Here is a 1,153,433-nt window from a genome sequence, read left to right on the forward strand (position 1 = left end):
TGAAAGGGCTGGTCAGTGAGCGCACAGGAGCCAAAGTCAGGCAGAGGAGCTAGTGAAGTGTCCGAAAACGGTCTCCAAGGACGTGGTGCTCTGGTCATCTCCTTGCACCTCACAGATCACGTTTCATTTCTTTACAGAAAGAGGCAGGCGTCGGGAGCAGGGCGGCTGCGGAGGACTGCAGCTCCCGGGTGACCCCGTGGAGGGCGCGGGAGAACGAGGGACATGGCTCAAATCCTCCCGCCTGCTTCCTCTGCCCTTGCAACAGCTTAAGGGAGCACGTACGTGACAGTCACCACCGGTTCTTTTGAAATGATGAGAAACCAAGTCTCAATGCACCAAAGCTGATTTCAGCCATTGCGGAGCGAAGATTTAAGTCCAGCCCTCCCGAACCTCAGTCCAGAGCCTGGAGTTTCCTAAGCGTTTCCAGTGCCCGAGCCCCAGCCGGGAAGTGAGCCGTGTCGCCCTTCCCGTAGAGGTCTCGGTCACACAGAAGGCCTCTGCCGTGGCTCTTTTTGTGGGTAGATACGCGGGCAAATGTAGTGCATCTTAATGTCCTCGTGACCAACTGTGTCGTGATTTCTTGCTTTATTCTTGCTCACGCGCGCAGCCCTTCACCCGGGACACCGCTGGCAGACAAGTGGGAGGCACCTACGTCCTGGTGAAAAGACACCACACTGCCCAAGAAGGCTTGTGCAGTTTTCAGAAAACTCCCCGCTCGCACATCCCCTTTCACTTGTTCTGAGTCCCTGTCACCACACCCTTTTGTGTTCCTACTGCCCTTCTGTGCGTGGCGGGCACCCAGCCAGCGGTGCAGGCTGTAAGCACAGCTGTGTAGACCGCAGCGGAGGGAGAGCCGCTCCCTAGAGGGCGACAGTTGGGCAGGAAGAGCCCGTGTTTTCCCAAAATGAGGTTCCTGGTGCTTGGGCTGAGCAGTTTGGGGAATGTTTAGAGGGAGGGAACCTCTCGAAACATGGTGAGGCCTTTCGGGGTTTGGAGGGATTTTATCACACTCAGAAGGGGAGTTTGGTTTGGATTCTACATACCCACAAGTTGCCCCTAGGTGTGGGGCCCTGGCAGCTGTGGAATGTTGCTAGAGAGATATCTCCCGGCCGAATGTCCCTCCTTGTTTATGCTTAAGGAGCACTGCAGTCATTAAAGCTTTTAAAGGAAGTTTCTTCGGAAAATTCAAGGGTTAAAACAACTTTATTAAGTGTTGTTACGCATTGGAAATAACGTGGGCAGTCTGGTGCCGGCACCAGAGCTAACTAGTTGTAATTGTTAGGGTTATCTTTTCCCCTCTCTGACCCTGTCTCTTTATGGTAAGGTATCACACCCTCCACGGACTATGTCAAATTAGATATTGTATGAAAGTGCATTAAAATGAATAAAGGGCAAAAACATGGTAACAATGACACAATGATACCAACAGCTGATATTTATTGAGTGGTGACTGTGTGCCAGACACTGCTGTAAGCACCATTCATGTATTAAGTCACTTAGTCCTCACAACAACCATATGAGGTAACTGTTATTATCCATGAGGAAACTGAGGCAGAGCCCAAGGTCGTGCAACCAATAAGAACAGTGCCAGGATTCGACCCCAGCAGGTTGGCTGTGGAGCTTGCACTGTTCATGTCAATATTTTACTGCATTAACATGGCTATGGGCAGGATGAAAATGACACGAGCATGGTTACGTTGAAAATGACACTAATAATGTAAAAAAAAAAACAACCACACTATCACTTTCTCTCATGTCTTTTTATCACTCTTATCTAAAAAAAAAAAGACAATGTTATCTCCTTCAGGAAATTGTGGGCCAGGGGAGTGGGTAGAAAGGGCATCAGAAGAGGGTATCTGGAATTTTATACCCTCTCAGTAGACAAAGAGAGGCAAAGGTGGATTGAGCCTTTGAGAGGACGGGTCTCCATTTAGACCTCATATCCACTTCACTGGGGCTGGGCCTCAGTATCTTCATGTGTGTAATGGGAGTTGCTGTGAGGGCTAAATGTGATTCTGTAGGTAAAAGAGTCCAGCACAGTGGCTGGACCACGGTATAGATCTCAAAAAACATGAGTTGAGAATGAAGAAAACTACCAGAGAAGTCCACCAACTCTTCTGTTACTTCCTTTAATCTAATCATTAAACTGAGACCTAATCTTTACCCTTTTCCATTTCTTGTTCTTTCCAACATGTGGTCTTGCATTCCTGGCATACTGCACAGTTCTACTTTCCTTGTGATTTGCTTCAGTTGTCACACATTTGGAGTCAATTCCTCAGGCGTGTGTGGAGCACTGGCTGTGTCAGTGGTGGTGCGCTGTGCTTTGGAGGAGGGCTTCAAAACTAGAGGGAGAATAAATTAAGTCAAGAGGTGACACATGAGGAAAGAGGAAACCAAATTGCCTCTCATTCTCACAAATGTTCTTTGTTGGCTTGAGAGGCAGTGCGTTAAAAATGTGGTTTCCAAATGCATGTGCAAGAATTTATCACAATGAAGAAAGTACCTTTTGGTAACTTAAATGCCTGACAAAAGCATCTCAGCATTAAATCATTAATACTCCTACCTGCTGCCAACTATAACTGCTTTCTTTTATCATGATAATACAGACTGTCGGATTCTCTGGTAGAGTTTTTGGGCAACAGTGTAATCAACATCGGGAAAAACTTGCATGTAATTCTGAGATTTCAGTCACCTTGTCAATGTAGAGACTTTGTGCTTTCCCCACACAGGAAGACTTTGTAATTCATGATCATTATTTAGAACTTCAGTCTCATGCAAGTCTGTGATCTACTTATTTTGGCATCAGCTTGCCATGTATGGTGATTATGCCAAATATTTTCTAATAAAGTACCAATATACAAGGTATCGCATGCTGGTGGTATGGTAGCAGGAGTTTTTCACTGGTCCTGGTATGATATGGAAGAACGAAGCCCCTTTTGCAAAGAGGAGCATGGAGTCTTTAGACAGCAGATGTACGTTCTTCTTTATTCTATCGTTGGTAGACATGGACCATCTCATACTGATGTATGGAGAATAGTTACAGTGCATTCCTGACTTAGAAAGTTGACATGTAATTTCCAGGTTTCTTCTTAAGCTACCACCAGAAATAGAATATTCATGTATTCATTCATTCAACAAGTATTTATTAACCACCTACTTGATGCTAGGCTTTGTTCTAGGTGTTTGGGATACATCAGTGGTCAAAACGGACACAGCCCTCATGAGGTTTACAGTCTAGTGAGAATATCAGATTGGATGATTCATTGATCTGGCTTAGGACAATTTAGTTTAATATTTATCTTAAATTATAAAACATATATATATTTTTTGAGATGGAGTTTCGCTCTTGTTGCCCAGGCTGGGGTGCCAATGGCACGATCTTAGCTCACCACAACCTCCGCCTCCTGGGTTCAAGCAATTCTCCCGCCTTAGCCTCCCGAGCACCTGGGATTACAGATATGCACCACCATGCCCAGCTAATTTTGTATTTTTAGTAGAGACGGGGTTTCTCCATGTTGGTTAGGCTGGTCTCGAACACCCGATCTCAGGCCGCCCACCTCGGCCTCCCAAACTGCTGGGATTACAGGCGTGAGGCACGGCGCCGGCCAAAATATTTTAAACAAAGAAAAGCACAGGAAGTAATTTAGATATCTATGTCTGTTTTGATAGGTGACTTTAAAAATGTTTATTTTTCTATTTTCTAATTATGAGCATGCTAGAAAATTTGGAGGACACATATAAGAAGAAACTAAATTATAACCAATGTTCCTGGGTAGGAAGCCTCCAGGGTGCAGTCAGGATATGTTCATAAGAACAAATTTGAACTTGCTGGCTTTGGGAAACCAAGTAACCTATAATCCCAGCACTGGAATATAATCACTGTTACATTTTGATGTGTTTCCTTCCTTCCTGTCTGCTGTCTTCCTCCTTTCCTCTCTACCTTCCTTCCTTTCAATTTTCAATTTCTTTTTAATTCACAACTTAAATATTTTTTAAGCACCAAGCAGGCAAAAATCACCCCAAAACAAAAAGCCACATCCCTGGGCTGCATTTGATCCCAGGGAAGCCAGTTTGCAACATCTGATTTAAACTTTTTGTCCTTGGCTATTCTCTGACTCACTGGGCTGTTCTTGCTCACCTTCCTGTCTTTCTTTAGTGCATTTTCTTTTTAACGTAGTTGAGACTCTATTGCATCCTACTTTGTGTTTGCTCTTTTTCCTTAACATTTTGTTCTGTGACATTTTCTTCAGAACTTCAGCATCTTTATCATTGTCATCATTGTCAGAAGCCACATCCGAGATATAAAATTGGGGTGTGTGTGTGAATGTCTGTGTATGTGTCTGTGTGTGTGTGTGTGTGTAGCTGTATCTGTGGCGATGCATGTTTGCTGGTGATAAGGAACATATTTATTGTCCAATTTGAGGTGAATAAGCTGGAAAAAAGTTCTAGATGAATTTAGCCACCAGTGAACAACAGATGGAGGAGCATGTCTCTATTATAGGTCATTTCAGTGAATAGCCGGATCTACTCTATAGGTCTGTGTTCCCTTTTGGGCTGCCTGTCTATTCTCTCTGGTTTCATTGTTCTTGGTGCTCTTGGTAATTCTGTTGCCAAGGATGCCACTGAGAAGAGTTATCTTCTCCAGGGATTTACGAACCACAGTAAGAAAACCTAACCCCATAATTCCATTCTTTGTTACTGAGGGCTTGAAATGAGATGCATGAGTACTAAGCACAGAGCTTAACCCATGATGGCCTGACTAAGGCTGGATCCCCTAAGAAACCACATTCCCTTCCTCACGTCTGAGTGCAAGTCCATGCCAGTTCTACCTGTAACCAGTTATCCATCTGAGACTTATCGCTATGCAAGTGGTAACCTGGGATGCTCTGTATTTGTTCTAACTGCATGTTCCCCAAATCCTCATCAGGAGTCTTTGATGTGGCAAAGTTTGCTGGCCTGCTAAATGTTAGTGACCGAATTTTTCTCTGCTATTCCCTTTGTCTCTTAATGAACTAGAATTTTTGTATTTCTGGGTACAGTATTTATGTTTTCTAGTTAGTGAAAGAAAAAAAATCATGTTACAAGATGATGCAATTTTCACCTCCTCAGTAAATTATATTTTTGTCTTGCTTTCCAATGCCAGAGCTGTAATATAGTATTAAAATTGTTGATATATTTAAACCTTCTGTAAGTGATAACAACAATAAGCCACATGAAAAGGGCCTTTCTGGGGAAAGTGGGCCCACTTTATTTTTTATTTTTATTTTTTAATTTTTTTCATTTCTCATTTACTTTTATTGGCTTAGTAGTAACTAATTCTACATCAAAGACAAAAACACTGAGGATATAAAATAGTGTCTACTTAGGAATGTTTTTGGTTTCGCATGTTTTTGGTTTCAGATTTAGGTACCTAGCATCTTTTATTTTATTTTATTTTATTATTATTATACTTTGACTTTTAGGGTACATGTGCACAACGTGCAGGTTTGTTACATATGTATACATGTGCCATGTTGGTGTGCTGCACCCATTAACTCGTCATTTAGCATTAGGTATATCTCCTAATGCTATCCCTCCCCCCTCCCCCCACCCCACGATAGTCCCCAGAGTGTGATGTTCCCCTTCCTGTGTCCAAGTGTTCTCATGGTTCAATTCCCACCTATGAGTGAGAACATGCGGTGTTTGGTTTTTTGTCCTTGCGATAGTTTGCTGAGAATGATGGTTTCCAGTTTCATCCATGTCCCTACAAAGGACATGAACTCACCCTTTTTTATGGCTGCATAGTATTCCATGGTGTATATGTGCCACATTTTCTTAATCCAGTCTATCGTTGTTGGACATTTAGGTTGGTTCCAAGTCTTTGCTTTTGTGAATAGTGCCGCTATAAACATACGTGTGCATGTGTCTTTATAGCAGCATGATTTATAATCCTTTGGGTATATACCCAGTAATGGGATGGCTGGGTCAAATGGTATTTCTAGTTCTGGATCCCTGAGGAATTGCCACTCTGACTTCCACAATGGTTGAACTAGTTTACAGTCCCACCAACAGTGTAAGAATGTTTCTATTTCTCCACATCCTCTCCAGCACCTGTTGTTTCCTGACTTTTTAATGATTGCCACCCTAACTGGTGTGAAATGGTATCTCATTGTGGTTTTGATTTGCATTTCTCTGATAGCCAGTGATGATGAGCATTTTTTCATGTGTTTTTTGGCTGCATAAATGTCTTCTTTTGAGAAGTGCCTGTTCATATCCTTCACCCACTTTTTGATGGGGTTGTTTGTTTTTTTCTTGTAAATTTGTTGGAGTTCATTGTAGATTCTGGATATTAGCCCTTTGTCAGATGAGTAGGTTGCGAAAGTTTTCTCCCATTTTGTAGGTTGCCTGTTCACTCTGATGGTAGGTTCTTTTACTGTGCAGAAGCTCTTTAGTTTAATTAGATCCTATTTGTCAATTTTGGCTTTTGTTGTGATTGCTTTTGGTGTTTTAGACATGAAGCCCTTGCCCATGCCTATGTCCTGAATGGTATTGCCTAGGTTTTCTTCTAGGGTTTTTATGGTTTTAGGTCTAACATGTAAGTCTTTAATCCATCTTGAATTAATTTTTGTATAAGGTGTAAGGAAGGGATCCAGTTTCAGCTTTCTACATACGGCTAGCCAGTTTTCCCAGCACCATTTATTAAATAGGGAATCCTTTCCCCATTTCTTGTTTTTGTCAGGTTTGTCAAAGATCAGATGGTTGTAGATATGCGGCATTATTTCTGAGGGCTCTGTTGTGTTCCATTGATCTATATCTCTGTTTTGGTACCAGTACCATGCTGTTTTGGTTACTGTAGCCTTGTAGTATAGTTTGAAGTCAGGTAGTGTGATGCCTCCAGCTTTGTTCTTTTGGCTTAGGATTGACTTGGCGATGCGGGCTCTTTTTTGGTTCCATATGAACTTTAAAGTAGTTTTTTCCAATTCTGTGAAGAAAGTCATTGGTAGCTTGATGGGGATGGCATTGAATCTATAAATTACCTTGGGCAGTATGGCCATTTTCATGATATTGATTCTTCCTACCCATGAGCATGGAATGTTCTTGCATTTGTTTGTATCCTCTTTTATTTCCTTGAGCAGTGGTTTGTAGTTCTCGTTGAAGAGGTCCTTCACATCCCTTGTAAGTTGGATTCCTAGGTATTTTATTCTCTTTGAAGCAATTGTGAATGGGAGTTCACTCATGATTTGGCTCTCTGTTTGTCTGTTATTGATGTATAAGAATGCTTGTGATTTTTGTACATTGATTTTGTATCCTGAGACTTTGCTGAAGTTGCCTATCAGCTTAAGGAGATTTTGGGCTGAGACAATGAGGTTTTCTAGATATACAATCATGTCATCTGCAAACAGGGACAATTTGACTTCCTCTTTTCCTAATTGAATACCCTTTATTTCCTTCTCCTGCCTAATTGCCCTGGCCAGAACTTCCAACACTATGTTGAACAGGAGTGGTGAGAGAGGGCATCCCTGTCTTGTGCCAGTTTTCAAAGGGAATGCTTCCAGTTTTTGCCCACTCAGTATGATATTGGCTGTGGGTTTTTCATAGATAGCTCTTATTATTTTGAGATACGTCCCATCAATACCTAATTTATTGAGAGTTTTTAGCATGAAGGGTTGTTGAATTTTGTCAAAGGCCTTTTCTGCAGCTATTGAGATAATCATGTGGTTTTTGTCTTTTGTTCTGTTTATATGCTGGATTACATTTATTGATTTGCGTATGTTGAACCGGCCCATCCCAGGGATGAAGCCCACTTGATCATGGTGGATAAGCTTTTTAATGTGCTGCTGGATTTGGTTTGCCAGTATTTTATTGAGGATTTTTGCATCAATGTTCATCAAGGATATTGGTCTAAAATTCTCTTTTTTGGTATTGTCTCTGCCAGGCTTTGGTATCAGGATGATGCTGGCCTCATAAAATGAGTTAGGGAGAATTCCCTCTTTTTCTATTGATTGGAATAGTTTCAGAAGGAATGGTACCAGCTCCTCCTTGTACCTCTGGTAGAATTTGGCTGTGTCCATCTGGTCCTGGACTTTTTTTGGTTGGTAAGCTATTGATTATTGCCACAATTTCAGAGCCTCTTATTGGTCTATTCAGAGATTCAACTTCTTCCTGGTTTAGTCTTGGGAGGGTGGATGTGTCGAGGAATTTATCCATTTCTTCTAGATTTTCTAGTTTATTTGCATAGAGATGTTTGTAGTATCCTCTGATGGTAGTTTGTATTTCTGTGAGATCGGTGGTGATATCCCCTTTATCATTTTTTATTGCGTCTATTTGATTCTTCTATCTTTTCTTCTTTATTAGTCTTGCTAGTGGTCTATCAATTTTGTTGATCCTTTCAAAAAACCAGCTCCTGGATTCATTAATTTTTTGAAGGGTTTTTTGTGTCTCTATTTCCTTCAGTTCTGCTCTGATTTTAGTTATTTCTTGCCTTCTGCTAGCTTTTGAATGTGTTTGCTCTTGCTTTTCTAGTTCTTTTAATTGTGATGTTAGAGTGTCAATTTTGGATCTTTCCTGCTTTGTCTTGTGGGCATTTAGTGCTATAAATTTCCCTCTACACACTGCTTTGAATGCGTCTCAGAGATTCTGATATCTTGTGTCTTTGTTCTCATTGGTTTCAAAGAACATCTTTATTTCTGCCTTCATTTCGTTATGTATCCAGTAGTCATTCAGGAGCAGGTTGTTCAGTTTCCATGTAGTTGAGTGGTTTCGAGTGAGTTTCTTAGTCCTGAGTTCTAGTTTGATTGCACTGTGGTGTGAGAGACAGTTTGTTATAATTTCTGTTCTTTTACATTTGCTGAGGAGTGCTTTACTTCCAACTGTGTGGTCAATTTTGGAATAGGTGTGGTGTGGTGCTGAAAAAAATGTATATTCTGTTCATTTGGAGATTTCTGTAGATGTCTATTAGGTCTGCTTGGTGCAGAGCTGAGGTCAATTCCTTGGTATCCTTGTTAACTTTCTGTCTCATTGATCTGTCTAATGTTGACAGTGGGGTGTTAAAGTCTCCCATTATTATTGTGTGGGAGTCTAAGTCTCTTTGTAGGTCACTCAGGACTTGCTTTATGAATCTGGGTGCTCCTGTATTGGGTGCATATATATTTAGGATAGTTAGCTCTTCTTGTTGAATTAATCCCTTTACCATTATGTAATGGCCTTCTTTGTCTCTTTTGATCTTTGTTGGTTTAAAGTCTGTTTTATCAGAGACTAGGATTGCAACCCCTGCCTTTTTTTGTTTTCCATTTGCTTGGTAGATCTTCCTCCATCCTTTTATTTTGAGTCTATGTGTGTCTCTGCACGTGAGATGGGTTTCCTGAATACAGCACACTGATGGGTCTTGACTCTTTATCCAATTTGCCAGTCTGTGCCTTTTAATTGGAGCATGTAGCGCATTTACATTTAAAGTTAATATTGTTATGTGTGTATTTGGTCCTGTCATTATGATGTTAGCTGGTTATTTTGCTCGTTAGTTGATGCAGTTTCTTCCTAGCCTTGATGGTCTTTACATTTTGGCATGATTTTGCAGCGGCTGGTACTGGTTGTGCCTTTCCATGTTTAGTGCTTCCTTTAGGAGCTCTTTTAGGGCAGGCCTGGTGGTGACAAAATCTCTCAGCATTTGCTTGTCTGTAAAGTATTTTATTTCTCCTTCACTTATGAAGCTTAGTTTGGCAGGATACGAAATTCTGGGTTGAAAATTCTTTTCTTTAAGAATGTTGAATATTGTCCCCCACTCTCTTCTGGCTTGTAGAGTTTCTGCCAAGAGATCCGCTGTTAGTCTGATGGGCTTCCCTTTGTGGGTAACCCGACCTTTCTCTCTGGCTGCCCTTAACATTTTTTCCTTCATTTCAACTTTGGTGAATCTGACAATTATGTGTCTTGGAGTTGCTCTTCTCGAGGAGTATCTTTGTGGCGTCCTCTGTATTTCCTGAATCTGAATGTTGGCCTGCCTTGCTAGATTGGGGAAGTTCTCCTGGATAATATCCTGCAGAGTGTTTTCCAACTTGGTTCCATTCTCCCCGTCACTTTCAGGTACACCAATCAGATGTAGTTTTGGTTTTTTCACATAGTCCCATATTTCTTGGAGGCTTTGTTCGTTTCTTTTTATTCTTTTTTCTCTAAACTTCCCTTCTGGCTTCATTTCATTCATTTCATCTTCCATCACTGATACCCTTTCTTCCAGTTGATTGCATCGGCTCTGAGGCTTCTTCATTCTTCACGAAGTTCTCGAGCCTTGGCTTTCAGCTCCATCGGCTCCTTTAAGGACCTCTGTGCATTAGTTATTCTAGTTATCCATTCGTCTAATTTTTTTTCACAGTTTTTACTTCTTTGCCTTTGGTTTGAATTTCCTCCTGTAGCTCATAGTAGTTTGATCGTCTGAAGCCTTCTTCTCTCAGCTCGTCAAAGTCATTCTCCGTCCAGCTTTGTTCCGTTGCTGGTGAGGAGCTGCGTTCCTTTGGAGGAGGAGAGGCACTCTGCTTTTTAGTTTCCAGTTTTTCTGCTCTGTTTTTTCCCCATCTTTGTGGTTTTATCTACTTTTGGTCTTTGATGATGGTGACGTACACAAGGGTTTTTGGTGTGGATGTCCTTTCTGTTTGTTAGTTTTCCTTCTAACAGACAGGACCCTTAGCTGCAGGTCTTTGGAGTTTGCTAGAGGTCCACTCCAGACCCTGTTTGCCTGGTTATCAGCAGTGTGGCTGTAGAACAGCAGTGGCTGTAGCACAGCAGATCTTGTTGAATCGCAAATATTACTGCCTGATCGTTCCTCTGGAAGTTTTGTCTCAGAGGGGTACCCGGCCGTGTGAGGTGTCAGTCTGCCCTTACTAGGGGGTGCCTCCCAGTTAGGCTGCTCGGGGGTCAAGGACCCACTTGAGGAGGCAGTCTGCCCGTTCTCAGATCTCCAGCTGCGTGCTGGGAGAATCACTACTCTCTTCAAAGCTGTCAGACACGGACATTTAAGCCTGCAGAGGTTACTGCTGTATTTTTGTTTGTCTGTGCCCTGCCCCCAGAGGTGGAGCCTACAGAGGCAGGCAGGCCTCCTTGAGCTGTGGTGGGCTCCACGCAGTTCGAGCTTCCTGGCTGCTTTGTTTACCTAATCACGCCTGGGCAATGGCAGGCGCCCCTCCCCCAGCCTGGCTGCCACCTTGCAGTTTGATCTCAGACTGCTGTGCTAGCAATCAGCGAGACTCCGTGGGTGTAGGACCCTCCGAGCCAGGTGTGGGATATAATCTCCTGGTGTGCTGTTTTTTAAGCCCATTGGAAAAGCGCAGTATTCGGGTGGGAGTGACCTGATTTTCCAGGTGCCGTCTGTCACCCCTTTCTTTGACTAGGAGAGGGAACTCCCTGACCCCTTGTGCTTCCTGAGTGAGGCAATGCCTCGCCCTGCTTCGGCTCGCGCACGGTGTGCTGCACCCACTGTCCTGCGCCCACTGTCTGGCTCTCCCTAGTGAGATGAACCCAGTACCTCAGATGGAAATGCAGAAATCACCCGTCTTCTGCATCGCTCACTCTGGGAGCTATAGACCGGAGCTGTTCCTATTCAGCCATCTTGGCTCCACCTTGGGCCTACTTTATAAAATTTACATCACAGTGGTAGGCTCAGGTGCTTTGATCCTGTGAACCTGGGCTTAATAAGGTAGAAAGGTTCCAACTCTGATATGGCAACAGATTATGACCTCAGTCCTGGGCATGAAGGGTTTAACCATGTCTCCACCTGGTAAGTTGGTGGTCAGATTGAGTGAAAACAGTGGAGAGGATAGGGTTTCAAAGGATCTGTGTTTACCAAACCTTCTTTTCTTTCCTAACTTCATTTCCCAGATGTCACCCACCCCTTGCAGTTTGGTGGGGCATATGACTAATTTCTGGCTAACAGAATGTGGGAGGAACGGATGTGTGTTTATTCCATGCCTGGTTTCTGAAATTCTTGACAGTCTTCCACCGTTTTTCTCTTCCTTCACTGGCCAGCTAGATGCAGAGGATACAGAGAAGGATTCTGAGGTTCTAGGTGCTGATGAAGCTATGAGATGAAAGCCAGCTTAGTCCCTGAATAACTCCATAGGCCAAAACTCCACATCCTGCACCCCACAACCTATATTGGGCTTCGTAATGAGCAAGAAAAAAAAACCTTTATTGTGGTGTTAGGTCACTGAGAATTTGGATATTTGTTACAGGTGCAAACTATTTGCACATAGTAGGTATAAAATAAACGACTAAGTGCTGTTTTTCTTGATCCTGGGAAGCACAGAAGGTCTGAATCCTCTCTAGGAAGTCAGAAGTGAGAAGAGTTGATAGAGCATGTCAAAGCCAAACCCTTGAAAGAGTCCGGAATCAGGTTGGGAAACGAGATGCATTGCCAATGGCAATTTGACACTGGCTCCTGATGTTTCTTAGAGGATTAAGCCCCAGGTTCCCACAAGGGTAGCTTTATTGGTTGCTTTCCCTTCTCTGACTAACTTCCCCACTCCCTTTCTGATACTTTCTAAGTCCTCTTGTATGTGTTTTATGCTTCCCACTCCTTACAGGAGAAGGTCCAAACTTCCCTATGTTCCCCAGTTTCCCCCAAGATTCTGTAGGACCTGATGAGCCAAGGTAAGGAGTTTTTACTTTATTCTAAGTATTGATTTTTCTACAGCGACAGGGAGTCACTGAAGGATTTTAGGCAGAGGAAAGACATGACTACATTTTTATTTAAAAAGATCTCTTTGGCTCCTGGATAGACAATGGCTTGGAGCAAGAATGCAAGCTGGCTGTGGAGGTGAGAGGCTGTTGTGATAATTCATGTGAGAGAGAGTGGTAGCCTGGACTAAGGTGGGGTCGTGTGTGGATAGGACCAGACAGATGCCAGATATATTGAGGGAACATTTCTGTGTGGACTTAGTGACTGTTTAGATGAAAAAGGCAGAGGGAAGAGTAATGACTCACAGGCTTCCCAATTTGGTTGTGCAGCAGTAGGGAGGACCATTTCCAGAGATGGCACTATTGGAGTGGAAGAGTGAGGCTTTGATAATATTCTGGAAGTATTATGACCAGGAACCCAATTTACGGTATTAGCCCATTTTCATGCTGCTGATAAAGACATACCCAAGACTGGGTAATTTATAAAGAAAAAGAGGTTTAATGGACACACAGTTCCACATGGCTGGGGAGGCCTCACAACCACGGTGGAAGGTGAAATGCACATCTTACATGGTGGCAGACAAGAGAGAATGAAGGATCAAGTGAAAGGGGGTTCCCTTTCTAAAACCATCAGATCTCGTGAGACTTATTCACTACCATGAGAATAGTATGGGGGAACTGCCCCTATGATTCAATTATCTCCCACCAGGTTCCTTCCACAACATGTGGGAATCATAGGAGCTACAATTCAAGATGAGATTTGGGTGGAGACATAGCCAAATCATATCAATGCCTGACCGAAGGACTGGGTGGGAGCAACATTCAGCCCAGGCCCTGCTCACTGAGCTCTGTTTGTCCTGGCATGGGGCTGCTTCCACCTGGGAGAAGGGCACCCTTTCCTAACTCTCACAGAGGTGCCATGTGGGCTCTGCCCAGGAGAGACTTTCGCCCTAGTGAGTTGGGCCCAAGGAATGCCTGAAACTTTAACGAGTCAGATGAGAAATGCTCCTTCTATGGGGACAGCTGGAAAGAGGGTGGTAAAGGTTAGCCTGGCTTGACAAGTGTGTAGAAACTTTGTCTGGCTCCCCTAACACCCCAAGGGAAACTCTGGAGGAAGGATAGGAAGATGAAGATTTCAGATTTAGATAAGTCAAGGCCAAGGTGACTGTAAGACCTACTGAAGACTTGCTGCTTAGTGATCTGGGCTGGAAATAGATATTTTGGAGTCATTAACAGAGCTGGGAAGAGCAAAGAGGATTGCTCAGGAAAGAGGCAATGGAATGAGAAGATAAGAGTTTCCCTGGTTAACAACAACAGAAAAGGCATTGGCTGCAGAGGTAGCAGGAAAACCAGGAGGAAGCTGTGCCCTGGATGCCCAGGGAACAGAAGACATCCTAGCTGATGCAGCAGGTTCACAAGACAATATGCATTATGAGGACCATAATGCATCTGCTGAAGGAAGCGAAGCATAGCTGACCGAAGTATCATGGAATGGGGAGGGTGATGGAGGCTGGGACTTGTGGATGGAAGAGTGATTGAGCAGGCCCTGTGCAAGCCCCAGACTCTAGCGCTCAGAAAGCCCATGAGTTTCTGTAGCTCACCTGAGTGATGGAGACCTAGAACCTCTGGTCCCATTGCTCACAGGGTGATACTTTGGGGCCTTAGGCCCACGGTTGAGTGAACTCTAACCCTGTTCCTCTTGCCCGTGATTATGGATTAACTTAAGCACTCTGTAGAAAACAGAAGCTCAAAAGGGACCTAGTATGCTAGTGATGATAACGATGTTAAAAATAATAACATTGTCATGTTATAATAATATATATGATATAATAATAATAAGTAAAATTGAATGTTTACTATGGGTTGAGTCCAGGGTAAGTCTTTTACATACATTATTATAACTCACATATTTCTTATGAGATAGGTATTATATGTCCATTTTACAAAAGAAAAAACTAAGACTCAGAGAGGCTAAGTCATTTTCCCAAGATCACACAGCTAGCAAGTAGAGGAGCTTTTTGTTTCATTTTATTAATTTTAAAAGTTATTAACCTATTTGCTAAGGAGCCCTGTTTTGAGAAAACAAAAAGAGGAGCTTTTTGTTTCATTTTATTAATTTTAAAAGTTATTAACCTATTTGCTATGGAGCTGTGTTTTGAACTTGCTCTAAAGCTCAACACAGAGAAAGACAGAGGATGAGTGGAAAGAGGGAATGGCTAATGGGGCTGGCTGTCCTACCCCAATCCCATCATCTCCTGGCCACACAGCCTTGCATTATACATCTTTGTTTACTTTTTAATTCATAAATGTATTAGCGAAGGCCTACTCTGTGCCAGGGCTGAGGATGGAAGACCCATCTCTGCTACCCGCAGACCATATCCTTATGAGGAGATGGGCAGGCAAACAGGCAGTATGAGTGCAGCGTGATGATTTTATGATGGGGACACAGAATGGGATCCAGGGGAGGCTTCAAGTGGGGTGGTTACCTCCCCTGAGGAATGTCAGGCAGAAAATGCTTTCTGGAGGACCTGGGAGATTAGCAGATACCTGAATGGTGAGGAGGGAGATCTCTAGGCAAACCTGGTTGGCTGAGGGGAAAGACAATTCCAGACTTGGTAGTCTGGATTAAGAAAAAGGAATTAAAAATAGTTGTTCTGGTCTCCCTCACCCCCACTGCAGAAAGTTTCCACTTATAACTCCTAACTACAAAGGCTATGATAAAATTCTCCCCAAACTCTGAATGCAAAACAAGAATTTAATTTACTGTAATTTGCTACATAATGTTATGGGGAGATCTTTGGGGGCCCTTAGCTATTATTTTCTGAGACACTAAAGGCAGGTACTTAAGGATAGTTACTTTCACAGATGCATGAATAATATGTAAACTCAAAAAAAGTTGAAGAATGAACAGGGGGCCAAAGAAAAAAATTGCCTCCTTGTGGAAATAGAATTCGGTAACCTCCATCAGGGCCTTCTGGGTACGTTTTTGGCACCTTTTTTGGGCCCTCAAGTGTGTAAGCACACACTTTTTATCTTCCCCATTTAATTAGATTGTCTCTGCCATTCCTGGGTCTAATTTATTTGAGAAACAAAAAAATGGGCTATAGGGAGGCAATAAGGTAGAAGTAAAATGAAACAGAGGAGGGCACTGGTGACAGCTGAAGAGGAACTGCATCCAGAAACACAGACTTTCTGTGATTGTTTTCTCATTCTGACACCCAATTCCAGGGACTGTTCTAAGACTTACTCTTCCTGTAAAATTCTAAAAGGCAGGGACAGTTTCTTGGTTAGTACAATGCTTAGTATATAGTTGGCACTCAGTAAATGTTAGTTTAATTCCTTCTTTTCTCTGTTCATTTCTTCCTCCTCTGCTTCCCTTCTTGAAGGGAGTCTGGTAGATTAGCTAGAACTCTTGGTTTCAAGCAATAGCAACTCATATTGGATCACTTACAAAAGGGACTACTGTATAGTATAAGAGTAGTAGGGTATCTTACGGAATTTGGGAGGAGCTGATTTTCAGATACCAGCTGGAACCGGACCTGGAATGAACTGGGACTTTTTCTTTACCTCTCACAATTCCTATTCCCAGAAATGGTATTCATCAGCCCAGTTTGGGTTCTATCAATTACAGCCAAAGGAGCAAGGTTGCAGTTCAGAAACTTCATTGCCTGCAGCCAGTGATTATATGAATGGGAAGAGGCCCTTTCTAGAATTTGGAATGGTTTTTAGACAGCTGGATAGGTGTCCGTGAGGTGTGTGCATGATGCTCTTATTGGGGCAACTTGGGTCTACAATTCTTGGACTATTGGCTGTTGGGAGAATTCCAAGTAGTAGGTAGCTTCCTACCTGGGAATGGTTGAAATGCATTAGTGAGATGCTGAGGAGCTGTCTTCTCTCTAGCATGAAAAATAAAAAGATGTTTTCTTAGAAACTATACCTTTTGATACATTCTATATATGTTCTTAAATTTTTCTAGAACTTTAAAAGTGAAAAACCAATGAGCAACAAGAACTTGCCATTAATATCCTTTCTCTTATGTAGAAACACGTAGTAGAATCCACCATCAGATCCACAGAGCGAATCAAAAGACTTGATATTAGCACTAGAGTCAGAGGAGCATCCTGCCAGACTCTTTTTTATATTGGGTCATATACAGTTGTTATATTTGAAGGACATTATTTGATCCTATGAACTGATGTAGGTAATGAGTTCAGCTCTTCCTCTACTTTCTTGCAGTGAAGTCGGGATCACACATTACTTCTTGGAAGAAATTAATCTTAACCTAATTAGTCTTAGCTATTGACTGGATCAAACAATTATTAGGGACCTTCTTCCCTCCCTGTTTCCCTTGTTTGTTAGAATGCACTCTTAGTTCTTCCATGTTAGAATCCATTCCAGTAGTTAAAAAAGATAAATTTCTTTCCAAACCCAAATGTTAAAGTAAATATAATAAAACTAGAAGTTACCCAAACCCTGACAGATGTAAAGTATACTTACTATAATTTTAGGAGTCAATAAGCATTTTATGTAAAGGGCCAGATAGTAAATATTTTTGGCTTTGCAGGCCATATGGTCCCAGGCACAGCTACTGAACAATGGCTTTGTAGTGTGAAAGCAGCCAGAGAGAATATGGAAATAAATGAGCATAGCTATGTTCCAATGAAACTTTACTTGTGGATACTAAAATTCAAGTTTCATGTAGTTTTAATGTGTCACAGAATATTATTCTTCTTTTCATTTTTTTCAATCACTTAAAAATACAAAAGCTGTTTTTAGCTTGCAGAAGCCACAAAAACAGGTGATGGGCCAGATTTCGTCTGCAGACATTAATTTGTCAAATCCTGCTCCAACTACCAAAGCAGATGATTGACACATCTGCTTGTCTGTCTTGGTTTAGTTTTCTTACTTCCCAGTCTTTCTTGAGTGAGCATTTCTGAAAGAACAAACAAAAGCCATGCTTCTTTTGATCTCAGTCTTGAACTCATTCTTTCTTGACTTATGTAATGTTAGCATTCAGCTTCACTTGGTTTGGTGTGAGAATCCAAAGGCTGAAAAGGCTGCTTTTAAGAGTTTGCACTTGAAGCAGTGCATTTTAGTAGTTCTGTAGGTGTACAATCTCTAAAACCAGGGAGAGAGATAATGATTCTGGGGAGAAGCAGTTTAAAAACAGTTCTAATTATTCAGGCAAGTTATTTTTACCAGACTTTAGGGGACAGAGAAATGATTGCATTTTTATTATTTTCATAGGTTATATTTCAGAAAGCTTTTCTGTTAGGATGATTAAATACCAAGTTTTAATTTCACTCACTTACGCAAGGAAAAATTTCCATTGCAATAGACTTTTTCTTTTTTCTTTTTTTTGATAATTTACTACAGGAGACTCAGGGCTTTCAGGTTCCTCAGCTGAGGACTTATTTTGGCACAAAAAAGACATGTGCTTCACTTAAAAGCTTGGGAAGATGGGAGAAATACAGGGAAAGGGGAACTATAAGAAACCTTTGGTGGTTACTATATTAAAAAATACATAATATTAAGGTCAGGCATGTGCCTCATTCCTGTAATCCCAACATTTTGGGAGATGGAGGCAGAGGATGACTTGAGCTCTGGAGTTCGAGACAAGCCTAGGCAACATAGTGAGACCTTGCCTCTACAGTTTTTTTTTTTTTTTTTTTAAAGCAGCCAGGTGTGGTGGCGTGTATCTGTAGACCCTGCTACTTTGGAGGCTGAAGTGGGAGGATCACTTGAGCCCAAGTGGTCGATGCCACAATGAGCCATGATTGCACCACTGCACTCCAGCCTGGGCAGCAGAGTGAAACACTGTCTCAAAAACAAACAAACAAAAAACCAAGCCCATATTATATTACATGTAATATATTATATATAAAATGTTACATACAAAAATTCTCTTCACCTATAAAATTAATGGTGGCAACAATAACTAAAATACGTTATTGTCACAGAGAAGAATTTTCCGTGCAGTCTACATAATAAGATCTGGGAGTTAGCTAGTGATTGCAATAACTGGATGCATACAGTGTGCCTAGGTTTTATGCACTTACTCCTACTTAATCCTTGTCAGAGGAGGAAAGTAAGACTCAGGGAGGTCACCATGTAGCTGGTAAGTGGTGGAGCCAGCTTTCAGACCCAGGTCTATCTGTGAGCAGAGCCCTTTTCATGCCTCCATGTTGTAACAGGTTCCAGGCGTGGATATTACAGTCTCAGGGACTACATGATGATTTTGAAACACCCCTGACTGCATGCCGAAATATGCCATTCTATGTGGCATGAGGTTCAAGACACTGTTGGTTGCCTTTATGATTAATTAATCTCGCTACCAACCTAACCAGACCATGTGAATGTGGTTCTAGGTCTTTCCTGAGAGAATTTATAACTGAAGTGTCAACTACATACACTCTGACACAATTCCATTTCTTTAAAAATACTTGGTGAATTGAAAAAGATTAAATTCCTGGGACATGCATTAACCTGGGTTCCAGTAGGCTTGGGGGTTTTAATGGGCCCCCTGAAGTTGTATGTAGAATATTGTACATGTGTGTCTGTGTGCTTTTTTTTGGGACAAGGTTTCTAATCTTCATTAGATTCTGAAGATATGTGGAGCCATTACCCTCTAAACTCAACTGGAATCAATTAGGAATATACCTGGTTGATTCTTATTATTGGCAAGTGTTTGTTAATTGTGTCAAATTTCATCACAAAAATGAGGCTAAATTAAATGTAGTCTCACAATAGCTTGAGCACAGAACCCTCATTCCACATTGTTATACCGTGGACTCTTCTGTGTGACTCAGCTGTGGTCTCTTTTCCCGTGGGCATCCGCAGCCTCTGATAGCACTGCAACTGTAAATCCTCAATAATTGCTTGCTGATCGGTGGGGAATAATTTTCCCAGTATAAGCCTTGCCTAACTCGGTCATTTCAGACACTGGAAAGGCCAATGGCTAACTTGGCATCGTCATAAAGTGAAACTTCTGCCTCCAATGTCCGCCGCTTCCTTGTGTAGCACTTTTCTCAAGCCCCACCCAGCCTCAGTTTCCTCTCCTGTAATAAGAGCGTCAGCTATGGGATTGGTAAGATATCTTCCACATCAGCAAATTCCAGGAGTCTATCACATTGGGCAAACCCAAATTCGAAAGGACAGGAAAAGCTATTTGGAATGGTTGGTAAGGGGCGAGTTCTAATTCGATTGTACATTTCACATCATAGAGCCTCCGGTGACTTTGACATTACCTTCCTGGCAGGGACAGTGGAGAAGAAACACTATCGGGGCTCCAGGCCAGGGCTGGGGGCAGTGGCTAGGAGGAAGTGGGCGTGGCGATTTTCCCGACTTCCTTGTTTGGAGTAAACTTCGGCAACATCTCATGGCTAAGGGGTTTGCCTTTCCATCTGTTGATGTGCTTTCTGGAAGCTCCTCGGTCTGCCAGAGAAAACATATCTAGAAGACGCACGACGCCAATTCAGCCATTCCCTTGGGTCCCCAAATCCCCCCAGCCACCAGAGACGGAAGGAGAAGCTGAAGTGGAAAACAGACGTGCCTGTGGCGCGCGGGCTCCGCGGCTGGCAGAGAGTAGCGTGGCCAGGCAGGGGTCTCCGCGCCCACCGGTCAGCCCCGTCCGCGCGCTGCGGCGCGCGTCCTCCCTTCCTGACACTCCTCTCGCCGCCTCTGGAACTCGGCTTGGAGATGGGGCAGTCGCGACGGCTCCTGCCTCCGCCGAGCTCCTAGCGCTTTAGCTGTTGACGTTGGGTCCCCGCTCTTGTCTCCAGGCGCTCAGCTGCCAGCGCGCGGCGGGGCTGAGGGTGACAGCGCGGCGCGGCCGGAGAAGGATTCGCCGCCGAGCTGCGGGCTGCTCACTCCGCCGTGTGGGGGACGGCGGACGCCGCTGGTCGCGCTGCGAGGCCCCTGCCCGGCCGGCCGAGCCATGACAGACGCCAGCAACAGGAAGGAGGGCTTCAAAAAATGCCGCAGCGCCACTTTCAGCATCGATGGCTACAGCTTCACCATCGGTGAGAACTTTCCACCCCTCTCGGACTCCTGGCTCGGGCAAACGCCCTCTCCGGTGGCGGTCAGAGTTCCTTTCTAAGCGGGCAGGGGGAGCTCAGGAGTCGGGCTGGGGCCGGAGGGTGTTCGCCGGGCGGGAGCCCCCGGGAGCGGCGACTGGGTCGGGACAGAAGCCGCACCCTGGGCTGTCCCCCCGGCACCCCTCGGGGGCTCCGACCCGGCGTCGCGCGGAAGCTGGTTTTCAGCATCACACCTCCCCGAACTGCTCGATTTCCTGGCTGCGATTTGAATAACGCAGGCCGGGGGAAAGGAGGGGTGGAAATAGGGCTGGAGACGCTGCGATGGAGAGATGAAGATAGGAGTGCCGAGGGAGGGAGACAGAAAGCGACAGGAAGATGTGGACATGATAGAGACACACAGACAGAGCAGCAGGAACATCCAGACACAGGGACACTGATAGAAACACCTAGGCCCCAGAGATAGAGACGGACGTCAAGACAGACTAATAGAGTGACAAAGACGTGGAGACAGTGACTGAAACAAGAGAGGAGAGGCTGAGAGAGGCAGAGACCGGGGAATTCAGAGAGAGAGAGAGAGAGAGATTGAACAATAGTTTCCATAAAAGTTGAAACAAAGGAAAAGGGACACATGAAGAGAGAGAAGAGAACAGAGAGATTCAGAAAAATAAAGCAGAAAAAGAGGCCAATTCAGTCTCAGAGAGAGAGGCCGCAGGGAGGGGGGATCATATATCATGCTACCGAAAGTATTTGAGAAAAAGCTGTGGTGTCTCTGAGCTGCAGGTGGTGTTTCCCTCTCCTGCCCTTGGGACTACCAGTGGCTCCTGTTTTATTTCCCCCAAAACCCTTCACCAAGAGGGGGACCAGAGGGGGTTGTGGGGACCTTCAGGGAGCAGCAGGACCACAGGGTTGACCCTCTGGAGGCCTAGCATTTGAAGAGGTGGGTGCTTGATACTTCTACCTTCCGCCCCATGCTGTGACTGTTTTGAAACTACTTGTGAGGGATTGCCTCCACATCTTCCTTGGAGGTGAGTAGAACTCAAGTCTCAGGTAGAGCCCTGGAGGCCTGCTTTTTGGGACGTCAGCCTTTGGAGAACAGCAGGACAGAGGCAGGAGCCACTCTGATTCCTACTTTTGGAAGTACTCAGTTTACTGTGGTCTTAATCTGAACTGAACTCCAAAGCTTTTGAAAATGAGGGGGTAGATTATTTTGCTTTTTGTGGGCTGTGTCTGCTTGGATGTGTATCAGGAAAGTACTAGGGCCAAGAAGAGACCAAGAAAAGGAGCTCATCTCAGGGCCACTTTTCTTCTTAATGAAGTAGCCCAAGGTTTCTGGGACATGGACTGAACACTTGCCCTTCTCCAAACGTACCAAATCCTACCCCTCTGAGCCTTTGCCTAGGCTGTTCCTGCAGGCAGGAATGCCATTCCCTCAACACAGCACTGAGAAATCTTGTCTATGCTTCAGATCCCAGCTTTCACTTTCCACCTCTTCCACTCCATCCCCATCAGAAAGAATTTCTCCCTTGGCAATCTCTCCAGTCCCTGAGTTCTCTGTTGGAGCTCACACCGTGCCTTGAATCAGTTATTTAGGCACCTGTTGGTAGTCCTCATTGCATTAAAAATTCCTTAAGGATGAGACTGCTTATGTATCTTTCCTTCTCAAATGGTGTTGGTGGGTGCTAAGGGAGTGCTTGTAGAAAAGAATTAAAGGTTGCCAAAGTCAAAAGTGTTTCATTAATAGATCATTGTCATGTTAAATTGGTTTTCTTGACTCTGGTAAGAAAATTCTCAAAAGTTATACCAGGTTGTCCTTATGAGCTCTTATCCTTCAAAGTGTGGCTTTCTAAAATCCAGGATCATAGTGTGGTCCTCCTCTTCCTGACATTTTCCCTTTCTGTTAGAAGAGTTGGTCTAGCAGATTGGTATGGTCTGGTGGTCAGAAGAGACTCTAAAAATGAGCCGGTCGCTTCCAAGTGAGATAGCTGCCAACTTATTTCAGATTGCTGAGAATTTATTCATTCACTTCTTTCTACTTATTCTTCTTCCCTTCCCTTTCCACATTTATTCAATTTTACTATACTAAGAGATACAATTTAGCACAATGCCTGCCACATGGCAAACATTCAATAAATGGTAATTGTAATTATTCAAGGCACTAAGCTAATATCATGGGGAGTTTATGGAGATAAATCAGACTTAGAATCTGTGTTCAAGGAATTTGTATTCTTGGGGCGATGTGATATGTTCATACATAACCATTTTAAAAAGCAGAAATTAGTAAGTTGCTAGAGAGACATTTAAGAAATTTTAGGCCAAGTTTAGAAAATACAATAATAAAAAAGGAAGAAAGAAAATTAACTGTCATTTTATCATCCAATGCTAAATATTAATATTTCTTGTATGTACTTCTAATATGTATATTGTTTTTACAAAATGAAATAATAATGTTTGAAAAATGTGTTATTTAAAAAACCCTATTAGTTTTGTTTCATGCTATATATAAAGTATTTAAAAAATCAACTTCCTATTGTTGGCTATTTAGGTTGCTTTTAATTTTCACCATGATAAACAGCTATAAAAAACTAAATCTTTGAGTATATCATGAGTACTTTTTTTTTTTTTTTTGAGACAGAGTCTTGCTCTGTCACCCGGGCTGGAGTACAGTGGCCGGATCTCAGCTCACTGCAAGCTCCGCCTCCCGGGTTCACACCGTTCTCCTGCCTCAGCCTCCGGAGTAGCTGGGACTACAGGCGCCCGCCAACACGCCCCACTAATTTTTTTTGTATTTTTAGTAGAGGTGGGGTTTCACTGTGTTAGCCAGGATGGTCTCGATCTCCTGACCTCGTGATCCACCCACCTCGGTCTCCCAAAGTGTTGGGATTACAGGTGTGAGCCACTGTGCCCGGCCCATGAGTACTTCTTAAAGATAACCTTCTAGAAGCTTAATTGCTTAGTCCAAGAGTATCAACATTTTTAGGAACTTTAAAACATATTGCTCAACTGCCTTCTAAAAAGATTTACCAACTTCTACTCCCACCAGCAATGTTTCGACAGCTCTGAAAGGTAGCTGTTATGACCCCTGTTTTAGGAGAAGAAACTCCCAAGACTCCAGAGGAAATAATTTTTCAGAAGGCACACAGCTAGGAGGTGGCAGAGTTGGGTTCAAATCACATCTGCCCTGACCCCTCAGCCCGGGGTTTGTCCCACACATCATGCTGCCTCCCACAGTGGACTTTATTTCTGCTGGAGCCTCGGTACTAGCCCAACATTCTGCAGCAGAGAGATCTGGGAGTTTGTTAACTCTGCTTAACCAGCCAAGGCTGGAGCAAAACCAGAAAGAGATGAGACCATGGCTGCATGTGGGACAGGGTGGGGTTGCTGCTCCCTGGAGGAAGATCAGGTAGAAGAAACAAGGTTAGTTAATCTGCCTCACTGGGCTCCCTCAGTCCCATGCTTCCCTGTCCCAGGGCAAATTATTTTGCACCCTCTTTATGTAATTTTCTCAAGTCATGAAATGGGTGTGTGGTCAAAAGTTCTTGGAAACAAGACTAAGATTGAACATGTGTCACATTCAGAAGTGCTGACTTTCAAAGCGCCTTGATGCTTTGAGAGTTCCATCCCTGGGAAACCATTGAACTTACTATGATTGCAGCAAGTGATTATCCTGATGACATAATCGAAGGCCATATGTGGAAGTGCAAGTATAAATTGACTCTGGTGAGGTAGTACTTGTGAAGGAACATTTGCATATGAAGTGAATGATTGGGGTGCGTAGGTGCAGTACCTTGTATTTCAGAAGAACTTTCCTTCTGGAGTTTGGATGTCTATTTGGGTTTGTATTAAGTCATTCACAGATTCTTGCTCTCTCCAGAAGGCTGCCTGAAATACAAACAAACACCTCCCCCTCAAAGTGATGTATGTCTGCCAAAAACAAAAGCACATTTTTTCTTTTAAATCACCTGAGTGGGCCCCACTCGATCTCTTTTGATGCTCCTCCCTGTTCATTTTACAGATGAGAAAATGGGGCTGAGGGAGGGCCCATCATTTCCCTCAGGCCCTTGGTGATGACCTGCATGGTGTCAGGAGGAGGTGGATGAAACCAGAGGCTCAGAGGGATGTGAAGTTGGCGGAGTGAATGTCAAAGAAGCTGCTTCCTTCAAAAATGAACCTGTTGGTGTTGTGGAAAATTCTAGGCCTGTACTGAAGAGGTGTTGCTAACGGAGATGTGTTTCCTGTAGCAGCAGCCACTGGCTTTTCTGCCTTGTGTTTCTCTCCTTGGGTTGTCCCAGAGGAGGAAAAACAAGAAGCCCCTAGACAGCAATCGGAGGCTCGAGGGGCTGGGAGTGGGGGTTCCCTGACCTACCCTTGGACAGCAGGGGACGGAGGCTAAGCTGAAGGGAGGAGGTTTGCTCGTGGATGCTCCTCTCAGAGGGGATCTGGGCAGGCAGGGCTCTGTGGGTGGCTGAAGCCTGATTGAACTGGCTGCACACACTGGGGGTGTGGCCCACTCTCCAGCTGTGGCAGAGAGGCCCCTGGCCTCCCCTGGGGCATATGGTTGAGGACTTTCTGAGCCCAGACTGGTCTCTGTGCTCTCTCAGCTGAGTGTCTTGTCTGCCTTCCATCTGCTTGCTTAGACAAGCAGGCAGTCTGGGTGGAAACAAGAACTTTGGAGCTTTTACACCTGGTTGGGAGTGATGGCGGGGAGCAAAGAACCCAGTAAGGATTCCAGGTAAAATATTCTATGGCCTCCTCCCAGTGCTCATGGACCTACTTCTCTCCCTCAGTCGTATCTCAGCGTCAGTCAGGTGCGGCAGGGTGTGGGAAGAGGAGTCTGCAAACGGAGTCTTGCAGTCTCTGCTCTGCTGTTCATCCTCTTCCATTCTGCACCATGGGCAAATCACATTATCTCTGAGCCTCAGTTTCCTCATATGTAAAATGGGGAGTAAGATCCTTAGGTTATGGCAGTATGGTGAGGATCGAGTGAAGGTATGCATGAAACAACGGCGCTGTTAACTCCAAAATGCCCTCCAAATGCTGTTATTAGGGAAAGTTAATGCTGGTTAAAACTGGTGTATGCCACCTCACAGCATTTGCACTTCGACCAGAGCAGCCCTGTCTTTTGCCTGAGGAGCTCTCACAATGGAGTTGCCATTGTCAGCAAACAATTAGAGTGCCTGCTTTTAAGGGGCCAGCTGAGAGGTTGTATTTGCTGTGGAAAACCCTGGGCTTTGGAGTCACACACAGATTTATCATGCCCATTAGGTGAGCCATTTAGCTTCTCTCAGCCTCAATTTTCTTCTCTGAATAAGTGGAGGTGGTAACACCTTCCTTGTGGGTGAACCATGGCCAGTGGAATGAAGGGCCATGCACAGTGCCTGGCTGTCACACTGTGGGTGTCTGTTCAATGTCCCTTCCCTTTGCCTGAAATCATACTGTGAATAGAGCTGGTGCTGGCTGGGAGTGGGTGAGCATCAGTGGTGTGATCCCCAGGGTTTGTGGCTGCACTCTGTGGGTGGGCAGCCAAGATGCCCTGTACAGCCAGGATGTGGGCAGCCAGGATGCCCTGTACAGGATGCCCTGTACACCCTGCTGCCCTCCTATAGGCTGATGCACTTTCCGGAGCCACACAGTGTGCCTGGCATGTCTACTCAGCATCCACAGACCTGGACAGGGTCCACCTGGGGCCATGGGGAAGTTGGAAGTCGTGGGGAGAATAGTAACGAAGGAATAACAGTCCTGAGCTGGGCTTCGGGATTGGCCTGGAACACAGCAGGAGGAGGGGACCAGGATGGGTAAATTGCACTGAGTAAGAGTCCAGAATATGACAGTCTCTGGAGTCAGACACTTGTGGTTCAAATCTAGAACCCCATCTTCCTTTTGTTGTGATCTTAGAGAGGTGGCATTTCATGGCTAATGTTAAGACTCCTAAGCTGTAAAATGGACATAATAAATAGTATCCACCATGCTAGGGTAGGAAATCAAATGAGATAGTGCAACTAGAACACTTACTAGGGCTGATTTATCCACTGGGTACAGTAAGCATAGTGATCAGACTGCAATATTTTTAGGATTCTGAAAATATTTTAATTTCTTTTAGAATTGAAAGAAAAAATAATCTTTTAGATTGAATAAAATATTTTACTTCATAGAGTTTTAGTCAAGCTCTAAAGATCTGCAGTACAACATTGTACGCCTAAAAATTTGCTTAGAGGGTAGATCTCATGTTAAGTGTTCTTACCTCAACAAATAATAAAGAAGTTAAGAAAACATTATTATGTTCTTCATTTCAATGTAGTCCTAAAATATATTTTAAATTTTAAAAAATTATTTTTTTGTGGAGGAAGGGAACCACAAAAGCAAAACTTTCTAGGGCCCATGAAAGTCATAATGAAGCTGTAGCTTCTAGCACAGGGCCTGGCACAGTCAAGGCATTCAAAATTGTGAACTATTATTATTGGTAGGTTAATAAATATTTGCTGAACATAACACTGAAGTAGACACTGTAGAAGGGTGGGGGAACCACAGAGGAGAAAAGCATAGACTAGTAGAAAACACATACTGGACTCAGAGATGGGGTTAGCACCTTACTAACTTGCTCTTTGATCCCGGGTAAGTCACTTAACCTGGGCCACAGTTTCTCCATCTGTAAACAAACTGGTTAAGTAAGGAAATCTCTGTGATTCCTGCCCCTCCCGGAAGAGGTGAGCTTCGAGTCCTGACCCTGGCCTTCTCAGAGTAGGTGAGATGCTGGGGAATGGCTAAGTGAGGTACACTGGGGATTTGTGATGGATGCTTTGTAGAGTTCAGACCAAAGAGGAGGCAAACTGCGTGCAGGACTAGTTAAGAGCTCAGAGGTGAAATTATTCATGAAGTAAGCATACTAGGCTTTGTGTATAGAGCATTGTACAGTTTTCTTACTTATGGTGAAGTTTAATAACCACTGAGCTAAACTCAAGGAAGGACCAAAGGCAAGTCCATGTGTAGCTGCCCAGGCCTTCCAGCTATTTCACCTATATGCTAACTATCAAATTCCAGCGGGAAATGGGGACTAGCTGGAGATTTCCAAGTGTTTCTGAGTGCCTGCAGGGCTAGCTCCATTCTGATGTGATATGAAACCTTTTTGGCTTCAATTCATGCTACTAGATTTGTTATGAAGAGTAAATGTAAGAATGAATAACAAATTAATAATAGACATAGAAGCATCTAGCCTGGATCCTGCTTGATAAATGCTTGTTGGATTTGAGAGGCAGTCTGTGCAGAGGTTAAGAGTTGGATTCTGGAGTTTGACTGCCTTGGTTGAATTTTGGCTTCACAGTTTAGTAGCTGTGTAATTTTTGACAAGTTACTTAACCTTTCTGTATTTCAATGTGCTCATCTGTTAAATGTAGACAATTATATTACCTACCTCCTAGGGTGTTAGAGGAGTTAATACACATCAAGCACTCAGAATAGCACCTGGTAAAGTTCTATGTAAATGTTTTTATTATTATATATTTATAGTTTATATCCATTGTAAGATATTTTCATAATATTATTAACTTGAAAATAATAATAACCAACTCTGAGTCCTGCTTGATCAAATTGCCATATATACTGTTGTTTGAAAAACTGTAAGGATGACTTTGTCTTCTGCTTTCTGTTGTTCAAAATTGGCATTTTTCGTGTGCTTCACTTTTGTGTCTTTGGGTAATGATCTCTTGATACTTTATGGTTATTCTTCATGGATCCATGTGTTCCCATTTCCTTAGCAGGTTAACATCTTTCAGGATTTACTGTGTCACTTGTGATGGTTTTGCAAAGCAAGTCCCTAGCTGCCAGGCCCTTGTTAGAATGTTAGCTCTCCTAGGCCAGGATGCCAGGTGGAAAGGCAAGTGATACAGAAGACATGGGCTCTAGACCCAGTTCTGGCACTTCCTATCTCTGTGGCTGTGGGAATGATCATTCACCTCTGTGACCCTTGGGGCCCTCATTAGTAAATGGGGATAGCGATTCCTTCTTTGTTGCGTTGTTGGGAGGGTTCAAGAGGATGAGGAATGTAAGAACCCAGTGTGCTCTAGGTGCCTGTTAATTGGTAGCTGTTGGTTGTGATGATGGAGGGATTCTGAAATCAGGGTGTGGGCGAGACTCCCAGACCCACAGCTGCTTCCCTGGACGGTGCTCACCCGCCTGCCCCTGGCTGCCTCCGCCAACCCTCCACCAGCCACTTATGTAGCATTCTGGCATGGCTGCAAGTCTGTCTTTGTTTTAGGGTAGGATTTCCGACCAGGCCAGGGATCTGGAGTGCCTGTCTCAGCCAAGCCAGGTGCTTCCAGCTGGGTTGGGGTAATTGGTGCCAGCTGCTTTGGGGAGAGCTGGTTGGCACTTCCTGTGCTGCTGGCAGACAGGCACTGAAGTGTGTTGGGACGTTGGCCTGAGAACCAGGCCTTCCCCAGGGGACCCTGGGCAGGCTTGGAGGCAGAGTTGCTAGAAGTTGATTTTCACTTGGTGGAAGGCAGTGTCTTCTGGACGAGGGTCCAAAGCACCCAAGACTCTGCCCTGGAGTATTAGGTCACAGGTACTGCTGCCAGAGTTTGAGAAGAAACCACATTGCAGGAATTGATTTGCTGACTTTCTCTCTGCTTCCCCAAATGGCTGTGCTGCCTCTCTTTGTGGTAACTTCATAGAGTGGCTCAGGTACGATTCCATGGGCTTGGGGAGGAGAAAAGGAGAAGAAACCCCTTCTGGACTTGCATGGACTAGTAACCACCAGCATCATAGATAGTCTAATTCAGCTTTCACAAGCTGAAATTAGACAGATGGAGAAGTGACTTGCTCAAGGTCAAAGTAATAAGTAAGGGTTTCATTGTAGTTCAACTACAGGGCTCTTTCCTGGCTTAATTTTTTTTTTTGGTTTTGTTGTGTTGGACCTGCTGAATTACATATTTCATTTCTCAGACATATTGGCTCTTAGAGATTATCTCAATAAAATTTTTGTAGTGTATATGGTGGAGAGAATATTCCTTCTTTGTCTTTGGACAAAACAGAATGTGAATTGATAAGTTGTCATGTTCACCATTTATGAAATAGCTGACCATTTATTTATTTAGTTAGCTTTTAGAGACAGTCTTGCTTTGTCACTTAGGCTGGAGTGCAATGGTACGATCACGGTTCACCACAGCCTTGACTTCCTGGGCTCAAGTGATCCCCCTGCCTCAGCCTGCCTCTGAGTAGCTGGGACTACAGGTGTGCACCACCATGCCAGCTAACTTATTTTTATTATTTCTAGAGATGGGGTCTCACTATGTTGCTCAGGCTGGTCTTCAACTCGTGGGCTCAAGCGATCCTTCTGCTTTGCCCTCCCAAAGTGTTGGGATTACAGGCATAAGCCACTGTGCCTGGCCTCTGACCTCTTTTTTTTACCTTTCTGAATCTTGTTTCTTAATTTTGTAAAGTAGGAATAATAATATCTACATATGATGTGACATATGTAAAGTTCTAGCCCAGTAATGACAATTGCAGGTGCTTATAAAAATATTGAAAAATACTGACTCCTTCCCCTTCCCTTTTCTTCTTCCTAGTTCATGCCAAACCTGAAGGTATTTCTGCTGGCTTAGATGTTTGCCCAGTAATCACAAATAGGGGAACCCTCCAGCCCTTTGGAAATTTCATCTCTCTGAGAGGCCCCAAGAGAAAGCTGGCATTGTTTTTCTCTGACTTTGGGCCCAGGGAACACACATTAACACAATAGGATTTAAGCAGTGAGTGGGAAAGTGAATGGAATTCTTTTTTAAAGTAATTAGTTTACAGTTTCTCAGAAAGGTCCACTGTATCTAGTGACTCACCTTAAACAGTTGGAAATTACTTTTCAAATTGTATCGAGTCAGTTAATATTGGAGAGGAATCCATCATCTCTTAAAGAGGGAACCAGCAGGACTTGAGCCAGACTAGATCCCAACCATCTGCTGGGCCCCACAGAAACCCAGTTTTCCAACAGGATGCATTTTCTTTCTTTCTCATCTGGGTCATTTATGAGGCCAACTGTTTAATACGGTGAAAAGTGTTTAAAAGATGCAGAATTTAGTCCAGTTGTGTAAGACTGTAAGCCTGGTCTTAGTGACTATTTCAAGGAGGCTATTTTTTGGGGGTAATTATGCAAACCATTGCCCCCATGTTGCTGATGATAATGAGAGGCTTTACTATTGGTAAAGCACTTTCCCAAACATCAGCTCATTTGATGCTACAAATTCCCCTGAAAAAGATCTATGAGCAGCTCCATTTTACAGATGGAGAAACTGCTACTCCAAGAAGTCGGAGTGACTTGTTTCAGAACCATGACTCCAATCCAGTTTCTACATTTTGTTTTTTTAAGATGGAGTCTCACTCTGTTGCCACGCTGGAGTGCAGTGGCATAATCCTGGCTCACTCCAACCTCTGCCTTCCGGGTTCAAGTGACTCTCCTGCCTCAGCCTCCCAAGTAGCTGGGAGATGGGGTTTCACCGTGTTAGCCAGGCTGGTCTCGAGCCCCTGACCTCAAGTGATCTGCCTGCCTGGGCCTCCTAAAGTGTTGGGATTACAGGTGTGAGGCACTGCGCCCGGCCAGTTTCTACATTTTTGAAAGCTTGGGCATCTGAACTAGAAACCTGGGAACCACTGTAGATTCCTTTTCCTGTGCAGATTCCTACCCTCACCTCATCTAATTAGTATTTAAATTAGATGGCTTTTTGATCCTGCTGCCCTTCCGTTTAAAACCCAGGAGGGAGATTCCCATTGCATGCAGGATCAAGCCCACATTCCCAGGTAGGACCCATGGGCCTTCCATGACCTGGCCTTTGCTTTTCTCTGGACTCATACTTTGCAGTGCCCTGCGTGCGCATGGGCCATAACCACTCACTTAGCTTGTCTTTATGGAGTGCGTTCTTTATGGCAGCGATTGTGTTAGGCACTAGGGATACTATATGAGCAAACAAGCCAGCCCTGATGACATGGTGATGACAGCCTAGTGGGGCCCACAGACATTGGTAAACTGTTCTTAGTCCTCTGATGGCAAGGCCAGGGTGCTGTGGTCATGCCCAGCAGGGGTATCTAATCTGTCTGGGGGTTGGGATGGGCTTCCCTGGTGAAGGGTGTTGGGGAGGCGATGGGAGAGCCTCCAGGTGGATCAGGCAGCCTGTGCAGAGGCCCTGTGGCTGGAGGGAGGAGATGGGCTATTGAGGGCTGTGAGATCATTAAGAAGAGGCTGGAGAGGTGATTATATGAGGCCTTACAGGCCCACTGGAAGATTTTGTTTTTTCTCCAAGAGCAGTGGAAGGCAGTTTGGCCATTTTAGGGAGATGGGACAAGATCAGATTTCTGTTTATAAACACACACTCTGGCTATGCTGTGGAGAATCAGTTGTTGAGTATTTGCTGAATGTTCTTGCTATTATGTATTAATAATAACTAGCCATTTCTGTGTGGCCTGCATTCTTCCTTTCTATCTGGGCGTTCCTGTAGCCTTCTGGGTATTAGTTCTGTCTTTCAAACAAACCAGGCAAACTTTTAGGCTGCCAGAGCAGTAGGTGGTCCTTGGGGGCTGGAGGCTGTCTTAATTTTCCTAATTACTTAATTCATTTTTTAACAAAATGAAGATAGCATTATTAGTTTTATTTGCCTATAAAAATGATCCATATTCATTTTAGGCACTCAGGAAAGAAAACCTCATTATCCAGAGATGACCTCTGTTAATATCCTATCCTTGGTCCACATAATATTCTATTGCAGTTCTATTTAAATGGGATCATACATGTTGTTCTAGTACCTGCTTTTAAAACTTAATTGTATATATGAATATTTTAAATTAGCTCTCTTGGTCTCTCTAACTTAGTGCCTAGGCTCTCTTTTGTGTTTGTATCAGCTTCCCTAATCCTGAATGCCCCATGAGGCAGGTGAAACTTTTCTGAGTATTTCACAGCATGGCCTATTTTGGCAGAGGTGTCTCACCAATTATATGCACACATATTTTATATACAAACACACACCCCTTCCACATACCATGTATACTACTATTTTCTTTGAGTGTTTGCTGTATGCCAAACGCTCTTCTAAGGGCTTTGTAAGCACTAGCTCATTTAATTTCTCATTTTTGGATGAGGAAACTAACGAACTTATCCAGGGAAGTGGAGAGATCTGGATTTGAATCTGACGCTACGATGGTTATGTGAGAGCTTGATTATGCGTGGGACATGTCAGAGGAAGTGCCCTTCTTACACCTGTGGGACATGCCTTGGGTAAAAATCCAAAGCACTTTTGGGACATCTAGCATCTCCTCTTAGCATCCCAATGACAGAGTTTATGACTTTATAAGAGGGAAACTGAGTATTAAGTTCTTAGAGGTAGAATGTTTCTTACAGTGTGTTTCAGCAGAAAGCTCAAACAACCACACATTCCTTCCTACATTCTCTTACAAACATTAGTTAGTGCCTACTGACCTCCCTGCAAGTATAGGAAGATATTATAGAATTTTCTCATCCTTGAAAAGCATGTGGGCTTGTGGGGAGACTGACACTGACAAGTAACATGCTGAGGCCAAGTGCTGTTTGAGAGATTTATAAAGGATGAAGATAATGCAGGGGGAGGGGTTGGCAAATGCTTGGACTTAGTTTTCTCCACTCTTGTTTTATCTTTCCCTCCCTTCCCCTCCCCTTCTCCTCTCTCCTCTCCTCTCCTCTCCTCTCCTCTCTTCCCCTCCCCTCCCCTCCCTTCCTCTCTTCTCTTCTCCCCAGTACCACTCCCTTCCCTTCCCCTCTCCTCCCCTCCCTCCTTCTTTCTTCTTCTTCTCCCTTCCTTCCTGTTCCTTTTCTCCCTTTCTTTTCCCTTTCTTCAGCTTTATTGAGGTGTAATCTACATACCATAAAATTTACCCATTTTAAGAGTACAATTCAACAAGTTTTAGTGAGTTTACAGTTGTGCAATCATCACCATGTATAAGTACTTCATTCTGTTTTATTTTGAATAATATTCCATTATATGAACATATACATTTGTTTATCCATTAACTAATTGTTGGACACAGGTTGTTTCCAGTTTTTGGTTATTATGAATAATGCTGCTATAAATATTTACATACATGTCTTTGTGTGGACATATGTTTTAAGTCTCTTGGGTAGGTTCCTAGGAGTGGGATTGTTGGGGTGTATGGTAAATTATTGTATAACATTTAGGGAACTGTCAAACTTTTTCAAAGTGTCTGCGCCATTTTATGATTCCACCAGTGATGTATGAGAGTTTTTGAATGGAGTTTTAAAGAAGTGGGAATCAGCCACGTCAGTGGTTCTCAAACGTGCAGCAACAGGGCTGGCTGCATAAAAACCAAATAGAGAGTTTGTTAAGGATTTCTGGGCTCCATGCTCCGAAGATTCAAATTCCATAATTGTGAGTTGGACGTGGCAAGTGCATTTTTTTCTTTTTTTCTCTTTTTTTTTTTTTTTTTTTTTGAGACAGAGGCTCACTCTGTCGCCCAGGCTGGAGTGCAGTGGCACGATCTCTGCTCGCTGCAACCTCTGCCTCCCAGGTTCAAGAGATTCTCCCACCTCAGCCTCCCAAGTAGCTGGGATTACAGGCACCCACCATCATGCCTGGCTAATTTTTGTATTTTTGTAGAGATGGGGTTTCACCATGTTGGCCAGTTTGTCTTGAACTCTTGACCTCAGGTGATCCGCCCGCCTCAGCCTCCCAAAGTGCTGGGATTACAGGCGTGAGCCACTGTGCCCAGCCTGGCATGTGCATTTTTAGAAAGCTCTCTAAGTGATTCTGCTGTGTGCCTTGTTTAGGAATCACAGCGCTGGATGAGGTTGGGGATGGGATGGACAGGGGAGAAATTCTGGGAACATTGTAGACAGAGAAAACACCATGTGTAAGAACAGTGTAATATGTGAGGATGATAATAGCAGTAGGTGTGGCAAGATCGGGCAGTTAGGAGACTCTTGCATTGGTCAAGACTTAATAAAGAAGCAGTTAATTCATTGACATTTCTGTGTAGTTTTCTGTGAAACTTTTCAAGGGGAACTAACTTTATTTGGAATACTAGGTACTAGGCTAAGAGTTTTATGCTTAATTTTCCAACTCTTTTGACTCATTATTATTCTCAGTTTATAGGTGAGGAAACAGAGGCTTAGGAGGTTAAATAATAGAGCTGGGACTTGACACCAGTTCTGTCTGGCTCCTTCTACCATAGCAGTTTGCCCCTATTCTATGCAGAGCACCAGTGCTAGTGCCATGTGAATAGGGTCTTGGGATTTCATATTCATTGTAGGAGAATTTATTATGCATATTTTGCAATTGATTCTCTGGCTTGCTGTGCAGTCACTCCTATTTGCCCTTCTTTTCTATGCGTTAGGGGTGTATTAGATTTTCTCTAATGGAAATTACAATATTTAAATGTTCTAGGAGGATGCAAAATAAGATACCTTAGTTAAACACCTTGAGGCTTTAGTCTATGTTGGTGTTAATAAACGTCCTCTGGATGCTTCTTCCCACCCTGGTCCCTGTTGATCAAGGTAGTGCTTACTGACTGCACCAAAACTTGACCCTGGTCCTCTGGTGGCAGTCAGTCTGAGCGCTACAGAAATGGAAGATTAAAGCCCTCTGTGAATCAGGCATTGGAGTTCTGCGGTAGGGCTGTTTTCAAAGTTGGATGCGTGATGAAGGGAAACTTGTAGTAATTACTGAACAGATGCCCTTAATGAGGTCTCTGCTGGATTTCCAGCTGGCAGCAAAGCTCTGCATTGGGATGGGACCGTTGAAGTCACTGGATCATTATGTGACATCACATCCTCCCATTGTTGTCATAGCAGCTGTAATCATCCCACTGAAAGTGTCCCTCAGGGTGATGGCAAGCCACATCTTTCTTTTAATGTGGATCCATGGTGCTTTCTTTCATGCTAAGGAGAAAAAGAACTAGCATGCCAGTGCTCTTCAAAAAGAGAAAGAGCTTAATTTCAGCATGCTATTACTACCATTGTTACTATTTTAACAATTATTATGCAAGTTAAACATATGATTGTGGAAAAATTTATAAAATAGAGATTGGCAAAGAGAACACAAAAATCCTACCTGGCATATCAACATGTAGACAGAACCACTATTAACATTTTGGTGAATATCTTCCTGAACAAAAAAAAAGTTGTTTTTGCTTAATGAATGTACATTTATTACTATTTTTTCAAATATGGGACCATTACTGTATTGTAGTTTATTTTTTCCCATCTAACAGTGTATAATTAATGTCTTTTCATATGAATATTCTTCTTTATCACAGTTTTTAAGGTATCACGATTGATTTAGCTGGTCCACTATTGTTGGGTGCTTTAAGTTCTTTCTGCTTTCTTGCTGCCACAAATAACATTACGGTAACTATCATTGTCTCTACATCTTTATAAATCCTTTTTGCCTTAGGAATTGTTGAGTAGAAAGAATTGACTATATTTGACACATTTGAAATGTACATTCTAAACCACTCCCACTCTCCAATGTCTTACCAGTTTACAATTCCACACATGAGGTTTGAGGTTTCATGTTGATGTCATGAACATGGGATTTTAACCTTTAAAGAGTTATAACTTGATAAGTAAAAAATGGCATATAGGCCGGGCGCAGTGGCTCATGCCTGTAATGTCAGCGCTTTGGGAGGTGGAGGTGGGCGGATCACGAGGTTAGGAGATCGAGACCATCCTGGCTAATACAGTGAAACCCCGTCTCTACTAAAAATACAAAAAATTAGCCGGGCGTGGTGGTGGGCGCCTGCAGTCCCAGCTACTCGGGAGGCTGAGGCAGGAGAATGGTGTGAACCCAGGAGGTGGAGCTTGCAGTGAGCCGAGATCGTGCCACTGCATTCTAGCCTGGGCGACAGAGCGAGACTCTGTCTCAAAAAAAAAAAAAAAAAAAAAAAGAAGACATATAACTATTCTGTTATTTGACTATTTGTGAGATTGAAAATGTTTTGTTCCTGTGTTAATTGACCATCTATATATATACATATTTTTTTTTTGATGGAGTTTGGCCTTTGTTGCCCAGGCTGAAGTGTGCAGTGGCACCTCACTGCCACCTCCACTTCCTGGGTTCAAGCGATTCTCCTGCCTCAGCCTCCCGAGTAGCTGGGATTGCAGGCATGCTCCACCATGCCCGGCTAATTTTGTATTTTTAGTAGAGACAGGGTTTCTCCATGTTAGTCAGGCTGGTCTCGAACTCCTGGCCTCAGGAGATCTGCCCGCCTCTGTCTCCCAAAGTGCTGGGATTACAGGCGTGAGCCACCACACCCAGCCGACCATCTATATTTCTTTCTTTTTTTTTTTTTTATTATACTTTAAGTTCTAGGGTACATGTGCACAACCTGCAGGTTTGTTACATATGTATACATGTGCCATGTTGGTTTGCTGCACCCATTAACTCACCATTTACATTAGGTATTTCCCCTAATGCTATCCCTCCGCCTGTCCCCCACCCCACGACAGGCCCCAGTATGTGATGTTCCTTGCACTGTGTCCAAGTGTTCTCATTGTTCAACTCCCACCTATGAGGGAGGACATGTTCTGTCCTTGTGATAGTTTGCTCAGAATGGTGGTTTCCAGCTTCATCCATATCCTAGAAAGGACATGAACTCATCCTTTTTTATGGCTGCATAGTATTCCATGGTGTATATGTGCCACATTTTCTTAATCCAGTCTATCATTGATGGACATTTGGGTTGGTTCCAAATCTTTGCTATTGTGAATAGTGCTGCAATAAACATATGTGTGCATCTATATTTCCTTAAAGAGACTCATGCTCTACTGCCTGTGCTAGCTGTGCAACTTATTTCTTTTATAAGTAGCACATTGCTGCCTTTCACTAGTTTTTCTATTGGGGTATTTCCTTTAGTTTAGTTTTGTTTTGTTATAGGCAAGGTCTCACTCTGTCGCCCAGAGTGTAGTGACATCACCTTGGCTCACTGCAGCCTTGAACTCCTGGGCTCAAGCAATCCTCCTGCCTCAGCCTCTCAAAGCCCTGGGATTACAGGTGTGAACCACCATACCTGGCCTGACTTCCTTTAATTTATATGAAATTTTTATATATCAAAATTAAAAATTAAAATTAAGGCTATTCAGCCTTTGTGATATTTGTTGCAAATAATTTTCACAGTTTGCAAATATGCCTTTTAACCTTGTTTATGTTCAGATGTTAAATTTTTAAATAAGCCTATCAGTTTTATTCATTTATAATTCATGTTTAGAAAAACTTCTACATTGAACAGATTTTGAAAATATGCATCAATATTTTCTCCTAGTACTTTGTAGTTTTATTTTTATATTTAAATCCTTACTTCATCTAAAATTCATTTTGTAATAAGGTAGAGATTTAATTTTGTTTTTTCCCTAAATTTACCCACTTTTTTCTGCACTGATTTAAAATATTAATTTAATAATACTAATGTTACACACACATACATATTTGGGTCTGCTTTTGGAATTTCCTCTTTATTTTTAAATTTTTTTAGAGAAAAAGTCTTACTCTGTTGCCCAGCCTCAAGTGTGGTGGCATGATCATAGCTCACGGTAGCCTCAAACTTCTTGGTTCTAGTGATCCTCTTGCCTCAGGCTCCCAAGTAGCTAGGACTATAGGGGTGTACCACCACACTCTGATAATTTTTTGATTTTTGTGGAGACAGTCTTGCTGTGTAGCTCAGGCTGGTCTCGAGTTCCTGGCCTCAAGCAATCCTCCCGCCTCAGCTTCCCAAAGCAACAACTTCGCCCAGGCTATTTTTGCTCATTTTTATTCTTGATGAACTTTAAATTTGCCAGTTTTCATTAGAAAACTTTTAGACTTTTTGATAGGGCTGTAGTCAAGAGCATAACTGCAACTTTCTGTGTGGTCCAATTCTAAATCAATTTTTGTACATGTTTCATGGGCACTGAAAAATAGAGTATGTTTCTGTTTTCATATGTATCGTCAATGTATTTATTAAATTAATTTAATTATGTTGTAATGATATAATGAAGAGTCATTATCCAGATTAGTAATTACATTAATACAATTATTTAGCTCTTTCTCTATTTTTTGGCTGTTTGACCCGATGAGGACAATTTGTTTATTAAAGAATTATCCTAATATAATTTGTTCTTATGAATTTCTTCTTGTATTTCAGTTTTAGCTTTATACATATTTTGGTACACTATAACTTGTTTCATGGAATTTATGAGAATTATATATTCACTATCAATTTTACTGTTTTCCAATATAAAATTATGGGGTAAGTACCACTAAATGGTATTTACCACTGTCTTTCTACAAATTTACAATATCTTGTGTGTGTATCTCTGTGTGTGAACATATTATATTCTCATTGTTAAAAACTCAACCAGACCAAAGCATTAAAATCTCCCCAAATCTACTTCTGATGTTTTAGTGAATCCCTTTTATATATTCTATTGGGTGTGTGTGCACATGAACACACACATTCACAGTTTGCCGTGGGATCATTCTGTGCATGCTGTTGTGTAGTCTACATTTTTTTCCCACTTACAAATATGTCATGGTCACCTTTCTGTTGCAATAAACATAAAGTTGAATAACCATTTTAAATGAAGTTCTCAGTTCAAAATGTTTACACTTTTCATCAGACCAAGAAATTAGGTTTTTGCCCTTATATATTTATTTTACTTTGTTTTAGGTACAGCATTTTGTTTTTTTGACCCAAGTTTATAGTTTCAAAATTTTTAATAGGGGAGATTAATGTAATTGTTATAATTATTATATTTGCTTTTATTTCTGGCATATCAGCGTTTTCTACTTAAAAGATGCTGTGTTGCTCTTTCCTTTATGTTTTCTTATTTGGTATATAGATTATATTTTCTTTTAAGTTTTATTTTATTTTTAATTGACAAATAATAGTACATATTTATGGGGTACAATGTCATATTTCAATGCATGTATATATTGTATAATGATCAAATCAGGGTAATTAGCATATCTTTCACCTCAAACGTTGATCCTTTCATTGTGGTTAGAACATTCAGCATCCTCTTGTGTAGCTATTTGAAATATACAATACATTATTGTTAACCACAATCACCCTACTGCGCAATAGAAAACCAGGATTTATTCCTCCTATCTAAGTGCAACTTTGTACCTGTTGACCAGTCTTTCCCCATCCTCCCTCCCTGGGCTATATTTTCTTTACCTTTTATCTTTTCTAATGTTTGGAAGACATATATTCTAGTGGTAGTTATTTTTAATTTTTCAAAAATGTTCTTTGATCAGCATTTTCAGATTGTGAGAGTCACTTGTGAAATGGCACCTCTGGTGATAAAGTGTTGAACACACTGTCATCCTGCCTACCTCCTACGCTATGTTAGTGTATTTGATTTTGGCTTTTCTATTTGATCAGTTTTTATATTTGAGTTTGGTTTTTCAAACAGCTTTATTGAGGCATAATTTGCCATAAAATAAATTCATCTTAAGTATACAATTCAGTGATTTTTAGTAAATTTTCAGAATTGTGCCACTCCCACCACTATCCAATTTTAGAACATTTCTCTCCCCAAAGAATCCTCACTCCAGTTTTTATTGAGTCCACTTTTATATCCAGCTTTCTGCCAATTGTTTATCTTTTAAAATTAGTTTTATTTTTCATTATCAGTCACTTTGTGCCCTTTCTGGACAACAAATTCAAGAAGCTTTCTGGAAGCTCCTGTGTGTCTTAAGAGCTTGCGTATCTGAACATCCCTTTTCAACATGGCAGATACATTGGTGGCAGAAAATTACTGGATCATAATTTTTCTCTTCTTCAAAATGCTATAGGCATTGAGACGGCATTGCCATGGAGCTAGTCCAACACTGGAGAAGTCTGAAGCCTGACTAATTTTCATACTTGCTAGGCAACCTGGTTTATTTGCCTTGGTGCTTATAGGTTTTTAAATTAAATTTTATTTTAAACTTATCCTTGTAAATAGTTTGTAAGCATGTGAGTAGATGTGAATTTCTTTTAATGGATTTTTCAGAAAACTGAAGGCCCATTTGATCTGCTTATGCAGTTTGTCTTTAGGTGAGGAAGAATTTCTTCTACTATATCTTTGATTATTACTTTTTTTCCATTTATTCTGAGTTCTTCTTCAGGAACACACATTTTCCTCATATTGACTTTCCAGTCTTTGTCTTCCACAACTAGAGTCATTTTAATTTCCATGTTCTTTCCCTCTATGTTCTACTAGAACTTGGAGAGTCTGTTTTCCACACCACTAAATAGATTTTCTATAGCATCAGTTTGGTTCTAAACCTGTTTCCAATATGTATATTACTTCTGTAATCACATTATCTTCTTGGAATCCTTCCTCCTCTCCTGCGTTTTTTTTTTTTTTGGCAACTCGTTGTGTTTAATTTCCATCTGCCTGTGTTTCAGCTTTTTTTTTTTGCTATATAATCCAATTCCCTTTTCACACTTGTGGCATATTGGTATGCACTGCTCCCAGTCCAGTTTCCTGTTCCCATTAGGACATCATTGGTGTGTCCTGCTCTACTGAAGTGGCACCTTCTATCTCCTCCAACTGCCTGATTCTCTGGTACTGTGAACATGGATAAGCCAATTTCCAGTACGTGTTGTTATCAGGGTTCATCGTGATGGTATATTGCCTTTATCTAAGACAAATGTGTTGTGCTACCATCAAGTCTCTTCTTACCCACAATAGTGTTATATTTTCTAGAATTTGTGGTTTCTGCTTAGATTTGGAAGAGGTGGAGATAGAGTTAGGGAAGAGGATAGGAGAACAGACATGAAGCTGAGGAATGAAAAAGGAGGTTTGAAGCATCTTTCTCTTTCTTCCTTTTGTCTGGTGACCTCTGTTTTATTCATCGAAGCCAGACTGTATCAAGAGCTGAAGTCTCAGCTGCTGGTGTTTTAATTTAGTCCTGTCAGTTGCTCCCAGGTTCTAGTATTAGGCTATGGTCAATTTTAGTTCTGCTATTATTTTAAAAAATCTTTTTCTATGTTTTTATTTCCATTTATCAGAAGTATCTGCTTTAGGACTTGTGGCTTTATACCATTTTGGGCCAGATCCATCATATCTAATTTTACAAAGCTTCTATAAAAATTTCTAAATGCCCATTGGCAATTTGAGAAGACTTAATAAAAGTGGGTTTATAGAAGATTAAATAAACTATTCATGTATGAGTAGTGTCATATGTTGCTTATTGTTAAAACTTGGCATGCATACAGATTTTTTTGTTTTTGTTTTTTGAGGCAGGGTCTTGCCCCATCACCCAGTGTAGAGTGCAGGGGCGTGATCGTGGCTCAAGCCCATCACGACCTCCCAAGCTCAGGTGATTCTCCCACTTCAGCCTCCTGGATAGCTAGGACCGCAGGTGTGCACAACCATGCCTGGCTAATTTTTGTATTTTTTGTAGAGATGGGGTTTTGCCATGTTGTCCAGGCTAGGAACTCCTGGGCTCAAGCGATCTGCCTGCTTTAGCCTCCCAAAGTGCTGGGATTACAGGCATGAGCCACTGTGCCTGTGCTGCATGCAGCTTTTGAGTGATATGGGGTATGGGGATTTTTTTCCCCTTATGAATGAGTCCAAGAACAGAGTAGTACACAACTGTCTCATAAAAGCCAGGATTTTGTTCTTTCTGTCTTGTGAAAGCCTCAGTTTCCAGTTATTTCTCCAGTTGGTGGTAGCAGTGATCATAGTAACAGTAACTGATATTTATTGAGTGGTTCTTGTGGACCAGGTGCTATGTCACACCTTCACAGCGTCATTTAATCCTCACAACATCCCTGTGAGGTAGTTGTTATTATTATTATTATTATTTCCATGGAAAAGATTGAACAACTTTCTTAAGATCACAGAGCTCACATGTGGCGAGCCAGGGTTGGGATCCAAGCTCTGTGGTTTCAGAGCTCCAACACCTGACCATCACACAGAACAGTCTTGCAAAGAGCTGCCTTTCTTGCAGTCACCCAGCCCCCTCCTAGATCCTCAGGTTCCATTCAATCTCTAAACTATAGGATTTAATCAAACTGTTTGATCTTGGGTTGAAATGCCTCTTATTTGGGCTAACATGAGAGCTAAAGGAGATGTTGTATGTTTGGGAAGTTTAAACATTTTTTTCTTCCTTGTTTTCTGAGTCATGATTAGGTACCAATTAATATCTAGGTAAGAAGAAATGCACACTCATTCAAATCCTGTTTATGCTTGTTTTTGTCACTTCTAATACCTATCTCTTGTCTTTGCCTCAGTTTGCTTTGTTGTAAAATTGGGCTGACAAATAGTACCTAATTCTTAGAGTTTTAGTGAAAACTAAAGAGCTAATGCATGTTAAGTATTTATAGCAGTGCTTGGAATATGGTAAATAATCAACAAAAATAGTTATTGTTGATATTATCAAGAGTAGTATTGTGATACAATTTTCTACTTACACTATGGCCATTTATGCCCAAAGTAAATGAAAATATGTTTACATTTTCATAAATTGGATATTGAGTTTTACCTATCTTGCAGTTTATAATTAAAGTATGCCAACTTGATAAGCTGATATCTACAGTTATACGGTTGTACTAAGTGAGCATGCTTCTGTATTATGTCATCCTGTTAATGAATTTGCTGGATATTTTCAGCAATGGGAATGATATCTTGTCTTAGACATTCAGTTAAACAGAAGAACAAGTGATTCATCAACTCTCTGTGGTCGTGGGGTTTGGGAGTGCGTGCATAAATGAACGGCAAGGGGAACTGCACATTTACTTAATTTCATCGCCCTTCTGTAACCACAACCCATTTCCAGGACCTGTTTGCAGGGGCAACCTGAAAGACTTAAGGCTTTTTTTTTTTTTTTTGGTTTTATTTTGTTTTCCCTGATGTTCCTGCTAACTTGCAGGTAGGGGAAGTCTTAGGCAGAGGCTGGATATGGAAAGGAGGTGGAGCTGTTTTCCTGTTGCTGGTATTTGTTTGACGTCAAACTCTTCCCTAAAATGTGCTTTTATGCTCACTGGCTTCTCACTTTTTTCAGCGAGATTTACTGAGAAAGTGCAAAGTATAGGCCATGGAGAGAGTGGTCACTGGCGTGAGTGACAATGCAGGTGATGTGCCTACAAGCTTATCAGGAGCCTGCTTGGCTCATCAGGGCCACTGATGTCAGTAGGGGCTGGGTGTGGGCATCCTGCAGAGAAGTTTTTGTTCAGAAGTTTCTTTTTTTCCTCATTAGCTTGGAAATACATGTCAAAGTGTTCAAGGTCTTCTCTGATGACATGTGTGAGCTTACTTTCTTTGCTAGCAGTAGAAAAGGCATCTATATAAAAGAGAACATTTTTGCATAGAACTGCAGCATCTTTAGGGGAAGCCCCTGTAGATTTTAGGTAAAAAGTTCTGGGTTTTAGTCCTAGATATGCACCCCTAACTGTGTGACTTCGAGCAATAATCTCTCCAATCAGGACCTAAATTCTTTATTTATAAAAAGAGGAAATTTAATTTGATCAGTGTGTTCTAGATGGTTCTGCAGAAACTTAGCGACTTGTAGAGTTGCTTTGGAAATTGGGCAAACATTTGATTCAAACATCAGTCATGAAATATATTTGTACTTAAAAACATTATATGCATGCCCTTGTTTTATGAACCATATCAGTTTTCTTAAGCACATTAGCAAATTGTAAACACGTTAATTTATGTTGCAGGATGAACTATTTTTCTGATTCATCTTGGAATAAAGCTTCTCCTGTGATTTCAGTTTCTTTGAAAAGTATCCTGAAATTGTAGGGTGAGTGGTGAAGCTCATCCGTACTTTCAAGTTTGTCCCTCCTTACCAATCAGAAGTTTCTTGATTCTGTGTAACTAATACACATCAGAGAAATACAATGGATGCTGAAGCTGATCTAGTCATAATAGTCCTTAACCCCTGATTTAAAATTTCACATCCAACACAGCGTCTAATTGGTCTCACAGACCCACTTTATAATATAAAAATTTTCACTTGAAAAATAAACTGTCTATTAGGTGCAGTGGCTCACACCTGTAATCCCAGCATTTTGGGAGGCTGAGGTGGGAGGATCCCTTGAACCTAGGAGTTGAGACCAGCCTGGGCAACATATGGAGAACCTATTTCTTAAAAAAAAAAAAAAAAAAGTCCAGGCGTGCTGGTGCACACCTGTGGTCCCAGCTACTGGGGAGGCTGAAGTAGGAGGATCATTTGAGCTCAGGAGTTCGAGGCTGCAGTGAGCTGTGATCATGCCACTGCACTCTAGCTTAGCTGACAGAGCAAGAGCCCGTCTCAAAAAAGAAAAATGAAAAAAGTATCCTAAATAAATACCATTATATCCATATTGGGGTTCTGTGTAAAATTTCATTTGAATGAAATGTTCTATTGCTAAAAATGTTTGAGATGTTATACTAGATGTTTCTAAGACCCCTTCTAGTTCTAGAACTCTCTTAAGATTTAACTATCTTCAAGCTTTCCCGCTGTCCTCTGGTGTATGTTTCTGCCCAAGCAATCCTCCATTCTCCTCTTTTGTAATGAGAATGACACTCAAGTCATGCTTTGAGATCTCTGGAAAAGATGCAGCAGCGAGACTGATATTCTAACTGCATTGTTCTCAGGAACCCAACAAGGTAGGGGAACAATTTAACCTCAAGCACAATTTAAAAATCACTCAGTGTTTTTAAATTTAAGACACTTTTACATTTGATTTCTCTGAACGAGGCTGCCACATTTATGGCGTTGACACAACTGATTTTGGTAATGAGTCAGTTGGCATCATCCTAACTATAGACATACCTATAGCTGCGGTACCCCCACAAATCGGTGTACAAGTCTTTGAAGGCAAAATTCAAACTTTACCCTCTGGTTCTCATGGACCTTCTCTTCTGAAAACCCCCATGCTTATCTGTCCTGCCATCTGAGCCCTGAAGTGAATACTGTCTCCCTAACAAACAAATGCAAGGAACCATGAAGGAAGTCCAGTGGGGTCTGAAATTGAATTCCAGTTCCCATTACTGTGATAACCCTGTGTCTACTGTGGCTAAAGAAATAGTGGGATGACTGTCCTTTGGGGTAGCCCAGCCATACTTTTACTTCAGAAGTGCTGTAATTACAGGAAGTTCTTGGTTTATGTTAATACATTTGCTCAAAGCACAGGACCAAGACTTTTTCAATTCATTTTAATGGACATCTTTGCTTTTCTCTAATATGCTTTGCAAAATGCTGGCTGCCTATTTCCCTGGTTCAGGGGACTGATATGAGAGGCTGAACACTACTGTCTGCCCTCTCACTGGGGCACTCTTTGTCCTATGTCTGTCATTGCGAAGACTGTAACTACTCTTCTTTTTTGCAACTAATGTTATTTGAGTGCTGTGCTAGAAGTTACCTCCTGGGTATGCCCTAGCTGAAATAGATTTCTTCATCACCAGTAGCTAGAGCACTTCTTTAACAACCTGAAACACTGTCACCTCCATCTCCATTTCAAAGCCAGTGCTATAGAGGTTGATAATTATTCCATACCCAGTATCATAGGATTAACTAAGCATATGGTAGGTGCTTAATAAATACTTGTTAATATTATAGTATATACCTGTTTCTTTTTTCTCAATGCATTCTTTTCCTTTGTCACATTCAATATTTATACACAATAAGAATAGCTCTGCAATTCTCAGCTTTTGTTTTCCAGTTCATTGCTTAATGGTGGCAATATGGCTGCCTCAGCAGTTATTTCCTCAAATCTCATTGACTAGAACGGGGTCACATGCACACTCCTAAATCAATCACTGGCTTAGTGGAAGGGGGTGTCATTATTGAGTTAGAACAATTGTAAGTCATTTCATGGGACTGGGTCCATTGCACCCAAACATAGAATTCTGTTTGCTAGTCTTTGAAGGGAGAATGGCTGTTAATTAGATAGCCAAGAGTGACACGGGCAACTTAATTTTTAATATTTTGATGGTCAAAAGTCAAAGTTTTTACAGAGTAATAAATCTCACTGAAGGCAATAAACATCGGCTTTGAGACTCTATTGATTTGTGCAAATGAATGTTTAGAGTTTCCAGAATTCACTTAAGTGGGAGAACGACATCTTCATTAGTTCAATGAGACGTCACTTTTTTTCTGAAATTCCCTTGTGGAACAAATGGATGTATATGTACATGATCTAGTCTGGTAGGATGGTTGGAATGTTTGTCCTAGACGTGTGAGGATTTAATCACTTCTCAGGCCAGCTGCATTTCCCAGCACAGGCCAGTCAAGCTGGGTTGCAAGGGCTACCACTGAGTCTGGGCCTCAGCCTGCTGGCTGTGCCTCCTCACTATTCACTATGGGCCCCATTGCAGTTTCACCCTCCTGATTAATTTTCATTTCTCTGGCTGATCACACAAGGCATCTTAAGATTCAAGGTCCACAGGTGCTACACTGTCCAATCTACTGACCCAAGTTAATGAGCTTCTTCATTTCTCAGGCAACATCCTTCCAAGGCTGAGCTGCTGCTGCTAAGAACAAGTGAGACAAAGTGGAGGTTACTTATTGGCATTTGTTGTAACTAACCCAATGGCAGAAAAAACGGGTTGCAACACCCCAGGAGTTCCTAAGCAAGACAGCCCAGTTTATCTCCCCAAAGTCTTCCCTTCATGGCGTCTTCCTGTATTTGCAGCAAAAAGTCCTGCTGCATGCCTCTGTGGATGTTCTCCAAGGTGGAGTAGATAGACCACAAGGCTGACCCTCTGGCTCATGTTCATTTTCTTTGCAAGCATTTGCCCCATGTGTTATTATTATCATAATGTGGAGGCCCTGTTGCCAAGACTGGGAGGGATGGTGCAAAACCTGTAACAGGTGTGTGAACTTCGTCCTATTTTATCTGTTTGTCAGTAAGTTCTTCTGGGGCTGTCAGTTTTCTACATTTTCACAAGAACGTTACTTAATTTCTACTAACTAATCTGCTACTGTATCTTCTTCCAATATAGTAGATTTCCTTCTAGTAAAAACTACCCACTCACAGCATTATTCCTACTTTGGATATGATCGTGTTCCTGGATTAAATATTCTTATTTTTAAACTTTTTCTCCCCTACACTTCTCTTTAAGAAATGATACCTCTTATTGTTTATCTGTTCTAGAATAGCGTGGCATTACATCTTCATATGAAATTATCTAAAGGAAATAATATGTATCTAATTTAGCACAATAACATGTGCTGAAGTTAAAAAACAAACAAAAAGCAAAACTCTTTCCACTGGCTCCATCCCTGTCAAGTAGATTAGACTGTCCAGAAGGCTTGCCCAAGGTGGTTGACATTGTGGAACAATTCTCAAAAGTTATCTCATTTAACCCTCAGCAGAGCCCTCTTTGTTTGTTTGTTTGTTGTTGTCGTTTTGAGATAGAGTCTCGCTCTGTCACCCAGGCTGGAGTGCAATGGTGCTATCTCCGCTCACTGCAACCTCTGCCTCCTGGGTTCAAGTGATTCTCCAGCCTCGGCCTCCTGAGTAGCTGGGATTACAGGCTCCTGTCACCATGCCTGGCTAATTTTTGTATTTTTTTTTTTTTTTTAGTAGAGACAGGGTTTCACCATGTTGGTCAGACTGGTCTCAAACTCCTGACCTCAGGTAATCTGCATGCCTCGGCCTCCCAAAGTGCTGGGATTACAGGCGCGAGCCACCGTGCCTGGTCACAGAGCCCTCTTTGTATGTCCATTTTGCATTTGAGGAAACAGAGGTACAAGGTGGTTAAGCTGCTAAATGGCAAAGCTGGAATTTGAATCTGGATCCCATGTGCTCCAAAGCCCTCTGCAGTGTGTATCCTCATGCCCCAAAAGATTCCATCCCCAGATCTCTAGGGTCACAGCATCCAGCCCCTGTCCATAGGCTTGGGGCGCCTTGGGCCTCTAGGCCAGCCACTATCTTCTTCACTATTCCTAACCAGCTCCTTACATGTAGAGTTTCAACTTGTCCTGTACAAAGTCCTTTCCTCACAGCAAGCCACTGGAAACCAACCTCCTTTTCTAACGGTCTTTGGGGTGCCTTGATGGGTGGAGTGGTCACATTTGAAATCAGCTTGACTTCCTGAGAAGCCTTTTATATTTTTCTATTCTTGACTGATTGTGTATGTATATTCTTACACAATCATCTAGAGAAAAAGCATTTTCTTGGGCCCTATAACCTCTTGCAGGTTTTTCCTTTTATATCACCCAGTGCTATTTGTTTATTGTAAAAAGAAAAAAAAAAAAAGAAAGAAAGAAAGAAAGAAGGAAAGAAAACACAGTTGCACTAAAAGAAAAATAAATGAAATCACTCTAAATTTCACCACCTAGAGAGAAATACTGTCAGATTTTGGAGTATATTATTTTAGATTTTTTTTACATGCAAACACTTGCATGTAAAATAGAACTATAATATACATATTATTTTATACTCTGTTTTAAAATCCTTAAGTTTTCCACTGGGTGCCCTACTTTTATCACTTAATAATACCACACCTGGAATCCCAGCACTTTGGGAGGCCAAGGTAGAACTGCTTGAGGCTAGGAGTTTGAGACTGGCCTAGTCAACATAGCAAGACCCCATCTGTACAAAAAATAAAAAAAAAATTAGCCAGACATGGTGTTGCATGCCTATAGTCCTAGCTTCTCGGGAGGTTGAGGTGGAAGGATTCCTTGAGCCCAAGAGTTCAAGCTTGCAGTGAGCTAGGACTGCACCATTGCACTCCAGCCTGGGCAACGGAGTGAGATGCTGTCTCTTAAAAAACAAACAAACAGGCCGGGCACGGTAGCTCATGCCTGTAATCCCAGCACTTTGGGAGGCCGAGGCGGGCAGATCATGAGGCCAGGAGTTTGAGACCAGCCTGGTTAATATAGTGAAACCCCATCTCTACTAAAAATACAAAAATTAGCCGGGCATGGTGGCGTGTGCCTGTAGTCCCAGCTACTCAGAAGGCTGAGGCAGAAGAATCACTTGAACCCGGGAGGCAGAGGTTGCAGTGAGCCGAGATTGTGCCACTGAACTCTTGCCTGGGTGACAGAGCGAGACTCCATCTAAAAAGAAAAAACCAAAAAAAACAAAAAACAAAACAAAACAAAAACATCAAAAAACAATTTATCCTACACTCCCTGCCATATGCATATATACAGATTCACATCATCATTTTTAAGAGGTGTACATTATTCCAGTATAAACTTATTACTGGTTATTTTAGCCAAGGTTTTGCTACTCATAAATGTGGTCTGTGGATACTGGTCTCACCTAGAAGCTTGTTAGAAATGCAGCATCTCACCCCCAGCTGGCTCAGAATCTGCTGTTTTCACAACATCCTCAGGTGGTTCATGTCACATTACAGTGTGAGAAGCACTGGTTTAAGGCAGTCTTCATTGAGCAACATTGAGGTTGCTTCCTGTATTTTAACTATAAACAACACTATGGTGAACATTTAGTGGGCATCTTTAAGAAGCCCTCTGTGCTGCTACTGCCACAGCTGTTGTGACAACATGAACTCAGTTTGAGCGACTTGTGTTTTATAGCTCACTGCCTCTTTCAGGTCTCATGGTAAAGACTTCGTAAATTGTGAGAGGTTCTTCTGTATTAGAAGAACTAATAATTTATTATCAGTTATTCTGATAATAAATTAGCTAGCTGGTGCCTTGATCTCTTCTGCCCCCTCGCTGGACAGCATTCAGGAATTCTTTCATATGCATGCATTTGAGGACCCAGGAAGAAAAGGGGTATGGGGATGTAAAGTTCAATGCTATTAACTAGTGAAAAGAGGCATATTATTTGGAATGCTACCTATTATCCTAACTGCACCTAAAAACTATAATAAATTCATTTTTTCCCTTCTAGTGAAAGGCTGGACCTCAAATCATTGATTTTAAAAACAACCTAATGAATTTCACCGTAGGCAATTTTCCCTCATTTTCTCTTTGAGCCTCTCTGTGGGAGATCAAGCTCATTAGTCTCTATTTTCTATTTTACATTTATTCAGTTAACAAATATTTATTGTGCACCAGCAGCCTTAAATCTCTTTTGGAACAAGGTAAGGTAGAAATAAATAAGTACAGAGCCCTTACTTTGTTTTTCTTGTGTCTTTATGTGCTATGCTTTACATATATTATTCAATCTTCCTAACATTCCAGAAAGAGAGGTATCATTAGTCTCATTTTCTAGTAGAGAAACTGAGGCAGGAGATGTGGGTGAATTGCTCACAGCGAAGGGGTCAGTAAGCAATGGGGCCAACACAGCAGTTAAACCCAGGTCTGGCTCCAAGTCCTGCCCCTGTAGTCACCAGACCACAATGAGCAAGACACCTTCTTGAGCCTTTTGGAAAATGCAGCAATGAACCATTCAGAAACTTCAAGACTGAACTGAACTTCAATTCCTGACATCAGGACTTAGGCTAAGTACCTTGGAGCTGGGCCTAGGAATGGACCTCTACATTTGGGTTCCAGGCCTGGTGTGACCCGCATGGCTGATGGGTAACCCCAGACGTTGCCCTATGACCACTGCACCTAGTGGCTGGTCCTGCTAGCAGTGCCAGCCTGACTTTTCCTTCACCAAAGGTCGCAAGTGTCACTTTCAGCATAGTCGTCCTCACTAAGCTTCTCTGAGCCTGTTTCCTATTCCGTAAAATGGTGAGAATAATCTCCAATTCCTAGGAGGTCTGTGATTATCATAAAGAATAATCCCTGTAAAGTGCCTGCGTGCTCCATGGATGGAGGGGTCATAACTGTGGTTTGTGGCCAAGGCATGCATGGCCCTGGCTGGACAGAGAAATGAGGCAGTGACCGGGAGAAAAAGAAGTGATTTCTGAGGGGGGTTCATCTCATTGTGATGTTCCATGCTTTCCCTGTCACTGCCAGGGGTGCTAGAGAAGAGACTTACTTTCAGATGGTTGGGGTACTGTCATTTGCTGGGCTGTTAGAGACAGAGAGAGAGAGAGGCTGCATTTTCTGTAGTTTGAGGGAAAGACCTCACTTCTGCCTTCTTCCAGAAGCCCTCCTTGGCCCCAGTGCTTGATGGGTCACCCCCTTCTACCTGACTCCCCTTTCTTCATCTGTTCCTTATGTGGATGTGCCCCCTCTTTTCACTCCACATGTTCTGACTGTTCCCATTCCCTCTGAGGTGTTTGTGCCACCTGTGCGCCACAGATTCCTGGAGACGTCTCCCAAACTCCAGAGCCATGGCCTGCGGGACAGCTCCACCCAGTGTCCCTTAGACGTACTCCCTTTCTGCCCTTAGGTTAAAATCCCTTAACCTCAGCCTGCCAGGGGGCCTTTGCATTCCTTTCTGACCCGGTCTCCTTGCACTCAGCCTTGCTCAGGGTCGGGTCTCTAACGACAGGGAGGGTCATTGGCCAGGGGCCAACGCTGCGCAGGGCTTTGGGTCGAGGCCCCGCCTATCAGGGCTTGGCCAGGTGGCAGGGAAACTGAGGCAGGTGAGTCCCTGGGACACTCTGAACTCCTCTGACTGCTGACTTTGCTCCCAGACGGCCTTGCTGGACCGTGAGAATCCCGGGTGGTCTAGGGGGCTTCCACCCAATCTTCTCTTCCTCTTCCAGCCTCTCCAGCGCCTCCCCCCACCCCGCCCCGCCACTTTATTAGCAGGCATTGCACCTCTGAAATCTTTGCACATTTAATCCCGTCTTGGAGTTTGAGGACCGAGGCTAAGACACTCTTGTTGGAGCTCATTTGCACTCTGTCTTTGCACTGCCCCCTGCCTTGAGTGTTCATCCTCACCGCCAGCTCCAGCTCCTGGTTCAGGTCTCTGTTTAAGGGCCAGAACCTCAGAGAGGCCTGCACTGACCATTCTGTCTGAAGAAGTCCAACCCTTACCCCTGGCCCCAGACCTTATCTATCACATCATGGATTTTAATTCATTCATAGCTTATCTGAATTATTTTTATTTGCCAAACTTGTATTTTGTTGTTTATTCCTCTCCCTCACCCATCAATTAGCATGTAAGCTCCGAAGGAAAAGCTTTTTTTTTTTTTTTTTTTTTTTTTAACGGAGTCTCACTCTGTTGCCAGGCTGGAGTGCAGTGGTGCGATCTCGGCTCATCGCAACCTCCGCCTCCCTGGTTCAAGCGATTCTCCTGCCTCAGCCTCCCGACTAGCTGGGACTAAGGACAGGGATTTTGTCCCATTTGTTCTCAACTGGGTTCCAGGGCTTATGGCAGGCTCTCAAAAGACGATTTCTTTTTTTCTTTTCTTTTTTTCTGAGACGGAGTCTCGCTCCGTAGCCCAGGCTGGAGTGCAGTGGCTCAATCTCGGCTCACTGCAAGTTCCACCTCCCGGGTTCACGCCATTCTCCTGCCTCAGCTTCCTGAGTAGCTGGGACTACAGGTGCCTGCCACCACGCCCAGCTAATTTTTTTTTTTTTTTTGTATTTTTAGTAGAGACGGGGTTTCACCATGTTGTCCAGGATGGTCTCGATCTCCTGACCTCATGATCTGCCCGCCTCAGCCTTCCAAAGTGAGCCACCACGCCTGGCCAAAAAACGATTTCTTAAATTGATTAATTTGTTCTCCGAGTCTTCTTTCTGCTTCTGCTAATGGTGCTGCTTCCTCACTCTGCCTTCACCTTAATCAGAAAGTTATTTGTCATCCTTGATTCCTCACCTTTGATTCCTTCCCTTGTAGGAAGACTTTATCTCCTGCATAGTTTGAAATCCACCCCTCTCTCCATCTCTACAGCCTCTTCTCTGTCCATGTTTCTCACTAAGATCATGGCTGTCACCTCCTAACTTACCTACCTTCGAAAGGTTTGTCTCTTGTAAATTTTTGAGACTGATCTTTTAAACTTGTAAATCTGACTGTTCAAACCCTCTGGTGCCTGACTTGGATCATGATTTGAACAAATGTGAAAAACACATTGGACACCATTGGAAAGTTGAACATAGACTGGCTATTAGATATTATTAAGGAATTGTTTTTTGTTGAGTGTCAGAATGGTCTTGTGGTTATGTTAAAACAGTCTTTATCTGTTCGAGATAAATACTGAAGATTTTATTAGTGAAGTGATGTCTGGAATTTGCTTTAAAACATTGCACACCTTTGCTTCTCTTGATCATCTTCCTTAGTATTATTCTCCTTCCCTCTTACCCCCACCCGACCTCCCACCTTGTAGGGGAGGTCTTCCAGATGTTCCTACAAATTCATTAGGAGCTTGTCCAAATACCACCTCTTTCATGCAGCCTTCCCTGATTGCTCCATTGGAAGTGATGTCTTTCTCCTGTGAACATGTGTAATACCACGTGTTCTTCATTTCTGACAGCTACCAATCTGACACACTGTAAAGCTATTTGGATACGTATATGTCTCTGTTGGTCAGGATTCTTTTGGTTGCAAGTAACAAGGGCTAAACTCAACTGATTTTGGTGAAAAACCTAATTTCTTGACTCATGAAACAGAAAGAAACTAAAAAGTAGCCTAGCTTTGGTATAGTTGGATTTAGTGGCTCAAAATATGCCCTCATGTTTGTTCCCTGTCTCTCTTTTTCTATCTGTTGGCTCTACTTTCTTTTGTGTTGGCTTTACTCTCGGGCAAACCCTGTCTCTATAGTGGTGTCCATTACATTGTCCTTAAAAGAGAAAGAACATTTTTCTCTTCCTGTTATTCCAGCTTTAAGTCTATGACACAGTCCTGTTGGCCTGAATTGGATCATGTGCCCATCCTTGAACCAATCACTATGGCTGGGGGACAGTTGGATGCATGCATTGGCCAGGTTTAAATCAGGTGGCCACCCCTGGAGCCGAAGGATAGAGCAGCTTCACTCAAACCTCAGCAACTGAGAGAGAGTGTATGTGCACTGCCCAAGATTGCTCATTACATGTTAGTAGCATTATAAATATCTGGGCTAAGGGGTAGTGAGTCAGCACAAGGTGCTAGTGAAATAAATTCCCTTCCCTTTTGCTACTTTCTTGCTAAGGTTGCTCTCTCTGGAGTGGCCACCCTGTCTGTTTTGTTAACTGCTTGAACCCATTACTACCCTTAATTTTATATTTCTGAGTGAGTTCTATCACAAACTAGACTGTTGCCATTGCTTCTTGGCAAAGCCAAAGCAGATTCCAAAGGGAAATGTAATTTGGCTTAAAAAACAATAGAGGACATTGTAGTGTGAAACTGGGGGAACAAAAAAGGATCTGTTTGGGCATTTTGGAAAAGCCTTCTTGAAAAGGAAAGGAGAAGTGCAAGAGGCTCCTCAGTAGATCTTTCGCTAGGCCATATGGTTGGTTGTTTTCTGGCTCCATGATAGGCTCAGACAATGTGGAGGCATGGGACATCTTGATTCATCACTCCAGGACAGATAGAAAAAAGGGTCAATGTGGGCACCGAATCCAGTGAATCTTTTTGGATAATTGCTGGTGGCCTTCATCAGCCACTACTTGAGCATTGTACGTGGGCTGCATTCAACCGAAGTTCTGGATGGCACAGAGTATTCCTGCATGATGTCTCCTATCCCAGTGGACACTCAGTTTGATGAGTAGACCTAACACTTGGATCCATTTTGGAGAGAACCAGAAGCTAGCCATGAAAATAGCAGAGTGTAAAAGGCATTGGTTTTTAAGTCAGATGGAACTAGGTTTACATTTCAGTGTAGTCGCTTGGTAGATGTATGACTCTGAGCATGTTAACTAATCCCTCAATCTATAAAAGGCAACAAGAATACCTACCTCAAAGAGTGGCCATAAAGGGTCATTGAGATAATATATATGAAGGGCTTGGCTATATTGATAGTAGGTGCTTGATAAATATTGGGTTCTGTTCCTTCTTTGATAAATACCTATAACATTATCTTGCATAACTCCTCTACATAAAATCTTCAGCACCTGTCATTGTTTTAGGAATTCTCTATCTAGTGGTTCTCAATTGTTTGAAATATAGAGGTACCAGCACCCTAGTGACCTGTAGAGCTTCTACAATAATAATTTTGCATCCATTGTGGTAAAGATCAGATCAGGCAAGAATCGTCAATGGATATTCTATCTAGGGGGGTGGGTGGACTTTTCATGAAGGGTAGGATATTTGCATGGCTTTAAAGACTCTTGCAAGGGAGAAAATAAGACAGTGAAATATTGAGGAAAAATCTGATAGTACCTTGACCAGGTGATCAAAATGAGAATTACTTATGAGAGACTGATATTTTGTGCCTCTAGATGTGAGGCCCCAGAAGGAAACATTGTTTATGCTGAGTTCTGGCTGAGAATACAAAACCTCAATCTAATCACAAGGAAACATCAGTCACACATAAAATGAGGAACATTCTCTTATAAAAAACGTGTTGGGGGGAAGGTGTATTCTTAAAAAAATCTCAATGTCCTAAAAGACAAGAATAGGCTGTTGGAAATGCTCCTGATTACATAGGGCTAAAGAGGCATGACAATTAAATGCAATTCCTGACCATAGACTGGATTCTGCCTGGAGAAAAAAATACTATAAAGGACATTATTAGATCAGTTGACAAAACTGGAGTGTGTATGGGAGATTAAAGTACTGTATCAGTGTAAATATAAGAGGCTGATAATTGTAGTATGCTATCTCTGTTCTTAGGAAATAGAACCTTAAATATTTAGGGGTAAAAGGCCATAATGTGTGTAACTTAATGTGGTTCAGAAAAATAAATAAAAATTAAATTAAATGTATTCACTACACACAGACACACAGACACACACACACACTCACACATGTATATATGCAGGGGGAGGAGGCAGAAGGCAAGGGAGAGAAAAGCAATTGAGGTAAAATGTTAATAGTAGGTGAATCTGGGTAAAGTGTATGTGGATATTGTTTGTACTATTTTTGTTTTTGCAACTTTTTGTAAGTCAGAAATTACTTCCAAAAAAGTTAAAAACAATACATTGTGCTCTTTCTACCTTTCCTGCTCCTAGAGACCTGGGTTAGCAGGGATGTTGGGGTGATGGTCATGAATGGGGTGTGTTGAACACATTCCAGGAGATCCTCATATCACACCAGCTCCACCTGACTGAAAGGAGGAAGCTGGACTCTGGTAATCACATTTGATATCTAAATTCATTAATTATAATTCAATGGTGATAAAACCAAGAATCTTAATTTTGTAGAGTCTTGAATGAAATGAAATTTGTAAGTGAGGACTAAAGTGGGAATAGAAGCCTTATGGGGCAAGGAGAGCCTTTAGGTAGAAAGTTTAGCCCCTACACCTAGGCCTGCAAGACATATCATCTGCCTTAATTTTCTAAAAATCAACTTTAATCTTATTCCAAAATACTATCCCCAAAAGTTGTCAGAAAGTTCAAAGAGTTGTTACAGGGGCTCCCCCTTCCCAAGGCTCACAGATGTCCTAGGAATCAGAGCAGCACAGAGTGGGAGGGAGGGAAAGAAAACCCCAGCTGTGGCTCAGTGGTTTACATTGGGTACCATGGACTTGCATGTCCCAGCTTGACTCCCTGCAATAGTGTTGGTGGCTTTGCTGCATATCTGCCATAGTCAACACACAGAGACCCTGTGTGCCAGATGTGCTCCCATGCTGGGGCCTCCTGCAGTCACCCCTGTGAGGTCCTGCCACCACCCTGCTACACGGCAGGCCACACAGTGCTCCTCAGAGGAACCTGTCTTCAGTTTGGAGTTCTTGCCCTCTGGGGCCTATGTCTCCTATCTCTCCTTCAAAGGCAATCAGCACCCCCTGTTCCTTCCTCCCAGCACCTGCTCACTCACCAGCATAATGTTTTCATTGAGTTTAAGATTTTACAGAAGATAGGAGGGGGCCACAGACTTAGCTACCTGGTTATTTGCTTAGAATTGGGTATAAAGTGGAGGTGAGAATCACAGAGAACAAAATACAAATTAATGTCAAAAATTATTCTGGCATATAGCTTTTCATCTCCTGTGAATAGTTCAATTTAGAAATTAAAAAACTAAAAAATATTCTCATCCAGTGGGGGTGAATCAGGTGAAGTTCTACCTCTCTACCTGGTTTTTGATGGCTGTTTTTTCACCAACCACTAGATGTCACATCTAAAAAAAAAAAAAAAAAAAAAAAAAAAAATCCCAAAGCAACCCCAGGTGTGAGCCATCCTTCTCAGGGTCAGCACGCCATGTTTGTAAATATTTTGCTTTTCAGAATGGAAGGTTCAGGATAATTTTAGCCCATTAGTGTTTTTTCCCCTTAAGAACAATATTTTAAAACTGGTGGCATATTAAAAGAAAAATCTACAAAGTAGTGATATTGAACTGGTGCTGAGAGAATGCATGATTTCAAAATGACTTATATCCACCAAAATGTCTGCCTAGCGTTTCTGATCCACATTGTTCTAACTATAACATTTATAGACACTTCTGGGCAGGTTCAATGTAAAAATCAAAGTTGACTTAATTCCTGGCTTCTGATCCAAGAGGCCAACAGTGAACTCATACATCATTGATGGGGACTTTCTGACTTCTGTCAATCCCACTGTAACCTCCCAATGGTTTCACCTTGCCTGCTGCCTAGACAGAACTGATTTATCAAGATGGGGAATTGCAATGGAGAAAGAGTAATTCACGCAGAGCTGGCTGTGCGAGAGACTGGAGTTTTATTATTACTCAAGTCAGTCTCCCTGAGCATTTGAGGATCAGAGTTTTTAAAGATAATTTGGCGGGTAGGGGCTTGGGAAGTGGGGAGTGCTGATTGGTCAGGTTGGAGATGGAATCATAGGGAGTTGAAGTGAGATTTTCTTGCTGTTTTCTGTTCCTGTAGGTGATGGCAGAACTGGTTTGGCTAGATTACCGGTCTGGGTGGTGTCAGCTGATCCATCAAGTGTGGGGTCGGCAAAATATCTCAAGCACTGATCTTAGGTTTTACAAAAGTGATGTTACCTCCAGGAGCAATCTGGGGAGGTTCAGACTCTTGGAGCCAGAGGCTGCATGACCCCTCAACTGTAGTTTCTTTTCTTTTCTTTTTTTTTTTTTCTGAGACGAAGTCTCGCTCTGTTGGCCAGGCTGGAGAGCAATGGCGTGATTTTGGCTCACTGCAACCTCTGCCTCCCAGGTTCAAGCAATTCTCCTGCCTCAGCATCCTGAGTAGCTGGGATTACAGGCACCTGCCATCATGCCCAGCTAATTTTTGTATTTTTGTAGAGATGAGGTTTCACCATGTTGACCAGGGTTGTCTTGAACTCCTGACCTCAGATGATACACCTGCCTGGGCCTCCCAAAGTGCTGGGATTACAGGCATGAGCCACTGTGCCCGGCCAATTTCTAATCTTGTAGCTAATTTGTTAGTCTTGCAAAGGCAGACTGGTCCCCAGGCAAGAAGGGGGTCTTTTCGGGAAAGGGCTGTTAGAAATTTTGTTTCAGAGTCAAACCATGAACTGAATTCCTTCCCAAAGTTAGTTCGGCCTATGCCCAGGAATGAACAAGGACGGCTTAAGGGTTAGAGGCAAGATAGATTTGGTTAGGTCTGATTTCTTTCACTGTCATAATTTCCTCAATTATAATTTTGCAAAGGCGGTTTCACCACAGGGGCGAGGAAGGCGAGATCGCTCCACAGAGAAAACCCACAGTGGGCTGTCCTCCGTGGACTGACCCCTCTGTTCATGAAACAAAGAATCAAAGTGAACAAATTTGAGGGCCATGTTTCACGGGGGCCTTCTCTGTGCCAGATGTTTCACACATACGTCATCTCACAGTGCTCAGGGCAGTCGTGAATACTAGAAATAATTACACATTCCTATTTTGCAAAAGTGAAAACTGAGAAAAGTTGAATAAGGTTTCCAGGGTCACAGAGCTGCGTGGTGGAGCCAGGCTTCAAGGCCTCTCCACTGTTGACCGATTTGTTCATTGACTTTTGGTGGAACTGCATTCAGATAGTGCTCTTCACTTCATTGCCTCCCTCTGTGACTTTAACTCTCATTTTCACAGACTTTCTGCTTTGAGTCAGAACCTGAAGCCAAAACCCTAAACACTGAAGTCTCCTCTGGTCAGGTGACCCCCATCAGTCTGCCTGGAAACAGGAAGAGCCTCGTAGCAGCCCTCTAGAGACTGGTTGGGCCCGGTCCTCAGAGTCTGATGACACCTGTTTGGGAACAGCCCAGTGTTTAGGTGGGATGAAGAATTTCTGGGCACCAAGCCATGGCTGGGTGAGAGAAAGGACATGCTGCAGGTTTGTGCCGGGTGTTTACTTCATGTCACTTGATGGGTTCTTGTAGCTGGAGGTTTTGAGAAGTGAATGTGCAAAGTAAACCCATTCATCACCTGCTTGGGGGCAGGAGGGGCTTGTAGGGGTTACAGGTGGCCTCTGTGGGCAGTGTTCTCTTACTCCAGACTAATTGAGTCCATTTCAGCTTCTTTAGCAACATCATAGGGTAGAAATATGATAACGTTAGCTCAAGGAATTTCTCTGGGGCTGGATGAGGAGAACAAATATAATCTTTCCTTAAGAGAAGTGATTTGTTTTGTTTCACTTCTTAAAATTTCAGCCCAGGGTAGTGAGAAACCCATGAGATTTTAAGCCAGAGCTGGATTAGAGTCCCAGGAATGCCTCCTCATCCCAGATGAAGCCACAGAGGCTCTAAAGGGTTTGGGAACTTGCCCCAGCTTCCCCAGCTGGTGGGAGGCAGAGTCCAAATTTAATCCAGTTGCCCCCACCTTCTTCCTAGAGCAGAGACTTGCCTGGGTCCTGAGCACAGTGAGACATTTGTCCTGTACCTTTTGGGCACTTATTCAGCAATACTAGCATGTAAGTGGAAATTAAAGAAGAGCTGATGATGGAAGGGAGAGAGGAGAAGGAAGAAAAGAAGCTAGAGATAGAAAGCCTTGAGTTGGGGTCTCCGTGCTGCCCCTCCCCAACCTTGGCTTTTTCTTGCTCTCCATTCTGAGTGTGGAAGAACAATTTATCAAAACTTATGTTTGGTAGGAGAAAAATGCTGACACAATCTCTTGTAGGTCTAGGGAGTTAGGAAACATACACCACGTGAAATGCCTAAAAATCAGGAATGTAAAAATGTCTTTCCAGTTAATAAACCTTTACTCATGTTCTACCTTGTGCAATAACCCACCAATGTCCAAACCATGAAGTGATATGGGGGGAACCTACTGAGGACCTCCCCAGTCCTGGGCACACCATGGACATTCCCTCCTTTAATCTTCCCAGCTGCTCCAAGAGGCAGATCCTACTGTTTCCAAGTCACACATGGGAAGACTGAGGCTCCAGGAGGGTGAGTGACTTGGGTCTTGCAGGCCTGGAAGGAGCTGGGCCTTTTGAAGGATTCCTTGAGGGTATGAAGAAAGATACCCTTGGGTAAAAGATACTTGGCTTGAGTAAAAAATCACAGAAGGCGGCAAGCTTAACCAAAATCAAGTTTCAGGAAGTTGGCTGCTGTTGCCTGCTGGGTTTCCTGGAGTTTCCATGTCTTAGCCAGTCCCTCTTTTTTCATTAATTGGCCTGGCTGTTTTGTTTTCTTTTTAACATGATGATTCCTCAGGGACCCCATAGTCTTGAATTCCCATGGCTGGTACAGATTGTGCTGGGCATGTGCACAGCTTGTTAATGGAGAATTTGGCAGGGCGTGCCCTTGCCCTTGTCCCTCTGCACATCAGTCACCCCCACGTGCAGGGCCCAGCTCTGGTGGGCAAGAAGAGAAGTGCATGGAACATGTGTTGGTGAGTGAGTCATTGTCTTTTTCCTGTATGGAAGATGCAAGTAATAGTCAACGCCAATATTGATACCAGATCCAATAAAGAGTTTCATCTCACAGCTTTGAATGCCTATAATGTGCTACACCTTTGGCTAGGATATAAGTTAATTCTGAGAAGTAGGTTTTATTATTCCCATCATATAATTGAAGACACATATAATCTAAGAGGTTAGGGAACTTACCCATGGTCCCCAGCTCGTGGGCGGCAGAGCCTAAATTCAAGTTCAGCTGCCCTGACTCTAAGTCAGTGTCCTTCTTAGAGCAGAAACTTGCCTTTGGCCCCAAGCACAGTGAGGCATTTGTCTTGTACCTTTGGGGTACTGTTCCATTCATCTGCTGCCCCTGGAAACTCTGAAGAGAAACCTGGTGTCTTTGAATTGGCCTGTTTGGCTCTTTGGAGATTATCCAATTTGCCTGAGCGGGTAGATGGATAGACAGCACGTAACCTGCTATGCCCATTTCCTTGGCTGCAGGACAGTCCCTGAGAGGGCTGGTCTCTGCCTCTTTTGGACACATTGTCAGGAGTAATGAGGATATTTGGTTCTGCTCCCGGAGATAAAATGTGGCCACGCAAGTCAGAGAGCACCAGGCAGAGCCCTTGCTGGTGTCTGCTTGGCTGGGAGCAGCCCCCTCTTCTGGTGTTTAGCTTCACTAGGTTTGGACAATTGAAGTGATTGTGAACTTGAGTGGCTGCCTGCTGCCTAAGAGATAGCCACCACTTCTGTTTCATGATTGCTTAATAATTATGGTAGTAGTAGTAGTAATAATAATAATAGCAATAATAATGGTAAACACTCAGAATAATTACAAGGTGCCAGGCATTGTTTTAAGCATTTTATAAATATGAAGTCATTTAAATTTTCACAACAACATTTTAAAATAGGTACAATCATTATCTACCCATTTTTATAGAGGATACTGAGGCACAAATAAATCACATAATTTGCCCATGGTCAAACAGTAAATGAGGGAGCCAGGATTTGAATTCATGGAGTTGGTTCCTGGAACATCATTTAAACATCCATTAGTCTTCATTGCGCCTTTGCTCTGTTCCAAGAACAGGCTTAGCTTTGGAATAGAGGTGAATAGAGAAGAACCTGACACAGGAAGCCAGGGCAATTTTTGGGCAGCACCACAGAAGTTGCCATTCCCCTTTCTCATTTTTTTTTCTCCTTTCTCCGTCTAACTTCTTCAAAAATCTTATATTTACTTGTTCATTGTCTCAATCTTTCCTCATTTCTTCCACTGGTGTCTAGTCACTAATCATCAAACTGGTTGAGAGGCTTATCTGTGAGATCCTTGAGGTCAGAAACTGTGTGTCTGGTAATCCTAGCAGCTGCCTGATGAATGAAATATGCTGGGCATATGCTTGTGGAATGCAGGGAGCAATGGATGGACAGATGGACTGATGAATTTCATCCCTGCTTCCCTGGGATCAACCTCAAAATGACCTTTTCTGGGGGCCTGCTCAAAGAAGGTAGAGACAAAACAAGAAGCTGAAACTAGGAGACTGGATTGGAAGTTGAAACAGTGGCACCCTATTATTGATTTGGAGTTCACAGAGCATTTTAATATAGCTTGTATTTAATCTTCATAATGATGCATATTGTAGGTAGAATAGATGTTACTGCCTCTGTCTTACAGATGAGGAAACTGGGGCCAACAGAAGAGGTGACTTGCCCAAGGTCACATGACTCTGTATTCAGTAATTCTCCCACTACTCCATCGGACTGATCAGACCCAGAGCAGGGCAGGGGAACCTGGTGAACAGCTGAGCAATCCTGTGGCCAGATGAGGCTGAGTGGGCAACAGGAATCTGTTGGCTAGGCTAGCAGAGATGTTGGCAGAAGGAACTTGCTTCTGGCAGAAAAACAGGCTCTCAGGGGAGCTGGCTGCCATTAGGCCCTTGCACTTATGCTTTGGAGGAAGGGGAGCTGGGGTGCGGATTCCAGGGCTTTGCCATCATACAACTGGCTCAGATGCCTGGTTGCCTCCCTCTTGGGCCTACTACTTCAGTCACCTGATAGGACAGTGACACTTCCAGGGCTGCAGTGGGAGCCCCTGGTTTGTGGCTCCAAACAGGATGTTTATGCTAAACTTTTAGAAAACTCCATCAAACAAGCTGTTAATGTCATCTACGCACTTCAGAAAAAACTTCTGGGAGACATCTGTTTGCTAAAGTTCATATGTTCCCATCCCCGAGGATTAATTTTTTTGTGTGAAGCTTGCCTTAGGTGAAGTGGCAAAACACACTGGAACTAGTTCGGGCAATTCCCGTGAAATGCTTTCTGATTTCCTTCCCTGATCTCGTTGCCCTATGTAACACTCTGCTTCAGTCTTTGAGCATCTCTAACCTCCTGAATGGTTTCTCCACTTTTAAGCTTCATACTCTGCTCCCGCTGCACACAGTTGCTGCAGTGCTTTATCCAAAACACATGTGGGATTGTGTCACTTCTCTACTTAGACATTCGATGTGTCCTCTTTCCCTCATGAGGAATTTCTCACCATAGTCCACCAGCCCTTTCTGTGTCTGCACAAGTATCTGCACCAGCCTCTGCCACTCCTGACTATGCATACTTAACTCTGGGTACACCACAGGATGAGCTAGTAATGCCGAAGCTTGCCACCTATTGTTCTGCCTCTGTACTTTTCTTTCTATTTGGGGTGTCCTTTTTCCTCCTTCTATGTATTTTCAAGGCCCATCACAAATGTACCCTCCTTGGTGAAGCTTTCCAAACCTTTTGTTTCCTTGCATGCAGGACAAATATCCTTTTCTCTTTGGCTTCCATGACTTTTCATAATATGTCTAATGTGATACTTAGTGCAGTGCATTGTAGTTGCTCCTGAGATATTCTCAGGGACAGAATTGGGGCCTGTTCAAATGTATTCAATCCCCAGTGCCCAGTGTAAAACTATGGCTCTATCTAATGTTTCATGATTAAATGATTCTGAAGCCAGAGGCCAAGTGTTTCTGATGCACTCTCAAGTTAAAAAGTTTGAGTGTGGCCTAGCCACATGCAAACTGAGGTCTATGCAAATCCAAAGCACAGGCTCCTTCCCCTCCCCTGCGTCTGCTGCTCTCTCAGTGAGAGAGGGAAGGATGTGGGACAGGACCCCACTGGCAGAGAAATAAATCTAGGCGGTTTATCCTGGTGTCTCCCATCTGAGAGGCCTTGACTCCCATGAACTCATTAATGCTCTTAAGAGCTTTGCAAAGTGACGTCAGCCACCCTGGGTTCATGCGCTGGGCCCTTACTAGCCTCTGGGACCTCTTGTTATCAATGTGGGTGATTTCCAAAACAGAGACTTGGGTTTCTGAGCTCTTCTGGGAATACTTTGGCAATGGGGAAAGGTTCATGTTTCATCTAACTTAGGCTGGCTGCGTTTGGCAGATTCCTAAGAAGAAAGGAAAGACGTTTGTTTGATTTTTTGCAAGTCAGATTTAAGGGCATGAACTAGACTTTCTGGGGTAGCCATTATCTACTGAGTTAATTTTGTGTGGGGTCTGGGGGAATTGGGAGAGGGGTGCTTGTTGGAAGCATAGAGTTGATTGCAGGGTCTTAGACCCCTGAGTAGTGCAGCCCTTCTTGGAGTGGAGTATAACTCCTCAGTAGCAGGGGTTTCTGAGATCTCCTCTGCCTTCTCCTCTCTCACTTGGGCATGTGTGTACACATTCATATACACACATGCATATACACATACATGACACACACACACACAAAAACATACATGCTTACTCTGCATGGATTTCACCAAGTTGGTGCTGTCTCTGATGAATAGTAGAGAAAACATTATAATCTCTTGCTCTTCATTATCTACCTAGAAAACTGCATTTATTTATTGCTTTTGGAATATGATGACATCAGTGAAGGAAGATATCGGGCTTTCTGGCTGCATTTTAAAGTTATGGAGGAAAAGGGAGAGGGTTGTTTTCCTGCTCTCTCGGGAGGTCTGATAGAGGAGAGTTGTGCTTTTTCTACCAGGGCCAACACACAAAGTTCTGTACCTTCTCATGAATGTGCAGGGGACTTGTTTCCTGGACTTGTCAGTTCCAGTGAGGTCACAGTAGCAAGTCAAATGTCACTGGCCTTGGTCCTCAACTGCATAACATAGGACCTCCAGCTCCCTCAGAGTCTCATCCTGTTGTTTCTAGAGGTATCCATGGAGGAGTGTCATATGGACAGAACTACTCTTTTGTTCTCTTTCACCTGCAACAATGCGCCAACAATAACCTGTCCTCAAATGTACTCTCGGAGTCTAGCCCAGTCCAGATCCTCTGATATGCCCCGTATCACCTCATTTCATTGTTTCAGTGGTGCATGAGGCCTTTTGGGATTCACTGTCCCTGTCCTGCCTTCTTCCATTTCCCTCATTCCCATGCATTTTCTCAGTAGTGAGCTGCCTACATTTTCCAAATGCATCATGCTGATCCCTCTCCCTAGGATGGTGTTCTTAGGCTTATCTCCTAGGAAAATCCCTTTCCTATTTTAAAAGTGAATCAGTCACTGATCTCTGATCAGAGTCATTGATCTCTGATCAAATTCTCTGATCTCTGTCCCCTGACCTTGGAGTGGACACTCCCTTTCCTGGGCTCTGCTTATATGTGTGTGTCTGCGTGTTGTGTTTGTTGTGCAGCAGCGCCCATTATTATTTATACATCACCTCCCCATGTCTGTAACCTCCATATCCAGCTCAATGCCTGGCACATTGCTTATGCCACAGAAATATTCATTTGAATTAGACTGAAATCATCTTGGCTTTCCCTGAATCGTCTCTTTCCCCAGCTGCATAAACTCAATTGTCTCCTAAAAGTAATCAGGACCCTTTGGAAATCCATCAGTTTGAGAGAGATGAGAGAGCAGTGAAAAGAACAGGCTATTATAAGCAGATTCTCTTTCTACCTCTGGGGATTCATTCATTGTGAGACATTTGCATGAAGAATGGCAGCTATATTCTCTGGAAGGCCCGTAAGGCTGTTGGAGCATTGTGGGGTTTCGGTAAAGGCCAATTCAGCTGTGAATGGCATAGAAAGGCTATTTACAGAAGCAACAAAAAAGATCTTGTTATAAGGTCACCAATAAGGTGGTGTTTAATAAGGACTGTGTTTAAATAAGGCTTCAGGGAGTCTGGATTCACTGTTTTTGGAAATGTGAATTCTACTTCTGGGGATGACCTTAAATTTCCACTTTATAATAGATGTTGATGCCTACTTCATAGGTTGTCATGAGTATTAAATATTGTTCTTTCTAAGATACATGATCTCTCACTAAGACATCTCCAATAGCCCCAATTGCCCCTCCCACCCCAAATCCATTCTCCATTCAGCAGCCAGAATGATCTTTGAAAAACACAACTCTGAATTTGCTACACCTATGCTTAGAACCCTTTGATGGCTTCCTGTCCACTGTGCTACTCAAAGTATGGTCTCAAGAGCTGGTGTGTGAGCTGTTTGTTATGGTTAGGCCATGAGAAGGGACACAAATAGAGGTCAAGCATTTAAAAACTTTTACAGTAACTGGTAGAATAATTTTATATGTGTTAAAACTAGTGGTAAAACATTTGGGCTCACATTTTGTGTGTCTTTTAATTTCAATTTTCTAGTAACTCATTTTTATTGTATTTCACAAAAGTGTCAGTCCTTGACACATTGCAAATACATAGTTTGAGTAGCACTGGGCTGCGAGGCCTGAGGGCTCTGGCCCTGCCTTCCTGGATTGATTTTTTAGTTCTCTCCCACCCTCCTCTGTGCTGCAGCCACAGTGGCCTCCTCAAACATTCATCCTCCTTCCATGTGGACCTGTGCAAATGCCGTTCCCTCTGCCTAAATACTTCCTCCTTGCCTGCCTTACTGTGGATTTCATTCTTGCTTATATTCAGGTCTCAGCTCACAGTTAGTTTCTCAAAGAAGTATCCCTTTCTCCCCGGACTAGACAGTTATATGCTCTCCTTGTGCCTGGTTCTTCTCCTTCATAATATTTTACAAAATCATCAGCAAATAATTAATTGTATGATTTGTTTTTAAAGCCCATCTTCCTACTAGAATATGTGTTCTATGAGGGAAGATATTGTGACTGCCTTGTGGTTTGTGCCTTATAGTCCCGGGATCTTGTGTGGTGCTGGGCACAGAGAAGATGGTCAGGAAGTAGTTACTGAGTGAGCAAATGAAGACTCTTTTGGAAAATATGTTTGTGCATTGTTTATATACTTATATTAGGGAGGAGTTGACTAAGAGTAGGCAAGTCAGAAAGGAGGAGACATAAGTGATCTTGTAATATACAATTAGATTATTGGTCCCTGAATAATTGAAATTTGCATAAAATATTCATAACCACTAAGTATCCTGGCTCTATAGAGAGGTGCAAAATGGAACCCTCCCTGGAGATATTCAGGGTTGTCCACTAGTTGGGTCATCTTTACAACCCCAGGGGGAGATCTGATTGATACTGTCAGACCAGATCTCACCTAAAAGGACCTCACTGTGGCTGGACCTGAGTGTGAGGAGGGGCGTAGCAGGTGACACCCTGGGCTGATGGCCATGGCCAACCTTTGTCAGCAATCATAAGGAGTTTGGACTTAGCTTTAAAAGCAAGGGGGAGCTACAAAGGTTTAAGGGCAGACATGGTGGAGAATGGAGAAAGGGCAAAGGGTTATGAACATTTCAATGAGATGTTTATTATTCATGGATGATATTCAGTGTGTGTATTGTTCTCCTCTGAGCCAGGCACTGTGCAGGTGCAGGGGTTGTGTGAGGGGGCAGGGTGGGGAGAGACAACTCTTGAGGCAGGAGAGCAGGTAGGAAATGGTGACAGCAATGCGGAGAAGATGCATGGTGGCTGGAACAGGGACTAGGATCATCCTGGAAGTGGTGGCTGGAAAGGCGCAGACAGGCTAGAGGCGGAATTGACAGGACTTGGTAATGGAATTGATTTGGAAGGCAAGGGAAAAGGAGTGAAGGATGATGAAGGTGCCTGGTCTGGAAAACCGGGTAGATGATGGTGCCCTTGCCTGAGTTGCAGCTCTAGGCCGCTTATGCTATGTTTAGAGTGGGCCACCCCAGCTTCAAATGTGCAGGTCAAAGTAGGGTGGGAGAGGACATAACGGGCCTAGTCCTGGGCTGCCGGATTCAGGTCCAGGTCTGCCTGGATTGTGGACACCCCAGTGGCAGGTGAGCAAATGTGGGAGTGTATCCAGCTGGTAGAGGCTGGGGACAAAGGCCAGGGAACAGGGATAGTGTGACAGGGAATCTGTTGCCACAGTTTAAAGAAGTTAGCATTAGCCTGTGTGTGTGTGTGTGTGTGTGCGTGCGCACTTGTGCTTGTGCACGCTTGCATGTGTGTGTTGATAATCCGTCATTTTCTTTATCTGCATCATGCTTCACTAGAGCTCCTGACTTAATCCGGCTTGACTTGTACAAATGTCTTCATCTGGCACTAGATCATGCGCCTTTTCAATCAAAAGCAGCAGAATGATTCCATTCAGAGATGCAAGCCCATGACAGGATGCCTTTGCGGTGTGTTACAGCCAAACCTGAACTCATATTCAGGCTTTGAGGTATTTCTTTTTAGTAAAAAGCTTATTTGGGTCAACTATGAAACAGATTTCATGCAGGAAAAGGTCTCATACTTTCAAAGGCTTTACTCTGCCCCGAATCATTAAAATGAACCCAAGGTCACTGGGTGTGCTTATGGTGGGGCTGTGGGCTGTTGCTTCTGAGCTGAGTGGTAAGAGGATGTGGCTACGGCATTATCAGTGATCGTCATCAAACATTTTATTTATAGTCCTCACGACATTAGAGAGACAGCACTGACGCATGATTTCATAGAAAGTGTATTAGGTAGGGAATTAGAGCCGACAGCAGGGTTTCTCAAAGTGTGGTCTGTGGACCACCTGGATCAGAATAGGCTGGGAAGGGAGCCAGGGGTCTGATTCAATTGGTCTGAGATGGACCCAATAAACTCCATTTTTAACAGGCTCCCTCCCTAGGTGATTCTGATGCACACCTAATTTGAGAATTGCTCCTCAAAGCCCATGTTTTGAGTCAGACAGACCTCTGGCTCGAGCTCTGCTGCCTAATGGCTGTGTGTGTGACCCAGGGTCTCCTTTTCCTGTCATTCTCAAATGTGTCATGTATAAAATGGGGATAGTAGCACTGTCTACCCCAGAGGCAGGGGGATGTGAGGATTCAATAAAGTGCTTAACACAGTGCTTGGCAGGCAGGCAGTGTCTAATAAATGGGAGCTCTTGTGTCATTACTCAGCTTCTGACAGGCCAGCTGACCTAGGTCAGCTCACTTGTCTTAATACAGAGCTATAGATTGAAACATGCTCTGCATATGGTGGAGTGGCAGCCTGTGCACATTTGACTTAGGAAAAGTTAACTGTATATCCTGAATTTTTCTTTTATGTAATTTAAAGGGAAATGCAAATTTAAAATGTATATTTTGTATTTATATTCTTTATTTGATACTCTACCTTATTGCACAGACTATACAATTGGATTGGGGATTTTCACGGGTAACCCTTGAGCACATGTGATTTTTGCCTCATGAACTAACTTTAGATCCTCACCCCCACAGAAGGTATGACTCCACTATACTTAAGATGGGATGATTGACTTATTTTTGTGCATTGATTTTTTTTATCTGCAAAATTGAAATAATGACATCTCCTGGGCTGTGGAGTGGATATGTGAGATAGCATTTGTGAAAGGCACTTAGTTCTTAAAAATAAAAAGTTTTAAATTAGTCCAAAGAAGAATTGACAAAAATAGTCGCCAGTGTGGTGGGATGGCTCTTCAAGATCAACTCTCAGAAATAGATTTTGGGTGTCCTTTGTCCTCTTGCTACAGGCATGAACAGCCATTTTACTGAGTTAGCCTGGTGTTTAAGAGGGCATCTCCTCCCTCAGTGTCCCATGCAGTCGCTGAGGGGACACCGTTGTTTCCAGCACTGATGCCATATCCCTGATCCAAGTGAAGGTTGGACCTTACTGCTCAGCAGATCCTCTAAGGAGCAGTTAGATGCCTGCTTCTGTGGGCTTGTGTTTACCACCTTAAGGAAAAAACACCAACAAGTAGTTCTCCCAGACATATTTTGTAGCATTTAGAAGCACCACCTGCAGTGACATGATCTAGGTTGCTTGGCTAAGAATTGATTGCAGAACCTTAGAATCTTGGAAAGGAATTTTTATGCCCTGATTGAACCCATTCCATAGCACCCTTCTTGTCCAGACTCTGCCTGAACACTGCCAGCTGTGAAGGGTACCTTGTTATGCCCCCAAGGCCACCCACTCCTTTCTGATACCTTTGACCATTGAACATCTTTATAGTGGTCCTGGATTTTGACTCCCAAGAGCTCCTGTTCACCAGCATCTTAGGGAATATGTCTAGTCCCTCTTCTACATGACAGCCCTTCATACACCTGAAGACTATGGACACTTCTCTTCCTTGCCATAAACGACTCCTCTGATACCCCTACCCAACATGTCTCATGTCTGGTCTTCCCATACACAGCAGCATTCACGTACAAAGCAAAAAACAAAAGGAAGCTCTTCACAAAGTCTTTTCTCTCCAGATGTTTTGTTTTCCAAGTGTTGCTGACATTTTTGCTCATCAGTGTGATTAGAAGCGAACTATAGTGCAGCATCTGGGTCAGAGAGCATTTGTTGCAACAGAGGGTCCTGGCATGTCTACTTGATGAGAGATAATAATGGTTCTTTGCAGAGGTTGTACTTTTCCTGTTATAAATCATACCCATCCTTCTAGGTCTCTGCAGAGCTCACCTCCTCGGGAGGAGTTCTGTCAGTCTGTGTCCTCCTTGGTCACCCCTGGCTTTGTATTTGTGTAATTCAGTGGGTAGTCTTTCTTCCAAGTTCTGGGAAATCCCTTCTGGGACTGAATCAAGCTGCTATTTCAATTTCTCATGCTACATTTTAATTCCCTATCTCATGTTTATCTCTTGAGTCCCCTGTTAGGTTATAAACCCATTCAAGGTTGGGAATCTGGCTTGTATACCTAAGTATTTATAATCCAGTGAATTTCACATTCTTGGTGCACATTCTTTGAAGAGGATTTGGTCTTCTCCTCCACTCTAAATTCTTTCCCTTGGGGACTTCGCTCATTGCAATAAATTCTGTCTGGAGCCCCCCGTTGTTTCTATCAAACTCTGAACTTATATATCCCATTTCCAACTGGACTTCTCTACTTAGATGCCCCACAGGGACCTCAAACCCAACATGGATAATATTAGATAATTATCTTTACACCCTCATCTGAGCTGCCCAAGCCTACTCTGAATGGCAACATGTCTTACTTCAAACAGCCATCCTGTGCTCCTGCCCACATAGTATATTGTTACTTACTGAGTTGAGTTAATTTCACTTTGGAAATGTCTATGAAATCCATTCCTTCCTTTCCATCCTTATTGCTATGCCCCCCTGGAGGCCCTCACTACTACCATAATCTAGTCCAGATGCCCATTGTACTAGTACTGTGTACTAGTCTGTACATAGTACAGACTTAATATGGGGTTATGTCCTGATAAAACCATTGTAAGTTGAAAATGCATATAATATACCTAACCTACTCCACATCATAGCCTGGCCTACCTTGAACAGGTTCAGAACACTTATACTAGCATATAGTTGGGCAAAATCATCTAAACCAAAGCCTATTTTGTAAAACAATGTTGAGTACCTCATGTTATTTATTGAATACTGTACTAAAAGTGAGAAACAGAATGATTATATGGGTACTTGAAATACAGTTTCTATTAACTGCCTACACTTTTGCAGCATTGAAAAATTGTAAGTCGAACAATTGTAAGTTGAGCCATTATAAGTTAGGGACTGTCTGTACTCACCATGTCACTTGTCTCTTCTTCTTCCAGACCAAGTTTTATCCCATTGCTTCAGTGGGCTTATTATGGCCCACCCATCACCTTTGGGATAAAATTAATTCATTGCCTTAACAAATGATTCTTGAGAGAATTTGCCATGTATCATTCCCTATCCTGGGCATCGAGGACACAGCAATGCATAAGACATGAGCCCTTACCCTCATACAGACAGACAATCAATAAAAAAATTTGAGTTTGGCCAACAAGCCCTAGGCTCCCAAGACCTGGTCTGTGGCCCCTGCTTCATTTCACACAAAACCTCTCTAGTCATTTCCAAACATGCCATATTCATGAACTCTTCTTGGCCTTTGCATATGCTGATACCTTTCTTCATTTGTTAAAATCCTACTCCTCCTTTATAGGTTCAAGTGTCATCTTTTCTGTGGATCCATTCTTGATTCTCCCAGTGTTATTCACTCCTTCTGGATTCCCACAACACTAATTTATGTACTTACAGTATTGACCCTATAAGGTTATGATGATCTGTTAGCATGACTTCTCTGCCACTGAATGCTTCTTGAAGGCAGGGACTGTATTTTATTTATCCCTTCAGCCTCAGTGCATAGTATTGTGCTTGACACAGAGAAAGCACTCAATACATTTAATTCAAAATTATAGCCACCATTTATTGTCATCTTACATGCTATGTATTGTGACAGGATGTTATTAACATGAGTTATTTTGTTCTCATAACAGTCTTACAAGGTGGGTACTATTATTAAACCCATTTATATCTGAGGAAACATAGCTGAGGTCACACAGCTGATATTTAGGAGAGCCAGTGTTTGAACTTGTGTCTGTTGGACTCCAGAGCCTCTGTTCTTCATGAACATGCTTCCCTGCTTGCAATAAATATTTTTTAAATGTGTCAATAAAGAACATCATAGGGATTATAGATTTCCATGTTCTCACATTCTGTGTAGGCTCACTTTTGCTAAGTGCTTCTTCTCAGTGTTCTAAGAAGATTCCAAATACATAAACATTGACCAGCCATGGCCAGTAGCTAGTTAGGGCTGTGTTCCCTGTGGCAGCATCTGTCTTCTGGGCTTTCTTGAAATTACCTAGTTGGCTTGGGGGTAGGAGAATACACATCTGCCCCCTGCTACTGCCTCCTACCTGCCTCCAATGGGGCAGAGCTCTTCTTTATCATAAGCATAAGAGTCAGTGCCTGATTGCTATGTTCTGCATGTTTATGGCCCTCAAAATTCATACACTGAATGGCCAGGAATGGTGGCTCATGCCTGTAATCCCAGCACTTTGATGGGCCAAGGCAAGAGGATTGCTTGAGCCCAGGAATTTGAGACCAGCCTGGGAAACATAGTGAAACCTTGTTTCTACTAAAAATAAAAAAATTAGCTGGGAGTGGAGGTGTACATCTGTGGTCGCAGCTACTCAGGAGGCTAGGGCGTGAGGACTGCTTGAGTCCAGGAGTTCGAGGCTTCAGTGAGCTCTGACTGCACCATGTACTCCAACCTGGGTGACAGAGCAAGACTCTGTCTCAAAAAAAAAGAAAATTCACTTATTGAAATCCTAATCTCCAAGGTGTTACTATTAGAAGGTGGGGCCTTTGGGAGCTGACTGGATAAGTAGGGCAGAGCCCTTATGGTTGAGATTAGTGCCCTTACAAAAGAGACCCCAGAGCGCTTGCTAGTCCCTTCCGCCATGTGAGGACACAGCAAGAAGGCACTGTCTGTAAACCAGAAGGCGGGCCCTCACCAGACGCTGAATCTGCCAGTGCCTTGATTTTGGACTTCCCAGTATCCAGAACTATGAGAGATAAATCTCTGATGTTTGTGAGACACCTAGTTTATGTTATTTTGTTAGAGCAACCCAAACAGACTAAGATGCTGATACACCTGGGAGAGAAAACATAGGGCCATAAACTGCTCAATAAGCTGTGATTGGCTTGTCTTAGGTCTTCTCTGGAGAGCAGAAGACAGGATAGTAGAGGAGGGGAAGGTGGCGAAAGAGGAAGCAGAACGAGGATTGGGCTGGAGAAGGGACAGAAAATGGCATTAGTGAGCAAAGCTCACAGAAATGAATTCTGCTTCTTTAGAAATTGCCTTAGGATCAGCTTTGGGCAATCAGTGAGCTAATTGTATTGCTTAGTTCTTTTATAGATGCAAGATATCTCAGGATTGGAGGGCATTTTAGGGGTTTTGTTGTTTCAGCTAAAGATAAACAAAGAGAAGGGCTGTCTGCCTGCTTGGGTTGACGGGATGACAGTGCTAGGATAGGGTTACCATGGCTCCCACAAATTTATTTAGTTACAATGAGAAATTGAACTTCCAAGGGGACTAGGACACTGTGCTGCTGTGGGTGCATTTTCTCCCTGGGAAGTGCCCTTGGCATAGGAAAGAACATGGCCTTGGGGGTCCCTCAGACCTTGTCCTAGGTCCTACCCAGCCACACAACTGGTTATGAAGGCCTGGCCCAGTCACATCACCTCTCAGAACCTCAGCTTTCTCGTTTCTAAAACAAGGACCAATGTGCCTGCCTAGCTGGGCCTTCCCAGGGACTCTGGGAGCTGACACAGATTGAGCACCCAGCACCACTCTGACAGGCAGTGTGCTCACCAACTGTTTAGTGGGCAGCTGGGCAGGATCTGGTGGCTCATGACACCCTCTGAGCCCCATCTTTGAGGACAACATGTAGGGCAGTGATGTCCAGGAGAATATCACTTTCATAGTTGTATGAGAAAAGTCACATATGTTTTAAAAACATCATGCATCAGGTTTCTTTACAGCGGAACATCACGAGCTTTTGTCAATGTGCATGGTATAGCTCTGTGATGGGGAGATGTGTGGAGGCTTTTTCAGCATTACCTGACAGGGTGTTCTTCCTGCATGGACCATCTTGTGGCACTGGTGTTGTACAGAACACTCATTGGAAAGCCATGCCCAAGATTGAGAGAGCCATTAATTAGGTGGAAATACTAAGTACCCACAAAGGAAAAAGATCCAAAGTGAATTCCTTTTTCCATGTTCAATGTCAGGACTCACAGACGCCTCTTCTTAAAATGCTGCTTCAGTGCAGGACTGGCTAGGTTGGGGCAGTTGGTTCTGGAATACTGAGAGTGCTTGAAAGGCCAGCTTTCATGTGTGATTTTGGCTGCATGGCCTTTAGGTACACTGAGTTTTAAGAACCAGTTTGGGCTCTTGTCTTCTTTCTTGTTATCCAGCGCCTACTAATTGTCCCAGGGCCAACAACTATATCCCCAACTACCTCTATCCTTCTTCCTTGGGCCCTATGTGGCCATTTTTACATGTCCTGCCCTCTTCTTTTCCCCCATCTCTGCATGAAGGGAAAACACAGCATTAGTTCATTCATTCATTCCACAAATCAGGTGTGGGGGTGCTGCCTTCATTTCTGGCTTTTAGGCCTCTTCCTCCTACAATTCCATCATGTGTCAGAATGTAGAAGGAACTCACTGAGAGCAGCATGTGATGTTATCTTGTCTTGGTAGAGGAAGCATATCTCATAGTAGCTTTTGTAAAATCTATCTCCTTGGAAACTCACTGACATGTAAACCTTCATCTTGAAAGGCTTTTGAGACATGCTTCATTCTTTCTACAGCCAGTTCAGAAACTCCTGTGTCTAAGTGTCCTTCCTATCAGAACACCCACATTCTCTTGTCCTCTTACTGCACTGATTTGCTACTAAGGGCTCAAAAGTCTTTGCTCTTCATAACTACCTTCAAATGCAGATATTTTTATACTCCACCTTTACATGCAGAGAAACTAAATTTTGGAAATATGACTTCTCCCACAAAAAGAGGCAGGATTTAAATCCAGGCCTGCCTGACCTACCTCTGACTGCTGGTCACTGGAAGGACTCTTCCAGATCCCACTAACACCACCTCCGACTCCAACCATGATGTTGCTGATGTCTTGACTTTTCTCCAGGTCTGTGTGATGGAAGCACTACTTCATTTTGTGATGTCTGGTATGCAGTTTGAACCATTTTAAGTCTACCTAGAGCCAGTCCTATGACAGGTGGGTTGAGGAGAGTATGAATAATTGAAAACCACAGATAATTTTCACCTCCCATTTTAACCATTGTCATCAGCTTCCTGCCTCTCACAAACATCACCCCAAGTTGCTAATCTCTAAGGGCTCAAAGGACTAATTTGAGTGTTCCCCATTCTCCCTGCCTTGTAAACAGTATGTGCACCAGCCCAGGAAGACTGAAACCCCCTAGTTATGGAGGGACCTCTTCAGTGCTCATTTGTAGAAAGCTCTGTCTCTGAACCATTTTCCTAAATAATAAACCATGCATATGTTCATTGTGCAAGAGTGTGTAGTACCTGTGTGATCTAGGCAAGACCCACTCTCCCTCCTTACTCTCTCCCACTTACCATCCTAATATGCCAAAGAGACTGTCTGTCCCTGGGTGTCCACCAGGAGTAACTCATTTGTGTCAGGCACCCCAGCAAGCCCAAGGTCATCCATCGCCATCTCCTGGACACGTGTCACTTGTATCTCTTGTATCCTTGAATCTGATTGTACTGTATCCTTCAATCTCTCTCTTTTCCTTATTCCCCTAAACCTTCCACAGGGCCTTGTACAGCTCTCATTCTCTCATCGACAAAATCCCTTGTGTCCTCAACATTTTCACTGAACGGACACTTTACCCTTTTGCTTCAACTAAAACTGGGTTGTCTTTGGAGGACACTATTTCCACTGGCAGTTTTATTCTGCCATGGCCGCCAAGCCTAGAGGCTCATAGATGAACTTCTCCCTTCTTATGGCTGCTTTGGGCCATCGTTCTTGCATCCTTCTTAGAAGCCCCCACAGCTCTTTTAAAGCTCCTGCCACCAGTCTCTGCCACCCACCACCCCTCCTTGTTATGGTTACCTATATGCTACCTCCAATTGTTCCTCGAAGACGTTTGCACCCAGGCCACCACTTTTGTCATAGTTTTTGGTGATTTTGATTTACCAAATAGACAATCCTCCCAATACCCTTCTCTTTTCATTAACTGATTTTTCCTCACCTTGAATGATCTTGCCATCTTAGCTACTTGCTTCCATGGGCTTACCCTAGGCTTTTACCAATAATTGCATCCCTTCCAATAACCCCATTAGTAACATCTCATTGACTAATCCTTTCTTTGCTCCCAGCTCATTTCTTCTAGATGCCCACCTTCAACAATTGTTCAACCCCCTGGGAACTCCGAATTCTTGAACCTATCTTCATTGTCCATCAGCCCTATCAGACTCTAAGTTCCCTTCTTACCCATTTTGTTTTCATGGGCTACCATTACAATCACTCCCTTGAATACCTTTTCAACTCTCTCTCCCCTCTATTTGCTTGGCAAACCCCAAATCCAGGTAAACCATGCTTACTGTCTCATTTAAAAATTCATGACCACAAATCTTATAATGGATCCTTGTGCTATCTGGCAAATCTTGGTCAGTGCATTCTCCCACTCTGAGAGACAACTATTTTATATTCTCAAAATTTGCCCACTCTTCCCATTCTCTGCTGATGACCTTGATTCTTATCCCCCTGAGAAAGTAGAAGCAATCAGAAAGAACTTCCACATGCTCCCCTTGCTGTGTCTCCCACCCTCCCTGCATCTGCACTCACATACTCTGCGTTTATTTCCATCACTTGCTGTGTCTACCCATCACCTCTCTGTGGATACAGCAGATAGGCGGCGGCTGAGGCTAGCATCCTTACTGGTGTAATGGATCCTATCTTCTCTCACCTTCTCAGGAACTTTGCTTGCAAGTGCTGCCCCTCCACTGCATGACTGATTATTCCTTTTCCACTGGATTATTCTTACCCACATGCATATATGCTCTAATGGCCTCCATTTTTAAAAAGAAACCATTTATTGACATAACCGTCTCCTCTAGTGATTGTCCCATTTCTTAGATATCTTTTGTAGAAAAATTTCTTAACATAATTTTTTTTACATGGAGACTCAGTTTTCTTTCTTCAGTCTACACCAGTCCTGCACCCCACCACAACTCCAATGGCATTGCTTTTGTGAAGATCACCCATGACCTCCACATTGGCCAAATCTGGAAGACATCATATTTGACACCCTGCAGCATTTGACATGGTTGGCCACTCCCTCCTTCTTAAAACATCTTCTTCACTTGGGTATGAGGTACAAGTCTTGGTTATTCTTCAGTGGAGGCTCCTTTAGGTTGGCTGTGCTGCCTCATGGTTAATTCCTTGGGTGGCTTCTCTATCTACATTTATGTTGTAAGTCAGCTAATTCAGTCCATGGCTTAAATACCAGCTGCAGGCTGACTACTGTAGCCTGAACTTTTCCCCTGAACTCCAGGCTCATGTATCTAATTGCCTATTTGATGTCACCATTTGGAATTCTAATAGGACTCTCAGACAGAACATAGCTAAACCAAATTGGTCCGGCCCTCTCCCCCAACTTGCCCTTCCTCCAGTCTTTTCTACTCAGTTAATGGCATCTCCGTTCTTTCAGTTGCTCAGGCCAATGCTTTACAGTCATCCTTGACCTGCCTCTTTCCCTCATACTGCATATCCAAACCAACCACAGATTCTGTTGTCCCACCCATAATCCTGAAGTGGATCATGTCTCACCACCTTCAGCTCTCCTTTTTGACCAAATCACTATTTTCTCTTGACTGAATCTTGTATTAGCCTCCCAAGTGGTCTCCCTGCTTCCACCCACCAATTCTTAAAGATTCTTGCCACAGCAGCCAGAATGACCCTTTAAAAACATGTCAGGTCATATCCCTGCTCTGCTCCAAACCCTCTGGTGGCCTTGTATGGTCCGGAGGGCCCTATCTTGTCTTGTTCCTAGCTCTCTCATTCAGCTCCAGACACAAGAGTCCTCACCTTTTTTAGTAAAATCTTTGCCCCTTACTGTCTCTCCTCCCTCTCCTAAATCCCTGCATTCTTTTCACCACTCAGATGTTTCTGTGTCAGAGACTTTGTTGACCACACTGTTTAAAATAATACTTTTTACTCTCTATACCCTTAACCCTGCTTTATTTTTTATCATAGTAAACAATACCACCTGACATATTAAATATGTATCTGTTTGTTTTCTGCCTTTCCTCTTGCAAGCTCTGCAAAATCTGGGACTTTCCATTTTGTTCACTGTTGAATCCCTAGCACATGGAAGAGTGCCTAGCATATAGTAAGCCCTCAGTTAATATTTGTAGAATGGAGGCATGTGTGTCTTCTATTTAACCCAGATAACCATTCATTACCATAACCTGTTCTTTAAAAATTATGAAATATTTTATATCCACAAAGTACAGTAAATAATATAATATGCATACACATACCCTCCATCCAGTTAAAGGAATAAAAGGTAACTCTCAGAATGGGCTAGCTTATGCTGCCATAACAAACAGCTTTCACATGTAAGTGGCTTAAAACAAACAAACAACAAAAAACCCACACAAACAAACCTCTAACTCATGGTGCATGCCTATATATGGGGTGGCAGGGGGCCCAATTCAGGATCCAGGCTGACAGTATCATTGTCAGTCACTGACAGATTGTGACAAAAGGAAAGAGAGATGCTGAATTGCATGCTGGCTCTTAAAGGTTTCCACCTACAAGTGACATCTCTGCATACATTTCCTTGGCAGAAGCAAATCACATATACTTGCCTAGCTTAAAAGTGTGAGGAAGAACAATCCTACCACGTGCCTAAAAGGAGCGGAACCTAAATATTTGTGAATGGTTCTAGTGATTGTCACAATTACAAATATAGTCAGAGCTCTCTGTGACCTCCTTCCTGGTCTCATTTCTTTCCCTGTCCTCTAAAGAACATTGCTATACTTAATTTGATGCTATTTCATTGTGGTTTTAATTTTTCATTTTCCTGATTATTAGTAAAGTAAAGCTGAGCATTTAAAAAAGCTTATTATCCATTTTAGTTTCCACTTTTGTGAGTTGCCTGTTTACCTACTTTATCTAATTTTAAAAAGTATTACATTATTTGTTGCTTTGTATTGACTTACAGGGTTCTTTTTGTATTTTGTATACTAGTGGTTTGTTGGTTATAAATATATTCTTCTGCTCTCTGGTTTATATTGCACTTTGTTTATGGATTTTCTTTTTTAAAGAAACAGAGTCTCCTTCTGTCTTTTGGGCTGGAGTGCAGTAGTGCAATCATAGCTCACTGCAACCCAGAACTCCTAGGTTCAAGCAATCCTCTCATCTCAGCCTCCTGAGTAGCTAGTACTATGAGCATACACCATCACGCTTGGCTTGGCTATATATATATTTTTTCTAGAGACAGGGTCTCACTCTATCACCCATATTAGAGTGCAGTGGCACAATCATGACTCACTGCAGACTCGACTCACTGCAGACTCAACTCCTGAGCACAAGCGATCCTTCCACCTCAGCCTTATTTTTTTAAAATGTTTTGTGAAGATAGGGTTTTGCTACATTGCTCAGGCTGGTCTCAAACCCCTGGCCTCAAGCAATTCTCCTGCCTTGGCCTCCCAAAGTGCTGGTATTACAGGCATGAGCTACTATACCCAGTCTGCTTATCTTCTGAAACACAGATGTTTTAAAACACTTTGTTGTTGCTTGTCAATCCTTTCCTTTATGGTCTGAGTCCTTTCATACCCTGAGGAAATAACATTTCGCAGTTCATGTTTAGGTCTTTATTCTTCCTGGAATTGAAAGATGTAAATGGTGTGAATTAGGACTATTTTTCCCCAATATGGATAACTAACAGTTCCAGCATCTACTAATTTGTAACTTGTTCTATATCAAGTTTTCATACAGCAAACATTTTAGAACTCTATTTCATTCCATTAGTCTGTCTACTCCTGGGCCAATAAAAACATTGTCTTAATGGTTTCATAATTAAGTGCTAATATCTGATAGAATGAACATTATCCTTCCTCCCACCTCTGTTTTTCAAGATTGCTTTGGCTATATTTGGACCATTGTTCTGCCTTACAAATTTTAGAACAAGCTTGTCAAGTTCCATGAAAAACCTTGTTGGAATTTTGATTTATTTATTCAACAGCAGTTATATCTCACTTATTATATGTCAGGCACTGTTCTAAATGCTCTACAAATACTTAGTTAAAATATATAACTTTATTTGGAGAGAACTGACATCTTTATGCTGTTGTCTTCCTATTCATGAAGAAGATCAATATCTGACCTTCATTACTATCTTTTAATAAAATTTTATAAGTTTCTTCATAATGGTTTTGATGCATTAGCTAGATTTATTCCTTGGCACTTTATAAATTCGTATTGCCATTGTAGAAGATGTCATTTGAAAAGTTATACTTTCTAATTGTACATTGGTGGTGTAAAGGAACACAATATAGATTTTTGTTATTAGCCTTAGATCCAGCAACTTTGCTTAACTCTCTTATTAATTCTAATGATTTGTCTGTGGATTGTCTTGGATTTCCTAGGTAAAAATTATAACCTTTGGCCAGGTGCGGTGGTTTATGCCTGCAATCCCAGCACTTTGGGAGGCCGAGGTGGGTGGATTACCTGAGATCGGGAGTTCAAGACCAGCCTGACCAACATGGAGAAACCCCATCTCTACTAAAAATACAAAATTAGCTGGGCATGGTGGCACATGCCTGTAATCCCAGCTACTCAGGAGGCTGAGGTAGGAGAATAGCTTGAACCCGGGAGGCAGAGGTTGCGGTGAACCGAGATTGTGCCATTGCACTCCAGCCTGGGCAACAAGCGCAAGACTCTGTCTAAAAAAAAAAAAAAAAAAAAATATATATATATATATATATATATATATATAAAACCCCTGGCCTAACAGAGCCAAGTGCGGATAGTGGCTATCCTTATTTCATTCTTGACCTTAAAGAGAATTCTCATGTTCACCTCTTAGAAGAATGCTTGGTAGGTGTCTAGTAGATTCTCTTGATCAGAAGTTTTCTCCCATTTTTAGTTTGCTGAGAGTTTTTTTGCTTCAAATTTTATTTTTTAAATTAATGTAGAATTATTTTCGGCATACAGTTCAGTAAGTTTTAACATATTTAAATTCATGCGTGTACCACCACAGTAAGAGTATGGAGTAGTTCCATCACCCAAAATAAACTCCATTGTGTAATCCTTTTATAATGAAACTCCCTCCCAATCCCTAGCCTATGGCAACTACTGATCTGTTCTCTGACATTATAATTTTATTATTTTTAAGAATATTACATGAATAGCCGAGATGGGCGGATCATGAGGTCAGGAGATCGAGACCATCCTGGCTAACACGGTGAAACCCCGTCTCTACTAAAAATACAAAAAAATTAGCCGGGTGTGATGGTAGGCACCTATAGTCCTGGCTACTCGGGAGGCTGAGGCAGGAAAATGGGCGGTGGAACTTGCAGTGAGCCAAGATCGTGCGACTGCACTCCAGCCTGGGTGACAGAGCGAGACTCCATCTTAAAAAAAAAAAAAAAAAAAAAAAAAAAAGAATATTACATGAATAGATTCATGCAGTATGTAACCTTTTGAGACTGACTTTTTTTGACTCAGAATAATGCCTACAAGATCCATTCCAGATGTTGCATGTATCAGTAGCTTTCTCCTTTGTATGGCTGAGTAGTAGTATTCCACTGTATGGCTGTACCACAGTTTGTTTATCTATTCACCCACTGAAGGGCATTTGGGTTGTTTCTAGTTTTTGGTGATTATGAATAGAGCTGCCATAAACGTTTATGTACAGCTTTTTGTGTGATTATAAATTTTCATTTCTTCAGGATAAAAACTTGTGTTAGGTGGATGTTTAACTTTATAAGAAATTGTAAAGCTGTTTTCCAGAGTGGCTGTACTATTTTGCATTCTTAATAGCAGGAGTTGAGAATTCCAATTGCTCAGTATTGTCACCAGCACTTGATATCACCAAAATTTTTAATCTTAGCCATCCTATATAGCCTGAGATACAGAGTAGTATCGCACGGTGGTTTTAATTGGCATTTCCTTAATAGATAATGATGTTTAACATCTTTTTATGTGCTTTTTTTGACTACTGTGTATCTTCTATGTAAATGTCTAAATCTTTTGTCCATCTTTAATTAGGGTCGAATGTTTTCTTCCTATTGAGTTTTGAGAATTTTTTATGTATTCTGAATACAAGTATTTTGTCATATATGTCATTTGCAAATATTTTCTCCCAGGCTATAGCTTGTCTTTTCATCCTGTTAACAGTGTATTTTGCAAGGCAACATCTTAAATTTTGATGCAATCTAGTTTATTTTTTCTTTTATGGATCTTACTTTTGTTGTCATGTTAAGAACACTAAGAATTGAGTCTTCCCATACATGAATGTGGTATGTCTCTCATTTATTTAGGTGGTCTTTAAAGATTTTAAAATAGATTTTACATCTTATATTTAGATCTATGATCTATTTTGAATTGATTTGTTTATAATGTATGAGGTCTAGGTCTAGGTTAATTTTTTTTGGTATATGGATGTTCAATTATTCCAACATTATTTGTGGGACAGACTATTCTTCCTCCATTAAAGTGCTTTGCAATTGTCAAAAATCAATTGGCCATGTTTGTGTGAGTCTTTTTCTGGACTTTCTATTCTGTTCTGTTGATTATGTGTCTATCCCTTTGTTAATACCATACCGTCTTGATTACTGTAGCTTAAGTCTTAAAATAAGGTAGTATGAGCCCTACAACTTTATTCTTCTTTAAAATCGTTTTGGTTATTTTAGTTCACTTGCCATTCCACATACATTTCAAAATCAGCTTGCATATATTTACCAAGATTTATGCTAGAATTTGATCAGAATTGTGTTATATCAGTAGATCAGTTTCTGGATAATTGATGTCTTTGCCATATTGAGTCTTCCAACCCTGGACCACAATATGTCTTTCCTTTTATTTATGTCTTCTTTGGTTTCTTCAACAGTATTTTATAGTTCTCAGCACTCAAATCTTGTATATGTTTCACTAGATGTTTATGTATTTCATGGGGAGGGAGTGTATTGTAAATGGTATTGTTTTTGAAATTTTAGTTTCCAATTGTCCATTGTTAGTATATAGAAAAATTATTTTTGTGTGTGTGTTGATCTTAGATCCTCTGACCTTACTAAACTTGCTCATTAGTTCTAGGAGATTTTTTATAGATTCCTTGGATTTTTTCTACATAGACAATCATGTAACTTATGAATAAGACCAGTTTTAATTTTTCTTTCTAATATACTTGACCTCTCTCTCTCTCTTCCTTCCTTCATCCCCCACTTTCTCTCTCTTTTCTTGCCTTATTGCACTGGCTAGGACTTCCAATATGATGTTGAATAGGCATGGTGAGTGGACATTTTCCTTTATTCCCTTATTGGGAATTCCCTTATTGGGAATAAGGGAAACATTGTCTTTCACTCTTTAAGTATGATTTTAGCTGTAGGTTTTTTGTTGATTGCCTTTATCAGGGCAAGGATGCACCTTTCTGTTCCTAGTTTGCCGAAAGTTTTCATCATGAACAGATGTTGAATTTTGTCAAAAGACTTTTCTGCATCAACTGATATGATCATATGGCTTTTCTTTTGAGGCTGTTAACATGGTGAAATTCATTGATTGATTTTCTAATATTGAACCATCCTTGCATTCCAAGCATAAACCCTACCTGTTTGTTTATATTTTGCTATATTCAATTTGCTAACACTTTATTTAGGTATTTACATCTATGTACATGAGAGATATTAGCCTGTGGTTGTTTTTCTCTTTGTACTGTCTTTGTTTGGTTTTAGTATCAGAGTAATGATGACCTATAAAATGAGTTGGAGAGTCTCCCTTCTCTTCTGTTTCCTGGAAGAAATTGTGTAGAATTGGTGTTAACTTCTCTTTAGATTTTAGTTTTCTATAATTCAGCAGTGAAGCTATCTGGACTTGGAATATTTTTTTCATAAAGTTTTAAACTACAAATTCAACTACTTTAATAGTTCTAGAATAATTTAGATTACCTATTTCATCTTAACTGAGTTGTGGAAATCTGAAGTCTTTGAGGAGTTGTTCTAAGTTTTATCTAAGTTGTGAAACTTAGGTCTATAGAGTTCATAGTGGTCTTTTATTATCTTTTCAATGTCTGCAGGATCTGTGTTGAGCCCCTATTTTATTCCTGATATTGGTAATTTATGTCTTCTATCATATTTTCTTTGTCTTGCTGTTTTCAGGTTTTGCCATAGGTTCATCAATTTTACTGATCTTTTTAAAGAATCAGGTTGTGGTTTGATTGGTTTTCTTTGTTGTTCTTCTAAATATTTCATTGGGTTCTGCTTCAGTGGGTTTAATTTTCTTTTCTTTTTCTAGTTTGGTAAGCACATATTATTTATTTAGTAACTCTTTTTTCCTAATAAAACATTTGATGTTATAATTTTTTAAAGCACTGCTTTAGTTGCATCCCACAAATTTTGATAAATTGCATTTTTATTTTTAGACAGTTCAAAATATCTTAAAATATCCCTCGATATTTACTCTTTGACTGAGATTATTTATAAGTGTTTTGTTTAATTTTTAAGTGATTAGAGATTTTCATGTTATCTTTATATTAGTGACTTTCTGTCTAATTTGATTTTGGTAGGACAACATACTTTGTATGCTTTCATTTATTTTAAGTTTGGTAGGATTTGTTTTATGACCCATGATTTAGTCTATCTTGATGAATGTTCTATTCTGCTAGTTTTGGGTAGAAAGTTCTATAAATGTCGTTTATTCAGTTGGTTGATGGCATTGAGTTCTACATCCTGCTAATTTTCTGGTTAATCATTCTATTGATTACTGAGAGATAACTATTGAAGTCTCCAGCTAAAATTGTGGAGTCATCTGTTCTTTCACTTCTGTTAGTTTTGCTTCCTGTATTTTGAAGCTTTGTTGTTATATCTGTATGTATTTAAGGCTGTTTTACCTTCTTTGTAAACTGACCCTTTTATTATTATGTAATGTCCTAATTTATCCGTGGTGGCTTTCCTTTATTCTGAAGTTGACTTTGTCTGATAGTAATACAGCCACTCCTGCTTTCTGTTGGTTGATGTTTGCATGGTGTAATTTTTCTTATCCATTTACTTTTAAATTTTCTACAGCATAATATTTGAGATGAATTTCTTGTAGTCCTCATAAATTAGGTCATTTTAAAGTCTGTCTCACAATTTCTGTCTTTTAATTGGTGTATTTAGACCACTTATATTTAGCATGTTATTGTAATGTTTGGATTCAAGTCTACTATTTAATTATTAATTTTCTGTTTGTCCACTCTATTTTTTGTTTCTCATTTCCCTTTCCTGCCTACTCTTAAGTTATTTGAACATTTTTAATCTCTTATTTTCTTTTACCTATAATGTTTCATTCCATTGAGACTTTCTATTTTTCCATCCATTTCGAGAGTGATTGCCCTTCTTTTTTTGGAGTATTTTCATAATAGCTGCTTTAAAGTGTTTGTCATATAATTCTAGCAACTGTTCCATCTCAACATTGATGTCTGTTAATTGCCTTTTCCCATGCATGTTAAGATTGATTTTTCTGGTTCTTAATATGCACAGTAAATTTGAATTTTATTCTGAACATTAAAAATTATCTGATGAGACTCTGGCTCTTGTTTAAATCTTATGCTGAATGTTGATATTTTTGTTTTGGCAGCCAGTTGACCCAGTTGAGTTTGGATTGAAAGTTTTGACCAGCCTTCTGTGGGTTGTGACTAGAATGTCAAATTTGTTTTCAAAGCCTTTTCTGTGCTACTCAGATCTGTCCCAAGTATGTCACTTAGTAGTCAGTCTGGGATGGATACTGGTCTATCCATTAGCTCAGTTCATAAAGCCTATGGTATGCTGCTTAGAGTCAGATTTACTTGTGTGCTGCTCACAGATGAGTCCAGAAGTTCATGTAACTTGATTGGTTTGCTTTCCCAAGCTTCTCCCTTTCCACCATGTCCCTCATGTGTTTTGGGTCCCTGAGGCTCTCCTTTTAGACCTCTGACCAGAAAGCTAGAGCTTTTTTTTAAGTGTCTCTGCCACTCATTTTCCAAGACTGTGCCTGAATTTCAGGCCACTGGGCAGGAGGACAGAGAGATAAAAAATGCAATGGGGGTTTACTCCACTATCTTGGGACCGCTGTTTCTCTGGCCAGAGAGGAAGATACTCCTTTTTCAGTATCTTAGGGGATTGCAGTCTGCTAGGTGCTAAGGTGCAAAAGAATGGACAATGGAAAAAAATATAGGAGATTTCCCCCTGAGTATTAGGATATCTGTTTCCCAATCTTGCTCCAGAACTGGAAAGATTCACCTAGAATTCCCTTCATTCATGCTAATGCCCATTTGGATTGCCTTGAGACAAGATCAGAGTACATGAGAGGAAAAAATGGAAAATTTACCACTAGTTTGGTGGTGCTTCAAATTCGTTTTTTTTCCCTTAATCTGTCTGCTACTATTGTTTTCAGCATCCTCAAATAGGTGTTCCATGCATTCTGTCCAGGTTTTATAGCTGCATTCAGTGGGAGAGATAGGGTGGAATGTGCTTACTTCATCTTATCTGGAACCAGACTTCATCATATATATATATGTGTGTGTGTGTGTGTGTGTGTGTGTGTGTGTGTACACATATTTATTTGTTTTAATCATGATTGGGTCTTGAATATTTTCAAAGACTCTTCCTACATTTACGAGATGATATCTTTGTTTTCTTCAATAATCCCTTAGCATGCTAAATTATAACATAAGATTAATGGATTCTCTAATATTATTCTTACACTTCTGCGACAAGTGTAATTTGTGTAAGCCATATAATAAAGAATACATTCTTACATTCAGTTTGCTAACATTTTATTTAATATTATTTCACCTGTACTCAGAATTGATCTACAATTTTTCTTTCATGTGTTGTCCTTTTCAGTTTTGGAGAGCAGTTTTTCTCTGGTGCAGTTTGTATGTTTTGATTGATCTGTTCTTTGAATGTTTAATAGAACTTGATTGTAAAACTATCTGGATTGGGTGTTTTCTTGTATCTTTTTTCCTTTGGTGGATAAATGTTTTATTACAGATTTAATTTCTTTAGTGGTATAAGGTCTATTCAGATAGTATTTCCATCTCTTTTTGAATCTGTTTTGATGTTAAATTTTTTCTAGGAATTTATCCATTTCAACTATTTTTACATTTATTGACATAGTTGTCCATAGTTTTCTATATACTGTTAACATGTGTGAAGGTGTGTGTGCACGCATGTGTGTGTGTGTGTGTATTTATATTGGCATTCTATCCTGTGCTCTCAGTTACTCTAAGCTGGTGAGCATCTTCCCAGAACACTATTGCAAATCCTTTGAACCAGTGAACTCTCTGTTGTATGGTTTTGGATTGGGTGTGATTTTAATAATTTCTTTTGTGTTCTGGATAATATTTTGACTGAGAGTGACTTCTATGTTATGACCAAATGTTGCACATTCATCTTGTTCACTTGCAAAATGAGACTAAACTCATTAGTAATATCATGAAAAGGTTAAATTTTCTCAGACCCTCTTTCAGGGTGTTTCTCATTTAAATAATTATCCCCACATGCTTTAAGATTTACTTAGCTCCTGTGGGGTGGTAAGCTGGTCTTTCTACTTTATAAAAATTGGACTCCAATTATAATGGAAGAGTACCAGATGAGAAGATAGTTGCACAGAGATCTGTTGGTGACTAATTAGACCCTTATTCTATGACTTACTCAAAAGCTTTGTCAGGCATCAGTTTTCAGGGAGCTCAGTAGTCATTGCTGCCCTGGGTTGTGTGAGTTGTGGAGCCCTGAGAGTCCAGCATCCTGGGTCTTCTACCTCCATGGCTCCTAACCAGCTGTACATAGGGTCTGTATCAGTGACTCAAGCAGGAAAAGGGGTGGACTCTGGGTTCATGTGAGGCTAGAGTGACCGTTTTCATTCAATGCATCTAAAATTTCATCTCATGACTGCCACTGAGCCAAGAAGGATCAGTTGAGTGATTTCAGGCAGGTAGGTCTCCCTGCCTCCCTGAGCTCCAGTGTTTGTTGGCAGGAGTGGGGGTGGTGGTTACTGTGATTCTAGAGGGTCTTAAGGCTTCTAACTTGGGCATACTTGGGCTTCATTGTCTGGAAAGGAAGCTGCACCTTGGGGAGTCCGGAAGGGGCTGTTAAGGAGGCAGCCCAGTAGGAGTAGGGGCTGAATGGGCATTCTTCTCAGACAGAAGCCTTTTAATTGGCATCTTCCAAGGAAGAGCAAATTAAGTGCTCGATTTCCTCCCTGTGTTTTTCCTCCCTTGGCTCCTGTCACCTTGGCTTGAGCCCAGACAGAACTGAGTTGCCACTTGGGGGCCATCACCATGGTTTTCAGAGGCTCCATGGGAGCCAGGAAGGCTTGTGCAGGGGTTGAGTCCTGCCTTCAAGGTGGATGACGATTGCCTTGAGAGCCACATGGGAGGGCTTAGAAGCTTTCACTTGATGACGTTTTCCCTCCCAGGACCCGACAGGCCTACAGAGGAATGTTCTTTTCTATTCCGGAGAGGCTTCTGAGCTGCCCTCTCCTTCCCTTCAACCTCTTTTGTTCTTAAGCTTGGACTTCAGAAAGTTGTCAGGTGAGGGACACTGTCTCTTGTGACCCTTCACTCACTGCCTCCACTCACAATCGAAAAAGTGATTCTGCTGCAAAAGAAAGTTGAGACCACTAGCCTACATAATCTAGCTCCGACATTTATGGTTATAATTAGAATGACTTTATAGCCAGGCTGACCTGCCTTCAGTTGCACAAGATGCAGGTCCCAGCTGTGCCACCTCCAGCTGTGTGACCTTGAGCAGCTCACTTTCCCTCTTTGGGCCTGTATTCTTCCAATGCAAAGGGAAAGTTTTGAGGTAGATTACAGATTGCCAACATCTTTTCCAGCTGGGATGGTCTAGATGCCTGTGATTCCATCACTGTCAGTTCAGCCCTGAAGAACTTGATATGAACATGCTTGAAATTATCCCAAGAGATGTATAAAGGTCTAGTGGAAAAAGAAAGGGCTTTAGAGTCAACCAGACATGGGGTCAAATTGCCACTGACCAACAGGGTACTCTCACAGAATCATTGCGACCCAAATGTTCCTTTGTGCAAATAGGAAAAGGTGCCCCTTCTGAAGTCACTTTCTGTTGCAAAATTTTCACAATAAATATATAAATCTGTGTTGACTATGATGTGACAAGTGCTCCCTAGACTTGTGCAGTGCACAACCTGCCTGGCTGTACACAACAGTTGTCCATGACCTTGGGCAAATTAACTTCTTAGGACCCCTGTTTACTCACCTGGTAAAAGAGAATAGTAATGCCTACCTCACAGGGTCATGGTGAGGGTAGAAATAGTGTGGAAAAAGCGCAGGACTCATATAGAGAAGTTGCTCTGAAATGTGAATTTCCTTTCTCTTTTTCTAGGTGTGCTCTTCAGGGCCCAAAGCACCTCTCCCTTACAAAAGAGCAGCAGGTGGTAGTCTAATGTCCTCATGGTGGGCTTGGGGGTGGGAAGCACATCCTGTCAGCTTGCTCCAGCTTCTGCTGCTGTCTCAGGAGGTCATTCCAAGCTGCCTTGGAATGCTGCCTTTGCCTGCCCTGCAGGAGGGAAGGGAGAGCCCCCCAAGGACAGAGTTAATCACCTGGGGGTGCAGAGTGGCGTCATGGTTGTGAGGCAGTGGGGAGGCCCAGGAGAGCTGGGGCTAGAAAGGAAGAGTGTCTTGGGCTGTGAGGAGTTCCTCCCTGGAAGAAGGTGACCCTGGGGAGTCCTCCACATGGGTAGGCCAGGAGGACACAGGCTGTTATGTCACCTTGCTCTATGCAGTAGGCAGGGCAGAAGCACTGGATCACCCATCGGGTCAGGCTGTGGGAAGTCTTTGGAAATTGGAAGTGACTGGGGATTACGAGTTTTCTGAGCGTTTGAGACCCCTGTTTGAGGAGCCATGGAGCTTCCTGGACACAAAAGTGCTGGAAAGAGCACCAGCTCTGGTGTCAATTCATCCTATATTTGAATTTCAGAACTGCCACTTAGTAGCTGGGTGCCCTTGGACAAATTCCTTAAACTTTCTAAGCTTTAGTTTGTCTCATTTGTAAGATGGAAATAATTACTCCCACCTCTAAAGAGCCCAGATCCTTTAGAATAATATTCAAGGACTATGCAGGACCCAGGTCCAACCTCCTCTTTCAGTGGCATTCCTGGTACCTTGTGCTCCAGCCACCTGAGTTGCTCTCTCATTTCTTGAGCCCACAATCCCCTATGCATTTTCCTTGTTTTATTACCTCTGTATGAAACACAATGCATGCATCTCTGGGCCTGGTGAAATCCTTTTTGTTCTTCAAAGTTTGGTTCTCTGAAGGTTCTCTAGTCCCTTCTTGTATTAGTTATCTATTGCTGAGTAACAAACTACTTTGAAGCCTAGCAGCTTAAAATGACAGTAGAGAGGTATTATCTCACATACTGCCTGTGGGGCAGGAATCTGGGAGCAGCGTGACTGGGTGATTTTGGCTTGGAGTCTCTCATGAGATCACATTTGAGATGTCAGCCAGGGCTGCAGTCATCTGAAGGCTTGACTGGGGCTGGAGGCCTTGCTTCCAATATGACTTATTCAAATGATAGGCAAATCGATGTTGGCTTTTGGCAGAAGGCCTCTGTTCTTCCCCAGATGCACCCCTCCCCAGGGCTGCTTGCATGTCTTTATAGCATGGCTGTCTGGTCTCCCCATTAGAGTAACTGATGTAAGAGAGAGCAAGGTGGGAGTAGCAATGTTTCTTATGAGCCTTGGATGTTTTTCAAGCCTTGGAAGTCATACATCATCATTTTACAGTATTTTGTTGGTGACATTGGTCCTTCCTGATTCAGTGTGGGAAGAGTGCACATAGGGTTTGGATTCTAGCAGGTGGCTTATTGGGAGCCATCTTAGAGGCAGATGTCACACTTCCCCAACAGAATGAAGTGCTGTGTTATTCAGCAACCTTCATTTATTTATGGTGTCTTTCTGTGCCCCTGCCATGTTCTAGCCATGTGTTAGGTGCTAGGAATACAGGTGTGAACAAGAGAGAGCAAGCCCCCTGGCTCACAGGGCCTACAGTCTACCAGGGGAGATAGACTTTAAATCGCTATTCATTTACAGTTTTCATAAGAGCCACAAAGGAAAGAGGGGAAAGGAAGTGGGTACAATGAGATCATATGAGGGGGGACATCATGTCGTGGGTGGTATAGGGTGGGCTTCCCTGAGGATGTTCCCTTCTCTATGCCCCCTGAGCTGATGACCACCCTGCTCCTTCACCAGCTGGGCTGGTATTATTTTGGAGCAGCTTTTTTTCTCTACCCATAACTTCTCCCCAAACTGTGAGCCCCTAGAGAGAAAGATCTCACCTTGTTGCAGTTCAGGGTTCCCAGTCCTAGCCCAGAGCTGGGCACACACTAGGGACTCAGCACATGTGAACAGTGTGACTGCAAGGTTGGCTGAAGGCAGAGATCTCCTTTCCTCAGAAGGTGTGTTTGGGGAAAGGGAGGAGGCAAATGTGGGGAAGGAAGAAAGCAATTGAGGATGAAGTGGAGTAAATATGCTGCCCACCTGTGCCTGTTCCTAACAGCCCCTGACCGCACCTGGCTGTTTTCTGTAGCGGCATAAAAACAGCCCCCAGAGCTGCAGTGTTGGCTGGTGAGCCGCCGTCTGAAGGGGCCCTAACTAGCATTGGTGGTGATGTATTAATATATTGGGTTTCCCTGGCTTTGGCTCACCCACGACTGGTAACTCGGTGTTTCGGCAGTGTGAGAACAATGCTCATTATCACAGCGGCTCCTGCATACTGCGTGCTTCCTATGTGCGAGACTGCAGTGAGCATGGTCTCCAATCCATTGCACTCTGCCTCAGGGCCTTTGTACTGACCACTCTCTCCCTATGCTGTGCTTTTCTGTGGACATCCCCACTTCACGTGGGTCTCTGCTCAAAGCCCCTCATCAGGGGCCCCCCTCTGACCAGCCCATCTAAACCCCAGGCCCACTTCATCTTCTTACTGGTTGCATTTCTCCTTATTATACTAATCATACCCATTATGATGTTGTATAAAAACAGACCCTGAAGATGAATAAAGGGGTCATAGTGTTTGTCCAAGAGATTAAAACATTAAAATTCTTTGTATTAGTTGAGATATAAAATTTCACAGTGTGTCAGGAAGTCCCTTTGAGGCCCTCATCTCCTTACAGTTTATGTTAGGTCATTTAGTTTTTTCTCAATGCTGTGTGATCCATGGGGCAGGTACCGTACAGTTGTTTTGCAGGAGAAGCAGCTCAGGCCCACAGAGGCTGAGTGAGGGAGTCAGGGCCAGACAGATAGAGGCGGGGCTTTAAAACCAGGCCCTGGGACTCTAAAACCAGAGCTCCGTCACTACTGTATGTTATAAATGACAAACAGCAATGGACGTCGAAATCCTCTGTCACACAATTAGAAGCAACTTTCTTTCTTTCTTTTTTTTTTTTTTGAGACAGAGTCTCGCTATATTGCCCAGTCTGGAGTGCAGTGGCGTGACCTCGGCTCACTGCAACCCCTGCCTCCTGGGTTCAAACAATTCTCCTGCCTCAGCCTCCCGAATAGCTGGGACTACAGGCACGTGCCACCATGCCCGGCTAATTTTTGTATTTTTAGTAGAGACAGGGTTTCACTGTGTTAGCCAGGATGGTCTTCATCTCCTGACCTCGTGATCCACCCACCTCAGCCTTCAAAAGTGTTGGAATTACAGGTGTGAGCCACCGTGCCCGGCCTAGAAGCAACTTTCATAACACAGCTTTGCTGACACTCAGTTGCTCACAGTGAATAGAAAAATCACTTTCCATTGGCTGTGTACCTCCTTAGTTTTTCGTTTCTCAAGGCTGTGCATGAAGATGAGCCGAGGGAATGTAGTTTCCCTTGGACACTCAAGGGCAGTATATTTTTGAATTCTCGTTGTGAGCTTAAATTTAATTTCCTCAGGGTCTTGTTCCAATCCCCCACCTAACACAAGAACCCCTACAACCTTCCTCTATCTGAGTGCCCTGGACTTCTCATGTATTGGAATCCTTAGCGAGTGGACTCTAAGCTCAGCAGCAGAAAGCCTTGTGAAACAGAAAATGAAAACTGCTATGGTTCTCCAGGCAGTTAGGGGCTGTGAGTGTGTTTGTATGTGTGAGTGTGTTTGTAAGTTTGTGTGGTGTGTGTGCATGTTGAATGCTTTGGAATAAAAATGAACCTGTGTAGAAACTTACACAAAGGGAGATGAAAAGAAAAACCAATCAGGTGCGTCCATGAAGGTTTATAATGGGCATTCCAAAAGCACAGGCTGCCTCACCACCCCTTAACGTTATTCAGTGTCTTAGAGGGGACACTGTGGAAGTTTAACAAATCCAGCCAAGTTGCCAGTATGTGATGAGGAACTGCCTTATTTGAAAACTGACAACGATAGGTTTGCCCATAATGCTTCATTTCTTTCTGACTCACAAATACATAGTCGTATATTTTAATAGTTTTTTTTTTTAAATAAGAAAGGTGATTCCTGAAGGTTCAGTCAGATGCCCAGATTCCTGGGGGAGCTCTTCATTGCCAGCCTTCCTTCTCCCATCCCCTTCCAGAGACCATAGCTGGGTTTTTCCTGCCCTCGTTTTTTTTAGGTTATTTTTTTCTAACATAAGATCAAAGGTGCTGAACATGCAATTTTATCCATTTTCCATTTGTTTTTCCCTTGTTAATAGCAAAATGAAAGGACCAGAGCAGGGTTTGGGCTTCCTGGGATGCTAGAGGCATCTGGAAGCAGCTTCCAAGGACATCCTTACCCATTTCTGCAGTAGATGTTTACTGAGATTTATGTGTCGCACACGTGCTCAGTGAAGATGCAAACAATGTTAAGGAAGTGTCTCTACACATGTTTCTTTAATACAAATAGACCTTAAACAAATAATACCACCACCACCATCTACCTCTTATTGAGCAGCTCATCATGGTCATGTGCCAAGACCGTTCTAAGTGTTTTACATATTTTATCCCTCATCCTGACAACCCTGAGGAGTGAGTATTGTGACATTTTTACCTACAAAGAAAGTGACTCAGAGAGGTTTGGTAAGATGACAGAGGAGCCAGGATTCTAAGTTAGGTCTGCCTGACTCTAAAGCCTGCAGTCTTTTTTTTTTTTTTTTTGAGATGGAGTCTCACTGTCGCCCAGGCTGGAGCTCAGTGGTGCGATCTCAGCTCACTGCAACCTCCACCTCCTGAGTTCAAGCGATTCTCCTGCCTCAGCCTCCTGAGTAGCTGGGATTACAGGCATGTGCCATCACGCCCGGCTGATTTTTGTAATTTTAGTAGAGATGGGGTTTCACCATGTTGGCCAGGATGGTCTCGAACTCCTGACCTCAGGTGATCCACCCACCTCGGCCTCCCAAAGTGCTAGGATTACAGGTATGAGCCACTGCGCCCGGCCAAGCCTGCCGTCTTTATATTCCTCATTGTAGAGAACTGGTGCCAAGGGATAGAAGCCTGCAGAGAGGGACTCATTCATCTGGGAAGGCCGCAGGTGGAGCGGCTCAGGACAGCTGATGTGCAGGTGTGTGCTGGGAGGGAGGAGTAGGGGCAAGGCCAGAGGGATGGCTGGGCCACATTGTGCAGTGTTTTGTCATCCGGAGTGGACTCTGCCCTGTAGAGGAAGCTTCCGGGAGCCTATGGAATGTTACAGAACAGGACAAGATGGAGGATGGAGACTCAAGGACTCGCAGGACCCAGGTGCTAATATAAAATAGGCAGTAGGTTGGTTAATATTTGATGAGGGGGGCTTGTGCCAGGCACTATTCTGGTTCTGAGGGTACAGAGAATGAGGCTGCTGGGGGCTGCCTTCAGGGAGCTTATATCCTTTTGTGTCTGTGTTTGTGATGGAGAAATATGTAAGCACATGAGTAAACAGGCTAATTCTAGGTACTGATAGGTGCTTGAGACAGGGGATGGTCAAGGAAGTACCAGGGGACACGACGTTTCGGCTGAATCCTGTAAGGTGAGAAGGCAGCTGTGCAAGTGACGAGCTCTGTAAGGGGCAGAGTGGCAGTGATTCAGTGAGGCCCTGGATAGACTGCTCAGATACAAATCCAGCGTTGCCATTTACCTGCTGTATGGCCTTGGGTGGGTCACCTAACTTCCTTGTGCCTCAGTTGCCTCATGAGTAAAGTAGGGATAACAATAGCCCTGCCTCCCCATTACAAAGCCCTGTTACAAGGACTGCATGAGTTTGCACATGTAAGTGCACGTGGAACGGTCTGCCAGGGTGGCCACTACAACTGGACCCTTAGTACCAGCAGCATAGCATTCTAGGCATGAAAAACAAGTGAAATAGGAATACTTTTGGCAGATTTGGGAGCTTAGTTAACGAGCAGATGAGAGGAGAAGATGAGCTCCGGATAGGAAGGGATTTGGAGGCAGTGATTTGAACACTAGGAGAAACACTGAGGGCTTTGCACAGGGAGGTGCCACAGTCTGAGGGAACCTCTAAGTGAGGGGCCTTGCATGCTTGGGTCAATTTCAGGGGAGAAGCTGGAAGGAGTGGTAGGAGTTTAGGATCTATTTTAAAAGTGAAGCCCACACGATTTACTGATGCGAGGGCTATGAGTATGACAGAAAGAATAGAAACAAGGGTATCGTCACATTTTTGTCCTGATGAATTTTGTGGGGTGGGGAGAGTAGGGGGAAAGTGGTTCCATTTACTGAGATGGTAAAATCTGGAGAAGAGCAGATTTCTGGCAGAAACAGACAGTTCTGCTTTGATATGTCTGATGTTAGAGTCCTAATGCACATCTGTGTGGAGATCTCTGGGAAGCAGCTGGAATGAAGCAGGTCTGGTGTTAGCAACAGGGATTCATGCGACCCTGGAGAACTAGTCCCTGCCAAATTCAGACAGATTATTCTTAAATGCTATGCTTGTCAAGCCAGACACACCTGCCTCCAGTTTGTAACCCCCAAATTGTCCGTGACTTCCAACTGGCTTAGAAGATAAGATGCCAAGCTAACATCAAGTCCTTAACTAGTTGGTAGAAAGGCTCTTTGACTTCTGGACAGAGGAGGACAATTCCTAGCAGCATGGCCCATCTCCATTCCAGGACCTCTGTGACTTCAGGACTGGCCCTTTATTGAGCAGCTTAAGTGTGCCAGGCCCTGTGCTAGTCTGGGGGAAACAGTATGCAAAGGTGTAGCTCGGCTGAGGACAGCTCAGTCTAGCGAACATCTAAGTTCCTTGCCCAAAATGCCCAAGGGAATGTCCTGTGCCTCATTTCATTTATTTGATGCATTTTGATCTGTTCAGCCTGAAGCCAGTTGGTAACGATGTGATGATTTATGCTCCTGGACATCACTGTGCTGACAGTGCATGCCCCATCTGATGTTGGGGAGGTGTGTTTGTGTGCATGAGTGTGTATGTGTGTGTGCATATGTGCATTTGTGTGTGTGCCTGTGTGTACATGCTAGATCTCATGAGCTCAAAGTACTGCCAGGAGCTTGGATCAAAATAGAGCACCTCAAGTGAAGTTGTGGCTGTAAGGTTGATTTCCTATCTCAGATCTGAGCATCTCCTGATGCATTTTGAGCTTTGTGCTTTGCTGGTGGCTTGCCCAGGTGGGTGGTGATCTAGCTCAGCTCTGCTCTGTTGAATGCCAGTTGAGAGGGGTGAGTTTCTCTCCGTCACCCTCTGCATTGGATATGCCTTCTCACACTTACACAGTATCAACATTTCTCCTTAGGCAGGTTTAAAAAGTCGTGATGTTAACAGTTATTTTTCTCAAAAAAAATTGCTGAAGAAAAACGAAGAGAATTGAGCATGAAATTCCATAGCATGCATTTTCACAACCATCCATGGCTTTCCAATGAGCTCTTAGAACATGTACTTGGTTTTTCCTTTTCAATGTCCTTTAGCACTGAGCTACTCAAAGTATGGTACCTGGACCAGAACCATCACCTGAGAGTTTGTTAGAAATGCAGGCTCTCAGGTCCTGGTCCAGAGCATCTGAAAATGAATCTGCAGTTTAACAAGACCACGGTCTTGTTAAAGGCAAGACCATGTCTGAGATGAGCTGATTTAGATGAGAGCCTCCTGGAAACTCCCAGCCTGTTTGGATGGCTCTGGGGCGTATGACGCTGAAAATGGCTCCTAGGTGCCTTCCACTTCTCCCAAGAATCAAACAAGAAAGGGGCTTGATGGAGGGAGATGGAAATTTGACTCAGCCTGAAGATCACTGTGGGAATGAGTGGGGTTGAAGAATGTGTTGCTGAGGCTTATTTAAAATACAAATAGTCTCTTCTTTCGGCAATGACTTAAGTAACTTTGCTTTTGTGGGTAAAGGCCTTGGGGCATTTTTGTCACAGGAGGAGGGATCTGGGCTTGTCAGTTTGGAGAAGAGAAGGCTCAAGGGTCTGAGTTCATGACAGTTGTCCTCAAATGTTGGAAGGGCCCTCAGGAGGAAAGGGAGCCAGGCCTATTCTGTGAGGGGCAGCATGAAGACCTCTGGAAAGATGGCATCATTATGAAGAAGAGCTTCCTTTCTTTTGGAGAACTGCTTCCTGCCTCCAGAAGGAAGGTGCTCCTGTCCCTAGAGACAGTTCAGGCATGAGCTGGAGGCCCACTTGTTTGGGATGTTGTAGGGGATCTATGCATGATATGTGGAATGGGACCAGAGGGTTTCATTTTTGTTTTTGTTTTTTTGAGATGGAGTCTCGCTCTGTCGCCCAGGCTGGAGTGCAGTAGCGCGATCTCGGCTCACTGCAAGCTCCGCCTCCCGGGTTCATGCCATTCTCCTGCCTCAGCCTCCCGAGTAGTTGGGACTACAGGCACCCGCCACCATGCCCAGCTAATTCTTTTGTATTTTTTTAGTAGAGGCGGGGTTTCGCTGTGTTAGCCAGGATGGTCTCGATCTCCTGACCCCGCGATCCGCCCGCCTCGGCCTCCCAAAGTGCTGGGATTACAGGCGTGAGGCACCACGCCCACCTGGACCAGAGGGTTCTTAATGTGCTTTCTGATGGTGTGAGCTGTAGAGAAAAGAGAAGAAAGGGGCTTACAGACTGGGTTTCAATCCCAGCTTTCCCACTTCTCAGTGCTGATTTGGAAAAGTGACTTAACTTTTCCTAAATCTCACCTTCCTCATCTGAAAAAGGGAATACTACTACTTACCTCCTGGAACAGTGTGAAAATTGAATAAAAATTATGGGCATAAAGTTCCTACTGGTGCCTGGCATGAGGAAGGGGCTTAATAAATTTGAGTGTCCCTCCACCTCTTCTGTATACTTTTCTTTGCCTTGTCCGGGGTGGACTGTAATTAGTTAACAGCTTGAGCAACCAGCTTGATGTTTGTATTAGTCTGTTTTCACACGGCTGATAAAGACATACCCAAGACTGGGTAATTTATTTAAAAAAATAAGAGGTTTAATGGACTCAACAGTTCCATGTGGCTGGGGAGGCTACAATCACGGTGGAAGGCAAAAGACATGACTCACATGGTGGCAGATAAGAGAGAATGAGAGCCCAGCGAAAGGGGAAACCCCTTGTAAAATCGTCAGATCTCGTGAGACTTATTCAGTACCACAAGAACAGTATGGGGAAAACTGTCCCCATGATTCAATTATCTCCCACTGGGCCCCTCCCACAACACATAGGGATTATGGAAGCTGCAACTCAAGATGAGATTTGGGTGGGGACACAGCCAAACCATATCAATATTGTATTTCTGTCTCAACACTGTTGATTCATGTTAACTGCTAGTGATTGGCTTTGCCTGGTTTGCCCAACTGGGTTGTTATAGTGAGGCCAGGATTGCAGGGGGCCCCATGTGAGCCAGCAGTCCTGCAGCCTGATGCTGCTGGTGGCCACCAGGGTATCAACCAGGAGGGCTGGACTGGGCCACCCAGGACATCACCACAAGGAAGAATTCACATCCAAGTCAGGTGGCAGTGCTTTGGAGCGATTGCTGGCACTGGACTGGTGTCCCAGCACCTGAATTTGGAGCATGTTCAGACACATCTACTCTTAGATAAAGTCACATCCCTATCTGCAGATGCAACATATTTGTATATGGAAATAGGAGAGAAGGCAGATAGAAAGATCTGAGTGCTAGCCTTTCATGGCGTTTCACTACTCCCCTTGTCCAATAAAAAAACTTTTCTTGCTATGAAAGGGAAATATTTATGAATAATTGATGCATCTCAGTCTGCTCCCAGATCCTAGAATGCACCACACCCCTTTCCTCTCCCTGGGCAGACTCCATCATCCTCTCCACCTCTCTAATCTCACCTGTCCTCATCTTCCAGGAAACCTCTCACTACTAGTCACTCCAGGCCACAAAGGACCCTTTGGCTAGCATTCAACAGAGCTTGGGTCATCTCATGCATGAAAATTACGTTTCCACAATGAGATCTCAAGTTTCCTGAAGTCAGGGCCTGGTAGCTTGGCCTGATGATTTCCACAGAAACACCAAACACCTTGATAAATTCATATGGCAACAAGCCGAATGATATGTACCAGGAAGCTCAGGGCCAGGCCTTTGGGTCTCAGCTGGATTCCTGGCTACCTGAGGATGAGGTTACATCCATTGTCACATCCAGCACAGCTCTGTGAGGAGGGAGCCCAACAGATGAGAGGGAGACTAAACAGACGGCAATTGATTGTTGAATCTTGGTGTAATGGAGGGCCCTGTAGAGTCAACCTGAAACCTGGAAGTTTGGAAAGCGGGATCAGGGAAAGGGAGCAAGGAATTGATTGAAATAAGTAAATTTCAGTTTTCATTAACATCTCACTTTGTTGCATAAAGGATAGGAGCATAGAGCAAAACATAAAATATAAATTGTGAAATGAGATAGAGTGTAGATAAATAAGCAAACTTATGAAATTAGGTCCAGGGAAGAAATAGATTGCTTGAGCCTCTACATATGACTCAAATTCTTCCAAACTAAAAGAAAAAGTACAGGATATGTGTTTTTCAAGCTGTCTTCTCAGCTTGGTAAAGGCCTCTTGGATTTTCCCTCTGTCTGTGTGATACCCTGGGCTGCATGAGCCAGGGAGCCATCGTGCCCTCTGGCAGGTGAGCCTTGCCTTCTGTAAGGATTTGCCCATTACTCTAGGAGAGAAGGGTCTGGAAAGTGCACCATCCCTGCCACTTTCAAATTATCAGCCCTGATGCATCATCAACTACAAATTAGTTTTATTTTCTTTTGTGCAAGTGCCTGATTCAGAGTGGATTTGACAGCCAAATTGGCCCAGAAGGTATAATGAGGCAATGATAAGCATTTCTGAATAAAGAAGGGGGGAAGGAACAGAGTGGGGGTTGTGATGCCTTTTATGGCTCTGGGGCACAAATTTCAACTGGATTGCTGAGATCTGTTCCTGTAAGGAGCAGGCTTCCGACTTGATGCTAAGTGGAGGGGAGACAAGGGACTGGATTTCATGGCAATGAGGCTGATGGTGTGGTAGTAACACTTGGATGTTGAAAATGTGATGGGTAGCATGAGGTGAAGGGCACTGCCTCTGAAATAAGGTGGTACCATCTTCTATGTCTGGACCTACCACTACAAGTTATTTCATCCCAGGCAATTAATCTGCATTTTAACAAGACCACAGCCTTGTGAAAGGCATGGCTAAGTCTGGTTTAGATGACAGCCTTCTGGAAATGCCCAGTCTGTTTGGATGGCTCCTGGGTGTATGAAGTTATTGTATTATATAGCATTTCTCATTTTAAGCAACTGGGATAATATATTTTATGTGTTGAATGAAGTCAATTACCTTTGTGAATTATCCATTTCATGGCCACATTCTTTTGTGTTCCATCTAACCTGGCCGGATTTTCCCATTTACCCATCCTACCTCCTCCCTTCATTTTCCCCCAACCCCAACTATGGCAGGCTTTGGTCATGTGTCACAAACACATCTTGCTAAGCTCAGTCTTGGCATCAGAAGACTTCTCAACACAGCACACGGTTCAGCCATCGCCAGAGATATATATTTATACATTTTTATGCTTGAAACAGATCCCAGGCTTGTCAAGCATCAACATTTATCAAACCACATGGGGGCAAAGGAAGTCAAGCCTTTTGCTTTACTATTGATCATCATGCAACAATTAAACAGATGGGGCACATCCCTTCTCTGAGAATGCTGGACTCAGAGCTGGAAGGAATGGATGACATTTCTCACTCTACTGCTTTGCCTTGGTCTGTTTTTGGACAAGCTACCTAATCTCTTGGAATGTCACTTTCCTCACCTGTTAAAGAGAATACGATTTGCCTCGTAGGGGCTGTTTTTGTGAGTTGTACTGGTTCATACTGAGATGCATTTGATTCTAGATTCTATTTCCTTGTTGCTGTTTTCTACCTATGGGAGGCTTAATAGGGTTAGGGAGACACCTTGGGGCTCTTGAATGAATGTGGCAATGAAGCTCCTCCCCTCGTCAGTAGCTTCTCCCTCTACTGGATCCTATTGCTGTGAGTCCTGGCCTCTTTGCCCACCTCAACAAAGAGCCTCTCTCTCCTGACAGTCTCCTGGCCTTACGCCTGGTACCAAGGGCCAGGCGGGTGACCTCCCCCATTGCCTGCAGGCTGGTACCGTCCTCCCACTGGGGCTAGAGGCATAAAGTCTGCAGCCTGGTTCTTCTCTCGGTGCAGCCCTCTCTGGAGCATGGTTCCTACCTGTCTCCCCTCCTTGGAAGGCAAACAGACAAAGATGGAAGAGACATGGACTTTGGCACTAGATACTCCTGGGTTTACATAGGGTTTGGCCATAAAAACCTGTGTGGCCTTGAAAAAAAATAGCCAGTCTTTCTGCACTCAAGGGCAGTCTTATTCAATGTGAAGGCAGGGACCATGACTGGATGTTTGCAGATTTATTTGGTATCTATGATTTATTCAGTGCCTGGTTTTTGAAGATCTGAATGGATATTTAGGGTGTTCAAAGGATGTGATATCCTTGCACCTTCCTTTTTGTGTCTCCTTCCAATATCCTTGGCTCTATCACGTTCTGAATGGTAGATTGCTAGGAGGTTGGTCATTAATTCAGTCCATAAATATTGTGTGCCAGGCACTTGGGCACTGGGGAGATAGCAGCTTTTTCATTGGCAGAGAATCTATGCTTGTGTGGAGCTTACATTGTCATGGAAGGAGAAAGGCAATAAACCCACTGAAGTATAGAGCATATGAGAAGGTGATAAGTGCTGTAGCGAGGAATAAACTAGGAAAGGGGGATGGGGACTAGAGGAAGGGGGCAGTCAGGACCTGTGGTCTTAATGGGTGGTCATGGAAGGTCCTACCTATAAGATGATATCTGAGCTAGGATGGTCAATGATGATTTTGCACCAAGTCTCCTTCCCCCCAGCATTCCTTCCTGTTTTCTCTGCTATTGCTTGGGTCTTTGCAAGCTGAAGGTAAGACGAGGTGAGGTCAAGCACCCGGTAATTCCAAGCTTCACCTTCTATAGTAACTAGTGAAAGTGCCTGGAACCTCATTCCAATGCTCTCTTCTTTGGGAGTCTGTGGTGCCTGGCATTGCAGCCACCAGCCTTCCCAAAAGAGTTCCCTTGGAGAAGATGCTTGGGCCAGACCCAGGGCTGTGGCAAAGCAGCAGCCAACCAGTGCACTGGGCAGATTTCCTTGCTCTGGGTCTGCTACTCACTGTGTGTTTGCCCTGGCATCTAGGACTCCAGCTGCTTTTATGCTCACCCAGGTGCCAGGACTTTCAAAACAAGGGTGGCAGTGTTTTGGGTGCTTGTTTTGGTTACAAAGCAGTGTGCACCTGCCTAGGCCACCACCACAACGGTTTGGCCCACCTTAGCTTCCCCATTATTCTCCTTTGTTCTTTGTGATGGCCTGTATTGTTTGTGTGGTAGCTGTGACATCAGAGCCCCCTGGGTGGTCTGGGGTTAGGATGCTCATTGCTCCAAGTTATCTTCCTGTCTCACCTGCCTCCCTCCCACTGGTCTCCATGGCAACTACTTACTCTGAGATTTGTTTCTGGCCAATTTTTGGGAGGGAAAACCTACAGCAAACACACCAGGGGAACATTTCCTTTAGATTGCTGCTTCTCAGACATTAGTGTACCCAAGTGGCTTCTGGAGCAATTGTTTAAAACAGTGGTTCTCAACCTTTATGGCACCAGGGACCGTTTTCATGGAAGACATTTTTTCTACAAAATGGGTGTTGGGGGGAATGGTTTCAGGATGAAACTGTTCTACCTCAGATGATCATAAGGCACATGCAACCTAGATCCCTTACATGCACACTTCACAATAGGGTTCATGCTCCTATGAGAATCTAATGCCGCCATTGATCTGATAGGGAGTAGAGCTCAGGTGGTGATTCTCAGTTCCCCGCTGTACACCTCCTGCTGTGCCGCTCGGTTCCTAACAGGCCATGGGCTGCTAGGTTCTGTGGCCCAGGGGTTGGGGACCCCTGGTTTAAAACCTAGGGTCCTGTCCTCACTTGCAGGGATTCTGACCCAGTGGATCTGGCACAGGACCAAGGAACCTGCATCATCATCATCATCAAGTCACTTCCCTAGCTGATCACACTTGGATAAACCCAGATTGAGAGGCACAGTTTGCCTTCCTTACTTGCTTGTATGTCCAGGTTGGGTGGAATCCATTGTTGCAACCCTCCTCGAGTCTAGTTCACTGCCCAGCGCCCAGGTGGTGCTCAATCCAAATATGCTGAAGGATAGAGGCAACGTGAGGTGAATCCTTTTATAAAGAACCATTTACAATGCAAAGAGTTGCCCACTAATAGGTCTCCACAGTTAGGTTTGCATCTTAATGGTTGAAGTTTTCTTAAAGCAGAGATATACCTCACTTGATTCAGGATTTTGACAAAGCAATAGCATCCTGAAAAGAAGAAGTGAATAGGGGTAATTATTTTTGAAGGAATCAAAGCCACGTCCTCCTCCCTTTGGTAAAGATGTATGGAGTTGCACCATTTATTAGTGCTTCTCAACCTTGGCTGCTCACTGGGATCAGGGGCTTAAAAAACACTGATGCTTGAGTCCTACCCCTAGAGGCCCTGTGTAATTGGTCTGGGGTGTGGCCTGGACATCAATATTTTGTAACGTTCCCTAGTTGATTCTAATGTGTGTCCAGGGCTGGAAACCACTGACCTAAAATGTGTGGGATCCCTGGAGAGAGGAGTAAGAGATGCATTTCTTGAGTCTTACAAGGAGCCCTCTTGGACTAGAGATGGCAGGTGCCTTGGATTCTGTGATCCAGGAATACTCTTAAATCAGAATCTAGAACATATTTTTTATGTATATATATACACATGTTTTTTACATATATACATGTATATAAAATATGTGTATATGTGCCCATGTGTATGCATAAAAATAGTATAAACATTTATACATGTGTATGTATGAAAAGTTTTTTACATACACACATATACATACACATGTACATATATATGCACACATATCCAAAATAATATATATATTTTGAAAGAGAGCAATAGCCAATTGTTTTATACCCTCTAATAAAAACATTTTTTCCTGATTATAAATATATGGTTATCATAAACTATTGAGTTTATACAGAAAACTATTTCAAAAGTTACAGATTTTCTCAAATGCCACCACACAGGAGAAATAACTGTTAATATATCTGGTGACCACACTTCTACTCATCCCTCTGTGCCTATATACACATGTAGCCTAGACACGCAACTGAATGTCAATAGAATCCTTGTGCATTCTGAACTAGAATCTGTGTTTTGTGAGCAGTATGGCATAGATAACTTTCCATAAACCTACATAATCATTCTTATAAGATCTCACCACATTTAAGCTCTAATTGCACCTGATAAACGGAACATCTACTTTATTATGAAAGCTTGCTGTATACTTTTAAACATGCAAGGCAAGCAGCAGTGTTTGAGGGCTCCTGTGCTGATGGAGAAGCCTGGGTGTGTCCGAACAGGCCTGCAGCGTGCTGGTGGACTGTCACACACATCTGGGCAGTTGTGCACTGGGGACAGAAGGGCTTGACGAGCCAGGCTACAGCACTTTTTGTAGTGCTAGCATCTGTTGAGTTTTAGTTTCGTTCTTTAAGCCCTTTAAGAGGTTCTGTTTTCACCTGCCTTCTAGACCATGCGGAGCGTATAGTCCAACAATAGTCAGCATAGAGTTGCATTCTGAACATCCAGGAGGCAGAGCCACCCGAGGGGCCATCTCAGTGTTGATCCATGGCTGTCATGTGGGACGGGGGCCTTGTGTTCCAATCGCCCCAGTTATTTGAAGGAAGCCAGTAATATGTATTTCTATTTGAAATCTCTTGGTTTTTAAATGTGGGCTGACAATTGTTTAAAAATTGAAAGCATTGTGAGACCAAACAAAACACACCTGGGGCTTCCTATAGTCATCTGGAAGGCAGTCTGAGATGTCTGGTCTACCAAGCTGTTTGTGGCATTCACTCTGTTGAGTTCCAAAAATATTGACTGAATGCATAGTTACTGTACAAAAGAATGGAAATACAATGATAAAAAGTGATGATCCTTGCCTTGGGTGGGGTAGCTTTTATTGTCCCCAGACCAGCATCCACCATATCACCTGGGAGCTTGTCAGACATGTAAATTCTTGGGCCTCACACCAGATGCATCAAATTAGAAACTGTATTCTAAGATACCTGCCCGGTGGTTCTGATGCCTGCTGAAGTTTGAGAACAACAGGCAGGTGTGGGAAGGGGAGTTATGCATATAGGCAGAGATCTGGGGGATGGAGAAGGTGGGGTGTGAGGCGAGGAGGCTTTTCAGAAGTGCATGGCTCCACCTGGATCTTAAAGGATGAGTAAGGAGTTGGCCAGATGAAGATGAGGGAGGAGTGCACCAAGGCTAGGGGGCAGCAAGAGCCAGAGCCAGGTAGGAAGAGTGTGTGAAGGGCGTGTGTGGGATTGTCCATCTAGTGCATGTGACTGAGTGCTGGAGTATGCTCTGGGAAATGAGGTGGGAGAATAAGTTGGTGCAGGTGAGCTGGATTGTGTTCTGTAGGGACTACAGCATCACGGGAGACCCTCTAATAGTGGAGTGTGGCATTGGGTATGTTTGTTTGTAGGGAAATCACGCTGGTGGCAAGGTTCAAATTCCTTCTGGATAGAGGAAACTCTCCTGGTGTCCCACTGGCCTGGATCCTGATTCTTGCCTTTCCTGGTGTGACTTGGATCTGGGTCAGCAATTCCCATCCTTGGATAGGGTGGTGGGCGGGGAGGGCCCGGCTGAGTGAAGATGTGGCTATTGCTGCATGTGAAATAGAGACATTGGTGTCTCTGTTCTTTTATTCTTGGAGGAATGTGCATACTCTTGGAGAATGTGCACACTCCAAGCTGGGCATTTAGGTGGTTGCCTGTGTTCTCAGCAATTGCAATGGTCTTTGTAATCCCATTTTAAAATGTCATTTTAAAGTTTCTGTAGCAAAGATTTTGGTAAAACCCTGGATCTATTTCTTTTTCTTTTTTCTTTGTTCTTTCTTTTTTGAGATAGGGTCTCGTTCTGTTGCCCAGGCTGGAGTGCAGTGGTTTGATCACAGCTCACTGCAGCCTCAACCTCCTGGGCTCAAGTGATCTTCTGCTGCAGCCTCCTGAGTAGCTGGAATTACAGGCATGCACCACCACACCCAGCTAAGTTGTTAAAACTTTTTTTGTGGAGACAGGGTCTCACTGTGTTGCCCAGGCTAGTCTCAAAGTTAGGAGCTCAAGTGTTCCTCCTGCCTCAGCCTCCCAAAGTGCCGGGATTACAGGTGTGAGCCACTATGCCCCACCCAGCTCTATTTCTTTCTTCAGACATTTGTGGTGTCTAAATGGAAGAAGCAAGTTGAACTCAAGGCCATGGAAATTCATGTCTATACCTAACTGGGACTCATTCCTTCTTCCTCCGTCCTCTCCTCCCCTCTCTCTTTTCTTCCCCCCGCCCTTTTTTTTATTATAAGATAACTTTGGTTACAGAAAACTCTTGAGAGCTTTCCCAGTGCTCATAAGATTTTTTTAATACTTAGCTATGATAACATCCAAGTTTTCCTGATGTGAGGATATGCAGTTGTGGTTAAAGACTTCTACTGAGATAGTTGACCATTGTTCTGAAATACTTTTGGATGTAGCTCTGAGTGGAGGCAAGAATATGAATGTGAATTATTTATATTCATGTGGTGGTTCTACAGAACATTTTAGAAGACAGCAAGAATCGCCATTGTTCTTAGAACTCCTGGATCTTTTTTTGAATTGGAAATCTTTTCTTTTAAAATGTATTTGGTGCAGAGTGTAGTAATTATTTCATTTCTTTCTTTTTATTTTTTGAGATAGAGTTTCGCTTTTGTCGCCCAGGCTGGAGTGCAGTGGCACAATCTCGGCTCACTGCAACTTCCACATCCCAGATTCAAGCGATTCTCCTGCCTCAGCCTCCCGAGTAGCTGGGATTACAGGCGCCGACCACCACGCCTGGCTAATTTTTCGTATTTTTAGTAGAGATGGGGTTTCGCCATGTTGGGCAGGCTGGTCTCCTGACCTCGTGATCCGACCGCCTCGGCCTCCCAAAGTGGTGGGACTACAGGCGTGAGCCACCTGCGCCAGGCCCATTTCTTTCTTTTTTTGAAATGCTGCGGTGTGACAGACGATGGGAGCTGGATGAATTATTGCCTCCCCCTGCTGGTCATTTTTATATAACATCTTATTAGTAATAGTGCAGATGATAAGGCAAAGCTAATACCAGAAAAACAAAAGATACTAAGATGGAATCTATTAATTTTTAAAAATTGCCTAAATTAGTAACAGATAAATTGCCCAAATTAGTAATTGCCCTTATTAGTAATAGAGTAGAGATGGTGAGGCAAAGCTAATGCCAGAAAAACAAAATATACTGAGATGGAATCCATTAATTTTTAAAAAATTGCTCAAATGTAGTAAATTTTAAAATGCTTACCTTTGTGAGAGGGTGGAATAAATTTTTCAACTTCTTTCATTTTTTGTAAAATGATATAATAAGTTTAGAAAGTAGTTACTGTATTGGTTTTATCCTTTTGCTGCAACTTTTCATACATTCATGATGACGTTAGCAATCTCCTTTATTCTGTTGATGCACTGAATGCTTTTTTCTCAGCTAGAATGAACAGGTGTTTCTTGTTGATTGCTTTGGGCGTTTATTCAAGTAGATCACAAATACTCATGTCTGTCTGCTATGTATACATACAACAACCAAGGTATGTTTATGGGCATGAAACATGGTATTTAAAGTGAGTGAAGCCTGTGTTTCCTCTTAACAACCAATCTCTTTTACCCAATAAAATGGGTTCATAAGTTATAAGGGACATTAAATATGACTCTATCCAGTGATAAGTTATATGGAGACTTTTCGTAGGAGGTAGCCTGCCCTGCTGAGAAGCTTTAGGGGTAAGGTTTCTAGCCAGTTTTCTGAACAATTTTATTGATGAACTTCCCTGTTTGTTAGCATCTAAATTTAATATCTTTCTGAACATTAACCAGCTTTTTATTTATCTTCCGAAATTCCTGCCTCAGCTTTGCCCCTATGGATCCTAGGAAACCAGACTCATTTCGATGCTTGGGGTACATTTGCGTGTTGACAGACAGCACTGTTAGAGGACTCTTGGAGCCAAAGGACTTCCACTAGCTTGGAAGCTGGTGCGTGTGCCTCTTACTAAGTGGACGTAAGCCAATTAACTTCTTTAGGCCTACTAAACTGGATGTTGTTGAGATCCTCTCTAGCTTCATCCAAATATTCTAATCAAAATGATTGAGATATTTGACTTCATTTAGGTGTTGAGGGCAGCCTTGGAAATACAGACACAGAGGGAGTAAAGTTGCTTTTATTCACTTACAAGACTCTTAAATACAGCCTGATGTCAAAGCATCTAGAGGACTGGCTGTATTGGGGCATATTTGGTGGACACATGTGCTTTATTTATTTAAATTGCATCCTCTTTTTTTTTTCTAGTTGCAAATGAAGCTGGAGACAAGAATGCCAGACCACTGGCCCGCTTCTCTCGTGAGTAAATCTTGTTTCACTTCTTTCCTGGTCTCCATCAGAAAATGTTCTCCAGAGATCTTTCCCCCATGCGGTATAGCTCTTCAATCCTGTCAGGTGTTAATAAAATAGTAATGTAGGAAATGTCATCTGGTTAACATCCCACCTGAGCCCAGGCTGGTGAGCTACTCATTGCTACTGCCTTTTCAATCCTTAGAACTGTGGTTTCCAAATTGTGCTCTAAGCCTTTGCTATTCCAAGTATGGTCCTCAGAGGAGCAGAATCGAAATCACCCGGGGCCTTTTTAGAAACGTGGAGCCTCAGTCCCCCCACCACCCCTTCAGACCTATTGAGTCAGAATTTGTATTTTAACACATCTACAGGGGATGCCTGTTCACATTAGAGTTTGAGAAGTGCTATGCTAGGACTATCCTTTTAATGAATGTTTTATGACGATAAAGTGAGGAGAGGTACGTGAAATGCTTGTAGCTATGAAGGCATCATCACCATTCAAAGTGGACTTATGGACTTACTCCACTGGCTTTTCCTCAGTTTGGTGACATTTTGAAGCTTAGATGGATTGAATGGGTTTCCTTAGGCATTGGGGATATTCCTAGGGCTGTGGTTAGGCCATGGGGCTTCCCTTGACTCCTTTGTCTCCAGGTCTTGATCCCTGTGAGAGAGTAGGAGTCTAAAGCCTCTCAATGGTTTCTGTACCAGTGTGATCAGCAAATTATCCAGCAAGTTAATGCACTCCCTGGAATGAAAACCTAGATTCCAAAGAAGGGAGGGGAAATACCAGAGACGGATGAGGGTGGAGTGGAGATGCTCCCCAAACCCACTATGCACCAGGTGGAGAAATGGTAGGATTGTAAATAGAAACGATTTATTGCTGCCTCACAGGCTTGCACCAAAAGTAATTTCACTCACACTATCTGGGCCTCTGTTTTCTCACCTGGAAAATGTTCAAAATTGGACATTGCTACATTAATTTTTTTTTTTGCCTTCCTAAAAGTCACCTAATCTTTCCCTCTCTAGTATTGACTACAAAAAGACTTAGTAGCTCACGTGCCATCTGACTTCTTTTCCAGGTCAGTCAAAAATGTTGCTGTCTTTTGAAATTGTGGCCTGGGAGGAACTCTACAAATCCCCAGTCACTGCATTCCTTATGCAGGGTTGACTAGGTCTGAGTGTGGACAGTGCCATAGTAAATCTTATTATGTAAAGCTGAAAGTATAATTTCTCTACTTACAGGGCTGCCTCTAAACTGCCTCCAAGCTCTTTTTGGAAGGCTTTGAAACGTTGGGATTGATTTCCTAGAAATGATTTTTATAGAACTGTAATAATATACGATAATGAAAAAGCATGAAGTGCTCATATTTTAGAAATTGTGTAATAAAACACTCGCTTCTCATGAGCCCCATTCCTCACTGCCATCTCACCTGGAATCATTATTTCCAAAAGTGATATTTCATCCCATAGCTCAATGAGGTTGAAGAATATGCTTTTATCCCATTTTTTTCTTCATCTCCTGAGCAGTCGTCAGGCAAATAAGCTGGAATCGTGACCCAACCACACTGTGAGGGCTGTGCTGGGTGCCCGTTCCCCCATGGGAGTCCCCGAGGCTCACCAGAAGACAGACGAAGGTTGGGGGGGGGCGGTCCTTGCATGAGAGTTGAGGCAATTAGTCCCTTCACAGAGAAAGGAAGGTAACTTCTTTGTGTGAACTTCTCAACTGTATACTGGGTTGGAAGGATGATGTGTCCTTGAAAGCTTATTAGCTTGAGACAAGTAAGGACATGATGAACACCTATCTGTATAGGAAACAAGTAATTAGTGGCAAACCAATTAGGTTAGACTGATATAGGGAAAAAAAAGGAGAAAGAAAAATCCCCTGAGTTAATTGCAATACCCTGGAAAAAGTCAGATGGCACGTGAGCTACTAAGTCTTTTTGTAGTCACTACTGGAGAGGGAAAGATCAGGTGACTTTTAGGAAGGCAAAAAAATTATTTTTAATGTAGCAGTCTCCAATTGATGCTCACTTCACTTTATGACCTTGAAACTGACCTTCATTGTGTGGTGTGAAGGAAGAGTTCAGTTTGGGAAGATTGAGAGGATTCGGATGATAGATTTCTGTTTTTTTGAGATTGGAAGATGAAGTACTGCAACATTCTCTAATTTTTGCATCCAACAAGACAGAAAGCCTTGACAGTGTGCATTGCCTAGCATAGAATCAGGCACGAAGGGGATGGCGGCGGGGAGGGGGAGGCCAGAGCCTCTGCTGTGATGGCTGGAACCTCTAGGGGTCAGCAGAGATCTGGGAGTTGGGACTCGGGAAGTACTGCTTATGGTGGTGCATGCTGTGGAGTGAGTCCTGTGAGACTCTGGATCTACCAGGCCCCTTCACCACCCCCGTCCCATCATTGCAGGCTCAAGCAGTGGCTTCCGATCAACCTGACTTCAATTAGAGCATCTGCGTAGCAACCGTGGGCACATACGGTAACATGGGGAAGCCATTCTCCTAGAAGTGGGGGTTAGGAAGGAGGGAGGGGAACTCAAAGGAAGCTGAGATCATCTCTTCCCCTCACAAATGCTGGAAGAATGACAGTGTCCAGGAGAGTGAGGAGTTGAGAATGACCTTGACTTGAGAGTGCTGTGTGAATGCAGGCACACCAGCTTCCAACCAGCAGATGGTTTGAGAATGGCATCCATCACAAGGCCAGCTGTCCCGGGGCAAGAGCCACCGGGTGTGGGCACTGCCATGCTCTGCAGTGGGCAAGGGGAGCCAGAACACCTCATGTGGGTACTGCATGGTGGGCACCTCACATGGGTGCTGCATGGAAGGTACCCCATATGGGTAGTGCATGGTAGGCACCAGGGCAGTGTGGGGAACAGTTGATCTCCCCAGCTCAGGTCCAGGACTCAACTTGGTGACGACCTCCTGGAACCCACTGTGACTGGCGCTCCTGACATTGGGGACTTCTGGGATGAAGGCAGCTGGCTGTGGGGTCCCTTGCTAGTCTGGCTCTCTGGGATGCCGGTGAAGCTGCCCTCCAGTGCTAGGCCGTAAAAGCCCTCCTACCTTGAGATGTCTCTTTTATGCATCTGTCAGTCTCCCTATTAGCTCCTTGAGGCCGCAGGCCCTGTCTGGTAGACGTACCTGGCGTAGGACAAACAATGATTGAATGAAGACTGCAAAAACTGGCCCCTTTCTGCTCTGTTCCCTCTGCTCCTCTTCCTCCTAACATCAGTGAGCCCTCCCGTTACCAGCGTACACGCTCCCCAACCCCCCAGAATTTGTCCTCAACGGTTGCCTACATGCTAGTGGGAGAGTCTTCAGAAGCCCTGATGTAAACTCTGAGAGGTCAAGCCTGGCTTTAAATTCTGTGCCACCTTGGGTAGGTAACCCAACCCCTCTAAGAACACATTTTCCGCCCCTCGATCCTAGGACAGTACTGTGTCCAGAATTGGTTCCTTCCACTGGGTTCCTGGTCTCGCTGACTTCAGAAATGAAGTCACGGACCCTCGTGGTGAGTGTTAACAGTTCTTAAAGATTTGTGTCCGGAGTACATTCCTTAAGATGTTCAGATGTGTCCGGAGTTTCTTCATTCTGGTGGGTTCACGATCTTGCTGACTTCAGGAGTGAAGCTGCAGACCTTCCCAGTGAGTGTTACAGCTCTTAAAAGTGGGATGTCCAGAGTTGTTTTCCTCTGGGTGGCTTGTGGTCTTGCTGGCTTCAGGGGTGAAACTGCAGACCTTTGCAACGTGTTACAGCTCATAACGGTAGTGCAGACCCAAAGAGCCAGCAACATCAAGATTCACTGCAAAGAGGAAAAGAACAAGCCTTCCACACCTGGCAAGCAGACCCAAAGGGTTTCTGCCAGCTGGGATGGCCTGCTTTTATTCTCTTATTTGGCCCCACCCACATGCTGCTGATTGGTCCATTTTAGAGTGCTGATTGGCCCGTTTTACAGAGTGCTGATTGGTCCGTTTTATAGAATGCTGATTGGTCCGTTTTACAGAGTGGTGATTGGCCTGTTTTTACAGAGTGCTGATTGGTGCATTTACAAACCTTTAGCCAGACACAGAGCTCTGATTGGTGCATTTACAATCCTTTAGCTAGACAGAAAAGTTCTCCAAGTCACCACCCAACCCAGAAGCCCAGCGGGATTCACCTCTCAATACTAGAACTGATTTCCAAGTTGTTGTGGATGATCACATGCAAGGGTGAATGGTAAAATGCATAAAAACATGTGATGTGGTCACTGAACATGGGAACAGATGTTGGACTATGTGAAGGACTAGAGTCCAGGAGGCCCCTGACAGGATAGACATGGACCCTTCAATTGCCGGATGAAGCTGGGGCAGCAGAGGTGGATATTGGCCCTGATACCCTGGAATCCATTATGTGAAGCACAGAGACTGTATACCACAAGCGCTCAGTAAGTGTGGGTGGTTGTTATTACCCTGAGTTTTCAGCCTTCCTCCCCTCTCTTCTTCCCTTTTTTCTTTAATTTCATATATACTTATTGAAGACTTTTCTGTTCTTCTGTGAGCCCTGGAGATAACACAGATGTGTTGGTTTGTCTTCAAAGAGTTCGCAATCTAATCAGGGAGACAGAAGTGACTGCTACAATACAGCATGTGGAAGGAAATGCTAATGATTGGTAGGAGGAGCTGGGAGAGTCAGAACAGGGACGCCTCAGCCAGCCTGGCGTGGAGGTGAATTCAAGGGAGTTCTCCTGGGGGAGGTGAGCATCAGCTGAGGCTTGAGGGTTTGAATGGGGATAACAGGTAAAGAAGGTAACTTATAATCTTCATTGAAAAAAACTCCCAATACCACATGTAAGGGAATGAAGGCCACATGTAGTGTTCAGACATGGCCACAGTGTGGCAGAAAAAGCCCAGATTTTGGTGGCATCTCTCTCCTCTAGAAGATGTAAAAGATGCTGCATTCAGTGCATTGGATAGAGCTTCTGTCAGGAGTCCAGGGCATTGGAGGAGCCCGAGAGAGGGAGACAGTGCCCACAAAGCTCTTGTGGCTGGGCAGCTCTATGCTGGAGTTCTGATTGCTTCCCTGAGGGAGGACTAATTTCTCCCCCAAGATGAGCAGTCGTGGAGAAGAAAATACAAAAGTCTTTCACTTTCCCAATTTTGTTACTTGTGGTTAACAGTGGTCTGAAAATGTGAAATGGAAAATTCCAGGAATAAACAATTCACAAGTTTTTATTTGAGTGCTGCTCTGAATAGCGAAATGAAATCTCACTCTGCCCCACCCAGGATGTTAATCTTCCCTTTGTCCAGTGGATCCATGTGTAGCTGCTACCCACACGTTAGTGACTTAGGAGCCCTCTTGTTTATCAGATTGCAGTGCTTGTATTCAAATCACCCTTATTTTATTTAGTAATTGCCTAAGTGTAATTTCTAAGTGCACTTAGTAAAAAGTGCAAGAGTACTGATGCTGGCAATTCGGATACACCACAGAGAAGCCATCAAGGGCTTCCTTTAAGTGAAAAGGTGAAAGTTCTTGACTTAATAAAGAGAAAAAAAAAGAAAAAAAATTGTATGCCAAGGTTGCTGAGATCCATAGGGAGAGCAAATTTTCTATCTGTGAAACTGTGAAGAAGGAAACACAAATTTGTGCTAGTTTTGTTGTTACACTAAAGCTACAAAAGTTACGGCCACAGGACAGGATAAGTGCTTAGTTAAGATGGAAGTGTTATTAAATTTGAGGATGGTAGACATGAACAGAATCATGTTCTGATTAACAGCAATCATGTTAGGCACCATCTCTGGTTTCAGGCAGTTGTTGGAATGTACCCCCTCGGGGTACATGGGGGACTACTATAGTGGTATCAAAAACAATAAGAAAATAGAGATTAATTAAAAATCCAGGTATTTTTAGGAATAGATTTTCCGTGAAAGAGCTGGAGTACTTAGGGTGGATGGGGGAGTGAAGCAAGGGGCGGCCCTTCGTATTTTTGTGCTGGGTGAATGATCCCCTTCCCTCGGCAGAGGTGGGAAATGGGAGGCAGAGATGTGCAGTGGGGTGAGCGCTGGGGTTGGTTGAAATAGCACCTATGACATGGTAATGCCACGTGTGGAGCCCCAGGGGGAACTCAAAATCATGTCCGAGACAGTGCTAGAGTTCAGCCAGGGAACTTTACTAGATCAGTTGTTATACCTAGGAGGGTTGGTGACAAAAGAAGGGAGCTTGAACTGGGGATGGATGAAGACAAAAAGAAGAAGAAATAAGTGGGAGGAACAATTGAGAAATGCCATGAGTGGGGGACTGTGGCTGGTGGCTGGGCTTTCAGTGTTCTCAGGGGCATGTACTACATTGAGACAGAACCATATAAGGGATCCAGGACAGACGAGATCACGTACATTTAGGGTGCTATGGCAAGCAAAAATAGTCAAACTAATAGAAATGCAGAATTGGATGGTGTTTGCTAGGAGCTGGGTGTGGGAGGAGCAAATGGGAAGTTGTTGCTCCATGGGTATAAAGTTTCCGTTATGTAAGATGAATAAGATGTAGAGATCTGCTGTACAACGTAATCCCTGTAGTTAACAATATGGTATTGTGCACTTTAAAATACATTAAGAGGGTAGCTCTCATGTTAAATTTTCATACCTCAAAAACCAACCAACCAATCAACCACGCAAGCAACATGAAAGAACACAAGACGGCTGGCTACTAGCTTCTTACCTACACTTATAATCATCCTCTCCCAGCTCCCCCAGTGACCTATGACACATACGTGTTTCAGAGCCACAGTTAGACCCCAAGTTGTGTTGACTCAAAATTTCCCTGCTTGCCCACAAGGGGGCTTCACCATTTTATCTTAGTCCCTTTCTCCACCCCTTTCATTCCAACACAGTTGTTATCAGGCAAGCCGATCAGCTTGGTTCAGTCAACATATGTATTCACTGGTGTTTGAAAGATTTCAAGTTAGAGTAGAGTTTACAAATTATCCAGTCCAGTGCTCACCACTCTGTCTAAATCTCAAATCCCTTGTATGACATCCCTGTCATGGGGTCATGAGCTCTCTGCAGGAGCCCATCCAGTGGAGGAATATTCACCATATCCTGGAAAGCACTGATGGTTGTGGTCAGAGTGATGGACTGGCATGTGTATGGGGGTAGGGAGCAGGACACTGAGACTCACTCTGCCTTCTCTTTTTGAATGTGCTTGATAGAGTCCTTGAAATATATCCAAAGACATATCCCTAGGTCCCTAACATGTTAGCCAGTGGTCCACCAGTGGACTGGCTGATGATGCTGTAAGTAGCTTCTAGGAGTTTATGGATGATACATGTAACCCAGATGTCAGCTGGAACTCCCAGTCCATTGAGATTTAGGTGAAGAGGTTTACATTGCTGTTGTGTGCTGACATTTGGAAGTTCAGAGCGCCCCCCGGTGCTTCTGTGAGTACCTGGGATGGTGGTGTTCTTCTGACCCTGATTTCCTACCTCTGTCGATTGCTTTCTTCTATTTGCTTCTGGCTATCTTCCTATTGCTCTGACATAGTCTCAGATGTGCTACGAAGCTCCTCCTCCTTTTTCTGGAGAGTAACCAAAGGCGTTGTTCAAAGCAGAGCTTGACTGAAGATTAAGAAGGGATGAACAAGGAAAATCCACAATATGCACTGCAATTGCAGACAGACCATTTAAATTCAATTTGATTTTCAACAGTCCATTCAGCCATTCTACCACCAATAAAAATGTTAAAGACTGCTTTGCCCATCCTTTTATCCTCACCCTCCTCCATTCTTTACCCTTTATTTCCACCTCCCTTTTAGGAATCAAAGCCACTCCTGGAATCCCTCATGCAGAGCAGCAGCTTGACTATCTCTCTTGTTTTGGTGGATCTACTCACACCCTTGTCCTCAGCATCTCACGTTCTACTCCTTTCAACTTATTTTTGCCTAAGTGCAGACTAGTTTCTGCTTCCTTAACGGGAATTGCGGTACCACCTATTGAGATAATAGCAAATATTTACCCTTGCTACGTGTGTACATGCTTACATAATTGAAAAATATGAATAGAATTTTTTTTTGTGTGTAATGTGACCCCAGGGAGGGCAAGGAAGACATGGCTTGGCTGTTGCACTCCAAGCACCTCCTCCTCTATTCTCTCAATGTATACTCCTTTGAATAAAGTTAAGATGAAGTTTTAGGTTTCTGCAAGAGACAGACGAGGATAACCTGAAAACCTTCTCATTTTTTACAAGCACATAGAAATGCTGAGTGAAATGTTTTAAAAATACATTTAAATGCATAGTTAAACTTGCAGTAAAGAAAGGGAACCCACAGGTGCCAGCAATGAAGGAGGAATTTAATATCAGTATAGTAAGCTGTTAACACGTGTGCAGATTTTGCAGCTATGCTGCATGCTGCTGTTAAGTCCATGTAATCTAGTAACACATGTTTTAACATCTACATGGGGAAAGGAGATAAGACCTTGGGCTATGCAGGGTGGGGAAGTTGAATATGAAACTTCTGCCTAACTCGGACTCTTAAAACATATGGCAGATTGTGTTTTCCAAAAATATTTGTAACTATATCTCCCATCCCACATGCTCTTCTTGCAATGTGATGCTGACAAGCCTCCCACTGAGATGGCAAGGCCTCTGTTTTCTTCCCTTGTGTCTGGGTGGCCTGTAAATGTGGCAGAGATGATATGATGTGACTTGCAAAGTTAGATTATCAGAAGAGACAGCTTCCACCTGCTGCCTGTTGGGATACTTGTTCTTAGAGCACTGTCATAATGCTGTGAGGAAACAGAGACCCTGTGGAAAGCCCATCTCTGAGCACTTCCCAAAGTACAAGTTTGTGAGCAAAATAGGTAATTGTTGTTGTTGGAAGCCACAAGTTTGGAGTGATCTGTTACGCATCAATAGGTAGTTGAAACAAGGGCTACGTCTTCAATAAAAGAGAGATCAGGAAAACAAAATGCGCCCATTAGCATACAGGGGTAATAAGGTAACTTGCTTGGCTTTTCTGGCTCTTGAGGAAAAGTCTTCCCTGGGCAATTGAAACTACCTGAATGGTCCAGGAACCCTTAGAGCCTAAGAAATGAACAAACATTAGTTCTGGGCTACTAATGGCAGAATCAAATGAAAAATCTTTTGAAATACAACCCAAGTCATAAGATATTCTCATGGAGAAAACAAGACCAACTAAGTATGAGCTCACAGTCAAAATTAAAAACAAAATAAAACAAAAAACCTGTAAGAGGCAGCAATCCTCCATGATGAGCAAGAGTCAGTGAACACAGATAATTAGAGCCTAAGAACTTGAGATGCAGGTTGAGTATCCTTTACCCAAAATGCCTGGGACCAGAAATGTTTTGGATTTTGAGTTTGTTTCTGACTTTGGAATATTTGTGTATGCGTAATGGGATATCTTGGGGATGGGGCCTAGGCCTAAACACAAAATTCATTTGCGTTTCATGTATATCTTAAATGCATAGCCTGAAGGTAACATTATACAGTATTTTAAATAATTTCATGTGTGAAACAAAGTTTGTGTACATTAAATCATCATTGAACTGCGACCTGTCATGTGAGGTCAGATGTGAAATTCCCACTTGTGGTGTCATGCTGGTGCTCAAAAAGCCTTGAATTTTGGAGCATTTTGGATTTCAATTTTTTGGATTAGGGATATTTAACCTGTGGTATAATGACAAACTGGAAAAAAAAAGACTAGGTCTATTTAAAAATGACAGAAGATATAAAATGAATTGAAACTCTAAGAAAGGAACAAGACCTTGGAAAAAAATGGAAAATTTTAAAGATAATCTGTGGAACTTCAAGAAATGTAAAATATAGCATAAAACCCCAACAAAACAAAACCCAAACACAGTTTACCAACTGTGTTGAATAGGACTAAAAGGAGAAATAATGAACCAGAAGAAAGATATATCTGAGGAGACTATCCAAAATGTAGCACAGAGAAATGGTGGATGTAGAAGAATGGTCAAACACTACGGAAGATAGAATGAGAAGGGCCAGCCCACATTTAGTAGGAGTTCAGAATAAAAGACCAGAGAGAATATGAACAAAATAGTAACTGAAGATCTAGTGGCTGAGAATTTTTCAGAATTGACTAGTGATATGAATCCTCAGACTGATGAATTGTACCTAGTTTCAAACAGGAAAATAAAAATCTATTGGCAGATACATTATAATGAAACTGCAGAACATTATAGATGATGAGCCAACACCAAAGATAATTGAAGAGAAAAGACAGGTTACCTACTGTGTCTGAGACTACGAGTTTAGTTTTTTTTTTTTTTTTTTAAATTTTTATTTTTGGTAGTTTTGCTCTTGTCACCCAGGCTGGAGTGCAGTAGCGCGATCTTGGCTTACTGCAACCTTCACTTCCTGGGTTTAAGCCATTCTCCTGCCTCAGCCTCCTGAGTAGCTCAGACTACAGGCATGCGCCACCACGCCTGGCTAATTTTTGTATTTTTTTTTTTTTAGTAGAGACAGGGTTTCACCATGTTGGCCAGGCTGGTCTCAAACTCCTGACCTCAAGTGATCTGCCTGCCTTGGCCTCCCAAAGTGCTAGGATATAGGCGTGAACCACCGCGCCTGGCTGAGTTTTGTTTTTTCTATGTTAAAAGAACTTCAGTTTTTAGCTGGGCCTATGTCCCCATATCCAAAAACAGAGTTAAAGCTAGGTGTGACCATGTAACTGAATTCTGGTCAATAGAATGTAAGCAGAACTGCCAAAAAAAGGTTTCTGGAAACTTTCTTGAGGCTTTTGTGTAGTCTTCGTCCCCTTTCTTTTTTATCCCTTTTTGATCCTGCTGCCTAGGACACAAATGTAATGCTTAGCGCTCTAGCTGCCATCTTGGACCACAATGATAGTGCTCAAACCCAAGGGTTGGTAGAGTGGTAATCTAAAGATTTTGTGAAACAGAGCTGCTATATCAGTTCTGAAAGGCTTACATCTCACTCAACAGAGATATAAACTTCTATCTCTGATTTTTATATAACAGAGATATAAGCTTTTATTTCATTTAATCTACTGGAATTTTGAGTTTCTGTTATTCAGACATAACTAATCATAACTGATGTATCTATCATAAATTAATTATTAGACTGACTGCAGACTTCCCAATAGTCTATTTAGAAGCCAGAAGTCAGATTAAATAATATTTGTATAGAGATGAGGGAAGAATACTGTTGACCTGAAATTTTAAACTGAGATAAATACCATTTAAGAATGAGGGCAAAATAAAGACATCTTTCAGGCAAACTCATTCTGAGAGAATTTATCATACACGTCCTTCCTGAGATAACTGCTAAAGGATATACCCCAGGAAGACTGTTGAATTCAGAAAGAAGAATGAACATAGGATAAAAGGACTAACCATTATTTATGTAATTCACAATTAAAAATTAAAATGAATATTAAGATGATTGCTGCTATTTAGTTTTAAAAAATGGCTTTATCAAAATATAATTCACATATTTTAAAGTTTACCCATTTAAAGGGCATAATTCAATGATTTTTAGTATATTTATGGAGTTGTGCCACCATCACCATAATCTAATTTCAGATAATTTTTGTCACTCCAAAAAGAAGTCCTGTGCCCAATAGTTACTTTCCATCTGAGATCCATGCCCACAGTCCTAGGAAGCTATTTAAATACTTCTTTTCTTATAGATTTGCCTATTCTGGCCATTTTATATAAATGAATTCATACAATATGTGGTCTATTGTGACTGGCTATGTTTTTGATTTAGCATAACGTCTTCAAGGTTCATCCACATTGTAACATGTATAAGCAAATCATTCCTTTATATTGCAGAACAATATTCCCTAGTATGGATATACATTTTATTTTTCCTTTCCTCAGTTGATGGACTTTTGGATTGTCTCTAATTTTTGGCTATTGTGAATAAAGTTGCTATGGATATTTGTATATCATTTTAAAAAGTGTGTATATGTTTTTATTTAGCTTGCTTGTATACCTATGAGTGGAATTGCTGGATTATATGGTAACTCTAAGTTCAACATTTTGAGGAACTTCCAGACTGTTATCCAAAGTGATTTTACTCTTTTATATTTCTGTTCACAATGTATGAGGGTTCCAGTTTCTCTAAATCCTCCTCTACACATGGTATGGTTATTTAAATAAATTTAACCCTAATGTGTGTGAAATATTGATATATTGTGGCTTTGATTTGTATTTCTCTAATGACTAATAATGTTTATCATATTTTAATATGCTTATTGCCCACTTGTATATCTTATTTGGAGAGCTAGATTTTTAGAAAAGGGGTAGCATCCCATTCTCTGAATTTCTAGTTGAAGGAAGCATGCTTAGGATGGAAAATTGTCATCACAAAAAAACTGCCAAACTTATTTATTAACCAAAAGTAGAAGAAAATAGAAACCCCTAAAGTGTTACTTCCCAAACTGGACTCATAATTTCTCCTCATCCCTACAGAAGTTCCTACTCCTGTGTTTTCTAACTGAATTGGTGCCATCCTATTTATTAGGCAATATTAACTGAAAACCTACAAATCATATATGCATCTCTATTCTCCCTCATCAGTCACCAAATTCCACTGATCATGACTCCTGAATTGTCTCATTCAGATCATTCTACTTTATTCTCATGGCCACAACTTTATTTTAAATTCTTAACATTCCTTATGTAATAGATTCCACTGAGTCTCCATCTTCCTCTGTGAAATCAATTCTCCTCCCTGCCAGAGCAATCTTTTAAAAGATAAATCTGACCATATCATTCTCCCTCTTAAAAGCCTTCACACACATTCTAGGAAGATAAAATAGACATACATTTTCCTATTTTTCCCATGAATTACAACTAAAACCCCTGGATATTATATACAAAATAACCAAAAGAATACTCTGAAGGCAAAAAGAAGAAAACAGAGTGACTAGAAAACTTGGGACCCAAGAAACAACATGTTGATGAGTTCCCTGAGTTTTCTTTTTTATCATATACCATAGACTTCGAGCTGAAAAAGATAAAAACCTGGAAATGACAACAGGTACCCACAAAAAAGAGCCCTAACATAACTCTACTGTCTACCTAAGGACCAGGAAAGGAGAAGCCTAGCAAGACAGAAAACTTTTAGATAATAAACACTCTACTCCCTCCAGACATCACAGGAAAAGCTGTGGCCCCATCCTCACCCATTCCAAAAAAGGCTTGCTGGGAAGCCTGGATGTCCACCCTCACAAAGCTGTAACAAGGTATCTCAACACCCTTGCTGGGGTGGCATCAGAAAAAGTTAAAACAGAGAGCTGGACCTTTCATCTAAACCAGCCTTCCTCCCATCATGATGTCAGTGAAGAATATGTGGGGAACCTAGACTGCCACTTCTAACTGACAGTAACCAAGCATCCCTCTTCCTCCCTGCTGGACTGAGTGTCAGGGGAGGCCTGGAGGAGAATCAGGACTATAGCACTGTACAATGATAATGAGGTCATTCCATACACAGTGTCAGTAGAGACCATGTGGGGAGCTGAAACTCTTACCCATTCCCAGCGATAACAAAGCTACATCCTTCCTCAGGTGTCAATGGAGCAATGGAAGCCCAGTAGGGAACTTGAACTTCTACCTCCATCTGGCATAATAAGGTAGTGCACCTTATTCCTTTGCTTGATCTGTGCCAGAGAAAGTCAGTTCAAACAGGATAAACCTGAAGAAACTCATGCCAAGATTCATTATTATTATTATTATTATTATTATTATTATTATTATTATTATTTTATTTTTAAAAATTTGGGACAGGGTCTCACTATGTTGCCCAGGCTGGTTTTGAACTCCTGGCCTCAAACAATCCTCCTGCCTTGACCTCCCAAAGTGCTGGGATTACAGGCATAAGCCACTGAACCCAGCCTCATAATTAAACTTCTAAAATCTCAAGAGAAATCTTGAAAGCAGCCAGAGAAAAGAGACATCTTACTTATAGGGAAAATTTGAATGAGAACAGATTTCTGATCAGAAGCCATGGAGGCACAATATTTTTCAAGTGCTAAAAGGGTAGAACTGTCAACCTAGAATCCCCTCTAATCAGCAAAAATATTCCTCAGAAATGGAGGGGAAATAAAGACACTATAAAATGAAGGAAAACTAAGAATTTGTTGCCAGCAGGCCTACTCTAAAAGAATATCTAAAGAAAGATCTCTAAACAAAAAGAAAACAATAAGACTAAGGAAACTTGGGACATCAGAAAGGAAGAAAGAACACAGTAAGCAACAATGTGGCTAAATCCAATAATGTTTCTTTCTCCTCTTGAGTTTTCTAAGTTATGTTTGATGGTTGAAGCAAAAATATTAGCACTATTTGATAATGTTCTAAATGTATGTATAGGAAATATTTAGTACAATTATATCAAAGAGGAGAAAGTAAAGGGACGTAAAGGGAGGTAAGGTTTCCACATTTTACTTACACTTCCAAAATGATAACATCAGAAGACTTTGGTAAGTTATTTATATATATATAGTGTAATATCTAGTACAACTATTGAGAAAATGATACAAAGAGATACACAATAGGTAAGGTGGAATTCTAAAAAAGGTTCAAGTAAGTCACAGGAAGACAGGAAAAATAAACTAGATAAATGAAAAACAAAGAGGACAAACAGGACACAAAAAATAAAATAGCAGATGTAAGCCCTGACGTATCAATAATTACATTAAATGTAAATGGTCTAAATATAGTAATTAAAAGACAGAGATTGGCAAAGTGGGTTAAAAAACATGACCCAACTATGTGCTATTAAAAACTCACTTCAAATGTGACTATATAGATAGGTTGACAGCTCATGCAAACATTAATTGAAGGAAACCTGTAGTGGCTATATTAACATCAGATAATGTAGACTTCAGAATGAAGAAAATATAGAGGGCAGAGAGAGACATTATATAATAATAAAAGGGTCAGCCTACAAGGAATACATAGCAATCCTATATATTTATGCACCAAACAATACAGTTGCAAAATATGTAAAGTAGAATCTGTTAGACCTAAAATGAGAAATAGAAAAATCTACAATTATAATTGGAGACTTCAACACATCTTTCTCAACAATAGATTGAACACAAGATACAAATTATGAATATCAGGAATAAAACAGGGGATATCACCACAGACCATGCAGATATCAAAAGGATAATAAGGGAATACTGTGAACAGTGCTACACAGATATATTTGATGACTTAGATGAAATGGGCTATTTTCTTAAAAAACATAAACTACTGGCCTGGCTCAGGCCTGTAATCCCAGCACTTTGGGAGGCTGAGGCGGGCGGATCGCGAGGTCAGGAGATCGAGACCATCCTGGCGAACATGATGAAACCCCGTCTCTACTAAAAACACAAAAAAATTAGCCGGTGTGGTGGTGGACCCCTGTAGTCCCAGCTACTCCGGAGGCTGAGGCAGGAGTATGGCGTGAACCTGGGAGGTGGAGCTTGCAGTGAGCCGAGATTGCGCCACTGCATTCCAGCCTGGGCAACAGAGTGAGACTCTGTCTCAAAAACAAAAAAACAAAAAAACAAAAAAAACCCACATAAACTACCAAAACTCATCCAATGTGAAGTAGATAATTTGAATAGCCTTATAACTCTATATTAAGAAAGTTTAGTATGTAATAAAAAACTGCCCCCCCTGCAATCTCTAGGTCCACATGGTGTGACTCAAATATTCTACCAAATTTCTAAAGAAAAATTAACATCAATTCTACATAATCTCTTCCAGAAAATAGAAGAGAAGGGACTGTTTCTCAGTTCATGTATGACGCTAGCATTGTCTTGATGCCAAAACCGAGAAAGACAGTACAAAAAGAGAAAAATTGCAGACCAATATCTCATTAATATAGATGCAAAAACCTTTAACAAAATTTTCACAAATGGAATTCAATAATATATAAAACAAAGTCTATGCCACACAACCAAGTGGGGTTAATTCTATGGATGCAAGTATCATTCACTATTCTAAAATCAATCAGTATAATCCACTATGTTAATAGGCTAAAGAAGAAAAATTACATGATCAGATCAATTGATGCACAAAAATATTTGACAGCATTCAACATTCATTCATGATAGAAACTCTCAGAAAAATAATAATTTAGGGGAATTTCTTCAACTTGATAAGGAACATCTACGAAAACCTTCAACTAACTTTATATTTAAGGGCAAAAACGGATGCTTTTCTTTAAAAATGAGAACAAGGCAAGAATGTTCAGTTACACTACTCCTATTCAACATAGTGTTGAAACCTCTAGCCAGTGTAATAAGGGATGAAAAGAAAACTTTTAAAACATACAGATAAAGATGCTTTTCTTTAAAAATGAGAACAAGGCAAGAATGTTCAGTTACACCACTCCTATTCAACATAGCGTTGAAACCTCTAGCCAGTGTAATAAGGGATGAAAAGAAAACTTTAAAAACATACAGATAAAAAAGACAGAAGTAAAATTGTCCCTTTTGCAGATGACATGGTTATTTACATAGAAAATCCCAGGGAAGCTAATTAAAAAAAATTCTAGAACTAATAAATGAGTTCTAGCAAGGTCACAGTACGTAAGATAAACATAGAAAATCAATTGTATTCCTGTATAAAAATAAAATATATAACAAGGTGAATCATATAACAAGGTGAAATATGTAGATGTAAATCTAACAAAACTTGTATGTACAAGACTTGTATGCTGAAAAATATGCAGTGCCCATGAAAGAAATCAAATAACATCTAAATAAGTGGAGATGCATACTGTGTTCATGGATTGGAAGATGAAACATAGCAAATATGTCAATTCTCCCTATAATTATATGCAGATTTAACACAATTTCTATCAAGATCCCAGCAAGATTTTTTATAGATATAGATAAGAGTATTCTAAAATTTATACAGAAAATCATAGAAAGTAGAACAGTTAAACCATTTTTAAAAAGAAAAAAAATGGTGTGAGGAGTCTATATACTCGATTTCAAGGACTAATATATAACTACGGTGATCAAGATGAGTGGTATTGGTGAAAGCATAGACTCACAAATTAATGGAATAGAATAGAAAACCCAGAAATCAATCCACAAAGATATGCTGAACTGATTTTTGACAGAGATGAAAAAGCAATTCAATGGAGGAAATATGACCTTTTCAACAAATTGTGCTTCAGTGTTGGACATCTGTAAACAAAAATATGAACCTTGACCTGTCTTACACATTAAACAAAAAATAATTCAAAATAGATCATGGGCCTAAATATAAAACTGTAAAGCTTATAGAAAAAACAGAAAATCTTTGGGACTTATGACTAGGAAAAATGGGCTTGACACAAAAAAATATGATCTATAAAAGTAAAAATTGACAAATTGGGCTTCATCAACATTAAAAATTGATGTTCTGTGAAAGATTTTGTTAGGATAAAAAGACATTCTACAAGGTGGGATAAAATATTTGCAAACCACATAAACAACAAAGGACTGGCATCTAGAATGTATAAAGAATTCTCAAAACTCAACAGTAAAAAGCAAACAACGCATTTTGAATATGGTCAAAGAACATGAATAGACATTTCACCAGAGAAAATATACAGATGGCAAATAAACACATGAAAAGATATGAAAAGGAAAATGCAAATTAAACGCATGAAGAATGAAATGCAAATTAAAACCACAATGAGATACCACTACACACCTACCCGAACAGCTAAAATAAAAATGGTGATCACTCCAAATGCTGAGGGTGCAGAGAAACTGAATTACTCATACATGGTTGGTGATACAGCCATTCTGAAAAGTAACTTGGTAGTATCTTAAAAAGCTAAACATACAACTACCATACGACCAGCCATTGCACTCTTGGGCATTTATCCCAGAAAAATGAAGATTTATATTAACACAAAAACCTACATGAATGCTTATAGCAGCTTTTTCCGTAGTAGCCAAAAATTGGAAGCAACCCAGATGTATTCTAACAGATGAATGGTTAAACAAACTGTGCTGGACTATTACTCAGCAAGAAAGAGGAATGAGCTACTGATCCATGCAATAACCTGGATGACTCTTCAGAGAATTACGGTGAGTGAAAAAAACCAATCCCCTAAGGTTACATATTGTGTGAGTCTATTTGTATAACATTCTCGAGATGACACAACTATAAAGATAGATAACAGACTAGTGACTGTCGGGGGTTAAAAGAGGGGGTAGGGTGGAAGGAAAATGAGTAAGGCTATAACAGGACAACATGAGGGATCTTTGTGGTGATGGAAATGTTTGTAAATTGACTGCATCAGTGTCAACATTCTGGTTGTGATCTTGTACTATGGTGTTACAAAATGTCACCATTGGGGGAAACTTCATAAACAGTACAGGGAATCTCCATATTATTTCTTACAACCACATGTGAATTTACAATTCTCTCAAAAGAGGGAGAGATTAAAATAATTTAATTTAAAAACATCTTCACTGACTTCCCAGGGGCTGCCGAATAAAGTCAAAGCCCTTGGAATACCACATAAGCTCCTTCAAGCTGACCTCCTCTGTCATGCAGTAATTCATCATTTAAGCCCCAGAAAAATTTGACTAGTTGCTCTCCTGGGATATTTCACTTCTCCATGCCTTTGCATATGCTGTCCCTTCTGCATGGAAAATCCTCTCCCTTTGCTGACCACCAAACAAACCCACTCATTTCTCAAAACTTTGATCATAGACCACCTCTTCTACAAAGCCTGGCCTGACTCCCCAGGATAAAATTAATCACTTTCTCGTTTATTTGACATCTATATATTTCTACACAGTTATAGTATTGCTTGCTTCACGCTGTATCCTAAGTATGTCTTTAATGGCTGTCTCCCCCCTAGATTCTGAGTTCCTTGAAAGCAGAAACTACCCCACTAGTCAGTGTATCGTAGGCGTTCAATAAATGTTTGTTTAATTGGACTGAAAGCAGAGTGAATGAAAAGATTCAGGATCTGTGCCAACTCCAAACCAGGAGGGAAAATCCACTCACCCCCTGGAAGTTCTTAGAGATTCATACTCAGTTACTCTACTAGACAGAATTCAGATGCATTATTAATTTATAAGACCACATAATTTATCAGTCATAAGTTCTTGTGATGCCTTCTTTTCAACCAATACTTATGGAGCACCAACTCAATAGTGTGCCAAGCACTATGTCTAGCACACCTCCCCTGGACAGGCAGGTAGACCAAGGTGGTGCTACAGTTCCTGCCATGGTGTGCATTAGTTCGTGGCTAAGCCATGGACTGAAGCCCAGGGTAAACACATACAGTTTTGTAGGCTGTGAAATGTGCAAGTCCAGGGAACATCATCCTATAGACTAAGCTATGAACAACTCCCTCTTCAGCTGTGTAGTTTTGGGGGCCCTATTGAAATTTTTACATTTGCAGCTGCAATTCTTGAAACCCATGAAATAATTGCCTGATTTTCAGGTCAGTACATTTTATGAAGCTAGGTTCCCTAATCCAATAGAGCAATCTAATAAGAAAGGAGGTGAAGATGTGAAGCCAGTTGGGTCAGAAACCAAAGAAAGCCCATGCATGATATAATTGAAGCCAGTGGAAGAAAGACAAGGCTGATGAGATGTTCAGCCAAGTTTTTAATGTGGTTTCTATAGCCTCAGAAGAAGACATCTTAGAAGTAGATCCAAAAGGTAACCTTGAAAGGACATTCTGGGTGCACGGGTATAAAAATGAGTAAGTCACAGTTCTTTCCCATAGGAGTTTAGTGTCTTTATTATCAGCAAAGGCTGGTTTGGGCAAAAAGTAGAAAAAATTATTTTCTGTGATCTGTATATTACCGTAAAGCCTCTATTTTTTCTGGAACTCTTGATAAAAACCCTAAATCTTCAATTACTTTCAAACGCTTTTATTTTTGATTGCAATGCATATCCCATTTAAACATGTCTCAGATTAATGTGGCACACTCTTCCAAGTGCTCAGAGCCCTTCATATGTACTATATCCCTGAATTCATTCCCACCAAATTTTTATAATGAGGTTAAAAATCAACCCTGGAACTTCCCAAAGGAATACTAGGCAGATTTACAAATGAATCATCCAACAGATGGTAAGACTTGGATTTTTGCATGCTTTGCAGACATTAGCATACTTCAAGGTAGTTACGCATTAAAAAATTTTCACTTAATTTTGGGGGAGGCAGTGTCTGAATTAGTGAAAGTATAAATTATAGAAAATTTTAAAAAAATGCTGTCTTCTAACTCTCAAGTATCCAACTTACACTAACCATGAAGAAAATGTTTGTCAAGTGTATTTCACTGCTAACAGATAAGCTTTTGTTCTAATTAGTCTACTAATGAATGCTGTTGAAGTTCTTCAAAACAGTCTCCCTTTAATCTTTTGTACATCATTACTCTGCTGAACAGATTCATTCTTTTTATGTATGACAAAGAGTAATGGAGACCTTTCCTCTTGGAATTGATGGTCTCACTATATAGTGATCCACTGCACCAGATGAATTTCTAAATAGACTTTGAAAATTATCTCGGGGCTGTGCACATCAGTTGGACAAGGACAGATGTAATGCTTTGCTTTGAAGCAGATTGAGTCCCATTCTTGCTTCTAACTCTTTAGGCTTGGGTTATGCATTGCTTATTGTGATAACTAGCTGTTTGAATACAAATATTAGTCTTATTCTTGATTCTTTCTGCTGACAGCTCAAGTAAATGGTGCCCGAATAGATGATGAATAAAATCTAGAGTAACACACATGCCTTGCCTTGTGAAAATTAACAACCTCTTTATGAGTTTTTTTGCACTCCGGCATGATTAAACTAGGGATAAATCTAAAATGAAACTTCAAATAAAATCTGAAGAACTAGGGAAAGAAAATATCATCCTGAAGACTTAGGAGAAAGGTAGGCTTCTGAATATAGAAGCCCAAAGAAAAATGCAAATTCTACTTTGCATTCCCCCAAAGAAATGAAAAGATGTAGCCCTGGTGAGATAGCAGCAGAAAGACCTAAGAAGAGAAACAGGTGTTTTTAGAGTTAGAGATAAATAAAAATATGTGACATAGGAATTAAAATCCTCACTGAAATATAAAAATTACAGCAACAAAATTTTAATCAATGATTAGAAGTTAAATTTGAAAACACTGTCTTGGAAAATAGATAAAAATTGAAAATGATGAGAAAAGGTAGTAGGAGGTCAGAAAAGAAAGAACCAACATAAATAAATGAATCATATGTATGCTGAGAGAAAAGTTGGAAAAGAAGCAGCAAAGAAAAAATTGAAGGCAGCTTGCCTGAACAGAAGAAAGTAAGACCTGGGTTTGCAGATTAAAAGGGCTCCCTGTGTTCAAGAGAAATAATTTTTTTTAAGTAAAATCCCCCCCCCAATTTCATATATACTAGCAACATTTTTGAATTACAAAGATAAAGAAAAATGTTTGCCTGCAAAGAAAAAAAACCTATCAGACTTTATTCCTGATTCAATTCTACAGCATACAAATAGGATAAGACAGCTGAGAAATATGTTGAATTTAATGAAAATTCAATAAATCTATACCTAAGTTGTTGTTCTTGTGTATCTCATTAGCCACCATGCCATTCTTGGAAAGAATTCTTCAAGGATATACTTCAGCCAATTGAAACAGGAATCAAAATAAATTCTGTAGAACTGTGCTATCCTGTATAATGTGGCTATGAAGCACTTGAAATGTGGCTAGTCCTAACTGAGATGTGCTGTAAGTGTAAAATACACAATGGATTTTGAGAAAAAGTAAAATAATATAAAAATTCCATTAATATTTTTTGTATTGATTATATGTTAAAATGACCAGATTTTTGATTTATTGGCTTAAAATTGTTAAAATTATTTGTGTTTGTCTTCACTTCAATGAATGTAGCTACTAGACAATTTAAAATTACATATGTAGCTTGCATCTGTTCCATTGAACAGTGTTGCTCTAGATTATAAATTGTTACGTTAAAGAAGTATTGAGCACCAAAACCAGGTAAATGTATCTTTAAGTCCAAATATTTACTGGACATAAAATTAGAAAACAGAATGTTATGTGAAATACCATCATAATTCTTTTTTTTTTAATTACTATACTTTAAGTTTTAGGGTACATGTGCACAATGTGCAGGTTAGTTACATATGTATACATGTGCCATGCTGGTGTGCTACACCCATTAACTTGCCATTTAGCATTAGGTATATCTCCTAATGCTATCCCTCCCCCCTCCCCCCACCCCACAACAGTCCCCAGAGTGTGATGTTCCCCTTCCTGTGTCCATGTGTTCTCATTGTTCACTTCCCATCTATAAGTTCTTAACAGTGAAGCATCTTAATATTAAAATAACAATTTAGCAAAATATCTAAAAATTCACATGATATTAATAAAAGTGAGTAGAGGGAAAGAAAGAGATGGGAAAGGTAATCTCATCACCTCAGACAAATAGGAGTCAGTGGACACTATTAAGTTATTGATGGTGATAAAAATATAAGAGAAACAGAATATAAGAATATATAATTTTTTCACATTTTTTATTTTTTATTTTTATTTTTATTTATTATTATTATACTTTAGGTATATCTCCCAATTCTATCCCTCCCCCCTCCCCCCACCCCACAACAGTCCCCAGAGTGTGATGTTCCCCTTCCTGTGTCCATGTGTTCTCATTGTTCACTTCCCACCTATGAGTGAGAATATGCGGTGTTTGGTTTTTTGTTCTTGCGATAGTTTACTGAGAATGATGATTTCCAATTTCATCCATGTCCCTACAAAGGACGTGAACTCATCATTTTTTATGGCTGCATAGTATTCCATGGTGTATATGTGCCACATTTTCTTAACTGGGTATATACACAAAGGACTGTAAATCATGCTGCTATAAAGACACATGCACACGTATGTTTATTGTGGCATTATTCACAATAGCAAAGACTTGGAACCAACCCAAATGTCCAACAATGATAGACTGGATTAAGAATATATAATTTTAAATTTAAAGATAACTATCAGCCAGGCATGGCTGCATACACCTGTATGTAATCCCAGCTACTTGAGAGACTGAGGCAAGAGTATTGCTTGAGCCCAGGAGTTGGAGGCCAGCCTGGGTGACATAGTGAGACCTTGTCTCTAAAAATAAAAGAAAGAGAGAGAGAAGGAAAGAAAGAAAAAAAGAAAATTATAATAGTTTCCCAATCTGGATTAAAACACATTACAGCTATATATTGTTTCAAGAGGAAAAACTAAAACCAAAAATGATAGGCAAGAATGTTTCAGGTAATTACAAATAAAAAGGAGCTAGCTCTGGTAGGATCAACTTTCTAAAAAGCAGAATTCAAGGAACAAATTGCAAAATGAGTAATTTTCTATTGATAAGGGAGGGATGCCGTCCACAATGAAGATGTGAAAATGCTACACCTTATTCCAGCCATAGGATAGATCTTGCGTGCTGTGCTAGATGTGGTCCTTTTCTTTAAATTAGAAGAATTTAAAGACTATTGCCCATGAAATAGTTACAAAAATTCCCATGAGTTAGATGACAAAAAATCAGATTAGATTAAATCAAGATTAGATTATGTAGGACATACTCTCTGACTATACTGTTACAAAGTTACCATATTATAGTCATATAATATGTAATATTATTACATTAATTAATTACATATTATGTAACTATCCATATAATGACTATATTGTTACCTAGAAAATAAAGAAGGCAAAGAAAGGAAGAAGACAAGTTTAAGTGACACCACCACTAAAAACAACTATTGGAAATATGTTTTCAAAAACAGACAACTTCTGGGAAATAAACATTGCCATTGCGGTCTTCTTAGAAGTTGACATGTCAAACGGGTGACATGTAGCCAAAACCATAGATAGAAATTCTCTGATTTAAAAAACAAATCAGGGAAAAAAGTGGAAGACTAATCTATTGAAAGTAGGGGAATCAAAATATCAAATCTAAAAGCAAAGACAAATGAATTAGAAATGGGAAAGCAGCAGAGTTTCTAAATTCAAGAACTACCGCTTTAAAAAGGCAATGAAATTAACAAATCTCTAGACTAGCACGGTCCAGTGAAACTTGCTGTAATGTTGGAAAATTCTGTTGGTGCTATGCAATACAGCAGCTACTAGTCATGTGTCTATTGAACATTGAAATGTGCTAGTGAGACTAAAGAAGTGGATTTTTAATTTTATTAAATTTTAGTTATTCCAAATTTAAATTGCCACATGTGACTAATAGCCATCATATTGGAAAGAAGAGCTCTAGAAAGTAGAGAAGAAAATAAGCAAATAAATACTCAAAAATATTAATATGTAGATGAAGATTAAAACAGAAGATGCAAATAAATTTATGGAAACAAATTTGAATATCTCTGCAAAATGGCAATTGTAAAGGAAAATATTCCAAAAGAAATAGGTAAGATGAATGCAGCAATAACAAAGACTTTTAAAAATTTGTGAAATAATTACTTTGCTAAAATTAATTTGGATTCCAGGAGTTTTATAGGCAATTTTATTCAAATATTGGGGAATAGACTATTCCCAGGATAAAAACAACATAAAAGAAGAAACTAAAGGCTAGAATGGAAACCAAAGGTGAGGAATAGAATTACTGGCAGTGCAAATCTGTAAGTATATTCTAGTAACAATATAACATGACCAAATAGAACCTATCTGAGTAATGCAAGTTGGCTTTACTATTAAGAATTTTTTTTTTTTTTTTGAGACAGAATTTTGCTCTTGTTGCCCAGGCTGGAGTGCAATGGCACTATCTCAGCTCACAGCAACCTTCGCCTCCCGGGTTCAAGCGATTCTCCTGCATTAAGAAGTTGTTTTTCTTTTCTTTCTTTTTTTTTTTTTTTGGGACGGAGTTTCGCTCTTGTTGCCCAGGCTGGAGTGCAATGGCGCGATCTCGACTCACCACAACCTCTGCCTCCCGGGTTCAAGCGATTATCCTGCCTCAGCCTCCTGAGTAGCTGGGATTACAGGCATTCGCCACCATGCCCAGCTAATTTTGTATTTTTAGTAGAGACAGGGTTTCTCCATGTTGGTCAGGCTTGTCTCGAACTCCTGACCTCAGGTGATCCACCCGCCTCGGCCTCCCAAAGTGTTGGGATTACAGGCATGAGCCACTGCGCCAGCCAAGAAGTTGTTTATTTTATTTTATTTTTTATTCTTCTTTAAGTTTTAGGGTACATGTGCACAACGTGCAGGTTTGTTACATATGTATACATGTGCCATGTTGGTGTGCTGCACCCATTAACTCTTCATTTAACATTAGGTATATCTCCTAATGCTATCCCTCCCCCTCCCCCTACCCCACAACAGGCCCCAGTGTGTGATGTTCCCCTTCCTGTGTCCATGGGTTCTCATTGTTCAGTTCCCACCTATGAGTGAGAACATGCAGCGTTTGGTTCTTTGTCCTTGCAAAAGTTTGCTGAGAATGATGGTTTCCAGCTTCATCATGTCCCTACGAAGGACATGAACTCATCATTTTTTATGGCTGCACAGTATTCCATGGTGTATATGTGCCACATTTTCTTAATCCAATCTATCATTGTTGGACATTTGGGTTGGTTCCAAGTCTTTGCTATTGTGAATAGTGCTGCAATAAACATGTGTGCATGTGTCTTTATAGCAGCATGTTTTATAATCCTTTGGGTATACACCCAGTAATGGGATGGCTGGGTCAAATGGTATTTCTAGTTGTAGATCCCTGAGGAAACTCCACACTGACTTCCACAATGGTTGAACTAGTTTACAGTCTCACCAACAGTGTAAAAGTGTTCCCATTTCTCCACATCCTCTCCAGCACCTGTTGTTTATTGACTTTAATGATCACCATTCTAACTGGTGTGAGATGGTGTCTCATTGTGGTTTTGATTTGCATTTCTCTGATGGCCAGTGATGATGAGCATTTTTTCATGTGTCTACTGGCTGCATAAATGTCTTCTTTTGAGAAGTGTCTGTTCATATCCTTCACCCACTTTTTGATGGGGTTGTTTTTTTCTTGTAAATTTGTTTGAGTTCATTGTAGATTCTGGATATTAGTCCTTTGTCAGATGAGTAGATTGCAAAAATTTTCTCCCATTCTGTAAGTTGCCTGTTCACTCTGATGGTAGTTTCTTTTGCTGTGCAGAAGCTCTTTAGTTTAATTAGATTCTGTTTGTCAATTTTGGCTTTTGTTGCCATTGCTTTTGGTGTTTTAGACATGAAGTCCTTGCCCATGCCTATGTCCTGAATGGTATTGCCTAGGTTTTCTTCTAGGGTTTTTATGGTTTTAGGTCTAACATTTAAGTCTTTAATTCATCTTGAATTAATTTTTGTATAAGGTGTAAGGAAGGGATCCAGTTTCAACTTTCTACATATGGCTAGCCCGTTTTCCCAGCACCATTTATTAAATAGGGAATCCTTTCCCCATTGCTTGTTTTTCTCAGGTTTGTCAAAGATCAGATAGTTGTAGATATGCGGTATTATTTCTGAGGGCTCTGTTCTGTTCCATTGATCTATATCTCTGTTTTATTGTTGCTTCTGTTTATGTGCTGGATTACGTTTATTTATTTGCGTATGTTGAACCGGCCTTGCATCCCAGGGATGAAGCCCACTTGATCATGGTGGATAAGCTGTTTGATGTGCTGCTGGATTCGGTTTGCCAGTATTTTACTGAGGATTTTTGCATCGATGTTCATCAGGCATATTGGTCTAAAATTCTCTTTGTTTGTTGTGTCTCTGCCAGGCTTTGCTATCAGGATAATGCTGGCCTCATAAAATAAGTTAGGGAGGATTCCTCTTTTTCTATTGAATGGAATAGTTTCAGAAGGAATGGTACCAGCTCCTCCTTGTACCTCTGGTAGAATTCAGCTGTGAATCCATCTGGTCCTGTACTTTTTTTGGTTGGTAAGCTATTAATTATTGCCACAATTTCAGATCCTGTTATTGGTCTATTCAGAGATTCAACTTCTTCCAGGTTTAGTCTTGGGAGGGTGTATGTGTCGAGGAATTTATCCATTTCTTCTAGATTTTCTAGTTTATTTGCGTAGAGGTGTTTGTAGTATTCTCTGATGGTAGTTTGTATTTCTGTGGGATCGGTGGTGATATCCCCTTTATCATTTTTTATTGCGTCTATTTGATTTTTCTCTCTTTTCTTCTTTATTAGTCTTGCTAGCGGTCTATCAATTTTGTTGATCTTTTCAAAAAACCAGCTCCTGGATTGATTGATTTTTTTGAAGAGTTTTTTGTGTCTCTATTTCCTTCAGTTCTGCTCTGATTTTAGTTATTTCTTGCCTTCTGCTAGCTTTTGAATGTGTTTGCTCTTGCTTCTCTAGTTCTTTTAATTGTGATGTTAGGGTGTCAATTTTAGATCTTTCCTGCATTCTCTTGTGGGCATTTAGTGCTATAAATTTCACTCTACGCGCTGCTTTGAATGTGTCCCAGAGATTCTGGTATGTTGTGTCTTTGTTCTCGTTGGTTTCAAAGAACATCTTTATTTCTGCCTTCATTTTGTTATGTACCCAGTAGTCATTCAGGAGCAGGTTGTTCAGTTTCCATGTAGGTGAGCAGTTTTGAGTGAGTTTCTTAATCCTGAGTTCTAGTTTGATTGCACTGTGGTCTGAGAGACAGTTTGTTATAATTTCTGTTCTTTAACATTTGCTGAGGAGTGCTTTACTTCCAACTGTGTGGTCAATTTTGGAATAGGTGTGGTGTGGTGCTGAGAAGAATGTGTATTCTATTGATTTGGGGTGGAGAGTTCTGTAGATGTCTATTAGGTCCACTTGGTGCAGAGATGAGTTCAGTTCCTGAATATCCTTGGTAACTTTCTGTCTCGTTGATCTGTCTAATGTTGACAGTAGGGTGTTAAAGTCTCCCATTATTATTGTGTGGGAGTCTAAGTCTCTTTGTAGGTCTTAAAGGACTTGCTTTATGAATCTGGTTGTCTCCTATATTGGGTGCATATAAGTTTTTTATATGTGATCCTGATATCATGTAGACTTTCCCTTTAAGATCTATATAAGATTGTTTCAAATCTTCTTTTCACATCCAGTTTCAATCCTTAAAGTTTCTGTGACAATTTTAGGGGTTTCTCCTCATTACTTCTGGCTATTGTTTTCTGAGTCTGTTGAATTATTTTCCTACGCTTTGTGTCTTGCAGATAAAAAAGATGGGACACAGTCCATTCTTCATAATTTCTAAATCCTCTCTCCAATGTAACTTTCAGAAAGCAGCAAGTGTGTGTGACTTTTATGACTCCAGAGAGCCAGTTATATTACAATTCCACATAGCATTTAACTTAAACACAAATGCCAGAGGTATATGTTTTTGGAAAATTCTGCACTTATATCTGCCAAGTGTCTTATGCCATTTGTGTTGCTATAATAAAATACCTGAGACTGGGTAATTTATAAAAAACAGAAATTTATTTCTCACAGTTCTGGAGAATGCATATCCAAGATCAAGGGGCTGGCAGATTCAGTGTCTGTTGAGGGCCTGATTTCTGCTTCCAAGATGGTGCCTTGTTGCTGTGTCCTCTGAGGGGAGGAGCGCTGTGTCCTCACATGATGGAAGGGACAAAAGGGAACCAGACTCCTTCCATGAATCCCTCATGACCCAATCACCTCCCAAAGGCCACACCTCTTAATCCTGTTATACTGGGGATTTAGTAAAACAGGTTAATCTAACAAGATAACTCAGAAATAAACCCTAATGTCTTTGGGAATTTAGAATGTATCATCACAGATCAAATTTGATTCTTATATTTTGATGGGGGTGTCCTTTTCCCCACCCCTGATGTGTATGATAAGGAGTTAAATTCTCAAATCTTTTTGCAATTGCAGGAGACAGAATTCCTGAAAAGTTCCTAAAACCAATAACTACTATATTGAAAATAACAAAACAGTATCTAGGTGACTGATTTAAGATATTCAAAACATTATTGGTACTTTATTTTTTGTACCATCATTATTGTTTTGTTTTAGTGAGCATAAACTTCTTCATCTGGGCTTTACTCCATTCATTCCTGATTCCTATGTATCCCAGCCCCAAATTTCCTACCCACTGAGAATTTTAGGGGTTTTATTTCTCAAAAGGAGAGGAAGACTACAAACCTATGTCACAGATATTTTGAGAACCATTGAAGGTTTTCAGTAATGTTTTTCCTTCACTTTACAGAGAATTAAGTCTCTTTCTTTCCCTGTGCTTCTCAGGACTCTAAATTTTCAGCTTTCTGGCAGCATAATCTTTGAGTATTCTTATACAGAACTGAGTTGATAAGTCACTTGTCAGATTTAAATGGGATTACCACATCACCTTGGGCTCCTCTTACTAGCAGTTTATCAAGCTGCCACTCTTAGGCACACCACAAAATCAATCTGTAGTTATTTCTGATTTAGATTCTTCTTATCTCATTTTCTTGCTTTCTTGTCTTTTCTCAGCCCATTAAATTCACCTGGCATTATTTATCCTCCCCTGCACCCCGAACTTCCTTTGTTAAAGGAAGCTGCAAACTGCCGCATGCAAGACAGTAAGTCAGGCCTGTAGTCCTAGCACTTTGGGAGGCCGAGGCAGGCGGATCACGAGGTCAGGAGTTTGAGACCAGCCTGGCCAACATGGGGAAATGCCGTCTCTACTAAAAATACAAAAATTAGCTGGGCATGGTGGCGGACGTCTGTAGTCTCAGCTGCTCAGGAGGCTGAGGACCTGGGAGGCGGAGGTTGCAGTGAGCTGAGATCATGCCACTGCACTCCAGCCTGGGTGACAGAGTGAGAATCCAAAAAAAAAAAAAGAAAAAAAAAAGGCAAATCCTGTTTCGTATGTAAAAAATTGTCTGTTTCCTATTCAGAAATGCAGGATGTTCTGCGTGATCTACACTAAGCGTCTGTTTATTTGCTCTGTAATAAAGTCATAAACACAGTGTGATGTATCACACAGAGCCTTGGATTAGGAGAATGAGAATTTTGGGTCAAAGTAATCTGTTTTCTAACTCTGTAATCTAGGTTATTTGATTTCTTGGAGACTTAGTGTCCCAGGGTTCAATAGTTTCCATAATACTTACTTTGAAGGGCTGATGATTCAGTAGGCGAACACAGGTGAAGCCCAGCACACAGCAAGTACTGAACAAATGTTTGCTACATCTGAATCTGAGCCCCTGCTCTCTTGATGAGCTCAGTGGTACAGATGCTGCCAGTCTGGAGGATTTATAACCAGTCTAGAGGGTTTATGGGTCCATGAAAAGTTGTCTTTGTGAAGAGAAGGGAGAGGATTTATGGCAGGGACAGAGGGGAGGTAAGAGGAAAGGAGAATGTAATAGGCATTGAATGAGAGTCAGGAACAAGTCAAAGAAGAGAGGAAAGAGAAGGTTGGGGAGGGGAGTAAGGAGAAGCTGATGAGATGGAGTGGGTTGAAGGGAGATGCTCACCTCTTGCACCTGAGCTGCATTATTTTTGGTGCCCTGAAGGCTTAGTTTACCTAAGATTTCCCTCATGGGGTTTTTGATATTCTTGAGAAAGACCTGTGTGACTCTATCTGTTTGTGTATTTTTGGCTCTATTTAGTCAGAAACATTTCATGCTTTCAACATCAGCTTAAAATAAATCAGAGCAGGGGAATTTTTATTTTTCATTTTGTCAGAGCAGACCTTTCCAGTGCCCCTGAAGAGTCTTCTGCCCACGTTTGTGAAGAGTCAGAGGAAGGGTTCTTTTCCACTCTCTCAGAGTTCACAGAGGAGAGTACTTACTCCAAAAGACTCACTAGATTGAGTTGAGGTGAGCCATGGCAGAGGCCCATGGTGATCCTTCTAAGGCAGGAACGAGTAGCAGATTAGATTCTGGCTGTATTTTCTAGCACAGAAAAGCTGTGTGGATACCCTGTATCCTGGGCACCTCTTTGGCCTGGCTTCACCTCCTCTTGGTCCTATTTTTAAGCTCCAGCTTAATTTCTCTTAATTTCCACCCAGATTATGTGGGAATTGCCCCATACTTATGTGTGGGTAGACCCCAAAGGGCTAGAAAATTAATTCCCTGTGGAGTTACCTTTGACCATGGGGGATGAGAGCCTGCAGATAAATGCTCCCTCTTCAATTCCTCAGGGGGATAATTCTGAGCATGCTCCCCACCTTCTCTGTGATCCCCATAGAACCCAGCCCCAGGTACCCTGTCTTGATAGGGTTTATTATTAAGTACAGTAAGGCCAACAGATCAGGAGGTGACTGACATTGAAAAGATAGTGTTACACTCACAGATTCCAAGAGAAGGGGCACATCATACCATGGGGGCCATACAGGGAAGCACTGGGGCTGGTCACTGGGCAGAGGGGGATCAGGCTGCTGTGGGCAAGAGCCTCAATGTGGTTCAGGGAGCAGTGAGTGAGGCAGGGTAAGCTGATTTAGGATTGGCTGGTTGGATAATGTCAGTGGTCTTGGGGTAATTAAGGCAGATGGATAGTGGCCAGGAACACAAAAGCTCTATAAGGGCGGTGGTTGGGGGTGCAGACTCTGGGTCGGTTGGTTTGTATTTGAAAGGCACACCCCTGGGAAGAGGACTACTGCATGAGGAGGTGCAGGGGCAAGGTGACTCACACATATTATTATTGGGTTGTCTGGAACCAGGCATGTCTGGCATATGCACATAGGGCAGATGTTACAGCGTCAAGTTTACGGATGCTAGAAACATGGTGAATACACCCATGGGATGACGACTTGACATTGCACCTGTGTCTTGGTTTTCCCTTGTTACTCCCTAATTTACGCTCCCTGTTCTCCTCTCCTGCCTCCTGGAATCACTTCCAAAAGAAAAAACTTGCCACAAGCCCTTGTCTCAGAATCTACTTTCCAAAAAGAAACTTGGTCAAGACCTTATGTTGGATGCAGTTCAGCATGGGCTGAGCAAGGCCTTTTTTCTCTGCACATGGCAGTGTTCTTTGTTCGTCTTTCTTAGAGTGTTTCCTGTGACACGTTTTTTACTTAAAATTGTTAATATTATTATTACTCACCTTTTGCCTTCAAGTTTTTTTACTTTTTGAAAAATAGTCTATCATTTATGAGTTCATTCAGCAAACATCTCTTCAGAGCCTGCTGAATATGTAATCATGAGTTCACACTGATAGTTCTAGTTCAAATCTAACACAACAGGCTTCTTTACCTTCTTCTATTGTCTGTTTGTATTTTCTGTCTCCTGGAATAAGAGCTGTGGTTCCTAACACCCTCATTATGGCTGCTTATTTGCTCTGTCCTACAGTATATATGATATAGTTTAGAACTGCTCCTTTATGATTACCAACAACAGCAAACCTACTCAGGGAGGTTCAAGATTTCTCTGCTGTGTGTGTGTGAGTACGTGTGTATGCATATTTAGAATTGGTCTCTCTAATGATATACAGTAGGGGTACTGTATTCATAAAATATTTAAATTAATTATTATTTTCCATTATAATTATGTTACTAATATCACATACAGTTAGGTTCGTTTCTGTTTCTATTCAATTTTAGGATTTTTAAATTTTTTTGTTAACTAGATATTTGAATATTAAAACATTTACATTATTCAAAAGTAAAAACTATATACAAATGTGAAGTCTTTCATCTCCAATCTGTCTTACTTATTCCTGACTCATCCTTTGTGGGTAATTTTCATTGTTTCTGGTCCTGTTTTCTTTGTCTTTTGCAAAAATAAACAAATATATTTTCCCTTGTTTCTTATTCAAGAGGGAGCATAATATAAATAGACTCATGCTTTTTTTTTCACTTATAATGGATCTTGGAAATCACTCCTTATCAGCTTATAGAGATCTTTTGCTTTGGGATATTAGTCAGCGTCATAGCAATCCATTACATAAATGTACTATAGTTAATTCAGATGTAGTTAGGCTAACTACAAGAGACTTCTCAAAGAGGAGCAGCATGAGGACTTTGGTACTGTTAAAGGATAATTTTTTGAAAATTCACACAAGTACAAAGTGAACATGTGTCAAAGATCTTATTCAACACATTGATGAATAAACCAGTAAGATGTTACAACTAGTTTGGAAGAAAATCCAAAGAGCAGAAAAATACGTAAATCCATCAGGTATGCTGAAATTTACTTAATGAATGTGAAACTGGCAAGACTCATCAATATCTACAGGGCCATAATTAATTGCATTCCATGGGACACAATTTACATTTCTCTGGACAAGATTCATTTGTGTTGCTATTAGTTTTCTCCAATTTACAGTATTGTAAAGTAGTTCCAAGATAGTGAAAAGTGAAGACAATTCAAATGGGTGAGATAGATAGGACACTCATGAAAGTTTTTGGTCAATTTCAAACACTTTGATGGATTGGAAAATTGTTTATGGAGGGGATTAAGGAGAGGGCTAGGGAAAACGAATTCAGTTTTCCAAAGACTGGCTCTAGTCTAAATCAATTAGCAGCTGCCTTGTGTTTTTCTGCCTCTTCAAAGCTACTTGAGTGCAGGGATGGTAGAGTTTTATTTTAAGAAACTGTCACAGCTACCCCAACCTTTAGCAACACCACCCTGATCAGTCAGCAGCCATCAATGCTGAGGCAAGATTCTCCACCAGCAAAAAGATTATATCTCCTTGAAGGCTCAGATGATTGTTGGCATTTTTTATTTCAGCCCAATAAAGCATTTTAGAGTTAAGATATGTATATTGTGTTTTTAGACAAAATGCTATTGCACACTTAATAGACTACAGTGTAAACATAATTTTTATATGCATTGGGGAAACCAAAAAAATGTGTGTGACTCATTATATTGTGATATTTGCTTTACTGCAGTGGTCTGGAACTGTGAACCTATGATATCTCCTATGTACCCCTATATATTGTTTTCTAGCCTTTTTAGAAGACGAAGGCAAGTGAGAGGGGAGTTGAGAGTGAGTGTTGAGTGAATCCTAGTCATCTCTTCAACCACAGTCTTCTTTTAAACTCATCAATGTGTGTCTTTGTGGGGGCTGGTACTTTGGAGGTATCACATTTTCATTTGGGAGCCCTTAATGTAGAGGTGGCTTGGGTGTTATGATCCTTCTGATTCATTGACTGAGAAAACGGTGAAAAAACTCTTATGAATTCATTAATAGTTTTAGATGAATTTGTAGTTTTATTAATCACATCTATATATATTTAAATATTAGTTACATATTTATGGGTAAGACGTAATTTCACCCACAGTTAAATGCATGGCACCCTATGGATTCAGGAGCTCTTCCTATGGGCCTGCCATTCCTCATAAGTCACTGCTCCACAGCACACTAGTCTCCTTTCTGAAATACAGGTACAGCTGTGTCACCACAACCTTGCTCAAAAATCTTTCTTTTCTTTTTATTTCTTTTGATTGCTTGGAGGATAAATTCTTAAATGAGTAGCATTTTATTCAAGGCACTTTGCAAATGGCCCAACCAGCCTCTGACCTGATCTCTGGACACTGCCCCTGTGGCTTCGTCCCAGCCTCAGGAGCTGCTTTGTTACGCCTCTGAGCCTTTGTGTATGCTGTCTGCACTGATTGTTTTCCCCTCTTTTCCACCGGCTGAAAAGTGTCTCATGCTTTAGACCATATCCGATGTCATGTTCTCTGTGTGGTTTTCCCCAGGGCCCTGAGGCAGAGTGGGTGAGCTCTCCTTTGGGTCCCATAGCCCTCTGTTTGCCCCTCAGTTATGGTGCATTGCCAGTTTATTGTGATTGCTTGTGGGTTCCCTTGGGAACCAGTCTCATTCATCTTTCCATTTCTAGGGCCAAGAATGAAACCTGGCACATTGAGGGAATTCAATATGTGTTTACTGAATGAAAAAAATGAAGGAATAAAGCGGGATGTGCAGGAACTTTTTTGTAAGGCCTTCATTTATATCAGGTTTAAGAAAACAGGCTGTTGTTCTTGTTCTTCTTCCCAGAACCAGACCTTCATTAACATAGAACTGATCTTCATTAATGCAGAACCAGACTTCATTAATAGGACCAGATCTTATTAAGATATATGTGTAGGGCCTTTAAAAAACAAAAAGAGCTGTCTTGTGTTTCAGGGGTTTGATCAATCTGTTTCCTTCCACTGATGTACTTTAATTTTCTCTTGATAGACACAAGCAGTTTGGATGGACACCCCAACGGAGGTCAGTTATGGCATGGGCATTGAAAGAGCTGTTTGCTGACCCATGGGTGTCCTTGCTTGTAGGCTCAGGAATCCATGTGAGGCACTCCCTCTTGTGTGTGAGGTTCTTTCAATCTTCCTGGCAGAGCTGTCCTTCTGGCACAACAAGCCAGGGTGATTTCTTCTGTGGTGGGCTGCAGGTGGCTGGCCAAGGTCTCAGGGAGGAATTCTCATGTGCACACAAATCCATTCTCTATCTGCCTATCCCATGTACATGGTGTGTGTTAGCTAGCACTGCTTCTCACTCCTTCATGCCCATCCCTTATGCCCCATAAGGAGCCTTTGTGTGAATTAGAAAAATGCAGTATTTTGCATAGGCACAGCTCTGTGGTGCATGGCTTAGTGATCTGACAGTGTTTTTTTTTAATTTTTAATTTTTATTTATTGTTACTTTATTCTATTTTTATTTTACTTTAAGTTCTGCTATACATTTACAGAATGCGCAGGTTTGTTACATAGGTATACGTGTGCCATGGTGGTTTGCTGCACCTATTGACCCATCCTCTAAGTTCCCTCCCCTAAACCCCACCCCTCAACAGGCTCTGGTGTGTGTTGTTCTCCTCCCTATGTCCATGTGTTCTCACTGTTCAACTCCCACTCATGAATGAGAAGATGCAGTGTTTGGTTTTCTGTTCCTGTGTTAGTTTGCTGAGAATGATAGCTTCCAGCTCCACCCATGTCCCTGCAAAGGATATGATCTCATTCTCATTTTTGCGGCTGCATAGTATTCCATGGTGTATATATGCTACATTTTTCTTTATCCAGTCTATCATTGATGGGCATTTGGGTTGGCTCCATGTCTTTGCTGTTGTAAATAGTGCTGCAATAAACATATGTGTGCATGTGTCTATATAGTAAAGTGATTTATATTCCTTTGGGTATATACCCAGTAATGGGATTGCTGGGTCAAATGGTATATTTCTGTTTGTAGATCCTTAAGGAATTGCCGCACTGTCTTTCACAATGGTTGAACTAATTTACACTCCAACCAACAGTGTAAAAGTGTTCCTATTTCTCCACAGCCTCGCCAGAATCTATTTCTTCTTGACTTTTTTTTTTTTTTTAAAGATGGAGTTTTGCTCTTGTTGCCCAGGCTGGAGTGCAATGGCACCATCTCGGCTCACTGCAACCTCTGCATCCTGGGTTCAAGCGATTCTCCTGGCTCAGACTCCCAAGTAGCTGGGATTACAGCCATGCACCACCATGCCTGGCTAATTTTGTATTTTTAGTAGCGATGGGGTTTCTCCATGTTGGTCAGGCTGGTCCTGAACTCCTGACCTCAGGTGATCCACCTGCCTTGGCCTCCCAAGGTGGTGGGATTACAGGCATGAGCCACTGTGCCTGACTGCTTCTTGACTTTTTAATAATTGCCATTCTGACAGGCATGAGATGGTATCTCATTGTGGTTTTGATTTGCATTTCTCTAATGATCAGTGGTGTAGAGCTTTTATTCAATATGTTTGGTGGCCATGTAAATGTCTTCTTTGGAGAAGTGTCTGTTCATATCCTTTGCCCATTTTTTGATGGGGTTGTTTGTTTTTTTCTTGTAAATTTGTTTAAGTTCCTTGTAAATTCTGGATATTAGACCTTTGTCAGATGAGTAGATTGCAAAAATGTTCTCCCATTCTATAGGTTGCCTGTTCACTCAACCTGACAGTGTCTTTGTGCAAAGACAAAATTTTTCTTTTATCTGGGTAGACATAACCAGCACAAGCCAATGGCAATTGGTTAATGGTAATGGTAATGTCTTCAGGCTCTACTTAAAAAATTTTTTGCTCATAGACTTTTAAAATAATAGTTATTTAATTAATTATACATGATTTATTTATGATGTTTATTTACTTTTATTTTTATGATTTTTATTTTAGAACAGTTTTAGATTTACAGAAAAATTGCAAAGATAATATAGAGATCTCATACAGCCTACACCCAGTTTCCTGTATTATTAACCTCTTACATTAGCATGGTACATTTGTAACAGTTAATGAACAAATATCTGTACATTCTGAGCAGCTAACCTCCACACAGTATTCAGATTTCTTTAGTTTTTAATTGAATGTCCTTTTTCTGTTCCACGATCCCATCTAGGATGCCACATTACATTTAGTCATCATGTCTTTAGGCTCCTCTTGGCTGTGATAGTTTTTCAGACTTTCCTTATACGCTAGACCCTCTATTTCCAAGGGGATTGGTTACCTCAGGTAACAAAATGCACAGAGGTTCAAGTGCCTGATATAAAATGATGTAGTATTGTCATATAATTTATGCACATCCTCCCATATACTTTAAATCACTTCTAGGTAACTTGTAATACCTAATACAATGTAAATGTTAAGTAAATAGTTATTGTATTGTTTAGGGAATAATATAATAATAATATTAAGTAAAATAATAATTTCAATAACAATTTTAATAATTTAATTTTGTTAAAATAATAAAAAATTATTAAAATATTAATTTTAATAATTTAATTTTAATAATAATAAGTAATAATATTAAGTAAATAGTTATTGTATTATTTAGGGAATAATGACAAAAAAAGTCTGTGCATGTTCACTACAGATTTTTTTTTTTCTGAATATTTTCCTTCTTTAGTTGTTTGAATCCATGGAACCCATGGATATGGAGGCTCAGCAGTATTTGGTACCTTTGACTGTTTTGAAGAGCACTGGTCAGGTGTTCTGTCACAGGTTCTTCAAGTGGTTTATCTAACGTTTTCTCCATGGCTAGACTGGGTGTTTTAGACTGATTATTTAAAAAGTTTTATTACTGTTTAGGTATGGTAAGGTCAACAGATAAGGAGACAAATGCCATTGTAAAAAGAATTTGTTACCCACAGTTCCCAGGAGAGGGCTTCCATGTCATGTTACGGAGCCATCTGGGGAAGCACTGGTGTCAGTCAGAAGTGGGGTGGGACATTGTGGGCAGGAATCTTTGTTGTGGTTTCTGCAAGAAGGAACAGGCAAGGCAGGGTAAGCAGGGTTGGGACTGGCTAGTTTGAATGACTTCAGGGGGCTGGAGCCTAGGGGCTGCCTAATACCTCGTTGCCTGGTACCAGGCCCTGGGGTGATTAGGTCCAGTGGACAGTGGCCAGGGGTGAGAAAGTCCTGTAAGGGAGGTAGTTGGGGTGTGGACTCTGGATTGGCTGATTTGTGTTTTAAAAGCATACCCCTGGAAGGAGGACTTCCCCTGAGGAGTTGGGGGTTGGGGGAGAGTGGGGCGACAAGGGAGGCAGGAGGCCAAGGTCAGGTGACTCAGGCATACTATTGGGTTGTCCAGAACTAGCTATGTTGGGCACATGCATGTAGGGCAGATGTTACAGCATGAAGTTTATGGAAGCTAGAAACATGCCTAATACACACGTTTGAAATACACATGAAAAAGTGACATTTTCATGACATCATATCAAGGGCACACACTATCAGCACAACTTCTCACTGTTGAGTTTGATCTTGATCACCTGGTAGATCAGGCTCTCCTTTTGTAGACACCACTTCTACTTGATGCCCACCTTTAACATTTATCTCACATGTTTGAAGTTTTACATGCATAAACTACATGTAATTTTCCTGGGTCTTGATATTGTAGAAGAATCAACCTGTTGATGGTGAGTTCGAGTTCTTAAAGGTGGTACCCTCTTTGGGGTGGGTGTCTCCATAGTATGGAGTCTTGGGCTTCAGCAAGCTGAGTTTATAGGGGAGACTTGTGTTTGAACACCTCACAGTTCCCTAAAATGGTAGTGCTTTATATATTTCCAACTGCTGACTAAACATCTAAATAGATATCTGTGGCTCTGTCAGGAGTTTGGGCTGATCACTACTGCAATGAGACAAGATGTATCCAACAACTTAGCTTTGTGTCAAAATACTCAGAGTGGTAGCCTATTTTCTGCATATAAATGTAAAAATTCCTGGTTACAACTCTCTAATGTTGGCGGAGACGGTGAGAAATATATAAATTTCCCTGCTCTGCTTTGGAAGATCCTGAGTTGGGGAAGGCAGGACATGGAGTCAACTGGTGGATGATTCACCTGCATCTCTCTTTTCCCCATGCCTCAGGGTCTAAGTCACAGAACTGTCTGTGGAACTCCCTCATCGACGGGCTCACAGGGAATGTCAAGGAGAAGCCACGGCCAACAATTGTCCATGATCCTCGACCCCCAGAGGAAATCCTAGCTGATGAATTGCCACAGCTGGATAGCCCAGAAGTCTTGGTGAAGACATCCTTCAGGTTTGGTGGATTGCAACTCAATGTGTGCCTTCTTATTTGCTTGTGGAGTTGTTTCAATCCAGTAAGATGTATAGTCAGTGTGGCCAGCAAATTACTTTATTTCTTTGCACTGAGTAAATTAGAATTGATGAAGGAGGGTTGGAATCAATGCTAGCTGGACTTCTGGCTGGATTTCCTGAATGTAGTGAAGATCTTATCAGTAGTTAAGTTGCTGTCGGTATTTAATTGGTATTGGCATTTAAATGCTGAGGCAAAGGATTTACTGATGTTGGCAATTTGAATTGGATTAATGAGTCTTTTGCTTCAAAGGAGGATGACGCATCCAGATAAGGGCATAGAGAAAAAGCACGTGTAGGGAATTAATTCAGCCCTGTGTATTTAGAGTCTCTTGCTGGGGGAAGGTTTCCAGTTGTAAAAGATGTAAGAGCTGCTGCTGATGGAAATGAAGCGAGAATTTTCTCATGTTTCCCAGGTGGCTGTTTACTCCGTTCTAGTTCATCGTTTAGCCTTGCATCTTCCTGCAAGGTCTCCTATTTTCTTTTGGTATTGTACTCCATTTTCATTATAACTCCATCCCTTACCTTCTCACCCGTATTAAATAAAAATCAATCTGGGTATGAATGTGGTGTAAAAAAGGTGATTTTTTTTCCCCAAATGGGTCTTTCAGACTCACATTTGAAACAGTGTATTTACAGTACTACTGGTATCAGAAATTAAGACTCAATCATTTTCCCAGATTGCCTTCTGCCCCTCCTTTCTTCCTGTTATGTCAATTTTACTTCTTTCACTTTTCTTTCCACTATAGACTTTCATACTCTCCACATGGTTAGCAGAACATATAAACCTCGTTTTTCTCTCCCCGTAAACAATTCAGACAGCTCTTGGAGTTCCATGAAATATATTTGAAAAATGTACTCTCTTTTGTATCCAGGTGATATGCGGAATTGCTCAGTGAGAGCCATTTCATTGTGTGAAGGTTCTTAGTGTTGATTGAATTATAGATGATTTCTGAAAGGAGTGATAAATAGGGGTTTGGATTTCTTTATACAGTGTGACGAGTGCATTGGTGAAACAAGAATTGCAGGCAAATGCTGTTTTTATGCCTACTAAGGGCTTGGTTATTGCATCATAAGGTTTTGAATAAAATAAAACCCACTCACCTAGAGAGAATTCGTCTTATGAACCTGCAATTCTCAGCAAGTGACTGTGGTGAAAGAGAGGACCATGAATTGCTTTCTCTGTCTATGTGTTCTCACCTTGGAGCATTTCTTATGGAGTCAATCCCTTCTCCTAAGGTTTCTTATAACTACTCCTTCCACCCCAAACCAGGGTCATCATCTTCTTCAGTGAACAGGCAAAGAGTTACTCTCATGAAAAGAACATCTTATTTGCTCACCAAACTCCATTACCATCATCCGTTTTGTTTGCATTCTCCTGGTGCTCTTTAATAGAGAGCTCATGAGCTTTAATATTGATGCCCATGAGTGTCATTTGGTCTGTTAGTTGTAACATGTAGCAGTGTCTTGGTTTCTGAAAGAGATTAAGTTATAAATTGAATATCAGGACTTATTTCTGTTTCCTTGTAACACTTGGTGCTGTAGGAAGAAGACAGCAGGTGCATGCAGGTATATGCCAACCCTTTAGCAATTGAGACAAGAAATCCATTAGCATTTATTTATTTATTTATTTATTTATTGGTACGCTTAATACAACTGTGTACTATTCTGTAACTATCCTTTCTTCTAAAGAAGATGGTTGATTTTGATGACAGTGCTAAATGGTAAATATTTTCTTCTGCAATTGTCCTTAACTGTGGTGGCATGATCAGCTATGAGATTTGTTGTGCATAAATTACTATAAGTAAAGTACTCAGGTATGGGAAGAGTTTATTTATCAATGAATAAATCAGAGCAGAACAAGGTTACCCTACAGCTCCTCTGTAGGGTCATTACCATTGAATGGTACCACAATAAGCGTTAGTGATAGCTTTGATTACTTCGTTCTCTTTTTCCTTGGTCATACTTGGAGGGCATTTGGAGTTTAGGGCCATGAAATATGGTCATCAGCTCTTACCAAACAAGATGCAAATGACAATGTCAATAAACCCAATGTGCCAAATTATCAGGAGGTAATTTTCTTGGGGTTCTTGTCCCTCACTATTCCCAAGGACCCCCAGCCTTATTGACAGTGGTTCAAGAATCATCGCTTATCCTGCTATGCCTTTTTTCCCTTACTAGGGAAATGAGGTCTCATGTTGAGCATGGACTTTCTGACCTCAGTGAAATTAGGCATTGTTGTCACCAACCTAGATTACCTCTTCCTTGTGATGTCTCCTCTCTGTGGCTTCTGTTGTCTTTTCCTGATACTTGGCCTCAGCACAACCACAATTTTTCTCAGACATATTCTAATAATGTTGATTCTCAAAAGGAAGGGGTTAGATACTTAATTCCACCTTTCCCGGAAATCTTTTCTAGCTCTCTGCAAGGTGGATGCAAATATATACAAGCTACTACCAGGACAAAATGTGTGCACTTGTTTAATATTTGCATTTAGTATTTTCATTTAAGTAGTTCTTTTCAGAGCAAAGGGACAGTCTACTCTAAAGCTAAATTCTACTTTCTGTTTCCAAACATATGAAGTGTTTGTAAATTTATCAATGATGGGTGTTTTTCAAAAAAATTTCAAATATTTTTATGTTTCAGTCTCCACCAGGCTCCCTGTTACATCAGCAATAGCTGTTCTTATTTGCCAGGCTTAACCCAAACAACTCAAGGATTCTGTCCATTTTAGAGATAAAGAAACTGGCTTGGAGAGAGAAAGCCTATAAAAAATTGCTGGTAGATTGCTGGTCTCCAATGCAGCAGCAAGGAGTAGCTTGGGCAGACTTTAAGTCTTACTTTATCACCCCACCCCAAATAAGTATATCATCTATAAACTCACATAAAAAGCATGCTTGTGATTCAAATGCAGCTTCAAGACATGTCCCTGGGCCTTGTCTTCCAATCAGGCTGCCATCCCTAAGTATGGCCTGCAAACACTCTGGATTGTCACTGGATTAATGTCAGTTACTAATAATGCCAGAGGGTATAGCTGAAAGTGAGAATTTGACACACCGACTTAGAAATAAAGATTTTGGAAAATGAAGGCACCACCTTTCTTCCCCAGGGGTTGTGTGTCGATAGTTGAGGTTTGTGCAAACGCCATCTGAACTCTGGATATGGTCCCTGACAGTCTTCCCTCTTATCCTCTTCCTGGCTGGGCAGTGCTGATGAGGCAAATACTCTGTGTATTGGAGCAGACAATTTAGCAGAGTCTTGGGAGGATGCTTCCAGGGCTTGAGGTCTCCTCGTGGCTGCCCAGGTTCAGATCCCAGCCAATATTGCTGGAAGGCAACACAGTTTAGTGCTCAGTTGTACCAACGGCTTTAGTTTTTACTCTCCAAGAAAGGAACATTTTAAGCTATCCAGGTGCGAAAATTTGACTTCTGATAGTGGCTGTACTGGGTTTCAGTTCCAACTCTATTGCCCCCGGCGAATTGCTTCATCTCTTCAAACCTCTGTTTTTTTCTCCCCCCACACCCAACTCCCCAGCTTTATAAAGGCATAATTGACAAATAAAATTTGTATATCATTTACAATGTAAAATAATATGGTGTTTTGTTGTATGTGTACATTGCAAAATGATTAAATCAAGCTAAATAACATATCCACCGCTTCGCATAATGTCTTTTTTTTTTTTTTGGTGGCAAAACCTCTGTTTTCTTAACTGTCATACTAAGGTTGGACTTGAAGAGTGGTCTGATGATTCAAACTTGAGTGTGCATCACAATCACCTGGGGGGATTGTTAAAACAGATTGTTGGGCTCATCCCAGATCTAGGTGGGGCCCAAGGATGTTGTTCTCTAACAAGCTTCAGGTTATACTGATGCTGCTAGTCCAGGATCATACCTGGAGAACCACTGCACTAAATGAGATTTAGGATCCCTTTGAACTCGAGAGTATTTTGCTATGTTAATTTGAGCAGGTCACTTACCTATTGATATGGTTTCGGTCTGTGTCCCCACTCAAATCTTATCTTGAATTGTAATCCCATGTGTCAAGGAAAGAATCTGATGGGAGGTGATTGGCTTATGGGGGCATTTCCCCCATGCTGTTCTTGTGATAGTGAGTGAGTTCTCACAAGATCTGATGGTTTTATAAGCTTCTGGCATTTCCCCTGCTTACTCTTCTCTTTCCTGCTGTTATGTGAAGAAGGTCCTTATTTCCTCTTCACCTTCTGCCGTGATTGTAAGTTTCCTGAGGCCTCCCTAGCCATGTGGAACTGTGAGTCAATTAAACCTCTTTCCTTTATAAATTACCTAGTTTCAGGTATTTCTTTATAGCAGTGTGAGAACAAACTTACTCACCTGTTCCGGCCTGTTTTAAAATCTTTGAAATGGGGATAAAGAGACCCCCTTCCTGGGGTTTGGAGAGGATTTAAAGGAGATAACCCATGTGAATGAGCCAAGCACAGTGTCCAGTACCCAGAATGAGCTCAGTAAGTATTAATTTTGTATTCGTGCTCAGCACTCACTGGAATCCTTACATGCCCTTGAGCCTACACATACAAAGTTAAATAGGATCAAACATGGGTTTTGTGGCTCCACGTGCAGACACTGTGGGCCCTGAAAGCTCACTAAACTTGTGGCATGAAAGGTCTGTTTTCAAAACCTGAGATTTTTGAAAAGAAGAAAGTGGAAACAATAAATAAAGAAAAAGACTTCAGTGCCTGGGAAATAGACACTCCTGGGAACTCACCTTGGGTGCCTCTTTCCTTATTTCTCACATTTTATCCCTTTAAACCTGTTGCTCTGCTCAGGCTTTTCTTAAAAGAGAATAGAGAATAAATTGAACCTGGGGCCAAGGAAGACAGACAAGTCCATCCAGTCTGATTAGTGACAGGAATCTCAATACCTGCCACTAGAGGACCCAAGAGAACAGGAAAGAGCTGGCTGCTGAGAGAGGTTTCTCTCCCCAGCCTCTGGTATACACATTCCCAGAGGTGGGAGGGACCTGGCTCAGATGGTACCACAAGTAAGAGAAACCAATATTTATTGAGCATCTGCTATGTCCCGAGGACTGTGCATTCATTTACTCATTTAATCCCCTCAAAACGCTGGCAAGTTGAGTATTGTTATCCCAGTTGTACAGGTCAGGAAACTGAGGCTCAGAGAGATCAAGCAGCTTGCCGAAAGTCACCCAGCAGGTGGCAGAGCTGGAGATTTTCAACCAAGTCCACCTAGCTCTACAGCCATGCTCCTTCAGTGTATTCTACTAGCACCACATAACTTTGGACTTCATGTCTCTGGATTTGTTGTTGGTGAAAAAAGATATGGTGTGATTGGTTATACTAATTCGAGTGTGCACTTTGGATATATAGTTTGAGTTATATTTTGATACACATTTTATATATCCTATAAGACTGGCCCTATTCTATTGCACTAAATCTTTTTCTAGTCTAGACTTATGTTTTCAATCCACCTACCCTTTTGGATAGAAGCCATTGAAGGCACTGCTTCTCAAACCTTATGTCTAAATGAATTCCTTGGGGAATCCTGTTAAATGCAGATCCTGATTCAGTAGGTCTGGGGTGCAGCCTGTGAATCTGCATTTCTAACAAGCTGCAACTGATGCAATAGTCTGAGGACCACCACCTTCAGAGTGGTGAGACATGGGCTTTGGAATCCCACAAGTATGAATTTGCAAACAATCTTTTAAACTACATGATTTGAGTAATGCTTTTGTTCTCTTTCCTCATTTTTCACATGCAAACAGTAAAATAATGGGCTTTGGGGGCTGCTGTTAGGATTAAGTGGGCCAAAGAAGGTGACAGCCTCTAATTCTTTCTCACTCAGTTTTTAAAACCCTGTTTGGGAGAAGATTGATCCTCTACACCCCCAACTCTTTCTTTTGTGACTGGGTTATGCAACGGGCCCCAGCCAGGGAATATGAGCCCTATGGATGCTTTGTGAGTGATGCTGGCTGTGGGCCCCACCTCCTTGGGCAGTGGTGGAAATTCTGAAGCCACTCAGTGCATTGCCCATCTCAGTTACTTTGCTTTGAATCATGCGACTCCCAACACAGGTTGAGTTGCCAGGTTTTGATAATTTTGCACTTGGAAGAATCGTGTGCTTACTCCCTACAGAGTCAGTGGGGGTTTGGTGAGCTTCTCTTCCCACTTAGGATGGACTTATTTGGGCTTTGGCAAAGGCTTTCTAGATTCTATAGATAGCTTACTAAGAATATGTTCCAGAGAGCAGAATTGCATTGAGCCAACACCCTCAGCTACGGATGAGATTAAGGCCTTGTCAGATCCCATTTAATGGATTGCGTTTTCCATGCAGAATTAAATCGTTGAACTCATCCTCATTTTGGCTTTTGGCAGTCATTTTTCCACTAGGAGCTGCTGCCAAAATGTCAGTTTCTGACTTGATTACTTTCAGGAAATGTGCAATCTGGCTGATGATATGGCATGGTGTGGGGTAGTGTCCCCTGGAGCTTCGGCCCCGCCCTGGGATGAGTCATGGGTTAAAATTCCCAATTAGCTCATAGGAAGTCTGGTCACACATATTTTTCTATCACTGAGTGTTGCTTACCCATTGGAAACTTCTGGGGACACCTACTCTCCTGACTTAGTGTTGCCTTCCTGGAGTTAATTTTCACCTTTAGTCTTTGCAAATCCAAATCATTTGCCAAGGGGAAAAATGAAAGAATGAATTCTGAGAATTTTTAAAGCCTAGAGAAGTTTTTATTGCAACCTTGGCTTCACATAAAGACAATATTTAGGTCTGTCTTTGTAAGTTTTCAGAGACAGATCTTCCAGTGTTAGAAAATGACCAAGTATATATGAGGTAGACATCATTCCTCTTGCATTCTTGTTGGTCCTCTCACTGGTAGTTTGGGAAGGGAGGGCTTATCTCTGTGGTGGCCGTGAGAATATACCTTTCATATCTCTGATCACAGAAAGTGAACTTGACCCATGGCCTCCTAGCTTGTGTGTGGGGGAATTCATCCCTGTGATGGCCGAGGCTGTGCATCCCAGAGGAACCCATTGGCAATGACTGAGCATGGCAGGGACCCTAAGGTCAGCTGTTCCTGGGAGACCTGGAACTCCTCTGATGGTGACTTTGGTGTTCAGACTCACTAACGGCCTTGCTGAACTTTCTTTAGAGCTGCAGTACAGTCTCAGACACTGCCACCCAACTTTCTTTTACTGGGATTCAGACCTGCATCCAGGTCTGATGGCTTTCTCAGCCTCCCTCAGCTTTTTACTCATTTGTTTTTACAGATTTTACTCCACTGCATTTCTTGTATGTCTAATCCTGTCTTGACATCTGCTTCTAGGAGGACCACAGTCTTCCATCACACTGTGGTTCTCTGCTGGTGCATCACTTCTAGCTTGGCGCGGGGAGCATAGCTCTAATGCTACTGGCCTGGATATTCTGGGCCAGTCTCTCTAAATTTAATTTTATATTTGATGCTGTATCTTCCCTATGGGCTCTAGTGGGAGGGAACATGGGGCAAGTCACAATTTTCTTTAGTATCTTGTACTTTTATTGTCTTACAGGGGATTTTGTGGAAGCATTGAGATTAGAGAAACTACAACAGAAGGAGAAAATTGTAATTATACTCAAAATATGATTGTTTTCATTGTCCAAGAAAGGTTCACAGATGTTGACCTCCATACAGAAGGTCTGCTGAGGGACACACCTGGCTCCTAGCCAGTGGGCTTGTCTCCAGGGCTGACTCCCCCTAGAGAATGCATCCTTTTTCCAACCAGAGCACATTCTTCTCGGGCCGTTGAGAAATCCAGGCTTCCACCCCCAGGAATGTAGCTCATCTGAGGTGTCCTCAACCCCTCAGCATATGCCTCAATCACAATAAATTTTAGCAGCACATTTTACAAAGTGTGAGTTATTCATCCTAGAATAACCCTCAGGAAGCTTTCAGTGCTGTTGGGTTGGGAGGAGGAGCGGGACACTCCTTCTGGAGCTTCCACCTAACTCACCCTGCCAGTGTGAAGTGTGGATAAACTTCTCTATGTTTCCTAATTAGCAACAGGAACTGCTGTTCCAGCCCACATAAAGACCCAAAATATGCAGGGAATCCCTGAAATTCTCTCTAAATAAAGGAAGGAAGTGTGAAGATTTGAGATCAGCTTGGACCAAAGTACCCCTGGGGGTCAGTATGGGGGTGCAAGGTGAATGCGCTTCTCGTCTTCAATTGCATAAGCAATAACTTCATTGTACACAACCTGTAGACTTATAGGGAAGATATTTTCAATAGAGTATTTGAAGTGTGAAGGTAGCACCAATAAGCTATGAGGGTGGGAGCAGTAGAGTAGAGGAGATTGGCAGTGAGATCACGGGTGTAGCCCAAGGTCAAGGATGCTCTGTACTCTCTCGGATATCTCCACAACTGGGCTGCCCAACCTCCTATCCATGTGCTGTCTGGACACTACCACTGGCCCATGGTAGCACATCCCACATTATTCTTATTCGTATTTTGCATTAGATACAAATTTTTCTGGGTGGCAGGGACCCACTGCCTGGATTGCCTGGTATATCATAGATGCTTCAGGTGTATTTGTTGATTGAATGAATGGGTTGTGGTTTTGCAGCCCAATTCATTTTTTATGGTTTAGCTCACGAACCTCCTATGAAAAGGGTGGTGTAATTCTAGGAGCTGAAAGTATAAATTAAGTCCATCTCAGGCATTAGAGAAATTCCTGGTTGGGAGAGAGGGCAGCAAGAGTAATGCTGTTGAAAATGCATTGCAGACTTTGGAAGCCTAAAATATAGGCAGTGGTTTGCAGAAGTCAGCTAGCCAGGGGCTTTCTCCCGTCATATTCCTTCTTCCCTCCCTCCCTCCCTCCCTCCCTCCCTCCCTCCCTTTCTCCCTTTCTCTTTCTTTTCTCTTCTTTTCTTTTTTTCTTTCTTTCTTTTGACAGAGTATTGCTCTGTCACCCAGGCTGGAGTGCTGTGGTGTGATCTCAGCTCACCATAACCTCTGTCTCCTGGGTTCAAGTGATTCTCGTGCCTCAGCCTCACGCCCAGCTAATTTTTGTATTTTTAGTAGAGATGGGGTTTCACCATGTTGGCCAGGCTGGTCTTGAACTTCTGGCCTCAAGTGATCCACCCACCTCGACCTCCCAGAGTGCTGGGATCACAGGCATGAGCCATCACACCTGGCCCATATTCCTTTCTTCACTAAAATTTCTTGACTTGGCTTATTGGAGGATAGAGAGTTTATTCTTGTGAATTAGTAGGGAATGAAGAGTTACTATTCAGAAAATGTACTTTATAGATTGTCAGCCCTAATGTGAGAAATACCCGTGTAACAGGGCTGCAACTTTGTCAATACCCCAAGATGTGTGAGAAAATGAAAAAATTTCCTTTTTAGTTGAACTAGTCTTCCTCTGGAGCCCCCACTTTAAGGGGAACTAGGGAGAAACTCTACATTTAAAGTCAAATATGAACTTACCGTTTGGATGATACTTTTTTTTCCTGATGATTTAGTTTCTTGCGGTAAAATGCTCATTGGTTCAGAAGTCCCCTCTGGCACCCTGCAGCTCACCAAGATGGTGTCTGGTTTGTGTGGCTCTGCTGGCAGGTGTGATCTGATTCCCCTTGCTGCCTTTATTTCCCTCCCAGCCCCTTTTCACTCCTCCTATGGCAGTGCTTTAGGCCCTGAGGATGGTCTGGTTTTGATTTTTATGTGGTTCAGGATCAGATGGTCCAGCCTTTAGCCCGTAGCCACTTTGTCCCCATGGCAACCTCCAGGACTAACTCTCAGTCACAATCCCAGGTAACTTCTGAGATTTGGCTTCAGGAGCTTGTGGGAGCCTGTGGGGCCTGTCCAAACCACAAAGAGCCTACAGACAACCTGGCAAAGCTAAAACTTAGCCTCCCTTTACCTAACTCTACTGGCCACTGAGTTCACTTTGGTGTAGAGCTTCCGTTTTTTGGGCGGATATTCCTCCAGAGAGAGAAGAGGAGGACACTCAGGTCTCACCCTTGCCTCTTCTGCTCTGGTTTCTCTTCGCCCTGTCATCTCCCCTGCCAGAAAAGCTGCATCTCTGCCTTTCTACTTCTCCTCTCTTACAGCCTCCTCCTCCCCAGTACCAGGCTTGGGGCTAAGTCTTAATGGTGGATGAAGTAAAGAGACAGATTGGCCTACTGATATGGGACTGTACACTGGGAAACATCTCAAAAACACCATATGTCACCCCTTACAACTTTCCGTGATGAATGACTTTAACTGCATTTGTTTGTTGCAGTGAAATTAAGGTACCCTAAATAAAAATAAAGCAGACCCCTTTAAAACTGTGCCCTGTAATAATGCAAATCTGTAGATCCCTTGATTGGTGTGATTGATTCATTACCTTATGATAATTTAACCCCGTGTTTTACTCTGTAGAAATATTTGTTCCTATTTACAGCATTAGGGCAGGGTTTTTGATCTTGCTAGAGGAAAAGGAGCAGTTTCCTTCTTATTAAAATTTTTCTGATAACAAATGCTCTCTTCCCATTCATGTGCTCAGTGCATACTCTACAATTACATCCTGTGCTGGGGACTGAAGCTGCATGAGGTGAATCAGACCACTGCAGGCCCCATTTATCCTCCTCCACCCTCTCCCTCTCTCCCAGACCTCACAGAGATCGATGAATATATTGAATGGCACTATATTCATAGTGCTGTTTTATATATATAAAACAGCTCACCCTGGATTATGGTGGACATAAAAGGGAAGCAAAAGGAACAGTTTGAACCAGGGCCAGGAGAGAGGAACACATGCCTTATGTTGAAGGAACTGTTTGATTTGTGACTGAGGTGTGTGAACAAGAGGCAGGTAAAGTTTGGAACCAGGTAAAGCAAAGGTAAGCCTCGGACTATGTAATGTAGGGCCCTGTTTGCCATGAGAAAGAGTTTCAGTTTTATTCCACAGGCAGAAATCTTTGGAGCTCTCAATCTTTGAGTAAGCGGAAAGGAGACTGTATATATTTTTAAATTAAGTTACAGAATTAGGAATTATATTTCCATGCCTTGGTCTCCTGCACACGTAACATCAAAATGAAGGTTTCCTGGCCTGTGACAGAGATGAAATAATGGAGCTGGAGAACAGCGCAGGGATTAAACACCGGGTGTTCTGTGGTGCCTGGAGGAAGTACATGGACAATTTTGGGAAGAAACTTGTGAAAATATGCTTTCCCACATGGATTGGAACAGAGACCATTTTTTAAATTACATCCTTCTAAATGCTGTAGTAGCTAATGGTCATTGACTAAACAGCCCTACAACTGTATCCTAGCTGCAGATCCCCATTTATTGATTACTGTTAAGTGCAGCCAGAAGTGAATTTGCTAGGTCCAATTACCTCCTAACCCTGGAAGTCACCTCAGTTATGGGAGCATTGTTATTTGTATAGGAGCTACAGACATGCTTGTCCTCATTTAGAAGGGGAAATAACTCTGGCTCGGGCAACGAGGCTCAAGTACTTGAGGCGGGCATATCATAAACTGCCTGAGAGTGTGACTCATGAACTCTGCAAAGTCAGAAATAGGAATATGTCAGTCAAAGAGTAAACATGGTCTAGGGATCCAAAATTTTAAACTTTGATTGGTTTAACATTCTCATTCTTTGAAAATGGCCCCGTTTTTGAATAAGAAAACTGTGTGAAGGGGACCTGTGTTATAATTGTATAATTACATGTTTGTGCAATGTTCTGCTAATTATTTTATCTTTAAGTTCATCTGCTCAAATCAGGGTTGAGTTTCCTTAGTTGTTAAATTTCCCCGGGTAGCACTCAATCTGGCTGTAGTGTATAACTCTAAGCCAACTTACAGGTACTTGTATTTAAGAAATGCTTTTGCATTTGTTTTTTAAAATAATATTTTGACAATATTTAAACTTCTAGAACAATTGCAAGACTAATAAAATGAGCTATATTATCTTCCATCTAAATCACCTTTTGAGCCTTTTGCTACATTCGCCTTAGGTTTATCATCTATCTATCCATTTTTCCCCCTAAATCTTTTAATCCTAAATTGTAGACATCATGACCTTTCAGCTTTAGCTTGTATCTCTTAAGAATAAGGTCATTTCCTTACAGTACAGTTACCATATTCAGGAAACTTAATCTTGATATTACACTATTATCTAATATACAGTCTGTGTTCAAATTTCACCAAATGTCCCAATAATGTCTTTAACAGCCATATTTTTTCTGATCCTGACTCCACTCCAGAAGCACACATCACCTTTAGTTGTCATGTTTCTTTAGGTTCCCGTATTTTATTTTATTTTTTGTATTTTATTGACATAGTTGTACATATTTTTGGGGTACATGTGATATTTTGATATAGGTATACAATGTACAATGATCAAATCAGGGTAACAGGATGTCCATTACCTCAAACAATTATCTTTTCTTTGTTTTGGGAACACTACAGTTCTCCTCTAGTTATTTTGAAATATACAATATGTTATTGTTAATTATAATTTCCCTATTGTACTATCGAATACTAGAACTTATTCCTTCTAACTGTATTTGAAATAGGGAGGGGGTTGAAGAGAAGTTGGTTAATGAGTACAAGAAGATAGTCTCTTTTAACTGAAACAGTTTTTCAGCCTTTCTTGCTTTTCATGACACTGACATTTTGAAGCAAACAGGCCATGTGTTTTGTTGTGCAGAATGTTCCTCAATTTGGTTTTTCTGATCATTGCCTCTAGAGTCCTCAGTTCATCCATTTGACAGGGATACTACATAAGTGACACTGAGTCCTTCTTGGCACAGCAATGAGGAAGGAGATTTATCCTATTATGGGTGATATTGACTTTGATCACTGGTTAAAGTTATTTCTCACAATTTGTCCACTGTCAGGGTACCTTTCTCACAATCAATGGGTACCTTAATTGTGATTAAATCATCTTTGGGGAGACACTTTGAGACTCTGTAAATAACCTTTTTCCCAACAAACATATGCAATGGTTCTAGCATCACTTAATGGCACTTGGCTGAATCAATGGTATTTTCTAACTCTATCACTTCTTTTCTATGTATTGGATGATATTTGACTGTAAATAAGAGCTTTCCCTTTCTCTCCCTGTCTACATTTTAGTATCAGTATAGACTCTGGACTCTTCTTTCATCCAGTGTTTTATAAGCCATTATATCTTCACCCTATCTGGAGTCCAGGCAGTTGCTTGTGAGAGAAAGGTCACAAAGGCCCAGCAGAGGTGAGGTGGGGTGGTCCATCAACCCTAGAGGGAGAGACATCAACCCTAAAGGGTGAAATGAACTTTGACTTAGAATATGAAGGTGTGTGTCAGCAGATCCAGGTCTAATTCCCTGTCCTGCTGGTGATGTGAATGGCCAATGGGGGCTCTTGTGGGTTCCCCTAATCTGGTAGAAAACGCTCATAAGTGGGAGCTGAACAATGAGAACACATGAACACAGGGAGGGGAACAACACACATTGGGGCCTGTTGTGGGGGTAGAGAGAGAGAGAGCATTAGGATAAATAGTTAATGCATGTGGGGCTTAATACCTAGGTGATGGGTTGATAGGTGCAGCAAACCACTATGGCACACATTTACCTGTGTAACAAATCTGCATGTCCTGCACATGAATCCCAGAACTTAAAATAAGTAAAAATAAAATAAAATGAAAAGAAAACAATGTCTTTTATCTGTCTTTACTGATGCCATTGGAAGTATAGGAAATTGCAGAGTAGAGAGAAACTCATGGAATGGGTTGGGGGAGGCAGTTACTTAGCCACAGAAAGGAGTTTGGGTGAATCATCCCACTCTTCTCACATGGCCGTTTCTGCCCAGTTGTGCTGCTCCCTGCTCCTGCTAACCCATGATCCATGGCTGTGCTAGACACCATTGTTACGAAGCGTTCTGTTCGTCTTAATGATGGGTGTAGTGGGAACACTGAGCTCTGGTTAAATCCCAGTTACACCCCTTGCCTGCTGTCTGACCTTGAGCACACCATTTAAGCTGAGCCTCAGTTTCTTCATCTGTTTAACAGGATTAGATGTTCTTTCCCTCAGGGGCTACCTGTGAGGAGTCGAGGAGGCATGCATGCGGTGAGCATGGTGTCTGGCAGCAGCTGATGCTTTATAATTAGCAAGTGATATGACTCAGTGTCAGCATCCTGCTCAATGCTTGGAAGGTGCACTGTGAGCTCTGGGCTGTGTTGTGTGGAGGAATTAACCTTTTCTGGGTTAATCAGCCACGTTCACTGGGCCGTCAGCACTGAGCAACCACTCTGCCACCTGGGACCTTTGAGGTGGTTTCTCTCTTTACTTTCTAGCGTTTCCCTCTTATCCCTCATCCAGTCACATTGTGTATGATGACAATAATAGCTAAACTGACTAGAGATTGTGTGTCAAGCATTTTTCTACAAGCTCTATGTGTTAAGCCATTGAATCCTTCTAACAACCCTGTGAGACAGGTGTTTTTATTACTTTCATTTCACAGATGGAGAAACTGAGGTAAAAAGACATTAACATATTCAAGATCCTACTATCAGTTGGAAGATCTGGGATTCAAAGCCAGACAGTTTGGCTCCAGAACCCACAGTTAACCACTGGGCCACACTGCCTCCCTGGTCCAGCAATGAGGCAGAAGGTCTGTATTCTCTGGTTTTGATGCTGCTGTGGATTTGCCTTTCAGTGAGGTCTCTGCTTCCTGCCTGCCTCTGCACCCTGATCCAATGTCGGTGCCACACCAGCCTGCTCATTTCCTGCCATTTCCTCATGCCTGGTGTGGATTCTCACTGCAGCACTGGCTGGCCAGCCACCTTGGGCTTACTCCCTGCCTGCCTGGGCCTCCTGCCATAGATTGCTCAGTCTAAGAATACAACTTTAGCTGCTGGGCTGGAGAACTAGGAAGCCCTTCTTCAGACTTACTGCCCACCTGGCTGTGGTCTCATGTCTGCCACACATTTGCCTCCATAGACCTCTCGTGTGAGCAAGTCACCAGCATCACCTGTGGTCTCACCAGAGCCCTTTCTCTGCTGTGACCACAGTGGTGCCTACTGTATGGTATGGGGTGGTAAGGAAGGTAGGTTAGCACTAGAGCTTGGAGTCAGATAAAGCTGAGATTCCATCATGACTCTGTAACTTACCACCTTGGGGAAGTTACTCAGCTTTTCTTGGACTCAGTTTTCTTTTCTGCAAAATGGAAACAATAATGATGGGAGGATGGAATGAGTAAATGTACGTAAAAATACTAGGCATAAAAACTCCTGAAACCTGAGTAAGGTTGTAGTTTAGGTAATTCTGTTATGTCCACATCAATTTCCTGGTTTGGATAATGTACTAGAGTCTTGTAAAATATTATCATTGGGTGAGCTGGATAATGGGTACCTGGGACCTCTCTGTACCATTTTTGCAGCTTCTTGTGTGTCCATAATCATTTAAGTAAAAGGTTAAAAAAGGCATTTAGTGTAGTGCCTAATCTCCATTAATTATACTTATTTATTTATTTAATTTTACATTTTTAAATTTTTAAATTTTTGAGGCAGAGTCTCGCTCTGTCACCCAGGCTGGAGTGCAGTGGTGCAATCACAGCTCACTGCAGCCTCGACCTCCCAGGCTCAGGTGATCCTCCCACCTCAGCCTCCCAGTTAGCTGGGACCACAGGTGCAAGTGACTACACCCGGCTAATTTTTAAAAAATATTTTTTGTAGAGACAGGGTTTCATCATGTTTCCCAGGCTGGCTTCAGACTCCTGGGCTCAAGCAATCCACTTGCATTGGCCTCCCAAAATGCTGGAATGAAGGGCATGAGCCATTGTGCCTGGCCATACTTTTTTTAAATTATAAAATATCACTAGGAATTCTGTTATTTGACTCAAGCTCAACCTTTTGATGTGTGTGTTGTGGGGGGAAAGAGAGAGAAAAAGGCAGAGAGAGAGGAATCCACCTAAGATAAGGCAACCAAACAAATTCTAAAATCATTTCCCTATTCTAACACGTTGAACAACATCAATGGCAACACCAGCAGCCACCAGTCACTTTTTTTCTTGCTGAAATTTTATCTTCTCCTGCTTGAAAATCTTGCCTTTGACTACACTACGTGGGGCTCTATCCTGTTCAGATTTCTGATTGACATTCTATTTCACTGATTCTTAACTCAGGCTGCATAGTAGACTTATGAGCTATCAAACCAGCCTCGCTGGGTGGGGCCAGGAAGTGCATGTTTAAAACTTCTTTGGGTCCCATTCTGCTGCCATGCAGCAGGGCTAAGAACCCCCACTCTGCTTGTTCCAGGCTCCCCCTTGACCTTCTCTTGTTTTCTTTCATTCTTCTCCATCCACACTGCCTTGGCGGGTGCTGCGTCTGCAGGTCACCATTTCTGTCATGACCATTAAGGCCCATCTTAGCTGTAGTCACCAGATAGATTTTGCTCCCTTCTCTTCACGGGTTTGTAGCATTTATCTGGAATGGGCATCTAAAGATTTGGAATGATCACAGAATGAGCTTTCCCACCCCACGAGATACCATATGTCCATGCCATTTTAGATAACTGAAGTGTCACCAAATGTCCCTTATGTTGTCTTTCTCCAAAAGCCAATTCAACAGAATGCAGGCAAATTGCATGTATTCTTTTGGGAACGTGATCTGTAGAAGCTTTCAAAAGCCTGCTGGGCACTGGCTATTTTTACTACTATTTCAATGGCTGCCACGTTTCCCTCTGGATAGGCTGACTTTGAGACATTGCCTCAGTTTCTTAGTCCCTCGTTTCTTAATCTTTTCCAAAGTGAAATTTTGCCGTAAAAATAATATGCATGCCCTGTAGACTGCTGATAAATGGTGAGAGATAAAATGTCCTGAATATGATCTCATGATCATTTTGGCTTTCTGAAGTCTTAATATCTGTGCCTTATTCTCATAGTTATAATTATAGTGTGGCTACAGTTTTTCTGTCCTAATTTTTTCATGGATCATTTTACCTTAGTCATTTTGCCATGTTGCCACGTAGCGTGTATGTACCTGAATGTGATGAGTGAGCATTTATTTACCCATATCACTATTGCTGGACATTTAGATTCTTCTCAGATTTTCACTCTTTAAAGAAATGCTGTGATATAAGTCCATATCCATCTAGATAATTTACACTGCATTGTAGGGGTAGATAACTAGAATAGAAACACTGGGTCGAAGGGCATCTCTACTTGATAATCCTCATTAAAAGAGGGGCCCTGAGTAGCCCTTTTCATGGGGCTTCTTCCAGCAATTCCCATCAGCCTGGAACCCTTAGGTTTCATGCAACAGGGATCATTTGTCACAGCTTTGAAGTGACTATTTAAAATTATTACTTCCAAGATAGCCTGCCCTTTTGTTAAAGCCAGAGGATGCCTATGCTGTTTTGGTGCTTTTCACAGACACACTGCTCATGTGAGGACTGTAGTCACTGTCTTTTCTGCTCCTGGCAGGGATCCATAGCTTCCCTCTTTTATGCCCTAGCAAAGTGGGTGCAGAAAAATTATGTGCCACGCCCAAGGACACTCAACTGAACAGCAGCAGAGCGGAGGGTGAAACCTGCATCATTTTGACCTCCAAGCCTTTGTGCTTTCCACTCCACTCCATGACCTACCTGGAAACAGGAGCACAGAGAATGGAGTCATGCCCTACTCCAGAGCAAGGAGATGGGGTACAAGATAGGAGAAAGCATGTGCCCAGGAAAGACTTCATGGAGGTTCTTGCCCTCAAGGAACCTAGAATATAGTAAGAGAAATAGAGAAGTAAATCAATGATTCTGCATAGTGAAGTGGCATTTGTTTACACTTATTAAAATAAAAATGTCATCATAGGAATAAACAGAACATTTAAAAACAGCTTTATTAAGATATAAATGACGTAGAAAAAACTGTACATGTTCAAATATTCAATTGGCTAAGTGTGACATTTGAGCCTGTGAAGGCATCACCATAATCGACATAATGAACCATTACCCTCAAAAATTTCTTCGTTCCCTGTTGTAACTCCTTCTTCCTGCCTCTTCATGCTATCCCCAGTCTGTCCCAGGCAGCCATTGGTTTGCTTTCTGTTGCTATTGATTATATAGATTAGTTTGCATTTTCTAGATTTGTATATAAATGGAATTATGCAGTATGTATTCTGTTTTCAAATCTGATGTGTCTTTTACTTAGTATAACTACTTAAAAAGCCATCTATGTTGTTGCATGTATGATCATTTCTTTTTGTTGCTGAGTAGTATTCTGTTGTATGGATATACCATGATTTATTTATCCATTCAGCTGTTGGTGGACATTAGCATTTGCCAGTTTCTGTAGTATAAATATTCCCACCATTTCCAATTTCCAATTTCCAAAATAGAGTGACAGAATGGAGTTGGGAAGAGATGCACACAATTAGCTCTCAGGAACTGTTAAGAGACAATCTGCTCCATAAAGGCTAGGAAATTAGTTCTGGGCAATAAATAACTACGGAGTGAAGGGAATTGAAGTATTTCATGGGAACAGTTGGTAAGTGGAATATCTTTGTCTTGGGGAGTCGTTTATCATTCTGTTTGTGGGGGTTGGGCTGGTTCTAACTTAAAAATAGCTGGTTTGGGGACTTCGCACATGTGACTGCTAAGAAACACTATTGTGTTTACAGAGTCTGTTTGGTTTGAAGGAAGGTTTATTGCTTAGGAAATAAATACTGATTATGGGCCAGAGTAAGTAATGTTTTTAGAATTTCTTACATATACGATTCTTTGAAGAATAGGGACCTCATCTGGGAAGACATTTTGTTTTTGAGTCCCCAGAGACCTAGGTTTGAATGGGGACTTTGTCATATAGAACTGATGCAAGCTGCTTCCTCCTCCCAGCATTAGTTCTCAGGTATAGAACAGAAATACTCAGAGTTACATTGCATGGTTTTTGTAAGCATTAAAAAATGATACTGTACGTAAAGCTCAGCATGGAGCTGGGCCCCTGCTGGTGGACTACAATGGTTGCCCCTAGTACTAGGAAGCATTCAACCAATATTTGCAAATGAACGAAGCCCTAACCCTTATGTGGTTCTTAGTATGGGTCTGGTCCTATTCAAAGTGCTTTGCATATATTAACTCATTGGGAGTATTGAAACATAGTTAAGTAACTTGTCATGTTTACTTAGCTCTCAAGTGGTGGAGCTGGATTTTGAACCCCTATAGTCTGGCCTCAGAATCCAAGGGATTAATCCCTGAGCTGTGCTTAATCTCTCAGGTGAGTTTTAATGGTTCCACCTGTTTCTCTGGATGCCCATCAGGAAGGTGTGAGACTGTCATCTTGGAAGATCATCTTTAACTGCAATGCACCCTAGGGAAACCCTACTGACCTTTGAAGAAAGGGAGGCTGGGATGCTCCTTCATAGGCCAGAGGAGAGCCCAGGAGGGTTTGGAAACTCTGCCAGCCTTTGGGCTGGCAAATGCAAGGGCATTTGCCATTCTAGGCTCTTTATCACTGAAAACTTAATGTGGCTGACTCTCTTAAATAGTGTGAGTAACATCTCCCAGAGCTGGGCTGCGATTATCCAAACATGTAAGGCCACCCTACAATGATGTGACCCGGAGAAGAGTGGCTCTGCCAGAAGCCAGCCAGGGCACTTTGGGAATATGAGCAGCTCTGCTCTGACAGTTGAGTTGAATCTGGTGCTGGGAGTCAGTTCTGCAGAGCTGTGTGACCTTGGGCATCAAGTTAGACTGTTGACTGAATATTTGCCACATCCTTCCAAAGAGGGATGATCGTTCTTGACCCACCCAGGAGCTTAGATCAACAACTTAGAGATAGAGATTATCTCCTTGATTAGAGTAGAAGCCCGTTTTCCAGACAGAATGTGGGATCATTACTTTCTCTTCTTTATGCTTCATTACCCACAATGGGGGTGGAGTGGGAGTGGGCAGGAAGGCTAAGCCCTGTTTGCCTGTTTGTTTAAAGACAGTTTTCTTAAAAGAAGTTTTTCTTATAAAAGTGATACATGCGCATGGAAAATGGAAAAGGAGAAAATGCCACTCATTGTTCCTTCTTTCCAAATGTTAAAATTTGATGGACTTTCTTTATGAATGTTTAACTCCTCTTTGATCACATAGTATCACTTTCTAAAATTTACCATTATAACCCGCCCAACATTTCTCCCGTGTTTAAACATCCACAAATATAAAAAAATTGTAAATGTTCCTTAGTGGATGTACTGTAATTTAGTCAACTGTCTCTCTATATCTGGACACTGAAGTTATTTAAGTGTTTTTGCAAATGCAATATAAGCAATGCTGTGATGGACATCTTCGTCCAAATAGATTTTTATAGATTTAGAATAATTTTCTTGGGGTAGATTCTCACACTTCAGGCAGAATTTGTGGAATTGCCCAGATGAGCAGTGTGGTCTGAGATCAGAGGTGTTCTGGCTAATAATTTCTCTTGTTGTCCTTCTTCAGACACTGTTCCAACCCTCCTTCACTTGACATTTTCTTAACAAACAGGTGTTAACTGTAATCGTTTTGGTTTTAGAATGTTTTGCTTTGACCCTTACCCTAATAGAAGCATAATATCTAACTAACTTCGATGTTCATGTTATCTGTTGACATAAGACGTTGGGGAGCATCCTTTCTCAGCTTTACTCAGCATTCTTTGGGTACTCTGCAGTGTTTAATTTAATCTCCATACATTTGTTGAGTAACTGAAGAGCAGGTGTGGTCAATTGAAGGGACTTTAATTGGGAGTCAGAAAATCTAGGTTCAACATCTGGTTTTGCCATTTTACCGATGTCTTTACACGTAGCAATGAACATTTCTGAATCTTGTTTTCATTTTGTTTTCCACCTGAAAAGTGAAAATATCTTTCTCAGTGAGTGCTTGTGAGATGATTAGATAATGAGCTTGGTAAACTGTATAGTGTTATGTAACTAAAATCCACAATTATTGTCATATATGCAAAGTGGCCTCCTGGATGCTGTGGGTAACACTAAGATGAACAATTCATTCATTTATTTATTCAGCCCACATTTATAGAGTAATAACTATGTGCAAAGCAATGACCTGGGAGCTGGGGATACAGCAATGAGTAAGGCTCTGTAAATCCTTGAGGAGTTTACAGTTTATTAGTGTATATAGTGGCATTGTCCAGGATGGTGGCCGTTAGTTACATGTGGACAGTGCCACAAAGGGACTGAATTTTTAATTTTATTTAATTTTAGTAAACTTAAATATATAAGCTGAGAAGCTAAGATGAATTTAGTTATTGAAAAACACCTACTGTTGGAACAACTTGAGTATGTGAATCTACTTTTCTCAAATGTCCATTTTATGAAACATAGATCAAGTCTTTCTGATGAAAACTTATCTGCGAAATTGAGATGCACTGTAAGTGTAAATTACACACTGATTTCTAAGACTTAATATATACAAATAAAATATCTCAATAATTTTAATATTAATTACATACTTAAATATTTTAGATATATTGGTTAAGTGCAATATGTTAAATGAATTCACTGATTTATTTTTGCTTTTTAAAATGTGGCCACTAGAAAATTAGATGTGTGGTTTGCATTGTATTTCTAATGGGCAATGGTAATAAAAATAAAAAGATGTGTGACTCATAGTAGTGAGATTAGCACAGACTGCATGTGATTCAGAATGCTCTGGGAATTTTAGGGTTGTGGGGAGAACAGAATCATTCCACCAGCAGGGAGTTCAGCAAGGCTTCTTGGAATGATGTCATTTAACTGAGTTTTGAAAGCAAGATATATAGTTATTTTAGAGGTTAGGCTTTTTTTTTTTTTTTTTTTTAAGAATAAATGGGTTGAGAGGCAAGTTCCAGGGAGAGGAAGTAGTTTTTGCGAAGGCATAGTGGTCAGAAAGTTTGGGGCCTGTTATTAGGGGGTATAATGGCTTCCCCCAACTCCCAATGGCATCAGCTTTAGCTCTCTGCCTTGTCTGGAAGTTTCAGCCAGTTAAGGCCCTTTCAAACCCAGATCCTGCCCAGGTATCCTGCAGGACTATTCCAACCCCTCAGGGGGCGATGGAGAAAATACATGTGGGAATTGTGGTTGTCTCAATGCTTGGAAGTGGGGGTGGGAGGAAGATTCTAAGTTCCTAAATTGGAAGGAGAGTACAGCACAAGGAGGGACTGTTTTGGCTAAAATGCCAATAGTGACCCAGCTGAGAACCTCCTGGGATGCCCAACAGAATGGCTTTGGGAGCTTTTTCAAAATATCCATGTGTGGGTTCTACACTAGACCTCCTGGACTAGACTCTCTAGAAAAAGGCCTGGGCATGCATATTTAAATAGTTCAAAAAAGGCATAATTAATGTGTGTATGTGATTAAAAATTCAAATAGTACAGAAAAATTTAAAAAGTCTTCCTTTTGGCTAATGGTCACTGATATTTTTCCCAAAGACAAACATTTTATGCAAACACAAAACATACCTAAAAATAGTGTTTTTCTTTCTTTCTTTTTTTTTTTTTTATTTACCAAATGAGCTCACACTAAATGGGCTCTTCAGCATCTTTTTTTTTCTGAAAACAATTTTTTAAATTTTTTGGGGGGATTTTCCATGTCAGCATATGCTGATTGATTTACTTCATCCTTTTAAAATACACCAGAGTATTCCATTATGTGAATGTTTTCTAATTTGCTTAGCAATGCCTTCTTGGTGGGGATTAAGTATATATCTTTGTACTTGCATCTTGAAGTACTTTTGTTCATTTTTAGCAGTGGAATTGCCAGATCAATTAAAATGGAAATATATATTGCCAAATTACTTTTTGACATATGGTAAAAATGTTCTCATATAAACAATATATGAGAACAACAATGGAAAAATACCTCCAACTTATCCCTTGGTTAAGAATCCCTGTTTTAGTAAACTTTCCTGACTTCCTTAATTTCTATAAAAACTCATTTTTTCTATGCCTTATTCACTTCATATTTTGCTTTCAGAAAGATGACAGCTACCTAATCTGATCATTTAGACAACATTAGTATCTGTTAATATATTACTCCTTGTGGTTGGCACAATAATTCCTCCCTAAGATGTCCACATGCAAATCCCTGGAACTTTTGAGTGTGTTCCCTCACATGGCAAAAAGGGTCTTTGCAGATGTATTTAGGTTAAGAATCTTGAGATGGAGAGATTATCCAGGATTATCTCAGAGAACCTAATATAATCAAAGGTATCCTGATGAGTGAAAGAGGGAGGCAAGAGGATTATAGCCAGATAGAGATCTGAAGATGGCACACTGCTAACTTGGAAAATGGAGGAAGGGGCCACAAGCCGAGGAATGTAGGCAGCTTCTAGAAGCTGGAAAAGGAAAGGAATGGATCCTCCTCTTTGAGGCCCTGCCAACATTGTGATTTTACCCCAGTGAAATCCATTTTGGACCTCTAACCTCAAGAACTGTAAAATAATGCATTTGTGTTGACTTGAAGCTACTAAGGTTGTGGTCATTTGCTCCAGTGGGGGAAATGGATACACTCCTCCCAAATAGCACATTAGGTGGGGTGTTCTGGAGAGAGTGTGCTGTTAACAGAAATGCAGAGTTTCAGGCCCCATGACAGGGCACTGGTGTCAGAGTAACCTTAGAGTCCTGGGAAATCCTTGAAACTGAGCCACATGGCAGCCATCTGTCCATCCGTCTGTTATTATTAGCTTCCAGTTCCCCCATGCTAACTACCCCTTCTTATTCCTCCTTACTTAAATTTTCTCCTTGGAAAAAAATGTAACTAGCTAAAAATCTAAAGACCTGCAGATAATCCAGTTCTCAGACTGAGGGTACAGTTTTCACTGATTTATTTTTACTGCAGATAATGAGCACAAAAACAAAGTGGAAAAATCACTGTTCTCGGAGTCAGAAGTCTGGATGTTCAACCCTGCCTCTGCCACTTTGTGTGCTATAGGAATTGGGGCAATTCACTCAGTCTGATATGGTTTGTAAAATGGGATTGGTAATACTTGCATCAGAATTACGGTGAAAATAAAATAAATAGAGATAGATAAAAGTGCTTTGTAAAGGGCTATAAAATTCAAGGCACTATTTTGAATAGTTATTAGTAATAATAATAATTTTGTAATAATTATAATTATAGGCATCATTAGTGATGCCCACAGAATCATGAATAATCACATCAAAATAGTCAATTATCACTATAAATTACTGTATTGTATTTTAAAGTACAATTAATAAGTAGATGTGAAGAAACACTCATTTGAACCTGAGAGTGGGAGCTTTGCTCAGATGGGAATCCTCATCTCTGTCCATCTCATTTACTGTTTTTCAGTGTGTGTGTGCTAGCTGGCAAGTGACACAGCTAATGGGAAAAAGGGTGTGAGAATGGATGGTCTAGAAGGTGTCAGCTAAACCTGAAGCATCATTACTCTGTTGTTGTCCTTCATTTAATAAGTAGCTATGTCCTGTGCAATACCTCTATGAGCAGTTGCTCCATCTCCACTGTCTGTATTAGTTTGGCTCAGGTCCCTGGTTCCTCTCCCTTCCCACCATGATAGCCTCCCAACTGACCTTTCTGCCTTTAGAATCTTCTCATCCAATCCAGCCTACGTTTTGCCATCACAGTTACCTTCTTACAACATATTCTACCATTTAAAAACCTTTAGCGGCTCCCCATTGCCGACAACATCTGTGCTCGACAGAGGCACTGGGAGACATTGTTGAATCAAAGTAATTTGCTATTGCTAATAATTAGGGAGCAGAAGTCTGTGAATAATTTATACTTTTTGTTTTACTCTTTAAAAACCAATTACAGCAAGGTTCACTGTATCATTGCTGTCTATCCAGGGAGAGTAAGGATGGAGTAAGGGTGGAATTTGAGTTAATGCATGGAAAATTCACAAACAACACCCAGCCATGCCTGCAGATGGTGGTGTTCATCATTTACATTAAGGGGGAAATAGTTGAGAACCAGCAGCGCGAAGAATAAAATCCACTACCTCTTGCATGTCAGCAAAGGGATTCATTATCTGGTGCCAGTTTGGTTTTGCTCCCGCCCTCTCACCCCTAACCATACCTCCCTTCTGTACTTCTATGCTGTTCCCTAGCCACAGCAGGTATAGGGACATTTGTTTCCTACTCAGCATGCATCTTTCCTTTCCATGGTGACAGCAGCCTGGTTTCCCTTTGGGGAAGTTCGGCTCCCCTACTTCCAGCTCATAGGTTGATCCCACCTCTTAGCCCCTCAGGATGGGTCCTGTATCCCATGACTGGCCGGAAGAAATACAGGATTCCTCCAGCCATGATGATTGCCTGGAGATGGGCAGGTATTTCTGGCTGGATCAATCAAAACCAATCTGTGGTTTTTCAGGAATTACTGGGAAAGTGGTGCTGCCTTTCCACAAAGGCTGCCAAGTTGGTAGGATTCATGTCTGGAGCTGCTAGGGGTCCTGTTGCACCCCGGGGAAAATGCCTACCTGTATACGAAGCTGGCACAGAAGAGAGACAGAGAGACACAAAGTCTTGGTGGCTTCATTTGAGCCCCTGGATCTATTTGAAGGTAGATAAAGCTTGATTTTGTGAGCTGATATAGTGTCTCTCTGTCTCTCTGTTGCTTAAGTCAGCATGAGTTCCTTTTCTGTCACCTCAAATCAAGAGTCTGAAACACTAGACTCCTTACCACTGCCCACCATGGCAAGCCCTTTATGCTTGTGTGTTTCTGCTCATTGCCAGGGATGCCCATCTCTATCTCTCAATTCAGCAGCATTCTATTTATCTGTCCAGGTCTGGGTCAGATATCCCCAGTGCCTTCCCACCCTACCTGGGCAGAATGCGTGCTCTTGTAGCATGGGGTCACACACGTCATTGCACTTTGTGTTACAGTTAGCTACATGTGCGTTAGAATTTCTGGCTCTTTACATAAGGGACACCAAATTTCAGACACTTTAATTTATATCTGTAATACTTTGCACAACTTCTGTGAATAGACATTTAATATTTGTTGAACTAAATTTGGTAGAAAAAGAGGACAAATAAAAGGAGGAAAGAGAGAAAATAAAAGAGAAAAAGTACATTTTGCCCTTTAAAATGTGAGTCTTGGGCTTTGGCTGTGGGCAAAGGAAGATGGGAACAACTTGTTGAATAACAAGTTAAACCTATTTAATCTCTTTTTCTGGGAACTGTTTGCACTTGACAGCTGCAAAATATATGGTAGCCCCCCAGACAGGAGGAATTTAGCATAGCACATGGGAATGGCAAGAAGAGAAGCTCAAGCCTGATTCCATCTGAGTCACATAAAGTCACGGTCAGTGACACTGTGTCCTGCACAGCAGATGGGATGTCCGCTCTTGGAATGTCTCTCAGGATTCTACCCTTCTCGCTGTTCCCTAGGTCAGGCCGTTCCCACTAGAATACTGCAGAAGTCTTTTCATGGGGCTCCCCAATCATCTCGTATGTGGGATCAGAATGATCCTATAGTTCAGCTCTATTCTTTTTACCGCCTTGCTTACAAAACTTAAGTACCTAAGGGATCTCTTTAAAGCATCGCTTAAGACTCACTATGGTATGACCTGAACTTTCTTTCACGGACTTATTTTTTAAAATCTTTCCATTCCTTCTCATAGTGTCCCAGCTAAAGCAAATCAGGTGCCAATCCCTGCTGTTGACCATGCCCTGCTGTGGTTTTCTTTGTAGTTCTCTTAGGGCAATCTCTCCACCTACAATATTCAGTTCCCAACTCTGCAAGACCAAAAGTTGTCATTTTTTGAGGGTACAGACAAATGCTGCCTCCTCTCTGAAGCTATTTGCCAGTTGAACTGGTCTCTCCACACTTTGAACTACCCTAAAATGTTTTGGTCATGAGAGTTATTTGTATATGTATATTCTGCATTGGGTTAGGCTAGCTGCCAGATAACCCTCAAGTCTCAGTGGCTTAACACACAAATGCTTTATTTCTTACTCATCCACCATCTTATGCAGCTTGAGCATCTCTTCTTTGGGGCTACCTCCAACCAGGGACTCAGGAATCTGGGCATCTTCCATAGGGGCTTTGCCATCTCAGAAGCCTTAGCTTCCAGCTGCACGTCCAGAGAACAGGAGAGAAAAAGAGAAGATGGCGGATGGTGTGGGATGTCTTAGAGGCTAGCCTGGAAAGTGGTGCATGTTGTCTCCACCTGCACACCACTGGCCAGAACTGAGTGATAGTGTCCTTGTCTAAAAGCAAAATGGCTGGGAAGTGTAGTTTTTCTGTGGGCCCTTGACAAGAAAGTGGGATTGGTGAGTGTCCGGCCAGTCACTTTCACGTCCCTTCTGGAGAAGTTTGTCCCATTTCTACACCCTCTGGCCATTCTGAGCAAAGTACCCTAAACATATCAGGCTGCCGGGAAATTGACACCCTTGAGGGCCTGTGCACAGACCTCACTGCGCTCACTATGTTCTGCTACTGCGATGTTATTCTTTGCTCTTGAGCAAGAATAAAACCTCCTTGAGTGCCTTTGCCCTTGTACCTTCCTCTATCCCTCTTCTCCCCTCTTCCTATTCTTCCTTCTCCTCTATTTCCTCCTCCTCCCCCCTTCTCCTTCTGCCTTTTCTTCTTCTCTTCCTTATCTATCACTTTCTCCTTCTTCTCCTCTCCTTTTCCTCTTTATTTAAAATTGTCCTATTCTCTTTGTCTTCTCATAACCTACTTTTCATTCCCACTCAAAACCCAACTGCAGAATGTGTAAGTGCACAGAGTCAGGGACAGACACGTGTGTGGTCATGGACAAACTGAAAAAAGGCCAGCTATTTCATTTCCTTCTATTATTTTTTTGGGGTGTGGGTGTTAAATAAACTTTTTATTTGGGAATAATTTTAGATTTCCAGAGAAGTTGCAAAGACAATACACAGTGTCACCATATACCTCACCCAGTTTCTCCTAACGTTAACATCTTATATTTCTGTGGTATCTTTGTCAAAACAAGAAACCAATGTTAGTACATGGCTATTGTATTGACTAAACTTCAAACTTTATTTGGAGTTTGCCAATTTCCCTACCAATGTCCTTTTTCTGTTCTAGGATCCCATCCAGGGTACCACACTGCATTTAGTTGTCCTCGTTCTTTAAGTTTCCCCTGGTCTGTGACAGTGTCTCAGTCTTTCTTTCCTTTGAATGACCTCAACAATTTTGAGGAATACTGGTCAAATATCATCTCTCTGTTTGGGTTTGTTGATATTTTTTCTCCTGATTAGTTTAGGGTTTTAGGATCTTAGGAGGAAGATCACAGAAGTGAAGTTCTCTCCTCATCACAACCTACCAGGCATATGTGATATCCACATGACTAACTCACTTTGCTAGACTTGATCACTTAATTAAGGTAGTGTTTGCCAAATTTCTCTACTTTAAAGTTACCATATTCCCCTTTCCATGCTCTTTTTTTTTTTTTTTTTAGAAATGGGGATCTTGCTATGTTGTCCAGGCTGGGGTGCAGTAGCTATTCACAGGCATGATAATAGCACACTACAGCATTGAACTCCTGTCCTTGAGCTATTCTCTTGCTTTCTTAGTAGCTGGGACTACATGTCCTTTCCATACTCTTATTCACTGGAAACCAGTCACTAAGTCCAGCCACACTTATGAGGGATGGGATTAAGCTCCACCTCCTGGCAGGAGGAATAGCTACTTATTTTGGAACATCCTATTCTTTTTGCTTCCCCACTTAAATGCTTTCAAAGTTTTTAAATAGACTTCAGCCTGAAAGGCGGACATAAATTTTGGCCTTAAAGCTATTTCCCTGGCAACCAAATGAGAAGTCTTGGAAATTTTTATTCCACAGGTAAGAGAGAGAGTCCGTAGGGAATCAAAACAAAGCAAGTGAATGAACCACTTAGCATATAATTATTCTGTGAAGTAGCACACCTTGGAGTTGGCTAATAGTGGCAAGATGCTGCTGGATTCACTCCCTGCCTCTATTATACATCCCACATCCTCACTCTTGAGTGGGCACGCTGAGGCACCAGCCTCTGTGGCAGGCCAAAGTGTTGAGGCACCCTGCTGGCTGGTAAGGGAAGTGGGTAAAAGGTGTGCTTTTTCTTGTAACAGCCCCAATCATACCCTACCTACCTAGCCAAGCTTAAGGCCTCAGAAAGTCAGAGAGGGACCCGCAGAATGTCTGATGGGAGGTAGAGTTTCCGCTTCAAAGCCTGCTTTCTCAGCTGTCAGGAAAAGTGTGAAGGGAATGCTTTTGAAATAAAAATTGAAATGAATCACAGCTTTAATTGTTTTCCATTTATAATCATAGTTGGATGAGATCATCTAGGCAGATCACTTTATTCTACACGTGAGAATCCACAGATGATGTGAAAGTAATGCAGCTGAGTGCAGGAAACAGGCCGCTCTGACTTGTCTGCTAATTCACATGCTCTTTGCGACATACAGTTCTAAGAGGCAGAGGCTGGAAGAGAAGTACATGGGTTTTGGGATCAAGAATACCTAAGTTTCAGTCTTGACACTGCTGTTTCTTAGTCAGGTGACCTCTGTAACTTCATCTCGCTTGAGCCTCAGATTTCTCAGCTGCAAAATGGAGTTTGAAATTTGCTTTGGTTGGTTGTCACAAGGATTAAATGAAATAATGCCTGTTAAGTGCCTATCCAGCACTTAATAGATGGCAAATGCATCAGAATGCTTTGGGCATAAGTAACAGAAAATCCAACCCAAAGTGGCCAAAAGAATCAAAAGAATGTTTATGTTATTTCACATATGTAGAAGAATAGTAGTAGGATAGGATAACTCCAGGATTGGTTGGTTCAGAGGCTGAGCATTGTCATCCAATGCTCAGGTTTTTTCCAGCTTTCTGTTCTGTCATCCTCAGCATGATGGGTTAGGCCTTAGACCAGCTCTCCTCACAGTCACAATATGGCTGTTGAGGTTCCAAGCATCATGTTCATAGATGACAGCTCTGGCAGAAGATGAGATATCTCTTCCAGTGTCTTTGTTAAGGAGGAGGAACCGATTTTCAAAAATAACCCTACCCACATCCTTCCTTCTCTAGCTGACTGCTCTTCATGTCTCATTGGCTAAAATTACATCAAAAAGTTAGTGTCTAAATCATGGGCCACCATAATAGGTTTATACCAATCAGGATCAATTCCTGAGGCAAAGCTTGGAAGCATCAGTCTCCTCTGATGCAATGATTACACTTTTACCTGGAAAAACCCCTGGATTCCTAGATTTTATTAAGAGGGAGGAGCATCTGAGTACGTCAGACCTTTTGCATGTCCAAGCAAACAAGGACACTGAGATAACTCATGAGGCTGGCTATTGGCCTGATTGATTAAAATATGGATACTTCTTCCTCCCTTTTGAATTGGTTGTTTAGTTCATTCTCTTCACAGAGTTTGAAGGACTCTCACTAAATCATGTCTAAAGAATGATTGATTTGAGACCAGCCTGGGCAATGTAGCAAGATTTGGTCTCAAAAATAAAAAACAGAAAATGGTTGATTTTGGTGTTGCCTGCTTGTAGTCCTAGCTACTTGGGAGGCTGAGGCAGGAGGATCACTTGAGCCCAATAGTTCAAGGTTGCAGTGAGCTGTGATCATGCCACTGTGCCCCAGCCTGGGTGACGGAGAAAGACCCTATTTCTAAAAAACAAAGATTGATTACTCCCCCTTTTCAAATTCCCACCAGGATAGAGGTATCTGAATAGCTTCTGGCATATCGACTCTGGTTAATTATTTATGTTGAAACTGAAATTAAATAAAATTACAAATTGAGTTCCTCCATTACACTAGGTACATGTGGCTAGTTGCTACTGTGTTGGGCAGTGCAAATTATGAAACATTTCCATCGTTTCAGAAAGTTTTACTGCACAGCACTTTTCTCCAAACCTTTCAAATTTTAAAATTCTGAGGAAGTGAGAGACTCAGGATTACTAATGTCTATGTATGATTTTAATAATTTGGATGGGTAAATTGGTGAAAAAATGATAAAAATGATCTATGGGTCAACATTTAGAAAATTTCACTGTAAGTTATTTGTCAGTTTATATAAGCTGGAATTAACAATCCTCAACTACAAACAAAACTACATTTGCAATGTGAGTTTTAATTAATTAATAATTTTTATTACTTATTAATGCCCACAAACCTCAACTCTTGGGTATTCAGGGAGTGATGGTCCCTGACCTTATTGTTTTCTCTCTTATCTTGGTCTGCCCAGTATTCTGTGTTTCCCAGCTGCTAACACCTTCATTATGGCCAGACGATGGGGCAAGGAGAGTGTGGTAAATTCAAACAGTAAAAAATTACAGCTTGTCAGTGTCTTGGGTGAAGGTTTGGTGGGAGAACATCAGTTTGCATAAGGAGTTCTGAGGATCTGTTGATATAATTATGTACTGACATTATTAATAATAGGATCTCATATTGGAATATCCCTTTCACATTTATTTCATTTATTTTTCATAACAGACATCTAAGTTATTTTATTATCCCAATTTTTTAGACAAGAAAATAGACTAGATTACTACTATGTGGTACATTAGTTTGGGATAAATTTTTTTTAATAAAGTAAGAACTTGGCTTGAAAAAATTCTCACTAAACATATACGGCACATGTTTCAAAAGGATATAAAACTAGAATTTGAACCCAGGACTCCTGATTCAAAATTTATTGCTACTTATATTATCCCTGGCTGCCATTCTTTGTTTTCTACTACACCATTGTATTTTACCTCTTTGCCAGAGATAATTGACAAATGGCCATGCTAAACTCTCATAGGGAGTTGTAAAATACAAAAATAAATGGACTCAATTCATAAGTAATCCTGGAAAAACCTGGGGATTTTGACATAAAAGGTATGCTAAATTATGACACAATTGACCAATCAGAGATGTAAACACTTATGGATGGATGCAAACCTCTTACTTACTATAAGTACACACTGGGATGATGTCAAAGAGAATTGGAGGGAAGGAGGAGGGGATGGGGAATTGAATGGATAGACACATCTCTTTTCTCTTTCATATTCACTATTAATGTTGCTTCCAGACAGGAAGCACTCTTTCAACTGATGTAGACAAAACTTGTATAACAAATATACAAAAATTGTATAACAAATATTGTATAACAAATAAAATTGTATAACAAATATTGAAGTAGAAAATGATTATTGGCTCTTTTTGTTATTTAATCTGATGATGAACAGCCTTGGTCATTTACCCTTCTGCTGCTTCTCCAGGGGATGGAGGAAATACAACAGGTGGCGATGAGACCATTCCCCACCAGGTTGATTATTCTATTTTAGGGCTTTTATTTAACCATGGTTGCTAATCAGCTTTTTCCCAGGCAGCCTCCACATTGCTTTTTAATAATGGTGACACCTAAGCGAAGCATATGACAGGGATTGATTTCATTGTGTTGCCTAGAAAATGGAGCATGGACTCAAAAGGTGCTGCAATTGCACAGCCCTTGAGGAATCAGGTGACTCTGGGGTTTTTCCTACTGAAGAATGAAGAATGGAAGTGCTGGGGCTGGGGGTGTATCTTGGTCTATTTTTAGATTGCTGTGATTGCTTGCTATGCATCTTTGCTTGCAGCATGAAATCTGGTTTCTGGAAGCAAACTTCCCTTCACAGTACATGTTGGATTTAACATTGTGTAGGGTCTTTATTGAAGCAGACTTTTACTTTATAAAAACACTATGATAGTCTTATGCTCCATCTGGATAACTACATACAGGGATAAAATAAATGATGAATGAATGATGGAGTGAATACATGACTCTGTGATCAAGGATGAATGCATAAAAAGAATACAATGCTATATAAATGTGGGGTTTAAAAAGAAAATCTCCTGGGTATAATTGCTTTCTTCTTTTCTATTAAGGACTGATAAATAAACAACATCAAACTACTTCAGTTAAACAAGTGAACTCTCCATGCCTTTTCAGATGAAGATAATTTTTGCAAAAGGAGGGAGATGTTTTAGACTGTGTTAGGCCCAGACACTTCCTCTGTTTAATTATGATGCAGTATAGATTTATCCTGGGGGCAAAGAATTGAGCTAAAGCTATCTCAACATGCACCAACATTTCAGCAGTTCCGGCCTTCCCATTATTGGTACATGCCTGTTTTGGCCCCTTCTCCCTTTATAACTAAATATGCATTAGAAATAGTCCTTTGGTAAAGTATAAAATCCAAGGAAGATGTAACATTGAGCCATTTGGAACCAATTTATTCTTTCAGCAAATATTTATTGAGTATTTTAATATGTGCTAGACACTCTGGGCACAGGGAAGCAAAAAAATGGATAAATGATTAGTTTAGGGTTAGTGGGATTGTTAGTGCTATTTGTGCTTCCTTTAGCATGCTGTCTCCTTTTAAAAAATAATGCAAGTGTGCCGAGATAGCGCTACTGCACTCCAGCCTGGGTGACAGAGCGAGACCCCGTCTCAAAAAAAAAAAAAAATGCATTAAATTTGTTTTAAATATCTGTCAGATAGAGATTTTATACTCAAGGCATACAATGTGATGATTTGGTATATGTATACACTGTGCAATGATTACCATAGTAAAATTAATGAGCACATCCTTCTCCACTCATGCTGTATATTAGATCCCCTTAACTTGTTCATCTTATAACTTAAAGTTATAAGTTTAAAAGTTATAAGTTATAAGTTATAAAGTTAAAATTGTAAGTTATAAGTTATAAGTTATAAAGTTAAAATTATAAGTTATAACTTTAAGTTATAAGTATGACCAACACATCCCCATTTTCCCCACCTCTACCTCCTGGTAACCACAATTCTACTCTCTGGTTCTATGAGCTAAACTTTTTTAGATACCACTTAAGTGAAATCATATATCATTTGTATTTCTACATCTGGCTTATTTCACTTAGCATAATGTCTTCCAGGTTCATCCATGTTACTGCATGCTATCATGTCTTTGCAAATGGCAGAATTTTCTTCTTAATTGTGTCTGAATAATATACCACACTTTCTTTATTCATTCATCCACTGATGGACACTTAGGTTGTTTTAATATCTTGGCTGTAGTGAAGAATGCTGCAGTGAACATGGGTGTATAGATATCTGTTCAAGATATGAATTTCATTTTCTTTGGATATATACTAGAAGTATAGAAGTGGGATTGCCGGGTTATGTGGTAGTTCTATTCTTAATTTTTTGAGGAACCTCTATACTGTTTTTCATAATGGCTGCACCAACTTACATGCTTACCAACAATATACAACAGTTTCCTTTTCTCCACACCCTTGCCAACATTTATCACTTGTCTTCTTGATAATAGCCACTTAACAGCTGTGAAGTAATTGTTGTTTAGATTTTCATTTCTCTGATGGTTAGTAATGTTGAGCACCATTTTTTATACCTGCTGATCATTTGTATATCTTCTTTGGAAAAATGCCTGTTCAGGTCCTTTGCCATTTGAACATTTTTGTTTGTTTGTTTCATTTTTTTGCTATTGAGTTGTATGAGTTCTTTATATATTTTTATATGAACCCCTTATCAGATGTATGGTTTGCAACTATTTTCTCTCACTTTGTAGGTTGCTTTTTCATTTTGTTGGTTGATCCTTGAAACTTTCACTTCTCACCATAACTGCCTTAAACGTTTTTCAAAGTATTCTTTCCAACATCCTATAGGGCTCATCATGAGAGGAGTTCTGGTAAATGCAGTTTTCTCTATTGTATTACATTTTCCTTGGTGTTTTAGTGTTTGTTCTAGACTGGCACGTTGGGAGGTGGTGCCCAGGAAGTCTTTGTCTCTTGTTGGCCTTCTTTTCTTTCCTCAGCTTCTTCTTATTGCCCTTTTTACTCTGCCCTTTCACTGGGATTGCTCTTGTCTTGGTTTCTACCAATTCCCATGCTGTCAAATCTTATTGCCACTTTTTGGCCTCATCTCACTTGATCCATGGTACTGCATGCTACACAGTTAACTATTTATTTATTTATTTATTATACATTAAGTTCTGGGATACATGTACAGAATGTGCAGGTTTGTTACATGGGTATACATGTGCCATCGTGGTTTGCTGCACCCATCAATCAATCATCTAGGCTTTAAGCCCTGCATGCATTAGCTATCTGTCCTATGCTCTCCTTCCCCTTGTCCTCCATCCCCCGTCAGGCCCTGGTGTGTGATGTTCCCCTCCCTCTGTCCATGTGTTCTCATTGTTCAACTCCCACTTATGAGTAAGAACATGTGGTGTTTGGTTTTCTGTTCCTGTGTTAGTTTGCTGAGGATGATGGCTTCCAGTTTCATCCATGTCCCTGCAAAGGACATGGACTCATTCTTTTTTATGGCTGCATAATATTCCATGGTGACCAGTGTGATCATCACATTCTTCTATATATTTTCTTTATGCCTCATTGGCTATTTCTTCTCCATATCCTTTACTGGCTCTTCATCTTCTAGTTGACATCTCCATTTTAGAGGATGTTAGGGCTTCGTCCTGGGCCTCTTCTCTATCCATATTTTAAGTGATTTAATCTGTCCCAGGTCTTTGTCTTTTGTCTCAATTCAAGACACTAGAATGAGGATATGTGTGGCTTTCTTGAATTAATTCTTTTTGGGGTTTTCTAAACTTCCTGAATCTGTACATTTTTGTCTTTCACCAAATTTGGGAAGTTTGGGGCATCTTTTTTATTATTTTCCTCTGGCCAATTTTTAAATCTTCTTCAGGGACTCCAGCTACCTTATGATAGACCTTTTGAAATTTTCCACAGATCTCTGAGGATCTTTAAGTTTTTTTCAACTTCTTTCCCCTCTGTTCTTCCCATTAGATGATTTCTATAATATCTATTTTCAAATTCACCAAATCTTTCCATAGTCGTATTCTTTTTGTGGTTAAATCCATCAGGGAATTTTAAATTTCAGGTATAGTATTCTTCAATTCTAAAATTCCTATTATGTTTCTTTTTATATTTATAAGATATAAATATATTTTATATTTACCAGCTGAAATTTCCTGTCTTTTCATTCATTATGAGCATATTTTCCTTTATTTCCATAAGCACGGCTGTAATAGCTGCTTTCAAGTTTTTATCTGGTAATTATGATATTTGGGTTAAGATTGACTTGTTGAGGATGGATCACATTATCCTGGTTTTTCATATATATCCTGGACATTATGAACAAGATATTGCAGAGATTCCAGATTTTGTTATGTTGCCCCAAAGAGTGTTGATGTTTTTTTATTTAGCTGGCAATTAACTTGATTTATACTCTAAATATAAGCTGTCATGCATGTGGTGGGTGGTCGCTCAGATTTCATTTTAGTACTTTAAGACAGAGCTGTGAGTGAAGGGGTCATCCAGACATTTGGGCTAAATTTATATACTGGTTCAGGGTCCTTCCTCACTCCCTGGTAGCACTGGATGCCCCAGGATTTTCCCCTGGTTCCTTCAGCCAAAAAAATGGCAGGCTTTCTATTTGTGTCTTCACTATCTTCTTCCCTACCACTATGATATCCCTCAGAATGAAGCTCCAACAGAGGGAGAATTTACTCTGTACTGGTGACTTGCTCCAGTTTCAACTTCCTCCAAAATCTTCCTGCCTTTATCTAGTCTCCAGAGCCTTCAGGTAGTTGCTTTTTAAATTCTTTCCAGAGTTTATAGCTGTTGTTTGCTAAGGATCACTTTGTTAGACATGCTCTTCTGTATGTCAGAAGCAGATATAGCTCATGTCTTTAAATGCTGTATATATGTCCATGACTGCTAAATTTATATCTTCACTTTGCCCATCCCACCTGCACCCTCAACCCTAGTTTTTCAGTTCTGGATTCAAATATTCAACTTTTTATTTAATACTTCTAATGCATGCCTAATAGAAATCTCAAATTTGAGATATTCAAACCAGGACTTACAATTTTTTTCCTAAATCTTATCTCTCTTAATATTCCCTATCTTAGTAAATGGCAGCACTCTTCACTTCACTTTTCAAATAAAAAATAAAAATCTAGGAGTTATTCTTGATTTGTTTCATCACAAATCCCACATCTAGTCTAATACCAAGTTCTCACTAGCCATACTTCTAAAATATATCTTCAGTTTGCTCTTTTCTCCACTCTAGTCCAAGCCATCCCCATTTTCATCTGATTACTAAAATATCCTTCTAACTGCACCGGACTCCTTGATTCTATTCTTGCCCCCAACAATTTTCTGGGTAGCGACTTAACTGATATTTTATTTTATTTATTGTCATTGTTATTTTTGAGACAAGGTCTTGCTCTGTCACTCAGGCTGGAAATTCAGTGGTCTGATCATGGCTCACTGCAGCCTTGACCTCCCTGGGCTCAAGCCATCCTCCTATCTCAACCTCCTGAGTAGCTGGGACTATAGGCATGTGCCACCACACCCGGCTAATTTTTTTTTCTATTTTTTTTTGTAGATATGGGGTTTCGCTATGTTGCCCAGGGTGATCTTGAACTCCTTAGCTCAAGCAATCCACCTTGGCCTCCCAAAGTGTTGGGATTACACGTGTGAGCCACTGCACCCTGCTTAACTGATATTATAAAAGTCAAATATGTATCATGCCACCGTATTGCCTAAAACCTTCCAATGGCTTCCCATTTTGCTTAGAAAAGGGTCTTTTCTCCTCACCTTGACCTAGGAGGTTCTCCATGGCTGGCTCCTGCCTGTCTGTTTCCTCCCACCTGGATCCCATTTGCTGCTTGCTCACTGGGCTCCAGCTCTGCTGCTTTCTTTCTGTGCCTTGGCTCTACCAAGCTTCCTTCTGCTCAAAGCCTTACATTTAATCATTTAATCTTTCCTCTGCTTGAAGCACCCTTTACCTAAGTCATCATATGCTGGCTCCTTCTTGTCATCAGCAGTTACCCCAATATTATCTTCTTAGAGAGCCCTTCCTTAGCCATTCAAACAAGCCAGGTTTCCCAGTCATTGTCTGTTAAATCATTTCCTTCTTTTTGCCATTGCACATTACTACTACTACTAGTGCTACTACTGCTACTATTACCACTACTACTTCTACTATTGTTTTCTAACTTCTTTGTGTCTCCCAACTATTAACTCCATGAAGTTAGAGTCTCTGTTGTCACATTCACTGTTGTGTCCCCAGTGTCTAAAACAATGCTTGGTTGTGGTAAATGAAGAGGTGTTAAATGAATGAAGAAATGAATGTGAAATCATTCGGAAGGCGATGTCTCTAGCTAGAGGTGAGAAAAGGAAAAGCTGAACTAGGACAATGGCAATCAAGAGGAGGGAAGATAGACCCAGTGGGTTATCTTATCATGAATCATATTGTCAGATCAGTTTGAAATTCAATATAAGTAAATTATCCTAAGGCAAAGTTTGAATTAGGCCCAATAGGCCTCATTGACTCTAATGAGATGGTTTCATCACGGCTTCTAAGGGTCACTGATTCATTAATGGAGACTCAAGGAAGCTCTGATACTTCCTTCTAAGTATTTAAATATTTAAAATTTTAAATTCATCCATCCAACCCATCAACCAACCAAACAACAAATAAATCATTACTGAGAATCTACCATGAACTAGGTTCTGGGCCAGATCCTGGAGATATAGAAGTGATTAAATACAGACCTTGTGTTTTCAGACTAGTAGAATCAGATATTCAAAAATGTCTATCTGGCAAAAATGTCTGTCTAGCATTCAGTGCTATCTTGCATGATAAATGCTCTAATGGGTGTGTGTGACAGGGGCTCTCACTCCAAGAGTGAGTGTAATTGCTTCAAGAAAAATTTTGAAAGGAGATGCTTGAATTTAAAACTCCCAATACACTAAGAGAAAGGCATGTATACAGGTTCATGTGGAGAAACCATGAAGAGATCCATAACCTGTGGGAAAGTTCCAGCACTCTATGGTGGAATGTGTTAGTCTTGATTCACGTAGATTTATCCTGACCTCCTTAACTTGAAGAGACTTAAAGGGAACATGAAACGGTGTAGAGCACAAAATGCCCAGTAAAAGTTAGTAATAAGTATGTACTTATTACCATTATTATTATGATGGGAGTTGGGCAGATCATGAGATGAGGAGGTGCTCTTATACTTTTTGTCATTGCTTGCCCAGTTGGAAGGGAGTAAGGGGAGAGAGGTTACTATTTTTTAGGATTATTGACTCTCTCCTTTTCTTCAACATGATGCGCATGGTGATGATATTTAAGTTCTTCATTATCTCCTGCGCCAGAGGTGGTCAAGCAAAGCAGAGGCATGTGGGAGTCTGTTTTCCTGCTGGCTAGATTTTTTGGTGAATACTACAGGGACAAGAAGAGTTTGTAAGATGGACCATAGGGAGTTAAGGAAGTGAAGGACTGTGGAGATTATTTTGAGGTTGAGGAACAAGAGAGCTAAAGAGAGGAATTCATTACGCTGAAATTATACATACAAATAATGACCATACTAGGACAGTAGTACCTGAGTATCCTAGCTCTTAGGAGAGTGAGGTACTTTTTCCAGAATACCACAGGAAAAGGAGGGAGAGAGAAAGCAGGGAGGAGAGAGGAAGGAGAGAAAGGGAGGAAAGGAGAAAGTCCCTAATTAACATTCATGTCTTGACCTAATTTGTAGTGTACTTTCCTTGTCTTAATTACCTCCTATGTTTTGTAATGAAGAAATGTTAGTTTCCATTTATTCCGGAAAAAACTCTGTGGCATTTTTCCATCCAAAGGTAGATAGATAGCTTCTGCAGTGAGAGGGAAAGACAGTTGTTTTGAATGCGAAAGGGATAACTTTTCTGTTGGTCCTGCATTTTCTGTTTGCATATTAAGGCACTATTTTCTGGAAACAAAAACAAACAACAACCAAAAAGAGAAATCTATATAATAAAACAAAAATAATCAAAGTAAGGAGTTAGCTTGGTTTTTGGACTTGTATATTAAAAATATGTTTCCACTATTATTGTGGGAGGTACATTGTTTCCAGGTAACAGGGAAGAAAAACTTGGAAGCTTAAAATCACAATTTTATAATTCTCTAACTTTGTAAAGTACCATGTAGAAGAACGTTAGGACTAATTATATTGGAACAATGTGTGCTCTATTTTAATACTAAACTGAAATAACAGAGTCATTGGAAAAATTATTTCTGTCCTAACTCAGTGGAAGAAAAAACAGAAATCCATTAAAACAATTTGGAGTCTTTGAATGAAAGCAATAAAGAAGTTATACTATTAGAAGACTATTTATGTGTTTTTTCAAGTTAATGTAGAGTGACTTGAAAGTACTTGCAAAAAGTTTTGAATCTGAGGAAAGCTGGTATTAACCTCAAGGTAATTGAAAAAAACAAGAGTGAGTTTGTTAGCATAAAATTTTCTTCTTTTGATAAACCACTACTGATGTTAACACCATGATAAAGAGAAACTTGAGGGTTATTTATTATATTTTAACAAATTTGAAATTTGTATTTTTTATTACAAAAATGTTACATTTACATTAATATGCTGAATTTGATCAGCAAATAAATACATATTAATATATTGAAATGAGTATAAATTAATCAAAAATAAAATTTTAAAAATGTAATTCCAATACCCAGATATAAGCATTGCAATATTTTTTATATCTTTTTACTATTTGTGTATGTTTTCTCAGAAACAAATAAAAGTGGGATTACTCTGCCTGATAATCTTCTCTTTGCATGAGTGCCATATTTTCCTGTGTCAGTAAATGTGCATCTTCAGTATGGTGGTCTCTACCATTTTTTTTTTTTTTTTACCCTAGTACAACCAACAGATTAAACAAAGTCTTGACAGTGATATTTTATGTCAATTCTGTTTTTTCAAGGTATACGAGGTTGGGACAGAAAGAGGAAAAAGGGTCTATTTTTGTAGAAAATAATTCACGTGACTAATTGTCAACATCACTTATAATGACTGCACAAATTATATTGTTTTATAAACATATTCCCAATTGTTGGCTGTTTAGGTTGTTTCTCATTTTCTTTCTTTTTTTCAGGTTTTTCTTTATATATATATATTTTTTATCATACTTTAAGTTCTAGGGTACATGTGAACCATAATATGTAATATCGTGATACAGATTGTTTTATGGCAGGCTTCCCCCTGCAACACATATGATTACTTCCTTACAATAAATTCCTAGATGGATAATTACTTTATCAAAGAGCTCTTCTAGCACTAGTAGTACATTGATGTTAGGCCATTGATAAATTGTCCCCCAGAGCTGTGATATCCGTTTACGCGATTACTAGTAGTTTATGAAATAGTCCATGTTCCACCATTTAGGCCGAGATCATTAAAACAAAATCCATGCTAACTTGATGGTAGAGAAATGTTTATGGTTTTATTTACATTTTATAACTGAATAATGAAGTCAAACATTTTTATAGTCTTATAGACCATTTGAATTTCTACTTTCATATGTGTTTCTTAACAATATATGTCTTATTGAAGTGTAAGAATTATAACACTATCCTATTTATATGTTATACATGTTGCAATTTCCCCATTGTATGTTTTTTTACATTGTATGTTTTTTATGTATGTTTTTTAATTTTATGTTGTGTGTTGACATATAGGAATTCTTAGAAAATCAAACTTCTCAATTCTTTGTTTCATGTTTAGAACATATTTTCCACTACATATAATATAAATATTTCTTTAACTATTTATAGTAAATAGTTAAAGCATTCATTTGGCTCTGTGCTTTTCATTTATATCTTTAATACGCTGGTGTTTATTTTGGCGTCTTACATACAATAGGCACTAAATTAATTTTTTTTACTGAATTGTTATGTAACTAATATAATACCAACTCTTAAGATCCTATCTCTAGTAATGTTAAATGCCACACTTTCTTACATTAAATTCTAAAGTTTACTTCTGTTCTTTCTTTCTTCAATTCTAATCCATGTATGTGTCTGATTTGTCCTACATTAGTATAACATTACTGTATTTACTATAGCTTTATAATATACATATTATTATCCAATTGGGTAAGTTTCTTTTCATTGCTGTCTTTTTCTTTTTCCTAGAAACAACATAATCAATGTATACATTTATTCTTCAAGGTAAAACTCAGAGTATCTTTGACATACTTCTAAAACGTCCCATTGAAATTATATTAACTTTATAGTTAAATAGGGGATAACTTACATCTTTACAATATTGAGTGTCACAGTCCAGGAACTGATGTGTTCTTCTTATACTAGTCCTTATTAATTTTTGATATGATTTTTGTTATGCTTATTTCTAGGAATTTTATATTTTATTGTTGCTATTAGAAGACTCTTTCCTCCTATTATATTGTCTTGCTTATTGTTGATATATGAGAAAGTAATTTTTAAAATAATATAATTTGTTACTTTCTTTTCCTGACTTCTTATTTGGTTCTATTTTTAGTTTTGCTGGTAGAAAATCATAGCATTTGAAGATTAACCCAGGAAAGTTTTTTTCTATTATGTCTTTGGTTGTAACTCTTGTTTCATTGGTTCTGTCTTTTCTTCAGGAGTTCCTATTATAATAAAGTACTCTTTCAGTTATTTTCTCTGTATTCTAAAGAACATTTAAATTGGTCTTCTACATTATTGCCTGTATTAGTCAGGGTTCTCCAGAGATACAGAACCAATAGGACATATATGTATGCAAATATAGAAAGAGATTTATTATAAGAAATTAGCTCATGGAACTGTGGAGGCTGACAAGTCCCAAGATCTGCAGTTGGGAATCTGGTGACCAGAGAGAGCAGATGGTATTATTCTCTTCTGAAGGCTGGCAAGCTAAAGACCCAGAAAGAGCTGATGTTTCAGTTGAGTGCAAAGGTAGAAAAGAATTAATGTCCCAACTCAAGCCAGTCAGGCAGGACTGACAGCCTTTTTTGTTCTATGCAGGCCCTCAACTGATTGGATGAGGCCCTTTCACACTGGGGAGGGCAACCTGCTTTTTTCAGTCTACCAATTCAAATGTTAATCTTATCCAGAAACACTCTCACACATATATTCAGAGTAATGCTTGGCCAAATGTTTGGGCATCTTGTGGCCCAGTCACGTTGACACACAAAATTAACTGTCACATTGCCTCCATTATCTTCAAGTTTCATTCTACGCTTTACTTCTAATTTGATTTTAATTCAGCCATTGTACTTTTTATTTTCTTGTAAGTCTTCCTTATCTAATCTAGTACCTCTCTTTTTTTGTGTAGTAAAATTTTAGTTTAGTTTATCCCTATTATTTCACTCTTCTATTTCATAGAGACTATACCGTTTTGTACTATGATATTGGGGATGACAAATAGTTATCTAAAATTGTTTTCTGCTTCCATCATTAGATTATTGTCACAGATATACTCCTTTTCTGAGTTATGCAAATTGAGCATTCCAAACTCTGTAATACATCAGTTTTTCATAGATCCTGTGTTATTTACTTTTTCCTTAGTTAGCTAGCCAGACTCCCCGTTTGTCAGTGAACAAAATTAGCAGGTTACCTTTCATTGTGCTCTTTATATACTTATGAGTGACAGCTATAGTGTCATTTAGTGGTTAAATGCCTGGAGTCTGGAGCCAGATTGCCTGAGTTCAGAACCTGGCTCTGCCACTCTTCCTTGAGTAAGTTACCTTATTTTTCTTGGTCTCAGTTTCCCATTTATATAAAGGAGATAATCACAGTGCATATTTCATAGGGTGGCATTGATATTTAAATGAATCTATCTATCTATCTATCTATCTATCTATCTATCTATCTATAATAGTGGACTGGGTTTCTGTGATTCACAGGTTCTTTCAGAACTTTCTTTTATGCAGGAATAATGGTTTCCAGTGACCAGAAGGGTTCTAGGAAAACAAAAACAATAATGATTAACCATGATTCCTGTTTCATTCCTCAAGTTATCAAAAGTAAACTTCTTCATGAGTCAAATTTCTCAATCATATTGGGACAGATGTCTGCCCCAATAGTTCCAATTCTGCGTCTATTAAGGTTACCTATAATGTGTAGGTCCAGTGTCTCGAGGCATGTGACCAGCAGGGGCACCCAGAAACTGCTGGAGAACAGCTTGCTTCTTAATTATTTTATCCCATTATGTTTTTTCTTTTTTTAAAATTTTACTTTAAGTTCTAGGATACATATGCAGAATGTGCAGGTTTGTTATAGGTATACGTGTGACATGGTGGTTTGCTGCATCTGTTGACCCATCCTCTAAGTTCCCTCCCCTCGCCCTCCAGACCCCAACAGGCCCTGATGTGTGTTGTTCCCTTCCTTGTATCCATGTGTTCTCATTGTTCAACTCCTGCTTATGAGTGAGAACATGTGGTGTTTGGTTTTCTGTTCCTGTGTTAGTTTGCTGAGGATTATGGCTTCCAGCTTCATCCATGTCCCTGCAAAGGACATGATCTCATTCCTTTTTACAGCTGCATAGTATTCCACGATGTATATATACCACATTTTCTTTATCCAGTCTATCATTGATAGGCATTTGGGTTGGTTCCATGTCTTTGCTATTGTAAATAGTGTTGCAATAAACATACATGTACATGTGTCTTTATAGTAGAACGATTTATATTCTTTTGGGTATATACCCAGTAATGGGATTGCTGGGTCAAATGGTATTTCTGGTTCTAGATCCTTGAGGAATCGCTATACTGTCTTCCATAATTATTGAACTAATTTACATTTCCACCAACAGTGTAAAAGTGTTCCTGTTTCTCCACAGCCTCACCAGCATCTATTGTTTCTTGACTTTTTAATAATTGCCATTCTGACTGGCGTGAGATGGTATCTCATTATGGTTTTGATTTGCATTTCTCTAATGACGAGTAATGTAGAGCTTTTTTTCATATGTTTGTTGGCCATGTAAATGTCTTCTTTTGAGAAGTGTCTGTTCATATCATTTGCCCACTTTTTGATGAGGTTGTTTTTTTCTTGTAAATTTGTTTAAGTTCCTTGTAAATTCTGGATATTCGATCTTTGTCAGATGGATAGATTGCAAAAATTTTCTCCCATTCTGTAGGTTGCCTGTTCCCTCTGATGATAGTTCTTTTGCTGTACAGGAGCTCTTTAGTTTAATTAGATTGCATTTGTCAATTTTAGCTTTTGTTGCAATTGCTTTTGGCATTTTCATCATGAAATCTTTGCTCATGCCTATGTCCTGAATGGTATTGAGGTTTTCTCCTAGGGTTTTTATGGTTTAGGGCTTTACACTTAAGTCTTTAGTCCATCTTGAGTTAATTTTTGTATAAGGTGTAAGGAAGGGGTCCAGTTTCAGTTTCCTGCATATGGCTAGCCAGTTTTCTGCATATGGCTAGCCAGTTTTCCTAGCACCACTTATTGGATAGGAGATCCTTTCCCCATTGCTTGTTTTTGTCAGGTTCATCAAAGATCAGATGGTTGTAGATGTGTGGTGTATTTCCGAGGTCTCTGTTCTGTTCCATTGGTCTATATGTGTGTTTTGGTACCAGTACCATGCTGTTTTGGTTGCTGTAGCCTTGTAGTATAGTTTGAAGTCAAGTAGCATGGTGCATCCAGCTTTTTTCTTTTTCCTTAGGACTGTCTTGGCTATATGGGGTCTTCTTTGATTCCATATGAAATTTAAAGTATTTTTTTTCTAATTCTGTGAAGAATGTTAGTGGTAGTTTGATGGGAATAACATTGAATCTATAAATTACTTTGGGCAGTATGGCCATTTTCACGCTATTGATTCTTCCTACCCATGAGGATGGAATATTTTTCCATTTGTTTGTGTCCTCTCATTTCCTTGAGCAGTGGTTTGTAAGAAGTCCTCCATGTCCCTTGTTAGCTGTATTCCTCTGTATTTTATTCTCTTTGTAGTAATTATGAATAGGAGTTCATTCATGATTTGGCTGTCTGCTTGTCAATTGTTTGTGTAAAGGAATGCTTGTGATTTTTGCACATTGATTTTGTATCCTGAGACTTTGCTGAAGTTGCTTATCAGCTTAAGGAGTTTTTGGGCTGCAATGATGGGGTTTTCTAAATATAGAATCATGTCATTGCAAACAGACACAATTTTATTTCCTCTCTTCCTATTTGAATACCCTTTATTCCTTTCTCTTTCCTGATTGCCCTGGCCAGAACTTCCAATACTGTGTTGAATAGGCGTGGTGAGAGGAGGGCATCCTTGTCTTGTACCAGTTTTCTAAAGGAATGCTTACAGCTTTTGCCCATTCAATATGATATTGGCTGTGGGTTTGTAATAAATAGCTTTTATTGTTTTGAGATATGTTCAATCAATGCCTAGTTTATTGAGAGTTTTTAACATGTAGGGATGCTGAATTTTATCAAAGGCCCTTTCTGCATCTATTGAGATAATCATGTGATTTTTTTCTTTGGTTCTGTTTATGTGATGGATTAAGTTTATTGATTTGCATATGTTTAACCAGCCTTGCATCCCAGGGATGAAGCCAACTTGATCATGGTGGATGAGTTTTTTGATGTGCCAGTGGTTTGCCAGTATTTTATTGAGGTTTTCACATTGATGCTCATCAGGGATATTGGTCTGAAGTTTTTGTTTGTTTGTTGTGTCTCTGCCAGGTTTTGGTATCAGGATGATGCTGGCTTTATAAAATGAGTTAGAAATAAGTCCCTTCTTTTTAATTGTTTGGAATAGTTTCAGAAGGAATGGTACCAGCTCCTCTTTGTACCTCTGCTAGAATTTGGCTGTGAATGCATGTGGTACTAGGCTTTTTTTGGTTGGTGGGCTATTAATGACTGCCTCAATTTCAGAACTTGTTATTGGTCTATTCAGGAATTTGATTTCTTCCTGGTTTAGTCTTGGGAGGGTGTATATGTCCAGGAATTTATCTATTTCTTCTAGATTTTCTAGTTTATTTGTGTCGAGGTATTTATAGTATTCTCTGATGGTAGTTTGTATTTTTGTGGGTCAGTGGTGATATCCCCTTCATCATTTTTTATTGTGTCTATTTTATTCTTGTCTCTTTTCTTCTTTATTAGTCTAGCTAGCAGTCTGTCTATTTTGTTAATTTCTTAAAAACCAGCTCCTGGATTCATGGATTTTTTGGAGGGTTTTTCATGTCTCTGTCTCCTTCAATTCTGCTCTGATCGTGGTTATTTCTTGTCTGCTGCTAGCTTTTGGATTAGTTTGCTCTTGCTTCTCTAGCTCTTTTAATTGTGATTTTAGGGTGTCAATTTGAGATCTTTGTAGCTTTCTGATGTGGGCATTTAGTGCTATAAATTTCCCTCTTAACACTGCTTTAGCTGTGTCCCAGAGATTCTGGTATGTTGTGTATTTGTTCTCATTGGTTTCAAAGAACTTCTTGATTTCTGCCTTAATTTCATTATTTACCCAGGAGTCATTCAGGAGCAGGCTGTTCAATTTCCATGTAATTGTGTGGTTTTGAGTAAGTTTCTTAATCCTGAGTTTTAATTTGATTGCACTGTGGTCTAAGAGACTGTTTGTTATTATTTTAGTTCTTTTGCATTTGCTGAGGAGTGTGTTATTTCCAATTATGTGGTTGATTTTAGAATAAGTCCCATGTGGCCCTGAGAAGAATGTATATTCTGTTGATTTGGGATGGAAAGTTCTGTAGATATCAATTAGGTCCACTTGATCCAGAGCTGACTGCAAGTCTTGAATATCCTTGTTAATTTTCTGTCTCATTGATCTAATATTGAAAGTGGGGTGTTGAAGTCTCCCACTATTATTGTTTGGGAGTCTAAGTCTCCTTGTAGGTCTCTAAGAACTTATTTTATAAATCTGGGTGCTCCTATATTGGATGCATATATATTTAGGATAGTTAGCTCTTCTTGTTGAATTGATCCCTTTACAATTATGTAATGTCCTTCTTTCTCTTTTTTGATCTTTGTTGGTTTAAAGTCTGTTTGGTCAGAGACTAGGATTGCAACCCTTGCTTTTTTTTTTGCTTTCCATTTGCTTGGTAAATTTTCCTCCTTCCCCTTATTTTGAACCTATGTGTGTCTTTGTACATGAAATGGGTCTCTTGAGTATAGCACACCAATGGGTCTTGACTCTATCCAATTTGCCAGTCTGTGTTTTTTAATTGGGGGCATTTAGCCCATTTATATTTAAGGTTAGTATTATTATGTGTGGATTTGATCCTGTCGTCATGATACTATCTGGTTATTTTGCACACTAGTTGATGCAGTTTCTTCATAGTGTCATTGGTCTTTATATTTTGGTGTGTTTTTGCAGTGGCTGGTACTGGTTTTTCCTTGCCATATCTAGTGCTTCCTTCAGGAGCTCTTGCAAGGTGGGCCTGGTGGTGACGAAATCCCTCAGCCTTTGCTTGTCTGGAATCACTTCACTTATGAAGCTTAGTTTGGCTGGATATGAAATTCTGGGTTGAAATTTCTTCTTTTAAGAATGTTGAATATTGGCCCCCAATTTTTTCTGGCTTGCTTGTAGGGTTTCTGCTGAAAGGTCTGTTGTTAGTCTGTTAGGCTTCCCTATGTAGATGACCTGGCCTTTCTCTCTGGCTGCCCTTAACATTTTTTCCTTCGTTTCAACCTTGGGGAATCTGATGATTATGTGTCTTGGGGTTGATCTTCTCGTGGAGTATCTTGGTGGTGTCTCTGTATTTCCTGAATTTGCGTGTTTGTCTGTTTTGCTAGGTTAGGGAAGTTCTCCTGGATAATATCCTAAAGTGTGTTTTCCAACTTGTTTCCATTCTCCCCGTCTCCTTCAGGTACTCCAATCAATCATAAGTTTGGTCTTTTTACATAGTCCCATATTTCTTGGAGGCTTTGTTCATTCCTTTTCATTCTTTTTTCTGTATCCTTGTCTGCATGCCTTATTTCAGCAAGGTGGTCTTCAAACTCTGATATCCTTTCTTTTGCTTGATTGATTCAGCTATCGATACTTGTGTATGCTTCTTGAAGTTCTTGTGTTGTGTTTTTCAGCCCCATCAAGTCACTTATATTCCTCTCTAAACTGGTTATTCTAGTTAGCAGCTTCTCTAATCTTTTATCAAGATTCTTAGCTTCTTTGCATTGGATTAGAACATGCTCCTTTAGCTCAGTGGAGTTTTTTATTACCCATCTTCTGAAGCCTACCTCTGTCAATTCGTCCATCTCATCCCCAGTTCAGTTCTGAACCCTTCCTTGCTGGAGAGGCACTGCGATCATTTGGAGGAGAGAAGAGGCACCTGGCCTTTTGGGTTTTCAGCATTTTTTTCATTGATTCTTTCTCATCTTCATGAGTTTGTTTAGTTTCAATCTTTGAGGCTGCTGAACCTTGGATGGGTTTTTTTTGGGGACTTTTGTTGTTGTTGATGCTGTTGTTGTTGCTTTCTGTTTGTTTTTCTTTCAATGGTCAGGTTGTGCTTCTGGAGGGCTACTGTCTTTACTGGTGATTAATTTCAGGCCCTATTCATCTAGTTCACCCCTGTGCCTGGAGATATCACTCAAGGAGGATGGAGAACAACAAAGACTGGTGCCTGCTCCTTTTTCTGGGATCTCTGACCTCGTGGGGTACCAACCTGATGCCAGTAGGAATGTTCGTGTAGGGTGTCTGACAACCCCTATACCAGTTGGGTGGCATGGGGAACAGGACCTGCTTAATGAAGCACTTTGACTGTTCCCTGGTGGAGAGGGTATGCTTTGCTGGGGGGAAACCTACTTGTCCGGGCTGCCCAGATTCTTCAGAACTACCAAGAGGAAAGTCTAAGTGTGCTGATCTGCAGAGACTGCGGCCACCCTTCCCCTTAGGGGCTCAGGCCCAGGGAGATCAGGGTTCTGTCCCTGAGCCTCTGGCTGGAGTTGCTGGAGTTCCTTCAGGGAGGCCCTGCCCAGTGAGGAAGGATGAGTCAGGGTCAGGCCTGAAGAGGTGCTCTGGCCGCCGTCTAACACAGCTGGTGTGTTGGGCTGTTGGGGGCACCTCTAGGGATGAAGCTGTCCAGCCTCCCTGGCTCTAGCAGGGGAAAAGCGTGACCTGGAGCTATAGAGATGGATGCTGTCCTTCCCCCGCCCAGGGAACTTAGCATGTTAGGCAGTTATGAGTCCCAATGCTGGCTGTAGCCCCCTCCCCCAAGGAGCTCAAATGGCTTTGACAGCAGGCAGCCACAGCTGTGGTGCTGGTTGCCCTTCCCCCGGGGAACTTGGCTGGCTTAAGCAGATTCTAGCTGAGAGGCTGTTGAGAATCCGCAGGGCTTCAGGGTTGGGACCCTATGCCCTGGAGGCATGGGTCCCTGAGTGAGATCTTCTGATCCATGGGTTGCATGGCTTGGTAGCAGGCTCACTCACTGCCGGCCTTGGCTGGGGGGTGGGGGCTCCCTTGCCCCGTGTGGCTCTCAGGTGGGCCGCTGCACCACACTGCTCTTCCTTCCTTTCTGTGGATCATGCCAGCAGCCTAGTCACTTCTGATGAGAGAACCTGGATACCTTGCTTGCTGGTGCAGGATTTACACGCTATTATGGTTCTTTTTGATGGGAGCCTCTGATTGCAGCTGCTTCTAGTCGGTTATCTCTCATTATGTTTTGAGTTGCCAACCACCTGAAACTTTCAGTGTTTGGAAAGTTTACCAGCCTTGTTGTAATTTAGTTTCAGGCTATTATGGAAACTAGGACATTTCCCATGAAGCTGTTGCTTTCCTGAGACCCCTTTGGCAGCTACCAACAGGAGCCTGAAGTGAGGCAAGCCTGGAGTTGTAGTTAAGACCTTGGCGTAACCTGGGGCTTTTCAATGTCATTTTGTAGGTTTTCAGCTGGCAGTTTTGGCTTAGTAGTTAGAGTGTTTGCAGTCTCCCTTCCTTCCAGTTTTCTCAGAATCCCCTTGAGATTTTTGGTAGACTTGGAATTTGAGCATAAACAGAGGATGTCCAAGGATATCCATGATTGATGTGAATGGCAGGGATTCAGTGGGAGAGAGAGAGAGAAGGGAAAATAAAAACTAGCTTCCACCTTGCCATTGAGGCTGGTTCCTTTGAGCTTCCCAGCTTCCCTGTCCCCATGCCTTGAACACCCTCCCACACATTATCTGGCTTGATACTGTCCCTACCCCCCATCCTGGAGGACTTCTTCCAGAAGTTTTGGGTAGGAGCACAAGTTGGCCATATTACCACAGTATCACAAATGATCTAGAGAAACTGCAAAATGCTTCACAACTTAGAGGTATGCTGTGGTTTGAAAGTCCCATCTGAAACTCAGGTTGAAATTTAATTGCCATCATGATGGTATTAAGAAGTAGGACCTTTGAGAGGTGATTAAGTCATGAAGACTCTGCCCTCATGAATGGATTAATGTTATCTTGGGAGTAGGCTGGTTATCACGGAGTGGACTCCTGATAAAAGAATGAAATTCGATCCCCATTCCCTCTCTGTCTTATGCGCTTGTTTGCCCTTCCACCAGATGCCGGCACCATGCTCTGTGGCTTCCCAACCTCTAGAACAGTGAACCAAATAAATTTCTGTTTACCATAAATTATGAAGTCTTTGGTAATTCTATTGTAGCAGCAGGAACAAGACTATAAGATAAGGTAAAGGAAGGTCATGTTTTATTTTTATTTTTGAAAATAAAATCAAACTTGGCTCTAAGCCTCACTAGCTACGGTTAGGGGAAGAATTCTAATATTCATTTTTATTGGGGCTTTTTTCTCTCTACTGAATCATGCAAGGACCCTAGCACTTATATATTCTTGAACAGTAAAGAAAGAGCCTGGCCTTAAGTCCAAGGTGATCACATTGTGAATATTTCTCTATCTGCTCACAGATGTTCCTCTTGGGACCTGGTCCTTTGTGCTGTCAGGTTCTGCTTCTACACTTGTCTGTGGTGATGCTCACAGGATCCTTCCCCACTGACTGCATATTTAACCATGGCGATGCCATGTAACCCTCCACTCTCTCCTTAGCCCTTTTTCCCCAAAGCACTCACATGACTTCCCAGGCTCTGGGAATCCGACCCTTAGGGAAAAGACAAGTCTCTCTTCCTCTTGTTGCATCAGTGTCCAGCTTGTCCTCCTCTTGCTCAATCTCTCCTAAAATATTGTCCTGTTAAACTTCCTTTAGAGTAACAGAAACCAGCCCTCAAGGATGCAGATCCCAGCTGGCTCCCTCTTGAGAGTGGATGGGAAGAAGCCTGAATTCTTTTGGCTGATGAGTTCACAACAACACCCCTTCCCCCAATCTTCGAATTAAAAGTATGAGACCAATTTAATTTATCAATAACTCACTCTATTCCAGAATTTCTTTAGTCATTCAGTAAAGAAAAGTGAGCAGTAGATTTTGAACACTCTTACTGTAACCTGCCATAAGAAACACACCTCTAGCCAGAGTGATCAAGAAAATAAGTGAAAGGACAAATTACAAGCATTAGGAATGAAAGAGGGGACATTAATGTAGATCCTGGTATGCACATGTGTATATGTGCACATGTGTGTGCCCACATTTGTAGTAAACTGACCAACTGTTATAATAAGGGTAAAAGACTTGAAAACATAAAGAGGAGAAAGGGTTCTATACTGTAGTTAGAAGGCTTAGGTTCCAGTTATGGCTCTGATAATAATTTTGAGCAGGTCTATAAACTGCTAGGGGGCTCAGTTTTATTATCTATAGAAGAGCCTAACAGATCTGCATTCATAGGCCCTGAGGCCCAAAAGGAATCACATATGTGAAATCATCCTATGAACTATACAGTTCCGGTTACGTATGACATAGTTTTCTTATAGGTGTTATTATTATTAGTGGAGCGTGGCCATAGCTTTTCGTCAAATAGTTTTGAAAGCCTATCTAGCCAAACTGCTTGAGATTCTTCATATTTTCCTTTTGACCTTTAAAACAAAACCTCCACAAAGGTTTGGATAGAAAGAGAAGTTGACCATATCAAAATAGGTAGAAATTTCAAGGATGTTTTCCTACTGATGGGCTTCTAGATGCCTACCAAATGAAAGTTTTGATTGCTGCCTTTTGCATCTATGTACTCTAAGGAGCCAAGAGGTAGAGATTTTTCACTTGTGTAGTTGAGCAATAACTTGTGTATAAAAGTGCTTTCCCCATATGGTTCAGGAAGTCATAGTGAGATGAGGAGTGTTAACACTCTGGACGCTTATTGCCATGAAATGGTCTATAGGGTGCTGTAGATGAACTTGTCCAGAGATGTGACTAAAGCTCTGGGAAGAAATGACCATGTGATTATAAGGGACATAAGCTTTATAATTCCATAAATTTGTAGTTCTAAGCAATAGCAAAAGGGGACAAAAATTATCTAATAGGGAATGTGAACTGACAAGGCTTTCAGACCAACTTCCTGTATTCTGGCATCTCACTCTCTAGCTCACTGCTTCCTCAGCTTCCAGATTTTCAAGGTTACTGCACCTTCTGTGGTTTCCAACAGCTCATCATTCCTCTCTCCCCAGGTGGTGAATCAGGAGAGGAAAGTACAGGTGGCAGAAAAATTCTGGCACCTTCTCTTTTGCTGTTTTACATATGTATGCACCTATTATGAGCAGGCCCCCTGCCATTTGGGGAGGTCATTAAGGTGTTTACTTGGAATAAATCTGACAAACCCCTGCCTGCTTCTTGGTTATTATGATGTGTCAGCTTTGATCAGAGGCAATAAGGACACTCTTCTCCTATTCCCCCGAGAATAATAGCAGGCGTATTATCTTATGGGGTTTTCTTAGTACAGTTAGAAGCATCCTTTGGCAATGAAGTAAGCATAGCTCTGTGCTAGAAGGAAGATAAGTGCATCAAGTCTTCTACAAATTGAATAGCATATAAGCATGACATTACAGTTGTAGGTGCAGAAATAAAAGGGGAAATGCATTGACTAAGATGCTATCAAATCATCACATGAAGTTTCAAAGCACCCTGTAGTTCCATCCCAGGGAAGGGTCATATTTAAGGACAATACCTTAATTGTGCTTATGCCTCTCTAATGTTTTAGGAATCTTAAGGACTTGGTCTAAGAAAATTCTTTTTAAAGTCTCTCATTGTTTCTCTTTGTAGTATCCCAATTTCCTGAGATTTTTCTCATACTTGAGTAGACCTCTCTCATTCATGCCATTTTTTCCCTGCCATCTTGGTCCCTTAGTCATGCACAACTTTGTGTGATGGATTGCTGACAAGTCACATCTTTCCGCTGGGCAAAGTCTGGTTGTGGGTAGAATTCTTGCTTCTGATGACAGTTCTCTTCAGAATCTGTCTGTATAGTTTTCATTCTTTCTTTCCTCAGAGAGCTGGGGACAAAGAAGAAGCTAAAAGGGCAAAGGAATTGGGGAAAGAAGTCTCCTACATTTATAATTGTATCCCATAATGATTAAACTGTTTACACTATTGTCGACCAACTATTTGGCAGATTGTCTAAAGTTGTTGGCATTTTAGCTTATCTTTTCTTTTTTTATTGTACTTTAAGTTCTGGGATACATGTGAAGAATGTGCAGGTTTGTTAATATAGATATACATGTGCCATGGTGGTTTGCTGAACCTATCAATCAGTCATCTAGGTTTTAAGGCCCGCATGCATTAGCTATTTGTCTTGATGCTCTCCCTCCCTCACTCCCATCCCCTCAACAGGCCCTGATGTGTGTTGTTCCCCTTCCTGTGTCCACGTGCTCTCATTGTTCAACTCCCACTTATGAGTGAGAACATGCAGTGTTTGGTTTTCTGTTCCTGTGTTAGTTTGCTGAGGATGATGACTTCCAGCTTCATCCATGTCCCTGCGAAGAGCATGATCTCATTCTTTTTTTTATGCCTGCATAGTATTCCATGGTGTATATGTACCACATTTTCTTTATCCAGTCTATCACTGATGATGGGCATTTGGGTTGGTTCCATGTCTTTGCTATTGTAAATAGTGCTGCACTAAACATACGTGGGCATGTGTATTTATAATAGAATGATTTATATTCCTTTGGGTATATACCCAGTAATGGGATTGCTGGGTCAAATGGTATTTCTGGTTCTAGATCCTTGAGGAATCACCACGCTGTCTTACACAATGGTTGCACTAATTTACATTCCCACCAATAGTGTAAAAGTGTTCCTATTTCTCCATAGCCTTGCCAGCATCTATTGTTTCTTGACTTTTTAATAATCAGCATTCTGACTGGCATGAGATGTTATCTCATTGTGGTTTTGATGTGCCTTTCTCTAATGATCAGTGATGTTGAGCTTTGTTTCACGTTTGTTGGCTGCACAAATGTCTTTTTTTGAGAAGTGTCTGTTCATATCCTTTGCCCACTTTTTGATGGGGTTGTTTATTTTATTCTTGTAAATTTGTTTAACTTCCTTGTAGATTCTAGATATTAGACCTTTGTCAGGTGGGTAGATTGCAAAAATTTTCTCCCATTCTGTAGGTTGCCTGTTCACTCTGAGGACAGTTTCTTTTGCTGTGCAGGAGCTCTTTAGTTCGATTAGATCCCATCTGTCAATTTTAGCTTTTGTTGCAATTGCTTTTGGCATTTTCCTCATGAAATCTTTGCTCATGCCTACGTCCTGCATGGTATTACCTAGGTTTTCTTCTAGGGTTTTTATGGCTTTGGGCTTTACATTTAAGTCTTTAGTCCATCTTGAGTTAATTCCAAAGGTGTAAGGAAGGGGTCCAGTTTCAGTTTTCTGCATATGGCCAGGCAGTTTTCCTAGCACCACTTATTGGATAGGAGATCCTTTCCCCATTACTTGTTTTTGTCAGGTTTGTCAAAGATCAGATGGTTGTAGATGTGTGGTGTTATTTCTGAGGCCTCTGTTCTGTTCTATTGGTCTATATGTCTGTTTTTGTAGTAGTACCATATTGTTTTGGTTACTGTAGCCTTGTAGTATAATTTGAAGTCAGGTAGCATGATGCCTCCTGCTTTGTTCTGTTTGCTTAGGATTGTCTATATGGGATCTTCTTTGATTCCATATGAAATTTAAGTAGTTTTTTCTAATTCTGTGAAGAATGGCAATGGTAGTTTGATGGGAATAGCATTTAATCTATAAATTACTTTGGACAGTATGGCCATTTTCACAATATTTATTCTTCCTATCCATGAGGATGGAATGTTTTTCCATGTGTTTGTGTCCTCTCTTATTTCTTTGAGCAGTGTTTTGTAGTTCTCCTTGAAGAATTCCTTCACATCCCTTGTTAGCTGTGTTCCTAGGTGTTTTATTCTCTTTGCAGCTATTGTGAATTGGAGTTCATTCATGATTTGGCTCTTTGCTTGTCTGTTGTTGGTGTATAGGATTATCTTTTTTCATTAGGACTATTTGGTCTTATGGATTTTAGAAATTAGAAATATAATAAGCTCAACTTTGCAAATTTTGGTTAAAATTTTTCTCAGAAAACATACTGTCTGAGTAGGGAAAAACAACTACTGCCAATCTCATTTCTCAATATAGATGCAGAAATTCTAAAAGCATTACTAAATTGACTCTAGCTATATCATGACCAAGTAAATATGCCAGAAATGCAAAGATGGTTCAGTATTAGAAATTTATTTCATTACTAGATAAATTGATGTTAAAAGGTAATATTTATTTCTAAGTAATCTCATAAAATTAGAAATAAAAGGACGGTTATTTTTAAGAAACAAAGAATACAATGAGGGAGGATTTTTGCTATTAGAAAAATATGTTATAAAGCTATAACAATTAAAACACTGTGCACGGATTCACATGTAGACAGAGATGAATAAAACATAATAAAAAGCCCAGAAATGGAGATATATATATATAATATTTATATATGTAAACATAATAAATATATATATGGATCCAAATATATCCACATCCATATATATATATATACGTATATATATATGTATATATATATATATATGCATATATATATATATTTAAGGACAATATATTTATATTTATAAATATAACCCTTCCCTTGGGTGGAACTGTAGGGTGCTTTGAAACTTCATGTCATGATTTGATAGCATCTTAGTCAACCCATTTCTCCTTTTATTTCTGTACCTATAACTGTTATGGGGGTGCTCATATGCTATTCAATTTGTAGAAGATTTGATGCACTTACCTTCCTTCTAGCACAGAGCTATACTTACCTCATTGCGAAAGGATGCTACTAAATGTACTCAGAAAACCTCATAAGATAATACTGCTATTCTTGGGGGAAGAGGAGGAGTATGTCTTTATTGCCTCTGATCAAAGTTGAAGCATCATAACAACCAAGAAGCAGGCAGGAGTTTGAGATATATATACATATATATATACATATATATATACATATATACATATATATGTATATATGTATGTATGTTTTATATGTAATCAAGAAAGCTTTTTAAGGCTGAGCATAGTCGCTCTTGCCCATAATACCAACATTTTGGGAGGCTAGTGCAGAGTGGGAGAATTGCTTCAGGCCAGGATTACAAGACCAGCCTGGGCAACATAGCAAGGTCCCATCTCTAAAAAAAAAAAAAGAAACCAGCTAGGTGTGGTGGCATGTGTCTATAGTCCTACGTACTTGTAAGGCTGAGGCAGAAGGATCACTTGAGCTCAATGTTGCCATGAGCTATGATTCTATTACTGCATTCCAGCCTGGGCTACAGAGCAAGACTCTGTTTCAAACAAACAAACAAACAAAACAAAAAAAGAAAACTAAAATTAGGTTTTTAAAATTGGTGGGGAAGGGATAGTTATCTCAATAAAATGTCTTGCGGCCATTGGCAAAACATTTGTCAAAAATGAAGTTGGATCATTTATCATTCACATAATAAATTTTGGAAACATTTAAAAAGAAGAGGAGAAGGAGGAAGGAAGAAGACGAAAAAAGATGAAGGAAGAGGAAAATAACTTAAGGAAGCAGGAGAAGATAGAAAACATCATTTTGGAGGTGACAAAGGTGAGTAATGGGGGCTCTCCAGCAATCTAAGATGAGTTTCTCAAGTCCTGGGAAAACCCACAAGAGATCTCATGTCCGTCTTGAGAGAGGCACATGCTCTTCAATACAAGGATTCCCTTATGATTCTCAGTGTGTTTAGAAAGTTTAGGTTTCTAATGGCCCATCTGTTTGGGAACAGTATTATGGTTTCACAACTGAAGGATAATATTATTGCCATAAATGAGTTAAGTCAGAATTGTAAGTAACCCTCATTTTGGGTGAAGATACCAAAATGAGACTGGGAGAACATCAAGGAAAATCAGCTTCATTTATTTGACCATCTGTATTATCTTGTAGAGTGGGCAAGCAGGTAACTGATGTGGATTTCTTACTGAATTTTGTTTTGTCTACCCTTCTTCTTAAGACAGTGTGAGTTACACTCTTATGGCATTCATATGCTGATTCATAAAGTGAGCTACCAATCTCCACATAGTAGGGGTACACCTTCAGCATTTCCAAGCTTTTTTTGCTTGTAATCTGCCTTATTAGCTCTGAACTTAGTTCTGGCTGCTGTCTGACTATGGTCCAGAGGTCTCCTGGTCTGAATCTCAGTTTCCCCAACAGACATTGACCTGATGGGCTCCTGGCTCCCAACACCTCTGTGGCTCCAGAAGAACCCAAATCCCAACCATGGTTCCATAATCCCAGGCTAATTGGTTGTGATCAAGCTATCCTTGTCTGCCACCTCATCCCACCCCTGTTTCCTGCACCATCTCATGATGGGGGAAGGATTCTGACAAGTTTAATATAACCAATCCTTTGTACCTTACACAATTTTGTGTCTTTAAAATGCTATGAATGTGGTACTATTCTTTAGAAGATTTTAGAATCTGTGTTCAAACCTACTGTCTTTAGTGTCTCAGAAACAGATTCTTATCATCACTTCACATCTGCTCCTCTGCTCAAAGCTTGAAAATCTAGGGATGGTGAACTAGTTATATATAATTTTGGTACTTACTGATTTAATTTTCTTATATTTTTACAGGCTTTTAAGAGTTTTGGTCCTTATGAGCCTGATTTGGAAAATGCCCTTGAGTTTTCTCTTGAAAAGAGACAGGAAGACCCAAGTCTTTTAAGATGGGAATAGCTCCTCAGTCTCAGAAGCCCTGTTTTGCCATCTGGTTTATGTGAAACCCTCTTCCCTGCTGTGGTACGTGTGTGAAAGGCCTCACTATCAAGTTTAATTTGTGTCAGTCCACTGCCTCCCCTTGCATTCCCTAACAGCACCCTCCAATTTATGAAGAGTATGTTCAATGTGAGATGTGTTCAGTGTGAGAGTATGTTCAATGTGAGATATTTTACTGGTAGCTATTTTACTGGTAGATATTTTCATGTATCTCAATGTGAGATATTTTACTGGTCGCCAATGTGTAGTTGTGCTCAGAGCTGCTCTGGAGTTTTTGAAATTTCTCTGGGGAGTTCAAGGAGAATTTTAGTTTCTTCTCAGGCAATTAAAGTCATCTTCCAATAAGCTCAGTTGTTACTTCCCACCTGCCTCTGATCTCAGAATTCAATGCTCAGAAAACACCACCCATCTCTGGGGCTTAATCAGAGGGAAGTCTCTGAAAGGCTGCTAGGTTGGTGGCAGAAGTACCCTCTTGAAGGATGATGATTCATTGGCATCTTATTAGAGTGGTGCATAGACCGAGGTTAGTCCTTCAATGATATGGTTTGGCTGTGTCCCCACCCTAGTCTCATCTTGAATTGTAACTCCCACAACTTCCACATGTGATGGGAGGAACCCAGTGGGAGGTGATTGAATTATAGGGGTGGGTCTTTCCTGTGCTAATCTCATGATAGTGAATGAGTCTCATGAGATCTGATGGTTTTAAAAACGGAGGCCACCAGCCAAGGCCTAACGTCCTAGAGGAGATTCCTGCGCATGGAAGGAGGATTGGCACACTCCTTCTGCAAAGGGTCAGACAGTAAATATTTTAGGCTTTCTGGGACATACAGTCTCTGTGGCAACCACTCAGTTCTGCTGATGTAGTGTGAAAGCCACCACAGACCATTCCCATGGTTGGATTCCAAAAAATGTTATTTACAAAAGCAGTAGCAGGCTGGATTTGACCCATGGCCTTAGTTTGTCTACCCCTGAGCTAGAGGAATGCTAGAGGTTTGTTTCATCTTGACTGTGCAGTATTTTTAAAATAATAGCTTCTCAGAAAACCTATGCTTATGCCATGAAAATCTTTAAAGACACCTCAGAGGCCCTCTTCCCTCTAAAGGAAAGAAAAGAAATGAAATGAAAAGACAAATCACCTGTTATTCTACCAAGCAGAGACAGCAGCCATGGTGAAGACTTTGTTGAATAGTGAGAATCAAAATCTCTGCTGCGTGCCCTTCCAGGCTTCTTCATTTAGACCAATGATTCTCAGCTGGGGACAGTTTTGCCTCCCAGGGGCATCTGACAATGTCTGGAGACATTTTGGGTTGTCATGACTGGGGAGTTACTACTGGCACCTATTGGGTAGAGGCCAGGATGTGGCTAAACATCCTACAATGCACAGGAGAGCCCCCACAACCCAGAATTATCCAATTTAAAACATCAGTAGTGCTGAGGCTGAGAAATCCTGATTCAGACGTATTAGATGGGCTCTCTGTGCTTTTTTAAAAAAACAAAATTGGAAACAAAAATAGATTCTATTTTGCCATCTTTTCCCTTGCTCAGTGATAAACATCTGTCCTTACATATAAATCCATCTCTCTGTGATTATTAAAGCCTATGTTATCCCTGTCTTCATATGGCTCTACCATGATTTATATAACCTTTTTTAAAATTTTCAAATATTTAGTTTTTATCTAGTTTTTCTGGCCATCATAACAACACTGTGAGGAGGTCCCTTGTAATAAATATGAGTACATTTTGTTAATTTTGTACCCTCAGTGACTCATGCTGCATCCAGAGAAGGGTGGACCCTCAGTAAATGTACCTCAATGCCGAGCTTCCATTTTTCTTCATTCTTTTGCTCCTATAGTATTTGTGGCCAATTTTATGCATGTTCTTTTGGCCAAAGGTCCTTATTTTACCTCAAGTCCTGGAGTGAAGGCCAGATGAATCAGAATATATATGTGCCAGGGGTAAGGCTGAACTGACAAGAAGGCACGAATATTGGCACAGAAGCTTGTGTTAGCTGGCATACTGTACTGAGTGACTCAGATACCATTTACAATCTCCATGCTCTGGCACTGCCTGCAGGCCTGGATCTGTAGGCATGGACCAGGCCAGAGGGCACTTGGGCTTATATCTGGCAATGTGAAGTTCAGGAGGAAACCGTGGCTATATTTTCCAAATCACGAACATTCATGCAGTGCACCTTACACACTTATTAGAACAAGGAAGGAACAATTTCATACGGATTTTGTGTCAAATGTTGGTCTTTGTCATGGTACAGGTACGAAATAAGTGCCCAATAAATGTTTAGGGGAGGATTGAGGTTGTGGTATTTTGAATCTCTAGAATTTCCTTCTCAAATTATGGCCTGGAAAATACTTTTAACTTTTACTGTGTCCTGGATGGATTTTCTAATTTTCTTCTTTTTTTCTATTTCTGCTCTGTGTGTGTGTGTGTGTGTGTGTGTGTGTGGTTTTTTTTCTCTACCATATGGAAGATTTTCTAAACCTATATTTCAATGTTTTGACTGAATTTTTAATTGTTTTTATCATATTCTTAATTTCTAAGACTTCTTTTTTATTCCCTTCTCTCAATGAAGGTAAACGTGATAGTTTCTGTTGTTTTTGTTGTTGTAGACAACATATAGTTAGGTCTTGCTTTTTTGTTTTTGTTTGTTTGTTGTCTTGCTTTTTTATCCATGCTGACAGTCTCTGTTTTCAAATTAGCATATTTAAGTCACTCACATTTAAAGTGATTACTGAGATAGTTGGATTAATGTCTACTGTATTTGTAACTCTTTTCTATATGTCTCCCTTTGTTTCATTTTTAGCTTCCATCTTTTTTGTCTTCTGTGGTTTTAATTTAGCATTTTACAAAATTTTATTTTATTTTTTATCTTAGTATATTAATTATACTTAAAAAATTTCTTTTTGATTGCCCTAGAATTTGCAATATACATATACAACGGATCCAAGTCCACTTTTAAGTAACACTCTACTGCTTCATGATTGTAATAGAAAATTCCCAATCATCCCTCCTGTCCCTTATAAGATTGCTGTTATTGATTTCACTTTTTCATAAGCTGTGATCCTTAAATGTATGATTACTATTATTACTTTTAACAAACTTTTATTTGATAATTAAGAAAAAAGATTTTATCTGGTCTTCATTTATTTCTTCTTTAATATTCTTCCTTTCCTTATGTAGATCTGAGTTTGACTTGCATAATTTTCCTTCTTTCTGAAGAAATTATTTTAACATTTCTGGCAAGGTAGGTCTACTGGTAATAAATTTACTTGGTTTTTATTCATCTGAGAAAGCCTATTTCTTCTTCACTTTTGAAGGGTAATTTTGCTGGCTACAGAATTCTAAGTTGGTATTTTTTGACTTTGTTTGCTTTTTTTCATTCAATGCTTTAAACATTTTACTTTTCTTTCTTCTTGCTTACAGGGCTTCTGATGAGAAGTTCAATGCAATTCTTATCCTTGTTCCACTGTAGGAACAGCCATTATTACTTTAAATTCCTTCCTTCCCTCCCTCGCTCCCTTCTTCCCTCCCTTCCTTCTTTCCTTCCTTTCCTGCCTTCCTCCCTCCTTCCCTCCCTCTCACCCTACCTCTCTTTCTCTCTTTGTCTCTTTCTCTTTTTCTCATGCTGGTATTCTTGCTACACATATATTATACCTTTTGTAATTGTCCTAGGTTCTTGTATATTCTGTTCTATCTTTTTTTTTCTCTTTACATTTCAGTTTTGAAAGTTTCTAGTGACTGACATATATTTGAGCTCACTGATTCTTTCCTTGGCCATGTCCATTCTATTGATGAGTCCATCAAAGGCATTTTTCATTTCTTTTACACTGTTTTTTAAAATTTATTTCTGGCATTTCCTTTTGTTTTTTTTTCTTAGAGTTCCATCTCTCTGCTTACATTATCCATCTATTTTTGTATACTGTCCGCTTTTTCCATTAGAGCCATTAGTATATTAATTTTAGTTATTTTAAATTCCCTGTCTGATAATTGCAAAATCTCTGCCATATTTGAGTCTGTTTTTTATACTTTATTGCTTCAGATTATATTTTTGTCTTTTAGCATGGCTTATAATTTTTTGTTGAAAGCCATATATGATGTATCAGATAAAATAACTGATGTAGAGTCTAATTCTAAGGCCTAATTCTTGAGGAATTGGGTTGCCTTATTGCAGACAAAATTTCCTCTAATGTTCTTGTTTCCGTCTCTCCGGTTGTTTTTGAGTTTTCCTAGAGACTCCTTAAATGGGGTCTGCGGCTTGGGGTTCTTTTAGCTAAATCCCCTGTTATTATACGGGAGCCCTGTTGATGTGGTGGTAAAGTATGGAGGGTGGTAGTTTTTTAAAGTTTCCATTTCCTTAAAAAATCTCTTTCCTCTCAGTGTCTCCCCTTTCCCACTTCTCTCTATCTCTGTCTCTCTCTAATCTCCATCTATTTCATTGTGTATTTTTTGTCAGATGTCTGGCATTTCCTGACTGCTCATATTTAAGAGAAGGACACTAGAACTATAGTTGTAAAGCTGGGCATAGTGGCTTGCGCCTATAATCCCAGTACTTTAGGAGGCTGAGGCAGTATTGTAATCCCAATACTTTGGGAGGCTGCCTGCTTGAGGCCAGGGTCATGAAACCAGCCTGGGCAATGTAGCAAGGCCCAATCTCTGCAAAAATAAATAAATAAATGATTAGCCGAGTATGGTGGCATGAGCTTGCAAGTCCCAGCTACTCAGAAGGCTGAGGCAGGAGGATCGTTTGAGCCCAGGAGGTCGAGGCTGTGGTGAGCCATTATCAGAGCATTGCACTTCAGCCTGGGCACCAGAGCAAGACCTTGTCTCTAAAAAGAATAAAACAAAATACAAGTAAGTAAAACTCCAGTTGTAAGCTGTATACATGGATAGAGAGAAAATGGTGGGGGTGGTTCTTATGGATTGTGGGCTTCTCTGTTATCTAGTTAAGCTGTTTTGGGGCAGAATTTCTAATATAGTATAGTTGGACTTTTCTCTTGGACCGGTCTAAATTGCTAAGAAAAGAATTTCCCAGACCAGGTGTGGTGGCTCACGCCTGTAATCCCAGCACTTTGGGAGACCAAGGCAGGAGGACTGCTTGAGCCCAGGAGTTTGAGACTAGCCTGGGCAACATGCAAATACAAAAAAGAAAAAAAAAGTCAGATGTGGTGGTACATCCCTGTAGTCCCAGCTGCTTGGGAGGCTGAAGAGGGAGGAGGATGGATTGAGTTTAGGAGATCCAGGCTGAATGGAAGCTGAACGCTTATCTGCCAACATTCTGGGAGCTAACAGGGAAGAGGAGTGTATGTCCTTCTCCCTCCAGAGATGTTCTACTTTATCTTCCACAAAGACTAAAGCTTCGGTCTTATTGGGATAAGGGAATTGTCTATCTAGGTGGAATAGGTCACTGAATCTTGATATCTGATTCTTCATCAGATTTTTACCCAATTTTCCTATTTCCACCTTTCTCTTCCAGAGGACCATGTTGCTACCAGTTACTGTGCATTTTCATTTTTCCATGGGTCTCCTGAATCAGTTATTACTCATCTCTTTGCTTGTCAGGTTCCTAAATATTTTTGCTATTGTATCTTCTCTCATTTTCTTTGTTTTTCCAGGCTTATACCTCAAAAAAAGAAAATTATCTTATGTCCCTTTTATTGGAAATTTAGGAGAGAAAGGGGGTAAGTGTGGTTTCTTCCATCACCATTAGCTAGAAATGTGCCTTTTGTCTCCATTTCCCACTATCCCGTTGGTCAATGCAACCATGGAATTTTTGAGCATGCTGAGATCTTCTTTTGTAGTTTGACCCTTATTTTCACCAGCTTGGGAGACATGAAGTTTTTAACCACAATTCATACGGGAGGACTTTGGCAGGTTCTTGGAGCTAAAAATATATATCTATTTTTTCCTGAAGCCTTGAAGAGGAAAACCAAATTGAGTTCAGATCTCAAAGAGATGTTTGAAGGGTTCCTTCTGCCATGCATTTGAACTGGATCATTAGTCACTTATACTTTTGACGTGACCAGTATAAATTGCATGGTGAGTCATAGTTCAGCTTTTTGTCCTTTTTATTTTAAATTAATATGGATTTATCAAAATAATACATGCATGTAGCACTGTTATTGCTATCTTTAGTTTAGACATAATCCATTGACCTCCTATTCTGGTAAACAAAGATTCAGTTTCCTTAGACCACCAGTCCCATTTCCCCACTCTATATCCTCCCAGTGTATTTACATTATCCATTGGCCTCCATCATCAATATTTAGTGTGTATATCATTTTGACATGGGACCCAAAAAACAGAAAATCCAAGTCAGGAGAAAAGTCAAGTTGAGCCCTGGGGAGAGCATATCCTCTATTGCTTCCTGAGAAAAGGGATACTTTTCTTTTTCGAAAACTTGCGTGTCTTAAAATGTCTTTATTCTAGCCTTACGTTTGTTTGAAATTTTAGCTAGGCATAAAGCTCCAGGTTGAGAAATATTTTGCTCAAAACAAGGCATTGCTTTTGGGTTTTTGTATTATAATTGAGAGCTATGATTCTGATTCTAGTTCTTCTTATGCCAATTGCACTTTTTTCACCCTCTCTGGAAACTTCTTAGTATATTCTCTCTAGTTTTGGTGTTCCGAACTTTCATGATGTTGTACCTTGATGTGTGTCCTGTTTCTCTTTACACTGGGCAGTGTGAGGACCTTTTAATCTGGGAATTTATGTCTTATTCTTGGAAATGTTACTGCACTATTCCTCTGATAATTTATTTCCTTCTATTCTCACTTTGCTCTCTCTGGAACTCGTCTCAGTCAGATGTCTGAGCGTAATTGATTGTTTTCTCATTTTTAAAGATCTTTTGTATTATTTTCCATGTCTTTGTCTTTTTGTCTTCCTTTATGTTAGACTTTTTTCAAGCTCATCTCTACCCTTTGTGTTGAATCTTTTTATTTCTTCTAATATACTTTTCGTTTCTAATAGCTCTCTCATTCTCTTCTATTATTTGGGTAGCATCCTATTCTTGTTTCTTCTCTGCAATATTTTATCTTATCGCTGTAGATATCAGTTACTCTTTTTCTCTAAAAGTTCATCTCTTCCCTGCATTGTATTGATTTTTCTTCCAGGTTCCTTTTTGTTATTTGTTTTTGACTCATATCATTTAGAAGGCTTTTCTTAAATACATGGCAATCATTGTCCATTTGTATTTAAGAGCATTACAAGCTATCAGCAAGCCCTCTCTATGTGCGTGGGTCTTGTCAATTGTTGGGCTTTCCTGTTTCCTGTAGGGCAGTCGAGCAACTTTTTAGTCAGTCTCTTTTTGGAGAATCATGAATGGTACATTGTGTTATTTTCTCTAGAGCTCCTCAGTTTCTCAAGAGAAGAATGTTTTAGTCTGCTACCTGGGCATAAGTGGGTGGGAGAGGCATCCGTCTGGCTGCCAGCATCCCGGGGATAGGAATGCAGGCCAAGACCTCTGTCCTCCAGTCCATACTCACCCCTACTTTCCACTGAACTTGATTCCTTCAAGTCTTGGGGGTCTTCTCAGGGTTCTGCAGTGAGAATCAACAAACTCTTAGTTAGCAGAATATAGGCATTTAGATTATAGCATTCTCTTCTCCGGTAGAATAGCTATATTTAACTTCTCCCCTCCCTTTTCTGCTTCCAAATATCTGTTGAAATTTTTCACTCTCTAATGTCTTCACCACATTCTTTTTGTCTCCTTTTATTCTTATAGGATATTGCATGGGATAGTTGAGGTGATAAACTCTGAACTTAATTCATTGTTATTTAACTGACAACCTCTGGACCTGTGCTTTTAGCCCAAGCAATTCTCCCTTATTTGTAAGTGGCAACTGAGTTTCAGCTGGCCAAAGCAGGAGCCCCACTCTCTCTATTGAATAGAATACGGTTTTATGTGGGTTGTCATGCACTCCTAAGTCATCTGGGGAAGCCTCACAATTCTGACTTCTCTATGTGAAGCAATGCAACCGAGGCCAAGGGAGAGCTGAGAGGCCTCCGTGTATGCATGTACAGAGTGCAAAATGCCCATAATAAACCAGCTTGCTCTTGGGAGCAGGCAAGTGGCCAGTGCCTCTGCCATTAGTCTCTAGGAGACAACACCAGGAACACAAAGACTAAACAGCATTCACCTCAGAAGTCATCCTTTGTGCCTTTGTCTCCCATTTGTCAGTATGCCATGCTGTAGAAGCAGTTGTCACTTCAGACCTCCCAGGAATGAGTGTTATTTTTCCTGGACAGTTGCCTCTTCCTAGATAGGAAAGAAAGCAGGGAAGGGAATTGACATTTAATGAGGGGGACATCATTCCAGGTGCTTTATATAGGTTTGCTAACCTCATTCTTGTAACAACCCTTTGAGGATTGTATTATTACTGTCACTTCACAGATAAGGAAGCTGAGTTTCAGGGAGGTTAAATAGCTTGCCAAAGGCATGGCTGCTAAGTGGCAGAATGGGGATTTGAACCCAAATATGCCAAGCAAAAAAACTAGTAGACCTCCAATATATCACTCTGGATGATGGGACGATGTTCTTTGAGGTTTCTTTCCATTCCCAAGAAACCTCAAAGAAACCATGCTCTTTTTAAAGTGTGTACCCAGGAGGCACTCAGTCAATGTGGTTTGAGGGAAACAAGATGGAAGAAGGATTCTGCCTTTCTAACTACTATAAGATCTTCAAGAATACTGATAGGGTTTTGATGTTTTGTCTCCACCAAATCTCATGTTGAAATGTGACCTTCAATGTTGAAGATGGGCCTAGTGGGAGATATTTGCGTCATGGGGGCAGATCCCTCAAGAATAGCTTGGTGCTGTTCTCACAGTAATAAGTGTGTTCTCACTCTGTGAGTTCATGTGTGATCTGGTTGTTTCAAGGAGCCTGGCATCTCTCTCCTTCTCTCACCCTCACTCTATTCCCTCACTCACTCTATTGCCATGTGACACACTGGCTCCTCCTTCACCTTCCATCATGATTGTAACTTTCCTGAGGCCCCCACAGAAGCAAATACTGGCACTATGCTTCCACATTTTCAGGTATCTTTATAGAAATGCCCCACTACTTTGTACCAATTTTCTATGTTAGTCTGTTTGTGTCACTATAAAGGAATACCAGAGACTGGGAAATTTATAAAGAGAAGAGGTTTATTTTTGGCTCACAGTTCTGTAGGCTAAGAAGCTTTTACTAACATCTGCTCCTGGTGATGCTTTAGGAAGCTTCCAATCATGGTGTAAGGCAAAGGGGGAGCTAGCATGTCACATGGTGAGAATGGGAGCAGGAGAGGTTGTATAAGGCTCTTTTATACAACCAGCTTTCCAGTGAACTACCAGAGTGAGAACTCACTCATTACCATGGGGACAGCACCAAGTCATACATGAGGGATCCATCCCCATGACCCAAAAACCTCCCACCAGACCCACTTCCAACATTGGAGATTATATTTCAACATGAGATTTGGAGGGAACAAAACTTCCAAACCATAGCAAATACCTTGAATTATAGGTCATGGTTTCAAAGAATCCAGAAATCCAAATACACAACCAACTTTCAATTGTCCTTGGCCAAGAAATATATCTTGGGTATCCGATATTACCCAAACCAAATTTTTATCATTACTTTTAAGGCCACGTGTGGGGAACCCCTGTGAGAACAACTTTGCTGGTTGATGTCACATCTGTGTTTGATGTGACAGGTTGACCTCCTTTTGCTATAATTTTCAAAAGAATGTTTTAGAAATGAACAAGGAAAAAAACAACATATTGAGGAGGCAAGCAAATTTAGATCTGGGTCTTGCTTCTTAATTTCCAGTATGGTGGTCCCATATTTAGCAAGGGGAGTAGTGTGGGAAGTGACATCAAATGTGACCAAAACATTCAATGGGTCTGATCTACTGTGCTATGTGGAAATTCCATTAGTTGTATTTAGGCCAAAGTGATGGTGAATTGAATCAACCCTTTCTTACAGGCATGTTTGTCCAATTCTTTTTTTTTTCCTCTGGCACACTTGTTTGAATACTAGGGAGAACATGGAAACACATCTGGCCTTCAGTTGGAGTGGAGCTTGGGTCTAAATTTTTCATCAAATAGAAATTCAGGAGCAGGAAAACAGGTGTGTACATATCTGTGTGTATGCACATGTGTGTGTATAGGTACACGTAGTCCTCTCATGCATTGTCTCAGATACCATTTGATGTTTTGGGTTGATTTATTGGGCATTCTTATTCTGGTAAGTAGGTGGGTTATGAATGAGTCAGTCTAAGTTAAAGGGGAAGGCTGATCAATGTTTGACTCTAACGGCATTTACACTGCCTTAGCCAGGACTGAAGTAATTACATGGCTTTCTGAAAAATTCAAGTAATTTTCTTGAATGATTTTCCATATCATCTTTACTATTTCCTTACTTTAATAGAGATTGGTAGCTTAAAGCATATGGCATGAGTGTGTAATTTAAGGGAAAGTAGATTAATATGCCACCAGGCAAAAGTTTAATTTATGGCACTGGATGACTAATGGGAACAACTAGAACTATGGATTTATTTTTCTCTCAAACATAGCAGAATTTATACCACTTATTTTTACAAAGAAGAAATTATTCTTTAGAAATGTCATAGTAAAACAGGCTGGAGTTTGTTGGGACATATAGAAATGTTGATTTCCTTCATTCTTCCCTCCCTTCCTTTTTTCTATACTGTCAATAAAAACTGAAAAGTTGCCATGCTCTACCTGTGCTATGCTAGCCACTGGGTGTGGGATGGAGTCTAAGAGACTCTTCTCTGACATGGATTCACTTGCTGTGGGGATAAGCATATTACCAAAAAATTTTTCAATGTGAGTACAGTGGATAGTTGAAAGTAGAAAATGGGGATGTAGAAGGTACAACAACTGCTTTTATGTTGGTGATGCTGACAATGAGGGGTGGGGGCATGGGAAAGTGAAGGTCAGAGAGGAGCTCACTGAAGGAGTGATAATTGAGTTAGGTTGAAGGAAATGTCAGAGTAAACCAGGGGAATGTGTACCCATGTAGGGAGTGGGTTTTGGGAGAGAAGAGACATTGCAGGGGCCTCTGGCCCATGGAAAGAGCATATGTAAAGGCATGGTGTATGGTGCACTTGAGTAAAGGCATATGATTATAGTCTAGGAAAGGTAAGAGTGATGGGAGATGAGGAGGCTGGAACGGTAGGCATGGGAGGCCTTCTTTGCCATGCCAAGGAGTTCCGACTTGATTTGCAAATAAAAGGAATCCAGAGAGGTAGGTTTGTTGGGTTTTTAATTAGTTAATGTCCTGTTTATCTTAACTATATAATGTACAAGGACTTGTACAGAACATGAAAAAGATGGCAAAAATTATAAAATGTTAGAGGTGAAAAGGACCTGAAATATCTCTTAATCCAACATTTTTCTTCTAGATGACATTAACACGGAGGAGTAAGACATAGGTGAAGATGGTCCTTTGAGGAACAGCACGAAGTTATGTATTGGAAATTCTTAGAAGTAACATCCTATTTCCTCATTCCCCTGAGGGTTCTTTATAATGGCAAAGATAACATTTCCTCCTGTAGGTACTTTGTTTTATTGAAAGCAAATAATCTGTGTATAACTTTATTTTTTAGAAAATAAACTATTTTTGGGGTCTGGCCTATTTAGTGTATTTTCCTTCATTTATTTTTCATGTTTATAACAATATTTCTAAATCTCTCTACTTTTGTTCCATCTTTTCTGTGTATTGTCAAGAGTAACCACTGTTGCTATAGCAAATTTTCAGAATAATTAATTGCTTTCCCCCAACATTTTAAAATTATTTATTTTTATTGTGGCAAAATATATATAACATAGAATTTACTATTTTAACCTTTTTGAGTATACAATTCAGTGGCATTAAGTACATTCACATTGTTGTGCAACCATCACCACTATCCATCTTCAGAACTTTAAAAATCATCCTAAACTGAGACTCCTGTCCTCCTCCTCAGCCCCTGGGCTGCCACCATTCTACTTTCTTTCCCTGTGAATCCTCAGCATTTCAAATGAAAAATTTCAAATATATAGTCAAGGTGATAGAAGAGAGATGATGGGGATGATCCCAGAGGAAATTACTTGAAGGCCTGCTGCAGGCCCAAGATATATAAGTCTGGATGTACCCTAGAAAGTCCACAGGGTGCATAAACAAAAACCCCAACAAAACAAAAACTTAGTTCAACTAAATCTCTCCAACATAATAAAGTAAAAAGAGTAAGAGCTTTGGAATCAGTTAAATGTCGATTGTCAGTCCAGATGTCCTGTGTGTCTACCTTTCTACTTATCTTTCTTTACTTTGTTTCATGAAGGATTTGATGTGGCTTGCAAGAACCCAAGAAAAAAATAGAGATTAAATAAAATCCATGAGCAGGGATTGTGTTAAGATCATTAGAATTTGAGTTTCCTATTATTTTTAATGAAGGACACATATAATCACTTATATGATTTCTCTGTCCTTAAAGAGAAAGGCTCGCCAAGGTCATATAACCTTGGGCAAATCACTTAACTTTTGGGAACTTCATCTATAAAATGGAGAAAATAAATGATTACCCGCTTCAGGGTTCTGGTGAAAATTATGTGGATTTATGTCTTTAAAGGGCTGGGCACAGTGTGGCACATGGGCACTCAGCATTATTAGCACCTTTCCTTATCTTGTGACTTGTGTTCCTATTAAGAGTACCATAGGATGAAGGCTTACTTTTGTTAATCTCATTAATTGAGGTTTTAGTGCTTCTAGCAACTACACTTTTCTGTTTACCTACCCATTTCCCAGTGTGAGTCTCAGTTGCACATTTTTATCAGTGCTGGCTGAGGCTAGCTGGGAGGCTTCATCATTTTTTCTTTTAAAATGCACCAACAAGGTAAGGTTATATGATTAAAAGAAAATAAAACAAAACATCCCTCTCACCATGTGATGCTTTGTCTGGTGGCTTAGAGCATTTTCCCTCTCATTTATAGTTCTCCAAGTGTTGGCAATGAAGTTGGAGCTGTGATCTACTGACCTTTGAGGGCCAGTCAGTGGGCAGCAGAAAAAATTGCTGAAGAGTTTACTCCAGCTAGGTTATTGAATGTTTCCTCCAGTTATTTAGGCATCTGAGCACTGGAGTTGGGTTGTCATTTGGCATTCCAACTTGCTGTTTGGCACTTTGGTCTTCTGACAGCCCGAAATCCCAGATTTACTCAACCTAGTTAATTCAGTAGTTATATTTAAGTGTTGTGATAGTTAATTTTATGTGTCACCTTTACTGGGCTGTGAAGTGCCTAGACATCTGGCCAAATACTGTTCTGACTCTGTCTGGGAGGGTGTTTCTGGATGAGATTAACTTTTGAATCAGTAAACTGAGTAATACAGATTGCCCTCCCTCATGCAGGTAGGTCTCATCCAACAAACTGAAGATCTAAATAGAACAAAAAGGCTGAGTAAGGCAGAGAACCTCTCCTCCCTGATTTAAGCTGGGACATTGGTCTTTTCTGGACTGGATGTGGATGGAAATATTAGCTCTTCTTGAGTCTTGAGCCTGCTGGCATTTGGCCTGGACCACCACCATTGGTTCTCCAGGGTTGCCTATTTACCCATTGCAGATTTTGGGACCTCTTATTTTACATAATCTTTGAACCAATTTGTTATAATACATCTCTTTATGGCTGACTGTTGATCCGTCTATCTATCTATCTATCTATCTATCTATCTATCTATCTATCTATCTATCTCTCTATCTATCTATCTATCTATCTATCTATCTATCTATCTATCTTTCTATCCCCTACTGGTTCTGTTTCTCTGCAGAACCCTGACTCATACAAATTTGTCTTGGACCAGGACATACACCAGAGCTTGCAATAGAACAATTGCTTCTATATAAATAAAACATAGGTTATGTGCAGAAGACATAGTGGGATGTTTTCCATGCCATAGAAACATAATAATTTTAAGACATGTTTTAATTGCTTATTATTATGTAATAGTGTTCATTTAATTCTTAATACAGCCCCACAAGGCAGATTTAGAACTGGTGAATAGGAGCAGAGCCAAGATTTGAACCCAGGTATACCTAATTCCTAATCCTATAGTCTTTCCACCATGGTGAGATTGACAAGATGTCAGGGGAAATAAACAGTTTATTCTCTTGATATTTTATGCACCCTATGGCCCTACAACTGAAGATTTAAAAAGTTTATTTTGGAGATACTTTAAGATTTTCTGTTTATCATTCTGTTGTCTGACTTCACCCTCTGACGTGGGCTTTAAGAAACATTTTCCAAAACCCACTAGTACTTCCTCTCCCTGGCTTTGGTTGAAGTGCACTGCCTGCTTAGTGAATGAATGAGCATGAAGGTAGAGCGCAGTTCTCAAAGTTATACTGGAAGCACATCAATGCTTCATGATGATCCATAAAAGGCAGGGCTGAGTAGGGTTTTCCATGGTCCATGAAGTCTTGGAAACACAGCCTGCCGTACCCTATTTTGGAGGTTCATAATATGCTGTAGTAAGTTAAAGCTCTCAGATGTCATGTAGCAAAGGTACCATCTTAATATTTTGTAACTCGGCATTTGTATAACTTATTTGAGCAAAGGCCATGTTTGTGATGCCAATGACTAATTATATGCAACATAATATTATGGGAAATATTGGCCTAAGCATGGGGTCAATGTTGGGACTTGGCACCTGTTGAGACTGGAGAGGACCCAGGTATGGGCGACCTCACATCATTCTGTAAGTAGACTGCCTATTCTGCAGGCAGTGTTCAGTTAGGTCTAGTTTGGGGTGAAGGCCTGGACAGTATATTCACATTGCATAAGGATAGTCAATGTATGAGGCACCCTGTTTCTCAAGTTCAGGAAACAGAGAAGCACCCTCAGCAGCAGCTTTCTAATTCTGTAAACTAAACTGATGAAGATTGCCCATGCTAGAAGCAGCATATTTGGTATATTGAAAGGATGAAGAAAACCCACACATATATTTGAGGCCCAAAGTGGGCTGGAGAAATATAATAAGAACCTTAAGTCCCTCTTGGCATTCCCTTGGCCCAGGTCAGGGCTGGTATGATTCAGGCCAACCCATATACCTCTGCAGCTGCAACTGAGACAGTAGCAAAGGGCGAACCAGTTTTAGCAAGGAAGGCTGCTAAGCGTGACACATCTCGAATGCCATTGTCTGGAAGGAAGGGACTGAGGATGAAGGTAGGAGTCCATGTCTGGCCATGGAAGGGTGCTGGATCTGCCTGTCATGGGCACACAACCTGATTGTTGTCTGACTTCACACTGTTTTTCCCTCTGACAAGGGTCTGCCCCTCGTCAGAAATGCCACTGATGGGATGTCTGGTTTCTTTCCCAAGATTTTCAGTCTTCAGGCGAGCTGAGCATGGAACATTTTTTTTGAGAAGCAAGCCTGTTTTTTTTGTAATGAAATAGAATGATTCAGCAAGCATTTATTATAAATTTCCTATATATTCTAGAGGACACATTGAGTCTGACCCTGGCCTTCAAGGAGTTGATTTATAGTCTAGAGGGGCACATTGCTTTCTATAGAAATAAGGACCATAAATTAGTGGAAAGATATGCAGATCTTAGCAGGGGCTGAGAGAGGGCACAAGGAGGAGTGTTCCAAATAGTGGGGAAGAGGAAGGTATAGCTAGAGGCCAGAGCCGTGAAGGAGCTGCTCATGCTAAGGGAACTCCAAGCAGTGTGGTTGGAGGCTAGACAAGTTTGCAGGGCTGGTGAGGAGATGGGCAGAACAAGAGATGGAGCTGGAGAGAAGGTGGGGGTCAAGGCAAAGACCGCCTTTGTGCCATGCTATGTATCTGGGACTTCATCCTATGAGTACTAGGAAGCCACTGAAAGCCTTAAAACTGGGAGCCCATCATCACACTCACTGCTGACTGGACTGCTGGACTCTTCCTTAGGGAGATGAGGGGGGTCCTTGCACAAACAAGTAAAGAAATGATAGAGCTTGGGACTCAGATTTAGTTGTTTGGTTGGCACTCTCTTAGCCACTCTCTGAGGCTGTTTGCTTATCTGTTTAACAATAACTGCTGCTTCTCTTTCACAGCAGTTTGTCAAGTTGCTCTGAAATCATATATGTGAACTTGTTTAGCAGTAAAGGGAGAAAGTACTTAAAATAGGAAAAATCCACATACCCTCCGCTACAGACAAGCAAAATATCATGTGCTTCCTCATGTTTTTACAAGCACAACATTTCCCTCCTCCCTCATTCAATAATTGGAAGAGAGTGTGACTAAAGATAAGGGGTTGAGTTCTTGGTGTGGGTTTTTGAGAGGAGGTGGGCTGGAGGCAGCTCTGGAGAGGACGGCATCTTTTCCTTACTCTTTGTGGCATCTCTTCCCTACTCTGTATTCAGTGCCATCATGTTGGTAGCTTGGAATTGGCTATGGTGGGCCACAGGTATCAGTAAATGCTACAAATAAGAGTTTCTTCCCCTACTTCCAATCTTGAGAGCCAGTTGTTATAGACATTTACCAGCACACCTATGCCATGGGGGACACTTGCATGAGTAAGACAGTGATAGGCAGAGTGGCTCACACATTCCTGCTGGAGAAGGAGGAGCCCTTTACCATCTATTCCTGGGTCAGAGTGACTCATTCAACCTTCTCTCCCTTTTGGGTATTATCCCTGAGATTGAGAGGTGATCCAGAGGGTTGTGCCTTCCTGTGCTCCTGGCCTGTGGAGAGAAGTGTAGAGAGGGCCCATCTGGTGCAGAGCTCTCCTTGCCAGCACTGTCCCAGAGCACACAGCAGCTTTCAGCGAGGGGTTCTGGCCCCTGGCACAGCTGGGCTAGCTGCTCAAAGCCACAGGGTCCATGGCAACACTTCAACTGTTTTGGCTTATTTTTTGCAACTAGTTCTTTGAACCATGCCAGTGAGACTCCTTGAAGACAGGGCTCTTTGCCAATTGACAAAATCATGTAAAGATAACAGCCCCAGGCCTTGCCCAATGTTGGCATAAATGTTTGTGGGAGGAATGCATGAGCAGGGCCAGCAAATGGTGCAACCCAGGCTCCGGAGAAGTAACACCACATTTCTAAGCAGTTGAATCTTATCCCAAGCCACTGAATTCATTGACATTCCCTCAACAAGATACTGGGCCAGAGTCCTTGGGTAAATGAGTCAGCAGTATAAATTATAATGACCAAAGCCGGAGATGCAGTTGACATTTTGCAGCAAACAGATGCAAAAGGGAATGGGATTTTGGAAACACAAGTGGCAAGCTTGCTTTGAGAGTCAGCTGGAAGAGGTGATCCTGGTGTGGGGTTGAATGTTTGGGAAAATGGGGATTAATGCTCTGCAGTAAATTCTCACCAAGGACTCCACTCTTGTGACTGCAGAAGACTGGCCATTAACTAGGTGGGAAAGAGCTTGCTCTTCTGAAAGGTAAACCTTCTAGGCAGTCATTCTACATACCCTTCTAAGTATTCTTGAAATGACTGCACTTTCTATGTGCATACTTTAGTTTAATGAGACAGATAGGGCAATCATGTTGTTCTGGTTTGCCAGAGACTTTCTTGCATTTAAACCTGAAAATCCCACGAACCCTCTTAGTCCCCAGCAGACAGGACAGTCTATCACCTTAGAGACAGCTGTGGTGAAAGCTGTAGTTTGAAGTTAGACATCTGTACTGACTAGTGGATCAATTTGGGCCAATTGCTTGCCTTTGTAAACTTACCTTAGAAAAAAAAAGTAGTAACGCTGAATTCACAACTACTTGCTGTGTAGACTCAGCAAGACAATGCTGGTAAGAATACTCAACATAGTGCCTTGCACACAGTGGATGTGCAATACATTTTTTCCTTACAAAACTATAGTTTTTGTACCATCTTGGCTTTTTCCATTTTAGTATTTTAAAAGGCAAGCCCTGAAAGCAAGTAAGTGGGAGACTTATCCTCTGTAAAACCTTTGGTAATTTCTGCTTTAACCTCCCATAGACTATCTTCCTGGCTGAGCAGTGGGATCTGGAAGGGACCCCCAGATTCACTCTTGATTATGTTCAGAGCTGGTGGCTCCACATGTTCCTGGCAGCCTAGGCTAGGCAGAAGTGCCTGTGTTTTTTATGCAGAGGTTGGGGGACAGGAGAGAGGACCCTGGCCGCTCAATCTTGGTGTCAGATTTGGGTCACTGGGAAGTCAGCATCTGCCCAGAGCTCCTAGCTTTAGAAAGCTGTTTGAGGCCCCAGGGTTTAGTGACCAGCAGGGCTAGGTCCAGGTAATCCAGCATCCAGTAGTGCAGGAAAGAAGATTATGCAGCCTCTGACATGAAGGGAGGGAGCATTTCAAAGCACACACTTTACTCACAAAACTCAAATCCTGTGAAAAACATGCTCTTTAAGGAACTCTTTCCTTCCTCTTTTTCTAACAGGCTACACAGAGTAAGTATATCTCTCTCTCTCTAATGAACAAAAGGAAACATCTTTGGAAATGGCAAAACATCTTATTCTTTCTCTCAGGTTGGCCTTGGAGCCTTGGGAATCAGCCCTCAGGCTTCTGCCCTCTTAGAACATAGGGATGAGCCTGAACATATGTTGGTTTTGTTCCTTGGGCCAAAAACCTTGGAGTCATCCATAAGTCCACTCTTCTCTCACGTATCCAGAATATACTTCTCTCTGTTTCCATGGCTTCCCCCTGACTGAGCCACCACCATCTTTTGCCTGGGAACTAGATGTAGCCTCTTACCTGGACTTTACCTTCCTGCCCTTGCCCCTATCATGGTCTATTCTCAACCCAGCAGCCACAGTGGTTTTTATAAACGGAAGTCACATCATGTACCTGCTCTGCTCCAAGTCTTGCAATGAGTCCTCATTTCACTGTGAGTAAAAGCCCATGCCTTTGCAATGACTGGAGAGGTAATGGTTTTTGTTTAGCCTCCATTTTCTCTCCAGCCTCATTTCTTATTACTCTCCACTGGCTCTTCCAACTCCAGCTACATTAGCCACCTTGCTTCTTGAGCCACCAGCCATACTTCTGCATTTGAGGCTGGTTCCTATGCCAGCCTCTAATGGTCCAGGTGTTGCCCCTTCCTGACTTACTCTTCTGCTCACTTGCTCACCTCCTTCGAGGCTTTGCTCCCATCTCACCTTCTTGATGAGGCCAACTCTAACCACCCTGATCAATATTGCAACGTGTCCTTCCTGCTCCATATACTCCAAGTCCCTGACCTTACTTTGCATTTTTTCCCACAGCTCTGGTCACCAGTATAGCACGTTATTTGGTTATCTATTATGTTCATGTCTTTTATTTAGTCTCAGAGAAGATTACATCTAAAGTTCATTGAAGCACAGGGGAAAGTTGCACAGAAAGACTTGAGTTCAAATTCCATCTCTCCCATTTATTCCCTGTCTGATTTGTATAAGTTACTTAACCTTCCAGAGGCTCAGTTTCCTCATCTACAAAATACTAATAATTAATTCATTCAAGGAATATTCAATAAGCGCTATTGCCATGAAAGGCATTGGAGATAGGTGAATATGAAAGGCACAGTCCTTGCTGTTATGCAGTTGTAAAGAGGATGTAATGCAAGAACACATATAACATGCCTGGTAGAAAACAAAGCATATGTTTGGTGCTCATTAAATAGCTCCCTTTCTGAAGAACTTGAATATATCTCTGTTAGTTATCTCCCCCTTTTAGTTTATGCCATTTTCTTGTAATGCTAAAAAGAGCAAACTAGGTTAACACACACACCACATGCACACATATGTGCTGGCTTGCACGTCATTGAACTGCAACAGGATTTTTGGAGAAGGCAGCTTTTGGATGGTCTCCAGGAGGGTCCAAGAGCCTCCTAAAAATATATGCAAATCATAGTATAACCTATTTTGTTCAAATAGGTAGAGACAAAGTTTGTAACTTTTATCAGATTCTTAAAGGGTGTCCTTGATACATCCATCCAAGGGCATCCTTGATCCATCCTTGATCCAAACCATGGAGTTTCCTTTCCCAAACTCCATTATTGGTCTGCTATCTGGGTTTTCCTAAAGCAACGATTTGAAGTGGAAACTCTGAAATAATGATTAATTCCAGAGTGGAAGATGGTTTTTGGCTGATATTGGTGCTGAGCCCCCTGCTTCCTGGGTGGTGAGAAGAAAGCCCGTGCATGTCAAGGTCATTGCCTTTTAAGTCCCTGGTACTGCTGGAATTTAGAGGCTTGCTCCCATGTAGATAAAACCACCCCTGAGATGGCTGGGAAGGCAGCATAAGAAATGTAAGCACAGGTGTTAGGAATGCCTCATTAATCTAGGGTGAGCACAGATCATGGAGGGCAGAGCCGTTTAGGCACTCAGCATAATTCTGTGCTCTGATTCGGGAAGCCTGTGAAAAGAAGGGAGATAAATGTAGGAGTGTTGTTATTTTACTATTATTTTTATTTATGTTATGAACAATAAGGCTGCTGGCTCACTTAGCGCCATGCATTATTTTCAGCTGTGTGGTATTTAATCCAAGCTCCCTTGTCTTCATTTCCATGCATTGTATCAAGAAAACATTTTCTTTTGATTTCTTGCATCTCTTGCTAGATGCAAGAAATAAAAACTAGATAAAAGGAATAGGATAAGTTTAAAAGACAAGAAAATGGTACCAAGAAACTATTTTTGTCCTGCCTTAGTGAAGCAGGCAAGAAACATTTTTACGTGGTCTCTTGACTCCTTGTGGAGAGAAGGAAAAATGCTGTTGAGGCAAAAACAAGAAAATGGATTATGGTGATAGAGAGTTTCCCAGATATGTGATTTGTAGGTTTCTTATCTGGGGTCCCTGACTCTGCTTCCAAGATTCCACACATTGCTCAGCATGCTTGGACATTTTCTTTTGTCATTGGAAACTCGTTTCCACAGCATTGCCTCCCTGTGAAAGCTGTGCAGTATGCACTCCCTGAGGTCTTGGGAACCATTATAGCATGGCTGTGCAGACCCTCAAATGAATGATTGAAGCAGTTCCTATCACGAGAACTGCAGGTTACTTTTTATTTCAGCATTGCCAGTGTCTGCACTTGTAGCCTTCGACTAGTGGTTTCCTCTCTGCTTTGTCTCCTCATTCTCAAATCTTTAAAGCTGCTTAAAGATAGCTTGACGTGGTTGGTAATTGCAGTCATAGTACCATTGTCAGAGGGCTTTGACTCAGAGGGCTGTTTGTTGATCAGACACAGAGCTAGCCTCTCAACTCACACCAAAATACCTACTTCTGAGAGGCCCCAGGGTTCTGTAGGTCAATGACAGGCTTTAGTTCAAATCCAGCTCTACTACCTACTATATGACCTTGATTGAGTTACTTAAAGCTTCTATGTGAGGATTTTCTAGGATATCATGCTTGTAAAAAAAAAAACAGTACATACAACGTACCAAAAATAAATAGTACTATACTTCTATTACTACTACTGCATGTGTTGGTAGCAGTATTTATGTTTGGGGAAAGAAGAGACTTTGGGATATGCCCTCTGGATACCATCCAGGGTTAAACCTGCCCTTTCAGTATCAGTGATGGCTCTGTCCACACATGGCCTTTGAGAGCTATATTTTGGCAACTGTTCAATTACTCAGATAGCTGAAAAATATGTCAGCCATGGGTCCCAGTGCATTATTGATGTTGGCTGTTTTCTTTCAGCTGCATTGCACAATCCTTGCCTGCTGAGAGCAAGAAGCGTATTCTCTCTTGTGTCCCTTGGAGGCAAGTTAGAGTGCCATCCTGCTCCAAAATGTTCCTTCCCTTCAAAGGTGAACAGCATGAGTCACATCTGGTCATCCCCGTAGGTTATTTCCTTGCGGCCTCTCCTCCGCACTGCTTCTTTCCTGCACCATTTCACGGGTGATTAAAGACAGGCGAGTGGCTCACTGGAGTGAGGTCAGAACCGCTGGTGCACAGAGGGATTTTCCTCTCCATTGCAAACACCCAGCGACGTCACACAGCCTTGGGAGCGCCATCAATTGCAATCGTTGCCGGCAAAGCGCCGTCTGATGGGATATTGATTTGGCGCCGTGCTTAGCAGCAGCTGGGCCAAATGGGGCCTCCTCGCCGCTGCAGGGCTCCAGCCGCCTTGGCGGACTAGGCAGATTAGAAAAGCCCGGCCCCAGATACTTGCGGTTGCCAAGCGAGGTGGGCTCAGCCAGCAGATCTGTATTTCAGGCAGCACAAAAGGATGTGGTGTGAGGCTGTTACCAAGGTGCCCAGAATCATGCCTTCAAATGTACTTTTGAAGAGCAAACTCTGATAAACTCTTAAATTTAAACACCTGCTTAACTGGTATTAAAAAAAGTCCAATCACTACATTTTCAGAAGTCTTTATGCCTTGAAATGTTCTGCAGCTTTTTTTAGGAGCTTTTTTTCTTCCTTTTTTTCTTCATGTTTTAAGTGATTTATGATGATGCATTTATTAGTAGTGGTTTCCACTGCGAGACAGTAATGGTGGAAGGTAGGCTATCACTGAAATGCTATTCAAATTTATAATAAAATTGAATGATGTAAGTTTTCCTGCCAATATTTTAACATAAACACATTTTCATTTTGATGTGAATGTTGCTTCTAAAAGCCATGGTTATTAAATAAATCACTTGAGGTCACCAGCAGTCAATGACCAGCCCTCTATCAATAAATCCTTAACCAAGTTAGATTTCACTATGGAAGGCAGAGGGGTTTTGAAAAGGTCATGCATTAAAATTTCCTCTCTTGCCAACTAATTCCAGCACATTGTTTGAGGTGATGAATCTGGCAATAAATGAAGAGAAAAAGTGGTCAAAAGTCCCAGGTAATAGCAGCATCCTTAGGAATTGCTGAGCATTGATCTGGCGGAATGATTAGATTCTGATAGGTTGAATTCTGTGTAGAATAGGAGTATAGGAAATATCCAATTATCAGTAGGAAACTCCATGGCAAATAAGTCTGATTTCAGGGCAGGATGCAGTGGGTACTTCTGCTATGTTATATGAATGGGTGAGAATGGGACTGATTTTCACAAATGCTCTTTATGCCTAGGTGGGGGAGGGAAAGTATTAAATGAAATATTTCTTAAAAAGAGACTCATTGATTCAGAAGGCTCTGTTGGCTCTGCCCATAGTGAAGGCAGAATGGTTTCTAACAGGGTCTTAATTGACTTGATGGGAGCTATTTTCAAGGACTCAGCACTCTTTCCTTTCAATGCTTTCGTTAAAATTCCCAAGTGCTTCCTAAATCCCATTGAGGAGAATAATTTTCATTTCTTCATTTACATTTAGCTAAGGCAGCAGGGAAGCCACATAGCTCTACGTGTGAGAGTCCACCTGTTTCCATGGTGGTACTGGCAGCACATAAGCAGTTTGAGAGTCTTTTGCTAAGATTGGCTTTCCATGTTAATTACTTTTAAATTGTGTCCATAAGTTTCCATGCCTCTCCATAAATCAAGTCCCACTCCTGCTCAAAGAAGCCAGTTTATATCTCAGGAGTAGAAATATATGCACATGTCAACTTCTGATGGGTCTGTCAGTCTATGAGTGAAGGATTATGGGCCAAGTCACAGTGCCTTCAGGGTCTTTTATATTAGCATGAATCTGTCAAAAGCCTGTGGGTGGAAGGCATTCACAGATATGTTATTCTTTTATATTCTTTTATTCTCCTGAGTATTAAAATCCTTTCACTTCTGAGAATCACAGGGACTAGCATGGACCATTTAGATGTCCCCAAGGACAATTTTGAAAACACTGTCAGGAGTAGTTAATATCCCTCATTCCCCTTGTGTGCTGAGTCACATGAAAAGTAACATTTCACTTCTCTGGAGGGTTCAAGGAACAGTAATTCTCTGCCAGATAACTGAAAGGTGCAGCTAATCAGATAATTGAAAATTAACCCTTTATGCACTGAAAGGTAACTGGTCAGTGCTTTTTGCCTTTCCCTGAGTAGCTCCACATCTTCAGGCCTAGTAGAACACTCAAGTTTGTGTCCATGTCTGAGGTTTGTTCTTTGAGTATAATGTATGTGCTAGGAATCGCTAACCTTGTGCCATAAATGAAATAAATTTCACAGTACTTGTCTGAGAAGCCCAGTTGGTCATTGGTCAATTGGTATGTTAGGCATAGGGGGTTGGAGGGAAGGTCAGGGGGACAGGGGACAGTGGTGAACAAGACTTTTGTGATCTCTGCCCTCTAGAAGACTACAGTTGAATGGGTCCCTAAATCTGTCCCCAATATTCTCCCCTTGTCCCCACCCGCCTGCCTCCTGACCTCATCACAGGCCACTCTCCCCTTTCCACATTGCTCCTGCCACAACTTAGCTCCTTATAAGCCCTTCAACTCCTCAAGCTTCTCCTTGCTTAATAATCTTTGCACATGTTGTTCCCTCTTGTCAGAAATATTTTCCTCCTACTCTTGCCTGTTACCTGGCTGTCTCCTTTTCCTTCAGGTCTTAGATCAAATGTCACCTGCTCGTGGAGGCCATCTGTGACCACTTGGGTGTATTAAAGATGGCTGCAAATATCTGTGTCACTCCCTCCCCACACCCTGCATCAAGAGGTGGGGTTTATTTCTTCTGTTGAATCAGGGCTAGCTCTGTGATTGCTTTAACCAACCCAGTGCAGCAGAAGTGATGTCGTGCCAGTCCTAGGCCTAGCCCATAAGATGACTGGCCACTTCTGCCTCCCCACTCTTGGCACACTTGCATTTGCAATCTAGCTGCCATGTACAGGAGCCTAATCTAGCTACATGGTGAGACCACGAGGAGAAACCATGTGGAGAAAGAGAGAGGTCCCAGCCTTCCAGCTGTCCCTGCCAAAGCACCAGACATGTGAGTGAAACCATATTGGATATTCTAGCCCGGGTTGCCATCTGGCTACAGCTGCATGGCAGACCCCAAACAAGACCAACAGAAGAACTACCTGGCGAACCCACAGGATCATGAGAGAGAAAAATTGGTTGTTTTAGAAAGCCACTGAATTTTGAGGATAGTTTGTTACACAGCAATATAGCTGAAATGCCACCCTATTTATAAATAAATCATATCCCTTTTGTTCTCTGCACTGCACCCTGTTTTTCTTTTCAGCACCCTTTACCTTTACAGTGATGTATCTGTTGTTTTATAATCTGTTTAGTATCTGTTTTCCCAGTTAGATTAAAGATCCATGGTGCAAAACTGGAGTATTTTAATTGACCATTGCATACCTAGTATCACAGAGTGTGCAGCACATAGTAGGCACTCAGCCAATGTTTGTTGAATGAATGAATGAATTTAAAAGTTTCCAGCATTTATTTGTTTTGTGAGATCATTTCCCTCCAGATACAGAGAAAAGAATCTGTAAATCTTCACCTTTGGTGGCTTTTCAAAAACAACCTTCGAAAATCCTGTTTTTAAATCCTTCTTTGCAAATCAAACTTCCACTTTGCATCTCCTACACACCTGCTTCCCTATTGGCAAGAGTATTAAGCCTTAGCATTTTTTTTTTTTTTTTGAGAGAATGAGTCTTGCTCTGTTGCCCACGCTGGAGTGTAATCCTGCGATCATGGCTCATTGCAGCCTTGACCCCTGGGCTCAAGCAATCCTCCCACCTTAGCCTCCCTAGTGGCCAACGCCACAGGTGTGCACCACCACACCCGGCTAATTTTTAAAAATTTTTTGTTGAGACAGGGTCTTCCCGTGTTGCCCAGGCTGTTCTCCAACTCCTACCCTCATGAGATCCTCCTGCCTTGGCCTCCCAAAGTGCCGGGATTATAGGTGTGAGCTACCACGCCTGGCCAAGCCTAAGCTTTAATGCGGTAGTCCAGGCCCCTTCAGTCTGCATATACAGCCATTACCCAGTGTCCCTTTCTTGACCCTCTTACACCCATCACATCAGGTTCTTTGTTATTATCTAGGCTGCTGTGGACCTTTCCACTTTCCTGGAGCCTTTCTTCTCTACTTCTACCAATTCCCCAAGAGACCCCCTTTCTTCAAGAAGCATTTACCAACAGCCTATGCTTTTTAGTGGGCATCTTTTCTTAACTGAGCAAACCATTGGACCAGTCCTCAGTTGGAAGTGGGAGCCATTCTTGATCCCACAGAAGAAAGTTGAGAGACAGTGGAGCACTGGGCTGGGAGTTCAGGGACATCGCTTCTGGTCCAAGCTCTGCTGCCAACTTGTGTGGTGACTTCATGTGATTGAGCTGCTCATTCCTTATCTGAAGAATTAGGAGCTTGGATAAAGATCCCTTTCAGCTCTGAGGTTTTTCCATATTCAAATTTGCTTCACAGTGATAGGAAGAACGACCCGCTGATTTATGTACCTTTGGGTTAGAATTTGGCTGACTTTTGTAGCATCAGCAGTTTTACGTGAACAAAAATTTCATTTTCGTTAGTACGCCAAGTTAATTATGCTGGGTTGGCAGTGTATTCTGAGAGGCAGAATGGCCATGGAGCCAGAAGTCAGGAGGCCTGCACTGTCTTGCTGCCCTGCCACTAGCTGGAGGAGAGCAGACCAGCCTGAGGGAAGCTGGCAGACCTTCACCACCTCATTTCTAAACTGGAGGTAATAATAATAATAAACTGTGCCTGTAATCCCAGCATTTTGGGAGGCCAAGGCAGGTGGATCCTGAAGTCAGGAGTTAAAGACCAGCCTGGCCAAGATGGTGAAACCCCGTCTCTACTAAAAATACAAAAATTAGCCAGGTGTGGTGGTGGGTGCCTGTAATCCCAGCTACTCAGGAGGCTGAGGCAGAGAATTGCTTGAACCCAGGAGGGAGAGGTTGCAGTGAGCCGAGATCACACCACTGCACTCCAGCCTGGGCAACAAGAGTGAAACTCTGTCTCAAAAAAAAATAAATAAAATAAATTAAAAAAAATAAAGTGTTTCATTCACTTCAGGTTTGTTCTGAGGGGTTAATGTATGTAATATAGCAATGATTTGATAGGTCACTATCAAAATGTAACTGAAAGAAAATTATTGGTATATCTATTTATCAAGATAATACAGGCTTTTTCTATTTACCTTGGGTGCTCTGCCCACCCCAGATCCCTTTATAAGTGTTCCAGTTTCCGTCCCTTTGTGTCCTGCCAGATGGATGAGATAGAGGAGGAACTACTATTTTATGAGAACCTCCAATGTACAAGGCACTGGCCATACATGATTTTTTTGTTTGTTTGTTTGTTTTTTAAGATAGAATCTTGTTCTGTTGCCCAGGCTGGAGTGCAGTGGCATGATCTCGGCTCACTGCAACTTCTGCCTTCCAGGTTCAAGTGATTCTCCTGCCTCAGCCTCCTGAGTAGCTGGGACTACAGGAATGTGCCACCACGCCTGGCTACTTTTTGTATTTTTAGTAGAGATTGGGTTACACCACCATGTTAGCCAGGCTTGCCTTGAACTCTTGACCTCAGGCAATCTGCCTGCCTCGGCCTCCAAAAGCGCTGGGATTACAGGCGTGAGCCACTGTGCCCGGCCCTGTTTTTTTTTTCTCCTTACAACATTCCTGTAAGGAATAATTGTATTATTAGTTGGCATTCTTTTAGTTGTCAGTAACATAACTCTGAATCAAACTAGTTTAAGTAAAGAAAAAAAAAATGGGTGGGGTACATTTATTTTGTTCATATAACCTAAAAGTCAATGGGCATTCTGGCTTCAGGCATAGCAGGATCAAGGGGCTCAATGGATCCTTTCACATTGTTTTTCCTTTGTCTCTCTAGTTCTTCTCTCAGCTTTTTCTGTGTTGATGTCATTTTTTTTTTCTTTTTTCCTTTTTTTCTCTTTTTGAGATGGAGTCTCGCTCTGTCGCCCAGGCTGGAGTGCAGTGGTGTGATCTCAGCTCACTGCAACTTCCGCCTCCCAGGTTCAAGTGATTCTTGTGCCTCGGCCTTCTGAGCAGCTGGGATTACAGGCGTGTGCCACCTTGCCCAGCTAATTTTTGTATTTTTTTCGTAGAGATGGGGTTTTGCCATCTTGGCCAGGCTGGTCTGGAACTCCTGACCTCAGGTGATCTGGCCACCTCGGCCTCTCAGAGTGCTGGGATTACAGGCATGAGCCACTGCACCCAGCCCTGATGTCATTTTTCTGGTATATTCTCTCCCCATGGTGAAAAGATAACCCCATGTCTAAGAACTTCAAGCCATATGGCTTGTTTCTCAAAGAAAAGAGAAACCATCTCTTTCCTAGTGGCCACAACAAATCTTCCATAAGGACCAGATCTGTTTCAGTCACATGCCACCCCCTGGACCAATCACTCTATCCAGAGGTATGGGGTCCATGGTTCTGGTTGGACAATCTAGGTTATGTCTATTATAGTCAAATGTGGCCTGGGGGGGCAGACTCAGGTTTTCCTGAAGCTTTTTTGGGTCCGTGAAAAGCTTGGTTAGCCCAGGCCAGACTAACCATGCCTCTGTTGATGGAACATTAGGGTATGTGAGCATTGGAAAGGGATCCAGACGTCCCTGAGCCCAACCCAATCATGGCCAAACAAGAGAAGGGTCTTGTCCTAGGTGGTGTGGTGAGGCAGTACCACTCCAAGTCCTTTCCTTTGCCTGTGCCACTTCTATCGGAAGGATTACATGAGCTTCTCCTGTGGGAGCAACTGAAAGATCCTGGCAGAGAGAGGCGCAGAAACTGTGGGTCACATGCAGGCTACATCAGGTTGCCCCTGAGCTGCCCTATCTCTTCTATCTCTTTGTCTTCTCACTTCTCTGGGCCACTACTTGGTAATGTAGTTGAGATTCTGGCTGTTCAGAGCCCCATTTCAGAGGGGGGCTAGAGTGGGGGTACCTCTGGGCTTAGCCAGTTCTCTCCCTTTTCTTTCACCTCTTTTTTCTAGGGAAGGTGGTTCCTGAGACAGAGTCTGGCCCAAATTATCAAATCAAACAGAAAAGACATCAGAGGGAGAAGCAGGGTAACAGTGTCGCCAAAAAGGCCCCTTTCCCCACAAAGGAAGCCAGTGAGAGAGAACAGCCTCTGTTGACAGAACATTATGGGGGCCGCCTCACATCTGGTGTGGGCGGGGAGGAGGGGCTGCTGTGCCTGGCGGTGCTACTTCTGATGTCCTAAATGTGTCTCCAGAATTTCCCCCTCAACAGACTCTCTTCATGATGCCACTGCCAAGTCGTGAAAAATGGATCAAGGGCACAGGCTGGCTTCATGGAGGTCAAAGCAAGTAGTCATCATCTCATAGCTGGAAGAAAAAAAGCTTTGCTCTTTCTGATTTTGCCTATTTTCCTTTTTCTACTCTTCCTTGTTTGTAAGTGGAGGAGCTTGTTTGCAGTTGGTCACTGGATTTCTCTTCTGCAGCCCTGGTTATCATTTGCACCATAGTTGTTGCATGCTCCTATGGCAGGTTCCTGGAGAGCTGACCTCTGTGCACAATGCCCTTGGCATATTCAGGGCAGCAGGTACCCTCCACATGTGGCCATGCCTCTGTTTAGATGTGCCCATGGCTCCCTGACATCTATAGGAGAGAGTCCAAGCTTCTTCCATGACAACAAGAGAATGGCTGATCCTTCCAGCATTTTCTCTTTCTGTTCCTAGTCACATTCACAGACACACCACACAAAACTGTTTGTGGATTGCAGGACACCCTACCCCTTATCATGTTTCTGTGCCTCTTTTCATGCAGTGGCCTCTCTCTGGAATCACCTGCCTCCACCCACCTTTCATGCAAACAATTTCTACTCCACCTACTTTCAAGATCCAGATCTACCTTCACTATGAAGCCTTCCTAATTTCCCCACAGCATGAGTGACCCCCTCATCCATGCTCCTGCTCCTTTCCGTACCTTCTCTATTATGTACCTCTTTACTAGAGTTTTTGTGTGTCTGCAGGGAGGTGGTATGGCAAAGGCAAAAGAACATGAGCTTTGCCTTTTGGTCTGGGTTTGGAACCTGCTGTGCCATGTATTAGCTGTACGTCTTTGCAGAAGTTATCTGACCATTGGGAGCCCTTTCTGTCTTTACTTGTAAATGAGCATAATTAAACTATGCTAAAGTATTTTGTTGGGGATGAAATGGACCAACCTGTGATGTGCCTGCCATGGTGCTTGGCACATGATAGTTCTCAAAAACTGGTAGGGTGGTAGATGTGGTATTGTGATTATAAATGAACCATGAAATCTTAGCAATGAAAGAGACCAGAGGGGTCATTCTCATGCCTTCAAAGCCTGATTCCTATTCCTTTATCAGATTAACATCTAGCTTCCCCTTGAACTCTGGGAAAGCTAGCTCACTTTCTTCCTAATCTTTTATGATACCTAATTCTGACAGTGCAGAGTTTGGCTAGCCCATAGACTTAGTTACTCTGTGTGAATTTGTAGGAGTACTTTAAATTGTTGGTTATATGTATGTATGCATGCATACATGCATGTATATGTGCCTGTGCATATATATGTATGTATGCATGCATGTCTATATGCATTTAGTGATGTTTGACCATGTAATGTTTCCTAAACAGTTTTACTGAAAAATCTGGGTTAGGAAGAAACAAAGGAAATTAACCTGTAAAGCCAAGTTGTGAGTGGCTTTGTGTTTTCTTAGACCTTTTGTTTCCAGGTCTATTTGCATCTGTTTCTTTTTGCTTGCCTCTGAGCAGAATGCCAGTAGAAACTGTGGCTTGTGGTGTTGCTGCAACTATCAAGCATACTTTGGCTGTGATAGATGAAGAGAGAACACAACCTGAGTGACGTAGTAACGTGGTGCATCTAAAAATAGTAATATTTTGTTGGCAGAGAGAATACAAAGTTGTTTTCTAATGTGGTTTAGGAGCAAGGAATCCTTAGTTGTTTTGTGGTATTTTCTCATCTGTAAAGTGGGAGCATTGGGCACTAAGAGCTGGGGTAAAGAGGAGGCAGAGGTGGACTCTGTACCTGAGAACTAACTACTTCCCTTCCCCATTCAACTGGAGCCACTCTACCTTTATTTTTTAAAGCTGAGTTATGCATTTGAGTTCCTTATATTATTTAAAATAAAATACTCTGTTGCTTTAAAAATTTGAAAACCTCCAAACTGTGTTGTCTTTTGGGCTCCTTCCTGCTCAAAAGACTATTATGGCTGTAGATAAAGCAAAGTTATATTTTTCCTGACTTTCTAATACACATTAATTTTATAAGAAATTTTCTCAAATGAAACAAAATCTAGCTTTAAAAACTTAAAAAAATTTTTTTTGGTCTTTTCTCTCTGATTTGCTTAATTGCAGCAAAAGTTGATTTCTTTCCTTTTTCTTCCAAAATTTGCTTTTCTCTGACAATCAAAATTCCACTAAGAGTAGGAAAAAGTCATAGATTTGGTATGGAGCGAAAGGTAAGTATCATGCTTAATATTCCTTTGTATATTTTCTTCCTAGGCCAGTACTTAGAGAAACTATGACATAGTTAAAATGTGAATTCAGCATCATTTGTCTCTCTTTTCAGCAATTTCTTTTTCCAAGTCTCTCCAGATGACCTCAATGAATCATAAAGATTAAAAACAACATAAAAATATTTTTGCCTAAATGTATCACTTTATAGATGTGGAAAATGGGACTCCGTGAGGGGGATGTATTTGTATAGGATAAGGTAATCAGCTGTAACTCAAACTCTGGTCTTTTCTAGTTCAGTTCTCTCTCTAGTTGGTCTAGGAAGCCTCCTGGTGCTTCAGTTTTCTTACTGTAAAATGGGGATGATAATAATAGTATCTACCTCATAGAGTAGTCTTGAGTATTAAATGAGAGTAGAACACTTAGAACAATGCGTGGGCTATGGAAAGTTTCTGATACTTGTTTGCAGTTATTATCATTATTATACTTCCACATTGTGCCAGCAGGCTGCCCAAGGTGCACACACTAATGGAAATACCCCATTTGGGGATCATGCTGCTGTCTTCCATTCTCAAAACACGTCACTATAAAAATTTCCTCTTGTGACATTCTATTCCCCCAGGGCACTGTTTCTCTGCTGGGTGACACTGGAAGGGTAATTGGTTTTATTCAGATAGATGAACTCCATGTTAAAATATTGCTTAATGTTGCCATTGCCTAGTAATGATACCTTAACTCAGTGAAAATGTATGCGCCTCCATAAACCTTAAAGGGCTGACTTTAATGGGGCGACTTCAGACTTACCTGGCAGGTGAGTAGGTAAGTCGTTTTTCACGAAACAAGTCTTTTGTCTTACCTTGAGGTACTACCTTCTCTGCTAGAATGCATGGGGCCAGCCAAGCATCCTCATCACTCTCACCTCTAATTTCTGGAAAATGAATGCCAATTACGAAGTGGGTGAGCATTTATGATTTAGAGACCATTTTATTCCTTTGTTAAGGTCAATTGAATGGAACTTTACTTGAGCAGTGAAGAAAAACTAGTCCTCACTTCTAAGTTTATCATGCTTTTGGGAAGCAGGTAATCATCTAATGGATAGAAAAATAATTCTGAGTGTGATGGAAAGAAGTATTACCTGTCATTGAGGAAAAATACTGTATAGGGCATGCCCCACCCTGAATCTCAGGAATCCTGAGAGCCAGGTTTGAAATAGCCCCTGGTAGTGGCTTCACCTAGAAGGAAGTTTGACGGACCCTTCTGTGATGTCGCTTGCAATCATCTTGGGCATGGATTCCCCCAGTCTTTGGTTCCTCTCTTCATCTGTCCTCCCTCCCTGACTCCCAACTTCATACCTGGTCCCGTTCTTCCAGAGCATTCTACCTTATTGACATTGTTCATGAACTACGGGAACGCTGACAGTGAGTTGCAGCTTTGTGGAGCTGAAACTTTGTCACCATCCACAGCCGCCCAGCCAGCACCCAGGAGGGACCCTCTTGAGTAGCATGTGGCATTGATCTGAAGAAACTTACCTCCTCACTGTTGGTATATGTTCTCCTTTTCTTCCGCACAAGAGAGGTGGGGGTGAGGGGGGGAGAGGAAGGGGGGAGAGGGAGGGAGGGAGGGAATGAGGGAGGGAGAGAGAGAGCGAGCGAGAGAGCCGCTTTAGCAAGAAAACATCAAGAGTTTTTGAGTGTGGTGTGTGGTTCCATTCGTCCCCATCAGTCGCTTTAATATTTCAAAATGGACCCGGTTCTGTGGCGGGTGCGAGAGTGAGGCTGTGGGGACCTCCAGGCCGAACCTCCGCGGAGCCTCGCGGCTGCTGCGTGCCCTGGCCCTGGGAGGATAAGGATTTCCCTTCCCTCCTACTTGTGCGCGGAGCCGAGCTCTTGTTGAGGTGAGGGTTCCGGAAGCCCACGCAGCTCCGCAGGTCGGTGGTGGCCGCGGCTGCCCTGCGGGGGCGAGTGTGCCTGGCCGGGGTCGGAGCCGAGCGTGTGCCCAGCAGACGGCGGTGCCCGCGCGCCCCTCCCTCCGCGCCCGCGGTGACAGCCCAGACGCCAGCCCGGGCGCTGACAGACGACTTTTCTCACTTGTCAGTTTTCTCGCTTGTCAGCAGAGCTGCTGGTAAGTGAGAGAAAACAGAGGGGCGCCAAGGCAGCGCGGCCAGGGAGTGAGCCGGGTGCTGGGCGCGGGGCGGAGCCGGGTGCGCGGCGTCCGGGTCAGGCCCCACCGCCCGCGCCGGCTCCCGCTTGGCTCAGCCGCCGCTTTTCTCTCCCTTCTCACTTTCTTCCTCCTCCTCCTCACTTTCTCTCCTCCCCACCCAGTCCTCCTTTTCATCTCCAAACCCTTTAGCTGCGCGCTGATCGCTTCTGTGGCTTTGTTTGGGGGTAGGGGGAGAAGACGAATAGACCCGAGGTGCTTTCTCTTGGAGCAGGAGCCCTATCCCTATCCCAATCCCTATCTCTATCCCTATCCCTGTGCGTATCCCTGGGCATTAGCCCGGGACCATGGCTGGTTCCCGCAGCTGCCTCCGCGGCGCACCTGGGGCCGTGGTTTCCCGCGATCGGAGTCCGCTCTAAGTCGGAGTCTGGGGGCGCAGAACCGGGAGCGCGCCGAGAAAGTGCCCGGCAAACGCGTGCTGCGCCTGGCTGGGCATCGCGAGCTGGGCGAGGAGACGGGGAGGGGACAGCCCAAACTCTCTCAGCTTCACCGCCAGTGGTCACCTACCTGCAGCTATGGAGTCCCCAACCAAGGAGATTGAAGAATTTGAGAGCAACTCTCTGAAATACCTGCAACCGGAACAGATCGAGAAAATCTGGCTTCGGCTCCGCGGGCTGTAAGTATACCTATTTACTTCTCCTGCCCCAGTTCCCGCTCCCATCCTTATTTTACTACACAGCCGCAGTCACGACTGCTCACCCCGTTCCTGCATGGGCCTTTAAATACAACCCTAGAAGTTCCACAACTGCTGCTCTGTTAATTACAGTCACTGCTACTTTTCTTCCAACACAGAGAGGGTTGTCTTTCTGTCTTAGAATGCCTTGCTGTTCCAAGTCATGCTTTTTTGGGGGGAAGGAGAGATGTCCTTTGATGAGTCAGTTATGGTGGCTCAATACTCAATGAGGTGTTTCTGATCCTTTTTGCCCAGGGAGAAAAGTTTGGGACCCAGACAGGGACTTTTAATTGAAGGAAGAATTTTTCTCTGCAAACTGCTTGCATACACTTGGGCAGGTGGTCCAAGAACTTACCAACAGTTAAAATTCAACATGCATTCTGGCTGCTACATTTCTTTTTTCCCTCTCCTTAGCCCAGTCGAACTTCTGATATTTCCTGGGGTTCTTTTTGGTGGAGAAATGTTTACTAGAAGGAAAGGCTCTTGTGGAGAAAGTGGGGGGCAGAAACGATATTGGAGTTTTCTTGCAATATTTGAACAACGAAATAGAGTGGCCAGAATTCTAGTTGCCCTGATGGATGGAGATCTCTGAATTTCATTCATTTCATTGGGTTCTGTCTGTTTTTGGGTACTGAGGAGAGGTGACCTGAAAATACATGGTATTTTCTGTAAAAATATTTCGTCATCAATGAACTGCTGGTCACTCCAGTCAGAAGCTTGAGGGATAGCTGTACATTCACAGCTTGCTCCTCAGTCACTGGGCAGGTCCCAAAGACACCTTCTATGACTACTAGATACTACTTTCATCAGACATTTGGCATCAGATATCTAGTGTGGTTTAAAAATATGGTTTTTCTCCAAGCATATTCTCTAGACATTCTGTTTCTAACAAGGGCACTGATGGGAAAACCAGCTTCCTGCCAGTTTGTTTGTTTTGCTGCTGTTATTGTTTTTGAAAGCACACACACAAACAAAAGACAAAAAATGTGTTGATCTAAGTTAGCTTGATATTCAAAGTTTCTAAGGAGAAGCATTAAAGTAGTATGTGTTTCTTTAAGGGGGTCCTTATGGACAGGTGCAATTTATAAAAGCCATTCCATATATAGTCCAAGTGAGCTTCATTGCCATTGATTTCAATGGGAAACCATGCCAAATAATTTGATTTTTGACTTGTCTAGCCACCGCTAGTGGAGGCTGTAAATTTATTTGGAAACCTTGTCTCTGGCTGGCAGGCTTTCCTGACAGTTTAGATGCCTGCAACGCAGCAGCTCTTGGAGTGGTGTTTACAGTAATCTCATGTTATATTTAGTGAACATTACGTCCGATTGTATTGTGCTGCACACAGAAAGTTTGTTGTGTCCACAAAGTCTGGGCCCGAAGTGTATAATGTGAAAGTGTTGTCGAGCTGGATTCCTTGCCATGCTGACTAGAGGGATTCATATCCATACACCCAGGAACTTCTTCTCTTGGACTGCTTTTCAGTTTAAACCAACTCCACGGAGACATTTGGGCTAGAGACAAGTGTTTGGTCAAATCAGCAATGCTGAGGCGGGAACTTGTGTGGAAAAGCATTAGCACTTACAACACTGTGTCGTGTAGCTTTCTCAGTTTCATATCTGCTAGGCTTCTCTCTCCAAGGTGTTGCAGTGTAATGTAACTACATTTTCATTTTCTAGTCTCTTGTATCTACTCAGAACCTAGTGCTTTTGAACATGAAAAGTGTGGGGTGATTATAGCTTCGCTTTCTAATTTGAAAAGGAGATGCTATTATTTGTTATTATTATACATATTTTTACCAGTATGTGATCCTTACCACTTCTTCTTCTTCTTTTTAAACATAACAGCAGTGCTAGAATAAATAGCTAAAGACTCTGGAAACCAAAGCACACACTCTTTTATACAACTTGGAATAACATTTTTGCAGTCCACAACTTGGAATAACACTTTGCAGTCCACAAAATAGAAACCCTTAGGGGAAGGAAGGGTGTGTGCATATTTGTCCACACAACAGATTGTCAGTAAGAGAAAGGAAGCTGCTCTTTCAACATTTTAGAAAGGCTCAAACCATAATTGGATTTTCATACCAATTTATTACCATGACACCTTTATAGAAAGGGCTCTGTAGGTGACCACAGATGGTCAGGAATTCAGTTCAGCTTGTCTGAGAGACATCTCACTTAAGGATGTGATCATCATCTCACGCCTGGATTATTCAATGGTATCGCATCTCCTTCTTGTTGGTATCTCCTGTATTTAATTTATTGTTGAATTTTTCATCTCCTGCATTAGAATGTAAGTTCCATGAGGACAGATACTTACTCACTGCAATACCTAGAACAGCATTTAGCACATAGTAGATGCTCAGTCAATAGGTGATGAAGCATAAAAACCCAAATGTGAGCTTTTAAATATTCAAAATGAAGGTAAATATATATATTTAGGACAGCTTATGGACATGAGACCTGTCAACGCAATGTGCCATGAGCTAGCTAGGATGCAGGTTTTATTAACATCATTGCCCAGGTTGGGGCACAGAAATCTAAACTGAGGTGGGAACTGAGCAAGGTGTGTGGCAGAGTTGTGGTCCAGGGCTGAATCCCACTGTGGTGATCCTGCGGGCTTTCTCTTTCCCTTCTTTATAGCCGCTCTTTCACACTGGTGAGGGGTAGTCTTTACCAGAGCAAGAGGATTTCTGTGGTTACCACCTGCAAATAATCAACAGCCAAGGATACTGCAGGGAAGTGTCCCCTATATATTCCAACCCCTACCCATACCCTGCTATGCTTTATTTTTCTCTAGCACTTCCCATCATCCGAATGCTGTATGGTTTATTTATTTTTAGGTTTATTGTCTGTCTCCCCCAGCTAGAATATAAGCCCCATGAAGACACAGTTTTTGGTTTGCTTTGGTCACTTGCTTTTGGTTTGCTTTTTATCCCCAGTGCCTACACTTCCACCCAGTATACAGTAATACATATTTGAAACATAGAGCTGTTTTACATATTTCTCTAAGAAAGAATTAGGAAGAACTCTTAACTTAGCATTGTAGCATCATCAGCATACTAAAAGTGCATCAAATATTGGAGATGTGAGTTTTAAACACTCTCTATCTTAGCTGGGATTATAGACACCTGCAAGCCCAGGTGTCTGTTATGATGATGGCACCCATGCCCCTTGGGCGAGGTGCTGCACACTAATGCTCAGAGGCTAGCTGTGATTCCAGGGAGGGTGCTGGTCCTCAGCCTTGCTCTGCGGCCCTGATGCTTCTTATGCACATGCTCCCATTTCTCTAAGTGAGAAGAAAACAAACACCACACACCTGAGCTTTCTTAATTGAAACTCTCAGAGGGATGCTGTCCTCTTACTCTTCGGAGAGGAACCTCATTTTTCCTTTTCCATAAACCTCAGTTCCTCCTAATGAGCTGTTGTCATATCTCTTTTCTCTGGAGGACTGGGTAGAGTTTTTGAGTCCCTCTCAATTACTTTTTTGTTACACAATCTTCCAGTCAGGGAAACAGGGCTGTGGGTGTTCTATATACCCCTGATGAAGCCTCACAGGGCTCCTTGGGTTTGAGCAATTGGGTTATGACTGTACCTTGGGTCCCGACCAAAAAGTTTTTCTATTGCCAGCCTGCTAGATGATGACAGAAACGTATTTCTATGCTGCATTTTTGAAAAACTGAGAGCAAGAGAGCAAGTTTTACTTATTCCTTGGCATTTATTATCACAATTATAATTATCTAATCTCATATATTTATTTTGCCCAACTATGAGGTAGTCGGTATAATAAATTTCATACTTATATAACACTCCATGAAGATGATGGTGCTTTTTTGCATTACCTAAAGTAATATTATTAATATAAATGCAAGAGAATGGCTATTAAGTTAATAGACTGCAACAACTATTGTTTTTGTCTATGCAGCAAGCTTCCCATCCACCTTACTATGCTAACAGACTCTACTCCTCACCCCAGCATAGTACAGGACTGGCCAATCACAGAATTCACCTTCCAGGCAATAAAAGTTGGTCTCAAGTAGGGTATGTATCCCAAACAGAAGCATTAGAGTCCCTCATTGACATTTCTATATTGGCTGTGGGAAAGGGAGGCTTTTCTTTTCTTCCGGACTTTCATGGGGCTGCCATTGGATCCACTTCCCACCTCATAGAGAAGACCTTTTATGATAGGAGGCAGTGAGGCCAGTGCTCAAAAGGAAGCAGAAAACACGGAGTGGGAATCCCTGGGTCAGCTCCTGGAGGTCCCAGTTCCTGTAGATGTGTCTCCAGTTCTGTCAGCTATCCCAGCTACATGAGCTAGTTGGACTCTGTTTTTGCTTAGGATGTTTTGAATTTGGTTTCTCTGCAACAGTCTTAACTAATACCCTATTGATGTACAGAGAAGTTAAGTGACTCTTCCAACCTACACAGCAAAGATGAGGAGAAAAGCCATAGGCAACAAAGCCTGGACCTTTGGTTTTAAATTTCTTATTTAAGCCCTCTCTGTGTTTTCTTTCTATATAACCGAATTTTTAAATGATATAATTAGTGTTCAGGCAACATGGGATTACTCAATTAACATTTACTGAGTGTCTATTAGGTGCCAGTCAGTTTGCTAAGCCCTGGGTTTGCAAAAGATACTTACTTGACTTTCAGCAATTTGAAGGCTAGTGGCAGAGACTGATATGAGTACCTGGAGGTGATGAATATAGTTCCAGAGGGATGCGGAGGAAGTTACCTCTACCTGGGAGGGCCAGAGAAGGTGTTACAGACTACAGTGAATTGTGTATTCATTCTAGCAGACTCATTAGAGTCATAAGGAAGAAACTTGCTTAGACTCTTTTCATTGATGTCAGCCTTTTGCAAAAATGCAAAGAAACCTTCTACAAAGATGAGATAAAAACAAGGAGTCTTCCGGGCAGCCCAAAATAAACTAGTTGAGATTTCTGAGCTGTTCTTATAGACTACTGGCAAAGCTGCTTGCACTTAACTGAGATATGGCTTGAGTTCTAGTGAACCTTCTCTATGTTCACCACTCATTGAGAATTCCCTAAGGAGAGAGTATGGTTGGGTCTATTTGCTGTCATGCAACATGGAGCTATTGGAGATAAATCTCACCCACGCCCCCGCCCCCTGCCGTCCCGTCAGAAATAGTTGGCCCCTGAATTGGTCTGGGTAACAGGATTACCTTCTCCTACTAATCAATTCCCAAGAGCCTTACTTTCCTTAAAAGGTTAATGTGTGGTATCCTCTTGCAGCTCATCTAGTGCAATACTGAGGGACAGATAGAAGTGTAGTCATGAGAGGTGATGCTGGAAAGGAAGGCAGGGGCCGGGTAGTGATACGTGACATTTAAAAATTTTACTTTTTGTTTTACTCAAAATTATATATGCTCATAGTTTGAGGAGGTGAGTAATTGAACACATTTTACTATACAACAAAAAAATGCTGTGTTCTAGGTGTTCTTTCATGTCTTCTAGAGAAATATATATATATTTTATGATACATAATATTTTTAGAAGTTTGTGTTTTATCCTTTCAGTTATAAGAAATTGTTAAAAGATGTTAAGCTGGAGAGTAACAAAATTAGATTTGAATTTTAGGATTGTAATTCTGGAAAAAGGGTGGAGGACAGATTGGAGATGCGACTCGAGGCCTGCAGACCAGTTGGGGAAGATGCCTGATTTGGGGTAGCGCTGCTGAAGACGAAAGAACAGGGGGCATGTTTGAAATGAGAATTGACAGAACATAGATTTAGGTAGAGAAAGAGGAGCAGTTGTCTTCTGAGTTCTTTCAGCTTAGATGTCTCAGTGAATTTGGTGTTATTTGCCTCGTTAGGGACTATGGAGATAAGAGCAGGCTTGGATAAAGCAGAATGATAAACTTGGGTGTAGATATGTTAAATTGGTAGCCTCTGGAATGTTCAAGTAGCTATTGGTGATGGCAATATGGAACCATGGAGAGACCTTTGGCCTGGAGTGGTGGGTCTGAGAATCTTGGTTCTTATTATTAAATCCTTGCAAGGAGATGACCCACGGAAGAGGGCATTGACCTGAATCTTACCAGAAAAGCAATTCCAGGAGAATACTTTAAAAAATTTTTGTTTGTTTCCCCCAGATTACATATTTAGTGTATTAATTGGTCCTTTTACTCTCCCATTCAATTGGAATTGCCAGATCATTCAGCATATTTTTATTGGGTTTCCATTATGTACTAGGTGCTAGGAGCTTCAGAAGGGATATGAAAATATCAGAAGAAAATCCTTACCATCAGGAAACTTAGAATATATTGAGGGAAACAAGATACTTCTTATACATGTGAAAAGGTTAAAAATCAACAACAAAAGAGAGGGCAATAATTAATTGCTGACTAAGTGATATGGACGCTACATGCTAGGATTCAGAGAAGGGAGACATTTGTGTTTGAAGGATTGTTTTCGAGTCTTTCTTTTCTTAATAAAGATCAAGTTAAATCTCTCTGAAATACATTCTTAATGTGTATTAAAAGGGAAAAATGTGAATATCAAAAGGAGTAAGTAGATTCTCACATTTACAGTGAAATTTTCTTTACCTGAATACTCATGCAGTTTACTAGTACATCATCACTTGATTATTGTAATTTGGTTATGCTAGTGTATTAGTTAATTACAACTCAATATTTAGCAGCGAAGTGCTTAATATTTTGACTGAGCTTTACAGCATGCCTCTGTCAGTTGGGAAGCAGCCCTCAGCAGAGAGGTTTCTGCATTACCATCTCTAGTTTTCAATCTTTAATTGTCTTTGGCTCATGGAAGACTACTTTCCTTGGTTTCCATTTCCCCACATGGAAGGAAAGTGTTTATAGGACCTATCTCCTGGATTTTTGAGAAACAACTAAAAGAAATAATTGTTATTAGGTTAATGCAAAAGTAATTGCAGTTTTTGCTATTACTTTTAATGGCAAAAACTGCATTACTTTTGCACCAACTTAACAAATATAAGGCACTTTACAATAGACTGGGACAGCTTTGAGAATGACCATCATCGGAGTTTCCCACTAGCAATAAAAATGAATTCTACAACAAATGCAACACTCTATTTCTGGAGGAAGTATACTGAATTTGTGTAAAGTGTTGGTATTCTTCAGGCTTTTATTGTATTGTTTATGCAGAGTCCTCTTGACAGCTGTTACTAAACAAAATAAATGAGTCTTAATGACCGTAAGACAAAGCTAGATGTTCCTAGCTTGTGAGATTATGAAAAAACTAAAGAGAATCACTCCATCCAGAAGATATAAAAATTGATCATTTTAGGTAATGAGTTTTATTCATATAGTTGAAGGAATACACATCTGTATGCAGAAAATTCAGTCATTCATTCGCTTACCAAATATTTCTGTGGCACTTACTATGTGCCTGGTGCTGTGCTAAGCACCAAGGAATTAATGGGAAACAAAACAAAGGCTCCCTCCCTCGGGGGATGTTCAGCCTACAGTAGAGGAATATATTAAACAATATTTCCATAAATTACTACCTGCTGTGACGAGTGCTGCAAGAAGTCCAGCACAGGGAGCTGTGAAAACATAGAAGAGAGGACCCAAACCTGGTCCGGGATTCAGAAGGCTTCTCTGAAGAAAAGAGATGGATGCTGAGACATGAAGATTATGTAAATTGTAGTTAAGTAGAGTTAGGGAAGCATATTCTAGGCATTTAAGACCTGGGATGTTTATACCTGCAAAGATCTAAAGACAAGAAGGAGCATGGCCCCACTGAGAAAATGAAAGAAGGCCAAGTGGCTGCAGCGCAGACTGGAAGGAGGCGAAGGCTCCAGACACAACTGGAGAGGAGCCAGGTCCGACTTCATCCACCAGGGGGCCTCAGCAAGGGGAAGCCATTATCAGTAGGCATGGATGTGAGAACTTTTTAGGAGGTAGATCCAACAGGACTTGGATATGGGGGATGAGGAAGAAAGTGGAATCAAGGTCAACTCGTAGGTTTTTGGCTTGAATCCCCAGGTTCTTTTTTCTTAGATTAGGATCACTAAGGGAGGAACATGTTTGCAGGTCTTGTCGTGAGTGGGAACAGAATGAATGGGGAACAGAGAGTTCAGTATGGGATGAGTTCAGTATGGAACATACTGACTATGAGGGGAGATATGGGGAAGGCAAGAGCAGTTGGATAAGTGAGTCTGGAGATTATACAGAAGGTCTGGAGATATAATCTACAGCCCAGTAAAGTGAGCAGAAAAATTCTGTGTATATCTGAATGATGCCAAATTAATATATCTATAAATTTTGTAAGTAGAGAATACAGTTTAGTGTGACCGCTAAATAGTCTGAAGGAAGGTTTCAGAAGACCAAAAATTTGTGTAGATTTTCTCATTGGCATTTACTTGTTTAAAATATTGGCATTTACTTAGGCCAGCTAGTAATCATAGCTTTACTTGAAACTTGTATTGACTACTTGGTATCATGCCCATCAAAACATAGGTTTGGAACGGAGACAGAAACCAGTATGGTCATTCCTAGTATTCCAAGGGCAGAAAGAGACCATGACCCAGGGAGCCAAATGGGATGAGCCCTCATCACGGACCTTCTGGGAGGTAGAGGGCACATGCCATGGGGCTGAGACCTGAAGCCTGGAGTCTAGCCCACTGCAGAAGGGCCAAGTGAAGCTTGGCTGTGTGGAGGCTCTCTGGCTCTGGCAAGAGGCCTTTCTGCAGTTTAGGCTCCATTGAGGGGGCTTGGCTTCCCTGTGCCTGCTCCAGAGGTGCCTCCATGGATATGGCTGGGCATTGTCTCCTGGAGCAGTCCACAGTTCTGGCCACAGTGCTCACTCACTGTACCACCTCTGCCCATTCGTGCCCTTTCTTTGCTCTTTAAGGCCTTCCTTCTATTTCTACCCAAATCCAAGGACCCATTGCAAGGACCCGGTATTCAATGTTCTGCCAAAATACAGCTTTCCTTTCCCTTAAGGCCACCAGAAGAGCAATAATTTAGACAATCAGTATGAGAGTGCATGGAGCATTTTGTCTGAAAGTCACAATTGGTTATCCAAAGACCATTAACTGTTGTTTATCCAGATTCCAACCAAAGAAAATGCTTAAATAACCAAGACTTTTCCTACACTCTAGAGATACATCTAGTAAATATGGTAGTGAAAGATTAATCTTTGAAAGCTCCTTCCAGATGCTTTAGAAGTAGTTCAAATTCAGACTAGCATCCTGCCACTTATTTTCATTTGTCTCTCTGACTTTTGTCTAAGGATGACCCACAAAAGTTTGTTGCATTTAGTATACCATTCCATGTGGGTGTCACTGGAAGCCGTGTCTGCTAACTGTGAGGAATTTAAACACTTTCATAAATAAGGCCTTTCCTAGCTCATTAGTGAAATAGAAGGATTAATTATCATAAATCAAGCCTCATAAATGTTGTTTCAGAACTGCCATTCTGACTATAAAATCACCGACTGAAATTAGTCATTGTTAAGAAAAAAATGAAAGAATCGTTCAAAGCACCAATTTCTGGGAGATTTGGCATAGTTTCAGTGAAGGTAACTACTATAGCTCAGGAAAATTTGCTTCCAATGCTCATCTGCTTTCAGTTGACAGAAGAGCTCAAAATGGTCCCAAGAAATGCATCTGCTAGTTGGCGTTTTTTTTTCCTGTATTTTGGACAATGGGCTCATTTTGCCATATTTAAATTGTTGAGATTTACAGAGCGTGTGTTCAGGGAGACTTACACAGATGATGCTACTACAAGATAGGATTTTAGAGGAAATAGGAAGGACTCATGCTCCCAAGGAGCCATGGCACTGATTCAAATTCACCTGGAATTGTAAATGACCAGCAGCTGCTTTCTGCCAGGAGTCGGTTTTGATAAGAGTTGGGAGGAAGGGCACAGAGTGGGGAGAGGGAAGGAAGACTGCAGGAGTGGGTAGGCAAGACTTAGAAAAATTAGACTGACATTGAAGTGAAACTCAGCAGAAGATTACAGTTTTTGTTCTGGCTAAATCTACAAGGGGAAAAACAAAGTAGAGAATTGAAACAGCTCTGTGGATAATTCAATTAGAAAAAATCCTACTCCTCCCCTAATTACAGGGATAGATCTGTGAAGAGTGAGATTTTGTCTTAATCCTTTGGATTTATATCTACTTTGGCAGTGCTGTCACAGATATTAAGATATATTTTTGCTTTTAGCTTTTCTCATTGATGTTTATTTAAGTAGGAGACGGGCTCCCAGGAAGAAGGTCGCAAAAATTGCTTCCATTCCCACCCACACAGTTTTGCAGTACTTGTAACACAGCAAGTGGTTGTAAATACGTGAATAGAGGACTGAATCAGTTATGCAAAAAACGTACTACTTGGGCTTCCACAAGCATGACATTTGCTTTCTATTTTCTTTCTCTAAAAACCTTTGCCTGTTTTTTCATTGGTGCCACTAATTAGCTCTTTGCCCAGCTTTAAGCAATAGGCTTTCAGCTAGAAGGAAAGGAAATTGTATTTGGTTTGCTAAAAAAAAAATCTTGCCTTCCAAAGGAAGAGTTCAGCTTTCTTTGGGGAGGGGTCCCATTTGGGGCTTCTTAAATAGTAGTCCAAGTGCTGGAATTTTTAACCTAGGCTCATGAGAGAAGCAGGCATGAGCAGGAGATTTGATTTCTGTTTCTGGCCAGCTGTCTGCAGGCAGCCGAGGGGATGCGGAGGGAGATCAGTGAAGAGAGGGGCTTGCTTTAGGAGGACAGGAGCCCTGGGGCAGCCTGGATCTGCCATGTGAGTTGGTGTAGCCCCACGTGGGGCTTTCTGTGGGGTTGTTTAGTTTGGAGTTTGTTACCTTCTCCTAGGTTTCTCTACTTTCCACTGCCTGGCCAGCACTAGATAGAAATGCACTTGCTCCTAGGAAAGAGTAAAAAATTGACTGTCTTATTTACATCTCTGCTTCAGATTTGCATTCTCCCATTCTTTAGAGTCACCATCCCCACCCCCAAACCACACTGTCAGAGGCTTCCTTCATGTGAATTTGATGCATCACTTTTGGCTAAACTTACTGGAGTTCTCTATGTTTGGGAGCTGGCTGTCTCTGAATATGATCTTCCTTTTCTAAGATAATTCAATGACAGTATGAGTCTGTAGAACAAGTTTCTCTACTAGAAAACCTAGCTAATAAATTCCCTAGAATTTTTGTTTTTGTTAGTTGTTTTTCTTTCCTAATGATTGGGCTGTTCAAGGTAAAAATGATTTTTTTTTCCATTTTATAACCTTTTTTTTTTGGTTGTTGTCTTGCTTTGGACCTTTGGCCAAGCAGGAAAATGAAATCATTGTGCACATGGAATTTCATTTTGTAGCTCATCAGTTAAATATTCGAGCTAGTAAGACAGGAGATTCTCTTACTCTATTATCTCCTTTCTCACCCTTAAATATTCTTCTGGAAGGTGCCAAGAGACCACCAGTTTATATATATATTTTTCTCATTAGCATTTACTTTTTCAAAATATGGGAAAGGCCAGGAAGCAATGGATAGCTTTGCAAAGTTAGTTTTTAACACATGCATCATGGAAATGAAATCACTGATAGGAATGAGAAGAAATGTACAAAGACCTTCCATTCTCAGTAGCACATAGATTAATTCATACAAATGATGTAAGAGATCCATTAGAAGTTTCTAGAGATATCCAATTCTTTTCAATCTGTACCCTGCATGCCAATGAAAGACAAAACCAGAGGATCAGATGATCGTTCAGATCCTCACTCATTTCATGGTTATTTGTGACATTTTATCTCAGTCCACTTTCCCATGAGTGAAACACATGTGATCTGTACTTGTGAGAACCTGTAGTTAACTATATGAGCCTTGCTGTGCATTTTGTTTTTATCTGAGCCTGTCTTTCAACGTCCTGTCCCTTGAGGGAACTGAGGGCTGAGAACCAAGCTTTCCGAAGCGGTCTGTGTGTCGACGGTGGTAGTGGTCTCTGGAGAAAAGAATGGAGGCAGGATAGGGCTTGGAGAAGAGTGAGTCATTGTTACCCAGAAACCCTGGAGAACACTGAAGGCAGAACTGCAATTCGCATTGTGTGTATGCAGTTGTTGCATATTCAGCTTCCCATACCAGGAAATCTTGTGCCCAACTGGGAGGTATCTTTCTGTCAACTTAGAAACAGAGCACAAGTTTTGGTTTTTCAAAGCCAGCTTGTTAGAATATTAAGCCTATTTATAAACCTCATTATTGCAGCACCCATATGGCTCTTGTTCAAAGATACTCACTTTAAAAAAGTGAAAGACTGCCAGGCGCTTCATAATTTAGCATCAATGTTTAATCGACTCTCACTTATCCAGGATATTAGAAACGATTTCCAAATCATCTGTTTGATTTTGGAGTACTTGATGCTTACATTTGACTGCAGGTGTGCCCAGTACTCTGGGAACTCCTAGCCATCAAAAAGCAAGTAAAGACCCTTAAAAGCATCCTTGCTCCCACCTCACTGTTGTTTCTCACTGTTTGCCTGCTTGTCTTTACTTTGCCCCTGACTGTGGACAGAATCACCCCTTAAGCTTGCTTAGTTTCATTCTTTATCTCTCTGACTGAGGGCAGGAGATGGAAAATGAAGTTCAGGGTCTAGAAGCTTCCACTTTATGACACTGCCATGGAGAGCTTTGGGGAACCTATTTAAATACTGGAGGTCAGTGCTCTTTGCCCTTTGATGATGGTCCTGTTTCAGAATCTGCCTGTCAGGATGTGACCAGCTGGCTGTAAATGGACCGAAGCCGTTGAGGAGGGTTTTGGGGTTCATGTCCCCTGTTGTGCACAAGTGCATGCGCACACACACATGCATCTTTTAATACTTCTTGGGTAATCCACAGTTCCATTGAAACATTCCGGACATAAACAGATATTGATTTTCAGTAAGACTAGTGGTCTTTTAATTTACTTAAGAGCTAAATGAGTATGGGTTAATCAATAATTCTAGCCATAGCACATGAGATCTCCGCATTGAGTTACAGCTTCCTGAGACTGCTTAAGGATGTGTGTAAGCAAGTCACTGAACTCAGTTTTTAGGGAGTTATTGATAAAAAGGTCTTTTTTTTGAAAGATAATTTTAGATATTTCCAAGGATTATTGTGATATCCAGTTCATAAGTATCCAGTTTTACTTTCTTTTTTCCTGCCTTTTGGGCAATGGCTCAGCTTTGACATTTAAGGGGAGTGTGTGGCTCTGCTAGGTTAAGTGGGACATTGCTGGGGTGGGTGGCAGGGTGTACAGGCAGGCACAGGGCCCCTTAGGCATGGGAAAAGCTGGGCAGTGTTTCAGCTCATCCTCCTCTTAGCAGAACTGAGATTAGCACCTGCTTTCTTTGTGGTTCAAGTGTTCCAAGATAAGGAGAATTGGGAGTATCCAATTTTTCCATTCTGGAAAAGCAATCTTCAACCTTTTTTTTGTGACTTTTATAATCAATGAAAGATTTTTGATCAAATAAGTTTTGAAAACCTACTGAATTATAATGCCATTATTATTTATGCAATACTGCTGTTTTTAGTACAGTAGCTGACGCTTGAGCATTTCCAGGATGCCCAGCACTATGCTAAATGCCCTGCAGTCATCATTACATTTAACTCTCACATCACCCCATAAAGCAGGCACTGCTGTTACCCAAATTTTACAGATGAGGAAACTGGTGGTTGGAGAAGTGATATAAGTTGCTAATGGTCATGCAGCCTGTGGGACACAATAAGTTGAAGAAGGGATTAAAGCTCAGGCAAGTGATCTTAAGCAGTATGCTGTAATGCCTCCCCTTAGAAAAACAGAAACAACAAACAGATGAAGCTGTGTGTGTGTGTGTGTGTGTGTGTGTGTGTGTGTGTGTCCGTGAGAGAGAAAGAGAGAGAGAGAGAATGGTAGAGCCCATTCCAGGGAACAGACTTTGCAAAGCGCCACTCTAGACCTTCTTTGAGGTGATGTCCTCAGCCTGGCCTTGTGAAGATGCCCTTGCGTTCTCTCCCAGCATGAAGCTGGCCTCTCCATCTCCCACCCTGCCAACTTTGCCAGGTCCCAGAACACAACAGCTCTTTGTCATTCTCTACTTTCTACATCAGCTTGGTCTAGCTACATGAAATCTTGAGATTTGTAGTGTGTTGTTTCAAGTTTCAAAATATTATAAATTTAAATTAAGTTTTAGAAACAAATTTTAAAAACAGGCCAGGAATGGTGACTCATGCCTGTAATCCCAACACTTTGAGAGGCCGAGGCAGACAGATCACTTGAGGTCAGGAGTTCGAGTCCAGCCTGGCCAACATGGTGAAACCCCATCTCTACTAAAAATACAAAAATTAGCCGGGCATGGTGGCGTGCACCTGTAATCTTAGCTACTCAGAGGCTGAGGCAGGAGAATCACTTGAACCCAGGAGGAGGAGGTTGCAGTGAGCCGAGATTGCGCCACTGCACTCCAGCCTGGGCGACAGAGTGAGATTCCCTCTCAAAAACAAAACAAAGTAAAAAAAAAATTCCCTTTGTCTTTCAGATTGTGAGTCAGGGATTCTGTTGAAGTTCTTAAAAATAGAAGGCCAAGAATAAACTGGGTTTTTTTTTTCCAGCTCATTTCCTGCATTTTGGTGGACAGAATGCAGTATGTTTTATTGTTATTAATTTTATTTTGGTTTTGTCTAGTGTCTAAGTTTCTTGGTGGAATCTTTTGCCTTCTTTGTATATATTCCTTAATTTTCTTTGAAGGCTTCAGAATTTGCCTTCTGTCTCAGCCACTTTAAGGTTCTGTATCCTTAGGCAAGTTACTTGACCTCTCTGAGACTCACTTCGTCAAGTGGAAAGTAGGTATAACCTCTCAGGGTTTGTAGGAGTTGTAAGTGAGTTAACTTGTGTAAGAGGAATGGAACAGAGGAGGTGCTGAATAAATGTGAGCTCCCCAGCCTTCTCATTGCTTTCCCTCTGTGTGTAGAAAACCACAGCTGTGGTGGATGTCCTCACTGCTCATTAGAAATCATTGCTTAGTAGAAGGAAAAAGAATAAAACGAAAGCATTTTTGATCAATTTTTGGGTAAATGCATTCATGAATTCAATAACAACATATTGAGCAGTTGCTATGACAAGGAAGAAACACTAGCAGATGTCAGGTAAGCCATCATTCTTTCCATAAGAATAACAGATCATGACCATGAGCAGTCATAAGTGCAATATAGTGGGTAAGCTCCGGCCACTATGGGACACACAGGAGTGTTACCCAGTTTGGGAGGCCCTCGAAGGTCTTTGGAAGTGATGTTTCAGTTGAGAACTGAAGGATGAGTAGGGCTGTCAGGCCTCACCAATCTTGCCCATTCAAAATAATCTGAGAGTTGGATCTTGAGTAATTTTTATGAGTTGCGTTTTCTCTTGTGCTTTAAGAGCTGACCTCCAAACTCCATTGTAAGGTGATACCATTTGGGTTGATTTTAGGGCTATGTCTAAATGGGAGAAGATTGAAGGGGGAAACTGCAATATCTGAAGCTAAGAATATATCTATGAATGTGGGGAGTGTCAGGAAGATGAGTTGGACTGAAAATGAGACTTCTGGTCTTTCTTTGGGTCTACCAGATGCACAACCCATCTTTTGATGTGTATGGGTGACAGTTGCAAATAGGTCATTTGTTTAGCCAACCATGTGCCAGTTAATGTGCATGCCCTTGGGATAGATATAGAGATGCATATGACAGACCTCTGACCTGAAGAAGCTCAGAACTAGGGACCAAGGGGCCTAAAAATCTTAGAATGCATCTTACATGGCAGGCACACTACATGACAAATTTAATACACTATCTCATTTGAGATCATCTCATCCATTTCATAGATGCAGAAATGAAAGCTTGATTTAGCACAGAGCTTGCCTGAGGTCTCACAGCTAGTGTGGGTGAAGTTAGGTTTTGAGCCAGGTCTATCACACTCCAGAGCCCTGTTGCCTTTCCACAAAATCACAGACATGAGACAATGCAATGCCACAGAGAACGGTGTCAGAGAGGTTTCAGCATGCCGTGGGAGCACAGAAGAGGGTGTGTAATGCGTCTTCCCACAAGAGGTGACCCTCCCCCTGGGTATCATCTTTTTCTAAAATATAAATTTTATTACTCTTCCCACTTAACTCTGTCCTTAGCACTTGCCAGCCTTATTTCCTGCTACCTCACTCTATAGTCCCTGCTTGCTGGACTGGTTTGAGACCATGAGGCATGCCCTCTGTTTCTGCTTGCTGTATACTTCCATATTTCTTCCTGCTGACATTTCACCCATCAATCAAGACTACCTCTTTCACAAAGCATCCATTGTATTTGTTGTTAAAATAACACTTTAGGTGCATGTCTTAACTTCCTTTTTAGAATTTGCGTTCTTTCAGAGAGGGGATCCTACAGAGTTATGAGGATTAGCAAAGTATATTAAGTGCTTATTGCTAGTAGGTGCTGAAAATGAAGCTTTTCTTATTTTTGTTTATCTTTGATTCTTTCAGAACTCCCAGCAGTGCCTTTATATATTTCTTTGGCAAGCGTTGGGAGAATTCTGTGGAAACCAATAGCAAGGGCTGTCTTCTTCTGACCTCTGAAGATACTGTCTGCTGATAGGATTCATTGGGCTTCTGAGTAGAGGCTAGGGGCATTCTTCTTTTCCAACTGCCTCCTTGCCTTTGGTCACTGTATACGCTCAGTGGGTTATTTTTTCGTCTTGCCAGTTGTGCCTTAGATCAGTTTGTTAGACTGCTGTGCTAATGAGTCCAAGGGCACAGGTCACACCCACAGCTCACTATGCTCCGTGGCTGAAGGTGAAGCCTCTGCCCTTGGCTGCTGCCTGGAAAGTGTGAGCTGTCATTGGTGACAGGGTCCAGGTGCGAGAGAGTGAGTGATCAGTGTGCATGCATCATAGCTTTTAGGGAGAGTATGAGATAAACCACACAAAGAACTTGCCCTTGGGGAGCTGACATTCAGGTGAATTATCTCATTTATTTCTCATAACAAGGTCTCAGAAGAGGGGCTCTGATTCTTCCCACTTTATATGCAAAAAAACTGAGGTTCAGGGGGATTTAATAACTAGTCCAGCATTGTAAAGCTAAGTGCTAGGGCCAAGATTGGAACATAGGTAGTTTGCTTGAAAGGCCAAGCCTTAATCTACTGTTAGTCAACTTTTCTCCCTATTATATGTGATATAATTGAAACATGGAAATATCTCTATATAGTCCTACATTTGTATATATCTTTATATGTAACTATATAGGTGTATCCATATTTTAATATTTTTTTCTGTTATAATGCTCACTCTTTAAAGAAAATTTGGAAAATTCATAAAACTAAAAAGGAGTGATTTGTCATCCTACTACCCTGGAGTCATGGTTGTCATTCTGGTGTGTCTCCTTTCAGATAAATAGATATCACTACATATCTAGTCAAGACCACACTGTAGGTTCTGTGTTACTTGCTGCTTTACACACCTGACACTGCCCTGTGTGATTTCATTTTAACAGAGACGTAACAGGTCCTAGTGATTCTCAATTTGAAACCTCTTTAGTTTACAAAAAAATATGGTGCACAGCTCTCCATTAGCAAATCAGTGGTTTGCTTCCTGGGTACAGTGACTGTAATGGAAATGCAGGTGTGGAACTAAGGTCAACTGGGAAACATTGTACTTCCTGGATATGCTACAAGGAGATGGATTTTCTTTCCTTAGCACTTCCTCTCCTCTAATCCCCTCCAGTGCTCAGCCTGTTGAAACTCTTTTAAGGATCTTCAGAGTCTACAAAAATTGACACACACATGAAGAACGTTGGGATATTGGGACAACATACATTTTATGGCCATTTTCCCCTTGTCTGCCACTCTGACCTAGGTGAGACCGTCAGAGCAGATGTTACTAGCTTCATGTGATAGATTAAGAAGCCTGATGCACAAGATTTGCTCAAGGCTAAATGACTGTAAATAGCAGAGGTGGGCTGGAAGTGGGTCTCTTCTGCTTCCTGGGGATGGTTCCTAATGCTGGTTCTCAACATTTGCTTCTGTACTTTCTCATTGTCCCCTTCCTCACTTCTTCTTTTTTTGAAGACCTTATGTCTCATCTCATAGTTTAGCTGCATGATTGCACATTTACATTTAAAAAGGCACATCCTTAAAGGGACCTCAGTGCTAGATGTTGGGGATAATAGTAACGATAGTGACAACATAAATAACTGATCATTGTTCACCGTTTAACCCATTTAATATGTGCCAGATAAAAGAAATGTTTTGTAAGTTTGTGTCCATTTACTCTGCAAGAACCTCATGAACCTGGTAAAGGAAGGATTGAGGTTTGAACCTAGATTTTGTGGTCTTTAAAGCCTGACCTCAACTAAAATGCCACGGAACCTTCAAAAGGAAAAGGGAAGAACATGGGAGCAGAGCCACTGAGCTCTTGGGATGCTATTTTTTCTTAAAGGCTTAGGTTCTGTACTTCTGACTACAATATAACACAGCATTCCCAAACTTTTAACTAAGCTTTGAAACCCATAAGCTTCACAGAGAAACCCCCCTAAGAAGTGTTGACCTCCATGCCCATCCCCACTGAAATAATCCCTTTCTTACCCACTGCCTGCCACAACCCTTTTCTGATATGTGTTTATGCCTTTTCTTACAGGAGGAAATATAAGAAAACGTCCCAGAGGTAAGAACATCTTTTTAAGCTGCAACTGGTTGATTCATTTGTGGCCCAGCTCTTCGCAAGTCTGGCTCATGGTGGACTGGAACTGTAATAAACAGGCTCTTGGTTCTTTCTCAGCATGTTGCGTGCTTTATCTCTGATCGTGACTGCTGCTGTAATTAAAAATTGATTGCAGGCATCTAGTGAGGCAAAGTAGGTGGATGCCTTCACAAGAGAGTGGATCCTGTGGGCTCAAAAGCTTGTTACTGCCGTGCTGTCTAGTGATTTTCCTAAAACCTTGACCAGAGAGTGATTGGGCTGCGGGGCCTGAAGGTTTATGGATGGGGAGCACAAAGCGGTCTTTATATACATGTTTAGTGTCTGAATTCTCTTTTGTCTCAGCATCTCCTTTGCCTGATTTGCTGACAAAATGCTGTTGAGCTCAAAGCACAGGTACAGATTCCTTTAAGGGCAGTGGCAGTCTTTAGATTTGACTGTGGAAAGGGTAATTTTAACTAGAATGACATCTGTCATCATCCCTCATGTGCCCAGCCTGCCTCTGTCCAGCTTTGCAGACTCTTTGGCATAAGGAGCCATGAGGGATCAGGTGGTCACTGGCCCTAACCTATGTGGCTATTAAATGTTGGACTTAAATCTTCTGTATTTATAGTTCAAAAATGACTTACCAGGTTTTTGAGTGCATGGCCTCCAAGGTCCAATGGGAAGCCCATTTTTCAGTGCGTACGCGATTTTCATTCCCCATTACAGGACCCATTGACAGATGTAGTTTGCTGACTTGGTGGAGCAACATGTGTATTTGAGCATGCATACAAGTTGTGACTATGGAGAGGGTGAGTGGGTTCTCTAATGATAGAATAATGAAATGAGCTTAGGAAATGTCACATACTTCCTCGTGGAATTTATTCATTGGTTCATCTTTTAAAAATTATATATATCTAAAGTGTATGATATGTTTTTCATGTGTATATATATATACATACACATAGTGAAATCATTACAGTCAAGCAAATTAACATATTCATCACCTCACGTTGTTTATTCATTGGTTCATCTTGTATACACTGCTTTCTGTTTTTTACAATGATTTGTTTTCACAAATTTGATTGGACAATAATGGCACAGATGGTCTCCCATGACCTCTTTTATTTCTCCAGCGTCATCTCTTGCTACTTCCAACCTCCATCTTTATTCTTTAAACTTAGCTATGACTCTCCATCAAAGTTGGGATTCTAAAGGTCCAGCTGATCATGGATGCTTTCTTAGGAAGAGCTTTCATAAACTTTTAGCAAGCATATTATCTTAGGCTTATCTAGGGGTATAGACCTCATGTATGTTAGGAGACTTTTCTTGAATTAGGTGGTCCCATAAGATTATAGTGGTGCTAAAAAATTCCTATTGCTTAGTGACATAGTAGCTGCAGTAACACTGTAGTACAATGCATTAGCTTTTCTATGTTTAGATATGTTTAGATACCCACATACTTACCATTGTGTTACAGTTGCCCACAGTACTAAGTACAGTATTATGCTGTATAGGTTTGTAGCCTAGGAGCAATAGGCTATACCACACAGCCTAGGCATGTAGTAGGCTATACCATCTAGGTTTGTGTAAGTACACTTGATGATTTTCACACAATGTCAATATTGCCTAAGGACACATTTATTATAATGTGACTCCATTGTTATATTCTGTAATATTTATTCTTTTTATTGAGAAGAGTTTGGAAATAAAGTTACTTAGACCTTTTGCTGACCAAGCATTTGAAGCCCACAATTCAATCTAGAAGGGCTGTGCCTGCTTTCATTGTACTTGACTTGGGTGTTATGGAATTAAACAGATTACATGCAGATTAAAAAAATCATTAATGCAATTAAAATTTGCCAGTAGGTTTCAACAATGGCATTTTTTAGATCACCACTTTAGTCTTGCCTTTTCTAATGAGCATCATCTCACAGTAGAGATTCCTGTGTTGCATGGTCTCCTCTAGGGGTGTCCAGTGGAGAGAATGCAGTCATGAGTTCTTAGTTTCTGTTTCTACTTGGGCCAGTAAAGCCCCTTCCTCATCCCTCTTTTATTCTTATCACTGTAGACAGAAACTAAAAATCATGGCTTCAGGCTGCTAAAAGCCTAAAACAAAACAAAAACAACAACAACAACAACAACAAAATAAAGCGGGTTGAGCAAACTTGGGTCCAAGGGAGTGATATTATAATTTGATATGCAGCATAGAGTGCGCGAGTCATTGAGAGGAAAATGAACTAAAACTTTAAAGCTTCCTGGAGATTGCTGTACTTTTCTAAATATAGTGAGAGCTTGTACAGATGGCTAAACAATTCTGTCTTGTTCAGGTTTGTTGGACTCACGGTAGTAATTGCATGTGAACCACTGAGCAGGATGTAAATTAATCACTCAGATTAGAGGGCACAGTAGTCTTGAGTAGTAAAAAGTAATTTATCATTTTCACGTGTACTTAACCTGGAGTATGAGGTGCTTCAAAGTTGCCTCAATTTTATTTTAAGGAGAGATACTTAGAGAGTGAGAGGAAGTTTTACAAGAGAGCTGCTCAAACCTGTCAAGGTTCAAATTACAATGTCGATTTTGTTTTGAAAGTGTGTTTTTTGCATATCTGACGTGAATGCTGTTGCCTTTTTTTATTTTGTCACTGTAATGAAAAATAAAAAATAAACCAATTACGTTGAACAAGCTTTATTGAAGTCATTTAAAGTGTGAATTAATAGAGGATCAGTCTGAGCTCTTCTATTTTTAATGAGATACATTTTTTATATGAAGTAGATCCATGTGCTTCTGATCCATCATTGAATTACAAGCCATCCTCAACTTAGTGGCTTAAAATAACTTTTATTCTGCTCATAATTTTGCAGGTCAGGAATTCAGGAAGGACTTGGCTGGCTGGTTTGAATCTGATCCACCTGGTGTCAACTGGGGCTGCTGGGGATGGAGACTCCACTTCCAAGATGGTGTCTTTGCTGACATGTTAGGAGTCTTGGTGCTTTTTGTTTCTTGCTCTCTTCCTGTCTATTTTTTTTCTCTCTCTCCTTCTCTCCTCACGTGGCTTTTGTCCTCCAGGGTGCTTCCATCTGGCTTGGGCTTCTTACTACATGGTGGTCTCAGGGCAATTGCACTTATCTGGTTTCTTAGGTCAAATGTTCTAAGAGACAGGAAGTAAAAGCTGCTAGTCTCTTAATTATGGCCTGGGTCCAGAAGTGGGCACAGCATCACTTCTGCTGTGTCTTATTGGTCAAGCTATCACTGAACCCACCCATTCAAGAGAATGGACCATAGACTAAATCTCTTGATAAAAGAAGTGTTTTAAAAAATTTCCAGCCTTGTTTAATCCATAGAGCAAACCTTCAGCCTTTTTCAGAATAATCTTGCTTGAGACCTTCTCTGGGGATCTGTAGATTTGGAGTAGGTGGATTCCTCATCTGATGAATGGTAGACAATTTTAAATATATCTTGACACCCCCAGTCAAGTAATGGTCTGTTTGAATGTTTGCTTGCCTGCTTGATGGTTTATTTGGACTGGGAATAGCTGTGATTCCTTTTTCATGGTAGGAATAAACACAGCAATGTGGACTTAACTGGTGAGTTTAATTCTAACTGCAGTTATTTGGCTGGAGTTAATAATTAGTCAAATAAAGTAGGTGGCTTAATATAGGAAAACTAAGTGATATAAATGTTATATTAAAAAGGTTTGATTTGGACATCAAAGGGAAGACAGCCCAGGATACAAAAATAATCTACATTTGTTTACACTTTTCTTGCTAACTTTCATTTTATTTCACTTATGTATTTGTTTACCTATCAAAACCTTGTTAAAGTAAAAAAACCCCACAGCTTTCAAAGTAATTGTCATCCTACTACAACACAATTAAGGCAGTTATCTTTCTTTAAGTATTTCACAAAGTACAAGGCATATTTTGGTAGCCCAAGGGAATGTTTTGATGATAGTAATTCTACTGAGTCTCACTCTTAGCATTAAGGAGAGTATACTAATCTCTTCCAAGACCAAATTTCAGTAGAAAGAGTGATTTCATAAGTCCTCTTTATCGGGTTAGCAAGGTAATCAATAGGTAGTAGGTAAGCCTCTCCTTGCACAGAAAACCTTATTGGATTGGGTTTTAAATCCACATATTTAAGGGGAACTATCCTTTTGCTTGTGAACGAATCTTGTTCATGAGGGTCAATCATTCCAAGAGATTTGCAGAAGTGGTGAAATGGTAATTTGACGGCTAGAGAGGATTACACTGTAAACCTGCTTACTCATAAATTTCTCATCCGGTTTCTTTTAATAGAGCTTCACCTTCAAGTTATCAGGTCTGGCTTGCAGAAGTTTATACCTTTGAGAAATACTTAGAAATAATCAAATACTTACGGGCTGCCCTTGAAGAAAGGAATTGCTATCAGAGCTGATGTTGCAAGCTGAATCTATGATAGAAGTGCTTCCAACACACACACACATATACACACACACACACTCACTCTCTCTCTCTCACACACACACCCCCCTATTTCAGTATGATAGGGGATTAAGAAATAGAGGCACAAATTAAAGACCTATCCACAAACCTGAGGGAGTTCTACAGACACATGTTCAATTTTCATGTGTCTGGATTATGGAAATACTTTGGTCAGAATGTTTAGGAGTTGGAGTTGTGGCTTAAAAAAGCCATACCAGGTAGTGAAAAACCTCATTAGCATGAACATTTTTGTTTATTTGTTATTAATCATAGCACTGTTTAGATAGTTTAGGTAGAAGTTCTAGCTCTTACTGTGTCTGATTTATTCATTTTCTAAATCTAGACATATTTCTGTGAGTAATTAACTTTAGCCAAAGGTGTCTCTCATGTTTTTGATAATCATATTATATTGATAGTCACATGCACAGTACTTTACAAAAATCTTCCATTTAACAGAAGTTTATTTAATACTTACTATAGTATATTGCTATATAGTTCAGTGAATACTGGAAATAACAAGATATGTACAAATACCTCTGTTAATAGGTACACAGGCTTGTAGGTGAACTACAGGTGAACAAAGGGATTATAATAAAATGCGGTAAGTGCTATAATAGATATAAGTATTGAAGGTCATTGGGAACAATCAGATCTGTTGGGAGGATACTTACATTATCATATACTCTTCTCTCACTAGATTACAAAGTGAGCCTCCAGTATTGCTTATTATTCGTGGTGCTTGAAAGTATGGGCATACTGAAGTCTAATAGGATAGCCCAGAATCTTTTCTCCTTGTTTTCTTCATGTTTTCTGTTATTTTAAAAATGTATGTTTTGCTGATTTTTAGGCTTTCTTTTTTTTTTTTTTTTCAAAAAGGCAAATGGCTCAAAAATATTCTAGACATTAGGAAGAAGACAGCCCAGGATACAGACATGTGCAGATAATTGATAACCTGGATATTGTACATAGAGATAATAGTGTGGCCTCTATCTGTGGCAAGGCAAAACAAGGAGTTATTTTTTTTCCGTGAATGTCTAATGTGTTATTTCACTTAGATTTTGACGTGGCTCAGTAATCACACTTGATGAACCCAGTAATTGATGAAATCCAGCAAACGATTCCCTTAGTCAGGCCTGCCCATGTTCAGCCTTCATGAATTGACATAGCTAATAAGTCATCATCAACAGCTACCTTTGCTGGTAATAATAGATTGTCATGTGTGAAGGGAGGGAAGGCGAGTGGTTATCACCCTGTGGGAGGCTGCCTGCTAAGCAGTTGTATCCTAGGATGGGATGTGGTACATCTTCTGCTGAACTCTGCCCCTGTTTCCTTCCCAGGATATATTAAGGCCCATTGGTTAATTCCGAAGTTCTTTCAGCACCTTTGAAATAGAATTGGTAGACTATTGTCCCCTACCTTTGCAATTAAAAGTGGCAGCTAAGTAACTTGTTGGGAAAATTAACGGGGGTGACACAGGATAAATCAAATCATACATTTTTGCATACTTAACGCACAACCAATCCTGTGTTCTACTGCTTACTTAGTAGTATTGATTTTCAGAGCCTAATTGGTAACATCAGGGACAAGAGGATCTTCCAAGAGATAAATCCCTTTACAAATATTTTCCTACATTTGTGATGACTAATACAGTCTCAAAGTAGTAAGAACAAGTGCATCAGCCATGAGAATGTGTCCAGTTTACATTCCAAGATTGCCACCTGAATCAGGGTGCCTTTATAGCAGCCACAGTGGTCTGGTTAGAGCCCCAGACACAGATGGATGCTGAGACTTAGCCTGCAAGGGTAAGTCCTGGGGCAGTTAATGTGAAAAAGGGCCAACAAGCACTACAATTTCAGGTAAAACATGGCTGGGGGTGGGGGAAGGGGAGTGATGGAGAGTCTACACAGTTTTGATCAGAGTTCAGAGTACAGGCAGCCATCACTCATTCACTCCTTACTCAGTCATTCACTCACTTACCCTTGCTAATGTATCAGCAGGAGTCAGTGGGAGGGAGGGAGGGGGCGGGAGGGGGCAGGGCACAGGTGTAGGGATCTAGGCCCAGAAAGGCTATTTAGAGGCTTTCGCCTGGGAACTAGGCATGGGATGAGAGGGTGCTGAGATGTAGTAAGCATAATAGCTCAGGCACTGCGTCTGGGTAGTGTATCTAGACACCAGTAGCAGGAGTGACCTTGGCATTGAGCTGTCATTTTCTGAGTCAAGAGGATCATCTAGGCACAATTCATTTGTCTTTTGTCTTCCATCTTCCTTATGTCTGATAATTACTACCATTCTTCCATTTATCCAGGATCAAAACTTTTGAGCCCCTTTGTATGATCTTCTGTTGGGTGTTTCTTCAACTTCAACTTTTTATTCTTCCTCTTTGCCCATGATCACTGTGGGCTTTTCCTTCACATTACTTTCCCTCCCATGATCTTGGTCCAGTCTCATCACCTGTCTCTTAGAGTATTGGGTAGCCTCTTTAATCTCTTTCTTTATTCTGGTTTCTTCATCTTCTCCATGCTGCATACCTATGTCTGATTACTTTCACCACAGCTCCTCTGATTGTGCCCTCTATGTTTGAAAAATAACAACAAATCTCCATTGGCTTCCTGTTGGCCATTAAATGCCTATCTTCTTGTCTTGGATTTTGAGGCTGCCTACACTTGCTTCCACCTAAACTTTGCTGCTTTGTCTGTTACCTCGTTCCATTCACCCTAAGTTCCAGTCAAGCTGAACTTACTGACTGTCATATTTGCCTGATTTTTTTATGATCCTTTCTTCTTTCATGTTGTTTCCAGTACTCTAAATGTTCTCATTTTTATCTGTTGAAATCCCATCTTTTCTTCAAGATCCAATTCAAAGACCATCCCTTTCAATGGAAACTTCTTAGATATTTCCACCTAAAAGAGTTCCTGCTTCTCTAATTCTGTATAAGAGTTAGTGGGATGCATGTCATTCCTTGTGGCATCACTGATTTTTTTAAGTGGGGAATATGCTCCCCAAAAGCATTGGGCATGACAGATGTTTATTAAATGTGCATTGACTTTATGAATAAATCAGATTGAGATCCTTCATATATTTCTATCACGGGTCAGAACTAACGTCATAGTTACCAGGTGGAACTGTGGGTAAATAAGTTTGGATTGTGACTCATACTTTCAAATGGCTTTGCAGTTCACTGCATACTCCCACACGTAGACTCTCATTTGACCCTCACAACTGGCTGGTGTAGAGGCCTGTGAGGTCAGCAAGACAGATGGCATGCATGGCAAGAACCAGTAAGTACATAATTGCTTAAATCATTGACTCTGCCTTTCTTTTCTTTTTTTAGTCCCTGCAACATGGAACTCAATCTTTGGGTGGAAACACTGAGAGTATTTTAGCTTTAATCAGTGCCTCAATCTCTATGTTTCCTCTACTCAAGCCATTAATCCTGGAGGTGCTCAGTACAGTATCAGATGTATTTGCTCAGGGTGGATCATTCTGAATATTTGATATTAAGATATCTGTGTGGTTGTGCATCATTTGGCTGTTCGGCGGTGTTTTGCCAAAATGGTTTTGAGAGTAAGTTTCTTAGATTGCCTAATAAGATCAAAGTGCATTTTCAGGACTGTCAACAGCATTTACGCCCAGGCATATCAGGGTGCTTCAAAAGTTATGTCCAGACTTTAAGTTACCTGAGGAGGCAAATCTCTAAATCCTTCCCAATCCTGGTGGCTTTCAATGCTAAGAGGCACAATTGACAGGGTTGAATCAGTCATTGTTGAGGGCCACCATGCTGGGGCCAAGTTCAACTTCCAGCAGCAGCAGCTTTAAAGGCAGATTTCAGACTCCCTGGAGACACTGGTCCAATGGAGTAGATGAGCATTTCTTAACCATGGCACTATTGATGCTTTTGCTGTAGGGGCTGTCCTGTGCATTATAGGATGTTTGGCAGTATCCCTGGCCTCTACCCACTAGATGCCAGTAACATCTCATCTTCCCCTAGTTGTGGCAACCAAAAATGTCCCGTGGATGTCAAAATCACCTCTAGTTGAGAACCATTGGTAAAGAGGTAAGATTAAGAATCACGTTTGGCTACTGTTACATTTAGCTGTGCCGAATTGCTCCTCTCTGGTTCAGTGTCCTTGTCTGTAAAGAGATGAGATTCAGTCTGAGAACGAATATGGTCTCTGGCTCAAAAACAATATTCTCTGGTTCCAGTTACTGAGGTCCTTCCAGGAGGAAGTCCAGGTCACTGAACAACATCTGCAGTGATGGCGGGCACTCTGCTCTTTAACTGAATCACCAGAAAAGAACAAAGCTGCCAGTTAGCACAGAGATCACTGGGCAGGTAACATAGTCTGTACCCCATATATATTGTCCTTTAGCCCCTAGCCAGATTATCCTTGGTTTACAATACTTCTAAATTCACCTAATTAATGAGAAGTAATCATGGGACATTAAAAGTATTGCTAAAGCACAAACTTTGGCAAGCACATAGGTATGTCCAGAGGGCCCCCTACTGATTAAAATCTATTGTGTCTACTGTGTGCCAGGTGCTTTACATGCATTTTCTTATTTGATCTTCACAATGATCCTGTTTTACAGAAAAGGAACTCATGGAAAAGAGGTAACTCAACTGAGGTAACTCAAATGAGAAGACAAATGGTCGGGCCAGGGTTTAAAGGCAGGCCTTTCAGACATTGAAAGTTTCTTGAGTTTTTTCTATCCCTTTGGCTTTATCGTTTTTTTTTTGTTTGTTTTTTTTTGTTTTTGTTTTTGTTTTTAATGGAGTCTTGCTCCGTTGCCCAGGCTGGAGTGCAGAGGCAAGATCTCAGCTCACTGCAACCTCTGCCTCCCCAGTTCAAGCGATTCTCCTGTCTCAGCTTCCTGAGTAGCTGGGATTACAGGTGCATGCCATCACACCCAGCTACTTCTTGTATTTTTAATAGAGACGGGGTTTTACTATGTTGGCCAGGCTGGTCTCAAACTCCTGACCTCAAGTGATCCACCTGCCTTGGCCTCTCAAAGTGCTGGGATTATAGGCATGAGCAACTGTGCTCGGCCTGGCTTTATAGATTTTTACAGCTGTGGAGCCCCTCCTTTTTTTTCTTCCCCAAATGAAGCAGCTTAAAGCTGAATAAATCAACGTCAAAAAGATCTGCCTTTGGTAGTTCATTTCCCTACTCTGCCAATTGTTCTTTTCTCTTCAGACATTTTATGTTTGAAAGTTTTCGTATTTGGCCTTAACCTAAAAGTTGAAGCTCTCAGGGAAGTTTAATGAAGACTTAACAAAAAAACAACAAGCTATATTTAAGTAATGTGATTGAAAGGGAAAAATCCTCACCTCCACCACCAGGTTCTTTTTTCAAAATCGTCTATTTTTGTACTTAACAGCTAAAGTGCTTTGAAGTGATGTGATCAGTCATTATGAATACATAACTCTTTATGCATAAAAAAGTAAATAACAAAAATAGAATCAGATAAGAGAAAACATGTTCTGTATTTTTCTATCCTCTGATTTAATATGATACTGCCTTTTCAAAGTTCGTGAGGTCACTGCCTGAATTTTTCCCTTTTCTATTCCACAAGTGAAGTCACACTCAACTCTGCTTTGTTTATTCCCATAAATTTGGGATGTCGAGGAGAGGGGACTGGAATGATGAACTTCTAAGGAAGCTGGAGGGAGTATGGCAAGATGAGAACATGCTTTGGAAGGGTGTGTCTGTAGTCTTTGCCCTGCCATGAAATTGGAAGAGTATAGGGTTGGAATACAGAGCAGGGGTATGGAGTTGTCCATACTTGGGTTGAAATCTGAGTCCTGTCGTGAACCTGGTGAAATGCTTGTGTGGGTTTCCCCTGCCTACTGGAATCTGTTTCTTTTGGCAAATGGAAATAGTATTTGCTTCCTAGGGTTCTTGTGAGCCTGGAATGAAATAGTCTATGTGAGGCACATAGGAAGTCTTTGGTGTGTGGAAAGTGCTTAGTCACTGAAGGCTTGGGACTTTAGTACCGGAATTCAGTGACCACTGTGCAGAAGGCTTGCACTTTGAGATGATACAGGTGGAAGTCTTGGTCATCTAAGGGAACAAGTAGGAAGCAGACAGGTCCTGTTCTTCAGGGGCTCTGTGAGGCAGAGGCTGGATCTTATTTACTAAAGGGTGGAATCAGCCTTAACAAGGGATTGGTGACTGTCTTTTGGGGCACATGGAATAGGACTTAAAGAAGATTGGGGTAGGTGGGGCAGGAGATCAAGCTACATAAGGGCGATAGGCATTGGGACATGGACCTTAATTAGGAAAGGAAAAGTTTGGAAGGGCACAGTCTCTTGTGGCCATAGAATATCTTTCTACAGGAAGGCATTTATAGTTTGTCTTCATTTTTAGTTTTCTATTTTGGAGGAAAATTTATGTTCTTTAAACTATCACAGAGTAAACAGCACTGTATTTCATTGATTGAGAGTATACATTCTCGTGTCAGAATGCCTAGCTTCTGCTCAGTTATATTCTAAGCATATGACCTTTAGTAAGTTACTTTATTTCTCTAAGCCAGTGGTTCTCACCTAGGGGTGATTTGGCTGGTTTGGCCCTACGGGGATATTTGGCAATGTCTACCGTCAGTTTTTGGTTGTCACTTCTGGTTATGGGGTATATTACTGGTATCAAGTGAATAGAGACCATGGATACTGCTAAATAGCTTATAATACATGGAACATTTCCACCACAACGAAGGATTATCCAAAATGTTAGAGTGCCAGTGTTGAGGTACATAGTTCTAAGCTTTACCTTCTTCTTTAAAAAGAGAATAACATACTTACCTTACGGGTTTGTTGTAAGGGTTAAAAGAGATAAAGATTAAATTGTTAAGTGTATATCCTGGCTTTTAGTAAGTTTAAAGAACATTTTAGCAATTGTTATCAATGTTACTATTTTGACTTCTTGTTGTTTATGTAGTAAATTTATGAATTATGTTTCATAAATGTAGCTGACAAGATTTTATAGGTGTATTAGATACATTTACATTTCACAAGGAAAATTTTTAGAGGTACTTTTAATCATGCTTTGAAAGAGATTTTAAAGTTGTCTTGAAGGGTTAATATTGCGTGGCTTATATAAACACAGTATACTTTGTCCTGAAACAAATTAGAAATCATAAGTTCCACATGCTATTATATTTTACTAGTCCTGAAAAGCACAAAATCACAGGTCTTAAATGAAACACTTTGGTATTATTGCACATTGTTACCTAGGAGGCAATAAAACAAAATACATTTACTGGGAAATGAAGTTCCATCCCTTACTTGTGGGAGTAGAGAGAGTAAATTATAATAATGATTTCAGTGAAAATTAGGTACAAAGCAAATCACAATATAAATGGGAATAGATTCCTACTTAGTATACCCTGACAACACAAATATCCCTAGAAACTGATAAAAGTCCAGTGCTTCTGAAAGCATGGCTGAATGTGGAGTCACAGGCAAGTTCCTTCCTGCTGTGAGTTTCTGAATTGCAGTGCTCTGCCACCAGGGGACAGGGTCGTCCCCGTTGTCTTGCACTCTGGTCCGTACATAAATGGAGGACTTTGTGTTGACTTTTCTACAATCAGTTCTTTAATCTTTCAGATGTGTTCCACCATTAGATCATAATCAAGAGTTCTCAGAATTAGCACTGCAATTAAAGCATGTGAGAACCCGATGTGAGCAATATGGACTGTGAGATGTGCAATCATCCTTCTGCTGTCATACCAAATTCATAATCCTACATCTTTGATAATTTTGCCATGATTTTTTGGATAATTTTAGTAACTACAAGTGTACTCTGTTGTTTGTAATAGTACTATCTTTACTGATCACCCCCACTCACTCATGACCCATTATCAAGAAAGTAGGTTAACCCTTATGGTAATGCAAACAGTGCCTGTTTGCTGGGTAAACAGAAGCCCCATTCCTTCAGAGGACATAATGCTACTATTTGGGAATGAAGGTACTTAATAATAACAATATAATACTGGTGATGAGGATGATGATGGTGGTGCTGATGGTGATGGCCCGTGAGCACAGTTATTGCTAACTTCATACTTTCACCTGTTTGCTTTACATCTGCTTTTCTTTCCTGCTGATTCACTCTATTGAGAAACATGTTCTGGGAGCATGATTTTGAGATTTGACAGATGAGATTCTGATGAAGCCACTGTAAAGCTTAAATCGCTTCCCATTTAGCATCATTATTTTGAATAGAAAGAAATGTTTCTTAAATTAGTCTCTTGTGTCGAAAATGAATCATGTTTAAAGGGTGCTTTTTGTCTTCAGATTGGTGAGGTAGATGATCCCCCCTCTTTGATATCAGTGACTTACTTTTGCCATTGGCTTGGGTGGAACATTGTAGGAGCATAATTATACCAGAAGTCTGTAAACAAGGCAATATAACACTAGCATTCAGAGCATGGATTTTGGGGTCTGAGAGATGTAAATTTAAATCCATTTTCCACCACTTAAACTTTGTGATTTTTCAGCCAGTTAAGCTTATTCTAAGGGTGTGGCTTACTAATGGTACCTAATTCAAAGGTAGTAAATGATAAGTAAATGAGACAATGTATGTATGCTATATGGCCCAATTCTAGATATATATACTAGCTGTTAATATAATGCCCGCCCTCCCAATAAAAATTAATGGCCACAGAATGTCCTCCTTCATCATAATTAACTCTCTGCAAAACTTGGCCTCCCTCAGGCACTTATTCTGCTTGTGCAGGAGATTAATTCTTCAGGATCTCATTTATTGGAGGATTTGTTGGAATGGGGTCTGCAATAGGCGGAGGTGGGAGAATCTGTGTCTCATGCTTCAGGATGATCCGCAAGACTGTGAAGGCAAAACGCAGGTCTACATAAAGAGGCTAAAAGAAGAAATCCAACCCTTTTATCCTAAGATTCTAGGTGTCACCTACTACTGTTATTCTTTTGATCCCTGTATTTATCTTCTAGTAGGTTCTGCAATGCATGGATCTGTGGGCAGGGACCTCATGTTTCCACCATAGATTTAAAAAGGGTAGGTGAGATTTGCAAAATGAAAGTCAGTCCATGTGGTTTGCATTAGTAATACTACTGAGAGATTGAACAAATTGAAAGTATTTATTTTACAAATAAGTCATACTGAATGTTTTGAGTTGAGTGTATTTTATTTATGGAGGTAAATTTTGACCTGACTCCACTCTTAGACTCTTCATTTCACTATAGGTTTACTGAGTGGAACTATGCAATTAATAGCCAAGCACTGTGAGACATTAAACCAAAACCAAAACAAAAAATGAAATACGGTTTCTACCCTCAAGGAGCTAATGACATAATTGGAGAGATATAGGACTCAGAAAGGTAATTTCAATATAAGTTATTTGACAGAGGTACAAAGTCATAGAGAATTTCAATATTAAGTTCTTGGATAAAGATGTAAAGATTTAGTTACATCTGCTTAGTTTGGGGGTTCAGAAAAGTCTTTCTGTAGATGACACCTGAGGCTTAAGGATGAGTAAGAAAAACAGCCAGATGTGGAAATGTGGTATGGGTGTTTTATTTAGAAGGAATACTATGAGCAGATAGTTCATTTTTGTCACCACTTTTGTTATCTGAGTCCCAGTCCCTGCTCTGGCTTGAGTGAGGTTTGTATGCAAGAGTAGGGAAGGATTGCTATGCTGTGGGTATCCTTGTGGGTGAGGGGCAACTCCCTGCCTTAGTTACCTTATAGTGAACTAGATTATCACTCCCCTAAGGGCTGCAAGCAAAAGACAGAAAACAACTAATAAAGACCTTTCTCTACTTGAGAACATGCAGTGTGGCCATTTGGGCTATGGGGACCACTTGTCTGTCAGAATGGCCCATTTCAAAGAAACCAGGAATCACTTTAAAATAAGAATCAGAGAGAAAATAAAGACTCCTACAACTTCCATAAAAGAGTAGAGATTGACAGTAAATGATGAGATGTGATCCCCCCTTTTTAAATTTTCTCAGTTTTTGTAAGGCTGGTATGATTTCTTTCTTACGTAATTGATAGAATGCATCAGTGAAACCATCTAGATCTGTCTTTCTTTGTCGGAAGATAGTATTGAAACAGTTCTCAAATGGCATCAGAATTACCAGCAAGGTCTGTTAAAACACAAATTGCTGTGACCCCCACCCCCACCCACTCTCAAGTTCTGATTTGGTAGGTCAGGGTGAGAGCTGTGGATTTACATTTCAAAAAGTTTCCAGGTGTTGCTGATGCTGCCTTTCTGCTGGAGCTGCATGTGGATAACCTCTGCCTTAATAGGTATAGGGATATTCAGAGTTTCTATTTCTTGTTGAGTCATTCTTGGTTAAGTTGTGGTTTTCAAGGAATTTGTTCATTTCATCTAAGTAGTGAAATTCATTGACATAATGTTGCTTGCCATCTTTTTAATATCTGTAAGATCTGCAACATCTCTTTTTCATTCAGGACATTAGTAATTTGTGCCTTCTCTTATTTCTTGATCAACCTTGCTACTTGTTTATTCCTTTTATTAATGTTTTTAAAAATCTTCTGTCCTTGTTAACTTTTTCTGCTGATTGTGTTATGTTTTATGGTGCTCTGCTTTTGTGTTTATTATTTCCTTCTTCTGCTTACTTTGGGTTTAATTTGCTCTTCATTTTCTAACTTCTTAAGGTGAAACGTAGGGCATTGATTTTAAACCTTCCGTCTTTTCTAATATGAGCATTTAAGCTATTCAACTCACTCTAAGCACTTTCTTTCTCTGTACGTCCCTGTTGCCTCATCCATAGCCCTATTGTTACCCTAGTAAGCCTGTAGGATGGGTATGCTGGGGCAGGTGAGTGAATGAATGAATGTAGCTGACCTGGTAGTTTAGATGGCTCTTCCTTCGTCCTTGTTTCTTGCATATGTGGTCCTCAGACAAAGGAATTCCATTTATAGGAGAAAAAGTCATTTCTGAAGCAAACAATTTGTGAATGGAGAAAACTGTGTTTAGAAAAAGTGTTGTACCTATGAGGCTGGCCTGACACTTAAAGAGCATTATTCCACTGCTATGTTGGTTGAATTTTCTCTGAGCTGGCCCCACTCTGGTGTTTCCTTCACAGGCCACGCTGTCCTTCTTGTTCATTATCCAAGGGGGTCAAGATGAAATTTCTCTCCCTTCAAGTCAGATTTCACAATTGACCAGGCACATTAAAGCTGAAACATGGGATTACCTTTCCTGTTTTCTCAGCAGCAGCTGGCATCCATTGCCATCAGAGGCAGGAGCTGCCCTCTGCTAATAGACTCTATACACTTGGACAGAGATGATTCATACTGCTAGGATTTCGAGCTCCTGGGTCTCTTGAGATGAAAACTCTCAGATGCATAGATGCATAGATTTTCTGGCTTTTGGCAGCTCATTTAATGGGCAAATCATTCGGATGCTCTTTCCCCCCCGCAAAGAAATAGGGAATTCCCTGGGAAATTTAGTTTGGGACCCATCGCTGTATAACTCATTTACAACAAATGTTGATTGGAAAATATAAATTCTTTATTCTCTTCCTTTTAAATTTATACCATTGGTATTGATTGCAAAACAAGCAATAACCAAACAAACAAGCTAGGTGTAAGAGTTAAAGAAAGAGGAAAGAAACATGAAAAGCAGCTCAACAGTCAAAGACAGGTTTATTTTGGAGAATAAACCTGAGAGGGGCTTCTGGCCAATTTGGTCAGGAGCACTCTTTCTTACAGACTAAGAGTGTTTAAGGGTTTGGGATGAGAGAGTTTATCACAGGCTCGGAATGTTTCTGTGTGGAGGAGAAGTTTATTGTGGGGTTGGAATGTCTCTGGTTGGAGGGGAGGTTATCTTGGGGTGGGCGTGTCTCTGGTTGGGGAGGCGTTTGTCTTAGGGTTGGAATGCTTCTGGTTGGAGATGTCATTTGTAGTTTATGGTCATGCTGACATTAGCCATTAGGCTGATGTCCTTTGGGTTGGATTTAGGTGGCTTTTGATCAAGGGGAACTTTAAAATGGTGGTGCTTGTCCAAGAGGGCGATGCTCCTGCTCTGTCACTAGGCTAGGAGAAACTAAACTTTGCCTTTAGATAATACAGTATGATTGTAATAATAAAAATAGCCATAATATTACTTGAAGATGCATGATAATCATTATGTCCTTGGCACTGAGATAAATGCTTTACACACTTATTTAATTTTTATTAAATCCTCTGAGATAGGTGCTATAATATTATTGCCTCCATTTTATGGGTGAGAAAACTGAGTCTTAGATAATCATAAGTAGCTTTCCAAGGTCAGGAAATTATGGGGCTTGGTTCAATTGAGGTCAATTTGACTTTTGGCCCCAATCTCTTAACTCTTATGCTACCTTGCCTCTGTATTTAACTTTGGAGGTATTGGGATATAGTGACAAAGGTGGGATTATGACTTAGTGTTTACATTAAAGTTCACATCAGTATTGTCTGGACGTTTGGTTAATTCCTGTTTAGATTTTTTGTGCATTTGAAGCCAAGCATGCCTGGGAGCTACCATGAACACACCTTGGGGAGAAAAGGAAGATAATTTTTGTAGAGAATGAGGACCTCAGTGAAAACTGTGCCAAGCAATAGGATATCCAAATCGCTCAGCCTCTTTATTCACTGCTAAGGGGAATCCATCCACCAGATTGGCATCTTTGTCCGAGGCACAAATCTGTGCAGCACAAATCAGCTTTTCTTCACTCTTGTGAGATTTATGGGATGTGGCTTCTGATTGAGCCATAATGGGTAGGGGGACGGGGGGATGTGAGTAGGGGAGAGGGTAACCAGAAGCTCCAGCCCATCTGTTGGGCCACAAGAGGGCTTAATTTCTTCCTCTTTTTGCTTTTAGAAGCTCACAGAGGAAACCTGTTTTTCCAGTTCTTTGCTCATGTTGTCTCTCTGCTCTTTCCAGTAAGGGTTTGATATCCAGGTGCTGTATGCTGGTTTGACTGTGACACACAGTAAAAAAATACATTTTACATTATGCGTGCAAACACACACACACACACACACTCATCTTACTACCACTGATTAAGTCTAATTTTCCTATTCTATTTTGTTAACATAAAATTGTTGGCCATAACCCAGTAAGCTGATTTTATTGTCTGCTGATAGAGAACAGTCCATAATTTGAAAATTACTGATAATGGTCGGTGGGAGTAGAGTATCAGAGCATAAGCTATATCCTTTTGGGGATGAATTTAAATGTCCAGGTCTAATCTGGACATATATTAATGCATATAAATATGTTAATAAATCAGGGTACCATTTTTGTTTTCTGGAGATAACTCAATATCCTTCCAGGGGTCTTTGGGTTTTCCTCCAACCTGAATTAGAAGCAAGCCATGACAATTTCTGTCTTGGGTCTATGAGTCAAGTCAAAGGAGGTAGCCCACAGAGGGAGAACCTGGTGGAGTTTCAAGGTGACAGTTCAGGGTCCCCTATTTGTCTCAGTGGTTCAGGGTGAAGATACAAGGTCAGGAAGCTGACTGTGCTCTTGGGAACCACTTCTTGAAAATCTGTATTCTTTAGAGTTCTGCAGTAGATAACAGCAATAATGGAAAACAGGTTTTTTTGTTTTTTGTTTTTTTGCCAAGGTACTGACTGAAGGAAGGACATTTATCCCCTTAATAACAAAGGGAATTGGGCTCCTTTGATGCTCAGAGTGGCATGAAATATATTCCATATACATTATTCAACCTGCTTTCCAGACTGTAAGTTCTTTAAAACTACTGAATGAATTCCAGGGTGAGGAAGATTAAGCTGTAATTTACTATATTTCATGGCTCGCTTCTCCCTTTTCTATGAGCCCATTCGTCTGTGGATGAGTCACAAAGAGATAGCAAATGCACCACAGAGCATCACGCCTCTAGGACAGCTTTGGGAACTGACAATTGATTCTGCTAGGATGCCATCAAGAGAGAGTCTGCCCCTTCCCTTCTGCCTCTCCCTGCCTGGGGATTCAGCACTCCTTTCATCCTGGGAAGGTCTTACTCTGTCAGCTGATCTCAGCTGAAGATTAGTTTTGAGAAGTCACCTTCTGAATTATTGTGTTGGTAAGAGAGCTTGTGATCCCCAATTCATGGTCTGGTCTTTCCCCATCTCCAGCTCTCTGCTCACTTGTTAGTCCTTCCTTGTGTGCCTGAGCTTTGCTGCTGCATTACTCTCAGGAATCCTACAAATAGCACTTCTCAAAAAGTTTAATGTGATCATCTGGGGATGTTTTTAAAACGTGGATTCTGATCCCGCAGAGCTGGGATGGGGCCTGAGATTCTGCATTTCTAATGGTTGCTGATACCCCATTCTTTGGGGAGGGAGGCTCCACAGGTTGGTGCATAGGTGTGGAGAGAGCACTGTCTGTGTGCACATCCCTCATTTTCATAAGACCCAGCATGTGACCATAAGATGGTAGGTTTTTATCTATAATAATAGAAGCAGGAATCACGATTCCTTCTCAGTAGAGCTGATCTTTTCTCTCTAGTCCAGTCACTTTTCTCTTTGCATTCATCTTTTATTTACATGTGCCTTTTGGGAATCAGTGTTCCTGTCAGTGGCTGTCTCCACATACTCGTAGCAGTGAACAGATGCCCTGCGAACTTGATTCTTGCCTCGGAGTTGTGAGGAGAAGGGTATGCCCAAGTGGCAGAGAGATGGGGACACTCTCCGGGTGTGAGGAACTCACAGAATAGAAAGCCTGGCCTTGCTGTGAAGTCCCTGCTGGTCTGGGACACAGCCTGACAGTCAGGCAAGGGCAAGTAGGTTTGTTTTCCTCTTTAGAACATGAGGTCTCCACCTCCTCCTCCAAAATAACCTTCGAGGCAGCCTCTTCTCTCCAGGACCCCACGTGGGCTTTTCTGGCTTTTCTGCCCCATGTGGCATCCTGGGTTTCTAGAACACATGTGATTATAGCAGGGTATGCCACCATGATCAACTTATGAGGAAGTATGTCTACTCTTTTGACTTTATTGTAGTTTTTGGCCCTAGAAGGAATCTTGGATATCATCTTTTTCAGCCTCAAGTGAAGCAGAAGCTCAGATGGCAAAGGGTTGTGCACAAAGTCAGGTGGCCAAGCATCTAGTCTCTGACTACTGGGAAAGCAAATAACTCATTTTACAGCCTCCAGGAATTTCTCCTCCAAGCAGTACTTCTCCTACAGTACAAACCTGTGGCCCCCTCTGACAACGTCTGGACACAGTCTCCTTGCCCCATCTCTTCCCACGCCCAGGCTCCCCACTGTGTAAATTTCCTGGAACCCTTGTGGTAGAGGGGCCTCTCCTGCTTTCCATACCTCACATTCACATGTGTCCAGCCTCTGTTTCCTGCATCTTGCCAGTCTGTTGATTCTATTTATCCATCAAGGCCCTAGTCTAATTTGACTTCCTCCTTGAATGCAAGATCATCAGGCTGGTTGTAAGGAACCTTGGGTTCTGATCCCTGCCTATAATAAGCTATGCAACGTGGCCAAGATCTTTATACCTTTGTGCCTTCATTCCCGCACATGATCAAAAAAGGAACTGGCCTTTAACACTTCTGTGATTTCACAATACCCTGATTCCATCCTATTCTCTCCTTTCTCTGAAGGGTTGCCCTTGAAGCAGTGTAGAGGTGTCATCTAGACCCGTAGTTTAGATTCCAGCTCTGCTACTAATCAGTGTGTGGCTTTAAGCAAGTTACTTAATCTTTCTGGGGCTCCATTTTCTCATTAGTAAAAGATAGGGTTGTTAGGGGGAATCAGTGTATAGTAAAACTAACATTTTAAGCACTCAGGATAATTTTCAAAGAAAGGTAAAATTATACTGTCTTTTGGATATAAAATGAGCGTGTGTTAGAGATTTTATTTAACTCATTATTAATGAGGGAACTGGTAGGATGTTATGACTAGTTCAAATGACAATCCAAAGAATAGCCACATTCATAGATTAGGAATGTGCAAATGAAGGACAAAACACATTCCGCAGTGGAGGAGGGAAGCTCACTGAATCTTCACGAGACAGAAAGTAATATTTGCATGTCAGTGGACAGGAATTGTTGCATGTTGTTATCAGTTATCCACAATTCACATAGTTGTAAAATAGATCAAAGGCTCTATGGGATATGCCTCTTGTTGCAGAGGACAGCGATAAGAGAAACTTAGACCACTTGGTCACCTTTAAATATTTTGCTTGGTGGTTGTATATATCAAGGCAGATCTCCTGGTCAAGTCCAAAATGGAGTGGAGGAGCATAGTCCTTCCTTGGGGAGAGAAGGAGGTCTTTATTTGCAGATAGGAATAGCATCTACCACAGTTTGTGTTTATTTTATAAATTTTTAATCAGGTTTATTATAAGTTTCTAAATAGGTTTATTATGAAGTTGACCAAAAAGTCCTTCCTAAGTTTTATGCCCTGCTTCAGGGGAAGATCAGAAAGTCCTTCCTGTACATGCTGTTTCTCAATTCCTTCAGCTTAAAATATTCAATATGCCCAGGTGACTTATTTTGGGGTAATGTGTCTGAAACCCCATCAACATGTAAGTAGAAGCCTACTGATGTCTTCAGTTTTGCATGAGAAGATTTTCAGCGATCTAATTTTAGAAAAAATAACCAATTCAAGACAACACTTTCTCTGTATTCAAGGATATATCCACGTGTTCAAATATATTCATAGACATGGTGGGAGAAGCTCCATTCTTAGGTGAGCATAAGCATGAGTTTGGTGGGTTTCAATATATTAAATTTTGATTTGGGATAAACACATTTGAGGGTGTGTACTATTGTTTTAAAATCATTCTTTTTCTCTAAGTAAAATATGAATACATTTTCTTTATTAAAAAAATACTACTGAGAAGACCAAAGTGTCCAGTCTTCTTTGATTCCTCCTCTGTCCCCACAACCATCTTATCCCAGGTTCCTCCTGAGAGATTATAGCTATTGTCACTTTGGGTGTGTGTGTGTGTGTGTGTGTGTGTGTGTGTGTGTGTGTTATAATATGCATTTTTCAGCAACTTGCTTTTTCACTCAACCATAGCTTGGATATTTTTCTATGCCAGCTCATAGAAATGTACCTCTTTTTAAAAAGTTTACAGTATGGCTAAATCACGGTTAATTGGGATGTTCTCTTAATGATAGGCACTTAAGTTGTTTCTAGTTCTTTGCTGTGATAAATAATGTTGCAGCAAATTTTGTGTTTATTAAGGGACAGTCTTTAAAATGCACAAATGTATTGGCTAAACTCTGTGCTTTCTAGCTCTTTCGGGTGTATTGGTGCATGTAATCAATGTTCATTGCCTTGAAAATCCCTTTTACAACATTTACACAATTTTTTAAACCTAGGTTGCATTACCTGTTTGGGTGAAAGTCATTGAATGTGGGAATCCTGCTCTTAAACTCGATTCCTTGAGATAATTTCTATGACCTGCTGTGATATTTTCCCCTCCCTTCTTTCTTTCCTCTCTGCCTTCTTTCCTCTCCTCCCACCCCTCACTACACTTACCTCCACTTTTGTTGCAGACCCTAGATGGCTTTGCACATATTATTTCTTGATTTATCCTATCACAAAGATAAACTTGAGTTGAGAAATTCTTTGTTTTTCCAAACGGTGTGAAAAGGTTAATTCTGTAATTTGGCTATTGTGAATAGTGCTGCATTGAACATGGGAGTGCAGGTATTTCTTTGACAAGATGATTTCAAATCCTTTGGATAAATACTAGGAAGTAGGATTGCTGGATCATATGGTAGTTGTATTTTTAGTTTTTTGAGGAACCTCTGTATAGTTTTCCATAATGGCCGTACTAATTTACATTCCTGCCAACAGTGTATAAGGATTTCCTTTTTTCCCCATCCGAGATGATATCTCATTGTGGTTTTAGTTTGCATTTCCCTAATGATTAACAATGTGAATATTTTTTTTGCATGTATTTGTTGGTCACTTGTATGTCTTCATTGGAGAAATATCTATTTAGGTCCCTTGCCCATTTTTAAATTAGGTTTGTTGGTTTTTTGCTATTGAATTGTTTGAGCTCCTTATATATTTTGGATATTAATACCTTATCTGATGTATGGCTTGCAAATGTTTTCTCCAAGTCTGTAGATTGTCTCTGTACATTGTTAATTGTTTCCACTTAGATGTGGAATCTAAAACAATGAAGCTCATAGAAGCAGATAATAGAATGGTGGTTACAGAGGCTGGGGGGAAGGGAAGGAATGGGGAATTGATGGTTAGAGGTTACAAAATCTCAGTTACACAGGAGGAATTTTTTTGAAATCTATTGCACAATGTAGTGAATATAGTTAATAGTATTGTACATTTCAAAATTGCTAAGAGGGTAAATTTCAAACATTCTTACCACAAAAAATATTAAGTATTTGAGGTGATGGATATGTTAACTAGCTTGATTTAATTATTCCACATTGTTTTCATAAATTATAACATTACTTTGTACCCCATAAATATATGTAATTACAAATAGTCAATATGTAATAAAAATTAAGATAAAGAAATGGGAAGGATATATACTGGAAATAAATTAGTAATAATAATAATAACAATAAGAAACTGAAGTTGAGCTGGTTTTCACATTGGCATAGAGCTTAATCTTTCTTATGGTTTGCATAGATTGAAGGTGTGACTCAAGCACTGTTGCTGCTGACTCTGGTGAACCTCCAGTAGTAGGAATAATGAAGCAAATGAAGAGACTTTGTGTGTTTGAATGAATAAATACATATTTGAAAGGGAGAAGCTTGGGACCTGTTAGATTTACACTGGAAGTCTAGATCCGCTGTTCAATATGGTAACCACTAGCCACATTTGGCTATTGAGCCCTTGGAATGTGGCTACCATGGCCACATGTTAAAATGATAAATAATTGAGTCTATTAGTTAAATACAATATACTCTTAATTTCAGTTGTTTATTTTATAAAACATGACTACTTAGAAAATTTTAAATTATGTCTGCAATTCAGGGTGTCTTGCTGTTGGACAGCCCTGCTCTAGCTGTCAATCAGGAGAAAGACTGGCAGTGAGCCAGGATTGATTTTGCATCATCCTGTTTATTAGGGACATACTTAAGTTCTAATCCCACCTTTAGTACATAAAGGTGATTAAGTCTGAATCCCAAGAAGACTTGCCTATGCTTTTTTTCTGATTGGTTTTTGAAGATTTAATATGATTTCAGTGTGAGGCTTGCTACATCAGATTTTTTTGTTGTTGTTGCTTTGGAAACATCAAGTGAAGAATTTGAGGAAAATGGTAATCACTAGATTAGCCTAATAGATAGCAGATTTTTTAAAAGGCTTTTTTTTTTTTTTTGCAGTCGTTTGTAACGCAGCTCATAACAGTGCGGCTCATCTTGGTAGAGGATCAGAGTGGTGATTTTTGATTGATAAAATGTTCTTCCCATTAGTCCTTTTTTTTTTTTTTTTTTTTACCATTTTTGATGGGTTGTTTTGTTTTGTTTTGTTTTTTGCCTTTGCAAAGAAAATTGAAGCAGTGGCATTCCATTTGTGGTGAATTTGGAGTCTTACATTTTTCCATGTTGGTAAATTTAGCATTCTTTTAGAATGCTATAACTTGGTATCTATTTAAACACACATATAAGCACAAACAAACAGAAACCCACACAATATACCATTAAGTTTGCATGTCAACATATTTTTGATTTGACTTTTGTCAGTCTCTGAAGATTTTTGTTTTAATCAATAGGCTTTATTTTGTAGAGCAGTTTTAGGTTTACAGCAAAAGTGAGAGGAAGGTACAGATATTTTTCCATAATAACCCCCATCCCCACACGTACAGCTTCCCCCACTATCAGCATCCCCCACCAGGGTGGAGCATTTGTTACAATCAATGAACCTACATTGACAGATCATTCTTGCCCAAAGTTCAGAGTATGCATTATGATTAACTTTGGGTCATGTACATTTTACAGGTTTGGAAAAATTTATAATGAAATGTATCTATTATTGTTGTATACAAGGCAATTTCACTGCCCTGAAAACTCTCTGTGCTCTGCCTATTCATCTTTTCCTCCTCCAAACCCCTGGCAATTGCTAATCCTTTTACTGTCTCCATAGTATTATACTTTCCAGAATGTCATACAGTTGGATTCATACAGCATCTAGCCTTTTCAGATTTGGTTCTTCCACTCAGCAATATGTATTTATGTTTTCTCTATGTCTTTTCATAGCTTGATAGTTCTCTTTTTTTTTAATTTTTAGTGCTGGATTATTTTCCACTGTCTAGATGTACCATAGTTTGTTTAACCATTCACCTATAAAAGGACATCTTGGTTGCTTCCAAGTTTTGGCAATTATGAATAAAGCTGCCATTTTTTGTGGACCTGAGTTTTCATTTTATCTGAGTAAATTCCAAGGAATATGATTCCCAGATCTGATGTTAAGAGTATGTTTAATTTTGAAGGAATCTGCCAAACTGTCTTTTAAAGTGGCTGTTTTTGCATTCCCACCAGCAATGAGGGAGAGTTCCTGTTGCTCCATATCCTCTACAGCATTTGGTGTTGCCAGGGTTTTGTATTTTGGCCATTCTAATAGGTGTGCAATGGTGAAGACTGTCTTAATATGGCCAAATCAGTGGTTCAGTTGGAATTCTCTTGTCCCAGCAGAATGGACCGTGGTATGTTCTTGATGTTCTGAGATGGACAGTGAATGTCTTCTGTGGTTGCTACTGAGGGATAAGAGAAGATGGCAGACCAGAGGATGGATTACCAGCATTTCATCTAAAACTATAAGCTGCAGCCAACTTTGCCCTATGTGCCTATTGTGTAGACTGTGGGGCTGGCAACCAAAGAAGTGGGAATGCTGAGTCTAAGCCAGAAAAAATTCAGTTCAGTCCAAATTCTAATTATCTTGGAGGCAGCCTTTGTTCCATTTGTTGGTTGATTCATTCTGAGCATGGTTTCTGAATTGTACTGGGGAGAGTGCACGTGTGTGTGTGTGTATGTGTGTGCATGCACACGTTTGTGTGTGAGGTGGGGAAATATTGGTTACCTCAACAGGCAGCTTTTGTTTTCTGAGAGCAGCTTGCGTAAACAGCTGTCAGGTAGAGGGGCCTCATTAGCAGAGCAGATTCCTGGGAAGGTCTTACAAGGAAACAGAAGCTGCCAGCACGTGGTTGGCCTGAAAAGGCACAGCTAGGTAGGTGCTCTGCTCCTCCTCCTTATGATCAAAGAGAGAAGATGCTCCCCTGTTAACAGAGAAGTGGAGCAGGGCCACTATCTTCACTGTGTGACCTCTGGCTGTATGTACAGATAGGGAACTCCATTCATGACATGGACGCTGAGTAAGTAATTATGGGCAAGTCAGTTTGAGCCAGCCAGTAACTGACCTTAACATCCTCTCCCCGCTGTGGTGAAATCCTGACCATTGCAAACCTAGCTCTTCGTCTCATTTATGATGCTGGTAGGACTTGCTTGCTCAGAGCTGCTGCTCTCACTTTTTCTGGCACTGCCCACTCCTGCCAGCCTCCTCAGGTTGTCTGTCCAGTCTTGGAAACGTCAACCAGCCTTGCTGGGATCAGCTCCTCATGTTCCTGAGCAGTGGCCTGCAGCTGTTTAGCAATGTCTTCAAGCCCCAAATACATACGTGCTCCTAATTATAGTCTGCATGCCCCACTGGTTTCTGCTAATCCCCCTACCCTCAACTCCCACTCCAGCTCGTCTCTACACCCATCTGGACCCTGGCCTTGGGTTTCAAGCTGTTACTTGTGTCTGACCTCTCAGTTGGACCTCTCTCTTGTACTGCCTTTTTGGAGCCTTCCAAACAAATTAATGTAAATTATATACACAAGGTAAATTTTACTCAGCCATAAAAGCCCAATTTGAGATGGGGAAGCATCTTCTGAAAAAAGGATAACTCTACATGAGGATGGTTCCAAGCTTGTGGCCCAGATTCTGCTCTGTCTGCTTTGACCCAGGGGGTTGGCATGAAGGGATTGTATTCTGGGAAATTTGCCTCTTCTGTCAGTGATTCTGGGACCATTTCCTGCTTTGCTGGTCATTGGTGTGCTTGAGTGTTCCATTTTAAGCCCCCCGAGTAGATTCTCTCATTGGGCTGGTACTTGAAGACATCACTTTTCCAGTGTTCTTTTACCATCTGTCCAGGTCATTACAGTTCCCTAAAAGGAGGAAAGGTAGTGGGGTTATATTCCCTGAGGGAAGAGGAATCTGCAGTTGCCTTGGGAAGGAGACAGGAGTGAGAGAGCTTGAGTGTTAAATTGTTCAAAACATGGTTGCTGATAAAATGCTACAACATTTCAGCCCTGTGGCCAAACTGGATGTGGGATTCTGAGCTTCCCAGAGCTAACAGAACTGTGTGTCAGTGGTTCAGTGATTCAACTTAGGCCTACCTAGGCAGATGGGCCTAGATGAAAAAAGCTCTGATTTTGTGTTTAATCTTTGCTCTCTCTTAGTTGTTGAAGGAGGAGAAAATAATTTCACCAAGATGTAAGGTTATGCAATAAGAAAGAGTAAGAGAGTGAGGAATTAAGAATATAATGATGATTTTCTTTTTCTTTTTTCTTTTTTTTTTGCTTATTGGAAGAGAATGAATACTTCTTGAGTCCCAGGCTCTTACTAAATGCGCTCTCTTATACATACACACACACACATATGTATATTAAGAAATCTACGTATCTCTATATACTTTTAATTTTCATAATTGCCTTATAATGTTGATTTTAGTGTCCTTATTGTATAAAGGTATATTGAAAACTTCAAACATTTTATAAATTGTCCCCCAAATCAGGTTTTCATCAATTTTAGATTGACCAGGGATTGTTAATACACTTTCCTCCCTTCTTTTCTTTGAAAAGTGTTTATTTTGGACCTTACTATCACTCAGCTTTATGTTAGATACTGTTCAACTCAGGAGAGAGAAACCTCATGACACTTCCTGATATAAATTGACTGCATATATTTTAAACTTTTTATTTTGAAATAATGATAGATGCATAGAGGCTCACAAAGAAATGTATGGGGAAGTGCCGTGTATTCACCTTCCAACTCCCTCAGGGTTCACATCTTACTTGATTATGGTACAATCTCAAAACCAAGGAATTAATGTTGACATTATCCATAGAGATTTTTCAGATTTCCCCAGTTATGCACACATCATTTGTGTTTGTGACAGTTTTGTCACATGTGTAGCCCTGTGTAATTACCTCCACAATCAACAGCCTCTCTACTGTGCCATCATGGTAACACTTCTATTTTATGGCCACACCCATCCCCTCTCCTCCATCCCTAAGCCTTGACAACTGTTACTGTGTTCTTCATCTCTATAATTTTGTAATTTCACAGATGTTTTTTAAATGGAATCATATGGCATGTATTCTTTAAAGACTGGCTTTTTTTCTCACTCAGCATAAACTGTAGATACCAGTATTCTGATCCTTTTTAATGCTAAATAGTCATCCATGGTACGGATGTGCCAAAAGTTTGTCTTACGATTCATGCCCTGAAGGATGTTTGGGGAGTTTCCAGTTTGAAGCTGTTAATAAGGCTGCTATGAACATTTGTGTACAAGTTCCTGTGTTAAAAAGAGATTAAGCTCTCGTGACGTATGTCTTAAAATTCATTTGCGCTTAAGTATGAAAAAAAGTCATCAGATTGTAGAGGGATTTTGACAGCTATAGAGAGAAAACCCAATTAGAACTTAATAACAGTGGCTAAGGTTGTTTTTCAGCAAGTATGATCTTTAACCAACATCATGGGTCATAAGAGATTTCAACCATTGCAAGCTGTATGTTAAAGCCTTCACTAATCCCACTGGCTTTTATACTGATTTTGTTTTATCCATCTTATTCTAGAGTTAACGTTTCTGCCAGGACCAGTTGTGCAGCAGTATGTCCTATTTCTTAGTTCTTTAAAGCAATAACTCAGCCATAAAAGCCAGCAGGAGAGTACTTCACTGACAAATTGGTTGGCCAGTCTTGTGTATGTGCATTAAATTGTTGGGAGCAAATAGGAAAGAGGAAGAGTGGGAGCAAAGCCTCTTTTGGTTTGCTTTTAAATGTTAAAAAAAAAAAAAAGAAAGAAGGTAAAGAAAGCAAAATTACACTGGATGGATTATTGTGTTGGCAATAGGAAAGTAACAAACTATTTTATATTGATTTCCCATATCCCTGGGATTAAAATAAAGTGACATGCAAACACTGTGAAATAATTAAAATTCTGTTGTTAATTTTTTTTTCAAGTAGATCTAATTTGATGGCAGAAGGCTTTTCTAGGAGGTCCTTTTCAGAGATAGAGGTGTAATTTGCAATAGGAATAATTATAGAAACAACATTCATATTCTGCTTTATCTTTAAAGTTCCAGGCCTAAGTTAATTTGCTTGTTTATTCATTTGTTTGTTCATTTATTCATTCATGCAAATGATATTCTGAATAATTATTAATATTTCTGCTTATAAGCCTAGATACTAAAGGGCCCCCATCCCACCTTCTGTGCTCCCCTTAAACCACTTCATTCCCCATCACCCCATGATTTTCCACATTCATGACTTCTCCTTGGGACACTTATCTCCTCTGATCACTTGTCTGAAATCTACCTGTTCTTCAAATCCCACCTCAAGTCTTACCTCCTCTGTTGACTTGCTTCTGATTTCTCCTAGCTAGAAATTTCATACCTCTCTTCGGATTTCCTCCAACGTTGTGTCTGTGGCCCTTTAACACTTTCTACTTTATATTGTGGTTATTTATGTCCATTTAACATTTTTGCTACTCTGTTGTTAATTTCCTGAGTAGTGGATTCATGTTTTGATTCCTTTTAGTGTTTATTTGTTCTCTCCTTCCCTCCCTTCTTTTCTTCTTTCCTTCCTCTCACTTTCTTCCTTTTCTCCCTCTGTTCATTTTTTTCTCTCATTAAATATATGCTGAACACCTACTATATACCAGACACTGTAATAGGGGCTTTGAGTAGAAAGAATTAAGACACATTGTAGGTTCCTAAGGCAACCTAATTATATACTTAAGTTAAATATGAGGAATTAAAAAAAAATTCCTGATTGTTAGATTGAGATACTAAGAACATCCTAAGACAGAAGGTATTGGATATTCCACTTTTAGAGGAATTTTACAAAAATTTTAGAGAAATTTTAAGTGAAAGGTAACTACTTTTTTCTTGAGAGAGGAGCATGTAAATGTAGAGTTCCTAAATGGCAATAGGACTCACTTAAGTTTCAGATCCAGGATTCTGTGAACCTAAGGAAAATTATTGTGTTCCAAGGAAAATTATGGTCTACCTGTGGATAGACATCAACTAGATGTCAGCTGATGATATAAACTGAAAATGCTAGAGTGAGATGTGACTGGAATTCAAATAATGTATTGAAATAATTTTTATTGGTACACAAAATTCTTCAGCCACGGAATACAGCTCTGAATTATAAAAAAAAACTATTTTAAAAGGCAAGTGGAACTAGAGAATACGTATTTGGTTTGTTTTTACTTCCTGTGTGGTATCTAATTTTGTAAATTGTTCTATGACTGAGGAGTTTGATAAATGATAAACAAGAATGCCATCCTCTAACTCTTCTCTACCTTTCTTCTCAGAAAGTTATTGTGGAAAGAACATACTCAAAGCTGGGAACATCCACTAAGTGTAATTTGTTTAGAGAGGGGTCGGTGAAGTGGGGATTTGTAGATAAAAGTTTACAAAGCTGTCAGAAGTTCAGTGCCCTGGATTTTAGGGAATAAATGTAGAGTCTGCAAGAGTTCATTTCCACACAACAAAATCTTTGGGAAACATCAAGGCATCTGCAACTATGGATGTGGGAATATCAAGGCAGAGAGGGCTCAGAGATCATAGGAGCTCGGCAGTCTTTAGTGGCCAGCTTCACTGGGGATAGAACCACTATCAGGAGGGGCAAACCATTTCTATGGATGGCCCCAGTAGGGTTGGATCACACTCAAATTAGAAAGGAGACAGATGGGTGACCTGGGGAGCTCTTTCTAAAAGTCACTTATGTAGCTACCTCACATGCTAGCATTGTGGCATTTCTATCCTGTGTCTTGTTTGTTTCTGCAGCAAAGCATCTGGCAGCAGAGAAATATGGCTGCCCCAACTATGTCACAGGTCAAAAGAGTGTTACCAGACTGAGGGTCTAGAAATTTCTGCAATGCAAAACATGGCTTTGAATTTCATGTTCCTGGCAATCACAATGAAAACAAATACTATACGATCCGCATGTTGTTGGGAAGATTTTGATTTGCTCCCCAGAGTAAAATTTAGATTTGTGTAAAATTTTTTTGACACTGACTGAACTCTTTTGGGCCTTGTTTGAATACAGTTTATCTCATTGTGCAAATCACCAGGATTTGAGGCTCTAGTGTGCTTTTCAGAAAAATGTAACTGCAATTTTACACTAAATGTTTTTACTCCCTAAAAATAAGTATGTGTGTTTTCTTTCTGTTTTGATTGTAAAGTATCTGTATTTCTTATGTATGAAATTTGGTTTAAGTGGCCAATTTTGAGAGAACATTATAAAACTTTGGTATTTTTCAGGTCCTTGTGTCACTTTATGTGCTTATTATTTCAGAAAAAATAAATTTAGAATTTATAAAATTAATTTACCTTAAAAAAACTTTTTTTGCTCACAAAAAAGGCGAAAAAATAGGAAGAATTTCTGTATGTCTATTTTTGGTCCCTTGACCAACTAGGGTTTTTTAGGGCAGGGGATTTGTTGACTTCTTCATATCCCAGTGCCCAGGAAAGTCCTTGACATATAGCCTTTCCTCAATATTCTTGGAACAAATGCTTATCGAAGGTGCACAAAAGGGTTAGGATGTCCTGAGGCCAAGAATGAAAAACCACTTTCTTCAGTGTTTATCCTGGGGCCGACCAAGCTGACCACTGAAGGTAGAAGAGAGACCACTTGAGAACCTGAGGGATCCTGGCATGGGCTCTCCATGGCCTGGGTTTCCCGTGTTCCATGGGGTCTGCCCTGTTCCTCTTCATTCCCTTCTCTGACACCTCAGCTACCCTCAGAGCTTCATCTCATCTCTATAGACTCTTAATTCTCAAAGCTACATCCCCCAGCCTGCTCTTTTCCCTGAACTTCAGACATATACATCCATCCTTAGAAGTTTCGTAGACACTTCAATTTAGTAAATCCAGATGGAATGTATTTAAAACCTTTTATTCCAGGTTTGCTGCTCTTGCATGTTCCCTACTTCAGTGAAGGGCACCATCATCCAATTGCTAAAGCCACAAATCCGGGAGTCACCCTTCCCTCCGCTTGTTTCCCTATCCTATATACAGTCAATCACAAAGTTGTGTCCATTCAACATGTAAAATATTTCTTGAATCTAGCTGCCTCTCTCCACCCACACCATTAATAGCATGGTTCAAACTATCATTTCTTTCCCAGTGGCCTCTTAATTTAGATATTTCCTTCCATTTGTATTTCCTTCAAGTCATATGTAGCTGTACTGAAGCCAGAATAATCTTTCTAAAACATGAATGTTATCAGGTAATTTTTCAGTTTAATGGTTCTGCATTGTCTTCAAACTAAAGTCTGAGCTCGCTAGCGTGGTATGCCTGGCCTTTATAAGGAAACTCACTTGCCTTTCCTCACCACAGTGAACACTGTGTGCACCAGCCATATGTATGTGTTTTAACTTCTCAAACAATATATGCACTTCCAGTCCCTTGCACATTCCTTCTGCCCAGAACACAATTGATTCCTTCTTTCTTCAGCACATTTGCTCACTAACTCTAATTAATGTTTTAGTTCTTTACTTAGACATTGCTGCTTCCAGGATGTTTCTCTTACCACGCAGCCTTGTGCTTCCAGGTACCTTGGACTTTATCATCTTAGCGTTTTTTTTTTTTTTTTTTTTGAACAACATAATGTGGCTTGTGGTGCCCCTCTACTGAAGGATAAACTTGACTAGGGTTTGATTACCTTTGGGCCCCTTACCTAGCACTATGCCTGGTTTATCACAGGTACTGAATAAGGAGTTAATGTATCAATCAGGGCGTGGGGTGGGGGCGTGAATATAGCAACATGACTGTATCCTCCGTAGTACAGTAGGAGATCTTTTCAAGCTGTTGTTCTGCTTCCACTATAAACTGCTGGCTCTTCAAAGGGCATTCTTAGGAAATAAAGCTCAGAGTTGTCAAGGGATTAGAAAAACATTTTTTAAGCATCTTAATGAGATACAATTCAATACTATAAAAGTCATCCGTTTAAAGTGTACAATTCAGTGTTTCATATATTCAGAATTGTGCAACCATTCTCAAAGTTTAAGTTTAAAACATTTTTATCACTCAAAAGAGAAATCCTGTACCTATTCATACTCATTCCCTATTTTCCCCTCCTACTCTCCCATAACTCTACACAACCACTAATCTACTGTCTGTGTAGATTCACCTATTGTGGACATTTCATATAAATGGGACAATACAATTTCTGATCCTTTGTGTTTGGCTTCTTTCACTCAGCAAGATTTCAAGATTCATCCATGTTGTAGTACATATCAGTTCTTTATTCCTTTTTACCACCAAATAATATTCCATTCTAAGAGTTTGCCAGACTTTACCCATTTATCGATTGATGGACATTGTGGTTGTTTCCATATTTCGGTTATTATGAATAATGTTGCTGTGAACATTCTTATGTAAGTTTTTGGGTAGACGTATGTTTTTAGTTTTCATTTCTCTTGAGTATATCCTTAAGTGTGAAATTACTGTGTCATGTGGTAACTCTGTTTAACATTTTGAGGTGCTGCCAAGTCATTTTCCAAAGCAGCTGCACCATACATATTACATTCCCATCAACAGTGTATGAGGGTTCCAATTTCTCAACATCATCACCAACACTTGTTATTATCTGTTTTTGGATTATTGCCATCCTAGATGATGTGAAGTTGTATCTCATTGTGTTTTTCTTTTCTTTTTTTTTTTTTTTTTTTGGACAGGGTCTCACTTTGTCACCCAGGGTGGAATCTGGAATGCAGTGGTGGAATCTTGGTTTACTGCAACCTCCACTTCCCGGGCCCAACAATCCTCCTACCTCAGCCTCCCAAGTAGCTGGGACCACAGGCATGCACCACCATGCCCAGCTAATTTTTCTTATTTTTTGTAGAGACAGGGTTTCACCATGTTGCCCAGGCTGGTTTCAAACTCTTGGACTCAAGCAATCCACCATCCTCAGCCTCCCAAAGTGCTGGGATTACAGGCGTGAGCTACCATGCCTGGCCTCATTGTGGTTTTGATTTGTATTTCCTTCAGGGGTAATGATGTTGAGCATCTTTTCACATGCTTATTAACCATTTGTGTATTTTCCTTGAAGAAATGTCTATTCAGATCCTTTATTCATTTTTTTGGGGGGTTGTCTTTTTAATAATTAATTTTTAAGAGTTCTTTATGTATTCTAGGTACTAGTCCCTTATTAAATATAGGGATTGCAAATGTTATCTCCCATTCTGTATGCTTTCTTTTTACTTTCTTGATGGTATCATTTAAAGCACAAAACGTTTTAATTTTGATATAGACCTGTTTATCAAGTTTTTCTTTTGTGGCTTGTGCTTTTGGTGTCATATCTAAGAAACTAATACCTAATCTAAGGTCATGTAGATTTATTCTTATGCTTTCTTCTAAGAGTTTTGTAGTTTTAACTCTTACATTTAGATCTATGATACATTTTGAGTTTATTTTTGCATATGATGTAAGGTTGTGATCCAGCTTCATTCTTTTGTGTACAGATGTTCACTTGTCCCAGCCAGTAACATTTCTTGAAAAGACTATTATTTTCTCATTGAATTATCTTGGCACTCCTGTCAATGTCAAGGCATTTTTGTCATAATTATTCTCATAATTATTATTTGCCATATGAGTAACACAGGTTAACACATAATGATTAGCTTTATTGAGTCTCAATTAGGTGTTAGGCACCATTCTAGAAGATCTCCATTTAGCATTCCCAGTAACTATGGAATAAGTACTGCTATTATCCTCATTTTTCTCTTAAGGATGAAGAGGCATGGAAAGATTAACTTGGCAAAGGTCATATAGTTAGTAAGTGTTGGACGCAGGCTTTGAACTCAGGCAACCTGACTATAGAATCTCTGTTTTTAGACATCATGCTGTGCCTGACTGTGTCTTGTTTATAGGAGGTGGAAAATTTTAAAACAGCCAAAATTCTGTTATCCAGAGAAGTATTGTCAAAATTTTCATGTATAGCTTTCCAAACTTTGTTCTGTACAAAAAATGTTATAAAAATGGGATTAGACTACATATACATTCTTGAAATGATTTTATTCACTTTATTGATGTATCATTACTAACTTTCCTTCCTTCTATATCTAAAGCATCATTCTTAATGGCTACATAATATTCTACCTCATGTCTGCACCATTACTGATTTAACCAATCCACTGTTACTGGGCAGTCAGGTTGCTTTTGAGTTTTTCATTTATAAACAATGTTCTGATGTATGTATCTTTGCATATCTTTTTATATTTTTTCCACTGTTTTCTTTAAGATAAGAAAAAATTCCTCTAGAAGAAATGTAAAGAGTATGGAAAAACATTTAAAGTTTTTAATGCATTTTGAAAAATTGTTCTCTAGGAAGTTTCTACTTACTTACGATTAATATTTTATAATTGATAGGTTACTCTGATACTGATTCAGGGTAGGCAAGCCCCAAATTGGGGCTTAGCTGGGAAGGTTCTTGGATTTGCCAAGGAAAAAATTCAAGGGTGAGCATTTAAATTCTTTCTTTCTCTAATAAAGAAAACAGCTTTATTAAAGCGGCAGTGTTATAGCTCCGTGACTTCTCCTGCAGAGCAAGGCTACCCCATAGGGAGTATGCTGAGAGTAGCAGCTCAGGACAGTTCTGTAGTCATATTTATTCCCACCTTTAACTATATACAAATTAAGGAGCAGTCTGCAGAAATTCCTAGAGAAAGGGCGGTAACTTCTGGGTGTTGCCATAACAATAGTAAACTGACATGGCATACTGGTGGGTGTCTTACGGAAAGCCGTTTCCACCTTGTCCCTATTTTAGCTAGTCCTCAATTTGGTCCAGTGTCTGAGCCCTGTCTCTGGAGTCTAGTCCTGCCTCTTATCACTTTAGTGTGAATCTCATTGATTCTCAGTGAGATTGAACATGTATCAATGATTATTATAATTTTTCTTCTGTGAATTACCTATTCATATTTTTACCCATATTTCCATGAAAAAGCTCCTCATATACTAAAATATTAACCATGTATCTTTTTTTTTGGTGTTTTCCTCTAGTTTGTCATTTTTCTTTAAAATTTTTGGGGATTTTTTGATGTATAGAAGATTTAAATTTCCAAGTGGCAAAATTTATCAGCAAAAAATATACATCTTTTTCTTTATGGCATCTTTGTGTTTGAAAATCAAAGGTCAAAAAATTGTTTCTAGCTCTTGTCTTCCATGAGCTAGATGTTGGTGGCGGGTGGGGTGGGGGGCAGGCAGAAATATGAGGAATCATATAAATTGTCCTTTTTATTTCCGCTGCATGTTTTATCTTAAACATTGATTACTTGTAGTCCCTTAACTGACAGGGAAATAAAGCATCAGCTTAACCATTTGGCGTCAACAATGTCAGTAGTGAGGCCACCTGGGGTGGAGAATTAGTGTCTCCTCCCAGTTGTATGGTTTTCAGCAATATTTTCCTCCCTGCGGTTTTTTTTTTTAAACTCATTTAGATTTGCTCCTAGCATGAATACATGATGTATTAGTCCATTTTCATACTGCTATAAAGAACTGCCTGAGACTGGGTAATTTATAAAGGAAAGAGGTTTAATTGACAGTTCAGCATGACTGGAGAGGCTTCAGGAAACTTACAATCATGGTGGAAGGTGACAGGGAAGTAAGGCAGGAAGGAGGGCAAGGCAGGAAGGCAGGGCAGCAGGAAGGAGAAGTGCCAGACAAAGTGGGAAGAACCCCTTGTGAAACCATCAGATCCTGTGAGAACTGAGAACATGAGAACAGCATGGGGGAAACTGCCCCCATGATTCAATTACCTCCACCTGGTCTCTCCCTTGACACATGAAGATTATGGGGATAATGGGGATTACAATTCAAGATGAGATTTGGGTGGGGGCACAAAGCCTAACCATATCACATACAAATGACTTAATGTGTATGAGCTCATAGGGACTTTTGTAGCACCATTGGTTAGAAAAATCACACATTATCCAATTACGGTTAAAAAAGACATGGCTGAAACTGAAAGCCGTCGTTCTCAGCAAACTGACACAGGAACAGAAAACCAAACACCGCATGTTCTTGCTCGTAAGTTGGAGTTGAAAAATGAGAACACATGGACACAAGGAGGGGAACAACACATACTGGGGCCTGTCGGAAGGTGGAGGGCAAGGGGAGGGAGAGCATGAGGACAAATACCTAATGCATGCAGGGCTGAAAACCTAGATGACAGGTTGATAAGTGCAGCAAACCACCATGGCACATGTATACCTATGTAACAAACCTGCATGTTCTGCACATGTATCCCAGAACTTAAAGTAAAATAAAAAAAAAAAAAGACTAATATATTTCTTCAAGACACAGTAAATAAAAGTTCTTGAGAGTGTATGCTTCTACACAAACTAGATTTGTGGGCATTAAAACAGTGTTACTTTTTCAGAAACTACTGCTGTGATAGGGATCTTTTGAATCACATTGTACCAGAATTTTTTTTTTAACGTTATAGCTTTTAAATGTTTTCAGACTATCTTCTTACTGACTTGACATTTAATACCTTTGGCATGTGAGTTTTCCTTATTTCGTTTTCCAGAGTCTCAGGAAAATACTTGTGTGTCTTGCCTGTTTACCAATTATTGCAGTGCATTGCACTTTTTTTTCTGGGTCTGGTCTTTCAGCTACACATTGTGAAGGTGCTATCCAGACCAGTCTCTTTGCATAACCCCACAGGGCCACCCACGTGGTCTATGGGACAGGGATAACTCACTAGGGCTTTCTTTGTCTTCTTTCTTGAGGGTCTAAGCTAAACAGCACATAAGTAAAAGGGCTTTAAGTTGAAATTCTTTTGAGAGGTGTGTGTATTTTTTAAAACTGGAAATGCAGTTTTACCAACTGCAGTTGAGGAAGGCCGACATGTAAAAAGTAAAGTAGGGGTTCCTCTTCAAAGAGACTTTCCTCCCGTCTAATTAAGAATAAATAATAACTTCTCTTAGAAGCAAAATTTATTCAAATACCTGTGCTAACATTCTTAGGTATCTGCTAGCCGCAATAAAGAAATCAATGTACTTTATGTCCTTAGCTCCCACAATTTAGCCAAAATATTTGCCCTGGCATGCTTATGCTAGTCCAAGCAAGCATTAGGTCATAGCCTGTTCCTTTCCTTATTTGGAGGTGTTTTTACCTTTCTCAGCATTCCACAAGTTACTTCCTCCTTCCTTTATTCTCCTCTGCCTTTGCCTCTTTTGAAAAGTTCTAAGTTGCTAGACAATCGGGACAAATACAGAATGTAAGGTCCCATTCCAGCCAATGGAAACCAGACACAGCAGTAGGGTGGATGCGTCAAGTTATAAATAACCCTGTCTCCTTTGTTCAGTGTATTCTTGTGGCAAAACTGCTGGCAAGTGTACCCTTTCTGCAGAAAGTAAAAATGGCCTTGCTGAGAAAATTAAATTTATGTTCAAGTGCTATTTCTTTATGGCACCAGGGAACAAGCATTTCAAACAGACAGGTGCATAAGGAGTGTTATTTTGCTGATACTTTATTATTGTCTAAACTGTTTGTATTTCTAGCAGGGGAGATCACAACTCATATTTGAAAATATGATTTTAGATAATTAAAAAACTTACTTTTGAGTTTCTTCTGGTGCACTCTTTACCTTATCAAAACTCATGTACATTAACACTATCTGAAACACTGAATGAGAAAGTGGGAAAGACTCAGCTTTTCAGGTTCTAAAAATATGAGTTGTACATCTTGGCTTTCAAATTTGCTTTTACAGGACATTAGAGACTAAGAACAAGGGACTTTATTGTTGTTATGATTAATAGCTACAGTTGAGTATCCTTTATTTTCAGGGATTGAATTAGTTATCAGTTGATATCCCCAATAATCCTGTGAAATGTATGTTATGAATGTTCATTTTACAGCTGGAAAATGAGAGGCTCAAAGATAACTTGCTTAAGATAACAAAGTTAGAGGTAGAGCCAGGACTTGAAACAGTAGGTCATCTGACTGTGGAATGCATATTTTAAAATCAGCTTCATTGATTACATATACAATAAATAGCACATATTTAAAGTGTATAATAAGTTTTGACATATGCATACACCAAAACCATCACTATATTCAGGATAAAGATCATATCCATCACTTCCAAAGTTTTCCTCATGACCCTTTTTAATGCCTCCCTCTCCCCCATATGCCTATCCCCAGGCAACCAATTATCTGCTTTCTAGCACTGTCAATTATTTTGTATTTTCTAGAATTTTAAATACACAGATTCTGATATGGGTTTGGATGTTTGTCCCTTCCAAATCTCATGTTGAAATGTAATCCCTAGTGTTGGAGGTGGGGCCTGGTGGGAGGTGGTTGGGTCGTGAGGGTGGATCCCTCATGAATGGCCTAGTTCCTACATCCACTTGGTGATGAGTGGGTTCTCACTCAGTGAGTTCACATGTGATTTGGTTGTTTAAAAGAGTCTGGTATCTCCACCCCTGACTCTGGCTCCCACTCTTGCCACCATGTGATACAATGGCTTCTTCCTTCACCTTCTGCTATGATTGTAAACTTCCTCGCTAGAGGCCCTCACTAGAGGCCAAGCCAATGTTGGTGTCATGCTTCCTGTACAGCCTGCAGAACCATGAGCCAGTTAAACCTCTTTTCTTTAGAAATTACCTAGCCTCAGGTATTTCTTTATAGTTATGTGAAATTAACATTCATATAGTGTGCTCTTTTGCAGCTTACTTCTTTCACTTAGTTTGACTACTTTGACAGTCATCCATGTTGTTGCATATATCAATGGTTCATTCCTTATATTGTGGAATACTAGTTCATTATATAGCTTATATATCACAATATTCTAATTTATTCACTGTTGGCTGGCATTTGGGTTGTTTTCAGTTTGGGGCTGTTATGAATATAGTTGCTAAGAACATTCATATGCAAGATTTTGTATGGATATAGGCTTTCACTTCTCTAGAAGAGATACCTAAAAGTGGAATGGCTACATCATATAGTAGCTGCATATTTAATGGTTTAAGAAACTGTCAAACTTTTTTCCAAAGTTGTACCATTTTACATTCCCATCAGCAGGATATGAGAGTTCTAGTTGTTCCATATCCTTGCCAACACTTGGCACAATCAGCCTTTTTAATTTTAGCCATTCTAATAGATAAACAGTAGTTTCTCATTGTGACTTAATAATTGTATTTCCGTAACATCTAATGATGTTGAGCGTATTTCCACGTGCTTACTTATTACCTTTGTATCTTCTTTGGTCAAATATCTGTTTAAATCCTTTGCTTATTTAAAATTTGTTAATTTGGCTGGGTGCGGTGGCTCATGCCTGTAATCCCAGCACTTTGGGAGGCTGAGGTGGGTGGATCATGAGGTCAGGAGATCGAGACCATCCTGGCTAACACGGCGAAATCCCATCTCTACTAAAAATACAAAAAATTAGACAGGCGTAGTGGTGGGCGCATGTAGTCCCAGCTGCTCGGGAGGCTGAGGCAGGAGAATGGCGTGAACCCGGGAGGTGGAGCTTGCAGTGAACTGAGATTGCACCACTGTACTCCAGCCTGGGCAACAGAGCGAGACTTCATCTAAAAAAAAAAAAAAAAAAAAAAAAATTGTTAATTTATTTAAAACTGAATTTTAAGTCTTTGTATATTTCAGATACAAGTCCTTTATCAGATTTGTGATTTGAAAATATTTTCTTGTTGTCTGTGGCTTGTTTCTTATTTTCTTAACCCTGTCTTTTGAAGAGTATAACATTCTTAATTTTAATAAAGTCCAGCTTATTAGTTTCTTTTTTTGTATGGATTGTGCTTTTGATGTCTGTTATGGGTTAATTGTGTCCACCTAAAAAAGATGTTGGCATCCTAACCCCTTGTTCTGCAGAACGTAACCTTATTTGAAGATGGAGTCTTTACAGAGGTAACCAAATTAAAATGAAGTCATTATGATGGGCTCTAATCCAATATGACTGATGTCCTTATAAAAAGGAGGAATTTAGACACAAGTGCAGAAGGAAGACTGATGTGAAGACACAGGGAAAAGAGAGCCATCTCCAAGCCAAGGAGAGAGGCCTGGAACACGTCCTTCCTTCACTGCCCTCAGAAGGAATTAACCTTGCTGACACCTTGATTTTGGACTTCCAGCCTCCATAATTGCAAGACAATAAATTTCTGATTTTATAGTGACCTGGTTTGTGATACTTTTCTATGGCAGATATTGAACACTAATATAGTGTCACAGAGATTTTCTCCTACATTTTGTTTTGGAACTTTTATAGTTTTAGGATTTCCATTTAGGTCTATGATCCATTTTGAGTTGATTTTTTTATGTAGTGGGAAGTATGGTTTGAAACTCAATATGGAAATTTATGTATGGAAATCCAGTAGTTTCAGCCTCATTTGTTGAAAAGATTATCTTTCTCCATTGACTTGCTATTTTACCTCTGTTAAAAATTAGTTTTCTATTCATGTGTGTCTGTTTCAAGACCCTCTATTCTGCTCCATTGATCTATTTGTCTATCTTGATGCTAATACCAATCTGCCTTCTTTACTTTAGCTTTATAATAAGACTTCATATCAGGTTGTTTTAGTTCCCCTTTGTTCTTTTTAAAAATTGATTTGGCTATTTTAGGCCTTTGGCATTTCCATATGAATTTTAGAATCAGTTTGTCTGTTATTATAGTTGGATTGTACTGAATCATAGATACATTTGAGGAGATAATATCTTAACAATATCATGTCTTCTGACCTATAAACATAGGTATTATCTCAACATTATTTTAGACGTTCTTTAGTTTCAGCAATGTTTTGTAGTTTTCACTATACAGGTCTTGACAATCTGTTGTTAGATTTATTAGCATTTCAGATTTTTTATATGACTATAGATGGTATTTTTAAATTTCAACTTCTGATTGTTCATTTATAGTATCCAGAAATATAATTGAGTTTTGTATAATGACCTCATATCCTAAAGGCTTATTAAACTGATTGATCAGTTCTAATAGCTTTTTGGCAGATTCCATGAGGTTTTCTACATAAAATGTCATGTTGTCTGTAAATAAAGACAGTTTTACTTCTTCTTTTCTAATCTGCATACGTTTTCTTTCTTTTCATTGCCTTAATGCACTGGATGCAACCTTCATAATAATGTTGAATATTGGCAGCAAGAGGGGACATCTTTGTCTCATTGCTGATCTTATAAGGAAAGCATTCAGTCTTTTACCTTTGAGTATGATGTTGATCAGGTTGGTACCTTTTCTCTGAAAAGTACAAGGTAGTAAATTTTTGGCTTGAGGACCACAGGGTCTCCGTTATAACTACTCACTCAGATGTTGTAGTACAAAAGCAGCCATGTCTTTCTCGTATGCGTGCATTCATCCTTACTTAGCTGGATACACAAGTGGGATTCTTTGCAGTTCTCTCTATTTAGTTCTCTTTATGTAGCTCTTTTTTTCTCTGGTATGCTGTCCTGTGAATTCTAACTTCCTTGGTCTTCCTGGAACCCCAACTCCATCTCCTGACTCAGAGAGTTCACTGGGCTCCACCTGGGTTACTCTTGTTGGACTGAGCCCTGGAAACCTTCCCAAGGCAGTAAGCTGTGGCAACCACAGGGCTCCCTGCCTTTGTTTCCCATGTCTCCATTGCAAACCTTCATTGCCTGTTCCTTGTGGCCTGATGTCCAGTGTCTTGAAAGCCATTGTTTTATGTATTTGTATGTTTTTAGATTGTTTCTTATGGGAGGAGAAATCTAGTCACTGATTCTTCATTTTGGGCAGAATCTGCCATATTTTCCCCCATAATCTTGCATTATTCTGTATCTTGGTTAAGAGTCTAGTCATCATTATTTAACTTGGAGGAATCTATAGCCTTTTTTTTTGTCTTATGATATCAAAATATTTTTGAACCCTTCATTTGGACCTTTAATATCTATTGATTTACATGTAATGTAAAAAACTTTTGTAACTTAATACATTTCAATATGCTTGTATTTGATAAAACATGGTAGCATCTATTTGATGCTGAAACATGGCAAAGTATATGTCATGTTATACAGTCATGTCTTTTTTTTTTCAGTTCACTAACAGTGCAGGTGTGCATATGAATTCACAAACTCCTTTGCAATAATTGCTGAGGTTCCCCAGATGTTCTTGCAGCCCAGGCTAGAAATCACTGGCCTATAGGATTTTTATGTGACATATTGACTGGAGGTGTCCTTCAGTTCATGGTTAATTTGATCCAGATTTTCATGTATCTTCAAGTTGGTGACCTATGAAATAGTGTTGCGGTTTAAATACCTGAACCCAATAGTAGGGACCAAGGTGGGCCTGGCAGGTGCACTTGTACTCGAGTGTAGTTCATCAGAGACTGGACCTTGAGTTCCTTTGTCTACCAAAGGAAGACATGTGTGGAAAGGATCCTTAATGGAACGTGCCTGACCTAGAAACATTGATGAACAGTGAAGGTCAAGCCTAGAAGTAGCATCAAGTCAACAAATTCAGAGGATGCAAGCTGTGATGAAAATGGGAGGCAGTCAAGAGGCAGAAACTAGGTGGACATGGAATAAAATAGCAGTGGTTTGGAAGCTAAGCCAGTGAGGTAGTGGCATGGGGCTTGACGCAAATGCCACCAGACCGTCCATAGCTGCTTTTATATCTGGCATGTAGCTCATGGGTAGATTGAGTCTGAATAGCCACAGGGTTATAGAAGACAGCTGTAAAGGAGTTTTTGCTGTAAGTATTCCTTGAAGGAATGGTGGAAAACAATACCAAAAACCATGCTTGAATTGATATCTGGATATTTTGTTTGTAGATAAACATTTTTACCACTTATCTTAAAAGTTCTCTGAAATGCTTTGTTCTAAACTTCCTATTATATTCGCTTCTACTCCCCATGATAGTCTTTCTAGAGAAAATGTCTCAAAAAATAATAGATCTGACCATTCAGTCAACAAACACTTTTTGAATCCCTGCCCCGTGCCACATACTGTTTTAGGTATTGAGGGTGCACAAACGAAAAATAAACAAATAATGATTTATTTGAGTTTCCATGCTGGTAGAATGAGACATAAGATAAAGAAAGTAAAAAGGTAAAATATGTGGAATGACTAGTTGTGCTCAATGCTATGGAGGACAATAAGGTTAATTGGGACTAGTGACAGTGGTGGTGGCATTGGTGGTATTTGTGTGCAAATAAATATAGTGTGGACAGAAAAGGCAAAGATCTGAAGTGGCTGAACATTATATCTATTGTCAGCTATCTTGATGGTTTGTCTCATAATAAGCCTCCATGATATTTAAAAAAATAATAATTCAAGCCATCTTTTACACATGTGATTCCTTCTCGTGGCCTCCTTTACTCATATTCCTGATCCCAGCCACAAGAGCAGGATTGTAAAACTGATCTGATTTACAATATCTTAAAAGTCAGTGGGCTGAAGCTTTGCTAGAAAAAAAGTAGAGCTAGGAGGCCAGTGTGGTAGACGTGCTGAGGTGGCTCTTTGGGGGAAAAGAGTTAGTGGGACATTTTTGAGGGTCCAGCTTATTTTTTAGGACACATGGCCTATGTACAGACAGTGGTATTGAACAGAAAATGGCAAGCAATGGACTCTGACACAGCCAGATAAATTTTGTCTTTAAGATCTATTTGGGTCCTAATAGAGTTAGGTAAACTAATTTGATAAAAAATACATTGCTTATGGAATTCCAAATTTCATACTCACTTATTTAGTCATGGTGCATGTACTTAAATGTCATAAAAATTAAGATAAATCTTGGAAGACATAGGACTATGACTACACCAAAGAGCATCACAGAAAGTGAATGTAAGGGGCGAGGTAGGGAGTCCTCTACCACTGAAATATCGATATGCCAGATGCTGGGCTTTTGGTACTTTTGTCTTGCTTAAGAGCATTGTAGCTGGAGGGTGGCAGAGCCAAGATTTAGACCTGCCTTGGGTGACTCCATAGATGGAGCACTTTGCATCATGGCACTCTTCTTTTTTACTGTCTTTGGTGGCTTCATGGGCCACAATTTCTCTGTTTTTCACCTTTGTTGGCCGTAAGTGCAGCTCTTTGCCAGCATCAACCACGTTTCTTCCATACCCAACTTGCCTGTTTATGGAATTTCATCACGGTTTTGTTTCCTGCCGTGCCTATGAGTAGAAGAAAAACATTCCAACATTGAGCTCTTATCCTTCTATGGGAAATGTCATCACTGCATCTTGTACTGCTAGTACCAACTGTAAGTGATGGGCCTGGCAATGGAGCCCTCCTTGGACACAGGGCCTCTGACCCAGTTCTACTGGTGGTGTCTGAAGGATCTGACACCCAAGCCATGGTTTATTTCCCCTTTGAACATTCACCACTGTAGAAACATTTTGTTCCTGTAAAAAGACATCTTATATCCTCTACCCCTTCCTTGAATTGTATAGTGTGGGGGAGGATTTTCTATTTTAAGATAAATAAGACAATTTTTTTTTCAAATTGATCAGCCAATGCCAGAGAACATTAATTCTTCTGGAGAGCATTGTTCCTATAACGTGAAACTACTCCACCAAATTAACATGCCAAAAAAACAAGAGGAGAGTTGTTTCAGGCAAAGAAGTAGAAATCAATTACCTGCAAAAATTTCAACGGTATTTATTTTAGGTGATTTTATTTCCAGATTGAACAAATAAAACTCCTGTGTCTTTTCTTACCTGTTTGACTTTTCAGTCAGAACCAATGGAACCAAGAAAGGAACAATAGACTTATTATTGATCTGCAAAAAGAAAAGGCCCCTAAAGAAAGACAATAATGACATTTTAAAGAAGTGACTTTTGAAAAAAATATTTTTCATGAATACTTTAAGATACCTTTTATAGTACTGGAAAAATTTGATTTAAGTCTGGCTTGAACATTTAAGTGTGTCTGTAAGTACCAGTATGTGCAGAAAAAAAAAGGTAGCAAATGCAGATTCTGAATCTGTACAAAACCTCTTTAAAATGGGCACATCCAAAAATGCCAAATTAGCAGTAGACCAGAAACAACCCCCAGGACTCTGGATGTATGCTTAGTATTGAAGTGTCTATTCTAGCTATACCCTTCAAACACACCAGCCGTTTGGGTGTGGCTCCTTCTAGTGTAATTGGAGGAACCCCTTCTTTTATACTAATACACACTGTTACACCCCTTCTTTTACACAGTTAAAATTCTGAATCCGGTGAGGTTTGTGTGATTTCTCAGATCATCTCAATTCTTTGTTTTTTTTTTTTTTTTTTTGAAATGGAGTCTTGCTGTCGCCCAGGCTGGAGTGCAGTGGTGCGATCTCGGCTCACTGCAAGCTCCGCCTCCTGGGTTCACACCATTCTCCTGCCTCAGCTTCCTGAGTAGCTGGGACTACAGGCACCCACCACAACGCCTGGCTAATTTTTTGTATTTTTAGTAGAGACAGGATTTCACCGTGTTAGCCAGGATGGTGTCGATCTCCTGACATCGTGATCTGCCTGCCTCAGCCTCCCAAAGTGAACTACCGCGCCCAGCCAGAATCTCAATATTTTTATCCAGTTGTGAATGTGAAATGAGATGATGTAAGTGGGCACTTGATAAAAAGGGGCGATTCATGGAGTAATGATGAGAGTTCGTGGCCAGGGGTTTTTATCAATTCAGTCTAATTCTACGGACCTGAAGTTCAATGTTTTAAAGGTGCTGTATAACCAATAAAGTGATATGGATCAGTAAAACATTGGTAACGGTGCTAGGTTGTAGGATATGCACTTTGAGTCCAAGTAGGTAATGTTTTATCCATTTCATCCTCCATAGGAGCTAGCACCAATATGAACACATAATATGTATCAAATAAATTACCTCATGGAAATCAGAAGAGACCTCAGTTTTCTCTTACTAACAATCTCGATTTCTTTACAAGTGGCTCTTCAAATATGTTAAGAAGTGTTTTCTGTTCTTAATAATTTAGTATTAAGGAAAATGTACCTTGTATGTGTACTTGAACTATTTCTGTGGTATGTGATAGAAAATCCATCTTAAATTAGTATAAGAAATAAAAACATAATTTATTAACAAAGGAATTGGAGAATCTGAGAGCATATTGGATTTAGGTTTGGGTTGATCTGGGAGCTCAGATGAAGGCATAGAGACCAGGTGTCTTACTGCATCTTCCTACATCCCTGCTCTAAAGAGGCTTTGCTCTCTGCCAGGCTTATCTGTTGCAGCTAGGCCTCACAAGACCCCAGGTTCAAATCCAGCAGGAAAAAAAGTCTCTAGTAACTCTTGCAAAACCCCCAGGACTCACTTGGACTAGTGGAGCTTGGGACACATGCTTATCTCTTAACAGTTCCTGGAAAAGGGATGCTCAGTGTGCAGACTGACCAGGTCTGGGTCAGGCTTTCCCTCTTGGAGCTGGGAGTAGGGTCTTCTCTAAGCACATGGTCTGATAGTGAGGGATAAAATGAGTATTCTACTGCCAGAGGAAAGGAGGAGTGGACACCAGGTGGCCTGTATGCAGTAAGAGTCCACTCCATCTATGGACCCCTTGGTTACCTTCTCCAGGCTTTTGTAGCTCACTCCTCCTCAGGTAAAATTTAGAGAAGTGATATTATTTTTAATAAGATCATGAGAGGTCCAAATAGTCTAATTTGCTGTATTTTTTTTTCAGGTTTCTTAGGGGCCATTTTGTGTTCATAGGCAATAAAACAACAGAGGTTTTCCCCAAGTATCTAAACTGCACCCAAAAGTCTGACAAGATCTTTCTAGTGATCTTGGGATGCAGGGATTTGGGTGCAAGGAACTGAGTTCAAGTCCTCATTACCTGTCTTGGCTGTGACTTGTGGCAAACTGATCAATATGGCTTCCACAGAGCTCCACATGAACACGTACAGAGCAGCCACGTTACATTCTGTACAGAGGGAAGTCTTCACAGATGACCCTTTCTCATCATTCACATTTCACCTTGTCAGAAAGGCCTTCCTCATTCTTCTTAATAAAACATTGTTATCTGAAATTAGTTGTTTATTTATTTTTTGTCTACTCTCACTAACTCCATATGAGTATTAAACCCCATAAGAGTAAAAATGTTTTTCTATCTTCTTTCCTTCAGTAGCCACAGCATCTGCAACAGTCTGTGACATATGGTAGGCACTCAGTACACAGTTCCTAGAACGTGAATGAATGGCTTCTAAAACCATTTTTCTACAGTCTCTGTAGAGGCAGTAGGTACAAATTGTGTTTTGTAAATGAGGTTGGATTGAATGACTACCATAGCTGAATCCAGTCATAGCTATGTTGTTATAATGGATGGGCCACGCAATGTAATGAAGTAATTAACTCCCTAAGTTTGTACTTTATCCAAAAGACATATTACTGGCTTTAGGGGAGGAATGAGTCTGGCTTCCATGATGGATGGAACTTATATTTAAAGACAATAAGCATTGTACTATACAGTGTTTTATCTTAAACCACACAGTTGCATCTGAGGACAAATGTGATTGCACTATACAGAAACAGAATAAGGTTTGTGATTAATGTACTCTTGGAGCTCACAATCTCACCATCTACTCACAGAGATATTGAAGTAGTAGTTACTTCACTCACAGAATTCTATCATAGTTCCTGGAAATGAGCTAGAGTTTCCATTGTCAATTCCTTTATGAGTGCTCCATTACCCTAATCTGTGAGAAAAAGAACTGATTCCAGCAACTGGACTCATTAAAGGGAGTCTACATTTCCTTATTCCAGAGAGAAGCAGTTGATTGGATCTCTGAGTAGCTCTGTCGTAGGCTGGGCTTGATGAATTGAATTCATTTACTCAAATGTGCAGGCTTCAACTTTGCAGAAATGAAATTGAATGACCATCAAGAGAAGCTATAGTGCTGATGGTTTAGTACGTTAGTAGACCTCAGAGCATAAGTTAGCTTTATTTATAGATACTACTTTTGTGGTGAACTATCTAAAAGGATATCAAGAAAAAGAAACTGAATTTAAATTTTCAGAATATTGCTTATAGTTATCACTCTGTTAGTCCAAATGATTTAAACTTTTTCATTCCATGTTGACATTTTAAACAAACACATATGAGCACTTTCCAGGTACTAAGAACCTGTTTTGGTTTCAGGAAATACCCAGTTCAAAGGAAGAGGGACAGATCTGTACACCAGTGATTTTAATATATATTATAAATAGTATGATAGAAATCTGTGCAAAATTTCATAAGAGGTGGCACATAATTCTTATTGGGATGGGGGTGGTGTGTGTGTGTTGTGTTTATTCTCTGGCTGTGGTTTTTGTTTAATAATACTGGAAACAAAAACCACACAACTAACATTTGTTGAGTGCCTTTTATGTCAGGTGCTGTTCTAATTACTTTTTCACCTATACTCTCATTTAATCCCCGAAGTGGACTTTGTGGATCACAGGTACCTGGATCACCCCATTTTCACAGATGAGGAAACTGAGGCTCAAAGAGGATCAATAACTTGCCCAAGGTCATGTGGAGAAGACTACCTTCAACTAGGTGATTCTTGTCAGCCATCAGCCCACCAGCTCCATGGTGCCTCCTGCTTTGGCTGGTTAGCAGGACTCTCCTGCGTGTGCTCCCTGTAGATATTTATAAATGTGTTTCTTTTTTTTACTCTCTTCCTGTTTGTAATCCATGAACATGTGTGTGTGCCTCTAGGGTGACTTCATTAGTGTCAGGGGAGAAACTTACATACACATGTACAATGAAATAGTGTTGTTGATCTGTTTTAGAAAGCTCACATCTTAGTAGTTCCCACTGCAGTTTTCACTGGGGTCTCTCTTAGTCTTCAGCACTAAGTCAGATCTATTGTGGTTTTTTGTTGTTTTGAGACAGAGTCTTGCTCTGTCACCCAGGCTGGAGTGTAGTGGCACGATCTCAGCTCACTGCAACCTCCACCTCCTGGGTTCAAGTGATTCTCCTGCCTCAGCCTCCTGAGTAGCTGGGATTACAGACACCTGCCACCATGCCCAGCTAATTTTTGTATTTTAGTAGAGGTGGGGTTTTGCTATGTTGGCCAGGCTGGTCTCAAACTCCTGACCTCAAGCAATCCACCTGCTTTGGCCTCCCAAAGTGCTGGGATTACAGGTGTGCCCAGCCAGACCTATTGTGTTTTAATGCTTGCTGATGGGAAGTTCTGCCTTGGAGCCTTGGGATTTTGATTTTGATTGAGCTCCTCCCCTAATTTTTTTTTTACTTTTTTACATGACACCTTTTTCGTCATCTGCAAAATGGAGATAAGGATGCATTTACTCCCTCAATGATGGGGTCGCTGGACAGGTCATTCATTCCTGTGGGTGTTAGTTTAGTAAGTCTGCGGTGATGAACTCCTTTGTGGGAGCTGGTGTGTACACTGTTACTCCAGGGCCAGCCCTGATGGGAGTTGTGCTCATGGAGCTCACAGCCTCACAGGGAAGATCTCATGCACATAAATAACCTTGATACATGATAATAATACAAATAATAACAGGAGCCATAGGCAGCTGCCACTTATCAGTAGCTTGCTATGTATCAGAAATACATACTTTTATTTAGGCATCAGAAGCAACTCCTGATATGGGATCTTTTGTTTATTTTTAAAACTAACTTAAAAAACAGCTTTTAAAATAGTATACATGCATAGTATAAACTTAAAGCATACAGAAGTGCAGTAAGTGAAAAGTTGGTATTTTTTCCAGTGTAGATTTCTCAGTCTTATTCTCCAAAGAAAAATCACCATAAACATTTTCTTCTGTATTCTTTAAGAATGCTTATTCACATGCTGGCATATATGCATATCCATTCTTTTACACAGTGTGATTATATTATGTACAATTCTATGCCTTGTTTTTTCACTTGGTGTTTTTGCTGTCTCCACCCTCCCCACACATACACACACACACACACGTATACACCTGCAGGCACATGCATACAAATGTGGAGAGATCAATCTCGACCTTTTTATTTTTGATAGCAAGTAGTAGTCTTTTTCAGGGATGAGTTTAAAAAATTATGTCCTGTGAAAATATTCTGTAAAAGCAAAAATATATTTAAAAAAGTAAATATATTCCATATGAAATGGTGTGGGGGCTGTATTGGAGCTTGAACTAAATGGCATCAGAAAAGGGCTCTGGTTCCAGGGTACTGGATGTCCCCAGCGAGAATGGAGGCTGGAGGTGGTAATGGGCAAGGCTGGGGATATGAAGAGTCCCATGGGACATGAGCGTGTCCAGGGCTCATCTTGGGCCCCTGCCCCATGATGAAAGCTCTGATTTCCACTCCTCTGGCTGTGTCTGAGCTGGTGAGAGGGTTCTGCGCTGTTTGTGAGTAGCTCAGGAACTGAGTGAAGCAGAAACAGATGATGAGGGGTGTGGCTGCCATCATGGGCTCAGGTCTCCCAGGCCACTCTCCTGCCTCTTCTGTGATTTCTCCCTTTGCTCCACGTCTATGCCTTCTACCCCACCAGCCTTTCCTGGTGAAATCCTGTTCTTCTTTCCAAACCTTCCCCCAACCATCTTGCTTCCCTCTTATAGCATCAGGAATATAGCAGTGATAGGAGCCTACTTGTCTTGAGTTCTCATTATGCGTCAGATGCCACCAACCATTCTGAGCTCATTGCATGAATTTACTCATTGAATCCTTACCCCACCTTTTAAGAGACTGTCATCACCATTTTACAGATGAGGAAATCTGAGGCACAGAAATGTTCCCCCCTTTCCTGAGCAGTGAAGGCCAGTTTACATTAGTACAATCTAGTTATACTGCCGGACGTCACCGTAACTGCTGTCATTTAATCCTCATAGTGACTGTGAGGTAGGTGTGGGTATCTCCCTTTTCACAGTTGAGAACATGGGAGCTCAGAGGGGCTGAGAAGCTTGCCAAATTTGTGCCATAGGAAGTGGCAGAACTGTTTTTGTAATCTGATTCTCAACTCCCCCCCTAACTCCCTGCCTCTGCACGGAAATCTGTATTGGGGCACTTGTGCCTGTTCTTCCCAACACTCCTGGGGTCTCTTTTTCTCCCCCAGCAACAGCCATGCTCAGCTGTTGAACTCAGTAAATAATTGCTGAATGATTAATCTCTCACATGACTGCTCTGTGTATGAGGGTTCCTTAATTACCAAAACTTTAAGGCATGTCTCATTGTAAATGTTTTGAAATTGTATATGGTAAAGTGTAAAAACATGTGATGTGTTAATGTTGATATCTCACCTTGAGTTCATCTGTCTCTTGCCTAAAGGTGTTTTTATATCCATATAGAGTGTCTTTTACTCTATGGCTCCTGATCTGCCATGCAATCAACAGATTTAATAATTTATCAATGTCATATGAGGCTTATCTTGAAGCTGAGTGTGAAGTGGCTTCAGGGTCAGAGAGCTGGGTCTTGCAGATTCCTGGTGCTTTTTCCAGGCTCTGTTGGGCTGTACTGAGCATGGTTTTGCACAGTTCCCCTGCCCTTACCCTGGCTGTGGGACCCTGGGATAGGTGTTTGAACGGAGTTGTAATAGTGTGTGTCAGTTATGTTGCATCATTTTCCCAAGTGTAATTTGAGCATGTGCAACCTGTGATATGTTCTTATGAAGAGCACATTTGCATATTAATGTATCTGCCTTTCGATTCTAAGCCCTTTACTTCCATAGGACTGTGCCCTGAATTTATGCTTAGGTCTGAGAATGTCTGTGCGTTCTAGAGGGGCTGTGCCTGTGTCTGATGTGACTCTGCCCACCACTGTCCCCTCCCCACATGCCTAGCACAGTGCCCGGTACACAGTGAGCAAGCCAGAAGTACTGAGTGAATGAATGGTTGTGTCTTCAGGAAGATGAGGAAGGGTTGGCATAGGAAAGAGTTTCTGAAAATGCTCCAAGTATATCAGTTCTTCTGTTACTGAGCCCCAAATTTCCTTCATGTTTCAGTACTTGCAAATGATCTGAGGTTTTTCTGGCAGCCCAGTCTTTAGGAGGTGACACAGCAACCTTAGCTGTGACCTGCTTGGTTGCAGTGGATTTTGCACAGAGAGTAGCTGTAATTAAACTGTTGATTTGGCTTAATGCTGTTGATTTGCTTTCATCGTTTGAGAAAATGTGCAGATATTATAAAACTTGCCAGGGGCTGGGATTTGGCTGTGGAAATAAATTTTGGTTAATTCTTTATTTAGCTAAAGAACTTTTAGTATTAGAATCTTTGTGTTAATGAAATTGTTATGTTCAAATCATGATGTATATGATGACTAAATTACCATAATTTTTCTTCTAATGGTCATTTTCTGCTTCTGTCCCTTTAACTGTATTATGGACCATATACCTGATTATGAAAGATTATTTAGTTTAACAGTTATTTTATGGATCACTAATATAAACTTATAGTTGTACCTAGATGTGTACAAGTATAGTTGACAATGATCATTCAGTATATTACCTTTGGTTTCCTTTGCTGGAATTAATTGACATAATATATGCACAGAGGCCTACCATAGAGTCATATGGTAGAAGATTGGTATGTATTTACTAATGCATCCAATAATGCGTGCATTCATTTTTCCATCTGGTGACAATGCTATTAAAAATAAGATGTTTCTGGCTGGGTGCGGTGGCTCACACTTGTAATCCCAGCACTTTGGGAGGCCAAGGCGGGAGAATCACGAGGTCAGGAAATCGAGACCATCCTGGCTAACATGGTGAAACCCCATCTCTACTAAAAATACAAAAAATTAGCTGGGCATAGTGGCGGGCACCTGTAGTCCCAGCTACTCGGGAGGCTGAGACAGGAGAATGGCGTGAACACAGGAGGCAGAGATTGCAGTGAGCCGAGATCGCGCCACTGCACTCCAGCCTGGGCGACAGAGCGAGACTCCGTCTCAAAAAAATAAATAAATAAAATAAAAATAAAATAAAATAAAAATAAGATGTTTCTAACAGCCACATAGAGGCATTTTACTTTTTGGTGGTTTTTAAAGTAAGGGACATTTATTCTCATATGTTCCAAGTTCAAATTATGCTCCAGTGCTCTATGACGCAGAGTTCTGGAATCCCAATTCATCATTGTCTAAGCATTTGAGTGGGTCACATGTATGTTTTCTTTGAGACAAAGAAATGGCTTTATCTACAGTCATGCCTTCAGCCAACCCTCTCTGTGTAGGTGGGGTGGTCCACTACACAGAGTGAAACACTGTGAAACACACTGTGAAACACAGTGTGAAACACTGTGAAACAGTTTCTGGGTGAAACACTCAAATAGTGGTAATCCCACTGCTTGACAATGGGTGTCTCAAATATCAAGTTGTCTTTGATGAGCAACAGACAGCATCTACCTTTTAGGTACTTACCAGATAGCTGAGTCTTGACACCCCTTCAGCCACTCCCTCATTGTGTTGACACCATTGTCGGTATAAGAGACAGGCCAGCTACCATCCGCCTAGGTTCTCCAAGCTCTATTGTTGCCTCTAACTGGCAATTTATTCAGACCATTGTAGTATGTATGCTTTCTGTGGAAATGCTTCAAGGGCATTAGGGCTCTGATTTTTGTTCTATCCACAAAAAGACCTGAATCCAACCATTGTGAGTGGGGGTGAGGGATGGGAGTGGAACCAAAATTTCTTAAGCATCTACTAGCCAGATACTGTGTAAGATCCTTTACCTGTGCCATCTCATTTAATCCTCATGATAACCTTGAGAGGTGTGTACCATCACCTCCATTTTAGAGGTAAGAAATTAAAAGCTTGATGTGCTTAAGTAATTTGTCCAATGTTGTAGTTCCTAATCTGAACCCAGTCCTGTCTACTAAAAAGCCCATATCCAAAACTTCTGTACTAACTTGCTTCATGAAGCACTGTTTGTTGTTATTTAATGTTTTGTCAATATTTGCCCACCTATTAGTCTATCTGTATATTTCTATGCAATAAATTTTTCCTAAAATTCAGTCCAGAGAGACCTATCTTTCTGTGCACTGATAATGTTCCTTTTTCTTTGATGGCGAGGACTGTGTCACTTCTCATTATTCCCTTTTTGCTTGACTGCAGAGCCAGATTGAGTGCTCAATTGCAGTAATTCCCATCTCTGATATCTGGTACTATCATCTCCCTCTTTCTTTTTAGAATTTCTTATTGCTGTCTTTTCTCTTTTTTAAACTACTTCTTGAGTTTTCAAATATTTCTTAAAATAAGGTATAAATTATAAAATCACTATAACATTTTTCAAACAGTTAAACAGAATTTTCATGTTGGATGTCAGTTTTACAATGTGCAGCAGCAGAGAGATGCTGGATCCATTTAAGCAACAGTTTCTATGTCCTGTCCTTCCATTCACAGGTGTGTACAGACACTTACACGTGCACACACACAGACATTAGTAGGACAAGCCCCTTGAGGCTCCCAGCCCATGGCTTGCATGTGTCTGTCTTGTGTGACCTTAGTCTCACTGACTTTATTCTATAATCGCCCCATCAGACCAACCAATCCTTGTAATTAAAAGGTCACCCATCCAAAAGACACTTTCCCTTTTGCCTCTCTAGTTTCCTCTTATGAAAGCAGTTTTAAAAGAGGCATTTTTCTGAGTGTGCGAAGACTTTATATCAGAGCTATTGCCTTGAAATTTAGTTTTGAAGATCATCACGGGTGATCTTTATTAAGTCTTTTAGGCGTGTAAGTTACTGTTCTAGCTAGGGGCTGGGCTGGAGGGGTATGGGCGGGGTGGGAAAAGTTTTCTCCATCCAGGGATGCAAAGCCTATAGAGTAATCACGGTGTTTCTTCCTCGTGCGCCCCTCCAAGCTCTGTTGCAAGGGAGACCTATGTTGCCAGCTTCTCTCTCTCTCAACTTGGTTTTTACACCCAGTGAATGCATGGAAGTGTGTGTGTGTGTGTGTGTGTGTGTGTGTGTGTGTGTGTGTCCGGAAGCGTAAAGAGACAGATGGTTCTGAAGGCTGGCACAGAGTGGAAGCTTCCTGCTAAACAGATGTCCCTCTCGGGGTAATGCAGGCTGCCCAAGAAACCTATGCTTTTTGGCTCCTGCACCCATTGCCAAGGGTCGTTCTACTCTCTAAATAGGCAGCCTGAACTTCAAGTAGATGGAGGGAATTGGGCCAGCCAGAAACCATGAACAAATACAAAGGCATTTTTTTGGCCTGAATGGTGATGAAAGTTCAGAACTGATGCTTTTTGTTTGTTTTGGACCTAAGATTTGATGCCCTTTGCTAGGAGACCAGTTGGCCCATCAGCTCTCAGCAGCATTCACTCTGTGTAGCTGTAAAACTCTTCTAGGTTCTTTGGGGAATTTCAAAGTTGAGTAGAAAATCTATTCTTGCCCACGAGGAACTGGCAATTCAATCAATTTTGCCAAAGCCAAAGTCTAGAGGGAATGAGACTAAAACAAACAAAGCACAACAACAAAAAACTTGATGCAAAAATAGGAACATAATATGATAATTATGTTGTAATTTTAAACATAATTTTAAAAATGGTTTAGTGTTAAATGGATTTAGATGTAGAGTTGGAAAAATGTTGGAGAAATATTCTCTGCTGTAAAACAGGGCTTCTGGGCATAGGGGGTTTGGTGGAGGATGAATCATTGCAGGTAGGCGTGCAAGTTTATGTTTTGGGTCTTCAAAACAAAAATTGCGTAATGGACTCTTGTCCATCAAGCAGTTCACAAAATAGACCTCTGACCAAGAGGGGCTGCAGTGGCTCTCTCCCTTCCTCTTCTCTTCTCACTATAATTTTAGGAACCCTTTGGGCAGTAGCTACACCTATAGTTAAAGGGAATACAGGAAGTACTCAGGGGAAAAAAAAACTGCCTTTCTGAATAAAAATATGGAAGAGAAGAAATGTCCAAAATAGCATCTGGAAACAAACATTTTTATGAAACTAGCAAAGATGCTTTTCTCCAGGACGGGCCTGTTTGGTATACAAGACTGAAAACATTTCTAATTAGCATTATCATGGTCAGTCCTGACCACGTGGGGTTTTTTTGTTCCATGGATAAGGACCCAAGTTGTTGTAGACAGGCTTTTACTACATTTTCAGTAGGTCCAGGAATTTTGCTGCGGTATGGACTCATTGGTAAACAAGCATTTGTTAACACCTTCTGCTGCTGTTTTACAAGCCAGGTAAGAGTGGTAACTGAACAGTTACTCTGTGCAGTTACTCTTTGTAATTGTGCTGTCACTCTTCCTGGATTCGCCTAAGTTTGTGAAACTTGGGCTGAATTCACTTCTTTTGCAGATATTTTTTCACCTTCCAGAGAACTTGTGAAGTTTCCTGATTCACAGTTTTTGGACCTGTGAAACTTAATGACTGAGGGAGAGTTGAAAGTAATTAGGTTCCTTGCAATTATGATTATGGTGAGGCTATGAAGAACTCACTTTGCATAGCCTGCTATATATAGTTCAAGGAAAGCCATGCCTTCTATAATCTCACTTAAATTTGGCAATCTTGGGGTGGGCAGGGCATATTTAAAATCTTGCACTTATCAAATAAGAAAACTGAGAGGTCATAGGATCATCTGGCTCATAGATAGCAAATCTACTTTTAAACCCAGTTTTATTTCTTATTCCAAGTTCAATGCTATTCCCATGAAGCACATGACCTCTTAAAATTGGTACTTTTTATTTTGAAATGCCTCAATTTTTAGCATTTAAAAAAGTTTTGGTATCTTTTTACGAAAAGGTAGTTTTGAGAATATTAATTACACATCCAGGTGAGAAAACTAAGACATAAGGAAATTTGGGGGCTTACTCAAGACCATAAAATAAAATTAGTTATAGCATATCAGGGAAATGGTGACCCTTTCTACCACACATTGTGATTGTTGCTTTGCCTCTGTATGCAGCTCTCCTTGGGCTTGGTGCGCTTGCTACTGCTTTGGTGACTCTCAGGAAATACAGGAAAATGGGACTTATATATTAGACTCCAACATTGATTCAGTAGCAACATGGAATTTCCACTTTCTAGTTGCCCTTCGTTGGAGATTATTTATTCTGTCTTCTACACAGGGAAATTGGGAAGACATACGGGTTGTTTGCTTTTTAAAGCACATACTGCCCAAAAAGGGAAAACCCAGGGCTATTGCATATGGCCAGTTATAAAAACTTTTGTTGTTATTAAGAGATCACTTTAGTTCATCATTTTCTTTTTACTGATGAGGAAGAAACTGAGAAAGATTAAAAGACTTGTCAATATCATGAAGCGAAGATAAGTTTTAGCAGAGCTTAGGCCTTCTGATTTTGTTTGATTCATTTTTTACTGTATTTCATCTTTTGTTATGTTGGAATTCAAGCTATTTGTTTTTTACTAATGTTTCCTACGCTTCTGCAAGATTTTATGAGACTCCTCAGTTCGAAATTTCTTTCCTTAATTTTCCATACCCAAGCCTTTTATATCTATAACCTATTATATTTTGCAATAAGAAAAAATTAGACTTATAGAGGCTATTCATCCATCCGCTTGCTTTCTAATTGATCACTTAGGAGACTTGTGATATGCCCTCCATCTCTGTACCTCTCTTTCTTGTTCCCTTCTAACTTACAATTCCCTGTAACTGCAGCCATACCCTTCTAGGCTCCCTGTCTGCTCTCCTTATTCCAGTCAAGCTTGGACTTTGATCCTTTGCTTATCCCAGAATGCTTTGTTCCGAACATCTTTAAGCCAACCTACTCAAATGTTAGCCAGAAAACAGCAATTATCTATTGAGCTAAACATTCATACTGAATGATCAGGAATGGTAGCGTTATGATCAAATAGGGAGGAAAGTCACAGCTATTCTCTATCTGAGAGAAAGCTGAGATATATTCACAACATCGTTTTATATTATCTTAGTGTGAAACCACTTAAATCTTAACAGTACATGTTGGGATGTATTGGAAGAAAGACATCACAAAAGTAATTATTGACTATGAAAAGCATCCATAAGAAATGTTTTTAGAGCAACTACTGTAAACTAATCAGAATATAATTATTCTAGACAATGCCCCAAGTAGGTGCCGATCGTTTGGTATGAAGATTAGAGATAAAAACTTCATTATGTTCCATATAAAATGCCAATGCAGAGTGGAAAACAATAACACTTCAACTAACTATATTGATATTTATACAGTGTCTTCCACCCAAGATCCTGACAAGTGCTAGTAAGCTATCATTATGTCATCTCTGTGTGGCAATGAACAATAAGGGTTCAGCATGTGTTTGTTTAAAAAAGAGTTATGCTTATTAATATTGATAGCATAATATTTGGAAACTATATTATTATGCAGCTATAATGTAACCATTTATTCTGTTCTGCTATCAAGCCATTGAAACTGAGCTCTGCCCAATGACTGCATTTGCTTGACTTAGGGTTGCTGTACTTATTCGTTGGAGGTACCTTCCTATCTGTACCCTCTTTCAGACCTCACCAGCCTATGGATGCAACGTGAATCACATCAAGGGAATTCACATTTCCCTGGCTTACATCCCACTGAGGTCTCAGCATCACATCCCTGCCCTCCAGCAAAGCCTTTCTTCATTTGTTTGGGAAGTCCCAGGAGTGTCTCATATGTGATCACAAATCATAGTTTTCCTCTTTGAACCCACCTTTCCCTGATGTCCAAGGCACTTGGAAACACTAGGTACTGGTGCCTCCTTCATTGTTGCCACCATGGCTGATATCCTCTTTAGGAACATTGCTTCCTTGGCTAGATATGGACTCCTGGTGTGGTCCCTTGGGTGTCACTGAGCTGGAGCCATGTGTGTTTTATGCACACACAGGAAGTGTTTCACTCCTACGCTTGCTCATACCCAGGATATCCTTGTGAAACTACAGCCTCAGTACTGCTCTTCTCCCCACTGGGCTTGGGCCTGGTGCATGGGATCCCATTGGGGAACAAGTCATTCTCTTTGCTCATCCCTGCAACCAAGGCCTTTTTCAGGTCATGCTGATCAGCTCACGGAAACAGATGCCTCCCTGTCCCTTTTCCGGATTAACCCAGATAGATCTGGAACCATTAGGAACCCGCTAACATATTACCAGCTAAAAACAATAGCTTTGCATCTGTTAGGATAAACACAATGATTCATGCTGCAGAATTGGTGTGCCAGAATTTTTGCAGGCTGTGTCCAGGGAAAAGGAAGCAGGTTGTTAAGTATGCTACTGGTGGAAAAATCAAACAAACCACTGTTTACTGAGTTCTTCCTATTCACTAGGCCATGTATTTACTACTTACTGGCTTTATATGTACCACACACATACGCATATACACAGACACACACATGCTTTATTTAATTCTTCAACCCTACAACAGAGGTTATTTTCTCCGTAGGCCAAGATAGGTAACAGGTGCAGAAAGCCAATGGAGGAATGGAAGGGAGCCATTATTTACTGAGCACCTGCTCTGTCCCAGGCTTTATGGAGGTGCATTGCATATGCTGTTTTACTTCATCCTCGCAGTGCTACCAAGCCATTCCCCTTCTACAGGTAACGATGTGAAGGCAAAGAGAACATAATTTCTTGATGACTGCAGAGCTAGTAACTGGTGAATCTGACATGACCCTAGTCTGTTTGAGTTCAAAGCCCTAGCTCTTTCCTTTGTATAGCACAAGAGCCTCAGAGACACTGCTTGACTCTGTCCCCACCACCTCATTTCCAATCTTTGCCTCAGAGGGCCTAACCTCATTTTACATCATCAGAATCAGAGCTCTGAATTTGACCATTGCCCAATGTTTCCCCAAAGAGATGTTTGATAGGCTTTTGAGGGCTAGCCTGAGAATGTAGGCACTATTAACTATCGTTTCTATAGGAAGATATATGTCACATTCCAATTAAATGGCTTACAAATTGACTTTGAGTATGTAACACATTCAAATGCATATGACATATATGTAATAACCTTTGAAAATTTGTAAGTTGGATATTTATAGCATTAAAATAGTTAAATCTATTAAAAATAAAAATGTTTCCATTAGTGTTCCTAACTGTCTTTATTAGTCAAGTAAGAGGACTGAGGAGCTAGAAACCTCATTTGCTATCCACATTTGCTATCCAGCTTGGAGTTGCTGGTAAAAACTCCTCTGTGTGAGGAAAAAATGTGGTAGTTTAAGCATGAAATAAATATTATAAGATCACAATGATGTATTAAATTTTTAAGTACAATTATAATTTAAATTCATTTTTTTCCTTTATCTTGCTGCTCTATGTGAATCTCCAGCAGAGGATAATTTAATCTTGAAGCTGAATTAAGTTTCATAGTCACCCTCACCAAAGCAGATAATTTCTATTTACATAGAGCAGAATTCAAGCAAATTTGTATTAATTTCGGTTGTGAAAAGTATCTCTCTGCTGTTGCAACTGTGACTGACATTATTTTAATGATTCTCAAAATCAACCAAATATTGAGGTTTTTATGTTTTTTTGTTTTTTTAAATCAAACCCCAGCTTAGAATTGGGAGTGTGGATTAGCCATCCTTCTTCAGGGAAGTCTAACCTAGCCCATTCCTATTGTATTAGTCCAGTCTCATGCTGCTCATAAAGACATACCCAAAACTGGGTAATTTATAAAGAAAAAGAGGTTTAATGGACTCACAGTTCCACATGGCTGGGGAGGCCTAACAATCATGGCGGAAGGCGAATGAAGAGCAAAGTCACGTCTTACATGGCAGCAGGAAAGAAAGCTTAGGTGGGAACTCCCATTTATAAAACCATCAGATCTCATAAGACTTATTCACTACCAGAAGAACAGCATGGGAAAGACCCATCCCCATGATTCAATTACCTACCACTGGGTCCCTCCCATGACACATCAGAATTATTACAATTCAAAGTGAGATTTGGGTGGGGATACAGAGCCAACCATATCACCCATCAACCCACCAGTTTAGGGGCCCTCCTGTTTGCTCCCCAGGGGCCCTGCACTAATGCCCATGTCTCCCATAGCACATGTGACTGTAGCTGCTTTTCTGTTCATCCGCATCCCCCACTGGGCCGCAAGTTCCCTTCAGGAGGGAGGGACTGCTTCAGATTCACTCCCTTCCCTGTGCCCGGCACAGTGCCTAGTCCTCAATAAGTAGTTAATGAATAATTGAATTGGTGAACGGCTAAGTTATTCCCGTGTTTTTCTAGTTGAGGGATGAAATGTGAGTTTTGGATAAGATAGGTAACTTGCATATGATTGTGTAAGTAGTAAGTGACAACACAGGCAAGATAAAGTGCCTGCCCAGGAGAAGGCTGAGACATAGACACAGCTGGTCACCACAGTTATCATAGCCAGGGAGAGCAAAAGACAGTTAACCAATCAGGGGCTAACTATAGCTCTAGTGAGTGACGTTATGGGGTCTCATAAAAGGGAAAAGGGAACAAGGAAGACACTGAATTCTTTCTGGGTTAGCAGAGACATGCAAGTGTAAGAATGTGGAAAGTGTTTGAGAAACCACTTGACTGAAGGCAAAAACCTCATTGTTGTGCATATATATACGCCAAATGGAAGAAGAAAAATTAGATAAAAGTTTCAGGTTGGGGTGTGTATGTAGATATAAAATATATCATGTATGTATGTAATGTATAAAACCTGATATGCATATTTATGGAAATGTTCTGAGTTTGATGGTGGAAAAATCATTGAAAACAAGTAGCTGGTAGTAACAGCAGACATTTACTGAGTATGTGTACTGGGACTGAACTACTTACTGGGTTGGGAGGAGATACAGAAATTAGAGCCATTCTGTCATTGATCTTAAGGAGACTTTAGCCAGAGAAGGAGGATATGACCTTAACACAAATGAAAATAAAGCAAAGTGAGGGAAATATGAGTAAAGTCCAAAATATCATTATTTTGTATTATTTATTTGTGTTTGTCTTCTTTCTTTTCTTTTCCTCTTTCTTTCTCTTTCTTTCTTCTCTCTCTCTCTTTTTCTCTTTCTTTTCTCTTTCTTTCCTTTCTCTCTTTCTCTCTCTCTTTTTTTTTTTTTTTGAGAAGAAGTTTCACTCTTGCTACCTAGGCTGGAGTGCAACGGTTTAATCTTAGCTCACCACAACCTCTGCTTCCTGGGTTCAAGTGATTCTCCTGCCTCAGCCTCCCGAGTAGCTGGGATTACAGGCATGTGCCACTACGCCCAGCTAATTTTTGTATTTTTAGTAGAGACAGGGTTTCACCATGTGCACCAGGATGGTCTCAATCTCCTGACCTTGTGATCTGCCCATCTCAGCCTCCCCAAGTGCTGGGATTACAGGCGTGAGCCACTGTGTCCAGCCTGTATTTATTTGTTTTTATAAGAGACAGAGTCTCACTCTGTTGTCCCTGGGCTGAACTGGAACTCCTGGGCTCAAGCCTGATTCTCTTGCTTCAGTCTCCCGAGTAGCTGGACTACAGGCACGTGCCACTACACCAGGCAGTAAGGTCCAAAATAATCAAATTTAAAAAATTATAGAGGCCCAAATGTTTGAGAAACTATATGCAGTTAAAAATATGTTAAAGATGATCCTTGAAGGATAAGGCAGAATTTCAACAGGTAAAGGTGGAATAGAGGAGGCAGGTAAGGTAAAGCCATCTTTTGAGTGGTTAGGATTTGTAAATAACATAGAAACCTTTAAAAGTGACTTATACATGTTGGCATTATTACCTTTGGTCATGGCTCTGGCTGGAAACCAAGGCAGGCCCAAGGGTTTAACTTAGGGCTGTTGATGAAGGTGCTCTTTACTGTAGGCGTCTAGGCAGAGTGGACAGAATCCAAAGTCTTGTAAGGCCCCCAGAGACTGGCAACAGCAGGAGGTTGTTGCCACCACTGGGGGGCCTGACCCAGCAGGGGAGAGGGTGAAGCCACAGTGGGACGGGCAGGGCTGGAGACAAGATATTGCTTATGAGACAAGCCATCCCACCTGTCACTGTCAGCCCCAGTGTGAGCTTCCTATGGTCCACAAGTGCCTCGTCTACCCTAACTTCTTTCCCTTTCTACTTTCTGATCTGCTGATGCCTCCAACAGAAACTCAACAGGAAGCCAGAGGGCCAGAGAGCCAGCGATGCCCCATCCACAGTCACCCCCAGGCACAGAGAAGGGTGGAGAACAGATCCAGGATAGCTGAGAATAACCAACACAGACACATAGCACTCTCTACCAATTCCAGCCTTATAGTGAAAGTTCATTATAGAGTTTTCCACACCAGAGAATTCAGCAAAAGACAGCTCTGTATTGGATATCATTCAGAGGGATTTTATTACTGACAGTACCAGAAATAACTTCTTTTAAGTCCTACTTTGTGTGCTTCTAAGGATATAACATTGTTCTCTAAGAAAAACAAAAAACAAAAAACACATAGTGATGCTAAATAAGTTGGTTTTATTAGGGAAGGGGATATTTTATTACCCAAGATCGTGGCCCTTCATTTCACCTGGGTGCTTTTCAGAGCTAGGACTCAGAGAACAAAGCTCTGTGAGGAGATTGCAGCTGGAGACTTTTTCTTACTTTCTAAGTTCATTCTTTTCTCTTTAGGCTTGTGGGTGGTTTCCTTTATAAGCCATTTTAGAAGTTCTGGGTCTCCACCACTCCTGAGGTGACCAGACTTTCTGGAAAATGGAGGCTGAGGCAGGATGATGAGCTCAGCTGGGTGGGCCCTCATCCTGTCCTGATTCCTAAGCACTGCTGGGAGTAAATGCTTTAAATTGCACATCACATTTGCATCTCTCTGTTTACATTTCTTAATTTCCTCAAGAATTGTTTGTTTATCAAGAGCTGGTTGTTTCTTTAGCAACGATTTCCTGAATAAACAATGTAAAGAGCCTTCTTTTTTAAAAACACCACTCCACTAAATAAACAAATACATCAATGAATAAATAAAGGAAATATCTAGTAGGTTAATCCTAGTCCATGCAAACATGTTTTCTTCCACACAGCTGACTAAAGGCATAGATTCGGTAGAATTCAAGTAGTTCTGACTCATGCTCATTTAATTTAATCAGCATTGACATTGACCATATGTTTGGAGTTTGTCTTGAAACAGAAGCGTTTCTTCCTAGTTGTGTGTGTGTGTGTGTGTGTGTGAGCGCGCGCGCGTGTGTGTGCGTTTCTTCCTAGTTGTGTGTGTGTGTGTGCGTTTCTTCCTAGTTGTGTGTGTGTGTGTGTTTCTTCCTAGTTGTGTGTGTGTGTATGTTCGTTCATGTTCAATGAAAACACTGTAAGTGTTATGGACTATTTTCAGCTAAAAACCTCTACACTCTATTCCCCTCTCCTGGTTAGTTTCCTAATGTTGTTGCAGCAAATTATCACAAACCAGGTGGCTTAAAACATAAATTTTTTCCTCACAGTTCTGGAGGCCAGAAGTCCAAAATCAAGGGGGTTGGTGGGACCATGCTCCTTCCATCGACTCTGGGGAAGAACCTTCCTTGCCTCTTCCCAGCGCCTGGTGGCTCCTGGCAATCTTCATATTCCTTGGCTTCTGGTCTCATCACTCACGTCTCTTCCTCCTGCTTCACATGGCCTTCTCTCTGTGCTCTCCCCACTTCTTATTAGGATATCAGTTATTGGATTTAGGGCATCCTAATCCAATATGAGCTCATCTTGATCCTTAATGAATTATATATGCAAAAATCCAGCTTCCAAATAAGGTCACTGTACTGGGTTAAATAAATGTCCCCACCAAAATTCATATCAACCCAGAACCTCAAGATGTGACTTTATTTGGGAATAGAGTCTTTGCACATATAATTAGTCAACATGAGGTCATCCTGGATTAGAGTGGGTCCCAAATCCAATGACTGGTGTCTTTACAAGATCGGGAGAGGCCATAGGGAGAAGAAAGCCATGTGAAGTAGGAGGAAGAAATTGGAGTCAGACAGCTACAAGGCATGGAACATGAAGAATTGTCAGAAACCACCAGAAGCTAGGAGGAGGTAAGGAAGGATTCTTCTCAACAGCCTTCAGAGGTGTCCCATAAACACCTTGATTTTGGACGTCTAGTTCCCAGAACTGTGCAAGAATAAATTTCTGTTGTTTTAAACCACTAAATTTCTGTTAATTTGTTATGGCAGTCCTGAGAAAATAATACAATCACTCTTAAGGTTTCCAGGTAGATGTGAATTTTGATGGTATACTATTCAATCCACTTCACCCTAACTGTGAGGGGAGTTGGCCAAGTCATTCTACCTGTTATGCAAATGAGGAGCAAGGTGCTATGGGAAGGGGCAGAGCAGGAATCTGAGTTCACTTTTAAAAAACATTATTGCGGCACTATTCACAATAGCAAAGACTTGGAACCAACCCAGATGTCCATCAATGATAGACTGGATTAAGAAAATGTGGCACATATACACCATGGAATACTATGCAGCCATAAAAAAAGATGAGTTCATGTCCTTTGCAGGGACATAGATGAAGCTGGAAACCATCATTCTCGGCAAACTATCACAAGGACAGAAAACCAACCACCACATGTTCTCACTCATAGGTGGGAACTGAACAATGAGAACACTTAGACATAGGGCGGGGAACATCACACACTGGGGCCTGTCAGGGGGTGGGGGTTAGGAGAGGGATAGCATTAGGAGAAATACCTAATGTAAATGACAAGTTGATGGGTGCAGCAAACCAACATGGCACATGTATACCTATGTATCAAACTGGCATGTTGTGCACATGTACCCTAGAACTTAAAGTATAATAACAAAATAAATAAATAATACAAACATATTAAAGTTCAATCCTCTTTTTTCTTGGAGATAAAAAGATTTCTCAAGGTTCCTGGAAAGCCACTTTTTGGGGGCCAATCATACATGTAATTTAACAGATTATATAAATAGCCCTACTATTTAAAAAAATGTAGACCCCTTTAGTGCTTTTATAGAGCTCTGAGCAAAGAAGAATTGTAAGAAAACTCCATGCCTTCCCTATGATGATCTGGTCTTATTTCATGACTGCTGTGGTACTGCTTACTAGTCTACTCTTGGCCCTTGTCCTTGTGCTGATAAACCTTTCATGGTATGCACTCACTCATGGCTTGATGGTGTCTGGATAGCAGATTCCCAGGGTTTGTTCTTTAGGCATCAATTTTTATAATTATTTCCTTACATTTTGCTCTCTTTTACTTTGAGGAAAGGTCATGTTTCCTTCAGAGTAGCTAAGGCATGGACCTGGGGTAGGAGGTTTCAGGAATTGCTACTCTGAAGGACGATGTTTTCTGTCATCTTCCTAGATTTCCAGCCTGGGGCTTTCAGATTCCAATTTGTTAGTTTACTGGAATTCTTAGAGAGGAAAAGAAGGTTATGGTTCCACATGACAAGATCATTTGTGTCAACATTTAATTTAACAGTCAATGTTTTTATTAGCTGAGGTAACAAACGATCTGCAAATGGGATAAATTTTTAAAAGCTTACTCCATCAAAGGGGACCTTCCTCAGGAATTATTTTCTAGAATTTTCTATCTAGACTGGTGATCTTCTAAATCTTCTAGGCAAAACCACTTATGTAATTTGTAGAGCCCAGTGTGCACGCAGTGAAAATTTGGGTCCCCTTGTTCAAAAAACATAAAAAGGGGACCATGTCCCTTCAAGCATGTTGGGCGTGTGGTGAGAGGATCCCAGGGAAAGAGAAAACAAGGAGCGACTTTGAGGCACTGTGGGTGGTGAACTGCATCCAGATGATCTAGCCCAGCAGTCTCCAACTTTTTGGCACCAGGGACCCGTTTTGTGGAAGACAATTTTGCCACGGATGGCAGGGGGATGGTTTTAGGATGAAACTGTCCTACCTCAGATCATCAGGTGTTAGAATCTCATAAGGAGCGTGCAACCTAGATCCCTCATGTGCACAATTCACAGTAGGGTTCGTGCTCCTATGAGAATCTAATGCCTCAGATGATCTGACAGGAGCCAGAGCACAGGCTGTCTTGCTCGCTTGCCAGCTGCTCACCTCCTGCTGTCTGGTTCCTAATAGGCCATTGACTGCTGCCAGTCTGTGGCCTTGGGGTTGGGGACCCCTGATCTAGCCCTTTCCTCTCCACCTCTATCATACCGCCTTCAGGTACTCTTCCTCCTTCTGCTCTTTTGAATGTGCCTCCCACCCCTTTATTTTCCAGCCCTTTTGCTCCCTTTCTCCTCCCACATTCCTTCATTTGGGCAGCCTGCAGCATCTTTGACCTACTCTACCCCACATCTCTCCTTCGCTCTGCCAGTTCATATGGTCAGGCCTGGATTCAACAGCCCGAGCTCAGAAGAGCCCCTGCATGTGATCTGATGCTCTCATGTTGCTATCTTGAAATTCTTAATACTTTTTTAGTTGGTTTTACAAATAAGTGAAGTGGTGGAATGATAAATCAGAGGGTTTTAAAATTTGCAAGTTAATGCTCATGTTGCATGAAAGAAATACACAGGTATTTGCACAATGCTTTGAGACACTAAAGGTCTGTGTAGCCATGGCAGTATCCTTCCCTGTAAATCATGGTGCTTTTTTTTTTTAATTGTTATTTTTTTTAGAGGCAGGGTCTTGCTCTGTCACCCAGGCTGCAGTGCAAACATGGTGCTTTTGATTCTCATTTGACTTTTGCAGGAACATATGTTTCACTTTCTAATATCAACAAAATGTTTGGAGTTCTCAGTTGTGATGGTGAATGGCATGCATCATTCAGTGCATTTGCTTTTGTGTCAGATTTTCTGTGGTGTTTTAGGGAGTCATCCATGAATTGATCTTAAATGAGGGCTGGATATGTATCTCCCTCCTCCTGGGCTCCCCCCACTCTCCTGATTTGGGTCTCATTTCCTGTCTTTTATGTAGAAGCTTTCATAAGACTCTATTTTGATCATTCATTGTCTTAGGAAATTTGAGTTCACTAAGGAGTGTGTAGGCATTAGAACTTCATTGTTCCCATCTTTGAGTCTGTGTAACCAGGAGTAATTGGGAGATGTTTCTGTCATCACTTAGCCCTGGAGCAATTTGTACTCTGACTTCAAGAGAGTATGACAAGGATAGTTACGTGGAGAGGGGGATGAGTTTAGAATATTTTAATTGCTATTCTAGTACATGTCAGTATGACATGATCTGCAAAAGGAAATTTCCCTAATGATTTTAAGTCTGTACCAGTCACATTTTGTTCATTCAGAAGAGCTATGAAGGAATATGGATTCCCATTTTCTTAGATAGTAGATTTTATATAATTTTTTTGGCATGAGGCTGTATATGGAGAGAGGAGCCAACTGGCCAGCCTGAATATGCCTCAAGTTTATGCAAATTTCTCAAAGCCCATGGGGTTCAACAATATCTTATGAATTGTTTCTTTTTCTATTTTACTTTTTTATTTCCAACTTTTGATTTTGATTTTTTTTCCAACATGCAGGCAAGTTAAAAGATTAGTATAATGAACACCTACACTTGCCATCTAGATTCTACAATTGTTATAGTGAGTTGGTTCTTGACTCCAATTAGGCACTTTTTGCGTTTTATTCACAGGCGCCTTTCAAAACCTATTGGTTTTGGCTTGCCACTCAGATTTTTCCAAACTGAGAGGGACCCATTAACTTCTGTTTTTATGCTGAAAAAAAAAAGAGGATATTAAAAAAATCATAGAACCTTCCCTATTAGTGTTGTTAATGACAGTATTGATTCTTCTGTAAATTGGATTTACCTTTATCCTTTCATCTTCCTTTTTAGAGGCTATTGAGAGTTTACTGGCATGCCTACCTGAGTACAGGAGTTTGGCATTAAATTCATGGTTTGTAACTTAACCATTGCTACTTCCAGAAGAAAACAACTGGATGAATATCACATGGAACTATTTTTCATTCTTTTGAGTTCACACTGATGTGCTTGTTGAGAAAGAGAAACATCTGAAACACAGGCCCCTTGGTGTAACATCGGTGACAATGCTGCCTGTCTAGGGAACCTCAACTGGATTGCTGCCAGCTCAGGGGTGCAGTTGAGAATGATTCTTGGGTTGCCGTTGACTCCTTGGAGGAGACATTTCATACCCACATAACTCTAGATATTTACCGACGGAAAGCACAATGCTCTACTGTGCACTTCAAGTGGAATGTCATGCAGGTAGCAGTGAATTGTATTGTGCAGATTAGAAGGGGGGTTATCTAAGGTAGCATAACAGCCTCTTTTGAAGGCACTGAAAAAATATATATATGGGAATAGTGTTGGCATACAGCACCTAGAACAAAGTCTCACACGTAAACCATGCTCAGAAAATGTTCTATTTAACTTCATCTGTAAGATATGAAACTGTCTTTTTTTCTCATATTTAACTTTCAGTTATAAAGCTTTCTAAATTGCTTTGATAATATCCAAAGATATAGGCAGATTAACACTTTCTCTGTTATCTCCTCTTTCATGTGTATTGGCACATACAACTATATGTGTGTAGTGTTATGTAAGTGTCAACTACTTAAGTGAAGAAAGTAGGTATGGCTGTCTAGAAAAAGTGCTTTAAAAGTGGGAAGACATACTTTTAAAGCTAAAGCAGTGATAAGATTTTGTCATTTGAAATAGTGGGATAAACTGTAGATCATAGTTCATAAATTCTTTATTCTTAAAGAGTAAAAATATTATTGATGAAAATCCAGGGAGATTTGCTTAGGCTCATGGATCTATTGAAACATTTCAGTAGAAAGGAGATTAATTACAGTTGAAATTTCATTAGCACACATTTTAATAATTAAAATATATGAAGTGATATGTTAAGTGAAGATGTGATATATATCATCAAACTTTATTTACGACCCTATCTACCAAACCTCAAATTCTATAAAATTTCAAACTCTATAAATTGTTAGGTATGTAAGTACACAAATGCAAAACTTGAGATTTAAAAATTCTTTTCTATGCTTCACATCCCCAGATTTATATAGGTAATATTATAATGGTAATATTCTTGACTATAGCCTGACACAGCTTATTATGATAAGATTGAGTTACTAGATGTTAACAAGGTAGTGTGTAGTTACAAGAATAACTTAAATATTCTTGATGGGCTTATAGATTAGGAGAAAAGACTTTACGAGTCAAAGCCTTAAGAGTCAATATGGTAAGTGGAATAATGGCTCTCCACAGTTGTCTACATCCTAATCCCTGAAATCTATAAATGCTGCCTGATGTGGCAGAAGGGACTTTGCCTGTGTGATTGAGTTAAGGGTCTTGAGATAGGAAGGTCATCCTGGATCATCCAGGTCGGCCCACCATCCATCATCGCAGGACTTCTTATAAGTGAGAGGCAGAAGAGCCAGAGACCAAGAGAGATTTGAAGATGCCCTACTGACTGGCTTTAGGATGGAAGAAGGGGCCACAAGCCCAGGAAGATGGGTGGTCTCTAGAAGATTGAAAAGGCAAGGAAACTGATTCTCTCCTAGAGCCTCCAGAAGGAATGCTGCCCTGTAGACATCTTGATTGTAGCCCTGTGAGACCCATTTTAGACTTCTGACCTCCAGAACTGTAAGAGAAGAAATTTGTGTTGTTTTAAGCCACTAAGGTGTGGTATTTGTCAAGGCAGCAACAGGAAACTGACATAGGAAGCAAGTTGGTCACAGGTGGAACTATGTCTTTGATCAGGAGAGTGAAAACCTGCTTGTGATCATTTCCTAGAGTATTAACCAAAAAGTCTCATGAAATGTGGAAAAAATAGCAATCTTGTGACCCAGGATTTACTGAAGCCCTTGGAATTCAACACTCAGAGGTGTTAGGCAAATCCAAAGTACTTTTATCAAAATTAGTCACCACAGTTATGTTAGTAGATGGAAATTAAGCTGGAATTTAAATCATTCTGCACAGGATAAAGCTTTAACTTCCATATTTCCTGAAATTAAATATTATTCTAAAAATAATTACTTCCTGAATTATTAATCCCTGATATTAAGGACTCACTTTTTATCTATGGCTTGCCTGTAACCTTGTAATAAAGTGGACCTGGCGCGCTTTGTGCTGGGGTATGTACTAGCAGAATGCTAGGTTGAATTGCTAGAAAAAAACCAGCCAACAGTTTGGCTGGAAGACCAGTCATCTGCAGAGCACACCAGAGCTGACAGCCATGGGGCACCTCCTTTCTGGAGTCTGCACAAGTGTGAAAAAGGCTACTTTATGCTAAAGGAGCCCTTTTCCTGGAGTATTTACTTAGGCCTCCATCTCCCCATGATGATTTACATGTTATTTCTCACCCCTACTGTCAGGATAAAATGAGTATTTTGAGGTCTCATGATCTGAAGAGTGTTGGTACTACCTGTCACCTGTCAGAAAGAGGGATACCAGCATCTGCTGTAGTTGTTGACCTGTATCAAAATAACCACACAGTACTTGGGTACAGTGAATTCTGCTCCTTCTTTGTTTCCTTGGCTGGTGCTTAAGATAAAAAAAGTACATTATTCTTTGTATTTTTCTAGTAGCATTCACTTGGATCTTTCAAAGCAAAACCTGCAAATGTTTTTACTTTCACGAAGCTATTAAGTATAGGAATTGTTGTCTTCTTAATAGTATAGTGCTTACATATGTGGGCTCTGGAGCCAGACTGCATGGGTTTGAATCCTGGCTCTGCCATTTACTGGCTGTGTGACCTTAGGCAAGTTTCTTTACCCCTCCCTGTGGCTGTTTCCTCAAAAGGGGCATAATGATATTTTCTATCTCATAAGATTGTTTGAGGGTGAGATGAATTAATGTGTAAAAAACACCTAGAGTAGTACGTAGCACATTTTAGTAAAATAATGACTATGTATTTACTTGAATTATTTAATTCTTATAACCTCCATATAATGAGTTAGGGATGTCATTCCATTTTAGAGATAGAAACCATGGCATGGATAACTGGTCCAATTCTCATGGTTGGTAAGTAACAACGCCAAGATATGAACTTGTATCTGTGTAACTCCAGGGTGAAACTCTTAATTGTCAGTCTATACTGCCTCATATACTTCTTTACTTCCATACAATTACCCATGATATGGGAGGCACATAATGTTTGAGTGGTGATTCTGATTGATGGATTAAGAGGGATTCTAAGGCTATGTTTTATTAATGATATCAGCCATAAATGCTTGAGTTGTGAAAGTGAATGTTCTGTATATTTTGCTGCACACAGTAAAATGCCTTTACCTGAGTGTTTGTCATCTAGTCCTATAAACAAGTGTGGCATCATTTGGAGACCAACACATATATTTCAAGAGGAATTTTGAGAATGAGATTTTTATGATGAGGAAATATACCAAACCTTTCTGAATGTGATGAAACTATGAAATGAAAATAAAGTGGTTCCAAAAATCTGAGACCATTGGCTCCCCCCACCTCCAGAAACCCATAGATGGATGATGTGAACATGTCCTGGTCCTCTCTTAAGGCATAGGATCTTCTTAATCTCTTCCAGAAATTTCTGTTGAAAAGTGGAGTTCCAAGACAGTTCCAACATCCCTGGCATCAGGTTAATGGTTAAAAAACACTCCAGAGTCCTGGGTGCCAGTGCTGCATCTACAGGTTGCTGTGAAGGTCTTGGCAAGAGAATCTGCTTCCTTCCACTCCACCTGAAAACCTGTAGGTCAATCCTTCAGCTCCATGTTTAGGCTTCTTACTCTGTCTCATCCTTTGGCAAAGCTGGGCTCCTTTCACTAATTTCTGAGTTAGAAGACCCACTTCTGAGTAACCTGGCCTACTTAGCAAGCACACATTTCTCCCATCTTGACCCAGCTTTCTGAAAAGACCAATTTGGTCTGCCTTAATGTCTGCTTAATGCTTTCTAATTTGACACTAATTTTCTTAACATCTGTACTCAATTTAACAGTCTCCTAAAATGTACATCCTCTAAATACCCCTCAGTTTACATGATTTTGTGGACTTGGTTGATAGAATTGAGTACCCCTTTGCCCAGGTTTTATCTGTAGGAGATCTGAATTGGAAAGACTACTTCCTCACCAGGGTATCCCTGTAGTCTGCTGAAATCTATGTTGAAAATATCTGGTCAGATACCTTTTTCAGAAGAGGTAGTAGTGGGTGGGGGTGCAATGTATGAACTTTGGAGTTGGACAGCCTGGATTTGAACCCTGGCTCTGTGAATGATCAGCTTGGTAGCCTCAAGTAATTTATTTCACTTATTTATATCTCAGCGTCTTCATCTTAAAGTGAGGATGATTGTAGTTCTACCTCATTGAGTTCTAGGGAGAATTTAAAGAGGAAAACACAAGAAAAGGTTTAGCCCAAGGACTGGCCCATAGTAAGCAGGCAATTTGGATACTTGTTATTATAAGTCAATGGTGGCTTTTTTCACTATTCTAACTTGTTATTCTAACCTTATGTTAAATGGATTTATACTGGGCTTATTCATTAATTTATTTAATAGTTGTTGAGCAACTATTGTTTGTAACTCACTGGGTGGTTGATAAAGATAAGATCCTTGTTCTAAAGGAGCATATGTTTTGGTGTACAGACAAAATCAACACACAAGTAAATAAAATCAGGTTGTACTAAGTGTTATGATGGTAGTGATTAGTGTAGTATGATACAAAGTAATTTGGGTCAGGTAGAGTTTTTACATAGTTGATGGAGAAGGGGCAATCAAGGTGGTGACATGGGGTGGAGGTGAGGGATACATTCTAGGCAGAACTATAGTAAATTCAAAGGTGCTGAGATGGAAAAGAGCTTGGTATTTTCTAGCTATATAAAGAAGCCTAATGCATTGTCTTAGTCTGTTTTCTATTGCTATAACAGAATTACACAGAACGGGTAATCTATAAAGAAAAGAAGTTTATTTAGCTCACGATTCTGGCGGCTGGGAAGTCCAAGGCCATGACACTGGCATCTGGCGAAGACCTTCTTGCTGCATCATCATATGTTGGAGGGCATCAAATGCTGAGAGGGCATGTCAGCTCAGATCTCTCTTCCTCTTCTTAGTCCCTTCATGGGGACTCCATCCTAATGACTTTACCCAATCCTAATTACCTCCCAAAGGCCCCACCTCCAAATGCCATCAACATATGAGTTCAAGGATTGTTCCAACATATGAAGTTTGTGAGACAGATTTAAACTATAGCAGATATCTAGAGTAATAATTCTTAAATTTAGTGTTTCTGAATCATTGAAAGGCTTGTTAAAACACAGCTTGTTGAACCTTAAACCCAGAATCTCTGATTCAGTAGATCTGGGATGGGTCCTGAAAATCTGCATTTCTAAAAAGGTCCTAGGTAATGATGCTTCTGGTCCTGGGACCACCCTTTGAGAACCACTGGCTTGAGCATATGAATTGGTCAGTGGCAGATGATGAGGATAAAGGGGCAGACAAGGGCCAGGGTGTAAGCATCATGGGGTCCATGGCGTTTGCTTTTTATTCTAAGTACAATGGGAAACCTTTGAAACATGTTGATTTGGCACATGATATAATTCAATATATGTTTTAAAGGGCTCACTCTGATTGCTATGGGGAGACTGGGTATAAAGCTGCTGGAATTGTCCATATGAGAGACTAGTGGTGTAGAACAGAGTGGTGGCAGTGGGCTGCACAGATTCAGCATGCATTTTGGAGGTAGGCTTTCCAATGTTTGTTGATAGTTTTGATATGGCAAGAGGAAAAAGTACTAGTTAATGATGACTTAACTCATGTCACCTATTTAATAGAAACCATGTATCAGCTAAGAGATGTTCATCTTAGATTATTTTGGAGCTAGTCATTCTTTCACATACTTATTGTAAATTTAATTATCCCTGACCCTGAGTCTTTTGTTAATTTTCTGAAATTAAGAACACAATAACATTCCTCTTATGCTTTGTAACATACGTTTCACCTGAAGATCACAAGTTACCTCTTCTAGACTGGTTCTTTTATCCTTTCATATATCATTTGTTCAACAAATGTTTGAATAGTTGTTGAACGAATAAATTTCTTCTTACCCACATTGGATTGCAAACAGAGATTCCATAATTCTTCATGTATTATGGAAGCATGCCGTTATATATTATTTAATTACCCAGATTGTATGTTAATTTGTTATGTGCTAACATGTTGATTTTCCTTCTAAGAGAAAACTGTCTATAGTTGATATATATTTTCCAACCTTCTTAAACAGTGTTCTAAGCAGAGTTTAGTATTTTCTTGATGGCTTATGGCCTGATAATAAACATCATTTATTGGAACATCACTATTGTGATTTGAAAAGAGACAGAGATGCCATGGGATAGACTGAATGCACATCAACCTGAGCTGTGATGCTTTTTGATTGGTCACTTTTTGGTTAAATGTGGAGGAGAGTATAAATCAGTGATGTGGTTCTTAGCCAGTCTGGTATTCATTAATATCAATTATCGAACCAACAACCTAAGTAAGGAAGGAAGTGAAAGTGAAATCATATCTAAGTGGCACAACGTTATGTGGCTAATCTTGAAGATTCTTTGCAAGAGTCTGTAAGGTAGTTAGTTATACCTCCACTTTACAGATGATGAGGAAATTATGTGCTCACTGGTGAGGCAACTTGTATAGTCATATAAATAGTAAGTGGTAGAGCAGGCTTCAAATTCTCTGTCAGTTTCTCTGACTAAAACTTACACTCTTTTTCATATATATATATATATAAAATTAGATGTGTTTTAAAGGGTTCACTCTGACTGCTGTAAGGAGACTGGTTATAAAGCTGCTAGAATTGTCCATGTGAGAGACTCCCTCAGTGTTACTCCCATCCTTGGTGTGTTACCTTCTTGTTAGTCTCAATACACTCTTTCTTATTATCTTTATAGGTCTGAGAGGAAGGGATTGGTGCTACATGGACATTTTGATAGAATTGCAGATGCTTTTGTCACCTTTAAGGAAGAAGTATTTGTAGACATTGAATGACTGAGTGCTCTGGAGGGACACAAAAAGAAATGGCCAATTCTACCCAGAAAGTCAGAAAAGCATCCTAGAATATAGTAGTCAGGTTCAGCTGTGTCTTGAACCCCCCATTTGGTGTTGGTCAGGAAGCTGTGGAGAGAAAGACTTCTAGGCAGAAGGCAGAGAGAACAGGGTGAGAGGCATAGGGCTGTAGTATGTAGCCACTTTAGATTTTCTGAAAACTGCTGGTTGTTCAGTAAATAGAATATAGGTGGAGTGTTGAATCAGAGGGCTGGGGGAACACAGGTGGCAAAAAAAGACAAGAAGTGAGTTAAGCAAGGGCTGTATCATAGAGGATTTTGTATGCTTTCATTAACTCGGCGTTTGTTCAGAAGGCAATGGGGAGAACCTGCAGGATATTTTTCCAAATAGTTTTATTGAGCTGTACTGTACACATTATAAAATTAATATGTGAGAACTGTATACTTCTGTATTTTTAAAATTAATTTACAGAGTTGTACAACTATCACCACAGCAGTTTTCGAAAATTTCCATAATCCCCCAGAGTTCTCTGATTTCCATTTGCAGTCAATTCCCACACTGTAGGTTTTTTAAGGCCTTAGTTTTACATTTTATTCAAGAACCCTAGGAGTGAGGTGAAGAGACTTAAGGGACATAGGCCAGAGGCTTGGCTAGCCCTCCGTCCCTCCCTGCCTTTTATCTATTAAGGTTATATGTGTTCAACACTCAGTTTGTACCAGTATGTCCCAGTGGCTCCCTCCAGTCTCAGGGTAAACGTCATTCAAAGACAGTGCCATCATTTCAGTGGGTGTTGTTAGTACAGTTTAGTGTGTCAAAACACTTCAGCTTTCTCTTAGTTCACAGGAAACCACATTTCTGCAAATGGTCCCATATTAGAACAAAAAGATAATATTGACCTACCAGTTCTAAAAGGGATAATTTTATTTTGAAACCTGTGCCGTGTTAAAATTTGACAAAGATTTTTGTTGTGTGCCTATATCGTGTAGCTAATTTTTTTGTATTTTGCTTTTAATCAATAGGATAATGAAAAGAACTGCTTTCTGTATTTGAGAGTTTATCTGTCCTGATAAAAATCATGTAGGATGTTGGTCTGTGGAGAAAATGACATCAGCATTGATATTTAATAAAAGCAGTAAGCCAAGGAGACTAACTGCTTAACTTCAACTTTAAAAAAACAATCACAGATGTCTTTACTGTATGATTCTGGCAGAAAAAAACATTGCCCCCACCGAGTACAACTTTAGTATAAGCTTAATTCTGAACAATGAAAGTTACTAATATCCAAGCCTACAGAAGCCATACTGTCCAGCTCTAATACATTTTAAAGAAAATCTTAATAAAATAAAAATAAACAAAAACTTCTGGAACTAAATCCTGGATTATTCCTTGTCTCTTTATCTAGTTTATAAGGACCTTATCAATTTTGGTTGTGATTCTATACTACTAAACTATATGTATATGATTCTATACTACTATACTAGACCACTTCCAGGCATTGTAGTCAAGAGTGTAGACTCTGTAACCAGAGTGTCTGAGTTTGAATTCTGGGCTCTGTCACTTACTAGCTGTGTGACCTTGGGCAAGTTATTTAGCCTTTCTGGGTCTCAGTTTGTTATTTAGCCTTTCTGGGTCTCTGTCTAACTGTAAAATAAGAATAATAATAACTACTTCATAGGAATTTTTTAAGAATTTAATGTTAATATTTATCAAAGGACTTGTAAGCATCTAACACATTATAAACATTATATTGTGTTATAATTCTGTCCATTTGTATATCAGCTCGTCAGAGCTGTTGTTATGCAAAGTCTTCTCAGTGCAAAATAACGTCAAACTTTGACTTTTTCCCATATGAATTCCATTCTTAGTTTTGTCTTCAGTTTTCAGAATTTTACTTATGATGTGTTTTAGTGTGGCTTTCTTTGGTTTTGTCTTACTTGGTATTCTCATAGCTTCTTAAATCTGCAGGTTTGTTTTTTAGCAAATATGGGAAGTTTTTAGTTATTTTTATGAATATGTTTTCAGCTCTACTCTTTCTTTTCTTTATCTAAGATTCCAATGATATGACTTTTGGGTCTTTTGTTTCTGTCTCACAGGTGTCTCTTTCTATTGTTCTATCTTCAAGTTCACTTATTTTTTTCCTCTGTCACGTATATTTGCCTATTGAGCCCTTCTAGTGAATTTTTTATTTATTTCAGTTATTGAAGTTTTAAGTTTCATAATTTCCATTTGGTTCTTCTTTATATCTAGTACCACTGGGTAGAGGATGAGAGATGCCAGGCCTGCAGGAGCAGAAACTATTTTCTCTGGCTTGGGCTGCCCAGTGCTGGTGGGGCTGTCACTCAGTTCCTGCTTGTGCTGCCTGTGAGGGTGAAAGGTGCTTCTGTGGGTTGGCCTGGCATCACCAAATTTGGAGGCAGAAGATGCCAGGCTCATGGGGGGCAGAGAGTGCTTCCTCTGGCTGCCTGGTGCTGGCTGTGCTTCTGTTCAGTCTTCCCTGGTGCCTCCTACAGGGGAAGAAGCACCTACCTGGGACATCTTCTGCCTCTGGATGGGTGGTTGGGAGATTTTAGGTTGCTGTGCTGCTCCTTGACTTTTGAGGTCCCCAGCCAGTCTGTGTTCTTCTTTTACCTTTCAGAATGTTCTTATGATTGTTTGTTGTGTTATATCCAGGGTTTGGGGTCATATTTAGCAGGGAAAAGAGTCTATGCCATCTTGTCCAAAACTAGAGAATCTCATTACTTTTTCTAAAATATTCTGGAACCGAGCCCTCAGAATTGTAGCTGCACTTCTGCACATGACAATAAGAATTACCTCAAACTTTACATTTTGATAGTACTTTCTTAGCATTATCATTTCATTTGGTTCTCAAAACAAGCCTGTGAGGTAGTCAAGGTGAATTCTGTCTACAGCATCCCCCCATTCCACAGAGGAGGACACCAGGACCTAGGGAGGGAAAGGGACTTCTACTTAGTCACACAGCCCATAGGAGGGAGCAGCAGTGCTGAGCTGGAGGAAGAATTTTGGTTCCAATCTGGCCCTGGCCCCATGTTTTTGCTTGGAGTGTCCCCCTCCTCATCTCCATAGTTCTGTAGTATTGGAGCCTTGTGAAGTGGAGTATCTGAGGACGAATTAGTCAACTAGGGCTGCCATAAACAAAGTACCACAGGCTGGGTGGCTTAGACAATGATAATTTATTTTCTCACAGTTATGGAGGCTGGCAGTCCAAGACCATGGTGCCAGAGGGGTTGGTTTTCTTGAGAGTTCTCTCCTTGGCTTGCAGATGGCCATCCTCTGGCCGCCTCTTCACAGGGTCACCCCACTGCACGTGCACACTCCTGGTGTCTTCCTCTTCTTATAAGGTCACCAGCAACACTGGATTAGAACCTCATCCTAATTATCTCATTTTAACTTAATATTGTTTTTAAAGCCCTTATCTCCAAATTTGGTAACATTCTGAGGTACAGGGGGTTGGGACTACAAAATACAGATGTTGAGGGGGTATAATTCAGCCCATAACAGATAGATATCATGTGCACTTTGACAAATCCTTAGCTGCTGGACACACATCCTTATCAAAGAAGGGACTGCTTTGCAGAAAGAACTGTCAGGAAGGGAACATCAGTGTGAGAAGCCTGGTTACATTTTCTCATTCCCCCATTTGCCATGATGTGATTCAATCTATCTTCACTTTGGTCTTGGTCATCATCTGTTCTTCCTCTGCCCACCTTTGCCAGTCTGGAGAATCAGAAGCCAAATGCATGGCCTGGACTCTGCTGTTAACTAGCTCTGTGGCTTTTGCTTAGGAGCTTAGGAGCTTTCCCTCTGTGGGCCTGAATTTCTTTATCTTTAGAAAGGAAGAGGGCTGAACTCCATGTTCTATACTTTCCTTCCAGATGGAGACAATTCCACGATTTTATTGACATCTCCATACCAAATTTGCTCTTCGTGTTTTCCTCTTTGTGTTTTGGCTTGGAATCATTGCTTAACTTTATCTAGTAATCTTTCCAAATTCAAATAATTTCTGTGAAAAACGTATGCATGAAAGTTGACCGGGGCGTCTTAAGTTTCTCATACAGCACTCAGATGAGGGTACGATGTTTGTTAAATTGTTCGTACTGATGGTAGCGCACATTTATTGAGCAATTACTGCATGCCAGTTGTAGCTGTTTCTGCAGTGGCTGATTGCAGTGGGCTTGGGCAATGCAAAAATAGAAAAGAAGGGATGCTCTGTGAGGTCAGGGATGGAGTCCTATGGTGTGTCTTTTTAAATGAATTCATGGAAAACTGATGTAGCAGCTGGGGTAGGGGCAAGGCAGGGCACAAGCTCGTTGCTCTGGTTGACGCAGCAAGGGTGCCAAGTGGAGCCACAGACTGAGTTTTCAGGGTGTGTGTAAACCAGGGAGGGTTTGATGGGTGCAGGATGCCCATAACATTTGGTTTCGAGCAATGAGAGCAGCTATTAATTAGATGGGAAAATTAGCTATGTTGTGGGACATTTGGGGAACTCATTCATTCATTTATCTTCTAATCCATTTATTTGCTTATTTACTCATTTATCAAATATTTCTTTTCTGTCTACCATGTGCTAGGTAAGAACCGGAGAGCTAAATAGGGGTTAAAGACTGAAAAGGTGAATGTAAATACAGAGACATCCTGACACAAAGGCTGAATAGGCTTAGATGAATAGAATGTGCTTACAAAGAAGCCCAAATGACAAGCAAGAGTGGCTGAGGCTGCCTTTTTCTTCATGGGCCCATACGACTTCAACAAATTCTTAGGGCACCTTCTCTCCAATAGGAACAGCTATTATAAGCCATCACTTAGTCTACAGTGGAATGCCCCAGCATCTGGGGCAAAACTCTACAGCTGTGTGGCTGTGTGGTGCAGGGCTCAGGGTAGGAAGTGGGTAAAAGTTCTGTATCCAGCTTACATTGCAGCTGGAAGTGAAGATTGGTAGAATATAATTATTGAAAGTGGCAAGCTGCCAGTCTTTCAGTGCCCATACTCTGTGCCTGCCTTGCCAGCTTGAAGTTTCTTGATGACCTGCAATTGTCAAGACCACTTTTTTATTGCTCCATCCCCAAATGGGAAATTTGCAATGTATTCACTAGTAATGTGGGGGTCACTTACAAGATTGCTTCATATTGTCAAACTGATTACACAGTCATGTGAAACACTGTGGCTCATTATTCTCAATGTTTCATCTCGTATGCCTGAGCTTCACACAGCAAAACTGTGTACTGAAACAAAGCTATTAAAAAATGTCACAGGAACAGCAAAAAGGAAACACTGAAGCAAACACAAATTTGAGTCTTTGAAAACATATAGTATGTCCCCTTTGGATAATGCATCCAATATCCCTTGAGCTTGGAGGGTACAAATAAATGCCCATGTAATTACTCTTTAACTGAGTAGTTACATGCTTATTCATCCCCTGTGGATTGATTAGTAATTATACTTGGAATTGTGAGGGAAAAAATGAGACCTGCTAAAGTGGCTCCTGTCAAGTCCTAACTGAACGTGGCTAAAAATGATGGTTTGCAGAACGGCTCTGGCGGTATTTTGACAATGATTATTTTAGGGCTTGTAGTTTGTGATAAACAGTTTCAAAAGGACTGAGAAAAACTGTGCTTGCTATACTTTGGGAGACTTTCTCTAAGATTCTATGAAGAGTTTTGATTTTCTGTTTTCTCAGGATAAAGTCAGGTTGACATTTCTCAGAAAGAAAGTGGGATTGCAGTTGGTGCTACTTGCAGGATTGGGTTTGCAACCTGTGTAATTGGGGTGCGGCCTTTGGAATTAGATATTGAACATTTTAAATATCATCTGAATAAATCACCAAATGCATTTCTCAGCAATTGCCAGCTATATTTTAACAACGTTCTATTTCCCTTTTAAGAATGGTCATTTAATAATACTTGGTTGTATAATACCAGTACAGTTTAAATTATAATTGGCAAATAAGTGATTTGTAAAGAATTGGCCATAGAGCATAGAGGTGGCTGGGTCCTTCATTTACGAGTGTATGATTTTTGAGTTTGGATATCAGTCAGGGTTAGGTAAGAAGCAGACTCCAACTCAGATGGTCCAAGAGATTTTGATGAAAGGACTGCTTACAAACATGGGAGCAGGCAACACAATTACCAAGGGGTGTTGGACACCCAAGACTAGTTACAGTGGGCAGTTATTACCATCCTTAGTCCTGAAGGTGCAAGGAGAGGAATTAGCACTACAGGAAACCAGTGGGAAAAGGAACTATGAGAGAGGGATCTCCTGTTGGAAGCTGGAGATACGGAGGGACAGTTACTGTCAGAAAACATACCTTGGAGGAAGAAGGGGGTGGGGAAGAAATACCTCAGCTCCTCTCCTCCTGAGCTCTGATATCTTGTTGTTAGTGCTTCCCAATGACTGGGTTCACCCAGAAGCCTGCTTATGAGGAAGCTCTGGCAATGCCTCTTTAGGAGGAAGCCTCAGGTCATACAGCAGGGCAGGGCAGGTGGCAGGATGACCCACAGTGGGTGTAGATGCAGACTGAAGAGTCAGTGCAGGCTGTAATAGTGAGGGCTGTCATCTGTTGGATTCTTGCTACATGCCAAGCACTGAGCTAAGCACTTTATATGCATCATCCTCAGTGCGATCCTCAGAGACTCCCACCATTTGATTGATGAGGAAACTGAGCTGCAGCATGATTAAATAACTCACTCAAGATCACATGGCTAGCAAGCAGCAAAGCTGGTGGTATTGGAACTGTAGCTTTCAGTTCCCAGGTCTGTGTATATACCCCTAAGCCTCAGTTTTCAACTTATAAAATAAGGGTAATATACCTACCAGAGAAGGTCACTGTAAGGGAGACCCTGCAAAGTGTTGAGCTCAGTGCAAGGCATGTAGGAAATGTTCAACAGTGATACATTTCCTCTGATTCCGCTTTCTGTCATCTTTCTTTATTTTTATATTTTATTTATTGAAACAGAGTTTTGCTCATGTTGCCCAGAGCTGGAGTGCAGTGGCGCGATCTTGGCTCACTGCAACCTCTACTTCCCAGGTTCAAGCGATTCTCCTACCTCAGCCTCTGGGGTAGCTGGGATTACAGGCATGTGCCACCACACCTGGCTAATTTTGTATTTTTAGTAGAGATAGGGTTTCATCATGTTGGTCAGGCTGGTCTCAAACTCCTGACTTCAGGTGATCTGCCCAACTCAGCCTCCCAAAGTGCTGGGATTACAGGCATGAGCCACCACGCCCAGTGCTCTTTCTGTCATCTTTCTCTTTTGCAGCTCAACATGGAAAACAAACATTATGCTACACAGCTCATGTGACTAGGATATTTTCCTCCTCAGCAGAGAGGGAATGCTTTAAACAGTCTTTCCCCCATGTTCTTCAAGGATTATAATTGAGGCATCAGTTTGATCTACATGTTGAGGGAAGTGACTAAATAGAAATTCAATGCAGGGAGCAAAGATACTTAATAAGTGTCAGTGAAAATAGTTTTACAAGTTGTTTACTCAGCAATCACAATTGTCATTTCTAAGGAAAGGTGAAATTACAATAAATTCTTAACCAAAGAAAGGAGTTTTACACCTAGAACCATTGAAAACTTCTAAAGGAAGAAGGCTGCCCATGTGTTTTTTGGCTTTCCCATATCTTAGAAACACATGCTATTGAAACTTTGAGAAGCCATTTCATAAGTGTGTTGTCCCTTTTCCTCCCTCCACCCAAGACTTTTCTGTATTGTTGGTTGTTTTCACTATTCGAGAAGTTACAGTATTAGAATTTAGTAGATATTGGGGCTCTGCATAAAGATATCATTCTGGTTTCATATTAAAACATCTGTGTTTATATTGGCTTCTTATCTGCAAACTGTCCACTGACTCAATGATATGTAAGCTCGTTTGTTTTGGTGGGACATTTTTCCACCACTTCCATTCTCTAGACATTTTTTTCTTTTTTTAAAAATTTTATTATTATTATACTTTAAGTTTTAGGGTACATGTGCACAACAGGCAGGTTTGTTACATATGTATACATGTGCCATGTTGGTGTGCTGCACTCGTCATTTAGCATTAGGTACATCTCCTAATGCTATCCCTCCACCCTTCCGCCATACCACAACAGTCCCCAGTGTGTGATGTTCCCCTTCCTGTGTCCATGAGTTCTCATTGTTCAATTCCCACCTCTGAGTGAGAATATGTGGTGTTTGGTTTTTTGTCCTTGTGATAGTTTGCTGAGAATGATGGTTTCCAGCTTCATCCGTGTCCCTACAAAGGACATGAACTCATCATTTTTTATGGCTGCATAGTATTCCATGGTGTATATGTGCCACATTTTCTTAATCCAGTCTATCATTGCTGGACATTTGGGTTGGTTCCAAGTCTTTGCTATTGTGAACAGCGCCGCAGTAAACATACGTGTCCATGTGTCTTTATAGCAGCATGATTTATAATCCTTTGGGTATATACCCAGTAATGGGATGGCTGGGTGAAACGGTATTTCTAGTTCTAGATCCCTGAGGAATCCCCACACTGACTTCCACAATGGTTGAACTAGTTTACAGTCCCACAAACAGTGTAAAAGTGTTCCTATTTCTCTACATCCTCTGCAGCACCTGTTGTTTCCTGACTTTTTAATGATTGCCATTCTAACTGGTGTGAGATGGTATCTCATTGTGGTTTTGATTTGCATTTCTCTGATGGCCAGTGATGATGAGCATTTTTTCATGTGTTTTTTGGCTGCATAAATGTCTTCTTTTGAGAAGTGTCTGTTCATATCCTTCGCCCACTTTTTGATGGGGTTGTTTGTTTTTTTCTTGTAAATTTGTTTGAGTTCATTTTCGATTCTGGATATTAGCCCTTTGTCAGATGAGTAGGTTGCAAAAATTTTTTCCCATTCTGTAGGTTGCCTGTTCACTCTCATGGCAGTTTTTTTTTGCTGTGCAGAAGCTCTTTAGTTTAATTAGATCCTATTTGTCAATTTTGGCTTTTGTTGCCATTGCTTTTGGTGTTTTAGACATGAAGTTCTTGCCCCTGCCTATGTCCTGAATGGTATTGCCTAGGTTTTCTTCTAGGGTTTTGATGGTTTTAGGTCTAACATGTAAGTCTTTAATCCATCTTGAATTAATTTTTGTATAAGGTGTAAGGAAGGGATCCAGTTTCAGCTTTCTACATATGGCCACCCAGTTTTCCCAGCACCATTTATTAAATAGGGAATCATTTCCCCATTGCTTGTTTTTGCCAGGTTTGTCAAAGATCAGATAGTTGTAGATATACGGCATTATTTCTGAGGGCTCTGTTCTGTTCCATTGGTCTATATCTCTGTTTTGGTACCAGTACTATGCTGTTTTGGTTACTGTAGCCTTGTAGTATAGTTTGAAGTCAGGTAGCGTGATGCCTCCAGCTTTGTTCTTTTGGCTTAGGATTGACTTGGCGATGCGGGCTCTTTTTTGGTTCCATATGAACTTTAAAGTAGTTTTTTCCAGTTCTGTGAAGAAAGTCATTGGTAGCTTGATGGGGATGGGCATTGAATCTATAAATTACATTGGGCAGTATGGCCATTTTCACGATATTGATTCTTCCTACCCATGAGCATGGAATGTTCTTCCATTTGTTTGTGTCCTCTTTTGTTTCATTGAGCAGTGGTTTGTAGTTCTCCTTGAAGAGGTCCTTCACATCCCTTGTAAGTTGGATTCCTAGGTATTTTATTCTCTTTGAAGCAATTCTGAATGGGAGTTCACTCATGATTTGGCTCTCTGTTTGTCTGTTATTGGTGTATAAGAATGCTTGTGATTTTTGCACATTGATGTTGTTTCCTGAGACTTTGCTGAAGTTGCTTATCAGCTTAAGGAGATTTTGGGCTGAGACAATGGGGTTTTCTAGATATACAATGATGTCGTCTGCAAATAGGGACAATTTGACTTCCTCTTTTCCTAATTGAATGCCCTTTATTTCCTTCTCCTGCCTGATTGCCCTGGCTAGAACTTCCAACACTATGTTGAATAGGAGTGGTGAGAGAGGGCATCCCTGTCTTATGCCGGTTTTCAAAGGGAATGCTTCCAGTTTTTGTCGATTCAGTATGATATTGGCTGTGGGTTTGTCATAGATAGCTCTTATTATTTTGAGATACGTCCCATCAATACCCAATTTATTGAGAGTTTTTAGCATGAAGCGTTGTTGAATTTTGTCAAAGGTCTTTTCTGGATCTATTGAGATAATCATGTGGTTTTTGTCTTTGGTTCTGTTTATATGCTGGATTACGTTTATTGATTTTCATATGTTGAACCAGCCTTGCATCCCAGGGATGAAGCCCACTTGATCATGGTGGATAAGCTTTTTAATGTGCTGCTGGATTCGGTTTGCCAGTATTTTATTGAGGATTTTTCCATCAATGTTAATCAAGGATGTGGGTCTAAAATTCTCTTTTTTGGTTGTATCTCTGCCCGACTTTGGTATCAGGATGACACTGGCCTCATAAAATGAGTTAGGGAGGATTCCCTCTTTTTCTATTGATTGGAATAGTTTCAGAAGGAATGGTACCAGCTCCTCCTTGTACCTCTGGTAGAATTCGGCTGTAAATCCATCTGGTCCTGGACTTTTTTTGGTTGGTAAGCTATTGATTATTGCCTCAATTTCAGAGCCTGTTATTGGTCTATTCAGAGATCCAACTTCTTCCTGGTTTAGTTTTGGGAGGGTGTATGTGTCGAGGAATTTATCCATTTCTTCTAAATTTTCTAGTTTATTTGCATAGAGGTGTTTATAGTATTCTCTGATGGTAGTTTGTATTTCTGTGGGATCGGTGGTGATATCCCCTTTATCATTTTTTATTGCATCTATTTGATTCTTCTCTCTTTTCTTCTTTATTAGTCTTGCTAGCGGTCTATCAATTTTGTTGATCTTTTCAAAAAACCAGGTCCTGGATTCATTGATTTTTTGAAGGGATTTTTAGGACTCTATTTCCTTCAGTTCTGCTCTAATCTTAGTTATTTCTTGCCTTCTGCTAGCTTTTGAATGTGTTTGCTTTTGCTTTTCTAGTTCTTTTAATTGTGATGTTAGGGTGTCAATTTTTGATCTTTCCTGCTTTCTCTTGTGGGCATTTAGTTCTATAAATTTCCCTCTACACACTAGTTTGAATGTGTCCCAGAGATTCTGGTATGTTGTGTCTTTGTTCTCGTTGGTTTCAAAGAACATCTTTATTTCTGCCTTCATTTTGTTATGTACCCAGTAGTCATTCAGGAGCAGGTTGTTCAGTTGAGCGGTTTTGAGTGAGATTCTTAATCCTGAGTTCTAGTTTGATTGCACTGTGGTCTGAGAGACAGTTTGTTATAATTTCTGTTCTTTTACATTTGCTGAGGAGTGCTTTACTTCCAACTATGTGGTCAGTTTTGGAATAGGTGTGGTGTGGTGCTGAAAAAAATGTATATTCTGTTGATTTGGGGTGGAGAGTTCTGTAGATGTCTATTAAGTCCGCTTGGTGCAGAGCTGAGTTGAATTCCTGGGTATTCTTGTTAGCTTTCTGTCTCGTTGATCTGTCTAATGTTGACAGTGGGGTGTTAAAGTCTCCCATTACTATTGTGTGGGAGTCTAAGTCTCTTTGTAGGTCACTAAGGACTTGCTTTATGAATCTGGGTGCTCCTGTATTGGGTGCATATATATTTAGGATAGATAGCTCTTCTTGTTGAATTGATCCCTTTACCATTATGTAATGGCCTTTTTTTGTCTCTTTTGATCTTTGTTGGTTTAAAGACTAGGATTGCAACCCTTGCCTTTTTTTGTTTTCCATTTGCTTGGTAGATCTTCCTCCATCCCTTTATTTTGAGCCTATGTGTGTCTCTGCACATGAGATGGGTTTCCTGAATACAGCACACTGATGGGTCTTGAGTCTTTATCCAATTTGCCAGTCTGTGCCTTTTAATTGGAGCATTTAGCCCATTTACATTTAAGGTTAGTATTGTTATGTGTGAATTTAATCCTGTCATTATGATGTTAGCTGGTTATTTTGGTCGTTAGTTGATGCAGTTTCTTCCTAGCCTTGATGGTCTTTACAATTTGGCATATTTTTGCAGTGGCTGGTACTGGTTGTTCCTTTCCATGTTTAGCACTTCCTTCAGGAGCTCTTTTAGGGCAGGCCTGGTGGTGACAAAATCTCTCAGCATTTGCTTGTCTGTAAAGTATTTTATTTCTCCTTCACTTATGAAGCTTAGTTTGGCTGGATATGAAATTCTGGGTTGAAAATTCTTTTCTATAAGAATGTCAAATATTGGCCCCCCTTCTCTTCTGGCTTGTAGAGTTTCTGCCGAGAGATCCACTGTTAGTCTGATGGGCTTCCCTTTGTGGGTAACCCAACCTTTCTCTCTGGCTACCCTTAACATTTTTTCCTTCATTTCAACTTTGGTGAATCCGACAATTATGTGTCTTGGAGTTGCTCTTCTCGAGGAGTATCTTTGTGTCATTCTTTGTATTTCCTCAATTTGAATGTTGGCCTGCCTTGCTAGATTGGGGAAGTTCTCCTGGATAATATCCTGCAGAGTGTTTTCCAACTTGGTTCCATTCTCCCCGTCACTTTCAGGTACATCAATCAGACGTAGATTTGGTCTTTTCACATAGTCCCATATTTCTTGGAGGCTTTGTTCATTTCTTTTTATTCTTTTTTCTCTAAACTTCTCTTCTGGCTTCATTTCATTCATTTGATCTTCCATCGCTGATACCCTTTCTTCCAGTTGATCGCGTTGGCTCCTGCGGCTTCTGCATTCTTCACGTAGTTCTCGTGCCATAGTTTTCAGCTCCATCAGGTCCTTTAAGAACTTCTCTGCATTGGTTATTCTAGTTAGCCATTTGTCCAATTTTTTTTCAAGATTTTTAACTTCTTTTCCATTGGTTCGAACTTCCTCCTTTAGCTCGGTGTAGTTTGATCTTCTGAATCCTTCCTCTCTCAACTCGTCAAAGTCATTCTCCATCCAGCTTTGTTCCGTTGCTGGTGAGGAGCTGCTTTCCTTTGGAGGAGGAGAGGTGCTGTGATTTTTAGAGTTTCCAGTTTTTCTGCTCTGTTTTTTCCCCATCTTTGTGGTTTTATCTACCTTTGGTCTTTGATGATGGTGAGGTACAGATGGGTTTTTGGTGTGGATGTCCTTTCTGTTCGTTAGTTTTCCTTCTAACAGTCAGGACCCTCAGCTGCAGGTCTGTTGGAGTTTGCTGGAGGTCCACTCCAGACCCTGTTTGCCTGGGTATCAGCAGCGGTGGCTGCAGAACAGTGGATATTGGTGAACTGCAAATGCTGCTGCCTGATCATTCCTCTGGAAGTTTTGTCTCAGAGAAGTACCCGGCCGTGTGAGGTGTCAGTCCACCCCTACTGGGGGGTGCCTCCCAGTTAGGCTACTTGGGGGTCAGGGACCCACTTGAGGAGGCAGTCTGCCCGTTCTCAGATCTCCAGCTGTGTGCTGGGAGAACCACTACTCTCTTCAAAGCTGTCAGACAGGGACATTTAAGTCTGCAGAGGTTACTGCTGTCTTTTTCTTTGTTTGTGCCCTGCCCCCAGAGGTGGAGTCTACAGAGGCAGGCAGGCCTCCTTGAGCTGTGGTGGGCTCCACCCAGTTTGAGCTTCCTGGCTGCTTTGTTTACCTACTCAAGCCTAGGCAATGGTAGGCGCCCCTCCCCCAGCCTCACTGCCGCCTTGCAGTTTGAGCTCAGACGGCTGTGCTAGCAATGAGCGAGGCTCCGTGGGCGTAGGACCCTCTGAGCCAGGTGCGGGATATGATCTCCTGGTGTGTCATTTGTTAAGCCTGTTGGGAAAGCGCAGTATTAGGGTGGGAGTGTCCCAATTTTGTAGGTGCTGTCTGTCATCCCTTTCTTTGACTAGGAAAGGGAATTCCCTGACCTTGTGCTTCCTGGGTGAGGCGATGCCTCGCCCTGCTTCGGCTCATGCACGGTGTGCTGAACCCACTGTCCTGCACCCACTGTCTGGCACTCCCCAGTGAGATGAACCTGGTACCTCAGTTGGAAATGCAGAAATCACCCGTCTTTTGCGTCGCTCACTCTGGGAGCTGTAGACTGGAGCTGTTCCTATTCGGCCATCTTGGCTCCACCCCACTTTTTTCTTAACACCTAACACAGATAAAGTCATACTGCATGATTTAGTATTTACTAACTCCATAAGTGCTAACAGATTTTCATACATTGACTCCCAGCCTCCCAACCATTTTGTAAAACTCTTTCAGGTCAAGGTCAGTGGTTATAAAATTCTTTCATAACCCTCTCTAGCCTAATTCAATGCCAGACTGAGTTAATAAGTAGGTGCTGATTGATGTTTACTGCATTCTGTGTTTATTTCTGTCTCTTGCAAGGAAACCAATTCAAATTCACTTCTAGTTGTTCCTCCCTCTACTGTCAACTTTTAATCCTTATAAGAAAATCTTTTCTGGTTTTCTTCTAAAATGTAACAGATTACTCTCAAAATTACAGGAAATTCAGAATAAATATACAAGCAATAATATGATTGGGAGAAAAAGAATACCAGTCATAATTGCATCACAAATATAGTTCTAAGAATAACTCGGCAAGATATGGACAAAAGTTATATGAAGAACATTGTAGTCCTTTACTGTGGGACATAAAGACTGAATAAATTGGGAAATAGTTCATGCTTCTGAGTGGGAAGACTTCATGTTTTAAGATGAAAATGATTTCATCCCTAAATAAATGTTTAAGTATATAAACAAATAAGCAGATATTTGCTGAGCAAAATAATCTAGTGTTTCAGCATAACGTTTGGTGTTAAACATCGTACAATGAATTTCCCACCTTTTTTTTTTTGTAAGATTTACTGTGAGGATTGAATAAGATAATATATGTAAAATACTTAGTAGAGTGCCTGGCATATGATAATTGGTCAATAAATATAGGCAGTTCTTTTTTTTAATGATATTTATCTTTGTGGTGAGCATCTGGCTTTTAAAAAAATGTGTATTTTCTAATTTTTGTAAAGCATTGCTTTTGTAGTAAGAAGTTAACAAAAATTACTTTTAATTAGAAGGAAAAGGGAGAAGCAAAAGGCACCATAAACAAGATATGTTTTTTAAAGGGGCTAAACTTAATGAGGGAGTTGACCTGGTCACAAGCTAGGTAGACGTGTCTTTTCAGAAGCCTTTTGATGTGTTCATGTCCTGCTTGTATCCTGTCTTGGTTCTCGTATTGTTCCTGCTTACTTCTCATTTAGCAAGCCCTCACCCATTTGTGTAGGTCTTGACTGGAAAAAAGATGGAGGGGCCTTAGATGTCAAACTCTAATGTGCAGGAGTGGAATTATGTGGCTAAGACCTATCCCAGGGTATCTGATACCTTCATACTACTTTGGTGATGTTCTGTGTCCATTTCATTTCTGTTAGCCATCTTCCCTTCTATGACTTACTGAAAATAACCATGTCTTCTTCTGCTTTCTCCTGCTGAAGCCTTCTCTAGATTTTCAGGCCAGAGCACTTTAAGGCTACACAGTTTTAGTTCCAATTCTATGCCTCTTCTATCCTTTCTCTGACCCCTCCTGCCCAGTCCTTCCATTTTTCTAGGCCTGTAGGGATAGCAGTTGAAGCAGAAATGACTCACTTCTCTTTGACTGGAAAGTGTGGGCCATAAGCATGTTCATTGCAGACTCTGTTTTCTGTCTTGACAGTCTGACGTATGCCAAACTGGTTTTTAACTGTTGCAAGTAGCACCTAAGGACTCACTTTTCTGTGCAGACTCCAGGGCTGGCACTGAACAGTCATGGTGAACTTGTTTTGGAAGATGTTAGCACTTAGGTGCTTCTAAGGTAAAGAGGTCTTAGCAGTAGCAATACTTTGAAATGCTATCTGGGTTCCTCTCATTGGTACTGGTTTGCTTTCAGAAAGAGGCCCAAGAGATCGGTGGGAACAAAGTATTTCTTCATTTTTGTACTATTGGAGAAAAGGTACTGGAAGTTTCTTGAACATTTAGAAGCCAGAGTTTTATTTTTAATTATGAAACTCTGGACATTATAGACAGATAACAGTACACCATCAGTTTTCTTTTGCCATTTACTCTAGATTTTACAGAGATCGCTAGCTATAAGTTTTGTCTTGAGGCTGGAAATTTGAACTCTCTGGCTTAAGGATCATCTCAGCAATCTGAGTCAGGATTTATTTTTGCTAATAACAACTTTCCTCTGTTCAGTCCATTAACTCCTCTCATTGATAAGGACATAAAGAAAATGGTTTCTGGAGATATTTTTATTGGTGTTGGTTTTTGCCTTAGTTTAGGTGAAATGATATGTGTTTATATATTTATGTATGTATGTTCATGTAACACAATGTATAGTATGGAATGTTATACATACATATGTATGTTTGTAGACATCTGTGTGTGTGGGGGAAGGGGGAAATTCTAGCAGATCCCAGCGTGATCCAGTATGGAATTATAGACAGGCAACTGGGCAGGCTAATTTCTCAGTCTAATCAACCTGTCTCCTTACCTGTGTCTTATGTTGCCCCACTGTTCTTATCTGTCAAATGGGATCATTTCCTCTTTTCCTCAGAGGAACAGAGTAGGAATAAATGAGAGAGTGTATCTCACACACTCTGATACTACATATAAAATAAATATGAAATATGCATTTAGACTCACTTCGTTCCTTTTAAAGAGAAATTTCAATTATACTTTATATATTTTACCAGATATATTCAGAATAACTTTATCCATATCTCCATATACTCTGAGTTCAATTTTGTATATGTGTATATGTGTGTAAATATATGTGTGCATACTGTATATAATATATAATAGCCTGTGTGTGTATATATACACATATATATACGTATACATATACATGTACGAGTGATTTAATAGTAGATACATTTTGTTTGTTTTCTACTGGAAGGCTTTTCTTTTTTCTCCATATGCTGGCAATATAAACGAAGCTAGATTAATTGTAGCTCATTCATCTTTAAACTTAATTAATTCATTGCTTCTCCAGGCAAAGCAGTTCATGCTTATCAAACAGAAAGTGACACTTTCTTTACTATTTCTTTAGAGGGTGGCAGACAGAACGTGTCAATTTGTTAGGCCAAATTGAGAGAGGAGATGATGAAATTGAACACACAGATCTTGCTGCTGGGAAATGCATGAACAGGAGGCACTCAGGAGAGTAGAAACTGTATGACTGACAAAGATCCTGGAGAGAATAAGAGAAACAATCCAGAATTTGCAGCATTTTGCAGCATTTTGACTGATACACCTGTTAGATTTTGGAAAATTATGTAGTCTCTCCCATATCTTATTAGACATTTAGATTTTATTTATTTTACTTAATTTTTATTTGGAAATAATTGCAAACTCACGAAGAATTGCAAGAGTAGAAAAAAGAACTCCTATACACTCTTCACCCAGATTTATTAATCGTTCATATTTGACCAGTTTTGCTTCATCATTATCTTTTTTTCCTGAATCATTTGAGATAAGCAGTACTCTCTTACTCTTAAATATTTCAATATGCATTTCTTAACATAATCACCATACAATGATAAAATACTGTTATCTACTTTACAGTTTGTATTAAGATTTCACCACTTGTCTTTATACACAATATCCACCCCTCTCCTTTTCACCTTTTTTTGCTTTCATGACCTTGGTAATTTGAAGAGTCAAGACTAGTTATTTTGTAGAATATCCCTCAACTTTGGTTTGTCAGAAATTGCCTCATGATTAAATTCAGACTCTGCATCTTTGGCAGGAACATTACAGAAATGATGTTGTGTCTTTCTCTGTCTAACACACCGGGAGGCACAGGATGTCAGTTGTCCCATTGTTGGGCTTTTCACTTTGATCACTGCGTTAAAATAGTGCCCTTCAGTTTTCTTCGTTGTAAAGTCACAATTTTAATTTTAGCAAGTTGAGGCCGGGCGCAGTGGCTCACGCCTGTCATCCCAGCACTTTGGGAGGCCAAGGCGGGTGGATCACCTGAGGTCAGGGGTTCAAGACCAGGCTGGCCAACATGGCAAAGATGGGGTTTGTCTCTACTAACAATATAAAAAAAAATAGCTGTGTGTGATGGTGGGTGCTTGTAATCCCAGCTACGTAGGAGGCTGAGGCAGGAGCATTGCTTGAACCTGGGAGGCAGAGGTTGCAGTGAGCCAAGATCGTGCCATTGCACTCCAGCCTGGGTGACAGAGTGAGACTCTGTCTCAAAAACAAATCAGCAAGTCGAAAATTAGATTGTTTCTAGTGCATTCTACATATTGATAATTTAAAATGGAACTTTTACATCATTCCTTAAAGTGTATGCAACGGAATATTTTATTTGATTTGACACCTCTTCTCCTCCTTAAAAAACATAATGGGGACAAAGTTCTTTAAACAATTGGAAACTTTATTTTCATTCTAGTCTATGTTTGAAAATCTCTTATAGATCACCCTATCATGATATCCTCAAACAATATGAATATTAATCAAACTCTATCAATTTCCTGTCACCGTAGTCTTAGTATTAATTTCTTTTCTTCTGGATTGGATTATCTTTATAATTATTGTTAGCATCCAACTGACCAAAATTAGGACTGGTGCAGTGGCTCACGCCTGTAATTCCAGCACTTTGGGAGCCCGAAGTGGGTGGATCACTTGAGGCCAGGAGTTTAAGACCAGCCTGACCATCATAGTGAAACCTTTTCTCTACTAAAAACTACAAAAATTAGCTGGGCGTAGTTGTGCACACCTGTAATCCTAGCTACTTGGGGGAGCTGAGGCAGCAGAATCACTTGAACCTGAGAGGCAGAGGCTGCAGTAAGCCGAGATTGAGCCACTGCATTCCAGCCTGGGCAACAGAGTGAGACTGTATCTCAAAAAACAAACAAACAAAAAACAAAAAATAAAAAATAAAAAAAAACAAAAAACAAAAAACAGATTGACCAAAATTATGTGAATGAATTATATTTTTTTTTGTAAACAATTGTTACATATAAATCATAAAACTAGCAATACATCTCATAATAAAGTGGAGGGAGATGATGATTATGGCTCTTTGATTAGGCTTTGGGGACCCTTATTTTTTGTTGGTTTTCGTTCATCACTCCTGAGATTTTTGTACTGGGGAAAGGGGTGATAGGAAGAAGTGTCAGGAAGCCTCAGCTCTAGAAAGTAGAAAGCTGTAGAAAGTTCTGAGAAAATCTACATATAGAAGTCAAGGTCTGGAAATGTATTCCTTACAATTATCTGTATAGCATACACTTCAGAATATCCTTTCAGAGCTCCAGGATATGAGGGGGATCCAGGGGAAGATTTCTTTGCTGATTGACCAATACAGAGACTTCTCTAGAATTCCAAAATTCCTTGGAAAGTCATCTAATATGACTAAATCATTCCAAAGTAATAAATGTGTACATGGTACCTAGTTTTATGAATTGTGTCTGGGTGCACTATGATATATAATAAATTATTTTGCAGATTTCCTGAAACTGCAGCAAGATCATTAAACCAGAACATTTATTGAATGACTACTGTTCGACAGGCACTGTGGTAGGCAGTTTTTAGATATGCTTGATATACAAAGATTGGAAATTACAAGACAGATAAATCAAGGCTGGATATTCAGATTGCAAAAGGCAACTTTGCAAAAGAATTAGTCATAGAGTGTCTGTAAATAGAGTACTCTCAACTGCAATTTGAATTGCTCAATTTACAAAAATAAGCAGTTTGCAGACAGTTGCTTAGGAATATTTTGACCACATAATGTCAGATGCACCTCTGTGCTTGAAGCAAATGTTTATAAAGGCAGAAACATGTCTAAATATGATTGTAATTTTTAAAGAAGACCATTATGGGTGTTGGTTGAAGGCTCATTAGGGTCAATTGAGGAGCCCTGGAAAAAGGCACATGCTTGGAAGCAGAAACTGAGGTCAAGTCTTTCTGTCTGTGTCACTTAACTTGGCACTAGCATGAATGAAAGGTAATTTACTCTGCAGATGTTTGGATGAAAAAACATTTTTTATGTAATGTTAGCTGTAAAATAATTTTTAAGCCAGAAGAAGCATTTCATTTAATCACTTCAGTATATTTAAGGTTTAGAACTCCTAGTAAGTGGAAAGCCAACTGCTCACTGGCACATTCAACATTCCATATGTGTCACACTGGAGATTTGTGGCTGGAAACTGTGTTTTGAATAAAACTCAGTTGATTTTCAGAGTCATTTAGCCTTTGGATGGCAACTTGTTAAAAAATATAAAGCAAATCAGATCCTGGTTGCTGCTTAGTGGCTTCACAACAGATGATATTTTCTACCTGCTTGTCTTTTAACACCCTCCCGACCCCATTCCACCCAACAATACCAAAGCCACATCTGGAAAGAAATTGCTGAGAAAATGCATTTCTGCTAAGCTACTCAGGAAGAGAACACCAGTGTATGCAATGCTGCACAAAAACTGTGCTAATATGGCCAGTGTTTCCCGTTTTTTAAAAATGACACTGTTGATATATAAAAAAAAGAAAGAATTCTCTTGTTATATCCTACAGAGAAGCAACCTAAATTTGCCAGTGATGACACAGTTTTTAAATGCTGAGTCACTTCCTATTGTCCCTTGCTGTGTATTTTGACTGTAAGATCCCAAGGCATCAGTGGGGGTGAGGAGGTTTTTTCCATCCTCTACAGGTGATAGATAATCCAGACTCTATGGGGGGTCTCATCTGCAGCTGTTTTCAAGGACTACATAGAAACTGTTGAATGAGGGAATTGGGTGATGCCAGGGTTACAGCAAAAGGGTTTATATTTGTGCCTGATAGCCACAAGCTGGCTAATGCCCACAGTAGGAAGAACCAGTGGAAAACTGATGCATTATTCTTATGCTTGAAATGCCAATGTGGGGTTGCATAAACCTTCTTTACATTTATATCAGTTTAATTGACTTGGCTATCTAGTATGAACTGTAAGACTGGAGAAAATCATATGTATTTTTAAATTTCAATTTGAATACCACTGTGGTTTTAATACAGAGCAATTATTTTTACCTCTTTAAAAAGAGTAATTAATGAATTTTCCTATTTTTATTGCTCATTGTCAGTCAATTTCACCCCTGGTGTTTGCATATGTTTAGATTATAGTCTTTTTGTAGAGAAATGAGGCAGCCTTATTAGGAAGAATATTTATATACTCAAGGTGAAAAATCTCTTCTGCATACGGAAGCATCCCAATTTACAAATAGGTAGCTGAGACCTGTACAAATATAAATTGGTCCTCCTGTTTCTCTGCCCATGATTTTAACCAATTTGTGTTCAATTCTATGTCTATGAATACTTTGAAAGACTTACAGTTGTGATAAAAGTTAGGAATTTTAGTTTGTGTTGAGTATTTTATTTTTGGAAAACAAGTGAGCTAGATTTTAATTTGAGTTTTTGCTGATTGACTCACTCTGATTTTTTTTTGTTTTTTTTGTTGCCCTTGGTGGTTGCAGGAGACATGGATAATTTCAGGCTGTCCTGAAATTTGCTTCTGTGTAACCTATCTAAAAAAGGCTTTTTTCTTACTGTGAACAGGGCTCGTCTGCCTGTTTGCCTAGGAATGCTTCCAGATATTTTTGAGTTGTAGCATTAAAAAAACCCAAAACAAACAATAATGATCAAAGAAATAGGTGAGTCAGAAGGAGCTTGCCCCACTGTTACGGACTGTCTGCCTGGATGCCATAAAGGGAGAAAAAGGGGCTGGGCGCAGTGGCTCACACCTGTAATCCCAGCACTTTGGGAGGCCCTGGCAGGCAGATCATGAGGTCAAGAGATCAAGACCATCCTGGCCAACATGGTGAAACCCCATCTCTACTAAAAATATGAAAATTAGCGGAGTGTGGTGGTGCACACCTGTAGTCCCAGCTACTTGGGAGGCTGAGGCAGGAGAATCAGTACCCAGGAGGTGGAAGTTGCAGTGAGCCGAGATCGCGCCACTGCACTCCAGCCTGGGCGACAGAGCGAGACTCCATCTCAAAAAAAAAAAAAAAAAAGGGAGAAAATGTAGACTCTTGCTGAGGCCACATGAAGTGCCAGGACAGAAGCTCTGCTGGTCCTCACTATCCTTTGACTCAGGTGCTGTTGTTAATCCCATTTTACCTGTGAGGTAAAATGAGGTAAAATGGAACTTCAGAGAGGGTCACTGAAAACCTCCAGGTCATTCAGCTCAAATCAGAGCTGCGTGTCCCTAACACTCTTAAGCATAAGCTGTGTTGCCTCCGAAGGAAGACAGTGCAGACAGAAAAGAAGAGCAGCTTAGACAGTGAACTTTGGATACCAGAGTGACGTAGCACTGGCAGGTGGGACTCTTGTGGGAGCCACATGGTAAATCAGTATATTCCTTCAGTGACCTGAGCAAGCCATTTAATCTCCTGGGCCCTCAATTTTCTTATGTTTCAAATGAGATAGTTGGGCAGGATGCTATCTGGACCTGGCAATATTCTCTAGGTGCTTCCATGAGTTTAATGTTCAACCTGGAGTGCTGCAGCTAGTTACTAGGAGTTGGAATTTTTAAATTTTAAGACAATTAATCAGTGTACTTTATACTGCCCCACCCCATTTTGGGCACAAGGAAATTCCTACTGTTGAACCTACTCTCTGGAAATTGCCTCCTGAAGACTAAACTTTTTAAGTTCTTTATAAGATTAGCTTGTATTTAACTGATGGTTTCAGCATTTTGTTTTGATTTGAGGGTAACTTTACCAATGAAGGTAAAACCTTAACCCTATTTCCCTGTCTGTCAGAATAAGGCAGAGGAAAACACACTTTGGGTATATATGGGTGTCCTGCTTCAGTGGGAAGGATTCAATGAAATGGGCATAGTAGATATCAGTGTGATTAATCATACATGACAAACCAGAAGCCACATCGAATTGTGCATAATGTAATCCAAGTGGGGGCAGGGAGAATTGTCAAGATAAACAGCCCTACATCCGATCACACTGCGGCTGCTTCTGGATGAACTGCTTATCTTCTATGCAAAATAAGATCTGTAGTACTGGAATTATTGCCAGGTCTGTTGGGGCCGTGATTCAAAGTGCAAAGAGAGAGACATATATAAAATTGTTTGGGACTGAGTGAAAAGTTATTTATTCACATTTTGAGACTAGAGAATGAAATGTCAAAGCAGAGGTAAAATGTTATTGTCCTCTTAACAAATGAGAAAACCGAGCCTTGATGAAAGCAAGTAACTTGTCCAGTTACCCAGAATCAACATTCAAACTTACATCTGTGTACTACACTACAACTCTATTCTAATCACTTCCATCAAATAGTATTAGGCTGGTGCAAAAGTGATTGCAGTTTTTGCCATTACTTTTAATAGCAAAAACCTTTTTGATGGCATCATATGAGACAGCCTCTACTGCTATTCTGCATGAAGAGTAATGGCAAAAACCGCAATCACTTTTGCACCAACCTATAGTGGTTTGGTGTGATAAACCAAGCTGTTACAGATAAGTGGAGAAAAGAATAGATATTTCAGTAAGCCAGAGGGACAGATCCTTGGCAATCTTCACAGTACATAAAATCCAGGAATAGATCAGATAATTAATTGTTAGTTATAGAGGAATAGACCCATTAAAAAGCACATCAAAATTAAAAGCTGTAAAATGGAAAGGAAACCATGATAGCAAATTGGGTTAGCTAGGGTAATGCAAGCTACCTTAGCAAACACCAGACGCCAGTGGCTTAGCATTATTGATGTTTACTTCTTGCTCTCATGTTCCTGGTGGGTGGCCTTCCAGCTGGTGATTTGGGTACTCAGATTCTTTCTGTTTTGTGGCACTGCCTTCTGCTACAGCCTCTGAAGCCTCCGCCTTCTGCCGGGGAATGGGATGGAAGAGAGAGATAAGGTTCTTGGTCCCGAAGTGACACACATCACTTCCACTCAAGAATTAGTCCCATGCCCTCACCTCAATGCAAAGGGGTTGGGAATATAGCCCCTATTTGGGCAGCCAATTCCCAGCAACAAGTCCACACTATGGAAGAGGGAGCACATACCTTTGGTAGATCATTAGCCACTTGGCTACACAAATAGGATCTTTTTAGCCTTATGGACCTCATATTCATGAGTTTTGCTTACTTATAGCAGAAGATTGAATTGGAGGATATATGTGTTGAAAGGAGCAGAGTGGTGCTTAATTTCAAATGGCAAAGTTTCCAATCATCACAGTTTAAATTATTCCTATCAAAATATTATGGACCAAGGAACAAAGATACTCTATTTCTCCAGCTCTACTTCTACTGTTTTTTTTTTTTCTTAATATTTTACTAACTAGGACAAGACTTATTGTCTTTTTTCCTTTCTTCTTCTGGTTTACTTTTTCATGTAAGAGACCATGGAACAGGCCTTGAGTTAATGTGGATCTTAAAACAGAGGCTTGCGAAGAGCCTTTTTGATGGGATCCTATGACACAGCTTCTACTGCTATTCTGCTGTCAACATGCATTTCTCTCAGAATGGGGCTCCTGTGTCAAAGTGCCTGGTGGGATGAATAGATATTTTCTCTGGAGAGAATGATTTGAAGTGAAAACAAAATCTGATTTGATAGAGGAAATCCAGCAAGCAGAGTCTTCCTAGCGAAGGTGTTCCTGTATAGAGCTGTCAAGCACCCTGACAGTTATCAATTTCTACTTGTGGCTCCCTGTAATTTCAGTAATTTTGCTGAGGATCTGTCCATGACAAATTACATAGGGAGGCAAATGTTTTGTATTTACTTTGAGATTGAAGAATCCAAAGCCTCCCTCCTCTCTCCCAAGATTTCCCCTCTGCCTTCAGAGTGGAGCATGAGTAGGATATAAATGGTGGAGTCCATTAAGCCAAGTTATGGGTAGAACCTGCTGGGGTTACTAATTGAATCAGCACTATCGCAAACCTGTGTCCTTGTAGGCCCAAACACGTTCAAGTAGTTTGGTTAAAGATACAATTAGTGAACATTCAGTTAATTATGAAATAACTTTAATCTCTTATTTTAAATGGCTACCAGTTAATGCCAGCTCTCTGGCTATATATAATTATTATCAACCCAACAACATGATATTTTTTGAACACCTACTGTGGAAAAGCATGCAGGGCACTACAGGAAATATTAAGAATAATGAACATAATCTCCCAAATCAAGGTACTTGCAGGCTCATCCATGTTTCTAGATGGATGCATGTAGAAAATTAAACAATACTAGATGTAGTGTATTAGAGGAGTCTGATGGGGGGAGGGAACTTAGATGGCTGGCATTGTCTTGTGAAGGGTGATACTATGAAGGACAGTATGATGGTATTCTTTTTTGAAGTCTGACTCATATAAATAAGTTTATTTATATTTGTATTGATTTTCCTCAAGCCCCATTCACATGTGGCACCTCATTTCTATTTTCGTGGCCCTTGCAATGTGACAAGCAGGTATCATTAGTCCATTTTCCAGATATGGAACTTGAAGCAGAGAGAGTCATGGCTGTAGCCCACTGGGAATACCTAGTGTGCACAATTCAGGACTAAGCAGCATCCAAAACCTCTCTTCCTCCTCATAGAGTAACGTTTTGCTAAAAGTGGGTAACTCTCACTGGGTGCAGTGGCTCACACCTGTAATACCAGTACTTTGGGAGGCTGAGGCTGGTGAATTGCTTGAGGCCAGGAGTTCGAGACCAGCCTGGGCAACATGGTGAAATCCCATCTCTACTAAAAATACAAAAATTAGCTGGGCATGGTAGCTCATGCCTGTAATCCTAGCTTCTTGGGAGGCTGAGGAAGGAGAATTGCTTGAACCCAGGAGACAGAGGTTGCAGTGAGCTGAGATTACACCACTACATGTCAGCCCAAATAACAGAGCAAGACTCTTGTCAAAAAGAAAAAAAAAAGGTAGTTCTCTAATGTAGGTACATTCCTGTACCTTAAGGAGGGTAGGGAATTTATACTTAGGCAAGCGGGAATAGACTATTAGATAAAGCTTGAGCACTGGAAATTAGAATATTAACCCTGCCACTTATTACATGTATGATCCTGGGGGAGTAATGTTAACATTACTGAGTCTCAATTTTCCCCTCTGTAATTACAGGCATTTATTGAGAGGATTTATGAAGTAATGTAAGGAAAGTACTTAGTACAGTTCCTGGTACACAGTAAGCACTCACAAATTTGTAGCTTTTATTTTAATATTCTAAATTTGTTATGGATTTCATAACAGTGGTGGGGCAAGTGGAACTGTAAGCTGGTATCTCCTTGTGGAAGAGGGAAGGAGGTGTAAGAGTTGAAATCCACACCAACCTTTCCAGCAGGCAGAGGGACAGAAGCTGAGGTTCTGTGTTCAAGGAGGGGGGAAACCCAGTTCTCCCACACACCAGGTTTACCCTGCGGTGACTTTCAAGACTGAGGGGAGATGTAGCTGTCTTTGGGATCAGGTGTTATGTTAAGTAAAACAAAAAATCTTCACCATGGAGAAGATGCATTAGAGAATGCCGGATACAGGAAGCCCCTGACAATGTATGGTTGTCTCTGAGGGAGAAATCCCGGACCACTAAGTGATGCCCACAGCCAGGAAGTTAACCTGGCAATTGTACTGTTACAAGTCAAGAACTAGCTTCACCATCTCTCTTTTGCCTGATTGCTCGGACCTACTTAGCTACCAAGAACTACTGACAGGAAACTGTAGATAGTTTGAAATCCCCTTGATGAGGGGAAGACAGCTTCACTGAGGGCCGAAGCCAGGAGCCAGTGGCTGAACTACCAGGCATGCTGTGATAGGTTTGGAACCTACTCTTCTTTGAGTCTATTTGTAGATAATTTCTGGGTCAGATGATTCTCATTTTAAAGGAATAATAGATATACTCCTGGAGGTTACCATGTATTAGGGACTGAATTGAAAAATATGGACAAAATTTATATGTTGAAGCCCTAACACCCAATGTGACTATGTTTGAAGATAAGGCCTTTGAATAAGTAATTAAGGTTAAATGAGGTCATGAGGGTAGGATCCTCATCGAATGGGACTGGTGTCTTTTTAAGAAGAGGAAGAGGCACTGGGAATGGATGTGTACACACAAGAGAAAAGGCCATTTGAGGACACCGTGAGAAGGTGGCCATCTACAAGCCAAGAAGAGAGGCATCAGGAGAAACTCAACCCAGAAATGCCTTGGTGTTGGACTTCCCGCCTCCAGAACTATGAGAAAATTGAGTTCTGTTGTTTAAGCCACCCAGTCTATGGTATTTTATCATGGCAGCCCCAGCAGACAAACATATCATACACTCAGGGTATGCTGTACCTGGTGAATGAAGACATTGAAAATTTAACCTTCTCTAATAGAATTTCAAGCTAAAATCTTATTTTGGGAGGAGGAGCCAAGATGGCCGAATAGGAACAGCTCTGGTCTACAGCTCCCAGCGTGAGCGACGCAGAAGACAGGTGATTTCTGCATTTCCAACTGAGGTACCGGGTTCACCTCACTAGGGAGTGCCAGACAGTGGGCGCAGGACAGTGGGTGCAGCGCACCGTGCGCCAGCCGAAGCAGGGTGAGGCATTGCCTCACTTGGGAAGCGCAAGGGGTCAGAAAGTTCCCTTTCCTGGTCAAGGAAAGGGGTGACAGACGGCACCTGGAAAATCAGGCCACTCCCACCCGAATACTGCGCTTTTCCGACGGGCTTAGGAAACGGAGCCCTAGGAGATTATATCCCGCACCTGGCTCGGAGGGTCCTACACGCACGGAGTCTTGCTGATTGCTAGCACAGCAGTCTGAGATCAAACTGCAAGGCGGCAGCGAGGCTGGGGGAGGGGTGCCCCCCATTGCCCAGACTCGCTTAGGTAAACAAAGCAGCCAGGAAGCACAAACTGGGTGGAGCCCACCACAGCTCAAGGAGGCCTGCCTGCCTCTGTAGGCTCCACCTCTGGGGGTAGGGCACAGACAAACAAAAAGACAGCGGTAACCTCTGCAGACTTAAATGTCCCTGTCTGACAGCTTTGAGGAGAGCAGTGGTTCTCCCAGCACGCAGCTGGACATCTGAGAACGGGCAGACTGTCTCCTCAAGTGGGTCCCTGACCCCTGGCCCCGAGCAGCCTAACTGGGAGGCACCACCCAGTAGGGGCAGACTGACACCTCACATGGCCGGGTACTCCCCTGAGACAAAACTTCCAAAGGAACGATCAGACAGCAGCATTCGCAGATCACGAAAATCCAAGGTTCTGCAGACACCACTGCTGATACCCAGGCAAACAGGGTCTGGAGTGGACCTCTAGCAAACTCCTACAGACCTGCAGCTGAGGGTCCTGTCTGTTAGAAGGAAAACTAACAAACAGAAAGGACATCCACACCAAAAACACATCTGTACATCACCATCATCAAAGACCAAAAGCAGATAAAACCACAAAGATGGGGAAAAAACAGAGCAGAAAAACTGGAAACTCTAAAAAGCAGAGCGCCTCTCCGCCTCCAAAGGAACGCAATTCCTCACCAGCAATGGAACAAAGCTGGACGGAGAATGACTTTGACGATTTGAGAGAAGAAGGCTTCAGACGATCAAACTACTCCGAGCTACAGGAGGAAATTCAAACCAAAGGCAAAGAAGTTGAAAACTTTGAAAAAACTTTAGACGAATGTATAACTAGAATAACCAATACAGAGAAGTGCTTAAAGGAGCTGATGGAGCTGAAAGCCAAGGCTCGAGAACTACATGAAGAATGCAGAAGCCTCAGGAGCCGATGTGATCAAATGGAAGAAAGGGTATCAGCCCTGGAAGATGAAATCAATGAAATGAAGTGAGAAGGGAAGTTTAGAGAAAAAAGAATAAAAAGAAATGAGCAAAGCCTCCAAGAAATGTGGGACTATGTGAAAAGACCAAATCTACGTCTGATTGGTGTACCTGAAAGTGATGGGGAGAATGGAACCAAGTTGGAAAACACTCTGCAGGATATTATCCAGGAGAACTTCCCCAATCTAGCAAGGCAGGCCAACATGCAGATTCAGGAAATACAGAGAACGCCACAAAGATACTCCTCGAGAAGAGCAACTCCAAGACACATAATTGTCAGATTCACCAAAGTTGAAATGAAGGAAAAAATGTTAAGGGCAGCCAGAGAGAAAGGTCGGGTTACCCACAAAGGGAAGCCCATCAGACTAACAGCGGATCTCTCGGCAGAAACCCTACAAGCCAGAAGAGAGTGGGGGCCAATATTTGACATTCTTATAGAAAAGAATTTTCAACCCAGAATTTCATATCCAGCCAAACTAAGCTTCATAAGTGAAGGAGAAATAAAATACTTTACAGACAAGCAAATGCTGAGAGATTTTGTCACCACCAGGCCTGCCCTAAAAGAGCTCTTGAAGGAAGCATTAAACATGGAAAGGCACAACCGGTACCAGCCACTGCAAAATCATGCCAAATTGTAAAGACCATGGAGACTAGGAAGAAACTGCGTCAACTAACAACCAAAATAACCAGCTAACATCGTAATGACAGGATCGAATACACGCGTAACAATATTAACTTTAAATGTAAATGGACTAAATGCTCCAATTAAAAGGCACAGACTGGCAAATTGGATAAAGAGTCAAGACCCATCAGTGTGCTGTATTCAGGAAACCCATCTCACGTGCAGAGACACACATAGACTCAAAATAAAAGGATGGAGGAAGATCTACCAAGCAAATGGACAACAAAAAAAGGCAGGGGTTGCAATCCTAGTCTCTGATAAAACAGACTATAAACCAACAAAGATCAAAAGAGACAAAGAAGGCCATTACATAATGGTAAAGAGATCAATTCAACAAGAAGAGCTATCTCTCCTAAATATATATGCACCCAATACAAGAGCACCCAGATTCATAAAGCAAGTCCTTAGTGACCTACAAAGAGACTTAGACTCCCACACAATAGTAATGGGAGACTTTAACACCCCACTGTCAACATTAGACAGATCAATGAGACAGAAAGTTAACAAGGGTACCCAGGAATTGAACTCAGCTCTGCACAAGTGGACCTAATAGACATCTACAGAATTCTCCACCCCGAATCAACAGCATATACATTTTTTTCAGCACCACACCACACCTATTCCAAAACTGACCACATAGTTGGAAGTAAAGCACTCCTCAGCAAATGTAAAAGAACAGAAATTGTAACAAACTGTCTCTCAGACCACAGTGCAATCAAACTAGAACTCAGGATTAAGAAACTCACTCAAAACCGCTCAACTACGTGGAAACTAAACAACCTGCTCCTGAATGACTACTGGGTACATAACGAAATGAAGGCAGAAATAAAGATGTTCTTTGAAACCAACGAGAACAAAGACACAACATACCAGAATCTCTGGGACACATTTAAAGCAGTGTGTAGAGGGAAATTTATAGCACTAAATGCCCACAAGAGAAAGCAGGAAAGATCTAAAATTGACACCCTAACATCACAATTAAAAGAACTAGAAAAGCAAGAGCAAACACATTCAAAAGCTAGCAGAAGGCAAGAAATAACTAAAATCAGAGCAGAACTGAAGGAAATAGAGACCAAAAAAACCCTTCAAAAAATTAATGAATCCAGGAGCTGGTTTTTTGAAAGGATCAACAAAATTGATAGACCGCTAGCAAGACTAATAAAGAAAAAAAGAGAGAAGAATCAAATAGATGCAATAAAAAATGATAAAGGGGATATCACCACCGATCCCACAGAAATACAAACTACCATCAGAGAATACTATAAACACCTCTATGCAAATAAACTAGAAAATCTAGAATAAATGGATAAATTCCTCGACACATACACTCTCCCAAGACTAAACCAGGAAGAAGTTGAATCTCTGAATAGACCAATAAGAGGATCTGAAATTGTGGCAATAATCAATAGCTTACCAACCAAAAAGAGTCCAGGACCAGATGGATTCACAGCCGAATTCTACCAGAGGTACAAGGAGGAACTGGTACCATTCCTTCTGAAACTATTCCAATCAATAGAAAAAGAGGGAATCCTCCCTAACTCTTTTTATGAGGCCAGTGTCATCCTGATACCAAAGCCGGGCAGAGACACAACCAAAAAAGAGAATTTTAGACCAATATCCTTGATGAACATTGATGCAAAAATCCTCAATAAAATACTGGCAAACAGAATCCAGCAGCACATCAAAAAGCTTATCCACCATGATCAAGTGGGCTTCATCCCTGGGATGCAAGGCTGGTTCAACATACGCAAATCAATAAATGTAATCCAGCATATAAACAGAACCAAAGACAAAAACCACATGATTATCTCAACAGATCCAGAAAAGACCTTTGACAAAATTCAACAACGCTTCATGCTAAAAACTCTCAATAAATTAGGCATTGATGGGACGTATCTCAAAATAATAAGAGCTATCTATGACAAACCCACAGCCAATATCATACTGAATGGGCAAAAACTGGAAGCATTCCCTTTGAAAACTGGCACAAGACAGGGATGCCCTCTCTCACCACTCCTATTCAACATAGTGTTGGAAGTTCTGGCCAGGGCAATTAGGCAGGAGAAGGAAATAAAGGGTATTCAATTAGGAAAAGAGGAAGTCAAATTGTCGCTGTTTGCAGACAACATGATAGTATATCTAGAAAACCCCATTGTCTGAGCCCAAAGTCTCCTTAAGCTGATAAGCAACTTCCGCAAAGTCGCAGGATACAAAATCAATGTACGAAAATCACAAACATTCTTATACACCAATAACAGACAAACTGAGAGCCAAATCATGAGTAAACTCCCATTCACAATTGCTTCAAAGAGAATAAAGTACTTAGGAACCCAACTTACAAGGGACGTGAAGGACCTCTTCAAAGAGAACTACAAACCACTGCTCAGTGAAACAAAAGAGGATACAAACAAATGGAAGAACATTCCATGCTCATGGGTAGGAAGAATCAATATCGTGAAAATGGCCATACTGCCTAAGGTAATTTATAGATTCAATGCCATCCCCATCAAGCTACCAATGACTTTCTTCACAGAATTGGAAAAAACTACTTTAAAATTCATATGGAACCAAAAAAAGCCAGCATCGCCAAGTCAATCCTAAGCCAAAAGAACAAAGCTGGAGGCATCACACTACCTGACTTCAAACTATACTACAAGGCTACAGTAACCAAAACAGCATGATACTGGTACCAAATCAGAGATATAGATCAATGGAACAGAACAGAGCCCTCAGAAATAACGCCGCATATCTACAACTATCTGATCTTTGACAAACCTGAGAAAAACAAGCAATGGGGAAATGATTCCCTATTTAATAAATGGTGCTGGGAAAACTGACTAGCCATATGTAGAAAGCTGAAACTGGATCCCTTCCTTACACCTTATACAAAAGTTAATTCAAGATGGATTAAAGACTTAAACGTTAGACCTAAAACCATCAAAACCCTAGAAGAGAACCTAGGCATTACCATTCAGGACATAGGCAGGGGCCAGGACTTCATGTCTAAAACACCAAAAGCAATGGCAACAAAAGCCAAAATTGACAAATGGGATCTAATTAAACTAAAGAGCTTCTGCACAGCAAAAGAAACTACCATCAGAGTGAACACGCAACCTACAGAATGGGAGAAAATTTTCGCAATCTACTCATCTGACAAAGGGCTAATATCCAGAATCGAAAATGAACTCAAACAAATTTACAAGAAAAAAACAACCCCATCAAAAAGTGGGCGAAGGACATGAACAGACACTTCTCAAAAGAAGACATTTACGCAGCCAAAAAACACATGAAAAAATGCTCATCATCACTGGCCATCAGAGAAATGCAAATCAAAACCACAATGAGATACCATCTCACACCAGTTAGAATGGCAATCATTAAAAAGTCAGGAAACAACAGGTGCTGGAGAGGATGCGGAGAAATAGGAACACTTTTATACTGTTGGTGGGACTGTAAACTAGTTCAACCATTGTGGAAGTCAGTGTAGCGATTCCTCAGTGATCTAGAACTAGAAATACCATTTGACCCAGCCATCCCATTACTGGGTATATACCCAAAGGACTATAAATCATGCTGCTATAAAGACACATGCACACGTATGTTTATTGCGGTGCTGTTCACAATAGCAAAGACTTGGAACCAACCCAAATGTCCAACAATGATAGACTAGATTAAGAAAATGTGGCACATATACACCATGGAATACTATGCAGCCATAAAAAATGATGAGTTCATGTCCTTTGTAGGGACATGGATGAAATTGGAAATCATCATTCTCAGTAAACTATCGCAAGGACAAAAAACCAAACACCGCATGTTCTCACTCATAGATGGGAATTGAACAATGAGAACACATGGACACAGGAAGGGGAACATCACACTCTGGGGACTGTTGTGGGGTGGGGGGAGGGGGGAGGGATAGCATTAGGAGATATACCTAATGCTAAATGACGAGTTAATGGGTGCAGCACACCAGCATGGCACATGTATACATATGTGACAAACCTGCACATTGTACACATGTACCCTAAAACTTAAAGTATAATAATAATAATAAAAAGAAAGATAAAATAATCTTATTTTGATTTCATATGTAGAATTTATACTAAATTCTCTGGGTAATGTCCACTGTGCATTGGTCTTGTGAGATGTCACAAGTCATTTTTTACTTCTAAAAAAATAAAGATTGTGAACGGTTTACTTAAATTAATGAGTGGATTCAAGTTTATTGCTGTAACTCTCCTTCAGACATATAATGACTAAGAGAAAGGAAGTGGAGTCAAGAAAGAACATACACTTAAACTCACACTCACACATACTGAAAACCTCTGTCAGAGATCCCGTACCTGATAAGTGGGTAGCGTTGTGGCAGTAACTATTTTAGTTCTGTCCTACTCTGCATACTTTTGAGGATGTCTTGGAAATTGGAGTGCCATGAGAGTATGTATGCTTCAGTTTATTGAAATCGAGATGGTCTTTGGAGGTGTACTCATTTGGTTGATATTGGGGTGGGCTGTAAGAGTGTGTTTCACAGGATTATATTGCTTGTTGGTGAGTCCTTCCTAAGACTTCTGCTTTTCATGTCAACACCCTCATAAGCCCATTGGGAGTAGAGCTTGCATCTTCTTTATCTTTACACACAGTGCCCACTGAGCACAGTGCCTGCCACATAAAGAGTTTTGATAAATATTCAAATGGGATAAATATTCAAATGGGATAACTTGTGGAGGGATAGCTTGAGGACTATGCTAATTAACTGTTACCAAAATAAAGCAAGAGAAATGGCCAAAAACAGTGTCTGCTCAAGCCTATAACTTTTCTTTATTAAGTAAGAATAGAAAGATATGTGCTTCTGTGAAATCTGAAAAATTATACTTGCAAGTAAGTATCTAAAGTCTCTAAACTTCACTGTAGCAGGTCTTTGAAGAAGCAGGAAAATGAGAAAACCAGCTAATCAGAAAAAAAGAAAATCTACGAAGAAAGTAAACTAGCAACTGTTTATGATAACAGTTGGCTTCTTTTTTCGGGAGCTCCATCTGCCTAAGTATCAGTTCATTTATCAGGCATCTTCAGGGAATGTAGCACTCTACATAACTAATTTTCCAGATTACCCTATTATGTCAAATTCAGAAATAAAAATGCTTTATTTTGGGTGAAATTTTATGTAAAACATTTGAAAGTCCTCAATCCAGAGGACAGTGAATCTAATTCAATTTATTTCTGCATATTAATTACTTCATTTCTTCTATTTGATTATAAAATCTACCATTACTGACTTCCTTAAGACACACTATTACATGAAAGGAACACATCAATTCTGATTGACTTCAATTTTAGAAATAAAAAGTGAAAACATATATCTAAGAACAGAGGAAAAGTGGCAGTCATTTATTTTTTTATTTTATTTTATTTTTTGTGAGATGGAGTTTCACTCTTGTTGCCCAAACTGGAGTGCAATGGCAGGATCTTGGCTCACGGCAACCTTCACCTCCCAGGTTCAAGTGATTCTCCTGCCTCACCCTCCCGAGTAGCTGGGATTACAGGTGTGCACCACCATGTCTGGCTAATTTTTTGTATTTTTAGTAGAAATGAGGTTTCACCATGTTAGCCAGGCTGATCTTGAACTCCTGACCTCAGGTGATTTGCCCACCTTGGCCTCCCAAAATGCTGGGATTACAGGCATGAGGCACTGTGCCCAGCTGGCAGTCATGTTTTTTTAGCCCCAACTAGATAACATATTGGACTAAAAATGTGTTGCATATTTTCATCAGTCTAAAAGACCCCAGACATCATTTGTGGAGAAAATTGTTTGCTCATTGTAGATTTTCCCCTGGCCAATATAGTCTCTCACTGGAGACAGTGTGTCAGCCTCACCCCCACCCCTAAAGTTTGCCATTTCTAATATGCTCAGGAGTGGTAAATCAGTCTGTTATATAAAGTTAGAATTACTGTAAGATTAGGGACTCTCCAGCAAACTGCACAACTTTTAGTTCACTGCCTTTAGAAAGCTTTCTTTTTGCTGTGCCCCAGTTTGGGGCTTGTTGTGGATCTTGGTTGCCAGATTTGTGATTACTGTTAAACTATAATCTATCACTTTAACAAAACATCTGTCATCTGGATAATGGGGAAAGAGTACTAGGTATTAGGATGATGGAAAAAAAAACACCCAAAACCAACACCAAAAATCTTTTCCCCTAGAAAACAACTCCCATCTCCGCAAAAAGATAAGTAAGATGGAAACATCAATGACAGGGACAATTAAGAAAGTTGGGAGGAAGAAAAGGGCCCGGAGAAGATATCAAAAAGTGGTCATTTTGAATACCTTCTCTTGGTACTCTACTGTTTCATAACCTTCATGAAGCTAAGTGAGTATAAAAATGTGAATCCTTTCCAAATGAGATCAATAAAATGAAATTCAACTATAAAATAACTGTTTTTTTAAGCTTCAGATAATACTTGCTTCAGCCAATGTGTAAACTGTTGTATTAAAGGGAAGCTGAACTATATACCTGTGCAATTTATCATTTACAGCTCCTTTTCCTGGTTGCCAACCAGCTGAGATGTCTATGTTTACCACATAAAAGAGTTTCTGTTAGTCAAGTCCAAAGTACACATAACTCTATTGATAAGGCAAGAACTCTCACGAGTCAGTGTAATGGCTATCTCTAGAGAAATTGGAATGCATTTTTATAAAGTAAGTGTTTGAAAAGATGTCAAGTTGTTGCTTGGTGAGCGGAGTTGCTTAAAAGTTCCAGAGAGAAGCTGTGATTGAGGACTAGCAGTGTTTTAGGTGCTGTACAAGGGGAATAACCAGCACCATCTAACAGGACCTCATGGCTGACCTGGTTAGAATTGGGTTTAGGCTCTCGAAATTTGTTGTAATCCTAAAAATAGAGGTAAATCTCTTGCCATCTGTCAGATTTTACCACCATCACCTGCGCATCTTACTGCATTTTCTTTAGTAATATAGCTAGAGTGGACTTCTCTAGATAAATCTGCCTAGTATCAGAACTTGAACTCCTCTCCTTAAAAATCTATGTTGAACTGATGCACTGTATCTTGTTTCTGCAACTAGTTTTAAGCTCCTTGAGGTATTTATGACCTTGTGTCTCCTACAATGACTTGAGTCCAATAGATCTTCAATCAATATTTTGAGTGACTGCTGAATTAATTTTGTAAAAGCTTCTTTGGTACAGGAACTATGAAAATATTTGCTGTTGGTGACCATACATACGTGAAGTTCACGATGCTGCTCTGTAAAATAATACTTGGGGTTCTTTGCTTAGCAGCAGTGAATGATGGGGGCTGCTCCTATAATGAAGGCCTGGCTGGCTTTGGAGGGGCATAGCCAGCCTTTGGAAATAAAACAGACCCAGCCTAACTTGGCCCCAAAGGCCTGCTGGTTTTTAAATGTTAATTTTTATAGAGATAAATCATGACTCAGTCAAATATAACATGAACACATGCTATGATGGTTATGTGTAAACTTGTCTAGGCTAGAGTACCCAGACATTTGGTCAAACATTATTTAGATGTTGCCATGAAGGTATTTTTAGATGAGATTAACATTTAAGTCAGTAGACTTTGAGTAAAGCGGATTACTCTCCAAGCTACAGATGGGTCTCATATTCAGTCTTTGTACCCAATCCATTCTTTGATTGGAAGAATATAGAATACTCCACCTCCTGCACACCTTATCATCACACCAACACGGCTCCATTATTATAACAGTGGATTATGGCTGAAATTGCTGCAAGACACAGACCATGTCTGAAGAGGAGATACTTAAGGAAGCCCAAAGTCAAGAAGTGAGACAAAAACAAAGACCACCAGAGGAATTTCAGACCGCTGGCATCTGTAGCTACGCAACAATTATATAGCTCAACTCCTAGCCAGATTACTATAAATCCTCACACACACTGAAGGCTCATTTACTTCAGTTCCTCCTGCCTGATACAGTATGTTCTGCCTTCAACAGAAAATGATAGGACATGCCAAATAGCAAGGAAAAAAATCACACACACACTTTAAAGATGTTGGGGCAGCTGGACCCAACACCAGGCCATGGGGGCGACGAAGTCCAGTGGAGTCAAAGGAATGAGAAAAGACAAGTTTAAGAGTGCATAAAGTGGGACCAGGGAGCCAACACTAGTATGGAGGCTGCCAAGGCCCCGAGCTCTGGGAGCCCATGCTATTTATTGGTAATCCAACAAAGAAGCAGGTGGTGAGGATGTGAGGGTTGAAAGGAAGTGGTGCATCAAGTGCATGAGCTATAGCTGTGATGGTTTAGCATTTCCTTTGAAGCCTATGGAACATATTCTACTACTTGAGATAATGGGGAACATGTTCTTCTAGTTTAAGTTACAATCATTTTATAAGCCTGGGAATGCTAGAAGCAAGGAGCCAGTAAGTCTAGACACATTCCAGAGGCCATGAGGGATTTTATATCCTGAGCCCTGGATTCCATCCAAGCCATGAGGGGTTTTATGCCCTGGGCTTAGAATATGGTGTGGCAGGGCAGCCTTCCATCCCTTGGCACAGAGCTTGGTGTTCCAAAGGCCATGAGGGGTTTTAGACCCTGGACCCCCAACATGTTCCAAGACTCTTTTATATTATGTCAGAGATGCAAGCCCTGCCTCGGCTTTTTTCCCAACACTCAGCTTTTCCCCAACATAAAGAAACAAAACAATCATTAGACCCAAACTCAAATATGACACAGATGTTGGGATCTTCAGATAGGGAGTAAAAAAATAACTATGATATGTTAAGAGCTCTAGTGGAAAAAGTAGACAGCATGCAATAATAGATGGGCAATGTAAGCAGAGAGATGGAAAGGAGAAAGAATCAAAAGCAGATGCTAGAAATAAAGAATACAGTAAGAAAAATGAAGAATGTCTTTGGAGTTCAAAGTGAAATCAACTATCCAAGGAAAGAATCAGTAAACTTAAAATGGATCAATAGAATCTTCCCAAACTGAAATGCAAAGGAAAAAGAAAAAGAATGGAAAAAAATGGAACAAAACACCCTAGAACTGTGAGACTATTTCAAAAGATGTAACATAAGCAATATTGGAATTCTGAAGGAGAGGAAAGATAATGGAGTAGAAGAAATATTTGAAGTAATAATAGCTGAGAACGTTTTAAAACTAATGACATATATGAAACTATAGATCTGGGAAGCTCAGAGAGTGCCAAGTAGGATAAATGCCAAAAAATCCACCACCATTTAGGCTTGTCATATTCAATCTTCCTTACAGAGGAACGTGGATAAGAATTACATCAGACTTCTCATCAGAAGCCATGTGAGTGAGAAGAGAGTAGAATGAAATACTTGAAGTATTGAAAGAAAAAGAAATTACCCATCTAGAATTTTTATTTAGTGAAATTATCCTTCATAAATGAAGGAGAAATAAAGGCTTCTTCGGACAAAGAAAAACTGAGGGAATCCATCTCTAGAAGACTTTTTTTTCAAGAGATGTTAAAAGCCAGGAGAACAATGATACAGGTTGGAGACTCAGATCTATTTAAAGAAGAAAGAACATCAGAGAAGAAATAAATGAGTATAAAATAAAATCTTTTTTCTTATTTTTTAATTGATTGAAAAGAACTTTTTAAGGCAATAATTATATCAATGTTTTGGGTTATCATAGCATATGAATAAGTGAAATGAATGACAGCAATGTCCTATGGGATGAGAGCAGTTTATTGGGAATACTCTGTTATAAGGTCCTTGGAGCACATGTGTTGTGGGTACAATGTTATTTGACATAGATTTCAATTTAGATGGACTACATTCTAGGGACACCACGAAAATTTTTAAAAAGAATTATAATCAATATGATAAAGTAAAATGGGATTATATAAAATCCCTAGTTAAAACCAGGCAAGGAAGAAAAACACCAGGAAAAGAGCAGGGGAAAGAACTCTGTATTTTCTTTGCAATTTTTCTGTAAATCTAAAATTATTCTAAAATTAAAAGTTTCTTCAAAAATGTTAAGGAGCTTGTTCCTGTATTTTTTAATTAGATGATGGTGATTATTTAATCATTACAGTTTTTAGATATCATGGCTACATTGTGGTATTTAGACTTCACTGGTTAAACTAAAAATGTAATTTTTAGTTGTCGATGTTTACAAGATGCTGGAAATATATGTTCTTAAAACCATTTAAACTTATGCAAAGTAAGAATATAGATTTCAACTTCATAAAGTTTAAGGGGATATATGGTGTTTTAAAATTCTTTCAGTTTGTAAGACCAAAAAGTTGTAAGGCTGTCGGCCTGTATTTAACCCATGCGGGAACAGAACACCTATCAGGCTCATGTTGAATTGCATTTTGTGCCAGAGAAGGGTGGAGAATGGCAGATGTTGGTTAGGTGAGGTGCAAGATCCACTGGTGGGCCAATTACTAACCGATCATCTCTCTCACCTGCCCACCCTCAGGAGAGCTGCCTTGAATGGCAGCCTGGGGGAGGACCTTGAAGTATCATCCAGGCTCTTTGAGGAAGAGTCCAGAATGGTGGACAATGTCCGTTCTGTGCTCAGGAGTGAGGGTGTTGAACCACACGCAGTATATTTATTAACCTTGGCCCAGGTGAGTGCTCTAGTGCGAATGTAACCAGGAGGGAAAACCAGACAGAGCATAGTAGGATGAGGACGACCCTGAAAGAACTCAAGTGTGATCGAGGTTGTGTCTTGTGCTGGTGATTTGAAACGTGGGGTTTGGGCTAAGTGAAAGTTTAATGACAAGGTGAAAAGGAGTTCATTTTAGTCGAGGGGAGGCTGTTGGTCTTGGGCCAGGAGGGCAGATAATTTTACTGAGAATGGTGTGGGCAGCTTCTGCTGGAGAGCTCTGCTTGCCCACAGTTGGACTGGGATTGAAGTCACTTGTGAAGACTAGGGGCGTCAACAAATATGAATTTTGTCTTACTTGGTGTTTGCCTGATGAGATTCTTTATTTTTTAAAATCTAGCTATTAATATGTTTAAGAAATTATATTTTAAAGATTCTGCCATAGTTCTGAACGGGCTGTTTTTTCATTGGTGGGGGTTCAACAAATTCTTCTAATTGGTTTTGATCCCAGTATCTGAAATTCTGATCCGAATCCAATAAAATATAGAGTTTTAGATTCCTTGGCAGGAGATCCTCATTCACATGCCTCTGAAAAGAAGAACCCTTAGTATACAGAAATTTGGGGAGAATGAATTAGATACCTTTGAAGAATTAGTCATTGTTCATGGGTTTATACTCCTGATCATTGACATTTATGGGACTACTGTTGGTGAACTTGCTTCCACCTTAATCTTTGAGTAACAATGTTAGGTTGGAAGAAAATGAGGACTCTAAAACCTCTGGGTATACTACCATGGGCAATACAAAATAAATCTGCTTGATTATTGCATAAAAAATAGAATATTGATCGACAATCAGGATATCATTTTATTGAACAAAACTTCCACTAGAACCAATTCTCTGGAGTGGCCATGCCAGGCTAGTGGCCCCCAGGTGTCTGGTGAGCAGTGACTGCAGGACAAGGGCAAATCTCATGTGTTCTGAGCCTCCCTGGGCTATACCTCACATATCCTTTTGAAGTTGGTCCTATGTGATAGGCATGTGGCTCTTAATTATCATCTTACATGAACTAATCCTGTGGCACTTGTTCTGCATTTATAGCTCTTACACATGCACCCTGTACCCTGAGGCTCAAAGGTTTCCAAACTGCCGAAGGACAAGGTCTTCTTGGGGGATGGCCTAACCAGGAGGTACCCCTAGTATGGGGAATTTGCATGCTATCCGGCATAGAAAATTTCCAGGGTTCCTTTCTCCTGTGGTCCTAGGCTGGGCTCACCTCAGCAGCTACAGCCATTCACACTCCACTAGTCATAGCCATCTATATTTTTAAGTGTTATTGACACCTGCTCCTCTAGTAGCCCATGTGGTAGTATTTTTAAAAAGGATCTTAGTGATAGAAACAAGATTCTTTGGCTTATCAGCAGAAAAATATTTCCCTTGGTGAATGAAGAAATCTTGTTATCATATATGTGGATCAGCTCGACTGGATGAAATTTATATGAAGACAATATAGATTTTGTTTGCTTTTCTCATTGGAACGTGTCCCAAGGATAGCAATCAACCATCGAGATAGATTTAATCCAGGCAAGACTATATTTTCTTATTACCATCTCTAGAAAGTAACTATCACCTGCTTCTTGAAATGAATAACTTCCAAGAAGAATGGTCTGCAGTTATTGTCTTAGATTTTTCTCATGTTTTTCATTCCCACTTGCTTGTACAGCGTCAGTTATAACCTGTGAGACAAAGGGCAGCACACAACCATTTTAATACTCCTTGGATTAGTTTAAATTCATGACATCTCTCGGGTATATTTCTTCTGGGAATTCAAATAGCTTCAACAACATCCTGCCAGGTTCATAGATTACTGAGGGTCCTAAGTTTTAAAATCCACCCTTCTTTGGGGTAACTAAGGGCAGCATGAAGTAGTTGAGTGATGATAAAAGGCAGTTTAGGGGCATAATATGGGAGCTAGTGACCCTGAAACTGATACTTTTCCTGGAGAGCTTTAGAAGAATTCATGATTCAGATGGACACAAAACAGAGTACTTGATACAGCTTATGATTTCTGCCCTGAGCTTTGAAACAAGGCCTCCACAAACTCCGGAACCTATGGAGCACACTGAGCCCTTATTCCTGAGGTTTCCCCATGCTGCTCTTAGGAAGACATTTAGTGACTGTCTTTAGAGGCGAATGCAAAAAGAAAACCCAGAAAGAAAGATTTCCTCCCTCCCTCCATATATTCACGTGAGTAGGTACCTGTTTCACAGAATGATATCTCATTTATAGTGTTGTTGAAAGTATTATCCTTTGTTTTGTGCATCTTTTGCTTCAAAATATCCCTACAGTATTTATTGCATAATTGAATCAAATAAAGTAACTCAAAATGCCACTTTGTTAGGATTAACAGTTTTCAAAAGACTTTCATATGTTATCTTGTTTGACCAGCATAGGGACGCTGAGGGGCTCACGTTCTTGTCATACTATCACAAGTGACAAACTCTTTGTCTTAAGAAGGTAAGGGATGTGCCCAGGCCACTGGATTAAAGAACAGTAGAGATAAAATTAGAAGCCAGATTCCCTGACTCCTTTAGTCCAATGTTCAGTTCCTAAAATGTCTGAAAGGACTCAATTAGGAATAACTAACGGGAAGGGGATGTTGGCAGGATAACTAAATACTTGTTATTGCCATATTAATTTAGAGTACAAACATTATTCTGTACCCCCTCCCTGGATCTGTCAAAGAACACAGGAGTTGACACACGCTTTGATTCAATTCTGGAAGCAATGACTGTAGTAGGGGTGATAGGGTGATTGTAGGAGAAGGTTACAAGGAGAGGGTAGGTTCCCTTTCTAGACTGTCCAAAGAAACTTCTGTGGCTTTGGCAAAAAGATTTCTGTCATCATCTAGTACAACTTCTGAGGGTCTCGCACCATTGGAGTTTGTGCTTATATCTTCTGCAGGAAGATTAGCTGGTTCTAGGGCTAATGGACTTGACCCTAGGGTGAAGATAGTGTTGGTGAACAGGTCCCTCCAGTCAGGGGCTTCCCTCTTGCTGCCATCTCTGCTTGCTCACCATCGTTGCCTTTTAGTGTTTTGCTCAAAGAGTGTGTTTGTTAGGACCTTGTTTCCAAAGCTTTAGGGTAGCCAGAGCTCAGATCACTTTTGCTTTACTGTGGGATATTTACCTTGTGCTTTGGGTGAACAGCTTAGGTAGCTAGCTGCTCAGTGTTTTGAAATATCCATGTTTCCACTTAGAAGATTGGTGTTTTGTTTATTTTAATCTGTCATGTGCAGAAATGAGGCTTAACTGGGACAGATTTCCTATTTGTGTGTGGAGGTGTGAGTTGGAAGGTGTACACTTGGTCTGTTCTTGTAAGGGCTGAGGTGGGTAGAACAAAGGGACCTGGAGAGGGGGCAAGGGTGGCAATGACTTGAAGGGTCTGTGTGTGTGGAGGGAGGAGGCCCAGTCAGGATGCTCAGAGTGAAACTGGATTCACCTGCTCACAGAGAGTGGCTGGGTTTCATTCATCTTGCCATTCATTATTCCTCACCAGAATTAATTATCAGTGCATGAGGACCAATGATGAACCAATCTGCACATAGATGGGTTTCTGTTCAGGTGACTACACAGGGGGCCTGTTGCCCTTCAGGGAAGCTCTGCCTCATAATCACTCTTCTCAATGCCTCAGGGCACCCATCCCTATGGGTTCTGGGAGGTCCCCAGGCTCCTTTGTCCCTTTTACTTCTTTTGCCCTGTGCATCTTCCTCCCTCCCCTGGGCCAGCAACACTGGCCTGTTTGTATGTATTCTGGGGCTCCATTCTTTGGACTTCAGGCTTCTGCAGTTTTCTTCTAGCCTAAAAGAGGATGAATCATGAACTCTACCTTGCAGAGAAAAACTGGAAAATCATTCAGGGAGAAAACAGACTCAGGTCTTGACCGTCTGCTTTTACAGCGACTGCCTCTGCTTTCATCTCAGACAGCTAAGCTTGAGCACCTGAGAGTATGTCAGAGGAGAAACTACAGCACAGGCAACTCCACCCCTCCAATACCGCTTGGTTGGGTGGGGCTAGAAGGAGACATTGTGGCACAATAGAAAAAGCCTGGGATTTGGCGTCAGATAGATATGAGTTCAAATTCTGTCTCTGCTAATTACTACTTTAAAATAGTTTCTAAACCCAGATCCAACCTAAATAAAATGAATCAGTCTCTCCAGGTGAGGCTTGAGCATTTGCGATTTCTGAAAAGTTCCCCTGGTGATTCTAATGTGCAGCCAGAGCTGAATGCCGTTAGTCTGACATTTTGCTCTAGTTTGGGGAGATTTCCTAGTTTCCCAGATTCTGCACTGCACATCTCTCTGTGATGGTGGGTACTCACCGTTTCTCCAGGCTGTGGACAGCCAAACATGCCTCCTTTTTCTAAGACTCTCAGTTGGCCCTGACTGTACTGTTTTTTGGGAGTTGCCAATATTCTTTATCTTTCTAGATGACTTCATTGTGTATTGACCTTTGTTACATGCTCTCTTAAGTTTTATCCCTTCCTTTCTTTGTATTATCTTGATCAGTTTCTATCATAATTCATTGGTCTATTTGGTAAAGAAGAGTTAGTTACTATCTTCTTTCCTAAGCAGGTCTTGATGAGTCAAGTAAAGTAAGAACTGTTCTTGGATGTTCTGAAGCTGCTTTTAAAATATTTATTTATATTCTTCATCTCTTATCAATTTCTTCACCTTAAAAATCCTTTGTTTTCATTTATATTTTTCTCAACTCTCAGATTAACTTCTTATTTGTCTCATAAGATGCTTGTCAATATGCCTTCTGTGTTTTCTGATGATATGGTGACCCTCCCAGACTTCAACCAAAATCATATCACTAAATATTAAAAACAAAGGTAGGGTTTATCTTAAACACATGTGTTCCTTTTAACTCTTGTCAAATGAGAGCATTTGGATACCAACCTTGAAAACTCAGCAGTGTGGTCTATTCATTGCCCACCCAAGTCAGTTACACTGAACTGAATAACAATGTAAATGATTTTGCTGCTTCTCCTCTTTCTCCTCCTTCTCCTCCTCCTCCTTCTTCTTCTTCTTCTGTCTCTCTCTGTCTGTGTTTAACAGAGAGATTCTTCTACATGAATTTTTGAAACCATAGCAACTGACTTGAAAAAATACAAATTAGTCTAACCACCTAGTTTTGTCCTCGCACTGCTAGAGTAATAATTTTAAATTAAAATTTTTGCCAGTGCTTGAGCTTTTTAAATTTGGACTTCCCTGAAGGGCTTGTATTATGCTTCTGAATTGTCCTGTGCAATACCTAGAACATGCCACTGGGACCTAAAAGTGCTTTGGTGCTGGAGGTGGTGAGGGTGCTGAGCTCTTGACAATGATGCTGTGTCATTAGTGCACTGTAGCTATAATTAAGGTTAAAAAGATACCATTTGCCATAGTGTCATTGAGACATGCAAGTGTCATTCAGTTATTCATTCAACAAAAATTTGTGAATTATTGAATAGTTTTATGTGCTAGGAGCTATTATGATGAATAAAGATGATTCAACATAAATTTTTGTAGTTTCACAATAAACTTTGATCAATGTTTTTATCGTTTTTGAATAGAGGTAGATACTTATAGTATTGCATACATGATTAAAAGGAAAGTATTCCAAGAGTAAATATCAGGTAAAGAGAACTTTCTACCAATAATATTGAATATGACTTTCAGCAATTTGGTCTGACTCCTCCCTCCCAGCCCCCCCACCCCTTCCAGCTTACGTGGTTTGCCTGCTCTCTTTTGAGATACTTTACAAGATAAAAGCTGCAGATAAATTATTTGGAATTACCCAAATATGTGAATGGTTTGGGAAACTGCATATTCTAGACCTCTGCAAACCAATTTTAGAAGTTTTTAGATGCCTGTTTATTTTTTCCTAGGCTACTAGATTAATAACCATTGTTGAATCAGAAATGCATCCATCTTCCAAAATGACATTCTTGCAAAATCCCCAAATTGCTTGCAATTCCTACAGTAGGCCCTAGATTGTATCTACACAGTGTGAAATGTACAGGTGAGTAATTATACAGAAAGCTCAATCAGTATAGATCTCAGTCTGGATGGTTAAAGACAAGGGCTTTCTCTTCATCTTAAGTGGGTTTATTTTAAAAGAGTATAACATACCTCTATAAATAATGCACTTTTCGAGGCAAAATAAACACTCTATTTATCTTGCATTGTTTGGGAATGGAGTGCCCATGTTAACAAATTTTACAAAAACTGAAGCTTGCCACTTCAGAAGCTTTTTGTGAAAACTATTTTGTAGTGAAAAACCTTGAACGTGTAGTTTTCATGTTTATGGCTCCTTAAGCATAATATGCTGAATAAAATGTGAGTTTCTTAATGGTGAGTATCATTAGAATTGGCAAATAGTAGTAAGCATAACTGATCTGTATAGAAAATTTTAAAGGCTATGAATGGTCCTGGATGTCTTTTGAACAGACTTTAAAATATTGTCTTTTTATTGCAAGTCTATTTGATGTGACTTGTTTTCCCATTCGTTCGTTCATGGAACTGTAAACCCAAAATAAAATTCTAGGCACCCCTAGCCAAAAGAATGGATCTTCCTCTTGGCCAAAGGGGTCCCAAAGAAACCTGAAGATCTAGTTCCAGCCATGATGCGAAGGCGGCACCAGGACATGCCTGTTTATACTCTTCTTTCTTTGGAGTTTAGACGCAATTGATCAGCATTCACATGAAAACAGAACTCTTATGACTGACAAAACAGACTTTTTGTAGCAATAAGATACCAAATTCCAACCTGACTCTGGTATAGTACCACATAACACAGCAGGTCCTGAAAGAAATAAAAGTATTTTACCCCACAATATATTTCTTTGACATATTTTGAAATGGCCCTGCAAAACTGTTTCTTGTGGGGGGAATTTGCATTCTGTAGAACTCTTCTTCCATTACTAGTTTTTTTCCAGAGTCTGACGCCTTTTAAGGTCTAATAAGAGACAGTCACCATCTATTCTCTCTGAAGCCTTCTACAGGGAGGCTTTGTCTATATAACAAGAACCTTGGCTTCCACAATCCCCCCTATCTTAACTCAGGCTGCCTTCAACTCTTTCAACAATTGCCAGTCAATAAATCTTTGAATTTACATGACCTGGAAGCACCCCTCCCAACCTGCCCATTTGGAGATGGGCAAACCAGTGATAGCTTACGTATGTTGATGTATGTCTTTACCTGTAACTTCTGTCTCCCTAAAATGTATAAAAGCAAGCTATAACTCAGCCACACCTTGTGCACATATTCTCAGGACCTCCTGAGGCTCTATCGTGGGCCGGCTCTTAACCTTGGCAAAATAAACTTCTAAACTGATTGAGACATGCCTCAGATCCTTTTTGGTTTATAGAACAAATATTTATAGTGTGCCAGAACTCTTTGTATGCCTAACTTCAATAGTTCTTCTCTCTACCCCTTTTAAAATTCCTGGTTTCTAATCTGTGATGAGTCATTAAACCAGAAAAGCAAAGTGACTACACTTGTATGCAAAATAAGAATTAATAGGATCCTTGAAGTTCTAAATGTCCTGATTGATATCATCATGTTCATAAGGTTTAGTACATGTCCTTAGTGGGGGATGCTATTGGCACATCCTGCTTGCATGCTTGCTCATAGATGTGTGTCTGATGCCTGTAAGTTTGGGATAAATGAGGTGTTATAACTTTTCAGAGTTTTTTTTTTTTTTCTTTTTCTTCTCCCTGGAAGGAATGAGATTAGAATACCACAGGTGTGTGTTGTAAGGGCATATTGTTGAGTTTCTTTTCTCAGGAATTGGGAAAAAACAATCCTTTCCATTGGCTGTTTGTAGCATCAGCATCAATGCAGTTTGGGCGTGGTGGAAGCAAAGACATGGATACATGTTACTGTCTATCCCAACCCACATGATAGGCTTTATGGACCATTCCCTACTTAATAATGATTCAACAAATGTTGAGTATATAGCCATATGTGATTCCGTCTTTAGATCTTTATAAAAATATATTTTTTTATTTGAAAAAAACTTATTTGTCAGATCACGTGTCCCAATTTTTGGATTGCAGAATATGATCACTTTTGGAGTAAAAGTGGGAAATGGCTGAAACTTTGATAGAGGTTGCTGTGAATATCTTATGGACAGCATTCCCTCCTATGTTCCCCTGTGGGAAGTGGAGGGAAGTTTCTTCCCTTTATCAAAATGTAAGAAGCTGGGTAATAGGTCTTGTGAGCTCCACCCCTCCCCAGTTCCCACTCAGTGTGATGAGCACTGCTGAGGCTGCTGCTACTGCTAGCATTGTCTTTCTTTCCTTTCAGCTGCTGCCTGGTGATGTTAGACCCTGAAAAATAAGAGGACCCAGAGGCAAAGAGACTTTAGTGCAAGGGTCATTCTTGGGTCCCCCATAGCATTTTATTTATACTACTTTTAGCACTTGCATCCTAACTTTAATTTATGTTAGTTACCCTGAGCGGATTGTAAACACCTCTGAGACAAGGGACTGAGTCTTATTTTATTATTATGCGTGTCTCCAGGCCTAGCATTGGGCCTGCTGCAGAGTGGGTGCTGGCAAATGAATGAATGAATAATTGAATGAATGTGCCCTTGTATCATTGAAAGCTCTCACTGACCTTCGCATTGATGGATTTTCATTTGTCCTGAGAGCTTATTTATAGGTTTTCCTTTCAGGTGTATGAACTTTAGTGTGAAAAGCAAGAGTTAGAGAAGGATGAACTTGTGCCCTGAAGTCAGTAGGAGTGAGGTTCTGTAAAAGGGAAGTGCAGGCCTGGGGCAAGGGGCAGAGTTGAAATAACTGACTTAATTTGTAAAGGAAATGGAGAATGCCCCAGGCTCAGGGCTGTCAGCCAAGCGGGTTTTCAAAAGCACTGATTTCAGCTGAACAAAGGAATGTTGTGTCAATATGAGAAAGTTTTTATCGTTTTCATCTACTCAGGCTGCCTTCTCTTCACTATTTCTGTGTTTTGACATTTTAGAATGGATAGACCCCTGTATCAACGCTAGCACTATCCATGTTCTCTTACTAGAGAAAGCAGTCGAGTTTTTGTTGCTTTTGTCATAATGGAAGGTTATAAGATAAAAACAATTTGTTAACTTGATATTTTTGTCCTTACGTGTATGTTCTAGAAATGAGATTAGTTTAACAATGTAGCACTATCACTGTATTTTTAAAATGAAATTGGAACATAATCACTCATTTTCTTACATTTTCTCCCCATGAAATTGTATTATTGGAAAGAGAATTCAGTGTTGGAGGAATTTATTTTTTTGTAGAACTATATTTTCATGATTTTCTGGCCCACAGAGATCCTATAAAAGAACGGCAGGCAAGCCTGAGCATCAGTCACTCACAGAGCATTCAGTGCTCCACTGACCTTGAGTAAAATTTCTGGGCATTTAGGAGAATGATGGCATAAGAGGAGATTACCCTTCCTCAAATGTACCGCAAATCAGATAACTTTACAGTGTTCCTACTATGAAATTTTAGATTATGAGGCAAGAGTCAGACAGTTTTGCCATATAAATCAGACCAGTATCAACTCACATAAGCTAGTGTGATTTTTTTTTGTATTGGTGGTGCTAATTGAATTTTCTGGAAATGTTTATGTAATAAATTTTCTACTTTAAAGATGCTGTGCCAGGAGCATAAACTAGTTTCAGTGCAAAGGATGTTACACAGAGAAAGTTGCCACTGGAATGAATGACAAGGATTACATTAATATCGTGTTATTGTCTGAATTACACCTATCAACAAAAATGTCATTAATGAACTAAGGCTAAGAACCTTAGCTATGTCATAAACTTTGAATTCTGATGGGCACATTTTAAAAAACTGAATCATTTTTTGAATCAGTGTACTTATCAGAGCAGAGATGTACATCAAATATAGCATCTCTTTTCTTACTCTGAAAAGCTGTTCTTAAGTGAGAGGAGTCCTACATTCATTTGGTGGTGTCTTAGCAATTGTGGCCACCAGAAGGTACAAGGATATGAAGTCTCTTGGCAGAGACTTGGATGAAGCACTTAACTATTCAAGACAATTCCCTGTTTCTTTTCATACCATCTTGAATTCATATAATTGTGGAAAAGCATGAAATGGAATAGCGCATGTTCAAATGCCTTGAAAAAGTGAAATTCATTTTTAGGGTATTATTTTCTTAAGTGTATTAGGCCATTCTCACATTGCTATAAAGAAAAACCTGAGACTGGGTAATTTATAAAGAAAAGAGGTTTAATTGGCTCATGGTCCTGCAGGTTGTGTAGGAAACATAGCTTCTGGTGAAGCCTCAGAAAGCTTTCATTCAAGGCAGAAGAAGTGGGAGCTTGCATGTCCCATGGCAGAAGCATGAGCAAGGCAGTGGGGAGTTACCACACACTTTTAAACCAACAGATCTCCCATGAACTTAGAGTGAGAGCTCACTATCACCAACGGGGTTGGCCCAAGCCATTCATAAGGTATCTGCCCCCATGATCCAAACACCTCCCATCAGTCCCCACCTCCGGTACTGAGGATTACAGTTCAACATGAGAGCTGGGCAGGGACAAGTATCCAGACTACATATCAAGTGTCATCCTAAAACTGTTACACAACGCACTTGTTTATGCAATGGGCCCTATTAGCTGTGGTTGGCGTAAAAACCTGTTATTTAAATAGAAAGTTTCTTCCAATACAATAATTGGTGTTGAAAGGCAAAAGGCTTCTCTATTCTGGAAAATAGTATTAGATATTATTCTTCAATTTCAATGTTCACTGTAGCATCACTTCCAGAAATAAATACTTAGGTGTTTACCCTGGTCATGTTGCAATGAATTGAAAATACTATATTGACATATTGATATATTTATTGTTTTTTCTAATCAAAGAGAAAAACATCTAGTGGTTTTTTTTTTTTAATTAAACTTTAAATTCTGGGTTACATGTGCAGAACATGCAGGTTTGTTACATAGGTATACATGTGCCGTGGTGGCTTGCTGCACCCATCAACCCATCATCTAGGTTTTAAGCCCTTGTATGCATTAGGTATTTGTCCTAATGCTTTCCCTCTGCTTGCCCCTTAACCCCTGACAGATCCCAGTGTGTGATGTTCCCTTCCCTGTGCCCATTCATTCTCATTATTCAGCTCCCACTTATGAGTGAGAACATGTGGTGTTTGGTTTTCTGTTCCTGTGTTAGTTTGCTGAGAATGATGGTTTCCAGTTTCATTCACATCCCTGCAAAGAACATGAACTCATTCTTCTTTATGGCTGCATAGTATTCCATGGTGTATATGTGCCACATTTTCTTTATCCAGTCTATCACTGATGGGCATTTAGGTTGGTTCCAAGTCTTTGCTATTGTGAATAGCACTGCAGTAAACATGTGTGCATGTGTCTTTATGGTAGAATGACTTATAATCCTTTGGGCATATACCCAGTAATGGGATTGCTGGATCAAATGGTATTTCTGACTCTAGATCCTTGAGGAATTGCCACACTGTCTTCCACACTGGTTGAACTAGTTTACATTCCCACCAACAGTATAAAAGCATTCCTATTTCTCCACATCCTCGCCCGCATCTGTTGTTTGCTGACTTTTTAATGATCACCATTCTAACTGGTATGAGATGGTATGTCATTGTGGTTTTAATTTTCATTTCTCTAATGACCAGTGATGACAAGCTTTTTTTCATGTTTGTTGGCCACATAAATGTCTTCTTTTGAGAAGTGTCTGCTCATATCCTTCACCCACTTTTTGATAGGGTTGTTTTCTTTTTTCTTGTAAATTTGTTTAAGTTCCTTGTAGATTCTGGATATTAGATCTTTGTCAGATGGATAGATTGCAAAAATTTTCTCCCATTCTGTAGGTTGTCTGTTCACTCTGATGATAGTTTCTTTTGCTGTGCAGAAGCTCTTTAGTTTAATCAGATCCTATTTGTCAATTTTGGCTTTTGTTGCCATTGCTTTTGTTGTTTTAGTCATGAAGTCTTTGCCCATGCCTATGTCCTGAATGGTATTGCCTAGGTTTTCTTCTAGGGTTTTTATTGTTTTAGGTTTTACATTTAAGTCTTTAATCCATCATGAGTTAATTTTTGTATAAGGTGTAAAGAAGGGCTCCAGTTTCAGTTTTCTGCATATGGCTAGCCAGTTTCCCCAGCACTATTTATTAAATAGGGAATCCTTTCTCCATAGCTTGTTTTTGTCAGGTTTGTCAAAGATCAGATGGTTGTAGGTGTGTGGTGTTATTTCTGAGACCTCTGTTCTGTTCCATTGGTCTATATATCTGTTTTGGTTACTGTAGCCTTGTAGTATAGTTTGAAGTCAGGTAGCATGATGCCTCCAGGTTTGTTCATTTTCCTTTGGATTGTCTTGGCTATATGGGCTCTCTTTTGGTTCCATATGAAATTTAAAGTATTTTTTTCTTGGTTCTGTGGAGAAAGTCAATGTTAGCTTAATGGGAATAGCATTGAATCTATAAATTACTTTGGGCAGTATGGCCATTTTCACAATATTGATTCTTCCTATCCATGAGCATGGAATGTTTTTCCATTTGTGTCCTCTCTTATTTTCTTGAACAGTGGTTTGTAGTTCTCCTTGAAGAGGTCCTTCACCTCGCTTGTAAGTTGTATTCCTAGGTATTTTATTTTCTTTGTAGCAATTGTGAATGGGAGTTCACTCATGATTTGGCTCTCTGTCTGCTATTGGTGTATAGGATTGCTTGTGATTTTTGAACGTTGATGTTGTTTCCTGAGACTTTGCTGAAGTTGCTTATCAGCTTAAGGAGTTTTTGGGCTGAGACAATGCAGTTTTCTAAATATACAGTCATGTCATCTGCAAACAGAGACAATTTGACCTTCTCTCTTCCTATCTGAATACACTTTATTTCTTTCTCTTGCTTGATTGCCCTGACCAGACCTTCCAATACTAAGTTGAAAAGGAGTGGTGAGAGAGGTCATCCTTGTCTTGTGCTGGTTTTCAAAGGGAATGCTTCCAGCTTTTGCCCAGTCAGTATGATATTGGCTATGGCTTTGTCATAAATAACTCTTATTATTTTGAGATACATTCCATCAACACCTAGTTTATTGAGTGCTTTTAGCATGAAGGGATGTTGAATTTTATTGAAGGCCTTTTCTGCATCTATTGAGATAATCATGTGGTTTTTGTCATTGGTTCTGTTTATGTGATGGATTACGTTTATTGATTTTTGTATGTTGAACAAGCCTTCCATCCCAGGGATGAAGCTGACTTGATAGTGGTGGATAGGCTTTTTTTCTCTTTTTTTTCTTTTCTTTTTTTTTTTTTTTGAGACAGAATCTCGCTCTGTTGCCCAGGCTGGACTGCAGTGGCATGATCTTGGCTCACTACAACCTCCGCCTCCCAGGTTCAAGTGATTCTCCTGCCTCAGCCTCCCAAGTAGCTGGGACTACAGGTGTGTACCACCATGCCTGGCTATTATTATTATTATTTTGTATTTTTAGTAGAGATGAGGTTTCACTGTGTTAGCCAGGATGGTCTCGCTCTCCTGACCTCGTGATCCGCCTGCCTTGGCCTTCCAAGGTGCTGGGATTACAGGCGTGAGCCACTGTGCCTGGCCTGGATAAGCTTTTTGATATGCTGCTGGATTCAGTTTGCCAGTATTTTATTGAGGATTTTCGCATCAATATTCATCAGAAATACTGGCCTGAAATTTTCATTTTTTGTTGTGTCTCTGCCAGGTTTTGGTATCAGGATGATGCTGGCCTTATAAAATGAGTTAGGGAGGAGTCCCTCTTTTTCTATTGTTTGGAATAGTTTCAGAAGGAATAGTACCAGCTCCTCTTTGTACCTCTGGTAGAATTTGGCTGTGAATTCATCTGGTCCTGGACTTCTTTTTGGTTGGTAGTCTATTAATTATTGCCTCAATTTCAGAACTTGTTATTGGTCTATTCAGGGACTTCCTCCTGTTTTAGTCCTGGGAGCGTGTATGTGTCCAGGAATTTATCCATTTCTTCTAGATTTTTCTAGTTGATTTGTGTAAAGGTGTTTATAGTATTCTCTAATGGTAGTTTGTATTTCTGCGGGATCAGTGGTGATATCCCCTTTATCGTTTTTTATTGTGTCTATTTGATTCTTCTCTCTTTTCTTCTTTATTAGTCTGGCTAGTGGTCTATTTTGTTAATCTTTTCAAAAAAAACAGCTCCTGGATTCCTTGATTTTTGGAAGAGTTTTTCATGTCTGTGTCTCCTTCAGTTCTGCTCTGATCTTAGTTATTTTTGTCTTCTGCTAGCTTTTGAATTTGTTTGCTCTTGCTTCTCTAGTTCTTTTAATTGTGATGTTAAATCTTTCCCACTTTCTGTTGTGGGCATTTAGTGCTATAAATTTTCCTCTAAACATTGCTTTAGCTGTGTCCCAGAGATTCTGGTATGTTGTGTCTTTGTTCTCATTGGTTTCAAAGAACTTATTTATTTCTGCCTTAATTTTGTTATTTACTCAGTAGTTATTCAGGAGCAGGTTTGTTCAGTTTCCATGTAGTTGTGTGGTTTTGAGTGAGTTTCTTAATCCTGAGTTCTAATTTGATTGCACTGTCATCTGAGAGACGGTTATGATTTCCATTCTTTTGCATTTGCTGAGGAGTGTTTTACTTCCAAATATATGGTCGATTTTAGGATAATTTCTATGTGGTGCTAAGAAGAATGTATATTCTGCTGATTTGTGGTGGAGAGTTTTATAGATGTCTATTAGGTCTGCTTGGTCCAGAGCTGAGTTCAAGTCCTGAATATCCTTGTTAATTTTCTGTCTCATCGATCTGTCTGATATTGACAGTGGGGTGTTAAAGTCTCCCACTATTATTGTGTGGGAGTCTAAGTCTCTTTGTAGGTCTCTAAGAACTTGCTTTATGAATCTGGGAGCTCCTGTATTGGGTGCATATATATTTAGGATAGTTAGCTCTTGCTGTTGCATTGATCCCTTTACCATTATGTAATGCCCTTTTTTGTCTTTTTTGATCCTTGTTGGTTTAAAGTCTATTTTATCAGAGACTAGGATTGCAACCCCTGCTTTTTTTTTTTTTTTTGCTTTCCATTTGCTTGGTAAATATTCCTCCATCCCTTTATTTTGAACCTATATGTGTCTTTGCACATGAGATGGGTCTCCTGAATACAGCACACCAATGGGTCTTGACTCTTTATCCGGTTTGCCAGTCTGTGTCTCTTAATTGGGGTATTTAGCCCATTTACATTTAAGATTAATATTGTTGTGTGTGAATTTGATCCTGTCATCATGATGCTAGCTGATCATTTTGCACATTAGTTGATGCAGTTTCTTCATAGTGTCATTGGTCTTTATAATTTGGTATGTTTTTGCAGTGGCTGGTACTGGTTTTTCCTTTCCATATTTAGTGCTTCCTTCAGGAGCTCTTGTGAGGCAGGCTGGTGGTGATAAAATCGCTTAGCATTTGCTTGTCTGTAAAGTATTTTATTTCTCCTTTGCTTATGAAGCTTAGTTTGGCTGAATATAAAATTCTGGGTTGAAAATTCTTTTCTTTAAGAATGTTGAATATTGGCCCCCACTCTCTTCTGGGTTGTAGGGTTTCTTCTGAGAGATCCACTGTTAGTTGGATGGACATCCCTTTGTAAGTAACCTGACCTTTCTCTCTGGCTACCCTTAACATTTTTTCCTTTGTTTCAGTCTTGGAGAATCTGATGGTTATGTTTCTTGGGGTTATTCTTCTTAAGGAGTATCTTAGTGGTATTCTCTGTATTTCCTGAAGTTGAATGTTTGGCTGTCTTGCTAGGTTGGGGAAATTCTCCTGGATAATATCCTAAAGTGTGTTTTCCAACTTGGTTCCATTCTCCTTGTCACTTTCCAGTACAATCATAGGTTTGGTCTTTTCACATAGTCCCATATTTCTTGGAGGCTTTATTTGTTCCTTTTCATTCTTTTTTCTCTAATCTTGTCTTCACTCTCCATTTCATTAAGTTGATATTCAATCTCTGATATCCTTTCTTCTGCTTGATCAATTCAGCTGTTGATATTATGTATGCATCATGAAGTTCTCGTGCTGTGTTTTTCAGCTCCATCAGGTCATTTATGTTCTTTTCTAAACTTGTTATTCTAGTTAGCAGTTCCTGTAACCTTTTATCAAGGTTCTTAGCTTCCTTGCATTGGGCTAGAACATGCTCCTTTAGCTCAGTGGAGCTTGTTATTACCTACCTTCTGAAGCCTACTTCTGTCAATTCGTCAAACTCATTCTCCATCCAGTTGTGTGCCCTCGTTGGAGAGGAACTGCAATCATTTGGAGGAGACGAGGTATTCTGGTTTTTGGAATTTTCAGCATTTTTGCACTGGTTTTTCCTCATCTTTGTGGATTTATATACCTTTGATCTTTGATGCTGATGGCCTTTGGATGGGGTTTTTCTGTGGGTGTCTTTTTTGTGGATGTTGATGTTATTGCTTTCTGTTTGTTAGTTCTAATAGGCCTCTCTTCTGCAGGTCTGTTGGAGTTTGCTGGAGGTCCACTCCAGACCCTGTTTGCCTGGGTATCCCCAGTGGAGGCTGCAGAAAAGCAAAGATTGCTGCCTGCTTCTTCCTCTGGAAGCTTTGTCCCAGAGGGACACCTGCCTGATACCAGCTGGAGCTCTCCTGTATGAGGTGTCTGTCGACCCCTGCTGGGAGGTGTCTCCCAGTCAGGAGGCATGGGTGTCAGGGACCCACTTGAGGAGGCAGTCTGTCCCTTAGCAGAACTTGAGTGCTGTGCTGGTAAATCCACTGCTCTCTTCAGAGCTAGCAGGCAGGAACATTAAGCCCACTAAAGCTGCACCCACAGCTGCCCCTACCCCCAAGTGCTCTGTCCCAGGGAGATGGGAATTTTATCTATAAGCCCCTGACTGAGGCTGCTGCCTTTCTTTCAGAGATATCCTGCCAAGTGAGTAGGATTTAGAGAGGCAGTCCAGCCCCAGGACCTTTGCCACACTGCAATGAGTTCCACACAGTCAGAGTTAACACTGTGAGGGGAAAACCACCTACTCAGGTCTCAGTAATGGCAGATGGCCTCCGCACACCAAGCTCAATCATCCCAGGTCAAGTTCAGATTGTTGTGCTGGCAGTGAGAATTTCAAGCCACTGGTTCTTAGCTTGCTGGGCTTCATGGAAGTGGGACCCACTGAGTGAGACCACTTGGCTCCCTAGCTTCAACCCCCTTTCCAGGGGAGTGAACAGTTCTGTCTTGCTGGTGTTCCAGGCGCCACTGGGGTACAAAACAAAACAAAACAAAACAAAACAAAAAAACTCCTGCAGCTAGCTTGGTGTCTGCCCAAATGACCATACAGTTTTGTGCTTGAAACCCAGGGTCCTGGTGGTGTAGGCACACGAGACCAGGAATCTCCTGGTCTGCGGTTGCAAAAGCCATGGGAAAAGCATAGCATCTGGGCTGGAAAGCACAGTCCCTCATAGCGCAGTCCCTGGCGGCTTCCCTTGGCTAGGGTAGGGAGTTCCCTGGCTCCTTGCACTTTCCCAGGTGAGGCGATGCCCTACCCTGCTTCTGCTGGCCCACCATGGGCTGCACCCGCTGTCTAACCAGTCCCAGTGAGATAAGCCGGGTACCTCGGTTGGAAATGCAGGAATCACCTACCTTCTGCCTTGGTCTTATTGGGAGCTGCAGACCGGAGCTGTTCCTATTCGGCCATCCAACTGGTAGTTTTCTAACATGGTTCTATCTGTTAGAGGTTATTTGCTAAAATATTCATAGGTTTGCGTTCACATTCAATACATATTTAATGCACTCATATTCCACAAACATTTCTTGAGGGACTGCTTTGTGCTAGGATCTGAGTGAGGAACTGTCACATGCTTCAGTTTATTTAATTCTCATGACAGTACACTATGTAGGTTTGAACATTGGCATTACAAATCTCTGAGTAGGAAAACATTTTATGTCACAGGCCAATAAATGACTCACTGAAAAAGAAAAATCATTTCAGGACACACAATTGAAAAATACATGAATACCAGGCAATATGTGTATGTGTATAATTGTGTGTGTGTGTGTGTATGTACAGGCATGTGTGTAGGGTAAATAGAATATATCCTATCCATCCATTGTGAATATAAAGCATAATATTCTGTTTACAAACTGTAATGTATGATAACAGGTGTACCTGTGTCCTACAGCATAGACTGTTTGAGATTGTATGGGGCTGGGTTGGGGTGGGCAGGAAGAGAAAGGGATTAAAAACGGGACATGGAGTGTGCACATATGCATACATGGAAATGGGGGTGAGTGGACTATGCTGACAGACACAACTTGCATATTTGCCAAACCCCTAATTATTTTATGAATACTAATTTTATTGGAAAATTCATAGTTTTAAGATTTAAAATTGGGGAAAATTAGGAAAACTCATGATTCTTTGAAATCACTCTTCATTCTCAGTGTAAATAATCTTTCTACTCTAGAAAATACTGCTCATGGCTTAGACATTTTATTTTTTATTAAAATAACAAATGTACATTGTAAAAAATGGCAAACATTATGATGCAAATTGTCTCCCTTCCACCCTAGAGGCACCCTAGTCTCCAGAGTTTGTCAGTGGTTTCTTGTGTATAGCACCAAAAGATTTCGATGTAATTATATGCACATATAAATATAAATGTAAATACTTTTTAAAACACAAATGCAAGATACTATACACATTGGACATCTTTTCTTTTTTTTAAGAGTTTTTCCTAAGCATCCTGTATCAATTTCCTTCATTCTCTTTAAAGACTGAATAAATTTTATTGTATGTGTGAACCAGTGTCTTCCCTAGTACCTCACATATGACAGACAATCAATATTTGTTGACTTAAAAAATTAAATATTTAACTATTCTCCCCACTGATGGGTAGGGGCATCTGGCTGATAATAACAGACATATTCAAGGAAAGAAACTAATAATAAATATAATTAATAATGAGCTTCAAGTCAGTGATAGAAACCTTTATCCTTTGGAGTCCTCTTAATAGTGGGGGCTCTGTTTAAAGAAATTCTTCAGCTCTTATCTTGATAGTGATGAATCTCTCTCTCTCTCTCACATACACGCATGCGTGTGCACACACACACACACACACACACACACAGAGAAATGTCTACTTTTAGCTCCTTCAAGGATAGGAATACATTTTCTACCAGGTCATTTCTATAACTCTGGCAGATTGAGCCATATATTTGAGAATTATACATTGATACCTGAATTATAGACTGCTTTTTGGCTGTTAGCACTACTTTTATGTAAATGAAGTAGCATTGAAAGCTTCTTGATTGGTTGGGGTTGATTGAACACTGAAGTTCTATCTTTTTTTTCCATCAGTTTTCCCTCTGGGAAAAATGTGATGCTTTGGACTCTCCAGTTGGTTCCAGCAGTGGAACAGAGCATGGGCCAGTGCCCATTTACTTGAATGAGGGAGGCATCAGAGTAAAACGTTGTCTTCCTTCTGAACCCTGCTTATATATAAACTCGGGGGTTCCCAAAAAGAAGGAGCAGCTGATGGAGGAAATGACAGTGGAAAGAAAAGGCTCTTTTGAGAAAACAGGTGCCTGTAGCTTTCATTGATTTGTTGATCACTTTTGTCTAAAATGCTGCAAGGAAGAGATTTATTTGTGCCAGTCATGATGCCTATAAGGTGACAAGCAAGTGCCTTTGTCCCTGAAGTTGGAATTCAAAGCTGATTGCATGGGAGACATGGGAAATGCTTCAGAGGAGTCTTCTACACAGCTTTGCTACAAATTATTTCCTTGAATATGTCTGTTATTATCAACCAGATGCCCCTACCCATCATTGGGGAGAATAGTTAAATATTTAATTTGTTAAGTCAACAAATATTGATTGTCTGTCCTGTGTGAGGTATGAGGGAAGACACTAGTTCATATATACAATAAAATTCCATTCAGTCTTTAAAGAGAATGAAGGAAATCCATACAGGATGCTTAGGAAAAACTCTTAAAAAAAGAGCAGGTCCCTTTAAAGTTTTTTGGGAGATCCTAATTTATCCTCCTCTACTGAAGTTAAGTTACTCTACATGAACAGTGCTAGCCAAAATGATAGAAACCTCACATCAGGATTTTAAAACTCAAGTTTCTATTGGCTTCAAACCAGAGCTACACAGGAATGAGATCTTGAATAGAAAAAAGCTGAGTAGAAAAAAAGTGCATCTTAGGAAGTAGAAATTATAACACCTATGTCTAGAGGATACCTTTGTATAAGCAGACGACTTGGATATAGCTGAGCTTGGCTCTGCTGAGAGCAAATCCCACTTCTTTTATTATGTTAAAAATTTATTATTATTATTTAATTTAGAAATCGGGTCTCACTTTGTTGCCCAGGGTGGTCTCAAACTCCTGGGCTCAGGCAATCCTCCCATGTCGCCGTCTCCAACATGGGATTATAGGCATGAGCCACTGTGCACAACCCAAATCTCACTTCTGAGCTCCCATAGGCTTCTAACTTTTCAGTGTCTAAGCTTTCTTGCAAGTGTGTTGTCAGACACAAACACTTGACAAAAAATATTTCCAATTATTCCTAAGAAAAATGTCATTTTAACTTTGTATAATACTAGCTGGCCCCCTCCATGTTACTCAGAAGAGAATCATTAACCATGATTATATAAATTCTAGCTGCTATTCACCCTGAACCAGTGGTTTTCAACTCTGGCTACACCTTAGACTCACCTGGGGAGCTTTTAAAAATGCAGGTGTCTTGGGGCCACTTGTCCTGTCCTCCTCCCACCTCCCACCCCCAGATTCCAGTTGATCTAGTCTGGCTGGGACCTGGGCACCCATAGTCTTTAAAAGTTCTCCAAGTGATTCTAACATGCAGCTGGGGTTGAAAACCACTGCATCTGAGTCATGCTGTGTGGTCCAGGTGAGAAGCAACTCAGTCCAAAATCAGAAGAGCAGTTTAGAGTATCTGCCATTGGAATGATTGATTCTGGAGCCCTCAATGAAGACCTCTTTATGTTTTCTATGGTTGGAGTCCTCCCTGCAGTGCTTCAGCATCAGCCACTCGGAGTCTCCCCAGCTCTCCCTGCCCAAGTTGGTTCAACATATGTCACTGCTCTATGTTTAGTCCTAGCTTCCCAAATGCATACTCCAAATTTGATGAAAATGCACCCAAGCTGACAGAAACATCTTTATATAGAGAGACGCAGAAAGAAAGGATAGAGGCTTCCAATTCTGAGAGGAGATCCACTTTCCCAATAGTCATAAACTGTGTTGTTCTTGACATTCTTTCAAGGACTTTGTAATGAGGATTTTTTTTTTTAAAATAAAACTCATTCTTGACTCCACACTTTTATCTTGAAAATTGACATTTTTTTCTTTTTCTTATAAACCACTGAGTGAATGATTTTGTTTCTTCTACTGTTTCTCTAAGCATAGCTGTCAGCTTATACAATTGTAAAAATGTTGCATAAACAGGATGCAGTTCATACATTTTGTCCACTCAAATCACTTTGTTATATCCTCATTTGCTTCAAATACCCAAATGTAATTTGGTTAACTGTAAGAGAAAGATATGCCAGGGAAATTTTATGATGGCTTGTGCATAGATTAAAGTCTTCCGAACACATTTTACCTCTGAAATGTGCTGCTTAAAGAAAATAAACATTTACACATATTCAGAAAAATAGGCATGCAGAAAAGTTAGTAGGATTACAGCCTCCAGATTGACATTTCTGGAATATAAATTCAGAATTAAAACTATAAAAGCTCTATCACTATGCAAATGATGGGGAAGAGACTATTAAATTATAAGCAAAACCTGGCTCTAATTTTAGAGAGAATTCTTGCTAGGGGCAATGAGATTTTATATTTTAACAGCACAATTCCATTAGTGTTTCCAAAGTATTTCCTGAAGATTGTTAAATAGAGTCACACAAAACAATCTGAAGAATTTGTGAGAGGGGCCAAGGATATCACATAAGAGAATACTTAAAGAAGAGTCAGATGTTATCAAGGCAGACTCCTTTTTCATTCTTCATGCCATGAATTTCATAAGCTTAGAGAGATAGTATAATGAAGAGTTTAAGAGGTGAGTTTTGGAGGCTGACAGGATTCAGATTTTATCTCTACCACCCATCAGCTGTTTGACCTTGGAAAATTACTAATTAACCTCTCTTAACTCTTATTTTCTCACCTATAGAATGGATACAAATACGTATCTCATAGACTTGTGAGGCTTAAATGAGCTAAGTGTATAAAATACTTACGTAGTGCTTGATACAACATCAATGTTCTGCAAATAATTATGTTTTATTATTATTGATAATTGATAACATGGCCATGCTAAAGAAAAGTTATTATTAATAACAGTAAAAGCATTATATAAAATTAAAAGTAAGCAATTTTATTTAAAAATAGATATCTGGTTATGCCTTATTTTCTTGATAAAAGCATGAGGTGGTTTTTTTTATTATCAAGCTTTACTCTCTCAACTTCTCTTTCTCTATTCCACATATTAGCTAGAATTAAATTGCCGACAGCAGTAAACCCTTTGGTTATTTTCAGCAGGAGATGATTTGATATGAGGAGTTAAACGTTTACAAAATCACTGGAAGAACTGGAGGAGAAGGTTCTTGGCTTGGTTTCCAGGAATGAATCCTGAAATAACACCGTATAGAACTGACCATTAAGGGAATGTCTCCCCCTGCCGCATCCTGGAAGATGAGAAATTGGGAAGCCAGTGTCCCAACTTCTGACCTTAGGATCGCATCATTTACCTACTCTCTACAGACCAGAAACTCCTTTCAGAATCACTAACTACAAGAATGCACAGTGTCCGCTGTGTTCATACCCATCTCTCTCATTCCCAAACAATCTGCATGAGACCTGTTCTGTCTCCTCTTAACTGAGTTTTGAATTCAAGTATTATGCAATAATGACTGCTTGGAGGAAACTAAGTCACATCTAGAACTCTAGTTTCAAGAATGCATAGAAAGTGTACTTTATGTTTTCTAGCCTGGGCCGTCCTAAAGGTGCACCAGACAAGGGTTGGAGTAGGTGCCAGATGAGAGTCAACGTACCTTATCATTTGGACATTGATTTTTCAGTAGCTTGAGTTTGCTTTAGGCTTTGAGGGAGCATTTCTGAATGGCTTTGATTCCTTGAGTGATTCCCTCGTCTAATGAAAACTCAGTCGTGGATATACATGCACATAAAGGTTAATAGAATGAATGGCGGTAAGAAATCAGGCATATTAGAAGGGTTAAACTGTTAGGATGGAGACTTGACTATGAGTTTTCTGGTGGACAGGATGTAAAGGAAAATAGGATGAATAGCTGGAATCAGAAAATAGTCATACCACATTTTCCGGAGAGACCATGCTATTTTCCTCACGTTGGGCTCCATAAGAGCTAATTAAGGACAGTGATCAACTTCAAGGGAGCCAGGGAAGTATACAATTGGGAAAGGACCTTTTAATTAATTATTTGTATATCCTATTTCTTAAGCTGGCTTGTGGGAACATGTGATAATTTTATTATTTTTTACAACTCCATAGATTTTCATATTATATGTGTAAAATATTTCTTAATAAAAATGGTGGTTAAAAAAAACACTTAACAAGGTGGCTATACCCTGAGCTCAGTGTCCTTTGGCTTTTTCCTTCTTTTACTATCTCAGGAGAGTTCTCCCCAGGCCACCCCAACCTCACCCCATGAAGAGCATATGTCTGCTCTGCCCAGGGATTGGAGGTTGCAGGGAGCAGCTGGTTCTGAGGAGGGTGGCTTTGCTGGAGAGACAGGAGCAGAATGGATGTCCAGAATAGTGTTGATTTAGGGGAAAACGAGACAAGATGTCAAGGAAACTTTTGGGGAGCATCCTGGAGATATCTGTGTGTCCAGATGGTTAGGATTGACTCCTGCCCTATGGTAGTATACTGGTAGCAAACAGGAGACAGTACTAGTGCCAGGGAGTTAAAGGGAAGCAGGGACTCAGGGTATGGGTAGAACATTGAGCCTACAGGCTGCCAACCCTAGCCCTTGTCTGAATGGATGCCCAGAAGATTGGTTCATCTCCAGGTCAGGCTTTGGGCTTTTCAGGCAGATCCCACCTAAGAAATAGGGGTAGAAAAGGGAAGAGGAATGGTAGAGAGGATGAGCATGAGTGCAGACCTGGGGGCTTCACAGGAATCTTCCTCAAGACAGGCAGGGAGAGTGCAGCACAGCCTGGCTCCCAGGCAGTGAGGCTGCTCAGAGCAGCCAGAAAATGCAACCTACACCTGCCAAGTGGAGGGTAGGTTGGGAGCACCACAGGCGTGGATGCCCAGATGTCACCAAGCAACTTGGGATTTCAACACTTACCCTTGCAGGGCCAGCCTCCAACAGGTGAACTGGATTTGCCCCTAGGCAAGCATTTAAGGTAAAGCCTGGTGCAGCTGAAAAATTCCCATTAAGACACAATGTTGGTAAATCTTGAGGCCTGATTTCTTGGAAGCTCAAAAGTGAAGATCTTGCTTTTTTGGTTTCTTTTCACGTGTTGGTTTGCCCTCATTTTTAAAGGGTAATACAGGTTAAGTTCTAGTTTAAAATGGTGACTTGAGGTTAGGGTCTTTTTTTTTTTCTCTTGACCAGAAGAATCCATATTATTTTCACTTATTCATTTCCTCAACTACCTTTCTAAATCCTTGTGTAGTAGTTACTATGTGTCAGAGGGTATTCTAAGTACTTAACAAGTTTTAATTTATTTATTCCTCATACCATCATATGAGGCTTTCTTACTATTATCACTCCCATTTTCAGATACAGTAACAGAGACACATCGAGGTTAAGTAACTTGTCTAAAGTTATGCAGCTGGTCAGTGGCAGAAGTTGTATTTGAACCCAGGCAGCCTGGTTCCTGGCCCTGTGCTCTTAGTGCTCTGATACCTAAGCTAAATATTTATTTGATATGCTTGTACTGTCTAGTCAGAGTTCTTGGGTTATGCCCTGGCACCATGGCTCAACTATTTCTGTTGTCTTGAGTGTTAGTTTTCTATTTTTAATATCTTGGCAAGTTAGTAAACAATTGGCTAGATACTTACGTTTGAACTTTGGGATTTATCTGTAAGCCCTGCCTTAGTATGATTTATTTATAGCATTGCTGATTATTATTATTATTTGCATGTAACCTGATTCATGGCAATGAAGAAACAGGAAAGAAGAAAAGCAATGCCATTTAGTTTGTTTTACATTAGTCTGTCCCACCATGGAACTTAGCCATCTTGGCTCAAATAGATTTAGCTTGGAGTGGAGTGGTATCCCATAGTATAGTAGAGGCTTCTGGCTACACAGGGCAGATTAAATACATGGATTTTCCTCTACTCTTTCATGAAACCCTTTTATGTGACAGCAAGGCAATGACGAAGGTATAAATGCACAAGAACAAAAGGGAAGCAGAAATGACAGAAGAAAATAGATGTCAACAAAAAATTGAAAGCTGGAAATGATATGGACTAGTAACTGACTTAGCAGACTATAAAAGCAGAAAGCCTTCAGAGAAGGAATGCAGCAAGAGGGAAGCTCATTTGTGGTGCAGAACAGCAGAAAGACTCAGGAGCTGGAGGCCTGAGGAAGCTTTGAACGAATGGTTCATAGTCTTCAGAGGAACAAGCAGATTTCCTGATCACCTCCTCAACGTGCACAGCTAAGCAGCTCTTTCTCCCTCTTTGCTCTGGGATGAAGGAGAAATCACTTGGGTCTTCATGGGGCTACAGAGCTGGCCTGAGGGTACATGCATGACATATACCTATACACAAATGAGTAATATTTTGCCTCAGTTAGCAGTTTGTTGCAAATTTTATTCGTGTAGTGTGAGGTATTCTGTTTCCGAAACTTTGAAGCCAGGATGGAATAAAATTGGAACATAGAATGTCCCTGTCATGTTTAACTTGAGCTCAGAACATTGAAACTACAGGTGAGGTGGGAGATTCTGATTAATATTTCATTGATATCTATCATTGAAATAGAAAATGAACATGTTAAAAAAATTGGTAGCTACTAATTGATCTGTTTGATACAATAAATCAATAAATAAATTTGCATTCTAATTAAGGAGACCTAATCACCCCAACCTCTTGTAAATCTCCTGGGGATTAGTATTGGAATGGCCTTCAATACTAAATGTCCTTGACAGTCTTTGATGTATAGGGTTGTGGGTAGCACTCAATATTATTTACTCTAGTATTTTTTCCATAGGGTTTAAATCAGGGCAGTGATTTGAACCTAAACTATTCAATATGTTATTTCTCACAGGGGCTTTCCCAGAGCAGAGTTATAGTTATTTTTTGCAAGTCGTTTCGTAAGGCAAGTTGATGATCAAGCATCATGATTATATAGGAATATCTTACTTTGAAGAGTGTGATTATTTGGAAGAATCATGAAGGATTATGAAGCATGGACCAATAGCTTGCCAAGCTCTTAATGCAGGTTTAATATAATAATTGGGGACAGGGAAGCATTATTGATTGATTCTGTGGTTTTTCATGTTTCTCTTGTTAGTTCAGTTTTTTTTTTTCATTCAGTTGCTATATGAAAAAGCAATTTATCCAAAGTGAATCTTAAGACAGTTGATGTTATTAGGTGAAATATTTCTTCAGCAGGCCTATTCACAGGACCAGAGCCTTAAGACTAGTCTAGAAAGGCTTGGTTTTGGCAGGGTAATGAAACATAATGCTTGGAGACTCATAGGTCTGACTCATTTATACTTAGATTGACATTAATTTGTTTTAAAGAGCAATATTTATTTGTGCTTGTGGCATTTGTGAGAGGACATAAAATCTTGAAGGGCCCTCAAAAACCTTAAAATGAAATTGATAGCTGTAAAAATTTTCTTTTCCTGTAAAATAATCTCTGGGAATTTAGAGCACATCATCTAATGTAACCTATCTTCTATCTGCGAAAATAAATTTAACCCTACTGTAATTAACTCTGTTTATCTTGTGGTGATATTTGGGATGGAGCCTGTGTCAAGATTGGGACCATTTACCTATAGGCGGGTACCTCTCTACCTGTGGCTGGATAGAAGGTATACCTTTCCCATCCAGGGATACTGGCCTCACTTTGAGCTGCTGGATCTTCTTGAGCCACTTAAGTTTCTGTCCATGCCTGATAGTAGGATTCTTCCCTAGATGGGCTATGGAGTACAGTATATATTTTTTACGCCAGGATTGATAGAAGAATAACAATGTCAAACCCCTCTCAGCATCAAATCCATACATTTCACTTCGTTGACCAAGTGGTGGGGACCTCCAGTCCATTGCCTCCAGAAAAGGGTACCAATAAATGTGCCAGGAACTGATACTGTCATGATAGGTGATCTGATGGAGCAGCCCCTCAATATTATGCTTCACACTTATCGTAATTTAATATAAACTAGTATTTTGTTTTGTCTAGCTCTCCCAAATGTCAGTTTTTGAGCCAATGCTATTTGTTTGATTTACTGTAGTCTCTTGACACCTAAAGCAGGACCTGGTGCAAGGCTGCCCAATAAATACAGGAATGAATGAGCAATGCCAAAGCTACCCCATAACCTGCCCTTGTCCAGGGATAAGTAAATTTGCATGACATAAGGTCAGAATAAACGCATCGGTTCTCACACTAGGAAAATGGTGTCATATGAAGATTGTCCATGAACCAGCAGCATGGGCTTATGACTGACTTGCATTCCTGGCTCTTTTAGTGATTTTCTGTTCTTAAGAAGACAATTTGGTTTCTGTGGTCTTACTTTCTACAGCTATATCATAGTTATCATGATATTTTCAGATATCTTTTTAAAGTACTCAGTAATTCAATTTTATTTGACAATCACTTACAGCCTGAGATGTGCAAATCACCATGTAGGTTTGAGGGGTTTTAAGAATGAAAGGAACGGTTTTTATCTTCATGCATCTGGTAGCTTACTCACTAGAGGAAGTCAATAGTAATAGTATTAATAATATAACGAGGTTCAGGACATGATACCCCCCCAAATCTGGCACCTTGGCATTCGAGAAAACGGCAAACATAGGAAGGTTACTCTCTGGCTTTCCCTCACACTTCTCCTCTGAGGCAGGTCATGAGGCCCTCATTTGAGAGGTGCCCCCCCGCCACCATATCTGGCAGAAAGTAACTTCCTTATCTCTGAAGACATGGGGCACAGAGAAAATCTGAACAGACAGGCCTTGCTAAGTTTTCCCCAGTTTATTACTATTAGATCATACTTTTTGTCCCCCAATATACTTCTGCACAACTGTTTATTCTTCGTTAAACCTAATCATAAATAAATACAAGTCTACTTGTATCTTTGGGTTTTCATTTTCAAAGGCCCCCATGTCACATAAAACTTATGTTAAATAAATGTGTATGCTTTCCTCTTGTTAATCTTTCCTTTTCCCCCGCAAATACAAACAATAACATTTACATAAGCATGTGTTATCTACCAGACAGTTCTCTAAGTTGCTAATATATAAAAATTATCACAGTAACCTCTGTGGTGGATCCTAATATTATTGCCTTTCACGGGTTAGAAAACCAAGACACAGAGAAGTTAGTGTAGCTGTTTAAGGCCTAACTAAACTCAGATAAAAATTCTCTGGATTTAGTGAAATACAAAGTACGTACATATATCATTAACACAGAAAAATGCTTAAGTAGCATCAGTCTAGGCCAATTTTGTCAATATTAACACTGGCATTTGGGCAGATTTTCACAGTGAGGTTATTTGGTGGCAGGCTGCCACCCTCCTTGGCTAGGCAGGGATTTTTAGGAAGATACAGCCACATCTTGACAACACCCAGGTTGAAGGACTGTGATGCATAAGCTGAGCCTTGAGTGTTGGAAATACTGGAAGGCCAGGCCAGGCCTGGGGCTGAGGCTGCTGGAAAGCATTTAGGTTGGACTGGGCTATTAGGCAGAGCTTGGGATAGGAAAGCATAGTTCTTACTGTGTGAAGCAGGAATTTATTAAAGGATACAGACTCATAGCCCACAGACCAGAGGGGACAGCAGTAAGGCTTACTTGCGATTAGATACTTAAAGTACCTTAAATTCTATCCTGGGTAGCAAATGGATTGGTTCCAGAGGGATGATGGGATGAGTGAATATTTGAAATAAATGAATGAATATATTCAAATATGAATGTATACCTGCTTTACATCAGGCGGTGTGTTCAGCACTTTCAGATACCTTACCTTGTGGTGAGGATAAGTGGGAGGAACTAGATGAAATGGAGATATTGGGGGCAGATGAACAAACATCATTGTCCCATAAGTGGTTCTTCTGTAATAATGGATTCATTCTTGAGCACACCCTGTCATTGCTTTATAGTAATGATGCCCTTCATAATTAAACTGGAGTCTTCTCTTCCAAACACTTTTTGATTGGACAGCAATTTTTGCTATTATAAATGGTACGAGGCAGCATTTAAAATAGAAGAAAAAACTCAAGATAATCATGTTATAATTGTCTGTGTGGCATAAGTATCTTTTACCCAAGTTGTTCTTGAGGCATTATCTTACATATTTGGTAGCTTAATGTTCAACCTTTGTGATAACTGAAGAAGATAACTGATAATAGGAAAAAAGGAATCAATTTGCCTAATCTACATATCCTTGCCTTGGAAACATTTAGAGTGAGTTGACTATAGCTAAAGGAAGAGGGATTATGTTAGGTCTGCTATTTGCTTTCACTAGATTCCTCTTATTATAGCTGGGATAAGCATTCATATTTAATTAACAAAGGGAAAAATCAAGGTATATGTTAACATTTGGATATAGATGAATAAAGTTGGATGTAGAATCACTAAGTTCTTCTTGGAACTTCTTGTCATAAAGCTTTCCCTTCCAGTCTGTTAATTTTACACATGTAATTCAAGCTATTATATTTGTCTTGATATGATAGAGTTTTCCCATGATAATCTCTGCCTTCTCTAAAGTAAACTATATTTTAATTAAGATCTTGGACTTTGACTTCTTTTACAGTTGTTTTGGAAAAATTTTGTAATTGATGCATGTTTGATATAAAATTGACTTTGAAACTGACCTGTAATTCAGATTGGAGTTGCTTGAAAACCATTTGAGTAATTTTGAGCCAATGTGAATTATGTTTATGTGAATTTATATATTTTCCTTTTTTTTATCTTGGACCTAAACCAGATTAACTGTATGGCATGTCAGTGAGCAGGAATGAGGATAATTGCTGGTTTAAAAATATAACTGCTGTAGATCTAGCTGGCATACAACCCTGAGATGTGGGCGGAAGGTAGCAAGCTGAAGGGAGATTTATGAAGTGGACTGTGCAAGTTCCTTTTGAAAAACTTTGTTCTTTGTGCTCAAGAGCAGAGATGGAAAGCCAGCACACAGATGCCATTCAGTAGCTTTAGCTGAACCGGTTTTATGAGGCTAGGATTGGAGAACTCTGTTTAAGGACAAATATAAGTTTGCACTTCGTCCTTCAAAGGGGATGACACAGCATCTCTTTAAATTTCTCCAGGCTGCTCTTGTCTTGGTCCCAGACCACAGCTCTCAGACTTGATCATTTGGGTTGCCTTTAATCATTAAATCACTCCACCACTTGTCTTATTCGGATTTTCGTGTCTTTTGTCTGCTGTTTCTAAGTTGATCCATTGTCACATCTCTAATTTCACACCTGCTGCCTGCCCTTCTGGCTCCGGGTTCTGCCTTTGTCTTTCTGACCCAGTGTTGATTGCTACCAATAACCTCCCTTCCTACATGACCCAAATAGGACACAATTCTTTATTTATGTTTTTTTTTTCACCCTGATTCATTCTCTAATAGAATGGAGCCAGACATAACCTCTGTAAAGCATTAACTCGTATCTTGGTGATTACTTCTCTGTTAAGAAATGCTGAAATTTCATTCCAACATTTTCATTGAAAATTCATGTGCTTGGCAGTGTACTACACAGGGAGCTAAAATGGAACTTGAAACAGGCCCTTTGAGTTGTAAATAACATGGAAGAAAGTGTAGCCTTAAAGGCTGGCATCCTTTCTTTGTGATGATAATGAACCTGTACCATCACTCCATTTCAGGGATGCAAGCTGAGGTTCAGGGTGCTGGAGTCCTCAGACTGACAATGGTGAATCAACATGTTGAGCTTGGAAGACATCTGTTTCTGAGCCCTAGTGTCTCTTGATCACCAAAACTACAGGTTAAAATATAAAATATTACTATAGGTTAAAATATGAAAAAGTGCTTGGTCTAGCCAGCCATTTAAGGTCAAGAAGAAAAAAAATTAGTTCAACTATGTGGGCAAACATTGAGTACTAATACATGAAATACAATCATCTTCATTTATTATCTTTGAAATACATTTCTGTGTACAAAAAAAAATCTATTTTCCAAATAATTTCTAGCCAGCTAACTCTGTTTTCTTTTTTAAAGAAACAGACCTCTTGGATACATCTTGCTGAATTACAGGGACCTAATTCCCTGTCCCACAAGCCAAAATAATTTTTTATTATATATATATATATATATATTTTTTTTTTGAGACAAGGTCTCACTTTGTCACCCAGGCTAGAGTGCAGTGGCATCATCATAGCTCACTGCAGCCTCAACCTCCCTAGCTCAGGTGATCCTCCCACCTCAGCCTCCAAAGTAGTTAGGACTACAGCTGTGCACCACCACACCTGGCTCATTTTTTGTATTTTTTCTATAGATGGGATTTCACCATGGTGCCCACGCTGATCTCAAACTCCTGGGCTCAAGCATTCCACCTGCCTCAGCCTCCCAAAGTATTGGGATTATAGGCATGAGCCACCACACCCGGCCTTTTATCTATGTTTCAATACACCATGATATAAAAATAGTACTTCCTCTCCCAAAGTCAGTCTCATTTCAGAAGCATGGTTTTGAGCAAATGAAAAGACATCTGTATGTTAAGTCAAAATATTCCGAATATTTATGGTAATAACTATATGACAATAAAACTGTGAGATTGTAAGGTTAACTTGATTTGAGGTAGAGTTCTCTCTTCTTATCTATTGTTTCAGAACTAAAAGGTTTCATTGACTTTTCTCCTCCTTATTGATCATGGTGACCTGTACATATATATAATTTGGTCCGTTAACATCACTTCTGCCTCTGTAGAGTAACCCTTTGTGCCCTCGAACCAATGGATTTAACTTATGATTTAAAAAATTAACACATTGAAAATACCACCTGCCTGAAGCAGGACAACAGGGAATACGAAAGCTCCTGTAATACTTTGGATAGAAAGCTATGGGGTGGTGATCCTCCAATGGGGAATGGGAGAGTGAACTCAATTTTGCTTCCTTAGGAGGTATGGACAACAGGCAGCACACTTTCAAAGAAGTAAACAAGGAATCTCAGTGGCTGGTTGAGATATAGGCAATAGGGTATTTGCACAGATTTTCTAATTGACTTGGGGGAAAGTTATTTACCTTCTCTCAGCCTCAGTTTTTCCATTTGTAAAACGGACACAATGAAAGCATCTGGCTCATAGGATGGTGGTGACAGTTTTCAGTGAAGTGATGCACACCTGGCTTATAGTAAATGGGAATGACTCCTAATTCTAGAGGGACCCAAAGGGAAGCTTCCCAGGCTGCACATCTCATGTGATGGGCAGAAGTGAAGATCCAAGGTGTGCTGGGGAGATTAGCAGGGGGATTAGCAATAGGTGCTACCTTCTTTGGAGACTAGCTAACAGGATGAGGTTTGTTCAGTTTTGGTGGCTAATACAGAATGCTGTAGTAAATGTGAGGAGTGGCTGTGTAGGAAAAGCTCAGAGGTTACTTGAGTACCGAGCCCCTTCAGATTGTCCTTTTCCTGGAAGTTACACATCAGGTAGAAAGGCCACAAGTAGCACCACAAATATCATATAGGCCTGTCTCAATTTTCAAAGGATTAAAATCTAATCAAGCATATTAATATTAATATTAAAACATCCTAGTTATTATTTAATTTTGTTGATTCAGATAGAACTTCAGGATTTGAGGTCATTGTTTTATATCTATAGCTATATGTTATAATAACCAATATGTACCATCATATAGTATATCAGATAGTCAGGAGTGATTGTTGTTAAAACACTAATAATTTTACCATCACTAGAATTTACTAGTTTGCCTGTATGTGTGTGTATAAACTAAATCTAAAATGATATCCTGCTCTGAATATATGTAAGCAATTGACTTACATATTTTTGCTAGTTTTAGGTTCAGTATTACAACATGAGTATTCCATTTTAAAAAATGAACCTAAAAATTCAAATCCAGCCTATCGAATTAAGCCAAAAGTGCACACAATTGTTTTGAAGTTGAGCCACTAATAATTGCAAACACTTTTTTGGTGTTTACGTGGGCCAGGCCCTCTTAAATGAATTATAAACTTACTACTCACACCAACTACATTAGATAAAGCTGCTATTTTCCCCCTTGACAGAGGAGGAAACTGAGGCAGAGAAAAATTGAGTATCTCAAGCTCACACAGTTACTGAGAAGCAGGCAGAGCTGGGATTGAAACCCAGGCCATTTGGCTTTAGAGGCCGTGGACTCATCCACCACATACATGGCCTCTTAACTTACAGGCTCCTGAGAACAGATGTATTCTTGAATAAGAACCTATTATAGTCAAATCATGTTCATTAGTTTCCTGAGTTTCACTGTGCTACTAGCTTTTGAAAAGTCTCTTCTTGGTTTCCTTATTTGGTCAAAGCTGGAGCAAGTAGATAGTGCCTGTCAACTGTCTTCTGGAGTATGGGGTGGAGCTGGTACAAGACAGCACCAAGGAGACAGGGACAGCTCAACTAAGATTGTTCGGCAGTTGGAGGAACAGGAGTACTAATGCTGTCAGCACCTCCAAAGCAGTCCCAAATTAAGTGCCAACAAAATGAACAGATGTGGGACCTGGCAAGCAGTTGGAAAGAATACTGCCTGGAGAACTGTGCAAAGTTGAAAAAGGGGAGAAGGCAGTAAGAGAAGAGTAAGAGTCAAAGAAGAAATTGGGGCGAAGGACCATCTTCAGGGAAAAGTATTCCTGCTTTCTGGGGTGGACCCAACTTGTTTCTGGCTGCAGTAGAAGTCACCCTGGGCGTGTTTCCATTTTTAGGGAAAAATATATATTGCATAGTGATTAAACATACCCTAGAATAGTGGTTCTCAATTAGGAGAGATTTGACCTCCCAGGAGGCATTTGGCAAAGCCTGGAAACATTTTTGGTTGTCACAACTTGGGGGTGGATGCTACTGGCATCTCATGGGTAGAGACCAGGGATATTGTTAAACATGCTACATTGCATGGGACAGCCCCCACAACAAAGAGTTATCTAGTCCAAAATGTTAATGGTGCCAATTTGCAGAAACTCCTGCTTTAGTGCCAGACAGCCTGGGTTCAAACCCTGACTTGCCATTTACTAATTTTGTGACCTTGGGAAAGGTACTTAGCCTTTGTGCCTGAATAACTCATCTGAAAAATGAACATGGTGATAATACTATATTTCAATTAAAATAAAATGCTGTCAATCATAAAGTATACCTTCATTTTATGAACTACCAAGAAAGGCAACCCAATGCCAAATAAGTTATGATATTCTATGTTTTGTACAATGCATCTCTATTTCAGAAATATTAAAATGAGGAAATGAATGCATCTCAGAATTGATAATCTCTGGCATGACATCTCATAGAGTTTGGAGGAATTAAATAAATATATATACATATATTTTTGTGCTGTGCATCCCAATCATTCCAGTGATGAATCTGAGAGATAAAGCACAAGAGGACTCCAGCCAGACCAAGTCAGTCATTCATTCCCTCATTCATTCACTTGTTAGGCATTTGTCAAGCACCTATTATTTATGTAAAGATGACTAAGAAAGAGTTCAGGGTCTTTATTACAAATCCACATATTTGTGTCTTGTAATTTTTAAAATTGTTTTTCTTTAGAAAGCTTGTAGGAAGTCCCAGTTGGTGCTAAGTTTTATATTGCTTCCAGACCCTGTGTGTTTCTTGAGTAGAGCCCGATGAACTGACTAGAATAACCACAACTCTTTGCCATGTAAGAGGACAGGAGTAATTGCATCAGTCGGAGTTCAACCAGAAAGTAGAGCCAGTAGGAGATACATAATAAGAGAGTTCTTGCAAGCAAAAGCCTTATTTGATTGTGAGGGCTGACTAGGTAAAGCTGAAATCTGCAGGGAAGACCATTAGGAAGGGCATCCTGAAACTCTCAGGCAAGGTTGAAGATACTGTCCATAGGCAGAATTTATTCTTTTTCAGAGAAGCCTCAGTTATGCTTTAAGGCCTTTCCACCCAGATTATGTAGCACAATCTTCTTTATTTAAAGTCAAGTGATTATGGATTTTAATAACATCTACAAAATACCTTCACATCAACACCTAGATTAGTGTTTGATTGAATAACTGCAGGCTGTAACCTAGCCAAGTGGACATATAACCTAGCCAAGTAGACATATATCACAGTAATGTTCGAGTCAAGTGCCATCACTTTTTAGGTGTGTGACCCTGCTGAAAGTCATATGAAGTATTTTAGCCAGTTTCCTCATTTCTGAAATAGGAATAATAACATTAACTACATCATATCTGTGTTTTGTGGACTAAATGAGGTTATCAGTGCAAAGTCAGGATATGTATTCCTGGAGGTCATGGACTTGACTTTCCATCTTTATATATGTGGCATGGCACAGTCACTGATAAAGGCATTCAAACTGACCATGACAGCACACCTGGATGTGCCCTGCAGTGGTGGGATGTGTGGAGCATACACTGGAACCAGAGTACTCATGCACCCTTACTGTGGAGGGGTGTTTTGGTCATCTGCTACCCAGACAGATAGTGAACTTTGGCACCACCTTCAAAATTTGGCATTGAGATTAAATGATGCAATAAAAGAGAAACTGTGATTCTATCAAGAAGCAACGATTTAAAAAAGAAAACACTATTGACTGTTTTCACCATTTAAAGATTCAAAAGAACAATTTCTAGTTTATACAGCAATATTACTAATGACTGATATTACTAATGACTGAATGCCACTTTCAGTCATTACTAATGACTGAATGCCACTTTCAGTCTTACTAATGACTGAATTTCACTTCTTTAGCAATATTACTAATGACTGAATGTCACTTTTGTCAAGCTTTCCTACTGAAAATATTTAAATGAAGTCAAGATAGAAGGTGTCCTATTAGTCAATCATTGTGTAAATACTGGGTGGATTTTAACTTTTTCTTTAGCTTTTTATTTATTTATCTCACCCTGCCCCTCCCTTTTTTTTCATTCTGTTCTTCTATTTCTCCTATAAGGTTTTATTTCTCCTTAGTTATTTGGTGGCATGTAAATACTTCTTGACCTGAATGAGTAATTTTCACCTCTTTCCAGGTAATTTCTAACACTGAAAGCAAATTACTCTTTACAAGCATATTCCCAAAGAACTTCTGTACAGAGAAGTTAACTCATTTTATGAATGGCTTCATATACGAGATATTTTCCAGCTACGTATAATAAATCTGCTTATATCTTTGGGATTTTTTTCACATTCACATATTATTTTTTATTTAGATTACTTTTTGCCCTGAAATAAATTGCCTGCCAATGAGTTGCAATACATTTGCTTTCAACAAAGAATGAAATGAAAGGGAGGAATATAAAATTATAAATAAATGTATAAATGGTATTACCCTAACAAAAGGATGCTTATCATAGTCCAGTTTGTGGGGCATGTGATTACATTCCCATCATTGCTCACAGACAGAACAACCTCACAGTAGTTCATATAACTCTGCTAGGCTCATGGTTTATAAAATGGGACTCAGACACCTGCTTCTCATAAAGTTTTACAGGTTCTAATTTATTAAAAACCTTTTATGCTTGCAGATTTTTCTTGGTGATAATCTCTGTATAGACTGAATTATAACTCAGAGTTGATCTTACCTAGGCAGGCTTGCATGTTTTGGGAAGGAGGAAATCATGCACAGGAATGCAGAGAATTAATTTTTATGTAATATGTCTTGGATGGTACTTTTCTTGCTCTTGGCATCCTTGAACAAGGAAATTTATTTTGAATTTACCTACAGGGTCAGAATTTCCCATCATCTGAAATTAGTTCTGGCCCTGAGGTAAGAAACACACACACACACACACACACACACACACACACACGCACGCACACACAGACACCCCACATATCAAGAGATGGTTGGCTCATTCTCAAGTCCTATTCTTGTTCTTCAGTTTCTCTCTTTCATTCTGCCTTGCATCATAGTTATTTATGTACCCAGCAGAGTACCTGGCACAAAGTATATACACACATGCATTTGTGCACACATAGCAGCTACTGAAGACTTAAAAGTGCGGTGTTAACCTCTCTACACATATTATTTTATGTGTAATCATCACCACATCTATGAGGAAGATACTCATTCCTATTTTACCAAAGAAGAAATGGAAATATTGGGTATTTAAAAAGCTTGTTCAAGGTCATACAACTAGTAAATGCAAAAGCCAGGCTTTGGAATGGAAGGCATTATACTCTAAAGGTCACATGCTAGACTCCTGGGCTAGCCCTTCTTTTATTCGCTCACTGCTGCATGAGTGAATGCTTTTCCCTCTCACCCAACTTGAAGGTTCCTGAATCCCTTCTCTTTGTAGCCTGTATAACACCTGCCATTGACTTGGCACCAAAAAAAATGTTGTTGACTCAACAGTACACTTGGCCAAAAGCATGGGGATTTCTGATCTAAATATCATCCTATATCAAGACCAACCCAAAGGAAATGTACCTCGCTCTACACTTCATTTATTTAAAGCAAAGTTAAAATGCAGGAATCACAGACTGACTTTAGTCTAAGTGTAAGCTTCTACTGTAATACAAAAAGTTAACGTGCTCTTGAGAATTATTAGGATAAGCTGACATTTGAGAGATAATAACTAATTGGATCTCATGTTATTAACACTTATAAAAGGGCCTGGAGAAACTAGAAGCAGATGTAAGAATAAGTGAGATGATTTAAGGTGTTAAACATGGGTGTTTGTGAGGACATGACTTGAGAATGTTTAACATAAAGAGAAGAAGGTTATTATTAGATAATGGTTTCAAATGTGAAGATTTTCGAAGAAACTGCTAGTGTATTAGTCTATTCTCATGCTGCTAATAAAGACATACCTGAGACTGGGTAATTTATAAAGGAAAGAGGTATAATTGACTCACAGTTCAGCATGGCTGGGGAAGCCCCAGGAAACTTACAATCATGGGGGAAAGGGAAGCAAACATGTCCTTATTCACAGAAGCAAGGAGAAGTGCCCACTTCTCCTTCTTGCAGCAAGAAGTGCCCAGCAAGATGGGGAAAAGTCCCGTTTAAAACCATCAGATCTTGTGAGAACTCACTATCATGAGAACAATAGCATGGGGGTAACCACCCACATGATTCGATTACCTCCTACCAGCTTCCTCCCTTAACACATGGGGATTATGGGAACAAGATTTGGGTAGGGACACAGCCAAGCCTTGTCAGCTACTAACAAATTTTGTATCAATTTGAGCACAAGAAAGTGTGCCTAAAGTGAAATATTTGGTTTGGTGTTCATTATTCATCTAACCTATTTATTCAATGTCTACTATGCTTATAGCAATATAAAGGAAATTTTGACCACAAGGGCTTTAAAAGAAGATAAAGAATTTGTGTACATTAAATTGTATAGTTTCCATTGTCCAATTAATGTGGGAAATTGTTTTTTGGTTCTAAAGTGTAGAAGGGATTTATTTTACTGATTCCTTATACAAGATAATCCTGCAAGAAAAGGTATAATCTTTTCAAATAGACATTTTCATCTCTAAAAGTTTTGTAAAAATAGATGGCATAACATTTATTTTAATCCAGTATTTTGTTTTTCAGGAAGCCAAGATAACAAAGTCCAGGTCTACTGTCATATAATTATATATTATAGTGATGATACTTGAATTATCTATAAAAATAGAGATGTTCTATAAGAATCCACAACAATACAGATGTTCTCTCTTATGTTTGAAACCAAATGGAATATTATCAATTTGTGACCTGTTTGCTTTTGATTTCTTGGGTCTAGAATACTGTATGGCACAATGATAATTTTTAAGTGTTTATTATATTAAATGGAACTAATCATTTGGTATTTCGTAGTGAATTCATACTATTAGGCTGTGAGCTGTATGAGGCCAAGGTCCATGTCAGCTTCACCTGTATTCTCCACAGTATCTAATACAGTATCCAGCCCATAATAAGTATGTTCAGCCAATATATAAAAGAATGTAAAAATTTAAAAAAAATCTAGCATACTTTTTACCAGGTTTATTAGTTGGATAATAACTAGGTACACATTCAACTACTGGATAAAATGCTCTTAATTTATGATGATAAAATTATTTCATCAACAAATATGGTTGATTGACAGAGGATCCAAACCTTTTTCCATAAGCCATTTAAAGTTAATCAGTTATAGGCATGAAACATAGAGGATAGGATGCATAATTTACAATTAAAATATTGATTTTACACACTTGCAATTGAGATGGGAGTTTTAATGAGATCTTTATTTAGTGTTTTTTTTTTTTTTTCTTCAGAGAAATGATGGACTGTCAGTAAATGCTGGAAAAAAGTTCTTAGTTGTTCTTAGCCATTTCTATAGTGAGTCAAAGTAGTATGTAGCAGGGATCAGTAGAGTAATACTTATACATAAAACTTGCTCTATATTTACATGTCTGGACACGGTGGATTTAGATGTTTTTTTAAAGTGAGTGGAGATGTGATACCTCCATTCAGGAGTATCTGAAGAATCTGCAAAATTAACAATTGTTTTAGGACCCTAAATCTAAGAGAAGTTTTAAAAATTGTATATAGATTTTTTTTTATTTTGAGTGATTTGCTCGCAAATTTCATGTTGTAATAGCAATGTCTCTAGATCTGGATTCATTGTTAGCTCTAATGAGAACCAAACGAAGAGTTAGAATGTTTTATCTTCCTCTTGCCCAGTCTTGTGTCAATTCAGGCTGGATTCCAGCTTCTGTCCTAATGTGGTGTGTAGCTGAAAGGACAAGCATTTCCCGAAAGGCTGCATATAGCACTCTCTGTTCTTGTGGATAAGGATGATTACTCATGAAACCAAGAAAATCTTCATTCTGAATTTTCTCACGAGCCAAAGTTCACTGTTCTACTTACGTATGTGCAATTATAAATGACATATGTTTGTATAAATGTGCAATTATACACCAACGTTGAAGGTCAGAATAAGTTTATGAGAGAAATGACCACTTCCTATCATGTCTCAATCATATTTATCTCAATAATAGAGATACCCAAAGAACTGATTATTAAATAAGCATTAATATTGGCCCTTTGACTAAAGTTGCAAATGTAATTTCCTAGACATCTCATGGGCAGCTGTAAAACATAATTAGATTGTAATAATAAATGGGTTTGACCAAGTGATTCCTATTTGACTCAGGCAAAGCTTTCCCATCTTTGGAGAAATCTCTCTGAAGGAATCAGTCTTCCCATTTTGGGCTCCTCACTTTGAAGCTTTGGGAAAAGAATAGACTATCCTGATATTTAATTTTTAAGTTATTGTAATACAACATTCCAGGCTGACTAGAGTATATAGTACTCAAAGGTTGGCAGGTTATAGAAGAAGTATTAATGCAGGAATTGATCTAAGAATCTGACCTTGTGGTATTTGAGTGACATTTACAATTCACCAGGGTACTGATGTGTGAAAAGTTGGTTCTTTAGAATTTTTTACCAGTTGAATTTCTTTATTATTAGCATTGTTCTTAAGTTTATAAAAATGTTCTTCCTTGTATATTATGACATTTTTGTAAAAATAGGATCTCTTGACTTTAATTTCTAGCAGAAAATAAATTACAATTTACTAAAAGTTTTGATCATTCCATACAACTTCAGATATTTTTCTGATTTATATGACAAGATTTGGTTTAGCATTTTAAAACAATATTATGTAGTATCCCATGACTCCCATTTGCAAAAGTTTTAATTTTCTTTCAAAAATCTCATTTTTCCTGAAAATATTTTAATATTTTCATTAGAAATAGAATGGGTTTATAAAATCACTATTCATTATTTAATGCCTTAAGCCTAGTTAATGATTATTTCCTTAGGAAAGAGTAGTACAGCTTTTGCCTTACCATAAGTTAGCATGTGAAGTTTATTTGTTCAAATGAAATATGCAGTTATAAAATATTCTGATATGTAACAGAAAACAAAACATTCTGGGGGGGGGAGGAGCCAAGATGGCCGAATAGGAACAGCTCCGGTCTACAGCTCCCAGCGCGAGCAACGCAGAAGACGGGTGATTTCTGCATTTCCATCTGAGGTACCGTGTTCATCTCACTAGGGAGTGCCAGACAGTGGGCGCAGGTCAGTGGGTGACTGCACCGTGCGCCAGCCGAAGCAGGGGCAAGGCATTGCCTCACTCGGGAAGCGCAAGGGGTCAAGGAGTTCCCTTTCCAGGGTTGACAGACGGCACCTGGAAAATCGGGCCACTCCCACCCGAATACTGTGCTTTTCCGACGGGCTTAGGAAATGGTGCCCCAGGAGAGTATAGCCCGCACCTGGCTCAGAGGGTCCTACGCCCACGGAGTCTCGCTGATTGCTAGCACAGCAGTCTGAGATCAAACAGCAAGTCGGCAGCGAGGCTGGGGGAGGGGCGCCCGCCATTGCCCAGGCTCGCTTAGGTAAACAAAGCAGCTGGGAAGCTTGAACTGGGTGGAGCCCACCACAGCTCAAGGAGGCCTGCCTGCCTCTGTAGGCTCCACCTCTGGGGGCAGGGCACAAACAAACAAAAAGACAGCAGTAACCTCTGCAGACTTAAATGTCCCTGTCTGACAGCTTTGAGGAGAGCAGTGGTTCTCCCAGCACGCAACTGGAGATCTGAGAACGGGCTGACTGCCTCCTCAAGTGGGTCCCTGACCCCTGACCCCCGAGCAGCCTAACTGGGAGGCACCCCCCAGCAGGGGCAGACTGACACCTCACACGGCCGGCCAGGTACTCCAACAGACCTGCAGCTGAGGGTCCTGTCTGTTAGAAGGAAAACTAACAGAAAGGACATCCACACCAAAAACCCATCTGTACATCACCATCATCAAAGACCAAAAGTAGATAAAACCACAAAGATGGGGGAAAAACAGAGCAGAAAAACTGGAAACTCTAAAAAGCAGAGTACCTCTCCTCCTCCAAAGGAACGCAGTTCCTCACCAGCAATGGAACAAAGCTGGACGGAGAATGACTTTGACGAGCTGAGAGAAGAAGGCTTCAGACGATCAGATTACTCCGAGCTACTGGAGGATATTCAAACCAAAGGCAAAGAAGTTGAAAACTTTGAAAAAAATTTAGAAGAATGTATAACTAGAATAACCAATACAGAGAAGTGCTTAAAGGAGCTGATGGAGCTGAAAACCAAGGCTCGAGAACTACATGAAGAATGCAGAAGCCTCAGGAGCCGATGTGATCAAATGGAAGAAAGGGTATCAGCCCTGGAAGATGAAATGAATGAAATGAAGTGAGAAGGGAAGTTTAGAGAAAAAAGAATAAAAAGAAACGAGCAAAGCCTCCAAGAAATGTGGGACTATGTGAAAAGACCAAATCTACATCTGATTGGTGTACCTGAAAGTGACGGGGAGAATGGAAACAAGTTGGAAAACACTCTGCAGGATATTATCCAGGAGAACTTCCCCAATCTAGCAAGGCAGGCCAACATTCAGATTCAGGAGATACAGAGAACACCATAAAGATACTCCTTGAGAAGAGCAACTCCAAGACACATAATTGTCAGATTCACCAAAGTTGAAATGAAGGAAAAAATGTTAAGGGCAGCCAGAGAGAAAGGTCGGGTTACCCACAAAGGGAAGCCCATCAGACTAACAGCGGATCTCTCGGCAGAAACTCTACAAGCCAGAAGAGAGTGGGGGCCAATATTCAACATTCTTAAAGAAAAGAATTTTCAACCCAGAATTTCATATCCAGCCAAACTAAGCTTCATAAGTGAAGGAGAAATAAAATACTTTACAGACAAGCAAATGCTGAGAGATTTTGTCACCACCAGGCCTGCCCTAAAAGAGCTCCTAAAGGAAGCACTAAACATGGAAAGGCACATCCAGTACCAGCCACTGCAAAATCATACCGAAATGTAAAGACCATCGAGACTAGGAAGAGACTGCATCAACTAACGAGCAAAATAACCGGCTAACATCATAATGAAAGGATCAGATTCACACATAACAATGTTAACTTTAAATGTAAATGGACTAAATGCTCCAATTAAAAGACACAGACTGGCAAATTGGATAAAGAGTCAAGACCCATCAGTGTGCTGTATTCAGGAAACCCATCTCATGTGCAGAGACACACATAGACTCAAAATAAAAGGATGGAGGAAGATCTACCAAGCAAATGGAAAACAAAAAAAGGCAGGGGTTGCAATCCTAGTCTCTGATAAAACAGACTTTAAACCAACAAAGATCAAAAGAGACAAAGAAGGCCATTACATAATGGTAAAGGGATTAATTCAACAAGAAGAGCTAACTATCCTAAATATATATGCACCCAATACAGGAGCACCCAGATTCATAAAGCAAGTCCTGAGTGACCTACAAAGAGACTTAGACTCCCACACATTAATAATGGGAGACTTTAACACCCCACTGTCAACATTAGACAGATCAACGAAACAGAAAATCAACAAGGATACCCAGGAATTGAACTCAGCTCTGCACCAAGCAGACCTAATAGACATCTACAGAACTCTCCACCCCAAATCAACAGAATATACATTTTTTTCAGCACCACACCACACCTGTTCCAAAATTGACCATATACTTGGAAGTAAAGCTCTCCTCAGTAAATGTAAAAGAACAGAAATTATAACAAACTATCTCTCAGATCACAGTGCAATCAAGCTAGAACTCAGGATTAAGAATCTCACTCAAAACCGCTCAACTACGTGGAAACTGAACAACCTGCTCCTGAATGACTACTGGGTACATAACGAAATGAAGGCAGAAATAAAGATGTTCTTTGAAACCAACGGGAACTAAGACACAACATACCAGAATCTCTGGGATGCATTCAAAGCAGTGTGTAGAGGGAAATTTATAGCACTAAATGCCCACAAGAGAAAGCAGGAAAGATCCAAAATTGACACCCTAACATCACAATTAAAAGAACTAGAAAAGCAAGAGCAAACACATTCAAAAGCTAGCAGAAGGCAAGAAATAACTAAAATCAGAGCAGAACTGAAGGAAATAGAGACACAAAAAACCCTTCAAAAAACAAATGAATCCAGGAGCTGGTTTTTTGAAAGGATCAACAAAATTGATAGACTGCTAGCAAGATTAATAAAGAAAAAAAGAGAGAAGAATCAAATAGATGCAATAAAAAATGATAAAGGGGATATCACCACCGATCCCACAGAAATACAAACTACCATCAGAGAATATTACAAACACCTCTACGCAAATAAACTAGAAAATCTAGAAGAAATGGATAAATTCCTCAACACATACACCCTCCCAAGACTAAACCAGGAAGAAGTTGAATCTCTGAATAGAGCAATAACAGGAGCTGAAATTGTGGCAATAATCAATAGCTTACCAACCAATAAAAGTCCAGGACCAGATGGGTTCACAGCTGAATTCTACCAGAGGTACAAGGAGGAGCTGGTACCATTCCTTCTGAAACTATTCCAATCAATTGAAAAAGAGGGAATCCTCCCTAACTCATTCTATGAGGCCAGCATCATCCTGATACCAAAGCCTGGCAGAGACACAACAAAAAAAGAGAGTTTTAGACCAATATCCTTGATGAACATTGATGCAAAAATCCTCAATAAAATACTGGCAAACAGAATCCAGCAGCACATCAAAAAGCTTATCCACCATGATCAAGTGGGCTTCATCCCTGGGATGCAAGGCTGGTTCAATATACGCAAATCAATAAATGTAATCCAGCATATAAACAGAACCAAAGTAAAAAACCACATGATTATCTCAATAGATGCAGAAAAGACCTTTGACAAAATTCAACAACCCTTCATGCTAAAAACTCTCAATAAATTAGGTATTGATGAGACATATCTCAAAATAATAAGAGCTATTTATGACAAACCCACAGCCAATATCATACTGAATGGGCAAAAACTGGAAGCATTCCCTTTGAAAACTGGCACAAGACAGGGATGCCCTCTCTCACCACTTCTATTCAACATAGTGTTGGAAGTTCTGGCCAGGGCAATTAGGCAAGAGAAGGAAATCAATGGTATTCAATTAGGAAAAGAGGAAGTCAAATTGTCCCTGTTTGCAGATGACATGATTGTATATCTAGAAAACCCCATTGTCTCAGCCCAAAATCTCCTTAAGCTGATAAGCAACTTCAGCAAAGTCTCAGGATACAAAATCAATGTACAAAAATCACAAGCATTCTTATACATCAATAACAGCCAAACAGAGAGCCAAATCATGAGTGAACTCCCATTCACAATTGCTTCAAAGAGAATAAAATACCTAGGAATCCAACTTACAAGGGATGTGAAGGACCTCTTCAAGGAGAACTACAAACCACTGCTCAAGGAAATAAAAGAGGATACAAACAAATGGAAGAACATTCCATGCTCATGGGTAGGAAGAATCAATATCATGAAAATGGCCATCCTTCCCAAGGTAATTTACAGATTCAATGCCATCCCCATCAAGTTACCAATGACTTTCTTCACAGAATTGGAAAAAGCTACTTTAAAGTTCATATGGAACCAAAAAAGAGCCCACATCACCACGTCAATCCTAAGCCAAAAGAACAAAGCTGGAGGCATCATGCTACCTGACTTCAAACTATACTACAAGGCTACAGTAACCAAAACAGCATGGTACTGGTACCAAAACAGAGATATAGATCAATGGAACAGAACAGAGCCGTCAGAAATAATGCCACATATCTACAACTATCTGATCTTTGACAAACGTGACAAAAACAAGAAATGGGGAAAGGATTCCCTATTTAATAAATGGTGCTGGGAAAACTGGCTAGCCATATGTAGAAAGCTGAAACTGGATCCCTTCCTTACACCTTATACAAAAATCAATTCAAGATGGATTAAAGACTTAAATGTTAGACCTAAAACCATAAAAACCCTAGAAGAAAACCTAGGCATTACCATTCAGGACATAGGCATGGGCAAGGACTTCATGTCTAAAACACCAAAAGCAATGGCAACAAAAGCCAAAATTGACAAATGGGATCTAATTAAACTAAAGAGCTTCTGCACAGCAAAGGAAACTACCATCAGAGTGAACAGGCAACCTACAAAATGGGAGAAAATTTTCGCAATCTACTCATCTGACAAAGGGCTAATATCCAGAATCTACAATGAACTCCAACAAATTTACAAGAAAAAAACAAACAACCCCATCAAAAAGTGGGCGAAGGGCATGAACAGACACTTCTCAAAAGAAGACATTGATGCAGCCAAAAAACACATGAAAAAATGCTCACCATCACTGGCCATCAGAGAAATGCAAATCAAAACCACAATGAGATACCATCTCACACCAGTTAGAATGGCAATCATTAAAAAGTCAGGAAACAACAGGTGCTGGAGAGGATGTGGAGAAATAGGAACACTTTTACACTGTTGGTGGGACTGTAAACTAGTTCAACCCTTGTGGAAGTCAGTGTGGCGATTCCTCAGGGATCTAGAACTAGAAATTCCATTTGACCCAGCCATCCCATTACTGGGTATATACCCAAAGGACTATAAATCATGCTGCTATAAAGACACATGCACACGTATGTTTATTGCGGCATTATTCACAATAGCAAAGACTTGGAACCAACCCAAATGTCCAACAATGATAGACTGGATTAAGAAAATGTGGCACATATACACCATGGAATACTATGCAGCCATAAAAAATGAGTTCACGTCCTTTGTAGGGACATGGATGAAATTGGAAATCATCATTCTCAGTAAACCATCGCAAGAACAAAAAACCAAACACCGCATATTCTCACTCATAGGTGGGAATTGAACAATGAGAACACATGGACACAGGAAGGGGAACATCACACTTCGGGGACTGTTGTGGGGTGGGGGGAGGGGGGAGGGATAGCATTGGGAGATATACCTAATGCTAGATGACGAGTTGGTGGGTGCAGTGCACCAGCATGGCACATGTATACATATGTAACTTACCTGCACGTTGCGCACATGTACCATAGAGCCTAAAGTATAATAATAATAATAATAATAAAAAGAAAAAAAAAAAACAAAACATTCTGATTTCAGAAATAAGACATACTTGTTTGATAATCTCAGCATTTGGTTTAGGAAGACTGAGACAGATCTATTATGTAGACTCTATCAGGTAACTGATAAGTAAGTGTACCTACTCATTTCACTCAATATATTATGAACTTTTTAATGTTAATTGATATTATAAATAATATATCAGTATTATAATTATACTATATATTATATAATTCTAAATTACGTGTGTTATAATGATAATGATAGGTATAAAAATTGAAGATTTTTTCACTGTGTGATATTACAATAATGTTTTTAATCAATTCCCTATTAGTGGAAACTTTGCTGTTTTCCATCTTTGCTGCCATAGCCAGCACAGTGATGAATGCCTATAAATGAATATTTCAAGATATGCTTATTTATTTTATTAGATGAATAACTAGAAGAGAAATTTTTAAATCAAAGGATACCTACATTTTTCAAGTTTCTGACAAATATTGCCAAATGCCTACCAAGAAGATCATAGTAATTTATAGACCCATCAGCAATTTAAAAAAGCAACCATTTTCTCCTGTGCTTCTTAGCACAGAGTTTTACTATTGTTAGTGCTCCTAGCCAATTTAATAAATAAAATGAAATCCCAGTGAAATTTTAATTGCATTTCTGGGGCTCATGAATTCTTCTAGGCTTATTGGACATTTATAGTTCTTCTGTGAATTGCTTTTTTATTTCCTTTTTATATTTTCTGTAAAAAGCATATTTGTGTTTTTATTGATTTCACAAGTCTCTTAGAAATGATACTTTGTTATAATATGTTGTGAATAGATATTTTCTTATGTCCTAATATAATTTTAAATCTTTTACAATTATAAGTTGTTATTTGTTTGTTTGCTCTATTGGTCTTCTTTTATGCTTTCAAGCTTTGATGCCATGCTTAGAGAAACCTTTTTCCACTCACAAATTATATAAATACAATATATATCTTACATTTATTTGAAGTATTTGTATGAGTCATTTTTCTACATTTAAATCTTTAAATCTTTTCCATTTGGAAAATATTTTGGGGTAAGGTGTTAACAATGCATTAATTATTTTTACAGCTATACTTGGCAAATGTTATATACTATTTGTTCAATAATTCAGACTTTTTTACTGTTATGAAATAAATTTATCATATATAAGTCCTATCCTGTGACTTAGTATTTTTTCCTGGAAATTCTATTTATTCTATCAGATTGTTTTCTCAATATTGACAATAGTGCTGTGTTGTTCTTATTTTTAAAATTTATATTTTTATAGGTGGTAGGACAAGACATAAAATTACTTCTCTTTTGAATTCCTTTTTGTTTAGAAATTACTTAGCTATGTTTAAAAGTTATGTTAAATTATATAATAAGTTCTCAAATTTTACAACAAATCCATAGTTTAGAATTTAATTTGAGAAGAAATTTATATCTTTAAAATAGTAAGCTTTTCCATCCAAAAATATGATGTGGGTCTCAATTTCTTCAATATTCGTTTTATATCCATTAGTAGAACTTTGTAGTTTTCTTCACACGGAATTAGAGATTTCTTTTTACATTTTTTGCTAGATATATATTTTGGCTGTTATATTGAATAGAATAGTTTTCTTTATATTTTTAAATGTTATTGAACCTTTAATGGGTAGGTACTCATTTTTGTGTATCTGTTTTGTAATCACTTACCATATAATATTTCATTATATGTTCTAATGGTTTTAAAACTTATTGAACTTTTTATAATCTAAAAGTAATAAAATTTTTGTTCAATTTTTCATTCCTTCTACCTACTTTTTTGGTCTTATTTCATTGACTATAATTTGTAACCTTTTATTTATTTATTTATTTTTTTGTAAATAATGCTACTAGAGGGCATCCTTGCCTTATTCCAGTCCTTAATAGAATACTTTTATTGTTTGTTCAGCAAATATAATCCTGGCTATTGTTTCCAAATGTGTATTCTTTATCATTTAAAAAAGTCATTAAATTCCTGGTTTACTATGAAATTGTTTAAATCGAGAAAAATATTGAACTGCATCAAATTTTTTTTTAGTATCTGTCAAAAAGATCATATAGATTTTTCTCTTGTGAACTTATTTATTTGGTACATTATATAAATAGATTTTAAAATATTGAACCATCCTTGGTAGCATGAATCTGAAGAACTTGTTAAACAATGACACCACTGAAAAAGTTTAATTTTTAGATTTTTAAAGCTGAAAACCAGACTCTGAAGCAGAAAATTCTAGGATACTCAAGATGTCAATAGGGCTTCCTAGACAACAACCTTATTTTGTTGTGATATAGCTGCAATATATGAATATGTATAAAATTACTGAGCTTTTTTCTTCACATAAATATTATATGGGATATTGGATATCTAGTACATTTTTGACAGCTGTTTTGTTTCCATATTTATTAATTGATAGTCATTATGTTTGTGTAGTAAATTTTAACTTACTGTTAATATAAGATAAACCATCTCTAACCTAATATTTTGGTAGTACTTTCACAACTTTCAATAAAGGATTGTATATTACAGTAAAAAAAGAAAAAGGTAGCCAGGAATAAAAAGATAATGAATGTTACCTAGTTCTTTTTCTTGTTTTCTAGAAGGTGTAACTTTTAGAATGGCAATTTCATATAAGGAACAATAAGCATTTGATAAAATAATTTATTGTGTATTTGTAATTATGCAACAGACATTTAATACAAATGGGTTGATAGCATGATGAAAGAGAATATGAAATAAAATTAGAAAGACTCATAAAACAATTATTATATAAGTAGAGAGTATCTGTGATAGGCTAGGGATTTTTCTTTTTCTACTTTTTAACATTTCTTTTTGTGGGTTTTAATTTTTAATTAAAGAGACATTTAGCCAATGGTATTGCTCTTTTCCAATATGAAAAAATACTATACTTTCGCTTTTCTTGGAGTGAGGTTTCTTGGCATAACTGACATTTTGAGCCAGAGAATTTTTTGCTGTGGGGCTGTCCTGTGTATTGTGGAATGTTTAGCAGCATCCCTGCATACCATTAGATGCCAGTAGCACCTTCCTGTTATTAACAACCGAAATGTCTTCAGGCATTGCTAATTTCCGGTGGGGGACAAAATTGCAACCCCCTTGAGAATCACTCCCTTACCATGAGACTGTAATGGGGAACATATTCAAGGATCAGTTTAAAGAAAGCCTTTGGGCAAAATGAACTGGGTAGTAGATTAATCTGCTGCTTACATAGGCCTGCTCACACTAAGGGTTTACATATTTTTTTCATTACTGTACCTGCCTTTGTCCTTCTCTGGCTCCCACACATGGAAGCCTCCTTTTTTCCACCCTGTCTCTTATTCTTCCCTTGATTTCAACACCCTTCTCATATATGGTGTAAAATCTGTATTGCTTTTTAAAAATATATAACACTTGTTAATAATCGGGCATTTGGGATCTCCTGGGGCTTACACTATCAGCTGCCGCTTTTCACTGCATTGTGACCTATAGGCAAGACTGAGTTGTAGAAACGGGACTGTCGGCCGGGCGCAGTGGCTCACGCCTGTAATCCCAGCACTTTGGGAGGCCAAGGAGGGTGGATGATGAGGTCAGGAAATCGAGACAATCCTGGCTAACATGGTGAAACCCCGTCTCTACTAAAAATACAAAAAAATTAGCCAGGCGTGGTGGTGGGCACCTGTAGTCCCAGCTACTCGGGAGGCTGAGGCAGGAGAATGGTGTGAACCAGGTAGGTGGAGCTTGCAGTGAGCCAAGAGTGCGCCACTGCACTCCAACCTGGGTGACAGAGCAAGACTCCGTCTCAAAAAATAAAAAAAATAAAAAAAGTGGGAGTGCCCATGCTCTTGGTAAGGATCAGTACTAAAAGCAACACTCCACTAAGGGCACTGACAGGATGCCAGGCTGCATGAATTATGGAGAGCTTCAGACAGAGGCAGGGAGGGGAACAGGTAACTTCTTTACTCTTCTATATTAGAAATATAAATAACTTCTTCAGTTGAAATCTAGTTGTAATGGAGGAAGCCACTCTAGTGAAAGATGGTAATCTTATCTCAAGCCCTTTATTTCTACCCTTTCCAAAATTTCCATTGAAAATCCAAGGATTACAGAAATGAGATGAAAAACATTTTTGCACATATATTTCCATTGCCTTCCAAACAGTCTTACCAGGTTTCTGTGATTACTGGGAGAGGAAGCCATGCTCACATTCTGCTGGAGAAAAAGAGGAGGTTGCTATAAATGTTTAGATGCTTAGCAATAAGCATCAACAAATTTAGAAATATTTCTCTCCTTTAATCCTGATATTGGACTTCTGAATTTTGTCTTAATCAAATAAAAGCCAGAATAACAAAAGTGTACAAAAATGTAGTTACAAAACTTTCATTTTAATACAGTTTATGATAGCAAAAATCAGTAACAACCTAAATGTCCTGCAATAGTGGATTTTATAAATTATGTATATTTAGAGACAAACTATGCTGTTATTAAAATTATATCAGAGAAAAACTCTTAATAACAAGGGAAAGTGTTTATAATACATTAAGTGTTAAAGCATACTACCAAATAAATTTTGTAGAGAAGTTTAAACTCTATCTATGGATACATGATACAATATAATAATTATATAAACATATTTTATGTTAATAGTTGTAATCCCTAGGTGGTACAATTTTATGTGATTTTATTTTCTAATAGGTATTTTATAAATTTCCTACAATAACCATAGATTCTTTTAAAATACAAATAAAGCAAAGGTTTTTAAAATTTAAGAAAATTTGTGGGAGACTATGAAAGGAATTTCTAATGATAGGTATTTGTGAAATACTTATTTGGATTATTCTCTTTTAAAAGAACATGAATTAAAACTTTATTTGTATCTCACATTTTTAAATATAGTAAACACACACACACACACACACACACACACACACACACACACAAAGAAACCAAACCCTTCTGTCACTTAGGAAGTGTTAGGAAAAGTATTAAATAAAACCTGAGAAAAAATATATACCAGCATTGTAATTTAGAATGTTCCATGGTGAGTAAACAAATTATTGTTGGTTTTCTGACTATTAGAAAGGAAAGAAATATATATTTTTAAAAACCCATTAGCTTGTTTGTAGTCTTGAGAAGTTCTTCTAACCAAAGGCATGTGAATATAGAAGAATTAATGAGCGTTGGAGATTCTATGCTTTATTCAGGAAAAACAACCCAAATATGTAACAGGACCCTTGAGATTTGGCAGTCATAATGATACACCCATTTGTCCTTGACATGACATTAACTGGTCCTCAGAGAGTGTCCAGAGAGAGACAGAAAACAATATTAGAGAAAAGTAGTATTCAGAGACAAAAGGGAGAGATGTTTAAAAATATTCTCTCATCATTGTGAGGTAAAAGTGAAGTATGTCAGATTATCTGAGCCTGTTTAATTTATGAGATCACAGGTTCATAATGTAATAATGCCACAAAATTGGATATGAGAGAAAACCAAAGAAGTGATTGAAATGTTCATAAAATAGAAAAACTGGTTTCAAAGATAGCTGTATGCCATGGTTTCCTATTTTACGTCCATGAATGTATAATCTTACATGTTTTCTGCCCATTACCTTTGTATCTTAATTTGTAATAGGACACTTTCCTTGCGTGACCAAAAAACGGTCTCATTTTAAATTTACAATCGTCATTTTATGTCAAGTTCATTGAATCCATGACTTCCCTGACTGCACCTGCATCAGCAGGGAAGTAGAGCCCTGTGGCAGCACTCCAGAGCAGCACTCACCAAATCCCATGCAATAAAACCCTCTAATCCTGGGGAATTTACAAGAAAAATACAAGACCTTGTCAGATCTAGGAGGGAAATGATGTACACAATTGCTTCATTGTGGAGAGTCTAAGCACACATCAGTGTAAAAAGCTCTGAGCTGGTGAAGACCAAACAAACTTTGCTTAACTTAGTTTAACCTGAATTTCTCAAACATTTGCGCAACAGAAATCTTTTCTCCAGCAATGCATGTTAACATCCTGTGGGCTAGATGTCCTATGGTATACAGTTTAGAAAGCACTTGTCAGGGTAATTCAAACCATAACAAGGTCGTTTAATTATTAAGACAATTAACACCATGACAAGGTAGCTTAATTATTCCCATTACTTGGCTGAAAGTGTTGTCCCACCCCACAAGATCAGAATTACCATCAATTGTTATGCCATTTCACACTCTGGTCTAAAGTCAGACCTGGGTTTCTGTACTTTAAAAAATATTCCCAGGAAATTAGAATGCAATGTTGGCTTTGGGAATCATTGCACTGGATTTAGAACAATGCCAATGGTATCACCAATATCTTACTTCTTCAAGAGATCCTCTTTCTTTTTTTCCTATTCTTATCTCTTTATCAGTGCCTGCCGACTGGCTGCTATGGAGGTGAATATACCACAAGAAGGCTAAAGAAGGCTTTCTGGGGAGTATATTCAACAAGGCTAGCTGTCAGTTTTAAGTAACAGTGGTGGGAATAAATCCTTACCAAGTAGATCAAAAGAGCTAGTAGGAGTGAACAGACGGAAGTCCGAGAGTAGGAATCTTTATTTCTGGTAATAAATTCACGTAGTTTGGTGATCTCATGTCTCATGTCTTCCCAACTACTGTGCATTTTCTGTACAGGTCCTGTTTCTACCCCTATATTCCTCCCTCTGGTCCTGGGGCAGACACCCTTCACCCTTCTAGCAGGGTCCTCCAAACTACAACAATTGTGCCCATCTCTGCTTCCACTATGCCCTGCCTGCCACTAAGGAGTTGCCGAGTTCTGGACATATAGCAGGGCCATATTTATTCAGATGTGCAGAGAAACTGAGGTTTCTTTACTTCCTATGTATGACCTGATCTTCATGAGCTCACCCTGCTGGGTGATGGGGCAGTTTGTGTGTGTGTTTGTGTGTGTGTGTGTATGTATGTATGTATGTAAGGGAGAGTGTATTAGTCTGTTCTCATGCTGCTAATAAGGATATAGCTGACACTGGGTAATTTATAAAGAAAAAGAGGTTTAATGGACTCACAGTTCCACATGGCTGGGGAGGCCTCACAATCATGGCAGAAGGCAAAAGAGGAGCAAAGACATGTCTTACATGGCAGCAGGCAAGAGAGCATGTGCAGGGGAACTGCTCTTTATAAAATCATCAGTGTTCATGAGACTTATTCACTGTCACGAGAACAGCACGGGAAAACCAATCCCCATGAGTCAATTACCTCTCGCCGGGTCCTTCCCATGACATGTGGGGATTATGGGAGCTACAATTCAAGGTGAGATTGGGTGGGGACACAGCCAAACCATATCAGAGAGACAGAGCGAGAGAGAGAGAGAGAAAAGAGTAATAATAATCCAATTCATGAAACCACCCAATCTAGCAATTTAAACATTCTTTTTAAGTAACTCACTTAAAAAAAAGTAAATGCTTAGACTTTGAGATTTCTTTATTCCACTCGCTGTTACTCTCCAAGACAGCAGGGTCTTGTCCTCTGGTTCCTCTTGACTCCATGGTGATGTCTCTTGTCTGCTTGGTCACCGGAAGTCTTAGTGACATCTCTAGCTAATGTCTGGGACTGCCTTTCTCCCCACCAGCTTGTCCCTGTTCAGCTCCTCCTGGAACTATGGATACAGCTGAGGTCTGGCTGTAGCACCTATTTGATCCCTGACCCTCTGTCCCTCATCCATGGCAGTGCCCCTAATAATCCCTCCAGTCAGCACTATCAGCTGCTTCCTGTCCCTCTGCAGGGCACAGGGGACCTCTGAAATCTTCCTCCTTCCTGCCTAGGAGCTGAGGAAGATGCAGGGAGTCTGAACTGTGGCCTCCCTCTATCTCAGATGCAGCTGTTTTTAATCTGATGTAACCAACTTGGGTTTGTGTAAGGGTGTCCTGGGAGTCACCTTGGAGGTCATCTCTTTACTGAGTTCAAGAAAAGGAAATGGGGTTAAATTCCCCAGCTCGCCATTCTCCCCTTGCCCTGTCTAACAATCTCTTGCCTCAGGACTTTGCTCTAGAACCCTGATGTACTTCATAGACACCACTTTCCTGAGATTCCTCTTTCCACTGCTCCCTGGGGGCTTATCGTGGTGGGAATGGCTGTTGGCAGGGGGGATGGGGGAAATATAAACACAACATACTCTTCTCTGTCACACATCAATGCATTCAAGTAGTAAAAATCTCTGCACTAGGCAGAGCTAGGGTTTTAGGTGACAGAAGTCAAAATGGTAGATCACCCAGGCCACAGGTTTTAGCTTTTCACCTCTGATTCCAATGGAATTTCTTTTCTGAGAAATATGTGAATGTAGGGGCTGAGAGAGAAAGAAGGCATCTGCACCTGGTCCACAGCAAGTAATAGCAAATAGCCCAGAGCCAAAAGTCACACACAGACATGGCTTGGTGCATATGGTTCATGGAGCCATATGTATGATTATGAATTTTAAAGACCAGCCTCACTTCCAGCAAATATGCTCATTTTGTTCTATTTACACTAGGGCTGGACCAAGTTCAGCCATTTTTCAGACTTCATGGGAAGACCCATAATTAGGTGTCACAGCTGCTTGAGCTTGCCTTTGGCTCTGCCAGGCTGTGGACAGGGCAGGTGCCCCTCTCCTGTGATCCCAGAGCACGGAGCATCACCTGGTATGGAGAAAAGAAGACTCCCTCTCAAGAAACACTCGATCGATAGCGTAGCTGTGAACACCACCTCTGGAGCTTTAAAAATTCTCATGTACACTTTGAGAGAGTCAGTAAATGTTGAACATTTTATGATTCCCTTGTTGTCTCTTTTTACTTTAAGAGAGAATCATTTAGAGGAATTGTTTCTTCCTCTTTCCAGTCCCCAAGCCAGAGTCTAAAGCTCAATAAAGCTCATTGGAAAAGAATTCTTCTTTTTACACACAATGATAGAATATATTATGACACCACGTAGGTTCAAATATCATTTAAAACAAATTTTACAGAGTACGTTCCCAGATTTAAGAGGTTTTAAAAATGCTAAATGAGGAAGTCCTGGTACAGTGGAGGCTCATGCTGTTCTTGAGGGACAAACTCCAAAGCACTAGATAATACTTTTAAAATGAGCAAATTACCACCATGAACAATAAGGGGTTGTTTGGGGCAAGTGGAGTGCTTTGTCTGGATTGATTCATCAGTGTTTGCGGCTATTACTGCTAATTCCTCTGTAAATCAACTCTCCTTGTAAATTGTGATAGAAATAGCTAACAGAGGAGGATTTTTTTTTTTTTCTAAATAGCTATGGGAGTTGGTCCTGTATTAGCATTTACCTTGTGTCGCTACCTGAGCGATATCAAGCTCATGTTTTTAACCACAGAGAAAGCCAGAGCTATTTTAATAGAACTAAAAGTGAAAGGAGTCCCATTCTTCATCTACAAAGAAAGGGAGGCGGTGCTGGCGAGTGAGATGGGACTGCATAAGTAAGTCTTCCCAATTCTTCTTCTCTTTTTCTATTAAATATAGCACAAAATGAAAAACTTTAGGCTTTTGACACATTCAGTTATTAGAGTATACTGGAGCTGACCACAAATGAAAATGAATTACTGGTTCAGATCCCTCCCCTTATCCCACCCCAAAGCTATTACAAAATGATGTATAGTTGGAAGGAAATTGAATGGTAATTACGTTGAATACAAACTTGAAATGTTAATAATATGCAAATTGTTTTCCCACTGATTGGAAATGACTATACAACAAAACACCATCTCCGTGACCTGTGTTTTCACACCCCAACTTGTCTACTCTCACTCCCTCACTCCCTTAGTCCATACCTAGCTCTAGATTTCATTCTTTTCATTTTTTTATGGAATCAACTCTTATTTATTTTTAAAATTTACTTTTATTATAAGCTGACAATAATTGTATATATTTATGGGGTACAATGTGATGTTTCAATACATGTATAGATTGTGGAGTGATTAAATCAGTCTAATTAACGTAACAATTACCTCACATACTTATCATTTTTTCTGGTGAGAACATTTAAAATCTACTCTTTTAGCAATTTTGAAATACATAATATATTATTCTTCACTATAGTCACTGTGCTGTGCAACAGATCACCAGAACTTATTCCTTCTGTGTAACTGGAACTTTGTACCCTTTGATTAACATCTCTCCTTTCCCTGTTCACTCCCTAGAGGACATTATGCTAAGTGAAATAAGCCGGACACAGAAAGACAAATACCACATGTTCTCATATTCAGGATCTAAAAAAAAAATCAAACTTTTAGAAGCAGAACATAGAATGGTGGTTACTAGAGGTTGGGTGTGGGTGTGTATATTAATTTCATTCTTTACAACCCCTTCATGGCCAGCCTGCCATAGTGAAGCCACCTTCAAATTGAAACAAACTTCTGAGAATGAACTGAAAAAGGAGAGGGAAGATGCAAATCGTGCTTCATACCTTAGAGTCCCAGGGGATCACTGCCAGTAGAGGTGTAATTAGTGAGCCTTTAGTAAAGTCACTGGGATTCTTTTTCTCTCACCTTTTTAGTGTGGTGACCATTTGCTAGCATCTGAGTTTCTTCAGTTGATCCTGAGAACCTCCATTTGTCTTTCCCAGGGTATCCTCAAGGCACGAGTCTGGTTCTCACCAAGCTCCAAACATCACTGGTTATAGCCCTCACTGGATCCTCTCCAAAGTCATCAGACACAGTTAGTAGCTCACTGGTGAACATTTATCCCTAACTCTCTTACTGCTGCTGAGACCAAGCTGAAGGATCTGGAGGGCACTAAGTAGACCATTATTTAAGAACAGAGAGACACTTATAAAACCAGCTGGGGAAAGGACAACTATGTCTAGCCTTTTGTCATCAATATTCCATTGAGCTGGATAACTGTGTCCCACTTTTTAAAACTAAATATTTAATTTTGAGATAATTGTAGAGTCACATTATTGTAAGAAATAATACAGAGGAATTCCCATGTACCCTTTACCCATTTTCTTCCAATGGAAACATCTTGAAAAACTACAGGACAATTTCACAACCCAAGATACTGGTATTAGCATAATCTACCAATCTTATTCAGATCTCTCCAGTTTTATTGTACTCACGTGTGTATATATGTGTGTGTGTGTATGCATGCATTTGGTTCTGTGCAACATAATTGCAAGTGTAGGTTTGTACAACCAGTACTACAGTCAAGGTATAGAATAGCTCACCAGTAGGTTCCCTTTGTTCCCCTTCTTACACGTGTCTCCCTCTTCCTCTCCCTTCTCTCCAACCCCTGTAAACCACTAATCTTGTCCTCCATTTTAAGAATGTTACATAAATGGAATCACATAGTATATAACCTTTTGGGATTGGCTTTTTTCACTCAACGTAATTCCCATGAGAACTGTCTCATTTTTGTCAAAATGCTTGGGAGATTATCTGATAATTAGGATTATTATGTTTCTTAGTTTAATAGGATTTTAAAGTTAGAAAGTGTCTTTAATATACATACAACATTCCGTTTGACTCTTTCAAAGGAGTAGAAAGTAAAGGTTTAAAGGAAAAAACAAGTATTGGTGATAGGATTGCATTTTCTAGGTGTGGCAGAGATTGGCTGGATCTCCACCAAAACCACCACCTCTTCCTCTTGAGCCTACCACAGGACTATGCTTTCCAGCTTCTCTCTTGGAAAGACGTAGTTATGTGACTATGGCTTCTGGACAATTGGAAGTGACCAGGAGCAATCAGTTCCAGTTCCAGTCTGGTTCATAAAAACCTCCCACACATGTCCTTTTGCATCCCTTTTCCTTCTGTGACAATCTTGGAAACCCATGGTGAACTTAGAGGAGCCACAAGGTGGGACAAACAACCCCTATTTAGCTCTCCAAGATTTCTTGACATTTAGAGTTCTGAGTCACAGGAGGTGTGGGAGCAGCTACTGTGCGCCTGGAGGAAGTGGAGTGGAGGGAAACAATAGCAGACTCCAACAGTTCCTTTCCCATCATTTCATCCCCAGCCTGGTGGGGCTGCCTCCTGTCCCAGACCAAGAAGATGCACTGTCTTCACACACACATTGAAAGCGGCAGCCTCAGGTCATCTTCGAGGTTTCTCACAGTTTTCTTTGAGGTTTTGTTTCTATAATTTTTCTTGAGTTAATCTTAAGAAAGGGAGCTGTACTAATTCAGCATCTTGTTAGCCATTATTTGAAGGTTTTTAATCTATGAATTAATTTTATTTATTTCTGTTATTATAAAAGAAAAAAGCAGAAATGAGAAAAATGTAACCTTAGGTTTATCTTACCAAAACTTATATTTGTAGTATGGTAGAATTCCTGTGATTTTGCTGGCTGAGGGAGCTTTAGCTCCTCTGGATAATCATACCAACATGATGCAATTGAGGTCGAATGAGGAACTAAATTCAGAAAAGGAAAGCAAAGGAGTCATGGGGCTGGGTTGACTATGAAGACATGGAGAGATGTGTCTTGACGTGTCTAGGCATGGGTTGCAACCTTCCTAAATCTTCCTGCAAACTTGCTTCTCGTTTCTGCTCAGCTTCCTTTTCTCATTAGTGCCATTCAAAGATGTTTTTAGTTCTTCTCATTTCTTTGGTCTATTAAGACAGATGTTGAAGTGGCATGTTTATCAGCAGAGAAAAGTGACAGTGATTCTTTCCACATGAATAGCTGCAAATGAACACTGGCTTCTGGAACTTACCTCTTGGTAGTCTGGCAGGATCTTAACTCCTTCCCTCTCCCCAGTCCCCAGCATGGCCTGGGGTGGATTCTGAATGATGCTCTGGGTTGTCTTTTTCATTCTTTTTTATTTCTTCACCCAGAAGAACAAGTGGGTTTTCATAATAACATCCTTTCCCAATAAGGTCTGCTCACCTACAAACTTTGGAGAGAGACTGTTTACCTTCACAAAAGATTTTCTTAGCATAATTTGAAATCTTACTCTTAAAAAAAATCCACTATGTCCTTTTAACAAAATGTGTGAGTTGATTGGCAATAAAAACAGGGGATAAACTGGTTTTTAAGAAACACTTATTTATAAGGCCAAGAATGACTGTTAGGGAGATCCTTTCTAAAGTACTGCATTTGATAAGAAGTGCAAAGGAACAAAGTTAATATTATTACTCAAAATGGATTAAAACTTTAACCCTGAGTCGTAACACCTTCTAGAGTACCATAAGAATAGAAGGCTTCTTTTGGACCTGACAGTGCATTTTGGCTGGTGTTCCTGTGTAGTGAGCTGACACACCCACTTTGGACACACAGTTGCCCACACACTCTCACACCCACAAACATATATCCCCAAAGAAGATTCACTCTGTAGAGCAGAACTAGGAGGAGACTGAGCATGCAGGGCTCCTCTGTGACATAGCTTCGTGAAAACCAAAGGAATGGAAATATTCATCAGAAAATCCATGGCAACCAAGACAGAGTATGCAGTGATAGTGATACCCTTGACTGGGTATCCAAAGAATGGGTCCCTGCATATGGAATGGAACAATCACATGTAGAATAGGATAGTTCAAAAACAACTTACATTGCCTGTTTTCTTTTTTCTTGCAGCATGTTTACTTGTCCACTTATGTTGTGCTTGTATGAATATAAAAATACATATGCACGTCCTCACACATACCAGCTGGATGTTGAGAGGAAGAGAGTTGGAATAGTGAAGTGGTAGAGGGACATGAGACCAGAATTAAATGCTTTATAATAAGTCTTGATATGTAGGATAGTAACAACAGTTTCCTTGTTTTACCACATGAACTATATTTCATTCTTCACATTTCTAAGTAAATTTTAGAATCAGTTTCTATCAAATGACTTGTGGTGAATTTGTTTGTGATTTAATCTACAGATGAATTTAGGGAGAATTCATATTTCTAAATGTTGAGTGTTAAAATTCATAAGCATGGATTCTTCTTCCATTATTTAGGTCATTTAAACTTCTCTCAATAATATCTTACCATTTTCCATGTAGATGACTTTTATATATTTTGTAAGATTTATTCCTAGAAACTGTTTCATTTTGATGTTTCCGTGAATGGTACCATTTTCTAATTGTTTTTTGCTGTTTATCAAGTGGCATTGCTAAATTCATCTCTTAATTAGAATAACTTATTTGCTGCTTTTTAAAGATATAATTTTTTTCCAGTCCTATGTCTATTATTTCTTCTTTCTTTGTTGAACTGGTGAAGACTTCCCATACAATATTCAGTAGATCAATTATTCTGATACAGTTCTGTATCAATTATTCTGATACAGTTCTGTATCAATTATTCTGATACAGAATTATTAATAGTTTACCTTTTTCTTGTGTCAATTTTGATAAATTAAGATTTTGTGGAATTTTAAAATTTCATCTAAATTTTTAAATGTATCTTCAGAAAGGTATTTATGATATCCTTTTACCTTTCTAAATGTCCACAGAATCTGTAGTAATAGTCTCTTTTTATCCTTGATATTGGTTATTTATATCATTTCTCTTTTTTCTTGATCAGTCTTGCTTGACCTATCCATTTTATTAAGCATTTCAAAAACCCAGGTTTTGGCTTTGCTAATTATTTCTGCTGTGAGTTTGTTGCTACTTAAGTTTTGGTTTTGTGCTTATTTTTTGCTATTGCCTACTGTCTTTGGATTAACTTGTTCTTCTAACTTCTTGAGGTGCATAATGAGATAACTTATTTTTAGACTTCTCCTTTTCTTTTCTTTTTTTTTTTTTTTTTGAGACTGAGTCTCGCTCTGTCACTCAGGCTGGAGTGCAGTGGCGCAATCTTGGCTCACTGCAACCTCTGCCTCCCAGGTTCACACCATTCTCCTACTTCAGCCTCCCGAGTAGCTGGAACTACAGGCACCCACCACCACACTCGGCTAACTTTTTTTGTATTTTTAGTAGAGACAGGGTTTCACCATGTTAGCCAGGATGGTCTCCTGACCTCGTGATCCACCTGCCTTGGCCTCCCAAAGTGCTGGGATTACAGGCTAGACTTCTCCTTTTCTAATATATTTATTTAAGGCTGCACATTTTCCTCTAAACACTGCTTTACCTGCATACTGCAAGGCTGTATGTTATTGTTCAGTTAGAATTATTTTGTGATTTAACCTTTGACCTATGAGTTATTTAGAAATATATTGCTAAATTTCCATACACTTGAAATATTTCTAGTCATTTTTTGTTTTGGATTCTAATCAATAACAAAATTGTGTTTCATTGTTGTCACAGAACATTATCTGAGTTCCATTACTTGAAATTTATTGAGAGTCTCTGTGACCCTGCACATGGTCAGTTTTGATTACTATTACATGTACACTTGAAAAGAATGGTGCATTCTGCAGCAATTTAGGGCAGTGTCCGGTCCATGCCAGGTAGGTCAATTTTGTTCATGACGTTATTCAAAATCTTCTATAACATTACTAATTTTTTTTTAGTTAACAAGTTATATAGTGAGGCATATAAAAATATAGAAACATAGGTATGCACCTAGGTACTAATTATTTTCCTTAAGTGAAAAAGTAACTGGAGTCCAGTAATTTATTTCAATCCATTTGTGCATCCGCTTTAAGCAGGTGTAATTAGAAACTGTAGAAGTAAAATTCTCTTTTATTTATAGCATTAGCAAAAGGTAAAAGCTACATAAGTAGGCTATTCTTGCCAGTCATAATTTTCGTTGGCACTGTTCTTGTTTTTGGTTTGGTGGTCACTCAATGAGGAAACCGCACACCCCAAAACAAGTTCTTTCCCAGAAATTCTTAAAAGCAACCATCCATACTACCACTAAACTCATGCAGCACTCTATCAAATTTCCGTCATGTGAGAGAGAATATTCACACTGTGCTGTTCAGAGCATCAGACAAGCCTGATTACAATGAAAATATAGAATTTTCCAACTTACTCACTATGTGTGCTCCTCTACTCAGCTGCTAGACTGATCTTTCTAAAATGCCAATCTCATCATTCTGTTCTTCCATTTAAACATTCTCAAGGGGTTCCCCATTATCTCCAGGAGAAAATTACATTTCTTTAGCTTGAGATTCTAAGTCTACTGTGGTGTAGCTCCTACCTTCTTCTGTTTTATCTTTTGACATGCCCCTGAGTTCCATACAGACATGGGATTATCTGAATAGATCACTGCCTTCAGTCTGCTCTTTCCATGCAGAGTCTGCCGTTTCCCTATCCCATCCTGTGTGCCTGGCTGACCCCTATGTGGCCTTCGAGATGGCTCTGGTCAACTCCACTGGGGAGGGCTTTGTTATTAGAAGATTCCCCTCCTCTGTGCTTTCTTAGCCCCCATCACACCTCTGCCATTTCGCTTACAGTACTGCATTGTGGGTGCTGGTTAGCTTTCTGTCTTCCCTACCTGAGAGAAGGCACTGCATTTCCCCACTTTGTATTCCTAGAGCCTATCTCTCCCAGTGCCTTTACACAAAAGACACCCAATGTTGAATGTTTTTCAAGTGCGGCCATCTTAATCAGCTGTCATTAATTATAGAAACAAACAATGGCCAGAAAAATGCTTGGATGACATCATCGGATGGCATTAAAGCATAAGACTAAAAGTCATGTTGGGGCATCCCATTTGGAAGAGTTGTTTTAAGTTATTTCCTATGGCATTTAGGTAAGTGGCAGAGGACAGGAGTGATGTGGAGGAGGCAGGTGTATGAAAAGGACACAGAGATGAGTATGCCTTACGAATACATGGGGGTGATGAACTGAAATGAAGTTTTATTTAATTCAAATGAGTTTTTAGGGCTCATGATTCATTGGGACATGTAGAGAAAGTACTGTAAAAGATCCAGTTCTCTCTCATATCCTTTCAAACAAAACAAAGCCTTTCTGAGATAGCAGTACTTGTTGGTTACGCTGGCATTTTAGGAGCTGCCTACCCATCCTCAGAGGGAATAACCTTGGGCAGAATAGACAAACATGAGAAAGTATGTTTCCATAGCTTCTTTTTACAGTTCATTTTTGCTTGTGCAAAAGAATGAAATTCTAGTAGGGTCTAAAGCTCAACAAATGTATATGTTTTCAAGGCATAGGGTTGTAGGGCTTTCTGCGACCTCACTGGGGTGGGGAATAATGCCTAGTCCAGTATAAGGCAGTTTTCTAAATTATAAAGTTGAACCAATAAGTTGCTTTTTAATGAAGCTCACCCCATTGGTCCTAGGAATTATCTTTGTGGAAAAAAAAGAAATATCTCTCCTCCCTAACATCCTTTTAAATTCCAAAATACAGTGCTCTGGCCTTTCCTCACATAGTTCCCCTCTTCCAACACCTTTATGCATCCCACATATTGATTGGTGTGGGGTCAGGGGAAGTCAGCATCCAGGGCTTGCTCCGGATCTGAGGGCACAGGGAACTGAAGAGATGCAGTATCTCATCGTATGCCTTGCAGGTAAGAAGCATACAGAAAGCAAAGAATTTACACCGAGAAATGCAAGAGTCATGAAAAGATGCAATGGCTCATCCACAATGAAATTGCACACTGTCTTAACTGAAAGGCATCTTGCCAAAGTTGGAAGGCATAAGCACTTCCTAAAATGGTGTTGCACTTCTATACTGGAACTATTATCTGGCAGCCGCAGTGACAGAAATGGATGGAGTGCTGGAAACTATGAGCATTCTCTCAGAAGAGAAACCTTATTAATATTATTATTATTTGTATATTTTCCTACTTCTTTATCTTCCTTCCTTGTAAATTTATTTCCAGTGCTCATGAAATAAATTCCCTTTAGGTGTCCAGACCAAACATTCCTCTGGGTAGTATTAAAACACCAGATCTCCATCTTTCCCAAAATATAGGCTGCAGCATACCATGAGACCTGGCCCCTGAGGACATTTGCCTTTTAGATGGAATGAATTGACATTTGCCTTTTAGATGGAATGAAAAGCATCTAGACAACTTTACTAGGAAAACAAAGGAGAGCAGTTGAGCCCTCTGGCCTCAGCTAGTCTTTTCCAGTTGAACAAAAATACTTTATGACAGGGGTATGAAAGATCCTGGCTAATTTTCAGACAACCCTTCTTAAGATAGGTTAAGATCTAGGGAATACCTTCACTACAATGACAAATAGAGAGGGGTCCTTATTTTCATGAACTTAAATTGGCCAATGATAAAAGAGCTAATTTGAAACTCTTTTGCCCAAAGAATAGCCATTTCACCAAGAGGTAGGTAGGATATGGCAGGGCAGGGCTTGATATTCCAAATGGAAAGGATAAAGAGCTAGAGAAAGGTGGGCTGAGGGGCCGTTGGAGCATAAGCACCTGAACGCTATGCTAAAGCTCAACAGAATTTGAAAGGGGCATCTGGAATCACTAGGCTTTGTGTGGCAGCTACATAAAGCAGAAAGTTGGCAGCTGCAGCTTGTGTCTGACATGGGTGACACCCAAACAGGAGATGGGTATATACAATGCTGGTCACCACTTAACTCTTTTTAACAGTAAGTTCTTATAGTCTTTCTATTGTCATGTTTTATTTCTTTTTAAAGAAACTTTTTATTATATTGATTTGGGCTTTTGCCTTTGTTTCATAGATCTATGTTTTTTTTTTTAATTGTATTGAACACACATCAGATGCTCCCTAAAATTCACTTCTGTTTCCGTTAGTGATTTTTTTTTCAAAAGTGAGTCCTTTCACATTTTGAATGCTGTATTCTCTTCTGTCTTTATTGCTGTATCTCTTCATGAATGTTTTTTTCTGTTTCATCATCCTTGAGTAAAGAAAGGTGAATGTCAGCTGGGTGTTGTTCCATAAACAGAGTGACGGGTTGTTCTAGGTTCCCTCACTGTCTGCCAGGAAGTTGATTGAATCTTCTGCTCATCTCATAAGCTGGAAAGACAGGGTTACATGTAAATTTCTAGTGCCTCCCACGCACCCAAAAGGTGCATTATTTCTGTGTCATTTCCTCTCTGGATCTGTTGAAACCACTTGGCTAGGGTTTTGCTTTCTATTTACAGCTTCCTGTTGGGTCAGAACTTCACACTGAATGCATAAATGTGACTGCCTAATGTCTGCCTGGCACCACTGGTGACTACATCAGGGAGAAGCCTCTGAATGGCTGATTTTCTGCTAATTGTGGCACAAAGCCTGGGTCTCTCTGGTGGAGCTGATTTCAGTGCTACTCATCAGAACAGCTGAGTGAGATTCTGAGTGAAGCTTTCCCTGAAGGCCCCACTCCTGTTCTGGCTTGGGGTCCCAGCTCCCTGATCACAAGGTGATATGAGGCCCCTTCATGACTTGATTCTCTCAATACTATGCTTTCCCAGGAGTGAGAATTGTTAAAAAGTAGTGGCTATACATCCATAGTCCATTTAATGTCCTTAATAATTCCAATTATTTTTCAACTGATGAGAATTAGCTTTTAATTTTGTAAAAGTGGGAGAGGAAGTGTTTGTATGAGAAATAGGAGATTGTCCTAGTAAAAGGAGACGTGTCAGCTGATTTTCATGTTTAGTTGTCCTTGTATTATCAGCATTTTATCTGCCTCTTCTTTCCAGAATCTGTTTAAATTACTTGTCCATTTTGTAAAGTTTGAGTTAGTTAAATCTAGGTCATGAATCAACAATCCATTTAACTGGAGACTCACGAATCCACTCCCTTGGAAGACCACTGTGCTAGAGTATGCCTTAAAGTTTTTGTTTTTGTTTTGTTTTCTGGAAAGGATATGAATGATAAATTTTCAAGTTGTTGACACCTGAGAATATATTTATTGGCTTCTTATGTACTTGGTAACTCTGTAGATGTAGATGTAAATGTCTTGAAGTTTCCCATATTATTCTCAAAAATTGGTACTGTTATTAAATTGCTTTTTGATGTTTGACTTGATAGAAGTAGATGGCCAGGACAATTTTTTGTTACTTTGTAAGTATTATGTTTCATTTTCTCAAAGATTTTCAAGTTTGTTTCTTTATTCTTTGAAATCAAAAATTACAGTAGCATACATTTGATGTTTTCATTTACTTTTAAAAAATTGCATTTGATCCCTTTTCATCTGCTTATACAGGTTTTACTTTAGCCTAGGAAAACTTATTCAATTAAAGCTGCTTCAGTTGTTTATTTCCTATGAAAGTTCTCTTATAGGTAGATAGGATCTTCTGGCTTTTCCTTCTGTTACTCTTATAATTTTTCTCATGATTTTCTTGGTTTTTGTCATTTCCTCTTAGGTTCTAGAATTGAGATGGGTTCTACTAGAGATTCATGTCAGTTCCTGGTAGAACCTATAAGCCCCAAATGGAGAGAGGCATTTTTAAGAAGTTTAATTTTACTCTCATTTTTGAGAGTAAACTTTAAAAAGTCTAATTTTACTTTCATTTTTGAGACTAAACTTTAAAAAGTTTAATTTTACTCTCATTTTGTCATTTGAGAGTCCAAACAGCCTAGGGGGTGGCTGAGCACCTTGAGGTGAGAGTCAGAGCTGGAGGCAGACTTAGCCAGGAATGTGTTTTGCTAAAGAGCTTCCAATCCTTATTTGGAACAGCAGTCAGGGCTCCCTGCTGCTGTCTCCCCATTCTTTGGCAGGCTGGCTATCCCTTCTGTGTGAGTGACTGGCAAGCCCTTCCCTGCCAACTCCCTGTCCCGTGCTGCCTCTGAAATTCAGAACTCTTCCCAGTGCTGCTAATGGCATTTCCAAGGCTGACCTTCACCTCCAAGCCTGCAGGGGCCTCTGCTGATTTCCTTTTCATATTTCCCTTTGATATATTGCAGATTCATAATTCAAGTAGAGACTGCCTGAATCTAATGTTATTTGTATTTTATATCATTGAAATTCCTGGAAATTTTTTTATGGTTGACCCTCTTGCCTACTTTTTAAGGTTGATCCAAGATTTTTTCTCATTCTTTATTGTGGGTCATTTTCATGCAAATCAGGAAGGGAGTAGTTTATACCTTGCCATGAAGGCAAACTATTTGAGGATATTTTGATGTCAGGAAGGTGAGAACAGATTGCATATACCAACAGGAAGTGGAGATTTGACAATCATTTTAAATATCTTGCTAGAATTTTTCTCATTTGGTTATCTGTGGTGATCAAAGTCATTGAATAATGACAATAGTTATAACAATTGCCTTTTCAAAGAACAACCATGAGTCACATACTCTATATCAATTTCATTTAATCTTCAGGTCAACTTTAGAAATTTCATACTTCGCTCTTCATTAAGATAACACTCAAAGATGTTACATAACTTACCTAGGGTTGCACAGCTAATAAGTTATGAAGTGAGCTTCAAACCCCATTTTGTCTTCAAGGTCTCTACTCTTTTCATTGCTGGTTATCAAACAGCCTGGAGAGTTGCCCAATCTCCAAATCTCTGTGGTATTTACAGTATTCTCAGTTACCGCATGTTGATCATCTGTAGTCATTTTATTGTTCTCATGAATACTAAGTCCTCTGTGCAGATAATGTTCATATAAATGACAGAAAAAACATGTTTTATTGCCTCTCTTGTATAGTCTGGAGTTCCTCGGTTTAAAATCAATCCTCATATTTTCTTTTTTTTTTTAACTAGGGTATTTATCTCCTCTCAGAGTGATTTTTTCTGTCCAGTAAAACAATTTACTTTCATCTATTCCTTCTGTAGCCCTCTTGTGGTTCTCAGTGGTTTAAATGTTTTCATCTGTCTTGGGACATGCCTGGGTCATGGGGCTGCCATTATCTGGGGCCACTGCTGGACCAAGTGCCTTCAACAGAGCAGAATCTCAAGAGGTATTTGGTGATTTTGCTGCTGGTCAGGCTTTACTACATCAACATAGAACAAAAAAGTTGAAAATTTGAGAAAAAGCAAAATCATTGATAATTTAGGATTCATAAAGCTAAAAGCTAGCTAGAAAGTATGGTCAGTGCCTGGTTGGAGAGAAATTCTTTCTTCTTACTTCACAATGGCAAAAATGTATACATTTATTTTATTACTTGCTCCTTTGGTCCTATAATTATTTTCCTTTCAGATGTATCAGAATAAGTGAGAATATTCGATGACTGTAAAATATATCACCATAGTTGTAGGATTATTCTTTGTTTCCTCTATTCTAATGAAATTATGTCTTTTTATTTTTCTAGATTGCGGTCTTTGGTCAAACAATTAGAGAGAGGGGAAGCTTCAGTGGTAGATCTTAAGAAGAATTTGGAATATGCAGCCACAGTGCTTGAATCTGTGTATATTGATGAAACAAGGTAAGCTAAAAATAACAAAAGACATTAGTATAGTGATGGTAAATTTTCTCTTAAATGGCTTTTCTGACATTGTCCCCCATGCCAGGAATGGGGTGACATTCAAATTACTCATCTTTGAGTTTTAGTTTCCACAAACAAAGAGGATAGATGTGGACAAGTCACTTACTCTCTGTACCTCCTCATCTATAAAAGGAGCTAATAGAACAAATCTCATATGGCCACCATGACAAGGAAGTGAGATCACGAAAGAGGAGAAAAACTGATTTTTAAAAATCCACTAAGATTTTAAAAATCAGATATAGAGCTCCATTGTAATTATTGTATGTTGTTAGTGTTAGTCTAAAAATTGTGTTTATGTTTTAATTCATAATGTCCATTAGTAAATGGAGGCTCCTGAAGTGATCAAGAAGCTTGTGTTCTCTTAAGCACCCAGCATTCCCTCTTCAGTCTTATGTATGTCGCTGATTTACTTAGCAGGTTTATTCCACTTGAATTATCTAAACGTATTAAAGCGGTTTCAGTTACTACATATGTTTGAAGGTTACAAAGTTGCATTTCTTTTGAAAAATGTTGAAATGTTGAATATGAAAGGTGTGTATTTTTTTTCCCTAATTTAGACAGGCTTCTCTGTCAGTATTTGTGATGTCTTACTTTTATTTGCCAAATTCCAATCTGAAAGTATTTTACAGTAATCTAAGATTTGTATGGTTTACTATTACTATTATTTTGCTGACACACTTGGTTTCTAATTTAAGGAAATTCGATATCATAGCTTTTTTCCAAATGTTATGTTTCCTCCACTTACCCCCACCCCAATTGGTAAGTCTAAAGGAAAAAAAAAATCCAAACACCTTTACATTGGCAGCTACTTTTACTGCTAATTTTTAATTGGGTTTACTGTAAATTTGACATGCTATTTTAGGTTTTATTTTAACATTGCTCTTTGTGTTCGATTCTAGTGGTCTGACCTATGAACAAGTTTGAAAAATCAGCAAAACACAGCTGTTAGATGATTAAATCATTGTGCGCAAATAAAGAACTGCATTATTTTGAAAATTTTCCTTGAATTTAGACATTTAAATTTTGGTAGCAACCTATCAAACTAGAAAGAATATTGATTGTCATCACTTAGGATCACTACTTCAGAGGACTGGGTTGCTGTGATTTGGTAAATACTTTGCGAAGTCTCTAAGTATCCATTTATATTTTTAAACAAAATAATGTCACATGGTCCATCTATTAAATAATACAAGGCTCCCTGTGAAGGCATTTTTAAATAGAAGGTTTAAATTTCACTCAAATGCCACAGAGTGCTTCTGGGTACAATGGACCAGTTCCTTTGTCCAGTCTGGTTGAGAGAACCATCCTGAAATATCAGTGGAAGCCAAGACCATCACGAAACACACATGGCGAGCTTACGTAAGCCTTACCAAAAAGGCACTGTATTTTTTGTGGCCAATTTAATTTGGTTTCTTTGCACCTAACATGCAGGTGAGGCAGAGAGGAGCAGTTGCTTTGAACAGAGAGCTCCAACTTCAGATTTAATCTCAGTGTGCTGATTCCGTTTCTTGTGTTTCAGGAGACTCCTGGATACAGAGGATGAGCTCAGTGACATTCAGTCAGATGCTGTGCCTTCTGAGGTCCGAGACTGGCTGGCCTCCACCTTCACGCGGCAGATGGGGATGATGCTCAGGAGGAGCGAGGAGAAGCCCCGGTTCAAGAGCATCGTTCACGCAGTGCAGGCTGGGATATTTGTGGAGAGGTGAAGATGTCATTCATTGTCATTTAGTGACTAAAGCAGCCAAAGCAACACGTTTCCAATAACTGGAAGCTTTGCTTTAATGTGGTTTTCCTATCTTTATAAATACTGAAAATTGTGGGTAGAAACAGATAGTCTTGAATGAGAAATGGCAAAAACATATCTATTTTAATCTCTGTAGCATCATTAGGAAAAGCTTTTACTTTTGCTCAGAATTTTTTTGTTTACCAGAGAAGATTTAGTTTGAGGTCAGTCTCTAATTTTTAAAGCAGTAAATCATCTCATCTATCATCTTTTGAAATAGGTGGATGATGTCTCAATTTGGAACAGATCTGGGATGCTTTGCGGTTGCTGACCCAGGGAAGACAGTTCATTTCAGTGGTTTGAAGCCCCCAGGGCACTTCAGTTTTATTAGCTATTTTACTCTTTGAAATCAAATTGACCCCCTTACCCAGCAATAGATTCCAGAAATAGATATATTCTTCCTATAATCCTTATCGTGTAATTATACATTTTAGAAACACCATGGTAAGTTTAAAGATTACCTGGGACATTTTTCCTTCTTGTTTTTGACAGTTCTAAAGAACAAGCTATTCTAAATGGGTTACCTATAGGAGTTCTTCATTCAGGTTAAATTACTACACTGCTTACTGTCTGTTCTGTACTATAATTCACTCTGGCAGAAGAAGTGACCCATTTAATAATTTAATTTCCAGTCTGGGGCCTATAGAGTTAGGTTTTTTTCCCCCAACGGTTCATATGTTTGGGATTGCTTTAATTTCTTTCGAATTTAACACTTAGACCACCTGAGTGAATATTAAAAATGTCAAAAAATGAATTTTAGGTTCTTTGGATCACCCCACTTGACTTCTCATTATTTGTCAATACTTGGTATGAGTCTGTGGTTTACAAATCCTACTTTGTAAGATATCATGTTGCATTTTTCCCTTTTGACTTTTCAGAATGTATAGACGGACATCAAACATGGTTGGACTGAGCTATCCACCAGCTGTTATTGAGGCATTAAAGGTAATACGAGTGAAAAGATTTTACAGTGTACATGGTACCTAATAAAAAGTAGAGTTAAATTTGTTATAAGATTAGAGGCTTTCATTTACAGTTACTTTTCCAGTTATTCCTGACTTTATTCTTTCATTATCTTTTTATTATTTGTTCTAACAGTATCACTGTCTTTTCACCCTTCATCTTCCCAATTTAAAAACAATCGAACTCTGTGTGGGTTTCATTTCTTTCTAGTACTGTAGAGTAGTTTAAGTTTTATACAGTGATCTGTCATTATGAGATTTATCTGATTTTGCCATACGAGATCAAGTATGTTATGGCTATAAGTATTCAACATTAGGAGGATCTTCAGTATTTGTAATTGTCCCATTATCTGATTACCTACTCCAAGTCCATTTTATAGATGAAGAAACCAAGACTCAGCAAGATTTAAAAAAAGAGTTAATTAGAGACAGAGCTAATGTTTGATATCAGAGTTTTCAGCACATGGTAAGCTCTTAGTAATGTTTTACTGCATGAACTTATGGCCCGAGAGCCCTTGTCCCATCTATATAGCCCATTGTTTTCCAAAGACTCTCACTGAGCCAAATGTTCCCTCGGAAATCATACAAATGTTTGAGTTTAAATGGGCTACATCCTGCAGAATTACCTCTAATCAGGCAAGTTCTTGGAATTGTATAGAATATCTCCAGGAGCCCCAAAGCAGATGCATTCCTGAAGGCATTGGTCTGAGGGTATTTGAGATTTGCTAAACTTGATTTGGCTTCTGGATTCCAATGTGTTGCTGATCCTGTAGCCCAAGATCACTGAGTTTGTTGACATCACATGTTGTCTATGTATGGACTTGGGCCATGTGCTTAGGGACATTGTAGCATTTTGACCTTTGCTAAAGCCATTGTTTTCTTTCTCCAAAACCTGAAAAATGTGATATTTTCAGAAGCTAAATTACCTATTCATGGAATTAGGGGGTGGGGAGTGCTTCTTGATTAATTTAATGTCAAGAAAGAGCCCCTTGGGACAATCTTGATTATATATTCATAGGCCTTTCTCTTGTCTCGGAGACATTTACTAGCTGAATTTGAGAGACCATATATACACAGATTCTCATTTCTCCTTTGTCTCTACCCTTTCTGTCTCTTCTTACCTAATCTTAAAAGCAGGAAGGATACTCAGGAAGGACCCAGCAAGAAGATGTGTCTTTTCTCCCATTCCTCTTTAACCCCTAATCTGATGCCCAATACATCAGTGTAATGTACAGTGATATTTCCCATTTTAATCAGTGAAATCACTTCAGGAAATCTGATATTTCTTAACGTCCACTATGAAGTTGTATTAATTTTCATAATTGAACCTGAACATTCAATCAAACTCTTAGAAACATTAAAAGCATCTTTATTGTCTTTAATTTTTTCCTTTATCAGGAACATAAATACAAGAGGGTATACTGGTACCAAGACATTTATGAAAATGTTTCTTCCAAATTGAAGCCTCTTTTCTATGCAGAATAACTGAGAAAGAATTGGAACAAACTGTGATGTGCATGAATTGTTATTTTATACTTAGCGAAAAGAAATTCTCAGATGCACACATGTTGTCTGAGGGGACAGGTACTTAGATTATTCAGATAAGGAAGACCTACTAGCTTTCTAAATAAATTGCTACTTCTCCTCACATATATTGTTGATATGTGCATTAAAGCTAAAGCTGCTATTTCTCTTGACTGTGTCCCCTGTTTACTGGGGAAGTTCAAAGCTTTTTACAATGTAATGTTTTTTCCACTTCTCCAGAGGCTGATTTTATTTGCAATGAGTTGGAGCGATCACAGATATAGACTCTTTTGTTTCTTTCTTTATGTACTACATGTTAGAAAAAAGATTATTTCCACTTCATTGCCAGAAGTTCATATGGAATCATTACTGTTTTCTCTTATTACAGAAATTTTCCCTAAAGACTGAGAGAATACAATTCCCTAAAATAACCCTTATGCTGCTGTCATGTTAACCTTTGTGGTTAACATAAGAACACGACATAAGATGATATTTAAGTAATATAGTAATGAACCAGTCTCTAAATTTGAAACATGTTGCATTGTGTTATTTTTGCTTTTTCCGTTATATATATATGTATAGATGTAAACTTCTAACTTGAGGTGTTCTACCTCTAGTCTTCTGAGATTAGCCTAATGGAATGTAGCTGTGTGCTCTTCTTTGGAAGGACATCTGTTTTGTGACTCAGGAAGTGACACCTTGGAAAGACTCCAGGCTCAAAGTGGGAGGAGATGAGGAGGTTCTCGCTTCCTTTGTGTTAGACTAACAGGAAGTTCCTGCAATTTCTCTACAGGAAGTGTCCTTGGGCAAAATTTGGTGAATGAGGAAGAATGGTTGAAGGCAGTTAAACTGGGTACTTGTTAAAAATGCGGATTCCAGGCCCCACACCAGGATTCTCTGGAGTCACCACTGGAGGATCCATATTTTGGCTAAGCCCCTCAACTGGTTCTGAAGAACATTAGACTGAGGATTACAGCTAAGCCTTCCCTAACATGAGGGACCAAAGAGGACATCCATCTCACTCTCTCTATTTGCTCATCCTCTTTGTTCTCTAAGTCCTGATATTCAAATAAATCTTGGCTTTTTATCATGATAATCTCTTTATTTCTAGTGATAGAGAGCCCTTTCCTTTCTGGACACTAGGATTAAAAATTGTCAGAAGTGACACAGCGTTTTCCAACCTACTGAGTTGTCAGTGACTTTTTCCTTAGGACTAAAGATAAGACAATGTATGTGACTCATGGCAGTGCCAATGATAGTAACCAAGGTAAAGCTTTAGGTCTTGGGTTAATCTTAAGTGTCCTTGCTGTCTATAGCCTGGAACCTAGTGGGATATTAAAGGGATGAGGCCTGGGTCACAGCACATATTCATGGCATTTACAATTTCATCTGTTGGCAGTGAGATCATTAAGGGTCGTTAGTGAGGTTATTACCTGGTTCTGCTACCTTATGGTGCTAGACATTTCAATTAATCGCTCTGAGGTTGCCATCTATAAAACCGGAGAAAGTAACACCTATCTCTAGACTTGCGAGGTTTTGCAAATGCATGTAAACACTCACACTGTGCCTAGCACAGAAAATGTGCTCACAGAAATGTGCCTGTCACTATTTCTTTGGTTATTTTAATGGAGGGGCAGTTATTGAAGACTTAAGTGAGGTTACCACTAAGTGTGAATTGGAGGAATTCAATTTAAACCCCTCCGGAAAAGTTTGATTTTCCTATATACAATTCTGTTTTCCCTGAAAACAGTTTATTAGCCTCCAGGAGGGAGACCCTTGATGGCCTTGGGATGAATTTCACAGTTGGAATGTTTGGTCAGGAACAAAATTGGGATGGATGGATTATGTTGGAATTCAGTGAGGGCTGGGGTGAGAGTCACTCATGAGAACCAAGGTCTCTACCAGTGTACCATCTGACACCTTGCCTGTAGGCAGTGTGGTCTCATGTGAATCCTTGCTGTCAAGCTCAAGTGAATATGCTTCACTCAACCACGGGAAGTGAGATCTTGGTGCCGTGAAAAACCAAATGACTGTTGCTTTAACCATTGCTTAAACAAATCTTGGTTTACTACATCCACAAGAAGTTGGTTACAATAAGCCAAAGCTCAACAGACTGTATTTACATATATTTTGGAGTAGCTATTTACAGGCAAAGACTTTGAACTTCAGGGATGGTGTATAAGGTGTGTGTTCAGTTTAGTTTTTCCTTTTACTTTTTTTCAGTAAAGTGACTAACAGATTTGAGGACAAGATCCCAGACTAGTGACTCCAGAAATGGTAGCATTTTTCTGTCATAAGAAATGAATGCTTTCTTTTTGGTTTCAGCTCAGCAGTTTAGATTGATGTGGCATATTGTTTTGTGTTCTACATCATGCATGTTTCTGAACACTTCTGAATGAGTTAACATTCTTAACTGTAAACTTAGAGGAAGTCATTGGATAGTGTCAAGGGATTGGAAAGAAGTTCAGAGAAGAGAAGCACCATAGGCTGTAGTGAATTAAACAGTAGCAGCTGCAGGGCTTAATGGAAAGCAACTGATCTTAGGCATCCAACCTATGTTTGTGTTCTGGCCCTGCCTGTATCTCCAGTGCTTACGCACCTTGGGTGTTAGGGAAATTAGGTAATTTATCAGTTTTCTTATCCATAAAATGTGACGAATATCTATAATTTAGAGTTGTTTTCAGGATAATTTACATATTTATCATCAACCATAATGCCTGTCATACAGTAGGTACTCAATAAATTATGGCTATTTTTATTAGTAATAAGACTATTTAATTTTTTTAACAGTAGATACTATGTAGACTAGCCAGATTGGAAAAAGTTAGAGAGTGGAAAGTCTGTTTGAGTGTCACACTGTGAAATCTCCAGTGAGGGCTGCAGGCAGACTTGAAAGTGAGGAGATTGGTAGGTGTGTAAGTGACTGTGGGCTAATGTGTTCTTTCTCTCCACCCTGTCCTGCAGGATGTGGACAAGTGGTCCTTTGACGTCTTTTCCCTCAATGAGGCCAGTGGGGATCATGCACTGAAATTTATTTTCTATGAACTACTCACACGCTATGATCTGATCAGCCGTTTCAAGGTCAGTACCTCTTTAAAAAGAAAAATAAATAAACTACATGCATATGTTTATCCTCATATGACTTTTGGTTTCAGACTCTTTTAATATGCAGAATGAAAACTGCTCCAGGCGACTGAGGAAGCATTCTTCGGATAGCCACTGCTGTGAATTCCTCTGTGGAGGGTGATTTTGATTGCGCCCTTGGTGGGTCTCAGCGGCATGGGAGAGACGGGAGAGACCCATTTAGATTCCAGTCTTCCTGGAAGCACAACCCAAAGCCTGTAATAACCAAGCTCCCTTTCAGGCTCTGCCCAAAGGTCTCATTTCCACATGACTTTGTGTCCTATCGACCAACGCTGTCAGAGGGGCAGTAATGGAGACAGAGTGAGCATCTGCTGTCTCTGTAAACCTTTTTTTTTTCCCACCATTTGGCTCATTCAGACAAATACTATCACTTATCATCTGTGACAGGTCATTGGTGTTTCCCAGCCATTCATGCTTCAAATTAATTCTTCAACTTTACATAAAGAACTTGAATCATTTCCAGTGTTCACCTCCCTATAGCCTTCTAATACTGTAGACTCTCGAGGTGGGGTCAGATCCTCAGGGAGTTGATGTAGTCATCTGCCAACATCTATGGTATCAAGCTCCTCTGACTTCCCTCATCAAAGGGATGAGCCTCTGGAAAACACAAGTCTTTTTCTGTACAACATATTGATTTCTCCGGAGAGGTGGTTCTTTATTTTCTCCTAGGGACTGTGTATTTGGAGAGGTATCTATTTTTTTATTGGTACAAATGTTGTATATATTTATAGGGTACATGTGATATTTTTTTACACACATAGACTATGTAATGATCAAGACAGGGTTTTTGGGGTGTCCATTACCTGCATTATTTATCATTTCTATGTGTTGGGAACATTTCAAGTCCTCTCTTCTAGCTATTTTGAAATGCACAATACGTTCTTGTTAACTGTAGTCACCCTACTCTGCTACTGAATATTAGACTTTAATCCTTCTATCTAACTGTATGTTGGTACCCATTAACCAATCCCTCTTTATCACCAACCTCCTATACCCCCACACACATCCCAGCCTCCAGTATCTATCATTCTACTCTCTAACTGCGTAAGATCAACCTTTTTAGTTCCCACATGTGAGTGAGAACATGTGCTATTTGTCTTTCCATGCTTGGATTATTTCACTTAATGTAATAACTTCCAATTCTATCCATGTTGCTGCAAATGACATGATTTCATTCTTTTTATGGCTGAATAGTATTCCATTCTGGTTGTATACCAAGTTTTCTTTATCCATTCATCCGTTGGTGGACACTTAGCTTGATTCTGTATCTTAGCTATTGTGAATAGTACTGCAATAAACATGAGGGTGCAGATATCTCTTTGATACACTGATTTCTTTCTTGCTTTTTTTTTTTTTTTTTTAATAAATACCCAGTAGTGAGATTGCTGGATTGCATGGTAGTTCTACTTTTAGAATTTTTTTTTATTTGAGAAATCCCAACACTGTTTTCCATAGTGACTGTACTAATTTACATTCCCACCAACATTGTAGAAGTGTTCCCTTTTCTCTACATCCTCACCAGCATCTTTTTTTTTTTTTTTTTTTTTTTTTTTTTAACCATAATAGCCATTCTTACTGGGGTAAGATGATATCTCATTGTGCTTTTGATTTTCATTTCCCTGATGATTAGTGGTAATGAGCACTTTTTTCATGTACCCATTGTCCATTATATGTCTTCATTTGAGAAATGTCTATTTATATCTTTGCCCACTTTTTAATGGGATTATTTGTTATTTTTAACAAGTTGTTTGAGTTTCCTGTACATTTTGGCTATTAGTCATTTGTCAGATGAATATTTTGCAGATACTTCTCCTATTTAACAGGTTGTCTCTTCCCTCTGTTGTTTCCTGTGCAGAAGATTTTTAGTTTAATATAGTCCCATTTGTCTATTTTTGTTTTTATTGCCTGTGTTTTTGAGGTCTTAGCCATAAAATCTTTGCCTAGACCAATTTCCTGAAGTGTTTTATTCTCTTGTAGTTTTATAGTTTTGAGTATTATGTTTAAGTCCGTGATACATTTTGAGTTGATTTTTGTATATGATGAGAGACGGATGTCTAGTTTTATTCTTCTATATATGGATATTCAATTTTCCCAGAGTTATTTCTTGAAGAAGGGGTCCTTTCTGTAAGTTTTTGGTGCCTTTGTCAAAAATCAGTTAGCTGCAAATATGTGGATTTATTTATGGGTTTCTTATTCTATTCCATTGAACTGTGTGTCTGTTTTTATAATAATACCATGCTGTTTTGGTTACTATAGCCTTGTAACATATTTTGAATTTATGTAGTGTGATGCCTCCAGCTTTGTTCTTTTTGCTCAGCATTGCTTTGGCTATTTGGGCTCTTCAGGGGCTCCCTATATATTTTTTCTATTTCTGTGAAAAATGACATTGTTATTTTGATAGGGATTGCATTAAATATGTAAATTACTTTGGGCAGCATGGTCATTTTAACAATATTAATTCTTCTGATCCATGAGCATGGGGTATCTTTCCATTTATTTGTGCCCTCTTCAATTTCTTTCATCATTGTTGTGTAGTTTTCCTTAGAGAGTTCTTGTGCCTCCTTGGGTAAATTTATTCCTAGGTATTTTTTTTTTGGTAGCTATTATAAATGATATTGCTTTCTTGATTTCCTTTTTTGGCTAGTTCATTGTTCACGTATAGAAACACTACTGACTTTTTAAACTTTTATTTTATTTTATTTTTTAAATATAGGGATAGGATTGCATTATGTTGCCCAGGCTGATCTTGAACTACTGGCCTCAAGCAATCAGCCTCCCAAAATGCTAGGATTACAGGTGTGAGCCACTGTGCCCAGCTGGTACTGATTTTTGTATGTTGATTTTGTATCCTGCAACTTTACTGAATTCATCAGATCTAAGACCTTTTTTGTGGAGTCTTTAGCTTTTTCTAGATATAAGATTATATTGCCTGCAAAGAGAGAAAATTTGACTTAATCTTTTCCAATTTTGATGCCCTTTATATCTTTCCTTTGCCTGATTGCTCTGGCTAAGACTTCAAGTACTATGTTGAATGGAGTGGTAAAAGTGGAGATATTCATATTGCTCCAGTTCTTAGAGGAAAGCCTTTCAAAATGTCCCCATTCAGTATGAAGTTAACTGTGTGTTTTTATATATGATCTTTATTATATTGATATATGTTCTTTCAATTCCTAGTTTGTTGAGAGTTTTTATCATGAAGGGATATTGAATTTTATTGAATGTTTTTCTGCATCTATTGAGACTATCATATGGTTTTTGTCTTTCATTCTCTTGATATGTGACGTATCACGTTTATTGATTTGCATATGTTGAACTATCCTTGTATCCCTGGGATAAATCCTACTCAATCATGGTGTATAATCTTTTTGATGTGCTGCGGATTCAGTTTGCTAGTATTTTGTTGAGGATTTTTCATCTATGTTCATCAAGGATAGTGGCCTGTAGTTTCGTTTTATTGTTGTTGCATCCTTGTCCAGTTTTGGTATCAGGGAAATGCTGGCATTGTAGAATTAGTTAGGGAGAAGGAGAAATTGCCCCTCAATTTTTTGGAATAGTTTGAGGAGAACTGATGTTAGTCCTTCTTTGAAAGTTTGGAGGAATTTGATAGTGAAGCCATCTGGTCCTAGACTTCTCTTTTTCAGGAGAATTTGTATTACTGATTCAAACTCATTACTCGTTATTGGTCTGTCCAGGTTTTCAATTTCTTCATGATTCAATTTTGGTAAGTTGTATGTGTCCAGGAACTTATCCATTTCCTCTAAGTTTTCCAGTTTGTTAGTACATAGTTGTTCATAATAGTCTCTGATGACCTTTTGTATTTCTGTGGTATCAGTTGTAATATCTCCCTTTTCACTTCTGATGTTGTTTATTTGGATCTTCTCTTTTTTCTTTGTTAGTCTAGCTAGCAATTTCGTTATTTTGTTTGTCTTTTCAAAAAAACAACTTTTCTCATTTCATTGCTCCATTGCATTGTTTTGTTAGTCTCTATTTAATTTAATTCTGCTCTGATCTTCATTATTTCTTTTTTTTACTAATTTAAGTTTGGTTTGATATTGCTTTCTTTTTCATTGAGGTGCAGTGTTAGGTTGTTTATTTGGAATTTTTCTACTTTTTGGATGTACACACTTATTGCTAAAATTTCCCTTTTAGCACTGCTTTTGCAGTATTCCATAGCATTTGGTATGTTTAGATTTTCATTTGCTTTAAAAATGTTTTTATTTTCTCCTTGGATTCTTTCTTAATCCAATGGTGAATCGGGAACATGTTTAATTTCCATGTATTTGTACAGTTTCCAAATTTCCTCTTGTTATTGATTTCTAGTTTTATTTTACTGTGATCTGAGAAGACACTTGATATTATTTTGATTTTTAATTTTTTGAGACTTATTTTGTGTCCTAACATATGGTCTAGGCTGGAAAATGTTCTTTGTGTTGATGAGAAAAATTTGTGTTCTGTAGCTGTTGGATAAAATGTTCTGTGTCTATTAGGTCCATTTGGTCTAATGTGAAGTTTAAATCCAACTTTGTTAATTTTCTGTATAGGTGTTCTGTTTGATGCTATGATAGAATGCTGAAGTCTCAAACTGTTATTGTATTAGAGTCTATCTCTTCTTTAGGTCTAGTAATATTTGCTTTATACATCTGGGTGCTTCACTTTTGGGTGTGTGTATGTTTAGAAATGTTATATCCTCTTGCTGAATTGATTCTCTTTTCATTATACCATGACTTTCTTTGTCTTTTTTTGCCATTTTTGACTTAAAGTCTGTTTTATCTGATATAAGTATAGCTACTCCTGCTTGCTTTTGATTTCCATTTGCATGGAATACTTTTTATGTCTTTTTCTTTTCAGTCTACGTGTGTCTTTACAGGTGAAAAGAGTTTCTTATAGGTGACATATAGTTGGATCGTGGATTTATTTTTAATCCATTTAGCTAGTCTGTCTTTTAAGTGGGAAGTTTAATTGATTTACATTCAAAATTGCTATTGATATGTGAGGACTTATTCCAGTCATTTTATTAATTAATTTCAGATTGTGTTGTATGTCCTTTCTTACATTCTTATTATTTATAATTGTGGTTTGGTGGTTTTCTGTAGTGGTAACATTCAGGTCTTTTCTCTTCCTCATTTGTGTATTTGCTTTACCAGTGAGTTTTTTCCTTTTGCATTTTCATGATGGTAGATGTTGTTTCTTTGTTTCCAGGCGTAAGACTCCCTTAAGCATTCACTGTAGGTCTGGTCAAGTAATAAGGAATTCCCTCTGCATTTGCTTGTGTGGGAAAGGCTTTATTTCTCCTTTATTAATGAAGCATACCTTTGCTGAATATAGCATCCTTGGTTGGCTTTTTTTTCTTTTAGGACTTTGAATCTATTATCCCATTATCTTTTTGCCTGTAGGGTTTCTAATGAGATATTTTCTGTTCATCTGGTGAAGGTTTCCTTATAAGTGACTACATGTTTTTCTCTTGCTGTTTTTAGAATTTTTTGTCTTTGATTTTGACAGTTTGGCTCTAATGTGCTGTGGAGATCTTTTTGAATTGTATCTGTTTGGGAATCTTTGAGCTTCCTGTGTCTGGGTGTCTAAGTCTCTTGCTACGTTTGGGAATTTTTCCACTAGTATTTTGTTAAATAGGTTTTCTGACTCTTTTCTTTCCTCTTTGCTTTTGGGGACACTAAAAATGCAAATATTTGGTTGTTTAATGGTGGCCCATTCACCACATGGCTTTGTTTATTCTTTTTTCTTTATTTTTGCCAGACTGAATTTTTTGTGAAGACCTGTCTTCTAGTTCTGAACTTTTTTCTTCTTGCTTGGTCTAGTCTACTGTTGAAGGTTTGAAATGTATTTTGTATTTCATTAAATGAATTCTTCTATTCCATAATTTCTCTTTGCTAATTTGTATGATAGCTATCTCTTTGGTAAATTTATCATTAATATCCTGAATTGTTTTCTTGATTTCTTTGTGTTACTTTTATGTATTCTCTTGTATATCGCTGAGCTTCTTTAGAATCAATAATTTGAATTATTTATCCAAGACTTCATAAATTTCACTTTGATTGGGGTCTCTTGCTGGGTAATTAGTACGATCGTTTGGAAGTGTCATATTTCCTTGCTTTATAAATGTTTCTTGTGTCCTTATGTCAATATCTGTGCATCTTGTTTAACAGTCACTTATTTCTATTTTTAAAATTTGCTTTCACATGGGAAGACTTTTTCCTGAAGACGTATCTATGATGTTGGTTGAGTAGAGAACTTTGGCTTTAATTCTGGCTGTGTGTAGTAGTGCAGTCTTTGTATGATTCCTTTGGCTGTAAACCGTGTCAGCAGTGTACGTGATTTCTTCAGTAGCTTAGAGTGTAATTGTTAGTGGAGGCTGTTGTGATGTTTCACTGGAGATGGGATGCCAGTTGGGCCTGACCTTGGGCCCCAGTAGTGGCAGTGGTGGGCCAAGCATGCCTGTCCCATGCCTTGGGCCCCAGGGAGTTCTACACTTGCACTGGTGTTAGCAGGTTCAAGAGGCCTGATTCTTGGGCTTCCAGGTGGCTTGCTCAGGAGCCAGTGGTAGCAGCAGTGGGCCAAGTCGATTGGGGGCTTCTCAGTCCCCTAAACAGTAGGCATGGCATGAGCATTGGAAGTAGCAGTGGTGAGACTAACCCCTCAGTTCCAAGCATTATAGAGGTGGCTACAACAGGCTAGGTGGGCCAGTCTCCAAGCTCACAGGTGGCATGTGCAGGTGGGTGCCAGCTGTGATGGGAGCATCAGTTTGAGTGGGCCTGACCTCAGGTGCTTGAGAGGAGTACTCAGTTCCCAATAGTGGTGGACTGGACTGGGCTATCCTCAGGCCCCCAGATGGTGTGTTGAGGCACTGGAAGGTGTGGAGCTGGGCCTGTTGGATCTGCAGCCCTGCTACTGTGGAGGGTATTGTTGCTTTCAGTGGCAGCAGCTGTATACAGGTGGCTGGGGAGCATGCACTTCACTTGTGCTTTGGTCATGGCTGCAGCAGCCCTCCATGGAAGCTGCTGCAGGTGGGGGGTTTTGTCCTTAGGGTGCATGAACATGCATGGTGGGTTTGTTCCTGGGGGCAGTGCAGTCTTTGCTGATGGTTCATACTTCATCCCTGGAGGCAACAGCCAGCCACAGTGGTGGCTGCAGGCAGAGAATGTCAATGGGGCTCCAGAGATATGGAGATACAAGGACTATTGAGCCCCCAGGTAGTAGGCAGTTTGGTGGGGGCCAGGCTCTCAATATGTTGCCTTACTGTAGCTGGTTAGGGGGTTAGGAGATGTGTGGGACCCAGCATGAGCTCCCTGTATGGACCAATGTCTTCATGTGATCTCCAGGCAGCTCTCTGTCTTAGTCTCAGGGTCTGCCAGGGTTTAGGGGCTTTCTGGTGGCTAGGATACAGGAGTCCAAGGTGGGAATGTGGACTGCTAGCCATCACTCACTTACCTTTATTTTCTCTGGAGAGATAGCCTCTCCAGGATTCCAGCCAATCCATGCCTTGATTCCCTCTCCTTCCTTGCTTTAGGTGTTTCCTCTTACTTCTCTGTTGAATTCTAGTGTTGGATAATCTATTTGAAATGTGATTATCTACTTGCTAGTTTGGTTCTTTTTTGTGGAGGAGGTGAGTACCAGATGCCTATAGTTAGCCATCTTGAAGCCCCTCCCACTGAGGAAATATGTCTTTACATGACTACAAATACTTCATGGCCGTGGTCCTTAGGTCCTTAATTTGTCTTCGCATTGGAAATCTGTATGAAAATCTTGTGGATGCTGGAGAGGATGCTGGAGACTTTCCTTGGAACAAAGTTCCTGTGCACACACACACAGCCCTTTCAGCAACTGTTAGATCTCTGTAAAACAACCCAACGAGCCCAGGTTCATTGGATCTTTATTTTTAAAAATGGTAGTGAATTCATCTCTGACCTCTTAAAGATTGTATTTTAATTTTTAAAAATCCACAAATGGTAAAATGGAAGAATACGACCAAGGGAGAACAGATTATGGAATCTCAGGAGCATTAACTTAGAATTTCCTTATTTTTTTTTTCACAAATGTAATTGTTAATCCTCAGGAAGACACATCCTCTCCTTTTCCCCTAGCCTTATATTGTATAATTTACCCTGAACCATGGAATGGATCCAGAAAACTAATACAATGACTGTTTTCTGGATGCCCTTATTATGTACATGCATTTTGCAATGTTCTTCGCTGTTACATAGAAAAGGAAGGCATGTATATTATACATATTTCAGATGAAAAAACAATTAATCTAATTGGAAATATTCTGAGTGACTGGTAGTTGCAAATAAAGGCTGAAGTATTTTATTCGTTGAGAAATAAATGAATACGTACTATGCAGCATATCTCATTTATTTGTAGGAAAACAAAGTGCACAAAAATCTTAAGTTATAAAATTATGGCAAAACAAATATAAACTACCTGAAAACAATGCCCTTTGAAAGGAGTGGTTATATACGTTGGACACATAAGAAAAACAAAACAAAATCGAAACCCAAAACCAAGCAAAAACAAAACTCAAAACCAAAATGTGATAGTCTGTTATATATGGGAACAGGAACAGGCTGTATTCTTATGTTTGTTACTTGGCAATTTATAGTTAGTGACTTAGAATTTGGAAGATTTCATTCTACTGATATTACATTACAAATAGTGAATGATTCCACAAACGGGTACTAATTATTAGTATTATTTTTGAATTCCTCAGTGTTATTTACAACATTGTTTGGTGTCCTGTGTAGCATCTTTTTTTCCCTTAGGGTTAGAGGGGAAGGATATTTAAGAGTAGAGGAGGACAAGGAAATACAGAAAATTAACATAGTCACCAACAACTCAGTTTTCTATGTGTGTATTAAAAATTACTGCTTTACATGTTACTAAAACTGAGTATCTTAAAATGATTAGATGTCATTTCTCAGGGATTCTGAAATGAGCAACAAAGAAAAATTTACAAGGCAGGCTATTCCTCAACCAAGGACTTCCTGTTAGATTTTCAAATTATCTGATAATTTTGTCAGTAATTTTTATTAACTGTGTAAGTTCCAATTTCCTCATGTGTTATGCCTTCAGAGAAAAAGCAGTCCTGGTGCCTTAGACTTTTGTGTCTCCATTGAAAGCAGTGAAGTCACTAGTTAATTAACCTTACTGCTCTCTTTCAGATCCCCATTTCTGCACTTGTCTCATTTGTGGAGGCCCTGGAAGTGGGATACAGCAAACACAAAAATCCTTACCATAACTTAATGCACGCTGCTGATGTTACACAGACAGTGCATTACCTCCTCTATAAGACAGGAGTGGCGGTAAGTAGGGATAGGAACTCTTAGGTTCCCCAAAAGATGTAAGGATGAGTTTTTAGTGGTGACTGTTCCAATTCTGATGAGGTGGAGGCCACGAGTCATGCATTGTTTTATGGACTTCCTGTTTCCCAGGAGTAATCTAACCAATATGGAACGCCTTGGAGTTCCCCGTTGCCTCTGAAATTTTCTCCATCCTGAGCCTGATGAGATCCTAGTAGTGATTTGCATCTTCACTGGGTTATAGCCAATTTAAATATAAAGATTACAACTAAATGTGTATTTCTAGATATGGAGAGTGGTACTATAAACCTTTTGCTAATAACAATGATATTCATGTATACTGAAATTGTATTCAATGTACTTGGCAACCTTGTTACACAAAGTTAGCTTTTGGTTTAAACCACTAGGTCTTTTTCACAGAGACTATAGTTATTCACATCCTATTTGTATGCCTTTGATTATTTTAACCTAACGGTAAATCTCTACTTCTAACCATTTGAAATGTTTGTTGCTTCTTTTAGCCCAACATTTTAGCTCTTCAGATGTTTTTGGTTTTGCTTTAAAAAAATTTTTTAAGACATGGAAATCTCAGTCTATCACCCAGGCTGGAGTGCAATGGTGAGATCATAGCTCACTGCAGCCTCGAACTCCTGGGCTCAAGTGGTCCTGCTATCACAGGCTGCTGTGTAGCTGGGACTATGGGCGTGCACCATCTTCAGTTGTTTTTGAATCTGTGTTTACTGACCTGCTCAACTTGGTTGTCTTTGCTTTTTTCTTTTTTTCCTTGATGTAAGCCATTCATTTAAAAAGATACAGCCATTAAAGGCAAAAACAGGTCTGTATGACTTTTTACTTTGAAATCTCCTTTAGAATTGACACTAAGATAGACATACTTTGGGTATAGTTATCAATTATCCCATAAACCCAGGGCACATTTGTTATCTTTTCCTCCAGTGCCTGTTGAAAGACTTGGCCTAATATCTTACTGAATTAAAAATGGAACATGTGGGAGGATTGTGGGCTTTGGAGCTAGATACAGTGGCTATAAATCCCTGCCTAATTGCTTACTAGATATTGTGACCTATGATAAATTACTCGAGTCTCTGAGCGAAGACTTCCTCATTTTTTTAAAATGGTGAAAAATATTCCGCTTTGTAGAAGTGCCCTGATGGTTAGGAATAAAGTATCAAAAATATTAAGTACTCTGCCTCATAAAGGAAGCTCAACAATTAGGCATTATTGTTAAAACATTGCAGAATTTTCCTAAAACCTATGATCATTTTTTCAGTTCTTCCTGATTATAAAGCTGATTTCTTAAAAATAGTATTTAAAACACTATCTTTAAAGTTATAACAAGATTAGAAAGGGAACATTTTTAACTCAATAAAAGATTTTTACCAAACATTTAGAGCAAGTATCATATTGAATGATGGTTCCATTAATACATGGAGCAAGACAGGGATACCCACATTAATACTTCTACTTGGCATTTTTCTGGAAGTCTCAGCCTCAAGAATGCGGTATGCAATATGATATCTTCAAAAGTTGAAGATATAGTCTGTGAAATAATGTGATCATCTCCTTTAGAAAATAAAATAAAGCCCTTTTAGATCAAATAAAATACTTCAATAGGTCTAGATAAAAGAGCTCTCCTATGCACTGGAAATTAACGAGTGTAATAGAAAAACGTACATTCCCAACAGTTTTTAAAAAGTATATAAATCACCTATAAGGAGCCTCAAAAACAGTAAAAAGGCAACTGTAAAACTAAATCAAAGGGCACAAAAATGATCTTTACATAAATGGAAAAGGCATCATGTTTTTAATGTGAGTGAAACCTCAGTACTATGTAGATGTCAGTTTCCCTCAAAGTAATCTATAAATTCAAAGCAATACTATTCAAAGTTTCAAGGATTTTAATATCAAACGATAATCTGAATCTGAAATTCATGTAAAATAGGTATTTCACAACCTTAGAAAAGATAATTTTGTGAAAGAACAATCTAACAGGGAATAGTTCTTACTCTCTTAGATATTGCAATATATACTGAAGCTGAGCATGTGCTGTTTGTGAAAAAATAGGCAAATATATCAATAGAATTGATTAGAGTTTCAAAAAATAAACCCAAATGTTTATTGAGAACTTATATGCTGGGTCCTTTATTATGGGATGCTATAGACTGAATGTTTGTGTTCTCCCGAATTCCTCTGTTGAAATCCTAACTTCCAATGTGATGGTATTAGGTAGTGGGACCTAGGGGAGGTGACCAGGTCATGAGCGTGGAGCTGTCGTGAATGGGATTAGTGCCTTTATAAAAATGAGTTCCCTTCCCTCTTCTGCCATGTGAGGACACAGTCATCTATAAATCCAGAAGCAGGCCCTCACCAGATGCCAAATCTACCAGCGCCTTGATCTTAAGCTTCCTAGCCTCCAGAACTGTGAGAAATAAATTTCTGTTGTTTATAAGTCACCTGGCCTATGGCATTCAGTATCTTAAGCTTCCTAGCCTCCAGAACTGTGAGAAATAAATTTCTGTTGTTTATAAGTCACCCAGCCTATAGCATTCAGTTACAGCTACCCAAATGGACTAAGATAATGGACAAATTAAGAGGGTATCAGTACTCTTGTAGAACTTAACATTGTGGTGTGAAGTTACAGATAGAAGAGACCAATGGGAAGCAATCAAGAAAATGTTATTAATACTCTGCAGAGAATTAAAATAGAGGACCTACCCAGGGAAAGCTGGGTGTTTTATTACATGGTCAGGAAAGGGCTCTCTCTGGAGATAGTATTTAAGCTGAGATAATTGTGTTTTTTGGCTTCAGCCATGCTAAGAGTGAAAGAAGAGTGTGACCACAGAGTTAGTGTAGGGTTTTAGTACAAGAGTCCTGTGAGAGAATAACTTTGCTACATTCAAGGAGCAGAAGTAAGGCAAGCCTGGTGGGAACTGCACATGATGGGGACAGTGGTGCATTTTGAGGCTGAGGAAGAAGCAGGCGCTAGATCAGGTCTGGCTTTACAGGCCACACTAATGAGTTCAGTTTTATCCTAAGTGCAGTCAGTAGGAAGCCGCTACAGGGTTTTAGACAGGGGAGTGATGTGACCTGATAAAGATTCAAAAAGGATTACTGTGGTGAATGGATTTTAAGGCAGCCTGCTAGGAAAATCCTGCAGAAGTCTAGTGAAGAGATGCTGATAGTTTGGACTAGGAAGGATGCTGCTGGGATGGAGAGAAGAAAATGCTGTTTCTGAGGCAGAGTTAAAAGGACTGCTGTGGTGAATAGGATTTGGAACATTAAAGAGGAGAATCAAGAATACATCTCAGATTCTTGGTTTGATAAACAGTTGACAAGAATGCCTGGTGGCAAACCAAGTTTTGGAGGAAAGGGGATCAAGAATTCTGATTTAGACATGTAGAGTTGGGAGGAGCCAAGATGGCCGAATAGGAACAGCTCCAGTCTACAGCTCCCAGCGCGAGCGACGCAGAAGACGGGTGATTTCTGCATTTCCATCTGAGGTACCGTGTTCATCTTACTAGGGAGTGCCAGACAGTGGGCGCAGGTCAGTGGGTGAGCGCACCGTGCGCCAGCCGAAGCAGGGGCGAGGCATTGCCTCACTCGGGAAGCGCAAGGGGTCAGCGAGTTCCCCTTCCAGGGGTGACAGACGGCACCTGGAAAATCGGGCCACTCCCACCCGAATACTGTGCTTTTCCGACGGGCTTAGGAAACGGTGCCCCAGGAGAGTATAGCCCGCACCTGGCTCAGAGGGTCCTACGCCCACGGAGTCTCGCTGATTGCTAGCACAGCAGTCTGAGATCAAACAGCAAGTCGGCAGCGAGGCTGGGGGAGGGGCGCCCGCCATTGCCCAGGCTCGCTTAGGTAAACAAAGCAGCCTGGAAGCTTGAACTGGGTGGAGCCCACCACAGCTCAAGGAGGCCTGCCTGCCTCTGTAGGCTCCACCTCTGGGGGCAGGACACAGACAAACAAAAAGACAACAGTAACCTCTGCAGACTTAAATGTCCCTGTCTGACAGCTGTGAGGAGAGCAGTGGTTCTCCCAGCACGCAGCTGGAGATCTGAGAACGGGCTGACTGCCTCCTCAAGTGGGTCCCTGACCCCTGACCCCCGAGCAGCCTAACTGGGAGGCACCCCCCAGCAGGGGCAGACTGACACCTCACACGGCCGGCCAGGTACTCCAACAGACCTGCAGCTGAGGGTCCTGTCTGTTAGAAGGAAAACTAACAGAAAGGACATCCACACCAAAAACCCATCTGTACATCACCATCATCAAAGACCAAAAGTAGATAAAACCACAAAGATGGGGAAAAAACAGAGCAGAAAAACTGGAAACTCTAAAAAGCAGAGTACCTCTCCTCCTCCAAAGGAACGCAGTTCCTCACCAGCAACGGAACAAAGCTGGACGGAGAATGACTTTGACGAGCTGAGAGAAGAAGGCTTCAGACGATCAAATTACTCCGAGCTACGGGAGGATATTCAAACCAAAGGCAAAGAAGTTGAAAACTTTGAAAAAAATTTAGAAGAATGTATAACTAGAATAACCAATACAGAGAAGTGCTTAAAGGAGCTGATGGAGCTGAAAACCAAGGCTTGAGAACTACGTGAAGAATGCAGAAGCCTCAGGAGCCGATGCGATCAAATGGAAGAAAGGGTATCAGCCCTGGAAGATGAAATGAATGAAATGAAGCGAGAAGGGAAGTTTAGAGAAAAAAGAATAAAAAGAAACGAGCAAAGCCTCCAAGAAATGTGGGACTATGTGAAAAGACCAAATCTACGTCTGATTGGTGTACCTGAAAGTGACGGGGAGAATGGAACCAAGTTGGAAAACACTCTGCAGGATATTATCCAGGAGAACTTCCCCAATCTAGCAAGGCAGGCCAACATTCAGATTCAGGAAATACAGAGAACGCCACAAAGATACTCCTCGAGAAGAGCAACTCCAAGACACATAATTGTCAGATTCACCAAAGTTGAAATGAGGGAAAAAATGTTAAGGGCAGCCAGAGAGAAAGGTCGGGTTACCATCAAAGGGAAGCCCATCAGACTAACAGCGGATCTCTCGGCAGAAACCCTACAAGCCAGAAGAGAGTGGGGGCCAATATTCAACATTCTTAAAGAAAAGAATTTTCAACCCAGAATTTCATATCCTGCCAAACTAAGCTTCATAAGTGAAGGAGAAATAAAATACTTTACAGACAAGCAAATGCTGAGAGATTTTGTCACCACCAGGCCTGCCCTAAAAGAGCTCCTGAAGGAAGCGCTAAACATGGAAAGGCACAACCGGTACCAGCCACTGCAAAATCATACCGAAATGTAAAGAACATCGAGACTAGGAAGAGACTGCATCAACTAACGAGAAAAATATCCAGCTAACATCATAATGACAGGATCAAATTCACACATAACAATATTAACTTTAAATGTAAATGGACTAAATGCTCCAATTAAAAGACACAGACTGGCAAACTGGATAAAGACTCAAGACCCATCAGTGTGCTGTATTCAGGAAACCCATCTCACGTGCAGAGACACACATAGGCTCAAAATAAAAGGATGGAGGAAGATCTACCAAGCAAATGGAAAACAAAAAAAGGCAGGGGTTGCAATCCTAGTCTCTGATAAAACAGACTTTAAACCAACAAAGATCAAAAGAGACAAAGAAGGCCATTACATAATGGTAAAGGGATTAATTCAACAAGAAGAGCTAACTATCCTAAATATATATGCACCCAATACAGGAGCACCCAGATTCATAAAGCAAGTCCTGAGTGACCTACAAAGAGACTTAGACTCCCACACATTAATAATGGGAGACTTTAACACCCCACTATCAACATTAGACAGATCAACGAGACAGAAAGTCAACAAGGATACCCAGGAATTGAACTCAGCTCTGCACCAAGCAGACCTAATAGACATCTACAGAACTCTCCACCCCAAATCAACAGAATATACATTTTTTTCAGCACCACACCACACCTATTCCAAAATTGACCATATACTTGGAAGTAAAGCTCTCCTCAATAAATGTAAAAGAACAGAAATTGTAACAAACTGTCTCTCAGATCACAGTGCAATCAAGCTAGAACTCAGGATTAAGAATCTCACTCAAAACCGCTCAACTACGTGGAAACTGAACAACCTGCTCCTGAATGACTACTGGGTACATAACGAAATGAAGGCAGAAATAAAGATGTTCTTTGAAACCAACGAGAACCAAGACACAACATACCAGAATCTCTGGGATGCATTCAAAGCAGTGTGTAGAGGGAAATTTATAGCACTAAATGCCCACAAGAGAAAGCAGGAAAGATCCAAAATTGACACCCTAACATCACAATTAAAAGAACTAGAAAAGCAAGAGCAAACACATTCAAAAGCTAGCAGAAGGCAAGAAATAACTAAAATCAGAGCAGAACTGAAGGAAATAGAGACACAAAAAACCCTTCAAAAAATAAATGAATCCAGGAGCTGGTTTTTTGAAAGGATCAACAAAATTGATAGACCGCTAGCAAGATTAATAAAGAAAAAAAGAGAGAAGAATCAAATAGATGCAATAAAAAATGATAAAGGGGATATCACCACTGATCCCACAGAAATACAAACTACCATCAGAGAATATTACAAACACCTCTATGCAAATAAACTAGAAAATCTAGAAGAAATGGATAAATTCCTCAACACATACACCCTCCCAAGACTAAACCAGGAAGAAGTTGAATCTCTGAATAGACCAATAACAGGAGCTGAAATTGTGGCAATAATCAATAGCTTACCAACCAAAAAAAGTCCAGGTCCAGATGGATTCACAGCCGAATTCTACCAGAGGTACAAGGAGGAGCTGGTACCATTCCTTCTGAAACTATTCCAATCAATAGAAAAAGAGGGAATCCTCCCTAACTCATTTTATGAGGCCAGCATCATCCTGATACCAAAGCCTGGCAGAGACACAACAAAAAAAGAGAATTTTAGACCAATATCCTTGATGAACATTGATGCAAAAATCCTCAATAAAATACTGGCAAATCGAATCCAGCAGCACATCAAAAAGCTTATCCACCATGATCAAGTGGGCTTCATCCCTGGGATGCAAGGCTGGTTCAATATACGCAAATCAATAAATGTAATCCAGCATATAAACAGAACGAAAGACAAAAACCACATGATTATCTCAATAGATGCAGAAAAGGCCTTTGACAAAATTCAACAACCCTTCATGCTAAAAACTCTCAATAAATTAGGAATTGATGGGACGTATCTCAAAATAATAAGAGCTAATTATGACAAACCCACAGCCAATATCATACTGAATGGGCAAAAACTGGAAGCATTCCCTTTGAAAACTGGCACAAGACAGGGATGCCCTCTCTCACCACTTCTATTCAACATAGTGTTGGAAGTTCTGGCCAGGGCAATTAGGCAGGAGAAGGAAATAAAGGGTATTCAATTAGGAAAAGAGGAAGTCAAATTGTCCCTGTTTGCAGATGACATGATTGTATATCTAGAAAACCCCATTGTCTCAGCCCAAAATCTCCTTAAGCTGATAAGCAACTTCAGCAAAGTCTCAGGATACAAAATCAATGTGCAAAAATCACAAGCATTCTTATACATCAATAACAGACAAACAGAGAGCCAAATCATGAGTGAACTACCATTCACAATTGCTTCAAAGAGAATAAAATACCTAGGAATCCAACTTACAAGGGATGTGAAAGACCTCTTCAACGAGAACTACAAACCACTGCTCAAGGAAATAAAAGAGGATACAAACAAATGGAAGAACATTCCATGCTCATGGGTAGGAAGAATCAATATCATGAAAATGGCCATCCTTCCCAAGGTAATTTACAGATTCAATGCCATCCCCATCAAACTACCAATGACTTTCTTCACAGAATTGGAAAAAACTACTTTAAAGTTCATATGGAACCAAAAAAGAGCCCGCATCGCCAAGTCAATCCTAAGCCAAAAGAACAAAGCTGGAGGCATCACACTACCTGACTTCAAACTATACTACAAGGCTACAGTAACCAAAACAGCATGGTACTGGTACCAAAACAGAGATATAGATCAATGGAACAGAACAGAGCCGTCAGAAATAATGCCACATATCTACAAGTATCTGATCTTTGACAAACCTGACAAAAACAAGAAATGGGGAAAGGATTCCCTATTTAATAAATGGTGCTGGGAAAACTGGCTAGCCATATGTAGAAAGCTGAAACTGGATCCCTTCCTTACACCTTATACAAAAATCAATTCAAGATGGATTAAAGACTTAAATGTTAGACCTAAAACCATAAAAACCCTAGAAGAAAACCTAGGCATTACCATTCAGGACATAGGCATGGGCAAGGACTTCATGTCTAAAACACCAAAAGCAATGGCAACAAAAGCCTAAATTGACAAATGGGATCTAATTAAACTCAAGAGCTTCTGCACAGCAAAAGAAACTACCATCAGAGTGAACAGGCAACCTACAAAATGGGAGAAAATTTTCGCAACCTACTCATCTGACAAAGGGCTAATATCCAGAATCTACAATGAACTCCAACAAATTTACAAGAAAAAAACAAACAACCCCATCAAAAAGTGGGCAAAGGACATGAACAGACACTTCTCAAAAGAAGACATTGATGCAGCCAAAAAACACATGAAAAAATGCTCACCATCACTGGCTATCAGAGAAATGCAAATCAAAACCACAATGAGATACCATCTCACACCAGTTAGAATGGCAATCATTAAAAAGTCAGGAAACAACAGGTGCTGGAGAGGATGTGGAGAAATAGGAACACTTTTACACTGTTGGTGGGACTGTAAACTAGTTCAACCCTTGTGGAAGTCAGTGTGGCGATTCCTCAGGGATCTAGAACTAGAAATTCCATTTGACCCAGCCATCCCATTACTGGGTATATACCCAAAGGACTATAAATCATGCTGCTATAAAAACACATGCACACGTATGTTTATTGCGGCATTATTCACAATAGCAAAGACTTGGAACCAACCCAAATGTCCAACAATGATAGACTGGATTAAGAAAATGTGGCACATATACACCATGGAATACTATGCAGCCATAAAAAATGATGAGTTCATGTCCTTTGTAGGGACATGGATGAAATTGGAAATCATCATTCTCAGTAAACTATCGCAAGAACAAAAAACCAAACACCGCATATTCTCGCTCATAGGTGGGAATTGAACAATGAGAACACATGGACACAGGAAGGGGAACATCACACTCTGGGGACTGTTGTGGGGTGGGGGGAGGGGGGAGGGATAGCATTGGGAGATATACCTAATGCTAGATGACGAGTTGGTGGGTGCAGCGCACCAGCATGGCACATGTATACATATGTAACTTACCTGCACATTGTGCACATGTACCATAAAACCTAAAGTATAATAATAATAATAATAATAATAAAAGAAAAAAAAAAAAAAAAAAAAGACATGTAGAGTTGAAGATCCCTAGTAGACATCCATTTACAGAGGCCAAGCAGAAAGAAAAAGGGTGCTAGAGTTCCAGGGGAGATCAGGGATAAACATGTGGATTAGGCAGTCTTGGGCATATCAATAGTATAAGAAGACATGGAACTAGATGAGATTATCTAAAGAGAGAGTGAATAGATAGTTAGAAGGGGCTCTGAAGTGAGTCCTGGAACACTCCAAAGATCAAAACGAAGGCAAAGAATTAGAGCCAACAATAGAAACTAAAAAAGAGTGGCCAGTGACATGGGGTATAAACCAAGGGAGTTTGGGGCCATGGAAGCCGTGGAAAGAGAATGCTTCAAGAAGAGAGTGGTGCATTGCATGGGACATGCCAGTGGTCAAGTAAGATAAGGACAGAGAAATGACCATTCACTCTGGCAACATGGAAGCCATTGTTGACCTTGACATGAGTCGTCTCAGTGGTTTGGTGAGAATGGAACACTGACTAGAGTATAATGAAGAAAAAAATTGCAGGTGAGAACATGAAGACATGACTATAGACAACTTTATAGGGAAAATCACCCCGTTTAAAAAATGTTTTGGCTACAGTTATTTATTTAGAAAAAACAGAATGCTTTCATTCTACTTCGAGTTTCGAGTCATTCACCCCCCAAAAATCTGACAAATGAATTAAAGATGTAAATACAAAAGTAAAAATTTGATCATATTAAAAGAAAAAATGAGAATATGTTTATAGCCTTGAAAAAAGACATTCTTTTTAAAATTAAGCTTTTAAACACAAGAGTTATACAACAAAATATTGATTAATTTGAATACATTAAAGTTAAAAACTTTTGTAGGATAAAAAGCATCATAAACAAATTAATGAAGTAAGCATTTGGAGCAAATACATAGAGAAAACAGATTAAGATCCAGATTGTACAAATGAATCAGGAAAATGACAGAAATTCAGTCAAACAATATGAACAGGCAATTAACAGAAAAGGTAATACATAACCAATAAAAGAAATATGAAAAGATGCACCATTCATTAGTATCCAAGGATATATAAACTTATACAATTTTAATCCATTATATACATATGGATAAAAATGTTGAAAGTTTGATAATATTAACTATTGGTTAGGATGTAAAGTAGGGTTTCTCAACCTCAGCACTATTGACGTTTGGGGCCAGATAATTCTTTGTCGCTTTTCTATGCATTGTAGTGTAGCAGTATGCCTGACCTGTAGTCACGAGATGCCAGTAGCACTACTCCCCACTCCAGTTATGACAACCAATAATGTCTCCAGACCTTGCCAAATAAACCACTGGTTGGAGGGGCAATTGTCCCAGGTTGCGAACCACTGATTGAGAAGAAATTATATTCTCATATACTGCTCATCTGAGGGTAAATTGGTATAGTCATATAAGAAAACAATTTTGCAGTGGTTGTTATAAGGAAAAATATGTATACCAATGCTCCAGCACTTCCAAGTGTACCCAGGGAGGCCTATACAATCAGATTCATTGTAGCAATGTTGGCCATAGTGAACAATTACAGAGTATATACCTATCAATAGGGAGTTAGAACTCTGGAATACCATAGATTTCTATGACTAAAATTCAAGATGTATTATTAAGTTTAAAAAGTTGTAGAAAAATATGTTCTACATGATGTATATTATTAAACATAGCACATATATATACACATAGATATATATGAAAGTATATTGAAAAACATCTAAAAAGATAAACAGTAAATTGAAGATAGTGGTTACCTCTGGGGAGATTCTCATCCTGGAGTAATGGCCAAAGGGAACTTTATATCTGTATTGTTTGAAGTTTTTGTTTGTTAACACTAGTGGGTCATCCCAGTAGTGAGATCATCTTATGGACCCTTATTGGGTCATCCTATCACTTAAACAGTTAAAAATTGTTTAAATTTTATTTGTAAAATTACTTATCTATGAGACCATTACTTAGGTAAAGTGAGCTGTGAACATTTTAGGGTATTGGACATAACATTACAGGATAATGTAACATTATATTATATCATATATCCTATAATATAATATAACTTTATATTGTTTATATTATTAAAGTTATAGGATATATAATATATTCTATATTATAATATAGGATATTGTACCATTACTGTACATTGTACATTATTGTACCATTGGCTATATATATAGCCAATATCCTATTTATTGAAACAAATAGGATAAATAAGTCTATAATACTGGGATTTATTGAAACAAACAGGATAAATAAGTCTCTAATACTGTGATCCTGAATCTCTCTCTCTCTCTCTATATATATATATAGACTATATATAGTCAATAAATCATAAATATATATAGTCAATAGTCAATATACATATAGTCTATATATATATAGTATATATGTATATATATATATAGTCAATAAATCATATATTATGATAGTTTCCCTAGGTCATTATATATTTATTATAAGAAAATCTTAATAGTTCATTATTGGGTTATTCTACCACTTAAACAGTTAAAATTTTTTTCACTACTGTAAATGATACTCTGGTTGGCCTCTTTGCATAGCAATATTTTCCCACTGAAGTTTCATATGTGTGTGTTTGTTTTTACTTTTTATTGTTAATACTAGTAAATTAAACATTTTCCTTATGTATTAGCCACTTTTATTTTCTTTGGTTATGACATCTCCATTCCTGAGAACTTAATATTTTGCTGAGAAAATGTTTGAATTTCTCAATATTCTTAATAAAAATGCTTACCTAATGCCTAGCATGCAGTAGAATATTAGTAAATGATAGTTATTATTATTACTAAACATAAGTAATCATGACTAACAACACTTGTCATATATGTAAAATATTTCAAAACCTGTGGTTGCCTTTTAATTATATGACCTTATATATAGACTTTCTTAAAAATAACATAAGGTAACATATTAGTGGGAGAATGCATCTTCTTCACTCCTAAGGGTTTCATTCATTTGGAGTATTTTCCTTAGAGTAGGCTATATTTTGCTACAGGATCAAACAATCCCCAAATCTCAATGGTTTAGAAATAATATCTGCTTTTTTTCACTTCCCATAACAGTGAGTTAAAGAATCTGCCTGTGTCATTCTCACTCCAAGGGCCTAGGTTTTCTAAACAGCCACCCTCCTGAGTGTTGTCAGGCATTATGGTAGAGAGAAAGGGGCTCTGGCCTTCCTATATCTGTATTTAAATTCTATGGCTCAGAAACTCTGCTCTTCACTTCTGCTCACAACTCACTGGCCAAAATGACTCACACAGTCCCTCCCAACCATAAAGGGGCAAGAAAGTCTAATCCTACTATGTGCTTGGAAAGAAGAAAGCCAAACACTCTCTGTTATTTATTTATTTCTCCCTGTCTGTTTTCTCTTCTGTCTGCTTCTGGCACTTCTCTTAGACCTTCTGAATCCATCTTCATACCTCTTAGCTTCTCCCATGTTTTCCCATCTTTCAGTATTTTAATGATACCTCCTGGAGATGTCCTCAACTCTTTCTTCCACATTATCAGTTTGGCCTTCCAATATGTCCTTCTAGCTATTCAACCTGTTTATTTAATATTTTTAGTTAGCAATATTTTTAATTTCAGGAACTCCTCTTTTTTTGCCCTTTGAATATGCTATTGCCTTAGCAAACTTACATATTTATGAATGTACCTACATGTTTTGAAAACTTCTTTTAAAAGTCTTTTTAAAAATAGAATTATCTCTTTTAACTCATGGGGAGTATGCTATTTGTTTATGAGAATCTTCTTACGCTATTGGCTTTTTTCCCTCAAAATGTCTAGTGAAGTTTGGTTGTTGGAACATATTTGTAAGTGAATGTCCAGGTGGGTTAGATGGGTCAGGGGTGTGGGTGTCCTCTGTATTTGTGTGGTCTGTCGAAAGAGACTTCTAGGGAGGGCATGGCAGCTCTTCAGCAACAGCCTTCTCAGTGTCCTTCCCACCTCTTTGACTGTAGCTCTTGTCCTTATGCTTGTAAAATTGCTGATGTACCTTTGCAAATCCAGGTAAGAAGATAAGGCAGAATAGAAAGCACAAAAGTTGGAAACCAAATAAATCTGCCCACTTTTAAAGAGCTATCCAGAAATCCAAACGAGCAACTTTCACTTCTGTTTTATTGGCCAGAACTGTGTCTCATGGCCACTGCAGTATATAGGGAAGTCTGACACACTGCCATCTCAAACGAAATCAGAGACATTGTTAGTAAGGAAAAAAAGGACAGTTGGGCAATCAAAAGTGATTCCCATTACAAGTAATATTATTCTTATTTTAAAGAAGATAAATCTCTAATTCATAGAAATTAAAATTATTCTATTATAAAGTAGCTGTATGGGCTAAATTGTATTTATCATCGATTCATATATTGACGTCCTAGTCCCCAGGACCTCGGAATGGGACTGTATTTGGAGAGATGGCCTTTGAAGAGGTATTAAGGTAAAATGAAGTCGTATGGATGGGCTCTAATCCATTATGATTGGTGTTCTTAGAGAAAGAGGAGATTAGAACACAGACATACACTTGCAGGGAGAAGAGCCCATTGTGAGGATACAGAGAGAATATAGCTATCTGCAAGGCAAGGAGAGAGGTCTCAGGAGAAAACAGTCCTGCTGACACCTTGATTTTGGACTTTTCTCCTCCAGAAATGTGAGAAAGTAAATTTCTGTTGTTTAAGCCACCCAGCCCGTGTTATTTTGTTATGGCAGCCTGAGCAACTGAGTACAGTACGGGAGCCAGAATTTGGTCCCAGCTCTGACTTCAGAGGCCATGCATTTAAATATTAGGCATGCTTCTACAATATGCCTTTGGAAAAAAAAAAAAAAAAAAAGCCTCTTATGTTCTTACACCTCAGTATCCTCATGTGCACTTACTTCCAGGTATTGTGATGAGGATGAAAATTGATGGAAAAATGCACTTTGAACTCATCTATTCAACATACCTATTATGCAGAGTATACTCTGGGGACATAAAAGTGAATCATGCACAGCTTCTTCAGCTCTCACCAAAAACACCCAGCATTTATGCCAATACAAGTTATCATTAACATAAATCTTGTATCATAGCAGTGATCATGATTTACTGCATGCTTTCTTAAATGAGCTCATTTTTCATTTGCCGTTGAATTTCCATGATCAATTCAGGCCATATTTAGAATGATTCTTAAATATAGAAACTATTTCCTACCTACTCTCTCTTTGAAATGCAGCTCAAAACAAACTTCTTTCATTGTGAGCTTACAAAAACAGTGGGGAGCATTCTGATGAATGGAGAACACACTGTTACTCTAACCTTTCATTACAAACCAAGAGGGAGAAAACGCTTTAAATCATTTCAGTGTTATAAATTGTAAGACACGTAGAGAATCAAAACAACCCATTGATAAAGTGGTGTCTGGGCTTCAACATCAACAGTAATACTTTGTAAATGTAAAACATTGTAATCTGTTTGTATTACTCATTATTGTTTAACTTAAGTGCCTAGAAGATACTTGGATCCTTTCAGAATTATTTTGCTCATTTCCAAGAGAAAATCCTTAGACAGAAATAAATTGAAGAGCTATCTATTGATTGAATAGATGTTCATTAGACTCTAAGCTCTAGTGTACTTTTGATTTAGGTGAAAAGATTTCAAACTCCAAAACTATCCCTTGGCCATTTTCCTTGCTTTTGTCAAGCAAGATGCCAGTAATTTTCCCTTTGTCTTTTTTTTTTTTTTTTTTTTTTTACAGAAAGGAGAAGCTGTGTATCTTGTTTTTATTTATTTATTTATTTATTTTTGGTCGTTTATGACATTACCATCATTAATACAGGAAAGACTAAGGATATCAAAATTACATTTTGTTTTAAGAGTGCCAAATAATTTTATTAGGGGTTGTAATTGGTAGACATTTGGCTCCTGCGACCTTTGTTCTCTGGTGTCACATGTGTTTATTAATATGTTACATTGGATTATAAAAGGGATTTTGCAGATGCAATTAAGGTTAACAATCAGAAGAACTTAAATAGGGAGATTAGCCTGGATTTTCCAGGTGGGCCCAATGTAATCACACAAGTTCATCAAAGTCAAGGAGATACGGCCAAAGTCAGAGGTTTGAAGTGTGAGAAGGACCCAACAGTCATTGCCAGCTTGAAGGTGAAGAGGGAAACTGTGGAAAATGTTAGAAGGAAATGAATTCTGCCAATGCCCTGAATACTCTTGGGAGCAGATTTTCCCCCCAGAGCCGCCAGAAAGGAAACCTTTCCAAACCTTGATGTCAGCCTTGGGATACCCTGACCAGAGAACCCATCCACACCGGGCTGGGCTTCTGACTGGCAGAACTGCCTGCCAATAAACGGAAGTGTTTTGTTTCGTTTTTTTTTTTTAGACAGAGGGAGTCTCGCTCTGTCACCCAGGCTGGAGTGCAGTGGTGCGATCTCAGCTCACTGCAACCTCCGCCTCCTGGGTTCAAGTGATTCTTCTGCCTCAGCCTCCTGAGTAGCTGGGATTACAGGCGCCCGCCAGCACATCCAGCTGATTTTTGTATTTTTAGTAGAGACGGGGTTTCACCATGTTGGCCAGTCTGGTCTCGAACTCCTGACCTCAGGTGATCCACCCGCCTTGGCCTCCCAAAGTGCTGGGATTATAAGCGTGAGCCACCGTGCCAGGCCCGGAAGTGTTCTTTAAGCCTCCACGACTGAGCATTTGTTAAGGTAGAATGGAAAACTAACAGATTACTAAAGAAACTCTATCATTCACATAGAAAAGTCACAACTTGCTAGTAGTATCTCCTCTAACAATGAGAAATTGGCCATGTCCTTTCCCTTCAGGTTTCCTCTGCTCTGTTGTACTCCACGTCTCCTCATCTGCCCCTGTATGCAGGAACAAGTGGCTTGCTTTCTTGAGTCATACACAGCAAAACTCAAGGTCCCCTATTACCAGTTGTCAAAGCATCCTTTCAAATGAACTAGTTGTGACACTCATATTTTGTAGATAGGAAAATACTGATAGCATCTGTGACTTGTACCTTGCCACCAGTTGGTAATTCTGGAATAAAATACCAGTGGGACTTTAATTTCTGACTTCTTATGGGTTGACACAAAACCTTCTGGGTTCACAGTAGTTAATTTGGATGAGGCAAGGAAATCTGAGGTATATTAAAATAGGAAGCTCAATTTCCTCCAAAATAGCTTCTCCCACTTTCTCTGTTTCTGTTAATGATGCTATCTAATATCACCTGAGGGGTTTATTAGCCACTCAGTGAGTCTAGGAGTGTTGAGGTCATCTAACGTATTGTTCTTGACTGCAGCCTCATCTGGTCCTTCCACCACTTCCAAAATTCAGATAATTGCTAAGTCATACGGCTTCTACCTCCACACTGTCTGTACATCCTATATGAACTTTTCAATCTAAAAATACTTTTAGCCAGGCACAGTGGCTCACGCCTATAATCCCAGAATTTTGGGAGGCCCAGATGGGCAGATTGCTTGAGCTCAGAAGTTAGAGACCAGCCTGGGTAACATGGTGAGACTCCCATCTCTACTAAAAATACCAAAAAAAATAAATAAATACAATAGCTGGGCATGGCAGTGGGTGCCTATGGTCCCAGCCCTTACTTGAGAGGCTGAGGTGGGAGGGTTGCTTGAGCCCTGGGGGCAGAGGTTGCAGTGAGCCAAGATTGCACCACTATACTCCAGCCCAGGCAACAGAGTGAGACCCTGTTTTTAAAAAAACAAAACAAAAACAAAAAAACCCCTGCTTTTATATCTCCCTTCTCTCCTCCTGTCCAAATATCCTTCCTGAAGTGGGGAGCTGATGGCATGACTCGCTTGCATGTGAACTTCACTGCCTGCTGAATCTGGTTTACATTCCTCACTCACTGTGTTTTCTAATGCCTGACCTCATAGGGCCTCAATCAGCCTTCACTCCTGCTCCAGTCAAGGGCATCATTTTCTTAACTGAGGTGAACATGCTTTTGCTGCTGGGACTTGCTCATTTAGTTCATTCTTCTGAAAATGCCCACCTTAATTTCTTTCTCTGTCAAATTTTCAAGGCCCATCTTAAACATCTCTCCTCTGTGAAACTGTTTCTCCCAGATAGCACTTTTCTTTCTTCTTATCCCCAAAGCAGCATAACTGATTCTAAGCATGCATGGTGTTTGTTGAAAAACTAAGGTGTTAAAATGAGTTTTAAAGACAATGGTTTTGTTTTTTATTGTTGTTGTTGTTGAATGCCTGTTTAATCATTCATTGTTTTTGGTTTAATAGAAGTAGGTTATACCTAAGATAGGATTTTGTTCAATTATTTGGGTAAGGAGGGAAGCATCACTGATGGTTGTAATGTGAGAACTGTAATTATACTGTTATTTAGATGCTTTCTGCTGCCTGGGCTGATGTTCTGTGACTAGGATCCATTTAGATGTTACACTGTCTCCCATTCATAATCTTATTTTAAAATGTGAAATTAACTTTACATGACCTTAGAATAAGAGATATATGTCGGAGAGGAGGTAGAGGGTACCAGGGACAGATGGGTGGGGACAAAATATTGGGGAAGAAAAGAAAGACAATGCCAAAATGGAAAAAAAAAAACTACATATGTAATATATGTATGGATAATATCAAGAAAAATGTGCAATATAAATTTATGCCTATATAATTTTATGCAAAATTGAATAAACACATGAACAATGATCCAAAGTAAATACAATGTAAGGTTATGAGTGAGAATTCTGCAGGCGTGGTGTGTGACTTGTCACATGACTGGCTGTGTAACCTTGAGTGAGTCCTGCACCTACCCCTGGCTTGTTTCCTTATCTGTCAAGTGGGGATAACAACAGTACCTATGATTACAGAGCTGTGAGAGTTACATAAGTTTCTATATAAAAGCACCTAGCATAGTGCCTGCCACATGGTGGGCCCCCCGGGACAATGAAGAGGCTGATGAGGAGGTTCTTTGCTGCCTTTACAAGGGGTTTTGCAGCTTTGATTTTTCTTGCAATCTTTCCTTATCTTGCCCATTTTTTTTCATCTCATTTTGTTGATTTTCATCTTAGTCTGTTTTCTCTTTGACTTTCCATTCCATGTACCTCAGTTTGTGTTTTTGAGGTATATTACTGAAGATGCCAGAAAGCTTCCTGACATTTCCTGCTGGATTCTGTTAGGAATCATTTTCAAAGTATAGTGGTTTCTTTTTTCATGAGTTATGTTTATGCTCACTCTGAAGTATTTTTCATAAGTTCTATGTCATTTGTTTATTTTCCCCTTACCAATTTTTAAAGAAGGCAATAATTCTCCAAAATTAGTAGTTAATTGAAAAATATGGCTTAAGTGGGAAATTAGAAACACTTAAATGTTCATTTTAACTCATTTAGCATTAACTTAAATCATATAAATCTATTTTATGCACTAATCTTTAATTCAGACCACAGGTCTTTTATGAGTTCACCAATTTGGATACTCACATTTGTCTTACATCAACCCTGCCCCTATCTAAGATTTCTAGTCTCATTAAAGTTAAGTGGGAACTTAAAGATGTGCATGAAGCAAACTGAGTGTAGAAGCTCTCTAACTTTTCTATAAATGTTTTCCGCTCTTTCACAGTTGTCACACATATTTTGACAGCAGTTCTTTTAGTGACTGTCCAAAGTATTAAACTTAGGTTCTACAGAAATAACAACTCCAATTTTGTGTCCATATTTTATTGGTTTGTGTCATATTTAATTACATAATTATAATAACAAATGTAATTTATTAAAATGCGGTTTAGAATAAACCATACTGAATCATGTAAGCATGAATTTAACTAGTAGCAAAAGTGAGCAAAGGATATGAGAAGGTGGCCTGAGTCAGGCATATTGTGTCGTGTGGGCATGGGGCAGGATGGTTTACAGAAGCGATAGGAAGTAAATCCACAGAGTCCATTAAATGGAAGTCAGTTAAGGAAGCTTGAAACACAGCAGTAGTTTTCAAACTCTAGTGTGCATCAGAACTATCTAGATGACTTGGTAAAGCACAGATTGCTGGGCCACAACCTAGAGTTTCTGATCCAGTGGGATTGGGGTGGGGCTGAAGAATTTGCCAGCATTTCTAACAAGCTCTCAGCTGACACCATCTGCATGTCCAAGGAACACATTTTGTGAACCACTGACCCACAGCCAATGTTGATGGTGTGGATGGGGAGAAGTCCTTTCAAACATCATCAGCATGCATAGAGCAGAAAGCCAAGTATTTTTCCATCTGTCTCTACCTGCTTCCTAGTGGATATCCTCCTATAATCAGACATTGGGTTTTCTATTACTCTTCATTCTTGGTATTGCATTCAAATTTCTAATTTTGTGTGTGTGTGTGTGTGTGTCTACCTAGGAACTTTATTTGGAAGTTGGGGGAGGATGCAATGAGGGCTTTTCAAGTCTTCAGGTTCATTCTCTTTGATTTCTTGAAAAAGATAAAACTACTAGTTAGCTTATTCAACCTTGCTGAACACATTGTTTTCAAATCACAAGTCTCCAAGTCTCTTCACAGGAAAATAACTTATTTCTGTCTCTCAGAAAACTTGTGTTTGGCAATAGCTTACCAGCTGCAGGGTAGAAAGGCAGCACTGTGGGTGTGTTGTCAGCAAGCTGAAGACTTTGAGAAAGAAACAGATTATCTGATTGCTCTGTAATCTCCTTTCAGAACTGGCTGACAGAGCTGGAGATCTTTGCTATAATCTTCTCAGCTGCCATCCACGACTACGAGCATACCGGAACCACCAACAATTTCCACATTCAGACTCGGTGAGGGTGTTTAAATGTTTGGAAGAGAGGCAAGAGGGGTCAGAGAGATAGTTTTAGAAATCAGAAAAGTGTTAGTCACCTTTCTTTTGCATAGGTTTCCTATTTTGAGTTTCTGAAACAATGAGCCTCTAAATGAGAGATCAGTCTGGTCAACTTCAATCAAGACTTAGAGTTTAAGAAGCCATATGCTCCCAATTCTCCTATTTTGTTCAGATCTCATATAGATATCCTTTTCTTCTCTAATTCTAATGTTCGCTATTTGTTTATGTATGTTCTGTTCTGTACATACTTTACCTGCTTCTAACAGGAAATGGGGCAGTTTACGTAAAGGGCCAGATGACACATAAAGGAAATGAATAAGGACAGTGAGGATTAGAGTGTTTTTGTTGACATTAACAACATTGACCAATCTTACCCTGTGATCTCTGGGATTCTGATGAGAACTCTTCTGATCCTCTCTGATTTCATATCTGCTCTGTTTAGTGCTTGCATCACTCCCTGGCACAGGGCCCCCGGAGTAAGGTTGTCTCCTGTAGGCTACCTTCACTGTGAGCAACCTGTGCATCCTTCCTAATGGACTGCACAGGTAAACAGAAACCTCCCGTCGGAGGCATTAAATATGGGTCCAAGTGCCCCACTTGGAACCTCCTGACCTGTAACGGATATTGTTAATTGATTTTGGTACTTTTTCTTACTAAACTGTGGGTTTATTCTGAGTCTTCCTCTCAGCACAGAATTCCAGGCAATAGCACCAGTCAATTGTCATTTCTACTTAGGATAAAACCTTCCTTGCCCTCTCCTAGCCTAAGAACTTGCCCTCTCTTAAGACAATGATGTGAAACTGGAGAGAATCTGACAGTAGAGTTAGTTCATTATCCTTGATATAGTAATCAAAAGGAGCTAGGGTATGGGGAAAGGTGGTAAGTCAAAGAGAAAGAATGTAGCAGGGAGGGATGAGAGTTTAACACCAAATAAATACTTGCTGATTTCACTTGAAAAAGCAGGTGCACACTCTAGATAGGTTTGTGTTCATTAAATCAATCTACATGTATTTAATGAACTCAACACTTGATTACAGTGTACACAAAAGAAGACAATATTGTCTGATCTCTGTTCAGAAAGAGAATTTTAATTGAATGGAAGCAGACAAAAGAACTTCAGCTACTTGCTTCAGTTCCACCTTCTTGCCTCCTCACTTAGTCTCAGCCGCAGAAAAGCAGCTTTTTGTGGTTGCGTTCCAAGGGAACAGAATTCCCTTTAATACAGGGAATTCCATAGAGTAGCACTGTTTAATGTATGTCTGTGGGTGGAACCTTTGCTCTGAGGACAGAGACCATGGTGAATAGCACCTGCCCAAGGAAGAGAGGTGGGTTGAACATATGTGGGTCTTGCCTGGAGACCAGGATCAAAACCAGTCCCAACACAGAGGAGAATGGCTTAATTACAAGAGTTGGAAAAGAGTGTCACAAAATATACATCAGTTGGTATCTAACTTACTCAACAGATGTAACAGCAGATCTTTCACCTCGGGATTTGAATGTTCTGCGTTATCTCCATAGGAGTGGGAAAATTCCAATGTGTTCAGTTAAGCTTGGTTTGGAATGAAATTTAAACATTGGCCCTGTTCAGCAGAACTTTATCCAAAGCATCTCAGCCTGTGTGATCCCTGTTCAGAAAACAAAGTCTGTGACCAGGCTCTTAATCCTTTGATGAATAAAATTTTAAGCCTAACAATTTCAAGGTATGATAGATACAGCCCAAAGTTTGGCCAATGGCAGGTGGAAGTTATCTTGGGGAAGCACTGGCCCAACTGTCAGAAGATCTTGCCTTCATCCCAGCCCTGCCACTTGGCCACCAAAGGGCTCTAACAAGTTTTTTTAAGTCTCTGAAACACAGCTTCCTTGGTGAGAAACAAATAATCTAAGCTTTCATTAAATTTAAGATCTTAAAATAGTATACAGTCCTGTGTTTAGTGACATTCAGCTATAGTATGGTCTTTGAGACAGGGACTAAAAACTGACATTATAATCTCTATATTCTTTATTCTCAATTTTCCACATGTGGCTTTTGCATGGAAAAATTTTAAGATCAAGCCACTATCAGAGGCAGCTTACAGATAGTACCCACCAGATGATATGTGTTCTGAAAATTACAACTAAAAATAAACCAGTGCATTCATTGAATAAAATAAAAATAAAAATAAATGTCATTCCAGAAAATATAAAGAAGTTTGACATGACCCATATTTTTAAAAAAACACCTTTGCCACTAATATAGGTAATTGAGATCTGGTTGTAAAACAGTTTTGAGAGAGTTCTCAGGCTGGATGTCACATATTTCCTGCCCACACATGTACTGATATAAAATACCGTACATTCATCTATTGATGATTTGTAGTGTTAGTTGAGCTTTTGGTTCACATAACTGGCATGGGGACAAAGATAATTTCTAAACATGGAAAAAAAGTGGTGGTGCGTTCTAGCCTGTTAGAATTACCCAAGTAAATCACAACTGTTCAACATTCTGAATTTTGCTTGGCTTTCTGTTCAGGTCTGATCCAGCTATTCTGTATAATGACAGATCTGTACTGGAGAATCACCATTTAAGTGCAGCTTATCGCCTTCTGCAAGATGACGAGGAAATGAATATTTTGATTAACCTCTCAAAGGATGACTGGAGGTAAGGATGAGAAAAGAGAGAGATTTGTAGGCCAGGGAAGGAACTATGAAGTTGGATGAAGTATGCTGTTTTTGAGAAAAGAACACCTTGCTTAAAATGTTGATTCATGTTGCTTTCTCTCTCTTTCTTTCTCTCACTCTCACCCTCTCTTTGTGTATGTATGTATGTCTTATTTCTCTTTTTTCTTTATACAGATATTCAAATATTTATAAATAAAGGCTATGGAATGTTATGATTAAGTTCCAACTACTTTATTTTGCCATCTTTACATTGCTTTTTATTGATGAATTGGGAAGTGAAACCAGTTTGAGTCAAATAATTCAATATTGTCCTAAAAATTCTCAAAGAAGAAAGTTTGAAAAATCACTTCTAACAGTGTTCAACTGAGGACACTTTGGATATATTTACTTTTTTTTTTAACCTTAGGAAACTTGTGTTACTTTTATCTGAATTCCTTAAATCTGAATTTTTCCTTTTATTTAATAACGTGTGTTTTTCACCCTATATTTGATTTGGACTTCTTATCAATCTTTTGACATTTTCTAAGGAAATTATTTGACACTTAAACAAATTATGTACACTTAATTCTGTTGCATGAATGACATACATTGTATGTTTAGATTTAGGCACATACCTGTGTTTTGAATATGGACTCAGTCACTTACTAGCTGTATGGCATTCGGGAAGTGACTCAATATCTTTAAATCTTTAAAATTTTAATTTCTTGAAAACAGTAACATTTATTCTGCGGTTGGGATAGATTATGATAAACGACATAATCATTTTAAAATGCTTAGCACACTTTGTGTCATATATAGCAAGCCAATAAATCACTGTAGCTATAAATATAGGTTAAGGTACTTCAAACCCTGCAGGCAGAGATCATCTAAATCCTTACAATACTCTGAATCCATTGTGACTCAAATAGTCCTTATATTTTAATTAAATAATCAGCTATTTATTGGGTATTTGTGTGCTCACCATCTTTCAAGGATTTAGAGAAATAAACCGTACTGAACAATAAATCTGAGAGGCTGATTTTTATTAAGAGTGGCTAAGAGTTTCCATGTAGCTTTAGTTTATTAAAATATATGGGAATATTTGACTTAAATTTTATTGGAATATGCTAGACTGAGCCAGCATCTGAAAAATGCAGAGCAATTCAATTAATCATTGCACCACTTCAGGAAAAAAGGAACCCTCTATCCAATTTTACTATTGGTAAAAGTTGTAATAAAAGGTTTGATTGCAAAAATTTTCCCCCACTATGTAGGTTGCCCATTCACTCTGATGATAGTTTCTTTTGCTGTGCAGAAGCTCTTTAGTTTAATTACATCCCATTTGTCAATTTTGGCTTTTGTTGCCATTGCTTTTGGTGTTTTAGTCAAGAAGTCTTTGCCCATGCCTATATCCTGAATGCTATTGCCTAGGTTTTCTTCTAGGGTTTTTATGGTTTTCGGTCTTACTTTAAGTCTTTAATCCATCTTGAGTTAATTTTCGTATAAGGTGTAAGAAAGGGGTCCAGTTTCAGTTTTTTCATATGGCTAGCCAGTTTTCCCAACACCATTTATTATATAGGGAATCCTTTCCCCATAGCTTGTTTTTGTCAGGCTTGTCAAAGATCAGATGGTTGTATATGTGTGCTATTATTTCTGAGGCCTCTGTTCTATTCCATTGGTCTATATATCTGTTTTGGTACCAATACCATGCTGTTTTGGTTACAGTAGCCTTGTAGTATGGTTTGAAATCAGGCAGCATGATGCCTCCAGGCTTGTTCTTTTTCCTTAGAATTGTCATGGCTATATGGGCTGTTTTTTGGTTCCATATGAAATTTAAAGTAGTTTTTTCTAATTCTGTGAAGAAAATCAATGGTAGCTTGATTGGGTTAGCATAGAAACAAAACATGGTGCTCTGGGCTATAACTATAAAGAAGTTTCCATCATATCAGGGTGTTCCAATACATAAGCTAGTCCATGATTTTATTCTCTCTTTGAGATAATATTTATGTTTCACTCTGTCTTCAAGATAATAAAGCTAGTGCAGAATAAGAAACACAAATATACAAGGGTAGCACATAAACAGATTTCACTAACCTATATTTTCAAGTGACTGTTTTAGCCATTTTTTATACTAAATTCACCTGTGTTTTGCTAAATCACTAATTTTATAACTTTTTTTTATCAGAGGCAACATTCAAATTATTCACAATGGTTCTTCACAAATACCCACTTATAAGAATAAGAGCTAAAGATGAACACTAAGTATGCTTGCATCGATATATAGCAATGCATTCTAGTGTGAACCAAAATGTCTGGTTTATTCCAGGTGATTATGGGTTTAGATCCTGCCTGTGCCAGCCTCGCTACCCTAGTTGTAGATTGAAAGAATGAATAAGACTTATGATTATAGTAGAGTGGAAATACAAATTACATAGCTAAGTTTTTGACAAAATTGTAGCTAAGCAGAAGTAGAAAATCTATAAGAAAAGTATGTATAGGCCAGGCACCGTGGCTCACGCCTGTAATCCCAGCACTTTGGGAGGCTGAGGTGGGCAGATCACGAGGTCAGGAGATCGAGACTATCCTGGCTAACATGGTGAAACCCCATCTCTACTAAAAATACAAAAAATCAGCCAGGCGTGGTGGCGGGCACCTGTAGTCCCAGCTACTCGGGAGGCTGAGGCAGGAGAATGGGGTGAACCTGGGAGGCAGAGCTTGCAGTGAGCCGAGATTGTGCCACAGCACTCCAGCCTGGGTGACAGAGCGAGACTCCATCTCAAAGAAAAAAAAGAAAAAAAAAAGAAAAGTATGTATAACAGAAGTAGCATACGTATGTTTGGAAAATATGTTAAGAGACAATTATGCAAGCTTTAGAACACTTTACTAGATTGTCAGGAAGCCAGGATTATATACGATCTAAATATCTAAATAAGCCCTCACACAAATCCTTCAAAACCATGATATATCTGAATATGTGTGAAGCTCTTCTCTGCCATATTCAAACCTTTTATTATTATTATTATTTTGAGACAGAGTCTCACTCTGTCACCTAGACTGGAGTGCGGTGGCATGATCTCGGCTCACTGCAACCTTTGCTTCCCAGATTCAAGCGATTCTCCTGCCTCAGTCTCACGAGTAGCTGGGACTACAGGCATGCACCACCAGGCCTGGCTAATTTTTTTGTATTTTTAATAGAGACAGTGTGTCACCATGTTGGTCAGTCTGGTCTCGAACTCCTAACCTCAAATGATCCACTGGCCTTGGCCTCCCAAAGTGCTGGGATTATAGGCATGAGCCACTGTGCCTGGCCACCTTTTATTATTTTTTTCAAACCTTTTTAAAAAAATTTTTTTATTATATTTTAAGTTCTGGGATACGTGTGCAGAAAGTGCAGGTTTATACATGTGCCATGGTGGTTTGCTGCACCATCAACCCATCATCTACATTAGGTATTTCTCCCAATGCTATGCCTTGCCTAGCCACTGACCCCCTGACAAGCCCCAGTGTGTGAGGTTTCCCTCCTTGTGTCCAGTGATATCTGATGTATTGCTTACTGAACCTCTACAGAGTTTGTATTTTGAGTATAAACAAGTTAATTGTCTGCTAAAACAAAACATCAACAATCTTCAGAGCAATATAACAGAACCCAGATTCCCTACAACTTATATCCATAATATTCAGGATACAATCTAAGTGACATATAAAGATCAGGAAAATGTGATTTCTTAGTAAGGGAAAAGACAATCAATAGATACACACTCTAGGATAAACCATTGTTAGAATTATCAGATGAGGACTTTGGACTTTTAAAACAATTATTATTTCTATGCTCAGTGAGATAATGAAAAATGTTCTTGTGTATAAAATTATTTTCAGATAATAGAAAACAACAGGAGTGTGTCACTAATGGAGCTGTGCTATAAGGGATGCTAAAGAAATTTCTTTAGAGCTTTCTTTAAGGTAGTTTCAAAAATATTATTTTGTTATAAGGTTTATGAGTAAAATGAAAATATAAATTAAAAACAAGTTTTAGAACTGAAAAATAAAATGTCTACATTTAGAATTTGCTACATAGGCTTAGTGCATGATAGAGAAGACAGAAGAAGGAAACAGTGACTTTTAAAAATTCATTTTTCAAGTTTCAAAGTTGGAAATTCTTTGATTTGAAAAAGTAAGAGGAAAAAGCTGTTTTAAATGAGTAGAATGTTAGGGACATGTGGGATAATTTTATATGAGCAAACATAAGGGCAATTTGAGTCTCAGAAGGAGAGAAAAGAGAGAGAATGGGAAAGAAAAAGAATTTGAAGAAGTAATGACTGAACAGTCTCCAAATATTGCCAAACATATAAATATACAGATTCAAGAAACTCAGCAAACCTAAAACAGGATAAATTTGATGAAAAGAACACTGAGGCAGATTATTATAGTCAAACTCCTGAGAGGCAAAGATAAAATAAAGAAAAATGGCAAATTACACTTAGGAGAACAAATTGAATTATGGTAGACTATTCATCAGAAACTATGGAGGCCAGAAAACAATGGAATAATTTATTTAAAGTACTAAAAAGAAAACAAAAAGCCAACACAGGATGCTTCATCCTGTGAACATGAACTTCAAGAATGAAGATGAAATAAAATTATTTTCAGATAATAGAAAACAACAGGAATGTGTCACTAATGGAGCTGCATTATAAGAGATGCTAAAGAAATTAGAGCTTTCTTTAAGGTAGTTTCAAAAATATTATTTTGTTATTTTATATTTTAATTTTTAGATTAATAAATCTAAATATTTATTGGAAGGAAAATGATGTGATAGTGAAATCAGACTTTTAGAAAAGAATAAACTGATAAATATCTGGGTAAATGTAAAAGACCATTTTTCTTCACTTATTTAAATTGTGCATTTGACCATTTGAAACAAAAATTACACCACCATCTCATGGGGTTTATATGTAGAGAGGTGTAATACATGTGACAATGATAACATAAAGACCAGTTAATGTTAGTAAATGTACCTATACTGTTGCAGGATTTTTACATGTTACATAAAGTTATACAGTAGACAGAAAATTAAAGATGTATGTTGTAATCCCCAAGCAACCACCAAAAAGATTAACCATAATAGCTAAAGATTGTTAAGGTTTACCTATTTATCAAAAGATAAATTTAAATTGACCATTTAGCAGTGGATAAATTAAAATTTATTTAAAAAATAAATAATACAAAAAATATCTCAAGCAGAAAAGTTAATGCAAAGGGAAAAAAGTAAAGGTGATAATTATAAAACAAATAATAATGTGCTAGACCCAAATGCAACTATATTAATAATTACGTTAAATGTTAAAGGACTAAACATTCTACTTAAAAGGAAAAGGTCATTAGAATTGATAAAAAGGCAAGCTCCAACTGCAAGTGTACAAGAGATACACTTTAAATATAAATACACAAAAAGGTTCAAAGTAAAAGTGTAAGATGTACCAAACAGTAAGAATAAGTAGAATGCAGTGGTGTTATTAATATCAGCTAAAATGAACTGCAAGAAAAAGGATATTGTGAAAGAGAAAGGAGATTTTTTGATAATAATAGTGTCATCAGAAAGATACAACAATCATAAATAAGTATTAGGTAACTGTAGACTTCCAAAATATAAAATGTAAAAATTGATAGGAGAAAAAGGAGAAATATATATTTTCACAGTCATAGGAGGTTTTAACATTCTTGCCTCAGCAATTGATAGAAAAACTGGACAAAAATATCAGTAAGGACCTAAGAGGATTTGAACAACATCAACCACTTTGCCTTAATTAATATTTATAGAACACCATGCAACAACTGCAATATACATATTCTTTTCAAGTACACATGCTGAGACATTTTAAAATAAGTTTTAATAATTTTAAAATATCATAAGCTTAAAGAGTATGTTCTTTGACCTTAATGGATTTAAATTAGAGATCAATAAGATATCTAGGAAAATCCTGTATATTTGAAAATTAAACAACATTCTTCTAAATCATTTGTGGATCAAAAAGTAATCAGAGGAAACTAGGAAACATTTCAAATTTATCAAGAATGAAAATGCAATATATTAAAAATGTGTGCAATACTATTAAAACAGTGCCTAGAGGAAATTTACAGCTATAAATGTTCATAGTAGGAAAGAAAAAAGTTCCAAACACAATGACTTCAGGAAGCTAGAACAAAACAGTAATGTAAATTCAAAGTAGATAGAAGAAATTACTAATGATAAGAGGAAAAATCAATAAAATAGAAAAAATAAACAGAAAAAATTAAGAAAGCTCAAGCTGTTATTCGAAAAGAGCAACATGATTGACAACCTTCTACCCAGACTGGTCAATAAAAAGGAGAGAACACAAAGTACCAATATTAGATCCTATACATATGAAATACATAAGAAAATGTTACAAACAACTTTATCTCAATAAATTTGACAACTTTGATGAAGTGGATAAACTCCTTTCAAAATACAACTCACCAAAATTCATACAAGATGAAACAGAAAGTCTGAACAATCCTATGTCTGTTAAAAAAATTGACTTTGTCATCAAAAATATTCCCACAAAGAAATATCCAGCCTTGGGTAGTTTAACTGGTGAATTCTATCAATATGTAAAGAACAGATAATACCAATCTTATGAAAATTTATTTAGAGAAGGAAGAAATACTATGAAATTTGTTTTATAAGACATAATTTTGATACCACACTCTGGCAAAAAATTCATAAAAAGGAATGTTAAAGACTAATGTATTTTATGAACATAGCTATAACAATTCTCAGTAAAATATTAACTAATTAAATATAACAGTATACTAAAAAGATAATATATCATGTGTGATAGTTAATTTTATGTATCAACTTGCCTGGGCCTCAGTGTGTGCTGATATTTGGTCAAGCATTATTCTGTTGTTTCTGTGAGGGTGTCTTTGGATGAGATTAACATATAAGAGGGTAGACTGAGTAAAGCAGATTGCCCTTCCTAACATGAGTTGACCTCATTCAACCAGTTGAAGGCCTAATTAGAACAAAAAGGCTGACCCCCTCCCAAATAAGAGAGAATTCTTTTTGCCTGTCTTTGAACTAAAACAATGGCTCTTCCTGGGTCTTGAGCTGTCAGCCTTCAAGTTGGAAATACAATATTGGGTGTCCTGGATCTCCAGCTTGCTGATTTACTCTGCAGATCTTGGGACTTGTCAGCCTTCATAATTATGTGAGCCACTTCCTTGTAATAAATCTCTTTCTTTATATGTATATATCTTATTGGTTTCTCTGGAGAATCCTGACTCACATATTGGGCTTATCCAAGGAATGCAAGGTTAATTCAGCATTCAAAAATTAATTAAAAGAATTCCCCATATTTAAGAACAAACAGAAAATCATACAGTCATCTTAATAGATATATAACAAGCATTTGACAAAATTCAACACATTCATCACAAAAACTCTCAGCAAGCCAGAAACAGAAGGGAGCTTCCTCAACTGGATAAAAGGCATATGTGAAAAACCTATAACTAACATCAAGCTTAATGGTGAAATATTGAATGCTTTTTCCTTAAGACTGGGAGCAAGACACAGATGCTTGATCTTACATTCATCAACATTGTTAAGATGTTAATAGAAAATGACATGATTGTCTAAGTAGAAAATCGTAAGGATCTGTAAAGGAACTACTGGAACTGATAATGAATTTTGCAAGGTCACAGAATACAAGGTTAATGTAAAAAAATTATATATACACATATGCATATATGCACATATACATATATATATATAGAGAGAGAGAGAGACAGAGAGAGAGAGAGACAGAGAGAGGGAGAGAGACACTAGCAGCAAACCATTGGAAAATAAAATAATTTTTTACAATAGCACATAACATATAAAATAGTAGTAGCTTTCAAAAACAAATGCAACTCATGTTCACTAAAGATTACATAGTATTGCTGATTATAGAGGACCTAAATACATTGAGAGATATACTGTCATCATGTAGTGGAACACTTGGTATTATAAAGATGTCAAATCTTCCAGAATTTATTTATTGTTTCAATACAATTCCAATCAAAATTCCAGCAGAATTATGTTGGAAATTGCAACGATTATTATAAACTTTATATACAAATGCCAAATAATACTTTTCAAATGAAGAACAAGGTTAGAGGACTCATATTTCTTGATTCCAAGCATGCTTAAGTTACAGTATTCAAGGCAGCATTTCACTGGTGAAAGATGGACATACATAACTATGGGACAGAATTGAGAGTTTTGAAATTGACTCATCAATTGATTTATGACAGAGATGCCAAATTAATTCAATGGGGAAAAGAAAATATTTTCAACAAATGGTTTTGGAACAATGGGAAAAGATAACTTTGACCCTTATCACATGCCATACTCAAAAAATAGCTCAAAATTTGTTATAAACCTAAACGTAAAAGCTAAAATGGCAAGACTTCCAGAGGAAAATACTGAAGTCCTTGGAAGTAGGTGGAGGTTTCTCAGATAGGAGAGAAAAAGCATGAAGCATTTTTTTAATGATAAATTGAACTTTATAAAAATTAAAACCTTTTGCTATTTGGAAGACACCGTTAAAAAAAAGCAGGCCAAAAAATTGGAGAAATTATTCACAACACTTACGTTTTACATAGGTTTTGAATCCAAAATGTGTAAGGTACTTTTATAACTCAATAATAAGTAAACAATTCAATTTTAAAATGAGAAAGGTTTGAAACAGACATTTCCCTAAAAAATGTATACAAATGGAATATAAGTACATGAAAATGTGCCTGACATAATTAGTCAACAAAGAAATATAAATTAAAACCACGATGAGATACCATTACATATCCATCAGAAGAATGGCTGAAATTAAAGACTGATTAGAGGAGGCAAAGAAAAACTGAAAATGCTATACACTACTGGTCAAATGTAAAGTGATACAACCACTTTCACAAATATTTGGCAGTTTCTTTTTTCTTTTTTTTTGTTTTTTAATTGAGATGGAGTCTCGGTCTGTCACCCAGGCTAGAGTGCAGTGGCGTGATATCACCTCATTGCAACTTCCTCCTCCTAGGTTCAAGAAATTCTCCTGTCTCAGCCTCCTGAGTAGCTGGGACTACAGGCGCATGCCACAACACCCAGCTAATTTTTGTATTTTTAGTAGAGACGGGGTTTCACCGTATTGGTCAGGCTAGTCTCGAACTCCTGACCTCAGGTGATCCACCTGCCTCAGCCTCCCAAAGTGTTGGGATTACAGGCATGAGCCACCATGCTCGGCTGGCGGTTTCTTATAAACACTCAGCTGTCTTATAAACCACTCATTCTGCTTCTAGGTATTCGCCCCAGATAAATGAAAACATATGTATCTACACAAAGATTTATGTATGAATACCCATAGTAGCTTTATTCACAATAGTCCCAAACTAGAATCTAATAACTTGAATGTCCGTTAGCTGGTAAATGGATAACAAACTGTGGTATGCTCATGTGATAGAATACCACTCAGCAATAAGAGAAAATGAACTATTGATGAAGCACTATATAGACGAATTATAAATCATTTTGCTGAGTAAAGAAAGAATACATTTTGTATTATATATGTGTGTGTGTGTGTCTATGTATATACATAGAAACACGTGTGTATATATCTAGTATCTGTGTTAATATATAATGCGTATGTATGTGTATATAATAATATGTATTATCTATTACATTTTAAAATAATATGTATGTATATTTTAAAAGTGTGAATATTTTAAAATAATGTGTGTATATATGTGTATATATATCTACACATACATATACATACATATATGTATTATACATATATACATCATCTATATATACATATATACACACATATTTAATATATAATACATACATGTGTATCTATGTATGTCTACATGTATGTATATAATAAATGTGTGTATATGTATGAAATATATGTGTATATAATATATAAATATTGAAATATATAATATATATTAAATATTTGAAATATATATTATATACTAAATATATATGTGTGTACTTTATGTACATATAAAACTAGAAAATTCAAACTATTTTAGATAGACATAAGCCAGATCAAACTTTGCCTGGGACTAGGTTTGAGGGTGATGGAAGTATATAGTATCATGATTACAGTGGTATTTTCAAAAACTTACTCAACTGTTAAACTCATTACATTCTGCAATTTATGTAAATTGTAAGCAGTTTATTCTACGTAAATTATACCTCAATAAAGTCGTTAGAGGCAGTAAGAAGATCAGTGATTGGCAGGGGTTGAGGGAAAAAAGAGAGAGGTGAATTGAAGGAGCACAGGGGATTTTAGGGTGCTGAATCTATTCTGTATGGATATTGTGATGGTGGTTACATGGCATTATGCATTTGTCAAAACTGGTAGAACTGTACAGCATGCCCAGTGAACCTTAATGTAAACTATGGACTGTAGTTAACATAATGTATCAATATTGGTTCACTAGTTGTAACAAATGCACCACATTAACACAAGACTTTAAAAATAAGGAAACTGTGCAGGAAGAGAGGTAACATGAGAACTAGCTATACTATAAGCTCAATTTTTCTGTCAACCTAAAACTCTTATTAAAAATCAAGCTATTTTTAAAAAGATGGAATACCTGTATCCAATGTGAAATACGGATTATTAATTTACCTCCTAGGATTATTTTCAAGTTAATTCTTTCTTAAAACTCTGAATTCACTTGGAGAAAAGAGCATTTTAATACAATTTTCAGTTTCATTGAATTTTTTCCTGTGAGTTAATTTTCCAAATGATATGTGTATTCCATGTATCATATTCCTAATACATTATTTTCTTAATACTTAGCTTTCATTTATTCCTTATTTGAAAAGCTCACCTTAAAGACCCAAATTAGATTAGAAATGTCAGAAATCGTTAACTGATTTTCATTAGCAGTGGCAAAAAAAAAACAAAACTGATTTTTACTTTCCATTTTTGACTTCCATCCTTTTTTCTCCATGGTTGTCTCTAAAAGGGAGTTTCGAACCTTGGTAATTGAAATGGTGATGGCCACAGATATGTCTTGTCACTTCCAACAAATCAAAGCAATGAAGACTGCTCTGCAGCAGCCAGAAGCGTAAGTGTGCTTGTGGCTTGTGCTTTTGTTTGTATAGGTGTTTGAATGGGTCCTTGTCTATGTGGCTATCCCTTTAAAGAGCATCTCCTTTAACACAACTTTATAGAGTGTTCTTATGCAATGATGATGTTTGAAGGAGAAAGCATAAAAGTTGTACCTATCACAATGAGGTATGTTCTCATCAGGGTTGAAAGAAATAATAGGGGCAGCATCAGTTGTCCCCAGTGAGAATTTAAAATAATTCCCTGTGGGAAACTAAATTATCAGAGATCCCCAATGCAGAAGCAACCAATAAAAGTCAGTGACTCTTGGATTCTTGCTGTCTTTTTGAAGGATGCAGTCATTCCAGAAATGGATTTGAGTCCAGAGAGTCCAATTCCGTAATTATGGAGACCAAGTTAATGAGTATCCCAGTTGTAGGATGAAATGATGTCTTTTCCTCAATTTAGCTGAAGTGGGGTTTGAGATGGAAGAACAAAAGAGATTAAAAACTTAATGATTTTTTAAAAACTCTTACTGAGGTTCTGAAGAGTGTGGTTATCATGTGTTTGGGTGCTTTTGGTTTACAGCATTGAAAAGCCAAAAGCCTTATCCCTTATGCTGCATACAGCAGATATTAGCCATCCAGCAAAAGCATGGGACCTCCATCATCGCTGGACAATGTCACTCCTGGAGGAGTTCTTCAGACAGGTACCTTGTTGCTCTCTCTCCATCAGGGCTTTCATCATTGGATATTTTATGAGTTTTATATCTCAGCAATGCTAGGATAAGGACTATTGAGATTACAGTAATTTTGGAGAGGGGAGGGGGGCTCCACAGATTATTTTGCCTCTTGGTCATGTGATATTTGAATCTCACCTAAATACTGCTTTTTAGGACATTATGGTATTTTTATCCTATGCATTTCTGTTTGGGGGAAAAAAGTATTTCCTTGTAGCGGTCTTTTGTCAAAATGTCATTTGTGGGGTTCTTTTACTTTTTTTTTTTCTAGTGGCTCGACAAAATGACAGTTACTTTGGCATCACCCTATAGGATTAAGATGTTAATCTTGAACTCATGTCTCTATTATAATTGGTTGGGTTGTTTCTTTCTAGTGGACAAGTCCATGATGCAAAATTCCAAACCAGATGTGGCAATTTGGGGTCACGAAATCACTAGAAACTACTATTCCAATTATATTTAAACTTCACTACATCCTAAATTCCAGAGTTGTGTTGTCTATAAGAATAGGCAGGATCGGTCTGGTGCAGTGGCTCATGCCTGTAATTGCAGCACTTTGGGAGGCCGACGCGGGTGGATCATGAGGTCAGGAGATTGAGACCATCCTGGCCAAGATGGTGAAACCCCATCTCTACTAAAAATACAAAAATTAGCCGGGCGTGGTGGCGGGTGCCTGTAATCCCAGCTACTTGAGAGGCTGAGGCAGGAGAATTGCTTGAACCTGGGAGACGGAGGTTGCAGTGAGCCGAGATCGCACCACTGTACTCCAGCCTGGTGACAGAGCAAGACTCCGTCTCAGAAAAAGAAAAAAAGAATAGGCAGGATCTTTAATTATTATAAATTGTTTAAAAACAAATTTTAAAAATGCATAGAACTAGAGAAATAGAAAGGGAAATAAATGCATAGCACCAAGACCAAAGTCTTTGCAGCTCAGGCACATGCGCTAACCTTATCTCTAGAGGTGCTGCCATTCAAACATCTGCATTCAGACATGCGGGCCTGAGATTGAAGGCATGATACATAGATTTGGGGACCTAAATTGTAATAAATTCAAGTTAATACAGCTAATTCAGTTAATTCTTGCTAATTCAAGAAAAGAAGTTCAACAGCATGGATTCAGAGACTTCAGATTCCATAAAACACTACTTAATAACATGAGTCACAACTTCATCCCGCAAACTGACAAGAGATGGGCTCTTTTGCTATTTATTTAGATTTCTGAATAAATTTAGATTGTGGTAATTCTTACTCTTACGTTTCAAGTCTGAATGGAGAAATTGTAGAAGGCACCTGTGTGTGTGTTTGCCTTTGTGTGTGTTTTCCTTCTGAAACTATCTAGTAATGAAGTGGGGCTAGAGTTAACAGCACATTAAACAAATGCCAGAAGACCCTTTATTGGAGTTTATTTCAACTGATTTATGGCCTGAGTCTAATCAAATTGCTTCTCTAATTCCCTATGGTCTTATCTGTGATTTATGTTGGGGGAGTGGGGAGAGGGAAGGATTTAGGATAAGGTTGGACCAGATGTTTTCTTAAGACCCTTTTGTTAGGAAATGCAAAGAATTTCCTTCACTCTGTCTATGGTGCACATGCACACATGCACACACACATGCCGCAGCACCCCGCAGCTATTATATGTGTATGTCAACAGGTACAAAATTTAGTTTATGGTTAATTCTCTTTGCAGAGTCATTGCTCAGCCTCCCAGAGTAGTTCTCAAAAGGGACTCCATAGTGTGGGGGAAACTAGAACTATACAGGTGACTCTGCAAAATCATCCTTCACCAAGAGCTTCTTTTGAGCTATTTTTCCAAAGGCTGTTTTTCTAATAGTAGTAGGAGGATGTTCTCCAAATCTCCACTCCCCGTGTCATATGCTTTCTTTGATAATACTTTTGCAATATCACCCTGTACTACTAGTCTGTTCTCATGCTGCAAATAAAGACATACTCAAGACCGGGTAATTTATAAAGGGAAGAGGTTTAATTGACTCACAGCTCCACATGGCTGGGGAGGCCTCACAATCATGGCAGAAGAGTAAAGGGATGTCTTGTATGATGGCCAGCAAAGAGAGAGAATGAGAACCAAGTGAAAGGGATTTTTCTATTATAAAACCATCAGATCTCATGAGACCTATTCGCTACCACGAGAACAGTATGGGGGAAACCGTAACCAGGATTCAGTTATCTCTCACCAGATTCATCCCACAACATGTGGGAATTATGGGAGCTATAATTTAAGATGAGATTTGGGTGGGGACACAGCCAAACCATGTCATTCCACTCTGACCCCTCCCAAATCTCATATTCTCAGATTTCAAAACCAATCATGCCTTCCCAACAGTCCCCCAAAGTCTTAACTCATTTCCCCATTAACTCAAAAGTCCACAGTTCGAAGTCTCATCTGAGACAAGGCAAGTTCCTTCCACCTATGAGTCTGTAAAATCAAAAGCAAATTAGTTACATCCTAGATACAATGGGGGTACAGGCATTGGGTAAATACAGCCATTTCAAATGGGAGAAATTGGGCAAACAAAGGGGTTACAGGGCCTATGCAAGTCCAAAATCCAGCATGGCAGTCAAATCTTAAAGCTCCAAAATGATCTCCTTTTGACTCTATGTCTCACATCCAGGTCATGCTGATGCAAGAGATGGGTTCTCATGGTCTTGGACAGCTCTTTCCCTGTGGGTTTTCCGGGTACAGCCTCTCTCCTGACTGCTTTCATGGGCTGACAGTGAGCGTCTGCTGCTTTTCCGGGCACATGGTGCAAGTTGTCAGTGGATCTACCATTCTGGGATCTGGAGGACAGTGGCCCTTTTCTCACAGCTCCACTAGGCAGTGCCCTAGTAGGGACTCTGTATGGGGGTTTCAACTCCACATTTTGCTTCCATAGTACCATAGCAGAGGTTATCCACGAGGGCCCTGCCCCTGCAGCAAATTTCTGCCTGGACATCCAGGTGGTTTCATACATCCTCTGAAATCTAGGTGGAGGTTCCCAAACCTCAATTCTTGACTTCTGTGCACCTGCAGGCTCAACACCATGCAGAAATCTCCAAGGCTTGCGGCTTGCACCTTCTGAAGCCATGGCCTGAGCTGTACGTAGCCCCTTTTAGCCATGACTAGAGCGTCTGGGATGCAGGGCACCAAGTCCCTAGGCTGCACACAGCAGGGGGACCCTGGGCCCAGCCCACAAAACCATCTTTTCCTCCTAGGCCTCTTGGTCTGTGATGTGAGGGCTTCCAGGAAGGTCTCTGACATGCCCTAGAGACATTTTCCCCATTGTCTTGGCTCCTTGTTACTTCTGCAAATTTGTACAGCAGGCTTGAATTTCTCCTCAGAAAATGGGTTTTTCTTTTCTCTTGCATCATCATGCTGCAAATTTTCTGAACTTTTATGTGCCGTTTCCCTTTTAAAACAGAATGCTTTTAACAGCACCCAAGTCACCTCTTGAATGTTTTCCTGCTTAGAAATTGTTTCCACCAGATACCCTAAGTCATTTCACTCAAGTTCAGAGTTCCACAGATCTCTAGGACAGGGGTAAAATGCTGCCAGTCTCTTTGCTAAAACACAGCAAGCATCATCTTTACTCCAGTTCCCAACTAGTTCCTCATCTCCACTGAGACCACCTCAGCCTGGATGTCATTGTCAATATTATCAACATTTTGTTCAAAGACATTCAACAAGTCTCTAGGAAGTTCCAAATTTTCCCACATTTTCTTATCTTCTTCTGAGCTCTCCAAACTGTTCCAACCTCTGCCTGTTACGCACTTCCAAAGTCGCTTCCACATATCAGGTATATTTACAGCAGAGCTACACTCTACCAGTACCAATTTACTGTATTAGTTCATTTTCATGCTGCTGATAAAGAATACCCAAGACTGGGTAATTTATAAAGGAAAGAAGTTTAATTGACTCACAGTTCCACATGGCTGGGGAAGCCTCACAACTGTGGTGGAAGACAAAGGAAAAACAAAGGATGTCTTACACGGCAGCCAGCGAAGAGAGAGAATGAGAACCAAGTGAAAGGGGTTTCCCCTTGTAAAACCATCAGATCTCATGAGACTTATTCACTATCATGAAAACAGTATGGAGGAAACTCCCCCCATTATTCAATTATCTCCCACGGGCTCCCTTCCACAACACATGGGAATTATAGGAGCTACAATTTAACGTGAGATTTGGGGTGGGAGAACACAGCCAAACCATAACATACCCTCTACAGCTAGGAGTATTTTGTCCATGACTAAAGGATAGATAATAGCTAACTCATATAGTTTGAGGTATTAAAGTGATTCTTTTTCTAATTATGAGAAAGTAAAAATGAATTACTTAAACATATGAACATTTTTTCCTCGTAAAGGAAAACTTGTTTGCACATACATATACTCGAATAAAAATGTGCTAGAGGCAATATGAAAATAACCATATTGAATTTCTTGCCTGTTGGGAAGGGACTGTTAACTCATTGGACTGGAACTATTTTTTAGTAATTATAATTCAGTAAATTATTTTTATTGACTTAATATTTTAACCTAGATGCCATAAGCTATAGTAAGTAACACATGTAAGAGAAATGCTGCCTCAGCTCTTAACTATAGATTTTAAACTGGACAATTCAAATGGGAAATCTCAATGGCACTATAGAGTGTTTTTAAAAATTACATTTGGAAAGTTGGGTTACATTTTAAAATAAGGGCATAGTCTCAGTGCTGATGGACCACATATTCCATGGTTTACTAAGAGAGTAAGTTACATCTTCAGTTTTATAACCATAATTTACAAAATCCAAGCCACTGCCTCAGGGTACTTTTTGATGAAATATTGACTTTAAAGAAGTATAAGTTCACCTCGTTGGTAAATATATCATGTTGTAAAAACTGTGAGGTTCATTTTCTTCATATTGCTGTACAATTTTATATTTTGCAAACATCTCTTACAATTCTTTTAATTTAATCCGTGTCTATGGTATTTTTTCCATTTTTATTTATTACACGTGTTGGTGAGTTTTTTCCTTTGTTCTCTATGAAATTATCAGATTGTTTTATTGTTTCTCTTTTTGTTTATAGTGCCTTCACTGGCCTTTTTATTTTTATCAATTCAGTTCTCTCAATTCAGTTCTCCTTTGAGCTGCTTCCAGCACAATCTGCATTAATGTGATAGTTCTAGTTTTCTTCCCTTTTCAGTGTCTTTCCTGTGCTCTGCTAGGTCTCATTCTCCTGAGCCCTTGTTCTTAATGATTTCAGGAGCTTCTTTCTGTTAGTAGTGGCACCATTTATCTGATGAGTGTTCCCCATCTGTTGTTTGTTTGAAGTTCTTTATTCTTGCTTCTGCTGCTGATGGTATAATACTTCCTTCTCCTCCCTTTGCTCTTTTTCTTTTATCTCTTCCTTCCTCTTCTTCTTCACCTTTTTCTTCTTCCCCTCCATCTTCTCCATCATCTCTTTGTCCTCCTCCTTCTACTCTTCTTTCTGCCCCTTCTCCTCCTCCTGTCTTTTCTTCTTCACTTTATTATTATTATTTACAATCTTTGAGTGAAATGTATGCTTTTCAGACCAACTATTTGCAGATTTGTACCACAGGGCAATCAGAGCAGTAGTATTCTAAGCTATCTAGAATTGTCCTTGGTTTATTATTAGGGTCCTATGAAGCGGTGTGTATGTGCGTGTGTGTGTGTGTGTGTGTGTGTGTGTGTGTGTGTGTGTGTGTGTGTGTGTGTGTGTGTGTGTGTGCCTTTACTTCTTCCTTACTTTTATAGGGCCTCTTGCAATTCAATGTCTATTCTCTACCTAGCCTCTTGGCATCTTGCCTTATTCCTCTCTGATATTTACAGCATTTGGCAGCACTTTCTCATATAGTTTTGATTTTAGATTATAGATTTTTCCTAGGATGTGTGATTGCATTTCTGTTTCTTACTCTCCTTATTTTTGAGGTGATAATTTCTGAAAGAGCTAAAACTTTACTATGCTATCTTAAATCCAACATCACAATGCCTTTCTCATATGTTATATTTGTGCCTCCCTCCCCGGGAAAGAAGGATATACATTGCTGTGCTTTGTTCAACTTGATCCTTCTGTTGCTTTCCCAAACGTTTCCTTTTTCTTCATTTCTCCTGAAAAGACTCACTTGAGATATTACTTAAATGTCTTTGGAAGCTCTTGCATTGGCAGGTGCCATCTTCTCTGTGAACTTCCAATACAGATGGAGCCCTTGTTTCTTTTGACTGGTTTGCTGCTTACATATAGCTACCCCCAAATGTATAACAACACACATAAATGGAAGTTTTGAACTCACTCATGTACAGTATAGGACTCATATTTCTTGATTGGCAGGTGGTTCTATGATAAGCAATGATTTTAGACCATATTCTGCCATCTACCTTGCTTCCAAAGTGCTTGTCTACATCAAACCAGCAAACTGGGGAAAACATGGAGAAGTAGGCATAAGAGATATTGTAGGGCTGAACTGTGGTAGAAATGCATCCCTTCTCTTGTTCTGTTATTGAGCACTAACTGGCAGTGATTCTAGGCAGTGGAGTCTAGCTGTGTAGACAGGAAATGGAGGAGGAGAAGAATAGGGGTTTGGTGAATAGCTACTTGCCTAACTGCACTCTTTAGTTTGTCTGTCATGAATGTCTGAGTGGCCAAAGGAACTTGAGTGTTTCTAACCAAATTAGTCTTTTCATTTATTTAACAAATATTCATTATCTTCCTTCTGCATACCAACTACATGACTTTGTCAGTTGGAGTTATCTTAACCCCTACTGCAGGAATGATACTTATTTTTCTGAGCTGTCCTGGAAAAAAAAAATGAGTGAGTTTTTAAAAATCCTTTGTGTAAATAGAGACTTTTGCCCTCTTTTGAAAATGTTGACCTCTTCAATAAAGAGGAAGTGTATGAATAATTTTAAGCTATAGCTATAGAGTCATACAGTATTGTGTTATCACTCAAGTTGGACTCATAAGTAGAAATTTATTCCTCAACATTATTATCAGCACTGTTTTTTTTTCAATTCGTAAGTATATCTGCTTTCCAAAGGGAATTCAATTACCTCTGTTTTAAAAATAAGCTTTTATTAGTCGAGTCTACACAGTTCAATTAAATACAAAGCATGTAAATTATGTGTATATTTGGATATGGACAAGTTCGTGGAATTAGGAGTTATTTAGTATCAGGTGATTGTTCAGTAATGAAATCCAAATTAGTGTTTATATTTTAATAGTCAAATGGAGAGTGTTCACACCCTCACCATTAAAATGTACTGACAGAACAATTTGTATCCCTGCTACATGGGAATAAAAAGGGTTTTATTTGTTTTAGCTGAACTATCCCACCAAACCGTCTACATCACTAGAATTTATGTTATAAATACACTTCCTTTTCTACATATCACCTAGGTAGAAATCACTCAGGAGGAAATCATTTTTATCATGCCACTTGAGGAGCAGTTTTCAGTAGAGCGTACTTGAAATAAAGAAGCCATTGTGTCCACTGGGGTATCTATATAGGAAGAGGGTGCAGAAGGAACTGAGCCACTTAGGGACTATTCTTGAGACCCTTGGATGTCCCCAGCTCCCACTGTGACCCCACTGTTGAGCTTCCTCAGACACACACTCCTTTTCCGTCCTTTCAGTTAATGCTACATGTGAGCCAACATCCGTTCTCTTTGGTAGCATGCCTTAAAAAGAAGAATCATCCAGTTTTGAACCAGGCCTGGTTGCAGGTTGTTACTACCCTTTATTTGCTATTAAATTAATTTATTGACAGTACTTATTACAGTCGGAGGGTATTAGGTGAACAAATTCACTAAAGGTTTCTCGAATCTTGACCTTAAATATTAGAGCCACCCATTGGGAAACAACAGTAGTTCTTTTTATTTATTTACATGCATTTTTCTCTTTCATCCTTATAACCCTATGAGGTAGAGATTACTATCCCACATTTAGCAAGTGATAAAAACTGAAATGTATGGAAGGAAAATAACTTACCTATGATCTATCTCACATCTAGTAGGAGAAAGGGATTCAAGCACAAGTCAGTAGCTATTATCCTGAGCCAGTAAAATGAATTAGCACAGCTTCACTACTATAAGAAGGGTGATATATTTTTTTTTCCTTTCCTCTGGGGGTATGACAAGTATTAAGCCTCTGGCCCAAGTTTTTAGAAAACATCTCCATCATTATTTAGACTTTTCATAATACTTATTATGGTGATGCTTTTTGGTGAAATTGAGAATATATTGGTCAGACAATTGTGTTTTATTGTTGTCTAACTTCGTAGACACAAGCAATTATTTATTCTGACTCTTTTTGGTCCACTTTTCATTATGGACTGGTCTCTGAGGTTAAGAACCCAGAAGCACTTGCTTCAAATGTGTGTGGCTTTAGGTAGCACTAGGAGAATCAATCTAAATCAGTCCAGTTTGAATTTTAGTTTCAGACACTGCCCACATCTGGGAGGAGTTCAGTAGCTAGGCAAAGGCCACAGGTTGACCCAGGATGACTTGAGAAAACACAGAAATTCTGCCTTCAGCGCTGGCTGCAGGCCACAAGATATGTTGCCTGTTGCCCTATTTTCCATGGAGGTCCTAGTACTGCCCAATGAGGCTTTCTTTACAGCAACATGAACTTTGCAGTTGGGTGGAACTATTGGATCCCAGAGGGCTTCAGCCTTTTGTGGTCTTTTATGTAGAGAACCAGTCTCCATAAAGACTTATTATATAATGTAATTGTAATAATTAAAATAAAGACCAGTGGCCTCCGTGGGAGCAGAAGTCGCTAAATGAAATCTGGGTGACCCAGCCTACTGTTCCTTAATTTACTATGACCTTTTATTTTTCCAGGGTGACAGAGAAGCAGAGCTGGGGCTGCCTTTTTCTCCTTTGTGTGACCGAAAGTCCACTATGGTTGCTCAGTCACAAGTAGGTACGTGTTTGCCAGCTCTTTGAATAGAAGGAAGCACCAAAGCAGGAAGCCTGTAGAAGTAAGCACAGATGATCCCAGCGGTTCTTTGCCTGGGAAACTGGCTGCATTCTGCCATGTTGTGCTCATGGCTCTGCCTGATTTGATTTATGGAACCACTGTCTATTCTTCTATGTGGCTTGTTCATGGGAGAATTGGACAATGGCACTCTTGGTGTCTCTGTCATTCCCTGTCAAGAGAAAGAGGGGGCCCCAACTTTCCAAGGAGATAGCAAGTGTCATTGGCAGGAAGCCCATTCTACTCCATCCGTCCATTCTGCATGCAGGACTGTAAGCTGACAAGGCATTTCTACTCACTGTTGCTTCTTCTAGCTCTGTTTTCAGGACAGCCCCATTTCCTGGTTGAATCTACTTCCATGAATGGATCCTTTAAAATGTTTTCTTCCTTCTTTCCTGTCTTCCTTCCATCCTTTCTTTTCTTTAAAGCACTTTTTTTAGGTAAGGATAAATTTTGAATTGCTAATAACCATAATATATGCATTTAAAAAATCTTCATCTATGGGAGAGGACACCAGTGCCCTATCTAAATTAAATGTTGTCAGTGATCTCTACCTTTGAAGAGTCTGAAATCATTTAAGAAAATTCAATAAGAATTAGGCATTTTTCTACTTGTGTTTTGAGCGCTTATGCTTTTTTTATAATGTATATTGAGTCTTCATATATTGGGCATTGCTAGACATGATAATAGATGTTATAGGAACAAAGACAAATTATACATGGTACCTGCTCTCAAAGACATTAAACCAGTATTGGGTTATGGGCAAAATGTTACAAAAACAAAAATCTATTAGAATGTTATAATGCTAAGGTAGACTTTTGTACATAGTACAATAAGGTACACAACAGAATGTGTGAACCATTAGGTTTATTAAGGGGTAATATTTGAGTTGAGTCCCAAGAAGTGAATAGGCATTGTCTGGGCAAATGGTGATCTGTGTTGGAGGTGAGCTAGGGGTGGGTAGAAGGGTATTCCAAGCAGAGAATGTAGCATATACAAAGCAGGGAAACTTAAAACTGCCTGGTATGGTCAGCAAATTCTAAACATTTCCATATGGCAAGAACATTGGGTACGGAGTAGGATGTAGTGAGGGACGTATCAAGACCAGATTTTATATAGTGTTAATAATAGCATGTGTTTATACTTTCTTGTAGGAAATGAGGGCATATCTAAAGAATTTTAAGTGAGGTTAAAAATATATAAATTTATGTTTTAGCCTGTGGGCTTAATCTGGCCTACCACCTGTTCTTGTAAATAAAGTTTTATTACAACACAGCTAAGTGCATTCATTTACATATTGTCTATGGCTGCTTTAGCACTTCAGTGGCAGAGTTAAGTGGTTTTGATAGAGATGATATGGCCTGCAAAGTCTAAAATAACTATCTGGTCCTTTACAGATAAAGTTTGCCAACCCTGTTTTTAGAAGATTTCTTTGCCAGTAGCATAGAGGATTAATTGGAGGATTTTCAGTAAGATTAGAGGCAAGGAAAGTAGTTGAGTGCCTCCTACAGGATTACAAAGAAGAGATGATGAATATCAGAACTAAGGTAGTAACAGGGCCTCTCCAGAAGAGAGGTAGCACATAAGGTGTCAAGGATTTGGCTGAACGCAAAGCTGAGATAAAGGCAGAACTCTAGATTAAGTGGTTGGACCATGATCCCATTTACAAAGGTTGTGGGGAAGCTTATGAGTTAGTTCTGGTTTGGACATGTTGAGCTTAATTTGTCAGGAAAAAAAAGGCAAAAATGGTGTCATCAAATACTTTAGTTTCAGCTTAAAACTACACTATAATTAACCGTAATACACAGTACATACTACACATACACAATTACAACACTGTGTTAACCATAATACACTTTTGGCTATCACTGTTTCCTTATCAATCAGGATACTATTGGTATTTGGTTGAGACAATTCTTGTTTTGTCAATTACATTGCAGGACTTTTAACATCCTTTACTGCTGAGCATTAATGCCACCTTTACCTCTACCTGGGCCATTGTGAAAACTAAATATGCATTCATACATTTCCAAACACGCCCTTCGAAGGAGAATGGGCAACATTTACTCTGGTTGATATTTAGTTTCATTCCAGTTTTCATGTGGCTGTGTAATGAATTACCACCATCCCCACTAGCTTCAGCTCCTATTTTTTTCTCCTGATTGTCGCAGAATATTTGGGTGTCTGAGCTGTTGGGACAATCTCTGTAGCCCGACTTCAGCCATCTCTCTAGCACGGTGATCTTACAAAGGTATAGTTCTAGGTCTGAGCCCTCTTTGACTTTCCAATCCTGTTTCTTCCAACTCTGTTTGCCTTCTGCCATCTAGATGTGCCCCCTGTACCTCAAAGTCAGCAAATCTGAAACTGAGCCCATTGTCTTTTCTCGGCCATATTCTCCTTCTATTTTCTGTTTTCCCTGCTTTGTTGTTGGAGTGTCTTTGGCAGATCCCATACAGAGGCAGTACCACCTCCTGCTGTGCAGGTATCCGTGCCTGCTTTGCATTTCCACTTTATAGTGGCACTGGTTCCAGCCTTCTTTATCTTTTGTTTAAACAATTGCAATAGCTTCTAAATGATTTTCTCATCCTTCTCCCTTCCTGCTTTCTTCCTTCTTATCTATCTTGCCAGATTAACTTTCCAAAGAACATTTAAAAACTCTTATGACAATGCAGCTCAAACATCTCCAGGAGCCTCCAGTGTCCACCTAAGTCCCAACCCTCTATCTGAACACTTAGAAGCCTCCCTTCCTAGAACTGTCAATAACCTGACTTCCCAAGCTTTCCTTCCCCAAATCCAAAAGAATCCCTACTCCCTAGTCAGTCCCCAGACACATCTTACACCCTCCCATCTCTGTCACTTGGCTTTTTCCATTCCCACCACCCAGAGTAAATAGCCACATCTTCCTCTCCACCCATTCTTAAGGGTTCAGCTCAAATGTCACAACTTCAGGCAGGTTGTGTTATTCAGTCTTGGTCTTTTACACAGCTCTTATCACAGTGCTTGTTCTGTAGTGGGTGTTGAGTATGTATTTCTTAGGCGCTTTATTGAACTGTATCCTGAAAAGTCATAGGAAGTTATGTAGGAGAAATGAAACTGACATGTAATATATTCAAATCAAGGAATACATAAAGTACATAAGATCAACCCATTCTCTTTTAATCTGATCTGGAACTTCTAGATCAGTTTCTTCTGGAAAGTATGGAAAGGCCCAAGGTAATATGTGGTTCCTCTGAAGCATTGCTGTTTCTCTTCAGGTTTCATTGATTTCATCGTGGAACCCACCTTCACTGTGCTTACGGACATGACTGAGAAGATTGTGAGTCCATTAATCGATGAAACCTCTCAAACTGGTGGGACAGGACAGAGGCGTTCGAGGTCAGTGGGGAAGCTTGAGGGCTGAGGGTGAGGTTGGCCTGTCCTTGAGGATAGAATTCTTCTTTTGCTGGGGATGGGGATGGTATTTCATAATGACATTTGCCTTAGCTCCTTCTCATAAAAATTTGTCTGCCTCTTTCCTCTTCTCAGAGGAGTTGAAATTGCATTATCCGTACTCTCCAGGCTAAACTGTAAGAGGTGACCAAGGTCTAAATCATGGCCAGCAGGCACCTGGTACTGCCCCTCCGCCACCCCATTTGCTGCATGTTTACCTGCTGTGCCCAGACAATCTTTGCTCATGTAATACTCCACAAAGACAGTACCACTCATCAAGAGTACTTACAAAGAAATGAAACTGACTTTCATTTCAAGGTTTGCACAAAGAACGAAGTAGAGAAAAAGAATCGAAAGCTTGAAATCACCTTCTACCACCACATCATTATATCAAGGGCAGGTCCTCATCACTTACTCCTGACCTCATCACTTACTAGCTGTGCAATCGCAGGCAAATTGTCTCACTTCCCCCATCTGAGAAAACGTGGATTATAATACTCAGAGGTGGCTGGGAAGACTAAATAAGTTGTTAAATCTGTGTTAAACCTTACAACAGGATCTAGAACAGAGGAAGTGCTAGCTACAATAAAGTCTTTATTAGATATACTACTGCTATTACGACTACTACTAATCTCCTTGTTCATGTAAAACAGTGGGCTTTGTCATAAAGGGGGAAGAAGAGAAATGGAATGAATAGGAAAAGAAGCAAAGAGCAGGAAAAGGAGTAAAGAAAGACAGGCGTTAGGACAGGGGACCCCAGGGATGCTCCAGATGGATAGACCCTCTTAAGTTTGCTAACAAGGAGGACAGAGCCCCCTGCCAGAGTCCCCATGGCCCCATACCTCTTCAGGCAGTGACTGAAATATATTCTGCTTGTCTAGTCCATCATGAATTTGTATTCCTACCAGTCACTTCTTTAACCACTTGGTAGCAGTAGTTACTTCTTTGAGATTTTCCAGAAAGATGGTGCTTTCTAATATTTACAAAGTTACCCATAAGGTCTTTTGCATGACCTAGTCCCTCACAATCTCCATGCTGTCCGCATTTCCATCTTCTTCCAGCAACTTAAGGAAATTATCACTTCCCCTGGACTTGGGTATGCTGGGATCAGAAAGACCTTTGCAGGGGAATGGTAGAGCTGGAAAGAAAGAGGAGCAAGTTGCTAGGTAACTTGGAAAAGTGGTCAGTGTGGAAGCAGGTAGGTGAACTGTGGAATTAAGTAGATGTCCCAGTTCAAATTAGTCAGTTTCAGAGAACAGAGCAGAGAAAATTCACATGAGGGGATTCTGGTTATTGGGAAAAAAGAAGAGGCCAAATAGCAAAGAAGAAATATGAAGAATATAGAGACTCTTGAGACTGCAATGTTGATGTTTTTCCTGCTGAAAATTCACAATTTCCCACCGGTCATATATGGAAAATAGAATAATTATAAACCTCAGGATCCAGAAATTTCACAGCAATAACTTTAGGAGTGCTAACCATTCCTCTCCTGGGCTTGCTCATTGGCAGACATTTTCCAAACACTAACTCTCTTCTTCGGTATGATTTTTTTCTCTTCCAGTTTGAATAGCATCAACTCGTCAGATGCCAAGCGATCAGGTGTCAAGAGCTCTGGTTCAGAGGGAAGTGCCCCGATCAACAATTCTGTCATCCCCGTTGACTATAAGAGCTTTAAAGCTACTTGGACCGAAGTGGTGCACATCAATCGGGAGAGATGGAGGGCCAAGGTACCCAAAGGTAACATGCCACAGACCTGTCCAAAGCAATTCAGCATAAAACAAGGTTGTCTTCTCTGAGTTATGTGTGTTACAAATAAAGCACAGTTGCTCAGGATGCAGATTCAAATTGCTGAATGTTAGAATCTACCATCTTTTGATCTTCATAATATCTACGAATCAATGCATGATAAAATGCAGCAGACCTGCAAGCCTCCTGACATGATTCCCTTTATGCTGTGAGACTAAACTCCTTTTTCTGGTATGAAGACTCTACAGGACATGGGTGTTATTATTTCTTGATTTCTGCTAAACATCTTGTCGTTTTCACATGATGTCATGTGGCACAACTGTGAGGCTTTTATTTCTTCTTTTACCTAAGTAAAGACCCGCTAATAGTCCCCTTGCCTTGGCCATTATGTTGGGATATAAGGAGATTTAATTTTCTTACAGGCATTTTTATATTCCTTTCATATTCTCAGTTTCTCTTCATGCATTGCTCAAACCATATAACTGATCTTCTGAGATGATGGTAAATTGTCGGTAAACAGAAATTCCCTGAAGCAGACATCATCAAAACTAAAAGTTGTGGCCCTTGGTACTATCAACAGAAAAATATGGAAATTTGTATGATTTGAGAAGCTTAAATTCCTTTGTTCATATGTGCATTTGTGACTACTAAGCATGTCCTCCATGATCGGTACATTCTACATTATCATACTAGGGAGAGATGCCCTTGTGCACAGGTAGCACAAACCTGAGATAAGGGGTCTGTGTTGCCTGATTCCAGGTGGGGACAAAGACATGGTGGCTCTGGGAGCCCAGTGAGGGGACGGGGCTTCCTGGAGGTGAGCCTTCAACAAGAGTCAGCTTTTGCTAACATCTATTGCATGCCTACTGTGTGCCAGGCTGTGCCCGGTGCCCGGGGTACAGAGATGAGTAACAGACATCCTTGCCCTCAAAGCTCACAATCTTGTGGCAGGGGAGGGGACAAGACATTACTACAGAATTTCATTCAAAGGAAGAATGGAAGTTCAGTCAAAGCCCTGAAGTTGCCACTGGCACCACCAGCCTAAGCCCTAGGCCCTCACATCAGACAAAAACACATCATCCCCTCCCCAAACACAACATCTCACATTTTTACCCTCCTGGTGTCAGTATACCAGGTGAGAAGGGTGGGGACGGTGGGTAAGAGCATGTTCTAGCAGTGTTGGTTCCCATACATCGGGTTGAGGCTGGGGGTTCTGCTTCCAGTGTAGGAAAGCAGCACCCTCACTGTTGGAGTGATTCAAAGGCTTGTCCACAAAATTCTGTCCAATTTTGTGACTTGTCCATAAAATTCCGTTCAAGTGGCTGCTCATTTCAGGTGAGGCAAAGGGTTTATATTTATGGCACTTTTAGGGCATAATTGAACCCTTATCGTTTCAGGACAGATGTTGCACCTTGAGCTATGGAGGGAGCCAACACCCCTTCCATATTTTAAGTGCACCCTCTCCTAGTCCATTCAAATGCTTTAAACATTTGAATCCTCCCTGTTGGCAGGCGTTGCAAGCAGCGATGGCAGCTACTGCATCATCTGCAAGGAAACACTCTCTTATAATCAATTACACTCATTACACTTGAAAATTCAATATCTGACAACATGCAATTTAAAGAGGCACTTCAAAATAATTTGTTTGCAATTATCTGGCTTACTAAAATTACCTTCAGAAACTAATCACCTGGGGAAGCATTTGACAGTTTCAGGAGAAAACTGGCCCTTTAAAAGGAACAGATATGTAAACAGCTAATAATTTTTAAATGCATTAGATATGGGGATAGAGATAACTATATGTTTGAACTATTTTGGAAGCACAAAGAAGTTGTCTGTAGTCCTGCTTGGGAGTTTGGGAAGGCGTCATGTAGCAGACTTCTGGGATTAAGACCTGAAGGAGGTGTTGTATTTAGAAATGGGAACAACAAGAAAGGGGTTGGGCAAAGGCACAGAGCCTGGTGTTACAGATATTTTGTGGGAGAATAGTTTGGTTACCAGGGCACATTTCAATTAGCAGGGAAGGGGAGAGAGAATTGAGTCTTGACTGTAAGGGTTTTTTTTGGCAAATTCAGATAGGTTCTTTGAGACTCACTTTGGGGATGATAATGTACATCGCAGAATTGAGGTGACTAGAAATAATACCTATAAAGCACTGAGAAAGGAGCCTGCACAAGGTTGGTACCTAAGTAGTAACTGTTATTTATGCAAATTGGAAAAGAAGGTTAGAGGTTTGAATACAAAGTTCAGGTGGTGGTGAAAATAGCAACCTGTAACTAATATTTTATAACATTCTTAGCAGCTCAGTAATGCTGTTGACTGGTTGACTGGTGCTAATAAGAAATCCAGTTCGCATCTGTTTTCTGTTGGTGGTGGCTGTTTTGTTTGTTGCTCTTTTTTTCCAGATGACACTGATTTCAAGAAAGGCTGTCCTCCATGGGGCACTTGAACATGTATTGTTAGTAAATGCACTGGAAATGGGTCTTGGTTTTGTTAACCAACCTGATTTACAAAACTAGGTAGGCAAGAACTGATAATTATTAGGAAAGATTAAATAAATATTTTTATAGCCCTTAGAGTTAAAAATCACTGTTCCCAACCAAAGATGTATGGACATAACAATTTTCAAGTCTAATCAATATTGATTAATTTCCATTTAGTATTTAGTACTTTTTTTTAACACTTATTTTCTGATGTAAGACTAACGTGTTTAGGTTACAAATGTTGAAGTATAAAATATATATATATATAAAAGAAAATGAAAATTACTAATTACCTCTCTAGACTTATATAACTATTATTAAAATTCTGATGTTATTCTTTTTAATTTGCTTTTCTGTACATACGTATAAGTAAAAATTTTGCCCACAAATTGGGATCATAATATAATATTGTCTTGTATTTGGCCTTTCTTTTGAATATTTTATTCTGATACTGAATATTGTGATTTACAATATATAATTATTCATTTGCATATTTTTCTCATTTTTGAGTTTTTAATGTTGATTGAAGTTTTCTGTCAGCTGGAGCACTTCTTTCTTTGACTAAAATTTTCAGGAAGCGGGAACACCTTCTATGTTCTTAAATGTCTAGAAGCACCTTTCTTTTGTTCTTGTATAGAACTGAGATTTGAACTAGTCAAAATTCATATAGTATTTTGGGTTTTCTGGTCAGTTGCTCTCTCTTTTCTCTGTTTTTTCTCTCTCTTTCTCTCTCTGGTTGTAGGTAGTTTAAGTAGGCATTTCAGACAATTATATCAAGGGATAATTAGCCCAATACGGTTTTTAACTGAGACCCTATAGTGTCATTATTCAGGAAGACAAAGAAATCAATGTATTTCCCCAAAACTGTACAGACATGCATTGTGGGGTAGAACTGGCTCTCCACTGGGAGGAAGCAAATTTATGGATCTTGAGGGCTCTGCTCTATCTTAACTCTTAGCTGCTTGCTCTTGGCTGTTTTCATACCAAGTCCCAACACCACAGACAGTCTGACATGGGAAGCCAAAGGAAACAGAAATGAACTGCACATCTCTTGCTTTCTACTAGTCAAGAAGCCTAGTAGATGCTGAATCTAAGACCTGAAAAGTGAATTCTCTGTATACTTGCTGTTATTGGAACCTGTGAGCATGTACAAAATAACTGTTCTCAACTCCTTTTTCTTGTTGTATGAAAATTTCATCTATACTGATAATTTCACCCAGAAAATATAAACGAATATGATTGCAGTTAAAAAGACCTACCTCCTGTCAATGTATTTTCTTTTTTCTTATTTATGTGCTTGCTTGTTTCAGTCTACAAATTTTGAGTTGTACCACTTTGGGTGTCATGCAGTCGATCACACTAATGTCAGCTATCTCAGAGATGTGACTAAGAGAGAGAAATTGAGTAGAAAAGCTGCAGGACCACCTGCTGGAACATGATTGCTGTAGAGAAATCATACAGTAGGATAGGCTCATATCTGATTTGATCATGATGTCAGAAGGGCTACCATTCATTCATGTAAACTTGAATTGCCCGATAGCTACAGTTGAGGGAAAACCAGGTTTGTTTCTGAAATGTACGCCCTGCCACCAGTTTTTTGTATGTTTTTTGCTAGATTTCCCATGGGAAATTGGTCTGACTCAGTTGTCAAATGAATTTCTCTTGCTCAGATAATATTTTATACTCTCTTATAGCAAACCAGAATTTAATACTTTCAGTTTTTTTCAAAATTATTTCCAACTTGGGGTTATTTTGAATATTGAAAATTTGCCATGGATTCAGTGGGGATTCTGTGAGGGGCTTATAAATTATTTTCTAAAATTGATACCAGATTCTGAGTATGAATGAATTCTTCTCTTCCTTGCCTCAGTTTCCCACTCTGTAGTAAAAATAGTCATCTTTTTACTCACCTACATTATTGGTTAAGGAAACTAACATTTGTCAGATGACTACTCTTTCAGAATAAGACTTAGAGTTTATATATTTTCGGTATTTTATGCCTGTCTAAATTGCTGAGGACTGATGAAGATACATACAGATAAGGTTACACTTGCATATAGGATAAATCACACCCATAGGGTACATTTCATTTAGTCAACAAATACTTCGAGTGTATGCTACACACCAGGCACCATGCTAAGCACTGGGAATTCAGTAGCAAGGATGACATTTAAACCCCATCCTCAGTCACTGAAGAAGGATGAGATAAAGCCTGAGTGAACATTCCAGGGGACCTTCTGTGGTCCTGCATCCTACTGAGAATGCCATCTCACCATCTTCTTCTGCAAGAGCATTCTTTCACTCTGTAGTTGTACCTTTCTATAAAGGCCAGAAGACATATTATACTTTACATGCACATAATTATGTTGTTTGTAAAGAAATCTTTCCTCACCTTTTCAATGTAAATTACAAATACATCCTTTTGGGGAGTAGAATGTCATGAAATACTGAATGGCGAACATTTAACATTTAAATCAGTACTTCTCAACTCTGTATGTTTAAATCACCTGGAAAACATTCAAACTATCCTATTCTTGCCCCTCCTTCTCCAGAATCTTATTTAATTTGTTTGGGGATGAGGCTAGGGCATTGGTTTGGATGGATGGATGGATCAATGAACGAAAACATAATATATTAAGGAAGACATCTTAGGTAAGCAAATATAAAGGCAGGAGAAGTAGACTAAACCAGACATCATAGACTTTCACAAAATACATGTCATAAAGCCTCGTGAACGTGTGAAACTGGACCAAATTTGGGCTTTGAGCTCTTTAGCAACTAAAACAAAGGGAAACATGATAGATGCATAGTCACTCTGGTGTCCATTAGATTAAAAACAAATGGATTATTTATGAGCGTTAGCTTTTTTCCAGGACCAAGGCTAACACAAAGGAAATAAAGAAAACACCTGATAATGATGTGTGGAGCATTTTAAAACACATGTAGAGAAAAATGTAATAATACTTTTCCCAGTGGAAGTTGATGGCACAGGCTGGAAGACCTTTGGAGTGAATTAAGCACTACATGGGATGAGTCTCTAGAACCTTGGAGGATTGGGCTCTGTTGTGTGTCTTCTGTGTAGGTTATTCTCTACAATGCAATGCCACCTCATTGCCTCCAAAGCCCTGCATGATCTGAACCCTGCTTGTCCTTGGTCATTTGACCACGTCATCTGTCACTAAGCCCTTGTTAAATTTACTTTAACCATACTCAATGTTCTTTGAGCATACCAAGCTCATTTCTACCTCATGGCCTTTGCATTTTCTAGTTCCTCTGACTGAGATACTATTTGTCCAGATTATTGCATGGCCAGCTGTTCATCATTTAGGACTTGGTTAAATGTCACCTTGTCAAGGAGGCCTTCCTTCTCCACCTCCTTGTCTAATGCAATTTCCCTCCCCTATGCTGATTATATTCCAGCATATTACTCTGCTTGGTTTTCTGCAAAGCACTTTTTACAAACTGCAAGTATCTTAGTCATTTGTTTACTTAATTATGATCTCTTCTTTGTAAATCGACTTGCTTGCTGCTGTATTCCTCGTACCTAAAATAGTGCTTAATGCTACAACTGCTCAATAAATATGAGTTGGATGAGTGAACCAATCTTTTCATAAATACTTAACCTATGCATTTCTGCTGTGGTTTTGACTAAGCACAGAGCCAAGCCCTTTTATAATCAACTGGATTAGAAATAATGCTAGCATCTTTTTCATTAAAAGGAAAGACACAGACCAGGTACCTGGCCAAACTAAAGGCTACCTCTCATCTTGTGGACAGTTAGAAGACCACGTTTTTTTCATAAGGCTCAATTATCCCCTTCCTTGTTTTAAATTAACAAACAGTGTCCTCAGTGTGTTTGTCTTCAGTTGCTCTAGTGTTGGATATTTTCCCTTTTTGTTTTGTAATCAATTGTTTGTGTTTAAACTCTAGGTCTTAAGCAAGCCCACATGAAGCTGCAGTTTTTACTGTGGCTATGGGAAAGTTTTATGATGTCTCTCAGCCTTGATTTCCACATTTGTCAAATTGAGTCACAGTAACAGTAGCTGCTGTAAGGTCGTTTTGAGGATGAAAATAAATAATCCCCAAAAAACACTCAGCATAATACTTGGCAGAGAGAACACATTCAATAGAAGCTATTAATAATGGTGATATTAATAATACCATTATAATATTGGTTTATTAATTATAATCCTTATTATTTTCTCCCTGACCCCTCCTCTAACTGACTATTTTCAGAATGACATCATCATGAACCTATTTTATTTGTTTCCTAAGTATACATGCCAATCTGATGAATTAAGCAAAAATGTACCCAAACACTCAGTAAACACCTTAGATACTCTTTGTGTATTAAAACAAGCCATTCTCCTAATGGCATGACCTCTTTTTCTCTTTTCTGTGCCTTTCCCAACTTGCCATGGACACAGAGGAGAAGGCCAAGAAGGAAGCAGAGGAAAAGGCTCGCCTGGCCGCAGAGGAACAGCAAAAGGAAATGGAAGCCAAAAGCCAGGCTGAAGAAGGCGCATCTGGCAAAGCTGAGAAAAACACATCTGGAGAAACTAAGAATCAAGTCAATGGAACACGGGCAAACAAAAGTGACAACCCTTGTGGGAAAAATTCCAAAGCTGAGAAGTCATCAGGAGAACAGCAACAGAATGGTGAGTAGACTTGCACTGGTGAAGGGCTCTTTTCGCGGCGTTAATGACATGATGAATGGAAACTGGTGAATAACCCTACTGATGGGGACAGCTCACAGGGCAAGGCTTCCCTGCTCATCCAGTTCCTGCTGATCCCACCTCAATGGGCTGCAGGATTCCAGCAGAAGCAGCTACCAGCTCACCTGTGCCATCCTCTTCAGGGAGATTAATACCTTTCTGGCCATTTCCAGCTGCCCTGGAGACTCTAGCCAGTGCCTGCCTGGCTGCTGGGGGGAAATTACCATGATCAACCCCAGCACATTCCTGAGTGCAAAGTGGGTAAATGGAAAGTCATTTTCCCATATATACCATCCCTCTATGAGGGCCAGGTCTCAGTTTTGCCTGAGCCTATTCCCGTAATAGATATCTGTATATCTGTATGTGTACAAGTGTGTACTTTAGGGGGACCAGCTGTTTCAGTTTACCTAGGACTGGGAGACACAGAGCTTTCTGTTTTAAAAACAGAAAAGCTCCAGGCAAACTGGGGTAAGCTGGTCACCATAGTGTGCATATAGTTATTGATTTCTTATATTTAATGCAACAAATATCGATCTACGTGCCAAGCACCATGCTTAGCACTAGGGATTTAGAAATGGAAAGGCCACAAGAAGCCCAAAATATCAAAGGTGATAGAGACATCCTCCAAATATTTCTAGTGAAATGTGAGCAAGTGAAAGTAGTGACATGGCAGATAAAATGCCCAAGGAACATGTGCAGAGAAAAAGACATTAGCTTTTTGGGGACTGGGGATTATAAAATGGGGTAAATGTCAGAGTAGGCTTCAAGAGGGGGTTTTCAGTGCTGAAGTTGGCTGGTCAGATGGGTGAAAGAGACTTCTGAGTGGAGAGAACAAGATGAGCAAGTACACGGGGCTTTGATTTGGTTCCCTTGTTTAGGGGCAGGTAGGAAGTTCTGAGTCTCCAGAGCTTGCAATTGCCAGGTTGTGGCTGAATAGCAAGGTAATTTAGCAGTCAACAGACCTAGATTCAAGTCAAGCTGTGCTTCTCCCTTTTCAGTGTCCTTGGCCAGGCTACTTAACCTTCTACTGTTTCTATACAATGTATACAGTAATACCTATTCACAGCACAGGCCTCATGGAACCTTCAGTAATACTCATGATAGTAAAAACAATGAAGAGAATAACAACAAATAGCGTATATTGACTGCACACTAGATGCTGTTTTAAGTTCTCTTTTTACATATTCATTCTCTTGCCTGCCTGATGGGGGCAGGTAATCTACTCAGAACTGTGTTCTAGCTATTATGCCACAGGGCCGCGGTCAACGATTGCTGTATGTAGAAAGTGCTTAACACGATGTTCTCCAATTATTTTTATAATTATCCATCTATAACATATAATCAGAGAGCAATATTTTAACACATGTAATAATAATGATAGCTTACATCATATTCCAGGAACCTTGCAAAAATTACTTCAGTTAACCCTGGTGACCACCCTAGGAGGCACAGAAGGCCATTGTCCCGACTTGTCCTGCCCCCTTTTGGAGACTGCTCTTAATTTATTTGCTTTGTATTCAAGTGCGTTATGGTCTGGAAAAAAAAGTTATAAAGAATTTAATAAGAATTTTTCATGTACCCAAACTACCATTTGATCCAACAATCCCACTCCTGAGTATCTACCCACAGGAAAAGAAGTCATATGAAAAAGATACTTGCACATACATGTTTATAGCGGCACGATTCACAATTGCAAAAATATGCAACCAGCCCAAATGCCCATCAATCCATGAAAGGATAAAGAAATTGTGATATGTGTGTGTGTGTATACATATATATGTGCGTGTGTGTGTACATATATATACACACACATATATACATACATATATATATACACACATATATACATACATATATACACACATATATACATACATATATATATACACAAACGCGATGGAATACTATTCAGCCATAAAAAGGAATGAAATAATGGCATTTGCAGCAACCTGGATGGAATTGGAGACCATTATTCTAAGTGAATTAACTCAGGAATGGAAAACCAAACATTGCATATTCTCACACATAAGTGGGAACTAAGCTATGAGGATGCAAAAACATAAGAATGATACAATGGACTTTGGGGACTTGGGGGAAAGGGTGGGAGGGGTGTGAGGGATAAAAGACTGCAAATTGGGTTCAGTGTATACTGCTCAGGTGATGGGTATACCAAAATCTCACCAATCACCACTAAATAACTTACTTATGTAACCAAACACCATCTTTTCCCCAAAAACCTATGGAAATAAAACTTTAAAAAAATAAAAACATACGTTCATACAAAAATTTTTTAAAACAAAAATTTATTGTGTACCTGTTACTGTTTTAGAGGGCAGTACAGGCCCCTCCTTGCTACCCCTTCTGAGGTCTAAACCAACTGAGAGATAGGTAACAAAATCAGAAAGTCAATGATCAAGACATCAGCTCCACTAAAACTGGAACTGACTTGGGAAACACAGAGTTCGTCTGCTGAATACATGGGCTTCTTTACATTTTGCTCTGAAATGAATTTACACAACCAGGCACTGTATAGCCAGGCACAGGACTCTTCCCCCACCCCAGCACCCTGGAAGGCTGCTTCTAAAGTGACAGAAAAGGTGTGTGTCTGACAGAAAACATATCTCAAAGCAGTCTGGGATGTGGGTGGCTGGGCTGGGCTGTGCATGCTCAACCCTACCTCCTAGATAAATAATCACTCCTCTCAAAAGAGGAACATGTAAGGGGTGGTGAGAAAGGCAAGGTGTGTTTCTTCCCTCTGCTTTTTCTTTTAATAGAGTGGGTTAGAAATGTCTTGCCCTTAGTAAAACCAGTAACAATAATACCACCATTTTATTGAATGCTTAACATGTATCAGACATTGTACTTGAGATTCTATCTACATTAAATCATGTAAAAGTTCTAACAATTCTATGAGGTAGAAACACTCATTCCCATGTTGTGGGTGGGAACATTGAGACTCAGAGAAGTGAAATCACTTGTGTAAAGCAAGCAACCATTAAGCAGAGATCTCAGGTTAAACTCTGATCCATGTGAGTCTCAATGCTCTGTTCAGTAACCAGCATGTCCCTGCGGTTTGGTGCCTTCAGGGACAGAGGCCATCAGAGAAATATGGAAACTTAACTGCTGTTTATAAGAGGCTTACAATATACTTATTCCAGGGATTGGCATGCTTTTTCTATAAGGGACAAGATAGTAAATATTTTAGGCTTTGCAGGACATAAGGTCTCTATTGCAACTACTCAACATTGCCATTTTAAAGCAGCCACAGATAATATGCAAACAAATGAGTTAGCCTGTTTTCCAATAAAACTTTATTTATAGAAATTAAAATTTGAATTCTACGTAATATCATATGTCATAAAATATTTGTCTTCTTTTAACCATTTAAAAATGTAAAAGCCATTCTTACTTTGTAGGTCATAAAAAACCAGGCAGCAGGGCCAGGTTTGACCCATGGGCCATAGTTTGCCAACCCCAGGTCTAGTCAGTGGGAGAAACCAATAAATGCAAATAAGCTAGTCACAAAGAAGGATATGAATTCTACCATAGGGAAACAAAGACCCAGAGAGGGCAGATGTGGAAATAATAATTCATTTTGAAGTTGGTTAAGGGGAAATCCTGAAAGAAGCAAAACGGGTACCTGAGTCTTCAACGAGGCTGGCTTGATTTCACAACTGTGCTTATTTCCTGAAATAAGCAACAGTCTACCATTTCCCTTTAAAAGTAAGCAGTGAATGAGAGGTGGGAAAAGAAATCAGTTTAGAGCAATAATAAGAAAGCCTAATGGTGGTTCGGGACTATATTACAGCAGCCTAATTAAAATGATTTATAACTGCACAGGAAGTCTCTTTCACTTCCCCTTGTTTATTGAGTAACAGCTCACATCAGCCATTACTCCAGATACAACCCATGGGAAATTACCTAATGGGTTTTGTTCAGGCAACATCATCAAACAAGCATGTGTCACTGTCCCGACCCCCTTCTTTGTGGGGTGCCCAGGATATCTTCCAAGTTAGAGCTGAAGGTTGTTGGTGAAGGGGGGGTTCTCAAGGTTTGGGCACCCATTGGCAGTGACAGGATCTTCTAATCTTTGCCCTCTGTTGAGATGACTTCATCCCACAGCCTCCCCATTCCTGGCTGAGAACAGGGACCATCACGGGCTGCTGGTTAGCAACCAGCAAAGGGAACCATCTCCATGACTTCCAGAAGACATCCTGGTGTTGCTGTAGCTGTGGGTAAAGCTCCAGTTCAGAGCAACCCAGAGGGCTTAAAAAGCATGCATTAAGAGTGTGGGGGCTCATTGAGGGAAGAATGAACTAGAAGGAACTAGTTTGACTACAGGGCTCAAGATCCTTGAGTCCATCTCTGGCTTCCTTAAAATAGGGGAAAGCCAGTATTTGGACTGTTTTGTGGGACCTCTGAAGGATTTCTTCTCTTTTGGTGGTGGAAGAGGTGATGACCATGTCCTCCACTTAAAATCCTCCTGTTTGGACCCTGGCCAGAGTAGACTCCCCTGCTCCTCAATTCTTCCACCCACTCTGTATTAGTCTGTTTTCACACTGCTGATAAAGACATACCCAAGACTGGGTCATTTATAAAGAAAAAGAGGCTTAATGGACTCACAGTTCCACGTGGCTGGGGAGGCTTCACAATCATGGTGGAAGGTGAAAGGCACATCTTACATGGTGGTGGCAAGAAAGAATGAGAACCAAGCAAAAGGGGTTTTTCCTTATGAAGCCATCAGATCTCGTGAGACTTATTCATTACCACAAGAACAGTATGGGGGAAACTGCCCCCATGATTCAATTCTCTTCCACTGGGTTCCTTCCACAACACATGGGAATTATGGGAGGTACAATTAAAGATGAGATTTTGGTGGGGACACAGCCAAACCATATCATGGTCCATCCCATTTCAGAATTAAGAATGAGAGGGAACCTGGAGAGTTTATTGACTTCTAGCTTAGCTTAGTATTTGTCAAATTCCATTGAAAGTATGTGGTTTGTAGAATATATTACAACCCCCAATAGTCCTGAATCATCCTTAAATAATCACTTCTTTGTAAATTCATAGACCAAAGGCATTTAGAAATGGAAATAGTGAACAGAAGTCTGAAATCTAAAACTTGAGCTTCATAGAGAAGTTGCAAATACTATAGTTGAGGGCTTGACAGTTATGCTGCAAGAGGGAGATCCAGGTGCAAGGTTGGGGCAGATGTGAGTTCAGGGTGGGGTATGAAACGTGTGAGTGGGCAGTCCATACCCCTTGACATAGATGGAATGGCCTGTGTTCAACTGGCTGCAGGAACCTCAAGAAAAAAACTCAAATTTGGAAAACATCCTTAATCATCTGGTGAGTGGGTTATTCAGCAAATTTTACAAATTGGACATTTAGTGAATGAATCTTTGATGAAGTTGTCTACTTTCAATAATAGTAGCCCCTTCATAATGGGCTATTAGAAGATTTAATAAAATGATGCATGCAAAGCATTTAGCACACTGCCTGGCACAAATAAAGTAAACAAGAGTAAATCCTGTCCGTCATACACATTCCCTGGAGGCCCAGCTCACTCCAATTATTACTGGGATCTTTTGGCTTCAATAAGTACCAGTATTTGAGTGAGAATGTGTTCTTGGTTTTATGCAGGCTAAAAAGAAAGCTTCCATTAGTAAGACTGGTAAGAAAATATCCAACACGTGAAAATAAGGCTGGGTGAAGAGGCCCCTGACCTTTCCATGTAATACTGGCATATTGTTGAACACATATGCCCAGGGATTGTTAAATTATTTTAGATAGGGGTGCAGCACTATTTTACTGTAAAGAACCAGATAGAAAATATTTCTGGCTTTGCCTATCTCTTTGCAACTATTCAGCTCAGCTGTTGCAGCATGAGAGCAGCCAAGGGCAATATGTAAATGAGTAAGTGTGGCCATGTTTCAAGAAAACTTTATTTGCCATAATCGATGGTGGGCACCATTGACCCAGGGGCCTTAATTTGCTGAATGCTACTCTTGAAGAACATGACTGTGTTTAACTTTATTTACTATTTGATTCAAGCCTAGGTACTGTGAAGTTATATGCTAATTTATAGATTTTTGACTGAGAGAGAAGATAACCCCAAAAGTTATGGTTTTATTGCCCTGTAGGATATAACCAGTTTTCTCTCTAACGTAGCAAATATATTTTCACATGTTTCTAAAATACCTGTCAATACCCAGCTCCAGTACTCTTGGCACCTTCTTACTATTACCTCATAAGTGGGTTAAATATATTTTTGACACGTGTTCTTTCTAAGAATAGCATTTTACAACTTTTACAAACTACATTTTGACAAGATCATTTATTAAAATACCATTTATAGCTCTGTTTTAGAATAATAATAACTGTATTGAGTGATATGCCTTCTAATTTATCCAATATGCCTATAAGGTAGGTATTAACATACCCATTTTGCAGATAAGAAAACTGAAGCACAGAGAAGTTAAATAGCTATTAATTGGTAGAACTTACAGTTAGCTTGGGTTTCTCCTCACTCCACAGCCTAACAGTAAATCTTAACTGCTTCTCTTAGAAGATAAACACATAACTTAACTACAACTCTGTTTAACAAGAACTTTCAGCCTCAATTTCTGCATCACAATCCAATTTCCAGGACCTAACATGATTACAAAAGATATTTACACTCAGACACATACACTCTCATGACTATAAAATTATGCTGCACATTTTTAAACCTTGGCAGGTTTAAAGATGTTTATAACACCCCCCTCAGCTGTATACATATACTGTTTGTCATGTTTATTACTTTCAGGTGACTTGAAAGATGGTAAAAATAAGACAGACAAGAAGGATCACTCTGACATCGGAAATGATTCAAAGAAAACAGATGGTAAGAGTATTATTCTCATTACATTTTTCCATAAAATGTGCAGTTTAATGTAAGCTTGTTAGAATCATACCCAAAATTGAAATAGTGGTTGTGAATATATTCTTGTATCCTGAAAAAAAACCCTTCAATATATTTAAAGGGTACTATTATCCCTTTATCAATAATTTATAAATTATTGCTATATCTCTTCCCCTTCACCCTACTTTCTCCATCACAAATATTTTCTATACCTTTCTTTTCCTACTTGCCATTTTTCATCTTAAACATCATAAAAAGTTTATTTTGGACTTGCTGATCAGACAGCTAGAATGGAGTATCCATATACTGCTAATGTATTTATAAGTTTTTTGATGGGGAATCATGCAGCATAAATGAGAAATGTTCCGTGTTTCATGTTTTCATGTTTTTTTCCCTTGAACTAGTTCTTATTTTTGTTTAAAACAAAAACAAAAACTGGGGTCTTTATAGTGCTAATGTTGGGAGGCAGAATATATGGTTGTAAAATACAGTTTTGCCAGCAAGAACAAGTCCTAAAGGCAATGACAATGCAAAACGCAAGATTAACAACATTTTACTGTTTCTAAAACCTGAAAGTTCAAAGTATATTACCCTTCACACTTTGAACTATAAGATTGAAACACCTGCCCTGGCCTTTTACATAAACTTCGTTGTTTCAGCTATCACACAGGTTCATTACTAGTTATCCCCTCATACGCAGACATCATATTAAGCTAAAAATTAAAGTTTCCACGGAGTGGTTTTTGAGAGAATCCGAGACTCTCTAAATCATACCTCCCTAGAGACATCATATTTGATGCTAAACTCTTCTTTGAAACATTTGGTTAGAATACCTTTGAAGAACAAATGCTGGGTAACCAGGTGGAAGAGTAAGAATAAATTGGAACATAATTCTTTGCACATCTATTATAAAGGAAGCAGCCCCTTTAGCTTTCAGCCCTAAGCTGTTATGACATGCTGTCTTTGCTTGCATGCATGAAAACAGTTCTCAAACTTTTTCTAAAAAGACAATGCAAATAATTAACTCCAGGTGTCTTATTACATAATACCTGGGGAACACATACCTGCAATTTTTTTTTTTACCAATGTGCTTATGCAAATGGAAATCACTTACCTAATGAGTGTACCCTTCTTGAATAATTGTGACTAAGAAGTAAATTACACAGAACAAAATAGAATTTAGAATGACAGTCTCTGAGCCAGACTCTATTATAGGTAAGGTTTGTTTAAATACCAGAGGCTCTTTGCCAGCCATCAATACCAAATCAAGGCAACCAAAGCCAGAAAATGTACAGTGGAGGAACAGTGTCAACTTCAATCCCAGAACCCAGACACTTTCTCCATCCTGTATCCAACTATTGGCCCACAGCTTCCTGTTAAATTTCTATAGCATAAAAGCCCAGAATAAATCAAGTCCCAAATTTTTCATATGCCATTTTGAATCTTGTTGCATTTGTATATTGTGGTACAAACATCTTCTATAATGATGTCATGTGGGCATTGTGGAATACATTTTATCACCTTCATAAAGCCTTTTTAACTGTGCCCTTTGTAACTGAATCATACGCAAGTATTTAAAAGAATTAAACAGGTTTTTTTGGGGGGAGGGGGGAAGTGATAAAATAGATTTTATATTCTATTGTGCAAACAAGTGTAAAGTTTGATTGTTTAATGAGCAGGATTCTTGATCTCATGGGGCAGTAAGCAGACTGCTATAAATAAAAGAGACATTTTTTAATGTCTGTCTCTGTTTCCCTCCATAGCCTGTTCTTCCACTTCCTCAAGTAGGTCCTGGTGTGTCTGTATACTTGGAAGTTTGCACGCAAACATAATCATGAACAACTTTGCATTTTATATTCATTGATGGACTAATATGACATCATTACTGCTTTGGTATCAATAGAACTTAGAGCATTGAGCTTCAGTGACTTGCACTATTTTAGTCCAAAACCTGTAACAGGACTAAAGCTAATTCTTGGTGGCAGGAAGTGGAAAGCAATTTGATGAGTCCCACCTACCCTTTTCTTTTTGGTCATTAAAGCTCTCTACTTCAGAAAAATTTAAAAAGGAAATATGTAGATCAGGAGATACATTGATTGTTTTTAAAACTATGTAGAAACAACCAGATATATTTTTGAACATTTCTTTTTGGATCCTATTATGTCTGATAATGAGTGGGAGTCAATTTAACAATTTTTAATGTCTCTAGCCCTAGACCAATCCCTGGGAACCATTGGTGACTAGTTCTCTTTAATATTTGAGAGGGAGTATCTGGGTACAATTCATGCCCAGTGTGAACATTGAGAGAGAAACCCAGTGGAAACTGAATCACAGGTGGCTATTCCCAAACCCCCATGAGCCAGGGCATGCACAGGGGGAGGTAGTATGTGCAAAAAAGGTAAATTACATCCTGGCATAATGAACACATTGCAGCTGTACATTATCTCCGTAAGTCGACTGCAGTACTATTTAGTACCTTGCAGCAGTAATTTTCTAACTGACTTCAAAGAATGGATGTCCTTTAAAAGTACCTTACTTACCCCTAGGGAGAAATGTATTGACATAAAAAGATCCAGGTCTCTGAGCCAAGATTCTAATCATACTTAAACTTTTCCATTGGCATTGGAAGACTTGTGGGTTACCACACAAATATATTCTTTTCAGTGCATGTTTAGTCATGTTTGTAATAACATAGCCTCATGGACTTGCCATAATTTATTATAGCTATCCAGAAATACAAACTTGCCCTTAACTTTACTTGATCACATTAACAGAGAAATAAGAGATAGCCATCTTTTGTGTCTCTCAAACAACAGATTATGATTAGGCCCTGCATGGTTATAAACCAAGTCTTAGGGAGGGAATTCAGCAGGAGTTTCTCCTTTATTGAATATCCTGGGAACTGGAATGTTTATGGATGGTCTCATGAAACTGAGAAGTGAGTTATGAAGAGTGGAAAGGGTCGGCAAAAGACAGTCTATGAATGTCTGCTTTTGCCAAAGATAAGTAACAAGAACTGGATTTACCCTCCCACCTGAAACAACCCAAAACCCCAGACAACATATGTGAAAGAGTGCTTTTTAAGATACCAGACATCAGGAAATGGAGAACAGTGATCTTTGAGAGCCAGGAAATAAATGAAATGAGCCCTACAATTGTCTCAGCTTACTGCCTTGAAAGGACTTCCAGGCAACATAAAGAGGAGTGACATAGGCACATCTCAGTAACTCTGTGATTTGAGAAGTTGGATAAAAATCCAGGAAGACCAAGATGGCTTTAGTTAACAGAATAGAATACTGGAGAGAAGAGGATTACAGAGAGATAAACTCTAGAGTTCTGAAGAATATAAGAGTACATTAGTACTCCCTTACTAGCAGTTTCACTTTCTGTGGTTTCAATTACCCATAGCCATTGAGAGGACTTCCAGACAGCATAGAGAGGAGTGATACAGGCACATCTCAGTGACTCTCTGAGTTCAGAAGTTGGATAAAAATCCAGGAAGACCAAGATAGCTTTAGTTAACAGAATAAAATACTGGAGAGAAGAGGATTACAGGGAGATAAAATCTAGAGATCTGAAGAATATAAGAGCACAATAGTACTCCCTTATTATCAGTTTCACTTTCTGTGGTTTTAATTACCCATAGCCAACTGTGGTCTGAAAATATTAAGTGGAAAATTCCAGAAATCAACAATTATAAGTTTTAAATTGCACACCATTCTGAGAATGTGATGAAATCTCATGCCGTCCTGCTTGTATTAGTCTGTTCTCAGGCTGCTAATAAAGACATACCCCAAACTGGGTAATTTATAAAGGAAAGAGAAGTTTAATGGACTCACAGTTCCACATGGTTGAGGAGGCCTCACAGTCACAGTGGAAGGCAAAGGAGGAGCAAAGGCACATCTTACGTGGTGGCAGACAAGAAAGTGTGTGCAGGGGAACTGCCCATTATAAAATCATCAGATCTCGTGAGACTTATTTACTATCATGAGAAAAACTCATCCCCATAATGCAATTACCTCCCCGCGGGTCGTTCCCATGACACGTGGGGGTTATGGGAGCTATGATTCAAGATGAGATTTGGGTGGGGACACAGCCAACCATATCACTGCTCTATTCCATCTAGGATGTGAATCATCTCTTTGTCCAGCATTATCCGTGCTGTACTGGTTGTACTTACTACCCACCTGTCACTTAATAGCTGTCTCATTTATCAGATCGACTGTTGAAGTATCACAGTGCTTGCAATTAAGTACCTTTATATTACTTAACAATGGTTCCAAAGCATAAGAATGGAGATGTTGGCAATTCAGATATGCCAAAGAGAAGCCACAAAGTACTTCTTTTAAGTAAAAAGATGAAAGTTCTTGACTTAATAAAGAAAGAAAAAAAATTATGCTGAGGCTGCTAAGATCTATGCTAAGAATGAAATCTTCTATCAATGAAATTGTGAAGAAGAAAAATGAAATGTGTGTGTAATACATATAGGGTTCAGTACTATCTGAGGTTTTAGACATCCCCTGGGAGTCTTAGAAAATATCGTCTGTGTGTAAAGGGAAACTACTACACCGAGCAACCCATGCAATGAGGAAACTACCTAAGGCCAGAACAGAACCATCCAAGAGGATTAGAGGGAACAGTCGTGATGTTCACACAAGTCAGGGAAAAGTGCCTATTCCCACTAGCCAGATTTAAATATCTCATTATTTAAAGAAAATTAGGTAAAAGACTCATATTTGTCTTGCTTTAGTCATGGGGAGTAATTAGCTGTAGCCTATATGCTGCTCTGGTTCTATCTAACAATCTTAAAAGCAAGACATAAAAGGGATCAAAGTGTCTCCAAGTAATTTAACTGCATCCCAGAATAAAGCTCAAGGATATACATAGAGTACAAAAATATCCAGCACCCAACAAGGTGAAATTCACAACATTTGGCATCCAGTAAAAAATTACCAGGCATGCAATGCAGCAAGAAAACACTACCCACAATAAAGAAAAAGCCCAACCAATTGAAACCAACCCAGAACTGAAACAGATGTTAGAATTAGCAGACAAATACATAAAAGCAGTTCTTATAACTGTAGCCCATATGTTCAGAAGTAGACACATGGAAGATCTTTTTAAAAGACTAAAATCAAACTTCTAAATATGAAAACTACAATATCTGATATGAGAAATGTGATCGATGGTATTGATAGAATAACATTAGATGAGATTAATGGTAAATACACTGGATGGAATTAGACTTCAGAGAGGAAAAGAGTAGCAAAACGATAGCAATAGAAACTACCCAAAAGGAAATAGAAAAAAAGAATAAAAACAGAATTGTAGGACACCTTCAAATAGCCTAATAAATGTGTACTTGGAATCCCCAGGTAGAGGAGAGAGGAGGAAAAATATTTGAAAAATCAGGGGCTATAATTTTGTCAGATGATGAAAACTATAAATCCACAGATTCAAGAAGCTCAATACATCTCAAGCACAGGGAATATAAGGAAAACTACATAAAAGCATACTATAATCAGATTGCTCAAAACCAGTGATGAAGAGAAAAATTTAAAAACTGCCAGAGAAAAATTACACATATGTACAGACAAACAAACATAAGGATGACAGTAGATTTCTTGTGAGGAACAATGCAAATGAGAAGACAGTGGAGCTAAATATTTTAATTAATGAAAGGAAAAAAAAATCAACAAAGAATTCTGTGCCTAGCAAAAATATTTTTCAGAAACCAAGATGTAATTAAGATGTTTTCATCAGACATACAAAAACTTAATGAATTCATCACCAGTAGAAGCACCATGCAAGAAATTTTAAGGAAAGGCAAAGTATAATTATGCTGTATGAAAATATGGATCTGTACAAAAGAATGAAGAGCATTAAAAATGGCAACTACATGGATAAATATATATGATTTTTCTAATTTATGTTAATGATAATTGACTAGGTAAACAAAATAATATAAATGTACTGTTTAGTTTATAATATATACAAAAATAAAATGTATGACTACAGTAGCAAAAAGTCCAGTAGGGGAGAAATGGGATATCTATTGTAAGGTTCAGTATCACACATGAGGTGTTATAAAATCATTGGAGGGTTGAGGTAAATTCAGAGCATATATATTATAAACTCTAAAGCAATCACTAAAACAACAAAACAAAGATATATAGCTGATTAGCCAACAACAGGTAAAATGGAATCATAAAATAATTAATCCAAAACAAGGTAGAAAAAGAGTAAGAAGGGAACAAAGAGCAGGTGAGACAAATAGAAAACAAATAGGAAGATCACAGAATTAAAACAAAGCAAATCAGTTATCACGTTAAATATAAATATAAATCTCTGCCTTAATTAAAAGGCAGAGATTGTGAGATTGTAATATTCCCATATATTATGCCTTTATACAAAAAGACACAAATATAAAATTCCTGACTTCACCACTATCAAATATATTAATGTAACAAAATTATACTTGTATCGCATAAACATATACAAATAAAAACAAAAATACTCAAAAAAAGGACACAAATAGCACAAAAGTAAAAGGTTGTAAATTGGTATACTGTCTTAACACTAATCAAAAGAAAGCCTTGGTGGCTATATTAATATATGACAAAGTAGATATCAGAACAAAGACAGGAATAAAGAAGTTTCAGCAATAAAGAAGTTCATTTCATAATGATAATGTTGTCCGTTTATCAAGAGAATATAATCATTTTTTACATTTATGCACCAAATACTTGAAACAAACTACAAAAACGTTTTTAATTCACAATTTATTTGAAGACATTAATATCTCGTTCTCAATAATTAATAGACTAAGTAGATATGAAAATCAGCAAGGAAACAAAGACTTCTACAACACTGTCAATCAACTTGACATAATTGGCATTCCTAGAATACTCAACCATAGAAGAATACACATCCTTTTCAAGTGCATACAGAATATTTAAAAAGATAGACTATATTCTGGGAGAATAAATTAGTCCCAATAAATTCAAAAGGATTCGAGGCAAACAAATATGTTCATGGACCACAATAGAATTAAATTGAAAGGATGTTCGTATTATGTTATTATTCCTTTAATATCTGTAGAATTTTTAATAATGTTATTACTCTCATTTTTTATATGTGTAGTTTGTGTTTTCTCTCTTTTTCCCTGATCTGTATAGCTAAAGGTTAATATATTTTATTAATCACCACCATTAATATTTTCTATTGTTTTTCTGTTTTCTATTTTATTAATATCCATCTTTATTATTTCCTTTCTTCTGCTTGCTATTGGGTTTACTTTGTCTTATTCTTATAGTTTCTTAAGGTGAAAGTCATGGTTACTGATTTGAGATTTTTTTTCTTTTTTAATGTAGGCATTTAGTGGTATAGATTTTCTTAAGTACTGCTTTAGCATCATGATCCAAACTCTGATATCCTGCATTTTCATTCACATTCAGCTCAAAATACTTTCTAATTTCCATTTGGTATCTACATTGACCTAAGAGTTATTTAGAATTGTAATGTTTAATTTCCAAATATTTGGGGATTTTCCAGAGACAGGTGACATGTAAATTCTTCCCATGTTGATCTATAGGTTCAATACAATCTCAATTAAAATCCTAGTATGCTTTTTTTGGTAGAAATTGACAAGCTGATTATAAAATTCATATGGAAATACAAAGCATCCAGAATAGACAAAACAACTTTGAAAAAGGAAAAAGTTGGAGGACTACACAGAAGGTTTGATTTCAAGACTTACTATAAAGCTATGGTAATTAAGGCAGCATGGTATTGACATCAACACAGACCAACAGGTCAACAGAATAGCTTAGATATTCCAAAAATAGGTCTACATGTGTATGGACAATTTATTTTTAATAAAGGGCAAAGACAATTCCAAGGGAAAATGATAGTCATCAACAAATGATGATGACTGCTTGAAATGTCATATGCAAAATAATGAATTTCTAACTATACATCATATACAAGTGACATCTCAAAATTTATCATAAAGCTAAATGTAAAATGTAAAACTATCAGTTTCTAGTTAAGAAAATATAAGAGAAACTCTTTTTGATCTTGGGTTAAGCAAAGATTTATTAGGCATGACCACAAAAGTGCAAACCATAAAAAACAAATTGATAAATTATGCTTTATCAAAAGCCTCTATTAGGAGAATAAAAAGGCAATTCACATTCTGGGGGGATATTTGCAAAACATATATTTGTTAAATAACTGATATTCATTAAATATAGATACTCAGTATTAAATAATAAGAAAATTTAAAACACACACAAAAAATTGAACAAACTTTTCACTAGAGAAGATATACAACTAGCAAATAAGCGCATTAAAAGATCCTTGACATCATTAGGGATGTGAAAATTAAAAGCCAAATTTAAAACCATATTAAGATAAAACAAAGCTTGTATGAGGGGATATGTATATTACATCCACATAATAATTTCTTAGCTTTGCATTTTACTGTGGCTGTCAGGACACAGCTTTGTCGGTTTGTTTTCTCAATGAGGAAATTGTATTTCTTACAAACTTTTTTTTGAATATTTCTCAAGATAATCATGTTCTCCTATTTAGGATCTTAGTACAGAAAAAATGGAGGAGGCAGTGTTCTTGTTAGTTTGCATAGAACAAATAACTGATCAGAAGGGTTGTTGTGTACATTATAGGAATTTGCCTCTAATCATATCTACGTTATATAATTCTTCACAAGACTGTTGTCTCATGACCTTGACTTGCTACATGGCTCACAGTGGTCACCTGAAGAAATGTATGTTTTTTCTGTTTTTTTCTTTTTTAATTTTTTAAAAAATAGATGATTCCTAACAAGTTAGTTTGAAATGGAGTACGTAAATAAATTTGGAATGGATGACTCTGAGCTTTTAAGGCATCTCTTGTTCTATTTGAATTGATTTGCCAAGCCATTAATAAAAACAGCAGAAGGATACAACTTTACACTTGAGTGGTATTTAATTTTCATCATGTTCATATTTTGAAAAATATTAGTTGCCTATAGGGTGAGGCATCATGACCTGCTCTTCGATGAAGCTGGTAGTGAAAGATAGAAGGGGCCTGTACAGATGTGGAGGTATGCCCTGCTTTGCAGATCTGGGGAGAAAAGAGTCAAACAGCAGACTGTGGGTAGAACTGACACATGTAGGTCTTTACTAGAGATAGTTTCTGTCTTAGGTTCATTTCTGGAGATTTGAGAAACAATAAATGCTTTGTCACATGACCTTTATTCAGCAGGTGTGCATTCACTGGTTATACGGACCCTGAGGGCATTATCAGTTTTCTTACTGGCATGGACACCTGTGTTCCAGTTTTCTCATCTCAAGGAATCATACTCACATTATTCTTTCTTCCAAAAACAATATCCACGTACTACTTAGGACGATAGTTTTGGATTGTCTTTATATGCCAGAATAAAGAACTGCCCTATTTTAGACACCTCAAAACCTTCCTTTTGGTTGATGTTTCATTTTATCACCTTAGTTTTCCAATCTCTGCTATTTCTTGCCACAGGGCTTCGTGTTATCACTTGTAGTTGACACTGGCTATGCATTGGTCCATGCAGAGCCATAGCAACACTTGAACACACTTACTTGTCTTCAGCACACTCATATTTGAATGAATCTTATACACCCTAGATATAGAACATGTTATGGAGAATTTTGTAATTCCTTTAATATTTTTCTCAATTTCTGAAAGACTATTTGTTTCTAAGGAACTGTTGATATGATTTTTGACCAAATTCTAATGGATTTACCATTCTTAGAGGATGGTGGTCTTAGTGACCATTTTTGTTCAAACTTCTACTGTAGTTTATGTTGCGTCACTACACATAAGTCATAGAAAATGTTTGGCATTTTGAGAATTCTTGACATAAGACTTTTTAGTGAAATTTACTTTGCCATTCATCATTTTGTTCTTTATATAAGAAGGGTGTCATTTGGGAAACACAAAATTCCTTCATCTGGCAGCTTAGGGGATATGTGATGATTAGAAAGAGAGGCTGCTGATTAGCTAGAAGAGCTCTACACAATGGGAGAACAAGGAATTCCATATTGACAGTAAAGGAAGAGTTGATTATGCTGGAGAGGATTTGTTGACACTGAAATGAATACTTGTGACCAGTGCGTAGTTTTGACTGACAGTTTACTGATGTACAATGTGAAATATATACTCCACATACGCTGGGATCCTCATGTCAACTGGCCAGTTGGTGGTTTCTTCTTCTTGAAGGAAAACCTACTTGGAAAGTCAAATTGTATCAGAAGGTTGCTTGGTGAACTGAACATGTAAGGGGACTTAGTTGATGAATTGTGATCTTAAGGTAGAATATCTTGAAATCTGTTTCTATCACTGGGACAGACCTGCCAAGGAGAGTGGATATGGGTCATCTTGCATGTCCTATATCCTGACAGTGCAAGAGGCACCCCTCTATGGCTCCCCTTTTCTTGCCTGTTTTTTAGCCACGCATTAATTCAGCCATGAGATGTGTTAATATCTTGGAGTAGATTATTATTCTTGTTCACTTTCAGTCATCCTTGATTGCTTTTCTGGGCCTTAATCTTGACGATACTTCATTGTTTTTAAGGTAGATGTTCTCGACTTTTTTTCCTCATTATTTTTTGTCCACTTTACACTACCAGATTTTCACTAGCTCTACACCCCTCTGAAGGTGTGCCCAGATCATGTGATGTGTAAAATAGGCCAAGGAATGTGAACTGGGAAGACAAGCTGTTACCCCATCCTTTTCTCTCACACCCAAGACAGTGTTGCCATAGCAATAACTTTGAATCTCTTCTACTTACCTTAAAAATTAACCCTTTATAACTTCAGTGCTTAACTGTTTTTAGTAATGAATCATTGGTAATGTACTTCACTAGTGGTCATGCCACTGAAGTCAAAATCTGCTAATTTGAGGCAGTTTCTACATATAATTAATCCCATCCTTTAGGTTTTAAACTTGTTTCTGTCTCAAAGGATAATATTTCTTAGGTCTGGGAAGGTATCCCACTGCAGCCTTCTATGTATTGACAAAAAGTAGACATTTCTTTAGTGAAGGAATTGCTTTCAACGTGAGAATCCTGCATCTGTGTAGGTTATTTTTCATGAGCAAAGAGGGACTAAATATCTGGAGTGCTTTGGGTTCCAATTAAGTCATCGTAAGAACACAAATTCTGACTAATATCCCATTTCCCTTAGCCATTTGTCCATGAAAACTCCTGTGACCTATTTCCTTAACATATTTATGTCGTGTGGAACATTAATAGTAAGGAAATGCCATGGTTTAGCATGTGTTTTCTAAAGCATTTATAACCTTATTTTCTCAAGTAGTTTGACAAGTATCTAAACTTTCCACTCCAATGTCCCTGCCCAAGGAAAACAACAAAAAGTCAATAAATGGAGGAGAGAGTTGTAATATTATTTTTAGGTGTCAGTTTTTCTCATGAATCTGGGTAAAACTTCAGTAATTAAACTCTAAAAGGTTTTTTTGGTTAAACATTTTGATTTAGATACCTCACTGTCATTTTGTAATTAATTTTGGAAGCTGTGCTGTAGGGTGACCCAACAATAAGAGCTACTGTGAATTCAGTGATGCTTAAACCCAACATAATTGGGTTTTTTTATGGATTTGGGGAAAATCTATTAACCAATCCATAATATGTGAGTGGGAAGTGGCCAAACAGTGTTAACCTGAAAAAGCACCTTGTTCCTTTTTTGCTATGGACTTCTACTCTCGGGAGCATGGACGTACAAAGCCTATTACTTACTCATGGTTCTAGCATTTCATCTGAGTCATAGTGAATCAGAACAGTTAGTGCTTTTGGTAATAAACATCCATTTCAAATCAATGCATTTTTTATATACTTTTAGGTTCAGTGAATGTCCTTGTGCTTTTTAAGGATGGTATATAATGAATATAAAGGAATTATAAAGGAACAAGATGGCAGGTGACTACCATTGTCCTCTTGCAGATTTTCATGTCTTGAAATTCACGTTTGTAGTATAAAAATAGCAACTGAAATTACACACACACACATATGTACACACACATATATATGTACACACATACATATATCATACATATGCTATATGAGACATATGATATGATATATCTGATATATGGTGCATATATGACATATAACATGTAAGATATATTATATCATATATACATAATATATACCCTCTATGATAAACTATGTTACATACATCTTAAATCATATATACATACATATATATATATATGCCCCTGTCCAAGGAAAACAAAAAGTCAATAAATGGAGGAGAAAATTGTAATATTATTTTTAGGTGTCTGTTATTCTCATGCATCTGGTTAAAACTTCACTAATTAAACTCTAAAAGGTTTTTTTGATTAAACAGTTTGATTTAGATACTTCATTGTCATTTTGTACTTAATTTGGGAAGCTATGCTGTAGGTTGACCCAACAACGAGAGTTATTATTAATTCAGTGATGCTTTAACCCAACATAATTGGTTTTATTTTATGGATTTGGGGAAAATCTATTAACCAATCCATAATATGTGGATTATATTATATATTATATTATATATTATATGAGATTGATGGGTTTAAATAAATTGTGTTATACTAAGGGAAACTTCTAACATCAATTCATGTTTTTTATATGGGTGTTTAGATCCCAGTCTCTTACCAAGTAACTACATAGTAGAAATGTCAAATAAAAGTATATTATGAACTCTGTTAATGATGAAATTAGACTTTCTGAACAACTTTTCCTTTGCAATTATTTCCACATAACCTTTCATTGTTTCACTCTGTCTTCTAGATACTTTTGGAACTATTAATGTACCATTGTATTTTTAAAGGAATCTGGCTTGACAGACGGAATTAAAATTTTGTAACTATGGGGCAAGGTGTGATTTTTCTTTTTTCCTTAATACTGATGTTCAGGATGTTTAAAATAAAGCTTCTTAGTAATCATGAAATAAATATTTTCTCCTAGAAAAAGTGATATTTTGTCAGATTCTATGCAAGGGATTGGAGAAACACAAGTAACAATACATTTGCCAAAAGAAACGCTATTAACATTATATTTAAATATTTAAAATAACGGGAACCTTTGAAGCAAATATGTGCCAAAGGCAGAACTTAACACTATCTACATTGGTAATGCCATTTCTTGTCTAGACACTCACATGCTAAAAAAGCTATTAAATGCAATATTCAGCAAGTATTCAAGCTTCCCCCCTTTGCATTTTTTCTTAGCATTCTCCACTGACAGGCATCCTGCTCTCCAAGTGACCACGTCTACATTTCTTAAGTATTAGCCCGCTACAATATATGCTATTTTTATTCTATGCCCTGGAGCCATAGTGAAAACATGAGAAAAAGATTGTTTGTTTGGTTTTCTCATCATTTAGAATCTTTTCTGCTTTTCCTGAACTAATAAAATTGAGAAAAACATGAAGAGTAGTCAGAATGTTTCAGGTCTAAAATCCAAGCCTCACTTACTGATCTGAAGGACTTTCTTTATGGTCCTTGGCTTCTTCCTGACTTCACAGATTCAAAGACTGATCAGAAACAAAACTCTTTGTGCAGACAAGGGTGCTTAACTCTACCCTCACCTGCACCTCTGTGAATCAGGGATGTTGACTTATCATCAGAGGAGTTGTAGGAGTTACTGATGCCTGACTTACTTGTCTGCTAAAAGTGGGCCAGGCCTTGGGGGCATTTAGAGAGTTCAGTGTTTTAATCATTGTCTCTGTGTGAATGTGCTACATTCTTAAAACAGAGCATGATAGCAGTAAGACACCTTGGGCAGTGTGAGACAGAAGAACAGAGACAGTTGTTCACATATTTTATGTTTGGAAAGAAAGAACATGCTAAATGAAAGAGAGAAAGCAACAAGGGTAGAGAGGAAGAGTTTAACATCGTTGTTATTTTCAGTGGTAGCACAGATGCAGTGGAGCAAAAGGAAAGACAAAGAGGGAAAGGGTTGGACCTAAGAACTATTAGATTGCTGCAAAAGTAAGTGGGGTTTTTGCCATTGAAAGTAATGGTAAACACCGCAATTACTTTTGCACTGAACTAACCGTTCTTTGTACTGTTTTTATTCTGTGTGTTTGGATCAAATGGGTAAATTTTAGGAGTTAATGGCATAGACAAGGTTTTAAGAAGTTACATTCCCACAAATGTCTTCTGTCTGTCTATCTATCTATCTATCTATCTATCTATCTATCTATCTATCTATCACCTATCTATCTATCTATCTATCTGGTTTATCTGTCTATGTGTCTGTCTGTCCTTCTGTTTTATTTTTCTGTGCTGGAATAATACATGATGAGAGGATTTTGTCTTAGCAGTGCTGTAGCATGGATATTATTTGTAGTGAAAATTCATTTAGAATAATCCTATTATAATCATTTGCTCTATTATTTAGGGCGAGGAGAAAGTATGCACATGTTGAAAATAACCCTTTAAAATAGCTGTCATGTACTTGTGACCTAGGACAATTAAGTCCATACCTGGATAAAGCCTAACAGATACTTTAAAATTGTTTTTTCTTAATGTTTTCTTCTTATTAAAAAAAAAAGCCAGGACCCATTCATATGCCCAATAGAAGTCTTACATGACATTTCAAATTGGTTTTGATTTCTCTACACTTATTCTTCATTTTTTTTTCTATTTAGAGTTTTATAACTTGTCAGGTGTGTGCTGTATCACTTTGCTGTTTTTGCAGAAAGTTGACTCCATAGGGAGGCAGCTATGGTACAGAGTTCCTAGGACCTGAAAATCTGGTTTTGAACCTCAGCTCTCTCTTCAGCCAAGTCAAGTTACTTCTTTGAGTTTAGGTGATAGTTGAATCAGGCTGTAAAAACATCAAATCCAAGAAAAATGGAAGAGAAATGCATTTAAAATATTTTTTAAGCCCAGTGGCAAATTCTTATGAGGTCTGCCTCATTGACACTCTATTTGTGATCCAGGTATAAACATTATAATGGATAAACACATTTTTAGAATCAAGTCATGTTAACTTGAACTTCAATCTTCTTCTAAAACCAATTATCTTTAAATCACATGGTTTTAAGACCTATATACAGCATCTGTACTTACCCGTGGGAGTAGCATGGTACCATAAATAAGGCCACATTGTCTTAAGTCCATCTCCCATTTTTCTAAATGAAGTTGCTGAAACATGATTGTATGCTCCCATAGAGTAAATACATTTCTGTGAATTCATATACCGTGTATTTGCACTTCAGGATTTAAAGTTCTCACAGCTTTACCTTGTGAGATATAAAAAGTCTTGGGTCAAAGGGCAGGCACTTAAATATTTTCCTGAATTATTCCAAGATGTGGCAAGAAAGTTTCCATTTCAATTCATCAGTCACTCTTAAAAAAGTGGAAGGATTTAACTACTTTTTGTGGCCTTCAAAAAGTCATGCATCTCAGTTACACAGAGTGGCCTATTAACACTTTGTCTTCAGGGTCCTCATTTTCATATACTTTGTAGTCTTGCTGATGCTTACTGAATTTCAGTTTATATTGAAAACGAATACATAAAACCAAAACACAATGAAAGATGGGATGTGGAGTGAAAAGAGGACCAGGCCTGATTTACAAACCATGCCAAAGCTGCCTGGATAGCAGGTGCTCCTTCTCTGTGAGATTAGCTCCATAGAAAGCCATCCATAATTGGGCCTCTTCATAGGGAATGTAAATATTTTGATATATCATACCTTACTATTGAATAAAATACATAATTAGTGTGTTTATTATTTTCTTTTAAATTTTTGTTTCATGCTGTGAAAGTCAAAATTAGAAAAAGGGTGGGGGGAAACCTCCTATTCATCACCACACCTTATCAGTCCCGTTCTCCTCATACTTATTCAATTCTCTTCCTTTTCATTAAAAATATTGTTGAGCATATGCTATGTGTCAGGCATTGCACTACATGCAAGAAGTGTTATAAACGATAAATGAGGTATTTTCCCTGTTCTCAGAGTCAGTAGTCTGTGTTGGAACATTATTTTGCAGGTAGCTATGATATAGGGACCTTAGGGTATTTCTTAAGTGCCTTAAGAAATTCACAAACAGAAGTTACTTTTACAGGGCATGTGTTTGGGAACGCCAGGGATGATGACTCAGGTCATCACATCACAGACCCAGCTATAGAACATATGCTTCTAGTTCTTTTACTGCTAGTAGTATTTAATGACAATGAACACAGGCACAGCTTAAACACACAAACTTCTTTTATTCACCCTTTCCCTTCACCCCTTGACCCAAAGCTGGAGGGGAGGATGGAGATCCACAGCCAGAGGGAACACTCCACCATCTCACCTGTAAGCAGTGATTAGAAATGGAGGAATATCTCCGTTTAGCAGCCTTTGGATTTCATTAAGACCCTAGATAGGCCTCTTTCCATCTCTGGGACCCAGCAGCCTGGACCGTGAGTCTCTGCTAACCCAGTCTGCAGGAGGTGCATCACTCTCCTTGTTGCCCAGGTGAGGCTCACTGAGTTAAATAGTGGTCCTTATCAGCCGTCCCCAGCTATCTGTGTCTAGCTTCCTTCCAACCAATGGGTCTGTTATTAAAAAATCAAACCCAACCTTCTGTCATCCTAACAAAATTGGGCTTTACATTTGAGGGTCTGGGGACATCTCTGAAGGTGGTTAGTATTATGATGACTCTCTAAAAGAAGCCTCATGACATATGATCCCAAGTTGATAATGGCAGGGTCAGAGTACTAAGGACAAAGTCATGTATTGCAATTCCATGTGGACCAAACTGTGCATAGACTATCAACATCAATGGACAATTTCTCATCCTTGATTTCAGCTTTTGTTTCACCTCCTTCTCTCACTGGCAAGTTTATCAGTGTTAGTATTGGAGTAAAGTGATTGGTCTGAAGCCTCGCTTTTGTCTGTTATTTCTCTCAAATGGGTGAAGGTGTTAATGGAAGGTAAACATAATGAACAATCAAGAACATAATAAAGTTAGAGGAACAGCAGGAAGCTTGGATCAATGGCCCCTGGAAAATTGAGAATTGACTGTAATTACAATAGATCAGAAGGAGTTCTCCTATCTCCCAATGAGTTTTCTGCTAAATTCACCTAAATCTTAGGAGAGTATCTTAGTCTTTAAACTTGAATGGGAAACTTTCCTTGTCCTGTAAAGGCTTCTAACATCTCTGTAGATAATGGTGTTACCCTTCTTAAAGTCCAAGCCCACTGGAGCCCTGCATAAGAGGGAACACTTTCTAACTATAAGGCATGATGACTTGCAGAGCATGCAACACCAATTGGAAGAAATAATATGGTGGGTTTGTTGTGGTTGTTGTTTTAAATTCTGCCTAAGACCTTTGAGGTTACATGGGGTAGAGCATGCCAGTTGAAAAGAAATGCAATATTGTCTATTTTCATTAACCTAGTCCTTTTTCCATCTTTGTCGTCTTCCTCTACCCCCTTGCTCTGGGTCCAGTGGAGAACTCAGGTGATTCACCCATCTGCAAAATGATTTCGGCTAGGATACATCTTGCTTTAAATGTCTCTGGGAAACTTCTGAGGGTGGGGCAAGAATTCTGAGAGAGAGGAGTATTGCTTTTGATATGAAAACAGTTGGGATTAGATGAATCTGATTTCTTCCAATCCCACTGACCCTTGAGACAGATTGACCAGATCTGGCAACAAAACCATCATCTCCATTGCAAAAGAAGGTGGCTTAATATCCCTACTGCATGACCAAATGTTTGCTAATCTAGTTTATAGCAACTATTAAGATTTCAAATGTACTGATATTACAGTTTTGCACTGACATTTTCCCCTTATGAATAGAACAAATCTTGTTACAAGGGAGACAGCAATGACCAGTATGGAAATGTTTAATTGGTTATCCCATTTCTTTTTTTGTCCCCTAGATTTCCTTATCCTCAGACTTGGAGGGTGGAGGTGGGGGGGTGGGGAAAGGCAGCATTGACACTTTTCTTTTTCTTTTTCTTTTTTTCAGATTCACAAGAGTAAAAAAGACCTCATAGACAATAAAAGAGGCTGCCAATGTCTTGCATCATTCTAGCTGAGCTTCTTCATTCTCCTTCTTCTCCTTCTTCCACAAAGACCCATATCTGGAGAAGGTGTACAACTTTCAAACACAAGCCCCCCACTCCCTGACCCTTGGCCTTCCCTCACACCATCTCCTTTCAGGGGATGAATCTTTGGGGTTTGGTTTGAGTTCTTAGAACTCTGGGGGATATTCCCCTGAGCAGACCAAACAACGTGAGATTTTTACTCAAACAGAAACAAAACATGAAGGGACATCCTCAAAATCCTTTGCTAATGACCTGGCTTTCAAGGCACCTGTCTAGCCTGATGAGAATGGACATCCTGGATATGCTGGGAGAGGCCTGAAAAAAGCCACACACACAGTAATTGCCATTTTATGACTGTCAATGCCGTTACTTTAAATGTTGTCATTTTTGCACTGGCTACTGACGATACAGCCATGCTGACATTCATCACAGCAAAGATGATGATTCCAGTCTCTGGTTCCTTTCCTGAGTCAGGAATATTTGTTTTCTCCAATTTCCTTTCAGACTTAAAATTGTTCTTATGCTTTTTTTCCCACTTGTATAATACAGAATTCTGTTTGTTTTCTAAAAAAGATTATTCTATAGGAATCTTTATTTGATGGCTAATTTATTTTCTCTGTGCATTCATTAGTATAAACCTGAATGTTCAGCTAATGACTGTACTGTTGAGTGGGAACCCATTGTTTCCACTGGTAGCATCCATAACTAAGTGGTTACTGGCTGGCCATCTTCTTTTGGATATCTGTGGTTTGACTTCATCACTCTTCTTTTTATTCAGTAAAGTGCTAAGAGAATTAGTATCAGGGAGATATAGCAGATAATTCTTTGCATTTTAGTGAGTTTTTAAAAATACAAGATAGAAGTGGATTGATAGCATGAATCAAAAATAAGAATAGTAGATGTAGCATGGAAAGAGAATAACATCGCAGCCCCCTTGAGACCAAATTACAGGTGGGATCTAAGGGAGTGCAAGTAAAGTGGGATTTTATGAGTCTAAATGATGTGATTTAGATAAAAGTGATTCTTAAAATGTGGTTGTTGGTCACACAGGAATCTCTGAGTCCTTCCCAAGAGTAAAGCACATGAATATGCTGATGATGAAGTGGGGATTAGTAATAGAAAGAGAGCTAGGCAATAGGTTTAAGTGTATTCCCCACTACAGATTTTATTTCTACATGAAAAAGCACGAGAACAGATATTTAAACGTCCTTTTAATACTAAGGTGAAATATTGGCATTTTTTCAGGCAGAAAGAAAGAGACTGTATGTGTTCTTCCTGGACCTTTGCCTTGCCAAAATGTTCCCCAACAGAACGATCTGAAGAACTTTGTAGTATCGAATGCACAACAGCATGCTGATATTTGAACAGATTTCTTCTGTCAGCTTTACGTTTTGCCTTGGAGAAACACTTAGATTTTTCTGTTGTGCTCCCTGTGTTCATAACAATGACCTCACCACATAATGTGGCCAGAAATTCAAATGACTTCAGGGGCCTAGCAGGTCAAGTAAATGAATAAAGCAAGCCATGTAATATCACAGTCATTGTGGTAAATGGCAATTCATAGTGGGCCTTTGTATCAGTAAGACAGGAAGGAGCAATGGGGACTGTGAGAAATTGGAGAGGGTGGGTGCTGTCAAAACAGGGTAGTTGGTAGGCAGCAACTGAATTTGAACTGTGTGGGGATGGGGGTCCTAGATACCTAGGATTTGATATAAGCTCCCTCCAAATTTTTACATATTGACAACTAACTCAAAAACTTACACTGTGCTAATCAAATGAAACATGCCTGTGAGCTGCATTCAATCCATGGGGCATTGGTTTGCAAATTCTTAGAGGTGGTATGATTTTGTATTGAAATTAAATATAACCAAGAGTATGTCAATTTTTGACCTTGGAACCTGGACCTTTTACCTCATTTATATTCTGTATTTTTGTATGTGGAGCTTTTTGGCCAGTCAAAATAGAAAGTCTACAGCTTCCATTTTATACTCTAACAAGCAACAAAAAACAACATTTGAAAAAGAAACAGGAATATAGCCATTTTTTCTAGCACCAATAAAAATGGAAATGTTTTTCATTTGCTTTAAGTCGTTAATCAGCTGAAAAAGAATAGAAAGAGAATTTCATTTCATAAAGAACTTCACCTAAAACTCTCAGTGAAGCAAAACAAAACTCCATGTAACTCACTCTTAGCTTTAAATCTTTAAAAAGTGTTTCAAAGGGATATTGAGTAAAAATGCAAAGTTATCTATTAAAAATACAAAATGCTATATTATATGATGCTATGAATTGATACTGGAGCTGATAAAACATTAAAGTAATTATTCCAAATCAGTGCTGACTGCAAGAGCAATATTTCCAAAGCTCTAGCTTGTTTTCTGGGGTCTTTTAATTCTCTTGAAACAGCTTTCTTCAAGTTGAGCAGCAATTTGGGACAAACATTATTCTATTGCACAGATTATGGCATCTTACTCTGGTTTACACACACAGAGCAAGGGCTTACACACCTGAATTAAGAATTGACCAGTATGTGGGGACAGCAATAGGGACAGTCCTACCACAGACAAAACCATGCGCTCTACACGTCCCTGGGTAAAATGTGACAAATTAAGTTAGCCCTTGAATTTGGGTCCCCATGTCACCAAATAGCTCTATATTTAAGTTGTGTTAATGTGGTATGTTTCAGTGGCATAATGACCCATTCTTATCGAGGCCTTTGTTCCATATTTTATTTGTGCCAATCTTTCTTAGGTTATGAGCCCTAATAGTTCATGGCAGCAGGCAAGAGACTCATTTCTAACCCATTAAATTCAAATGGACTTTCTTCCACTGTCCATTTCATTTTTGGAGCTTTTATAAACTACTGAAAACATTTGACAGGATCCCAGTGTGGAACTGATACACTTAAACAGTAAAATGATATCTAAACATCTGAAAGCCAAAGAATAACCTAGTGCACATGTTCATTCATTTGTAGAATTTAAGCCATTGTATTATATTTTCCACTTGGAACCATGCCTTTGGATACAAAAGTGTAAAGTCAAAAGCAACATTATCATGGGATGTGACACGGTAATCCAAAAGTTGGAGACCAATTTTTGTTATCCATATTTTGGAAGTATGGATACTGTTTATTTTAATATCACTTCTCTCATGGGTCACTTTTCCTTAGATAGATAGATAGATAGATAGATAGATAGATAGATAGATAGATAGATAGATAGATAATATAATATATTTTCTTCTTTCTTAACCTGTGAGCAGAGACTTTGATGATGGAAATTACTTTGTAACATTCCCCATGGAGCCTTAAGAAAAACAATAGAAAAAAAGCATGAAATCTTTTTCTCATGGTGAAATAGAGAAGATTCTAAGATTGGAAGTCTGTATATGTGGTGTTCTATCCATCCCAAATAAAGAGAATTTAGGGAATTCAGGCAACATTTTGTTTTCCTAATTGGAAACTTTGTTCTGATCCTGAGATGCCCACACACCCCACAGGAGACACAGTGCTGGCCCACCACAGCGCTTGGAACACGGTCAGCATTCAGGAAACACATTCAAAATCGTCTAACTAAATTCCACTATCCACTTGTGAATGCAAACAAAATTCAAATTTCCCTGAAAATTTATTCAACTTCTCTTATATGCCAAGCACACTGCTAAAGGCTTATCTTCTAAGTATATACAGGCATACCCTACTCACACAAATAGCTTATTATCAGAGATGGGAAATAGCAGGTAATTTGGGAGAAATTGTCATAGCCAAATTTATGAAAAAAAAAACTTCTCTATGGCCTCTTGATTTAAGAAAAAAAACAAAACAAAACAAAAAAAGCAATAAAACAGGATTTATCTGAGAATGTCTTTCCAAAAGGGAAGATGACACCAATCTATATAAAACATCAGTGGATTTACTGAGAATCCAAGTGGAAACTTTTAAAACCTTAAACAGACTCTCCTACAGCAAATAGGAGATTCTCTATGTGCAGCATGAGGAATCACTGCATAGTTCTGCTCCACCAATAATATGATTGGTACAGCACTGAACCGTGGCAAAGTTAGATGTTAAAGAACATAATGTTGCAATAATGATGTTATATTGGATCTTATTCATGAACAAATGGAAAGTAATACTTATAATTTATCAACTGTGATCCATGATTAAAGGCCTCATTATCACTAAGAAAATGAACTTAATGAAAAAAATTGTAATGAGCAATGACAATATTCCTATAAAACCTCCCTCTGGAAATCAAGAGACATATTACCTGCCAAGGCCAGATTTTACTTTTTAAGGTTTCCTCTCTCTCACCAAAACACTGGTGGGCACAGAGGTGACACTAGAATTAGAATGTTACCAGAGTCATTTACATTAGACAGTTTATCTGATCATGAACATATTCCCAGGGAGATTAGAAAAATGGGAAGCAGGCCTCTAAAGATCCTCCTTGGATATTTGTAAAAAGACTGGCTGCTTCTCCAGGAATGTCTGAATTAAGCAAGAATTGTGCCACTGAAATAGCTTCTTGTTTTTATATTAAACAAGGAACGATTGTGCAGTGGATGACCTGGACTGAAAGATGTATGATGGTCAAGTTTAAACATTATTAATTCCTGATTGTTTTCTTAAATACCCACCCTAGTCATTTTTTTGAAAATATTGCCAGACATATTTGACATGAATTCATGTTTATTCTGGCTTCTGTTCCCAAGCAGAAGTGGATTAACCCTGGCAATGGCTGGCTTCACTAACTGTACTTGCACCCAGCCTGGGCTGCCATCTGCTTAGCCAGGAGAAGCAGGGAGTGGGGTGTGGGCTCTTTCAGTTTGCTCAGGGCACACTCATTCAGTCTCCCCTGAGGAGACCTTGTCCCCCTTTGTGTGGTGAATGCTGGCTGTTGCAGGCCAGAGGCAGTGCCAACTGGAGACCCATCCTCTCAGCTTTGGTCAGCTTCAGCCATGATTCCTGAACCTCACCCATGTATTCTTTATGAGTGCTGGCTTCTGAACCTGCAGGATCATTTCTCAGTCAGTTTATGGTACAGGGTAATTCATTTAAAATAAAGCCCATTAAAACCCAATGGCTATAGAATGGGTTTTAAATAGATTGTCCTGGAGACACATCATTGTATAGTCTTTGCTTCCCTCTCATGACCTATCTTGGAGTAGAATTTGTGTACTACTGTCCTTGTCTTTGAGTGGGTATATGTGTGATGGTACAGAAATACAGTCACATATTATATTAATATATATAGATGGATAGGAAAAACCTACAGCCATAGGTATTGTCCAATAACTGATTCTAGAGGTAGAACTATAGAGTATACATTTCCTTTTTTCTTGTTTTGATGATATTTTTATACAATTTTATATGCTATAAAATTTTCAAAAATATATTTGCTATTTTCATTTGTAGAGCTTGGTTGGGTTTTTATCAGCTCTTGTGCCCACTGTACAACCGGATTTCCCCCATCTAATTTAAATGTCTTCCCTTTTTCAAACTCTCCTTTATGTTTTCCTTTTTTTTTTCCTCCCATTTTTCTACCCTTCACAAATTCCTTCTTTTGCTTCTGTCCAGGTAACCATTCTGCTTGCAGTATCATTTTAGCACGTGCAAACACAAAATAATGGGAAAAATAAAAGCAACTTGTTCCATGCAATTCGTATGGGAAAGTTTTGGGTGTCAAAGGTCGCTGGGGATAGATGGGGAGGCAGAAATAGCTTAGGAAAAGGAAGCATGAAAAAAGGAAATCTTTATGGGAAATCAATTACCCAAAGCAAGGTGAGTCACCTAGAGGCAAATATGATGTTGTTATTGTCCTCCCTTAGTGTACAGCACAATTTTTGCTCTCACAGGGTTTTTCTCTTTAGGATGCATAGCACCCTATGCATTAAATGCATAGCATCCTAAAGACACCCTACTCACCATGAGTCTGTAGGCTATCTCCTGATGAGGGTACTGGCCATATGTGAATGGAAAACTCAACTCATCTCCTCAGCCTTAGATGTTGCTGCTGTTCACCTGGATTTGTGAGAAATATCTGGATTACTATCAAGAACATTTAGCAAGACTCAAAAGAGAGAGGCAAGCAGAACCAAAACCCAAACCTCAACCAATGTCTAGCTGAATAAACAATTCTTTGGAGGAATAAGGAAGGGATTTCTGGATATGTTCTGAGAATGCTCTTCCAAAAGGGAAGATGGTAATATGGACTTGTTTTGATTTCATAGTTGTGATAGAATGTACTTCCATGATGTGAAATACACTTCTGGCAGATAAAATGCAGGTTGTAATTTGCATTTGTACATCACAGGGCAAAAGAATGGCCATCCATTCTGAGGAAGAATGTTCTGTTCTCTAAGATGCTGCTTAACCAATGTATCCAAATGCCATAGCATCATATCTCCAAATACAAAATTAAATCATAAGGATTCATGTAAAAAGGAGTATACTGAGCTGTTCTCAGAAAAATTAATGATGTGTTTATTGTAAATCTTTATTGCACAGATGAGCCTGACAGTCCTTCAATGTATAATTTTCCCCCAGCATCTAGTAATGCATAAGTACTTGTATGTTCTTCTGATTACCAAATAAAAACAATGAGTTAACCTCTTAATTGGAATTGGAAAAATGAAAAGACTTTTTTTTTCTTTCTTTGAATGTTTCCCATTGTTGTCCATGTTCTGTCTCAGATATAGAGCTGTCCAAACTCAGTCAACCATCTGTCTCTTTTGTATTCCCTTAAACGTCTCATAATACCCAGGCACCAAGTGCCTTTGCCTGCACGCTGAAAGACATACACAGAGTATGACTATATCACGTTTCATTTCACCTTTTTTGACTGTGAGGGACGAAGTAAATGGGTCATCAGAAGCTCATCAGAGGCATAAGAAATCTCAGCATTCGTGGAATTAAGCTGGATTCCATATGTTTAATTTTCTTCAGGGTACAATTATGTTATGGTTTTACAGCCCTGTGATGCTAGCTTTCTGAATCGCAAACTTTTTCTTTCTCCTACTCTTGAAAGGGGTATATTTGGCAATATTTTCCTGCTCAAGCCATGAACATAAGGAGTCTGACTAGGGAATACAGATATTCCTTGACTTACCATGGGGTCACGTCCCAATAAACTCATTGTAGGTTGAAAAAACCGTAAGTCGAAAATGCGTTTAATATGCCTAACCTACCAGCTATGTTTGCATCATAGCTTAGGCTATCCTGCCTTAAGCATGCTCAGAACACTTACATTATCCCAGAATTGGGCAAAATCGCCTAACACAAAGCCTATTTTATAATGAAGTGTTGAATAGCTCATGTAATTTATTGAATACTGTTCTGAAAGTGAAAAACAGAATGGTTATATACGGTTTCTTCTGAGTGTGTATTGCTTTTGCATCATCATGAAGTCCAAAAATTTAAGTTGGGCCATCATGAGTCAGGGACTCTGTGTAGTCATTCATTACTCCCCTTTGTGGGGATAAAAGTGGTTTACATCCTGTATGGCATCCAGCCTGATGCCTTCAAAGCACCCCAGAGAGAGAACCCTCTAGTGGTGATATTGCATATTACACAAATACCACCCCTTCATCAGGGCCTCCTGGTGTATCATTTCTGCATGGTATTATTGCTCTGATGAAGGGGACTGTGATGTTTCTCCAAAGCAGCCATGCTTGCCATTCACTGAAACATATTTTTAATTTTTTTTCTTAAAGTAAACATAGAATTTACTCAGTTTGGAAAGTATAGACAGTATAATAGGAAACTTAAAATCACTTGTAATACCCCATCCAACAATTAATCATTGTAGATACTTTATTTTCTTATGATCTTTTGCTATGTATTCTTACACAGTTAAGGCCGTATAGTATAGTTAATTTTGAATTATGGTTTGTTCACACAACATTGGATTGTAAGCATTTTCTTGTGAGTGTTTTTTTAACTTCCCCATTAATATAATTTCAATAGCAGCATAATATTTTATTCTATGGCTCTAGCGCAATTTACTTAACCACCTCTCTGCTGTTGGGCAGTTAAGTTATATGCTTTTATTTTATATTTTGCAGTTGTAGATAGCAGCAATGGAGCTCTTTGTACATAAGGCTTTGTCACGTTTCTGAATATCTCCATTGGGCAAATTTCTAGATATACAATTACTGGGTCACAGGTTGTGAACATTTTTTTTAACTCCTCATTCATATGTCCAATTCAAGTTCAGCGCATATTCAAATATTTTGAAAGCCACATTTAAATAGCTTGTGGTGTTGTATCTCTGAATAGCTCTTGTTTTTAATCATTGTTCTTTGCGATGAACAGACATATTCAAATCACACGAAACCAAACCTAGTATTGATGGTGGTTGTATTGTGCAGGAAAAAACATTAAATACTCTGAATATGCAGCTCTAATTTATATACTGTTGGTTGATAATTCTTAGGGCAGTGTGTGTTGGGGGGCGGTGTGGGGCATTGAAGACCTCCAGACTCTTTCAGTGTTCCCACAGCCTGAAGCAGAACTTGGACTTTTATTGATGCTCTCTCTTCAAAGCTGTAAAGGGGCAAAAATGATGATTTGTTCTGAGGCTTCAGGCAATGGCTTGTTGCCCTCTGCCCCAGCCCAAATGGAACACAAAGAAGATGTTGGCAGATATGCTCAGCAATAATGATCAGAGGTCTGTGGGTATCAGAAAGGCAGTCGTTTACAACATGCTAAAACAGAGAGATTGAAAATGGCCAATAAGTTGACAGAAACTTTCGTATCTCAGCTTTTCAGCATCCTCCTCTGCCCTGCGGGATCTGGTTGTACTATAATAACATTGCTATTGCCAGACCATTAATAATAATGATGTTTGGTCTCAAGGGCTCTTAAATCACCCTTTCCCCAGCAGGCATAGGCTTGGCCAGGCTAACCCCATTTTGCAGAAGGGAAATTATTTGTTTGAGGTTAAGCTGCAAATCATTGTGTTTTAGCACTAACTTTGTGAAGTCCCGAGTCTTAGGTGTGCGTTCACCCTGAGGCGGGCAGCCTTAGTTGTCACTTCTATCACTGTCCTCTTCTCCAGACTCTTGATGAATTAGATTCATTGCCCTTTAGTTGAACCAAACAAGGACATTAATTTGAAATATCTGAAAGCTATTCATTTGTCAAAGGATACCTCAAGTCACACAAGCTGCAGTGGTGACATCTCTGCCCCTAGCTGACAGATTGGGTTGTTTACTCCTTAAATGGCCACATGCTGTGAGTCAAGGGCAACGTAATTCCTGACTTTAAAGTGTTTATTTCCCAAAGATGACAGATTACCTACTTAGACACACACACACACAAATGCACACTTGTGCACACACACGCATGCGCACATGCACATACACGCACACCTTTCTAAAACAAATAATGAACACTATATTGTATGACACAGTTTGCTAAGCACTGTCATGTGTGTACTCTTACTTGATGCTCGCAATTATTGTCCTGACATTGATATTTTCACAATTTTATAGGTGAGGAAAATGAAATTTAGCAGTAGCAGCATTGACATAGTTGTTTGTTCATTTGCTTTTATTTTACCTCATTTATCAGATATTTAAGAATTCTAAAATCATACAAATTTAATACATTGCTTTTTTAATGATTAAGAAAGCAGAATAAAACCAGAGTCACAAAGTAGAGCTAGCATAGATGGAACAAACCAGGGCAAATGTTAATATGCAGACGTGCAGTCTAAATCGGCCTCCCCTGATTCTTAGCATTATGTCATAAACTGGGTCTAAGTTTCTGGAATCTTAAGTTTAGATGGAGATAAACCATTTACAAGATTAACATCCATGAGGATGAGCACACCAGTTGTTTCAGAAGAAAGAAGGCTTCCCTCCCGACAACTGAAAGAAACATCTTCTCTGGGTATTCAGTGAAGGCAGTGTTTCTCATGGCTGCAGATCAGGCTCACCGGGGAACGTTAAAAAGTCCTCATGCCCAGGTCCCACCCAGACCAACTAAACAGCATCTTGGGATGAAGGGTCAGGTGTCAGCATATTGTTTAAGAACTCCCCAGATGATTCTAATATGTAGCCAGGATTGAAAACCACTGACAGAGTAATTTCTACAATGAATCCAAGAACCAGTTCCATGTGATGGGTGTTCTGAAGCCTTCTGTGTGCATCGTACAGTACAGTTTAGAAGCTGGGTCAGGACTGGCTGTTCCCACCTGGTTTCTGATGTTCTTCCTGGGCATGAGAGGGAGCAACGGAAGGGTGAAGTGCGAAGGCCTTTAGAAAATGAAACTCAGATGTGTTGGGTATTACTCCCATGAGTGGAACTTTGAGTAAAGTGATAGGTAATTTGGTAGCTTCCTCATGGAAAGTGATTTCAAGAACACAACCTCAGTGAACTGGAAGCCAGTGGGAGGCTGACTCAGAACCTAACCCCTCCAATGGCCCGTGGCAAAATCAACACCAGTTTCATTTTATGCATCCCTGCCTGCTACCTGTTTATGACTCATGATTATGAGAGGTGGGATGGCTTCATCCCTTTCCTGATATATTGGGCATCTCACCAAGCAAACAGAGAAAATAACAGCATTTCCAGAAGGGCTTGCAGTTCTGCTTTTTCACTGACTCAAGGTTCCCAGAGTTCCCTTACTCAGTGTTTGCAAAGAAGATACCAAGGGGATGAAAAGCTACCTCTACGAAAAGCTATCAACCTGCAAGCTTTTGGAAGATTATAGTCAGTTTTTTTTTTTTAATTCCACCAAGCATTTCTATGAAATAACCTGGCAATTGTGTTTCTACAGGTAGCAGCATTGAAAGTTTGTGGTCATTGAGAACTTTGCAGTTTTTCAGGTACTCATGTAGGCAACATTAAATTTGTTCTCTCAACTTCACAAGAGTATCCACAGAAAGCAGAATGCCACACTTTTCGTGTAGACAAAAGGAAATTTCTACCACACAAGGTGTTCCAAGCCTGCTTGGTGATAGGAATCACCTGGGCCACCTGTGAAATACCCAGGTCCCTAAACCTTGCCTCCGGAAATGCTGGCTCTGAGAGCTTAGTGAGGCCTGGGAATCTGGCTTTGTTTTTTCTTTTTGTTAAAATAATTGTCCCAGGTTTTTCTTCCTCTTAGATGACTTTGGGAGACTGTGCTTGAAGGAAACCCAGATAATGGGTTGGTTAAGAAGCAGCAAGAGTCAGGGGAAAAGTTTCTTTAAGTTTGAACTTTGATCTTGACTTAAGTTTTTCCCTCCTCCCCCAACACTCAGTAACATTAGTCAAGTTACTTAAACAAAATATTTGGAGACAAAAATTGTCTTCAAATCCTATAAAATGGGATAATTTTGTTGTCAGAATGTTAACATCAGAAACAACAACAAATCTCTATTTCACGGTGCCTACCTAATATGGCGCCAGGGCCACAGTAACTGCTTAATATGTGGGAGTGACTATTAGCAATGACCAAGCAGCAAATTGGGAACCATATCTCTAAATAAAAACTTGAAGCCCTGTCTCCAACCTAAAATAGCGATTCTCAATGGAGGGCACTTTTGCCTCTAGAGGATATTTGTCACCATCTGGAGGAGGTTTATGATCATCATGACTAGGGAGGAGCTACTGACATCTCATGGGTAGAGGCCAGGGACACTGCTAAACACTCTCCAGTGCACAGGACAGCCCCCACCACAAAGAATTGTACAGCCCAAATGTCACAGTGTCACTGCTGAGAAACCCTATCCCAAAGGTCCAATGAGACAAGTAAAAAATCTTGTGGGATACAGAGGCATTTTGGGCAGAGAAGGAACAGCTCTGGATCACAACATGAAAGACACAGATGTGCCCTCTGGTAGTGCCTCCTAACAGGGCCTATTTGTTGCACACCCAGGGTCCACAATTCTTTGTGTAAGATACAATGCGACGGGCATCCACTAGGGTTGTGCATTGTGGCAGCACTGGCTTTGACACAGAGTATCACTTTGTGTAAATCTTTCATCCTGGAGTGTCCAAGACACTTCATTAGACCAGTGAAGTGCCAGATTACAAGATCATCATTGGACTCACCTGGTGAAATTGTTAAAATTCAAATTGCTGGCTCCATTCCCTGGAGATTCTGCTTCAGGGTCCAATCAAGGACCTTGGAAGTCATATTTATAAACATCACCTCAGGAGTAACTGAGTTACTCAACTGAGGTTCAAGAACTGAAGCACAGCTACAGCCAGGGTCGGACCCTCTGTGTTCTCCACCAACTCTGACCTTCAGGGCATCTGTGAGACCTGGAAAATGGAGAAATAAAGTCCTGCCAGATACAGTTCCCTTCACTTCATACAAATTAACAGCTTTTGTAGGTCTGAGCTATTTGGATTAATTTTATGTTTTCTATTTTTACTACTACTGCTGCCAGAAAAGAAAGAATAATAATGATTAACAATAACATCTGTTATTGTCTGGAGGGCATTTGTCACAGAATGTCAAGATTGGCGCCCTGTTGTTTAAGATTAAAATGGGGCTGGGTGCGGTGGCTGATGTCTGTAATCCCAGCACTTTGAGAGGCCGAAGTGTGTGGATCACGAGGTCAGGAGTTTGAGACCAGCCTGGCCAACACGGTGAAACCCTGTCTCTACTAAAATTAGAAAAATTAGCCAGGCATGGTGGTGCATGCCTGTAGTCTCAGCTACTCAGGAGGCTGAGGCAGGGGAATTGCTTGAACCCAGGAGGTGGAGCTTGCAGTGAGCCGAGATCGCATCACTGCACTCCAGCCTGAGCAACAGAGCGAGACTCCGTCTCAAAAATAAATAAATAAATAAAATAAAATAAAATAAAATAAAATGGAACGATCTCAAACGTCATCCAAAGTGCATGTCTCCAGTCTTCCCCAGGGATTCTGGGGTAGGGAAAGCTTACCACTCTCCCACTCACCTCCAACCCCAAGTCTCTTCTTCCTCTGACACTGCCCAGTCTTCAGATTCTTTATTTATTATTTATTTTTTAAATACTAATTGTTTCTTTCTTTTTTTATTATTATTATACTTTAAGTTTTAGGGTACATGTGCAGAACGTGCAGGTTTTTTACATATGTATACATGTGCTATGTTGGTGTGCTACACCCATTAACTCGTCATTTAACATTAGGTATATCTCCTAATGCTATCCCTCCCCCCTCCCCCAACCCCCAAAAATGATATGTTTGTTATCTTTACCAGTGACTGTATTGATACATAGGGTCTTCTCAATCAGCACAACTTCCACTTACACCAGGCATCTGCATATAAAGTAGACTTAACTAAAAGTTTGGGAAGTCTGTGGGGACTCCTAACAGAAGTAACCTAACACTGACCCATGGATATCCTCTGCTGAGGAATTCTCTCTGCATTTCTGCCAGCTCAGTCTGCAGGCATCTGCCGTGTCGCTAGAATCTGGCTTCCAGGCCTCTTTCTTCCCATTCTGGATGACAAAATAAATGAACGAATGAATAAATAAATATTTATGTTATATATAAGATATGTGTGCATATATGTGTCTGTGTGTATATATTTATATGTAAATATATGCGTGTGTATATACGTACACACCCACATACATATATACAAAAAATGTAAAATTTTTTGGCAGAACCTCTCAGTTCTCCCCTTGTGCCTTTGTTCTGCTCTCTCCTTATTGATCCCATCCTGAGGTTTGACTTTTCATTGCCTCGTGACCCATTAAAGGGTTTATTAGAACAAAGATAATCCCCTTCCTCATAGGAATTCTGTTGCCAGTTGCTGGGAAACTAAGAAACCCCACTAAACTAGCATTTGTGAAGTCTCCTATTGTTCCTGAGCACTGGACACACTTTGCTTCCTTTAATCCTCACTGGAACACTTTGACATAATTGTTGTTATTCTCCTCATTTTGCAGATGAAGACCTGAGCTTCAGAGTGATCCAGTTCATTGCTTGAGTTCCAATAGCAAGTAAAGCCTATAAGGACAAAGCAGAGACAAAACCCCTGATTCCATCATTCTAAATCAGAACTTCCCCTTCTTCAGATAGTCCTCCATCCTGTTCCATCCTAGATGCACATTAGAATGAGGGGCTTTAAAAACATCAGTGCTGGGCCTCCACCCTTGTACTGTGGGGGTGACGCCCAGGCAACTTCCTATTTAGAAAGCTTCCCCTGTGATCCTAAAATGTAGCATTGCTCAGTGGCACATTGGTCCCAACATATCAACCTTCCAGCCAGAGGAACTGAGTACTGTCACACACACAAAGGCAAAGGCGATGCTCCCAGCTTTTCTGGACCACAGAACATGCACCACCCTGCAACCTTACCTAACCTGATTCTAAACGTTGTTTTCAGAACCCAACTTGATAACATTTCAGATGAACATTTACTTGTCTAACAGGTCTTTCCACAATCCTACTTTTCCTTATCCTCTTTTTCCTCTTCACAGGCACCAAATGGCATTCTCATGGCTCCCCAGCCCCAAGCACCAGCTCCACGTGTCGCCTTACGTTGCCAGGTGGGTAAACAACATTGCACCATTATCTTAGTGACCACAGACAACGGAAAGGCCTGGTTTCTCAGGAATTGAGTTGATAAACTGAGAACATGGCCCCATAGTTATCCAGTCTACTCACGTTATCAGAGAGCTTTGTCTCTGTCACCCACATTTGTGAGGTCCCTCTAGGAATGGACATAAATATTTCTATAGTTGGTTCACAATCTCCCCCACTCACCTATGGAAAGAATAGAATTTTGGTCCTCTTTGATGTTCATCTGGACATGCTATGGAAGGATCTGCCTTTTAGAGGCAGATTGTGCAAGGGAAGTAGTGTGAGTCTGTGGTGAGATTGAGGCCCAGGTTTAAATCCCAGCTTTTCTGTGTTCAAATTGTGTGCCCTCACGTGCTTCTTCAGCTTCTTGGAACGTCTGTTTTCTCATCTGTTTGGGAGAAGATAAGAATTAGAAATAATGCTTGTAAATTTAGCCCAGTATTGACATAATGCTCATAATAATCTCTACTATTGAGAAATATGGAAGGCATGTATGACCTCTGTTCGACCCAATCTCACATGTACTGGCAAATCATAAGTATTCATGAGGATCGAGTGTAATTATTGTTTAATATAAGGGGCACTTATTGATCATTCTGTCTCCATGCATGTACTTACATTCTCAACTACAGTTTAATTTTTATTTAATTTTAACAAGCAGAATTTGGAAAAGCACATCTGTTTGGGGTAAGGAACGGTTATAAAAGATAAATACCGTCATTGAAGAAAATTTAAAAAATAATAAACATAAGAAGGAAAAATGTCGCCAATAATGCTACCACTCAGGGTTAACCAAGATTACCTCTCTTTCCAGTCTTTATTAAATACTTTTTCTCTAAATTTGAATTAGATTAATACTTTACATAGAGTTTTGTTTCCTTCCTTTTAAAACTTACCACTACATTATGAGATTTTCTTCATGTTATTAAATACTTTAACAAATATTTCAGTAGTTGACTAACATTTCTATGACTATGCCACAGTTTATTTATATATCTATTGATAATTTAGCATTTATATAACATGCATTTTTATAAGTGACCTTACATTCTTGTACATAAGTCTTCTGAGTCTGTAAGTATGGATTTACCATAGATTCCTCTATGTAAGATTACTGGCTCAAAGAATGCATAAATATTTAGGTTCCTGACACGTTATTACCAAAGTTATTTCCAGAAAGATGATATTAATGTATGGTTTTAGCGTGAATTTGTCCATTGCACGATCCCCTTGCTAATGCTAAACATTATTTTCAATATTTTACTGATTTGATCAGAAAAAATGATATCTACATTTGGTTTGAATGTATCTTTCTATTAAAAAAAGTTTTTTTAGTGTTAATTCACCCTTACATTTCTTATTTGGAGAATCACCATATTTCATCCATTCTGAGAGGCACATTGCCTTGCATTTTAACCTATTTTAAATTGGGATGTTTTGCAATCAATGGTGTGTGAAAATTCAATTAGCAGCATTTTTTTTCTTGGTTGTACGTGAAATAATAGTTCATTTTACAATTAGTGGCATTTTAGATGAAATATGACTTATGTCTGCCTGCTTTTGTAACTTCAATTTCTGTAGCTCCCTCACCCAAGTCAAACAAGTGGACTTTGCATCCGCTGAATAACCCTTGAACTTTCCTTGCCTCTGTGACTGCCTGGGATGCTCTTTATTCTCTTCTTCTCTTGGCTAATTTCTGTTTGTAGTCCTGTCAAAATTATCTAGGTGGAATTAACAGTGCACTACAATGGTTTGCTTCTAAGTCCTGTTGTCCATTGATAGGTGGCTTTTTCCATGATGAGGACTGTCTTATTCCTTTCTGCCCTCAGTGCTGCCAAGGTGACAGGCACTTACTAGGTATGCATTAACGTTTCTAAGCTGGGTACGTGGTGCGTGAGTGAGCAGCCTCCAATTTAGTTTATAACTACACAGAAGAGAACCATCCTCAGAAAAAAAGGCTCATCTTAAAGTTTGGATTTGTTTCACTGCTACTAACTTGCTTTTGAGTAGTGAGTAGATCTTGTTCTGTAGTCTCTGGAAGCCCCTCGCATCTCCTCTCTGCTTGAGGTTATTATGCTCTTGGGACTACAGAGTATCGGGAGGAAATCAGCTTTAAACCAAGCAGCTCCAGTGTGAAGTGATGGTGTTTCCTCCTGACAAGGTCATAGCCTTGTTAGATCAGGTGGGACTTCTGAGGGCATCCTTGTCACCTCTAAGGATATGCAGAGCTGTGCTGGGACCCACTTGTTCTGCTGGGGACCCAGGGATGGCCACTGGGTTCCCAAGGCCTCTGACTCAGAATCACAGCTACCTTGTCTTTAGCCATCCAAAGTGGTCTCAAAAGGAGTGTCTTAGGCTCTGCATTCTGAACATCTCCAAAGCCTACAGGGCAGTAAAACACACTCCTCTGCCCTACAGGACTTGAGAGATAGTCAGAGGTGGAAGCGGGTAGTTCTCAACACACCAGACATAATTAACCTGTGTAACTGCTACTACACAGTGTGCAGACTGACACTGCAGGACAGAAGCTGCAGGGCAGCTGTGCTCCACATCCTGAGGGGTGTACGGAAGGAGCTGGAATCATGTTTTCACTAGCAGATGTGCTCACCACCTCATTGCAATGCTCAGCTCTCTACTTCCCTTCCTGCCTCAGGAACATCACAGATGCCTCACTCTGGCTTGTGTGCCATGGGGGCCCCTCCCCATGGATGCTGGCTCCTGCTCACAGCTCCACCTTACCATCTCATAGCTGTAGAAGAGATGGCTCCTCTGAATGACCACCAATAGATAGAAGCTTTTAAAAACCTTTGATTTTACAGCCAGTGAATGGATTTAGTTGGAATTTTAGGGTTTTATATTTCTTCAACACCACCTACATGATTAGATCCAGTGCAGTCAAATCAGTCTGCTGTAGGCTGATCCAGTTCAGTCATTAGGAGATGAAAACATTTGCTGTGAATTCCGGTCAAGATGGTCGAGTAAGTTCATTTTTTGACAAACACTCCTCTGCTCAAACACATGCAAAGGTAGGTAAAATTATAATAAAAAATATGTCTTTTTAAAAAGCTGGTGCCAGAGACAAACAACTCTGAGAACCAGAAAAAAAAGAGAACTACAGAAGCCCTGGGACAGCTGTGATCCATGTCCTGAGTAAGGAGTGGCAGGAAGGAGCTTGAATCCTGTGGAGCAAAAGGGACTAAAACTGCTCCAGGGGACACTGGGAATCAGAGCTAGGGCTATAACCTGAATACAGGGCATGGGGTGGACAGGCTAAAACAACTGCTGCCAAACTGTTTCCTCCAAGCTACAGCTTAATAATATTAACAGGAAGCTGTTGGCCTAGAGAGATGGAAGGACACTGGGGAAGCTTTTCTGCCAGACTGAGCTAGCTTTGGAATTGGATCTGTAATATCCCAATATGATTATAGAGCATTAGTCATAAAGTGCCATTATAAGGCTCTGAAGTGGAAGTTTAAGGGATGAGGTGGAAGTAACTACAAAACTCTAGACAGGCAAGAGAGAGAGAAAGAACCCAAAACCCAAATATCTTCTACTTGAAATTAACCAAAATGTCACAGGCAAAAAAAGAACCAATGGGTAAATTGGACTTCATTAAAATTAAAAACTTTTTATACATCAAAAGACACATGAATACAGTGAAAAGGCAACTCACAGAATATGAGAAAATATTTTCAAATTATATATTTGGTAAGGGGTTAATATCTCAGCTCAACAGCAGCAGCAACAAAAACAACAACAAAAGTAAAAACCAATTCAAAAATGGCCAAAGGACTGGAATAGACATTTCTCCAGAGAAGATCTACAAATGGGCCCATAAGCACATAGAAAGATGCTAGTCATTAGGGAAATGCAGATCAAAGCCACAATGAGATGCCACTTCACACCCATTAGGATGGCTACTATAAAACACAAACAGAAAATAGCAGGTATTGGTGAGTGTGGAGAAATGTGAACCCTGGTATATTGCTTCTAGGAACATAAAATGACACAGCTGCTGTGAAAAAATGGTCTGGCCAAAGGCAAAGTCAAGAAGCAGAGAAGTGTAGCTTGCCAGGGGGAGGAGCAGTGCAGGTTAGAAAGCAAGGGGCACAGGTACAGGAGGAAGAATTGGTGCCAGCAGCAGAGTGTACCACAGAAATCGGCAACTGGAAAATGAATTTCTTCCAGAAGGAGTTAATTTTTGGTGCAGGCTGTCAAACACTTTAAAATGTATTTAGGATACTCAGAGAGCCAAATGGAGGAAAAATTATCCTAAAAACAATAAAGAAAAATTGTACAAAAACTAAGAAGAGCAGAGATATGTAAAAGAAGTGATTCAAAATCTGAAATTTTAAAAAAGGAAGCAAACATATAGTCATTGCAATTTTAAAAAATGAAAAACTATCAGTTGATAGTATAAATTCAAGGTAGAATACAGTGGAAAAGATAATTAATGTTGTAGGATAGTCCTGAGGACTTTACACCAAATATAGCATAGAGAGGGAACCATATCAAAAAATGAAGGATCATGAACCATGAAATTCTTAGAAGGAAACGGCTGGGCTCAGTGGCTCATGCACTTTTGGAGGCCAAGGCAGGTGGATCATTTGAGGTCAGGAGTTCAAGACCAACTTGACCTACTTAGTGAAACCTCATCTCTACTAAAATACAAAAATTAGCCGAGCATGGTGATGGGTGCCTGTAATCCCAGCTACTTGGGAGGCTGAGGCAGGAGAAACACTTGAACCAAGGAGGCGGAGGTTGCAGTGAGCCAAGATCATACCACTGCACTCCAGCCTGGGCAACAGAGCAAGACTCCGTCTCAAAAAAAAAAAACCAAATTCTTAGAAGAAAACATAGAGGTAAATCTTCATGACCTTGGATTCGGCAGTGGTTTCTTAGATATAACAACGTGCAAACAACCAAGAAAAAAATTAGGTAATTGGACTTCAGTAAAATAAAAAACTTTTGTGCTTTGGAGACCACTATCAGGAAAGAGGAAAGACAATTCACAGAGAGAAATTATTTGCGAATCACATATCTGATGAGGATCTTGTATCCAGAATATGTAAAGAATTCTTACAACTCAACAATAAAAAGACAACCCAATTAAAAAGTAGCAAAGGATTTCAACAAACATTTCTCCAAAGAAGATATACAAATGACATATGAAAAAGATATTCAACATTATTAATCATTAAGGAAATACAAATCAAAACCACAGTGATATACCACTTCACATGCACTAGGATGCTATAATAATAATTAAAAAAACAAATGAAATAACAAGCGATGGTGAAGATGTGGTGAAATTAGTACCCTCATATGTTGCTGGTGGGAATGTAAAATGGTGCAGCCACTTTAGAACACAGTTTGGCTGTTTTTCGAAAAGTTAATCATAGAGTGACATAAATGAAGTACTGATACATTTTACAACATGGATGAACCTAGAGAACGTTTTGCTAAGTAAAAGAAGCCAGACACAAAAGGTCACATATTGTATTATTCCATTTACATAAAATACCCAGAATGGGCTAATCCATAGAGACAGAAAGTACATTAGTGGTTGTCATGGGCTGGGGAGAAAAGAGAGTGGAGAGTGACTTCTCATGGATATGAGGTTCTTTTTAGGGGTAATGAAAATATTCTGGAATTAAACAGTGGTGATGATTGTGAAACATTATGAATGTAGTAAAAACCCTCGAAATGTATACCTCAAAAGGGCAAAATTTATGGTTTATGAATTATATCTCAATAAAATTTTAAAAGCATGGAAGATAGACAAATTGCTTTAAACTACTTCTCTCAGAAATTTTAGTAGGGTATGGAGAAAGTGGTGAGAAAGCAATATTTCAACAAAGAGGTAATAATTTCCCAGAAGTAAAGAAAGACTCAGATTCTTAGATGGAAAGTACATCTCCAGTGCCATAACTAAACAAAAACAAATTCATACCTAAAGACATTGTATGACATTGCCTAAAGCTACATCAAGGGTGAGGAAACCTTAAATGCTTGCTATGAGAAGCTGATTATGTGCAGGGAAGTTCCAAGTAATCAACTGACAGCAAAATTTGCATTGGTAACAGTAGAAGCCAGAAGACAATGAAGAAAATATCTTCCATATGCTAAGGGAAAATAGAGCAATATGTAATAGTTAAAATAGCTAAATTATTGCTTATGAGTGAAGGCACATTAAAACATTTTCAAGTATACAATGATAATTTACCACCCACAGACAGACTTTCATTAAAAAAAGTGTTAACGCCAGCCACGATGGCTCACACCTGTAATCTCAGCACTTTGGGAGGCTGAGGTGGGCAGATCACCTGAGGTCAGGAGTTCAAGACCAGCCTGGCCAACGTGACAAACCCCATCTCTACTAAAAATACAAAAATCAGCCAGGCGTGGTGGCATGTGCCTGTAGTCCCAGCTACTCAGGAAGTTGAGGCACGAGAATTGCTTGAACCTGGGAGGCGGAGGTTGCAGTGAGCTGAGATTGTACCATTGTACTCCAGCCTGGGCCACAGATCAAGACTCCATTCAAAAAAAAAAAAAAAAAAAGTGTTAAGGGCAGTATGTCAACAAGAAGAAAAGTGAACCCACAAGGAACGCATGAGACACAGGAATTAGGGGTGAGCACATCAGTAAATAAAACATGTTGGTAAATTTGAGTGACTAGTGACCATAAAATAACATCCAACTTTTGTGTTAAAATAGGAAAGAGAAGCTATAGATGGAAGGCGGGATATTTCAATATGGACCTAAGGAGTGCTAAGATCTATCTTGTCTTTGGTCAGAACTATGTAATTTTTGTAACTTTTTAACACAAAGGATCATCAGTAAAATAATGGAAACATAATAGCATTGTTATTCACTGAATATTTGTGTTCCCACCAAATTCATATGTTAAAATCCAATCCCCAATGTTGCAGGGGTCCATCCCGCAGACCTTGATCCAACGACAGATGAATAACATACACTGACACAGATATTATGCTTGTCAGTCCAGATGAGAGTCTGGGCCACTTAAAGACCCCAAGGAGAGTGCTGTGAACAGTGGCAACCGCAGCCTGGCCCGACTCACTGGCCTTCTTAGCATTTATTCAGCACACATTAAATGACAAAAGTCTCAAGTAAACACCACTAGAAGGTAATTACCATTGCCAACCCCCCAAGTAGAAAGCAATCATGCACCTGCTGATGGCAAAGGTTAGTCTTAGGACCACATGATTAAACAAGCTATTTAGATAGACTCCTCTACATTCCAATGTTAATTACCCTTGCTATAGCTCAAAGAGGACTAGGCTGCCTTCAGCTATAACTCTATCCTGAGGCTTTTGCTAAAACCTTCTGGCCTTTCAAGAAGGTTTATTTTACAATTTTTCCCACCATCCTGACTGAACTCCTACACAATGTGATGATGTTTGGAGGTGGAGCCTTTGGGAGGTAATCAGGTCATGAGGATGGAGCCCTCACAAATGGGATTAGAGACCTTATGAAAGAGACCCCAGAGAGCTAGCTTGCTCTGTTTTTACCATATGAGGGCACAACAAGAAGTCAGCAGTCTGCAACCTGGAAGAGGAAGAGGGCGCTCCCTAGAAGCCAACTGTGCTGGAAACCTAATCTTGGACTTCCAGCCTCTAGAACTGCAAGAAATAAATTTCTGTTGTTTGTAACCCACTCAGTCACAGTACTTTGTCATAGCAGCCCAAGCTGACTGAGCCAAGTGTATTAGTCTGTTCTTGCATTGCTATAAAGAACTACCTGAGACTGAGTAATTTATAAAGAAAAGAGGTTTAATTGGCCCACAGTTCTTCGGGCTGTACAGGAAGCATAGTGGCTTATTCTGGGGAGGCCTCGGGAAACTTACAGTCATGGCAGAAGGTGAAGGAGGAGCCAGCACTTCATATTGCCAGAGCAGCGGGAAACAGAAGGAGGTGCCGCACACTTTTAAATGACCGGATCTCATGAGGAATCACTCTATATCATGAGAACAGTACCAAGGGGGACATCCACCCACATGATCAAATCACCTCCCGCCAGGCCAACATTGGAGTTTACAACTGGACATGAGATGTGGGATGGGACACAGATCCAAACCATATCAGCAGGCACCTAAGTCAACAAATGAACAATAATAAACGAAGAGAATGTATCAACTTAATAGAAGGCTAAAGGAAGACAGAGAAGCAAAGAATAAAGAATGACAAACACAAAACAAAATTAAACAGTAGAAATAAGTCCAAAAATATCAGGAATAACAATAATTGCAAGTGGTTTCAACTTGCTTTTAAAATATAGAGATTATTTGATTAGATAAGAAAGAAAAAATCCAGGTCTATCTTGTTTTTAAGAGATGCCTTAAAAAAACTTTTGCCATACATTAGGTTTGCTAATGCATAGCAAAAGAAATTCCATGCAAAATATAAAGCTAGTTATTTGAAAACCTTCATCCACTTTAACATTTGTATAGCATTTTATAATGCAAATATTCCAAAGACATATAATCATTCTCCTATTGATGGTTGTCTTCCACTTTGCTATTACAAACAATTCTGAGCATAATGGCGAGCAAGTAAAACAAGTTACAACAAGATATATGCTTTCTAATACAATTTATATTGTTTCAAAACATGCAGAAATATTAGATATTTTGTGGATACAAATGCAATAATTTCATACATAAGTGCACAGCAATGATAAATACCAAATTCTGGAGGATGACTTTTCCAGACGGAAGAGAGGGAAGTATCATAGAGAGGATTTTCTGGGTAACTTAATTCTATGTTAATTTCTTTCAAAAAATGTTTAGGCAAATGTAAAAATTATTAAGATTTTATTAAACTGTATTGAGAGTATGGGTATTTGTTATATCATTATTTATACATTTCTGTATGCTTAAATGATTTTATATTAAAGATTTTTTTTTTTTTTGAGTCTCGCTCTGTCACCCAGGCTGGAGTGCAGTGGCGCCATCTCGGCTCACTGCAAGCTCTGCCTCCTGGGTTCATGCCATTCTCCTGCCTCAGCCTCCCGAGTAGCTGGGACTACAGGCACCCACCACCACACCCGGCTAATTTTTTGTATTTTTTATAGAGACGGGGTTTCTCTGTGTTAGTCAGGATGGTCTCGATCTCCTGACCTCATGATCCTCCCGCCTTGGCTTCCCAAAGTGCTGGGATTACAGGTGTGAGCCAATGTGCCTGGCCATATTAAAGAATTTTTAAGTGGAAAATCTGTGGCTGTTTGGCAAAACACTTTTGTTTAGTTTTATTCACGTAGACATGATTTCATAGATACGTCCAATAAATTTAATGATTTCCCTTTCTAACCTATTGGGTGAGATGGGTGTTGGGACATGGGGATCTGAGTATTTAGGAAGTTCTGCAAGTATGTCTCAATCAAGAAACCACCAACAACCACTTCATTAAAGAACTGCTTATGTGGTTTCAGGAATATCTAAGGGGATGTCCTGGAGCTCCAGCACCAGAAAATTGCTCTGGGGACCTCACCTTGATTTCTTGCACATCTATAGCAAAGTGACTCTTGCACCTGCAGCCATTTTTTTTCCTAGAAACGACCTTATTTATTGCCCCAAGGGGATTTGTGAACCCAGTCAAGTTTTGTGGGTGGGCCATCCATGATGGAAGCTGAGGAAATGTTGGCTCTCACCAGAGGAGTGGTCCGGAGCTTCGGCACCGCTAACAGCCATGATTGCTAATGATAGTGACTAGTCAGTGACTTACTTCTTAGCAGATTCCCCAGGGCATCTCTGTCACCTTACTTTCCTGAAGTGATCACTGAATGAAAAGGTATGGTACCATAGTCATCCCTCCATGCAAATAGCTGATTGCTCCTCCAGTGTGCACGGTAGTGTTGGCTCTGTAGATGTGGCTCTGCTTCTAAACTCCACTACCTGCTGTAGAAAGAGTTTGTGTATTTAGATGCCAGCTGGCTTGCAATGACATTGTTGTGTGTCCTATTTTAGGGGACTACGGATAAAATGTTCATCCAGAGGATTCCTCAGAAGAGACTGGACCAGCTCTGAGGTCTGAAGACATTTTAGAAAGCTTATGATTCTTTTACCAAAGCAAAATATTATATGTATTGTAAGTTATTGAGTAATTAACTTCAAGAAATGATGACTTCTGATCTCCCTAATACAGGCTTTTAACAACAGATTTTTTTTTTTTTTTTTTGAGATGGAGTCTCCCTCGACAGGCTGGAGTGCAGTGGCACCATCTCGGCTCACTGCAAGCTCCGCCTTCCAGGTTCACGCCATTCTCCTGCCTCAGCCTCCCGAGTAGCTGGGACTACAGGTGCCCGCCACCACATCCGGCTAATTTTTTGTATTTTTAGTACAGACGGGGTTTCACTGTGTTAGCCAGGATGGTCTCAATCCCCTGACCTCGTGATCTGCCTGTCTCAGCCTCCCAAAGTGCTGGGATTACAGGCGTGAGCCACCACGCCCAGCACAACCACAGATATTTTAACATGTATTGCATATCTACAAATATCAGGGACAACATTAGGTCCTTAACATGTATTATGTCATTGAATCCTCACAACAACCCTCTAAGGGAGGTACTATTATTTCTATTTCACAGATTAGGAAACTGAGGCACAAAGAGATGAATACCCAAAGTTAGCAGGGGGCAGGTCTGTCCTCTTTTCTCTGAAGGTCATTGCCAACGGTTAAAGACTGATTCTAAGTAGTCCTCACTGTAACCACTTTTCTTTCGCACTTGTATTCTGCCTGGGAATGAGATCAAGCTCCATGTACCAATATCAAGCACGTTGTTGGGGTGTGGGAGGGATCCTGCACTATCTTTTAAGTGAAGACTCTGGTAAGTGTTCTCTCTGCAACTGTCTTTTACCTGAGTTGATTGAAGGATGGCAGTTGTCACTTACTGTGGACTGGATCAAAGCCTATCCCACTTGATCCAGCTTTTTTATGCAGGAGCTCTATCACCTTGAAGAAATGTGTCTTTATAGGCTTCTTCTGAAATTGGCCACTGTTAGTGTGAACAAAGGACATAGGAGCTTCTGAATAGCCTTACATTTCCAATCTTCTCATGCACAAGTGGGAAAATGCACACGTTGTTGAGAAAAATACAGCAAAAGACTTAGCTTGCATTATCTCCAAAATATGATTCTCCATTGAAACAACTAGAATCATGCCAAGACAAACAAAATGAAAACAAGAACCACAATAATGATGAGAAAATTTATAACCACATTATAAATGAGAAGATTAAAGATGATCATCACCTTGAGGGAGTTCATTTTTAGTCTATTTTTATATCCTTAGCATTAAATCATGAAGTCACAGGACATTTGATAGGAAGCCATCGTTTGAAAAAGAGCTGATTTTTCCAGCCTCATTTAAATTCCTCCTCCCCTTTCACCTATTTGTTCAGGGAAAGAAAGCTCAAAAGCTATGTCTCAGTGCCTCCCCATATTATCATGAGACCAGTAGAAGTGAGCTAAGATTTTAGCATTTGTGTAAAACAAAGGACTCAAACTTGAAAGCTTGAGAGGAAAGGAACTTGCTGACATTCTTCTCAAGCAAACGGGCAGCAAAATCTAAATATCAAGACACTGCTGAAGAAAGAGAGAAATATTCGGATCTGTAGATCCCAGTCATCATTTCCAGCTTGTGTATATTCAAAGTGATTCATTTATTCTTTAGTAAAGGAAGATTTATGAAGGTTACTGAGTGTGAGGTAGAGTAGTTTATTCATTCATGAAATATTTCTCACCACCAGTTAACACTGTGATTAAGTTCTCGGGATGCATATACTGCATCCCTATCCTCAGGAAACTGATAGGCAGGATTGAGTTATTTATGGAATAAAGCACAAAGAAGCTCCAAAAAATCCAGGGAATCACTGGCTCAGGAATGCCCTCCAATGAGTGACTCAAATAATTACCACGACTCAGCATAATAATTGCAACATGTCTTAAGAATGAGAAGTGTCTTTGACAGTTTTCTAATGATTTCAAGATTAAAATTCAGGGACTGGAACTCCTTCCATCTTGGTTGGTTATCTAAGGCATACTTCCCACTGGGATTTCCAGCACTCTTTGTACTTGAGGTTAGGTATTACTCAAAGTGATTGAATGGGCTGAGCGTGGTGGCTCATGCCTGTAATCCCAGTACTCTGAGGGGCCAAGGTGGGTGGATCACCGTGGTCAGGAGTTCGAGATCGGCCTGGCCAACATGGTGAAACCCCGTGTCTACTAAAAATACAAAAAATTATCTGGGTGTGATGTTGCACCTGTAATCCCAGCTACTACAGAGTCTGAGGCAGGAGAATCACTTGAACCTGAGAGGTTGCAGTGAGCCGAGATCATGCCACTGCACTCCAGCCTGGGCAACAGAGCAAGACTCCGTCTTAAAAACAAAAACAAAACCAAAGTGACTGGATGAACCACCATATTTTTGCATTGCCTAAATGGTTTAGAATGTGGGCTAGCCATTTTTCCTTTGCTTAAAATGGCACATAGTTTCAGCAAAGTGGCTTCCTCAGGTAGCAGAATTGAAATATATATATATTTCAATATATATTCAATATATTTTTTTTCCACAAATGCAGATTTTAAATAACTGGTCTTTTGTGAATCGAAGTGGTGTATTCTCTGCCAAACATTCACAAATAAATTCATTAAGTTAATCTCTTCATTGTGTGGTGAGATCTTTCATGTAATAAAACCCATCATGTGGGGAATTATGTGACTTTTCCATATTGTAATAAGAAGATCCACCAGGGAGGGCGCCATCACGAGGCAGCAGTGATGACCTTTTGTCTTCCTGTGCTGTGTAACAATGATGGCTATATATCAAATACCTACAACATTCTGGGCATTGTGTACTGTGCAATGGCATAAGGGTACTGCATATGCATATTCCCATTTATATTTCCTTTAAAATCCTCACCACAACCGTGGAAGGCAGTTACTATTCTCATTTTAAAAAAGGAAGAAAGAAAACCAAACCCTGAGTGCTAGAACAGATTATTTACTTAGGATTTCACAGCTAGTAATAGCTTAGCTCTGTGATGTGCCCCAAGCCCATGGTTTTTTTCATAAGACCACCCCCTCTCCCAAAAGTAGATGTCCACGGGCTCGTTTTCCTGTCACAGACCTTACCACTAAGATCCTGTCTTAGATCTATTCTTAGTTTAAGAATAGATTATCATCTTAGACAACACTACATCTAATGCCCATGGTATGAGAGTAATTTTCTCTCATACCATGGGTTAGGTTTGCTAAATTGTGTTTCTACAATCTCAGCACATGGCTGAGGGTTGGGCATTCCCAGAAAACAGGAACAGGGAGCAGGTTGGCCACCTCAGCATCCTTCTAAAGCTAAGTATAGACCAAATTGTTCTCAAAAGAAACTTAGTCCCAAAGCCAGTGGTTTTCAAGCCTGGCCACACATTAGGATAACTGGGCATTACAAACATACTGATGTTTCAGCTCCACTCCAGGGTGATCAATTACTTCAGAGACTCCTGGGGATAAGGCTTGGGCATCAGTACTTTTCAAAGCTCCCCAAGCAATCTGATGTGCACCCAGGATTGGTAACCACCAGTGGGAGAAAACAGCTTCAGGTTGCATGGAAGGTAGCAAAACTACATGGTTTATCTGTTTTCTATGGATGCATATGCCTCTGGGGATCTGGAAATTCTGGTTGGGTCATCTTTCCATACCAGACTAGTAGCAGTTTGGTTCAGGCAGGATCAACTCAGCTCCTTCTAAATAGCTTCTCAGACTGCAAACTTCCTGTCCCCTGCATTCTTTGCTCTGTGTGATGAAAAAATGGAAGCCATAGATAATTCAGCATTCTCACTTTCTTGAGGTAAAGTCCTTGGAGAATCTGGGTCTTTAAAAATGTAGGTAATGGGGACAGGCTTGGTGGCTCACACCTGTAATCCCAGCACTTTGTGAGGCCAAGATGGGCAGATCACTTGAGGTCAGGAGTTCGAGACCAGCCTGGCCACCATGGTGAAACCCCATTTCTACTAAAAATACAAAAATTATCCAGGCATGGTGGGATGCTTCTGTAATCCCAGCTACTCAGGAGGCTGAGGTGGGAGATCACTTGAACCCAGGAGGTGGAGTTTGCAGTGACCTGGGATGGCGCCACTGCACTCCAGGCTGGGTGACAGAGCGAGACTCCATCTCAAAAAAATAAAAAATGGAGATAATGGGCTTAATCATTCTAGTTTTTAATATGAAATATACCTTGAAGAGTTTAAGAATAGATTACCACCTTAGACGACACTACATCTAACGCACATGGCATGAAAGTAATTTTTTGGTTGGGTTAAAGTTGCTAAATTGTATTTCTACAAAAGGAAGGGCTCTTATTAATGTAGCCTCACTATAAGGCTTTTGTGTCTTAGAGAGGCAAATAAATTCCCTAGTTGGGAAAGCATGCTGCTACTAAATTTTCCCGGCACTTGCAAATCTTCTAGATAGTTCCTAAATGTCTTTATCTGAGGAAAGGGATGGAAATTGATACTGAATGAGCACCTACTATGTGTCAGCACTGTGCTGGCTGCTTTCACATGTATGATTTATTTTTATTCTTACAATTGCCCTGTGAAGTGAGTGTTATTATTTCCATTTTTTTAAACGGAAAACTGAAATAAAGTGTCCAAGTCATACGGGGACAGAGCCAGAATTGAATCTGGCCAGCTTCCAAGGATTGTGAGGAGTTGCAGATAGCTCAAGGAAGATGAAGAACGAGAGGATTGGAGAGATGAAGACAGTAGTTTTCAAACTCCAGTACAGTAAAATTATCTGAAGAGCTTAAACAATTCCTGAAGGCTTAGTCCTACCCTCATAGATTCTGCTTTAAGTGACCTGGGGTACAAATTGAGCACTAAGAGTTTTAAAAGCTATCTATGTGGTTCCCATATGCAGCCAGGATTGAGAACCACCAAGTTAAAGAGTCCTGGAGCTTGCCTGGCTAGACTCCACTGGCCTAGAGTTTTGGAATACTTGTTAATATTCCAGTCTGGCAGAAGGGAGGGAAAAGATGAAAGCAGTTATTTAAGAGAACTCTTTAAATCAGGACCTTAATGTAGTTACTTCCTGAGCCATTGCCACAAACTATTTTAAAGTGGGGTTAGGGGATGACTTACTTTTGTTTACAGGGAAGCAAGATTATTGCTTCAAAATTATTGATTATTCAAGGGTATTCAATAATCCAGTATATGACACAGGTATATACCTAAATGTTAATAATATAAATGAGATACAATTTTGACTTGACTCTTTTAATTTATTATTGGTAGTTATTAAAACTTACTCTGCATTTTGGTACAAGATTATTTTAAATACAGGAGGATAGGAGGAAGGGTCTGAATTCAGACTGCATGTGTGTGAATCCAGAATCAAGACTCCTTTGTGCTAACTGTGTGACTTTAGCCAGTTACTTTAGCTCTCTAAGCCTCAGTTTCCTCACCCAAAGAGGGAGTGATAATAGTACTTGCCTCGTAGGAGTGTAGTAAATATTCAAAGTTAAATTCTTATCATTGTGCCCAGTACATAGTATCAGCTATTACAATGATTTTACCACAGCGGTTCCTGAAATGAAAATCACAGGATCAAATCTCATATTGTCCCATCCTCAGTGGGGCTCATGTTAACATTCCAGTCCCTTGCAGTTCAAAACTCCTGGATGGTTTTTGTGCATTTTGATAAGGGCTTTCTACCACAAACAGATACTGATTTTAGAAATAGAATGTGTAGTAGAGTTTTTTCCTTCATGTAAAATAACATTTAAGTGGCAATAAATGATTATTTTAATTTTGTTAGTTTAGTATATGTGGTTTGGGGTGTGTGTGTGTGTGTGTGTGTGTGTGTGTGTGTACACATTGCAGATAGAAAGTGTCTATAGCAGGAAGTGCTTTTTCCAAAGGTCATATCATAGCATTATGTTTGAAAGAGAAAAAACACAGATATCCAACACTTATTTTTGTTTAAAACTAAGACTGCCAATATTAGAATTTACTCAAAAGCTCCGAGTAAACCAAATTATTGCCATTTGAGGTGATGCTCACCTGAAGAGGTTCAGAAAACCTCCACCTGAAGATACTGCTGCACTGCAGTGTGGGGTTCCAAAGGTCACACTGAAGTCACAGTGGATTGAAAGAACCAAGGCCAGTGCTATGGGAAATCATACTGAACTCAAGGGAATGAGGCCAGACCCAAGCGTGGATAAGGACTAGTGACTGTTCTCTCTTGATTGCTCTCACTTAGTGGAAAACAACAAGGGTATACTGGGTTAATGACTTGATATAGTGTGATATGATATGATAAGAAATTAATTCCATTTTTCTGAAGACATTTTCGCTCTATAAGATGCCCTTGATAAAAATGAGCTATTTAGCCAAATAAAATTAAGAGACACTACATGCTATTGGCTGTTCTCCGGGATTCTTAATAGATGTTAGCATTATTTAAGGTGCTGGTAAGTCCTGGTGTGAAGATACTAGTTTAACTTTAACTCAGTTAAATTTGATTGAGGAAACCCTCTCCCCCCAACCACACCTATTACACAGCTTTGTTGAAGGGCACTTTGGTTTCCAGTAGACTAATATAAATAATCCTAATAGCTGTATTTGATATATGAATAAATTTGAACCTGTTTCCTGGAGAAAAATAATTCTGTAAAACTGTTTCCCATAACAAAACAAAAAAGTAGCCACCAAGAAAAATGATCACAGAGAGAGAGAAAGAGAGAATGGAGGGAGAGAGAGAGAGAGAGAACAAAAGATAGGCTGGTTGTGGCAGTGAAAGGGGAGAAAATCATAGATACCTTTGGGAGAAATTGTTATATTTATAAAAAACAATTAAACAATTGAGAGTTAAAACTCCTAAAAGAGCATTGCTTTTGTGAAAATCAAACATGGAACATAATTATAAAATAAAGGATGGTGATGTGTCAATTTTTGGCTTGAACTTTTGTTTTTCTAAGCATGTTTAAAAGTAATATAGATAATTTTCCCAAGTTCAGGCACTGTGCTGAGATATGTGCCTTTGTCAAAATCTTCATTAACTAATTAGACCATTTTCTCCAAGCAAATTGTTCTAAGAGATGAGGCCAGACTTTTTTAAAGTATCCCCAAGGGGAAGAAGTGTCCAACTTGCTGATAAGCAACCATTTATTTGGGCAGGGGTGGGGATCCAGGTTTGGTTCTTCTCCACTAGGGGTGGGGGATTGTGCAACTGGTTGGATTCAGCTGTGGGAAGTGCCCAGTCATTGAAAGGAGGAGGGTCAGACCTCTTCCAAAAGTTTAGGTATAGCCAGACAATGAATGAGGGTACCCTCAGAAGGCCGTACCAGGACCCCAAAAGAATGGTCCACATTAAATTCAAGATGGTGCTCTCATGCCTGGCTCTGGTGTTTTGCTCTGTTACCAAATCACAATCCATTGCAGAGAGGAAAGGCAATGAATGCAACAAAACAGCAATGTACGAAATTTTCCTTTATCCCACATTTTGAGTGAGGGTGACAGCAGCCGTATAAGTATTTCCACAAACTCAATGGGGAGTCTATCTGTATCAGCAGGTTCAACTCTATTTGCAGTGACTCCAGTGGCAAGGAGAGGTTTTGTTCTGACAATCAGAATTCCAGCAAATGGTAAATGTTTCTTCATGCTGAGAAGTGGGAAATTCAGTAATACTTTGGCTGAGTTCCTGCTGAGTAGTGAAAATAGAATGAATATGGAGAGGGCCTGTGACTTGAAGAGCAGTGAATCAGCTGGCCCAGACATCGCAACAATCTGCTTTTAAGCTGAAGCCCTCTCCCCTTTCTACATCATTCTCCAGGGTAACGGCACTGTTTTTATGTTAGTTCCTAGGGAATTTGATGCCATAATTTCTTGTTTACCCAAGAAACATAATTAAGCACTCTGAGATCTAATAAACAAACCTATAATAATATAGAAGAACATATATTACTATGTCACAACAGAGCCATTTGCTGCAACTCTTTACTTCATGTTAGGATATTGCAATAGGTAAAGTTGGCATGGGTATTAAGGAGCTTGTAGCAATAACATAATTTATACCTGAACACTTTTTATTTCTGTGAGTGAGTTAAAAGTTTCAGAGGAGGTTATTAGAATGGAAGCCCTATGAAGGCAGGGATTTCTGTCTGTTCTGTTCACTGTTATATCAATAGCACACAATAGGTACTCTAAGAAGTGGGTGAATAAATATTTTTTGAAGGCTTTTATGAGGCATACTTGGGAGTATGGGTACCCCATGAGTATTTTAATAAGAGAAGTAGCATAATTGTTTTTTAATTTTTTTTTACCATTTTTTAAATTATACTTTAAGTTCTAGGGTACATGTGCACAACGTGCAGGTTTGTTACATACGTATACATGCGCCATGCTGGTGTGCTGCACCTGTTAACTCGTCATTTACATTAGGTATATCTCCTAATGCTATCCTTCTGCCTCCCCCCACCCCATGACAGGCCCCGGTGTGTGATGTTCCCCTTCCCGTGCCCAAGTGTTCTCATTGTTCAATTCCCACCTATGACTGAGAACATGCAGTGTTTGGTTTTTTGTCCTTGCAATAGTTTGCTCAGAATGATGGTTTCCAGCTTCATCCATGTCCCTACAAAGGACATGAACTCATCCTTTTTTATGGCTGCATAGTATTCCATGGTGTATATGTGCCACATTTTCTTAATTCAGTCTATCATTGATGGACATTTGGGTTGGTTCCAAGTATTTGCTATTGTGAATAGTGCTGCAATAAAAATGCGTGTGCATGTATCTTTATAGCAGCATGATTTATAATCCTCTGGGTATATACCCGGTAATAGGATGGCTGGGTCAAGTGGTATTTCTAGTTCTAGATCCTTGAGGAATTGCCACACTGACTTCCACAATGGTCAAACTAGTTTATAGTCCCACCAACAGTGTAAAAGTGTTCCTATTTCTCCACAACCTCTCCAGCACCTGTTGTTTCCTGACTTTTTAATGATCGCCATTCTAACTGGTGTGATGGTATCTCATTATGGTTTTGATTTGCATTTCTCTGATGGCCAGTGATGAAGTTAATCTGTATGCTGTGAAAAGTGTACTCAGCTATGGCTCGTCTGAGATGTCTAGTACTAAGGTCCAAGGTGAACTTGGTTTTACTGATTTTCTCTCAGGTGTGATTTTGTAGAATAACTCTGATGATTCTATAGAAGAAATGTTTACTAGTATGTTTCCTTTTTAAAAGTTACATGACTAGAATGTGATCATCATAGAAAAATTAGAAAGTATAAACAACCAAAGAGATAAAATAGCCATGTTTATGCTACTCAGAGATAACCACTGCTATGATTTAAATGTATGTTCTTCCAGATTTTCCTATGCACATATGTTTATATTTTCTAGTAATGAAGTTAGATAATATATCCTGCTTTTTCATTTAACACCATTACATGAACCTCTACCTTTGTTAGTAGTCATCTGTATCATCTTTCCATAGTATCACAGTAGCATATTCTAAGAACGGACCAGAATTTAACCAATTCCCTATGATTGTTCATTGAAGTTGTTTCTCATCTTTTGTTTGGTCACAAGCACCATGCATGTCCCTGTTATTGGAAGAGATGTGCAGAGCTGGTTTTTCACAAGGAAGCCTCAGGCATTGGACAGATGTGTCCCTGATCTTGGCCTTCCAGCAGTTCCACCATGTGTCCTGCTCCTGCACTGGCTCTTTCAGTGACAGTGGAGGAGCCTGCAGGGAAAGCCAGTGAGCGAGGGTTCAACTGGCTCTGTTTCCTTGCACTTTCACCTAGTTATTATATCTCATCTGTTTTTGATGATCATTTGACTTGTTTTCACCTTTATTCATGTTGACGTTATCTCACTGACCAAACACTTTCCAGCAGAACCTAGAAGGGATGAGGTGGGGGCTGGCGCAGAGACGAGCAGGGAGAGGAAAAGTCAATGAGTACTTTACCTTCTATGTCTAGATCTGCAGATTAGACGCTGTCCTTATTATTATTAATTATTATTATTATCTGAAGTTCCTGCTTTATTTAAATTTCCCTAGTTGTTACCCAGTGGCGTTTTTCTGTCCCAGGATCCCGTCCAGGATAACCCATTACTTTTAGTCATCAACTTTCCTTAGACTTTTCTTGGATGTGACAGTTCCTCAGACTTCCCTAATTTTTGGTGACTTTGACAGCTTTGAGGAATACCTGTTGGATATTTTGTAGAATATCTCTCAATTGGAATTTATTTGATATTTTTCATTATTAGAATGGGGTTACATATTTTTGGGAGGAAGACTCCAGAAGTAAAGTTCTATTTTCATCACAAAATATTAATTTTCATCACATGCCACTGGTGTCAACCTTGATCTCCTGGAAGAAGTGTTTACTAGATTTCTCTACTATAAAGTTACTCTTTTGTCTCATATATTTATTTATTTATTTTTTATGAGAAGGAGTCCTGCTGTGTCACCAAGACTGGAGTGCAAGGCCACCATCTTGGCTCACTGCAACCTCCACCTCCCAGGTTCAAGTGATTCTCCTGCCTGAGCCTCCCAAGTAGCTGGGATTACAGGTGTTTGCACTACCATGCCCAGCTAATTTTTGTATTTTTAGTAGAGATGGGGTTTCACCATGATGGCCAGGCTGGTCTCAAACTCCTGGCCTCCAGTGATCTGCCAGCCTTGGCCTCCCAAAGTGCTGGGATTACAGGCATGAGCCACTGTGTCAAGCCTGTCTCATATTTTAGTCTGTACTTTTTGGAAGGATGTCACTTTGTCCAGTCCATACTAAGGGCTCCTTCTCCTTAAGGGAGGCATATGTATATAAATTATTCTCCCACAATTATTTATTTATTCAATCATTTATTTATATCAGTGTGGACTCATGGATATTTATTTTACACTTTGGGTTAAAATGCAATACTGCCTTGTTTATGTTGTTGCTCAATTTGATTCAATTTTGGTCATTCAGTAGATCTTTCATTCAGGGCTCCTTTGTCTATTGTTGTATTTGTTTGTTTTTGTTTTTGTTTTTTTTTGAACACTTCAAATTTTCTGGCTCTACAAGATGCTTCAGGTGCTTCTTGTATATTTTGTGTCCTAGTTCTGGAATCAGTCATTTTTGCAAGGAGCCCTGGTTTCTGGTATTAGCAAATGGTTTTAGAAACCAAGATCAGGGCAGTAGATGTGCTTATTGCTGCTGAGACTTCTAGATTTGTAGTGACTTCATTGGTCCTAGAGTCCTTCCCCTTCGGCTGATAGAGCAAGAAAATATATGTGTGAATGCCAACTCATGTACATACACATATCTATAAATATTTTTATATGTAATCACCTGTATCTCTATTAAGCTAAATATTAATTCATATTGATATATCCAAGTTCATTACCACATGGACCATTCTAACCTCCTCCAACATTTCTCACCATCCACCCTCTGTTTACATAATTGTTGAATTCCAGTATACATGTAGAGTGGTCTTAGAATTGATAACCAATAGCCCCATGGGAAACAATTTTATCAGCTAGAATAGAGTGCTTGTGTACAGCTTCTTCGGCCTTTAGTCTTGCAGATTCTGTTCATATACAAGGTTACTTCGGCGATCATCTTGTCCCCCACTCTTCAGTGAGGTTGTTTCCTACATTGGCAATGCATTTACATTGTCTTGTTACAATTTGCATTTCATTCTAGGATTCCTCCGACCTCTTAAATAGTTTTTTTATTTGCATACATTAAGGATTATTCTATGTGCTATAAAGTTGTATGGGTCTTGACAAATGTGTAGTGTCATATATACACCACTACAGTATTGTATGCGAGAGTTTCACTGCCCTAGAAATTCCCTGTGCTTCACCTATTTAACCATCCCTCCTCTTTCCAAACCCCTGACAATCTCTGATCTTTTTATCATCTCTATAGTTATGTCCTTTGACGAATGTCATATAAGTGGAATCATATGGTATACAGCCTTTACAGACTGACTTCTTTCACTTAGCAATATGTATTTAAGATTCATTCATGTCTTTGCATAGCTTGATAGTTAATTTGCTTTTTATCACAATGAATAATATTCCATTGTATAAATGCATCACAATTTGTTTATCCACTCAACTATTGAAGGACATCTTGCTTGCTTCCAGCTTTTGGCACTTATGAATAAAGATTCTACAAAAATTCATGTGTGGGGTTTTATGTGGACATACATTTTCCATCAATTGGGTAAATACCTAGGAAGCACAATTGCTGCATTGCATGGTAAGACTATGTCTAGCTTCATAAGAAATGGTCAAACTGTCTTCCAAAGTGGCTGTACCATTTTGCATTCCAATCAGCAAGAATGGGTGTTCCCATTATTTACATCCTTGCCAGCAATTGGTATTGTCAATTTTTTTAGATTTTAGCATTGCAGAGGTGTGTAGTAGCATATAGTTGTTTTAATTAGAAATTCTCTAATGACACACGTTGTTGAGCATTTTTTCCTATGCTTATTTGACACATGTATCTTACTTGGTGTGAAGTCTGTTCAGATATTTTGCCCATTTTAAAATTGGGTTGTGTCTTTTTCTTGAACTTTAAGAATTCTTTTTATATTTTGAATACAAGATCTTTATATGTGTTTTATAAATATTTTCTTAATGATGCACTTTTAATTAGCCCTTGGGGATTGAGTACCACTTTCCAACACTAAAAGCTTACATACAGTGCTAAATGCTGTTAATGATATACCTGTGTTCACCTTGTTTGCTTTGCTGTTCCCAGAAATGACCCCAATGCTTCCTCTCACTCCCTTAACCCCATCCATTCATTGTCAAAGGACATTTATGTACTGCAGTCATCACTGTGTATCTCTAGAAATTTCTTCCCTTTATTTATTTTAACTGAATGACCAAGGTGGTAACGTGCTTATTCATCTATCTGCCATAAGGTTTCCAGGGAGAATCCAACCTGCTTCTTTCCTGGTTTTGGAGGAAACAAACAGGTCTAGAGGAAGTTGCTCACAATATTTAGGTTGTGGCATGTCGTGGGTGAGGCTAACCATTGTCTGTCTTCCTTTCCATGGCCGCCAGTCATCAAGCCTCCTTTGCGTCATTTTAAACGCCCTGCTTACGCATCTAGCTCCTATGCACCTTCAGTCTCAAAGAAAACTGATGAGCATCCTGCAAGGTACAAGATGCTGGATCAGAGGATCAAAATGAAAAAGATTCAGAACATCTCACATAACTGGAACAGAAAATAGGCCGAGGGGAAGAAGAGAGGGAGTGAAGGAGGGTCTACCTATCTGCTTCTCAACACCCACTGGCCACAGCAGGACATACCTCCAAGACCCTTGGAGGCTGTTGGAGCAGGTACTATCCTGGTTGACTCCACCAAGGTGAAATGAAAGTTGTATGTGATTTTCCTCTTTGTTATTCTTGTATAGACTCACCAATTGCTGGATGTGGGATCAGCCCAGACTCCAGCAACAAACTAGCAAGAGGGGTGTTTTTATGGTATAAGTCTCCAAAAGTCTAAATTGGACCAAAATTAAAATGACACAAACTTAAAAAAAAAATAAAATTCCTCTCATTGCCACTTTTTTCATCTCTAAAAGTTACTTGTCCCCAAAAGAATATTGGTTTAATAATCATCATATTTAAGAAATGCACTGCTAAAAACATTTTCCAATTTTAAATACACCTATTTAAAATGTAAATACACTTATTTAAAATTCAAGTAAATATGTAACTATCAAAGTAAATGTATTCAAAGCAGAAGTTGTGCTTCTGAATGTAAAAATATTAAAAGGAAAAGAAGACTGATGAATTGTTGTATTCATGGACATTTCAGAATTCACGCTTATTTTAAAGCAAATCCAAGTTAAAAAACAAAAAAAGATTTTTGTACCTCATGAAGATTGTGCCTCATGCCCAATAACCTCATGTACTTTTAAGGATTTGAAGGTTTGCAAGAGATGCATTTGGCTTCATTTTCCTCTAATCTTTTACTACTACCCATAGTAGATGATACTAAAAATCTTGCCTTAAAGACTGCAGGTTTGAGAGTCAATGCAAAAGATGTCAGTTTGATTTTGTGGTCCTAAGCCAGGAGGGTGTAAAATTCTGAGCCTAGTTTAAATTCTTTATTTCAGATTGTTCCGGACTGAAAATAAAGAATTTAAACTAGGCTAGAGATGCCTTTAAGTTACATTTCAGATCCTCTTCACAGCCAGCACACTACATATCTAAAGCCCTTGGGATCCTGATTGTTCTCACAGTTGTTGGTGGAATCCATAGCTTTATAACTTACCTCTTTTTATGATGGCATTGTTAGCCCTTCTGTGTCTCTCCCTAGAATTTTTACTTTAGGACTAAAATCACAGAAGTAGCAAGGAAAGGCTCAAGACTAGAGATAGCTTTCAATCTCTTCAGAAATAGCCCGGTGCAGTGAGAAAACTAGGTGTGTTTTCAGGCCAGTCTGATCTTCATCCTATTCTATCTATAACTAGTTGCAGGTCCTTGGTCAGATGGCATAATTTTTTGACGCCTCCATTTGCTTAACTAGAAACTAGGATTCATATACCCACTCTGTACTTTGTATTGAAGATTAGTGATAATATAGGTTTTGGTTGCTGTGGCTGAGCCTGGCCAGTAATAGGTGCATAACAGAAGTAGCTAAGAGCATTTCATAATCAGGATGAACTCTCCAGGACAGCCCTACAAAGAAGGAGCTGTTTGTTCCCAGATGGCCTCGACCTTCGAGGCTTGATTGTAAAGAGTTTAGTGTCCTCTCCTTCTCTCATTCCCTGCAGTTCATTTCCAATAAACTGCAGTTATTCAAGTTGAGCAAGTTCTGGAATTTAGTGCCTATCATGCTATTGAGCAGTTTATTTATAATGTGCTTTATGATGATAATTCAGAGAAATTTAATTGCTATACAAAAAGAAGAATCATTGTGACTTTTCATTAAGGAGGCGATTGCAATTCTTTGCTCCCTGCCTGGTGTCTGGGTTAGAAGACCCTTCTGCAGGCTGGTAGTGTCTATTTCATCTGGATTAGGTTAACTCAACAGATAATTCCTATCTGTTTATACACAGATGCTTTAGTGCTTGCTGCACAAAGTCATTTGGCTACACAATGAGGAGGCCCATGGGAGTAGTAACCTCCTCAAATAATGCTCCACACCTATCTGTCAATACCTTCCATCCTAGGTACTGAGAATTTAATGAGGCTGTGTTTTCTTGGCTGTGCTTCTTGATGTTGGAAGCCATGTTCCTGGGGAACAAATCTGTATTCTTTTCTCCTAAGATGTGAGTTTCTTTCAACCTTTGCTAATATTTTAATGGAGCAAATGTACAGATGTTGAGATTTTGCACTGCTTATAAAATGCCTACCATGTTTTTTGCATAATGGATTGTATAGAAATGCAGATTATATTCTTACAGCAAATAAAAAGATGCTTTTAACAGACTTTCTTGTAAGTGAGCCATTTTCTTCTCTGAAATTCCGGGATGTTAGATGTTAGCTAAATTTGCTGCTGTTCAGCCCTGAACATCTTGTCAAGGTGAATAGTATAACTTAACCATTTCAATTTTCTTCCTTATTGTTTAGGTGATAGTTCATTTTTTAACCTTTTTCTCCCTATACACCCAGTAAATAAATTTGTTAATATAAATAACCCATAATAGAGGTTAGTCAGCAGGTGAACACCTGTATTATCAACTCAGTTTATATCATTCCAGACCAAGCTGTCTTGCTAGTGGTTAAGAATTGGGACTTTGCCCAGCTACTCGGGAGGCTGAGGCAGGAGAATGGTGTGAACCTGGGAGGCAGAGCTTGCAGTGAGCTGAGATCACGCCACTGCATTCTAGTCTGGGCAACAGAGCGAGACTCCGTCTAAAAAACAAAACAAAACAAAACAAAACAAAAAAACACCATTGGAACTTTGGAGTTTAGAAAAACTTACAATTAAATCCTGACACTGCCTTTTGTTTGCTCTGGGAGCTTTACCAAATTGCATAATATCTCTAAACTTTAGTTTCTTTAGCTGTAAATTGAGAATAATAATAATACCTGACTCATTATAGCACAGGGCTGGCCTTACAGCAAGGGCTCTATAAATATTAGCTATTATTTCTTGGAGATAGAGTGGAGTATCGTAAAAAGAAGTTAGGCCCTGAGTTCAAGAGTAATGTCCCTTACTAATTCCATGACATCAGGTAGATAATCTCCAACTTCAGTAAAAAGGAGTTAATTTCACCATGTATTACCCATTTGGTTATTCCCACAGGCACCAGCTTCTGACATCCCCACCTCCAACAATTTCTCCACCTGTATCCCCACGCCCTTGGTCTCCTTGGGCCTTCATCTACTGTGGCCGTCTCTTGCCCTCATGACTGACTAGGACTCTCCCACAACCTCCCTGTGACTTACTTCCTGCAACCACTGCCCTTCACTCTGTTCCTATTTACCCTATCTCCTTCTCCACACACAATTGCTTTATTCTTCCAAATTTCCACTGACACAAGTCAACTGCAGAGAGCAGACTTTTCCTAAAGGTTTAGGATGATAGCACAGCAGAATCAACTATTTAAAAATTTAAAAATTAGGGCCAGATGTGGTGGCTCATGCCTGTAATCCAAGCACTTTGGGAGGCCGAGGTGGGTGGATCACGAGGTCAGGAGTTCGAGACCAGCCTGTCCAATATGGTGAAACCCTGTTTCTACTAAAAAAATACAAAAAATAGCTGGGTGTGGTGGCACGTGCCTGTAGTCTCAGCTACTTGGGAGGCTGAGGCAGGAGAATCACTTGAACCTGGGAGGCAGAGGTTGCAGTGAGCCAAGATGGCGATACTGCACTCCAGCCTGTGCAACAGAGTGAGACTCTGTCTCAAAATAAAAAAAAAAAATTAGACAACAGCGACCACAAAATATCAGCTTCCCTTTGCAGAGGATTTCTCACAGGCTGTGGATTCCTGAGGCACCGATTTGTCTGCATCTTCTCGCCCTTCTTCTACCAAGACCTTTCTCCTCTCCTGTTGCATTCAAATTCCTGTGAATTTGCAGCATGGTCCACTTCTCACCCCCTACACCACACATTTTCAAGGTGTAGAAGCTCACCACATTTTTTCAGCACCACATATTTTCAAGACATGTGAGTTCACCCTGACAAACAATGGGCATTGACTCTGGGTCACACTCCTATAAGCACAAAAAACCCACAGCAGATTTGAAATGGCAGTGTTTCCCTTAAACAAAATCCAATCCTTAAGGCAAGACCAATCCATGTAAGAAAAGAACCCTATAAATATATCCTTTCCACTTCCACCATCACCTCTCCTGCCCACCCCACTTGACCCTGCCCAGGAGTTCTGCTTGTTTATTTTTTTCCCATTCGGTTATAATATCAACCTCACAAAGGTAGGGCAGTGACTTTCATTTATAGGTGCTTAGAGAATGCAAATTCTCTTGTCTTCCTACCTTTTCCTTCTGCAAGCCGGTTAAGCCTTATCATGAGCACATCCACCAAGCTTTTGAAATAGAACAGACACTCCAGCATCCCTCTGCTAGAATTTCTTGTCCCTGCAGGATAGAAGGAGAAGGTAGAGGTGGTTGATAGCCACTATTTTTTAAGTCTAGGATTTTCATCCAAATCTCTGTTCCTTAGATGAAAGGCCACTTGTACATCAGCAAGCTTTCAGTTTGTTTTCCCATTGGCTGAAATTTCACATGATCAATTATATTCTCTTTGATCCATTTTCAATTTAAAAGAAATCTCTGTTGGAACAACATGCTGATTTATTGACAGTTTGTCAAATTAGTTTGGAACTAGGGACGTCCTGGGACTGAGGGTGGGAGTGGGTGAAGGCTTCATGACTTGGCCTCCAAGCGTGGCCCTGATGTAGCCTCAAGTGCCGTCAGCAAGGCCAGTTGAGGCAAGAGAAGGCCCTGCATCATAGATGGTGACAGTAGGCCTTTGCTGGTGGTTTTATTTTTAAGACTGATCTAGGAGACTTATGAGTATTCATTATACTTTTGTTACGTTCACAGAACATGAAAAGCTGCTTTTGGGGAATAACAAGTGATAATAACTGTGGAATACTCTCCTCATCTGCATATTTTAACTTCACATGTTCATATTTTAACTGCATCTTTAACTCATAATGTTCAACTTGGGTTCTCTGTGAATGTTCAATGGCATGCTTTGTTTTGTACACCTGAATAAGAGATTCAGCTGAGCCAAGCTTATAGAACCACCTCATCTAGATATCAGTCATTATGGAGACAATTCATGTATGGTCATTGCCCTTTTAGCAGCATCTCTTATGACTCACTAGGTAAAGAAAGATTCCAAACTTTTGTAAGACACAAAGGTAAAAGGATACTAAATAAATATAACAAGAGAGAAAAATATATGTGATTGTGAAACTGCCTTTGCGAAATTATGACAGTAAGAGAAATCTGACATAGTTGATTCCCTCTTGCTTCATCTCCAAGCTGCCCTTGGTCATTCCTGGGTGTAGGCTAAGCTAACTTCAGGAGGAATTTAGTTTATAGTTTAACTTGAAAGGGAGGATAATAATAGTCCCTCCCTAAAACTAATCCCTTCCTTGCTCAGGGACCAAAAACTGCCTTTGTAAGACTGATGAAAGACCACAAGAACAGGATTATGGGAGGAGCCTGAACTCTGCTAAAATGTAGGCACAGTTTTATAATCCTTTACTGCTCAGGAGTCATATGGCCAGAGGGTTGTAGAAGCCAAGACTGATTTTTTTTTTTTGAGATGTTTTTCAGACTGACTCCACCTGGACTTGTGACTCCTGACTCAACTGATCGTGTGACCACACCCAGGGGCAGGCTCAGTGCATGAGGACCATTTTCCACACCCTTATGATCTCATCCCTAACCAATCGGCAGCTCCCATTCCCTAGCCCTTGCTCACCAACTTGCCCATAAAATCTCCTCAACTCAGAGCCCTGGAGCCTTCAGGGAGACTGATGTAAGTGATAATTCCAGTTCTCCAGTGTAGGCCAGCCTTGTGTCAGTTAAACTCTTTCTCTACTGCAATGCTGAGATCTCAGTGGACTGATTTTTTTTCTGTGCAGGAGGTAGGAAGAATCATCCGGTGATTACAATCACAGTGGGCAAAAGTTTGAAATGATAGAACACTGCTCTAGCATAGTCAGTTTCAAAATCCAGGTAATAATTTTTGAGAACCCACCAGGTTCCTGGCACTTTAATATATGCTAATATATTTTTTAACTCTTATAATGAACCTGTGTGGGAAGACTTACTGTCCTTATTGTTGATTAGCCAGTGGGTTAAATTTTTCAGAAAGTTTGCAGAACTAGTGAGGAAATGTAGAAAGGAGGTTCAATTGAGGTCCTTTGATTGCACTGCTATATATTTTTTCCATGCATCATGTTGTTCCCACAGACTTTTCTGATGTACCCCTTTGTTGAGCCTGCTCACTGGCATCACAAATTTTTCATACTCAACCATGCTCCTGTCATCCAACATAGAATTCAGGACCGGCAGCAATGGCATGATTCTTCTCAACACTCAGGGTTGTTAGTTTCCCTCTCCCTCTTAGGCCAGGATTGATTTTGTCCTCTACTGAACCCATGTCATGAAGCACTTCTAGGAGAAGACCTACCTACCTTTCTAGGAGAAGAGCTGACATAACCACCCATACATCTGGACCTCTGGCCTCCATGCACCATTGCTCATTGAATGCATCTTCCCCACCTCTCATCAGTTAATCCGAATGGTTGGCTCTTTCTCCAATTTGTGGCTTTTTTCTCTGTCCTCTCAATCAGGACATGTCGACAGCATAGTCCATGTGGGAAAAATAAATTCTCTAATTGTTGTGTTTCCTACTTCTGTGGATATCTGACTCTACACCCTTCTCATTCTTCCCTGAAGTCTCAGAGGAAGCTGTGTTCTCATGTTTAAAACTTGTTTCCCCCACTGAACCATATCCTGTTTCTACTGCTGAAATATATTTGATTTTTATAGAAAGTCAGCAATGGAATCCAACTATTTTGGATAGATATCCAAACTGCCAGAGCACATGATATTTCCACAGGCCCATTCCCCTTGAACTTTCTGAATCTATCAATTTGTCTTTGTCACTCTCTCAGTCCTGTACCTGCACTCCCAATGACTTGCTGGACTTCTTCATCTGAGTGTCTTGGAGTGCTGTAAGTGTCACTACCATATTCTCCTGCAGCTCTTGTACTGTCTTCTCCCTGATGTCTATATTTCTGTTATTGCTACTATCATTTTCCTAGTGACTCATTCTCAAAGTCTTTATCTTTTACATTCCTCCAAATCCATCTTCACATTTGTCACTGATTCTTCTCTGGGATTCTGCTTCTACCTCTAGGTTCCTTCCTTAGGAATTATAGCCTTCCATTGCAAGAGAGATATCCCCTCTCATGTCAGACTCCCCCTGGAGCCAGAAAACCCACCTCCAGTGACCCGTGACAGAGGCTTTATCAAGAGAAACATGAAGAACAAGTTTGCCAACATGTGCATTCTCCACTGTTGGAGAAGTTTGTCCACTCCTGTCTCACCTAGAGGGCTACTCACAGAGGGCTTCTCTCAGTCACTGAGAAGACTCTACCTGTCAATGAGAAGCGAACATTTTACAGAGAGATCTGGGTACTCCTGACACCTTGCTCAAAGGTCTCTCTTTTCCCATACTCCCCCACTATACTCAGCATAAAGAGATCGAATGAGTGCAAAGCATTTGAATTCAAATATTCTAAGCCCAAAAGACATAAATATCACCAGACAATTCTGTTCAATAAATAAATACATGGGGAATATACTAATTTTCAAAGGACAAAGTTTCTCATGAAGTGACATCTATTACTTGTTACTATTTTGCACCACCTACCTTCACATGGAGCTGCTTGTTGACTGAGCCAGGTCTATTCTCATTTTTGTTCACATGGCTTCATTTTCATTAAATTTGTTTTACTTGCTTTTTGCCTTTGGAAATCTTAGTTGTTCTCCTAGGCCCCGCATAAACCTTCACCTTCTCTGGTACTTGGTCCCTGATCTCCCCAAGTAAAAGTGGCCTTTTGCTGAGATTACTTCTCATCATGCTCATTTTACTTATTTGAGACACTTAAATCATTCTCCCACAAATTACATAGATCCTGGTGCTTTCCTACTATATTATCATTTCCTGGAGAGCAGGGACCATCCCATTTCTTTTTCATACTATATCCTCCGTAGTGATCAACATAGTGCTTTATATAAAACAGATCCTTGGAAATGTAATGAGAGGACGTGGTACCAAATGGAAATAAGATAGGGATAGAAAATGTATAAATTCAGGGAAAATATTACCACTCTTCATCTCCCACTTCCAGCAGACCATCACTAACTTTTCTCACCAGGCTTAGAAATAGTCTCAGAAACCTTCTCGACACAGAGCTCCAGGCAATTCGTTCCAATCCACTGGAGTTTTCATTCTGTTAAAATCAATTAGCATCCATAGATGAAGAGAGAGCATAGTTTTGCCTTTATCTTTGTGCTCTGTTGTGCTGATTAAACATCTCTTTATGTGACAAAATCTCACTTCATCCAGATAAATAAATTTATGTTTAAAGACTGAGATGTCGTATCTTTCCAAAAAAAAGCTACTTTGCTCTTCATATATCTCTGCTATATTTTTAAGGTTCAAAATCCCCGGTGAAGAGAGGAACACAGCTCCAGCCCTTAAAGCCTTACCTTTAAAAGTAGGTAATTTGTCTGAACCTTTCTTTTCCTCAAACATCCTACCACTGAAAGTACTGCAGTTTCCAGAATTTTGGAAACAAATATCAGAGTGTGATCTCACCACTTACTAAACTAGGCTAAAATGCCTTGGGAGATGTTGTCTTAGACAGCACAGTTGTGTTTTCTATGAACAGCCTCCCATCTGAAAAGAATTTGAATGTTAATAAGCCACATACAGTGGTGTCACTGAAAGGGCATATCATGCCTTGATCATTTCTAGAAATGAGATTGAACCCATGATGATTAAGTGGCTCAAAGGTTTCCACAGGCACACAAAAAATTATACTGGTTTATTTAATTTGATGCACTCAAGCAACAGATTGCACCTGACGCGCTCAGTCACTTCTTAGGCTGCACTGCCACCTGGTGTCCTGTAGAGGCATGAGTTTCAGGGAATCCCTCAAGGTAGTTTTTAGCTGGATGAATGTAGAGTCTTAGATTTCAAAAGCGCAAGCAGGTTGTGAAGAATACCATTTTCATTCATTACATTTCTGTATTGGTTTGTTCCTTCATCAGACACAGGGATTAGCTTCTTGGAAAGTCATATTGTTTAGGTGTATGTGTGTGTGTGTGTGTGTGTGTGTTTGTCTACATAAAGAAACCTTAATCTGTGAAGAAAATAGAGCTCGGGGAAATAGTGTGAGAGGAACTGTAGGAATCATAGTAAATATAATAAAGACAGAACTCTAAATAAAAGACAATATCCATGATATTTTATATATGGAAATAATAATGACTACAGCACCATTAATTTCTACTTACTAATCTTAGTATGCTAATGCTGACCCAACTTCCATTTCTAAGGCTGTTCCCCCGCCTGTCTCTTCTAGAGAAGCTGTAAACACTAAGCACTCAACTTCCCAGTTGTCCTACATCTGGGGGCAGCCTCTTCCAGTTCTCCTTTTCCTGCCTGGAGTGCCCACTTGAGCCTGGAGATACAGCAGCCCATGAGTTCATGACAAGCATGGAAATCAAATCTGACACGCTCTATGTGGCAGAGCAGAAAGACTGAATGTGCCTGGGCCCCAATTAGATTACTGAACTGCTATACCAGCCCTGGCTGACTTTTTGGGAGTTACTACTGTGTGAGAAAAATAAACCCCTATTATTTCTTTAAGTTGCTGTTAAGTTAGTATTTCTGTTGTTACTCCAGAAGCCAGTTTCTAATTAAGTAGAAAACCCTGCTTCCCTGAAATTTGAGTGAAATGCTTACACATTGGTTTTATTTTACTTTTTTGCAGAACAGAATTGGTGTGTGTGTGTGCACACACACACATGCACACACTGCATCCTCCAGTGAACTTCTCAATGCTGATGTGATTTTATGACTTCAGTCATTGACAGCATGGTTCTAGCGTCCTCTGAAGTAGAAACTGTCATTTTTTCTTATACTCCTATTGACTCTTCTGTCTTACTTGTGGCAGGGCTGCAGCCTCAGGCATCTGAAGGACAGTTAAGCACATTCCAAGGAGGGGGAAGAGCGGGAGCAAAGAGCACACACTTTTGATCTGAAGAAGGCCCATGTTATGGTTGCAGAGTGAACAACTGGGAGGCTGGAATAAGATGAGACTCTCAGGATAAGCAAGGGCTACATTATGTTACGGATTAGACTTGATATTAAATGTAATGAAATAGTTTTTACAAAAACTTAGCAGGATCCCAGCAGGATAAAAGTCATATTTCACAGACTGCTGTGGCTGCCAAATGGAGATGGATTGGTAGAGGGTAGGAGAAAAAATTAAGAAGTCAATAACAACAACAACAAAAAACCATAGAGATAGGGAGGAATTGAGGCCAGACTAGGGGTGGCATTGGAAATAGAGAGGTAGTAGATTTGATATGAACTTGGGAAGTAGAATCAACAGAATTTGGATAGAGAGTTGAAGAGAGTTTGGGCACCAGTGAGGGCGAATGTAGGCACTGGTTACTGAGAGATCATTGGAGTAGGCTGGGAAAGGTGAAGAGGGACCACACTGGGGACAGAATAGAAAACAGTTTTGCATTTGCAGAGTTTATAAGACACACAGTGAGCAGTTTGATTGGCTGGCCAGGTGCTCAGAAGAAGGTTCAAAATAGAACTAGAAACTTCAAAAGGACCACACTACACAATTTCCAAATGTTCCTGGTCTACCTGTCCTCCCCTTCAACTATATTTATCATGACTTTTGGTGGCCTAGGTGGGTTCTGTGAATTAGCCTTTGAGAATGTGAAACTCAAAGATCTTAGAAGAGTATGTAACAACAGTGTGGTGTTTCAGTGAAGGAAGATTGGCAAGTGCTGCTTTAGAAAAGAATTTTAGAGATAGGGTCTCCTCGTGCTGCCCAGGGTGGCCTCGAACACCTGGGCTCAAGGGATTCTCCCACCTCAGCCTCCCAATTAGCTGGGACTTCAGGTGTGCACCACCACAGCTGGCTTGTGCTGCTTGAATTCGGTTAGAATGTAGTCCCAAGGCTCTAATTCATAAGAAACTTGTAGTTATTAAAAGAAACAGAAACTTCATAGTCTAGACAGCCATCAACAAATGGCTTTAGGAAAGTGTTGACTTCTGAGTTTATGTTACAAACTGGTTAGTGCTGGAAGAGTACAGGACTCAGGGTCTTCAAGAGCAAGTGGAAGTCCGAAGGGACGTTTGTTCTTTATTGTTTTCTTACTGGAATGTGCAGGATGCGTGTACTCATTGTCCACAAATGTGTACCAGTCTCATTCTCTTTCTTCATGCCTTTATTCCTGATCTAGAATAGCATTGATTCATTCCTTTGTTCCATAATATTGGTCAAATTTCTTTCCTGTTTTAGGTGCTAAGAATGCAGCAGTGACTAAAACACAGTCTTAGGTCTCCAGGAGCTCTCATCCAGTGGGCAGATAGCTTTAGGAGCAAATAGCTAGCAAAAAACGTGATGAGGGCTGTGCCTGAGCTGTGAAAACAGAAGAAGTTGTTAACTCTGGGGATGCTGCAGGAAGAGAATTGGGGCACATGGGACCTGGTCCCTGCAACCCTCCCCAGTATCTTCTGCAGCCACAGCCACTTTCCACCCCTTATGCCTTTCATGCCAGTTATACCAAAGCTTGTCTTCATCCCTAGGTAAGCTCATTTCTTCCTGATCCCTATGATAAGCCACATTCTGGGAGAATATGTCTGTAACTGCCTAAAAGGAAGACAAACCTTTCTCGCTACAGGCAGGTAAAATATAGGCTGGAATAAAACCCAGTCACCAGAACCTTGTTAGAAGTCTAAAGAAGATGAAAATGGGTAAAAATAATGGAAAATGCACACGAAAATTAAAGTGAAAAATAAGATACAAAGCAGTTAAAACGAAGTAGAATAAAATTTAGAGAAAAGTGAAATAATGTAACAATTTGAGAGATTATATTAGTTAAGGAAAGGAATGAGAAAATTGATAATACTGCACATAATTGAGTGGATAAATTTATTTTAGAATAGGAACAGTTAAAGATTAAAAATATGAGGTTAAAATATGGTAAAGGATTGAAGCTGGATAAGGTAAGGTATATATTATGAAACTTTAGAAAGATGTAAAATTCAGCTAAAACCAGTTAATCTAGTTACCATCACTTCATGTAGACTTTCCAAATTTCTCATAAGTAATAATACTCAGGAAAGATAAAATATAAAGAAAAATAGAAATAAAAAAAGGTGAAAAGTCACGGCACCACAAAGCTGAGACTAAAAGATCAAAACAACATTATATTATAAATATTGTTAAACAAATTAGTAAACATAAAATGTACAATATGCAATTTTATATATATATATATATATTTTGAGACAAGGTCTTGGTCTGTTGCCCAGGCTGGAGTGCAGTGGCATGATCACTGCAGCCTCAAACTCCTAGACTCAAGAGATCCTCCCACTTCAGCCTCCTGAGTAGCTGGGACTACAGGCATGTACAATCACTCCTGGCTGATTTTTCAGTTTTTTGTAGAGACAAGGTCTTGCTACATTTCCCAGGCTGGTCTCAAACTCCTGACTTAAAATGATCCTTCTTCCTCAGCCTCCTGAAGTGCTGAGATTACAGATGTGAGCCACCGTGCCTGGCCTGAAAATGCAATCCTTGATAAGATAGTGAGGCATTTTTCCTCAATTAGCACATGAATGCATTGCCACATATTATTTATTGCTAGAATGATATGATGTTTCATTTTTAGCATTGAGAAAACTAGTTCGCATAAATAAGGATATGGAAATGGATGGAGTTTTATTATAGTAATGTTCCTTAAATCTTTGAACTCTCTTTGGGTAATGTGTCAAAAATAAGCACATGGTAATCTAGCATTCTGACAGCTTAAATAGATCCTATTTCGATTTTGTTGTAAGTGAAGAATTGGAAACTACTTGAGTTGGAGAAGGATTTATAACCCAGGCATTTGAATCATGCACTTTCTCAATTTTTTAAAGTGCACTAAAAGTCTTACCTAGACTCATCAAATGATTATAAATTATACATCTATATATGCCTGTCTGCATGTGTATACATAACATATGTATGTTAGTCATTCACTGCTTGGAAAAAAAGAAACAGTAATTATAACACACCTTTGTCAATATTATTATTTTTCTTGTGTCATGTTGGAGAGTGGCAAAGTGGGTGACTTTGTTTGCAGAATTCCCTAAATAACAGCATAAGAGCCCATTGCCATCCAAAGGAATCCCATGAGGGCATCTCAAAGAGAGCGGAAATGCCACATTCTAGCCCTTCAGAGCAAAAGGTGCAAGACACGGGGAGACAAGTGCTAGAGAGGCTTACACAGCCAGTATTTCATGGCACGCCTTCCTTTTGTAGAGTGGGACAAGGTAAGATAGGAAATGACAGCCTGCATGAACATGTAGGCCAGTTCTCAGGCAGATCGGTTTTAGGAAACAGAGACAGTAAAGTCAAAAATTAGGAAACTAAATTATTTAAAGTATTCTATGTCAATGTGCCCCTCAGAAAGTTCATGATCCACATGGTGGGCAAATCCCATTTGCAGACTGCTGTTTGAGACCACCATTTTGGGTGCCTGATTGGTTCTCCTTGGGTGAGGATATTAATTCTAGGGTTTTACATTTTTGTTTAGCTGGGGGAGAGGGTGACAGTGACTGAGTGTTCACCCAACTGGTTCCCTTTCCTGCACTGAGAGTGTGCTTTTATGTGCCCATAAGGAGGACCTCCACTCGTGCCCTGGGATTCTGAGCACACCTCCATTACTGAACTTATTCTGTAGCTCCATGGCTTGCTAGCTGTGTGAGCTTGACAAATGATCCAATCCTTCAAGTAACCACTTTCTTTGGATTAAGTGCACATCCTAGCAGCTGGAATGATTACATTAGAAAATGCACTAAAGCTCATAACATAGTGCCTGACACATGGTCAGTGCTCAGTGAATGATTATTTATATTCCCATCAAGATCACGATGCTTCTAGGAGCCTTCATAAAACAAGGGCATTCCCTCTCACCCATGGCGTAGATTTCTAGGGGCCCCATGAAGGCTCTCTTGCACCCTACCCTTTCTATAAATTTTCCTTGAACTGGCTGATGCCTGAGTGAGGCTTTATTCCACTTATTTAAAGATGAGATCATCACTAAACTTTGCTCCAGAAGAGCTGGTGTGTGTGTGTGTGTGTGTGTGTGTGTGTGTGTGTGTGTCTAAAAGTTACTGCTGACGTCAATCACTGACGTTTTAGTGAACAGGAAATCTTCCAGAGTTCTGCAAGCACTCAATAGGTAATCAGACAGCATGAGCAGGAGGAAGTCAAGGATTTGAGGATGGAAACAGGCAGGTGGGGGCATTTATAGGGGTGTAGGATGAGGTACATGCATATGTATATGTGGGGGGCAGGGGCGTGGGGGAAGAGGAATGAAGTCAGGAGGGGAACTGGTATTCTCCAAGGAGAACAAACTTGTCCTGAGCATTTCCTGTGAGAAGGTCTCCATGGCACAGGCTTTCCTGTGCTAGTTCATCACATAGTCATCATATCTGGAGGCAGCCATTACCATCCTGGTCTACCTGGGAGAACATGCAGGCTGAGAGTGCTCTGTGCCCTGCTTCAGGTGACGCAGGTGGCACCTGGGGGTGCTTCTGTTCTAACCCAGGTCTTCCTGAGTCCCAAGTCTTGCTTTTTCCTCGCCAGCTAGCCACCACTTCCAAGAAGCCCCTGAGCTTGCTGCCCTCCTGGCCCATGGCGGCCTCTTTTTGAAGTACTTGGTGCTATGGGAATTATTCCCCCTGGGATGGCCTTGCAGAAATGCCTCTCTTAACTGGATTGCTTTTCAGGCAGCACCTGTGATATGGCTTGGCAGTGTCTTCACCCAAATCTCACTGTGAATTGCAATAATCCCCACCTGTCAAGGGCAGGGCCAGGTGGCGATAACTGAATCCTGGGGGCAGTTTCCCCTATACTGTTCTTATGGTAGAGAATAAGTCTCAGGAGATCTAATGGTTTTATAAATGGTAGTTCCCCTGCACAAGCTCTCTTGCCTGCCGCCATGAAGGTGTGACTTGCTCCTCATTCACCTACTACCATGATTGTGAGGCCACCCCACCCATGCGGAACTGTGAGTCCATTAAACCTCTTTCCTTTATAATTACCCAGTCTCAGGGTATATCTTTATTAGTAGTATGAGAACAGACTAATACAACCTGATTCCATTGAGATTGGGCTCATGTATCCTCTCTTTAGCCCTTCTCACCTCACCCTTGACTCTTCCTGGGTCTTGCACTGGCCTGCTAGGCTGCGTGGCTGGAGGGAGGTGTACACTGAGCATCCTCTAAAGCTGATGCCAGCACTGGGGCACTGGAAAGGACTGGGTGATAGCAGCAGAAAGGTGGGCACGGATAGGTAAAGGAACTCCAGCCCAAAGGGGAAGGAGACAAATCCCTATGAGCATCTACTAGCGTTTTTCTGGGTTTCTATGCTGTCATTTAACCTATATAACAGTACTTTGAGGCAAACAGGGCTTAAATCTCTGGTTCTTTCCTCTTCTTATTTATGATGATCAAAACCAGAGTGTTTTTGAATGGTTATTGCAGAAGAAATGGACTTTTTTTTTTTTTTGAGATGGAGTGTCGCTCTATCACCCAGGCTGGAGTGCAATGGTGTGATCTTGGCTCACTGCAACCTCCACCTCCCAATTCAAGCAATTCTCCTGCCTTGGCCTCCCGAGTAGCTGGGATTACAGGCACCCACCACCACACCCAGCTACTTTTTGTATTTTTAGTAGAGACAGGGTTTCACCATGTTTGCCAGGCTGGTCTCGAACTCCTGACCTCAGATGATCCACCCACCTCAGCCTCCCAAAGTGCTGGCATTACAGGCGTGAGCCACTGCACCCAGCCTGGACTTACTTTTCTACACTACAATATCTTGGAGTAGAAACAACGTTTTATATTTGAGAGTGAATTCAGACTTATGTTGGCATGTCAGTCTGAACTACTGAAAAGCTACATTTTTGATTCTAGATTCCAAAAGAAACAGTTTTATTGTATATGAAGCAAAGAGACCAAACTAGGTTAATGGTGGTGGTATTCATTTATCTATATATATTTTTTCTATAGCTATGGTTAGAATTAGAAGAGTTGGTGGGGCATGGTGGCTCACACCTATAATGCAAGCATTTTGGGAGGCTGAGGTGGGAGGATTGTTTGAGGCCAGGAGTTCAAGGTCAGCTTGCTCAACAAAGTGAAATACCGTCTCTACAAAAAAAAAATAATAATAATAATAAAATAAAATTAGCCCGGCGTGGTGGTGCATGCCTGTAGTCCCAGCTATTTGGGACACTGAGGCAGGAGAATCACCTGAGCACAGGAGTCAAGGCTACAGTGAGCCGTGATCACACTACTGCACTCCAGCCTGGGCGACAGAGTGAGACCCTGTTTTTTTTTTTTTTTTAAAGGGGGAAAAAAGAATTAGAAGAGTTGTTATAATGAACAACTAGTTTGTAATTAGAACATCAACTGCATTAAGTGGCTACTTTGCAGATGCCTGAAGGCAACTTGATTCGGCCTCCCCAGGTCATTTCACACTGAGCCTCCCCCCACACAAGGGATTCTCATAATTTGGAATATCACCTCTCTTTTCTTGTGCACCCATAGTATTAACTCTATAACATTTTTATCTGTGAGAAAAAAACATTTTTCCAGGCAGAAATAAACCTCAACCTTGCATGAAGGATCACAACACTTTGAACATGCAGATTCCAAATCAGTGTTTCCCAAGTATTAAAGGCCCTAGCATTAGCAAGCAACTGCAATGTGACAATTTTTCCTGCAGGTGGCGGTGGTGTGTAGGGAAAAAAGCCACACTGTTGGACCAAGGTTCTCCAGGATAGAGAAGAATGGAGGCTGGCTTGGTACATTCCACTCAAGTCAGCAAACACGTATTGAGCCCTTCTAGTCTCCAGGCACTGCCTTAGGTGTGGGGTGGATCCAGTAGGAGTGAGCCTGGGTCTCCAGTTTGGGGAACTTACAGTCTTAGGGAAGAATGTGTCCTTGTCTATTAGGCAGGATTATTCGGGCTGCCCTTGGAAAACTTAAAAATCAAGCCCACAGCCGGTTTTTCTCTGTCTACAGGCCTCATTGTAGGGACAAAGAAATCCCTAAGGCAAGCCTGCCCACATTTCCAGGGAGTACCTGTTGGTACAAGACCTGGAACGAGAGTGCGTGTTTGCATGTGCTTGGCTGTTCTCATGGGTGTTCATCTCCCCACTGACTTTACAATCAATCAGCCCTTTGTATTTGTGGGTACTACAGCCTTGGATTCACCGAACTGTGGATTGAGAATATTTGGGGAAAAAAATCCACAAATTTCCAAAAATCAAAATTTGAATTTTGCACACAGCAACGCACTGTTGAATCCACATGAATGTGTAGGCATTGTATTAGGTATTATAAGTATTCTAGAGATGATGTAACATATATGGGAGGATGTGCATAAGTTATATGCAAATACTATGCCACTTTATATAAGAGACTTGAGCATCCTTGGATTTGGGTATGGGGAGGAGGTCCTGAAACCGATCTCCCACAGATACAGAGGGATAACTGTATATACAATTTCGCCACTTCTGCAATTATAATCTATCAAAGGCACAGAAGAAGACAAACAACCTGCCCTAGAGCCACAGACCCAAAAGGAAAAAGAAACGATTGTTTTTTCACCTTCTACTCTGGAGCATTCTATTTTGTAAGCATTATTTCATTTAACATTTATAACTACCCCAAGGTGACAGAAGCAGCTGTTATTCTCACTTGACAGATGAGGAAACTGAAATTCAAAGTTCACAATGTCACCCAAGATCCACAGTTACTAAGTGTCCAGGGCAGGATCTGAAGTCTGACCCCAGCAGATAGATGCCTTCTGTGTGGTTTGATGAGGGAATAGCAGGCCTGGGACGTTTGCTTATACTGCCCTCATGACAGTTAAATGGAGTGCTTTTCTTTTTTTTTGAGACAGAGTTTCGCTCTTGTTGCCCAGGCTGGAGTGTAATGGCACGATCTCAGTTCACTGCAACCACCGCCTCCTGGGTTCAAGCGATTCTCCTGCCTCAGCCTCCCAAGTAGCTGGGATTACAGGCATGCACCACCACACCTGGCTAATTTTGTATTTTTAGTAGAGACAGGATTTCTCCATGTTGGTCAGGCTGGTCTTAAACTCCCAACCTCAGGTGATCTGCCCATCTCAGCCTCCTAAAGTGCTGGGATTACAGACGTGAGCCACTGCGCTCGGCCTATGCAATACTTTTCAAACATTAATCAAGTGCTTACAAATCACCTATGGATCTTGTAAAAATGAAATTCTGATTTGGGTGTGGCAGGAGGCTCTGCATTTGTAATGAGCTCCCAGGTGACATCAAAAGATGCTGATTGGGGGACCATACTTAGAGTAGCAAGGCTTCAATTTGCAGAGGTCCCTAAACTTTTAAAATAGTCTCAGCAACTCTAGGCCAAAAGATATGCCTAGTCTACTTTTTGAGTTGTTAAGTCCAAACAACTAAAGTTTTTATGTTCTAACAACTTGGCAGCCATTTGAAAAAACTTATTCATATATAAAGAAGAAATAATTTTTTTTTGTTAGATTACCACAATTACTTACTAATGGGATACGTGTGCCCCGGGGCCTCACAGCTTCTCAAGCCTAGAAATGAGATGGGACAACACCGCCCTTATTTCCTGTTCCATTTTGATTTTTTTCGATAATTGCTCTTGGGCACGAAACAGCTTTAAGACACAGCTTGATATGACATCATCAAAAGGAATTTTGTGCATGTTGAAATGGGAAGCTAACTGGAACTACTATTTCACATGGTGTCTGACAAATATCCCTCAGAAATCCCTGCTGTATTTCCCTTAGAAATTTAAAATACCCTGTGGTGCCCCAGGGCTCCGTGGTGCCGGGGCTTTCATGTACTCTCACTTGTATTAACCAACAGCAGTGCAGAGAAGTGGACCGACCTTTGGACGAGGAGCCAAGAGACTCTTTTGCTAGAATTCTGTGTGGCTTTTGCAGGTTGCCAACCTCTGGGGCCCTTTTTCTGAAGAAAGAGGGGGGCCCTAGAGCTGCTTTAACCTTTAGGACCATTCAGATGTAAAATCTGTGATTCTAATATTCCATACACTTATCTCAGCTCCCCTGTGAGATTCAGCTCTTCCAGGGCAGGGGCTATGTGTTACTCGGCATCACACCATATGGTGCCTTCCTCATACTAGGTGCTCAGTAAAGAGCTGTGGAACAAATGCCTTCTGAAAACATCTGAATCAAATTTTGGTGGTGGGGGAGGGGTAGTTTTATTACTTCTTTAAGATCCAAAACATTTTTATGCATGAAAAAAGCATTTTTTTTTTCTTTGAAACAGAGTCTCACTCTGTTGCCCAGACTAGATTGCAGTGGCATCATCTCGGCTCACTGCAACCTCCGCCTCCCAGGTTCAAGCAATTTTCTTGCCTCAGCCTCCCAAGTAGCTGGGATTACAGGCACCTGCCACCACGCCTGGCTAATGTTTTTGTATTTTTTTTTAGTAAAGACAGGGTTTCGCCCTGTTGGCCAGGCTGGTGTTGAACTCCTGACCTCAGGTTGACCCACCCTCCTCAGGCTCCCAGAGTGCTGAGATTACAGGCATAAGCCACTGTGCCCGGCTGAAAGAAGCATTTTTAATGGCCAGTGTTTTAGTAATAACTTTAAAAAGAGATGAGGGCATGTAATGGAGTATGTATGTATGGGTATGTAGTGTCACTGCATTCCAGGCAGCAGGAATATAAATGGCAATGTGTGAGGATTCAGATGAAAAAGCCTGGCTTCCGATGACAGGATAACTGCTTACTGCCTCTGAGAACTTGGGCAAGTCACCTGATTCTCTGCACGTCAGCCTCTTTATCTGCTTAATGGGAGCCGTAGTGGCTGTTCTCTGCCTATGAGATAAATAGGAGCATCAGAAAAATACTGAATGTGAAAATGCTTTGTGAGTTAGGAATCCCAATTACCACCACCTCACCACCCCCGTCTTCTCACCATCCCCTCTACAAGTCGACTGTGCAATATGCTCAGCAATGACATTGGCTTCCCAAAGCCATAATCAAAGAGTAGAGATCCCTGCCCAATGCCACCATCTCAATCATGGGGCACAGATGTTATCCAGGTGATTGGAAAGGAGCTATTAGGTGAAGGCCAGGAGATGCTCAGTCTCTATCCATTTGAGAGGTAACAACCTAGGCACCATAAGTCAATTTAGCTCATAAATATGTGTATGCCCTTTAGGGGAAAACCTTTAACCCTGATCCGGGGAACAAAAGAAAACAGACATTGGAAGACTGCTTACTATTTTTCTTTCCTTGGAACAACCTTATGGAATGGCTTTCTCTTAGGAATGGAAATTCTAAGCTCACAGCCTGACATTTCCCCCTAAAATGATAGCACCACCCTCCAATCCCACCTTAATGTACAGATGAATCACTTTTTTCATTCACTTAATTCATCAGTCAGTCCTACCCTCCCAAACAGATGAGCCTCAGGACTTTACCAACCCTATCTTTTGAAGAATTAGATCCAAGAACAACTGTCAAGAAATCCCCGAGGTCCCCCTTGGGTTACAGTTTACCATTATTGATTTTCCTAACATTAACAGTTAAATGTAAAACAGTCCAAACACACATTGTGGCAATAAAGAGCTCTAAGTGTCTTGGTGTATTAGTCAGGGTTCTTCAGAGAAACAGAACAATCACACACACACACACACACACACACACACACACAGAGAGAGAGTGAAATGTTTAAAGGAATTGGCCTATGTGATTGTAGAAACTGGCTAGTCTGAAATCCAAAGGGTAGGCCAGGTATGCTTGAAACACAGCCAAGGTTTCTATGCTGCAGTCTTGAGGTCAAATTTCTTCTTCAGGAAACCTCAGTCTTCGCTCTTAAGACCTACAACTAATTGGATGAGGCCCACCCACATTGTGCTTTACTCAGAGTCTACTGATTTTAATATCACTCACTTCTAAAAAAAAAATAACTTCACGGCAACACCTAGATTTGTCCAGCAACTGGGCACTGTATTCTAACCAAAGTGATGCATACAATGACTGGACATTGATGTCCAGTTGGTGTCCAATAATGACTGAAGCCCTCAAAAATAGCCTAAAATCAGTTATTTACCATAATTCAGCTGGAACCACCATAAGAAGAGTACAAATGAATGGCAGAAAAGATTGGAGGAAAGAAGAGCTTTCCCAGGGAATGTCTCAGGAAAATGAAATACTAAAGCCCCTCCTTCCACACCTCGCATCTGGGCTGTGCAGCCCCGCACAACCAGCAGGAATATCTCAGTGGGTATGAGAGCATCTGCATGCGGGCGTCCCCTGGGAAGCAATCCATCTGGGTTGATACACCCTTCTCATCAGCATTTCCTCCTCCAACGGGGTGAGTCCTGCTGTGTAACATCCTACTTTATCAGGGTCAGAACTGGAGGAGGTGCTAGAACTCTTTGGAAAGGTAAACGATGCAGAAGTAGTCACTCAAGCACTCCGGGAAAGAAATATCTTCCCTCCTCAGCCCTGTCCTCTCCCTCTGCCAGAATATGGGCCACATTGACCTGATGGCAAGAGGTTAGCCTGGGGGAAGGTTGGCACCAGACCTGGGTGCTAGTGAAAAGGAACTTCTGGAAATATTCTGCCTGCTGATTGAAAAGGGCCAATTCTGGCCAGGCACAGTGGCTCACGCCTGTCATCTCAGCACTTTGGGAGGCCGAGGCGGGTGGATCGCGAGGTGAGGAGTTCGAGACCAGCGCCTGACCAACATGGTGAAATCCCATCTCTACTAAAAATACAAAAATTAGCCAACCAAGATTATGTGCCTGTAATCTCAGCTACTCAGGAGGCTGAGGCAGGAGAATCACTTGAACCCGGGAGGCGGAGGTTGCAGTGAGCTGAGATCATGCCCCTGCACTCCAGCCTGGGTGACAGAGCGAGACTCTGTCTCAAAAAAAAAAAAAAAAAAAAAAAGTGCCAATTCCCTGCCTCTCATCCCCAATGTTGTACTTAGTGACATTAGGAGGTGGTTTCTAGCCAGTGATTGGCTAGGGCTCCTGAAGAGCTAAACGAACAGGCCAGTTGCTCCTCAGCCCCGCTTTGGCACTTACATGGGTCCTGCAGGCTCCTGTGAGCTTGGTGAGGTGTACTTCCTATTTTCCCTGCCAGCCTCCCTCAGGGCTTGATCCCAACATACCACCCCCACCTCCAGCTTCTGTGAGCTTCTGCAACAGAAGTCACGCAGTGCCATTCCTTCACATGATACATTCAAAGGCTCTTCTTGATGGGGCGAGGAAGGTCACTTCCCCCTGCACATGGCTTGGGAACCCGCCTCCCCCCACCCCCACCATGATTTGCCTATCTGTAATTTTCTAGTTTGATTCCCCTTCTCTCCTTGTGTCTTCTGATCCAGTAGTTAGATTTTTCTGACCTATTGGGATATTTTAGGTCCATTTTTGTTGCTTCCTTTGTCTGCGGTGTGCTTTCCTCTTTTGTTCATCCTTCAAACCCTTTTTTCAGACTTGTCATCTTATCTTTACATTTCTTGCATCCACTCACTTCCTTCTACATCTACGGGTTTACATGAAACCTGACTATCTCATGTGTGACTTCTGTTCCTCCAATGCATAGCCGTGGTTGCATTTATTACAGAGGCTTGTGCTTATTTATTGACATGACTACCTTCCCTGGCTCATCAAGGACAGAAAAGACTCAACCTCTGTATCTGCAGTACCTAATAAAGTACTTGGCACAGAGTAGGATTCACTTTCCAACTGGAAAAATAAAAAGGCGTTTAGTAAATGTTTATTTAACTGAGTTAACCTGGAGGCCCGCTTTTCTTTCCCATACTGCACACGGGCAATTCCCAGATGGATGGAATCAGATCAGACTGAGACAAACACCCTGGTTAGTTTCCAGTGGGGAGGTTGGAAGGGCTGAGATGTAGTGGAAGGGTGGCTGGGATGACACTGCAGAGCACGAGTGGCCCTGAGGTGACCCTGGAAGTCTGGTGCAGGAATGAGGAGACGGCAGAGGGAAGAGAACAGAAACTGAACCTGAGAACTGAGATGGAGGTCAGCATTCCTGAAATATGTCTTTTGAGTTGAAAGGCTGACATCTGTGTATGTGAGTATGTGTGTCTGTGCTGTGTAGGTTTGTGCAACACAGTATCTATTGGTGAACTATCTAATTAGTGTAAACACTTTCGCAGCTACCAAGAGGAATATGATGGGAAAGGACAGTAAACTAAGACTAAATTAATGTCTAGGGGAACCAGAGGCTTTAAATGCATGATCTCACTTACTCGTCAGATCAACAAGGTGAGGAAGGTGCATCAAATCATTGTATAGATGGAGACATGGATGCTAAGAGAGGTGGAGTAACTTGCCACAGAAGACATAGCTAGTGAGTGACTGGGCTGATACTTGTTCCCTTTGAGTCTTATTCCAAAGTTCCCTGTTATACCACGTGTCCCCCTTGGAAGTATATGGCCCCTCAAATTATGTCTTCATGCTTTGTCCACAGAAGGCTCCTGAGAATAGTTTAAAATGTTTTACTTTCCCAAATGGACTCAATCAGAAAAACTTGCCCCATGTAGTTGCAGATCCTGGGTTAAAGGGAGAAGATCTCAAGATTCTACACCAACTCCAAGCCCACTTCATTACCTGACCCTGATTCCTTACTGGACTAAGCTTACAATTTGGGCCTGGTCTGCAGTCAACATTCTCAGTGTGAATCAGGTAGGTTGTAGCCCTGCCTTTCTCCAATACACCTGATGTGAGTGGCTCTTACTTGAGAGAAACAGGTGAGTCACCTACTAGGTACTTTACATTCAGAGTCAGCAGGTAATGCTGAAGTTAAATTTACTGCTATTGTTAAATTTGAAAAGGTAAAATGCAATGCAACTGGGAAAATAGTTTTAAAACAATGCAAGACGTTTTGCTTTTTTCCCTCACTGGGTCCTCAGTAAGTGCCCCCTCTTCAGGCTTGTGTTGTATTAACAGTTGAGTTTTTGTAAGATTTGTGATTACTTCCAGAGCAGAGCCTTCGATAAAGAGCAAATGGAATTCATGTAAGCTAAGCTAACCTCAGACAAGGCTCATCACTGTGGTTCTCTGAGCAGGGTATTTCCCAGAAAGGCCCATGTGGAAGAACGAAGAAACAAAACTTTTACTGAAAAGCTTTTATTGTTTATTTTGTGCTTTTTAAAATGCCAGGTCTGATGCTAAAACCTTACGCGTTTGTTTTTACATTTGGTCCTCACAATAACCTAGCACAGTCTGTATTTATCATTTATATTTTTCTGATGCGGAGGCAAGGCTCCAAAGAGGTAGAGACACCTGCCTAAGGTCCAATATCATCTGCACTATGGAGCCGGAAATTGAATCAGGTCTACCTGATTACAAGGCAAGAAGTCTAGGCTCTAGACTGGAAAGATTTAGCCCCATTTGGTGCAGAATATATTCTTTCACTTCCACCCCTCTTTGTACTTACTCAGCCTTAGCTCTAAAATGTTCTCTTTCTTCTTTCCATACTCTCTTTCTTTGCTAAATTACTAAAACAAAGCTCAAATGTCACCTCTGTGAGTTCCTCTAAGACCTCCCTGACAGCACTTAACTCCACCTCGGCTTTTGGGGTTCCAGGACTGACATATATTTAACTCTAGGCAGAGTAGGCTGTCAATATTTGCATGACAGCCTCCTCCAGGATGGTGTGAACTCAGGGAAGGCTAGAATCATGTCTTATTTTATCTCTACATCCTCAGTACTCGAAAAACAATCCACAAATACCTGAGGAATGAAGGAATAAACACATGAATGAATATAAGTTCTAGAACTTAGGAATAGAAAACTGGCTATAAAGACTATGAAATAGCTTCCAAAACAACATAGGCAAAAACAGAGGGGGATAAAACAAATGTTGCGTTTCTCTTACTTTGGGGATTTGGTTGGCCGGGAATGACTCTTATTAGCCAATGGGAGAAACAGGTTCATGTCTCCCTGAGACTGATTGGTTGTACCTTATAGGCCTGGTTGTCTTCACCCGTGAGAGAAATACTGGCTTGTTTTCTTTCCCAGAGGACAAACGGCAGCTCTAGGCTCCCTTGGGCCCATAGGTTCTAGGATTAGTACCTACAGGACCTGCGCACCCAAAGCACTTAGGAAAGATCCTTGTCCACAGTGGCCTGAGAGACTTGAGTGTGAGCGAGATGGTTTCAGAGAACCTCAGCATGGCTGAGAACTGCTCACAGGCTTTACCCCATCTTGGGTCCCTGTAATCTCAGTGACTATACATCAACCTTAAATGGATATCACATAAAACTTTTATTTATATATTTTTGAGAAGGAGTCTCACTCTGTCACCCAGGCCACAGTGGAGTGGTACAATCTCAGCTCACTGCAACCTCTGCTTCCCAGGTTCAAGCGATTCTCCTGCCTCAGTCTCCCGAGTAGTGGAGACTACAGGTACATGCCACTACACCAGGCTAATTTTTTGTATTTTTAGTAGAGACGAGGTTTCACTATGTTATTCAGGCTGGTCTCGAACTCCTGACCTCAAATGATCCTTCCGCCTCGGCCTCCCAAAGTGCTGCGATTATAGGCATGAGCCACCGTGCCCAGCTGAAACTCTTAATTTATTGATTTATATGCACACATCTCCCATCATAGTCTAAAAAAAAGAAAGAAAGCTATGTTTAGACTCAGGAAATCTTTATCTTGAATCTGACATTAGATAGTTACTGATTTTGGACTAGTCATTTTCCATCTCCGTTCCTCAGTTTTCTCCTCTGTAAAATGAAGAGAGAGCCAATATGCATCAAAGGCCTTAAAAATGTCCAACTATTTGTCTTGGGAATTATATGAATTTTACCTGAGGAAATCATCAGAAACATTTATGTAAGAAGGTGCATGTCACAGTGGTATTTACAAAAAGGAGAACCTGAAGGATAACTGAAGGTCTATCATTAGAGTCAAATGAACTGTGGGCCATTCATTGAATGGAACATAATGCAACTATTAAAAAGGAGAATGAAAATGCATGTGCCATAGCTCAGTTGAATATTTATAATCTTGTTTCGGTGCCCTCCAGCAAACGGCCACCAGAAACACACTTGTAGTTGAACAAGCTAAGCTTATTACTCATTGCAGCAAGGGAGAATGGGCACCACAGAGAACTGTGGGGTGTCTCAGTAAGGTGTTAGAAAGGACTTACAGAATTTGGGCTTGTGATGAATTATTTGGAAAGGGCTTTGAGGACTATGGCTTTGTTCTGAATTGGATGCTGCCAGAAAATAAGGGGAATTCTAAGACTGAGCATTTTATTTTATTATTTTTTTTCTTTTTTGAGACAGATTTGCTCTTGTTGCCCAGGCTGGAGTGCAATGGCACGATCTTGGCTCACTGCAACCTCCACCTCCCGGGTTCAAGCGATTCTCCTGCCTCAGGCCTCCCGAGTAGCTGGGATTACAGGCACCTGCCACCACACCCAGCTAATTTTCTGTATTTTTAGTAGAGACGGGGTTTCATCATGTTGGCCCATTTGGTCTCGAACTCCTGGCCTCAGGTGACCCACCTGCCTTGGCCTCCCAAAATGCAGGGATTACAGGCATGAGCCACTGTGCCTGGCCACATCTTAATAAATCTTACCTAGGAGGGAAGACTAGACTGAAGCTAAAGCCGTAATTGATAGAGAAACAACAGTCACTCATATTGGCCAAGATAAGGGATACTTTCTTTGGTTATTTTGTGGTTTGGAGAATGTTTGTGTTTTGTCTGTGATCAGGCATGACTATGAGTGGTCTTGTTTCTGTTTAGGTCCATATCATGGTCACAGAGTGGCCTTGTCTGATGGTTGTGTTCTGTGAAATTGTTCCTGTTCAGCAGGAGAATGCCAAGGCCTGCTTGTGAATGCCTGGCCAGCCCCCTGATATAAGAGGCTGCTGTTTTCTTTCTCAATTGTTAATTTTAAAAGCCATAATACAAAATTAGATATACAAAGTACAATATTAAGAGTATTATTTTGCTAGGTGTGGTGGCTCCCACCTATAATCCCAGCACTTTGGGAGGCCAAGGTGGGATGATCACTTGAGTTCAAGACAAGCTTGGGCAACATACCAAGACCCCATCTCTACAAAATTAAAAAAAAAAAGATGATCATGTTGGTGCACACCTGCAGTCCTAACTTCTTGGGAGATTAAAGTGGGAGAAATGCTTGGGTCCAAGAGTTTGAGGCTACAGTCAGCTATGATCATTCCAGTGGACGCCAGCCAAGACAATGGAGTGAGACCCTATTTCTATAAAAGACAAACAAAAAGAGCATTATTTTTAACTCTGTAAAAGTCACGTGAAAACAAACGCACCACAATGTATACCATCATCAAATTCATGAAGCAGAAATAAGCATAATTTGTTCTACCTTTGTTTTTCTTCCTATTTTTCAGGATTTTTCTCTCTCTCTTTTTAAAAACAGACTTTGCTTCTGTAAGAAAAAGTAACCTGTAAAGGGTAGTTAGATATAACTCTAAATCCAGTAAGAACAAACAAACCAAAAAATAGAAGGCATTAAACTTGATTATCTCCCCTCCTTTTTAAAAAACTTTAATTTTGAGATAATTGTGGATACATAAGCAGCTGTAAGAAGTAATATGAGAAAATCCCATATACCCTTCACCCAGTTTCCCCCAGTGGTAACATCTTGCATAGCTATAGTACCTTATCACACTAGGAACCTTGCACCGGTAACAATCCAATCCCTTTTCACTTCAACATTCAAAGATTGTTGATGAGTGTTCCCTCACTCCTGATGGACAGTCCTTAGAACCAAGTGGACAAAGTGATCTGCTAACATTTCATAATTTGGTAGACAAACATCACCATCCCAGGGTCTATGTTTGGGCTGAGCTCAGGAAGTTCTCAGTGGTAGCTCTCCTTTTGGTAAGAAATGCCCCATTTAGCTGCCACAAGTTTTTCATGCCAAAAAAGTTGGTTGGGTCTCATCCTTTTGATGGACTTTTACCAGAAATTGCAATAAATCATGTTGTGAGGACTCATTTGTAGGGCCAAGGCCACTGTTGTTTGCCTGTATTGCGGCTGACGAAAGCAGCAATGTAAAGCGAGCTCCCTTCATACCTACCAGTACCTCCCGATGGCCATCGGGATCATCTTTGTGCAGGACACAGAGACCCCTGTGGTCCTGGAGAGATGGATGCTGTGCAACACAAGCGGGAGACGCGGGTGGCAAGGTGGCGGGCATTCCTGTGCAACACAAGTTGGAGATGAGGGTGGCAAGGCTTACACTTTTCCCAGACAAGTCTGTGCTAGGTCTAAAGGAATGAAGGGAACCCTTAAATGCCTACCATATGCCCTGTATTTTATATATAGTAGCCCATGGCATAGGACTTTTAAATGGTGTTTTCCTGTCTCTGTATGGGCTGAGGCTCCACAAAGAAAGCAAAAACAATACTTGGCACATACCCTCGCATTCCAGAGTGCTAATTCACTGATGTAAGACTTTCAGAAAGGGCGGTCCCGAAACAGTTTTGCAACCCTTAGCACATAGCCCACCTTATAGGTCTATCAAAGAGTAAAGTCCAGAGGCCAAGAGGAAAAGTTTTTTGGAGAAAGCTGTTGGGAATAGAAAAAGGTTTTGAAGAAGATATTGTGCTCTCTGGATGTGGCAGATATTTAGAGCTGCTATTTCCTGTCATAAGACACTTTAGCAGGTTTCTCAGTCTTTCCTATTAGAAACTTCTAGTTATAATTTCTACGAAGAATCAGAGCCTGGGCTGTGGGGCACTGGGCTAAGGAAAGAATGAGCAAGAATCGGGATAGAACGATCAATGCCCTTCCCCCATAAGGTTGACAACAGGTGGGAGATGCTTTGGATTGGCTGTCAGATCAGAATTTCGGATGATATTGGATAAATATTTTAATGCCTGAAAGTCAGTCTTAATGACCACATTGAGACTTTTCTTGTAAGTAGAAGTGCTTGGAGAGCCACAGCATCTTTCCAAGTTGTCATCAAGAGGTGAGGGGACATAGATAGGGCAAAAGGTTGTGTAAGGTGCTGGGTAGGAAGACACTAAAATTTCAGGAGAGCAGAAAATGGGAGTCAGACAAGGCTGGCACTTCCATGCCCCTGAGCATGGGCACTTCCTTCCATTTTGCACCATAGACACCTCACTTGCCTTACCTTAATCAGCCCTGCATTCAGCCACAAAGACACCAAAGAACAAAGGATGGTTGCCAGGATAACAGCACTGAGGCAGAATATATTTGAAAGCAGAGGTAGGGTAGACATAGAGTTGTTTCTATCTGTACCATTGAGTTCAGACATAAAAAATAAATAGATCGCAAGCTAGCATGGGGTTTTAGCTTCTTTTCCTGACCCTGACCCTGACCCTGAGATGATATAGAGGTAAGAAGGAGGTGGAAGAATCTAATAAAATGATGCAAAGACAGTAAGAAATGCTCAGAGAGACTGAGGGTGGTAGGAGCTTGCTTCATATGTGGATTTGCGTGTATGTATTTGGGGATCAGGAGCAGAGAGGAGCAGCCAGAGAGGTCAGGATGCTGTAGATGAGAATTAACTAAAGAAAAGTGTCTTAATTTTTGTGTTCCTTTTTCTCCCAGCCCTATTATCCGATATGAATAATTTCTTACTTTATAACCATTCTGTAGAAGAATAAAAGCAGCATCCACTGGCATGGTGGGGAAGTGTGAAGGCTCTGCTCAGGGCTGGCTGGAGTGGGGCCCAGACAACAGGTGTGGAAGGACCTGACTGCCCTGACTCCGCCTCCTCTCCCAGGTGTGTCTGTTCATCCTGAGAGCAGCTTATTACAAACAGGACAGGGGGAACAACTGCTGGCAATAAAGGGACTTTCACAGGCACTGAGTGACTTGGGGAGGTCCAGTACATGGAACTTGGCGCCTCTGAGTTGACACTAGAGGGCCAGGCAGGCTCCACCGACTCCCTGAAACATCAGGAGGGGACCAATCCTGACTTAGGCCAAAGTTGTTCCCTAGGTACAGATTCTCAGCTGTGGTAGCTCTTGCACCCCAGGGAATATGAGCTCATATACGGGAAAAGTGGAAGGTACCTGAGGGGGACAAACCAACCAACCAAGCGGTGTCAGGCTGCAAAACTTACACAGATGAAGTACATCTAATGGACCTGGCAGAACACAATTTTAAAAGAATCATCCTATGCTTATTTTTATTATCATAAGCATCATAGAAAGGAAATTGAGGATGTTGGTGGCACGAAGCAGGAATGAGCAGTTATTACAAGGATTGGGTGAGAAAAATAGAATAGCTGACGTGAAGAATTCCACCGATGAGTTGAAGGGCAGAATGAGTAAAGGCAAGAATAAATGAGTTAAGTAAAAGATCAGGTGGAGAAATTCTCCCAGAAATCCTTTCCAGAAGACACAAGAAAAGGATGAAGACATGAGAAAACATATGACACACTCAGGAGAGAAAAACTGTCAGATTCTCTGTGATAGTAGCCCTAGAAAAACTGAAAATGAACTGGAGGGATAAACAGTAAAGACAGAATTTTCCTAATTTAAAGGACCCTCCACCTCATCGCATACCATCCCCCTGCTTCCTGCACTCCAATCATGCTGGCTTACTCTGAGTTCCTCTAAGAAGCCTTGATCCTTCCTAGGGGGTTAACACCTGCCCTTCCCACCACCTGGAACAGCTCTCCCCTCCCACCATCCTGCTTCTTCACGTGGTCAGCTCCCGTGCATTCTTCAGATCTCAGGTGGAATATCATTCCTTGGAGGTACATCTTCCTAACAGCCCCATCCACCCTCAGATAGGTCAGGCTCCCTTGTTATAAGCTCTCATAGCCCCGGTATAGCCAGTATAATTGTGTATGAATACATAATTGAATTCTTTCCTGCTCGACAGCTGTCCAAAATTAAACAGAGCTCTGCAGGTAAGGTCCTTGTCCACATTTTTACCACTTTGTCTGTTTTGTGTCTAGCCCAGTGTTCAATAAGTATTTGTTGAATAAATGTTGCTGTTACATTTTATATCAGGAGAACATAGAACTTTCAGTTAAAGACCATAAAAGCAGTCAGGTTGTCAAGAACTTAGCTTCAGAACTAATGTGTTTGAGCATGAAGTGGGAGCAAGGTGCCTGCAATAGCAACTAAAGATGGGGGGCCTGGAGCTTGCAGCAGGGGTGGAGAGAACTGGTGGGTAGCTAAGCTCACCAGGGGTGAGATGGAAGCACATTGGGAGGGGATGAGAAATGGAAGGGAGAAAGTAAGAGAAGGGAGTAGAACATGGAAATGGTCCACTGGAGAAAGCCCTTATCAGAAGAGAGACACAATACCTTCTGAGGGGTTCTGGTGTAAATATGACCAGAGTTTGAGCCGTAAGAGTTAAACTTAATCTCTGTTTAAGTCTTGAGCATTTACTTTTTTGAGACATTATCTCCTTCCTGCTCTCTGGGAGTGGGATTGTTGTGAAGATAAAATGAGAGTCCCTTGGTGAAAGCACCTGGTACAGGGTAGATATTCAGGGAATATTATTTTCCTTCCAGCCCCTCTTGGTTCAGCCTTCTTTGTGCAACCACAGAAGTGGCTGGACATTTAGCCTGGCTCTTTCAAGGCCAAAACCATCTCGGCAGGTGATTGTACATGGGTTGAACTTCCTGATGACAGCGTATCCAAGTATTGCTGTTACTCCTATCAAATTCCATTATGTTGATTAGCGTTTAACATGAAGTTCCTAAACTCTACTGTCTCTGATACATGAGGATGCTAAGGTATCTTGCAACTTCAAATATCTGGTTTCTATATACTCAGACTGACTGCCTGAATGGTTGATTCTATGTCCATCCACAACCTCCCAAATTAGTGTCTTAATGTTCCAAATCTGTGCTGCCCAATACAGTAGCCAGTACCCACATGTGGCTAGTTAAATTAATTAAATAAATTAAACCTTTAGTTCCTTGGTCTCGCTAGCCACATTTCAAGTGCTCAAGTAGTTAGTGTGGTAGTTAGTGTCTACCGTATTGGACAACACAGATATAGAACATTTCTGTCATTTTAGGGAATTCTGTTATCAGTGCTGCTCCAAATAATTGAATGTCATTTGCTAACTTAAGCACCAAGAAAACAGGAGCTCTGTTGTTGAGAGTCGATAATTTCTGAATGGTGAACATAATCTCTGCTCTAGAATTCTCTTCCTGCTGACCTCTTCCTTTACCCCTTTCAATAAGGGCTGAGCTTCAGATACAATTGACCCTGGAATGTTTTCCCTTTTGCCAAGCATTATGTAGTTAACATTGATTAGAAAGAACATTTTGGGCTGAGATGTACACACATACAGTCATACACACATACAATCATGCCACTGAGGATTTGGTGATGGGGCTTATGTTTTTAAACCTCTTGTGGCAAATCATACTCTTTTTTTTTTCTCTGAAATTATATCTGCGGCCAAGAAGAACTTTATTTCAGAGGTAGTGTTTGGTAAAACAAGGCACCAATTCTTCGTAACTCCACGGCATCTGAGGCAAGGTGTTAAGGTACTAAAAAGTATCAATATTTGTACTGTTGGCAAATGTACATTGCTCCTTCACCAAATACCCAAATGGAGAAAAAAATAAAAGCATCCTCTGTTTTGGATCGTTAGAGCAAAGCTCTAGGAGGGGATTTATAACTACACAGTTACAAATTATGAATGTGCATTTGTTCAAGAACGACACCCTGTTGATTTGCTATTGAGTTTTTTTATTGCTGGCTTTTTGCATTGCTCTATAGGAGACCGGCTGCAGATTTGGCTGCTGCTCAGAGTGAGGAGTCGCCAGAAACATTTTTCCTATTCAGAAATGCACAGGGTATATCAAAGACAGAGACTGCAAACTTGAATATTAAAACCCATACGTTACCCACACAATGAAAACCCTCATCCCACTCGACACAGGAGGCTTGGGGCTGAGGGTGAGCCGAGATGCTTACGATGTAGGCAGTGGAAGGGAAGCTCGGGGCTGCCTACTTACCTAGTGCAGTGCTTTCTGACCCTGCTCTGAAGGGCCCTAGGGCTTTCCTTAAAGGCCATTAGATGAAGGCAGTGGTTGAGGGGGGCAGTAAGGTGGATGCAGACTTGGGGCTACCTCCCCTATTCCAATTTTGCACCTCTGCTTTTATGTGTTCTACACATTAGATTTCTAAGTATGATTTCCTTTGAACAAAGAATCCCCCGAACATTTGACAGTAGAAACAAGATGCTTTCCTGTGGGATGGAAGAGCCTAAGGTAGAGCAGCACTGGCCATAGTGCTGGTTTCTTTCAGAGTAGAAGCTTTAGGCAATGAATATTGACCAGAATGCCCAAACACTTTGTCTGCCTAATGGGCTTATTTAAATTAATGTGTGGAATTTATTTTTATTCCAGCTACTGTCTGTTGGACAAAATGTAGAGCCATGTGGCCATGCATTGTGAGGGGATGGGGAGAGAATTGTGTGGCTGGGGAGAGCATGGAGGGATTATGTCAAGGAAAGATCTTTGTGTCCTGGAACTTGTGAGAACATTGCACCAAGAAATTATAATAGCGTTGACCAGGGTAATGAGAGTTGTACTCAGTTGCTCAGTGTTGAAGGACAACATAGACTGCCCTGCAAAAACTGTGGAAAAATTCCTCTTTTGAATTTCCTGAAAGAGCGAAGGAAACAGGTGTCGACTTGCTCAGGCTTATAGCAGCCCCTTTCCCCTCACAGGACAGGCAGCTGTCTGTGTCTTGGGCCCAGCTAGGGGCAGATTTTCCTGGAAGTTAATGAAGCTTAAGTCTCAGGACTTAAGGAGTCCTCACTTGCAAGGTCCATCTCGAGTACTAGGGATGGCTGGGAGCCATAGAGTGTTCAGGGAGGAGAGAAATCCAGGCTACCTTCAGGAAGCATTCTTGTCAAAACATTTCTGGTAGGTTGTTAAAGAAATATTGAAAGGGATCTCAACAATCAAGATTGCACAACCTGGATGTAACACTGGGGCCAACCCTGCCTCTATCCTACCTCCTATTTGTTCCATCTTCAGATACTTCTTTCAAACGTCCTGGCTGTCTCTCAGCCTGCCTTTGCCTGCATCACTGCTGAAGTTTGGTAGTCCCATGCTGGTAACTGAGGGTCTGCTTGGTATTAAGATCCTGGTTCCAGAATGCTGGAGGAGACAACCTTGACTCTACTTACTCTGGAGGGTGTTTCAGACACTTCCCCCTGAGGTGATCCCAGGACCTATGATGAGCACAGGAACGACTCTGGGTGCCTGGCAGCAGCTAGGGCTGCAGAGGGTCATGCATGATAATACTTCACCCATGTCCAGCTGCCAGGTCTATGCCCTGAGTTCCCACCTTTTGGATCCCAGTTCCTATGGGAAGGTGGTTGGTACACAGGGATTCCCCCTCTTCATTTCACAGTGCTTGCCTGCAACAGGGACATATGAATAGGGGCCCCATGTGCCCAGCCCCCAGCACTCTGGTGCTGATCCTCATATCCCCAAAGAGAAACCAACAGCAGCCTGGAGACTCTGACCTCCTTTCCCTTCAGACGTAGTTGAGCCGTTACCCCCAAACTCCAGGAAGACAGTGATGGGAGCCTTCCTAGTTTTTCGCTTAACTGGGAGTCACAAAATAAATTCTTACGTCCAGAGAGGGCCAGGTTTTGTATGCACTGTGGTTTCCGTTCCTGTCTTCAGACCTGTGAGTAGCAGAGGAGAGCCAAGTGTTCCCAATCTGCTGTCCGTGCATCCTGAGGTTCTCTGTCTCTCCCGTCAGTCTCCTGGTGGGCCCATTTTCCAAGCCTTCCTCCCAGTCTCAATCTGGGCTATCCCTCTGCCTGTTGCCAGAGGTTCCAGAAAAAGATGCAGCCTGTGGAGCTGGATGTTGGGTGGGGAAGGACTCCTTTGGTCCCACCATGCCCATGATCCTGCAGTCCACCTGGTGCTCTGGGACCAAGATCCCATACAGTGAGAGTATGCTTTCAGTCCAGGGCTGTATTAATGTTCTCCAGAAGCCAAGTCCTAGAACCTCAGGGGGTCACATAGGTAAGAAGGCCATGCTACCTGCTATTTCGCCTACTCTCATATCCTTGTATTAAATCATCATTTTTGAAAGCAGTTTGGTTGTGACATTTCTTCTCTTTGCTTCTCCATTTTCTCTGTCCACTGGAGATGCCAGCCAGGTTTGAAGACTCTGATGTCCATTTCAGGTCCCAGACTACTGGCCCAGGGCAGAGACCCCTAGATCCTTTAAGGGCCTGTCTCTGTAGCAGATAAGTATTCATTACTATGAATAAAAGCAAAGCCTTAGGCATGTCTAGCTCCAGAACTGGTATAGCTAATGCATTGAGAACCTGCTTAATTTTTGGTCTTTTTGTTACTAATATTTATTTATTTTCTCTTTTGTTTTTCTACGTTGTCCTCTAGCCTGATCGGTTAGCTTCCTAGCTTCCAACTTGGGGCCCCATTCTCTGGATTCTAATCAATATTTCTCCCTACTTTCTGGATTCTCTGTTCACTGATGAGATGCAATCTGCCCCTACCTTCCCTTCTGCCCCCCACCCCAAGGGTAAACATTCACACACTCTGGCTTGGCTCCCAAGGCTAAAGGCAGGCAACCTTTGCTTTGCATGGTATTTGGTTACTGTTAAATAGGACAGTTCAAGCTGAAACTGTGCAAAGTGATTTTAATAATCCATTGGAAAAATTACCATTGTTCTGTGACCTTAAAAAGTTTTGTGAAAATATTAAACATTCACTAACTTTTTAAATAAATGTATAAAGAAATTCAAAATAGTAAAAATTATGTTTAGTACATTGTAACTTGTAATTTAAAATTTTAGAGGCATTGAGAATTAAAGTGTTTTATTTCTTTGCAAAAACTAATCAAGAGTAACTTGAACATCATTAACCTTATTCTTGCCATATAACTTACAATACAGAGCAAGTGCCTTTCCTGTGTCTTGGCAAATTGTCAGGTTTCCAAGTTTGGATCAGCTTCCAACATTTTATGCTTTGCACTTTCAGCATCAAGAAATATCTTCAAGAGTTCTTTTATGTGAAATTTTGGTTGGTGTCGCTTCCTCTGGACAAATTCATTTTTTTCAGTCTCATTTATCTTGGTAGGTTGGTCTTCATTAAGTTCCTCTGGCTCTGCAGCGAGGGTCTCTCCTATGGTGGCAATGTCAACATGCCCACAGGTGGCCATGTCTTCTATAATTCCATTACCTTTTACTTCAGTTTCACTTTCAGCATTATCACTTTTTGTTTCTTTCCTGTGCTTTCCTTTTTGTGGCCAATCCCTTCTTTCAATTATTTATAAAATGCCATATGGGTTTAACACTAGGAGGCAAGAAAGCAGTATAACTACTTGCTTTGCTGTCTGTGCAGGAACTAAATAACAGATGCATAGTGACCACTCACCCTCAGACTTTGGAAAAAGTGACATGTGGTCAATGATCATGGTGCACATCTATTATTGCACAATAATTTATGGACTGAAGAGCTATCAGTAAAATTCATATTTTATGTAATTACTCACAGTTAATATATGATCAGTATGTCAGTATTAGATACTATAGTATCTGAAATGTGAACCATATTATTGTGGGTCTGGTGTTATTTAACTAAATCATGGTAATAGCTGACCCTCCCTCTCTCTGCATATTTGTGCATATTAGAACTGTGCAATGTGAGAACGCTTAGTACTCTCTACCTGGAGAGTTCATAGTGGGCAGGATCTGGCCCCGTAGGTAATAACTTGGGCAACTGAATTGAAAATAAGGCTGTGGAAGGTGATGGGTAGGAAGATACTAAAATTTTAGAAGAGAGGAAGATGTGAGTCAGACAAGGCTAGCACTTACATGCCCCTGAACGTGAGCACCTCCTTCCACTTTGCACCACAGACACCTTACTTGCCTCACCTAAATCAGCCCTGGATCCAGCCACAGAGACACCAAAGAACAAAGGATGGTTGCCAGGATAACAGCAATGAGGCACACAGTTGGTCCTTAGCTGTCCAGCAAAACCATCAAAAGATCAGGGATCTTTGTAACAGGAGGTCCCAGCAAAACTCATGGCAAATGCAAATTCTTCTAAGACCTATGCACAAGTAGGCATGGGCTCACAGGGTCCTTAATGCCACACTACCAGCAGACTCTCTTAGAAGTCCCATGGAACAGTAGGGATGATTTAGGTACTGATGAGTCTCAGACCTGTTTACCTCAGCTTGTTAAGGTATTTAGTGCACAAGGGGACATTTATTCTCAGAACTCTAAGATGCACAGGACTATGGGTTATAGCCAATGGGATGGAACAAAACTCTGTAGGCCCAAGGTCAAGAAGAATGAAAGTTATATCTACTAGTTCAAGTTTGCCCAGCATAAGCTGTGAGCATCTGGGCTATAATGTCAACACATGGAGAAGACAGACTCAAAATACAGAGACCGTTATTCTATGATTAGAAAAGAAATTGGACAAAGATGCCTTTACAGGCTGGGTGCTGTGGCTCACACCTGTAATCCCAGCACTTTGGGAGGCCAAGGCAGGCAGATCACTTGAGGTCAGAAGTTTGAGACCAGCCTGGCCAACATGGCGAAACCCCATCTCTACTAAAAATACAAAAATTAGCCAGATGTGGCGCTGGGCACGTGTAATCCCAGCTACTCAGGAGGCTGAGGCAGGAGAATCGCTTGAACCTGGGAGGCAGAGGTTGCAGTGAGCTGAGATCGTGCTACTGCACTCTGCTCTGGGTGACAGAGCAAGACTTTTTCTCACACACACAAAAAAGGCCTTTACATATAATTAATGAGGAACTTAATTGCTATTGCAATAATAACAGTAATAATACATATTGTTAATAATAAATAGTTCCACAAATGACTACAATTGTTGGAATATTTTTACATGATGAACCCAAAAATTTGTTTTTCTTTTGTCATTAGGTTAGTTCTCAAATATCAGCGATGATTGGTATTTTTCCCTCATGCTACATAACCAACTGGGTGAGAACACATGGTGATAATCCAGCATCTTATAAAGTAGATGTCTTAGATGCCAAAGGACAGCACCCCCTGCCCCATACCTCTTATAGTGAAACTCCCCAACTTCAGCATCTGTGAGGTCCTCATCTTGGCTAGTGATATGGTTTGGCTCTGTCCCCCCCAAATCTCATCTTGAATTCCCACATGTTGTGGGAGGGACCTGGTGGGAGGTAACTGAATCATGGGGACAGGTCTTTCCCATGCTCTTCTTGTGATCATGAATAAGTCTCATGAGATCTGATAGTTTTGTAAAGAGGAGTTCCCCTGCAGAAATTCTCTTTGCCTGCCGCCATCCATGTAAGACATGGCTTGCTCCTCTTTGCCTTCTGCCATGATCGCCAGGCCTCCCCAGTCATGTGGAACTGCAAGTCCATTAAACTTTTTCTTCCAAGTCTTCCAAGTCTTGGGTATGTCTTCATCAGTAGCATGAAAACAGACTAATACAGTAAGTTGGTACCAGTAGAGTGGGGCACTGCCAAAAAGATACCCAAAAGTGTGGAAGCGACTTTGGAATTGGGTAACAGGTAGGGGTTGGAACAGTTTGGAGGGCTCAGAAGAAGACAGGAAAATGTGGGAAAGTTTGGAACTTCCTAGAGACTTTTGAGTGGCTTTGAACAAAATGATGATAATTATATAGACAATGAAATCCAGTCCGAGGTGGTCTGAGATGGAGATGAGGAACTAGTTGGGAACTGGAGGAAAGGTGACTCTTGTTATATTTTAGCAAAGAGACTGGTGGCATTTTATCCCTGCCCTAGAGATTTGTGGAACTTTGAACTTGACAGAGATTATTTACAATATCTGGCAGAAGAAATTTCTGAGCAGCAAAGCATTCAAGGGGTGACTTGGGTGCTGTTAAAAGCATTCAGTTTTAAAAGGGAAATGCATAAAAATTTGGAAAATTTGCAGCCTGACAATAGAAAATCCTATTTTCTGAGAAGAAATTTAAGCCAGCTGCAGAAATTTACACAAGTAATGAGGAGCCAAATGTTAACCACCAAAACAATGGGGAAAATGTCTCCAGGCCATGTCAGAGATCTTTGCAGCACCCCTCATCTCACAGGTTTGGAGATGTAGGAAGAAAAACTGGTTTTGTGGGCAAGACCCAGGGTCCCTCTGCTGTGTGCAGTCTAGGGACTTGGTGCTCTGCATCCCAGCCTCTCCAGCTATGACTAAAAAGGGGCAAGATACAGCTCAGGCTGTGGCTTCAGAGAGTGCAAGCCCCAAGCCTTGGCAGCTTCCACATGATGTTGAGCCTGCGAGTGCACAGAAGTCAAGAATTGGGGTTTGGGAACCTCCACCTAGATTTCAGAGGATATGTGGAAATGCCTGGATGTCCAGGCAGAAGTTTGCTGCAGGGGCGGAGTCCTCATGGAGAACCCTGCTAGGGTGGTGTGCAAGGGAAATGTGGGGTTGGAGCCCCAACACAGAGTCCCTACTGGGGTACCACCTAGTAGAGCTGTGGGAAGAGGGCCACTGTCCTCCAGACCCCAGAATGGTAGATCCACTGACAGCTTGCACCATCCACCTGGAAAAGCTGCAGACACTCAACGCCAGCCTGTGAAAGCAGCCAGGGGGGACTATACCCTGCAAAGCCACAGGGCAGAGCTGCCCAAGGCCATGGGAGCCCACCTCTTGCATCAGCGTGACCTGGATGTGAGACATGGAGTCAAAGGAGATTATTTTGGAGCTTTAAGATTTGACTGCCCTGCTGGATTTGGGACTTGCATGGGCCCTGTAGCACCTTTGTTTTGGCCAATTTCTCCCATTTGGAGTGGCTGTATTTACCCAATACCTTTATCCCCATTGTATCCAGGAAGTAACTAGCTTGCTTTTGATTTTACAGGCTCATAGGCAGAAGGGACTTGCCTTGTCTCAGATGAGACTTTGCACTGTGGACTTTTGAGTTAATGCAGAAATGAGCTAAGACTTTGAGGGACTGCTGAAAAGACATGATTGGTTTTGAAATGTGAGGACATGAGATTTGGGAGGGGTTGGGGCGGAATGATATGGTTTGGCTCTGTCCCCCCCAAATCTCATCTTGAATTCCCACATGTTGTGGGAGGGACCTGGTGGGAGGTAATTGAATCTTGGGGACAGGTCTTTCCCGTGCTGTTCTCATGATAGCGAATAAGTCTCATGAGATCTGATGGTTTTAAAAAGAGGAGTTCCCCTGCACAAACTCTCTCTCTTTGCCTGCTGCCATCCATGTAAATTGTGACTTGCTCCTCCTTGCCTTCCACCATGATTGTGAGGCCTCCCCAGCCATGTGGAACTGTAAGTCCATTAAACCTCTTTTTCTTCCCAGTCTTGGGTATGTCTTCATTAGCAGCATGAAAAGGGATTAACACAGCTGACCATGGCATTCTGAAGCCATGACACCAGAGCCCTCAGGTGGGCAAGCAGCTGACCCCTGCTCTCTCTGCCTCTACTGACTCCTGAGAGTAGGAGGATTTGATAGACAGGAAACTGTTTTTCGGGAGATGGGCTGCATATTGGGAGGACTCCCTGGTGCCACAGAGGAGACAATGGGTCTAGGAAGCAGACCACCTTCCTGTGGCTGACATTTGTGTTCGGCTCCATAGTGACTATCTAGTCTATTATCGGAGTAAGTAACCTTGTGTTCCTGCAATTAGGCAAATGGTAAGGCAAACTTAGGCTGTTAGGCTTGGCTTCTTACAAAGTCTTTTTATTCGTTCATTCATTCATTCACTCACCCACTCACTGTAGATTTTTTGATCATCTACATCATGGTAAACCCTATGCCAGGTACAAAGGACAAGTGGTACAAAACCAGTTGATATCCCTGTGTTTATGGCCCTTACACAACAGTGAGGAGACAAACACTAATCAGTTATACAAATGGATGATCACAAGAAGAGGTAAGAACTATGGAGAAAAAGAATAGCATGGCTTGTGATCAGGTTTCTCCTGATCTAATTAAGAAGGCAAGGAAGAGTTTCTCCTCGAGAAAGTGGCACTTTGCTGAGCTTTAGAGGATGAGCGGATCTTCACTGGGTGGTGAGGGGCAAAGAGTAGGGAATGGGTAGGAGGGAAGGGAGAGGAGGGTCCCCAGCCATGGCAGAGGCCAATGTCACTGGAATCCAAAGCAGGGTGGGGGGAAGCAGGCCCCAGGCTTGAGATCTCTACCTTTATTCTAAGCAAGGAGAAGATCTTAAGGAGGGCTCCCACTTGCTCAGATTTGTTTGAAAAGGGTCACTTTAATTGCAATGTAGAGAATGGATAATATGGAGAATGGAGTGGCGCGGGGGAAGACAAAAATAACCTTATCACCTCCTTAAAATGTCGGATTGAGAATAATGATTAAATTTTGAGTACTGGAAAGTTGAACATATTTATTAATATACTTAATCAAAAATTGAGAGAGAGGGTGGAGAAAACCATCAGAAGGCACTTGTATAATTTACTCTTTCTGGATCATGGAATGATCTCCTCCTTTAACCTCCTGTGTTTTTGGACCCTATTTTCAGAATAGTTTCACACTATATAAACAGCACTAGGCTAAGAGTTCAGAGACCTGAGTTTCTTCTGGCTTCTTCTCCATCTCAGCTTCCCTGGGTACTTAGTTTTTTCATGATTGAATTTGAGGTTCAAATGAGATGAAATGGGAAAAAGACTGAGCAAATGCAAGGGCTCAGAGCACAGTCTTCCTTTTCTGAAAGGCATTATTTAAGTAGTACCTTTAAATAAAATACATATGATTTGATAGATGGATATTAAAGTATATATTGTTTTTCTGAAACCCTAACACATAATTATAAGAACACGAGGATCTGTATTATACTCTTTGTTCCACGCTCAAAATACATATTTGACATCAGATGGAATAGCCACGTTTTCCAGGATAAGCAAAATTGTCTTCTATTTTCTGTTGTTCCTTCTCAGGAAGTCTTCTGCAATTTCCTTGGAGGAGTCTCATCTTGCTGAAAGGACCTGCCACTGAAGGTGAGGATACACCTATCCTCTTCTTCTTCAGGAGGGTAAGCTGATAGCTTGGAGTGTGCAAGGCAGAGCTCATTTCAAATAACACATTGTTTTCCCCATAAATACATTTACTTGTGGAGAGTCTTCTGCCCTGATTTTTGGGTCAAGAATGAAGGCCATTACAGTGTTCTGAAACTCTGCAGACATAATATATTATAGCAAGTTCAAAGGCAATTCCATGTCCAGGAAAACTGGCAGAGTATATTCTCAGTTCATGCATCTCCTGCGCATTCACTCCCTGCCTTGGGGAGATTTTTGAGTAACACTTTCACACTTACAAATTACAAGTGGCAAGGGAGCCTCATTTACACAGGATGACAGAGATTCTACAAAATCCATCATGTAACCAGCCTCTTATTCTCAGCTAGCAAAAATAATTGCTTTGCTAACTTATTTTCACAACCACATGGGATCTCAGTCTATCCTTGTTTTAAGAAAACAACCTGGACAGCACAGGGAAAATTCACTTAATTGCATTTAAAAGGAAACACTGCTTGAGTCCTTTATGGTTCTTCCCCAATCCTTCCACACCAGCCTCTGCCTTTTCAAGTGATAATTAGGCATTAGAAATTGGCTGTGTGATCTCAGCCAGCTGCTTTTAAAGGGTGTCAGGATTTAAAGAAAGGCTTTGTGTGAAGCTTTTGAAAGAGCGCTAAGTCTTGCACATCTAGGGCCTCCTCATTTCAGGTAGCCTGTGTTCCTAGTAGATGCCTTCAGAATGAACAAGTGGCCAACTGCTTTGCCAGTTCCATTAAAGAAACCTCTTTTAGTTTGAGCCTTCATTCTGAATGGGCTACCCTGTAATGCTTTTAATTTCTTTTCTTTTGTTGCTTTTTTCCTGAGATGGAGACTCACTCTGTATCCCAGGCTGGAATTCAGTGGCACAATCACAGCTCACTGCAGCCTCAACCTCCTGGGCTCACGAAATCCTCCTACTTCAGCCTCCTGAGTAGCTGATACCACAGTGCACGCCACCATGTCCAGCTTATTTTTAATTTTTTTGTGGAGATAGAGTCTCCCTGTGTTGCCCAGGCTGATCTGGAGCTCCTGGGTTCAAGTGATGCTCCCCCTTGACTTTCCAAAGTGTTGGAATTACAGGCATGAGCCACTGCACCTGGCTCCCTTAATTTCTTAATATAACTATTATTCATTTGGAGGGAAGTTGTTCACAATGCACTGAGAACTATTTTAATTGAAATATAATGCTAATCATGAAATTTCTACTTTACCTGGCCAGAAAAAGTCCTCAGGGGACAAAGGAAGTGAGGGAGGTTTGGCTTCCACCCAAGTCATCCAGTGATATCCAGGGTTGGTTATGTTTTGTCTGGCTTTGCCTCTCACCATTCTGTATATGCTCTTTTAAGATTGGGACTGTATTACAAAGTCTGGTCTTTCAGTTAAGGCCATATAATTGATGGGATCCCCCTACTTGAAGTCTTTCAGATGCTGTGTGTTGAGTCTCATAATTGCTGCCCATTCAATACTCATGCAATGGGGATTTGGCAATAGAAAAAACACTGTGCAAACTCTGAAGGTGTCTTTAAATTATCCTGTGTTACAGTTGGATAGGGCATTTTAGCTTACGGAGCTCTTTGCCATCCATTATCTTACTTATTTCTCAAATTATGAACAAGGCAAAGTAAGAATTATTATCCTCATTTTCAAGATAAAGAACGAGACTCAGAGAGTTCCAGGGGCTTGCTTGGCATCACATAGTTGAAGCTAGACCCAAGGCTTTTATTTCCACAGCAGCTGGTCTACTTTCTACCTTAACCCAGGAAGTCAGTAATGATGAAGGTTTTCAGAGTAGCCTCAGAAGTTATCGAGCATCTCTGCAGACATGGCTGCAGGTGTACTCTGTGTTCGTACAGCAAATCTGATAGGATGAGGTGAGACTGTGTTTTCTGAGTAAAGATCCCTTTGTAAACATTGCTGCTCATGGTTATACTATCTTCTTATCCATAGACCTGTAATTGCTTTTGGTTTTGTAAAGACTTTATGGTGCCCTCCTTCACCAATTATGCCTCAACCAGTACCCAGCCATAATTTTATTCCCCTCTACCCAAAGCTATGGTTGGGGCATCAGAAGTGGGAGCAGAGCATGGAGTGCTGGAATAAAAAAGGTGAGATCATTAGGATTACAACATGTGTCTTTACTAAGGGGACTCCAAACTAGAGTCAATGGATGATATACTCCAGGTAGGGCAAATGGCAAACGGGAATGCTCGCTCCTTCTAAAATGGGCATCCAGTACTCAGTTCCAGCTGATGCTGCCATGATTCTAATCAGGCCCAAAATTAACAGGTCTTGAGATATTTTTTGAAGAGAATCTGGAAATCCAGAATTTTACATCACTTCTCCTGATTGGATTATTAAATATTAATAGCAAATTCAAACATTTTAAAATCTCTGCAGGCCTAACAAAAACAAAAGCAAAACAAAGCAAGACTTTGTGAGTCTCTTTTGCAACCTCTGCTCTTTATAATTGTGAGTAAACTGGGTATTCTTAGGAGAAATGCACGAGGACAGAGATGTGGATAGATGTAGCTTTATTTCCGGCAAGCTCTTCCATCTTTTCCATCTTTGTGAGAACAGAAAGACAGAAGGGATTAAACAGTTGGAACCAGCACACATACAGAGCTACCAAATTATCACTCTTAGTTGTGACAATTTGCGTATCTACTTTTCCTCCTTCTAAAAATAGTTCTCACCTTTCTCCTGTCTATTGCCTGGTGGATGAGGCCTGTATGCCTTCCCCTGGGCATCCACAGATTGCAGGCTGGGGCAAGGACAATATACAGACCTCTGCTCACTAGCTAACACCACACTCTCCCCTCTCATCCAAGAAAGTGTAATAGAGTCTAAATAAGTGAGAATGCTAAAAATGACAGAATGGCTTTCATTGACCTTAATTTTTTTAAAGTAAATTCATCACAAACATTGATATTTTATCTACCGTTGATAATGACTCACTTGTGACACAACTCACAAATGTTGGGACAGCATGTTTAAGAAATATTTTTAAAAACAAAAATAAATTTGAAGATACATTGCTAAGCTTCCCAGACAGACCAGCGTTCTCTGCCTCTGGTATCATCAGCCAAGGCATGGTGGGCTGGGTTGACTCCCCCAGCTCATACATTCACATTTAGAGTATCTGGGACAGGGGTCTTAGGAACATCACCAGAGACATTTGGACTCTAAAGATAGGACAGGAGAAATAAAAGACCTTTGTCTCCAAAGCAATTGGTGAGTTAGAGTCCAAACATTCTCACCTCTCTAACTGGCAACAGGGAACCCCACTTGAACTGGTGCTTGGATGATGCTAAGTCAACTCCTGCCCAGCAGCAAAAACCAAGAAGGAGCCCATGTAATCCACGATCTCTGCTCCATGAATTGATCTAGAAGATGCAGAAACCGAACCCCAGTGCTTTCCCTGTTACCTCCTCATTTAGGATGATCTGTTTCTTTTCCACTGCATTAGAAAATAAAAATTCAAAACACAGAATAGAAACCATACTCAGAAAGAAGAGAGAGACAAAGAGGTGACTGGCAATTTGATGGCATACATCTCCTGGGGAGAAGGTGTCTGAATCTTAAAGTCAGACGATGACAAAAATGAGAGCAGAAACAAGTCTATTTTTTCTCTAGGTCACCACAGGGAACCAATCTAACCTATTTACAAGTGGTCTCAGGGGAATTATCTTTAAATGGCTATCTTGTCACCATCCTTTTCGTCATCTTCCACGATTGCTTTGGGTCTCTCGTCCCTGAGCAATGTCACACCTGCAAAACAAAGCACAGACCTGCAATTAAGTGCCTCTAATTAAAACATCAGGCAACCTTGCAGATAGACACAGTACAAAGGAGCATGGCAACCCAGAAACCTCTTAGTATCTACAAGGCTAGCTGCTAAAAGTGCCAACCCAGAGAAGGAGCTGGGTGGCTTTATCTAGCCTTCCCAGAGGTGCTCAATGAGGGCACTATTCTTGTTACAAAGAGATGCACCACCTGGAAGTCAGAGGCAACCTTCATCCTCTCCTCTAAGCTCTGCTCCTAAGCTTGCAGCATGGTGGGATGGAACGTAACCAGTTGCTTTGCACTCATGGTTCTGCCACTCACTTAATCTGTGTTGGGCCAGAAAACACATTCACACCTAAATCTTCTCAATATAAGATGAGGACAGTAACAATTATTATAAAAGGTTATTGTGACAATTAAATAAGACATATGTCACAATGTTTAACCCAGAGCAACTAAATGTCGGCTTTTCCTTTCCCTTCAATATTTGCTCATTTATTTTCCTTTTGAAAAGAACTGGTAAGCCTCAGGAAGTCAAACTTAAAAGCATTTTACTACATCCAGGGAAACATTGAGCTCAAGCTCTGGACATGCCATTTCCAAATGTCAGTACTGTACCAGGAGGTGATGACGTTCATACGGTTCAGAGCAAAATGAGAAAATAAGGAAAATGTACTGAGCTTTTCATACAGCTGTATGCCTCCATTTTTTTAAATTTCAAGAGACTTTATTTTGAGATTATTTTCCTTCTTTTGGGGATTAAAATATCCTTTCTTTTATGAAATTTTAGAGATGTTAGAAGGTTTTTAAAATGCAACCTTATAAAGCAAAATAAAAAGTTGCTGTTCCTATGTTGGGCTCCACACTATTTTGTTTCAAAAATTTACTGGGCCAGGCGTGGTGGCTCATGCCTATAATCCCAGCACCTTGAGAGGCGGAGGTGGGCAGATCGCCTGAGGTCAGGAGTTAGAGAGCAGCCTGGCCAACATGGTGAAACCCCATCTCTAGTAAAAACACAAAAATTAGCCAGGCATGGTGGCGGGCACCTGTAATCCCAGCTACTCGGGAGGCTGAGGCAGAAGAATCCCTTGAATCCTGGAGGCAGAGATTGCAGTAAACCGAGATCATACCACTGCACTCCAGCCTGGGCAACAGAGCAAGACTTTCTCAAAAAAAAAAAAAAAAAAAATTACTGGTCTGTGAAATTCAGAAGTCTGAGCACAATTTTCTGGACTGATCACCCCAGAAAGGACCAGCCAAGAAGGGCCACATGGTTCTGCTCATCCTGTGAAGTGTAAAGTGAGGTCATTTTAATGAAAGGTCAAAGGAAGCTGTGATGGAACGCCAGTCCTCCATGGTCCCCGTCATCCCACTCCAGCCAGCTTCCCCACCACTGCCTCACGCTGTCTCCTTCCTTCTCATAATGAGATGGCTTCCAGTCCATGAAGCATTTCATAAAGATCTACACTTGAGAAAGAGAAGTTGTGCACCACAAGAGGCCTTTCTACCACACCGGACTCCATTCAACAGCAGTAAATTAATGAAAACTATGTGTTGATCTTAATTACTATTCATTTGTTTCAGTTCCTAGTTTGTTTGCATGGGTTCTTTACCAATTAGCTGGTATTTATTGGAAGAGAAAAACAATTTCAAGAGTCTGGCTGAAACGACAGCTTTTGCATAAATCACTTATGAAACACAGTGGGAGATATTTCTCGTACAGCAGCTGCATAGAGATTTGGATTTCTGTTCGGAATTAAGGCTAGCATGGCAGGAGAACATAGAGTTAGCTATGCTGAGCCCCAAAATTTTCCATCCTTCCTTGCTTGATATCTCTTCACATTAAGCCAAAATTGAGTTGATTCAAAGTGGGTGAGAGCCTTTAAGTTCCCAAATCCAGATCAACTTTCTGGTTACTTTTGGTACCCTGGAAACTTAATCATATAAGAATCTGCTCCTCGCTGACTCCCACAAAAGTTCCTGGGATTTCAGGAATAAGAAAAGCCTGTTAAATCATCATAGCCAGCCCTTCTCAAAGTAGGCTGGGCTGTCCACAGGAGCACAGGAGATAATTTCAAGTAGAGGGTGAACCAGCATTTTATATTAATATAGTTAAGAATTAATTTTAATGTCTTATAATGAAAAAATATGTGGTAGCTCATAGAAATCTTGATTTCATGGATATCATTGCTTAGGATGAGCCTTAAATCAGGAGTATCTGCATGTCACCACTGCATTCTTGTTCTTGATGCTTTGGTGACATGAAGATGACCTGGGTTTGGGAAGCATTGGTCTGGTTTAACCTCCTTCTGACCCTCACGCTTTCAGGGGAAGCAGAGGTGCACCATTAAAGGAATATGCAGACGCTGAAGCCAGAAAGCTTTGCCTATGGTGATCTTTAAGCCTTGAGCACTCACTTAACCTACTTGAGCCTCAGTTTATTCACCTGTAAAATTGGAGAAAAAGTAATTTGTATTTTCCACAGTGTGTGATGTCCCCAAATAGACTTAGGCCCACATTGTGGCTGCAGCCACAACGTACATGAACCTCTGTTACAGCATATTTCACATTGTAGGAATCATTGGACAATACATCCTTCTCCCCTATTGAACCATGAGATTCTCTAAGGATATGCTAACATCTGGCACAAGAATGCAGTAGAGATTTAGCAAATGTCATTTCCTTCCTTTCTTCCTCTCTCTATATAGAAGAGTTTAGGAAACTTGGCTGCTTTTAAGAGCTTAGTGGGTTTTAAGACCAAGACTGCCAGTCCAAAGTCTCCAAGGGCCAATCAGCTTTGAAGCAAGCTGTTTTAGAGCACAATCCCACCCAGAGCACCAGCTAAAATAGTTCATGCACATTATATTGTGGTCTCAGGGAGCCAGGACTAGGACACCATGTCTTCTGATAAATCACACCAGAGAGAAAGTTCTATTCCCAGCAAGACAGAATATGTGTCACTTTCAATGGACATCCTGATCCCTTCCTAGTGTAGAAGTGCAGGATTTTGATCTTCAATGTCCCAAACTGCCCAAATGTCCACAGCTCATGGACAATTTTCTAGGAGGATTCTCTTCAATGCTTCCAGCCTCATTATTCCTTTTTCATGGTTCCATTTGTGACAATCCTCTAATAAGACTTCTTTCACTCTTAAGCAGGCCTTGGTTATCCAGATCTGACTAGTCAGAACCAATGCTTTCTGCCATGCAGTCACTGAGATGAGGGCCCCTGGCAACCATAGGCTAAGCTGGGAGCAAGCCTGGGTCTGTCAGAGAAGCTTGAGATGACCCCTTTGAAGGGCTGTGCTCGCAGTTGGAACCTGTCAAGTAAGCTCATTAACTAAGGGGAGTGAAGGTAGTTAGCAAGAAATTTAGAATAGAGACTGGATCCTTGTCCAGTTTTCACTTGCCAAGGGTTAATGAGAGGAGATGTCTCCAGAGTGTATTTGTCTGCGAGTTTCTCTCAACACCCTTATTAGAACCAATGCGAGTCCTTCTGAACATCTGCTGAAGGCTCTATCCTTATCAGCTTAACTACCATTTCGATTACTGCCAAATCTTTAGCTACTAAAAGGTGCTTCAAAAATAAAGTACTTCAGCTAATATGGTAATGAAAGCTAGAATCACACAATATCTGTAATTGCACTTACTTATGATATAGAGATTTGCTGATTCAAGGAATTCCATAATGCATACAGAGGCTATGGCTATACAACCTCTCCCCCTCCCCACCCCCAACTCTTGTTTACTCTGTGTTGTTTGATAAACATTTGTGATTCAATAGGGAAGCTACTCTCTTAGGATGTAGATATTGGGATGTAGGCAGCACTCATGCCAGGTAAACAGAGCTCAACCCATTAGGATGTTCCTTGAATCAGCAGGTTTATACAGAGAAGTAAAATGCTGTGGCTTAGACAATCCTCACCTTCAGAAATGGTTTGATTTATCTCAAAGAATATAAGATTGAACAGAGAATGGAAGGAATTAACATTTGTTGAGAGTTTTTGATAGCCAAGAGCTCTGCCAAGTAGTTTATGTACTTTATTTAATTGTGTTAACAGCCCTGGAAGACATATTTATGGTCCCCTTTTAGATTTATGGGCAAAATGAAGAAAGCTTTTACAGTTTATGTTAATTGTCCAGGGTCACAAAGCTAGTATGGAGCAGAACCAGGGATGAAACCTAGACCTTTGTGAATCCAAAGCCCATGTTCAATTTTGTATACTAGGATGACTCCCTGCCCGTAAATATTTTTGTTTCTCTACCAAGTCTTCTCCTAGAAGGTCTTCAATAAAAACAGATACAAGCATGAACAGAAAATAATAAGTCTCCATCAGGTATTGCAAAATTATGATTGCCAGATAAAACATCAAACCAGCATATATGTAGTGAGTATTGCTATGTAGAAATGATTGGACTAGATATCAATATCAATACCAGAGACATAAGGAAGTCACAGCCAGTCCTCATGAATTCATCATACAAGTTGTTGATGTAAGTCAGTTTAAGCAGCAGCTACAATACAGGCAACAAGAAGAATAAAGACAATACTAAAAGAGATGACAAAGTTTTGGGTATTTGCATGCTATGACTAATACAGAGTTAGTTAAGAATAGAAAAGAGTCATTTTGGACCTGAAGGGGTCTGATAGCAGAGGCTTCGAGCTGGCTGACTACTGAAAGGTAATTGGGACCTGGACAGAGACAGAGCTTGAGGGAAAATATGTGATGGATTAGAGGATTAACCTAGGTAGGATTTAACTTAACCTATGAGAAACACAGATGAGGGAGGTTCAGAGCCTCCCCCGGTCCTTGGACCATTTCTCCATTACTCTTCATGCTCTGCACAACCCTGTCTAGCTCTGCTCCTTCCTAGCAAGTCTGAAAACATGTAACCCTGCCTGTGCTTCTATTTTCTTCTCATCTTATTTGGGAAAAACAATCTATTGGTAGAGGCAAAAAAAAAAAAAAAAAAAGGGTGAAAAGTTGATTTAAGCCATATCACAATTCTAAGGCAGAATTTCCCATATCATAGCATAACCTACAGAATGACTAAACTAATAAGACTAATAGGTAGTACCAAAAAAAAGTTCCATGGAAAATAGATCAGATCTGGGTTACACAAAGTCAAAATGATTCTTTTTGCAGGACTTCTAAAAAATTTTATTACAGGCATAACTCAGAGATCTTGCAGGTTCTTCCAGATCACTGCAATAAAGCAAGTATCACAATAAACAGAGCCATACAAATTTTTTGGTTTCCCAGTGCACATAAAAGTTACTTACACTATACTGTAGCCTACTAAATGTGAAATAGCATTATGTCTTTAAAAATAATGAGCATAGCTTAATTTAAAAATACTTTATTGCTAAAAAAATGCTAATGATTATCTGAGTCTTCACTGAGTCTTAGAGAGGCTTGCCTCAATGTTGACGGCTGCTGACTGATCAGAGTGGTGGTCTGAAGGTTAGGTGGCTGTGGCAATCTCTTAAGACGACAGTGAAGTTTTCTGCATTGATGGACTCTTCCTTTCACAATAGATTTTGATCTAGTATGTGATGCTGCTTGACAGCATTTTACTCACAGCAGAACTTTTTTCAAAATCAAGTCAATCCTTTCAAACCCTGCTGCTACTTTATAAACTAAGTTTATATAATATTCTAAACCCTTTGTTGTCATTTCAACAATGTTCAGAGCATCTTCACCAGTAGTAGATTTCATCTCAAGAAACCATTTTGTTTGCTGATCTATCAGAAGCAACTCTTCATCCATTCAAATTTTATCATTAGATTGTAGCAATTCAGTCATATCTTCAGGCCCCACTTCTAATTCTAATTCTCTTGCTATTTCTACCACATTTGCAGTTACATCCTCCACTGAAGTCTTGAACCTCTCAAACTCATTCATAAAGGTTGGAATCAACTTCTTCCAAACTCCTGCTATTTTTGATATTTTGACCTCCTCCCTTGAGTCACAAATGTTCTTAATGGCATCTAGAATACCAAATTGTTTCCAGAAGGTTTTCAGTTTACTTTGTCCAGATCCATCAGAGGGATCACTATCTATAGCAGCTCTAGGTTTGCAAAACATGTATTTCTTAAGTAACAAGACTTGCAAGTCGAAGTAACTCCTCAATCCAGGGGCTCCAGAATAGATGCTACATTAGCAGGCATGAAAACAACATTAATCTCCTTGTGTGCCTCCATCAGAGCTCTTGGGTGATGAAGTACATTGTTAATGAGCAGTAATAATTTGAAAAGGGTCTTTTTCTGGAGCAGTAGGTCTCAACAGTAGGCTTAAATTATTCAGTAAATTATGCTGTAAATATGTATGCCTTTATCCAGGCTTTGTAGTTCCATTTACAGAACACAGGCAGCTTCAATTTAACATAATTCATAAGGGCCCTAGGATTTTCAGAATAGTAAATGAGCATTGGCTGCAACTTAAAGTCACCGGGGCATTATCCCCTAACAAGAGAGTTGGCCTGTCCTTTGAAGTTTTGAAGCCAGGCATTGACATCTCCTTTCCAGCTATGAATGGCCTAAATGGCATCTTGTTCCAATAGAAGGCTGTTTCATCTACATTAAGAAACTATTGTTTAGTGTAGTCACTCTCACCAATTATCTTAGCTACATTTTCTGGATCACTTCCTGCAGTTTCTACATCAGCACTTGTTGCTTCACTCTGTACTTTTATGGGAGATGGCTTCTTTCCTTAAATATCGTGAATCAAATTCTGCTACCTTCCAACTTTTCTTCTCTGCTAGCTTCCTCCCCTCTCTCAACCTTCATATAACTGAAGAGAGTAAGGACCTTGTTCTGGATTAGGCTTTGGCTTAAGGAAGGGTTATGGCTGGTGTAATCTATCCAGACCACTGAAACTTTCCCCGTATCAACAGTAAGGATGTTTCACTTCCATATCATTCCTGTGTTCACTGGAGTAGAACTTTTAATTTCCTTCAAGAACTTTTCCTTTGCATTCACAACCTGGTTCTTGGCTAACTGGTTGGTACAAGAGACCTAATTTTCAGCCTATCTTGGCTTACAACATGCCTTTCTCACTAAGCTTAATCATTTCTAGCTTTTGATTTAAAATGAGAGACGTGCAACTCTTCCTTTCAGTTGAACACTTAGGGGCCCCTGTAGGGTTATTGGTTGGCCTTATTTCAATATCTTTGTGTCTCGTGGAATAGGGAAGCCAGGGGAGAGGGAGAGAGATAGGGGAATTGTTTGTCAGTGGAGCAGACAGAATGAATACACCGCTTATAGATTAAGTTAACAGTCTTATATGGGCGAGGTCTGTGGCACCCCAAAACAATTACAATAGTAACATCAAACATCACTGATCACAGATCACCATAAAAGATATAATAATGATAATAATAATAAAATTCTAAACAGTGCAAGGACTACTAAAATGCGATACAGAGACATGAAGTTAACACGTGCTATTGAAAAAATGGTGTTGCTGGAAAAATAGACTTGCTAGATGCAGGGTTACCACAAACATCCAATTTGGTTAAAAAAAAAAAAACCAAAACAAAACACCAATATCTGAAAAGCACAAAAAAGTGAAGAGAAATGGAATGAGGTAGGGCTATATTCCATTAACACTGCAAACCTCTAGTATGGAAATATCACCATGTAACAATTCCTTCTTCTCTTGGGAAGCAATCAGACTTAACAAATTGTGACTGTTGTCTATTATTCTTAAATTAGTTCTTCCAAGATCTCTGGACCCCTTGACCAATATTAAAACTCCTCTGAAAGGAGACAGAATACTGCCAAAAAATCATCTGTGAAGGCCCTTTCACTGGGAGACTGTGCTGGCTTGCTCCCCTCTCTGTTAGAAAACAGGAACAGCTTTACCTTTCATGTCCCAGTGAGGTAAAAGAGCTGTGATGGGCCATCACAGTTGACTTAGTGTTAAATGAGGTAATAGCTGATGCAGGATGTTACTGAGGGCCAACAGATCCTGCCCAGGAAAGTAATAAAGGCAGTCCTCACAACCTTTCCTCTTTCTGAGCAAGTCATCTTCTGGTGTCCAATTTGCCTGACTGTCAGTTTTAGAGAAACCTCCCTTTCCCTGCTTTAGCACCAAATATTTAATTATCTCTCCCACCTAGAATATAAACACCATGAGAGCAAGGACTTTTTCTTTGGGGTTTGTTTTCCAGTGTATGCCCAGCACTTGAGCTGTGCCTGGCACATAGTAGGCACTCAATAAATATTGACTGAGCAAAAGCCAAAGACATCACTGCCTTAGGACTCTTGGATTTGTCTTTTCTGCCTCAAATACTCTGCTCAGTTACCCCCATGACACACCCATATTTTCCTGAGGTCTCTGCTTAAATATCCCTTCCTTGGAAAGGGTTTCCTGTGCACCTTGGAAATCTAAAGAAGAAATTTCTATCTCCCATTCTTCATCTAACTAGATTTATTTTCTTCACAGCATTTATCCCTAGCAGACTTTCTATTATGTATTTATCTATATGGTTATTGACTTTCTTCCTGTACCATTGCCTAGAACAGAGCCCAGGACATGACAAGTACTCAGTAAATATTTGTTAAAAGAATTAAGACAGTTTGAAGATTAGACTTCTGCATGTCCTAAACTCCTTGTACTTTTAGCACATGTGCATGATCTCAGAAGCTTGCATGTAGTCAGTGCTTAGAAAAGCTGGTATGTAGAAATGTGTGTGCATGAAAGAAACTGAGAGAAAGTTGTCCCTGGCATGACTAGGTGGGGTCATAAACCCACCATTCATCTTGGTATACAGGTAAGTGGTGAAGACGAAGGGATAGGTAGAGGTAATTGGAGGTGGGAAGAGAAGAAGAGGTGGAGGAACAAGGACAGAAGTGCAGAGAACACAAATCCCATGAAGCATAGAACCAGAGCCTCTAATGTGGCTGGGGATCTTAAGCCCCTGACTGTTTGTCGTGATGTCTTCTTCTGAGCTGTTTTTTCAATTTTTTTCTTTATTAAATGAAACAGTGGGGAAATATAGTTTTATAACAACAGCCAAATTTTATCTTCTCCCCAGAGTGTTTCTTCTATTCTTATAATGCTAAAATTCCAAACCACAGCACAGATTAGTGAAAAACTGCCCAAAAGTGAGGTAGACCTGGGTTTGAGCCCCAATTCTGCCACATTTTAGTGTTTGATCTTGATCATAATTTTATCTATTCATTTATCCATCTAGTCATCTCATCTTTGATCCAACCAATTAGCCAATTAGCCATCTATCTATCAATTTTATCCACATAAGACTTTAAAGTAGATGAGTAAGTTAATTAAATTCTCTGTTTCTTAATCTGTAAAACGAGATAATAGCCTCTTTATTATATTAGTCAGTTAATTTATAAAAATCCATGAGACATGACAAACTGAGTGCCTAACATTCAGTAGGATCTCAATAAACATTAGCATATTTTCCCCTCTGTCACTTCCCCAACACAACAATCTGTATAAAATACACACATACACACAGAGTCATACTCTAGCCATGAATGTACATGTCTTATTCCCCAACTTGCACTTCTCAGAGACAAGGACTGTCATCTCACAGAGCAGCTCCTTTACAGACTGGGGTTGTGCTCATATTTCAGTATGTTTTTTTTTGTTTGATTTGACACACATTAAGATAGCTATCCTTATTTCTGCATCTCTTTTTCTGTCTCTCATTTTGAGGATTTTGCCAATTAGTCCAAGTATCTCAGGAGAACCAGCCATAAGACGCAAAATCCACGGAAGCCTTGGGAGGAGGGCATTCCAGCTCTTCTCAAGGACCCACTGACATTTCTATTCCGTTGGCTCAGTGAATTCAACCAGCTCTGCTGAGGCATGAGTAATGCTCTGACCCTTTCCCATCCCCAGATCAGCCCCTGGGGAGCTGCTAGTGGAGATAAACCTAAAAGGTAGCAGTGAGTGTGGCTTCTCCCCAGAGCACTTCAGCACAACGCAGCTTGCTGGGCCAGGACAACGGCCAGGCCCTGGGGGCCTCCAGATGGTAAGGCTCTTGACCTGTTCCCATCACCCCCTGCAAATGCCCTGCACCAGCTTTTTTACCTGCTGCAAAGGGGGACATGTGCAGGGCAGGTGTGTCTTTTCTCCTTGGCTTTTTCTGTTCCAGGTCAGTGTTATGAAGAGCAGGGATCATTTTGCCCTTTGGATGTCTCTCTTGAACATCGTATCTTTTAATTAAATGTTCTGAAAACACACCTGCATGGTTAGGGGAACACAGAGAGAAACAGGGTCAAATACATATATCCTAATATATGAGGACTGTGCATATTTATAGACATCTGGTGAGGACAGTCAATATAGCTTTCCAAACTTACCTTAATAAAGCAAATCTTTTCATAAGAAGCATTAGTATTTATTGAGGCTCCACTAGGAACCTTATCTATACAAAAGGTTTTGCATGCTTGATTTTATTTTAGCCTCATTAAAACCCTGAGGAATTGAGTATTACGGCCACCATCACAAAGCTGAGGGAAGTCAGGCAAAGAAATGTGCCCAGGGTATTACAGCTCATAGGTGTCACAGAGCAGTTGAGCCCAAGTTTTTCTGCCTCCAAATCTCATCCTCTTCAGCCAGAGGATTTCATTTGATGTATTGCAAGCTGTGTCTGCACACTTCCACCCTGATACCTCCACCCTCCTGCTTTCTCACCTCTATGCTACAGTGAAATTTTTCTCCATCATTGAGTAACTCTCTAAAAACAGCCTCTTGCATAAAATTTTCCACAATTCACTACCCACACTGAGCCCCAACAGTCCTTTTTAAGAACTCCCTTATGCTGTCACTTCTTACTGCATATTTCAGCTATTATGTGCTGTTGTTATTTCTTAGAAAACTGAAAGATCATTCCCAGAAAGATCTATGTTTCATTTGTTTTGCAACCCTCAAGGTATGTTGTGAACAGACATAACAGTAAATTAGTGACCAAGAGGGAGGGAGAAGAGAAAGCAAAACAAGGCAAAACTTTTGAGAATAAGAGAATGTCACACATCACATCCAAGGGTGTTACAGAGACATGTTAGCTGTTCACCAGACTGCTTTGCTTTTCTCTTGGGCATTGAGCTGGGTCCATTTCCCAGCTTCCCTTATTGTCTGGTGAGGCCTCGTGACTGATGAAGGCCTGGTTCACGTAAATCTCCCTGTCAATCCTCCACTCTGTCTACCTCCCATGCCTGCTGGACATTGGTACTCATCGTGACTGTGGAAGCTCGTGGTGACTTTGCTCACCATGTGTTTATGATGTCAAAACACATCAGACTGGGGCCCTGAATGACTCTTTGGAGCAGAGCTTGCCTCCCCACCCCATGATTTCACTATTGGTAGGTAAAAAAATAAACTTTTATTGTATTAAGCCCCTAATATTTTAGAATGTATCTGTTATAGCAGCTTGCTATATTGTAACTAACACAGAGATACAGAGGTGGAGAGGTAATTTAAATTACTTTAAAATACCTGAATATTTAAGGAAAAATGTGTACGACCAATGCAACCTAGTGGCAAGTGGCTCTCCTTTAGAGCTGTGCAGATGACTTTGTCCATTACCTGGTATGAAAGGCGGGATGTGCAGCGCCGGTGTATCTTTCCTCCTTGGTTTTTTTTGGTCTGACTCAACATTCAGGGTGGCCTGTACATTTTTTCCCTTTCTAGGCTTCTTTTTGAGATCACAGTCCTTAATGAACTGGTCTGAAAGATCATCTAATTTTAACAGGATACAAAGAAATAAAGAATATAACATGATTAAGGATCCAGTCACAAACTGTTTGGTTCCTAATTGCACTTGATGACAGGGCAGAGGTGATTTGGCCTGAAAAGAAAAAGCGTTTATTTATTGTGGCCTATTCCACAAAGGACTTTATTAGCCTTGCATAAATTCTTATAACAAAATCGAAAACTAGAATGCTGTAAAACTCCAAATTAAGGAAACTCAAATGGATGGATCACCGAGGCAAAGAAAAACTTAAAAAATACGGTCCGGCAAGCCACAAAGTGGGTTTGAGTTAACTTTCTGATGGGAGAATAGGTTCTCTCTGCTAAACGCGCCTCCATTCTTTTTGCTCAAGACTTGCTCTCTTTGGAGACCCCAAGGGCCAGTATGGAACCTACATCTCCCTTGATCTTAGAAAGGTTCCCTCGGTCCTCAGTGAATTTCTCACTTGCCTTCATCATTGTGCCAGTCTCATCCTCCTGGTGATCCAGACCTGGGGTTTTGTATTTGTCTTTTCACTGTTCCGGGCTTTGTAACCCTCCTATTTGCCCATCCTAACTCAAGATCCTACTGTCTTCTAACTCATTTATTTACTTTTCTCAATCCTCTGCATTACCCCACCAGAGCTTTGAAGCCTGGCTTTTACATCGAGTCTATCAGAAGTTGTTATGGGTAATGAATCCAATCTGATCATGCCCTGCCCATTCAAGTCTCTCCTCTGCTCCCTCTTACTCCTCTATTCTTTGTGTTGTTCTGCCTTGGGCTTCACTGTCATTGTTTCAGCAATGGTTCACTGTTTCTTAATGGTTTACCTCCTGCTCCGGACACAGCCTTTCTGGAGATTAAGGATTACAGTCTTTTTGTAATTTTATTCTTAATTGCTTCTCCCTCCAATAAATGGATGTTGAACGGTTAAATGGAGTCAAGCTGATCTGAGTGCAAACATGGACTCATCATTTTCTAGTTCTGAGAACTTGGACCTTCATTTCTAGAAACTTTAGTATTCTCTCAATATTTAGAGTGGAGATAATATTAATATTAAATCTGTGTGTGTGTGTGTGTGTGTTTCAGAGAGAGAGCGAGCTAAAATTGTTAATGTTTGCAAAGCATCTGATACAGTTGATGTATTTCAGATGTCCCAAAATATTCACTCTGGCCATTGCTCACCCTCTAACCTTCCACTAAACTTAAGAGGAAACTTCCCATCTTCATGAATCTATCTGTATTAACTCCAGTCCTGAGTGTTCTTTCTCATTTCTTAATATCCACAGCATTTTTGTTCAAGTAACATATTTAAAAGATGATCTAGTTATTATTTCTGCATATGTCTTCTCTGACCTCTTTACTGACAGGTGCCTTATCTTTTAACTCTTCTGCAGCAATTAATAAATATTTGTTGAATGAATGCTTGATGAATAAACTGGAATATATTTTGTATAAGGAACTATTCTGTTAGGATTCAAAGAAGCCACAAGACAGTGAAGGTTTTTGTCTTCTTTGGACACTCTAACTATGGCCTGGATATAGTTTAGCTAGATCTACAGATATGAATAAATATGGAGAAATTTTAAAAGAGTAATTGGATATTTTAGCTCCTTCCCTTCCCTTTCATTTCCTTCTCTTCCTTCTCTCTTTCTTATTTAAAAAGTATTCAGGTAAATTTCTCTCTTTCCTTCTCTCTTTCTTATTTAAAAACTATTCGGGTAAATTTCCTTAAAATGTTGAGGATTAAATGTCTTAAACCTTGGTGGGTCTAGATGCAAACTCTGTTATTTATTCATTTATTACACCTTTTCTGATTTTTCAATGCCTATGTTTTGTCAGTTGTTAAATATGAATACCATCCCTGAACATATGATCTCATTGAGTTCTCATGCTAAGTCTACAATGGTGTTATACTCTTTTCTCCATGTTGAAGATGAGGAAACTGAGGCTCAGAAAGCCAGGTAAAAATCTGAGGGGTACACTGCTGGCAGGTTATGGTATCAGGATTAAACCCAGCCTCTTGGGACTATATATCTTAATGCCTGGCTGCAAACACAATTTTAAAAGTTTATTGCCACATAGCACAGTTAATCTTTCCCCAATATTTTACATGCCATAGTCAAGTGTTGAATAAATGAATGCTGCTCTGAATGGGTACTGCCCTGCTGTGGGTCTCTGGAGGTACAAACCTGTCATGAGCTACAATTCAACCCCAGGATGCTGCTCAGTGCACAGCTATTTGCTTTCATTTTGACTTTTACTTCAATTGCACTTTTCCCCATTTTTGGAGAAATCTTGAACATAAAATATCTTGATAGCAAATGGGGAGAGGCGAGAGGAGGGAGGAGTCATAACCAGGCAAGGCATAGACAAAGGCTATGAATATGCAAAAGGCCCATCCATCAAAAGTCTGAGTGTCTCATTTTTAGAAATGGGTAGAGGCAGAAATGTTTCTGGTATTTTCATTACAAAGGTTATGCAAAAAGTCAGTTCTGGAAAGGAAGCAGATTGACAATAAAGCAGAAAAAGGCTATTTAAAATTCTGTCTTGATAGGCAAAGAGAGATATTTGAAATATTTTATTGGCACTGCACATGGGGTATAAGTGTGTCGGGAAATACTGGAAACAAGCTATACTGACACATTCCATTTATTGCCTCAAAAATGCTCTGCCTGGGACTCTGTCAGACCCAGAAAAAGAGGACAATGCTTCCTCTCTCTCTCTTTCTCTCTCTCTGTCTAATGAACTTCTTACTGGTGCTTCAGCTAATATTTACATGGCAGACCCCACAGACCCATGGCTATTTGCCTGCCCATCTGGTGTTGGCTGTCACCAGAAGGCACAGACTATCAGGTTTCAGGGGGGGCCTCTCTCTGACTTGCCTGCAAACCAAATGGTTGAGACACCACTTCTCTGACTTCCACCACTGACATTCACTATCGATCATTTGTTTACCTAAGTGGCTGCAACGAGGGTCTAGCTTGTCCAGTCTGTCTTCTGAGAGTTCAAGCGGCTGCATTTGCTCAGTGGACATCATCAAAGGAGGGTGGGTGGATGTATTTCTTCTCCAGCACTAAGGAAGTATAAAAAACAGTTAATAAGTATGGCTCTGTTTGTTCATTCATTCAATCATTTACTAAGTAAATATATTTGTTGAGCACCTGCTATTGTGTTCCCAATCCAATCCTGTTTCTTTATGTGTGATTCTTAAACTTGGCTATTAGAAACTCTAAACTTGAGATTTAAGCCAAAATAAAATGAACCCTCCCACCCTCACACTGATGGATTTATTCATAATTGTTATGTATCAAATGTCCAATATTTGCCCTCTCTCAGAGACACTTTGAGAGTTTCAGAATGAGCAATTGTCAAGTCTGAATGAGAAGTGAATTAGCTGAGAGTCACAGAAAATCATGCTCAAACCTTGCCTATGTTTTCTCTGTTGAGTTCTGCAAAGTAGGATTAAGTCTACTTCACAGATGAGGAGACAGAGGCTAAGAAAATTTAATTAATTTAGTCACACATCTATTAAATAGCCAAGGCTATATCCAGGTCCAGTCCTGCTGACTTCCATTAGACACCTGAGTCCCTTAAAAGTAAAATGAATCCTTTGAACCCAAATTGAATAAGGCTTCTGTTGTGGGTTTTTTGCTTGCTTTTTTTTTTTTTTTTTTAATCATTACATTCTACAGCTATTGTATAAAGTAAGGAGACTACCTCCCCACCAACATTACGGTGGTGGTAGAAACATGGTAGGAGAAAATCTGGGTTTTGGATAGATCTTTATTTTCTCCCTAGGGATTCCAGACATGAGAACATATCTGTCCCCCTCCCCACTCTCCATCTTTCCTGGAAAGTTCATTGAACTTTCCAGAGCTATTAGTTATAGCTGTCGCCCAGGAGGAGTGGAAATCCAGAATGGATATGTGTCAGGTCTGAAGGAGAAATGCATTAGCTGAGATTTATAGAAAATCTTCATTAGAGCCTGGCTAGATTCTGTATCTTGAGTTCTTTTTAGATAATTTATTACTCATGTCCTACCATAGCAAGAGTAGTGGGGAAGGAATAAATAAAATTAAAATCACCCAACCATTTCTTTTCTTTTGAGATTTCTTGACAACCAGCATGCAGATGAACACGCAGACCAGTTGTGCTAATGTTTCAAGCTCATAAAATGAGTTCAACTCTGTTGCCTTTTGAGGAATAAACCAGTTTTCTCTGAAAAGGCAGGAGGGTCTCTTCCTCTATGTGCTGAGATCACTGGATAGCAGATGGAGCTATTAACTGATGACTTGAGCACAGCTTTTAGTGTCACTCTGTGCAGACTGATTGTACTGAGTGACTTCCGCAGAAATCAATTCAGACCATTGTTTTCAGTGTTTTTATAGAGATTGCCAACTCCCTGCAACCATCAGGAAGTATGCTGTTAGCTTGGATGGGCCATGGGAACATCACTCAGGATGAGTGCTGAGATCTCAAGGCAGCATCAGATATGGTCTTATGCACCTATTTAACCAATTTTCCTCCTCTTCAGGCAGAGTCATGGGCCCAGTCATACATATTATATTGAAAATTACCCCATAGAGGATCTGTTGAAAATATTCATTCCTCAGAAGAAGAAACTGAGGCTCAAAAATGTTGAAATGACATACCATTAATAAAACACTTAGGATCAGAGTAATCATTTGAAGCCAGGCACTTACTATCTACTGAAGGTCCTATCTGCTGTTAGTACCTTTCTCCTTCTCCCCAACCCTTGAAAGGTAAGGCGTTTTTTTTACTTGGATCCTATGGCTGTTCTTATGTGCCTAATAGCAGGTTATTTATTTTGAATCTGGATTCTTGAGTCAAATAGACCTAGTTTAAATCTCAGCTCTTAAACTAAAAAGCCATATGACTTCGATGAAGTTGCTAAATCTTAAAGATGTAGTGAGAGTAAATGGAGCCCAATGTAATAGAATCATTTTTGCCCCCTCTCCCCACAAGTTAAGTCTGCTACAATAAAATTTGCAAAGGCTAACATCTTTGTGGTGCCCACACAGTCTGGCACCCAGAAACATATGTCCCTCTCTGTCCCCCGAGCTTACCCTGAGTTTCCTCATCTGTAAAATAGAGATAATAATACCTACTGGGTGGAGTAACTGTGAAGATGAAATAGCATAGCTGCATGCTTAGCACATTGTAGTCATAATTCAAGTGGCAGCTATTTTTATGTGATGTTGTCTATCTACCACACTAGATTTTTCGCTAAGGAAGACCCGTTGTATAATGAAAAGATTCTAAAAAGCAATTGAACTTTTCTTCCAGATGCTGAGCCATGGGAGGTCCAGGCCTCCTCTGAGCAAAGCAGCTATGGCAGCACCAGACTAGAAAAAGAAAGCCTGCCTCTGGCTGATGAATTGAATAATCAAACATGTCAGAGGCCCCTGGACAAGGTGAAGGAAACCAGTGATTCATCACAAAACTGACACATGCTTCCTCCACAGCATAGCTCATCTTGTCTATGAGAGAAACAACACTATTTCAAATCAGTGTGATTTAAAGAATGGTGGTGGTGAACCAGCAAGACAGTTTGCTAAGGGGCTGAGAGACAATTTCCAGATCTGGGATTTTACACTACAAGAATATCCCATGCTGTGCAGGGATGTGTTTTGCTCATGGGTTTAGAAGATACTTTTATCATGAATGATGTCATTATGGACTTCTTAGGAGAAAATTTTCACACAAAGAAAAGAACAAGTAGGTGGAGGAGAAAGACATTTGGAGTTTAGTGTTGGCTTATTGATAATTGTCATAGCGTGTTAGTATAATTACCCCATCTCCCAACTCACTCTCCATTTCTATCCTCAGTGAGAAGGGGCGCTCTTTATGAGTGAGCTGTTTTAAGACATGAGCCGGTCTAATTCTTGACATAGGAAATGGAATATTTCCATTTCCTATTCCTGACTCTACCCACGCCTTCTTCTCTTTAATTCAGTCTCTACCCCAAGCAGGTGTCATAAAGGGATGCTGTACTTGTTGGGCTGCCCAGGGAAGATTTCATCATCTCCCTGTAACTTGGGAACTTTCTAAGGCACCAGCTCTTTCTTTCATGCCTGCATAGTTGGTCCTCTACATCTTCAGAATTCAACCAAAATGCTGAGGCCTCCAGAGAGGCTTGTTGTCTAATACTTCACATTTGGGGGTGTTTTCATAAACTGTGTCTACTACAAAGACTTGTGACCTTTTTAACATCCTCTTGCCACTTATTGGTTCAGTGTGGGCTCTGAATTCTAACATTCACACAGAGACGTGGACTGCCACTGTCATTGCAATGTTGGCCACCCACCCTTGTGACAAGCCTGGAGTCAAATGTGCTGTGGAAATCAGGACTATTTAAATTATATAACAGCTCTAGAGGGGTCTCAAGGAGCACCAGCAATCACATCCATTATTTCTGCAGCAAAACTATGAATATTCACACTAGGTGACATAAAGACAAACCACAAAAAATTCACATTCTTTCGGGTCAGGCTTTGCTATCAAATGAGTTTGTGTTGAACTTAACAACAAACATTTTGGTTTTCAAAATGTTTCAGATTTCTTAATTAGAGAGTGAAAGAGTGTTGGTCTGAATTATTCTTCTGGTTGTGGTTGTTTGACAGAATGTAAGTATTCAGTGTAGCATGCAAGAGACCAAGAGATATGATTTCAGGGTTTGAGAAACGATTTCAGGATTTCAGATTTTAAACTCTTGTAACTTCCTCTTACTAATCCTTACCTTCCTTTTCACAAGGGACAAAACCTTTCTTTTCACAAAGAGACACTTGTAAATGCAAATACCACTAAGAGCAGCAATATGTAAATTGATGTCACAATACACAGGGATTGTTAATGACAAAGGTCACCTTCTCTTTTGAGAACAGGAACTGAAAGGGGGAAGGAACTGGGTGCCAGAAAAGGGACCCCACTATATTGCGGAAAGGCAGGCACACCAGCGGAGCTGAAACACATTAGTTGGTTCAGTGTGTGGTCAGAAGCTGGTTTGGATTTTTTGTCTTTTCTCTTATCATTGAGCAATTTTCTCAGTTGGATGTGAGAATATGTGGTTTAAATTATGAGAAGAAAATTTCTCTCACCTGAAAGATTGGATGCTGTGAGTCAATATAAGGTAGAAGCCAATGTTTGGCTGCTTGTACCACTCTCTAGCTGGGTGAACTTGGGACAGTTATCTGTTTTCTCAAAAATTTAGTTTTCAAATCTGTTAAATGGGGGAAGATAATGGCTCTTCTCCAGGGTTGTTGAGAGTATTAACCATAGAACGTGCATGGAGTCCCGAGCCCAGGTCCTGCACACTGACATTTTCATGAGTATAAGGGACCTTCTTGGATCTTTCAGTCCTCCATTTGTGATTATATGTCTATCTAAATTGATCCATCAGAATTATCTCTTTATCCCATCTCTGGCCTTCTCTGAAGCTGGTAATGAGATGAGAATAGTTGAAGACAAAAACCAACAACAGAATACCCATTTCTAAGTCTTGGGAACATAATAAAACTGATTCTCAGAAGCGAGTTGACACTTAGCTTACCCTATGGTATTCTGAAGAATATCCCCCAAAGTAATCAGGTCTTGATTTACTTGATGGAATAAAAAGGTAGAAGGTTGTACCCACAGCCTATGTGGTATCTCGTTAATGCACCCTCTGGCTATGTAAAATACATATTCATTGTCAAACCTCTTTTTAACCAGAGGATTGAATTCAGGTCAAAAAGTACCATCTTTTAAAATCAGATTTGTTCATTTAGAAAACCTAAATTGGCAGTAGTCCTGGAGGAGAGACTGACTTAAAGTAGGGCATGGAGAATGTGTTTTGAGAAGCATACTTTCTGCACTTTCCCCAGCCTTGGAAGATAAACCGCTCTATCCTGTGTGAATATGCAGATACACCAACTTCTTCTTGAAACTTTGCAAATGAATTTGTGAGGATTCAGTCTTTTATAGAACTCCATTCCCTTGGAAGAATGACTTGAAAGTGGTAACTTTTTCTGCTCTCCACTCAGCCCCAGCTTAGCCTTGCTCCGTAAAGCACAATCCCGTGCCACCAGCTACAGCCTTCTTTGTCCCAGTAACTTACTGGAAACTTGCTTGTCTCTCCACAAAAGTTCTTGGAGTAAAAATCTGAAGCACTTACCAATCAGTGCAGATGCAGGGAAGCGAAGGCGAGAGACAGGGAGGGCGTGTGTGCTCACCGAAGCTGGGCCTGGCTCCTCTGCGGCAGTGGCTGCTGCTGGCCGGCTCCAGCTCCTCTTATCTAGGGACCAGCTGCTGCTGTTGCCATGGGGATGCTCTGTTTCACAGGCACCAGGGCAAGGGGGATGGAAAAGGAAAGAGGACTAACATCTCCATCGCTGCTCTCCACGGCAATAATTGTACATTACAAAAGTACAATATAGAGTCGTGCTTTGAGTTTCCGGTGTGCACACCAGAGAAATTCAGACAAACCAGCTACATCATTGAATTCCCATGCAATGGATTTTTTGGTCTGATTTTGTAAATATGGAAACTGAGGCACAAAAAAGTTAAGTGATATGCCCAAGAGAGGCCACAGCTAATTTCGACTCTCGAACCTATTTGAGTTTAAATCCAGAGTACTTTCAATCACTACTGCTGCTTCTCAAAGTACTATCATGAGGAGGAAGAGAAGGGTGGCTACTGCTAACATTTATGTAAGGCTACCAACATGCCAGACACTCTCCTAGAGACTTCACACATATCTACCTACTTAACCCTCATGCCAACCTTGTGAGATGAGCTACAGTCATCATCCCATTTTATTGATGAGGAAGCTGGGGCTCAAGAGTTACCAAATCATCTGACCAAGATCTCCCCACATGGTGAAGCTAGGGTTTGAATGGGGTAATGAAATGCTAGGGTCCACACTCGTAACCACTTTGCAATACCTCTCACCAAAGAGAGCATTTGAAACAGCACATAGCAAAGAAAGCAGCCCCCAACTCTATAGGTTATAGTGTGCAGGCCAGAAAAAATTTCCTCCTTCAAAGGAACAAAGCCAAGTGTACCAATATTAGGAATACATAGGCACTCATGAGTGGATGTTTAAGCAAAGTGGGGGAGGAAGGAGACATGTTGTCTTTTGGAGAGGAAGGGTCTAGGTTTTGGGTCTGCTCACTGGAGGAGAGCCCACTGGGGTTTGGAGGAGCAGCAGTTTGGACTCCAAAGCAGGAAGGCCAGTCTGGGAGATGAGGTAGGTATCAGGACCCACTAGAAGACCTCCAGACTCCCTGATAGCAGCCAATGGACTACCGAGTGATGCCCAAGAAATATGTTCTCACAGAAGATACGTAAGCACCATCCACACATCCATATTTTTTCCAGTCTTTCCCGAGGTTCCCTGCAGAGCAGGTCCCTGGCAACCCCTTGCTGGTTTCAACTACCTGCTTGCCAATGGCAATGTGTTGGTTGGTGCCTCCCTCCCACTTGCCAGGATCCCAAATAACAGGGCTAGAACCATAGTAAACTCACCAAGAGGTTGACTCCTAGGGTTAGACTTTTGCCATGGTAACAGATAAGCAGAGAATGGACTTCTTTGCCTGTTCCATTTTGTGATGATCCTTATTGGGACCTCCTGGAAAGAGATGAGGGTTGCTGAAAGGTGATGCTCTTGTCTAGAAAGGGAAGGCCCTAGATGTTGAGGGACAGGGCCTAGAAGCAGGTCTGTGTTCCAAACTGCCTGCTTTAACTTCTTCATTTTTTAAATTTTATTTTAGGTTCTGGGATACATGTGCAGGACGTGCAGGTTTGTTACATAGGTAAACGTGTGCCATGGTGGTTTGCTGGACCTATCAACCCATCACCTAGGCATTAAACCCTGCATTACTTTATCTTCTTAACAACAGCCTTGTTGGCCAATGAGTTAGCAGCATCTTCAATCCAAACTTGAGTGGAAAAGATATACTTTCCTTCTGAAATCATTAGATTCTTCTTTTGAATTAAACTGTTTTGAGATAATAGATTTACATGTCGTTGTGAGGGATAATACAGGGAGATCCCCTATATGTAAGCAGTTATACCCAATGGTAACATCTTATGAAACTATCCTACAATATCAAAGCCAGTAAGTTGATATTTACATGATTATATACAGAACATTTCCGTCACCACAAGTCTCCCTTATCTTGCTGTTATATGGCCATACCCCCCTCCCTTCCTTCCTAACTTCCTGCTCCCAATCACTTTTTAACCTTGGCAACCATGAATCTATTCTCCATTTCTATAATCTTGTCAATTCAAGAATGTTTTAATAATGGAATAATACAGTAGGTAGCCTTTTGGGTTTGGCTTTTTTTTTCACTCAGCATTATTCCCTAGAGATCCATTCAGGTTGTTGTGTGCATCAATAATTTGTTCTTTGTCATTGCTGAATAGTATTCCATAGAATGGACCACAGTTTGTGTGACATCTTGTATATACACCTGGATTGTTACCAATGTTTGGCTATTACAAATAAAGCTGCGATGAACATTCATGTAGAGAGGCTTTTGCATGAACATAATTTTTAATTTCTCTGGGATAATGCCCAGAAGAGTAATTACTGACAATTTCATGTTTCCTTTTAAAATAACACCAAAGCGGCTGTAGCATTTCCCATTCCCACCAGCAATGTACGAAGGGTCCAGTTTCACTGTATCTTCACCAGAATTTGGTGTTGCCAGTATTTTTAAAAACCCATTCTCAGAGGTAGGTTCAGTAGTAATATCTCATCGTGGTTTTAATTTGCATTCTGTACATGACTAATTATGCTAACCATTTTTTCATGTGCTTATTTGTCATCTGTATATTTTCTCTGGTGAAATGTTACTTCATGTCTCTTGTCTACCTTCTAGTGGGACTTTTTATATTACTGTTGAGTTTTGAACTGGATCCTAGATATTCTAGGTACTAGTTCTTTATTAGAAATACGGGTTGCAAATACTTTCTCCCAGTTTTCAGTTTGTATTTTTAATCCTTTCATGGAGTCTTTCACAAAGCATAGCTTTTAAATTTTTATAAAGTCCAATTCATCATTAATGAATTTTAAAATATATAATTTAGATTTTTCTGAGGCTCTTTGGAGAAGCTTAATTGTGTTAAGCATATACCAGCCTGTAGATTTTAACAAATCCTTTTGTCACTTAATTTCCACAGTTCAAAGGGAATATTTTCAAAGAGAGAAGAGTATGAATCCCTTGTTTCCCCTTTAAATAGACATGTCTACTACTCCCAAGTTCAGGCTGTTGTTGCTGTTGTTGATTTTTCCTAGGGCTTTGTAAATACTCTTTAATTGATTATGCCCCTCCCCCTTTTAAGGCAGATGTAAACAGCAACTGACAGGGCAGATGGTAATGTAAATCTATACCTTGGAGAGTTCTAAATAACAACCACGTATGTGCAGTGCTGAAGTCATAGACCCTCAGCCTACAGCGCTCCCAGCATAAGTGCAAGGAGCTGTTGTGTCCACGGCATGATTTGTAGTCCAAGAGCCTTTTGATGTATGGCTGAATTCACTTGTGCCTTCATTCCTGATGGATGCCTAATGGTAACTAGCTTTAAATGAATATTTTTTCACTTTAATCACAAATATCCCATCTTTATGAATAAGAATGATTTATAAAATGATTGAACATTTCCAGACAATTTATTTTAGTCAATAATCTATAAAATGTTCTCTTAAAAGATTTGCCTTTCATAGCCAATCTAGGGGTAGTTTCTGTGTTGATGAGTGATGAGGCTCTACCTTCTCAATTCAGGGAGGGGAAAAGAGAGAGGAAGAGAGAGCACTGAATATTCATAGGCCTGTTTTATCCCAGAGATCTTGCTGGATCTCATTGGTTGTTTCCATCAGCCTCTTAGAGAGGAGAGTGAGCTGTCTCAGATCAATATCCCCTGGTAAGTGAGCACTATGTCTTTGCTCTGGGCAGTTTTGAACACATGTCAGGTCCTGATAATAGGGAACTCTTTAATCTATAAGAAAATCTGATGTCATTTATTGTCATTTCACTGAAAAAAAATAGAAAATATTAAATTTTTCAGACATGAATTGCCACATTAAACAATAAATACCTACTAAAATAAGAGGCAAGGTGAATGGTTGTCTTTTCCTATTTTACTTTAATTGGCATTTTAATTGAGATAATTGTAGTTCACATGTAGTTGTAAGAAATAATACAGAGAGATAGATCCCTTGTATATTGTGCACAGTTTCCCCTAATGGTGACATTTTGTAAAACTACAGCACAATATCACAGTATCTCAAAGACAGTATTGATATTGGTACAATCCACCTATCTTCAGATTTCCCCAACTCTGTCTGTGTGTATTGAGTTCTATACAAGTTTATCATTTGTGTAAGTTCTTGTATCCTGCACCAGTCAAGATACTAAATATTTCCAACACCATAGAGATCTCTCCTGTTGCTCTTTTACAGCCATGCCCCTTCCCTTTACCCTCCCAGACTCCACAGTGGTCCCTGACAACCACTAATCTGTCCTCTGTCTCTATCATTTTATTATTTCGGTAATGTTATATAAATTAAATCATACAGTATATATAACATATAACCATTGTTATTGTTTTTTCACTTAGCATAATTCTCTGGAGATTCATTCAGGTGGTTTCATGTATCAATAGTTCATTCCTTTTTATTGCTGAAAAATATTCCATGTTATGGATGTACCACAATTTATCTAACCCATTCATCTGTTGAGAGACATCTGAGCTGACTGCAGTTTCATCTATTGCAAAGGAAGCTACTGTGAACAATTGTGTACTTCTTTTGGTGTGCACATAAGTTTTAATTTCTCTAGGGGAAATAATTAAGAGTGCAATTGCTGGCCCATATGGTAGTGGCATGTTTAATTTTATAAGAAACTGCCAAACTGTTTTTCAGAGCGGCCTGGCCATTTTTCATTTCCACCAGCAATGTGGGATGATCCAGCCCCTTTGCATCCTCACCAGCTCTGATGTTGTTACTATTTTTTGTTTTACTCATTTTGATAGGTGTGAAGTAATATCTCAGCAAGTTCTTAATTTGCATTTTTTGATGGCTAATGATTTTGAACATGTTTTCATATACTTATTTGCCATCTGTATATCCTCTTCTGCAAAATGTCTCTTCATTCCATTTGCCCCTTTTCTATAATATTTTGTCCAGACCAGAAGTTCTCTCTTTTCCTTTCCTATATTTAACATAGGGCAAATTGTCAACAAAAATGTTTGGTGCTTAAGTGGTTTCTACATACCAGACACTGTTCTAAGCACTTATTACCTATTTGTTTAATTCTCAGCACAATCCTATGAGGTAGGTACTATTGTTATCATCCCCTTCTTATGGATGAAGAAAGTGAGGCCCAGGGAGGTCAAGCAGATGGCTAAGAATTGGTAGAGACAAGATTCAATCCCAGACAGTCTGACTCCAGCATCCATGCTCGAAACCACTGACCAGACTCCAAATCTAAAGCTGCTTGAGAGTGGGAGAATACGTACAGTTCAGAGAGACTCACTTTCAAAAAGACACAAGAGGACATTTTGCTAAAATTTTAACTTGTTATGGTTACTGGTGCTGACTTCCTTGGTGAATTTCATCAGAAGATACCAATGTGTGGACTTCTCTGCCAGGCCTTAAAACATCTGCTGTGGATCAAATAAAGCAGCAGCCAATTTTTGGCATCCAAGAACTGAAAGGGAGGTCTTCTTGCATGAGGGGAATAAGTTTATTCAATTATCATTCACTGAACGTTGACTTGGTGGTGTTCCTGGTTTTAGGGAGTAAATGTGAATAAGAGACAGCATGCATCTTTTAAAAGCTCATAATCTGATGGAAAGGAGAGAGACAGATGCAGAAAAATCACAAGAAGGTGCATTGGGTGCTCTACCAGAGATATGAGCCAAGTGTTCTGACAGCCCAGAGCAAGACACAAGAATCTGCTTCTGAGGAAATAAGTTAGCGTGGCTGAAGAAAGGAGAGATGGTTTTGAATAAAAGGGAGAAAAAAGATAATCTAGGAAGATAAATAATAGCAGATTCATGCATCCATCCATCCATTCATCCATCCATCCATCCATCCATTCATCCATCCATCCATCCATCCAACTGAACTGTGAGGAATTTCATGAAGGAGGTATGTTAGGTACTGAGATCCAATGGTGAATAAAGTACAATACCACCACAATTTCAAAGTCCTTTGTGTGGATTGAGGCAGGGAAGATGGCCAAGTACAGCCAAATTCTGAATGTTAGAAGAATGCAGTAGCCATTTACCTACCCCTCTCAAAAAGAACAAAAAATTCCAATCCGTCTGTAGGAACAGTGTCATATGGTTTCAAGAGCTATCAAATTTTAAGTAAACCATTGAATTGTTTCTGATGTTTTGGCCTCAATGATAGCATTTCCCCCAGGAATGTAGGTGAATCACGTTAAGTGGTTAGGCTGGTCCCTACTTCCTGAGGTCAACTGGCTGGCCTGAATATCTCTGAGGATGTACCACTCACTTGTCAGGACCAGGTATCAGAGCTTTCTGATGCTTGACTGGGCATCTGATCTGCAATATGTCTCCATTTTCCACACTTACCCTATCCTTTGTCCCACCTCTTTGCCCTTTCACTCATTTTTTGCAGCTGACTTACTTCTAGGGTTTGCCCTATCCAGGTGTATTTTTTGTCCAGTCTCTGGGTCCTGGCCTATACTGGTTTGTCTTGTCGAATGGAGACTCAGAACCATGAGGTCCCTGAGTGTCATTGTGACCAAAGGGGCCATAGTCACACTGACCTTGAGCACCATTCTGATCCAAAGGGCCACAGTTACTCTGACCCAGCTACCTTCCGTTAAATTCCCACTGTGATCTCCTAACTATATTCTGGCTAATGCTCGTCACAACCCCATGAGGTATATGTTCTCACTTTATGTTACAGGTGTAAAACCTGATTTTCAGAGACCAACGTCCCTTGCCAATGCCACATAGCTAGTAACAGCAAGGGAGTGACTAGAATAGAGGTCCCTCTTCTCCGAGTCAGTATTCTTTCTTCCACTTCACTCCATAAGAGCCTTCCCCAATTGGCTCTGCATTGATTGTCTTCATGCCCTTCTATTCTCCTGCATCAATGAAATGGGTAGATCTGACTCATCATTTACTTGCTCATGAAAACCAAGCTGATTTTATTCTTTTTGAGTATCATGTTCTCAAAGCTGGACATCTGGCAATTGTATGAAACAGTGATCACCACTCAGCCGAACAGCAAGGGAGCCATGTGGCTTTCATTCGGTTACTAATCCAAAGCTTTGTTTGAATATTAATTTGATCACGGCTTCTCTGATGCTCAATTAAGTAAGTGTACTAAAGATGAGACACATGCTGAAAATATGCTGACTAATGCAGCTTCTGGTTATTAAGGTGCATCCGGACACTCTCTGGTCGCTGGTTACCACCTGCAGCACATGGGAATGAATAGGCCTGCAGAGAACTAATTCATTGCCCTCTTCCCTCACTTGCTTTCTTCCAGCTAAGCTATTAGAATTTTTCAAATCTGAGAATTGCCCAGACTCTGAGAAATCTCCACCAGAGAGGCAGCACAATAAAGGAACTAAGCCTAACCCCCACTGTGTCGCCAAAGCCTGTCAAACATTACCTCAAGCGTTCATATAAGGCTGCCTTGTTGGAGGAAATTGGCGAGGGAATTGATGTCAGCTACCAGATGGTAGTAACGGCAGACACAATGCACCGTTTATGGGGGCTTCTGAACACAGAGGGAGCAAGCACATATATTTTCCCAAAGCGCACATAGAATTTTAAGGTATGTGCAATGTAGTTTAAAGCTTCTGTTGCTCAGAGAGAAGTGCTTAGATATGAGGGGATATCGAATTGTAGCTGCAAAAATATTAATAAGTAAGTTCATTAACTCTCTATGAACATAAGGAAAAGTGTTGACTAAGGTTTTTATGATGTGGAAAAAATCTTTTAAAGTTTTAGGACTTTGCCTCTTTGGTTTCAACTGCATGAAAAACGACACACAATTTAGGAATATGCAAAAGCAAATTTTAAACCCAGCATGTACTCAAAATAGCGGCTATAACTTCTGCACTTGATTTCAAGAAAATTACATGCCTCATATTACTATACTCATAAAGCCCAGTGGGAAACTCTCTTGCCTTTTGCCAATGAGAAGGTCAGCTACCCAGTTTCTGGCAAGGGTCTCTGTGCAGAGTTTTGGCTTTCTTCTCCCATCTGTCCAGAATACCCTGGCCTGGAAGTGGCAGCTCTGGATTGCCTACATAGGAGCAGCCCAGGGGTGCATTCTGGTCGGAAAATGAGGTTAGAGGATCTGCCTCCAAGCTGTATTTACAAAGTAAGCATGTAGTTTTTACTAGATTATATGTTCATTTGGATTTGGATTGGTGGCATAGACTAAGTCAACCATGCTTTATTTCTGCCAATACTTTCAGGGAAACTTTTCTTACATTCGCATCACAATCTAAGAAATTGTAATAATTCCTTTTGCTTTTGAGGTCAATTTTGCATATCTATCACAAGAATCAAGGCTCACTTGACCTAATCCCACCTTACCTCTTCAACCTGGCGGCCCACTACACCCTGAACTATTTCCTCCCTGATCCCCATACACACTCTTGTTTCACGTATATTGGAAAAGAAAGCACAAGATTTGAAGTCATAGAGAACTGGGCTTAAATCCTATCTTTTCTATTTATACTCTTGGTGACCTCAGAAAATTTAATCTCTTAGACTTCATATCTCAACTATGAAATAGGAATAATAATAACTGTCCTACAGAATTGTGATGAGTGTTGAGATAATACTATCGAAGTATCTGATACAGTGCTTGGCTCCATAGTAGGCACCTAATAAATTCTCACTGTCTTCCCTTTCCTTTGTCTCATCCTTTATTTTTACATTCCCATGAATGGTAAACTTAAGTTGAAAAGTTTACTCCCTTCCCTCACTCTATTGATTGGTGATGTCATCTTTATTGTATACTAAATTTCTATTTGCAATTGAGTCTACCTCTGAATTTTCTGTTCTGTTCCATGGCTCTGTTTTACCTAGTCAAGCACTAACACTACACTGATTTTATACTGGGTTTATGATATGATCTACTATCTGGAAAGGCTATCCCCTTCATTCATTGTTCTTATTTTTGGGGGGTTTTCTGCTATTCTTGCTTGTTTATTTCTTTTAAAGAACTTTAGCTCCAGAAAAATGGAGCTTTTTTGTTTGTTTGTTTTTATTTGAATTCAATTAAATTCATAAGTTTATAAATCATGTAGGGAAGAACTGACATCACCCCTTTATGAGCTTCAAATCTACTTTTTTGTTCTTCTGGACTGTTTTTTAGTCTTTCTCATAGAGCTTTAGAACATTTTTTATTAAGTTTATATGTATATTTGTGAGTTTATCTTTGCTATTATAGGTGGGGCCTTTTATTGTATCTTCAAACTAGTTTTTATTTATACATATAAAAGTAATTGCTTTTTACATATTGATTTTACAATCTGCTATCTTATCAAATGATCCTATGATTTTTAGCATTTTTTCCATTGATTCTTTGAGTTTCCCACATATAAAATTATCTCATATGTAAATAGAGATAATTTTACCTCTTTCTTTTCACTTAATATATCTCTAAGTTTTCTCTTTATGATAGCATTATTTGATACAATAAGATAACAATGCTTAATTGCTGAGGAAATACCATAGCTGGCATTTCTATCTTGTTCCTGACTTTAGAGAAAAAGCCTAGAAGTTTTCTAATACATAACGTATTACATTCACTATTGCACTGAGTCATTTGGAAAGTATATAATAAATCTTATAGTTTATTGAGTTTTTTTCTTCCATGAATGAGTTTTGAATTTTATCAAATACTTCTGCACCTGGGGAGAAAAAAACATGATCTTTCTCCTTAGCTTGATTAGTATGATGAATTATGTTCAAAGACTTTCTAATGTTTAACACACTTTATATGTCTGGGAAGAGGAATCACTTAGGACACAATATTTTTTAATTTTGCCGTTATAGTCTATTGGTTGATAGTTTAAGGTTTTTGCATGGATAGTCATAAGTGAGACTGGTTTATAATTTTCTTTTTGGTGTAATCTTTTTCAAGTTTTGGTGTCAATTGTCTCCCTTCACAAAATAAATTTGGAAATTTTTCTTCTTTTCTCTGCTTTGAAATAGTGTAAGTAACATTAGTATCATCTGATCTTTAAAAGTTTGGTAAAATTCCCCACAAAACTAAGATCTGATCCCAGCGCTTATTTTGTGGGGAATCCACAAAACTATTTCCTCTTTGTCTTCTCAGGTGATTGGCCTGTTTAGACTTCTGTCTCTGCTTTGGATAATTTTACTGCTACACATTTTTTAATAAATTATTCATTTCAATTTACGTTTTCAAATTCATATATAGACTTGTGTACAATTAAGGTGAGCATAGAAATTATTTTCCAAATCAGGACATTCTTGATTGCTGCAGAGTGTGGTTACTGGATGGAAGGCTGGGAGCATAGGCAGCCACCGAGTGGGACTAATGGTCACTCCATGCCAAAATCATTTCTTCGGATTTGTTGAAAGTCCATGATTGAGGCTATTTCTCCTTTATCATTTCCCCACCATGACTTTTTTTTTCTTTAATTAGGCTGGCTAATGAATTGTCTATTTAAATTTTATTCAAAGAAACAATTTTTGTGTTTATCCACTAATTCTAGTATTTTTCTGCTTTCTAACCCATTAAATTCTACTTTTGTTTTATTAGTTCCTTCCTTTGGCTTTTTAAATTTTGCTTTGTTTTTCTTCTAGTTTTTGGAGTTAGGAATTAATTATACATATACACACACACACACACACACAAACACACATATATGTGTATTCTTTATATAGCATATATTTTCCCCTTTCAGTGCTTCAACTATACATCTGATATGCAATGTTTTCATTTTTTTGTTTTTAAGAAATTCTGCAATTTTGTTTAGTATTTCCCTTTTGACCTAGGGGCTAATGTGTGTGTGTGTGTGTGTAGTTTTAAAAACTATTATTATTTTTAATTCATTGCTAATTTTATTTCACTGGGGTCAGAGAATGCTCTTAGTGTTATTATTATTCTTGGGAATCTATTGAGGTTTTCTTTATGGTCTAAAATATGGACAATTTTCCTGAATGTTCCATGTGCCCTTGTAAAGAAAACGTAGTTTCTATTGCCAGGATTTAGGATTGCACTGGGTACATCTTAGACTCTGGCTGACATTATCTAGTCCCACTATTTTGTTCTGACCATTGTGGACAGCCCTTGGCTTGGCTGCACTGGCGTATCTCTTGCTTTCTATCCTGGGCTTCTCAGCTACTGTCATGCAGAGCATCTGCAGGGGCCTACTTAGTCACTCTGGAGCATGTACAAAGCTGAAAGCATCACAGTATTAACAAGGCATTAACATGTTTGAAGGCAACTCTGGGAGATGGGAGCCAATGGTTACATACTCTCTTCCATGTCTCAGGTGGTAGATTCTAAGATATATTATACCCAGATATTCAGATGGATACCTTGTCACCTGCTTTGCTGTAGATGCTGTCAGTGGGCTTAGATTTTGCTAACCTGTTGCCTATTTCCTTTCTTTCTCTTTTACAAGTGGCTAATTTAGTGATAGTCAAAAATTATATTTTCATTGCTGAAATTTTCCAACAGCTTTTCTTTATAAATTTAGCACACATTTTTAGCCCTAACCAATATATTATTTTAAATTATATTTATTTATTATATTTATTAAATTCATGTGAATGCAATTATATTGTTGGTGTTCTGCTGCCATTGCCTTTCTTTTTCAGGTTTCCGAGATTCATTCCCAGTAATGTTTGTAGTTGTGTGTATCAGTCAAGGTACAGCCAGAGAAACAGAAACCACTCTGCATGAGACAAAAGAAATTTAATACAGGATGTTGGTGGCATGGAGGATGAAAAATCTAAGAAGTCCAGTGGGGGATGTTGGGGCAAGGCAGCTATTAGCAACAACAGAAAGCCACCACCAACACTAATGCTTGGATGGTTTCAAAGAGGGAGTTAATTCTGATGAAATCTACATTAGCCTCCAGGAGTAGGATCTAGGTTGAGCCTTCAGAAATGACTCCCAGAAATCATGAAACTGACCTTTGCACAAATCTGAAAGAAGGTAATCAAAAGGCCAAGACTGCAACTATTGAATTCAAGGATGTACCACTGTAGCTATGATCCAAGATCAGGAAATCATGATTGCAAATTGGCCATGGCCAAAAAATCAACCACATCTTGACAGCTCTGAAGTCAGTGACCAAAGCCTGGAAGAGAGCCCAGCTACTGCTGCCAGTGCACCTGCCCCCTCCACCACTCAGGCAGGTGGGCAACCAGTGGGGCTCTCCATGGTCTTGCTTGATGCAGAAAACAGCCCAAAGTAGCAAGCGTAAGCCTTTTTGCCACCTTCTAAATCTCATGTGAGTCTACCTAAAAGATGAGATCTAATTTGTGTCAACATCCTTAGCTGCTGGGAAGTTGGGATTTTGTTTGTTTGATTTTTGAGATTTCTGATCTTTTGTGACACATATCAGAAGAAAGTGGAAATGGATTCTGAACATCAGTCAACTACATCTAGCACATCTTCTAAAACTTTCACAGGTTTGCCCTCCCATTTAAGTCTTTAAGTCATTTAGCATTATACTGTTAGAAAAGAATATTATTTTATTTTATTTTTCCATGTAGACAACTAATTGTACAAGTATCATTTCTTAAAAAGTCCATTTTTTCCCCGCTGATCTGCAATGCTCTTTCTGTCATAAGTAAAGTTTCTGCATATGTGTAGGTCTATTTCTGTGTTCTCTATTCTGTTCCATTGTCCAATTTTTCTATCTCTATATCAACACATTGCATGGATTTATATATCTTTATATCTTTCTTGATATCTAGCAAGATATATTCTCTGATCATGATCTTCTTCAGAAGTGTTTAAGCTCTTCGTTGGAATTTTTCTTTTCTTTTCTCATTTCTAACATTTTATTATGTAAGTTACCAAGCATATAGAAAAGTTGAAAGCATTTTACAGGAAATAGTAAAATACCTACCACTCAGGTTTTATCATGGCATTATATGTACTTTCTTTATTGCATAACTAGCTCTCTATTCATTCTTCTATCCTTCCATCAAAGCATACTATTTTTCAAGCATTTAAAAGCAGTTTGTAGATGACAACAGACAAAGCTAATGTATGATGATGAAAACAATCAGAACAGTGATTGCCTCTGTAGGGTGGGCAGGGGCTGATTGGGAAAGAACATGAGAGAACTTCCAAGGTGACTGTAATGTTCCATATCTTGATAGTTTAAGTTGCACCAGTGTATGCATTTGTGTAAAGTCAGTGAATGATTTATTTAAGATTTGTGCATTTTACTGTATATTTAAGACAAAAAAATGTACGCACATAGCAAGCTTTTGTGAATGAAATGCATGCCCCAGCAAGTTTTTCTGAATTTTCTTTTCACTGCCCATGATGATGTTTACTACCTGCCCTTCTCCAGTTGGACTCTGATCATTTAAGGATCTGAAAGGCATTTTATCAGTTTAGAATTTAATTAAAATTCACTCTTTGATATTACAATTTCATCAAAATCAAAACTCTTACTGGAAAATCCCTTGCTAGGGAATGAATATGTTTACCAATCAGTGATGTTGAGACAACTGAATATCAATTTGGATTAAAAAAGAAAACTAGTTTCTACCTTATACCAGCATAAATTCCAGATAGGTTAAAATAGGCAATGTAAAGAAAAAAGTAGCACCATAAAATTACCACAAGAAAATACAGGTGAATATTTTAAATCTTTGAATGTAAAAAAGAAATAGAGGTCATAAAAATGATAGTTTCTATAAAATTTTAAAACACAGTAGAAAAATTCAAAACTTAGGATCAGTTTGCAATGTACATAACAAATATAGAATCCCCTTAATCTATACTTAATATCTTAAATATTTAAGAGAGAGAGACACACATCTTTCCCCTTCTAAGAGACTGAAAATACAAACAGACAATGGCCAGACCACATATAAAAAGAATTCTGACCCTCAACTTCTGCAGCAATTGAACTTGGCCTAAATGGTAAGGACTTGATCCTGTCAGCTTCTCTAATTACACTTTCAACTTCATAAATCAAGCAGAATCTTCATCTATAAATCATATAAAATCCCCTCCTTGTAGTCAGTCAGCCTCCAGCTTCCCTATGCCAACAGTTTCCAATTAGGGCATACCTGAAAGCTTCTTTTTTTCCCCACTGTATTAGTCCATTTTCACACTGCTATAAAGAAATACCTGAGAATGGATAATTTAGGAAGGAAAGAGGTTTAATTGACTCACAGTTCCATGTGGCAGAGGAGGCCTCAGGAAATTTACATTCATGGTGCAAGGCGAAGGGAAAGCAGGCACTTTGTTCATGGGGAAGCAGGAGAGAGGAAGAAAGGGGAGGCACAAGACACTTATCAAACAACCAGATATCGTAAAAACTCACTCAGTATTACAAGAACAGCAAGGGGAAAATACTCCCCTATGATCCAGTTGCTTCCCACCAGGTCTCTCCCTCAACACATGGGAATTATAATTTGAGATGAGATTTGGGTGGGGACACGGAGCCAAACCATATCACCCTCACTATAAAGCTTTCCCATTCCCTTTACTGCCCTTGAGTCTCTGACAAAGAGGAGTGATGATGGCTGACGGACTTGTTATGGCAAGCTCCGAATGGATAGTCTCAGCTTCTTTTCATTTGAATGGTCTTGATTTATTTCTACACTCCCCAAAATGTACTTAATAGAAAAATAGGCAAATAATTTGAATATACAATTCAAAAATAAAAAAGGAAAAAGAAAAGAAATCAGAGAAGGTCAAAAATGTATAACCTCATTATCATTCGGATAAATGCAAAACAAATTGATCAGATTAGCCAAGATTTAAATAAATGATAATGACTTACTATGGAGAGGGTATGGAGTAAGGTTGTTGTTGGTGAGGTTTTCTTTTACGTGTTTATTGAGAGGTGATATTTTAGTAACAGGAGAAGCTATCTAGATATCAATACGGGGAATTAGCAGGATAGGAACACAATTTATAAGAATATAATACAGCCATGAAACAACATCCATAATAATGTTTTGAAAAGTCATACGATGCATTTTCTCTTTTTGGTAAAGTATACTTCCATCCATCTTGCCAAGCAGTTTTTCTGACATCCAGACTTGGCCGAGAGTCTGAGCCTTTTGGCTCCAGGAAAGGGGAAGATGGACAGTGCTGAGAACAAAAAAGTCATAGTTCAGCTTTGAGCATTTTAAAGTCCCTATCAAGACAAAAATCATAAAAACAAGGCTTTAGGAAAGAAAAATAATACTTTTCTAGAAAATTCCCAAATGGGGTTTTCACAAATCAGGAATCAATCATCGAAGCCTGAAAGAATAGAAGTTATGCCAGAAGGGACATTTCCATCACACAAGTACAAAAGACCTTGTGGGGCTAGGGGTAGGAAAAGCTAGGTGAGAGAGGAGGAAAAATTAATCTCATTTTAGTGTGGGCTTTGTGCCCTGGTTCTGGTGTTCTGTTAGACCTCTGGGATTCCCTGAGAGGTTTGACAATCCCAGAGCTCAGGGAATTTATAGCTTGCTTTCCATATGAGATTCTGGTTGACCATCTAGCAAAGTGTCTTGTGGCCATGTGGAGTGGGGACAGCAGGAATGCCAGCATGGTGGACTTAGATGGAGAGGGCCTGAGACAGGGTCCCATGATTCGCCCTAGCCTGAGCATAGTGTAGAAGATAGCCAGACATTCCAGTGTACCCAGTTTGGAGGGGTGTGGTGGGGTGGGTCGTGCACAGCAGGTGACTGACAGCTGAGAGCTAGTGGACCTATCAGGCTACTACCATGGCATAAAGCAATGAGTGATCACAGTGAGGTGCAATGTTACTTGGCAACAGGTGGTAATGAAGCAGGAAATTTCCCTGACCCCTTCGCAGGTGGGAACTGGAGTGCACAGGCAAAGGCACTAAAACTTGCTGTGCTCAACCCCTTGTGGGAGGGAGCACATAGGTGAGCAGGTGCAGGAGCCAGGGTGAGCACTTTTGGGTGCCATCAGGAACGAATCTGTGCTGGCCCCATGGCAGAATCTATGGGGGTTCCTGCAACCCCTGAAGTCCCAGAAGGAGTGTTACAGTCAGTGCTCCTTCAGTTTTGCTGTCCATGGATGGCTTAAGTGTTAACAGTTCAGTGAAGGGTCAGTGTGGCAGCCTTTTGCAGCCGCACTCAAGTTCTCGTCCACTGTCCAGGAGGAATTAGGTCGCATGAACAAATTGGAGATGGCAAATGCGGGGGATTTTATTGCCAGTGAAACTGGATCTCAGTGGGAAAGGGAGCTGGAAAGGGGATGGAGTGGAAAGGTAATCTTTCCCCAGAATCTGGCTGTACCCAGCCAGACTCCTCTTCGAAGCTATCCCATCAAGCTGTCCCTCTGAAATCAAGCTTCTCCTCTCCGACATTCAACCATAGTCTCCGACCTCCAGCTGCTTCTCCTCTCTGCTGCCAGTGCGTCCTGTGGTTTTTATGGGCACAGGATGGGAAGCCAGGTGGGCCATGGGTGGTTTTGGAAAAGGCAAAATTCAAGTGGGAAAATAGGAATGTATGTTCTCACTTTGGGCTGTGGTTCCAGGCCTGAGGGTGCGGCCCTTGCCAGGAACCTGCTCTCTTCTGCCCAGAATTTGCCTGCCTCCTGTCCCTATCAGTAAGACAGTGTCATACCAGTTTAGAGACAGGACTTGAGCTTAAAGTTCTAAAGCTACCTGCAAATCTACTTTAATGCATACTTCAACCTTTTTAGAATCCAAGCTATAATTGGGACAAGAATGAACAGTTAAAGGGGTTAGGGGCACAACAAACTTCACAAGGGGATGCAAAGGATTATGAAGGGTAGAACCTGGAAGAAAATCACACTGAGACAGGAGCAGATTTAGAATTGATTAACAGGATCTGTAACCAGTGCAGGGGGGATGGCTCAATTTTATAGAGAAATGAAATGTGGTACAGTTTGAGCACCTCCAGTTTGAAAGTCTAAAATCCCAAATGCTCCAAAATCCCAAACTTTTTGAGCACCAGCATGCTGGTCAAAGGACATGCTCATTGGAGGACTTCAGGTTTCGGATTTTCACATGGCGGATTCTCAACTGGCAAATGTTCCCAAATCCAAACAAACAAAAATTCTGAAATGCTTCTGGTCCCAAGTATTTCAGATAAGGGATACTCAGCCTGTATATGAATGTTTGGGGCTGACTGAAAGACAAGGTGTCAAATCACTTCATACTTTCAAGGTTGATTGGCTCCTGACATAGAAATATCTGGGGCATCTGGAGAGATACCTTGGGACATGTCATGGGATGGAAGGAAGGCTGGAGGAGTCCTAGATGAGAGTCAGACATTCCAAGGTTGAGCACATTTCCCTGATATGTAAAACTCCTCCCTATTAGATAAACTGACAAACTCAAAGGGTAGAGGTTAGAGAAAATAAGGGGTATTTTGTCCTTTTTTACTTTTAAATTATATTTGATAATCAAAATGACTATAGGCAGCAATTTAGCCCTGGGGAAAGTGCCCATTGAAAATTGTGTTGAATAGCAGACCTCAAATCTCATTACATGAGTAATGGTCTAACAAAGCCTGCCTATTCTCTGCCACCCACTTTAGTTTGCACAAAGCAAATAACCCCTTGGGCAAGAAGAAGAATCTGATGTAAATTCTGTTTTTCTGCAGATGTCTTATTGTTCCTGTTCCAAATTTAGAACTAATGAATGTAGTTTATGATGAAGAAAACCCATTTTGTTGCTGTGAGCTAGGGAATTAGTGTGGAAAGAGTTGTCAGAGACACAAAAAGTGGCCCATGTTTTACCTTGACAGTGCTTTTTGAAGGGAAAAGTGAATTTAGATACTAAATTGGGATAATACTTCCTTTATAAATACTAATTATATGAGAGTAGCTTAAACTTTTCAGTATTAACAGATTAATTTTTGTATATCTTGTTTAGGGTAGTAAAGATTAACAGCGGGTCAAATATTTTGGCTAGTGTCTTGTCCTGAGATGGCTCATGAGAACTGTTCTACTAAATATAAGGTGACCTTGCTTTTTGCTTATGAAAAAGAAAAAAGAGAAGAAAAAAATCTACAGCATTTCTGAGTCTTACCCAAATTGCTACAATGGCTACTGGCTGGTCTTACTGCATCCTTTCATGCCCCCAGAGTCAATACCAACAAGGTTAGCCAGACTACTCTTAAAATGCGTCACATCATGTCACTATCTTACAAAGTCTCCAGTGACTTCTCATTACATTCAAAATAGAATCCAAACTCCTGGCCATGCCTTAACAGACCCAGGCTGAACTGGCCCCTACTTCCTTCTCCTTCCTCAACTAACTTCAGCCTTACTGACATCCTCTCTGTTCCAAAAATAAAGCAAATTCATTCCCACCTCAGGTGCTCAGACTTGCAGTTCCCTCTCTGGAAACTCCTTGCCTCTCAGGTATTTGCATGTTGGTCTCATTTTTTTTAAATAGTTCATTGAGATATAAACAATACAATTAAAGGGAACAATGTACTGGTTTTTAGTATAGTTACAGAATTGTGCAACCATCACAATAATCTAATTCATAATATTTTCATCATCCCCCAAAGAAACCTCCTATCCAGTCACAGTCACTCCCATTCTCCCTTCCCATTCTCCAGCCCTAGACAACCGCTAAGCCACTTTCTGTCTCTATTCTGAACATTTTACATAAATGGGATCATATAATACACGATTTTTTGTGGCTGGTTTCATTTACTCAGTATGTTCATGAGGTGTATCCACATTGTTGTAGTAGATATCAGTATTTCATTTTTTTTTTACTGCTGAAGAATACTCCTTTGCGTGGATAGACTGCATCTTGTTTATCCATTCATCAGTTGATGAAAATTTGTGATGTTATTTCTACTCTTTGATTATTATGAATATCGCTTCTGTGAACATTCATGTACATGTCTTTGTGTGAACATACATGTTTATTTTCTTGGGTAGACAGAAGTGGAATTGCTGGGTCAAATGGCAACTCTATGCTTAGCATTTTGAGCAACTGACAAATTATTTTCTAAAATGGCTATAACAACTTTACTTTCCCACTAGCAATGTAAGAGGGTTCCAATTTTGCTACACCCTCACCAATACTTGTTAGTATCTTTTTGGACTTATAATAAAGTCACACAAAAGCCTAATTTCCTCTATTCCCTCTTTTCACATGTTTATCTCATGTAAAATGTAGATTTACTGAGCAGGGATAATACATAGTCCAGTTTTTCTCTAGTCCCTCTTTTCACATGTAAAAATGCAGATTTACTGAGGCTAATCAGAGCCTCACAAGAAAGTAACCGTCTTCCTCATTGCCTATCCTCCCTCTCTTTTTATTTTCCCCTCCTGCTTGCCCTTTGAATACTGAAGTTCCCCAAATCCACTTTGGAAAAAGTACTGGTCACAGATCCTCCTGTGGCTTGAATATTTTTTTCCCAGATTCATCCTCCACCTCAGCTAAACAAACCTCTATTGATTGAGACCTGCCTCTGTCATGTTTCAGCTTACAGCCCCAATGATAGAGCCATCCTACCTCGATGAGCCAGTACAATATGACCCCTGCCATCGTGATCCTATTGTCTATTGATTATATAAAAGTACTTCACCATTATTTGAAATTTCTTTTTTTTTCATATTTGTTTACTTGTCTAGTCATACTCTGCCCTCCATCACTAGAACGTGAACCGTACGAAAGCAAGGCCTCTCTCTCTTGTTTTGCCTGTTGTGACCCGACCCCTACAACGGTGCCCAGCATAGCATATGCGTCAATAGCTATTTAGTGAATAAACCAGTAAATATGGTTTCACTATATTTAAACTACATTCTGACTATGTTGTTCTTCATCCAAATTAGCAAAGCAACGTATAATTATCAAAGCAAGTTTAGGAGAAGTTCCTTGAAATGCACAGTCACACAGGATAATGACTCTACCTTTGATAGTCTGTGGAATTCCACAGGGCGGAGTCCTCCTAATTTTTTTAAGCTGGGGTTAAAGACTCCTTTCCAAGGATCCACTGTCACCCCAGATTCTGGGCCTGAACCTAGTCAGTCACAAGAAAGGGGTATTCCAAAAGCTATAGGCCAGTAGGTCAGCCAGACATCAGTCACCATCTGCTTCTAGTATGACCACCCTTGTGCCCGCATCTTCTGTTACCTCAGCTTACTCCTGTAACTAGCTTCCACCTGAGACCCCTGCCCAGTATCCATGTCCCTAATGCTTAGCCCAGATGCTCTTCCCGACTTCATGTCTCCTATCCCTAATAGAACAGGGGTCTTTCCTTTTCTGTTGTTTCAATGAACAGCACCTACTCCAACCCTAGCTCTTATGCCTAGAGCCCCTTACAACCCACTGCTGGACTTTTGTCATGACAGTTTCTCTATGAAAGACACTGTTAAATGACAGTCTATATGCTTGGAGAAAATATTTGGTAAACAACGTATCTGGTAAAGAACTTGTATTCAAAATATACAGGACAAAAAAAAATGGGGGGCTGGATTTAAAACTGAGTATTGACAACAAAAATGGGCATAAGGGGACATTTGGGGTGATAGAAATATTCTATATCTTGCTTTGTGGTGATGGTATATGACTAAATGTATTTGTCAAAATTCATAGAACTCTACACCATAAAGGATGAATTTACTGTATGTGACTTATACCTCAATAACCTGACTTTAAAAAGCAACTAATTTCCTTCCTAAGAAACCAAGCAGATTTACATGCCAAATTTATTTTCCTTGTAGTATAATCAAACCTATTCATACAAATTACAGTTTTAAGTTAATTGTGTAAAATGTATAATTTTCAAAATGATTTTAGAAAATAACTTCATTTAAATACATAATAATTGTCCAAATGTTACTAAACTCATTAATGAGGGAACTAGCAAGATAATAAATCTAATTTAAAGGACGGTATGAGAAAGGTTTGCTTATATGTTGAGTGAAAGACAAATGTTTGGTAAAATTGCTACTTTACAAAAGACCAGTTAATTTCTCATAGGCCAATAAAGTATACCTTAACTTTTTCAGTTTTTTTCATTGGGTTAATACTATTTGCATTTGTGATTAGATGAAAAGTCATTTGTATTTTATCAGGTTTCTACAAGCTAACATCCAACTTTACAGAGTTGTTAAATCTCTTGGCTCTAACCAATAGCACGTCAAGCAAGTGTACTTTCCACTGAAGCATCAGATGACCCTGATGTGAATTTATAAAGCAGCTCCCTGGTCTTAGGACAAAGAAGTTTCTAACAACAAAAACGGGGCACCCAGCTAAAGTGGTTTCTCCCTAATCTTTAGGTTTTTCTACCAGAAACAATAGTGCAGGTGGCAGGGAAGGAATCTTATCTGGGCCTGCTCCAATTTGCCTGAGCCCTGCACAGAGGTAAACTATTAATCAACATCAACTTTTCCTAAGGTTCAAACCCCTGGAATTCAAAGTATATATTATCTATATACATCAAAGGAAAGAGCTTCCTGAGTGGGAGTTTGTTCCTTTCAGAAGTTTCCCTGAGGGCCTTCCCCTGAGAACTTGCCCCTATCTGAGCTATTCGCCAAAAGGGTAGAAGAAGTATGACTGGATGCCCAGAAGTCCAGTTTGCAACAGGAGAGATCAAACTAATTTTGGCAAAGTACAGGAAGTACTAGCAGAAGAGGACATAGTTTTCCTCCCCAAACTAAAAATTCCTTGTTGGATTAAACTGCCTTGTTTGTGCATAGAGATTGCTTATTAGTGTTAATATATTGATTGATTAATATTAATTATCTCATGAAATCTTTTGTGAACTTACTATGTACCAGGAAGTGCTTTAGGCCTGGGGATAAAATGTGGAAAGAAGAGAGACAAGTTTCTCTTCCATAAGGCTTACATTTCAGTAGGAGAGACAGCTAATAAATAAAAATACAAATAATACATGCTATGAAAGAAACAAAATAGGGTCAATGGATACAGACTGTGCAGAGATGTGTGTAGGAAGAGCCTCGTTTTGGATATAATTGTCAATGAAGTATTTTTGAAGAGGTGACATTTGAACAGAGATCTGAATGAGAAGATACCAGCAATGTGAATATCTGGGAAAAGTAGAAAAGTGAATGCAAAGAGGGAAAAGCCCCTGGCATGAGAATGAGCTTTAATGCATTCAGAAAATAGCAAGAAGACCCATGAAGTCATGATGTTGCAAAATAGTGAGAGAGGAAGGAGGAAGGAAATGGTATGAAATTAGGTCAGAGAGCTATGCAAGGTCAGGTCATGTAGCACTTTGCAGATCTTGGTAAGGAGTGGAGATTCCATTTTAAATGTACTGAAGAGCCGTTGGAGATTCTTAAGTAGGTGGCTAATGTACCTGATTTATGTTTATAAAAGGCCACTCTGGCTGTTGAGTGGCAAGTGGATAAAGGAAAGAATGAGTTAAATATTATTATGATACTACATTATGAGCATGGATGTCTTGATCAGGTGAGGTAAATTGAGTTTCCCAAGACATAGAATGGAAAATGTCCCTTCCAGTCATTTGTCAGGGATATCCTCATGATCTGAAAAGACTCAATTAATCTCTTTGAAGGGAAAGGTTGTTTTGAGAGGCTATTCCTGTTGGATGAGGTCCTGTGCTGTTGGCAAAAGTTTATAAAGTACCTTTCCTTCAAGCCATCTCAGACGTGATAATCCAGGAGGATTCAGGTACTGCGTCTTAATTGTTGTCATCATAAACAGTTGCATCTGGTTGTTGGGAGAGCCAGACATGTGAGTCTGTGTCCCATTCTTATGGCAACTGGAACATCATTTTCTATTACGTTCTATTTTGTTCTGACAGACAAATGATTAATTAGCACAATCATCATCTCTCCTTGAAAATGGCCGTGGATCAGTGTGTCCCCCTCTATCATGTAATTGAATCAGGGCCCACACACCTGTTTCCACTTCCTTTAAACAAACACCTGCCCAATAACTAACACAAAGCAATATTAAATCTCAACTGGCACTGTGCGTAAGTACATCTTTCAACTTGACCTAATAAATGCTGAAAGCTAGAAAAACATGGGTTTCAGAGAAGACTGCTGCCTACTCCTCACCTCCTCACAGTCTGTGGCTGTGGCCTAACTTGGGCTGCATGACAGAGCTGGCCATGGTTATACTGGACAGTGGTTCAGAGTTTGGTTCTGGAGTTAGACCAACCTGGGATCATACCTGGTTTTCTAGTTGTGTGACACTGAGCAAATCACTTAATCTCTGTAAGCTTCTGTTTCCTCATCTTTAAAATGGGGATGATCCTGTATACCAGAAATATTTGTTATTCTAAAAAAAGTTTGATAAGAAAATGAACAGAGACTCAAAGAACTGTGGGGCAATATCAGAAGTTATTCTATTTGAGCTACTGTAATCCTGGAAAAAGAAGAGAAAGAAATACATGCAGAAATATATTTGAAGAAATAATGGTTGAAAATTTCCCAAATATGGTATGTAAATTATGCATATAAAGAACTTAGCACAGTATTAGCACATGGCAAGCAAGTGTCAGCAATTTTTACTATAATAAGAGAATATTAAATACTATTAGGTTGGCAAATTTCATTTCTGGTTAAGATGGCATAAATACATGCTATGTTTTCCACTAAGCACAATTAAAAGTCCTGAACAGAATACATGAAGCTGAGAACTCTGAAAAGTAAATAATAGCAGGTCAACTGGAGGAGAGAATTAAAAAACTCAAAGAAAAACAGCTATGGAAAAAAGTTCCTGCTTTTTTATTTCCTCCAATGTTTTCTGGCATAAATTCAAGAGCAGTCTGAATCTTGAAACTGTGCAAAAGGTGTTAATAGAAAAAGCTGCAAGACAAACTCTCTCTCTTGGGCCAGAGGACTGGGAAAGAAGCCCCTGGAAAGCAGAAATCTTTTGCCTATCACAGTCCTACTCCCGACATGTACCAGTAACGAATGGCATTAAAACGCGGTGGCAAGAGCAGCAGCAGTGGTGGTGGAATTGGGGATAGCAGCTACAGCATAGAGGCTCTGCAGACTCTCTTGTCTTGCCCACTTTTCCCTGAGGTAGAGCCAACTGTAGGAAGTTCATGACAATGCAGGGAATCCAAAGCCACAGTTTTCTAGCCAGAGCCAGGAAAAGGAGCCCATGAGAATCAGAGAGTATGAAGAGGATTCACAGACAGGTAATAGCTGGATAGAGGACCGAGAAGGCACAGCAGTGTCCAACACTGGGAGTTATAAGTGGCATACAGGGTTTGAAGAGGAATTTGGATGGGATAAAGCCAGATAGGGGTGGGATCATGGGGCTTTGTAGGACAAGGAAGAGTTAAGACTACATCCTGCATGCAGTAAGAACTCATTGAAGACTTTTAAATTAGAGAACAGCACAACCAGATTTGTGGTTGTTTTGGTATAAATATGGATCAGAGGGATAAATATTAGAGAAAAGAAATCACCTAGAGGAATTTGGAAATCATCTAGCTGTGGGATAAAAAGGGCAGAATCAAGGCAGTAGAAGTAGGACTGGGAAGTGAATTGAGGGTTTTATATAATTTTCTTACCAACTGTGGAAGGATTCAAAGATAATTCTTGGAATTCTGGATAAGGCAACTAGCATTTTAGATTATTTACACATTTACAGGACAAAATCCAGCACACATACATGCACAAAGTCACACAGAGTCACATACATCTACACAACACAGACATACGCACACTCAGACACAAAAACACTATGAGTTCCTAACTGGACCAGGTTCCAAAATCTTATTGAAAGTGCAGTGCCCACACAGGTGGGAACAAATACAGCCAACTGGGATTTTTTTCCAGGCACTGAGATTCTTGGTGGGACACACAGTTTGAGATGATTCTGTCTGTGGAGAGTAGAGTCTTCCAGATCTGAGAATCAGCCAGATTTTTGCTTCATTTCACTTTTTTTCTACTCAGGAGTAACCCCATCACTTTAGAATAATCTTTACTAAAATCTCTGTATGTTCATTTAAGGACATTTTAGTGGATATTGGGTTCTTCTGGTCGTTACTTAAAATTAGTACCAGCAGGACCATATTCCCTTCCAGGGTAAATAAACAGAGGCAATGTCTGGGTGCCCTTGAACAATATCACTTTTCCAGCTCTACGGTTCTGGAAGGATTGGCACCCTACAAAAGTAAAAGTGATGACAGTATTACCTGATACAGGTAGCATAGGTCACACAGAGCTGGTTTAGAGAAGGAAATGATGACTCCAATAACCATAACCATTTGAAATGGAGAGCAGAGGTCTGAGTTAGATATATGCATATGTGAGCCATCTGCACTTGGAAAATCAAAGGTGCAAATGCGATTGCTCAGGAAAAATGGAAAAAGAAGAGATTCAAGGAGAGAGACTTGGGGAATGTGAACTGAAGGGAGTAGGCAGAGGGAGATAATGAAGTAATGAAGAAAGATGGCAAGTGTGATGGGAGTACTGACTTTTACTTAGAAGAATTAACAGAAACAACAATATTCCCAATATTATTATAATTATTTTTTGAGACGGAGTTTCACTCTTGTTGCCCCAGGCTGGAGCGCAATGGTGGGATCTCGGCTCACTGCAACCTCCACCTCATGGGTTCAAGCGATTCTCCTACCTCAGCCTCCCAAGTAGCTGGGGTTAAAGGCATGTGCCACCATGCCTGGCTAATTTTTGTATTATTAGTAGAGATGGGGATCCACCATGTTGCCCAGGCTGGTCTCGAACTCCTGACCTCAGGTGATCCACCCACCTCGGGCTCCCAAAGTGCTGGGATTACAGGTGTGAGCCACCGTGCCCGGCCCAATATTCCCAATTATGTAAGTTTTCTTTCAAAGACTATCTTTCCCTATGGGGTCAATGATTCTCAGGTGAATCAAGCACAGAAGGTAGCAGTCAATAGCTTTGCAATGTCTTAACATTTTCTTTATTATATCCTAGATACAATGATATCATGCATCCTAGGTAGAAACACACTTTCTAATTGACATTGTTTTATATATATAAACTACAGTGGCTTATTGGATGCTCAAAATAGGCAGCAGGCTATCGTATTCATCAACAAGATTCTGAATGTGGAAAACTGACTGATATAGACTTATTTGACAATCATACCTCTCTTGTGGTACTGAATTTGTAATTTCTATTTGTGGCTTTTATTGATATTACCTTTTCTTGAGCTTATCTCTACCCTGTTCAACAAATCCGATTCCCTTGCAGCCAGGAACTTCATCACATTTCTTTTTATCACCAACATTATTTCTAAGTGTTTTATTTGTAATTGGAACACTATATATAGTCATATATGTGTGTGTGTATATATATGTATGTACACATATATATACACATACATATATGTGTATATTATAGATACTATATATTGCATGATTGACTTTCTAATGGTAATACTGCTGATTAGTTTTCTCTAGATATGTATTTTCATATTTAAATGAATAGGTATGTGGTATTAATTGGCATGTATAATGTCCTGTCAAAGAGATTTGAAGTGGTTTACAGAAAGGAACATAAAAAAACACCATGATGGAAAAAGATAAAGATATCAGAAGAATGGAAAAATAAGGGCTGACAAATAAGATAAAGTCAGAAATAATAATTCTTCAAAAAATTTTGTGCTCCTTTTATGTACAGTAGCCAGAGGTGGGCTGCAAAACAGTCTTGGATTTCCTTAATCAAACCAAAACAGAAAAATAAACAGAAAAAAAATGGGAGAGGAACACAATCAATTTTCAGAATAAATAAATCAGTTGCTCCAGAACAATCTAACCTTCCTTGGTAGTGATTTAAAAGAAATTTCTATTATGTGTCTTTATAAAGGGAATGTTATAGTAGACCATAGCTTTACATAGATATATGTTTAGATATTTCCCTTTGATCATAAATAAAGGAAATCTCCAAACATTGTTTTATAGACAGAAAAGCAGTTTTTAGAAATTTATTTTAATAAGCATTTATAGAAAAGTGACAGTGGGCTACTGTATTAGTCCGTTCTCAGGCTGCTAATAAAGACATAGCCAAGACTGGGTAATTTATAAAGGAAAGAGGTTTAATTGACTCACAGTTCAGCAAGACCAGAGAGGCCTCAGGAAACTTACAATCATGGTGGAAGGCGAAGCAAACATGTCCTTCTTCACATGGCAGCAGCAAGGAGAGGTGCCAAACAAAAGGGGGAAATGCGCTTTATAAAACCATCGTGAGATTTCATGAGAACTCACTATCATGAGAACAACATGAGGACAACCGCACCCATGATTAAATTACCTCCCACCGGTTCCCTCCATGACACATGGGGGTTATGGGAACTACAATTCAAGGTGAGATTTGGGTGGGGACACAGCCAAATCATATCAGCTAGGTACTGTTATTATCAGATGTTATGAAAGCTAAAAAGGTGAATAAAATAGAGTTGGAAGTTTCTGCTATAGCTCTACATGATTTGAGTGTTTTGCAGAAGGCCACACAAAATTTTCCTGCAATATAGTGCTTTTCAGAAGCAGACCATCAAACTACAAGAAAGAGACTGAAGTTTCAAGGAGCACCCCTATTTTAATAAGGAGTTTTCAGAGAAAGCAAATGTATGTCTCTACATTTATTCAGATTAAATGGAGAGTAAGGAATTGTTTTCTGAAACAAAATACAGAAGTCTACACATATAGCGACCAAGTGATGAACAAATAGCCTAGTATACCCCTTGCACTATCTGGCCCTGAAGCCTCCACTGGGGGCAGAAGAAGAAGCAGAGAGGTTGGTGGAGTTTGGGGCTGTGTGGAACAGACAGGGAAAGAGTGAGGCTGGGCAGGAATCAGAGTGCTGCTGCTGCCCCAGGCAGGAAATCTCTCCTTCCAATGTATCAGTGTCAATGTACTCCTCAAAACAATGCGAAGTTCACAAGGTTCAACAGCTTTCAGCACAGCGTGTAACACAAAATATAAGTAAATTATTTATTTTATTCATAGGAGTTGCTAACAAAGCAATGCATTTGACAAATGCCTATCCATGTCCATAGAAGAATATAAATGATCCAAAGTAGAAACAAGTGACTTTAAAATATATATATACATAAACACTTGGTTTCGGGGATAGAGAATACTGGAAACATTATTTCTTAAATCATATCAACTACACAGTTATAAAATATCCCCAAATACATTCAGTTTTTAAAAAGAAAAATGTAGATACCTTGTGACTCTGGTAGATTGCCGTGAGCAAATAAGCAATTACTAGATGATCATGGGAATGAAGAAAGCATTGGTACATTTAGGAAATGTTTTCTTTCATTTTCCTGATGAATGAATAAGATAAGGTTTGGCTCTGAGTTTTGGAGGGGATTAGCAGCATTGGATGGCACTGAGTTCTTAAAGTACTCAAAAAGGAAAAATCTTCAATTTGATTCTTATGATCTGAAATCATTCTTGATGTGAACGGTTCTTTCTTTACTTAATTGGGGACAGATTCTGAGAAGAAGCATCCCATACCAATCTCTGATCTACCAATGTTTTAAGATTAGGCAATTAGAGGCTGAGTTTGGGTTAGAGAAGGGTGCCATCCATATTTTGGCTTCTGTTCCTGTTCTCTCAATTTTCAAGAAAAACAATTTAACAAGGCTTTTAATAACCTACAATTCTTGCACATCATGAACAATTTGTTGTTTTAAATTACAATTTGAAATTACATATGCAACCCACCATTCCACATGAAAACACTCTAAAACTTTTTCTTCTCCAAGGGGCACCACTTTGATACTCTAACCTCTTTACAAATGTTCTATTTTGTTCGACATGTGTTACACTCTGGAAACTGATTGTTTTCTCAACAAAGAAAAAACAATTACAACAGACCAGAGTCTTGTGTCTTCAGAAAGTCTTTTGATTTTATTTTTTCATCTTTAGCAGAATTATTTGCTTTTGAAGAAAAAAAAAGGGATCCAGCTCTGCAGACAATAATTCACCTATAAGAGAATATCTTTTAAATAAACAAAACCTAATGCAACATTTTTATGGCGAGTGTTTCTCTGTGGGCTAAAAAACGAATATCCTTACAAAATCTACATGGCCTATGCATACACTGTGGTTCAGAGCAACCCTCAAGGTTTCATGTTTTTGTCTCCATGATGCAACTTGGGTCTTCATTCATGCATAACGAAATCAAGGAAAAGATGTGACTTGAGTTTCCAAGTATTGTTTCTCAAATTGATCTTACCTATTCAAAGCTTTTGGCTTTGAATACTAAAATGGAATCTGGATGGAATGAAATTAATACAGGGTAGGACCCTGTGCTTTAATGTAGAAGAGGCCACATTTTTCCTTGGCTGATTTCTAAATTTGAAAATAATCATGTACTCTGATTTTACTTTTTCTTCTTTTTCATTTTCATTTAAATGAGATGACTCTAAACTTGAGTTTGGTCTCATAATTAAAAGGTTTGCTATGCTAACTTTCTGCAAATATTTAGTACAATTATACCATTTATTTTCAAATATGTGATCTGGATTTTCCTGACTATAGTCATGTTGAATATGATCAATGCATAAAACCAAAAAAAAAAAAAAGGAATACAGGATCTTGGGACTTGATAATGGAATAGTAAGATTACACAGATAATCATTCAGGAACTGCAAAAGGGCTCTTGCCATTATTCTTGGCAGTGGGCAAGTGGTATTAAGCTAAGAGTTGCTAGGATGGTGGTTTAAAAGGATTCCTATGTGGTGGAACTCATCTCCTTGCGTGAAAGCGACTCAGAACTGATACCTGACTACAAGTGTCAGATGCAATTAGCACAGTGCAATGTTTTTCAAATTTTTCTATAGCAATGACATCTTTGTTTTTTTAAAAAATAAATTTCTGCTAATGTTCAATATATAATGCAGACAGAAGCAGGACTCCTCTGGTTGACTTGGGCCTAGCGTTAGGCACCACATAATCCCCAAAGCTTGGCAGAGCCATGACAAACCATTAATTTAACAAATCAGGAAATCAGAGAGTCAACTCAATCCCTTAATGGTTGCCAGAGCTTAGACAACTTACAGTCTTTTTGAACCAGTGTGCGTGTATGTGTGTGTGAGTGTATGTGTGTGTAGATTCCCACTTTTCAGGATTGTTGTGAAGATAAGTGATAATGCAAATAAGGCACTTAGCCCTGTCCCTTGCCTGTAGGTAGACACTCAATAAATTGTTACTACTCTTGTTACTATCATCACCATCCTAACCATCATAGTACTACCATTTGCTAAGCACTAACCATGTTCCAGTCTTGCTGTAAAGGGCTCTGTATGCATTAACTCCGTTAAATTACAGATGATGACACTGAGGCTTAGGGAGGTTACATAGTTTGTCCAAGACAAATAATAAGTAGTGGAGTTGGATTTAAGCCCCAAATCCTGAATTTAACCCCAGAGCTCAGTTGCTTCTTATAAATAATAAACTGCAGGACTCAGTATGTATTTTTGTAGGACAGTCTCACCATATCTTAGCTCTTCCTTACTGTATTAGTCAGAGTTTTCCAGGGAAACGGAACCAGTAGGTTTTTTGAGTGTGTGTGCATGTATGTGCCTGCACATAGATATATATACACACACATATTTATATGTGTGTATATATATAATATATATATAGTGTGTGTGTATACACACACATTTATTACACAAACCAGGAAAGCCAGTGGTATAAGTCTGAGCCTAAAGGCCTGAGAATCGGGGGTGGTATTTGAAGGCAGCATCAGCAAACACTGTTCATCATGCACTGAAGACAGCAAAGGTCCTGGGTGGGATACAGCAGCCTCTCTACATTTTGGTTTCCCTTCTATGCTCTTTTTTGGAGAATTAGGAGAGTAAACCATTAAATGTTTGGAGACCTTTGGGGATTCCATTAGCTACTTTTCATCAGAAAATAATAAATGGTCTTTTCTCTCCTCCATCACACATGAAGTCATCTTTCTGACTGTCAAAACCCTCCACAAATAAGTCCCTTTTTACAATCTAAACTCAGTTCCTTCTACAGCCTATAACCATGCTTCTACCGTAGTCAGTTCATTCTCTTCATTGTCTCCTGAGACTGATAATTTATCCTCATCTCATTCATTCATCAAGCAGTAGGTAATATTCTTTGTGCATAAAGTACTTTGCTAACAGTTCTTTTCAACAGAAGGAAGACAGTAATTACAGTTAGCATTTATTGAGTTCTTGGTATGTGCACTTGTAATAATAGCCAACATGCATTAAGCACTTACTACTTGATGGACATTGGATTAAACACTGCACGGGATTCACGGTATTTATTCTGTCCAACAGCTCTATGTTGTTTTTCTTCTCCCTATTTTACAGAGGAATAAACTAGGGTAAAGAGAGCAAGTGCCCGAGGTCACACATGATAAAGAGAGGAGTCTGTACTTTCCTCCAGATAGTCTCTCTTAAACACAGCATAGTAGGTACTACACAGTCTTCAAGTAGCTTTAAGTTTACTGGAGAAGATATGACCTACACAGATAATGGTAACACAAGACAGGAGGTTTTCAGTGTTTTAACAAAAAAGCAAAGTGATATAGGAGTTTCAAAAAATAAGGATCACTTCCGCCACAGATCATCAAGGAAAGCCTGTGCAGGAGATGGGGTCTGCCCTAGGACTTACTGGTGAGATGCTTCATTTGTTTCAGCAAAGGAGAGGGAGCAGGAACACACAAGGTGGTTTAGGGGAATAGAATTGGAGATTCATCTGAGGGCAGAGCAGGAAATGAGACTGGTAAAGCAGATGGCTGCCAGGTGAGGGACATCCTAGAGCCAGGTGTTCCTCTTCATTCCGTAGGCGTTACAGGGAAGGAACAAGGAAGAAACTGCAGGAGAGCTCAGCGTCTACATGGAGAAGGAGAGGTCAAAAGCCTAACCTGGGTAAAGAGTAAAAAGCTTAGGAGTTTAGCAAGGGAAACGATTTGGAGGCACAAATGCAATGCATCAGGAGTCAATTTGGCTGGGAGCTGAGCCATGATATAGGAGCCAGGATGGGGATGTGGCAAGAAGGGATGATGCAGTGGGAGGCGAGGAGAGGCACATAGTAACTCCAGGGCCTGGACTTTTATTTCTGGTGGAAGGCTGCTCTGGGAAGTATGATCCTGTGATTTCTCTCTCATTCTCTGGGATATTCTAAAAATACTTTCTGGGTATTCACTGTAGATCCAGGAAATATGACCCACATGGTGGCTGAGGGAGCCCAACCTGGCAGAGGCCAGTGCAGTTTGGAGAGGAGGTGGCTGGAGGCAGTTAGGAAGCACCTATGTTGCACTGTCACCAGGTAATTGGTTCTGAGGAAACTTCTGGGAGGTATTTTGTGGCAGTAAACTCAGAATTGGTGTGGTCATTGAATGACTGAGGGGGCAGGGTAGAGGGGCAGGAGACCATGCACACTGTGGCACTGAGCCTGCAGCAAGGAGAAAGGCTGTGCCACTGATGGAGAGGATCAGGAAGATGAACTGAGTTGGCGCAATGACCAGGTCAGCTTTAGCCAAGAGTGAGACATACAGCCAAGTCTTCCAGGTCAAAATGTCTTATGGACAGTAAAAAATGCTGGGCTGGGATACTGGAGAGAGCTGGGAATCAGGGTCATAGCTGCTTGGAGAGTGTGTGTGTATACTGAGGACTGAGGAATGGAGAAAGAAAAGAGAATTCATGACAGAATGGGGATGTCCACACTCTGAGAATGTAAGTCCATGGGAAAAATAGTGTGGCGGTCCCAAGGGTAGGAAGGCCCCACTGAGTCAAAGGCTTTCCAAAAAGCAGGGAAGGGGAAGAGTGCAAGTAGGATGTGAGATGGTTTTGAGTAGTGGGTGGTTTCAATAGAATTAGTTTCTGAGGTTACTTGCTAAGAAGCGACCTCTCCTTTGACCATCTTTTCATACAAATTATAAACTTCCCTCATGGCATTACTTTTCCAAGCAGTTTTTCCTATTCCATTCTGCATCTATTCCCCATTCCTTAGAGACCCAGTGCCTCTGGCCTTTGTGTGCCATTCCCTGCATTTCCACTGGGGTGGGAGCCTCACAAGCCTCCAAGGCTGGATAGAAGCAACTTGACGACATTTGCTTCTCACCTTGGGGATGACAGCAACAGCCTCCTAGCTGGGCAGTCTGCCTCACTGTAGACCCCCAGGGGCGTTTTCTCCATAAAGCAGCCAGCATGACTTCAAAATGTAAATCAGATTATATGACAACCCTGCTTAAAACCCACAGTGGCTTTCCATTACCCTTGGAAAAAGGATTCAGATGCAAAGACTTGGTCATGGCCTATAGTCTGGCCGATCCCCTCTCAGCCTTCTCCTCTCTCCATCTCCATGTGCCACCACACTCAGCAGCACTGGCTATCTCTACTTCTGGGGGCCTGTTAACTTTCCATTCCTTCTGCTTTGAATGTTCTTTTGCAAAATTGCACTTGGCTTCCACTTCCTCACCTTTCAAGTCTTACCCAAATAGCCTCCCCTTTAGCAAGGCCTTCAATAAGCACCCTGATGAATGTAGTACAGTTTCACTCCACATCTCCCTTTGCAACATTATCACACTGTCTTCTGAGGCTCTTTTCAGGATTGTAATTATTTGCTTGTTGGTTTTTTTTTTTTTTTTTTTGTCTTACCCTTCATCCAACTCTTTCTGAGTAGAAAGTCCATCTGTCTTATTTACGGCTGTCTCCAGCACTAGAATAGTAGCCTGCACACAGTAGGTGTTTCATCAGTACTCCCACTGGCTGCCTGACTGGACAGTCTGGTAACTCTGAGGCCTGGATCCTCCTTCCCTCTTCTGTTGTTACTTCCTCAACCAGGGCTGTCTGAACATTAATCTAAATCGGACTCCCTTCTGTATTCTCTTTCATAAAACCTGTTATTTCCTTCAGAGTTTTTAATAATAAATGTATGTACATGTTTATTTATATTCTGTGAAAGGAAAATAAACCTCAGGACCCCAAAATTATGAAGTAAAAGGGAAAAGTCAAGTTAGGAGCTGCATCAGGCAATCTGCCTCCCATTTTATTTCTAAATGAGATAGCTACAAAGATTTTTTTAAAAGCTACATACCTCCCTCACAATTTGCCCACTGGGAAATTCCCTGTGGACCCTAAAATCTTTAGTCTAAAACAGTTCGGTTGAATTTTATCCTGACAAAGTATATTGATAGCTTCTCTTAATAGGTACAGGACAAAGAACAGAACTCAAAGCCATCCCTCTGCTCCCCTGAGACAAATGCATATCTGATTGCTTCCTCTGCCCTATGTTTATTTTACCTTCCATAAAAGTACAGATCCACTGAGCTAGATGAATGCATAAGTGACTGTTCCTCTACCCCCTCTCGCATAGAGAAAAGCTGATCAGACTCAAAAGAATGCAACTGTTTGCCTCTTATGTACCCACACCTTTTAAAAATGTCTTCCTCTTTCCCCATTAGCTACTCTTTCCCCACTAAATGCTGAAGGCCTCAAAATCATCTTTGGAGAAAGGCACCGACCTGTCTTCTGGGTGTGTATCCTTAACCTTGGCAAAATAAACTTCTATATTGACTGAGGTCTGTCTCAGATACTTTTTGTTTGCAATTCTATCTCCCCCACTACACTGTAAGTTCTAGCAGGGCAGAGACCGTATACTATTTAGTCACTGTTGCATACTCTGTGCCAGGCACATACTAGGTGCTCAGTTATTCTATATTGAATGAGTATTAGAGAATTCTAAACTCCTCTTGGGTTTAACCATAGGGTAGAATATGAGAGATATAGCTGACAATGGGTTGGCAGACCCTTCTCCTTGGGGAAAATTGAAATTTCCTTGCTACATCTGTTCTGGGCCTTTACATTTTATATGAAGTTTAACAAACCTGCTCTGATCTAGAGGAAGACATCTGTATCCTTTTCTCCAACAGGACAATTTGACAAAGGGGTTGGACCTAACTTTGCCCAAGTTGATGACGAAGGAGACATCCTGGTGCTGTTCTCCAAGGTGGGTGGAGTGAAGACAGCCAACTGGGTCCCACCTGAACAGGGAGCTTGCTGGCCATCATTGGGAGGAAAGACAGTCCTTGGGGCCATGCCTGGGTGGATTTTAGAACATGAAGTCTGGCCATTGCTTTCTTCTATCCAGTTATATTGACGCAGATTTGAATAGTGTTCAGGTGGCTCTACTGTGAGAACCTCCAGCTGCTAAAAGGAAAACAAGAGGAAAAAGAGTAAACAGCACATCACATTGGCACCAAACAGCTTACTCAAACTTGTGAGCTAGGCATTATGAGGTGGTCAGTTCTCTAGAATGGGCTCTTTGAGCCAGCAGCAGATTCGGATAGTGACTTAGCTTATATTGGCTCCAAAGATGAGCTTCACTGTGCCTGTGATTCTTATTCTTATCTGGAAAATGGGCTAATACGACTTCTCTATGATGTACAGGGCAGGGGGAAGATTGGTATGACAGGTGAACTGAATTCTGAAGCAGAATCACCATCAGCTGGCTGTGTACCCTTGCGCAAACCAAAGTACTTCTCTGTATACTTAAAATGAAGGTGTTGGCATGTAAACCTAGATTCTGAAATGATTGCACAATCGGGTTTCTCATTTAATGCGCCTCTCCTGTGGTAGGCTGGATATAGTCAAACTCCACACCCCATCACCCATACCAGTAAAATCCCTTCTCTGATTTGCTGAGCCCGGTCTCCTAACTGAAATTCCAATTCTGCCACCTGCTGCCTCAGGGCCTCACGTAACGTTTGCAGTTGCTCAGCCTCCTCCCTGAAAGTAAATAATAGAAAACAACCAAATTTAACAATCCTTCCCAGGTGCAATCTTCCATTGTCACCTCATAATATAGGTTCTTCCTTTGCAATTTCTTAAAAGAGAATGTCATCTTTATTGGTGTCAGTTGCAGACATTACTAAGGTTGTCTTCTTAAAAAAAAAAACTTTATTGCAGTATAATATAGTTCCCCTATTTTAAGAGCACAATTTAATAATTTTTAATAAATTTCCCAAATTGTGTAATCACCACCACTATTGTTTTAAAACACTTCTATTTCCCCAAGAAGAACCCGTATGCCCCTCCCTTTACAGTTAAATCTGATTTCCATCCCCAGCCCCAATGCAGATTTTCGAAACTCTCTTAACTCTCACATTTGCATTTGCACGAGCCCCATCCTATTGATTAAAGACATCCTGCTGGCAATGCCCCTGACTGCCTGCCTTTTGACCTTCTCCAAGAATAAGTATTGCTATCTAGCAAATGGCTCTCACAGACTCCCACTGAGAAAGCAAGAACAAGACCAAGAAAGCAAAGGAAAAGCTGGCCGGTTTCTCATTAGCTCTGCTCCAGGGTGCTCATCTGTCCTGCCCTGATTATCTTCCTTGCTCCAGGTGTGTGGGCTGGTACTTACTTTTATGGCTCCCTTAGGTAATTACCTTTCCTCCTCTGACATGTCCCTGGAAAAGAGGGCCTGCTGTCCCATAAGGTGCTGTTCAATTTCTTCTAAATACTCCCGGAAACTCTGGCATATCGTCTTCATGGCTTCCATCTCATGGACTGTGCACTGAGAACAATGAGAAAGAACTGAGAAGAAAGTCCTCTCTGATCCTCTGCAAGAGCTCACCATGGTGGAGCCTGTCTTCCCATTTGGGCTCACTTTTTTCCCAAACAGGCCCTACTGCTAATATAAGGGGGAGGGAATAGGAAGAGCCCAATATTTGGGTTCACAAAACAACTAGTGACAGTGCTCATCTGCGACAGAAGGGCAGCTGTTGTTGGGTGACCTCTGGGTGACAATCATTATGTCCCAGAGGCTGGAAGGCAGTCTGGAGGCCTAGGTGACGTAGGGATGCAAGGATGTAGGTAGAAGAGAGGAGGGGAAGGGCCAGAGTAAGGGTTTGTGAGAAGTTGAGTCTGTTTAATCTTGTTTAACTTTGTTGCTGGGTACTGCCTCACTCTGAGTATCAATAACATTGAACACATCTGTTCAGCTGGTATGTGTTTGATTAAAGAAAATCTGCTTAGAATAATGTTTATTAGTCTTAGTCCTGCTTAGTCACAGTCCTGGAGGTTGGAATCTGCAGGATCAGCTTCATCCACCTAACACGCCCACCCTGAGGAAGGCAGGCAAATGTTAGGCATCCTGTCATCTCCAGGAGTTGGAATCTAGAATTGAACTTCGTCTACGCTTTTAATCCTTCCCATTGCTCCTGATGTAGTCATCCTTTAAATCTTACTTTCTCTCTCAGGCTGTGCCTTTGCCTTGGTTTTCTAATTTAAATACATTCCTGCAGCTCCTGAGAACTTCGGAACTCTCCACTAACAGACTTGACCACCCTCCAGTCTGCCTCCCAGCAGCACGAGGCTGTGTCCCTGGGATGACCTTAACCTCCCCATCCCCCATTAAAAAGCCTGACTGAGAAATCTGAAGGCTGCCAGGAAAATTCACTGTTTGCTTTCGCCAACACCTGACATAGGCCCTTTCTGAGAGTTTTTATTAAATGTTGATTATAATTAATTGTAAATATGTATTTCTTACAACTCGCAAGTGTCTCTCTCAAGGACCTGAGAGCCATTCCTTTGAAATGTAATCATCTGGAAGGTTTGGGCCTCTGTCCCCAGTCTCTGGGAGGGCAGAATCCTAACTTCAGTTACTGCTGGCTCACAAACACAGCTGGTCTAGTGGCATTGACATGGACCAATTCTCTGTGATTTTTCACTTTCCTGACTCTACTGAGCCCCTACTCTCCACCCTCCCTTATTCTCTCTTTAGAATGCACAAATCACCTCTGCACAAATTGGAGTGGAGCTCAGCTCTTTCCCCTGCTGTCAGTAGTTGCTGAACACAATCTGTTTTCATGGCTTTAACTAAAGCTATTTACCTTTGGCACCTCTAAGCCCAGTCCATTTGCCGGCACTCTGATGACTTGATGAGTTCTTACCAGCTATCCCCTTTGTTTTGCATCCTGGGTGGGATCATGCTTTGAAATCCATGACCCAGAACTCCAGGGCCACTAACCATTTGACTTTGAGTAATATTAATGCTTGTTGGGCCCTAAAGCCATCTCTATCAGACCCACAGGCTTGGACCCCTTCCCAAAATCAGCGTAGCAGAGGCTGCTAGTTGACTACTCACAATCTTTCTCTCCTTTATTTTTGTTAACGAGAATACTTTAGAGACAGCCATGTGTCTAGCTAAAAAATTACATTTCCCAGCATTCCTTGTAGAGACAATGGCCAGTGAGATGGGAACACAGAGCATGCTGTGGGGCTTCTGTGATGTTCTTTAAAGGAAACTGATTTTGCAGGCTGGCTCTTTTTAACCTTCTCTTCTCCCTCCTTCCATGGAAACCAACCTTACAGCTAGGTGGACTCCTCTAGCCCTGTTTCTAGGAAGTCTGAGATTTCTTACCCTTCCTCTCTAAACCACATGGCCAACATCCTGGCAGCCTGACAGCTATTTTTACCAGAATTGTCATAATGGAAATACTTTCCTAAGAGTAATGTTTTTATATTGAAAACTCTCCATATTTTGGTTTTGGAGTTTGGTTTTGATTCTATCCTCTCATTTTTATACTGAATAACGTATTTTGCATAGTAAAGCTCTCCAATTACTCTTGCATCAATGTGAGTGAATTTGAACCAGTTAGGGAATCTCTGAAGTGATACTGATGTTGGCAGGAATGCTAGATCATGGCTCTTAAGACCAGAAAAGATCTTGTAGACCACGAAGGGTATCTGTTATAGATACGTGTTCTGACATAGAATGGCTAGTTAACTTGTCTGTTGTCAAAAAATGGCAGTAAGATTTCAAACCTGTCTCTTGGTTCATTTCTTTTCTTCTGAGTCACAGCAGGGACCACAATATAGCTGAACACAAGGATAAGTTGCTTGTCCCTTAGCAGCGAGCTGTTTGAGTGGTTCCAGTATCTTCCTATCAGGTAACCAAGACTTCCCAAATGGTTCAAATTCACTTCAAAGTTCTGGGGACAGTGACGCCAGGATCATGGAAGTGTAGTGCTCAAATAGGCTGAACATCATAAACATTGAATTTTATGCTTATCTAGTTATTTTGGGGTAGCCTTTTGTGATTGAAAGGTATAAGATTGCGGTGCTTGGGTTTGGGAATAACTGATGGAGTGTTTGCTCTAAGAATGGAGGGATGTGGAAGACTCTGAAACGCTGCCATCTTCTGGTCATTTGGAAACATAGAAAAAAACATTTTAGCCCTAGAATTTAAGTATAGAAATGATTTCATAATAAAGAAAACTGTAGGTAAGAAAAAAATAAATAAAAACCCTCAAAAATAGAATGTTTTGAACTTTTCTTCTTTTTCTTACAATATAAAGGCTTGATTATAACCCAAATACCAAATGCAAGTTCTGCTCTACTGACCCAAACCCATTGAAACAAACTTTAACTTCAATGGTTTAAGAGCACCATCACCAAAAGACAATGAATTTTCACTTGGAATATGCTCATATTACTTTTTCTTATTTGTATACTTTTACTTTTCTCTAAAACTAAATCATAAACAATATGGAGGCACTTCTAATATTCAGAAATCTTATTTCTGATAGATCTCATTTTCTTTTCTGGAATTTTTTTTGAATTAACACTTTTTAAAATTAACAAATTATCCTGAAGAATTTACCTATATATAACAATTTAGTTATACCAACAAACCATTTTTTTTGAATTATTGCAAAGGACTCACTTATATGTGAAAATTTAATTATATCAACAAATCATTACCCTAGACAACCCAAAAAGGCCACAAAAATGGCATTTATCAATTAGTCAAATGTTTCTCTGCAGTGTTATATATTGCTATATTAGAGGGGGTAAGATAATGATGTTTTTGAGTCTTCAAGTCCTTTACCTAAAATTGCTCTTAGTTTCAACATCTGCTCAGAACTCCCATTTTCTTCTCCTTCTCCTTCTTCCTCTTCCTCTTCTTCTTCCTCCTCCTCCTCCTCGTCGTCTTCTTCTTCTCCTTCTCCTTCTCGTTCTTCTTCTTCTTTCTGAGAAGGGGCTCTCTCTGTTGCCCAGGCTTGAGTGCAATGGCATGATCTCGCCTCACTGCAGCCTCTGCCTCCCAGGTTCAAGTGATTCTCTTGCCTCAGCCTTCTGAGTAGCTGGGATTATAGGCACACACCACCACACCCAGCTAATTTTTTTTTTTTTTTGTATTTTTAATGGAGACGGGGTTTTGCCATGTTAGCCAGGCTGTTCTCAAAGTCCTAACCTCAGGTGATCCACCCATCTTGGCCTCCCAAAGTGTTGGGATTACAGGCGTGAGCCACCATGCCCGGCCTCCCATTGTCTTCTAAGAAATGTCCACCTCTGCTTATAATCTTCACTTAGTCCAAGAGCTATGTCCTGTTAATATTTTCATAAATATTTTTTCTAGCCCTGTCTGCACTTGGCATCTAATTTAAAGCCAATTTTCTTCAGAACATTTTTCAGGCCTTACAAACCCAGGCTCACTCACAGTAGATGTTGCTGCACGCACAGTAGATGTTCTCTGTGCTTTAAATGTCTTTAAGCGGCCTCTCTCATGGAGGAATGCAGTCTCTTATTTCCGCTTGCTTTCCAGCACATGTGCCTGTGTGCATACGTATGCCTGCATAGGAGTATAAATATGCACACGTATATGCGTGTATGTTTGAATTGTTTCCTTTGGGTGTATTTTTTTCTATTTCTTTGGATGTAAATAAAGGGAAATTCATTGTCATCTGGTAAAACCTTATATAGCATCCACTTCAGCAGGTATATGATGCCAAATCAACTGGATATAAAAGTACCTTTTTTTGTATAATTGCAAATTCTAAGAGGAAAGAAGGTGAAGGCAATAGGAGACAAGGCATTAGAAACTTTCGGATGGTGGCCCTCACACCCATTCAAACTCCTACTTGTTTAAAATCTATCCACATCTGAGGATAGTTATTGAGCGTAATGGGCCACAAAGCCTCCCTGTTTTCTGTAGAAGTGCTGATATGCCCAAGTGTCAAATTGGGAGGAACATCTATTTCCAGCTGCCACATCTCTCCACACAGCTGGGGCTACTCATGCCCAAAGCCCTCTTTTGACACTGGGCAGGAGGAATAAGAAGAGCTTGGGTCCACACTTGGTCACCCTGGAGCTGGCCCAGGTTTAATCTTCTGCTCCTATTCTGAATAATGTCCTTACCATGATGAATCTGGCTCTGGGTTCCTGTGCCTCTTTCCCCAGGGCCACCTCTTACTCTTTCCAGCCTACCTTCCTCTGAGAAGCTGCAATCCTTCCACCTGCGAATCTGCTCCCAGGTGCTAGAGGCCCACTAGCGCTTTCAATCCCCAGAACCATGCTCCTGCAAATTCATCAGGACACCCCCTAGTACCTCCCAGACTCTCAAACCTTTTACACTAATGGTCTCACTGGGCTGTGCTACTGACCAGTCATGCTCTCTGGATGCTGTGGTTTGCCTGATGGATTAAACAGGTCGAGAAAAACCATTTCTTCTGGAGTTTTGAACACAATTTTGTTGTTTTTAACAAAATATAAAACTAAATATGACTTAAAACCTTTGTAATGCTTGTCTTAAATGTAAATTAGAAAAATAATCTTTTTTCAGGATGTGCATTCCTATGTTAGACCAACAACCAGCCTTTCTTTGTGAAAACTGGAGTACCTAATTCTAGGATTTAATATTTTCCCCCATACAGCCTCTCAAAATGTTACCTTCTCCAGCTATCTTTCATCCCTAACATTTTTCCCTTACAAACTATGTGATCGAGTAAATGTTTATTCTCTTAGAGCTGAGTTTTACAGACTTGAAACTATTGACATTTTGGGCCAAAGAATTCATTGTTGTGGTGGCTGTTCTGTGTATTTTAGGATGTTTTGCAGCATTCCTGGCCTCTACCCACTTGTTGCCAGTAGCAACCACCCGCCTCCCGTTGTGACAACTAAAAATGTCTCCAAACATCGCGAAATGTCATCTGGGAGTTCAGGGGTGGGAAATTATCCCCAGTTGAAAACCATTTACTTAGGGCATTTAAAATCCCCTCAATAAATGATGTAAATAATGATGATAATAATGATGATGGTGGTGGGTGGTGGTGGTGATGGTTATGGTGATGACGACCCTACTGTTATCCAGGATTTGAACCAAGGTCTTTTGATACTCAAGAACAACCCAGCATACATTAGGTTTTGTTCTTTTCTTCCACTGAACTTTTGGAGAATATATCTAGAACTGATCACTATGCCTAAATGAAGCTTTCTCTTACCTGTTCAACTCTCATTAATATTAGGTTCATATAAAAATATTCCAAATGCCTGGGAGTCTTGCAATTAAAAAATGATCTGATAAATTATTTAAACTTTCCTGTAATCACTCTCTTTACATCACATTTATGTAACGTGATTTCTATACATTGAAAGGCCAAGTAGCAATTTGCTTTATCTTTCAGATAATCACTTTCTAATGTTAATTCTACACTTAACATAGATTTAGATATTTTAAAGTCGGACACTTCTTTGCTTAGACTGTAATGTCAAGCAATTTACTGTTACCCAAATTGAATTTGAATTTGGACTTCCCACTTAGTCATTAGGAGGCATTGAGATAATTATTTAAACTCTCTCAGTTCTAGTTTCCTTGTCTATAAAGGAGGAAGGACCTGGCATATATTAGGAGCCCAACAAATATTTATGGAATGGATTAAAATGAAGGTTAAATGACATAACAGAAAATGGTCAGCATAGGCACTCACTAAATATTTGTGGAATTAAGAGAATGGGAAGGTAACTCAGCAGGCACTAAGCAGTAGGTGCTCAGTAAATCGTGGTTCCACTTCATCCCGCTCTGAATAGCTGCAACCTGCCTTCTCTGTGCCAGCCCCCTCACCTTTTCAACTCTCTATACAAGTGGTTTTATGTGCAATAGTCTTAATTTTTTAATCAATGGCTGGCCTTGAAAGCCTAGATCATTTCTTACCTTGAAAACTTGCTAAAAAGGAGGTACTGGAAGGGCTCATTAAACAATTACTGATTAATCAAGGGCTTGAGAAGGCTGGAGCCATTTAGTCCTCAGTAACTATAGGGTCCACCTTTAAATAGGCTCAGCAAAAGTAGACCAAAAGCCCCTCTATTTGATGTGGGAAGTTCTAAGTTCAAGACCTGAACAATGTAAAACAGTCACAAAAATTGATTATAAGAGTAACACATACAAGAGTAACACACCCACACAATTAACATTACCTAGAGCTTTCCATGTGCCACATGCTGGGCTGAGTGCTTTACAGGGTTCTTATTTAATCCTAAAACTATCCTGTGTCAGTGCATGAATAGTCTCCCTATTTTACAAAAAGATTAAATGGCTTGTGCAAGATTATATAGCTAAACAAATTTAAGACACAGAACTTCTCAGCTAGAACGGGAGATGAGTTACAGATGTATTAATGCTTATAACCTTAGACATATGAATGCATGGTTCTACCCCTTAGTTTTCCTTTCTGTAGAATGACGATTAATAATAAAATTTGCTTTGCTTATTTCTAAAGGTGATTGATTGGAAGTATCAAGAAGAAATGTGTGATACTATATCATAAACAATAAAGCACTCTACAAATGTTATTCATGATTTAAAATAGAAAGGTTTGCCCTGAGATCTTGCATCCAGCAAGGAAGTCTGAACATTATCCCTGAGGTGTTTATCGTGGGTGCATCTGCCTCTCCATCTTTGCCAGGGTGAACACTTACGGAACATAGCTCCCTCACTGTAGTGTCCTGAAGGGCTTTCAAAGTCGTCATGAACTGGGCTTCCTGGTGACCAGTAAGTGAGCACAGGCAGTGCCTACAGACTGAGGGTTCAGGGCCAGGGCTTTGCCTCTCCCTGTGGCAGTGAGGGTGGTGATAACAGCAGATGCAGTAGTGGGCAGGTATAGCATGGCAGGTGCCCACTGGGCAGATACTAGGGAAGCCTGAGTCTAGAGAGACAGATTTGGTGAGGGGCTGGGGCCCATGTGTCAAGGCCTTGTTGCTTGAAGCTGAACAGAAATGCCAGGGCCTGGGTTCGCATACGGAAGTCTGAATGGAAGCATCATTTAACTGTCTTGCTTCTGTCCCCAGTCTTGTTTCTGTTGTGGTAACAGGATCACACATAGTGCATTCTAAAGATGTTCCTCTGGGACCAGTCCCCAAGGACACAGCACTCTGAGCAGCCGACACCAGGCTGGAGGACATCTGGGTCGTTACAGACCTGGAGCTGCCAGTATTTAGAGGAAGGTTTTCCATCTCAGCTTCTGTCCTAGATAGTATCTGACCCAAAGTACCAGACCTTGACTTCACCTGGGCAGGATCTCCAGGCAGTTTATGGAGGTGGGGAATGGGTTTTTCAGATGTTTGAGCAAGGTCGGTTGCATAAGGTGTGATTTCCCTGTGCTTGGGGACAAACTGTGATGAGCTTTCTGGTACCAGTAAGCTGTCGTTGGTGTGAGGACAGAATCCACTGCTTTCCTCTTCTCGTGGGGCCTCAGAGTCGACATGAAGGAACTTGTCTTGAGTAAGATCATTTCCAGGTGATGTTTGAGACTCATTGCGGTGGCTTTGCATTTTGCCAGCTCCCTCAGGCCTCAGAAAACTGTCCTGCATTTCTGTGACATGGGTTACCATAAACCCCAGAGGATGATCATATTTGGAAGTGGCTGTGGGTTCGGTGACCTCATGTTCAGCATGGGGCACTGGCAGAAGCTGCCGCAGATGGCTGTCTTTCCTTGGGTGTTCTCCCCTCGTGGTGGTTTTGGCACAGGCCATGTCTGGGATATACAGCTCTGGTGGCCCCTCCATGGCCTCAAGCAGAAACTCTTCCTCCATCACAGATACTGAGGCCCTTTGTTCCAAGGCATTAGCTTCTTGGCTTGAAAAAGACATGCTCGCCCTACTCTTGGAATCTGGCCCATCTGACTCTAGCTGACAGTCCTGGGATGATACTAAGCTGTGGCTCTGATCTCTTGGCTTTCTACCTCCATTCTCAGCAGGACTCTGGCTGTTTGGCAAGGAAGGCATCTGTAGGGGAAACCAGGACAAAGGGAAACAGGTCAGGAAGTGGAGGAGGCAATAGGTTTAAGGTGAGATTTTCTTCTTGTCATTGCCTTAGGAGTCAGGAGATAAGGGTTGCAACATCAGGTTTTGCATCTGTTTACCACTTTGCCAAGGTCCTCCTCTCTAGGAGGCTCAGCTTCCTTGCTTAGAAAAATCAAAAGGAAAGGAAGGCCACACTTTCTGGCACCTTGTCTAATATGACTCCAACATCCCCTGCCCCTTGGGTGCAGGTGGCTTGTGGCTTCTCAACCTTTCCAACTGTGGCTTGATTTAAAACATCCCTTTTTCTGAGTTAGCTGTGAGTGAGGTTCGGGTGGCAGCCTGGTTGATAGGGCTGAAGTGGGATGTTAGGGATGAGCAACAGGGCCCTATTCCAAACCCTCCTACCTGGAGGGGCAGCGGTTCCAGCGGCTCCTCCAGGAACCCGCTGCTGTCAGACTGGCAGCTATTTGCTCTGTCTACCCTGGCACCTGCAGAATGAAAGAGGTCTTGAGGTTATTAAAGGGAAAACATGTGGCCAGCAGGACTGGGATCAACTCCTCTAGGTGCCCGACACACCATGGATCCTGCAGAAATGCCCACTGTGTGGAAGAAAAAACAAATGAGGGAATTCCAAGGACATTTTTTTTCTCAATTGTCAGAGAGTTCAGATACAATTGCATCACTGGTTTCCTGACACAAAGAATAAAACATGAAACGAAGGAAGAGAAACTAATGTCTCTCAAAACCAAATAACAATATGGTTGTGAGATAAATCTTTACTAAGCGAAAGAAAATCCAGAAGGAAACACATATGCCTTAAATGCCACACTAATAAAATAATAAAAGACCACATTTTATATATTTGTGTGTGTATATATATACATGTTCTTGTTCTTTTTACTAAAGTTTGGATAAGGACCCTTTGCTAGCTTCAGCTGGACTGTTTCTATGACTACAAGTTTGTGCTCGTGTTTTAGATCACTGCTCTTGTCACCAGAAGAGGCTGGGACAGGCAGAGAAAGGGCAAAGTCATGTGTGGGCAGGTTATGACTTTGTAAACAGGAGCATCCATGAAATGTTAAATCTATCTGTAGATTCTTACATAAATATTGTTATATATTGTGGGGGAAATAGTTGGCTACCAGCGTGTCACCATGCTAAAGATTAAATTATGGAATTTTTTTTCTCTTCTTTAATGAGAAATGCTTTCAGTTATACCACAGTATAGGCTCTAATAGGAAGTCTCTCAGGAGGAGGGGGGTTGCAAGGTGGCCTCCTTAGAATTCAAGGAGCAGAGGGAGGAGCCTTGTCTGTCCTGGGAGATTAGGTATGTGTCTGGGAAGTGAAATAAGAGGAAACAGTTGATTGTCCATAGATACAATGCTTGAATATTTGGTACCTAAGTGATAAATAGGGGATTTGCCTTTGCTTGAACAACTGCTGACGAAGAGTTCAAGGGAGGCAAATGATCCCAGCCTCTGCTTAGATCTCTGCTGGACCTCACCTTGAAGGACAGTTCCACTCACAAGAGCAGCATCATTCTTCTCCCTGTAGACAACAATCCCTGAGAGCCTTAACGGTCCATGTGTCTGAGCAAAGACAGCAAGTGGAGACAGTCCCAGAGGTGGCCAACTCAGCCCAAACCCCAGCTACCTCAGCCTGAGGCCAAAGTCAAGAGAAAGTAACAGCTCAATTTTGTATAATTAAACATCATTAACTTCATATTATTTAATTCAGCCTCAAACGTAACTAAAAACTAAAAATCAGAGGGCATACATTTTAAAATAGCTCAATCCTAGAGAGATTGCGAAACTTTGAGCAAAATTTTGAGAATGCATATTTTTGACCTAGCCATTGCCTCTTGTTACATAGTTAAGGGTAAAAAAATAGAAAATATTTGCAAGTCATAGATCTAAATGAGACTTCTGCTTCTGGAAAGCTGTAGTAATAGAGACTAGATTTTTCCTCCTACCCGAACCAACTGAAAAACTAGACAAGATATGTGAAAAAAAAAATGGTTTTCGAGACAATGGACCTCAGACAGTTACAGACAGCAGTCCTTGAGAAACAGGAACAAGTGATGTGAACCCTATAGTTACCCAGCTTAGCGCCTTGAGAGAGTTTACAGGTCTTGGCATAAGAAGGGGGAACCCAGGCTGAGCCTTGCAGACACTTGAAGCTGAGGAAACAGAGCTAGGAGTCCAAAAAGAATAAGCCAGCTAGAGTTCAAAGGGCACATAGAGGAGAGGAAGGAGCTGCACACAGAGAGAACTCTAGAGGGTCTCTCTTGAGTATTCAGCTGAGTACTGATGAGCTCACGCATGTGAGAAACCACCAAAAGCTGGGAAGAGAACCATCAGAAAGGATCAGGGGAAACACTGCCCAGTACTCATCCAGAGCCTGGAATAGGGAATGCGCCCACCAGCCAGATGCAAAACTTCCTATTTCACAAGACATTGAGGGGTAGAATACTCAGAAGCGTCTTGCTTCAGGAGTAAGAAATAATTAGCCTTAGAATAACCACTGCTCTGGTCCCACCTAATGAGCCTTAAAAGCAAGACCTGAAAGAATTAAACTGTTTCCAAGTAACTTAATTATGTCCAAGACATAAGCAAAAGCATATTTATGGGAATATAGTATTATCTACCATCTATATGGTAAAATCCAAATGTCTGGCATATATTAAAAAATAATAGGTGTGCAAAGAAGCAGGAACATATGATCCATTATGAGGAGAAAAATCAGTCAGTTGAAACCACCCTATGACTAATGCAGATCTTAGAATTATCAATTGAGAAAAAGCATTAAAACATTTATTAAAACTATATCCTGGGTGCGGTGGCTCACGCCTGTAATCCCAGCACTTTGGGAGGCCGAGGCGGGCTGATCACGAGGTCAGGAGTTCAAGACCAGCCTGGCTAACACAGTGATACCCCGTCTCTACTAAAAATACAAAAAATTAGCTGGGCATGGTGGCGGGCACCTGTAGTCCCAGCTACTTGGGAGGCTGAGGCAGGAGAATGGCATGAACCCGGGAGGTAGAGCTTTCAGTGAGCTGAGATCGCGCCACTGCACTCCAGCCTGGGAGACAGGGCGAGACTCTGTCTCAAAAAAAAAAAACAAAAACAAACAAACAAAAAAAACCAAACTATATCCTGTATGTTCAAGAAGCTAGAGGAAAGATGAACTATGTTAAGTGGAGATATGCAAGATATTAAAAAAAACCCAAATTGAATGTTTAGAGATGAAAACAACAATGTCTCCAGTAAAATTTATACTGGATATATATAGCAGAGTAGAGATTGCAGAAGAAAAGATTAGTGACATGAAGACATGGTCATAAGAAGCTATCCCAAATGAAACATAGAGATTTAAAAAAAGAAAATACTTTTAGAATGAAAATGCAGCAGCAAGCGATGAGACAAGTGCAAGTAGCCTCAGGTATAGGTAACTGAAAAATCCCAAAGAGGAGGGGAAGCTTTTGAAGAAATGTTTCAAAGAAAAGTTTGTTTCACAAAGTCCAACAAACTCCAAGCACCAGAAACATGAAGAAAACTACACCAAGGTACATGAAAATCAAATTACTGGGCGCGGTGGCTCACTCTCATAATCTCAGCACTTTGGGAGGCCAAGGCAGGCAGATCACCTGAGGTCAGCAGTTCAAGACCAGCCTGGCCAAAATGGTGAAATCCCGTCTCTACTAAAAAATACAAAAATTAGCGGGCGTGGTGGCGGGTGCCTGTAATCCCAGCTATTTGGGAGGCTAAGGCAAAAGAATTGCTTGAACCTGGGAGGTGGAGGTTGCAGTAAGCTGAGATTGCGTCACTCCACTCCAGTCTGGGTGACAGAGCAAGTCTCCATCTCAAAGAAACAAACAAACAAAAAACAAAAGAAAGAAAAATTACCCAACGCCAATGACTTTTTATAAAAACCCTTAAAATCAACCAGAGAAAAGGAGCATTACATATCGAGTTAACAAAGATAAAGATGGCAGATTTCTCATTGGAAATAATCCAAGTAAGAAGACAGTTGAGTAACATCTTTAGGGTATTGAAAGAAAAAATCATATGCGTAAGCATTGAATACTTTATTTATTATCTACATCTTTAAAAAAGATAATTGACTATTTAAACAAAAAATTTAACAATGTCGTGTGGGATTTATAACAAAAACCTAGAAGAGTCTACAAACATAAACACCTGTTATTATAAAACCAAATAGTGTTAGAAAAGGTGCTGCCTGAGAGATTTTCCTTTAACTCTGATGTGCGACTTTTATAGAGCCTTTAACCTGAGTAATAGAACAGCTGTTTAGTGTTGTCAGAGGAAATAGCATATACTCACTATATATTTATTATAAGAAATTTACTAGTGTAATATTTAAGACTTCACTGCTTTTGTTATAATTAGTTCAATCCATATTAAAACTTTTCAGTTTCCTTTGGGGTTAGCAAAAATACCACCTGTTTTCCTCCTTATATCAACTGTGGGTACAAAATTCATGATGATTTTTGCAGTAACCTTTCAAAAGCTCAATGCAGAACTTTAAATGTTTTTTTAGTACTATGCAAATGGCCCTGCACACTTTGATGGGAGCACCTCTGCTTAATAACCTGTTGAGTGGGCAGCCCATCCTGAAGACTTTTCCACACGAACTTCCTGATTCCCTATTTAATAAATGGTGTTGGGAAAACTGGCTAGCCATATGTAGAAAGCTGAAACTGGATCCCTTCCTTACATCTTATACAAAAATTAATTCAAGATGGATTAAAGATTTACATGTTAGACCTAAAACCATAAAAACCCTAGAAGAAAACCTAGGCAATACCATTCAGGACATAGGCATGGGCAAGGACTTCATGTCTAAAACACCAAAAGCAATGGCAATGAAAGCCAAAATTGACAAATGGGATCTAATTAAACTAAAGAGCTTCTGCACAGCAAAGGAAACTACCATCAGAGTGAACAGGCAACCTACAGAATGGGAGAAAATTTTTGCAATCTACTTATCTGACAAAGGGCTAATATCCAGAATCTACAATGAACTCAAACAAATTTACAAGAAAAAACCAAACAACCCCATCAAAAAGTGGGCAAAGGATAGGAACAGACACTTTTCAAAAGAAGACATTTATGCAGCCAAAAGACACATGAAAAAATGCTCATCATCACTGGCCATCAGAGAAATGCAAATCAAAACCACAGTGAGATACCATCTCACACCAGTTAGAATGGTGATCATTAAAAAGTCAGGAAACAACAGGTTCTGGAGAGGATATGGAGAAATACGAACACTTTTACACTGTTGGTGGGACTGCAAACTAGTTCAACCATTGTGGAAGTCAGTGTGGCGATTCCTCAGGAATCTAGAACTAGAAATACCATTTGACCCAGCCATCCCATTGCTGGGTATATACCCAAAGGATTATAAATCATGCTGCTATAAAGACACATGCACATGTATGTTTGTTGCGGCACTATTCACAATGGCAAAGACTTGGAACCAACCCAAATGTCCAACAATGATAGACTGGATTAAGAAAATGTGGCACATATATACCATGGAATACTATGCAGCCATAAAAAATGATGAGTTCATGTCCTTTGTAGGGACATGGATGAAGCTGGAAACCATCATTCTCAGCAAACTATCACAAGGACAAAAAACCAAACACCGCATGTTCTCACTCATAGGTGGGAATTGAACAATGAGAACACATGGACACAGGAAGGGGAACATCACACTCTGGGGACTGTTGTGGGGTGGGGTATGGGGGAAGGATAGCATTAGGAGATATACCTAATGCTAAATGATGAGTTAATGAGTGCAGCACACCAACATGGCACATGTATACATATGTAACAAACCTGTGTGTTGTGCACATGTACCCTAAAACTTATAATAATAATAAAAATTTAAAAAAAAGCTCCCTTTATGTGCTTCTGGGCACACAGCCTGTTAGTACTCCAGAGGCCTCTGCAGTAGACAAAGTATGGGATAGGAGAGTGTGAGACAGGACTAACTTCCACTTCTCACTCCCACTCCCAGACTATATAGGCATTAGGGGAACCAAAGATATTCAGCAGAAGAGGTTGAGCCTTGGTAAAAGATGGACAAGACAGACTTTGGAACCTATTGCTTTTTCTATATGTTTTGATGCAAGATTTGCACAACAAACTGTGAAGGACTCTCCATACATCATTATTATTATTTCAACTTTTCAAACAATCTCCAAGCAGTTACTATTCTTGAATATAAGCTTCATATGCAATGATTGCTATTAACCCTCTTACAATGAATGGATGAAATTATACGTTAGAACACTAGGACAGAGTGATATGTTAGAGCCCATTTGTCCATGTGCTGGCTGGTTTATACCAGTCTGGTTGATATGGCATAGCTGTGTCCCCACCCAAATTTCATCTTGAATTGTAGTTCCCATAATCCCCACATGTCATGGGAGGGACCTGGTGGGAGGTAATTGAATTATGGGGGTGATTTCCCATCCCCATGCTGTTCTTGTGACAGTGAGTGAGTTCTCATGGGATCTGATGGTTTTATAAGCGTCTGGCATTCCCCCTGCTAGCTCTCATTCTCTCTCTTGCTGCCCTATGAAAAAGTGCCTTCTGCCATGATTGTAAGTTTCCTGAGGCCTCCCCAGCCATGCAGAACTGTGAGTCAATTAATCCTCTTTTCTTTTTTTTAAAAAAAATTATTTTAAGTTCCAGGGTACGTGTGCAGGATGTGCAGGCTTGTTACATAGGTAAACTTGTGCCATGGTTTGCTGCACCTATCGGCCAATCACCTAGGTATTAAGCCTGGCATGCATTAGCTATTTTTCCTGTTGCTCTCCCCTGACCCCCGCCCTCCCCTTACAAGCCCCAATGTGTGGTGTTCCCCTCCCTGTGTCCATGCGTTCTCATTTAAACCTCTTTTCTTTATAAATTACCCAGTCTCAGGTATTTCTTCATAGCAGCATGAGAACGGCCTAATACACTGGTCCAAATGAAAATAAACAACTACAAACAAAGAGTCCCTAAAAGGTAGGAAGAGTAATTTCCTCCAAAAGAGGTATATTTGTGATATAACTGTTGCCTTTCATTAACTGTACTTGTGTAAAGCACAAAAAACAAACCAATGTCTGAAACTCAAGCAGTAAAAAAATCAGACATTGAGAACCTCACTTGAATGATGAGACCAAATGGTGGAATTGGGCATAGTTCTCTCAGGTGTAGAGGCTTATTTATCTTGTGTTTGTTTCAGAAGTGAAATGCATGCATCTCAATCATTTTGAGAGATTCACCAAGCAAAATGTGGGCCAGGTTACTGATGGTTTAGTTTCTTCAAGAGGCTAAAAATCCTTTCTCCTTATAGAATACCTTCTCAACGACTAGACTATGCACATCTAGATGTAGGATTTCCAAATCCTAAATATTCCCTTAGGGTCACAGAAATTGAATGAGACAAAGGATGAGAAATCACCTAGCTCAGAATGGCCATGATGGATTATTAAACAAACAGACAAATACAAATGTACATCGTTTATCACTCCCACACCCTCACACCTAATATGTAATACAATATATCACACCTAATATGTAACACATTGCCTTTGGGGAAGGCAATATGACATCCGGCAAGAGTAATGGAAGTGGTACCAGCACGCCTGGCCAACCCCACCCCGTTCCTTCAGCTAGCTAAGCCGAGACTGGGGGAACTTGAGACGTCTCATTACCCGTGGCATTTTCCCTAGGCACCCAATATGCCGAAGGAGCCACAGTTCTTCCTTACTCTGCTCCAGTGGGGCCTTGACTTCCCACCTGGCACCTACCAGTCCTTTTCCTCCAGCTAGATCTTATCACCTAAACACTCTATTGCTGGCTGAATCCTGTTCCAAACCAGCTGTGTAAATGGAATCCTTCACCACCACCAAGCCCTGCACAATGTTTTTCATGCCTCCTTAGACTGCTGGTTCCCCCATCCTGCCTATCCCATAGCTCAAGGGGGTCAACTTCTGTACACTGGATGCTATTGAAATCTAGTTAGGCTCCATGCTGAACCATCTAGAAAATTTGAAGCCTGCTCTACTGGGGTCCGATTCTGACTCTCCTACTTAGAGGCTGTGTGATCTGGAGCTTGCCTCTTACTCTCTCTGAGTCTGTCCCCTCATAGGGAAAGTAATGAATATGGTAATACTATGTTACTTGTGGGGTTGCAATAAGGATAATATCCAATAATATATTTCTAATAATATATAGGCTACATGATGTTATATGTAAATTTTTGCTGCAGGACATCATCATTAATATTATTTGTTATAACTCAATCTTCATATCATTATTAATAATCATGGTTAATACTAATATTAATTAGAAATTACCATTTTCAGCACACAAGTGTCTTCATGGAGATAAATTTTACCCTCCCAATTAGGGACTCCCTGCTTGGGACAGGACTACTCTACTGACTTGTAAGTTGGGAAACATTTCTGCCTAGGAGGAGACAGACGCCTCAGGCACTTTGTTGGAATAATCACCAGATGGCAGCATTACACCAACCACAGAGTGGAAGACCCGTCCCTGCCAAAGGACCTTTGGAATGGCTAAAATTAGTAAGAAAAGTCAACCTGCTTTTCTGGGCTGGGCTGGTAATAAAAGCTTCTGAATTCTAGGTGGAAAGTTCATGTTTAAAATAGTCTGAGTTCATAGAAGCTACGAAATTGAAAGTTACATGGGAAGAGGGAGAAAAAGCAAAGAGGTGACGGGGTGTGAAGTGTGATAAAGTTGTGTAGAGCAAGAGAAATGTTTCAATCTCAGACTGTTTGAAGTTAACTGTCTTCATCAATCAATTCTACTTTAACTATTTTATGGTCAAGTTCCTACCTCTTCTGTCCTCCAATGGTACAAAATTCTGTGACAGCTCTGTGGTGAAGCTGAGTCACCAAGCAAGTTAGCCTAGAGTTGGAATGGACATTAGATATTAGGCAAACGCCAATGCCTTTAGGAGCTGGGCAGGTGGCATAAATATGTGAAACAGCTAGCCTTCAGGACAATGGGCGGTAGTGTGAATTGTTCGGACCAGAGAGCAGTCGTTCCTTCGAAGGCGTTTTACAAAATTAATTTTCAATGTTTTGTAGAACAAACAAAACCTCTCTGTGTTCCCCAGGTTGAAAGACAGGTTGGTGCCACCTCCCTTCCAGAACATTCCTTATAGATGGTCGTTTAGCTAGTGCTTACTCACTTTTGGTGACAAGCAATGACTCCTATCTGGTCAGAGAGCATCATACCTTTTAGGAAATTCGCCTTTGTATTGGCCACCTCTACGTTAGCATTTTACATTTGTTGGTCATAGCTCTGCTCCTTGGAGTAGTGCAGAATGTGTCGAACTCCTTTCCCAAAGACAGCTCGCTTGGACTCTCCAGGCCTTTCTCCTCAGCGTAAATCTCCCTAGACCTGGCCGGGCGCGGTGGCTCACACCTGTAATCCCAGCACTTTGCGAGGCTGAGGCACGCAGATCACGAGGTCAGGAGATAGAGACCATCCTGGCCAACATGGTGAAACCCTGTCTCTACTAAAAATACAAAAATTAGCTGGGCATGGTGGCGCCCGCCTGTAATCCCAGTTACTTGGGAGGCTGAGGCAGGAGAATCGCTTGAACCAGGGAGTCGGAGGTTGCAGTGAACCAAGATTGCGCCACAGCACTCCAGCCTGGCGACAGAGCGAGACTCCGTGTTAAATAAAAATAAAAATAAATAAATAAATAAATAAATAAATAAATAAATAAATAAATAAATAAATCTCCCCAGACCCTTTAAATCAGCCCTCACAGGGCAGGCTTTTCAGGCTGTTTGTGTCTCGTACTTTTGAATAGGCTCTTACTTAATGCTTGCTGTAAAACCTGTTACCCAGCTGGGCTTCAGTAGTAGGGATCACAGTCTGACCAACATGGAAAGAAAGAGGACTGCTCTTTTCCTACTTCTAGATTTCACTTCCATACACACAGCCTAAGGTTGTGTTAGTTTAGTCAGAAGTTGTGTTCCCAGTGTTGGGTTATACTGATATCAGTCTCTATTTTGAAATCAATAAATAAATGTTTTGAAACCTAAGTGAATGATTTAGTTTATATCCTTGTGAAATTTGATCTAGCTTGTTTGGGACCATAGTTCCATCCTGTCATGGATAATTTTTATTTTTATTTATTTATTTATTTTTTTAGAAGGAGTCTAACTCTGTTGCCCAGGCTGGAGTGCAGTGGCACGATCTCGGCTCATTGCAACCTCTGCCTCCCAGGTTCAAGCGATTCTCCTGTTTCAGCCTCCCAAGTAGCTGTCACTACAGGCGCGTGGCCACCACGCCTGGCTAATTTTTTGTGTTTTTAGTAGAGATGGGGTTTCACCGTGTTAGCCAGGATGGTCTTGATCGCCTGACCTCATGATCCACCCGCCTCAGCCACCCAAAGTGCTGGGATTACAGGTGTGAGCCACCACGCCCTGCCTCTGTCAAGGATAATTTTAATCTTCATTCTGAAATTGATTTGTGTTTTCTATGGCATTGAAAAACATTCTTGCTGTAGGACAAGTCACTGTTAATATTCTGAAGAGAATAAGCCACAGAGAAAGAGCATGGTGGAACCTTCTACTGGAAACCTTCCTTCCTAACAGGTGGTCACTGAGCCCTGCAGGGTCCTATGCTGTGCTAGATACTGGTGGGCCAGCGTCAACAAAGGTACCTGCCATCACGGAGCTTATATTTATCTTGACTCTCATCCTAAAACTGAAGAAAGACTAAAAACACTAGTAGTTATTAAAAATAATCCTGAGACAAGTTAATTCTTTTTCTATGCCAAAAGTCTCGGGCAGAAGAGTCTCTATCCTATGAAGGTTTCTATGTAACATTTTAATAACTTTCATTAGCACTCTCCTGAGGTTTTGGTTTCAAGGTCTTGCAGCCTCGGAATTCTTCCCTTCCTCTCTTCTTCCCTTCTTTCCTTCCTTCCGTTGCTCCAGGTCTAGCAGTCCCTTTGTTCTTCCATCAAAATAACCTTCCTTCATCATTAAAGAAAAATCTGCTTCTGTAAAATTAACTTATCTTTGGCTCAATACTCTTGCTTTTCAGTATTATAGAAGTAAACAAGGTGGTAAAGAAAATTTGGAAAAATAAAAAATCATAAATAAAAAATAAAGATTATAACCTAACCATGTAAGAAAATGACTAAAATATTTCTATGTATTTAGGGCATTTTGTTTGTGCACATTTATATGTCTGCATTTTGTAAAACAATAATCCTAATACACATTTTATATCTTGTTTCTTTTCATATAATGTGAATTTTTCTTATCAAAAATTATGATTTGTGTGTCTGTGTGTGCACGCACGCGTATGTGTTTGTGAGCACATGCCTTTTTCCCCCAGATTTTGGTAGCATAATTGTGCCACTTCTGTAAAAAACAATTGATAGGTTTCTCTTTTTTTTCTCTGCTCTTCAGCAGTTTGGAAGGCTTAGGTAGTATTATTTTCTTATAATGTTAAAAGAGCTTAGCCATGAAACTGCTGACAATGGTATACCTTAAAAGATGAAACTTTTTAAAAACTTTTAATTTCTTCAATAGTTATTGATATTTCGGGATACCTACTTAACAACTTGTTTTTCTAATGTCACCAATTGAACAATTTATGTTCATTCTATGTTCTCTAAAAAGACTGTTTCTACCTCTCATCCCAGCTTTGGCCTTATTTCATACATTTTTGTATGTATTTTTTTCTTGAATTCAGCACTATCTAATAATGTTGTAATTTCTGTTTTCTTTTGTTTTCATTGACATACTTTTTGGTGTATTTTGCCCATTCATTTTGCTTTTAACGTCCCTTTGATTCTTTATTTTAAACATGGATAACATTTCTTAATGACCTTTTGAGACTTTTTCTTTGTAGTTTCATTTATTCCATCTGTAACTATTTTCATAAGCTATACATTTAGTCTTATTGTTTGTAATTTTATATCTATTTTTATAACTGATTGGTAGAGTAAATATGTGACATACTTGATGCAAATCTTCCCTCTTGTTCTGAAAGTAGGCATCACTAATAATCCATAATCCAGTCTTTTCTGCTGAGCTGAAATTCAGCCTCAGAATCTTTATTAATTCAACATTACTAATAGCTAATACTAATCAATGAGAATTGGGACACAAGTTTTAATCTATTTGTCATCCTACTGGTGTATTAATAAAGACAGAGTATAACTTCACATTTAAGTAGACCTGATTTTGAACTGCATCATAAATTGTTATCTCAGAGACTTAAGTGAGGATTAAAGGAGATAATGTAAAACACTTATCATAGTGCCTGGCACTCAATATTTGGTAGTATTACTAATATGATTAATTTTCAATGTTTATTTTTTTACCAAGTAGACTATATTTTCTTTGATTGCCTTTTTTCCTCTGGTAATTTAGAACACATATAACAAATACCATGTTTTTAAATTTAATTAGTACTGACATCAAAAATTCAAACATATTTCAAACACCAAGAATTAAGTACCTATTGACTCCCCAATTAATCAGTATTTGTTGACAATTTCATTTTCTTCTGTCATTCTGCTTTCTATGATATAATCTAGCATTTTATATCTAGCAGTTTTGTGTGTGTGTTTCTTCTCTTTTAAGAATATTCATATTTATGATATTTACATTATGCTTGTATATTTTACAATTCTTTAGACTTTGCCTTACCTGTCCTTTTAAGCAAGACTTCCTAATTCAGTAGGCTTGTGTACATCTTTGACATTTCTTTTTCAGAAAGAATATACGGATGCTCTATTTCCTGAGGCCTTTCTTATCTGAAGTGTAGCTTCATATGACAACTTGAAAGGCACACAATTCGTGAGTTGCAAAATTTCTACTTTAAAATACAACTATGCACCTCCACTATCTTCTGGCATCTAATATGAGGATGCTTTTTGAGAGGTGAGTGAGCAAGGAAAACATTCTCTATTGCACCCATGGTCTGACCATTGTATTTTGAAAGATAAAATTCACACTGCTTCCTCTGGCATCTTTTCATACCATTTTCTTAAAAACTGTCATATCAAAATACTACCTTAAAAATTGCTGAAAAATATCCTTTAGAATAACATGTTCAGGGGACACAACCTAATGATAACTGTTCCTATTCCCCCTCCCTACAAGCTGTGTTTCTGCCCAGGGGAAAGAAAACAGGCCATTGTGCCTGGAGCTTCGTGGCATGGAGTAATCAGGGATTTGGTCATGCAGGGACTTGGAATGAAGCAAGTTAGAATCTTAATCCAATTAAATATTTCTGAAACAGAACATTTATATGAATCTATAAAGATCGTATTGTTTAAACACACATATCTTCTTTGTCTACACAGATACTTATTAGATACTCCTGAGATAAAAAGGAGGGCAGATCTGATTTTGAATAGCAAATGTGCATGCAATGTCCTGGAAGAGTGCAATGACAAATTTTAATTTAGATTCGGTGCTTACTCATATTTTACAGAAATAGAAGGATAGAAGTTTCCAGGGCTAAGTGAACAATGTCCCATGACCACTTGAGACAATAGATAGGTTTCAAATTTTGTAATGCCAATTTTTTTGGAGACTTTAACTTTTCTACTGATTCAAGTACCACAGTTCTAGTGATAACCAGTCCAAATGTTTTTTGTTTTTGTTTTTTCCTTTTGTGAAGCTAGCTGGGAGCAAACATTCTCCTTGTTGAGTCCACTGGTTGATTGGCAGAGATTACATCAAATGTTCAGACAGTAAGAAGAAATAGTCCTTTTACACGGCAGCCCAGTTCCTCAAGTTTCGTAGTTACCAAGCTGAAGAACTAAAGTTTCCATCAAGAATCACGCTTAGGCCGGGCGCGGTGGCTCACGCCTCTAATCCCAGCACTTTGGGAGGCCGAGGCGGGCGGATCACAAGGTCAGGAGATCGAGACCATCGTGGCTAACACAGTGAAACCCTGTCTCTACTAAAAATACAAAAATTAGCCGGGTGTGGTGGCGGGCGCCTGTAGTCCCAGCTGCTGGGGAGGCTGAGGCAGGAGAATGGCATGAACCCAGGAGGCGGAGCTTGCAGTGAGCCAAGATTGCGCCACTGCACTCCATCCTGAGCGACAGAGCGAGACTCCGTCTCAAAAAAAAAAAAAAAAAAAAAAAAGAGAATCATGCTTATGCTTCTCTTCCAGGCTGCATTCTGGGGGACAGATGTGGGACTCCTGGCTCCATCAGAGTCAGAAGGCATTCTCAGGGAGACCAGTTGTTTGTTGGCTATTCTCCATTTGTCCTTCCTTGCCCCTGTTACCTTCTATTCTGATCATTCTTTGCCCTGCCTGTGCTCCAGGCTTTCTCTTGTGTTCCATCAATGGGAGGCACCAGTAGGAGTAGGAGATTGAAGGGCAAAAGAAAGAACATGGATTATTTATTGACCACTCCCTCCTTCAGGGCACTTTTTGAAAATGGCTGCCGTCCTTTATTGTGAGAGCTCTTTTTGAGAGGTCTCTCTTCTCAGGCTCCAACTTTCACAGGCTCCAGTAGTCGGCTCCCTCTGCTTTTTTAGGCCTGGGGTGACAAAGACTTTCTGCTCTTATTAACCTTGAGGTGCTTCCACATTTCTTGTTGGTTCCTTGAATCCCACCCACTTCAGTAAATAGCCCCTTTCTAAAACTCTCTTCAGTTAAACCCTTTTGGATATGCTGTTTCCCGCCTGAATGATACTCATAGTAAAATAACCAGACAACTTAACTTAGTATTCACTTAATATTGTATCTTTTCATTTTAATTCCAATTAATCTCCTTTTTAGTAAAAAGGAAGTTTTTGTTTTTAGGGACATAAACCACCCAAGTTTGGAAGAAAGATGTGCAGAGGATTGAGACACTGCTTTCCATCTCTGTCAAGTTTAGTCACTTTCATTTCTGACCTGTTTACTGAATTTTGTTTTTTTTTTGAGACAGTGTCTTGGTCTGTTGCTCAGGCTGGATTGCAGTGGCATGATCACAGCTCACTGCGTAGCCGTGACCTCTTGGGCTCAAGCAATCCTCCTGCCTCAGCCTCCTGAGAAGCTGGGACTACAGGTGTGCACCACCCCATTGGACTAATTTTTATTTTTTTGTAGAGATGGGGTATTGCCATGTTGCCCAGGCTGGTCTTGAACTCCTGGGCTCCAGTGATCCTCCTGCCTTGACCTCCCAAAGAGCTGGGATTATAGGCATGAGCCACCATGTCTGGTCTTCACTTGCATGTTGATGATTCTCTAAAGAATATCTTCCATGATGTCACTCTTTTTTGTTTGCATCACCAATATTACTTTTTACTGATTCCAACCCATTTTAAATTTTTATAAAATTATTTGATGTAGTCTCACTTATTCATGTAACAATCATTTACTGATTGGCTGCTCTGTGCCAGGCACTGCATGGACAACGGGGAATACTGAAAGACACAGCCCACCCATTGAGGAGCTTCTCCAGTGGACAAAATCCAAATAAGGATAAAATAGATGGTAATGGAAAACACTAGGAGTGCTTTTGAATTGTACTTCATAGTAATAAAAAATACTCCAGAACACCTTCCTCAACATATGTGTTTTAGACATACATAATTCATAAGGCATACCGCCTAAGCATTGAAATAAAATAAATAATCTTCAAGCTGGGTGACCATCCACTTTCTAAAAGAAAGCTTGCTATATTTATTTGTTTATCCCACAAACATTTTTCTGTTGGGTACTTACTGTGTGTTAGGCAATGTGCTAGATTAGGGGATACAATGGAGACTAAGACTGTGCCTCTGCTCTTTCAAAGTTTATAGGCTAATGTTCTGAGAATGAACTCTGAGCATGTGTAGTAGCCCTTACAAAGATGAAAACTACCACAACAAGAGTTTTGGGGCACATTTAAAACTAAGTCCCTTTGGGGATCCAGAAGCACTGACTCCTCCTTTAGAGCATGGTGTCACCGACATGTCAAAAACTGTTTTGATTCAAATGCTAAAAACTATTCAGAAGAGAAATTCTGAATAACTACTAGGAAAAATATCAAATTAAACAGTTATATCCATCTTTGTGATATTCATGACAGCAAAGGGAAGCATAATACAGAAAGGAAATAGTAAAATGCAAACAGAAATATAGTGGAAAAACTTATTTCTATCTAAGTAGCACCAGATTATGATAATTTTAAAAGTTATCAGTGACACTTCTTAGAACATAAGGTTACACACCCAAAGTTAAAGCATGATTATGGTCACTAGGTGACTTATTTCCAATGAACTCTTCAAAAGGAGTTATGCAGTTGGCCTAATTTTAAAAAGCAATTTTAATATCTTTAGTCACACAAAGTATATTTCATTACTTTATGTGATGTTATGATTCTTTTTTAAAGAACTTTGCTTTTACAAAAAGAAAGCCCAAAGATGCATACACATAGTCACAGATTTTTAGATGGGATTCGTTTTCCTTTTTTCTTGGTAAAACATGTTTTTGCCAAGTTTACAACCCACTTGAACTTCTGTCTGTTCTTTGATTTTAGAATCAACTTGGACTCCTTTTAACACTGGAAAAATCACAGAGTTAGTCATAAAGTTTTTTAAAAGTCTTAGCAAAGTTTACTGAAGATTTTTATTATCACCAAATTACCTGTAAATAAAAACCCTTCTTACTAACATTAAGTGTACCTGTATCTGAAATACAGTGTTTTAATTTTAGATGAGATCACTTTATTTTAAGCATTTATAAAACAACTTTATAAAGAAAAAAATTAAAAAAAAACATTCTAAGAAAAGCTTATTCTAATTCTTTAACTGTTAAAAGAACACTCTTTACAAACTTACTTGACCATTGATTTCCTCAGCATACATGAGGTAAATTTTGGAGATTGAAAATAAATCAGATGTTATTCTTATCAAAATGCTATGATACAGTAACTTTACCTGCTTTAAACTTAGCTCTACACATATGGTTGAAACAAAGAATAAGTTAGGAACATGTTACATAGAAAACTAATTAATTGTAAAATAATAAGAATTGAAAATTCAACACTGAGAGTTTGGAGTCTGGATTTGTCACCAATCATTGTTGGCACCTAGAATAAATCACTAACTTTATGGACCTTTCTTTCCTCATATGTAAATTATGAGAGTTTACCTAGAAATCTAGTCATTATGCCTTCCATTTTACTATGACAAAAATGTGATCACCTGAAAATAGACATAGAAAGGACACCTTGCCTGTACTTACAAAGAAAAGCAAGAGCAACTAAAACTGCTTTTGAAAGACTAATAAAATGTTGTGACTAATATACACAGATTAAAGGTAATGTCACCATGCTTTACAAATTGAAAGAAGACAAAGGTCAATATGGAATCAGGGAAGAGAGCAGAGAGGGATTTCCTCTCTCAGACACACTGTAAGGGGATGAAGAATCAGGTCTTCCACAGTGAATCCTAGAATGCTTTGAGTCACCTACTCTCTTGACACATGTGATAAACCATTTTATCCACTTTGGCTTCTTATAACATGCAATGTGCACAGCAAAGCATATTTTATAATAAAGTGATATCCACAACTTATATTTGCAGCATAGAATTTGGGCAGGGCATGCCATTTGGAGTCAGAGGAACCTGGGTTTCATCCTGATGCCAACACTTGCCAGCTGGGTGAACTTAAGCAAGTTGCTTAGCTTTTAAGAGCCTTGGTTTCCTCACTCATAAGCTAAAAATAATTATTGGTAAGCCCTAATACTCAACTATAATTATGAGTTTCTACACTGTGACCCCATTAATGGAGGGGAGTTTATGAAATTTGCTTTTTGGCCTTTCTGGACTCCCTTTTGGTTTCAAAGCCTTTCCTAACATCATCTCTACCTTTTCTGAGAAGAAGGGGCCCCTGGAGGCATTTTTTCTTGGGATTAGGCTTTGGATCAGGAAAGAAATATTTCCCTTCTTGACCAAAAGATTCATGAAACTTGGGCGCCAAGAGTTGGCAACAGCCAGATGCCTCTTCTTCAATAGCCTAATTAGTAGTGGTGTGTGTTAGCAGGAAAGGACAGGGGAGGAACCTCCCAAAGAACAATGTGAATTTGCCCCCTTTGGATTTTCTCATGAACAATCCTAATTATTTTTTATGGGGTATTGGTTGTATTGTTTAGGGAGAAGTGAGGGGGCAGAAATTGGGTGGTGGCTGGGGAAGACATACATGAAGTGAAAGGCTGATCTTAAGTTTGGGGAAATGGTCACACCTTTGATCTGGGTGACTTAGTCATAGTCCTTGCTCCTATCACAATGATGGGCACCAAGAGGGCTTTAAGGTTCCCTAAAAGTCTGTGAACCTGATAGGCTTCTGTCATCTCTCAGCTTCTTTAGGATCCCATGGATGCCACAACTACTGGAAATGCTCTGACAGCATCAACAATTTCTCTAATGACAATAAATATGTGTGCTTCTAAAATTCATTCCCCACCATTTTCTTTACTACAAATAGAAAAGGGACTTTATTTTCTTTTCCTGCAGTGATTTGTAGTGTTAGACGTAAATATAAGTAACTCTCTTCTTAATAAGTCAAATGTTTTCTTCTGACATTTAAATATTCTCCAAATATTTTATCTTCATTTTCATTTTATCTTTATTATCTTCAATTTCAACCAAACTCATTGAACTCATTTTACATACAGTAGCATCCTTAAAGTACTGTGGGGGTGGGGTGGAGCACGAGTATAAACCAGAAAATAACAAGAATATGGTGGGGTTTTTTTTCTTTAAAAGATGGAGCATTAAATCATTTAGAAGGTAAAAGTTGTCTCTAAAGAGCTGCTGTTAATGGAAGAGACTAATCAGGATGTATTTTCTCTGAAATAATTTTGTCTTAACTCTTATCTCCACTCACAATGAAGTTGTTTTTTGTTTGTTTTTTACAAAAAGCAGAATAGTTTTTGATTTTTATACTAATTCACATTTTCTTTTAATTAAACTGTTGGGGAGATTTGGTTATCATTTCAATGACCCTCTTGCCTACCTCAGAAATGCTTAATACTACATAGAGGTATGATATCTTTGGCAATCTAAAATTTAACACTTATTCTTTAATAGCTTATCAATGAAATACTTGTTATTGAGAAACCCATTTATATTAATCATCCCCTTTGCAAAGATCTATCATTTTTAAATTGTTGTTATCTCCATTCTAATTAGAACAGTGCCTCAAACCTACTGAGGTTATAGAAAAAATAATAGGATCTTCCCCTCTCCAGGCTTTTCTTCCTGAAAGATGGCAAATGCTTCAAAAACTGAACAAGTTGATAGATAAATTATACTGGGACAAGCTCACCCACCACTGAAGTGCAACCATCTTTGGGGTAGCTCCCTCCAGCTGTTTACCACCATGCAGTGATGCCTAGGAGCAGTTTGTCATAAAGAAAAGAACAATGCACTTGGAATATAAGCAACAGGGAATTTACAGAAGAGAAGATATAATTATCTAGATTGGAATATGACCAGGACAACCACACCATTCCCACAAACCACCAAGAAGGCAAAAAGTAAGCAAGAGAGGTATGGGTATCTGACAATTGTTTGAATCACAATCTAATGTTTTTATGCTACCAAAAAATGAAATTTAGAAACCTTTTTGGTCTTGTCTCTTGTTGTCTCATTCACGTGTACATAATCCTTATGCTGCTTCCTACTTCGGCCACAGAGGAAATCAGAAAAAGGCCATTGAAAACTACCCTTTAAGCTATCTGGGGAATTTACCTTATGATCTAAGATACTATTTATTTCTAAAGCTGAAATAACATTGTGCCTGTGGAATCAATGAGATGATGAAAAAAATGGACTTTGTCAGTGGGTGGAGGGATGTGTTGATGGGCAGATGACCTCCTTCTCCTCCTTCTCTCACTCCCCTACTGTACTTCCTCAGAACACATCTTAATACATCACTTTAGCACAAACTCCCCCTGAGATCCATTTCTAGGGAATCCAACCTAAGACAAGTGGTAGGGATGATTCAGAACAAAACTCTAAGAGCTGCACATTTAAAAATCTGATTATTGAAATCAATAGGACACCATATGCATATATTCACTACTAGACCCTGAAGGGATAACCATAAATACAATAATTTTTTAGAGAGATAAATTAGCAATAACTTACATTTAAATTAATCAAAAAGAGGCACGATTAAAAACCATGGTCAATTTAAGATGTTATTAATATATTTATAACACATCATAATTCTTGAAAACTGCAAGAATTCCAATAATTTATATTTTTGCATGTACAGTAGGAACCTTGCAACATTGTCAAAGCATTGCATAGCAGCCAGGCCTTTTAACAGAAAATGGAATTAGAATTCTCAGTAAACTCAGCTGGGCGCAGTGGCTCACGCCTGTAATCCCAGCACTTTGAGAGGCCGAGGTGGGCAGATCACGAGGTCAGGAGACCGAGACCACAGTGAAACCCCGTCTCTACTAAAAATACAAAAAATTAGCCGGGCGTGGTGGCAGGCGCCTGTAGTCCCAGCTACTCGGGAGGCTGAGGCAGGAGAATGGCGTGAACCCAGGAGGTAGAGCTTGCAGTGAGCCGAGATAGTGCCACTGCATTCCAGCCCGGGCGACAGAGCGAGACTCCGTCTCAAAAAAAAAAAAAAAAAAAAGAATTCTCAGTAAACTCTAACACACTACTGGTATTAGCCTTTTATTAGTCACTTAGTATGTTACTACTAATGATCTTGGTCATGTCTAAGAATTAAAGTCTATATAATTACACAACCATTGTTCATAAGACTCAATCTCCATTTTTAAAAATCACTTAATGTCTTATTTTGCTTAAGAGAGTACCAAGGACTATACATTAATAATCACTCACATCTTCACATCTTTGTCCACAGAAATAGCATAAGAGAATTTGCAAATGACTTCAAGATGCATCCATAGTACTAATAGCTGCCATTTACTGCTTGCCATTATTGTTCGTGGTATTCTGAACTCATTGTCTGTAATCCTTACAACTGCCAAGCTGGGTAGATTTTATTACGCCCAGCATGAAGATGGGAACATTGAGGTATGAAGGCCTCCAATAACTTACCATAGGTTACTCAAGTAATACTTATGACCTGATCCTATCTTCATGTTTTTTCTACTAAAGCATGCATGTCAAATCTTTGATTTTTCACTAGTCAGCCCTATATCCATGTCCAAAGAATAAATGGGAAAATATCTACAGTATGTGTTCAGCAAACCTACATCACCCTTGTTTCTAAGGGCTAAGTTCTGGATTATGTAACTTTTAGAATTTTGCTAATCACTATACACTTTCTAGAAGTCACCTTTATTCTAAGAAAATTACTATAAAAGTAAACTGAAACTAAATTACATTCTCAAGGCTACAGCCTATAGCTAAAAAATAAATTAACCCCTTGGCTAATGGTGATGGAAAACACTAGCAATGGACCTTCAGTGAGGTGTGGTGTTCATTCCCGCCATACCCCAGGGAGCGACAAAGGACATTCTAGGGTTCCTTGTGATAAAAAATATAAACGGGGCCCCCGAATCAGGAGTTTTCTCAGTGGCTGTTTCTGAAGTAAATTTTAGAAAAATGATCAATGACTGTTCTCAAACCAGATGACAATGATGTTCAATGCTCTCTCCTCAGAGAACCTTTCCTGGCCACCCACTATAATGCAGCTCACCGTGCCACAATGCTCTACACTCTACTAACCCATTTTGTTTTTCATAACCTTTAAAAACATGTGAAATTATCTCAGTTAATCAATTAATTCCATAATGTTTATTGAGCATCCATATGTACCAGGAACTGTTCTAAGGATCTGGGTATATGGTATTAAATAAAACAGGAGAAAATTACTGCATTCATGCAGTATATATACCTATTAAGTGTCTCTCATATCTTCCTTTTGTAGAGGCTTTTTCTGTCTTACTTCAAGCCCTGTACACATAATGGGTGCTCAATAAATATTTGTTTAATTACTAGAATAAGTGTAAATCTGAAACTCTGCATGGAGAGTTTTTTTTAAGAAGTTATTGAGCTAAAGTTGAGCCTCGCCCTCACTTTTACTCCCATAATCTCACCAAAGTAAAAGGAACTAGACCTAGCCTTCCCCTGTAAAGCATAATTTATTGGAAAGCATTTATGAAGTTACTTCTTCACCTGCCCTAGATACACAAGAAGATGCACAAGAAGGTATTGGACACTGCACCTTCTAGATGCACAAGAAGGTATTGGATACTGTATAGGTATTTTAAGCATTGGATGGTTTAGACTAAATGACAATCTAAGACTCCGTAATATCTGGGGTAAAGAACATTGTGTGGTAGAGGGAAGGAGTTCTTAAACTTTAATATACCTGACCTGGATTCAACTCCCAACCTTGGTGCCTACCAACTGGTTGTTCATGGCAAGTCACTTTACTCCTCTGAGCCAAAGTTCAGCATCTGAAAAATGTGAATAATCCTAACTGCTTAAGGTACTTCACAGGGAATATGGAATATTTCCATAAGGAACTTCCCTCCCCCTACATATGCATTAGCAAATATTGAAGCTCTCATAAATGGCAAGAATAACACAAATGTAACAATGTCATTATGCTGTGCAGAGGGCAAAAAGAATTCAGAGGGAGATCTGCATTGCTGAGAAGCCACCTTGCAAATTCAGAAAGGCCCAATGTGCTGTTGGTTATTTAACATAAATATAGACGTAGCCACTGGATTTGGCTTTAGATAGAAACAAAACAAACTGCTGATCATGTGTGAATTTAAAAGAAAAATGGCCTTAAACAAGAATGTCTTTCTTTCTGATTTGTCTTCCTACCTGATATTCTACTAGCAGAAAAATTGAAATTCATTGTTACTAACAGAGCAAATACAGACTCTAAAATGGTAGAATAAAAATATATATTTTTCTTTGCAAAAATCCCACAGAAACTACAGTAAGCAAATTGGTTTTATTAAAAAGACAAAGAGAGGGAAGTACTTCTGAGGTAGTGGAAATAGAACCTCCAAAACCCCATTCCTCCATAAAAACAACAAGAACGCTGGCAAACCTGTCAAAATTAACTTTTTCAAAACCCTAGAAATTAACCAAAGGCTTTCAACAATCTGAGGAGCATTTATACAAGAAAAAAAGAGTTGACTATCAATAAGAACAGTGAACTTTGTGGCACTTTAACTTACCCTATTTCCATTACCCTCTCCCCAGCTCTTCATTAGCCTTAAAACAATCAGCTTTGGAATAGTGGTAGCTGTGAAAAACAGCATCCTAGCAGTTAAAGGAAGCAGAAAGGGTGTGGACTCTCAAATAAAAAGTCCCATTTCTGGAGAATTATCACTATTAGGCCTATCTGGCAGCTCTCTGGCAAAGCCCATTCAGTAGGCCTGTCTTTATTTGACCTAGTTCAGAGATTCCTAAGTAAGGAAATCCATACCAGCAGGGTGTATGTTTAAAACAATTAATGGTAATTGTTTAATATTATAGCTGCCTGAGATGGTGATACCAACTGGGGCAAAATAATAAACTTGGCTAATAGTGGACTTTGAAAATCTCTGACATACTCGTGTGGATCTACAAAAGGCTGGCTGTGCACATGTGCAGGGCTGTGTTCATGCCCAAGAAATATCTGAGAACACCCTAATTTCTCACATCTGGAAGACCTTGAGGCTGCACAAACAAGAAGGGAAGACTAACACTGAGTTGTAAATAGGTGGAGCATTGAAGGCATGCTCCAACAAAAACAGAGACCTTCAGAAAAGGGTGGTAGACATATTTGTTCAAGTCACTTAAAAAAATCTCTGTCCAGTCATTAACTAGGCTATTCAAGTAGGAACTTCAGTGCTGTACTTGACAAAATATATAGGCTTTATAAAGTTAGTCCAGGAAAGTCTCTTTAAAACAAACAAACAAACCAGAAACAACAACAAACCACCACCACAACAAAACCTAGGAGTATATCTAAGTTCAAGAGTTTTCATATTATCATATTATTTTAAATGTCCAGTTTACAACAAAACATCACAAGACACACAAAGAAATGAGAAAGAATGACCCACACACAGAAAAACAAAACAAAACAAAAGCCAATCAATAAAAACTGTCCTTGAGGAAATGCAAATCTTGTTCTCACCAGACAAAAACAAAAAATTAGCTATTATATATATGTTCAAAACAACTAAAGGAGTGTATGAGAAAGAATGTCCCATCAAATACAGAGCATCATAAAGAGGTAAATATCACAAAAGGACCAAATAAGAGTTTAGAGTTGCAAAATATGGTAATTTAAATAAAACATTCAGTATGGGACCTCAACATCAGATCTGAGATGGCAGAAGAAAGAATCAGCAACCTTGAAAATAAGCCAATTGAAATTATCCAGCTGGAAAAACAGAAAAAAAATGAATAAAAATGAACACAGCCTCAGAGACCTGTGAAACACCATCAAATATACCATCACACATAATGGGAGTCCCAGAAAGAGAAGAGAAAAGAAAAAGGCATAAAGAATATTTCAATAAATAATGGCCCCAACTCCCTGATTTTGATGAGAAATAATGTACAGAACCAAAAAGCTCAACAAACTCCAGATAGGAAAAACTCAGAGAAATACATACTCAGACACATGATAATAAAACTCAAAAGACAAAGTATCTTGTAAGCAGCAAGATAAAAATGACTCATCACATAAAAGGGATATTTAAAAAGATTAACAACTGACTTCTAGCAGAAACCATGCAAGCCTGAAGGCTGTGGGATGACATTCAAAGCATTGAAAGGATAAAGGAATCTCAATATCAAGAATTCTATATTCAGCAAAACTGAATATAGAATATAGAATATAGAATTCTATAGAATACTGGATATAGACAATTTAAGACATTCTCAGATAAACAAAAACAGAATTCATCACTTGAAGAACTGCAATATAAGAAAAACTAATGAAAGCCCTTCAGGTGGGAATGAAAAAACACTAGACAATAACTCAGACTCAAATGAAGAAATAAACAGCACTCATTAAAATAACTACATAGGTAAATATGAAGATGATAAAAATGCACTTTTGCTTTTAATTCTTTTATTCTCTTATCTGATTTAAAAGAATTTAATAAAGCAATAATTATAAAACAGAATTTATATAATCATAACATATAACAATGCAATGTGTATGACAATAATACCACAAAGGAGGGAGGAGGAAATAAAACTGTACTGGAGCAAATTTTTAACATGCTATTGAAATTGTTGGTACTAATCCTATCTAGATTTTTTTGACTTAAGATATTGGAATTCCCAGGGCAACACCTAGAAAAGTAACTTAAAAAATATAATAAAAGAAATAACAAGATATTTTAAATGGCATACTAGAAAATACCCGTTTAACTCAAAAATGCAGTAATGGTGGAATAGAAGAATAAAAAGACATAAGACATATAAAACATATAGTGAAATGACAGACATAAATCCTACCTTATCAATAATTACATTAAATCTAAATAGATTAAACATTCTAATCAAAAGAGACTGGCAGCATGGATAAAAATAAAATGCGGTCCACAAGAGAAACATTTTAAATTCAAAAAACACATAGGTTCCAAGTAAAATAATGAAAGATATATTATCCAAATAGTAAACAAAATGTAGCTGGAATGGCTACATTTTTATATATTATATCATATCATATTACATATTATATAGACAATAAGATAAAAATTGTTAATAAAGACAAAAACATTTTATAATGATAAAAGAGTCAATCTATTAGGAAAACATAACAATTAAAAACACATGTAGACCTGAAAACAGAGCCCCAATTAAACAAACTGACAGAAATGCAGAGAAAAACAGATAATTCAACAACAATGGTTGAATACTTTAAAACTCCACTTTCAATAATGGATAAAACAATTAGAAGACCAACAACAAAATAGAAGATTTGAACAATAATAATAAATTGAAATGTTTAATCTATTTAGACTGAATGTAATTATGGATTAGATAGGATTTCTGTTTGCCATTATACTATGTGTTATATGTCATATCTTTTTATGCCTTTACTCCTGCATTACTGCATTTTTTTGAATTAAATAGGTATTTTCTAGTATGTCATTTTAAATAAATCAAGTAGCCCTAATAGACATCTGTAAAAGACACCACCTAAAAAAATAATATCTATGAGAAGAATACTTACTTTTCTCAAGTGTACATGGAACATTCTCCAGGCAGGATAGACCATATGATAGTCCACAAAATAAGCCTCAATAATTTTAAAGAACTGAAATCATACAAAATAACATTTCTGACTGCAGCAGAATGAAATTAGAAATCAATAGAAGAAGAAAATTTAGGTAATTCACAAACATGTAGCAATTTTTTAAAACATTCCTAAGTAATGGGTCAAATAAGATATCACAGGGAAATAGAATATACTTCAAGATGAGTGAAAACCAAAACAAAACATATCAAAATATATGAAATGCAGCAAAAGCAGGCTTTGAGGGGAATTTTTAAGTATAAATGTCTATATTTAAAAAGAAATAGAATCTCAAAAATTACCTAACCTCTTACTTTAAACCACAAAAACAGCAAACTAAATGCAAAGCAAGCAGAATGAAGAAAATAATAAAGATTGGAGCAGAGATAAGTAAAACAGACAATGGGAAAACAATACAAAGAATTTTTAAAAAGAAGTTTTTCTTTGAAAAGATTACCAAAACTGACAAATCTTTAGCTAGAATGATAAAGAAAAAAGTCAGAAGATTCAGTTAATAAATTATGAATGAAAGAGAGGATGTTATTACTAATTTTCTGGAAATAAAAGACAATTATACAAACACTGTGAATGACAAATTAGATGACTCAGGTGAGATGGATACATTTCTAGAAAGGTACAAGGTATTGAAACTTATTCTAGCAGAAATAGAAAATTTTAATAGACCTGTAACAAGTAAAATTATTTAATTAGAAATTTTAAACATTCCACAAAGAAAATTTCAGGCCCAGATGTCTTTGCTGGTATATTCTACCAAATGTTTAAAGAAACATTAATAATACTTCACAAACTCTTCCAAAAGATATATGAGAGAGGACACATCCCAACTTACTCTCTGGGGCCAGTATTACTTTGATACCAAATCTAGACAAAGACATTACCAGAAAAATCCTTGTGAATATAGATGTAAAAATCCTAAACAAAATACTAGCAAACTGAATCTGGAAATATAAAAAATGGATTATATACTATGATTATGTGGAACCCATTTCAGGAATGCAAGGCTATTTTAACATCTGAAAATCAGTGAATGTAATACACAATGTTAAAAGAATAAAAGAAAAAAACCACATGGTCACCTCAATTGATGCCAAAAAAGCATTTGACAAAATTTAACACAATGTTATGATATGAACACCCAACAAACTAGGAAGAGAACTGAATATCCTCTACCTATAAAAGACATCTACAAAAAGGCCATCGCTAACATCATACATAACGGTAAAATACTAAAATTTTTCCCCATAAGATTAAGAACAAAATAAGGATGTCCACTCTCTCCTCTTCTATTTCCAGGATAATATGGCAAAAAGAAAAAAGAAAAAAAATTCAGAATCAAAGGAAGAAGTAAAACTATCTCTACTTGCAGATAATATGATCTTGTATATGAAAATCCGCTACAGAATTATTAGAACTAATAAATGAATTCAGCAAAGTCACAGGATATAAGATCAATATACGAAAATAATTTTATTTCTACATACTAGCAATGAGCAGCCCAAAATTAAATTTACAAGAACAATTTCATTCACAATAACATTAAAAAGAATAAAATATTTAGAATAAACTGAACCAAACAACTGCAAGACTTATACATGTAAAATTACAAAATGCTGTTGAAAGAAATTAAAGAAGACCAAATAAATGGACAGATATCCCATGTTATGAATCAGAAGACTTAATGTTGTTAAGATGGCAATAGTCTCCAAGTTGATTTGAAGATAGAATACAATTTCTATCAAAATCTCAGCTACCTTTTTATATGGGAATTGACAAGCTGACCTTAAAATTCTTATGGAAATGCAAAGGACATAGAGTAGTCAAAATAATCATGAAAAAGAAGAACAAAGGTGAAAGATGTATTTCCTTATTTAAAACTTACTACAAAGGTACAATAATGAAGACAATGTGTTAGTAGTATACAGACAGACATATAAGTTAATAGAATAGAACTTAGAGAGATTAGAAATAAGATTGTACACTTAAAGCCAACTGATTTCCAACCAAGGTACTAAGGCAATTCAATGGAGGAACAAACGATGTTGGGATAACTAAATATCATGATAAAACAGAAACTATGCAGTGAGAAGAAAACTTTACAGATACTTACATAAATATGTGCATGTATACACAGAAACTATCATTGATCTTTTCAAAGAGATAAGAGGAAGCATTGCAACCATGACAAAAAAAAAAAATAGGATGCTATGGGAGAAAACATTCTGAGAACATAAACTTCACAAGGTTAAATACATAAAAACAGAAATAAATTTAATTAAAGCGCAGGAAGATAAACTGAGAAAGTCTCCCAAAAATTAGGCTAAAAAATAAAGAAATGAAAAAACGGGAGAAAGTTTGAGAAAGAGGACTAATTCATGAGTGCCAGTATTCACATTGTAGATTTTCCTGAAAAAGAAAATTAGTGCTTAAAATTATTGACAGATAATTTAAAACTGAAGGGCATGGGATTGTGATTGAAATGGACCCTGAGAACCCAACCTAATGGATGAAAACAGACCAACACATATTATTATAAAATTTCAGAGCAGTAGAGTCAAAATGGAAATCTATAAGCTTCTGGAGAGAGTAACAGAACACAGTTCACTGTAGCTTTAGACTCCTCAACAGTACAACACAAGAAGACAATGGAGCAAGGCCTTCAATATTCTGAAGGAAATAATTTTGGACCAAGAAATTGATGCTGAGCCAACATACTTATCAGATGGATTAAACATTTTCAGATACACGAGTTCTCAAAAAACTTGCCTCCTTTCCACATTTCTTAGGAAGCTACTCAGACAGTCTGGCATTAAAGTGAAAGCATCAGTCAAGAGAAGGAAGTGGCTCAAAAATGGGAGATCCAACAAAGATCCAAAAAGAGAATCTCCAAATTAATTTTGCTAAGATATCCTAGAATGACAACTGTACATCAGGCATTAAGAGCAACCGTCTTGCAGGTGGGAAAGCACACTGAGGACAGAGTTTTGTTTTCTGATTCTACACTCTTTGAATCTAATGAAATTGTTGGAGCATGTTTCAAAAATAGAAAAAAAAGGACCATCAAAAGAAAGAAAGACATGAGCTCTAGGAAAGAGAGAATCAAACTCAAGAAAAAGGCAAAGAGAAACCCAAGGATGACAGCTTCATTGCAGTCTTGGAAAACATCTTATCCGGGGAGAAAAATAATAAAAATGACCAAAAGAGTAGATACCAAGAGTAAGGTAAAATTATTAGATTTACTAGATTACCTGAAATAAAAATTTATCTTGTGAAAAAAGTATATTGAGAAGATATTGAAAGGCATAGAAAGAGTTGCCAATATGCACAAAAGAAAATAACCAGAAAGAAAACAATTTCTTTGCTGGAAATACCTTGGTTCATATATTTTTTTCAACATCTCCATGTAAATTTTCGGTTTCCCCTTCAATTTTCCTGATGAAAACTCCAGTTGATATAATATTTGATATTGATATTTGAAAGAAATAGTCTAATGGACATAAGAATTTTTAAAAATTTCTCTAAGCACGAAGTTCTTTCTCCATATCAAGTCTGATCAAAAGCAATCTATGGTACTGGACTACATATCTTTGCAGTTTTCCCTAAGAGGCATTTGTTTTATTTAAACATCTAGGGTTTAACCATCATGAGTTATCTTTTCCTTTTTTTTCCCTCTCTCAAGTTTTCTTTTCTGTGTCACTTCACTATGAAGATATTTAGCAAAGGATTTGGCTTTGTTGACTTTTTATCATAGATATAAATACAGCCCCTGAGAAATCTTTGTTGATCCTATTCACCCATTGAACAAACATTTATTGAGCTTCTAAGTGGTGTCAGGTCCTACACACGGGATTAACAGGGTATGCATGTCAGGATTTTTGGACCCCTAGGGCATCATAATTTGTTCACATCATAGTTAACAGAGAGCAAATACTGGTTTTTTAAATAGTCCTATTTATCAGAAGGCAAGAATTTATACTATTAATTCATCTATTAATAGAGTAAGAATCATGATAAACACAGAACTTTGAAACTGCCTTAGACCAACTCTATACATTTTAATGAAAGTTATTTAATGAACATAGAATATCTACACGTTCATATTATGTTTTATAAAATAAATTTCAAAACCTATTGGCTAATGCATCAGTCCATGACCAAGGTTCCACCTGTGAGATTGCCATGCAGGTGGGCAAATTGCACATGCTAAAGGAAATAGACCATATCAGATATCATCATTGAGGTCTGTATGGGCACCAGAAGCCAGCTAGAGTTGGCAGCAGAAGAAACCAATCAAAATCTCAGCTGCTCTGGCACTGAGCCGCTTTCCAACCTCTCTTCCCAGGGAGAAGAATCAGCCTCACCTCTGGCTTCAACTTTCCCAGGAAGACTAGAAGGGGAAAATGCCAACTGTTTTTTCCAAAGCAAGAATGGCCAGAATAAGATCAGTTATGAGAGAAAGAACCCTAATACCCAAAGCCTCTTCTATCACCAGTTTCCTTTTTACTGGTATGCCTCATTTGCTCAACGTTTTCTAAAGTCTCATGCTTATCATAAAGGATGATGTTTGCTTCAGGAGACAAGAACTTGGATCTTTCTTCCAACAGGTCCCAAAAAGGAGGAGGGAAGCTATGATGTTTCCCTTGCTTGCTCCCAAACCATTGATCTTTAATTTCATACTACCTGAGAATTTTAGCACAACACAAACCCCTTAGTGAATGGCCTAGGTTTCTTGATGCAATATTCACCTTGAATTGTTTTATACTAGCAATTGGGCAGTAATTAAAGGGACCTAGAAAGAATCAGGGGAATTGTGGAGGTGAGCTGGGGAAAGAATAGGGAATAAAAGTAAGACAAAGAGTACCTGAAATACATCGGCTTTGCCTCCCCTTCCTTCTGCCTTGAAGGCTTCTATCAACTACCTTGGCTACACCCTCCCTTCCTACCATAATCACCTCTTCAGATTCAAAAAGGCCTGTGAAACATTTATCTTCTCTTTCTTTTTTTTTGAGATAGAGTCTCCCTCTGTCACCCAGGCTGGAGTGCAGTGGCACAATTTTGGTTCACTGCAACCTCCACCTCCCAGGTTAATGGGATTCTCCTGCCTTGGCCTCCAGAGTAGCTGGGATTACAGGTGCCTGCCACTACGCCTGGCTAATTTTTTTGTATTTTTAGTTGAGACGAGGTTTCACCATATTGGCTAGGCTGGTCTTGAACTCCTGACCTCAGGTGATCCTCCTGCCTCAACCTCCCAAAGTGCTGGGATTACTGGCATGAGGCACCCTGCCTGGCTGAGAGATTTATTTTCTAACCTCCTTCCAACACACCACCAGGCTAAAATAAAAGGGTTCTCAATTTCCTATCTGACATAAGCTATCCCTTGAAAAACCTGAGAAACACATCTCTTGTTAAACTTGTTAAATGTAATTTTTATAGGAAGCATAGAAAAGCATGCTCTTTTCTATCTTCATATCTAGCATAGTTCTAGGGGTGGGTGGTAGTGGTTTAGGCTTCTTATTACTAAGTTTGAACTTAAATCAACTCAACTCCTAGTTTAATCACAAATTTGGTTTGTTCCCCGTTTGGTGTGGACCATTTCAACCATAATTTGATTTTAATACTCCCTTAGAACAGAAGGGTTTTCTCTGTTGAACTGTAAATCTAGTTCTACCAACATTTTTACATTAGGATGGTATCTTAACTATACAAACATAGCAACATTAAATTTTTTGCTAGAGAAATAAAGGGATGCCTTAGTAAGAATCAAAGCTTTGAAATCACATAGATCTGTGAATACTAGCTCAGTTACACCCTTGCTGAATTATTTTGATGCAATGACTTATCCTCTCTGAGCTATGGTTCCCTCATCTGTAAAATGGGAGTAAAATCCACTTGCTCCCATGGTGGTTTTAAGGATGAATTAAGAATGTAAAGTGCTTTATGTAGTGCCTGTCACACAGAATGCTCAAAAAAGGGCTACTTCCGTTCCTTACAGCCCCACATGCTAACCCCTGTGTAGATGCCACAGCAGCCCTTAGCTGAGAGATGGCTACAAAGATGCAGGCAAAGGGTCCTTAAAAGGAGTAACAATTTAGTTAGGTACATATGTTTTGTATACAGCTAATTATAATACAAGGCAAAATGTATCAAGGCCTATGGTAAAGGCAGGCATCAACAACATTTACAGGAGCACTAAAGTAGGAGTATGTCTAGGGAGCAGGGTTCTTGGAGGAGATGACAGAAGAGGTAATCATCGCACTAAGACCTTGAAAGATGGATGACTTTTGACATATGAAAAAGGAGATTGGAAGTGAAGTCTTTGAAAAAAGGAGCAACGTAGCTACAGAGATGCAAAATTGGGCAATTCTGGGGGACACTAAGCAATCCAACATACACAGAGTCTGGGCTGTGGGAGAGGAAGTAAGGTGGTAAGAATGGGCTGAGGCCAGAATAAGAAAGACCTTGAATTCAATTCTACGGGGATTCACATTTATTATTTAAACAAGAGAAATCAATATTTAAAAATTGTGAATGAACACTACAGTGTCCTTATGGAAGTAAAATGCCCCAAACAAGTGTAGTGTGTTATATCTATAGAACTTAGCATCAAGCAACTGCCCCTTTCATTCGAGAGTGAATAATACCAGGCTTCACACTATTGGAACATACTCAGTCAATTAAGAAAAGTACTGATTGCCGGCTGCAAAATATCCCCATGGTGCCAAAGTGTCTGTGGAGTGGGTGGGGAGGGGGAGGGAAGGTGTGATAATTAAAAGAATTGTTACTTGCAATGTCACAGGAGCCAATGTGTTAACTCGGCATGCTGGGAAGCTAGAATGCTCCCAGCTGCCACGGGGAGGGAGGATGTGGTTTGATCCCTGGCACCACTCGTTGGGACAAGATGAATCACAAATGTGTTAATAGTGAGGTTCCATGTCATAATGTGCCAGATGGAGGTGGTTACATCTCTGATTGATTGCCTCCTGGCCAAGACAGGAGTTTTCCAGAAGGCAAACGTCTCCAAATTGGCATTCGAGCTCTAGGGATCAGCAGGTCTTTATCATGGTCAACATGGACCTGACATTCTCAACTTCATGAAGTGTGGCTACCCCCAAGACATGGGCAGCCAGAAACAGTATCTGGATGAGGAAAGATGTGATGAGGGGGTGATATATGGAAGAAACAGGTTTGTGCTTGACAGAGCTCCTATGGCTAAGCATGACTATTAACGAATCTATGAATGTACTGGAAATAAAGGGGAGGGGGTGGGGAGATGCAGGGGGTACCCTGCTTGTGAACAAAATAAATAACCAGAGAGAGAAAAAGAAAGGTAAAAAAGAGAAAGACTAGGATAGAAAATACTTTCCAGCCTCAGACACCAAATCCCCAAAGCAGATGAGTCTAGATGCCAGGCTGAGGCCACCGAGCAGGAATATGGAGCAGGGGACAGCAAGATGACTTTCCTGTCCATTCCCTTCCACTCACCCCGATGGTGACTACCCAGCCCTTTGTTGTTGCTGCTTTTTTTCCCCAACGCAAGCTTCCAACTATAAACAGCCAACTACAAGGGCAATAACTGTGGTGTCCTACTGGGAACTAATGCAGCCTCTCGTGCAGGCGCTGGGTCCTAATACAGGACAGTGAATAAAGCTTCATTACAGAACAATGGAGTTAGCTGCCAGAGCCTACAGATTTGAATAAACAACAAATAAGCAACATCTGCTCCAGCATATGTGTATGGTAAAAAAAAGTCACAAAATAAAAGAATTTGTAAATGCCAAAAGCAACACTAAACTGCCAGTGCTACTGTAGAGTGAATTTTTAATTGCACATGCAAAGAGGCAGGCTGTGGGTATTAGTCTCACATATGTCTTGTTGCTGCCAACCTGGGAGTATAGATGAATTTAATTAAATAAGGATTATCCCTTCTCCCCAGTACAATTACTTATTTATAACAATGATAAAATTGCCTAATAAAAAAATTGTAATATTTAAAAAACAAGGCTAGAAAACACCCTGCTTTCTGTGTAAGTCGTTCAAGGCTGTTTGAGTTTGAGTGTGTCTTTTAAAATTAAGTCTGCCTACTGCCAAGGAAGAAAAAAAAAACCCCTTATCATAAAGCCTGCTGCAGTTAAACAGCCAGAGACTACATTATGGAGAAATATAAAGAAGACACAGAGCAGCATGGGAATTGACTTTCATGGATGTGTAGAAAATTAAGCAATTGGACTCAAATTGAGGCCAGGTGACTAAGCCAAGGGACAGGGCCACTGAGACTTGTTCTCCACCAGTGTTCTGGTCGCTGGTGAGCAGTTCCCTTCATGTTGGCTATCCCTCTTCCATATGCACTAATTCCCTGAAAATGAACAGCACTACCCAAAACAAACCAACAACAAAAGAGATGGGCATTCTCGTCCCTCTTCTCAGTGACGGTAGAGTCCCTTTTTACCTCCACATTAGCAACCTGCATCATCACGGAGGCCAGTGGTAATAAACCAGGTATGAAACTAGAGACAGCAAAGTAGATTCATGTGTAGGATGTTACTACAGAAATCGGTATCTTCTGAGTCTCAGGATCTCAGTTTCTTTCATCTTTGAGCAATTTTGTTATTTAATCACTTTTCCTCACTAGGATTCAAGGCAAGTCAGAGCGCTTGACCAGGGGCATTCTCTCAAGGTCAATTCAGAGGGCAACCAGAACCAAAAGATAGTCAAGGTCTCTAAGTGTGTGGCTGTGGGCAGTTACACAATAGTTCTACCTCAGTTTCCTTATCTGTGCAGTGGCAGTGGTAAAACCAGAATTCACCTCCAAGGAAAGTTTCCATGAATTAATACATGTAAAGTGACTGAAGCCTCAGTAAGTACTCACTCAATAAACATTGCCAAGAATTTGAAAGGATGCTTTATAAGGCACCTAGATCTGTATCTGTCTCTCCGTGAATGTTAGCAGCTTTCTATTTTCTCCCTGAATGTTAGCAGCTTTCTATTTATCTATTGTTTTATTTCTTCCTGACACTTATCACAATTGTAATTCAATAATTAATTGATTTCTTCTGATACTTACAAATTCCATGAGACTAGGATCTGTTTTCCTTCTATTTGTATCTTCAGCATTCTCTTAAGGTCGACTCAGGAGGCAACCAGAATTAAAAGACAGTTAAAGTCTTACAGGTGGCTAGGCATGAGCAGGGCAGAAGACGGCTCTCCCCCAACCCACTAGGAATGTTGGGTGATGTTTTGGCAATTATTGCATTGCCTCTTTAAAAACGATAACTTGGCAATGCCAGGGAGAGGCCATTTCCTGATGATCCACACCTGTTAACATCAAACTAGTAGTTGAATTCAAGCCCCAGGAAGAAGCAACTTCCTGGGCATGCATGTTGAGAGACAAAAATGGTGAAGTATCATCTTCTGGGTATACTCCACCGGAAAAGGGAAGAAAGCCTCGATGATTCCCATCGAGGAATAACTCCCTAAACAGACCACCTGTGGTCATTTCCCAAGGGTAAGGAGGGCTCTGCGCATGCAGGCAGCTCACCCCAAGGGAAGAATCATGGGAAAGAGGCGGGCTTATAAAGTCCTAGGATCCCGGTCATGCAACGCACTTGACTTTCTTTCTCTCTTTAACCTTTTCCTGCAGGAGCATACATTTTACTTTATGACTTGGTTTTATCCCTTAACTATAGGCCTTTAAACCACTATGTCATGAAATACCAGTTGTGTTCTCATTTTTAAACGACTGCATGATTGTCCACTTTATGCATCATTTTTTATTTAAACAATCCCCTTTACTGAATGTTTAGGGCAGTTCTAATTTTTTACACCTCTCTTATAATTGCCTTAGAGCAACTTTCTAGAGGTTATACGCAGGTGAAAAGGCAAATAGAGTTAAAGCTTTCTGATACATATTGTTATATTCCTTCCAGAAAGCAATGTGTTTCCTTGCCAACATTAGATTATATGAACTCTTAAACCTCCACCAATTTAATAACTCATTTGTCTATTTGACTATAATTTTAAGTTGCATTTCTTAGATTATAACTGAGGTTGAAAACTGCTTCATTTACATATTTCTTATTTAGTAAAATTTCTACTAACTTTTTTTGTTAAATCTTTTGTTAAAAATACTTTGTGAAATATTTGGAAATATTTCAAACACATAGAAAATATAGAAAATAACTGGCCGGGTGCAGTGGCTCACGCCTGTAATCCCAGCATTGTGGGAGGCAGAGGCCGGCGGATCACGAGGTCAGGAGATCCAGACCATCATGGCTAACATAGTGAAACCCCGTCTCTACTAAAAATACAAAAAAAAATTAGCCGGGCGTGGCGGCAGGCGCCTGTAGTCCCAGCTACTTGGCAGGCTGAGGCAGGAGAATGGCCTGAACCTGGGAGGGTTCAGTGAGCTGAGATCGCGCCACTGCACTCCAGCCTGGGCACTCCGTCTAAAAAAAAAAAAAAAGGAAAGAAAGAAAGAAAATAACACAGCAAATACATATTCTTCGTAGCCACCGACCAGCTCTATTGAAACTTAACATTTTGCCATAATTCCTTCAGATTTTTTAAAAGGGGAAACATAAATACAGTAGAAGTCCTGAGTTTATTCCTTCCTCCTTTCCTTCATGTCCAGAGTTAACCAGGATCCTGATTATGGTGGTTATATATTCCCTTTCATATTTTTGTGCTTTTACTTTGCACATTATTAATATACAGCAGATGGTGCTAAGGTTAATATACATTTTATATATTGTATGTACCCAACTACGATTAATTTACCCCCAACTTATATTTGTAATATTTATCTATGTGGATAAACTAACTTCTTTTTTTTTTTTTTCTTTTATTATTATTATTATTATACTTTAGGTTTTATGGTACATATGCGCAATGTGCAGGTAAGTTACATATGTATACATGTGCCATGCTGGTGCGCTACACCCACTAACTCGTCCTCTACCATTAGGTATATCTCCCAATGCTATCCCTCCCCCCTCCCTCCACCCCACAACAGTCCTCGAAGTGTGATGTTCCCCTTCCTGTGTCCATGTGTTCTCATTGTTCAGTTCCCACCTATGAGCGAGAATATGCGGTGTTTGGTTTTTTGTTCTTGCGATAGTTTACTGAGAATGATGATTTCCAATTTCATCCATGTCCCTACAAAGGACATGAACTCATCATTTTTTATGGCTGCATAGTATTCCATGGTGTATATGTGCCACATTTTCTTAATCCAGTCTATCATTGTTGGACATTTGGGTTGGTTCCAAGTCTTTGCTATTGTGAATAATGCCGCAATAAACATACGTGTGCATGTGTTTTTATAGCAGCATGATTTATAGTCCTTTGGGTATATACCCAGTAATGGGATGGCTGGGTCAAATGGAATTTCTAGTTCTAGATCCCTGAGGAATCGCCACACTGACTTCCACAAGGGTTGAACTAGTTTACAGTCCCACCAACAGTGTAAAAGTGTTCCTATTTCTCCACATCCTCTCCAGCACCTGTTGTTTCCTGACTTTTTAATGATTGCCATTCTAACTGGTGTGAGATGGTATCTCATTGTGGTTTTGATTTGCATTTCTCTGATGGCCAGTGATGATGAGCATTTTTTCATGTGTTTTTTGGCTGCATAAATGTCTTCTTTTGAGAAGTGTCTGTTCATGTCCTTCACTCACTTTTTGATGGGGTTGTTTGTTTTTTTCTTGTAAATTTGTGGGAGTTCATTGTAGATTCTGGATATTAGCCCTTTGTCAGATGAGTAGGTTGCGAAAATTTTCTCCCATTTTGTAGGTTTCCTGTTCACTCTGATGGTAGTTTCCTTTGCTGTGCAGAAGCTCTTTAGTTTAATTAGAATCCATTTGTCAATTTTGGCTTTTGTTGCCATTGCTTTTAGTGTCTTAGACATGAAGTCCTTGCCCATGCCTATGTCCTGGATGGTAATGCCTAGGTTTTCTTCTAGGGTTTTTATGGTTTTAGGTCTAACATTTAAGTCTTTAATCCATCTTGAATTAATTTTTGTATAAGGTGTAAGGAAGGGATCCAGTTTCAGCTTTCTACATATGGCTAGCCAGTTTTCCCAGCACCATTTATTAAATAGGGAATCCTTTCCCCATTTCTTGTTTTTCTCAGGTTTGTCAAAGATCAGATAGTTGTAGATATGTGGCATTATTTCTGACGGCTCTGTTCTGTTCCATTGATCTATATCTCTGTTTTGGTACCAGTACCATGCTGTTTTGGTTACTATAGCCTTGTAGTATAGTTTGAAGTCAGGTAGTGTGATGCCTCCAGCTTTGTTCTTTTGGCTTAGGATTGACTTGGCGATGCAGGCTCTTTTTTGGTTCCATATGAACTTGAAAGTAGTTTTTTCCAATTCTGTGAAGAAAGTCATTGGTAGCTTGATGGGGATGGCATTGAATCTGTAAATTACCTTGGGAAGGATGGCCATTTTCACGATATTGATTCTTCCTACCCATGAGCATGGAATGTTCTTCCATTTGTTTGTATCCTCTTTTATTTCCTTGAGCAGTGGTTTGTAGTTCTCCTTGAAGAGGTCCTTCACATCCCTTGTAAGTTGGATTCCTAGGTATTTTATTTTCTTTGAAGCAATTGTGAATGGGAGTTTACTCATGATTTGGCTCTCTGTTTGTGTGTTATTGATGTATAAGAATGCTTGTGATTTTTGTACATTGATTTTGTATCCTGAGACTTTGCTGAAGTTGCTTATCAGCTTAAGGAGATTTTGGGCTGAGACAGTGGGGTTTTCTAGATATACAATCATGTCATCTGCAAACAGGGACAATTTGACTTCCTCTTTTCCTAATTGAATACCCTTGATTTCCTTCTCCTGCCTAATTGCCCTGGCCAGAACTTCCAACACTATGTTGAATAGAAGTGGTGAGAGAGGGCATCCCTGTCTTGTGCCAGTTTTCAAAGGGAATGCTTCCAGTTTTTGCCCATTCAGTATGATATTGGCTGTGGGTTTGTCATAGATAGCTCTTATTATTTTGAGATACGTCCCATCAATACCTAATTTATTGAGAGTTTTTAGCATGAAGGGTTGTTGAATTTTGTCAAAGGCCTTTTCTGCATCTATTGAGATAATCATGTGGTTTTTGTCTTTGGTTCTGTTTATATGCTGGATTACATTTATTGATTTATGTATATTGAACCAGCCTTGCATCCCAGGGATGAAGCCCACTTGATCATGATGGATAAGCTTTTTGATGTGCTGCTGGATTCTGTTTGCCAGTATTTTATTGAGGATTTTTGCATCAATGTTCATCAAGGATATCGGTCTAAAATTATCTTTTTTGGTTGTGTCTCTGCCTGGCTTTGGTATCAGGATGATGCTGGCCTCATAAAATGAGTTAGGGAGGATTCCCTCTTTTTCTATTGATTGGAATAGTTTCAGAAGGAATGGTACCAGTTCCTCCTTGTACCTCTGGTAGAATTCGGCTGTGAACCCATCTGGTCCTGGACTTTTTTTGGTTGGTGAGCTATTGATTATTGCCACAATTTCAGATCCTGTTATTGGTCTATTCAGAGATTCAACTACTTCCTGGTTTAGTCTTGGGATGGTGTATGTGTTGAAGAATTTATCCATTTCTTCTAGATTTTCTAGTTTATTTGCATAGAGGTGTTTGTAGTATTCTCTGATGGTAGTTTGTATTTCTGTGGGATCGGTGGTGATATCTCCTTTATCATTTTTCGTTGCATCTATTTGATTCTTCTCTCTTTTCTTCTTTATTAATCTTGCTAGCAGTCTATCAATTTTGTTGATCCTTTCAACAAACCAGCTCCTGGATTCATTAATTTTTTGAAGGGTTTTTTGTGTCTCTATTTCCTTCAGTTCTGCTCTGATTTTAGTTATTTCTTGCCTTCTGCTAGCTTTTGAATGTGTTTGCTCTTGCTTTTCTAGTTCTTTTAATTGTGATCTTAAGGTGTCAATTTTGGATCTTTCCTGCTTTCTCTTGTGGGCATTTAGTGCTATAAATTTCCCTCTACACACTGCTTTGAATGCATCCCAGAGATTCTGGTATGTTGTGTCTTGGTTCTCGTTGGTTTCAAAGAACATCTTTATTTCTGCCTTCATTTCGTTATGTACCCAGTAGTCATTCAGGAGCAGGTTGTTCAGTTTCCACGTAGTTGAGCGGTTTTGAGTGAGATTCTTAATCCTGAGTTCTAGCTTGATTGCACTGTGATCTAAGAGATAGTTTGTTATAATTTCTGTTCTTTTACATTTATTGAGGAGAGCTTTACTTCCAAGTATGTGGTCAATTTTGGAATAGGTGTGGTGTGGTGCTGAAAAAAATGTATATTCTGTTGATTTGGGGTGGAGAGTTCTGTAGATGTCTATTAGGTCCGCTTGGTGCAGAGCTGAGTTCAATTCCTGGGTATCCTTGTTGACTTTCTGTCTCGTTGATCTGTCTAATGTTGACAGTGGGGTGTTAAAGTCTCCCATTATTAATGTGTGGGAGTCTAAGTCTCTTTGTAGGTCACTCAGGACTTGCTTTATGAATCTGGTTGCTCCTGTATTGGGTGCATATATATTTAGGATAGTTAGCTCTTCTTGTTGAATTAATCCCTTTACCATTATGTAATGGCCTTCTTTGTCTCTTTTGATCTTTGTTGGTTTAAAGTCTGTTTTATCAGAGACTAGGATTGCAACCCCTGCCTTTTTTTGTTTTCCATTTGCTTGGTAGATCTTCCTCCATCCTTTTATTTTGAGCCTATGTGTGTCTCTGCACGTGAGACGGGTTTCCTGAATACAGCACACTGATGGGTCTTGAGTCTTTATCCAATTTGCCAGTCTGTGTCTTTTAATTGGAGCATTTAGTCCATTTACATTTAAAGTTAATATTGTTATGTGTGACTTTGATCCTGTCATTATGATGTTAGCTGGTTATTTTGCTCGTTAGTTGATGCAGTGTCTTCCTAGTCTCGATGGTCTTTACATTTTGGCATGATTTTGCAGTGGCTGGTGCTGGTTGTGCCTTTCCATGTTTAGCACTTCCTTCAGGAGCTCTTTTAGGGCAGGCCTGGTGGTGACAAAATCTCTCAGCATTTGCTTGTCTGTAAAGTATTTTATTTCTCCTTCACTTATGAAGCTTAGTTTGGCTGGATATGAAATTCTGGGTTGAAAATTCTTTTCTTTAAGAATGTTGAATATTGGCCCCCCACTCTCTTCTGGCTTGTAGGGTTTCTGCCGAGAGATCCGCTGTTAGTCTGATGGGCTTCCCTTTGATGGTAACCCGACCTTTCTCTCTGGCTGCCCTTAACATTTTTTCCTTCATTTCAACTTTGGTGAATCTGACAATTATGTGTCTTGGAGTTGCTCTTCTCGAGGAGTATCTTTGTGGCGTTCTCTGTATTTCCTGAATCTGAATGTTGGCCTGCCTTGCTAGATTGGGGAAGTTCTCCTGGATAATATCCTGCAGAGTGTTTTCCAACTTGGTTCCATTCTCCCCGTCACTTTCAGGTACACCAATCAGACGTAGATTTGGTCTTTTCACATAGTCCCACATTTCTTGGAGGCTTTGCTCGTTTCTTTTTATTCTTTTTTCTCTAAACTTCCCTTCTCGCTTCATTTCATTCATTTCATCTTCCAGGGCTGATACCCTTTCTTTCATTTGATCGCATCGGCTCCTGAGGCTTCTGCATTCTTCACGTAGTTCTCGAGCCTTGGTTTTCAGCTCCATCAGCTCCTTTAAGCACTTCTCTGTATTGGTTATTCTAGTTATACATTCTTCTAAATTTTTTTCAAAGTTTTCAACTTCTTTGCCTTTGGTTTGAATATCCTCCCATAGCTCGGAGTAATTTGATCATCTGAAGCCTTCTTCTCTCAGCTCGTCAAAGTCATTCTCCGTCCAGCTTTGTTCCATTGCTGGTGAGGAACTGCGTTCCTTTGGAGGAGGAGTGATACTCTGCTTTTTAGAGTTTCCAGTTTTTCTGCTCTGTTTTTTTCCCATCTTTGTGGTTTTGTCTACTTTTGGTCTTTGATGATGGTGCTGTACAGATGGGTTTTTGGTGTGGATGTCCTTTCTGTTAGTTTTCCTTCTAACAGACAGGACCCTCAGTTGCAGGTCTGTTGGAGTACCTGGCCGGCCGTGTGAGGTGTCAGTCTGCCCCTGCTGGGGGGTGCCTCCCAGTTAGGCTGCTCGGGGGTCAGGGGTCAGGGACCCACTTGAGGAGGCAGTCTGCCCGTTCTCAGATCTCCAGCTGCGTGCTGGGAGAACCACTGCTCTCCTCAAAGCTGTCAGACAGGAACATTTAAGTCTGCAGAGGTTACTGCTGTCTTTTTGTTTGTCTGTGCCCTGCCCCCAGAGGTGGAGCCCACAGAGGCAGGCAGGCCTCCTTGAGCTGTGGTGGGCTCCACCCAGTTCAAGCTTCCAGGCTGCTTTGTTTACCGAAGGGAGCCTGGGCAATGGCGGGCGCCCCTCCCCCAGCCTCGCTGCTGACTTGCTGTTTGATCTCAGACTGCTGTGCTAGCAATCAGCAAGACTCCGTGGGCGTAGGACCCTCTAAGCCAGGTGCGGGCTATACTCTCCTGGGGCACCCTTTCCTAAGCCCGTCGGAAAAGCACAGTATTCGGGTGGGAGTGGCCCGATTTTCCAGGTGCCGTCTGTCACCCCTGGAAAGGGAACTCCCTGACCCCTTGCGCTTCCCAAGTGAGGCAATGCCTTGCCCTTGCTTCGGCTGGCGCACGGTGCAGTCACCCACTGACCTGCGCCCACTGTCTGGCACTCCCTAGTGAGATGAACACGGTACCTCAGATGGAAATGCAGAAATCACCCGTCTTCTGCGTTGCTCACGCTGGGAGCTGTAGACCGGAGCTGTTCCTATTCGGCCATCTTGGCTCCTCCCCCCCAAACTAACTTCTTTACTAGCATTGCTGTATATTATTCTATTTATGAGTATGATACATAAAGTTTAACCATTTTATTATTGATTTGATTGCCCTTACGTTGTTGACAAAAGTTTTTCACTATTTCAGTGTTTCAAAATGATTCTTATACTTTCATTCTTCTGCATATATGTGAAGATTTCTTTAGGATATATACTAAAAGCTGAATGGCTGGGTTAAGGGATCTACACATCTTAAACTTTCCTAGATTTTGCCAGACTGCTTTGCACAATGGTTGTACCAACTTATAATCCAGCCAACAGTGTCAGAGATTGCCATTTTCCATAGCCTCACCAATGCTTGATAGTATCAAATACTAAACATTTTGCCAATAATTTGGGTCTAAAATAGCATCTTATTTAAAGTTATCTGCTCCTGATTATAACAGGGTAAAGCATTTTTTTCTTGTTTATTCATCAGTTCTTCTATAAATTGTATATTCATATTATTTGCCCATTTTTATATGGTCGTTTACCTTTTTCTTATTGGCTTTTAGAAATTTGCTATTTTAGGCTGAGCGCGGTGGCTCACACCTGTAATCCCAGCACTTTGGGAGGCCGAGGCGGGTGGATCATGAGGTCAGGAGATCGAGACCATCCTGGCTAACACGGTGAAAACCCGTCTCTACTAAAGGACTATAAATCATGCTGCTATAAAGACATATGCACGCGTATGTTTATTGCAGCACTATTCACAATAGCAAAGACTTGGAACCAACCCAAATGTCCAACAATGATAGACTGGATTAAGAAAATGCGGCACATATACACCATGGAATACTATGCAGCCATAAAAAATGATGAGTTCATGTCCTTTGTAGGGACATGGATGAAATTGGAAATCATCATTCTCAGTAAACTATCGCAAGGACAAAAAACCAAACACTGCATGTTCTCACTCACAGGTGGGAATTGAACAATGAGAACACATGGACACAGGAAGGGGAACATCACACTCTGGGGACTGTTGTGGGGTGGGGGGAGGGGGGAGGGATAGCATTAGGAGATATACCTAATGCTAAATGGCGAGTTAATGGGTGCAGCACACCAGCATGGCACAGGTATACATATGTAACTAACCTGCACATTGTGCACATGTACCCTAAAACTTAAAGTATAATAATAATAATAAAAAAAAGAAATTCAAAAAAATAAAAAATAAAAAAATAAAAATAAAAATACAAAAAAGTAGCCGGGCGTGGTAGCGGGCACCTGTAGTCCCAGCTACTTGGGAGGCTGAGGCAGGAGAATGGCCTGAACCCGGGAGGCAGAGCTTGCAGTGAGCCGAGATAGCGCCACTGCACTCCAGCCTGGGTGACAGAGCGAGACTCCGTCTCAAAAAAACATAAATAAATAAATTCACTATTTTAGCCACTAATATTTTATTGTATATAAATTGCAAATTACCTTTTCCTATTTTGTGACTTGTCTTTGAACTTTATTCTGTCTTTGATGAACCAATGTTGACAATTATGATGAAGTCATATTATCAGTTTCTTTTTAGAGTGTGTACTTTTTTGTGTCCTGTTTAAGAAATTGTTTGTTACCCTGAGGTCATAAATGTATCCTTCTGTATTCTCTTTTGTAAGTACCAATGCCTTACTTTTTACACTTACACTGTTGCTATACTTGGAATTTATCTCTGTGTATGGGTCAAGCCAAGGGTTTAATTTGCTATTTTTTCTATATGGATAACCACCTTACTGTCTCAATTATGTTTATCCTTTCTCCACTGATTTTGAAGTGTTCTGTCTAATTTATTGCTTTATATCAGGGAGTCTACTTCTGAGCTGTTTATTTCATTGGTTTATTATCCATTTTTTAAACTATGGCACCTGTCTTAATTACAATTTCTATATAATAAGTCTTGATTTCTAGCAGGGAAAATTCCTTCTCCATGATCTTTATAATAGTCTTAGCTTTCCTTAGCCCTTTACTGGTACATATGAATTTTAGGACAAGCTTGCAAGTCCTACAAAAAAATAAACTTATTAGCATTGTTATAGAAATTATGTTGCATTTTAGATTAATTTGGTGAGGATTTATTTCTTTTTGATATGGCGTTTTCCCATTTATGAACACAGCATACCTCTGCTTTTATTTAGTTCTCCTTTATAAGACATAGTAATATTTATAATCTTCCCAACAAATATTCTAAAAGTATTCATATAAATATAAGCTGCTCTTAATAGGTTTATGGTTCTTGTTGAAGTTGTGAAAAGAATCTGTTGTTGCAGGGTTTTTTTTTTTTCCACTTTAATGTGCTTCCAACTGATTATTGCTGATGCATGGAGACTGATTTCTGCATTTTGCTCTCGTATCCAACAAACTTGTTAAACCTTATTATTCTACTAATACACCTGTCACCTCTCAAGTTTTGTATGTAGACAGTTATCTTGTCTGCAAAAGTGAACATTTATCTGGTTTATAAACTTCTTACCTTATTGAGTTGTTTTTCTGCTTTTATCTTTAGTTCAATGTTGAATAAAAGTAATGTGGGCAGGTTGTATTCCTGGTTTAATGGAATTTTTTCTGAGATTTTACTGTTGAGATTGAAATTGCTATCAAGATTTGATAGATGCCTCTAATTAGGTTAAGATATCTTTCTTTTATTCCTACTTGCAGAGAGTTTTTGTTTGTTCTTTTGTTTTGTTTTTAAATTATGAATCAATTACATTTTGTTATATTTCTTTTCTGCATCTTTTCATGTTATGTTTTCTTTTTAGAACTGTTAATGTAATATGCTTTATTAAATAATTTTACTGATGTTGATCCAGCCTCAAATTTATGAAAAAACATGGTTCTTGCTAGATGGTAATTTTAAGAAATCTTTATGTACTTCTACTGTATTTTATCATTAACTGTTAAAATTTTAAGTTTTTTAAATATATGTTTTCAATTTTAGATAGTAAAAACTGATCAGCTTAATTGCTATTTTATGCTGAGCTTTAAAAACCATTCTCTATATTCCAATATAAATATTCATCTGCACTTATTTCTGTTCCTTTCATATTTTGAGGGTGTTTTTACATTTAATAATTTATCTGAAATGTCATCTATCTTCAATTTCTGTTGGTAAAGGATGATAGGGAAATATTTTTTATGCACACATCTTTTTCAAAATCTGTCAAGTTGATGATGTCAAGTATTTCCTTTATCCTATGACTGTTTAAATTATATTAGCTTTTCAATTGTTAAAACATTTTTGATATACTAAAAGCTATTTGTTCAAGTATTAGTATTTTAAAATATTTTACTGTACTTAAATCATCATTAGTTTATTTAAAAATTTTTGCCTCTATTTTCATAAGTGAAATGTATCAATTTTCTGAGACATTTTAGTCAGAATTTCCTATCAGGTTCCTCTAAAATCTAAAAGATGCTTGGAAGATTTACAAATGTTTGCATTATCTGAAATACTTACATAAACAAGAAATTATCTCTTTCTTGAAAAACTGAAAGAAGCAGTCATATAGCAATTTTTTCTCATTGCTTTTCTCAGAAGTAATTTCTGATAAACTTACTTTATGTTTATTTATTTTTCCCCTATGGTATTAGCTTATCTATCTTTTCTGTTATGTTACTTTATTAATTTTTGTTGTACATATATAAATATTGGTAATATAGTATCAATATAAAATTTTATAACACAAATTTTATATATCATAAATAAATGACATATGCAAAATATATTTATCTATCTAAATTTCCTTAAGTGGCATCAATAGTAATTGTCTCTGATTTTAATTACATTAGTTGTACTAGTATTCCTTTATAATTTTAAAATGGGTTTTGCATATTAGGTCATTTGTTTTCTATATCAGTGACTATACTTCTTTTCTTTATTTTGATGTTTTAATTTTATTTGTATGCATTTTCAGTTTTTTGAAAACTTTGTGGCTTTTTTCCTATAAAAATTTAGTGCTTGGATTTTATTTATCAAATCATTTGTTTCTTCTTTCCACATTACCAATTTCTACTTATCTTTATTAATGTCTAACTTCTAATTATGTTTATTTTATTGATTTAATGATGACCTCTTTAGGCAAATACCTAATTTATTTTAATTTTTTCTGCTTTGATAATAAAAACAATCAGTGCTATGAATTTGCCTCAGATTACTGCTTGTGGTAGAACTCTCCAATTTTATATAAAATGTCTTCATTATTATTATTCAAGTGATCTGAATTTGTAATTTTAACTTATACTTTTCTATACTTTTGTTTAGGATGGAGGACCCAGCCCCCAAGTACTGGGTTTGTCATTTTGTTTTGTTTGTTTGGGGTTGGAAAATGTCACTTTTACTTCTATTATTGAATTCAAGTGTTACTGCACTGCATTTATATCTATAAAAATGTGGCTCATACAGTGTGTGTGTGTGTGTGTGTGTGTGTGTGTAGGCCGGGCATGGTGGCTCACGCCTGTAATCCCAGTACTTTCGGGGACCAAGGCAGGTGGATCACCTGAGGTCAGGAGTTCAAGACCAGCCTGGCCAACATGGTGAAACCCTGTCTCTACTAAAAATACAAAAATTAGCTGGGTGTGGTGGCGCATGCCTGTAATCCCAGCTACTTGGGAGGCTGAGGCAGGAGAACTGCCTAAACCTGGGAGGCGGTTGCACTCCAGCCTGGGTGACAGAGCAAGACTCTGTCTCAAAAAAAAAAAAAAAGAAAGAAATTATAAAAGAATCTTTGCATTTACATGTTGATAGTTATTTTAATAAATATTCCAAGAACACTGGCAAATAGCACTCATTTTATTTTTCTATTGAGTAGATATTATTAATTAATATATTTTTATCCTCTTGTATTATTTTATGCTTGATCTGTAAAAGACTGAAAGGAATATTAAAAGCTCCCCCTTTTTTTTCTTTTTTTTTTGAAATGGAGTCTTGCTCTGTCACACAGGCTGGAGTGCAGTGGCACGATCTCAACTCATTGCAACCTCTGCCTCCCAAGTTTGAGCGATTATCCTGCCTCAGCCTTCTGAGTAGCTGGGACCACAGGCATGCATCACCACACACAGCTAATTTTTGTATTTTTAGTAGAGACGAGGTTTCACCATGTTGGCCAGGCTGGCCTCAAACTTCTGACCTCAGGTGATCCACCAGCCTCGACCTCCCAAACTGCTGGGATTACAGGCATGAGCCACCACGCCCAGCCAAAAGCTCCCATTTTTATTGTATCCATTTCCTATGGTATTGCCAGAATTATTTCTTGTTTAGTGTTTTGAAAATAACATATGCACGTGGTAACAAAAGAAAATTAAAATATGCCAATTAATTTAAAACATATCAGTTTTCCTTTTATTAAGCTACCACCATTAACGGTTCCTTACACATTTCTCTGGAAGCAATCTGTGCATGCCTTTCCCCCAGTAGAAATATTACACAATCATCTGTTACTTAACATCTAACAACAGGGACACATTCTGAGAAATGCACGCTTAGTTGATTTTCTCATTGTTTGAACATCATAGAGCGGACTTACACAAACTCAGAAAGTATAGTCCACTGCACACCTAGGCTAGATGGTATAGCCTATTCCTCCCAGGCTGCAAACCTGTACAGTATGCTATTGTACTGAATACTGTAGGCAACTGTAACACAATGATAAGTATTTGGGTATCGCAACATAGAAAAGGTACAGTTAAAATATGGTGTTATAATTTTATAGGACCACTGCTGTATATGCGGTCTGTCATTAACCAAAGCATCGTTATTTGGTACGTAACCATGGATATACTCTTTTTAATACAAAGGAGTGTATAGATAAGACTCTTTTGCATGTAACTTTTTTCTCATTTAACAACTCTATGTCTCAGAGACCTTTCCATATGAACACATATTAAATTATTCCTCATTTTAAAAAATAATGTCTGAATAGCTTTGATGTAAGGATGTACTATAATTTTAAAAGCAGATTATTATTGTGGGCATTTAGGCTGTCTCTAGTTGTTATTATGAACATTATCTACATTACAGTAAAATTGTGTGTACATTTGAGTCTATTGGCAGGTCAAGTTACAGAACTGGAATAAATACATCAAAAGCTGCATCCATTTAAAATTTTGAGGTATCGTCAGGTCACATTTTAAAGTAATTAGGAAAATTTAAATTCCAACCAATAGTGGGTGAGTGTCAGTTTCACATTCTTACTGTTACTCTGTATTATTTAACTTTTAATTATTTGCTAATGTAATAAGTGAAAAGGTGAAGTCAATCTTGTTTACCATTTTTGTGGAGCTTTTATATTTCTTCTTTGAACTGCCTATGTATTTCCATTCCCCGTATCTAATAAGATATTGTTTTTCTCATTGATTTGTAGGGGCTTTTTTACAAATTGATAAAGTCAGCCTTTATATATTAGATGCTAACTACTTGGTATGTAATGATGCATGATTGTTTTGTTTTTGTTTTTGTCTTTGTTTTTTTGAGGCAGAGTCTGGCTCTGTCTCTCAGGCTGGAGGGCAGTGGTGTGATCTTGGCTCACTGCAACCCCACCTCCTAGGTTCAAGCAATTCTCCTGCCTCAGCCTCCCGAGTAGCTGGGATTACAGACACGCACCACTATGCCCAGCTACTTTTTGTATTTTTAGTAGAGATGGGCTTTCACCATGTTGGCCAGGCTGGTCTCGAACTCCTGACCTCAAATGATCCACCCACCTTGGCCTCCCAAAGTGTCAGGATTACAGGCATGAGACACTGTGCCCAGCGTGATTGTTAATTCTTAAATGAAATTTTGATAAATTTTTAAAGGGCTTAATTAAAAATATTTTCTTTCATTTTAAAGTAAGCATTATTAGATTTTAGTATTATAACCCCAATTAGTTTTTGTCTTTATTCCTTGCTTATTCTAGGTCCACCCTTTCACAATTAATCTTCCTTGGTTTTACTACTTGAGTTCAATTTTTCCATAAACTATTTTTATTAATATAGAGCAGTGTTCCCCAACCCGTGGCTTCAGTCCATGGCCTATTAGGCAGTGGGCCATGCACCAGGAGGTGAGCGGTGAATGGGCAAATGGGCATTACCACCTAAGCTCTGCCTCCTGTCAGATCAGTGGTGGCATTAGATTCTCACAAGAGCACAAATTCTATTGTGAACTGCACATGCAAAGAATCTAGGTTGTGTGCTCCTTATGATGATCTGAGGTGGATTAGTTTCATCATGAAACCACCCACCTGCCTTAGTCCATGGAAAAACTGCTTTTAATGAAACTGGTCCCTGGTGCCAAAAAGATTGGGGAAGGCTGTTCCAGAGTACTTTATTTTGAGTAACATCTTAATCAACTTGAATGGTAGTAAAAAGAGCTAATATATAAAATAAGGGATTTACATGTATTAGGCTAATCTTTTTAACAATCCCATGAGATAGATGCTGTTATTATGCTTATTTTTATTTTCTTTAGATGAGGACACAGAAGCATAGAGATTGAGTAATTTATTAAAGTTACACAGTTGGCGGTTGCTAGATTGTGGGATTGAAATCCAGACAAGCTGGCTCCAAAATTCATGCTCCATCCATGGTCTCACTTACTTGAGGACATTGTCCTGGAAAGGTAGTGGCTGATATACCTGGGGAGTCCTGTTATCTTTGAGAGTGACATTATATTGCCCTTGTGCATAAAAAGAGTAGGGCTAGGTATAAAATTGTTGGTTCACATTTTCTTACCTTTCTAAATTATATGTGTATTTATTTATTGCCATCTGCCATTTTATGCTGCTAATGAGATATTTGAAATTTTTTTCTCTTTGTAAGTAATCTGCATTTTTTTGGTCCAGAAATGTGTGAGTTAACTCTCATCCCACCATATCCTTCTACTTTATACATTTTACTGTTATATTTAGATGTTTTCATTTCATTGATGTGCCTGAATTTAGTAGAAACCATTTTTGTTGCAAGTTATTTATTTATTAAATCAAAGTATAATATATACATTAAAAAATCAAATAGTGCCAAAATACTGTGTCATGGAAAGAAAATTCCCCAAAGACAACTGCTTTTAACCCTTTCCATATGGGATCCTAAGAGTGGCAATATCTCCCTGATGTTTCCAAGCCTAGGGTTTGGCACCATTCATTGTTGGTTTTGCTAAAACTTGCTCACACTTTCATGAACACCACTCCTGGTGTTTGAGCATGCCATTTATTTTTCTCTTTGGAAGAAAATCCCTACCCTTTTCACCAGTTTTTCTTCACACTTCCCATCAACCACTTCTCAACAGCTACATTTTTATCTTCAAAATACTCGGTTTGCTAATATTTCTAATTTGCTATGTGACCAGAATTGTCTCCCTGTTGTTCTCATTGTTGATTCTCAAAGCAGAAAGCCAATCAGGAGTGTTTACGTTGTTATGGCTGCATACATGTGTCTCACAGCCGGGCCAGTAGTTTCATCAGATGGCATTACCTTTTCCATATGTCCACTGCCATCAAATATTAGATACCATCAGGTTTAAGACTCTCATTATTTTATAATAAGAAAAAAACTCTCTACCAATTAAACTAAGACCTGTCATCAATTATAACATGTATCTTGATTGCAAGGATGACAAATTGGGAAAAATCATTCATCTTATAATTGATGAAATACTGGGGTCAACTCAACTCCTCTCTTGCTCACTAGAGTTCTTGACCTGGAGGCACAGCCCATTCCACAGTCAGTGTTGATGTTCTCATGCGTGAGCCATGCGTCTCCCACATGCAAGGGACTCATTTTCTAGAGGCATAGCACAGCATTCAAGAGTGTAGACTCTGGAGCTAGACAGGCTGAATTTGAAACCTGGCACCACTTTGAACTCTATGGGAAACTGAGGCACATTATTTAACCTCTCTGTGCTTGTTTCTTCTTCTAATACACAGAAATAGTAATAGTGCCTACCTTAAAGGTTTATTTTAAGGATTAAATGAAGTAAAGCATGTGAAACATTTAGAACAGTACCTGTCACAGTGTGTCTGTATTTGTTAAATATAATGACACTGCTCTGTGAGTGATCTCCTTGCAGTCTTCTTACTGCTTAGGAGTGAAATTTAGTGTCCTCAATCTTCCTCCGAAGAAGGAATGGGGATACCCAGCAGGGAAACAGTGTTCTCCAATGAAATCTCTTCATCCATTTTTTTCTTCTCTCTGCAACTTGTCCGCTCTTTATATTCATGATGGCTAAAAGGGTCAATGTTGTGGAACTGGTTCCTAAAAATTCCTTAGAAAACTGCATATATATGCTTGCCACATATTGACTTTGTATCTGATATATATCTTTTTTAGAACCCCAGTCAAAACTTAAGACATTAAGAGTCCAACTGCAACCACCTCTTACATCTATGTGGTATTTCTTGGATCCGTCTTCCTTGACATTTTGTTTATTATATTCATTTCTTTTTCTTTTCCCACTTAGTTCTTAAGTAATTTCTCACACATCTCCTAGTTTTCAGTCATTTTTATGCATTTACCAGTCTGTCTCTTACTAATTCTATCGAATTTTAAAAATTATATTTTAATTTTAAAAATGTAGCTGGGCATGGTGGCGTGCGTCTGTGATCCCAGCTACTTGGTAGGCTGAGGCAGGAGGATCTCTTGACACTAGGAGTTCAAGGTTGCAGTGATTTAGGATTGCATCACTGCACTTCAACCTGGGCTACAGAGTGAGATCCCTACCTCAAAAAACAAACTATATATATATATACACACACATATATACATATACACACATATATACATATATTTGTATATGTATATATGTGTGTGTATATAGATGTGTACATATGTATATATGTGTATATATGTATATATGTGTATATATGTATATATGTATATATATGTGTGTATATATGTGTATATATATACACACATATGTATATAAATTATTAGCATTTTGCTATACCTCTCATTTTTTGTCTGCTTTACATCCTTAGTTTTTCAGTCTACTTAAAGTTATATTGTACCACTTCATGTAGAATGTAGAAATCTTGTAGGTATCTTTGCTCATTTACCAACTCCCCCACCCTGTATGCTATAAATTGTCAAGTATAACATCAACATATGGTATAAACACCACAACACCCTGCCCATCTTTGGTCTAAAGAACTTCCTTTAGCAATGTTTACAGTACATGGGTGCTGGTGATGAGTTATTTTTGTTTGTCTGAAATTTTATCTTTATTTTTGAAGGATATTTTTGCTGCATGTAGATTTCTGGCTCATAGTTACTGTCTTCTGGTCTCTGTTGTTTTTAATGAGAAGTCTTCTGTCACTCAAATCTTTATTCCCCTGTATTCAATATGTCATTTTTGTGTGCCTGCTTTAAATATTTTCTTTTATCTTTGATTTCTATTAGTTTGATCCTAGTATTATTTAGGTGTAGTTTTCTTTGTAATTATCCCACTTAGAGTTTGCTGGCTTCTTGAATCTGTAAATGTAAATCTTCGAGCAAAATTAGAAGATTTCCCACCATTATTTCTCCAAACATTTTTTTTCTTGCACAGTTTTCTCTGTCCTTTCCCTCTCAGACTGCAACTACATATATATTTGACCTTTGATACTGCCTCACAGGCTTCTGAAACTCAGATAAGTATTTTGTATAATTTTCAAATCTTTTTCCTGATCTTCGGATTGTTAGATAATGTCTATAGATATATTAAAATCCACCAAGTCTTTCTTTCATTGTTTCTGATGTAATGTTAAATGAATATTGAATTTCAGAAATTACAGTTTTTATTTACATAATTTCCATTTTATTATTTATTATAATTCTTTTTTTTTTAGATTTTCTATCTTTTCATCCATTGTGAGCATATTTTCCTCTATATCCTTTAGCATAATTATAATAATCTCCCTATCTGCTGATTAGAACATCTGGGTTTTCTCATGGTTTATCTTCATTAATTGCCATTTTTCTTGAATATGAGTTATATTTTCTTATTTCTTCATGTGTCTAGTATATTTTTATTGTTCCTGAATATTGTGAATGGTATATTGTTTAAGGAGGCAGGGAACTTGGCTGGAATCAAACCCCAGATGAAAATCTCAGTTCACTTATTTTAGTCTTAACAGATTCTTTAAGTCCTTTCCATGTGTGTTTGGTTCAACAGTTAGCTAGAGATTTGAACGGATTTAATTCCCAGAATTTGAGATTTTCCTCCTTGGTTCTCTCCTTTCTGTGATTCTCCTCCTTCTCTTTTCAGCTATTATCATTTCCTCAAATTTTATATTCTGATTTTCTTTTTTAACTCATAAGACTGCTATTTTTTTTTTTTTTTTTTTTTTTTGAGACAGAGTATTACTCTGTTGCCCAGGCTGGAGTGCAGTTGACACAATCCAGGCTTACCACAACCTCTGCCTCCCAGGTTCAAGCAATTCTCCTGCCTCAGCCTCCTGAGTAGCTGGAATTACAGGTGCCCGCCACCATGCCCAGCTAATTTTTGTATTTTTAGTAGAGACAGAGATTCACTGTGTTGGCCAGGCTGGTATCAAAATCCTGACCTCAAGTGACCCACTCACCTCAGCCTCCCAAAGTGCTGGGATTACAGGCATGAGCCACTGCACCTGGCCAAGACTGCTACTTTCTATTAGAGTTTTAGGACGGTGTCAACTGGAGCCAACCCTCAAAAAGCTTTTAAAAAACAGGACACTCACCCAGTGCCATTCCTTCCTTCTATGTGTTGAAACCCCCTCCACTCTCTGTTCATTTTTGCTCACTCTTCAGTACCTTTATGTAGGAGTTTTGAAAATATTTTGTCCAGAGTTTATGATATTCTCTGTGGGAGGTTTGGCTCATTAGGAGTTACTTAGCATCAGAAACAGAATCAAGCATTGTGTATTTTATCTGAAAGGAATCTACTCATTGGAGATGGTTCTCTTACATAGATGCCATGTCCTCATACAACTCACTGAGAATATTAATTCCTAAAGATTTGTCATGCTTCTTTCTAATCATTCTTTTTTTAGTGGACATTTATTCTGAATAACTTCTGATTTTTGAACTGCTAAATCTTATAATTTTGGTTGGTTTGATGATTTTATAAGGTGACAGGGAAGGCATATCTTGTCCAAGTTGATAGCTAAATGAGATTCTCTTGGAAATTTTTACCTTATCATGTTAGTATAGTTCTGCAGTAGACTCATCTTTTTAACTCCTAGCTGGGCTCTTTACCTAGAATTATCTGCAACTTCGCCCAGAATGTATCCCACACAAAGTCCTAGTCTTATAGAATATGAATGATAGACTTCTCCTCCTCTTCTTCCTTTTAAATAGCACTATTATATATTTCCTTTTTTTCCTTATATTCCCTTGTCATTTAAGTGGCATTTTACTTTTGGGGGGCTCAGGGAGGATAGTATATTTGTGGCCTTGAGTCCCAATTTTCTATATGAAGTCAATTTGTTCAAATTCAATTAGGAAATGCTTAAACATAATTTTTCTGCTAGTATGCAGAGTATTGCCCATGAGCAGAGGCAATACAGTCTTACTACTGGTTTTTAACAAATTTTAAAGGTATTTGAAGAGTTCATCATATACCTTCATTTATGTGTTTAAAACAACAATTTACTATCTCCTGATTCTGTGGGCTGGCCAGCTCAGTGTGGTTTTCTCTTGGATTCTCTCATGTAGTTGCACCAGATGGCACCTGGGCTAGAGTCATCTGAACGTTTGGGCTGGACATCAAAGATGGCTTATTCACGTGGAGCTCATGCAGCACTGTCCACCAGAAAGTTCATGCGTGGCATCCTCATGTCACTTGGGCTTTGCACAACATAGGGGCTGGGTTCCCAGAGGGAATGTTCCAAGAGGAAATATCTCAAGAGTCAGGAAGCAGCTGAGTGAGTGGCACTGAAACTAGCAAAACATCACTACTGCTATAATATTTTGGCCAAAATAGTCCATGTGCTTTCATTTTTAAAATGAAGTAATTGTTTTGTACTTTGAGAAAAAAAATGCATGTATACATATCTCAAAGTGATTACACACACAGTTATCATATACATATGATAATTTCCTTTTCCCATTAATTGAACTAGTTTTACATATTTATTCTCAGTCTTATGTTTGTTTCAGTTAACAACACTATTTTTGAAAGTAACAAAATCACATTTGCTGTACTATAAGTCAGATTTTATCCATTAGGCTCTCCTTCACCTACCTTACTTTGCTCTCTCAATTCGAGATGAAATGTAGATTAGTAATTTTTGTCTAACTTCCCAAATAATTTTTTGGAATGATTGGGGTGACTTACATGGTATTAATTGACCTCTTAATAGAATGTCAAGGAAGGCAATTCCTATTGGCAAGGGGACCTCCAGCTTCATTGAGAAGCATTCAATTAGATGGGAAACAGATGCTTATTTTTGTCTTATAAGCCTCAATGCAGGTTATGTGGTAATTACTTCGAAGAGCAGGATAACAATTTATGTAATCAGCAGGACCCTATAATTACTAATGCATAATTTCTAAACAGCATTTAGCAAAATGAGGCCCATACATACACTTTGTAATGAAAAAGATGTGTTTGACATGGCACTAAATTAAATTAAAAATTTGCATATTTTCTTTCAGGAAATGCATGAGCTTCATCTGCTGTATTTTGCTGGACTAGTTCTGCCTACTTCTAACTCCCTTATAAGACCATGGAAATGCTGAATCACAGTGACAACTGAATGGGGGAATGAAAACCAGGAATAGAGAAGTGTTTCCTTCTCTGTTATTTAGGATGATAAAGCATCATTCTGAGAGAAGACTTGCAAAGCTACATCTAGGGAACCTCTGTCCACTGAGAGTTTAACATTAAGATTATACAAAATTTAGAATGCAAGGGCTAGCAGAGAACTTAAAATTATCTGCACTTATTTCTTTATTTCAGATGGAAAAACTGAGACCCAGTTAAATGAAAACAGCATGTGCACTATGAAGCAGTTGGTAGAAGGAGTGAAAAAGTACCCCCCTCCCCACAGTCAGGCTCAGTCCCATGAAATTCATTCCTTTATGGTAGTCAGATCATATAGTTAGTGTCAGACAAGCCACACACACCAGTAGCCCCAGGAATACTGAATGTTTCTGTGGTCTTTTAAAATTTACATGTACATTTGCATTGCCAGTAGGTTTTTTTGTTTTGTTTTGTTTTTTGAGATGGAGTTTCACTCTTGTTGCCCAGGCTGGAATGCAGTGGCACGATTTCAGCTCACTGCAACCTCCACCGCCTGGGTTCAAGCAATTCTCCTGCCTCAGCCTCCCAAATAGCTGGGATTACAGGTGCGCACCACTGCGCCAGCTAATTTTTTTGTATTTTTAGTAGAAATGGGGTTTTGCCAGGTTGGCCAGGCTGGTCTTGAACTCCTGACCTCAGGCGATCCCCATGTCTCAGCCTCCCACAGTGCTGAGATTACAGGCATGAGCCACCACACCCGGTCTGCCAGTAGGCTTTTAATATCTCAGAAGATGCATGAATTTAGAGTATCTTCTAGAGATAATTTAAGCTCTGTACATATTAAGAAATTTAAATACCAATTATTTATATTCTGAAAGACCATTGATGAGATCACACATCTTGATAAATTCTTACCTACAGTTCCTGAAGTCATGTCAAGAGGATTACCAGTCTCTTCTTCAAAGCTTTGGACCTAAGATATCAAAATGCATCAACGTCATTAGAAATTTTGTCAAATAAATTCACTTATTTTAATCAACATATAATGAGACTGGCAACTGATAAGAGGGATAAACATGAATTCCTGAACTCAAATAACTTGCAATCTGCTGGGAAGAGGTAGCGGGCACAAGGTACCCATGATGAAGATTCAAAGAATTAAAGAAGTTGAGGAAATGGGAAGATCACATCTGGATGGGAGGATCAATCCTTCTTCTGGAAGATGTGCATTTGAAAGAAATTTACATAATAATATTTCTAATCTAGATTTTTTTTTGCTTCCAAAGAACTTTAAGTATATTTGGAGAAAGTTAATTAGGGTTTGATAAATTTATGGAGAGTAATTCAGAAAATTTAATTGCTATATAGTGCTTAGACATTTTTTAAAATTTTAGTTTCCAAATTGCTAGAACAAAATTTATTTTTGAAATTTTTAAAGAAATTAATAAATACTTCTGTATTGATGAAAATAAAGTTATCATTAAACAAAATAATGCATATTACTTCTAAAATAGCAATACAGCTAATTATAGAAACTGATACATAGAAGAAGAAGGTAAAAAAACAGGCCTGGGCTTGATAGCTCATGCCTACAATCTCAACACTTTGGGAGGCAAAGGTGGGAGGATCACTTGAAGCCAGGGGGTTAAAATCAGCCTGGGCAACATAGTGAGACCCCATCTCTACAAAAAATAAAAAGAAGATAAGAAAACAGTTACTGTTACTCCAAAAACATTTTGGAGTATTTCTTTGCAAGCTTTCTTTTATATACATTTTTTCTGGATATTGTCATGTAGTCAAATTTTTTCTCTCAAAAATTTGAAGGCGGAATTTTTATTCCACATCATAAGATTTCTTTGAAAACATCATCTTTAATGACAGGACAGTAGGCTGTTCTCAGGAAGTACATTAGTTTACTTAACAATTGTCCCACTGTTGGAATGTTTTCTGAATTTTGCAATTAGAAATGAGGTGAATATTCTTGTTCATAAATCTGTTTCTACATGTCATATTACTTATTTGGAATTGATATTTGAGTACCGAAAGCTGAATCAAAGGACATAAACATTTTAAACATTGTGGTACATATGGCCAAAAATGACCTCTAACCCAGGAATAGACTAGGGACCATAAGAATATAGCTCAACTGTAATAAGAAGAAATATTTAACCTCTCTTTTTAATCCTTCTCATCTTTTTTTTCAAATAAGTTACTTTACACTTGTAATCTATTAGACATACTTCTTAGCATTATTTTCACTGGTGTTGGTAACTCAAATCAGTGCACATCACATGCATTTTCAAGTGTAATAAAAAGTTTTTGCTATGACCATTATCATGGAGAAAAATCCACTTAGGGAAATGTGAAGCACATGTTTGTCTTTTGAAAAAAAAGGAAAAGCCCCATTAATTTAAAATGAAAGCCAGGTGTATTCCTGGGCTATTCCACCTGAGCCAAACTTATTAATTAATAAAAAATAAAATAAATAAATAGTTATGGCTTTTGAAACATTCCCCACCTAATCAAGATGTTGACTGGGGTTGTTTAATAATATGGTTAATGTTCTCACATGTGACTTCTAGAGAATAGGATGCTTATATGCAAACAGGAGGGAAAGCTAAAAATCATTTATTATGGATATGAAGAAGCATCCTACCTTGAGTTTACAATTGCACAAATTTTACAAGTATCAAATTCACTTAATGTATTTGGGAATTTAAAAAGAGAGGGGCTGACTCAATTTTACTAAGTAAAATTAAGCAAAAATATGTTGATTTTTCCATTAAAAAATCTATGCACAATTCTGTTGAAATTATACTTTTGAGAAGTGAGACAAACATTGCCAAATGCAGCTTTTAGTACGACTTTAGGGAAAGCATCATTGGTTGATCTGGAGGCAAAATTTGGCCAATCATACTTGAAATTCTGATAGCTAGATATTTAAGTACATTGGCTCTTGTTTTAAATGCCATGAAAATCTGCCAATTTCACAGATATTTTTCATTTCTTATAATTGGATTTTAAAATTTGACATTGAAAAATAAATATTAAATCTGGCATTGGCTTCTGTTTAAGATGCAATCTACCCAAGCTTCATTTACTCATCCACTGGTATTGAGTGAAACAAATATTTTTTCCCCAGTGAGAATGTAATATTTTATATGCATTTTTTATTAAAATAAAATTCAAGTAGTGAGTTTCTTTTTTATCATTTTTAGGACTATCTCTGCCTTACATACACATACAGTCTCTCACACACACAAATCCTAGAACATAATAACACCATAAACAAAGACGGCTATGAAGTTTGACAGAATGTTCTGTTTTTCTATGAAAGTCACCCTTGGATTAAATTAATATTGTCAAATTCTTTGGATGTTCACTCAGTTAACAAATATTTACTAAGTACCTACTATGTGCCAAAGAAACATGTGAATTTGTTTTCTTTATTTTGGTGTCTGAGTGTGTTTCTACTTTCTCCCCAAATACATACTAATAGGTAATATTTTCTTGAATAATTGTAATTTAAAAATTCTTGAAAGTATACCAATCAAGGACTAACATTCTTTTCTTATTTAGTTATATAAAATTTATCAAATTTGATAAATTTGATGTTTGTCTATCCCTGTACTCTGACATTTCGATGGCATACTAGGAACGTTATTTTTCTCTAAATCAGTCTAGTTTGAAGCAGAAGAACCTCAGGGACAATAGAGTCTGACGAGGCTTGACAATGTGTTGGAGTTTGGTGAAACTTTTTGTTCGGATCCTAGCTAATAGATTGATTTGACATTCTTTTTTTTTTTTTTTGAGACAGAGTTTTGCTTTTGTTGTCTAGGCTGGAGTGCAGTGGTGCGATCTGGGCTCACTGTAACCTCCACCTCCCGGGTTCAAGTGATTTTCCTGCCTCAGCCCCCCGAGTAGCTGGGATTACAGGCACTCTCCACCACACCCAGCTAGTTTTTGTATTTTTGGTAGAGACGGGGTTTTACCACGTTGGCCAGGCTGGTCTCGAATTCCTGACCTCAGGTGATCTGCTGCCTCAGCCTCCCAAAGTGTTGGGATTACAGGTGCAAGCCACCGCGCCCAGCAGGCTTGACATTCTTTATAGTAATTTAACTATTGGCTTGGTAATTAAATAATCTTTGCAAGATTAAGTTTTTTAAAAATCCTTTTTTTAGTGCCTTCTCAGTTTATCCTCAAATCAGGGCATTTGACCAAAGGTATGTTTTTTTCTTCCTTTTATTATTATTGTTCATTTTAATGCTACTACTTAAATTCAGTTTAACATTTTAAGGTTCTTTAATTTTTATACAAGGCATATATGTACACAACCATATATACATATACATAGATATTAGGAACCTTAACATCTACATATTTTAAAGTAATTTTTATATTTTTGTAGGATGCAGCTATGCCAATAGGCATATTCACCTGGCTCAATTCTATTCTTTTAAAATTATGGTTAAGCCTTACTTTCTATGAATTTCTTTATCCTCTCCACCCCAGGCTGGCTAAGAATGCCTTTACTTGCTCCTGGAACACCCGAAAATATGTCTGTATAGTGATGTAAAGTGTACCTGTAGGGCTGGCTCTGTGCCTACCATCTTATAATTTCAGTGTCCATCCCTGCCACTTCTCTGTAGCTCCCTTTTCAAGGCAGATTCTGTTACCATTTCTGTGCCTGGCACATAGAGGTCTCAACGGAAAAGTAAGCCCACTTTGGAATTTGCATGTAAATATCCTGTCCTACTTTTAGATAATTTAGATGAAAGGAGAGAAAAGCCTTGTTCTTCCTTTGTAATTACTTATCTGTAATTATGTTAAATAACACAGTTAACAACAAGTTAACTCCCAATCCTAGCTGCCATTATGAATAGACTGATGAGTGGACATGTATATGTATTTTTTGAAAAGAAAAAAAAAACCCAACTCTGAGAAGTACAAGTGAGAATGTCACCTAAGTGAAGATAAAAACTAGTGTAAATGAATGAAGGCGGGGATGGAGGAGCAAAGAACGTGTGTGAAATGAAGGTCAAGCTATGTGAAAATCAGTACATCCCAAAGCAAACAAATAAACATCACACTAACATCCTAAAATCAAAACCATACCCAAGTCCCTACAGCTTTGTCTGAGGCCCTGTGTTAGGCATTGTGGGGGAAACACTTCCCACACACACCCCCGGCCCTAAAGGAGCAGAGAGTCTTTTTGGGGAGACAGCATTGACACACACTCAATCTCTAACATAACGAGCTCACGCTGCTAAAGCCATGAGAACACAGAGGAGAAGTGGTTAAAGCAAGTTTCACTGATTGGGAAGTAGTTGAACTGATCCTTGAAGAATATAAAACATGAAAAGTTAGAGAATAGATAAAAAGCATACATACAGGTACATAAAACAATTGAGCCAAAGCAAAGTCAGAAATGACCCACGGATTCAACTGTGAGCAAGAAAAAAGGAAAGACACTGGAGCAAGCAGAGGCTGGTTTCCTACTAGCTTATTTCCAACAAAAGCAACTAGAATGACTTTAAATCACTAAACTGACTCAGAACACTAAGATGTAATGCTGAGGGATTGAAAGATGAAGTGGTGAAATGAGGGCTGGAAAACAAGGGTGTCATAGTGAAAGTTATTTCCCTTAGGAGGCTGGGTACGTTGGTGCAGCACTGACCTCTTCCATTTCAAATGAGTCTGGTCCTTTGCCTGCAAGACGAGACAAGCTCTTGAGCTTGTTAGTCTGAAATAAGTTCTCCTTCTGAGTTCTGCCCTTGACTGACCCCTCAGACACACAGGAAGGAGGAGCCTGCTTGGCCGGCATAGATGAGCAAGGCCATTGCTTGCTCAGAAGACCATGAGGAGGATAAGGTAGCAAATCATCACAGGCTTGGAGACACTGATGTTCTACTGACAGAGACAAATGATTTTGCTTGTGGTTGATTGAGGTTGCTGCTAGCTCTGCTCCACACTCCCATGGTTTTGTAAAGGGGATAAAAACTTCATCTTTCACCTTGAAGGACTCTGATACCCCTGGGTTACAATCCCTCCTGATGTTCTGTTTTGAAGCTCTCCTTAAGAGTCTACCCATTCTTCTTCGATGCTCTTTGGTGGCACTCACTGAGGTTCTTTGCACACTCTCTCCTCCAGCTTTCTCTTCAGCTCTGCTTGGCAGGATGCTGACATCACTCAGCAGAGATGAGAAGGCATTGGTCACGTGGTCCAGGATTTCCAGCTGTCGGAAGCGACCTGCAGAACACAAGAAACACGAAAGTTTTAGATTGGGTCTTTTTTGCTGAAACCGTATTAATGTAGTAAAAACTGAAGGGTCAGTTAACATGAAATTTTCAAGATAGGAAGGACATTAGGCTCTTGAAACTCAAGTTTTTCTCAGTATATGCCATTACTATTATGGAGATCATCTCCCTACGTAATGAGATTTTGCAGTGTTATGGGGAAAGTGAACAGCTTTTGTATTTAGTTGAATACGCATAACTATTTAGATTCATATATGCCTATAGTTTTTATGTGTTAGGTATTAAAAACTGTAGGCATCGGTGAATCTGTATACTAACATATATTAAAGAGTGAATCCAGTGCTATCAACATGAGGCTACCTGAATATTCCTCCATAACTCTATGTGACGTGTATTGCTACCATCATTTACATCATCCCTATTCATACTGTCACCTGATAGTGTGGAAAGATCATGGCATATAGAGTCAGAAGTCCTGGATCCAAATCCCAGGTCAACCATTCACTGGATGTTTGAGCTCAGAATAAAATAACTAAGAGCTACACAGTGCTAGACCCATGCCAGGCACATACTAAGTGGCCAGTCTTTTCATCTCTCATGTATTTTTCACATCTGTCATGAGCACTAAAGCAAAATTGTGAAGACACGATGCCATGTAAGTATCAGTTTTTAAAACAATGATTATAAATGAGCAAGACTTAGGAAGCGGATATATTCTCCTCAGTCTTTCCAGAGAAGATAGTCATTAATGTAAAAACCCATTTGCCCTTCAAAACAAACCAGCTCATCAACCTGTTAAGTCTTTCTGGATGATCTGGCCTCTATCATTTGGGCCATATGCAAGTACAGTATTGACTTAATTAGCAAGTGGAAGAGACCTAATGCAGCAAGGGCTAAAGTGAGAACATATTGCCAGTTTGAAAAAAAAAAAAAAACGTGGAAAATATTTTTGGTATCTCAAGATAATAAAACCATTGTAATAAAAATGGAATATTTTGTTTTTATTACCCAGCCTCCTCTTAATCACAGTGATAGCATGTGGGGTTGCATAACTCAGCGAAGGTCAAGGACCACATAGGTGGGCAAGGATGCTGTCTTATGTTAGTGTTTGCATCATCACAGCAATGTCCCTGACTCTCAAGAGCCAGTGCCTACCTGTTTCTTTTACCTACAAGAAGAAGTATTGACTAATCATCCTTCTACTCCAAAAAAAAGTGACAGAATTCTCACAGAGGACTGAGATATTTTTCCAAGACCTATAGGAACTGTGGGGTTCTGGATGTTTCAGAATAATTCTGATTACATTTCCCCCCTAAATTAAGCTGTAGTTGAAACTGAATCTCTTTCGTGATCAGAGGGTACAACTGAATGATAATTCAACTTTTATGATTGCTTTACATCCATCCAAAGCAGGTTTTTAAATTTAGACTAAGACAAAACCTACCAATTTAATTGGTTAAGTCAATTCAGAGAACACAATAGTCTGAAGCATTGGATAAGTGTTTTCTTTTATTTTTGCCTTCGGGTAGATTGAACAATGGACTAATTGATTCTCATGTCCCAAGTTTAAACATTTGTATTGACTTTGAATGAGATATAATTTTCCATTCTATCTGCCAACTAGCTTTATTATTGGTTGTTTTATATTTGACCTTCTCTGCTTCCTTGCATCAAGTGTTATGTTGTAGAAATTAGAGTGCACCAGGGATCACAGAATCAGGGGCCAACTCCTAGTTTCTCTGTAATCCATATGTCAATTTCATTTGTGAAATATTTACTTCACAGCAGCTCAAATGCTATTCAATATTGGTAAATGACATTATTCTCCTGAAATAAAGAATTGATCAAAGAATTTGCATCTCTGTGCTGCTTGCAAGAGGAGATAACAAGGAACAACATGAATTGAATCTAAAAAGTAAAGAAATACTACATTGCAAAACCTTCAGCTTTACATACTCTTTTTAAAAAAAAATCATTCCTTAAGTTTTGAGACCCATTTTACCTACATGAAAACGGAGAAATGGGAGCTAAAATGAGAACTCCAAGTGAAGTCCCTGTTCCAGATAATTGCTTGAGAAAAACACTTTGTCTCACATGACTTTCCTTTTAGTGAATTTGTTTATTTAAAAGAATTTATTTGAGAATCAGAATTTTGTCATTTCCCCCCTCCAGAATTCCTCAAACTCTGTACTATAGAGAAGGTCTTCCTCAATGCTTCTCCAAGAGGCCTTTTGTTTTGAAATGCTACACTGCATCCCCTCTAGGAGGCTGAAAGTGCACCTTAGCATATTAAATCAATCCTGCAGTAAATAAACCTATTAAGCTGCAAAGCATCTTTCCCCCAAACTGTTTTGAGCACAGTACAGGCACCCCCAAGAACATGCTCAGTAATGTCCTAGAGAAAAGGACTACATTGACCACCAGCTGAAGAAATACAGCAACATGCCCGATTAGCTATAAGGTTTAGACATAGTTAAATCAGGAGGCATGGCAGATTAATAACTATCACTTACAGCTCAAGGTATAAACGACAGTGTTCTAAATCTCATAAATGAGGAAATTAGGGTTTCACCTAATGATTCGTGATAATCCTTGTCAGATTCTGGTTTCTCTGCCTCCTGGGTATGTGGCTATGGTACATATTAGTGCTGCTCACCATTACTGCCAGCTTTCCTCCTTCTGGGCAATTGGTAGGGTTGTACATTCCCACCCACTTGGAGTTAGGTGTGGCCATATGACTTATTTTGGCCATTGAAATGTGAACAAGACCCGCTGTGTGTAAGTTAGGAGCAGAGGATGTAAGAGCTGAGTATCATTCTCCATTTCTACCTTTTGCTATCATTGCAACTAGTGAGGTTCCAGATTAGAGGCTGTGTTCCTGAGTGAGGACAACATGGAGCAAATAGATACTCCTTTCTCCAAAACATACACACCAACTCCCACTGGACATCCATCTTTTGTGTGTGAAGTCACTGTAATAGAGGGTTTGCATGCTACTTCACACAATCTCCTTGCCTACACTGTGGGCCATCTGCCCACTCATTCCCAATGCCGAGATGCGAATGCCACAGGCACCTCGCTTACCGTACAAGCTGGGGTTCTCAATGTCCATTCGCTGCTTTTGAGCTTCAAGAAAAACACGGATGTTGATCCCTCTGGCTGCTGAGCCACAACCAAGGAATCTGGCTGGGATTTGCGTGCAGATGTCTGGCTCATCAGCACCAAACCCCAGATCCAAGAGAATCTCCACTGGATCTTTCTCCCAAAATTCCAGCCATTCAGGAATGCTGTGGTAAAAATATGAATATCTTTATCCAGAAACAGTTAACCCAACACAATTTTCTTCTGGTCACCTCATCCACCCAATCTCCCAGATATTGAATGAAAGAGGATCCTAAATAGAGAAACGGTATGTGCACTAGCGTTCCTATATACTTACTTAAAGGACTGACTGGCACCCCTACTTAGGGACTGCTTGCCTGTACTTTACATCCAATACTATGAGTTTACTTAACTGGCTTCCCATTCCACAACAGGCACATGGTAAATTATATAGGGCAGGGAGACTGCAGGACAGATACCAGCCAGAGGCAGTGCACTGACAACCACAAACAAGTGGTCACTAAAGGCAAGAAATGAAACAGAAAAAAAAAAACACAAAACTGTAAACAGTAGACTAAAAGAAGGCTATTTTAATAGAGCACCAGTCTGCGGCATCCTCAGCAACACAGATCTGTCCAGGATATCATTAAACGCAGACTACAAGAACCGATGTTTACAAATAACGATTGTAAGTCCCTAGGTAGAATTAAAATGTGTTGTGTATTATTTGTGTACTTGGCTAAGGAACAAAAAATGCTTTTATCAACTCGTTCTAGTCCACTTTGGCACTTTAAAAGATAAACATCAATTAGCTGGAAATTATATTTATAATTTTTATTAAAATTATATATATATTTAATTTGATTTGTATATATAAATATCTAAAGTATTTAATTTTGTTATATTACAGACATATTAAAATTCTATATTTATTTGTTATATTTATAAATATAAATAGTTATATTATGTATGCCTATCACATCTGAACTTCGCCTAAGTTACTAAGCTAACCCAGGAGACTATGGGAGTCTTTCATGGATTCCATAGGAATCAGACCTTTTGACAAGATTTTACCAGGTTTGCTCAGCTCTTTTGTTGAAGTTTTTGTTTGCCTTTTCTTTACATGCAACACTAATGAGCCTGTTTGAGATAGTTTAGATAATTTTACTTCAGTGACTTCATAATTGAAATCGGATTAACTACAATTTATTTACTTAGCCATTTACACATTCAATAACAGGTACCTATCTCACTGGGGATGCCCACTTACCAGATACAACCAGCATCATGTTCACACTTTCTTTTTTTTCTTTAATTATTTTGTGTCTCTTTTTTTAAAAAAAAAGAAAACTAAAATTTTTAATTGACAAATAATAATTGTGTGTATCTATGGAGTACAGTGTGATGTTTCGTTCTATGTATACATTGTAGGAATATTCAATCAAGCCAATTAAAACACCCACTACATCACTTGTGGTGAGAACATCTGAAATAATATTCTTTTAGTATTTTTGAAATTGCAATAACTTAATATTAACTGTGGTCACCACGCAGTGCAATTGATTATTGAAACTTATAACGGGAAGTGGAGATGGATCCATTTGGATATCTTAATCATGGGATTAACAGGGGAATCAGGAATGCCACTCACTTGATTACACTGACACAGACACCTGAATATAAAGAGGTTCAAGGAAGAAAAAAATTCTGGTGAGAAATCTAAAGTTGCGTGAAAGATTTAATCTGTTATCATATTGACTTCACTGTACAAATGTTTATCCTACCCGTTTATACATATATTTATTGAATATCTGTCATGTTCTAGGTTCTATGCTAGGTACGCATGGCTCAAAAATGAACATAGTTCCTGCCTTCCAAAGGCTTCAGTCTCTTGACCAAGAATATAAGTATTGATTGGTCATTAAACATATTTTCATATCATCATGAAAATGTCATTAACTTTTTAAGTAATACTTAATGGTGGAAGAAATTAGATATACTGACTTTGTTAAAAAATTTTTAATAGTGCACATAATGCTTTCACTCCCCTCAGCTATTACCCCCACCAATCCTGACCCTCTTCCAGTTAAACCTATGAGTATACTTCCAGACATTTTCCTATGCACTTACATACCTGTTTTATGGTTTTCACTTGTTTGATTTATGTATAGTAACATACTCTATGTACCTCCCTGCATCTTGCTTTTTTTAATCTTAAAAAATATGGCATATAGATCTTTCTAAGCCAATATGTGTATGTCTGCCTATGCTTTTTATCACTATATGGAATTCTGTAAAATGAACTGGCCAATCTCTTATTTGGCCATTTCCCCATTGACAGATATTTAGTCTGTTTCCAATTTTACTAACTCTTTTAACTCTTTTATATTTTTATTGCAAGATGGGGTTTGAAAATCTTTTATTCATTCTCTCATCCATTCATTGAACAAGTACCTACTTATAATTTCATGAAATCCACTGTTGCACAGAATGATTTCTCAGGATGAAAAGCACCTGGAAATTACATACCTTTGTGGTACACTTGCAGTAGAATAGCAAGAGTTGAAACTGGTCCCTCTGGATAGGGTGGGAGTTTCTGAAAACTGATGCAAAGATCTACAGTTGGGAAAATACCAACAATGAGATGTATTGATTTAGATAGTCTCCTGGGAGGTCATTGTGAATCTTTTCCTTCCAGAGCAACATTTGCATTTCCTCTTAGTCTCTAATAATCCCATAATGGCCATACCTTTGGAGAAGAGAGCTTGCAGTGGAGGAGCTGCTCCTGTTTTCAAGAGCGTTGTATTACAGAAGGTGTAAGAATTTAAGTGTTAGGTGCCCGCTAGTGCTCATTATGAAGGTGACAGAATGTCTCACTTTTGACAGATGGCATATCATTGGGGAACCTTTCAGGAACACAGCTTTGCTAGGCACCAACTTTTGGGAAGAAGTTAAAATTATATGCTGAAAGAAGTACAGCCAGCCGTCACTGAAGTGACTCTACATTAATTCTCATACTAGTGAAGGATTTCATATCACATGGCTAACACTCTCTAAGTGTTGTCTCCAGGGCTCCTGTAGCCATCCATATGCATTTCTAACAAACTCCTTTACTATGGAAAAAATGAACATCACTATCCAATAGGCCTGCTTTGCAGATCATTTGAAAGTGCTTCCAAAGAGAGTGGAACCCTGTCATAATATAGTTCAGTTTTATACATATAGCTCAGCTATACCATGGATCACATCTAGCCCCATCAAATATAACAGCCAGTTGGCATATATTTAGAATTTATTAAAAATACAATGCAGATATCAATGTTCCCAAGGAGAACAAGTTATCCTACTTGGGTTGCTGACTTTGTTCTAGCTACATTTGGTAAGAATAGCTGGCCCAGGCATGATGGCCACGCCTGTAATCCCAGCACTTAGGGAGGCCGAGGTGGGTGGGTCACGAGGTCAGGAGTTCAAGACCAGCCTGGCCAAGATGATGAAACCCCATCTCCACTAAAAATACAAAAATTAGCCAGGTGTGGTGGCAGGCGCCTGTAATCCCAGCTACTCAGGAGGCTGAGGCAGGGAATTGCTTGAACCCAGGAGGTGGAGATTGCAGTGAGCTGAGATTGCGCGACTGCACTCTAGCCTGGGCTACAGAGAGAGACTCTGTCTCAAAAAAAAAAAAAAAAAAAAAAAAAAAAATAGCTGGGCCCTGTCCTTTAATTGCTTCTGTTCTGTAAGGTTGAGAAAGTGTGTTTTTCTGGATAATAAAAACTCTGGTGTTAACAGACAGTTGAGCTCCTTGAGCCTCAAGGAGAGGCAGAAGATACCCTTTCACTTATTGCCCCGCCTCAGTTTTCATTAGGCCTGCCATAATTTATTTTTCCTTCTTTGTTTGAGGGCCACGCCTTATTTTGGAAGGTGCAGCAGAGCAACCCAGAAGCAGCCTGCCCTTGGATCCAAGGAGAGCCAATACAGAGTCACTGTTGTAATAAAGCCTGGAAGCATGAGTTGGTCACAGAACCTGGCTCTCATTTTCCTCTTCAACAAAACGAGAGTTGCCTGAGAGATTTCTGTGGTCTCTTATAGCTCTATGATTCAATGAGTAGCAAAAACAGCCAATCCTGCAAGGAGAAAAATCTATGACAAATAGCATTTTAGGGGTGAATTGGTAGCAGCAGGGTGATGCAGTACTGCAGATTTGGTTTACAACTAGTTGGAATTATCCTGAAAATGCGAGGTGACAAAAGCGCAGGAAGGGGAGTTCCTAACCTTAAAGAGCTCATAGTCTATTCCAGTGGTTTTTAAAAGAGTGTGGCTAAAAAAGTCATCTGAAGGACACACACAAATACAGGTTTCTGGACCCTACCTCCAAATGATCTGGTTCAGTAGGTCTAGGGTGGGGATTGGGAATTTGCATTTCTATGAAGGTCCCCCATAATGTAATGCTGGTGTTCTGGGCACCACGCTTGAGACCTAGTATTTCCTCCAATGAAGAGACTCTCACTGCTTTCTACCTAACATTGGAAATTGTATATATTGTTGTCCAGTAAGTAGAATAATAATCAATTACATTAGCAAAATGAAAATATTGAATGTAACTGTTTTATAAACAGGTCCTTATGAAGAGTTGCAGTACAGTAGAATATCATTTATGCATATTTTCTAATTAAATTTTCCCCCACATCAACATTTGTTGATTTAATTTGCTCACAATTTTATGATTTGTAAGGAACCTCTATTTCTCTCAAAGCTAATGTAAACATTCTAGGCACTGTGACTAAACCAGTTACCTTTCACGAGATCCCAAGAGCCATGGCAATATTAAGAAAACTTCCCTACTTCTATTTTATTCAGCAAAGGTGTGGCTGCAAAATATTGGCATGAAGTAACACTGATTCTGCTACCTACCTCATGTAGTCTTTCACAGTCATTTGAACCATCCCTTGTTCATACAAAGAAACTGCAACAACAAAAAAAGTAGAGGAGAACTTTATTTCGTTTTGTCTTGTGGAGGATTTTCTCAACCCCAAATGAAACCAACGTAGAATTGAATTTCCACATCCAAGGTTATATAGGCATGAAATACAAGGCATCTCTGCAGCGAATAGACAGAATGAAATTAATGGCTACGCTGTATGACAAACATGTGAAGAAATGTACTGGCTCAATGGAGAGGGAAGTCAGTGCTAAATGGAGTATTCAGCAAAGGTTTCATGGAGGAAGTGGTACTTGTCTTGGATTTTTAAGAATGGGAGAATTTGATGGCTGGAAAAGAGGCATTGCCCTTAAAAGACGCATTGCCCTTAAAGAGAAAAAAGATGTCTATAGAAAGTGCAAAGCAGAGTGCTAGGGGTAGTCTGATTAGCTCATAGGGCATTTAGGGATGCTCTCTCATGGTATAGGAAGTTGTGAAGCAGTGTGGGGACAAGCAAAAAATAATACATGAAGGACCCAGCATGTATTAAGCATATTCCCTTCATTTGTGTCATCTAATCCTTCCAACAGCCTTAAAATTAGAACCTATCCTCATTTTTCAGATTAGAAACTGAGATTCACAGAAGTTTAGTAATGAGCCCATAGTCATACAGTCGAAAGTAGTGCATCTAGGAATTTATTCTTACCTTTATTATTGATTGCAGAAATAACATTGACTATTTAGCACTAACTTAGTGCGAGGCAATGTGCTAAGCATATTACACACACATTCTCTTGTAATTCTCACAACAAATCCCTGAAATAGATATTATTGATCTCCACTTAACCCAGAGGAAAACTGAGGCTGAGAGAGATTAAATAAATTTCTCATGACTAGTAGGATGCTGCAACTTATTTTAGCTTGTTGTTGTTGTTTCTGTAACACCACACTGCCAACAGAGCATCTTATAGCTTATTTGAAAGACAGAAAGAGGAGTGTATATGTATGTGTTAGGACATGAAAACCATGAAAGGTTTTTGAGCAAACAAGTAAATGTGAGAAAGATGATGCTGAATGTTCATTTGCCTGATAGCGGTGCTGAAGACAGAATAGAGGAAATAAATATTGGTTATCAGAGAGGCTTATTCAGGGGCCATTGCAAGATTCAGACCCTGTATCATCATATGAAATGTGGCTGACACCTGCAGAAGAAAATGCTTAGAATATGGGCAAATTCCTCAGAAGGTTCACAAGTGTTCTTATTTCCAGTTACTTGTTGCTCTCCTGGGTGCAAATGTGTGATGTGTGTGAAACTGGGAAGTGTTGCCATGCTGTATTTCTATGAGAACATAAAGATTTTTACCATAAGAAAGATAACAGAGGTTAGGAGAAATTTTGGAAAAGCAATCCTGAATGATTTAAACATATGAAACAATACTGAAGAGAATAAAGGGCTAGGGTTCTTGTCTGAGTAAAGAGTCTATGAACAGACGACAGGTACCTGTGAATTTGTCTCTAAATGCCAAATTTTGGGAGTGGAGATAAGAATACCCATCATTTTCAGAAGATTTTCAAAAGGCTTAGTCACCCTGTTAAATGGAAAAAGAAGACTGGTCTAGAAGGATAAAGACTGGAGATGTATTACTGACTTGCAAGTAAATAGTGATTTTTTTTTTTTCAGACTGTTCGCTCTGTCACCCAGCCTGGAGTGCAGTGGTGTCATTTCAGCTCACTGCAACCTCTGCCTCCCGGGTTCAAGTGATTCTCATACCTCAGCCTCCTAAGTAGCTGGGATTACAGGTGTGTACCACCATGTCCGTCTAGTTTTTTGAATCTTAGTAGAGACGGGGTTTCACCATGTTAGCCAGGCTGGTCTGGAACTCCTGGCCTCAGGCGATCCACCTGCCTCCATCTCCCAAAGTCCTGGGACTACAGGCATGAGCCACCCTGCCTGGCAATAGTGGATTCTTAACTAAGCTCAGAATACAAGACTACAATTTAAAGAAGTAGTGAGAAAATAGGTACAGTAATGTCTCTGCTCTACAAAACATATGTAACTCTCATCATAAGAGTCAGGCAGGGTGACAGCTACTCAGGAGGCTGAGGCAGGAGAATGGTGTGAACCCGGGAGGCAGAGCTTGCAGTGAGCCGAGATTGCGCCACTGCACTCCAGCCTGGGCGATAGAGCAAGACTCCGTCTCAAAAAAAAGAGTCAGGCAGGGTGAGAAATAGAATCAATTTTAAAGGATAGTGAGTGGGAATATATATGGCCTCTGTGCTATCACTCCCAGTGCTACTCCCATGGCAGACATCATTACCAATTTTGTCACTTTTCTTATCCCTTCTTCAGGAAAACCACTACCAACTGATTGGAATTATCACATAAGATTGAGTTATTTACTATCCTTTGTTTAGAATAAATTTCAAAGGTGGATTTGTTTTTTAGAAAAAACAGGGTAAGACGGGGTACATATAAACTTTAGAAGTTGAAAACATAAAGAGAATATATAAATGCTCATAATAAAACATTCTAGGGAGCCATGATCAAGGATGGAATATCAGAGTGAATGACCATTATTAGGAAACAAGTGTGATGTTTCAAAAATTTTCCATGTGACATTTGGTGACAAATATTTATGTAAGTTACAATAGAATATTTGACTCAAACTTATGCACCAGGTCAGAAATGAACTTAGAATCAGAACACCAGTCTTTTTTTCCCCATTATCTTCGTAGTTTTAAAACACTAGGTTTTATCATAGGAATTCCACAATAATATAAAACCTTTTGCAAAATTCTAATAACTTAAATAAATTTAAAAAGAGCTGTTCTGAATGTAGTGCTCTTCCACTTAGCTCTTCCCTCACCCATGAGGCACCTTCAGGAGCCAGAGTTTGAAAACTATCAAGTCAATACACAATTCAGCTAGGCAGGCATGGCTAATCCATTGCAGCATTCTTGCTCACTGCACCCAACTCCATCTCAGAGCTTCTGAAACTCATAAAACTACTGCCAATTGATTGAAGTTGTCAGATGAAAGCCCATTTGCCACCTTATTAATCATGTCATAGATGCAAGCACAGTGTAATTTTTAGGTGATCATATTGTAATAACTTGATGCCACAATGAATTAAATAATAAGTTGCCTAAATGGAAGATAAAATATTTGTTTCAAGCAATTTTTAAAAAATTTATTCCTGCCCCTTTCCTACCAGCAGCAGTTCTATCTACTACTTTGCATGTAACTCACAACGTAAAGCCTCCATTTGTGCCTGGTTTAGCTCTTCGAGATGATTCTGGAGAGTTTTTGAACACCCATTTTCACCTAAAACATTCCATGGTTCTAGGACATTTGGCTGCATATTCTGCCAGCACTGACATTCTTGCCACTGCTTTGGTCTTTTTTGTTTGCCTGCTATTGCTCTGGGTTTCCTAGAATGTGTGAATAAACATGTACATCAGGCCAGGGATCTGGCCTTGTAGCCACAGTGCGTTGCACAAACTGTCAGAGAGGAAATGATCCGTTTTCAGATATTGATGAGAAGAGTTAGCTCAGCCTTGCTGAGTTTTCAAAAACCCTAGCCCTGCAGAAAATCAAGTCATCCAGAAAACCCAGTCATCCAGAATCTGGAGCCCTTTACCCAGGGCTTCTTGAAGGGATTCTAGTGCCCACCAGATCTAGAGGATACACTCCATGGACCACGCCCTGTGTACTGTCACTTGATCAGGAGCAATCTGATTGCTAGGGAGCCAAGGGCACTCTCCAAGAGAAAAAGTCCCTAACGGTAACATGTTTGCTAGGAAATGTGCAAAGTGGACTGTTTGGGTCACGGTCTGATGACACAGATGAAAGCCTTACACAGTTTTAGAACCAGCTGGGGAAAGGGCTTTCTTGCCTTTCACAGTACAACTAGCATCCTGTGGGGCCCAGCAGTCACCGATAATTAGAGGATGTCAGGTCGGGTGTCTGACTCCCCTCACTGGAATCTCACCCTCCTAGATGTACAAATGCAGCTATCAGACTCCTGTACTTTTTTTTTTTTTTTTTTTTTTTTTGAGATGGAGTCTTGCTTTGTCACCCAGGCTGGAGTGCAGTGGTGTGATCTCAGCTCACTGCAACCTCCGATTCTCAGGTTCAAGTGATTCTCCTGCATCAGCCTCACTAGTAGCTGAGATTACAAGCATGTGTCACAATGCCTGGCTAATTTTTTTGTATTTTTAGTAGAGACAGGGTTTCACCACGTTGGCCAGGCTGGTCTTGAACTCCTGACCTCAAGCTCTCTACCCACTGTGGCTTCCCAAAGTGCTGGGTTTACAGGTGTGATCCACTACAGCTGGCCTTTACTTTTTCTTCTTGATCTTGTTTCAAATGATACAAATCTCTGTCTAAAGACAGTACATTCAGACATACAGCCTTCTCTGCTGCTGAGCTTAGATTTTGGAGAAAACCAAGGCAAGGAAAACTGAATATGATTTTTTAAACTCAAGATGAACCTCATTTTAAAAATTGTTATAAAATTATTAAAGATAGTTTTATTTTTTGATTTCCATTTTACGTTCTGGGCTTCCAGGTTCGCGGGAGACCAAGGGGTATTTTCACAGCGTTACTGTCAGTTTACTTCCTGATGATTGCAGAAGCAGTGATAGCTTTTTCCAACATTTGGACTCAGGCAGTTGGGAGCCTTGCACAGGGCAATACGAAACTATTATTCATTGTATGTTGGGTGGTTGTTCTGTTTTGGTTTTCCCCATTTTGTTAATTTGTAAGGTAAATTTCCCGGGGCCTGAGGATGGGTTTGTCAGGGTCAGGTCCTGCTTCCCTTTGCCTGTTCTCAATAATGAACTTGAATGGAGAAGTGCAAGCTGGTGGCTCACAATGTGCCAGTTCTCACAGGGATTGGGGTTGCTAGACTTTCCTTAAAACTTGGAAGAGCCAGCAGCCCCGGCCCAGGTGTCTTCAGGGCAGCAATCTGTTGAAGGCAACGTGCTCTCCAATTTTCTGCAGCCGCTATCCCACTTGCTTCTATCATTAGCAATTACCTGTCTGGCTCCAGGAAGCATCTGAGTCTGCTACCTCAGATCAGAGCAGGAAGCTCACGCCTAGGGAATGCCATCACAGGACAGACAAACTACTCCCGTTACCCGGATTTTCCCAGGTTTCTGCAGGCACCAGGCTTGAGACTGCCCCAGGTAGTACACATGTGTACCTGTACCTCCAACACAAGATCGCTCGCTAGGTCTTCCTCAATTCTATACTTGCTTCTCTAGTTGCTTGGTTTTGATATTTTCTCTATTTTTTCCCCTCCAGGATACCCTGGTTAGGTTTTTTTAAACCAGATTTTACTCTCTAAGAGTGTTTGGGGAGGGAGAAAGAAAAAAACAAACACTAAGTCCTACTATCCCCAAGTTTCCTAAGGGTTAGTTTGGGGAAAAATTAAAGTGAGAAAAAAATTTTTCCCACTCCATTTGATACATCTCCTTCTATGGGTTAAAATGTCAGTTTTAACTCCCTTTTAGATACTTGAGTCTCCAGCCACCCTCCCCACTGTTAGGTGGACTTCTGCCATCTGAAGCAGCAGACACCGCACTTAACCCTGCAAAATGTATTACTGGAGAAGATGTAGTTAGATATGCAGAAGGCACTAATTAGCACCTTTATTGGCTTAGAAAGCATTTTTTATTTTGGTTTTCCTAAGCATTTCTGACTGATTCATGGAAGACATTTGGTTCTTTGGAATATCATCCAATAGACTAATCAAATTACATTTTTGCAGGGCTCTAAAATAATAGCATTCTACAGCTTTCTGTAGATTTAACTCCTGCATGACTGGGACACTTAGTAGAGGTAGTCAGCAGCATTTGTCTCAGTTGGCAAATTATTAATCTATATTCCTATTTAAAAGAAAGTCTCTTACACTCTGCTGACACTCATGCTCAAAACCTTAAAGCCCGTTGGAATGCTTTGCTCTTTTTCACCCACTTGTCTGTTTATTTCCAGATATCATTGACCCTTCCTCCCCATTTCACTGCCGCCCCCTATTGTAAACCCTCGTCACCTCAAGCCTGAGTTCATTATAACTTCTTCCCCACGTGTTCCCCCTCCCCACTGCCAGGATAAACACTGCATCTGTCATTCCTCTTCTCACTACAGTGAGTTCAGGACTCACTATAATAGAGCTGGCAAATGTGTAACATGCTTGCTTCAACTCCCTCAACACCGCACCTGCGACAGTTATCACTAATTATTATCACAAATTATTCACGACCTTTTCAGGTGAACAAAGATACGGTGTCAAAATCCTGCTCAGCCCAGACCACAAGTACAACTACCTCTCCATTTGAACTGGAACCTGAGATGACACTCCAGTGTCATCTCAGCCCTAAGACATCAAGTGTTATTCCCTCTTTCTGGATTTTAAAACATTTATAATATGACCTCATCCTATCTAACAGAAAAATTTCTACCATTGCTCCCTAGCATGAAACCATTTCTTTCATCTGATCACCTTCCATGTGCTTTTTGGCACATATTTAGCTTTCTTCTCATTTCTGTGCCTTTGTTCAAACCCCTATTGCTTCCAGCAAATTAATTTTTCTTGCTTTGCCTCTTTGTTTTTAAAAAACCATATCCCTCCTTCATTTACTAGTTTCAGTCTCACCTCTTTTGAGAAGACTTTCCAGCCTGACAACATCTTCATTATGTTATACTGAGATCCTTTTGTCGACTAACTTTGGGGAAATCAGATAATTTACAGATGATTCCGTCTCAGTGGGGTTTATAATTTTGTGAGTGAAATGGATGATATCCCTAAAAATTTGAGGCAGCACTGGCCAAGAGCCACATGGGTAGAACCCAAAATGCATGTTAGTGGTGTTCAGAAGAAAGATTCAGTATCAGTGCAGAAGTCAGGAGGGTCTTATGGAGAATATGGGACCTGGGTCAGGTCTCAAAAGAAGGAGAGGAGAACAGAACAGGAAAGACTTTAAGATAGGAGGAACTGGATGAAGAAAGATAAAGAACTAGGAATATAATGAGAAGGAATAAGACTAGATGGTCTTGTAGAAAAGTTGATGTAGGTTACATTTGAATTATAATGATTCTGGACAGTTAGAGTGACATTCTGGAGAGCAAGAGTCATATATTTTACATCGTTGTTCCCTTCACCTAAAACAGATCATTGTTGTGAATATTGTCACCTGACAAGCAGTAAGGGAACATCTGTTATGTTTACTTGGATTTACTTTGACTTTTTCTGATAAAACAGACAAAGAAAATTTAGATTTTTTATTTTATAAGTTCCTATTCTGAAAGAAATTCCTTTTGAAAAGAAATGAGTTTATTCTTCTGGGACCTCTCTGGGGATGGGAGAAGAAATAACTAAATATAAAAAAGACAAATGAATTAACCTATCAAGTAGTAACTGGCACCAAGCATATCTTTGATAGAAACTGTCTTTTTGCTGTAGGAGTTACTTCTAGTCTTTTCACTCACAGTTATGCTTGGATGTGTTGTTAAACAAGTGCTAATTATATAAACCTACATGTTAAAATGTGCACTCATTGTATGTGTCTTATCCTTGCATTAAAATGACAATGCACTCTCATTCGCATTATAATCCTGGTATTGTAATGACAATGCATATCTCAGTCAGATAGCACTGATGTTTAATTTGTTTTCTGGTGGTGGGAAAGAGTTTGCTATGAACCAGATACTCTCTCCAGGCTTTTTTTTTTTTTTTTTTTTTTTTTTTTTTTTTTTTAATTCATAGCTTTCATATGGAATCTGAGATTAAGAATGAATTTGCAGCCTGGGAATAGGGACCTTAACATCCATGACCATGGGCTCTTTAACACCACTATTGACCTCAAAAAGACTCTGAATGTTCTATCTTGTGTTTGTGGTTATAGGAAGGTCTGTGGATCCATATTCATCCCAAACTGAGACTCAAACATGTTTGCTTGTGTAGTTGGTGACCACTTAGAAGAGTTAATCTGCCCACAGAGGTGGTAGTTCTTGGAAAGGGAAAAGAGAAAGAAGTTGAAGGATGCCTATGAGGCTCTTCCCTGTAAGTCATCCAGGTGCCCTGAACAGACAACGCCCTGGAGATGAGACTGTCAGGCCACTCAGCTAAGATGCCCTAACATTTGCCAGAAGACAGAGCAGAAGATGAGAGTCCATCCTTTGGGAAGTGCTCCAGAGAGACTCAGAATGTAAGCAGCAAGGGCAGCTGTCCAATCTTTTGCAGTTATTGAAATTCATATAGAAAGAAGGGGCACAGGAAGGCATCTGTCATAGCTAAAGGGAGAAACCCAAATCATTTCTATCAGCAAATGAGCTTGGGTAAGCAATGTTTTATTGGAAGAGATTTCAATAGTCCAAGAGGAGAACTCTCAGAACAACAGGTCCAGGCTCTGCCCACAGCTTCAGGAAGGCCAGGGGAAGGCACCGTATGCCTCAGTACATCCCAGCCACCAATCATTCCCATCACACCTGACTGCAACAGCTTTCAACTCCTGAAGAGAAAATCTTCTGCCTTCACTTTTCTTGCAGTTGTTATTTCAATTAACTGCTCCCTTTCACCTCTCAACTCCTCAAAGCAGTTTTCTGTTTTCTGTCTCCAATTCTTCTACTATCATTCCCACTTGAAAGCTATACAATCTTCTCCCACCTTTCCTCTGAAATAGCTCTTCTCAAGGTTACGGTGTCATTCCTGCTCATACATAATCAACTAGCAACAGCTGATGGGGTTGATCACTTCCACCATGACACACTGATTTCACTTGAGGCCTTCAGACTCTTCTCTTTTGGTTCCCTTTGTACGTCATTACCTACCTCTTCTCCTTTGCTGGTCCTTCACATCTTCCTGGCCTCTTCTTTGTCTGCATTTACTTGTGTGTCTTTAAACACATCTACCCGTCAACTACTCCCAAATGTATATATCTATTCCTGGACCTTTCCTCTGAACTCCAGATTTGTATTTCCAACTACCTACTCAATAGTATCTTCTTGGATATCTATTAAGCATTTGAATCACAACATGCCTAAAATTGAACTTCCTATCTCCGAAGCAAAGCCCTATCCTTCTATTGTTTTTCCCATCCCAATAAATTGCCACTCATTCTTCCAGATGCTTGGGCAACATTTTTTGCAGTCATCTTTGATTTCTTTCTTTCTTTGATATCCCACATTCATTCACCAGCATATGCTGCCCTGTCTACATTTTAAACATAACCAGAATCCAACATTTCTACAACAATTGCTACTAGCCTTGTATAGCCCTATCCTCTCTCCTCCGGATTACTGTATTAGCCTCTGAACTGGGATCCCTGCTTCAACCCTTTCCAACCTCCTCCTCCCAAAGCCAACTCTGTGAACAGCAGCTAAAGTTCTTCTTTTAAAAAGAACCAAGATAATACTACTTCTTTGTAACACTTTGAAGGGTTCCCTTGTGACACTGAGTAAGAGCCAAAATACTTACAGGGATATACATAGCCCTAGATGTATTTGGCTTCTGGATAATTCTTTAACCCCTAGCCCTCTACTGTCATCTTTGTTCACTTAACTGCAACCATTCAGGCATCCTTGCTATTCCTGGAACACAGAAGACATACTCCTGCCCCCTGGCTTTGCATATGCCATCTTATTTTCCTGAAACAGCTCATACCCAGATAACAAATTTTCCCCTCCTTCACTTCTTTCAGGTAGCTGCTGAAGCATAACCTTATTTGAGATGCCTTTCCTGATCATCCATCCTCCTAGCATATTACATATGTATTTATTTGTTTATTGTTTCTATCACCATTGCATCTATTTTCTTCAGCATTCTCAGTCCTAATGGAAAGCCTGGTTTATAGGAGGCAATCAACACATATTTGCTAAATACTGAAGACAGGAATAAAAGGGAATCTGTCAGAAATTTTGTGTTCCTGCGGGCAAGGAAATAGAGCTGATGTCATGTTTGTTCTTCAGTCTTCAGTCTCCAGCCTAAGTCTAAGGCTCAAGGGAGATATGGGCTGCAGGAAGAAGCTGAAAAATTACTTTCATCATGGGTTTTATGTGACATAAAATACTAGTAACGCTGCCTAAATCTCCAGATGATAGTCATGTAGTATAATGAACATGAGTGTTTCTTTTTTTTTTTTGAGACAGAGTCTCGCTGTGTCGCCCAGGCTGGAGTGCAGTGGTATGATCTCCACTCACTGCAACCTCCGCCTCCAGGGTTCAAGCAATTCTCCTGCCTCAGCCTCCTGAGTAGCTGGGACTACAGGTGTGCGCCACCATACCAGGCTAATTTTTTTTGTATTTTTAGTAGAGACGCGGTTTTGCCATGTTGGCCAGGCTGATCTCGAACTCCTGGCCTCAATTGATCTGCCCACCTTGACTTCCCAAAGTGCTGGGATTGCAGGTGTGGGCAACTGTGTCTGGCCATGGAATATGAGTGTTTCTATACAAATTCTGCAATAAGTAGAGCACCATAAAAGCTCAAAGGCAATAATGGTGGTTCCCAGAGGAGCAGAAGAAGAACATGATGCTCAGAAAGTATTGAAATGACTTGTCTATGTGGTGATACCAAGAGGATTCTATTGGAGTAGTAGCAGGGGCAGTGGAAGGGAGCTCATTTATGAAGATATTTGAGATAGATAGTAACTCCCAGAAATACTTAGGGGGAGATATTTTGCAGATAGACCTTGTGTCACCAAGAAGAGGGCAATAATCCAGGAAAATTTAGGTACCAATGTTATTGTAACCTAATTTGTACCTATAGACTGGTGAAAATTGAGGCAAATTTTAGTTATAGGAGTTATTTATAGGTTAATTTCAGCATAGCTTTATACTTCTTTCTTACTATTAGAACTGTTTCTAAGTAGTAATTTTTCTTTGAATTAAAATCTAGTCTATGTGCCTCTATATTTTAGTGGCATTAAAACCTTAAATTTAGAGAGCACTCTTTTCTGCCACCCAAAATTGGCTCACAGAAGTAAAGAAAAGTTAGAGATAAACTTAATGACAGTTGATTTACACCAGTGTGCAGTCATTGGAGGTATGCTAGTTTCTGGTTGAAAGAGCAGGAACTTTGAAATCAGACAGACTTGAATTCAAATCATCTCCATCTCTTATTGAGGGTAAAAAATACCTCTTTTTGAGGTGAGAATATATTCAAAATCTACTCTTTCAGACAATTTTAAGTACAAACTACATTATTACTAATATAGTCACCATGCTGTACTTAAGGTCTCTAGAACCTAGTCATCTTATAACTGCAAGTTTATACCCTTTGACCAACTTTATGTATCTTTTTAAAGCTATGAATATAGACACTTGACTGACATAAAAACAAAAAAGTTAGTATTGCACCACATAAAAACAATTGAACTCCAGAGGACTGTGTTGTGGTCCCAAAGGGCTGATGCATAAGAGTCAGAAGGCCTGGAGGGAGAAGTTCCAGTGACTTACCCACATTGCCCATGCTTTGACTTTTCCAACAGGGATGTGGATAGGGGTATCTTAGACTATTTTCTGCTGCTATAACACAATACCGCAGACTGAGTAATTTATAAAGAAAAGAAGTTTATTTGGCTCACATCTGTGGAGGCTGGGAAGTCTAAAATCAAGTGGCTGCATCTGGTGAGGGCCTTCTTGCTGTGTCATTCCATGGTGGAAGGCAGAGGATAAGCAAGCACACAAGAGAGAAAGAAAATGGGGACCAAACCCATCCTTTTATCAGGAGCCCACTCCCGTGATAATTAACCCAATCCTATGATAAATAACTCACTCCAGGATAAGGGCATTAACCCATTCATAAAGGCAGAGTCCTCAAGACCTAATTACCTATCAAAAGTCCCACTTTTCAATGCTGTCATAATGGTGATTAAGTTTCAACATGAGTTTTGGAGGGAACATTGAAACCACAGCACAGGGCTTTCCTTCCAGGGGTTTCCATGCATAACACGTGTAGTAAATGTTATTAGTCTTCCAGAGGGAGAGCATGGCTATACAGACAGACAGATCTAAGCTGAAATCTGAACTCCCATACCTACTAACTGGGTGGCTTTTGTCAAGTTACTTTACCTTTCTGAGCCTCATTTTCCTCCATGTAATATTCACCTCAAAGGTGGTCTGGTAAGCAAGATAACGTATGTATAGTATCTAGCATGTGCATCCTCAGTATGCATTAATTTTCTTCCCCTCCCAGTTCTACTGATAAGAGGCTGAAGTGCCAAGGGCTTTACCTGGCTTAATGGTGGTAAACAAGGTACAAAATGGGCCAACCAGATTCCCGCTTAATAAAAATGAGATTTGAGATTTTAGGTAGCTACAGATGAGCATGACAGCCAGAGAGTCACCATAAAAGGCCAAGCCCCACGTTGGCCATCATAGAAACCAGCAGGAAACCAGGAACAGGACCACTGAAGCCTTATCCCAACTATCTATGTTATTTGGGCCCAGTCCAAGGGCTGAAGACTCACTAGAATGCTTTCTGTGGGAGGCACTGGGTCACCTATAAGATGAAGACACTTAGATCTTGCTGCTACCTTAGTGTACAAAGCCTCAGAAGTGATTAATAAGGAAACCCACCTTAGAATGAATTCTAGTTAGTTGACTAGAGTCCCCTGGAATTTCATGTCCACCTGGAACCTCAGAATGTGCTGTTATTTGGAAATAGGGTATTTGTGAATAGTTAATTATTTAAGATGAGATCATACTGGATTACATAGGATCCTTAATCCAATGACTGGTGTCCTTATAAGAGGAAAAGACACACAAGGAGAAGAGGCCATGTAGAGATGAAGTCATAGAAAGGAGTTATGTAGCTGCAAGCCAACGAACACTGAGGATTGCCAGAGGCCACCAGAAACTAGAAAGAAACTAGGAGGGATTCTTCCCTAGAACCTTCAGAGGGAGATCAGTCTTGGTGACACCTTGATTTTGGGCTTCCAGACTCCATAACTGTGAGAGAATACATTTCTGTTGTTAAAACAACAGAACTTGGTGCTTAAAAGCACCAAGTTTGTGATAATTTGTTACTGCTGCCCTAGGAAATTCATGCGTCACTCTATATTTTATCAGTATTTTATGAGTTTTGACAGGATTTTCCCTCCAATAGTGACTTCTTTTCTTCCTCCTCTTTGGGTCCTTTTCATCTCCACAGTTTTTCTCCCTGTCACTCTTGCCATGACCTTCAGGTCCCCAGTTTCTGGTACTGTTCTAGCATCCACCCTTCTCAATGTGTCTCTCAGCTTCCCCAAGCTCAGTGCAGCTCTCTCATCATGGCTGAAGCCAACACGCAGCGGGGCTGATATCAATACGCCAGGCCTCCATTCCTCTACCTGCCTCTAACCAGCTGTGACCAACAATCATGGCACTTGACCACTCTGTGCCCCAGATTCCTCATCTGCAAAAAACAAAAAGACAAAACCAACCATGCTACCACACAGGCCATGGAGCTTAAAATATGATCAATGAGAAAGGGCCTTGTACAAGCGAAGGCTCAATTAAATGTGTAAGAAGCTATTCCATTATTATTAAAAATCTTGCTGAAGATAAAAGACCTGGCAAATCGAGACTGTGTTTCTGATCTCAGAGCCATATCACTATCCCAATTTTCCTCCAGGTCTTTACTTCATGTCTGTGCCTTTCCAGTTCATTGACTTGGTTCAGAAGAGGAAGAGCTGTGATTTGTCTTTAATTTCTGGGACGTGAAGCTTTTAGTAGTTACTGATGACCCCAGAACCAGTGCCAGGCCTCTCACCACAACCGGGGCAAGAGAAAACATCAGGGGGATATGAAATGCTGGCTATATTTCTTAAGTTTTTGCTTTTCCTTGAGTCCGAACTATTATGAGCAGAGAGGTACTTACATTTGATTTACTGGCAAAAATCTTTACAGTATTTGGCATCACGGAAATTTATATTAGAAAAAATAAAGAAGGTTGGTGAAAAGGGAAATTTCAATGACACATATAGGTTTTCTTTTAAAAGTAGTAAAAAAATTCAAAATTTAAACTGATTTGTAGCCAAGGGTCAGTCTTAATGTAAGATGGCAGTAGAGGAAGTGAAATAATTAAAACCAGCAAAGTAAGTGACTATTAGACTAATAATTTTTTCATCTAACCATTAAGTTCCTAATTTATGTCATTTTTTCACACAAATTCTTCACAATATTTCATCCATTTTGAAACATACTTTTTCACATTTTAACATGTGAAAATCAAGATACGTATTACAGTCAATATTGCCTTCTATTTGTAATTGCCAGGTTTTGTTTTTTTTTTCCTAAATGGTACTTAAAATATGAATGCATTTTATAATTGAAGGGTCTTAGATTCTATAAAATAAGGTATTGCATTTAATGAAGGTGGAAACTGTGAGTCCTGTAATTAAATTTCTTTTTCTTTTTATACTGCTTTTATCAAATCTCAGTGAAACAAGTGTGATACATTTTCTCCTTCAGAAATACTTGTACTGTTTGCTTTAGAATCCAGACATTTATTCTTCTTGAGAACAAGTGCATTATTAGAAAGAGAGAATGTAAGTGCAATTTTGAGACCAAAGAATAGAAAAAAACCTAGATTCAGAAATAAAAGTATAATATAGGATGGGGAAAATTAAACAATTTCATTTTCATAACTACATCCTTGCAAATGTCTTCATAGAACCCAGTGAGTTTATGCTATACTCTGAGCCATTGATGATATGGCAAGAGCCCTGGGTTCAGCCCTTAACCTGCTGCTGGGGAAGCACCTATCATTTTTGTTGCAGTCATACGTCAAATGAAGAGATTGAGCTGGATAGTTTTTGAGGGCTGATCATTTCTAGAAGCCTCTGATAATTCTCATTTTAAGAAGATTTATTCACATAGACATTTTAATATATCTCCTACTCAGCTTCGCAAAGCATAACTACTTCTCTTGTCTTACCAGTGTGGTCAATGACTTGTTGAAAGTTTTCATTTGCAGAGACACTGTAAAGAAACAAAAGTACTGTGAGTCAAATAATGTGTGTAAATAAATTATACTAAATTACTTTTTAATTAAACAGATGAGAGGAAATGCAGAGTTAGGTTTTAGTAAGAGAGGACTTTTAGAAACCAATAAACAGTCAGGGACTAGAGTAGTATTTTATTTTGTTGTTTTAAACTGATACATAGTTTTTACAATAATAGAATAATACTTCAAGTACAATTAAAGTGAAAATCCCTACACTTCCCCCACCTTGCCCAGGCAGAGTTACACACATTGTTTTCATGGATCTTTGCAAGAGAACCATATAAGGCACACACACACACAAACACTTACAAGAATCCAGAGTCCAGCCACTGCTGAATACTTTCTTGCTTGGAATCTTCTACAAGTAAGAAAGAACAGATCAGTTAGTCAAAGCACAACCAGCTAAAAGGACGCTACCCTGTTTACTCAGCCACCACTCAGTCGCTCTATTTCCCACATATTTAGTCACATGTTTCCTTCCATAAGCATATTCATTTTTTTTTCCTGAAGGCAAAATCTCCTGTTTTCCATGATCAGCCTTTCCTGAGAATGAAGTGTAAACTTGTCAAAAGACTGTAACTTAAAAAAAAAGAAAGAAAATGTGAGAGAGAAGAAAAATAAACCACTGAAGAACAAGAGATGTTAAAATAATTTTTAAATTACCTGGTGTGAATACAAAGGGTGAGAAAGCATAAGAGACTTTTGTCTTTCTCTTGTTGGATATAAATCACCACAAAGCCTCTCCTTATTGAATCACGACATTTACCTAAGGCAGCCAGCCAGTGATGGTTATTTGCAAGGAGTTCTCTGCCAGGTTAGAAGCCAAATTTGCATTCATTCCAGGGACAAATTGCACTAGAGTCCCTGGATTGCCAAAGGCACCCTGTGTTAAAAAGGCACCAGTCTTTTAAGGTGGTTCTTTATCATTGGCTCAACAAATAGTCAACAGGTAAAAAGGAGAGGATGTAAAGCAGCATTTCCTGTTAAATATTTGTTTCTATTCTGCTTAGCAACTGTGTACTCTGGGCTAATTTTGTTTGACTTTATCCTATCAAATCGTGAAGCGCCTGAATTATCCCCCTCACAAGGTGTCAGGTGAACCATAAAAGCCAGGTGGACCCAGGAGGTCCATATTGTTCTTCACTTGAACTGCTGTGAAGTTAGAATGAATTGGGTGACGGGCAAAGAAGAAAAACCATTCAACAGTTACATAATGGGGGCAGGGGGTGCTGGAAGTATTTCCTTACTTATTACTCTTTAAATGATTAAAATTTTTGTCAATGCCTCCTGCAGGATCCAACAAATCAGTTTTTCAATAAAATGTTTGATGACCTGAAAGAAGCCTCATGCCCAGACCCCACACAGCTTCAAAGTCTTGTGAACTTAGGATGACGGATGTTTGGAGTGGAAAGGAAGCAGAGTTCATTCATTAATTGGTCTACTTCTTTCAAGGAGGTCTGTGTCCTGATGTGTATAGCAGAAGTCAGAAGTGCCCATTTCATAAATGCTTCTGGCATCATGCTAGGAACAGTGGTATATTCAAAGCCAAATACTTTTGTTCCAAAATCACCTGCCCGTGGCCAAAAGCTCCCGCATCCCTCACCACTCACAGAGGAATGTTTTCAAATAGGCCTGAGGGTCCTTCTCACCCAGCATGGGGATGGTGAGACCCTGGCCTTCCTCCTCAGGGTCAGGGGGCAGCCACTCATCCAGCAGAGCCCACGCGCTCTTGGTGCACTTCAGGATCTCTGTCTTGCTCTTTTCTTGGCCTTCTTGAAGGTTGTCAGATCCTTGTGATTTCTGTGCCATCATAGGAGAGTAATTCTGCAAACTAACTTAAAACACACACACACAAACAAATCAGACACAATGAGTTCAGCTTCTGGGCTTGGCTCAGTGAAAGGGAGAAAGAAGGTCAGAATGCCTACAGTCAGATGAATGATCCAGCTTCACAGTCATACATGAACCTGGCTCACCCACCTGAGCCAAGCTCCCTGTCTCAATTTGGTGAAGTGCTTCCCTCTCCATGGCAAAGTAGCCTGGGACTCAAGTGGCCATGCCAGTCATCAGACCACATGTACACTCTGCAGATTCACTTTGGTGGTCTGGGATGTGGATGGAAAGCAAAGAAATTAGACTTGAGGACACACCCAGTAAATAGCCTTCAAATTTATCCAACAGTTATATCTATAATATTATTTTTGAGACCCAAATGTTGGAGAAAAATGAGGGCTTTGGCAACAGATTGGCTTGGCTCAGTCCCATTTCTGCAACTTGTTGTGTGGCCTTACATAAACTGTAGAACCTTTCTGCATTCCCTTATTTCTAAACTGGGGATACACTCTACTGAATTTTAATAACTGTTAACCTCAGTGGAATACTTATTATGTGCTAGATTCTATGCTGAATTCTATACATTCATTATTTAATTTGTCAATGAAGGAAGTAATATAATTGTCACAATTTTATGGTAAATTGAAGACCAGAGAGATTAAGTTGCATGTCCAAAGCCAAACAGCCAGCCAGGACTCAAAACCAGGCACTGGACCTCAAGGATGTTCCCATGACTATGCTATATATACTATAGGATGGCTGGGACAATTAAAATGTTTATGAATATATTACATACCTGGCACAAAAAGTATCAGCTGCCCCCATTATTTAACTTGACCTTTATGAACATCCTGTAAAACTAGCAGAGTAAAAGCAGGACACAGCAGCTTAGTGCAGCAACAGAAATTGTTTGGTCTACGCAGACTGTAAGCACCATGAGAACAAGGGCCATTCCCTTACTCATTTATGTATCGCTAGAATTTAACTGGATTTTTGGCACATAGTAGGTGGTGAATCAACAAATACCAAACTGAAATAGCAAAGTGAGGTTTCAAACCACACTTTCTGATGCAATTACTTCCATGACATATACTTTAATTTGCATTCGTTTATTCTTCAAGTTTAGAGAAATGGCCAAGTAGTCAAACACTTACTTCAGTAGCATTTCTAGGATCCCTAAACCTATGCATAATCATTGATCACATGACATGTAAATCATTTCTAATCTGTTTGCAAAAGGCAAACCATTCAGATTTATTACAAATGTAAATATTTTCTTTCAAGTATAGGTGAGCATTCTAGATGCAACTGGCAGCACAATTTTCTTACCTGCTTTATATATTCAAATTCGGTCAGGTATAAATATATACATTTATTGTTGCAATTTTAAATTACTACAAAAATTAATAATTATGATGGCTGTCAATTTTATGTTAAAAAACAAAAACGAAGACATTTCAATTAGTCAAAAATTAAGGGAAAAAATAGTTATATCTACATTAACAGTCAATATTTTAGCCAGTTAACTTTAGGAATATCTGCTGGTAGCAAATTATAAAAATTTCAATAATAACACAAGACAGAATAATGCAGATTGAATTATATTCCTAACCTTTGGAGAATACTAGAATTAATAACATTAAACAAAATAACCTTTAAAAACTCACTAAAATTTTAGTTATTTAGCTTCACATAGGTTTTGGGTCTTTCAAGGAAACACATAAATCTCTTCAGCAGTGCCTTTATCTTGTGAGCATGAATGCTAATAACAGCATCAACACTGACAGTGCAAAATTTCACAAGGAGGAAAAACTCCAAAATCATGCTCAACAACATTCATGAAATACCAGATTCAATAAAGGATCAAAAGGTTTGAAGAAACGAATAACATATCACAGAAAAATAAGATCCCCAAAATAATCTCACTCCTTCACTCATCTTGGCTGAAAGTAAGTTTCAATTAGAATGGGAGACTTTGCACTGTGGAGGAAACAAGAAGTTATCAAGTAGCTGACAGTATTCAAATCGCTGCTTCTGTATCATAATGCCAAATTTTAAGTTAGTTACTACTTTTTCAAATGTAACCCTGGAGAAAATTGTTAAATTTTTAGGTAAAAGTGCTGCTTTATTTGTATGTCTGCAAACTTCCATCTTATAACGAATGGCATACTTGACCTCAGCCTCCAGCCTTACACAACCAGTGAGGATATTCTCTCTGCCAGCTCTGTTGTACTTGGCCACAGAGCAGGAAAAAGGCTTGCCAAAGAAAATGGGAACCCTTGCTAAAAGCAAGGGTCAGGGACCAGTTCATAAACAAAACCTCTTTTGTTCCCCCTGTTTTAGTGGATGCCTTCCCAGTTGGTAAACAAATCTGCTTCTGGAAATAGGTTTTCTAAAGCTTGAATGGCCTTCCTTTGGCATTCACTTACTTGACCCCCAGAGCAGCCCTTCGGAAAGGGACACAGATCAGGTGTATCCTGGAATTGCTCAGTGGATAGACAGGGCACAAGTTATGGCATGTGACTGCCTGCAGACTTCTCTAGTTAGTCTGTCCGCCCCAAGGACCATTTCAAACCCAGTTCTTGATAATTCTTTGACTTGGCCCCAAGAGGAATCCTCATTCTGGATCATGTCATTCCATGCCTGGGGAATCCAGTACCTTCTATCTCTTCAAATCCCTTCTACTCTGATTACTATGCTGTCATTTATCCTCATGTGTATACAAAACTTCTACTCATGTGGGAAATTGCATATAGTATCACGTTTAACTAAAAAAAAAAAAAGAGGATGCAAAACTGTATATGCACTAAGAACCCAATTTTGTAAAAACTAAATAAACAGATGCCTTGAAAAAGGAAAAAAAAGTACCAAAATGTTATCAAGGTTTAAAAATGTTAAAAATAATCAAAATCAGAAAAAAATGGCTTTGTTACATTAATTCTACTTCACATTTTCTTAACGAGCAAATTCATCCATACATGCTCCTTTTCACTCTGAAGCTTTAGAGTCACAGTGAAATCAGAAAACTTGGTGCTTTGACACTTAAAGCAGCGACAGTGATTACATTCTTGTCCTCTGAGTTATTTCACTTTTTGTATCTTTACGCAAACAGGTTTTCTTGCCAAACAGATTGTTCATACTACGAGAACAGAGACTGTGTTTTATTTAATCTCTGTTCCCCATAGATCCCAGCACCTTTGACCCAAGGTAACTAATCTTTATTAGTTAATTGCTTGGTTACTTGGGAAAGAAGCATTAATTGGCCTTGTCAGCTTTCTTAGTTCTTGTCTGGTTAAAAGAGCAAGTGCTTTCAGGTCAGATAACTCCGGATTTTAATATGAGCTCTGCTGCTTTCTGACATCTTGGGGAAATTTTCAAACTTTTCTGATAATCTATTTCCTCATGTCTATAATGAGTATGAAATAAACACTTTATGGAGTTTTTGGGAAAATTTAATGAAAAATATGTCCAAAACAATCACCACTCATATTGGTTAGTTTTCTTTCTTTTTCCTTCTCTTTTGTGTGTTGCTTCTCATCCTTATCCTGTCAGGAACCGTCAAGTAAAGAAGAATCACCAATCAATGCAATCATTTTTCTCATAGAAAATAAACATGACCCTGTTAGTTTGTGGGTAGCCTATGTTATCTTGAAATTACTTAGTTTGGATGATTGAGAAGTAGATGTTTTTGGGAGAGTGAGAATAGAGTATTTCTGTGACCATGAGAATATGGATTTCCCTGAGATGAGTTAGAGGTACTTATCAGAGTCTTGAGATTCCTTCAATTATAAACTAAATTTTAAGGTTATAATTGTAGCCTGTAGCTCCAGCCTTGGCCACCATTTCTGATTAAAACTCGGTGGCCAAGAAGAGAACTGCATAATGGGAGAACAGCCCAAGGCATTCTGCATCCAAATGGATCTCTAACACCCTGTCTGCATCTCATCCATGGATCCTCATTGTCATAGCCTCTGTTCAGGCTTTCCTAAGATCTCAAATAGTGTCCAGGCTTGCCTTGTTCCCCTTCCTACTTCATATGGTGACTTCCTCAAGAGCAGCATTGAAGAGAAGTCTACATAGATCCATGTGTTCCATTAGGACCTGCCCCTTTCCCAACCATGATGCCATTCATGGAAGTTTATAAAGGAAGCCACCAGAACCCCTCCTATTCTCAAAAAAGTGATTACCACAAACCTCAGTACCACTCATATTACCTACACAAACTGAGAGACCAGTCCTGAGAGGCTGGAACTCTCAGAGAACTAACGCATCCTTCTTCCCCTGGATGACCACAGGAGCAATCACATCATGCTGTTGGGCCATGCTCTTGTGGCAGTGAACATCACTTCATCTGGCCCAATCTTCCACCCTTCCTGGAGACTCTCCCAACACTTGTGCCCTCTAGAACTCATGCCCTGTCACCTACCAATACCCCTTCATTCTAACCTCTTCACTGAATGTCCCTTCATCTTCTTTCTCTAACTGAAACTGGGATATGGCTTCTCAAGCTGTGGCCCTTTCATTTCTTCCTTAAAAATCTGTACTATAGTCTTCAAGATAGGGTAAATTTCCTCTATGATCTTCGTTGCTGCTTCCAGACCTTGTTTCCTCTGTCCTTTGAAGTATATGCCATCAGACTATGTAGTCATCAACATCCAGGGCATTCACCTTCATTTACTGAAAATTTTAGGATGGTATTTCTGTCATCTTTCTGGAAGATTTCATTATCAATGTAGATGGCTTGCCAACACCAGGCCACTCAGTTCAATGACCTGTTCACTTTCCATAATCTTTCCCTCTGCTTGATTCCTGTGGTTGTACTTCACTGTAAAACACTCTCCAAAATCCTAATTTTAAACATCCTCGATCACCTCTATTCTACTCATAGACTTTGCTTGGGCACCATTTTTGTCCTCCTTACTGGATCATTCCCTTTAGTTTACAATACACTCTAATGTGACCCATCTTAAATTTATCTTCCATGTGACCACCTTGAATCCCTCTCCAACTCCTACCTTAGTTTTTTATGAAACCAATGATGATTCCCAAATTCTCATTTCCAAATCTGGTCCGGCCTGTGAGTTTACTTCACACCAGTGTATTCCCACTTACTTAACATTTCCACTTCAACTCCTATACACATTTTGGACCACACTGAATTCTTTATTCTTTCCTGGACTTCTTGACCCTCCCACATACCTGCCTTTATTCTAGTGTGCTTCATCTCAGTAAACAGGCTCACTATTCAGGCAGACGCTTATGCCAAGGACTTAAGAGTCTTCTCTGATTCCTCTATTCCTTTCACTCCCACATTAAACCACTAAAAAAAAGAAGGAGCTGCTATGGTTTGGCTGTGTCCTCACCTCAATCTCATCTTGAATTGTAGTTCCTATAATCCCCATATCGTGGGAAGGACCCGGTAGGAGGTAATTGAATCATGGAGGCAGTTACCTCCATGCTGTTCTCGTGATAGTGAGTGAGTTCTCATGAGATCTGTTGGCTTTTTAGGGGACTTTCCCCGACTTTGCTCTGCACTTCTCCTTGCTGCCACCATGGGAAGAAGGACGTGTTTGCTTCCCATTCCACCATGACTGTAAGTTTCCTGAGGCCTCCCCAGCCCTGTGGAACTGTGAGTCAATTAAACCTCTTTCATTTGTAAATTACCCAGTCTCGAGTATTTCTTCGTAGCAGAGTGAGAACTCACTAATACAGGAGCCATTAAAATATATCTCAGACCAACCACCTCCAATGCTATCAACCTAATATCAGCCAGAACTCGCAGTCTCGCTCATATTACAGCAAAATGCTTTCATCTGCAGTACTGTCCACATCTTCCCTTCTCTTTACAACCCACTTGAGTCAGTCCACATCTTCCCTTCTCTTTACAACCCACTTGAGTCAGTATGCTAGTAGTCAACTTTCACTTCTTATCATTTCAGAATTTTTGGCAGCATTTGATGTCGTTAACCACATCATCTTAATGAAAATAATCATTTAACTTGGTTTTAAATATAAGCCTCTCTAAGATTTTCTCCTACCTCAAAGCTTTTTTCCTCAAGCTTTTTTGCTGATTTTCTTCTTTCCAACCTCTAAATTTTGAGTGATCTATACCTCAATCCTAACCCCTTTATCTTTTCTGTCTACATGCCTCCCTATATGAGTGTGGCTTTAAAGGCCCCTTTGTAATCCCATAGTTCAGTGTAAATCACTATTAAGGTATTTTCACATTGTTTTATAAGTCTGTTACACTGTGTTCCACTTATGTTTAACCATCATGGGATTTTCTTCAGGACAGAGATCTTAGCATTTATATCATAATTGCATGGAAAATGTACTCGATGTATATTTGTTGAATGAATGACTATTTAAACGAATACCAACAAGGAATTAAGGAATACCAAAGCCAATCTTGTTATGAAATAGTTAAGGACTGTTTGATATTTAGCAGTTAGACAACTTATCAGAAAGTGCACACTAACCAGAATTAGGTACACAGCATCAGAAAATATAGCATTGTAGATCTGAATTAGAAAATTATGAGATTGTACACACACAGACACATACATGCACAGACATAGACACACAGTCATATACACACACACACAATCTTTCTCTGTTTTGAAGCAAAATTTTCTGAGTTATCACTTGATGCCTCCTTATTTTGTCATTTTTACAAAAATTATCTGAGTAAATACCTTCTTTTCTCTTCTCTTATGTGCCTCCCAACAGCTAACAGGCAGATGAAAAATCTTAATCCATTGCCAAGGAAACAAAAACGTAATTTATTTTTAATTAATCAGTAAATAGTTATCAATTGGCTGTATGACACTGGGCATGCAGTTTCAAGTTCTTTTGGAATGTAATTTCTTTTTGCATAATATGAGAGAATTCGACAAAATGAGATAATTCCATAAGTTTATTATTCTTTTTCTAGCCTCCACATAGACTGTTTAATGTTTGGCCAATGGAGTTCACATTATAAGACATTTTAAAGTTGTAGTCATCAAAATAATAAAATAATAATAATAAAATACTCCTATTACTCAAAGGTTTGGAAGATCACTCAAAAACTCAAGCAACAAAATCAAGCCAGGAATGTCCTTCTGCTCTCCCTCCCTATCCAAGTATGAAAGTCCCACAAACACTTGTAAAGATTTCCAAATGATTCAGTGAAGTAGAGGCAGATCCTGGAGAATAGAGTGTTCTGTCAATACTCTGCTAGGAGGAACAAGCAGTCTGTGATGGCTTGTTCTGTGGGTGGCTTCCTCCCACCACAAAATATGTGAAGGGTGCTCACTCCTGCCATTTAGGAGCAAGCTGGATATAAAGACAAGGCAGTTGTGCCCAAGCTGGAACCCAAAATCAGTCTTCCTGGAGTTGGAGTATTCATCTTTTACTGGTGAAAATAAGCAAAAGACTGTTAATTCAAAGACTATATGTACTGCTTCCTGGAAACTTGAAATGACTTCAAGCCTGATAAAGTTGGATAAACTGATTCATCTACTGCTATCCCTGTTACAGTCCCTTTCCAACTTTAAAGAGATATTTTTTTCCCTCCATGATTTCCCTCTTTATCCACCATTTCTCCTCTTGCCTTCTCAGCATTTGCTTTGCTTCATCTTGAGGAGGGGGAGTGAAAGGTGAGAGGGCATCTGTTATCCACCTCTTATCTCCTATTCCAACATCACTGCAATCCAAGTTCCTTCATGGACACCATATTCTGGATGCACAGAACTACTTGTTCCAAGATGCATCATCATCTTGACCCTACTAAATGCAGATCTTTCTATAAGCAGTGGCCTTGTCTTCACTAGATACTGTTTCATTAAGCTCTAATAGAACTTATTCTATAGAAACTTCTTTCTTTCTCACTCTTCACCCCTAACTCTAACCTACTTTTGACACTCACAGCAACCTGTGTAGCCCCTTATTGTAGCCTCTTCACACTCAAGTTGAGAGGCTTATTTTTACCTCTGCCTTTCCCACCAACTAAATGAACTCCTGGAAGGCAATGACCGTGACTTATTCATTTTAGTATTTGTCGTACTTAGTTCAAGACATAGATAACAGTAGATGATTAGCAATAACTGTTTAATGAATGAATGATTGCTTCTAACTCTGAACTCTGCTCTCAGTACCTGGGAATTATGACTTGCTTTTTTTTGTAGTCTCTATCATGTCAGGCACAGTATTACACTCTAGAAGTTGCTTATAAAAGTACATTGTGTAAATGAGCTATTAAATCAATAGATTCAATGATATCTACTAATTCAATTAAATATTTGAGTGTCTACTGTGTACAAACAATCTTTGGAGGAGATTACATTTAATTTCAAGCAATAGTTCTTACAAACTACGTTATGAGGCAAAATGTAATATGCATCTTAAGAAAGGTACAAAGAATTGTTCTCAAATATTAAATGAGAATGTTGTTTATTTGGGGGGTATAAAAAAAGCTTCTTGGAAGAGGAATCCTTGGTTCTGGTCCTTGAAGATGGGATAATGGATGAATAGGCAAACTTTTCAGACAAGAAGATTGAAACACATGTGAATCTTTACAGCATAAATTTCACCAAAGAGCTGCTAAGCAGTGGTTTTGTGATAATTAAACATATGTTCTTTAATATCAGTTTAACAAAACAACAGGTCATCTTCTGTGATGGTTATTTCTTTTAAGGAAAATTGTAGCTGGGCTCTATCACGCCTGCCTTCCATGTACCTTTTCTATTATCTTCAAAAATAACTGGTCAACTAGGAATCTTCAACTTGATAAAAAATATCTACAAAATATCAATAGCCAACATCATACTTAATGGTGAAAACTAGAAGCTGTCCCACTAAGATAAAGAACAAGGGAGGAATGCTCCCTCTTACCATTCCTTTTTCAACATTGTGCTGAAAATAAAATAGAACAATAGAACACAATAGAGAGCCCAGAAATAGACATAAAAATAGTCAGCTGGTCTTTGACAAAGAAGCAAAGGCAATACAATGGAGAAAAGATCATCTCTTTAACAAGTGATGCTAGAAAAGTTGGACATCACATGCAAAAATCTAATCTAGATCAAAAACTAGCTCAAAATTGATTATAGACCTAAATGTACAATACAAAACTATAAAACTGCAAGAAGATAACACAGGAGAAAATCTAGATGCACTTAGATTTGGTGATGAATATTTAGATATGACACCAAAGGAACAATCCATGAAGTAAAAAGGTGACACGATGATCTCCATGAAAATTAAAACTTTCTGCTTTGTAAAATATAGTGTCAAGAGAAAATGAAAAGACAAGCTACAGGGTGGGAGAAAACATTTGCAAAAAAATTATCTGATAAAGAGAACTATAAACTAAAATATCCACAGAACTCTTAAAACTCAACAGTAATAAAACACAGTCTAACTAGAAAAAGATAAGATATCTCACCAAAGAAGACACACAAATGGAAAATAAGCATATGAAAAGATACTCAATTTATCATCAGAAAAATGAAAATTTAAACAACAATGAGACACCAGTAAACACCTATTAGAATGGTCAAAATCCAGAACACTGATTTATGAATATACTCATAAGCAAGCTATGAGTATATTCAAAAGGCCTTTATGTTTTCCTCTTCAAAAATCTTGTTTTCCTGGAAAAGGTTTTTTCCCAGCAAACTGAATTACTTTTCTCCACTCTGTCTTGCCACTCTTAGTGCATGTACTTCTGGTGGCCTGGGACTCCTTGGGAAAACAGAAAAGACACCACAAATCCCGTTTTGGGAAAAATCTCTGTTTTCCTTATGGAACCCCTGGAATTACAGGTGAATAACTACCTCTCAAAATCTGTCTTTGTCTTCCAGCTATGCTTGTTTACTAGGCCCTGGAAATTGTTTTCTTAGCCCCATTCTTAAAAGGCCTCACCCAAAGGCCAATAACCCAGTTGGGAAATTAGCAAAACAAACAAACAAACAAACAACAACAAAAACATAACTACTGGATCTTTTTCTGGTTGTCTGTGTGGCTATATATGTGTTATGTGTGCAATCTGTATTTAAAAAGCTCTAATTAATTGGCCTAAGAAAAATAAGTGCTTAAATCAAATATTTTTAAGGAAAAAGAAAAAGCTGCGGGACCTTTCAGTCCACATGACCTTAATCTTTAAAACTTACTGGTACAGTAAGATTAGAAATGTCTGAAGAGTTGCCAGCATACATTTTTGTTTGCATATATTAATCAAGCAATTCCATACTTATCTCTGTCAGATACTATAAGGTGTCAAAATTTGGCATAGAGGCTACAAAACTGTAACTCAGCCCAAACAGAATAATCTTTGCTTGTGTAATTTTTAATAAATGAAACGTTAATATTGGTTTAATGAAGATAGCTACATCTTGAACTATTTAGTAAAATATCCTAACTTCTAATCTTGTGGCCTTAGGCAGTCTAGTCCACAGACATGAAGGAAGTTTGTTTTGGGAAAGAATAACAGTTCTTTGATATTAAAGAAAAGAGAATTTATATAAAAAGAATCTTATATGGCAAATTCTTGTCCTAAAGTAAATTAATTGGTTGTTTAAAGAAAGGGGTGTTTACAAGTCAGAAATTTGAGTCATGTCAGAGATTGTGTAAGTCGTAAAAAAATGTATAAAAGGGAATTTATGCAAGAAATGTTGTACAATTTAAAAGTGATTTAGCCTCCTTAATGCTAACTCTTAGCTGTACAACTTGTGTGCTTTGAAGCTAAGTAAGACCTAGGACACATGGAGTTAAATGCTAGAATAAGTCATACCTTATCTGCACTTCTGTCTAGGTCCTAGGCTCTATAACTGGTACATAATTAAAATCGCAAGCTCACCAGCAAAAGTAAAGGTTGCCAAAAGTTAATAATGTAACATGTATTTAAGACTATTGAAAAAACAATTTATACATACTTTTGGTAAGAAAATTATAAGGAGGCATGAGAATGTGGATTTTTACCTAGATTAAAAGGCTAAAGAATTGTTTTATGTTGAATAAAATAAAAATGAAGGTTTAAGCAAGTTTTGGAAGGTTAATTGTAAAGGAAATTCTGTGTGTAAACATTTTGGCTAAAGCTAAAGGGGTATCATCCAATTTTTCTGTAAGTTGAGCATTAAAATAAATCACAACGGGTTTCTCTTAAAGCACTAACCTGCTCTTTAACAAAAATTATAAAGGGTTAAAAAGGGTCTATAAAAATCTTACCATATGGTCAAACATTAAAATTGGGTAAATATGTCTACAAGGTTTTATTAAAAATTGAGTTTAACATTAACAGCACACTAATATAAAGGTAAAATTTAGCTTGTTGTATAATCATACAGGAAGCATTGTCAAATATAAAATGGTATTTGGCTTTCTTTGGGTTATATTTGTATAAATATGTTATTGGTATGTGCTCCAAAGTATGGGAGACTCCTATAATTCTGATATATCTTAGTGTATGTTATCAGTAATAATTATAATTGTTATGTTAAAATTATTGTGTGCCACAAAGGTACCAGATATCCTTGTAACTTTAACTATGGCTACCCTAAAACTTTTTGTCATCCATAAACAATGGTTGTCTTGTTTTGGTCCTCTTTAGAAAGTGGTTTTAAAATCAGCTATAAAGCTCTAACAGGTGCTCTTGAATGCAGGTTTCTGGTAACTTTGGAGATTGTGACATCAGAATAGAGGAAAAACATTCAGGACTCTTGAAGAGCTAAAATGTTCATTAATATTACACAGGACAGGAATTAACTGCATAAACTGAACTAATAGGAGACTGGAGTGAACTTTCCGACATTTTGCTTAAAATATTACTAATCCTTTGTTTTGCTTTTCAAAGTCAAATAAACTTTTCTTTTGAGCTATTGACAGCTTTTAGCAATTTAGTATACTCCCATGAACAAAATTTGGAGCATACTTGTTTCTCTTTACCTGATTTTCTCCAGAATTTGGAAACTATCTGTGAGTATTCTTAAGTTATGACAATATAGTTATTTGTGTAATGCAATAAGAATCTGTTTTGTTTTGTAACAGGACACAATTGGAAAAACTGGTTATTTTTACCAAGGCTTTGACTGGAATGGTGTGCTTTCCTTTAAGGAATCAAACTTCACTTATGAAGGCAATAAAGCCCTTGGAAAACTGGCCTCATATTTTGTGTACACAGTCCCTGTACAGGGTTTCTGATCTGTGGTTAGTAAATAATGTCACTTTCTGACAGGCTGGGAACCCCAAGTTATCTTGGAACCTCAAGAGGAGAGGAATTCACCCAACTTATAGGTATTTGATGGTACAAATCCATGGCTGGGCTTGACTTTAAAAAGGTCTTATCTCAGATTCCTTCTCTGGAACAAAGTTCCATCAAAGCCAATTTAAAAGGCCTATGTAACAAATAATTATTCTTGCTGCACTGTATGCAAATAATTAAGCCAAGTATAATAAAGCAAACCAGTCCTACCATGATTTATCTTTTAATAAAAATGGGAAACTGGAGAGAGAAAATTGTGTTTCAAAAACTATAGCACACCTGTTGTTAAATTCTAGTCTTGACTAATGCTTTTAATTTTTATTATTTTTTACAGCTTAAATTAAATTCTAATTTTTCTGGCTACAAGTTTCCAAAATAAGCTGTGTCCTAAAGCCCTATGAACTGAAAACTAGATGTTTCAGCAGGCACTGCCTCTAAGCCCCACCACTATCACAGGAGGAAATCTCTTCACTGCTGGCACTGACAACTAATAACTGAGGGTGCCTGGAACCCTTCACCCCCACATCTAGTGAGTCCATGGAACCCAGGGATCATGGCCATTTCATAGACAACTACCCAACAACATCTACAGACAGTGTTACTCCTACATTCAATCTGAGACCAGAAAATTCTCTGTCCCCTCATCAGCAGGAAGTAGCTAGAAAGAACACACCACTTCTCGTCCTTTTTATAACTATGGGGTCTGGATTGACAGAGCAGGAGCATCGCCATTTGAACAAGCACTGCCATTTTAAGTTTACCTCGATAAAAAAAACTGCCTAAATCCAAAGGGCATCAGCCTAATGGCTAAGGTCAGCATGACCATAAACCATAAATAACATCTCCGACCAGAAACATTCCAAACCCCTCCCCGATCAGATACATGCCAGCCCTGAGATAACTTGCCCACCGGCCAGAGAGACATCAGCCCCAAGATAAACTCCCCTTCAACCAGAGACATTCCAGTGCTTCAAAAAACTTCTCCCCTACACAGAAACATTCTGAGCCTGTGATTAAGCTGTCTCACCCTGAACCCTTAAATAACCTTAGCCTGTAAGAGAAAATGCGCCCGACCAAAATCAGCCAGAAGCCCCTCTCAGGTTTATCTCCAAAAAAAAACCCTGTCATTGACTGTTGAACTGTTTTTCGTGCTTCTCTCCTCTTTCTTTAACTCTTACAGTACAGGCACTTTGGAAGACAGTTTGGTGGTTTCTTACAAAACTAAGCACACCTTTAACGTATGATCTATCAGTTGTGCTCTTTGATATTTACCCAGAGGAGTAGAAAATTTATGCCCTGCCAAGTGTGGTGCCTCACATCTGTAATCCCAGCACTGTGGGAGGATCAATAGATTGCCTGAGCTTAGGAGTTCAAGACAAGCATGGGCAACATGGTGAAACCTCATCTCTACAAAAAATAAAAAAAAATTAGTCAGGTGTGGTGGTGCATGCCTGTAGTCCCAGCTACTTGGGGGGCTGTGGTGGGAGGATCACTTGAGCCTGGAAGGTTGAGGCTGCAGTGAGCCAAAATGGCACAACTGCACTCCAGCCTGGGCAACAGAGCAAGACCCTGTCTCAAACTAAACAAAAACAAAAACAAAAACAAAAAAACTTATGTTCACGCATAAAATTGCACATTGATGTTTATAGCAGTTTTGTTAATAACTGTCAAAACTTGGAAGCAACCAAGATGTCCTTCAGTAGGTGAATGGATACATAAACTGGTACATCCAAATAATGGGATATTACTCAATGTGACAAAGAAATGAGCTGTCCTGACACAAATAATGGTAAAAAGAATGACGGAGTTAGAGAATTATCAACTTAACTGCATCATAGTAGTAAATAATTTCAGGAACCACCATAATGGGGTACAAAACTTAGGGGGGTGAAAGTCCAAAGAGGAATAGGATATCAAGATAGCCTCAAAATGCTTCTTCAAGAAATACAAAAGGAAAAACAATAACTTTGTGATGGAGAAATTTAGCCGATGCTTCCTTAACCAAGTGATCAATATTCACATCTCAGGTAACGGGATATAGCAACATCATATTCCTCCTGATATGATGCACTCAGAAAGACAGTGGTTATTTCTGTGCTATTTCCATGTTTTAATAAACCAAATGTAATTATGAAAAATATAAATCCAAATTGAGGGACATTTTATAAAATAACTAGCCTGTTGTATTTTAAATTTGTTAATGTCACGAAAGACAAAGAAACATTGAAGAATTTTAAAACCCTGAAATGATATGACAACTAGATTAGACCCTGGGCCATATTTTTATGTTTGCTTTAAGGACTTTACTGGGACAAAGGCCAATCATGAAAATGGTCTGTAGATCAGATAATAGTATTGTGTCAATGCACATTTTATTATTTTGATAATTATACTATCATCATGTAAAAAAGTGGCCTGTTGTTTGAGAAAATAAACACTGAAGTATTTAGGGAAAAAAAGAGCATTATATCTGCAATTTACTCTCGAAAGACACTATATACATAGTGTGTGTGTGTGTGTGTGTGTGTGTGTGTGTGTGTGTGTGTGTGTGTGGAGAGAGAGAGACAATAATAAAGCAGGGGAAGTAAAATGTACAATTAAGGAATGGGAAGAGTACACGAGAGTCCTTTGTATTGTATAGCCTTATGTCCAATAATTTTACTTCAAATATTTTTTCAAAGGAAATAGTCATAAATATTTCTGAAGATCAGTCCAGTCTTCGCTATTAGAGCAAGAGTTTGGAAAAAGACCTACATGGCCATCAATAATGAATTGCTATTACATAAGTTATAAATGTTTACCTGATGGAATACTGTGCATCCATTGAAAATAATAGTGACAATGTATGGTTCTTGATTTGTCCCAGATGTCTGGAATATTTTGTTATAGAAAAAATGTCACAGAAAAATATGTATACTATGATCTTATTTTGGGGGGAGAAGAAAACAATCAATATTTATATTGGAAAGATACTAATCCAAAATGCTAAATATGGTTATTTCTGAATGGTAGGTTGGGTGACTTGCATTCTTATTTTGTGAATTCAGATTTGTCTGAATGTTTTTTAACAGCCATGAATTATTTTTATTATGAAGAAATAAATAATGTCATTTTTATTTTAAAAATCAATGGAATAAGAACAGTGAAAAACATTAAAATATAGCATAAAAAGCAGGTAATAGTCTCTAAATATAATGTGTCATAAAATAAAATGTCAAATGTCTAATTTTATTTAGAATGTGGGAAGTCACAAAAGAACGTTACTTCCAACCTAACAACAGAAAATCCAGCTAACTTTTAAAAAAAATCATAGATTTTTGTTAAAATTGGGGGGAAAAAACTAATAAATTAATACCTAGAAAATGGCAAGTCTCTTGTAGCAGAGAAAAGACCCATATCTGTTTTCATATTTGTGAAGCAGTAAAAGGAGGAGAAAAACTCCTTGGGTAAGATAAAATGATATAATTTTCAGCAAATTTTTAAACACCAATTGTGGGGTGTCTAATACTTTAGAACCCCTATGGGTCCCAGGTGAAACTGTCGGCCACTCACAATCTCTCTTCTATGACCTTTATGTGAGTATTCACCAGAAAGATTGGGAGCAAAGTAGGACAGTAAAGAGACCAATTCCTCTTCAACAGGCAGTGTCTTTGGAAAGGGAAACACACACACACACACAACACACACACCTTCTAGGCATACAATAAATAGGAAGCAACAGCAGGCTATGGCTAGAGGGGGGCAGCATAGCTAAGTGCAATTTTCACTTAAGCTCAGGCATGCAAACTCTGCTGAAAGTCTCATAATGGAGCAGAATAACTAAAAGAAACTCCTCTAAGCTTTCCAAGGCTTACTCTGAATAAGAGGCAGCAGCTACCTATGGCTAAGTGAGGAGGAGAAGAGCTAAGAGAACTGACTTGTAAGGTGCAGGTGAATGAGGCCTGCTTAAGACTGAAGGCAGAACTGAGACAAGCCTTATATAAACTCAAAAATCTCAGCCCCTGATAAAGGGAAGGTTCTGATTTTATCTTTCTATTATTTCAACCCAGTGATGAACTAAAACTAACTAAAGTGACAGCAAATCCAAGACCCAGCAAGACTACAGACTAGATTGATTCAGTGCTCTATACAAGTGGCTTGATAGAAAAAAAGGATGTTCCTGTTGAAGATCAAAAAAATATTTACTTCAGTTTTTTATCTTTTTGGTTTTATATATAACATTTAGCATTTAATAAGAAATTATAGGAAACAGAAAGAGAGATGAAAATGAGACCCATCATTAAGACAGGAAATGGTAAATACAACCAGACCCAGAGATAGACCAGGTGGTGAAATTATCAGACAGGAACTTTAAAATAACTATAATAAATAAGCTAATGAATCTAGTTGAAAACATGGAAAATATGTGAATAGAGGAGACTTCCAACAGGAAGATGAAAAATGTTGAAAAAACACAAAAAGAATGCAAGACATGAAAAATAATGCGGTACTAGAAATGAAGAGTTATTGTGATGAGTATAGCAGCAGACTGGACACAGCAGAGGATAAAATAACTGAGCTTGAAGATGAGTCAGTAGATATTATCAAAACAGAACTACAAAGAAAAAAAGGTTTTCAAAATGAAACCTAACATCCAAGATCTATAGGAAAATATCAAGTGATCATCCGTATTTTTGAAGCCCCAGAAAGAGAAAAGAGACAGAATGGCAAATAAATATTTCAAATCATAATAGCCTGATATTTTCCTAAACTGAAGAAATATATTAAACTACAGATCCAGGATGCTCAGTAAATCCCAAGCAAGAAGACTACACTGAGTCACACCATAGTCAAACTTCTGAAAATGGAAGATAAAGACAAAAATCTTAAAAGTATCTAGAAGACAAAGACACACTACACAGAGAGGAACAACAAATAAGAATGATCCTTAATCTCTTATCAGGAGCAAAAAAAGGCCAGAGATAATTCAAAGACACATTTACCCTTCTAAAATCAAAACAAACAACTGAAAATCAATGTGAATCTATAGCTTTATAGCCAGTTAAAATATTCTTCAGAAATAAAGTATAAACAAAGCATTTCAGATGTTAAAAAAATGCTAAAAGAATTCATCTTCAGCAGACCATATTACAAAACAAAGTGCTTTTAAAAGACCTTTGGGTTGAAGACAAATTATATGAGTTAGAAAACTGATTCAACAGGAAGTAAAAATTTGATTTAAAAAACCTTAAAAGTTATTTCTGTTATGCTTAGGAGTATACTCACACACACATATATATACAAATATATATACATCTATATATATACATACATATATAATTATTAATTACATATCTACTGAGTCTATCTGCATGTAATCTAACTGACAGATAAAAATACATATATATTTCTCTCAAAGACTAACGGTTGGTTAATATTTGCAAGGTACTATGAGATTTATATATCCGTAGAATCAAAATATACGAAAACAAGAGCATAAAATTTAAGACAGTGATATTTCAAAGTATACCATTAGAAGGTTTTTACATTGTGAAATAGTACAATATATTTTAATGATAGATTCTGATAAGTTAGGCAAATATTATAATCTCTAGAACTGTGCTGTTGACAAAGTAACCATTACCCATATATGGCTATTTACATTTAAATTAATTCATATTAAATAAAATTAAATATTCAATTCCTCGGTTGCATTAGCCATATTTCAAGTGCTCTTAAGGCACATGTGGCTAGTGAGCTACTCTATTGCACAGTGCAGACTGGAATGTTTCCATCATTGTAGAAAACTTTATTAGACCCTGTAATACTAGGAAAGCACTAAAAAATAAGATAAAAATAAATTTAAAAGAATCATAATAAAAATCTTAAAAAGAGAAGATAAAATGTAATTTAAAATTATGTAATTCAACCACCTCTCCCTAATAAAACAGAAAAGGAGGAACACAAATAAAAAATAGATGGACAAATAGCAAATACCAATATGGGAGTATTTTAACAAAACACGTCAATAATTACATTAAATGTACATGGAATAAACACCTAACTACAAGACAGAGATGGTCAACTGGATAGAAAAAAAATCAAATTATATGTTGCTTATAGCAATGAACTTTAAATAGATAGACACAGAGAGAGATTGAAAGTAAAAGGACAGAAAAACATTTAACATCCAAACACTAAGCATCAGAAAGCTGATATAGCTACAATAATACAAGATAAAGTAGGTTTCAAGACAAAAACTATTAGCAGAGTAAAAAAAGCAATGTTATCATAACAAAAGGTCAAATCAAGAAGACTCAATCTTAAATGAAAATACAATAAAACAGCTCTCAATGACATGAAGCAAATACTGGCAAGACTAAAGAAATAGACAAATCTAATTCAGAGCTGGAGATTTAACATCTCTCCTGATAAACATGAAAAGTAGATAGATATTCAGAAAGAATATGAAAGATTTGTCCTAATGGGCATTTTAACCAAACACTCCACCCAGCAAAATACAAATTCTTCCCAAATGCACATGGGACATTCACCTAGACCAGCACTCCTCAACTTTTTGGCACCAGGGACTGGTTTGGTGGAAAACAGTTTTTCCACTGGAAGGAGGGTTGTGGAGGTGGCAGGGAATGGTTTAAGAATGAAATTGTTCCACCTCAGATTATCAGGCATTAGAGTTTCATAGGGAGCACACAACCTAGATCCCTCGCATGTGCAGTTTGCAATAGGGTTCACACTCCTATGAGGATCTAATACCATGGCTGATCTGACAGGAGGCAGACCCCAGGCAATAATGCTTGCTCACCTGCCACTCACCTTCTGCTGTGTCGCCTGGTTCATAGCAGACCAGGGACTAATACTAGTCCACAGCCTGGGGTTGGGGACCCCTGACCTAGACCATCTACTGGCCCATAAGACAAATATTAATAAATTAAAAAAGATGAAAATTATACAGATCATGTATTCAGATACATTAAATTAGGAACCCTTAAAGTACCTAAAAAATTCTCAAATATTTGGAAATTAAACCACAATGCTTTAAATGACCAATGGGTCAAAGAAGAAATCACAATAAAAATCATAAAATATTTGAACTAAAAGATAAACGAAATATATCAAAATGTGTAGGATGCAGAGGAAGTAATTAAAGAAAAATGCAGTTTAAAATGCATCTATTGGAACATAAGAAATTTAGAAAATAAATGACTCGTGAATCTACTTTAGGAAGACAGGGAAAGAAGAAAAATTAAATTCAAAGTAAGTGGAAAAAGGAAAAAATTTAAAAAGTGTAAAGATCAATAAAATACAAAAGAGACAACAAAGATAATTTTAAAAGTCAACTGTTATTTCTTTAAAAGTTTCAAACAATTGATAAAAATTGATTTTTTATCAATTGATAAAAAGAGCAGGAAGATATAGCAGATTCTGTGGGTGTTAACAATGTAAACATATGTTATCAAGAAACTTCATGACAATACATTTGACAAAGAGATAAATTGACAATTTTTTTTGAAAACTCAACTGACTAAAACTAAGAAACTGAGAAAAAAAAGATTTTTTAAGAGCTTCATATCCATTGAAGAAATTGAATTTGTAATTAAAATCCTTCTCATGGAGAAACCCTGGTTACAGATGTCTTTACTGAAGAATTTTACCAACCATTTAGAGAAGAAATAACACCAATGTGACACAATTTCTTTCTGAACATAAAAAAAGAAAAAAATTATTTTCAATTCCTTGTATAACTCTGATACCCAAACCTGATAAAAGCATTTCAAGAAAAATTATAGACCAGTATTCTTAATAAACATAGATACAAAAATCTTTAACAAAATATTAGCAAATAAATCCAGCCATAAGTAAAATGGATAACCCAAGCAGGGTTTGTTAAAGGAATGTGAAATTGGTTTATTATGAAAATATCAGCCCAGAGATGTTGTGAATGGCTGAACAACTAGTACATTTCTGTGAAGTGGCCAACTTGCTTGGCCAGCTTGCTAAAACATCATCTGGTATCTGCTTTGCATTCTTCTGTTTTCTTTTCCCTCACCCTTTCTACCCTGCAAATGCATTCCTCATAAAGCATTAAACACTTCAACAAATCAATGAACAAAATTCATCATAAAAACAGAATAAAGGAGAAAAACCATGTGATCACTTAGCAGATGCAGAAAAGGAATCTGACAACATTCACACCCATTCATGATCAAAAACTCTTAACAAACTAGAAATAGCAATAATTCTTCAAACTGCAAGGATATCTGGAAAAATCCTACAGCTAATGTCATACTTAACAATGAAAGACTGAGCACTTTCTCCTCAAATTGCAAATGACACAAGGATGTCTGCTCCCATCATTTCTATTCAACCTTTTTCAGAATGTCCTAGTTAGCTCAATAAAGCAAGAAAAGAAATAAAATTAGAAAGGAAGAAATAAAACTGTCCTTATTAATGGGCCACATAACAAACAGAAAAGAACACTTTTTCTAATAAACAATGTGGAATTATTCAGTTTTAATTATTCAAATATCCAATATTAAAACTGTTGTTACTATAAACTTTAATGTCATTAGAAAATGTTTATGATACAATAAACATACATGCAACAAAGTAAAATAAACATGTTATAAAATTGTATATCTATTATCTCAAAATGGAAACGAATTAGTTCAGAATGCCAATAGGGAAACTCTCTTGGTGGATCGGGATGATTATTTTCTTCCTGTCATAAATTTGTTTAATATAGTTACTGCCCCGACATCCATTTTTAGGCCTGACGTAAGTTGTTTAAAATGCAGTCGTACGCTATTACCTTCAGCTTCAGTTAAAACTTCTCCTCCTTATGTGATTGTTTGTAATATAGCCCACTTGTTCCTCATCTCACTGACCCAAAACCTAACACACCCCACAGCTGCTAAGATAAAACCTAATGATCAACATCAGAGTCATGTAAATAAGCTTTCCCTTGTGTGTGTGTTTTCTTTAAACTATCCAATCCACAACCCCTGTGGGAAAGCCTAAAGAAAAACACCCATGGATCTTAATAAAGTCCCACAGACTCCTTCTCTTTCTTGCTCCCTTCTACTGGTTGAATTCCCTGCGGGCTTCCTGTAGGTCTCCTGTCAGCACCCCTAGCCAGTCTGGGACTTGTGAGTAATACATTTCTTTGGTTTCACGCATTTTATTTTCACAGCTTCATTGTGTCTCACCTGACTGACACACCCAAACCTAACGCTCCCCTAGTGAACGATCTCCTAAAAAGTGGCTATCTTGGCTTATGGCCACTCAAGAGAGAGACCTCAAAACCAAATTAGAAAGAAACCATAACAACGAAAATCATAACACTTCCTCCTATGCTCCTTAATTTCTTAATCTTCTATCATGTTCATGAATTATTTTTATAATCAGAAAATTAGGTACTCTTAAAAATATTTTCTTTTGTACTCTGTGGGATAATTCCAAGTGTTACCAAGGAGAATGTTTATTTTCTCTATATTATTTCCTTCTTCCTAAAATTTATCAGCTGGTTTTATTTATCTTTGTAGTATATGGAGATCATCTTGTAAGTATGCAAACTCTGCAGGATTTCCAACATGCCTAAACTATGCTCTGATATTCTGGTCAGTGCTTTCCAGCTTTTTGATGTGCAGAGCAGCTCTGCACCCAGCTCCATTTGGGCTCCCTCTAAAGTCCTGGAGGAGCCTGCTCTGGGAGATGATGAGCCCTGGAGTTTTCCCAGCCCTGCTCCAGAGGCAGCCCCAAAAGACAAAGTATCGATATCTCCCGGAACATTGGATGCCCACTTGAACAATACTTATAGAGAAGTTCTGAGCAAGGCTAATCAGGCAGTACTCTGGTGTCTGAACTAGCAGATATCGATCCTACATATTATCATAATCATGATCAGTTTCAATACCTAGTTGGGAAACTGATTAAGAAAAACTCATGTGTTAACATTATGAAACAAATAATGAACTCTGGACTTGTTATAATTATTTGGACTATTGCTTCCTTTTTTTAAGGTTTGAACCCCAGTATTAAGTCATTTCCCAATACTGTACAAGAAGACAATGATAATTAGGCAAGTTTTCAATGGAAAATTACAGTGAAAGTTTACAGTGAGAAATGGATGATTTTTCTCATAATCTTCTTCAATTTTCATCTTTGAATTGAATTGTCTTAGCAAATAGAAATAAAAGGCAGTTACATGTGAATTTCAGATCAAAAAATACACTTATGGGCATAACTGTGACCTATTTATTTATAACTGTGCCCCATTATTTGGGACATACTTATACCCCCCAGATACGCTGTTGATCTAAAACTCAAATGTCACTGGGAATCCTAAATTTTATCTGGCAACTCTATCCCTGAGTCAGCTTTCTCCATTCTGTCAAAAGGAGACATTTTTACTTCTATAGCGGGTTCCACCTGTACCAAAAAATCCTACATGGCTCCAGTATATCACGTTCAGTCTTTATATTTAGTGAATTCACTAATTAAAAATGAAAGAGTTCATTTCTTTAGCTTTTTCTTAATGAATTAAGCCTCCTTCAGGTAAGCAAGAAAGACAAAAAAAGTCCTAAGTACAAAGAATAGCAATAAAAAGAAGGGAAAATATAATTTCTGCATCACTCCTCAGAAACAATGCTTAAACTAGTATTCAGAACATAGAAGCTATAACCAAGCAATTTTGAGCCTAAAGCATTTTCATCCCCTGTGTTTTAGACCTTTCCATGTTAATGGCAGCCACCTAGGTAGTCCTGGGGGTAAATGAAATCATCTAGGCCCAAATCCACGACAATTAGATCTCTTCATCTTCTTGCTAATAGTTTTTCTTCCTAGGAATCACCCAGTCACACAGCTGCAGGTAAAGAAGTTTCAGAACATGCCATTGCTGCCCTTTCATTCCAACTGAGAGAAAATGAGAGCAGAGAACTAATACCCCACCCCCCCGCCACAGGCTGGATTTAAGAAAAAAAAAAACAAATTATAAGAGTTACTGTACCAGAATAAATGAGTCTCAGCAGAGAAATGGTCTTGCAACTTGCTGTAGTTGGCATCAAAATATGTGTGGAGTTCTTGTGTGCCTTTTTGTCTCCTTGAATGTTCCAGCAGCTAAGACTGACTACAAAGCCCTTGTGACTGCAGAACTATGACCCAAGTTTCTATCTGCTCCTATTTAAAAGTTGGTCATAGAAAGCCAAGACAGTCTGTTTGCCTAAAGCCATGGTCAAGTTGAGGGTAAAGACACAAAGTGATTCTCTCTACCCACTTCTCTACAAGAAAGAAAGTGGTCAAAATGTCATTAGGAATGGCAGGAGTTATTAGTAACAACTTCTAGACTGAAAGGAAGAGTGTGTGGAGAATGAATACAATGGTTCCAGTTGTGGTTTTATTTCTGTGAAACCTCTTGCTGTTCCTTTAATGCTCTTTGACCTGTTGGCAGGTCTGAATGCAGGACTGGAATGCACTTCACTGAGGAAATAAAGCAAACTTGTCTTCATTTGGTTACCATGGTTATGACACTGTGTGTTACCAACCCAATGATTTGCATTGCAAACCATCACTAGAAATGAGGACAGCAGAACTTGATATTCAGGATGGAGAGATTCAATTCACTGGAAATTCTATTGGAAAATTCAGAGGGAGCAAAACATACACATACACACGTACTCCTGAACCCATAAAGAAGAAGTCCAAATTGTGAGTAAGAACTAACAGTCAGTCTTATCATCCACAGAATTTCACTATCTATAAAGTATTTTAGTTGAGAGATGAGACAATTTCACATTAGGAAGATGAGTAGGCACATTATTGACCTCATTTTTTGAATTAAATTCCACTGTTACATTCGCCGTGCATTCTTATGTATGACATAATGCTAAAGCACTACCTAAAAATAATGTTTTTCTTGAGACATGCATTTCAACAATATCCTTCATTTTGATAAGCTGCATTATTAGAGTTTAAAATGATGGAAAAGATCTTGTGCATTTCAAATTATATTTCATTTCAAACACAGAGGAACCCCAATATGAGAAAAGATGAATTGGAAATGCTGAGATTAAAGAGGAGGGGAATGAGGGGAGGAGGCCTCATCAACTCCTTCCTCTTCCTCTATGACAGCTCGTGAAGTTTCTCTGCTGGGCTCCAAGCATCAATGAGCAAGATATGAATACTTTCCTTCTAGCCCTATAAACTAGCCCTCAGCCTATTCTGGGAGATCTCTCTTGTCTCTTAAGACTTCTCTCTGCCTTCATCACCAGTGGCTGAAATTCTGCCTCTCAGGAGCCCAGGAGTGTGTCAAGGCTGACATGACAAAACAGCCTCCTTTTCCTCTGCAGCATGTACTGCCTATTCAGCCCTGAGAAGACCACAACTTTATCTCAGCATCCACCAAGATGTTGTGGCTTTGTAAAAAGGCTAATGACAAAGCATACTTTAACCGAAATGCCATGGCCAGAATTGTACTTGCAAAACGATGTCCTTATTTTAATAGTTTCATTCTAGAAGATTTTAATAGACTTGATCTTTAAAATAAAACTGGGCATAGAATTGCATCCACACACACACACACACATAAACAACCTCAATTACCCATACTTTGATTATCCATTAGTTATACATGTATTTATATAACTTATTTTTGTGGGAGAGTGCAATACTCAGAGCACTGAAGTTCGCATTAGAAATTAGGCGAATAGGACCCTATCAAAACACAGTTCCTACTAACATTATCTTGGGGAAATCAATTTCCTTTTCAGAGGCATAGTTAATTCAGAATAATGATGTGTGCATCACGGGATTTTTTTTAAAAAAGAAACTTTCTTCATGAAAATGAATGTGTTGTGTTATATATATGGTGGTCCATGAAACAATGGGTGATTCATAACCAAAGCACTGTAATTCCAAGAAAACTCTTCCAAATAGAACACTTCCCTTTCAGGTCTGTCTGCCAACATACAGATATCACCCTTAGTGACAAAGAGATAGTTAAAATAAGTTGAAGTAGTTCACTCTCTAAGAAAGAAGACAAATAAGTTCTAAGACAGCAATATAATTGCTAAGGGTTTTTGTTTTATTGTTGTTGCTGCTGCTGCTGTTTCTGTTTTGGGAAAAGGAGAGGATTCTATGAGATCTAATAGGTAAGGCACTCAGTCCAGCTTCAAGGGTTTGGAAAAAGCATCCTGGAAATTACAGAGTCTACATGCGATTCTAAACAGGGATAGAATTTAGCCAAGGAGGCTGAGAGAAAGGAAAAGAAGCTAAAAGGAGGAGGTGCTCCAGTTAGCAGGGGGTTGAGGGAGATGACAAAAGGTGAGATTGAAAACCTATGTCACTAATTTTCCACATTTTTAATAAGTAAATCATTCTTATAACCTATTTGGATCTATACAGTTATCCTATAATAGGAAAATAGGAGTGAGGAAAGTGAGACCCAGAAAAGCTAAGAGATTTGACAGTGTCAGAAAGTGAGTTTTTGACATACTGCATACTAGGGCTAAGGTCTCTGAAGTCTCTGACATAATGCTTCTACCATTAATGGGAAACCAGGCTAAAAGAAGAGGTGCAGTTTTAACATCTTCTCAATTAACACAGTAATGTAATTAACTTTGACTGGAATAGTCTTCATAAAGTATGAGTAAGTAAAGGTAAGCCTCTATCCTTTGCATGGGGTGGGGAGAAGGAGGATGATTCAGGGAGAGAGAACAGCATGTGCAAAGGTGCAAAGGTCTGGGGTCAAGAGGGAGAATAAATTCCACTTGCAAAATTACAAGAACCTCAGCATGCCTACTGTGTAATAAATGAGGAGTCAATGTCAAGTGATGTAACTGGAAAGGGAAGGAGTAACCAAAATATGAAGGACTTTGCATGCCAATAAGGGGTTTGAACTTTGTTCTGAGGGCAGTGGGAAGTGATATGATCAGACTTTCATTCTGAAAAGATCTTCTTGCTTCAATATGGAGAATGGAATGAATGGAAGCAACAAGACTGAAAAAAGGAGGCTGGGGACCAGGTAAGATATTATGGTGACTGTAATCATGGCCCCAAGAGTAGAAATGTAGATAAGTGAGTTATTTTAGAACTATGTGGGAGAAAAAAAACTCCAGGTCTTACGGACTGATTGCTGTTGGGGAATGCAATGGTCAAAATTGATCTCAGTTTTCCAACTTGTGCAAGTGGTCAATACCATTTCATCTATAGAGCAGGCATTAGAGAAGGAAGTATAATTTGAAAATCATTAAGATAATGAGATGATTATAATGATAGCCACCATTTATATTGGTTCGTGCCAAGCCCCACAGTTAAAGTTTTACGACATTTTCTTACTTAATTCTCACACAAAGTTTAGGCGGAAGTTATTATTATCCCATTTTAGAGATGAGGAAACTGAGCTTCACAGATGTTAACCATTTTTTCCCATACAACTAGTTTGACTATGCCTCTCTGATTTGCAGCGTAGGCCTATCTGACTCCTAGAGCTCAAAAAGTACAAATGCTTCTTGATTTATAATGGGGTTAACCCCCTGATAAGTCCATCATAAGTTGAAAAATTTTTAAGTCAAATTATCAGATGTCAGAGACCATCTGTATGCCAACTGTGATACATGTTCTAAAGTTATTTTGAGGAAGGAGAGCATGTTATTTTAGAGATATCAGAATCTCTGTCAGTTTTCCAACAATTCTAAATAAAAGGGAAGTAGAAGATATGGTCTGGCTGTTTTATGTTCACCAAACCAAGCCAGAGAATTAGTTGTCATGTTTATTGATAGAGTTTCCAGGTAGGTCCAAGAGCCCTGGCTAGATGAAGAGAGCTGAAGGTAAACTTTCCTTCCTTTTACATTCATGCACAGAGACTCAAGCTCAATATTTTTTTTTAACATTCCCAATGAGCCAGAAAGTTACTAGAAAACATAATCTCTATGTACAGTACCATTAAATGATGATTGAGACTGATTTATACGTTAGTAAGCTACAAGAATAAATAGGAGGCAATTCTTTCGTAAGTAATCTTTGGTGGATAATATGATAAAGCCAGCTGTTAAATGCATAGCATGAGATTGAGTGGCCCCAAATTGCTCTATGTTCCACTAGATGGGCTTTAAGATGGTGTTTCATTTTAACAATGCTTTTATTGTATTTCCCCCCTTAGAGTTAAATTTGACACATCATGCAAGCTTCACAAATGTTTGGTATTCATTCTCATTACAGTAAGTCCTGCCAGGTCAATTCAATCTTTCCACAGTAAAGATTCAAATCAAATGCTGCCTCCACTGTGTAGGAGGTCCCCATCTTTTCCCCTAATTTTGCTTATGCCTGTTCCAGAACATTTACCACATTGTGCCTGTTACTATACCATTGAGTCTCAACTAGAACTGATTTTTCCCCAAGGGGACCTGTGGCAATGTCTAGAGACATTTTCGATTGTCGCAATGTGGTGGAGAATGCTACTGGTATCTGGTGGATAGAGGCCAAGGATGCAGCCCTACCCCAAAGAATTTTTTAACCCAAACATCAAGATTGATGACATTGAGACACCCTGTATTAGACAAAGGAAAAGATGGAAAGCTTAGGACTTAGAGTCACAAGTGCTCAGTTGCAGCTCTGGCTCCAGCACTTGCTAGCTATGACATTGGGCATGTCTCCATTTCAGGATTCTCATCAATACAGTGCAGATGCTTCTTTTACAGATGCTTCCTTCACAGAATTATTATAGGGATTAATTCAATAATGCATGATAATGCATGATAAATGGCCTGTAAACTTGATAGAGTCATCATTATATGTTTTATGATTGTATATGTAATGGTGAATGTAATAATAATACCAATTGCACAGTCAGTTTGGATACATAGGTCTAGAGCACAGTAATGAAATCTGGACTGGATTCATACCTGAACCTGAATCTTACTTCTTTGTATTTCATCTCAACAAATATTTCATACTGAGCTGAATCTCTGAGCTAGCACTCTTCTAGGTACCATTGATATAAAAATAAGATATTCTTCCTAAATTAAGGAACTCTCTTTGTAAGATGAAGATAGACTCATAAACAAATAGTTACAATACTACGTAAAATAAGCTAAGATAACAGAGGATAGGTGAATAAAATTTTTTAGAAGCAGGCCAATTCAAAACATATAAAAAAGTTTATGGGCTGCATTACAACCAGCAACAAAAAATTTCCTTTACTACCTTGCTTTACTGATCCCCATGGGGGAAAATGTACATTCTTATGACTTAGATTGCTCGCTCTACAGAATAGATGAAAGTCAATAAGAAAACTGAAATTGCTTTTTAACAATGAACATGTTAATTCTGGCCATATAGAAAAGTAACAAAATGGAGGCAGCTTTCTAATCTTTAATCTCGAAATGGGACCACTAATCATGACTCAAAATGGCTGCATGTGCTGTGAATTGCTCATTGCTGTAACTGAGATATAAAATGCTTTCAGGACACAAATGAATGTTTGGGGGAAAGTTTTCTAAGACACTCCAGGCAGCTGGGAAGTATTTTCATTTACTTAGCTCATATGAAAGGACTGCTCAATAAATATCTGATAAACTGTACTGGATTGACTTGACACAGTAATATAGGAAGTGAGCATTGATTTTCCCCCTTTCCCTACCAACCCCACTACATGATTGGTTGAAAGGGAGACTCCTGGGGCATGTCATAGAAAACTGAGTGGACTCATCTTACCTACACCTTGTCTTGGATACTCACCAATATCAGGGTCATTAAGTAGTTGTCATATTACTGACATATACTTCCTGCACTGTCCCCTGTAGTATTTTCTGCCGTGGATTTCCTGACCTAGAATGTCCTCAGTATTGCCTAAGGTAATGATTCCAAGACATTTTAGTCTAAAGAGCTCTTCAACGGTTCAAGAAGAACCAACACCTTTACAACTAACATTTAGGTCAGCAAACCTTAGTAAGAAAAAAGCGCAGGCTTCTGATTCAATCCTAACAAGAGTTAGTTTATATTTTGCTATTCCACACCAGGAACACTGAGCATAAAACAGTCTGAGAGCACTTAACATTCCTGTATTAGGCTATTCTTACATTGTTATAAATACCCAAGACTGGGTAATTTATAAAGAAAAGAGGTTCAACTGGCTCATGATTCTGCAAGCTGTACAGGAAGCACAGTGCTGGCACTGCTTGGCTTTGGAGAGCCCTCAGGGAGCTTACAATCACGGTGGAAGGTGAAAAAAGAGCAGGTGGTAAAAGCAGAAGCAAGAGGAAGGGGTGCCACACATTTAAACAACAAGATCTCTTGAGAATTCACTCACTATTATGAGGACAGGACCAAGCCAGGAGAGATCCACCCCCGTGACCAAAATACCTCCCACTAGGCCCCATCTCCAACATTGGGGATCCCATTTCAACATGAGATTTGGGCAGGAACAAGTATTCAATCTACATCAATCCCTCATGGATTACTATTGGATATCTCTGAGTACCCAATCACCCTCAGTTTAGTTGGGAGTTACTTTAGGGATATCATCAAGGCAGCTCTTTACATGACACCCTTCTCTTGCAATCAGTTTAAAGAGTCAACTAGTTAAGAGTCAAAGAAGCATTTATATCCATTTTTTCGCAGTATCTACTGCTTAGTTAAATCCATACATCTCAATCCTGTATACAGGAATCAAAATGGATGAATTCTTCTTTGATTAGTAAGACTAGAATGCTTTTGTCTGCGATTTAGCAAACATACCCTCAACACCAGCAACCTTCTTGTCGTCTTAAAGAATAAATTTGTGTTAAGACAAATTTAGAAAGGAACTAAGCATGGGTATCTACTAAATGCAAGGCACTGTGCTGAGTGCTTTACAGACCTCATCTCATTTAAAACTTACATTAGCCCTATGAATCAAAAACTCACTATCTACATTGCGCAGATGAAGAAACTGAAGATCCAAGGTTAAATACATTTCCCCATACAATATAGGTGGCAGGATTTGAATACATACATTATATCTACAAACCCCTTATTTTCTCCCTATGCCATATTTTTGGGAAAAGTAATAAATGCGGCTCATATGCAGTCAAACTAACTCTATTTATACCTTTAAGTTAATGAACACTTAATTGCCATATTATGAGCTACCAAATAAAGAATATGGAATTTTTGGCTTGCTTTGTTTTTAACTTTCTTATAATTTAAGATTGTGTTCTATGTGGCTTGCCATCCCTGGAATTTCTGTCTAATGCCTAGCATCATGAAAACATGCCTAGGAAATTCAGGGAAAGACATTCAAATCAGATCATAAGCAAACAGGAGATTTCCATGACAGACTGATACTGGGTAAAAAGGATCCTCGAGAGAATGCATCTGTCCCAACTTTGAGTAATATGGACTTGCTCTACACTGCAGAAGGCAGACAAAAGTAAAACCTCATTGAAACAAAAGTGTGGCTTATTCCTTCATGAGCAACTTTCATCATAAGTTCCATAAGACAAGCATCTATTATGTTTTGGTTCATCAATGAATCCCCAAGAAGGCTGTATAGCACAGTACCTCACAGTGAGTGCTCAATGGCAGTGAATGTGACCTTCACATCGCAATCTTAGTCTACAAGACGGTGAAGGATTTCAAATAGAGAAGTCAAAGTAATAAGGTGGCCAGCCTAACGGAGGGGAGTCAGAGAGGACACGTTCATTGTTTTCACATACTTTAATCATGGGTCTGTGGAAGAAACATAGGTAGAGTCAGACCCATTGGATGGATCTATAGGGAGCAGCATCAGAGAAATATGAAAAACAACTTCCTAATACTCAGTAACGAGATGAGTAATGAGTTCGCAGTCCCTGGAGGTGCTTAGTTAGAAAAAGACTTGCTCAGCTAAAACAAATTGCTCCTGCTTATTTTTAAAATATAATCATGCCACTTTTTGTAGAACTTTATGTTTTTGTAGAACTCTATTTGTTAATGATTATTAATCTTATTTAGTTATGGATATACACCTATGTTCTCTTCATCTCCTTAATATAAGAATTAAATACCATTTCATAAAAACAATAGATTCTCACAAACTTGAGAATCAGAGTCTGTGCCCACTCTTCCTCATAAACAACATTAAAAAAAGAAAATGTGGTAAAAAAAAAAAAAAAAAAAAAAAAGAAAAAGACTTGCTCACTAATTTTGGGGTAAGAAAATAAAAATCTTTTGTTGAAACTTCTGGTTTTTGCTTTTTTTTCCCATAAAGAGCTTGGAAGTTGTCGCTCCTATCCTTACAAAAAGAAAAAATTCCTGGGTAACATAGTAAGACCCTGTCTCTACCAAAAAAAAAAAAAAAAAATTAGCCCATGTGGTGGTCCATGCCTGTAGTCCTAGCTACTCGGGTAAGTGGTGGGGGCTGAGATGGGAGGATCACTTGAGCCAGCAAGTTTGAGGCTGCAGTGAGAGCTGTGATCACCGCCACTGTGCTACAGCTTGGGTGAGAGAACGAGGCCCTGTGTCGAAAGAAGGAAGGAAGGAAGGAAGGAAGGAAGGAAGGAAGGAAGGAAGGGAGGAAGGGAGGGAAGGAGGGAGGGAGGGAGGGAATGAAGGAAGGGAGGGAGGCAGGGAGGGAGGGAATAAAGGAAGGAAGGAAGGAAGGAAGGAAGGAAGGAAGGAAAGGAGAAAAAGCTGGACAAACTGAAACAACTTTCCTCAGACACATTCCAGAACTGAGGTCTCAGGGACGATCTACATATCATAATCTCGAGTGGCAGGCTCACATGAGACATTTAGCAAGATGGAATGCATTCTAGGTTATGCAATACACCTTAATAAGTTTCCAAGAACAGAAATCACACAAAGTGTGTTCTCATGCTGTGATAGAATCAAACTAAAAACCAACAATTGAAAAATATCTAGAAAATCTCAAGATACTCAGAAATTTTTTAATGCACTACTAAATAACACGTGTTTAAGAAGAGATCCCAACAGAATTAGAAAAACATTTTGAACTTAATGCAAATGAAAATATAATCTATCAAAAAATTTAAAATGTAGCAAAAGCAATGCTTAGAGGGAAAGTTATAGCATTAAATGCATATTTTAGAAAAGAAGAAAGATCTATAGTCTAAGTCTCTACTTTAGGAAAGTAGAGAAAAAGAGCAATGTAAGTCTACAGCAAGCAGAAAACTAAAGAAATAATAAAAATAAGAGTAGAAATCAATTAAATGGAAAACAATGAAAAAAAAATCAATGAAACCAAACCTTGTTTTTCAAAAAGAACAATAAAATGGATAAATTTCTAGCCAGAAATGAGAATAAAAGAGAGAAGACAGCCTTTGTAATGTGAAGCCAGGGTTCTTACAGTTGTGGAAATTTACAACTAAGCAAGCAAAAGAGTCTAGAATAATTCATGTAGGAATGGATTAGAGATGGAGACATCAGTATTAACTCATGTTTAACTTAATATAGGTATAGATGATTACATATAGAAGTTTTATGGGTATATGTATATACACGGATTAGCATACACACATATATTTCAACCCTCTATCTGTTGAGAGGGCCTAGAAGCAAAACACTTCACTAGTAATGAACATAGCTGGTATCCAGATCTTGTTTTCTAAAACCATTCTGATTCTAGGTCTAGGGCAGGAAATACAAAAGATTAGCTTATATCATTTTATAGTGCCAGAAAGTAAGAAAAGTGCCAAACTCTCTCTCTCTCACACACACACACACACGCACACACAATGATGTGGTATGTCAAAGAGACACAGGAGTCAACTGAAAGAGCTCTTATTGGCCAAAGCTGGGTAGAATAATTCCGAATAATTTATGTAGATATTCCACCTTCAAGGAGGTAGAGTATAACTTCTCACTTCTTGGGTGTGCAATGTGCATAGTGACTTTCTTTCAAAAAATAAGTATGGAAAGAGGAAAAGCGTAACTTAACAGTGCAGAAACCTGACAAACACTATCTCAGGCAGGTGTTCAGGTTAACATCAACAGAGATAAGTCAGGTTGATAGTGTGTTTTCTTGACATAATTTGATAAAAGTGCTATTTTACCTTTGTGGTCTCCCTCCCCTAAACCCATATCCCCAGTGTAATCGTAAGAAAAACACCAGACAAATCCCACTTCAAAAAAAAGTCTACAGTATACTTGATCAGTATTCTTTGAAAATTTAACCATCATCAAAAGCAAGAAAAGTTTGAGAAACTGTGACAGTCAAGAGGAGCCTAAGGAGATGTACCAACTAAATATGATATGGCATCCTGAATGACACCATAAAACAAAAAAAAAATGTTAGGTAAAAACTTAAAAATGTTTAAATAAAGGCAGACTTAGTCAATAATAATGTATCAATATTGGTTCATTGATTATAAACACATGTATCATACTAATTTAAGATGTTAATAATAGAGAAAGTGGGTAGAGAGATCTCTACAATTTTGTCTATATTGAAAACTATTAAGAAATAAAAATGTATTTATTTTGTGGTTGGATTAAAAGATGTTTTGTGTACCTACTCCAACTCTGAGATTCAGTGATTCTAAAATAAGATATTTATGATAATGTGCAAAGAAAGGGACAAATACCAGCAGGATAACGTAAGAGATATATATATAGATATAGATATAGATATAGATATAGACATAGATATAGATATATATATAGAGAGAGAGAGAAAGAGAGAGATACCAGAAGTAGAACCATATATGCATGGTTGTGTGTATATATCTATGTATAGATGGAACATCATTATGTAAGGATATATAACACAATGCTAACAGTGGTCATCTCTGGATGATATGATTTCGAACAGTTTTTACTTTTTTCATTTTATTTGACTGCATTTTTAGAATAATTGACAGAGGAGACACAGTTATTTTTGTAAAATAACAAGAAGTTAATACAATTTTAGTATTTAAATTTAATGAGTATTCATGATGAGAAACGCCTGAGCTATGTGCCCCTCCTCCAAGCTCAACCAATACCCTGTGCTAACTTCAATCATTATACGTTACCAACCATTCTATACATGTATGTTATTTCTCTGTCTTCCTTCCTGGATTATAATCTTCTTGAGAACAAGAAATATCTCATTTTGCATCACTACCATGTTGTGTAGAACCTGGCGTCTTGAACATTTGGGGCACCTGCAGAGCATGCTGCAGGATACAATCTTGGACAAGTCACTGCCACAGTTTTCTCATATGTACAATGAGAAATTTGGGCTACTGTCATCTCTGGGGATTTTTCTAGATCTAAGATTCAAGGTTCTTTGCCTGTTACAATGAATTAGGGAAAACGTCACAAAATAGGAATCTCAGGGAGATTATGTGACTTGCCCAACTTCTTTTGCATCTTCTGGAATCTGATAGAAGATTAAGATTCAGGAAATGTCTGCTCTGTGGGAATTGGTTTAGAAGACTTTTTCTGTAGGTTTTAAATAATTTATTTGCTGTTAAATTTGTCCTTGCAAATTTACAAAAGCCGGAACACATGAGATCGGCTAAAATACAGAAGAATAAAATACAAGGATAATTATTTCCTGAGACCTTGTTAGAATTGTTTTTTAGATTTTTCTACAATACACAGAAAATACCCGTGCGATAAAGTGAGTATATTGCTACATGTGTTTCATTCTAATTATACTGCTTTTTCCTTGGACCTGAGATTAAGGAAGAATGATGGAAAATCACAATTCATGGTTTATGCACTTCAAGGTCAAACTCAAAGGGCCTTCCAACATCATTGACTCTGCCTTCTCTCACTCAGCAACATTATCCAGCTATCCAATTCCTATTCCCCATGGACCCTGATCACTTGAAACATCCAGTTCACCTAGAAGAGCCTATTATAGTTTATATGTGTTTCCTTTTGCTGGTATAACAAATTATCACAAACAGTAGTTTTAGGCAACACACATTTATTACCTTATGGTCCTGGAAGTCAGAAGTCTAAAAATTAGTCTCAATGGGCTAAAACGTATGTGTCAGCAGGCCTGCACTCCTTCCTGGAAGCTCTAGAGGAAATCCATCTCCTTGCCTTTCAGAGGCTGTCTCCATTCCACAGCTCATGGCTTCCTCATCTTCAAAGTTAGCAGTGTAGCATCCTCAACTCTCCTGACTCTGCTTCTCTGCTCCTATCAGGATGGCTCCTCCTCTGACCCTGACTCTCCTGCCTCTTTCTTATCAGGACCTTTTTATGACATTGACCCCACCCAAAAAACCCAGGATAATCTTTTCAAGATCCTCAACTTACTCACATCTACAAAGTCCCTTTTAACATACACAGTAACATGTTGACATCTTTGTTGTGGGGAGGCACTATTCTATCTACCATACACCCATCTTTCTCCCAACACTCAGCACAGTGGACACCTCTTATTCTGAGTTCCAGTATTGAGAGGTGACAACATGCTGGCAGCCCTCGCTGTCTCTCGGCGCCTCCTCGGCCTCGGCGTCCGCTCTGGCCACGCTCGAGGAGACCTTCAGCCTGCCACTGCGCTGTGGGGGCCTGTCTCCAGGGCTGGCCGAGTCCGGAGCCAGCTCCCTCTGCTCGTGGGGAGGTGTGGAGGGAGAGGCGTGGGCGGGAGCCGGGGTTGCACACGGAGCTCGTGGGACTGCGTGGGTTCCGGGTGGGCGTGGACTCTCCGGGCCCCGCACTGGCGCAGCCGGCTGGTGCCTGCTAGGCTTGATCGGGAGGCTGGGTCCCATACGTGGACCGCCGTTCCCTCTTCGTGGGGTCGTTGGCCATGATGACGGGTCTCCATCTCTTTCTTGTTTCCCTTCTTTTACTCTTGGTTGTCTGGGAGGAGCTCCCTCTGGGCTGTGGGAATGCCCCGGCTAGGTGCCGCAAAGTCTCACAGCCACTGCTGGTGAGAAGTGAAGCCGGCTGGGCTTCTGGGACGGATGGGGACTTGGAGAACTTTTCTGTCTAGCTAAAGGTTTGTAAATGCACCAATCAGCACTCTGTGTCTAGCTAAAGGTTTGTAAACGCACCAATAAGCACTCTGTCAAAACGGACCAATCAGCTCTCTGTAAAATGGACTAATCCGCTCTGTTTAAAATGGACCAATCAGCTCTCTGTAAAGTGAACCAATCAGCTCTCTGTAAAATGGACCAATCAGGAGGATGTGGGTGGGGCCAGATAAGGGAATAAAAGCAGGCTACCCGAACCAGAACCTGCAATCTGCTAGGTTTGCTTTGTTCTGTGGGAATGCTTGTTTTTTCCCTCTTCGCAATGAATCTTGCTGCTGCTTATTCTTTGGGTTCATACCACTTTTAACAGCTGTAACACTCGCGGTAAAGGTCTGTAGTTTCACTCCTAAAGTCAGCCAGACCGCGAAGTGAGATAACAAACCCACCAGCAGGAAGAAACTCCAGACAGGTCCGAACGTCAGAAAAGGACAAACTCTGGACACACCGTTTTTAAGAACTGTGACACTTAACACGAGGGTCCGTGGCTTCATTCTTGAAGTCAGCGAGACCGAGAACCCATCAATTCTGGACACAGTATCACAGCAACTTCTGAGGAAGACGTTTCTGGTACCAGTCACATCTTGTCACAGAGAAGTCACTACTTTGGAGGTACTATTAAAAACTTCTGTTGTAGAAAGTGCAAATGGACACATAGGCTCTAATTGAGTTTATCTAAGCATGTACTATTTGTATTCAGACAAATTTTTTTTTCTTAACTTTGTAAGCTTTGGCAAGACAGACATTCAAATCTGGGTGTTGCCAACTATTATCTGTGTCTGTTAGAGCAAGCCGTTACTCTTCCTGAGCTATGGCATCTGTAACTCAGCCACATTGTCTACCACCCTCCCTGGGATTTCTCTGAGATTTGCGGGATATTGAGGGTGTTTTAAATTAGACAGTTAACAGTTATAATTGAATTTCGTACATGTAGTTGAAATAATGAACAAGATTGTATAATTTGGGTTGGCTTTTTATAGAGTCTAAGGTTTGATATATTAGTTCTTTTCTCTGAAAATATTTTCCATGTTTATTTCCCAGAACCAATAGTACACACATACATACATACACACGCACACACATGCAGAAACCTTCAACAAACCTAAATGTCCAATAAGACACCCAGGTTGATTATGCACATTATAAACTGTTTTACAAAGAGGGTTTGTTATTAATCTTCTAGCCTTATTCTCTTTCCTTTCCTCACCCAATCCTATGTGTCTCTGTGATTTACTGAAATTCGTCCAAGTTGGGCGCTAATACCGTATTTATTTATTAACCGTTAATATAGTTAATACCATATTTAATTTGCTGCAAGGTCAATGTTTAGTTAATAACCTAGTATTTTGTTGGCAAAAAAAAAAAACTATTATGAATGATACAAATATCTAGCCTGTTTCTTCCCTAACACAGTATTTTTATCATCTTATATGAAACAGAAGCTCAGCCCCCTTAAAACTTCACATCATTTTGGGGATCTGCTTGTTTCCTGCTCCCTTTATTCTCTTGTTCTCATTCTCTCTTCGCATTCCCTCCTTCCATCATTCTTTCTCTAGTTAAGAAATATATCATTTTGGCTCATTGCAAACATTTTAAACAATACAATGTGTATAAAATTAAGTGAATATTCATATCCCTACATTTTCAATCTTACAATGTAATAATCACATCAAGTTGTTGCCAATCCTTGTCCTCTGGGCTTTTTCACATACTGGACATCATGCTATGTCCAAGTAGATACATTTGACTCTTTTTTGTTTTGTTTTGTTTTTGAGATGGAGTTTTGCTCTTGTTGTCCAGGCTGGAATGCAATGGTGATATCTCAGCTCACTGCGACCTCTGCCTCCCAGGTTCAAGCAATTCTCCTGCCTCAAACTCCTAAGTAGCTGGAATTACAGGCATGCACCACCATATCCAGCTAATTTTGTATTTTTAGTAGAGATGGGATTTCTCCATGTTGGTCAGGCTGGTCTCCATTTGACTTATTTTTAGTGGCTACATGCTAGTCCATTGTATGGACATACCACAACTTGTTTCTCTCTGGTTCTTTTTTTTTTTGTAACCACTGCTGTAGAAAGCAGAGCATTTCCCTCATTGCCTTTATAAATTCATGTATTTTTCTAGTGGAGAAGTAGTGGAAAGGAATGAAAAGGTATTCCTATAACAATTTTTTTAAAAAACAGAACTTTTCCTCCAAACTCTCCCACTTCTTGATCTCTTGCCTTAGAGGAGTTAGGAAAATGGTCTGGTAAAGTTATGAGTTAGCTATATATTATCCAATAAGAATAGATAATTACTAAATCACCACTTTCTTCTCTTCTGTCAATTCCCCAAAAATTGTGACTGAAATGGGCCAGGCTCTCAGGTCTGAACCAGGAGAAGTGAGAGGGAGCTGTGAATGACTTAATAAAGGTACCTGCTAAAAACACAATTGCTTTTATTTTATATATATTATGCAAAATATTAACCTTTATCTATTACATAAAATTCATGTTTATAGTATATATAAAGCAATTTATATATCTATTTGTGTATATATATATATGTGCAAATATGCTATCTCATCTGGTTGGAACATTCAACTTCATTAGTATTTAACACATCTTATTCATTAGCAACGTATATCTGTTAAAGGTGAGGTACCAACATAATATTCTGACTTGTGGCATTTTGCAAATTATACTGGAGTGATATCCTCACACAAAAATATTACTAGCTGAAAACTAGAAATGGAGCAACACCGTGCTTATAAGCTGTTCTTACCTGCTGGACTCTCTCTCTCCCTCATTCCCTGGAATTGGCTAGCTCTCAAAACCACAATATTTAATTCTCAATTATTAGCCCCCACAACTCCAGATTAGCTTTTTTCTCCTCTGCCCCCATCCAGGAAATGGCCACAACTCAATATTCCTTCTTACATTTCAACTCCTTTATCACCAACAGCATTCAAGATTATTTTATTTGATTCTAACAACTTCAATCTGATCAGTTTCACCTGCATTTAAGGGAAGCCTGTTAGCTAGGTTACAATCTAGAGGGAGAGAAGAAGGTAAACGTTTTGTGTCCCTTTTTTGAAATGACCATGGAGAATATTTAGGTTCCTAGAGCACACACATACAAAAGTTTTTGATAAACAGTCTTACCTTCCTTAGTTGGAGGAGGGTACAAGCAATGTTTATCCCTCAAAGCAGATGATCATGAAAGCCCCCTCCAGCAGCCTCTACCCACCTGCCACAAAAGCTCCGTTCCTGAGCCATCTGAAAGTTCCTGAAGGAAACAGTGTAGCATTTGACTAATCTTGCATAACATTTTCATAATCCACGCCCATTGTCCTAAGGAAAAACCTGTTTTCCTCATCCGAAGGGATCAGGAAACAATCAAAACAGAAGCATGGGACAGAATGGCACCTTCAGACAACTAAATCACACTGAAAGAGACTTCCAGCATTCATGGACCCTCAGGATTTTATAAGCTCTACTTCATGCCAGACCCTCGTCTGGGAAAAGGAGATGTGAAGATGAACAAATTGCTTTCCTCTCCCCCTACAAACTTCCAGTCTTTTAGGGCCACAAATGTAAAAACAACTAGTAACTTCCGTGGAGGAATATCGAGGCCACAGAGGGAGAGGTGATGAGTTAACCATAGGGAATTTGAGAAGCCCTCTCCCAGGGGATAATGCTTGTGATGAGTTTTGAAGCACGAATAGGAACTTTCATGATGAACAAGGGTTGAATAGGGTTGGGGCTGTGGGGAGGACATTGAAGGCAAACAGAGCACCATATACAAGATGCACAAAATTAGCCAACAGAATGGTACATTCAGGGAATTGTGAAGAAGTCTGTGTGGCTGAAACATAGAGTATATGGAAACAAAAGAGAGAGATGAGACTGAAGAAGCAGAAGTGTTGTCTGATGGGCTAACTTATGACTAAGAAAATAATAACTCTGATGGGGGTACTATAATGATTCTGCACTTTAGTGTCTGAACGCAGCATATTGTTTGTAATTGAGAACGAGAGGCATTGGTGGAAGTAGTTTAATGTATATCTAATTGTTCCGTGTTCTCAGAAAATGGGTGGTCTGGTTAATCAAATGACCTAGCTTGAGTGAAGGCACTGATTACCAACTTCCAAATAATTAGAATAATTAAAATACATTAAATGTTAAGGCTGTCATTTCTGCACATTAATATTCCTTTCACAATTCAAAAGGATGTTCAATACTTTAGAACGGTTCAGGCCTGTTATCAGCGTGAATGTCATTCACCTATCATTAGTGTGAGCATCATCCTGCCTAAGGACAAAGGTGATTGCTAAAAAGGTCTGAGGAGGAGGTGAGCTTAGGGTTCTCCTATTTGAGAAAATCACTTGCATTCGAGAGTGTTTTTATACCTTCATGTGCTGGGAACCCTCCTGACAGATTGAATTTGGGCCAGTGTAATAAATGAAGCACTATTCTAATAATGTTAATACAAACAAATAATCAAAAGAAATCTCATCTCCCCATGTGATCTCAGCAACATATGGTCTTGCGGTTGAATCTTGGCAAGTTAATTGTCATAAGAACCCTGAAAGGAAGACAGAATGAATTGGTAATTTTATTCCTAGGTCAGACCTCCATCCTTATTTCCCTGTTCCCACAGACCGGCAAACACTTGAAAGAGCAAGTTATGTTCTATTGTTAACATTTCTTCCTCCAGTGAAGTTGCATTAATGACTATAATTTGCTCTATTACTACTGGCTTTGAAGTTTCATTAAGTGGTTTTACATCCATTATTTTGTTATGTTTTGTTTTGTTTTGTTTCTAAAGACCTGTGGGATACCTCGAGCAGGAATCTTGTTTTGTTTTCTCCCCTACATTCAACGTGTCAGAAGCTAAAGCTTAAGAGAGGTGACTTTCTTTGCCCAAGGTCACATGACCTGAATTACAACTCATGTTTCTATCTTCAAGCCTGAATATCCTTGTGTAAGATCGTAGTGCCTTGAGCACATTTCCTTAAATAGAGTCATCCAAAGAGAGTAAATTGTACTGTTGGTCTCCAGGAAATCCTGACCAGTTTCCATAGCCTCCCAGTGAATATCTTTTTTATAAGATCATAGTGCCTTGAGCACATTTCTTTACAATAGTGTTGTCCACAGACAGTAAATTGTACTGTTGGTCCCCAGAAAATCCTAACCAATTTCCACAGCCTCCCAGTGACTTTTAGATGATCCAGTGCACATCTTCCTTAGCCTTCTCTAATGTCCTGACCAGATCATTAGAGATAGGTTGTTTAAAACTTGGCTAGCTTCCTTTCACCTTGACTTTGACTTCTCTTGCTTTCACCTGGTTTTCCCAGGTTCTGTCTCTTGAATCTCCTTGGACTCCTCCTCTCTAGTAGTAACCTGAAATATCATATCTCTTTTGGATGGCCTGTTTGTCCTGAATTTGCTTCTTCTATCAGTATTGCTTTTTTGATCATTTCTAGGAAGACTATGGACTACAGGTCATGAAATAAGTGATATCTTAATCTTATTTTTGGCCCAGTGCCATGCTCAGCATCTCAGCCTTCCAGTCACCTGTCAGAGAGATTTCGTCACTGGGGGATATAGGCATAAAGCCAACAGCCCCCAAATAACATGGACAGGTACAAAGCTCTTCCACTGTACACCAGTAAAGGGGACAGTTGAACCCTCACTTCATCTACTTCCTGCTTTATGAGCCAGAAGCAAGCAATAAGACCCATCATCCACTAGGTTAGCACCAAGATGAGCATCATGGGGCAGGTCAGTCCAAAAGGAGTATTTACCCAATGTAGACTGGGTGGATAGTGTAAAAATCTAAATCCTAATCAAGAGGAACAAAAGCCATACCTATGAATACAATGTAGAATGTCATGTCTAAGGATCAAGATGAGTTTTCAAGATGAAGGTTCTAAGGAATATGGGGTCCAGTATAGTGGGAGTGAGACCTGCTGCTATAGGACCCAGATCAGGACAGGAGACATGTAAACAATAAGGAGTAACTTGCTTTTGGCTTTGGGATTAATTATGGATGCAGGCATGATACAGAGGGCAAAGACAACCAAATACACAGATCCATGAGTAGCCATCTGTAAGACAAAGACAAAAAGCAGAAAAAGGAAAGGAAGTACCTGAAAGAGGAAATGGTAGGCAGTGGAAAGGAGGATGACAAAAAGTAGCAAAAACTCTGGTTTAATAAAACCAGGGCTCCACCCTCATCCAGCCACACTGAGCTGGTCACACCTTCCCAGATTCTCTGCTCTATCTTGCCTCCATGACTTTGCATGCACTTTTCCTTCTGCTTGACACGTTCCTGGTTGGTCCACTTGAAAAATTCCTAAGTATTGGTGCAAAAGCAATTGCGGTTTTGGACTGTGAATTTTAAATCATTATAACTAGGCTCAAGCACATCTTTGTTAATCAAAATAGGAACTATTCCCATCAACACATTTTTGCCAATAAGAAGGTTTGTTTATTCCGGTAGCATAAAAATCCATGCTTCAGGATTCGATGAACTCTTGGAAAGCATTTTCTGCATCTTTCTGGTTGTGGAAGCGTTTTCTCTGCAAAAACTGTTGACTTGCTTGAAGAAGTGGTAGTCGGTTGGTGAGAGGTCAGGTGAGTATGGCGGATGAGGCAAAAACTTCGTGGCCCAGTTGGTTAAACTTTTGAAGTGTTGGTTGTGCGACATGCGGTTGGGTGTTGTGGAGAAGAATTGGGTCCTTTCTGTTGACCAGTGCCGACTGCAGGCATTGCAGTTTTCCATGCATCTAATCTATTTGCTGAGCATACTTCTCAGATGTAATGGTTTCGCAGGGATTCAGAAAGCTATAGTGGATCAGGCCAGCAGCAGACCAAACAACAGTGACCATGACCTTTTGTTAATGCAAGTTTGGCTTTGGGAAGTGCTTTGGAGCTTCTTCTCAGTCCAGCCACTGAGCTTGTCATCACTGTTGTCTATAAAATCCACTTTTCATTACACATCACAATCCTATCAAGAAGTGGTTTGTTGTTGTTGTGTAGAATAAGAAGGCAACACTTCAAAATGACGATTTTTTACATTTTCCCTCAGCTCATAAGGTATCCACTTATCGAGCTTTTTCACCTTTTCAATTTGCTTCAAATGCTGAATGACCATAGCATGGTTGACCTCAAGTTCTTTGTCAACTTCTCGGTAGTTGTAAGAGGATCAGCTTTGATGATTGCTCTCAATTGGTTGTTGTCCACTTTCCATGGCCAGCCACTACACTCCTCATCTTCAAGTCTCTCCTTTCCCTTTGCAAAACTTCTTGTACCACCACGGCACTGTACGTTCGTTAGCGATTCCTGGGCCAAATACATTGTTGATGTTGCAAGTTGTCTCTGCTGCTTTACCACCCATTTTGAACTCGAATAAAAAAATCACTCAAATTTACTTTTTGTCTAACCTCATTTCCATAATCTGAAATAAATACAAAATAAACAGCAAGTAATGTCATTAGCAAAAAAAAAAAGTGAGACATGTGCATTAAAATGATGTGTAACTAACCACATTTATTTAAGAATGTATTCCAATATCAAACAACAAATTTCAACAATGCAAAAATCGCAGTTATTTTTGCACCAACTTGCCAGGGCTTGGTTTACAGATGATTTTCTTTATAAATCTCTCCTTGATACCTTACTTGCCAATTTATTTGAGCACTATGTTCCCAACACTATTTTAATTTAAGCCTCACCTCAACCCCATGTTATACATGCTGCTGTTATTCCCATTTTGCAGTGGAGAAACCTGAGACACGGAAAGGTTAAGGAACACAACCTCTCCGACGAAGAATCAGGATTCAAACCTAGGTAGTCAGCTCGGGGGTCTGCACACTGAACTACACTACCCTGTGTGTTTCCTAAGGCAGAGTTAATCCAGCCTTACTGATGCCTTTAACCGTGCGTTGCACATATTACTATAATATCACTTACCGTATCTCATGGTAAATATTTAAGTGGCTTTCTTACCCATGAAACTTGAAAGTTCTGGATCAGTAAGTCAACAGAGAGTTAATCACTGTTGTTCATAGCCTTGTACTTGTTAACACCAGAAAATGTTCCCCCTGTATTTCTGATCTCAATTAATGACATAACCATTCACTCAGAATCCAAGCCAGAAATGTGGGGATTATTCCAGGCTTATCCTTTCTTCTTCATTCTCATCACAACCAAGTTTTGTCAGTTCTTTCTCCTGAATTCCTGTCAAGTTTATCCTTTTCCCTCTGTCTCCACAGCCACAACCTCTTCACGCCTGAATATTTTTTCCTGAGTTACAGCAGCCAGCTTGTCATTCTTCTTGCTTCCTGACTTCCTCTCACTCCAATCTATCCTCGCAGCTAGTAGTAATTTAACATGCCACTCACTCATCATTGTCACTGTTTCACGGACCCCAAACATTTTTCCTCACACATCACAGCCCTGTAGATGCTGCTTCCTCTTTTGGGACAAACTTCTCCTGACTTATTTGTTTCTGTAGTTCCCACTCATCATCTGAACACCCAACTCAATCAGTTTACGTTACTTTCCATTCCACAATTGCTGGAAGCTCAGTTGGGCTCCAACGCTACCCATTCACCCACAATGAAACTGTAAGCATTCTTGTTTATTTCTTTCATGACTGGTCTTCCATGCCCTGTTTTGGGTTTTGTTTGGAATATATACCTAGAAATCAGATTTAAGGATTTGGGTAGCTACTCAAAGTCACAAAGCCTGGAAAATCAAGGATTGGTGTGAATGATGATTCAGATATGGCTACATTTACATTTTTAGTTTGTTTTTGTGCAAATAATACTTAAGATCCATGATGTTGTGAATGATTAGAGCTCCTGGGGTCTGTCTTTAACTGAAGGGGAGACCTCCGACATTTAGACATCTCAGCTACCCTGAAAGAATGAAGCTCTTGCCATAGGTTCAAAGATGGTCCAAGAGGCCTAGAGCCTTACTTAGAGTATCATTTTGTTGTTTGGGGTGTGTAATTAGTTCTTTTGCATTGCTATAAAGAGGTACCCAAGGTGGGTAATTGATAAAGAAAAGAGGTTTAATTGGCTTACTATTCTGCAGGCTGTACAGGAAGCATGGCCCTGGCATCTGCTTCTGGTGAGGGCTTCAGGAAGCTTTCCATCATGGTGGAAGGCAAAGGGAGAGCAGGCATTTCACATGGTGAGAGAGAGAGCAACGGTGGGGAATTGGTGAATGTCATACTCTTTTAAGCAACCAGCTCTCCCATGAACTACCAGACCTAGAACTCACTCATTACCGTGGGGAGGGCACCAAGCCATTAGTGAGGGATCCACCCCCAGGATGCAAACACTGCCCACAAGGCCCACCTCCAACATTGGAAGTCACATTTCAACATGAGATTTGGAGGGGACAAACATCCAAATCATATCAGGGTGGGAGCATAAGGTGGGTGTGAGTAACATCAACCATCAGTGGTCCACCTTATTACCATAAGGAGAATTTTATGCCATAGCTGACTTGAGTAATCTGGGTGCATTTCTGTTGATTCCTCCTTATGGCATCACTGTTCTTACTCATCTTCACAGGTCAGGCCATTGTCTACTCAGGAGGGTTTATGCACACTTAATTTCATTCAGTTCAGCCACATTGCTCTCCAGAAGGGTGTTGTATTGTCCACACTCATATGGGTAGTGCAAGAGAGATATAATTTCCCAAGCCTTGCTAATTTTGGGTGCACTCTGATTTTTATTCGGATGGGTATAAAGTGATATGTTTGTATTGTTGAAATGTTATCTATTTATACCTTGAGTAATGAGGTTGAGAATCTCTTCATATACTGGTTATCATTTCATGCCCACCTTTCTTTGAATCCTATAGTCACAACTTTTGCCTGTTTTTGTACTGCATTCATTTTTGTTTCTGATTGATTCATAAGAGTCCCTTGTACTTTCCAGATTAATCCCTTGTTGGCTTTTAAAGTTGCAAATATGTTTTCCTAATCTGCCACCCATATGTTAATGTAATCTATTGAGCGGTTTATTGGATAGAGGTCTTTAATTTTGATGTTGTCAAAAAACAGTTTTGCCTTATGGTTTGTGCTTTGGGGTTTTTATTTAAGAAGTACTTCTGCACCCAATGATTTCTTTTAATGCTCACATTTTTCTCCACTCGCTTTATAGTTTTACCTTTTATATTTAGGTATTTTATACCTCTGGAGTTCACTCTTATATATGATATAAATTCTGGGTTCAAGCTTAATTTTTATGTGTATGGTGAGCCAGGGTTCTGAATACCATCTACTAAACAATCCATCAGTCCATCTACCTCCTCTTACATCTGTTTATGAGGCTATTTCTTTAATACACCAAATCCCCCTGTCTCTTCTCATGTATTTCCCTATCTGTCTTTATCACCATACTGTTTTTAGTTACTGTAGTTTTAAAGTAAACCTTCATAATTGGGAGGGCAGGCCCCTTTACTTTGCCGTTGTTTTTATCTTAAACATTATTCTTAAATAAAATGTTACAACTCTGTTGAAATATTAATGCTCAAGGTATTAATATTAATCCTTGAATATTAATATTAGTACTCAACAATAAGCAATAAACAATAAAATAAATAATTTTTCCTCAATAAATGCCTTGTGCATTTTTACTTAGGTTTATTTCTAGATATTTTATAGTTATTTTACTATTGCAAATGGAATCTTGTTTTTCATTGTATCTCCTCCTTTTTTCTGTTTGAACTTTCTTTTTTCTTCAACTTTTAAGTTCAGGGGTACATGTGCAGAATGCGCAGTTTTGTTACACAAATGTGTGCCATAGCGGTTTGCCACACAGATTAACCATAAGTATAAAGCCCAACATCCATTAACTATTCTTCCTGATGCTCTCCTGTCCTTTGCACCCTCCACCCCTCCACCGCCAGCAGGCTCCAGTGTGTGTTGTTCCCCTCCCTGTGTTCATGTGTTTTCATTGTCTGGCTCCCACTTATAAGTGAGAACATGCTGTGTTTGCTTTTCTGTTCCTGCTTTAGTTTGCTGAGGATAATGGCTTCCAGCTTCATCTATCTCCCTGCAAAATACATAATCTCATTCTTTTTTATGGCTGCATAGTATTCCATGGTGTATATGTACCACATTTTCCTTATCCAGTCTATCGCTTATGGCCACTTCCATGTCTTTGCTATTGTGAATAGTGTAGCAATGAACATATGCAGGCATGTATCTTTATAAAAGAAATATTTATATTCCTTTGTGTATATACCCAGTAATGGGACTGCTGAGTCAAATGGTATTTCCGGTTCTAGATCTTTGAGGAATCACCACACTGTCTTCCACAGTAGTTGAACTAATTTACATTCCCACCAACAGTGTAAAAATTCCTTTTTCTCCACGTCCTCACCAGCATCTGTTGTTTCTTACTTTTTAATAATTGTCATTCTGACTGGTGTGAGATGGTATCTCATTATGATTTTGATTTGCACTTCTCTAATGATCAGTGATGTCGAGCTTTTTTTCATATGTTTGTTTACTTTGCTTCTTGTAAATTTGTTAAAGTTCCTTGTAGACTCTGGATATTAGAGTCTACAAAGATTGCAAAGATTTTCTCCCATTCTGTAGGTTGTCTGTTTGTCTGATGATAGTTTCTTTTGCTGTGCAGAAGCTCTTTAATTAGATCCCATTTGTCAATTTTTGCTTTGGTTGCAATTGCTTTTGGCGTTTTTGTTATGAAATCTTTGCCCATGCCTATGTCCTAAATGGTATTGCCTAGGTTTTCTTCTAGGAATTTTATAGTTCTGGGTTTTACATTGAAGTGTTTAATACATTTTGAATTAAATTTTGTATAAGATATAAGGAATTCATAATATCTTCTAAGTGGTTAATTGACGTGATGCTAAATTTTATGTGTCAACTTGACAAAGCTATGATGCCCAGATGTTTGATTAAGCACCAGGTATATTTTAGATGAGATTAATTCTTAAATCAGTAGACTTTCAGTAAAGCAGATTACCCTCCCTAACGTGGGTGGGTCTCATTCAATCACCTTAAGGCCGCAAAGGAAAAAAATTGAGGTTCCCTGAAAAAGAAAATCTGCCTTCAGAATAAAACTGTCTCTCCAGCCTGCTAGCCTGCCCTGCAGATCTTGGGACTTGCTAGCCCCAACAATTGCATGAGCCAAATCCTGAAAATAAATAAATAAATGAGAGTGAGGGAGAAATATATACACAAATTGAGCTGCGTATATATATATATACACAGATAAATATATATACACATGTAAATATATATGCACATATAAATAAAAATATATGTACACACTATATATACACACTTATATATATAGCTGCTTTTGTTTCTCTGGAACCCTAATACACTGATACAGAAGGACAAATTCTTATGTCATTAATTATGTTAATTAATAATCCTTAGTATTATTCGTTACTATTTCTTTTCATGGATTTATCAAGATAAAATTTACATATCACAAAATTTATTCATTTAAAATATACCATTTTATATTTTAAATACACAATTTTATATATAAAAGAATTTTGAAAATTCTTTTGGTGCAGACAATCATGTTTTTGATGCAGGTGATCATGTAAGTCACATGATACATATCATGTTGTCCCTTTCCTTTCTATCTTCATAGCTTGTGTGTCCTTTCTCCACTTTCATTTAATTTTTTGTCTTATTGCATTGGCCAGAACTTCTGATACTGTTTTAAGCAATATAGTAGTAGTGATAGTGAGAAAAATCCCTATCTTATTCCCTACATTAAAAGGATTGAATCTATATTTCTCTATCGCATAGGATGTTTACTGAAGGTCTTTAGTATGTAGACTTTATAAAGGTAAGGAGACTTCTAGTCCTAATTTTCTAATGTTTTCTAGGTTTTTCTACCACTTCCTGAAATGACTCTTCATTAATTATGGCATAATATCTTTTAAATATACTAAGTATTTTGTTAGCTAACAATTAAATTTATTATTAATATGATAATGTGGTATAATAACATTATTAATAATAATATTATTGTAATATTATTGGGAGGCTGAAGCAGGAGAATCACTTGAACCTAAGAGGTGGAGCTTGCAGTGAGCCAAGATTGCACCACTGCACTCTAGCCTGGGCGGCAGAGTGAGACTCCATCTCAAAAAATAAAATAAAATAAAATAAAATAAAAAAGAATGAAGGAAGATGAACAATAAAAAATATGTCAGATGGTAATAAGTGCAGAACATAAATGTGAAGCAAGTAAAGGGACAGGCAATGTGTGTAGCAGTCATATTTTAAACCTTTTTATTTTGACATAATTTTATTCTTATAAAAATATTACAAAATAACACGAGTAATGTATACATGTCCTTCACCCCAATTCCTTATTTTTAGCATTTTACCATATTTGTTGTCCTTGCTGTCTCTCTCTCTGTTATTATATAGACGAATATATCTATAGATGTCAATATATATCTAAATCATCTTAAAGTGAATTGCAGATGTAGTGCCTCTTTATCCTTATGTACTTCGGTGTTTATTTTCTAAAAACTACCCAGTGCTCTGGAGCCTTAGGCGGAAGGATCATTTGAGGCCAGAATTTCAAGACCAGCTTGGACAACACAGTGAGAACCTATCTCTAAAATAAAAAGTTAGCTGGGTGTGGTGACACACGCCTATAGTCCTAGCTGTTCAGGAGGCTGAGGGAGGAGGATCACTTGAGTCCAGGAATTCGAGGCTCCAGTAAGTGATGATCCTGTCACTATACTTCAGCCTAGGTGACAGTGAGACCCTGTCTCTAAAAAATAAACAAATACATAAATACATTAAAAAATGTAAAACAAGAATAATCTCTTACACACTACTATACAGTGACCAAAATCAGAAAATTAACATTGATAGAATACTATTACTTTATCTATAAGCCTTATTCAGAATTCACCAATTGTTCCCAAAATGGTTTTTTGTTTGTTTGTTTGTTTGTTCGTGTTTCTGAGACAGAGTCTCGCTCTGTCACCCAGGCTGGAATGCTGTGGTGCAATCTCGGCTCATTGCAATCTCCGCCTCCCGGGTTCAAGCGATGCTCCTGCCTCAGCCTCCCGAGTAGGTGGGATTACAGGTGCGTGCCACCACATTCGGCTAATTTTTTGTATTTTTTGTAGAGACGGGGCTTCACAGTTTTAGCCCGGATGGTCTCGATCTCCTGACCTCATGATCTGCCCACTTTGGCCTCCCAAAGTGCTGGAATTACAGGTGTGAGCCTCCACGCCTGACCATATGTCTGTTGTTATTGACTCAGACCACAGCCTGGCTCCAGCCCTGCTCTGACTAGGTGTAGCCCTAGGTGCACTGGGCTGGCTGCTGATTTTGACTTTCAGAGGCAGGTAGGTAGCAACTATAGTATATTCAGAGTAACGTGGGAGAATAAAAGGACACCTGTAAATTTCCTTCCCCTACCACCTCCCTCATCTGCAGCGCTTGTTCTTCTCTGATCCAGGAATGTCTCCTGTTTTATTTACATGGGTGGAGTCTGTCTTTGTCTTGTTTTTTCATCTGAAGTAGTTGCAGGGTTGGCCCTTGGAAAGGGGGCCTAATGCCATGTTAATTTTCTATCTTATGTGGTGTTTTTATGAGCATTAAATGAACAAACTGTATAAAAGCACCTGGAGAAGGGCATGTCATCAGTAAATAGTATCCACTACTATTATTAATGATTAGCATTATGATCATTAATAATAACCTTTGCATTTTTCATAATAAGGATTCTCATTAACACATACTAAGTCTCTTCTGCATTTGAGACTCCATGCTGAGTGAAAAGATACAAAATATATTCCACAAGGGCTTCGTGTCTGTAGGTGACACAAACTATTGCATATTTTCAACGCATACAGCTGAGGGGCACTTTACCACTTGGGACAGAGAGGGTGACCATGTCACATCAGAAGGGAAATGGTTTCTAAAAAGCTTTGTCAGTTTGCCAACAGCTCTTACTAGATTTTACAGAGACACAGTGATAGCCATGAACATCAACATGCAGGGCCATGACTGTGGCCAGAGATCCAGGTGGACATTCAAAGGGACTGAGGATAACATTTGTGATATGGTGGGAAGAGTTGGAGACAAGGAGTCTAGTAAGTTTGCAGTGTACTTAATTGTTCTGGATTTAAGAACTGGACCAGCCACTTGGTAGCCCTGTGACATTGGCCAGCTGTCCAACTTTTTCTGATCCTCAGTTTAATTTCCTTATGGACCAAATGGGGATATTAATGTCATACCAATCTGACTCAGAAGGTGGTTTTGAGGTGCAAAAGAATGAATGGATATTCACTTGCTTCGTAAATAAGTACAAATGCATTGCACTGATGGTGTGCTATAGAGCGGATTGTCTTAGGTACCTTTAATTCCTGGATGTGGTCAAGCTGCATAACTGGATCCAGTACTTTATTTTGTAATCACTGATGAATTCCTGATTGGTGGGCCTAAGTTCATTTGCTAATTTCTTCTTCAGGGCTGAAAACTATAACTATTACAATCTCTCTTCCCCCACACCACAAGGTAGTTTCATTTACCTTGAGTGTAGAGGTGAGTTAATTACAGCAGTTACTCACAGTCTAATTTCCCTCTTCTGGAGCCAAGTATTTTAGGCCACTGGCCAAATACTGTGGTTAAAGAATGCCACAGGTGGAATTTAGCCATGATGCTGTTATCCCATTACAATGAGTTATGGAGCAGCTCCCCGCAATGATAAAATATATTGTATTTCCACCAGAGAAAGAAAAAAAATGTTAGCCCAATTCAAAAAGAGGCCATCCCCCTGCTTTCATTATTATGGAATTCTACTTGTGAAAGGTTTTCCCATATGCAGCAATTTTTCCTTGTCTCTCTTCATGCTCCTACCAAACTAGAATGAATCCACAACCTTTGGAGCCGATTAGTGATGTTGAGTGTGTTAGCACTCTGAGACCACTGTGAAAATATCCTTCTGGATCTGTTGAAAGAGCAGGAGAGGCAGAAGCATTTCTTTTCCCAATTAAAGGGTGTTGAGACATGACTTCATTCCTTTCTCCCTCCAGTTGTTGTAGGGAGACAGTGTTGACCATTTTACCAAAGTAGAACTAAAGGCACAGAGATTGCCTACAAAGACATTATGTGCAGTGAAAGGAGAATAAGAGCTTTCCGACTTTCAGTTTTAGGAAATATGACCCTCTCCACTCCCCAAATTTCTTCCATGATGATAACAGATCAGTTCTCCCCACCATAACATGTGACCTAAATTTCATAATAATCTTGCTCAAGACCAAACAAGTCTTGGGCAAGACTTGGGGAATATGGGGTACAAACCCAGGTCTTTCTGATCCCAAAGCTTATAGACTTTCTACGATGTCATTGTGTTAGATGCTTTACTACATGTGCTGTCTCATACCAATCCCCACAGGTTCCAAAACTTATCTTCCTTTAATTACCTGAAGCCCAGAACAAAGAGGCCATATTTTTTCCATAAAGAATCAAAACAAAATAATACCTTTACATATAATAACACAGAATGTTGAAAATGAAGAAGGTTCTGGAAAAATCTAGTATGCATTGTCACCATATACCTTTTTCTTGGGCCCTAATATTTCCAATAAATATTCACTAAATGTCTACTGCCTTTCTCAGCCTGTGTTAGAAGATCAGTAAATTTAAAATATGGGCAATCAGACCCTGTCATAGTGATTTATCTTCTTTGCTTTAGGAATCCAGCTCCCATCTTACTGACTCTGGCAAAAAGGCTCAGAAACAGGACCTTCAACACAATCCAAGTCCAAATTAGAATACTAGTTTTCACTCTATGAATCACTAAACATTATGATTCAACAAAACGTTCAATGCCAGTAGTATATTAGCATTGCATTCAAAAGCAGTTAAAGAATTAAATGCATCTTGTGGTTTTCAAAATCCCTGAGGAATTACCCATGGAGCAGCATGTCAAGACAGCACAAAGCTGATGGGCACCTAGGCAGGGGAAGGGAGCAAGGCCACCCCCAAACCACTGGGCCTGAGCACAGTACGGGACCCTCCCACAGGTCTGTGACCCACGCCACAAGCAGCTCTGCCCTGTAGGACTTGGTTAAGAGCCAGGAGTCAGGGCCTGAACTTCCGGGAAGATTCTACAGTCCTCAAGGGACTGGTTTTTCAACTTAAGCAAAGAAAAATAAATAATTCAGATAACCTTGTAAAGAACAGGTTAAGGGAGGGGAATAAAGAGAGTTTGGTGACACATATTTTCCTTCTTAGTGAAGGCTCACCCTTTTGGAGGAAGGAAAGGAATGTTTATAAGATCAGTAGCAAGTAAGTGAGCACATGCCCAGTTTGGCAAATATTTCTTGTTTCTTTCAAGCTATTTGGAGTCAAATTACTCTTATAAAATATTTTACATTTCTTACAAAATAAATTTGACCTGAAGAGCGAGGCACCACTTGGCAATAAGGGCCATTAAGGAAAAAAAATGTTTAATATCCTCTAAATTTCACATCTTACCTCTCCTTAAACTAGCAATGTGGCATCCTGTTCAACACCTACCCACCTCTGAGATTAAAACAAAGGAAACTTGTCATTTTCCAAAGACTTCCAACAGATAGCACCTAAGCTAAAAAAACGAAACCCAAAAACTTCATCTGGTTTATTTGGAAATTTTATTTTTTTAATCTATTGATGTTTTTATAGGTTAACCTTTTGGTATTAAATTCTATTATTATTGCATTAAGTCAGAGATCAAGACACTGAGACATACCTCCTTGCTTCCTTGGAATTTTTGATGCTGATTTTGAGTTAGCATATAATTGATTTTTGTACATGTTTAATTGGCACTGAAATTTAGGAAAAACTCTTAGGTTGCAAGGATGTAAATTTGATGTACATTTTTAAGAATCAGCTTTATTATGTTATTAATATCACCTATAATCTTCTTTATATGTATGTACATATGCATACATACAGACTACTTTGATCTGCTTCTACTCTCAATGCTCTGACACCAAATGTGTGTGGCTCTGCTACGCCAACAACCAGTTCTAAAACTCTCTAGACATCAACTAGGTGTCCAGTGATTCAGCTGAATTTTGATATTAAACTAGAAGTTAGCGTCAGACCCCACAGCTTCCATGGTTCAATGCCACAAGACTGCTCCCACTTCAGACACCAGTTGGCAAGCCCAGGCCTCCTATACTTCAGATTGACTAGCTATAAATTGAGCCTCTCCTTAGGCTCAATAATTTGCTATAACAGTTCACAAAACTCATGAAATGTTTATGTACTATTACTGGTTTATTATAAAGAATACAACTCAGGCACAGCTAGATGAGAGATGCATAGAACAAGATATAGGGGTGGTGCAGGGCCCAGAGAGTCCATGCCCTCTCCAGCACACCACCTTCTTAGCACTTCAATGTGTTCACCGACCCAGAAGCTCCCTCAACCCCTTTGTTTAGAGTTCTTTTAACGGAGGTTCCATTACATAAGCATGATTCATTAAGACATTGGCCATTGACGATTAACTCATCCCCAGCCCCTCTCTGTTCCTCAGAGGTTGGAGAGTGGGAGCTCAAAATTCCAACCCTTTAATCACATGCTTGGCTCTTCTGGCAACCAGCACTCATCCTCTAAGAGTCACCTCAGTAGCATAAGCTCAGGAATGGTTGAATGAGACTTATTATGAATAACAAAGAGGTTTCCATCACCTGTATCAGAAAATTCCAAAGGTTTTAAAAGCTCTGCCAGAAACCAGGAAGAAAGACCAAATATATATTTCTTATTATAACACAGTATCACAATGTAAGTATTCACTATGCATTTGTTCTCACAATGGATGGCTAAACAGGCCAGTTTGTACTCAAAGTCACTCCTTTTATATTACGACTTCTTCATTCTTGAACTCCTCCTAACTTTGCTTCATCTTTCAGTTAATTGGAATGGATCTTCAAATAATTATATCAGGAAGGGCAGGTACATTGTTGGCATATTTTATGAGCTTCTGTTTATCAGAAAATATATTTCTATTGCCTTCTCACAATTGATTGAGTCTAAAATTCTTTGGTCTGAAGTTTTTCAGTGAGGGAGAAAAAAACATTACTTTCTTGTCTACTAGCATTTAGGGTAATTAATGACAAACTGAGCTAAACTGATGTTTGTTTCTTGATAGAAACCTGTTTTCCTTATTCGGATCATAATTGATTTTTATCTTTATTCTAGTCATTTGTCTTTATCCAAATGTCTAGATTTATGTGCCATTTCTTTGACTCACATGGATTTGCAGAAAGTGTTTTTATTTCATAGTTTCAAAACCGCTTTTGCAAAAATTATAACTAAGGAAATTATGACAGTGAAAGAGGTCTGACCTAACCAACTCCATCTTGCTTCTAAATCTCTAAGCTGTTCTTGTTTATTCCTGGGCATAGGCTAAACCAACCTTGGGAAATAGTTTAGATTGTAGTTTAACTTTTAAAAATGATAATAGCCCTTTCCCAAAATAAACCCCCTTCTTGTCTGGAGACCAGTCTGCTTTTGTAGGATTAACAAATTAGCTACAAGATTAGAAATGATGGTTTAGGAGCCATGCAGCCTCTGGCTGTAAGACTCTGAACCTCTCCAAATTACTCCTGTAAATAACATCACTGTTGATCAGTGCTTGTGGTATTTTGTAGACCCTGCTTTCTGATGCACCAGCTCACACGACCCAGACAGGTAATCTGGCTCAACCAGTTCTGTGATCCCATCCAGGAACAGAAGACAGCAAGAAAAACTCACTTAGACTCCCTATCATTTCAATTCCAACCCAACCAATCAGCACTGTCCACTTCCAGAGCCCCACCTACCAAATTATCCTTGAAGAGACTGATTTGAGTAATAATAAAACTCCCATCTCCTGTACAGCCGGCTCTGCATGAATTACACATTCTCTATTGAAATTCCCTTGTATTGAGAGATCCATTCAGTCTAGGCAGTAGGCAAGAAGAACCCATTGGGTGGTTACAGTTTTGATTATAGTAGCCTTTTCTGCTTTTCCTAGGGTGTCATTCAGAAATGACAGTTATTCACAAGTTAGCCATCTATATCTGTCTTTAGTTTTATCATCTTTTTTCCCATTATGATTCTTCTCTTTTTGTATAATTTCTCTACATTCTGGAAATTTTTTTACAAATGTGCCCTTCATATCACTGATTGGTTTTTTTACACATCAGTTCTACTGTCCTCCAATGTAAACTTTAGCACTGTTATTGTCTTTCAAGATTCCTTGAAATTTGCTATGAGTCTATTTTAATCCTACATTTCGATCTTTTAATCTTAATCTGTTCTCTCTTTGTGGCTGTCTGCTTATATTTCACATGTATATCTTTTTTTTCTCTAGTGAATTTACCAAACAGCTTCCCAAACTTTTCTTTGGGATTATGTATCGATATTTGTAGAAATGTCTTCCTCTTATTTTTTTCCCGGTAATAAGCCAGAGGTCCTGCGTGGAGGTTATTTTCTCCCATCGTCACCATGCTGTTTTCTTACAATTTTTATTCCTTAAAGAATTATGATGTCTAATACTTCTCCATATTTATTTTCAGATAGAGTGAAAAATAGCCTTTTTCCTCTTCTCTTTCTACTTTATTGATTCCCTGTCTCCAGTCTAAAGTGCAGGGCAGGTTGATGGGCATTTCTTCCAGATCCATGACCAATGTCAGTGTCAAAAGACAAAAATCACAACACATTTAAAGATCCCAATTAGCTTTATTAGCAATTCGAGAATCCATCAAATAGAACAAGCGTTCAGAGGAGCTGAACAGAAAGGATTGGCTTTATAGGCAGAGATGGACTGAAGAAAGAGAAAGCAAAGAAGAAATGTGTTAGTTTCAAAGTTACTTTCTTCATAAGGCAGGGGCAGGGAGACAGAGCAATAGAAAAATAAGTGATTTGTTGACATCAGGTGACTTCAGGCTACTTCTTTTGGGTAAGGATTAAAGCAGGGCCTACTGAAGATTGAAATTGATCCGTTTGTGAAATTGGATATTATGTCTCTTTCCTGATTTCTCAGAAGGTCAGAGAACAACTTAGTTTGTGTTTGGTGACTTGGAACTTTAGCATGAGTAACTCCATTTTGTTTTTTTGTTTAATCTGTTGGAGTCTAGCACAGAAACTTATTCCAAAACTTATAACTTTTATTTAACACTAGCAAGATTTTAACTAATGAATAATCTTTCTGCTGCTTTCCCACCTTAGTTTTCTGATGCTGTGAATCTAAATAGTATATGAAAATTGGTCATTCCAAATGATGATGGAAAAAACAAACTTCCTTAAAGTGGTTTATTTTGAGCCAATATGAGTGACCACGGCTTGGGGAAACACAAAGTGTGATGGAGGAAGTCAGGTTATAATTTGATTTTGTACATTTCTGGGAGGCAGGAATTGCAGGTAAAATCATAAATTAATACATGGGAGATATATATTGGTTTGGCCCTAAAAAGTGGGACATCTCAAAACAGGAACTTACAAGGCAAAGATGGCTTTTAGGGATTCTTTAGTTGGCAATTGGTTGAAAGGGTTAAGCTTTGTCAAAAAACTTGAAGTCAGCAGAAAGGAATGCCTGAGTTAAGATAAGGCGGTTTGTTACCTGGCATGTGATGCCAAGCTAGGGTCAGATTGGAAGTAAGCCACACTACACTGGACCAAAAAATCTGTTTAAGGAGATTTTATGGCTTATAAGATGTTAAGTTTTCCCAGACCCATTGAAAAGGATTTTGAGCCAGGAAAAAAGGTCAGAGTTCAGTCTTCACAAGCTTTCAGTACTGTGTGAGTTTTTCCTTCCTCAGCCTCAAACTTCACTGGTTTTTTTTATGGGATAGAACTTTTCAGAATGTACTCTGCTGAAGTTCTGCCCTTTATATGTCCTAGTTGAGCTCTGAGATTTATAGTCCCTGCCTTAGAATTAAAAAGTGGAAGGTGGAAGGAAGACTGAAGGATAAAGACAGTACTAATCTTTTAGGTACAGGTCCTAGTTCTTAAGTCTGCAGGAGATGATATGGAATGAAAGAAACACCTATTATTTCATTAAATATTGAACCAGGTCATGGCACAAACTGATTTTTTTTAAGTATTATGTTGAGTATTGAGGCATTACAAATCCTAACAGTAACGTGTCTATAAATTCCAGTTTCTAATTCTGGGAATTTTCTCTTATTCTGCTTCCTTATGAGTATTTTAGTGAGAAGCTGGGAGAATCCGCATTGGGAGCTATTTACCAAGCGGCATTCTGAGCAAGAATTTTATAATGATGGTTGTTAGTAACCCTTTTGTAAAGATGGTCAAAATCATCAAATCATCAGGCATTGATCAGTAAGTAACCTTAAATATTGTCCAGTCCAGTGCATCTACCTGAGATATGGATCTAAAATTTTAGAAAAGACTCTAAAATTTCCTTCTCAGCCCCTCTCTCTACTCCTGGCTATAGGTCAGGGCTGCATCTGCAATGTCTCAGGGAAGTTGGGTCCTGACTGTCCTGACAGCTTTCCTCAGGGATCCTGGTGCATTCTGTCACATCTCACAGTTGCATCCTCTGTTCACACCAGGAAATGAATTCGTATCTCTACCTTTCCTTTCCTCCTCATTCCCCCTCCCTCCCCAACTCCCACCAACCCCAGCAAAACATGCTAATCTCTGACAAAATTATTTCCCATTCATAATTATTTCCATTCACACTTGCAACATTCATATGAGAAAGGGTAAGAAGAAAAGTTGAGGCAGACCCTTGAGCTCAGTTGTAGAAAAAGCAAGTGAAGTGACACATTTGTTTATCTGTGTACATTCCCGTTTCTCTTCTCAATTAGACATGGGGATGGTGCTTAGGTTCTCAGGCTTGTGTGCTCTCTGTGTGTTCTTTCTGTCTCTCTCTCTCTCATTCTTTCTTTCTCTCTGTCTCTCATACACACATACATACACACAAAGATTATTAAGGATTGCCTATCCCTGTCATGACCTTGATTGTCTTATCAGAGCAGAATAAAGTATCCAGTGGATTGTAATCCAAAGTGCACGGGATGTTAATATATCTTACATGGAAACAAAGAACAGTCTCTTAAACAACAAATGGTGGTAGGAAGAGGCATGATGGCAAAATACATTTGGGAAATGGTGATTATGCAGGAACAGTCCTGGTAGCAGAAACTCTTAGGATTTTCACTATGCTAATGTGCCTTGAGACGCTCCCAACCAGGGTGGAATGAACAATGCTTCCTAATTTATTGAACCATGAATACTTCACAGGGATTGGGGCTTTTGCCCAGGACAACCATTTTTCAAAGCAGTGGACTAAATATCTTCCCCAATTTCCCCCAAACCTTCTATATTTTTGGACTTTAGAATGAGAAAGAGCTGCATTTAAAACCAGATTAAGCTACTTGCTAGCTATGTGGCCTCTGGCATGTTGTTAAATCATGCTAAGCTTTAGTTTCCTTTTCTACAAGAATTTAAATAATAATTTGTGTTTCATTGGTTATTGTGAGCATTAAATGATAAAAATTTCACTCAAGTGCCTAGTAGAATGCTTTATTCCTTTTCCCTGAAGCAAACATTTCTGATTAAAAATTTTCAGATATAATAAATTTGGTTGACCCTGCTCAACACACAGATGTCCAACAAGCAGCTAGTCTTTGAAGAAAATCTCCCATGCTCCCTCAGACCTCTATGTATTTGCCAAGGTGCTAGACAAAGGTTCATATACTGAACATTTGTGCTACAGCATTGAAAACAATGCTAAAAGGTAGAGGCCCTGGTGAACAATAACAGCACTTATGGGTGTCAGCTTCTCAGATCAACATCTGCAAACCCACAAGGCCCCTGCAGAGGGAAGTGGCTGAGAGATCCTCTGTGTGGGGCCAACATTGGGGGGCAGGTTTTAAATTCTTACTCTACAACTCACTGGGTGGGGATAGGGTGACCAGTTCTTCCTCATCTGCCCAAGTCATTCCTGATTTCAGCATTGAAAGTCCTGCATTTCAGCAACACCTCAGTCCCAGGCAAGAGGGAAAATTGGTTCATCCTAGATGGGGATCTGAAGCCCATCATGAAACTCTTGAAGTCTTGGTATCCCATGTGAAAATAGGGGTCTAAGGCAAACAACCTCCAACGACCATTCTGGGGCTCATCTTTGATGTTCTGGGACTTTTTTTTTTTTTTGAGACAGAGTCTCGCTGTTGCTGCCCCAGCTGGAGTACAATGGTGCAATCTCAGCTCACTACAACCTCAGCCTCCCGGGTTCTAGCAATTCTCCTGTCTCAGCCTCCAGAGTAGCTGAGATTACAGGCACCCGCCACCATGCCTGGCTAATTTTTGTATTTTTAGTAGAGACAGAGTTTCACCATGTTGGCCAGGCTGGTCTCCAACTCCTGACCTCAGGTGATCCACTGGCCTTGGCCTCCCAAAGTGCTGGGATTACAGGCGTGAGCCACCGCACCCAGCTGGGACTTTTGTTGTTGTTGCAACCTAGAAAAGAATTCGAGTTTGTCAGGGCTCAGAACACGGTACCCCAAAAAGGATGGTGCTTTTGTATGTGGAATACTTTGAGCTGAAGGAGATTGGAAACGTCTCAGAAGCAAGAAATTCTCTGATCTTCTCCTCAGACATACACCTCTTTCTCTTTTCCTCATCTCTCCCTGAAGTTGAGTCATAGAAACTAGAACTCCTCTCCCCTAAAGCAAGCCATAAAACCTGGGAAGGTAACTCTCTGACCTCCTCTTGTTTCCCTTGAAGTTTCTCATGTGACAGGGGTCCTGCTCCATTCCTGGGGAGCAGTGGTGGGGAAAGGAATATCATACAGACATGTAGGAAAAAGTCTGAAGAAACAAGCCTTGCAAAATTCCCCCCAGTTTACCATTAGATCATATCCTTTTTGTACAATCACATTTTTCTACAACTATCCACTTCTTTCATCAGACTTAGCATAAAAATATAGTTTTCCCTGGGTGTTTGAGTCTTCATTTCTGATGGCCCCTGTGCCACCTAAAACTTTGTACATAAATTTATTATGCTTTTCTCTTGTTAATCTAGCTGTTGTTTTAGCAGTGTCAGCTGTGGACCTTGTGATGGGTGAAGAAAAGATATTACTTTTTCCTCTTTACATGTTCTAGCAGCAATTATGAATATAGACAGGATATAAAATGATTTACTTTTAGGAAAACCTCGTTGGCTTATGCTCATCAGCATGATCATTTAGAATAAAGCCTTGATCCTATGACGACTGCTGTGTGACACTGGACAATTCCCCTAGCCTTTGCATACTTTTTTTTATGGAGACTGAATGATGTATAAAACTCTTTAGCATAATACCTAGTACCTTGTAAGTACTTGATTTTAAAAGTATGTATGTATGTGTTATTATGTACTCACTGATCAATCAAATATTTGTTGAGCAATAACTGTGTGCCAGGCACTGGGGATAAAATTCTTGCTCTCATTATATGGAAGTGTTCATTGAGAAGTCCATGCACAGTTTAAACAGTATTAGAATATTCAATTCTTAAGGTTGCTATAATTCAGTCTCTACCATCCAATGATTGAATCCACTTCACATATTACCGCAAGGACTCTTGGCTCTGCAGGACATGTGAATGGAAATGGGGATCACTCCACTTTCCAAATGTAGAGGCTATGGTGGTGGTATCATCTCCCTGCCTTCAAGGGAATCCATACCTCCAACACTGCCGATTTTGCCTCGCAAAAATAACTGGCATGTGCATGTCAAATAGCCTTGACCCATGTTAAAAATCACAGACAGCATATTCCTTCCTTTCTTTTTTTAACAGTAATTCATAGCCAAGACATTATCTTTACCACCCTTCCTTTTGTGTGGTACCCCTAGGGACCTCTGCCCTTCTTTTGTGTCAAATAGAGCTGATGCCACAATATCTGACTTGATTAACTACAATGTCCACATGGCTGTTTGATTAACTGCAAAGTCCACTTGCCCTCCTGCATAGCAAGGACTTCCCATTGTCATCACAGGATGCAGCACAGAGTGTTTATGCTCACATCAGCGGTGAGGTCCACTTCCCTAGCGGACGAGGTAGCTGTTTACTGCTGTGGAGCCAGAACAACAGAAGGAGAGCTGTTGTCCTTTGCTTATTCAGGGTCCTCATGGCCTCCATCAAAAGGAGCCCCAGGATTTCTATCTTCCCCTTTAGTGAAGGTGTGGAAAAGCTAAGGTGGAGAAACAGGATAGACATGCTAAGGATCTGGAAAAACTCTTTTTTTTTTTTTCCACATTTGGAAGGGACAAACGCAAAGATTATTCAAAATATTTTTTATGAGCACAAATGTTGATGTGCTGCATCATCTCCTGTCTTCTTTTTTCTCTATGCTCAGACTCAGCACCCACTGGTGGTCAAGAACCTAGATCAAGTCTCTTTTCCTTCCCTTACACTTCCTCATTTCTTCTAACGATGATTGGCCAAACATTAAGGTTGGCTGATTGGGCAAATGAGATTTAGGAAGATTTGAGAATTTCAGTGCTATTATCTCATAGGGCAAAAGTGACTATCAGTGATTGGGATCAAATTCTGGTTTGCCCTTGGCTAACTATCTCATCTTGAATTGTAGTTCCCATAATCCCATGTGTCATGGGAGGGGCCCAGTGGGAGGTAATTGAATCATGGGGGTGGTTACCCTCATGCTGTTCTCGTGAACTCTCGTGAGTGAGTTCTCACGAGATCTGATGGTTTTACAAGGGGCTTTTCCCCCTTTGCTGGGCACTTCTCTTTGTTGCCACTATGTGAAGAAAGACATGTTTGCTTCCTCTTCTGCCATGATTGTTAATTTTCCTGAGGCCTTCCCAGCCCTGCAGAACTCTGAGTCAATTAAACCTCTTTCCTTTATAAATTATCCAGTCTTGAGTATGTCTTTATTAGCAGAGTGAGAACAAACTAATACTCCCTCTAACACTCTCTGTTTCCTCACCTTCAAAGTGGGGGTAATGAGAGTACACTTCATAGAGTTGACCTAAATTTTAAATATGGTAATTGGTGTAAAACACTTAGAATGGGATCTGGCACTCAATGAAAGAGTAGTAAATACATGTGCTTAATTCCTCCAAGAAGCTAGAGTTGAATTTGGAATCTCTTATCCTTTTACCTATATGCACCAGCTGCTTTCCCCTTTTAAACCTCAATAACATTTATAGAAGTTCATGGGCATGATTGATGCTGAGCAAATAAGTGTGGCCTCAAGGTCAGGATGAGGTTAAAGTTAAGGCAAGATCACTAGGCTACCTCCCATACCTCTCGAGTACAGGGCAAGGAGCTTCTGCCTGGCCTGGGCTCCCTTTCTCCTCACAGCTCACAGTGGACTGTTACTTAAACATCTAGCTTATTTTGGGTTGACACTGTCTCCAGTTTCATAAAGGGGATGTGAAGTGGCTTATAAAATGAAAGCATGCAAATAGGACAAGAGGAGGAGAACTAACATTTGTGGAGCACCTATTATGTGACAAATACTTCCATGTATACTGTGATATTTTATTCTCAAAATGACTCTGGAAGATGTGTGTTAATAACCCCATTCAAGAGAAGAGAAAACAGTGGCATGAGAGAAATGTTACTTGCCTGAAATAAAAAAGAAACTGTGTTCCAGAGTTAGGTTTTTTGTGGTTGTTGCTGTTTTTCTTTTTCTTTTTTTTTTTTTTTTGAGACAGGGCCTCACTCTGTCACCCAGGCTGGAGTGCAGTGGCGTCGTCACAGCCTACTGCAGCCTCAACCTTGCGGGCTCAGGTGATCCTCCCATCTCAGTCTCCCAAGTAGCTCAGACTACAGGCGTGTGCCAACATGCCTGGCTAATTTTTGTATTTTTTGTAGGCATGGGGTTTCACCATGTTGCCCAGGCTGTTCTCAACCTCCTGGGCTCAAGTGATCCACCCACCTCAGCCTCCCAAAGGTCTTAAATTTAAGTCTGAGTCCAAAGTCCAAATTTTTGTCACCGACCAAGCTGCCTGACCAACTAAAAGATGCTGAGTGAAGCCATGCCAATTGCTAGAAAAGACTGAACTCTGAGGAGCCAGGGGAGCTGTATTTGTGCAGCTATCATCTCTTCATCCTGACACTATTCCATGAGAGAAGTGTTTCTTGTCTTGTAGATGAGGATACTGAGGTTCAAAGAGGTTAGGTGACTTGCTCTGTAGGCAAAATGGAACTTGGTCTCAAAGCCAGTCCCCTTGAGAGCTGTTTCCTGGATCCATGCTACTAAAAAGTGATATAGATTACTCCAGGAAAATTCTGTCACTGACAAGGAAAATCCACACATGGGAGGCCTCAACTTCCTTATCTAAGAGACAAGAAAATAACACTTCTCTCATGGGAGAGTGTCAGGATTAAGAGATGATAACTGCACAAATACTTTTACTCCCTGAAGCACTGTATATGAGCATAAAGGATTACTAGTACCATTGCCATTGTGGTGACTCAGCTGGGACTCTGGGGGCAACAGCTGTTATGCAACAACGCGAGCTCCCTTTTTGCCAAAAAGATAAAGAACATGTAGAGGAAGTGGCCAAGTCCCCACTTTCAGATGCAAATAGAAAAGGAGTGGCCTCAGTTAGTCATGGAAGAACTATTCCTGTTGCAATGTGCAAAGAACAATGAGGAAACAAAGAGGCTTTGAGGAAATGGCATTAATGAGCATGCCTCAGTCCAGCAGTCTGAGTTCTTCAGAATGCAAAAATTTGACTGGTAATTCAACCAGGGGCAGGAGCAACGGGAATTTCTCCTCATATAGTTACAGTTCAGGTATTCATTTGACGGCATCCTTGATCATATTACCTCTTATTCAATTACTCTGCCATCATTGTACATGCAGCAGATATTTAATAAGTATTTGTTATGCTCCAGGTTTGGAGTAAGGGACGTGAACAAGGCCAACAAAGTTCCTGGCCTCATAGAATGTACCTTCTAGTAGGGGAGGATGAACAGGAAACAACCAAGCAAATAAATAAGCAGAGGGTTTCAGGTGATAATAAGAGTTATGGAGAAAACACAAGATGGTGGAGTTGAATCCAACAAGGGATTGGTGAAAGTCCTCTGCATCCTGAGGAGATGGGAGCTAAGCAATGGGCAGGAACTTGACCAGTGAACTGGCAATGCTCCACTTGCCCCACGCATGTGCCTACCCTGCTCCTCTCTAACTCCACAAATAGCATCATTGTCCGGATCCCTTACCAGCTGGTTTCCAGTGAGCTTTGGTCAATGAGAGACTCCAGGAGGCAGGAGGAGGGACAGGTGGGGACCTTGTTTCTCCTCCTCTTCCCTGCTTAGGAGTCTTTGGAGAGACTGTGGCCCTCTGGGACTGCAACTCCCATTGAGTGGCCCCTCGTCTGTGACTCCAGCTCTTCCTGGGCTCCAGTGGCATAAGTCCTCCCACCACTACCCCAGGCCCTCTGACCATAGAGGGAGTAATGGCTTCTCACTGTTGTTACTCTCTGGGCTCTCTCCTTTCCTGGTTGTTCCCTTAACCCTACCCACACTTCCATCACTTCATTACGGTATCTGCCTTAAAAACTGTGGAGTAGATTCTGCTTCTTGCTGGAATCTGGACTCATACCCCTTGTGAAGGCATAGGGATGAGCATTCCAGAGAGGACACTATTATTTTATGGACAAAATAAAGAGGATGATAACTAACCTTTGCATATTTTTTTATAGATTATGAAGCATTTCCATAATGGTATCTCATTTAAATCTTGTGACAACATAGAGAGCTTAGGTGGGTGTTATTCCTGTTTATTTGTTTATTTATTTAGATGGAGTCTCATTCTGTAGCCCAGGCTGGAGTGCTGTGACATGATCTCGGCTCACTGCAACCTCCACCCTCCGAGTTCAAGGGGTTCTTTTGCCTCAGCCTCCTGAGTAGATGGGATTACAGGCGCCCGGTTAATTTTTTTTTTTTTTTTTTTTTTTTTTGTATTTTTAGTAGAGACAGGGTTTCACCATCTTAGCCAGGCTGATCTTGAACTCCTGACCTCATAATCCACCTGCCTTGGCCTACCAAACTGCTGGGATTACAGGCGTGAGCCACCACGCCCAGCTGGTTATTCCTGTTTTACAAACAAGGTACCAGAGGTTCTGAGAAGTAAATTACTCACCAGATGCTACGAGTGGTCAGTGTTAGAACCTAACCTCAAACCCAGGTTTCTGGCTCCAAGCCCAGGTTTCTTTCCCCAACACTGTGACCTAGCAGGCAGGTGGTAAGGAGAATCTAAGGACACTTAAGAGACCGGCTTACTGGTTTCAGTAACAGCTTACGGGATCTGTCATAGACAATAAATCACCAACTAGACTCTAGTTTAGTCATAGATCACATGGATAGGAAACTCCTCTCAAGCTCAAAAGTGATCAAGACAACTATCAATTCTTATTATGGGGAAAGCCATGTGATTAAACCTCACAAGTTGACACTTTTGTTTCAGAGTACCTGCATCTCCACCTTACTCAAAACATTTCTTTCTCCTAACAGGTATGAATTGTCACAAATCACCTATTTTAGAGTAACCAGAGAAGCTAGAAGTTTATAAGAATCATTTGGCCGGGTGCGGTGGCTCATGCCTGTAATCCTAGCACTTTGGGAGGCTGAGATGGGCAGATTGCCTGAGCTCAGGATTTCAAGACTAGCCTGGGCAACATGGTGAAACGCTGTCTCTACTAAAACACAAAAAATTAGCAAGGCGTGGTGGTGCATGCCTGTAGTCCCAGCTACTGACTGAAGCTGAGGCAGGAGAATCGCTTGAACCCGGGAGACGGGGGTTGCAGTGAGCGGAGATGGCACCATGCACTCCAGCCTGGGTGACGGAGTGATACTCCATCTCAAAAAAAAAAAAAAAAAACAATCAGTTGATTAAAAATTATTAATAGAACTTTAAAATTCAAACAACTACTGTATGTTAAATCTATTTTGAACCTAAGATTTTTGTATAAATAGTTTTCATAAAGTGGGTCATATTTTCATAATAATAAGGGTGCCTTTATGAGCAATATAGTATAAATCTAGGATTAACAGAAGAATTTATTCTTAAAAGCAAAGTCACAGAAAAATCCAATTTTCAGCAGTAGATCATTCTTTCTAAGACATCCAGAAGCCACCATCCAAATGAACTTATCATTTGCAGTTTAAAATATCTACATGCACCTCTGCAATACACCAATAGTTAGTCCTCTGGGGGTTTAAGAGCCAGATTGAACATCTGGATTTTGCAGCAAATCCTAAAGGTCACCAGCTTCAGCGTGGTGGAAGTAGATGGATAGATGGGCACATGACAATATGCAGCCACCGGGACAAACTGCTCCTGCTGGCCCAGGCCAGCCTCTGAAAGCTTAGATGCATCAGACCACATGGATATCTGCTGAAGGATGAATTGTTATATGGCTTTGGAAAAAGTCAGTGTTTCCATTTCTTTCTCTCCCACTTGGCATTTTGGAGCCTGCTGTCAGGATTCACACCGATTTTTGGCTTGCTTTCTAAAGGCTTTTATTTTTTTTCCTACTACAGTTGAGCTTAAAGAAAAATAGCACAAAGAAATTGTTCAGAAGAAAGAAAATTATGCTCCAGATGGTTTTAAAGAACTCTAAACTGACCCAGAGCCCAAGTAAAGGCCTTTCCTTTATAAAACATCGAGGAAAATGGTATTGCTTTCATTTGGTCATAAAAGCAACAATTGAAATTGCCCTGTACATCCATAAGAATGCACCCTAGCATGCGTGTATGTGTGTGCACTTGTACATCTATGAAGAGACAATACATATGTCCTATCCCAGGGACCCTCATAGAATCTGTGGAGAATACCAACTTACAGTCTTCCAATTCCTTAACTGCTGCTCTGATAAAGGCCATCTCAAAAAATTGAGAGACAGTCAAATTCAGTTTCCCAGTAGTAGAAGTTTCTGACAAACATGCTTTGGGAAACATGGACTTTTCTTCAGCATATTTAAAATATGTCAGGGAAGATGAAGTCCCAGGCAATGTGGGAATATGGGAAAGGGTGATGCCTGGAGGTCGTGAGGAGCCTGGGAAGCTGCATTTTTAACATGTTTTTAATTACAGATCTCAGAACCTGAACTCAAACAGGCTTAAGCAAAACAGTAAGTAACAAGGACTTATTAGAAGGTTTCTGGTGTAATGCACAGAATGAAGGAAGCAGGGCAGCATCCCAGCGTCAGAGCCTGGGACGGGAAACTCACCACCATTCCAGCTTTCCATCCATCCAACCTTTCTATCAGCCAGCCTGTTGTTTATTTCATTCTCTCCCAGTGCATACACATTTTCTCCTTGAGGCAGGGAATCTGGCCTTAGGCAGTTTGGGGTCCAATTTCAAAAGAGGCATCATCTTTCCTGTTGGTTCCAGTTAGAGTAAACCTCAGGGAAGTAATCTGATGAGTTCAACTTGGGTCCCAGTTTCTTCTCTTGACCCATCACTAAGTCCAAGCCATGACTGCCCAGCCTGGGTTCCCAAGGGACAGAGATCAGAGTCAGCACACAAAAAAGTGACAATGTGGGAGAAGCAGTCACAAAGGATGGTGGTGGAAGTGCACAGCAGACATAAAAACAAGTGTCCAGGCCAGATGCAGTGGCTCACACCTGTAATCCCAGCACTTTGGGAGGCAGAGGCCGGCAGATCACCTGAGGTCAGGAGTTCAAGACCAGCCTTGCCAACATGGTAAAACCCCGTCTCTACTAAAAATACATAAATTAGCTGGGCATGGTGGCACATGCCTGTAGTCCCAGCTACTTGGAAGGCTGAGGCAGGATAATCACTTGAACACAGGAGGCAGAGGTTGCGGTGAGCTGAGATGGTACCACTGCACTCCAGCCTGGGCCACAGAGCGAGATTCCATCTCAAAAAACAACAACAAAAAACCAAGTGTCCACCATGGCAGCTAAAGGAGGTATCTCTGGCAGAGTGGGATTGTGCTAATCACACTCAATATCCCAAATCATATACAATTCAAATATGGTGCACATGTTTTGAAGTAGGGAGCATACATCTCACCGTGGCTTACAGATGCTGCATGATGTGGCATGCTATCTCGCCAATCTTGCCTGGCATGTTCCCCTCTGCCTAATGACAGTGCTCTCCATTCAGGTCCTGGACCACACACAGCAGGCTCTTTCCCTCCTAGGGCTTTAATGCATTTCATTCCTTCTGCCTATCAGGGTTTCTCACTTGTTATTTGAATTGTTAAGACCTTGTCATCCTTCAGGGATGGTGTCCTCAGGAAGGGCTTTCCTGAACACCTGATTTAAGTAAACCTTATTCTCTTATTGTTTATCAGAACACTTAGTTTAGTTTTCCTAACACTTCACAAGTTTGATACATTTATTTATTTGCTTAATTGTTCATTTTGCCCTTTCCAATAGACTGTAAGCTCCTTAAGGGTAGGTACCCTGTCAGATTTCATGGATCGCTACTCCCAGCATCTTACCCTGTCAGATTTCATGGATTGCTACTCCCAGCATCTGAGAATGTGCCCTACCCATAGTAGAGGCTCAACAAGTATTTGTTGAATGAATGGATAGACAGATGAATTCATTGTCCAGATGAATGCAGCAGCAAGTGAGAAATAAAAAGGAAAAATGGAACCCCCACAAAAAGTTAAGGGGGGGTGTACAGAGTGGATGGGCCAGGAGGGCCTGCTGCAGGACTCGCACAGGGCTGCTGCGCTCCCAACACCAGGGGGCGCCATTGACATGGACTACAATGATACCCGGGCTCCTTGGAGTTAGTATGTCCAGCCCACATCCTTTCACAGTTCGGTACATCTCAGTTAGAAACAAATGAATCAATCCTAGAAAACCACAGAGCTTCGGGGTTGCGTTGAATTTCAGAGCAGTGCTTCCTAAGCCATCTGTGATGAAGGAACATTTTTGTAAAATTATTTCTAATCCATTGCTCACCAAAACTCTTGTAAACTGCGATACTAAAAAGAAATTACTTAAAAAAAGGAAATAACAGAAGACGTACAAAATTAAAGCCCAAATTTGTAAATGGGTTGAACACACATAAAATCATTCTGGCCAATTACTACTAAAATATAGAAACACTGACCTTCTGTATATTCCAGGCCAATTACAGTTTATAGAGTGCCACTGGTCACTAATGACCAGTAACGTAATGTCGATGAGAAGGGCAGCAAATGAGGTGAGTCAGGTAAGAACAGAGTCAGGTCAGATACTGTCTTTATTTACAATTTTAAAATTTTGTTCATCATGGATTTTTTTTCACCAATTTTGATTTTTCCAAAAAATATTGTATTAAAGTATTTTCTTGATTACTGAATTATTTGGTGCTTCCTTAATTTTTGTGTCCAAGATAAATCCCTCAGTCATCATTCCCTAGTCCCATCTGTGGGAAGAGCATAAGATTTTCTATTATACACAGAGAAAATTAGGCTAAAAGAGGTTAATTGCTCAATATCAGTGGATAAGTTTCAGAGGCCCTAACACAGGTTTAACCCCAAATCTATACAGGTTCCATTGCATCATACAACCTCCCACGCTGACCAGGCACTAATCATTCATTCATTCACTAGCAGTGCCCCCGAAGATCTACTTTCAGTGTGCAGGACCTGTGTAACTGGGAATGAGTACATCTGGAGCAGTAAGTAGTGGGTAAGTGATAGGTGACCTTGAATGTGAAGCTGAGGAATATGGATTTTATCTGGAGTTTGTAGGTTCTAGTTACTGCATTCCACAAGTGGTAGGTCAGATTTATATTTAGAAAGTTCATTCTAAGAGCAGTAGGGTGAATGAGTAGACTGGAGTGGGCAGAACTAGAGGCAGGTGCCCAAATAAAAGGATACGGTAATCCAGGGGAAAGATGACAAGGGAAGTAAAGATGTTGGCTGTATTGGAAAAGACCCTTATCATTGGTATCATGAGGGTTCAAGAGAAGAATGAGAATGAATCACCCCTGCTACCCCCAGGCTGTGCCCGGGCATGCTTATTGGGGTAAGGAAACACAGCATAGGTCTGTTGGAGAAACCAAGCAATATATAACTATGTGTATAGCGGGTGGGGAGGGATAAGAAAGAAAACACAGTAATGAGAATCTGAAGTAAGGAAAACGGGTACAAGGAGACATGGAAATGCAAGAAAATGGTGAAGGAGAGAGCAGAAGGCAGGCAGCATCTGCGTGCTCAAGGACAGGAGGAAGGAGGAAGGCGGGAGTGGGCGGAAACAGCAGTCAGATTCTCAGCAGCACTAAAATTGTCCCTGCCACTTGGCAGGAGGCAGTTCAGACATCGCATATCCAAGAGCCTTGTCCTTTCCTCATTCATGTAACTGCACAGGGAGCCAATTGGTGAGATTCATGGACCAAAGGATCCCTTGGCAAATATCAGTTCTATCCTCGGTGATGTTTTAAGCCCTCAAAGCTTTGTTTATCAAAGTGATGACAATGACAATGAGTTATTTCTGCTAGAGTAGACTATAAAAAATTTAGCCTGGCTGATAAAAAAGTTTATGAAGTGCAGTTCAAACATATTTATAGTGTCTCTTAGGAAAAATTAATTTAGAATAAAAATAAATACATAATGGACACTGTGAGTCGATCTTTAGAGACCCAAATGGCACTCTTGATTAATGACCATTTTTCACCCATATTATGCATGTGATTCTTTCAACAGTACTATAAAATAGAAAGGGCAGGGATTATTACTTCCATTTTGTGGAAATAAAAACTGATGCCTAGCAGGGTGCAGAGATTTGTCCAAGGTTACACATATGCTAGGTGGCAGAGCTGGCCCTAGGACCTGGCTGTCTTGACCAGAGCATTTCTTCCACTAATTTCCAGGATTCCACCCAAAGCAGCCTGAGTTTGTGGCTTTCTGGGAAGTGCATCATGATGATCATTCATTATCCTCTCCCGAGGATCTGCTGAGTAATAGTTTTTGAAGGATCACATTGCTCCCAGGGAGGCAGCTGCAGAACCATGGACTTGCAGTCAAAAGGCTTAGATGCTCCCACATTGTAACTTACCATCCCTATGGCTTAGGGCAAGACACTAACCCCTGGACTCTCAGTTTTCTTCTCTGGAAAAGAGTGGCAGTTGTCCCTATCTCATCAGGTTGTTATAAAGTGCTATTGTCCATCATAAGGCAGGGGACAAAGGGGTACAACAAAGGAGCCAGCAAATATGATTGGGGGGAAAAAAGAGAGAAACCCAGCATATTTAGGGCCCCCAGGGAGAGGCAGACCACTCTAGGTGTATGAGTGGGGAAGGAGGCACTCAGAAATATGGTTTGGAATGAGCATGAGTCTTGTGAGCATCTGGAGGACAGAAGGAAAGCATACTTCCTGAGTACCTACTGTGTGCAGGGACTGTGCTAGACACTTTTGAGTACACTTTTTAAAAAAATTATTTATTTCAATAGGATTTTAGGGAACAGGTGGTGTTTGGTTCCATGAATAAGTTCTTTAGTGGTGATTTCTGGGATTTTGGTGTACCCATCACTCAAGCAGTGTACACTGTACCCAATATGCAGTCTTTTATCTCTCACTCCCTCCCACCCTTTCCCCCAGTCCCCAAAATCCAACATATTATTCGTATGTCTTTGTGTCCTCATAGCTTAGCTCCCACTTATGAGTGAGAGCTTATGATGTTTAATTTTTCATTCCTGAGTTACTTCACTTCGAACAATGGTCTCCAATTCCGTCAAAATTGCTGTGAATGCCATTATTTCTATTCTTTTTATGGCTGAGTAGTATTCCACAGCGTGTGTATATATATATATATCTCACATTTTCTTTATCCATTCATTCATTGATGGGCATAAAGGCTGGCTCCATATTTTTGCAATTGCAAATTGTGCTGCTATAAACATGTGTGTGCAAGTATCTTTTTCATATAATGACTTCTTTTTCTCTGAGTAGATATGTAGTAGTGCATTGCTGGATCAAATGGTTCGAGTACATTATTTATTCAATGACTGCTTTTTGACCACTTACCATGTGCTGAGCTCTGTTGTGAGCAATGGCAATACCCAAGTTGGGAGAGAGGGGTTGAGATGGCTCTGGAGGGCCCCCTCTTCCCCTTGCTGTGGGTTAGCAAGGAGAGGTAGTTCCTGAGATAGTGACCAAAGCACACAGCCACAGCACTCTGGAGGCTCCTCCTCTCTGATGAGGTTGCTTCTCTATTAGGAAGCTTTTACTTTACAAGATCACCCATTCTTACAAATATGCAGGACAAGGTGGGAGTGGAGGCTTTCCCTCTACCAGAGACCTGTCTATAGTCAACCTGACCTGGGCACCCTTCTCTGTGGAATAATGAACTTGGAGGATCATGAACGCGCAACAACTCTCCTGCTTGTAATTTTCTCTCCAAGGGGTTGCTGTCTTGCTACAAGTCATAGGAATGGCTATCCAAGCCTTTGATTATTTCAATAATTCTATAAAATAGAAAGGGCAAGGATTATTATTTCCATTTTGCAGAAATGAAAACTGAGGCCTTAGATAGAAGGTTCTCTTTCTATCACATGCTATCAGTGGCAAGTGTGTCTATGCCTTTGCTGCAGAAAACAAAGCTAACATGAAGCTAATATCCCTGTGGATGATGCAGACATTCAGCAGTTAAGTAAAATATACTATGCCATAAGAACCTCTCGTCTTTACAATTGTGCAGGTTTGAACCCCCTCAGGCGAGAGTTGTAACTCTCATCCAACTATGTCTAACACAAAAGCACAAACCTTTTTTCCCCTGCACTAGCCAATGCCAACGGGTTTGGGTCTTGTTGCGGATAGTTTGGAGATTCTAAGGACAAGTTCTGCCAACCTGACAATTTGGTGGCCAACTGACCCTGAAGAGCACACAGCAAGGCCTCCTAGGAGCATTTCTAAAGTGGTCATTTCTTTGTGGGCAGCAGATTTAAACACTCTCAGAGTTTGGACCTCAAGTCACCTCAGTGATCATTGCACTATGAGGAATAAAGTGGCCAAGACATGACTAGTGCATGAACAGTTTACAAGCTAGTAAAGAGAAATGCATGTGATTTGAATCTCCATGTTCTTCACATTTCTGCCTCAGGTCCCCAGGTCCCTTGGGCATTCTCAGCTGCTCCTATGGCTTCTGCTGTCATCTACAGGCTTGATGAATTCCGAAAACCTTTATCCCCAGCCTAGGTCTCTCTTCTGCACACCAGACCCATCCACTCAGCGGCCTCCCAGGTATTTCCACGTGTATTCCAGAGACACTGCAAATTCTGCCCTCTCCCTATTTTCAGTCTTCCCTTACACCGTCAATCCTGCCACCAAGCTAAGAACCAAGAATCAATTACCCTCAATTTTTCCCTCACCCTTTCTTCCTCCAGCCACTCTGTTACCAAGCCCTGCCAAGTCTTGCATCTCTGGACTCGTCCTCTCCCTCTCCACACCTCCTCTGCCTTAGATCCAGCCCTAGCCCTCTGACCTCAGGCTCAGAATAATTTGCTGACTGATGTTAAAGAAAAAATTATTCATGACACTTGTTACAGATGTCAAGAAAGACTTTATTCAGAGGTGGGGGATTGCGGGGTAGGTAGGAGATTTCTGCAATGAGGTCTCACAGTTGGGGAGACAGACTGAGCTCAACTCCAAATACACCAAGGACAAGTGGAGGTTTATAGCCAGGGAGCAGGGTGGCAGTCAGTGCATGACAAATTACTAAGAGGAGACATACATGTAAGGGGGATTCCAGCTAAGCTGAGGACAGGATGATTGCTGAAGACAGGCCAGGATGATAAGATATCAAGAGAAGGGCAATAAGAAATTTGATCAGATTATCAAGGGTGGTCAGACACCAAGACGTGGGGGATTTTTGCTCAACCAACCCAGCATCTTGCTTTGCTAAACCAACCCAGTATCTTGCCCAAACTGGACAAAATGGACAAAGCCACTGGATTAAGGGTCAAGCCCACTTCAGTTACCCCACTCTAGTCCCCCCTCCACCGTGCGCCACTGGGATTGTCCTGTAGTGTACCTTTAAGCAGTTACTCTCCTGTGCCCAGAAGCTTGTAGAAAGGCCACACTCCCAAGTATGGCTCAGCAGTCTCTCTTTCATCTCCTCTCTCATTCTTCTTCTGGAAGGGACCTATGTCTGGTTCCATTAAACCCCTCACCAATCTCCAAACATAACTTGCCATTTGGGGGCAAGTTATGTTTGGAGCTATGTTTGCAGACTTAACTTGCCATTTAAGTCTGCAAACCCTTCCTAGAAGGCCTACCCTCTCATCAGCCTGAAGAACTCCTCCCATCTTCTAAGACCCAGCACCATCCCATGGCTACTAAAATGCCTTTCCCATTCTCTCCCTAGCTAGGGAGAGTTGGGCTTCTCAAAAATCTCAGAAAAACATAGTTTAATTTATCTTCTTAACATGCTTGTTCCTATTCAACTTTGAGCTGTGTGAAGAGCTCTTTTTATCTTTAGGGCCTAGAAGTTTTTACATAATAATAATATTAATAGGAGCTGTAATAACCATAATGTCAATCACTTATATAATGATAGACTACTGGGTTCCTGGCAACACATATGTGCAAGCATGCATATATATTCAAGTAATCTTGTGAGGCATGATTCCCGTTTTACAGATGAAGAAACTGAGGCAAAGATGTTACCTGACTAGGAGAATATCACACAGCTAGTATGTGACAAAACTGAATTTCTAAGTCAAGACCAACATCCCTGCTCTTTAGTAAGAAGTTTTACTACATCACACACGGGTGCTCTGTGACTGTATCTAAGATACAGCTGGCTGTCTGAGCAACTAAAACATGAGCCACAGGGCGATGAGGATAATGAAAATGGTTAAAGCCAAGAGACCAGGAGCTATGACGCACCTCAACAGTGGCACATAAGTGGGTGACATTAGAGTGTTTACCGAGTGGAGAAGATGGTGTAGACAGAAGGAATGGGGCAAACAGGCAAAACTTGGGAAAGAGTGCAGCACATTTAGGAGAACATTAGGGAATCAAGTGTGGCTGCAGAACTACAGAGCAATATTTAATTCAATAAAGGGACTGTCTCCCTTGGAAGTTAGAAGTGTTTTCATTGCTTGGCACTTCTCTCAAGCCTGCAGTATGACTTTCGTGGGCCCTGGGCGCTTTTGCCTTTGTGGGCCCTTCTCCTATAAAGAGCATTAAAAATTATATTTTATGACTGCATTGGTATAAACATATTAAAATTATATATTAGGGGCTGGGTGCTATAGCTCATGCCTGTAATCCTACCACTTTGAGAGGATAAGGTGGGAGGCCACTTGAACCCAACAGTCCGAGACCAGCCTGGTCTATACAGCAAGACCTTGTCTCAACAAAAAAATTAAAAAGTAATAATTAAAATTATATATTAAAATATTATATTTAACTTAAAAGTTCATTTTTTCCCTGATGTTAAAATAATTTAAAATGGGCCCTGAAAAGATTGTAAGCCCTAGATACTTTGTCTTTTGTGCCTAATGAATAAATTGGCCCTGACTTCTCTCTTAATGGTACAAATTGACAAGGCCCTCAGTTGTGTCTCAGGACTGAACTGAAGGTAACTCTGACTGAGTTAGTGTCCTCGAAGGTCATTGCTTATTATTAATTTTATTACTCACAAAGTAAGAAAATAGGCTGTCTCATCTCTGTGGAGCTTTCTGACTAAAATGTTTCCTTTGTCATTTGTGAGGTACTTAACAGCTCATAAATCTCTTTTAAGCTTATCGTCCAATGTAATTCTCACAAATTCCCATTATTCATGTGAGGAAACTGAGGCTGAAGAAGGTAGGCTGCCTGGTTTCACAGCTCGTATGTGGCAGAGGACGAGGCAAGCCCAGGTCTTCTCACTCTCACCCCACGCTCAACATCAGTGGGTTTGTCCCAAGAAATAACCACTGGGATAGAAGAGCAGCTGCTTAAATCCACACATGGTTTTAGGTCATGAACTTGGAGCCGGCCACGTTGTGTAGGGGAAATCGACCTGGGATTGGTGTCGGGGTCCTCAGCTTCTACCATATCATAGCCATGTGCCCTGGGGCATGTTGCTTAACCATTCTGGGTACCATTTTGTCTTAGTCTGCTTGGGCTGGAAATCTGAGATCAAGGTGCTAAACAATTGGCTTCTGGTTGGGAGCTGTCTTCCTGCTTTACAGGTGGCTGCCTTCTCTCCGTGTCCTCACATGGCCTTCCTCAGCGCATGACCTGAGGGACAGAGACAGCTCACCTCTCTTCCTCTTCCTACAAAGCCACTAATCCCAGCATGAAGACCCTAAATTTATAACCTAATCGAATAAGGTTACATTACCTCCCAAAGGCTCCATTTCCAAATACCATCACATTGGGAGTCAGCTCTTCAACATATATAGTTGTGAATTCATATATATATATATATATATGAATTGTGTCCCCGCCGCCGGCCCCAACATATTTGGGGGTGGGGCCCACAATTCAGTTCACATTGCTTAAAATTCTGAACATCACTTCTTGTGTTGGTCAGCTTGAGCCAATTAGCACTTCTTGAATCCAAGATGCGGGCATAACAGAACATTTGGGGAAAAAATAAACTGAAATTCAATGAGCAAATAGATATTTTTAAAACTACCTTACTAAAGAGTAGATATTTGACTTTAAAATGATTAATTTCTTAGACTTTATCTTTGCTGGTGTTCTTGTGGTCTGCCCACTGGCAGGTGATAAACTGAACTCAGGTACTAATCCCTCATCTAGTCTTCTTCCAGACCAAATGCACCTGTCCAAATCCTCAAACATTCCACTTTACAGTACTTAAAATGTCTCGGGCACCATGCTGGACCCAAGCAGGGCAGGGGAAGGAGAAAAAGGTACACAACCGCACACTAACACTGGCATGAGAGTCTACACAGAAAGCAGGTTTTGACAAGAAGAGAATGACCAGGATTATACTGGGTGCTGGAGCCAAGCTGGAATAAGGAGGAAGGAAGGGCAGTGAGAAGGAAAGCCCGAGGTCTTCTCTCCTTTCTCTGGGGCTGGTATGCTCTTCCCCCTTGCTTCTTTACCTCACAGAAAGAGAAATCAGGAACAGAAACAACTAATACAAAAAGAAAGATTTGTTTCTATTATTTCCTATGAAAACCATAAAAGCTGGCCTGATCTGAATCAGCTGAATGCTCCTCCCCATCACTGTTGGCTGGGCTAATAAGAAAAGCATTGTACTGAGGAAGTTTAGGCATGAATTTTATCACTCCCTGGACATTTCTAAGCAATAGAAAGGGAGGCATTACTATGAAGTTTTAAAACGCATACTACTTTGAAATTATCACGTAAGAATAGTCACAAGGGAACCCAGTAAGACTGAAATTTCTCCTTGTTTTACACCACAGGACTGAAAAGGGAGTTGAAGGAGATTAATTACATTCCCTGCTAATCAATGCAAAGACATATTTTTCTGCTTCTCCATCTCATAATTTTTATTTCATCTAGTTTGGGCTTTTTTAGGGTTGCCAGATGTCCCAGTTTCAGTGGGACAATCCTGCGTTTTGAAGGTACATCCCATCTGCTCTTGAAAATATTTCTGTTCACTGCTCTCTCATCGACTGTAGGGTTTTTAGAGCTGCCAGCCAGAGTACGGCTGCTGGAGAGAGGATGATAAATTATTGTAACACTATAAAAAAAAATCACTCACATCTACCGCTACCCCACCTCAGCAATGCTGTGAATTAATTCTGCAAGAATGTTCGTCATGAAAGGTGAATCTCCACATCTCCATATGGGAATTTGAAGCTCTTTTCACAATGGCTTTGAGAAGATGCTACCAGGCAGGAAAGAATGCATGGAATGAGTCCTGGACTATTCCTTGGAACATCTGGCTCTGCCATTTTCCTGAAAAGTAACAGTGGGCCAGTTACTTAAGGGAAGGGACTGTTTTTTGAGCACCTACTCTGTACTCAATGCTAGGCACTTTAGATAAAATATCCAATTCATTTCTACAATAACTTGGATAGCATAGGGTTTATCCCCACTTTATAGATAAGGGTGTTGAGGCTCAGATCCGCTGAATCCAGAACTCACTGGTGCCAAACCTTGCTTTTTCTACTACAGACGTCTCACTTGCTTCATCTGTTAAGCAGGAATAATAATAACAGTAATAATAATTTATACCTTATAAGATTTGACACAGAGGTTGATGAACAGACTCTCTAAAGGTTTCTTCCAGGGCTTCTATAACAGGGAGTAGGGGAACTTATCAATTAAGTTCCTGTCCATGGGAGGTTTAAGTGGACAGGTTCCACTGAGCAAACATTCTTAGTGCTTGTCTATGTACTTTTTAACTTGACCTCAGGGTAGATGCCAAGGCCAGCTCCATCACAGATAAACTGAGTCACCTTAGTTAGGACCATGGAACCACAGTGTCTTCATGCTTGGTATTCTCATAGTCCTCATTTCTCATAATTGAAGCATTGAAACTGCCGCTTCAATTCAGCTGTCCTCTGAATTAGGCCACTTATTATTAACAGCCACCGTAACTTACTGAGAGTGAGTTTATCATAATTATTCTAACAGAACAAGGCCCTGACAGCAGAGGCCAGGCAGGGCAAACACTAGCAGCGGTTGCTGTCCCAGGCAATGGGGTGGTTGCTGTCCCAGGCAATGGGGTAATGTCTGGGAGGCACACTTTGCAGGGAAAGCTTGTTACACCAAGAGGCAAATGAGAATGTTCCAGAATCCTGAGAAAATGCACTGGATGATTTCACTAATATTCATTGCCCAGTTTTCATCACACCAATAGCTTGGTGTTATTTTCCGGGCCCATAGCTTTTTTATTGCCATACTTTAATAGGCCTCAATGGAAGGAGAGTTGATAATCATCTCAAATATGAGCCTTGTCAGTGTATCTAAGTAACAAACATGCAGGAGGAGAGATCCTAAAATACTACAAGCACGTCAGCTGTCATCACTTAGAATGTTTTGCTGGTAGCGGCATCACACGGCCTACTCATTTTGTTGTTTTTCCTCTTGCCCTTCACAAAGGCATTTTCTCCCAGTAATGATGAAAATCTTTTTTCTTAGATTTCAGTTCCTTAAACTCTTACCTGGTCTCTGTCTGCTCCTTATTGGGGGCAAGGAGTTTTTGTCTTATGAACTATGGAAGACGCTTCAGGAGGTCAATAGGCCCCTTGCAATCTTTTCAAAAGCATGCATACATGTGCATATGCACATTTCATCAAATTCTCAGAGGGATGCATGATATCAAAATGTTTAGAAATGAGTGCAGTAAAATATCCCTTTCTCTGGGGTTACAGGGCCAGACATAAGAATCTGGATGGGAGGTTGAAACCACAGTTAATGTTCTACTGGTAAAGAGATGAAGAGTTATTTCGAATCCTCATTGCCTATGTTACTATAAGCAAATTCGTTTAATTCCTCTGTTTTCTCAGCTGTAAAATGGGCTCCATCTGTCTCTCCCAAGGACTCCACGGCCCTTTGTTTTCCCTATAGCTGTGTTCTTGGCACATGAATTTTCTCACCAATTGTGAATACTCCATGCCCTCACGGCCCGCGCCGTCACATGGTGGTTTCTCTACTCCAGCATAGGGTGAGAAAACTACACTTTTCACATGTTCCCAGCAGGTCCTCTGGCATGGTTTGGTTTGGTTAGGTTAGGCAGAGATCTGGCTATTAGTGGGTTGGAAGAAAACTGAAAACTCTTCCTGAGATCAGAAGAGGGTCTGTCAGGGCAGGACAGAAGCTGAAGAGCTGAGGGAACTGTTCATTTCCTTGAGTGTCCTCTGGCAGTGCCGTGCAGATGCCTCCACCAACAGACGGCAGTGCCCCTCTGGGCTCTTGAAAACTCATTTCTCAGGGTTAGCCTTAGGATGGGCTTCTGCTGTGGAGTAGGACTGCCAATGCCAGGGATTTACATGAGGTGACCTCTGGCAAGCACGCGGTTCTCCACCCTATTTCTCAGCTCATCCTGATTTGTGGAGAGAAGCTCGTTTCAAAGGCAGGACGATGTGTCTGGGTCTCAAGGGCACTTGTTGCTTCTCACACAAAGAGTGAGATTACAATGGCGGGATGTTCAGTGACTCGACGAGTCACTTTCCTCCTTGACTGTTGTTTTTAATTACAGAAGCAAGACATGTTTTTGTAGATGATTTCAAAAAAGGCATATAAACAAAAATAATTTTTAAAAGTCACCTGAAATCACACCACCCACAGATAACCACTGTTAACATTTAATGCATATCCTTAAAAGGATACTGTTTGGCAACCTGCTTTTTCTAACTTAACAATATAACAAGAAGAGATTCCAGGCTAGGAAGCACATATAAATCATTTTGGAAAGTTACATAGTATTATCGTAGTTCATTTACAGATGGACAGTGGTTTATTTAACCAACCCCATATTGTGGGACATTAAAGTCCTCTCTCTCTCTCTCTTTCTCTGTTTCTTTTTCCTTCCCCCCTCTTTAAGTGTCTTTGTCTTTTATGGCCAACTCTGGCAAAGGCATTCTTACAGTTAGTTACATTCCTGAGTTAGTTACTTAGTTGCCCCTTTCTATCCTTGTCCAATCGTTTCCTAGGTGTAAATTCCTTGAAGTAGAATGTCTGGGACAAAGTTATATAGAAAATTACAAATGCTTATCACCTTTTGGAAAGTTTGCCCTTTTTACCCACACCACCAGTGAATGAGAGGGCCCTCCCTAAAGGGACCCTCTGAAGTCTTCTGGGAATCTGTCCTGCTGCTAGTCTGGCAGAATTCTGTGCTAAATCAGCTAAAGGAGACAGGAATGGTGGCTGTGGAATGCCTCCACAGAGGGGCCGTCAGTCCTGCCAGATCCTCACCGAGGAGTCTGCAGCGCCAGTCTGCTCATCCCCTCCCACCCCTACCCTTGGTGAGGGGCTTGGGAGCCTGAAAATTTACTGGAAGGCCTCCAGAATTAGTCTGAGAGAAGAAATGTGGGCAAGGCAGTGGCACCCTAAGCAGTGGCTGATGTAAATTTGATGTCAACTATATCGCCTCGTCATCTTTCTTTTGGAGAACAATTATGACGGTTTTTCCTTCCTGCCACTCTCAAGTCCCCAGGAATGGGCAGTGGGAGAGTGACCAGGACTTCGTGCATTGCCCCATTGTAGGTTATGAGGGTCTCAACAACATTTATAGACAAACTGTTGGACTATGTTTTATCCCAACAAAAAAGGGACAGGGGATGCAGGGAAGATATGTTTACCCTGGCAGGAGCTGAAATTCCATATAGCCATGAGGTTAGGATAAAGGAAATGCACAAAGTAACAAAAAACAGCAAAAGTCATAGGAATGAACCAGCCAAAGACCAAGAAGTAAAAAGAGGCAAGAAAGTTGCCAGAGGATATCAGAAGCAGCCGTCAATGTTGGATAGAGAGTCCAAAACCTGAAGCCAAGAGTCCAGGAGAAAGGACAAGTGGTTGGAAGCCCTGGGCACAGTCTAGAGTGTCTTGTTGCTTAGAGTTTGCTTTAATCAGCCCACATGGACTCAGTGCTTGGATGGATGATGCACTGCCTGGCTTAAACAAGCTCACAGGCCTGCCTGTGCAAAGGCCTCAGGGCGGAACAAACTGGCAGATACAGCTGGATCCTCCACATGCACAATGCAATGGACATAATGAAATCACCAAGTAGTGGAACTGACCTTTGGCAGCCAGGGTACCTGGGGTGGGAGGAGGGGGCAGGATATTTTATAGAGTTAGGCAAAAACTAGCAAGGAAGAAATGTCTCTGGCTAAGGAGAAAATCATTTCTAGATCGAGAGAAGTCATGTACAAGCACTCCTATCCAATTCTGCAGCTCAGCTACAGCACATTGGCCCCAAGGAACAGGCCCCAGAGAGTCAGAGCTTTACCCTAACAGCAAGAGGTGTTACTCAGGCCAGGCATTTTTGCAAAGTGTGTTGGAGACGAGACAGGGCTGGGTGTGGGTAGGGAGAGTCCAGGCCCTTGTATACCCCTAAGTAGTCTTCCATATGAATATATATTTTTCACAATTAAAAAAAAATTAAATTGGTTTCCCAAACTGTTTTCGTAGAATTTCATATGATTTTGCATGCCATAACAACATACTATTGAGAAAAACAAAGCAGGGTATAAAATTATGTATATGGTATAATTTCAACTCAGCAGAAATGTTTATACATATATATAGACAGGGTCTTAGCAGGAAATAAACTAATATTTTAACAGGTTGGGCAAAATATTGAACTTTGATCTATTTTATCTACTGATACAGACCATTCTCTACCATGTGTAATAAGTCTCCTGTTTAAGGAAGAAGGAAGCAACAGCCCTGTGCTGCCACTCGCCTGTGATAAGAACTGAGTTGAGCCCAAGCAGAAGCATTTGTGGCACCTGGGAAATGAACAAAGAGGCACAGCAGCTCCCCAAGACAAAGCCACAACCTTGTCCAAGTATGAATGAGAACTGCTGTGTTTTCCTGAGCTTTTTCTCACGTCTCATTTTTGCTCCCTCTGATTTCTTCCATAATATTTTCAGCTTGTTAAACTGTTTGTACCTTTTCATAACCAAGCTAGATATCAGTCAATTAACTAATTGATTACAATGAAGCAGACATGGCAAATGATGTCAGCAGGAATATAACGATTACACTTAAGTTAATTGAAGAGTCAACTGCAGCTAGCTCTTATCCCATGATGCAAATTCAGCCATTTTCACATAATCTGTCTTTGTAATTCTCTGATTAAAAAACACCTCCAAGGGTCGTTAGAGATATCTGGACTGGGAGGGGAGGCAGAACTGTGTGATGAGAAGCAGCTTGGATAGAGCAGAAAAGATCATGGATGAAGAGGAAAGATTTGGGGTTTGATCCCAGCCCCACCCACTCCTGCCAAATTAACAGCTGTGTGACCTGAGACAAGTCCCAGTCTCTGAGCCTCCATTTTCTTATTTTTGTAATGGGGATATAGTACCTATTCTCTGGGTAAATAAAATTTATATAAAATGAGAGCTAGAGCAGGGGTCCTCAACCCTCATGCCACAGACCAGTACTGGGTCACACAGCAGGAGGTGAGCGGCAGGTGAGTGAGCAAAGCTTCATCACCACCTGAGCTCCGCCTCTTGTCAGATCAGTGGATGGCATTAGATTCTTATAGATGGGCACACCCTATTGGGAACTGCGCATGTGAGGGATCTAGGTTGCATACTCCTTATGAGTATCTAATGCGTAATGATCTGTCACTGTCTCCCATTATCTCCAGATGGGACAGACTAGTTCCAGGAAAACAAGCTCAGGGCTCCCACTGATTCTACATTATGGTGAGTTGCATAATTATTTCATTATATATTACAATGCAATAATATTAGGAATAAAGTGCACAATAAATGTCATGTACTGGAATCATCTGGAAACCATCCCCCACCCCCTAACCCTCCCAAGTCCACGGAAAAATTATTGGTCCCTGGTGCCAAAAAAGTTGGGGACCACTGAGCCCGCACACATAGCAATTTTCCCTCCAAGTTATTGCAGTTAAGACTATTCCTGAGAAGACAGCTCTCTGTTCAAAGTACAACTCCTTGGCCCAGAGCTTCAAAATGGGAGCCTGCCTTCTCTGCTCCTGTGTGCACCTGGGACTGGATTTCTCCCTGTGGAATTCACTATGAACTAGTTTTACCCCCCGTAGGCTGAAGCTTTAGCTTTGCTAAGTCCTATGTGTCAGGCCTCTGAGCCCAAGCTAAGCCGTCATATCCCCTATGACCTGCATGTACACATCCAGATGGCCGGTTCCTGCCTTAACTGATGACATTCCACCACAAAAGAAGTGAAAATGGCCTGTTCCTGCCTTAACTGATGACATTATCTTTTGAAATTCCTTCTCGTGGCTCATCCTGGCTCAAAAGCTCCCGTACTGAGTACCTTGTGACCCCCACTCCTGCCCGCCAGCGAACAACCCCCCTTTTTCCCTTACCTACCCAAATCCTGTAAAACGGCCCCACCCCTCTCTCCCTTTGCTGACTCTCTTTTCGGACTCAGCCCGCCTGCACCCAGGTGAAATAAACAGCTTTATTGCTCACACAAAGCCTGTTTGGTGGTCTCTTCATATGGACACGAGTGAAATTTGGTGCCGTGATTTGGATCGGGGGACCTCCCTTGGGAGATCAATCCCCTGTCCTCCTGCTCTTTACTCCGTGAGAAAGATCCACCTACGACCTCAGGTCCTCAGACCAACCAGCCCAAGAAACACCTCACCAATTTCAAATCTGGTAAGCGGCCTCCTTTTACTCTCTTCTCCAACCTCCCTCACTATCCCTCAACCTCTTTCTCCTTTCAATCTTGGCACCACACTTCAATCTCTCCCTTCTCTTAATTTCAATTCCTTTCACTTTCTGGTAGAGACAAAGGAGACACATTTTATCCGTGGACCCAAAACTCCGGTGCCGGTCATGGACTAGGGAAGGCAGCCTTCCCCTTATTTCCATGCCACAACCCCTTCTCTGCTTTTCTGGAGGGCAAGAACCCCCGACCCCTTCTCCGTGTCTTTACTCCCTTTTCTCTGGGCTTGCCTCCTTCACTATGGGCAAGCTTCCACCTTCCATTCCTCCTTCTTCTCCCTTAGCCTGTGTTCTTAAGAGCTTAAAATCTCTTCTACTCTCACCTGACCTAAAATCTAAGCATCTTATTTTCTTCTGCAATGCCGCTTGACCCCAATACAAACTTGACAGTAGTTCCAAATAGCTGGAAAACAGCACTTTCAATTTTTCCATCCTACAAGATTTAAATAATTCTTGTCGTAAAATAGGCAAACGGTCTGAGGTGCCTGACGTCCAGGCATTGTTTTACACACCGGTCCCTCTCTAGTCTCTGTTCCCAGTGCAACTTGTCCCAAATCTTTCTTTCCCTCCCACCTGTCCCCTCAGTCCCAACCCCAAGCGTCGCTGTGTCTTTCTAATCTTCCTTTTCTACAGACCCATCTGACCTCTCCCCTCCTCGCCAGACCGAGCTAGGTCCCAATTCTTCCTCAGCCTCCTCTCCTCCACCCTATAATCCTTTTATCACCTCCCCTTCTCACACCTGGTCTGGCTTAGTTTCGTTCCGTGACTAGCCCTCCCCCACCTGCCCAGCAATTTACTCTTAAAAAGGTGGCTGGAGCTAAAGGCACAGTCAAGGTTAATGCTCCTTTTTCTTTATCCCAAATCAGACAGCGTTTAGGCTCTTTTTCATCAAATATAAAAATCCAGCCCAGTTCATGGCTCGTTTGGCAGCAACCCTGAGACGCTTTATAGCCCTAGACCCTAAAAGGTCAAAAGGCCGACTTATTCTCAATATACATTTTATTACCCAATCTCCTCCTGACATTAAACAAACTCCAAAAATTAAATTCCAGCCCTCAAACCCCACAACAGGACTTAATTAACCTCACCTTCAAGGTGTACAATAATAGAGTAGAGGCAGCCAAGTAGCGACATATTTCTGAGTTGCAATTCCTTGCCTCCACTGTGAGACAAACCCCAGCCACATCTCCAGCACACAAGAACTTCCAAACGCCTAAACTGCAGTGGCCAGGCGTTCCTCCAGAACCACCTCCCCCAGGAGCTTCCACAAGTGCAAGAAATCTGGCCACCAGGCCAAGGAATGCCCACAGCCTGGGATTCCTCCTAAGCCATGTCCCATCTGTGCGGGACCCCACTTGAAATCGGACTGTTCAACTCACCTGGCAGCCACTCCCAGAGCCCCTGGAACTCTGGCCCAAGGCTCTCTGACTGACTCCTTCCCAGATCTTCTCGGCTTAGCGGCTGAAGACTGACGCTGCCCGATCGCCTCGGAAGCCCCGTAGACCATCATGGACGCCGAGCTTTAGGTAACTCTCACAGTGGAGGGTAAGTCCGTCCCCTTCTTAATCAGTACGGAGGCTACCCACTCCACATTACCTTCTTTTCAAGAGCCTGTTTCCCTTGCCTCCATAGCTGTTGTGGGTATTGACAGCCAGGCTTCTAAACCTCTTAAAACTCCCCAACTCTGGTGCCAACTGAGACAATACTCTTTTAAGCACTCCTAGTTATCCCCACCTGCCCAGTTCCCTTATTAGGCCAAGACACTTTAACTAAATTATCTGCTTCCCTGACAATTCCTGGACTACAGCTACATCTCATTGCTGCCCTTCTTCCCAATCCAAACCCTCTTTTGCGTCCTCCTCTTGTATCCCCCCACCTTAACCCACAAGTATAAGATACCTCTACTCCCTCCTTGGGATCATGCACCCCTTACCATCTCATTAAAATCTAATTACCCTTACCCCGCTCAATGCCAATATCCCATCCCACAGCATGCTTTGAAAGGATTAAAGCCTGTTATCACTCGCTTGCTACAGCATGGCCTTTTAAAGCCTATAAACTCTCCTTACAATTCCCCCATTTTACCTGTCCTAAAACCAGACAAGCCTTACAAGTTAGTTCAGGATCTATGCCTTACTAACCAAATTGTTTTGCCTATCCACCCCATGGTGCCAAACCCATATACTCTCCTATCCTCAATACCTCCCTCCACAATCCATTATTCTGTTCTGGATCTCAAACTTGCTTTCTTTACTATTCCTTTGCACCCTTCATCCCAGCCTCTCTTCGCTTTCATTTGGACTGACCCTGACACCCATCAGGCTCAGCAAATTACCTAGGCTATACTGCCGCAAGGCCTCACAGACAGCCCCCATTACTTCAGTCAAGCCCAAATTTCTTATCTGTTACCTATCTCAGCATAATTCTCATAAAAACACACTTGCTCTCCCTGCCGATCATGTCTGACTAATCTCTCAAACCCCAACCCCTTCTACAAAACAACTCCTTTCCTTCCTGGGCATGGTTGGATACTTTCGCCTTTGGATACCTGGTTTTGCCATCCTAACAAAACCATTTTATAAACTCACAAAAGGAAACCTAGCTGACCCCATAGATCCTAAATCCTTTCCCCACTCCTGTTTCCGTTCCTTGAAGACAGCTTTAGAGACTGCCCCCACCCTGGCTCTCCCTGACTCATCCCAACCTTTTCATTACACACAGCTGAAGTGCAGGGCTGTGCAGTCAGAATTCTTACACAAGGACCGGGATCACGTCCTGTAGCCTTTTTGTCCAAACAACTTGACCTTACTGTTTTAGGCTGGTCATCATGTCTCCGTGCAGCGGCTGCTGCCGCCCTAATACTTTTAGAGGCCCTTAAAATCACAAACATGCTCAACTCACTCTCTACATCTCTCATAATTTCCAAAATCTATTTTCTTCCTCACACCTGACGCATATACTTTCTGCTCCCTGGCTCCTTCAGCTGTACTCACTCTTTGTTGAGTCTCCCACAATTACCATTGTTCCTGGCCCGGACTTCAATCCGGCCTCCCACGTTATTCCTGATACCACACCTGACCATCATGACTGCATCTCTCTGATCCACCTGACGTTCACCCCATTTCCTCACATTTCCTTCTTCCCTGTTTCTCACCCTGATCACACTTGGTTTATTGATGGCAGTTCCACCAGGCCTAATCGCCACACACCAGCAAAGGCAGCCTATGCTATAGTACAAGCCACTAGCCCGCCTCTTAGAACCTCTCATTTCCCTTCCATCGTGGAAATCTATCCTCAAATAAATAACTTTTCAGTGTTCCATCTGCTATTTTACTACTCCTCAGGGATTATTCAGGCCCCCCCCCCCCCCTTCCCTACACATCAAGCTCAGGGATTTCCCCCGCCCAGGACTGGCAAATTTGCTATTCTACTACTTCTCAGGGATTATTCAGGCCCCCTCCCTTCCCCACACATCAAGCTCGGGGATTTGCCCCCACCCAGGACTGGCAAATTAGCTTTACTGAACATGCCCCGAGTCAGGAAACTAAAATACCTCTTGGTCTAGGTAGACACTTTCACTGGATAGGTAAAAGCCTTTCCCACAGGATCTAAGAAGGCCACCACGGTCATTTCTTCCCTTCTGTTAGACATCATTCCTCAGTTTGGCCTTCCCACCTCTATACAGTCCAATAGCAGGCCGGCCTTTATTAGTCAAATCAGCCAAGCATTTTTTCCGGCTCTTAGTATTCAGTGAAACCTTTATATCCCTTACAGTCCTCAGTCTTCAGGAAAGGTAGAACAGACTAATGGTCTTTCAAAAACACACCTCACCAAGCTCAGCCACCAACTTAAAAAGGACTGGACAATACTTTTACCACTTTCCCTTCTCAGAATTCAGGCCTGTCCTTGGAATGCTACAAGGTACAGTCCATTTGAGCTCCTGTATAGACGCTCCATTTTATTAGGCCCCAGTCTCATTCCAGACACCAGACCAACTTGGACTCTGCCCCAAAAAACTTGTCATCCCTACTATCTTCTGTCTAGTCATACTCCTATTCACCATTCTCAACTACTCATACATGCCCTGCTCTAGTTTACACTGCCAGTTTACACTGTTTCTCCAAGCCATCACAGCTGATATCTGCTGGTGCTATCCCCAAACCGCCACTTTTAACTATTAAAGTAAATAAATAATCTTTGCTGGCAAGGCTATGCTGAATCTCCTTAGGCACTCTCTAATTAGATGTCCTAGGTCCTCCCAATTCTTAGTCCTTTAATACCTGTTTTTCTCCTTCTCTTATTCCGTTTAGTTTTTCAATTCATACAAAACTGTATCCAGGCCATCACCAATAATTCTAAATGACAAATGTTTCTTCTAACAACCCCACAATATCACCCCTTACCACAAAATCTTCCTTCAGCTTAATCTCTCCCACTCTAGGTTCCCATGCCACCCCTAATCCCGCTCGAAGCAGCCCTGAGAAACATCGCCCATTATCTCTCCATACCACCCCCAAAAAATTTTCACCGTCCGAACACTTTACCACTATTTCGTTTTATTTTTCTTATTAATATAAGAAGACAGGAATGTCAGGCCTCTGAGCCCAATCTAAGCCATCATATCCCCTGTGACCTGCATGTACACATCCAGATGGCTGGTTCCTGCCTTAACTGATGACATTCCACCACAAAAGAAGTGAAAATGGCCTGTTCCTGCCTTAACTGATGACATTATCTTCTGAAAATCCTTCTCCTGGCTCATCCTGGCTCAAAAGCTCCCCTACTGAGCACCTTGTGACCCCCACTCCTGCCCACCAGAGAACAACCCCACTTTTTCCTTTACCTACCCAAATCCTGTAAAACGGCCCCACCCCATCTCCCTTCGCTGACTCTCTTTTCGGACTCAGCCCACCTGCACCCAGGTGAAATAAACAGCTTTATTGCTCACACAAAGCCTGTTTGGTGGTCTCTTCACACGGACGCGAGTGAATGAGTCCAGGGTGAGTGCCACTATCTTTCAGGTAGGTAGAATGCCTTTTTGAAGAAATAAATTGGTACTCAGAAATACCAAAACTTACTGTGAATATTTTCTTTACTTGACAATACTGAAAAGTAGCAAAGCTGTCATTGCTACTAAAATATATATTAAAATACATATTCCATCAGCTAAAATATATATTTCATCAGCTCTGAATTTCCAAAGACTAGTTCACCTGGTATGAATAATCATGTCCAGTAATTTATCCTTTCTTTTAGCAATTTTTTTTCCTGTGGGAAGTTGGAGTTTTCTGCCCAATCATCAAGCTAGATGTTTTTTCCCTCCTTTTTCCAGAGCCTCCAGTCTTAGCCCCCAAACTCTAATTCTAGTTGATAAGCAATGGAAATGCTAATATCCCTTGTGGGCTACAGTTCTGTAGTTTGAAATGTAATTCACAAAGCAACCTTCAACAGTCCCATTTGCTTACAGAAATACTGAGAGCTAGCCTTACCTATGTGTCAAGTGTCTGAAGACAGTTTCCAACTGATCCTGATTGTTTGAATAACAATGACATTGACATGAATAGTGCAGCAACAGTTATTTTATCACCATATCAAGTACCTTTTAAAGAACAATAGAGGGTTGGCATTCAAGACACCTCTAGCAATTAGGAAGACAATCACCTCTTTCTCATTCTCCATCACTGCTTTCTTTCACATTCAGTTTCTACACGCAGTTCTGCTTTAGTGATCATTGTCAAATCCACTCAGAGGTAGAGACCAATCCAAACCTCTTGGATTGTTTTAAGGCTCTGGTATATTAAAAGATGTATCAAGAAATGTCAAAATAGGTCACAGATATGATGGTATTTTTAAAATGTTTACATTTAACAAATTGATGTTTCATACCCAAAATACGATCTAATATAATCATGCTGTTGTTCACAAGTGTCTGTTAGAAATAAAAATAAAAACAGCTTACATTGATTGAGTGCTTACTGTATGCTAGATGCTGCTCAAAGTACTTTTTATATATTATGTCATTTAATTTTCCCTCAATCTTATCAAGTAGATTCTATTACCAGTATTTCAAAGACAAGGAAGCTGAGGCAGAGATGTTCATTAGCTTGCCTGGGTTGATAAGCAACAAAACACAGATTTTCAGTTTTCAGCTGACTTTTTTCCAGTCCTGCTTGTGTATTTCTGAGGCTGTGCTTCTGGACTCAGTGAGAGTCAGGGATGTAAGTTCAAATTTGAGACTGAATGTGAAACCTGCGCCTCCATGGGCTCTGGTCATTTCAATAACCAGGAGGCCACTTACTTTGCAGTAATGCCAGGACCTCACCCTAGTCCCCAGTTGGCACATGACCTCTCAGTGGAGAGCACACCAGCTACACACTTCCTCTTGGTTCTGAGTCCCGGCATGGACACAGGAATTAGGTCTTCCCCACGTGAGACCACAAATACTGCACCGAAACTCTTTGCCTTCTCAAAAGGAAACACTTTTAGCCCACTTCCTCAGTGGCTTTCCCAACTCCAAGCATCACTCCCAGACTTGGAGCTGAACCTGAGTCCAGGGAAGTCTTTTCTGTCTCACCTTTTTTCATCAATCCAGCAGGAAAATTGTTTCTTCCTGGACACCTCGAGATATGTCTCAAGCTTTCTCAACAAAGTGAGTGAGCAAAATGGAGAATGGCATGGCTTGATTCTTTGTAGCTTTCAACCAGAGAAGGAGGGAGAGAAAGAGGCAGAACAACAGCAAGAGTGCATTTCTGCCGTTTTTATCCCATCCACTCCTCAACCTGCCCTAGCCTGTCTCTGTCCTGATGACCTCTGTGATACTTAATCTAATGAACATGTCTCTGTTCTCATCTTATTGTACCGACTTGTAGCTCTTGACTCCACTATTGCTTCTTCTTAAAATAATCTTTTCCCTCGGCATCTGTTCCTGACATAGTTCAGGTTCTTCTTCCCCAGCTCTCTGCCCCCAGCCCTTCTCAGTCACACAAGGAGACCTATCTATTCTACAAGGATTGGTGGCTGCCTCTTTTCTTCTGTCTCCCGTATTTTCTTTGCTTAGGTGAGCTCACTGATGGCTAAGACCTCAATCACTGATTACACACAGGTAACTTTCAAATTCTTGTCTCCAGACCAGACATTTCCTTTTATCCCCAAATGCATGTGTCAAAAAGATTACTTATTACATCTCCTTTAAAGCACTTGGGAGTCAACATTTCATGTGCTTCTGAAATCAGACTTATAATCTTCCCGCCATAAACCGAGTTCCTTTTTGGTGTTTCCTTTACCAGTCAATGGCCAGAATTTACCATGTTCCTTTCTTTCCCAAGATGCTTGACACGTGCTATTCCCTCTTCCACATTAATATATGTTATGTAAATATATGCATGCATAAATATACGCATAAACACAAATGTCTACGTACAAAATGGCAGATCAGTAGAAATAAGTCCCATTTTATCACTTGCTAAATTTCAGTCTTAATGACCACTTTCATTTATGTACTGAGGTAGTTAAAAATCATTTACTACCAAAAAGTAAATGTAAACTTGGTGTTGAATTCTACACACATAAAACGTTGATCTCAGCACACATTGCCATTCTTTCCATCATAATCATCATAATTTCGGCTAAAATTATAATCTGCCATTGCAAACAACTGGTTGAATTTTTTTTTCTATTTCTTGTTTTCCCACTCAGTGGACAGCTGTTTACACTGATGTTTTTCTGATGGAATCATACCAATAATTTTTTTGCTGCCACAGGTCAGCTGTTAATCTGTTTCCTAATCTAAAAATATGGATTAGAAAGGAATGTATGTACTGGCTTATTTCAGTTTAAATAGAAGCACATGAAAAAAAGATTCCAAAGGCCCAATTTCTCACTTTTATCCAGATGTAACCCTCAAGTGCAACTTCATCCTTCCAAACATTTTCTAAATATTTAATTTCCCATTTACTTCCACCATCTGTACACAGGACTGGCTAAGTAATTTGCAGGGCCCAGTGCAAAATGAAAATGCAGGACCCTTGTTAAAAAAAAGTATTAAGAATTTCAGAATCCCAACAGCCGAGCATTAAACTAAACGTGAAACCTTCCGAAGCCTGGGGCCCTGTGTGAGTGCACGTCACTACCCATGAAGCAAACACTGCCAAAACTTATACAGAGTTTTCTTTTAATTCCTTATATTGCAAACCTCATGTTTCCAATTCTTTTGAAATTTTCATACCTTCTTCAGCTCCTTCCTATATTAATGTACCCACATTTTATTTATTCATTCAACAAACACTGAATTAATGAATAGTTTTCATATGTTAGGACAAAGTATCTGAGTGCTGCAGATGCAGAGATAATAGTTTTCATATGTTAGGACTAAGTAGCTAAGTGCTGGAGATGCAGAGATAAATTAGTGATGAATCTTACCCTCAGAGGTCTGGAATCATTCTCCAGAGAACTTCAGGTCCCAATCCTTGAGCTAAAGTCTCCTCATGAGGTAACAAAAGTGTTGCAACCCTTTTGCTCTTAGAAGGTCAATAAGAGCATGATATGAAGCTCAAAGGTGCTCAACATGAAAATTGGATATTTGTCATGATGTCCTCATAAACTCTATAAAGGTAAAAATTGGAATTGCCTCCCAACTACTGAACCCATTTTCTTCTTTTTCCTTTCTTTCCTCTTACCCTCTCCAAAGTTCATAAACAATAAGGACTAGGTTATGTTGCAATAATAAAAGACCCCTAAATCTCAGAAGCTTCTAGCACAGAGGGCTGTCCTCACTCATGCTAGGACCCAGCACTGGCTGCAGCTCACTCCAGTCACCTCCACTCTAGAACCTAGACTGATGGAGCAGCCTAGGGCATCGCAGCCTCCATCTGGCTCATAGCAGAAAGAGAAGAAAACATGTCAAAGGCCACACAGCTCTAGAACTTCCACCCACAAGAGGTAGATGTCACCTTTGCTCAGGCTTCATTGCCCAAAGCAATCTCATGGCCACACCTGATTTCAAGAGGAAGAGACGCCTCATCCTCCTGCTGGAGAGGATGGTGAATCTGGTGAATAATACTACGAAGAACAATCTGAAGAATCACAATTAGCAGCCCACACTGACGGCAAGGTCAAGACCTAAAGTAAAGGGCCAGCATGGAGAATAGGCAAGACGGCAGAGCAGAGTCTAAACCAGCCAGACAGTGTTTTTTTCAAATTTTATTTTAGCTTTTGATGAAAGCCCACATACCAGCTTTTGCAGAGACAATGAGGGAGATCAGAAAATATTCTAGAGAAGCAGTATAGTTAAGGGAAAAAAAATCAAGAGACCAAGAATCAGAAAACTAGATTTGTAATATTGTTTGTTATCCTCTCTAAAGCAGCACATAATTCTAGGCACATATGTAATTAAATTATTAGTAGTCACATTAAAATGAAGTACAAAGAAACAGGTAAAGTTAATTTTAATAAATTATATTTAACTCAATATATCCAAAATATTATTTCAATGAGCAATCAATATAAAACTTATTGATGAAATGTTTGCATTTTTATATTGTCTTTTAAATCTGATGTGTGTTCTATGCTTACAACATGTCTTGATTCAGATGCTAAATCTTCAACAGAAATAATCTGTATTTAGATTTACAGTTGAAAAAGTAGATTAACAAAGCCAAATTGCTCCAGATGTACTTAAAATTTTTCAATAACTAAGTAAAATATCAGTCTGTAAATTGAAATTAATTAAAATAAAATTTGAGTCAATTTTTTAGTTACTTTAGTCACATTTCAAGTTCTTAATAGCCACAGGTGGCCAGTATCTACCTTATTGCATGAGTTGCCATCTTGAAAATCAGGTTTACTGACTCGATCATGGGGTGATTGGATTAGTTCTTTGCTTATACAACTTGGGGTTCTGTCACTTGGTAATTCAAAATGACAAACAACAAATCAGAATTACAGAGCATCCTCAGAATCTCCTCTTCACATCCTTGAACAATCGCTGGGCTGGTTTCTGTATCAATGAGTTTCAGATATTTCTGACAGTGTTTCAGAAATCTGAGGATGCTACTTAGAAGTGAATAGAGCCCATAAAATATTTTCTAAAAAATATCTGCAAAATTAATCTTGAAGTCATTCTGTCATGATCTTTGAACACCTTTTTGTTCTTGTTGTTATATATTTAAGTGTTTGCCCTAAACTTCTGGAGATGTGCAAGGTAGCTGTGCCGGAATCAGTAAGGCCTGGAACATAACACAAACCACCGCCAATTGCTTCCCAATATCATTCGTCATCTGATCAAGGGCGGTTCCTCTCCATCTCCACATGAGCTTGTTTTCCACTTTACCTACCTGTCCATATGGGTTAAATTCAACTTCTAGTTTTCCGTATTATCTAAGAAGCCAAGAAAATAAGTTCAGAGCCAAATGTTTTTGCTTTCATATTAAATAACTATGTGCAATAACAGCCTACATAGGGATCACACTCTATGCATTTTGAAAATAAATCATCTCACTTGAACATTCAATATTCATGTCAATATGAATGACAGGAAGAGAGCAGTTTAAAATCAATCACGCAGCCAGTACATAGAAACATCTATATTACAAAAACAGACTGTAAAGTGTTCGTCTAATACCTCACCCTACATCAGCCACATTGGGTTTCTGCTGGGACTAACATGACTCTAATTCCACTTAGTACATGATCAACCCTCAATATGGGCACTTTCTTCTGAGCTCAGGATGTGCTGCAAAGAGCAGCCTTATAAAAAATAGGGTATCTTTCCACTGGTTTCAAAGTCACACTTCTGGCAAGTTCTTTCAACTCTCCACAATAAAGTTCTGAACCCAAAATAAAAAACAAATAAACACAAAATATTCTATTACTTGCTACTGAGCAACAACTGATTAAGTGGCGTGTCAGGCACCACTGTTTCCAAGGAGTTGTCACTTAGAATGTTCCACAGCATAAAACAACAGGGAACATTTTCTAACTCAAGATTCAGAACAGGAAGCCACTCTTCCCTCTTGTTGGATGCTTTTCTCACAAGAAAAGAGCATGGGAAAGAACAGGGTACAGAGGTACAATCAGGGACAACAAACCATCCTTTATTCCTGAGGACAAGGAACAGTATGAGATGAGGCTCGCTGGAGGTAATGGAGTGATTCCATGAGTGGGGAGACTTAGTATTCAGCCCATGCTTTCAGCATCCCAACAAATATGGGATGCAGTAAGTCAAAGGAGAAGTAACAACCATGTCTTCTCATCACGGTACCATTTGAGAGAGCATAGACTTAGAGACTTCAGGTTGGCGAGACAGAGATACAACTTCTCCCAGCTATTTCAGGGTAAAGAAGCACATTAAAGGCTAGGTGCAGGGGCTCACGCCTGTAATCTCAGGACTTCGGGGGGCCAAGGTGGGTGGATCACTTGAGGTCAGGAGTTCAAGACCAGCCTGGCCAACATGATGAAACCCTGTCTCTGCTAAAAATACAAAAATTAGTTGGGTGTGGTGACACACACCTGTATTCCCAGCTCCTTGGAAGGCTGAGGCAGGAGAACAGCCTGAACTGGGGAGGCAAAGGTTACAGCCAAGATCGTGCCACAGTACTCCAGCCTGGGTAACAGAGTGAGATTCTGTCTCAAAAACAAAAAAAACAAAAAAAACAAAAAACAGCACATTAAATTTGTATGTAATAATTGTCTTTAAGCAAGAAAGGGATACAGTCATGAATTGCTTAAACAAAGGAATATTTTCTGAGAAACTATATTCTGAAAAATGTATTATTAGGTGATTTTGTCATTGTGAGAACATTGTAGAGTGTCCTTACCCAAACCTAGATGGTATAGCCTCCTGCATGCCTAGGCTATGTGGTATCACCTATTGCTCCCAGGCTACAAACCTGTACAGGATGGTACTCTACTGAATTCTGTAGGCAACTGTAACACAGTGGTGAGTATTTGTGTGTCTAAACATATCTAAACATAGAAAAGATACAGTAAAAATACTGTGTAAAAATTTAAAAATGGTACACTTATATAGGACAGCTCCATTATAATCTTAAGGGACCACTGCAGTATATGTGGTCTGTCACTGGCCAAAATGATCCTTGTGTGATGCCTGATTGTATTATTTAAAAAAACTGACGGCCAGGCGCGGTAGCTCACGCCTGTAATCTCAGCACTTTGGGAGGCCAAGGCGGGCAGATCACAAGGTCAGAAGTTCGAGACCATCCTGGCTAACACGGTGAAACCACGCCTCTACTAAAAATACAAAAAAATTAGCCAGGCGTGGTGGCAGGCTCCTGTAGTCCCAGCTACTCAGGAGGCTGAGGCAGGAGAATGGTGTGAACCCGGGAAGGTGGAGCTTGCAGTGAGCCGAGATCACGCCATTGCACTATAGCCTGGGCGACATAGTGAGACTCCGTCTGAAACAAAAAACAAAAAACTGACAATTACAGTAAAATTAACAGTATTAATGATAATGACGACACCAATGACAGTGAAATATTGATTTCCTTTCTTCTTTTTTTGCTTAGTTGCAGTTAGTGAACTAAGGCAGGTCTGAAAGGTCCGAATCAGGTCAGCACAATTACTCTATCCTAGATGTTGTAGTGAAGTTTGCTCTGACTACTCCATGGCCATCTGGCTCATCTCCAGGCAGGTCTTTCCTTGCCATTGGAGTAGGAAGATATGGAGGACTTGAGAATCATGTGTGAGTTTAAAGGAGAAGGGAGCACAAGAGGTTGCTCAATTGCTTTAGTCTAGGCCAGAGTCTTCTGCATGGTTCAGTCTAACTCCCCTGAAGAGTCTATTGTGATTTGGGTCCCAAACAAGTTCCCATACAATACCCAACACAAATCCCAACTTGCCTTGAAGTGCCTCCTTTCCCAGCCTTCTCCTCTGTGCAGATGGTGTTTTGGCAAGCAGTGAGATTCTGGCAGAACAGACCTGGTGATGGGTTCCTGGAACCTTTGGCAAACCTCCAAAAGACAAAGGTCATGTATGCACAGAGGGCTAGAATGTGAGCAGCTAAGTCCCACATTTTGGCAGGTACAATTGACATTAGGAGAGGCCTCCAGGGCCCTGTTTCCAAGTATTATCCACAGATTTCTAGGTGGAACTACCCTGAAGATGGGCAGGGAGGCTGTGTATTTAAGGCTCTGGGCCAGTTACCCTTACTTCAACCAGAGCAACTCTTTGTAATTGCTTTATACATTGGCCACCTAAGAAAGATTTAATCTGAGTATAGGATTCTATATGATAAAGCAAGATGAAACAAAAAGTCCTGAGAACCACCTCTTTAATATTTGTACCCCCAATGGCAAACTGTATTATGTCCTTTTATTTTCTGTTTTCTGATGCTTTGACATCTGGGATCTTGTTGACTTTGAATGGACTGCCCCACCTGTTAGGAGTGTGCCTTCATATGCAAACCAAGCAAACGAAATTAACCAACATCTCTAACCTCTTCTTTGTTAGATTATCATGTTCCAAGCTACTATTTCCCTGCCTTAATCACCCCAGGGCCAGGTACCAAATAATTAGGGTCTGACCCTACACCCCAGCACCAGCCAAAATTATTCCAACTAGCTAATCCTAAACCTGCATACCCTGCCTTGCTTCTTCCTTCCCATAAAACCATAATAAGGCTCTTGCACACATTTCCCCTGCCCCCAGTGCATTGTTCAAATATTGAACATGTATCCATGCTATTGGTTCCCTTTACTTCATTTGATTTTTCAAACTTGATGTCATGATGCAGTTTCCCTAATTAGCTTCTTTAATGATAAAGCTTGGAATGTTATTTAGAATTCATCAATTCAAAATATATTTTCAATTTTTTTTTCTTTAAATAGCAGTGCTTATACAGAACAGGGAAAAAAAATCCAAGCAGGACACAAGGATATAGAAAGATATAGATTTCCAACATCTGTTCTCAGCCCCCTGTTTTCCCCACTTTCACCAGTTTCGTGTATGAGATCCTAGAGAACAAATACACTATTGCTGTTGGTTGTACACATCTTAGCCATTGTGTCTTTTAGCTCTGCCACAATCAGGGAGGGGAGGGGTGCCCAAGCGAACAGCATCTGCTATGGGGAAGAACAAAGATGCTTTCCTGAATTCACATCCTACGCTTGCTCCTGCTGCTCCATTATCCTTTCTCTGCTTTGCCACAACTGTAAGTTACTTCCTGAAGGCCCAGGTCAAACATACCCAGCTGGTGATGATGACCTCCCTGCCCACTAAGTCCTGCCTGCTGCTCTAACTCTCCAGGAAGAACCAACATCTTCCTTCTAGTGCCCCACTCCTAGCTCTTTGCATGTACCAGTATTCTAACATATTTTTCCAAGAGTCCTAATTGTTGGAATGCTTGTCCTCCCCATGTTTGCTCCCTGTAAGTTCCTTGATAGCTAAGACCCTTCATTAAAAATATTTGTGGTTCTACACAGGAGAGTGCATTTCACATAGTGTAGGGGGTCAGTAAATTTTTAATAAGTAAAAGAATGAGGCACAGACAAGCCCTTCCCGCCAGTGAGTGGAATCTAATTGAGATGTGATTGAATCCTAAAAGCAAACCCTGGCTGGGTTTCTTGGTAAGAAACTGTGATTTTCTCACTGTGGCTCTCTGGAGGGGCCTGCTTCTCAGGGCTCAGTGTGTGGTCTAGAATCATGTGCACCGACATATTGCAACGCGGTATTTTAATGATGCCTTAGGTAGGAGGCAGCGCTGTCACATATGAAATAGATCGAGAAAGAGACGGCTCTTCCTCTTCCCATTTTGAAAGTTATCAGATATTTTGGAGGAAGATGCAAATATCAGATCCCTTTCAGACACACAGACATGGGCAGAGACACATACGCACACGGAAACGTTGTGTCTTTGCTAAATATAAACCTTTGTAGCGACAGTATCTCAATAATTTTAAAGTGAAAAGATAACGAAGGGGAGCCAAGTCTTTCATAATGAATGCGAGCCTATAGCTTTTAAACAGGGCTAACATATGGGCCACTGATGTGAATGTGAATGCAAATTAGGTATTTTTGATTGCTTGAAATAAAGTCAGCAGAATCAAAGCCTCACACAGCAAATGGTGCAGCTTTAACTACGTCGGTGCCAGGTTGGAAACAAGAGCTCTTAACACATCCTCGATGGGGGGAAGAAAAGGGCTTTCAGGCTGGCATTTTGGATTGAGGCCTTTCTAGGTAGGACAAGGATAGGGAATGCCCTTCCCTTGATTGCCATTCTGGTTCTTCTTCTATGAGAGTCTTTCATTTTTACTGCACAGAACTAGACTAAAGACCAACTTGGATCTCTAACCTTCCTGATTTATTGTAGGTTGTCACAAATCTTGGGGTGATAAGGAGTCTTTAGAGGTATTTTATCCAGCTCCCTTTATCTTCAGGTTGGTAAAGTCTTATGACCACTGTGATAGGCACTGTCCTGACTGCTGGAGAGCCACAGGGGACTAAAACAGTCACCTTGTTCAAGGAGATTTCTACTGTTGGGAGAAATAAGACCTCCTGTCTCACTCTTGTGTTGTGTGATGCTGTGGTGGAAGTGTTCCTAGAATGCAATAGGGGAAGAGGTGTGGGCCATCTCCAAAGTGAGTGTGTGTTTTGGAGGCGGGGAGGGACATGGAAGGCTTCCTGAAGGAGTGACTACTGAGATAAACCTGGAAGGATAATGAGCAGCCAATAAGTCAGAGGAAGAGGGACTAGACTGTGCAGAGACATGGAGGTGAAAGAGGGGCCCATGAGGTGGGACACATAGTTCCCTGTGAGGTAAAGGTTGAGGAGTGTTGAGCAGGCAACCTGTGTCAGGGGAGCTAGCCCTAATCCCAGCACACAAGCTACCTGACCTGGTTCCCAAGAGCAGTAGGTACGGGGCCAAGGTCAAGATAAAACCTCTAGGGAGTGGATTGCATGAGCTCAGGATTTCAAGACCAGCTTGGCAACATGGCGAGACCCCGTGTCTACTAAAAATACAAAAAAGCAGCTGTGTGTGGTGGTGCATGCCTGTAATCCCAGCTATTCAGGTGGCTGAGGCATGAGAATCGCTTGAACCCAGGAAGCAGAGGTTGCAGTGAGCTGAGATTGTGCCACTGCACTCCAGAACTCTTGCCCCCTCCAAAGAATGAAGTGCCTGTCAACTAGGGTGGCCCATTAGGGTGCCTGCCCAAGCTCAGGTGGTTAAAACCTGAGAGTCAGAGCTGGTCAAGCAGCCCCTGTCCTCTTGTCCTTTATTCCCAGGCCTGAATTGCAGCCTCCAAAGTTTACCACTAAGAGAGACTAACATTGTCAAAGCAGCCCAACACTTCTGTCCCCTACTATTATAGTAAATGCAAGATTCTCCCCATCCTACCCTGTAACTCAGGGTTTCTCAACCTTGCTACTATAGATGGTCCCTGACATAACTATGGTTTAACTTAAGATTTTTAGATTTCACAGTGGTACAAAAGTGATATGCGTTTGGTAGAAATTGTATTTCAGGCACTCAAACAATCATCATTCTGTTTTTCACTTTCAGTACGGTATTCAATAAATTATGTGAGATATGCAGCATTTTATTATAAAATAGGCTTTGTGTTATATGATTTTCCTCAATTATAGGCTAGTGTAAGTGTTCTGAGCACATTTAAGGTAGGCTAGGCTAAACTATGATGTTCAGTTGGTTAGGTGTATTAAATGCATTTTTGGCTTACAATATTTTCTACTTATTAATGGATTTATCAGGATGTAACCCCATTGTAATTCAAGGAGGCCCTTTATTGACATTTTGGACTGCATACTTTTTTGTGGTGGGGGGCTATTCTCTCTATATTATAGGCTGTTTAACAGCACCTCTGACCCTGACACACTAGATGCCAGTGGCACACATACCTCTCCCCCCACTGATTGTGACAATCAAATATGTCTCCAGACATTGCCTGATGTACCCTGGGGGTAAATCATCCCCTGTTGAGAACCCTGGCTCTAGCCAATACATACAGATACACTTTTTGGGGGGCAAATGCTTATTTCACTATTCCAACACTCTGACCTTGATGGGGACTTCTGTGCCTCACAGACCTCTCCTCCTATCCCAGCTATGCTTGAGGCTGGATTCCTGGTTTGAGCTGTAGCAACCGGAGCACTTCTGAGGTACTCTCTTTGACCAGGGAGGCTCTGTTTCTTCCAGGAGCAACTCTGGATGACATGAGCCTGCTAGGGGCCGTGCTACCAGCGACAGCCTTTACTTCTCCAAGGTAGTCAAGTGATGAGGCAGAGATGTCACAGAGCAAAATTCTAGTGGCATTTGAGCACCTGGTTCTAGTCTCCCTAAGACCATTTATATTGCCTGCTCATCCTGTGGTTTTTCTCCATAAGCACTACTCTCCCCTTTATACTGATTTAGTTTGAGTTGAGTTTGTGTCATTTACAACCAAAACAGACCTAAAGAATACATCAGGCCAGGATGAGAAAAGTCCAGTCCAAAGAAAGCCAGATAAGTCAACAAGATGAAGTGAAGTGAGAATGAGATTGTGTTTCTTTCCATGTCTACAGCACAGTGGGTGGCCCATATCAGGCTGGCATAGGCAGGGCTGCTGGCTGGGGTTCATCTTACCTCCCTGGGACGAGCAAAGAGACAGCAGTGAGACAAATAACCAGGAGTCAATTCTTGAGTGGGATCAGATCTTTAACACTTTTGCTTATCCCAGTGAAAGTTCCTATTGCCAGAACTCTTACCTAATGAAATGTAGATGATTGGAAGTATCCTTGCTCAAGGGTCAAGCAGAAAATACCGAGTATCCCAAGGATAAATCATACTCATACTGCAATGTAAACTGCTAAGAATTGCTCATGTTAACAGGAGTGCGTGCTGAAGGAGAAAGGAATAAGGGCTGTGCCACTATGGGGCCTGGTGTGGGATGGCATTCACCTCACAGTATTGAGAAATGATGTCCTCTCTGCTTGGGCGGAGCAATCCTGCAAAATGGCCCTGCAAAAAAGAGTATGTGAGAGGGAAATTCTAGCACCATTTAGAAGCTGGGATAGGACAGAATTATCTTTTAAAATTCCTGAAAATTGTGCTTCCTAAGTGGCCAACTGTATACAACTATCTCCTAGTGGTCATTGTTCCCCTCCACCACTTTTTTTCCTTAGCAGTAGGAATGTTTTAACTGAGTCTAAGACCTTCCAACTAGAAACTACATTTCCAAGCAATTCCTGATGGAATTAGGCCAATGAGGTTCAAATACAAGTGATCCTGTAACTTCTGGGTCATCTCCTTAAAGAAGCAACCGCTTGTCCTGGATCTCTTCTCCTGCTATCTGGGAAAGAGTGATGCCTGGGGCAATTGGAAACTATGTGTTGAAGATGGCAAAGGCATGTGAGAGAGTTACTGCATTTTGAAGTCTCTGGTACAGCAGTTTCACATGTGACCTGTCTAAATGACTTCCTTTTCTCTCTATTGCATTCTGATTCTCTATGATAATACCCACTGCTGTTTGCTCTGGCTGAAGCCAAGGACAAGACATGTCAGTCAATTTGTAAGCCATGCTCAGGTTGCCTGGGAGCCCTGGCTTTACCATTTACAGTGTGACCTGGTGTAAGTTACTTAGTTTCTCTCTGTCTCATTTTCCTCTTCTATGAAATGGGGATGATAGTATTATTTTATAGGGTTGTCATATGAAGCAAATGGGATGGTGTATGTAAAGTGTGCAGTGTAGCCTTTGGAACACAGTAAGCATTAAATAAGTGCTAATTATCATTATTATTAGTAGTAGTAGTGGTACCTTCACAGCTCTTGCTCAAAAAAAAACAGCCCAGGGCTGCTATTTGCATTGCTATTTGCACTAAGATTGAACAAAAGATGAGGCAAGGGAAATAGCCTGTACCTGGACTTGACGTGGAAATCAGACCTGTATGGCCTGATTCAAAACGACGATCTGTGTGCATTATGTACCCTCTTTTGGAATCTGAACAGAATCACCAAATAAAGTTGCCAGTCAGATGGGCAACTTCATCTTATATCCTATAGATGAATCAGAGAGGTTAAGAGGAAGTAGAAAGCAGAGGCTAAAGTACATGTCCTGAGAAAATGAGAAAGAGAGAGAGAGAGAGCGCAACCTTGCAGCTTCTATTAAAGGTAGTCCAGGTTCCTGGCCATTTTCCAGTCCCCAGCAGTACTGGCTGTACTATGGATTCTGTCCTTTGATTTCCGTAAGTGTCCTTTGTGTGGCTTTATAATAAATGTCCCCTTTTTGAAGCTGACTTGAGGGACTTTCCATTCTAGTCATCAAAAAGGTTCCAAATACAAATTAGTTGCAGACATGTCTCTCTCCACCTCTAAACTATAGACTGTGATCATCTTTAAGTAAAGCATCAAATCACTTTTCTATTACTTATAAAATATTTCAAACATAAAGAAAAATGAAAAATAATGAATGTGCATTTATTAATCCATACTTAGTTTTAATGATTATTAAATAATTTTGCCATACTTGCCTCACCATTTTTAAAACATAAATGAGACATTTCAGATGAAACCTTTCAGATACTCCTCCTCAATTCTATTCTCCATTCTCTTCAAAAGTAGCCACTATTTTGAATTTGGTATTTATCATTCACATGTGACGTGTGTGTGTATGTGTACACACGTTAATATGTACACACACACATATATACACACATATACACACACATATATAAGATTTTATTTTGCATTATTTAAAATTTGCAAAAATTATATAATTCTGTAACTTCATTAGACAGGTTGAGCATCCCTAATCCAAAAATCTAAAATCAGAAATGCTGCCAAATCTGAAACTTTTTGAGTGCCAACATGACACCACAGGTGGGTGATTCCACTGCTGACCTCATGTGATGGGTTGCAATCAAAACAGTCAAAACTTTGTTTCATGCGCAAAATTATATAAGATTTTATAAAAACATTTCCATAAAACTATATAAAACTTTCTTCAGGCTGTGTGTATAATGTGTATGTGAAACACAAATGCATTTTGTTCTTAGACTTGAGTTCTATCCCCAAGATATCTCACCATGTATATGCAAATTTTTTTAAATAAAAAAAAAATCCAAGGGATATTCAACCTGTATTATGTTTTTGAGAATTATCTATGTAGGTATATAAGACTCTATTTTATTGTATGACTAAATCATAATTTATCTGTTTTCCTGTCAATCATTTGGGCTCTTCCTAGATATTTTTACTATTATAGAAAATGTTTCAATGAATATTATTGCACATATTTTCTCATAAACATTTTGAGACTTTCCCTAGGATAGTTGCTTAAAGGTGGATATTAAGTTCTTCCATCTATGAACACGGTATACATCTCCAATTTTAAAATCTTCCATGTCTTTCTGAAGTATTTTATTGTTTTTGTAAAGATTTTTCACATTGTGGCAGTATATGGATAGGCTACTAAAAACCATTCAAATACATTTCCTTCCTGGCTTTCCTCTGTCTTAGACAATGAAAACCAGAAATACTGAACTACTCAGTCTCCCTTACCTAAGAATTATCAAAAGACAGAGTTTGGTCCTTGAGCTGAAAAGCCTTTGGAAGTTTTGAAAACCATAGTGGCAGGTCTGTCTCATATTTTTAAAGTATTACTCTGGCTGCTGTGTTGAGAGTAAACTGTATGTAGGGGACAAGGCGTAAAACAGGGAGAACACTTCAGAGGCTTTAGCAATAAACCAGAGCAGGAATAAGGGTGCTGGACCAGAGTGGTAGCAATATAGGTGATAAGAGATAGTCAGATACTCAACATATTTTGAATGTACACCTGATAGGATTGCCTTGTTTTATGTGGGATGTGAGCATTTATGAAAGAAGTCAGTGATAGATGCCAAGCTTCATGTCTTGAGTAACCAGATGGCTGGAGTCATCATTTACTAGAATAGGAAAAACTATAAGGAGAGCCAATGTGAAGGGAATTTAGAAATTCTCTTCTGGACATATGTTTAAGATGTATCTTGGACATCTAAGTGGAAAGGTCAACTCAAAAAATGGGTTTATCAGTCTAGAATTTAGAGGGGAGATCCAGAATCAAGATACAAATTTGATATTTATGAACATAATTGGTATTTGAAGCACAATACTGGAATACATCAGTAGGGGCATGAGCATAGACAGAGAAGAAAAGAGTTTCTAGAGCTGAATGCTGTGGCACCCCAACATTAAGAAGTTGATGAGATGAGGAAGAACCAGCAAAGAAACTTTGAAGACTTGGCCAGTGAGATGGAAGGAAAAGCAAGAGAATGGTATATCCTGGAGGTAAAGTGAATAAGTGAAGGTCTTCTCAAAGAAGAGGGAGAGACTGTGTCTAAAGCTGTTGCTGGGACAAGTACATTAAGAGTAGAGAATAAACCACTGCACTTAGCAATGAGGAAGTCACTGATGACATTAAGAAGAGCAACATTTGGTGGAGTGGTTTTAGCAAAAGTCTGATTCAAGTGAATTCAATAAAAAATGAGAGGTGAGAAATTAGAGAGAGTGAGTAGAGACAACTCTTTGAAGGTGTTTAGCTGAAAAGGGAAGCAGAGAAGTATCCCAGCAGCTGAAAAGGGACCTAGGTTCAAGAGAGAATTATTTTTTATGTGGTAGAAATGATAATACGTTGATATGTCAATAGAGATGATCCAGGGAAGAGGGGAGAAGTGATGATAAAGGATATTGGGAGAGAAGACAATTTATGGGGCAGGAATAATGGGATGGAATCTAGGGCACAAACAGAGGGATTGGCTTTAGCTGGAAGCATAAACAGAAAAGACAGCCTGAGAGGCAGGTAACACAGCCACTGATGGGCACAGGCAAGCAGATGGGGGTGGTGAAATCTCTCCTTTAATTTCTTCTACTTCCTCTTTGAAATAGGAAGTAAGGTCAGCAATTAAGAGGGTAAGGGATGATGTGTTAGAGCTCATGCCTGTAATCCCAGCACTTTGGGAGGCTGAGGTGGGCGGATCACGAGTTCAAGAGATCAAGACCATCCTGGCCAACATGGTGAAATCCTGTCTCCACTAAAAATACAAAAATTAGCTGGGTGTGGTGGCACCTGCCTGTAGTCTCAGCTACTCGGGAGGCTGAGGCAGGAGAATTGCTTGAACCCAGGAGGCAGAGGTTGCAGTGAGCCGAGATCACGCCATTGCACTCCAGCCTGGGTGACAGAGCGAGACTCCATCTCAAAAAGAAAAAAAAAAAAATTGTTACTCCCTTCTTTTGACCTGATAAGCTTTTGGAAATGGAAGGCCAAAGTGACCAAGAAGAATGTTCTCACTGTTCTAAGGTGACCCGTGCTTTAGGATACTGGAAAGCCTAAATCAATTTCACAGTTAATTGAGGGGAATTATTTTATAGATTTGTATATCCACTATCCCCATAAGGCTATTTTCTATAATCTACCATTCATTTTCCTTGTACAGATTTCACTCACATACAACCATAATTCATCCCTCACACTCTGCAGTAGGTTTTTAAACACACAAACACACACACACACACACACACACACACACAATCATTTTATTCCCCATATTTGCCAGCTGGATGAAAGACTCTTTGAGAGGCAATGTATCATTAAGCATGAGCTTTGTAGTTAATAGACCTGAGTTCAAATACCACTACAGCTAATTACTAGGAGTGTGAATTAAGGAAATTTACCCAAGTTCAATGAGGCTCAGTTTTCTCATCTATAAAGTGGGGATAATAGCCACCTCATAATGCCTCCATTAAAATTAACAATTATGCATTGAAAGATTTGAGCATACTGCCTGACACAAAATAGTTGCAAATAAATAGCAGCTATTATTATTATTGATCTTACTCATTATACCCTTCAAGCCACACAGCCTCTAGTCACACATGACTACTTGCCAGTTTTGAAACTTGCTTTTTCATGACTCCCTGCTTTTAGCTATGCATTTCCTTGTACTTTAAACAGCATGCCCTCTTCTCCACCTGGTCAACACCACTGGACAAGTCTAGGCTTAAATATCACCTCTGTAAACTTCTCACTAAACCAAACTCCCAATTCTGCTAGCCAGAGTTAATTTATTTTTCCTCTATGTTCCCATGATACTTTGTTTAGGCAGCCTCAGTGGTACTTATCACATGGTATTTAAATTATCTGTTTGTAAGTCTGTTTCACAAACTGGACCCTGAACTGTTCAGGCACAGCTGTCCACAGTGTCTGGTGCACAGTGTATGTGAAATGAATACTCACTGAACGAGTAAGGAGTGGGGAGATATGTTAAAACCCTCCACCAAGCACTGTGCAGGGTTCCTGAAAGAAATGTGCTTAGTCTAAGAGTCATTCTGTCTTTTATTAAAGCATATGTGTAGATTTCAGGTGGTCTTTGTACATGCCCATGTGGCATCTAACCAAGAGTTTTGGAGAAAATGAAGCTCCAGGGCATACGCCCACTACCCTCATTTTCTCTCTTTTTTGGTGCTTTCAAGACAAAGCTTGGGTTTCTGAGGAAAAGTTCAAGACAAAAGTTCTCATTGGCTGACAACAGATCATGTATGCATTCTGTTTCATTTATAATGTTCTTCCAGCAGCACACAAAGAAGAGAGGGAAGACAGCTGTAGTTAAAGTTAGTATGTTTTAGAAACCAGTTATTCAAATAAGCAATATTTATTGAGTACCTATTTTGTGCCCCAAACTATGGCAAGACAATGGTAAGAGCTTTCAGCCCCTGGGTGTCCTGTGGGGTGATGTTTGCACTCGCAGGCATTGGACTAAGACAGACGTGGGTCCAAAGACTGTTTCTTGATCTTCAGTAGCTGTGTGATTGTGAACAAGTGCCATAAGTTATCTCTGTGTGAGGTTTCTCTTCTGTGAAATGAAGTATTGTGAGACGTCAACAGCAGAATGCATGTAAGGAAACTTGCACAGTGAATGACCTAAATAAGTGGTAGAAAAATAAATAAATAAAATTAAAACAGAAAATACTTATAACCCTGTTGAAGTTTGAAAGGTAAAAGTGAACTCAGGGTATCATCACTAAAAGTCAACTTGTTGCCCCAGAATCTTACAAGGTTGGATTTTTACCATAGTGAATTTATATGATCCAGAAATGTGCTTTTATCAGCACAATGAAAAATCTACATTGTGAAGAATTTACATTGTCCCAACTCACAAGAGCCTAAATAAAAATGAATGAAATGTATTAATTTATACTGAGAAACGTATCCATTAGATGGACCTTAATACTTCATATCATCAGTGCACGTGATGAATGAAAATTTAAGGGAAACTGAGTTTTTCATAACTGTTTTTCAGCTAAACTAGTTTGTAATATTCTGCTCTGTTATATATTGCCATGTAACAAATGACCCCAATGCCTAGCAGCTTAACGCAACAATCATTTTATTTTATCTCGGAAATTTATGGGTCAAGAATTTGGGCAGGGCTTGGGTGGGTTATTTCTCTGCTCTGAGTGGCATCAGAGGTCAACCAGTGTCCAGATGTGCAGTCTAGAAGGTCCAAAAGGATTTCTCATACACACCCAGTGCCTTGATGTGGATGGCTGTAAGACTGGTCTCCACTAGGGCTTCCAATCAGAAGGCCCCCATGGAGCCTCCCCTAGATGCTGGTCTCAGAATACTTAGACTTCTTACATGGCTTCCACAGACAGAGTTCCAAAAACCCTGGGTAGAAGTCCCAGACTATTACCTCTGCTGCACTCACTAGGGCCAGTCTAGAAACAATGGGTGAGAAATCAGATGCCAGCCCTCAAAGGGAGAAGTAGCAAATAATTTGTGGCCATTTTTAATCTACCACACACTCTTTCCCAGAACAAGAATTGCTTTTCCAGTGACCCCAGATTATCCAACAGCTCTTGGCATGAACCCCTCTTCCTTGAGCAGTACTCTGACAGGCGTTTCCTTTAGAACTTAAGTTTTTGTGTCTGTTTCTGGAACTGACCTTCTAGGCAACACAATCTATCTATACAGCTGTTACATGGCTGTGGTTTTGTCTTGCTTTGGCCTAATAGCCTATCAATTAGTCTCTTTTAGATGATTTCATTTATCTATAGATTTTCACAAATCCATTTAGCACCTTAATCAATTTATCTCTTCTATGTTGTACTCACCTTGCCTTTTCACCGCTGAATGAATGGAGGGAAAAGGTAATAAAAAGAGACAGAGAGGAAACAATATTCTCTCACATACCTGAAAATGGCAGTAAAAACAAACAAAGGCATATTGATATTCTAAAGTCTATTGAACACATCTCAAGGCATTCTAATAAATGAGATTAAGAAAGAATTGAAAAACTCACAAAGTTCTTATGAAATATGTAAGACTTCTGCTAAGTTTAAAGGATGGACAAGAATTTAAATAGACCAAATTGAACTCTCAAGAAGGACAAAATGAACTTTAAATCCTGAATTGAGTCATTTTAAATCAGTAAGTGACTAAGTGATCCTTCTAAATGGTAAACCTGTTCTTTTCACTCCTTGCACAAAGTCTTTCAATGACTTGGGTTCTGCTGGCCTGGAATGCACTGTTCAGAACAGCACTCAGAAACTCTGACTATGCTGTGTCTAAGTTGCTTTATCACCTGTTCTTCTCTTTTATGTATTCAAATCTACAGACACATGAAAATGTTCTCTTTCTCTCCTGTCCTCATAATTTTGGCGTAATGCTCTAGTGCCTCCCTGACCCGATCTGAATGGTGAGCCTCTCTTCACCTTCCATAGCAGTTCTAACATGAGCTCTCAGATGCAGCTTCTTGTGGGGGCTTTCTCCTCTCCTCCCACTGCCTCTTGTTTCTACCACCATCAAATTAGTCATCCAAGTATACTGTAATTAACTGTTTGCATGTCTACCTCACTTACTCATAAAGAGATCCTAGAATAAGGGTCAGCCAACTTTTTCTGGGCCATAAAGTCTCTGTCACAACTATGCAGCTCTGCTGTTGTAGTGCACAAGCAGCCATAAACAGTACCTTGCCACATGGACATGCCTGCATTTTAATAAAATTTTATTCGTCAGCACTGGAATTTGAATTTTATATGATTTTTACATGCCAATAAATATTATTTTTCTTTTATCTTTTTTCAACTATATAAATATGTCAAAACCATTCTTAGCTCACGAGCTGTACAAAAACAGGCAGTGGGCTGGATTTGGCTCACATGTCATAATTTGCCAGCCCTTGTTCCAGAAATCTGAGATCAGGCCTCTTCCGCTTTGCATCTGTTTTGCCCGTCCAAGTGCCTGACACATAGTATGTGTTTATCAAACTTTATTTGAATAAATTAATGAAGAAACAAGAAGGAGCAACAGGAGTAAATAAGTATATCTGCTCTCTCTATGCACAAGATATAGGGCCCAAAATGTTCAGCCTGTTGAGTTACCAGAATACAAATAAAGTATACACACAGCCTAGGACCAGCGTCCTCTAGGATTCTCTTCTCAGTGGGGCCACCAAAATCACTGAAACAGGTCAGAAACAGGTTAGCATCCCCAAAGGAGTCAAAACAAGAAGGCAGTGCCTAGATGTGGAGCTTAGCTGGATGGAAAAGGAGGAAAGTTCATGGGGTCCACGAGCGGGCTCAGAGTAGCCCTATCGCAGGATTAAGCCTGGGAGGTTAATGTGATGCATCGGTAGCTGTCACGGCCTTTATTTCTCTCCTACAGCTGCAGACAGTGGTGTCCCGAGTCCTTGAGAGAACAGCTTGGGAAATGAGGCTTATGTGAGATGACAGGAAGAGTCATTGCAGCAGAGGGATGGGACAGAGCAAGAAAAAATGTGAGATGGCTGACACGGTGCCAGGTTGGAGGGAATTTTATAAACCAGGCAGAGGGTGTTAGACATGAAATATTATCAGAGAGGCAGAGCCATGTGAGTTGTTTTATTGGGGTGAAGACATGATTGAAGAAAGTTTTGTTGCCACTTACAGGATTGGAGGAGACAGAAGTAAAAAAAAAAAAAGAACAAACCTAGACGTTTCTTAAATAAATTCAGGTGTGACATGATAAAGGTTGGCAAGGGAAATGAGAAGAAAAGGGTGACTTTAAGAGAGACTTCAAAGGAACAATCTTTAAGACTGTGCATAGCCTCAGTAGGTAGAAAAAGGTAAACCAAAGCTGATACCAAGATTATATGCTTAGCTGACTGAAAAATGTACCATTTCTGGCCAGGCACGGTGACTCACGCCTGTAACCCTAGCACTTTGGGAAGCCAAGGCGGGTAGATCACCTGAGGTCAGGAGTTTAAGACCAGCCTGGGCAACATGGTGAAACTCTGTCTCTACTAAAAATACAAAAATTAGCCCAGTGTGGTGGCGCGTGCCTATAATCCCAGCTACTCAGGAGGGCAAGGTATGAGAATCGCTTAAACCCAGGAAGCAGAGGTTGCAGTGTGCCGAGATCGCACCATGGCACTCCAGCCTGGACAACAGAGCAAGACTTCATCTCAGAAAAATAAAAAGAAAAATGTGTCATTTCTTTCTCAAAAGAGACAGAGGGTAGAGAAGGAAAAGGAAACAAATGTGAGACTCAAGTTTTACCTTTTGCCAGTACAGTCTGAGATGGTCATGATACATTCAAATAGTTATGTCTATCAGGCTGAAAGTTAGAACTTGAGTGGAGAGAGGTTTACTGGTGTGATGATAAATGTTCAACAACTGGCTCTCCAGGAAGGAAAGCACCCTGGTTTATATCATTTGCCAATTCTGCAGTGTAAATGCTTCCACCATAGCTGATTTTATGCTGCCAACCTGAAGTCACTGAATGCAGAGTTGGGAAGAACTGCCTGTGGGGACTGATGGGAGCTGACTCCAGAACAGCACTGGAAGATGATAGGGATGGAGACTTGAAAATCAAAGAAAACATAAAGTCAAGTCCTGCATTTTACGATGATGAAACTGAGACTGGAAATGGGACAGAGAAGAGAGCTGAACTCTTGAAAGCAGTAGGATGGTTTAGAGGCAGAAGACCAAAGGGTCAGAGGTTTAGCCTTTATCTCTATAGACAGAGCTTGGTGCTGCTGCAAAAACAATTCATTTGAAGATCAAGAAGATTATGATATTTAAGGTAAGAGAAATATAATTCCCAATGATTATCAGTAGATAGAAGAAAGATAATGCTCAGAGGGTTGGTTGCAGTTTTCTATTCTACCTAAGTTCTGATTTGCCTATTGTCTGTCATCCTTAGCTGCTAGCACAAATTACTTCAGGTACTAAGGCTCTGAGCTTGTATGCACATTCTATTTGGCTTATTCCTGCAACAGGTCAAAAGAAGGAAATGAGCCTTGTGTGTTCTTACCTAGGCATTCTAAGAGAAGGCTACAAACACATTACCTCTCACATCCATTCAGAGCACTGTGACACCAGGAGCATGGTGAGAGCTCATCTATTGTCTTTGGGGATCTTAGGGATCTTTTCTTACTTCCTCATCACGACTCATAAAACTTTATTCTAAAGAGCCTGCCTTGGGAACACTTGCAGCTTTTACTGCCCCCTAGTGGATATCACACATTACTTCATCCTTTACGGCTTTATCTGCTGAGAGGGGTTAGAGGTCTCATCAAGCCCTAGAGTTCAAGGAAAGCCCAATAAATAGCTTTCTCCTGATAACTTAAGCTTCAATAATGCGACGGTTCTCAATAATCTTAGCACTCTGAGTATGCCCAGCATTGCTTTTAGGGAAATACAGGTTCATTCAACTTCGTGGCGTGACACTAGATTGTCCCCCAAAAGTCTCATTTAAATGTTGTTTTAGCCTCATTTCTTATTCTAAAGCTTTTTAATCAATTGAGAGCATCTGAGAACTTGACTTTAAGAAGGAGGAGGATCTCTTGTTCTATGAGTATTCTATGGATTTCCTTTCATTTTGTGGAAATAAAAATAATCACAATTTTCTCTTTAAGCTTTTGACCTTTGTGAGATTAGACCCTGTAGTCCATTAATAGATCTCAGACACCAAAGTTGATATGGGCTTCAGACACTTAAAAAGCCATATTAAAATTTTAAGTGTACATAGACCACATTGTTCACCGGGCCCTCTTTGACCTTGCTAAGAAAATGTTTATAGGGAAACATCTGCAGTCTTGTGTGCAAATACTTAGGAGTGCAAATCAAATCTACAGATAACATCTTTGTAACCCACTTTTAACTCACTCATTCTTTCTTATTGGGTGTTCCTCTCAATTGCTCAATCAGCAGAGTCAACTTTCTAGTTACAACTATGATTTTACTTTACTTATGTAATCGGAATTAAATTGGCCTTTTGACTATGACTGTAAGGCTTATTTTATCATACACAAAATACCCACCCTCACATCACCCCCCCAATGCGCACACACACACATCTACAAAAGCTTTAAAGGGGAATATAGCCCTTTTCCGAAGGTTTTCTTATAGATGGGTAGGATGTCAAGGAAGGGATTATACCACACTTGATATATCCAGCCTTATAAAAGCCATCTTAACTGCATAGCAGAGTTTCCAGTCTCCTTTCGTTCTCAAACTTCCCCTCTCCCTCCTTCTCTCCGCTCTCTCATGTTGGTCCTTCTGGCCTCCTCTCTGTTTCTTTCCCTCTCTGCCCATCCTTCTTGTTAAGGTGATCAATCTGGTCTGTTCTTGGATCCTCTCAAAACCTTATTCATATAAAGCCCATGTGAGAGAAAATATACTAAATATTTTCACTTTAACTTTTTGTCCTACAATAAAAAAGCTTCTTTGTGATGATTATTGTGCAAACACGACAGTTTGCCTTTGGACCAAATTACTGATGTCATCCACATGGAAGTGGCAAATGCTGATGCTTCTCCTTCTCCTTATTTCTTCTCCTCCATACAATGTGTCTCTAGACATTCCTCTGGGAGCCAACAGAGTGGAATCACTGCATTATCTGTGGGCTCCTGTACACAGGCCACTTGGGTGTCTACACTGAGGATAGTCCTGATCTCATTGGAACTTAGACACGAAGGAATGCTTCTTTTCAAATTGTTCCTAATACCACTACTCTCTTTCCTCTAAATGAAGACAGCTGTACTAGTGTATTTTCAATTATGGGCCATGACCCATTGGGAGATCATAAAATCAACTTAGTGGGTCACATTGGGAGTTTTTAAAAAATGAAATATAATAGAAGAAAATATCAGGGTGCATCACCTAGGAAGGATGACTACTGTTTTATGCAACTTTTCAGTCATAACTAATGCATAGCATATCTCCTACTGTGACCTGGAAGTCAAACATATCTGAAAGTTTGAACGACACTTTTTTCAGATTTTTTTTATGTGAAAGTTCAAAAATTGTCTCCAAGTAGACGTGGGTGGGGGAAATTAGGCATTGTCCTGATTTGTCCCTTGTGTGCCTTGTATCAAAGTAAAGTGTCCCTCTGGGTCTTTAAGGGAGACAGTTCTCAAATATTCTCCCTGCAGGCTTTCAGAGGGTGTTCCACTGGGATAGCTATCATTACAAAACTTTCTTTTCTGCATCCCACAGGCCTCTCCCTTTAAATCCCACTTCATATAGAGTCCAGTTCTGCCTCCAATTTTGTTAAACTGGGACTCACCATTCCTCCCTAGAAAATCTACTAAAGCTTAGCCATCATTACAATCTTCAACAGGGTTATATACTTAACAACTTCAAGTATTGGCTATCTGCTTCTCAAGGGTTAATGAGCTCTGGTGTCCCTGAGGGTGTGTGTGTGTGCTTGCCTGAAGGGAGAAAACTCTCCCCTAAACAGTGCTTCTCAGACTGTAGCGGAGATGTTGTTATAATGCAGGTTCTGAGTCTGTGGGTCTGGGGTGGAGCCTAAGATTCTGCATTTCTACCATGCTCTCAGGTGGTGCTGATGCTGCTGGTCCTTGGACCATGCTTCAAATAGCAAGGCTTATAGCACATAAACACATTTAGCCACCACTAGAATTAACTTCCCACTTACATTCCCTTCTTCTCTAGTATATGTAAGAGATCCACATCTCTTGTGTTAAGACAGCTTGATTCTTTCTTAAGAACTAGTACCTTGACCTTATTATGCTAAGAAGATACAGGCACTCTCCCTCTCCTGAGTCATCACTCATGGGACAAGGACATCTACAATAATTTAACAATGAAAAGCATCATGCCCAGTCCTCTTTTTCATGCTCCCTAGAGATGGAGGCTTTGGAGAAGTCTGGCTTTGCCATGTCACATCTATGACTGCTGTACCAATTAGTTCTCATAGGTTAGAATAGCTTGTTAGGCTGTCTTTCAAGTCATCATTTATAATACACACTCTCACACCCACAAACATGTTAGCATCTCTGAAAACTGGGTGTCTTTCAACTATTGTCAACCAGGTGGCAGGCTTAAAATGGTTGAGATTGGCTGTGCATGAGAAAGTCTTATTACTGGTGGGATAATTGAGTAACTTTAATTGTTGAAACTTTCAGTCAACAAAGAAAGCATTCAAAGACCATTTGAGGGGGGAATATAAATCTTGGTAGTTTCCTGAAAACATCCAGTTGAAACCTTGTGGTAAAACTAAGAAACTGTCAAGGTCAAAACTTGCATAATGAATGTCAGTAGCTTCAAAAGAAAATACTAAAACCAAAAGTGGCATGTTCTTTCAAAGAAACATACATCATTAGCATTCCTGATAATGCAGATGATGATATTGAGTGGAAAAGCGTGGACATCAACAGCCCTGAGCTAATAACTGATTCAGAAGACTATAACTATGAAGAGTGTTTGATTCTGTTTCGATTTTTCCTTGCTGTGTACCAAAAAAGGATATATGATTGAAGAAAACTGATGTTTAAATAAGTCTAAAAGAGCTCTCCCAGTATATATACAATAAAAATTCCACCCGGATAAAAAAGCATTTTGTCATAGCTTAGTAAGCAGTTTTTATTTTATCTTAGTGGCACATTAAATACGGTTCTTCCTACATTTAACAGCATCTTAAATTGATGAAACATGGATTTACATTTTGAACCCAGTTTCCTCACTTGTGAGATGTCCAGGTCACAAAATATGATAAATCCAGGACCATCATTCACATTTCCTAATTCTTGGCCTATTCCATCCCCCTACAATATCAATGTTTGTGCTAAACCATCAAATCTTTAGAGGCAGACATTGTCTTTCATTACATTTCAGCATAGTGGCTAGCATGTAATGTCATTCAACTAGTATTTTTTGAATACTAGTTGAATGGGTAACAGTATGGGTATCTAAGCACTCAAAGCAAAATGATTTTAGCTTTATAAGAAGTAACAGCCAGTAAGTACCAAACTCAACTGCAGAAAAAGGTGACCATCTCCTTTCTTCCACAGCAAGTAGAATGTGACCAAAATCTAGGTCTAGAGGCAGTGACTCATCCTCCATGAGTACATCACTGTTTAATGCCATCTGTATAGTTAGAATGAAGAAGAAAAGATTTAGATCCATCTAAATTTCATTAGCATAGCAAAATGAAAGGAACCTTATTTGTGAAGGATTATTTTCTTTCCATGTGGAAGAACACATTTTTCTTTAATTTGTGCCTGGAATGGCTAAAGATGACAGGATGTACAGCCCCAACTCTAGATGAATTCAAACCAGTACCCGAGACACTCTCTGAGCCTTTCAAGAGGCTCATCAGTGATGGAAATTTGTCACTTTTGCCTAAGGCAATGTCATTGCTCAAGGGAAAGTAAAGCACAAGTGTTAGGTCAAGGGAGTTGTAGACACAGAACACCCACGGGCATAAGAGGTTTCTTCAAAGAAAAGTCTAAGGAGAACTAGGAGTGAAAGTATGCAAATTGCCTTGAAAATGAGATGAGAAAGTCTTTGAGAACTATGCGAAGCCCTTGATAAACCCAGAGCCCTAATGCCTCATTTACATGCCAATTAATTAGAGAACCCTTCTAAAGAAGACAGACAGAAATGTTGGTTTGAAAACAAAAATTGTACAGTACTTGGGCCCTTAATTGTGCATTATCAGTAAATTTTCTGATCGACCAATATTATACCTATGATATTTCAGCTCAGTTTGGAGAAAAAATTCCTTTCATGGGCAAAGAGAAAACAGAAGTCATCAGTTGACCGTCAAGAATAAACCAGAATACCTAACTCAAAAGCAGGGTCAGGGCCTGACTTCCCACAGAAAATAGTCACCTAGCCATTCACTTAATCAAATTTGAGAACTGTCTTGTCCTCCAGTCCTGGAGTAGGGGTGGGGGGTAATTTTTAATCCTTTTATTTTTATTTTATTTTTATTATTTTTATTTTTTTTTATTATTATACTTTAGGTTTTATGGTACATGTGCGCAATGTGCAGGTAAGTTACATATGTATATATGTGCCATGCTGGTGCGCTGCACCCACTAACTCGTCATCTAGCATTAGGTATATCTCCCAATGCTATCCCTCCCCCCTCCCCCCACCCCACAACAGTCTCCGAAGTGTGATGTTCCCCTTCCTGTGTCCATGTGTTCTCATTGTTCAATTCCCACCTATGAGTGAGAATATGCGGTGTTTGGTTTTTTATTCTTGTGATAGTTTACTGAGAATGATGATTTCCAATTTCATCCATGTCCCTACAAAGGACATGAACTCATCATTTTATATGGCTGCATAGTATTCCATGGTGTATATGTGCCACATTTTCTTAATCCAGTCTATCATTGTTGGACATTTGGGTTGGTTCCAAGTCTTTGCTATTGTGAATAATGCCGCAATAAACATACGTGTGCATGTGTCTTTATAGCAGCATGATTTATAGTCCTTTGGGTATATACCCAGTAATGGGATGGCTGGGTCGAATGGAATTTCTAGTTCTAGATCCCTGAGGAATAGCCACACTGACTTCCACAAGGGTTGAACTAGTTTACAGTCCCACCAACAGTGTAAAAGTGTTCCTATTTCTCCACATCCTCTCCAGCACCTGTTGTTTCCTGACTTTTGAATGATTGCCATTCTAACTGGTGTGAGATGGTATCTCATTGTGGTTTTGATTTGCATTTCTCTGATGGCCAGTGATGGTGAGCATTTTTTCATGTGTTTTTTGGCTGCATAAATGTCTTCTTTTGAGAAGTGTCTGTTCATGTCCTTCGCCCACTTTTTGATGGGGTTGTTTGTTTTTTTCTTGTAAATTTGTTGGAGTTCATTGTAGATTCTGGATATTAGCCCTTTGTCAGATGAGTAGGTTGCAAAAATTTTCTCCCATTTTGTAGGTTGCCTGTTCACTCTGATGGTAGTTTCCTTTGCTGTGCAGAAGCTCTTTAGTTTAATTAGATCCCATTTGTCAATTTTGGCTTTTGTTGCCATTGCTTTTGGTGTTTTAGACATGAAGTCCTTGCCCATGCCTATGTCCTGAATGGTAATGCCTAGGTTTTCTTCTAGGGTTTTTATGGTTTTAGGTCTAACATTTAAGTCTTTAATCCATCTTGAATTGATTTTTGTATAAGGTGTAAGGAAGGGATCCAGTTTCAGCTTTCTACATATGGCTAGCCGGTTTTCCCAGCACCATTTATTAAATAGGGAATCCTTTCCCCATTTCTTGTTTTTCTCAGGTTTGTCAAAGATCAGGTAGTTGTAGATATGTGGCGTTATTTCTGACGGCTCTGTTCTGTTCCATTGATCTATATCTCTGTTTTGGTACCAGTACCATGCTGTTTTGGTTACTGTAGCCTTGTAGTATAGTTTGAAGTCAGGTAGTGTGATGCCTCCAGCTTTGTTCTTTTGGCTTAGGATTGACTTGGTGATGCGGGCTCTTTTTTGGTTCCATATGAACTTTAAAGTAGTTTTTTCCAATTCTGTGAAGAAAGTCATTGGTAGCTTGATGGGGATGGCATTGAATCTGTAAATTACCTTGGGAAGGATGGCCATTTTCATGATATTGATTCTTCCTACCCATGAGCATGGAATGTTCTTCCATTTGTTTGTATCCTCTTTTATTTCTTTGAGCAGTGATTTGTAGTTCTCCTTGAAGAGGTCCTTCACATCCCTTGTAAGTTGGATTCCTAGGTATTTATTCTCTTTGAAGCAATTGTGAATGGGAGTTCACTCATGATTTGGCTCTCTGTTTGTCTGTTACTGGTGTATAAGAATGCTTGTGATTTTTGTACATTGATTTTGTATCCTGAGACTTTGCTGAAGTTGCTTATCAGCTTAAGGAGATTTTGGGCTGAGACAGTGGGGTTTTCTAGATATACAATCATGTCATCTGCAAACAGGGACAATTTGACTTCCTCTTTTCCTAATTGAATACCCTTTATTTCCTTCTCCTGCCTCATTGCCCTGGCCAGAACTTCCAACACTATGTTGAATAGGAGTGGTGAGAGAGGGCATCCCTGTCTTGTGCCAGTTTTCAAAGGGAATGCTTCCAGTTTTTGCCCATTCAGTATGATATTGGCTGTGGGTTTGTTATAGATAGCTCTTATTATTTTGAGATATGTCCCATCAATACCTAATTTATTGAGAGTTTTTAGCATGAAGGGTTGTTGAATTTTGTCAAAGGCCTTTTCTGCATCTATTGAGATAATCATGTAGTTTTTGTCTTTGGTTCTGTTTATATGCTGGATTACATTTATTGATTTGCGTATATTGAACCAGCCTTGCATCCCAGGGATGAAGCCCACTTGATCATGGTGGATAAGCTTTTTGATGTGCTGCTGGATTCTGTTTGCCAGTATTTTATTGGGGATTTTTGCATCAATGTTCATCAAGGATATTGGTCTAAAATTCTCTTTTTTTGTTGTGTCTCTGCCAGGCTTTGGTATCAGGATGATGCTGGCCTCATAAAATGAGTTAGGGAGGATTCCCTCTTTTTCTATTGATTGGAATAGTTTCAGAAGGAATGGTACCAGCTCCTCCTTGTACCTCTGGTAGAATTCGGCTGTGAACCCATCTGGTCCTGGACTTTTTTTGGTTGGTAAACTATTGATTATTGCCACAATTTCAGCTCCTGTTATTGGTCTATTCAGAGATTCAACTTCTTCCTGGTTTAGTCTTGGGAGGGTGTATGCGTTGAGGAATTTATCCATTTCTTCCAGATTTTCTAGTTTATTTGCGTAGAGGTGTTTGTAATATTCTCTGATGGTAGTTTGTATTTCTGTGGGATCGGTGGTGATATTCCCTTCATCATTTTTTATTGCATCTATTTGATTCTTCTCTCTTTTTTCTTTATTAATCTTGCTAGTGGTCTATCAATTTTGTTGATCCTTTCAAAAAACCAGCTCCTGGATTCATTAATTTTTTGAAGGGTTTTTTGTGTCTCTATTTCCTTCAGTTCTGCTCTGATTTTAGTTATTTCTTGCCTTCTGCTAGCTTTTGAATGTGTTTGCTCTTGCTTTTCTAGTTCTTTTAATTGTGATGTTAGGGTGTCAAATTTTGGATCTTTCCTGCTTTCTCTTGTGGGCATTTAGTGCTATAAATTTCCCTCTACACACTGCTTTGAATGCATCCCAGAGATTCTGGTATGTTGTGTCTTGGTTCTCGTTGGTTTCAAAGAACTTCTTTATTTCTGCCTTCATTTCGTTATGTACCCAGTAGTCATTCAGGAGCAGGTTGTTCAGTTTCTATGTAATTGAGCGGTTTTGAGTGAGATTCTTAATCCTGAGTTCTAGCTTGATTGCACTGTGATCTGAGAGATAGTTTGTTATAATTTCTGTTCTTTTACATTTATTGAGGAGAGCTTTACTTCCAAGTATGTGGTCAATTTTGGAATAGGTGTGGTGTGGTGCTGAAAAAAATGTATATTCTGTTGATTTGGGATGGAGAGTTCTGTAGATGTCTATTAGGTCCGCTTGGTGCAGAGCTGAGTTCAATTCCTGGGTATCCTTGTTGACTTTCTGTCTCGTTGATCTGTCTAATGTTGACAGTGGGGTGTTAAAGTCTCCCATTATTAATGTGTGGGAGTCTAAGTCTCTTTGTAGGTCACTCAGGACTTGCTTTATGAATCTGGTTGCTCCTGTATTGGGTGCATATATATTTAGGATAGTTAGCTCTTCTTGTTGAATTAATCCCTTTACCATTATGTAATGGCCTTCTTTGTCTCTTTTGATCTTTGTTGGTTGAAAGTCTGTTTTATCAGAGACTAGGATTGCAACCCCTGCCTTTTTTTGTTTTCCATTTGCTTGGTAGATCTTCCTCCATCCTTTTATTTTGAGCCTATGTGTGTCTCTGCACGTGAGATGGGTTTCCTGAATACAGCACACTGATGGGTCTTGAGTCTTTATCCAATTTGCCAGTCTGTGTCTTTTAATTGGAGCATTTAGTCCATTTACATTTAAAGTTAATATTGTTATGTGTGAATTTGATCCTGTCATTATGATGTTAGCTGGTTATTTTGCTCGTTAGTTGATGCAGTCTCTTCCTAGTCTCGATGGTCTTTACATTTTGGCATGATTTTGCAGTGGCTGGTACCGGTTGTGCCTTTCCATGTTTAGAGCTTCCTGCAGGAGCTCTTTTAGGGCAGGCCTGGTGGTGACAAAATCTCTCAGCATTTGCTTGTCTGTAAAGTATTTTATTTCTCCTTCACTTATGAAGCTTAGTTTGGCAGGATATGAAATTCTGGGTTGAAAATTCTTTTCTTTAAGAATGTTGAATATTGGCCCCCACTCTCTTCTGGCTTGTAGGGTTTCTGCCGAGAGATCCGCTGTTAGTCTGATGGGCTTCCCTTTGATGGTAACCCGACCTTTCTCTCTGGCTGCCCTTAACATTTTTTCCTTCATTTCAACTTTGGTGAATCTGACAATTATGTGTCTTGGAGTTGCTCTTCTTGAGGAGTATCTTTGTGGTGTTCTCTGTATTTCCTGAATCTGAATGTTGGCCTGCCTTGCTAGATTGGGGAAGTTCTCCTGGATAATATCCTGCAGAGTGTTTTCCAACTTGTTTCCATTCTCCCCTTCACTTTCAGGTACACCAATCAGACGTAGATTTGGTCTTTTCACATAGTCCCACATTTCTTGGAGGCTTTGCTCATTTCTTTTTATTCTTTTTTCTCTAAACTTCCCTTCTCGCTTCATTTCATTCATTTCATCTTCCAGGGCTGACACCCTTTCTTCCATTTGATCGCATCAGCTCCTGAGGCTTCTGCATTCTTCACGTAGTTCTCGAGCCTTGGTTTTCAGCTCCATCAGCTCCTTTAAGCACTTCTCTGTATTGGTTATTCTAGTTATACATTCTTCTAAATTTTTTTCAAAGTTTTCAACTTCTTTGCCTTTGGTTTGAATATCCTCCCGTAGCTCAGAGTAATTTGATTGTCTGAAGCCTTCTTCTCTCAGCTCGTCAAAGTCATTCTCCGTCCAGCTTTGTTCCATTGCTGGTGAGGAACTGCGTTCCTTTGGAGGAGGAGAGGTACTCTGCTTTTTAGAGTTTCCAGTTTTTCTGCTCTGTTTTTTCCCCATCTTTGTGGTTTTATCTACTTTTGGTCTTTGATGATGGTGATGTACAGATGGATTTTTGGTGTGGATGTCCTTTCTGTTAGTTTTCCTTCTAACAGACAGGACCTTCAGCTGCAGGTCTGTTGGAGTTCCTGGCCGGCCGTGTGAGGTGTCAGTCTGCCCCTGCTGGGGGGTGCCTCCCAGTTAGGCTGCTCGGGGGTCAGGGGTCAGGGACCCACTTAAGGAGGCAGTCTGCCCATTCTCAGATCTCCAGCTGCGTGCTGGGAGAACCACTGCTCTCCTCAAAGCTGTCAGACAGGTACATTTAAGTCTGCAGAGGTTACTGCTTCTTTTTGCTTGTCTGTGCCCTGCCCCCAGAAGTGGAGCCTACAGAGGCCGGCAGGCCTCCTTGAGCTGTGGTGGGCTCCACCCAGTTCAAGCTTCCCGGCTGCTTTGTTTACCTAAGCGAGCCTGAGCAATGGTGGGCGCCCCTCCCCCAGCCTCGCTGCCGACTTGCTGTTTGATCTCAGACTGCTGTGCTAGCAATCAGCGAGACTCCGTGGGCGTAGGACCCTCTGAGCCAGGTGCGGGCTATAACCTCCTGGGGCACCGTTTCCTAAGCCTGTCGGAAAAGCACAGTATTTGTGTGGGAGTGGCCCGATTTTCCAGGTGCCGTCTGTCACCCCTGGAAAGGGAACTTCCTGACCCCTTGCGCTTCCCGAGTGAGGCAATGCCTCGCCCCTGCTTCGGCTGGCGCACAGTGCACTCACTCACTGACCTGCACCCACTGTCTGGTACTCCGTAGTGAGATGAACACGGTACCTCAGATGGAAATGCAGAAATGAGCCGTCTTCTGCGTCGCTCACGCTGGGAGCTGTAGACCGGAGCTGTTCCTATTCGGCCATCTTGGCTCCTCTCCTAATCCTTTTATTATACCTCCTTTCCCAAATGGCTAAGTCATCGTTCGGGTGGGGGTAAGAGACTGGCGAAGGCTGAGGAGGAGAGGAACAACAGTTCACTGATCTACGGTAAGAAAATGACCTAAGAGAAACTCCACACTCAGCAGCAACAGGGGCTCAGCCCAAGCATCAGACTTCAAGTCCCAAACTGCTACTCTACTGCATTTTAATTAAGGAGAGCCCTGGGCAGAGAATGTTCCAGGATAAAGAGTCCTGCAGCAAATCACCCACTTTCATTGATGTGAACCACTGGACAAAGTTGTCAGAAAGTCTAATCCCTCTCCCGACTCTGTCTTCAACTAAATATGCAAGCTGGGAATATGCAGGTCATGTCTTTGAGTCTCAGTTTCTCCATATTTAAAATGAAGACATGTGAGATTACAAGACCTTACAGATCCGTCATGTTACCATCACTCCAGCTCTCAAAGAGTTCTATTTTAGCCAACGGAAAGGAATACAACTACAAAGCAAAAGCACAAGTTAGGAACTGACAAGTTCCAAAAGGGAGGAATAAATACATTCTACATGTGTTCAGGGGAAGAAGAAATATTTCAGGAAAGAAGTTCACATGGAGTTTATGGCCTGAGTATCATTTTGGATGGGTAGGATCTGGACTTTCAGAGAAATAGGAGAAACTATTTTAGGCAGAAGGTAGTGCAAAAGAAATTATGAAAACATGAGTGATTTCTGTGACATACAGGAAAGAAAGGACAGGATAAAAAGAGAGAAGGCGAAAACTAAGATTTATGAATTTTCTCCTGTATAATAGACTGTGTTAAGAACTTTATATATGTTAACTCACTGAATCTATAGAGCCATATGAAGTAGTTATTATTAAGCATACTTCATAAATGTAGAAATTAAGGGTCAGAAAAATTAACAATATGGCTGAAGTCTCATAGTGAGTAAATAATTATTAGAGTAATGACATGGATTCGTGTCTGCCAGGCTCCAACCTTCAGGGATAAGCTGGGAGCCGAGCAGAATCCTAACGAATACCCAGGAGTGGCATGATTTGAGAGAGATAGGAATTGGCCATGTGGGTAAGATCTCAATGTTGGAGATGCAGCCACTTCACTGGAGAAGGGCCACATCTGCCTTGCATGACATGCATCTCTGCAAGCAACACAAGTCCCCAGGGCATCCTGTCGCATTAGGGGATGAGGATATGGAATGAATGGGAAGGTCTCAACGTGGAAAGAATTCATTTTTGCATACAGGCTGTGCTTACTCACATGTCAAAGGTGCTTGTATTTTTCACCTCACTTCTTCTTGACTCTCTGAGGAGGCAGTTCAGGAGCTATCAGAATCCCTTGATGGAGGGGAGCCTTGATGAGTGGCAGTGGCCACTTCCTTAGTTACTGACAAGCTGGGCACTCTCCAGTTTCCTCTCTTCTCCCTCCCTTCCACTCTCTCTCAGATCATCCTCTCATGAGTGTTCACGCCTTCTAATTTGTATAGCACTTAGATTACATAGGATTTCATGAAATGAAGTCCTCCCAGCAATTTATCCCCATTTTGCATATGAGAAAACTGAAGTTCAGAGAGGCTAAGCATTTAGTAATAGTAAATGGCATAGAAAACACAATTAGGAGCTGTGGATGAGATATGGATGGTTTGTTCAGGAGCTTGAAAGGCAGGGTGATGTGGAATCACAGGTATATTAGTCCATTAGTCCATTCTCACATTGCTATAAATAACTCCCTGAGACTGGGTAGTTTATAGATAAAAGAGGTTTAATTGACTCACAGTTCTGCAGGCTGTACAGGAGGCATGGCTGAGGAGGCCTCCAGAAACTTACAATCAAGGTGGAAGGCAAAGGGGAAGCAAGCATATCTTCAAATGGCTACAGGAGAGAGAGTTCACATGGCTACGGGAGAGAGAGAGTGAAAGAAGAAGTGCTACACACTCTTAAACGACCAATCATATCTCATGAGAACTCACTCACTATCACAAGAACAGCAAGGAGGAAATCCACCCCCATGATCCAATCACCTCCCACCAGGCCCCTCCTCCAACACTGAAGATCATATATTTAAGTGAGGACACACAGCCAAACTATATCAACAGGTAAAGCTAAAATTCTTGGTTCGCAGCTCTCTTCTAATATTCGAACACTGTCCTATATAAGAAGGAGTAGATTTGCTTACCCCTCTATCTCCATGGAGGCACAGGAAGCAATGACTTAGATAAGAGGAAGGGAGATTTCAACTCAATGTAAGGAAGAATTTTTTTAATGTTTTCTGCTTATAGAGGAAATACATGATGATTCAAAATGCAATTTTAAAACAAAGAAAAATAATAATTATTCCTAATCCTATAACCTACAGGGAACCATTAAAAATATTTTAGCATATTTCTTTCCAGCAATTTTCAGTGAGTATGTATGAGTAAATAATTGAGATGATCCTGTATATAAAATTTTGCATGCTATTTTTTCACTCAACATTATATCATCTTATAAGCATTTTTTAGCTCATTAAAAGCTCTTCATAAACATAATTTAATGACTGCAAAATTTTCAATTGTATGGCTGTATCACAATTTATTTAACCAATCCCCTATTTTTGGACATTTATGTTGTGCATAATCTTTGGCTATTATGAAATAATGCTTCAGTGAAAATCTCTTGTGTATAAATCTTATTCCACCAGTTTTAGAATTTTATAGGTTAGATTCCTAGGAGTTGAATTACTTAATAAAAAGTGTGATTATCTCTAAGACATTGATACATATTGCCATTTTCCCTCCATAAAATTTACACTAATTAACCTCCCCATCTTCACTTTTTTTCTCTTATTCAAGACTTAGCACACTTCTGTTTTTATTTTACTTCTTCATTGACTGTTCCTTCTCCATGTTTTTGTTTGCCTTTTCTCTTCTCATTGGCCCCCAACTACTGGCAATCACAGGACTCTCTTTCTGAGCCTCCCTTCTTTCCACTTTCAAGGTATTTTCTCTATGTGAATTAAAACAGTCCCTTGATTTTGAAAATTATATAGAACTCCCAAACTTACATCTTCATCTCCATCACTGACTTTTCACTGCAAATTAAACCTAATATAACCAATTCTTACTTGACATCTACAATTGGATGTCTACCAGATACCTCAAACACAACATGGCCAAACTCTTGATTTTCCTCCAAAACCACCCCAGTCAGCTTTTCTGTAAGCCTTTTCCATCTTAGTAAAAGGAAAGCCCATCCACCCAACTGTTCATGATGAGAGTTATCCTTGACTCTTCTCTTCCTTGTACTCACCAAATCTAATCCACCAGCAAGCCCTATCAACCTCTTCTCCAAAAATTATCCTAATTATCCTAATAGGATTCTCTCCTATCCCAGCTCTTCTAACCTAATCCAAAATACTATATTCTCTTGCCCTCTCACAGATGTAACTTCCTAGAAGAAGTTCTAATTTTCAATCTTGCTATGCCTACAATTCCTTGTCCACTTAATTGCCATCTTTTTTCTTGCATGCATCCATTCAACAAATATTTTTGAGCATCTACTACATATTAGGTACTCTTCTAGGCATTGGGAGTATATCAGGAAACAAAATAAAGTGTCAGCTCTCAAGTAATTTACATTCTAGTTGGAGAAGACAGACAATACACAAATAAAACATAGACTATAAAAAGGAAAGCTGCAGGGGGAGATCAAATTACTATTTCATTACTGGTTATCAGGGAAGGTCTTTCTAATGAGGAGATATTTTAGCAGAGATGTGAGGGAAGTAAGGGAATGCTCCATAAACTTATCTTGAGAAAGCATATTACAGGTAGAATATACACCAAGTGGTGTGTATACCAAGTACAAAGGTAGGAGCACATTTGGAATGTTCAAGGGGCCATCCACATTGAATGTCCTTGGGTTGATATGGGATTGTTCAGCTGAGCCAAAGATAAACTCCACAACATCTACAGAATAAGTAAGGAACAGGCTTTATTAGGGAATCTTACAAGTGAGGAATCCTCAGGATTGGAAAAGGCATACAATTTCCTAATCTCTCTTCATCTCATAAGGAGGCATGCTGGGGTTTGACACATGGTGGGCTTGTCCTCCCATGGAGTGACCCAATTCCCTGGGAAGGTGAGGGTGACCTTCTCAGTGGGAAATAAGTGCTGCTTGGAGGCAAGCATGTGGGATTTGAGGTGTAAGATGTTTACCAAAGTTATTTGGGGATCTTGGGGTCCATGAGTATTTGTAGCCCCTCCTGCCAGGGGAAAGAAGCCAACAGACCCAAGAGAAGCTAAGTTTTGGGGAAGCCCCTTCTGCCAGATCAGTGTCATTCCAAACAATTCATTGTGTAGGTCACCCCAAGTGAGCTTCCAGGGCCACCTTTGAACATTCTGGCTTATCAAACCATAGCAGGGAAAAAGGAGGCCATTGTTTTGGGAGCAAGAAGGGTGAGGGAGGAGAGTAGTAGATGACAACCAAATGGCAATGGCAGGGGAAGATCCTGTTCCACTTGTAGGCCATTGTAAAGATCTACTCACATATGCTACCTGTACTCTTGTCACGAGAGATAACGAGTGCATGCTCTTTTCTAAGGCTTCTAGTGAATGCCTTCCATTTCTCTTAAATTATCCATTTTTTCTCTGCACTAGATAATGTAACATGTCATTATTTTCCAACTTTGAAAATCCTGCCTTTCTCCAGATCCCATGTCTCCATCCTGCTCCATGCCCTGAGAGTTTTATGGATGGCAACTCTTACTGTGCCCTGCTTTCCGGTTTCTGGTTAAATTTACCCATGGAGATACAGTTGCTAGATTCAACAACGACAACACAGTTTGAAATTTCAGACAAATCAGTCATTTGTTTTTTAGTATAAGTATATCCAAATATTGCACTATTATTTTAAAAATTCCTTATTTCTCTGAAATTCAAATTTAACTGGGTGTTCTGTATGTTATCTGGTAACCCCACATGAAAGTCACGGAGGACATTGTAGGGCATGGCAAGTAAGGACTGAGAAGATTTATCTTCTACCACCCTATCCCTGAAGGACTGCAGTGTAATAGCTTCTGGGATCCTCTACCTAGGGCCCCAGCTCCTATCGGGAAGCCTCTCTCCCAGGGCCACAGCTCTCAATTTTTCTGCTCCTTCTGGCCTGGGAGTGACAAAACCTTCTTGCTCTATCTAGTCCCTGAGTGCACTACCATCCCTGTGGTTCCATGAATTCTGTCCACCCCACTGCAAATAGTCTCCCTTCATTAATCTTTCTTTGATTACCCACTTTGAGTATGCTGACTGTTTTCTGCTAGGACAGTCAGACATACAGCACTTATTTATTCTCCGCCACTTGAAGTTTCTTCCTGAGGGCCTGGGATGGTGTCTGATTTGTTTCCTGAGCCTGGCACTAGTACCCACTCCATAAGTATTTATTGACTGACCAGTTGATTGGCTACAATCCATTCATTCATAAATATTTATTGAGTCAATGATTCTCAAAGTGTAACCCTTGGACCTTGGATAATTTAAGAAGCATCAGCTGGGAACTTGATAGAAATACAAATTCTCAGGCCACACTGGGCCTATTGAATCTGAGACCCTGGGGATGAGGCCCAATCATCTGGGGGTTTAACAAGACTTCCAGGTGATTCTGATTGCTGCAAAATTGGAAAACTATTAGGCTAGGGAATGGGAACATAGCAGTGCACAAAAACAACGAGGTCCCCATACTCAGAGTAATTACCAATAGAGCAGACACATCTGCACACATTCATCTTAACGAGTAACATAGCTGACTTTAAGAGACAACATCTGAATACAGTCTACTCCCTTATTCTTGTGAACAGGTGCCCCACGTGATTCATAGTCTGGGCATGTCCTCTGCAGGAAATCCTTGGAAACTTCTAGCAGGTCCTTTTAGAACCTGACCTGAACAAAAACTGAGCTTTGCCAGTTTAGAAAAGCTGAATTCTCTACCCCAAATTAAAGTTTGTCCTAGGCAAGATGAGTACTTGAGATTTTCACAGAAAATACAAGAAAGCCTGAAGAATTGTCCTATAATGTGCACTACTTTCAAATATTCTACCTGGTATTAAAAAAAAAAAAAACCTGAATCAGCGTAAACCCTGTTTATAATTATACAAGTCTAAAGACCTAACTCCATTTGACATGTAAACCCAAAGCATATTTTGCATCATTTATTACACATTGTATTTCCGGTAATGCAAACATTATGCAAATGCAGATACCTTGTACTTTGTTTTGTTCTCATCTCAAGAGTTTTTCATCATTTCCAAAAATCATGTCACCAATGGATGTTTGAGTTGACAACACAACACATCTGTATAGTCACATTTGCAGCTGTCATATTCACCATGATTCTACAAGTAGTGAGAAACATCTGACTACATTATGTCTTCCAGCACCGTGTGTCCCAAGCTTTAATATGCACCCTGAGTCTTTTGGGAATGTTGTTATGACACAGATTCTCATTGAATAAGTCCAGGCTGGGGCCTGAGGTTCTGCTTTCCTAATATGTTCCCAGCAGGTGTTGATGCTGGTCCCTGGACCACAGTTTGAGTAACGAGGTTCTAGTGTGATCATGCCCCACCATTTGCAGATTGAAATATATATTATTTTATTATAAACTCCTTTATATCAATTTTCTGAGGTTAAACATTTAGTTAAGTTTAATTCTCTATGGATTTTACTTAATAATAAAGAGAACAATATAAAAACTTAATATTAAAAAAGGAGTACAAATCAGAGATGAAAACTATTGGCTAACCTCTCCAAGGTCATCTCGAGTTGTCCCGCCTTTCTGGACAGAACCAATATACATATTACATGTATTGATTGATGTCTCATGTCTCCCTAAAATGTATAAAATGAAGCTATGTCCCTACCACTTTGGGCACAAGTCATCAGGACCTCCTGAGGCTGTGTCACAGGCGTGCATTCTCCCGCATGTTAACCACATGAGTGATTTAGGGATGAGAAGGCAAAAACAATCTCTGCATGGAAATTGTCGTGGAAGAACAGGTTAAGGAACAGGCATGTCCCAGTTTAGAACAGCAAATCTCACAGAGCGCTTTGCTGGGAATTTTGGGGAAAGAAAGTTCCTCTGTCTCCTGAGAGTGGGTCGAGGATTTATCCTTCTTTCTTTCTGTGGACATCGAGGAGTGAGGATCTAAGGTCTCAAATTGCAGAGGCCCTGTCACTAACAGCTAGCAGACAAAACTGGCACATGGCGTGGGAAGAGGAGAGACAAGAGAAGCACCGCCAATCGGAGCCATAGTTGCTGGATTAAGCCAGCCCTGGAGCTCACCTACTTGTGTTTGCCTGTGATATGTGCATCAATAAATATCCTTTTGTATAAATCATTTGGAGGTGAAGTTTGTGTGTGAATGGGGTATCGGAATAGAGTGTCAATTAGATGAAAATGGGTTTGAGAGACAGCAACATATTTTTTATTTCCATAGGATAGGCACTCACCTAAGGAGAGATGATCAGTAGAGAATAGGAGAGGCTCAGACTCAAACCACAAATTTGAGACTACGGATAGAGAATAATAGGGAAAGAGTGGCCTGCAATGGGCAAGAGAACCATCGGACTTCTGCCACTGACAGCAAGAAAAATGAATATGAGCCTGAGTTTGTCTTCCTAAGCTCTTGCCAACATAGTGCAATGTTTAGTTTTATTTTTCTCCACTACTGCTCATAACATCTTCCCCAGACTCTAAACTTGCCAAAGCTCTCATGCAAATGGGAATTGTTTTCATGTAAAAATCAATTAATATGCATGAAATGGATTATTTTAGTGTTTGAATTGTATCCCCCCAAAACACATTTTAGAATTCCACGAAGCAGTGTGAATACAAATTTCTCTTTCTTTCTCTCACATGGGGAAAGTCCCTGCTTTAAAAAAAAATGCCTGTAGTACACATTCAGAATTCACTAAATATGTGTGCAGGACAGCTGCTTCTTTTCAGTCTACAAGTATAAAAAAGTGATTGGCCCACATGAGCTTGTGGGCCAGGACCCTGAACAGCGGAGCCATGGTGAGCCTGAAAACTTCTCTCCACTTCTCCAGGAGAATAAGAAGAATATGAAAGCGGGGAGGATGGTGGACAGGGAGGGTAGGAGCAACAATCCGCGACGCTAGAGACAAGCACAAGGCAAGGCCTTGAGAGACATTGATCTGGCCTATTCTGAGCAGAAATGTCCCATTTAACATTTGTCCATATTACAAAACCACCTCCACAAACATAGTTTAGTTTACTCTTGACAGGTGGCTGCTTCCCCTACGCTTATTATTGCCCTTTATCTGGAATGGCATCCCCCTTATGCCCTGGCATTTTCTCTGGGAGCCCCACTGAGTCCTGAGTGACTAAACAGTGGCACCCTCCACCACACTGGATGGTGGAGATTAGTTCCTTTCTAGAATATAGAATAGAGAATAGAGAATAGTTCCTTTCTAGAATCCCTACTTGCTTTCTAGAACCCTCAACTTTCCATTGCAAAAGTGGAATGGAATATACTTCCTATAGTGTCCCATTCAACCAAATAGATTTTCTGACAAGCCCACTGTGTACCCACGCACACACGAATGCACACACACACACATACACATGCACACACACACAGCATCTCATATTTCCCTTGAAAGTGCAGCAATTTATTCTAGAAAGGAACTAATCTGCACATCAAATACCTCACTAGAATTGCTCCCATGTGGACCTCTTGCATTATTTTTTCTCCAAGCAGTAGTTGCACACTTGTGGTCTTCTAGCTGAATTTGCTTGGCAGTCGTGTTTTATTTGTCCCATAAATTGTTTTTTAATGGATATAATTTTAAAATTACAACATTTCAACATAAAAATCTGGACTGCTTGTTTCTCTTGGAAACTCAAAAGGCCTGCTGACACTGGGCTTCATTGCCACATGCCCACCCTTGGACATGTTTTGTTGTTTGCCATAGTCCTCACCATTCCCTAATGTCTCCATGACCTAAAGGTAACATAGCATATGCCACTTAGCATCATGTTTGTACTGTTTCTTTTCTTTTTGTAGATAAATATTTCTCTGCACCCAGGGAAAAATGATAAGCAATACACCACATGTTTAAAGAAAAATGAGCTTGGGCCTCTTTGTGAGATTGAAAATTATTCGTGTGTGCTCTAAAGGAAATGCAGTGCCATTTTACTTATTTTTTTTTAAGATACCACAGTTCCTATTTGAATTTGCAATCCTTATATATGAGGCACTGACTTTCACCTGTATATCTCCATATTACAAAAGGAGCTATAAAATCCCACAAAATAAAACATTTTACTAGCTTCAAAATTAAATATGTTGTTCAACTTGTTTACAAAGAAGAGGTAGAAACAAGGTTATAGAGTTGTGAAATAAACAGTCATATTCAAGATTATCCCTCCTATAGCTTAGAACCAAGGCTTTCTTTCGGAGAACAGTTGTTCTCATTTCACAACTGCATATCCAAATATACTGGTAATTTGAATTCTGAGAGTAAAAATATGTAAATCTACTTGCTCTTATGGAGAAAAAAAATCTAACACTAAAAAATAATCTAATTGAATGGGAATGGATTTCTTTCTAAAACAATAAATCTAATTATTTGTCTATATTTAAAGTAATACCAAATTTCAAAATAGCCCTGAAATTTAACAAAAAAAGGTAAACATATTTGTCTTTAATTTTTTTCAAAAAAAGATAAACATATTTGCTTTAATTTTTTGCAATGTACAGACTTCAGTTTAAAAGAAAAAAAGTAATTGTTATGTTTCATTCGGAATTTTAGCAGCAATTCTTCCATTCAAAACTTATTCATTTGGATTAAGATTATGGAGAACACATCACTTCTTAATGGTGGAATGTGACAGTTATTTCTCTAAAAGAATGATCTCATTCAGGCGCATGCTTTCCATTAAATATTTGTTTGTACATTGGCTTTATATTGTTCCTTTCAGTCTCCTTAAATCTTTTTTAGGAGAAGGAAGGGTATTAACTATATGAAAGTATATATTGCATCTTCTTTCTAAATGTGGAAGGAAGGAAGCTAAGATTTGAGTTTCCATGAAATGAAGGAAATTCTGTCACATATTCTTATTTAGATAATTTAACTTTTTAAACTCATTTATCAACCATGTTGTAGGGTAAATGCACCTCCTAGCAATACCTTAAGCCTACCCTGAGAATGACCCTGTGTGGCAGACAGACCTGAATGTGTGTTCTCTGCTAGGGAATCCAGGAGTGGCCAACCTGGAGATCTGTTCCTCACCTGTGAGGAACATCTGAGCCCCCCACCACCTGTCCCATCCCATCCCACAGAACACAGGCCACACAGGGGCTCGAGGCCCCGAGTTTCTGTTGAATGAAGGATGCCGGGTGGAGGTCATTATGGGGAGGGTATTGCCTGAAAACATGCTGTATAAACTGCATGCCTGTTGCAAGCCACGGCAGTTCTTCTGCCAAGTCCACTGTTGATGGGCAGTATTGTTATCCTGCCCAGCCCCTGCCACTGGACTCTCTCCCCTGTATGTAAGCCCTCAGTAAAACCCAATGTCTCATTTGCTGGCTCTGGATCTCTTCTTCAGCCTCTTAAACTTGGTGCCATTCCAATTGCGGCCAATCAGGGTTTGACATGACACAGGTGAAATACATATTACTCAGGCTTTTTTCTATGACATACTTTGCCCTTTAACACCATTAACATTTAGAAGAGCTGAGATTCAATTCCAGTCATGTAGATTTCAAACTCTCTAATTTCCACGCCATCAAAATAAGATGTTTAAAGAGAAAATGTGAATCTTGCCTTCCAATACAATTAATTTGGACGTGAAAAATAATGACAAAGAAATGGAGATGCAGACTGAAGCATATATTGATGAAGAGGCAAAAGATTTGGTCCATAATTATTTAAGTACCAATAAATCTGTTATTTAAAATGTTTACTCTTTAATTTGTACTTGAATCTTAAAATGGGAAGTTTCTCAAGGAACCCAGCCTGATATGGGATCCCAACAGGGGGAATTTCAGGAACCTGATAGTAGAAATAGTTTGAAAACAATAACCAGATGCTGGCATGGCCCTGGAAGGAGGCCGCATGGTACTGACCAGGGACCTCCCCCTCCTCAAAAGGAGAGTCAGCTAGGAGGGCAGGATTCTCTTGAAAAATGGGTCACAGGGATCATCTCTCTTTATCCTTGTAAAGCAGAATTCTCTACCTTCCCTGCACTTTCAAATCACCTGAGAAACTTTAAAAAAAAATTGAGGCTCTGCTCCAAGAAATTCTGATTAATTGGGCTGAAGTGTGGCTTGGGTATAACAAGTTTTAAAAGCTCCCTTGTTGAATTCTAATATGCAGCCAGAATTGAGACCTGCTGTAAGAAAGGAAGAACACCCCCTGTACCTATACGATCCTTCTTAGCTGGAAACGCCTTTGTCCTGGCTGAGAAAGGTAGCTGAAAGTAGACCACACTGCAGAAGAACTTTGTTTCCCAGCTTCACGTCAAGATTCAGAAAACCTGAAAGCTGTCAATAATGATTTTCAGCCTGCTATGGGCATCTATCTCTCCTCTGGGGAAGCCCAGTGATCTAATTACACAATACCTTCTCATCCTGGGTGCAGAGCCTTGTGTCTCAAACTGTGACCCTAGGTCAGCAGCATAGGCACCATCTGGGAGCAGGTTAGAGACACAGTCTCAGGTTCCACCCCAGACTTATTGATTGAGAACCTGCATTTCAAGAAGATCCCGTATGATTCCAATGCACATTAAAGCTTGCAAAGCCTTGTTTTAACAGAACATGTATTCTTTCTTTTTTTATTTGTAAATTATTTAAGGTTGGCAATAAAACCTGCATGCATTAACACAACACATTAGGAATAAATATGTAAAAATCAAGACAAGAAAAATGCAAATTAGAATGGGGTAGTAAGAAAAGAGATAAAAAGCAGTACATAGATAATTGAATCATAAGAAACTTCTGAGTTAAATTATTAAGCACAAATTTGAATCCAAGTTTCCTATACTCCAAAGAGGAAAACAGAGATAGTTCATCTTGCTCAAGGAGAGAGGCAATCATTTATCATGGGGCTTCATGAGGGATACTACATGATCTAGTAGAAAATATCTTTAATATACATGCAAGTCAAAGAGATTCTGCACATGTCATTTCCTGAATGTCTGCACACAGACATGTTACCTAACACCACCAATTCTTAGTTTCATGATGTCTAAGATGAGAATAACACTTTCAATCCGAAAAGATTGTTTTAAGGACCAAATACAGACTGTAGATGATATATCCCAATTCCTCAGCTTGTGGTCAGAGTAAGTTCACACCTGGTTTTTTATTTAAATGAAGTATCTTGGGCTGGGTGCAGTGGCTCATGCCTGTAATCCCAGCACTCTGGGAGGCCAAGGCGGGCGGATCGCGAGGTCAGGAGATCGAGACCATCCTGGCTAACACAATGAAACCCCATCTCTACTTTAGCAGGCATCTGTAGTCCCAGCTACTCGGGAGGCTGAGACAGGAGAAATGCATGAACTCAGGAGGTGGAGCTTGCAATGAGCTGAGATTGCACCACTGCACTCCAGCCTGGGCAACAGAGCAAGACTCCATCTCAAAAAAAAAGAAATATCTTAAAGCAAAGCTCAATATCTAAATCACAGCTTTCTAATTTTCAAGAATAAAGGTGTAGGTCTTGCCCTATGAAATATCAAATTTTGCCATAAACCTATGATAATTAAAACAATACTATATTGGTTCAGCGATAAACACATAGATTAATGGAATATTAGTCATAAAGCACATCAATACCTGAAATAGAAAACAGGAGGCCTTACAAAACAGTAAAGAAAAAGATATTTTATCCCAGAATGATACTGTGACATGCGGAAATACCACAGCACACATTATACAAAAATGAACTCTAATTTAATTTAAAAATTAAATTAAAAAATGTGAAAACTGGAAACAAACCAAACATCCTTTAATAGAAAAATGGATGAAGTAAAGTATGTAAATAGTATACAAAGTGTTACATGTATAGACACATATATAGTATATAGAGAGAGGGAGAGAGAGAGATTAAAACAAATGAACTAGATCTAATTCTATTGTATCAAATGAATAACCTTAAAAAGTTAATGTTGAGTGAAATTGAAGAAGGACACATAAAATATAACATTGATATATATTTTGAACACATCAATATACCATTTATGAACACACACTGGCAGTAAGTGTGTAAAAGCACAGATAAGAAGGTTCACACCACCTATAGAAGAGTAGAAAGAGGAAGGAGGGAAGAAGAGAAGGCAACAAAAATGGATTACAAATACTTCAGCTCTATGAGCAATTGTATTGTTTTTCATCTGAGGAAATATGACAAAACTTTAATGTTTATTGAATCTGGGCATCTGATACTGTGATATTATGATATATATTATTGGTTTTCATCCACGGTACCTGGCTTATAACTCCCACAGCCCTGGTTATTTTTTAAGTGACTACAGCAATAAGCATATCTTTCGTTAAAGTATTTGGCTTTTTGGCTTTGGTTCCTGGAGCAGCTTCAGAGCCATAAAGGTGAAAGAGTCTTCTGTTAAAAGGTTGGGTGCTTTACTCCATAGGAGCAGGCCTCAGAAAACAATCTCTCTCTCTGACCTTCTCCTGCCCTTCTTTTACCTGCTTCTTTTTCTTTTTCTTCCCGAGGCAGGAATCTTCCCTCACCCTTCCTTCTTAGACAATAAAGAAAATCTCTTACCTACCTTCCCTGACTGTAGGTCATAAGACCTCATTTCAGAAGAGGTCCTGCCCCATATCCAGGAGGAAGAAACGCCACACAGAGAGATCAAGAAGAATCTGGACAGAGAGGCCCTGCTGGGCTCCCCACTCTGTTAGTGTTGGGTGGTACCCTTTGTGTCCAGTCACATCTCCACATGGTTGTCCATGCCTCCATCATGCCTGTCCAATGAAGTCTCCATAAAAGGCCCAAGAGGACGGGATAGGATGAGCTTCCAGATGGCTTAGCACATGGAGATGTGGAAGGTGGCGCGCCAGGGATGGCTAGGAGCTCCACGCCCCTCCATGTGCTTTCTCGTATGCATCATCTCTTCATCTATCCCCTTTGTAATATCTTTTATGATAAACAGATGAATGTGTTATTTCGAAGTTCTGTGAACCATTCTAGCAAATAAAACCCAAAGAGGGGGTTACGGGATCCCCCAGTTTATAGGCAGTCAATTAGAAGCACAGATAAAACAACTTGGGGTTTGAGATTGGCATTGGAAGTGGGGTGCAGTCTTATGGGACTGAACCTCAATTTAGGGGACCTGACATTGTCTCCAGGTAGGTCATATTGGAAGGGAACCTAATTGGAGCACAGGAGCTGGTGTCTGCTGCAGAAATGATTGCTTGCTTGGTGTGTGGGGGAAACTTTTACTTTGTGGTGTGGGGGCAGAAGAAAAACAGTGTGTTTTTCCTACATATATGTAATACTTTATCATATAATTATATAATATTTATATATTATTTACTACTTATATTATAAATAATATAATTCTAGGTAATCATTTATTATTTACATGTACTATTTATTATATAGTTTATATTATACAATATTTATATATATTATTTCTGCATATATAAACTACTTATTATTTTATTATCTTTTGTATATTTGAAATGGTTCTTTAATAGATAAAAATGTTCTCCTCCACTTCTACACTGCTGGTGGGAATGTAAACTAGTACAGCCACTATGGAAAACAGTGTGGAGATTCATTAAAGAACTTAAAGTAGAACTACCATTTGATCCAGCAATCCCATTACTGGGCATCTACCCAGAGGAAACGAAGTCATTATATGAAAAAGATACTTGAACATGCATGTTTATAGCAGCAAAATTCGCAATTGCAAAAACAGGGAACCAACCCAAATGTCCATCAGTCAATGAGTGGATAAAGAAACTGTGGTATTCTACTCAGCCATAAAAAGGAATGAATTAATGGCATTTGCAGCCACCTGGATGAGATTGGAGACAATTATTCTAAGTGAAGTAACTCAAGAACTGAAAACCAAACATCGTATGTTCTCTCATAAGTGGGAGCTAAGCTATGAGGATGCAAAGGCATAAGAATGACACAATGGACTTTGGAGACTCGGGGGGAAATAGTGGGAAGGGGGTGAGGGATAAAAGACTACAAATAGGGTGCAGTGTATACTGTTCAGGTGATGGGTGCACCAAAGTCTCACAAATCACCACTAAAGATCTTACTCATGTAACCAAACACCACCTGTTCACCAATAACCTATGGAAATAAAAAATTAAAAAACAAAACAAAAACAACAGCCATGGGAACAACAACAACAAAAAAATGTTCTCCTCTATAGATCTCATATTCCTGTGACAAGTCCAAAAGCTTTGGGGTCTTACTCTTTCCAGGAGGTCTGATTAAATCCCTGCAAGGACAGGAAGCAGCGAGCATGCTTCTTTCTCTGGGGAACTCCATGTGACAGTTGTCATGGTTGCAGCCACGTGGTGTCCCTGACAGTCCATTGGGCCAATTTGGTGTAGTCCACTTTAGAGTCATGGAACAGAGCCTGAAACTCAAGCTCTGCTTTACCCCAGGAGTCCACAGCTAGGCCACAGCCACTGCCACCATCCCGTCACTCACAATCTGCATGCAGAGGGTGGTGCAGAGGACAAACAGGTGCCAGGTCTCCAACCCAAGCTCCTGGCTGCCAGGCACAGCTCGGGCCATCTACTCACACACATACAGCTCCTCTCCCCAGCTCAGGTCCACATATTCCCAAGGTATGTTCTGGGGCGAGAGTGGGGCATGCTAGTCTGTCTGTCTGTCCATTATCTTAGTATGTGTCCATCTTTGTGACCTTTCTGCATCCCATCCCTCCCTGCATAACCAGAAACACTGTACCTCAAGCACGATGGAAGCTTCTGCTCCCCAGTGTCCCAGGCACTGTCTCAAGTCTTGCTTCCATTTTCTGTCCCACAAGAGGTGACATCTCCTCCAGGAAAAATCCCAGATGGTTATAGTTTGTTAAATGAGAAATCTCAATATTCTCCCAAACTAGAAGAATACACATTAGCCTAACAATTTTGAAAGCTGCCATTCTATATGAAGAAAGCTTTTTTTGGTAGATAAGAATACATGGAAGCATAGAATCTGATAGCAGACCACGGATTTGGTTTCACCCAGCAATATCTAGGCTTCAAGATCCATTTTGGGGGCCCTCATCCTCTAGTCATCCTTCTCACCTTAATCTTTTCTCACCTGGAAGCTAAAGGGACTTTGGCATCTTAATTGAAGGAAGCTTTGGACTGGCCCACAGAGTTTGGTAACAAGCTCAAGAAGGTCTCTCCTAGTGGAAGCCTGGATGGAAGGCACTAAGCTTCTCTGGCCACAGCCCCCTGTCACTCAGTTCTTCTCTCTGTCTCAGTCCCTTGAATCAGGGAAAAGAAGCCCCTGATGTTGTCCCCAGAGATTGATGCAGTTCCTCAATGAAGTGGAGGTTTCTGGAGCTTCTGTGCCCTGGAGCATTTGCCACCTTTTTTTCTCTATTTATACTTTCCTACTTATCTTTTCTAAAGCACGTCCATATAGGATAGTTTTATGATTGAGTCCCTGACCCTCCAGCCTCAGTCCAGACCCTTATGTGAGCAGACTTCTCTTTTCTTCAGCTGAGCCACCTGCTGCATTTCCTTTTCTTATTTGATGCTACTTCTTATTCACGGTTTATTTGGAAACAGACCCAGCCCTTGTTCTGACTTTAGTTCCTTCCTCTTCCAACTCAGGTTTCCTTTGATGACCTCCCACAGCTAACCTCTAGGAAATAATTTTTTAAAATTTGCTAACCACCATTTTACAAGGAAAAAATACTATGTATACACAGTCATAAATGTATATGTTTCTTATCACAGCAATTTTCTTACTCACCTATGTATTATTAAATACATCAAGTGCTGAACATGTAATAAGCCTGTCATTCCTTGTTAACTGGCTGGTATTGGAACCATCAATGTCAATAGCATGTATAAATGTCAGTAATATGGTGGAATGTTAATGAGTCACGTACAAATATAGGTAGTATTGTGATCATTTATACTTTGATAGGAAAACAGTATGTGTAAGAATATGGCATAGGCTCTTAATTGCAATTCAATCATTAGAAAGCTTTGGAACATCAAGTGATGTAAGTGTATTCTAAAATGTAATTAGAATGTAGAAAATACTGTTAGTCTCAATGGTATTTAGGTTCCAGGAGACTGGAACTAAATTTGACATTAATTACAGCCATTTCCAAGTGACATGCTAAGTTTGAAAGCAAAGTACTTTTTCACAAATCAACTTACCTGAAAAAGTTGTTGTGTTCGTCTGAAGCATTTTGAATGTTTGGTTCCTCAAACCATTGCTAACACTATTTTGACACCACAACACAGCATCATGATTAAGCTTACCAGTTTTGGGTGCACATCTGGCTTTGATACTTTCTAGTTATGTGACCTCTGGTAAGTCTCTTAACCTTTGTGCTCCTCACTTCCTCATCTGGAAACTGGTGAAAGCAATAGATCTACCTCCTAGGGTTATTGGGAGGGCAGCTAGTACATGCAAAAGCACTTAGGATAGTGCTGGCAAACAGCACTCAATAAATCACCATAATCACCATCATTGCGATTTTCATTTCAAAGGAAGTTACTAAAACATCTCTATATGCAGCTTACCTTCACTATGCACTCTTAGGTACAAGGAGTGGGAATCCAAGCACTGGGAGAAGGGGACTGATAGGAGTAGGGAGGGGTCTCTCTGACCCTGGATTGTGGGCTGGTGTTCAGGGAAGAGCTCCAAGCCTAGGGGGGACCTGGCAGGTAGGGCAGGGAAAGGAGGCCAGAGCTCCCATCCAGAGGAGGAGCTGTGGCTAAGGGTTATTACACATGGAAGACTGCCACCTGGAAGGGACAAAGGCCCCCAAGTGTCATTCCTGACATACTAGATACTGGCTTTACAGGTAGGAAGACCAATGCCAAGCCTCACTAGATGGTGGCCCTGAGGTTTTGCTCTATTTTCTGCCTTGGCTATGAAACTTAGCTAAGCTTTGTCCCAGAGATGGAGGCCCAGTTGTAAACAAAACTGTAAGATGATAGAAAATATCATGGATATAAGTGTATGCCCTGGTCCCAAACAGACAGGGTGTGAATCTAGGCTTGCCACTTTCTAATAGATAGCTTTTTAAATAGTTGTGAAGATTGAATGAGATAATCTGTTGAAAGTCCTTGACCTAATATCTGTCCTATGGAAGTGATCATAAATGCTGGCTATTATTATCATTATTATTAAGATGGAATGATGATGATGATGACGATGATGGTGATGATGATGATGAGATGACAATCATCATGATGAAAGAGAAGGACCAAAGGAAAGGAAACAGGAATGAGAGTGTTCCTAGTAATGGAAAAGGAGGTAAAGCTTTAATCAATTTCTTTAATCAAATAAAATGAACCCCCAAAAGAAGTGATTATACTTAAATTGCAATGGGACACAGCTATTGGTTTTGCACAGCCATCTCTTCCAGACACAGGAGCCATATTTCTAAATTGGTTTGGGGGGCCCATTTCTTTCCACAACTGCTTAAAGAGCTGCTTAGCCACAATAGGATGCAAGTCCACAATAGACTGTGCACTCAGGAAGCAGAATTTAAAACACAAGAAGCAAGGATTTAAATAACAGAGCTGACAGCTCAGTTACATTCCCACACCTTTGGCAGTGTGTGCAGATCTTTGACATTTCACCAAAGCTAAATGTTCCATCTCTAGAACCTGACTCGTTCTTTACTATTTTTATTGTGTTGCAGCTTAAAAAAAATTGCCAATTAAGTTAAACTAAACTGTCGCACAATCAGCTTCTATAATTACCAGCAATGGTTTATGATAGGTTCGAGCAAACAGAGGGTTTGATTTTCTTTTTCTTTTTTTTTTTTTTTTTGCCACAGTTGTAGTTTCTTTTTGTAGAAACAATTATAGCAGTGCTTCCCAGCAAAGGGAAAACATAGCCTGAAGCCATTGCATATTTCATTTTCAGTCCAGCAGTTTTAGAGTTCTTGCTTTTCCTAGTGACTATTCAATGGGAGGAAAAGACAGCTGAAGATTCTGGGTAAAGCATGGTGTCTCACAAAGCAGGCATCAAGGCAACCAGAAGCTGGACAAAAAGATTGCTGCCCTGTCTGTTCCCAGCTTCTGAACATGCACATTTGTCCACAGGAAGTGAAGGCAGCATTGGGATCTCATATCAGGACCAAATTAATGCACCCCCTCTCCAGCAACAGATGTCATGATGTGTAAGAATACAAATATAAAATGCATTAGGCATTAAAATACATTTATAAAAAAATACAAATATAAAGTTAGATTTACCAATATTGTCAATAAATGGTAATATGCCTACAATAACTAGTTGGTAGGGATCACAGGAATGTGTCTGGGTTTAAATCCCTGCTTCGTTGCCTACTGGTTGAACAAGTAACTTTACCTTGTCAAGTCTCAGTTTTCTCATTGTGTCAAATAGGATTACCAAAAGCATTTATCTCAGAACTATTTTGAAGATTAGACAAGCTAATAATGGGTTCACTCATTTATTCATCAAATGTTTATCGAGCCATTACTATGTGTCATACATTGCTCTAGGTGCTGGGGATACCACAATGAACAAAACGATTAAAACAGTCCCTTAACTTATAGGGGCTTAGAGGACAGTTGTTTAGCAACATACTGGGCACATAATAGGGCTGTGATAAGTGTTAGCTGTGACTTTTATACTCGTATTAATTTTTTGTTATATGTGGTTTTGGTTTTGTTATTGGCAGCTATTATGTTTTACACTCACGATGCTATGATATTTTATTATTTCCACTTCACACACGGGAAAACTGAAGATGAGAAAGCCTTTCACAAGGTCACATGGCTAGTTGTCAAAGTGTCAAGTTTCAAATCTAAGGTTATCAGACTTGAGTCCATGTTCTACCTAAGCTCAGGGCACAGTATTATTTCCAATGAGTCCAGGAGCCTAGGTCTCTCATCTGGGATCAGGCCATAGATCTCTCATTCTCTTTGCCTCTGGCTTGATCCTTGAATATATGGAAAATAGTATAATCTTAAATCTCCATTACGCACAGTAATGGATAACTCAATGTGATGGACATGATCTTTTTCTTGGAGAAGAAATAAGAGCCATGGGTAGAAATGAAGAAGAGTTATGATTCACTTGACCATAAAAAATAACATTTTAGCTGGGTGTGGTGGCTTACGCCTGTAATCCTAGCACTTTGGGAGGCTGAGGAGGGTGGATCACTTGAGATCAGGAGTTCGAGACCAGCCTGGCCAACATGGTGAAACCCCGTCTCTACTAAAAATACAAAAATTAGCCAAGCATGGTGGCGCACGCCTGTAATCCTAGCTCCTCGGGAGGCTGAGATAGGAGAATTGCTTGAACACGGGAGGTGGAGGTTGCAGTGAACAGAGATCGTGCTACTGCACTCTAGCCTGGGCAACAGAGTGAGACTCCATCTCAAAAAAAAATAACACTTTAATAATTAAAATGATTAGACTGTGGTCTGGGCTGTGTTTTGCACTACCCTAATATCTTCAGAAAATGCAAGGATATCTTATCTTTGGAAAATTCAAGGATAAGCTGAAGAAACATTGAATTAGACTGTTTTTCAGGGGATTTAAATACCCGTTAGGGAATTTGGTCCAGATTTTCTGCTTCCCAAATCTAGTCAATCTTAAGAATCTCTCAAAGTGCTTGATAAAAGTACAGATTCTCTGGTCCCCCTCCCAGAATTTTAGTGTATCTGGAATATTTAATATTTAGCTCAGAGAGCTGTCAGAAGATTGGATAAGCTAATAATGCATTTGTACATTTATTTAACAAATATTTATTGAGCAGTGACTATGTGCCAGGTCCTGTCCTAGGAGCTGAGGTGACAACAATGAACAAGACAAAACAGTCCTTAATTTAAAGGAGTCTAGAGGAAAATTTTATAGCATAGTGCTGGCCACCTAAGTGTGTGATAAATGTTAGCTATGATCTGAATGCTCCTGTTCTCCTATTCTTTTATTATTCAGGCTCGTAAGGCTGTGTTTTTAATGGCCATCCCTGGTCTTCTAACGCAGACCATCCTTATGCTAAACTGAAGGAGCAGCTCTAATATATGACCATCTCAGGTCTCAGGAATGGCATTTTGCACAAACACTCAACAAACATTCCTTGGCTGGTTGATTATTGAATATTCCACTAGTATTTATTCACCTGCATCACTGAGATGTAGAAAAGCTAATAGAATGTGGATTCTCATTGCCCATCCGTGATCAACTGAGTCAGAATTTCTGGGTAAAAGGTCTCCAGGAATACTTTTAACAGCCTTGCTCCCCCAGGTGGCTGTGATGCCAGGGACAAACTGATGTAGGCTAACCTGCCCTGACTTGATTAGACCTGAGACTTTCCTGGAATTCAGGCTCAGGGGACTCTCTCCATTCGGAAGAACCTTGCTCTCAACTGGGCTGCCCATCAGGGACACTGGCTTGGAGACAAATTCTTACGCTTATTTTTCCCCAGTTCATTTCTGAAACTGCCATCCAAGTGGAGACCAGAGGTAGGGTAGCAGTGGCTCATACTGGGTTAGGCGCTTGAACTTAATTCACCTTGCTTTTTCTACCATCTTCTCTGCTGTGCTAAGCACCTATTTTAGAAGAATTTCCAAAAAGGTCTCCTAAATGCTCATTTTAAGGCGAGGAGAAAAGCTACAAGAAGTGCACCTTTTTTTTTTCTTGCTGAAACAAAAACCTGCATTTTCTTTTTCCCCCACTGATTAGAATCTCAGCATTCCACCAAGACAATCTTCAAAAAAGGAAAAGCAAATGAGCAGGGCTGTTTCTGAGGATATGAAATACTTTACAATTAAATAAGGTATGCCCGGGCTCGGGGCTGATCACTGGTGATGGGTAGGTTTCTGAGAGGCCGCAAATGAATTCAGCACGGGACAGCATTCTAAATGGCTCCTACAAGGTTTCCTTTTATTATTTTTATTTGGTTATGTGCCGACTCTCATCCAGAATTGCACTTAATGCCCTAGTCTGAAGTTGTTGAAATGGCCCCCCATGGCACAGTGTGACAGTGAAAGGATATTGCCTTTGGAAGCTGCTAATGGACCATGAAAAGGAAACAACAGCAAACAGGAAAGCCATGCTCCAAAATAATGTCAGATAAAAATATTCACATCTTCACTTTCCTGTCCATTTACGGGGAGAAAGGCATGATCCCAGGGGAAACCAGAGTCTCCAAAACAAGCAAATGTAGAAAAAATGCCAACATCAAGATTGAAAATATATCCACATTCACATATATATTTTTCTACAGTTCTTAATTAAAAGACAGAATTTACATTTGGAAACCTAATTGAGCTCCAGACTCTAAATGCAGAAGGGAAAGAGCTCGAGAGTTGTACTGGCAAGAATGGTGGTCAGGTGTGGGTAGGGGCACTAATTTCTCTACCAGTCTCCATGGGCACTTATGATGTGCCAGGCCATGTGTTAGAAGCTGAGGGTATGAGTAAGATGGGTCTCTGCCCAGAAGGAGCCCACTCTTGGCAAGGAAGAGACACAGTGCACATATTATGGGTAGCACAACAATTCAAAACAAAATGCTGGAGGAGCCCAGGAGCATTCTGGATTCAGAGAGACCCTAGCATCAGAGCTTGCACATTGCTAAAAAAAGGTCAAGCCAGGTGTCAGGTGGGAGGCGGGGAACGATAAGAATGTCCCAGGCAGAGGGAAAGTTAGGTGCAGTGACACAGCATGAGAAAAGGGTTGATGGGCTTGGGGAGCCCTGAGAAGGAAAGTGTGGAGGTAACAAGGGCTGCTCATGGGAAGAGGGGCTGGGCAAGGCCCAGGCTGCAGACCCAAGCAGGGGCGGGCAACAGGGAGACTCAGAGAGGCCTGGTTAGACTCCAGTGACCAATAAACCCTTCACTAACTGACAAGGCCCCAGCGTAATCTCCTCTTGGGACTTAGGACGCGTTTGGCTCTCAGTGTCTGGAGTGTGAGCATAAGAAGGCATCATACCTTTTGCCTTGTGGCCTTCAGAACCTGGCCTGCATTATGCATGCCTCCCACCCCTCCCACCTATACTCTGATAGGAAGAAGAGGAAACATTCCAGACAGAAGCAATCTCTTACTGCAAGAGAATAAGAAGTAATAAGAATTTTCATCATTTGAAATGCAGCCATGTGGCAATTTTATCCATCCAGAACAACTGACATACAGTAAATACTTAACATGTAGCAGATTCTGCTGTGTTTTTTGATGTCTTGTTATATTAAATCTCTTCAACCACACTATGAGGTAGGTGTGTCTTTCCTTCTCATTCTGTGAAGTAAGGAAATGGAGTCATAGAGAAGTTACATGTGCAGGCCTCACAGCTAGTACATGCTGGAAGTGCATTCCGCCTCTGGGACCTGGAATCTTTATTCTTAACCATTTCAGAACATGACCTCTGTTTAGTTGGAATAGAGTAAAGTAATGAATTGCAAGAAAGTGCAAACATACTCTGAACAGCTAACTTACTATTTATGTTAATTAAAGAAATTAATGCATTTAGGTCCCTTCCCTCCTCTCTCCCACCCTCTCTGTGCTTGGTGGACCTTTTAATGATTTATATACATCATTTTGTGTTATTTTGGTAAGGGTTAAAAAGGCCTTGTGGCATCAACTCAGGGAGGCCGTGGTTTAACAAAGATCAATGGATAGACAGCTGAAATACCCAGTGTTTGTCTGAGTTCTGCTACTGCTAAATATGTATTTTGGTCAAACCAATTGCATTTCTTTTCCAGATTCCATTCCCTTACCTGTGAAGTGCAGATGGGTGTGTGGTTGCTGAGGTGCTGTCCAGCTTGGACATCTAGGAATTGTATGAGCACCTTTGATTGCCTTGCATGCAGAAACAACTCTGAACCCAGAAGTGTTACTTAGATTTCAAAGAAAAGGGAGGCAGAGAGGAAGATGGTAGTCAGGACAAGACCAGAACAAAACAAGCGGCCCTATGTTTAAGTTTTGCTGACACCACTCCAGAAGCCAGAATTTCTGCAAACTGATCTTCAGCCCTAGTTCCATACCCGCAGACATGGACTCCATATCCTCAGCAAAGCACAACAGGGGAATAATAATAGCTCTGTCACATTTAATCTTCAAAGCAAAACTTTCTCCATTTAGAAAATGAGAAAATTTCAACTCAGGGAGTTTCAGAAACTTTCCCAGGGTATCACAACTGAAAAATGGTAGGGCCAGCATTTGAACTCAGGCTGCCGGACTCCTTTACTGTGTGTTTGAATCCACGCAATGCTGCCAGACTTGACTACCTCACCCTGTACAACCATAACTGTCAGACATCAGAGTCCATTAAGAAGCTGGGAATCAATTAATTAACAATTGATTAAAACTGTTACAATGTATTTAGGATGCATTTCTGTATAGGGCTGAGCATACAGAAATTAGCCAGATGTGGTACTTGGTTTCCAGGAACTATTTACAGTAAAAAAGCAAACACTTATGAAATGCTTATGATGTTTTACATGTATTAATTTTTTTAAATAATTGAACAACTCTGTGAGAGAGACAGTATTATGTCCTAATTTTGGAAGATGAGGAAACTAAGAGGTTAATAACTTGCTCAAAGTCACAAAGCTGGTAATCAAACCCATGCTGGCTGGCTTGAGAGTCATACTCTTCACTGCCACACTGTGCTGCCTACACTTCCTCAACTCAGTGCAAATGGGCAAGTGTTCTGAGCCATGTGACCAGGGACCTAAGCTGGCAATCTTGAGGCAATGCCCTGGGACTGTGTTGTGGAGAAAAGCCATGGAACAGCTGTGAACACTGCTGGGCAGAATAACATGGAGAGGGAGAAAGCCTGGAGTATAAATAATTCTGACAAGGCAAGAAGGTCAGAGGAGGAAGTGGAGGAGGGTGAGCTGGGAGGCAGGGGTATCCAGGATGGTTTTCTTAGGGAGGAACACCTCTTCCTTTCCAAGACCACAGCCTCACCTCCATTCTCCTCATCTCTCCCCTACCCTGTGCTAACCCCACATGGCTTCCTTTCCCCTTCAGCTCCACCCATGTCAAGGTGACATGCACAGGGCCCCACTGGAGAGTCCAGTTTATTCTGCATCTGCTCAAGAGAGAGCATCCTTGGGACCTGAGGATTAGTCAAGGGAAGGAGAGAATTGGCCTACTCTAGGCAAAAGCTAACCCTGACTCCGCCCTGGGGTAGACCCAACCCTAATCACACACCTTCTGGCTCTTACCACAATGTTCTTTCCTGAATGTTGAAAAGTCAGGGCAGAGAATTAAGGGTTATTTTTAAAAATCACATAAACAATGCAAAATCAGGAAATAGAAAACATTCATCCCTATCCTTCCTTTAGGGACGCAGGAACCCAGGACTCTGGCAGCTCCATGATTATCTGAAAGAAACACAGCCACACTTCCATCTAAAACACCTAAGCCCCTTCCCCATCACAAGCTTCCTCTCCTGGATCGTGTTTCTCAGAAATTTACTCTTTTCTAGACAACAATAAGACTAAAGGGATAAATCAAATCAATTAACTTTTGCTGGTGCCTTAGAGTATTTAAAAGGGAAAAGTCTCCAGGAGATACACATAAGAATCCAATACCAGAGAATTTAGAACCCAATAAACAGACCTTTGCATGTCTTTCAATAACATCATACCATTTTCTGCTCATTCATTTACAATGACAGCTGGCTGAGGGGAATCATGAGGTGACCTGCCTTCCTTCCTTCCTTCCTTTCCCTCCTTCTTCATCTCCCTCAACTGTATCTCTCTGATTGTCCTTTCCTTCTGCTCATCCCTCCTCCTTTCCCCTGATCCCTCACATAAATACTTACTGAGTGCTAATTTTATGCAAGACTTTGGTATAATAACATAAAATTAACCGCATAAATATTCAGCCAGTGTGAGCATTTTGTATGGCAGACCATGTCTAATTGCGCATGAAAGCTGCAACACATTGGTAGGAACCATTTTACAACTTAAAAAATTAGTGGCCAGGCGCAGTGGCTCACACCTGTCATCCCAGCACTTTGGGAGGTTGTAGCAAGTGGATCACCTGAGGTCAGTAGTTCGAGACCAGCCTGGCCAACATGGTGAAACCCACCCCCCAACTCTACTAAAAATGAAAAAATTAGCCAGGCCTGGTGGCACATGCCTGTAATCCCAGCTACTCAGGAGGCTGAGGCAGGAGAATTGCTTGAGCCTGGGAGGTGGAGGTTGCAGTGAGCTGAGATCATGCCATTGCACTCCAGCCTGGGCAACAGAGAAAGACTCTGTTCCAAAAAAAAAAAAAAAAAAAAAAGTATGACTGTCCATAATGGATAATCACAAATCATGTATTTTCTTTCTCTCTTCAGTTATAGACTAGAGTTGGTATGATTAAAAAATATATGCAGGCATACCTCAGACATATTTAGGCTTTGATTCCAGACCACTGCAATAAAGTGAATAATGCAATAAAGTGAGTCACACAACTTTTTTTGTTCCCCAGTGCATATAAAAATTATATTTACGCTATACTATAAATGTGCAATGACATTATGTCTAAAAACAATATGCATGCCTTAATTTAAAAACACTTATTGCTAAAAAATGCTAATGATCACCTCAGTCTTCAGCAAGCCAAAATTTTTTTGCTGGTGGAGGGTCTTACCTCCATGTTGATGGCTACTGACTGATTACTGAAGATTGGGGTGGCTGTGGTAATTCTGAAAAATATAAGACAACAATTAAATTTGCTGCATTGATTTATTCTTCTTCCCATGAAAGATTTCTCTGTAGCATGTGATGCTGTTTCATAGCATTTTACCGACAGTAGAACTTTTTCCAAACTTGGATTAAATCCTCTGAAACCCTGCCACTGCTTTATCAACTAAGTTTACAGAATATTCTAAATTCTTTGTTGTCATTTCAACAATGTTCACAGCATCTTCATCAGAAGTAGATTTTATCTCAAGAAACCACTTTCTCTGCTCATCCATAAGAAGCAACTCCTCATACATTCAATTTTTATCATGAGATTGCACAATTTAGTCACATCTTCAGGCTTTATTTCTAATTCTAATTCTTTTGCTATTTCCACCACATCTGTAATTACTTCCTTCACTGACATCTTGAACCCCTTAAAGTCATCCATGAGGGTTGGAATCAGCTTCTTCCAAAGTCCCATTAATGTTCATCTATTGACTTCCTCCCATAAATCACAAATGTTCTTAATGGTGTCTAGAATGGTGAATCTTTCCCAGAAGGTCTTCAATTTACTTTGTCCAGATCCATCAGAAGAATCACTACCTATGGCAGTGATAGCCTTAAATCTATTTTTTAGATGATGATATCTGAAAGTCAAAACTACTCCTTGACATGGGCTGCATGATTTTAGGCGTGAAAACATTAATCTCCTTGTACATCTCAATCAGAGCTCTTGGGTGACCAAGTACATTGTCAATAAGAAGTAATATTTTGAAAAATCTTTTTTTCTAACAGTATGTCTCAATGGTGGGCTTAAAATACTAAGTAAATCATGTTCTAAACAGATATACTCTCATCCAGGCTTTGTTCCACTTAGAGAACAAGGGCAAAGTAGATTTAGCATAATTCGTAAGGACCCTAGGATTTTTGAAATTATAAATGAGCACTGACTTCAATTTAAAGTCACCCAGCTGCACTAGCTCCTAACAAGAAAATCATCCTGTCCTTTGAAGCTTTGAAGTCAAGCATTGATTTCTCTTCTCTGGCTGTGAAAGTCCTAGATGGCATCTTCTTCCAATAGGGGGATATTTTGTCTACATTTAAAATCCGTTGTTTACTGGAGCCATGTTTATCAATTATTTTAGCTAGATCATCTGGATAACTTGCTACAGTTTCTACATCAGCACTTGCTGCTTCACTTTGAACTTTTATGTTGGGGACATGGCTTCTTTCCTTAAACATTATGCACCAATATATGCTAGTTCCAAATTTTTCTTCTGCAGCTTCCTCAACTTCTCTCAGCCTTCACAGAATTGAAGAACTGAAGAGAGTTAGGGCCTTCCTCTGGATTAGGCTTTGGCTTAAAGGAATCTTGTGGCTGGTTTTCATCTTCCATCCAGACCACTCACTTTCTTGCTATAAACAATAAGGCTGTTTTGCTTTCTTATCATATGAATGATCATCGAATAATCTCTGAATCACCTTTGGGTAATTCTTCTCTTTCCTTTAAGAATAGCACAGCCTCACAGACAAAGAGCTCTATGGTGCAGTCCTGTAGAATCCAAGAGGCCCAACAGCCTTCCTTCATTTTGTCTTATGTTCTCTGTCTCCTTTAGTTCAAACTGATAGCATCTCAGCAAGTATAATCCCATCTCTGTTCCTAGCTTCTGCTGAGATGGCTGTCAGTTCATGATTTGCAGTCATGGTCTCTTTCTCAACTGGTTTTCAGTTACACTCTTAGTGTTATCTTCATAACAAACTTTCTCATTTTTTTTGCAATATGGATAGACTGAGAATTTTCCAAATCTCCAAGTTCTGGTTCCTATTTGTTTAACAATTTATTCTTCGATTCCTCTCTCTCTCTCTCCTGGCATTTTGCTATAAGTAGTAAGAGGGATCCAAACCACACCTCCAGTATTTTGCTTAAAAATGCTTTGAAATCTCTCCAGCTATTCAATTATACTACTCACAAGTTCTACCTGCCACAAAACACTAAAATAAAATTCAGCCAAGTTCTTTGCCACTATCTAAGAATCCCAGTTTCTCTAGTCCAATAACCTGTTCCTCATTTCTGTCTGAGTCCTCATTGGAATGTCTATATTTCTACCACCATTCTAGTCATAATTATCCATGTGTTCTCTGAAAAGATGGAAGCTTTGTCTACAGCTGTTCTCTTTTCTTTCTGAGCCTTCATCAGAATTACCTTTAAAGTCCATATTTCTACCAACAGTCCCGTCATAGCAATGGCTTTTTCTAGAATGAACCTCAAAACTTGTCCAGCCTATGGCCATCACCTAGTTCCAAAGCTGCTTCCATGTGTTTAGATATTTGTTAACAGTAGCACCCACTTCTCAGTACCAAAATCTGTCTTAGTCTGCTCAGGCTGCCATCACAAAAGACCATAGTGTGGGTGGCTTAAACAACGGAAATTGTTTCTCTCAGTTCTGGAGGCTGGGAAGTCCCAGATCAATTTGCTGGTCAGTTTGGTTTCTGGTGAAGTCGCTCTTCCTGGCTTGCAGTTGGCCACCTTCTTGCTTTGTCTTCATATGCCTTTCCTCTGCATTTACGAAGAAAAAAAGAGAGAGAGAAATATCTCTCCCTTGCTCTTCTTATATAAGTCTTATAAGACATAATCCTATCAGATTAGGGTCCCATTCTTATAATCTCATTTAATATTAATTATCTCCTAAAGATTCTATCTCCAAATATAGTCATATTGGGAATTAAGGGTTCAACATTTTTGACATTACAGATTTGGGGGTCACAATGCAGCCCATCACACTTAGCTTGGCTGTCCTTTGAAGAAAATAACTCTTTAACTGTCTACATTACATGTTGCCTAGAAATAAAAGACTTATTTTCCAGTGTAACTATAACTCAGAAGTTTTCAACCTTGAATATCCTTAAACTTTCTCTTGTTCACCATACAACAATAATAATAAAATAATAATAATACATTTAGGAGGAAAAAATATTACCCTAAGAGATATCTTTGTTTACTGAGCAGTAATTTCCCAACAGAAATTAATTCCAAGCAAATTTACATTTTACATTTAAAGAAGATATAAATAATTCATATTTTCATATCATCAGCACTGTAAATTTCCTACACTGGGGTACCTGTAATTTTTTCAGTTTGTCTGTTCTAAATTTTGGTTCCATAGCTCATTATCACATTGTTTGTGCTTTTGTTCCAAGGTGGTAATTTAATAGTCTTCAATAGAATTATGTTCAATTAAAATGTATTCAGTTTTACCATTCAAAACCTTTTTAGTTTCTAATTTAATTGTTGTAGGCTTCATTTTTAGGTACCATTGACATACCTTATTTGCTCACTGCACTCACACAAATACCAAACCTTCTAAGTAAATGAAATCCATGACAACTAAGGGTGTGCCTGAGCTGCTTCTCCCTGTGTACAATATGACTCATTCATGCCAGACTCTTGGAAGGAACTGATTCAGCAAAATTTCCTTCTAGTAACTTCAACATTTTGATTTTACTGTCTCCTTAATGGGCTGCACTGTGTAGGAAATTGAGTAGATTTTTTTTCCAACTCCTGTTGCTTTTTTGAAAAGCTCATGTAGTCTATTTATATTACGGTGCTACATTCAGCATCAGTCTGCATATTACATATTCATGACCTATATCTAGATAGATTTATAAGCAAGAGCCCAGGGAATACCAAGCTGTAAACTGCATAAACCTCACTGGTTTCTTTACTAAACTTTGCAAATTGTAGAGTGTGGGTTTTGTCAGGGAAGTCATCTAAAAGTTGCAAGAAGTATTCTATCTACTGTTTACAGTAATTTCACTTGAAAGGATATGTGACATGTTTCTAGTAATAAAAAAAGTCAAACAGGTGATATAAAAGGTAAGATGTAAAATTTTACATCAAATCTCACCTACTACACCTAAATAATAATGAAAATGTAAGTGCTATTTATAGTCATCTATGTTTCAATTGATAATTTAGGGAAGCAAACGTATTACTTTCATGGCTCTTGGGAGGCTAGTAAGGCCCTGAGACCTCCTCTGAGGTCTCCAAGAGAACAACATATAAGACAGGGAAGAATGCATATTCAGAATTTCTCTATTATAGCAAAGACCTCTTTGATCATCTCCATCCCCCTTGGATTTTGTCCACCTCTGTTGATGCGTAAAAATGAATGAGAAAAAGAGATGTCGGAGGATGAGTGGTGAGAGAATTCTAGGGTAACAGCAAAAAGTTTATGGAAGAATGTGATGATGGCTGTGGCCTTGGGATTGGGGATCAGGGAATGCACCTCACCTATTTACTCAAGGCACCAAAACCCACAGAACTGGCCTTCTCACCATACCCACAAACCTCATTATTAATTCAGTGATTTCCTTGACTCCTTGCTGCTGTTGCTTGAGCAAGCATGACTTTCTCTCCATGGGGTCCCTGGATCTTTGGTTCTTGCTAAGTTGTCATTTTATTTGGAAGGATCAAGAGCCCACAATTTATGTGAATATAAATATAATCCTTTTGAAATATGGGGGTTTGGGGTTCAAGCACTAATAATTCCATTTTCTTAAACCAAAAAGGAAAACGACTGTAATTAGGCTGAGATGTCTGCCAAGTTTCAGCCTGGAGGGACTATTTTGGCCAAGATATAAACCCCTGAGAATAGAGGCTTATAATGGACGCATCAAATCACACTTAACTATGGCAGAACAAGTAGCTGTTTTGTAATGCAATCACTCAATGATTGTGCCTCATATTAGCATTTTAATTAAAATAAAGAATACTTCCCTTTTTATTGTCTATCACCCTCTTCTCAATATTACCAGATAAGACCATTAGGTTAGCAAAAAAAATCTGCAAAATACAAAAACAGAAATGAAATATCAACTTTATCATACCCCTTCCCACAAGATACATCCACCAAGACAGGTTGGGAGGCAAAAATCACATAAGATGATCCTCAAGAAAGACCCAGGTTTGGATATATTCATCCCTGAGTATATTCAGTTTGAACCTCAAATTCCACTAGGGACATAGGCAATTTCATTTTTAGGGAACTTGAGTGTAGTTTAATTAATTATAGACACAAAGCACTAACTGGAACCTTAATGACTTGAGAGAAAGAATTCATCTCCCAATGAGCCTAACCTCCTCTCAGGGAAGATTTACACACAGGGAAAATCAAAATGATTATTAAATGAAATTACTCAATGCAGTCAGAAACAGCAGCCATGCCATGGATTTTATATTCTAGCCCATAGAGACTTCCAATGCAAACTGGCACCCAGCTTGAACTCCAAGTCGAGCTTAGATGAAAGCTCATAACAGCAGGAAAGCTTACCCTGAAAAGTAACCATATCTAGCTATCCAGGGCTAGCTATTCAAAATATTTATTATCCAGGACCCTGCATGAACCTACCAAGACAGTCATGAACAACTCTAAAGGGATAGTGGAAAGTACTGGCTGCACATCAGCCTCAGTTATATGGAAAGTAGACTGTGGCTGAAGGGAATGTACCCAGGCTTCAGTAAGTGAGACTTTAAGAAATAGAGACCGTGGGTCAAGAGGAAGACGAGAGATGCTTGTGCCTCTCCCCACCAATCTGTTCCCTGCCCTGGAGATGTAGGGCCTGCATCTGTGAAAGGATGAGACATCAATCATCCTCTGCACTTCTTGCAGTATTCTTCAAGGCAGTTGGAGGATAACCCCTGACCTCTTCCCTCTCCCAGTCTTCCCACATTCATAACGGGACTGAAAATTCCAGAAAACAGTAAGATAGCAAAAGGAGTTGAGGAAGAAGTGATGGTGGCCCAGTGCATTCTAGGAAATGTCCCTCCACACAAAGTATTCAGCCAGAGGCACAAACAAGAAGAACTTTAGGAAGAGGATGTGAGAGGAATTATTCGTATATTTTATTTTTAAAAAGGTAAACAAGCCAGGAAAATGAATGAGGTACACCTCTAAGTAGCAAAGAGAAACATTAAGTGAAAGTCTGAAAACACAGGGAAATAGAATAAGAACCAAGTACAGCACCCTGCCTTCCAGCTGAGACCTGAGACTGCAATGTGATCACCACAGGGTAGACAGAGGGAGGGACGAAGCGTAGCCCACTCACCTCGATTGCTGCCAGACACTGAGTTGAAACGGATCTAGTTATGCAATGAAAACAGAGTACACTCAACAAAGGGCCTTTAAAACTGATTGTGTACAAAGAAAATAGGAAAGCAGGTGCAAGACCATGTTCACTGAAAAAGATGTGCCTCAAATCGGAAATAGTCTTTTTTTTCCTGAAATGGGTATCAACAAGAGTGCAAGAAGATGCAACCGTTATGGGTCAAAATAAAATGGTCATAAGAAGGGAATAGACTGAGAGGAAAAAACAGGTTGAGATGAAAATGGGCAAGAATGGGGAGGACTGCAGTGACATTTAATTCAAATGTAAAAATTAAACCCATATTTTAAGCAGAATGCCCACAACTGATACTCTGAAAAATTGCATCAGTGATACTAATGTTCATTGCTTACATTTATTTACCAGTAACTCATTAATTGTAAAGCATTATTCTAAAGGCTTTACTTGTATTACCCACACATCAGTTTCATGAAATAGAAACTACAGTATCCCCATTTATACATAAGGAAACTGAGGCACAGGAGGCACACAATCACAAACCTGGTGAATGACGAAGTCAGGATTTCAGTCTGACTTGAGATTTCAGTCATGTGTTCTTCATATGTTCTCTCTGAATCCAAAGGAAAAGATGAAGATGAAAGAAGACAGAAAATATAGAGGAGAAAAAGAGCAAAACCAATGTGCACAAAAATTAGTATTCCTAAAGAAGATACCAGCACATAGGAGGCAAAACAATACCATTGAGCAGGGAGAATGTTTTCCAGGCTAAATAAAGGCCTTGATGTGCAGAATATAAAAACTAACACTGTTTTAAACAATGCCGGTGAACAGAGACCATCACCTAGACATATCCTAGCAAAATCTATAAACTTTAAGATTTTTAAATGTCTGTGAACATCTAGTAAAAAACTCTTAAAGTGAGTATATTAGTCATCTCAGGTTGCCATAACAATATACCACACACTGAGTGTCTTAAACAACAGAAATGTATTTTCTCTTAGTCCTGAAGACTGGGAAGTCCATGACCAAATGCTGGCCAGTTCAGTCCCTGGTGAGGACTCTCTTCCTGGTTTCATATGATTGTCTCTTCACTGCGTCCTCACAAGGTAGAGAGAGAGGTCCAGTGTCCCTTCCTCTTCTTATAAGGACACCAGCCCTATCAGATTAAAGCCCATCTTTATTACCTCATTTAACCTTTATTGCCTTTTCATAGGCACTACTTCCAAATACAGCCAATTGAAAGTTAGAGCTTCAACAGATGATTTGGGGGGGACATAAACATTCACTCCATGAGAGTGACTGAGCTCATGTTTCTCCTCTGTATCTACAAACATGAAAAGAAACAAAACTCCAAGCTAACATCATATTTAATGGAGAAAAACGAGATGCTTTTCCCTCAAGGCCAGGAACAAAGTAAAGCTGTCACTTTCGTCATTTCTATTCAACATTGTCTTAGAGATTCTAGCCAGGGAAGCTATGCAAGATAAAGAAATAAAAGGCATCCAGATTGGAAGGGAATAGGTAAAATTATCTCTATATGCATGACGTGGTTTTATATATATATATAAAATCCTAAAAAATAGACAAAAAAAAATTAGAACTAATAAGTGAGTCCAGCAATTTGGCAATAAGCAATATCAATATGCAAGTACCAATTGTGTTTATGTACAGCAGCAATGAACAATACAAAAATGAAATTAAGAAATAATCCTTAAGAAACTATTAAGAAATAATTTATAGTAGAAAAAATATAATAACTAGGAATAAATCAATAAAAGAAATATAAGAATTAAAATTATAAAACATTGGTGAAAGAAATCAAAGAAGATCTAAATAGAAATACATCCTGGGTTCATGGATAAGAAGACTTCACATTGTTAAGATGGCAATACCCCATCTCCTCAAATTAAGCTAGAGATTTAACACAATATCTATCAAAATTTCTATCAGAATTTTACTATTTTTACTGTTAAAAATTGGTAAACATACCCTAAAGTCCAAATGAAAATGCAAGAGACCCAGAATATCCAAAACAATCTTGAAAAAAAGAAACTGTTGGAGAAATCGTACTCACCTATTTCAAAACCTACTATAAAACTATAAAAATCAAGACAGTATGGAAATGGCATAACAATAGACATATAATCCATGGAATAGAACTAAGAGTTCAGAAATGAACACTCACATTTATGGTCAATTGATTTTCAACAAAGGTGTCAAAACAATTCAATGGGAAAAAAATCTGTCTTTTCAACAAATGGTAGTGGGACAACTTGATATTCACATACAAAATAATAAATTTGGATCCAGATCTCACACTGTAAATGAGATTAACTCAAAATGGGTTATAGACCTGAATGTAAGAGCTAGAACTATAAAACTCCTAGAAGAAAACATAAAAGTCTTCGTGACCTTGAGTTAGGCAACAGTTTCTTAGTTACAACACCACATGTTTAAATGACAAAAGAAAAACTAAGGACAAAGCAGACTTCATCGAAACTGAAAACCTTTGTGCATCAAATAACACCATCAAGAAACTGAAAAAAAAAAACCTCACAGAATGAGATAAAATGTCTGCAAATCATATATCTGACAAGTGACTTGTTTCCAGAATACATAAAGAACTCTTAAAATTCAACAATTAAGAAAACAAGTAATCCAATAAAAAATGGGCAAAGGATCTGAATAAATATTTCTCTAAAGAAGGTACACAACTGGCTAATAAACAATAAACCATAAAAATATGGTCCACATTATTAGTCATTAAGGAAGTGAAAATAAAAACAACAATGAGATATTACTTCACACCCGCTAGGATAGCTATAATAAAAAGATAGACAATAACCAGTTTTGACAAGCACATGGAGGAATGAGAACTTATAGACTGCTGGCAGGAATATAAAATGGAGCAGCCACTTTGGAAAACAGCTTATCAATTTCCTAAAAGGTTAAACATAGAGTTATGCTATGGTCCAGCAATTCCACTCCTAGGTATTTTTCCAAGATAAATGAAAAGACATGTTTATACAAAATTTGCACATGAAGATTCATAACATATTCATAATATCTCCAAAAAAGAAACAAACCAAATACCTAGCAAGAGTATGGGGATAGATAAAATGCCCATGTAATGGCATATTATTCAGCAACAAAAAGGAATGAAGTACTGATCCATGCTACATACAGCAGTCCCCAGCCTTTTTGGCGCCTGGGACCAATTTTGTTGAAGACAGTTTTTCCATGGACATGGAGGGGAATAGCGGGGGAATGGTTTCAGGATGAAACTGTTTCATCTCAGGATCATTAGGCATTAGATTCTCATAAGGAGTGCCCAACCTAGATCCCTTGCATGCACAGTTCACAATAGGGTTCCCACTCCTATGAGAATCTGATGCCAGGGCTGATCTGACAGAAAGCAGAGCTCAGGGCACCTTTCAGATCAGGCCTCCATTAGAATGTGGTAAGGCTGCATTCACTTCCTGCTTTGTGGCCCGGATCCTAACAGGTCATGGACCAGTACAGGGGTTGGGGACCCCTGTGCTACAACGTGGATGAACCCTGATAACATGCTAAGTAAAAGAAGTCAGACACAAAAAGTCATATATTGTATGATTCTATTTATACAAAATGTCTAGAATAGGCAAATCCATAGGGACAGAAAGTAAGTAGATTAGTGGTTGTCAGGGGCGGAGAAGAGAGGAAATGAGAGTAACTGCTAATGTGCATTAATGTGGATAGGATTTCCTTTTGGGGTCATGAACATGTTCTAAAATTGATCGCTGTGTTAGGTGCACAACTCCATGAATATACTAAAAACCACTAAAATGTATACTATAAATGAGTGAATGTTATGGTATGTAAATACACCTTAATAAAGCTTTAAAAATAGCTACAGTGCAGTGGCTCACACCTGTAATCCCAGCAATTTAGGAGGCCGAGGCAGGCGGATCACCTGAGGTCAGGAGTTCGAGACCAGCCTGGCCAACATGGTGAAACCCCGTCTCTACTAAAATACACAAAAATAAGCCGGGCGTGGTGGCAGGCGACTTAATCCCAGCTACTTGGAAGGCAGAGGCAAGAGAAACAGTTGAACTCGGGAGAAAGAGGTTGCAGTGAGCCGAGATCGAGCCATAGCACTCAAAACTGGGGAATAAGAGCGAGACTTCTCTCAAAAAAAAGCTACAGGATTTTGAATGAGAAAGTTTAAGATCCACAGCAAATGTGTACTTTCACATGTGAAAGCCATTGAAATACAGTCTCAGATACACAAGGGATTAAAAATGTACTATTTAAAAAATGCTAATTGAAGACGTATTTACACTAACCTAGAAAGGGGATCACAAGACAGAGAATGTGGCAAGACTATATTTGCCTATTCAATACCCGTTTTCTCTTTCTAATTAACAAATGGAACTTCAGTTGTGTTAGGAATGGCCACGTGTGACTCTAAAAGCCACCAGTCTTTCTTGTAATTGGGTGCGTATGGGAAATGCATTAGTATGCATTTCCTTTTAGGGTCACCAACACCTTCTAAAATAGATTGTGGTGATGGGTACAAGTACTGTGAATGTGTAAAAAAACCACTGAACTGCATAATGGAGAATATTATATTCTAGATCTAAACTTCAAATATTAGAACAGACTAGCTAATAGAAGTGCAAGTATAACAAAAGGGAAATTTAGGAATTAGTAACTACTCTTAAATAATGGGATATTAAAGATATTCCATGTTTGAATCTTATAAGGAAAACACAAGAATTTTTTCAGCAAACATTAATACCAGTAGAAATAAAAAAGAGGAGAAAAGAAAAAAGGTAAAGAAATTATCCTCTACATAATACTAAAGTGTTTTTTAAAAAAGAAAAGCATGATGAGACAATTAAAATGAAGTAAGATCTGTTGGGTTTGGAAAAGAAGGGCTGGGAAACTCCAGTGCATTAGAGCTTAGGTAGGAAGTTACATGACTGAAGTGGTGTTTTAGGAAGATTAAACAAATGCATTTGCTGAAATTATAAATTGAAAAGACACATTTCAAACTTGGTAAAAAAAAAAAAAAAAAAAATGTTATTTCCAAAAAACATATTGAGGCAGGTGAGAGTTAGTTGGCTAATCTAGTCCTCCTCTGCATCCTCTACTACAGAGTCTAGAACAGATAAATACTTATTTTCCAGCCTTCTTTGCAGCTAGATGTGATCATGTGATACAGTTCCAGCCAATGAGATGAAAGTATGGGGTGTCTGCCTCACACGGCCGGCCAGGTACTCCAACAGACCTGCAGCTGAGGGTCCTGTCTGTTAGAAGGAAAACTAACAGAAAGGACATCCACACCAAAAACCCATCTGTACATCACCATCATCAAAGACCAAAAGTAGATAAAACCACAAAGATGGGGAAAAAACAGAGCAGAAAAACTGGAAACTCTAAAAAGCAGAGTACCTCTCCTCCTCCAAAGGAACGCAGTTCCTCACCAGCAACGGAACAAAGCTGGACGGAGAATGACTTTGACGAGCTGAGAGAAGAAGGCTTCAGACGATCAAATTACTCCGAGCTACGGGAGGATATTCAAACCAAAGGCAAAGAAGTTGAAAACTTTGAAAAAAATTTAGAAGAATGTATAACTAGAATAACCAATACAGAGAAGTGCTTAAAGGAGCTGATGGAGCTGAAAACCAAGGCTCGAGAACTACGTGAAGAATGCAGAAGCCTCAGGAACCGATGCGATCAAATGGAAGAAAGGGTATCAGCCCTGGAAGATGAAATGAATGAAATGAAGCAAGAAGGGAAGTTTAGAGAAAAAAGAATAAAAAGAAACGAGCAAAGCCTCCAAGAAATGTGGGACTATGTGAAAAGACCAAATCTACGTCTGATTGGTGTACCTGAAAGTGACGGGGAGAATGGAAACAAGTTGGAAAACACTCTGCAGGATATTATCCAGGAGAACTTCCCCAATCTAGCAAGGCAGGCCAACATTCAGATTCAGGAAATACAGAGAACGCCACAAAGATACTCCTCGAGAAGAGCAACTCCAAGACACATAATTGTCAGATTCACCAAAGTTGAAATGAAGGAAAAAATGTTAAGGGCAGCCAGAGAGAAAGGTCGGGTTACCATCAAAGGGAAGCCCATCAGACTAACAGCAGATCTCTCGGCAGAAACCCTACAAGCCAGAAGAGAGTGGGGGCCAATATTCAACATTCTTAAAGAAAAGAATTTTCAACCCAGAATTTCATATCCTGCCAAACTAAGCTTCATAAGTGAAGGAGAAATAAAATACTTTACAGACAAGCAAATGCTGAGAGATTTTGTCACCACCAGGCCTGCCCTAAAAGAGCTCCTGAAGGAAGCGCTAAACATGGAAAGGCACAACCGGTACCAGCCACTGCAAAATCATACCGAAATGTAAAGAACATCGAGACTAGGAAGAGACTGCATCAACTAATGAGCAAAATAACCAGCTAACATCATAATGACAGGATCAAATTCACACATAACAATATTAACTTTAAATGTAAATGGACTAAATGCTCCAATTAAAAGACACAGACTGGCAAACTGGATAAAGACTCAAGACCCATCAGTGTGCTGTATTCAGGAAACCCATCTCACGTGCAGAGACACACATAGGCTCAAAATAAAAGGATGGAGGAAGATCTACCAAGCAAATGGAAAACAAAAAAAGGCAGGGGTTGCAATCCTAGTCTCTGATAAAACAGACTTTAAACCAACAAAGATCAAAAGAGACAAAGAAGGCCATTACATAATGGTAAAGGGATTAATTCAACAAGAAGAGCTAACTATCCTAAATATATATGCACCCAATACAGGAGCACCCAGATTCATAAAGCAAGTCCTGAGTGACCTACAAAGAGACTTAGACTCCCACACATTAATAATGGGAGACTTTAACACCCCACTATCAACATTAGACAGATCAACGAGACAGAAAGTCAACAAGGATACCCAGGAATTGAACTCAGCTCTGCACCAAGCAGACCTAATAGACATCTACAGAACTCTCCACCCCAAATCAACAGAATATACATTTTTTTCAGCACCACACCACACCTATTCCAAAATTGACCATATACTTGGAAGTAAAGCTCTCCTCAATAAATGTAAAAGAACAGAAATTGTAACAAACTGTCTCTCAGATCACAGTGCAATCAAGCTAGAACTCAGGATTAAGAATCTCACTCAAAACCGCTCAACTACATGGAAACTGAACAACCTGCTCCTGAATGACTACTGGGTACATAACGAAATGAAGGCAGAAATAAAGATGTTCTTTGAAACCAACGAGAACCAAGACACAACATACCAGAATCTCTGGGATGCATTCAAAGCAGTGTGTAGAGGGAAATTTATAGCACTAAATGCCCACAAGAGAAAGCAGGAAAGATCCAAAATTGACACCCTAACATCACAATTAAAAGAACTAGAAAAGCAAGAGCAAACACATTCAAAAGCTAGCAGAAGGCAAGAAATAACTAAAATCAGAGCAGAACTGAAGGAAATAGAGACACAAAAAACCCTTCAAAAAATTAATGAATCCAGGAGCTGGTTTTTTGAAAGGATCAACAAAATTGATAGACCGCTAGCAAGATTAATAAAGAAAAAAAGAGAGAAGAATCAAATAGATGCAATAAAAAATGATAAAGGGGATATCACCACCGATCCCACAGAAATACAAACTACCATCAGAGAATATTACAAACACCTCTATGCAAATAAACTAGAAAATCTAGAAGAAATGGATAAATTCCTCAACACATACACCCTCCCAAGACTAAACCAGGAAGAAGTCGAATCTCTGAATAGATCAATAACAGGAGCTGAAATTGTGGCAATAATCAATAGCTTACCAACCAAAAAAAGTCCAGGACCAGATGGGTTCACAGCCGAATTCTACCAGAGGTACAAGGAGGAGCTGGTACCATTCCTTCTGAAACTATTCCAATCAATAGAAAAAGAGGGAATCCTCCCTAACTCATTTTATGAGGCCAGCATCATCCTGATACCAAAGCCTGGCAGAGACACAACAAAAAAAGAGAATTTTAGACCAATATCCTTGATGAACATTGATGCAAAAATCCTCAATAAAATACTGGCAAACAGAATCCAGCAGCACATCAAAAAGCTTATCCACCATGATCAAGTGGGCTTCATCCCTGGGATGCAAGGCTGGTTCAATATACGCAAATCAATAAATGTAATCCAGCATATAAACAGAACCAAAGACAAAAACCACATGATTATCTCAATAGATGCAGAAAAGGCCTTTGACAAAATTCAACAACCCTTCATGCTAAAAACTCTCAATAAATTAGGAATTGATGGGACGTATCTCAAAATAATAAGAGCTATTTATGACAAACCCACAGCCAATATCATACTGAATGGGCAAAAACTGGAAGCATTCCCTTTGAAAACTGGCACAAGACAGGGATGCCCTCTCTCACCACTTCTATTCAACATAGTGTTGGAAGTTCTGGCCAGGGCAATTAGGCAGGAGAAGGAAATCAAGGGTATTCAATTAGGAAAAGAGGAAGTCAAATTGTCCCTGTTTGCAGATGACATGATAGTATATCTAGAAAACCCCATTGTCTCAGCCCAAAATCTCCTTAAGCTGATAAGCAACTTCAGCAAAGTCTCAGGATACAAAATCAATGTGCAAAAAATCACAAGCATTCTTGTACATCAATAACAGACAAACAGAGAGCCAAATCATGAGTGAACTCCCATTCACAATTGCTTCAAAGAGAATAAAATACCTAGGAATCCAACTTACAAGGGATGTGAAAGACCTCTTCAAGGAGAACTACAAACCACTGCTCAAGGAAATAAAAGAGGATACAAACAGATGGAAGAACATTCCATGCTCATGGGTAGGAAGAATCAATATCATGAAAATGGCCATCCTTCCCAAGGTAATTTACAGATTCAATGCCATCCCCATCAAGCTACCAATGACTTTCTTCACAGAATTGGAAAAAACTACTCTAAAGTTCATATGGAACCAAAAAAGAGCCCGCATCGCCAAGTCAATCCTAAGCCAAAAGAACAAAGCTGGAGGCATCACACTACCTGACTTCAAACTATACTACAAGGCTACAGTAACCAAAACAGCATGGTACTGGTACCAAAACAGAGATATAGATCAATGGAACAGAACAGAGCCGTCAGAAATAATGCCACATATCTACAAGTATCTGATCTTTGACAAACCTGACAAAAACAAGAAATGGGGAAAGGATTCCCTATTTAATAAATGGTGCTGGGAAAACTGGCTAGCCATATGTAGAAAGCTGAAACTGGATCCCTTCCTTACACCTTATACAAAAATCAATTCAAGATGGATTAAAGACTTAAATGTTAGACCTAAAACCATAAAAACCCTAGAAGAAAACCTAGGCATTACCATTCAGGACATAGGCATGGGCAAGGACTTCATGTCTAAAACACCAAAAGCAATGGCAACAAAAGCCAAAATTGACAAATGGGATCTAATTAAACTCAAGAGCTTCTGCACAGCAAAAGAAACTACCATCAGAGTGAACAGGCAACCTACAAAATGGGAGAAAATTTTTGCAACCTACTCATCTGACAAAGGGCTAATATCCAGAATCTACAATGAACTCCAACAAATTTACAAGAAAAAAACAAACAACCCCATCAAAAAGTGGGCGAAGGACATGAACAGACACTTCTCAAAAGAAGACATTTATGCAGCCAAAAAACACATGAAAAAATGCTCACCATCACTGGCCATCAGAGAAATGCAAATCAAAACCACAATGAGATACCATCTCACACCAGTTAGAATGGCAATCATTAAAAAGTCAGGAAACAACAGGTGCTGGAGAGGATGTGGAGAAATAGGAACACTTTTACACTGTTGGTGGGACTGTAAACTAGTTCAACCCTTGTGGAAGTCAGTGTGGCGATTCCTCAGGGATCTAGAACTAGAAATTCCATTCGACCCAGCCATCCCATTACTGGGTATATACCCAAAGGACTATACATCATGCTGCTATAAAGACACATGCACACGTATGTTTATTGCGGCATTATTCACAATAGCAAAGACTTGGAACCAACCCAAATGTCCAACAATGATAGGCTGGATTAAGAAAATGTGGCACATATACACCATGGAATACTATGCAGCCATAAAAAATGATGAGTTCACGTCCTTTGTAGGGACATGGATGAAATTGGAAATCATCATTCTCAGTAAACTATCGCAAGAACAAAAAACCAAACACCGCATATTCTCACTCATAGGTGGGAATTGAACAATGAGAACACATGGACACAGGAAGGGGAACATCACACTCTGGGGACTGTTGTGGGGTGGGGGGAGGGGGGAGGGATAGCATTGGGAGATATACCTAATGCGAGATGACGAGTTGGTGGGTGCAGCGCACCAGCATGGCACATGTATACATATGTAACTTACCTGCACATTGCGCACATGTACCATAAAACCTAAAGTATAATAATAATAATAATAATAATAAAAGAAAAAAAAAATAAAAAAAAAAATAAAATAAAAAAAGAAAGTATGGGGTGTCTGGGAAACTTTTTGCTTTTCAGACAAAAGGAACTGACATAGCTGGAGCTACTCTGACCCTTTATTCCTGACTTGGAAATCATTATGTTGTCTTGAGCTGCAGTAGACATCTTGTAAGCATGAGGCAACAAAGCAACATGCTAAAGATAGCACTAGGAAAGAAGGTGAGTACAACCTCTAAAACTCTTAAAAATGCAAAAAAAAAAAAAAGAGAGAAAAAGCTAGAAAAGCAAAATAATATATACTTACTAAGTTATAGTTAGTTCTGATTTCTGAATTTGTAGCTAAAAGATTTCCTAGCTGATATTTACAATACTCATAAAATAAAGTGACAGAAAAAGTTTAAAAGTAATACATGATGTGAAGATAAGCAATAGCATTAACACAAAAGGACATGTTCCTATGTTAATAGAAGACAAACTAGAATGAACCAGAAAAGTGGAATCAAGAGGGCCTTGTTATGCTGATAAAGGACAAATGTTACAGTGATGATACAATGACCATAAACCTCTAGGGAACAAATAAAATTGCATTGAAATATGGGGGAATATTGAAATCAGAAAAATATTTTATAAAAATGTAACAATGGTGGCAATTTTTTAAAAACTGGTATCTGAACAAAATAATTACAAAAGTCTATTTTTAAAGCATCTATGTAGGAGAATACCTTACAAGCTAGATTAGGGAAGACCTTTCTAAAATGACCCAGAAGCTAAAAACTCTAAAGTGTAAGAAAAATATTTGACTACAATGAAGAAAACATTTTTCTTTAGCAGCAAACACCACAGGCAGAATAGAAAGTTAAGCAACTAATTGGAAAATGCTTACAAAATAAATGTCAAAGGTTTCGTATTTTTATTCCCTGAAAAACTCTTAAGAATCAGCAGGGAAAAAGTAAATAACTCAATAGAAAAAAAAAGGACGAGTCTGGGTGCGCTGGTTCGTCCATGTAATCCCAGCGCTTCAGGAAGCAGAGGCAGGCAGATTGCTTGAGTCCAGGAGACCAGCCTGGGAAACGTAGCAAGACCCCATCTCTACAAAAAATACAAAAATTAGCAAGCCATGGTGAAGCATGCCTGTAGTCCCAGCTACTCTGGAGGCTGAGGTAGGAAGATCGCTTGAGCCCAGGAGGTTGAGGCTGCAGTGAGCCGTGACTGTGCCACTACATTCTAGCCAGGGCAGCAGAGAAAGACTCTGTCTCAATAAAGAAAAGAAAAGAAAAAAGAGGACAAATATCATAAACAGGCAATGCCTAAAGAAACAGATAAAAACATAAGGATATAAAAATATGTTCAGTGAAAAAATAAATATGCATTTAAACAATAATGAGTTACTATTTCTTTATAGTGGCAAATATTAGATTGTCCCTATGTTTTATTTGTGAGTGTGACAGAGAGAGTCACTTGCATTTTCTCTTTAGTGATGGGCCTCAGAGTCACCCTTGAAGCTAGGTGTGGTCATGTAACTAAGTTCCGTCCAATGAGCTGGAACCAGGAGTGCTGTGTGGGGCTACTGGAAAGTACACTTAAAATGCCTCAGTGAGGAGCAGCAGCACTCTTGGTACTTCATGTCTCCTCCTTTGTCCTGTGACTTGAAGACAACAGCCAGAGATCCAGGAGTCCATCCTGAACAATGAGATGACCTGAGAATGGAAACCAGATGTCGGAAGAGCAGAGCAGAGAGACAGTGGGAATCTGGTTGTCTGGTTGGTTTGGAGTCTACAACAGCCTAGACTGCTTTCTTTCCTGTCTCTGTACCCAAGGTCCAACTCAATCCCTAACAGCTATACCAAAGGTGGTGAAGAGTAAACTGGTGGAGGAGACTTTGGTGATATATCAGAGAATTGTAAATGTGCTTGGATTTTGGCCCAAAGAATTTTACTTTTGGAAAGCTATTTAAAACAAATAATTAGGCAAATGTACCAGTATATAGATATAATAAGACACTCATTGGAGCATTATTTTCATAACGAAAATTTTGTTAAGAAAAAAAGGAATGTGGATGTTTTCTTTACTGTTGTATCATAATATTTAGTGCAAACCCTGATATTTAAAAGTTTCTTATTTATTTATTTTATTATTATTTTTGTAGAGACAGAGTCTTGCTCTGTCATCTAGGCTAGAGTGCAGTGGCATTATCATAACTCACTGCAGCCTCTAATTTGTGGGCTCAAGCAATCCTCCCATCTCAGCCTCCAGAGTAGCTAGGACTGTAGGTGCCTGCCATCATGCCCAGCTATTTTTTTTTTTTTTTAATTTTTGTAGAGATGGGATCTCACTATGTTTCCCAGGGTGGTCTTGAACTCCTGGCCTCAAGTAATCCTCCTGCCTCAGCTTCCCAAAGTGCTGGGATTACAGGCATAGGTCACCATGCTGGGCCTAAAACTTTCTTAAAGTTTGCTGAATAAGTGAATGATTAAAAGATTGCTTAAATAAACCATGACATAGTCACCTAATAGAATGATATGTAATGGTTATAAACTTTAAATACTGACACTTGAAGATGTCCACAATGTTTTTCATTAAAAAAGGTTGTAGTCTAGAATGTGTGCATCTTTATATAGTACACATTTCTATAGCACTTTAATTTCATAAAAACAAGCACCTATTTCTATTACCAGAAAAAAGATATTCCCATTTTATAAAAAAGTAAATATATTTCAAATTTTGTGCCATCAGTGAATTTTCCTTAACATTCAAAAATTCTAATCACATAAAAGTCTATAAATAAAATCTCAACAATCAAAAAGAAAATTCATGAAATATTCATTTTGACTACTATGCAACAAAATATAAAACAAAAGAATTACTTGGAATTCTATTTTTTTAAATCTCATAAAAAATGTGGGTCCGAGAAACAATTAAAACAAGAAAGGCTGGGCATGGTTGCTCACACCTATAATCCCAGCACTTTGGGAGGCCAAGTCAGGCAGATCACTTGAGGTCAGGAGTTGGAGACCAGCCTGGCCAACATGGTGAAATCCCATCTCTACTAAAAATAAAAATTACCCAGCCATGGTGGCGGGCACCTGTAGTTCCAGCTGCTCAGGAGACTGAGGCAGGAGAATTGCTTGAACCCAGGAGGCAGAGGTTGCAGTGAGCCAAGATCGCACCACTGCATTCCAGCTTGGGCAGCAGAGCAAGACTCCATCTAAAAAATAATTTTTTTTAATTAAAACAAGATATTTTAGAAATTGATGACATTGGGACCAAGTGTTAGGAAAATTAAGAAGACGGCATAGCCAAAGAACTGTGCTTAGTGTCCTGAATGCTTTTGTTGAACTATGAAAACAAGAACAAACAAATTAAGTATGAAAAGTAGGAGGTTGAGGATAGCAAAGACAAAAGTTGACGATTAAACAGAACAATGGTAGAGTTGAATATATTAATCCAACAATTGTTTCTTTGCAAAGACCAATAAAATAAGCAATTCTAACGTGTTAAAATGATAAAGAAAAAACAAATATTTTAAACATTTTAGACTTAGAATATAACATATAGGCAAGAGAATATAACAACAGTCAAGTAAACTGAGGCACAATAAAATTCTAAAGAGTTTATTTGAGCAAATGTTCATGAATCCATAGCTCCAAACCAGAAGTGTTTTGGGAGCTCCATTAAGGGAACACAAGGGGGAAGCTTTTATAGAATAAGCACAGAAGTAAAGCAAAGAAAATATTTGGTTACAGTTATGCAATTGCCTTCTTTGGTTTATCCCATTGGAAAAGTCCCTAGCTATATTAGTTTGTTGTTTGTTTCTGATTGGTTGAGCTCCAGTTCTGTTTGTTTGTTGTTGTTGCTTTAATATTGTATAGGCATTTGCAAGAAACAGCTCCAGTTAAGTTTCACTTATGTTTGTAAAAGCAAGGTTGAGGTCATTTATGAGACTCAACTGGCTTTGTCTGCTCAGGGCTTCTTCAGGCCTGGTCTCCACTTTAACACAACTATAAGTGAATATAGCTATAACTCTTTAAGACTAAATTCAAAAATATAGATAAAGTGAATATATTTTTTAGGAAAATGTAGATTGCCAAATCTAACTGAAGAAGAGGAAGAAAATGTGAATATACCAATAATCATGGACAAAATTGAAAATATATTCCAAGAATTACTCAGCCCAGATGGTTTTACAGGCGAGACTATAGACTGTCAGAAATAGATGAATTTTATACAATTTAAAATTCTAGGGCATAGCAAGAGATGGAATTCCTCAAGTGCTGTTAGTAAGTTAGCAAAACTTTGATACTAACACATGGTTTTACCATAAAGTTTCATAAAACTGAAGGTAAATATCACTTGCTAATATATTAATAGATATAAAAAGACTAAATAAAACATTAACAAATATGAGTATACATATCATGGCCAAGAAATAGTTCAGCCAGAAACTTGAGTGATTCAACATTATGAAATTGATTTAGTCCATGATAATAATAGCCAAAGGAAAAAGCATATAATCATCTTGGAAAATGGCCTAAGCATGCATCCTTGTTTTAAAAAGAAAAAAAATGATGAAAGAAATTTCTAAGTAAATAAGATCAAAAGAACACTTTTCACACATGGCAAAACTCTAGAGTGTTAATGGCCAATGATTTTCACTGTGTGCTCATCCCTATCAGTTAGTGGTAGCTGGGCAGGTAGAGCTGGTTGGAGACTGATGCATCAACAGCATCTAAGTTCTGCAGAAAGACTTCTGAGAGTGAATCCTGGTTTCTATCATTAGTGAAAGGCTGTGGAGAGGCAGCGTATGCTTCATGAGTGCCATGAAATCAAGAACACGACAAGAATGTTCATTTTCGGCTGGGCGCAGTGGATCATGCCTGTAATCCCAGCACTTTGGGGGACCGAGGTGGGCGGATCAAGAGGTCAGGAGATCGAGACCATCCTGGCTAACACAGTGAGACCCCATCTCTCCTAAAAATACAAAAAATTAGCCAGCGTGGTGGCACACACCTGTAGTCCCACCTACTTGGGAGGCTGAGGCAGGAGAATCACTTGAACCTGGGAGGCGGAGGTTGTAGTGAGCCGAGATTGTACGACTGCACTCCAGCCTGGGCAACAGAGCAAGGCTCCATCTCAAAAAAAAAAAAAAAAAAAAAAAAAAAAAAGAATGTTCATTTTCATGTTATTGTTCAACATTTTCTGAAAGTTCTAGCAAATATGGTATAACAACTGTTGGAAAGGAGGAAAAATATGTTACCGTTATTTCTACTGATGCTGCCTAACTTGAGTGAAATCTGGGTCATGGTAAGTAAAGAACTCCATTACAGCAATTCATAGAGCAGGGCAATGTGGTTAAAACAACAGCATGAATCTGCAGCAATGAGTCCCACCCTGCCCATCCTTTCCCTTTTGTGCTTGCCCATGCCCTTTGGGAATGAAGCACCGCCAGCACCAGTGTGACCCCAAAACATCACTGTTGGAGTATATTTCCAAGGAACTATGGGAACTTATAAGGCATGAGGAATATCCAAAAAATTAGAAAGCAATGTATTGGTATAGGAAGAATAAGAAACTTGCTAACATCACTTTACTTTTGTGCCAATCACCTGTAACACACGGAGTCTTTTAAAAAGGAAAGTAAAGAAAAAAAATCCAACCTTCCATCCTTTTCTGCTGTATAGTCACATCATTTACTGGCAAAACTTAATGTACTTTCCAGTGAATGGAGCCCAGAAATTGCTCACATCAAAGACAATCAAATTAGTATTATTATAATCATATTGTCCTTGAGAAAATAAAAGTAGGATAACAGTTTTGATCTCTGCTTTTGCTAAATAAAGACTTTTCACATAATCTGTGCTAAAATGTGTTGAACACTGAGTTATTATCTGAATAGAGCTCTATTTGGCAACTGGTTTAATCAACTGTTTCACAATTTGTCATACATTTATGCCAGTTAATTTGGTTGTCTGACAATGGGAAATTTGCTTTTAAAGATTGTGATTACTACATGGCACCACCCTTCTGACTTCTAAATTAAATACCACAAATTTTAATGATAATGCCCAGTCTGCCTATAAATGAACAAACAAATAAGTAGTTAAATAAATATTCCTAGCTTTCCAGAGGAAAGGAAAGAAAAACAAGTATAGGCCGGGCATGGTGTTTTGCACCTGTAATACTAACACTTTGTGGGCTGAGGCAGAAGAATTGCTTGAGCCAAGGAGTTCAAGACCAGCCTGGGCAACAAAGTAAAACTCTGTCTCTACAAAAAATACAAAAATAATTAGCTGGGCATAATGGTGCATGCCCGTAGTCCCAGCTACTGGGGAGACTGAGGTGGGAGGATCGGTTGAGCCCAGAATTTCGAGATGCAGTAAGTTATAATCATGTCACTGCACTCCAGCCTGCATGACAGAGTGAGAGCCTGACTCTAGAAAAAGAAAAAACAAAAAGAAAAACAAATCTCTTTCCCTCATCAGCAGCTTTCAGTTCATCATAATCACAAGGTAGTATTTTCACAGGTGCTTTTGGATGTGACCCTTGATAATTATTTGCATGACCTATTTTCAAATGCATTTCTAAATGCCCTGCATGCATAAATTGATTTTTAACATTCTGTTTCTGTAAGAATTTCAAAAACTACATTGAGAAGACAGAAAACCTTGGTGCAAAGAAAAGCTGAAGAATCATAGTATTCCTAGTTCACATTAAGTGGTTCAAGTTGATGCTCTTAATGTAAGGAATGTAGAATATAACATTGTCAAAGGATACAAAGATTCATTTAGACAGGCGGAACTCATTTTTGAGATCTATTGCACAGCAGCATGACTATAATTAATAACAATATATTGTATATTTCAAAATTGCTGAGAATAAATTTTAAATTTCTCACCACAAGAAATGATGGGTAAATGTCAACCTAAATAACAAGCAGAGAGGGAGACTCTCAAAAAGAAAATGCTATTTATTCAGGGATAGGTATTACAATAGGAATATGCATGCCATAGTCAACTATGTGTGTATTCAGGGAGGTAAAAGAACACAAAGGTTTTTAAAAGAGAAATGGGGAGGAAAACATAGTTGTTTTAAGATAATTATCCTTGGCTACAAGGATCAATGACAAGGGTTGTGGCCAGTCCAAGGTTGGAAAGGCAGTTGCTGGGCAGACGTCCTTGAATAAGTGTATTTTTGTGTAAGGTTTCAATGGCCTTTGCACAAAGTTGTGGTTTTTGCTGAGCCTTTTGTGATAGTTCTTGTTATGAAGCATTTGTGTATGAGAACCCTCTATTCTTGGTTTTCCTCAGCTCTATTTGTCAGGGTTTTTAACATAAGACACTTTATTTTGATTCCGACAACTTTCACAGTGAGGTGATGCATATGTTAATTAACTCAATTATTCCATGTTGTATACATATATGAAAACATCACATTTTACCCCAGAAATATATATATATAAATTATGATTTGCAAACTAAAATAATAAAAAATTTTAATAAAAAAATAAAATAAACGTCAAGATTGGTTAAGAAGGCAGACTTGAGAAGCAGAATTCAGCTCAGCCTCTTAATAGCTAAGTGAACAAACATTGTAAAGTTATTTAGCCTCTTTATATCTCAGTTTTCTCATCTAGTGATTAAAACAGCACACTGCTCTTGAGGTTGTTAGAAAGAAGGCAGTATGTAAAGCGCTTAGAACAGTGCCTAGCCCACAAATGTGAGGTGCTATTTTTATATGGATTATCTTATTTCATTCTTACAGCAGAACTAAGATACAGCCATGAAGTTCTTTGTTTCACAGTTGAGGAAAAGTTAAAGGTTAAATGATCACCAGAAGCCACACAGCCTCAAGGGTGCTAGATTCAAACCCAGGCAGCTCTTTTCAGAGCCTGGGACTTATGAGTTACAGGCACAGACTGTAGAAAAGAGGTCTTGATGTTAAGACCATTGAGGGGGAAGGTTGAGAGTATTTCCCAGACTCATCCACCTGGGAATGGAAGTCACAAACTCTTTCCTTTATAATTAACTCACAGTCTTCCCTAGGCATAGGCAATTCAACCAGAATTTATTAAGAAAAGTCTTTGTGCCAGACCTTGTGCTAGATGTTGAGGTTAATAAAAAGAGAGAAATAGAGAATCTGCCCTGAGGGAGCTCAGTGTATGGAAGAGATAGATATACAAAAAACAAACAAAAAAATTAAGACTATAACATCATATAATAAACTAGATTATGCCTAGCCATTGTTACATTGATGAGGAGTCAGGGAAGATTTTATAGAGGAAACAGCATTTGGATTGAGTTTGAACACGAGGAGGCTCTGAGGCATGAAAATCCCCATGTGCTTGCGCCCCTGTAGAGGTGTAGATGGCAGTGAGTGGATTGATTGAAAAACTTAGGCTAAACAAGATCAGGGTCAGGATGTGGGGAGTTATAAATGCCATAACCAAGAGTCAGAACTTTATTTCAGACACAATGAAGAGGTATTCAATGCTGTTGTTGTTTAAGACAGGGAAGTAAAATGGAAAAGTCCTGTAATTTAAAATAAGAACAAAAGAAATGGAAGCCTATATCAGCAGTGAGGACCAAAAAGAAGTTCCTGGAGGCAAGGCCAAGGGTTAGGAAACAACCTCTCTTAGCAGTGGAGGTGAGGAAAATCTCTCTTCTCGCCATCCTAGAATCTTTTTTTTTTTTTTTTTTTTTGAGATGGAGTCTCTCTCTGTCACCCAGACTGGAGTGCAGTGGTGCAATCTCGGCTCACAGCAAGCTCCGTCTCCTGGGTTCACACCATTCTCCTGACTCAGGCTCCCTAGTAGCTGGGACTACAAGTGCCTGCCACCACACCCGGCTAATTTTTTTTTTTTTTTTTTTTTGGTATTTTTAGTAGAGACAGGATTTCACCGTGTTAGCCAGGATGGTCTCGATCTCCTGACCTCGTGATCTGCCCGCCTCGGCCTTCCAAAGTGCTGGGATTACAGGTGTGAGCCACCACGCCCAGCCTAACCATCCTAGAATCTTTTGTGAGAGCCTCGCTGAAGAGAAGGACCTCCAATGACCAACTGCCTCCATGAGGCCTGGGGTACACCACTTGCCTTCCTCCTTGAGGCCTTTGGGGTGGACTCAGCCAGAAGAGGCCAGAAGAGGCAAGTTCATTCCATTTGAAGTATCCCTTCTATTTACAGCCATTGTGTGAGAGAACAGGCTCAGAGCAAAGAGGCTTGTGTCCTGTATAACCTCAAATATGAAAAGCCTGTTACCAGATTTCATCCCAACCTTATATTCCTGAGATTAAACTCTCCACGTTTCTTTAACTTTTCCTCAAAATTTTGTTGTGAAGTTGTTAATTTTATCATTTTTCTCTGAACAGATAACAAGTATTAAAAATTCTTCTATATTTGGAAGCTTAAAAGCTTCTCTGAGACCCTGCAGGGTCCCTGCAGGGTCAGTAGAAGAAAGAACCTCAGAGCTTGAAGACAAGGCTTTAAAATTAACCCAATACAACAATGACAAAGAAGAAACATTTTAAAAACATGAACAAAGCCTCCAAGAAGTTTGGGACTATGTGAAACAACCAAACCTAAGAATAATTGGTGCTCCCGTGGAAGAAGAGAAATCTATGAGTTTGGAAAAATTATTTCAGAAAATAATCGAGGAAAGCTTCCCTGGCCTTGCTAGAGATCTAGATATCCAAACACAAGAAGCTCAAAAACACCTGGAAAAGTTATTGCAAAAAGATCATCACCAAGGCACATAGTCATCAGGTTATCTGAAGTCAAGGACAAAGGAAAGAATCTTAACAGCCATGAGGCAAAAGAATCAGGTAACCTATAAAGGAAAACCTATAAGATTAACAGCACATTTTGCAGCAGAAACTCTGCAAACTAAAAGGGATTGGGGCTCTATCTTTAGCCTCCTTAAACAAAACAATTATCAGCCAAGAATTTTGTATCTACCAAAACTAAGTTTCATAAATGAAGGAAAGATACAGTCTTTTTCAGACAAACAAATGCTGAGAGAATTCTCCACTACCAAGTCAGCACTACAAGAACTGCTAAAAGCAGTTTTAAATCTTGAAACAAAACCTCAAAATACATCAAAATAGAACCTCCTTGCAGTATAAATATCACAAAGCCTATAAAACATAACACAATGATTAAAAAAACCCAAGATACTCAGGCAACAACTATCACGATGAATAGATCAGTACCTCACATCTCAATACTAATGTTGAACGTAAATGGCCTAAATGCTCCACTTAAAAGATACAAAATGGAAGAATGGATAAGAATTCACCCACCAACTATCTGCTATCTTCAAGAGACTCACCTAACACCTAAAGATTCACATAAACTTAAGGTAAAGGGGTGGAAAAAGATATTCTATGCAAATGGACACCAAAAGCAAGCAGGAGTAGATATTCTTAGACAAAACAGACTTTAAAGCAACAACAGTTTAAAAAGACAAAGAGGGACACTGTATAATGATAAAAGGACTAGTCCAACAGGAAAATATTCCAATTCTGAATATATATGCACGTAACACTGGAGCTCCCTAATTTATAAAACAATTACTACTAGACCTGAGAAATGAGATAGATAGCAACACAATAATAGTGGGGGACTTCAATACTCCACTGACAGCAGTAGATGGGTCACCAAGACAGAAAGTCAACAAAGAAACAATGGACTTAAACTATACCCTACAACAAATACTTAACAGATATTTATAGAACATTCTACCCAACAACTGCAGAATATACATTCTATTCATCAGCACATGGAACATTCTTCAAGACAGACCATATGATAGGCCACAAAACAAGCCTTAATAAATTCAAGAATATTGAAATTATATTAAGTACTGCCTCAGATGACAGTGGAATAAAATTGGAAATCAACTCCAAAAGGAAGCCTGAAATCCATGCAAATACATTGAAATTAAATAATCTGTTCCTGAATGATCATTGGTTCAACAATGAAGTCAAGATGGAATTTTAAAATTCTTTGAACTCAATGATAATGGTGACACAACCTATGAAAACCTCTGGAATACAGCAAAAACAGTGCTAAGAGGTAAATTCATAACACTAAATGCCTATATCAAAAAGTCTGAAAGAGCACAAATAGGCAATCTAAGGTCGCACCTCAAGGAACTAGAGAAACAAAAACAAATCAAGCCCAAACCCAGCAGAAGAGAAGAAATAACAAAGATCAGGGCAGAACTAAATGAAATTGAAACAAAAAAAAAATACAAAAGACAAATGAAACAAAAAGTTTGTTATTTGAAAAGATAAACAAAACTGATAGACTGTTAGTGAGATTAACCAAGAAAAGAAGAGAGAAGATCCAAATAAGCTCAATGAGAAACAAAATGGGAGATATTACAACTGATACTGCAGAAATGCTAACGGTCATCCAAGACTACTAAGAACACCTTTATGCACACAAGCTGGAAAACCTAGAGGAGATGGAGAAATTCCTGGTAATAAACCACCCTCCTAGGTTAAATCGAGAAGAAATAGAAACTCTGAGCAAATCAATAAAAAGCAGTGAGATTAAAATGGTAATAAAAAATTGCCAACAAAAATGTTTAGAATCAGATGGATTCACAGCTGCATTCTATCAGACATTCACAGAAAAATTCATACCAATGTTATTGAAATTATTCCAAAAGATAGAGAAAGAGGGAATGCTCCCTAAATCATTCTATGAAGCCAGTATCACCCTAATACCAAAACCAGAAAAAGACATAACAAAAAAAGAAAACTACAGACCAATATCCCTGATGAACATAGATGCAATAATCCTCAATAAAATATGAGCCAACTGAATCCAATAGCATATCAAAAAGATAATCCACCATGATCAAGTGGGTTTCATACCAGGAATGTAGGGATACATTACATGTAGTGATACACTACATAAACAGAATTAAAAACCAAAATCACATGATCATCTCTGTAGACACAGAGAAAGCATTTGACAAAATCCAGCATCCCCTTTTTATTAAAACACTCAGCAAAATTGGCATAGAAATGACATAACTTAAGGTAATAAAAGCTATCTATGACAAAACCACAGCCAACATTATATTGAATGGGGAAAAGTTGAAAGCATCCCCCCAAGAACTGCAACAAGACAAGGATGCCCACTTTGACCACTTCTATTTAACATACAACTGGAAGTCCTAGCCAGAGCAATCAGACAAGGGAAAGAAATAAAAGGCATCCAAATCAGTAAAGAGGAAGTCAAACAGTCGCTGTTTGCTGATGATATGATCATATACCTAGAAAATCCTGAAGACTCATCCAAAAGACTCCTAGATCTGTTAAATGAATTCAATAAAGTTTCAGAATACAAAACCAGTGTGCACAAATCATTAGCACTGCTATACACCAACAGCAACCAAGCTGAGAATCAAATAAAGAACTCAATCCCTTTATCTCAATCCCTTTCACAATAGCTGCAAAAAATAAAATAAAATTCTTAAGAATATACCTAACCAAGAAGGTGAAAGACCTCTACAAGGTCACCTACAAAACACTGTTGAAGGACAACATAAACAAATGGAAACACATCTCATGCTAATGGATGAGTAGAATCAATACTGTGAAAATGACCATACCGCCAAAAGCAATCTACAAATTCAATGCAATTCCCATCAAAATACTATCTAATTGGCTCAGCGCAGTGGCTCACACCTGTAATCCCAACACTTTGGGAGGCTGAGGTGGCCGGATCACAAAGTCAGGAGTTCGAGATCAGCCTTGCCAACATGGTGAAACCCCATCTCTACTAAAATTACAAAAATTAGCTGGGTGTGGTGGCAGGCACCTGTAATCCCAGCTACTCGGGAGGCTGAGGCAGGACAATTGTTTGAACCTGGGAGGCAAAGATTGCAGTGAGCCGAGATTGTGCCACTGCACTCCAGCCTGGGTGACAGAGCAAGATTCCGTCTCAGAAAAAAAAAAAAATCCAATTAAGCCCTATTCATTTATCTTATTTTGTTGCACTATATATATACAGTATCCCATGGTGTGTGTGTGTATATATATATATACACACACACACATACATATATACATATATGTATGTATATATGTATAGATATACACACACACATACATATATACATATATGTATGTATATATGTATAGATATATACATACACATATATATACACATATATGTGTATACATGTGTATGTATATGTGTATATATATGTGTATGTATATATGTGCATGTATATATGTATATACGTATATGTGAGCAAGAGCCAGTGCTGTGTGGCAGCTCATGTATGTAGGTGTGGCATAGGGAGATAAAGGATGTTTTCCATACATGGGCCTTGTGATGGTGAGAGTCTTGGACATGGTGATGTGCCATAAGAGACCTGGGGGACAGTATGCTTCAGGAGCTCTGGGTCCTGCCCACAGCAGGTGTCACTCAGTGGCTGGAGGAGAAGGAGATGGCATGATAGATGCATGGACTACCAAGAAGGACCCATCCTCTTCTTGGTATATATACCATATATACATATATATGTATGTGTATATATACACGTATATACATATATACATATATAGTATGTGTATATATATACGTATATACATATATACATATATATGTATGTGTATATATATACGTATATACATATATACATATATATGTATGTGTATATATATACGTATATACATATATACATATATGTATGTGTATATATACATATGTGTGTATATATATACATACATATATGTGTATGTATATATACACATATATGTATGTATACACATGTATATGTGTATATCATATACATGTGTATATATACGCATATATACATATACATGTGTATATATACGCATATATACATATACATGTGTATATATACGCATATATACATGTGTATATATACGCATATATACATATACATGTGTATATATACGCATATATACATATACATATACATATATACGTGTGTATATGTATATATACGTATATATATACGTGTGTATATGTATATATACGTATATATATACGTGTGTATATGTATATATACGTATATATATACGTGTGTATATATGTATATGTATACGTATATATACGTGTGTATATATACACACATATATGTGTATATATGTGCATATATATGTGTATGTATATATATGTATATATACATATACACATATATGTATATATACATATACACATACATATATGTATATATGTATATATGCGTATGTATATGTGTGTGTATATATGTATATATGTGTATATGTATATATGTATATATACACATATATACACATATACACATATACATACACATATACATATATACACATATACATACACATATATACACATATACATACACATATATACACACACATACATATATACATATATATGTATAGATATACACATATACATATATATGTATAGATATACACATATACATATATGTATAGATATACACATATACATACATGTATACACACACACCATGGAATACTACTCAGTCATAAAAAGGAAAAAAATAATGGCATTCACAGCAACCTGGATGGAGTTGTTAGGGATTATAATTCTAAGTGAAGTAATGTGGGAATGAGAAAAACAAACATTGTATGTTTTCACTTATAAGTGGTAGCTAAGCAATGAGGGTGCAAATGCACAAGAATGAGGCAATGGGCTTTGAGGACTCAGGTGGAAGGGTGGGAGCAGGGGTGAGGGATGAAAGACTACACACTGAGTACAGTGTACACTGCTCATGTGATGGGTGCACCAAAATCTCAGAAATCACCACTAAAGAACTTATCCATGCAACCAAACACCACCTGTTCCCCAAAAACCTATTGAAAAATAAAAATAAAGAAAAGTAAAACAGAAAAAGTTAGGCAAAACCCAACAAATAAGTCTAAATACATGAGAGTTTATTAATCATATTCTTAAAATGATGTAAATGAGAGACAGACAAATAGAGAGAGGGAAAAAAATAGATGGCAAGCCCTCTCAATAGGAACTAGACCTTGAAATTTAGAATGTAGAGGCTTGTGAAGTGTCACTCAGGATGTAAAAGGTAACCTGGGTTCATACCACCAGACCAGCCTGGGTAAGAGTTCCTTTTTCTCTGGCTCCACCTTTACCCATTTCTCAAGTGGAAACTTGAGCACCATCTTGAAGACCTCCATACTGGGTCTGGGGATGGGTCCTTCTTGGTAGTCCATGCATCTGTCATGCCATCTCCTTCTCCTCCAGCCACTGAGTGACACCTGCTGTGGGCAGGACCTAGAGCTCCTGAAGCATACTGTCCCCCAGGTCTCTTATGGCACATCACCATGTCCAAGACTCTCACCATCACAAGGCCCATGTATGGAAAACATCCTTTATCTCCCTATGCCACACCTACATACATGAGCTGCCACACAGCACTGGCTCTTGCTGACAGCATCTAAAGTTCTTGGTAAAACCAGTTTTCTGTTGTTTGTTTTTTGTTTTGACAGAGTCTTGTTCTGTCACCCAGGCTGGAGTGCAGTGGCACAATCTCGGCTCACTGCAACCTGCGCCTCCTGGGTTCAAGCGATTCTCCTGCCTCAGCCTCCCAAGTAGCTGGGGCTGCAGGTGCATGCCACCACACCTGGCTAGTTTTTTGTATTTTTAGTAGAGACGAGATTTCACCGTGTTAGCCAAGATGGTCTCAATCTCCTGACCTCGTCATCTGCCCGCCTCAGCCTCCCAAAGTGCTGGGATTACAGGCATGAGCCACTGCACCGGCCCAGTTTTCTGTTTTTGACTTGTTCTTTATTATACTGCTCATCTTGAAATTTAGGCAGAAGTTATGAGGCTTGGGCTATAGGACAGTCTGCGTGATGGACACCTTGCTGTAGAAACAATCCCCCTGGTCCATGACCTCAAACTGACTTCATACACCTTTCCTCTCTTGGCATGAGTTTCTTCCTGAGAGGACCTCCAGGTCAGTCTCTGAAGAGTACTGATTACTGGTTTCAACCTCACTGTTTGCCGGCACTAGATTTCACAGGAGTTATTTTACTTAATCAACAATCCTTTGGGATAGAAATTATCCCCAATTCACACATAAGGAAAACGGGCTCAGAGAAGTGCATGCCTCCCCCAGCATCTGTCAGCCAGTATATTGCAGAGTCAGAATTTATATTCAGGTCTTCTGTATACCAAGAACAAAATTCTTAACGGCTGGCCAGAATGCCTTCCAGGGGTAACACAGATGAGACAGGGCTCCTGTGCAGAGGGAGACAGGCTGCAGGGCTGTCGCTTGCCTGGGTTTAAAGCTACTGCATTCCTTTTAAACTGGTACTCAAGAAAGGAGACATGATAAAATAATTTATTCTGTCTCAGAGCTGTGGCATTCCTTAGTAACTCTGATTTCTACAGACCAATCTCACTCACACTAGATAAGAGGAGTGAAAAGGCTTCAGGCTAAAGAGATGTTGTATGAGGTTAAAAAACAGTGGCATTTTTCCAGTCTGAAAAATCTCCAAGATCTGTGTTAACTCAATGCATGTATACTTGCAATATGACTTTCAAAAGTGTACAGTCATGTCAGAAATGTCTTCTTTTTTAATATTTCAGTTTTACAAGACAACTACAAGAAACATGGCCATTGGAAATTAGGTGGCATTGTTTGATGCTGCCTATGTAGTGGAAACAATTGTAAATTTTAATTTCATGACCCAAATGACTCTTAAGACAGTAGACAACAGTCACTCTATTTGGTGTTCAGAAGCAACTAGACAAGTGTAGGAATATATCTGGGTTTGTAAGAAATCAAAAATGACAATCAAAGCATGTACAAATAGTCATCTTATATGTATAGGGAAAACCAGCTTGCTGTGCAGATTCTAGGAATAAATTGGCAGGCTGATCATGGGGAAATTATAAAACAAATCAATTCCACTGCCCTGAACTCCTTTCACTTCCCAGCCTCCATTGCATGATATTCTCACTCACAATGAGGTTCTGCTGTCTGTTATGCACAAACCCCTAAGACTAAAAATTCTTAAAGGGACATATCTCAACGTGTGGCATTCCAGGGACACTGTTGTAGCCACATGGCAGCCACTTTGTACCATTAGGTTCACACCTCAGACAGCTGCCTTCTCTAATTTCATCATGGTGGGTATTCTATATATAAATATGCTGAGTTTGGCCCGGGATGGTGGCTCACGCCTGTAATCCCATCACTTTGGGAGGCCAAGGCGGGCAGATCATGAGGTCAGGAGTTTGAGACCAGCTTGGCCAACATGGTGAAACCCTGTTTCTACTAAAGACACCAACAATTAGTCGGGCGTGGTGGTGGTTGCCTGTAATCCCAGCTACTCGGGAGGGTGAGGCAGGAGAATCGCTTGAACCCGAGAGGTGGAGGTTGCAGTGAGCTGAGATCCCGCCACTGCACTCCAGCCTGGCGACAGAGCAAGACTCCGTCTCAAAAAAAATGCTGAATTTATGTAATAAATAGGTTAATGTAACTTTGACCTGATTTATTTCTATTATTTTTGCTTTATACATTTTGATATATTTTATATTACAAAAATTTAAAATTATTGCATCAAAGGTAGAGCAGACCCATATAGGCAGGTGGGGAGCTTACCTTCTTTTATTTTCTGGAAGAGTTTTATAAGATAGGTGTTTCTTTTCTTCATCACACTGATGGAACTGGGTGTGGTGCTTTTGGGAGGTAGATTTTCATTAATAGTCTAAATTCTTTCAGAATATTAGGATTTAAATCTTTTGAAAATATTAAAGCATTCTGATAATTTTCAAGCCAACCTTGGTGACTTGTTCAAATTTGTCTACATTTTATAAAAATTTAGCATAAAGGTTTTCAAAATGCTCTTTTATGACATATTTAATTTACACTGTCACCATGACCCTTCTGTGTTTCTGATATTATTTATTTGTTTCTTTTCTCTTTTCCATGAACAATACCAACATTCTTTTCAATTTCTTTGAAGAACTAGGTTTTTATTTTTTTGATCCTCTCACGTATCTATTTCCTGTATCATTAATTTTTGTTCTTCCTTTATTAGCTCATTTATTCAATTTTCTTCTATTTACATTTTGAATTGAAATATTAGCTCATTTATTTACAACCTTTCTCAATTTCTAATGTAAGTATTCAAGTATGTACCAAAATGAGTCATGAGAGAAAGCAGTACATTCAAATGACTCAAGTGAAAGAGCTTAAAATGGGATTATCGGTAAGTTGTGAGCAGAGGTAGCAAGCTTATGGCCCATAATGAAGTCTGAAGTTCACCTATATACCTATTTATTCTATACTACTATGGCCTTCGGACCCCTTAAATCCATTTTCCCATTACCAGTCTTCCATGTTATTCTGACCTCATATGTTAATTTCAACTTGTCTTAAACCACTCTACCCCTACCCCATTTAGTCATTATTGTTATAATTTTGCTTATATAGCTATTTAAAATTTATATTTATCTTTTATTCTCTCACGACTTCAACCTTCTTTGGGGTCTTGGCCTGGATCCAATTTCCTTCTTTCTAAAGTTCAGCCTTCAAGAGATCTTCCAGTGAGCGTTTGCATATAGTAAACTGAGTCACTCACTGACATTCTTATTATTTTGTCCTCACTCTGGAATAACTTTTTTGTGATTACTCAGCATGGGGTCTCCTAACCATGTTTGTGGTTCACTTGGGATTCCTTAGTGCAGGGGTATAGGCCTAGAATTTCAAGTTTTTGTGAGTGCCTTCTTTCTTCTGAGAGCAAACTTTTTTGCTGCTTCACCAGGCCAGTGAAGGAAATTTTTTCTAGATGGTGAGGAAAGAAAAGACTTTGAAGCTAGAAGCTTTCTTTGTGGAGGTTTGGTCTTGCTTCCCTGTTCTGGATGGGCTGCAGTCCACTCCCTGCTCTGTATGGGCATTCAAACTCCAGACCTCAGTCCCAAAACCTTCATTTATTCTGAAAAATCCGTGGCTGCTCCAGGATCCACTTCTCTTTAACATGCACATTTCCTTTCTCCTTTCATTTTCATTATCTCCCCTTTTCATTAAATATCTAGCATGTTCATTAACATTCACTGCTGTATAGTATTTCATTAATGAATACACCACCATTTATTTACTCACTTTCTTATTCATGGATATTTTACCTCTTTCATAGCCAAAGCATGTCCTTTTTAGACATGTCTTCCATGTACATATATAAGAATTTCTCCAGGGTGTATGTCAGTGAGTTTGCTGGGTCGTAAGGTATGCACATCTTCACCTGTACTAGATTTTGCCATATTGTTTTTCAATGTAGTTGTACTAATTTAATCCCACCAACAGAATGTGAGTGTTCCTGTGGTCCCACATCCTCGCCAGTAGTGTGTATTGTTAGTCTTTTTGTCTTTTTGACAGTCTGACACATGTGAAATCTGTGGGTTTTTCTGAGATGGAGTCTCACTCTATCACCAGGCTAGGGTGCAGTGGCATGATCCTGGCTCACTGCAACCTCTGCCTCCCAGGTTCAAGCAATTCTCCTGCCTCAGCCTCCCGAGTAGCTGGGATTACAGGCACACACCACCATGCCTGGCTAATTTTTGTATTTTTAGTAGAGACAAGGTTTTACCATGTTGGCCAGGATGGTCTCGATCTCTTGACCTCGTGATCTGCCCACCTTGGCCTCCCAAAGTGCTGGGATTACAGGCATGCGCCACCATGCCCAGCCCTGTGGTCTTATTTGAATTTTCCTGATAATTGAAGAGATTGAGCATCTTCATGTTTTTCTTTACTTTTTAGTTTAGTTTAGTTTTCTTTATTCTATTTCTCTATTTTAAAATTTCTTCTTATAGATTTGTTGATACCATATATTTACATACATCTGGGTGCTAATTCTGTATTGATTATACAAGCTGGAAATATCTTCTCCAGGCTGTGGGTTGTCTTCTCACAGTTTTGTTTTGTTTTTTAACTTCTAATATTGTGAAAATTGTCTATCTTTTTCTTCAGGTCTTGCACTTCTTTGAAAATTGATTAAAAATTTTTCCCTGCTCCAGCTTTATTAAACATTATCCTGTATTTTTTCCTAAATGTTTAAATTTTTGCCTTTTACATTTAATGTTTAAATCTGCCTTTATGTTTGGCATGAGCAAGTAATCCAATTTCATATTTTACTCTGTGGATAATTATCAGACTCTTCTTGGTAAGAATTGAACTTAATTTTTGTGAATGGCCTATTAAGGAAAAATGGGCTAAACATTGAGCAACCCTCAGTAATTTGCAATAAACAGCAAGATTTAGGGCAAAATATTCAAGTCTCACTGTTCTAGTAAGCCTTTGTCTGAAATATTTCCCCTAAGATAAAGAGTTAAGTAGCCATTCTCTCTGCAACCGAACAGTGAATTTCTCTACTTGGCAATGCGTTTTTGTTTGTTTGTTTGTTTGTTTTGTTTTGTTTTGTTTTGTTTTTTACTAGGGTTCTCTGTATGCCAATCTATTGTCCCCAATAATCCATTACATCTTGATATTTCAGGGTGTGCCTTCTGATCTTTGCACCCCTATTGCCTGATATGTAACAGACACTAAACCTTTGGCAGATTAATGAATTAATGAACCTATCTGAAGCACTCAGAGGGGAGCTTGGAAGAGCCCCATTCTGCTTGCTTAATGCTGGATGGAATCCTGTACAAATTCTTCACTCTTCTTATTCCTATGTCTAAAAATTTGGGAAGAGAAAGATATTCTAAGCCAGGCAACAATCAGTTCTATAAGTGTCTCGTCCTAGGCTTTTGTGAATTAATTTGGGAAGCAGCACAATGCCCCATTTACTTTCATTTTTCTTTTAAAGAGAGGCAGAGAAACATCATGCATACAAAAAGCTGCATTAGGCTGAACCCAGCTCCAAGTGGTTAAAGAGTTACAATCCAATCCTGTGCACATTATTCTAGTCTTTTTTCATTTGTTTTATCCCAATGATTAGTTATTTCATACCTCACATTTTTTACCTGTCTTAACACATTTGAACTCTGTAAAATTCTCCTTTGCACGTGAATTAGTGTGAAATTTATTACCATATTCTTTCCACTTATTAAAAGGGCTGTACTTTACAAATATGACTGCAGTGCAAATTTATTATTTACATCCCGAGCCCTAGCCTTCATAACTACTTAATATGGATAAGGTGTTTAGTTTTCCAATGGAGTCCAGCTGCATCACTGGAATCAAACTTATAATTGCCTCTTTGGGATTTAAAGCCATTATAGTTGTGCTTTTATGTTCTCTTTTGTTTTGCTTGAATCACTTTTTCAGGTCTATGAAGTACAGCTGGCACAATAAAAGTTTGATCAATGCATAACCAATGCAGTGTATATTTCTTCCAGAAATATAAAACCCAGGTGAAGAATGTTAATCTATGAAAATTATCTTTGTCAGCTACTTATTCTTGGAATTTAAATGGGTTTCAATCTTGAAGTAGGGCTGAGCTTGGATTTCTGTGTTAAAGTTTTCTGACTTTGGTGACATTGTACATTGATGTATATATTAAGGGCTGTAGGATAAAGTTTCTATTACCAAAATGTCCACTTTATTGTCCTGAAAATACTCTATATTCAGACTGGTTAAACAATGTACACTTAGATATTCCCTTGATTAAAAAAAATGGGAGCAATGAGATGAAATTTTTTTAACTTTTTGTTGGGGAGAGGGAAATTATCACAAAATTTATTTTAAATATATAAACATTATATTTATAAATAAATATTTTCCAAAAACCTGAGAACTAAACCTGAGTACTAGGATATCTTTTGGTAACAAAGAACTCAGGCTAACCAATTTCTGGAAGATAATATTGTGATTTCAAAATGGCATGATCGCCTCTGATTTCTAAGTGCAATTGGGGTTAATCATGGACAGATGTTCACTATTAACTCTAAATTTCTTTGTTCTTGTCCGTTAAAATTAGCTATATTATGAAGGAAATACAAAGCTGTGTCCAGGCTCCTCCCTCAAGAAGAAAATCATGCATACTTATATGAAAAATATGGAAGTAATAGCCATTGTCTTAACAAGCTCTGAATCTACCACTTCTACCATCTGGGCACGACCTGGACTGTAACCCAATATGCCCATCTTATATGTGTCCCCAGCCTTTCCTTCCTGTGCATTTTCTCCCCTCAGGCCACACACATTTAGTTGGATTCTTTGCTCATCATCTTTATCTTAAATCTGATTTGTGGAAAGAATTGATATTAGTCATTTACTCATTAGTATGAACTAAAATCATTCTTGTATTTTTTCCCTGACATATTAAGTCTATAATTTATTATTGTGGAATGAATTGCTTTATCCCTAAATAAATAAATACATTTAATCAGGAGCCCATGAGAACAGGGAGAGAGATGCCATCCCAGAGTTTCCACAACATTTAGACAGCCATGAATTCTGCGTGATGGCAGGGTCAGGACTAAAAAGAGGAGAGTGAGGCATTTGCCTCAGGTGCACATTTATGTGGGCATGGTTATGCATTTTGTTGGCATATAATTGTTTATAGTATTCTCTTATGGAGCTTTGTATTTATCAGTTTTCAGTGTCTGTCAAAGGATGAATGGATAAAGAAAATGTGATGTATATATATAGATATAAATCCGTTCTCACACTGCTATAAGGACATATCCAAGAATGGGTAATTTATAAAGGAAAGAGGCTTAGTGGACTCATAGTTCCACATGGCTGGGAGGCCTCACAATCATGGCAGAAGGTGAAGGAGGAGCAAATGCATGTCTTACATGGTACCAGTCAAGAAACCGTGTACAGAAGAACTCCCCTTTATAAAACCATCAGCTCTCATGAGAGTTATTCACTATCATGAGAACAGCACAGGAAAAACCTGCCCCCATGATTTAATTACCTCCCACCGGGTCCCTCCCATGGCACGTGGGGATTATGGGAGCTACAATTCAAGATGAGATTTAGATGGGGACATAGCCAAACCATATCATTATACATAATGGAATACTATTTGGCCTTAATAAAGAAGGAAATGCTGCCATTTTCAACAGCATGGATGAAGCTGGAGGGCATTATTCTCCTTAACATACTCTATTTTTAGACTGGTTAAACAATGTACACGTGGATCCTCTCCTGAACAAAAAATAAGGGCCATGAGATAAAATAATTTTTTCATTTTTTGGGGGGAGGCATGCTAAGTGAAATAAGCCAGGTGTAGAGAAACAAACACTGCATGAAGAATCCAAAAAAAGTTGAACTCATGGAAGAGGATAATAGAATGGTAGCTAACAGAGGCTTTGGGGACGGGATGTGTTGGACAAAAGATGCAAAGTTTCAATTAGACAGAATTTCTTTTGAGATCTATTGCATAAATGAAATATGTGTTTCAAAACTTCTGAGAGAGTAGATTTTTAAATATTTGTCCCACAAAAAATAAATCTGTGAGATGATGGATTTGTTAATTGACTTGATCTAATCATTTTATAACATATACATATATCAACACATCACATTATACACCAAAATATATAAAATTATTCTTTGTCAATAAAAATAAAGTGGGGCATAGTGATGTGCACCTGTAGTTCCAGCTACTCAGGAGGCTGAGGCAGGAGGATCTCTTGAGTCCAGGAGTTTTGAGGCTATAGTGTGCTGTAATTGGGCCTGTGAACAGCCACTGCACTCCAGCCCACACAACGTCATGAGACCTTGTCTCTAAAAAATATAATTAGTTGATTTTTTAAACATTTTAATAAAATTGAATAAATAAATAAAAATTTAAGGGGGCACAAAAAATCAGTAATTAAGATAATATTTTAATGCAAGATTTGTTTTAATGTTGATATTTTGTTCATCATGGATTATGATGACTCTCTTGAAACTGAACCTGAACTGAATGCTTCACTTGTCTCCTAGTTCTAGCCTTGCTGGGTGGTTCTCTTTCAAACATTATTGATAGAAACTCCCTCTGCCTGGAATCTGCCTAATACATCTGGCATCAGGGACAGTCTGCACCAGGCTCCCTACTGAGGGTAATCAGCTTGTCATATGGGACCTGAAAAAATTGTTCCTTGTTACAGCATGCCTGGTAAAAATAAATGTTCAATAGATATTTTGAATAGGATTGAATGTGTGAATTCATGAATGGATGAGTCAAGATAGGTTTGGTGTTATCAGTGCCTGATGAAGAAGAGACTGGTTTTTTTGTTTGTTTGTTTTTTTGAGACTGAGTCTCGTTCTGTCACCAGGCTGGAGTGCAATGGCATGGTCTCAGCTCACTGCAACCTCCACCTCCCAGGTTCAAGGGATTCTCCTGCCTCAGCCTCCTCAGTAGCTGGGATTACAGGCGCCCGTCACCACGCCCGGCTAATTTTTGTATTTTTAGTAGAGACAGGGTTTCACCATGTTGGCCAGGCTGGTCCTGATCTCCTGAGCTCGGGCAATCCGCCCGACTCGGCCTCCCAAAGTGCTGGGATTACAGGCGTAAGCCACCGTGCCCGGCCAAGAAGAGACTGTTTTAATGAATTCTCTAAATGAATGCTGCCTCCACATGGGCCTGCTACACATGGAGAAAGCAATGTAAGCAACAATAAACTTCAGTGCATTATCTTCTGCTTCAAGCCACCAATAATATTAATTAGACCTGCAGCTGGTAGCACAAGCATAATAAAAAATAGTCTTCAATGTGTTATATAAGGCAAATAAGCCACTTATTTTTAATAACCATATTGCTATTTATTCTTGGGATGAACTTGGATAACTTTACTTCTTTGGAGTGAAAGGCACTTTTTTGACAGCAAATTCAGTTGTTAGCCTACATATTTTTATATCCATGGAATTATAGGAGTTTAACTTCCGGAAACCTTATTCAATCACAACCTGGTTCATTTTCACCCATGCCTTGAAAAACATGTCAAATCTTATTGTATTGAATGGTAGGGAGACAATGTCTCTATTAGTTAACTTGGCCACAAGTTACAGCTTAGAAATACTTATGTTCTAGATAGCTGCCAGTCAACTCTCATTCTTCATCATAAAGGGCATCAGACAATTTTAAATGGTGGCAAACCCAAGAACCAGTTACAGAGAATTTGTGTGAGCTTTTAAGATTTATTTATTTATGACACAAGGTCTCGCTCTGTTGCTAAGGTTCATGTATTTATTTTTTTACGGTTTTCTTCCATCACACAATATGTCCATGCAAAGGTGCATGTATTTAAATGTGCAGAGATGTGGCGCTCTTAGAATTCTGTTTAAATAAAATAGATAAAACACATAATGAAGATCTGATGCAGGAGGAGTTGGAAATTTATATCACATATTTTTCTTACCAGTACCTAGACTGTTCCCCCACCTCTCCTTTGCCATGCTGTAGTTTGGCCAAGTCACCACTTAGAAAGAAGCAGGCTTCTTTTATGTTATTTGTGTTTCTGTTGAGCACATTCAATATTGACTGAGCCATGTACTTGGTCCTAAGGGGGCAGATATGAAAAAGACAGAATCTCTGCCCTTGCTGGGGAAGCCTACCAGGAAGTGCTGAGCAGGTACAGGTGGGGTGGGTGTTTCCAGCTAAGACACAGAGTGTGATGCATTGTGTGTAAATAGACGGTGTTTGGTTAGAACCGCAGAGGTGTGTGGGGACTGAGAGGGCCAAAAAAAAGCAGACAGGGCACAGTCATGTGAGGTCCTAAGTCTTATCCTGAAAACATCTGGAACCATTGAAGGATTTGGGGCAGAGGGGTGATACATATGTTCAAATATGCAATTTGGAAGGATCCCTCTCTGAGCAGTGAGGAGTTTGGACTGGAGCAGGGAAAAGACTGGAAGCAGACAGGCAAGATCACTAGGTACAGAGAAGGTCACAGAAACATAGATGAAAGCTGAGAGGCGGTTGAGCCAAGATAGTGTCTGTGGGTACAGAGGTAAATGGGGGGCACCTTTTGGCCTAGAGAGTGTAACTATTTTTACTCAAAATACCTTTTGCTGGTGGCAAGTACCAAAGGGAAGTAAGCAAGACAGGAGATGGTAAATGATGACCTAATTTTGGTAAATTCTCTGGAAAATCTCACTAGGAATTTGATGCAGTTCATCTCAGATAATTTGAGGTATGAATGATCCTAAGTAGAAATGCAGATGTGTGCTTCTAGGTAAAGTCAGGCACTAATAATTGCACTGGTAATTATTCATTATAATGAGGCTATGTCTGCACCCTGGCCACCAACTCAAAACTTTGCTCTCCTGTTAGGCTCACGACGTTTTCCACTGGAGGGGATGTGAGGCCACTTATGCTTTGATCTATGTTCACAAGTTCCTCTCCATTTAATACAGATTTCTTCCTTCCTTCCTTCCTTCTTTTTTCTCTCTTTTTTTCTTCTTTCCCTTTCTTCCTTCTTTCCTTCATTCCTTCCTTCCCTCCTTCCCTCCTTCCTTTCTTTCTGTCTTTCTTCCAGTTGGGAAAAGTATGTCTTTGGGGAATGCAGTAATAATTATATTAAAAAGTTTTTACACACACATAAATGTAATGCTAGCCACACATTCTGTGTCTGTTTGACGTGCTGCTGAAAGTTATCTGCCTGTTGGATTTAATTAATCATCTCAAAAATATCTAGGATCCTGCACCTACACAAGTAAGCACAAAGAAATACTAAAACAACCTTCATTCTTAGCAGCCGGAAGGTTTGCTGAATCACTCCCAAATGATTCCTTGGTAAGGGCCCCTTTCTTCCTCACATTGCTCCTTCTCCCTACACACAGTGTCCCTGGTGGTGGGAGGTGTTCTGTGGCAGTGGAAATGCTTGAGTAGCTACACTCTCCCTGCCCCAGCAAGATGCTGAGTTCTGTTAGTCAAAATCTACCGTGTATCAGTCACCACCAGCACTTTCCTTCATATGCTTCTCTCAACTCTGGGAGGAAGACAGTAGCCTTGCCTCATCTGTGTCCAATGCATTGGCAGCCTATGTATATCTATACATGTATCATTGAGCATGGTGGCCCTGGTGCTTGCATCACAGCCCTTCGACTCATGTCTCTTTTCAGTGACAGCTTGTCTGGTTTCAGATTCACCCACCTTAAGTGTGTACCATGTGTCTCCACTTTCTGTTCTGGGGCCTTCTCCTCTCTGTGGTAAAATGCATCATCCTCAGAGGCAGCCCTCACTCCATATGGGACAGGAGCTAGCAGACAAATGGCCCAGCCTCCCAGAGGCACTCTACCCTGCTGAGGAGGTCTCCCTGGGCTCGAGCCTCTGCCATGCTCAGCAGCCCCTCCGTGACATACCCAAAGGTCAGCTTCTCCTTATTCTGTGTCACCCTCAACTGGGATCCACAATTTCCAAAGAAACCACTGTATCACGTCCTTGTCTCGGGCTTTGTTTCTGGAGGAACCTCTATTAAAACAAAAGCTATGTCTGGCACCTAGTAGGTCCTCCACAAAAGTAAGTTCTCAGCCCCTTCTTCTTCCCATTGTAAAAATGAGGACACTGAGGCCCAGGGGTTCTGAGTAACTTGTCCAAGACCACACAGCCTGAGACCCACAAAGAAGTCAAATTGAAGGCCTCTTTCTGGTGGTTTCTATCTCAAAAGCTGCCTTTTGCTCTGTCCTGAACAAACCAATGACGACCCCTAGTGGCATGAACAGAATGGACATGCAGGAACTGCAGATAGTGCCTTTGACCAGCCTGACCCCACTTCTGGGAGAAGTCTAGCCTTGCAAGTCAGCAATAGGCTTCTAATTAGGCTCCCTCCCGGGTGGTCCTGAACCATGGGGGCTGTCCCATCAGATGATATTTCTCTTTCTTGTAGGGGAAAGAGGAGCATCTTATTCCTAGGTTTTCAGGGAGGCTCTCTCTCTGGATGTCAAAGCTCCCTTTGCTGGTTTGGACAATGTCTAGCCTCTCCGGCATCAGGCATCAGACAATTGCTTTGTCAATTCCTGAAGTGAGGGAGATCCCTGTCTACCTGATAGAGCATCAGCGAGGGTCAGGGAACAGGTCTACATCAAAACAGTGTTCAGACAATAGGGCATTAGCTGAGGACCCAACTGCCTTGTGTTGGGGCATCCTCCCACCAGGGTGGGCACAGAAACCCACAGGCCTCCCAGAGTGCAGTGCATTTGCAGAAACCATCGTCTCATTTCTGCTCCTTTCAGAAACCTTTGCAGCCCGCAAGCATTCATTCAAGAGATGTATGATGGGTGTCTTTGTCTTCGACATGCTCACACCTTTCAGCCCCCACGAAGTCAACCATATGCTCCTAATGAGCAACCCGTGTTTATTATAACAGGGTCTCTTTATTGTGCATGCCCTGTAGCCAACTGTGTCACACTGTCTTCTAAGAAGCTTGGGTATGTGGAGTCATTGTTCTGGGCAGGCTGGATCAAGAGCTACCGGAGGTCGTGCAGTGTCGAGGAAACAGATGGAACAGATGGGGACGCTGTGGCAGAGCACAAACCCAAGAGTAAAGCCAACGGGTGCTGGACCAGCCGCACAGGGTGTGGGAGTGAGAAGGAGGCAGAATTTGGCTTTACTCTTCTTTTTTCCCAGCTGGTGAATCCACCTTCTTCTCCTTTACCTGCTTCCTACTTAAGGTATAACTCATGTGTCAGAAGTGCAGGCTCCCCTAAATGCAGGGCAATACCCCAATTCCTCCTCCTCTAAGACTGCCTGCTTAGAAGAAAGACAGCTTACAGACGTATAACTTGGGGGAAGCATAAAACAAAATAAGCTAAGTACAAAGGGCAGATATGAAACAGATTTTTTTCAAGGCTCCAACTGTGGTAGATATTATAAGCACAACAGATTTCATATGGAAGACATTGACAAGGAATAAACATAGCACCCAAAGCTAGCGTTTTCAAGGATTTGCTTCTTTGAACATAAGGGCTTTTTAAAAAATCACATTTTTATCAAACAATGAGCAGCAAATTCTCTCCTCCAAAATGGCAAAGGCAGATCAAACCCAGGTATGGGTTACCTGTATTTGCAGGAACTGTTTCAAAAATCCCATTTCAATTTGCTATGAAAGCATGCGTTGCCCTGGCTTTCTAATCTATGTTGAAAGCTCAAAGGTTAAAGAGACTTGGCTGAATTTGTCTTAAGATATAGCCTTTGTTCTGATTCAATCATTTATTTGAATTTAATATTTTAAAGGACACTTCAAACAGACTTCACAATGCGCTGTTACCATCCGGGCCATATTTATTGTTTAATATTTAACTGGGGAGATTTGTCAAAACCCTTAAGAATTAATGGTTGCAAACTTGTGGAGTTAAAAGGCTTGTGGAGGAAACCATTTGCTAACAACAGGGGGACAATGGCCCTGCAGGCTGGGCCACCAGAAGGCGAATACACATTTGGGGGTCTAGTGGCCTGGTGAGCCCAGCTACCCAGAAAGAGCAGGAAGTGCAATTGCCTTTAAATAAATATTCTAATGTGTTTAACTTCTGAACTATAAAGCTCAGCTTTCGACTTAAGAAGAGAGGTGAAGGTGAGACCAAAACAAACTGTTATTCCATGCCTTCTACAAACACACACAAGAGAGTCCCAGGGCTCAGAAATCAACCAACTGCATTGAAATGCACCTCTGACTAAATGGTCTTAAGACCTGGAGAAAAACATTTTTGATCATCAGGATCCATGGATGTTGTCTATATTTTTATGATATCAAACATCAAGAAGAAAATGAGAAACCTAAATATCTATATATAGGTGAATGGATCATGTTGCAGAGACAACATATCAGGGTGGCTTACTAAATTTGTTCATTCAGATATTTCTGTGTTCTGTAGAGCAACAAAGCTGGGATTTTTCATAGCTCTTTATGTCCTTCACAGTGTGGTCCAATCATTTCAGTTAAGTGTCCCAACTATGCCGATTCCTATGAAAATAAAAATGGGTGATAATCTGTTCACTAGAGCCGAGAAATGTTATAGAATATTTTACAGACATAGTGCCGACCACCAGACTGAGGAACTGAATGCCCAGGCTGAAATTTTCAGCAGGAAAAAATATATTTTCCTGTGAAGAAGGCAAACCACCAGCAGAACCCCATGAATACCCCAGACTGACAAGCATTGGGGCTGGGGCCAAGGTGGGGCGGCCATAGGAACAAATCTCAATTTTCTGAATGATGCCATGAAATAGTGTAGCTTGTAGTCTACAATCTTCGCTCTTAGCATGTACTTGGCCAGGTGGGGCACAAAGCCAACCTGGAGCAACTATCAATGACACTAATAGGGATCATGATGGCCTGGGGGTCTGTCTCCCACCTCTAATCTGGAGTAGCTAGGGCCTCTAGGCAGGAGTGAGCAACACAGCTGTCAGCAGGGTGAAAAAACCACCCTGCCAGTGGCTTCAGGAAGTGTGAATGGAACTGACAATGGCGTCATTGCTGCTGCCTGGGCTGCACATGGCAGGCCAGGTACTAAGTGAAACAGAGAGCCATGGGCAGGCAAATGCTGCTCCAGAATGCAAAATCGCTTCTGGCTATATTTCCCACTCTCTCTTCTCAAGCATCTGGAACCTTTATCTGCCAAAAATAAAACCACAGAAAATATAAGCTGCTTTCATTTCTTTTTTGTCTGGAACTAAAATACATGTGAAGAGGGATTTATAAAATTGCCAACAATGCCATAACAACACTTTAAAATAAACAAGCATCCATCTCTGCTCCCACCCGCAAGGGTGAAAATTCACTAGACATGTGAAGATTCACTTGACCCAAAGAAGTAGCACAGTCAATTTCCCAAAACAATATAGATTAATGGCAAGAAACTTAAAAACTGTATTTTTGGAGTTGCACTCTAAATTTGGTATATTTCAGCATCGCATCTCTGCAAAAGAAAAATCTACTTCCAGGAGTGGATGCTTTCAGGTGAAAAATAGAATTTTCAAATATAAAAATGCAAGTGAAGTGGTAAACAGCAGAATAGAAAGCGCAGAAGACTGAATTCATGAACTGAAAATCCAGCTTTTGAGCTTCTCCTAGAGCTCACCGTAGAAGGACAAACATGGGATACAGGATGTGCAGAAAGATCAATGACATGGATGATAGATCCACAAGACAGAACCTAAGTATGGTGAGAAAAATATAAGAAAATAGAAACATGCCGGAAGCAATTCTCTAATATAAAAATAACAGCAGAAAGATTCCTGTGATGAAAAAAAATACAAGGTGAATCTGGGTTTCATGGGTCCATTACACAGATAGTGAAGAATGGCACATAGCACACAAATTCTACTTACGTAGTTGTATTTGAAAGACAAAGAAAGACAACCTATACATAGTCAGGAATTGGTGATTTTCTGTTGCTGTTGTTAAAGGTAATTTAGTTTAAAAAAATCAGATTAAAACTCAAAGCCAGAAAATAATTGGGAGAAATATGTAAAAATAATTTGAAGAAAAACTTAAATTGTTTGAAGACAAGAGAAAGTTTTTTTTCTGACATGCAAGTGCTAAAAGTGTTTATCATTCACCTATGCTTTCTGAAAAATGTCCTCACAAAAGTATTAATAGGAACAGGGGGCAGAGAAATTCCAGGCAGAAAAGGGCAGGTCCTTGACAAAACCCCACCTTCAAACCGAAAGGCCTGAAACTGCCGCTTAAAGTGAAAACTTCTATCCCTGTTTTCCTGCTTGAATGTTGCCTTTTCCTAAATTACCCATAGCCTGCCCCACCCCACATCCTGTGCCTATAAAGACCCCAGCCTCAGCCAGCAGAGAGGAGAAACAGCTGGATGACAGGGACTATGGCTGGACATTGGATAGAAGCGGCTTGACTTCAGAGGGACAGCTTGATGGCATAACTCAGGAAAAGAATCCAGCCAGAAACGGCCGGACTCCAGGGGAAGATTACCTATCTCTTGTCCCCTTTTCAGCTCCCCTTCCTACTGACAGCCACTTTCAGTGGCAATAAAATTCCCTGCATTTAGCATCCTTCAGTTTATTCGTGCAACTTCTTTTCTCTTGAATGCTGGACAAGAGCTCGGGAGACACAAGTGTGGATACAAAAGGCTGCTACACTGGCCCTTTGCCCTCAATGGCAGAGGGCAGCTGCCTCACGTGAAAGGGCAGAGGGCTCACTGAGCTGTTCATACTTAAGCCATCCATGGATGACAGAGCTACAAGGACACTGTAACATGCCCTCTGGGGCTTCCAGAGTCACAGACACCCTACCTCGATGCTGCAGCAGGGCCTGCATGTAATTTGCTCCTGCCAGCACCCAAAAGCACTTGCTCCAGCTCCTGCATCCACTCACCTGTGCACTCCCTCCCACGGTGGGTGGAATGCAGCAGGTCTGAGTGAGTGGAGTTTGATCCCACTGGCACTGAAGTGCCCTGCCAATTCCAGTGCTTGTGTACTCCAGTTCCCGCTTCATTTGCTCACCTGCTCCCTACCGTGAGGAGTTGAGAGCAGTGGGCTGAGTAAATAAGACAACCCTGTCTCTAGTTCCGCAAACGAGTCAGGGAAATACCCTGGTTCAGTATTTCAGTTCATTGACAAAGGTACCAAAATAAAGAATTTAAATGTATGTAAGATGTTGTTTGAAAGAAATGACAATGAGCAATGAAAACAGCAAAGTTCAGAGTTAATAGCTAAATAATCACTAACATAATTATAAACAATGCAAATGTCAAGCATTATTCTTGGAAGAAGAGATACAAATTTTATTTCAAGAAATGAATCTGAAAGCCCCAAATTATTTAAACATCAACTGGATGTTTAATCCATCAATTGGAGATAAAAGGTGACAGTAAAAGCCAGGAAAAGTAGGGGTGGGGAAATTAGCAGAATTGAATTAAATCCTAATGCTAAAAAAAATCCTAATGCTGATAGACAATGACTGATTGAAATATTTTCAGTAAAATTGTAATGACCACTAGAGAACAATAAGAACTCTATAGCCCTTTCAAACCATTGGTGGAAAGAGATATTAGCAACAAAAATAACAAAGTAAAAATGAAGATTAAAACCAAAATAGGATGATATATAAATACCAAATAATCGAATTGAAAACAATTCAAAATGCCCCATAACATGGGACTAGTTGGATAAATTATAGAATATCAGCACAACTGAATACTCTGTAGCCTTAAAAATGATGTGCATTCTGAAACAATGACACCAGTAAGTGACAAACACATGCACACACACACATATGCACACACACAACAAACCGGTATGGAGAGGCTGACACCACTTTTGTTAAACAGATACCAGGTGATATTCAAAGTATGTATCACCTGTACAACACTGACTCTAGCCAATCAGAACAAGTCTTAAACAACTGGTAGAGCTGCAGCGTCAGTGCAAACACCAGGGTGTCAGAGACAGGTCTGTAGAGAGAAGTATGTATGTATGTAGATACTTAGAGCTCTAGATACAGTTATGGATAAACGTTTAAAAGGGTACAGCCCAAATGTTTATAGTCGTCATCTTTGCATTGTAAGATTAAGGCTAATGTTTATTTTTCTTTTTATAAGGCTTTATTGTGAAATAATTGATATATACAAATTGCACGTATTTGATGAGTTTGGAGTTTTTTTCTTCATGCTAAAACATGAATATGAAATAATATGTTTTAAAAGGGCATGAATTTTAAACTGCTTTTCCTGAAAACCTAATACATTTCTTCTCATATCCAGTAGCACATGTTTTTAGAAGAGGTGGCCACAGTGTGGATGTACAGAAGACAAGTTTCTTAGGATATGTCATCTGGTCATTTTGGACATGGAATATTCAACCTCAACTCACTGGCATCGTCCTTTAACTACAGATGATTGCTGAGAAATGTGAGACCAAAACAAACATAAAACTCAACATTCTCCTATTTAAAACATTGGTTAGGAAAAATAATCTATTGAAAAATACATTTTTGTTAGAAAAACATGACTCAGATACAAACATCTTACATGTGGCACAGGGTTTTTAATTAATTATCTAAAGAAACAAATTTATATTTTTTTCCACTTCACCTTCACAAAACAGTTAGTAATGACATTTATTTTGGGGTTTTAAATGGAATTGTAAAGATTCGGTTCACCAGGGTTTGAGCCGTACTCATTTGTATTTTTAAAATTTGCATCACTGTTCACTTCTATCAGTCTAATTATGACCTGAGATAATCAACTCTCTCATACTCTCACATTAAAGAAGTAATCATCCAAGCTCCCCTCTTTGGACTCTGCAGAGCACAGCCGTATGCCCCGCAGAGTGGAGGAAAAGGAAATCTCCCATGCACGTAAACCCACAGAAGGTCCTCACAGGCTCTTCCCGGTGCTGTTTCTAGACCAGCAGCCTGGAGGATTCAGGTGAAGAAATGTTAATCATCCAGCACAAACCATGGAACACTGGAAAGATGTTTACTTTGTTTTATCTTTGAGAAAATAATCTCCAAATTGTGTTCATATCAAAATATAAAATACAAGTAAGCTTCACTGAGAAAGATGGGGGCAGGGGCATGGAAAACACTCTTTGATCTTTGATCCACAAGCACTTATTGAGCACATGTGACCTGGCAGCACTGTCTTTGCAAACAAGGTATATACCAAGGAATATATCACTTACAGTTTATTAGCATACACTGAAATATAATGAGAAAGAAGAGGCATTTCAGAGAGATGAGTTTGGCTTTAGGTAAGTTGTGCTGGAAATGAACACAGATCATGTAAGAATGGCTTTCAAAAGTTCAGTGGGTGACCGCAAACATGGTGCTAAAACACCCAGTGGCCAGTCACCTTGAAGTAGTCCATGGCTGTTGAAACTTGGGGGAGAGACTGGACTCAGGAAGGAAAGTTTAAGGAGAGTAGAGAAAGTAGATGAAATAAGAGCCCTGGAATCAACTCCTGCATAGAGTGGAAAGAAGAAACAGAAGGGAGCCTCCTAGCGGGTCACACAATAGCAGTATTATCCAGAGAGGGAGTGAGGATTTGGGCAAACTCTAGGCTAACCAAGTACTTAGCTCAGCCTGTCAGCCACCTTCTCAGCTGGAAGCTCTCCTGCTCTTGGACCTTGGTTCCACCTCTTACTTTTGTGCCCCACAATCCAGCTGGCCATTTGCTCTGGTTACTGCATGCTCCCTTTTCCCCACCCCTGGTTCTCTTGCCCTTATTGTCTCCTTCAGTTTAATTCCTTGGTTTGTCTTCTCACTTTCCATCACCCACGCCTCTTTCTTTTTCCTATTCTGCACTTTGGGTACTTGATTAATTTGGGGGAATGAAGTTAATCGTTGTTCCTATTGTTAAATGCGTTATATACGTGGATGGTTCTGAAACTTCAGAAAACTTCAAAGACACTTAAGGAGTACTCCTATGCACAAAGAAGGAAAAGCATAATGGATTCTTACTGATAACTAATATTTGTAAAGCCCTATACACAGTGCTTTCACAATGGTGATTTCCTTTTACCCTCAAAATAATTACACACAGTGGTGAAAATGAAAACAATAATGAAAATGCTGAGGACAGTAACACATGACAATGCTAAGGATTCTTCATGAATGATCTCATTTATTCCTCACAACCTCCCTATGAGGACTGAAGCATTATTATCCCCACTTTGTAGATAAGAACACTAAGGAACCAAGATTTAGAGAACTTGCCCAAGCAAGGGTATCAGGAGGAGGCACGGTCATGGTAAGCAAGTGAATTGGTATGTCCTCTATGGAGGGGAGGTTTGCAATGTTTCAGAGTTTAATGTATGTAACCTTTGATCCAGAAATTTTATTTCTAGGTATCTGTCCTATGGGTCTACCTCCACATAGAGAAAATGTTGTATGTACAGAGACGTTAATTGCAGAATTATTTATAGCAGCAGAAAATTGAAAGCAATGTAAAATGTCCGCCAATTGGTGACTGATACAAATACATTCCTATGTTCTCATACAATGGAAAACATGTGGGCTTAACAGCTTCAAAATAGCTCTGCATGTACTGATACATTAAGGTTAAAAAAGTTAGATTCAGAATAGAATTATGGTACACTATGATTTGTGTGTTGGGGAATATATATTATTTAGAAATACAGCGTCTACCTCTGGAAGGATACAAAGAAGTTAGTTGCTGCAATTGGGGAAGAGAACGGAGAGGGCAGGGGTCAGGGAAGGAGACTGGTTTTTTTTTTTTTGTTTTTTTTTTTTGAGACAGAGTCTCACTCTGTCACCAGGCTGGTGTGCAGTGGTGCGATCTCAGCTTACCGCAACCTCCACCTCCCAGGTTCAAGTGATTCTCCTGCCTCAGCCTCCTGAGTAGCTGGGATTATAGGCACCCACCATCATGCCCGGCTAATTTTTTTTATATTTATTAGAGACGGGGTTTCACCATGTTGGTCAGGCTGGTCTAGAACTCCTGACCTCATGATCCGCCCAACTTGACCTCCCAAAGTGCTGAGATTACAGGCATGAGCCACTGCACCCGGCCGAGACTTGCATTTTATTGGATACCTTATATGCTTTTTGAATTTTGTGCCATGTACATGTGTCCCACATTCTAATCTTTTAAAAAGTTAGAAAGTAAATAATTTTTTATAAGTAATAAAAAATGAAGACCTAAAGCCATGAAGAGAGCAGTTGCGGGGTGAGAAACCAGTGCTGGGTTGCCTGACTGCAGAGCCCTGGCTCCACCACACCATTCTTGGTACACTCATTCCTCTTGCTTTTACAGATAAGGAAACTGACTTGAGGAGGTTAAATAATTTGCTCAAAATCACAAAACCAGGAGATGGGCAAGCCAGAGATTGAGGGCAAGTTGCCCAGCTGTAAGGATAGCAGTTTCCTCTTATTGTTCAAACATCACATGCCCCAATAGTAAGGCAAGACCATGAGGAAGTGAAGTAGATGTTTCTTTTAGAGCAAAGGAAAGTGAAGGAGGGAAATGAAGAGACATTTAACATGTGAGGATTTAAATCTGAACCACTGCATTCTCACTCCTCTCATCTCCTAAACTTTTTTGTTTGTTTGTTTTGTTTTAAGGACAAGCTCTCCCTCTATCACCCAGGCTGGAGTGAAGTGGCACCATCATAGCTTACTGTAACTCCTAACTCCTGAGCTCCATCTATCATCCCACCTCAGCCTCCCAAATAGTGGGGACTACAGGCATGTGCCACCACACCTGGCTATTTTTTAACTTTTATATAGCAATGGGGTCTCACTGTGTTGCCCAGGCTGGTCTCGAATCCCTGGGCTTCAGTGATCCTCCCACCATGGCCTCCCAAAGTGCTGGGATTACAGGCTTGAGTCATTGTGCCTGGCCATCACCTCGTAATCTTGACACCTACCCAACAATAAAGGCAATACTGGACACGAGTAACAGTTATTGTCACTATAACTAGACGAGATTTTTGAAGGCTGCAGCCATTCACTCTTTCATTCATATATTCATCCATTCATTGTGGAATAGTCTATCTGGGCAAAGAACTAGGAACACAGAAGTAAATGAGACTTAGCATCTTATCCTCAAAAAATCCACAGTCTAATTGGGAGAAATGTTTCTCACATATCACATGCATGTCACACCATCCCCCACAGTGGGCAGCTGGGAACATAGTAAGTCTCCAACAAGAATTTATGGAATAAATAAATCTGAGTATGCATCACTGCTAGCTATTGTGAAAGACTGTTTCCTCCCTCTTATACCAGCAACTCCTCACCTCTCTGTTTCCAACCTCCTCCTACCATTACACACCCCTTCGATGCATCCCAAACATGATAAAAACTTTTACTCCAAGGTCATGAAGAGCAAGATGATAACTTTAACTTAAAACAAAAACAACAGCAACAAGAAACCCTGAAAACATTTGTTCCCAAGCTATCATGTTCCAGCAAAGAAATTTGATTCCCTCTCTATACTCTCATTTTATTTATAAGTGTTTTGCTGCAAAGTGGGTGAACTGCCGAGCTCCATGTCACAGCCTGCAGCACAGCAGACTGGCTTTTTCTGAAGCTCATAATGTGATAATTAAATTGCTAACAGGCACCTTAGTGATGGCATTTGCAGAAGATGTGAAAGCCCTCTCAGAATTGCACCTTTCTGTAGAGGACTCGTCAGTGGAAGCACAGTGATCAGCTCACGATTTCCTTTTTTTTAATATACTTTCTTCCATGAGTACATTAAATTTTTATGTGGAGTGAAATGGGACAGGACTTGTTTCCCTTCCACTGCACAATGATTTATTACCCAAAAAAGACCGCAGAACTAATTAGCAGAGTAATTAATTAATATAAATTTGCATATTTGCATTTGCAATTAGTGCAGCCGACTGATTAGTCTGAAAATGAGAAGTTTGACTCATTAGATGTTAGTGTCTGCTGGACCAGAAAGCGGCTGCCAGATGAGGCGGAAAAGGGTGGAATAAGCATGTGTGTTTCTTTTGTTAGAAGAATGGAGAATATGCTCAAATATCTGGGGCCAGACATCAGGGTTTGCAATTTAAAAAAAATAATAAATTATTTGCTTCCATTTCTGCTACTCAATGTTCCTTGCCCTTTTGCCTACAGCAAGTTATTCCAACCAACCCTGGAAGCCATTGCACCCCTGAGAGCAGGCTCCTCCTATTCCCTAAAGGCAGAGGGGTCTCTGTTGTTTGTGGACGAGCAGAAAATCTGTCCTGGTTTGATGTCCCAGGAATTTGACTCCTGCACCCAATTCAGTGGTTCTGTCAAAACAGTTCTCTAGTGCTGATGAGGACCCTCAGGGGACTCTCATGAGTAGACTACCTTCCCTTCAGGGGCTTCTTCTGATTGCAGTCTCTTTGTTCCTTCAGCTGATTACTGAGCTCAAATCTCTCATATCCAGTTGACTGAGTGAATCCATTTCTGCAGAATGACACAGGGCAGATAAACTATAAATATACACACAGACATGCAGATACACAGACATCAAATAACAAACATCCAGCACTGGTAGTAAAATGAGGGATTTGCTCAAAAATGTTCAAGGAGGTTGAGGGAAAATGAGAAATGGTTTCTTGATTTGACTTCACTGGATCTATTTTCAAGTTAAGAATTCATATCAAATTAGGAGAGAGTCTGACTTAGTATGAATGCTTTCTTTAGTAATAAGGAATATGTTTAGTCTAAAGTCAATTCCAAAGAGAAATAAAATTATTATCATTTGTTCTCTTAACATTCTTTCTAAAAATGAAATTAATTGTATTACTTTCCTTGATGTTTATATACCCTTTATAGATGCCAAAAGAAAATTTCAAAAATATGTCATATCGACTCAATGCAATAGATTCTTTGTAGATGAAAAATTACTACTGAAGTTTGTTAATTTATAAAATAACTCTCTAAAGTATGAAATTAGATATGTTGTGGATCACTTCATTTCTTCAGGATCTGGAGAGATTTTAGAAAGAACATAAACATGCCCTTCTCTTAACAACTTCGGAGTTGTGGCATCTCTTCCTTTGCATTATATTGCCCAGGTCCAAATGACATGAAACGCCTCCCATCGCCCTAAACCCTAAGCTAGGGACTCTGCACTGTATATTCCAAGAGGTACCAATCCCATAGTTGTCCTACCTGTCCTTCAAACTTCACCCTGACCTCACCTCTCTTACTGACCACAGAGCAAGTTCCTTCCTCCATCCTTTGAACTCCCAGGCACCTTGTTCTTGACCCTGACACACTGCTTGCCAGGAAGTCTTACAGCCATTTCTGGAGATTTTTACTTCACTTCTTAGACTGGAAACTTTTTGGACATAGCTATCTTATATTTCCATCTTTGTATCCCATAGCCTAGCACACTACCTGGTACATAGTAGATGATAAATAATGCTTGTTGAATCACTGCATGAATGAATTAAAAAAAGGGATTTACGGTTTGACTAGAGAATAAATTCATCTAGGGAGTTGCCTACAAGAAAAAAAAGCAACTACAAAACACACACGAGGAAATGTGTAACTCAAAATGCGTTGAGTAAAATGAGAGAAAACTAAAATGACCAGTGGATCAGTGTAGTCCCCAGTTTGAACTCTTACTTGGGATTAGGTTTAGGGTTAGGATTAGGGAACCATAGACTTCATTTGTTTTGGATTTTTTCCTCTCTCAGTGCTTTGCATAAGAAGAGTTCCTGGTGCTTAACAATTGCTCAATCGATGTTAAAATTTTAATTCCTTATAATTTTACAAGAAACACTTATTATTCACAAATTTTTTTTGAGACGGAAGTCTCGCTCTGTCGCCCGGGCTGGAGTGCAGTGACGCAATCTCGGCTCACTGCAACCTCCGCCTACCAGGTTCACGCCATTCTCCTGCCTCAGCCTCCAGAGTAGCTGTGACTACAGGCGCTAATTTTTTTTTTTTTTTTTTTTTTTTTAGTAGAGATGGGGTTTCACCGTGTTAGCCAGGATGGTCTCGATATCCTGACCTTGTGATCCGCCCGCCTCAGCCTCCCAAAGTGCTGGGATTATAGGCGTGAGCCACCGTGCCCGGCCTGCCTAAATGTAATTTTTAACCATAACTTAAAGCTTTCATTTAACTAACAGCCCTGAAAGAATTGGAACTGGTGAGCAGGATTAAAAACCAAGGTAAGAAAATTTAGTGGGAAGGCACAATGCTTAATGTGATACTGGAACCCACATTCAAAGGACACAAGTCTTTATTTTGGTTCTTTATCAAGTATTATTTTGTTTATTTGTTCTACTATCATTAATGCAGTCTTCCTAAGTGAACCCTAATCATGTTCTTCTGTGCCTAGGCAGGCATCTAGCATAGCACCTGCAATGCAGTAGCATTTGATTAAGGTAAAATCAATTTTGATAAGACTACCTGGAACTTCACTGAAATGTTACTTCAATCTAGTATCCTTGATATTAATGTCACCACGTTTTGTTAAAACATACCCCCCCCCAAAACACACACACACACACACACACACACACACACACACACGGGGAAGATTCTGGGTTATAAACCCTTTTTCCTTCCTGCAAGTTTTTGTCCACACATCATACTACACTGGTAATTGCTCAGTCATTTATGTATTTGTTGCTCTGTCTGTCTGTTTTAAATTTACCTCCAAGAAGATCTAAGGTAGCAATTGAACTGAACATTTTTATGTCCTTTGTAAAGCAATTCATCATCTAAAAAGATAGATTTCTTATTTTCTAACTATGCCATAATACATATGATGAAATGTATGTTTATATTTGTTTTCTATAAACTGCATGGTTTATTTTCTGGAAAATTATCAGATATACTGAGAAGATACCAGCAAGGATAATAGATGGTATTACCTTCTGTCTTTATCACTGGAATAGAGGGAAAATAAAGTCAGAACTCAGAGGATGCACAGTAAGAATAGTTGTAATTGTCCATTCCATATTTGCTTGTTGAGGAAATGAAGAGGGATTTTTATATTCCTCTGAAAACAAATTAGGACTTGTTTATCCATTTAATCATCTCCAAATGAGACATGAAAATATAAAGACTCTCACACCTGCAAGCCCCAATATGAAGCTTTGGTGCAAAGACCTCGTTGTTGTTTCTAATTTCTTATTCAGAGAGTGGCCAGAAATAAAAGAGGTTTAGTTGTGTGGATTGCTCCTTATACTTGGGAAGTAATAAGCCAAAGGTGACACACAGCTCTGGAAACAGCAGACATTTTTTTACACCCTGGTAAATTAAACACTTTTTTTTTTTTTTTTTTTTTTTTTGAGCAGAGTTTCGCTCTTGTCACCTAGGCTGGAGTGCAATGGCGTGATCTCAGCTCACTGCAACCTCCACCTCCTGGGTTCAAGTGATTCTCTTGCCTCAGCCTCCTGAGTGGCTGAGATTACAGGAAACTGCCACCACATCTGGCTAATTTTTGTACTTTTAGTAGAGACAGGGTTTCACCATGTTGGCCAGGCTGGTCTCGACCTCCTGACCTCGTGATCTGCCCACCTCACCCACCTCAGCCTCCCAAAGTGCTGGGATTACAGGTGTGAGCCATCACACCTGGCTTTTTTTTTTTTTTTTTTTAGAATCATTCCAGATCATTAGTCTATTTGGTGAATTAAACACTTCGGCTATTTTAGCAAAACACATTTCAGACTTTTTAACATTTTTGGAAAAGGGAGGCACTTATGCCCCTTGAAGCACCCAAGTCTTCAACAACTGCATCATCTCTGTGATTTATGCGTCCCTAGAATACTCACTGGCAGGCAGGATCCTTCTGACCACAGACCTTTAACATTTAAAATAGTATTTTGTGAATTCATCCTCTCTATCTTTCACAAACTATAAGGTTTAATAGCGATTAACACTAGACCACAGCACTTCCAAATTAACGATAACCCTGCCAGTTCTAATTGGTATTCTAATTAGCCCCCCCCCAACCGATTCAACTAATTAAGAACACTAAACTTTTTAACAAAGGCTATCTTGCTTTCTGTGTTGTAAAATGGAATTTAAGAAGGGTGGAAAGGGGTAGAGATGACTGGAGGAAGCGGGGTAAGAGCAAGCCTGGATTTCCATTGCAGACCTAGAGGAGCAGCTGTTTGGAGAGCACAGCCTCCAGGTAGAGCCGAGGGAATGGCCTGGTGCCCTGCTTTCATGGGGTGAAGGGTCACAGCAGCTTTTGCATTCCAGAAAGGCAAAAACAAGTTAATGCTGCAATGCCACCCTATGGTCCCTAGACCTGCTGAGACTTCTGATAAGTGGCATTAAAGGACAAGTCATCCCTGTGTTCGTTCACAATGAAGTGGAACCATAAGCCATCCAGCTTTATGTACAGTGTGACCTTTGTTACAATGAAGCAGCTTGGAGCTGCATAACTAAATCTCTCTGCAATTTCGAAATGTGTTTAATTGAAGATCTCCTACTTTCAAAAGAACTCTGTGCGCTGGTAACTTGGCAATGGATCAGAAAGAGCAAAGCGGGCTACACTAGGGGCCAGCTGGGTTTACAGAAAACCAAAAATGTGGTATCATCCCGGCTTGTCTCTTCTGCTCTCACATCCCATATCCAATCCGTCAGTACAGCCTGTGGGTTCTTCCTTCAAAATATATCCCAGTTCTGGCTACTTCTCTCACTTTTTATTAGGAACCCTTCTTGTCCCAGTCACCAGGGCCAAAATTTAATGAGGTGCTCACTGCCAGGATTGTACAGCAGCACTTGCATGATCCTAGGGGTGAGTACCTCCCTAAATATAGGACCCCAGGTGCCTCACTTGCTTCATCTCCATCGTGGCCCTGCAGGCACCATCATGGCCCACCTGCAATAACTTCACGACTGCCCTCAACTTCGTTTCGTCTCTGGTAAGCCTATTCCCCACAGAGCAGCAGCCACGGTGAGCCGGCTCAAAGTCCTCCAGTGACTGGCCATCCACTTGGGAGAAAGTTTGAGATCCTCACTGTTGCTTACCATGCCCTGTAGGATCTTCAACTTGATACCACTTTGGCAATGTGTCATATTCCTCTGTAACTTGGTCACTGCACTCCAGGCAAGAGGGTTTCCAGGGCTGAACCAAGGTGGGGGTCTGCACTGTCTAGAGAGGATTTCAAAGCATTTTAAATGGATTTCAAAAGAACTCTGTGCTCTGGCAACTTGGTGGATATAGTCTACCTGCTTTTTATAATCACCGTTTTCTAGCAATTCTAAATGAAGACAGTGATCAAATATTCCTCCTGGCAAACAAAAAACAACAAAAAAACCAACAACAAAAAAAACTTTTTGTTGATCTAAGTCTGTGCTGTCCAATATAGTTGCTATTGAACACTTAAAATATCGTTAGAGTTATTGAGAAACTGAATTTTACATTTTATTTCATTTTAATTAACTTACATTTAAAAACCAATACTTGATTGAACAATTGGAAAACTTTCAGAATGTTTTCCAACACCTTGTGTATGTTAATCTATTTTTCAACCATAAATTTTGTGAAATCTGAAAACAAATCAAGTACTTCAGATGAAAATTTGTCATACAAATGGAAATGTGCTATAATGTAAAATGTATACCATATTTGGAAGACTTGGAACAAAAATAAAGAATGTAAAATACCTTAATAAATTTTTATATTGAATATATGTTGAAATGATTATAGTTTGGTTGCATTGGAGTAGTCAGTCAAATACATTATTAAAATCAATTTTACCTTTTTGTGTTTCTTTTAACTATAGATAACAGAAAATTTTAAATTGCATTTCTATTTGAAAGCACTGGTCTAAATTCTAAACCAGGGTATGCAAATTACTGCCCATAGGCAAAATTCAGTTCACCACCTGTTTTTCTATAGGCCGACAACTAAGAATGGTTTTATCTTTTTTAATGGTTGAAAAAAATAAAAAGAAGAACAGTATTTTGTGATGTAAAAACTGTATGAAATTCAAATTTTAGTGTCTATAAAGTTTTATTGGAATATAGCCAGTCTCATTTGTTTCTATATTGTCTATGGCTCCTTTCACATTGCAATGGCAAAAGAGACCTTACCACCTACGAAACCTTTAAATATTTACTATGTGGCCTTCAGCAGAAAAAGTTCATCCACCTCTGTTCTAAAGAATTGATTCCAGCTGGGTGTGGTGGCTCACGCCTATAATCCAGGACTTTGGGAGGCTGAGGTGGGAAGATTGCTTAAGCCCAGGAGTTCAAGGCTGCAGTGAGCTATGATCATGCCTGCCATTGCACTCCAGCCTGGGTGACTGAGTGAGACCTTGTCTCAGAAAAAAAAAAAGAATTGATTTTGCTGTTGCTGTTGAGTTTTAATATATTGTTCTAAAGGGAAGTAAATTCAGAGAACTCCTAGTTGCATAGTTGGCCCCTGACACACATAGATGGAGCTACATGCCAGGCACAACGATACAAATTTCTAAAAGGCACAGATACCTCTAGTAAGCACTAAAATAAATACCTTCCCTCATTGCGTCCCTGCCCCCTAAAAAAGCCTCCTAAAGGGCTTATCACAGTCCAGTAGGAGAGATACTGATAAGCAAGTAGCTACAACTCCTCATCACAAGTGTAGCAATCATGTGTTTCTAGGGGACATTTAACAGAGTCTGGGGCAAGGTCTTGGTGAGCGTACCTTCAGACTGACTCGGGTATTACTGAGAGAGGCCACTTTTGCAATGCAATCATTGCTCATCTCCAGTTCTGATATTGCTAGCATATTGTGTCAGTACTTCTTGGTAGTAAATGACAGAAACTCAAACCAGAATTTTTTTAAGTGATTTTGTTTCTCCTATAACTAAAAGTGTGGCATAGACCTTGCTTCAACCATGGCTTGATCCCGATGCTCAGGAATGCCATCAGGACCCTCCATACATTCTTCTCAGTAAGCCCACCTTCAGGAGTGGCCAAGATGCCACATGCAGCTCCAGGCTGATGTCCTTCCTGCTCAGCAACCTCGGAGAAAAGGAGGCCCCTTTCCCAGTAGTCCCATCAAAAGCCTGGGGCCAACTTTCATGGGGCTCACTGGGCATCCAGGCTGATCCCCAACCAATGGCTTCATCCAGAGGATGGAATTTGTTGACTGGTCAAGGCTGGGCCCTGTGTCTAACCTATTAGCAAGGGACTTAGCCCCACAGAAGGCATGTGGGCTAAAAGTACAAGAGGGCTCATCTGCCAAAGAAAAGTGCATTTTCCTCCAAACAGGAAAAAATGGACCCTTGGCATGCAGAAACAGCCACCACAAGTAAGCAAAATTCAAAGCAATAAACCAACAGTAGTCTAAAAACTTAAGAAAAAAGCTAAAGCTGTGATTTGTTCAATAAGACCAGCCTCTTTTACATCACTTAGAAGTTATGATTAATCAGATAACTGTTTATTAATATTAAGAAAGGAGAAGACACCCAGAAGATAAATTAGCAGATAAAATATGTTAGGCCACAACTTTTTTTTTTTTTTTTTGGAATTTACCTTCTTTGAAACAAACACACATGAAAAACAAGTGTCATTCTAATGAGAGAATAATCGATTAGTCTTACTTTTTTCACTTCTATGTGAAGTCTTCAAGAATGGTTCTAGATTTTGTGCTAGCTTTTCTCTGGGTGAGTTGTAAAATGTAAATGAAGGAAATGTTTCCCTTTTAAACATATTTTTTAGAGTAAATAATGATAGAACATAACTTTTTTATCATCTTCCACTGGGCTAAGACAAAGATGAAGTGAGTGTGTCACCCACCCCGGCACATAGGGGCATCAACTATAAACAGACTGTTTGTGTCCTGCCCCCAATTCATATGTTGAAGCTTGACCCCCCCAATATGATGGTATTTGGAGATTTTTGGGAGTTTTGGGGAGGTAATAAGGGTTAGATTTGGTCATAAGGGTAAGGCACTTGTGAGAATGGGGCCTTCTTAGTGGCCTTATAAGAAAAAGTAGAATATCTTCGTCTCTTTCCCCCTCTCCCTACACATGCTCAGAGTCAAGGCCATGTGAGATTGGGCAGCAAGAAGGAGGGGGCCAACCATCTGAAAGCCAGGAAGAGAGCTCTCCTCAGAAACCTAACTGAATGACACCTTGAACTCAGACGTCCCAGCCTCCAGAACTTTGAGAAGTAAATTTTTGTTGTTTGAGTCATCCAGTCTGTGATGTTTAGTTATGGCATCCCAAGCAGAAAAAAGCACCAAATCAAAATAAATATTTAATACAATATTTTTAATACAAAAATTCACAATGAACAAAATATCAAAAGTGTCTTTGTCCCCTGGGGCCCAGTCTCGTACCCTTGCTTCCTCTTACAAACTCTTGGTATATGAAGCTAGTGCTGGTGATTAGCCTCTGAAAACTCTTCTTGGGGCATTCTGGCCAAGGGCTCTCTCAGCTTCTTGGCACCGAAGATGGCAATGCAGTGGGCTGGCTTTGAAGGCTATGACCTGTGCCTTTGAACAGGGCCTGGCTGTGACCTGTGCCTTTGAACCAGGGCCCACATTTTGTTTAATGCTCTGCTGTTGCCATCTTGAAATTCTTAATCATTTTTTAACAAGGGGTCCCATATTTTTATTTTGTTTTGGGTCCCCAAAATTACATACTTGGCCCTATACACCAGTTCTGGATGCCCTTCATTCAACGAGAAGGTAAAATAAAGACCCCACACTGTAAACTCCAGTTCTAACTAAACCTACTCTAGTTACAAAGGGAGACTGTAAAATAGTCTGAGATAAAAAAGAAATCTGGATTCACCCTGCTGTGTATGAACCACCTTAGAAGCCACTCAGCACAAAAGAGGAGAGGAAAGTAAAGTAAATCAGTAAGGCAGTTCAAAATACTCATTAAACTCATCACAAATAAAGACAGATGGGACCACTGGCAGAATAGGAAGTGTGTTCCGTCAAAAATTTCAGTCCTGTGAGAAACTTCAGAAAGAAAGGAAACCACTCAGTGGTCAAATAAATTGGGGACCCACTTCTATCATATTCTGCTCTTGGATCTCCTGATGTGCATTGGCAAATGAGAGAATCCAAGAGAACCTGCATTAAAGAAAATACATGGCCGGGCATGGTGGCTTGTGCCAGTAATCCCAGCACTTTGGGAGGCTGAGGTGGGCAGATCACGAGGTCAGGAGATGGAGACTATCCTGACCAACATGGTGAAACCTCGTCTCTACTAAAAATACAAAAATTGGCCAGGTGTGGTGGCACAGGACTGTAGTCCTAGCTACTCGGGAGGCTGAGGCAGTACAATCACTTGAACCCAGGAGGCAGAGGCTACAGTGAGCCAAGATCATGCCACTGTACTCCAGCCTGGGTGACAGAGCGAGACTCTGTCTCAAAAAAGAAGAAAAAAATCCACATTTTTAATCACACAACTCTTTTTTTAAAATGTGATTCCTAATAGTCTACAGACCATTCTTTAAGAAACACTTGATTAGTGCCTAGCATATTCATCATAAAGTGTATTTTATGAGGAAGAAAGACTTTGGGTTCCAAGAATAAAGGAAGCATGTAGAGTTGCCAGGTGAAATACAGGATGCCCAGTTAAATTTGAATTTCAGATAAACAGCAAGTACTTTCTAGTATAAGTTTGCCCCACCTATAAGTATGCCTGAAATTCAAATTCCACTGGGTAGCCTGCATTTTTATTTGCTGAATCTGGCAACCTTAATAGTATACCCATTCTGCCATGTCCCTGAATCATCTGTATATTTCATATGGAGAGTGAGAAGTTTATGAAAACTAGAGTTGGAAAAAGCAGAAGAGGTAGACACTCCCACAAATAATTCCGAAGGCCTTTGCAGGTAGCAGGTAACCCTCACACCACAGAGATTCTCAAACAGGTGGAGGTTTTAAAATGCTGTTGGCCAGACCCAATCTCCAAGGACAGGGTGGACTTATCCATTAGGCATAGTACACACAGTGCCAAGGGCCCATAATATTTTAAGTGGCCCACGAAAAAAAAATCAGAATAAAAAATGAATATAACTCAGCCTGGATTATGTCTTCATACTAACATAATCATAAAATATATTTATTTTTATTTTTTATGGAGGAAGGGGCCTGTATTAATCTGTTTTCACACTGCGGTAAAGATACTACCCAAGAGTGGGTAATTTATAAACAAAGGAGGTTTAATTGACTCACAGTTCCACATGGCCAGGGGGCCTCAGGAAACTTACAATCACAGTGGAAGGGGAAGTAGGTATGTCTTACATGGCAGCAGGCAAGAGAGAGCGAAGGGGGAAGAGCCCTTTAAAAAAACTTCAGATCTCGTGAGAACTCACTCACTATCATGAGAACAGCATGGGGGAAACCGCCTCCATGATTCAATCACCTCCCACCAGGTCTCTCCCTCAACACCTGGGGATTACAATTTGAGATGAGATTTGGGTGGGGACATAAAGCCAAACCATACCAGGACCCAAAAAATCAAAGTGCCTAGAGCCCACAAAAGTTATAATTCCACACTGCCCAGAGATTTGGATTTGAAGGACACATCACCTCATATGCACAATTTTCACTTTTTGTTTAGTTATGACTAGAATTTCCATGGAAAAAATAAAAATAAGTCTGGTCTCCTGAGGAAATATTAAAAACCAAGCAGTCAAAAAGGCCGTAACTTAATTTGTTCTTTCTAATTGTAGAAAAATTATTCTCCTAGATTGGAATGTTCATTTTATAAAAATTCCCAAGGGGCTAGTATATGTTTTTACTGCCACCACCACTCAAAATGTCTAGGGTCATTTCAGACATAAAAGAGGCAGGCTCCTATGGCTCATACCCCACTGCTTCAGCAGTAGGTCTGCATGCATCTAAATGCTCTTCAAGCACAAGGATCATGTTCTGTTCATTGACCATGCCAGGCATTTGATAATTGTGGTTAGTTAGTTACATGCTGGTTTTAGGTGTCCTGTCTGGCCTTTAATCCCAAATGCATAACATATTTACTTATTTCTATTTCACTTTCTTCACTAATTCTCTTTCAGACTCCTCCCAACATGGATCATTTGGAAGTGAGTTGCTAATCTGGAAGGATTTTTGCTTTGGAGAACAGAAAAATGTTGCCAATATCATGTGTTTCCCATTCCTTATCAGTCCACCAAATATATGTGCTGCCTCAGCAGCTAAGGAACGAGAAGGGTCAAATAGGGCAGGATGAAGAACTGCCCCTCTGTTCTCTTTGATGTCCAACACCTTTCAACAGAAAGCAGTGGTGCAACTAATTGAGCCGGTGTAACGTGAGTTAGCTTCACCACTAACAAGCCAAACTCACATCCTGCCGGTGGTAGAAAGTCCAGCCTGGGGACGCTTGAACTCTGAATCAAAAGAACAATGATATGATGATATATTTCCTCCAGAAAAGGACACTGGCTAATAACAGAATCGAAAGCCATGTGCCACTATATTAGACTGGATCTTGTACCAGTATTGGCGGCCAAAATGCAAACTTCTCAGTGAAAAAGTTATTCTAGACTTTGAAAGAAATAATTAGCACTGGACAGCCTTGCTCCTTTGAAAAAGCCAGGAGAGAGTATGCTGGGGTCAACCTTCACATGCAGACTGTATAAAATTATGGATCATTATTGCTACTGTATAGCCTCTTGCTTTCCGAAGGATTTTTTACTGCTGAAGGAATTACATAATCTACAATCTAGCTTATGGTATGTGGGACACAAAGCCTTTTGTCACTGACTTATTATTTCATTGCTTAGCCATGGTGTTAATGAGGCAAAGATCACAGCTTTTATTGACAGATGGGCCTCATTGCTCTGAGGTGTTCTCCAGCCAAATCTGCTGCAACTGTAATTGATCAATTGATTCTACCATCAATATTTATTGAGTCCCTACTATGTGCAAATCAGTGTGTTATGTGATACAGGTACTGCAAAGCCAAATGAAACAAACAGAAATCCGAGATCATTTTTGTCCTCACAATCTAGTAGGGGAGACAGATGCAGTCACAAATAGCTATATTACAAAGCAAATTACGCTAAGCACAATAATAGAAGCACAAAGTGTAGTGGGAAATCAGAGGAGAAAGATTAATTCCAACCCGTAAGGATGTGAATGGATCACCACAAATTTATCACCACCCTAGGAATAACAACTTACCACATATGTTATAATAACAGTGGGTTAGGATTGCTATTTTAAAACACAAATGAAAAATATATTGTAATTAGATGAAATTTGCCAACAAAACAGAGCCAACCAACCAGAAGTCTAAAATACTAAAAGACAAATAATGACTTGAGCTTTTTCATTTTGCTTAGGATTCACTAGCTGTTTATTCCTGTAAGGTGTGAACCATGAATTTTTTTTTAATGTGTTCTAGGAGTTATAAGACCTATCTGCATACGTTACATCCCAGGACAAATAAATGCATTCCCTTGGTGGTGATTAGTTCCTGCCTTTTTCCATTTGAATCCGTGGCTTTAGCAAGGTCAGCTGTTCAACCTAAAGCTTTAGTTTCCAAACTCACCTTGCTGGCTTCTGTCTGCAATCATGTAAACATCAGGACTGAAAATGCTTTCTGCGTGTCTTCTTGGTGTGCAATGTACTCCTTCCATCAAAGCCACCAAGAGATTTGAAAGTAGGTAGAGACAAAGAACAAAGGCTGCAAGGCTTATGTAGGAAAGAACTGGAGTATACACAGCCAAGAAGTTCAAGTCACTGAAAGATTTGTAGCCTGGCTCAACCTTCACTAAGAAGTTATTTGTCCTTAAAACATTGCCATATTTCCTAGTCCAAGGTGCTGAAATTGCAAGCAGAGGTCTAGATAATACCTTCAGAATAATTGATTTCATTGACAATATCATACATGTTCTCCACCTACACCCTGAACGCTTGAATGACCAATCACGGGACATTGCCACAGACATTGCCTTTTCTTCACAAAGAGTTGAAAAATTATTTCACATAAATGCCTTATACTCAACTCTGCCACCCTTCCTCAATTTTTATTTTAAATTAATCTGTCAAATAATACGATGCTTCCTATGTAGTAGGTATCATTCTAAGCCCTTTATATCCAACAACCTATGAGATAAGAATAGAATCAGTCCCAACTGGGAGACGGAGAAGCTGAAACATAGAGAACTTGCCCAGGGTCATTCAGCTAGAAAGTAGCAGAATCAGGGAGTCTGGTGCCATTTACCATCCTTAACCACTATACCAGTCTGCCTATGCATATAATCCTCATATAGCTGTTGTAAAAACTACATAATATATGCAGAAAATCTAGCACAATGTATTGAAAAACTTAGTCTTCATAATAACATTGATCAAATACTAGTTTTAATAATTTAGCCATAGTGTTAGAAAACTTAAATTTCCACTAAAGTACTCTTTAAAGGCAAATATTCTGAAATATGTTCTTGGTAAACTACTGCATAATCTTAGGTTTGCACTGTCTTCCAAAAGGCTGTTAGGAAAACAAAGCAGATATTCATTTGTTTGATACTCTGTACCAGAGTGGTACATCTCAATGCTTCAAATATGTCAGTTCTATTTCCTCAACAGATCTATAGACTCCTTGAACGAAGGGACTGTGTCTTCTACTCTCTCCAACATCAAACACAGTTGTTTGATATGAAGGAATCATTCAAGAAAAATTTGTAGATTGGTGATCAATATCCTTCTTGATTAGTGTGCTTTTAGCTTTGGGAGAATGTTATCAAACTTGTATAATGATTTTAGGATGTGTGTGATTGTGCAGGTAATTAATAAAGATTACCTCTTCCCAAATGTCCCATTCTAAATGAAACTTAAAGTCCTACACACAGAATACATGTACACATTTCTGTTGGATATATACATAGGAATGGGATGCGGCTAACATACATATGTTTACCAAATTAAATGTACTAGAATAGCACTTATGATAACCCCAAATGAGAAACTACCCAAATATTCATCAACAACAGAATGAAAAAACAAAATGTGGTATAGTCATGCAATGGAATACTATATAGCGGCAAGGGTGAACAATCTACAATTGCGTACAATGTGGATAAACTTCACACTAAAAAAGTTGAGATAAAGGAACCAGGCCCATGGTTTCATTTATATAATGTACAAAATGGAACAAAATTAATTGATGCAGTTAGAAGTCAAGTTTTTGGTTTATTTTGGGGAGGGCTGGCTGGTAGCTGTAAGATGGAAGAAGGAGGCTTCTGGGTAGCTGGTGGTGGTGTTTCTTGATCCTGTCAAATAGACGTGTTCAGCTTGGAAAAATTTAATTGAACTGTGAACTTATTGTCATGTGTATTTTTCAGTCTCTGTTGTATCTCAAATAAAGGTAAAAAAAAAATTCTTCACATACTTGCAAGCTCTAGTCAAATGTTTTCTTTATCCCTAACAACAACCTCTCTTATAGCGAGCCCATACTATTTTTAATTAGACGATTGTGGATGCGTTTCATGTGCCTAATTCAACTCTGACTTCCATAAGAGCTGGGCCTCTGTTATGTATCCATATTTCCTCTCATATCTACAGTAGTAACATAAAAAGTAAGGGTTTTGTTGAATGAATGAAAAACAATCAAGGAATAAAATTGAACAACTCAACCTCAACTCTTCGGAGTCAAATAAGAGCTTGTCAGCTGGGCACGGTGGCTCACTCTTGTAATCCCAGCACTTTGGAAGGCCAAGGCGGTCAGATCATGAGGTCAGGAGTTCGAGACCAACCTGACCAACATGGTGAAACCCTGTCTTTACTAAAAATTACAAAAATTAGCTGGGCATGGTGGCGCATGCCTGTAATCCCAGCTATTCAGGAGGCTAAAGCAGGAGAATCACTTGAACCTGGGAAGCAGAGGTTGCAGTGAGCCGAGATCATGCCACTGCACTCCAGCCTGGGTGACAGAGACAGACTCCATCTCAAAAAAAAAAAAAAAAAAAAAAAAAAGAGCTGTTGTCATGACAACTATAATTATTGTTATATGATTTCACCATACATAACAGTCTACAACTACCTATACACATTGATCCAAAAAAGAAAAGCATAGAAAAGTGTAATGTATCTGGTGACTCTTAAGATAATTATTCACTTTGTAAATAGATTCATGGTCAAGTTTTGCTACTTCGTCTAATGTTATTAATTCAGTATTTATTTTATACCAGAGACAGTCCTAGGCAGTCCATTAACATTCATCATTTAATTCTTAAGGTAGCAAGGTATAGTATTTTAAAAGGTAGGATTTGGATTCAGACTGACCTAGGTCCAAGTGATGATTCCCTCACTTGAAAACTGAGCAGTCTGGGAACATTAGTTAATATCTCTGAGCCACAGATTCATTATCTCTGCAATGAGGACACTCACATCTACCTTACTGCAAGGAACAAATGTGCTAATGTTTATAAAGCCCTTAGCCTGATGCTCGGCGCCCTGTGTATGAATGAATACTTTGTTCATCGTCATCATCATCATCCTCATGACCAGAGGTTTTGTAACTTTCCTACAGGTAATCCACATCCATTCAATCAGTAAATTCTGTCGATTCCATCTCCAAAATATATTTCCATGCCTCCTTTTTTCTCCTTTTCCATTGCCTCCACTCAACCTGGGGCCACAGTCATCCCCTCCGGCTCTGTCTACTCTCACAGGCTTTGTAATTTCTGTGGAGGAGGAGAAATATCTCTTTTCTTACCCATCCTAGGTTCATGGATGAGGTTGCTATAATAAAAGACAGATTAACCAGAGGAAAGTATACACATTTATTTAATAAGTTTTCTATGACATGGGAGCCTTCATAAAGAAATGACAACCCAAACAAAGAGTTAAACTTTAGTGTTTTTACACTGGATTTGATAAAAAAGAAGAGTCAAGAAGAAATACGATGTGACAAATAATGTAATCTAATTGTAATAAACTGAGGAAACTTAGCATGATCTGTTTGTTCAGATTCTAATCTGCGTTCTTATGTCTTCAAAGACAAGGGATTCCTTTCATCTGGGTGTAGGGAGGGCACCTCTCACATGCGGCTTCTCTGACCTGCTTCAGTGGAAGGTCAGAAAATCCTTCTTGGTCCAGATGTAGTGGCTCATACCTGCAATCCCAGCACTTTGGGAGGCCAAGGCAGGAGGATCACCTGAGGCAAGGAGCTCGAGACCAGTCTGGGCAACACAGCAAGACACTATCTCTAAAGGAAGGAATAAATAAAAAAGAAAATCCTTCCTATATTTTGTCATCCGCTTCAAGGGAGAAGTGGGGAAGGTCTGAGAGATCTTCCTGCTTCTAAGGCTTTCTCAAATTCCTTCGGCTTCAATATGCCAAATTTTGGGGTAGTGTGTCCCGAGCCCTGTCTGTTCTCTCCCTGTTTCTTCTTTTGCCCTCTCCAAATCTTCTCGTTGGAGCCAGCTGAAGAAAATGTTTCAAATCTTAAATTGCCTCAAGCTCTCCAAAGGCTTCCTGTGGAATATATTCGAAATGCTTCACCACGACCCAGGCACCCTTGGACGATCCAGGGCTTACTGTCACGGCGCTGCTCCTGGTCTTCCCAGACCAGAAGAAACAGCACGAGCTCCTGCCTCTGCTGCTCCACCTGCTCGTCTCAGCTTAAAGGACGACTCAGAAAGGGCTCCTCAGTACTTTAATCAAATAGGTCCCCCCATTTTTCTCTGTAGCCTCTGATGTGTACATTCCACGTGCATGTGTTTACCTGTTCATTGTCTGTCTCCCCTACTAGACTGCAAACTCCCCGACAGCCTTGTACAGCTGCTCTACACACTGCTGAATGGCCGTCACTAACCCAGTGCCTGGTCACATTTTTTCATTCAACAAGTATGTACTTACTGGCTTTCATGGGCAAGCATTAGAAATGTAGATTAATACACACTGGAAATCAGCAATGTATTGTGTTAGAAAGTGATAAGTACTACAGAGAAAAGTAAAACAGGAAGAAAATGGATAGAGAGGAATAAGTGGGTGCAGGGCCACAGTATAAATTAGGAGAGCCAGGGGAGGCTTCACTGAGAAGGGCCATGTAGACAGAGACTTGAAAGGTATGAGAATGAGCCATGGGGATTTGCAAAAAGAAAATGCCAGGTGGAAATTCAGTGCCACGACCCTAAGGTGGGACTGTGCCTGAGTGTTCAAGGAATCGCCAGCAGCCAGTGTCACTGGAGATGAGTGAGTCCAGGGGAAAGCAGAGGATGGAATCGCAGAAGCCAGGAGAAACCTCTGGGCCTCTGCCAGGACTTGGCCTCTGCTCTGAGGGAGAGGAGAAGTACTGGAGGTTCTGAGTGCAGGAGGACACAGTCTGATTTATGTTCTAATCAGATGCCTCTGGCTACTGAATTGAGAGTCCTATATGGGATGTAAGGGGCCAAGAGTGAAAGCCCAGATGCCATCTAGGCCAGGTAAAAGGTGATGGTGTTCTGGGCCAGAGTAGGAGTAGGGCAATTGCTGAAAAGCGCTCAGAGTCTGGGTGTAATTTTAACATAGATCTGAGAGGATTTGCTGACATATTGATTGTGGGATGTAAGAGAAAAAGAGGAGTCAAAAATTACTCCAAAATAGATCTTCAATAAGATTTTGATGAACTAATGAATGGATGAACGAATGAATGACATACAGCTATTAAACAGCAGGATCAAGATTTGAAACAAGGTTGGTAAAATGTCAAAATACTCTTTGTCATTCTTACCCTTTTAGAATCTGACAAAGAAAGCCTTTCCTTAGAAAAGTGCATGTATGTACATACGTGCCAATTTGCACAGCATCTTGGGAGGCTCAAGGACCTCTTCAAATCCATCCAGGAATCATCTGTGTTAAGAGAGCCTGCACTTCATCATACCATCACCTAACATTAAACTTGATTTTCAAAAATGCAGTTTGCATAAAACTTTTGCAAAAACATCTCTTGCATAAAGGTCTTATAAAATGGTCTTACTTCAATCTTACAAAATGAATGAATGTAACAGGAAAAAGAAACAAATTGTATTTCTGTTTTCTGTGTTTAAAAATAATCACTACATTACATGTATTGGAATAGAACAATAATTTCTAATTCGGTATCATAAAAAGTAGTAATTAGGGTTAACACATTATTCTTAATATTTTGAAAGCCTAAAGAAAACTGTACATGTCCTTACAGTGAGATCACAAAAGTTAAAGCATCATCTCGCTACTTGTGGCTGGAATTATAAGAATTCAGTCCAGTAATACTAGTTTTCTCATACTGGAAGAAGTTTTAACTGGTAGTGTTAGATGCCGTTATTTAATAACAAATGAGAAATAAAAATTAAATCTGGTTTGGTCAGTAAAATGTTCCTTGGGAGAAAAATAATAAAGAATATTTCTGGAAAGAGTGCTGTTTTGAGCAAAGCATAATAGAAGACTGAATATTGCAGTGTTCTATGAGCCACATAAACAACAAATATAATTATTACATAATAATAAGATAATTCAGTGTAGTCTTCACCTTGAAGTAAATCTAAAAAGTAATACAAAAGTTGCCCTCAAATTATTACAGATTATCTGTTTAGTCTACATAATCCTCATGTGTATATATAAACAACATCTTTGTACCATCTATGTTTAAATTATATTTTTAAGCCCTCTAAGGCTTTGAGGGAATGAGGTTGTTTTGTATTTTGCCTGATAATTTAAACACTTTTACATAAATTCCAAGGACTGTTTTCCAAAGTGGGACACTGCCACAGCCATAAAACTATTTCAAGCCAATGGGGATCACAAAGTTAAAACTCTAGGGACTAACACTGAGGAGCTTGCTCACAAGCTTCATGAGCACCCTGAAGATCTGTCTAAGGCAAGAAGAAGAAGAAAGACAGAAAGACAGGAAGGAAGGAAGGAAGGAAAGAAGGAAGGAAAGAAAGAGAGAAAAATATTCAAAATTGATCTCAGTGTGTGTTAGTACCCCACATCTGGGGAAAAAACTCTGGTCCTGGGCTTGTGCTCTTGATCCTGTCCCAGTCTACATTCTGTTGCCTTATACCCTTGGAGAGTTGAGAAAAATGCCTTTCATGTTTCAAACTGATCTCAAATGATGAGGGGACTGTGAAAAAGGGAGTCAATAGAATTCCCACTTGCTAAGACACAGGCACCAACAGGATGACATAAAAAACAACAACACTCGAGCCTTAATTGGGACTTTTGGTTTTTATTGTCTTACAACAGAGTCAAAATTATATCTAAATTTTCCGTGGCTCATTTTCATGAGTGAAATATGAGCATTTACCCAGTGAAAGCAAGAGATAGGCAGACAGACAGACACTGGACACGTTTTAAAAAATCTATAAAATTGCGTGGCCCCAGAAGCAAAAATCATATCAATTAAATTAATACCAAAATGAGTTATAGATATGAACTTTGCTATGCAGTAGTTGTTGTAAAATGAGAAACTACATTATAGAAATGGTGATAATACACTTCTCATACTCTGCATATTCATCTATAAGTCAGAATGTATTTCTGTTTGGAGTATTGGTGTTAACATGCTTTCTTAGCAGAGAGTAGAACAGCCCTTATGGTGTATGTTATGAATGCATATTAACAGCACAGGCATTTGCATATCTGGAACTATAGTAGAAAACGCATAACAAAATTTCTTTTGAAAGATTATTGTACAAACACACTTAATTCTTGCTAAATCTTGACATAACAATTTTTTATTCTCCCACCTTTTTTTAAAAAAAAAACCGAAAAACTAAAGCATCCAAACAATAGATTAATAGTCAGAAAACCTGAACACCGATTCTGTCCCTCCACCCCGTCAGCACCAAAGGTTTTTCTTTCGTGTTCAAAGGCAGGAATAGCACAGCCTCAAATGTTTTTATCGATAAATTGCTTCTCATTTTTCTGCTAATGCCAAAATAAAATATAAAATCTACCCTTTCAATGAAGTACATCCATGATAATTTTCTACTGGCATATCATGTCACCTATTCCTTGGATTTTGATTTTCATGTTTGTGATGCCTTTAATACAATGCAGCTTTTGGAGACTTTGCAAGTTTAGAACATGGTGCAATATACAAAATTCAAGACAGCACTGGCTGCTTTGTGGCTCATGACTCTGATACTTATGCTCCTTTACATTTAAAAATTAATCATATGTGAGACCAACAAAATTCTGCAACTGGCCTTCCTATAGAAATTCTCTATGCTAATATAAAAACTGTGTGTACTTCTTGAATTAAAAGCCAAATGAAATATACTCAGTGCACCCATTACCAAGTAATATATTCTTAAACAACAAATTTTACAATGGCTATGGTATATCTGGCTTTTTAAAAAACAAGAGCTAGGCCAACCTACCTATTTTAACTTAGGAGTTTATAGCCTGACTCTTATTTTAAATTTGCATTTTTTACTGGGCCATTAAGAGAGAAAAATTATCTGCTTTTACATATTTGATTCTCCTTTTTGCCAGCTTCCCCATCATTTCTAGAACTGTCCAGGAAAAGTCAAGCAACTTTTTGAAGAAGGTGGAAATAAGTGGGGTATGACAGGAGCAAAATTGAATTTAGTGTGAGGCCCTTGGTGCCAATTTGGATCCAAAGTGCATTAGAGCAGCAGAATTCTAAACCTTTCAATACTGGGATTTATAAGGGGAATGCTAACACAGATTCAACAGTTACAGCTCTGCCAGGGATTACTTTAATACCAAAAGCATACTCTCTCACTTTATAGAAAGAGATTACTCAGTTGTCAAACAACAAAGGTTGTGTTTATTTGTTTATTTTAAAACTTTTACTTATTTTTTTTTTTGTAAGCGCACTTTTTACTTTACTGGCAGGCAATCCTGAAATCAAATGTCCTTTATAGGGGTGGGGGCACGGGAGAAGAGAAAACGGGAGGAAGGTGGAGTTTGTCTCTGGCTCCACAGTTCGTATTATCTATAAGGCTTTGCCAGCTTTGCTTAACTGCTTAACTGCACTCTGCTTTTGTTAAGAAGAAACCAAAAGTGTGGAGCGGCGAAAAAATATAAATCTGAAATACACCTGATAGGGAAAAACAACTGGACACTGATAAAAGAACAAGAAGATATTTAAACTGATGTTGTCTAGAGAAAAATGCGAGGACAAGATTTTTAAGAGAAAGAAAAAAATCTGAAAGTTAAAAAAAAAACAAAAACAGGAAAGCTAATCTTTGATTAAAATACTCAGCAGAATGTCAGGGAGAGGAAGACAAAAACCTAAGTGATAATTTTTACTTTTATTGGGTCTGAAATGAAATGAGAAGGAACAAGCAAGTTAACGCTGGGAAGAGATAAGGGACAATAAAAGAGTGAAGTTAGTGACTTTCTGCAGAGGACAAAGTATGTAGTTTGAAATCCTTAAGAACGGACTTGCAGTGTCTCTGCAAAAGTTGGTGAAAGATACCAGCAAGTGTAGGAAGGGGAGTATTTGAGGATGTCTTTCACAGACCCCAGATGGAGAAGCTGTTCTTTTATTCCAAATCCCTAAGAAGCACAGAAGTCTTACATGTTAATAAGAGAACACACAGACACACACTCATAAGTTACATGCTGTGAAACAAAACAAGAAAAGGAGACCTTTGTTGACCCCTGTTCACTTACACAAATCTTAGTTTGGTTAAACATCTTAAGACCAGTTTCCAGCTCCTTTTCACGGCTTTCTTTCCCTGGGTACCCAGGTGCACAAATGGGATGGTGATCTTTACAAAACAACATCATCAACAACAACAAAAACCTCTTGCTCACACAAAAGCCCACCTTGTAAATGAATGGAATATTAACGACCACCTAATACTTGCACCGTTGGCAGGGCGAAACTGAACACTAACACAGCTATTTCTACAGATTGCCAGTGAAACCAAAGCAGTTCGAGGAGAAATGCACCTACTGTACGTGAAATGCTGGTGCAGATTTTTTTCCTATCAGTCTAACCTTCTGTGTTGATGCATGAATGCTGGTACCCACTTACAGGGATGCCAGATGATCAGCGCAGAATGAAGGTCCCAAGAGAGAGGATCACATGGCTCTCTCTGCCCTGTGACGTCACTAGCAGATGGCATGGGTACCAGCTCTGGCAGTTGGCATCAATGTCACTTTTTAGAGATCAATGAGATAGTGCAGATATACACAGATCTAGAGACTCCAGGAGACGATGCGACACTCAGCCTGAAAAGATTTGGAAGACCCAAAATGAAAACTGATTATTGAATGAAATTAAAACCTAAGGTAATATAAATAAAGATATACTTCAATTGATGCTGGCTTTGCATGCAAGTATTTAAAGATACAGTGTCACTGTCTTATAGTATTTATATGCTCTTTGCCATCTATAACTTATCATATTTCATTCTTATGATGTAATTATCACATACTTTCACTGCTATTATGTAACACTGCAAGTATGTGGACATTACTAAGAGTTTGTGTATGTGTTCGTGTGTATATGTGTGTGTTGAGGGGGCTGGAGATTGTTAAATTGAAAAGTCTCTGCTTTAATGTGCTTATTTGTTGGAAGACTTTAGATGAAAATACTTGCTGCTTCACCAAACAAAAACCAAAATGTATTTGAAACACAAATTATTTTCCCCTTTCATTTGGGATTCTGAACACACGTGCACAATTGCAGTCAGAATCCTTGGACCGTTCCTGTCAGATATTAGCTAGAGGGAGACTTCTATGGCTCGTAGAACAAAAACACTACGAGAGTGGTTTTTGTCCAGGATGATTTGAACAGCAGTAAACAGACAATTCTATTTGGAAAAAATTTAAATGTAAATAAAATCAGTCTCAATATTTTTTTTAATTAAAAGAAATTGCTAGTGATTTTTATGTTTTAAATTTATTTATAGAGTTTATTCCAAATTAGCCTAATTCCCTTTTCTTTTTGAAGCCTGGGAAAATAGTGCTCTTTTACATAATTCTTTACTGATCAGAAAAAAACAGTTTAAAAATTGACTCTGATTATTATCTTTTCTTTAAATTTGTATATTCCCACACCCACTTATCTAAATTCACAGTTGTGTGATACAGCAAATAAAGTTAAGGTTTTGTTTGTTTGTTTGTTTTAAAAAAAGAACACAAATTTGTCAGCTAATGGAGAGATAGTACTTTCCATTTAAAAAACTGGTTTATCTTCTCATTTTGTGCTCAGGGGAATTGGAATTAATGAAATTCTGCATTGCAATTTCATGGTTTGCATTTGCTTGAATTCCACAATCTTTTTTGGGGGTACTAAAATCCAGTTTAAAGGCAAAGAGAAATGTAGATGGTGGTGATATCACAATAATTATATGTTTCATTTTTATTTTCTTTTGCTAATTTGCTCATATAAATTAATCCTATTGAATGCATCAATGTCTTCATAATTACTTATCTTCACAAACTCAAAATTATATTTAATGTTAAAAAATCAGTCCCAGAATCAGTCTTTTTCACGTGTTTTTGTAATCTTATGATTAAATAATTAAATATGTTTTAAGTGTATAAACTTTAAAAATGAAAACTCTTTAAATATTGTGCTGGCATTTTTTCAGGTAATTTAAGATTAGAGAACCATGTTAACACTACCGTTTGATGAGTCTGTTGTAATGCCAGAATCCCAGATGTGCAGAAAGTTTTCTAGAGAATGCGAGGACCAGAAGCAAATTAAGAAGCCAGAAAGCTTTTCCAAACAGATTGTCCTTCGAGGAAAGAGCATCAAAAGGGCCCCTGGAGAAGAAACCGAGAAAGAAGAAGAGGAGGAAGACAGGGAAGAGGAAGATGAAAATGGGTTGCCTAGAAGGAGGGGTCTTAGGAAAAAAAAGACAACAAAGCTGCGATTGGAAAGGGTCAAGTTCAGGAGACAGGAAGCGAACGCGCGCGAGAGGAACAGGATGCATGGCCTCAACGACGCTCTGGACAACTTAAGAAAAGTGGTCCCCTGTTATTCTAAAACCCAGAAACTGTCCAAAATAGAGACTTTACGACTGGCCAAAAACTACATCTGGGCACTTTCTGAAATTCTGAGAATCGGCAAGAGACCAGATCTGCTCACATTCGTCCAAAACTTATGCAAAGGTCTTTCCCAGCCAACTACAAACTTGGTGGCAGGCTGCTTGCAGCTCAACGCCAGGAGTTTCCTGATGGGTCAGGGTGGGGAGGCTGCACACCACACAAGGTCACCCTACTCTACCTTCTACCCACCCTACCACAGCCCTGAGCTCACCACTCCCCCAGGGCATGGGACTCTTGATAATTCCAAGTCCATGAAACCCTACAATTATTGCAGTGCGTATGAATCCTTCTATGAAAGTACTTCCCCTGAGTGTGCCAGCCCTCAGTTTGAAGGTCCCTTAAGTCCTCCCCCAATTAACTATAATGGGATATTTTCCCTGAAGCAAGAAGAAACCTTGGACTATGGCAAAAATTACAATTACGGCATGCATTACTGTGCAGTGCCACCCAGGGGTCCCCTTGGGCAGGGTGCCATGTTCAGGTTGCCCACCGACAGCCACTTCCCTTACGACTTACATCTGCGCAGCCAATCTCTCACAATGCAAGATGAATTAAATGCAGTTTTTCATAATTAATGAGGAAAATGAAAATAAACAGTGGTCATTCACCTCCCCTGTCTAATTAAGACAAAGCAGATGCTTGTGGGCTGAGTAATTGGCACAACTCTATCTAAGGTGTTTACTAGTTTCTGAAGTGTGTTTCAACTGTTGTGAGAATTTTCTATGTAATAATAAATCTCTTTTCGTACGAGAACTTCTTTTCCTTTCCTTTTGTCTGTAAAGCACTGTGATTCTGTTTCTACCGGAAAGATGTTTTACTTTTTAATTTTCTTTTAAACTTATTTAATTTGTTTGAACAAGGTATCTAAGAATATACTGTTGAATAAAGACATGCACACAGCATAATTCAATGTCTATTTTGGTTGTACAGTAATTATAAAATGCATGTTATTAAAATCAGATGAGTAAAATGATGTGTTTATAATTATTAAGAATTATATATTATGTATCTTTTAAAAATTGAAATTTTAAAATATTGAGAATATCACCAAGCTGACAATGATATTGGGAGATGCATTTGCAACAATATAAAAAGCTATGCAATTTTCTTTTTATTAAGGATGAATCTAAATGCATTCAATTGGTAACTATTCCTCGTCAAGTATTTGCAGATGGGGCAACATGATATTTGGGTAGCTGATGTCATAATTTGGGGACAATTATCTCAATCATCAAGAAAAAATTTCAGCACTTGTTTTGTATTATTCAGAAATTAACTGTACAGGTTTGTTATCACAATGTATAATTGTGTTTTTCCACCCCACATTTTTAAGGCAATTAAACATAGATATTTCCACTCCTAAAGGACATCTATTAGCTGTGATATTTTTGCATGCTACTTATTATTTCCTGGTACACAGCTGCTTTCTATCTCCAATACTCCCCACTCCTCATTTCAGAAATATTTCTGGATTACAAAACCGTAGGAGCTAAAACAATTTTTTTAAACAAAATGGCTAAAGCGCTTACAAGAAATTTTTTTTTCAAGTGTCTTAAATGAAAGAAGAGGAGCCCATGAGGGTTAAACATCCTGGGGAAACAATGATAAATCCTGGTAACCTTCAGCTCGAGCCTAAAATCGGTGGCAAATTTCCAACAAACACCAGAGTGGATGTTAAAAATGGAAGGTTTTACTCTGCGCCGTTTAAATGTCTGGCTGATCAGAGGCTAAATTCTGTGTGATTAAAAGTTTCCTTACAAAGGCCACCAAAAACTTATTTTTAATAGCGCCTGGGGAGCTAACCTCTTAAACAGGATTGAGTCTCTTCTACAGTCATGGGCGGGGTGGCAATGACCTCGCCAAGATGCCCTCTGGTGCAGTTTTGCCTCAGGGGGAAGAGCAGGGACAGCTGCGCAGACCGATGAGGGCAGCAGAAAGTGGGTGCAGTGGTGGCGGGACGGGGCAGGTCTTGGGTGGGCCTGGCCAACGCTGCCCCTCGGGGGCCTTGTGGGCACCGCCAGAACCCGCGCAGGCCCGGCCCGACGGGGCCTGGCGGGCGGCGAGGGGAGAGGTTGCTGGCGGCTTTGCGTCCCCTCGGTGGCCGCCCGGGCACAGGCTGCACTGCCCGTGTCCCGCCCGCAGTGGGCGCCCTGGGGGCCGGGGGACTGCGCCCTGCGAACCCGGGCCGCGGCGCCCACACTGACCTGGCCTGCCCAAGAAAGGGGCTGGGTGGCATGGAGAGAGGCGAGCGCACCGCCGCGCGCGGGCCTGGAGGCTCTGCCCCGCACTCGCTCGGAGAGGGAGAAAGGCGGTCGCCCCTTCACCCGCCCCTTGTGCCACAAGCAGGGACGCGGCGCAGGCGGCGATAGCTTCGGCTCTCTCTTGCCCAAGTGCAGCCGAGAGCTGACCCTGCCCTGCCCCTCCCACGGCTGGCGGGACTTCCTGAGCCGAGGCTGCGAGGCCCGCGCCCCATTCTGCAAAGGACAGGGTCGCGCTCTCCCTCTACGCCTCCAGCTTTACGCCCCTGGGCCTTTGGTGCGCAAGGCAGCCGCCACCGAGGGGCAAAGGTGCCGAGCAGCTGCTGGCGCGGGTGCTGAACGCGCCCTTCTAAGCTGGTGTTAGCACCTGTTCATTCAAACCCCAGAGGGCGGGGGAAAAAAGCCCCAGAGAGAGGAGGAACTGTGCCCCCCCCCCCGCCCCAGGTAGAGAGAAGTTTGCCCAAACTAGACAGCCGTCTGTCCCCTCTGCCTGTCTCTCTGCACCGGAGTGACTAGCGCTTGCTTCCTCCCATATGCGCACAAAACCTGCTTTCCCTGGCACTGTGTCCGGGACTGCCAGGCCTCTTTAAGGCCCCTCAGACACTAAGAGCCCGGCCATTGCTCACCCTGTCCAAGCAAACAGCAAGAAAGTGAAGAAGCATCTGGAAATGGAAGAATCTGGCCTTTTTGGTTTATTTTTTTAAGCGATCCTGTTAAATCACTAGCAGAATAGGTGTGGCTTCCCCCACCCTCCGCCCCCATCTTTCTCCCTTGATCCTTGCTCCAAGGTGACCCGCTGCCCGACTGAGAACAGCCTCGCGCCTGCTCAGAATCTTGGTTCAGACAGCTTTTGAAACCCGCACGGTCTTTCCGGGGTCACAAATTCATATTGGAACGAGAGATTGCAACAGGAAATGTATCCTCCCGCCCCCCTCTGGCAATGTGGGAGAGCTAGGAAGAAAAGCAGCTGGCTGAGTGAGGAAGAAGCAAACCTCCAGGAGCTTCTGATCTCAGAGCTTTGTCCATAAGGAACTCAAGCAAAAGAGCCGGGTTTTCGGGCACAGATCCCTGAGAATATGAAATTTCTTCAAAAACTTGGATGCAAAAATGCAATGCATGCTCCCTTCTTCGGTAACGCTTGCCATGGGGGATAGTGTGTTGTGTGTGACCGGGTGTTGGGTGATCCTCGCAGCTTAGTCCTCCTTCAGATGCCCCTGATAACCCTTGGCATGGGACCTGCCCTTTACACACCACCCTGGCTAGCTGTCAGTTTGCTTCCCCAACAGAGCTCTTCCTGTTCTCTCTTGATTGCAATCCTAAGAAATCATACGACTTGTTCATTCAAACACTAACATCACAGATGCCATGCACTGCAAAATCTTTTTAAGATAGCACTCCAGTAGAAGGGAAAATAGTATAGTATAAAGAACATGGAAGGCTTGGGGTCGGATAAGTTTGGGTTAAAATCCTTGCTCTTATTCTGATCTCATGATTCTCTCACCTCCCAGCATGAAAAATCTTTCTCTCTTCTGAATGCTTTAAACCATTATTGTCTTCCATATTGATTAGACATTTCTTCTTTTGAGCTGAATTATGTGAATCTTATATTTGCCTTCACACAATTTTGTTCTTTTTCCTTTATTAGGATTAGGTTTTACATATACGTGTGTATGTGTGTGTATATATATATGATCTATATCTTTTATCTGTCAGGATATATGTCTATATCTATGTCAATGAGTGGCCTCAACAAAATAAAGATATATTTCTTTCTCATATAGAGAAATCATGGGAGGTAGTCCAGGAATGATATGGTTGTGCCAGGGGCATCAGGGACCTAGGCTCCTTCTACCTTTGTACTCCACTATCTTTAGTGTGGGGCTTCCATTCTCATTCACCTCCTGGCCCAAGATGGCTGCTGGAGTTCTAGACATTGCATCTTCATTCCAATTAAGAAGAAAAAAGGAGGTCTGGCATGGTGGCTCATGTCTGTAATCCCAGCACTTTCGGAGGCTGAGGCAGGTGGATCACAAGGTCAAGAGATCGAGACCATCCTGGCCAACATGGTGAAACCCTGTCTCTCCTAAAAATACAAAAATTAGCTGGGCGTGGTGGCCCGCACCTGTAGTCCCAGCTACTCAGGAGGCTGAGGCAGGAGAATGGCTTGAACCCAGGAGGCAAAGGCTGCAGTGAGCCGAGATCATGCCACTGCACTCCAGCCTGGCTACAGAGCGAGACTCTGAAAAAAAAAAAGAAAAGAAGGAAGGAAAGAAAGAAAGAAAGAGAAAGGAGGATGGTAAAAGGATTTTCCACCCGTCTGATCAGACCCCTTTAGAGAAATTTATAGAAGCCCCACCAAATGACTTCTACATACTAATTGTAGATTTAAGAGAAGCAGGGAAATATATCCTTTTTAACAAAGTATATTGCCACCTTGAATAAAATCAGGTCCTATCAGTAAGAATAAAAGAGAAAATGGATGTTAGTTTGGCACCTAACCATGCCTTGAACTCTACTGTCCACCCAATTCCTTCCTCGCCTGTCAGGTACCTTTTACTTTTTCCAAGCATTCTCTTTTTTTTCTGTTACCTCTTTCTCCTTTGACCACACACATTTGTGTTATGAATGTCTCTTAGGTGTCCCTTGCTTGCAGATGCTAGGTAAGGTTTGTCCTTAAGTCCAGTCTCTCTCTCTCACCTGTAAAATGCATGACCTCAGGCCTCTCGCTGTCTGTGTTTTGAAGGCATGAAGGAACCTGCTTTCATCTCCCATCCCTATTTCTACCTGTGCCTTTTCTCGGTCATATTCTCCATGCCCAGATTGCCCCTGTTGATGCCACCTCCAATGAAACATTCTGTGGCTGGTGTTCTAGTTCAGCAGCTCACCTGACGGCACTGACCCACCTTTAACCTCAATCATCTTTTGGGCATTTGTACCTCCCTTTGAAACTGCTCTCTCTGGCTCTCAACACCTATCTCTGGTTCTCTGACCAATAAGGAAAAGCATGTTCTTATTTTAAAGAGCAGGCAGAGTGCCCAAGCTCCTGCTGGTAAAGTTCTCTTGCTTTAACCACCCAGCCCTCTTGGTTCCAGGGCACTCAGCCACTCCCGGGTGCTGGGTCAGGGTGGGTTCAAGTGTAGCATCATTCGATACTCAAAGCAATTGCAACATGGCTCCCGTCAGGCCTGTTTCTGAATGTCCTCATGTATTCTGATACCTTCCCTATTTACGGGATAACTTCCCTCTTCCACAGGGGTCCTATTTCTTCATCAGGTACTCAATGAAAATCCAAATTAGGAGAAAGTTCAAGTTCTTCTCTTGAGCAGCTCTATACCAGGGACATAGGAAGAGAGGCTCTACAATCTGTCCTCTCATGCTAGAGTATACCACATGATTCTCTAACCAAGGCAAAGATGGAGCTAATTGGAGACCCAAATTGGAGAACCAAAATAAAACAACAATCAAACATCTTTGTTCATTCTAAAGCCCCAATTAACCTCTCATTCTTTTTCTTTCCCAAATTTCTCAATAAATACCTGACACAGAATACCTCAACTTCTTCAGTGCCTTCTCTCTTTGATCTCCTCTTTGATCTTCTTCTATGGTATCACCCAGTTGAGACTGAATATTGTAATATTTACTCTAACTTCTATGATATCATTTGGACAAAGAATACTGGTGGGTGCTTTTTTTTTTTTTTAAGGTGTTGAAAACCATTAGTAAAGAGAACCAGGATATCAGATTGAAAAAGTGGGCTGGAAATCTCATGACAGAAGGCCCTGAGTGCCAACTAAGCAGCTATGGAAGATCACTGCAGGCTGTAAGTTCGAGGACCCAGCTTTGTCCATGGATGCACATTAGCCGGTGCCCTTGGACAAGTGACGCAACTGCCCATTCTCAATTTCCAGTCAAATAAAGATCATAAGAAGTAAAACAAGTTACTTAAGTCCAATGACTCTTCTTCAATTCTTACTCTCTTTGCTTTCTAGCTGCCCCAGCCCTCTCAAGCTATTGCAGCTCTCCTCACCCTTGTTCACTCTTCTTCAACTCTTCACCAGCGCTTAGGCCTCTGCACCTCTCTCCACTACATCAATGATCCCACTTCCCATCTCCTGTCCCATCTACATGAGGACTTCTCGAGCTGTGCTGCAGCCCACCAAATATCTTCACTTGGATATCCCACTCAGTCTTAAAACTCTCTGTGTCTAGAATGAAGCCCTGTCCAAAACACTGCCTCTCCTGCCAGCCCCTTCCAGAACATTCCTGTAGCTTCTTGTGAGTAAACTCACTGAGCCTTCTTTGATTAAATGAGATTGGGAATACGACAAGCACCTTGCAAAAACAGTGATATTAAATATTTCTCCTATTTCCTTCTCTTTCTGACTGTCCCCTTTCAAGTTAGTCTCCAGGTTCTGTTGATTTCTTCTTCTCACTTCACACCTGGACAAATATCCTGGTCTCCAACTAATGTCCCCTGCACCACCTTCCCTACAACCAGCCCACTCCCCAATGCCAAATTAATCTTCCTAAAATACTGCAACACACCAGTGCCTTAGAGAAACACCTTTCATGGTTCTCATTGTCTATCCAATAAGTGATAAAATGCATTTTAATTTTTATTTATCTAAATCCTCTCTATTAAAACTATAGACAACTATTGACATTATATGTAACACTTCAGAATTTATAAAGTCCTTTTCACATATTCACCTTATTTAGTCCTAAGAACATAGTCACGAAGTAACACTTCCCATGATCTTTATTTCACCAGAAACTGAGAATTGCCAAAGTCATTCCACTGTCTATAGGTACAGAGATAATGGACGTAGCTGGCCAAAGCTGGCTTCTCATACTTTCACTCTCAACATTTCACAGCCCCTTAGCTGGCACTGAAGGCCTGTATAGGGATCCCCAGCCCACTTTTCTAACCCAAAATCTCATTTCATTATATCAATGATAAATGGTTTCCACGAACTTTTTTTTTTTTTTTTTTTTGACAAAGTCTTGCTCTGTCGCCAGGCTGAAGTGCAGTGGCGTGATCTCAGTTCACTGCAACCTCTGCCTCCTGGGTTCAAGTGAGTCTCCTGCCTCAGCTTCCTGAGTAGTGGGGACTACAGGTGCGTGTCACCACTCCTGGCTAATTTTTGTATTTTTAGTAGAAACAGGGTTTCACCATGTTGGCCAGGATGGTCTCAATCTCTCGACCTCATGATCCGCCCACCTCAGCTTCCCAAAGTGCTGGGATTACAGATGTGAGCCACCTCACCCAGCCAACTTTTTTTTTTTCTTAAGCAGCAGTATGTATGCTTTATTCAGAGGATATCTTAGGAGTCAGTCTACACATGGAAACGTTTCGGCTCCTGGTGAACACAGGTGTGGAGGGCCAGGAACCAAGACCTCCTATCTTACCTGCCCTAGCTCTAGAAGTGTCTCTGAGGAGAAATCTTATGATCATTTTTTCTTTTTCTTTTCTTTTGTTGAGAGAGGGTCTGACTCTGTCACCCAGGCAGGAGTGCAGTGGTGCAATTATGGCTCATTGCAGTGATCCTCCCAATCAATTTTTTATTTTTTCCCTAAAGATGAGGTCTCATTATGTTGTCCAGGTTGGTCTCGAACTCCTGGGCTCAAGCAATCCATTCTACCTCGGCCTCCCAAAGTGCTGGGATTACAGGCATGAGCCACCACACCCAGCTCTTTTTTAAAAAAAATAGAACAAGAATTTTATTACTCCCACTCAGTAGCTCCTGGGGACTTTGATGTTAAGTCATCCATAATTTGAGAAATACCAGGAATCTTAGTAATCTCACTGACCATCTTTAACACCATCTTTACAGGGATCTCACTGACAGGTGTTCCAGGCATACCAGTCATGAAGTCACTAGTAAAAAAGGTTCAAATAACCACAGTTCTCCAGCAGGGTTTGAGGAGAGAGGTTTGATGGCCTCTGTTCTACAGGAACCACACCTGTAAGGTTGAACCTGTTTACTGCACATCTGTCTGCCTTCATGTCTTGCAGTGCACCACCTGTTAGAGATGGTCGCTTTTCTCTCCTTCAACTTCTCAAAATCCCATGTGCTTCAAGGTCACCTCCTACATGAAGCTGCCCAGATCCCTCCAGCCTACAATGGCATCATGTTACTCTGAAACCACAGCCCTGTTGTTTCAACCACACAATTGTCAACTAGATTTTCGGTGCCTAAATTACATGACATTTAAAAATCTTATTTAGAACATGTATTGCTATTTAGCTTATAGAGATCACTAGCTTGTACGCTCCTTGAGAGCAACATCAATGTTCAATCCTTTTTGTGTCCCTACAGTGCCTGCACTCATTAAATTCTTGATTCATAGATTGTACTTAGGGATACAGCTCTGTTTTAATTAGAGAATAAACCCAATTGAAAGACAAAGCAGCGTGAACCTTCACATCCAACAACAATTGACACTGAGCAACCATCAGAAGGTTCAGATTTTTTACCTTTCAAGTAAGAATAATGACAATTATGTCATATGAATTTGGTGAAGGTTGAATGCAATCATATAGAAAACATACTTAGCTCGCATCATGATTCAAAGTAAGCACATCATCGATGAGACTGACTACTATTTCTGTTACTAATGTGGTATGCACATTAACCCCTGCTAAATCTGAACAACGTAAGCAACAATGTTTTTCAAAGTGAAGGTTCAATCCCAGTAGCATGTTGTGATACAAATTTGGTCTAGTGGATATTATCAGTATATTTTTTAATACAATAGAAAACAGAGTCTCTTACACATAGTAAAAGCAAAGTTCGTCTAAAACTTTGCTTTAGACACATACACACTCACACACACACACACACGGTATGATGTCAAATGTCAAAAAAGTTGGAAAGCCACTAATCTGGAAGATATCTGTGGTAGCACAAATGTGTGAGAAGATCAGAGAATTCAGGCTCTGCCATGCCTGAACCCCAACTTCTGAACTGTATTATATCATGGCAAATCCTATCACACCAAAAAGGGGAGAATTCCTGGGAGAATCCCCTACAGAATCACCTGCTAGTTTCCAGGGATGACTTTTGCAACGTAGCAAGAACCACTAAGATGCCAAGTCAGGAAGCTTAGTTCTTGTTTCTTACCAGAGTTTGGAAAAGGCAGTACTGTATATAAGACCTCTAAGCAGTGGTCTCAGTCCAAAATCTCCTTAAGCTGATAAGGAACTTCAGTAAAGTCTCAGGATACAAAATCAACGTGCGAAAATCACAAGCGTTCCTATACACGAATAATAGACAGAGAGCCAAATCATGAGTGCACTCCCATTCACAATTGCTACAAAGAGAATAAAATACCTAGGAATACAACTTACAAGGGATGTGAAGGACCTCTTCAAGGAGAACAACAAACATTGTTCAAGGAAATAAGAGAGGACACAAACAAATGGAAAAACATTCCATGCTCATGGATAGGAAGAATCAATATCATGAAAATGGCCATACTGCCCAAAGTTATGTATAGATTCAATGCTATCCCCATCAAGCTACCATTGACGTTCTGCACAGAATTAGAAAAAACAACTTTAAATTTCAAATGGAACCAAAAAAAGAGCCCGTACAGCCAAGGCAATCCTAAATGAAAAGAACAAAACTAGAGGCATCATGCTACCTGACTTTAAACTATACTACCAGGGTACTACAGGGTACAGGGTACAGGGTACCAAAACAGCATGGTACTGGTACTAAAACAGATATATAGACCAACAGAACAGAACAGAGATCTCAGAAATAACGCCACACATCTACAACCATCTGATATTTGACAAACCTGACAAAAACAAGAAATGGGGAAAGGATTCCGTATTTAATAAATGGTGTTGGGTAAACTGACTGGCCATATGCAGGAAACTGAAACTGGGCCCCTTCCTTACACCTTAGACAAAAATTAACTCAAGATGGATTAAAGACTTCAATGTAAGACCTAAAACCATAAAAACCCTAGAAGGAAACCTAGGCAATACCATTCAAGAAATGTGCATGGACAAAGACTTCATGACTAAAACACCAAAAGCAATGGCAACAAAAGCCAAAATTGACAAATAGGATCTAATTAAACTAAAGAGCTTCTGCACAGCAAAAGAAACTACCATCAGAGTGAACAGGCAACCTACAGAATGGGAGAAATTTTTTGCAATGTATCCATCTAACAAAGGGCTAATATCCAGAATCTACAAAGAACTTCAATAAATTTACAAGAAAAAAAAACCCCATCAAAAAGTGGCTGAAGGATAGGAACAGACACTTCTCAAAAGAAGACGTTTATGGGGCCAACAAACATATGAAAAAAAGCTCATCATCAGTGGTCATCAAAGAAATGCAAATAAAAATCACAATGAGATACCATCTCACACCAGTTAGAATGGCGATCATTAAAAAGCCAGGAAACAACAGATGCTGGAGAGGGTGTGGAGAAATAGGAACACTTTTACACTGTTGGTGGGGGTGTAAATTAGTTCAGCCATTGTGAAAGACAGTGTGGCAATTCCTCAAGGATCTAGAACCAGAAATACCATTTGACCCAGTAATCCCATTACTGGGTATATACCCAAAGGATTGTAAATCATTCTACTATACAGACACATGCACATGTATGTTTATTGCAGCACTGTTCACAATAGCAAATACTTGGAACCAACCCAAATGCCCCTCAATGATAGAGTGGATAAAGAAAATGTGGCATATACACACCATGGAATACTATGCAGCCTTAAAAAAGGATGAGTTCATGTCCTTTGCAGGGACATGGATGAAGCTGGAAACCATCATTCTCAGCAAACTAACACAAGAACATAAAACCAAATACTGCATGTTCTCACTCGTAAATGGGAGTTGAATAATGAGAACACATGGACACAGGGAGGGGAACATATCACACTGGGGCCTGTCATGGGGTGAGGGGCTGGGGGAGGGATATCATTAGGAGAAATACCTAATGTAGATGATGGGTTGATGGGTGCAGGAAACCACCATGGCACGTGTATGCCTATGTAACAAACCTGCACGTTCTGCACATATATCCCAGAACTTAAAGTATTAAAAAAAAAAAAAGAGCTGTAAGGAAAAGATGATAAAGAACTGGGATCCGTTTAACGTTAGGAAGGAGACGAGGAGCCCAGTAAGTTCAAAGACCTTACATTGAAGTATAAAGCAAGAACAACAAGAAAAAAATGTCTTGAAGTACCTATCAGTGTTGTCTGCAAGAATCCAATCAAATCCTGGATTCACTAGGTCAGGATCCCCAAGCATGGCTGGGCATTGAGTCACCCAGGGATTGTTTCTGGAGTACCAGTTCTCAGGCTCCACCTCCACCTACTGATCACTGGGCCACTTCATTACATGGCCCACATACATTCTTGGAATGCCATCAGCAGACGTATTCCACATCATTAAACAGTAAACACGGTCTTGGAAGTGACAGATAAAGGCTAGTGAAAGGAAAGCTGCCATACCTTAGGCCAAATATTTCAGCCTTTCAGCTCTTAGCAAGACAGTTGGATACAGAAAATTGGATGCAGATGATGGGATAGAACAAGAGGAGGAGGAATTCCAGGTGCCCATTTGAATTTGTGACAATGAGAAAGAAAGAGTGAAGTCAGAACATGAGCCACCCTAGCCTTTGTGGGGCAGCAGTGAAGTAATATCACAGGTGTATGATCTGCCTAGATACAATGGCAGCTTTTCTTTCCCACCTCTGAGTAGTTAGTGCTCTAGTCAAAAAGTTGTGCATGCATATTGAAGACCCTGGGATCTGTTATCAGAAAGCAATGATCCCCAAACATTTTGGCATTCTTCCCTGTTCAATTTTGAAATATACCTACACTCAAATTTCCCTTACTGAACATTCTATAATTTATTTTCAAAATGTAAGTGAAGTATGTTAGTCATGAGATTTTTAAGTGTTTGTGTGTGAGACACAACTTGAGATAAAAGGGGACATCCTAGTGGATTGAGAGCTGGGACTGTCACTCCTCATTTGTGAAGGAGGAATCCCGACTTGCAGTAGCCCTGGGAACACTGAATGCAGCCAACCTCACAGCAGTGTCTCAACGGCAGTGCCACATAATAACAATTAGGGTTGTGTGCTTGTTATAATGGAAAAATTGTGTGCATGTTCTACAAGATCCTCTCACAGATTTGGAGAATAAAAAAGATATCCTCCAATTAATTTTTAAAATGTTATTCTCTACTACATCTGGAGAATTGCAAATTAAGATGCTTCAGTCTCTATAGGATGACTATGCAAGGAGTGGGGGGGTCCCACATCATAGCTACGAGGATCTAGACAGGAATGCAGACTGGCCAACACTTTCCAGGAACTTGAACTGTGGGGAAAAAAATTTTCACTCTCCCATTTGGCTATTTCAGGGTTCTATAGCCATGTCTTTCCATTAGCTGGTGACTCAATGGTCATGAAAAGAGGGGTGGAAACGCTGTCAGCTTTCCTTACAAAACACAAGGGCAATACTTTGGCAATTGCTGTATGTCTTCAACTAAACCTCAAAACAATAGGTCTTAGCCTTCACATTTTCTGTCTGAACAAGGGAAGGAAACTGGAGGATTCAATAAGAGCTGTTCATTCACTGAACAATTCTTTATCGAGTCCATATCCTAATGAATCCTCCACAGCTCTGGGCAATAAGAATGCAATGAAGGAGAAGGAAATGACAAGCTCCCTGTGTTTGTGGGGTTTCTAGTGTAGTGAGGAAGTCTATGCGTCCTTTCACCCAGTCATCACTGTTCAGGACATCCCACACCAAGTGCTACGCAGTTGTGGGAAGAAGGTAGACTCAGTGGTGAACAGGGTAGATGTAGTCCCCGCTCTCTTGAAGCCTGAATAATCAAGGCCCAAAGACTACCCGTTTGTCCAACAAATACCTATTACTAAACTACAGTTTATCAGACACCACACTAGGTGTGGAGGATATAAAAATGTAAAAGACACAACTTCTACTCTCCAAGAAAAAGGAGTACAAGATGAGAGACAGATATATAAATTATAAATATAAATAAGTAAATCAAAAGCTTTAATGGAGGAGACACAGATGGGGGCATTGTCTGCCCAGCTTGGGCAGAGCCATAGAGGGGCCAGCAGAGGAGCTTCCTGGAGGAACAGGTACTTGACCAGAACCATGTGGGTCAGAGGTCAGAGATATTTCTCAGGTGGGCCAGTGTGGGAACTTCATTTCCAGATTATTTCTCCTGTTATTTCTTTCCAGATGGAAGTGTGACACTGCCAGCCTCCCAGTACCTCCTGTATGTACCCTTCTCTCTAGGGACAGAATGCCTTCGTCTGATTGGAAGCTATTCGGAAGGAAAATTGGGCATGCTTGGCTCAGCTCCTCCTTCTTGCCAGCCAGCCCAAGTTAAGGAACCATGGGAGGCCTGCAGTGGTTCAGGGTCTTCTGTGATTATTCGAAATAGTCTGTCCAATTCCAGGGTTGAGTTGGCAAGTGCATGTAGCTCATGCTCCAAGAGACATTCTCTGACCTCCACTTTATCAGTTATAAAGTTGATCTTTGGCTTCCGTTTGCCTTATTTCTTATTTCTTTTTTTTTATTATTATACTTTAAGTTCTAGGGTACATGTGCACAACGTTCAGGTTTGTTACATATGTATGCATGTGCCATGTTTGTGTGCTGCACCCATTAACTCATCATTTATATTAGGTATATCTCCTAATGCTATCCCTCCCCCTAGCCCCTCCCCCAATGCCACAACAGGCCCCAGTGTGTGATGTTCCCTACTCTGTGTTCTAGTGTTCTCATTGTTCAACTCCCATCTATGAGTGAGAACATGCAGTGTTTAGTTTTTTGTCCTTGCAATAATTTGCTCAGAACGATGGTTTCCAGCTTCATCCATGTCCCTACAAAGGACATTAACTCATCCTTTTTTATGGCTGCATAGTATTCCATGGTGTATATGTGCCACATTTTCTTAATCCAGTCTATCATTGTTGGACATTTGGGTTGGTTCCAAGTCTTTGCTATTGTGAATAGTGCTGCAATAAACATACGTGTGCATGTGTCTTTATAGCAGCACGATTTATAATCCTTTGGGTATACACCCAGTAATGGGATGGCTGGGTCAAATGGTATTTCTGGTTCTAGATCCTCGAGGAATCGCCACACTGTCTTCCACAATGGTTCTAAGCAATCAGATTCAAAGAGAAAGGGGTTGCTGCTTATTGAGAGTTCCCTCTGAGACTCTAAGAGAAGGAGGTTTCAGGTAGAAATGTTCTCCTAGGAAGGGGGAGGTACAAATCGCTTTCAAGAATTGCAAGTTCTGTTTGACTTGGGTGTTTGGAGTAGCAGGGATTTGCCTAAAGTGAGCCTGGAGAAGCTGGCCAAGGCAACATCATTGAGAGCCTTGTAGGTCTGCAGACGAGTCAGCTGAGGGATCCTCCACAGAGGAATGCACCAGCAGACTTACATTTTAGAAGGATTGCTGCGCTATGGTAGCAAAGTGAGAGCTGCAACCTGAACCAGGGAACCAGTTGGAAATAGCTCCAGTGAAAGATGGCAGTGAGTTAGAAAGGAGAGGAGAGGCTTCAGGGGTGATTAATAGAGAGAGGCGAGAGTATGCACTGCCTGAATCTGGAAACTGAGGAAGAGAGGAGAGGGAGAACACACACATGTGTGACCTAGATCGGGCAGGTTGGGGTGGGATGGTAATGAGACCCTCAGTTTTGAACTTGTTAAGACTAAGTCCCTTGTGGAAAGTCCTGTGTGACCTAGATCGGGCAGGCTGGGGTGGGACAGCGATGAGACCCTCAGTTTTGAACTTGTTGAGACTAAGTCTCTTGTGGAATGTCCTGATTGAATTATGTACTAGGCAGTTGAATGGCAGCTCTCTATGTCCGAAGTTGAAGAGAGGTCTGAGCTGCAGTTGTGGACTTAGGGGCATGGATGGGCTCAAAATCAGTGCAGGGCCTGAAAAGAAAAGAGAAGCAAGACCAGAGTTTTAATATTTAGTGTTCTGATTACAGCTCCTTGTCTGTATTAAACATTCTGGAGGAGAAGCTCTCTGTATTTGGAGTTATTTATTCCAGAATTCTCCCAGAATGACTGCAGAAGCAGTACTGTAAGTGACAATACCAGGTTTTTAATTTTTTGGCTATGATTAAAGACCACACAGACAAATGCAAAACACAATTTTAATTACAAGATTTGTGAAACAATATTGCTGTGAAGTTTTCAAAACTTCTTTGTTGTATAGTTTTGTGTCATAGAATCATATATGGTAACAAGAAAAAGTTAGTGACCTAACTCAAAACCATTCTATTAGCTGAGTTGAATGACATATTTAGAAAGTGAATGGAGAGATTTTTTTTCAACCTCTCTAATGATCAGTATCCTTATTTGCATTTGCGAGATCCATAACATATTTATTGATAGCATTTGGGGGGAGATTAAATTAACAATGTATGTAAAGTATTCTGTCACATAGTCAGTGCTCTATAAGAAATTATTATTGTGATTATCTGCGAAGGAGCTGAGCATTTTTGGTAATACAATTGTAATTCTTCTGCATGCAGATCACCCACAGCAACATTTTGAAAGTATGAGCTGATTTCTCTTTTGCTATGACCTCCTTCATTGCCAGTCTGTGTTTATTCTGGGAAGGCCAACTAATTTTAGTATTATCCCAAATCAAATAGAATTAAGAAGAAAAATGTGTAGCCAAAACCAAATTGCAATATATGTTAACGGTCATATATAAACACTATATTATTTGTGAATGCAGATTTTTCATACCACTGTCCCATATTGTCAGAGATCCCCCTTTGATATGGAGCCTAAGAAGATGAGGGAAATAGGCCACCTGACTTAGTTGAGACCCTCCCAACCCTCTACCCCCCAAATAATAGAGAAAAGGCTACTTCCCACGGAAAGAAAGGAACATTAATTGGTATTTTTAAAACTATTCCATGAGCATCATTATGTTGACTTCACACTTCATCTCATGTAGTCCTCTGGACAGTGCAGGGAGAGGGATATGGTATGGCAATTCCATTTTACAGACAAAGATTGAGATTCAGAACAATGAAGCAACTTGCCCAAGCTCATAGAGCCAATCAACAGTGGATCTAGGATCCAACCCAGGTCTGTGTGACCAGCAACCTCACAGTCTCTCCATGCACCTCCGTTCCCCAGAGAATTACAGTAGTTCACATTTAACAAGGCTTCTTCAAGGCAGGCCCCATCTAAGCACCTCATGTGTACATTTTCCTTAATCCTCCTAACAGCATGGGGGGTACATACTATTACAAGCCACATCAGGAAACTGAGACACAAAAACTTGCCCAAGACTATATAGTTAATAAGCAGTGAGTTAAAAATTCCATCCAAGGGAGTCGACCTCCAGATCTTACACTCTTCAACTCTAAACTAAAAAGCCTCACTTAAGAAAACCAACCATAATGTTCCAAGTTTTAAGGTGACATGAAAGCATGTTGAGTTTCAACCCAGCAAGGGAGAAAAAAATGATGTTATATGATAAAGACAAATCACCTATAAAATAGGGGGAAAAATTCTTGCAACAATTCAGCTCCCACCTGGTTGTACTAGAATAGTGACTGTTTCTAGGTATTAACACACATATTGTTTATCAACTAAGTTATCCAGTCTGAGCAAAAGAGTTTTCTCTCCAAAAATTTTGTGTTAGGAGAAATAGTAAATGAACTCTTAAGCTTTCAAAATGATAATCTAGCATTGCTTAAAAGTCTACAAATTTGTTCCTAAATGTATTTAAATCTTACCAGCGAACATGATTCTGGTTATTAAAAAGTAATTCTGGAGAAATTAGCTTGCAGCTACAAAATTAATATAATTCATTTATTACTTGCAGCCACAAATCAAGATGCTGTTAACACTGCTAGACACAATTTAATATGCACAGTAAGTTTCCATATGGCTTCAATTTTAGGTTTCTGGTCACTCCATTGAATCATTTACAGAATAGCCCAGCATGTCTAGTTAGAGGGCACTTGACCTAACTGAAATGTGAAGCATGTACTTTCAAACTGTTAAAGTTTCGGTTTATGTCTCATTTTTATTGTATAAAGCAAGAATATATTTTTAAATCTATAGCCATACTATTAAATAGAGATTTAGTGATGGAGAAAAGCCCAAAGCATTCAATCTTCAATACTAGCCAAGACTCTTCTATTTTTTCTGGTTCCCAACTTCCTTCTTGTTTTCACTATTCTTCCTAAAAAGATGTAGGAGGAGGAGGACACACACACACACACACACACACACACACACACTCCTGTTTGATTTATTTAAGAAGGTTGGGATAAAAGAATTGTTCAGAGCTTAAGCCCTCACAAACAGTATGGTGTCATTTTTTTCATAACCAGATTTCATGCCTCCATTTACAAGAAATTCAAGTTTTATAATAAATGAGATACACACAACTTACATAATTCCAGAAGAGCAATAAACAGATAATTACACTTCATATCTCAGGCCTCAAAGATAGGGAATGTCTCTCACCTGTGTTTTCCTTTACTGTTTCATTTTCTGGGGAACTTATGTCCGCTGAATTGCATCCTTGAGTCTCTCAGTGTGTTTTGTAATGGAGACTTCTTTTCTCCTTGGCCGTTTCCACCGTGAAGGCTGGTTGAATAGACTAGACAACTCAAATCACCTTTATTCTGGAATTTGTCCTTCATCTCTCTGTCAATCATGATGAAGTCTGTGATGACATTACTACGTTTCACTCTATATATCCTGACAGATTCTTTTCTGCTGTCACTTTCAAAACTTAAACTGACAAGAGAAACCTCTGATTCAGAAAATAAAATAGTGGCAGTGATTTAGCTTCTCAACTTTATATTTGGCAGTTGCACACTTTTGTTTCTCTCCTATATAGGAGGGGCAGTGGATAAGTAGGAAAAGAGAAGAGGAGCTAAGCATATAAAAAGGCAATAAATCTTTGCTCTGATTTGTACCAAACAATGATGTTCTCATTAGAAATGGAAGCAAGGCTAGATGAGAGAAGAAACCCCAGAGTTCTTATTCTCAAACTGACATAAAGGTACACATTTCTGCAGAACTCTTTTGTATTTTGATCTTAAGCTAAAACAAAACAAAACAAAAAAAAAAGTGGAGCAATTAGAAAAGAAACATTCTATAAAGATCTGTGAAGAAAATGAGGTAACTGTTAGGGACTAGCGAAAAAGGAACTGAATTATACCCAGGAGTTTATTTCAAAGCTTGTTAATGATATGTTCCTTCTGAATGATACTTTTAAATGTTACTTTTCAAGAATTATCACAACAACTCTTTTGACATATTGTGGCAAATAAATGTAATTGCCTGTCTCCGATTGTGAAAAAGCAGAGAAGTTTGAAAGAAGTAAGGTGACATCCAAATTCACACTGTTAGCAAGTGGCAGAATTTAAATTAGATCCAAGTCTTTCAACATCCAGTCCCATAGTTCTGTCACAGCATTGCTCGAAAAGACCTGGTTGATGTTGAAGTTTAGTTATTTTAATAAAGTAATGCAAAACCTTGCTTTAAGAATGAGACTAGGCCAGGACAGCAACTGACGCCTATAATCCCAGCACTTCGGGAGGGCGAGGTGGGCAGATCACAAGGCCAGGAGTTCGAGACCAGCCTGACCAACACAGTGAAACCCTGTCTCTACTAAAAATAAAAATAAAAAAAATTAGCCGGGCGTAGTGGTGTGTGCCTGTAACCCCAGCTACTCAGGAGGCTGAGGCAGGAGACTCATTTGAACCCGGGAGGTGGAGGTTGCAGTGAGCTGAGATCGCGCCACTGCACTCCAGTCTGGGTGACAGAGCGAGACTCTGTCTCAAAAAAAAGAATGAGAGACTAATCTGACTTGCATATTTCCTGGAAACAGTGGACCGTAGTATCTGTTTTATGACTTTTAAGGATTAGTTATATTTCCTTGAAAGTTTTACTACAAATCTAAATACATAAGATGCTTACAAACATCATAAATCTATCCATTTAAATATAGACTCCAGACCATGGTAAAAGGTATATTCTGGCAAGAGACCTGAGGAGGGTCATGAACAGATTGGGTGACTTAGTATAGGAGTCGAGGTAAGATACTGGTTAAGAGAATCTTAGAGAAAAAGACAATCTGCATCATGGATTCCCTTTTGTCCTCCGCAATACAAACATGCATTGCCCATCTCCCTCTCGATTCCTGGGGTATTTACTCCATCATCTTATCATATTGTATTTATTCACTTTGTGAACCTTCTATATGAACCCTCTATAAATGTCTGTGTAAGGCCATATGCTTTCTATCAAACTGTAAATCCTGGTCATATTGTTGATTCACATAGCATTTGATACCGCATTCAACACAGTATTCTGCACATAGCAGGTGCTCAATAAATGTTTAACCAAATCTGTTTACATTATATCCAGAAAGTATCCTATGGGTTTACCAAGTGCTATCCCTGTCAAAGATGATGAGAATGAGTTTGATTTGTGTCTCGTATCAGTTTGAAATGCTAATTTCTTATTTGGTCGCTGAATGTCAAGTATCCAGGCTACCATATGGAGTCTGACATATAGTCAGTATTAAAAGGCACTCCACCGCAAGGGTTAAACATTGTTATATTTTGTATGTGTCAGTTTCTACAGAGAATCCTAGAAGGAAGTAGGATCTCTTTGAATGTCTTTTAAGAAGTTGAGAAAATAGCAGGCATTGCCCCTTTAAGAAATCACTTGCGTCAAAAGGTTGGTCAGAGATTGAGCTATAAAACTACAAGGAGATTAGTAAGAAGTTCTAGTAAGTACACTTTCCTAGTTATTTGTTAATGGAAGGGAAAACTCAGCTTCAAAGGGCAGAAAGCTAGGCAGGAAAATAATGAGGCGGAGGAAAATTACTCCCTTCTGATTGGAAAAGGATCATTACGAGGGAATCACACTGAGGAGCCCTGGTGGGGCTCTGATCTCTCCCTTCCAGCTTGTCCTAAGCAATGTGGGGCAGAAAACCATGTGATTCTGAAAGCTGAAAAAAACATCAAGCCCAGTCCTTCTGTAAACAGAGAGATGGGGGACTGTGCGGTTGCATATAGAGCACTACATGGCAAACGAGAGAGAGAAGAACAAAGGTCAACTTTTCCATCATTTGTAATGATTGCTCACCTGAGTTGTCCTAAAACCCAGATATTCAAGACAACATCTCAGAATTTAAAGCTGTAGACTTCTAACTCTTTCTGTCCAGGTCTATGTTGGACACTGAATCAGGGTTACAGTAAGATGGAACTGGTGGCAGTTGCTTGACAACAGCTGAAGAGTAATGAGAAGGTACCTACATGTTTACATGATTATATTCTTAATAACGTGTCCAATTTATATCATTCTCAAAGTGTTATATAACACAGATAACAGTGCATCGAGTTTTAAACAGCTGTGTAACAAAAACTCACCATTCTGCTTAGTGTCACTATTCCACTCTTGGAGTAATTTTCCTTCGTCCAAGAATGGTGTTTTTGCACTAATATTACAGATTCTGGCTATGTGATCATAAGCCCATTGAGTGTTCAACCTAGCCAGCCAAGGGAGGCCTTCCTCTGTGAGATCTTTATGGTTTGCTCTGTTCTTCAGGGTGGTACTAGGGTGTGTTGCTTGTTAGTCTTTGTCCTGCTGACTAAGCACCTACCATTGTGAGCAGTGAGGTGCACTTCTATTTGCTCAAGCCCCATAGTAGATGTTCTGTTTTACTGGGCTCCTCTAGAAGCTGGGACAGCATTTGTTGTGCCTTCTCTGTCCCATAGGCTTGGGGACCCTGGGAATCCTGGCTGTTTGCACCAAAGTGCCTTCAAAACTTCTTGCCGGAGCTCAATGATTTTTAAGCAAACATGAGTCCTGTATGCTTTCTCAACACACCTGAGTTTTTAAACTGAATGTCCAGATTAGGTTTTAAGATTTTATTTGCTTGTTTTAATATTTGTTAACTTTTCATGATTAGTTCTGATAGCAAAGGTATTGCATGTTCATTCTAGAAATTTATAGAAGTCTAACAGACTATAAAATATATCCTATCTTCTATCTCTACAAATTATGCCTTCATAATGACTGATTAAAAAAAAAAAAGGCCAAGTTCAAACAGAGAATACTCTGGCTCCTTGGAGGTTCTTCCTGGAATCTGGCAGCGTGGGAAAAATCAACCCCCAGGTGTTGGCCTCTGCCTCTTTTCTTTCTATACCTGACTCCACGTGCCCATCACTTAAGCCTAAGTAAGCATGTTCCACACTGTGAGGACTCACCCGGCAGGTCAGCAGCCCTGAAAACATGCTCTAAAACATTCAAGAAGGGAATTCTGGGTTCCAGGCACCTGGAGCTTGGTCTAGGGTGTGCACAGATTTAGGGTGGATATCTACCCATGGCCCTCTGCCCCTCTAGCTCTATCATAGGGTCATTGCTCATTGATGACATTTTTTGGGACCTGGCTAAGATATGTTGACATGAGGAGACAGATATTGGGTTGGTGCAAAAGTAATTGTGGTTTTTGACATTTCTTTTAATGGCAAAACCCACAATTACTTTTGCACCAATCTAATAGTTTGGGTTACTGGGATTTATTTATGTGGTTCTCAGTCATGTCATACTCTTGTGAGCATCCTTGGTATAGGAATGGCTTCCCTGGAGTACTCCTACTAACCACCAAACTGCCTGAACCCTCTACTGAGACATGAAGATGCAGCCCCAGAGGTAGGGTTATCATAGGAGTGTGTCCTGTAGCATCAGCATATGTGATAAGGGACAAAAAGTAAGAAGCCAGAAGCTAGTCAGGAGAAAGTGTTTCCATCTATCAGATGTGTATCATTATATGTGAAAGTTTCAGTTACATACATGTCTGGTCAAATAGAAGTTTTCTCCCGTCAGCATTATACCTGATTAAGCTGCACATCCAAGTATAAACGCACCATACATTCGCCCCCTTTTTGATGCAATAACACATTTGATAAAGCTAAAATAAATACCATTTTAACTGCCACTTGTAAAGACATTTTGGAATGTTCAATAAAGCAACCGTAAAATTGCCAGATCTTTATATGAACATATGTGACGTATATCTTCTTCTTTGCTAATTATTAAATTTATCTGTAAACACATATACACAGAGAGAGAGCAAGAGAGAGGAAGAGAGAGAGAGACAGAGAGACTGAAGACAAAAATTATGGGCCATTAAACAAAAGCAATATTGTGATCAACTATGGCAAAGACTGGCTTAGCTTTCCACTTTATTAAAAACTATATTACCAAATTGTTATGAGAGGAGATAATGAACAATTATGTAGCCAAAAAATGTAGGGGAAAGGGTATTTTCAAGTTGTCAATAAGTTAATTATTAAAAATATTATACATATACAAATTTGGATTTCATAACATTTGTACTATTTTCCAACTTTAAAAAAATCTGCAACGCACTGCGATTTCTTTTCTCACTTTAAGTAAATATTCAGTTAGGACCCAATTTTGCATTTTTCATTTTGCCTTTTTAAATTAGAGATTCCCTTTCCCAATAATCATATAAGCTCCAGGCTTCATCAATCTGCTTCTGCCTCTGGGTACAGGGTTGGAACAGATGAGCAAACGTGATGGTCCCAAACCTTGCAGGTGGGATTAAGGTCCAAAAGGCAGGATGACAACCAGAGAGTTTAAAGGGATAGGGAAAGATATTTTTAAAGTCAAATTAGAAGGCATGAACACTGCCTTCTAAAAGTCAATATATTCAGAGTAATTGGAGGAAAAAGTCAATGTGAACCAAGAAAATATTTGACTTATAAATATTTTAATAGAAATGTACTCTTCTTTCAAGTCCAAAAGTGAGCATCTTACTTTTTGTCCCTTATCACATATGCTGATGCTACAGGACACACTCCTGTGATAACCACACCTCTGGAGCTGCCTCTTCATGTATCAGTAGAGGATTCAGGCAGCTTGGTGGTTAGTAGGACTATTCCAGGGAAGCCATTCCTGTACCAAGAATGCTAGCAAGAGTATGAAGTGACTGAGAACCACATAAATAAAATCCCAGTTACTCAAATTACATGTATCCCCAGGTCAGCAACTCTTACCCAGGTCCCAATAATAAAATAAAATATTTGAGTACACATATCCTTAATTTAATGAATAAAACACAATTCATTTGTTATTTAGGGCCATTTACTGTATTTGTATGTAAATAGTTAATATATGGTCCTAAAACTCTAAACAAAAAGTGTGTGTGTGTGTGTGTGTGTGTATTTTAAGTAAGAGGTTATCAAAGCACAGACTCTAGATTCACTCCACATAGATGCAAATCCTCACTTAATTGCCTACCAACTGTGTGGCCTTGGTCAGGTAACTCATCTTCCTGGGCCTCAGCCTTCTCACTTGTATATTTCCTCAAACAGTAGCACCTGCCTCTTGGGGATTGTGAGCATTAAACGAGATAACACAGGTAGGTGGACAGCACGCCTGACCCAGAATAAGCACTAAATTCATGTTACCTCTAACTTGCTAATCAAACACTTTTCTTATAGACTATGATAAAATGAACTTCAGTCAAGCTGGAATAGGTTATTAGAAAACTTGAATCAGATGGTAGCCAGATAGGTTTGGCTGAGCAAATTGTTTTCTCCCCAGCCCAGTCACACAATGGCAGAAACTCCAACAGGTCATGCCGTGTTACACTGATGAGAGAACATGGCAAGGAGGATATTAAATTAGTCATGAATGTGGCAAGTGATTGATATCATTTGTAACCCTCTAGGATTTGTCGGCGTTGACATGCTGACCAATTTAAAGCATGACACTTACTCTCTCAGTCAGATGTTTGAATTCTAGATTTACGCTGAGCAACTTTCATCCACTGACAAAATACAAAAAAGAATTACAAGACAGAATAAATCCCTAAGTGGTTAATTGTCATGGCAATAAAACTAAAATAGATTTGTCACATGATCATAGTACAAGATTCTAAGTACTGCAACTGATATTCACAAATATATATTTGAGAACTTTCTGTTCTAATGCAATTATATTGCAAACTAGTAAGTTGTAGTAAGAGAACATTAGCATGTCTCCTCTTTATCTTTATAATCTATTCCTTTACTTGAAAAATTAGCTTTGGACCTACCATAATGGTGTTTTAGAAAAATAAATGATGAATACCAGTTTTATGTGAAAGGCTTGTTGTTTTTCAGCCTTAGACAACGTGGCTGTCTACAAAATAATACGATCATGCACTGAAATCTCTGAAAAGACTAACAGTCCCATAAGCTTTTATAGTTTTTTCAAAAATAACAATTTTCTATTAAAATACAAAAAAGAATGAATGGATAAAGATACTGTGGTACACACACACACACACACACACACACATATTCTGGAATATTATTCAGCCTTAGAAAAGAGGAGATTCAATATGGATGCACCTGAAAGACATTGAAGTAGTGTCAGACGCAGAAAGAAAAATACTGCATAATCTCACTTATAAAGAGAGAATAACACAGTGGTTACTGTGGTTGGGGTCAGGGTGGTGGGGAGGAAATAGGGAGATTTAGGTCAAAATAAGTAGTAGACAGATAGGATGAACTAGTCTAGAGATCTAATGTACAACAGGAGGACTAAAGTTAATAACAGTGTATTGTATTCAAGATTTTTGCTTAATGAGTAGATTATAGCTGCTCTTGCCACGGGAAGAGGTGGTGGGGAGAAGGAGTAACTATGTGAGATGATGAATGTGTTGACATGTTCCACTGTAGCCACCATTTAACTATATATGTATCTTATAACATCATGATGTAGCCTTAAATACACACAATAAAATTTATTTTAAAACATAAAATACAAAAGAAATTAATAGAAGTAATTTAAAACGTGTTCAAAAATAAAGAATAGACAAGAATTGGATAGTTCTTTTTAACATGTCTCATCCTCCGTAATAAGCTTACATAGAAAGTATTCTTTTCTTCAATGTTGAATCCCGAAATGTGGAGTAGATGGGCAGGTCCAGTATTACGTTTCCTAATTAAAGTATAGATCCCTAGTATTTTATGTGATTAATACTATTTCATCAAACATGTATTTTAAAGCTGCTGGGCACAAAGTGTCCATAATGCTACAGTTAAATTTTGTTTGCTTCAGTTACAGGCATAAATAGTAATAACCAACCCAGAAATAAATGCTGTAAAAAAGAATAGAGGAAGACTTCTGGTTAAAGATGGCTGTGACCATGTGTTGCCATCACTCTCTCCCAAAATTCTATTAAAATGCAGGAAGACATTAAAAAATTAATTTCAGCACACAGCAGCACTGGAAATCTGGAAACTCTAGCACCGGCAGACCAGAACAGAGAACAATTTCTTAAATATTTAACTGGAAGAAAGAAAACTGCAGCCACTTCAGTTCAAGGAGAGAACTTCTATTGACCCAGTGACATTCCCCAGGAGAAACTCATTATAGCAACTCCAAGAGTCTAGGAGGAGGCAGATGAGAGAGGCTGGCTAGTTAACAAATTAAGTGGCAATTTAAAAAAAAAATTAGGGCAGGCCGGGCACAGTGGCTCATGCCTGTAATCCCTGTACTTTTGGAGGCCGAGGTGGGTGGATCACCTGAGGTCAGGAATTCGAGACCAGACTGGCCAACATGATGAAACCCCGTCTCCACTAAAAACACAAAAAATTAGCTGGGCATGGTGGCGCATGCCTGTAATCCCAACTACTCAGGAGACTGAGGCAGGAGAATCACTTGAACCAGGGAGGCAGAGGTTGCAGTGAGCCGAGATCACGTCACTGCACTCCAGCCTGGGCAACAAAAGCAAAACTTGGTCTCAAAAAAAAAAGGTTAAGGCAGTTCAATAATCTTCGTGTTCTTGGATGTCATGTTTGGCTGTGGATTAAATTATGGAGGACAACTTTCTGATTTTAGAATTCTGACCTCAGAGATTCAACAATTAGTATGAGGCAGTAGAAACAAACAGCATTGTAACAAATGTATGGTCACTAAAAAATTTGTCTCCATACCCAGAAGAAAAATCACCTGTACTCCTAGGAAGGAAGAGACTTTCTGACTCTACTTAATGTCCTTTTCCTCCATCCAGCTATCAGAAAGCAGGGCTTCCTAAATCAGAACACAAATCCACAGCCAGACAGGAAGTTTCACTTGAGCTGAGGAAGTAACTCTTCCTAACAATATCGCTCAAATTAGATCATCTGTACTACAAACAGACCACACACACACAAAAAAAATCACCAAACGTGGAAAATTCTGGCATGAGACAATAGCAAACAGAAGAACTATACTCAGAGAACACAGAATTAGCACCAAAAACAAAAGAAAACTTTAAGTGCATTATTCTCTAAGAGATCTGTAAAATGATCACATTGATAAATTTAAAAAGAGCAGGCTACTATTTAAAAAAAAGCAGTGAGAACTCTTGTCAATTAACACAGATTACTAAAAAAAAAATAGACAATCTGAAGTGCAAAATGCATTTTTATACTGAAACAGAACTGCAACAGTGCTTAAGCATTGTTGGTCGCCTTCTATGAGAAAAAAAAAAAATAGCATGGAAGTGCCTGGGGCATGTTCAGGACAAGAAGCCATTTAGTTTGACTGCATTGGAGGTCACGAGCAGAGAGAGTGGTGGGAGATAGTGTCGGAATGTGGATTAGGGGATCACCAGGGAGAAACAGGTTGTCCCAGGGCTGGTGAAGAGTCAATGACTGGGAAATGCAGCAACAGAGAGAACAGGTACAAGGCAGCTGACCGTGTAAGCCTTGGCTGCCTTTATCTTCCTCTCATTCTGATGAGAGCTAATCCCAGGAGAGCCCACGAATACAACAGAAAACATCTGGCTGGATATTCGAGTGTAGGAGCAAGAGCAAACTGTTTTCTAGCAGCTGCAGTTCTCTGCAGGAAAGGAGCTAAGGATCCCGGGAAGCTGCCTGACCCACATTGGAAGGACCACTCCCATCCTTGGCTAAGTAACACTTCAGAGTAAGGAGCTAACTAGCACAGGCAAGGGTGCTCGCCTGTCTTCCAAAGGAATCCCATTCCACAGTATTCCTGCTTCCATAAACAAACACCCTACCCAAGCTAGACTTTTAGACTTTTTAAAACCTGTTTTTGTTAAGTTCTATTGGCATAGTGCATAAGTGGGGGAGATTTATCCTAGGATAACTGCTAGAGTTCTGTGGACAATAGAGGTGGCATTTACACTTGTGTCACTGGTGAACACAGTAACAACACTGCGTTGGCAAATGTGGCCGTGCAGGGAAAAAGCCTTGATTTGTAGCATTTGCCAACTTTTGTGGTACAAATAGTCCCACCATGGCCAATTTCCAGCTGCCAGTGTAATGCCACCACATGTGGTATTGGGAAGAGACGAACAGGTCAGATCCAATGCCCCACTGCATGTAGTGGTATCACTCCCATGATAACATTTGTCCTTCCAAAACAATCCCCACTACTCGCTGGGACTTTTTTGACTCTGGGTGAACCTGCAAAAATTCAAAGACACCTCAAGTGGATTGATCTTTCGCCCTGTTGAAAATTAGTCAGCTTCTTGCTGACACACTTTGAAACTTGCTTAATACCATTCCCACTGAAAGGAAACATAATCATTTAAACGAGTATGTAGGTGAGAATATGGATAAATGTGTAAGAGAATGGTCCATAGCAAACTCAGTTCAGAAACCTACAGAAATGACACAAAACAGGAGGGAAAAAAATCCCTCTCTGCTTCTGAAAAGCTGGAGACAAATCTGGACTCTATTCCACTATTTTCCCAGAGCTAGAAAGAAAGTAACTAGTTCATAAATTCCATCAGGAGCTTGGGGATTTTTGATGTAATGAGTTTTACAGTTTCAGAGGAGAATGCTTTGCTAATAATTATGTAACAGTAATTAAATCTGAAAAAGGCTGTACTCTAACTATGTTGATTTATTGCAGCTCCTACAAAGTACTCCTCGAGCGTGCATTGGAGTGTGGGCTGCCTCCCTCCAGTTTTCTTTAGATTCTCACAGAGCACTGGGTCACAGATGGTCTGAGCTGCTATATTTTCCCTATTAAATTCCTAATAATCTTTTTCTGAGGCTGAGTCATGGAAGCCTGGGGATTTCTCATTTTAATTAGAAGGTTTAAGGAGCTAACTCTGTTTGAAATTTTCTCCTAGGAGGGATGGGTGCAGGTGATCCCATTCAGAAGAATGACACAGTACCGGGGCCAGGACCACATTTCCATATTAGATTGCAGCTTGTTTGGCTCGACTCCTATTTCTGAGGTTGATGATGCATTGTCTGAATTTGAAGAATAAACTTCAGAAAACAGGGTTATTCGGAGATTATTCTTTTTGGGGACATTTTTGGCATTTGCTTCCCATTTCTACTTTGCATACAGAGAAGTGATTCAGGAATGTGAATTATTTATTATCCCAAAAGAAGTTTAAATCATACTGATTTGAGCCATAGTCACCAGTGAACAGATCTGGGGACCATTTGTCCTTCTTTATCCCTATTGTTTTCTTCCTTTGGCTCACTCTGACTTTATTTTTAAATATCTCAAATTCTGGGACAGCCTCATATTAAATATTATCTTCAGTTTTACTAGCAGAAGAATGTAAAAATGTATATGAACAGACAGAACACTATATTTAGAGTAATACCTATAATTTGTTGGGTAATCAGAGAGCAGCCTGCGGGATGAACCATGGGGCTGGGATAAAATTATCTTTTAGAGTTTACCAATGAGTTTGATCATTTGCAGGAAACCTGTTATGTAAAATGGAGTGTATGGTGCTAGGCACAGTTCTCTTGATATTATAATGTACAAAAAAGAAAATGCTTCTAATAGGGCAGCTGCTCAAGTTTCGCCTCCCCCAGTCACAGAGCTGGTTTCTCTGCTTTTGTAAGATAACGAGCACCTCATGCTTTGAATGTGGCACAATCCAGAGAAGTCAAACTGAACTGCTGCTACCTTTGTAGCCCCCTGTAGTTTTAACAGAAGCACGTACTTCAGAGCTGGCAGCAACTGCATTTTTATAAATCCAAAAAGTATAAGCAACATGGATGCGTCATTTTAAAAATCTATTTTGTAAATGTAGGATGCTGGCTTTTTAGTTAATTGTACCACAAGAAGATTTTTCCCCCTTTCACATGCTTTCTGTCTGTATTCTAAAATTCTCTGGCCCCTTCAGTTTCAGCAAATTGAGTCATTTCAAGGTTTGAAAAGTATCCTCGTTTGGGTATTACTAATCTTCAATGATTATTTTCATGGCTTCATATTGTTCATACATGTCTCAGAAAAGATTTTAGTCTTTACCGTCACAATTTAAAATATAAATATAAGCATAAAATATTTATATTTTAAATTATATATGGAATAAAAATGCATAAATATATATATACATCCCACTGTTAGGCTGTGTGACGTTTGCCATGTGTATAATGGAAATTAAATTGAGAAGGAATGTAATAGCTTCCACACTAAATTCTGCATCACATCAGAAGGTTGAAAAAGTAGAGACACGTGCAGCTTAAGAATGTTATACTAAAAACAATTTTAGTATAAAAAAATTTTTTTAAGGTATTTAAGGCTTTTCAATCTGTAAGCCCAAGCTGATGTTTCTCGAATGTACTGGCTACAGCCATATGTTTAATGGTTTCATTCGTGAAATGTGTGGACAAGTGGCTGAGGGCTGCCAGACTGCCGCTGTGTGAGCAGGCTGGCCTGTGTGATGGGTGTGGATGATACCATGATGGCATGGAAAGCCACCCACACCCCACCATTGTGTGTGGATCCAACCAGGTTCACTCCTAAAGGCCAGATTAAGGGAAGAGGGAGCAACCTTTTTACACCTTGTTCACAAAATGGCTGGCTAGGAGACTCAATCCTGTAGGAAATGGCCAAGTGAAAATGTATGTGGGTGTAGGGACCTAGAAAAAAATCCCAACTTGTGTAGCTTTACTCAAGTTCTTAGATGAAAGACAAAAGCTTTGTCTGAAACTTCCGAATCTCCTTGTACCAGGCCTCATCAAGTTAGAGAACATTCAGTCGGGGGAACAGTTAAGGGCACTATGGCTGCGGCCAGGTTCTTGAAGGAGTTAAACAAGAAAACGTATCAGACTTCTGATTAATGGCCAGGGACATTCCAAGCTGCTTTGCCTACCTCAGCAGTACATGGCTGGTGCAGCGGGGTAATATCTAATAACTAATCTTTGACACAAGAATTAAGTCATTTTGTAAGAAAGCAGATCATTAGAAGCCAAATTGAATTATAAGTAATACTATCTCTGTGGAGGATTGTAAATTAATTGGTTTTTAACAATAACATTTCTGTATTTTATTAAAGCAGCGTAAGAACTCGGTGAAGAAACGAATGTAGCAGATAAACAGGCCAGGTGCTGGTGATGCAAATGAAATAGATGACAGATGGTGAGTAGCACGCTCACTCACTGTGTGTGTATAATGGATAGAGGTAATCAAATTCCTTTGTGAATTGGCGACTTTCTTTACATCAAGAACTTTAACACAGGCTGGCGTACACTCCTCTCCGCCCCCTGCCCCTCAGCATGCACGTGTGCACGCACGCACACACCTCTCTGCTTACATGCACGTCCATCCTAATTATAGCCTATGCTACTATCAGAAAGATGGGCCATACCTCTATTTACATAACACCACACACAAATATCTTTTCACCAAATCAACCTGTATACACTAAACAACAGATTTCTCTGATGAGAACACCTCACTGAGGAAACAAAGCAACCTGTTTAGATTAAAGATGTTCCATTCAGTAAGAGAAGTGATACTTAGACCAAAAGGCTGGACTTCAATGGAAAAAAATTACCTTTGGCTATGACACTGAGTTTTCCACTAGCATCTTTAAAAAGTGATGAGCATTCTGATGGGTCTCCTTTTCACCCCCAAATCATGGTTATGGAGTCTCAAAACCCAGAGAAAATTCTCATCCAAGTCAACTATTAGTAGATTCTATGCAAATTGACTTTTCTCCTCCCCATTCTGGTATCAAAGAAGTTGCTTTATTTTACTGCTGCCTCTGATGAAGGGAAAAGTGTATTCAACCAATTCAAGGACACAAATTCATGTTCCATGTGAAATCCAGAAAAGAATTCCACCCAGGGTCATAACATATGAACACACAACTCTCTGAGAATTGCCTTGTACATGTTCAAATCTGTATTTCCGGTCCTTTATTGTGATCTTAGCTTTATTTCCATCTTTCTAACTGTTCACTGGACATTTCCACTTAGACGTTTAAATATTACTTTAGTATCAGTATGTCCAATATAATACTTATGTCATTCTTGCCCAAACCAGGTTCACATGGAAAGTCTCCTTTCTCTGACCTCCCTTTCCCTTGGACTTGAAATTCTGGAGATATTCTGGATGCTTCTCTGCTTTATACTTCATATGCAGTCAAAACACATAAGCTGTTTGACTTTTCTTCTAAACTGGCGTAACAATGATGATTTCCTCTCTGGTCCCATGGCTGGACCACTTCATCAACCTCCTGTGTGGTTTCTTCTCACTCTGCCTCTGACGTCTCCAGTGCTCCCTGTTCCCCTTCAGACAAATCATCCCTTCCCACTGCTTTCAAGGCTTTGTCTTTCCTACATCACTCAGTATTTCGCTGGCCCTCATACTTCTCCAGCCAGATTCACTTCCCACAGGCTCTCAAAGCATACCATTTGCTCCACGGGGGTCAGTCTCCCAGGCTGTGCAGTGCCATGTTTGTTCCGGGATAATCACCCATGTTCCATGCAGCTACTATGTCATGTTCCCTCAACCTCAGGACCTTTGGGCATGCTGTCTGTTTGCTTGCAATGTCCCCATCCCTTTCCTGCTCCCTAACCTTACGGAGGCCTGCTCAAGCTCCCTCCTCTGTGAAGACTTTCCCTAACCACTGCCTCAGAACCTCACAGTCAGGGACCTATTATTTAGTCCTTCTCAATCATTTGCAACTTTGAATTGTTCTCTGGTTGCTTCATATGTGATCACTGAGTGTGCCCAGATACACCAGGAGTCCGCTGAGATGACGGCTGCATGTTACACACATCTGTGTCTATTGCCACCTGCAAACACTGCCTAGTGCCTTTAAGCCACTGTGCCTGCTTTCTCACTGCACAGCAGGTACCAGGCACAGAGGCCTCTAGCATTCTTACTCTTCAGGAGCATTTCATCCTTGACTCAGACCCTTGCCCTTCTTCCCATGCCCTCAAAATTGGATTCTCACCGTGGTCCTCTCTGACTGCCTGCCCTCTTTGATTTCTGACTGGGACCCCTCCCTTACTTCAGCCACTTTTCTCCTCTTGGCCCTGGGGCCCATAATTTGCAGCCACCATTCTTTTTCCTTTGAGGAATGTTCTCAATTGATCTAATCTAATAATGCTGAGCAATATAGTAAGAACCTAACTAATGCATGTTCATGATGGATTATTTAGGGGAAAATACATTTTTTCTGTACTTTTTCGGCTATAGCACAAATTTACCAGATCATTCTAAACTATACTTTATTTGCCCTTTCTTTATATATACATATGCCTACCAGAACACCTCCACACACCAGGCCCTAAATTTGATTCCAAGGAGTTAAAATGGCATTTGCATTGCAGGATTCTGTGCTTAGGGCAGCACAAAGAACTAGACTTTGGTCTGGTGGTGCTAATTTTGTGTTGACGCTTCCTAAGGGAATAGTGTGCCTTTGGACTGTTTCTGATTTCCTATTAGATGGCATTAAAGGAAGTGTATTATATCCTGAACCTAAAAGGATCAGCTCTTTAATAAACTAAATTGACCTTTCTGCTTTTTTCCCCGAGGGGATTGGGGTCTTCCTCCTTTCCCTGAAGCCCCCTTTCTTCCCTGGCAACAAATTGATTTTGTGACTGTTTTGTTTGGCTTTTTTACATGACAACCACATATATGGTAAAGAGTAATGACCAAAAGTCAAACTCCTGGGCAACTGGGGATAGCCAGATGAGACAATAAATATAATTTGTTGAATTACTGAGGTAGCTCCTGTTCTGCTGGATGTGTGTTCAGCTTCAACATCTTGGCAAAGAGATGATGTCATCAGAGTCATAAGGGAAGTGGCAGACCACCTGTTAAGTGTCTAGTCACAAGTTAAATCCAGGAGCCCCGAGTTTGTATTCCTCTTTATTTATTTATTTATTTTTTGATACAGGGTCTCACTTTCTCACTCAGGCTGGAATGCAGTAGTGCAATGACAGCTCACTGCAGCCTTGACCTCCTGGCTCAAGTGATCCTCTCACCTCAGGTCCCCGAAGTAGCTGGGACTGCAGGTGCACACCACCAGGCCTGGCTAATTTTTTTGGTATTTTTTGTAGAGATTGGGTTTCACCATGTTGCCCAGACCCTTTAATTCGCATAATTCCCATTTGAAGCTCTACACTTTTCAATGAAAAGCTTTTTATTACCAAAGCTCCAGAAGACTTGATGTTTTAGTCCCTACCTATAATTCTGAATTTATCATGGTGCAAACTTCTGAAAATTGGCAGCCTTGCCCAGAGACAATTCAAACCCTAAAAATTCCTTAGCATGAATGAGGTTTATAAATATTCTAAATGAAAGATAGACTGGCACACATGTATAAGAGTAGCTGATATATTGGGAAATAAAGGAGTGATTTGACTATTCAGAACGTAAATCACCTTTCCTGTGACCAGTAGAAACCTAGATTCTGACTGATTGCAGCAGTAATACTCAGGTTTAGCACATTGAGCTCTCACTAAAAATTAAATTTACTTATATCCCCTAGATTTCCTCCCTCTCTGACAATTTTGGCCTTTCTTTTGCACAGGAGAAATTGTGCAACTGAGTTCCAGAGCCTCACCTTCCTAATGCATCTGTAAACAGCTGCAGCTCCCTGTTCAATATTGGCTGCAGCTGCCATAATACCCCAGAAGGACAGCCAAATGGAGAGAGTTCCCCTTAATTGCCTTGCCACCCCCGATTGAATTTATGTTTTGTTTTTAAGTAACATTTTGTTGCATTTGCATTACTGAAATTACCAGGTTACAGTAAACTATAATCCCAAATCAATGTCCCCCCAAAGAAAGCACACATGAACTTTATCACCAACAGCAAATTCAATTTTCGCATTACCTACTGACAATGAAGCTTGTGCCAGCAACACTTGCGGATTCTGGAAAAGTTCTCCAAACAAGAGGAAAACCACAAATCTTAGGTTTTAATGTCTCATAGCTTTGCTTTTAATTTAACTATTGGTTTTCACCTGTAGGTGAAAACTAATCTTTACATCTTTTGCTTTTGTTTCTAAAATCACATGACATGACACATAAAGATATTCCCAATTGGAATCTTCACACGTTGCTGGTGGGAATGCAAAATGGTGCAGCTACAGTGAAAAACAGCTTGGGAAATTCTTCAAAAAGTTAAATATAGAATTATCATATAATCCACCAATTCTACTCCTTGGTATGTATGCCCAAAAGAATTAAAAACCGGGATGTAAACACATACACCAATGTTCATTAACAGCATTATTCATGGTAGCCAAAAAGTGTTCATAGACAGATAAATGAATAAAATGTGGTATAGACATACACTGTGCCATAAAAATGGAATATTACTTAACCACAAAAAGGAAGGAAATTATGAGTCACACTACAACATGGAAGAACCTTGAAAATGTTAGGCTAAGTGAAATAAGCCAACACAAAAGAATATTGTAAGATTCCACCTAATATGAAGTATCTAGAAAGGGCAAATTCATAAAGACAGGAAGTAGAATGGAGGTTACTAGGGGCCAAAGGGATAGGGCAATGGGGAGTTATTGTTTATGAGTACCGAGTTTCTAAGAAGATAAAAAAAATTCTGGAAATAGAGAATGGCGAAAGGTATGCAACATTGCAAATGTACTCAATGATGCTGAATTGGAGACTCAAAACTGGTTAAAATGGTAAATGTTATGTTTTGCATATGTTAACGCAACAAAAAAATTACTCCCAACCATCTAGAGTTTAAAATTGTATTATACATTTTGATATGAATCCTAACAAATTGAGAAATAAAAAGGGCTAAAGTATAAGGTTCAAGGCAACAAGACATTTTTGTCTACAAATTTCTAAAGTCTTTGTCAAAGATAAAACTAGAAAGAGCACTCAACTCTGTAACAATATGAGGGATGCCTATAAGAAACAATTATACCTCTTATATAAAAATGAAAAAAATCCATTTGATTTCTCCTAGCAATGATGGATGCGCTCGACTCATCTCACCTTGGGGAAAACCAAGTGGAAGACAGTTTGTCCAGAAAACAATTTGTTCCCCTCCTTCTCACTTCCATTGTACTTCATTCCTGGGCATTGGGAGAGGGATTCTAAACCTTAAGGAAGTTTAGAATTATCATACGAAGCATACAGTCCCACCCCTTAAAAACTGTGCCCATTCTGGCTGGGCGCGGTGCCTCACGCCTGTAATCCCAGCACTTTGGGAGGCTGAGGCGGGCAGATCACGAGGTCAGGAGATTGAGACCATCCTGGCTAACACCGTGAAACCCCGTCTCTACTAAAAATACAAAAAATTAGCCGGGCGTGATGGCGGGCGCCTGTAGTCCCAGCTACTCGGGAGGCTGAGGCAGGAGAATGGAGTGAACCTGGGAGGCGGAGCTTGCAGTGAGCCGAGATCCTGCCACTGCACTCCAGCCTGGGCGACAGAGCGAGACTCCGTCTCAAAAAAACAAAAAACAAAAACAAAACAAAACAAAACTGTGCCCATTCTATGAGGAAGCCTGTTTACCTGTTCTGCCCACTTTAAGGTATTTTGACAAGTAACAGTTGTTAACAAAGGTAACTAAATCAGGCCTACCTGAGTTCTTTAACTTGAAGCTTTACAACTGGTTCTCAGACTTTAGCTGTATTCGAGTCATCCAGAGCGCTTGTTAAAAAGCAGAGCCAATGGGCCCCACCTGCCGATGTTTCTGATTAAGTAGGTCTAGCGTGGGGTTAGAGAATGAGCATTCTAACCAGCGTTCAGGCAGAAGCATATGCTGTTGGCTCAGGGACTGCACGTTGAGAACCACTGCTTTAGAAATGTAACGCGGGAATGTAAAAGACAGACTAAAGTCAAATGACAGGATGGATTCTCTAACTAAATATATATATGGGCATGATAGAAATAATGAACAGTTTAAATTTTAGCATGGGTAGGGGATTAACTGTTTACCTTAGACTTTAGGCCTAAAACTTATGGATAAAAAGAAGGGTATTCTGATCTGGTCCTGTTTTGTGTGTGTGTGTGTGTGTGTGTGTGTGTGTGTGATGGAGCGTCTCTTGGCAACGCAGGCTGAAGTATAATGGCGTGACCTCGGCTAACTGCAACCTCTGCCTTCCGGGTTCAAGCGATTCTCCTGCCTCAGCCTCTGGAGTAGCTAGGATTAGAGTCACGCGCCACCACACCTGGCTAATTTTTGTATTTTTAATAGAGACAGGGTTTCACCATGTTGGCCAGGCCTGCGTCGAACTCCTGACCTCACGTGATCCGCCTGCCTCAGCCTCCTATAGTGCTGGGATTACAGGAGTGAGCTACCACTCCCGGCCCCTCAACTGTCTTTCTAATATAATATTTGATATATTCTACAGAATATCTGTAACCTATATGTAAATTACATAGAAAAATTATACAAACACCTGTGACCACTTCCCAGCCAAGAACCAGAACATAATCAACAACTTACATCCACCTATGTGCTTTTTTTCTCTCCCATTCCAAGTCTGGTCCCTCATTAAAAGGTAACCACTATCCTATTTTTATATATTTTTTACTTCCTTTTGCACATTTTTGAGATTTATAAAAATGCCACTATACTATATATAGTTCTAAGTACTGTTCCAGGCAGGATTTCCTTCTAGACATTTCTCAGCAAATTTACATATTTTTCTGAATCCCAAATTCTGAGAAAAGTCAGTCAGAAAAAAATTTCTTTAAATGAGGAAAAGTACTAGAATTAGTACCTAGAGTTGATACAGCTTTGAAGGAATCTAACTGATGTCAAGTCGAAAGCAAGAGCAGGAAGAGTTGGAAAATGGAATAAAATATTAAGGTTGACTTTTCTAGGAACCAGGACAGTAGCATCATGGAGAGAAGGATTGTGATCTGATAAGTCAGCCTTGCTTCCAGCAGTTCTCATATCCTAACTATGTGTTCCTGGTCCTGACTGCTCCTAACAGTGAATCATTCTCACAAATAAAATAGATATTAATGAGTTTATAGACATGGTGTACTTTGTATAAATCCTTTGAGTAGTGTTTCAAGGAATAACAAGTTCTGAATGCAAGATCAGTTCTTAACAATGTGAACACATGGACACAGGGAGGGAAACAACACACAATGGGCCCTGTTTGTGGGTGGGGAGGGAGAGCATCAAGAGAAATAGCTAATGCACGCTAGGCTTAATAGCTAGGTGATGGGTTGATAGGTGCACCAAGTCACCAGGGCGCACATTTACCTATGTAACAAACCTGCACGTCCTGCATATGTGCCCCAGAACTTAAAATAAAAGATCAGTTCTTAAACAGACAGTTTCAACATGTGATTCCTTGAAGTGCTGTTACATTGCTGGGAGATTGAATATTAAATTATTCCCATGCTATGCATAATTTCTGCTGGTGTTTTTCATTGTTTGGATATTTGCTTTAGGGTACACTTCTTGGTAAATACTACTAATCAGTATATTTTATTTACTAAACAAACATTTTAGATATCCATAATAACAAATAAAATATGAAATAACAAATGAAGAGTTGGCAGTATTTTCAGACTAAATATGATTTCAGGAATTTCTGAGAATTCCTGGGAATTCTGAACTCTCATGTCTGAATCCCAGAGTTTACTATAAGGATTTGAAAACACTGAGAAACTTGCTTTTTTTCACTATATATTATAATTCTATCAATGTTGTTTAATAAATGTACCTTATTTTCCCTGCAATATAATATTCTACTAGGTTAATATACTACAGTTGATGTATCCAAACTATCAATAGACATCTGAGATTTTTTCCTTACTTTTGTGAAAATGAAGATTTCTGCTATAAATCATTTTTCTGGCACATATTTCTTGCTGCATTTGTGCAAGAGATGATTTCTCTAGGGAATACAACTTTTTAAGATAATGACAAATTTACTTCCAAAGTGATTGCACAAATTTATTCTTTGCTACCATTATGTAAGAGGTGATGCTGCTGTACATCCTCTCTGACACTTGAAATTATTAGACATCATTTCTCATTGTTATAAAATTTCCAATTGTTATTGTAAAATAAAAACAGAGGCAAGCCATTAAGAATCCCAGTGCCAGTTGAAGAGTAAAATGTTGAGAGAGTATCCAGTAAGTTCTTTAACAAGAACAATAAGATACAAATATGTTAGGCAATTGATAAAGCAAACAAAATCTCATTACAGATGTTAAGTAAATACAATAGTGCATTCTTGTACAAAAAACATCTGCTAAACTAAGAAACTTTCAGCTCATCTACAAGAGTTTTTATCACCTTTCTTTGTTAAAAGTAAACAAACATAAGACCAGATTTCCATCTGGCTACACTAAAATCACCAAGTTGCCATACAGTATATAAAAAAATATTATATGGAATTTCAAAATAAATATTTGATTGCTATAGTATAATATACATAAGACATATGTTAGTCACACTTCTGTACACTGGAAACTTTACATTGTAAATGTTAGAAATAGAATTGCCACAAAGGGAGTTAATTTTAACACATTATGTACAGTGGACTGGGTGCAGCTATGGCTGCAATTAAGGTGTCAGTAAAGCCTAGGGTCTCATCTGAAGACTCAGCTAGGGAAGTATCTGCTTCTAAGCCTCTGTGGTTGTTGGTAGGATTAATTCCCTCATAGGCTGTTGGACTGAGGGTCTCGGTTCCTTGCTGGCTCTTGGCCAAAGGCTATCTTCTGTTCCTTGCCAGGTGGATCTCTTCAACATGGCAGCTTGCTTCATCAAAGCATGCAAGCCAAGAAAGCAATAGAGAGAATCAGGTAACAAGATCATGAGACTTTATAACCCAATCACAAAAGTAACATCCTATTCTCTTTTCTATATTGGTAGTACAAATAAACAAGCTGTTAGGCATCCTAATTTTGGCAAACAAGTTAGTAACAATATCTCATTGTGATACTAATTTGCATCTCCCCAATTACTAATGAGGTCAAGCATCCTCTCATAGCTCTATTCACCATTTTTCCTTTTGTGTAAAATGATTTTTAATGTGTTTTTTACTTTTTTCTCAATGGTTTGTGGAAATACATACATACACATATAATATTACTTTGTTAATTAAATGTGTTTCATATTTCTGGATATATGAATTGTATTTCCACTTTATATTGTTTATGAATAAATTTTTAATTTTAATGTAGACACTATTTTTGTGCTTTATTTAAAAAATTTTTTCCTATACTGAGGTCAAAAAGATAATGTTAGATTTGTTCTTCTAAACTTTTTATTGTTGTGCTTTTCATACATATATAAATTCAATAATTGGTTTTTGTACATGGTGTGAAGTAGGATTTATTTTCACTATTTTTCTGCAAAAAACATTCTGCTACCATTTATTGAATGAAATGCTCTGTCCTTTTCCCAACAATCTAAAACACTCCCCCATCGTATATCAAAGCTTGACGTGTATGTGAGTCTATTTCTGCGCTCCCTCGTCTGTCCAATTACTCAGTTTGTCTATTCCTGTATAAATACTATAATGTTGTAATTACATGGTTTTATAATAAATCTTGATATCAAGAACAGTAAGATTTTCTTCTCATCTCCTATAATATTTTGATTCTTCCGGACTCTATGGTCGTTCATATAAATTTTAGAATCAACCTCTGAGATTTCATGAAAAATCCTCTTAAGAGTTTGATTGGAAATTAATTTATTTGGAAATAATTAGCATTTATACTATATTGGGTCATCCTATCTATGAACATGGACTACCTCACTATTTACTTGTCCTTGTTCAGTGCATCTTACCAAAGTTTTACAGTTTTCTTCATATAGGACATGCCTACATTGTGTTAGGTTTATTGACTTATAGTTTGATGATGTTGTTAATGTACATCAAACCTTTCTTTTATTGAATTTTTAAACTGTGGTTAGAATTCATTATTTTTTAATTTTCCCCCAGTAAAAGCAAGCTGCCATGTTGTGAGCTACCCTGTGAAAAGACAAGGAACTGAGGCCTCTAGCCAATAGCCAGGAAGAAACTAAGGCGGGCCCACAGCCAATGAGTTAGCTTGGAAGAGGATCCTACCTGGGTTAAGTTTTGAGATGACTACAAACTTGTGAGAGATACTGAGCCAGAGGACCCAGGTAAGCTTTCCTGGATTCCTGACCTATAAAAACTGTGATGTAATAAATGTTGTTCTAAACTCCTAAATTTTGGGGTAATATGTTATGCAGCAATGGATAACTAATACACATATAATGGGAAAAAAAGAGACTAAAAGCATAACATTTCTAGAGAGATTTTGAAACATCACAACTTCAATTATTGTTTCCAATAAGGGGCTAACTCCTACTATTTCAGGCATTAATCAGAGTGGTAGGGAAGGTCCATTTGGTGATAAGAGATGATTGGTAAAAATGAGAAAACACTGAATTACCATTCTGCAAGAAAACACATCTATTAACTTTTAATTAAATCAATAAGCATTTATAAGACACCTACAATTTGTGCAGCAATGTTTTAGATGACAAAATGAAAACAACATAATTAAAAGATAGGCCCTGCCGTTGATTGAACTAGAGTCTATCTATGCATAAACTACTCACTGAGATTATGCAAGGCAGGTTTCGAAGCCATTTTCATTCTTCCAGACCATCTGGATATCTCACTCAGAAGCTCCAAATGGACAACACAGCTTCTAAAATTTGGTTAGCTTACTTCTAGAAATTAGTTTATGTAATAGGAGGAGCAGCAATTAAACACCAGCATCTGGCAATATCACTGTAAGATGGTAGCATAAACATAGATGGAAGGGAATCAATTTTCCAGCTTATTTTAAAAATAACCATGAAAATACACAAATAGAAGAATATTTGAGACAATCATTAATTAACAAAGACTTCTTGAGCACCCACTGTGTGCTGGGGACTGTGTTATGCACAGCATAACACAAGAGAATGAATTAGACATGGTCCCTGTCTCCACTCAGTTTATCCCGTGGTGAAAGATATACAAATAAATTATAACCACATATGATGATGCATCTGATGAGGGAAAATATAGCATGGGGAGGATCGCTTCCGTGCAGAAGTTTAATGTAAGCTGTGACCTGAAGGAAGAAGAGAATTGAGAACATTTCTAGTGGAGGAAGCAGCATTCCCAAAGGCCTGGAGATGAAGAACGTGGCCTTCAAAGAACAGAAAGACCAGTGTGGCTGGAGTGCTGGGAGTCTGCTGGAGGGGAGGGTGAACAGAGCCCTGTAGCCAGCTGAGAATTTTGTATGTTATGTGAAATGCAATAGGAAGCCTTGAAGGAATGTAATTAGGGGAGTGACCTGGTCTGATTTACACTGTTAATAGATCACTCTAGCTATTGTGTGGGTGGGAAAAAGATGGGAGAGCAGCAGTGGAAGCTGGCACTGACCTCTGGATTTCATAAACAATGGTTCCTTTTGTCTGTCCTGCATTTATCTTACCTTTGCTCCCATTATGTTCTGGTTCTTGTTTTTTTCTTCCACATTCTGAAAGAATGTACAGAACTCATCTTCCGATGAGCCACTTCAGTTTTCTGAATTACCCAATTTTCTGTCTCTATTACAGTTGAAAATTGTTCAATTGTGCTTTTTGTCTTAACAGTTTCAAATCTCAAAACTGCATTTTCTGTGCAGTTTCAAATTTCAAAACTGCATTCTCTTCATGTCTGTTGTATCTAGTTCCATGGGTGCATGGAACTAGATAAAAAAAATTTTATCTTTTAAAAAATTTTATTTTTTTTGCCCTTATTTACAAAATGTAGGCATGTTCACATTTGGAAAAAATAGGAAGTGCAGATAAGCAAAAGGAAGAAAATAAAAATATAGTTTTAATTGCACACTTCACAGATCATTAGTGTGTGCATATGTGATTGTAAGTTTTGCCCCCTTTTATTGCCTGTCTTCTTTCACTTAAAATACATCATGAAAATCTTTCCATACGAACATGCATCCCCAACATATTTTAAAGCAGAATAATGTTTGTGTGTCTATGCTTGTCATTTCAAGCAATATCTTCTTTTCCTACTTATCCCTGAAATGTCGCTGTTTCCCAGGGATCTTTTGGGGACTCTTCCTTCTTTTCACTGTACGTAATGTCCTTGAGAGAGTTTCTCTATTCTCATGGCTTCAAGGATCACTTCAAATAAATGATGCAAATCACTAAACTACACTTCTAGCCCAAACAATTTTCTACTTAACTTCAGGCCCATACTTAGCCAAATACCTAATATATCCATTAGATATCCAACAGTACTGTTTCTCAAATGGTAATGCATATTAAAATCACCTGGAAGCTTGTTAAAACATAGATTGCTGGACCCTGCCCCCAGAATTTTTGATTTAGTGCCTCTAAAATGAAACACAAAGATCTGCTTTCCTACCAGGTTCCTAGGTGATGCCAATAATGTCAAGGGGACCACACTTTGAGAACCACTGTCTTATAGTTACCTCAAATACAAGAGTACTCTAAGTGGTAATCACCCTCTTTATCCCCACAGCCTGTCACCCTTACTTTTAACATTTATTATAGCATGAAATTCAAATAGAAAAGTGTTCATATCATACATATTCTGCTCAGTGTATTTTTCATAAAGTGAATATTCATGTGTAAGCAGTACCTAGATCAAGAAATAGAACATGGCCGACGCCCTCAACAGCCACCTCATGACCTATTACTGTTGCTAACCCTGTCTACCAAACTGATTTCAGACTCCATAGCTTGGTTTTGCCTAGTGCTGTGCTTATGGAAACTGCATTGCACACTGTGTGCTTGCTTGTGTCTGCCTTCCTTCACTCTCCCTATTATTACACTGTGATGTCCATTTCATCCTCATTTGTGTCTCTCAGTCACACAGCTAGAAAGGTTAGGCACATTCTAGTCTCCCTACTTTCACATCCAATCTATGACCCAGTCTAGCAACTCCAACTTCTAGTTATGTTTTCAACTCATCTCTATAATTAAAGTCTCAAAAAGGATTCTTATTACCTCTTACGGGAACCATGAAGATATTCTCTCAACCTGTTTTCCTGCCTCCTTTCTCTTGGTCTGTCCACTTTGGTGCCAATTTGGTCATTTAAAATGGAAACTTGACACTCTCTTTTACTTCAAAGTAAAAATCAAGAACCAGGTTTTCAAATGCCACCACTTCTTTTTCTTTCTTCATGCAGTTATTCTTTCTTACTGTAGATGGGGATTCTCCACAGGGCAGAAAGCAACATTGATTGCAAGCTAAAAATTTTACCTCTCTCTTCCTCCTCTACTCAGGAGGACTGATTTGCATCCTTTAGTTCAGTTAAAAAAAAAAAAATCCTGAAGAAGAATTTTGATGAATTCAGCCTGGCTCAGGTGATCAACTCTGGATGGCCAGCAGGGATCAAGGCCTAAAAGCACAGGCACAACCACAGGAAACCCATATCACAGGTGGCATCCCCAATGCCTGCAACCCACCCTGAGACCTATACCACCCCATGTAACTGGAGTTCCTAAAGGATGAATTTGACTAGACAGACAGAAACAACTTCCATAAATAACAGGAAAGATGAGGAAAAACTTGAGTCATCAGATCTAAAAGGTTCGGGTAAGAATATTGAAAATGCACTTTAGCCATGTCATAATGACATTTCCAAATTCCAAGGACAATTAACAAGCAAACTAGAAGAGCACTGCACTAAATACTGGGATAAGTTGTAAGGAAACAGGAATTTTATCTTAGAATTCTGTACTCAGATGGTTGTTCATATAAGAAAGAAAGTATGACATTTTTGGACATTCAAAGACTGAAAATATGCCACCTATGTCCATTTTCAGTGGATTAAAAAAAAGAAAAGCACTAGGGAAAATTATTGACTGTAGTGAAAAGACTGAATGTGGAGCTCAAGAGAAGGAAAGTAAAGATACAATAATGAGCAATATAACCAGTAAAACTTGTAATTATGTCTAAATAATTGTTAGTGGAGTTGTGAAGTTTAATGCTATTAATAATAATTAAGAAGGCTGGTCATGGTGGCTCATGCCTGTAATCCCAACACTTTGGGAAGTCGAGGCGGGTGGATCGCCTGAGGTCAGGAGTTTGAGACCAGCCTGACCAACATGGTGAAACCCCATCTCTACTAAAAATACAAAAATTATATGGGCGTGGTGACAGGCACCTATAGTCCCAGCTACTCAAGAGGCTGAGGCAGGAGAATCACTTGAACCCAGGAGACGGAGGTTGCAGTGAGCCAAGATCACACCATTGCACTCCAGCCTGGGCAACAAGAGTGAAACTCCATCTCAAAAAAAATAAATTAACAATAATAATAAGAAGAAGTCTTTCTTACTTAGAAGTAGAAGATGTTAAGTAAAGGATACTGAAACTTCAATTCTGAGTTATGAAAATGATTGGCAAGAGGGCAGGTAGAAGGTAAGTAAAGCATATTAGTGTTCTTTTATTTTTGAAGACAGTGTTGCAAACACTATTACATTCTGGTTGTTCAAAGAAAAAGTTAAATTCTAATATGCTCGATGCAAAACTAAAATCAAACTAGCAAACTATAGCCTCAGGGCTAGCTGGCTGTTTTTATAAATAAAGTCTTATTGGAACCGGCGCTAGGATTAGGATTAGGCAAGTGAGGCAGGGTGTGAAACACCCTGTGATAGGAATCCTGTGTTTACTTATTTTTACTTATTTTTCATATATTGTTCATTATGGATTTTTTGCATTGATTTTGTTTTTTTATATACAGTCATGCACCACTTAACAATACATCCTGAGAAATGTGTCGTTAAGTGATTTCACAAATGTGCAAACACAGGGTGTTCTTACCCAAATCTAGGTGGTATATCTATTTGTATTTATTTATTTTTCCTATGGAAAACCAATGTCCCAGCACCATTACTGGATATCAATCCTTTTTCCTACTTGACCTGCAGTGGCAATACCAAATGCCATATACTAGGTTTCTACATACGCTCCATGATAATCTTATAGGACCACTGTTGTATATGTGGTCTATCATTGACAAAAACTCTGTTATTTGGGGTATGATTTTAATGCATGAAAATATTATTTATCTTGACTACTGAGTTTTTGTCTCCCTTGTAAATTTGCCCTCAAGTTTTCTCATGTGTCTCACTCTTGTGTAAGCCCCGCATCAAACTAATTGAAGAAATATTATTTTAAAGCAAATCCTAAATAACATACCATTCCATCCATAAATATTTCAGTATGTATCACTAAAGATAAGGCCTCTCTGTTTAACATAGCCATAATACCATTTTCACACATGGGAGTTTATTATATAATTCTATTTCGTATATGTTTCACATTCTCTATGTTAAAAAGTTAAAAAAAAAACTTATTTGAGGAAATAAACAAAACAGAGAAGCTTTTCCAATACTTTAAATAAAAACTAGAGAGAAAAAAGAAAGTAACAACAATACACATGTAAATACATAAATTGAGAGAGAATCGTTAGGCAAAGTATACCATATAAAAGCTAATGAAAACAATGCAAATGAAATTAGTAAGTTCAGAAAAAGAAAAAATCAAAATAAAAGAAATATTTTCCATCGTTAATATGGATATTAGTACTTTTGTACTTGACAAGAAATATCCATTTATATTTGCTAAAATTTTATTCTATATCAAAGAGATACAGAGATATATCATTTACCAATTGACACTGCACTAAAATTTATAAATCAACAATGTTAGAAAGACGAAGACATTTGATAAAACTTTCAAGGGTTTTCCATTGCTCTTAAGAGAAAATTAGAAATCCTCTCAGTCTCTCTAGACCCTGCACAATCCGCCCCTAAACAAATTCACTTTTTGAGCTTCTCTTACATGCCCACCACAGACTTTCCCTGTGTCCAAATGTGCCAAAACCTCCCGAATGGGGCTGGTTCCCAGCAGGATCACGTCCTCCTGCCAGTTCCCTCCTTAACCTGGCTCCCTAGTGAGTGATCCTTCCAGGCACACTCTGAGAGAGGCTTCTCTTGGGTCCACATTAGGATGGATCACTCTATGCTGCATCTCATAGCACATTTTATTCTCCCTCTATGGCATGTCTCATACTTCGTAAATATTCAATCTGTAGTTCACCCTCTATAGACTGTGAGCTGCCTGAAGGCAGTGGCTGTGTATTGTTCACAGCTCTTTAACCAGTGACTAGCATAGTGTCTGACACACAGTATGTGCCCAATAAATCATTTATTGTTGAATGATTTCAGTGAGATGTTTACTATATATTCTCATGATTTATTTGCTATTTCTATTCCAGTACCATAGGATTTTTATTGCAGCCTTTTCAGGATCTATTTATAGCTGATGGAGTAAATGGCTCTTACTAGTTATTTTTCAAAGTTCTCTTGACAACTGTCATATATTTAGAACTAACTTGTCCAGTTCCAAAAACAAGCAAACAGAACGGACAGTTGGGATTCGGACTGTAATTGCATTATATGTCTATATTCATCTGGGGAAGAGCAACATTTGCATTACATTGTTTCCTGCCATAGCCAACCAGGATGCATTTTCCCCTGTAATGGTAGCCCACAGGGTATATGCACAGCCTTCAGTTGGCTGACAAATTTTAGGGGCTTCTGTTATCCTCGAGGTAGAAGATAGACAGGGAGTCACGTAACATTTCCCTTCCAGTACAAATACACAAACATCCTCCAAAAGTGATGAAGTGGTAGAGCATTCTCAGGAGAGCTTTAACCTTCTTCACACTTCGCCCTAGGAGTTCTCTAATTTTACCCAGTCCCTGTGAGCTCTTACACCTTACGTGATCTTTCCCTTCACTCATACACTAAAGCATCCAAGCATCACCGGCATTTTGGAATCCAGGTCCAGCCTCTAATATTCTAAATGTACATACCAGTTAGAGGAAACCGGCAGCTCCACCTTTTCCACCTGAAGTCTTATTTACAGAGGGCTGTAATAGTTCTAAAGTCTGAAGTCATGCACGTTTTCCTAATAATGGAGATTCTCTAACTCAATTAGCCAGGAAAAAAAGGAATAAAGGAAAGGCAGATGTTTGGCAGTTCTAAGCATTCTGCCTTAGGATGCCTCCAGTAATGAGTAGGGGGAGGGAGCATAGTTTGACGGTTTTCTGCTTCTTTTGAAGCTTCTGTGTACTTTATTTTAATATTAGAAATCCAAATGTTTACAACGCCTAAGTCCATTTGTCCTGGTCCTATCTTATATCCTTCAGAAAAATTGCATCCACACTGGAGTCTCATCTCAGCCAGGAGTTGGTTTCCAAAATCAGCATTCGAGGGGACAATTGCTTATAGTCAAAATTATCCTTGAAAATTCTTCAAATTGCCCCTGAAGAACAGTATACAGATGTAATTATCTTACAATAAATTCAACACCGCTTTTCCTTCCAGTACTGAAATAGATTACTATTTCATAAGTTGCATACCCAGTGAAGGAGTTGGCTTGCATTGGGGAGCTCTATTGCATGAAATATACATGTCTTAAAAAAAATAACAGAAACGTGCTGCATGGAGTAAATGAAATTTAATTTGTGTATGCTAAATGGGCATATGATATGACTCCACTGTATTTCTTTTTATGTATATTTTGTTTTTTAATCAAATTTATTCACAAGTAGTTTATAGTTTCTGTAGCCATTATGAATGAGCTCTTATTTTTGTTCATTTCAATTTTTTGCTGGTTCTATCTAGCAGATGGGAAGCTATTGATTCTCATGTGTTTTTTTGTACTCCAACAATGTAATAACTTCTGTTAGCTTTATTAATAGTTTTAAAACAGATACTCTTGTACTTTGTAGGTATAAAATTATACAATCATATCAGCAGTAAATAATAGTTCTGTTCTAATATTTAGACTGCTCATTTTGTTTTCTTGTATTGTGACATTTCTTTGAAACTTCAAAATGTTTTAAAATGTAATGATGATAATGGGCATCTTATTGTTATTAATCTAATGGTGAATACCTTAATTATTTTTCCCCTATTATAATTTTTGCTCTTGGTTCCAGATAAATTATCTTTATGATGTTCAAGAAGTTTCCTTATATGCCCTATAGTAAATATAAATTCAATATTTATTTTAAATCATGAATGGCTACTTCTTATTTAAGACACCCTAGAAAGATTGCTAATAGGGTATTCCAAGGGGTGAACTAGTATATTGATTAAATTAGGTTTGTTTCCCATGCTTTCAAGGTTTCAGAAGGTATCAGAGAAGACATTCGAGAACATGAAGTAGTGAGGACTTACACAATTATGCCCTTGTGCTTCCCAGGCTGTGATGAAAAGCACCTATCAGAAGGACCTGGAAATGCATTTCGAGTTTCTCAGAGTGTAAACTACTCTTAATTTATTTTGAATCTCTGGGTGTTTATGCTTTCTAAAGATCTAGTGATCTGGGTTTATACCATTCAATACTTACTAGAGTTTTACAGCAAGCCAACTCAGAGTGGATTAACATCTTTTACATGAAGTTATAAGCTTATATGGGTTCCGTTTGTGGCACCAACCAACAAGACAGCAAGTTGCTACGATTTCTAGACCCTCAATCTAGTTCTTAAAAATCTACCACACCAGGAGAAAGAGTTCTATCATCTCCCAGTCCTAGTATCTTCTTTTAATCAGTAACAGCCACCACAAGAACTGAGAAGGTGACAGGAGTTCATGAAAACACTGACTATAACACCATCACTGGGAGAAATGAAACATTATAGAACCAAGGGGTTTATGTGCTGCCTGTGAAATCACTTTTACTTGCAATCCAAGACCACTCTTCATGCTCTTGTCTTTTTGCCATTGCACATGTCCACTCCACCCACTCCCCAGACTTTTCCCCAAGGTAGAGAACGTGACACTGTATGTTTCTCTATCACCAATTACAACTGAATTTATTTGCATATGGCATTTGTCCATTTTAATATTATGATCAGGAGTCAGGGTTCTAGAATCGTGGCAGTGGAAAGTGGTGCCCACACAGTTGTGTGTTAGTTGCATCTGCTCCACTATCTGAACTGCAGTTGTGTTCCAGGCTCACGTGAAGCTTACCTTGAAGGATGTAAGCACTAAGTAGTCTCCTTTGCTAACCCATTCCTCCCAAGGTTTTCACTGAATTCATGAATAGCATACTCTATTTCTGCCAACTGAATCTATACATTCTCCTCTTGCAGTAATGTTTCATTGAAACAAATTACCTGATAATATTTATTAAAATATTTAGATTTTCTTATGTTAGACTTTAGTTGAATTCTCTGTCTGTGTATGTATGTAAACCTAGCCATATTGCCTTCATCTTAAAATTAGTAGTGTTTCTTAGTATGTTTAGAATCTTATTTATTCATTCTTCTCACTATCACTTATTACATGCCTTCTGGGTGCCAGGTATTGTGCTAGGGAAAACGTTGGTGAAATGTATCCACTTTTCTCCCAAATGGATGATTTGGGATGTTTTGTAAGAGCACACAATTAAAAGGGCAAACTCAGAATAAACTGTAACACATACCATAGCATATAACAGACTTTCATTTCAAAGTGAGTTTCAATGTTCAGAACAAACTTGATCATAGTCATTAGTAGATCCTGGATGAATTTAAATTCTTAGCTATTTCAACTGGAAGAAAATAAATTTTGTTATTTCTCTTATGTGTTATTGATATTATACTTAGAATTCCTGATGAGTATATTTGTTTTTAAAGATTACATATAATTCCTAAAAAACCTATTCTGAGAGGATTTCCATTTCCAGCCAGGATGGAATGAAAGGAACCAGATAAAATCCTACACACACACACACAGACACACACACACACGAAGCAACTAAATATCTGGTCAAGATACACTAATCGATGATTCTAGGCATTGGACAACAGACAGCACAGGACAGTGGTTCTTGAGAGAGGGAAAACAAATGAGGTGAGTCATACAATTACATTAGTGAACTTCCCAGAGACAGATTACAGGCCATGGTGCAAGGGAGGGGAAAGTAGGCAGAGGCCAAAACCCTAGATTTGCTGAGGAGCCACTGCTGGTATTCCGGGGAGGCCAAGGTAGCTACAGTTCTTAGGGGAGAATAGTGGAGAGAAGAAAGCTGCATATAGAGACAGCTATGAAGAACTGCAAAGAAACCTTGGTTGGTCTTCAGCTGCATGGCGATCAGCACGTATGTGAAGAAACTGCCCAAGGTTGGGAAAAGAACCATCTGAAAGGATTAGAGTGAACACTTCTCAAAACTAACAGATTTGAAACTTAGGACCACTATTTCCTAGCTGTGTGATCTTAGGCAAATCATTTATGCTCTCTGAACCTCTTTCTTCATCAGAAAAATGGATATATAATACCTCTGACATCAGAGAGTTTTTGTGCAAATCAGAAAGAATCAATGTTACATAGCAGGGGAACTGGCACATAATAGTTGCTCAATTAACCAAAAAAAAGTGTCCCACAAATAAAATAAAGTAAAATAAAACTAATGGAGGACTTGGAATAATTCATGTTCCCAACAACAAAAATGAAAAACCATGTCATGTCATTCATGGGGCATTGCATGGAGTACTCTGAAGGCTATTGTCTTAGTAGTGGGGAAAAAAACAGCCCTAGATTACATACTGCCCCGATCCCACCTAACAAAGCTTAAAATCAAGATTTTAAAGAATAAAATGGTTTCCAAGTAACTTAACTGCATCCCAGAACAGAATTTAAGAATATTTGTGAAAACACAAGAACATCTACCACTCACCAAGATAAAAGCCACAATGTCTGGCATCCAGTAACAAATTACTAGCCATGCAAAGAAGCAGAAAAATATGGCCCATAATGAGGAGAAAATTAATCAACAGAGACTTTAAAATGTCATAGATGATAAGAGTAGATAATAACTTTAAAATAATTATTATAACTATATTCCACACAGAAAGGAAAGATTGAGCAGGTTAAGTAGAGACATATAAGATATAAAGACCCAAATAGAACTTTTAGAGATGAAAACTACAATGTCTAAGATGAAAATTACATAGAATGAGATTAATAGTAGTTCAGACAATATAAAAGAAAAGATTCATGAATATGAAGACACAGCAATAGAAATTATCCAAAATGAAATACAGAATGAAAAAGACTAAAAGAAATGAACAGAATCAATGTGCGTGAGACAACTTGAAATAGCCTAATGTACATGTAACTGATGTCTCCAGAGGTTAGGATTAGGGATCTGAAAAAAATATTTGAAGTAGTGCTGGCTGAAAATTTTCTAAATTTGATGAAAACTACAAACCCACAGGTTCATGTTCAACAAACTCCAGACACAACCTGAAGAAAACTACATCAAGTAACATGTTTAAATTACTGGCCACACGTGGTAGCTCATGCCTGTGATCCCAACACTTTGGGAGGCCGAGGTGGATGGATCACTTGAGGTCAGGAGTTCGAGACTAGCCTGGCCAACATGGTAAAACCCCGTCTCTACCAAAAATACAAAAATTAGCCAGGTGTGGTGGCACATGCCTGTAGTCCCAGCTACTTGGGAGGCTGAGGCAGAAGAATCACTTGAACCCAGGAGACAGAGGTGGCAGTGAGCCGAGATCATGCCACTGTACTTCAGCCTGGACAACAGAGCAAAACCCTGTCTCAAAAACTAAAAATAAAAAAAAATTGCTTAAAACCAGTGATAAAGATAAATCTAAAAAGCAACCAAAGGAAAAAATTCACATCATGGAGAGGAATAAAGATAAGAATTACAATGAACTTCTTATCAGAAACCATCCAAGCCAGAAGTCAGTGGAGCAACATATTTAACTACTGAAAGAAAAGTAAAAAAAACCATCAACCTGGAATTCTTATCCCAGCAAAAAAACTTTCAAAAGGGAAGGCTAAATACATACTTTTGCAGACATACAAAAGCTGAAAGAATGCATCACCAGCAGATACGCACCACAAAAAAATGTTAAAGGAAGTCCTTTGGGCTGATGAAGAATGAGCAATGATACCAGATAAATATCTGATGCTACACAAAGGAATGAAGAGTAACAGAAATAGTAAATATGTGACTAAATAGAAAACACATTTTTGTTACTTTTAAAATATCTTTAAAAGAGAACTGATTATTTAAAACAAAAATTAAAATGTGTATTGTGGTGTTCGTAACATACATAGAGGAAAAGTATAGGACAAAAATAACACATAGGCCAGGATGGAGGGATGGAAAAATACTATTTTAAAGTCTTACTATACATGAAGTTCTAAACCATAACGAAGGTAGACTGTGATAAGTATGAGATGTATACTACAGACACCAAAACATTCACTAAAAAAAACAGGTTATAACAAGTGAGCCAGTAAAGGAAACAAAATGGAATCATAAAAAGTATCATTAATGCAAAAAAAGCAGAAAAGGTAGAAACATGAAACAACAGATGGGACAAATATAATCTATTCTGAGAGAATAATCAGAAATACAGAAGTTAGAAACAAAGGGATTTATCATGCCACTATCTACAATACAAAACATTAGAAATCGCCTATCCAACAATAGGGAAATGGTACAAAGGCACTAAAACTGTTGTTTATGAAGAGCATGTCATAACATGAGAAAATACTGGTGCTATAAAGTAAATTGAATTAAAGCAAAATGTAAAATTTTGTATTGAACAATACCTCGACTACAAAAAACCATGATAGGAAAGAAAAAAAGCGGGTGGTATGACAATAGTAATTTTTGTCTACTTTTTTTCAATTTTCTATAATAAGATTGTATTCCTTTAATAATCTGAAGAGAAAAACTGCAACTAAATTTTTGAATATTGTCAGGTCCTGTGCTAGACCTAGTCACATACTATCTCGTGGCTCCTCACAACAATGTTGCAAAAAATATTTTTCAAAAAAGAAAATTGAGGCTCAGGGAGTATATGCCAGGCACACAGAGCTAACGTGTCAGAATGTTGGCAGTTACTGGTGTTTTCTACATAGATTTAATTCCTTAATCTGGGTGTTAGAAACCAGGTATGTCTGATTCCAAACACCATGATATGTATTTTTCACAGAACAAATTTAAAAGAGGCATGTAATTCTCTTTATTTTGTATGGTTGTTTTGCAATTTGGGGGATAAACAATATGTAAGATTAGCTGATGTAATTCAATCAGATTTTTAAAAATTGAATTGCCAGATATAAGCTGATCTTGATAAAATAGAAAAAATATCACATCTTACAGCTAATAAATACAAAAAACAAAATGGTAACGATAAAAATTATTCACGTTCTTACAGGCATTATCTTCTTAGAGAAGCATGGATCTTAATTGATTAAAACCATCATTTGCCCAGTGGAATTTAAGACATATTAGAAGACTTTATTCATAGAAACAAATCCCAGCGTGCTGGTTGGAAAGTCCTTATGCTTAGTAGTCTTATAAAATACTGTGCATTAGCATATGTTGATGTTTTATACATACAGGCATACATGTTTACTAAATAAGTATATTGTCAATTGTTATCCTTAATCACAGAGTAATTTATTTACAACAACATAATTGAAACTGATGCTAAGTACTTCTACTATTCATAAATGCAGAGAAATCTAGTTTTAAAATATATCAGTACCAAACTTGAAAGGATGATCTGTTCCAAAATCAAATGACCTGGAGAAATCTGCATACTGTTGAGACACTTATGGCCAGCAGGCACAAGGTATTTATATCATTTATACTGGAATTTTCTTAATATGTTGAATCCTTTAGCGAAAGAAATCTGATCTGATGCAAAAGGAAAGCAAGATACTGTGTTTTTATTTTTGTTTTTCAATGCTGGTCACCTGGAGAGCAAACACAATGCTTCTACTGCTCTGGAAAATCTGAAGCTACAAAGATGATTTTCAAAATTAAGGGCAACTCACAGCTGAAAATTATACCTTTGGGCAAAGGGCCAATTCGGGATGCGTTTCTCTCTGATTTGGAGCCGTGCCAAAGTCCCTCAGTCCCATTTGTTCAGTTTTACAGCTAACAAATAAAAAGGAAATACTGAGAATGTAGCTGAAGTGTGGCTGTGTGGAAGTCAGTATTTAAGGTCTTGCTTAAGATGCATGTTAACATGTTAGAGTTATATGGTAAGAACAAGATTCGTTGGGCACTTTCAAAGGAGCAGAACCTTACTATGGAAAGAATGCTGCTTATTAGTGAAGCATTCCAGGGGTACCAGACCGCCAGGATTGCGAAAGGAGAAATGGGAGGGGCTAGGAAACTCTGGGCCAAACAGGACCACCTTTTGACTTTAGCATGAAAACCAGGATTCGTTGAAATAAACTTGGAAGTTGACAACACCCATTTCTAAAATAAATGCATGGTATAATTTCACCTGATGACCATCTAAAATTGTTGTTTATTTTCACCTTACACTTAGATAACTGCTAAAGATCAAGCTAATTAGATTTGACAGTTTTCACAAATAAAAGCCTCCAAATAACTTTATTAATACTATTACTGTTTTTCAGGTTGCAGATAAAAATATCTCACTTAATTTTTTCATTATAAGCCTACATTGGAGAAACTAATTTAGCCTCCTGTGTCTTTCAGCTTAAAAAGAACTGTTCTTTTTGGAATGTTACAACTTTTAAAAGAAGTAACTGTAAACGAAATAAAATAAAAATTATTCTGATTTAGCCACTGTTAACACTCAGAGTATTAATAACCATGTATACATAGTGGAATATGTGTAATTATATAATTTTGTATATAAAAATAAAGTATACATAAATATGTATTATATATAATATACACATATATAAATATATTAATTAAAAGGCTAAAAAAATTTTTATGTTATATGTATCATACGTAAAAACATTTTAAAGCAGAATGATCCATAAGAGTGGGTCATTCTGGCTGGGCGCGGTGGTTCACGCCTGTAATCCCAGCACTTTGGGAGGCCGAGGCGGGCGCATCACGAGGTCAGGAGATCGAGACCATCCTGGCTAACATGGTGAAACCCCGTCTCTACTAAAAATACAAAAAATTAGCCAGGCGTGGTAGCGGGCGCCTGTAGTCCCAGCTACTGGGGAGGCTGAGGCAGGCGAATGGCCTGAACCCGGAAGGTGGACCTTGCAGTGAGCCGAGATGGCGCCACTGCACTCCAGCCTGGGCAACAGAGCAAGACTCCGTCTCAAAAAAAAAAAAAAAAAAAAAAAGAGTGGGTCATTCTGCTTTGCAATATACTTTATTTTCATTTAACCATGTATATTAAACAGCTTTCTGTAAGACTGCTATTTATAACACCATTCAGTGAAAACTGTTTTTTCCTCTAGGCTTTACATTCTTTTTTTTTTTTTGAGATGGAGTTTCGCTCTTGTTACTCACGATGGAGTGCAGTGGTGCGATCTCGTCTCACCATGATCTCTCAGATTCAAGCGAGTCTCCTGCCTCAGCCTCCCGAGTAGCTGGGATATGAGGTGCGCACCACCACTCCCGGCTAATTTTTTGTATTTTTAGTAGAGATGGGGTTTCACCATGTTGGCCAGGCTGGTCTGGAACTCCTGACCTCAAGAGATCCACCTGCCTCAGCCTCCCAAAGTGCTGGGATTACAGGTGTAAGCCAGCCGCCCGGCGGGCTCTAGATATTCTTAATACAAAAAATTAAAATAGCTGTTGCTTTTGCAATATATAGCACGGTTTTTAAAAATCTCAGGTTTTAGAACAAGGCCTTCAGATCTATGTTGGAGTTCCAATTCCTTACAGCTGTGTGATCCTTGAAAAATTATTTAAACTTTCTGAGCCTAAATTTGAACTTAAAAATTTTTAAAGATTAAATAAGATAATGCATGTTACGTGCTTAACCCCAAAATGCTATTGACAACTAGGACTTACTCTGTGTTATTTAAAAAATAATTTTATTGATCTCACCTACCTTTCACTCCCAAAAAATCTCATAGGGATTTTCACTTGGAGTGGTGGTAAATTTATACCTTGAGATTGTCCATCTGTATAATATTCAATCATCTTGTATTGCTTCAAGAAATCCTTTGTATACCTGGAGAAGTAGACCCAGTTCAGGGTTTTCTCCCCTTCACATAAAGTACTGGCTCAGGCTGGAGTGCAAGTGGCACGATCTCAGCTCACTGCAACCTCTGCCTCCCAGATTCAAGCAATTCTTGTGCCTCAGCCTCCCAAGTAGCTGGAATCACAGGCATGCCTGCACCACCACGCCCAGCTAATTTTTTGTATGTTTAGTAGAGACAGAGTTCCGCCATGTTGCCCAGGCTGGTCTTGAACTCCTGACCTCAAGTGATCTGTCCGCCTTGGCCTCCCAAAGTGCTGGGATTACAGGCGTGAGCCACCATTCCCAGCTGGTGTTTTCCCTAGGTAATGTTATTTCCGCTGTTTTAAACGTGAACATTTTCTAATATATTTTTTACTGATTATAGATTCTGTAGGGAAAAGTTACTGCGTTTATTTTTTAGCCTGTTACTTTATTTAAATATATTAGCTCAAGATAGTCTCATTAATTCTCTTGGCAGAAGTCCATATCACCCGTCAGTAATGATTATTCTATATCCTTTCTTATGATAATTTTACGTAGACCTGTTTCGTATCTATTGCATTAACTAGACTTCACAAAAAATGCTCAGTAATGCTAGGGAAAGTAGGAATTTTTGTCTTCTTGATTTAATAGAAGTGTCTCCATGGACTTTGAGCTATTGGTTTTCAATATGCATTTTTTAATCGTGTAAAGGTAGTTTCCTATTATTTTTAGTTTTCTAGTTTTGTTTTCATCAGTGGTGGATATTTAATATTTTCAAACGCTACATAGAACATCTATTATGATAAATTTGTATTCTTAACTGCTAATCTGTTGATTAAATGAATTAATAGATATCCTAACACTAAGCCATCCCTTCTAGAATAACACCTATGTAACTATGTTGTATTATTATTTTTGATAGACTGCTCTATTCAGTTTGGAAATACTTCATTCAGAATTGCTGACATTGATTTTCCTAAGTATAGCCATTCTCCAGTTTTCCTTTTCACACTGTCTTTACCAGGTTTTGGTACTAATATTATGCTGTTTCTTAAAACGATTTAGGACATTTTTTCATCCTTTCATTTGTCCTGGAAAAGATGAATAATATAGGAATAACATGTTCTTCAAAAACTAGACACACTATCTGGGTTGCAAATTTTTCATTTAAAAAATTAGTTTAAAGGTTTATCTAAGGCCGAGGCGGGCGAATTACAAGGTCAGGAGATTGAGACAATCCTGGCTAACATGGTGAAACCCCGTCTCTACTAAAAATACAAAAAATTAGCCGGACGTGGTGGCGGGCGCCTGTAGTCCCAGCTACTGGGGAGGCTGAGGCAGGAAAATGGCCTGAACCCAGGAGGCGGAGCTTGCAGTGAGCGGAGATCGTGCCCTGAACTCCAGCCTGGGCAACAGAGCATGACTCTGTCTCAAAAAAAAAAAAAAAGGTTTATCTAATTAACTTGTCAAATGTTTTGCTGATTATTTGTTCAAATCTCCTCCAGAGGCTGCCATTTCTCCTCGTCCTCTTTTCTTCAGGTTTAAATTCTGTCATGAATTTATTTTATTTTTAATTTTAGTTTTACAAATTTTTATTTTATTTATCATTTCTACTTTCCCTTGTTTTTTGTTTATTATAGTCACCTTTTATGTTTTTCGATTCCTTTCTCCCGACTTTCTTTTTGTCTGTCAACTTCTATACTTGGTTCATTTATTTTTAGCCTTTTCTTTCCTTTACAACATTGCTTATCGCAACCCAACGCCTTCCTTCTGGGTTCATTTTCTTTCTTGCTGAGTGAAATCCTTAGTAGTTCTTTCAACGAGTTTTCTGTGAATGGCACATTCATGGGGGATCTGACTGAAAATGCCCTTGTATCATGCTCACTTTGTGTGACCACAGTGAGTAGAGAATTCAAGGTGGACAATTGTTTTCTCCTTGCATTGTGAAGATGTTTTTTATTGTCCTATAACATCTATTGTTGCTGGTGAGAAGTCTGCAATAAATCTGATGGTCATTTCTTTACGGCCTCTTATCTTTTCCCCCTGGTGGCTTTTCAAGTTTTTTCTTTTTCATAGATATTGTGTAACTTTACCGTGATGTGAATAAGAGATCATTTTTTAAAAATCTATCTTGTACAGGATTCTACGTTTCTTCACTCTAAGAGCTCATTTGTTTATTCAATTATGAATAATTATCATCCATAATTTCTTTTAACCTTGCCCTTACCTTATTCTGGAGTCTTGCCTTGTGGAACTACTGTTATTTAACTTGCTCTCTTTCTCTTCTCCACGGCTCGCATCTTCTCTCTCATATTTAAATCTCTTGTTTTCTTTCTGAGCTGTGTTCTGATTCATTTCCTATAATCCATATTTTAATTGACTAATTCCACATTTGATTATATTTAAGCTCCTTTTGAACTTCCCTATTATTTTAAAATTATTTTTTTCCTTGACTATATTCTTTATCTCTAGAATACCCATCTGTTTCTTATTCAAACTTGTCTATTCTCTTATTCATAAAATCTCAATCTTGCCTTGTGGATTTGATTATTCCTAAATTAAAAAAATATATATTTCTTTTAAAATATTTTTACGCGACATGTTATCTTTAGTTCCTCAAATGTATTTTCCAGTCTTTATTATACTGGCTAACAATCTGCCGTGGGTCTCTTAGGACGTTGGAAATTAAGAAAACTAACCTTTTAGCACTCTCAGAAAAGAGAAGCATTGAATTTGGTGTAGGTATGCTTAGGTCTTTCCACGTCAGTCCTGTTATGGAATCACCTAAATTCTTGGTCATATGTTTCCCAACCCACAGACCCTATGGGTTGGGGTCTATAAATCTATAACCATTGAGCATTGTTGTAGAATAAATAAATAATGTAAGTCTATTTCCATATATATTTAACTTCTGCCTCTCTTGAATGATAAGCTTTATAAGTGGCAGGAATCTTGTTGATCATGTTCATTGTCTTGTTTGCAATCAATAAATATTAATCAATGTACAAACTGATTTCAGTGCATTTAAAAATAATATTAATGATAATATGTAGTATTAATTAACAAAAACATCAGCTGGGAATCTTCAAGTGTTCCATAAAATTGGCAGTTTATGTCCTGGCTGCCTAAAGCCTTCTCCAAGACTTCTGCAAATTTTTGAGCAGCTTGCATTCTCTAGTCTTCTTCTACTTGAAGCCCCCTGCGTCCTTACAGGCTGTCTAAGACATTTGCTACTTCAACCCAGCAGGAAACTTGTCTCCTTCTTTAGTTTTCACAACCAAAATGTATTTACATCTTACATTTGTGAATTTACAAAACATCGTTGAAATTTGCAGGTGGGTGGGAAGGTCAAAGGAAGAGAGTCATTTTAGGGACTGATACCCCTTCCCTTTTGCTAGCCACTCTTCCTGTCCTCTCTCCCCCTTTCCCACTCTTCTTCCCCGTCATCCTCTTGCAGTGCCTCTTTTTTTTTTGAGACCGAGTCTCGCTCTGTCCCCCAGGCTGGAGTGGGCCATCTTGGCTCACTGCAGCCTCTGCCTCCTGGGTTTAAGTGATTCTCCCACCTCAGTCTCCCAAGTAGCTGAGATTATAGGCACTCACCATCATGCCCGGCTAATTTTTTTTATTTTTGTAGAGACGGGGTTTCACTATGTTGTCCAGGCTGGTCTTGAAATCCTAACCTCAGGTGATCCTCCCACCTTGGCCTCCAAAGTGCTGGGATTACAGGCGTGAGCCACCACACCCGGCCTGCAGTGTCTCTTAAACCTCCAAATCCTATCCTCTCTCTGTGTTATGGAGAGCAGTGCCTGCCTCACATTCCTGCCATCCCCTCCACATAATCATCAGGCTGTTTTCTCAAAGTAAATTTGCTCCCTAAAAACAATCCTAGTATTAGCTGTTTTTTTTTTCTAGTGCTAATTCTTATAAAAAGTTTGTCTTTTTATAAGAATCATCAGGCTGTTTTCTCAAAGCGAATTTGCTCACTAAAAATAATTCTAGTATTAACTATTTGTTTTTTCCTGGTGCTAATTCTTATAAAAAGTTTGTCTTGTTTACTTAGTTATTAATATGATTAATTCAATATTAATTTTTCTTTAATTTGAGTATTACTCAAATTCATTGCAACTTTTTATCATTATGTATTTTCTCAAGCCAAAAATGTTAAAAGTTGACAACCACCACTGTGCAGGCACCTCTATGATGCGCATTAGTGCCATGTGGCCAATATTTCCAGTTCTCCCCGCCTTCTGAGCCTGTGCAAGGGTTGCACATCTAGGCCCCCTTGGAGCTGGGTGGGGCCATGTGACCAGCTTTGAGGAATGAATTGTGAGTGGAAGTGATGACTTCTGAGCCAGAGTTGAACTGCCAGTGAGAGATTCTCCAGCACTCCACTCTTCCTTCTGCTTCAGCGATCAGAGATGATGGTGGCTCCATCAGCCTGGCTGCCAGAGTGGCCACAATGATCAGTGGCCTTCACTGATTCAGGATGAATATGTAGAGTGACCTAGAAACAAAACTGATGGTTTTATAAGTTACTAGCATTTAGTTGTTTGTCATTGCCACATAGCCTACCATATCCTGGCTGGTAAAGGGTCTACAGTATCTTTTGACATAAAAAGGAGCTTCTCATATTTGAAAAAAGATTATGAGCTATTCTCTGAATAACAGGAAGCCATCATGATCCCTGGAAAAGGGCAGGATGATCTGGAGCACATCCAGCCTCCTATATCTACACTGGCTTCATTCAACAAATATTACTATCAACTCTTTAGGAGCATGGAAGGTCTGATCCTTCATCTGAGTCCTCCACACCATCCCTAGTGATATTTCAGGGACCAGCACGTAAACATACCCAGACATTTTAATTGGCTTATTTATAACTTTGTCTGTCCATAAAAGCTTTGAAATATAATATAACTAAAATTACTGTCAAAAGAGTAAACAAAACAAAAATTAGAAATTAGGATTATAGAGGGGAAAAGAAGACTGCAAATATATGGATGTATGTAAGTTCACAAACCCTAAAGGCAGCAGAGTAACTCTAATTTGGCAGCTGTGACAAAAAGAGAAACAGGACAATAATTTTTCATATTGAAAATTAGGCAGCAGTGAAGGCTTTTGCAAGGAGGAACAAGAGATTATGGGAAAGTGGAAAAACATCTCATCAATTAAAAACAGAAATACGGTGAAGGTAAAAGGGAACTCTTTTTTTTTTTTTTTTTTTGCCCTGCTGAGTGAGACACACAGAAGATTCTACTAAGTTTCAACTAAGTTGCTAGCCTCAAACACTGGGAGCCTTTGAGAAAGCCACAACTAGCCTCCGACCATTATTTTAAAATGTTCAATTTGATTTAAATGTTTGATTTTTATATGTCAAAATTGGCTCCCATTTCTTCTTTGGGTTTTCCAATACAAAACTGACAAAGCAAGTTAGAAAATCTTCATGTGAGTAACAGCTAAGCATTAAAAAAAAAAAAGCTCTGATCACAGAGTCACACAAACTACAATGAGAATTGCTATAAAACTACAATGCATAGCTAGCTTGTCATTTGTGTGTGTGTGTGTGTGTGTGTGTATACTCACATGTGCTGTGTTTCAACGAATTTGTGTCATTGCATAGCTTGTCATTAGTGTGTGTACATTTGTGTGTGTACATCTGTGTGTGTGCACTCACATAGACTATGTTTCAGTCTGGTTCAGCAGAAACAATATCATAAGATTATTTGAACACATTTTTAGGTAAAAGCTACATTCTTTTGAATAGCATAGAAGTTAGAAACACTGTAATAAATGAGTATAAAAGAGAAAAAATCAAAATCTAGAAAAAGAATGAACAAAATATATTCAATAGTGAAATATTAAACTTTAAAATACAAAGCACAGGCCAGGCGCGGTGGCTCATGCCTGTAATCCCAGCACTTTGGGAGGCCGAGGCAAGCAGATCACCTGAGGTCAGGAGTTTGAAACCAGCCTGGCCAACATGCCAAATCTCGTCTCTACTAAAAATACAAAAATTAGCCGGGTGAGGTGGTGGGCGGCTGTAATCCCAGCTACTCGAGAGGCTGAGGCAGGAGAATTGCTTGAACCTGGGAGGCAGGGGTTGCAGTGAGCCAAGATCATGCCATCACACTCGAGCCTGGGCAACAGAGCGAGACTCCATCTCCAAAAAATAATAATAATAATAAAATAAACTACAGAGCACAGAAAAAAGAGTACAGAAAAAATATAAACCAGCAAGGTTCAACTTATCACATTCACCTATTCAACAAATATTTACTGAGTGCTACTATATGCTAGGCACAGTTGTGGCCTCTGGGGATATAGCAGTGGACAAAAGAGACAAGAATTCCTGCCCTCATGGAATTTACATCCTGAAAGGTGGGGAAGGAAATAGACAATAGACAAATAAATAAATTATAAAATATATTAGAGACAGAGATCTGTGGAAGAAAGCAAAGCAGAGAAGAAGGATAAGGAGGGGGGGTGAAATTTGTCCCCAACACTTGGAACACTTACTGGCACAGAGGTTTCATACACACATGTTTGAAAAGGCAGAAGTTCATAGCTAAGTGCCTTAGTCTCAAGACTGAGTTTAACATTGGAAACTTTACAGACTTACTGTTGACGGTTTCCATTAGCACCTCAGGGGTGCTAACAAAGCTTTAAAAAGACAAGAGTTCTAACTTGGAACAAAGTTTTGATGTATTTCTATCAGCTTCTTGGAAATGAGGACCTAAACAAGTTGTTACTGAGTGGCAAAAAAGTTATGTTTGTTTTTGTCAATTTTTGTTTTTCTCTTTGTTTTTTGAATCATCAGGAATGAAGTGTATTCTGTCTCTTTTGCCTTCGGGGCATCCTTTCTCCCATGTCTACACTAGCTACATGTTTACAATATCTACACTTTGATTTTTCTTTGAAGAACTGCCTTTCCTTATTCTTGGTCCACATGGCTCCAGTGGGCATCAGGAGGGGAGAAGTGACCTGGCCTGGCCAATAAGCCTATTTCAATTCCTTGGCCAGAGGATTTGGTTCAGGTGTGTTGCCCAGTAGAAGCCACTGGAGCCCTGAAATTCTGCTGGTGCTGCTGGGAAAGAGGTGTGTCCTCTTCTCTGGATGTTTTGACTTTGCGTGATGTAAGCCTAGGGTAGCCAGGGACCAGCTGGGGGAAAGATCTGCTGGAAAGTGAGGCCAACAGGAAAGAGGCAGAGCTGGGGACTGGAGACAGTCCCAGTGACATTATATGGGTGCTTCAAAAGAGATAATTTTAATTTCATTGAGCCAATAAATTCCCTTTGATTGTTAAATAACTTTTCCATCAGCATATTTATGAGTTTGTTTATTCAGAAAATATTTTCTAAGTACCTAACATATATTCAAGGCACTGTTTAAAATGTTGGCAATATAGCACTGAACAAAACAAAGCCTCGCCCTCATAAAGCTTATATTGGTGAACAGACAACAAATAAATACATCAATGAACATTTGATGTCATGCCAAGAATTGTGACCTGTAAAGAAAAAGAAGGCAGGGTCATGGGAGAGCAAATAATGGGGAATAGTTTAGAAAGAAGACCTAGGGAAGGCCTCTCTGAGCAGAGACCTAAATAAGTGAGGAATAAAAAACCCCTCTAAGTATTTATAAAAGGTTATTTTAAGCAGAGGGACAAAAAGTTCAAATTAAGAAGCCAACGTGCTTTGTATATTTGAGGGAGACAAGGAAGCCAATGTGGCATGGCTGCCACAAGGAATGACAATTATTCTTTCAGTGACCCTCTGACCCACCATTTGTTTAACCTTCACCAGTTATAGATAGAACGTATGCAAAGACATGACAACACTGAGCCACCATTAAATAACCAGATTGTCAAACTTTCTTTGACTTAGTCTTATGACTAAATCTTCAAGAAGTGCCCATCATCTGGGGTCCCCGCAAGGCTGGAGAGCCTGATGAAGCCACTCAGACACTCCTGGTTGAGTATTTAACCACTGCAAGATTTTGCTCCTAGCTTATCTTACCGCTGCCAATTTTATAACAACTCTTGAGTCTTCAGCCAATTGTTTTATTCATCATTTTGTTTTCTGGCCTTTCTCAGTTAGCTATAAAGTGTTGAGAGGGTAAGAGACTCAGAGAGTCTTGCTTGGAATTTTGTGAGAGAACACAGCATGTGGGGATGAGGTGCTTGGTAAAAATTAGTGGGTACTGAATAAAGTGAAGAAGATACAATCAATAATTCTTTGGCAAGAGGATAAAATACCCAATGTTTTCATATTATCTTCTCGCCTTTCTCCCTAAAAGGCAAAGTATTAAATTTTGATTTAATGCAGCCACCACAAATCACTGCAGAACACCAAGCCATATGTAGGACAGTCCTCCCTCTGGTCTTCCCTCTGTTAACAATACCACCTACAAGTCATTCTCAGCATTTTAATAGGTAGTCACATCCTGCTTATATAATGGAGAAAGTTATACTTCTTGTGTTTGTTTTGTGAACTGAACTAAAGTATAAAGAGCAATTGATTGAAATTCAATGGCTCTCTCAAAAATGGCAGAGTCAAACTGTCAGAGTCAAAGATTGAAATCTAAATGCCGTGTGTTACTCTAAGCACCTGAAGTTTCATTCTAATTGTTAGATATTTTAGACTCATTTCAGGTATTAATTTATCAGTAAAAGTGTTTCCCAATATGAATAGCTTGTCCTCAGTCAAATAAGTTGGGAAGATGCTGACTTAAAACAAAGTTAAATGGACCATATTCAATGCTAGAAGACTGAAAACTCTCTCTCTAAGGTCAGGAACAAGACAAGAATGCCTGCTTTCACTACTGCTATTCAACAATGTACCGGAAGTTCCAACCAGAGCTATTAGAAAGGTAAAAGAAATAAAAGCCATTCAAATTAAAAAGGAAGTGGTAATGATATCTCTATTCACAGGTGATATGATTCTATATGTAGAAAATTCCAAAAAAGGATGAGTTCATGTTCTTTACAGGGGCATGGATGAAGCTGGAAAACCATCATTCTCAGCAAACTAACACAGGAACAGAAAACCAAACACCGCATGTTCTCACTCATAAGTGGGAGTTGAACAATGAGAACACCTGGACACAGCGAAGAAAACATCACACAGCGGGGCCTGCTGGGGCATGGGGGTTTAGGAGAGGGATAACATTAGGAGAAATACCTAATGTAGATGATGGGTTGATGGGTGCAGCAAACCACCATGGCACGTGTATACCTATGTAACAAACCTGCACATTCTACACATGTATCCTAGAACTTAAAGTATAATAAAAAAATAAAAAAGAAAAACCAATGAACAAGAGGAAAAAATTTTTTATAAAAGAGAATTCCACAGAATTTGTAAGGAAGCTACTAGAGCTAGTAAACAAATTCAGTAAAGTTTCAGGGTATAAGATCAACACAAATGTTAAGTTTGCTGCAATATATCAGCAATAAATAATCCAAAAAGGAATGCGGCCAGGTGCAGTGGCTCACGTCTGTAATCCCAGCACTTTGGGAGGCCGAGGTGGGCAGATCACCTGAGGTCAGGAGTTCGAGACTAGCCTGGCCAACATGGTGAAACTCTGTCTCTACTAAAAAATAAAAAATAAAAATAAAAAAATTAGCCAGGTGAGGTGGCGGGTGCCTATAATCCCAGTTATTCAGGAGGCTGAGGCAGAAGAATCGCTTGAACTCAGGAGGTAGAGGTTGCAGTGAGCCGAGATCGTGCCACTGCACTCCAGCCTGGGTGACAGAGCGAGACTCCAGCTCAAAAGGAAAAGAAAAAGAAAAAGAAATAGAAAAGAAAAGAAAAGAAAAGCTATGTATAATAGTCCCTAAAATACTTAAGAACAAATCTAAACAAGGTTTATGTTTAGTAATTAAATACTTAGGAGCATTTAGGAATAAATCTTAACTAATTAGAAATTAAATACTAACGATAAATCTAAAGAAAGAAATAGAAGACTCATATACTTAAAACTACAACATTGCTGAAAGTAATGTAAGAAGATTTAAATAAATGGAAGGACATTTCATGTTCATGCATAGGAAGAGTTAACATTGTTAAGAGGTCTATAATACACAATGTGATCTATAGATTTAGTGCAATCACTATCAAAATTCCAACAGCCTTTTTTTTTTGTCAGAAATAGAAAAGCTAACTCTCAACTTTATATGGAATTGCAAGAACCCCTACATAGCCAAACAATCTTGAAAGAGGAGAATGAAGTTGGGGCACTCACATTTTCTGACTTCTAAACTTTCTATAAAGGTACAGTAACTAAAACAGTATGGGACTTGCATTTCAACAGAGAGATAGACCAATGGAATAGAATAGAGAGCCCAGAAATAAACACTTACACATATAATCAATTAATTTTTGACAAAGGTGCCAAGACCATTTAATGAGGAAAGGACAGTATTTTCAACAAATGGTTCCAAGAAAACTGAACAGCCACACGCAAAACGTGAGCTACATATATATCTACCATATACAAAAATTAACTCTAAATATATCAAAGGCCTCAAACTAAATAGCTAAAGCCATAAAACTCTTAGATGGGGACAATGGGGAAAATCTTTATAACATTGGATTTGGTAACAATTTCATGGATTTGACACCAAAAGCACAGATAATGAAATATATATATATATAAATAAAATGTGGATTTTATCAAAATTAAGAATTTTTTATGCATCAAAGTATACCATCAAGAAAGTAAAAAGACAGCCTACTGGATGGGAGAAAATATTTACAAATTATATACTTAATAAGTGATGGATACTGAAAGTATATATTTTAAAAACTCCTACAACTCAACAACAAAAAGTCAAACAACTAGATTAAAAAGTAGATGAAGGACATGAATAGACATTTCACCAAATATGATGTACAGATGTCCAATATACCCATGAAAAGATGCTTAACGTCATTAATCATTAGAAAGATGCAAGTCAAAATGACAGTGGATAGCACATCACACCTACTAGGATGGCTATAATTTTTAAAAAGGGAAAATGGCAGGTGTTGGCAAGGATGTGGAGAAATTGGAAGCTTCATAAGTGCTGGTGAGAATGCAAAATGGTACATTTTCTGTAGAAAACAATGTGGCAATTTCTTAAGCAGTTCAAACAGAACCACCACACGACCCACCAATTTCACTCCTAGGTGTATATCCAAAAGAATCAAAAGCAGGGACTCAAACACATTTGTGCATGATGTTCACAGCATTATTCACAATGGCCAAAATGTGGAAAAAATTCAAATGCCCACCAACACATAAAGGGATTGTGCACATGATAGTATATTATTCTGCCATAAAAAGGAATGAAATTTTGATATATGCTACAACATGGATGGTCGTTGAAAACACGCATAGTGCAAGAAGCCAGGCACAGGATAAATACTGTATAATTCTACTTATATGACGTACCTAGAATAGACAAATTCAAAGAGACAGAAAGTAGAGTAGAGGTTACCAGGGGCTGGGAGGCAGAAGGAAAGGGAGTAGTGGACATAGAGTTTTTGTTACAGACGATGAAAACATTTTGGGTGTGGATACTGGTGATGGCCACACAACATTGTGAGTGTATTTAATGCCACTAAATCGCACACTTACAACTGGTTAAGATGATAATTATGTTATATATATTTTTTCCACAATAAAACATTTCAAGGAATTTCTTTTCTCAGAGGCTTTTTGATGAATTGCCAAAAGGGGGAAATACATGATACAACATAATTTTTGCAGAAAATTTTATGTGAATGTCGTGATATATACTCTGTGAAATGTTGGTCATCTACAACAAATCTATAGAACAGTGTGGTAACTTGAGGCTTTAACTGCATGAAAAATGTTCAACCTCCCCCACAATAGAAATAATGCAAATTAAAATTATAATGAGATACCATTTCTTAAGCTACCATTGACAAATGTCAAAATTAAAATAACACAGTATGTAGTTAAGCTGTGGGAAAATAGGCATGTTCATATAATCTTTGGAATATAAATTGGTATAAGTTCTACAAAGGATAATAGGCAATGTATATCAAAATACAAATGAACATTCCCTTTGATTAAGCAATTTTATTCTAAGACTTTGTGTTTTATATATATTTGTATATGTGTGCAACTGTATAGATAATGCACATAGAGTTATGTACATACGAAGTTACCATTATTTATATAATTTATAATGTACATATAAGTTACTGCTTTATGCTTTGCAATAGTAAACACTGGAAACAACCTAAGTACCCATAACTAGGGCCTGTATAAAGAAATTTTAGAATAGCTATACAATGGTATACTATGTAGCTGAAAACAAAGGAAAAGGAAAAAGGCATTACATTTGTGACAGGGATTAATTTATAGCAGACCAAACTCCCACTAATAACAGCTAGTATAACTAGATTAAAAAGAAATTTGAAGGCAACAGAGTATTACCAAGGTAGCCAGAACTTGAAGGGCCAAGATCCTTAGGAGACGGGAAACTGAGATGACTCAGAATTGTACAGGCAAAGAAGCTGAGAAAAGGAGAAAAGGCTGCTAAGAGACAGAGAAACGGAGGACAGCTTTTAGCAATCTCAAGATCTAGTGAGAAAAAAAATGGAGTTCAGGGCCACTAAGATATCCAGGAGTTGAGGAGCTAAGAGAAAGGAAGCAGATGTGAGACTGAAAATATGCAGCTTTTCCCCTTGAAGCATTTGCTGATTCCTGATTTTGACAGCATAGAAGAAACAAGAGAAGCTTGTCCTTCAAGAGAAGCTTGCCCTTCAAGAGAAGCTTAGAACAAGAGAAGCTTAGAAGAGAGTGGGAGCCAAGAAGTTTAGCGCTTTTGGCAGTTTCACAATGCTAGGAAGATATTTTTCAATGAAGTTTAGGGCCTGTCAAGAAAGACGGACAGCGATAAACACCCCAAGTTTTCATTTGGGATCCCTTAGAATCACAACCTAGGAATTAGAGAAAACACAAATAGACTAAGCAATACAAAGTCTGAAACACAACCTTAAAACTGTTTAATCCCTGATTGGAATAGGGTAATTTTCCCTATTCTGACTGTCACAAGCTAAACTCATAGAGAAAGATGTCAATATTTCATACACAATGTCTGCCATACAATTATTGTTTTCTTCCAAAAGAGAAAGAATAGAACAGAAAATAAACAATAGGAATAAATCTAAAAGTGATCCAGACAACTGAGTTTTCATAAACGGGCTTTAAAATGACTATTAAAAACATGTTTAATAAAATAGAAGACATGATGGTAAAATAAAGCTAAACGATTAGAACAATCAAGTTGAAAATCTAGAATGTAAAAATAAACATTTAATCTAGGAACTCAATAGGTGGATTAAATATTAAATTTGACACAACGGTACAGAGGATTCATGTTTCGGAAGGTAGGTCAGTAGAAAATATCTACATTGAAGAACTAAAGGGAAAATTTTGGGAAATTGCAGAAGAGATCATATACACCTACATGAGTTTTTTTATTCTGGAATATTGGGTCTTTATGAGTTGGATACCTTGGTACTCGCTAATGATTCAAGTGGCTATACTTTCGGTTTGTTTGAATTTTATCTGGCTTTTCTAATTGTTATCAGGAGCCTGTAGGAAATCAAGAAATAGAAAAAACAGAGAAAGAGGACTATTGAAAAAATGAAACAAATGGAAAAATAGTAATATAAAAGCTTTAAGTTAAAAAATCAGTAATTACATATATTATAAATAAACTAAAAATTCCTATTGAAAGAAACAGATTTTAAGACTAAATAAGGATGAAACCCAACTATATGTTGCATAATGAAGACACATTTCAAATACAAAGGCATAGAAAGTTTGAAAATATAATATGGAAAAAGATGGCATACAAATATTAACCAAAATAATAAAAAATTTTAAAGCTGGCATATGTAAATTCATATAAGATTAGTAGAATGTAATGCAAAAACATATTACCAAAGATGAGAAATATTTCATAATGATAAAAGTGTTACTTTATCAAGAATATGTAAAAAGAATAAGATAAGCTTAAATATATAAAGCAAAAATCAATAGAACTAATAAGATAGAGAAACCCACAGTTTTAGATTTTAGATTGAGATCCTTAACATACCTCTCTCAGTAACTGATAGAGAAGCAGACAAAAGATGAGTAAAAATTAGAAATTTTGAACAAAGTGATATAAAAATTTGAAACCAATAACTATATACAAAAGCAGAAAGTATGTATGATTCTCAACTTGTGTTTGGGACACTCACCAAAATGACCATATGCTGTACTATCAAGCCGAGTATGTCCTCTGATCCCAGTGGAATCAAGCCAGAAATTAGTTACAAAGAACCCATAAAATCTCCAAATGTATGGAAATTAAGAAGTACTCTTTGACACAACACAGGATTAAGGAAGAATCTCAATGGAAATTTTTAAAAATGTTAGACTGAAATAATAAAAATATAACATGTCAGGTCTTGGGGGATACATGTAGGGTCACTATTCAAAAGAAATCTATAGCCTTAAATGCATGTTTTAAGAAATAAGAAAGACTGAAAATAAGTAAGTGAAATATTAGTCTCAAAGAAGTATAGAATAAGAGCAAATTAAACCAAAAGAAGAAAGGAAATATGTTAAATAAGAACAGATACTAATGAAATAAAAAAATAGAGTTAATCAGCAAGGTCAAAACTTGGTTCTTTGAAAAATCTAATAAAATTGATAAGCCCCTAGTAACATTGAGTTTTTTAAAAAGAGAGAGAAAAGGCACAAATTACCAATACTAGAAATAAAAAGGAATCACATTACAGATTCAACAGACTTCAATAAATAAATAGGATATTATGAATAATTTTCTGTCAATAAATTTGAATATTTAAATGAAGTGACAAACTGCTAGAAAAACAAAATTTACTAAAATTAACGCAAGAAATAGAAAATCTGAAAAGATCTGTATTGATTATAGAAACTGAATCTATAAAAAATAATTCTGATATGAAATCTCAGATCAAGAAAGATATTTTGGTAAATTCTGCCAAATATTTAAGGAAGAAATAACACCAATATATTAAAAACAATTCGAGAAAACAGCAAAAAGAAAAGTGCTTCGTAACCCATTTTATAAGACAAGCATGATCTTGATATCAAATTCTGGTAAGATATTGTTAGAAAGAAAAAAAAAATCTGACATTCTTTACGAATATAAATTTAATAATTCTAATAAAATATTAGCAATTGAATTCAGCAATCAAGAGAACTTTATTCCAGAAAAGTTGGTTTAACATGCAAAAAGTAATTAATTTACTTTTATAGGATAAAATAGAAAATCATAAGTTAAACTCAATAAATTAAAACATCTTAGAAATCTGTAAATAAAAGAAAGCTCTATTGCTATAAGAAGACTACGGAAAACCTATGGCTAAGATTATACACAACAATGAAACAGGAAAAGCTTTCCCCTGGAGATCAGAAACAAGGTAAGATGCCTGCCATCATTACTTATTTCTCTTCAGCATTGTTCTGGGAGTTTTAGCGAGTACAATGAAGCAAGAAAAAGAACTACTAGAAAAGGAGAAATGAAAAACAATAGAATAAAAATTATGTTATCACAGATACCATATTGTGTACATGTAGTAAATTATGTAAATGAAAGAAATCCATAAGAATATGGAGACGTATTATTAGAATTAATGAGTGAACTCAGCTAGGTCACTGGTTACAAGATTCACATCAAAAATCAATCATTTGTATATACATAACATATAGTCTAATGAAAACTACATAACTTTCTTAAGAAATATTTTTTAAAACCTTAATAAATGAAAGAATAAAACACATTTATGATTCTAGAGATTCAATTTTGTTACCTGGACAGTTCTTCACAAAATCGTCAATAAATTAAATACAATCCTAGCTAATAACCCAGCAGGGCTTTCACCTGTGTGGGGTAAGTTCATATGAAATGGAACAGCCAAGAATAACAAAGATAATTTTAAGTATGAGAATGAAATTAGAGTGCTTATACGTCTGGATATCATAACCTAATATATATAAAGCCACAGTAATTCAAATAGTATGATATTTAGTGCAAGCATTGATAGATAAATGGAACTGAACAGAGAATCCAGGAACATACTCTACCTGATAGAAACATTCATGTTATGACAAAGGCGAGACAGCAATACACTATTGAAAGGATGGTCTTTTCAATAAATGGCTCTGAGTGAATTTGATATTCATACAGACTGAAAAAACATGATATTCCTATGTCACCCCACAAACAAAACTTAATTCAAGGAGGATTGTTGATATAAATGTGAAAGGTAAAACAATAAAACTGCTAGAAAATAACATATGAAAATATCTTTATGACTTTGGGGTAGACAAAGATTTCTTAAGTGGATACAAGAAACATTAACCATTATGAAGGAGGTTGATAAAATGGACTAGTTAAAATACTACAACTTCTGATTATTTAAAAAACACCATTAAGAGAGCGAAAAAGCAGACTGCGAGAAGGCATTTGCAATACATGTAGCTGACAAAGGACTCATATCAAATATCTATAAATAAGTTTTACAAATAAATTTTTAAAAAACAGAGATAACTGAACAGAAAAATAGACAAAAGTCTTTAATAAACAGTACAAAAGTGGATATCCAAATGGCCAATAAACATATAAAAAGAAACTATATTATTATTCATCAAGGAAATACAAATTAAACAATGAGATATAAGTACACACTGTTTGGAATGACTCAAAAACACTGATAGTAAGTGATAACAAGTTTAGGCAAGAATGTATAACAAATGGAACGCTCATAAACTGCTAGAGAAAGAGGAAATTGTTACAACTACATTAGAAAACTATTTGGCACTATTTGCTAAAGTTGAATGTATACAGATGAAATGACAGCAACACGTATGGAACTTGTGGTCATTATGTTAAATGAAATCAGCCAACTATAGAAAGACAAATATCACAGGCTCTCACTCATGTGTGAGCTAAAAAGGTAGATATTTTGAAGCTAGACAGTAGATTGGCAGTTGTACCAGAGGCTGGGAAGGGTGGATGGGGGATGAAGAAGTTGATTATTGGGTACAAATATACAGTTTGATAGAAGAAATAAGACCTAGCATTTGATAGACTAGTAGGGTGACTATAGTTTACAATAATCTGTTATATATTTCAAAGTATCTAGAAAAGAATAATTTGAACGTTTCTAGCATAAAGACAAATATTTAAGATGATGGCTATCCCGGCCGGGTGCGGTGGCTCACGCCTGTGATCCCAGCACTTTGGGAGGCCGAGGTGGGTGGATCACGAGGTCAGGAGATCGAGACCATCCTGGCTAACATGGTGAAACCCCGTCTCTACTAAAAAAATACAAAAATTAGCCAGGCTTGGTGGTGGGTGCCTGTAGTCCCAGCTACTCGGGAGGCTGAGGCAGGACAACAGCGTGAACCCGGGAGGTGGAGCTTGCAGTGAGCCCAGATGGCGCCACTGCACTCCAGCCTGGGCGACAGAGCAAGACTCTGTCTCAAAAAAAAAAAAAAAAAAAAAAAAGATGATGGCTATCCCAATTACATGGATTTTATCATTACAAATTATATAAATGTCTTAAATATCACATGTACCCCAATAATATGTACATCTATTATATGCAATATAAAATAAAAAAATTTTTTAAGTACTTCAGGTGATTCTGATGCACACTAGTGTTTGAAAATCACTGATCTGAGCTCTTCTTCTAACATACCTGCAAGTGCTAGTTGTAATAATTGTAATACACTCTTTGTAGCCCTTAAGCCACCATGATGTTTCACAGCTCCATATCCCAACCACTGGTATCTCCAATTGGAGTGTCCTTCATGCACATCTTTCTCCATATGACTAATTCCTGTGTATAATTTAAGATACAGGTAAACATTACCTCTCCTAGTAAGGTCTGACTTTAATCTTACTCCTAACTCCCTCTGCATACTTTTATGATAACATATACACTATATTTACTTAGCAACCTCCCCTTTCTGGGGGACTGGATCTATATCTCATTTGACTTTATTCCGAAAAGAAAACATAGTGGGTGTTCAATAAACTTTTTTTTTTTTTGGGGGGGGCGGAGTCTCGCTCTGTCACCAGGCTGGAGTACAGTGGCTGGATCTCGGCTCACTGCAAGCTCTGCCTTCCGGGTTCAAGCGATTCTTCTGCCTCAGCCTCCCAAGTAGCAGGGACTACAGATGCGTGCCACAACACCTGGCTAATTTTTGTATTTTTAGTAGAGACGGGATTTCACCATTTTGGCCAGGATGGTCTCGATCTCTTGACCTCATGATCCACCCACCTCAGCCTCCCAAAGTGCTGGGATTACAGGTGTAAGCCACTGTGCCCGGCCTTGATAAACATTTTTTTAAAAGAATAAATTAATGCTAACAGAACAACAGACAATGTTGCATGAAGAAATCAGATGCAAAAGAGTAGGCGTAATGTATAATTGGATTTATATAACATTCAAAAACAGGCAAAACCAATAAATGGTGATAGTGGTTGATTGCAAAAATGACTGCAATCCTCTGAAAACTCCTGCATTAAAAGGCAGAGTCTCACCCCTGGAAACTAAACTAGCCTTGTGACTTGCTTTGACAAATAGAATGTGTCAGAGCAACTTATCAGTTCTGAGTCGAGACCTCAGGAAGCCTTGCAGCTTCTACTCTTGCAGTTGTTGAAATCCTGCCACTATGTGAACAAGCCTGGGTCGACTTGCTGGAGGGATTACACTCCAGCCAAAAGTCAGCCAGTCCCCAGCATCCAGCAGCCACCTGCGGATGCATGAGTGAGCCGCTGCTGAGATGAGCTGAGTCTGCTCCAGCCCCACAGAACTGCCCAGCTGAACTGAACCCAAATTGCCAACCCACAAAAATTTAAATGACTGTTGATTTAAGCCCCCGAGTTTTGGAGTGGTTGGATATGCAGCAAATCTAACTGATAGGGTGATGGAAAGAGTAGTAGTGACTGGGAGACCCGTCGACATAGGCTTTCAGGGTATTTATAATAAATCTGTTTCCTGATTCAAGTGCTGATGAAACATATGCATTCACATTGTTAAGATTCATTGAGCTGCATAATTATGATATTTATGTTTTTCCTATATATACATTTATTTCAATTCAAAAAGTAAAAATAAAATAAAATCTTTATGACTGAGATGAGATAATCTCATAGATACATTTTTAAGGGAAAAAATGAGAGCTCAAAAGGGGGCATATGGTATCTACCATTTGTGTAAAAAAAAGATGAACTGTGTGGGTGTGTCCATATGTTTATATGTGTGTGTGTGTGTGTGTTTAATGTGTTTCTGTACTTACTTGTATATGCATTGTCTGTATCTTTAAACATACAGTATAAGAAACTAGCAATACTGCCTCCAAGAGGGAAATGGGTAACCTGGGGATGGAATGGTAATAGAAAGACAATTTTCACTGCTGACCATTTTATGCTTTTTGAAATTTGAACCACATGAATTCATTACCTATATTTTTAATTTTAATAATAAAATTATAACTTTAAAAGACCATTCTCTTAGGTACTCTGTTATAAAAGATCACATAAAAATTTGGAGAAAGCAAATATCAAGAGAATTGCTAGAGAAATATTTTACTACATGAGGTCAAGTGGTAGGATTTGGGATGGGAAATAAAATATTCTATCACTTCCACAATTGTAAACTGTCACACAAATCTGCAATCAAGAAAAGTCACTCATGGGATTTTAATTGTTTTATACAAGAATTCTATTGGCTTGCCATCAATCAGTGGAATGAAAATGCAAAAATTTTGAGTTCAGAGAATTGATGAGTATTGGAAAAGACAGTAAAGAAGAGACAAGTTTGAGACTCCAAATTAGAAGTCGAGTACTGAACATTCAAAAAGGTCTTTTAATTGGTACTTATTCATAAGAATAATGAATCATAGCATAATTGAAATCCTTACAGACTAGTGGAAAAGTCACCATTTTTTTCAATATAATTAAGAAAATGCTGTCTTTCCCAAGGGGGAAAAAATTTACTTCCATGTAATTCTGGAAGGAAAATTTTGTTTGCTGACAGACCAAGAGATACCTCTTTTGTTGCCTTGAGCTTACATTCCCTTTTATTATTTTTTCTTAAAAAAGTAAAGAAATAAGCTATCACTTCTGCTGCTACATTAATAGTGGGCTACAGCCCTTGTTAGGACCTCTACTTCCTTGATACCTGAACTGTTTCCAAGGGCAGAGACTCCTGATACTACAATCTCCAACTTTTTTCTGCCTTTTAGATCCTTGATTCTTTCCTTACAAAGAACAAAATGTCAAGAACAAGAATCCTTTAATTTCACACCTTAGAGCTCCTGTTTCCTGATAATGAAGCATGCCTCTTTCCTAGATATTTGACACTAGGAATTCTTCAGGTGAGTCTCTCATTGTAATTCTGCAGATTAGCCTGGTACCCATTCTCTAATGGGTGACCAAACCTCATTTGAATGTGATTATTCAAATAGAATAACCTCAAAGTGCAATGCAAAATCATAATAAAAATTATATGATTTATATGATTAAATTATATAATAAAATTCATATAATAAAAATTAAATATACATCCTTTCTTTTTCTTTCTTTCTTTTTTTTTTTTTTGAGACAGAGTTTCGCTTTTGTTGCCCAGGCTGGAGTGCAATGGCACGATCTCGGCTCACTGCAACCTCCGCCACCCAGGTTCAAGTGATTCTCCTGCCTCAGCCTCCCGAGTAGCTGGGATTACAGGCACATGCCACCACACCTGGCTAATTTTGTGTTTTTAGTAGAGACGGGGTTTCTCCATGTTGGTCAGGCTTGTCTTAAACTCCTGACCTCAGGTGATCCACCTGCCTAGGCTTCTCAAAGTGCTGGGATTACAGGCCTGAGCCACCACGCCCAGCTACATGCTTATTTCTTGAAGAGTTTTATGGCTTAATGTTTTAAGTTAATCATTATAAGACGTTAGAATAGATCTAAAATAAAGTTTTAAAAGAAGGAAGCAGGGTTATTTAAATGTAAATTAAACTGCTTGTGACTTGTATTAGACAGGGTAATGTTAGGCTATGTTGTGGCAACAAGCAAGCCCCCAAAATTTCATTGACTTGTCACATATCACAATAAACCATTTATTTTCCATTCACATAAAGTTCTCCATGGATTAGCAGCTGGCCTGTGTCTTTCAAACTATGGCTTAGGGACCCAAGCTCTTACCATGTCAAAGCTACATCACCAGAAACACGTGATCTCTAGAGTCACCATGGGAGGGAAAAAGGGATGAGGAGAAAAGGGATGGAGAAAGCAGATTGGCCCTTCATTCCCTTGGCCTAGAAGTGACACAGTTCACTGCAGCTTGAAGTTGATTGGCCAGGGATAGTCACACAGCCCCACATCTAACTTCGAGGAAAGTTGGGATCCATAGTGGGAACATGGATATTTAGGAAGCACTAACAGACTATCTCTGCCACATGGCTTAGCCTGGTGGTTTGGGAAGGCAAGCCATGAATACATTGCTTCATTTTATCCTCACAGTCACCCCTCAAGGCAGGAACTATCAATATTCCCATTTTGCTGATATGGGAAGTTGGGCGTACTGAGTTTTAAGTAAGTTTTTCTAAGTCACACAGCCATTAAGTGAAAGAGCTAGGATTCAAATCCAGTGTGGCCTTAGAGCCAGCACATTTAACTCCTACACTTTATTGCTTACCACATAGAAGGCAAAGTACAGGGCTAAAAAATTATCAACACAGTGGCCAGTCATCTTCTTCAAGGGGTTAGTTAAAAACTTGGTAAATATGGGATTCTTTCAATCATAGAAAATTTTCTGTGCATATATTTTGTTTGAAATATTTAGCTAAATTGGCAGGAAAAAAAGTCAAATAATTGAACCTTGCTCTTTGCTTCAGCTATATAATCTTGGCCTTGAGGTTCCCTGAAAAGTTTTGAAGTTGGAATCCATGGTGCATTTTCTCACCCTCATCCTGTTTATACAGGTTGCTGCTGTATGGAACACATGCAATGCACTGAATTAAAAGGGTAATTGCTCTGGCTTAATGAGTAGGGAAAGAAATTCATATTTTAAAATTTTTGAATGTTATTCATTTTTGTCTAGGTGTCTGTGAAAAATTAATCAAAATCACAAAGGGACAATATCATTGAATAGCAAGTGGCCTCACCTTCCACTCCAGGGGTTACATTCTGTGGGTCCAAAGCCAGATGAGCATACTTTGTTTTTTTGTTTTTTTGGTCCCCAAATAAAGTTGACTAGTGCTTTCAGAGTAAAAAAAAAAAGTGGGGGGGGAGGGAGGGGGAGGTTCAACTTTTAGTTCCGTCCAAGAAAACTGGGATCCATAAGAACAAATCTAAACTTTATTTTGCATGATCAGCTACACACATTAAAGGAAAATTGACTTCTACAATAAATACCTTATGAGTCAGTGCTCACTGTGAGATTCTCTGGAACTGTAAAAATTTGTGGTTTTTCCATCTAAACTGGTTTTTAAGCTTCAAGGGAAAAAAATTAAAGACAAAACTATCATTTACTTACTCATTACTATGTTTTAAATGAAGTTAATTTTGGTGTACCCAGCCTAGTGAATTAACAACAAAAAATATTGTTATGTCTAGAACAGGTGTTTCTATAATTGTGACATGTTAGTTGGAATTTTTGCAATGCACACTAGTTCTGAAAATCGTGTCTCTTTCTGAAAGATACAGAAAAAAAAGTCGACTCTGCTGGAGTCAGTGATCTATAAGGATTCCTCAGTCAAAGTTCCTCAAGGGCCTAACATATTTGCAAAGGCTGTGCTGAGAACCAGGGACAAGAACTGTCTGTATATTCTCATTTCTGTTTTGCTCAGTGTCCTAGAGACAGAGATAGCTTTCTTTCTGTAATAAACCCTCTTCATAGCTCTTCTTTCCTGCCCTTATATCTTGTCCAACCATCCCTCAAGACTTAGCTAAAGATTTCTCCTCTGCAAAGCCATCCTTGATTCTCTAAGAAACATTTTTTTTCTAGGCTACCACTACAATATTTTGTAGATGCTCCCTTATAGCAATAGTCTTAATGTATCACAGGGGTCTCTTCGGTAGACTGTAGGTAAGTTCACAGAAGCAGGAATCATAACTTTATCTGTTTAAGCCCAAGACTTCCTAAACATTTGGTTCTGACACATTTAGGTGCTTAGCAAATATGGTTTAATAAACGAATACATCCAATTTCTAGGTGGAAATAAGAAAATACATTACATTTAGATGTGGAGAAAAGAGAACCTTCTGTATTGGTGGTAGAAATGTAAATTGGTTTTTGGAGCACAGAAAACGATTCGCCAAAACATGGCACTCTGGCATGCTGAGTGCTTTTAAAATTGAAAACCTCAGAAATAAGCCTCAGAACCAAAGTCTCTCTGATCCTCTTTCTCAAAGCACCAGGAAGGACTCTCCCTGGAATTTCTTTATCTAAGAAAGCTTTTTTCCAAAAGAAATGCAATTGTCTTAAGACCCCCTCCCTTGGATTCTCATCAAATAACCAGAAAAAATCAACCACAGAAGAGACTGGAAGTTGTCACCACACCCAAACAGACTTTTCATCTATTTTCCTGAGGGCAGCTCCAGAGACTGCCTGGGAGGCCTTATCTGCATAATAAGACAGCCTTTGTTCACAATGAAGTAACGTCCCTCACCTTCCCAACACCTCCCCCAGACCTCAAAGGAAACTTGTCGTTTACTTCTGCATTTGTATCTCCCCACTTCTCTATATAGAGGGGTATATAAGCATCTGTGCTCCATTGAGTTATTGGGTAATCATTCTCCTGCAATTCCCCTGGGCAATGCACATTAAAATATATTTGTGTGCCTTTTTCTCCTATTGATCTGCTTTGTCAGTTCATTTTCAGCAAACCTGCAGATGGTGAAGGGGGAAGCCTTCTCTCTTCACTCCTACATGGTTCATCCATTAAGAAAAGCTGTATAGAGTTTCCTGAAAATATTATTACCATTAAAAGTAATGTCAAAAACCACAATTACCTTTGCACCAACCTAATAAAAATGGAACTATCATATGATCCAACAATCCCACTTCTGGGTATATATTCAAATGAAATAAAAATCACTCCTTCAAAGAGATACTTGCACTCCCATGTCCATAGCAGTATTATTCACAATAGCAAAGATAGGAAAACAATCTAAGTGTCCACCAATGAATAAATGAATTTAAATATATATATATTTCTAATACATATTAAGATACATTCATATATCTTAAGTTTATGTAAGGGTACAAATATATCTTAATATATATTTTAAAGATATATAGATCATAATATCTTAGGATACATATAATATATATGTATGTGTATGTGTGTGTGTATATATGTGTGTGTGTATATATATATATTTTTGAGACAAGGTCTCGCTCTGTCTCCCAAGCTGGAGTGCAGTGGCACAACCATGGTTCAGTGGAACCTTAACCTCCCAGGCTCAAGCGATCCTCCCGCCTCAGCCCCCTGAGATGCTGGGACCACAAGTGTGTGCCACCATGCCCAGCTAATTTTTTTTTTTTTGGTAGAAACGGGATCTCACAATGTTTCCAGGGCTTATTTTGAACTACTGGGCTCAAGTGATCTGCCCACCTTGGGCTCCCAAAGTTCTGGAATTACAAGCGTGAGCAACCACACCCAGCCATAAAATATATTTATATACAATAAAGAGTATTATTCAGCCTTTAAAAAGAAGGAAATTCTGCCATTTGCAGCATCATGGATGAACCTGGAGGATATTATGCTAAGCCAGGCACAGAAAGACAAATACTACCTGATCTCAAATGTCAATCTTAAATAATGAGATTCAGAAAATATGGTTGAGTATAGCATTTATTCCATTTCAAAGCTTGGGAATGACCACGCAGAAAACACAGACTTCAAAGAATGGGTCAGCATTCCTAAGTGAGGAAGTGAAGGTTTCACTTACACAGACAACATCTTCTATTCAAGATGAGTATGTATGTTATAATAATCTGTACAATTTGCTACATTCCAAAGAATATTGCTTTAGCATTCCATAAGACTCCCATAAGGAGGAGTAATGGTCTCTAGGGAGTTTCTCTCTGGTGCCATTTGGGCTTTCCTAATCATTTATAGGACAGGAATGAGGAAGAGATTTAATCTATAAATGGAGAAGCAGAAGTTGCAGCAACCTATCATGTGACTCAGGCCACATATCCACATTCCTCTTGATACTGGTGGGCTGGAGGAGGTCCCCAAGTGCTGATGGGACCTCAACTCAGCAGGTGTCCAAGCTCTTGACACCATCCAGAAAAAGCATTCAAGGATGAGTCAGAAAATGGTGATAGTATCAGGAGTTATTGCAAAGGGAAAAGTATACACTCAAGAAAAGGGAGCATAGGCAGGCTTACTCAAGAGTCTTGTGATGGAGTCTGGGGTTTCCACTTTTGTGGGTTTCTTTGATCAAGGGGTGGAATATTTATGAAGATTCCTGGAAAAAGGTGGAGATTTCTGGAAACTGTGGTGCCATTCATTTTTACACCAAATATGGGAGTTCCTAGAACTGTCACGGTGCTGGTGGGTGTGTGATTGAATATGTTAATGAGCATATAATGAGATCCTAGGAGAAACTCAGGCTAAATCCAGTGCCATGTTGGGTCCAGTCGGTTTTAGCCAGCTTGGCCCACACCCTGGTTTTCAGGGTCTTATCAGCCCCTAGCTTCTGCAGCTGTTTCAACAGTTTCCTTTTGCTAGTCATGTGAAACTGCTGCCTGGAATTTTCTGTTCTCCAGCAACCATCCTGTATTATTCCTGTCTCACTCTCAAGGCTCAAAATAATGTAAAGTTCCAACAGCTTTAAATCTGAATTATTATAAGTATGAATTATTTAATTTCACACATGTGTAGAATCTAAAAAAACTCAAACTCATAGAAACTGAGTAAAAAGTGACTTTCTGAAGTTGAGGGGTAGGGGAAATGGAGAAATGTTGGTCAAAGGGTACAAACTTTCAGTTACAAGATGAATAAATTCTAGAGACCTAATGTACAGCATAGAGATGATAGTTAATAATATATCACATATTTGAAATTTGCTAAGAGAGTAGATCTTACTCTCAACACACACAGAGTAACTATGTGAGGTGATGAATATGTTAATTAGCTTGATTGTGGTCATCAATTCACAATGTATATGTATATCAAAACATCACCTTAAACATATACAATTGTCATTTATACCTCAATAAAGCTAGAAAACAAAGAAAATACATTGCATTTGGAAAACAGAATGAATTCCCTACAATAATAACCAAACTGTGATTTCCTTACTGTTTGAGAATTCAAACCAATTTAAAACATAATCTATGATAAAATAATTTCTATTACACAAGCCACACAGTATTTGAATGCAAGCAATTCGATCTTCCAGTGTAGTAGAGCAGTTTCCACTGCTACCCAGATTTCTCATGCAGTGTTAGAAGCTGGTAGGATTAAGTTCAGATTTGAGCTGACAAAAAAGCTGGAAGCATGCTGGCTCGTTACGAAATTAGCATAACACTTCTCCAGTTAGAGTCTAAAAGGGTAGGAAGAAGCTTTCTCCCTTGGCTCATCCTCACCACTCATTAGTGCATGGTACAGAGGACAAAGAGGTAGGACAGGGATCAAGAATCAAGGCTCACCTGCAGGAGAGGTCTGTGTGCCTCAGAAAAAAAGTTGTTCTCCAGACCTGTACCAAGTGGCAGCCTGGGCTTGCCATGGTGCCTGCGGACTAGCATAGGTTCCAAGCTGTGGCCCATTATTGGGAAGCTGCAAACTTATCTTTGCAAGAAGACCAGGAGAAACCTGAAGCTTTCATCAGCTGCTAGCCTCTAAGTTTTAACAATGCCTCCCAGAGCCCATCTGATCCTCCCTGCAGCCTCTACTCAATCACCAGGAAAAAGGATGCCCGTAAAAGAGCCACAATTAAATATCAGAATTCAGCACACCCTTCTTTCCTTATTATCAGCACATTTCTAGACTCACTCTGCTGCTTTCACTGGCAACCCAGAGATCTCACTGTTCTTGCATTGACACACAGGATTATATAAGGGCACACTGGTCACCAAATTCATTCATATAGAGAAAGGGCAGCCTAAAGCTTACAAAGTACTTGAGCCTTGGAGCAGCAGTCAATGGCCCTATGTTGTCAGAGATGATCTGACACTTCCCACATGCCCAGAAATGGGACAATGTCAGTGGCTCTTCTTTCTCCATTCCCGCTCTTAACTCCTCTCCTACCCCTGACAATCACTCTAGTGGATTTATTATTTAGCCTCTGAATTTACATTCAATGTGTCTATTTAGTTGTCATGTGCCATGAAAAACAGGGAGTTGTTTTGTGTGTGTTTTTAGATTGTATTCATGCTGTTATGCCATTAAGCATTTTTCTATTTTTCATGCTACCTCATATTTTGAAATCTATCCATGTTTCCCTATGTAAACCTGTTCCATTATTGTCGATGGAATATACCACATTTTTACACATTCCCCTCATAATCTTCAACCCTTACTTTCCACAAATCATCCTGCTATGAATATAACCTTTGGCAACCTGAACTCATGATGTTGGCTTGGTGCCTAGCTTTGAAATCAGCCTTAGCATAGAATCATATTCAGAGGAGCATTATCTTGACACACTACAGTAATTGAAAAGCTATTTAAATAGCTTTAAATACATTCCTTTCTTTATTTCTCCTCTAAACCTTCACTCAAATCCTGCCTTTAGAAATGGCCTTTTGCACTGGGGTGCTCTCCCTTTGTGGGGTCATTCTCTACTCCCTCTGTTGCCTCTCTGTTCCTAATAGAAGAGTCTCCACTCATATCCGTGCTAACACCATCATAACCAAGAATCAGGTAGATAGAGGAACAGAAGAGGTATAGGCTGACATTTCTCCCTAGCAGCTTCCCCTCCAACCCCAAGACTCTCTATTAGCTTTCTCTGTCATAAATGACATTCCTGACCAGGGAATTTTGCTATTTACTTTTACTGTGCTCTCTTTTGTTCATTCTTAAACATCTTGAAAAAGTTGTTTTAAGAATGACATGACCATTGGTAATATGCATTAATTTATTCCTGGTGATTTTAAGTGAATTGGATGCATGCCCACTTGACGTATCCAATAAGATAATGCATCCTCTTCACCAGGAGCCTAGAGCTCTCCAATCAACACTTACGTCTCTAATATCTGCGCCCTGCCTCCTGTGGCACTGCCAGGCCTCCTGACTCTCCTCTGAAAACAGAGCACAACAATTGCTACTTTCCAACATACACTATAATGTATGTATTTATCAAGTTTAATTCAGTCTGCCAGCCCTTTGCTTCTGAAAAGCAAGCATTTGTCTGCTTCTTTTGGGTTCTCTAGTGTATCCCAAACACCAGGAACAGTGTCTGCCTAGCATTAGGTACAAATATTTGCACCTAGCATACAGGAATGAATGAATATGAATGAGTGGGCAAGTGAGCAATCTGCACAGGTGCTTCCTGGCCTTTCTATGGGTCTTACCCTGGGGCACTTGGACAAAATCCACAGAAAGTTCTTCTCTGGGAACACCAGCCTCTACCTCCCTCAATCCTCCTCCAGGTGGCAGTTTAAGCAATCGCCTCAGCTCCTGCAACCAATGGGTCTCTTTCTGCCAAAGCCATTCCTCGCTGTAGGGAAGTCCTCCTGAGCAGAGTTTGTTTGCAAGCCACCTGCCTTCCGTGGGGCTATGTCTGATCCATGAGAAATATACCCCCCTGAATGCCTTTGGTGGAGGCACAGCGTGCTTTCAGTGCAGCCTTTCCTGGCTCTGCTGCTGGGCAGGTGGCTCTAGCCAGTTTTTTGACCTAACTCTTCCGGGCAGGTAACACACCGGCTCCCTCTGTCACCAGGCTGCAAGTGCCAAGTCCCTTTGGGCCTTTCTCAGGAGGCCTTAGTGGAAGAAAGCATATCCTCCTCTCTCCCATGGAAGAGGCAGTGCGAATGATACTGAACTCTAACAAATATCTCCAAAAGTATATCACCTGGCCTCCTCAGCCTCCCCTCTTTTTTATCTTCAAGATGTCACCAAAAATCTTCAGACATTTCCTTTTGCACATCTTATACATTTGCAACACGTTTATACTAAAAAATTATTTATGGTCTGTCTGAAATTCAAATTTAACTGGGCATGCTCTATTTTCTCTGGCAACATTATGTACAGCTGGCATAGTCCTCATGTTGAAATAAGGTCTCCTTGCCACCTATTGTTTTTTTACTTTGGTTTGTGGGCCTCAGAAGAAGAAAGTCCCATTTAAATATTGTAATGATGCCAAATAAATCCATCTACAGGACAACATACGAAACCAGATAGCACTTAACCCATATTATTTATCTCATCTATATTATTCTTTGCTCCCTACTCTCACTGTATATCCATACAACCAGACTGTTCTCTTCATTTTTGTATTTTCATCTAGTAGAAAAGATTCATCAAGGTGTAATTTGTCCAAAGTTCAAACCTTTAGGAAAAGCCATATTGGAACTTTTTAGATGATGAAGGCAGGCATTGCTAATGCTGGACTTCAGAATCTCTCGGGCAATTTTTTTTCATGAAGAATTTCTTGCCCAGATATTCAGAGCAGACTGAAGCCCTTTTGCCCTTGTGAAGTGCCCTGGCCTGGTCTGTAGGTATTCCTTGAAGAACTTTCTGTGCAGTGATCACTACTCCACAGCAAGGAATGAAACTGTGGCTTGTTGAATAAATGGATCAGCTTCAAGTGATTGCTGGCCACTTCAATGCCTCATTAAAAAACCTCTGAAGAGACACAAAGATGAAAACACCTGTGAAAACTAGCACAACAAGCTTGTTGTCAAAATCTAGGAGAATCTGGCTTTAATGCCCCTAGTACCAGACTCATAAGTGCCATGCTGCAATGAGGGACCCATTGTGCTTTGTTTCTAAAGGAAAAAACAAAACACAAATTACACCTGAAAGAAGAGAGAAGAACTCTTTGTTTCACCTCCACTATATATGATATTTAGCTGAAAAACACAGGAACTGTACCAACCAGAAAATTAGCCAACTAGTCCTTCACTAAGCCATGTTTTTTAGGACAACCAGATGGTAATTTCTCATTTCACTCACCCCCACCTCAACCCTATCTACATCCAGAGACTGCAACTCTTCAGAAAACACCTGAGCAAGACTTAGGTTGTGGGCTACCAGCATAGTAGTCTCCATAAATAAAGCACTATGGGTCTGGGAGGAGATAGAAATAGAAGCAGTAAAAACCAGGGCTAGAGTTTTCCATGTAGTCCATCTGTTCCATGTACTAGTGAGCCGGCAGTGGACGTAGGAGTGGATCCCATTTCTGTCTGAGAGAGCAGAAGTCGACAGGAAATGTGTGAGGCGCTGGGCTCACCAACCTACCCGCCATCTGCGACTCCGGCAGAAATTCAGCCGCTACAGAAGCGGTCAGAGCAGAGGGGCGGGGCCCCCTCCCACCTGCTTCCCACCTGGGGATAGGGCTTCCCAAAAGTCAGGAAGATTAAGGGAGAGGAAACACCTTCTGGAAGACTCAGGAATTTTTTTTTTTAAAAAAGAAGACACCTCTAGAAATTTTTACTCAGAGAAACCAAAGAAAAAAACAGTGTAAGTTGCTTGTATGTCAATAGATGATGAGATGAAGTAGAAAAATGTCAGTGAGAAAATAGATCTAAAAGGAATAAGATGAGAAGAAAGTAGGGTTTTTGTGAAGTAAGAAATTCTGTAAGGAAAAAAAATTCAAAAAAGCAGAATTAAGCCCTCATTTAAGGCAGAAATAGCAGAATTGGCACTGGCAGACTGAGTAAGTAATGTGGAGGACAAACTTGAGAATTCATTATAGAATAAAGAGGAAAAAGACAAAGATGGAAATGGCGAGAGAAAAAAGTGACAGATAGAGAAATTCAAAACAAAGATCTAATCGAAGATCTAAATGATGTTCTGCCCGCACATATTGGTGGGCCAATTAATCAAACTAATGGATCAAATTTAAATGGGAAGGGGATATATTGAAAGAAGATATTTGTAAGAGGCCTGAAATTTACAAGAGATTACCACCTGGAACAGCAAGGAATCCCTCCAAACCAGCAAGGGTAAATGGATAGATAGATGATGATAGATAGATAGATAGACAGATAGATAGATAGACAGACAGACAAATAACCTAACTAGAAAATGGGCAAAGGCTCTGCAGGTTGAATTCACAAAAAGGGAAACCCAAATGTCTAATAAACACATGAAAATATTATCAGTTCCACTGGAAATCACAGAAATTTAATTCAAAGCAAGACATTCCTCTTCACCCATCCAAATGGTAAAAATAGAAAAGTTAGATTACTATATATATATAAAGGGTGGGATTATAGATGTCTTTGTGGAGTACAATCTGGCAGTGAATAAAAGTGTGATCCCCCTTTCCTCATGCAAATCAGAAGAGAAGGTGAAGAAGGAGAAAGAAGCAGGGAGAGAAGGGCCCAGGAAGGTACAAAGGAAGGCATCGGAAAAAAGATAAATGATGGCTGATCTGGAAAAAGAAAGTAAAATAATGAACAGAAATAATAGAAATAAACCAAAACTAATTTTATTGCCTTCTTACTTTTCTGTAATTTCCATTTTTAATAATCTATTTTATAATATATATTATGCATGAATTTTGTAATGTATCATACATAAATATCATTTAAGAAGTTATTTTTAAGCAGCCATTATCCCACCACCCAAGGTTTACAACTACTATTAACATTTGGTGTATTTCTTTTGGAACATTTTCTATGCATAAGCACTTTCTCAAATCATTTAATAGTCTTCAGAAAATGATTTTTTTTTTTTTTTTTTTGAGATGGAGTCTGGCTCTGTCGCCTCGTGGCTGGAGTGCAGTGGTACGATCTCGGCTCACTGTAAGCTCTGCCTCCCAGGTTCAGGCCATTCTCCTACCTCAGCCTCCCGAGTAGCTGGGACTACAGGAGCCCGCCACCTCGCCCGGCTAATTTTTTGTATTTTTAGTAGAGACGGGGTTTCACTGAGTTAGCCAGGATGGTCTCGATCTCCTGACCTCATGATCCACCCGCCTCGGCTTCCCAAAGTGCTGGGATTACAGGCGTGAGCCACCGCGCCCAGCCGAATTCATCATTTTTAAAGATTGGGCACCATTACCTTAATTGAACATACCATAATAATTTCTAATTTTTCCCCATTATAGAAAAGGTGTTCTATTTCCAAATTTTAAAATTACTAAACAATTCTTACATAAATTTTGATAACATTTCCGATTACATTTTTGCCACGCATTCATAAATGTGGAATGACTGTATTTAAACACTCTTAAGATTCTTTATTTCCTATCATCCCATTGCCTTCAAGAACAATTATACAAGTTTAATACTTACTCCTACGGTGTGAAATCTCCATATAACATTGCCAATCTTATTTTTTAAAGTGTATGCCAATTTAATAAGTGAAATATCATAACATTGTTTGAATTGGCCTTTATTTATTAGTAATAAGTTTCTAAATTTCACATTTATAAGCCATCTGTTGCTCCTGACCTTAGAAAAGTCCACCAAATCTGGGCTTAAGTATCATCTTCTCCTGGGGCTCTGACCATTCCACTCAAGAGTCGCCATCTGCAGCCTTACCTCACCTGCCCCAGCACTCCCAATGCCCTTGTCCTGGGGCTGCTTTTTACTTTGCCATAGTAATCACCACCTTCTTATATGCTTCCTAATTTATGTATTTGTTGTTTCTCTTTGGTATTTTCTGTGCGTCCACCTCTTCCTTCCATTTGGTAATCCTCCCAAGAGCAAAGATTGATATGTTTTGCTCATTGACGTATCTCAAGATTCTATTATAGAAGAGGGTCTGGCCCATGGTTAGACTCTCAGTAAATATTTTTCTTTTATTTTTGCTTTAATGAATATTACATATTTCTTAAGTATCTAGTTCTTTATTAGGTAAATGGGTTAAAAAAAAAAACTGTGGCACATCCATACAATGGATTATCCAGCAAAAGAAATAAGCTATCGAGCCATGAGAAAACATGGATGAATATTAAATAGGTATTGCTAAGTGAAGAAAGGCAATCTGAAAAGGCTACACAATATAAAATTCCAACTATATGGCATTCCAGGAAAGCCAAAACTATAGGGTCAGTTCAAAGATAAGTGGTTGCCAGAGGCTTGAAGGGGTGGAATGGAGGGATGAATAGGTGAAACACAAAGGATTTTTAGGGCACTGAAACTGCTCTGTAGGATGCTGTAAAGGTGGTTACATTATGCATTTGTCAAAACCCATGTAACCATATACCCCAAAGAGTGAACACAAAACGTGAACTATAGACTTTAGTTAATAATAATGCATCAAGATTGGTTCATCAATAACAAACTTATCATACCAATGCAAGATATTAATAATAGGGAAAACTGTGGGAGGAAAAGAGGGTATATGGGAATTATCTGCACTTTCTGTGCAATTTTTTTGTAAACCTAAAATTGCTCTAAAAACAAAGTCTATTAGTGTAAAAGCAAAATATCTACATTGCTCTTAATTCTCCTATGTTTTGCTTCTTTAACGTTTAAAATTTTAATCTACATGGAAATTGTATACAGCATGAAATGAGACACAAAACTTAATTTTAAAAAATTGTTACCCAATTTCTGCAGTAGCATGTCCCATTCTTGCATTTATGTGAGATTCTACCTTTATTTTACCTTATGTCTTTAGGCATAACAATGCCATTAATATCTCTTGAGTTATTCTTGCATATATAGTGTAGTTTCAAGAATTTTGGCTTTAATATTTAAATAATTGACATTGCTGTTTCCTCAAATTGCTCTTCTTTATTGCTTTTTCTTGGCTGCTTTCATCCATTTATCTTCCAGCCAAACCTAAGAAATACTTAAGTTCCAAGCTGAGATTTTGAATATCATTGTGTTCAATCAATATCGTCATATAGCCAACTACAGTATTGAATAGTCTCATTCAGAAATATAATCTCTCTAATTTATAGATCTTTCATGTTTTTGTTTGTTTGTTTTTCAGAAGCAGGGTCTGGCTCCGTCACCCAGACTGAAGTGCAGTGGTACAGTCATGGTTCATTGCAGCCTCGAACCCCTGAGCTCAGGAAATCCTCCCACCTCAGCCACCAGAGTGGCTGGGAGTACAGGTGTGTGCTATCACACTTGGCTCATTTATTTTTTGTAGAGATGGAGCCTTGCTATGTTGCCCAAGCTGGTCTCAAACTCCTGGCCTCAAGTGATCCTCTCACCTTGGCTCCCTAAAGTGCTGGGATTACAGGCACTTGAGCTACAGTGCTTGGTCTGATTTCTGAATTTTAAGTAAAGCCTGCAGAGCAATGTTTTTCAAGCTGTTTTTGTTGTAGGGAATTAGTTCCAACAGATACTACACAATCACACACACACAAAAGTAAGAAAAATATATAGTAAATAAGTTTATTAATTGAAAAACATGCCAGAGCCTTTAATATTCTAATGAAAATAGCGACTTTTTGGAGAGATAGAATATGCAGAGTTTTCTGCTTCCTTAACCATGGAAGTGTTCTGTCCAGTACATCTATGATATTTCTCAGAAGCAATGTTTTCTGAAACATACTTTGGGAAAATGTCCATTGGTTATTAACATGACATTGACTATTGGTTTGAAAGCCAGCTCCTAAGTCATTCACTCACTTAAGAAATATGTATTAAGCCCCTCCATATAACAGGACTCTGCCAACACAGAAGGCTTGATGAAGATCTGACAATGGCACCTCTGACTTATAGACAAGTAAATACAAAATAACAATACTGTGTAGTAGAATGCTTAAGAACACAGAGGAGAGGAAACAAATTCAGACAAGGTCGGGGTGGTTAAGGAAGTTTTTCTAGAAGTAGCGATGTCTGATCTGACTGCCAAAGGATGATATTAACCTGGCAATCTAGTTGACAATAGAGATGGTATTCCAGGAAAAGGAGAATGTGCAAAGGGGGAACTACATGGCATATTTGAAAAACTGCAAGAATTTAGGAGTGGACCATAGAAATAGCTTAAAACCAGCAAGTGACACAACAAAATAGAAATATTGTCCTGGCTGCTGCATAGAGGAAAGACTCACGGCATGCAAGATTGCAGCCAAGGAGACCAGTTAGGAAGCTAGTGCAATATGAAAATAAACCAAGACAATTCATATTTGAAAACAATTAGAGAAAGGACATAAACAATTACTCTAGATCCTTCAGGCTGTGTTGCTACATTTATTTACTTTTATTAGAAAACACATGCTTTGGCCAGGAAGTGGCTCATGCCTGTAATTCCAACACTTTGGGAGACTGAGGTGGGAGGATCCCTTGAGTCCAGGAGTTCAAGACTAGCTTGGGCAACGTAGTGAGACCTCGTCTCTACAAAAACTAAAAATAAAAAATTAGCCAAGTGTGCTGGCATGCGCCTGTAGTCCCAGCTACTGGGGGGCTTGCATGGGAAGATGGCTTGAGCTCAGGATGTTGAGGCTGCAGTGAGCTATGATCGTGCCACTGCACTCCAGCCTGGGCAACAGAGTGAGAAACTGTCGCCAAAAAAAAGGAAAAAAAAGAAAAGAAAAAACATGCCTTGGCTACCTTGGCTATACCTTCTCTCATCTGTCTATGTAAATACCTTCAAGAAACCTCCAGCACAACTCTACATGCATCGCTTTTAATTTGCAGTTAATATAAGAAATAGGATACAGAGGTCCTTTCTCTGTCTACTATAAAATTTCTGCTGTCTGTTTCAATGTCTCTTAAAACAGAACCAATGTAACAATTCACATTACAGGTAAACTAAAAATCGTATTTCTTACTTTATAAAATTTTATATTTCATTTTATTAGAGTAGGATGTGACTATTGCATTTTGCTTTTTTCATTTCCAAGAAGCTCACTATTAAGTGTGTAGCTCAAATAATATTGGCTGTCTTCACTTATCATTTCTCCATTTACCGTGTTTTTAATTCCTATTCTTTTATTTTCTTTATATTATTAGATTCTATTTTATAAGATAACAAATCTCAGTCTTTGATAGAATATATTTGAGGGCAAGGATGGGTAGAGAAAAAGATTTTCACGTATCTTATTTTTTTGTGGGGGTAATAATAATATTGTTAATTATAAATATAATTCTCATTTAAGGTTCAGAGAAGTTAAGTAGCTTGCCCATATGCACATTTAAAGTGGACTGCTGGGCCAAGCTTGGAATCTATGTATTTCTGATCCTAAGTCTCATATCTCATTCTAGTCTACTCCTCAGTTCCTCCTAGGTAGGAGGACTTGAAGAGGCTGAATTGAATGTATGAGTCTTTAAATTCAAAATAAGGCCAGGTGCAGTGGCTCATGCCTATAATCCCAGCACTTTGGGAGGCTGAGGCAGGAGAATCACTTGAGCCCAGGAGTTTGAGACCAGCCCTGGGCAACATAAGGAGGCTGCATCTCTACAAAAATAAAAAAGTAAACATTAGCAGGGCATGCTGGCACATGCCTGTGGTCCCAGCTTCTCAGGAGGCTAGAGGTAGGGAGGATCGCTTAAACACAGGAGGTTGAGGCTGCAGTGAGCCATGTGCAACTGCACTCCAGCCCTGGGTGACAGAGTAAGACCCCATCTCAAAAAAAAAAAAGTTAAAATTAAACTAATGTTTAAATCATAAAAATAAGAAATAATGGAATTAAAATTGTTTAGCCTAAGTCAGAGACAGGTGAGTGGTGATTTCAAATACTTAAAAGATATGTTAGTTGGGTTATTTCGGGTTGGTGGAGACAATTAACCATTTCTCATAAGGCTGCAGGTGGGAACTGAAGAATACGGAAGAGTGTCCCAACAGCCTCAGAGGCAGACTCATAGATGCTGGGTTGACTTTTAAGACACAAGCCAGGTTGAGCCACCTGGTTTCCTTTTCCTCTCCATGGCAGGGAAACATTGCTTCTCATTCCAATGACCCTCTGTCATGACCACAGCTCCACACAACTGCTCTGCATTTGTGCCTAAGATCTCTCCACTACAACCAAGCAATTCTCACACTGGTCTCTCCCTACAGTGAGGCTTTTAATTACATATGGCTTCTGTTCACCAATTGTCTTTGCTAAACTCCTTGAACAACAATCTGATTGACTCTTCAGCCTCTATCCAGATTCAATAATCTCTATTTGGCAGAGGTGTTCATCAGGTCACATGGAAGATGAATAATCTTGGTCTTCAGGGCTGAATGAGGCTGAATGTAGCTCAGTCATCAACTCCAGGTAACTTGCTTGTATACCCAGGTGCACAGCTTACCATTGCATTCCACTCTGAATACATTACAAACTTCAGAAGGAGGTCATGTTCTAGATATTTCTATAGGAGACCTGAGAGACAACTTTGTTCAGCTCAAAGACAGAAATAATAGCCTCCACCACTAAGAACAGACTTCAACTAACAACTGGTAGTTACCCCAACTCCAATTCCCCTCAGGCAGCATGGCTCAAAGGCACATGTATTGCACTACTCCCAGTGTTTCTCAGTAGGAATAGGTTCCAGATGCCCACAGTGGCAACTTGCTTTCCTATCTCATTTCTCCTCTCCCCTACCACTGTTTCCTAGGATCATCTCCCAGTAAACTATTTGCATGGAATCCTAGACTTAGGGCCTACTATTGGAGTAATCCAAACTAAAACATCCAATGTTACCTGCCCCCTCGTGTTTACTCATTTGTTGCTGTTTGACTATAAAGATGATTCCCTGCACTTAGGGGAACAATTCCTAGTCCTATTTAGGGGGTTCCCAGGACTTGGGATCTTCAGCACCAAAAGCAGAAAATTCTGGGCAAACTGGGATAAGATATCTCCCTACTTGCACCTTGCCTGCCTGCACTTAATATTTGTAGCCCATTTCTTTCTTATGGACTCCATTTTCATCATCAAAAGCTTCTGACCAGCTAGGAGGCTGACAGCTGGAGGTTGCTCTGAATCAATCAAGGGCAGAAGAGTATTATTAGCAGGTGGGTTAATTAACTGGAAAAGAAGGAGAATTCTTTACCTGTTGTATGCAATAGGCATGCTGAAGGAGGAGAATAAAAGGCCTGAGAGGCTGAGTGAACCATATGAATGATGTCATTGCCTTAAGATAGGAACAAGCGGCTCTCATTTAACAGTTATTAGTATTTCCTAGCTGTGCCTAGCACAAGGACCTCACATTTTGCCAAAAGTCCTGCAATGCTTCATGGGATGTGAAGAAAATTGTGACATTCATTAAACTAAGTGTCACTAAGTGCAATGTTCAACTCTTAAGCACATCAAGGTATGTTAAAGTCTCTTGTGGCATTTGCTAGCTGACTCTCTTCCTAATTACTGAAATGGGCTCTTAAGCATATCCTTTTTAATGGAAAAATATAAGCACAAACAATACTTTCATGATATATCAAGACTCTTTAACCAGGAGCATCAGTCCAAATTTGAATGTTGAGCTATGTCTGGACTGTCCCCATGCTTCTGCAAGGAGATTTGGGTTGTAATGATGTGTGAAAACATTTTGCAAACCATAAAGTATCATGTAAGTTGATTAACTCATAATTCATCCATCACACATCATGTGACAATTAAAACTGTAAAATTTTATATTAATGTGCTGGAGTCATCATGTGAATTATGAGCAGGGACTTTTTCTTTTTCATCACTCCATCACAGCCCTAGAAACATGAATGGCACAGACTAGGTAATCAACAAATAGTTGCCTCATAAATACAAACCTAAATAGATAAGTAAGCGCTGCATTTTGAACCTAGATCTGCACATCAGAGCCTAGCAGTTCTGACTTTCCATTAATAGTTCTCTGATAGGAATTCTTTCTCTGTTCCAGGTTTAAAGGAAAGAGTGTTCTCTATTTCATCATAGTTTTTGATTATATGATAATCCATTACATTACAAACACCTTGAATTGTTTCTTCTTTCTTCCAAAGGTTAAGTCTACGTTAAATTACTATTTTTAGAATTTTTGTCTTTGCAAACACTTTTTTTTTCCAAGGGGAGTGAATCTGCTTCCTCCTTTTGGATAAAAAAATTATGCATTTTTTTCATGTTTCCCTTTTTGCTTTGGCTCCCAGGGAACCCAGAAATAAATTTTATGTATATTCCATTCAAATTGAACTTCTTAGTGTTATTTCTTTGAATCTTAATTTTAAAAAAAATTACTTTTGTTTTGAGACATTTTATATCTTTCCAGGAGACAGAATATGAATATACAGTTATCCCTTAGTATCAATGGAGGATTGATTCCAGGACCTACTGCTAATATCAAACTCCACAGATGCTCAAGTCTCTCATATACAATGGCATAGTATTTGCATACAACCTGTGCACAACCTCCTGTATACTTTAAATCATCTCTAAATTATTTCTAATGCCTAATACAGTGTAAATGTTATGTAAATAGTTGCTATACTATATTGTTTAGGGAATGACAATAAAAAATTCCATATATGTTCAGGACAGACATGATCAGCCATCTTGTAAAAATGTTTTCAATTCATGATTAGTTGAATCCACAGACGTGGAACCTCCAGATACGGCGGGTTGACTGTACATATATTTGGTGCCACAATTTTATAAATTTCAAAGTAGGCATCTAATTTATAAAGGCATTGCCCTAATACTGTGATATTAAGTATCACTCTTACTTCACTTCACTTTAAAAAGTAATCACATGGTGTCTACAGAGCATAATTCTTTAAGACACATGAAATCAACCATACTTGCACATTACAACAAAATTGCAAAACAGTACTTTCGACTTACTTAGGCAATGAGAAAGTTGTTTGGAATATGTTATTCAGGGTCCAGACAACATCGGTATTGTTTCTGCATAACTCCCCTGACTACTCAATAGTTTGGATTGTGTTTTCTTTCTTTCCTTTCTGTCTTCCTTCCTTCCCTTCTTTCTCTTTCTTTCTTTCTTTCTTTCTCTTTCTTTTCTTTTTTTCTTTCTTTCTTCTTTCTTTTTCTTTTTCTTTTTTCTTTCTTCTTTTTCTTTTCTTTTTCTTTTCTTTCTCTTTCTTTCCTTTTCTTTTTCTTTCTTTCCTCTTTCTTTCTTTTTCTTTCTTTCTTTTCTTTCTTTCCTTTCTCCCTTCCTTCTTCCTTCCTTCTTTTTTTTTTCAGAGTCTCGCTCTGGCACCCAGACTGGAGTGTAGTGGTTCAATCTCTACTCACTTCAACCTCTGCCTCTTGGGTTCAAGCGATTCTCCTGCCTCAGTCTCCCAAGTAGCTGAGACTTACAGGTGCCTGCCACTACGCCCAGCTAATTTTTTTGTATTTTTAGTAGAGACGGGTTTCACCATGTTGGCCAGGCTGGTGTTGAACTCCTGACCTCAAGTGATCCGCCCGCCTTAGCCTCCCAAAGTGCTAGGATTACAGGCGTGAGCCACCACCTGTGACTGGATTGTGTTTTCTCTACTGATTTAGGGGCTAGAGCTCAAAGCCCCACATGGCCAAGAGAGCAGTCAGATCTGCAATGCACTATTGTTTATAATCAATAGTTGGGCCTCTTGAATAATCATTTCAATATTGACAGTGGAGCAACGTGATTAAGAACATAGGGTTTCGCTTTTGAACAATCCAGGCTCTGCTACTTATAGAGTGTCCCTGGGCAAGTCACTTCAGTGTTGTTCACAGTGCAAGCCTTCATGGAAGGGTATTGTCACCCCCCTCAGCCTTTCCTGGGCAAAAACATCTAACATTACCGATCATTTTCTCCAGAAATGTTTCCCAGTCCCTCTAAACTGGGTGTGCTCTTCCTGGTCTGTGCTCCCCTATCTTTTGTACTTCTCATACTGAGTTAATTGTCTTTGCTTGCCTCTCTACTACTGGACTGCAAGCCTAGGAAGTGCAGGGACTCATTCACCATTGTTTCTCCAACAGGTGGTATAGTACCTGGCACATGGTAGGTCCCTGATAAATCCCAGATAAATGAATAGATGAATGAGTGAATGAGGGATCTTAGAAGTCTTCTGATGTAGTCTATTTTCCAGAAGTATCTTGAGTTTGGGTTACAGGAGGGTCATTACCAGCAGGTCCCTAACCCACGAGTACTTCAACATTTCAAATTCCTACCCAAGCACAAGTGGGCTCTCCAATAACTGAGTCAGTGTAACTCATGTGCAAGAAATGGGATCCATTTGAGCCATGCCATGACCTTGGCCTTTCTCTTAAGTGTTGACCTCTCCAAGTCCAATTCCCCAAATTGGTCAAACTTACTCTGGTAATATGATCCCAGTGGTTGTCACAAATATACCAGCACCAGAGTTGGAACCACCTCTATATGTGTCCTTCCTTCAGTAAGAAAAGAGAATTGTCCATGCAATTCTCAGAAATGCCAACCAAAAGGGTACAGCTGTCGGTTCTCATCAGTCAGGGCTGGGTACCCCAGCGCCTGCCCACGAGTTTATGGGGACAGGTTAACCTGCCTGCCCTTGGGATTTCTCTTCCTGGATAGAGTCCATGGCCATCCCTTTGATCATTCAGCCACATCCCTCAACCCCATCTCAGTGCTGGGGTGAGTTGGAGTCCCACTCCCAGCACTTCTTTGAGGAGCTCTGTGACCCTCACTGGACGTGGCTCTGAGCTCCAGCCACAACCACCACCCTAGCTGCAGGCCCACAGGTGACCAGATGACTGGAAAGCATGTGTGGTGCCAAGCAGGTGTCTGCCCTCCCCAGCAGCTAGAGGATAGGGAGGTGAAAAGTTCTAGCAAGCTGAGCAGACACAATGTTCCAACAGGTTTATAACTGATGAAACAGTATCACGGGAGGCTGTGGGACCCTTGCTCAGACCAAAAGCTCCTGAAGAGCCACAGGGGTGGGCTCAGATATGGAAAAAAGAGCAGATTTGGGACAATGTAAACCATATGGGCCTGTCTGAGGGTGTGGCAGTGGGGGAGGGCAACCCATACTACCATACTTGAATGTACAGACCTGCCCAAGATGGCTGTATCTGAAACTTTACTATTAAGATCAATCACTTTTTACCATGGGCAACCAGCGGTAAAGAATGGTCTAAAATATTGTCTTTTATCCACCTTCCTCCTGGGGAGTAGAGTGGGCATTTCCTCTCCTCTGAGGAAACAGTTGCAGGGAGGTCCAAGTTAACAAGTATTTCCTCCCAACAAGTCCAGCTGTGGCTCTTGCTCCAAGGGGCTGTTGCAGAGTGGAGCAGAGTAGAATTGGAGTGGGGTCAAGCAAACCCTTAGTCATAGCTATGATGCCAGGCCCTCGGAGAAACTTTTTTATTTGACGTATGTAACCACCCAGTACATGGGTAAAGAACTAACATTCAAAGAAAACAAGTGAATTGCCAAATGAAGTCGATGGATGGTAAAACCCGGATTTGAGCTTGAGCCCATTTGATTCTGCCTTTGTCAGAAGATGGAACTGACCCCAAGGTCATGCTCACATCCTCAACCCAGTGGCAGCCAGCAACAGCTCAGCACGCACTCTGGAAGCTCTGGCCCTCAGTCTCATGCACTTGGCTCTATAGCCTATGCTGCTTCCTCTTAGAAAAAAAAAAAAGCCACAGAGGCACAGGTATATCTGATGAAAAAAAAAAAAAAAGATTAATTAAGGAATGGCTTCTACATTATGAAAAGATTCACTACAGCGTTCCTTTAAATAACCAGCTCCCCTAGTGCTTTTATTATGTAGGTCGCTTTACAAAAAAAAAAGTAAATTTACAAAAAAACTTTTCAAGATGATATTTGCTACATAAAGTAAAGCACACATTAACATGCCTCTGAACCATTATCTGGGCTGCAGAAACAGGCTGCAAGGCTGGTCAGCTGGGCAGAATCTCCATGGGAGCAGGGAGCACAGGTCACCTACATAGCTGGCACTGGCCACCAAGGATTTCAAAGAGCAGGATGAGAATAGGAGACCCAGGCTAACAGGAAGTCAGTGATAGGAATGCTACAAAGAAGGGGACTCCTGGCAAGTTACTTTTTCAGGGCTGTGATTTTCTTTCCTGCCAAGAGGGAGGTGCAGGCCCCTCTCTCTTTCCCAAGTCAGTGGGCCCACATGTTTCCCTGGCCCTATTACCTGACTCCCTGAGCCGGCACCCTAGGAAGGGAGCTGGCTCACACTGGCCCAAACTCTTTCATTCTGCAAAATGCAACTGCCTTCTTTCCAGGCTTTTTTTCACTGATCCTTTTCATCAGCTTTTCCTGGAAGAGGTCACCTCCCTGGTCCTCCAATGTGACTAACATCCAGATTGAACTAAGAGTCAATCCTCTACGGCCCCTGGATTCATATAGCTACATCATTGCCTTATATAGATGGTATTATGTGTATTATAATTGTGATTTTAGCTAATGATAATTTTAACATATTTAATAATTTAATGGTATAACATTACAATTATATATATGTGTATTTGTCTCCCAGACTACGCTATGCTTCTTCAGTGCAGGGATGACAATATCTGATTCACCTCTGTACCTCCATTGGCTAGGACAATGACTGACAATAAATATGGTTGAAGTGTTCTGCTTTCATAGAAAAGAACAAGAATATAATTTTTCAAGATTAGGTTATTAATTGTTGAGGCCTAAACTAATGTGTAACATCAAAAGTACAGTTGTAACAAGACAGTAAGATTGTCTAACTGGTATATTTCAAATCTGGTCTGCCCCACTCCCCCAAAATGCCTTAGTCAAATTATTTCATAATTAAAATAATTAAAAGAAAACTTTCCTATTCCTTTATATAGTGTTATGCTGTTAAAGAAGGCATGTCAAAATCCCACATCACCTTTGATAGAATTCCAGAAGATAACCCTTTGTGATTCCAACCCACATTCCCTTCCATCTTCAATTAAAGAAAGAAAAAAAAAAACTGAGGTGAAAAGTTAAATTAGAATAATATTGCTGTGTATACAGTTTTTTCCCCATTTCCAGTGTTTTTCTCCTCAATGCGTGCAATTGGTAATTAAATATATTTCTGCTGGTCTTGTGGCCATATGCCTACAATATGTAAAAATACATTTGCGCTTTTTTCCCTCCATTCCTTTTGTTCCCAGTGCTGACTGCTGTCAGAGTGAGCCGTCCAGATTCCCGTGTGCTGGTATCCATGGGCTCTGTCTTGCCAAGCTGCCAGTCTGGAGCGTCACACCTTACTGCCTTTAAAGATTGCCCTGCAGAGATAGAGGGAAATGGCAATTTTTACATGATGCAGTCTGGCGACCCAAGAGATTTGAAGTCAGAACTGGTGCCAAGATTTACCCAGGAGAGCAAGCAGAGGCAAAAACAGAGAACATGGGCCAAAAGGAAAAAAATAAAAAGAAGAAAGAAGGGAAAGACTGGGGGATGGGAAACCACAGTCAACTCTCTCTGGGGGTTCTCTCAAAAGGCCTGGACCAAAGGCCACAGAGAGGGTGAAGGCCGTGTTTTTAGGAGTATATGGCTCCTAAAGAAAGTCAAAGGGAAGAGGTCGGCTTTTTTTGCATGCCCTAAATTGTAGTAGATTGCAGAATGTAAATGAGACAATTATTACACCAACGCTCATCAAGCTGGGCTGGAAAGACTTCAATAGCCTGATGAATATGCATGCAAATTTGTTAATTAAGTTAATTATTCTGCTGAAAATTCATTTGTCTTCCAAGGACATTTTCCCAATGATTTTAACATGCTAGTGCCATTAGTCATGCTCCATGCTATTTAACATTACTTTTTGTCCACTTTCTTTCCCCCCAACCCTATTTTAAAAAATATTTTAAAGTTTTAAAAAACAGTTGATTGGTTCTTTTAATTGACCCCTGCAATGTTGAAAGATGCCTAGAGCCGGCTTGGTAGGCATTCTCAGAAGCACGTTTCAATTAAATATTTCCTTGATATATAAAATGTTTGCAAAATGTCACATTGGTGGGGAGGAGAAGAGCTCTATCCGGGTTCATTAAAGCTAGGATTTGAATTGTTCTCCATAGTGACTGTAAGAGGTAATCTGTCCCTGCTGTGGGCGATTTCCCAAGCTCTGAGTGTTATTTGATGCACGGATTTACCTTGCTGTGGGAAGTGTGGTGATTCCAAGCCTCCTCTCTTCCTGGGCTGCAAGGCGAAACCCAGAGAACATGTGTGTTCAAAGAGGAACCAGAACTCTGGTACTTTTCTGTCACCCATGAGGGCCCAAACCTGCTACCATGGCAACGGAGGGGAATAGTGTGTTTAAAATCACATCTAAATGGCAAATTGAGATATTTGAAAGAAACAGTCAAGTTTAATTTTGATAGCCAAGAGTAGCCAACAAATAGTACAATGGTATTTTTTAAAACTGCATGTTATTTTGCTGGGTAAAGCAGGTTTATTATATAACAGGCCTTCATCGTGGCCTCGAAATTGGAATTTTTAGAGGTCTGGGTGAGTTGTATTCAACCAGATTCTTGATCTCAAGGCACATAGACACACATGAAGCAGCCTATTTAAACTTCCCAACATTCTACATAGAGAGATTATAGCGTCCCATCCTAACTCAGAAATCGGAACATGTGGTCTGACAAATCTAAGTGTTCTTAGTGGGACTGTAAGGTAGACATTTAAATCAAGACTATTCCAGGAAATCAGAGAAATATGGCTGCCTGCACACATAAGGCAATCATCATTAGAAGAAGAAAGATTAATCTACACATTACTTGAGGGGACAGCCATATGCATGCTTAAAGCTTGTCTTAAGATTATTTATTTTCTTTAGAATGAAGGTAAATTCAGATTCTCTACCCCTCAGTCACAAAAGAAACTCTCCAATATGATCTCAGCTTACAACCTGTATCTTCACAATCAGGGTTGACCAGACTCCCTGTGAGCCAGGCTAATGAAAAGGGAAGAAAATAATGAAGAAAACTAAATTTAATTGAAAGAGTTAAAAAGAAATTAATTGGTATGCCATCTCTTTTGAGCCATTCGTATCTATTTTATACAGTATGAATGGCACTACGTGTCACATAGATCGTAAACCAATTAAGATGATATTTTAAACCCTGTAATTTCTATAATTCCATCTGTTTTAGAAGGTTTAATTAGCAAAGTTACAAAAGCCAAATATATTTGAATATTTTGAAAGCAGGCCGAATGGCAAAAAAATGAAAAGTTCCCATAAACATTTAACTACACAACCATGTACATTTCATGAAAATATACTTCAGATGTACTTTAAAATGATACATGTGGGTTTTTCTAAATTTTACCAACAATAAACCGCATCCGAGGGAAATTATGATCATATGTTGTTAGGCTGTGTAAATTAATTCAGTTTTGTTGTTGTTTTTCATCATACTTAGAGATTTTTTCTGATGAAAACCCCTTACCTGTGATTTAATTGTGGGCCCAAAGTAGTAAGAGCTCCATAAAACTAAACACTTATTGAATTCTCTCATTTAAATGTCCTTTCCGTAGGCTGAAAAGAGAGGTTTGCCATTTTGCAAGGAAAAGGAAATATTTTTCAGATATATCCAAAACATTTTCTAGTCTACCAGTAACCTATTTTTGAGAAATAAGAGTACATGGAAGTGTGTTATCTTTAAAATGTGAACACAAAATCTAAAGGTACAAATTTGATAATTTAGCCCCATTCTTCACTATTGAAGGAAAATATTATTTTGAATTTTTAAAATTAGGCCAAACACGAGATCCTGCCACGTCCTTTGGTTTGGTGCTGTGCTGAGCAGCTGTGCACTATCCAGGGCCTCATATGGCCCAGTCACCAATGACTGACAGGACGATAGTGACAATGTGACGCCCAGTATTCTCTCTTCTCAAAATGCCTGCCGCACCACGATTGTGACGCAGTGGGTGTCCAGTTCTGTCTTTCCTTCCTACTGGATTTCTGACATATAACAAGGTGTAATTAATTTTTTTATATGCTTGTCTTTTTCATTACCAGAAATACAGTGAGCATAATTTATCATTAATTCTATTCATATTCTGTACTACTTGGATAAACTACTTTTGTTTCCATTTGCATTAAATACTGTCAAGTGATAAAAAAATGGCTAATAAAGGAAAAGGGGAATCGAACCTATGTTCAGCATATATATCACTCCAGAAAACTGATGGATCTACTATACTGGCACGTGTTTTATGTGCATCATCTCTTTTAACCCTTGCATCAACCATCCAAGAAAGGTCTAATTATCCCCATTTGACAAGTGAAGAAAGCAAAACTCAGAAAGATTAAGACTCTTGCTTAAGTAATGACAAGAAAGAAATAAAAATTCCAATAAGCAAGTAGTAGGAGCAAGTTTGAGAGCCAGAAAACACATCTAGGTTATTTATTTTACTCCAAATCTTTTTAGTATTTTAATATACCTGGCTACTACTACTGCTTTGTAAAAACTCACCTTGGAAGGCCATGATATAGCCAACACTTAATATTTTTAATGTATATCAGCATCTACATTACTTACAAAACACTGCCTGGATTTCCCATCTTTTATTTCATTTTATTATATTGTATTAACTTTTACTCTCTTATGGACTTCCTATCTTTGAAAAGGACTATCCTTTCTACTTTGGAGCAATTTGAATTAAAAAAAAAAAAAAAGAGAGTGAATTATCCCAAGAAGAAGTTTAAATATATTTTGTTTGCAAATCGTTCAGCAGTTGCAGGGGGCATCTGCTCATTTGCCTCACCTACCCTTCTCATTCTTTCCATCTGCACATCCTCCCCACCTGCCATGGGCTGTCATCAGAAGCAGGGGTACTGGGAGTCCTGAAGAGAGGAACTGAGGAAAGAGATGCTTTCTCCTTCTAAATGATGAGAAATAAGGGTCCATGGAACTCCTGGGGGCCATCTTTGCTGCTGCGATATATGAGATCTGTCCTGATAAAACCAACATGGCAGGAACATGTTTTGTAATGTAGGGAGAAAGACAGACAAAGAGATACAGGGTCAGAAACTTGATGTCAGCACAAGTGGTCTGAAACTTCTTAGTGACAGGAGCCTAAAAGTCTCCCCCTTCACCCCCAAACCCCCTCCGCACTTAAGGTACTTACAGTTGGCTAATTATGCTAACTAATATAGGCATCATGCAAAAATCAGAAGAAATATTACACACTAATTTATATTTCTTAATTCTACAGTATTTTTAATTCAAATTTCCTAGAGGCAAAAGTGGATCAATATATCATTCTAGAGGCAAAAGTGGATCAATATATCAAAAGATTCATATGCATTGATTTTTAAAAGGTTACTCCACCATCCCATCTTTAATTATCTATGTCATTTGTAATCATTTATCTCTATTTTCCAAACATTTCAATAATCATAATGAATCACCCATCCACTATGAAAATGTATCAATTTGTAATTACATGCCAGAGTCAAGTTCTTATACAAAACAGATTGGCCATGAGACAATACTGAGTCTTTTATAGTCCATACCTGAACATGTAACATTTTGAGTATGTCATTTGGAAATAATCTTTGTGAACTACGAGCTAAATACTTCCGACCGAACAATCCACTCTGCACCTTGAACTTCTTAATTTGCCTAGACAGAATTTGCCAGTGAATTTAACAAAAATTGATGTTACACTCATCTTTCTAAAGTTCTAAACAGGATCCAAAACTTTATTACACCCTTAGGAGTTAATGTTCCTCTATTTTGTCAGAAATATTTGAACTACATTTTATAATACTTAAAGAATCTAACAATGTATCATCAGAGGACTGGATTAGCAAGCAGTAGAAACAGTATAGGGTCTTAGAGACTGAAGTCAGATTATGGATTACACAGGTTCAAATTCTCAACCTATGCTCTATCACTTACTAGCATTTAGTGTGACTTTACTTCAGCTGTCTCTACCTCAGTTTTTTCATGTCCCAACTTGGGATAATAATAGTTTCCACCTCATAAAGTTGTTGTGATTACAAAATGAGTTAATAATTGTAAAGTATTTGAAACAGTGCCTGGCACATAAGCAGTGGAATAGGCATACTAATGGAATAGACTACTTTATGGTACTCCTTCTACCTTACAGCAAGACTAAGCAAAAAGATCAAATCTGAAGGCATCACACTACCTGATTTCAAACTATACTATAAGGCCATAGGCACCAAAACAGCATGGTACTGCTATAAAAAGTGGGGAAAGGATACCCTTTCAACAAATGGTGCTGGGATAATTGGCTAACCACATGTAGGAGAATGAAACTGGATCCTTATCTCTCACCTTACACAAAAATCAACTCAAAATGGAGTAAGGACTTAAGTCTAAGGCTTGGATAAAAATTCTACAAGATAACATTGGAAAAACTCTTCTAGACATTGGCTTAGGTAAGGACTTAAATCTAAGGCTTGAATAAAAATTCTAGAAGATAACATTGGAAAAACTCTTCTAGACATTGGCTTAGGTAAGGATTTCATGATAAAGAACCCAAAAGCAAATGCAATAAAAACAAAGATAAATAGTTAGGATTTAATTAAACTAAAGAGCTTTTCCAAAGCAAAAGGAACAGTCAGCAGAGTAAGCAGACGACCCACAGAGTGGGAGAAAATCTTCACAATCTATATATCTGACAAAGGACTAATATCCAGAATATACAACAAACTCAGAAAAATCAGTAAGGAAAAAACAAACCCATCAAAAAGTGGACTAAGAACATGAAAAGACAATTCTCAAAAGAAGATATATAAATGGCCAACAAACATATAAAAAAATGCTCAACATCACTAATGATCAGGGAAATGTTAATCAAAACCACAATGCAATACCACCTTACTCCTGCAAGAATGGCCATAATCAAAAAATCAAAAATCAGTAGATGTTGGTGTGGATGTGGTGATCAGAGAATACTTCTACACTGCTGGTGGGAATGTAAACTAGTACAGCCACTATGGAAAACAGTGTGGAGATTCATTTAAAAACTAAAAGTAGAACTATCATTCGATCCAGCAATCCCACTACAGGGTATCACCCAGAGGAAAAGAAGTCATTATATGAAAAAGATACTTGCACATGCATGTTTACAGCAGCACAATTCGCAATTGCAAAATAGTGGAACCAACCCAAATGCCCATCAATCAATGAGTGGTTAAAGAAACACAGTTTCTTATATATATATATATATATATATATATATATATATGATGGAATACTACTCAGCCATGAAAAGGAATGAATTAACAGCATTTGCAGTGACCTGGATGAGACTGGAGACTATCATTCTAAGTGAAGTAACTCAGGAATGGAAAACCAAGCATCGTATGTTCTCACTGACATGTGGGAGCTAAGCTATGAGAATGCAAAGGCATAAGAATGATACAATGGACTTTGGGACTTGGGGGGAAGAGTGGTGGGGGCGAGGGATAATAAAAGACTACAAATAGGGTGCAGGGTATACTGCTTCTGTAATGAGTGCATCAAAATTTCACAAATCACCACTAAATAACTTACTCTCATAACCAAATACCACCTGTACTCCAATAACCTATGGAAAAATTTAAAAAAGAATATTCAGTCAGCAGTTAGCTAGCTAGTGCAATCAATGCTAACAGTATACAAAATCCTGGCTAACATTCCTGTTTCTCAGTAGGTATGTATTTGCAAGAATTATCCAAATAGCTGGCTCCAATCTAAATCTATTTGAATGCAGGTATTTTTCACATGCCTGGTCTACTTTTTAAAAAGTTCTAATCTATTTTCTTATTATCTTAAAAACATATTGTGGAAGATGGCTGACTAGAGGCATTTCATACTTACCGCCTCGATGAAGAAGAATTGATATAGTGAGAAATCACCTTTCAAATAGATCATGCAAGAAAGAACACTGGAATTCAACAGAAAAGTGACAGGAAATACCTAAAGCAAGGAAGGAGAAGGAACCAGGCAGCCTGCTCAGCTGGGGTAAGCTGGGAGCTGAGAAAGACTCCCCAGTCTGGGAAAAGGAAAAGTGAGAGACCCTCAGCAGCTCACATCCCCAGCATGTGCTCCTGCAGTTCTAGCCATGGGAGATCCTCTCAACACTTACGGGGCCTGAAGCTAACACAGAGAGGAGCTGGGAGGTTCCCAACCCACCAGCCTAGGCTGCTGGCCACTGAAGGCAGTACCACCCTTCCCAGTGGCAGAGGCAGTGGCACAGCTGCTGTTGCCCCACAACCCAAGCATTCTGCCTGACTGTGAGTGCAGATGCCAGCCATGGCCCTGTCCCTGCCAACCAAGGCTGGCACCTGCACTCTCCATCAGGAGGCCTGAGGACAAACGCACCCAGCCAGGCTTCGCCCTCACTCCATGCCAAAGCACAGAGTCTGGCCACAGAGTCTACCTCTGTTGGATACTCAACACTCCTGAGTGTTGGGCCTAGCACAATCAGGCTAGCACACTCTGCCCAGCCCAGTCTACCTCTGTTGGTACCTGAAGATTCATGAGATTGGGCCTAGCACCCAGGTTCTATCACCATAGCTGGCACCTACCTGTACTTGCCATCTGTGGGCCTGGTGACTGATGTACCCAGCCCATTACAGCCATGGCCAACAGCAGCATGCGTTACTCAGGACTCAGAGGGCTGTCCCACCACTACCACTGACATCACCCATGCCACACCTGCTGTCCAGGGGCCCAAGAACAGACCCACTGCTGGAACTATTGGCATCTGAGTAAGCCACCTGTAGGTCAAAGAAGTAATCTTCCTAGAGCCAGTAACATATGGGTATATGCTTTCCTGGGTCCCAAGGACAGACATGCTCAGCTCACTGCTGCCACCAATGGGGCCAGAAGACTGACCTACCTGGCATCTCAATCCCCAACAAAACTTCACCACAGCTTTCACTAATAACAGAATTTTAAACCATCAAAGAAATCACAGACACCACCACTGCTGTTCATAGCTGAAGAAATCATACAGAGACTACACTGCTGCACAAAACCAGAATAAGAGCAAAAGCGTCCTAACTAACTGTATTAGTTTGTTTTCATGCTGCTGATAAAGCCATACCTGAAACTGGGAACAAAAAGAGGTTTAATTGGGCTTACAGTTCCACATGGCTGAGGAGGCTGCAGAATCATGGCAGGAGGCAAAAGGCACTTCCTACATGGCGGCGACAAGAGAAAAATGAGGAAGCAAAAGCAGAAACCCCTGATAAACCCATCAGATCTCATGAGACTTATTCACTATCATGAGAATAGCACAGGAAAAACCAGCCCCCATGATTCAATTACCTCCTCCTGGGTCCTTCCCACAACAAGTGGGAATTCTGGGGGATACAATTCAAGTTGAGACTTGGGTGGGGACGTGGCCAAACCATATAATTCCTCCCCTGGTCCCTCCAAATCTCATGTCCTCACATTTCAAAACTAATAATGCCTTCCCAACAGTCCCCCAAAGTCTTAACTCATTTCAGCATTAATTCAAAAGTCCACAGTCCATAGTCTCATCTGAGACACAGCAAGACCCTTCTGCCTATGAGCCTGTAAAATCAAAAGCAAACTAGATACTTCCCAGATACAATGGGGGTAAAGGTATTGGGTAAATACAGCCATTCCAAATGGGAGAAACTGGCCAAAACAAAGGGGTTACAGGGCCCATGGAAGTCCAAAACCCAGCGGGGCAGTCAAATTTTAAAGCTCCAAAATGTTCTCCTTTGACTCCAGGTCTCATATCCAGGTCACGCTGATGCAAGAAGTGAGTTCCCATGGTCTTGGGCAGCTCTGCCCCTGTGGCTTTGCAGGGTACAGCCTTCTTCCTGGCTGCTTTCATGGACTGGCATTGAGTGTCTGCAGCTTTTCCAGGATCACAGTGCAAGCTGTCAGTGGATCTACCATTCTGGGGTCTGGAAGATGGTGGCCCTCTTCTCATAGCTCCACTAGGCAGTGCCCCAGTAGGGACTCTGTGTGGGGGCTCTGACCCCACATTTCCCTTCTGCACTGCTTTAGCGGAGGTTCTCCATGAGGGCCCCGCCCCTGCAGCAAACTTTTGCCTGGACATCCAGGTGTTTCCATACATCCTCTGAAATCTAGGCAGAGGTTCCCAAACCTCAATTCTTGACTTCTGTGCACCTGCAGGCTCAATACTATGTGGAAGCTGCCAAGGGTTGGGGCTTCCACCCTCTGAGGCCGCATCCCAAGCTGTACATTGGCCCCTTTCAGCCATGGCTGGAGCGACTGGGACACAGGGCACCAAGTCTCTAGGCTGCACACAGCACAGGGATCCCGGGCCTGGCCCACAAAACCACTTTTTCCTACTGGGCCTCTGGGCCTCTGATGGGAGGGGCTGTCATGGTCTCTGACATGGCCTGCAGACATTTCCCCTGTGGTCTTGGGGATTAACATTAGATTTCTTTCTATTTATACAAATTTCTGCATCTGGCTTGATCTCTCCCCAGAAAATGGATTTTTCTTTTCTGTCACATTGTCAGGCTGCAAAGTTTCTGAACTTTTATGCTCTGCTTCTCTTATAAAACTAAATGCCTTTAACAGTACCCAAATCACCTCTTGAATGCTTTGCTGCTTAGAAGTTTCTTCTGCCAGCTGCCAGATACCCTAAATCATCTCTCTCATGTTCAAAGTTCCATAAATCTCTAGGGTGGGGCAAAATGTCACAGTCTTTTTGTTAAAGCATAACAAAAGTCACCTTTACTCCAATTCCCAACAAGTTTCTCATCTCCATCTGAGACCACCTCAGCCTGAACCTTAATGTCCATGTCACTATCAGCATTATGGGCAAAGCCATTCAACAAGTCTCTAGTAAGTTCCAAACATTCCCACATTTTCTTGTCTTCTTCTGAGCCCTCTAAACTGTCCCAACCTCTGCCTGTTACCCAGTTCCAAAGTTGCTTCCACATTTTTGGGTATCTTTTCAGCAATGTCCCAATCTACTGATACCAATTTACTGTTTTAGTTCGTCTCCATGCTGCTGATAAAGACATCCTGAAACTGGGAACGAAAAGAGGTTTGACTGGACTTACAGTTCCACATGGCTGGGGAGGATGCAGAATCATGGCAGGAAGTGAAAGGCACTTCTTACATGGTGGTGGCAAGAGAAAAATAAGGAAGAAGCAACAGCAGAAACCCCTGATAAACCCATCAAATCTCGTGAGACTTATTCACAATCACGAGAATAGCATGGGAAAGACTAGCCCCCATGATTCATTTACCTCCTCCTGGGTCCTTCCCACAACATGTGGGAATTCTGGGAGGTATAATTCAAGTTGAGATTTGGGTGGGGACACAGCCAAACCATATCACCAACCAACACCCTAGATACATCTTCAGGAAGTAGTTCTCCCTTATGTAAGAAAATTCTAAAAATTGGAAGAAGTGACCATCATACCAGATGTACAGATATCAATGTAAGGACACAGGAAACATGAAAAAGCAAGGAAATATGACACCTCCAAAGGAACAAATAATTCTCCAGGAACAGCCTAATCAAAAGGAAATTCACAAAGTCCTGGAAAATGAATTCAAGTGATTGATTCTTAAGAAGCTCCGTGAGATAAATGAAAATTCTGAAAAACAATGCAAGGAAATCAGAAATAACTGTTCAAATTATGAATGAAAAATCTACCAAAGAGACAGATGCCATAAAAAACAACCAAACAGAAATTCTAGAACTGAAGAATTTATTGAATGAAATACAAAACACATTTGAGATCTTCAACAATTGACTAGATCAAGAAGAAAGAATCTCAGAACTTCAAGACAGATATTTTGAAAAAATAAAGAAAATGAAAAAAAAAAAGAATAAGCAATGCCTCCGTGACATGTGAGACACCACAAAGTGACCAAATTTTTTAATTACTCAGGTCCTGGAAGGTAAAGAGAGAGTGAAAGGATTAGAAAATCTATTTAATGAAATGATAGATGAAAGCATTCCAAATTCAGAAGAGATTTAGACTTCCAGACACAGGAGGCGCTGAGATTCCCAAACAGATACAATGCAAAAAGATCTTCTCCATGGCACATTTTAGTCAAACTGTCTGAAGTCAAACACAAAAACAGAATTCTAAATATAGCAAAAGTAAAGCATTACGTCACCTATAGAGGAACCCCCATCACACTAACAGTGCATTTCTCAGCAGAAACCTTACAGGTCAGGAGAGAATGAGATGATATACTCAAAGTGCTGAAAGGAAAAAAATAACTACCAGCCAAGGATACCACATCTAGCAAAAGTATCCTTCATAAATGGAGGAGAAATAAAGTTCTTTGCAGAGAAGCAGAAGCTAAGAGAATGCATCATCACTAGACCAGCCCCACAAGAACAGCTCAAGGAAGTCCCATATCTGGATGCAAACAGATGACACTTATCATATCATGAAAATACACAGGCCAGTCATGTGACTCATGCCTGTAGTTCCAGCACTTTGGGAGGCCAAGGTGGGCAGATCACTTGAGGTCAGGAGTATGAGACCAGCCTGGCCAACATGGTGAAACCCCATCTCTACTAAAAATACAAAAAATTAGCTGAGTGTGGTGATGCGCACCTGTAATCCCAGCTACTCAGAAGACTGAGGAGGGAGAATCGCTGAAACTCTGGAGGCAGAGGTTGCAGTGAGCTGGTATTGTGCCACTGTACTCCAGTCTGGGTGATAGAGCGAAACTTATCTCAAAAAAAAAAAAAAAAATACACAAAAATATAAAACTCACTGGTAAGCCAAATGTCAACACAAATGAGGAAGAGAAAGAACTCATATGGTATACAAACCACCAAACCACAATAACAATAAAAGTAGAAGAAAGAAACAAAGAATATACAAAACAACCAGTAAACAATTAAAAATATGACAGGAACAAAACTTTACATATCAATAATCACTTTGAATGTAAATAGATTAAATTATCCACTTAGACTGCCTGAATGGGTAAAAGAAAAACATAATTTAACTATATGTTGCCTACAAGAAATGCACTTTACCTATAAAGACAAAAATATACACATATATGGAAATTAAATAATAAGCTACTGAAAAGCAATTGGGTAAATGAAGAAATTAAGATGGAAATTTTAAAGTTTATTGAAACAAATAAAAATGGAAACACAACAAACCAAAACCTGTGGGATACAGAAAATGCCATGCTAAGAGGGAAGTTTATAGCAAGTTTAGATGCCTACATCTAAAAAGTAAAAGGATTACAAAGTAACAATTCAACAATGCACCTCAAGGAAATAGAAAAGCAAGAACAAACCAGAACCAAAATTAGCAGAAGAAAAAAATAATAATAAAGATCAGAGCAGATGATTAATGAAACAAAAATTTTGGTTATTGGAAGAGATAAACAAAATTGATAAACTGCTAGTTAGACTAATCCAGAAAAGACCCAAATAAACATAATCAGAAATGGAAAAGGAGACATTACAACTGATACCACAGAAATATAAAAGATCATTAGAGACTATTATAAACAAATATAGGCTGACAAACTGGAAAACCTAGAGGAAATATATAAACCCCAGGAAATACACAACCTACTATGATGGAATCAGGAAAAAATAGAAAACCAGAACAGACCAATAATGAGCAAGACTCAATTAGTAACAAAAAGTCTCCCAACAAAGAAAAGCCCAGGACTTGATGGATTCATAGTTGAATTCAACCAAATGTTTGAAAAACTAATACCAATCCTCCTGAAATTATTCAAAAAAAAATTGAAAGGAAGGAATTCTCCCAAACTCATTCTATGAGGTCAGCATCACCCTGAGACCAAAATCAGACAAGGACATGATAAAAAAAGAAAACACGGACCAATATCCCTGATGAACATAAACAGCAAAATCTCAACAAAGTACTAGCAAACTGAATTCAACAGCACCGCAAAAAGATCACATACCATAGTCAACTGAGATTTATACCAGGGATACAATTATGGTTTCACATACACAAATCAATAAACATGGTACATCGTGTCAACAGAATGAAGAACAAAAGCTATATAATCATCTCAATAGATGCAGAAAAAGCTTGTGATAACACGCAACATCCTTCATGATAAAAACTCTCAACAAACTAGGCATAGAAGGAACACACCTCAAAACAATAAAGGGAATATATGACAAACCCACAGCTAACATCATACTCAATGAGAGAAATTGAAAGCCTTTTCTCTAAGAACTAGAACAAGACAAAGATGCCCACTTTTACCACTCCAATTCAACATAGCACTGGAAGTCCTAGACAGAGGAATCAAGCAAGAGAAAGAAATAAAATTCACCCAAATTGGAAAAAAAAAATCATCTCTTTTTGCAGATGACATGATCTTATAACTTAAAAAGCCAAAAGACTTCCTCAAAAAACTCTTAGAGTTGATAAGCAAATTCAGTAAAGTTATAGGATATAAAATTAACATAAAAAATTAGTAGCATTTCTATACACCAATAATGAAATAGCCAAAAAAGAAATTTAAAAAGCAATCCCATTTACAATAGTTAGAAAAAATACATAGTAATAAGTTTAATCAAGGAGGGGAAAGAGCTCTACAAAGAAAACTACAAAACACTGATGAAAGAAATTTAAGATGACACAAACAAATGGAAAGGCATTCCATGATCATGGAATGGAAGAATTAATATCATGAAAAGGACCCCATTGCCCACAGCAATATACAGATTCAATGCGATCCCTATGAAAACACCAATGTAACTTTTTACAGAAATAGGAAAAACAATCCTAAAATTCATATGTAAATAGAAGAGCCAGGATAGCCACAGCAATGCTGAGCAAAAAGAACAAAGCTGGAGCCATCACACTACCTGATTTCAAATTATATTACAAGGCTATCATAACCAAAACATCATGGTATTAGTATAAAAATAAGCACATAGACCAATGGAACAAAATAGAGAACACAGAAATAAATCCACATATTTAAAGCCAACTGATTTTTGACAAAGATGTCAAGAACATACAGTAAGGAAAGGATACCTTCTTCAATAAATGGTGCTGGGAAAATTGAATAGCAGAAGAATAAAACCAGACCCCTATCTCTCATCATATAGAAAAATCAACCAAGATGGATTAAAGACCCAAATGTAAGATTCAAAACTATAAAACTACTAGAAAAAAAAACAGAAAAAACAATTCAGGACATTGATCTAAGTGAAGATTTTATGGCTAAGACCTCAAAAACCTCAAAAGTATAGGCAACAAAAACAAATATAGACAAATTGTACTATATTAAACTGAAAAGCTTCTGTACAGCAAAGGGAACAATCAGCAGAGTGAGGAGACAAACTATTGAATGGGAGAGAAGGTTTGCGAAACAGTCACACGACAAGGAACTAATATCCAGAATATATGAGGAACTCAACAAAACAAAAACAAGTGATGGCATTTAAAAGGGATTACAAGGACATGAATAGACTATTCTGAAAACAAGACATACAAATTGCCAACAGGTATATGAAAAACTGCTCATCGTTAATCATCTAGAAAGTGCAAACCAAAGACACAATGAATTATAATCTTATCCCAGTTACATTGGCTATTATTAAAAAGACAAAAAAAGTAACAGACTGACAAGGATGCAGAGAAAAGAGAACACTTATACACTGTTGGTGGGAATGTAAATTAGTATAACCACTATGAAAAACAATATGGAGATTTCTCAAAAAACTAAAAATCGATCTACCATACAATCCATTAGTTGCACTACTGGGTATCTATTCAAAAGAAAAGGAAGCATATCAAAGGGATACCTACACACTCAAGTTTACTGCAGCACTATTCATAACAAAGATATGGAAGCAAGCTATGTCTATCAATGGATGAATGAATAAAGAAAGTGTGATATATATACACAATGGAATACTATTTGGCCATAAAAGAATGAAATCATGTCATTTGCAGACAAATGGATGGAACTGAAGGTCATTATGTTAAGTGAAATAATCTAGGCACAGAAAGACAAACATTGCATGTTCTCACTCATATGTAGGTGTTAAAAAAAACTTGATGTCTTGAAGATAGGGAATAAAATAATAGATACCAAAAGCAGGAAAGGGTGTGAAAGTGGGAGTGGGAAATAAAGAGAAGTTGTTTAATGGGTACAAACTTACAGTTAGATAGAAGTAAGTTCTAATGTTCCATTGTACACTAGAGTAACTACAATTAGCAACAATATATTGTATATTTCAAAATAGCTGGAGAAGAGAACTTGAAATGTTACCAACACTTAGAAATGATAAATACTCAAGGTGATGGATACCTCAAATACCCTGACTTCATCATCACATATTCTATGCATGTAAAAAAAATGCTCATATATTCCTCTGAAATATGTAAAAGTTTTATGTGTAAATAAAAGAAAACATTCATTGAGTACTTCCCATATGCAACACACAGTATTGAGTATTTATGGGGCTTATACAGACACATGTCATGGAGAAAATATAGACCCTTCCCTCTCATACTGAGAAAAAGGTAGGACACTTATATTATGTACATGAAAAACCAGAGCACAATGTCTAAAGTGAGACATGCTGCAAAGATAGGTGTTATGGGATGAATTGTGCCCCACCCCCAAGTTCACATGTTAAAGTCCTTACACCAGTACCTCAGACTGTGATATTCATTGAGTTAATGTGAAGTCATTAATGTGGACCCCATAAGCAGGTATCTTTATAAGAAGAGAAAATGTGGACATAGACATACACAGAGGGAAGCCTTTGGGAAGACACAGGGAGAAGGTGGCCATCTATAAGCCAAGTAGAGGAGCCTCAGAAGAAACTGATGCTGACAACACCTTGATCTTAGACTCCTAAGCCTCTGGAATTGTGAGAAAATAAATATCTGCTGTTAATCCACCAAGTCTTTGTTACTTTGTCGCTGAAGCCCTAGCAAACTAATATAAAGATAAAAGAAAAAAGAGTTCCACCTTGAGTTGGAGAACTGGAAACATCATTCCAGCTGGAAGGACAGGGAAAGCTTCATCTAGAAAGTGCCTTCTGTAATGGCCTTTGGAATAGAAGATGGCCACATGAAGCTGGGAAGTTGGGTGCTTTTCACAGTGAGAAGAGTATGTCAAGTACAGGGCTGCAAAAAACCACAGGAGTTAATGCTTTAACTAGGCTGAGTGGGAGAAAAGGCTAAACGTGCAGCTTAAGGCCAAGACAACAAGTTTGGATTTGGTGCTGAATGCAATGGAAAGCCATTGAAATACTTTGGTGACAGTATAACAAAATCTGAACTGTGCTTGAAAAAGATTAATCTGAAAGTCATAGGGTGACCAGTTGGAAGAAGGAAGCAATTTGAGTTGAAAAAAGATGCCTCATAACCCAGTACAACAGAGTAGGGGATAAAGACAAAGATTCAGAAAAGACAGAGAGGGAAGAGGTAAAATCACTGGGACCTGACAGATGACTTTGCTATGGGAGGCAGGGAAAAGAAGAAGAACTGAGAGACAACTGGGAGGTTCTGATTTTGTTGTCTGGGAGGATGAACGATGGAATTAATTCTAGAAACAAGAAGAAAAGAGAAAACCCGGTGTAGGAAGGAAAACGATCAATATAGTTTTAGAGATACTGAGGACTAACCGTTTTAAATGTGATTGGAGATACACAACAGTAGATATGTAGATCAGAATAAAAGAATATGTATGTATATATGTGTGTGTATATACATATATACACACATATACATATATGCATATGTTTATGTGTGTATATATGTGTGTGTGTATGTGTGTGTATATATATATGAGATGGTTTGGCCCTGTGTCCAAATCTCATCTTGAATTGTAATCCCCACGTTTCAAGGGAGGGACCTGGTGGGAGGTGATTGGATCATGGGGTGGTTTTACCCCATGCTGTTCTGGTGATATTGAGGGAGTTCTCACGAGATCTGATGGTTTAAAAGTGACAGTTTTCTGTGTGCTCTCTCTCTCTCGCCACCATGTAAGATGTGCTTTGCTTCCCTTTTGCCTTCTGCCATGATCGTAAGTTTCCTGAGGCCTCCGCAACCACGAGGAACTGTAAGTCCATTAAACCTCTTTTGTTTATAGATTCCCCAGTCTTAGGCAGCTCTTTACAGCAGTGTGAGAACAGATTAATATAATATACAATCTTTGTTTAGAAATATATAATATACTGGCATCAGCTTTTGTTAAAGTATACTTATATTTGCTTGGGGCATCCCCAGGCTTAGAATTAAGGGTGGAGGTATAGATTTTAGATCATCACTGGAGCCATGAGAGGGAGTTACATTGCCAAGAGAAATAATAGAAAAACAGAAAAATTAATTTGTACAAAGAACTTAGAGGGTATTTAGTGACAAGAGTCAAAAGAAAAGTAGTGCACTCTTTGAAAGGTAGTTTTACTTGTCAGAAAATATCTACTTGGCCACTGTAGTAGTTCCAGAAACTTGAAGAAGATCCCCTCCAAGTGTACCCATTTAAATGACTAAAATTTTGAATAGAACAGATAAAAGAATATCCTCTGTTTATGTAGTAAATTAGATCCCTTTACACTTGCATTACCAGAACAGAAAACAGGAATCTCAATTTCTTCTTAGTTACAGTAAATCTAAATAAAAGTATCAAAAATCAAAGAATTTAGTGTTTACTAGCTGTTGCTCACCTCGAAATTTCCTTTAGGGGTAGGAAATATGTTTTTACAAAATTTAAAGAAAAAAATGTTCAAAAAAAGTTTCATAGAGTGTTGGTGCTAGGAGTGAGCCAATCTCACCTCTTTCTCCCAAGAGGCAGAATTTAAATCAAAGAATTAAGTGTAAGTTGCATTACTAAACATTGGTTTTTTATATTTTTATCCTATCAATGCTTATAAAACTACTCTTTCTGGTGCATTACACAATCTCCTCTCTGCTTCTCTGGGCATAAGGCTGCCTTATGGCTTGTGTGCTTAGATACCCTCAGTTATAACCATATGCATTAACTGCCCAGTGCCCATCTGACCTGCTGTGGGCAGAGGGGCAGAATCTGTCCCAAGCTACAAACCTGATTGCCAGGAGCTCAGAGTTGTAACTGCAGAGAAGCCAATGTTCATAGAAAAGATAGACTGAGAAGGTCCCCGAAAGATAGTTTCCTCATTGATGAGGGGACTTGCCTTTAAATACTTTAGATTGCTGAAACCCTTAAGCTTAGAAGAGATAACGATTATCTCTTATATAAGTGGATTTATGAACAGTTGTAAGCTTTATAGGGTAGTGAGCTTTCTGTGCATACTTGGCTATTATAGAAAGATTCATACTAAATATCAATTAATTTAAAATTAACTTACAAATCCAAGAGAGTTGAACTTTTTATTTTGAAAATCATAGTGATAACATCTATTTTACTTTCTAATGAATGTTAAACTTTAACATGAAAGTGGTCTAAATAAACAATGAAATCAAAACGCCGCAATCCTTAATAGTCAAAGTTTCAGATAGAATTAAATCGAAAACAGACAAATTTCTATCATACTGAAAGTCATTCCACAAAGAGGCCCCCTAACGTATAGGCATAGCTCGTTTTATTGTGCTTTGCAGATATTGGGTTTTTTAAAAAAACAAATTAAAGATTTCTGGCAACCCTCTGTGAAGCAAGACTATCGGTGCCATTTTTCCAACAGCATGTGCTCATTTTGTGTCTAAGTCACATTTTGGCAATTCTTGCACTATTTAAAATTTTATTGTTATTATTATATCTGTTATTGCGACCTGTGATCAGTGATGTTTGATGTTGCTATTTAATTGTTTTGGGGTGCCACGAACCACACCCATATAAAACTGCAACCTGAATCAATAAATGTTGTGTGTTTTGATTGCTCCACTGACCAATCATTCCCTCATCTCTCTCCCTCTCCTCAGGCCTCCCTATTCTGTGAGACAAAACACTATTAAAGTTGAGTCAGTTAATAGCTCTGCAAAGGCCTCTAAGTGTTCAAGTGAAAGGAAGAGTTGCCCATCTCTCACTTTAAATCAAAAGCTAGAAATGATTAAGCTTAGTGAGAAAGGCATGTCAAAGTAAAGATAGGCCAAACCAACGAAGAATTCTTGAAGGAAATTAAAAGTGCCGCTTCAGTAAAAACACAAATGATAAGAAAGTGAAACAGCCTTACTGCTAATATGAAAAAGTTTTAGTGGTCTAGATAGAAGACCATACTAGCCACAATTATTCTCTAAACCAAAGCCTAATCCAGAGAAAGGCCCTAACTCTCTTCAATTCCATGAAGACTGAGAGAGGTAAGGAAGCTGCTGAAGAAAAGTTTGAAGATAGCAGAGGTTGGTTTATGAGTTTAAGAAAAGAAGCTCTCTCTATGACATAAAAGTGCAAGGTGAAGTAGCAAGTGCTGATATAGAAACTGTAGCAAGTTATCCAGAAGATCCAGCTAAGATCATTGTTGAGGGTGGCTACACTAAACCCCAGATTCTGAATGTAGATGAAACAGCCTTCTATTAGAAGAAAATGCCATCTAGGACTTTCATAGCTAGAGAGGACAAGCCAATGCCTGGCTTCAAAGCTTCAAAGGACAGACTGACTTTCTTGTTAGGAGTTAATGCAGCTATTGGCTTTATGTTGAAGCCACTGCTCAATTATGATTCTAAAAATCCTAAGGCCATTTCTAAATCTACTCTGCCTGTGCTCTATAAATGGAACAACAAAGCCTGAATGATAGCACGTCTTTTGCAGCATGGTTTACTGAATATTTTAAGCCCAATGTTGAGACCCACTGCTCAGAAAAAAGATTCCTTTCAAAATATTAAGCTCATTGACAGTGCACCTAGTCATCCAAGAGCTCTCATGGAGATGTACAAGGATATTGATGTCATTTTCATGCCTGCTAACACAACATCCATTCTGCAGTTCATGGCTCAAGAAGTCATTTCAATTTTGAAGTCTTATTAGGAAATACATTTTGTAAGACCATACCTACCACAGATAGAAATTCCTCTGATGGATCTGCACAAAGTAAATTGAAAGCCTTCTGGAAAGGGTTCACAGTTCTAGATGCCATTAATAACATTTATGATTCAAGGGAGGAGGTCGTAATATCTACATTAACAGGAGTATTGAAGAAGTTGCTTCCAAACCTCATGGATGACTTTGAGGGGTTCAAGACTTCAGTGGAGAAAGTAACTGCAGATGTGGTGGAAATCACAAGAGAGCTAGAGGAAGTACAGCCTGAAGATGTGACTGAATTGCTGCAATTTCATGATAAAACAACATCAAAGATGTTGAAATGACAACAAAGGATTTAAAATATTCCATAAACTGAGTTGATAAAGCAGCAGCAGGGTTTCAGAGGATTGACACCAATTTTGAAAGAAGTTCTACTGCAGGTAAAATGCTATCAAACAGCATCATATGCTACAGAGAAAACTTTAGTGAAAAGAAGAGCCAATGGATGCAGCAAATTTCACTGTTATCTTATATTTAAAAATTGCCACAGACACCTCAACTTATAGCAACCACTACCCAATTAGAGCAGCCATCAACATTGAGGCAAGACCCTCCACCAGCAAAAATATTACATCTCGCTAAACATTCAGATAATCATTAGCATTTTTTAGCAATACAGTATTTTAAATTGACGTATACGCATTGTTTTTTGGGGGGGAATATGCTATTGCACATTCAATAGACTATGGTTTAAGCAGAACTTTTATATGAATTGGGAAACCAAAAAATGTGTGTGATTCACTTTATTGTGACATTTGCTGAAACTGAACCCACAATGTCTCTGAGATATGTCTGTACTTCCTGTGTGTCTGTTTATATGATACCCAGAAATAATTAACTAATAGAGTATCAATTTAATAAGTAAAATTTATTATTCCTATTGAAATACCTTTAATATCAATATCTATCAATCATTTGACAATAATTATTTGACATTTTAAATAAAACTTTAAAGCATGTATAAAATATAGATTTATAGGAAACATAGACCTTATAATGCAGTTAAAGATAATTCATTTTTTCTCTCTTGCAAATGGAAAATCAATAGCCAGGAAAAATTAAAAGTTTAATTTGTTTGGCCAAATCAGTTCATAGTCATTGACCTGAGTGTGTCTGTATATCTCATTCTAAATAAGATTTGAAGAACTACTCTCAACAGATAGTGTATATTCAACAATTTTATTATAGAAATAGAAAGTCAGAGCCATGACTAGTAAAATAAGAAAAACATAAATGAAGATAAATCTGTAGAGAAAAAAACAGAAAGCTAGGCATTCTATATTTCAGTAAATTCAAACGATCAAGCTTCAAATAAAGAAGCAAACCCCAAAATACATTTGCTAGTGCCCAATTATAGAACCATACGTCATGACTATCAGAGGGATCCAGTTAAAGGACATTGAAAGGATTTTCCCTGCACCTGCCTTGTAGTGCATAACACTGGTACCTTGGGTGCTTACTGCAGACTTTTTCAGTAAAAAATATGGAATTCAATACTTTATTGAATTCAACATCATAACCACCATAACATACCTCATCTCAACATTTCTCCCCACATAAAGCCTTTCGGAATATTTTTATATCAACAAGAAATGTCATTTTGGCACATTTTGGCACAATTAAACAGAATTTGTATGAAACCATGCTATCTTTCCAACTGTGTATGTACAGACCATGGTGTTAAATTTTCCTTTAAAAAAATGGCAACTTTGATGTGTCTACAAGCATTGGTGACTCAGAGACAGAGGTGTTTAATTATAGCAGTAAAGGGATTAGTATGCATCTGTTCTACAAAGGATAATTTTAGTTAAATTTTGTCTATGTCGAGTGCATTGACATTGCAAGAAGAAAATGGTAAAAGGTTTCTGGAGATGCTTTTTGCTTTGGGGGTGGGGGATGGATAATTGGGTCAGTCAGATTCATATATTAAAGAATTGTCTGCCGGCTACTGCATTGGCTGTCACAGCCTGTCCCAATCAAGCATAACTGCAGATCTCAGAAAGCTGTCATTGATCAAAATAAAAATCCACACTTCATTTGGGTTCAAACAAAGAGCCAGTGGTAACATTGACAATATATTTGATCACCAAGTGGGTAATAATTTAATATTCAGCTCAACTGTAGCATAGCTTATTAAAATGAAAAACAGAAATCTTGGCCTTCTTTGAAATACAGATAGGTTTGAGTTATTAGTCTCAATTTGAGAAGAAAAAGTGAGGCTGGAAGAATGAATATGAGTGCTTCTTTGATGATGTTCCACCTCCAAAACAAAAAAGAGCAAGAACAACAAAAACAACAAATATGTAAACATTCCCATCACAAAAATTTCTTTCTTCCGTAATCAATCAACATTTCCTGAAGACAAACATGTTTTCCTTCACAGTCTATTTAAATGGCTCAAAAACAGCATGACAATGGACAGACTCCCTTGTTAAAGAAAACAATTACTTGTAGTATAGGTTATTTTAATGGACATATCACTTTAGATGAAACCATCACATCTGTTCCGCCTTCTAATTACAAATGCAAAAGGAATACAATTCACCAATGCATCATAAAAAAGTAAAACATAAGTGATTTAAATGCATATATATGTTCCTTAGTCAATGCAGCATGCAACCTGCTATGTTTTTTACATGTTCTGGGCACAAATCAGATGGAAAACCTGTCATCTGCTGAAATGTGATTTCTTCTCCCTGGATAAGTTTGGTACTGTATGGAAGCTGTGGTTTGCATAAATGTTATATAATGCACACAACACATCTAACAAGTGTTTCTAGTGAAACTCTTCCTGGGGACTGATATTTTATGATCAATATGATGCATCACAGCACTTGGATGCTGGTTGAGTACTAAAACATATTAATCTAGAGTACAGGAGAGACTCTCACTGATACATACGAAATAATTTCTTTCTCTCTCTTCATAAAAGGGGAAAACATAGTGCTAGCCCCAATCGTCCTTGCAGTACAGGGCTGACTAAGTAGCATTTACTGCTGCCAAATGACTGTTTAAGAAATTGTGTGTACTTTTCAGAGAATTTGTAAGTGGTATAACAGACATTGGGAAATGATGATATTATTTCTTTCTCAGAGATAATTTGCTCCTATTAAAAATAATCTCATTTAAAGAAAAGTTTTGAATGGTGGAGATATTTTTCTGGACCTCTGAGTGGGTCAGGAAGGCAAGGATTTGATTAGAGTTAGAGATCAGGGAAGCAAAATTCCATAGTTAAATAAATGAGGACAAAGCAGCACAATCAAAGTGCCATGACATCAACCACAATCGAACTAACAATTCAACCTTCAGGCTAGAAAAATGTTAAGTTATTCTATCTTTTCCTGAATCAAGGTTGAATTCATCCAGGTTCCTTTGCCTGCTTTGTACCAAGACTGGGAGTGTTGATGAGACGTGGTCGAATTCAGTTATTTCCCTACTGAAAAGTAAGCATCTCAAAAGAGGAGGCCATCCTTATCCATGGGTGTATCCCATGACTGAGAACAGAACTTGACAAATATTAGCCAGTCAGGAAGTGTTTTTGAATGAATAAATGAATCTGAAAGTATAAGCAGGTAATTGACTGGTCCTGACAAAATTCTGCTTCCAAAGAGCCACTTTATGTTGAAATACTAAAGCAAGTGTTAATATAGCTTTTCAATATGAGAGTAATTTTCCTCCTTAATTTATTGTGCTATATCTCACATGAAATCTTTTAGCATCTCCCTCCTAAAACTGTTTGGAGGATACAATGAGAAAATATATGTAAAGCACTTAAAACAGTTCCTGGCCCATTGTTTCAAAATTCACTGAACACACACACACACAAACACCCCCACATACATAAACACACACACACACGCATGTGTGTGTATGTGTAATTGAGAGGCAATAGGCAAACATTTCACTTACTGTGCTTGGGAAATCTTAACTATATGTTTTTGTTTTCACCGTGACAGAATATTTATTAAGTGCTAAGGCTGCAGGGGATAAAAGAATTGGGACTCAGATCTTGGACTCCTGACTCCTGTGCTAGGGATCTCTCCTGTCCACCAGAATCCACTGAATGTTTTTCTTTTCACATCTGCTTTGGTTCCAGATGAACCAACAGAGACAGGTTATTGATCCTCCTCTTCAGAGTCAGTGAATTCATCTGTAGATTAGCTGAAGGAACTAGGGGCTTACAGGGGTCTTTAGGCATGAATATTGTGGTTTGTAGGGTTTTACATAAACAGTAATTAATTTCACAGTACTTCAGAAATCTGAGATATGAATATATTATTACCTACAAAAGATAGGAATTTCATGGGAGCTATCATGGAATGATTACTACTATTACGAGACAGACTTCAGGGATATTCCTGATTCTAGTAGTTTCAGGTAGTTTACTGTATCTGATTTTTTAAAAAAAATTAGAAAAACAAATGCAGACAACTAACAGTAATACTGGACATTCATGAATTTTACAAATGAACTATCTTTTATGCATCTATCATATGGAAACTTTCATCTGTGTGAATAGAAAGAGGCACTAGAATTTTCACAGGAAGGTTATAATAAGACATTGACAGAAGTAAGTTCATCCCCAGATAGCAGCATGCATCGGGTAAACTAGATTCTAACTAGTTATGTGTGCTTCACAGACAGACTTTCCACGATGTTGTGGAAAATGACAGTGTTTTCAGGCGAGTATGTGTAATATGATAGCATTAGGTAAGTTTTCAATAAAACTGTGTATGTATACATAAATTAATACTAATGTTATGGAAACATCATCAGATACATATACCCACCAAATTCATGACAGTGATCACCTTTTGGGCACAGACGGTGAGAGAGAAAATGTAATTGTTCAGGTGAAATTTAAAATCTCTATGAAATGTGGATTCTGAAGGAAATATTACTGAAGTTTACACTTTTAGTATGGGGAGTGAGTATTACTAATAATAGGTAACCTTAATAGAACATTTACTATATGTCTGGCAATATTCTAAGCCAGTTGTTCTCACCCTTAATATAAGCCATGGTTATTTTGTACACTTGTATCTATGACCCAAATGACTGACCCAAAGCCTGGTCAATTTCTGTATTTTTGGTGGTTTCTTTTATTTATTTATTTATTTGTTCGTTCATTTGTTTATTTATTTGAGACAGGGTTTCACTTTGTTGTCCAGGCTGGAGGGCAGAGGTATGATCTTGGCTCACTGCAGCCTCAACCTCACAGAGTTAAGACATCCTCCTACCTCAGCCTCCCAAGTAGCTGGAACTACAGGCATGCACCACCAATTTTTGTATTTTGCCCAGGCTAGCCCTGAACTCCTGAGCTCAAGCAATCCCCTGGCCTTGGCCTCCCAAAGTGCTGGGATTACAGGTGTGAGTCACTGCACTGAGCCAGAGCCTGATCAATTTCTTATTCAATGATTAATTATAAATATGCTTAAAAACCTGAATTTCCTGAATTTAATGGCTGCATTGGATACAGGGAGTTTCAAAATTCATTGAACACACACACACACATGCACATGTGTAATTGAAAGACAACAGGCAATCATCAGGTAAATTTTATACAGAAATCATTTACCACTGAGTTACAATAGAAAATGAAGGTTAGGAGTATGGGCTTTATAAGAGCTGGCCAGTACTGCCTTAGAGAACCAACTTCTCTTTTCTTCTGTATAAGACTGGGTTTAACTTGCCTAAGCTTCTGTTTCCTCATCTGTAACATAAAGAATACCATTGCATAAGGTTGGTAGTAGTGATGAATAAGGCAGTAACGCAAAGCACACTGCCTGGAAAGTACTCAATAAATATTAGCTATTTCTGTTGTTGCTACCACCCCTGGCATCAAATTTCATCATTTGCTTTCAAAGATTTTAAAGTGGATTCTGTCATTTTCGTGGGCAAGAAGAAGAAAATCTTAATGGCGCTTGACAATTAAAGACTCCAAAGAAAATTTTTTCTCCTTTACATACACAACTGACTTCCTCTGATATTAATATGCAATCTACGTGTGCATAGAAATGAGGACGACCAAATGCTCTTCACATTGATTTGGCTTTTTAACTTCAAAAGCACAACTCTGAGGCAATCTGCTATAGTGTGCCGTCCCCACAGCCTCCTGGTCGGGCTCACTAACACAGCCTCAACCAGAAGCTCTGGTCTTCAAACAGCGACTCTCTACCACCTAACTGACATAAAAGGCACGTAAGATAGTTCCCCCTTATCTGCAGTTTTACCTTCCACTGTTTTAGTTACCTTAGTCTGAGAATATCAAATAGAAAATTCCATAAATAAATAATTCTCAAGTTTGAAGTTGTCTGCCATTCTGAGCAGTGTAAGGAAATCTCATGCCACCTCACTTTGTCCCCTCCAGGACATGAATCATCCCTTTGTCCAGCATATCCACATTGTAGACACTACCTGCCTGTGAGTCCCTAGTAGCCCTTTCAGTGACCAGATAAACTATGGCAGTATTGCAGTGCTTGTATTCAAGTAACCCTTATTTTACTTAATAATACTTTACCAATAATAATTGTTATTGTTGTTTATCTCTTACTGTGCCTAATGTATAAATTAAACTTTATCGTAGATGTGTATGGGATATACTTTGGATATTTGTCCCCCTAAATCTGTTGAAATGTAATCCTCAATGCTGGAGGGAGGGCCTAGTGGGAGGTGTCTGAATCATGGGGGCAGATCCCTCATGGCTTGGTGCTGTCCTCACAATAGTGAGTTTGTTCTCCTGAGATCTGGCTGTTTAAAGTGTTTAAAGCACCTCCCCCTTCTTTGCTTCCGCATATGACTTGCCTGCTCCCTCTTCACCTTCCAAGAGGCCTTCCCAGAAGCAGATGTTGGAGCTATGCTTCCTGTACGGCCTGCAGAACCATGAGCCAAATAAATCTCTTTTCTTTATGAACTGCCCAGTCATAGATATTCCTTTATAGCAATGCAAGAACAAACTAAGACAGCATATATAGGAAAGAAACATGGTACATATAGGGTTTGGTACTATGCATGGTTTCAGGCATCCACTGGGGGTCTTAGGACATATCCCACAAGGATAAAGGGGGGCTACTGCATACATGTATCCACTGAATACTTTCCTTCCAGCATCTTCCATAGCCTCTCCATTCCCACTGGTCTCACGGCAGATCACCCTTCTCTAAATCACCCAAATTTCAATTCGCATGCCACTGTTATCCTGAAACAGCCCAGAAATATATCTCTACTAAAAAAAAAAGTTGCCATGATTTCCCAGTGACTCCAGATGCAGAAAACAATCCTTAGCCCAAGTACTGAGTCTTCTCCAAGTCCCCTCTCCACTCTTCTCCACTTTTCTGTGTATGTCCCAGAAGCCTCACTTCTCAGGATGAACACTAGGAGTTCTTGCTTTCTGACTTTCAGTTGGATTTAACCAAAGGGATATATCAGCACCTTGAGTGAAGTGTGGGAGAAGAGCCACCTTATTCTCTTCTGCCAGAACATGGTTTGGGAAGCAGCTGCATTTCTCTACATAAGGCCGCATTCCTGCCAGGCATCCTTCTCCCACAGCACAGCTCTTTCCAGGTTCTGGTAACATGATCCTCTTGCCCATTCAGGCCTAAAGGTGACAGTAGCTTCCCTCATTAAACTCTTCAATTTTATCCCATTTTTAAAGTGTGCCATCTGCTTCTTGCCAAGACTTTGACTAATATAGAATAGTTCTAGAAAACAGACTCTCAAAAACGGATTTGGGGATTGAGTTGCCCACATATCTCATGAAAGCACAAGCAAACTCCTTGCCAGAGAAAAACACACAGTGGTAATTTATGACATGCTATCATCATGAAGACTCAAATTATCATCATCCCCTAACTATTCCCCTAAGAAGACTTGGATGATGCTTTACCAAGGAACTTAGAAATGTATTGGTAAGGGGAGCACCAGTACCCTTGAAAGCCCCTGAGGCGGGGATGTTATGCAGGAGGCAGTGGTGGAAGCTGGCATTGAGCTTCTGGATTTCGATGGAAATAATGGGATCTCAGGATGGTAGAAAGCAGATGGCAGTGCTTAATCATCACATGGAATTACCCTAGAAGCCAGGAAAGGGATCAGAAAAGATAAGTAGAGACAGGTTGCCTTCATGTGCAAGGGAAAACTGCATACATTATAAGGGCTCTGTTCACTCCCTGGTCCTCTGTCATAATACAGTCCAGGATGATCTTGATTGCCCTGATATCCCGCAGAATATGCTGGTCCAGTTCATCACTGACATTGTGCTAGATGGATCTGGAAAACAGATAGTAGTGAGAGTTCCAGATGTCAGTGGTCTGGGAGAATGGCAGCATATCATCACTTCAAAAGTATGAGACAAATATTTCACCTTGACTCACTTTCCACAAAGAGGAGTAAGGTTTGGGGGCCCTCTTTGGATTCTAGGAACATAAGTGTGCTGCTGCGACCCAAGTTCTGGGTCAACTGTGAGGCTGCCAGTTTTGATCTAAAAAGGCTCTGCAGCAGAGCTAGACCACCATTCAAACTGCCTAGCCACCAGTCATATCCAACTGAACTGGAAGTGTTTGTTGCAGACAGAGATGCTGAATAGAGGCTCCGGCTAGCCACAGTAGGAGAAGCACAGAACACTTCCCTTGGGATTCACTGTATGGCTGTGCCAACTTCTGCCAACTAAAATTGTCCATTAAAAAGGCTGATCCAGATTTGATTTGCTACTAAGCCTAGTAAGGACTAAAAACCTGACCACGGAACACCAAGTGGCTGCCTATCATGAACCAGATGTAGTTTGATTGATCAAATTATAAAATTGGATGTGCACAGCAGCATCTCATTGTCAAATGGAACTGGTATGCATAAGACTTGACCTGAGCAAGCCTAGAAGGGACAAGTGAACAGCATAGACAGGTGGCTGAGCCTCCCATGGCACCTGCTCCTCCTGCTGCATTCCCTCTTTCCCAGTCCCAACCATGGCATGTTGGAGAGCTCTCTATTACTAGTTAGTGGGGGAAGAGAAAGCATGGGCTGGGCTACTGGTGAGTTTTCCAGTCTACTGGCACCAGACAAAAGTCAAAGCTGATTGTATTACAGCCTATTTAGGTGTACCCCTGAAAGACAGTGGGGAAGAAAAATCCTCCCAGTGATTCATATTGTGGGAAATACATCTAGGTGTCCACTTTATGAGCAAGAAAAGATGACCTCATGTATAAATCTATACTGATTCACAATTAATGTCCAAAGCGTTGGTTAGAAGGTCAAGTGTTTGGAAAGAACAAGATCAGAAAAAAGGTGACAAGGAGGTCTGAAGGAAAGGTAGGCAGATAACTTCTAGGAATGGGCACAATGTATGAAGATATTTGAGACTCACATTGATTTCTACCATAGGACATCCACTGAGGAAGAGAATCTCAGTAATCTGGTGGACAAGGTGACCTGTCTGGTGGATGTCACTCAGCTTCTTTCTCCAGCCACCACAATGCTTGTTCAATGGTTCCATGTACAAAGTGGTCATGGTGATAGAAATGGAGCCCACAAGTGAGCATAAGATGAACTTTCCCACACCATCACTGATTTGGTGACCTGCAGTGCTGAGTCCCCAAACAGCCATCAGCAAAGACCAACCCTGAGCATCCACTATGACATCTTCCTGGGCAGCAAAATGACTAAAGAATTTTTTATAAAACAAAACAGATCCACTTTACAAGACTCTTCTCTGTTCTGAGATTAGGTCCTTCTACTTTTTGGTGTGAAAATATGTTTTATTTGATAACATAACAATAATAGGAAATAGTAGGTTTGTCGTTTTTATTATTTGCTTGTTACTCAGTATTTATATTTGGCAAAATAAAATGTGGCCACCTTACATTTGTTTCTGGAAATTTTGCTAGTTTGTGAAATCCAAAGGTCTGGAAACCATGTATTGGATGTTTTAATTAAGAGTACTGTAGCCCCTGACAATGGTCAGTTCCAGCCCCAACTCTTCTAAGCTCTGGAGGAAATTTATTTCACCTTTTTGGACATCAGTTTTCTCATTGATCTCATGAGGTTGGGGGGAAATTAAATGAGGTATTGCATAAAATGTGCTTCTTTCACTCAGTATCTGGCACTTAATAAGAGCACAATAAACTGATATTATTATCAGTGTATTATATTTTTATAATTTTTTGATTGACAAAATTATATAAATCTATGATGTTTTGCAATATCTACACATTGAGGAATGGCAGTAGGTGAGAGGACGCATCTCATCTACTTGTGTTATTTTTTATTATTGTTGCTATTATTATGACTACTATTACAATCGTTAGCAATTGGTCCAAAACGTAGCAAAAAATAAGTTATTGGAAATGTTCTGCTCACTTTGAATAGGTGTCTCAGACTGCTACATCTCCTACTCTCAGGACACAATGCAATTTCCTGGATTAAGCACTGATTTTGGAATCAAGGGACCTCTCCCTGATCATGTCTCATCTGCAACATGAGAAGATGAGAGGAAATGGTCTCCAAGGTCCTTTAAGGCACTGACATTGTTTGGCTATAGGGAACCTCTTCAAAATGGTCCTAAACTCAGTGCCTCTTCATTAGGAAAAGAAAATGATTGGGAGGCTGAGGCAGGCTGATCACAAGGTCAGGAGTTCGAGACAAGCCTGGCCAACATGGTGAAACCTCGTCTCTACTAAAAATACAAAAATTCTCCAGACGTGGTGGCAGGAGCCTGTAATCCCAGCTACTCCGGAGGCTGAGGCAGGAGAATCGCTTGAAACCAGAAGGCGGAGGTTGCAGTGAGCCTAGATCACGCCACTGCACTCCAGCCTGGGTGACAGAGCAAGACTCTGTCTGAAAAAAAAAAAAAAAAAGAAGAAATAAAGAAAAAGGAAAAGAGAATGAGTATGGGAGTACCACGACTCAACAAGTTTGCTTTCTTGACCCCCTTTTTTTAGGCAAAATTTACAAAACATAAAATTAACCCACTTTAAAGTTTGCAATTCAGCGGCATTTAGCACATTTAAAGTTGTTCAACCACCACTTCTACCTAGTTCCAAAACATTTTCATCATCCCAAAAGAAAACCCAATTACCTATTAAGCAGTCACTTCCCATTTCTGCTCCTCTCCACAGCACTTAACCACCAATCTGCTTTCTGTCTTTACGAATGTCCTATTCTGGATATTTTGTGTAAGTGGAATTATACAGTATGTAACTTTTTGTGTCTGGCTTCTTTCACTTAGCATGTCTTCAAGGTTCATCTATGTTGTAGCTTGTTTCAGTACTTCATTCCTTTTTATAGCTGCATAATATTCCATTTTATGTATATACCACAATTTATTAATCCATTCATCCATTGAGGGACATTTGAGTTGTAGCCACTTCTTAATCACCCATTATCATTTAATGATTCCCAGTGTCATTATTCCTATTTTTTTAATTTACCTCACTTATTTTTCAATAAAAGACATCCAAAACCATTCAACACATCAGTTAACAGTAAAGGATCCATATTCCAGCAGGGCCTTATTTCAAAAGACATTTTTTGGTGAAACAGCATCCTCCATGACCCAAATCATTTTCTCGTCTCAGAGAGTGATGATATTTAAAATGTGTACTCTAGAAAAAGCCCTGAATGCAAGAGCTACACTGACTCCATAATTTGCAAATGACTGTATCTATAAACAAACAAACAGCAAACACGTTTTAGACAAGCAAAGAAAAACAGGGTGGCTCAGTGAAAACTTTGGAGGGCAGGTGGTACATTCTGTCATTTCAAGAGATAATTTTGGACAAGGCAGAGGTGGCTTGTCTTCACAGCACTGGTCTCCTCTCTGAATGGGTGATCAGAAAGAGTTCCTCCCTGAGTATCAGAGGGTAGATACCAAAAAATACCCTTCTATCAACTCTTCTACTTCTTCCCAGTCATTCAGTCCCCTCAGTGCAAACCAGCAGCATGAGGACTGCTTCTCTAATTGGATAATCAACTCCCAGAAAGAGCAGGAAGAGTGTGGTTCCACAACAGAGGTCATGTAGCCTGCTGAGTCGATTATCTGATTTGGAGGTAAACCTAAGTCCATGGCCTCTCGATAAGGGTTATCCAAATGTAAGGATTTTGTTATCACTTGCTTTGTAGTGCCTTTCCCTCCCACTTAGATTCTGCTGCCTCATATGATGAATCCTGTCCCTGAAACTGCCTCACCCAAAGTTGTGTCTATACCCCACTGAGAGAAATAGAGATCTGGCAACGATCCAGTTCATTTGATCAACATAGCTGGCAGAGCCAGATAATTTAAGCTCCAAATTTCCCCATTAATCAAAATAGTCTGGTGACGGATACATCTGCTTTTACTTTGGGTTGTGTAGACACAGTTTAATTGTGCATTTCCTAAAAGCAGAATTGTATCATCTGTAACATTCACAGAGCTCTTCCTGCCCACATTTCTTTCCCAGCCTGTTGACTGAACAGATAACTCAGTAATTAAAATTCATAATCAACACATGTTGAGTATTTTTCCTTTCTCCTGTCTTCACAATCCTTTCCACTAACTTCTAGGTGATTTGCCAACTGTTCCACTCCTCAGAAGCAAATAGTAGAGGTTATCTTTGCATAGGACCACCACATTGGTCATCTTTCTTAACCTTGTCTTCTTTCCTATACCTCAGCCCCAAGCCCTGCCACCTCTGGATGGAGGCACTGCAGAAACACTGACAGTTCTGACTCTATCTCAAAGCCCAGCTGGAGAATAATGACACTGGGTCAACAGCTCTGATCCCTCTCATTGGAAGGTCTGTGAGTCCTGGACAAGTTCCAGTCCTGGGGCCACTGGAATGGAACCTGACCTGGCCAACCAGACCTTGTGTTGAACAAATTGAGGGAACCGCCTGGTAGGCTGGCAGGCAGCAAAGGTTGCAGTTAACAGGAGGTAAGAGGATTCTTTGCAAAATGTTTTCCTGGGGCCACCAAATGGAAGCATTCTGAAAAGAAAGGCCAAGTATTTGATTTTGACTTAGGTTCTCTGGGAGTTGGCTATGCAAGGGTCACAGTCAGCATTAGTGAGTGGCAAAGATTATATGACTTCTGAAGCAAACCTAAACCAAAATTATGTTCAACCTCCTATACTGGACAGGGACCCCACAAGTCAGGTCTTCTGGAGTCCATGCATGCCTCCCTTCCACATGGCAGCAGTTTCTTTCCTCCTCACCCCTTATGAAAGTCCTCCCCATACACAGATCTCCTTCCCTTTCCGCAACAGTCCTGAAGCTACACCTGACTGAGCTGTTAGCCTGTCCCCCCTTCAATGCCCTGCAGCCTTGCTCAGAGCCACAGGGACTTTGGGCTGAGAGAGGTTGCTGGCTCTTTAAAAATTTAAAGCATCGAGATTCAAAAGCTGTTGCATAATCCAATTAGAGAACCACTTTTAACTGGCTTGTGCATTCCTCCCAGACTCACCTTCATCAGAGCACATAAATGAGAATGCTCCTCACAGCTCCAGAAATCTGTGAAGCCGAGATGGTATTTTTAACGCAGCCATTTTAAACAATGTCTGTGCCGAACCACTTTTGCTTTCGCTGTTGGCGCAGGTGAGGAGCTGCCTAACAGCTGAGCTCAGATTGGACATGTGTGGCCCAGGGTGGGCCTTGGATTTTTCAAAGGGTAAGATTTTCACACGTGGAAAAGCACTCAAGTGTTTTCAGTATTCATGGCTCAGGATAGCTCCTTCATGCGTAGTTCACAGACAAACAAGAAGAATCTAACAATGGAAATTCTATCACCTTATCTGTTTTGCTCTTTCTCCCATATGGAAAATGCATGCACACACCTGAGTAACTCACTTTCTTCTTGAATTCCAAAAAACTTTCATGATTGTACATAGAATCTTCCCCACGAGTGCTCAGAAGGGCTCTGCATGTTCCTTAAACACTGAGGAAAATGATGTCACTTGACCCTGTAGCCTGGCATTTTTACTCCAGCCAGAACCTGACCTAGAAGCAGTATAATTTCCTGAAGTTGCGAGATAAATAGGATGCTGGCTTCCCAGCATGTGAGAGGCCAAGTGTCAGATTCCCTAGACTAAGTGGCAACATAGTGCAATGCCCCATAGCCATGCCGTAGAGCAGCCTAAGATTGATCGGGACGGGATATCTCAGAAGCAGGGCTACCTGGTGACGTTGGTTGCTCTCTGTGAGAGGATGAGGCCCCATCACTCCAGCTCTCTTCCCAGAAGCCTGCGCAGCCCCACAGTAGCCTTGATTCTCTGGTCCCTCAAACTTGGTGGCTCTAAAATTGGGAACCTTTGGTCTCCCTACAGCCCCCCACAGGTCATGCTACCTTTGGTGGTGAAGTGGTCTGGAATATATCACTGGGGCATAAAAATGATTTTAAGCAGAAGGGATTTGAGTTTCTGAAATCTGCCTAAAAGCAGAGCCTCCCAAAAGAACTCAGTTGGCATAAACCCCCTCCCAGGAGTTTCTTGCAAGCAGGGAAGATTGATTCACCTCATCAGACATGAGCCACTATCACAAAACTACATCTCCCATCTACCCTCTTAAGTGCCCATTTATCTTTCCAAAAGTCATTTTTCTCCCATAAAAATCCTTTCTCCCCCTCCCTTTCCTTTCAGATGCTACATAAGCCCCAAATTCTAACCATCTCCTTGAGTAGCATTTTTTGTGAACTCCACACTTACATGATTAAATCTGTTCTTCTCTCTTTCTAATCTGTCTTTTGTCAGTTTAATTCACAGGTCCCCAGTCACTACATCTAAGACAGGAGAGGAAGAGTTTTTCTTCCCCTACAGTGGGGAGAGGAGTGTATCTTCCACTTTCCCTCCAACCCACACTCTACCCTCTGCCCTCTGCCCTGGCCTAGGAGGTCACAAGATGGACTCCCTCAGCGGGCTCCCTTATCCTCTGGTTGCCAGTTTGGTTTGGCCAATAGGAGCATCAACAACAGCTCAGAGCACAGAAGAATGAAGTTGTGGTGTTTATGCCCCTAGCTTCCCCCAACTGCTGTGGGGTCACTGTGGCATGTGGCTCTTGAAAGTCCTGGCTCCTGCAGGGGGACCCTCTCCACACAACTCTACACAGAGCCCTTCTGAGCACTCTAGGAGAAGATTCTATGTACAATCATAAAAGTTTTTTGGAATTCAAGAAGAAAGTGAGTTACTCAGGTGTGTGTGTGCATTTTCCAGATGGGAGAAACAGCAAAACAGATACAGTGATAGAATTTTTCCTGGGAACTACAGCACCCCTTGAAGTTTTCCTATCCCTGCTCTACCTTTGTAAATGGTCCTATACAAAACCTCTTCAAATTTCCCAGTGTGGATGTGCTACTTCTTGCCAGAACCTCCCCTGATGTGTGGGGAAAGCAGAAGGTGACCAGGGACCTGGGGGTGGTCTAAATGATCTTTGTGCTTAAGCCCCATTTCTGGGGAGTCCCTGGACTTCCACTGCTCTGACCCTCACTCCTGACCCGGCAGCAGGGAGTTGGCTGACTTTTGTGTGCCCCTTGGGGTGTGAAAACGTTGTCACTGCTCTTGCCACAGAGGCCACAGACCTTGTGCTGATTACCAAGATGAGGGTCATAACAGGGTAAAACACACCCCACATTCCAGCACCCATAAGGAAAAAACAACCGCATCGTCTTATGTCCCTCTTCCACAAGAAAGTTTATTAAGTCTCCCCAAGGTAAGAGGACTGATGAGCAATGGCATTCACTATGTATTCAAAAGGGCCCCCCATAGTGACATCATCTTGGTGGGACCCAAGACAAAGCCCCATCCTCTTCATTGTCTTCCCACGGGAAGCAAAGTCCTCACCTAACTGGACACTCATATTAGGGTCTCTCCCTACCCTCCCCCAAAAATATGGTACACCTCTGCTCGTAACCCACTGGCTTGCACTATTTTCTTACGGGCCGGGCAATTCCATCTAAACTCCTTGGCCGGCCATTCAAGGCCCCTCAGAATCTGACCTCAATCTATCCTTCCATGTATAGCAGGTACTCCTGATCAACAAATCAGTCAGATGATCAAGGAGCTTATCAGCTGAGTCAAGGGTCTCAGTCTGCCTCATAGGTGATAAGGCCCTGGGTGGTGCGGCAGGTAAGATGACGAGAATAAAAGATCACGCAGACATCAGTGTAATGAAAGAACAGAAAGGAATTTAGAAAAGGAGAGAGTAGCCTGAGCCGAGGTGGGGATGGGGAAGAGGGGGAACCACAGCTTCCTTGGATGTGACCTTTGGCAAGGTTGGAGGGGTTGTGAGTGAGCCTGAGCCCCCTGAGGAGTGGCATGTGACACAGAACAAGCTGCTGGTAGCTCCCAGGGGAAGCAAGGAGTCGGAGTATCAACTACTGCTGCGGCACCTGCTGGAGCCCACCCAATTCTCCAACCCTCCACACCAGGGAAGCTAGGAAAGGGAGGCAGAAGAGGCTAGAAGAAGGAAGGGAAAAGAGAGGTACAGTCTTAAAAGTGAAATTCTCTGGGTTCTGACAATGTCCTCTATTCTCACACCCTCTCTGCCCTTCCTTGGCATTCAAGAACCAGGATCAGACCCTCGCACTTAGGGAGTAAAAGGAGGCATCAGGAGTCCAGGCTGGGAGGCAGGGGTCGGGGTGGTGACTGCGCTGGGGGCCCTCCTGCCAACCTTTGTGCCAAGACACTGGCTGGAGAAGCTGAGGATGGTCAGGAAGCCCCCAGGCAAGCAGAGAGGCTCTGCTTGTGTCCTGACTTCAGGGAGGCATCCACCTCTTAAAGATCTCCCTGGCTAAAGACCTGAAAAGTAATTCATAAAAGAAGAAATGAGTCAAAAAGCACATGTAATATTGGTCGACTTCACCAACCACCAAAGAAATGCAAATTAAGACAGGATATAGTTTTTCACATACCAAACTCTCAAAGTCCTAGAGAAAGATAATACTCCTTGTTGGGGAAGGCTAAAGACACACAAGCAGTTATAAATTGTGGGTGGTCGTGTGCAGCAGAGCAGTTCAACTGCAAGCATCACAACCCTGGAGAGGAGGCGCCCCTGCCAGCCACCATCTCAATGGAATTTATCCCAAATGACAAATTCAGGGTGTGGCCAACATACTAAATCTCCTTGGATGACTGCCTTTTGTTCAATCTTCAATTCTCCATAGTAGAGAACTGAAGATGATAGTTATTCCTTTGAACAAATTTATTTTTCTTGAGACAGAGTCTTGCTCTGTCACCCACGTTGGAGTACAATGGTATGAACGTGACTCGCCACAGTCTCAACTTCCTGGCTTCAAGTGATCCTCCCACCTCAGCCTCCCAAGTAGCTGGGACCACAGGTGTGCACCACCTTGCCCGGCTAATTTTTTGTATTTTTGGTAGAGACAGAGTTTCACCATGTTAGCCAGGTTGGACTCGAATGCCTGGGCTCAAGTGATCCTCCTGCCTCAGCCTCCCAAAGTGCTGAGATTATGGATGTGAGCCACCACACCCGGCTGGTGAATTTAATAAGAAAACAGTACATATATGACAAAAACATCACCTTAGTGGCCATATAAACACAAGTCCCAAATTTATTAACTTTCTACTCTAGGCCTCAGTTTTAAATTTTGTTTCCACTGTTCCTTTTCAAAAATAGTTCAACTCTTTATGCTCAACTTTTTTAAAGCTGCAAAACCTACATAATGCATAGGACAAATAATTTAATATGGACTTAATCCATGCTGTGTCAGTCAGAACAGATTCAGATGTGGTAACAAATATTCCCCAAATTTCTGGGGCCTGTAACCACAAACATTATTTCTTACTCAGGCTGTATGTCCCAGACAGGTTAGTGGGAGCATCTGCTTCCTGTGTCCTCACTCAAGGACCCAGCGTGCTGGAGCCTCTGTATCAGTGGCCTTGCTCATTATCAAGGCAGCAGAAGGGAGCCTGGGAGGTATTGCACCAGCAATTACATTCTCCAGCCTGGAGACACCTTCATCATGTCAACTACTCACAGCTCTAACCAAAGCAAGTCACGTGGCCACAAAAAAAACTTCAAATCTATCCTTCTGGAAGGAAGAAACAGAATTTAAGTGAACCACTTTTATCTCTACCACAAAGAGAAGACCACGGAGTTTTCCTCCAGGGTACCAGACTTAGGTATTGGATGGCATAATTCATTCCTGAAATTTTCTGAGTGCATTGTGAGGAAAAAGTAAAAAGGATCAATCCCTTTAACTAATTCTTTCAGTGACTAACTCTGGAGTATTTGTGCTCAGGATTGTGCTAGGCAATTAGGAAAATTCAAAGAATTTTAATCCCAGTGTTTTTAGGTGCTGAAGCCTAGTTGAAGGGATAGAACCTGCTTTACAGAATTGTGTAGACCAGGGGTCTCCAACCCCGGTACCAGTCCGTAGCCTGTTAGGAACCAGGCTGCACAGCAGGAAGTGAGTGGCAGGTGAGCAAGGAAAGTTTCATCTGTATTTACAGCCACTACCCATCACTCACATTACCACCTGAGCTCGGCCTCCTATCAGATCAGCGACAACATTAGATTCTCATAGGAGCATGAACCCTATTGCAGACTGCACATGGGAAGGATCTAGGTTGTATGCTCCTTATGAAAATCTAATGCCTGATGATCTGTCACTGTTTCCCATGAACCCTAGATGGGACCTTCTAGTTGCAGGAAAACAAGCTCAGCTTCCCACTGATTCTACATTATGTTGAGTAGTATAATTATTTCATTATATATTACAATGTAATAACAATAGAAATAAAGTGCACAGTAAATGTAATGTGCTTGAATCATCCCAAAACCATCCCCCGTGACCCCGCTCTAGTGCGTGGAAAAGTTTTGTCTTTCACAAAACTAATTCTTGGTGCCAAAAAGGTTGGGGGTCCCTGATGTAGACCATGTAAAGGGGCAGTGGCCATACATTACAACGATGTAAGCTATGTTTTCTGAACCTGCTTGTAAACTTCAGAATCACTTGGGGAGTTGTTTTAAATAATATACACTTGAGCTCTAGCCCTAGAGATGTCAAATCTGAAAATATGTGGTAAGATGAAGATCAAGCACATAAATTTCAAAAAAAACTCCATAGGTGATTCTGGGCCCACCCCAGGTTAAGAACCCTTGAAATATGAGAATCCAACAGTCGTGCTCTTATGGGACAAAAGAATATTACAGACAGTAAACATAAGCTGGAGTTAGAGGAGAAAGAAGAAAATGTGCCCTGTGGTCCGGAAAGGCTTCAAGCAGAAGATAGGCCCTGGGCCCTTGAAGGATGAGTACATAGGCTTTGGCTAAGTGGTAATAAAAGGTGAGGAGAGGCCAGGATTCAGGACTAAGTGTACATATCTATAAACCATATTAGAAGAATAAAGAATATTCCAATCTAGTGGGAATTGAAATCACAATGATAGTTAGAACTGAAGCTTTCTGAAAAGTGAGTACTCAGATTAGAATAATATCCAAATTCTATAGAAAGGCTTTGAGTCTGGCATAGTTTCTGAGTACTTCAAACAGTGGCAGGCACATGGTAAGTGCTTCATTAATATTTGTTGAGTTAACTAAATTATTAATGAGTCAATTATGAATTGAATAACTGAGGTTTCAACTTCAAAACTCAAAGAAAGCAGTTAATGGCTGTTTACAAATCTACTTCCCCCAGAGATTAAAACAAAATGTTATATGACCCTTTAGTTCATTTTAATAATAAATATAAGCTACTTCTACTTCCATAAAGAATTCCCAAAGCTCACTGATATGAGTTAAAAAAGCAACTGAGATTGCCTAAAAGACAAAAGCATGTCACAAAGAAGCTAACATAACATAGTTGTTAAAACCAAGAACGTTGGAGTCAAAGAGAGCATGCTTTGTCACTTACCAGCTGTGTGACCCTGGACAAAGTCCTCAATCTCTGTGGAAAGTCAGGATAATAATATCTAATTCATAAGAATATCCAAACTATAAAACCAATTTAGAAAAATCTGGTAATGGAATGGAATAGACCAGTGCATGGTAACAATTACCTAGAACTATCCCCTGTGACAGATGAGGATATCAATACACACACTCAACTGAAGCAGCAAAACAATCCGCATGATAAAACGCTAAAAGTCAAACCACACAAAGGCAAATGACCACTACCTCAGTCGATACTGAATTTCAGAGTTTATAAATTTAAACAACTGCATTCAAAATGCTGGACATTTTGCCTGATGCTTAAACAACCTTGTTGATAGCTGAAGAAAACTCCCTGCATTCAGTTTTCACAAATCACTGATACACAGATGATTTAGCCAACAAACTTTCTTTGCATTGGCCTGACCTGTATTTACAAGGTTCTCTGTTGGCCACTCCACCTCATTCTCTTCCCAGCCCTGTGCCACTGGCTTAAACAAACACATGCATCTGCTCACAAGGAACACACTCAGGTCTTTGTCTCTTCCAGGCAAAGAAACAAAACAAACAAGTAAACAAAAAAGGTTGATACGATAAACATTGAGCCAACCACAGTTGTTGGCTAAAGGACACTAAACTGGCTAAACTAATTTAAAACATCAAAACAGGCTTGAGGGGATGAATGCACAATTTCTTGGATATGAATCCAACTGAGTGGTTCCATAGGTGGCCAAATAAAAGTAATAATAAGAGTAGTTCGTGTTTTTAAGCATATACCGTGTGTCAGGCATTATACTGTATGCTTCGTCTGGATTATCTTGTGCTACTGACACAACAACCCAATAATATGGTACACTTTTATCCACATTTCTCCACTAGGCAGTAGTAACACTGAAAGATTAAGCAATTTGCCTGTAGACGCAGAAAATCACTAAAACTCAAGTTGTGATGCACTGACCTCATTTCCTGTGCTTGGCTATTACACTTGAATCTCAGGAATGCCATGGCTATCATGCCTCTTGATTTTAACACAGCATTCAACAAAATTTCCTGAAATCTTTATGGTCAAGATCCAAAAATTTAATCTAGATATAAGGAAAATAAAGTAAATGTGTGATATATTGATGAACGATGATCAGGTCAATGTTGATTACTGCCATTATTTTCCTTGGATTTTATGAAGGATGGTGTCTAGTTAGGTCCTATATGGCTCTGTTTTAATCAAAACATTACTAATTTCGGATGAGGAGAGAAGAACACTTTAACATACTTACATGTAACATTTATATATTATGGATAATATTGTGAGTAATTATGATTAAGAAAATCAGGATTCAGAGACTTTCAATAGGCCATGCTTTTATTTCATGTTTGTAAACCACCTATAAAATGCCAGGCACTGTGGTGAGC

The 1,153,433-nt window shown here is 39.6% G+C and overlaps 4 protein-coding genes, 1 long non-coding RNA gene and 2 pseudogenes across 22 annotated transcripts; 4 read left to right on the forward strand and 3 right to left on the reverse strand.

Annotated features, from left to right (window-relative positions):
• The first annotated feature begins 11,633 nt into the window (after positions 1–11,633).
• On the forward strand, positions 11,634–584,694 carry PDE1C (phosphodiesterase 1C). Of its 16 annotated transcripts, XM_054494174.2 has the most exons (22): positions 19,994–20,660; positions 110,036–110,086; positions 149,252–149,423; positions 260,973–260,999; positions 446,683–446,796; positions 448,376–448,558; positions 449,518–449,584; positions 454,090–454,206; positions 463,443–463,583; positions 483,722–483,822; positions 486,373–486,501; positions 497,535–497,636; positions 498,206–498,326; positions 507,194–507,275; positions 510,584–510,704; positions 512,320–512,495; positions 519,415–519,645; positions 526,514–526,591; positions 559,122–559,190; positions 561,007–561,081; positions 569,213–569,273; positions 582,316–582,435. In XM_054494174.2, exons 1-21 carry the CDS (start codon positions 20,576–20,578, stop codon positions 569,224–569,226), a joined length of 2,256 nt encoding a protein of 751 aa, XP_054350149.1. In that variant the 5' UTR covers positions 19,994–20,575; the 3' UTR covers positions 569,227–569,273; positions 582,316–582,435. The 16 variants fall into 16 exon arrangements, with proteins under 16 accessions (XP_054350150.1, XP_054350146.1, XP_054350147.1 ...); XM_063667407.1 differs by lacking the exons at positions 19,994–20,660; positions 561,007–561,081; positions 569,213–569,273 and adding exons at positions 59,531–59,730; positions 60,721–60,784 and having other exon boundaries at positions 582,316–584,687; XM_054494171.2 differs by lacking the exons at positions 260,973–260,999; positions 559,122–559,190; positions 561,007–561,081; positions 569,213–569,273; positions 582,316–582,435 and adding exons at positions 11,724–11,740; positions 534,250–534,349; positions 544,629–551,315 and having other exon boundaries at positions 20,421–20,660.
• Positions 584,695–627,073: 42,379 nt separating this feature from the next.
• PPP1R17 (protein phosphatase 1 regulatory subunit 17) lies at positions 627,074–648,401 on the reverse strand. Of its 2 annotated transcripts, none has more exons than XM_054494187.2 (5): positions 643,261–643,325; positions 643,055–643,172; positions 639,952–640,104; positions 638,455–638,607; positions 627,074–628,373 (listed from the first exon to the last, which is right to left on the reverse strand). In XM_054494187.2, the coding sequence occupies exons 2-5, from the start codon at positions 643,134–643,136 to the stop codon at positions 628,294–628,296; spliced, it is 468 nt and encodes a 155-aa protein (XP_054350162.1). In that variant the 5' UTR covers positions 643,137–643,172; positions 643,261–643,325; the 3' UTR covers positions 627,074–628,293. The 2 variants fall into 2 exon arrangements, with proteins under 2 accessions (XP_054350162.1, XP_054350161.1); XM_054494186.2 differs by lacking the exon at positions 643,261–643,325 and adding an exon at positions 648,273–648,401 and having other exon boundaries at positions 627,075–628,373.
• LOC134739906 (tigger transposable element-derived protein 1-like) lies at positions 633,766–635,652 on the reverse strand (annotated as a pseudogene).
• Positions 648,402–676,258: 27,857 nt separating the features above from the next.
• On the reverse strand, positions 676,259–781,244 carry ITPRID1 (ITPR interacting domain containing 1). Of its 2 annotated transcripts, XM_054494188.1 has the most exons (14): positions 781,064–781,226; positions 779,724–779,772; positions 779,346–779,389; positions 764,421–764,472; positions 762,042–762,128; positions 759,495–759,697; positions 755,831–756,402; positions 751,069–751,126; positions 693,730–693,812; positions 692,002–693,306; positions 684,690–684,817; positions 683,916–684,027; positions 683,283–683,448; positions 676,259–677,235 (listed from the first exon to the last, which is right to left on the reverse strand). In XM_054494188.1, the coding sequence occupies exons 1-14, from the start codon at positions 781,224–781,226 to the stop codon at positions 677,159–677,161; spliced, it is 3,099 nt and encodes a 1,032-aa protein (XP_054350163.1). In that variant the 3' UTR covers positions 676,259–677,158. The 2 variants fall into 2 exon arrangements, with proteins under 2 accessions (XP_054350163.1, XP_054350164.1); XM_054494189.1 differs by lacking the exon at positions 676,259–677,235 and having other exon boundaries at positions 682,166–683,448; positions 781,064–781,244.
• A 142,189-nt stretch (positions 781,245–923,433) lies between these two features.
• LOC134739825 (uncharacterized) lies at positions 923,434–930,587 on the forward strand. The gene is made up of 4 exons (XR_010126856.1): positions 923,434–923,488; positions 927,848–927,941; positions 929,170–929,374; positions 929,863–930,587. It is a non-coding gene; the product is annotated as an uncharacterized LOC134739825 (long non-coding RNA).
• Positions 930,588–1,009,736: 79,149 nt separating this feature from the next.
• On the forward strand, positions 1,009,737–1,013,056 carry NEUROD6 (neuronal differentiation 6). Its single transcript, XM_054495455.2, has 2 exons — positions 1,009,737–1,009,925; positions 1,011,233–1,013,056. Exon 2 carries the CDS (start codon positions 1,011,254–1,011,256, stop codon positions 1,012,265–1,012,267), a length of 1,014 nt encoding a protein of 337 aa, XP_054351430.1. The 5' UTR covers positions 1,009,737–1,009,925; positions 1,011,233–1,011,253; the 3' UTR covers positions 1,012,268–1,013,056.
• A 117,968-nt stretch (positions 1,013,057–1,131,024) lies between these two features.
• LOC129041529 (tigger transposable element-derived protein 1-like) lies at positions 1,131,025–1,132,780 on the forward strand (annotated as a pseudogene).
• Positions 1,132,781–1,153,433: the final 20,653 nt, after the last annotated feature.

Source organism: Pongo pygmaeus, chromosome 6, assembly GCF_028885625.2.
Source record: "Pongo pygmaeus isolate AG05252 chromosome 6, NHGRI_mPonPyg2-v2.0_pri, whole genome shotgun sequence".
NCBI lineage: Eukaryota > Metazoa > Chordata > Mammalia > Primates > Hominidae > Pongo > Pongo pygmaeus.

Excerpts from the sequence above, each read along its gene's own strand:
- PPP1R17 (XM_054494187.2), bottom strand. The coding sequence starts at position 643,136 with ATGATGTCCACTGAGCAAATGCAGCCGCTTGAACTCTCAGAAGACAGA. Across the intron at positions 638,608-639,951 it reads CATCCCGCCTTTCATACCAG|GTGTGTTTTCAGAACATTTA; the intron begins GTAATGGACAAA and ends CTAACCATGCAG. Across the intron at positions 628,374-638,454 it reads CATGTCCCCCTTTGCAGCAG|GTGTGACATTGCTCAGGGAC; the intron begins GTAAAAAAGCTG and ends TTTGTTTTGCAG.
- PDE1C (XM_054494171.2), top strand. Across the intron at positions 149,424-446,682 it reads TTGGTGAAGACATCCTTCAG|ATTGCGGTCTTTGGTCAAAC; the intron begins GTTTGGTGGATT and ends TTATTTTTCTAG. Across the intron at positions 534,350-544,628 it reads GTTGGAGGACTACACAGAAG|ATTCACAAGAGTAAAAAAGA; the intron begins GTTTGATTTCAA and ends TCTTTTTTTCAG.
- ITPRID1 (XM_054494189.1), bottom strand. The coding sequence starts at position 781,226 with ATGATGGCACAGAAATCACAAGGATCTGACAACCTTCAAGAAGGCCAA. Across the intron at positions 779,773-781,063 it reads TCTCACCATCCCCATGCTGG|AAGATTCCAAGCAAGAAAGT; the intron begins GTGAGAAGGACC and ends TCTTACTTGTAG. Across the intron at positions 684,818-692,001 it reads CAGTGAGGGAGCTATGTTCC|TGCACAGTCCATGAGATGGA; the intron begins GTAAGTGTTCAC and ends CATTGTTCTCAG.
- NEUROD6 (XM_054495455.2), top strand. The coding sequence starts at position 1,011,254 with ATGTTAACACTACCGTTTGATGAGTCTGTTGTAATGCCAGAATCCCAG.